The sequence below is a fragment of the Ammospiza nelsoni genome, chromosome 11 (assembly GCF_027579445.1).
Source record: "Ammospiza nelsoni isolate bAmmNel1 chromosome 11, bAmmNel1.pri, whole genome shotgun sequence".
In the NCBI taxonomy this organism is placed as follows: domain Eukaryota; kingdom Metazoa; phylum Chordata; class Aves; order Passeriformes; family Passerellidae; genus Ammospiza; species Ammospiza nelsoni.
In genome coordinates this window covers 7,395,792-8,531,782 of record NC_080643.1, presented here as the reverse complement: position 1 = coordinate 8,531,782, position 1,135,991 = coordinate 7,395,792, and the positions used below count along the sequence as shown (strand labels likewise).

The following is a 1,135,991-nucleotide window of genomic DNA, read 5'->3' as shown; positions in this document are numbered from 1 at the left end:
TTTGTGAGGTTGTTTGCACACTTCATAAACTCTGCTAGCATGAAGTTGAATAATGACTTTAGAACAGAGTGTTTTGGGTTGTAATGTCAGCAATCAGAGCAATAATTTTTTTTGTGTGTGTGATTGTGGAAGCCATGGGATTGCCTCAGATTGTGTGTGGAACCTCATAAATCACTTCTGGCAACCTTGATCTTACTCAAATTAGACTAATCTGGTAATCTGGCTTCAGGGCAGAAATCAATCTAAATGCAAATCTGATTTCTTTAAGCAGTGTTTCCCTCATTAATTCCTTCTTTCCCTTGCTTTTTGCACACACACCTGCTCCTTTGCACACATGCAGGCAACAGTCTAGTACATGCAGCTCAAGAATGAGCCAATCAATCTCTGTGCCTGCAGGAAAATAGAGAGATTGTTTATTTCCATATGTAATTACTCCTTATTAAAGGAGCAACAGAACTTTTGACAGGACAAATTATTTTCTTGTGTAAGTAATAAGGGGAAGTGACAGGCACATATAGGGAATGAAAGGGAACACAGCACAAACTCTTTAGTGAAGAGGAGAGGTAGTTTGTGTGTGTATTTTTGTTTTTTTTTTTTTTTTCCTACAGAGATATAGGTGATACTGCCAATGTTCAAAGGATAGAAAAGGGATAAAGTTTAACCCCCTATAAGCAAGAAAGCTCTTCCATGTCATGGTGATAATACCAAAATGAACAGAACCATCAGTTAACACCCACTCCAGGCTGGTAAATCCTGGAAAGCAGAGGGGCAGTCAAGTCTCTGTTTGGTAGCCCTGAGATGCTCCAAGCTGGACAGGATCAAAGACAAAGTGTGTGTATTTTCAGGAGCAGAAAGTCTACTCTAAACAGGTAGTGCTCTCCCTGGGAGGACAGGAGCTGAAATAGTGAGAGGCTGAATACAGGGAAGGAAATGCCTTCACTGCTCAGCAACTGTGAGCACAGGGAGGAGGCTCTGTGTCCTTATCCAAACCTGACCAACAGAGCCAGGAGCTGAGCAAGGCGTTCTTGTGTGTTGAGGTCATGCTCACTGAGCCTTTCCCCACCTCTGACCCAGGGATCCAGTGGTGCCAACCTGGTTTCTCTGTAAGAAAATGATAAACCCAACTCTGCAGAAATTGCAGCCAGATGAATGAGGACTTGAAACAATGAACGACTTTCCCCCTCATTTTTCTAAGTAACAAGAGGAGTGAAAATGTCAGTTTTGCTGAGGTGATTTAGGAGAAATCTTGAATTCCTTGTCTGACAAATGAGAAGCAAACTGAGATAAAGTCAGAGAGCAGGTAGGGAATGTGTAACAGAAGGCATTACAGAAATGCAGGAACAAACAATGATTTACTGAGGGCTGTTACAACAAAGTGACTTACCAATTCATAAATTCACTGTAAGCTTGCTTTTGTATTATCTCTGCTATCACCAGTCCTTAGGACTGATAAGGCACAGCACAAGCAATCTCCAGTCCTTTCAGTCTTTGTCACCTGAGTCGCAGAGTTCCCTTCTTTATGCTCAGGCTTTACTTTTCCCCTCCTGCAGATGTTTGCTGCCTTTCTGTCCATCCTTGCAGCCCTGAGCTGAGCACAGGAGATGCCTGAAGCTGCTCCAGAGCTCAGTGTAGCCCCCAGCCCTCCTTTCCTCTCCTGATGGCTCTGAGGGCAGCACACACCTGGGGACAGGCACATTTGCTCTCCAGATCAGCTGAAAGAGAAGTGCTGCCAAGACAATGTCTTCCCTCTGATTTTTACCTCTTAGGCCTTGCAAGCATTTCTGAGCCACAAAGTGCAGTGCGAACTTCCTTTGCTGTTTCACACAACATCAATTTTTTAAAGCAGGCCAATTACAGGAATGTTTACAGCATTTCTCCACTGCAGCTAACATTAAACATTTAAGAGCTCTCCTCATGAGCCAGGCTGGAATCCAGCCCTGTATGTGCTGGGGGGGGTCACTGACCCATGGTGAAGGGGTCCTTCAGGAATCAGTGCAGAGCAAGCAGTGGGAATGCAACTGGCTGGGAGCCCTGCCAGGAGCTGCAGCTGCTGAGCAAGGGAGCCTTGCAATCCCATGCCCAGGACCCCCTCAGGATGCACAAGAGATGCAAAAGTTCATTAAGAACCCAAGCCATGTTCTGGTTTGCTCCATGCTCTGCCTGGGATGACCATGGGCAATTGCTCAGCACAAGGGACCAGCAAGCAGCTGCCATTTTGGGAGCTGTCTTGTGTGGCTGGGAATGAATGTGTCATGTGCTGGGGACTTCTGGATCTTCTTTTTGTGTGTTGGTCATGTCAGACACTTGCTGTAATATGAGGCTTGCTGCATTATCCTGTGAAAGGGGAGCAGTGCTGCTCAGTGTCCCTGTCACTGGCTGGGAATGGGGAGGAGCTGCACCCATCCAGCACCTATGGCACTTCAGACCCTTCCTGGGGAAAGTTGAGCACCTGAAATGCTGAGTCACCAGAGAAGGGAATGAATTAGGGCCAAAGGAATGAAAGTCACATCTGCTTTGCTGTCCCTGGTGTCACCATGAATCTGCAGGCTAATTTATCTTCAAGCTTGTTGACCCACTTGGAGAAAACTCCCAGTGCAGCTGCACTGACCCAGGGCCAAGGAGAACAGGGGCTGGGCAGGGGCTGTGTGCAGGTAAACCCTGCTCAGCCCTGGGCTGCTGGGACAAGGATCTGAGCCAGAGCTCTCCAAGGTCTTTATCTGATTCCCCTTGAACAGCAGGAGTGGGGACAATCATTACTGAGGCACAGTTTGGCTTTTCCTTGGTGGCACCCCCAATTCTGAGGGGTGGGCACAGGACAGTGTGCAGCTCCTACCCATGTTAAAAGTGTTACACTGCTCTGGTTTCATAGACACTGGAATTATAAATCAACCCTTTTATAGCACCAAGCTGATTATTTACACTGTGCCAAGACAGGTCTTTCTCTTAAATTCTCTTGCTGCTTTTGAATAAGATGAATCTTTCCTGCTGTTTGCATGAGATGGCAAAAGCAAAGACATCATCACCTCTAATTCAGAACAGACAGGTTAAGTCATAGCTGAATTTTACACCAGTGCAATTTTATAAATTTCCATCCAATTACTGGAGATTTGTACCTGCTGAAATGGAAAAATGCCTGCTTGATGTGTAGATTAAGGCTTGGGAGCAAGGAGCACAGAAATGTGAAGCAGAAGCTGTTCCATGGGAAAGGAATAGAAATGAGAAAGAAGAAGAATTATCCAGCTTTAACCTAATGTTGTTAATCTGTATTGCCCATTATAATCTCGAGTGTCCTGCTTGGTGGAGTGTGCAATCTGTAGTGCTGCTTCCTGCACAAGCAGTGTATCTAATAGAAAGGACTGGCTCAACATCCATCATCATAATTACTGTGTCATAATTTTCTGCCCTTCCTACCTCTGTTGCAAAGAGATAGAAGAGGCCTTTCAAGTGTTTGAGGATTTTTGCTAAAAATTTCTCAGTTCTTTTTTTTAATATGGAAAATCTGTATTTCTGCCCTATTTATTTTGCAGGTTTGACCTGAAATAATGAAACATACTTCACTGGGGGATGTGGAAACTTAATTTGAATATCTGAAACCGTGTCTATTTAATTTAATATCTGAATTTGCTCTGCTGCACTGAAATGGGAGCACTAGGCATATTAGAGGTTTCATTTGAAAAATGCTTCCCCCAAAAAATCCTTAATTCAGGGATCCACAAGTTCAGAGACTGAACTGTGTCATGTGCTGAGGACCTGACTTTAACATTATATATGAAGAGGTTGCACATGATCATTGCAGTTCAGAGTGGTTAAAATTTGATGTCTTTTTAAGTGTTTTGTATCAGAGGAGATGAAGCAATGAGCACAACCCCATCTGTGAGGCAGCACCACTCAGAGTCGGGGTATTGGGCCCAAACTCGTGCACGTGTGATTGCACTGCTTTATTGGCTTGATATTTCAGTTTACATGGTTAATTCTCATGGCTGTGAAGCAGAGCTTGGGAGTGTGGAGTGCCTGACAGCAGCTGACCAGCCTGCCCAGGACCAGCAGCAGCTCCTGCCCAGCACAGCCCCTGGCGCGTTGTACCAGGGCAGGGTCTGTGAGCAGCACCACGGCTGGGCAGGGCTGTCCCTGGCTCTGCCCAGGGCTCTCTGCACTGACCCTCAGTGCATTGGAGCTCTGCTGGTTGTGTTTTTCTACAGCAGCCCCCAGGAGCATCTTTAGTGTCACTGATAAGTGACATTACTGATAAGCGACATTTTCTCTGGTTTCTCTGTTCACGGCATCATCCCAATTAATGGGTGTTGTTACAGGAAAGACATTTCAGCCTGCAAAACAATGACTTGTGTCTGTCTTTGGGGTGCCTTGGTGAAGCCCAGAACCAGCCCTGAGCCAGGACACAGGACAGAAAATTCAAAAACTGTAGCAAAATGGAGCGACACCTTTTGCAGATTAAAAAGGCTTGCGCTTTTACTTTAGTGCTTTGGTAAGGGAAGTCCACATAAAGGCTTTTATTACAGAAAAATATAATTCCATCACTGAAAAGCAATAAAGATTTCTTTGTAAATGTACTGTAGTAAGTGTTACTGAAGAAAAATACAAAGTCTCAGTTCCACAAAGGGATCCACTTGACAGAAAATGTAATTGAGATCAGGACCTGAACTGACCTGTTCTGTACTCTAGTTGTGTGGTTGGTTTTGTTTATACATTTTGGTTTTATTTTTAATTATAGAAACATTTTCTGCCTCTAGGTGTTTTTAAAATTGCAGCTTTTTGATGTGTGGGTGCAGAAGAAACAAAGAAATGCTTTGGACTCTGCTTAGGGAACACAGATAACACACTCAGCTGTTGAAAGAAAAAAAAATATAGTGGAGAGTGGTGTAAGCACCAAATCTTTCCATTAAGTCTGTGCAGTTTACTGACAATTTCTTTGGTTTTAAGAATTGTCTTTTTTTTCTTTTTTCTTTCTCTGTGTGCTGTTGTATGCAAGAGCTCTGGAAACAATGCCTGTGTACCCACCTTTGCACATGTGAGTTGCCTTATCGAGGGCTGAGTATCTCATTTTTCTCTTAACTCCTTAAATATTGGGTGGTTATGTGGGGACCATGTGCCTGTCCAGGCAGAATTCTGTCACCTCACAAAATGTGGTTTCTGCAAAGCACATAGAAATAGCATTATCTTTCATTTCTCTCAGCTACACTAACCTTAACAAGTAAAAATAAAAAAAATAAAACAGGAATGTGATGTTTAAATTGATGACATCTCTCTTAAAGATATAAAAGCTGATAAGCCTGGATATGAGCCCTGAAGATCGCACTGTGGGATGAGCTGCCATCCCCCAATGCCCTGGGAGAGGTTTTTCTATCACAGATGAAAATTTAGCAACCTCTGTATCAAATGTTGAGCTCAGCTGCAGCTGTCATTAAGGCTAAATTTTTGTACATCTGAATATTGAAAACCTTTTAAACTCACCTAACATTATTCTATTACTGGAACACATCTAACAGTAAATTGGAAAAAAAAATTGGTACCTTCTAAAAAATATGCCTTCCCCATCCATTTTCAGCTTCAGCATTATGTAAAGATGACAGTTATCAGCTATGTAGAAGAGCAGCTATATTAAATGTTAAATATCCTTTAACAGCACCAAATATTTAATCATAAAAATTAAATTGACAGTGGTGTGGTTCACCTAGTATCCCCTCAAAAACCTGACAGCATCATTTCTCATCTATATTGATAAGTACAAGACATCCATAAAATTGTAGGCTCAGTAGCTGCCTATTTATGAGAGGCTATCTAAAACTCATTCATTGCAGGTAATATCAGTAAGTCAATTCAGCTTAGGCTGATAGCTCATAACTTTTCAGACTGTTGTATTTACTGAGCCATGGACTATCCTTTCTTCAAGTGTACTTGAAAAAAAATGACTTGCGCTATAAGACTATTTCTTCTCAAAGTATAATTAAGTGCTTTAAAATGAACTCCAAAACTGCAAATTCAAAACAGTATTAGACTTAGGTAATAATATAAAAAAATATTGCTTTAATAATGCTTTGAAAATTGCACTGAGTATTGGCAGTATTCTTCTGTCTGCAGTAACCCACCCAGAAAATCACCAGTGGGAGCTTGGTGCCAGGCAGGTTTCTCAGGGTGGCAGGAGCCCCTGTAACAGAGCTAATAAAGCCCCAGGTTTAAATGGAAGATATTCCTCACAAGGGGATGTAAATGGCTGTGGGTGCAGAATCAGCTTCACAGGGAGCAGCAGCAGGGACAGACCACTCCATTTGGTGGATGTGAAAATTCCTGGCCAAATTCAGGCCTCCCAAGCAGTGAAAGCACATCTGTTGATGGTGTTGGCTGCCTGTACCAGCTGCTGGTTTTTGGTGTTTGTTGTAGGGTTTGGTCCTGGTCCTGTCAAAGCAGAAGCAATATGTTGTGTTTCTAGAGCAATCCCTTACTGTGGGAAACTCTCATTTCATGTCTGGTGTTCTGTAAGTACACGATAGAAATTCTCAAGTAAAACTGTCCTGTAAATGTTCTGGTAGTGCTTTGTTGAAATTGGCTTGGACAGATTTTTTTTTTTTATTTGCAGTTAGGGAATAGAATTAAAAGCCCATAGAAAAGCTTCTATTGACTTTAATAATCTTTTCACTTAGGATAAGAGCTATATATAGTTTACCAATAAATAAACAGAACCATCAGGAGACTTGTAAACATTAGAAATTATTAAAGTGTGTCAAAATCACAAATGCCCAGGAGTGAAGCTTGAAACCAAGGCAGAATTTGGGCAATGATGTTCCTAGCTGGGGACCTTCCCTTTGCTCTCCTGTATTGCTGTTTCCCCTTGTTCACCTGAATTTTGTGGTGCTGAAGGTAAAACTAGAGAGAGGCTTTATTTCCCTTTCTGGTAGCAGTGGTCAGATTTGCTCAGCAATCGCTTCTGTCCATAATTCAAGCAGTGAATTGCTGTTTTGGAGGACTTCAGGGTGGAGAATTGCGTTACCAAGCTGCTTCGTTATTTTGAAATTTCTGTTTCACTGCTTGCTGGCTTCTGATTTTTAGACAGAATTATGTGAAAACATTTCCTCTGGAGCCTGAGCTGCAAAGGAGGAGCTGCTTGTTCCTGGTTCATGTGCAGAGGGAGGGAGGCTCCAGCTGTGGGGGCCAGGCTCTGTTTTGGGCTCTGTGAGTGGCAGAACTTGTGTCACAGCTGTCCCTGACACCTGAAGGGCTGCTGAATTCCCTGATCCCAAGGGACTCAGAGCAGGGGCTGGGGACAAAAGCTCTTTACAAACATGGGCAAAATAGCAGGAGGGAGGATGAGGGAACAGAGAAAGAGAGAGGTTGTGAAGAATGTCAGAGAGAATACCTGTGGTTCTGCCCAGAGCAGGAGGGGTGTGCAGTCTGGGAGAAGGGCACTGGTCTGCTCAGGAAATCTTAAGAAATTCAGTTGTGAGAGCAGGAATCAGAAGATGGAGCAGAGCTTTTAGCCAGGAAACCACAGTCCAGGAGTCTCCTTCAGAGACCTGTTGGACTGCACAGGAAGGACTCACTTTTGCAAGAAGGATAGGATTTGGAGTGTGGATGGGTTTTTGGGGTTGTTTTTTTATTTGTCCCTGGCATAGAGGCACTGGTGGCAGCAAACTTGTTCACAGAATTCCACAGAAAGTGTCTGAGAGCAGAGGTGTTCACAGCACACATCAGCCTTGGCTGGCTCAGCGTGTCTGCAGCCACAGCCTTGCCCTGACAGGGAAGCACCAGCAGTGTCTGGCCAGGCAGGATCAGTGCTGGTGCTCAGCTGTGGGGCTCTGTCAGCCTGATAAGTACCAGCAGTGAATGGTGGCCTCATCTGCCACAGGCCAGAAAATTCTAGCAGGAGCAATTGCCACCCCAACAAGCAGGGAAAAACAAAACAAAACTCCTGGACTTGAAGGCAGAGGAAGGCAGACAATTTCATGAAGTTTGGATGGCCAGATATGCACAGGGGTTGTGACAGTCTGGGCCAGAGCAGATGAAAGGTATTCTGTATGCTGATTCCTTACTGGAAGTGGTCAGAGGGGAATATGAGGTTTCTGCTGGGAAGGTTTGATGTGAATTGGCTTCAGGTCAAGCAAATCTGACAAAGATTTGATTTTTTTTCTGGCCATTGCATTATGGGCTGTCACAGGATCCCTCAGCTGGAGCTGGAGCCCCCATAGGTGCCCAGAGAGGCTGCTGTTCCTGGAGGGAGCCAGAGGGACTTGCTTTGTGTGATACAGGAATCCACAGCAGGCAGAACCCTGGGAGAACTGTGGAGCCCAAGAGGGGAAAGGGATTCCCACATCTGATATATTGTTTTGTCTTGACTGAGTACAAAATTGTGATTTCTGAAATTTTTCATAGCATGCTGCCTTCATTTGGAGCTGGAGTTGTGGCATGATATAACTGCCCACTGAATAATAAACTTGAGTTCTCATACCATGCTCATGATGATCCCAAAGTGCTTTGCTGAAGAGGAAGGCTTCTGATTCGATCCCCATTTTCTAGATGTAGAAATGATGACAAAGAGAGATGAATCAATTTACCCTGCAGATAAATTGATTTAGTGAGACTGAGTGAAAAACAGTCCCAGTCCCATCCTCTGTGCAAACCTGAAAGCACAGTGCACCAGAGGAGCAAGAGCCAGCCCTTTGCCCAGCACATCCACCAAGCACTTGATGTTTGTCTGTCTCTGGGGCAGAGATGTCACCTGCTGGCCCTGCTGGTGACACACTCAGGTGTCTGTGCTGGTCTGTGGCAGTTTGTCCTGGCTGTTGCTGCACAACAGCATCCCCTCCCCAGAGCCTGCTGGCTCCTGTGCTGTGCAGGTTTTATCTTTCAGAGCAAGCTGCCTTTGCAGGTGCCCTGTGGGTGAGTGGTCAGCCCTGACAGCAGTGTGGAGCTCAGCCAGGGCGTGCTGCTGATGCAAACTGCTCAGGGATCTCTCCTGGCCCCGGGGCTGGAACCTTGTTTCTGTCCTCTGAACAGCAGCAACACGCCTGGTCAGGGTGAGCCCAGGCAGACCTGTGTCATCCAGATTGTCACACTGAGACCTGTCTTCATCTCCACATTTAGAACGGCTTTTTCTGTTAGGAGGTCAGTGGAAGTGAGAGACACTTGGATTCAAAAATGACTGAGTTTAGGAAAAACACTGCTGCTGACACCTGTAGATGTGTTAGAATGATAATGGGCAGCAGGAATGGGCTCAGTTCAGGGAGGGCTCCTCCAGGGAGAGGGTGTTGGAGCGCCTGCTTGTAGCTGATGGTCTGGCAGGTGAGTGTAACCCAAAAATGTCACATTTTGTGTAAACATCCAGGCTTTGGGAAGCCAAAATATCGGTAGCAGTGCTGTGCACGAGGTGAGGTATTTTCACACCCTGGAACTAATTATTTTTATTTGAGTCCTTCTGCATAGTTAACCTTGGTGCTGTTACTGCTTCTGCAGCATGCATGTTCCAAACAGTAATAGGATTAATTGTTTTCTAAGCTGGTAGCACATCTCTTAACATATGCAGGAGGCAGGTGATAAATAACTAAAAGAAGCCCATGGAGCAGTGGCTCCCACTGAGGATTTTACTGAGCACAGAGAGAAATTGATTCTGTTAAACTTTGCTTGCTGAAGTGGAAAGTTAAAGAAGAGAGGAAAATGCTAAGAAATAGAGTAGTGCACAAGACTGTCATCTTCATTTTAGGATTCTCTTTATAAAATATGCACATCAGAGGCTTGGAAAGGCTTCCTAAGGAAAAGGAGTTTTGGTACAACGTCTCAGGGGCAGAGGGAACCACAGCACTCGACATGCTGTTTAAGAGGCTGAGGGAAATGCATTTAAAAATATTGCTGTCTGTTCCCAGTTCTGGTTTAGGGTCCACGAGCAGTCTTTTCTCAGTTAACTCTTCTGATGAAATCAGCAGGACGCCAAATGGAAAATGAAATGTCTGCAGGCTGTGAGATTTGGCCCTTGCTGGGCTGAGGCACTGATGTGGAGCTGGCAGTGCTGGGCCAGGTGGGTGTCCCCACTGACACCTCAGCAAATCCAGCAGAGCCCTGGCAGTCTCTGGGAAAATCCCCTGACTTTTCACACGGGAGAATGAGTGAGAGGACCAAAATGGTCCTTAATGGCCTGAAAATCAATTAATCAAAGAACTAATCATTCAGTTGCTTCTTTCCAAGGGGGCTCGCTTCTCCTTTTCTGATGAGAGCTGTTATAAACAGGTTTGTATCCAATATGTAGTTCATGCTCTTTGTGCCTCTTGACTCTCCAGAGAGGAGACCTCCATAAGGCACAAGCTTTGATGCTTGGAGTGTGTGCCAGAATCATGGCTGGGCCTTTGCAGGTGTATTTTAAGGATTTTTACCAAATTAATCTCAACCTGAGCCATCCTAAATAGAGCGAAATATGTTGTTTATTTTTTTCCTAGTGTGTTTTTAAAGTGGGCAATAATAGCAGTCATTCCCAGCTATGATATGTTCCTGTAGCTGCCAGAAGGGCTTTTCTGCTGGAATGAAAAACAGTGAAATGGAAGATCCCCTGCTGCAAACATGTGCCTAATTTGCTGTGCTCCAGTGGCTGATCCCCTTGATTTCCTGGGCCCTGTTCCCAACTCTGGGAGGGAAGGAGCACCCTCTAAAGGGTCTCTAAAGGTTCTCTCTTTCTTCTCTTCTCTAAGCCACTGCCTTGCAGTTAGTGTGCCTAATTTTTGTAGCTTATCAGATGAAGGACAGGAACAGTCGCAGAACCACAGAATGTGCTGAGTTGGAAGGGACCCATCAGGATCATCAAATCCAACTCCTGGCCCTGCACAGAACCATCCCCAGGGATCCCCCCATGTCCCTGAGAGCATTGTCCAAATGTTGCTTGAACTCTGTCCCACTTGGAGCTGGGCCCGCTTCCCTGAGGAGCCTGTTCAGTGCCCAGCCACCCTCTGGGTGAGGAACCCTTGTCTGTTACCTAACCTAAACCTCCCCTGACACAAATGCAGCCGTTCCTCCAAGTCCTGATGATCTTGTGAATTGGCTGCTCAGGCTTCAGCCTCGTTCACCCCTCCACTGCTGCTGGCTGGGTGCCCTTGCTCAGGGCATGTCCCTGATCAGGATCCATGTCCCTGCAGGTGTCCCCAGGGCTGGCTGCAGACAGACAGACACACTTGTGTCCTCAGTCCATGTCCCTGCAGGTGTCCCCAGGGCTGGCTGCATACAGAGTTCGGGTCTTACACACAAATGAGGGATGTGGGACTCCAGGGGCTCTCCAAAATGCAGTTTATTCCATCCAAGAGGTTCCAGCAGTCCAGGGCCATGGGTGACAGAGCTGTGCCTACAGCTGTCAGCTCCAGCTGCAGGCAGGCCTGGTTACAATGCATTACAGACTTTTGGTTTTGGTTACAATGCATTATAGACTTGACTTTGCTGAGCATCTTAATACAGTAGAACCAATCTATACCTTGACTTTTATCTATAGCCTATCATAACTACTGTAATTACCATATTCATGTTACTGTTCTCCAATCACTAAAAGTTAGTACATTACAGTTTAAGCTAGAAGTTGTTTTTCAGTTTTCTTGCAGTGGAAAATTCTGAGACCTTTTTTCTACTTCCCACATTTGCTGATTTGTTTGCCTGTGCTATCTTTCTGCTTGATAAAAACAACATCTTGTTTGAGGTGGGTTTATCCTTTGCTCTAAGCCATAAAAACCCCTTCTAACTAACAGACCCTTTGCCTCCTTGGTTATCCAGTGAGACTGGCTCAGCAATTCTTTTCTTCTATATCAGAACTTGCTTCCATCTCTATTCCTTCTCCAGACTTTACATTTAAAAAAATCTTTCTGCTAAGCATGCATATCTGTGAGACTTTCTTGTCAAACTTTCATCTGTGCCCTCAGCCAGTGTCCCTGTCCCCAGGACAGCCCTATGCCCTCTGCTCCCTGCCTGGCTGCTCCTGAGGCAGCTCCTCCTGCCTGGGAGCCTCTGGCACGATGCTGAGCCAGGGAAAAGGGCTCAGCTGGGCATGGCCCAAGCCCAGCAGGTGTTCCCAGCCCCAAAGAGAGCCCCGTGCAGCCAGCACAGGCAGGGCAGTGTGCGTCTGTGTGTCTGCCTGCACCCACCCATACCGGCTGGCCCCTTAATCTCCCCGTGCCTCAGGTCTGTCAAGGGGGTCTAATAGCCCACTGCATCATGGAGGTAGCATGGGATAAAAACCCATTAATCATTGCTCAGACAGATGGGTTTCATTCCCAGAAGTACATCTACAGACCGTGGTCACGCAAAGCTGACATTAACACATTGGTGTCGGGGATTTACAGAAACTGGCCCCTGGAAGCACAGTGGAATGGTGGGGTGGAAGGGTTTCTGGGCTATTAAGTGTTTAATTTGGCAGATACAATTCAGTCATGAAATGATCTGCTCTCCTGAAGAGGCAAAATGGGAGGGTTTGATTTGCTGGGTGTGTAGCACAGAAGCAGGAAGGGTTACTGCTGAAAATAAATGGGGAGGTGTATGGAAGGTCTCACAAATGCAGAAAGCTTTGGCTGCTTTAATCTAAGATCTGGCTAATTTCTAGGAAAATCCTCCCCTTACTACAGAACATACTGGAAAATTGTGTCTCACATTGTAAAGGAAGAGATTTATCTTTGGAAGGTATTAAAAGCTTCTGTTCCCCAGTTGTCATCTGGGAAGATACAGTATTGATTGACCCTGGAGTTGGGTTTGATAGGTTGCATTGGTGATTACAGTATTGATTTGTTCCACATGCTGTGTTTGCTGTGTGCACAGCTCTCTTGCAGCATGAATTAGTCTGACTTGCCACTTGCTGCATGTTTTTCAGGAGGGGAATCAGGCAGGATTCATTTTTCACCAGGCAGTCTCTGAGAGTAATTAACTGAAAGGAGGCTGGTGAGAATTCCTGAATTACCCAGGGAACACAGCAGTCAGAGGTTTTTTTTTCAGGCATGTGTAAATAAAGAAATTTGCATTCTCCAAATATTTAAATCAAATACTGTATTTAAAGGGAAATGTGCAATTTTAAAAAGCACAGAAATACAATAACAGCTGCAAGCAGTTTCAAAGACTGCCTGCCACAGCTAAGGCAGGAAATCTGCACAGCAGCTGCTGGGCTGCCCCTTGGAGCACAGTGAGGGAGGAAGAGGAGGTTTGCTGTAACTTCCCATGTCAATTCACACCCTGGCCTGAGAGTTGCAAGTGGCTTGTTTTGCCTTGTGTGATCTGCCTTTATCAGCACTACTGCCTGGGGCATGGAGAGCTGGTGTTTGATGCAGGGATGTGCAAAGCAGCTGGTCTGAACCCAGAGTGTTCTTTTCAAGTTGTGCCATGAATTCAATTTGCCCACGGAATGCAGAATGCAAGCGAAGGCTCCACTGCTGGAAGGTGAGGGCCATGGGGGTGATCACAGACTGGAGCACCATTCCTGTGGGGACAGCTTGAGAGGGCTGGGAGTGCCCAGCATGGAGAGGAGAAGGCTTCAGGGAGACCTTGTGGCACCTTCCAGTACACGAAAGGGCTGCAAGAGAGCCAGAGAGGGACTTCTAAAAATGATATGGAGAATAGGACAAGGGGTAATGGCTTTGGTGATCTAAATTAGATGTTAGGAAGAAATCTTTGCGAGGGTGATGAGGCTGGAACAGTTGTGAGGTTCTGGGTGCCCATTCCTGGAGCTGTTCAAGGCCAGGTTGGATGGGAGATCCTCGAGCAATGTTAAATGGCATTTCTGCCCATGGCAGGGGTTGGAACTGGATGATCTTCAGAAATCCCTTCTAACCCAAACCATCCTATGACTTTTTGGTGATTCTGTGAAGGTTCTGAACATTGCCTGGAGGTCACAAGAGTTGTTTCTGCCGTGCCCATTTATGTCCTGTAAGGGACAGCTGCTGTCCCCTGGCTGGGGTGGGCCTGTGTCACTGAATGACATCATAGGCTTCTGCAGAAGAGAAGCTTTGCACATGAATTTTAAACTCAGGCTCTTAGTCATCCCATCTGCTATAATGCTAATTAAAAAAGTGAGACATTTCTAGGCCTACTTGTGTAATTTGGGAAGAAATAAACATACTCAGAATGTGAGGCAGTGGTGTGGTGTTGCTGTTGCACTGAACCAAACTTTCATTGGGAGAGGAGACCATAATTAATTGCTATGCTAATTGTTATACTCCAGAGCATGTTTACAGTCCTTGGGTTTTCTCCCACTGTAGAACTAAAGGTGATAATGACTTATCCTCACTTGCTTGACTTTTTCCTGCCTAGAAATAATTAAGAAGAAGAAATGAGAGCCTCAGAGGTGAAAGTCTCACTTTGAGCAATGTAATGTAGAAAGAGGTAGAGAAAGTAGTAAAAGCAAATGTTGCTTTTCAGCGCTTAAATTGCATGGTGTGTGCATGTGTATGTAGGCATAATCTGGGGAGTTGGAAGACATTACAAATGCCTAAAGTTTAGCAAAATGAAGGAGAAAACCCTTCAATTTCAAAGAACTTTCTCCCCTTTGACAGCTGACAAGATGAATGGGGCAGGATAATAATGCAGTTGTTAACTTTCATCACAAACATTTTCTATCCCTAAATGAAAACCACTGTGCCTTTTGTGTAGCGATTAGTCTTAAATTTAACAAATAATTTATAATTATAAGTTCATTACAATGTAATTTTTTTACTTCAGTGTTCGAAGTATAATGATTTCTGTGAATTTTTAAAGGGGTCATACTGTAAATTTCTAATGAAGATTGTTAACGCCAATAAGGGGCCACTTTCCTCTCTGTTTTGCTAATTCCAGTCAGAAGAAGAGTGGGATTAAGCAGTCCCCTAAAGCTGAAGGTGTTGCTGGAGGGTCATGAGCAATGTGCCTCTGTGCTAGATGGATCTGTACATGCTGGGAAATAGAACTCATTAGTGGTGTCTAGCTTTTCCTATGGAAATTTCTATTTTTTAAATAACATTCTGCACTTTGCTGAAACAGTAAAACTGCAAATAGACATCTGAAATCTGGAGGTGTTTATTTGTCTGCAAAGATTGAATGTTCTCAGGCCAGCTGGGGAAAATCTCCAAACAAAAAAACCCCAACCAAACAGAAAAAAACCCACAAAACCCCAAAAAAACCCCAGACTTGTGATTGGATACCAGAAAAAAATAAAGACAAATTCAATAAAGAGGGAGGAACCACCATTGGGAATTTTAATGTCAAAACTTCTACTTCTTTGTGAAAGAAATGTTGCTGAATGTCCTGAAATGCAGCATGGCTGAGACAGCAGCATTGTCTCCTTGCAGGGAGCTCAGCATCTGAGCGAGGGCTCTCCTGGTGCCCAGCGGGGATGTGGATTAGGCCATGTTCACTTTTCCAGAGAGATTCTGTGCTTCCCAGTGTCCGTAAAAGAATCCTGCTCCCAAGATACAGATGCTCCCGGTGCAGGAGGTTTCTGTCTGCCTGTGCAGACCTTTACAGATTGTTTTCATGTAGAAAACTTGTATAGAAAAGGGAAATGGCTCACAATTTTTACATAAACCTATCTGCTACAGCCTGGCCTTTGGGTACCTCAGTGCATCTCTGCTCTCAATATAGTGACCATGGACACAGTTAGGTGTGCAGCCACCCAGCTGCCAGGACAAATGCCCAATTTATGCACAGACACAGGTATTGCACCTTGCTGTCCATGACAATGTGCCTCATAGGGCAGAGCTTTTATTGTTCTGACAAAGGAGCTGGATTTTAATGAAGGTCACCTCAATGCAAGGTGAAACTGCTGTGCAGCATCACTCCAACTCAGAAATCAATTCACACTGCTGCTTTCCAGGGCAGTGGCAACTTTGGCTTGAAATTCACTCTCCAAATCTTTCAATCAGACCTTGCTGATCATTCTAATACCTGAATATCTGCTGTGTCATGGCTGTGTGATCATTAAATTGGGGGAAAAAATGCTAGTGCACGTGTGCTGACAAGCAATTTATTTATTGCAGAATAGTGAAGCACTGAGCATCCATTCCGTGTCAGTTGGAGGGCACTGTGCTGTATTTGTTGCCATCATCATTATTAAGGTTACAAATGATCTACCTGGAGCTCAGTATATATCTTCTAGGAGGAGGTGTCAACACAAAGGTAATGGGGTGAATTTAGAGCACAGCTTCAGGTATGTTTGCAGCTTTTCTCTAAGTCAATAGGTGTTGGTTGGAAGCTGCACAAAAAGAAAGTAGAGGAAGCAAAGTCTCTGTCAGTAATCTCTCTTTGAGCATTTCTGTTTGAAGGATGATTGTTTGCCCTGCCCAATGCTGACAGCAGCTAAGTACAGTAAAAGGGATTTTTTTTTAAATTCAAGAATTTTTTTTTTTGGACCAAATCATCTTTTTTGTTGTTGTCATGAAGAAGTACATGGAAGGAATAATCAGGGGACCAGATGGCATTTTCAATAGTAGGCCTATTTAGATGTTTTCAAATCTCTAATTGGTCATTGGTTTTAAATGTTAATATGCTTCACTAGTAAGTCATTTATATTCTCTTTTTTATGTTTGCAAAGAATTATGAAAGAAATATTACAAAGAATGGTATAAAAAAAATCAGCATTCAAGCAATGGTTCTGAGTAGTGGCTGTGAGCTCCAGCAAATCTGAATAGCATGATTGTCATTCCAACAGATTAAAAAGTGACAGGCTGAGAAGAAATGCAGGGGTGTATTTTGTGTTGTTATAACTGGCAAAACTCTGGGTGAAAATACTCTGATTATCACCAGCAGAGAACGCGGTTTGATATCTGCCATCACATCCTTGCTTTGTATGACATTGCTTGCTTGGAGGAGAATCCATCTGGAGCAGCACAAGGAAACTTGGACAAAAGGGTTTGGGTCAAAATGAATCCATCTGAACTCTCAAAAGACATGTGTGGTATTAGATGGTAGATGGAATGCTGTGATTTTTTCCTCACTGAGCATGCTGAGCTCATAGGAAGGCACAGTGAGAAGGCCAGTCAGGATACAGTCCTAAGAGGCGCTGCCTTGGTGTGGTACCTGGTTATGTGGTGGCAGCCATCTGGTTCATCCTCATCCAAAATGTCACAGGTGGTGCACAGAGCAGGGCCTTGCTGAGATATATTCCTGCTGGAGAGAAAGTGGCAGACATGAACCTGTGCTCCACTGGAAAGACAAAAGTGGGAAAGAAAAATAAACCAACCAAAGGATGACAAGGGAAATCAATCTGACATCACTGAGGAAAATAGCTAAAGTTGATGCATTTTTCCAGCAATATATTGGGCAACTTTTTGGTTAAATGCTGTCTCAATACCATGCTGAAAACTTTTGTAAAGAAACATTTAGTAATGTTTCTGTCTATGCACATTACAAGACACAAAAGAAGGAATTGAAGAAACTGAGAGAAAAAAAAGGCCTTGGAGAAGGAGCAAGGACAGGTGCTCTACCAAGGTACAGAGTGCAGCAGGGTCTGCACCTAGCACTTCCTGCTATGGATTGCTTGGCATGTTAGTGTTTGATCAAAGGCTGGGCTTAATCAACTTGGAGATCTTTTCCAACCTTAATGATTCCATGATTCTGAGTCAAGTAAAACACCAAATGTCGAATTAGTAACTGTATGTTTAAAGTAGACACCCACATCCACATTTGAATGTGGTGAGAAATCCCTGCAGTACCTCTGAGAAGGATGGTGGGTGCTGACATGGCCCTGAACAGAGCAGGTTAATGGAAATGGCATTAACACAGCTCTGAGGAGATGCAGCAGATCCAGGCTTAAGTTACAGTTTACAGCTGAGGAAAAGTGAAGGAGGAGAAGACCAGACAGAAGTTGGTCAAACTTTCCTTGCCTGGGCTCTGTCTTTGAGTTTGATATGTGTGTCCATCACTGACTGGGGATATTGCAGATGTGTTTGGACAGCAAGGTCCTCAGTGGACTTAAAAGCTTTGGCACTTGGTAGGTGCACAAGAGGGCAGAGCTTGGGCTGCACTTTCTTGGAGGGTGTAAGTGGTGGATGTGCAGTAAATGGGAGATGGACAGCGAGGAGGTGCTGCCTGCGCAGCAAAGAAAATAAATCTTTGTGAGCACTTGCATTTTTCGTCTTTTTTTTTTTTTTTTTTTTGTCATCAAGAAACCCTTGCCTTGTGCTGGGCACAGCAACCTCCAGTCAGTCACTGCCAAGGTGCATGGAGCACTTTGGTGTCTGGGCTGAACATTTCTACGCATTTAAATGTTACTGAGTATGTGAGCCAACAGTATAGTTGCCCTAAAGAAGCAGAAATATGTTGTATGCTCTTGTTAAAGCAGCTTGTTCAGAGACATTTGGATCCACAGGGGTTCTTTGCACTTTTCATGATGCGGTTGACAAAATAAGATCGAGCTATACTGAGAAACAGCACCAACTCTGAAAAAAACATCATCACTATATGTGAAGCACAGATGGTGCTTTTGGTATTTGGTATTATAGCTGTTTTTAAGTTTATTGGAGAAAAATATGGATTTTTAAATCTTACACCTGCATGCTGAGAGGAAGCATATGTAGAGACTCACTGAATCCCTTGGTGTATTCTGAGTGGATCGTTACACATTTGGAGATGGAGTTTTCTGTTCTCCCTCACCATGAGCAGTATTTAATTCTGCTGAAGTCAGGCACAGTGGAGGATGAAAAGGGCATTTGGTTTCTGTCCTGTGCTAGTGATCTGGTTGCAAAGACAAAAGGCATGCCCAGTTTTTCTTTTCCCATGCCCTGTGCATATCCTTGTGCATGCCTGCACACACCTGCACCCAAGTGTGCATGGCTGAATTTGGTGCATCTTTGTACAGAGGTGTCAGCAGGGGAAATGGAGCAGCTTACAGGGATTAGATCAGAAGGACTCCCAAGAACAGCTTCTTTGCAAGAGTAGCAGATCAAAGCTTGCTGGATGTTTAAATACAACTTCATGCAAATATCTGGGAGTTACTGTCCCATCAGTGCCTCTGAGCCTTCTGTCAGTATTTGCCATGCTGCTGAGCCAGACTGGTGCCTCACCTCATTTTCTGCAATCATGTATGTTTTCCTTTGATATATACCTTTGATATACATTTCTAGGGAAGCTGTGCCCCTAGTCTGTTGCTGGTGCTCTCAGGCACTTTTGGAATGATAATGTTGCTTTTTTCCCATCCATTTTGTTGCATTTCTTTGCCTGTTTCCATATTTCTTTCCAAGCCTTGGTGTGTCTGGAACGTCCTTATGTTTCACGGAAGGGAAGCTAAGGGGAAGGGAAGTTGCACTCTGCACCCCAAAAATTAGATCCTCTTAGGCAGGGCCTGACTTTTTGCATGCAGAGAGGTGTGTGCAAAAGTAATTTAGGTGTGAAGTTACCCCTTGGTCCAAGAGGCTGGATGAGTGTGCACACATAACTTTATCAGGGCACTCTCTTCTCTCTCTCTACTCTTACCAGACTTCCTCTAGGATGGTTGGATAGCCAAGCTCACTCAGAGCTGGGATCAGCTCTCTGATCCAACAAGATCTTCTTGGGACTCCCTCTTTGTTCCCAGCTGGAGAATAAGTCACTTTAACTCCTCAGGGTGCTGCAGAATAAACTCCCTGAATCTCATGCCCCTCTTTGGGCAGAGCCCTGTGAGTGCAGTCACACAGGCAGCTGCTCCCTGGAGTCCTGTCTGCACGGAAACTTCTCTCCTGTTCCTTGATATTCTTGCTGTGATCATGCCAGAGCCTGTGAGGAAAACCTGTGATTCTCTCTCACAGCTGGTCCTCCTCAGCCTTCCTTGCAATGTGAAAGGTGCATTTTGGAAACTTGACTTTATTTTATTTTTCCTACATTAGGGGAAAAATTCTTAATTTGAGGCACAACAAATACTCTACTACCAAGATAATGCAAGAGAATGGAAGATTCTCCTTTCATCATCAATTACCTGCTCCTTATGAGATGTGTAGTTTTCAGTTTCCCTTTTCAAGAATGTAGTGGGGGACCAAAGCAGATTTTTCTTTGCAGTTTTTTACCTGTTTTGTGATATTAGATGTCTTTTTAACACCATGAACTAAAGGGCAGAAATATCAAATAGTAGCTCTTCCCCCATGCTAGAATGTCACATTCTTTCCTCCTTGGGCTATGAGATCTGCAGGCAGGGTGTTTGCCTAGCAAGTGCCATGTCAAGTCAAGGTTAAAACAGGATTATTTATTCCTTTTCCCAACTCAGGATCAAAGTACAGCGCACATTGTATGGAAATCACATTTGAAACAGCTGAGTTCAATTACCTTCTCAAGTAATTGTCAGAAACATGCAGCTGCTTTTGAGGTGGAGGGTATTACAGTAAAACCTGACCTTGGATGTACTCCCATGGCCCTCTGATTTCAGTGCATGGCTCTTCAGGCAGAATGTAAATCCTGCTGGGGGTCAGATCCAAGCTGCTGAGCAGCAGCATCAGTCAGCCATGGGCCAGACACTGCCAGCTCAGCAGACAGCAGGCCACTGGGATCTCAGAGAAAAGGCTTGTGCCAACCATGCCTGGGTGTATTTGCTGCTGTGGTTTGGCTGGCATGTGCTGGCCAGGATATATCCTGGGTATGGCAGCCCAGCTTTGCTGATTCCCAAGCTCCTTGTGAATATTTTCCAGCTTTGGGTGGCCCTGGCTGTGGCGCTGACATGGAGGGGAGCAGGGCTGTGGGAGCCCTGATGCTCAAGAGGCATTGCTGCTGCCTCTGGGTTTGTATCTCAGTTCCAGAACTGCACTTCTCTATTTGTTCCTGCCAGTGACAACTTTTAAACTCCCCTGATGCCAGTTCCAAGTGGGTGGAGAGGTGGCAAAAGAAGCTGCTTTGATTTAAGTGAGTGAGGGGGCAGCGCTACACTGTCTGCCTGATTATTTATCTCCCTAGTTACACACAGCACTTGCTTTCTCTGGAGTGATTCAAGCATATCATAACCTTTTGCTTTAGCTCTTTTATCATGCTGGTTTCCTGCTACAGTGTAGTCAGAAATCTGTCTGGGCCTCTGCAGAGCAGAGGATGTCATCTCATTTTATTGCACTTTGATGTGCCTCCCCCATGTTATTTTAAGTTTCCCGTTTATCAAGCAGGAGGTTCTAAGAGCTGCTCTGGATGCTTTTGGGCTGGGCAGAACAGGCTCTGTCAGTAGGAAAAGCCTCCCACCTATGTCATGTGGAGATAAATGGGATGGGAGGTGCTCAGCAAGGCTTGCTGTGTCCTGGGGAGTGCTGTCTGTGAATGCAAAGAGCATCTCTCTGTGCTCAGGGATCCTCAGAGAGGTTTTAACCAAACGCCCATGGATTTCAGCAGGAAGAGCAGCAGACTCCTGCTTTTTCTTCAGTCTCCTGCTAGGTAATGGATGCATTCACACATACCAATGCTAGAAGTGATGCATGTGAGATTTGAGCTCAGATTCTGGGCCAGAGGGAGTCCTGGAGCCACTTGCAATCTGAATTTTACATTGTTACAGTGAAGCCCATTTACTTCTGTCCTTCTCAGGCACAATTACATTTCCATACCTAGTAGCTTTTTACTCTCCAACACAATTTGCCATGTGTAGGAGATTGCCTCACTACCTCCTCTGAGTCTATTTGGAATTGCTTGAAGGAATGGGGAATTGTATCTCCTGGAAGATCCTTTTTGGAGATGATGCCTAATGGGAGTGTATGATGTACAAAGTAAAAGACAGAACATGTGGGTTAGGCTGTGGTTGAATTTTTGGGAGTAATCCAGGAACATAAAGAGGGGACGGTGCCCTAAGTGTTTAGCCAACAGGAATTGAGGCAGCATTTGTGTGTGTGTGGAGAGGAGCAGCCAGCAGAGGTTCTAAGTGCTCACATGGTGTGGCAATTCCATCCATGGAAAATGTACCCAGAGCTGGAGTTTCACTGTAGCTCCCAAACTGAGGGCTGAGCAGAGTTGTTTGCTCCCTCTCTGTGCATCTCAGACTTTAAGGAGAAGAATTGATTTAATTTCAGCCTATCTGATCTTGATTAATGAAAAGTCATTTCTGCTAGTTGTGGGCAGAAAAAATAATCTTTGACTATTTTGTAACTTTGCAGATATATGTAGGTGTGCGGCTGGAAATTCTATAATTCTAGAAATTATGACAAGGCATCCATAAAGATGAGGCTGAAACCCTATGAAGCAGCATTGTAGCTTAAAGGAGTGTTATTTAATACCTATTAATGGAACTGCTGAAGCATAAATACCTTCAGCTCAAACAGATTCTGTTAACTCCTTTGTGCTGGCAGTTTTGGAGTGGGATGGAGGTGATTCACCACTGTCTGGCAGGGTGGCTGTCCCTCCTTTCACTACCAGGATTGGTGTCCTGGGGATGAGAGCCAGACTGCCAGGAGGAGGAGGAATTGCAGGAGAACATGGGCAGGCAGGAACCTTTTACAGGCTCAGTCCTGGTGTCCCTGGGGCTGCAGAGGAGCTGCACCTGCAGCTGTGGTTGCAGCACAGCTCTGCCCAGAGCAGACTTTGTTCATCATGTTCTAGGGAAGGACTTCAGCCTTCCTGTGAGGGCACTGCAGTCCCTGTGCTGGCTCCCCTTTGGCAGAGGGAGCAGAGCAGGATCACTGCTGTGCATGCACAGAGCTGGATTTGTCCTGATTCATGGCCAAACTTCCACAGGGCACCCCTGGGCTTTTCCAGGAGAGAGAGGTACCACCAAGGGGTCTTCATATGGTTGAGATCAGGACCACTTCTTGGGGTTCCTGAATCTTCTCAGGTGTTTTGAAGGTTGTAGAGCTAACAGCTCAGTCAGCTGTCTCAGTTAAGTTTCTCTGAAGTATTTTGTTCTAGTTTCATTCTGTTTACTCATGGGTTCAAAGATCTGGAGCACAGCTCCTGCACAGCATGGCACCAGCATATAAATAACTGCCATTTAAAAGGAAGAACAATGCATATTGGATAATTTGCATGCAAATTTTTAAGTAGTTTTGGGACACAAGGTTATCTTTTCACGTCATCCTTTGAAACACAGGATTAGAAGAAATATGTAAGTTGAATTTCCTAGACAATAAAGCGACTCTAGAAGTGAAGACTTGAAGAACAATTGTTAACATGAAATTGATAATATATGAGAGTGAGAAATTTTATAATCCATTTTCTTCTGGGTTATGCCTACACAAGGAAAGCAGTCAAATTGTTCTGGAGAATGCTTTAATTAAAATTGGTACAAAATCCCTGGGTGGAGTCTAAGATGGGTTAAGTTTGCATTTTGCTGTGAAATGTGATTCTTTAGCATGTATAGACAGGGCACAGATTGCTAATTATAATAAGTGGTGTAGCTGCAGCAGATCAGGTTTCTGCCATGCAGTGTTGATGCCCAAGCTCATAAGGCATGCACCAAAATCTGTGCTCTGTCCTCTGCTGCCAAACCGGCCACTCGAATGTAGGAGTCACACTTCAATGATCTTTAAGAATCACTGAAATAAAAACAGTGACAAAGAGCAGCTAAAATATGTTCACCATGGAATTAGAGCTCGCTGTAGGACCAGATCTTCAGCTTTGTCAGTGGCAGCTCAGCAGTTTTCACATCACACTGCAGCCAAATGGGAACTTTGTTTATCTCTCACGTCTGTTCATTCACGCTTTTAATTAGTTACCAGCTCTCCTCATGGTGAGGAGTTGGAGCCTGATGTTACTGAGGTTCTTGTTAGAGTGTTCATGTGTATGCACATGAGTTCTTTTTATATTGGATTTCAAGCAGTCGCAAGTCCTAGTAAGGAATTAAATGTCAGGTAAAGAAGAAATGTGACCCATTGATCAAGAGGTGCTGTCCCACCAGGCTATCCTGGCTCTGGGTCTGACTCACAGGCAGGTGAGGATGTGCCCTGTTACACTGAAAATGAGTATTTAGCAAAGCCTCAATACACAGAAGCACTCAGACTTCCACCTGCTCCCTCACTGCAGCAGTGCTGCAGCTGGCTCTGCCATCCCTCCACACCCATGGCAGAGGACAGGGCAGGACCAAAGAATGACAAACAAATTTAGAATTTGTCTTGATACAATCAAGGAATGTATTTTAACTGAAGACTCGAGACAAAGATAAGGAACAAGCAAGACACAATCTATTTCCCCCTTTAAACTTGTCCCACACAAGAGAGCAGATCTTCCCAAGATGTAAATCAGCACAGCTCCACTGGCTGGAGAGAACAGTTGTCATTTATCCTGCCTGAAGGTCTGCACAGAAAGTGCCTGAAGTTTCTTGCAATTCATTGGAAACTTGGGACATTGAGAGCAGGCTTTTGACTCCACTGTCCTCTGAAGCAAGTGGCAGCACAGGCGACTTATAATTACAAATACTTGATAAATCTCCTTCAGAGAAACTGAGGAGCTTGGTAAGATGTTTGAGTCAGTGGTGGCTGATTCCACTCCTTGTGAGAAAGCCTTGTTGCTGTGATTTCAATCTCGGCACAAAGGCACTGTGGAAGAGGTTCCAGGGGTTCAGCCATACTATTCAAGTATTTTCAAGGATCATCTCTACCTTGTGGAGATCAGTGGGTTCCCTTGCAGAGAGCACAAAAGCCTGGGAGAAACAAAAGGAACCTATTTCAAGCTTTTCTTGTGAAAACAATGTCTCTGCACAACACCTGACGCCTCATGCAGCTGGTAAATACCATTCCCTATCAGCTACCTAATCTTTTTTTTATGGGTATTTGGCCACCTACACTTGACCACCAAATTTCCACTCTGTTTGCCTCTGCTGACATTTATATAACAAAGAGCTTCTAACTGTTCATTTGTCAGCACAAGGAAGTTGAGCACAGGAGGAGACAAATATGATGGGCACCACAGAGCAGCACTCAGAGCTCTGCTGCTGCCTGCATCCCGAATCTGCAATAGTTTGTTCAGCCCTTGCTCAGAAAGAAATGCTGCCAGTGCTTGCAATGATTTAACTCTCTTGTTCCTGGACAAAAGTGGATGCTAACTCCTTTCTCTGCTGGATGTCTCATCATTGTTAAAGATTTTATGTCACATAAAGGAAACACAGAGCTTTGGGCATGGTCTTTTCTGTGAGGCATATCTAGGGATCACATGCATTCTCCTGTAATTAGCAACCAGTGAGCACAGGAATGGAGCTGACAGTCTCTTCTTTCTCATCTTTCTGCCTCCAGTCCATGGGTAGGGATTTCAGAGCAGGAGAAAGCAGGAGGGAATCCACAAAATCAGATGGTTTTGGGAAAGCTGCAAAAGGCAGGCCTCAGAGACAGCAGAACTGAAGCACTAGCCATAAGATTTGTCAGCAGAAAAATTATTTAAAAAGTAGAAAAGCAAGGACAAACAGAACAATTGTCTGTGTATTAATGCTTGTCTAGAATAACACCCTAAGCTACAGAAAAGTTTATCTACAAGATATTAGGAAATTTTAAGCTTAATAATGGAGCTCTGTGCATTGCATTTTGTATTTGAAATAAGCAACATTGTTTTAACCAATGTTTATGTGTGCTTATAGTGGTTGGATGGAACTACTGTCAATCTGCTTTTGCTTTGTGTGATTGGTTAAAAAACTTATAAAGTAAGTTGTAACATTAAGTTCCTGGTCTGCTGTCTGGGATGTGAGCTGGTGGCACCTTCCCATTGTCATAACCATGTAATGAGAGTGATGCTGGAAAATAAAACAGCTCAGGGCACGTTCCCAGCAGCCCCATCCCGTTTGTGATTTGTGCACAGCCCCCAGCTGGCAATAGAGAAAGTCCTGCCTGCAAAGTCCAAATGCGAGTAGAGCTTTCTGGGCTTCTCCCTGTTCATCCTTCTGCTCTCCAGAGTCTGAGATTCCCTGGGAGTGCATCCTGCTGGTGGCTGTGCTGCACTGGGAATGGTGTTTGTGTTCTTCAGCTGTTCTGCTGACAGGTCTGGGTGAAGCCTCGCATTAACGCTCACTCAGACCTGGTCCTCCTGTGTACCTGAGAGTCACACTGAGGAAAAGTGCTGTGGCAATTTCTCTCTTGATGTCTCCTAGCACTGGAATGTGGCTTTTGGTTGGAGTTCCTGCCAGCCTTAGGTAGCTAAAGAATTTAAGGTATTTGAACAAAGACTGCTGTCCCTTGGGAGCAGAGCTGCCTGAGAGGGAGGTGACACTGGCTCTGACACTGAAGGATTCAATCTTGATTTCAATATCTGCATAATGATGGCTCCTTCTGAGTTTCTAAATCTGGAAAGTGGTCAACAGGATTACCTTACCTTTTTCACTTGTGACGCAGAGCAAAGTTTTATAATGATGCATCCATGCCTAATTAGAGCTGATGTTTATCAAAGATTAATATAATTTGGTGAAGAGGTTTTCAGTGCAAAATACATAAGAAAAAAAAATTACTGCAAACAATAACAAGGCCCCTGAACTGTCTTGAACTGTACAATTGAGATTCCCAAGTACTGTCAAATCATCTCTGCATAAAGCTGAACTGCTGACATTTGTTTAATTACAATGTATTTAGGAGATGGAGCAACATTTCTAATTGCTTGTGCATGCTTGCATTACATCTTTTGTACAATGTCTTTACTCAATTTAAATGAATTTTCATTGAAACGGTGAGAAAATTATTTATTTTGCAACAATTGACACAGAGATGGCATTGTGCTTATGCCTTACATAGGATTTTGGATTATTTGCTGCTCTCCTTATGTAGTAAAAAAATGTTGCTGAGAAGAAGCTATTCTTCTGGTAAGAGAAGACCTGCAGAAATACCCTGAAATTGTGGTTGAGCTAAGATAATGCACTGCAGTAACCTCAAGGCTTCCCTTAGTGTAGCAAATCAACCTGACCAGGTCTCTGATGTTTGAAGATTGTGTTAGGATTTCCTGTATTGTTTTCAGGGTGTTTTTCTGGTTATCCATGATTAAAAATTTAGCAGACTTGCCTAGCTGTGGGTTAGTGAGGTATGAACTTCTCATACAGCTTTTTTAGAAGCTGAGGCGTACTAAAAATTCTGTCTAGTTTCCCTGTGCTCCTGAAGCACAGGGAGGAAAGCCAGTCTTGTTTTGGAGTTTTTGGAGAATCCCAGTTTCCTAAGTGTGTGGCACAGTTTCTCAGGTATGACAGGCAAAGTGAGACAGGTATGAGTGAAATGATTTCAGCATTGATCACTCTGCAAACCCTCAGGAAAGGTGGGGAATGGGGTGGAATCTGCTGCTGAGTGAGTGGCAGAGTGTGTCTGTGCCTCTGGGGGAAACAAAGACCAGAACCAGCGGTGAAAGCTAATCCATAAGATGATTCATGTGATAAGAACTTATCAGGATGATGAAGTGTGTGAGGTCTGTGTGGTCTGTTGCAATTAAGGCTCTCTGAATCAGCAGAGCAGATTACATTGGTTGGTATTCATGCTGTGCTCTGTGGCACACGTGTGTCAGAGCCAGTGGCAGCCTGGAGGTTTCAGCAATAATCAATAACTTCCAATTGGTTGGCCCTAAGCAGGAGCACTTGGTGAGCCCAAATGCCTTCTAAATAATGAAAAGGATTTGAAAATAGGCATCATGGAACCACAAGGTTTGTTCTTCAGCATCATGACATTGTTACATGTCGGGACAGTTTATCAGATTGTGCACATTGGATTTTACATACATTCCCTACTGGGAAGTCTTGCACATTTTAAGACATTTGCCATCAGACTGGAGGGAGCAAACCCAAGGCCATTTCAGGCAGACCTCTGAGATGCTATAATTTGAAATTGCGGCTCAGAGCTGGGAAAGAGCAAAGAGTTTTGCAGTAAAATATTGATTCTGCAGAGAATTCTAAAAGCAGGGTTTGGAAACTGCAGCAGCTAAGAGGATTTTTTTCCCAAACAGCAATAAAGTAGCTGGAGTATCTGTGTAACTTTTGTGAGGAAAATCTGTCCCTGGAAGCTGCTGCAGTTGTCTTTGGATGAGTTATTGTCTCTTAGCAAGCTTTAGGGTGTTGTTGAGATCCTTCCTTGCAAGGCTGGAGGGATGAAGACAACAGTTTTAAAGATTGCACTGCAGTCATCCTTACAAGACCTGGCACTGGGGAACAGGAGGGCACTGACAGCCAGTGTTTTTTTGGGTCCAAAACTGTTGTCCTTGTTTCCTATAATTTCAAACATAATGAGCATCTTAGAGTCAGGTAAGTTTTAAAAAGAGATGCTCTATTAAAAACATAGTCACTGCCAGCAGGGATGCAAGCTGGGACCACTAAAAGATGATCTGATGAGGATAGTAAACTGCAAATGGGATGTGGATTTCCCTCTAATAGTTTATCAACAGGAGCCTCCTGAAAAGCTCTTAAGTGTGCTGCCAAATCCAGATTCCAAAGCAAGGACAGTAATACAAGTCCAATGTTGTTAGTGTCAGTGGTTTCTAATTAATTGTATGTTACCTGAAAAAAATCACTAGATAGTACAAAGCCTTATTTAAGCTTTGCTTTGTGTCTGTCTATTCAGATGTTCATCTGTTATAGATATATTTTCCCCCTCAAAGCCCTCAAGCTCTTGTAATGGACTATATGGGTTGCATTATTCTCTTCATACATCTAGGAGATACTTCTGCTGTTAAAAGAAAAATAATATTCCAAAACTGTGTATGTGTGCCTGGGTTTGTGCATCCTGAAAGAAGAGAAAAACCTATAAGGAAAACAATAATCTCTTATGGTGCTCAAGCAATTATTTTGTCTGCCTTCTATTTTATTTTGAACTCCCTTTTAAGCAGCCCTGTAAGTTTTCTAGCACTGATGTCTACTCTTTGGTCATAATGTTTCCCTGCTGCCTAGTTAAAGTAAGGGGAAAAGAAGCCTCATGTTCCATATGTTTATTGAGGGAACTTTTTGTGTGTGCAGTTGACATAAAATTGCATCCATTTGGCTTGGGATCCACAGTGTAATTCCATTAACAAAGCAGCTCTCTACCTTTTGTGTAAGCTGTTATCCTTAAAGCCCATTCCTGTCATTGTGTCTCCCATAAAAAGAGAAGTTTTGCAAGTGATTTAGTTCAGTTCATTTCCACTCTGTTCTATTTTCTTTCTTTGTAGACCAAATAACTTTTCAGAAAACATTTGATAGAATCATTTTCATTTTTCCATTCAAGATAAAACTTGTAATGAGTAAAATGTAAAGTAAAATGCATTTATTCGGTCAAAATTCTCCCTTATATAAAGCGTGAAGTTGATTTTTTTTTTCTGCTTTATTTCACTGTGTTCCTCCCTCCACCTCTGAGGGCTGAGATACCTTTTCTGTACAATGTGAGGAGCACATGTGGCGTTGTGTGCCATTCAGCACTGAGGGCTCCCTGTGCATCCAAGGTGCATAAAGCTCTCGATTCAGCCTGAAATTGTGTCTTCTTCCAAAAGAGGAACAAAATGTGATCTAGCTCAAAACTTCTGAGAGAGTAGCACAGTTTTCCTCAGTGCCTCACAATCAGCAGTACTAAAGCCAGTGGCTGCTGCTCCTGGCTGAGCTTGTTGGGTTTAATGTGGTGCCCCTGTGTTGTTGCTTCACAAGGACATCCCTTAGGAAGCCCTCCAGAACCTGGGATATCCAGAGATTGCAGGTTCACAGTAAATCATTCCTCCTGAGCAGATGTACCCCAGCAATGCTCTCACAAGGGCACTCCACAGGACTGCTGAGGGTTAAAAAATGGCACTGAGTTCTCCAATTCAATGCTTTGACCACAGACCCCAGAGCAAGGCAAGCTTGTTTGCCCTCTGGTTTACACAAAGACTGTCAGGAGCAAGGCTGTTCATTGCTTGATGTACTGGTAAAAATGGTCTTGTGGCTCCCACATCCTCTCCAGCCATCTGCCCATAGCCCTCTGGCATCTCTCTGATGGCACAGGCCATCCTTTCTTCTTGTGCTTTCTACAGCACCTCACACAGGGAGGTCCCAGGCCATGGAAAAGCAAGAGGCATATAACAACAGCAATAAATGACCTCACTGAGCCTGCCTGCTTGTGCCTTCCATCATAAAGCCTCTGGTTTCTTAGGGGCAAGGAAAAAACTGGAGGGAAACAAAGGGAGATAGAAAAAAAATTACTGCCCTGAAGTGTGGGCTGAGAATCTGCCTGAAATATGAAAATATCTGCATGGAAGCACATGTAGACATCTAAATGAGGCTCTTTAGTGTGATGAAAGCAGCTCACCAGCCCTCATGAGTCGCACAAACACTTGTTTTTTCGTGTGAAACTGGAAATGAGTGGCTGCTTTTCCCCTCCAGGTTAAACAGACTCTGGGCTTGTGCTTCACTGCTGGCCCAGGAAGGTCATGGGAGACTTTCCTTGCTCACCCTTCCCATGTGCTGCTGTATTACTCACTCTGGCATGGTGGAGACAGTGCCCCTTTTAGAAACTGCATCACTGGACATTTGCTGAGGCACATTGCCAGATTTAATAATTAATGGGTGGGAGAAGATCCTGTGTCCCTGTCTCCTGACCTCATGGAGCATTGAAATATGGCAAATAACAATGCACACATGACCCCATGGAGGTGACTGGTGCAATTTTCCATTGTCTCCCTCTCTCTTCCCCTTTTCCTAACCTTTCCATACCCATTTTTTCTGTTCAGGATGTTTGTGCATCTCTTCACCTGGCTTTTAGAGTATAATTTCAGTTTTAGGATATACTCATATTTCCAGGTACAAAATTAAGATAATGCTAAGTGTCATCACAGATAATGATATAATAGTAGATCCCTTTGTCTGAAATGTGCTTTTAGGTATTACCTCGGTCAGTAATTTAATTGAATTGGATAGTGACAACACACTGACATTGTTAAGGTTAATGACCCAATGATTTACAAGACAAGGCACATTTACCGGCAAATGGATTTTAGTAATTGTTCTACTGAACAATGAGTATAACAATTTGTACATTGATCCACAAAGTCCTACAGCAAAGCCTCTGTTCTTACTGTGCCAGTGTCCCTGCCCATAAATTCAGTGTTGCTCAGAGAATGTTTTCTTGGCCCTGCTGTATTTTCACTGCATTGATCTGGACACCAAATTATTTCCTTTGATGTGATTGCCAGTTTTTGTTGTCTGTGTGGGGCAGTGCTGGGTGTGGAGAATGGGAGGATGTGACCTGTCCAGGCAGGGCAGGGTTTGTCTTGGCTGGGCTGCCCCAAGAGTTTCTCCAGTCAGTGGTTCCATCTCTTTGGCACATGCTCAATGTCTGTTTCAGTAAATTTGGAATGTTCTGTTTTCTCTTCCAAAATGCTGTGGAAGCCAAGTGGGGTAGGAGAAATCTGGTTTAGTCAGAGCTATGATCTGTATTAAATAACTCTGTAATCTTATGTAACACAAAGCAAAAGCATTTGTTCTTCTTGGACTTCTGCTTAGAGCTTGCTCAAAATACTTTCTATTAATTTTTTGTTAGCTAAATTGCAGATTTCTTTTTTTGTTTTCTTAGTATAGTTTGATTTCTTGCTTTGAAACTGACAATGAATTCATTAACTTTTCTTCCATATTGGAAATACTACGACAAGAGTAACTTTACTGGAGCCTGGAATTTTGTGAATGTTTAAGACCAACAGGAAAAGGTCATAAGAAGTCTTCAGCCAGAGGCTTTAAGCTCCTTGATATTAATTGCCTGTATTGCTAATTAAAGATGGTGATTGTAGGAGATGGTGTTTAACATCTTTATTAACTGACTACTGGAAAATGCAGTATTTAATCATCATTGATCTGTTGTATGGCTCCATCACTGGTATTAGCTGAAATACAGAATTGAACACAGAAGTCTTTATTGAACATGGTTCTTTCTTACAGTATTATTGACAATGTTATCATTTCCATAGTGGCAATGGACCAGTAGCTGTTGGTTAGACACCCTTTGTACAACACAGTTTATAAACTTCATTTTATTGTCCTTAGTTTTATTGACCATTGATTTCTTCAGTTGTCCTTTTCCTTCCCTTATTAATTTTGTGTCATTCCTGGCTTCTAGTGCATTGCTGCCAAATTTCCCTCTTTTGCATTTGACATTTATTGGCACTTTCCTCATTTTTAACTACTTTCACTCCCCCATCACATCACAATGAGATGGTTTGTTCAAGGTATAATTGCAATTATCAGCCTTGTGTTCTTCAATGCACTGCTTGTGCTACACCCAAATAAGATTGTAAGGCTTCTGACCTTCGGCACAATATTCAGTAGTGCTTAGGTCTCAGGCCCCTCTCTGTTTGGTCCTAGCAATGTTTTCAAATAAGGAAATATCCCTGGTTCTAGCATCAATTGTAAAAAAAAAAAAAAAAAATGAAGAAGAAAATGTCACTTTATCCCATGATAGTGTGAACTAAATGGAAATAACTGGATTCTTTTGGTTTAAGGAACAATGTGCCTCTTACAGTTATCCAGCACAGTGACAGTGGTGCTGTGGTGGTGAGTTCTTTTACAGGTCCATAGTTTATTTATTTCTCTCAGTGAGCCCCCAGTCTGCAGTTCAGGACATGGGAGGGTTGTAAAGGTTGAATGGGGATTATTTCTTTGTTTGCTAAACTGCTGTCTGTAATTTCAAACAGATCATGGAGACCTTTAGAGACACCCAAAGGAGTGGGAAGAATGCCACAGTGGAAAATACATTCTGTCTCTTTCAAACTGATACTTTTAGGTTTAGTCCTTAGTAAAATAAAGAAAGAAATAGTATGAAAGAACAACCTGTAGATATTAAGACAGTAAGAGAGTGATGAATAAGGGCTTTGGCCTTTTAAAGAACCACAGAATGTCATAGAGAGGTCAACAAAGACTTTGAAAAAATTTAAGACACTGAAACAGTGTTTAAAAACTAGAAAAGGAAATTACACAAAAATAAGCTTAAGAAAAGAATAAACAGTGAAAAGAGAAGCTGGAAGGATATATTAACATGTGTGTCAAGTGTTTGGCTTACTTTGCAATGAGAAGCTGCAGTGTATGAAAACTCCAACAGATTTCCTCGTTCTCTGTGGCACAGGCAGGTGAAATATTAAATGAAGCCATCTATAACTTCTCTGATTGCATTTTAAACATTTATGTTTCTAGCCTCTATATCTAATAAACCTGAGACTTTAAATGGAGCATGGGTTATTAAATCATATCTTTTCCATCAGTCTCATCAGTGTAGGGGTACTGATAATATTAACACTGAATGGGACCCAGCCAGCTCTGCATTCCCCTTTGTGCTGAACCCTTGTTCTTCTGCCTTGATGGATTGTTATTTGGGATCTCCTGTTTCCAGGTGTTTTCATACAGAAATTATATGGTCATTAGTTTCCACTCTTGTTTTTCCAACAGTCTTACTGAAAACCGTGGGTTAAAGGCCTTACCCAGAGGTGCAAATAATAAACTGTAGATATGGTTATTGCTATAATTACCTGCCCAAATTATTATAAAAAGATGTGTTACCCTCTGAACCTTAGATTGAAGGGTATGGTGAGTGTTTTACAAAGCCTGGTTGTCAGTCTAAAATTTAAAAAAAGGGGAAAATTTTTTAAACAATGATATAAACTAAAGAATGAAAGGTATATAATTTCATATAAATTTTCATAATTGATGGGCATTGAAGGAACACAGGAATAAGTGCACAGATTCTTTTCAATTCAAAGTCTTCATACTAATTATCAGATTGCTCTAAGCAAATATTTGTCTTCACAGAATGGCAGGGAAATGAAAACTGGGCTAAGTGTTGTGGCAACAATGTAAAAGAGGAACTTAATCAATGACATTAATTTACTTGCAGCTGAGTTGTTTACATTTCTGACTTTCAAGCTATTTTAATGTAAAATTAGACATAGCATAGAAGGTAAAGCAAGTTCAACTTGGTCCTAGGTCTGGACTGTGAGCAATCCTGCTGGTTTGCAGTGGCCCACCCTGGAGAGTCAAAGAAACTCAGCCCATTTCTTCTTCTGAAACTCTGCATAAAATTTTTAGCCAATATGGACTGTTTTGTGAAGATTTGATATAAAAATACACGATGGTATTGTGATACATGATGCTGTCATGTTTTTGCTCAAAGTGTATTCAGGTTCCTTTTTAGCTCAGTGACAGTGGTGATTTCCTCCTCCCTGAAGCACTCAGAGAGCATCACTCAAGCCCAGGGATTGTTTTCAGCAGTGGGATGTGGCAGAGAGGAGGCACTTGGATCTACATTTCTTAAAGGACTTTTTACAAAGTTTCAGGAAGGATGAAGTGACAAGGTCTCAATACAGCCTGGCCAGGGCTGTATCAGGGGCTAATGGCTAAATAGAAAGGTAGAATATCTGTGCAGAATGCAAGTCAGGAAAATAGCACAGAGAAGCAGAATGCTCGAGGAAGCTGCAGATGGAGAACAAATCCCCAGGTTTGGTCTGCAGAGATTTCAGAGAGGGTGATTTCAGGGGAGTTTGTGTTTGGTTTGGACAAGGAGAGGAGGAAGATAAGGTCAAATCTGAGAGTGTTGATACTCTGAGGCAGTCCCTGAAGGAGAAAGCAGAAAGGTTAGAGAGCAGCATCACCATTGGCTCTGCTTAGCAGGAGATGATGTACCCATGGGATAAACGAGGCAGAGGCACTGTGGGAAGGGGGAAAAGGGAGGGAAGAAATGTTTTTGACACCTTTGCCTTTTCACTTCATAGAAATTGGTCAGCAAGAACAGGTGACTGCCTGCAGTGCATGGGCTGGAGCTCTGCTGCTGGTGGTCTGTTGAGCAAAATGATGTTGCTGTTAATGCAGCTGTGTGTGCTGGTGGGAAACTGACTGGAGAAGGATGCAGAGCAGCAAAGCAGCTTTTGTGGACACAAAACTGCACTCAGGAGTGCAGAGCAGCCCTGGGTTTTGTGCAAGTCTTAAAATACCTGAGTGCAATGGGAGGGTTGTTAGAGTGTGCTGAGCTCTTCCTTCACAGACACAAACCAGCTTCATTCTTTCTGCTTGATAATTTTCTCTCTTTGCCCCAAAAGTCAGTTCACTGTTTCAATTGCTGCTTTCCTGATCTTGTCAGCAAGCAGTGCAAATCAAGGTCTGTGCTAGGTCGATTTTGAATTAATGAGTTTGACAAATGTTTTCATTTGAGAAGACATGCTGCCTCATTGGGCTTGACTTAGCAGCAAAACATTAGAGTGACAATGCTGGATTTAACTTTAGTTATCAACACTTTCAGCCTACATTGGTCCAAGTAATTGTCCTGTTCATAGGCTGACAGGTTAAAATAATGTATTCTGGAATGAGGCTACTTCCACAGAAGATGAAAAGCAGCCTAAGAGGGTTATCAACTGTTACTATCTGTGACAAGCTGGGTGAGCTAGATGTATGGATAAATTGCTATTGCTCCAGAGGTAATTCCTATTATCAAGAGACATATAAGAACCCCTAACAAGGCATTAATACAGTACAGCTACTAAAAAAGCTCATCTGTCCTACTGAAGCTCTGAACTAATGGCACATTCCAGGGTTTTCTTGATGCTGCACTGACAGGTGGTGATAGACATTTAAATAAAACAAAAACCCTGCTAGGCTTTTGGAAAGTCAGGCAATTGTGAGGATTTAAAAGCTAATCTTTAAGAAAATAAATAAATAAGCATCTTTATCTGTGATCTAAACACTATTAGGAATGATGCTTCTGGAATCCCCTTTATTAAGAATCAAATAATGTCATCCAGATGGGATCTTGGCAAAGTAGGCAAAGGCTGATAAAATTTTCTGTCTAGAGAAAAGATGTTTGGTTTTTATTTTTTTAGTAAGCATTCCAGGAATCAAATAAAGCAATTATTTAAATATGAATTGTTAATTTTCTTTTCCATCTGGAAAAGAAATTGGTGGTAGTTAATTACTGAGAAATGGAACTCAATGGAACTTAAAGGAATTGAGCAGCTGCTGTGGGCTTGGTGCAAGGGGGCTTCCATAGGAAGCCTCTTCCTCTTTGGACTCTTCATGCCATTAATTGGGTTACTTAACTTGTGTCAATGCAGTTTGCCAGGAAATTTTTAGGAGGGGTTGGCTCACTCATAGTTTAGCCCATCTATAAAAGAAAGAGAGTGAAATGTCTCCAGCAGCAGAAACTCTGTGCTTCTCTGGAGTCATGCAGAGGAATTGTAATTATATGTGCAGAAATGATGGGAAATTTTTCTGTTATTTTCTAGGAGAAGTTATGTAGGACTTTATTTACCTCACTTGTGCTTGTTCCCCAACATCACAGGCTTTGTTTTCAGCGGTGCTCAGTGGGAGCAAGCAAACAAGGGATGGGAGCGTGCATGCTCCACACCAGCTGCAGTGATGGAAGTTAAATATTGATGGGCTAATTTCAAATGGGAGTTGTGTGTGATAATAAGAGGGCTAAAGCTGGAGGAAAGATTGCTGCAGGCTGCTTGGTTGTTCCAGGGGGAACTGGGATTGAGAAGTGCAAAGCTGTGCCAGGTAGGAGAGGGCAGTGCCGTGTTAACAGCAGAAACATGAACTGGGAACTCCATGAAGGCTCAGAACAGGCACAGGGGGCTTGGGAAGGAAAGAGGAGATTGTATAAATACAACAACAACAGCTCAAACAAAAGGGAAAACAGTCCTAAAATGGGGAATAATGCTGAATAGCCATATGAGTAGAAAGTATGGAACTGCACCTTTTGGGAGCAGTGCTGCAGCTTTATCCAGCTGCTGAACCAGTCCCTTAATGTAAGGAAAAAAATCTCCACATCAGCTCATACACTCATATCCCAGAAAAGAAAACCTATTTAATTTGATTAGTGCTGGAGTCCTACTTTGCAGCAATTAGAATACAAAGCTCTTTCCCTGCTCTAAACTGTCTGCCTTTCTGACATCCTTTATAACAAAGGGACCTTATACTTATAATTGTGTGATTATTTTGACATCTTTGCAAATGGCCTTGCTGTAGGTGAAGCCCTAGGGAAGAGAGGGGCTTTGGACACAGGCAGAGCTGATGCACCTGGTTCCCAGTGCATGAGGTAGTCCTAAAATGCAGAAGAATAAAAATGATAAATGATGAAAATAACATCAGTAGACATCATAATTTTTCTTTCTTCCTTTTTTCCTTCTTTTAAACTTGAAATATAAATGTAGAAGAGGGTAAAATCTGTGCTTTGGGGAGGAAAGGTTACTTCTGGCCAGGGCTGCTCAGCAGCTCTGCCTCATCTGGGAGGCTGAGCCGTGAGAAAACAGCTGGAAAGCTGAGACTGCTGGAGGTTTGAACCCATGTTCCCCAAGACAGGGATGTGCTCAGGCTATGGTGGTTAGAGAGGTGCCTTCCTCTTCAAATCAGAGCCTCCACACCAAAGAAATCACCTGCAAAGACTGGGAGGAAAGAAGGATGCCACACCAATGCTTGCTCACACGCTGAATTGGGAGCTGGCAGAGGTGGGATGCATTTACCAAGGCTTACAGAAAATGTGCTCATTTTATTTGAGCATTTTTAATATGTGGCTTGGATTGTAGCATTTTGCAATGCAAGGCTTGGCCTTGTTTGCTACACACTGCCCAGATGGGCCTACTCAAGGATGTTTTCTGGCAAACACAAAAAAATCTGGGTCGGGTGTCAGGATCAGTGTTGATTTTAAATGGCTGTCATGGGGAACCAGGTAGTAGAGAGGGGAAGGAGTGTGAACAGGTCAGCTACACCCTGCATTCTTCTTGGAAGCTGCTCCTTGTTAGCCTGGTGTTTATTCATGAGGAGACCAGCATTTCTAGGAGGCACAGGTTATAAATATTTAGCACTGTCAGTGGAGAAGGAAAATATTGTTGAAACAATGTCTTCATTTGTCAGAGGAAAAACAGGAACTAATTTTTTTGAGAGAGATCATAGTTAACTGCTCTCTGTGAACTGTTTCTCTAAAGATTTTGGACAGATGGATGCTCATGCAGCCAGAGGACTGTATGCCAATTGAGAGGAACACGCTTCCATTTCTAAAGGCAGGGAAATCATTCTGTCAGGCAGGATATAGGTACACAAATTAGGCAGGTATCAAAATTATATCTTGTCTTCAATGGCAACTGACTCTCAAAAAGAGACTATGGACAGGAATAGCTAAAGATCTCACAGGCTGTAATTTAACTCTGGCAGGAAGCTACAGTAGTAGTCACCTGCTGATAGCAATGGCAGGCAGTTTTGCCCTACTGCCCTTCAAATTCCCTTCTGTGCTGTCACTGAGAAATTCCAGCCTGCAATTCCTCTGCACAGAAACCTCCCACAGAATTCCTGAACCATTGATGAGTGGATAGGGGAATGGCTGCAAGGCTCTGCCACGTGGAAGAGGCTTCTTGGCCCACAAAAAGTCACCTTATTTCAAAGTAAATGCCAAGGTGGGCTCTTTGAAGTGAAGTCTGCAATTGCCAAAAGAAAATATTTTGCAGAGAAGAGCATATAACATAAATAGTGCAGATAGATGAGGGCAGGGGATGGGAGGCAGTGGTGGACATGTGCTCATATTTGCTTTGGAGCAAATCCAGGAGGATGCTGCTCTTTGTCCCCAGCCTGATGGGCCTTGGTCCCACCCAGGGGTGCCACAGTGCAGCCCTGAGCTAATGAGCCTCCTGCTTTGCTCTGAAGAGTCCTACACCCTCTATAATAAAAAACATTGTGTTATTTCCAAAGAAAATGGGATTTGACTCAAAAGCATAATGAATGAAAAAAAATGCCTCAAAATGTTTTGAAGTCAAAAGCTTGATATTTAGTAATATCAAAAATTGTCATCGTAAGCATTTGCTTTATTTCAAAATTCTCAGTTTTGCATTGGGAGATGAAAAGTCTGCTCAAAAACCATTTTGTACTTAGTATTCCTGGCCCTGGTTTTTGGCTTTTGACATTTGGAAGTAAAGTTGAAAGGCACTGATGAAAATTTAAGTTATTGCCCTCTAACTTTTGACAGCATTTTCCAAAGACCCTGCTAAGCCCAAAGTATTTTCTACACAGCCTGTTCTTTGAAATTCAGTCACTTTTCCTTTTTCCTCATAAACATGTATGAGTCTGTGTCTGGCCTTTGGTAAAATAAGAGTAAGACGTATTCCCAGCCTAAATCTTCCTAACATCCAAATTTCTTACTAAGCTTCTACTGCTGCTGAATTTAATCTACTGTGAATTATCAGAGTTCAGCCTCTAGTATAAAGTAGGTTTGACCTCTGGCTGTGCAGTTTTCTTTATTATCATTTTCATGTGTTTGTTCATGGACATTTTATTGTCCAAAAATTCTTGATGGTTGGATCAGGATCTCTCACCTTAAAAGCAATGCTTGCTGGCAATTGAAAGATCTGAACAGCTTATTACTTTTCAATTAAACAAGTTTCCTTTTAATCCTTAGTATTTTCTTCTTTATGAAATTTTCATCTTTCTGGAAAATACTGGAGCTGTAGGGAGTTTTAGAAATGGGTTGGAAGTTTGTGTTCTTGCATTGTCCTTTCTCTAACCTCTGCTGAACTGCTGTTTTGTAACTTTTAACAAGTACAGTAAATGACAAATTATATCCCTCGAGGTTTATTCATTCCTATCCTCATACACCACCATTTAACTTGACTGATTTCAGCACACTCTTCAGCTCCTGGAAATGCTCCCCCCCGATTCCTCAAGGGACAAAGCCACCCTGCAGGACTTGTTCAGTGCCACGTTCACAAGACAGGCCCCAGCAGCAGGGCTGCAGGCACAGGTTAAACAGGCAGCTCCCAAGGTGGGAAAATAAAATAGGGAAATCAAATGGTGGCTGTGGGTGGGCATCTTTGTGCTCAGCTGGGTTTCTGTGTCTGTCCCTGCCGTCTCCCTGCTTGGTGAGGGCAAATTCCCCCTCTTGCAGCCCTTTCTCAGATGCCTTCTCACTCCATCCCCTCTGTAGCAGAGCCATCCCTTTGAGGATGATTTCTTGTGGTGCAACTGTGGCAACACAGAGAACTGGGAATAATGGAGCAGAAATTGGGTTTTCCATGGGAAAGTGTGGAGTGGCACTATCCATGTGGCAGTTTTCCATCCTGAGCAGGTCTCATCAGGCTCCCACACCCACCATGCCTGCTGCACTCCTGCTGGAAGTCCTCCCTGCTTCCATCCCCCCAGTTCCTGACAAGCAGCACAGGTCCCACTGCACCCCTGGAACCGCCTCTGGTTTAAGGCCATAGTGGTAAAATTGCCTGCAGGATGCACAAAAGAAGATAGAGTTTGAAAGGAACCCTTTTGTAGCTGCAATGTCCTGGACCATAATAGCAGAATGTTTTATGGCCACTGCTGATGTGGGTTATATGGCTGCAGGATGGGAATTGTGCTTTTTTAAGAGGGGTGAGCCTTGCACTTCCATCTTTTTATAGACTGCCATGCTGCTTTGAAAAAAGCCCCTTGCATCTTCAGTGGGATACACAAAGCAAATGTGAATTTTTTATCTTAGTGTTATATTGTTCAGTAGATCCTCTGTGATTTCTTGTTCTGTCACTCTTCAACCCCAGTGTTTGCAGTATTTCTGCAGTCACCCTGAGCATGCTCAGGGATGATTTGAAGGGAGCTGCTGGAGGGGTAATGTTTGCTTTGGAAGAAATGTGTGTTTTCCAAATAAGTTTCTCTCCCTGGTTTTAAGACGTCTAAATAATTATTTTCTTTCCCACCTACCCACCCACACACCCTCCACTCCCTGTAGCATTCCTGCTTGAATTTATTTTCTGTGAAAGAGAGTGAGAGACTTTCCAGGTCCAAGAAATTGCCTTGGAAATTGGTACATTTGCAGTTAGGACTAAAGAGATTGTTGTGGCTTTTCAATAGCTCATTCTCAGGAAAATCCTGTCCTTTGCAGAGATGGAGCTGCTGTGGCTCATTGTGCCACTATTCCCCTCGGCAGGGAAGCCTGCAGCTTCTGGAACCCATCCAGCCTGACCTTTGAAGCTTGGATTTGAAGGGAAGGTCCCAGCATGAGGCTGATGCCTGTCTCCAGACAGATTTCAGCCCCTCCTGCCTTTGCAGTAATCTGAGTTTCCCTGGTGCACACTGGGTCTGAGAGCAGGAAATCTTCCAGCAGCAATGCCACCACCATCTCTGCCTTTCCTAACATAAGTAGTTCTCTTTACACACTAAGAGGGAAAGAATTTAAGAAGGCACAGAGGAAACCAGAAGAGAGATTCCTAGCAGGTGCCTCATCAGATAACCAAGCTGCAGTGAGGTCTCTTTAATGAAAGCTGGAAAACACATTGAAAATACTTTATCACCCCAGTTATTGCCTCTGAATGCAGGGATTAGCATGGTGGGAGTTTGCCAAAAGTGACTTTTCTTCACCATGTCTCACCCTGTGCTCCTGAGAGGCAGCAGGCTACTGGATAATCCAAGTGCTTGAAAGACTTGGGATGTTCCAAAGGCTATGAAAAGCTGAGCAAATGAACAATGCCCTTCCATGCCCTCCTAAGAACATGTGATATCAAATCTCATAATGTATGAAACTGCATTGAATTAATGGAAACTGTGTTCATTGCTCCAATGTTTGTTCTTTAAAAGATGTTCAGAGAGCAATTAAAAAAAATAATTTGTGCCTTAAAAAATTTCACTTACCCGGTTAGTAAACTGAATCTTATTTCACAGCAGAGAATAGAAAAAGGCATCAAAGTTGATATTGGAAATAAGATTAATTTTTTAAACTATGATTGTAATTAATAATTGAAACACCTTGAGGGAAGATGTGGCAGATTTTCTACCAGTGGGTTGTTCAAATCAATAGGGAATGTCTCCTAAAGAGTCACAAAGTGAAATTCCAGTCCTCCTTCTGTTAGAAAGAAAATCAGAGAAAAAAATTAAGTATCTATTTTGTCCTTGATTCTCTATAGGGTCTATAAACATCTGCTTCCCCAATCTGCATAAATTTCTGCAAAACAAAATATTGTAAAATATTATAGTTCTGTGTTAACCCAATGATTCCAGAGTTTCAAAAGCATTTTCTTTACTTCTCTGCATCTTCCCTACTTATGTATATTTTCCCCTTACACAAAATTCTTTTTATAACTAAGTCTTTTATATAATTCTTTTGTGCCCTTTCTACACTGTAATCATTTCTTCATCATCATTCTTTGGTTGCTATGTGATGTTCCATTTCCCATGTGTTTTTCTTTGCTGTAGCTGTTAGCATCATTTTAACTCTTCACTTCCTGCACTTGCCAGTGCTTTTTCAGTAAATATATATCAGCAAAAAATAGACTGGACTTTCTGAAATAACAAGAAGGATTTATTGGTAAATAGTGACTGAATTGTAATTGCACTTAGGGCTGCAAAGAACAACTGAGGTCACAGGAACAATTTAATTTGGTCTAACTTAGTAATTCCTTCCTGAAACAGCTGCTTTCCTCTCAAATGGCTGCAGTGCTCTGCTCCATCAGAATTAGAGAGGGAATTACTTGGGTCAGCTTAGACAAGGCTGGTGATGGCACACTGGCAGCAGGGCTTTGACTTTGCATTTCAAAATTCACTCTGTGAAATGCATTCAGCAAAATATGATGATATCAGGAGCTTATTACTTGGAAAAGCCAATGAAGTGGTAATTTTTCAGCTGCATGGCTTGATCTGTGAGTTGCAACTGGGTTAAACCCCTTACTCCTGAGAAAGTTTTGGAGAAACTCAATTTGAATTTTCTAATCATGGAAGGATTTGCAGGGGAAGCAGCTCTCCTAGCAGGCTCTGGGTGGCTGCAGCTGTGGGGTGCTCACAGCCAGGACCTTTCACTGCACATCTGGGATCACTGTTTCCCTGCAGGGAGTCAGGGGCTTCCACCACATCCCTTGCCAGTCCCACTCACTGCAGCTACTCAGCCAAAGCTGATGGAACAGCCACAATGTACATTAAGTAGCTTGCACATATTCCTTCCCTATTTGTCTGCCTGGAACAGCCTCATTGTTTTCTACACCAGCTGGGAGCATGGAGCAGGCCAGGCTTGCTCTGAGCTCTGTGCTTGTCCCTTCCTTGTCTGGAAAGGGATGCCACCCTGGTGCCTCACAGTTTTAGCTCTCTGCTCTCCACTCCTGAGTGCTCTCAAGAGTGTTCAATTTGCACAGGCCAGGTAGAGCTCTGGAAGGAATATAATTCAAAATGTGGGGGCTACTTAAGATATAGTTGAATTCCTAAAGGAAAAAAATCAAAAGCCAGCATCAGCCTGTGTATCCCTGAAAACCTGCTCACCCATGTCTTTTTTTTGGTAGATGAAAACTCTCCTGAGTTGCAATTGTGACAGACAAGCTGCCTCTCCTTAAGAGCATCCTCCAAACTTCCACTGTATCAGCTTCACACGAACTGCTTTACTGATGCCCACTTGGGCTAATGAATGCTAAATATCGCAAGGCAGTGCTGGTGCACTTGGAAGATTGGTTGGAAAAGCTGTGCCTTGGAAATGGAGTGCAGCATCCACCTGCCTTGCCTGCAGGAGCAGAGCACCAGCTGTGCTCAGGAGGTATCTGAGGCTTCTTGTGTCCTGCCAAGGCATTGCAGGGACTGGAGAATTTTAGAAACCCTAAAACAGTTGTGTCATTGCAGCTCATTGGAGATGTGAGATACAGCCTAGCAAAGGCAGTGCTGAGGACATGAAGAAATGGAGCACTTGGGGCAATCCCAAAGGGATCTGCACTGACCAGCAGTTCTGTGACAACAAGGAATCACATGATCTGTGATGCTGAGAGGCATTTTATTATCTAATTATCAGCTGCTTAACTAATTTTTATTATCTAATTTATCAGCTGTGTTTGGGGAAGGGCAGATCACACCCCAGTCACCTATGGCAAACATTTTATTGTGACAAACAGCCCTGTCTTCAGCTCCTGCTGGGCCAGGAGGGGCCCTATTCAGAGTATTATTCGTTTCATTTAGTTGTTTAAAAGGAGACCTAAGCTCTTCTAACAGCATGGGTCATCCCTATTCAAACAGCACCTCTTTGACTTGCTAGTCCTTTTTTAACTCTCCCCCTGCAGGGTTTCCTTTTTCTTGGAGTCTTTTCTCCTAGTTTGCTTTTTCCAGGGCTTGCTTTTTATATGTGGGAGAGCAGCCTAGCAGATGCTGTTTTATAACTGGCTGTGGTCTGTCTCTCCAGCTAGTGAGTACTGCTGAGCTTCATTCTCACTGTTACAGGGAGTCAGTGCAAGCTTTGAGCAGTTGCTTTTGCTTGGCAAACAGAGAATATACCGTGTTACTTTTACAAGCATGAGAACACTTCAGTGTTTCTCTATAATCCCCTCATTTTGCAGCCTGTCTTCTGTGTACAAAGACTGCATGTTCCTTACCAGAGTGGGTGACCTCAGACCTGTGTGTCTGCTTCTGATAATGAACCTTCACTTTGCTTGCTTAGTGTGAATTACCAGGGAATAATTGCCTGGTGATTGCTTGGTGGTGAAAGTGTCTGCTGTTGCAGGACTCCTTTAGCAAACTCTGACAGCACTAGAGCTGCAGTGCAAATCATTCCACTGCCACTGAATTTCTTCCTGCATGTAAAATGTGTGAATGCTCTGTGTTCTGCATTGCTCTGGTCTGTTAAAATAGTTGCAGAAGTGTGCTCTGGCTTTGTCCATCTCTCTAAGTCTGTTCTTTCCATGCATTCATTCACAGAGAGGCTTCTGAAAGTGCTGGATGTCAGACTCTCAGGTCAGGCCATATGTCCCAGACAGCTGCTTCATGCTCACCTTACAAAGGTCACAGTGGTTCTGAGCACTTCTGAACAACTTAATCAGTGTACACATGAGCCTGTGTGGGAAGCATTTGCATTTCATTGATGAGCAGGTTCTGGGAGTCACACGTTGCTCTTATTGTTATTTCTTTGTAAGTTAATTTTCTTTGTTTCAAAAAAGATTTTTAAATTTCAGCTTCATAGAAATGTTTGTTTGCAGTAATTTCCTTCAAATACATATTGGCCCAGCCCCAGTTGTATTTCTTTTTTCAAAACATTGCTCAAAGTCAGGATGTCAACACTGAGATAGAGAAGAGCAGCACAGAGAGATGACTGAGGCTAACAGAGGGTCCCAGTGTATGGTCACAGCTAATGTACCACAACAGGTCAAATTAGGCCTCCTTCTCTGTGTTTAAATACAACTTGCAATATTTCCCCACTATTTCAGGGCATTATTAGCACTTACTGTAGAAAGCATTAAACAAGCGCTCTCCATTTATCCACATTAATGATTCAGTGCAAACTCCTGCCTTCCCATTAATATCCACTAACCTCATTCAGTGATAAAACTTGATTTAGTCTCCAAATTACCTCAGCACAAAATTTCTTGGAGCAGCAATGCCTAATAGTCCAGGGCTACGTGAGCTGTTGTGACAGCCAAATAACAACAGTGGCAGCGTCTTTGTTGAGACTCGGCGGAAAAAAGAATCAATCTCAAACATACAGAGAGACACAAATAAATTGCTAAATGGTATAATCCAATGATACCATACATCTCAGAAATGAGCGCCTCAAAAATCAATAAAAACTGAAAAGGGAAGAATTGTAGTTGTACCTGTAGGTGCAGGTACATCAAAGAAGGTGAAGGTGCCAGCAAGGCCAGTGCCAGGCTCTGGGAATGGCGAGGGAGATTGGCTCTGGAAAAGAGGGGACACACTGCCAGGGCACAGTACAGCCAGGGAAAGGTGCTACCGTCTGCACTGGAGGGGGTTCTGGATAGAATAGGAGAGGGAATTCAGCTCTCTGGGATTTGGTGGGCACCACTGCACACTGCTTTTGTATTTTGGTGGCTTTCCTCCACTTGGATGCAGAGGTGGGAACAGCACAGTTCCACATCAGCGCCTGGGCTCTTAATGGGGCTTTGCTTGGATGGGAGGGTGAGATTGGGTTTGGGGCATTTTCAACTACAAAAATTCATATTGCTGGCTCCAATTGTAGTGCTGTGGATCCTTTCCCTCCAGAGATGCTCCTTGGACACTGCTTCCATGTGCCTGTGCTGGAGCTGGCGTGGGGCTGGTGCTTGGGGTGAGCTTTAGAAGGTGCAGATGATGCTGGAGGTTGCTGCTTTGTGGGCTTGTTGTGAAGAGCCTGAGTCTCCTACCTGGCACAATGCACTGAGCCAGCTCCCCAAGGACAAGCTAATATCATGTGATTTTTGTGGTTCTCCCTTGACTGTTCTTCCCTGGACTTTGTTGTGGGATGGTGGGCGCAGGTTTTGGTGCTGTGACTGCTGACTGCTGAGTGCCAGGGATCCATCAGACCTTAACTTTGTTCTGGTTGTGCATTTTTTAAAAAGCACCTTTAAACTCCCAGTCTTTCTATGGAGCAGGAGCAGATCCAGGCTGCTCTGCTTGCTAGCTCAGATCTGCTTTCTACCCTGCATGCTTCTCTTACTGCTCCCTTTGGAGTCTGCTGGCAGCAGATCAAGCATGGCCTGTCCTCTTGGTCTGCAGCAGCCTGCTGTCTCCAAAGGTTTGTGATAACAGTAGGGCCCTTGCCTCACTCTGGTAGCCATTTCTCTGTGTGTCCTGTTAGAGCTGCATGTATTATAAAAGAATCATGGGGGGAAAAAAGAAGAGAAAAAGGCAGAAATAAGCAGAAATACAAAGGCAAGGTAGACACATGGCAGTCATTGGCAAGGGAAGGAAGAACCAAATAATCCAGGGACTGACTTCAGCAGTCTGAGCCCAGTGATCCTGCTGAATTGAGTCTGCTGTCTCCCAAATGGCATAATTTAAAATCATTTGCTGCAGTTTTAGGCAAGAATTATTAAATGAATATTAATCAGTCATTAAATTCTGTGAAACTGCTTCTTCATTCTGGGCGGAATGAGGCCATTTAGCTGAGGAGTATTCAGCATGTTAATGTCTCTGTGAGCAGGTTCCTTCCCCAGAGCCAGAGCTGCTCTCAGCCCCACTGACAGGGGCAGTTTCTTGTACCAGGTGGGTGCCTCTGGGGCTGGACTCTGGCTGTTTTCTCAGTTCCTACAAGCAATGAATGAATGAAACATCAGCCCTGTCTCAACTCCGAGTCCATCCCTACCCGCACTGAAACCAGCACATTCCCTTCTAATTAGAAAGGTTTGATTGAAATATTTTCCTTCTTCCCTTTCCGTATGCCCCAATCCAGTGTATAACTCACCTTCCTCCTGGTGCATTCAGGTCCCAGTTGTGACTCTTGTGGCAGGAAAAAAAAATCTTTCCCAGCTCCTGAGACATGCAGAACTTGAGATATTCAGGGGGAAACTGCAGATATCTTAGTGGTGGCTGTATTTTTGCTGCCAAGACCCCAAAGCCATTGATCATGAAGGAGCCAATGTTAACAATTATGTGGAAAATAAACCCTTTAGATGAAGAACATTTCTCTGGCATGACCCATGCCCTCTGTATGGGATCCAGCCAGCACCAGGTCTGCTCTGTCCTTTTGCAGGAGGCAGAAGTCACAAGTGAGAGGCACAGGGTGGGTAGTGCTGGCTGTGACCCCACATCAACAGAATGCCCACTGAAGAACTCTGACTTTTCCCTTTGCAACTTCTGTTGAGTTCTTGGCCCTGGAGAAACATGAGAGGCCTCAGCTGTTTAGAGGACAGCATTGACTGAATGGTAACAACCAAATTTATCACCTTTCCAGAGTTTCTGTGATCCTCTCATTCTTCTTTTTATGTGCATAACATCTCCTTTTCCCATACATAAGAGCCAAGTTAGGGCAAAAATGGAAACCTTGGATGAATTCTTCCAAACTTCATTTTCTCTCCAGGCTCTGGCAATTGTGGGTAAGCATAAATATTAGTTAAAATGCAGTGAGGTGTGCAGGTCTAGCACAAGCTGTGTAAGAGCCTGATTGGAGAGATCATCACAGAACTCACCCAGTGCTCTCTGGTTATCTCAGGTGTGTGTTGGTGGTATTGAGTGGCTTGGTTCTTTTCTTGCTCTTTCATAATAAGCAGGAGCAGGAACAAGGCTAAAAACTTTCTAGCCTAGGTCAAATGCATATGTGTGCATGTGAATTTATCTAAGTGTAGAGTGGTGAGTTTTCACTAGCCTAGTATTCCTCCAGGAATCTCCAGGTGTTTTGCACTGAGAACTGTTGCCCTTGTAACTGTCTGCAGATTATAAAAGGTAGAATGTTAATAGTATTTTTTTAAACTAAAGAAGTCTCTTTTTGGTATGTGTCACTGAAGGGTTTTTTTCCTTATCAGCCCTTGTTTTTAATGATACATAAGTGAATAAACCAGAAGGAAATCACTGAGGCTGTGTGTGCAGGCAAAAAAATTAACAGATTCTCTTGCTCTCATGCCTGAAAAATAATGAATCATTAAATCTTGAAGTCACATTGACATTACCAATTGGGTTTGAAATCAGCTTGGACCTAAGAGGCTACAGAAAACAAACCAAGTGACAAACAGCTACTGATGGTGAGGTAAGAAATTGGAAACATCTATTAAACAGGTGCAGATTTCTATTTCCTAAAAGTTATTGGTTGGAGCAGTGCAGTGCTTCCCCTGCCTGGCACCTGCTGCAGGGGCAATGGCCACAGGCAAAACCTGTTTAACTGGAACCATCACAATCTGTGAAAGCACCATGGTTTCCTTTGCTCCTGGCTTTTCACCTTTATTTTGTTGCAGCAGCAGAAGGAATCGGTTCAGTATCAATTCATCTTTCTGTGGGGAAAGGGATTCAGGTGCCAGCTCTGAATGTGTGCTGGAGTTTGTGACAAGGCTCAGCTTACACCAAGTGCTGTGTGGTGCTGCACAGGGCACTGACCAGCCCTGTGGTCACCACCTGGGCAAAGCAGACTTTGGTTTTGGATTGTGCTTTCCAGCCAGGGAAAAGGAAGGGCTTATTTCCAATTTACCCCTTGCTCTTGCCAAATTGCTGAGTACCAGCCTTTCTTAGGGGCTTTGCTGAAGCTCAGCCTCTGATACAGGGGTGCATCATTTATTGGAGGGGGTGCTCCAAGCCAAGGGAGGGCTGTCATGTCTGTGTCTTTCGTGCAGATGAAGTTTTCACATTGCTTGAGTGTCCCTGTGCTCTGGTGTGGTTTCTGCCTGGTGCTTGGTGCTGCTCAGTACCACTGTGTGCCCTTCCCTGGGGCCCTTCAGCTCTGGGAGTGTCCCACGGGCAGGTTCAAGGACAGCTGGCCTCAGGTATCAGGACAGATACCCAGGCAGGTATCTCAGGTGTAGTTTTAGGAAAAAACAGCTGGAATCCTTCTGCTGGGTGAGGCGTTTGCATGAGATTCTGTGCATTACTGAAGTCAGCAAAGCAGAACCACTCTGGGGCTGGATCTGCTGGAGGATGACTCCACTCCTGTGCTTTCCATGCTGCACCCCCTGGGATGGCCTGCCCAGCTGTGAGCTCCTCCAGGGAGCCCATGGAATGTGCTGTTGGCTGCCTGCAGCTCTTCTGGCCTCCTCATGGCAGCCAACAGCTCCTCAAGTGAGATACTCCAGCCTGACCTGCTCTCTTTGGAAGCTGATTGCCAGGTTAGCTGTCCTTTTCTGCTCATTTGAGAGGGCAATGTGAGAAATGAGAACTGGCAGTGCATTTTAAGTGCAAGCCCTGACAGAAACTGGGTACCCACGCATCTTTGTGGAGCAGTTCCAGCTCAGAGCAGAAAGAGGAGCTCTGCTGTAACACTGACCTGGCTCTGGGGCTCTGCTTCTCAGAGGGAAATATACTGCACCAGAAAGTTAAGTCAGCAAAGCTTCTTATGACCCAAATTCTAAAGGGAAAACCTGAGGCAAGTGATTGCTGGGCAAAGAGGTTCATCAAAGGCAGAGAAATACAATATTCTCTGCAAGAAAGCCTATGTAAAATATAAAAGAGGAAACATTTTGCTGATTCTGATCCCTGGGCAGTGGAGCATTAGCTGCCAGGCTCCAGCTCATGTGCTCCTGCTGTGCTGGAAGAATGTTCCCTTGAGTGAAGCAATAAATGATCCCTTTTCAGAGGAGAGTGCTGTCTGGCCATATCCTGCTGGATCCTGGAATCCAGGTGCTGAAGTGTGTTGAAAGGCATTAAAAATACATTAAATACTCTCCTTTATGCCCTTTTTCTCCACATAACTCCAATGGCTGTTGCAGAGATACTGTGTGATACTAAATGCAATAAGAAATAGGAGAGGATACATGTGTGTAACTTCTTTTTTTTCTTCTGGATTTTAAAATTTGCTCCAATTTCAAAATGGATTGACTTGGGAAACATATGAGCAATACCCCCATAACTTATGAGCACAGGGTATAATATGTGCCCATAAGGATTTAGGAACCATCTCTTGCTGTAAGGTCTTTGCTGAAGGCTGCCAGGACTTTTTTTTTTTTTTTTCACTGATCTAGATATGATTTAATTTGTTTTCTTCCCTGACCTCTCCTGGCTGCCAACCCAACAATTGATTACTGTTTTCCTTTCATTTTCACCTAGCTGGCTTTGCCTGGAGTGGATTTTCTCCATAGTGGCTGGTACGGGTTTGTGCTTCGGCTCAGTGCTGGTAACTCAGGGATGTTTTATGTGAGCCTACACTGAGCCAAGGTCTCTGCTGCTCCTCACCCCACCTGTGGGGAGCTGAGGAGTGAGGGGCTGGGGTTAAACCATGGCAGCCCCTAAGGCAGCATCAGACAGGACATTGTCCTGCTGGGTGGTTGCATCCTATTGAAGCTGTTTAAGCAGATGTGGTTTTATGCTCATTCTCATGGCATTTTCCCATCTGCTCCAACCTCGGACTCCAGATTTTAATTCTTCCCCTTTTGTTGTGCTAGAGGACATAAATAAGTGAATTATGGACTATGAGCTGTAGATACACTCATTTTTGGGGAAAAGTGGAAGACATTTACATTCTTTTCATTAACATTCCCCTCCCTCCCTCCCTCCCTCCCTCCCTCCCTCCCTCCCTCCCTCCCTCCCTCCCTCCCTCCCTCCCTCCCTCCCTCCCTCCCTCCCTCCCTCCCTCCCTCCCTCCCTCCCTCCCTCCCTCCCTCCCTCCCTCCCTCCCTTTCTTTTGAAATGATAAATAAATAATTTTTAAATGAAAGCCAAGTATTTTCCCAAAATATTTTTCTTTTTGGTGAAGTGCTGTTGGTCAGAGAAATTGGACTTTTCTTATGTAAAACTTCTTGGTAAATGCCACCCATTGTGTTTGTGCAGTATTTATGACTGACCACTGTGTTTTCTGAGGACATTCTCTTGAACTCCTTTATCACCTTTGCTTATGCTGCACTAAGACACACAGGAGCGTGAAGGGCAGAAACATTTAGCAAGATTTACTTTAGAACTTTGCAAGATTTATTGATTTAATGCAAAAATAGGTTTTGATCATTATCTTTCTAAAGCAATTGAATTTGCTTTACTCCAGCTTGGGAATATGTTTTAATTTACTTGTCTTTCTCATATCATACACCGTGTGTCTTCTGGTGCACGCTTTCAAGTTTTAAATTTTGATTTATTGTAATTTATTACCTGGAAGGTGTTCTTAAATTACTGCTTCAATAATATAATATACTAAAAACTCTGTGATTTTATCACATCATACCTGTATTTGACAGCAAATTGATCTGACAGTATTATTACATGTTTTTGACAGGCTTATTTGAGATCCTTAATTCCCGGTTCCCTCCTTGTTTCATTGCTGTAACATCACTGGCATAGCCTTGTGATCAATTATCCACTTAGGAAGACCCAAACGTCTGCCAGTTTGGTTTCCAGAGAGGTGTTCACTTCAACATCTGTTAAATATGTTCATTTTTTCACAGTTTAAAGGAGATTTCCTGCCCTGTTCTCGCTGGTGAGTGCCACAGGGATGCTCTGACAGGCTTTTCCTGGGACTCACCCTTTGGGCAGACCTGGTGGCAGTGGGAACCCTGCAAGGGACACAGAGATCTCTCCTCATGCCAGAATATTGCATTTTAAAAATGGAAACTGCAGAAATGGCCACTGCTCTGGCTTCTGCAGAAAGCAGCACAGGTTTGCTTGCATTTAGTTCTGACTATATTGAGTAGGGGAGAAGGAGCTGGTTCTCCTTGCAAAGTGGGCACCATGGTGTGGCCAATGTCCCTGGGGTGATGCCTGGAGAGGCTACCTAGAACAGAGGCCAGACAGAGTTAAGAGAAAAAATTAGATATATATAATTTTATTATGTTATATGTATAAAAATATAAATTATATAGTAATAATATATATTAATACTATAAATGATATAATATGTAAATTATATATAATATAATTTATATTATAAAAATCATATAGCCATGTTATATGGATATTTATCAAAGGCCTTCAATAGCTACACCTTGGGCAGTGCAGAGCCTTGCAGAGGCTGCACCCAAGATGGACAATGGTCATGAGTTTTTCAGATATAAGTTTGGTCTATTTGCATATCAGGGGTTAATTCTCCAATTACAGCTTCAGGTAAGGAGTCATATTCCCCCAGTTTGCTCTCTCCTGATTCACTTTGTTTATACTGTTCAGGGCCTGAGGCAGAGGGTGTGCTTGGTTCTCAGGCCCAGAAGGATTGTTTTGTCTGGCCAAAATGTGAAGAGAACTTACTAACACTGTATGAAATTCAGAGTTATGTACTTGGGCAGTACAGCATCTGAAATATATAAAAATGAAAACTTTAAGGCATGAGAGGAAAGGGTTGAATTTTGTGGCACTGAGATCTCTCTGTTTAGGAATGAGGAGCCCCTGCAGCCACTGCCAGGGTGCTCACACCACATTTTCTGCCTGGCCAGGCTGGGCTTGGTCTCTCTCTGCCTCTTGAGCTTCAGCCTGGCCCTCACTGGGGTAGGAGCTTGGATCAAAACTGAAATATCTGGATGCCTGTTCTGGTGAAGCACAGGGGTGGTTTCAGCTCCAAGCTCTGCCCTCTTGCAGTCAGTGCTGCACCAGGCTGCAGCACCTCGTGGTGCTGTCTCTCCACAAGGATTACACAGGCAGGACTCCGTTGGCAAGGATGTGCTCATTGTTATTATTAATTCATTTCTAGGGTATGAAAATGTAAATTTTTCACAAATAGCTAGCCTACAAAAGGGATAATAAGCTATTTTATCACTGCTAGGTAGTCTCAGGGGCTATATAGCTATTTTGATAGTTGAACTTTTCTTCTGGTGTTTTTGCCTATGTCATTAATTTGCACAGATAGCTTGTGTACAGGGTTATGCTCTTGTTCATGATGCTCACATTGCTGGATCATTATTATACACTTTTAATGTAATAAGGAAAAATCTTTCAGCCATAAAAGAAGAAAATCTTATGAAGTGAGTTGCCTTCCAGTGAGAAACATGCTGTTGGCAACATATTTAATGCAGCACCTAGAGAGTTTGATAATCACTGTGTCTGATATTAGCATTCACATTGCTTATGGCATTTGGATCAACAACAGGGAAAAAACTATCTTTTCTCAAACTAAAAGTTTAAAAACTTCGAGTTTAACTTTAAACAAATTGGGACCCTCTTGTTATGTTGCAGCACTCTCTGAGGTTTTTGAGCTCCCTGTTGGCCTTGTAGCTCCTGAAGCAGCGTGTGTCACATGGATTGGGATTTATACCCCAGAGAAAAGCATGGCAAATGGCCAGGTGGGTTAACAAATGGAGGAGCAAAGCCTCCAGAGGAGGAGTGCACCCAGTGTGTTCTGTAAAGAGGAGAGTGCTGTTTTAACAAACATGGGTGCTTCTCTACTGATGCAATGTCAGCACAGCCCTTGGCTGTGAAGTCATCTAGAGATCAGCTGTACCCAGGGCAAGCTGCTCTACATAAAATGAGGATTTGACCCAAGAAACATGACGTGTTTTTTACCAGCCCTGCTGTGCTGAATTGGGTTGGATTAGTCAGTATTCCTCCTGGTAGCTAGTATGGAGTTGGGTTTTAGCTTTGTGCTAGAAGAGTGTTGATGATTTGGGGCTGTTTGCTGGGCAGTGCTTACACAGAGTCAAAGCCTTTGCTGCTCCTGTCCCCACCCCACCAGTGAGAAGGTTGGGGGTGCACAAGGAGCTGGGAGAGGACACAGCTGGAACAGCTGATCCCAGCTGACCCAAGGAATGCCCCAGCCCACAGGGCATCATGCTCAGCAGGTAGAGCTGGGGCTGTGAGGTTCAGAGCAATGGTGTTTGCCCTCCCTAATCACCTTTTCACATTTCTGCTTTCCTGGGGATGGATGAACACTTGCCTGACCACAGGAAGTGAGTAATGAATGCCTTGTTTTGCTTTACTCTTATGAAGCTTTTGTTTGACCCATGAAACTGTCCTTCTGTCTACACAAGAATTTTCTTTCACCCTTCTGATTCTCTCTCTGTCCCACTAAGGAGGAGAAGAGTGAGCAGCTGTGTGGGGCTGAGCTCCTGGCTGGTGTTAAACCATGATACCTGTAAATGTGGAAGATGAAACACATTTTATTTTAGTTTGAAGCTAAAATCCAGCTTCACATCCTTAAGGGTCCTTCCATCAGATTGCATTTGCCTGCAGAGCCTGACTTGAAGTTTAGTGTGAGGAGAGTGGTGAGCACCACACACCCTGGTATAATCACATGTGACTTCAGCTTGTGCTTCTCTTTAGGGGATGACTAATGAGCCTTTGTCTCACAGAAGACATTAAAATACAATTACATTATGTTAGATCAGCTCTCACAACTGCTAAATTACAGAGTAGTAGGCAGTGGATTTTCTGCAGTAGATTCCAGTCAAACTCCTCCTGACACAAATGTATGTGATAATTCACTGTGTGGACAGAAATGTATTCACTATTGTATTTTACAAGGCAGATTTTTCTTTTGTTTTTACAGGTTTTTCTAGCTCTTGTAAAGTCTCTAATGAAATTCCAGACTGGTAGTTGACTCATTAAACTTTCCCTCAATCCATCACTGTAAAACTGATTATCAAGATGTTATCTTTTGGTGTTATCAATCTTGAGTGACTTTTTTTGGAGATTGATGCACATCCGTTCTTATGACTGGCTCAGATGATATCTGCTATTTATCTTGATCTCCTTTTATTTAGTGTTTTAACTTAGAAGGTTATACCGCCTTTCTTGATTGAATTTTAATGATGAGGTCTTGACTACAAGACAGACCTTCCACAGCTTTCAGACACATTTTACAAAATAGTGTCCTCAGGCTTTCCTTGCTGACACATTTTCAGATTGTCTTTTTCATGCAGTCCCAAATGGGGTTTGCTCCACTCTGTGTGTGCTTCTACTCAGGTGGATGTGCTGCAGTGGTACAGCCAGCTTTAAAAGAAAATTTGGGATATAGGGAATTACTCCACAGCAAAAAACAATTATTTGCCAGCTTCCCTTTGGCTGTTAATGGGTGTGCAAGGGGCAAATTCAAGTTAAAAGGAAAGTATGGTTCTGTCAGCAATGTAACTGTAAATAGTTAAATTGTCAGTGAAATGCCAGGTCAGTTGTGGCCAGTAAAGTTATGCTCTGGTTAAGCACAGACAAAACCAAGCAAAGAAAAGTGAGGAGAAAGAGAATAAGGAAAAAAGCTTTGGAATGGTACAGGCAGCAGCATCAGACTCTGGTGATGGGACAGTTTAGGGCACAGCTGAACCCAGACCAGCTGGGGAATGTTTTTGAGGATGGTCTCTGAAAATCTGTTGAGGAGCAGGACAGAAAAGCTTAGTACTAAAGAATGGAAGTGGCTTGTCCCTTAGTGTGTTCTTCACATGTGTATCTGACCTGTTACACATCCCTTTCATGTCCATTCATTTTTAGGACCAATACCTCTTGTATTGGAAAGGACTGCAATAACTCTATGTTACATGACTTATGGACAATTTTATAATTGGAATAATTAAAACTTTAAATTTACCTTTTTTGTTTTCCAGCAGTACCTTGCACCTTGGGTAGCTTTTGTAAAGGATGGTGCTGTGAACTCCAGCCCTGGAATAAAGCTGCCACTCTTTTTCACGAGGAACACACAGATGCAATCCTGGTGGCTGCCTAGTTCCTGCTGTTATGGGGTCAGACAGCTGCCTTCAATGCAGGGGAGCTGTGTCTAGCACACAGCAATCTTGGGAGGTGATGTTTCTGTGTGCACCATTTATTCTCTTGCTGAGGTTTCCTGTTCAGCCCTAGGGACTCAAACTGCTCCATGGAGGGCTTGGGAAGTGGTCACTGCTTGTCTGTGCTATGAGGGCTGTATCTTCATAAATGGACCCTTCTGCATTCATTCAGGCTCGGTGCAGAGCTCTCACAGTGGGCAGGAAATGAGGTGTGTTTAGGTCAGCAATCCACAAGCACTCAAAGCCTGTGCCCATGTTTGCCCCTCACTGGACACAGCTACACGTGCACTCATTTGTAATTTGCTTTCTTGGTGCTGCATTCAGAGCTTCTGCCTGTTCCCAGCTGTACTTCAGTACCCAACAGGGACTGTAAATCAGATGGTGCATTTTAATGTACTATAATAGATTTCTGGTGAAGAAAGAGCTTTCTTCTCTGTGCTTCCTTGGTGGAATTATTTGCTTTTTTCACCGTGTCTGCATGCACGCCAGTAGTTCTGGAGATTAACCTTAATCTCTGATTGAAAGCAAAGCAAAGTGACATTAGCTTGTAAAATGGATTCTGTGAGAGACACATTTAATTTTTTCTTTTTTTTTCCCCTCAGTAGTCAAAGGTAAACTGTTGCTAGCAATGTTATTGGAGCCGGATTTCCTTCCTTTTTCCTTTTTTTCCCCTTCCCTCTTAAAGGCTTTACCATTCAAAGACATGAAGTTTTAGAGAGCTTTTGGCTCTAATTCACAGATGGTGTGTAGTTCCCAAGTGCATCCTTTATGAAAAGGAATCAGTTGTTTGAAAGTATTTTCTCAATAAGCAGGTTCAATTGATTCTCTGTGGCTGCTGGCTGAGCTGAGAAACTACTTCTTGTTGGAGATGAGGGTGAAGAGAACAGAGAAGCTGGGTACTTTGTGACATCTGTTTGTCCAGAGACAGTAAGTTGCTTGGAAAGCCTCATATCTTGCCAGGTCACACAATTGTGTGGCTCTTTTGGGTGACTCATAAGTTCTAAATGTCTTTAGCTCTCAAATACAGAATCATATGATTTCTCCTACTTTTTTCTTCTTTCAATTGCTATGTGGGAAGACGGACAGCATCTTGCCCTCTGTTAGCCTCCCTCCTTGGGGACGTCTCCATCACACTGGTGGGACAAACACCAGTTGTGCTGTAATTAATTCCAGAACATTATCACCAGCCTCTGTGGCACCCAAGCTGTGCTCTGTTCTCATGGTGGTTATCCCAGCAGGGCAGCTGAGCACCAGATCTCAGCTCCTGCTTTTGCAGGGCCACGAGAGCAGGAGACAGATCTGCTGGGTCAGAGGGATCCCTGCCAGATGCAGATGTGCTCCAGAGCAGAGCCTCAGGCAGCCACTCTGCAAGCTACCACTAAATGCTAATTCCAGTGGAAGTTAGTTTTTCATAACTCTGCTGAAGAAATAAAGCTCAAGGCAATGTTTAATCTGTCAAATACTAACTGGAGGACTAGTAGTTCATGTTTCTGTTGTACTCTGGCGGTGCCAGCTACTGGCAAAAGGCATCTACAGGAGCAGAGGTGGGGAGGGATGTTGTCACCAGGGCCTGTCCACTTCTGCTGTGTGCTGCCAAAGCACTAAAGGGGAGGTTTAGTTTGTTTGCTTAGTTAGTAAACAACTAAGTAGTTTACTTTAGTTTGTTTAGTTCCTTTACACTAAAACCTGTTTGCAGGTTTTAGTGTAAAGGAAAGGCCCTACTAAATTGTCTTGGCGAAGGATTATCACTGGCCAGGCAGAAAATCCTTCTCCTTAAAGGATACTGGCAGTGCCTTGTCCCAAGATGCAGCTCAGCCATGAAGCAACTGAAACAATTTGAGGTTTTAGTTGCCTGATGACACTGACCCCATCACTGGGTAAATGCTTTTGGTGGCTGGAGTTGGTGGGACTGTGCTGTGTTTTGGTTCCCAGTGCTGGTATTTTTGGGATGGTGCAGCTCTATGGACATCTGCAGCTCAGACTGGGGTACACACTGCTCCAGTGGAACTGTCCTCTTACACTCACTCTGCTTTCCACATCTTGCTTTTCCAGCTGTTTTTCAGAGGGCAGCTGTTTCTCCTTGGCTTACAACAATGCTCAGAGCATGCAGAAATTCCACCTTTAAGTTTTGCAGCCAGTCTGGTATCTGTATTTTATAATTTCCTCTTTTTATTGTTGCCTACTTCTAAATGTCATTGGAAACAGCCTTTAGTGCCTCTTTCCATAGCCTGTCCTTATAAAGATCTCCCATTAAATTTTGTGTCAGTTCAAGAGGAGGAAGGAACGTGGCCTTACCTTAGCCATGTGCAATAAACATTTGTTATGTGCCTGCTGCAGTTCACCTCCTTGGCCAGCCTGTGCTTTCCTTGGCTTTCCAGTTACTTAAATGAGTGTGGTTTGGGGACCTTGTGCTGTCCCATGCCTGTTACTGTCATGGTGAATTACACTGGTGCTGAACATGCCCAGTGACAGCCTCTGACAGCATCCTGGAGGTACCATTTGTCAGAGCCTAGGCTGATGTGTCTCAGGAAAGGGCCTGGCTCTTGACAGAGCACTTGCCTTTGTCTCTCTCTCTTTCTCTTTTCAGCACAAAGGCTTTGGAGCTGTCTGTGCAGGCTGTGGCAGTGCCAGCTCCTGCCTGCTTTTGGGGATGTCTTCACTGCTGGAGTAAACATTTATTCATAGCATTACTTTTGAAGATCTTCAGTTTTTTGGGGCAAAATCCTATTTTCTAAAGTTCTTTGAATGGTGAATTCACTGCTTTGGTTGTATTACCCCACTGTTGCCTTCCATTCTTCCTTTTTCATTTTTTTTTCTCCTTCCTGCCCATCTCTCCCCCAGTTTAACTTCACTCTATGTAAAGAAGGTCAGTGAAAATTTTGTATCAACTATTTAATATTTCTCACAAGCTGACAGCATTAGAAAGCTCCTTCTCCCCTGCTCAGCCCAATACTTTCAGCAGCCCCTGCACCCATGGTCAGTGTTGCAGAGGAGATGATCCAACCCCCATGAGCACAAACTCAGCTTCTTTCTGCTCAGCGTCTGGGTGCAGCAAGTACTGGGGTTTATTAGACACCATTAGGTGCAGAGAAACTCTAAGTGCTCCAGCTTTCGCTAAACTCACAGTTTTGAGAGCATTCTTGAAACTTCCCATGTGGGTCAGTTTGATCTTGAAGGAGGGAGATGGATGCTGTTCATCTGGGTTTGGTCCCCTAAGGAATGGTTCACTGATCCATGCTGCAAACAGTCAGCCTGGCTGATTACAGGGAGCAGAGTACAGATGGGAGCTGTGTTTCCCTTTCTCTGTAAGCCAAATGCCATTGATTGCCTTAGAACCAGAACATTTTCATTAGGCTCATTTTATTTCTCAGATTTTTGTCATTCACAGTGTTTATGAAAGAAAGAAATTAATGGCCCTTGCTAAATAGTGCAGAGAAAAACTGGGAAAGCTTCCCAGGGTTTTGGTCTGATCCTTACCTTCTTGCATTATCCTTGGGATTCTGCATGGGTTGCTCTGGTAGCAGAGGCTGGGTTCTGGTGTCACCCACAGAGCCTGGCTGCAGGGCTCTGGTGCTCCATCTGGGTCGCCTCCCCTGCTCCTGTGTGTGCTGCAGCTGGGGAAGGTCTCAGGGCACAGAAACACATGGATTTCCCCCTTACAGGCACAGTGCAGACAGGATATTTGGGCTGTTGACGTGAGCAGCCCCAGAGGGATCCCAAGGCAGTGCTGCCCTTCCCTGCTCTGATGCTGCTCTCAGCAAAGCCTGAAGCTGCAAGGCTGAGATCAAAGGGTTCCTCTGCTCCCAGCAAGAGGGGAGAAGCTGCCTGGCTCCTGTCCTGCATGCAGCTCTGCACTGTCTGAAGGGCAGCAAACCCTCAAATTGCAGAGAAAGCAGGGGCTGGCCAGGGTCTGTCTGTGGGGTGTTTAATATCAAAGCCTGCTGCCGTTCCAGGGTACCAGTGGCTGTGCATGTCCAAGCCCTGTCTGAGACCCTGGTCAGGGTCTTGTGAGGACTGAAAGCTGAGGAAAACAAACCAGACTCAGAAGGTAAAGCCTGTGTCCATGGGCTGGGAGCAGGCGACCTGCCTGGATGCTGCAGGTCCTACACCACGGGAATCCCTGCTGGCCTCAGTTTCTTTCCTGCAGCATTTCGCTCACCATCTGCCAGCAGCAGCTTTCCTCAGCAGCTCTTCCCCCTCCCACCTCCTGCACCCACCAGCCCCAGAGGGAAGGCAGCTCCTTGGATGGCACCAGGGCATGGGGCTTGGTGCCGTGGCAGGGTGTGATGGCACTGACCACTGCTTGGATCCATCCCCTCTGCCCTCGGGCTCTGCAGCCAAGCAGAGGCTTAAAACCACAAAACAAACCAAATCTGTCAGAAACCCTGGTATTTGTGTTGTTTCCCTGAAGGCAGAGTGCCATAGCAGGCAGCTGGGTAGCAGCAGTCACTTTGGATAGAGGCTGTTCCTCTTGTAGGGATCTGGATTTTATCATGTGCTTCTTATTCTGCAGGTTTCCTAGTCTAGATGTATTTACTACATGGTCTCTTGGCTAATTATTTCTAGCATGGCACTGATTGAGCTGTTAATAAAGTGTGAAGGTGCCTCGCAGGCACTTTTTGAGTCTTAAAGAAATGATCTACATCTAAATTGCAAATAGTAAAATTTCCTTACCCACCAATATTAAGGTGATAGCATCTCCACTATTGTAAAATTAATCAAACTTCTCCTGGTGACAGAAATGTTAATTTAAATTTTTCGTCACAATTACAGAGAGAGTTATTGCAGCCTCTGACTTGTAATTAATTTCTCTTTCTTTTCATCACTGTGTTACAGCCCTTTGTAATAGTGATAAATGGAGTATCTACCTGACCTTTTTTTTCTTATATAATATAAATTGGTTTTTGGTTTAAATAAAAATACTTCTGGTTAATCAGTGCTTTTCCATAAATAGGAGGATAGGTGAGAATAACTTGTGGTTATTTCAAGTAAGGATCTCTGCAGTTAGTATGACATGCAGCAAGAGATGAGATTGGGAGTAGCAGGCACCAAATACAATGTTAGACACTGTCCCCATGTTATGTGTTGTCCCAGTGGAACCACACAGACAATGAGGAGAGATTTGCTTCTGCCGCTGAGAAGGATTGAAAATAGGATTGGCAGAGGATAGTGGAGCATCAAACCACAGGCATGAGCAAGAACTGGGAGAAGTTGAGGGATAATTGTCACAAGAAGAAAATGAATGGGTCAATCAGTCAAATGCCTTAAGTATGTCAGCACCAGAAATACCAAGGAGGAACTTCAGGTCTTCTGTGTAACCAATGTTATAATTTAAAAGCTGTAACAGAGGCTTGGTAGAAAATGCCAATGGATAGAGTCCTGATAGAAGAGTTACAACTCATTCAGGGAGAACTTGGCCATGGGGAGAGGCTGAAGCTCAGACTGAAGCTGTGCTGTGTCTGCTGCAAGGCTCCTGGTTGGGAACAGGAATTCTGTCAGGGGCACTCAGCTCTGGGCCACCAAAGAGGTGGGCCAAGTGACATCTGCTGAGGATCTGGCAGGTCAGGTCCCTGCTGGGCTGTGTCAGAGAAAGAAAGAGAGAAAGTGAGCTATTGCCAGGTCCTGGTGTGGCTTGGGAAAGGGAGGTTGACTATCCAAATGGATTTGTTTGAGGCTTATCCAGGCATCTGGTGAACTGTTTTAGTAAAATCACCTGGGTATCACATGTCACAAGTGGCTGTGAGTCCAGCAGCTGATAGCATTAATCCCTAATTACAGGCTATCTCATCTGAATTACTCTATGACATTCAGTGATCTGTGTCACAGGGGAGAAGGGAATAAATTATGAGAATACTGCCTCAGGCTGTACAACCTCACAGATTCAGTAAATATCAAATTTTGTGTGTATCTTTGATAAGCATCCACTTTTTAATGCTGCTTTGAAACATTGTTCCTTTATGTTTAAGTTTCCCACCTGTAAAATTTGTGTGCCTGTGGTCTCTGGGTTTCACCCAGGCAAGTCTCCAGTCAGAGGCATTTGGCCACCAACCAATTTGCCAGGCAAACTACATTTTTCACTCAAATATAGTTAATGACCCAAACAAAATGAAATGCTTGTTAGGGGTTGATTTAAACAATGTGGTCTAATGACAATGTTCTCTCCTTTCTGCCTACTCTCAATTACAATTCCACTTTATTTCAACCAGGCAAAAAGAAAATGAGCTTTTTAAACAAGGCTCAGGAACGTGTCTGTTGGCTGAAGGGAAGCAAGGAGGGGGGGACCATTTAGCTGGAGATTTTTACTTTCAAATTTCCTGACAAAAATTAATTAGAAGAATCATGTAATTACAATAAATGTGTCTCATTGGTCCCTGGTGGCTTGTTTCTAAACACTGAAGGATTATTTAGGCATTCGTGACAGCAACAAAAAGTAACAAATAAATGTAATGGGCTCTTTTTATATACAATAAAAATGACATAGAGTAGCTGCATGTTTTACTAATTTTGCTACAGGATCTTAAAGAGGTGGGATGTTGTGCAAGTGGTTTAATTTTTGCTGTGTGTGCAGAGGTTGGATTTGGGATGAGATGCTGACTGGTGTTCCTGCTGCTGTCCCAGAGGTGACTTGGGAAGATGGGAACCCCAGCACCCAGAAATGTGGATATCTCCACTTGCTGTGGTGCCCAAATTGCATGTTGCTCCCATGAGATGGGAGGAGTAAATATTCCCTGCAACTGAAGCTGAGATCAGTGGCTGCTGTGGCTTGGTTTTCATTGTGCCTGTGATGAACTCTCTGTTACTGGTGAAAATGGGCAAACCCTTCCTGGGACACTTTTACCCCAAAGCTCAGTGAGGCAGGAGTAGTGCACCTGTAGAGTTTGGAGAATACTGGGATAAATCCACCTCCACTGCTTTTCTCTGCTTGCTATGGGGCTTGCATCTGCAGAAACCTGAGAATTGTGATGTGATTTAGCCTTACAAATCCCTTGAGTTTGGGTCTTTTCACTGTTCTTATTTCACTGTCTTTCCAGGCTAAGTGAAACTTGAAGGAAGACTTGCACTAATACATAATGCAGTTGGATTCAACCAGTCATAAACATACAGATAAGCTAGACACATATTATCTTAACATACTCCCTCTCCTTCTAAATTATTTTGCTTACAGGGCAGAGGTTTCTCTAGTCTGTCCTGTCCTATCCTGCTGAATATCTACGACTTTGTCAGATAAGAGTGTGACTTTATTCTGGCTTGGATTGATCAAATAGATGGTTGAGCTATGTGGAAAGATTCATGATCTGGACATGTCTCTTCTTTTTTTGTTTTCTATAGAACAGCCCTTACAGCAAAGCTGGCCTGGCTTTGGGATGTTGGTTAGGTGAGATGAATCCCACCCTCTAACAGGGTTTGGATCTTAAAGATTGTACAGAAGAGCCATTGGTGGAGACATATGAACACTGTAAATCTTTTTACTGCATGTTCCAACCATAAAGAGAAGTGATCTTCAAATGACATCATCAACACAAAGGGCACTAGGAGAAGTTCCAGTTTATGACACAGTAAATCATCAAGCAGTCTAGTAATGAACATTGAGCCTGGACAGTTTTTCAAAGCAAGTTCCCATAGAGAATGGTATTGTGCATTGAAATGTGGGCTCCAAACCTGCTTAGCTAGTAGCACTTAAGCTGCTTTAGTGAGACCATTTTAGATTTCCACAGTCGACCAATCTTCCCAAATTGCTCAGTGTCTAATGTAATCCCAGATGTATTTACCATACTTCATTGTATTTATAGAGGTGACTAGGCCATGAAGACATGGCTTATTTCCAGGGACAAGAAGTCCAGGTTCTTCAGTGTATTTTCCTCTGAAAGCAATGCTGTGGTGCTCTTGGAGTGTGTGGTGAACACATTTGTCTTTGCTCAGTGACGATGGTTGATCATTAGCAAAATGTATTTGAGTATTTATGGTTACAGGCATATTGACCTTAATGCTCCACACAGCAGTGATGGGATCACTGCCAGCCACCATGGGGGAGCTGCCATGAGCACAGCTCTCTCTGAGCAGAGAAAATGCCTCCAAGCCATGGCAGCTGGGAAGGGCAGTATATGAGAGGAGCAAGTCCTTGGATCAAGTGTGATAAACTGGCTGCTGCAGCCCTGTGCTTTTCCTCTCCACTGGTTCCTGCCCTCACTTAGCACACAGGCTGTTAAACCACTTGTTCCTCTGGGGCTCTTCTGCAGAGCTGCCCTGCAGCAAAGGGATTACACTAATCAGTACCAGTGTGAGGATGTGGCCCATGGACATGGTGATGCTGCCAGAACTCGTGCTTCAGGGGTGTTCTGCTCCAGCAGAACAGGAGCTTTGTCATGTCACTATCAGTGGATGCACATCTGCATTTTCCTTTATTTTTGGAAGTGCCTAAAGTCAAGTTATGTTTGCAAAATAAATATATAATGTCCTGAAGCATAATTTATATTTTGCTATGGGTTTAGGGCGATTCCTGGCCAGGCAAAAAGCAGGCTTTTCTGTTGAGCAACATGACAGTCCTGTGACATAATGAATTACACACAGCTGGCTTAGGAATTTTGTTTCATTATTACTGTATCTGTGCAATTCCTTAATATTCTTGAATCTGGACTCTGCTTACAGGCATATCAAATTATTCATACACTAGAGTGAAATATGATATGGAAAGGAGCATGAATGTGCTTTATTTGTGTGTAACTGCATATGTAATGGTGTATAAAGACTCAGGAGCAGCTACTTAGATGCAATGTCTCTTTTGCTTTCTCATTCATCACTACCACTTGTAAGCTTCCTATCCTAGCACTGATTCTCTTCTTCACCTCACTTTCCTGAAATTCCTTCTAAACTAACAGCCTTTTAGGCAGTTGACAGTGGTAATTAAATAAAATAGACTTCAAGGAGATGGCTGACGTGCCTTGTGCTCAGCTGCAGTGTTAACAAGGCTGGGCCTTTGGGATTGCATCTACAACCTCCACAGGAGTTTGTGGGACATACTGAACTCCCACTGACTTTATAAGAAATTGAGAAGGCATTTAGTACAGCAAAGGGCTTTGGGCAGTGCTTTTCCTGGCCTGCTCTGGGTGAAATGGAAGCTCTTGGAAGGGAAATCTCAGAGGACAGAATTATCAGTATTTGCTCCCCAAGCCAGCCAAGGACACAGGAGTTAGAGGCATACAGGGAACAGATTTAAGATCTCGCCCTATGCCTCAAATATCACTGGTTTACTCCTAAGTAGAATGTTAGTCTTGGAAAAAAGGCTGAGCTTAAAGTCTCACCTATGGCAAAGTAGGGATAGATGACATGAAACACCTTGTCAGAAAGTGTAAGCTGATCAATCCCATTCCCTAACTGTATGTCCAGTTGTATGAAATGTCAGTTTCCAATTGCCAATGTCCTTGAATTTTCTGTTATTTTGTTGGTGCAAATGCATCTTGCTTTTACCTTAATGTTTCACTGTATCTTCAGTAGCAGTTATTAGAAACTCCCTTTTGTGTTTTGTTAGTGCTTCTGTCCATCTTTGGTGAAATGCATATTAATAAAATACTGCAGTTTACTACCAAATCCAGTGCTCCTACAGGCTTCCATTTAGGTACAGGGAATGCCCAGCTTGGCTGTGTACAGGGGGACCACTTGACTCTCCCTGTTACAGGCTCAGTCTGTGTCAGGTTTCTCTGGAGAGCAGTGTTGTGATTTAATAACTGGTCTGCAGTTCCATGAATTACATCCAGAGAATTGTTCAAGAGGGATGATACCACAAATGGGTTACTTGGGTTAACTCAAGCCACTCTCTTGAGCACACTGGATCAATTTCCTAATGGATCAAAGTGGGTTTGTTTTGGAAAACAGCTGGCACATGTGTATGTGCACTCCCACGCTGCACCACATAGACAAAACCAATTCTGAATTCTGTTTTGTTCACATTTCATCTATTTGAGATTTTTGAAGTTGATTGAAGCACTGGAGATTGTGCTAAATGGAGTGACTTGGGGCTGGTGAGTGAGTGGTCCAAATGTTGACTTCCTATCTCTTCAGTGTTGTGAAGTTTAAATTGTGGGGAATATTGGTGAAACAGAGTCCATAGCTTGAATTGTAACTTTTGCTGCCCTCTAGCCTGGTGATAACACCAAGCAGTGGAAATGCCTGCATTTAGATGTCTGGATATTTATCCTAAGCCTTTCTTCTTCAGGATCCTTTTTGTCCACTTGATTCATCAAGCTGGAGAAAAGCCATAGCATAAATCCATAGTTTGCTATCAAATTAAGCTAAAGCAAAACCTCTCTTTACTGCATAAAATTCAGCAATTTTTCCATCCCTTTACTAAGGGGATTTATTCAAACCCTTTACTAAGTGCATATTGCTTGTGTAAGTTCAAACATGCAGCTGAGACCTGTGGACACCCTGACACACAGAAATGGAGCAGAGATAAAACCTCTGGAGGGACACTGGTTTTACATGTTTGTCCATTTAAAGGCACAAGAATCTGGTGGATGTTTTGTGCCCCAAAGAGATGTAAAATTATGATATTATGGCACCTCAGTTAAACATAAATTAATTTTTTTCTTGGCTTTGGTACTGCATAGTCTCCATTTTTTGTGGGTTTTTTGAATGTGCATAACTTGCTGAATTAATGTGAACATTTTTTTTGTTTCCACTACTGGGATTTTTTTGCCAGGTGAAAGAGGGACTTATTAATGAGTGTGATATTAAGTTAAAATTGTTTATGTTTGTGGCCAAAACTTACAGTTTTATGTGTAAAGTGGCCATGCTGCTCCTCTGTGCAGGTTTGGGTTGTTGTGCAAACCCCTCACTCACTACCTGACATCAAAGAGAGGAGAAGCCATTAAAGGGTGCCCAGTCTCTGGCTATTTTGGGAAGATAGCTCTCCAAGTCTATTCCTCTCAAGAGCTGGTATCAAAGGAAGTTGATAAAGTTGCTAGTGAATGCTTTCTAGTCTTTTACTGTAATCACTGAAATGGGGGATACAAAGGAGGTGACATATCAGGGGCACTTTCATTTCGAGTGAAGTCTGGGGATGGAGGAGTGTCCTGGGTTGATTTCTGTGCAGCTTCAGGAGTGCTGAGTGAAACTGGCTTACACATTTGATATGGCACGCTACTCTTTCTTCCTTGTTATTTTTTTGCATAACTAGTTTAGTTGACAGCAGACTGGTTTTGCTTCTTTGATCTCTGCTCGGTTTGACTGTATTTTCAATAACTACTTAGTATAAAAATAAAATGTGCAGGCCGCATCAAATAAACTAATTAAAGATTAGAATGAAAAAGTGTCAAAATGCGAGCCCTTGCTGAGGCAGATTAGTCAGTGCACATGAGACACAATCGAGTAACTAATGGGTTGCTGTAGTAACGGGGGAATCGATACCCCTCGGCTGCTTGGGGAGCTGACAGTAATTTCTGCTGGGTCATAGATTCTGGAAAATGAAGTGCCACCTACTACAGCACAAGTAATCTCTGTGGACTTTTTGACAGCAGAGCATCCTGCAAAGTTTATATCAAAGAAAATGTTAATCCCTCAAGTCTGCTTGTTTACCTCTGCAGGGCTTATCTGATATTGCTACAGCCACAGACAATTAAGTTTAGCCTCCTGTGTGGGCTCTTGTTGGGTTAGCTCTGCAAACAAGCTTTTGGTTTTGCTTCCTAAGTGATGGGTTTGTAGGACATGGCAGTACCAGGATGCTGGACTGTGGAAAAGGGAACATGGAACAGCCCAGTCTGCTGTGCCAGATCAGCTCCTCTTACTGGAGCAAAACTCATATTCAAGGCAAGAGAAGTTCAGCTTGAGGAGGAATTGCACTTAGGTACTATAGGGTGGTTGTAACCCAACTGTAAAGCCAGGTTTGCTGGAAGCTCTGTGTATTTGTGCCTTGCAACCTGGAATTTCCAAGATCTTTCCTTGTTTTCTCTGAATGATTGCAAACCCTCTGGGCTGGGGTCACTCTCATGTGTCTGGGCAACACCTAGAGCCGTGTCAGCTGAGTACCCTGCAGCTGATGGGTGATAAAATGGGACTCTGTAATGGGACAGAGCACAGCTCTCCATCCACGAGTGGGAGCTGCAACTTCCCAGCGCAAGGACTTGAGAAGGAACCCAGCAGTCCTCGGGCACGATTCCCCGGCTGCAAACAGGGAGAGAAAGAGTCCTGAGAAACACGAGGAATCAATGTTAGCCAGAGAGCTACAGGGGGCTAGTAAGTCCTTCCAAGCGTTTGGGGGGGATGGCGGTGCTGGAGGGAAAGTAGGCCGCTCCCTAATGAGGGGAGTGGTGGTGTTAATTACGTCTGGAAATGGCCTCAGCTCCTGAAATTCATCTTAAGCACAAAACGATCAGGAAAGTAGGATCAGGCAATTAGGAAAGGGGATGTGGGGGGGTGGAAGAGTGTAAAAATAGCCTGGGTAATTAAGAGCAGAGAAGGGATCATGTAAAGTGCTGGCAAGCAGCGCAGAGAGGGTTCTGCCTGTGCTGAGCCCGGGCCTCAGGGTGCGGGCTGGGGGCACGCACTGTACACAGGGTGAGCAGGAGGCTCCAGCGCTGCCCTGCCCATGGCCCGGCTGTGCCAGGGTGACCGGGACACTTCCCATGGCTCCAACCTCGCTGGTGGCAGTGCCGCTGCCACCCCTGTGCCCCCAAATCTCTGGGGAATTGCTGGGCTGGGTGCGGGAGCGGCCATGGAGCTGCCCGGGGTGCTGGGAGCAGAGGCGGCCCTGGCCCTTCCCATGGGCTGTGCTGGGGAAGGCAGAGCTGATTTCACTCCCTGCAGCCTCCTGGTGTCCTACAGAAACCTGTCAGGGTGCCTGTGACCTGCTCGGCCCCATGGGCACTGCTCCCCTTCACCCTCTCTCAGTTTGTGTCGTGGGGAAAAGCCCAGCCTTGCTCTAATATTCAGCCCCAGCTCTGCAGCTGCTGCTGCCGTCCGTGCTGGTTACCACATAATGTTGGTGAATAATAATACCTGACCCAGTAGAACAAGAAGTCTTTTATCAAACACATTTAAAGAAAAATGACAGCCCGTGTAGCATGTAATAGAATGGATGATAAATCGCAAAATGGGGAAAAACAATTGTTACTTCTGCCAGTATGAGTTCCCGTTCAGAAGGTCCATAAGTTATGTTTTTGATGACATAAATTTAATGAAGTTCTCTGGAAATGTTGACCAGAAGTCAATATACAACTCAGTCCTGAGAAGTTTCCTAATAATACCTCTGTTTGTTTTAGGTAATAGATCTGTTCACGTATACCTCTCCTTTTAAGTGCCGTGATATGATACCATGATGAAGTTACAATATGGAGCCCGACTAAAACGGCATTATCAGAAATGTCACCCCCTAACAAATTAGCAGTTGTGATGTTTGCCCTCTGGTTACAAAACCTTGTTCCTTTTGTCTTTTGCTATAACTTTATAATAACAAAGCCTGTGATGTAAATGTCTTCAGGGTATGTTTCCAGTAGCAAAGTGTGAAACTTGTTTCAGTGGGGATGTAGGGGGAGAACAGACTTCTTTAAAATTCAAGACAAAGGATTTTTTGCCTTGGGCATTCCAGTTGCAGCTGCTCTTGATACCCACATGTCTGGTTATGTAATCCACAATCTTTAAAATTGACAAACAAAACAAAAAAAATCCCCCCAGAAATGTAGTTACTAATTTCTCTGGAAATTGATTTATGGTGGAGAGGTTGTGGATTTCAAATGAGTGAGATGCTTTTTGTGTTTACAGCTGTAGAGCCTGGGACCAAACAATAAAATGGAATGAGGGTTTGGATTTTATTTTCTTTTTAATGGAAAGTAGAAATTCACAGGTCTTACTCCAAACCCAGCACAAAGACCTCCATTGGGTCCCATGTTTTTTCTTCAACAGGGCATAGGAAGAATTGCAAATTTTAGAAGAAATATAGAAAAAACCCCCCCAGGCCTCAAAGCTGTGGCTGATCCCAGCTCTGCTTGTGTTGTAGCAGGTCAGGGGGGAGCTCCTGTCTCTGGGTCACCAAGGGAGGCAGATTCCTGAGATACTGTCCCCAAACCTCTGCCAGTGGCAGCAGGACAGGCAGTGTCTCACTCTAAAATCCACCTGGCTGCAGTTCTGCCCTTGTTGGACTGCTCTGTGCAGGTGGGAGAAGATCTTGATGGGAACTTCTCCTCCCTGTCCTTTGGCAGTGTTCCCAAAGGAGTCAGTAAAGGCTCAGGAGCCAGCCTGGCTGTGAGGGCTTTGGGCAGGGACCTGTGTGCTGGGAGTGCAGTGCGGGCAGGACCCGAGAGGATGTGAGCCCTGGGTACCTGGGAGCAGGTAGGAAAAAGAGATGGTGGGCTGGGTGGCCATGATGAGCCATGATAGCACATGCATGAGTTTGTGTGCAAGCCATCTGTGTAGGAAGGTTTGGCCTTTGCCATGAGGTTTTGTTTTACCAAGCCAGCACATTCATGGTTAATAATTGTTGCCATCACCCTTCCTGGGAGTCAAAGAATGAGCTAACTTGTGCTCCTCAGGAGCAGTACCTGCCTTCGTTTCAACAAAGGAAGCTGAGACAGTCTTTGGTTAAATATGATTAAGTGTTGCTTTTTATTTTTAAGATGCCACAGAGAAAACTTAGAGTGTAGAAGCCTAATCCATAATGGTGACACTTCACTTATCCAGGCAACTGGGAAGTGCTTAAATAGTGAAGCCTGTGGCTTAATTATTTACCTGTGGCTTAATTGGGTGTAATTCTACTGAAGAGTCTGTTTATTTTCCTATGGAGAGGCTCTAAGATGCCTCTAAATGAAAATGTTACTGGTCTCTACCTGTGTGCCCCTTGACTTCAGTAGCACAGAGCTCATTTAAACATGCAGAAACCTATAAAAACACGTTTTCTCTGGTGCAATCAGCCTATGTTTTCTTCTGGTTCTGCATCTGGGAGATGAGAAAACCCCTCCCGTATTTCTGCACACATTGCTCTGCTCAAACCTGGCACAAGAGCTATTGCTTGGCAAGAGGGACTCCCCAGAGGGGAGAGAAAACATTGGAACCCCCTGGAACTCTGGAGTGATCCTACACTGGCACCTACATCTGAGCCCAAAGGTTTTAGGAGCAAGAGTCCAGGTGGGCTTAGGGAGGCTCATGCTCTTCTCTTGTTGTACTCCCCATTCTTTCCATCCTCTGCAAATTCCATGTTGGTAATTTTTCTGTCCCAGAGCTGGGAAGGATCCTTTTTGCAGGATCAGATACTCAAAAGTTTTTCTCCTATTAGTGTGTCTGTGGAGATTTTGCTGTTTATATTCCAGGCACAAACCCCTGGTGAACAGAGGCAGAGCAGGGGCTCTACCCTGGCCACTCATCCTTATTTAATGACCCCTTTGACTTCAGTGTGCCACTCCTGCATGCCTAAGAATATTTTCCTTTGTGAGAGGTTAGAGGATTGAATACCAGGGCTTTCCATTTGCATATCCTGGTTAGAGTCTAAACTGTTCCTTGCATCCAAGTGTGTGGAAAATCTCTTCCTCCTGTTCTGCCAACGTAAAGTTCTAGGAAAAGATTTTTATCTTGAATATCCATTTAATCCAGACTAAATGTGCTCATATACATTCTGGCTAGGTTTTCAGTTCAGAAGGCTGATTTTTCTTCTCCCCATTCCCCCTCCTTTACACAGAGGCTCATACCAGGAACTTCTTTTTGAATATCTGTGGGCAATTTCCTTGTAGTACTTGGACCTCCAAGCTTCCTTGGACTTGTGCAACAACAGAAGCTTTATATCATTGGTTTTTCACCCCAAAATGCTTAGTTTCTATTAACAACCTTACAAAAGGGCAGTGTATTACTACTTGGTGATCCCAATGATAAATGAAGCACATTATATGTGAAGTAAAGGCTCTATTTATCCTTGTGCTTTTTATTTTCCAAAGTCCCAGCAGGTTTAATGTGAGTAGCTTTTGATGACCTTCGTAACAAATCAGGAGTAAACCTCAGTGCATTCTCACAAAGGTAGACAGCATTGCAGACATTTTTTAAATTGAAATAACAAAACCAGCAACGAGCTCTATTAGTAGTATTTGATAATGCAAAAAAAGTTAATGCTCACTGAAAGCCAGGTGCCAGCACTGTTTGATTGTTTACCAACACAGTCATAAAGAAACAGAGTTATTAAAGGATCTGAAATCACTCAGTAATTCAGCTGCTGACGTTGATGGATGGAACTTGGCTGTTCCTCTTTGCTAAAGCTGCTGACTGGATAAATGTTTTATTCATGGAGCCCAGGGCAGGAAGGGATGCCAAAGGTTTAAGAATATTTTAAGAAACTCTTTGAGATGTCAAGCAAGTTAGCAGGTGTTGTTAAGCAAAGGAGCTGAAGTACTACATTTAAACATAACTGAGCTCTCAACATATACAACAACAATACATCAAAAGCCAGGATGCAATTCTTGTCTTGAGCAGTATATGGAATGATGAGTTGGGAATACAAGTCCTTCTATTTCCTGCACCTTTGTGCCTTCAGTCATCTCACAGCCTTGTCTCTGTAAGCATTGTTATACCAAAGGGAATTTTCACACATCACGCTGTGAATTTAGGCTTGGGAACAAATAAATATTTAGATACTAAACCCTACAAGGTTACATATTTATATCAAAGGCAAAATATGGTGACAATGTTCATGGAAATTGCAGCCAGGAACAAACACTTTGGGTCAGAGTGGATTCTGCCTGACTGCTCAGTGGGAGAAGTTGTTCAAGATGGTAGTTATCAAAAGGTTATTATCAAAACACAGGGTAATGAGGAATTTCCCTTTATCCTCTCCACCCTGCACCTGCCTTCTCTTTGTCCCAGGGCAATGTGTGCCAAGCCTAGAACTTCTCACCTTTTTGGTGGAGCTTTGCAGCAGTGAAGGGCTGGCTTGTGATTGATGTGATTCTCTTAAATGCCTTGATTTTGTTTTACAAGAATTCAGATCTGGATCCATTGTTGAATTTTGTAAAAAAAAAATAATTTAATTCAAGGATGTGTTTTGAATAAAGAATTTTAATGAAGAGATCCTTACCCCCGCAATCTTCTGCATGGACAAGTGTTTGAATATTTCATAATCAATATTAAAAACTTCTTTTAAGTTGCTGCAGTCTCATAAGAACAGAAGAGATGAGCTCTTGATGGAAGTGAACTGTCAGTCTGAACACTGTGACATTAGGAAATAGCTCCATTTCCAAGCCTAGCTGTGTGAAATGTCCTTTCTTGCCAAGGGAGCAGCAAAGTATAGTTTAAATGTGCCTTATTATGACATCTCATGAGTATAAAAATTGGGAAGGGTATTAAAAATGAATAATTAAAAGTGGAGACTGATAGATAATGGCAAATAAAAAGCAGGTAACTACTGCACTCCCACTGCCCTTTTGATTTGCAGAGATTCAGTGCTAAAGACCAAAGGCATATTTCTCATGGGCCCCAGCTAAAATTCAAATCCAATAGACTGACAGTGAAAAATACTGTCCAAAAAAAAGCTGTCAAGTTGTATCAAAATAAGTCATAATATTACCTCCCTTTATCTGTCAAAGGCATTGATTATTTTCAATAGAGGAGCCCTCTGACAGTTGTTGAAACGGAAAAATCCTGTGTTGGAACATTTTGGTTGACACATGTCACTATTTCTTAAATAGATAAGTCAAATATGTTATTTTTGACTCTCTGTAGGAACAAGTGTATTTATGTAGTATTTTATGAAGGATAAATAATGCAGAAGGAAAGGAGTATGCATTAACACTGCGTTTTCTCAGCTGTTTGTATCAGTGGGTATTTTGTTGCATCTTTCAAAATGTTCTTTGCATAAAATAATGTGATCCTCTGGTGGCTGTGATACATTGCAGGGATTTTGTAAGGTACCCCGAAGTAATTCAGATAATCAGTGAACCATATTGGTGCTATTCTTGGTTGCAGCTGTCAGTTCACTGTTGACTGGGCTGAACTTGTGTTTCCCACCAGCCACACGTCCCTAGCAGTGCTTCAGACACGAGCGTCCTGCCAAATGCCCGCTTGTATTGCACATGGACAAACTGAGAAGGGCAAAATAAGGACTGCATCTGGGACTTGCTACCAGTTTTTGGAGTGAAACCGGGGCTGAGCCTCTCCCCAAACTCTTTCTGTGCCTGTCTGTTTACAGGTGTTGGCTTTGCAATTCTGCAGGATGTGTTTAGCAGAAAGGAGAGTCTGTTTTCCAGCTCAGTTCTTATGTTTGGAAATAGGGATCTCTTTCCAGCTGAAACCTTAGCAAATGGAGAATGTTTCCAGTATGGTCCCACTGTTGAGTGGCAGAGCCATTGTGATCAAGAAGGTGAGAACTGGCTGGGCAGCAGCAGCAGCCAGAGACAGGCTAATACCCTGGTAGACAGCCTTTATTATTCATTAGCACATATTGTACTTCCTCCTAACTATAATTCAGCCTATGCTTGTATCACATTAAGGTAACACTAAATCTTTCTGTAATTTGAAGGAAATACTACTCCCAGCTGTTGTTGCAGAAGTGAACTAAACAAAATCCGAAGAGGTGCTAAAGGAACAACCATAAAGCTCCAACTGCAGTTGGCACGCATCTCCTTTGGTGCTGTTTATCACAGAAGCGGTTGGAAGCAAAACTGTACACCTGTGAACATGATGATTTTGTGCTCCTGGCACCTCACACCTTGGGAATTACTCTGCCAAAATGAAGCAAGCTCCCAGACTCCTCAGGTACCTGAGCACTTTGCTGGTGTGGGGGAGTGGGGTGGCTGTGGAACTGAGCAGTGAAGTTCCTGGAGCAGGTTGTTGTGAGGGACACAACAGTCCAATAATTTGACTGCTGGTGAAAATGAGGTACACAGGGACTGAACTTCAGAGACATCTGGGTGCCTAATTCTGTCTCAGTGTAACAGAAGCGGGGCCCTAAACTCCAGGGATGAGCTGGCCTGTGCAGCCTGGCTCTGCCTGCACCAACAGCCTGAATGAGGGCCAGCATTTAAACAGCTTCTCTGCTGCAAGCTTGTCCTAAGAGCTGTAAGCTCTTGTCATTTTGGTTTGCATTTTTACAGCATTTAGTGGGATAAGGTCCTTACCCATGTGGCTGCTCAGGAGCTGTCAAGATGAATTACTATTAATGGTAACAGTAATAAAAATAAACAAGTGTAAATAGGGATAGCGACAGGCTCGGAGTTCTGACAGACCTGGAAAGCTTTGATCTTGTGTTGGTAGAGATCAGGATGTGCTGCCTCCCCAGATGACAGGCTTGGATGGAGGAAAGAAAAAAGAGCTGTAAACATTGCCTGTAAATTGAGCCTCCACCATCCTCCTCAGACTCCCTCCCCCATTAGCTCTGATGATTTACTAAGAGTGTGTGTCTAAGTACCAGCAAAAAACCAACTCTGAAATTAACCCCAGCAAACTTACAGTCTCACACCTGACCCCAGAAGTGTGCTGTGCTGATCATCCAAGTGGTAATAGATGGCTCAGTGTAAAGCAGAGGAAAAATGTGCCATGAAAAGGGAAGCAGGGACTGAGGTGCTGAGTGGTGACAGCCGTGACAAGACACAAACCAGCGTGGGCTGTTCACAGGATAGAGAGGCAGAGAGAGGAAAAAGGAAAAAGAAGGGGTGTCTGTGCATATGGTCAAAAAGGAATTGTAGCATACGACAGAGATTACAGTGTGTGGATGGGCTGCCTGTTGGGGAGGGAAGCACCAGCCTTTGGGGGCTGGCATTGGCCAAAGGCCTCCGGGATAAAGGGAAAGTGCTGCAGGAATCTGACTGGCAGCAGGTGCTACCCATTGTCCATGGAAATGAACTGAGGGCAGGGAAGGAGCCTCATTTACAGGGAAGTGGCAGACTGTAATTTCTGTCTGCGCGCAGATTTGGTTTCTGAGCAAATCAGATTTATGCTTCTTTCAGACCATTTTGCTAATAAGCCAATGGCTCAGAGCCCACAGCAGATGGGATTCTTTAGCTGAGGTAGAAACTATTGCTTTTGTCCTAAAAAGAAAGTTGCTATTTTTCCTTTCTAGAAAACTGATCTCTGGAAAATGTGATGATTTTTCCTTCCCATCAGAAACACAGCTTTTTAAAATAACACCCAGCTATGCTTATGGACTCTTATCTAATATGCAGAAATTCTCATTAGAAGAAAGTAACTTGTGACAACTTAGTATGTCATATGCTGAGGAAAATATTTTTAAAATAAATTCTTGCAATTAATAATATCCCAGAAGCCACTGCCAACAGCCTCAGTGCTAGCTGGTGATTTGTGGTGAGCTCTCAGGTGTCTGAACAGCAAGATGCCTTCCTGCAGGAGGCTGCTGCCAAGAACTTGGGAATATTTCTGTGGTGGGAAGAGGGCTGTCTGTCTGCTTCCATGCCTTTGGTCACTGACTTGATGCCCAAGTGGGGACCAGTGAGGAATGGAATTCCTTGGAGGTTGGTGTTGAGGCCACTGCTGTGCCATATTCCTGTTGGCTGTACCTCTCCTACAAAGGCAGACTGGGAGAGCTGGGATTGTTCAGCCTGGAGAAGGTTTTGGGTACCCAAAGGGTCCATGAGGGAGTGAGGAGGATAGGAGGACTTGTTACAAGGATGTGTAGTGGTAGAACAAGAGGAAATGCATTTAAACTGAGAGTAGGTTTATATTAGACATTAGGAAGAAGTTCTTTCTGTGAGAGTGGTGAGGCATTGGCACGGGTTGCTCAGAGAAATTCTGGATGCTCCATCCCTGAAGTTCAAGGCCAGACTGGATTGGTGAAAGGTGTCCCTGCCCATGGCAGGGGGTTTGGAAGTGGGTGATCTTTAAGGTGTCTTCCAACCCAAACCATTCTATGATGAAATCCTTGGGAAGGGACACCCATATAGATGAGACACTGCTGAAGATTCCCTTCACTTCTCGTTTTTCCCCTGTAGGTGTTCAAAAATTTGATTCCCTCTAAAGTAATTCAGCTTTTTTTTTTGACAGAAAAGCATCCACTCTATAGGAAGTTTCTGATGGATGGCAGCAAGCATGAATATATCATTATAAAAAGACATTCTGAATTCAAAACCCTTATGTAGTCTGAATTTCACTGAGGGGTATTTCTTTTCACAGGCTACAGAAGTGTGTGGTACAAGGGGTGGTGAAACCTTTCCTGACATTGTTTTGTTTAAATCCCTTTGAAGACTGTCATGTTCACCTTTCTTGAAAATTGTGTTACAGCAGCCAGAGGAGGAGGGTTTGTTTGGCTTGGTGATGTGCATGTGAATGCACCCTGGGAAGTGACAGAGGCTTTACTGCTTCCCTCTTTGCAGACCTGTGGTGCAGGTACAGAAAGTCAAGGTTTGAGATTTGAAAACCCTTTAAAAATAAATTAGGTTTTTATTTATGTTATGATACATGAATTCTTTGAAAATCATATCTCTGTGGAGAGCTTCAGTAATTACAAATACAGGCATTTGTATGGCAGGCACCCCTTGAGCCTGTGCTGAGTATTTTATGATAATCTGAAAAAGTAAGTAGCAAATTGCTGAAATTGGATGCTCCAAAATTTAATCAAATCTAGGTGTGACTAAGAATTTCCTTTGAATTTAACAAAGCTTTATTAATCAAAATACTGATAATAAAATGCAATGTGAGTAAAAGGAAGTTACTGTTAATTGGATGGAACAGTTGATTGTCTAACGGGGTGAGCCTCAGAACAAAAAAGTATCTCAAAGAGCTCCATGGAAAGCATCTGCTGAGGTCTGAGCAGTGATCAGGGAAGCATAAATATAAAATGGCATGACAATAATTTGTTGAATAGAGGACAACACTGAAAATATGACAGTGTTGTTCTAGAGATGGTGATGTGACCTCACCTTGAGAAGCATGCTTCGTTTGGTTACCCTAATTAAAAAATGATAGAGCAGGAAATAGAAGAGGTTCAGTGAAGGGCAGCAAACCTAATCAGAAGCATAGAAAATACTTTAGAGGGAAGATTTGCATGCAGCAGAGACTGCAAAGGTTAAGTCTGTTTATTTTAGGCAGAACAGTACATGGGAAGTGCCATGGAGAGAGAGGCTGTGATGGATATAAATAAAACGCCAATGGCTTTTTCCTCTCTTGGAGAAGAAAGAGAGACATAAAATTAAATTAGAAGTCAATGCATTGAACAGCTTTGATAGGAAGCACTCTTAACCTAAGCTTTAATTAGCCAGTGGGACCCATTGCCACAAGGTGGGATATTGAGGCTGGCAGATTGGCTTTGTTTGTAGGATTGGCAACATCACCTCCCGCTGGGTGGGATCAGCTCCATCCCTGCACTTTGGGCTGAATGCTGCACACAGCTTATCCCCCAGGCACACACTGGTGTACAGTTCTCCTTTATGGGATTTTACAGGGCCTTTTGAAGCAGCTGGCACACGTTGGTCTCTAGGCCATTGCTTGACTCCAGGACTTTGAATTCTGTGGTAGTGACAAGGACTGGGTAATAATTTCTGCATTAAAAAAAAAAAAACCTGCAGAAATTTGGATTGTTGAGGTTTCCCCCACCTCACGTTTTGGACTTCCCTGTGAGTTGACTGAGTACATCAGCTTTGAGGAGAGGTTTTGGCTTCCCATGGAAGGTGTCCATTTGCCCATTCTGGATCAATTTATTTTGCTTTCTTTGTCCTCTTAATAGCTTGCATCCCTTACAGTCTTTAATTATTGCACATTTTGGACTTTTTCACTCCAAACCAGCTGCCATCAATAAACTGGTCCAGTAATTATTTCTCTGGCTTCAGAAAATGGCTATCCTGAAGTCAGAGGCAGTAGGAACAGGTGGGCTGCAGAATGCCTGTTTGATTTGGTAAACAGCATTAAAAAATTGGCACTGTGACTTCCTCCTGTAACAGACCAGTTCTGCAGCTTTTGTGGATCACATGCTGCCTGTTTTCCAATGCCACAGCGTACCTTCTTTGCCATTGCAAGATATTAATTGCTTTTTTTGGTTTTCTTTTGAAAATGTAGAAAGTTAAAAACATGAAATATCCACGGGATGGAAATCCTTCAAATGTGCATTGGTGTTTGGTTGGGGAGAGCCCTTTGGGAAAAGGGGAGGGTGCAGATGGATTGACAAAGAGCAGGCTGAGCCTGGGGTACAGCACCAGCACAGATGCTCTGCTCTGTACAGCTCCAACTCTGTGCCCAAAAATTGTGCTCTGAGGCACTTGGTGCTTGTAGGAGAGTTTAGCCAAATGCAGAGCCGGTGACTTGGCACACAGGAGTCCTGCAGTCTGTTCTTGGCTCTGCTCAGGCCCCCTGGGTGAGCTCAGGAAAGGCACTGCAGAAACCTCAGCTCTCTCCAGAATGGGGGTTGAGAACCTCCAGTCCCACAGAAGGGCTCTGTGAGCTGCTGGGGAACAGTGAGACTGAATTTGGGGTGAGCTGGTTCCTGCTCCTCCTGAGGATAGGGCTGTGCATGGGCCATGTCGGGGTGCAGTCACCCCACCAGCCCCCAGTGCTGTGAGCTGCCAGCTGTCCTGCCCGTCACAGTATCACAGGGCAGCTTCAAATAACACATCTGGGCTTCTCTGTCCATCTCCTCTTCCTGCAGTCTCAGATTTTATCCCATGTAGCCCCCAACAGGCACATTTGGAAGTGCTGTTTTCCACTGAGGCTCTCTGTAACAAGGTCCCGCAGGAAGGGCTTTGTGAGGGGCTCAGAGGGGGCCATGGCTAATGAGAGAAACAGTCCTGTCCTAAAAAAGATCTAGGGGACTTCAGTTCCCTTGCTGTCCTCTCCACATTGTCTGGAGAGCAAACTTATCCCTCTGGGAGAGGAGGCAGCAGCTGCTCCTCCTGAGAGCACTGGGCAAAATTCATCCTCCACTGCAGGTCAGAAAGGAGCAGGTAAATGGATCCCTCTGTTATTGTCCCCAGGAGTGGCTGAAAAGTGGTGACAGTGGATTTGTTCCTCCTGCCACTGCTTAGCATTAGGGTACATGTGTGGGGATCCTGTGCCATAAAGGATAAGGAAAGGGGAGGGAAACTCTTAGGGGACTCTCCCCACAGAGGAGAGATTTTCTTCTTCCTAGCACAGCCATATGGTGATTCTTCATCTTAAAGGCAAGCTGGATGACAAAAGTGGGCCCATACCAGCTTTGTATGAAACCTGGTGGATTTTAAACAGAAGAGAGCTGTGTCCCTGCACACACAGACATCTAAAGATCCTGTTGTTGTGCTTCCCATGCCAGCAGGGCAGCTGTTAAAGCTCTGCAACATTTTTCGACAAAGAGTACAATGTTCCTGTGAGACTTTAAAAATGAATTAATAGAACATTGATTTAACTTACTGGCTTTTTGCAATGCCTTTGTTTCCAGGCAGTAAAAGTCTACTTGCCAGTTGTCCAGCCAGAAGCCAGTATCTATAAAAACCTGCCCCAGGCAGTTCGTGGAGGGCCTTAGTTAATTAAGATATGCATTATCATCTCTGCTTTGGGCTGCTTGTGAGAGAATATAAAAAGCACAACTAGACAACTGTCTTTTCCTCCTGTTTTGAGACTCATTCTTGATCCCACTGTGATTGCCAGCAGCAGACAAGGAACACAGCCAGAAGAGTGAAAATTAATAGTGGTGACATCTGAAATCTCCATCCGTGAGCTAAAAAGCAACGCCTGCTTTAGATTGGGCCTTTATTTGCAGGGGGCAGCAGCTCATTCCCCTAGTATGAGTGCTGGAAAATGTAAAAATAGAGTGTGAAGACCCCTGCTGCCATTCTGCACAAGGCTTCAGACAGCACGTGGACTTCTTTGTGATCAAAAGGGATCTGTCCTGTTGCCTGTGTAACTATGTCTGTTCAGGCATGTGCATTCTACAGAGTGGCTGTTCTTAATAGTCAAGGGTAAAATGGTATCCTGAGGAGCTTCTCCTCAAGTATTGTAGGTGTTTGGTTCTTGGCACACAGTTTTAGTGAATGAGAAAGCAGCAGTGCTTTGTTCTCAGGCTCCATCTTCCCCTTTGCCACCTTTCTTCTCTCCCAGGGACTCTGCTTCCCTCCCTCTGACTGACTTGCACTGGGGCATAAACCATCCTTGTCCTCTCCAGGGGGACTTTCCTGCCTGCCCACCCAAAACCTCAGGGTACCCAGGAAAGCCCTGCTGTGCACATTTCACATTCTTCATGTGTGGTGGTGTTTGCAGGGGTCCCAGGACAAGGGAAGAGATTAAAATCTTGACTCCATGTTTCAGAAGGCTGATTTATTATTTTATGATATATATTATATTAAAGGAAAGTGATATAATAATACTATACTAAAAGAATGGAAGAAAGGATTTCATCAGAAGGCTAGCAAAGAATGGGATGGGATGGAATGGAATGGAATGATAATAAAATCTTGTGACTGACCAGAGTCCCAACACAGCTGACCTGTGGTTGGTCATCAGGTAGAAACAACTCTCATGGACCGATCAAAGATGCACCTGTTGTGTTCCACAGCAGCAGATATTTATTGTTTTTCTTTTCTTCCGAGGCTTCTCAGCTTTTCAGGAGAAAAAAATCCTGAGATTTTTTTCATGGCAAAATGATTTTTCAGAAAATATGTCTGTGACATTGATGATGCAGAAGTGGTTGGGAGGCAGCTGGCCTGGGAAATGCAGCAAGCTCCAAGCTCCAGCGTATCAGGTGTGCTCTTTGCTTTGGAGATGAATGTATCAGGAAAGTCTGCTTGGGTATGGGCATGTGGCTCCAATGGGATGCTCACCACCTCTTTCCTAGACCATCAAACCTGACTGGTTTCTTCAGCCTGCTGTGGTTGAGTTGTGTTTGACCTAAAAAGGGGTTAGGGAGGGCTCTGGAGGCAGCCAGCAGCTTCCTGAGCCAGCTATTCCCCAGGGAGGAAGGAAAGCTCCTAAGCCCTAGATAAAATGCTCATCACTTAGACAAATGTGCAGAGATCCTCAAATCCTCCCTAGAAATAGGGGATTGCAATATTAAACATAATTATGAAATGTCTATAGAGATGCAGCCACAGATGGAGCTTTATGAGTGGTTTGAAGTAATGCTGCACCAGCATCAATTATCCCCAGCAACTGCACGGAGATATTTTTAGGGTAATATTTTCATTTTACAGCAGCACTCGGTCACTTGCAGCCACCAGCCAGGTGCCACCTCACCATTTGCACCCCAGGCATGCAGTGAGCTCAGCAAAGCCTGGCCTGTCCTGTTCTCTTGTCTCAATAATCAACAGCTCAGATGAACATTTTCCACTGTCTTGGCACCTCTGCTGTCAAAATCGCTGTGAATGAGGGAGCCTGCCTCTCTTTTCCTGCAGCTGTGAATATTAGCTACAGAGTAGCACTAAATCTTGTTTAAGCTACAGTAATTCCACCCAGTGATGAATGTCACTACCTGAATAATTTGGGTAATTTCCTGCAGCTCTAGTGTACTAGCAGAGAAATGAATGTTAATTTACTGCTAATTTAGTATACTAACCCTTAATTAGCAATGAGCAAGCTCTGAAATATTTGATTCTGAAAGCTCATCAAACTTTTACCAGAAAAAAAGAAATTCTCTCCTCCCAGCTGAACTCTTCACTCTATTTGAGGTTATTAGCAAAATGCTATGGGTGTGCCATTCATTACCTCTCACTAGGATATATGTGGCTGGGAACACCCCCATTTTCCACTCCTGCTGCAGAAATCCATTAAGGAGATTCTTGCTCTTATGCAATATATTCAGCTGTTGTAGGGTATTGCTGTGTGCAGAGATGCTGTAGCTTTACTGACAGGCAAGATGAATCATGGAATCATTCAGGTTGGAAAAGACCTTTAAGATCATTGAGTCCAACTGTAAGCCTTACACTAATTGCACAGATTATCAATGACTGGTGTCTAAAGAGGTGAGAGAAGGGCTGAGTGTGTCTAATGGGCTGGGCTGGTGCTGCAGGAGCAGCACGTGGTCTGTGCAAAAGCTGGATGTGACATGACAAGATCATCTCCCACTTTTCTCTCTGGGCTGTTTTGCTCTTTTCCAGTCAGGTCTGGCGTATCAGAACTACTCAGTAGTTCAATAGATTTTAATTTTATTCTTTTTTTTTGTGATAATTTGCAGAATAAGGCACAGCACAGGCTGAGCAGGGGCCTGTGTGAGCAGAGCAGGGCATCACAAGCAGCCCTGTCTGTGAGTGGAGTGTGTGCATGGGGGTGAGTGATGGTGGGGCAGGAGGAGAAGGGACTTGGGAAAGGAAAGGAAAGGAAAGAGATATGTGCTGTCAGCTGAACTGCTGAAGCCAAGCCAAGCACTGAGCTGGGCAATGGGCCAGCACATGACTTATCTGTGTTGTACTGGAGGAATTTTTTGTACTCTGTGTTGGTGCTGGAGGATTTTTGCAGAGGAAGGACCGAACTGTCAGGTGAATTTTGCTGTTGCTGGAGATGAAGTCAAGCAAAGCCCCATAATGCTGGGGTGCTCTGCTAACTGTCCAGCAGAAACGTCCCCTCCTGTGCAGGATTATTGGTGCCATCCAGCCCAAGACTCAGTGATAAGGGGAAGAGATTTCAGTGGGAAAGGAAGACATTGTGTGCCTTTCCTGTCCCCAGAAAAGGTGGAACTGCCTCAGAGAGGAGAGAGTGTGAGAACTGCTCATGCTGTGGTTTTGTGCCCTGACTGGGGACAGGTTACCCAGCACCCATCACTGCCACTTGATTTCCTACAGCAAAAAATGAACTTTCCTGTTTCAGTCTTTGCTGATTTATCCTTCCAAAGTGCACTCTTGGTGTGGGCTGCGTTGATGTTTCTGCCTGGGACCCCAGGATTTAACTGACATTTGTCAGTCCCCCTTGTTCTACCTTCCCTTCTGCCTCTTGGGCTCCTTTTCTGCCTCCCATTGGTTGCCTGATTGAGTGGCAAGGACTGAATTTCTAGTGCTAGGGATTATCAAAAATGTCCTCTGTAATGCAGTGCTCACTGAACAGCTTCACTCAGATCTTTCAGGAAGTTATGGGAAGGTCTTCTCCTGGCAGTGACCAGTGCTGTATATTCAGAGAAGTGGCCATGGCAGATAAGCTCCAGTTTATCTGCTGTGTGAGAACTGAAGCCTGTCCAGCTGGGCCAGGACTGCTGCAGCTCCAAATGGGCCAAACCCACCAAACTGCAGAGTCTCACAGCCTTGCCCAGTGCCTGGGCAGCCCCTGGCAGCACACAGCTCCTTGCCCTGCATCCATAATGCCATGTTCCACATCCTCCCCACTGCCATGAGACCAACTCCAGCTTCCTCAAAAGGAATTCACAGTCAGGCAAGGGCAGAAGAGCTGTGCTGAGAAAGGAGCCCTTTCTAAGGTGGGGGAAGCTGTTGGATGACAAGATGATTTAAAATGTTGGCCAACCCTTTCCTGACCATGTCCCTCTTCCCTTCTCTCCCTCTCTTTCCCTCTGAGTTTGTTGCCCCTCCTCAGGTCTCACCAAATTTCTCTGCAGCTGATGAACAACACAGCAGAAAATCCAACACTTTTCTTCCTTGTGTAAATGCCCCCATTCATGCCAGAGGATACATTTCACCCCAAAGCTGACACCAGCACATGGATGACTCTCTTACTCTCAGTCCTTCATAGAAGTGCATGTTCAGGGGCTGAGACATACACAAATTTATGCAAATTCTACATCTTCCTCACAGAATTCTCACCACTTTCTGTGCAGCTCTGTAGCTGTTTGGCAGGATAAACACCCAAATGCCTGGTGTAATCCATCAGCATGGCAGGCTCACCTCTTCCATGTCATTTTTCTGAGATGTTCTCTGTCTTTAGGAGATCAGCATTGCTCCATTAGCTGCTCCTCTGCCCCTGCCAGGAGGAGTGGGGAACTGTTTTATTTGCATATTAGGAAAAACAGATGAAAAATGGCTGTGTGTGCCTTCCATTCAGCTTCCTCTTTAAAACTTTTTTTCTTATTTGTTGAGCCTTTCCTTCACAGACTATAGTTTTCCCAAGGAAAATTTTGTCGTTGCTAAATGAGCCATTCCACAAAATAGAGAAATGTTGCTAGGCTGTGATCTTCTCTTGCACCTGTAGGCAGAAAATGACTGTGATGTTTTTCCACAGGTGAGAGGGATGCATTCTGCACCCTCCTTCATGCTGCTGACCCTGTTGGAGAACCAAAAACCATCTCTGTGTGCCTCTTCTTGGGAGGGGCAGGTTCTACCCAGTTTTCTTTACTGATGTCTGAGCTGGGAGAACTCCTTACTTACTCCTGTCTAGTTAGAGGCATGTAAGAGCAGAATCTGACACCAAAACTAGCACTTAAAATGCATTATTTAAAGAAGTATTCACTTCCATATTTATGTGAGGGGTGTTTTACTGCTGGAACACTTTAATAAGGGCATACATATTATGCTTTTCTTATCTGCACTGTTTTATTTAGACTCAAAGGCTGAGACTCACATAACCTGATGTAGTTGTGCTCATCTTAGTTTGGACATGCAGTTTCACAGTCAGTGAGAGGAAGCTGGTGCTTTAGAGATGTCATTTATCACCTAAAAAATAGATGTGTAAGAGCAGAGAGATGAATCCTAAGAGCACCTTTTCCACTCTGTTGGTCACAAAGGACATTTTGGGTTCTGGGCCTTGATGGGTCAAGTCTGCAGGAAGGTGAATTCTACCCCACACCAGTCTTCTGCAGAACTCCAGGAAAGAAAGGGCCCTGGTGAAGTCAGGAAAACTTGAGTTTAACATGTGAAAACTCTTGTGTGTGTGTGTGTGTGTGTGTGTGTGTGTGTGTTTGCTTTCTTAGCTGCTGTTTCATGTAACAGATATCTTTAGGACCTGTTTTACCACAGCCAAAAATGGACCAGTAGTCAAGTTTATAGAGTGAGAATTGCTAACCCTGGAAAGAGTGAATAAAGCAAAATTTAGAGCACAAGTTAGATAACCTGTGGGATGGGAGAAAGTCCAATGCAATGTTGTGGTCAGAAGTTACAGAGCAGATAATTGTGTATATTAAGAGGACTCAGTAAATTGGTGCTGCCCTAATATCTGTCACTGGGTGCAACCACATCCTGAGCTTGGAAAGCATGATGAGATGGAACAGCCCCAGAGGACCATGAGGGAGCTCATGGCCTGTTTTCATTCCCATTTAATTGAGAGAGTCTGGAAGATCACAGCCCTGGTAATGAGAACTCTCTCACCATCTGTAAGTTCTTGTACAGGGAGCAAGGCTTTGCCAAATTGCCCCTGATCTAGCAGAAGGGAAGGCCAGCACTGGGTGGAGCATGGAACTGAACACATCAGTGGTGGAAAGGAGCAGGGATCTCAGTGGGAGCCCCTGGTGCAGCACACCCTGATGACACTGGCTCCTGACTCACTGCCAGTTTTATAATCAGGATGGGCTGTTTTTCCAAAAGAGCTGCTGCAGTTCAAAGAGGAATTAATTCAGGGGAGTTTGTGCTGTGCAGTAGGTCAATATAGCTGATCACAACAGACTCTGTGGGAAAAAGGACTTTGTCTCCATAAATCATGGCTGTGGTTTTGTCCAAATGGTTTGGAAGCAGACTCTTGTTTACTAAGCTGTAAAGTCTTTAAGCAGAAATTTAAATTTTCTTTCTGGAAGCTCTTTAAAATTGATTCCCACAGTAAACCCAGCTTCAGGAAATCCAGGACAATGCCAGTTAATTAATTAAGGCGATTAACAAGTAAACTGGTGCTTCCTTTGACTGTGGGCAAGCAGTTGGTATTTTAGCAAACTTTTCCCCATAATAATAGTAATTCTTCTTGGAGCTGTCACACTGTCCTCCCCCACTTCCACCCTTTCCCAATTATGATTCTCTTCTTTTGATCATGGAAATGTTTTTTTTAAAATTTTTTTATTAATCTAAAATATGCTGCTTGGAGATGACATTTTGTGAAATGTTCATTTTAATTATACAGGGATGGTTATCACTGCAGGGATGTTGGCACTGGCTTTCGATGCAAAATCCTTCTTTTTGCTGATTATATTGAGAAAGCTCTGCGAGCCTTAGGCACCTGAAAATTGTAATGCATCATTGTTCACTACTGAGAGCAGCAGGGAGCAGGAACTAAAGCTGAAGTGGGAGGGCAGTGTGGTGGTATCTAGATCAGCAGTCCATGAGGACGCTGGGGAGGCTGGCATGCAGGTGTGCTGCTCCTGGGGACTGTGCACACACCAGGGGACCAGGGTGGTGGCAGTGCCCACCTGCAGAGGCCAGAGCCATGAGTCCCTCCTGCTTTGCTGGCTGCTAAAAGTGAGGGAGGAGTGGAGCCAGGAAGGTTTTCCAGCTGGAGGAGCACAAACAGTCCCCAGTGCAGTGACTGCAGAGCTCATGGCTGGCTGTGGCTGTTTGGGCAGGGGTGTAGCCAAGCCTTGGGGTGTAGCACCAGGTCCCCAGACAGCTGCAGGGCACACCCCTGTGCCCCAGATGTGTGTGAGGAGGGCAGGCCTCCATCCTCTGCTTGGTGCTGCCATCAGCCCCCCTGACAGTCCCTGGCAGAGATTTGCCTTGCCAGCAGCAGGCTGGCACAGAGCTGATGCTGGGTAATGGAGTTGCCCTCTCAGGTGCAGCAGTAGAGGTTTCCTCTTCTAAAGATACTCTTGTGGCAGTGGTGTTTACTCTGGGCCAGCCTGCTCCTTCCCGCATATCTAATACTTCTTGAGGCTTTTATCCATCTCAGTGGGGCTGACTGAACAGCAGAGTGCTCCCTGACACAGGTAGGGGTGGTGTGATCTAAGCAAGCAGCTGCAACTCCCCCCCCTCAGCTTACAGCTTTCATGAGGAGATATGAAAACAAATGAGGCTGGAGCAGTTTTTCATGTGAGAGCTGCCCTGGGAGCCAGGCAGGCAGCTGTGGCTCTCACCCATCCCACTGGATCCAAAACATGAGCTGTGCTCATCCTAGGCATGGTTTTAAACAACATTATTGCAGCTCTGGGAGATCCCCCCTGTGTTCAGATGGATTTCCTTGGTGTCATTGCCTGGGTTTAGGTTTGGCCCAGGTTCCCACATGAGCATTCCTGCTTTAGTGCCCAGCCTGTCTGATGGACCCCAGAGCCATGAGGGTTTTCCTTACACTCTGCAAAAGGCTCACAAGGAACTGAGACCTGAACTTCATGTTGGACAAACAGGTGACTAATGGCAGGCCCTTCCCTAAGGACTTGATCTTAAATAGATTCCTCTTCAGATTATTAAAACTTCTGGTTTGCTGCTCTAGGTGAAGATAGAGCTGAGTAAATTGTGGATGTTTTGGATCTGTGGTAAAAATGAAAAATTGGCAAGGTGGAATAAGTAGCCATAGTTGAGTGGCCAAAAAGAAATACTCTGTACTCTGAAAAAGTACTTAGTTTAGTTTTAGTGCTTTAATTTTTAAAACTGTCCTGTCTTTTAAAAACCTAGCTCAATATTTAATTTTAAAATGGCATTTTAAAAATTAATGGTGCTGACAGTTTGTTTCCTTTTTGGGGCAAGACGAAAGGGAAGAGAATGACAGAGACAACTCATTGCAAGTCTTTCATTTCTGCTCTTCAAGAAATTTAATATTCAGAAAAATTAATAGATCTCCACTGGAATAATAACATAAAATGAGGTCTGTCTGTCTAATGCCATCCCGCTGTTTTACTACCATGGAAAAGAAATAATGAATTTCATTCATAAAGGTAACAAGTGACTGTAAGTCCTTGGTATAAGCTACAGCTGTTGCATGAGGCCACACAGGCAAAGTCAGCTATTAACTGAGATAAAGCTGCACTAAAGGAAGGGATCATTAGAAGATCAGCTGAAACTCCTTCATTATTAATGAGAACTACTTCTACATGTTAAAAGACTCCAAACATCTTTTAAAGAATGAAGCATATATCACTTGGAGAAGAAAGCTCAGAAGTGAAAAGGTAACTCTAAACCCTTTTTGTCTTAACACAAAACCCTCTGGATTCCTTGTGCAATAGGATGTTTTGCCTGACTGGTATATTAGAGTGGGAGGGGGGTGTGCAGTGAGGGAGCTGCCATCACACAGCAGTTCCAGCTGGGCTTGCAGGAGAAGCAGGTTTGGAGAAAGGTCCAGGATGGCAGAGTGCCGCTCCACAGGCTTGAGCAGGAAGGGCAGGGGGAGATGCTGCTGCCCTGAGCAGGGGATTACAGCATCCCTTTATACTCTAGGGGAGTGGGGGAAGCAGGGCTGGTGCAGTTCAGGGCCTCATCTCAAAGCCCTGGTGTCAGTGGGAGCTGCAGAAGAAGGGCAGAGCTGCCTGACAGCCCCTTCCTTGTGCAATGCCCTTTCCTGCAGCTCCACAGCTCCCGTGACTCTGGTTTGTTATAAAATGGAAAAGAGCTATTAGCTAACTACCTGGAAAACTAATTAACCTATTGTAGCACAAATCCTGGCTTTACTGTTAATCTCATTCAAGGATTCCTTCTGTCCTGTTTGGCCTGGAGCTTAACACCAGCAGCAGCATGAGCTGGAAGTGTTCAGCACCTTTGAGAAAGAGACCACATGCAGGTAGCCTGCATTAAGGGATGCTGGAAAATAATCCCCTGGCACATTAGCTCATGGCTGTGTGTGTTGGCAGAGATCAAGCCAGCAGTTCATGCTGAGCATCTGAATTCACAACAAAACCCAAATTCTGTGAAATAATGCTGGCTTTTTAAAATCCATATTTATTTCCTGCTTTCAGGCGCTTACCTAGGTATTGATCTGATCAATGTGAGTACCCTTTTGGACAAACAGGCTTCTTAAAATGCCTTAAAAGCTTCATTATTAGGATAATGGAACCAAAGTTAAAAACAAATCAAACAATGCGCGTGTAAAAGGTTTCCCCCAGACAGCTTGAAAATAAATTGAAAACAAATTCAATTAAAATAACAATCAACCTTTTTGTTCCTTCAGTGGTATGATTTCTCTGAGGCAGGTATACAATGATAAGAGATTTCTTTGAAATGCTGAAGATAGCAAACCCATAGGCAAGCTATGACAGATCAAAGCAGTATTTGTGCTAAAGAACAGCCTGCTACTATTAAGTTTCAGGGCTAAAATGTTTCTTTTTTTTTTCTTCCTTCTAATTTTTTTTCCTTTTCAGTCCCAGATGCTTTTGCATCTGTTACTGTTACTTCCTCATGGCCTTTACTTCACTGAGCCAGGCCCTAGATCTTGACCCAAAGGAAATGTCTTGTCAAAATTTCCTTTTACATGGAGCATTGTACTTTCTGTGTTCTGTATGACCGGAAGTTTTCCTTTTTCTCTGCTTGCTTTGTTACTCTTGACCTGGGATTTCTGTGTGCCATTAATCTTTTACTCCCCAGCTGCAATGGGAATGGGCTGTGCTGGGAGCAGTGTTGGAAGCAGCATGGCAGAGGCTGGGCTGTGAGCAGGGACTGGTCCTGCCAGCCCAGGATGGTGTGCCAGCAGCATTGGGGCACTGCAAACAGCCTGCCAGTTCCTGTCATGGTCCCCTTGAGGAGGTTTTGCTGTTGCACACAGAATTACAAGCGGGCTGAGGTTTTTGCTTCTCTGTTATTTGGCATGGTGCTTGTGACCCCACATCTGCAGCACTGTGTGCAAAGGTGAAAGTAATGAAGGCAGCTACAGATGAGCTGGTTTTTTTGCAAATGATTGTGCTGTGTTTGCTCAGAGCAGTAAGGACATCCAGTTATTTACTCTTTTGTATGTGCCACAAAGCACCTTGGCCTTGCAGCCATTCTGCAAAAAACACATTTTCTGTTTTAACCAAGACCTGGTGCTGCAAGAACCATCCTGGTATTATCCATTGATTAGGTGCCTCTTGGGGTTGCCTGTGTAGTGTGTTCCTGTAAAATAGGAGCCTCTCAGCCAGGCTGGTGATGCTTTGAGTAAATTACAGTGCTGTCTACAGAGAGCACCTGATGCTGTTTGCAGGAGAAACTTGCTGGTTTTGTTCACGCTTTTTGTTGCAAATTTGCTCGATGGCTGCTCTTCTCTGCAAAGTACCTTTTAGTCTTGAAGAAGCTGATGGGCTTTCTGTTTTGAAGATCCACTAAAATGAGGTATGAAATACTCCTCTATTATCTAGTGTGTGTTGGGACATCGTGTTCCCAGTGCTGTAACCAGAATGGGTTTGGATTGGTGCTCTGCACGAGGTGAGGGTTCAGTTCCCTGTATTGTCAGTGCACTGGTAGGCAAGTAAGTACCTGTTACACTCTTTTAGCAGAAGCAGAGGATTAGAGGGTTGAGGACCATGTCTTCATCTCCTTGTAGAAATACAGCCTTCATCTCCTACAGAAATACAGCCTGCTCCAAGAGCACCATGTTAGACACTGCAGGAAAGTGCTAATTGAGAGGGGCTTGGATGTCAAGGCAGAACTCTGTAGTTTCATGAAAGCCAGACAAGGAGTTGGTTTTGCAACACTGATTTCAGCAAGCATTTTAAATTCTTCAGGGAAGCTGTTTCACCTGCTAGTTCCATGTAGTGGCTGGGTTCAGAGCTGCCTCTTCTTTGGCTTGAAGGAGGGAGTCACAGAAATGTGGTTGTGGGCAAAGGAGGAGCCTGCCTTGTTCTGAATGCAAAGTGTATTCCTTGTTATTCCAGGCACAGTCACTTCCACAATCACAGATTGTCTTTGGAGTCTTCAGAATTGATTTTTATGCCCACTAATTACTGCCATGGCTGTTCCTTGGAAACCATGGGCAGTGAAGGCACAGTTCATGGGCATTGGGCTGAGTACAGTTTATATTGGGATGAGTTAATATCTGGAAGAATATTTGATTTGAAATAGCTGAAGAGATCTTACAAGGTTGCTTGCCTCTTTGAAAAATACTATGGTTGCAGTTACTGTTCTGCAACTTTGCTGTTTCTTTCCTCTTCACTACATGATCCAATCAAACTGCAAATCAGCTGGCACCAATTGCATATTACTCCAGCTCTGTGTTTTACTAGTTTTGCTGAGGACTCCCAATAACATGGGATTTTCAGATAATTTTGGATGATGTTTCCTTTCTGTTGACTCTTGTCAGCAGGCCTGCCAGAATAAAAATATGAATGTGGGCTGGTGATGGATTTAGAACTGTGCTTGGATATATCAGAGAAGAGCCAGAATATGGCACTAGTAGGGTGAAAAAGGTCACTGTGCTGCATTCTTCTGCCAAAGCAGCCAAACCTGCAGGATGTTCTAGAGTACCAGAATAAGTTCTGGTAATAGGAATATCTTGGTAATTAAACTGGTTGTGCTGGGTGAGAATCCAGAGGGGATATTATATGGGTAAGATACGTGGTGGGGATATCTGGTGGTGATATCTGTTTTATGGCTGCAAGGCAAAGGGAAGCAAAACAGGTATTGGGTTTATTCTGCTTTTAAACAAATTGAATTTTTCCTAAGACTCTGTTTCCACACCTTTTGGAACATTATGCTCCTTTCAGTGATTATCAAGCCTTTCTTTTTGAACATGCAGAACACAGATTTATAAGAAATTGATGGGAGCACTTGTGATTAAGAGATAAACCCAGGCAAGCCAGCTCTTAACAGAGTCTTCTCTTTGGTTAACTCAAATCTTTGGACAAGTTTGAGATCTGAATCTCAATCTAAATTTCACAAATAACCTTTTCTTTTCAAGTGGCTGAGCCAATGTTCCAGGTCCTGCAAGCATGGCTCTGAATATCAAAGCTTGACCCCATCTACAGTGATGGAAAAGAATCAGTTTATCCTTCTCTAGAGTGTAGCCATTCCTGGGTGAAATGGCAGGAGGCTCTTTTTTAACAGCATAAAGCAAATTTTATGTGGAGAGCAAATGATTTCACAGCCTACTCTGAAAGTAATTAACAGAAACAGGGTGTAAACACTGGCTTCTGTGCTCTCTGAAGTAAACAAAATAAGAATTTATGCTATTGACCTTGTTAAGTAAGTAACATTTTTCCTCCTCTGCAGTAGCTTTTGCTTTCTCCCACAGTTCAACCCCCCCGAGCCCGAGGCCTCTTGCTCCACCAAAATGTTCAATGCCACATTTGAATAAACTGAATGAATCCAGCCATACTGCTAAACATATGGTAAGTAATAGCATCATTAACAATAGCATAGTGCACATTTGACAACTGAAGGGATTTGGCTGCTTTGTGCCAGAGGAGTGACAGCAGAGGAGCAGTCCTGGCTGCTCCTGCCATCCTGTCCTGTCCCTCCCTCTGCCCCTGCCTTGACCTGCTTGAAAATTTGAAAAGCTGCCCATCTTCTTACCAGGGACCTGGGCTCTTATCTTGCACTGTCAGCTGTGAGGCTCCATTTCACCTTAAGCGTGGCTGTTTATTCTGCACAGGTGGAGATGGCAGTGTGGAGAGGAACAAATAAATGCCCTAAGCATCTGGTGAAGGTGATTGCTCCAGGGGATGCCTTGGCCCTGGCTGTCCATCCATGGCTGAGCACTTCTTGTGGCATTCAGACAGACTGTGACACTCCAGAGAAACCAGAAATTCCAGCTTCTGCAGCGTGGTCAGGAGCAGAGGGAACTGGTGTGTTCTCAGCCCTGAACTAAGGGACTGGCAGGATGTGAGGGGGATTGTTGTAATGTTAATTTGGAACCTGTTCAGGAAAAAGCACATCACTTTCTTTATACCCTCCCTGGCCTCTCCTGGAGGCACAGGGGCTGTTGTGGTAGTATACCCCAGGGGATGTGCACAAGTTCCTGCCTCTCCTCTGCCAGCAGAGCTCCTGGTGGCACCCTGCTGCAGGATGCAGGATGCAGCCTTGCTCATGCTTTTGTGGGGTGCTTTGGCCCTCAGAACCTCGGGTGTCAGTGTGGGTTGGCAGCCACTCTGTTGGCTTGCTCCTGCTCTTGCTGCAGTCACTGGTAGCACCCCATAACCCCTAGCCTCTGCCTTCCCTGTGCCCTTTCCTGCCCTGCTCCAGCTTTGCTTCTCCTCCAAGGTGTCCTTGACTTGCTGTCTCTCATTTCCCTTTCTCTCCTTATCAGATTTGAAGTCCATCAATGCATCAATCCCAATCCCTGAGGTAACTCCCTCAGTTCTTGCAGAAATACCAGGCTGCTGCCTTCTGCCCCTCCAAGGGCAGCTGGCATTGGTAACTGTCCCTGCCCATCACCCTGGGCCTCAGCAGCAGGATGCCTTGTGCATTTGCTTCAGAAATGGTTTTAGTTTGTACCTCCATGCGGTTGCTAGTCTGGTTCTTAATGAAAACACCCACAGCCATGTAAAACTTTTCTCTTTTTGATAGCCAGCTTTGCTAATTCTTTTAGACTCCTACCCCCGGAAACAGCAGATGGCTTCTGACCAAAAAGTCACTCCATCAATATAATGCTTAATGCTAGGGGATAAGACTGCTGCTTTACTATGCATCCTGGGTGCATAAACCCAGCTCACTTCATCATCTCTGAGCTCCCTTCACTTGCCACCTGTTATCCTGCTCCTGTGGATCAGTGTGCTCCCAGGGAATAATCTCAGTTTCCCAGGGGTGAGGTGGGCAGTGCTCACTGCTCACCTGCAGCTGAGCTGCCTCAAGGTGCTCAGTAGAGGCTTCTGCAAATGCTTCCTGCTGCAAGAGGTTCTCTCCAAAACTTTGTCTGGCAATAGTCATGTCTCAAACTTCTGAATTCAAAACCATCCCTGAGTGTTACAGGTCACTCAGTCCCTCTGTTTTGGTACTGCTCTCAAACTCTGCTGGCTGCTGAGGTAATAAAACACCTCCAGAAATTACATTCTTTTGCTTCTTTATTTTCAGCGGAACATTTTTTTCTTCTATAAATCAACATCACGTTGCAGGATTTGCAATCCAGATGTTGGTGCTTTTTGTTAATGAAAAAGGACACTGAAATTAATTGACTGTAAGGTGATGATATGTTAAAATGTAAAAACAAAGCCAAGAAGTCAGTTCCTGTATTTTGCATTGGCTGAGCTCTTAAAAATGCAGGAAGAGAATAAAGCACAGTAAAAAGAGAAGTTAAATGCAAATGCCTATTTTTTTTTTTACTTGAATCATTGAATATGCTCTGAATAATAATCAAGACCAGGACATTTTTTTTTTAAATAAGAGGTTTTAAACAGATTGTTTCAATGCAAAGCCATGCTATGTTGCAGGGGAAAGACACCATTTTATTCATCTAACTCACACTTATTTCTGAAGGAGTATGAGTGTGTAGGGGCAGAGTAAGATACCACCCAGGAGCACTGGAAGGTGTGTTTGGATGTGCCTCGGGTCTGTGCAATTTACTGTGTGTATATGTGACAAACCAGAACAGAGAGCAGGTAGTGGAAGTGACTCCCTAGTAATAGTTGAGATGTAGTTGAGTAATATTGATGCTGTGGGCTGAAAGTAAAAACAAGATTTATGTGCTACTAAGAAACAATACCAAAGGGATGTTGTTGCAGAGGGGTTGTGATTCTCAGCAAGGAACCTGCAATTTGTGGGAACCTGGAGTGCGCCTGGGGATCCTCAGCAAAGGTGTGTGAGCTTTGCTGGTGGTGCAGGAGTATTTGGGAAGGATGAGGAGTGCAAGGAGAGTTTGTGTGCAGCCCCTGTGCATCCCAGCGCTGCCGGGGGCACCGCGCCCGTCCCGGGGACGCGCCCCGATGGATGAACGGAGTGCCCGATGGACGGAGTGCCTGATGCCGGGGTCACCCTCTCGGATTTGTGCCTGGAACTGGGTGTTCCCTGAGCCCCCAGCCTGCCCTTGTCCTGGAGCGGGAGCCCAGCAGATGGAGCAGTGTTCCTGCGCTCAGGGATGCGGGGCTGGATGCGCCTCACCCGGAGCAGCGCGGTGAAAGTCAGCGGGGTTGAGCTGATCGGCTCCTGTGCATCTATAAAATACAGAATGGAAGCTTCAGAGTAAGAAAAATACATGTTAAATTCCCGTTTTTGGTGAAGGGACTGCTCTGTGATATATATATATTGATTAACATAAGAGTTTGTATAGAAACACACTATAATTTCCAAACTTTATATACTCTACTGCATATTGTTTTTACCTGAGCTCTAATTTACAGTTGAAACTTAGACAAGGGCATAAAAGAACAATCCTTTTGATCACATTGGTATTTTTTTATAATGATATACTTTATTACTTTTTATAAAACAGTAGTAGCTGCTGTTAGCAGTATTCCCACAGCAACAGCCATGAGTTCTGGCACAAACAAGAACAGAGAAGCCTTCTCCATCTCTTTTTTCCTTAATAAATAATTGAAGGAGAAAACGAGAAAAATATGGTGTAGGATCCAAACAATAAACAAAAAACAGGGTCAGAAAGCAGGGCACATGCTTTCTTCTCCTTTAAACCTAACTACCCATATTTTTTTCCTTACTGTGACAGAGAAATGTACTCAGCTCTTTTTGTAGTGAATTGTGTCTTCAAAAAATATTTTTATATATGGCAGTGCTGAGCAGCATAACAGGTCTAATGGCATATTTTCATCTGTATTACTGAGACAGCTCTCCTGCCAGGCAAAGCACAGCCCTGCTCCAATTATGAATTCGTGGCTGTGCCTGTCCTGAACTACCTGCTGCTCATCAGAATGGTTCTTGCACCCAGGTAAGTTTGGAATAAAAGAGGTCAGCATTTGGCCTCTGCAAGCTAATGGGAGTCCAGCTCTTTGTAGATTTTCTCATCTCTCTCTTAACGTCACTGTTGGGGCAATAATGCCATCAGTGCCTTGCTGTGTCTGTGCACCTCCTTCCTTCCCAGGCTTCCTTGCTCCAGTGCATGTCCTTTGGACATTTCCTAATTTTCCCCTGTGACACTACACTGTTGAGATCTCCCTCTGCAGAGCCTTGCTGTCAGTTTGTCTCTGGGTACAAAATACCCAGGTTTCAGTGTTAATTCTGCTGCGTTTCAAAAGCATTGGAAGTTTTCAGTTGCAGAGCAGACCTAACAGGAATGTAAATAGTTTCCTCTGAATGTAGGTATTTTACATTAGCAAGGCACATCTGTTTGGCAGGCTTCCCTCCATTTCAGGAGGGCTAAATTTGGCTTCTTTTCAACCATCCTACCTGGTTACACAAGGTAAGGAGTAGAACTGAGCTTTGGATTGTTGTGTTAACCATCCTGTATGCATTTCATTTGCCTGGTGTCTGTGTTTCTAGTTTGTGCCTGTAGCCGGGAAAAAAAACCCAAACCAGTGGCCCTTATCACATAATTTCAACTCCCTTTAAAAACTAATGGGAACTGCTGCAAAATCTTAGCTAACAAATAGATTTAAACTTCAGTTTGACCTCCTTAGCCAAGAAAAACAAAAGCTGAGAAGGGATTAGTTTTCTGTGAGCACATCAAGGGGCAAAAGCCTAAGCGGGTGGGGAAGAGCAGTTTCAGCTGAGGATAATACTTGCAGGAGAATAAAGAGGGATAGATTTGTCCTGAATTAATTTAGGATCCCAGAAGCTCCTTCATGTCTGGTCAGGGCAATTCTGGGACAATGGCACAGTAGGAACATCAGGCAAAACTCAAAGCTGGCTTTTTAAAGGAGGATCCTCAGGGTGTGAAAGGGATTATGGGGGTGAGTCCTGCAGAAGCCCAGACTCACTGCCCAAGGAGTCCTTCACAGTCCACTCGTGTTTATTCCTGTGTTAAAACCATTTAATGCTCCATTTGGAATTACTCTGGGGTATAGAAAAAAGCATTTCTTGTGGCTGCATTGCTTGGGAAGAGCTGCTGCTGAGCTGGGAGGAGTTACCAGCAGCTCTCAGGCTCTTGGCAGATAGGTTGAGCTCATGTTTCTGCTGCCTCTGGTTCAACCCACTGCCTGCTCTGAGCCCTTTCTTGCCTTTCCATTCAATCCTTCTGACTTTGAAAGCCACTCTGTATACTCTGTCCTTGCCTCCCTCTGGAAATCTTACCCCTCAAAATCATGCACACCTCCAGCTGCTTGTGATCTTCTCAGGAAGCATGGTCTGTATCTTTCATCTTCAGGGGACTCATTTGGACCCACAGCTCTGTTCTTTAGCAGCTGCTCCTCCTCTGAGTGTCCCCCAGTGCAAGCAAATGCTGCACACCTGGAATGCCGCGATTTCCTTCTTCCCCTTGTGCTCTGCATCTCCAGTGCCTGTGCTAGAATATCTGACACCTGCTCTCAGCAGGGTTCTGTGGACATTGGAGCCATCTGAATGGGCCTGGTGGAGCATTTTGAGAGGGTGTATGCTTGCGTCAGTGTTGGTGGCACTTGCTCAGAGCTGCTTTGCTGAATGCATCCCTAGCACTCAATTTAGTTATTGAGTGCTCTGTTTGAAGTTGGGAACAGGGAAGGAACTTAAATTAGTGGAATTGTGGGTGTGATGGATGTATTTTCTGTGAGAAGGTCCAATTAGAGTATCAGATGAGTCTCTGAGTATCTCTCTTCGATATTTTATCAACTTTGCCAGCAGTTGGAAGCCATGAGAGCAGATGAGGCTTGGTTCAGAACAGTTCTCTGAAGGGTTTCTGTGAAAGTGATGCTTCTCCCATGGTTTCCAGTGTAGCTGTTGTGCCTGATCTGCCTGTGAGAGCCTGTGGGTCAGCAGTAGGCTGGGACAGACCCATGGATCACCAGCCCATGGAGCACTGGTGCCATTCTGCAGGGCACAGGGACTGTTGTGCACTCAGGCACTGCAGCAATTCTGCATGCAGGGCAGCAATGTATTCCAGCTTTGTGCTGCTGAAATGGGGGGCCAATCTATCTGATCCATCTGCTGTCAAATTAATGTCCAAAGCTGCCTTTTGAATTCAGGTCTTTCACGAGGAGCAGCCTGAGTGACAGCTACGGGAAGAATACAGAGACGTGAATTTCCTGCACTATAACTCTTGGAGACTGAAATAGTTGGTATTCATAGTTCAGCTTAGCTTTGGCAAGATGCTCTGAAATCATAAGTTACACAAAGGAGAAACCATGTGTGCTCACATACACTAGATCTTTTTTTATTGTTATTGTACTAACTCTTCATTTCTAAGTAGCTGCATGCCATTTCCCATCCCACTTTACAACAGAATTTTAAATTATGAAAACATTTTTCGTTTGAACTTTGGCTAAAGGACATCTAAAGCTCCATGAGTATTGCTGGTCTCCTAGAGACAGAGTCAATAAAGTTCTGGCACTTTGCAAGCACCACAAGGTAATATTTTACTTCATTATGAAGTTTGTGCACCTTGCATTAATAGTACTAATACCTCAGAGAAACAAAGAACCTTTTTAGCATTTCATTTGCATAAGGGCTGAGTTTTTTACCTGTTGAATAGGTACCCTGGGGTCCTTTGATTTGCTGTGGAGCTCTGTATGGCATGGAAATAGCACAGGAATCAGTAGCATCAGTGGAGTTTGGGCACTTTCTGGCTTGTCAGAGTCGTGCCACTCAAACCCCATTAACTTGTCCCCTGCAGCTTAAGTGGCTTTGTGGGTTTTTTGTAGTGTTGCTGATTAGCCAACCATTAAGTGCAGAGAGAAACCCCTGATTTCAAGGCAGGCTGTGGACAAAAGTGCATTTGGGAGCAGGATGCTGTGAGCCCTGGTGTCCTGAGCCCCCAGACTGGATGGGCATTCAGCAGGTGAAAAGAAGTGTTTTGTGGGCCTGTCTTAGAGCAAATGTGGACCAGAGAGGGAGTTTCTCCATCATTCCTGGCAGCACAGCAAGTGAGTGAGCCGTGGAGCCAGGAGCCATTTAGCAGAGCAGCTCTCAGTGCAAGATCCCAGCCAGGATGGTGTTGATGGCCTGGGCAAGTTCCTCAGCTCTCACTGGGGCTGCCCAGTCTGACAGGGAGAGCTTTTGTTGGAAATATGAACCCCAAAACACTATTCTCTTGCTTGGTGCAATAAGCTAATCACAAACCCACCACTTGCATTAACAACTACTTCCAGCATGGAAACAGTGGGCACAATTTGTTCACCCATGTGCAAAAAAAGTGTTCCCATAAATTTGTTCAAGAATCTTTGCTACATAAAGAAATGCAATATCTGAATAATTATTTTTTAGTATTATATGTATAGTTTGACACTTGCAAACCTAAAAAAAAAAGAGGAATGTGTTGTGGTGACATAAAGGGGAAGTAATGAAAATTAAGTAGATACATACATTTAAAGGGAGTTAGTCAAACTGCATTTAACCTGAGTGTGAACAATCATTCAGAATTAGCAAACTCTTCATTTGCTATAATTTACTTTGAAAGTGGATGAAGGCAAATTGAATTAAGGCCTCTTTAATTTTAAATAGATGCATCTACATAGTGATGCAATTAAACTAATATGTTCTGAGGGTTGATTTGAATAGCAGATCCAGACCAATGAAAAGGGCTATGGGGCACTTTGAAGAATTCTATTAAGATGGGCTTTGGAAAGTATTCCTGCAGAGATGCAGGAAAATGTCCTTGGAACAGATTCCCCCTGTTCTGAGCCACGTAAGGACTCTTGGACATCATCTGCAAAACCTTTCCAAGCATCTCATGCCCCTCCAGCTGTGGGTGCTCTGAGCTCTCTGAGCTGTCTGGCTCTGGGCTCCTCTCCTCATGAGGAGGACACAGCAGGTTCTGGTCACTGCTGTGACTTCAGAAGCAAACAGAAACTCAGAGAAGGTGGCTGGTAAGAGTTATTTCAACCTTTCACCAAATTTTGAACGACTGAATATGTAAAGTGTTTATTGTTGTCCTTCTCTGGTTCCAGAGCACAGAGTTAATGCTTGCTTCTTTTAGCCAAACTTTCTCTGTATGCCAGCCCAAGAAGGAGCACACAGGTGCAGTGTCTGTTCTGCTCTAGACTGATAGATTCTTTTTTTTTTCCCCCCCCAAAGACTACACTTGTCTTAATTTCCTCTCAATTACACTCAGGCATTAACTAATGCTGACTAACTATGGCCCAAAATAATTATTGCTATCTGTTCTCTTTGTAAATATAACTCCAGCGTTGAGCTAGAAGAATAATGGCATATTTACAGAAGGCAGCTAATTAAATCGAGCTTCAATTGCTTTCAGTTTGCCAGAAGGAGCCATTTTCACAGCAAAAAATGTGTGCAAGCCTGCATGCTTACCAGGAACAACTTGGTATAACATAATTCAGAGTTCCCAAGACAAAAATTCAGTTCAAGACAAATTTACACTGGCAATAAAAATCTCATTAAGGAAGATATGAAGATCTCTCTACTACACCACGACAGTTAAAAGAGGTTATCATTTTTTCAGTTTATTTAAGGAACAGTATATATTTCATTGTTCCAGAGCAGCTGTAATTGCAAGTGTCTTTCAAACACTGTTTGCAGTGATGCATTTGTCTTATGACTGTAACTTCAGAACCAGCCTGTTGATGCATCTTCATTAGGACAGGAGAAAATGCTGAAGTTTCCAAATTCTCCAATGCTCTGCTTCAATTTTTCCCTATTTTCCAACCCTGAGTCCTGAAATGTCTCTCTCCCTGCTATTATTCAGCCACCTGCAAAAACTTCCAGTGGTTACAACTTGTCTCCAAGTGTTTGCACTCTTTTTTGTTCCTTTGAGATGTTTAGCAAAAACCATTCATGATAATTACAAAGCAGCAGTCCTTTTGCAAATCAGAGTTTGAAAGAACCATTCTTGCTGAAGCCTGTTGTTAGCAGTCTCCAGGGCCTTTTCTGTTCTGCAAAAACAAGGGGATTGTTTCAGAGTGGTTTTTTCCTCTACAACAAAGATTGTGTTCCTCTTGTCTCAGTGTTCAGATGCAGAAGTCTGGCCCACTGATTGTTATTTACAGTTTTCCTTGCTATCGTTCACTGCATTGCTGGATGGAAAGCTAATTTTCTTCTTCTGTCTGCACATCATTCCTCAATTTGTTTTTATCTGTTGGAAATAACAATTTGGCAGACATCAGCACTTTTCCCATGTCTAATTAATTCATTTAATTTTGTGGCAAATGAGAATAATGGGGCTTAATTTTGTTATTTATGTATTGATTGATAAGTATGGAGTTCACAGGAGATTTGCCTTTACAAACCAAAATTAAGTGACCTCTCCATGAGGATGATTTGGCACATGTCCTTCACTCAGTGCATGGAAGTGGAGATGGCACAGAAGCAAATGTGGCCATGTTCAGGTTACAGGAGGATGAAATGTGAAAATTTGTAATGTAAAACTCTCATCATATGAATGGAAATTGGTACCAAGTGGGAAACACAACTTGCTGGCCAAAGACTGCTCTGACCAGCTCCCCTTTGATACAGCAGTGCTTTCCTGTATTGAACAGGAGCTGGGCACTGATGTGCCTCAGGGGGCCAGGGAGCACTGGGAATTCAGATAAATGGATTGTAGGGAGTGTCTGAGCTGAGGATAACTGGTTTTAATTTTTTTCCTGTTTTTGAACCACAGAAGACTTCTGTGCCATTTAGCAAGTTTCATGGTATTTTTCCTATCTGTACTGTTGCATTCATAATATTTTGGTCTACCTTGCCTAGTTTGAGTGTCAATTCTTTGTGAAAGGATTTGGAAAGGATTTGTCATTGGAAGGATGTAACACAGGCAGTCCTGGCTTCCTTTGGAGCTTTTGAAACAGAGATGGAAAACAACACCACAGGCCTTGCAGCAGCGTTTGGTGGCTGGAGTTTGTCCCTGGTGAGCCAGGACCTGGTGGGATGGAGATCTGGTAATGAGCCCTCACCATCCTGCCCCTGCTGGTGAGTTGGCTTGGGAGAAATGTGGAGTTTTGTTTGCACATTGAGCAAACATGGGCTGAGCTACACCTTCTTCTCAGGTGGTTTTGCAGGGCTGGTTTGGCCTCCCTGGCCCCACAGAGATGGGCACCTGGGCTCTGGGGTGAGACACAGTGGGCTCAGAACCCAGCAAGAGAGAGGAGCTTTTGTTACCCCCTGCCAGCAGCACTGCATGGATTGAGGGATTGGGAAAAGCTACATGAGTTTCTTTGAATTTAACCTCAAAATCTAATTTCAAAGGTAACCGCTTTCAAATTTCCAACTGTCTTTAAGTCTTAGTATTGAAAACCCCTTGCATTCCCCCAGTGGCAATGCTCAGCAGCCCTTGAAATTATTTCCAGCATGTATTTTAAGTTTCCAAAGAAGAAAGCACAGGGAAAAATAAAAAATCTAGATTCTCCTCAGTGATGTTGCATCAATACTTGGCTGATCTGTGTAATGTGAAGCACAGCAGAGCAGAGCTGAGCTACCAGGAGCTCGCTAACGAGAGGATTAGATGTGCCTACAGATGGGCTGGCATAACTTAAGCAAGAGAGCAAATGTGGAGTAAAGTCAAACTTGGGCTCTGGGTGAAGGTGATACAGCTTTTCCTCTGAAGAGCATCTGCTGCAAAAGCAGCAGGCAGGAAAGCAAAGCAAAAGCAGTTGTTTGGCCAGGGCTTAAAGAGCATTCTGCACTGAGTAAGTGCAGCTTTGCTTTATTTTTTTATTACTACTAATTGTATTTATGTTCTTGGCCAGCCCAAGTGCTCTGAGGTTTAGATGTGCTAGTCAAATCCAATCAAAATATACTCACTCTCTCAAGTAGGATCAGTTTAACAAATAACATCCTCTGAGGTGGGCTGGGGAACAGGGAAACCAAACTGACAGCAAAGAGTTTTCAAAGCCAAGAAATAACACAGCAGTGCCTCTTTGGTCTGGGGAAGGGCAGGGATGAGACCCCAGCCTGGGGATGGAGGGGATGAGTGCTGTGGTCACCCTGCTGCTCATTATAGGGGTGGTCCTGAATTTCATGGAGTTTCTTTGAGGCTTCCTCATTGAATGCAGATGATTCAAAAAAATGCAGCTGCTCCAGGAGGATCTTTGTCAATTATTTTGATAATCTGCAGAGGAAATTATTCAGTCTCATACTTAAATGTTTATATTTAATATCCATTTAAAATCTGTAACTGTTGAGATGGAAATTGTTGCCATGTCTCTATAAAAGATGAACAAATTTTCCACCATTTTAAATGCAGGGCAGAAATGTTTGTAGTTTATTTCTGTATTTCCTGCATCATGTCTGACAATTTTTCCATCCTCATCTATTATGAAATTTTCAATCTGGCTAGGGTTTAATATCATGCTATTATGTTAAATTTCCATATTTTTATTATTCTACAAATTTTAGAATTTACATTGATACCTTTAGGTTCCTTTTTTCTTATTGTCTGCTCTTCCTTGCTGCTGATCTGTTCCTTGAGATCACAGCTGTGACTTCTCCATTTGTAATTGCGTTTAAAAGCATTTTTACAGCTTTCATTTTAATTGGGTGTTTTTCCTTTTTAAAGAAACCTTCTTTCATGGTTGAAAGGGTTGTTTGTTTGTTTGTTTCTCTTGTCTCTTGTTTATTATTCACTCAGTTTATTTGCCTGAAAAGCATTTTCAGTTTCTATTTTGCCTTGCTGGTTTTCTGGAGTATCAGCAGCCAGCATTAATGGTCAAGCAGGTATCTGCAGAGCAGAATGAAATGTGGCCATGATTCCTAGCAGTGAATCCATGATGAATATTTAGCTTGGTGATTCATTCTCTTCATGTGTTTTTTGATCCAGGGAGATTGACTGCTGAACCACCTCAGTGTGACCACTGTATTTTTTTTTTTTCTGTTAGAAAGTTATCAGTTTCCAAAGTGTTTCCTGAAGTTGAGCCCCTGTGGTAATGTAACTTTTTCCTCATATCATGGTGGATGTATTTCAGTAGGTCTGCAGGGGTCTCAGAGGGACAGCTCTCCATGCACCATGGCAGTATCCTATACTGACTGGTCTTAAATTTAAAGAAAAGCCTCTAATTCTGTTTTCTTTATGTTTAGGAAGCAAATACAGCTGTTTTAGTCAGGACAGAGTAGGAGTTACAGCCATGGCTGATAAAGAGGTAAAAGGTGCAAATTCAGTAAAGGACCAATAAAAGCTGTTGACTCAGGAAGGGCCAGGGGCTGAAATTAGCTGGATTATCCAGCTAAATAAATGATGTGAAAAATCCATCTGAATTAGCTCAAGCTGAGCCACAGTCTGATAAGTGGGCACATCACTCTCAGGGGCTGGCAGTAGGAGATGGACTTGGGAGAGACCATCAGCCCTCGTGAGGAAGGAGCAGAGGCTGAGGCTTCAAACACCCAATTTTGCTATTTATGTATTGACAAATATACAAATTTTTGTATTTATCAATACATAAATATACAAAATATACGAATATCTCGTGCTGAGGCTGAGGATGGAGCTGGTGGGGGTCAGGGTCTGGCTGTGGGAGCAGAGCTGGCAGCTCAGTGCTGCTGTCTCCCTGCTCTGGGACCCCAGGACCTGCTCCCTGGAGCTCTGCAGGCTGGATGGAGCAGGGGAGGGTCAGCTGTGAGAGCTGCTGGTGGTGGAAATGAGAGGGGAAATCACAATTGCAAATAGCAGGAGAAAGCAGCTGAAATTAATTAGCACTGCAGTGTGAGGTGAAGGTGCAGAAAGGTGCACACAGTGCTGTGTGTAACTGCCTGCTGATTGCCACCATCTCTTTGTTTGTCCACATTCCCTCCAGGTAAGTGGTAGCCCCTTCACCTGAGGAGTTGGAGGAACAATTGTATTTTGGCCTCAGAGAGAAATTCTTGTTAACTTGAGCAAGTAAAACATCCATGCTGCTTATTCTATGCTTTTCATGCACTTGCTGGCTGTTAGTTTGCCATTTTACAAGTAAAGCCATGAAGAGATGACACTATGTTTTCTTTTCACCATTTTTCCTATAAATTTATTCTTCATGTCTCTGCAGAAACCAAGCTTCCCCCCTATTGTTCTTGTTATTGACATTATACATAGATAAAGCAATTTCATAAAGTATTTCTCCTAGTTAGGCAGAGCAGAGTTCCAATATACCATGGGCACATCTGTCAACATGATGCCCCTGCCTGTCTTTATTTTCTCAGTTTGCTTGTGGTCCATTTAAAATTAGATTACGACTGATTGGTTCCTGCATTCAAACTGCTTTGAACAATGCTCCATCCACAGGCATATAAAACAAAACTGAGGCGGCTGCAAAGCCTGAGGGATCAATTCCAAATATCACTCTGTAATAAAAACTGTATTTCCTTAATTTTTTTATTGATTCAGCACTCATTCTCCTGTAATGTTGCCGTGGTAATATTAAAACTCAGTGACTGACATTGGCATCCCATAGAAGTAATTTAAATAGCAGTACCAGGGAAGAAAGCAGGCTTTGCTTTTGCAATGATTTTGCTCAAACTGGCACAGAGGAACTCCCTTGGATGGAGGGAATAACCTGGGCACCTTTTTCCTTTGAAATATGTCATTGGTATTTCTTGCAGCCCTGTCTATGCCTGTGAAGCCAAGAGGATTCCTGCTGTTGGCACAGCTGGGTGCAGCCTTTGAAAGCAGGTAGGAATTTTTGAGTTGTAGGTGGGAACATGTTATTTGTGTAGGGCACAGGGCTGCTGTCTGTTCAAACAAGCCCCAGCCTGTTCTTCATGTAATTCATGATACAAAGCAAATGAAAAGAGCATTCCTGTGAAACTGAAGGCATTTGGCTAATTAATAGTCACAAAAGGTGTGCATTTTACAGGTGGGAATTTCAAAGGACCTCATGAGGTTTGGATTCACAGAGCCAGTCAGTGAAGTGGGAGCTGGACCTGAGTCCTTCAAAGTGCCCGGAAGTCCTTTCTTGCCTATGAAAAACAGGATGGAGATTTTGTTACATGCTGTGAACCTCCAAGATCTGTAACACTGCACTGGTGAGAGGCATTTCTCAGTCTCCACTGCCCACGAGGTGCTTGCTGGGGAAAACAAGATATTCCCAGCATTCCAGCTTGGGCTTCTGTGGACACACACGAGTAAAGGACGCTGCTAAAAATGAAATAAAACTTGAAAGTAGATGTATGAGAGCTCCAGAGGCTGCTGGATGGTTTCTCTTTCAAGGCAGGTTAGTTACCAATCTGCTTTCATAAGTGTCCCAGAACCATAAAAATGACTTGTCGAGAGTCTGTTTCTGGACTGGGAAAATTTTAATGGAAATAGTCTCCTGCAGGAAATCCCCAAGCTCTGCCAAAGACAATATTTCTTGTTGGGTTAGGCATAAATCTCCAAGATGTTTGTAGTCCACAACTTGGAAACACAAACCAGGGAAAAGTTTGATCAAAACTGTCCAGTTGGAGTGTACTAACCAGAATGATTCCCAGATGCAAAACTGATTAATGGGCATGTTTGAAATAACCCAAACCCATTTGGGGGCAATCCATGAAAGAGGACTGTGACAAAGTGTTTGCTGGACTGGGTGCCAGGAGCAAAGCCAAAGGCCTCCTCCCTTGGCTCAGCCTGATTAAAACCCAAATCCCACCCACCCATCCCTGAGCAAAGATGGAGCTGAGGTCTGGTCCAAAATCAGCATTTCTGCACCCAAGAGGGGAAGTAACACCTGTTTGACACTATTCCATTGCTCTGCAAACTGTGCTTGTTGTTGACATCAGATGCTAATTAAGAGTGGAAAAAGCATGGCTCAGACCTTGACTGGGTGGCATGAACATCCCCTTTCATGCTTGGGTAGGAGCAGTGATAGATCGGCATCAAGATTTCTTGCATCTAATCTCAGGAGAAAAGGTTTTATTAAATCATTAAATAAATAGTCACGTGGTCTGCCTTTACAAAATCATAAAAAAAAGCTCAGCTTTAGAACTGAACCACCAGGGGGAAAGAGTGGGAAAGCAGAGCCTGGTCATCTTTGCCTTGCTGCAGCTCAGCTGACAGAGGGGGACAGATCCCATTCCACCTTCTGCCACACCAGCAACCTTTCCCACCCTGTGCCCAGCCAGGGGAGTGCCCTGCCCCATCCCTGCTCCCCAAAGTGGGGGGCTGCTTCCTCTGGACTGGTTTGCTGTTGACTGAAGTCAGGCAGTGGTTTTGTTCTGGTGCAATGCTGAACGAGTATTGAGTGTGCCTCTAAGATAAAGTCATTATTTAGGAGCTCATTAAAGTACTGGCCTTGAAAAAATTTCCCACTGCTAATATCCTCTTCCATCACTGTGTCAGGGACTGGAGCTGTTTAGAGAAAGGGCTCTGTGGCTGTTTCCCACCTCTTACCTGGGGGCCACCAGGACCAGGGCTGGGATAAAACTTTTTTAAGCCTAGAGCTAAGAAAGGTGTTAACATGAGCAGTAAATTGCTAAGTAACCCTGGCAAAACCCCTCAGCACCTTCATTTCCAGAAAAGATCCTGGGGCTGTTTTCTCTCTCCTCCTCCCTTCAGTGAGCTGGGGCACTGCTCTGTGCTCTGAGAGCAGAGTCCTCCCTCCTGCTTTTCTCCCCCAGTCCCCACTTTCCCTCCTCATGCTACTGGAATTCACCTCTTGCTGTACCTGCAGGTTTTGCAATGGGAAGGGAGAAATCAGCCCTGCCATTCCCACATTTCTGTCCTGTGTGCTGGGAGAGTTGGAGCCCAAGGGGACACCTCTGGCCCTGGGGCCACATCTGAGCCTGCACCTTGGAGAGCAGCCTGGGGCTGTGTCCAGGGATTGAAGGTAACTTCAGAAAGGTCAAAAATGAGTAGCTGAACTTCATTGTCAAGAAATCCTCCCTCACAGCCCCAGTGTGGCTTCCTAGGTGGACACAGTGTTAGTGCTGTGTTGGCAGGTCCCAGCTCACTGCAGTGGGGCTCAGGAGAACATCAAGTGCCCCTGCTGGAGAGCCTGTCCACAGCCCACCTTTCCTCCAGGCAGTGTGCAAAGGCCTGCTGGAGCTTAAATAAATACTAATTTGCAGTAAATACTAATTTGGAGTAATGATATTTAATCCTTTTCAAACCATAATTTACAGTATTAGATTATTATCACAATATCTTATCTGCAGTTCCTAATGCTTTATTGTTATCCCATTACAGAGAGTTCTGCTGCCAGTGCATATTGTCTATTTCTCTTACAAATGTTCTACAGAAACCTTATTAATTATTAGTCTCATAAAACACCTGTTAATGTTACCATTTTAATAAATCTCCTCCTTAATTAAATTAGGTTGTTCTGATAGTAATCCTCTAATGTCCACTGCCTTTCTGTTCTCATCACAGTCTGATTGTAGAGTGGGAAGCAGCATTCAATTATAATTGATGTAGGTCATAATTCAGAACCAAATTATAACATATAAAGCCATATGATCATTGAGGAATATAATAGATCTCTATACTAAAGTGTCATTTGGATTGATTGGTGCTGTTTCTAGAGCCTTGTTAGAGGTGAGAAAAGGCTTAATTCAAAAGGATCTTTTGTTTTGCTTTTCTTTTTCTCTCTTGTCTTGAATTTGTGTATGGCACCATCTAGCTCAGCTGCTCTGGGACAGTGCTCATGACTGCTTTCCCACTCTTTCCCCCTGCTGGTTCAGTTCTAAAGCTGAGCTTTTTTAAATTATTTTTGTAAAGGCAGACCACGTGACAATTTTATTTAATGATTTAATAAAACCTTTTCTCCTGAGATTAGATGCAAGAAATCTTGATGCTGATCTATTACTGCTGCTACCCAAGCATGAAAGTACAGTTATATATGATGCAGCAATGCTAAAGATACAAGAAAATACTTAAAAGTCTACCAGAATGAAGACCTTACCCTAGCTGTAAGGTTGGCACCAGGAAGGTTCCCCACAGTGGCTCCAGGACAGTCCCTCCCTGCTGGGGAACCTTGTCCTGGACCTTGCTGGTCTCACACAGCTCCTGTTTGCATGGCAGGCCTGGGCACCCCTCAGCCTTGGCTGCTTCTTTCCAGTTTTTTGAATGTGACACATTCTGTGGGATTAGTGGTGATCTCTTCTCTTGCAGGAAACCCTGGCACAGAAAGCAGAACTTTCCCAGGACCACAGTCAGAACCTGGCTCTCAGCTCTTCAGATCTTTTCTGGGAAAAAACCTTGTTTTAGTTGCTTCACTGTCTGCCTCTCCTCCCATCATCCTCGTTTTCCTTCCTCATGACAGCTACAGTCATTTATTGCCCAATAAAGCAATGTAGCAAAATGTTATCTGTGGTTTTAATTGATTTTTATGTAATTTAGAAGCTCAGGTCCTTTTCAGGGTTTTCCCCTTGCCCTGTGCACATCTTCAACTTCCACCTGCTCTCCTGTGGGCTTCAGTATCCAGTCTCTGTGGATTTCACTGGCTGCTGTCCCCAGTAGGATATTGCCTTCTTCTGGCCCCATTCCATGAGGTGGGTCCCATCTCTCCCCAGTCATCCTCATTTTTCAAAGGGGGATACCTATGGCTGCAATTTCGGAATAATTTTTGGATTAACCAAAGGATGCTGTGGCTACTTTGTATGTGATCTGATCCTTAAAAAACTCCCTTTCATTCTTCCTTTTAAAACTGAATTACACACCAAAAAGATTTTGGAGAGAAAAAGCTACAAGCTTCATTTGGATGACGCTAAAATGAAATACTTCACTTTTTAAAATGAGACATGTTGGTTTCTTTGGATTATTTGCCTTGTGTTTTCCAATAATGGAATTATTTTGTGAATTTTTATTCCTCCTTTGCTTGTAGGTTGCTGTAATTGTGTTATTTTGATTCTTTCCACAGTATTTGCTTTGGTTTCTCATTTGCTCAGTTCCAGATCCACCAGTTTTGAGATTTCCATTGCTGCCCATGCGTTATCTACAGTATTTAAGATATGGATGCAGAAGGTGAGTACTGCAATCCTAAGTCATTAAAAACAAAAAAAGAAGTGGAAATCCATGCAAAGGAGATGTGGGATTTGGACTATTAAGGTGTAGGTGTGACACAAGTGACTTGAAAAGCCCCAGGAGCAAACGAAGGAGTTGGTTTGGTAACTCTGGCCAAATTGCAATCACCCTCTGGCATTTTTCCTGCTGCAGGCCTGCAGGGATTTTTCAGAAGCAGATTCTGCAGCAGAGGCTTTCAGTGAGGCCTTGGCTCCTGGAATCCATGGTGGATCTTCCTGTGGGAAAGAGATGGTGCCTCCTGCTCTGTCCCCTGCAAAGAGCCCTCATTCACGTGTGCACAATGTGATAATTGAGAGGGAGTTTCCTGGAGCTGAATGCTGCCTGCCCGGGGTCAGCAGCTGCTCTTCCATCTTGCCTTCCTTTGACATCCCTGATGAAGCCCCAGCATGGAGCTGGAGGGAGCTGATGAGCCTTTGTTGCTAAGAGACATCTCGTGGAAGAGCAGCACTCATCAGCTTGTTGGGAGTGGATAACAAACTGTGGGTTAAGGTAGATGGAAAATAGTTCCATACATTAACTACAAACAGGAAAATTATCCTGAAATATGGGGTATTCTGGCTGCTCTTGAGCCATGGAGGTGGCTGAGGGTGGCAGAGCCCAGCATCTGCTGGTCCTGTCTCTGCTCTCTGCCGTCACACAGAGACATGCAGAGACCATTAACAGGTCACTGTGGTGCTGCTCAGAGCTGTGTGGGGCCCAGCCTCACTGAACTTTGGTAGATGAAGCGTGTCTGCTGAGTTATAGTCCTACTAGAGAGAGATTCATTGCTCCTGCTAGGAGATAATGCATTTCAGGGTATTTTTTGGAATGTCACACATCTCTGCTGGGAGACTGGAGGCAGGGCATGGAGTCACTCATCCCAAGCACACTGCACTTTGTGCCTCACCCTCCCCAAATAATTCTTTGGTCCATTTAACATCAAAAAAATCATGCCTGTGAGCCCTTTGCAAGAAGAAGCATGGGATTTGTGCCTGGTGAGGCCTCATCCAGCCCATGAACACCTTCCTGGCTGGCAGGGAGCCCTTGCTCAGTGAAGCTGCTGCTCTCTCCTTCACCCCCGTGGTGTTTTAAAGGCTTGGGAGGGGAGGGGCTGTCCCCAGATGACTGGTGGGGCAGAACTGCATTGCTTCTGCTTTGGCACAGCACAGGGTAGAGCAGTGGGCACAGAGCACAGGGAACTGGGCACAGCACAATGCACAGCACAGGGCACAGAGCACAGCACTGGGCATAGCACAGAGTACAGCACAATGGACAGGGCACAACACAAGGTACTGGGCACAGGGCACACAGCACAAGGTACAGCACAGGTCACAGGATAAGACACAGCACAGAGAACAGCACAGGACAGAGCACAGGGCACAGAAAACTGCACAAGGCACAGGACACAGCACAAGGCACAGCATGGAGCATGGCACAGGGCAAGCACAGGGCACAAGGCACAGCACAGGGCATGGTGCCTTTGCAGTGGAGCACCTCTCCTGTGTCCTGCACATCTCTTGCTGCGCATTACTGGGACGTGGTGGAAAATTTCTGTGTGATTCCTCTGCCTTCAGATGGAGCAGAAATGCCATTCTGCCAGAGAAGTGGGCTGCCACAGAGCTGAATGGCTCAAAGAATGGTCCCTATCAAGGCTGATAATCTTCCCTGGCGATAACACAGTGGATTATACAGCGATTGGATGTCGAGAGTAGCTGACCTTAATCTCCCTTAACTTTGGTTTTCTTTCCCATCTGATAATAATGGAGAAAGTACAACAAGTGCCACAGAAGATTACACACATCCTGCCACACTTTGCAGATGGCTGATACAAAAATCAGAGACAATGCTGAAATAATAAAAAAGCTCACAAAAAAATGAAACAGTGCACTCAGCTCCTTTTGTGAGGCTGTGGCTAAGGAAACAGCCAGCCAGCCTGAAATGGACAATATAAATGTAAGTAGATCTTATTAAGATTCTGTGTGGCTGTTAAATCATCCTCAGCCGTTGCTTCCAGCTTAGCATCACTGCTAATGGTGAAGAGAGGAAGAGATTAGTTTAGGCTACTTTGAGACATCACAGATATATGTGGGAGGCATCCTCTGTTTCTTGAACTTGTATTTCACTGCCCTGCTATGTGACGAGCAGAGTGCCAAAAATACAGAAGAGTTGGCACATAAAATCCACGTCTACTCTAGCTACTCTGTCAGGGCTAAAAAAAAAAAAAAAAAGTCCTGAATGAGCCTTGGAGAGTCAACAAATCACTAAAATAGCAGCTAAAAGAGGAAGTTCAGCACGAGTTCATGTCATTAAAATTCCCTCTAATGTATGCTCTTGCAGACCAGTGGGCTGAGCGTGATCCTGGGGAGGGAAGGATGTGTGTGAGCTTGTGAGAAGGGGAAAATGGACAGGGTTGATGTTGCTGACCTTCAGTGTGCTAGCCTGACCATTCCTGTTGTTTGAGATGGCTGGGTGGGAAAAAAAGGTCAGTGGGGCAGCTCTGAGCTGGAAATGGGGAGAAATGATCTTTAGCATGGCTTTCTTGGGCAAATCCCCACCTGTGTGCAGAGTGTGGCACATTTATGTCTTGGAGTTCTGCTGGTACTTGCACAAGGTCTCAAGAGAAAGGCAGCTAGGTAAGGGAATGGCTGTGGTGGAGTGTAAACATAGATTCTTCATTTAGGAAACACTTTCCTAATGGTAATGTTTGGCTTAGGAGCAGACAAGGCCTATTAACTGTGAATGTGTTCTTTTCATGTTCTTCCACACAGGCAATGTGGGGAAAAAAGGAGACTTACACCTGGATTGTCCATGTTAGGCACATTTCTCATTGCCTCCAGAGGGATTTCTGTTCAGGAAGTGCAAAGCAGGCCTGGTAAATGTATTTCCATTTATTCAGTAGTTCTGAGGTTGAAAACAATGGAGACTGGGCAAAAGAAATATCAGGGGTATCTCATATCCAAATGTTGCTTCATTAAACATCTGAAAATGGCAATGAAAAAGCAGAGATTGCAGAATGAGATTACCAGGGAGCAGGATGATAACATGAAAGCCTCAGTTCTCTGCTTGTACAATACACAAGTGATCAGAAAAATAAAGGCTGGAAACTATCTTACTATATAATAGACAAGGATTTTCATAGCTGTTATTTGGGATGCATGGAAAGTAGAAAATGCCTTTACACCAGAGAGTCACTTGTTAACTTTGGATATGTGATATGTGAATGTATAGCTGAGATAAAAAAATCATCTGGTTTCATCCTTCTTGTCAGGCAATATTTGCATTCAGAAGCTCCCAATGTAACATTGAGCAGCTAAGGAATATGTGACAGAATATTGCAAAGCTAACTGACATTGTGCAAAAGAAAATTAGTTTCCTTTTATTGCTGAAAGATTTGATCAGTCTTGGCCCTCTCAATAGGCAAAAAAAGGTGACAAATGCCTGAAGTAATGGCAGCTGCTGGAGGAAGGGTCTCTGGGGGCAGAGTGTCTGTGTCACAGGAGAGCAGTGTGTGACAGCAGCACCTGGGGACCATGCAGCTGTAAGAGCTGGGCTCTAAACCAGTTGCCCACCATCCTTGCCAGTCCAGTGCTGGCATCATATCTAGAGCAGAAATCCCTGACCTGTGGCACATTCCCCCCCGCCCCTCTCTGCAAACTCCCGTGGGCTCTGGGAGCTGCATCACCTCAGGAGCAGAGGCAGGAGCAAGAGTGGGACCTGCTGGGGACACTGAGTGCAGGGACCTGCCCCAGCCCTGCCTGTGTGTCCTTCAGCTCAGCTCAACTTCCCAGACCCAGCACTGCCCTGAGGGCTCCCAAACCAGCTCTGCTGTGGTGGAGATTCTCCAAAAGCCTTTCCAGCAAGGGAAAATTTGTAATGTAAATTCCTACTTGAGCACCAGTTTTGGGGTTTTTTTCTAGATTTATTTTCTGTAGGAACAAAGGGATATTTGTTTTGCCTTGTAGTAGTTTGTGTCATTAGGTGCTGAGGCAGCAATGAGAGCTGGAATTCCACCTGTGTGATCTGCTGCCATCCATGCTCCTCACACCCCTGGTACCAAATCTCCTTAACCAAATTGCAGCCCAGCTCACTCTCTGGGAAGGAGCTGCCCCTGGCCTCCTGCCATCCTTTTGTGTCCCCTGAGGGGCTGAACTGCCAAACCAAGGGATCAGACAGGGCAGGAGGAGTCCAGCCAGCACTGGCAGCTCAGGAGTTTGGTCACCCAAGCCTCACCTGCTGCCCAAGTGAGCTGCTGCTAATGCTGGGGCTTGTCTGCATCAGCTCCCATGTGCTCTTCACTGGTTGTTTATTATTTGCCTTTTCATTTTCACTGTTTAAAGAGCATTTTAAAATTAGCTTATTGACGATTTGTGTCTGTACAGCATTTCACAAGTTCCAGTGGTTTCCTGAACCCCTTTGGTTTTTGCTGTAATTCTGTAGTTGCAGTGATGAGGGGGCTCTCCAGGAGCTGCCAGCCTTGCCAGGTCTCCCTGCTGGTGGCACCAGACTGGCTCTGGGCACACGGGGACATGGGGTGAGAGCAGGAAGGTGAAGTTGAATATCTCAATTCTTGCACTACCATCCAGCCTAAGATCAGGCTGGGCAGTAGCAGATATCCCAGTGGCAGTGAAGCCTCAGCCCCTGGAGTCCAGGAGCATTAGAGCCTGAAGGGAGCTGAGCTCCCTAATGAACTCAGGCCGTGGTTTTGAGCATCCTGCATCCTCTGCTGATTGTCTGCTCTCAGCCCTGGCTTCCAGCAGTGCTGGGCTTCCCCCTGCACGCCAGCAGCAGCTCCTCCAAACTTCCCTGATTGTGTCTGTGCCTGTTGCTCGGTGCTTGAGTGATGAAATGGAAGGCAGCAAGAGTGACAAAGATTAAATGAGCAGCGAGAGGAACCTGAGCTGAATTTTGGGAGAGTAATTAGTGGTGCCAGTGGCTCCAAGCAGAATAAGGGGGTTTGCTTTCTGCTATTATCTGTGTGGCACTGGAGAAACACCAGGCAACTCCCTCCTGATTCTTCTCTAATTAAAAGGTTTTTATGTGGAAGGTCTGTAATGTATGAGGATGTGATAAATTAAACGCCACAAGTTCCCCACTCTGTGCTCCTGCTGCAGCAGGAAATGGATTCTGCATCTCACAGCCAGGCCAGGGAGCAAACTGCTCCTTTCCCACTGCAAACAGGAGCTTGTGCCACTGCCAGGTTTGCTGTGCCTGGGGACAGGGGACAGTGTGAGCCAAGTGGCCGTGGGGTGCAGGAGCCATCCCTTGGCTAAAGGCAGCAGAAATGCTCTGAGTGTGGTAGAGCTCTGCTGGCACGAATCCAGGAGGGGAGAGCAAAGGAATTGCCTTCTTCCAGCAGAGAGAAAGCAACAGTAGAGCTCAAGCAGTTGCTGCAGCCCCTGGGCTGCACTGGCCTCTTTCCCAGGACACAGGGTGGGAAATGCAGCCTTTCTGCCCAAATGCAGCAGCAGCTCTGGCTCCTTCCTGATGGCTTCCCCCACATGTGGTGGGCTGGGGAGCTGGGAGGAGACTGGCAGCCCAGAGGGCTGGAGCAGGAAGGAATTGCATCCATCTGCCCCCCAGGGAGGGATATCCCTGCTGGGACAGCCCCAGGAGACCATCCAGGGGCTGTAGCCAGGAGACACCACCCTCTCCTCCTCCCCAGCACTGGGAAAACAACCAGTGCCATGTCCTGGGGTGATTCCCAAATTTGTCTCAAACAGGAGGTGCAACAAAGCAAAATGCACACGGACAGAAAAGGAAATGCTTTAAGGTAATCCTAGAGGATTTTTTGGAAGTTTTCTCTGACACGTCAATGCTTTTATACATTTTTTAAAGGCTTGGTTAGATTGAAAGGGAGAAGGGTTGTTTTCCTGTGGCTTGGAGTCAGTGTTAAAAAAATATAGCTGTAGGTGAAAAATAATTGCAGAATAAAATTAAAATCTGCTCCTCAATGCCAAAAGAATGCCAAAATATAACTGTTCAGGTTTTAAGCCTGACCAAAACAACCCAAGAGTTCAGTATCATGTTGAAATACTTGAGTGAATCCAAATCTGTGTGTTCTACAGAAAAAGCTTTCTTTCCAAAAAAGTTCATTAAGCTCTCCATAAGCATCACCTCCTGGCCTGTCCTTGCAGCAGAAGGAATGGTTTGTTACTATCCTTCTGAAGGATTCTTTTTATTGTTATTATCCTTCTGAAGGATTCTTTTTATTTTAATAGGTAAAGCTCGTGCACAGTGTAAACACACCAAAAAGCACACACCCTGTTGAATTTTCAGAGACAGGTATTTTAGATCTGGCCTTTTACAAAACTGCAGGCATGCATTATTTACACTGTAGAATTATAATGTAACAAAGCTGTATTAGATTAAAATTGTTCCATAAAATATTGTGATTATCATTTTTTGTAGCTTGACTTAAGGTGAACAATTTATACAAAAATATGAATTATTTTCTGTTACAAAAAAATTATTCAGTGTGGGCTCTGTGTATTACAGTTATTAATCTTTCTATTTAAATGCAAATTTTTCCTTTCAGCTGAGAGCTAAAGATACTTTTTATACAACTAATAAAACACAGCTCTGATCTTCTGATCCCTCATAAGGGAGATGGCTTTTTCTGCTGTGTTTGGGATGTCTGTGCTAGAACATGGTGTTCCTTTACAGCAAGGACGCTTTCTTCATAGATACATTGAGAGTTACGTGCTCAAAATGGAATTCTCATTTCTACAGCAAGGTGTGACTTTGACAATCCTCAGCTGTGTGGTTTTTTAGAAAGAGGAAAGAGCTGAGAAGAGCAGTGACCTTTTGTGGCCATGTGCTGTGCCTGCAGTCTAGGGGGGTCATTTATCCTTGGAAAATCTTGGTTTGCACCTGAATGGTGGTTTGCTGCTGTGAGAAACCTGAAGCTGGGCTTTCTTTGAGAGGCTGGAGCCAGCCCAGGTGGGAGCTGGTGGGGTGGCTCTGGGTGGGACTCAGGGGCTGCTCAGAGGAGTTTCATTCCCCCATGGAGCAGATGTTGAAAATCTGCCAGGCTTTACAGTGATCACAGTGTTTGTGCTGTTCAGATACTGCAGAGAGCCTCATTCCAGCCCCAGAATGCCAGATACCCCAATACCACCACAAACCACAGTTTGCTGTGCAGAAGTGTCAGAGACTCTGTCTGAACAGGTCCCTTTTGCAGGAGGGAGTGGAAGTTGTCCTGTTGGACCAGGAGAAGATTTCCAGTGTCTGATCCCTGGGAGCTGCAATCAGCTGAGGTTTCTGCTTGCCACACGTCCCTGAATGTGACAAGGAGAGAGGTAACTCCTATCTGGCAGCTTGTGTCCTGGAGCAGAAATCAAAGTTGTTTATGTGATTTCATTTTCGGTAACAATTTCAAGCTAATTTCTGCCAATTTTTCATCTGACAAAGTGCTTCTATTACCCTGAGCAACTCCTAGGACAGCTTCCTTAATAATGTTTATCTTGTTCAAATTTAGTTTAGTATTAGCAAAGGAAGTGGAAAACAACTCTGCATCTCCATCTTTCATCCTTCCATGATCACAAACCTCCCAAGAAATGCTGTTTCATGCCAGTGGAAAGCTTTCTGATGGTTGTCCAGGTTCTGCATGGTCTGGCAGAGCGTGTTGTCCCCTGGCCACCCCTTGGTCTCCCTTGTTAGTGGTGCTGTGACTCACCCTGGATGGGAGCTTGGCTGCTCCAGCTGCTGGAAATGTGGGTAATTGAAAAGGCTGAAGTAGTGAGTGCTGTTATAATTAACTGTCTGTATTAGGCATTTTACAGTTCTGACACCCTGCAAGAGTGGAAGTTTAATGAGAATGGAGAGAGCCTCAAAAGCAATCCATTTTCCCAGTAAAGATTGTAATGAAGGTGTGAAATGATGCACAGCTAACTAAACCTGTCTGTAATAGCCTCTCTGTTATAATGTAGTGATCTGACACTTTGGAAAAACAATACAGTGCATATGTATTAATATATATTATATTTATATCTATATCTATATCTATATCATCTATATCTATATCAAATCTAACCTATATCTATATCTAATCTGTCTATATCTATCTCATCTATATCATCTATGTCTATCTATATCTATACTTATATCTATATAATCTATATATTTTCTATATATTTATATCAAAATCTACATCTATATCTGTATCTATATCTATCTATAGCTTTATCTATCTAATCTGTATATCTATATCTACATGTGCATTTATATCTATATCTATCTTTCCTTGCAGTGTTTCTGTAATGTATCATGCAGCTTGACTGGTTGTGTCATGTGTAGGTCAGGTGCCAAAATGTGTGAAGAACTGATTGTTGACAAAAAAATGCTCATTTGCTGTGTAAAGATGAATGAAGCCCAAGGAAAGTCCCAGAAGATGTCCCAGAGAGGGCATTCAAGTGGAGCTGTGAGCACCAGCTCCAGCTGTGAGCACCAGGGCCAGCTGTGACACAGCACAAAGGACTTCTGTGACCCATTTGCACCAGCACAGCCTCCTCACTACTCTCCTGCCATGAATTCCTTGGAATCTGCCCTGCAGGGGCAGGAAGAGCAAATAGTTTTGCCACTATTGCTTCAGAAGAGGCTCAAGGATGAAAAATGGAGATGCTGAGTTGTTTTCTACTTCCTTTGCTAATACTAAACTAAATTTGAACAATGTAATAGCAATAGTTTTCTCACTAATGCTTCAGAAGAGGCTCAGTCTCTCATTATCAGTTTAAAATCCAGCAGCAGCAGTAAGCAGAGTGCACTTTCCCCAGCAAACCCCTCTAGTCTTTATTGTCATTGCATCTCTGCATTTGCAAGGAATGCCTCAGATTCGGGAATGAGGATGGCACACATCACGTGGCTTCTGCTGGCACTTGGGACTCAGTGGCCCTCAGAGATTATTTTTAAAAATGGGTGTTTTCCTCTGGGATCTTGTCTCTGCAGATTTCATCTTCATAGGTTTTTGTGTCCCATCCCTGCAAGATTTCACTCTCAGCTGCACAGCCAGACTGTGGTGCATGGTCAGGAGGTCACTTCTGCCCACAAACTGGCCCAGAGCTGTCCCCAGCATAGAGCTCTGAGGGCTGCTGCAGAAGTATTGCACTCACAGGCAGGTTTCCTTTTGGATGGGTAAGTTTGTTTGTTTGTTTGTTACCTGGGAGCTGTTTGTCACCATTGTCACCTTTGCTCTGGGGCAGCTCAGCATCCTCACCTGGTGGGAGCCCGGGGCTGCTGCCACCTCTGTGTTCCCAGCCAGGCTGAGGGGGCTGAGGTCTCTGGGAGCTCCCAGGTCTGATATTTGCCATGCTGGACCCTAAATGCTGACAGGCATGAAGGGCTGCTTCCATTCTGGGCAGCTCTTGATCCAGTTTGATCCCAAAAAGCTTTTCCTGGCTGACCTGAATTACCTTCTCCTTTTGTAAATATGTAATTTCTATGACTGATATAAATGTCAAGCACATAGATAAAGAATAAAAAACAGAGATAAACACCTTATTAATTGTAATCATTATGTAAATACCTGAACCCATAAATTTCAATAATTAGTTTTACTTTCTTTTTTTTTCTTTCCTTGCATGAATATGGCTGAGCTTTCTCATAGCTGCTTGTAGGACAGAGCCTTGATTGCTGCACTACATGAGTTTTGTGTGTGGCATATGGTGAGGTCTCATGAAACATAATTGTGGAGCACTAATGTTCATCTCTCCTGTGGGGAGTATCACATCCTGAAGGGTGACTCCTTTCAGTAACACCAAGATCCTATAGGAAAAGAGCTTCTTTTAAAGCTCTCAGCCATATGATTTATGGTAAATAACACTTGTATTCACATATTATGTGTTTCTGCTCTTGAGGTTTGCCCCTGTTGGTGCTCAAATTTGTTTTTGTTTAGCATGTCACAGGACTTGGAGCAATACAGTTTTGCCAAAATGCGTGGGAAGGCTATGTAAACACCATCCAAGCTTTCTATACTCTCTGCATCCTCTCCAGTATGTTTAAATGTTCCAGCTATGCAGCTGAAGTACACCCACTAATACAAGTTAATACAGAGACATGGTTATATAACGGAAGCACTTTAACTAGATTTTTATAAAGAGAACAAGAGGATCCCCTGAGAGATTGTTGTACAAATAACAAAAGACAGAAGCTCAATTAGTGAAAGCATGGAAGTGAAAAGTGAGACAAAAATAATGTAGAGTAAAATTCAGTAGGTATATTAGTTTGCAAAGTATACTTTCTTATACATTAAAGGGCTGCATTGAGGAGTGAATTACCTGCTTTCCCTATGACAGCTTTCTAAACTGAGGTTGTCAGAATTTTTTTGCAGTGTTCTGACTCAAGATAGGAAAAGTCAATTCCTTAATTCTACTGGATGGAGGTGTCACTTTGAAACATCCCTTTACTTTTTTCATTACAGGAGAGCAGAAGTTGTCCAGAAATATTTTTTGTCCATTTTTTTGTTCCCCTGAGACTCCAACAATAACCAGTGATAGGTTTTTTTTGTCCATATTATTTTAAATTAATATTTTCCAAACAGCATTATATAGAAGCATGAGCCTCAACAGTTGGCCAGCAAGTAAAACAAGAAAGGATTTGGTTTACAGAAATAAATCCAATCCTTATTTTTTTTTCCTTAGAAGCCGACAATGTGTTTCCAGCAAGGTGAGGCTACATAACAAAATGTTGCACTCTGGCCCATGCCTGCAGAGTTCTTTGGTATTGTGACTTCTGAGGGCCTTTATCCCTTTCCCAGAACAAAGCCCTGGTTTCCTGTCTGATCTCCTAAGAGAGCCCAGGAGCCAGCAGGGCTGCCTGCAGCATGTGCAATGTGCAGTTTGCACTGAGCTCACACACTCCACAGCCTGATTTCATGCAGCTTCTCGTGCTTTATTCCTGCTCCTGTTCTCTCTCGGGGACTGCCAAGTGTCCACACAAGCCACTGGGCTCATGGGGAAAGTCCATTTGTGCAGAATCCTGGGAATAACTCTTGTAAAATACAGCTGCTAAGAAAAAAACGAAATTATCAGTCAAAAGTGTTTCCCAATTAGTTGGTTCAAAATGATTGGTTTTGGCAACCTTCTTCTGTCAGTCACTGGTCCTGTGTATTTACATAGGGCTTAGTGATGAAACTACTTGGAAACGTGTGAAGTTATGTATTTTGCAACGTAAATCACCCTTCACCGGCTAAAAAGGAAATCCAAGGAGAATACTGACACTGGGAAAAGCAGGGTTTGTGAGGGAACTTTTCCAGGGTGAAGCTGGAACTGTCAGGACCAGCTCCTGGTCTGGGGGAGCGTGTGGGGCAATGAGATTCAATCCAGTTTTGTGGCATTTGGCTGCAGCCTCCACCTCTGTGTGCTGCTACCCTGGAAAGAGAAAAGACATTTTCAGAGCAAAGGCTGTCTGTGTAAAGCAGCTTGGAAGAATGTATGAATGTGTCTTTTTCTGAAATGGCAGTTTGTTTCTATATTGCTTTTTTGTTGTTGTTGGTTTTATGTGGAATTAGAAATTATACAATTCATTTGACTCCTTAAGTCACTGTCTCATTAAATGTTTTAGAATTTGAGCCACTACTTTGCCTGTCACTAAAAACTGGCAGCTCCTTGTCCCCACTACAAAGATGCTGTGAGCCAGGGCTTGTTTTGATTAGGGTTGATATCAAATTTTAGGGATTTTATTTTGTCAGTGTTGGGTCAGATTTGCATGCATGAAAACACAGTCCTGTTCTGCTTCTGTGCTATGAAAATGCTGCTTCCCTGTGCAGGAAACCCAGAAATTTTCTCCCCAAAGGTGATGCAGTGCCTGGCTGATGGCAGAAGTGAAGCAATATGAGCAGCACTGCTTGATTTAATAGCATGAGATCTTCACAATGTGTTTCAGTTTATAATATTCTGGAGATAAGAATCTTTAACTGCTGAAGGAGCATGCAGTGTACAAGCATTGTATTGACATTTTTCTATGCTATCATAACCACAGATTCATCTGCTTGTCCTTATGTTAGCAATTTAATTTTAATCCAGGGCAATAATGAAAAAGTGCATTACTGGGGAAAAACAAACTCTTCGTAGCCTGTGTTGCTGATATTTTTAGGGAATTGAATTGCATTTTCTGTTGACAATACTAGGCTATCTTTAGGTCTTCTGTGAACATCCATGAACAACAAAAATGTGTCTGCTAATGTATTGTCAGCCAGAGGAAAATAGAGCATTTGTATCTCTTGTATTGGGGGGCGGATCTGGAGCCCCGTCTGTGCCCTGTGGCACTTGTACTCTGCAATTTCCTGTGAGGAATTGGAGCAGCTTGGGGGTGTGGGGAGGCACCTGTGGATGTGCTGAGGCTGAGCTGGGAGCCTGCCCTGCTCTCAGGTGTCCCTGCCAGCCCTGGATGGGGATGGAGCTGCCCCAGCCCCGGGGGGAGATGAGGGTCAGGGCTGGAGAGCTCAGGCAGGGGGGGCTGATTCTGCTCAAATGGGTTAAAATTCCCCACATCCCTGGAGAGTGATTTTAACTGACAACAGTGAGACTCCATTCTGATGCTGAAAACCATATCCTTTTTATTTTTTTTCTGTTTTTAGAAGCAGTTTAGTGGTACAGGTCTGTGACAAACACTGACTGTTCAGGCACAGTTTTACCTTGCCACAACCCTAGCCACAGATTTGTTAAAAACTGGGAGCAATCAAGTGCTCATAAGTGCTGTAGAATAATTTGGATTCCATTTTTTAATAATTTAATGTATTTTTATATAGAGAGATAGAGGACTCAAAAATCCTACAAGAAGGAGCACAATATGAGATTTATTTCCCAAAGCTGTTTTTTTTTTTTCTAAACTCTTGCCAAGAATCTTCTACTACAATTTTGAGCTTTATTAAAAAAAATCCTAGGAGAAATGTGTACTATTCTTCATCAAACTACTTAGGACATATTCCTAAGAGTCACTCACACTCCCACACACACCTTTCCACCAAGTGAGATAAATTGAGAATGTCACTATCTTTAATGTTAGAAGTATTTCCATCTTCCACTGCAAATATGCAGTGATGCATCTGGAATAGCACTGTCAGGGGAAGAAATCTTCACACCAACAGAATTCAGCTATTTGTGTTCTCTTTCTAGATGCACTTAGTGGTTTTTTTTTTCTTCAGTGGGATCATGTTGGCTGCAGGGAAATGGGGAAAGAAAATTGTTTTTTAGATGTGAGCCTGTTCTGAGTCCTGCCCCTTGGCCAGGCTCTGGCAGACTGCACCAGTCCTGATTCCTGCCAGGTTTGGGAGATGTTGAGTGCAGGGCATTGCTGAGTGCAGGGCATTGCTGACACCCAGCCCTGATTCCAGCCAGGCTGAGGGAGATGCTGAGTGCAGGCATTGCTGACAGCAAGGTGGATGCAGGGAAATTGCTTTGACACCTCCTGGTGGGGCTGAGCCTGGCCTTCACCTCCTGGGTCTGCACAAAACTGCTGGCTCCATTGGGGAAGCAGATGGGAATGAGGACTTGAGAACTAATCTCCTGTCTGTGCTCCTGCCTCTGTGACTAATTGCTCTGAAATTTGCACATGTAATAGCTTTCGCTTTTCCTAATACCTCTTACTAGGTTAGCATTTTAAAAAGATGTATTTTCTTGTCATTAGCAGTACTAGATGCAAATGGGGAAGCAGATAGATATACTTTGCTTATTAATTAAAATAGGAGCACAGATTTTGGGCAGTGCAGTCAGGCTCCAAGGAGTACCTGATCCCCTGTCCAAGGCAGGGGATGCAGCAAGAAATGCACCCCCTGCACCACTCCTCTGTGGGGAATCACAAATTAGAAATTTCAAGGGCTGTTGAACACTGTGAATTTTCACTGGGGATCAGCACAAAGTTATTTGGCATGGGAGGTTCTGTAAGTGTGATACATTGGGAAAGTTCATACTGTGCAATGGCCCTAAAACTCACCCATCCTCCTCTAGTATGCAGAGACCCAGTGCTCAGATGTGTTTAATATAAAGCAGGTAGGAGATGAGCTGACTGGAGCAGTTTTTCTGTCTCTTGTTGCCTTTACATTATTCATCTTAGGATCATCTCCTGTGCTATTTATATTCAGCATAAATAATAATTAAACCAGGGGACAGAGGTGTGGTGTGAATGTGAAGAACAACTCCATGTCCCTGATGGTGCAAAGTTGGAAAGTTAGCCAGGGCTGGGGGAGGCCTTAGTCTGAGGAAAGGAGGTGTGTTGGAAATGCTGGCTTCCTACAGGAAAGCATTAACATGCAAGCACTACTCTTAAGTGGCCAGAATGTAGTGATTAAAGTGCTCTTGCTGTGTGATCTTGGGCCTCTTGCCCTTTCTGTTCCTTAATTAATTTCCTCTATCATTTATGTATTAATAAAAACAAATTACCTGCTTCACAGGAGGTGAGAGGGTTTATTCATTTATGTTTGCAAACAGTGTTGAGTTCCAAGGAAGGAAGGAAGGAAGAGGCTGCAGAAGTGAGAGTGCTGTATTTAGTGCATGAATGATATATGACAAGGTTTTATTCCTTGGCAGTCTGATAATTTGACATAGCAGTCAGTCTTTTTCCTTTCTACTGTTTAACTTTTTCTGACATTGTTCTATAAGGCGTTTCTGCCTCTAGTGTGATATATAAATAAGTGTGGACAATTTGATTTTGGGTTGATCACTACTTTGTTTCAGCCTTTTTTCTTTGATGATCTTTTTTGGAGAAGGGCACTGCCCAGTGACTGTGGAGTCATCTGCCAGCAGGTCATGTATTTGCAAATAATGCTGGGATTAAAAATTGTTTCCGTGTCCCACTTTCATGGAATAAACACGGATTTCTCTCCTGGAACAATGCTCTGTTTTGTGCTGTTACTGACAGGGTAGCAGCTCTGGGGGTTCTCCTGCATGGGACAGAGGTGCACAGACAGGACAGCTCCAGCAAGACGTGGAGAGCTGGTTCTTATCTACTGACACAAATCTCTACAACTCAGATTTTTAATTTCTCCCTCAGAAAATGAACTGGATCCAGCTCTAACAGTCTACATGTAACATAGCTCTGGCCAGATGCTGCCTGTGACAGTTTTGCTGCTGGAATTCAGCAGAGGCTGATGCCTGTCCATGACAGAGAGAGCTGTGCTATCAATGGGTGCTCCTGATACCTGCACTCCTGGTGAGTAATGCAAACACACACAATGCTTCTTCCTGTCTGTGCAAACCAGTCTCAGGATGGAAGCAACATGAAAAGCCAGCATTTCTTCTCTTGTAATGTCTAATAGCAACATCTAATTCTGGATTTTCAAAGCTCTTGCCTTAAGGTGCTGCTGTGATATGGAGTGTGTTTGTGCCCAGGCAGTGCCGGGAGAGCAGCTCAGTGCAATTCTGTATGCAGAGAGCTCTGGGCTGGGCTCCCCTTGGAGCTCCTCAGCAGGTACTAAGGATGTGTCATCCTTTGAGTTATCTCTTACTTTTAACTCAGATTTCCTCCATGAAAGCTGTTTTGGTCTTGATTCCAAAACACTACACAGAATACTGCATTTCACAGCGTGCTTTGCCAGGAGAGCAGTGGGGAGATGAGACCTGCCTTTGGGGCTGTGCCTGCCTTCACGCCTCACTGTGTTGTGCCTTTTTCATCTGCAGTTTTCTTTATGCCCCTCCCAAGTCTGCTCCTCCCAGGGATTTTAAGGAATGGCCATTGCCCTCTTGGACTGAGCTGTGTGGGGGAGAAAGCTCACATTGCTCTTGGGTGTTTGCAGTTTGCACTTTAAATCTCTCCTTGCTGCTCACACCATTGCCAGTCTTGCACTGACCTGAAGTGTCCTGTTACCTTTCCCTCCTGAATGTGCAGGCTTTATGTTTCTTCTGTGCTTGTGACTGGGGTTCACCCAGGGGCAGAAACCTTTGTAGGACAGGGAGAAATGGAGCTCTCTCTTTGCAGTGTGAGAGTGCTCCCAGCCCTCCCACAGCAGCCTACCCTCGTTTTTTGGGGAAGATTTCCCAAAAATCAGGGTGATCTCTCAGCCTGTGGCACTGAAACCCCCCTGGACAGTCTGGCTGAGGTGCAGCCCAGCTCCCCAAAGGCAGCAGGAGGCACTCCTCTTCACCCAGCCCTGCAGAGCTGAGTCCTGCTGGTGATGGGTGCAAGGACCTCAGGCTGCTGAGGCCACGGTGCTGCTCCAGAAATGCTGAGCTAATTGCAGGGAAGGTGAAGCTCCAGCGCAGCAGTGACTGATTCAGCCTCAGGCCCTACAGCAGAGAGCAGCCCATGGAAACCAAAGACCAGGCAGGTGATTGCAGACCCTTAATCCAGCTGAAATACCATGATGCCTGACCTCATTAGAAAGAAGTCACAAAACACAAAACTCCCTGGATTGCTCCTTGCTGTGTCCAGTGAAACAGTGGGAGCTCAGCCAAGCTGCCAGGTATTCCTTCCTCTCTGCCTGGGAAACACTGGGAGATCCAGACTGAGCTCCTATAAGCTCATGGGGAGGAGAATTTATAACTTACTAATTAATAGAAAGAAAGTGATTGCAGCCACAATGCTAAAGCTGATGCTGAGTGTGTAGGGTGAGGGAGAGTAAGGCAAACAAGAAAGTAATATACAGTGTCTTATCAGGGGCCAGGAGATTTTTTTAAAGGGTTGGGGTTAGATTCTAATATAATAGGGAAGTTAATGCACTGCCAGTGCACAGCTGCAGGCTTCCAGCTCATAGTCTGGGATAGCCCCTGGCACAATTCTCCCTCCCCAGCACATCTGGTGCACTTCAGAGCATGAGTTTGTGTTGCACATAGATGGGATGGACTTTGCAGGTGGCAATGCTGTGCCTGTGTTTTCACTGCCTCTCAGCTTCCCCAGCACGACAAGTCCCTGCTGCTAACAGCAGACAGCTCTTACTCCAGTGTGTTTGGATGCTGAGGTCTCTGGATGCTGAGGTATTTGAAATTCATATATGGGAAAGGGGGAGGAATACTGGCATTTCCATGCATGTAGCTTGGTTCTGTACAGTGGTTTTCTGCAAGCCCTGAATCATGGATGAACATTCCTACAAGGCAGCTTGGTCTCTACAGAGGTTCCTCTGCAGGGAGCAGGGTGCTGAGCACCAGCACTGAGGCTTTTCTCTCTCAGCTCAGCACAGGGAGGAGCTCCTGGCAGTGCAGGCTAATCCTCCCTCTCCCAGCTGGGCTGCAGGGGATGGAGGGCTGAGGGGTTTGGCTGGCATTTGAGGGTGACTGATGCTGCCCTGTCACTGACACTGACACAGCACCGCTGGCACCAAGCAGGGCCCTGGGGCAGCTCAGTGATCTGTCCTGGCCATTAGCACGGCATGATGCCATGGGCTCCTGCTGGGTGTGGCACTGTGGGGTGCTGCCTGCAGGGCTGCTGAGCACTCTGGGGCACCCCAGGCAGCAGCAGCAGCAGCAGCAGCAGCAGCAGCAGCAGCAGCAGCAGCAGCTCCCCTCTGCAGGGCCTGAATGACGCTGGGCAGCGCGGATGGCAGCGCAGCACGCGGTGACGGAGCGCCTGCTGCAGAATGATTGATTTCCTTACTTGGGGCTCTGCTCAGCGAAGATTTGGATCCATGGGGCTTGGGCTTAATAAGAATTAGGGAGATGAGGCTATTACAGCAGCAGAGGAAGCCATTAGTGCTTCAGGCTTTGCACAGCATGGCACTGAGGCATTTATTTAACCTGCTGCATGGCAGGAGCCCTTTGTCCTGCCACAGCCAGGGTTTCAGGTGTTGCATGGAGAGAGCTCTGGCAAGTTCAGCTTTGGAGGCTCTGGTCTCAACCCAAGCCTTACAGCAGCACTGCTGGGCAGATACAGACCCTCCTTGCAGCAGTTTCTCAGTTGTGCTTCAACCTTTGCTTTGCTGCAGTGCACTGAAGGAGGAGAGCTGTGTCATGGGCTTGGTGGAGGAGGACAATCCTGGGAGGAGGGTGGCCCTGTATCACCAAAAGGGATATCGGGGACAGGCAAAGGCGATACAGAGACTCCATCCTCAGAAGGCACTGAGGATGGCCTCAGAAGGCACCTCAAAAGACACTTTATTATTAGAAATCTACAGTTCTGATAGAAACCATGGTGGACCTAAGACCTGATTGGCCTTTAGGAATCTTGTCTCGCACTGTTGGTGGACTATGAATAGCACACTCTGGAGAACCATATCTATAAACAATGGTTACAGAAAGAGAGATAATAATTGTTTGAATTCTTCTCTCTAAGGTTCCCACTGCTTCTAAAATCCTGGGAGGACTATGTTTCTTTCTGTTCAGAGGATCTGTAATTACTACAGCCCTGGGGCCACCTTGCCAGTCATCCTAACCAATTTAGTAATTTGGGAGACCTGGTGAAAAGGCTGTTAGCATGCCCCAACACTAGTTTGGACAGAGAGACCCAAGCTGAGTCACCCTGCAAACCTCTGGTGGGATTTGGCCCAAACTCCATGTCTGGGCTTTGCTATGGACCCTCTGGATCCAGGGTTCTTGTCTGTCCCATCCAATTTGGTAGGAATTGCCAGGCCTAATCAAGCCTGTGCCTCTTGGGCTCTGAGAGAGGGAGATGCCCTGCTGGGAGTTGTGGAAGGGCCTGGGCAAGCAGCCAGATGAAATCCCTGGGGAGCTGTCACTTCCTGGCAGCCCTGTTTGGCCTGGAGCATCAGCTTTGTCTCAAGCAAAAATCCTGTAAAGCACAGTCATAAAGCACAGAAATTGTTAGAAAATCTCCCTGTTTAAAGCACTACCTAAGGAGAGCAGCTGCTTTTCCTTTCAGCTGACTTTCCTGCATGAAAGTTGGAGCCATGTCCCTCCTCCTCCAGACAGCCTTTGCCTGGCAGCAGTGGCTTTGATGGGACTGCCTGGCTCTCCTGCATGTCTCTGGTCTGCTAGGACATCCTTTAGTTTAATTTCCTCCTTTGTGCCCATTTACCACCAAATTTTCTGAGACTGTTTCTTGGCTGCAGCTGCCAATCTGAATATTTACCTGGAAAACCAAACCAAACCAAACGAGACCAAAGAAATGAAATGAAACCAAACCTGACCAAACCAAACCAAACCAAACCAAACCTCCCCTCTATTAGGAGTAGCCAAGTTGTTAATACAGACAGATCAGATGGGGAGTGCATCACCTGAGGGCTCAGTAGGAGGAAGAAATTTACTACTTAAGAGACGGATGTAGAATTGTGAGGATGAGCTGGAAGGCAGCTGGAAAAGAGACCTTCATCTGTAGGATGAACTATCTACCTGTGAGAGGTGTCTGCAGTCTGCCTAGTCTGCTAATATCCCACTCATTGGGTGGGTAGGAGAAGAGAAAAATGAGTGGGAATAAATCAGAAAAGCTGGAAATGTAGGGTGTTATCTGCAAAGTGCAGGTGGAAGAAATGTGTTCTCTCTTAAAGACTTCCCACAGATTTAATTCCCCTGTGTCTTTTCTTTTAATGTCAGTGCTTAAAAATAGGACTGAAGAAGGAATATAACATTTTTGCTAGTGTTCAGCTGGCAGCTAGTTAGTGCTGGCTACTTATTGTATAGGCCAAATTGCTCAGATGAGACCTGCTTTATGGAGGTGCAAAATGGCTGCTGCTCCCAGGAAGCAGGAAAATTGGGAATCTTTTATCTTTTTTACTTCTTAGGTGGCACAGTGACCTGCAATGCCTTAGCTTAGAGTAATGAGTCTCTTGTATCTGTGCTTACCCACCAGATAACAGCAGGTCAGCTGGGCTCCTGGTAGAGTTGGGGAGGCTTAAATAAGGACAAGCAATTCCTCTAATGATCTCTGCTGCCCTCCTGGGGGAGGCTCACCTAGGATAATGCCATCCCCTGCTGAGTGACCACTATCATCCTTTATTTCCAAATCTGCTTCTTGCACTTCTGTGGTTAAGAAGGATTTGAGACCATTAGCAGAAGGCAGCATGCTGTCTGGGAGAGGTTTGGCCCTGTGATGTGCTTCCTTCTCAGTGCTGGTTGGAGCTCTGTGCTCCTGAAATACCCAAACACAGGTTTAGAACCTCTGTGGGGAAGGTCTTTGCTTTTGGCAGATGTTTGGTTTAGCTGCCTGCTGGAACAGAGTCTGCCCATCACTTCTGAGGTGCTGGGCTGTGCTGGCTGGAGCTGAACCTGCTGCTGCTCTTGCTGTGCATCTGATTCTAAGTTCAAAAGTCACTGGTTTGAGGGAGTGGTGTGACTGACTGGGTGGTTTGTGATGGACAAAGGGAGCAGGAGGGCAGCTGGGGTCCAGCAGTGGGTGTGCAGCAAGGTGAGCCTGGGCTCAGACTCACTGGCTGAGCTGAGTTAAAGGCAGGGAAAATGGGGACACTGTGTCTCTCAGGGGCTCCCACCCCTCCCTCCACCAGTGGGTGTGTTGGGTAAAGAAAAAACTCAATAAAATAAACTGAATGAAACTAAACTGATTCTTCCAGCCTGGTACCTTCCTTGGTGTGATGAGGAGCCCTGGCCTGAGCTGCTCCCCTGTGCAGGTGTGTTCTCTGCAGTGACTTGGGAGCTTGGTGACCCAAGGAGAGAGGTAACAGAGGAAAATCCTCCATGGGTGGGCAGGGCTTCCCTGCAAGGACAGCCCCCTCCTGCCAAAACCTTTGGAGAATTAGTTTTATTTTAATTTAAAATGCACTTAAAACTCTCAGTGAGGCAGGATGGGATTCCTTTTTTCAGCTCCCTGCAAACCAGCTCTTCCTATCACATCCTGCTCCTTTCCCATAGCCAGCATGCCAGCACAGATATGCTGCAGAGCACTGATCCCAGTGGCTGTGGGAGAGGCAGACAGAGCTTGTCTACACAGTCCCTGCTGTCTGCAGTCTCTCAGGCCAGTTCTGGGCCAGCCAGGCAGCTTTTTTAACTGGTAGCATCAGGGCATGCACTGGCACACCCCATTGGCACCAGCAGCTGCTGGCACTGCCAGTGCGGGGGTGCATAAAAACCATTTGTGGTGCCTCAAGAAAATATATCCCTCTTTCTGAAAGCTATATGAGATGGAGCAGCACCTTCTGTTTATGCTGCCTCTTGCCAGGCTTTTTAGCATTATTTATAGCTGGAGAAGAGCTCAGGAGCCAGCAGCACCTTCCCTTGGAGCCCTGTCTATGCTGTCCCTCACCGTGGCATGCTGCCCACTTGCTGAGTGTGTTTGCTTTGCTGTTCTGCTGTTTTAAGGCCCTGCTCACCAGCTAGGATTTGGAGAGATTAATAATGTCTCTTTTCTGTACAATGTCCTTGACAAGCCAGAAATTCACCCATTTGCTGTTCTGAGCAATTAAATGGTGCCATGGACATCCACCCCCATGCAGGCGGTTGGCAAAAGCGTCGTGTGCTGGAGCTGCAGAGCTCGGGGTGTGAATCTGTGCAGCCTGGCACTGAACAGCCCTGCTGGCTCCCCCAGCCCTCACTGCTGTGCCACTCAAACACAAACGTCCAAACCAGCACTGGCACTGCCCAGGCCAGCTGCTGCCGGTGGGTAACAAACCAGCACGGTGGGTTTGCTGCTGTCACTGGGAGCCTCGATGGATGGCAGGGCTTCTTTATTGACTGCCCTTCAGATCAGAAACTGGATGGGACCACAGGGAGCTGGTAAGGGAGGAAAACCATTCTGAATTCACTGTAAGTGCCCCTTTGCAGGATTGGTGGGCAGGAAATGGTAATGTGTGTTTACAGGATGCACAGAAAAGCAAAAGTGGTAAACTTGCTTGGGTTCCCCTTCCAAAGAAGAAATTCTGCTTCAGCAGAGATGGGGAAATACTTGCTCTAATAAATGTTCCTTTATTGCTGGGGTCTCATAGCAGAAAAGAATCTATATTCTTACACAGGAGTTTTGGGGAAAATGGCAAATGTTTGAAAATATGAGGGCAAACAATAAACAAAAAAGGAAGAGGGGAGTTGGCAGAAGTGAAAACTTTTCGTGTCGGCTACTTCTTCCCCCAGGGCTAGTTTGCAAAAGGCATCAAATGAATGCTCTGCTCTTATTTCTGCATAGCTGGTAAGGATTCAACAAGCCCAATGGCTGAAAGTGTCCAGCAGGGACAGGTTCCCCTCTCTCTAGCAGCCACAGCACCATGAAGCATCCTCTTGAGTCACCTCTCACTGTGCCACACATTCCCATCCTCAGCAGCTGGTCTGGGTGGTGTGAGGGAGCAGAGCAGGTTCTGATCCCGTTTATCACTTTGTTGAGAGTTTGGAACTTCACTCCAAGGTTTTGTGTGGCTCTGGTGTACATTTGAAATGCCTGGGAGAGTGGCTGAGACACTGATGCACAGATGTGCAATGAAAGTATAAAAGCTGTGCTGTCATTTTAGGAACATGTGCTGTTCCCCTGGTTTGCCAGACTTCTACAATAATTGTAACACCTGCAGCCTTCCTGCAAAACAGCCCTGGATGCTTTTTTTCCTGCTTGCTCAGCTCATTTCTGGCTGCCTGTCACCTGGGAGATGCCCTCTCCAGCACTGTGGTTATCGTTCCTGGAGCAGCTCCTGGGAGCAGGGTGGGAGCTGGGATTATTCCCTGCTTCCCTGGGGCATTCCATGGTCCTGGATGAAGGACATAAGTGGCAGGCACAGCCAGGGATTAGCATGTAGAAATGTTGAATTTTAGGAGAGCCTAATATATTTGAGACCCAACTCCCCATAGAATTGTGAGTGAAATATTTGGAATGTCAAGGAAACAAGAAAGATGCTGGAATTTTGCAGTGTGAGGGGCTCATGTTGGAAGGGCAATGAACTCATCTGCAAAGCCTGGTCTGTTTTATGTGATATCACCACCTGCTTGCTTCCCCTTGGTGTTTGTCCACCCATTCAGTCAGAAATACAAGCAGCTCGGACAGGGGACGTTTTCCTTTGTGTTTGCAAAGCCTGGAGATCTTGGGCTTTGACCCTAAAAGAGCCTGGGTGATCTGGTGGAGATAGAGCTGACCCTGAACTGAAAGATTCTCCCTGAGCTCCCTGAGCCAGACTCAGACCTCAGCAGCCTCAGCCCTTTGCCTGCTGGCACTTTTGAGACAGGGTTGAAATGTCCCAGCATTTTCTGGGAGATCTCTTGGCCCCCCCACACATGGGTGTCTCCTGGGCCATCCACCTGGAGGCAGCTGCCCCAAATCCACCCTGTGCTCTGAGATGTGCTTTCAGGATGTCTTGGCAAGCCTGAATACACAGGGCTGGGCTGTCTCCACAGGGCTGGAGTGCTCTGGTGAAGACTTGACCACTTCCATGTGAGAGCCACCAGTTCAGCACTGCCTGAGGAACTGGCTCTGAGAGATCTGCACTCAGGCTTGGACCACCAACCACTTCTGCAAATGAGAGGGCTCTATTTTTGTTATCCAACCCTGCTTTGTGGAGCATGAGTGATTTCTTATGCATGCAGAGGTTTGTGATGCAAGTCTGCATTATCCACCCTACTTTGTTACAAATGAATCATTAAATAAACTTAATATAACAAAGCACACAAAAGTAGAGGGATATTTGGATTGGCTTGGCTTGGCTTGATGTTTTCTTTCCTTTTTTCTTTCTTTTATTTTTTCAGTTTGGCAAGTACTCTAAGGTTTTTATCCAGCTTTGTTCCCTTCATGTTATCCCTTTAGTTTTACATGGATCACTCCAAAGTACAGAAGACTCATGTAAAACAAAGAGAAACAGACAACACTGAGGTGAAAACAGACCAGGTATATCAGGGTTATTCTTCCAACCAATGTCTTTTGAACCCATGTGGGGGTGTTCTTGACAAAGAAGTTTTATTTCTATAGTTGTGGGTGTTATTTTCAGGGATTTTCCCTGAGCAGAATGCTTTGTTTTGATTGAAGATCATTGCCATGCAACACTTGGGCCACCAGCCATGGAAGGCCCTGGCATGGGGGGCTCTCCTAGGGCAGATCCAGAGCCTCTGATGCTTCTGGTGGGCCCAAACTTTTATTTTTCTTGTTGAGAAGCCTCTCAAGGCGCAGCATGAGGGGACTGTCTCACTGGGTGAAGAGAAGCACAAATTAAAGAAAAAGGAATGGAGAATTCTTTTCAGGTCAAGTCTGTGCTCGAAAAAATATTTGTGTTCCCTTGAAAATCAAAACCGCGCTCTGGCAGTAGACAGCCTGCTTTGGTGAGGCTTTCTTTCTGGTTACCTCAGCTGAACAAATATACTCAGGGCATCTCTCACTCCATGCACCAGGTAACAAGGCAATGAAACCATTTCCAGGTGACTTTGGATGCCTTTTAGCAGCAGCCTGGCTGCCAGGAGCATGGCTGTGCCCTGCTGGAGCTGAAGTGCTGAGTGCCTGGGGCAGGCACAGCTCTGCAGTGCTGGGCTGCGTCTGGGCTGTGTCTGTCTCTGGGCAGTGCAAGGGCTGCAATCATGTAGAAATTCAGTTTGCCAGGGGTGCTGAGGGCTCTCAGCTTGCTTGAGGGTTCAGCAGGCCTTAGTCCCAATCCTAAGCACTTGGACAGCTGTGTGCTGGGGGCCAAGCTCACTGCCCTCAAAATGGGTGCCAAAGGCAGCATTGATTTCAGAGGATGAGTGTAGTGTGGTTATGTTTGCTGCTGCCTTGGATGCACCTGGGATCAAGCCTGGATAGGTTGGATCCAAGCCAGCCTTGGATCACCTGGAGATGAAGCCTGGCTCCAGCGTGTCCTGGGTGGCTGCTTTGCAGGCAGAGCTTTAGTCTGGAGAAGCTGAACCCTGAGGATCCAAGCCTCAGCAGACAGGAACAGATGCAGTTGTTGGTGCTTGTGGAAGAGCTGGGCCATCAATTATGGATGGAGCATGTGTACTTCCTGTTCCAGGGGACACGGAGCAGAAGGGCCTCTGCCTCTGTACAAGATGTGTGCAGGCCCACAGTGAAATACAGCCACAGCTAAATGCTAATGCTCAGCATCTGACTTTTGGCTGTCTTCCTGCATTTCTGTTTACAGATGTGAGGGGTTTTTTTGGTGTGTTTTTATTTATTTTTTAATTAGAAAAGAATTCCCGAGGAACAAAGAGCCTGAGAGCTCTGAGTGTAAGATCTGAAAGCTCTCCTAATCAGAAAGGAGGGGGGAATCATTTAGAAGCCAGCCAAATAAAACTCAGGTGCCTGTTACAGAGCACACAACCTTCCAGTCACATTTGGAGTGGTCTCTTGCTTGCTGCAGAGAGAGCAGCATCTGTGTGAACCTTCCAGCACAGACATTGGAGAGTCACTTTTGTCCACACTGACCTAATGAGCAGGCCATTGGATTTGTTTTAATTATAATGGGACTTTGATTAGTCCTTCTCCGTGCATCATAGTGAAGTCATGAGACTTCTGGACAGCCTGCAATGGTTCTTAGCTGCAGCACTGTGAATATTGGATGGCTAATTGCACCCAAATACCACCCACTTAGAGTTGCTTAAAGAAAATTAAAGCCTGGGTAATCAGTGAAATAAGCCTTTTATGTACTCAGAGCAATGTAATGTTTGTTTTTTGTTATTACCTAACAAGAAATACACCAAAACACATGGAAAATACAAATTTTTTTATTGCGTAGGCAGTTGTCTGACAACTTAGGAAGCAGCCCTGAGGTCACACAGTCCTGCTGTCTGCAGATGAGCAGTGGCAGAGATCAAGAGCACATTCACCAGGTGCCTGCAGCCACAGGAGAGGGAGGTAGGGACAAGCCCAGCTGGTGGAGAGGCTGCTGGAGCCCAGGCAGGCTGGGGGTGCCTGTGCTGCCCTACAGAGCCCCAGCTCAGAGTGGGGCTCATCAGGGGCATCTGGAGCTCAGCTGGGGCTCATGTGTTATGGTGTGATGTCATGGTTTGCCTCAGGTACCCCGAGTTTCTCCCTGAAGATTCCTTCCCCAGGTGTGTCAGCCTCCTCTCCTTTCCCCTCCCAGCACTGTCTCAGTCCTGGCATTCCAGAAGGGCATCGAGTGATTGGCAGATTGATGTCCTCTATCCTCAGGTGCCCTTTGTCCCTTAAGACCTCCTTCTGTGTACCTGGTTGGTGGCTCCCTACCCCTTCCCTCTCCCCAGGGTTAAAAGGAACAGCAACCACACGGTTAAAGAGTTCTGTTGGAGCTGTTGCTGGAGTCAGAGCCCTGTGGGCCAGAATAAAGCTCTGGATCCAAACCCTCCATCAGAACCGACTCCTTTCCTTCTCCATCACCTTAAAGCTTCTCCACCAAGGTAAACCTGAGCTCCTGCAAGCCTGGCCTTGTCCCCAAGTGCCCAGCTGCAGCATCCAGCCAGCCAAAAGTGTCTCTGGGGTGAAAACACCACAGTGCCGCTATTTGGTTCAGCAGAAGGGCCAGACAAGCTCAGGCACATCCCATCCGGCAATATTGGTAAATATTCCAATACTCCTGACCCTGGTGCACGCTGTGAGTGGACAGTCAGGGGGCCCTGGGATTTTCCAGCTGCTTTTGTGTGGATGGGAATCTGCCAGGCAGCCTCATTAATTGAGGATTTAGCAGGAAGTTACTTTTCCAGAGCTTGGTGTTGAAGGTTCTTTTGCCCCTGGTTTGGATGAATCTGTGTGTGATGGAGCTCTGAGGCAAAGGGGGATGTTGTGCCTGTCCAGGCAGGTTTTAACCCCCCTGCCTGTGTGTGTGTGTATGTGATTCTGTTTGTGTGTATGTGATTCTGTTTGTGTCTGTATGTGATTTGTGTTTGTGTCTGTATGTGATTCGCTCCTTTCTCTTTTGTTTGTTTGGGTTTTTAAATTATTTCACTCAGTATTACTGAATTGATTCATTTGTATAATTTTATAATCAAAAGTGTCTAATTACTAGAAAACCACATGAGAAAATTGGGCTTTTGTCCCAACATTCTTATGCTAATGTAGCAAAAATAACCATATTTAAACATCACTAACTCTAAAACACATTTAAATTGGGACCATTGAACTTCACCTCCTATTTATGTCAAGGGCTCCAAAACATGTCTTTTCTGAAATACAAGAAGTAACATAAAAGCCTCAGGCTTCTAAAAAGTCATCTCTTGAAAAATAACTTGGATTTCAGCTGGAGGTTGCTAGAGATGCAGTGAACCTTTTAGCAATGAGCTAAGCAACCCTGAAAATTAGGTTTATAGTACTTGTATCAACAGATTTGCTATAGAAGTTCAACTTCATTATTATGGCAACATTTTACAAGTAAGTGGTGGAGCTGTTCAGAGAAGCTGAGGTTGTGCAGTCCCACAGATGAGCTGAAGTGGCTGGTGAGCTGTCATTGTACCCATTTCTGGATTAACCAAATCACTGTCACATCCACGGGGCAGAGGAAGGGTCTTTGGGAAGCAGTGAAAAGCAGGGAGCCCAATCTGTGGACCTACAAGGCAGGCAAAACCTCTTTCCTTGTTGGCCCAAATTCATCCCAAGCTTGCATAGGCAATGTTTGATCAGCCTAATGAGCTGGGGAGAGACAGAGCAAACCTGTTCCTCTTTCTGATTGCATTTTGGCTAGGAAGAAGTGTGTGAAGAGGTAGCATTGACGCCCAGGTTTCCAAGGGGCTGCTTGGGTGACTCTTGCTCAGGGGTGGAAACCAAGAGCTGTTATTGATGTGAAATGAGCCATGCACCTGTCCAGGGGAGCTGCTGCCTGTGCCCACAATGGAAAGCAATACAAGCTGGGGAGCAGGGAGGATGTGGAACCCCGCCCAGCCTGGCAGCTGTGATTTCGGCAGCTCCTGTCCCGCAGTGGGGATGGCAGAGGGGACACGGAGTGGCCACGCTCACCCCACCCGTGAGCAGTGGTTCTGCTGCTGCCCTGCTCCTTTAGAGCAGCAAAGGGCACAGAGCAGGACACAGCTGTGCTCTGCAGGGCTCTGGGGACACATGGTGACATGCAGGAGCCCCAAGAGCCTGCACTAACAATTACTCCTGCAACACTTCCTCCCCTTGCCTTTCCAACCTTCAAAACGAAGGTGCTCGGGTGGAGTTCAGATGTCCCACAGAGGTCCAACCTAAGGAGCTGAAGTGACAGAGAATGTGTCATCCTCAGGTAAATTATTCCACTGAGTAATGAACGACCTCAGTTCTGCACCAAGAGCAATTTGATTTCCCTGCAGAAATGCCTTTGGTGTGCAGCCACTGCAGCTGGAGATGCCTTGGACTGGCAGAGTGCAGAGCCTGTGTGACTGCTCTCTGTGTGAGGACCCTGCTGCTCCCTGCCGAGACATCTCTGACCAGGGACGGGGACAGATGGAATGCATTGAGCACCTGGAGATCCCCACCAGAGCTTCCGACCGGTTCTGACCAGTTCAAACCAGTTCTGACCTGTCCCAACCGGTTTAAACCAGTTCCGACCAATTCTGACTGGTTCAAACCAGTTCATCCTGGTTCCGACCGGTTCAAACCAGTTCGGACCAGCTCAGGCAGGCCCTGGCCTGTCCTGAGCTGCCGCTGAGCCCCGAGGGAAGCCGAGCCCTGGGTCCCTCTCTGGGTGTGCAGGAGCTGGTCAGGGGCTGTGGGGAGAGGCCGCCCTGAGCTGGGGTTCAGTCTGTCACAGCCGCTGCGTTCTCCTGCCTCTGCCCTGGCTCTGCCACAGGAGAAGGGCGGACTTGGGACAAGCAGCAGGGCTGGGCTGGGCTGGGGAGCAGGGACAGGGGAGCCTGGCTGTGCTCAGCCTGCTCACACAGACTTCACCAGCTCACAGTGAGTGTAATTGCAGAGACAAAGTAGGAGCAGCCTGAAAATCCCAGGGACGGCAGAACATCCTGCCGAGGAGAAAAGGCCTTTCCGAGGTCCTGCTCTGGTGTCTGTGTGTGCTGGGTGATGTGTGAGCGCTCAGCCACTCTGCTGCCAGGTAGAAATGAGAAATTTCAAGGGCTATTGAGCACTCTGTGAATTTTCACAGTGGCTCAGCGCAAAGTTATTTAGCACAGGTGTTTTGGTAATTGTGATGCATTGGGAAAATTCACGGTGCTCAATGGCCCTCAAACTTCCACCTGCTTGGTGTGGTGGTTAAGTATTAGTGCAGTGGATTACAGGATAAAATATGCAGGAGATAGTTGCTGGCTGCAGGAGTTTTTTTAGTACAGGTTGGATTTGTTCTACGCTGGGTTTGTTTATCTGATGTGTACTAGAGGACAGAAAGTTGGCTTTAAAAGTTTGATGTTTTAAACCTGATGGATCTGCATCTCCTCATAGCCCAGGTGAGAGCTCTGGGGAAATTTTTGTCTTCTTATTGCAGGGGATCCATGCTGTTGTCTCCTTAGTACAAAGGTTTCATATTTTTGTGTTTTCTTGTGATCAGCTCCTCAGAGCTCTGACTCTTTCTTATTCACAAAGCAGCCAGCTGACTCCAATTCCCTTCTCACCCAGCCACCCCACTCTTTTATAGCACTCTTCTTCTCATTGCTTACAGCTGTGGCCTGTTAAAGTCAGGCCTGTTCCTAATCTTTGATAATTGGCAGCAACTCCTTAGCGGTAAGATTACTTTCTACACTATCTTTATTTTCTTATATTCTATCCCCCTACAATGCCCCTTTTTCTTTTAATTATGGAGTTGCAGCATTTCTAGAAGGCCATGTTCAACTAAATTAATATTATGACACATTCATATATTTCATTTAGAACTAATAGTTATACAAATGTTCAGACAACAAATTACAGTACAAATATATATTTCTAAATGTTGGTTCAGTTTTGCAGCTTTTCTCAGTTTACAAAGTACTTATCTTCAAAATCTTTTATACTCATGCTTAACAAACATTAATAGCTGCAATTAATATATTTCACTAGTCAATAAACACTTAGGACTGAATAATAGAACTATTCTTTTCCCAGTTCATACAGGTGCTTTAGTAAATTCTCCCCTTCTTACTTTTCCCCATGCAGTTCTCTACCCAGATCACCATGGTATCACGTTGCTTAATGTTTGAGTCTTCTTTCCTGAATCACCATGGGATCACATTGGTTGATACCTAAGTCCTTTTTCCCAAATCCACGGGGTCATATAGTTTAGTATTTAAGTCCTTTTTGCCGAATCACGTCGGGGTCTCCAACTGTTATAATCTTATTGCAGGGGTTCCATGCTGTTATCTCCTTATCACAAAAGTTTCATACCTTCCTGGTGTTTCTCGTGGACAACTCCTCAGAGCACTGACTCTACAGGTGCTGCCTTTTATCCTTTTCCCTTGGCCCTGGGCAGCTGGGACCCTGCTGGGTGCAGCCCAGTGGCTGTGCAGGCTCCCTCCATGTGCTGTAAAGGCCACCAGAGGAGCTGCTCAGTTCTGCTGCTGCTGGAATCATGTTTGGACCTGTGTTGCATAGCAACCCTAAATTATTAGAAGAGCCTTCAAAAGGCTATTAATGCTACTTATGCATAAATACACTCTGTCTTGCTCGTTTGTGAATTGTTTTTATGCTGTTTCTCAGCCAAGTGAAGGCTTTCATCTTCCTGAACAGTGAAACTCAATCTGTTTCCAGAAGGCTGCTGGCTCCTGCTCAGTGCCATAGCAGCTGTACCTGGTCTTTTCTAGGGCAAATTCCCTGGGTTTCATTATTAGCAGGACTTTCACTTGTTGCTTATTCCTCACTGCTGACCAGCCTTAGCTCCCACTTGTGAAATGGATTTCCTGGCAAGCATCAGCAGAGGTTGTGTTTCAGGTGTGGGAGTTTCCTGTGTGAATCCTCATTCCCAGACAGAAAGCACTCGCAGCTCATCTGTCTTCACTTCTTCCAGGAAAAATCATCCCTGAAAGCAAGAGATGTATTTTGCCTTTTTCTCCTACACTTTGAAAACTGTCAGTACTAATTTAATTAGTTGATGCATAATCACAGGTTGTAATTTCCAAGTCTAATATATTATAATATTGTTTGTACTGATTTTATGATGAAAGGCCTTGTCAGAGACTTTGTTTCTTTTCAAAAAAAGAAAAGGTATTTAGAAACCTTAAAAAAACCCAAAACAAAGACTTTGTTGTTATGCAAATGAGATATACCAGATTAGGGAGGTTTATTTTACCTGAACAGGTATTTGGTCTGCAGCATGACCCTGCTTTGCACAGGGCGTTTCCCAGGGCTCCTCCCCTTGCACTGCTCCAGCTGAGGGTCCCCAGGATGCTCAGTGCAGGCACAGGGGGACTGTGGGACACAGCACCAGTGCGTCAGGGTGTAAATCAGCGTGTCCAGGGGAAAAAGGCCCAGTTTGGAGGCTGCGGGAGCCTTGTGATGATGCAGGAATTGTTGGTGGCTGTGACCCTGCCTGGCAGAGAGGGGCTGTCCTGCCTGAGCTGATGGATCCTCCCCAGCTGCCCCTCTCAGGGACCACGCAGCCACCAGCAGCATTTTACCAAAGCCCACCTTCTTCCTCCAATCCCTTAGCAAGGAACATCTTCACTTTGCAGACTGAAGATCCAGCCAGGTGGAATGGGAGTAAGCAGCACAGAACAGGAGGCCCCTCTGCTCTGAGCAGGATATGTGTAAACCCTTCTGTTTTGGAGGGATCTGCTTAATTTTGCATATGGTGTCCTCCAAGAGATGTCCATGGCTGCAGGCTGTGTGTCTGTTCCCTGAGAAAAGCAATATATTTCTCCACCTTCCTGCTGGAGCCTTCACTGTCAGATTTCTGCCACTGGGTGAATGACCGTGTGTGTCTGTCACCAATTGCACAGTCTGTTATTTAAATTACAAAGCTCATTCTTTGCATCAGCTTATGCACAGCAAGTTAGCAATCTATGCATAAAGTCCCAGCAGGCAATGATTGTCTCCTAAGGAAGGCAGAAGGAAAGGCAGCCCACTGGATTGACAGAAATATCACTGAATTCAGATTTGCTCCTGGAACAATTTGGTTTTCTTTCAAAGAAAGTTGGCATTAACACGGTTGTGACTGAGCATAGGTGAGCGCAGTGTTGAAAATTAGGCTGCCAACACAATTACGATGTGGTGTAAAAACCCCCAGTGTTATCAGCTTGTTTATGACCTCAGTAAAAAACAAACCCCAGACCTGAAAAATGATGCTAATTCTTCTTTGATTTACAGCACTGATAACCAGCAGTGTGCTGCCTGATGTGTGTGCCCAAGGAACCTGCATGGATCTCAGGGGCTTTCTGCTATGTTTTTTCCTTAATGGTTCATTGAGATTTGGGTTCTGGTTATCATCACTCCCACTCTGGGTATCTCCTCCTGCCGTGGGTGGTGTGAGCTCACTGACTCACCATTACCAGCAGGGTGAATGTGGGTGTGATCCAGGTGAGCTGGCAAAAAATGGTTATTTTCTTTAACTGCTAGCCATAGCAGGGCTGTTCTCTCCTTAGTCTGGGCAGTGGCCAGGCAGGGAGGCAGAGGGGACTGTTGTAGCCCATTTCTCATCTGTGGTGTGGTTTCTGCAGGACACTGCCAGCAGACAAGTTTAAGCTGTGCTGGCCTTTCCTCAAAGCCTTGAGCTGCTCTCAGACCAGTCCCCTGCCCCACCAACATCCCTGGCAGTGTGGTGGAGGTACCCAGAGCACCTCCACTCCTCCAGAGGGGCTGAGCCACCTGGATTGTGGAGTTCTCTGTGGATAAAAAGGCTCTTTTCACAGCCATCCCTGTTTACACTTCCAATTGTTAAACAGGAGTTACAGTTCAAAACTGACTGAGTCCTCCCAGACCTTTTCCAGGTGTTCTCCCCAGAGAGTTCTGAGGTGTGGCTGGTTGAGCTGTCAGGGGCTGAGGTGTGTGTGCATCTCTGGCTGTGCACAATGGGCAGGGAGGTGCCCTGGGGCCCTGAGCTGTCCCTGGGGGCTGCAGGGAGGGCAGCCCAGGGCTCCGGGCTGGGCTTCAGTGGGTCAGTCACCCCAGCAGTGTCACCTCCTCCCAGCAAGCCTCCCCTGCATTCTTGCCCTGTGCTGAATTTGCAGTGCTGCCCTAACCACAGCTTATGGTCATTTGCCTCTCTGGGGTTCAGCTGTGTTTGCTCTGGCTCAAATAATCAGAGGAAGCAGTTCCTGCCCTGGAGATCTCCCTGTGCCCTGGCCAGGCTGGTGCAGCAGGGCCCACTCACCCCCTCCACACCCTGGGCAGTTCTGAGCACGTGGACAAGACCCCCATAATATCTTGTGAGTCATTTCAACCCCTGGAAAAATGTCAGGATCCCTGGTAATGTAATGCTCTGTCTCCTTGCAGCAAAACTATTTGGGAAAGGCTGCCCTTCACTCTCAGGTTTCAAATGACCTTTTTTTTCCTTTTGACAGAGGGATAAAATAACAGAAATTAGTGTGATAACTTTTGTTGTTTGGGGGTTTATGATGCAATATCTATTGGCTGGTGTGACATTTCCCCTTGCTGGGTGGAGCCCCTGTGTGCTTTGCCAAGCAGTCTCTGAGCCATGGCCTTACAATGGCACATCTTAATCTAACGAGTTTAAGCACAAACAGTTATTATTTCTAGAGGAATACATGCTATTAAGTGCTATTAAACTTCTGTAGATATTATTATAACATTGGATGAAAAGCACTGGAAAAGGCTGAACTCTCACCTGCAAAGAGGCACATAATGCAAATCAAGAGAGCTGCAATTCTTTGCCTCTTTATTGGCTCACAAACATGCAGCTTGTAGGAGTCCTTCAGGATACCCCCCTTCACAACTCTATTTATTTCCAAACACCACTAAAGGAACAGTTTTTTCCCTCAAGGTAATTGCATAACTTCCTTCTGTTTCACACTAAAAAGCACCATGCACATCAGTGGGCTGCAGAGCATGTTCAGATATCTCTTACCCTTCGCTAATGATGTTCAGTAGATCAATCAGGGGGAGAGTAATTTATTTTTTTTTCCTTCCTTATAGAGGATCTTGATCTTTCTCTGAGGGGAATGACCTTGACTTGATAATGCAGCTAAACTGGGAAAGCTGTTTTGCTATTCAAACTGAATTTAGACTAGCTAAATAAATAGCAGGCAAAAGAACAAATCTTTTCCCCTAAATAAATGTAAGATATTAAGACCTGGCTTTGTAATGATTACAGTCTAATACACAGCTTGCTGAGAGGAGGTATTTTGCCCATGTCTCTAACCCTGAATTTTCGATTCGTCTCTGTGGAAATGCTTCCTTTTCACTATACATTTTGTGCATACAAAGAACAATTTAAAACTTACATGGTATGGTCAATCAGAGATACCTAACTGGCTCTTTGGAATACATGAATTGTGCTTTTTTTTTTTTTTTTTGTTAATACAAACACAAAACAAGTCAGTGGCACCACATTAATCATTCAAGCCGATTGGAAAGTCTCCAAGCACCAGCTGAGTTTAAAAAAAAACCCAACAACTAAACAAAAACCCCACACACTTTGATAAGAGCCAACTGGGAATGAGATTCTTTTTTTTTCCTCTAAGTTTCAAAAAGAAGAACAACAAAAAAACAATTGGAAGAATTGGCAAGCAAACAAATTGAACTATCATGGCCGGTTGTAAGGGCCATGCTTTGGCTCTGGAGAAACAATTCATAAATATTCATTAGCCTGGGTAAACATGAAAAACAGGATTAGACTTGTTCGTGGGAGTTCATCTTTGGGGTCAGTGCTGGGGTGAAAGAGACAAGACAGGCAAATTGCAGTTTTATAACGCATTTCCCCGCAGACAAGATCTGCAGTCTTCTCTCTTAAAAACAAAAGAAAAATACAACCTCAAAAGACAGCAAAAAAGCCTTTTCACTTGCTCACACAGCAGAGATGCTGTCTCAGCTCAGGCACACCCGCTGTGCTCCCCAGGTGCTGTGGGACAGCGCTGGCTCTGTGTCCCCAGGGGCTGTGTGTGCCCTGTCCCCAGCGCTGGCCTGTCCCCACAGGCCATGGCACTGCTGCCATGCTGTGTTTGACATGACAGGAATGGTGGATTTGTCTTTACAAACAATCCGTGGGTCTGCTGGTAGATAAAACCAGCACTGGGAGATAAAAGAATCAATGGGAAGGGTTATGCTGATTGATGAATGGAAAAAGATATTTGCTTTTACAAGTAAACTTTAGGTTTGCTGAGAAGTGAAATTAGACATTGAAAGATGAAAGGAACAATGGGAAAAAAAAAAAAAAAAACAACTAAATTCCGTAAGAATTAAAAATGAAAAGGGAGGGTTATACGTTAGAGGGTAATCTCTGGTATCAGGTGTATTGGGAAGTTCATACCTAAGTACCTCAGAAATGGGGAAAGAGAGAAGGGAAATGCATCTAGGAAATTGAGATAAAAAGGGAGGCTGCATCCTGCAAAATTTTGAGAGATCTCAGGGAAATGCCCCCTGGCCTCTCCCTTTATTTGAATAAATTAAAAGGACTCCTCTGTCTCCTTTTTGGACATAAACCTCTGGTGTTTGTGGATTAATTTTCCTAACACTTGTGAGGTTCCCTTATCCCATATTGGGGATGGGGGATGCTCCCAGGGCTCAGTGCCTGGGCTGTGCTGGAGCTCTGTACAGAAACTGGGGTTTCACTGGAGGAAAAGGTCCCACAGTTCTGGAGTCACACACAAAATCAGTGCACAGCAGAGAGCTGATGAGCCCAAAAGGCAGAGGGGATGGGAAGAGCCCACAGTGCTTCCAGGAGCCACCCCCAGGCTGCTGGGGAATAGAAAGCTGTGACCTCTGGCAGGATGGGCAGGAGCAGGAAGGTGTCCATATGCCACCTGTCCCTGCCAGAGGCTGAGATGAGGAGAAATGAGTCTCAGGAAATGCAGCCAGGTCCAGATGACAGCCCAGTCCTGCAGGATTGGAGCCTCTGCCTGCTCTGCTTCCAGGGAAAGGCTGTTCCTCTGTTTGCTCCTTGGTTTGGAAGGTGACATTGGTACTGCCTGTTGCCAAAAGTGTGTGTAACTCCTTAGCAAGGGCTCTCCACTGCCAGGATGGATGGCTGTGTGCTGCATGAGACACACACTGGCATTAGAGGCACCCCTGTGGAATGTGAGTGAGCCCTTGTGCTCACAGGAAAAGGAAAATACAGCATGACTAGAAACAATGAAAAATCAGCCCCTCTACTTTTCCCTCCATTGCAGCATGCCAAGTTAATTGTGTTTTAATGCCTCTAAAGTGAATGAATTGGGATTTCAGTGACTTTATCCCTCATCTGTTCAGGACAGATACACCATTTGTGATTTCTACACTTAGAATCTTACCATCCTGCAGTCCTATCAGGTCTGTGTGCCAAGGTTTTGGTAGCAGGGGGGATACAAGGATGGCCTCTGTGAGAAGCTTCCAGAAGCTTCCCCAGTGTCTGACAGAGCCAAGGCAGAGCTGCCCCTGGCCAAGGCTGAGCCCTTCAGGGGTGCTGCAGGCTGGCAGTGCCTCTGGGATAACAGGTTTAATAAGGGCAGAGGAAACCAAACCCTGCAGGATTGCAGCTGGAGTGAGGGGGGAGCATCTGGGAGAGGAACAGCTCTGCAGAGAGCAGGGCTGGGGAAGGAGGAGGGGAGGAGGTGCTCCAGGCACCAGAGCAGAGGCTCCCAAGCTCCAGATATCCAGCCTAACACCCACCCAGCTGAGGAAATTTCATCTTGTCTCGTTGCTTTTTGCTTGGGAGAAAAAAAGAACCCCTGCCTGGTTATAACCTCCTTTCAGAGAGGGATAAAATCTCTCCTCAGCCTCTTCTTCTCCAGGCTAAAAACCCCCAGTTCCCTCAGTTGCTCCTCATCAGATTTGTGCTCCAGACCCTTATATTGCCCAGGAATATGATCCTTCAAACCTGGTAGCTGGGACAAGGTGTTGGAGCCTCTCTGCCACTGGACAAGTGGCTGGAATTGCAAAACACCTCCCAAAGTGTGGGTGAGGAGGTGCAGTCTAAGAGTCTTGCCAGAAATTGCACCAGTTGTGTTGACAAATAGGGCAAGGATGAAGCTGAATTTAGGAAAACAGTAGCTATTTATATTTTCTGCTTCACTATAAGTAAAAAAACATGGAAGTAAATTGGTTTGTCAGCAGGATCCAGCAGTTAAATAGCAGCTTTCCCAGTTCCAGTGGGAAATGATTTGCCTTGTGGTACTTGGGATACTGTAATATTGCCTTGCATTTTTGTTCTATATTGCAGAGTCATTTCCTCCATCTTTGCAGTTACTTCTGTCATCTCTTGAGCCTTTTAATATTCCACAGTAACTCTCAGCAGAAGCATCAGAGGCTGAGGGGAAATTGGGCTTTCTCCACCAGAGCCTCTTTGTGCAGGGTTTTCTGTTTGCTGATTACTATCTTGAACAAGCAGAATCCTGACAAATGAAGGGGGGGAAGGGGCTGCTCCCGTTGAGCTTTTGTACCTTCTCCAGGTTGTTTTCCTCTGCTTGCTGAGTTACAGAGATACAATCACAAAGCTTTAATACTCTTGCTTTGGGGTGAGGGATTTCTAGCTCTGCAAGGGGGATTTCACTGAGCCTGATGGTGTGGGCAGGCAGAGCTGCAGGACAGGCTGAGCAGGGCTGCAGCTCTTCCCCAGGGTGATTAGAGCTGCTCACCTGCTGGGAGAGGATAATGCTGTAAGGAGGGACCAATGCAATGCCAAACAACCCACTACACTGTTATTAGACGGGATTTAAACAGCTCATCTGCTCTGGGTCATTCTGAGTCTGGTTTTACCCCAGTCCAGGTGTCTCACAGGTGTTTGGGTACAAGAGTTGTGGTAACAGCACCCCAGCTCAGCCTGATGGAGCTGCTGGTTTTGGAGGGCATGTGGCTGCTGTTTTCCCTTCATGCATGGTCAGGCATTCCCAGTTACAAACAGGCAGTCTGAGCCTCATCCTTCCCTGCTCTGTGCTTTTAGTCTCTTGCTGCTTTCTTTTTCTTGTCCTGCATTGATACTTCTTTCACACTTCTGCTGGTCCTCCATCACCAGCAGCCAGGGCATTGCAACTGTCTATATTTTAACTTAAAGTGAGTGGCATCTTTTCTCCTGGCAACAAGCTGCTTTGCTTTCTTTGCCTCTCCTTCAATAAAAAGTGACAAGTGCTCTTTCACAGAGCAGTGCAATCAAAGGAGCTGCTCCCAGAGAGCTGTCAGGAAGTTGTGCACTCTCTGCAAACTGTTTCACTGTGGGACCGCTTCAATAGAGTTCACATCCTTCCCATCTCTCTCCCTCTTGTGACAGTGCCTTGCACCCTCTCTGATGATATCACAGCTTATCTCATCGTGGCTTATCTGAATAATCAGTGCTGGGTTTTTGAAACCATCTCAGAGGGGTTTTTGTGGCTCTGCAAAGCTCCACAATGTGGTGGATGCAGCTGAGAGCTGCACAGAGGGCTCAGCTCCCTGCTCTGAACCAGCAGCCTGCCAATTCTGGGTCAGTGTACAAGGACGTTTCAGGATGCACTGATGTGCATCTTCAGCAGTGGTTCAGGCAATCACAGCCACTCTTTGGATGGAGGGTCTCATCTTGCTGAGTGCCAGCTCTGCCTAGCAGCAAAGAGGCCTCTCAGCAATGCTGCAAATCAATAATGTCTCCAGTTCTCCTCCAAATTCCCTGTTTACCTCTCCCATCCTCCTATCTTCATCTCCAGCCCTGATGGGCATCTGTTATCCACTGTCCCAGTGCCAAGCCCTTGCCAGTGTGTGTTGGAGGCTGAGTTGAAAATGCTGCAGTTCCTGGCCAGAGGCTGCTGAGGATCTGTGTCACCCAGGGCAGCCCCAGTCCCCAAGGCAGAGCTTGCCAGGCTCCTTTTGGGCTGCAGTGGCACCCTTGGCAGCGTGGCAGAGGATTCAGCAGAGACCATGGGTGGTGGATGTGGCTGTGCCCCTTTGCTCACCACAGTGGGCAAGGGCAGGGCACAGGTGGGGCATAAGCTTGACATTAAATGCATAAATAAATCCACTCAGGGTAAGGCTGCCTTTGTTACCTGGCCTAGCAATTAGGGAAGGACTGCCACAGCTAGGTGTGCTGGCACAAACCAGTTCCGGTGTGGATTTCTTGGCAGGAGAATTTGGCACTATTGCTGTCAGAGCAATGCAAGGATGGAGAGTCCAGAGATGGCTTTTTGACTCATTCTTAAATGTGAGTCCAGCCAATTCCCACTAAATATAATTTAAATTTATTTGGACCAAGTGAATTTTAAGATGAGATTAGAGTTCAAGCTAGTCACAAAGTCTGCCACCTTTACATGAGCAGCCATTTCATTTTGGTCTGTATTCCTAGAGATGATCCAACACCTGCACTGGAATCCAGAATTTTTAGGAAGGCATTGCTCTCAATATTTCTTTGTTTTGTTTTGTTTTTAAATTTGTATCAACAGTATTGACACAGTTTAATCCCAGCTGGCAACTGAGAACCCACAATCACTGGTTCACTCCCTGCCCTCCCAAGTGCAATGGGGAGGAGACCTGGAAAACAGGTGAAATTCATGTGTTGAGATAAGAACAGTTTAATAATGTAAATAACTTTATAGCAATATTAACAAGAATAATAGCAACAACATGACATTGTTGTTGTTGTTGTTATGAAAAGAAAATAGAGAGGGGAACAAAAACCAGGATGATTTTATTCCAAGTGATTCAAAGGACAGTCTCTCACCACCCACAGATGGATGCTCAGCCTGTCCCCAGTCAGTGGCTCCCCCCAGTTAATGCCCTGAGCATGTGGAACATCCCCTTGGCCAGGTCAGGACAGACCAGCCAGGCCCCTCCAGCTCCTCATGGCCCTGCTGCCTGCCAGGACATGGGACACTGAAAATTCCCTGACTCAGACTGAGCACTGCCTGGCTACAGTTAAACTTTGGGGTGTTCTTGGTGTTATTCTCCTCCAAAATCCAAACACAGCCCTGCACCAGCTACTGAGAAGATAATTGACTCTATACCAGCTGAAACCAGGACAAGTATGTTTCAGTGAGTTATTACCTTCATTGTTAGGTTATTTTCTTATGCTGCTAATTTAAATGAATATTGCTTTATCGAGCATAGATGTACATTGGTATGAGCAGTAGGAAGCTCAGAAAACTACTTTGCAAGGATTCTCCTTCTGCTACTGTGCTAATGAAACTGAAATACTCTTCCTTGCAGTGGTCTGTGCAAGATAGCTGGACTTTTTACATTTTGTAATTAGTTTCTAGATGATTATCTATTAATATTTCATGCTTGATTCTATGCCAATGTCTGCTTTTGGCCAAGGTCTCTTCTGACCATCTTATTTTGCATATTAGTACTAAGCTTCTGAAGAAAACACTGCTTTTGCTGAAATCTGGGAGACTGCACTTGCTGAGCAGACTGGGGTAGCAATTTGGGAACTTCAATAATTACTCCTTCGTTCCCAAAAGTCTGCTTATACAGCACATAAATGTGAACTAACCTTTAGGAATCCTCTGCAGCTCTGACACCTAATATCAGACTCACACTTTGCAACAGGACAGAGAATGTATAATTTATGAGGTAGTGAAGTATCTTTAATTAAAACAGTATTTTCTAAATTTTGACTGAATTTAATTCTAATCTAACAGAAAGAAGCAATCCAAGTCCAGCTGAGGTTTTCCTTAAATACCACCCTTGTTATCTGGGAGACTTTGAATCAAGTAAGATAGATGGTTTTAATTTCCATGTTCTCAGTGTAACACTTGGGGTCAATGTTTGCATACTTATCATAGGCAGTTTACCACTGACAACCACTGTAATTGTTCAACTTTTCCTTGGTGAAGACCTGATTGACTATTATGCACTGTATTTATTTTGTCTCACACTAAAATATAGATGATTGATTATTCCATTATTCTATTGACCAAGGCTGTAACAAGGTGTGACAAATATGTGCCGTTGCAGTCCATAACCAGCTGTGCAAGGTGGTGCAGTCAGGTAGGAGAATTTTAATGCACACAAACCTCTGGAAAGCCTTAGCAAACTTTGAGGACACTGCATTTAAAAGATGTTACCTGAATGAATGGTCTTCATTTCTGCTAGGTACTTGCTAAGGATGAAAAAAGAAAATAACAGGTCCTGATCTGAAAAGCTTAAAATATGATTGAGAGTCCATGGGAGTCAAGGGAAATTCTTCCAATGAGTTGCTGGGCTTTGGCAGGGTCCTGAGGGTAATCCTTCTGTTTACTTCTCTGAGAGTTGTGTCAGCCCTGAAAAAAATCTCCATTTGTTAACTGCATTAAAATGTGCAGAGAAAGAAATGTCTTCTGTCACTGATGTGGCACATTAATGTGAATTATATGCACATATCAAGGGGAAAGAGAAAAATCCTGTATTTTAAAGCTCTTTATCTGCAACTTGGTATTTGAAACACATAATTTAATTATCTTTGAACTACTTTGTTCCTTCTTAAAATAAATAGTATTTAATTTTCCTTTTAAATATCATGCATTGATGGACACAGCACTGGGGATTGTGGCAACAAAATGGTGTTGAACCAGCCACTGGAAATTAGTACTAATAAACAATGCATTTGCTACCAGTCTGTCATATTAATTAGTCTTCAGAATGTGTCAGTGCTTTTCATTTGTATTTAACATTGCCTGAGCTTACTGCCAATTAAATACAGTGTTGTTATCAACTCACACGTGATTACACTGGATTAATATGGTTCTTTTCTTTGATCCACTATAATTAAAAATCAGAGTTGTGATTTTAAACAAGTGTAAAAATACAATTAGTTTGTATATGCAGCTGTCTTTTCCTTCTAATATTCTTTAATAACATTCACCTCCAATTAACGGCTCTGGAAACCCTGGGCCCTGTTTAGCACTCAGAGGAGACTGAAGCATTTTGGAAGTGCTGGAAGAAGCCCCATGCGTGTCCCTATCCTCACCCTCTGTCCAGTTGTTTTGGATGATGTTTTGGAGTGAGACCTGTGACCCTTCAGCCCCCAAATCCTCCATGAGAACTCATCAGAAGCAAGCTGAAAGAAAATACTGCCTTAAAATTCCATTGTTTCCCTTGAAGCCTGATGGCTGCTCCATGCCTTAACCCTGGGGATGCTCTGATGGTTGGGAGCACCACAGGGGAATGGGATGTGCATCCTCCCTGTCCTGTGCCCCAGGGAACATGGAGACATGGGCTGGTGTAAAAGGGGCCACTGTGACTGTTGGGGGGATGAGAACACCTGTGTGACAGCCCCACAATAACCAGTCCAGCCCACAATAACCAGTCTACCCAGTGTGGGCTTTGGAGGCTCCGGTGTTTCACTGAGCTCGAATTTGGGACCTGCCACCCAGCAGGGTAAGGACCAGACCAAATGCCACCACTCAAAGCAGAAGGACACTGTTTCCCATCAGTTCCCCCTCCTCTGCTGCTGACAGACAGGGCTCAGGCAGCAGAAAGGCTGGAGGAGGCTGCTCTTCTGCCGGAGCAGATAGGAGTAATTAGTCAAATCACTGTGGCGCAGAGAGGGAAGCTGGCCCATCTCCTGTGCACCACAAATGACTCATGGCATAACAACTTCAGTAAAGGGGCATTTTTTTCCTCTTCTACTTCAAGCAGGGAAACAGAGAGATGAGCTTTTCAAAAGGCTATCAAGGCTTTTGTTTGAGAGCTTTGCCTTCCAGGTCTCCCAGGACCACTGAGAAAGTCATGACCTGGATAAATGTCATCAGCAGTCTCTCTGGGAGGCACGGACACCAAGAGCATTTCTGCCTCCTGAAGGAGCACAGCCATGACCTGGTGAGCAGCTGGCAGATAGCTGGTGGCTTGTTATCCACCAGCCTGATAGACCATTTATACCACTCCACCCCAGTTTGCAGGATCCTGTGGGAATAGGGCAGCACCACCTTGTCTGTACCAACTTCATGGGGAGGGCACAGCAAGGGCACTGCAAAAGCACTGCTGGCTGGAAGAACATTTTCCCAGCAAGCAGAAACAAAGAGAGACTTGCTCTCTTGCTTTTTGCCTCCCTTCCCAGGCAGAGAGGAGCAGTCAGTGCCCTGCCTGCTGAAACTTGCTCAGTTCAGCTGAGTCTTGCCCACTGCTGTGCTCCACCAGCTGCCACTGTAAAGGGCACAGTCCTGAAGGGCAGAGTTTGCCTGTCCCACCATCCTCAAAGCTCCCCCCATGCCCTTCCTCACCCATCCCCAAAGCAGAGGAGCAGCAGAGAATTAAGGCTGAATGAGCAGAAGGCAGTGAAACACGAGCCACGCCTTGCTGGCCCCTCGCTAAGTGACACAGAGTTATGCTGAGGTAGTGCTCTTTGTGCACATATTGTGTAGTGTTCCAGTGAGATGAAACCTCAGGCTCCTGATTCAGCTGATATTTCTAGCAAATTGTTGACCTAATGCAGTTTATTCAGGATTTTTGTTGTCCTGGTAGAGTGGCTCTAACAGTGACAGATTTGTCATTCTGTTTCTAACAAATATGCAGCTTTTGTGATGCTGAAACTTGTACCTTGAAACATCCTGGATAATAATTGCTTCTGTGCTCCACAGTAACACTCTGTGTTTATAGGCAAGGAGAATAATTAATTTAACATTAATTAATAAGATTTAATATAGCCAGTGCTAGCTTGTGTCATAGAATAACTCACAGGGACAATTTTAATTTCACCTGACGTTGATATTGATGGTTTCTCTCCTGGGCTGGAACCAGAGGATGGAATAGCTGCACTCTGGGCAGTGAGAAGGGCAGCTCTGCTAACAAGAAGTGGCTGTGGAGAAAGGGTTCAGGAGAGCCAATTGTCACCTGGAAAAAAATTTAAAGGAGAAAGCAGCAAAATGGCCCTTTTTTTGGTTCACCTTGGGGAGGAACAACTGCAGAAGCAGTCTCCTTACCTAGATGTGATGCAGTGAGTTTGATGGATTAAATGCTGCTCTTTTAGAATTTTCCCTGCTTTATTGTAGCATGAGCAAAAGGACATTTCTTATGTCACTTAGAAGAGGAGATGTGTCAAATCATAGGGCCCCAGGCTGGAAGTGACCTCAGGGATCACCTGGTCCAACATTTCTTGGCAAAAGCAGTGTCAGACAGGATGGTCCATCACCCTGCCCTGCTGAATCTCAGAGTGTCCAGTGTCAGGGGATCCACCACTTCCCTGGGGAGGTTATTCCACTGGCTGATTGCTTCACTGTGAAAAATGTTCTTGTGTCTAGTTGGAATCTTCCCAGAAGTGATTTGTAGCCATTATCCCTCCTTTTTCCCTGGGATCCTATGAAGAGGGACTCTCTGTTTTCTTTGTAGCCACCCTCTAAATATTGGAGCATGGCTAGAAATGCCTTCCCCAAGGCTTGTTTGCTCCAGGCTGAACAAACCCAGCTCTCTCAGCCTTGCCTCACGTGGCAGCCCTTCCCCATCCTTGGCACAGCTTTGCAGCCTTTCTCTGGGCTCTCTCTGCCTGGTCACATCCTTTTTATGTCACAGGCCCAGAACTAAGCACAGAATTCCAGGTGTGGGCCAGCTAGGGCTGGGTAAAGTGGGGTAATGACTGCTCTGTCTCTGCTGGTGATGCCCTTGGTGATGGCACCCAGGCTGCTGCAGTGTCCCTTTGCTGTCCCCATGCTCTGCTCACTCACCTGAGCTCATAATGCAGTGACAAACCAATGCTGCCTTGTGCTCTGCCACCTGTTAAACCCAGCAAGAGGCTCTGATCAAGCCCTTCTCTGAGAGTTGCTAAAGGCTTTTATTAGCAGTGAGATGCAGCCTGCAGGGACCTGTCACAGTGATGTTTCCCTGACAGGGGTCACAGATCAAACAAACTTCCTCAGTGATCTACGTCCAAGCTGTCTTTCAAATCCTTTCAATATCCTTTGGCCTCACATTTTGTATCACATTAAGGTTTCTCCAAAACACTCATGTTTAAGATGAAACTCAGGCTGGAGTTTGTAGCAGCCCAGAGGTGTGCCCTGGCAGTTTTACACTTTTTTGGGTGTTTTCCCTCAAGTCAGGCAGTGCATCCTTGGCTGCTATGGGCTGGATCTCCAGTGCAGCTCATCCTGCATGAGTGAGCATGCTGCAGGCAGCTTGGGAATTGCGGATGAAACCAACTGCTCTGCCAGCAAACTATCCTGGGTCCCCCACTGGCTGTGTAATGAAATGGGGACTGGATGGGTGTGAAGTTAATGCTGTGTACAGAATGTATCTGTCCCAAGGTAAGCCTTCACATCTGCTCTCTGTAACAGTGAAAGTGCAGGGTATGAGTGAGTGAGAAATAGTTTGAGTGGAGAGCAGTGCTGTCCACCAGCAGCTCAACCAGACCCCTCTGCAGAAAGCAGGGAGTCTAACCAGGCAGAGTGAGAGCTGGCATAAAAACAGGCTGGAGGTCCTCCTGGTTAAGAACATTCATAGGTTAGTTTTTAAATTTTTCCACTTAATTTTGTCATTGAGGACAAAGAGAAACTTCAGCCTGTAAATGCCACCAGTTCTCCATTTCACACTGACGTTCCCAGGGACAGCAGAACTGCCCATAACGTGTCTGTCATCAAATGAAAATTGGAAAAAAATCTTCCAGGTTTCTGCACACCCCTGTCACTCGTAAATAAATTGTTACTTAACCCTTGTCTGCCCACCTCCCTCTGCTGCTGGAGCTGATGACAAACTTTCCTCAACAGCTGCTGCTCTTCTGGGTGTGGGAGAGCTGCTGCAGGTCAGGGAGAGCTGCTAATGACAGCAAAAACAGGGGGAAATAGCTGTCCTGGCATTTTAGGGCTGGAAGTGTCTGCAAGTGCATTTGTGGAGTCAGAAAAGCCCACCCAAAAATTTGCAGCTGTAGACAAAATCTGAACTACCCACCCAGGCTTTTCTTCCCACCTCACCTACTTTTATTTTCTTTTTTGCTAAATGTCAGTTTGCTTGTCAGCCTCTGGCTGGGGTTTTCATGTTGTTCCCTCACTTCTTTCAGCAGGATCCCTTTGCCAGAGAAGGAGAGAAATGTCACAGCCTGACAGCTCCCCTGTCCCAGCTGCACATGGCACCAGCCAGCACACAGCACCTGGACAGACAGACAGACAGACAGACAGACAGACAGAACAGCTCCTGATGGAGGCAGCAGCAACAGAGAGGGGTAAGGGCACCTGTCACACCCAAAGGCAGCAGCCCATGGATTTAAAAGTAAGATGTGCACATTTGGTGGCTGCACTTGGGTGGTTTCTCCTGGCACAAAGTGGGGTGGTACCAGATCCATCCTGGCCTCTTTTTCTGCCCCTCCATCTCATCCCAGCACTGACTCCTCAATACTCTGAGATGCATGATAATATTAGGTAATTTAATGGTTTATAGTATATGTATATCTAATCATTTTTATTGCTTATAATAATTTAATGTAGTATACTTATATAAATAAGTAAAGCATATAAATATATATATCCACATATAGCCCTCTAAAAACCTTTATATACTTATGTTTAAATGAGATCTTTAATACACATGTAAATAATGTAATATAATATAATATAATATAATATAATATAATATAATATAATATAATATAATATAATATAATATAATATAATGATATAATATGTGTGTGTATAAATATATTTAGAAAAGTGTTGTAAATGCATATGCATGTGTATATCTCTAAAGACTTTTTAAAAGGTCTTTTTATACATATACAACCACTATATATATATATATATATATATATATATATATATATATATATATGCACATATTTTAAACATTAAAAAGCATTGGAGTTTAGATTTGTAAATATCTTTGTATATAAATACCTGAACACATTCTATATCTATGTATCATCTATATCTAGTGAATATAAGCATTTTGCAGAGGCTGTGGCTCTGGTGCTTGGCTCAGCTGTGCTCAGCAGTGCCCATCTCACTTGCCCAGAAGGTCTGGGGAAGTCCCCATCTCTGTGAGCTGCTGCTGCTGCCCCTCTGTTCAGGAACTGTGACTAAGTGCCCCAAACACCCTTGGCTGAGCTTGTGCCTGAACATTTGTATTTGTTTCTCTGTCCCCTGATGCCACTCTACAAACAATGAGATTTCAATTCCCCCTCTGCCACCCCTGTGAGCATTTCCTGGCATCTGGCTGTGTTTAGCCTGACAAACAGGGAGTGTGCTGCAGTCTGTCCTGAGGGAGATGCACAGGTGTGCACACACCCAGGCTTGCTGTCTTGCCACTGTTAATTTTCCCTCATTTTCCTGACAGTCAGTGTCCCAGCCTAGTCCAAAAGTGGCTCTGGAGAGGGGCTGGGGACAGGGCAGAGCCAGGTCCCTGCTGCAGGGCCAGCAGAGGTGGCTGGGCCTTTGGAGAGGACACCCAGGGTGGAAAGGGATGCTTTGCTTCTCAGCTGCTGGATTTGACCAGAAATCTTCTGTTTAGTGTTTGTAGCACAGATACTGATGGGTTATTTCATCTGCAGCCTGGTTTACATCAGGAGAGGTTTGGAATTCAGTGTTCCCTTCCCTTCTGGTTGGGGGACTCAGTGGGGCTTGAAGTGCTGCTGGATAAATTCAGGATGGGGCAGTAACTGGAAACTCAGCTGGGCACACACACCTGGGCAGCTCAAGGCAGTGACACATTCCTGCCTACATGCAGCCAGCCAAAGCTGTTGTGTTGATTTTCTGCTCCCTGGAAAGACTTTTATTTTGGCCATTTTTTCATTTATCTCTGGCTCAAAATTCATAAGTGCTTGACCACCCAAGGAGCTTTGCAACTCCACCATCTGCATTGTCACTCAGCAGGCAGGTCCCACCTGCTCCAAATCAGTTTAAAAGGAAAAAAACATCTAGGAAGGAACTGGAAACAGAATTGGATGAAAAATATGTTATTAAAAAGAAGAAGAATTAGCAGAATCTAAGTGGCATAATGAAAGAAGCTTTGGCAATAAGGGAAGCTGTGTGAATAGGTCAGGAAGGGAAGGATGAAGGGACACTTGCTGAGATTTAGACCTTGGGAGGAAGACTTTTCAAATGCACAACTTCTACAAACACAGGGCATGAGGAGGACCAGGAGACTGGAGGGAGAGCAGCTGGCTCAAAGCACAGGGCAGGAGTATATGAACAGGTTATGTGGCCTCTTCCTCAAAGTGGGAAAAATACCTGGCTTTTGGATAAGGAGGAGGATTTGGAGCAAAACTGGAGGTTAAGAAAGATGTGCAGAAATGAAATCCCAAACACATGAGCCCATGCTGAGCTGGATTTTATAGATTCTGGTCAACCAGCAGGAACTTACAACAGGACATTTTTGGGGTATTTTATGTAAATAAAGTGTTTGCTGGGTTTATTGGGCACCTAAGGAGCAGGCTTGGGTTCCCAACAGCAAAGAGTAGGCAGTCTTTCTCCTGCAGTTTTCAAGGTGGGTGCTTGACCATTTTATAAGTTCAGGGGTGGATTTTGTACAAGCAGTGAGTCCCATGTGCAGGTATTTAAGAAAAGCTTGCTGGGTCTAGTACTGAGAGCTTGGTCACATTTTTCTGAGAGAAAGCCCATTTACAGAGACATGAAGGCAAATGTGATAAAATGCAACATGATTTATCAAGCAAGATTAACCTGAAATCCCTAACTGATCTTGTAGATAAAGGAAATCCAACAGTTCCCTTCCTCCAGGATTTCAGTGAATCCCCTGCTTTTGTGCTCTGAATGTCTAACAGCAAGTCGTGCTGGAGAAGATGGGGATTAATTAAATAACTCAGAAATAGGTGAGGAATTGGCTAATAGGGCCCAGTAATGGTAAGAGAACTTTTTCAAGGACTGGGCTGCAGCTTTGATCATTCTGTATCAAAAGCTTCAGCAGAGGAACAGGGCTGTTTGCTGAGGGAATCTGGTGGGGATGATGGCAAACACACAAGGAGATTTGGGATATTTTAGTGAAAGGACCTGGAGGAGCATGAACACACAGGAGCTCAAAACTGGTACAGCATGGTAAGAGGCACTCCACTGTCCCCACAGCCCCATGGCAAGAGGGAGAACATTCAGTTTATCCCATGTGGTGCACCAAGGCTCTGAAATTCCTCATGTCCTGCTCCATCCCTGTGCCTGGAGGCTTCTGCAGCTGATGCTGGATGCTGTCAGATGTAAAAAGCTGTGACATAATCCAGCAATGCTGGTGGTGCCATGCCTGGTTCAGCACCCCCTTGTTCACAGCTACCAGGGAAACCTGTCACAGCCATGCTCTGGCTTTCTCGCTGTACTTCTCCCTGCTGTCACCCATCTCTCTGCATGCCTGATTTCTGACTAATGTAAATACACACCCCCTTCTTTAGCATAATTGAATACTAATTCCTTAATATGTGTTATTTTCCACTGTATCTCCATTTCCCTGCTATCCATCTTAAGAGTGCCAACAATTGCTATCACTGTTTGACTGCTGTGTGTATATAATTAGAACAGTTGGCTCAGGTAATTTCTTTTTTTCTTCTTTCAGTTCCTTCCTCTGATTTCCTCTAGTCTGCCTTTTGGGGTTTTTCTTCATTTCAGGCTTTTTGGAGGAAGTTTTCAAAGCAGGCTGTGTGGCTTTTAACTCTTCCACCCATTGGATTGGGGTCACCAGGTGCTGAACCCTCTGAAACCTCTGAGTTTGTTACTCTCCTGAGCAGCCAACTCCTCTCATTCTCCATTTCTTATCCCTGAGGCTCTAAGTGGAACTTTGTAAATGTTGTTTCTGCAAGTGAATTGCCTGATTGAAGAAATTGCCTGGCTGGTTTTATTCTCCCACCATTGCCAAGCATCTGCTGGTGTCCAGCTCACCCCCAGTGTGCCCAGGGAAGGGACATGCCAGGACCTGGATCTGGCCTGCCCATCACCTCCAAGCCATCCTTGCTTCAACAACAGGCAAAGGAAAACACCCAGTGCCTGAGGGATTCATGTGGAGACACAAAGCAAACCCACTCTGGAGAAATTCCCACTCTCTCCCCATGTCAGAATTTGTCTTGAAAGATTTTCTTTCACAGGGAAGTACCTGTTTAATTACAGCTATTGCAAAGACAGTTAATAGCTGATGAACACAGCAGTATATTTTAATTGAATATATTGAGCACTCTGAACAAAAAGCACAGCTCTTGACCTTTCTCATGAGTGAAATGTTAGAACAAGCTTCTCTACATTCTGAGCCCAGGGAGAGCAAGGAGGGGACCACCCACTGCTGTTAATGGAGCCACCCATGTAAATCCCTTTATGACAGCTCAACAACGGGCTGCTGAATGTGCAATTAGTTTCATTTCATACAGTTATTGTTCATCTTGGAGGGTAGAAAAGTGGGAGGGATGCTTTGGTTAAAGCAGAAAGCTCCAGGTTGCTGTCTCTGGCCACTCCAGCCTCAGCCATCCCACAATAACATTTTGTTAATGTCTGGAAGACTTTGGGTGGTTTAATGCTGGTGGCTGCAGTTTGTCATTGCAATGGGACAGATCTGTGAACCAACCACCCTCTCCTGCCCTCCAGGATCAGGCCAAGACAAATCCAGATTTATGAAGGATGCCAGGATGCCAGGAGCTGCTGCCCCAGTGCCCACCTGGGTGCAGGAGCTGCAGAGATGTGGGACCCACACCCCTCCCTGTCTGCTCACCCCAGCCAGCTTCTTTATTGATTTCTAAGCCTGTGATTAAAGTTTGCTCATGCTGTACCTTCCTGAATTGGCACTTGGGTCCTTACTCCAGCAAAATCTCCCATTGATCCGTGCTGGAGCTCAGGCTGAGCGAGCCCTCAGGGAGCAGCTGTATATTTGCAGTGTGGTGCTCTTCAGACACATGACAATTTCAGCACAATTTAGGAACATTAAAACAGCATTACCAGTGTGTCTTTAGCTGGCCATAAATAGAAACCTTGACTTGTCTACAGTGGTTTGATATTCCAAGCTAGACAAGAACATTTAGTCCTGGCTTGCAAGCCATTTTATCACCAAAAAGAAATTTTGTAGGTTAGGAAAGTCAAGAGCTTGTTCTTGCAAAACTTCAGCCTGTGTCTGTGAGCTGCAGTGAAGCTGCATCTAAAATTCAAGTGCAGCAAAAAAAGGAAAAGCTCTTTTTAAGGCTCATTAGTGATGGCAAAAAGATACAAAAAGACCAACGCCATTTTACACTTGTAAAAATACCCCTAGCAGATTCATATTTTTTAATCTTCAGTACAAAAGCTCTGTAACTAAGGCATAAGTTCCCAATGACTAGCTAACCTTTTTTTCTATAGCCTCTGGCATTAAAACTCTCAGTGAAAAGACACTTTACAGCTACTTCGGGCAGTTCATTTTCTGTCAATCAACTCTTAGGCTAGAAGTATAAAGGCAGCAATATGACAAGATTTCTATTTTAATATCTTTACTCTTGATAAGATAATCCTAGAGGAACGGTGGTGATCAAATATTTACAGGCAGTGCTCACTGACACAGTCTATTGTAAAATTAAATACATAAAATTATGTGGGGATAATGTTAATGTTGTGATAGAAGGACAAAAGGCAGCGTGCTCAAAATGAAGGTTGACTCTTCTTAATATATCCTCTGAGGCAGGACCAGTGCTGCTGGCATGGGGAACAGAAGAGCTGCTTTCATTTCACATTTTGTGACCTTTCCCTGCTTTTCAGTAGCTTGTTTGCTGTTTAAACACATTTGCTTACTTAATGATCTTGATTTTTAGGCATGTATTTATTTGTGTGTGTGTGCTGGGTGTCTCTCTGAGATGCACTGCATGGCTGATGGGGCCTGGCAGAGAGCAGGATCTGGCACTGAGCACCCCCTGGGAGCCCAGGCTTGGTCCCAGCCCAGGCTGGGGCTGTGCAGAGCAGAGGGCACAGCCTGGGGGCACAGGAGGGGTTTTGTTCTTTTTCCACTCACTGCATCAGTGAGGGAGAGCAGTTCTCTCTGGGGAGCTCTTCCTGTTGCCCAGGACAGGTGCAAGTGCCCAAATTCCTGCTTTTTTTCCTGCTTTTATTGACCTTGAGACTGAGCAAATGCACTCAGGGAGAAACCTTTGCAAATACATTTTTTTGTCTTCCCCTTCTCTCTCTGCATTCCTGGTGGGACATAAGGTGACCTGAAGGCCCTGTCCCTGTCTTGGCTGTCCCCAAGGAGCACTGGCAGCACCACAACACACCAAGGCTCCTCTGCCACTGCTCCTTAAAGGTGCCACTGCTCCCCAGTGATGCTCAGCCAGAGCACAGGGAAAATGAAGTGCTGATTTAGGCTGAAAAGCCAGTGCTAGCTAATATGGGAAATTACTCCAGCAATCATCACTCTTTTCCTGTCACTATGGTGACAAAAGACATGACAAAAGCCTGAGCAGAAAGGTATGGTGACACAAGTAGAGAGGGACAGAGCAAATGCTTGGCAGCTGCAGGTGGGTCAGGACAGAGCCAGGAGGGCAGAACAGGAAGCCTGTGCTGGAGCCATTGCTGCTGATGGATGCAGTTTGGTCCCACACAGGGTCTGCAAAGTGACACAAGTACTAAACCCAAGTGCACCAAGTGTCACAGCCAATGCAGCTACCACAGACAAAAAAATATAATAAAATATAATAAAAATATTAAAAAATTATAATAACCTGAGTCGTACAAGGCTTTCCTGCCACAGCTTTGATCCTAATGCACAAACCATTGATTTTTGCACCACCTTCCTTCCTCTGCAGGACCTGTTTGCCCCCTGCCCTAGGGGGTTCTGCAGCCCCCTCCCCACAGTGCAGCAGCTGAGCATCCTTAGGGGACACAGAGGGACTCTGCTCTCCCCAGCCAAAGCCATGTTCACCTGGGATTGGGAACAGCTGTCCAAAATGAGTGGGAAGCACAGGGGGCATGGCTGGAGGCAGCCCAGCACTGTGAGGAGCAGCTGAAGGGACTCTGGCTGCTCAGCCCCCTGTCTCTGCAGCACTGAGGCCCTTCCAGCACCCCCATCTCACCATGCACAGAGACAAGGTACCAGCTCCCAGATGCCCAAACAGCAGGCTGCTGTGCTGCTCAAGCAATCTATCTAAAGAATATCTTCTGAAGAAACTCCAAAGAAGAAACTGGGCAGTCAGAGCAAAATGTGCAGGTCCAAGGACAACTTGCTCAGGAGTCTCTGGTGGAGAAGGTGCCAGTGTGTTGGTGCCAGTCCAAGCCTGGGGGCCAGGAGGAATCACCAGCAGATCAAACAGCATCCAGTGTCTTTGCTACTTTAAGCAGAATTTTTATTTTCTTGAAGTCAAAGGAGGAAAAAAGGTGAGGAGGAATGGGGGAGCAGAAGAGGGTTCTGGAGAGAGAGGTGGGAAAATTCTTCATCCTCAAACACACCCTCTGCCCCACCTCATCTTTTTTCTTTCTTTTTTTTTTTTTTTTTTTCAGGAGGGAGCAGTGTATTTTCCAGCAGCTCTACTCATGAGTGATTGTGCAGAGCTGTGCTAATGGGCTCTGCCAAGCTGTGGTCACCCTACAGAGCTATTGGCAGGAGAGGTGGCAAGTTGGAAAGGACTACAAGGGAACTCTGCATGATATTTTTTGATGAGCTGATTATTCAGAAATTTCACAAGAGCTGAAATATATCACTCTGCTCTGAAACTCACAGCCCTGCCAACACACAGGACAGCTTACATGAGCAGCAGCATTTTCTCCTTCCCAGAGCTGCTGGCCTGCACGTCAGGATGCAGGAATTGGACAAGGCTTTTCAGCAGCCATCGACCACAGTGACAGTGAGAGCTGGGGAGTGGATGGGAGGACACAGAAAGCTGGCATAGGAATTATTTTGAAACTTTCATGGCTGTCACTGTGTGGGTATTTGGGCTTGAGAGTGTTTCATTAGCTCTGTGGGTACTGGGCATTTAGATTTTTATTGCTTTATGGCTGGGTATGAGATCACCCTGGATTCCATGTGGATTCAGGTATTTTTATTTCAGCAGTGCTCAGTCCCTGGCCACATTTCAGGGTACTGTCACATGCCAGGAGCTGACCTTGACTCCCCCCACTGCATCCAGGACCTGCTGTCTTGGCATCAGCCTGAGCCTGCAGCCCAGTCAGGCTCCCACAGATCCAGAAGAACATTTCCCTCCTCTCCAGCATTACCTAAAAACAAAACACTGGCTTATTCAAGCACAGCATCAAAAGAGAGCCTGATACCTGGGGGGTGGGTGAGTGTGTGCTGGGGGAGGTTGGAAGCAGCAGAGGTTTCTGAATTAACACCCAAAGTCCTCAAGGAGCTGACACAGCCCATCCCCAGCCCATTCACCTGTCAGCTCACACCCATTTTGGGCTGCCTGGGGTGGTATCAGCTGTCCCATGGAGAACCTGGAGCTGGTACATCTGCATCTGGAGCAAGAGCAATGCTGAACTGCAGAAGGACAAATAACAAACATCCCCATGCTGCACTCACAGCCTTTGCTGAAGGCACCTGAGCTGCCTGGCATGGCAGTGGATGCATGGGCTGATGTGTCCCCATCAGATCAAGCTCCCAATAACCCATCTGCTCTCCCGTGTGTGTCCTGAGTCACCTCTTCTGCAAGTTCCAGGGCACTCAGAGGACGTGTGGAGCTCCCAGGCTGCCCCTACAAGTCAGTGAGGAGAGCTGTGGCTGAAGCATATCTGGTTTACTCATGGAAAAAGAGGCACACAGCCCTTGCAGCCCTTCAGAGGAACTGCTGCTTCAGGAAAAACTCTTAGGAATTGAAAACATTTGGGAAATTTCCTTCTGTGTAAGGACAGGGAATGAGGGTCTGAGCTTAGGAAGTCACCCCAGTGGGACCACTCCTCTTGTGCCACATCCATCTAAGCCCCTTCACTGGTGATCTTTTCCATGTTTCCTGCTTTGGGTGAGAGAGCTCAGCACTGCAGCATTCCTCAGTCCAGGCATGACCCCCGTGAGGGTGAGAGATGAAGGCTGAAAAGGACAAAGATGGTTATAAAGTTCATCAGTGTCTTCAGCACAGCATCTCCTCACATTTCCAGCAATGGCACCTCTGCATACAGCTCCTTGCCCATGGAAAATTAACTCTGTAAGAATATATAAATGATCCAGACAGCATCTTCAAGGTCCATATCTTAAAAAAACCACGAGGGTTTACTCCACATACTGCTGCAGGATGTCATGTACTTCATGATCTGCCTTTTCTAATCTCTCCTTATCTCTCCAGTCCTTTCTCATGTCCCTCATCTATTGCAAATTCCCTTTTTAAGCTGGAGCGAAGCACATAAATATTTTCATGCTGCATAAAGAGGTTGTTTTGTGCATAATGTTACAGGAGGCCTTTTTTAAAACCAGGACCTTTAGTGCTGTGATAACGGGCTCCTCATTTACACAAATGAAATCTTCCATGGAGCTCAGCACTCATCTGCTCTGCAGCCCCCATGCAGGATGGCTGGCACAGAGCCTGCTCATCACAGGCGACAGAATTAATACAGAATATTCCATAATAAATAGGAAGCCATTGAGCAGCAGGTTTGAAAATGTAACTGATGCTGAGGTTTTTCTTTAGTGTTCCCCAGCAGCACAACCATTGTCTTCCTTCTGTGTGAAATCACAGCAACTTGAAATGCTGAAGTGCAAAAGGACAACCATTTATGTTGGCCCATTTGCCAGCATCTTTGACCATTCTGTCTGCTCACCTTACCTTCTCTGTTGCTTCTTGTTCCCTGACCTTCATTTCCTGTTTATTCAGCCCTTGCTCAGGGTCTAAAAAGTGCAGACTCCATCAAAATGGAATTTTCATTTTTTCTGCACAGAAAAAGAAATAGTGTTACAATCTGTACAGTTTTTAAAAGGGCTAATGGAAGATACTGGTGCCACACTGGGTCATGGTAAGTCTTTGAATCAAAGTGGTTTTCAGGGGCAATATTTAAATAGCATGACAGTAAAAACTGGAATCAAACATCAGTGATTTTGCTGTAGTATTTCTATTTAAATTTGACAAGCATAAAGACTTCAAGCCAATGGACTGCATGGCTCTGCAGCAGAGAGCAGAGGGAGACATGGTGAAAATGATGAGAACTCATCCATTGTGCATTGTCATAGTGCTCAGGTCAGGCTGTAACCCTCCAGGACAGACCATCATGGAGCAGCTGAATTTGTTCTGAACATGATCACACTGTGCTGCCAGGCAGGCAAAGCTCCACCAGGCTCTGGTCTGGACCTGCTCGACCTCCTCAAGCCCTCAGGCAGGCTCTGCACCCATGGCCTCCCTCAGCATGACTCTTATTGAAAGACTTGGGGGCATTTTGTTTTCATCCTGACTTTGTGGGACACAGAAAGCTTTGGCTGTTTGCTTCCCTGCAGTTCCAGAGGAGGATTATGGGTTCTCTTTTCATGCACATCTTACAGACTCATTTCTTCTCTCTTCCATCTGTTGTTTGACTTCTTTTCCTGCAATCAACAACTAACCCACAGTGGGTTTCTTCCTGTGCAGGGTTCTGAGCACAGCATTTCTTGCCCAGGGATTGCTCCATGTGTTGTTTGTGACTGGAAGCAGCCATTCCTGCCAGCCTAACCCTAATGTGATTACTATCCCATGAGCAACTTCCCATATTAATTGTTTTACAGAAGTGTTTTGTATCCCTTAAAACTCCAGAGGCCTTTTCATAATGCATTAAAAGAACAGAGAAAAAAAGATCTCAGGAAGCTTAATATTTCTTGGTATAGAACTCACCTGAAGAAAAAGCAGCTTTCCAAGTTTATCTTGGCTAGTCTGTAACAAAGTCTGGGTTTGTATGAATTGCCACACTGCTAAAAGATCTAATTTTTCTATGATAAAATAGCCTACATACAGTAACTGAATCAAAGAGCACAACATGGAGTAAACACTTTATAATGCACCTAAACACAGTAGCTACCTGATTTTCCTGGCACTTTATTTCTATTTAGGCCAAGGGACAATTTAAAAAAATTCACTCCCAAGTACACAATTCAGAAAAATATGAGTTACAATTCAGAGCAATATTTTGAACCAGTGCTGTTTAGTTGTCTTAGCTGGAATTCAACCTTGATGATATCCAAAGGTCCAATAAAATTTTTCATGGAAGAATCCCATATTTGTAGAACATAAAAAAATTGTCAAGCTGCAGCTCCAGGGCCACTGAGAACTGGAGAATGAGGTTGTTCTTTCTGGGGACTTTCTGGTGTCGTGGGATGTGTTCCAAGCACTTTGTTACCTGAGAAGTATCAAACATAACAGATCATTACATATAATAGCAGCTTTGATCTTTGTTAGAAAGACAAAATGTGAGGCTGTTTATTACTAACGACTTAGGTGCTCATTAGTGTGTTCTGACAGGAGTCACTGACAGCAATAGGCAAAGGGAAATGTTCAGTGTTAAACCCCCACACAGCTCATTGCAGCTCCTATTACATCCCCAGCAACAGAGGAAGGAGAAAAGCCTTGCACAGAACTATTTTAAAATTATTTACCAGAGCAAGAAAGAGATTTGTCCTATTTCTTATCTGCTTTTTCAATAAACTGCACTTGCAAATAATAGTAATGCCTGCCTTTCACATCAGGCTTTTCATTCCCAACTCACAAAGCACCCTTGGACAGAGGTCAGGATCATTTTACAGAAAACAAACATGAAGTGAGGCCACCTCTCTGATGTCCCTGAGTGAGACAGCACAGTCCCCAGCTCTGCTGACCGCTCCTCATAGGAACAAAGGATTAGAAAGGGCATCTTGTGTCATCAAATCCAGCTTCTTACTCTTCAAATCTATTTTGCTGTAATAGCCTCATGCAAGACTCTTTGGGGCTCATGATCTCTTATATAAACTCCCACAAATAATCTTTCAAGACTATCATCTCTTGTTTATCCTCCTCCATCCCCACCATGTGATGGGACTCTGCCTAATGCCAAGGAATTACACACCAGTGATTTGGGACCATCACCCAGAAAATGCCCCCACGCTGGAGAATGGATGGGGCATTTCTTGCCATGTCTGCTCCAATTTTATGCATCTCTTGGTGGTCCATCCTAGTAAAAGCCCTGTAATAGGTGCCATGACAGATGTGAAGGTGTTCTTGAAGCAGAGAAATAGAAATGCTGAGAGCCTGAAGCCGTGGAAGTTGTGTGTGAAATCCCTGCACAAACCCATGGCACAGGTGCTACTGCAGTGGCAGCTGGAGGCTTGCAGCAGCCCCAGGTGCTGACACAAGTGGGGCATTTGAGTTTATCCCTGACATTCCTCTGCTTTTGTGTAGAGACTGACACCCTGGCACACGACAGAGCCTCAAGTACGCTCAGTCCATCACCCCCTTCCCTTCTCAAATAACTACTTACTGCAGGAGTTATTAATGCCTTTCCACCTACACAGCCTGGATACCGACACTCACACAAAGGCAGTGCTGAAGCTCTGAGGTCATATTGAGCTGCTGGTTCCAATGTCTCTCTGGGCAGTTCTATTGTGCAGCAGCTACAGCAACAGGATACCACCATACAAACCTTTGCTAATAATGGAGCATGAAATAGGCTTTTGGCTCGGTATCTTCAGTTTTGTACCTTCACTTCAGAGCATGTTTAGAGCTGGCTTCAACACTGGGGAAATTAGCTTATTAAACACAGAGCTGTTACCCAAGTGTTGGATGAGGGCACGGCCCCGAACTCGCTCCCGGGGCTGCGCGCAGGGCTCGGCTCTCGCCGCTGTTGTGGCTGCAATTCCCCAGCCACCCACTCCTCTGTTTGATTGTCTCTCTCTCTGAAACATATGTTTCCCATTCCCACATTTCGAGCAACAGTTTCCATTGTGAGCCCCTGGTGAGTGACAGTTCGATGGCAGCCTGTGAATCGCTTGGCACGGATTTTGCTTCGAGGAGGGTCTGGATGCTTGCGAGGAGCATCCTCTGGCAGCTTTGGGGGCAAGAGATTAGCACCATTTCAGCACAGGTTTGGGTGTAAAAAAGCCCAGTCACAGTTGATATCATCCTATTTGAAGCTCAGCGTTGTCCTGCACCTCAGCTCTTTCACCCCAGGTCCTCAGACAAATGTCCACCACCCATGCTCAGCTTCCCCATTTCCTCTCATGCAATGTGACACACCAAGCTAATGATGAATCAAGAACTGATCCCACTGACAATATTTGATTTTGACAGGCAGCCAGGTGGGCATTCAGGATGTGGATGTGCAGGTTAAGAGAACATTTGGCTGTCAGCTTCCTTCACCAACAGTAGCACATTTGCTGCTTTGCATTTCTGCTCTACAATCGTGTCTGTGTCCCTGGCCCTGATGTTTCTACTGTAGCCATAATTACAGGATCCAAGCAGTGCGGTATGGAATTCATGTACTGGACAGCTGAATTAAATGGCCATCTATAGGGAAATGTATTAACTTTGTATAATAATGTATAAAGTCCAGAGAATCAGGTGTATAACTTTCAGGACAGTACTACTTCCAGCCTCAAAACAGAGCCGTGGAAAGAGTGTGAGGGGGACACCATTGCCTCCCACAAGACGATGACATTTCATTTATAACTCCAGCTAGCTCTCCTCTAGCTCTGTTTTCATAAGAAATAATCACATGCTTCAACCAGAAAATAATCAACCCCAACACTGAGGCTGCTGTGCTAATGTACAGCACATTTATTTGGGGAAGCCTTTTGCCCTGAGCTTTCCAGGCTGGGTGTCACTGCTGTGCAGTCACTGCACCACTTCTGGCTGTTTACACCTTGAAGAGGTAATGTAATTCCTGTATAAACCTTCTCCCTGCTGCAGAGTTGGAGAGTCTGGATATTTTACACTTAAAAAATACCAGCAAGGGCAGATTATGTTTGTTGGATTTGTGTTGACAATTAATTTTCCTTGCATCCCATTGAAATGACAAAAACATTATATGTACTTACTGCAGAAAAAAGAGAATTTTGGGTGGAAAAGCACAGACCCCATGATCTGATCCATCTTCTCTTTGCTATTTCCAGCTACTTAAAGCATAATGTCACACTGAAATGCACACTTGGAGTGCTGCATTCTCTTCTGACAGATTTTTATGATATTTTTCAAGGTGACCTTCATAAAATGTGTTTCTTTTGAAGCATATACTTCATTCTCAGGTCATAATAGTTTCACACAGGCAAGCAAACTGCCAGCTCCTGCTTTCTAATTAATGCTTCTTAGAGGCTTCTGAGTGGGGGATATAATTAATAGCACTTAAGTCTGGAGTGCAGGGAAATCTATAGCAGATTATTGGGATGTGTATTTACCTCAGGATTACACACAAACAGCTCCTAGACCATGTCCTCTGGGAATTGCCCAGCCCTGGCACCACCTGGCTCTGACTCCAGTGTAAGCACTCAAAAGGTTGCTCAGCTTTAATAAGTGAGGCTCTGAAAACACTGAGGGTTTGTGCTTGCTGCAGCCTTGTCCCTGCTCCCATTTCCCATGGCACAGCCTGCTGTGCTCCTCAAAGCTCCCTGCTTTGCCAACAGGCAGCACCAAGTGCAGAAAATACCCCTGACCATGCCTGTGGTGCCCACCCAGGGCACAGCCTGCTCTGCAAGTGCAGGCACAGCATCTTCTGGGACAGACTGTCCTCACTGCATCCCACATTCACCCTGTGGATCACAGACACAGCCATTTCTTTGTGGGTCTGTGCAGTTTAAAGTACCAGAAATGACAGGAGGGTTTTTCTTGCAGTAAAACAAGCAAAGATGGGTGTTGCAAGGCATTTTGTCTACTTGCCTCAATTTAAGGGAAGTGATGGGATTGCTCTGGTGTTCACTCTCATGCATGCAGCAGGGATTGTCACACTCCAGAGGTGCTGGAGCAGCATCAGATGCAAGTCAAATTGCCAGTTTAAATTCCCCCCTGGCCAGCTGCTGCTATCAGGGGTAATTTCCCTGCTGAAGGCAATAGAACAGCATTTTTTCACACATGCAGAATCTTGGTGCAGAACAGGCAGCTGTGAGGCAGGATGAGTGCTCTCAAAGAATGAGTGGGGGAAAAAAAAAAAAATAAATTTATACTTTTTAGAAAAGCTGGAAAGACTATATTATCCAGAAACATTGCCAGACTGGGGACAAGGGGGAGAACTGACATCAGAAATCCTACAAGACTGTGCAGGACACATTATTTGAAGGGATTTCTACAGGAATTTGGCATGTTTCAGGACACAAAATATTCAAGTGGTTAAGCAATTAAAAGCTATTGAATATTTGTAACTCCAAGCACTTGGCAACAGAATATCACTGTCAACTTCTTTATGCAAAGGGACATTTTGACATTGTACTTAAGACTGACTACTTTTCTAATGGCATAAAAGTATTACTTCAGTTATGCACAAAATAGGAAAACTACTGAAACTTGTGCAGCCTGGTTCTTTCTTCAGAAATAGCAACACAGAGTGAAGCTGCCTTTGAAGAGAAACATTTTTCACATACTATCTGAAGGTTAAAGTCTTTTAATCTTTAGCCTTTTTGCTGGCATGTGCAATTTAAAATGCTCAAAACAGACTATCAAAACACCCAGCTATACATAGCTAGAAAATTCAAAAGTCACATCTGAAAATAGGCCTGGAAATTAGGGTGCTGCATCAAATCCTGCTCTTTGAGTAGGGACCTTTTCCCTGTGCATCCACCTCAAAAAGCAACCAAGTTATCAAACACAGCTGACCAGAGGACAGAATGAGGAACAGCTCCCAAAGAGGCTGTAAAGAGGTAAAATCTTTGTGCTACTAACAAGAGAGTGACTAACTGGGGAAATTCTATATTAAATATCCTCCTCCCCTAGAACGTTTTTTTTTCCTTTTCTTTCTCTCTTCCAGAGCCACATGAAGTTCTCCTGAGCTCCAGCTCTGCAGGCACAGTTCTGTGAGCAGAAAGAACAAGTCCTTCTAATGAGTTGGGACACAGTGGCATGGGGACACCCAGGGGAAGAGCAGAAACACATAAAAAGCACAAATTCACTCGCTGATATTGCACACACAGATAAAATATTTAAAGATAAGCCTTTTCTCAAGGGTGGAAACTTAGCAAGGCTAAATGTGTTCATTTCCTTAAGCAAGTGGGTGGATATTTTGGGTCATCTGGGGACTGATGTAGAAGCACTTAACTGTAGTTAGTCAGCCAAGAGGGAACAGCACCAGCAAATGAAGTAGGGAGAGAACTAAGAGCTGCTTGACTTATTCATGTATTTATTAGGAAAAAGTTACTTGCAAGTCCTTCTTGATTAGATAGTCTCTAAATACATGTAAAAGGTGCTACTGGACCTAGTCCAATCATACAGGAGTTGTAGCAGGTGGAGAAGAACTTGTCATAAATGTGAGGGTAGCTGGAAAAGCCCTAAAGCACAGCTCAGCCTGCCCAGGCTAAGCTGGCTAAGCTGGGCTTCTTTAAACAAAACAATGAAGTACAAAAATAATGCATAAAGCCTTAAAAATTGCTATTTATTAGCTGCAGAACACCCACATTCAGCTCTTTCTGACTTTCCCTATGCTGCATGAAAAACCCTCAAGTCAAGTGTCAGGTAAACCCACAAATGGCAAAATAAATCCTTTGTAGGTGAAATGCTAAAATAGCTTCAAAGAAGAATGCATATAACCTTGTTAATTTGCCAAAAGTTTTCAATCGTCATTGCTTTAGAAGCAAGGTTAAGAGAAAAAACAAAGGCTGAGAAATGCAGAATGCATAGATATATCTTTATCTCAGGTTCAGAGCATTAAACTTCAGAAGCAAAATAATGTTGGGGAGAAGAGATTGACAGTGATGCCCAATGTTGGGAATCAAGGGTTGGAAGGACTAGGCACTCTCATGATAATGATGCCAGGAAGATTTAATTTACCAGTTTGTTCTAGGAAAGGTAATGACCTTAATATCACGGGAAACGTATCAAGAGGTCATCCATGCAGACACACACTGACTCATTTTCATAATAAATGGAAATAGATGTCCAGCCACACCAATTTGCTTGCAGGAAAAGATTTATATCATCTATCCAGCTTGTGTTTAGTATCAGAAGAGATAAAGAACATTTTATTGATATGTGGGGATTTAATTTCGACCCCTTTGAGAATCTCAAGGAAAAAAATGCATTTCCAATTTATTTCTGACCAAAAAAAAAATCCCCCCAAAACCTACCAAATCAATAAAGGGAAACAATATCACACTGGAATAGGGATGTACCATTTTCCCCTAAGTACTATTCATTGGTTGCTGGGCCATAGATGAAGCACCACATAATGCCTCTGTTAGAGAAGAGTGCTTACACATGCATTACCAAGGATATGCTCTTCCTGCCTGAGTAATTCACATTTCAGCAGCATATTTCTGAGAAGGTGAAAAGTGGGTGTCTAAGTGCAACTCCAGCAGCCCCTGCAGAAATGTGACTGTGTAGCCCAAACCCTGGAGGTCCCAGCTGCTGGGGAGGAATTTCCTCCCCAGATGGGAATAAATGTGTTCCATGGCTTTTTCTGTGCACCCACAGAAGGGCTGGCACAGCTACTTTGGCTGGAGGAGACAAGAGCATGGTCACGATGCAAGAAAAAAAAAATGGAAGGGGAAATCTGAGGAACTCCAAATGGAGTCATCCAAAATGCCATCCAGATAGCATTTGAGTTTGCCATTTGAATGGCACAGGAGATGAGAGCTGCCACCTCAGTGTGCCACCCCTACAATGTGGGGTTTAGCTCAAGATTTCTCAAGCCAGGCTGCAAGCAGTGAGTCACAGAGAGAGAGGAGGGTTATTTCTGGGATTTTGGTTCTACAGAGGAAAAACATGAAACAGCCAGAAATGACAGAGAAGTGAGAGTGCTGGATGATGGCAAACAGCATATGGGGAGCAGGGGAGAGGGAGATTTGGCATCCTTGCTGCAGTATTACATCCCAGCCCAACTCACATTGATCTCCAGGGGCCAGTTCATTTCTGCAGGAAGAATCTGGCTCCTGGGACTCAAGGTACAAAATGAAAAACTCTCAATTTCTAGAGCACCAATGTTAGTGTTTGCCAAGTGTTTTCTCTTTTCTATTCCTCCCTGCAAATCTTTCTTTTTCTTTTAAGGTCAGTGGAAAATTTAGCAGAACAGGCAGTTTTCCAGCAGGCTTGGTTTTGGAAGTTGAACTGATCAAATCATTTAATACTTGAGAGGTGAGGTTAGAATTTATGCCCTCTATACTGAATTCTGATGCAGTTTTGTATGTATAGGTGCATACGTATATGTGGTTGTACACAGACACAGCAGTTTTAGCTCTGTGTAGAGGTACCAGGGCTGTTTTCTATCCTTAAAACAGAGGGAGGATATGTTAGGTTAAAGACTCCTCTTCAGTAAATGCTGATGATTCTCATTTCTAGATGCACCATTATTTTTGCTGTCTGGAAACAAAATGCTGTAGGATGGTGCTGATTTGTTCAAGAAGGAGCATCTCATTTCAGCCACTGCTGGAGTGCTGTGACCTTTTGGAAACTACACAAAACTAAGAGCTTTGTTTTCTTTTGTTTCATTCTAGATATTTGCCCTGTTGCCTTCAAGAAGCCTCTGGAGGCTTGAGCAAAGGCTTGGGTGCTGCAGGAGTAAGTCAATGGTCAGATCATTACCTCTAATTTTCCTGGAAATATTTCTTCAGAATTTCTGCTTCAGCTGCCATTTCTTCTTCTGTCCTCCACTTGTCAGGGGAATCATCTTTGTCGTGGCGCTGCAGCTTTTTGAGGGAGACAAGAAAAAAAAGTCAGTTTATTATTTTTCCAGTTTTAATGTCAAATTTAGGGCAATCAATCTAACTATTCCATGTGCCTTCAGGATGGATGGACCTGGTAATGAAGAGAGGAAGGCTGAAGGCTGCTGGTTTGGAGTGGTGACAGTGGCTGCATTTACCAGGACAGCACCAGGTGCCAGGGTGTGACAGGCAGGGACAGGCTCAGCTTGGTGGGCTGATGCTCAGACACTCTGTTGGTAATTGATGCAAAGCTGGCAGATAAATCAACAGGAAAACACTCAGGTCCTTTGAAGCACCCACCTCACCAATGGAGTGAGCTGGACACCTTGTCACTATTTCCTGTGAATTTCTCTGTCTTTTCCTCTGCCCACCTTTCCTATCAAAGACCTATTGTGATAACAAGGCCCTGTTGCAAATGTTTCCCACCAGCAGTTTATATTAATATTTTTTTCATTCCTTCTCTGCATGCAAGTTATCAATCCTTCCCTGCAATTGCTGAAAGCAAGACACATCCCTGGTCTAGAAACAAAACCTGCTATTTTAAGCATAATTATATTTAATTGATTTCTTGGGAAAAAAAAGTATAAGAAACATATAATTTTTGTGTCCAACTGGCACACTATGACCACAAAAATTTGCTCTATCCCATATGCAGGAACTGTTACATGAGATTGTCCCAGACATGATAATTTCTTCCTTTGCCACTCAAGAAGAAGGGAGCAGCTGACAGCTTTGCTGCTTTCCTGAAGAGGGAAGCTCCACATTAGGGTAAATACTGACACTTGAGTGACTGTTTGTGCACATGTCCCTTCAAAGAACGCCTGACACTTGTCAAGTGAAGGCAGCATTTACGCCCGACAGCAGAAACATTTACTTAACAGACCAAGTGTTGAGATTCCAGTGGTTCCCTAGGTTTAGAGCACAGCACAGACTGCATTAACAGCACCAGTGCTTCTAAGGAACTTCATATCACCAACTTCCTCTTAATGTCACAAAAAAAAATTTGAAAACTAATGATATTACACCTCTTGTTCCAGGAAAAATTATAGTATAGAAGATAAAGTGGTGAAAAAAAAAAAAAAAAGATGAAGCCATGATGAAGCTCCAAGCAAAGTGTATTACTGGATATGGAATGTTTAGCAATAAACTAGGATTGTTAGCACACCTCCAACTCACAAACACTTTTATTTATGCTATGTTTCTCCTACTCTGAATTTTGCTGCCAGCTAGAGTCCCATGTAGCTTTACACTATGCAGCACAGATTTCCCCCTGCTCAGCAGATGAAGCTGCATGAGAAAACCATTTCCTTTCATGCCAGTGCAATGCAGTAGCTGTAGGCAAATTAAAGTGTATTACTGTTTGACTCAGAGAAGACTAATCTTCATTGTTACATTAGTGCTAAGTATGTTATAAATCCATCTTGTAAGAATGCCACAGAATGAGAGAGAAAGATTTAAAAGGCAGGGACTGGTGCAGTGTACACACTGTCAGCACATGCCCTGGGTCCACAGGTCTCTGTCACCCTCTGCTCACACCCACAGGGTGTGGAGGCACCACAGCTGACCTGGCCATGAGGTATTGGAAAGAGTATCCATCATCCTGTGCTTTCTATGGACTGGGAATGCTCACACCTCACAAGAGAATGCACCAGGACAAGGCAAGGGGAGGTAAATCTGACTGAGGTGTCAGCTGTTCTCTGAAAAAAGCAGAGTTTTGTCATTCAGCCTAATGCTGGTAGGAGGTGCAGCAGGCAAAAGCTGGAAGGCAAGGGAGACCTGCCCCTGCTCCTCAAGGTCTCTTTGTTTAACCCAGAATTGCTTTCAGTGACATGATTTGGCTGCTGCTCTCCCTTCTATCTCATTTCTGCACAATCCAGGTGAGGCTGGCTCCATGTGGAGAATGGTGAAATGAGGGTGTGACTGGTAGGTGGTGATTCTTTTTTTTCCTCTTAAAAAAACCTGAAATGAGTAGTAATAAGGAGGGTTAAACTGCAATGGTTGTTGTTGTTGTTGTCTAAATTAAAACTGCGCAGTTACAGACCACAGTGACTTCTCAAAGCTGGCAAAGGTGAGGGTTCCTTCTGCTACATAACTGCTAACCTTTAAAAATAATCAATCTTTGAGGTTAAAACAGATGTATGGAGAGCAGCAATGAATCCTGAAACTTGCCTGGAAGCCCAGCAGCCCTGGCTGCCAGTGCACAGCCCCAGGACACAGAGAAGCCCAGCCAAAATACTACAGAGACTGTCTTAATCTCTCTTAATTAAAACAAACAAAAACATTTTACATGAAGTAAAAAATTTATATAAAGTATGATTTTACATAAAGTAAAAAAAAAAGTTAAAAGTAGCTTTAGCTTACAGAGGCCCTCATGAGGAGAACTGAACGCGGCTGAAAAGTTGTAAAGCTGCATTCAGGAGAGGAGAACATAGATATTGAAGTTTTAAATTGTACTGATTTAGAATTCAGGTGGGGAACAAACACAACAGTTCATACTTGTTTCTTGGGGACTTCTGTGCATCAGAGTGTGCTCATGTTGACACACACATCCAAGTCCCAGCTGTGAATCTTTGCAAACGTCTGACTTGTATTGAAAGTTTGGATTAATTTGAGGAAGGAACACTCTCTTGCACCTCGAGAACACTCCAAGGTTCTGCTCAACCTAAATGGCAATAAAGTGCCTCTATTTGCCAGATATCAATTCATTAAAAATAGCGATTTATCCATCTTTCCTACCCCTGTCAGAGTAAAAGCTGGATAAGTTAGGCTGACATCCTTATTCAGATACATCCAAACACAGACTAGTTGAAGTTTGTGATACTTTTTGTACAACAATTCTACTTCTGCAAACTCACAGCACACCAAGGCAAAGTGAGCCTATAAAACCTTTTCTGTAGGGCTCCAAATTAGTTACCATTTTAAAGCAGCCAGTACTTGGCCTGTTTTCATAAGAGGAAGGTGATGCAAAAGCATTGCACCAGGTGGACAAAATATTTTACTGCAAAACTCCAAAAGTTCCAAATTCTCTGAAACCAAACCTGTTTGTAGAGACTCGGCAGGAGCATCTCTGAATCCTGAACATCAACAGGAAGGTGAGCAACGCCCTCAGCAGAGCCTGGATAACTCCCAAAGGAGGGAACAGGATGAGAGAGCACAAGCAGCCCTTTTAGACAGTCTGTATTATGCTAAGTTTTTCTTTTAATATTCTGAACCAGCACTGGGACACACATTAGTCAGGTCTCTAATCACAGCTGCCCAGCAAATCACACACTGGATCTGCTCAACATTCCTCAAGCACCAAGGCTCGTGTTTGTAACTCCAAACATCTTCTTGCCTTGCAGTACAAATAAATGCACTATTTCTAAGATATGCCCTTCTTCAAGCAGATCATTACTGATGTCTGACTTCTTGGGCTTCCTGATAAATTATCCTCTTCTTTCACCTCAAGCAGAAAATGCTCTTCCACCGATAATCTATGACTGTCAGTCTTGATTACATGTAAACAGTGGAGCTCTTTGAATATTTCTGCTTGTGAAAAGTGTTCATTTTCTCACTCATGTCTCCCAATGTGAGATACTGGCAGACCTGACAGCTGTGCTTTATGTTATTTTATTAAAGTTGCTAGTGCTGCAGAATGGGCTATGTTTTTATCACTGCAATTCTTAAGGGAAAAACAATATTGTTTTATAGCACATTCACATTGGGGGACCTCTCCTTCTTGCCCTTTGTGGAGGAGCCCAGAATTCTCAGCAGAGCAGACTACAGGGGACCTGGGTCTATCACTGGCTGTTTCTTGAAGTGATATGTATATTATTTTTTTTCTACTTATGCCATAACATCATCAGCAAAGCAACCTGTGTAAATACAGAGCACTAGCCAAAATTATTGGGAAAAAGCTTTTATGGTAGTTAGAACTATTCTCACTCCCCGTGAATATTTACAGTTGATAGTTAAGAGTTTATAACCTCCAATGCATTTAACTAAAAGAAAAATTATAGTGATGGAGAGTAATTACACAAAACTGCAGCAACATAACAAAACTCAGCTGCTTCAGCAATTATAAAATATAGTATTATCAAAACCAGCAGCTACCAAAAAATAGAAAGAATGAATTTTTGCCAGTGGCTTGAATCAGAGATCGGCCATTACCCAGCTGCTGGTGTTCATTATTACCAACACATCTTGGGATATCCAGGCATCTTTTCTATAGTTAAATCACACTGTGGTGAAATATTCAGAGTGATTTCTCAACATCAGATTAACACATGAACCATGCATGAGGAGGCTGAAAAATCTAATTTCTTCTCACCAGTAGTAACCATTTCCAGAGGGTGGAGACAAACTTTATCCCAGGGCTGCTGCTACACCTTGCTTCCCCCAACAGAGTTGTGACCCAAACACTGCAGAGCACACCCCTGCTCCTCTTCTTGCACTGCAGCTGTGGGGCAGCTTCCACCCCATGGGGGAAAACTCCTTTGGTGATAGTGGGATAGTCCTGGTGATGGCTTCCAGCCATGTAAGCCTCCTCTGCTACTGCTTTTACAACTTAACTCCTGAATTGTTTCCTTTGCCCTGCTCCCCCTGGTCTTGACCTCTTTGCTCTTTTCCCCCAGTGCTTTCTTTCCTTTCACTTCTCTTTGTATTTCACTTATAACCTCAGAGTAAGACTTCATTTCCACCCCACTGCACTCTGTGATTAAATGCAGCATTTACTGCTATTATCTGCACCTCCTGCTATGCTCCAGCCTTTCCTCACTCTCTGCTGCCTTGCTGAAAGGAGTGTGAGCTTTTTGGTAGGTGCCCTCCTCTGCCAGTCTGAGCCTCCTGCCCCCATCCCATTTGCCTTCTGCTGTGCCTCAAGTCCTGACTTGACTTGCAATGTAAAATGAAAGAATAATGAATGAAGCACAGCAGTTTCACAAAGCAGCTTCTCAGGGATGCTGGAACCACATGCCTTTACACATCCTGTTCCACTACCTGGGAAAAACCATGGGGGGAAATCCTTGCAGCAGCTCCTAGCCCTGGGCTCGTCTCCCAGCTGAGATCACCCCAGTTCTGCCCAGGGCCCAGGAAAGGCAAGAACAAGGCAGAGAAGGAGCCCAGCAGGCTCCCCCTTGAGCACACAAACACCCACCAGACTCTGTGTTAATGCAGGGCTGGAGGCCCCTCTGCCCCAGCAGCTGCTGTGGGATCAGCACCCCTTTCCAAGCCCCTTTCCCCCTCCCAGCCGCCGCAGCTCAGGCAGTTCAGAGCTTTCCACATCTCTGGGCCCGTCTCCATATTTAATTACAGCTACAAAACTGCTGTAATTTAATTGCTCTAATTTACAGTGAACACTGCAGAAAAAACCCACAACCTATAATTTTCTCATCTGCTGACTTTGCTTATGATTCTATATCGTACAGATATCTGTGTTTGCATGAATCTGAAATCCCTGATTTTGGGGTGGGTTTTACATGCTGCATTAAATCTGAATTATTTAAGGAGATGGGAAAAAAGCCTAAATTATCTGCATTTTATATGAGGCAATTTTTAAAGTATCTACTGGAAAATCCTTCTCCAATTGTTTTACTGCTTCTGCATCAAATATGCTGCTACCTCCCAGCTGCTGATATTGCTGCAAAGCACATATTCCATTGGAAACCTCAGTTTATCAAAAGTGTGGTTTAGAGTGGTGGTTCTTTACCCTCCTGTCGACTCTTTGTCATAGTGACTGCAAATATTTTTTCAGTTTTATTGTTGTGCTTTGAGGAAAGACTTGAACCCCACACTTCACATATGAATAACTACACCCTATTTAGCACTTAGATGAAGAGAATTTTGTGAAAACACGTAAAGGGTAAGTAAAACCCTTAAGCATACATGTTTAAGTGCTTGGCTAAAATAAACGCTGCAAACCATTGTTTCTAACAATTCTGATAAGAAAAAAAAAGACTAAATATAAAAGGCATCTTAAGAAATTTGCTTTTGAAAATATAAAAGACAAGCAAGCCCACAAGCAGAATGACAGTTGCACAGAAAACACGTTTACCATTCAGTGAAATATGTAGATTGCACTCTGAAGAGCTCAGATCTTGACATACTTCCAGTTTGGCTCCAACTGAGATAAAATTCTTGGAAAGTGAGCACATTATAAAGAAGAGACTTGAAGGAATATCCACTGGGCTAAGAAGCCTTGCCAAAGACTTGGGGAACTGCTATTTACAACCTGATTTGAATCCAGGCAAGAATCTATAAAAGTGTTTAGATAGATTTTCACCATGCCCATTATCATCCTAATTAGCAGATAATGTTAGAACACCTCTGTAGTTTTCCTCACCTGGGAAGAGAAGGTGGATTTTTGTGGGGAGCTTCCTAATGGCCTGGGCTACAGAGGGCTGTCTGCACATGAGAAATGTGTCACACAGGGACCTGGCTAAGAAATGGCAATGTCATCAGTGTGATAACATTGGAGGAAACCTTATCCTGCGTGCACAGCCTGTCATGCAACATTACTCATTTGGAAAAAGGCTATTTTTAATCAAGGAAAAGCACTTTAATCAAGGATAGAGTCAGTGATTCAAAAATTTCATGCAGGTGCATGCATTACTTGACTGAAAGGCGCTTCCCAAGAGGTCAGAGCTGCAGAGAGATGTGCATGTCCCACTCCAAGAGCAGAGATAACCTCGAGGTACCTGAATCAGGGTGATGTATTCTGGCTCCTGCTGCAGTGAGTTTCAAAGTCACAACTCCCCTCAGTAATCTTCTTAACTTTAGACAAATATTTGCCATACTCTCAATAAGATTCACGACATGCCAAGGAAAACACATGTGTGTTAAGGAGGTTGATTTGGTTTATTTGCTTTCTTTGTCTTTTTCTGACAGCACAAAGGATATCAGCTGCTGGGGCTGTGGCATTGGCACAAAGCCAGCTCACCACCAAGGGGAATGGGAGCATGCCCTCATCTCCAGGGGGGAGTTCCACCTCTCTCACCACATCTCTGGGATGTGCAGGAAGAGCCCATAGTGGTCAGAGAGTATTTCCTCTTCTCTGGGGAATTTGCTTATTGCTATTAAAAAAATTCCTCACCCTGCAACACTTTGTGAAATGAAGATGAAAACATTCCATCAATGTGTTCTGGAGTAACTCACACTCTGAGTCACTCCCTCCACTGGCTGTAGGAGGATTTCAAGGAGACTTCAGGGTCTGAAATGACACTGTGGTGAACCACAGGGGCTTCACAGCCTGATTTTGTGTGTGCTTCTCAGGGCACCCCTCAATCACCAACAGACCATCACAGGATGATCCTGCCTGCTCTGCTTTCCCAGGGCTCAGGATCACAACGCTGGATAAAGCTACATCCCAGGGTCAGCCTTTTCCCCCAGGCACCCCTCAAATACTTCTCTGGCTTTCAGCCTTGCAAGGCTACTTCACCACCTAGATTGCCTCCCTGGGATTTAGGCAGCCAATGCCCTCTAGTAAGTAGGTAGTAAAATAGGTTGAAGAGTAAATTGCTCTCATTTAACATTCACTCAAAAAAATATGGCTGCATTTATTATGCAGCATATTGTTTTATATACTGTTTTGTTATAATAAGTCATGTTTAAAATGTCATGACATTTAAATCAACAGCAGTAAGAGGGAAATGCTGAAAAAGAGCAAGATGATCAAAAAGAATCTGAAAAATCCTGGTGAGTCATTATGGGCCAAACACTCTCATTACAGTGAAAACAGTCACAAAAGAGCTTTAAACTCACCCCTGAGAAACTCACTGTAGAGAAACCCTCCCTGCCCAGGTCTCTGTGTCCTTGTGGTGTCCCCAGGTCTGTCACAGCTGGGTGGTGGCAGCGGGCTGTGGCCAAGGGACTTGGGCACCTGCTGCAAAGTCCTCCTGGTGCTCTGCATCCCCTTGCAGGTTCATCCTTGCTCTGGCTGCCCTTTGCCCCTGAGCCACTGCAGCGCTCTGGAAATCTCTTGCATTTCCACACACCTTGGACCTTGTTAATGCCATTGGCTCAGTGAGAGCTGGGCTTCAATGCCTGTGCTGTCATACAAATGAACTTTGCAAATAATATAAAAGGCTAATATAAAAGACTACTTTAATGTGGCTTCCTAGCCTTTGAGGAGGCACAGAGCCTCCCACATCTACTACTGATGAGCCACATGCACAATGGCAGGTTTTCACCAGGACTTTTAATGTTAAAAAAGAAGAGTGAGGATCAAAGGAGCTGCTCTGCTCCTGCAGATTCACTGCTCCTCTCTTCCATCAGGTCTGTGCTCATGTGCCAGCATCCCTCCCTGCTGCCTCCAGGCTCCCTCACCCCCTCCAAGGGAAAAAACAACAACAACAACTTCAACAACAAAACAGATGGCAATGCATCGAAACATTAAACCCGATACCTGAGCTGTACCATGAATATTTCACTGAGGAATGGGGTAGAAAAGACAACAAAATTACTTTTTCTACCATCTTAAGGGATATCTGATCTTGTAATTGCTATAGACACATTGAAGAGACAAGAGAGAGGCAAAGACTATTTGAAAGAAGTTGTGTATATTTTTAAAAACTACTGTCTCAATGTTCCCATCACAACCTGCCAATATGAATGACATTTACTTTTGCTCTGAGAAATTAAAGAATCTCTAAAAGACAGACTGCATTAAGAATCTATTGATATTCCACTGACCTAGTGGGATAAGAACCAAACAAATTTTATCAAGGGGAAATGCCCCAGAGTCTGTAAATTCATTTCTTAAAGTAGCAGCAGGAAAAGGGAAGAAAATCTTCAATACCTGGAACAGTTTTTAGACCCAGTGGAGGCTCCCATATCTCAATGATCCAGTGGCATATATGGGAGCAGAATTGGAGATTTCAGATGGCCAACCCCCTGTTCCAGTTTATCCAGCCCATTAATATTGCTGTAAAACTTATGCAGGAAGTTGTCTTATTAAGGGGCATCACAGGAGGTTTTGCCCATGTAATTTTTTCCCTATTGTACAAACGTCACAAAGATGTATTTGTGTTGCAGTGTTGGCCTTCTGTTGAAATCCTTCTTCTGGGGAATAAGTTGTACCCACATAATGCCCATGCAGAAAAATAAGGATGGCATAATAGCCATGGAATAGAATATTCTGAAATTAATTTAAGTGAAGGGACTGTGAATTTGTGAAGAATTAATTTTAGCTGGATAGACTGGCAGTTAATTAAGGCTGGTAGCTTCTACTTGTAGAATGGTGTTTTTGATGAAAATATATTGAAAATATTATTAAACTGCCTAGGAAAAAACAGTTGCTATTCCCCATGCTAAAACCTCCCAGACATCCCATGTTTCTATGTAGAAATCATAAACTGATAGCATTTGCATCACAATTATTATTTAATATGTAGACTTCAGTACCATTGCTTTTGGACAGAATTAATATTAAAACCTTTGAGCACAGATATTTTAAAAACACTCATCTGAAAGTCACAGGAACTTTTTTAGTTTGCAATATTTTTGCAAGTTCTGTTCTGGTGATGATACCCTGGCAGCAGATCACCACCTTCTCTTTGCATAATCCACAGGACATGCTCCAGAGCTACAGAAAATCCCACACTGCTTGGAGGGGGAGCACATCACCATGCAGGATGGAGGGTAGGAAAGGTACAAAGACAACCTAAAGCAACCCAAACACTCCCAATTTCCAGAGACAAAATAGTAATTTTGTGTGCTTTCAGCTCAATCAGTTTGTTCATGCCTTAGGAAACAATGAGATCAACGGAAATGAAAGCAATTTCCAGCAGATATGGATAAAACACGTGGCTCTGCTGAGAAGAACTCGCACGTTATTCCAGAAGCACAGTCAAAAACTTGTGGATTAAATGCTGAGAGAATGGATCATGCATGGACTTGCTTCATCTGAATTTACCAGACTAGGGCTTTGCAGGTTTCTCACTCCTCCTTCAGGAGGGAGTTGATTGGGGAATCAGTTGTACAGTCACACACTTGGTGGAGAACTTGCAAAATAATTTTATTTATTTAGACACATTTTGAAGTTGCAATCCGAACTTCTTTCACAGGTCTGTTGTTACATTTCTCTCCTTTCTCTAGGTCTTTTTTATTTAAACTATCTTCTAGCAAAACTTTCTTCTTCAAGCAAAAGTTAAAAAAAAGAGATGTTTTCAGTGTGTTTCAGGGTTTTCCTGTGCACATTCTGTGTGGTACAAAGGCACACACGCTCTCCCCATTCATCCTGACCCATAATCATTATTAAACTTAATTGCAGAAGACACTGTATTCACAGCTTTATTTCTCATATGACATCTTGTGAATTGCTTTTAAGAAAAGCCATTTACACAACTTCTATATATATGTAAACTAGTACTCTAATGTCACATTCTTGTTTGCACATTCCCTTGCATTCATGTCAGCTAGCCCTAATGGAAAAGCAAGTGGCCCTTCGTGGATTTCAGTTAGGAAACAGTAGCAGGGATTTTCATAAAACAAAAGTTTGACTGATACTATGAAAAATCTGTTCCACTGAAAAATTGGCATCTTGCCCATCATCTTCCACAAAGTTCAGTATCTTTGTCGGTGCTCATCTACTTGACTTCTTAATTGTCTGTGTTCACTGCCTGTATCAAATGGAGTTTTCTTTTTGCTTTTGCTCGCTGCACATTACATCTTTTAATCGGGATATATAATTACTTACCACAATCTGCCATGCCAGATTTTCTAAGCATTAGTCTAATTAACTTAAGCTTGATAATTATGTTTCAGATATCATAACAGTACGCACAGAACTTGCAGCTTATGCTGTTGGTTTAGCTGTTTCTAGTAACACTTTTCTCCTATTCTTACTTTTTCCTTTTGCTTTTTCTCTTTCTGCACAGGGTGGGAGCACAAGCAGAAAGAGGGACAGTTTTTCTCTTTAAATGATTCCAAGGTTCTCTGAAAACAAAAGCTGTCTGTTTTAAATAGGAAGCCATCAAAAGTAAGTCAACACAAATGAGAATAGATCCATAATGCAAGGATTTCCTCTTTTTATAAGAATAAAAGATAAATTATCACTGAAGAAAGAACCTTGAGCTTCTGATAGCGGAAATTGTGGAGGATTTTAGCACAAACCTACAGCATTTATGGGCTAATTATGAAAGTACTCAGACTTTCCACAGGTCTCCAGCCTGAGCCACTCTAATTATCTGCCGGTTGGCGACAGGCTGCCGCCAGGGAGGCAATAAATAAGAGATAACATGCATGGGACCTGGCACAGGCACCTCTGCAGCACAGAGATCATTCTTCACCGAGTGATGCAGCCCATCTGGGCAAATGAAATATGCAAGCCTGAGACCCCAGGTAAGAGTAAATAGATGCAGAGGACACTTATGCCACAGTCATTAATAAAGGAAAGAAAAAAAGAAAATCTGTGACAGGCTATGGGTTTGTATTTGGGTTTCTGGTGTAAATCAGCATTTCTCTTCATTCCTGACAGCTCACCTTGGTGTTCTGTGGAGAAGATATCCTGCATTATTTGATTTGTCTCACTCCTGGCTGAGGGCATGGATGCTGTGTCCCCCCACAGGAATGGCCTCGGCCCAGGGGACAGAGCCAGGCAGAGCAGACCTGCTCTCCCTGCTTCCAGAACCCTGGATCCGTCCTGCTGGCTGGAGTGCAACAGGTCCTGGTGGGTCACAAAGGCACCCAGACCACATCTGGGTACTCAGGCTGCAAACCCACTCATGTCTATGCCAAGAATTGCCATTTGTTGGAATTTTGGAGCAATGGGATATAAATGCTATCAAGCCCACACAGAAACCACAGCAAAGGCTTTGCATTTGCTCTGGAGGTGTTGTGAGGATTTAATCTGCTGTGAAACACTGAAGACTGCTCAGCTGCTCCTGTGGTTTAGCAGACTTCATGGATAGAGACAGGACAGGCAGCCCTTGCTGGTTTCCCTCATTCAAGCCCTTATTTTCAGATGATTGAAGGGCTGTCACCCTTGACAGAAAATATTATCAGCAGTCAAGGAAGTAATAAGGGTGGCAAGTACATAAATAAGCATAGCATAAATCTGAATATTGGTAATTAGCATTTCATTCAATCAGATTAAAAGTGTTAGACCACTGTAGCAGCGATTCCTTATAGAAAGCTATTTAACATTCCAATTATCTGTAATGAATTAACCTCAAAGTATGGCTGAGGTGCAACACCCTAAGAATCCCTTTGCTCATCTACAGTCCACTTGCAACTAATTTCACTTCACAAGCCTACCTCAATTAACATTTTTCTGTATTTCACACATCAGTAACTGCAGTGCTGAAATACGCACTCCTTTCCCAAATTTAATAGCTGAGATACTTTCATTTTTTTTGATTCTACAAATGAAGGAAAATCATTTCCTGCTACTATCTCAAACCAATTAAAATTCTTTTAATATTGGCTTTGCATCTTTTCAATACACATATGAACCAAAAAGTCCTACATTTTTCACGTAATAATTACTTGGAATTGATCTGCTATGCAGCAACCCAAAGACAAAGGAATTTACAATTAGAAAATTTTAAAGTTTAGTTTACATTTTTCATCTCTAGAGGTTTTAAAGAATGCTTTTTGGTTGAAGGTTTTATAATAGGAAAGAAAACTCAATGGGTACAACTAAATTATTTTTATTTAAAAAGAAAAAAATGGAAAACAACAGATTTATGGATAGGTCTGGAAGGAGAACACAGTGCCTTTTACGCCACTGTGGAACTACAATTATACAAAAAGGTATTGAAAAATAAAGAGAAGTTTTACCAGCACACCCTGTTGATGGTGTGGCACTGGTAGAAGGACAGATCTCTGACAGAGATCTCACAGATTTATCAAATGCCTCTGAGACAGGGGAGCCACTGAGCAGCCTCAACAGCAGGGCACTGCTGGGCCTCATGGCCTTTCTCTTCTCCCTTCCTTGTTTTTCCTGGTGAATTTTATAAAAAGACAGTGTCATTTAATCCCATTCCCACTTTAATGGGGAAGCATGGAGAGGAAGCTCTTGCTCTGCATCATGGTTGTGGTAAAAGGAGCAGCATTTGTGAACAGATTACAAATCTGACGCTATTTTTCCTTTCACTCCATGTTTGCAGCATTATTTTAGATTTAAGAAAAATGAACACACATGTAAGATAACAGCATCCACGCAGCAATATGGCATAGCTGCTATTCCTCTTACAGGCATCCAATTTAAGTTTATCATCAAATACCACACAGCACCAATTCCTATGTTCTATTCCATACTGATTTTAACCTCAGTGTAGAGCTAAGCATTTTGTGCTGTGCATATCATCTGGAGCTCCCTGTGAAGAGGAGCACTGCCAGCGGAGTGTGGCAGTGGGGATGCAGCACAGGGCTCCTTCTCATATCAGCAATGCTGGATTTTCCTTCCCAGCTGAAGCACCCATGTGATGCCACAGAGCTTCACTGCCATTCCTTCTCTGAGCTGCTGAGCACTGCTATAATTAAGTTATGCAGATAAGACACAGGCATAATATAGCTTGCCCATATAGATACATAGAGTTTGTTTTGTATATTAATTTTTATAATAAATAGGGGCATGCATGGCCTATTTGGTTACATGAGCAAATCCGTGCCCTGAAAGATGATGTTCTCATTAAGAGAAGCTGCAAGCCCAAATCTTATCTGAAGTGCTGTTTACTTTGCTGGCAGAGCAGCCAGCATGCTGCAGAGCCTATATCTTCCACTGTGCCACTCAAAGTGAGAGCATTCCATAATAAATTCTGAAAGCTTCCAAAGGAAAAAAAAACCAGTAAGAGGAGAACAAATATTAAAAATCAATAACTGCTTAATTTAGCTAACATTATAAACTAATATTTTTAGATGGAGTAATTTTTTTTCTTATCACATTACCACAATAACATTATTCTCTGGTGTTTTATCTACTCTCAGAGAATACTAAATATTGTAACATTTTGCCCTTACCTGAATTTTTACCAGCCCTTGGTTTTTATCGCATACAACACTTTGGAAAGTCTAAATAGCAGTTAAAAATAAACTCTCTGCTAACATTCTATTTCCACTTCATCCATTTATAACCAACACCACACTGCATTTATGCATGAATCTGTTCTTATGTCAAAACCTGTTTCAAGCCTGATTTTACTCATACTCTTTGTCAAGTGTCTCTGGGCTCCTGCAGTGGCTCTGATCCCCTCAGACAAGGGGATCCTTCTCCCTCTGGGGAGAAACTCTTTACATGAAATGGGCACTTTTATCCCTGAGCAGGTGCTCAGGACCAAAGCTCTGTGTGGGGCTCCACCTGAGCAAATGCAGCCTCCAGACTCCTTCCCACACTTTCTCCTGGCTTTGGTGCCAGCCAGGGCCATCCTGCCTCCAAAAAAACACTGGCAGGACTCTCAGCTGCCTTGAAGCCAGAGAGAGCCCATGGATCAGCAATTCACTGCCTCCTATCACAGCCTACTGGCACTATCTGAGCTGATAGTTTCATATTTATTTCCCTAAGAGTTGGCTGCAGATGACAGTGCCCAGAAACTGAAGACATTTCAGGAGACAGCCTTGAGAACATTAGGAAAGCGGTAAATTCTCTCCTAGGGAATATTTCAGTGGCACAGGTCGAGCCAAGAGTTTTGATCCTTTCAACTCATCTCTGGGGTTTTGGAACATCCATAAAAATTTGGATAAATTTGCTCTTAAAAAAATAAAAAATCACAGTCCACATCTAAAGAGCCTCCTGAAAATTAACATTGACAAGTATCTCATGTTCATTCTTTAATAAAGGGAGTGGTAAATGTTGGAATCCATAAAGTTAGAGGGTTTTTAGGAAATGGTTAAAAAAGTATAGGCCTCAGACTGAAGTTTTGTCAGCATTGCAAATACAGCAGAAAAGTTTCCCAAGCAGTAGAGCATATGTGACAAATAACAATAGGCCTCTGTAGAATTGGCTTAAGGATGGCAACAAGGTTATTTAATGTATATCTTTAGAAGGTTAGCATGAATAGAGCTCTGTTCTTTGTCTCTTGTGAACCAGTTTTAACTACCATTACGTGTGTTTTATAAGATTGGATAGAATGCTTGTCAATATGTGTTGTTCTATGTGTGATTGGCTGAAATCTAGACTGAGATGGTTTTATGTCATTTTGTATCACCCCACCTTCTCAGACATTCTCTGTGGATCAGCGAGCTGTTAACATCCTGTCTCCATTGTCTAACAATGTCCTGAGACTGATGTGCTGAAAAAATAAAAGCAAAAAGCTCTTCACTGGTCTGGTTTGTCCAGTGTTGTCCGTATCTGGACGTAGTTGCCACGGCAAGTGGGTTCCTTTTTTAAAACGTGGGTTCCTGACACAATTGGACATATATTTCCCATATATACCTAAACCCCGCAGTAAAGGCTGACAATAAACTAAAGAAAGCAAAATAGTGTGTGTCAATTTGCAGTTTGTGATGTGAAGACAGACCTTGTGCTGATTTTGGCATCAGTAGGAAAAGGAAAATCTCCAACTCATGTAATAAGATCCTAGGTAGGAAGGACATTCTCTCTAGACAAATTTGCCAGTAAATCTGAAGCTGATTCATGTCCCCATTCAGCAGAGCATTTAAGTTTTCTTTCAATGCTTAAGAGGTGTTTGAACTCACTTAAGCTGATCACTTCTTAAATGCTAAAGTGGGATTGCACTGAATACCAGTAGGCACATCTATAATTATAACAACCCTTCTGAGCCTAACAAGCAGAGCTGGCTGTGTTACTCATTGTCCACATGTGAGAGCAAGGACTCCTGCTTTAATTAAAGGGATCAAGTGAAAACATCTGAATGCTCACAGAGAAAGAAATTAAGTCATCATGTGAGCCAGAAAATTGCATGTAGGGCTGGATTAACACTAGGGAAAAAATATGAGACATTAGATCAAATTCTTCATGAAAATATTATTTGCTAGTTCAAACCCAAACATTCTGACAAATTTTAGGAAAACAACATTTCCTTCATTGTTAATGTTTCTTCTCTTGCATCTTCAGAAGTTTCTCTTATTATGACTCTTCACCACTGTCGTGTTTCAGTTGTTGCTAATGAACATTTGATCTTTTTAATAAAAAAATAGGAAATATACACGGTACTTAAGGGGTAAAAAGAGCCCCAGCAAGGAAAGACCACATCCTGCAGTGTTTACTCATGAGCATTTCAATAGCATGCCCTTTGACCTGCAGTGATAATTGGGGTCTGCAGGTCTTCCATAATTGTTTCCCTCAGCACAGGGAAATGTAAGGTTTAACACAACAATCTGGAAAACTGCAACAATCACTGCTAATAAAAACAGCACAGAAAGGGAGGAGCCTCCATTCATCCAAACAAGACAGCTTTGTGTATAAACTCAATATTGTGATTAACACAGGATAAATTAGTGGATCATAATTGGCACAATTTACATTCATTACACAATTACATTAATTTTGTGAAAATTAAGGTGAATAACACTGACTAGTATTTCCATGTCACTTTGGAGCTTCAAAAGGCAGTCTGAGAACAAAAGGGGTGAAGCAGGCTCTAGAGGAAGTGAAGAGAGGGCTCATTTCTGCTCCAGATATTCAGTGTCAGCCACAACTACACTGAGGTCAGCATATTTGTCAGACTAGAACTGCAGCTCTTGAAGGGGATTCACCACCATCCTGACCATCCTTCCTTTCCTTTGTCTCTTTTCCCATTCTCAATTATGATTTTCTTTTTCTCTCAGTTTAATCTGATGCCCCAGCAGATGCTGTGCAGCACCCAGCACAAGGTACCTAATCCACAGAGGAGAACCATGGGGGCATCTGGGCTTTTCAATGCAGGAAGCAAGAACTGAGAACCACCACTTCCCAATCAAGTTCTGGTGTCCATAGCATTGTTTCTTCTTGTTTCTAAAGCATGTTCCCATTGAACTCCGTACTTCACTTATCACTGATGTCAGAATGACATGTGGAGCTAATTCTCTGCATCTGTCTGGAAGAAAAGGTGTATTGCTTCCATTTCTATCTGCCACTGCAGAGCTGCCCTGCAAACTGAGATGAAGAATTCCTGCTGTTTCCGAGTGCCTACAAAGCCCAATCTGCACAGCTCTTTTCTTTAAGGACACATTTTTAGCAGGGTTGAACGAAAGAAATGACACATTTGTGTATTTCCCCCAGCAAGCATTAGCTCAGCCCTTGGCTGCCTTGGCAAGGAGTGAAATCATCCTGGGGCTGAGGGAGAGCAAACACAGCCCATCCTGCCAGCAGCTCCCCCTGCTCACGTCCAACACGAGGCCAGGGCATGTCTTGCTGTTGGTTATTCTGCATTATCCAGGATCAGCCCTGGAGCCAGCACAGGAACTCTGGATTTGCAGAGCTGTAATGGGGCTCTGACCTCATGTCACAGGAGAGCCAGGCCCCACTGGCAGCAGAATTTGACCCAAGCAGGGTCTGGTGCATTCTGCAGCATCCATTGGCTTCCCTGGAAGCTCGTTCTGTGCTGCAGTGCCAGCAGGGAAACAAAGCTCAAAAGGTCATGCAGAGCAAACATAAAGGGGAAATTGTTTCAAGGCACAAGGAGCTGCTTCAATTTTTTTGTTCAAGCTGGTCTATCAGTTTGATTTTCAGCAGAGCACTGTGCTTTACCATGCAGGCTCCCCTAACTAACCAGGCAGAAGTATGATTGGATTTAAGGAAAATCATGATTTTGTCTGCAGACTACTCAATATTTCACTGCATCAGGCCCTGTTCTCAAACTATTTCTTATTGATCAGAATACCTCAGGCTATTACCTTTATTAATTAAATGATAATTTTTTTTTCCTGGTGAGTATACAAGGAGATAAATGTCTCACAAATAAACTCAGAGCTTGCAGGCTGAGTCATGTGGTGATTTAGAAGTCATTTATCTTTTTCTCTCCCCCTCAGCAAAAAGTAATCGTCACAATACTCTGCAAGGCTAATGTGGCTGGGAAATGTGCAACATAAAGAGATATTTTTCATTTCCAGCACAATTATACCAAGCTTTTATGTTGTACTAATTTGTAATTTCAATGCTAACAAGAGGATATGGATGGCTGCTAATCCATTTAAGCACAAACTACCACCCTGGTGAAGCAGGGTGGATGAATCTGACCCCATTGGCTGCAGGCAACCTCTGTAGAGGCTGAATTTAGATTCAAGTTTCTCTGTTCTTCTTCTTCAAAAAGAACCCCTGTTTGTATATGCCTGAATTTTCACTGCTATCTTGAGCCAGGCCTGAGGTTATCAGGTGATGCTCTAAAGATGAGACAGAGCAGCTCCCTGAAGAACCTTCCCCCAGTGTTTTTCCCTGGCTGAATCACTGCAGAACACTTTGATGGCAAACAAGTGCCTTTTACCCCACCAGCAGCCCCATAGCAAGCAGAGAAGTTGATCAGGTGCCTGCTAAGCATGAAAATATCACATTTCTTGGATCAAAGCTCTAAGCAAACTGTGGCTGCCCATTGACACCAAATACAAGGGTCAAGTAAAAGCAGAAACTCAGAAAGCAATGAAAACTAATGATTTTTGTACTTTTTGTTCTAAAAATTGAAGTTTTCTGTCTATTCTAGAATGTGTTAGGATATTCTTAGAAAGTGATATGCACAGAGAAAGGGACATAAGAAAACAAAAGAATTAGGGAAAAAGTGGTAAACTCTTGAGTAAAAGTCAGTCTCTAGACTAGATCTTTTTTCCTCAGGCCTTTTTTCTCTGATATGGTTTTGCCCAAGTAAAGACAAACTAAAGAGTCTTCAAGATTTGGCTCATACATTTGAAAACAAAATATTAAAGATGAGTTTATTTTCTTTAGGACTTACTAAGCTCTTAAAAAATCCCAGCTTTACTTCCCTTTCACGGTACCATGGTTTTGGGAAGGCTGAACTAGTTTGGTCTAAGATAGTTTTGAATGAGACATTGCAAATCAGCTTGACACAAGAAGAGTCACATCCTCCTAAGTTTGCAGTGTTGTTCTACCAATTTGGAAGGGTGCTTTGCAGAAAGAGACAAAGGCAGCAAAGATAATGATAACAGAAACTTAAATACTTTAAAATAAATGGCACATCAGAAAGAGGGAAACCTCTGATTTTTCATTCTGCAAGCAAGCAGCTGCCCGAGCAGCAGCCCACAGCTGGTGAAGGTTTATCTGCAGCTCCCTGGGGAGGAAAGTGGCTGTTGCTCCAATAACAGTAAGCCTCAGAGACCCTACTGACATTTTGCAGCTGGAAATCAGGGCACAGTGCTGGCAGCATGCACATGTGCACCACATACAAGTCCTTTGGCCTGGAGCACAGAGACCATGCTCTCCACAAATCCACAGCAATCACACAGCTCAGGCTGCTCCATGCACTCTGAACCAGGCTGCTTCCATGGAAGCACCTCAGGGGAACTTCTGCAACACCCCATCCTGCTCTCCAGAGCTGTTTACTTACTGTTCCAAGCCAACATCTGATACAGATTAAAAGAATCATAAAGTGTTCAAAGAAATCAAGATCATGCATGTCCTGTGACAGCTTCACTGAGAAGCAGTGATGCTGCAGAGTGCTAGTTTGTCAACCTTTGCTACTTACACAATTCACAGCCAATTTAATTAAAATTATAACAGATCTGAAAGCTGCTAAAATGCTAGCAATGACTATCAGTCATTTGATAATGCTATGAAAGAGCCATTAGAAGTGAACTGTAAGCAAACTTTTTCAAGATTGAATAACAAGGGCATTACAGTTCCAGCCATTAATGTCATGCTTTAAAAAAATTAGCTGTCCATCTTGCCTTAAAAACGAAGCATTTTTATCTCTCACACATTTACAATCAAAATATGCTTATAAAAGGTACAGTAAATTTCATAGTTATGAGCTGCACATTTTGCATTCGGAACACTGAAACAGCCTCCACTGACTCACTTCATCGTTTGGTTGATTTAATACAAAAGCTCTTTCCTCCCCTTTTCAGCTTGTTGCTAAGATGAATACTCTGTGTTCATTAGTAATCAAATACAATGGCAAATGAATATTGTTGCACAGATGAACTCTTTTTATTACCAACACTCTCATGTTTAAATTATTTTCTTTAAATAGTTGTCTCTTGTTATTCTAGTTCAACTTACGAAGTTCAGACAAACAGCAGCTTGGACAAAGGATGCAAAATTGAATAAGTGAAGAAAAAACCTCAGAGAATAACAAATATTGGTTACACTATTAAAACAGTAATGTTTAGCCATACCCACAAGCCTTTGGGATTTCAGGATAGTCCTGGGATGACCAGGAACAGGATTCTCTGAGCACAAACCATGCTCAACTGCTTTTGTCTCCTTAACACCTAAATACTGATTGCCTTTGCTTTGGGGCATGGATTGGTCCCAGCAATCCTGCTCAGCCCTGCAGGGCCCCTGCCAGCAGAAGGGACTCACGAGATCAAAATCCAGCATCAACAAGCTGCGCAATCCTGAGGGTGTTGGAAAACCTCAGAGCTTTCAGAGGTTTGAAGGGGTGGAGACTTTCAGCCCCAGGAATGCACTACTGGGAGGACAGAACAGCATTAGTGCTGTTATTTGACTGATGAGATTTCTGAAAATCAAATTTTGAATTTAATTCTCACTTGGACAAACAAAGCCACAGGTATTTGTTTTATGAGGTACATTTCTCAAATCTGTCTTATAACTTGAGGAATTCAGATTACCTGCAAAGAGAGACAAGCAGGTTCAGAGTAGCTCAGGTGTTGTGCCAACAGCAAACTCCAGCACAGAAGTGCAGATATAAAAGGCAGCCTGCACTCGGGGGAGCCAGGACAGTCAGATGCAGAGCTCCCCTGGTGAAAGCTTCAATTTTCAAAATTGTCAAAAAGATGAACCAAAGGAAAAGAGAAGAAAGCAATGGCTTCCTTTGATCCCAAAGCTCCAAAACCAGATTTTAAACAATACTGCATTATATAAATAATATATATGTACACACAAACACATGTACAAAATATATTATATATAAATATATATTAGTACATATTATACATATGAAAAAAAAGTTAACAAACCTTGTCCTTGACCCCTGTTCTTAAAAGTCTCAAGTTCTGTTTTAAAAGTCATTGCATGCATCTTATCACTTAATAATTTTCCTGTTTAAAACTAGCCCAAATGATTTGCTTTGTTGAAGTGTTGCAAAGTTAGAGTATTTATATGTATAGCAGCAGATGCTGCTGTCTCTCTCACAATATAATACAACTTTACAACTTCTACTGCCTTTCATACCAACTGCATTCCCAGATGGACAGCATTAAATAGAAGGAAGAAGTGAATTCAGGCAATGCACAGTAGATGTGTGTATTGTGATACACTGATGTAAAGTGCTGTCAAGACACTGTTTGATGAATAAATTAAGGCACTGAGCAACAAGGCCAATAAAAGAGTGAGGAAAAAAAAAATGAAAACAGAGGCATACACAGATGAGAAAATCTACTTAAGATAAAAAGACAAAAGTTGAAAAGATGAGGAGTTGATGAGGCAGAAAGATACAGAGAGGCTGCTCCAGATGGTAGAAACAACAGCAAGGGCTCCTAAGCTAGAGTGGCAAGAATATGTACAAAGGAGCATGGCATGGTTGCAGAGCCTGCATGCATTGCTGAGATGCATCACTGCTTTTTGAAATAAGGAGGGAGCCTGAAAATGCTGCAGCTTTTGTTCTCAGCATGGTCAGATTGCTTGAAGGCTCCTGATACTGCAGCTGTGAGAGGGTCCTCGAGGAGCCTCTGTTTCCCCATTCAGGGAAGGGAACATGCAATTACACACTCTGCCAGGCACTGATTCACAACTGGCACACACAGAAATCTCCATGCACCACACAAGGAGTACACATGCACACCAGGAATCACTTATCTACCACACAAACTCTGTTTCAAATGTTTGCCCAAGTGCAGAGCTGACCTGACCTCTCAGCAGTACACATATACTGCACACATATGTCAGATTTGCCTTATGAGCTCCCCATATTTTACATACAGTGTAGGCAAGTCAATCCCTAAACATACCCTGCTACCTGAGGAGTTTTTAGCACAGACTGAAATGATGCACGAGTATCACCATATTGTTTTACATTTTGAAAAGTCAAACAGAACTGCGCTACGCTACACTGTTTTAAAAATATTAATAAACAAACACTAAACAATCTCAAATTTAGCTCTTGGGCCTGAAGCTATGATACATGAGTGGCAAAGTGGCATAGATGTGTTGGCCAGAAATTACTCAGTTCTAACTAAGTGGCAAGAGTGCTACTTGAAATCATCAAGCATACGCATCCATGGATCCCTTTCACTCTCAAGTTGTCAGTGTGAGAACAGTGCTGAAAATAAACATCCCTCCCTTGACCTCCACTAGCAAGTCTCCACAACCTTTAGGCTTTCAGACTAGCAAGGTCTAGTGCTCACACATAGCTCCCACAGTGCCATTTTCAAGCAGAGAACAACAGCAGTGACACATTTAAGCCTTGTTCTTTTCCATATCCAGCTTTGTTTTCTTGCCCATCATCTGCAGCCTGTGCCAGCCCACTCCCAAGAAGATCCTGGTGTATCAAAACAGGATTTAGCTACAGTGCTTGTACATGTAAGTCTTGCTCACTGCAGAACACCCAAATGTAAAAATGCTGTGCCAGATCCAATAAAGCTGTAAATGAAAAGAAATTGAAGCAACTTTGTGGCCAGGAATAAAGTTAAATTAAGTAGCAAGTGTTTAAAAGATCAAGACCTAAACCACAAGTTCCTACAACATGGAATCAGTCACTCTGGCACATCTGGGCATTCAGTGGCCAGAAATGAGCCTGATTCTTATGCAGAAACCCAGTAAATAACCTACAGGTAATTTAAAAGCCCTCAAGAGGGCACTCAGGAAAAGCCCAAGTCACTTACTGAATTACTGGTGGGACTCTGCACAGTGGCTAAGCATCCATCTCTCTGGTGTCAGCTGTGCAAGGCAGGGATGTAATCTGTCCAGTGTACCCAAACAAAACAGCATGCAAAGAACTGGCAGCAATACAGATTCACTTTTCTGGCTACCTCTTGTTTTATGCTCAGATTTGAGGATGATGGGTGATTACAAAGGACTTGCATTACACAAATAATCTGAACATGACAGGCCAGAATATGAAATGCAATGTGGATGGATTCACTGAATAGCAACAAATCAAACCTAAATCATCATTCTTCACGTTGAAGATAAGACAGTGCTGTTTTATAAGAAATAGCCCTTGGAAAAAAGTTACATTGTTCATCGAAAACCTACCTAACACAGACTTTAAATAAGCTTCAGTTAATTATTAACTCAGACACCATTAATCTGTTTTGCTTTTACTTTTCAAATAAAATTCTCATTAGTGGACCACTGGATTGACTAATTAATGGCACAGTGCTTTAAAGACCATGTAAATGTCTTGTGTGTCCAATGCCTGTGCAAGAGAAACACAAATGTCCCCAGGACCAGAAGAACTGTATGTTTTCATAATGAATTTGGGATACTGTCAGTCATGATCCTTTGCTTGGGAGACCATGCTGAGATCCAGCTGAGCTCCCCAGACTGAGCAGGGGCTTGGGCTGTCAGAGCAGAGCAGATCTGAGCTCTTTGAACAGGATTGGGTCCTCCTCAGAGTCATGGGCAGGAGCTCAGTGCAGCCCCTGAGGAAACCACAGCAATCTCTGCCCAAGACTACAGAAAAAACAATCCTGTCAAAAATAGAACAAAATGCAAACAACCATGGCTAAAGCTCATGCACAATTTGGTAAAGAGAAATCAGCCACTACTGTAGGTAACCTAGGTGCATTTATTCAATCTGATTGAGCAGAAAGAGCATTATTAAAAGAATTAACACATCCCGTCCTGAGATTTATTTGTATGGAACCAACTTGTGGGTGAGATCATGTAAGAATTGATTTTTCTGCCCGACTTAAAAAATAAGGTTATGGAGAGATGAAAAATCATTATTTGAGGTGTCCAGAAAGTCCTAAGCAAAACTAAATCACACCTAAAATTCACCCAGTGCATGTATATGTGTTATCAAGGGGTGGTAAAAGTTGCTGCAACAGATAAATTATTAAATACTTTTTTTTTTTTTAACTTTATTTTTAAAAGTATATCACATATTTTGAAGACACTGGGACTAACATTAATTCATTTACTAACTAGGTCAATAAAAATTGCTAAGAGCCAAGAGCTCTATTAAAAGTCCATAATGTTATCTTAATGGAGGAAGACTAATAGAGTTCTTTGGAAGTTTTCCATAAAATTAATATTGTAGAATTTCAGTGGATGTCTTAAATAGTTTAAATAGGCATTTTTATTAACAGACTTAATAATAGAATTAAAACAAATTAAAATCATTACTTTCTCTAAGAGGAAGTATTTACATTCCAAGCATCTTAATGGAATTTACTCTTGAAAGAATGTAGAAACAATGCTCATTATTCAACATTGTGAATGGGAATTGGCTATTTGGCATCCACACAGAGAAGATCTGCCAATTTGCAACTACTGTAGCACTTAGTGGGAGCCTCTCTGTCTAAACCACTTTGCATGGCAGCCATCCAGGACCTCGACCCGCAATACAATCCACCTCCTTGTCAGGAGCCTTTCTTGTTGGAAAAGTGTTAAACTCAGCTAGCAACCAAGCAACAAAAAAATAGTCATTAAAAAAAAAAAAAATAGAAACCTGAGTAATACACAAGGCAAATAACTGAGGAAGTTACTGTATCAATTATCTGCTCATACCCTGTTTTCCTGGGCTTTTCCCCTCTCAAAATTATCCCTTTGGTTTATCTCAGGTTATCCCATGTTCCTTATTTCTCTGGCTACCTGCTTATTGAAGGTCTGTGCACATTTCCAGCTGAATGAAATCTTCCTATTGCAATTGCACTTTCTACCTGCTAATAGGGTTAAAACACCCACCAGGCAATGCAGGTGAGCTGTGTGAGCCTTAGGGGGCTGTTGAGGTTGAAGGGCAGCATCCACAGTGCTGGAAATGACACACAAAAATCCCAGAAACCCAAGCACAGCACTGGAGGCAAGGTTTTGGCAAAGGGAGGGTGAAGGAAGAGCTGTGCAGCTGGAGGAAGCCCAGGGTCAGGGGCAAAGCTGGGCTGGTCACCATCCTTTACTCCTGGTGAGCAGAAAGCATTAATTATGACACAGCTAATGTGGCCAAAAGCAGCCATGCAGCCTATGCCTGGAAGTAAAAGCTACAGAATAACAGAAAATTTTGCTTTGAACTCATGCAGGCATTTCTCAGGGAGTTCATGGAGAAAAGAGAAGCCCTGACCTGACAGAATAGCACTGCAGCAAGTTTACTTTCCTACTGATCTCAGTAGATTTCTAGTTCTGTTCCAAAATGAAAAAAACTCATAAATTTCTGATGAAATCACTGCATTTAATATCCAAGTACAGTACAAAGGCAATTGATACTAATGCTTTTGGAGATCTGTTCAACTATAAACATTCTCACTGCTCTTGGGTTAGAAGAGTCCGTTTTGCTGACATGCCAGATTTGACTACAAAAGGCATCACCAGCACCAGTTTAGGACAGCAGGGTAACACATGCACATGCCTTCCAAAATGATCACAAATTCATGTCCCATCCACACCTTCTCATCAGTCAGGAGCAAGGGGAAGGTGACCATGAGGGCACAGCAATCACAGCCTGCAGGAGAGCCAGCACAGCCCCGGGCTGGGCACCTTCAGTGGGAGTTTTGAACAAGAGCACGTCTCCTTAGTGCAAGGGGTGTCAGCTGAGCACTGACTGACTGCCATGAAAACAGGGCACTGTGCAGGAGTTACTTGTCACTGTGTAATCAGCAGATATAACCAGGCTTTGCTTCTCGTTATGGATGTTAGGCTGGAACAGACAGGCTAGGAGGTGCAATATTGCATTGTAATTACTCCTAACACTGGAACATTCTCCCCCCACTCTGAAATGACTTCCCAGAGAGTTAAAGCCTTTCCACAGAAATTGGCAGCATTGTGACATTCAGAGAACAGGCCAGAACACTGAAGCTATTTCAACCATTACCTTACCAGACACATTAAAGGACCAGATCCAAAGGCCATAAAAGTTCCAGGAAACTTTGTGTAGTCTATAATGAGGTTTGTATCAGGCTCCAGGTCCTAGTCAGCCTTCCCTAGTTTTGGTATTCATGTTTGCTAAAATTACAAAATGTCCTTTCATTCTAGAGAATCTTATCAGAAAATTGATCTCTTTATATATAAAGTCTTCAGCCAAGGTAAAGTCCTTTCAGGAGTTTTATGGTTTCCTATCATTCTTTTCAAAACCCTCTGGAAACGGGAAAATATGCTGATACTGTTTCCACATTTAAAAAATGGTTAAATAAAATAGAAATATAGTTCTCAAGTGTTTGCAAATATCCAGCCTTTTATAATCTCTTTGGCAAAAATGGCAAAAGTTAACAGAAAACAGGTTAAAAAAAATCAGAATTAATTCAGAATGACACAATTATTTACAGAAGTACCTATCTGAAGATTATCTCATTACCTTACTTATAAGACCTACAACTGTGCTCCATGTATTTAAATTAAATTATCTAATGCAAATGTTATATATGAACAGCTCAGCAAGACACTGTATTGTATCAACACACCTTATTCTGTGTAAAAGCAGATTGCCAGTCCTGGGATTGTAAACGTGTCAGATAATAATTTTATTGCTTTGCAGGTAGCAGAACCCCCAGTGTTCATGTTCCCAAATGGTGATTGAGTGATAGCTTTTAATATTGTCTAATGATCACAAACATGTGGAGTCTTGTGTTAACATCTGGTTTATGGGTGAAGTCGCACACAAAACTACTCACAAAACAAATAACACCCTGCCCTCCAAAAGGTAGAATTAATAGAACAAGAACATGTTCTTTTATTACTGAAGAATAAGTAGCAGGGCATGCTGCAAACATTTATAGGTATGGTTTATGTAGTGCAACTAACTGAACAAATCACTTTGTTCAAAAAATTCTTAGAAGTCACAAGCTCTAAGGAGGGAAAACAGTTTGTCAGAACATTGGAGGAAGAAATAACCCCAGAACCAAATCTCATAATTCTGAGCATGGCAAAGCTTTCACTGCAGACAAGGAGAGCTTTGCCTAAGGGCAGCCTTAGCCAGGAGCACGTGATGTCCAGGTAAGCTCAAGAACTTCTGAAGGTAAAAATAAAAATCCCATGTCAGTTGTCCCATGCTTATGGCTCATATTTTTTATCAGTGAATATCACATAACAAATAAAGCCTCAAGGAATATTAGAAATCACCCTACTTGGTCACAGCTACTACAATTTTAGTTACAGATCTTCTACAGAAGTGTATTGAACAGGCTGCACTATGGACTTCACAGCCTTATCACATTAATTTCAATATCTCAGATACTGTACTACCATACATTTTCCTCTTAAATGGTTTTATTTTGTTCTAGCCCAATTCTTTTGTCTGGGTGAGCTGTTTCCTAGGTACCCTGCTCTTTCCCAATGTGAGATCACAGCCCAGAGCCCATCATGGTATGGCTTCCACAGAAATCACTTTGCCTCCAAGGCCTCTGGCCAGGGCTAGGAGTGCATGTGAACAATCCCCTCACTGCTCCTTTCACAAACCTTAGGCCAACTTCCACCTCTTGCTGGGCTCTCCTGGAGGGGACAGGAAATGTCACAGCCCTGGGGGAGCAGAAACTGCTGCACTGCAGAGATGCAGAGGATGTAGAGGAATTGATTGTTTAAGGACTTTGCGGCCATTTTGCATTTTGTGGCATTTATAGGGAACCATCTTGTGTTCAGGCTTGGGGAATCCAGCCTGAAAATCTACTCTTAGTACTGAGATGCAGAGAATGAAATCCCCTGAGCAGAGAGTGTACACAAGGGCTGTTCATTGCACACCCTCCCTTGCACCAGAGGTCTCACCTCAGTAACTCTCACACCTGGGCTGCAGGTGCATGGCAAGGATCCACCAAATCCAGTTTAAGCACCAGGGCAGACTTGGCTACACGCTGCAGGAAGGTACAGCTTCACCCAGCCCTCAAAGCATCTCTTTCAGACAAGTTTCAGAAGGAAAAAAAAGCAAAATAGTGTGAAGAATGCTCTGGGTAACACAGAGAACAATCTTCAGCACCACTGAAGCTGCCACCACCCAGCAGGGCACAGCTGCTCTCCCACCCCAGCAGCCAACACCCCTTTCTGTGTTCTGTGGAGGGTGGCTTTTTCAAAATCCAAAAATTCTATAGCTGAGACTTGGATGAGACTCAGAATCTCTGTCCTCTAGACCCTAACATATGCATACATTCCCTTTCATGCTCTCACCCCTGCAATTAATTGAAGAGTCATATATTTTAACAAACCGGTTAATTGAACATAGCTAAGTTGCAAAATTTAAGAAATTTGCCACATTTACATACATAGTAATGAGATCAATTACTTTCAGCTCATGTAGACATATTGAGAACTAATGAGGTACTTAAAACGTGTATGGAGAAAGTCTACTTTCTATTTCCATGCTGTAACTTAGAGCTTGTTAGGGATTTAGCTCTTTATCAGTTTGAGCTATGGCACTTACACTGATAGAAGGCCTGTTAGCTGTGGCTCCCCACTGCATTAAAAAGTCCTTTAATGCAGGTTTGTAGTGGCATACATCTCATTACAGTGCAAAAATGGGCAAACACTGAAGACCACGTTGTTGGAAAATACTTTGTCTGAGAACACAGCAAGCAGAAAGCTTATCCTTTGAAGGATAACATCCACCTCACTCATAATTTAGATAAGTAATTCAGAGACCTTTATAATAAGAAATCCTTTATCATCATTTAAATCTATTGAAAAAGACCCACGAAGGTAAAGTGCCAAATTCTGGAACTGTTATTTTTATGGGTCACTTATAACAACAAAACACTCTTTCTCCCAACACAAAACACAGTGGTAATTTATTTCTTCAAAGAGATTGCACTGAGAGAACATCTACAGCACAGTACACCTCATCCACTGAGCTCTGGGTTATTACATAGGAAGGCAATTTTAAGGCAGTGGTTTCAACATCTGAGCACAGCCCTGGATACAGCTCCAGGCACATCCCAGGTTTCTCATTAAGTTGGACATGCAATGAAAATGTTGGAAGTTGTTTAAAGGTGAGGAGAAAATGGACACCAATATTATAAAGGTACAAGAGAAAACAGAAACAAGCAGAGAAACCTCTGACTCTGGCATGGAGAGTTACAGGTGAAGTGAGCCCAGGAGCCTCTCAGGGGGTTCCTGTGGCTGCACAACTGTGCTGGCCAAGCTACAGCAAAGCTTGCCACCTGGCAGATGGAACCAGCTGCTTTTTAACCATAGTTCTGACCATTTTTTCTGCCTATCCAACCCTCTAGTCATTTTATTTCCCTGGCCCAGATATTAAATGACACCCTATGTATGCAATTGCCCTCAGCCACTGGGCTGAGGTTAGTACAATGCCTCTCCTCAGGGGACAGGGGCTCCTTATCCACAGGGGGAATACCACTGCACACATATCTCAGCCTGGCTCATGGGGTCACTCAGGTTATTGGGGACACCTCTGCAGCAGGACTGTGAGCTTCAGGCTTCCAAGAGATGCACAGAACAGCTTTTTACAGCTTTATCAATCTGAAGTCTCCCTTTCCCTCTTTCAGTTAAAATGTCTCAACAACTTAATTTTCCTCCTGCATTTGTTCTCATTTGAAATGCCCATTTACAACGTGACAACTTCCACCAGGACAGTACCCTTCAAATGCCAGCTGAATCCTGGGTGTGAGGCTGAGGGCAGGAGCCACAGGGATCACTTTGAGCAGAGATTTTCAGATTCAACCTTCAGCTGCTGAGGGCAGGAGAAAAACCACTTACCCAGCCATGGCTGAGTGAAACAACCCCTCTAGAGCAGGAGAGCAGCAGCAAAACCAAAGCAGCCAGAGGAGGAGGTAATCAGCTGTCTCAGGATGCAGCTGTGATCCATGGGGGTCACCTGCCTGCAGCACAAATTCCATCCCTCAGCCTGGGTGGAAGTGTGACCCTCTGGCACTAGAGGGTCACAACACTGTTGTTGCAAGGCAGAAAGAGCTTATCCCAGGCTCACTGCAGCTCTGGATGTGTCTGGGGCTGCTGCTCCCCAGCTGTGCCACAGCTGCCCCTGGCTTTCAGCACTCACCTCTGCCCCTACCAGGCCAAATCAGCTCTGGGGGATTTTGTGGGCTGAGAGCTGGGCAAAAGGCTTGGCTCCCAGTGCACTGTGAGAATTTGGAGCAGGTATGGGGGTCCACCAACTCCTGCTCCCCACAGGAGATGAGAATCTGCAGAGTGGAGGAGGAGACAGCCACAGGCTCCCCTGGTTGTGGATTTCCTTACACTCAGAATGCACGTGCTCATGTGCATTATGTTCAGCCTGAATATACTGCTTTCTGTGCCACTGATCATACATTTGCTTGTCATTACAGTGCCTATAAGTAAATACAGAGAAATAAATAAGAATACTTAGCACTTTAAGCCCATTAAAGCATTGGCAAAGTTTCACATGAGATGGTCTTTAAAGCCTGATGTATGGCAATAAAATTAGTTCAGAAAGAGACAGCTGCATAAAAACAATGTATGCCTCCACATAAAACTGTGAAAAATATTTTGACTGGCACAGATTTTAAGGTAGGTTTATTTATTGGAGCTGTGCTTCAGTAATTTAGAAAATTACTGAATGGGAAGAAGAGGAGCATGGGAAAATTACAGAATGGGAAGAAGAGGAGCATGGGATGCTCACAGAGGGGCAGTTCCAATGAGCACTCATTGCAGCTGAAATCACACCAGGAGCCTGAAATCACACTTTGATTTTGAAATAGCAAAGATTTGTACCCAGTGTTGGGCAATGACCACACTTTACAGAAAACAAAGAGCTAATGAAGTAAATTAAAAATAAATTGAAAATATTATCTAAAAATATAATATGAAAGGAATATCTGATAACAAAAGAGTAATTATGCTTTAAAAATCTGGGATCATGAAGTTTGAATTAAAACTAATACAAATTGTGCTTCTGGACTATATGAGTCAGAAAAAGCCCCATCAAATCTGTGTCTTTGATCCAGTTACCAGTAATAGAAAACATTTTCCCAGAGAGATACAAAAGAAAAACAGACTCATGAGAGCCTCTACTTCTTATTTATAGCTTTATGCAATTTTTATCTCATATCCTTCTTCCCGTCCTTTAATTGAAAAGCAAAATTTATACCTAAGAGCAACAGTGCAATGAGAGATGGTGCCTGCAGATTGGATTTGAGTCTCTAAAGTGAACAGAGTCACATGAATGATGCAGTGTTCTAGTTTTGCTGTGCTCTTTGCTATCTGTTAATGATATCCTGAGACAAAGACACAGGACTAGCAGCAGTAGGCTTAGGTAGCTCTTTCTTAGCCTGTTTTAAAGTGAGGACCGTGGTGGACCCAATTCACACAGGCCAAGGAAAAATAGGACATCCTACTCTTTGGAAAATGTAAAATGAGACAGAAAATTCCTATTTTTAAACAAATATTAAAGGTTTATTTCTTTTGACAAGAACTTGGGCTTAAGAAAATAGATTGCTTTGCCTTTTCATATCAGATAAAAAGTTTCAAATAGTCAATGACAATTTGTACTGGTTTTCCACTTATGCCTGGACTACCACCGAGCCTGTCTCGCATGAGCAAGGTCCTATTCATGTATTCTCTTAGTTGTCATACAATGAATTCTCATTACCAGCTGAAGCCTGTGCAGCCACATTAAAGTCCATTTATGTTCTGATATGTACATAGGCATTAATTCAGATTATATCCCTCTAATTGCACAAATTAATTGCTCTCTGATGAATTTTACAACACCTCATTTCTGAGGGTTTCTCCTGAAAGTGGAGTGAAAAGGTCAACAGCACGATCAAACACTACCCTGTTCAACATGCTTTGAAGATTATAATTATATCCAATTAGAAGTTTTTGCAATTATCACATATTGTAAGTTTTACATTCTAAGAACTAATAAGATCCTTTTGTATTTATTTACCCTGCCAAGTATGTGTGCACACAGCACCCAACTATGATTATTGATTGATTTTTTCAGCTCAGTGGGGACAATGGGATGTCACAGTTATTTGCTATTTTTCTCAACTTAAGATCTTGTGTCTGTGAGGTTACCCCCAGTGTCTGCAGCCTGACCAGGACTCTTGGGACAAAAGAAGAATACAAATGAGCTGATATTTAATGTCACAAGTATTAGTAGTACTTTATGGCTGTGTGCAATTTTTTCATGGAAACATGCTAATGTAAGGAGAAACTCCCCAGTTATTGGGTTGTCCATGGTGACCACTGTACACAGCCTCTAACCAAAGGAGAGGCACGAAACCAATGCATTTCCCAGTCTGCCAGAAGGCACATTTTTGTCATTCAGAAGGGTACAGATAACAGATTAGTATTCCAGGTACTAGTTGATTTTCAGCTCTTCTCGGAAAGCTATGTATGCACTTGTACCCCAGAGAGCAATATAAGAGCAAGACTGTCAAACTTCATCTTTGCTGCAGACTAATTACAAAACCTAGGAGCCTAGTTTGCAAAACTGGGCTTCCTTTGCTGCCTCTCCATGCTATTTTATGTAACTTAGCAGTATGGGGTTGTTTTATTATGGTAACAGATATGCTCAGTCTCTGGGTCACTTCAAAACAGCAAAACACACCAGTGCCAGCAGCAACATCAGGAGGAAAAGTTGGCAATGCGCTCAGCTTTCCTCAAATTAATTACCTGCTGAAATCAGAACAACAATTAGTTTGTTGATTTGAATTTTACCCACAACACAGAAAGAAGAAAAGATTCCAAAAGCAAAAAGCAGTAATGGTGAAATGGAAGTTTGGTTGTCAATTCTTGAGACAGGATCTCCCTCTAACGCTCCAACACAAACACACATGGCTGTGATTGAAAGCCCATGGCTCTCAGGAAGATTTGATTACTTTCCAAACACAAGAAGGAAGCATCATTCCTCAAAAACCTGTCTTCCACAGTATACCTGGGGCTTTCACATCACCATTAATTTAGGGTAGCAACTCTCCACACTGCCTGTCCCACAGCAGCTTCATATCCAACTTCATTTAGAGAATGGCTCGTCTCTGCTGGCTGAGGCTGCCCCAAACCTCCCAGAGAGCTAATGACAAATTTAATGAACAGATTTTAATATTCCTGAGCTGCCACCACATCAGCCTTTTTGCTGGACTGGATTCACACATTTCCTACAGAGCCATTTCTATATCTATTTGAACATACTCAGGCACGCTCTGTGCCAATTTGCTCACTGTCTTGGTTGCAATATCTCTTTGGAGCACAAAGACCTCATTATAAATATCAATAACAATAAAAAGTCTTTTATCTCTCTAGGCAAATTTTCTTTGAACCTAGATACATTTAGCATGTATGTGGGTACCATATTTCAGCTTGAAGAATTACAAATGTATTTCCTGAATGTTGGCAAAACTCTTCACATCAGTTTATATTCCTAACATGCACAGCCAACAGAATGAAATTTACGTTTGTGGAATCCATCTCCCTCACCAGCAAGGGAAAGAGGAGTCAGGACTCTCATCAGAATTGTTTCATTAAGTCCTTCCTTATTCTCCCAGAAAATTCAGGAAAAATGAAATTTCATCCATTGCTCGGCTTCAACCAACTGTGACAAAACTTCTAATTGAACTTGATATTTGAGAACTTCACAAGTTAGCAAATTACTAAGAGAACCTATAAGTCAGGCAGGTTAAGAGAAGTCAAATACTGAATAGCAAGAAGAGCAATAGATCCAACAGTATGTAAATTAGGAATTGTATTTAAGCCAACATATTGCATTATGCATGAAAAGGTGAGTAATAGCAAATAGTTTAAGACATCTGTCTACAATTAATGAATCCTAAATAGCTTTATTAATGTAGGTCAAATTCCTTCTTCTTGTGGGAATTTGACATTTACTACTATGCCTCTCTGAATTATTCAAAGATATATTTCATGTATATACAAAATTGTATTGAGTATGCTCTTCACAAAGGCTGCATTATATTTGTATTAAAAACCTATAGGGACTACTTAATTTCTAATCCAGTAATCATTAAATGAATAATACTTAAATCATACTCTAATATATCTAAATCCAAATGTTATACAGAAGTCTGCAAAATATTGTTTTATTTGTAGCCCGTAGCAGAATGTCATCACCCATCACAGAGCAGGTATTCAAATTCTGATTTTTGTTCTTGCAAAACATAAACCTAGTATCAATTCCCATTGTGAAGAAAAACTGTGATTAGTAATTAAATTACAGTGCACTAAATTTACTTAACTTAAGTTCACCAGCTGGGAAAATTCTATGCCTCTGGGCTTAACAATAACTCCTAATCTTGCTTCTGCCTGTACCTAATTTTTTAACTTGTATTATAATTTTCTTTATTGGAATTTCTTTAAAAATGGTAATGTTATTACTCCTGTTAATGCTCAAAACCAACACCATAATCCTGAATTTTAATTAGTAATTATAATTAATCATTATTCATTAATGAAATGTTTAGTTGCTAATTGTCTTTGAGCACCACAGTCCCTAGGCTTATATGCATTTCACAACACATTTAATTTCTCACAGTTTCTGTTTAAGTGGAAGCATCAACCTGGCTCACATTTAACACTTTTGTGTGGTGCAGTACTCCTGTTCTTTTATCCCCTCCTTACAGGGTTCAAATGCAGGTTTGAACTCAGAGTCCTGATTGATGTTCCATTAGGGAGAATGGTCTGACCACAAACCCCTCCAGCCCAGGACCTGTGTCCATGAGACAGTGGAATTGGGTCCCAAGAAAAGCATAGAAGAGCAGGCTGAGCATATGTTGGTACTTCTCCAAACTCCTCCTACCCTGAATTTCCTGCACCAGACTTTTTCTAAGTTGCTCACAAAAGCCTAGGAAGGGTTAATAGTTATTATATGTAGAGACATGAATATAATGCATGAGACATGGTCCTAAACACAACAAAAGAAAGCCTTAGAGATAACGGTGATAATTATTTTTTGAAGCTGTGGGGCTATATAACAACTGGCTCCCTGATGAACAGATATATCACTGCTAACACTAATATATTAACCTTTAATTTATAAATGGAACTCTGTATGGAGTGTAGCCAGTTTGATCTGCAAAAGGGGCTGTGAATCTTACAGGGAATGACTGATATTCTGTGTCACCACTTCCTGAGTTAAGGTTCACAGATTACTGACAGCCTGTGCAGCCCTTGCTGGAAACCCACAGAGACATAACACCCTTTGGGTATTTTAAATTTAGTGCTCCTTGATGAGTCTGCATGCTATCCCTAAGAAATTATGGGCACTGACAAATGGATGCTGGCCTAAAAGGCTGGAAAGACAGAGCTGTGGGTTTATGCTGGAATCGAAGAGTATGCTAAGCCAACCAACTCATTGGAAAGGCAAAATCAGAATTATTCTGAAGTTTTGGTGAAAATCTGATACTTCTGCACAGATCTTATTCCAGGAGAAGTTCAACAACAGAAATAAATACATTTTTAAACACATGTATTTTACAACAATAAAATAGTATTCTCTTAAATTAAAAAAATTAAATATTTGCTTGTCTTGTGAATCCATAGAGACACACGCAGAGCATTCTTGGTTGGGGGTATCTTTCTGTAATTTATTTTTTTGCTTATTTTACTCTAACTGTTCTTAATCATTTGCAGTCTGTTACAATGAAGTACAAATTACATTTTCTCCTTTTCAGAACACGATTTTAGATGTTTGATGGCTACCCATGACAGGGTCAGCAAGAGTGTCTAGAAATATGGAGGTATTTACATATAAAGAAGTGCAGGATTTGGAAAGAGGCACATTGTGCTCAGGGAGGCACCTTGCTCAGCTGGGCTTCAATTCCACTGGCACAAGTTGGAGTTGGAATATTTTTCTTAGGGATGAAGGTTTAGAACAGAAATCTCAGCCCCAATGCACTCAGGGACAAGAACTTCATGAAGTATAGCAACAAAAACTAGACTTCCTACTGGTTCACCATCTGGACATTATCTAATTAATTAGGAGGAAGAGGACACGAAGGAAGCTCGCTGTCTGCAAGGTGTGGTCTCCCCCCATGAATATCTGACAACACTTTCAAACCCATGATTTTAGCAGACAAGGGCATCTACTTGAGATTTTCTTGGCTGCACAGAAAATAAACCTGCAGAAAGCCAAGAGCTGTTTCTGTGCTCTGGTGGCTGAAGGGTGACAGAAGAACATCTCTGCTTTCTGCACCTCTAACAGCAACTGGGAAGCTGTGCTCTGTATCATGTCATGTTACTAATGTAGTACTTGATTCAGTGAGAGAAATCCTTAAAAGATAATTTTGAGGCAGATGGGGGATCAATAGTTTCCTGTACAGTCTGTACTCTCTATAGACCAAATAGTATTCATACATCTGAAGTTTAGCAGATGGTGTTTTTGCATTAATTTTCCAAACTACCAACTGTAGGATACTCTGTTTTCAGAAAACCAGTTGCCTTAAGGCTTGAATTTTTTAAAGTATTTCAAATGTTTTCATGTGTTGTAGGCACACCTTTCTCAGGTTCTTTCTCCCAAAGGTGCCGTTCTGATTTTGGATCTCAAAAACCAAATTGGCAACAGGCTCAGCCATGCAGGTTCACACCATGTTTGTAACAAACCATGGAATATGACAGCAGCAACTCTCTGCAGGGCATTTGCTCCTCTCTGCTGGACATAGAGCCATCCTCTCTGCATTGAGCACTTTTGCTACTTACAAGGAAGGAAACCGCACTGGTTTGTGGATGGAAAGTACAGTAGAACTGTTCAACATTCTCACAAGATGCCAAGGACCATTTGCTTCTGTTTCAACCAGTCCCCAAAGCCCACTCCACACTTGGAGCACCTGTTTTCATCTATCTGCATTTCTTTCCTGATTGAAATTATTTATGTAAACAAACAAACAAAAAAAGTTGAGGAATTATGAGAAGGCATGGTGCCTCTGAATATTTTAAGGAGACTGAATTCTTTTTTGGCCAGCTGTTGCAAGCAACACTGTTGAAAATTTGACTAGAGATGTACATAGAGCAGAAAAAGTTGCATAGAAGTCACCATGTCATGGATTTTGAGTTCCCAAAGAACCCCCCAAAACTGAGATGCCTTTGATCCACTGCAAAGGGGGAGTAAAAGAAAACTTCAAAGAAGAATGAAAATCCTGCTACTTTGCACCTGCTTTAGCTGCAGCCAGTGTGTATTATTTATCATCCTCACCTCACTCCTGCATTGCTCTAAGCATGCTGAAGTCATTCAATTTAGCTTTGCAGTTTGGTCAGCCTGCCAGGAAGGAGTAATCTTGCCTTCACCTTCCCCAGCCCTCTCCTGAACGCAAATATAGAGTGACTGCTAATTTGTTGATTTATACAAGGTTTAATCCACTAGAGTCATAAAATATTAAAGGAATCTTTCTTCAGTAAATTTACAGCTAAATAAAACTGTAGCTTTCAAGTCTTGCTAGAAACAAGAGTGGCATTTTATTTGCTTGAAATCCATTTTCTGATTCAGTGAGGTGGACTGACATGGGCAGCCTGCTTATTTAAACCACAGCATGTGCAGGATGCTTGGGTGGAGTCTTTCTGAGAAAGGAAATGTGTTTTATTATTTCACAGAATAATGCAGCTAATGCATTTATCTCATCTTTTATTGTTACCAATAAAGAAGTGTAATGAAAGACTAGCTACTTTCTGCTACAACTGATGCAAAATAATTAAAAGAAAACCCTGCATTAGTGCAAGATGGAAGCTTGCCTGACACTGGTTGAAAACACATCCCCGAGCAGTCTGGAAAAACCTGAAATAAGATCTCTCCCTTCTCCTCCCAATTAACAACTAATGGAGTCAGCATCCATCTCAACTCCAGAGTGAAGACAATGATGGAAATACCCAAAAGAGCAGATAAAGGTGATGAAGTTTCCTAGAGTGCATCATCCAACACTATTTCTATCACTGCATAATTTTGCAACCAGCAGCAATCTGGGCAGCATGTCATCAAGCCAAATAAGAAAAAAAATTGCCCCCTGTATATTTCAGATTGGAGGGATGTCAGAAAAGGCATATGAAAAACAATTTTATTTTACTACCATCAATTTATTCTCATGTGTTACCCTGCCCATTTTTATTTCCATGTTTTTAGGCTATTCCATTTTGCTTTCCTAAGTATGTCACAGGAGGTCAAACAGAGCATTTTCATCTGTTAGCACCTAACACCGGAATTCCATTACACAGGGTTATACACAGCCCTGTTTAAAGGGGAAGAAATCAATATGGGGTTACATTTTCTTTTTTGCCTAACAGAGAATGGGGAAACGCCCTCTGGACTTCTGGATTTTAACATCCCAATAACAAGTTGGACCAAAGGATGTCACTAGGGAACTCCAGGAAGTCCCCTATATAAATGCTCTGCATATATTTTGCAATTTTTCTCCTGGAAATCTGCTTAGGCACTTGCTGTAAGTTCCTTCAGGCAACAAAATTTCTGGGTAATAGGCATTTATGGAGATTCAGTCCCTTACTTAAATGCCTAAAAATAAGATTAAAGAACAAGTCAAGTACCTGTATTACATTTGTTGAAACAGATTATTCAAGAGTATCAGAAAAATACTAGAGAATGAGCATTTAAATATGCATTTTATCAATGGGAAAACTAACAGCTTCCATTTTAAATTATATTTATTCAATAGTCCATTTGTAAAAATTATTATTTTCAAAAAAAATCTGATCTTCATATTAGAATAAAATATCCTTGTAGCAACTATGATTTAGCTAAAAATCAGACTTGATCCTTAGCAAGGTTTGGCGGCCCTTACTGACAAAGTCACAAAATAATTAAACATTTAAATCTTTATGCATGATAGTGTGGCTTTTGTTGATTTTCAGCCTACAAGGCAGAACACCCAGGACACCAAATTAACAAGCAATCTCCAAAATCCTGTATTTTCTATGCAATTTTCAGAGTCAATCAGTTTCTGAATCCCCAAATTTTTCAGCAGCATTGGGGCAGATCTATTCAAAGTAAATCTGTTTTGCTCAAGATAATCTCTTTGATATAGCAATACCACAACAGAAAACAAAACAAAACAAAAAAAAAATTCTTCTTCCCCTGAAGTTTTTCGGAAAGGGGATTAAAAAATTACCATCTTTAGCTGCTCTTCTAATAGCAAACCTGCATCAGAAGGGATAATCTCCCTTGCCTCTTCAGCACAGAAAGATACAGGTACTTAAGGATACAGTGCTGTGGGTATAAGCTGATTTACAGAGATCACTCCCAACTGCACTCTAAGCTTTCAGAGCTTGCTGCAGGTGCAGGCAAAGTGCATTCCCACACCTCTGCAGGCATGGGAAGCCCCAGCCCTGTCCCTGTTCAGCTGCAGCATTCCCAGGGGGGTCCCCACAGCCCTGCTGAACACAGGGTCCCACATCCCTTGTTGTCATCTTGTCACAGGGGTTCCATGCTGTTGTCTCATCACAAAAGTTTCACACCTGCTTGGTGTCTCATGGGCAGCTCCTCAGAGCACTGACTCGTCTTCACAAAGCAGCCAACTGATTCCAGTTCCCTTCTCACCCAGCCACCCCACTCTTTTATAGCATCTTCTTCTCATTGCTTACAGCTGTGGCCTGTTAAAGTCAGGCCTGTTCCCAATCTTTGCTAATTGGCCCAGCTACAACTCCTTAGGGGTAAGATTACTCTCTACACTATTTTCTTATATTCCATCCCCCTACATCCCTCCCAAATTTAAGCCTTGCACTAGCCCTGAACTCCTCCTCAGTGACCACAGTGCTGGTTTCCCCTGAGGCCCCAGCTCTGTGTGCAGGGGATGGTGCCTCGTTCCATCACACACTGCAGCTCTCCACACAGCTCTGCCACGCAGCACAGAATTGCCAATACATATTTCCAGCACTGCTCAGCTGCTGAGGATCCTGAAACTCCTTAAAAATTTCAGGAATTCATTTGTCAATTGACATGTGTCCTCCAAGCACTGCTTCTGCTATCAGTGCTTTCATTGTGCTTTTTATTCAAACTGGGATTTCTTTTTTCTCTCAGAGCCTTCCTCTCTTACTGCTGGAGTCACAGCTTGGTCTGACACCATTTCCATCGTGCTGCCCATCACCTATTCACAAACAATATTGCAGCAAGGATTGTTGGAACATCCAGCATTCAGGTGTTCTTGCAACAGAATTTATCCACCAAGAGAAAAACTTGATTTATATGTTGCAGGCTTTACACCTTCCATTCTGTTTTGGCATTGGCTTCATATGTTTAATATTCATTCCTTTCACTCTTATCCTGGCAATTGTAAAGTTTATAAATCCTAATCTGTCTCTCTGAGATGGCAAGGTTGTATTGCACCTTGTGTGATTCTCTGTCTCTCTCAAGATTTGTACCTTTTCTTAACTATTTGCAAAAACATGAGATTGGAGAAAAGCTTTAATGCAGGGCCATGGATTAATCATGGTTATCAAAGCTCCTTTTAAAAATGGATAGCAACACAGCATATACACAGAGACTGCACTTAAAATTGAAACTGCATCACAAAATTCCTTTTTCCATTTATATATAAATTATGCATCTAAACAGAAGTGTTAATAATTTATTAAGTTGCTCAGCTAAATTCAGATTTTAATTAGTCTTTAGAATATCTGTAAAGTAAAAATACGTTGATTAGAACATGTAAATTTATTATTTGTCTTTTCAGCTCTTAGCATCAAGTGAAAATTAGGGGTTGTTTTTTTGGGCATCCAAAGGGGTCTGGGGACACCTGAGGGTGATGGAGCACCTCAGCAGTGTTGTGGGTGGGCACAGCCACAGCTGGCCCTGCCACCCTCAGAAAGGTCAGCTGGGAATGAATCCCCTAAGCTGTGACAACGGTGACATTGTCCCTAATGTTAACAGCTCAGCCAGGGGAGGCACTGGAGCCTGGTCCTGCATCCCAGCAGGCACAGTCTAGTCCTGGATTCATTTTGCATTTTCATTTGGCTCAGCTGGACCAGGCTCTTTCTGCTCCCCCTCCAAGAGGGATTGTGGCTCTGGGAGCCTCAAGTCCATTTTCTGTTTTCCTCTTTGCAGTCAGTGCTGCAAGTTTTCCCCCCTTGGAAGCAGCCTCTCCCACAGCATCCAGAAATACATGTGGGGTTTTGTTTTGTTTTTTAACTTGGTACGTCTAAGACATTTCTGTGGACTTGTGAGCTGTGTTCTCCAGTACAAAGAAAGTCCTTCTTGGTGAACTGTAAGAGCTTTTGTCTCCCAGCCCTGCTTCACCCACTACTGGTACTGCTGCATTTTCAGAGATTAATTTTTCATCCTCTGCTTCCACTACTTTTTTTCCCACAAGTTTCAAACAGGCATAACTATGGAAAGTTTCTAGTTACTGCTCTGCCAATTTAAAGTTATATTTCATATCTTTAATGCCTTTCTTCCCAAAATGTAAAAATTATAGAAACACCCCTCACATCCCTCAATAACCAACTTTGTGCCTCTGTTGAAGAATATGTATGTGTACACACAGAAATTCATCTGGAGGTGAGGAAATGAGCTGCACTCACAGTGTGTGAGGATGAAGTTTTTCTAAACTAAATTCTCTTTGACAGAAGTAGTTTTGCTTCAGAGAAAAAAATGTAACAGTAACTGTTAACACAAAGCTGTCAGGATTTCCATGCAAATTATGAAAGAGGAAGAGCAACTATTAGCATCCAAATGAGAGAAAACTGCCAGTCTTCATCATCTAGAGACAAACTTCTAAATTTGAAGATTTTGTTAGGAAGTTTCCAAACAACAAATACATCCCTTTGCCATCCAGCTCAGTTCATAATGTCTAGCTTCATGAATAAACATTCTGAAGTCATGAAATACCAATCATCCAGTGAGCAGAATCCTGTGACTTTGCTGAGCTCCCACATTACAGTAAAATTCAGATGCATACTAACACTAGAGGACCTCAGCCTTCAGGAAAAAAAAAAAAGGTACATATCTTCTCCCAAATTACAGCAAAGATAGGATATCTGCCTCATCAAACAGCACAGAGATCCTAGAGGCTGAGTTATTGCACTTAACGAGGCAGTCTCAGCGCAAGTACCCTAACCCAAGAGGTCAGAAATTGAAAATGAGCCTGTAATTCGCCAAGTTTTTAATTTAACATTTCAATTTAAACCCCTCCCTTGCACATCTCTTGCAGGTCAGGGCACTTTGATCCCCTCAGAGGACAAACACAAGGCATCCCTGTTGAACATGAGCAGGTCCCTGGTGTGGCAGTGGCTGTGCCAGGGAAACCTGGACCTGGGGAAACTCCACTGCAGACACATTCATTCAACACCCAGCGACTGTCCTTGCCAGGGCTGACCAATGTGTGACTGAAAGGTTCCCTCAGGAGGCTGCTCTGCTTCTTCTGCCAGGCTTAATGGAGGTGATTAACAAAAAAGTGGGGTTTTTGTGGCTTTTTTCCCCCCCAGATTTAACCCTTTGCTTCCCTAGCAGCACTTGTTATCCAAGGGCCAGTCACAAAGTCAGTGCCACAGAACAATCCTAAACGAGCAGACAGCAGTTTAGGAATCAGGCTGTGTTTTGGGGGGCTCCTTTTCTCGCTCTCCAAAGCTAAAGGGGCTCAGCAGGGCCATCCCAGCCCTCTGCCAAAGCTGCTCAGGGTGACAAATGTGAATCCTCACCCACACAGGAACCACAGCCACGTGCAGGGCCAGGAGATGCAGCATATCCCCAGAACTGCTCCCACCCTTCACAGCTCAATAATGCACCACCTAATGCTAGAATTTGTATCAAATATCCTGCTTCAGAATTCCACATGTCCTGTCCTGTCCTTTCTTCAGAGGAATAGTGTATAACCCTCTCCTACTCACCCCCTCCATGGTGTCCTGTGATTTTTAGGGATATTTTTCTTTCTTTTTCTCTTTTCCAGCCAGAGGACCTTGACCTGTTCAGTCTGCCTTCCCAGGAATGCAGATTTTCCTGAAGCTGGTTTAATGGATTTCACTGAAATTTCTCCTGTTGTAATGGAATTCACTGAAATTTCCCTAAATTCAAAAAATTCAGCACTGTACTTTCCCCAAATATAATAAATGCCATCTGTCCAAGAGGAAGTTCTGTTCATAGAAAACTGACTTCTGGGAGGAAAAAGGAAAAAAGATTACAATGGATGCTGAATTTAAATATATATCAAAAATATCTCTGGTTTCTTCTGCAATTTCCCATCTCTGTTGTGTGTCCCAACCACAGCACAGTAATTATCAATTCTTCTACACTTCAAATTAATATCTTGACCAGCCTTTTTTAATTAGTAAGAATATTTTTTTTCAAAAACTATTACATCTTACAAGGTTACAGTGAACTTAGCACTTGTGCAACTATCATCTCACCAAAATAAATTATCTGGCCAGAAACTATGCTTTAGCTAAAGACAAAATCTCATTTGCAATCCTTGTTTGGGACACAGCAGTTATATTTTAAAACACTTCTGAATAAAAATTCTGGCTAGATTTAGATTATGAAAAAAAATCATACATTTTAAAAACTAATTTAGAGTGATGGAACAGCTAAGATTTAACTTCAGGGTTAGGCACATACCTATGACTGATTATAATTTACATCTCCAAATTGTTTTAATAAATATGTAATGCTAAAGGAGGGATACTGTTGCTAGTCATTTAATTTTTTATATATATTGAATAAGTTATTTAAATTATTCACTAAAATTTTTAGCAGCTCAGCTATATCTTGTTCACATATTCTTTCAAATCCTAGTCTTTCATAAGGAAAACTGGGTCTAAAAATTCTGGAGACACCCACATAAAAATCAGGAACAGGAGGAGGTTTGAGGACAGCAAGTCTGATTTGAGGCATCTAATTCAAGTGACATGTCCAGCACCCCTTCCCCTGCCATCAGGACAAGCTGAGGTCTCTGGGACTGAGCAGGGCACATGCCCTTGCATGGATTAATACAAATATAACACATCACTGAGCCCCGTGAAACACTCAGAGACAAATGAGAAACAAGTCTGAGGATGAAACCAAGCCCCTTGCTTATTTGGTCACTCATTTTGTTAATTAATCTTTTGCTTTGCAGCCCACAGGAGGCTTGGAGTGAGCACATCCCATCCAGGAGGGAGCCAACCTTGGAGCCAGATCCTCCATGCAGGACCCTTGATCTCCTGCCACAGGAGCTTCTGCACCTTCAGAATTATTTCAGAAGTGCATTGAGATTGCTCATTTTACCTTGGAGCACCATTAGGAGGTTATGATGCCATTGACTTCGTTTGCTGGGGGAGTGGATTAATTGCCTTTGTTACCATCACTGAGGAATAAAAATTACTCTCACTGCAAGTATTCCCCCCAGGCACCACCAAGTTATCTTACAATCTCTTAACTTGTTCCTTTACTGGTGGAAACATCATAATTTTCCACTAATTTATATACACCCATAGATATTTTATATATATAAATATATGTTTCGGACCTGTGACAGGTATCTTGTCCAACATCTTGCAGCCCATCAGGGTTAGTAACAGGAGCTTTAAGCCATGGAAAACTACAAATCTCATTTTCACAGTAAAATATGGCTTTATTTCTAGCCTTGAAAGGCCATGAAATGATAGGCTATAAATTGCACGTTTTAATATCTATTTATAGGCACTTCCATGGCGCACATCTATGTATAAAAAACTTCCTGATTTCTGAAGTTCTAAAATATATTACTGTCCTCTACTTTCAAGGTCTTTTTTGAGGAAGTCACAGATTAAAGGAGTCATGGTTTGCAAATGGCAGGGATCCACATGCCATGGATAAATGAATGCCAAAGTACCAAACTGCTGCCCCAGAACTACATTCTGTTACAGACATTATGCACACCAGCATCATTTTCAGAGTAATTATCCCATGAATATCCAAGGAAGCATTTCCTGGCAGGCTGTGCCTCTGCATCTCCAGCAAACGCTGTTTGCTCCAGCTTTGTACACACAGCAGTGACCCAGGGTAGGGAGGGCTCCTGACAGCAACCAAAACACTGAGCAAACTTTCTCCCTGAAATCAATATTTGTGCTGTGCCTCAGGAGCTTCTCCTGGCCTGGGGATCATGCAAGGCAGAGTGGAGCTGGAGAAGCAGAAATTGTGTGGGTATTGTCAGGGTTGTGAGAAACAGGGAGCTCCTTCAAGCCCCTTCTTGCAGCCCTGATGCTCACAAAGAGCTTTCCCTGAGTCCCAAGGCTGCAGTACCTGGGATGAGCAATGTGGAGCCCTCCTGAGATGGAGCACCAGCTCAACTAGGCTGCACCTTCCCACCTCTATGTCCTGGGACAGCACCACCAGAAGCAATTCTGGAACAGAAACCAGAGAGCAATCCCAGAGAGCATTCCCCAGCTGCAGGGGCCATGTCAGCCTTTGCAGGAAGGCTAAAAGCCACCAGGAATGGCTCTGATGCCAGCTAATGAGAGCTGGGGACTGGGCTTTGATCCCTCTTTGCCTCTCCAGGGGAGCTGTTCCAGGCCTGTGGCTGTGACCAAAGCAAGGGCAGTGCCTGTGCTTGGCAGGACCAGGCACACCACACAACAGATGCAGAGCAGATATCAGAACTTCAGATGACATCTTTTCCCCTATTTTTTTAATGTTGACACAGGCCTGAGCAGAATGCTTAATGCTGGTACACACAGCTACCACAGCAGAAGATTTATGATTATTTTCATAACATAGGCCTTGTCAGGGATTTTTGATTTGATTTTGTTGGACTATCTATTGCAATGCCAATAACATTTCACAGTTTTTTAGGATGCAATGCAGTCAAGGCTGGTGGAAAGCAGGGACAGACCCACTTAAATGCAATTTGTTAGCATCCTCGATTCTAGGAGCTGCTCCCCAGGGGCAGCAAAGTTTGAAATGCTCTACAAAGGAATTTCTTAATATTTTTTTTTTTCATAGACAACTACTTCTATTAATTATTTGAATAAGATTTAAGTGAGATGAAAGGCTGTGCTCTGCCTTTGATGTGAACACATAACTATCATTAACATTTCATTATTAATGGGAGCTGGGCACACACAGTGGGAAGAATAGATCCCCTCTTATTTTAAGCTTTTCTCCACCGTTTCTTTCACTTCTAATAACTAACCCAAGCCTGGAACAGCTGGACAGGTGCCTTAGCTGTGGTGACAGTCACAACACATCCTTGCACTGATGGAAGCATTTGCCAGCCCCAGCACAGAGGTGGCAGAGTGACTTCCAATGGTTTCAGCTCTTGAGCAGCATCCCCATGGTGTGGGGATCACATTTTGCCTGGCTGACCCCTGCCCCACTGTAAACCCCTTGCTGGAAAGTTTAGCTATTAATTTGGCTGTTATTTTTGCATTCTAGAACTACAAAAAAACCCAAAACCCATTTTTTTTTCCCCTGGAGACCTCTTTGTTTAAGTCAGGTACAAGCTGCCCTTACCACAGGAGGATGTGGGACTATGAACATGATAGGGAAATTTTCTCTATGAGAAAGCAAGTTCAGGAAAAAATATTTAGTCTACAAAAAGATACACTGCAGTGGTATAACTATGACAATGCAAGTATTTTACTACACTACTGCTGACAGACCTTCAGGTGTGGACAGCCTTTGGATCTGAGACATGCAGAAGGTTTTAGGGAAAAATTAAAAGGTATAAGCACTGGAAAAATGATGCTAACTGCATAAGTAGGGCTGCCACCTCAGGAGTTTGGTCAAGCCTTAAGCAAGATCCAGTTTCCTCCTCACAAAAATACATTTTCTCATTCCATATCTATTCTCCTGCTTCAGATAAGGAGATTGTGATTCTTTCACTGAAATACCATGTGAGCAAATTAATGAAGCTACCAGAAACTTAACTTTTTCATTTCCAGACTATATCATTTTAACTGTCCTGATTTTATGGAGCATTAATGTTGTTGTTGGCATTTATATGGCATATTAATTACATTCACTCAGTTATTTTCCCTGCTAAACTTAAAAGGTCCTATCCTTTGTGTATACTTTTGTATATGGAAATTTGATTTCTTTAGCACACCAAATAGAAACTAAATCAAGGAAATAATGTATTTTCTGTGAAACGAGTAAATAGTATTCTGTGAAAGGACAGTTAATCTACAGGCTTGTTGTGGGAGCAATGGAATAAATGTTTTATTCTATTTCCTGCAGGAGAGGAGCTGTGCAGCTCCTGTACACCACACACATTCTGCCAGTGCCAAGAATGCTTACTCCTGAAAGAGAAAAATTGAGGGAGTTTATACAGCTTTCTGTGTGCATAGTTTAATGCACAGAATAGAAATACTTTCCCCAAGAAGATGGCAGCATAGAAGACATCTGATATACTACAGGCTATTAAGTTGTCACTATGTCTACCCTGTATATCTTCCCTTGAGTACAATTCTTGGATGCTTACCTTTAAGAAAAAAAAAAAAAAAAGGTTATATTTTACCCCCAAAAAATTTCCTGCAAAAATGAAGATCAATGGGGTGAATGGAGAAGTGTAAATATCATCTAGTGGAAAAAGCAGTCAATGCATAAAAGTTTTTGACAACAGCTTGGGCAATACAATGATTTTGCTCAGAGATGAGGCCATTTCATCATGAAAAGTTTTTATACCAGGAAAATATTCATTGTGCTAGGGACCTGCTATCAGGTATTGCTCACAGATTTCCTTTGTCCCACGAGTTGACATGTAGGGCACTACAATGAATTGCAATGATAATGTGCTTTTTTGATTCTTAAATTTCAGAAGATGCATGAAGAACAGTGCTCTGCTCCTGAGCTTGGGTTTATGTAGGGAGCAGAGCAGAGGCCCTGGGGTCTGGGCACTAGGTCCTGGGAGGAATGACCCCCTGAAATCCACAGAAATGGTGTCTGAGGGAAGCAGGAGCTGGCAGCACTTATGGGGTGTCAGAGCTGTGAGCACAAACCCTGCCCAGCTCAGGGGATGTGTGCGTGCCCCCATTCCTCCAGCTGCAGAAATTGCTCTTATCTACACAGGGAGACATTTCATCTCAGCCACCAAATGGACAAGAACATGAGAGAAATGCCCAGGACAGCAGCAGCATGGCCAGGGGACAGCGTGCAGAGCTGTGATGGGACAGTGCCAGCACCTCCTGCAGGGCCAGGCTGCCTCTGCCTCCCTGCCCTTCCATTGGGATAATCCTGACATTCCCAGCCCCTCCAGGACCTGGGAACTGCCCCACCACCAACAAACAATGCTGCACCATAAACTGGTTACATCACAGAGTAATAACAGTGCTGAGGCTCTAGTGAAAGCTGAGCTAAGTAAGTTACTCAGAGATCTGATTCACAACTGCAACAAGACTTTGTATTATTTAATGTCTGACTAGAGACAACACCTGATACACATTTCTCCTGGCTTTTCAGTGGCTGAATTTCCATCAGCCATAAAATATGACACCAGAGCCTGGTGCTTTGCAAAAGGCACTGTGCAGCTGCCACTTACAGCTACCCCTGCTGCTGCATTTGTGCACTGCTCAGGGCAGCTGCTGGGTCTCACTGGGACATGCTCAGTGCAAAAACCATGGAGAGCTGCCCCAGAGCTGTTGGTTGGGTGGCTTTCCCCACCACACACTATTTTTCAGGCAGTTTCAGCACCCAGCACTGTCAGGGGTAGGTACTCATGGAGAATTGTCCAAGGCTGGTGAATTAAGGTGTTTTAAGTCTGCCTTTTTTTTAGCACCTATCCTGCAAGGCACCAAATTGCATCTTTTCACCACAAAGATGGGGAAATCAGGAGGGAAAAATTAATACCACAAACTTAGGTTTCCTTGTATCTGTTTTCCTTCTTATGACAGGCTGAGTATTTTTTTTTCTATTTCTGCTAAATAAAGAGACATTTAAGGCTGCAATTAAACCCCAATTACAAATTAGAAAAGGAAACAGAAAATAATGACATTTATACTAAATATATATGATATTTACTAAAACCTTGGCAAGCACACTGAGCTACATCACTCCTTCAGCACCTTGGGCTTTTTAAATATATATCCTTCAGAGGGGGTGGTTCCATACTATCACAACAAATATCTTGAAGGGCAGGGAACTGCCAGCAGTGGCAACAGCAATACATGAAATTGCTTCTCAATTCCTCATATCTCCAGTATGCCAGCAACTGCAAATCTAGCAATGTAAGAGCAGCCTGAACCTGCTGGGCTCCAGTTGTGTTTATTGTAGTGTGGAATGGCCAGAAACCAGAAGGGAATACATAACCCACTGACCACGCTTGTGCCAGGCTCCTCCACTTAAATAACCAGGGCTCTCAGAAAAATTTGGGCAAAACATGATTGCCTTTAATGGATCCATTTGCTCCTTTTCATTCATTCTGCACTGGGAATTTATGTTTTGTTATGAGACCAGCTGCTCCTCCATGATGCAGGGATAGGGGAGGAGAGGTCTAAAGCTTTCTGTTGCTTGGACTGGAGTATGTGACAGGGATTTTCAGGAGGCAGGACTCCCTCTGGGGCAATGCACCTTGTGTTACTGGGTTAGCCCTGGCTTTACCCCGTGTTTTGGCCATGGGGCAGTAACATGAGGACTGTCACACCCACTGGCTGCACCAGAAGCATCTCCCATTCTTTTCCAATTCATCCAGTCCTTATGCATCCTCCAAGGATGCTCCAGAGGATTATCACATTATTCCTTCCAGCTGAGGAAGAGAAACAGATGGCAGGGAGAGAACAGCTTTCTCCTGGCTGCTAAAGCAGGGCTGTGACTTTCAGGGGAGATGGGAGACAGGAAGGGGGTGAGCTCTCCCAGCCCACAGAGGGATGCACAGCCTGGCCTGCGTGCAGCAGGTGTAGCTGGCTCTAAATGCACAGGCACTAGCTAGCTCTGCAAGGCACATGCTGGTGCTCACACACATTTAGGAAGGGGCTGGAGCCCTGCTGGATGAAAAGAGACTTAAGCACAAGAGCTCAAAGCTGCATCAGCAAAGAACAGCAGGCTCAGAGCCTTGCCCAGGCACTGACTCTGTCCCCAGGCAATTCTGTCCAGAGCCACCACACACCAGTCCCTGCTCTGAGCACAGCCAACCCCACATTGCAACCTCCCAGGATTTCAACTTCCCCAAAGAAATAAATAACAGATGATGAAATTAGAAAGGGCATTTCTCTTCACACTTCTGGTGGCTTATCAACATGAGAAACTTAAAATAAATTAATAATACTAGATTAGTACTACAATGGAAAAATTAATTCAATCTTCATCTTTTAAAAAAATTCTTTTATGCTGTTGGTGCCACTGTGATATGAACAGTGCTGAAGCATGAATCCTGCCCTCCATGAAGCATAATTGCATGCTGTGTGCTAGCTATTCTATCCATATTGGAAATGCATCCTTAAAACATTTCAGCTTAAGCCTTGTCAGTGCTAATCCTAATGCCTGATGCTGAGATGTGTATTTTATTACTGTGTATAAATGAAAATGGAAACCTTCATGGAGGATTACAGGGAGTAACGATGACCTCCACAGCATTACAGCATGAAGATGTTCCCAGGCACCAAATGGGATTCTGGGATAAAAGTGACATGTGCCTATATAACCTTGGCACATGCTCCTGCTACTCATGTACCTACCAGCTGTGGGATTGTAAACATATGTCCTTTCTAGTGAACTGAATTTTCATTTATAAGGAGGCTGAAAGCAAGGGAGGTGAATTTTGGCTGAGGCAGCTAAAGGGCTCCAGCTTCCCCCAGCTGGGGAAAAGGCTGCTGCTGTTCTGTGCTGTCAGTGTGGACTGAGGGAGGGCAGAGAGTACAAGAAGAAATGGCAGGAGAATGAAAAAAAGCAGAGAACAAAGCTGGAGTGGGAGGGGAGAGGAGGGGCAAAGGAAATAAAGGAGAGTGAAGGAAGAGGAGAGGAAGCAGGAAAACGCTGGGGGTGGGGGATGCACCTCCTTGTTTTCATGTCCCACCTCTCCAAGGGGACAGTCCCTCCTGTCCAGTTTAGGGATGATTTGGAGAGGAGCTGTGGCTGATCCAGCCTGGCTGGGTCACTCCAGTGCAGTGCCTGGGATGGCTCCAAAAGAAGAGGAGGAAGCACATGTGGGGAAATGGAGACAGGGAAGCATGGAGAGAGGCAAGGTTTCTGGCATCTGTGCTCCCTAAAACAGCCCTCACTGCCTTTTCCAACTGCAGTGAAATGGAAGTGAGATGCTTTGAAACCTCATTTTATTTGGCCCAGTTTTACTCTAATCTACCCTGGGGCCAGAAACACAGCTTTTCAATCTGCCAGAAAGTTGTTCTGCTGACCCTGAAATGTCAAACTGTTATAGGGGGCTGAATCCAAAATTGATTACTTCAGAGATCAGACAATAGCGAATTTTAGAGTGATTTTTTTAAAGTCTTTCCTATGAACTTTAAAAAAAAAAAAAGAGAGAGAGAAAGAGCCACTTTTGAAATAAGAGCAAGTAACAACCAGCTTTCTGAGACACCAGCAATGGCTGTTTGCAGAGGAGGGGAGGAAGCACAGACCAACACAATGTCTGCAGGAATGGGATCCCAGGACACAGCACTCAGGGCAGGTGTTTAACCCAGCACTGGTTCACAAACACTGCTCAGGGGTGGATGCATGACCTGCCAGCCTGTTTCCATCACGAGCTCAGCCCTTGCAGACTTGCAGAGAGACGTGTGCCTGTTCCCTGCAGCCCACAGCAATTCCAGTGCTTTGGGACCCATCCTGTGAGATCACTGCTGCAGCAGCCACTGCTGAGCTCACGGGAGAGCCCCATCCCTCTGCCAACACCCCTTATTCCAGCTCCCCTTGAGCAAGGAGAAATGCCCTCAGGAAGCATTTTTGTTCCTGTCTCAGCCATTAGCCCATCACAAACACCGTAATCTCTGTGTTTATACTGTAGTAAACAAGTGCTCTTGCTAAATCTCAGCAATTATAAGTGCTTCATCCTTTTCTTTAGCCAGCCAGCAATAGAAATACATTTAATTAGTTAACACCCCCTGCCAATTACAACATCTGAGGAAAGTATTGCTGAGATCGTTGGTCCTAATTATTTTAATATTCAGGAGAACCACTTTAACATAACAAGATAATTACTCGTGGATAAGAGTTTATGAGAGCTGCAATCCTTTTTTTTATTTTCTACAATGCAAGTCTGGGTCTAGTTAAATTTCTGGACACATTTTCAATTTAAGATTAAAAATTGCAATTTGTGAGAAATCATCAAAGCGCCACATGCTGGAAGAAAAATAACTATAAGCAATCTCAATAATGTTAACACTATAGTAAAATAAATAATAGATACACCGTGTATTACATGCAATTAATAGTGGAATCTAAGGGAATTGGTTTGTTTCTGTTTAAAAAGATCTTTTCACATGTACTGAATTGATCAGCCACTGAGTTAGAAGAAAACCCCTGACTGCTCCTCATTTTAGACAAAATGTGAGTTGCCCTTTACCAATGCAGCCTGCACCCTTTTGTAGCCATAAGAATCCTCCTTGCCTGCTCACAGGCAATGGGAAAGCTGAGCTCTGCTGCACATCTGAGAAACCCTCGGCTCACATTTCTGCTGTTTGCAGTGTCACCATCAATGGAGGAGTTTTTCAGTTGAGAAAACGTTGGACTTGGTACCTTTATATTTTAACACACTATCATTCCCAAAGAGATATCCCACAAGGGTTTTTCACATGCCAAATCCCAGAAATACATGCATGTATTCATCAAAAAAGAGTTTGGCAGGGGCTGTTGAACAATAAACTGTGTGCTGTTCCTTTCATGCACATTCAGAAAAAAACCCTTTCTTCCACATCCCTAAAGACAGCTTCAATGTATAGGCAGTGAAAGATTTCAGCGTTTCTGGTTCTGTATTTGTACCCATGGAAGAGCAGCCTTTTCACAGTGGAAGCCCATTTTCAAAGGAAATTTTCCTTTAAGAAAGTAATTTGCCCGTAAGTCTCACATTATTTGCTTGGTCCCTTTACAATGCACTGGTGGGGAAAAATGGGAAGATGAGAGATGAGCACCACCATTGAATGTCTCCATTTGCTCTGTGCATAAAGAAAGCACCTGGTGGCACAGCTCCTGCTTATGAGGACAGGCTGTACTGGCTTTTAGGTGATGCCTACCCAACCATTTAAAAATATACTCAAGAGATGAATAGCCAGGCACCAACTCAAAATTCAAGCTAATCATGGTTCTGCTCCTTTCACTAATGCCACCATCAAACTTTAGAGCTAATCTTAGGTAAAAGAATTGGCTGTTAATTAGGTTTTTAAATCTTGAGAAGTATTTTAGAATTTGACAAAAAGAAAAATAAATGTCAGCACTACCCATTCATTTCATTCTATGATCAAAATAATTTAAATTTATTTACTAGAATATTTGCTAATTTTACAGCCAGCTACCTGACCACAGACAGAAAAAAAAACCCTGTCCAAGTAAATATGTAGGAACAGAGAGGGAAAAGAAATTCACTTGATTTACTGAGGCAAACTTTGCCTTTAGCCCAACAAGTGTGCTTTAATTCAGTTGTAAGTATTATAAAAACAATGCATATCTAAACAGAGGTGATAAATTAGTGGAATTAATCCAAATAATAGGCAATGTTAGGAGCAACATATGTAGAATGACTGCAAAGTTAGATTAATTTAAAAATAAAACCCTGGAGTTATGTAAGCAATTACAAAAATTGCATTTAGCAGTAAAAGAGCAATTAAAACAAAAAATAAAAGCCCTAACCCCAGACATTATGTGCTGGGGACAGGACAGGGCTCATAGAGAACTTGGAGATGAGCTGGAAAAGCAATTGAACAGAAAGTTTGTCTGATTTTACTCTGTTATGGAATCAATGTGCTCAGATATGGCCTCATAATCCACAGATGAAAGGCTCATTTCTCCCCAGATGGGGCTCAGTAATCAGATATAGAAACAGCTATTTTTAATGAAGACCTGCAAAATCATAAAGGCTTAGATGTTGCTGGCTGGAGTAAAGCAATGGGAGGCAGACAAGGCAATTCACTAATCTGCCTGGTGGCACAAAACCAAGCCTGATCAACACATTTTTCACAGCAAATCACATTCCTTCAGTGAGGCTGGCCCAGAAAGGCATCCATGCCAAGCCAGAGGGGAGCCTGGTGCCAACTGGCACACACGTCCCTCAGGTGGGAGAGCCCAACTGCATTACACAGCCTGGTACATTAACAGACAGAAAATACCTGCTGGATTTTTCACTCCATCATCCTGACAAAACGCTCCCATCGGTTCAACCCTTTTTTGCTTTTCCCATGTATCCAGCCCAGTCTATTTAAAATCTTTCCAACTGGGGGTATTCATTGGGAATGCAGGCAGCCATCCCAGTAATTGCAGCAAAAGTGAACATCTCTGACTTAACCCCTTATTTTCTGTGTACACGCTTCCTATCCTTTGAATCCAGCATGTCCTGATAAGCGAAGCCCTCAATGCTTTTTAAAATTGAGTTCTATCTCCTAGTGGTAAATATTTTGAAAAACAGTGGCAGAGAAGATTGACTTCTCTTTGCAGCACACTAGAATGCCAACCAAGGGCCACCACACCAAAGAAACAAGCACCAATTTCCTAATAAAAAATGTCATGGAATAAACACAGTCTCAAGAAAATCAAATAAATAATTTCAAATGTGAAAAAATGTGTATTTTCACACTAAGCAAATCCCTGATTAAGTTAGTGTCCAAACCAAGTTGAAGCTTTGCATGAAAGGGTCTGCAGGTTCTCTGTGGCACCTACAGACACAGTTTGTGCCCTGGGCACCTGAGATCCACCAGTGTCCCCCACCTGCTGTTAAAACACTCTGATAACAACTCTGCAATATAGAAGTGCTGTCAGATTTCTGGCAAAACAAAGTCAGGCTGGCCCTGCCAGGATAGAAATGAAAGCAGGAGGTCCTGGCAAGGCAAAGATAGAAGCAGAACTCCTGTGGGGGAAAAAAAAACAAACATCCAGGAAAAAACCTGGGAAAAGTAACCCCCAAAATTAAAGAAAAACAAAAAAAAAACCCAACCCCAATTTTACAATAATTTTGGCAATGAAAATATATTCAGTGGGTTTGATTTCCTGACAAGACGATTCGGCACTTGCAGAGAAATAATACCACACAGACATGGGCAACCACTCAGCCCATGTTACCGAGTTGCCAGCCCATCACAAAGCAAAAAAGCAAACACAAACCCCACAGTAGTTCCACAAAACCCTTTGTGATTCTTTGTGAAGCCTGCCTAAGCTATGCCTCTCATGCCCACAACAACCTAAGTCCAGCTCTCCCAATGGAAGGCTTGCTCAGCAGTGGAAAATTGCAAGTGGAGGCAGGAATCCATTACACCCTCATTTCAGCAGGGCCATGAGTGCAATACTCCCATAATAAAGAAATTAAGAAACACAACTAAGTTTCATAGAAATGTTAAGCACTATTAGCAAGAAGTCAGGGTATGGACTTCTCAGCCCAAGTGACCTCAGATCCATTAAAAACTAAACTCCTGGCTGTGAGAGATGCAGGGCATTACAACACATCCATTAGCAAGGGCCAGTAAGCTGTGCTAAGTGGCGGTTGAGCCTGCAATGAGCAAAACTCAATATCTGTCTATAACCTCATTGGAGTTCAAAGCTCTCCTCACCCACTTGGGTAAAAGTTTGGCTTTTGGAGACCCTGTTCAGGCTTTCTCAGCTTCAGATTAAAACCTCCCTACTGATACTGTGTCGAAGGAAGGGGACCAGGACACCAGATGGTTCATCACAGGTCCAGTTTATTGAAGAAAGCATCAAACACTTATACAGCAAATAATAAGCTTATGAATATTCTGTAAGCCAAGCAATCTATTGGTTAAACTATACCATCACCTCTTCCTCATTCCTTTGGGCCTACGTTCTCTACTTCTCACGTCTCGCTGTCTATTTCTTTATCATACCCAGCTAGGCCCAAGGACACGCTATCTTGCAGGTGCAAGACTTGCATTTAGCCACGGCTTTGTACTTTTCCAGTCTCTAGTCAGCTAAATTCCCAACAATACTGGATGCCAGAAATAAAAAATAAAAACCTGCATACAAAAACATTGTTTTGATGATGGCCCATCTTACTGTTGGCAAGATGTACTGTTTTAACATCTGCTGCTGCTTCTTTGTCAGGTGTCTATGAATAAGGCTGAGGATGTGTGAAGGAGGAAAAATCACAGAAGTCATGTTACTTACAGCTTTGTACTGAAATGATATTTACCTTTCACCTTTTGGTAAAACAAATAAAATAAAAAGGAGGTCATTTTAGTCCTAGAATACTGATGATTATATGAAACTGTGAAATTTATTTCACAGCCTTTACTGTGAAATAAATGTTGGAATAGCAGAAGCAGGGAGGGAGTGCTGTCAGCCAGGGACCCCAGCAAACTGAGCTGAAGTCAGAGAAGTGTGTCGTGGCTGATCTCACTGTGCTGCCTGGAAATGCCAGCAGGGTTCCCTGCCAGAGCCCTCACCTCCCTCTTGCTTTTATCCTGTATACACCCTCAAGGTGCAGGGGTGAGGAGAAACCCCAGCACAGCAGACATGGAACTGAACTGAGAAACTGAGAGGCACCCAACTGGATTTATTATGACAGCAGGGTTTAATCTAAAGAAAACTCCCTGCAAATGCAGAGATCCCAGTAAGGAGCCTCTTTCCTGGTCCTCTTCAGTCTCTGAGATTTTGATCTCTGTTCCCCAAGGTGGGCTGTGGATCAGCTTTATGCATATCACAACTGCCAGGCGGTGCAACTGCAATTTTGGGTCATCACAGGATGGAGCCCTCACTCTGAGTCTGTAGGCAGGTTTTCCAGGCACCAGCAAGCAGTTACCCACAGCCATCAAAGGCACAGATGTTTACTAAACAACACCTTCTTTCTTGCTGCATCAGTGGTGCTGGTTTATTTTGGTTTGGCTTTAGTTTTCACAGTAGTGAAATGAAATGCAAGAGTAATGAAAGCTTTCCTTAATGCAAATTAGAGGACAAACATGTTTGTTCTTTGTAAACCCAAATAAGTTGGGCTGACTGAAAAATTCTATTTTAGAAACAGGTAAAACTTAAATGACTGAACAAAACTCCTAAGAGAGTCACAAGTTGCAATTTGCCAGCTCATAAAACACAGTCTGAGAAAATACTCTTCTGCAAGATCCAGCAGACCCCATGACCTGATAAAATTCAGTCCTCGAGGAAATTCTTCTGTGTTAAGGACAGCAAAAGAGAGATGCCAACAGCCCTGAGTAGGAGTTCTGCCACTTAAATGAAAAGGAAAGAGAGGGTTCTGCAGTGTTACATGTACTCAATGGAGAATTTTTAATTCAAGAGCCCAGCCTAATTCTAAGTAGGCTTAGTAGATCTTCACACTGGTTTAAATAGGAATGGATTGGACTCCAAGCAGCCTGTGTGAGCACACTGCTCACAACCACTGAGCAGGAGCTGGTGCTCTGCATTCCCACTGTCAGGCACTGAACACCCCATATGCTATCTCCACCAAGGGTTAAGCACCTTCAGAGTTCAATATTAACTCCTGATACAGCCATAAATGAGTTCCCAGCAATAATCTGCTCTTCTTCTTTTTTTTTTTTTTTTATCTTGCTCTAATTATTAAGGAACAAAACACTGATGAACAACACTGATTGCATATTCTAGAAAAAAAAATACCACCCTCCAGCTGCTCTGGTGGTGAATCCCTTTCTTGCTGCTTGTTGGGATTTACTTTCAGCCCTTTGCATCTGAAACTAATTACTGCAACACCATCCTCAACATTAATTCCCTTCTCCTCTCTGGAATTGGAAGCAATATGGTACATTCAAAGATAATTTTTCATTTCTCTTCCTAAAGGAAGGATCTCAGCTGTTCAATGAAGATAATGGTAAATGAGTCACCAATTTCAGAAGGTGAAACTTTCTGACATCCCTTTATCAGAAACCATTGTCTGAAATTTCAGCTGGTGATTTAGGAAACTTTTTTATATGAATGTCACCAAGACCTAGCAAAATCTGTCAGCCTTCTGTGTGATCCTAAAGACAAATTGCAGCAATATCTTGTCAACCGGCTCTGTTAAACTTACTTTGCTGTGTATTCTCCTTGCACCTGTTTCACTGTTAGCTTTTCTCTCAAAAAACATTTTGCCCAAGTTTCTTCAGGAATACTTTTTGGAATTTTCATATTTTTCTTCATTTTTAATAAAGACCCTTTGTTTTCAGTGAGGAGAACCACTTACTAAGTGACCAGAGTTTCCAGGAAGTTGCAATTATGGTGCTGGACTGTTCAATAGAAAGATTGTGTCATCAGGTCCAATATATCTGTGAGATGCCCTGTCAGAGCTGGTTTCAAGAAGTGAAGCCAGCCCTTACCCCTCTCCAGAGCTCACTCCTGTCTCCTATCACCTCATCATCCCCATTCCTGTATCTGCTGCCCTGAGGAGCGGCTTTGTAAGAGGTGCAGCCCAAGAGATACTGCTACAGAAAATGTGTACTTGTACATTTTCTGCTATTCAGTGGGATGCTGAAAATAAAAGGAAATGAAAAATCAATAACTCATTCAATGCAACAAGCAGATGCAACTTTGCCCTTCCACACAGACTTCCCTATGCTAAATATTAATCATAACAATTAGACTTTCTAGAAGAAAACATTGTGCTTTCTCAAACTGATGTAGAACACTAAGACTCGTTCCTCGAGTTCTCTGATGCCTGAACTATTGCATTGCTATGCATAACATCAGAGGAATGAAACAATTCCAAGCTATACTGCTATTACCAAAATGACACCACTGAAGCAGTGCTCAGCTTCTGTGTGTGCTCTCTGAATACAATCTGAGCCTTTGTTCACAGCATTACAACCTGACAATACACTACAAAGAAAGTTAGAAAAGCAGCAACAAGATAAAACCAAACCCAGCTGAGGATCAGACCTCCCAAATCATTTAGTGAAGATGAGAGTGAAAAGCTGTATCATTTCAATTAAACTCTCATACAAGTCCTCTCAAGATCTATCCACTCTATTTTTTAAGCTATCTGGTTGAAATGAAGAACTGTTTGACCCCTGGTTTTTTCATTATGTTGAATGAGAGCTTATATTTGGCACCGGCCATTTGAAATAATGCAGCCAAATTTTCACTGGATAAAACTGAAAAAAACCCCAATGGAATGAAAGAAAATTTCATACAAGTCCTGAAGTAAAGACTATTTGTGTAGGGTTTATTCTGGTTTGGTCCTGAACTGAAACTTGAGTCAAACATACATCCTCTCTACAGGCTTAGTTAGATTGGAAATTAAGAAAAATTTCTCCACAGCAAGTGTTGTCAAACACTGAACAGGCTGGCCAGGGAAGTGGTGAGTCACCATCCCTGGAGGTTTGTAAAAGATGTGTAGAGGTGGCACTCAGGGACATGGTTTAGTGGTGGCTTGGCAGTGCTGGGTTCATGGTTGGATTTGATGATCTTAGAAATCTTTTCCAACCTAAATTATTCTTTGATTCTATGATTTTGTGTCAGTGCTGCCATGTTCATTCCCTTGCATGGACAAGCCCTTATTAACGCCATGCACAGAGACGGCAAACAACTCTAAATCTCCAAAGGCAACATCCCACTCTTCTTCTTATCCCCTTCCCCATGTTTGTGGGCTGTCAGTGAGTCACTGGCTCTTTGAGGTGACTCTATTTCATTAGGGGCTGTAATTTCCCCCTGTGTAGCCACTCATGTTGTGAGCACAGTGTTCATGCCCATGCTTTGGAACAGGAGAGCTGCAGAGCTGACAGCCCCGCTGAGAAAAAGCTTTGAGTGTGAGGATTAGAAGAAATTTGCAACGTTGTTTTTGTAGCATTTTGTACTCCATTGTTGCCAGAGATAATGCCTTCCCTTTTACTTGCAAGATCTTTGTGTTCCTCACTATAATCAAGGAGAGGAAATCTGACTGTAAACCTCTTTGTTCTATATTATCATTTCATGTTGGTTTGGTGTGTTAATCAATGTGTCAGTAATGGCTGCAAAGAGAACTCTTTCAATCCTCAAATGAAGAGAAATCTGAGCTTTCTAACACTGGCACATTTTCTAGTGGATAAGCTTTTTCACAGAGTAATTATTTCATTTTCCAGAAAGATTACTGATTACATCACATTGGAAAAAACTAAGAGAGGGGTCCTTTATCTTCCCCATGTTTCTGCAATTCTTGTACAAACTTATACTTGTTACCAGGAAAAATGACAAATTTGCCATCTGATCAAAATGTTAACAAGGTAAGTGTCAGTGAGATGGATCACTGACTGTCACTGCAAGCCAGAACATGAGGATACATTGATATTTCTCAATATATTCACTGCTTCCCCAATGTTCACTAACAACATTTCTACTGCGAGTGTAATAAATCACACAGAAATAACAAGCTGCACAGGATCTCTAGGATATGATAGATTTGTCGTAATAGCAGCATTTGCAAGGTAGAAAACAATTGGTAATGATCTATAGAAAGACCTAATCAACAGTCATTTGCTATAATGTGGCAGACGAAGCAAAGACATGAAATCCATAACACTTCTTTAGCCACTGCCCTCCCCATACACATACACACGTGTCAATTGGGGAATAGGAAAAAGAATTAATGAGCTTTGGGGTCATAGAAGTAGAAAAGAAAGTTAATAGCATGCCCTGGATGCAATCATTAAATTATACACTGCTGAACAACGCAAGGGATAATCACAGAAGCTGCACAGTCCTCTGACAGCAGTAAAGGCTTTTAGCAAGGCTGTGCCTCCTCCTTTGCTTTATTTCTTTTACATCTATTTTATTATTTTAAAAACTACTTTCTGTCAAAGTGGGGCTGGATAAGCAAAGGAAAAGCACCCTCTAAGTTCACAGAGGACTGAAGTCTGTATGTGCCAAGGCTTCTGCAGCACAGGAGACCAAAATCAAATGTCAGCTTTGCACTGGGCTGTGCCAGGTCCCCAAATGGCTGCTGAGGCTTTAGTGCTCCTTTGCCTGCTCCCATTGGGGAGGGAACATCCACCTTCCAGAACACATGTGTAGGATGATCACCTTCAGTTTTCTGAAAGTCTTAAGAACTGCCTTCCTGGGAGCTTAAGTGCTGCCTAGGGTTAAAGCCTAAATTCATGAATTTTAGATACTGAAATATCCTCTCTGCATCACATCCTCTATTGCCACCTGCCTACAATAACTTTCAGGTGAAGAACCAACACTCAACCTAGAAACCCAGAAGCTTCCAGAAGGTTACACAAACTGTTCTGTGAAGACTTTTCTTGCTAGCCACACCAGAAAAGGCTCTCTGGAAAACAAGGCAGTATAGAGCATGCAAGGGGAATCCTGGGTCTAAAATTTCAAACATAAAATTGTAAAATTCACTCAATTGTTATGAGGTTCAAATCAATCTTTTCCCTTTTGGGTTTTTTTTTTTTTTTTGGTCTTGTTTTGTTGTGTTGGTTTTTTTGTGTCTTTTATTCCCCAGAAATATTGGTAGAAGAATAATGGCTGCTTTGTGCTACTTTGCTTACAAACCACATTTTGCTAAGTGAATGCATTTCTGAGAACACAGGAATTGCTGTGCTGCCTCAGCACAGCAGTGCTCTGCCCCAGCATTCTGCCTGGCAGCTGCTGCAGGAGAATGTGCAGAAAACCTCCTAGTGGGCAATTATGGGAAAACCTGTTCAGATCCAAAATTTTCTTCCAGCCCCTCTATCAGTCAATAAAATTGGCACATCTTGAAACGTGGAGGTATTTTCTCTTTGCCAGCATTTGTTTCAAGTCCTTCCCAATGTTTGGAACTTAGTATTTTTCCACATCAGAGAGCCTGCTAAAATCTACATTTTCAAAAGTTCTTATCTTCCAGCCTGGCACCAAGCAAAGCTGGACATATTTTGGAAGGGACTCAGCTCCTTGGTGAAATGGAACTGCTGAGTTCTTTTGCAAATCTGTCCTTAAAGGGTCACAACAGGAGCTGCTCTGTTTAGAACAGTTTGAAAATCTTTCCTCAGTGGGAGGTGCTAAGCCTTCAGAAAGCTGGTGCTCAACACTTTTGATAATCTGGCCCCAAGTTAAGTATCAGGGGCCAAATTAAGTGATTTAGAGGCAGAAATACCCTACTGACTGCAGTGGAAATTTCCACTTGCCAATGAATGGCTCAATAGGATTCTGGAATAATAGAGCCATGAAAAGTGGATAATACAACAAACAAACATCAAAGGGTAAGACTTTCCTTTTCAATCACGTCCGCCTGTGCGCTGCATAAAAGGACTGAAATATTCTGACATGAAAGGAGAAGAAGGAATGGTTAACTGTCCAGCCATTCACTTCCTTCTGAGATGAACACACAGAATTGCTTAGGAGCAGTGATTTCTTAATATTCATATGACATAGCTGGTAACAAGGATACCTGTCTTACATGATATATAAGACACCAGTGGTACATGAATTGATCTCCTGGACTAATTTAATCTTCCTATCATAGAATTATAGAATGGTTTGGGTTGGAAAGGACCTTAAAAATCATCTAGTCCAACTCCTCAGTCATGGGCAGGAGCACCTTCCACTAGATGAGTTTGTTCCAAGCTTCATGCAATATAGCTCTCAACAATTCCAGGGATGGAGAAATGCACCAAAGAGAAAACAGCCTTACATTTCTTTTCCACTCTGGGAGTGAAGCTTTGCCAGTCAAGTTTTTTGCTTCGGAACAAATGACTTCTCTCTCTCTCCCTTAGATATTTTCAACATCCAGCCACTTCCATGGTTTCATCCATGATTTTGATCAAAAGTGAAGTTTGCACCCAACTATTTTATGAGTGCTTGTGGCATTTTTGAAGAAGCATCTTAGGGAAACTTACTGGTATCTTAAATGAACTTGGCCACCACTGGGCCTGAACCTCAAACAATTTCCCTACATTCCCATGGCAATTTTGGTTGTCCTTACTAGCATGATTCATGATTAAGACTTCTGTCCTTCAGTTCTGATGGAATACCCCATTAACAAAGGTTTCCTGCGTGTTTAGAGGAGAAGGCTTGAGCATGAAGCTAAGGAGGGTAATTATGTTCTGGGCTGGATGGAAGAACATCATGTTTCCTTCATGGCTTCAGGTCTCTTCCAAAGCCCTGGACAGAATATTGGTATTTACAGCTCCCTCTAACACACCTGCAGGGGCACACAGGATTTTTGGGGCCATAGCCTGTCCAGAGAAGCTGAAGACATCATGTTAGGAGGACAGCAGGAAAGTATCAGAGTAGCTCTGATCAAGGAAAAAAACTGGGCACCAGACTGATTATCAGAACAAGGTTATTTAGCAAGTGTTAATACCAGCTTTCTGTTGCAGAAATGATTTGTCTTGGTGAAGCCATGAGGTAACAAAGAAGAGACTGAGACATGAAAAATACCGAACACTCCTTCCCCCAAAGAGAGAGAGCAAGGCAGAGGATGAACATTTTCATTTCACCAGAGGAAATCCGACTATCAAGATGTAATCTGTTAATAAATACTGTTCCATGTAATTAAAAGAAAAAAACAACAACAAAGAAAAAGTGCCACAAAATGACTGTGGACCAGCAGGAAACAAGAAACTCTCCATGGAGAGTGGCAATTCAGAGAACACCCACCATGTGGCCCACCTTCCCTATTCCCCCTCTAGAAACAGACCCATTTTACACATGGTGATTAAGGCACTAAAGCAAAAAGTATTAACATGATTCACATGTAGAAAACAAGGTTGTTAGAAGTGGGGATCATTTCAGCACATTGTTCTCCCTAATAAGCATAGCAATGAGTAATTGAGTTTCAGGCAATCTCCAAGGTGGTGCTTTGTAGAGAAAACGGAACTTGGCATGATGTCTACTTTTCCTTTAATTACATTGCCCTAATGAGCAACTTTCTTTACTCTCAGCAAATTTATTTCTTGAGAAGAAGCAACAGTAATAAACACGTTAAAAGGATCACCAGGTAGCACCTGAGAAGAAACATCAGCAGCTCAAAATGACAAGAAGTTGCTAAAAGTGGTGGAAAAACACCAGATTGTTCTCAGCTTCATTATGCTTATCACCCTTAAAAGCAAAGTAAAGGATGTCAGTGGAGCACATTACCTAACCTGGGAAGTGTCCTTGTTCTGCTGTTATTTCCCTTTTGCACATGTTCCTGAGAACAGCCCAGAAACACGAAGTGCTGATACATCAATCCACAACTCCTCTGCTCACGCAGAAGCAGAGGGCAATTCTGCCTCATGCCCTTGTGCAAGATGAAAAGAGAAAATCACATGCCAATAACATCCTGCTGAGTGTCAATATTGCCACTGAACCTGATACAGAGGATAAAGGGCTGGCTTTTCAAAAGTCTTTAAGGCATTCAGACATCTCACTCTTGTTGAAAGTCAGTGGCTGCTTTGCTTATCTTTTTTTTAGAAAATCACCTGAGAATCCACTTATGGCAAAGGACTCCCTGAATCTGCCTTTCTGGAGACAAAAAGCTGCACCATTTCATACATATGTTCATTCTTCTCATTTTTCCCTAAGCATTTCCCTCCTGGTGTCCCAGGAGACACCATACCAGTGAAGATAGACCCCCTTTTGTACAGCTGGGTGAACATGTCACCTCTTGGTAAAATACCTGAGGTGTTCACCTTCAGAGAGCAGCAATTGCTGCTGCTCACAGGCCTTGGCTGAATGAAGCCAGTGCACTACCAGGTGACAATCTGAATTTTTAAATGTCAGTAGTATTATTCTTCATGGAAAAAAAACAAACCAACAACAACCAAAAAAAACCCACCAAACCAAAAAAACACCAACAAAACCAAAGCAAAAACCCAAACCCAAAAATAGAAGCAAAGTTCTTGAGAGTCATTCCAGTTTTCAATGTTGCTCAACACTTTGGAGCACATCCTGGAATATCTACCAGCTCTCATAAGGACCATACTTTCATACAGGGAAGCAAGGGCTTCATATGTTGTATTACTCTATATAGCTGTAGATGGGTCATCAATCCACCTTTTGCTTGTTCAGGGATGTATCTGCACTCAGCTGTTTTGCCCTGATTCACTCCAGAACTTCACAAGGTCCCTTCACCTCTCTGCATCAAACCTGCTAATACTGTTACTTAATGTAATCACAGAGGCAGGAGGAAACTTCAATTATGTACATTAAAAATATACTTGGAGGTCTTCAAAAACTGGCTCTTCAGATGTAAAAGTGTGAAATGAAATTATCTTCAAATAGAAAATATGAAAGTGCCAATGGCAGCAGACACTGAAGACCTTAAGTGTTTATGCAGCTTTATGTATTGTTATTTCTTCAGTAAGCCTGCCACAGAAATGGCAGGGGTATGGGAAGAAAGTATCTTAGCACTTATAGTCTACTCATAAATGCATTAAATGCAACTATTTTACTGAGAAAAAAGCCAGGAGGAGAGCAGAGGCCCATCTCCTAGGGAGCTAATCTCAATTACTGCTCCCAATCATGCCTCCGCTGAAGAGAACCCTGCACAGAGCCCATGCTGTACGTGGCCTGGCAGTTGTGTGCATTTGCCCCTTCAGAGACACTCATGTAATGAAAGAGAATAGATTTTTTCTTACAAAAAAAGAAAAAGGTCATCGTTCAAAGAAAAGAGAAATTCTAAAACAGGCCTTCCATTAAAACTCTATTTATTGCAAGACCTTCCCACTTCCACAGAGATTACAACCCCTAGAAGCAAGATACCAGTCCACTGAAGTAATTTATGTAGCAAAAGGGAGACACAAATGTTTAGCTGCATTTGCTTGTATGTTTACCACAAACCTATGATCAATTTCTGCATTTAAATGCAGGAGGGGATTTTTTGGCAACCTCATACACAATGCTCCAGCTATCCAGGCAAAGTGGGACAAAGGCTGCCTTACTTCCCTGTTTCCCTGTTTTTTGGAATACCTGTGCTTGGATAGCTATAAATTGGGTTGTAACTCAGCCAAGCGGGATTTTGAAGCTTTCTTTTCCTTGGAGCAGTAAATGCCACTGCTTGATGTGGGCACCAGTTGTCACTTTCTCCAATTTGCAGGACACAAAAGCTGAAATGGGACAAATGCTGCACTGCGCTACTTGAAACCCTTCCAGGGGCTCCCTGCAGCACGGGGAGGCACAGGCAGACAGAAGAATTTGTAAGCTCACTTTGCTAGCTGCAACTCTTTAGTTGTCAGAAAGATAAAAGTTTCCTGCACATGCAAAATAGCAGCATGAGCTGTTTTTGAAAACAGATCATACATTTCTGGTAATTAATTGAATTTTGGAGATGTTTCTCTTCTGGCCCCCAAGGAAATGCTGTTAGCTCCTCACTTCTGAGCATCCTGTGCGTTTTAAAACACACACTTAATTCCACAGAGAATATTCCATCGGGGATATCAGTGTGTTAAAACTCTCTTGAGGAGACATCACCCAGTGTGCAGTCACAGCTCTTCACTCCCCCAGCCCGCACAGGTCCCTGTGGTGCAAAGCTGGGCATTTGGTCACTGTGGCACTGCTGGTCCCCACCTGCCCCTGTGGCACCACAGAAACACTGAGCAGGGCTACAAACACAGTCTAATAAATCTGAGGGCTGGAGAACAGTAGGAGAGAGGGGAGCAGATTCTCACATCATCAGGAGGGAAATAGGCTTTTAAAAAGCTAGTTGTGTCTGTGCACAACAATGAAGCTTTATGTCTATATAAACTGACAAGTCAGATTGTCCTCCTGGGCCCAATTCTCAACATCAGTGCCATTTGAGGCGATGGCTGCCTCCTGCCTCTGCAGCCAAATGGCTCTGTCTGCCAGCAAGGGCAGGCAAGATGATTAAAATAAGCATTAACAGAATGGTTGGTGATTAGCTTCTCCCTCTCCCTTTTTTTTCTCTTTGCTTTCTCTTTTTTTTTTTTTTTTTAACATATAGTTTGGGCTCACCAAAGATTGCTAAAGCCTGTTCTTCATTAGCAGTGTACTTAACAAGTGTGAATTTAAAATATTCATTTTCTTAAGGCCAAGGATTAAAGCAATTAAGGAAAACTGCAGCAACCTAGCACCAAAGTCAATCCTTAACATGGAAAAGAAACAATGGTGCTTAATGTATTTAAATAAAACCAAATTGTGCACAATTATGCTAACACTCTGTTAAACTAAATTCTCACTCTGCTGCAATGTATTATTAAAATTTCCTTTCTCCAACTGAAATAACACTTTCTTTGCCCCCAATATGGCAACAGATCTCTGGTTACTTTGCATTGCTTTCCTGGCAAAACCACTGCAACAAAAGATAAAATCCATTCTCATTCTATCCTCATTTTACCATCAGCTTCTCTTCTCTTCTGGCCTTAATCCCTTGCCAGGTCTGCACTGGATTTCGGTGTGATTTGGTTTGTGCTTACCAACTACCTCCTCCAATATCCTGAACCTTAAAGAGAACAGGGGAGCATTTCATTTGAACTGCAACAACACTGGGGGCTGTTCTACAGTAAAGATGTTCTTTCATACCATTTGAAGTTTAAGGCAGCATTTTAATTTGGCAAAGAAAAACCTCTCTTTAGAAAATGGCAGCTCCCTGATAGGTTTGTTTGGTTTCCATATCATCAATTCCAAAAACATGAGCACCTAGGATACCAATGGGGCATGTTCTCCCACCAGAATGAGGTCAACCTACAGCGCCTCCAAGGATAAGCAGAGATCTGAAGACAGTTTTACCTCAGGGCTGGGAATACACCAGAAGCATCTGAGCAAGTCTAAGCACTGACAGCATGATCAGGCCTCAGAGACCATGTTCACTTTAATCTTCTTATCAGCAAGTTGTCCTTGGTTGGAGGTTTTTTGTCACAAAGTCACTTGCCAATGAAGTATCATCAAGGACACAGCAGAGCAAATACTCCATGAGCTAAACACAACAAACATCCTACACAAGGAGCCAAGAGATCCTTTGCAATGGTCACAAAAATTTGCATCTACTATATTATAGATGAAATGTAAGTGGATCCTGGCAGCCAATGCCTTTTAACCTGGGAGGACAATGACAGTAAAACCCCTGAAGCAGGAAAGGTAAGAAGCATCAAAAGCAGTGATGGAATGCAGAGGGACAGCCAGAGTAGAGGGCAATGAGGCTGATCCATGGTGTGTGAAATGCCAAATGTACATTGCCCTCCAGACAAAGCCTAGGTGTAAAGGGCACTGTGTGATCATGAGAGATGGCTGCCTCAATGGGAAACCTTCTACCACTTCTAATTCCTTTCTATAGCTGAGCTCTTTCCATTTCTTTAGATCCTACAGAAGATCTTCCATAGGATCTAGAGAAATGAATGAAATGATTCTTAATCAGATCACATTATGATATCCTGCTATCTTGAAGTAAGAGCAGCAACACAGACAGCATAGAGGAAGGTCTCAGAGATTTCAGGTGTCAAATACCTGACACAGCTGGTAAGGGCAGAAAATGCCACAAACAGTGGGGTTTTCATCTAGGGAGATAAATGTGACCCTAGGATGTCTTCCAGTATTGATACTGGGCCTTACTGACAAATTTGTCAGTTTTGCCTCATCTAGGTTGAGGATATGGAATAAGCTTGCAGGGCATGCCAGCATTATCCAGGAGATTTCCAATCCTATTCAGACAAAATATTATGGTCCAGAAAATAAATTATCCTGTTTAAAACAAAAAGGAAATTCATTTGATGGAAAAAAAAAAACATTATTTCAGGTTAATTAAAAATGATTTTTTGTCCATCCATCTACGAGATCAAAACCACAATTATTGGCACAGTTCTAGGTTCTATTGCAATACTCCCAGCTGGAAATATTCACACACAGTTCATTTGCCCTGCCCTGCTGGAGTCACTAAAATATCACAAGATTCTGGAATCAACTGGGAAAAGCTCATACTCCTTGGCTAGGAGAGCCTCCTCTGATGCCTGCAGTCAGAAAAAGCAGCATTGGCAAGACCAGGGTAAAATCTGAAGCCTACTGGGAAGAATTTATTTGCTGCTGCAACAGGAGATTAGGAAATAAACTTGTACCTGGGAAAAGCAGAGCTTTAAAAAACACCCCATAAAACTCCTGAGATCCTGTGCTGCCTCTGTTCTTTTCTATGGTTTAACCACGCAGGGTGCAGAGAGAGCAGGGTCTGACCCCAAGGGAGTTCAGACACAGCAGACTGATCTCCCAGCAGGCTACAATATGTTCCCAGAAGGTACAATATCATTCTGAGGCCAAGGAACAGCCTATTAGCTCTGCATGCCATTAATTTTCATGAACAGTTCAATCTGATGCTCACAGGAGCTGTTGGGCATCTTTCCATTTTGTCTCACAGACCTGGATGAGGGCTTATTTATCTTTTTACTTCATTCCTTACCTTTGAGCAGCTCAGTGCAGCTGTGCAGGTTTCCAGCCCTGTGCCAGGCTCAGTGCCCAGCAGCAGGCAGGATGCTGTCTGCAGCTCGGAGTGATGGCATGTCACAGTCAAAGCCATTCAGGGAGAATTAAACTTCAGGCTTGTTTGACTAAACTTCTGAATTCACCAGAGTTCCACTGTTTTGCCAGCCTGAAGAAACAGCCCAGCAGGTTCATGACTCATATGCCAAAATGCCTCCTTCATCCTTCCTGGAACTGGAAATGATTACTAATAGGTATTCGTGCTGAAATGATTTAGCATAACATGCTGAATGAGATCACTAAGTCAAAGTATCTTTTCCTAAGTGAGTCTCTCACTGCTTGCCTGAATGCCAGAGGGGAAGGAGGATAGCATGAAGCAAATTCTTTTGCTGGCTTTTTACAAAATTTTATAAATTACTGAAGAACTCGCAGTAGGAAGTTTCACTCAGGTTCATTAGAAGAGATCCATGATGCAGGTCTGGCAGGCAGAGGAGGATGGAGACACAGGGGTTTGGGTTAACCTCTGTCTTTCACACTTTCCCCTTTTTCAGTGCTCTCCGGTCTAGGCTGGGCACTGCAGACAGGCAGTGAAACCAGGAGGGCACAAGAGCAAGGCTGGGGAGGGGCTGGGCATTCTTTGCCCTGCATGCACAGCCCTGGATGTGCATTGCTGTAGCAGCTGCATCTGCTACAGGAGGCTGCAGGCACCAAGGGAAACACAGAATTTGGGGAGGAACAGGGGAGTGCACCACAAAACCCATCTCAGCATGCCAGGGATGCCCAGGGTTCCACTGAGAGGCCAGGCTGCCCTTACCCATCCGAGTCTGTCAGGCTCAGAATTAACTTATTGAGGTCAGCACTCATAACAGCAGTGCAGAGTTTTGATTGAGTCTTCCTTTCTGAGAGAGCCCCATCGTCTCTGGCCCAGCACAGCTATTACCTGCCAGCCTAAAGGATGATGAATGTTATTTATATTGCAGTAATGGCTAACCACTCAGTGGAGACCAGGGACAGGCTGTGCTATGGACTTTTCAAACACCCACGGAATGAGGGCTGCCCACAGAAGTGCCAAGGCTTTTCAGGATAATGTTCTTGAATGTCTTGGACACGATGACCTCCAACAACTGCAGCACTTGTGCTGCCTGCAAGAACACTGGGGGCTGTTCTACAGTAAAGATGTTCTTTCATACCAAATTCTTATCAGTCACTGTGACATGCCCTTATAATAGCAAAGAACTCATCTACTTCAAAGCAAGCAACTACTTCATAAGAGGCTTTAAAGTTTCTTGATTAATAAATGTGAAATATAATCTCTTTCAAACCAAACAGAAAATGCAGAGGTATAAAGAGTTATTCTAAGAAAAGGTTTTCCTAATATTTAGCTGCTATTGTTCTGCTGTCCAAGAAACAAAGAATCAGTGAATAAGAACTACTCAAGATGAAGATGAGAAAAGTAATCTAGCAATAGTAAAAGATGAAGAGCCTGATCCTATAAAAAATCCTGTAAGACCAATTTAACTTTGGCATGTGCACACTTGCAGGATTAGGCTTCAAATAATTGCAGAGAAATGTTAAGAACTGATAAACTATAGCTTTAGCTTTCCACTACAGTGAGCCCAGAGAGTGGATAACTAACACTTCCCAGGAAATAGTCTTCCAAGAAATAGACCTGCAAAGATGCAGAAGAGCTACATCTAAAATATTGAATGAAGTTTTGGTTTTTTTTGTTTTTTTTTTACTATTAGTTATTCTGTTTGTATCTTGGAAAAATCACACAGTGACTTCTTTCATATGCACTGAGGTAAAAAAACCTAAAATATTAAGTGACACATTCTACCAAGGAGTGCCTTAGAGAAGGTGCTGTGAAATAAGTGTCAGACCCTATTTTATTCCTTCCACAATTAATTTTCCACTATCACAGATCTAAAAATATGTCCAGAAATCAGCAGACAGTTGTGTCCATCAGATACCTGATTAAAATACAAGTGCTAAGAAACACCTTATCCTTAATTATACTTTTTACTCTTAAAAACTGCTTCAGACAGGGCTGTGTCAGAGCTTCAGAGCCAAAAGCCTGAAGATCTCAGAGCCCAGCAAACAGACCAAGCAGGGAACAACCTGATGTGCTTTCTTCTGCCTTTTGCATCAGATGAGTGGTCACTCCAAAACTGAATGGGAGAAATTAGGCACACAGTGAGAGACTGCAAGCACTTTCTGGCTGTCTCAATTCTAGAAGGCTCCTAGGAGGAGTGATGTCTCAACATCTGGGCATTCCTTTCACTGTCAGACACTAAGAGCAGTGGGATTTATCAGCAATCTGCTGAGCATATACAGATGACAACTGCAGAGCTTGGAGAGCTCAAAGGCACTTACAGATAGAAAGGGGTTTGCAAAAGACATGTTGAGCCAGAGCTGAGACCTGGAGCCTGTGAAAATTGCTCCCAATTGCTGTTAAACCTTTAGCTGTGGTAGCTAACCCAGGCACTGCAATATGCACAATTTATCCTCAGTGTGCTTCACAATTGCACAGAGTGTTTGAGAAAGGCTGATCAGCCCCCATGTCACATTTTACAAGGAAAAGGCCAATGGGATGATTTTGGAAGGTGGTCTTTGCTGCCTAAACTACAACTCCATCTATCACTCAAATACATGGAAATGAAGTGTTTATGAACGGGTTTTGGATTATTAAAGTATAAATTTCATGAAAAATAGATTTAAAGCTCTCTCCAGCTCCCACACCTCACCTAATGGTACTTTATCCCATGTCAATTTCCAGCCTGTTGCCCCACCATGATCTACATATCTTCCTAAATCTTTTAAAGTATCTTCTTGTCAAAAGAATATGACTTGCTGACATCACAGAGATGCATTAAATCAAAACGTTTTTGCTGTACTGACATAAGCTCCAAATTATTTCCAAAGTCAGCTGTATTTTCAATAATTTGTCCCTTTTTCATTTTTCAAAATAGCTTTATTCACTTGTGATGGCAAATTTCTTAAGTCCCTCCATCCTCAATCCAGACAGTGATAGAACTCAGCACCAAATTTTTATAGCAGCAAATGTGTTTTTGTTTCCCTGGCATCCTAAAAAATTTAAATCTTTCTTCAGCTACAGTCTGTACAAAAGTGTGTTAGCTCTGTGGTGTTCAAGAATAGCTAGTTAGACTCTGAGGCTATACATTCTTCTGCTAAAAGATGCATTATCACATCTATGTCTAAATATTTATGGTTCCTGTTTGCTAAAAGCAACACCTACAATTGCTGTAATTGGAAATGACAAAATAAAAAAGAAATTCTTCCCCAATTTGCCACCCTTTTGCATCTAACAACACTAAATATATAGTCTAGTTCATCAGAGTTTTGCCTGTTTCTGTTCAGCTATAACAAGGGAGAAATCATTGTGCTAAAAAAGAAAAAAATGGAATTGTAAATATGACAGAAATGGAAAGAGATTTGATGGGTTGATGCAGCATCTGAAACCCCTTAACACATGTGAAAAGGAAAAGATCATAGAACCATACAATCATTTAGGTGGAAAACATCTGTAAGGTCACCGGATCCAACCAAGCCCATCAGTAACCCAGGTCCCTGAGAGCCCCATCTACACATCTTTAAATACCTCCAGGGATGGTGACTCCCCTGAACAGCCTCTTCCAGTGCCTGACAACCCTTTAACCCTGCTAACTTCTGTCTCACTCAACTGCTTTTAACCACCACATCAGCAGAGATTGCCATCATTTACTTCCATTGGATCTCCTTGCTCAGCAGCCTCATTAAGCTTTTACCCTTACTAGCAGAGTTTTCAGGCACTACACTTCATATAACTTGTCACTAATATGCTTTCTTCTCCATTTTTGCATATTTAAGTAATTGAAAAACTTTAAAACACTCCACCATTTTTTTTTGTGAGTGGGGACTTGTCATCATGTAGATATCACAAAGGAAAAAATACCAAAGCAGAAAATGTCACGATGGCTCTTTCAAGCAGATGGTATTACAGTAGCACTGAACAAGTTTATATTAATTACTTTCAGGAAGAGAAGGAGATGTCATATTTCAGAAAAAGGATTCTACCAAACCCACGAAGAACAAGCCATAAATTTAACAATAGTGAGATTTTTTTCATAGAATCATTATGACAGCTGTCAAACTGGGGAAAACTTTTTGTTAATGCCAGTACAATTGTTCATTTAAACAAAAGCCAGTGATTCAGTCACACTGGAACAGCTCATGAGCCTAGCTCTGCTGCACAATCTGCACACATGCATATGCAGAGTTGTTCTTTAGTTCCCATCTTTGGGGCTACAATGTGATTTGTCCAGAGCTGAGCAGAGCCCTACCAAAATCTGGCCAGAAGGCAGCTTGTGATTGAGCTGTAACAAGCTGCCTGTGTTTTCTCTGGTTGGAAGAGGGAGGTTTGGCACCCCAGGCGAGCAGCTGATGCAGGACACCCTCCCCGCATGCCAGGCTGACCATGTGGTCACCATTTTTCCCTGTGCCCTCAAAATAACAGACCACAATTATTTGTAGAGATGCACCCTGTGTGCAGTGACAGACTGAAGTACCAAAGGTGTCAACTGTATCCTCCCTCAGAGAGGGAGCTCACAAGGAAATCCCAGTACAGATCTTGGTGCTGTCACAGAATATTTGCAACAACAAAAATGCAGAGATCCCATCCCTCCACCCATGGGAGGGGCTGGACAATTAAAACAATTTACTAACAGCAAAACCAACTCTGAAGAAGAGATGGAGAGTAACTCTTACCTCCTCATAGACATCATCATTCCTGCTGAAGTCTCCAGCCCTCCTTGGCAGCACATGGACATGAACATGCTGAAAACGTGAAACAAAATAATGGTCATTATCAAGTTCATGACTTTCTTTTCTGAACTGTCAGCATTATTCTCAACACACACAAGTAACCGTGCACAGGCTCCCACAGCATTATATTCAGAGGAAAATACGTTAACCTGTTCCATAACTGTATCTCAACTCTTTGGAGACTATAAAAGATGAAAAACATGAGAGAGCAGCCCTGGTGTATTATATGAGCTTCAGAGTGAAATGCCTGGAAGTTTAGGGGCTCTGTGGAATTATTCATAGTTGTCAGTCAGAGACATATTTAGGCACAGCTTTGAAATAACAATGTCCCTTGGAGCAGAGTGTTGTGGCTTTGGAAGAGAGGGGAATAAGAAGGTGCTGGAGATGGGATGTGGGGGAGAGCTCGTGTTGGCAGCCTGGGCTCAGGGCTCCCTTCTGGGGACAGAGCAGCTGCCACACCATGGACAGCACATGGGCACAAGGGCTGGCAGAAGAGGACAGAGCCTCCCACAAGGTTAAAAACACTTCAATGCTTCCTTTCCTCCCTGGAGGATGCAGCCCAAACACAACAAACTGAAACCTGTGGGGCACAAGGCTCATGCTGGGGACACACCTGCAGGGACAGAGAGCCAGGTGGCCCAAAACCTGTGAGGCACAAGGGTTATGAGCCCAGTCTGGCAGAGCCTGAAGTGTGTCCCTCTCCTGGTACAGGGCCACTGCCCATGGGGTAGCAGAGCTGGGCACTGAGCTGCACAATGGCTGCAGAAAGGCAGATTTGGGTTACCCAGTTTGGGAAGGAGGTGAGTGGTGATGTGTTATCATCAAAAGTGCTGATGAGATCTGGGGAATACAAACAAAATTATGGGCAAGAACACAAATACATGACTGGACCCCTTAGTGTTGTGTCATTACTATTACCTTTTTTTTTTTTTCCTGACACTGTTCATGCCATAAAGGAAGGTCCTCAAGACCCAAACTCCACTGGGAAAAATACTTTCCTGCACTAAGTTGAGCTACTAACAAAATTGCAATGCATTCTTTTTTCTTTTTCCCTTTGTCTTTCACTCTTTAGCAAAGAAAAACAATAACTGAGAATAATTCTTCAGGGAAAAATAGCCCAATACCTCAGTGAGGAGAGGCAGCAAATAATCTGAGTGATAGATCACGTTTATTCACCTTCAGATCTTTTCAGATGGTGCCTAAATCCTTTTTAAAAAATGACTGAAAATCAGAAACGGCACCAAATGGTTTGCAAAGAATTTAGATAGCTTGCAACTGATTCAATTTGATGAGGTAGAAATCAGCTGAAACTCCTGCACCTCATGGAAACATTCTCAAAACATGGCTTAACTCTATATGGAAATATGAAATCAAAAAAGGTTTTCTTAGGCTATTTGTAAGAAAATTCAAACACAACTATATTGTGTTAGCTTCTATCCATAATAACATTTGCTCAGTGAATAAAATGAAAACACAAGGATTTTTCAGTTAATGAAATATTCCAAATACCACACTATTTTTTTTCCTCAGCTTTACCCTAGAGAAACTGAATATGTGATTTCTTATTCTTATCATTATCCACACCTTTCAGTCTATTCAGAGTAGAGATGAGGGTGAATCTTGAGGGTCAGAAACTGTGTTTTTTGAGTAATATATCAGTGATAGTGTTCTGATAGTGTATTATACTAATATATCATAAGAGCAAAAGTGCTCCTGTGATGTATTAGTGCAATGTATCATCTGAACATCACTGCTGGTATGATGTATTGCTCAAAATCACAAAGCAACTTTAAAGACAGTCTTCAGTAGCCCTAGGCCTGAAATTTCACTTTTGGACAGACCTTCAAGAGAAATAAAAGTGTAGATTAAAGTTTGCAGGGGTACTGTAAAATTTCACTACTGTCACACACCTGTTGTTCTCATTAGATTTTAAATTTATTCATAAGAATAGAGCCAGTTCATCTGCAGTCAGTTTCCTTCTCTTCGGCTACAAGGAATGATAGTTTAGCTACAAGTATCAATTTGCAGGAATTTCTCTTGATGATACATATAAAACCTAACATCAGCTATCAACAACCATATTCCCCAGAAGTTTGGCCACCTTTAAGAATAATATTTATCTCTGGTGCAGAATGCTCCAGGACACACAGAGGAGAAGATCTGTGTATGCCTGTGACAGAGGATTTGGAATATCAGAAAACACTCAGGGATGAGTCCAAAGCTCAGAGCAGAGATGCTGCACTGCAGATGCACAGACCAGCACAGCAGGTAATGAACGAGCCTAATGTGATCTTCTACCCAAAATGGGCTCTTATGATCAGTGTGGAAAATAAAAAAGAATAAAAAGTGTTTATGACAGCATATGGGCCACTTGGCATCGGTGGGGATGTTCTCAGGGGTTAGTCACCTTTACTACAGGCACTATGTTCTCTCACACTGCCAGGCTGCACAGCAGAATCCATCAACTGTATCACAACACAAATGAATATTCCCAAGGTTTGAAGTAACAACAATCAATTTAAAAGAGAGTAATTTTTCCCAGTCATTCATTTTTGGTTTGATTTTTTGGGTTTTTTTTGGTTGTTGTTTTTTTTTTTTTTTTTTTTTTTTTTGTGTTTTTTTTTTTTTAATTCTGTGTATGGGAAAGAAATAAATATCTGGATTCTCCCCACTGTTTGTATAACAGAAACAAACAGGATCAGCAGCAGTGTCTCATATATTTCCCTTCTATTCAGTTTTACCAAGAAATACAAGCAGTGCAGAGCTGTGGCTACCATGCAGTCAGAAACACTGATCAGGAGATTTCACACCTTCTCCAATCTGCCTTTCAGCTTCTGCCCTTCTCGACTCAGAGTGGATGATACTTTGATTCATTAGGAGATCTTTAATTGATCATTTTACTCCTCAGTACTATTTGTTACTGCTAAAGCCTCAATTCACCAAGGCACTTAAGCACCAGCTGCATTTCCAACCTATGCATTGCTTCAGTGGGAATATTCACATCCCAAATGTTTTGTTTATGTCTCAGTGTTTTCCATCCACTGCTGGCTACAGAGAGGTCTCCCTAAATGGCAGTAGCAAAAATAACTTCAAGGTGCCCACAAATTAAAGTTGTTTCCTTTCATTTGTTTTTCCAAGCAAAACAAAAACCTGCACATCCAAAAAAACCCATTTGCAATTGACTGAAATAAAACACTGGAATGCTTTTTTTTTTTTTAAACCAAACAAATAGATTTAGGCAAACCTTCAATCAAAACATTGCTTGAACAGAAAACATCTAGAATTGTCCAAAACTGTCAAAATAAAGCATTTTAATTTTTTTCCCCAGTTATTGTGGGGAGCCTCATGCCTGGTGGGTGGCAGACAGCCCCATCACATTCCAGCAGGCTGTAATCACTCACTGTTGATGGCATTTCATTTTTTTCCCTAAAAAAAATTGCTTTCCCCTCATTTTGCATGATTTTGATTAATAAGCAAGAAAAGCAACACACAACAGCCAAGACATTTACATTAATGGACCAATCAATATCACCCACATCAGGGCAGGAAAATGCAGGCACACACTTGCATTGCTTAGCTCCATCCCCTGCTCCTCAGGCATTGATGAAGGAAGCAGGACACTGCCAGGCTGGGTGTGACAACAGTGACAACGTGAGGATGCAGCAGAAATCTCCAAGTGTGGGGGACTGTGTGAGTTAAAGATGCCTGAGCCTTGCTAGTTGCTTCTGAAACCAGGGGCAAGATTTCCACTCAGGCGTATTTAGAACAGCAGTAGTTGGAAGGAGGCTGTGGGAGCTGGATTTTATAGGACCTTCAAAATTAAAATAATTAGACTGACATTTTTCTAGGGTAGGGACTGCAGCTCTCCCTGCTTTGCAATGTATATAAAATCTCAGTTTGAGAAGCTTCTAATGGTGAGTGTTTACAGGTGATGCAAAATCACTTGTAAGACAAGTTTCTTCAAGGCCTTTATACAGAATGACAAGAGCATCAGAAAATTTACTGCAAGGAACAGGTCTGTAGCACCATGGGGAACTAATGAGCCAGAGCCAGGGTGAGATGCCTCTGGCCTCCCACTGCAGCAAGAGGATGCTCTGAGGAGCTCCATGGCTCCAGTCAGGACTGTGGGAGCACAGGGCTGCTCATAGCACTCATCCCACCACTGCCAAAGTCTGGCTGCATCACAGGCATTTGTGGGATTACACCACTAAAGCTGCTCTCCAGTGAACCAGGGCTGCAAAATGCCCAGAAAGTCTCAGCCAAAAGACCTGGAGCTTGTGTTGTTGGAGGAACAAGCATTCAGGTCAGGTAAGTTGTACTTCAGCACTCAAGGCCATGCAGAAAGCAATGTAACTGGTAACAGCTGGTTTTATACACTGAATTATGGTCAAATAACCAACGTGTCACCACTGCATGTGATTTAAAGTGAAAATACCAGACAAAAATAGACAGTGAAAGAGATTTCCCAGGTAGACCAGAATAGTGAAGAGCAGATGACCCTGCCACTCACCACTGGGGAGGACATGGGCATTGCCTGCAATAACTCACGGACATTATGTTGTGTTCACCCAGCTGCTGTGCTGGTTAGCAGAGCAACAGAGCTCAGCTTCCAGTTGAAATGGAGATAATAGTCTGCACATGAGCTGCTCAGCACCCAGGGTCTATCAGCAATAGATGTTCTTACAGCATGAACACATAAAAGCTTGCAAAGGGTCATACAACCTTGAGGATGAGGGGCTGCTCCCCCCACATCTGCAAAAGCAGAGCATGGCTGACCTGTGCCTTCCTGCAGCAAAACCAGATGCTTTCAGCAGCTTCATCCTTCCCCTTGTTACTTTTCATTTTTTCTGCATCAAAGCTTGGCAGCTGTGGGTTTCCACGGTCTCAGGGCTCAGCAGGACAGGAAAAGCTGTGACCTGCTGTGGTTGTGGCCAGGCAGGAGGAAGGGCTGGAGGGGAATCTGCAGCTCCAGGCAGCAAGAGCAGCTGGCCAGGAGACACTGAGCAGCCAGTTCACTGGGAAAAGGGATGGTGCTCTCAGGTAAGACCTCACTTGCTGCAAAGTGCCCTGTCCATTACGGAGACAGGGGCTTCCTATGGGAGGCTGTGATAATGCTTCTTCTAAACTACCAGATTAACTGTAGAAATTCCAAACTAATAACCATTCTCCAAGTGAGACTGTTAGTGGGTGATAAAGAAAATCGGCCATAATACAGAGATAGCCACATGAAAAATAGGGCAATTTTGTCCTCTCTGTAAACTGGGCTTCCATGGAGCCCTTGTTTGCTATTCTTGATTAACTGCTCAATTGTCCCTGTTACAAAGTTATTCCATGGAAAGCCCTGCCTGTATATCCTCAGCTCATTAGCAGGAAGCTCTCCCTCTGCTGCCCCTGAAATCCAGCCACAGGCACACCTGGTACCACTGCTCTTTCTAGGCACTGAAAGCTCACTCCCAGGGCCCTTGACCTGCAAGTCCTGGCAGAGACATCTTTGTGGGAAAACAGTCTCTATTGAGTGAGTATTTATGAGTTCTTGATTATTTTCCAAGTCCTAAATTGGTTTAAGATGGAGAAACAAATTTAAAAAAATTTTAAAAAGTCCTATCCAACATTAGGGAAATAGTTTTGGACAACTAAACCACTCAATTTTAACAGCCTTTAAAATTATTGCCTGCATTAGTAGTGTTTTTTTCCCTCATTTAGGAGTTCTAAATTAGTCAAAGACAGACCACTTTAAAGGAGCTAATTTTTATAAAATAATAAAACATGACAGGAAACTGCTTGAAACCATTCCTTTCCTACAAAACCACCCCATTTCTAGGAATCAGTGCTTTCCTTTCCAGCTTTGCTGAAGCCTTGAGCACGAGGCTGCACAGGTGCAGGCCCCGGGCATCTCCTCCCCAGCTGGCAGCTCTGCAGTGCTGGGGGTGAGGATTGCTCCAAATCCAGGGGGGCTGCATGGCCTGACACACCCCTGTGGCACCCCTGGCTCTGGTTTATTGAAACACAAACCTGAGGTTTGCTTTTCTGCTGTTGTGAGGAGCATAAGGACGTGGTACAGATGGAAAGGAGTGGCACAGACTGCCAGGCTGGAGAGCAGGATGTGCAGGGGAGCAGACTGATGCTTGCAAGGGAAGGACAGGGAAATCCATGCCTGTCTCAAAGCCCAGGGCAGCAGCAGGGGAAACAGCAGAGACAGATGTGAGGATGGACTGGAAGAGCCACTGGAAAAAAGGGAGGGTTGAAGCTGTTGATAGAACAAAGGCAATGGTCAAAATTTTGTGAATCAAAAATGTTGCACAGAAAGAGACTACAAAGAAATAAAGAAACTAGAACAAGTCTTGGGAGAGAAGGTCACAGAAGCTGTCCATGTGCTACCAAGCTGGAGAGTGAGGGCCCTTTGTGTAAATCTGCATCACACTGTGCAGTACACACATCCTTAGGAGGAAAAATAAAGCTTTGCAATGATCCCTACCAACACTTACACCATGGATTTGCCTCTGGAAGAGTAATTATCCAGATACTTGCTCAGCACAGAAAAGAAGTACTTTGGAAAGCAACAAAATTAAGAGAATGTGCAAATGTCTCAGAAGCCAAACCAAGTGGGGGACTTGCAGCAGGGTACATCTCTAAACATGTAGGTTCAGAATGTGCAGATTCAGCATTCTCAATAAATAATGCATATGTCAACTGCTATGAAGTTTAAAGAAACGAGCTGTGGGTGAGCTAGAAAAGGGATGTAGACCTCATGAAAACAAGCACAGAAAGATTTTTTTAACCCACTTGATATCTGGAGTTAAAACTTCCATGGCTGAAGGCAGCTTTAGCAGTTGCAAGAACCCCCCCCCCTTCAGCCCCAAACCCTAGAAAACTGGCACAATAATGAGGGTAATAAGCCTGCTGGTTGGAAGTGGTAATCCAAATGTACATCTCTTTGAACATCTCTTAAGAGATCCTCTGAAAGGCAGCAAAGGAATAAAATAATTGGAAATAAAGGTCGACTGATTCTTTGAACTTGTACTTCCTGACCTCTAAGCTGCTCTGCAAGTCTAGGAAAGAGGGTCCATGCATGGTGGTGGGAGGGTCAGGCCAAGGACCATCACCTGCCTTTACTCATTGTCCATCCCCTCTGCAGCACTCACCTGGGCAGACCTGCAGGAGCAGCAACCATTATTCTGCAAAAACAACCCAAAACCCTGGCAGCCCCAGCCTTTTTTACAGATGGGAATGAACAGTGAAGGTGTCTCTGAAGTTACTTTAGAAGGTGGCACATGCTCAGGGGTAGCTGGCAAGCACCTGCCTTGAGGCCCTGTGCCTTCCATCAGGGTCACTTTGCCCAGGTATTTTTGTGCAAATTTGGCATTGCACAAAATGCCAAATGAAAGCACAACTGCATTTCCTCCACCTCTGATCTTTACTTAAGTCTTGATAAATGCATATTGTTTGAATACTTGTGATATGTATAATTAGGGTTCTTTAATTTATGTTTCAATAAAATGTTCTATAATAAACATTTACTGCTCTGTGAATAAACATTTAAATGAAGCTCCTAATGGGGGTTACATGTTTCGAAGCAGTTCATGGCTTTGCTGAAGTCTCTGCCTATATTTAATGAGAGTCATTTCCATAATCTGTGCATTATTGCTTAAGCCTCCCTTTAGGAATATTTTACAAAGTAAAATTGTGTGAAATATTATCAACTAAAAGAGAAAATGCTAAGAGGATTATCAAATTGTCCTGTTAAAGGGACAGCACAAACTTTCATTTTCCCCTTGAGATGCCAACACGGTAATTATATAAAATGTGCTTACTAATCACCACACTGGTGTGTTTTTACTGGGTTTTTCCCTCAGAGACCCAGGCTAAATTAAAAGAATAGGAGACCCTGAAAGGACTGATATGAAGGGCAACATAAAGCTAATTTACTTTCTGATATTAATAAGAGGAAGGACCAAATCCCCCAGGCAAATCTTGGAGATGTAAAGCAACATGCAGCTTGGTCAGGGCGGGCTGAGTGCTGCACAAAGCTGAGCACAGCTGCTCCCACCACGGGGCCCTGCAGCCCCACAATTAACACCCAGGGTCTCATCCCCATTTTGCTGAAACTTCCACCCATTTTCTCTCTGACTCCAGTAATAGCAGGACTCAGCCTCCCACATGAGATATAAAGCACACTAGGTCAAGGGAAAGATTATTGTTGGAATACAGAGGGTTTTCAATTCTCTGGAGTCTCTGCAAGAATACAAACACCTGTAAGGTATTTCTTCCATATGTCTGAGTACATTTGAGGAGAGCATAAAACTGAAATATATCTTCTCTGCTCTAGCAGGGAATAAGAGCATTATAGCAGCAATGGCCAACTCCCCTTTAATGCAGGGAGTGTTGGAGAGGAAGAGAAAATAAATCAGGAATGGATGTGACAGGGGGAAGACAAGCCTTACATGCCAGTTATTCTGAGAGGGAAATCATTATCTCTAATTTTTGTGGCTATTTTGTGGTCCTTTTAGACAACTGCTGCAATCTCTTCTAGGATGATGACTAGGTTCCTGCAGAATGAAAGCACTGTCTCTGTCTCCTCTTTCATTATTTAAAGATGTGTATTGGGTTTGTGTGGCCAGGTTTTGGTAGCAGGGAGCTACAGGGGTGGATTCTGTGCGAAGCTGCCAGAAGCTTCCCCCATGTCCAGTGGAGCCAATTCCTGCAGCTCCAGGATGGATCCACCCCTGGCCAAGGCTGAGCATCAACAACAGGGGTGGGGCCTCTGGGAAAACAAATTTGAGGAGGGAAATGCCCTGTACAAAAACAAGTACAGCCAGAGAGAGATGTGAGAGAAACAGCCCTGCAGACACCACAGGAGGGGCAGGAGCAGCAGCAGAAGCAGCAGGAGCTGCTGCAGCCCCTGGTGCAAAACATGGGCAGGGAGCTGTGCCCCTGCAGCCCATGGGGGATCGCAGTGGGACGGGGGATGCCCAAAGAAGGCTGAGATCTCATGGAAAGCCCCTGCTGGAGCAGGTTTTCTGGTCTCCTGTGGGAGGGAATCCCACACTGGAGCAGGGGAGCAGCATGAAGAGTCCTGCCCCTGTGGGGGGAAGGAGCAGCAGAGACAAGTAGGATGAATTTATCACAGCCCCCATTCCCCATCCTCCTGTGCCACAGGAAGGGAAAATCAGGAGTGCAGTCAAGCCCAAGAAGATGGGAGGGGTAGAGGGAAGGTGGGTTTAAGATTTGGTTTTATTTTTCATTACCCTACTGTGATGTGATTGGTAGTAAATTATATTAATTTTCCCAAGTCAGGTCTGTTTTGCTGATGACAGTAAATGGTCATTGATCACTGCCCATCCTTATCTCCACCTACAAGCCTTTTGATGCATTTTCTCCCCCCTGTCCAGTTGAGGAAGGGGATTGACAGAGTGACTTTGGTGGGTGCCTGGTGTCCAGCCAGGACCAGCCCACCACAAGATGGAAGAGAGGTGTTGCTGCCCTGAGAAAGAAATGGCTTCTGATGATGGCAAGGCGACCAAGTTCATAAGTTTCTGTGGAGGATGAAATGCATTTCCAGCCATGCTGCCTCTCATCACAGAATCCATCAGTGTTAAAGGAGATTTCCAAAGCTCTGTGTCAGTACTATATACCCTTAAGAATACATTTCCCAGGAACTAGCAAATATCTCAGTGCATACCTGTAGCACTCACTAGACTGTATTTAGTTCTTTATAATATTAAAATTATATATAGCAGCTATGGGTTCCAAAACATGGGCTATTTCCCTGTTTTATTGCCAAATGTGCACATTCATCACTAAGGTTTAGCTGCTTCAGTTAAACCTTTTAAATGTAAATTATTTTCTGTTATAAAAAGCTGATTGTGGGAGTTTTAGTATTTCAAAGATGGTAATTTATGTGACTGTAACAAAATAAAACATTCAACAGAAACAGAATTTTACTTGATCAGAAACACTTTTATGTTTCAGTATAGTTTTCTTTTCATATTTTTCTCCTGCAGCAATGGCCTCTGTCTTTCAATTAGCTTGAAACACAAGATCTTACATAAAACCATAATTTAATGCTATTTGCATATGCCTAATTCCACAACTTCTTTGCCTCTCATTTAAAGTATTTTTAAGGTGTCATGAACCAATGCCTGAAATCCCTTGTGCAACCACCCAGGTGTTCACCCCTCAACAGTCCACAAAAGCCTCTGGGACCATGGGGAATGGACCAGTCTCCAAAAACCCCTCAGCATTAGGTCTCCTCCCTCATCACCTGAACCATTTCAATGACATATCAGTGAGGGAGCTGAAAATGACGAAAGCAGATTTTCAGCCTGTAGCTTATGACTGCAGGTCAATCCCATTTTTCTTTGACTTACTTCCCCCAGTGTTGAATTTGGGGTACCAAAAAGTCTCCTTGAAAATCATTAGACTTCATAGGGCACCTAGAACATCACCCAAAGGGGATTGAAATCCCTGCAACAACTCCTTGGTTCCTGTTGGATCAGGCTTTGCAGAACACTGTGCTAGCAGCACTGACACCTTTGAAGATTCTGACAACTGCCTTTAGAAACCAACATCTTCCCTCAGGCTACCAGTGCCAAAGTACTGTCCCTGACTTCCCAAATAACTAGGATTTTTCTCACCATCTTTCATAATATCCAGCCCTGTTTCAGTTCTCTTTCTGCTCAAGCCAGTGGCAACACACTTATTAACTTCAGCTGAAGTCCTTCCTGGTTTGACTAAATCTGACAAACAGATGGGCTAATAATGGCAAAGGATATATAACAGTGTGTCCACAGACTTCACCAATGGAGTGCAAATAAAATGCACTCCATTGCCTTTATTCACTGTGCAATATTTTCAACTTAGTTTGGAAAATGTACCAATATCCCTCTCTCAAGTATTTTATTAACTTCTTAGGGTACTTTTGTAAGCCTTTGTGTGGCAGGCAACATTTGCACAGCTCCCACCTAGGTGTGGTGAATGGCTGCAAGGCCAACACTGATAAACACCCAGAAATGCATCTTCCATTGAGCACCTCTAAAACAAGAACTCTATCATTTTAACTTACCAGTTTAATTAGAGAAATGTATTATTGATTCAATCTTTCTTCATATTCATGAGCTGGCTAGAGAGAAGAGTGAACTGTTCTGCTCAGTACACTTTCACCTCAATAAACATGAATTACCCTAATTGGGAGAGAAGTTATTTCAAAATTGTTTAAATCCACAGATGCCTTTCAACAGAGAACTTTGGTGGATTTGTAACACAGGCTGATGTTTGCCAGGAGGCCAGCTGAAACCACCAGACTTGCTGTCCTGGAGACTTTTCAACAGACTCTTTGTCCAAATGGACTTTGACTGTGACAAGCAGGGCCATATGGGCAGGGGGGAGCAGAGGTGAACAGTCTGTGATTCGTCCCTAAGTCATTTAACCTTCAGAATTACCATTCCACACACTCTGCCACCCAACAGGAGGCTGTACAAGCAGGTAAAAAGATAGATGTCTATTCCTAATGACTGTTTAGGAGACTGCTGAGCTCTGGTCTGTGCCCATGTTGGTTCAGTTCATTAATGTAATTAACCAACAATCAATCTTTTTAAATTAGTTACACAAAAACAGCTACAGCCAGATCAGCTGGCATGAAAGGTAGGTCATGGTCCATTTCTGCACGATTTAACATCCACACTGGAACAGAAGACAGGGCATGGAAGCATCAGAAACTGAAGCCAAATTCCTCTGAAGCCCCACAACTTAATTAAAGCGTGTAAAACTTGTGCACCTGCCTTGGTCTTGTTTGCATGGCCTTCTGTGCTTGCAGCTCAACACCTTGATGATAGAGAAACTGCTCAGAAAACAAGAGGGAGGGAAAGGGAGAGAGAGAGGGAAGCAAAGGGAAGAAGGAAACGGAAGGAAACGGAAGGAAACGGAAGGAAACGGAAGGAAACGGAAGGAAACGGAAGGAAACGGAAGGAAACGGAAGGAAACGGAAGGAAACGGAAGGAAACGGAAGGAAACGGAAGGAAACGGAAGGAAACGGAAGGAAACGGAAGGAAACGGAAGGAAACGGAAGGAAACGGAAGGAAACGGAAGGAAACGGAAGGAAACGGAAGGAAACGGAAGGAAACGGAAGGAAACGGAAGGACACGGAAGGACACGGAAGGAAACGGAAGGACACGGAAGGACACGGAAGGACACGGAAGGACACGGAAGGACACGGAAGGAAACTTAAACACTCTAACTTTATGTAGAACTTGTAACTGCACTTTAACAACAGTCTCGTGATTGACCAGTGGCTGCTCACAGAATAAAATGAAAACAGAAGGAGCTGCACTCACCATTATTGTCTGTTCCCTTTCCACAAACTAGGAAAAGACTAGCAGAGCAACCTGGATTTTCACTGAGCACAAAGGTGACGTGTGAGGGGTTACAGCACATCTCTACCACCAGCCTCGAATGCTGATCTGCTGCCCTGGGATCAGAGCTGCGAACAGCCTGGAACTCGAGCTCACAACCTGCCTCCTTTTCCCTGTTCTCAGGCGGCTGGGAAGGGATTTGCTTGGCCCAAAGCCGGTGAGTTCTCCAGGAGCGATGGCCGCGGGTTGCTGAGGTGACCGAGCCTGGCCCCTCCGGCTCTCCCAGCCCGGCGCTGTGGGGCTCGGTGCAGCAGCAGCACTGCAGGGTTTGCCTCGGGCTGCAGAGAGCTGCCATTGCACAGACGTGCCCTGCCTGCACCATCTGAGGGCTGGGCTCGGGAGGTGCTGCCCAGGATGCCTGGGCTGTGCTGCCAGGCCGAGGAGCAGCCCCAGGCCCCTCACAGTAACGGGGCTCGGCCTGGCGGCTCCGGAGCAGCTGCGAGCTCGGTGTGGGCGCGCTGTCAGCCCGGTTTGACACTAATCGACAATTGCTTTCCCAACCCTTTAAGCTGAACCTGAACTAAACTGCTTTCAGTTCCCCCAAAAGGCCAACTTTGCAACTTCGCCGTATGTTTGTCCATTAAGAGAGCATCTGGCTTCTTTTAATCCCTTGCACTATCGGAGTTGATCCGATTGCTGCCTCCAGAGACACGGCAACGCAGGCGCTGCTGCTGAATGACTGCCACGAAACCACGATATTCCTCCGAAATCCACCATGAAACGGGAGGGCAAGAGGCTCCCTGAGATGCAGGAGAGCACAGCAGTGCCTGGGCTGGGAGCCTGCACACGGCTGGGTGTCAGAAACCAGGAAAATCCTCTGGATGCCCTGGAGGGCTCGAGCCCCTGCCCGTGGGGCTCAGAGACCTTGGCACAGAGCCCAAGACCCCTGTGCCTTTGATTTAGCCCTTGGAAAAAACAATTACCAACCTTTATATGAAGAATTACAAGTCAAGAGAGTTTAAATTGAATAATAGATTGTAACGGGGTGAAAAATAGATTTTTGAGGTTTTTAGAATGGGGGCTCGGGGTCCCAAGATGGAAGAATTTGGGCATGCCCTGTCCTTTTTCCTTCTTCCTAGCCTCCATCTTCTGGGTAATGTTGGCATTTTTATATTGGTTTAGAGAGAAACTCACTGTCTAACATAGGTGATAGGTATTGGAAAGTTATGGCAAATATTGTACACATATTTTTTAGTATAAAAAGACAACACTGCCCAAAGGACGGGCAGTGTGCCTCAACCCAACCTGCCAGACAGACCTCGGTAGGTCAGAGAAAGAATTTTATAGATAAGAAACAAATAACCTTGAGAACAAGAATAGAAGAGTTCTGACTCCTTTGACTGTCGGGCTGGGAAAAGAGACTTTCTAACATATCTCGGGGTCACTCTGACCAGCAGAGATTCTGAGAGCTGAGCACTTTGCTCAGCTCCTTCCCTTGTGCTTTGCCAGAGCAGCGTTTGAAGGCAGCAGGATCAGACCCACAGCCTGCCCTTGGGTGAAGTGTGAAACACTCACCCGCCTTTCACTTCTGTGAAATCAGGCAACTCGGCTGGTGCAGCAGAAAAGCACTGGGAATTGGGGCAGATGGGGAAGGATGCCTGCTCAAGTTTCATTATGAAAGCTGTGCGTAAATTAGCATGACTGGAGGGGAAAAAAAAGGCAATTCTAGGAGACCAAGGAGGAATATGCAACCTGTCACTTAACACTCCCCACCCTCTGCAGTGTTTCTGCCAGAAAACCACCAGAGCAGGTGCCTCCGGAAATGAAACTGAAGGAGACATAAGTGAATTTAAAACTAATAACAGCAAGAAACTTTAATGAAACTCTCTCTGACTAGCTAGAGCTGCTTTTCTCATATAGGATTTTCTGGAGCTTTCATAACTCTGCGCTCAAAAACCATTCTCAGAAGTTGCAGGCAGCATATTATCACTTTGTGCCTCTGTGAGCACAAATGCACCTTTTCTGCAGCACACATATAACAGCAAAATGTCAGGAGCCCATCACAGCAAACTCTTGATTCATTACCAGAGTGATCTCTATTTTCTTGGCATATATGCAATTCTATGTCATTGCTCTAAGATATAAATGCTGCTAATTATATTTTGGCTGCTTCTGTAGCTGGAGGACCAGGTTGCAGGAGCTGGGGGAGTGGAGATCTTACCCCAGTAAAGCTCCCAGTTTGGTCTGGATCTGCCTCATCCCACACGCTGAGCAGGCAGCCTGAGCTATCCATGGTTTTTAGTATCCAACATTGCTGCCAGAGTCAAAAGCAAGCTGCAATGCACAAGGAATACAAAATAGGGACCTAGAGGGCAGGCAAAACTTTCATAAATTCAGTTCATCTACCAACATCGAAAGAATTAGTAATCAGAGAAAGAAAGCTACAGAAGTGTTAACATTAATTCTACTCTGCTACAAGCCACGTGGTTAACACCATGACACCTTACCATTTACTGAGGGAGAGCTATTTATTTATGTAACCTATAGCTCACATTTAAATAATTAGTCTGCCTGATAAATTTTAGAACTTGCAATCTGTGTGCCACGTTTGCATAAGCACAGCATATTTAATGCAGGTATGATTGTTTAACACCTCCAGCATCACATTAAAGAGTTCCATGTAATTAGCAGAGTTGGGCACTCCAACTTTCAGGCCAGTTACACATTAAAAAAAAAAAAGGTGCTAGTTGTACAGTGTGAAGCTGCTGCTCCAGAAATGTAGTCTGCACTCCTAACAAGGGATGTTCAGAGAGCAATATGTGCTGCCTGGGAATAAGCAAATCAGGTCAGCTAAGACTGGACTTGATCCAAAGCTCCCCTCAAACCTTCTGTTATCTCTGAGAGTCTGAAGCTCCCCAGATCAGTCTGCAGTCTTGGGTTTTCTCTCAGCTCACCAGGAGCAAAGGCCTGAATTTTAGAGGTGCCAACTACTTGTTCCTCTCTCCAGCATCAGCAGCTCAATGCTTCCCTGCAGCCAGGTGCCAGAACAGCACCTGCAGACAGGCATTTTTACATGAGGGTACATTTCTAGAAGGTGAAGGGTAATGCTCCTGGGGTGCTGCTCTGCATGCAGCAGTTCTGACTCTCTAATAAGCAGCAGCAGCTACAGAGGGAAACTCCTAATGAGCTCTATTTACTCCTCATCAGAACAGTCCCTGCTTCCAGGAAGTGCATCAGGGATAGGCTCGGTCTTTATTGCTATTATTTTGTTGTAGTCAAGTAAGCAAAACCCCGGTTGTGTGAATCATATCATGGCACTCTCTTGGCATCTCAGCAGATTAAGAATGCAATAAATACAAAACCTCACAGTTCAAGTTGTAAACATAAAAATAACACCAAATTTTAGCTTCAGAGTTAAACACTGGAGGAACCTGAAGTGGAAGCCATGCTCACAGAGAGTGGATGCTATTGGCATTCCTACTACATAGGAATTTGCTAAACAACATGAACAGAACTAGCCTCTATGTTAGAAGTTAGAGTGTGCAAAGTGACAAATAGCAAGCAAGGTGATATTCTGAAACTCAAATCACAACTCAAGAAATTAGAAATGATCACTTAAGAGCTTTCCCTTGGGCATCTAACCTGAAAAGAAAGCAAAAATAAATCGGTTTATTTGCTTCTTAGGTAGCCATTGCTCTTAAGCCAGATCATCAAACATCCAGATTTAAAGCCAAGTTTCTAAACTCACTCAGCAATGAGGAGCAACTGACATCAACATGTCTTGTCAGACTTTCAAAGCACTTCAACATTCAGCACACTTCAAAGAAATTAGCCACCTGCATTATTGCCAATCAGTTCTGAAAACCCTTTTCCATCTGTATTAAGAAGAAAATGAAAACTCATGAAAACTTCTACCTATATGTGGTTTTTTTTCCAAACGGTGTTTAGGCACTTCAGAAGCTATTCTTTGAATATTTTAGAGACACGTCAAGGCCCTTTTCACAGGGAATTATTTTCTAGTTCAATCTATCCAAAATTATAAAGAAACTGGGATCAATCCCACTGTGTCTATTTATCAAAAAATCTTCTGTCATCACAGGACCTTCATCTCAGATAAGTAAAATGAAGACAAGCTTCAAGTTAAAAATAGCACTACACAGACTCCTCTGCTGCTGGGAACATTTACCTCTATATTGTTCCAAACTGAGTTGAAGCAAACCTTCTCTTGCTGCTGCTGGAGAGAGGGAGCAAGACCAGATATTAAGAGAATCTTGATAATTATGGGAAAAGAAGTTCTTCTTGGGTGATAAGAATGTATTTTCCAAGGAGAACTGCCACAAGCAGGAGATGTGGGAAAGCAGCACATGGTATATCCAGGGACATAGAATACTCTTGTATTGGCAGAAGGAGAGCTTAAGAAGATAAAACAGGGATTATGTATTCCATATTCTTAGGCATGAGAAAGGAAGAGGTCCATATTTGCAAGTCCAAGGAAAGAAGACAAAACCACACAAAATATGGCCAGGGAAAAAGAAGGAGCTTCTTTCTCCACAAAGAAAATAAAAAGTGCAATGAATTAAGTTACAGCAAAATCCTCATCTAGCAAGAATTTTAAGGGAATGCTTTTTCGCCAAATTTTAATGGGAAAAAAAAACACGTTAATAACTTGAAAACAATTTAAAGAAATTCCCTCCCCCATTTCTATGAGGAAAGAAACTCTCAATTTTGTACTTCTCCAAGCATGGAACCAGATCCTTGCCCCCTCCTCAAAAGGGAAAAGCTGGGGAGATAATAGGACAGGTATATCTCTTTGCCTCTTTAGAGAGGTTTTTCACCCAGAGAAGCAGGGACTGCCCTGCCTAGAAAGGAGGACATGGAGCGAGGGGCTGATGCTGGGATGGCAGCAGGATAATGAGCAAGGCTGAGACCATCCAAGCAGGGGCAGTGAAACTGCAAAGTCCAGCAGGGAGGGGCATCTCAGTGTCACAAATCCTTCCCATTCCAAATCAAAGCAAGAATAAATGTAACAGAGCAGGCTGGGAAATCATCCTTTGTAATCTGCAGCTTACAAAAACCAACCACCCAAGGGGGTATTCCGAAGCAGCTCCTGAAGCTGTTTGACAAAACCCTTCAATTTCTGAAATGCAAATCAGGGCAGAATTAGCTGATCAGGGAAATGCCACCATGGATGAGGACAGGAGGCCAGCAGCAGATTACAGGTTTAAATAGACTTGTTAACATCTGCTTAGGGTAAACTATAATTAAGAAATCTCCTTTCCTTGTTTGGGGGTTTGAGAGTTTTGTTTGTTTGGGGTTTTGTCTCCGCTAGTTTTCTGCCTTTCCAGTTCTGACAATGAATTTCCTATCAGGACTCTGGGGAAGCAGAGCAGACTTTCAGCATTCACAATCAGCAGAAGCAGAAGATCATGGCAATGGAAAGGCATTTGAGTCCCAGAGTTGTTGCATTCTTTCAGAAGCTTTTCATCTTATGAATACAAATGTCTAAAAAACTCTCTTTACTTGTGGATTTACTTCTTTGGGCAGTTGCATCACTACACACCTAAATTTGCACAAGCAAACTGTTCCCCAGTTGTCCATACTCCTTCTGCCTCAGTTAAAAAATCAGTTAAAGAAATCAATTCTTTCCATGTGTACAGTTAGAAGCAGGTGTTCAAACTACACAACCCTCAACTGATCACTTTTTCCCTTCAAAACTATGGAGAAAATCAAAACTTATGAGTAGAATACAAATCTTCATAGTGCCCAAATACATTTCAAAGGGAAGGCTTAGAAAGACAGATGTTTTTTGGACCATCCTGACCAGAGGACATGCATTGTTGATAGCCAGAAAGCACATCTTGGAGGGATAGTGGCTGATGACAGAAAAACAGGCCACAGGTTCACCCAGACAATGTAAACTAGTACTTGTTTTTGGTAGGTAAATGTAGACCTCTCTAAGCAATTTTTAGAGGCCTACTTTAGCTTTAGACTGTTAAACCCAGAATGTGATCTCAGCACAAGGAGTGGGATGGAGCTTTTCATAGGGAGCAGCCTGCTGGGACAGGAGGACATTATATATGAATATCTAACATAAATTCCAGCCTCTTCCCTCCACTGAAAGGAAAGCAGAACTCCAAAGGGTAGAGAAAAAACATATGATCCAGAGTAATACTATAGGACTCAGTGATTAAACTGGGCTGGCCAAAGTGAGGTATCTGAGTCTAAATTTAGCTCTCTAAATGATCTGGTTTGATTTTCCAAGGTGATGAATGCCTCCAGCTCCTGTCGACTTCAGGTGCCCACATTTGAAATGTTTGGCCTTTAGTCTTCAACTTGAACTAATTGAAGGATTTAACATTTCAAAGCTAAGGGGTTTTATCCAATCCAAAGTGCCATAAAGCTGCAGTTCCCAGGCATGAGAGATATGACACACGAACAACTCAAAGGCAAAGCAGGAGAGGAAAGATGATTATTCCCCAAAGTGCATACACTTGAAAGACAGGCTAATGAGTTCTTAAATGACATCATTTAATCCCAGTGCTTCTCAAATACAATGCTGGAGTTTTCCCAACCTCAGTCATTATAGACTGTAGAAGGAAATTTTGACTGTGCTTCCCCTGCCTGTTGAAATACTGCAAAAATGTGTTGCTCAGTTAAGTTCCCCCTGAGCTGCATAATGGATGAAATGAGCCAAAACCAGCCCTGCATCACAGCTAGGCAGGAAAACCAAAAGGATCCTGTCCTCTCAAAGAGCAGAGACATTTTCACAGAGATCCAGGGTCACCAGCACTGGAACAGAGACCTGTACAAGAGCATTTCCAGGGGTTACAACATGCTTAGAACACCTCCAGAGAGGGAAAACTGGTGCACATGATCCTACAGAGGATTAGGTCCTTGAGGTGCTCACACCAGGGATGAGCAGCATTTCTTAAAAGCCTTGTGAGCCATTTAGAATCCAGTTCAACAGCTGCAGGGCAGAGGTTTTAACCAGGGGCTGTTCCAAGGAGACTCTGCCTACCAGGATCCACACTGGCTTTGAACCAGCTTCACGTTGGAAAATTAAATTTTCATCGTCTATATGATGATAATTATGCATCTATACTGCATTGCTATCAGTTAAAGCATTAATCAAAAGCAAGAACAATGAAAACACTGTTTCAAGAAAGGTGTGGTATCATGCAAGGTTCAAGAGAGTTCTAACAGCAGACTGAGGTTAAGTGAGGCTTTCTGTGATTTGATCCTTGCTCTGTCTGATAGAGGCATTTCAGAAAGCACAGCAAATTGTGCATGAGGCTGCTTTATTTAAGGATAAATCCATGGATAAGGTAATCAGATAGCACTTCATAGAAGTGAGCCTATCCTTCTCTCAGCCACAATTTTGCACCACTGGGAAAGTCACCTCAGCCAGAACATCTCAGTTGGTCACCTCCTGGGCATCCACATGAAACACACTGGACTGGTCTGCAGAAACCCTGAGCAATGACAAGTTTAACTGTAGTCTCTAAGAGCCATAAGCTGAATCTGTCATTTAGGTTGCTAAGTATGCAAAAGAAATCAAGCTCTAAAGCTAAGTTGTCACCCAAAGAGAATGAGCATTACTTAAAGTATAAAATATGTGTATTAATGCTTCAGAGCCATTCAGATACTCTGCTGAGAGGCTCTGTGTGAAAGCTCAGAGGACATTAATAACCTTGTATTCAGGGCAGAGTTTGGATGGCATCTGGAACTTCACTGAACGATGCAGATAAAAATAAACACTTGATCTTGTCCACCCTGAGCACAGAATAAAGTAGCAGCTTGTGATCAAGTCTTTAAGACTGTATCACATTCATCTTCCAAATTAAAGCTACACAGACAGCCTTAATTCTGCCTTTTTCTAATCCTTCAGAGTTTAATTTTACAGTTCTAACTTCCTTTAAACATAGTAGTTTTTGCACATCAGTAATAATTCACCCATCTCTGGCAAGAGTAATTTACATCCAGTATACTAGCACAGTAAATCCTAATGGAATGATCCCATGAATCATAACATAGCATTACATTTAATTGCTATATTCATTAAATAAGAACATTGGATCTTTTTAAAATTAGAAATTTTGAGGTGCTATCAAGTCAGATTAAAGTAATGAGATAAGATTTAATAGAATATGTAAGTTGTGTAAATAAGATTTTATGCTGTGCTCAATTCTAGCTCAATTTTAATTTGATTTAGGACATCAACATCAAACTTACAGCCTTCAGATTTGTTTCAGGTAATCTCATGCTAGCTTTAAGAAGTTGCATCTAATAACGATTGCATTGATATTATATTGATTTCTTTTCCTGTTACACATTTTCTGAGCAACATCACAGAAATGATGGGCAGGATTTGTTTAGTTGCTTATGATGGAGGGCTTATATGTAGAGCACAGGATTAATTTTGCAGAGATGTTTCTGAGGCATGTAATTGCAATTCTCACCTGTGTGCAAAGCTGCTCTAGATGGAGGCTCCTCTGGTGACAGCAAGAGTATAGAGAGAAAAGGTGGTGCACATTTGTACATAACCCCTATGTTTCTTACGTCTCTAAAACAGTGCTAATAAACACGTGTAATTAGTGAGGGGAACTCCAACAAGCACCATTTCAACAGCTCTGACAAGCCTCTCTTTTCTGAAAGTTCAACAGCTGTCCACCCTTCGTGAAAAACTGTTTTAAAAAAATTGACCAGAAATGAGAACACAGAAGCAGGGTGTTTCCATTATTTAGGGAGTTCTAACAGGCATCTGCAAGCTGTTGAAATTACAGCTGAGTTACATGGACAAACAGTGCAACTGCAGAACACAGGAGCACCTGAGCAGCACAAAACCAAGCAGTGCAAGCTGAGCCACCCATTTGGGCAAGAGACAGAAAAACAGGGGGTCTCTGGAAAAGGGACTTGAAATGTGTCTGGAAAAGGGACTTGCAATCAGCCACGTGGGAACAATCTTTGACTGAATCCCTTTTGTAGTTGCAGGCAGAGACACTTGACACAGAACTTCACAGGCATTAAACAAATGTTATCTCCAAGTCTGATGCACCTAGAAGGCATCAAACAGCAGCAAGAATCACAACTGAAAACACTCTCAAGATCATCACCAGCACAATGGGAGCAGAACAGCACCATAAAGAGAAATAAATAGACAGTTTTGTAACTGAAATCAAAGCTGTATAGTTTGTTTTATGCTGATTTAGATTTTTGTAATTCATGTCAGAGAAAGGATGTGGCTTTTAGTAATGCTGAGCAATTGAAAGCAAGCTCAAGGACATATTCCTACTAAACCTCACTTGTTTATACACTCCTTGCAGGCACAGACGGGCCTGCTATCTTTGTAATGCAAAATTTACTTTAGCACTTCCTGAGCTTTTTCACAGTGTTGAAATTGCACACTCAGATACAGACATTTGTAATTTCAGTAGATCCATCTGCACTTCTTAAGGACTGTTACCCAGTGCTCTTCACTTTTGATCCAACTATGCCATCTGTAAAGAGAAACAATCAAACCAACCAAACCCTAATATTTTTCAATTTTCTGCCCTATTTATTATTATTTATGTATCTTCAAAACACGAATGTCAAATCTGGACAAATCCAAGAGCTGTAATATTGCTTCTTCCCCTGCATTCCTGGCATAGTACTGCCAGAGAGGTAGAAGGTATTGGATGAAATCTGAATGCTGATTAAAGTTTCCTCTCTTGCCTAATATATGTAGAACCATAATACATAGCTTATCAACCCACTTACAGAAAATAAGCCTTAGAAAATGCTTCTAGATTAGAAAGGAGAAAATACCTCCTGTCAAAACGCCTCATCCTCCAGCTTTAGGTCCATCTACAGCTTTTGAAGAATACAGGAGCTCTCTGTCTGTCCAGACAGTGGGATGAAGGCCAGGGTAGATCAAAGCACCAGGACCACAATCCAGAGAGAACCCAGCCCAGGGTTCCAGGTTCATTAACTGGGGTTCACCATGGGGCTAGCAGAGCCTCAGGGCTTCTGGACCAGTGCTGCCCTGTATCCCCTGAGCTGCAGCTCAGCAGAGTCCCAGGTATGGTTTTTTTTCCAGTGGAAGAAGCTCTTAATATAATGGAAACTTTTTGCATTTATACATAACTCACCTCTTATGTGATGTTGTCACCTTATTGCAGGGGTTCCATGCTGTTGTCTCCCTATCACAAAAGTTCCACACCTTCCAGGTGTTTCTCATGGGCAGCTCCTCAGAGCACTGACTCTTTCTTCTTCACAAAGCAGCCACTGACTCCAGTAGCCTTCTCACCCCACTCTTTTATATCATCTTCTTCTCATTGCTTACAGCTGTGGCCTGTTAAAGTCAGGCCTGTTCTCAATCTTTGCTAATTGGCCCAGCCGCAACTCCTTAGGGGTAAGATTACTTTCTACACTATCTTTATTTCCTTATATTCTATCCCCCTACAATGTGAAGCTCCTCTAGATAACAGCATGTGGAGAACACAGGCAATGAGATTTTTTGGCAGCCTCTCTGCCATACAGAATTATCTTGCCATGGAAGAGTTGCACATGCTTGTGATAAGAGTACACAGAAGGTCATACTGATATCGAAGGTTTGATAAGTCCCACAGTGCAGAGGTGTCACTTGGTTGCACCATAAAACAAACTCATTTTTGTCTGCTAAACAGAAATTTACTTCTGTGAGGCATTTCAATAGAACTCATGGTCACAGGATTCCCTTATTTTTGGTTACACTGATTACTGCATGAGAAGCAGCTATTAGCTAATGAGAAGATCTTTCTTTCATCTTTGGGTAAAAAAATTAATCACCTTCCAAGTACTTCAGCAGTGCTCAGTTCATTATTTCTGGTTGAAGTTCTTGTGTGTTTTGCTGAGGTTTCTAAGAAAGCCCAGGATACACAGTTTAGTTGTACAAGAAATGAACCGTTAAACAAAACCAAAAAAGTTTATCCTAACTTTTTCATGGAGTTAACATTTATCCTTCTTGTCTGCATTCCAGATAATGTTATCTTGTTTGCTCTCTATTGTCATTCTTGTGTTTGTGCAGATCTTCAAGGGCTGTATTTGCATAATCTACACTGAATTAGCAGGAATACTTGATCTGTTTTATGCAATATGAAAACATTTACATTTACAAATTTTCTATGTATTTTTTTTTAAAAATACTGCTGGGTATTTCACATTCTTTCATAGAAATCTCTATGGTGGTGAGTTCTGCCTCACTAACATTCATTTTAGTCTGCTCTCCCAGTTTATGTATAGGATTAATTTAAACTGAAATTGTTATTTAAAAGAGACCAACCTGCTGTTCATCCAGGTCACTCTAAAACTGAATACTACCTAACTCTGCAACAGGAAAATTTGTGGAATAAAGCAGCACTCACTGGTACTGTGGTAGGGTGAAATCCAGACCTTTATATTGCAGGTTTAAAATGTGACTATTTATGATCAATCCAAGCAAAATGAAAAATATAAGTGCTTCATTTTCTGCAAAGTAAAACCACCTTCACCACAATCACTACTCAAATAATTTGCCACTTGGTACTTTCCATTCAGGTGTAGGTAGAAAGAACAAAATTACTCAGTCAAAGGTGGCAAAATTCAGTGCAGATTAATAACTCTGTAAAAGTAAAGGAGGAAGATAATTACAATCTTTCCAGCACAGAACTATTCTGTGTACAGAACAGCTTTACCTAGTTTCAATCCACATATATTTTCATTTAAATACAGTCCTTTGCTAATTCTACCACTCTCTAAAGTTTACTGCAGGGAGCATGAAAAAGATGGTCTTTATGAACAGATGGTCTTTTCAAGGAAATGTAGTTACACTTAAATACAGACAAATGCACTGCAGACTAATGGTCCTGTTAGAATGCAAGTTCTGAAAAGGGAAAATATGGGACCACATAAAATGCTAGCCCTTAATTACAGTTGTTTCTTTCCCCTTCTGAAGACAAACTAATCACTAATGAAGCTTAATTAGCAGTAAACAGGTACCAGTGTACAGTCATTCGTGTACCAACAGATGTCTATTGATTGTATTTGACTGAATACAAATGTGAGTAGCTGTTGTTTAGGTATTATTAGTGTAGGATGGGAAATTGTAACACAACAGCTCCCTCCTCTATGACAAGTGGACAAATTCAGTCTGTCAAGCACAGCTGCATTCCTACCTGAAAGGATCAGTTTATACCCCAATACCTGGAGCAACCTCTTGTGTCCAGCATGCTTTCCACTGAGCCTGGCTACACTTGATAGCAGATGTGGAGAGATTTTACCAAGCCACAGCCAAATGAGCAAATCCTTTCTTTTATATACTTCTCAGACAACTCCTAATATTTGTTGTTTTCTGCATTTTGGCAGAAATTTTGCAATTTTGTGAATGCTCCCTGGGCCAGCTGTAATGCTGAGCGCAATGCAGGAACAACTGGGACAGAAAAGTCTTTTGGGGTTTTTCTTTTTTATTTGTTTGGGATTTTTTTTGTTGTTGTTGTCAAGAATCTTCTCTGTTTCATATTTAACAGGGTTCATTTACCAAGTTCATCCCACCTAAATCTATGAAAGGCCCCTCAGCTTCAGGGGCCTGCATGACTTTAGGAGTAGAGTATTTGGGGAATAAACACTGTTAGCTGGGAAACACAATCATACCAGGGCAAAGATACAAAGAAACCTTGAAATGGAGAAGAAATCCTAACCTTTAAACTTTATTGCTTTTTGTGTGTGCATGGGTTTGTTTTTTTGGAAGGCTCATTGAGCTCCCTGTCTGAAGTTTAGGGCAATGCCTTTCAATTCTCAACAGCCAGAATTCACTTCCAAGTCTACAAAGACAGTAAGATAAAATTATGGAAGATAAAGGCACCCTGACTTCTTATTTCTACTGACAGTTTCCTGTTAAATATAACTTTTTTTGAAAACCATTTGAGTCAAAATAGCACACTTTCCCTTTTTTTACTCTAATTAGCATGAACCTTTCACCTTCCAGAGAGAAGCCCTAAGGCCTTCCCTATGGGTCTGTGGAAAAGAGCAATGCATTTCAGTTGAAATCCTCAGTGATTGACCCAAAATTTGATCTTGCCTCTTGGGTACTGAAAATCCAAAATAATTCCACAAAGGAACAGAATTAGTCAGGCCTTACTCTGGTGTTTTTCAGCATACACTGGTGCGAGTTGTTCCTTTCTCTTTTAGCTTCAGCATTCAGTTTTAAATAAGACAGAAAGGACTTCTCACAGTAGAGCTCTATGCTCACACCACAGATGCTCTGAATGCTTCACAATCTTATTTCTCTCCCTCAAAAACGGCAACTTGAATCAGACAAATCGGACCAAAGCCATGCAGATAAAACATCAGAGTTCCTGTCCTGAAATGAAGTGGTGAACCAGTGTCTCATCCACAGCCATTTGGGACTCTGGTATTAATTTCACACTCAGCTTCTCTCAAGCCTGAGTCAGGTGTGCTTGGCAGACATGGGGGTATCCAGCCTCCATGTCTGATCCCCACCCTCATTTATTTGTTTTATGCTCCTGATACATCAAAATGCTTATAGAAAAGGTAAATATAAATATATATAAAAGCATGTCTATCCATTTGATAGCTTTTGATTAGAAACTTGTGAAAGTAGAAAGAAACTTCTCTAAAATGGTGAAGTGCACAACTGTCTACCCCCCAGAATGGTTTCTGTGCATGCTTCAAGGAACATCCCCAAACAAATAACATTACTGCTTTGCTGAGAATGCCCTTCATGTCTCTCTGCCTTGTTTCAACTATGACATGAAAGATCCTTCATGCAATAATGATCTTTTTCTTTGTAATACAAATAAACTCAGTAACAATAAAATGAATTTTCCAAAGAAAGAATTAATCTGGAAAGTCTGTTTCAACTATTTCATCCTGCTGTAGTGCTAAGGAACCCCAATGCTTCTATAACTAAGAAAAGTTTTCTGAAAATATGCATTTGTCCTGGCTTTATTTGTGTAGATACAATACCCTGAGCATATAATCCTTCACCTTTTAGTTCTGTGGCTGATCAGATATGAAATTTCCACTTAGCTCATTAGCTTTAGTGTAGGATGAAAACAGTAAAATACTGGCTTACTTGAAGTCATCAAATGGGTATCTGGCAGTTTTTTCTGTGGAGTCAAGAATGGACTCTATGGCAGCTTTTAAGGAAATAATCAGCATTGGATTCAGCCTGTGCTGTAAATGCTGGAAGTGTAATTGCAGAAGTCAGACAAGGGGTGATAGGATGATGATAAACACTCAAAAAATATCCTTTCACTAAAAAATATACAATAACATCAACTCATTGACCATTGTCATAAGAGGAACTTAGTTTTCTCTCCTACTTCAGAAAGTAAACACATAGAAAGTTGACAGTATCTTTAGAATGTTCTTATTTCTAGCTGAAGAAATGGAACAGGAATTGAAAGAGATTATTTAAGAATTTCTAGTAACTTTGCATACACTTCCCCTTGAATTTGACTTTGATTCACAAATACCATCATTTGCACTGTTCCTGAAATAGGTGACATGTAGTAGACCTGCACAATTTGAGGTTTACAGATTCGAGACACATTTGTAACTGGTCCTGTAGCAGAGCCTCAGATCAAAGTGATGATTAAAATCTAAGTTCTGGTGGGAGTTCAATCACTTCAAAGCTATAGATAGCAACATTAGCATCCAGCCATGCATAGTTTTAGCGTGTGGCTGGGATCAGAAGTCCCAAAGGGGAATGAGGCAGCCTTTCTGTGGAAGTAGATAACACTCACAATACTCAAAGGTTTAAATCTCAGCTACTGTCAAACCCTCCTTGATGGTGAGGAGTCCTTTTTTGTTTATCTCAAGAAGACCAGCATTTTTAATTTTTTTTTTTCCGTTCCTGAAATAGTAACAACAGAATTTCCATATATGAGATTAAAAGCACTGCTGTTACCACACAAGTACAGTGCAATCTTTGCATCATTTGCAAGCAGACATCTGCTCTGTAAATTCCCCCCCACTATTTAAAAATCATCATTTTCTACTGCAATATTTGGGAATGTTCCCATTGTATTCCTTTGTTGTCTCATTCAATAGTACCTCGGCACATAAATGGTACTAACACAATCAGTTTACCTCTGCTATTATTTATTATTCATGCTGTGGGAGCACATAGAAACCCCAGCCATGGTGCCTTCATCTTATTTGTACTTGCTGAACAAATACATCCTAAGAGACAAGTTACTGTCCTGAAGAAACATTTTATTTTCAGCCTAAACAGACAAGACAGTCAAAGGGTGGGAGAGGAAATAATGAGGGATGGCTTGCCCACAGTCACACCACCAACCACTGACTTAGAGAGGACAAGCAGCAAGGCACTGTGGAGTCCAGGAAAGAGCCCTGGTCCATGGGAATGCTCAGAGAGTGGCACTGCCCTGCCTGCAGCCAGAGCTTTGATTCCATCACCCTTTCACAGGCAGAGCCCTTTCCTGGCACTCACACTACCCCAGAGGGTTTTGCACTGGAGCCTTGCAGAACAGGTCAGGATTCAGGAGCTCCACGAGCCTGTGCTGGCACAGCTGTGGATCAGCAGCACAAGTTCACCCTGAGAGATGCTCAGTTCCTCCAGCTGTCCTGCATGTCACAACAATAACCATGGGGATCCCTCCTGGGATCCCCCACAGAGTCACTGCTGAAAGTTTGCCCGAACAGTGCCAAAAGTGCATTTATTCATGCCTGTCTCAGTGGCATAAGGAGCAATTACTGCTTATGGGGATGGAATGAGGAAGTCTGCAGTGATTAAAGAGCAGAGCATGGAGAGCAGCTCGATCACCTTCACCCCTCCTGAAACACTCAGGCTCATTAGGCTCATCTGTTCATGCAGAACAATGTTAATTCACCCAAAAAAGGATTGTAGGAAAGGTGAAAGGTTGCTACATGTCCCCAGAGCTTACATATGGCACTGATAAGCTACAAGAGACAAAACCCCCAAACTGCAAATGAGTGGAAAAGGGCCTTGGATCACAGAGTGGCTGGAGGTAAAACATCTGTCACATCCAGCTATCTACAGAAGCAGAAAGCTCATTTATTAACCAACTCTCCACCCAGAGATTTCTATGCACAAAAATATCAACTAGGTGAATGATGTGAAACTGAATAGCTGCAGGTAAAAAGGCAGAGACAAACCCTCAGCAAAGCTACAAGGCTGAATTTCTGTCTCCTGCTCTTCCCAGATTAGATCCCAGCCCTCTATTCTCTATAAACACCAACATCTTGGGCAGGTTACAAGTGAAGGAGAAATACCTCTCCTGATTTACATCCCACTCTCCCACCTTTTAACCAGCCATCAGCTTTTTCTTATGACCTTTTCCTGAGCTGCTTTTAAATGATAGCAGTGTATTTTTCCAAAGATGTGCCTCTGTTTTCTGACAGATGGAATAATTTTAATATATCATTTTACCTGCCTCACCAGGGAGCTCTGCAGCGTAATTAAAACACAGGACAGATGAAAAGGTTTATAGCACAGCTACATCACTGCAACATAATGTTCACTTGAGCATCACTTACACCCTGCTGCTTCCCAAGGATGCAGCAGAGAGTGCAGCGCTTGCTGTGTGCCAGGATCCTTGGGCTGGGACTCACTGGAGGGCAAAACAAAAGCAGGAATTCTGCCCCAAAGCTGCTGGGCACCAGCTCAGCACCTAAACCTCTGCTGGACACTGCCAACCCAAAGTAACACCCACATCAGGCAGAGCAGTTCTGTGAAAGCTATGGGAAAAAAGCTGTAAAGTTCTATGAAAGATAAATCAGGTGACAGGACCTCACTGTGGAGACTTTGCCTCACCCCCACAGCACTGACAAAGCAGCTTCACAACACGGGAAAAAAAAGGGTAGTACGGCAAAATTTTTTTTGCTGAACAAAGAAAAGAGAAAATTTGTAGCATCTTAATTTTTAAAATTAACTTAGAACAGAAATTAAGTATAAAAGCTTTGGTAAAGTCAGCAAATCACCAGAAACCAGGTATGTGGATAAAACACGTGTGTAATAAGTGATTCAAATGGGCATTAAGTAGATGACATTAAGTTAAAAATCCATAAAGTAAAAAAAAATAGTGGAACACACAAAGGATTTACTGAGGAATGCTGTTACTGAGGTCAAAACTCACTTTACCTTGGTCCACATTGATAACCCATCAGGACCATAGGTATCTGTTCAAGAGTGTGAACTAACTGCAGGATCAGCAAAAGTAGAAAAAGTTATTGATTATTATTAAAAATCAGTTGACATGAAATCCTCTGAGAACAAGCAGCACTTAGGACCAGAGATATACTCAAGGCTGATCCTTTTAGTGGCAAGATGAAACAATAAATTCACTATTCAGACAAATCTCTCTTCTCACATCTGCCTTGGAAGTATCAATATTGTGTAAGAATATAAAGGAATATCTTTTGTTGGAGAACATACAGAATATAATTTATTCTGCTCAAATTTTAAATTTCAGTATTGTCATTATAAAAATAAAAATGTCTGCAAAGTTCTGACATAGTATTATAAGAAAGGGGCAATGCTAAAAATTATTTTTTTAAAAAAATCTTTGTAAGGCAATATCCAGAGGAAGCAGAGGGAAAGGCTGGATTATTTCTGTGTTTTAGCAAATGAAGCTAACTATGTTGTCAAATAAGTTTTCTACTATGATTTTATTTTTAAATAATTCATGCTCTTTTTTACCTCCTTCTTTTGCCAACTGGCTTATGGTTCCTGGTTTTATGTTTAGCAAAACCAAAAAGTGTATTTTCTCCTGTAAAACTAAAAATATTCTGGTGTGGTTGGTTTTCTGACATGCATCATGACAATTCCTCTGCAAAAAGGCTTTGAGACACTAGGAGAGAAATGCAACATTCAGGGACAGATTCCTGTTCAGCTATCAGCAAAAATCAGATCTCAGCAAACCTACAGATCAACAGGATTTCTAATAAGCCCTTCTGGCCATAAACATAGTTTATTGTAACATAAATATGATAATGTGAGGAGTTCTTGGCTGTTGTATTTCCAGCTGTCTTTTCTTAATGAACTCTCCTTTAAATCCTGCCCTTCTCTTGCCAGTAAAAGTCAGTCTTCTCTTGGGTCACTTTCTACTCTTCGATTTTCTCTAAGTATATCTTTAGAAAATCTTTCACTTTCCTTGTCATTCCCTCTCCATGCTCCGTTGGATCCTCGGCTCCCTCCCTTTCCTGGGTGATGTCCCCGTGCAGAGCCTGTCCCACTCCCCAGGGACAGAGTGCAGCTCCTCCCTGCCAGCCCAGAGCCACTGGTGCCTCGCTGGGCCAGGGCATTGCCTGAGATCACAGCAAATCTCATCTCCACCGGCCCCAAATCCTGTAAATACCTTCCCTTTGCTGGTTATTTTTAACATCCTGCTTCCCTCTTTTCATCCCTGCATGAGTTCACTGTCTCCTGTTGATTTCACCAAACACTAAAGTTTTATGCTCTTGTGAGAGACATCTCTATCACTTCCTTATTGCATTCACTTCTGCTGTCAAATATTTTATTTTAAGATAAAGACAACATTTGTATAATTGCAAGCATGATTATAAGACTTCTGCTATGACAGAGGCAATGCCTGGCAATAATTTTGTTTTGCTTTTTAAGTAAAGGAAATGGATGTACTTATGCTTTTTAGTAAAGAATTAATTTCTGCCAACATTTTCAAACAGACAAAATTACATGAGCCAGGCACATAGAGAGTTCTGATAGGCAGAAACTGAAATATCATCCATCTTCATCCACTGAATTTGTATTATGGAATATACTTATTCTGTTCTTAGAGGGTAACTCTGCATTATTTCCTTTACATATGACAGATGTTCATTCCTCGTTCCTGTTTTAGAGTAGAAATTACTGAAAAATTCCACTGAACAGCAGAATTTAACCCCCAGACTGGCCTTCTAAAACGACAGTGTGGCTTTTATCCTCATTTGTTCTAAAAATACAGTAATCCACTGCTCTCTAGCAGTTGAGGAATGTGGGAACAGGCAATCTGTTGCAGCCAGTTCTGTGTCAGACTTGCTGGGTGGTAACAGAGCTGTCACCTGGGAGCTGCTGCAAGGTAAGCAAAACCACTCATCTCTTTACACTCAGCTGCTGTGCAGGGGGAAAAAAAATGTCAGCACTGATCTGGTACTGCCTGATACTTTGCAGATATTATTTTGGCATTTATCATTAAATTTGGTGGCATAAAACCTGATGCTCTCCTGTCAAGCTCTCTCCCTACTACACTGCAGAGTGGCCAACTCAGCACATGGACTGTGTAGTTGCATGAAAAACTAGAATATATTAATATGTGGTGCACTGACCCTGGCTGGATGGCAGGTGCCCACCAAAGCCACTTAGCACTAACTTTCCACAGCTACAAAGTCTTATGGGTCAAGATAAGGATGGGGGGAAATCAATCACCAATTATTGTTACAGGCAAAACAGACCTGGCTTGGAGAAATTGATTTAATTTATTGCCAATCAAATCAAATAATGTGGGTCTCTCAGAGACACTGCCCCTGGTGCTGATGGCCTCAGCCTTGGAGGGTCCCTCTTGGAAATGCTGGCATTGGCTCCATCAGACACAGGGGAGGTTTCTGGAAGCTTCTCTTGGGAGCCACCCCTGTAGCACCCCCACCCTGCCACCAAATCCAGTCCTATAACCAAGCCCTTATGTGATTTGCAAGAGTTACAAGACAAACAGAACCACCAGTGTATCATGATAAGAATCCTCCCTCTGATCAAACAGCTTCCCCTTTTTATCTGAGATGCAGCAAAGAGGCAGCTCTGACTTCTCTCACCTTGAATACTGCTGGGCCTACAGGAGAAAGCTGAGGAGCATCAGTTAAACACTGCACCCACAGCACGCCTCAGCTAAATCATTTGTGCAGAGATGAGCAATGTAAATTCAGCAGAGGCTTTGCCTTGCAGGGTGAGCTGGGCTCTGGATTGCAGAGAGCCCTAATTGAATTCTGCTGGGAGTGCGTGTGAGCGCTCTCTGCCCATCTCTCGCTTGGGGGGCTAAACTTAAGCATCATTAAATTGACATAAATGCAACAGACTTCAAATAGGAAGATAAGCATTAGGCCTAGAACAAAATTCTGCAGCTGTCTTGTGTGGACCCCTACCCTGCAGGACTGCTTCCTGTGGTATGCACTGAAATGCTGTTTTACCTGCTCCTGGTGTACCTTCTTTTCACTCTTGTATAACATCACCTTGTTAACATTCAAACAAAACAATATCCAAGGCCAATACTGAGTGCATTAGCAGCACCCTGTCCCAAGACACCACCCTGTTTGGAGACATTTGTAAACCTAAACCTTGGTATTCCATTTTTAATTAACAAAGAAAGCTTAATATGCAATTTTTTTCCCATCCATCTGGCGCTAAAGTTGCTGAGTTGCTTTGTTGCATTTTCAGGAAGAGTTTGGACTATTAGAAGAAAATTACAATCTATTTGTCTCTCTGTGGTTCACCTGTCTGTTTCAAAAGTAAAGTGCGTTTGGAAGTGAGAAAATAAATGCTAGAGAAGATATTACCTATGCACATACTTTTATTAATTCTTTCCACTAGCAGCATAAAGGCCTTTTTTTTTTCCTTTCCAGGTGTTTTCTCTGTTCTGTATCAGGTCTTGGCATTTTTCTCCCATCAGATCTTAACACACAAGAGGACAAAAACCAAACCAAAGCAAAAAACTGCCATTATTGCCTTGTCCATAGCTTGACACATGCTCAGCTTCTCTGCCCCAATTTAAAGACCCTTTTGTGGTGTGATAACTTAAAAGTAGAATATTTTTATTTGCAATCTAGCACTTGTTCTCCTCAGTGATTCCTTTATCCTCTTGGGGGTATCTTCAGGGATTGTATATTGAGTTTTTAAATTAATCTCTCTCTGACTCTTTTCCTTCTGTTGCTTTTAAACTTGTTGGTGAAGGAAATGTTTTTGAGCTTTGCAGAGACTTCTATAGTACTTCTTGCTTGTTAAAGCTACATCAAGTACCACATTAAAAAGAAATTCAAAGAAACTAGAAACAACTTTGTTTCTAACTGAAAGCAGAGATGGAAGAACATATAAGGAGCATGTTAGGAACTGCTCTTTTTCTGACTTAGTTTCATTAGATATCCCGGTGGAAAAATAATATGGAACATATGTTCATAAATAAAGTGAACATCTGATTAATTCTGTTTCTATGCTTTTAATTGATCCATTTCTCAATACATAATGCACAAATTACCATATCTATGTTGCACAAGTGAAGGAAAGCCCATATGAAACCCTCAAAGATGCAGTGGAAGAGGCTTCTGGGATTTTCTGGCACAAGGTAAGTTTTAACTAAGTTCAGACCCTTTCCTTGCTCCTTTCTGAAAGGCCTCCAGCACATCCCATTTTAACACCAGCCCCTGAAAGGCACCACCCTGTGACACCCTTGACACCAAAAGTGCCACCACCCCCCAGCCAGCCAAGCAATCCGTCAGGGCCAATCTCTTGCTGTGGGACTGGCAATTGCCAGATGCTGCAGCAGAAGCTGAATATCTCTTAACAGCACATCTAATTATCTATATTATCCACGGGAGAAATAAGAGCTCTTTATATCTCCACATGGCAATCAATAGCTGCTGAACTTGGAGATATAATCCTTGATTTAACTATAATTTGTAACTTGTGCCATCACAGATGCCATGCTTCAAACAGAAGCTGCCCAACATTAGATCCAAACTTCTGAGTTCATTACTGCAGCCACTGACAACAGCAGCAGGGTTTTCCTTCCCTGGTGAGAAGGGTGTGTCCGCACAGCTATCAGAGGCTGAGTGCTAATTGCCTTCCCTCCACAGCCATTACTGCAGGACCAGAGAGCTCCTTCTTTAAAAGAAATCAGAGAAAGGAGGAAAAGAGAATTTCAGCTCAAGGAGGTTTTGTTTTTCAATGTTCTTTCATGAAAATTGCTGTGCAAAAGAGCAACCCCACAAAACTATGGACACCAAAGCTGTCAATAAAAGTCCAAGATTTCTAGGATGTCCTTGAGTACCAGGGAAATTTTTCAAAAATCAATTTCTCTTATGTGAATTTCCTTGTTTATGTTGGCCCCCAGCACATTATGATTATTTAAGTAACCCAGGATTAATTATTTCAGTCATTTACAAACCAAATCAGTACATTGTGAAAGAATGTGAAAGCAAGAATCTTTGTCTAAAAAAGCTAAAAGAGAAAAGGCTGCATATTTAGGCCCACTCCAGAGTTTGCTGTAACCTAATAAAAAAGGACACAAACTGATGCAGCTTATTCCCCTGGAAACAGGATTTTAAATTTACATTCATTTAATCTGAACACTTCAAAAGGAACATCTTAGAGCAGAATGATATTCTCCAGTTCATATGGCAATTACTACAGGGTCATATTGTCCATTACTGTGGCTCTCCTCCTGCACTGAGTTTCCATTGCTTACTAATTACAGGAATGCAGAATCAATTAAGAGAAAATAATGAAAGGGAATATATAATTTCCATAAATAAAAAGAGCCACTTTCTTTAGAAACATTACATAAGCAAATGAAGGAAAGCAGCTTTAATTTAACAGATGGCAATCCATTTGAGGACACTGCTCACCACTAACCCACACTTCCTAATTAAAGAATTCTGTCACTGTGAACCTTTATGTATGACTGTGTTATGATCTCTCCTGCCTAATTTGCTTTGAAGGGCTAATTAATACTAACCCACACTAGCCATTACAGACAGACCAAAGTAAAAAGAGAATTAGATATACATTATCTGGAAATAATGCTCACTCTCTGAAAAACAGCTAAAGAACTTTATTGACCTAACTTATTTAACAAATGACACTTAAGTAACTCATTGATAAGGCAGAACAATGGCAGGACTAAAAGTCTATTAAATATTTTTTTCTAACAGACATCACACTACATTGGTTGTAAATTTCTGGTGTAATTAATTAATTAAGACTTAAATATTTCAGTGATTAATTTCTATTAAAAATTCATAAAACATAATGACACTTAGGGAAAGAGATTATGGTTACTAGCATTTATTGACGAGGCTATAAAAAAAACCCAATCTATTTAGAAAAAGAACTCTCCTAGTTCAGCCTCAGAACACCGAAAGCATTTATTGCAAACACTGTGAAACCAAAGTGCTGATATTGCTCATACTTCTGGTGCATTTTCATTTTTCATTTGAGGACTGCTTTTAGCAGATGTTATTTAGGGACACTTACACAACTCAACAGAAGCACACAGAATTTCCAAGTGGTCTGATCCCAGACCTGCAAGGATTTAGCTTAAATGGTGGTGCACCTTGCCCAAATACCTCAGTGTTCCCTGCTGAGCTCTTGCCACATCCAAGCCAACCTGCAGACAGGATCCTCCCACCCAATCTCAGCTCTGTGTCCCCCTCTATTGCTCTCGAGCATCCTCTCTTCACTTCCAGCCTCATACTTCAGGTATTCCTCCCAGTATAAACTAAATTCTGTCTGCAACAAATGGTAGAGTCTTTTTTAAATTATTTTTTTTTTGGTTTTACCACCTTGGAGCAAACTACTCAGCTCAGCCTTCCCATAAAAACAAAGAAGATTTGTTTTTATCCCTTTTCCTCACTAAAGCCCCAGTCCCACCCAGAAGGACCTGGATTCCAGTGCACAGAAGCAGCAAATCCACACAGTGCCTACACAGAAACATTTCCCTCCCATCTGCAGGAGACACTCACAGTTTTTACAGCCAGCAGGGGACACCAGATTACCCACACTGACCTCTGTTTTACAGCACATTAGATTCCTCCCAATTACCATTCCACTGAGATCTGCAGGTTTAGCCCAACCAGCTGACTTTGCAAGAACAGGGCTAACCTGTTCCATCCCACAGGAAGTTATAACAAGAAAAAGAAACTTAGAGGAGAATCAAAAGAAAATAATTTCCTGGCATTCCAAGCTGAGCTGTTATCAATGCATATTGCATTTCACTTTGTCTTCTACATAACTCTTAGCATATTCAGCACCTCTGATGGAAATCAGCATGGTAGAATGACAACAAACATACCCAGGACTCTTCAACCCTCTTGGCTGTATCATTTCTATTTATCTGTTGTCTGCCCAAGTCCCTTTATTATAAACTCTGTCTTGAGGCTAAACATTAATGAGAGATATTGAAAACTCAAAGCTCAAGTTTTCTGCAAACTCAATAGAATTTATAATCATTGCAAATGCTTTTTTATATAAAAAGCTAATATTTTTAATCTTTTTTCTTTTTTGAATTAAAAGCCTCTTTTAGTTTTGATGTATAAACTGTATTAGCATTTGTTCTCTATGAATATCAAATATTGGTGATAATTATTTGCATGTTAATGCTTATTAGTACATCCAACTGGATGGGAACAATAAATAGAAAAAAGTTTAAAGTGCAAAGCACTTCACATCCTATATTTCTGGAAAAGGATGGGAAGCTGTAATTACCAATGATTGCAGCCAAGCCTGTAATAATCAGAGTTAAATCTAAGGTGAATCTAGTATGAAAACCTTAAAACAGTTTAACATAAGGCAGAGGGTTAAATTAGTTTTTTAAAATTGGCTAGAAAACAGAATAAATTTAGTTTCTTTACATTTCCTCAGGTACAGCAATTTGAGTAATGTAAGCAGTTAAATAACCTGTAGCCCTCCTTAATTCTTTCAATAAAATTCTCCTGGTTTCATGCTTGGATGGCTTTTCTTGTTTATTCTAAAAGGAAAAAGATTATTTGGGGTCGAACTAGAGACCTGCTAAATGCAGGAGAATCTTGCTCAGCTTGTTTTTTGGGGTCACTGTCTCTCCCTGTCCTTTCCTCTCAGTTTTGCTGCTCAGGGATGTTCTCTCTCTGCTCTCACAGGTCCCTGCAGGGTTTCTCTCCTCCTTCAAGCCCAGCACCTGTGCCCATTGCCTGGCCAAAGAGGGAGAGATGCCAAAGGGGCTCCCAGCAGCAGGAGGGGTGGGATGCAGCAGAGCTCTCACCACCCTGTCCCCTTCCATTTACAGGGAATTATCAGTCCTTTGGCACAAAATCTGTGCCTTGGTGCCCAGGCTCAGACAAGGAGCCTGGCTCTGGATCCCACCGAGCTCTGGGGAGCAGCTGGGGCAGGGATCACCCCACACCCACCCCACAGAGACACCCCAGCTGCTTTTCTGCCTGGGAAAGCGGAATCTCTGCTCAGGAAAAAGGGGATTTGCCCTGCTGGTTGCTTAAACAAAAGCTGCTATGAGACAGTGAACACTTGGGCTGCACCCAGTGGGGTTTGGGCTCCAGTTCTTCGGGAGTCTCTCAGCACAGCCCCAGCCAAACCCAGCTCCTGGGGCTGGGGCAGGACCCGACCCCACAGTGGCCCTGGCCCCAAGGCAGGGACACCAGCACCTACCCTGTGACAAGATAACCTCCTCTTTCTGTGTGAAAGCCAAGTTTAATTGCAGTTTCATTCAAGATAATGACCTACATAATTTTCAATAATTGCATACAATTTATCTTTTCTTAATTAAAAAAATGGAAATTAGCAAAGGGAAGGGATACTGGAAAATGCTTCATTTGAAACCTCTTCATTAATTATCACGATGTCTAAACACCATTTTGAGAACTGCACTTACAGAACCAGAATCCAAATAATAATTTTTTCATTAATCTATTGAGTTTACTGTAATTGTCCAATTAAAAAACAGCACCTACTTCCAGGATATAGCTGTTTTATTTGGGTACTGTTGGTTTCACTGCTAAAATGAGCAACAAATCCACATATACATTCTTGAACAGGTAGCACAACCACCAGTAAAAATGTGACTGTCCACTCTGAACTCATTAAAAGAAGATGCTTAGAACTCACTGACAGTCTTATAAATTGCTTGGATCTTCCCAGAATTTTCAGTGGGCTTTGTATCAGCCACAGAATTCTTTAAATCCTTACTTTAAAATTAATTATTGTAATTCACATCATGTTTTTCATAACTAGATCTGGCACCAGCATTTGATGGATGAAACAAAACAAGCCAGCCTTGCAGACATTGGGTATCCCCGTTATGTGGTTGCACATGACAAGGGTTTATAAACTCAGTGTAACACACTATATTTACCAAGTCTCATTTTACATTTGTGGAGTTACTAAATTACTTTGACATATCCCCAGTTTATGTTCTATTACTGAAGAATAACTACACAACAGATGGCAGTGTGTTTGCATAACAATTTTTTTGGGCAGGTCAATCTACAAGGTAGTTATAGGGATTGATATATATTGGTGAACATGGGGATTATTTTTTGCACTATCAATCAGACAGTCAACAGAGTAATTTCTATATTGCAAAGGAGAGATTTAGCAAATATATATCATTATGGACAATTCTTTAAAGAGCAAAACCATAGTACCAAGAGTAGAACCAGTAATGGAACATGATGCTTCTAGATAGAATCCTTTTCCTGAAGGACTTCAAACCTCTGAATCTTAAAAATAATATTAACAAAGAATGATTATAAAACCATACTGGGATTCATTTGGTATATGAATAAACATCTATAGCTGTATCTACTGCCCTCTTCAGCATTAAACAACAGATAATTAGGGACTATGTCATGTTAAGTGAAGATAATATCTTGCAAATAAGGTAATAATTATAAAGGAAAGTTATGCTGCTCTGAGAGCTTCATTGTTTATTTATTAAAAACAAAAAAGCAAATCCTAACTAAAACTCTGAGTCCTTGACAATACAGCCAAAGATATTTGAATCAAAAGTTGCATTTTCTCCTTACTTTTTAGTCTAAAGAGAATGAATTTGGTTGTCTTATGTCAGCCACCACTCTGCAATGCTATATAACCTGATGGCACTGATTAATTCATTGGGACTGCATGATCCTGGGTTAAGGTGGAATGACTGGAGAGGAGGTAGAAAATCATTCAATCTGCACTTCAGGATGTCTGGCTTAAATTTCCAGTCCCATCCTGGTGCTGTGGCCTGGATTCAACTATTTGCATGTCAACAATGAGGACAGTGATTCATTCCCTTTAAGAATATAATGCATGATATCAAAGTGAGGAAGGGTTGTCACTTACAGTTGATATATATTGTATGTGGATATACATTGTAAGGGCTTCTCTCTATTTTGTCTGCCTGCAAGAACTGAGGAGTGACATTCCAACTAATGTTCATCCAAGGAGACAATATTGAGCTAATATTGATGACTTCGTGTCAAAGTAGTGAAACAAAATAACTAAAGAGTTAACAAAGCACTGCTAGTGTGTGTTCTTTCAGGGAACAATACAAAGTTCTCATTAATTAGTGCATATTTTAAAAAAGAACATTTCTTTTGGCATCCTACTGCAATGTCTGGCTGCCATTGGGGAGGGCAGGGAACAGCTGTTTTCCATGAGAAATCCCAGCTCATCTCTGTGGGTGAGAATTTCCATTTGTATGTACCCTGCTTAGTGCCAGACCACTAACTTTTAGTAATGCATGCTCTGTCTTTGAGGCACAAAAAGGGTGAGGTGGTGTATTCATTTGGCGGCTGAAAATTCACTGCTTGATGCCTCCTGTAGTAAATTTGACCCTGGAATATTAAGGGGTGTTAAATAAATTGGACAAAGAGGTGTTTGGGGAGTAAAAGTGCCAGACACACTGCCATGAATGAGCAATTAGATGTTCAGGAACCAGCTTATCACAAATTACATGCCTACAATATCTATTACTGTAATGACCTTGAGAGTTGCCTCATATTCTCCCTTAACCTAATGAGCATGCTGTGTATAATCAATTACGTCTGCAATTAAAATTATAATTTGTCTAACAAACTCTTCTTCACTTTCTGACAATTTTTAACAAAGTCTGTTACATACTGGTAAAAGATAAATATTAATTTTTTGTTGTGCTCTATTTTTTTTTCCTTACTCTGTGGTTAATTTATTAAATCATATTACTGCTCTCCATTATTTTTTAAAGTTTTCAGCAAAATTTATTTAAGTTTCAGTCCTGAATGTCATGGGATAATTACAACATTTAACAGCAATTAAACATTTCCCAATAGGGTTTGCAACCTATCTGTGCCTGCCTACTGAAATTTGTTTGCATGTTTCACTCAAGGGTTACTGCAAATATTCTGCCTTTCACTTCTACACAGATATTCCCTGTCAACCCAAAATCGGCAAAACACAGCCCTGCCCATTAAGGAACAGGATGTCATTCATTGCAATCTGCTGCTAATTATAAAGTCACCCAGGCAGACTACTACAGAACAACTGCTTTTTGCTCCTGTATCCAGGTATTCAGCAAACAGAAAGATTCATATAGAAATTGAATATGCTAATCACAAGAAAATGGAAAGACAAGGAAGAGGGGTTTTAAAAATGGGTCCCTGCATTTTATGTGCTGAAGAAGCAAAGCAAACCCTTCCAGCTCTCAGGGAAGGACAATGTTGGCATTTCCCATACACAGCTTGTTCAAAGGGCCCCGAGAGTTTTGAGTGAATCCCTGTATCCCTAGGCCATCCCTCCTCTCTCCAGAACCATCAGTGTTGTCATCTTATTGCAGGGGTTCCACGCTGTTGTCTCCTTATTACAAGGGTTTCACACCTTCTTGGTGTTTCTCGTGGGCAGCTCCTCAGAGCACTGACTCTTCTCCACAAAGCAGCCACTGACTGCAGTTCCCTTCTCCACCAGCCACCCCACCCTTTTATAGCATCTTCATCTCATTGCTTACAGCTGTGCCCTGTTAAAGTCAGGCCTGTTCCCAATCTTTGATAATTGGCCCAGGTGCAGCTCATTAGGGGTAAGATTACTTTCTATGCTATCTTTATTTTCTTATATTCTATCCCCCACACATCACCATGGGCAGAGCCAGGGTCCTGCCCCTGCAGCAGCCCCAGGCCAGGATGGGCACAGCCAGCCAAAGTCCCCAGGGCATCACACAAATAAAGCCCAGCTGGAACAGTGCTCTGCACAAACATTTGGGCTCTCCTAAGCCCTGCCCCAGTCCTGTGATTAAACCACACCATGCAGATGTCGAATCCTAGAACGGAACAAGACCTTGTCTCTCCACCCCAGGCAAGTCCAGCAAACCTGAGCAAAATTTTTTCTTTCCTTCAAAAGCAAGGGACTGAACAGTGGTTATGTATTGAAAGAAAATCCTGAGCAACAGCACCTGATTCAGACACAATATAATTATTTTAAAATCCTAATCCTGAACTGCCAAGTTATCTACCAGGAATTCCTCTCCAGAAAAAGCCAGGCAGCTGTGCTGAACTGCACCGATAGAGGCTGATTTATTTTATGTGATCCAAAGCTGAGAAGAGACCAAACATCTCTAAAGCTGATCCATGAGATGCAGGGTCTGCCTGAAGTGTGCTGCAAATTCCAGAGCCAGCCAGGGAGGCACCCCCTGAGCCCCAGGCTGAGGAATCTCACCCCAGGATAGCTCTGTTTTGGTACCAAGCATCTTTTATACAGAAGGGAATTGGCTGAAAGACTCATTTCCTGCTCCCATGATCGGCTCTTAAAGCTCCCAATTAATTGAAAGTGTGTCAGACTGGAGAGTTTGATTTGCTCACTCTCCTTCTCCAATGCAGCCTTTCCTGGACTCAATTAATGCTGTGAAATATTGATGCCTATCCAGAAATGAGAAGTGATGGAGCTGTTAGTTATACAAAATGAATTAAGGATCCCACAGAAATGAGTTTTGAATCCTTTTGATTTTGTACCTTTGGAATGTGCTGCACCTGGATGGGCTCTGGAGGATGAGTGCCTGCTGTGCAGGACTGCTAAAAGCAGAGGAAATGGGGAAAAAAAGCCCCTTGAGGTACAGAAATACCCATGAGCCACTTCTTTCAATATGCAACAGATAATGAATAAACTACCCTGTATTTTGTATTTATTTTTGTCAACAAAATCTAATCAAAGTTCATTTTTTTTAGAAACTCAATAGTTACATTAAATTAGATTACATAGAAAATTAAATCATAAATCCATGTAACTAGAACCTGCCTCTGTCTTGGTTGCTCCAAAACACAACTTTGCTCTCTTAAGCACCTCATTTAATTCTGGGAGTCTGAGCTTCCAAACTAGTTATGGATTTGATCATTGAATAACATGAAACAAGTAATTGTGTGGGGGAAAATTTATGATTTAATTAGGCCTTACTGGTAATCAATAGCAATCTATTAATTCATTAATTTGCATATCCCTTGTTTTTATGTGTGGCCACAAATTCTGTCAGCTTTTTTTTTTTTTTTTTTTTAATTTATGAACTTTTTACCTTCACTGTGCTAAAGGAGGTGCTCAAACTGTATGTGTTGAGCAGAGGAAACAGCTGAGCAGTGGGAATGCCTGTCTGCCCTATGGAACTGACTGCAGGACAAGATTTAATACTGAAAACAAAGATGAGAAATAAAACAACAGGGCCTATTCTTCCCAGGATCCATGCACAATTCTTATAATTTTTAATAAAAGATACTAAATGGATATGCACTGAGGGGAGTTTATTAGAACATAATAAATACTGGTATTTTCCTTCTTTATTTGTATTTTATTTTTACTTTATAGTTATTATAACTGAACTTCTCCAGATGAAGTGAAACATATTTAAATAGAAAATAAAAAATGTTATATTGAATTATGCTTCATAGGTTATTTTCTCAAAATGCTATTTTTCATTCAGAATTATTAGATTTACACACATCACTAATAATTGTAGGCTTAAATTATACACTATATGAAATCAAAGTATTATTATTGTAGGATCAAAAATGTTTGTAAAGGAATGGAAAAAGCCCCATTGATTTATTTCACATGTTTTCACAAGTGAGCTGAACCATTTATACCAGAGAAAAATCTTGCCCCAGACACCAAGGTTGTGCTACTTACATCAGGCTCAGACAGTCGAAGACAGGTTATAAATTCATATTCTGCTGGATCATAATTCTGCATTTAACTCAGGGCAGCCTCACCAAAAAGCACAATTGAAAGAATGGCTTTTGTTGAGCACAGACATGACTTATTTGCAGGAAAAAAAGGATTGATTAAATGCAGTGTGAACTGATGCACTCCTCAATCTGGGCAGGCTGACCACTCCCTAAAGATAAATCCCCTCCACCTGGGTGCTGGAAGGCCAGGTGAGGGCATTAGTGATATTAACTTTTCTATACCTTCTCAATGGGGAATTAATAAAGCTCATTCACAGATCCATTAAAAAAAAAGTGTTACCTCTGGGCATTATCTTTACTTCAAATCCTAAAAATTATAATTGAAATCTGAGAAACTCAACATTCATGAAATCAGAGGAATTATTCATCATTAGAGATTTAACATCTTTACAAATAAGATCAAGACAATCATTCACATGAGCACTTTCCATCTGGTCTAGTTTATTTTCTTTCTAGTTTATTTTCTTTCAGCCTCTCACAGAGAGAATTCTGATCACTGATGCCAGGCAGATGATGTGAAATGAAGATTTCATGGTAGCAATGACGGTGGTGTCTCACAAAAAGTATAACTTTGCTCACAGTTTTCTGTCTGTAATCTCAGTTAAAGAGACAGTGTAATTGTTGATAGATTAATTTTGGGTTTTTCCCCAATTTATGTCAATTGTGGCATCATTACTAAAATACCCAGAGATGCTTTTAATTTACAGAACTCGCTATGCAGACGTTTAAATGATAATTTTTCTTTCCTTCAAAAGCAAGGGACTGAACACTGGTTATGTATTGAAAGAAAATCCCGAGCAGCAGCACCTTATTCAGACACAGAATAATTTATTTTAAGAATCCTAATCCTGAACTGCCAAGTTATCTACCAGGAATTTCTCTCCAGAAAAAGCCAGGCAGCTGTGCTGAACTGCACCCATAGATGTTGATTTCTTTTATGTGATCCAAAGCTGAGAAGAGGCCAAACATCTCAACCTGATTTTAGCAGGTAACTGCCTACATTTATGGAAGAATCAGACTATGTTTTGTGACTGTTCCTTTCTCTTTTTAAAGGCACATCTCCTAACATTTGGTACCTGTGTGTGTGCCCAATCCACCTGGAGAGAGATTTGTGCCAAAGAGAAGGTTTGGGTGCTTCTCCCTGCAGAGAGTGCTGCACCTCACCTGCCTGGCAAAGCAAGATGAGGATTTCTCAGAGGATTTCTCAGCAGCTGTCCCTGCAAACCAGGCAGGCAGAGGGGAGTCCAGAGCTCCAAAACCCCCCCTGGCTGAGACCCTGCCCTGGGGAGCCCCAGCTGAGCTGCACTGCACAAGGGCAGGGTTTTACCCCATCCCTGCACACAAGGGAAAGGCCAATTCAAAATGTGAGCACAGGAGCTCAGGATAAAGCTCCCTGAGACTGGATTCTAAGGGCATATTTCAAATTCTTTCGAAGGACAGTTTAGCTTTATGCAGTGAGCAGAGACCCAGAATATGAGTGGCCTAAGTGGCACCCAAGCAGCTTCAGGAGAGATGGGGCAAATGAGGCTTGAGAGATTCCCTGTTTTACTGGGGGTTTTGCTGTTTTGCAGGAAGCTCTTGGCTTGTCCAGTGTGAGCATGAACTGAAACACACTGCAGTATCCTGAATTATTGGCTTTTTTTTTTTAAACAGTAAAAATATTACCTACTTTTCACCCTTGTCATCCTGTCTGGAGCTTGCTGAGCAAGTTTTATTCTATTATTTTAACCTTAGTTTTCCATTTCTAAATCACTTCAAGCAGAGACTTTTCTCTAAGAAAGAAATTCCTGCATGGGCTAACATGGTGCTGCCAGAACAGACTAAAATGGGCTAGGTCAGATATTCCTGTATTTCAGATGTGCTTGCCACAGATTACAGGGCAGTGTAACCACTTTCATGTGGCACAGGAACATAGGGCAAGGAAAGGCCTCCATTCCCTTGCTATTACATGCAAAAATGTTACATACACTCCTTCTTTTGGACATTTTTAAGAAGCAAACTCCTCCAAGCTGTGCAGACTCTTTGGAAATTTGCAGGGGCAGCTTTAAGTACACACTTCTTTCCTTTTCAGAGGAGGAGGTGACTTTCAGGGGGAAAAATATGGAGCCAACTTTTTCCTTCTTGTTGTACTGATAATGCACCCAGGGCTCTAGTGGGTGGCTGCCTTTATCAGGCCAAAACTGGGTCAGCACCATGCACAAAGAACCCTGACCCTGCCCTGTCACAGCATCCGGACACTGGAGCACCAAAGTTTAGCTCAGAGCAGTCAACTGAAAATGCCCCTGGGTAAGAACACCCCATAAACCCAACCATGAACAGTTTGAATATTCAGGATTAATGCCTGCTTGTGGAAGGCACACATTGGCATGTGGCAGAAAAGTCTTGTCACATCCCTTCTAATCTGTGGTCAGCAAATGAATAATTTTCTGTGGATCTTGGGAAAAGCAGTACCTGGGAGGTAAGAATGTAAAGACAAATGTGCAAAATCACATGAGATCAGAGCACAATCACATCATGTTTCACTTTAAAGCATTATAATAACTTTAAGAAAGAGTTACTCAGAAACCTATTTAGCTGAAATCTAGCTTTACAACACTTGCTTAATAAACAATTTTCACCTACTACAGAACAAAGAAAAACATCAAGTTACACATCTGAATTAAACAGGAATAATTTTGCACGTTTCTTGGTGAGATACATTTTAGTTGAAAAACAATGTTTTGTAACAAAATTGAAAAAAAAAAAAAAAGAAACAAAACAAACCCAAACATCCCCTCTTTGATGAAGAGTTTTATAAGATATGAGACTGACAAAGAGAAGTATCATGGATGAGATGGAGCTTGAAAAGAAATTCATACACTAACCACACAAAAATTAATCAGACAGCTTTGACTGTGCTATTAATGATTTTAGATCTGATGCATGGGATTTCAAAAGGTTTTACATTTCAAATACAATACAGTATTTGTAGGACCTGTACTCAAGAGTGGCATTTGATTGATTGCACATACTCTGAGACAGAGAATGCTTTAAATGCAAAACATATTGCTGTAACAGGGGAACAAAGAAGTGAAAGATACTTTCTAATTAAAACAGAGGATTTTTGATCCTAATCTCAGTCATTGTGGGGCAAATAAAGAGCAGCATGTCATGGATTTCTCAACACCCCTCCCTCTATTGTTTTTTTTTTTTGGTCAAAACATGTCAATTCAATACAACAGCATTTCCAAAGGAGGTTTCGTTTTCACAATGGAAAAGTTTTTGTTGTCAAATACTCAGTTATAGCATTTTCAGACAAAAGTATTTCTACCTTTTTGCAAGAAATACTTTTTCATTTGGAAATGTAACTCTGTTTATTGAATAAAAAAAAGACCGATTTGTTCAAGATTCCTCTGTCATGCAAATAACTGAACATATATCAGAAAAAAAAAAAAAAAAAAGGAAAAGAAAAGAGGATATTTGAAAATCTTTTGTCAAAGCAGGAGCAGGCTGTCCTGGAGCTGCAGAGGGGCAGAATGAAGAGCCCTGGCAGAGTTTAACCCTTTCCTGCAGGAATTAGTGAGGTCACCCAAGGCGACCACTGGGTTCCACTTGGAGCAGCTGCTGGCACAGCCCCCGGGCTCTGCTGAGCCACCATGGGGCTGCTGGGGCTGGGACAGGCTGGGACAGGCTGGGACAGGCACATCACCCTCCCAGGGACACTCCTGGCAGTGCTCACTCCCCTCCTGGCTCACAGAGCTGCAGGTTCCATGGTGCAAAGTTGCAGACATCTTTTATGGAAAATCCTTTCCTTAGGATTTTTCCTCCTGAGAAGCTGACAGGCCTCAGGAACAAAATGTAAACATTGATTATCTGCTGCTGTGGACTGAAACAGATGGATCTGTGATTGGTCCATGTTGGATGTTTGTAATTAATGGCCAATCGCAGCTGGCTCAGACTCTCTGTCTGAGCCACAAGCCTTTGTTATCATTCTTTCCTATTCTATTCTTCTGATGAAACCTTTTCTTCTATACTTTTAGTGCAGTTTTAATGTAATATATATCATAAAATAATAAATCAAGCCTTCTGAAACATGCAGACAGATCCTCGTCTCTTCCCTCATCCTCAGACCCCTGTGAACACGGTCACAGTCCAGCTCCCACTCACCAGACTTTGGGAGAGGAAAGCCCCAGTGGCAGCTCTGGGGCTGAAGGGAACATGCCCAGCCAGGAGGAGCTGGATGTGGCCAGCAGAGCTGCAGGACTTTTAATATCTGCATGCCAAAGCAATTTAAACAAGCATTTGAACCCACTTACTTGCTTATTATAGTTTAATTTAGACAGTGTCAATATCTGTGACTAGCTCTGGGGATATTTTTGGAATTAAACTACCTAAAGAGAACATTCATCTAAGAAATCCATATGGCAGGAAAGAAGGGTAGAACTGCTAGCATGGAATCGTAAAGTGTTCCTTTTCATCACCATTCTTCAACTTAAATCCCTGGAAATTTCATTTACTATCCTCATTTATACCAGCCTATTTTTAACAATGATTTTTTGGGTGATTTTTTTTGTTTGTTTCGTTAGGTTTTTTATATTTATAGTCTACACAGACTATTCTGTGTTTGTACAGAGACAGAGGATTATATTGCTTTTACAAGTCAGAGGTACAGCATGCCATGACATTCACTACTGGAAATTCAAAATAATCTAGATTCAGAACTATCATAATTCACTGCTAAAGAGAACCTTTCAAAAATTTCAGTCCCCATCCCTTCAGGGAACTTCACAACCCAGTATTTCTAGATCAGACTTCATTATCCAGGTCATCATTTCAATTTATCAGTGCCTTGGGGCCTTTGGTATTCACAGCTAGGATGGTGTTATGTCCATCAATCACTGGGCTGTTTCCACATTCCCACTTTTCTTTCATCTTCTTCAGTCTTCAAAACAATCTCTTAAACTTTCCATGGGTATATGCTGGACACAGACACCTCTCACTTCTGTCACCTGTTTGAAGTACAGGAACTGATCTGTTCAAATTATGGGGGCCACAAGAACTGTTTTCATTCTAGGCCCTGTAAATTATTATTTGTTTTGGGGAAGGGTTTACAGATTTACCAGTGCCTCTTAAATCTATAAGCCTGGCAAACAAAATACCAATATGTTTTTTCTTTATTGTTCAGTCAAAATTAAATGCTGCATGTTATGAACATAAGGAAGGACCTGACAAAGCAAAGACTTATTAGGACTTATTTTGCATTATAGAAAACACACGTCTGGCCAAAGGACTGAAAGGAGATTTAGACCAACACAAGGCAGATTTTGAAAAAATCCCTGAAGGAAAGGGCAGGAATTATTATTTAGAGTGAGTAGGAGCCATAGAGCTGGCAAAAGACTTCAAAGAAAGGGGGGAGAAACTATCAGGATGATCCTGCTGCTTCTCTGTCTCTGTAAGGGGCAGTATAATCCTAGCTTTGAAAATATACATCACTAACCCCAAACCACCCCAAACTAAATACAGTACTGAAATAGAAAGAAAATTTTGAGCTCAAACCAGACATAGCAGCCCTGAGACTACTGAATTTGCTGTACCAATTACCTGTTCACAATATTACATAGTCTCCAACCAAATACTATTAGTGTGGTTCTCAGAGTAATTCAAAGACACTGCTGCACTTTCTCAAATCATTTTTGGATGTCTCACAAGCTTCCAAGAGAATTGTCATTCTTAAGGGTAAAGCACAGGAGACTATTTGTTCACGTTTCAGTACAATCTGGTTTTCAAAAATTTGTTGCTTCCATGTCTTTTTGTATCTGAGTTTTTAGATTTGTTTAAAGGTAAGAAAAATCGTCACATTTGTCAAACACCAGATTTTTTTTTGTTCTTCTAAGAGAGCAAAAGAGGGTTTCTAGTACTTCACTAAACCAGGGTTCACTTGTGTTGGTCTGCAGGGAAAGAAGGCTGAGGCATCAAAAGAATGGCAGTTATTGAATTTAATCCTTCCGATGCAATTAGTCTGCAATGAGATCTGATTAAATTTAAAGACTCAAACCTCAAGTCCAGTACTTTGGGTCAAGACATAAATAGACAAAGAGGATGAAAGAAAAGTCTGCTGTGGGCTTAAATGAGCCTGGGCTCCACAGCTCAGGTTAAGATTTCTGAGGAATGCAAGCCAGGTGGATTGATTTAACACAGCATTAAAAAACATCTGGAAAAGAAAAATATGTACATCAAAAATAATCATGAGACAGTCTTCTCAGAGTAAAATAACCAGTGGAATGTGTGACATGTAAAATAAGTTTCTGCACACATACCCACACTGCCACCATCAGCTTTGCTTTCTCATTTATTTAGGGAAACCTAAATTGGCAAATAGGCCCTTCCTTTCTCATGGATAACAGAGGAGGTGCTGAGCTGCTGGAGACTTCACCACTGCTGCAAAATAGAGGATGTGTTCATACCTGTTTGTGCAATGGACACTTGCTGTGCAATATTATCTTGTCTCTACAGATAAATTAGTTGCTTCATGCTCCTGCCAGCTTGATTTGTTTAGCCTTTACAGAGTACAGAATCTATGGAGTTTCTTGTGATTGAATCTCACGTAAAAGGTAAACCTGAGAGCTTATTCTACACTAAGCTATACATCCACCCAGGCAGCCAGAGCATTTGCTGACTTGATGATGAAAAGAAGGCTATAAAACATACCAGAGAAATCTTGAAACGTCGCTCACTTGACATAGCAATAAGAGCCCTGCATTAAGATGCAGAGCTGATTTCCCTGATCCATGAAATTGCCTGGATATTTAAGGCATTCTCAAACAGAACCAGCATGAAACTCACCCTCCATTCCTGGCACAAGGACACCATGGGTTTTGTGTTCTCCAATAAAAAGAGAGCTCAAAATTGCAGAGATTAATAGTCTTTAAGGGAATACCTAAGCACAATTTCCTCCCTTTCTCAAATAATAAGAAATAAGTATTCAAAATCTCTCGAATGCTAAAAGAAGGTTTTGCTTGATGACACTCTGTTCAGGTGCCTGAGAGGCTCAAGTTCTCTGTTGTGAGAGGTTCAAGAACCTCTCACAATAAAACAGTGTGCAATTCTGTGACTATCTTTGGAGAAGGACAATTGTTTCTCTCATAAACAGGTGACAGGGCTGGAATAGGTACAATAGGTGGAAAGCTATGAAAAATGTTATGAAGGAATATATTGCATTATTTTGCTGTCTGAGACTGGGGACATGGTTCAGAATTCCTTACCATGTGCACATTTCCAGCTGCTAAAGGGTGGGAAAAGACCCACCTATACTCACAAATATTGGTGAACTGAGGGTCAGGTACAATTACTTCCAAAGACCCATCCAGTGAAAGCACAGTGAAGGGGAATTTGCCATCAGCTGCCCTAGAACACTGACTGCAGGCTCTGCTACCTTGGATGCAAAGGAGGAACAGAGTACAGCAATAATGAAACTACAGTTAGATCATTAACAGCTTTCACACCACCAAAGGGACATGTAACACTGGCAGACAATCTTATCACTGATTTCTAGCCAAAATCACATGGAAAGGGTCTTCTCCTTCCAACCTGCTGCATACATTGCATATATGATTTTCAGTATCTCCATTACTAAGACAGACATGAGACTCATATTCAGGTTCAAGATTTTTCTTGTACATGGATTATCATTTCTTCTTGTGGACAAAGAAGGAGAATTCCTTAATATTTTTCAGACTAAATTTCTCTGGTTTTGTCTTCAGCCAGGCTGATAGCTCTTCCCATTTTGTAGCAAAATTTTGTACTGAGCAATTGCAAAGTCAATAGTCCTCTGCTTCCCGTATTTCTGTTCCTCCATAACACATACAGTATTTATTTATATATTTACACAGGTATACAGAATTACAAAAAAATACAACTGGAGAAGACTCTTGAAACCATCTGGTATGTAACCCCATTCAAATCAAAATCAGCTACACCTAATTAGCTCCTGAGATACGCTTGCCTACCCTACTTAAACAGTCTCCACAAACTCCCTTGGATATTTGTGATGTTTTGCTATTTTTACTTTTAGAATGTTTTTCTAATGTTTGGTCTGTTCCAGAAATTTTAATTAAAAGCTCTCTCAGAGGAGACTGGATTATTGTGGATTCTCATACATGAAAAGAAAACCCCAAATAAATCCACATCCAGAAACATGACACATTGAATTTAAGGTTCATAAATTATTTGTAGGTCACATAGGTGTTGTTTCAAGCTTTGTGATTCAGAAAAGTTTAAATGAAACCAGCTATTTATGTATCCACCCTATTGTTCACTTAAAAGAAGATCTTGATCACAGTAATTTCTTTCCTGATTGAAGTTTTGAAAGCTCTAAATTCTCTGAAGAAAATAGTTGTAGGCATTTTTGGATGATAAACATCCCAAAGCGATGATGATAAATTACAGTGTTGCCCAATGATGCAGAAAAGTAGAGAATTTAAACTGATAACCTCTGATTTATGAATACACACTCATAATTGCAAAGTCTAGGGTTCACAGTTGTAAGCACGGGTCATTTTCATCTCAGTGTTTATTAAAAGTGTGAGAAGGAGGCATGAAGGGTGGCTGCCATTTTGTAATGAACACTTAAAGCTCTTTGTTTCCAGTACAAACCCAAAGCAATACACAACTTCCTGCCTTTTTAAGGTCTGCATAAGCATTTGTTACTGTTCACAGTCACAGATGATGGGAATTTTTACATCTTTGCCCACTCATATAAATAATTCTGCTCATATATAACCATTCCTATATACCTTTTCTTAATAGAGAGAAAAGCACTCATCCAAGTTATTAAATAAATCCTCATATTTTCTTCATAAATCATACTGGTGATAATAACAAAATTTACTTCAAAAGTATTTTAACTTATTATTTCAACTATCAACAGACCCTGCCAGTGAAACCCACCCAATGCACTCAAAGTCATGAGTCAAGGAATCTGTTTTGTCCCAGTACAGAAATAAATCATGTTACATTCCTTCATCACATCCCAAGCTTCATGATATTCTAATTTCTTCTTCTTTCTCCCTATTACCTCTCTGTTAAATATTCAAAGCAGGCAGCAAAAGGCAGAAGGAAAAATAAGGTCAATTCAGCAAATTGAAAAAAAAGCAAAATGTTCCTATCCACCATCATTCGGTTGTTACAGTTATCTTAATCAACTCAAACAGGTTCTCTGAGACATCTAATTTGATTTTACAAAGTGCAAACCCATAGCTATATTTGACTTTCCTCTGATTCCAAATGTAAAAAATAGTCTTTATCTAACGTTGAGGCATATCATCTAACTACACACGCAATTGCATTTGCATTATGAGGCAGTGAAACATGGCTGGAGAGACATCTTGGATGTTATCTGTGTTATTACTCAAGTGGAGAATATAATCATAAATCCTTCTCTTCCCTTCCACCCTCCCACCTTTTTTTTGGAAGTACACTTAAAATCTGGTTTTTAGCTTCACTGGGCCCATTACATTTGAACTTCAGTAACAAGAATGTGATATGAATACACTGAGAGAAAGCATAGACAAAAGGTATATTTTCATAATGTGGTTCAGTTTAACTGTTCCTACAATTAGCTACAACTCATTAGGCAATAAACAGAAAAACAAAGAGATCCTGAATGGAAGGGCAATATTTTCTCCATAAAACAAACAAAAAACAGAACCAGATGCCTTTTTCATGAGGCTTTCCTTGCATAAATACACCCAGCAGCTTAGAAAAGATATTTTCTTGATTGAAAATTTTTGTCCAGGAAGCAAACGTGTAAACATTAGCTTATGCAATTTCAATAAAAAGTATTTACTGCTATTGTACACTTGGGATTTTTTGATCTCAAGGATAAAGTAACACTACAGCAATACACTGCAGATGACGAGCTTTGATCTTTTATTAGTTCCTATAATTGTGTCTTAATTTGTATTCTGCATAATAAGCACTCACCTTCACTGTTTGTCCAGCCTCAGGGCCATCCTGTAAGCAAAGGGAAAAGTCTCAGGTTAGAGGATCTAACAAGGATCACACAGGATTTCAGAAATCTTACTTAATAATCATTTACAACAATTACACTGTCTGTTAAATTAGCATATTTTTCCTGAGGACCATTCAACACTAAGTCTTTGGACAAAGCTCCTTTCCATATAAGACCCCAGCAAAGAGGGAAACTATGTCATATCACAAAAACAACAGTTTCTATTTTTCATTTTTTTCAGATTATGTTTTTCAATAGCTAGCAATAGATTTCTGATCCTTGTGAACATAAAATCACACATGGAAGTAAGAATTTAATCAAACTGTGCTTGCTTAAATTCTGATTCTAATGAATGGGCTTAGTCTCCTGGTTTGCTTTAAACAGAGTTCATTTTTGGTATAAAAACACCCAGCAAAAACAACTGAAAGGTCAGAATTTATAATGTATTTACATGGCTACAGCTCTCTGCTGCATATAAATATCTGTGAGGAGGGAGCACCTATCTCCAGTGTGTGCAGTGGGTTGCGTGTGCAACAGGGGCTGTGACTGCCTTCTCTAGAGGCCAACCCTGCCAACACTTCTTTGAAAGAGGAATATTTCCTGAAATACTCACAAACAAGCACAGCATTTGAGAGTGTTTGCTGGCTTTATCCAAGGTTTTGCAGTAATTAATTAACCGCACTTTCCCACTGGTTTCCTCTTTAGATTTCTCAATGGCAAATCTGGAGGACTGCAATGCAGTTATTTGGCTTCACGTCTGTTATTACTGTTATTTTGCATTTACTGCCCCTTGAAGTTCCTTTTGTGATTGGACTGGGGAAAAAGGCTGAAAGCTTGATAAAACAAACCATTAAACCTTTCTTAGCTGACTGTTTTACCAACCTGGATGGAGAAGGTGAGAGAGGTGCCACAGAAGTGTTTCTCCACCACGTTGCCGACCCTTTGCGCCGTTCGGAACAAATCAGCCACTTCCTCGGGACGCAGGTCACGGAAACGCTCCACCGGCCGCAGGGGACACACAAGGACATCTGAGGGGGCCATGTCAAGGCTCAAACACAAATCTGAGTGGACCAGAACTGTAGGGACCCAGGATATTCCTCTGGCTGCCCTGGAGGACTCGAGACCCTGTCAGGGGGCTCAGACACCTTGGCACAGAGCCCAAGACCCCTGTGCCTTTGATTTAGCCCTTGGAAAAAACAATTACCAACCTTTATAGGAAGAATTACAAGCCACAAAAGTTTAAGTAGAAGGATAGTGAAAAAAAAGAGTGGAAAAATAGATTTTTGGGGTTTTTAGAATGGAGGTTCAGGGGGCAAGATGGAGGGATCTGGGCGTGTCCAGCCTTTTTCCTTCTTCTTCCTAGCCTCCATCTTCTGCTGTGATGTTGGCACTTTTGGATTGGTTTAGAGTAGAATCTCACTGTCTAACACATGTGATAGGTATTGGAAAGTAATTGTAAATATTGTACACGTAGTTTTTAGTATAAAAAGACAACATTGCCCCAGGAAAGGCAGAGTGCCTTAGAGTGTCTTGCTGAGTGGACCTTGGTGGGTTGGAGAAAGAATTTTAGATAGAATACAATAAACTACCTTGACAATGAGAAATGAAGAGCTCTGGCTCCTTCTTTGACCACTGGGCTAGGAAAAGAGACTTTCTGATATTTCTCAGGGTCACTCTGACCAGCTAGAGACCCCGAGACATAACAGTCTCAATCCCCAGCCTGGAACCTGGTTCTGATCACCCTTGAATCACCTGAGCTCTTCCTCTCTGGTGACACAGCAAGAGCATCAGAAACACAGGGCTAATACAGGGAATTATATTATGCTGTATTCAGAGTTCTTTTCCTCAAACCCATCAGATATTGACAAAATTAATAAGGCTTTTGCGTTATACTGAGACCTTTAAGGAAAAATAAATTTTTCACAGACTCAAATTTACCATCTCAATGGAGAAATGCTGGTATTTATCTCCTGTGAAAACCAGAGACATTTTCTTTTGTGATTAAAAATGGAGGAAAGACAAAGAAATTTAAGAGGGCTTTGGATGTGTTGTCTGAGACAGCAGTTTACAATGCTTTTCCCCATATGTGATATATATTTTTGAAAATCTTGATCTGACACTTCTAATTTTAGGCACCTAAATATGACAAGCTGGCACTATGCTGATCATAGCAGATCACTTATTTCTACACATTATTTACAATTCACAAGGAATGCTCACCTGTTGTAACTATAACATGTTTTTAAAATACATTACATATTTCCTTTTAAGCACAGTGTTCACAATTCTGTAAATATACTTTGATTTAATTCTACCTTGGTGACTGTGATTTGAGAGTCAGTGAAATGAAGCTATAAACTAAATAATGGAAGTACACAGATGCTGCTGACAGTCATCTGATCTGCTGTGTTCACAGTAATTAATAATTGCTATGATTCCTCACTTGAATGTCAATTATGTAGCATATTAATATGGTCCAGAATTCTTAGCAGAGCCTCAGTTGTGTAGATCCAACAAGCAAGTACTTGATTCTCATTTCAATTCCCTGCAGACAGGATTCTTTGCTGACTTACAGAATAGAATTTGCAGATTGAAGACCTTAAAGTAACCTTTAACATCACTTGAACTTTCACGACCAAAGGCTATGAAAGTTATTTTTTCCAGTATTAAAATAAGTATTCAAAAGACTATTTGAAGAAAATTAAGTTCCATGCCATTGTATTACAGTCATCTCTATTTTTACTGCATCTTGAAGCCTGCAGGTGTTCAGGAATATTCTCTATAATCCAGGAAAGGTAACTAGGAGCTGCTCTGCAGTTAACAGGTTCACAAAAAGGTTACATCAACCTGATTGTGAGAACCATGTGAGACATTTGAAATAAGGAGAGATTAATACATGTGAAAGATCAATTATTTCCATAAACACAGAGACAACACATGTTTACATACACCAAGGCTGTATTATAAGAATCACACTTATCATTCTGATAGGACAAAAAACCAGACATTTTCTCAAAGTAAAGATATAGTGGCAGGTTTTGATCATTTTTCTAAATCCAGATGAGAACAGACAAGTCTGTAATGGATATTTGCTATAGTGGGAGCAGAATTGAGCAAGCTCTACCTGTAGCAGCTCCCAAGAGAACAGGAGGAGACTGGTCCCAGCTGTGGGTGCTAACCTGCTTTGAAAATCTGTCTCTCAGGGGTTTTTTGTACAGAATCAGCTATGCCACCCCTATTCTCCTTTTTGCTTGTTACAGCTTATGTTATTAACATTTAAGAAAGGAGAAAAATATATTTAGAAAGCAGGTACTTGGAAACAAAATAATCCTGGCTGGATACAAAACCCCTCCTTTTGTGGGGTTTTAGTTATGCAATGCTGTGTCCCTTGGTAAATTACCAGGCATAGTAAACCCCTTGTAATTCAGTTGTGCCTTCCCAGTGCAGTGTACAGAGCACATCCATAAATGATGCTATTGGCTAAACTTGGGGCCCAAGGGAAGAGCTGCAAAGTTGATTGGCAGACCTGATTTCCATACCAGGAATAAAGGAATAGAAAAACTAATTAATTTTACTCATAAGAAGGAAATCCATGTCAACACTAAAACAGGAAAAAGGATATTCGTTTAATCTGAGCTCATTTTTCCAAAGGAGAGAAGGGAAGCTTGTACCCTTAGGGCATCTGATACTTTAGTAGATAATTATCCTTCTTCTGCAGCACTGCTTTATTATCATGGCTCAATGAACCATTTATAAATGAAGAATTTCCCCTCACCTCTAGCAAAACTGCTGCTTACATTAGGACAAGTTTCCTTTTCTCCTTTTGAGTTTTCCCCAGCAGCGTCTCACCCTCTCAGACTCGCGCATGCCTCACCAGCAATTGTTTGTTCTCTACCTAGCTCAGGGCCACAGCCACAATTTTTGCATTAATGCTGGTTCCTACAATCTGATGTTAGCACTGTACTGTTTGCCACTGCAATGGGTTGTGGAAAAGGTGAGGCAAACAGTTCTTGGGAGAGCTTTTGTTTCCATGGCACATCGCAGAGGGAGCGATGGCTGGTTCTGGCCAAAACAGGACAGGTTTTCTCTTAATTTTATCACTAACCTGCACTGTCATTTTGCAGGTTCTCTGTATCTCTCTTTTTCTGTCCTCTTCCATACATCATCTGTCTTATCTGCTTAGACAGCACTTGCCAGCTGGTGCAGTGGAGGTTTCTCATTAACCAAGAACATCTCTGCTCATGTGGGGCCCCCAGTGCTCCTGCAGCACCTAATGCTGCACCCGTGGCATTCCTCAAAAAGGACTTGCACTTCCTCCTCACATTACCAAAACTCATTTACAACCCAAACTAGATTTTAGCTATATTTCTGTCTCGGAATTTGATAAATAATTCAAAGGCACAATCATAGAATGGAGCATCTTCTCTGAACTTTCCATCATTTCAAAATAATTCTACAAAGAATAATGAGAGAAATTCTGAATCAGAGCTACATTAACATGAGAATGTAATTAGGACAACATTCAAGTTATATTTAACTATGAATATATTAAAAGGAATATGTTAGAATGAATTCATGAATTCGAGGTCATTAGGAAAACAACCATCCACTGCAACTTTAAAACATAATTTTTAACTAAAGTTTTTGACACTAGGATAGTTTTTAATTTTATACCTGCTTTGATTTTAAGCTGTACACCTGTTCTATTCACCTCAGAATTCTTACTAAGTTTAAAATTAGATAAACTGTTCATTGCTTTCTACAATAACCCACTGCAAACCCTGCTATGAAACCACTTCAGGTGTCCATGTATTAAAATGTGAGAGAAAGTGAGTCTGTGCTTATGTTTATGTGCAATTACTCCTTAGACAGAAGCATCCACTGCCATCTGAGATGCCTCAGGCCATCCAGCTGCCACTCCAGAAGGGCAGGAGTTTCCCATATGCCCTACACCATAACATCAAAGCTCAGGTGGGACCCCTGAGTCCACCTGGGCTGTCTGAAATGGCCACAGGTGCCCGTGTGTGTCCAAGAGCCCCCTGTGACAGTGGCTCAGCAGGACAAGGTGCTGCCACCCAGCACAGACGTGCTGCAGCACTGCTGACAGCATTCTGCCTTCAGAAAGTTTGAACTTTAGCTTTCCTTTCTCTAAGCACTGTAATTAATAAGTTTCTGATTTCTTCATTCATTCTGAACTGCTACTGACTGATGAAGTTTCTATTTTTAAGCTTTGATGTGCACAGCTGTTATTTCCTTCAAGTTCTCTGAGTCAGTCCACATCACCAGAGCACATGCAATTTAATATATCAGCTTCTCCATTTTAGGGAGTGAAAAACCTTTACACCTTATTATAATCTGTAACAACTGTTTCTCTCTCTCTAAATCTTGCAGAAGTCTCTCAACAGCCTTACTCCTCTCCCTAACACCTGAATATGCATACACAAATCAATCTATGTTGGAAAAATCCCCCTTGGATTTGTGGATTGAAGGATGTGCTCACCCTGGGGATTTTGAGGCATGACTGAAAAGTGAGCACGTGCCAACTGCACGCTGGCTTTGAGCTGATCAGAGAGACAAGAATGAGATTCTACAAGAAAATCAAAACTCCTGGCTAACATCTAACATCTGCATGGTGACCACTTCAAATGTAATTTTCCTTCCACTAATACCCACAGAGTGAAGGCTGAAATTCAAAGGCTCAGCAGTAATTTTTATTTGCTTTATATGGATTTTGACTTAGAAGCTTAAATTATTGTAATTGTGTATTTAAGGCCTAGGCCAAGCTCTCTGTTCACTTCAATGGGACTCCACTCAACCCCACAAAGTGCCTATTATAAATTTTCACACATAACTATCAAGGTACACACGTTCTGTAGTTCTGAAATGTTGGAAAAATGGCCTTTGGGGGGGTCAAAAAAGAAAGAAAACCAAAAAAAAGAAATCCCAAAGAGGTTAAAATTCCTTTAATGTGACAAGCTTTAGAGCTGAACACAGCTTTTTCCTGGTTAAGTCCATTAACTTGCTATACAGAAACATACTTTCAGTTTTGACTCTTGTTTTATTCCTGAATTTGAACTTCAAACAGAACAATTCAAAGCTTTAAAAAGGAAAAAATTAAAGGCTTTCCAGGTACTGACACTCTAACAATAGGAATAAAGTTCTTTTTTTTCTCTTTGTCTTTTTGAGGAACCACTTAAAAACATTTAAATTGACAGGTTTTCTTTATATGTGAGGCTTTAAATGAACAAAATATAAGGGAAAAAAGGCAAAATATCTAAAAGTGAAAGGGTAATTGCTACTTTACGAAGCTCCTGGGTTTCACCAATATTGTTAGCTTTCTATACCATTTGTTATAAAATTTTTTAACTTAGGAAAATTATTTATTTTCACACAGTTAGGAATTCATAGCTCACATTAGAATAGAAACATTTCCCATTTCATTAAACAGTCTTCCCTCTCACAAGAGGGAGTGCAAGAGTCAACATCTAAAAAACAACAGCAAAGCAATACAACAGCCAACCAAACAACAGCAACCAAAACCCCCCACAAAAACAACCAAAGGCATATTTTAATGATGAAAAGTCAAAATCTCCAAAATAAAATCTCTGAAAGTTTAAAATAAAATCTCCAAAATTGTAAAAAGTCTTAAATACATATTTTTGGCACTCTAGTTTTTTACATAAAAAAGTGCTTTAGTTGATACTCAAAATTTTCGTTAATGATTTAATTTTGGTGAACACCTCAAAAACTACTTTTTCATTAATACTTTGGTTTTGACTAACTGGTTTTCATTAAAAAACTGTCCCAAAGTATAGAGACCTAATATTCCTGCATGCATTTCATAAACTCAGGTAAGTGACTTAAAGCCCAGCAGCCTCTGCTCTCCCTGCAGGCTGAACACACCCCAGTCACTAACAGAGCAGCCCCAAACTGGGATTTCCTCCTGCCTTGGGAATGGGGGCTGTGCTCACTTTGGGGTTAATGCAGATGGGATATTGCCACCATCTCTTGGTACCAAGAGCTTGCTGCAGATGGGAGATGTCCCTCAGGAACCAGCCCAGCCCTCACTGAGCAGGGAGGGCACTGCCTTGGGTGGTGCTGGGAGCTCAGGGGCTGGGAGAACCAGCTGCAGAAAACTGTAATAAATGATTATTTCCAACTATTTCATGCATCTGCAGGAAAGAACCCTTCTGCACACCCCTAGGCTGATGGGAATGCAGAAATAGTGTGCCGTGGGGGGCAGAGGGAGGGATGATTCTCTTCTTACACTGTTTTACATGAATTTGCATCAAGAGCCCCAAGCAGAGAGAATCACACAGACAAAGCTTCAGGTACTAAAACCCACCACAATGTCCCCAGATTCAGCTGAGGAGTGTGGGCAGGGGTATTAAATTCATCATTGCATCTAAGCAGAAGTTTTCTCTGTTCAAAAGCTCTAATTGCTCAGAGAAAGAAATCCCAAAGCTCTGAAAAAACACAGGAGAATGCATGACTAATAAAATTAATATAACTGAAAAACAACTGCCAGTCATTTATCTTTTTTTCTGCCCTTGAACAATTCTTCAAATTTTGAAGGCTATGGGAGCAATTTCTCTGTGTGAGGAAAACAATAATGGTTTCAGAGATGCTGCTTAAAGGAGGAGTTAGGAAGGAAGAGAACACTGAAGTAGCACACACTTGTACACACAGAGGGCATCAAAAAAGCCTTTAAAAATTAATCAAATGCATATTTTGCTTCATTAAAACAATATGTCAAGGCACCCATTCAGTTCCCAGTGAAGCCACAGAATCAGGACACCCATAAACCTGTAGCAATGCAAAACCTGACATCTCCCCCAGCCCAGAAAAAGACCTATTCAGTAAGTTGGAGGGACTGACTTTAGGGAGGAAATCTGTAGAGGTGTTTGGATCAAGAGTAAGTATCTCATAATAGGAAAGCATGAAGGAGAACTCTTTAATGGATTTTACATGTAGAACTGTATTTAAATATATGTTAGAGGAGTGCCTTGGTACAATATGGGAAATAGTAGTACATCTCAGAGTTTGCTAGTTTGGGAAAAAACAACTCTGAAGATTGTTAAAGATGATTAAGAACCAATGCAAATGCAATAAAGTTACAATGAAAACTTAAAAATTGCTTCAGACTATTTAACCCACATACAACTTTTTTATATATTGCTCTGCTACATATTAGCATTAATTAAAAAAAAGCCATAAAGATAAGACAAATTATCTAAATAATTTGATCTTGATAAGGCAGCTCAGTACATGTTTACACGAATGCAGAAGATCAGATTTATGCAATATATCAGAGAACTAGTGGTTCCACTAGAACAAAGAGCAATCACTGCAAATCTTTGACATGGATCTCTCCACACTATGAGAAGTACATTCTTTGAAGACCACACTGCAGCTTTTATACAGAGGGGTTTTTATTCTACTTGATCTTCTCACCCCACTGAAAGGACTTAAAACAACTTTTCATGTCAGTGAAACATGCAATAGTTCCAAGAAATGAACAATACACATTAGTTTACTTTTAAAAGTCAATATATCTAATTTAAATATAGATATGGCTTATTAATTTAAATATAGATAAGGCTTATAGTCTGAATCTTGCTAGATAGCACAGCAAAGTACAAAGTCCTGCTACACAAAGTACAGTGACTCCACAAGACACAGGGCCACAGTGGGGAAATGTGAGATTCAGAACTGCTCACTTTTCATTTAAACAAGTCTTTCATATATTTGATATTCCCTTTAAATGCCTTTAGGGTATGTCAAGTAGGTCAACTAAAAGCTCAGTTCCTCATAGCAAGTGGTATTTTACTGCAGGATTTGTCCTTTTCTGCTGGCTCCTGGCCTCAGGGACAGCCTGGGGCAGGAGCAGGTACCAAAGAGGAACCACAGAGAGAGCAGCTCAGGGAGTTTGTGGCTCAGAAACCACCTCTGATCCAAGTCCCATCTGGTGGAAATTTACTCAAGATCTAAACTTACATTTGTAACAGGAATCACGACCACATTCCTAGAGTCCTAGAGTCACAGCAAGCTTCTGATCTTGGAAGGCCCAAAAGCAATAAATAACCAGGGACCAACACAGAAATGCAGAAATTCCAATATAGAAGGATGTCATCTCTAACTGCTGTGGTGCTCTGGGATCCTGTAAAGAAATCGTGCTGTACAGCAACCCATCCCAGCTAAGAAATACATCTTTATTGCTCCAGTTGATGCATCCTTTTTCTAAATGGATGACAAAACTGGTCACAATTACATGAAGCTATCAATGCCCCTATAGCAAATATAAATGTACAAGACCACTGAAATAAACAGCCACACCCAAAGCTGATAGCAGAGACCAAACATTTGGGGTGCAACAGTCCAAAAACAGGGTTTTGGCCTAAATATTGGAGTGATGGCATTTGTCATAGTAACTGATTTATTCATGCAAAGCTACTCAGCAGCTACAAGCCTTGTCCAAATGACCTGTACCACCAGAAAAATTCAATTTACCAAAATAACCCTGCTGGAATTACAACATTTTAACATGCCATTGCAATGCCTCATTTCAAACAGAGAAAGTGAACTGTGATCCAACCCCTCCACCTGAGAATATTGTGAGAAAATGCTTCAGCATTTGGTCTTAATTAAGGCTGCAGCACCATCATATTCAGAAACTAATGTGATCATTATGAAGCTATATTCTAGGTCATGATTCAGGAGCTATAATGAGGGAATAACTAATTACTAAATATTAGTTATGACAAATATACTTTCTTGAAATTTATTGGATGCCATATACCAGACAATAAGTTTTCCTGGAAATGAGATTTTACATGGTAGAAAGATACCACATAATGTGGGAATTAAGGTTCTGTACAAACCATAAGCATTTAGTGACATTTTTGTCTATGGCACTCAAAAGTAAAATATTTTTTCTGTTTTGGGCACCTATGGTGGGTGACAGTAGTAAATCAATCAGATTAATAATTGGTGAATCACCCTGGGATTTCTCTCACCTAATTTTGAAGGCAAATTGGTTTGACCAGAGTAAACCAGTGGATCTGGAACTGTGAAAAGCCAGATCTTAATTGGCAGTGTTGAAGTCCTTTGCTGCTTAGGAAGTTTCATTTCATCCTCTTCTGTTTTTCTCAGATTTAAGATAAGTCAAGGAAGGTCCTGTTAGACCTGGAGAGGTTGCTAACAGCTCTACTTTCTCCAAATACCTATCAATGCAATGATTAAGAACTTCCCATGTACTCTTTGTGGCTCTGCACCAACTTTATACTGAGCAGCACAAACCCATAGCAGCACGTGGCAGACCAACAGTGCCTTCATTCTGTAACCACTGAAGCATCAGCTGGAGCAATGCAGTACAAGATCAATTACCAGGGCATCACAGGGGACAACAAACATGTCTGGATAACCAAGGTTTCAGGTAATTAAGGTAATTTTGAATGTAATTTATAGATAATGAGAAACATGAATAACAGGGAGTTTTGGAAAACTGAATTTGGATAATTCAGGCTATCTTTTACACTAAGTATTCCTCAAAGAATAATGTAATGTATGCTGGGATTTTCAAAGTTTTTAAATGGACTAAACCACCTGATTCCCATTAATTTCTAGGATTGGTTTTCCACCTGGTTCTGTTGGGGCATTCAGAAAACTTCTCCAATTAAAGTCAATGGAGAGCTGTGTTTGCCTTGAACTGGGAATGCTCATGGCATATTTTGCACAGTTAATTACTGAAATTGCATCTAAAGCAAGGGGATGGGCTATGCTGTTCCAGGGAACTATTCCATGAGAGTAGGAAGAGCCTAAATTACTACACCCCTTGCAGGTATGGCTTAGCCCTCTGTTAAAGCATCAGCATCTTTAGGAACAGTCCAAAAAATGACAGAATCTTCTGTCTCCCTTGTGAAAGAGCCATTCATAACACATGTATGACAGAGAGACAAACTATGATATCTCTGCCCTGCAATATCACATCTTTGATGTGATAAATGTCCCAGTGTATTTTCATCACTTCCTTTGAATCTTAAAATTGCAAAGTCCATGATAATGGATGCGCATCTCTACTGCATTGGCCACTGTTGGAAGTGGATGTAGTAGAGAAATGTCTTTCTAAGTAAGAGAGTTGATTACTGGCTTTGTAAATGTAAATTTCTTTGCTGTTCAGCAGGACTACAGAGAGCAGCCCTGTTAGCACCCTCAGGAGTTCTGCAGCATTCACCAGAGAGGCCCAGGTGCACACACACCCCTCTGTGTGTCAGGAGACCCTTGCAAACATCAATAGCTGCATGACAAGGACACTGAAAGGGTAAACAAGGGAAAGCAAGTGGGGGCTGACAGAGGTACTTCAGAAGGAAAAGGGATAGAGCAATAGTCTCTTCTGTAGTTTATGTCTCTGGGGATTAAACCCACAAGCGCAGCTAAGCAGGGAATCAGCTCTCACTCAGCTGCAGTAGAGAGAAAGGTGGGGTGGAAATATCAAAGACCCTGTATATCATTTAAGCAGAGACTAAGAGGCAGCTCAACATGAAAAGAAATTATTTTAAGCCACTATTCTTTAGCTACTTAATTTTGACAACTTATTTCATACCTGCTTTAACACAAAAAGCCTGGTGTCGATGAGAAGGTTCAAAGAGAGGGTGTGTGTCAGGACAAAATGCTCCCAAAGGTGCATTTTTCTTCACCTGCCAGGGAGTCAGTTTTGAGAAAGTCATACTTAAGGGCTGAGAAAATGTTAAACAGATGTGGAGTACATCTTCAACATGAAACTATCTGTACAGAGCACTCCTTTTAATGCAAAATAAAACTCAAGCAGAGATGCTAAAATATAGCTTACAAAGCACCCAAGACAATGAAAGCTGTAAAGGAGGGGGGAATCAGAAAGTAGGTCTCCTTCCTGTTTTTCACTTGCATAATAAGCTCTCTTGGATAAGGACAACAGGGCCCTGTGTCATGATTGCCTCTGTAGATGCTGTTCTAATGCTATTATTGTCATTAATGCACATTGTTTCCATCTCTGCTGAATGGCTCTGCCATGCACGGTACATAAATTCATACTCTCATCCAGAACTCCTGCAATATTCAAGAACACGGGAATGAAGAAGACAAACTAGCAGCTTAACTGAATAACCTTATTTTGTGTGAGTGTCATCTGAAACCATTACTTTAATGTGATTATCTGTTTTTATTATTTCCTTTCTGAGGACTTGGAATAAAGACACAACCGAGACTCTCTTAGACACGGTCATTGGCATCATTACAGTCTTTCTACTGTCAGCAGCAGAGATCTGATCTGTAAATCAAGTTACACTGTAAGGGCTACTGAAAAGCAAGCACTCTTTATCATCCTATTACATACCCAAGCTACTGCTTCCTCTGGCTCACTGAGAAAAACAGACTGTTTTAGTTCCTTTACATAACCAGAGGAGTTCTTAATGCACAGATTATTGACTTAGTGGAGTTTTATCATGTCCCAGTGTACCAGGGGATTTTTTTATCCAGGACTTCTTTACATGATCTATTTTCATGGCTCTTTTTATTGTCACAGTCTGTCATTATAATGATTTGCAAATCCAGAACAGCGTATGCTTAGCTCTTTAACAGGTGCTTGTGGAGGAGATGGGGGGAAGGCATCTCCTCCCTCTCCTCTGCCCTCTGTAAGGGCCAAGCCCCATCACAAGCAGCACAAAATCCCTTCAGGGCTTGTGCAGCAGGAGCTGGCATGGCTTTGTGCCCACAGGAGCATTTCCACTCCCATCACTTCCATGAGCCCATTACCTCCAGGAAAGCAGCTGGGTGCAGATCCACCTGTGCTGGTGTCAGCTACAGCCAGCCTTTGTGGAGAGGCACAGAAATGCACACATTCTTGAGGAGCCAAGTCTAAAAATGGTCTCCTGCATGACATCAGCTTCTTGTAAAAGCCACACATGTTTTCTTCCTATGTTGACACTACTGAAAGCAGCCAAGGATGTTCATGCCTAGCACAGGGTCACTTCTGGGAAAAACAAATGTTCCAACACACAAGTAGCAAGGGGAGACACTGAATGTCTTGTAGGTGTGAGATCAACACAAAAATCAACCATACAAGAGGTATGAAAGGATGTTTGCAGAGGTGAAATCTGTGTTTACTAGTGTGGTTTCTGCTCTGCAGAGACTCAAACCTGCTCTCCTCCCTTCTCCACTTTATTGCAAAGCTCCAGATGGAAACACCCTTATGAACCTCAATAATTTCATGTAGCGGCCTGTAAGTGCTGTAGAGTGTGAGGTTTTCAGATACTTTAGGCTGATGTCCATTAAGAGAACCAGCTGATTTTATGGCCCTTCAACCCTTACATCCTACCTCACCCTCAACAGTGGATATTTCCCTTTCCACTGCTGGAAACAGTGGGACAACCTGCAAGATCCCTGTGCACTCCCAATTAATCCCAGTCCTAAAAGTCTCACTGTAGCAAGATCTGAGTAGCTGTTAGAGCTCCACAGCATGTCTACATATCCCCAAAGATTTGGGCTGTGATCTTTGGTTTGGAACTCTCTGTGTTACCATAATACGAGCTGATAACAACAATATGTCACTGCACTTATTTCCAGTAGACAGTTCCCTGGAGGGAAGGAAAAAAATGGTTTAAAACTGACATGCTATCAGTGTTAAAAGAGAAAGTAAATATATGCCAAAAACAAACAAACAATTGAGACAAAAATCCAACAAAGATGACAGTATTCCAACTTCATCCTGGATGTGAGGGAGAAAATTGATGTTGAATTTGGTATCTGCATATGAATTTCCAGATTTCTCTGTTTCTTCCTTAAATTACAAGCACACAGCATATCTTGGGGGTTTATGATCACCATCAAAGCCATCTTGCTGAGAAATGTGCATTTCTTTCTCTTTCTGAAGGTCACAAAGTAGATATCCCATATCTAGGGGCTGAGAGAGCAGGAACATTTGGTATTCCTCCAAATGAAAGCATCTCCAGTGTCATTTGTTCAGCCTCCCCTTGCTGAGCTGCTGGATGTGAATCACTCAGCAGCCTCCCAACATGTCAGTGATGGCTGTGTGCAGTTGGAGAGCTCAGTCTTGCAAAAGTAATGTGCAGACTTGCTGCTCTGGAAATTAAACATGCTCTCTACAGAGTCCCCTTGAATGTGGTGTCTGCATTTCACATGCAGCCCCACACTGATCCTTACCACTGGTGTGAAAAACACTTGAGAATCATTTTTCCCTGGGCTTTATATTACTATCTTGGGATTCTTATCAGGCCACTCAGAAATTGGTGGCACAGTCATTACTGGCTGCATGTCACTGATAGAGAATGGAAGACACAAGAGATGCCTAAGCATAAGCAAGCAAACTGCAGTATAACTAAAAAAGGCAGAAAACACTGCTTTTTTTTGGTTATTTATAGGAACTTCAAAGTTCTCCTCAGTTATAAATCATTCTGAGCTACCAGTCTGCCTAAGGATGGCTGTGCTTTTGAAGGTGAAAGCTGGAAGATCAGACCTTGGGTGATAAAAAGAATGTTGGTTCCACTACAGACAAATTCGATTGCAGAGGAGATAAAATGGTGCCCAAGAATGCGATAGATTAGGCTGAGATGTTTTTGCCATGCAGCCAGTCATCAAGAGATAAAAGTGCTTCTACAGGGTAGATCTTCAGTAGGAGAAAATTAACCTATCTTAAACCATATTTCCCATCAGAAAGAGTAAACAAAATTTCCATTTGACTGCCACTTTCTTAGGACAGTTGATTAGAATGGAAAGTTAATGAATAAAACCCCCAGCCTTTTAAACCAAACCTGAAAAAAAGTTAAACCAATAGTGAAAAATTTTAAAAATCCCTTGCAGCCATGATGCCAGATCCAATTATATTTGTACTGCTAATTTATATGTGCAAGATAAGCAAAGTCATGAATGGAGATGAGAAGCCAAAGAATTGTAAGAGGCAAGGGAAATTGTTCTATAGCAAAACGTGCTTAGGTTGCCCTCAAAAGAGGAACCAACAAGCAATTTAATGTTGTTTCAGTATTTTCTGTTCCAGAAGCAAACAGCACATCAGGCTGTGTATGAAAAAAAAGAGGAGTGGCTCATAAAACTTTCAGACAAACTATGTTTAGAAAGCATTAAAAAAACACCACCAGCAAAAAAAAAAAAATCAGCCTTTTCCTGGAAGAAAAGGATTTGTATGCAAATATACCCCAACATTTGTCAGCAAAACTAAAGGATTTTGAAGTGAGAGGAGGATTTTTTGAATATAGTTTACCACTACTTTGATGAAATGAGATGCCAGCTGCAAGGTTGCTGCTGTCCTCTCTAATAGCAATTAGGAGGCTGGGAGATGGAGCTGTGCTGTGCTCACAGGCAGAGCTGACAGCACACATGCAGCACAATTCTGACACCCAAACCTCCAGTGGCAGCAGCCAGGACATCAAGAGGCCCAAGCTTGGCAGTAAAACACTGCACTTACTGGCAACCTCTGTGACCTGAGGTGCTACAAAATGCATGGAACACTCAGTATCACTTATAATAATTTAATGTTTTCCAGTGGGAGGAGGAATGGGGAGCCAATGTTTGAATAAAGCTAAGAGCAAACTCTGCTGCTGAGAAGGAATGGTCGAACTCGTTTTGCTTTACACGCTTTCATTTTCTCTCTGTTTGTTCAGAACAGTGTGTTTGCCCTTGGGCAGTTTCACCCAGGCCTTCCAACCACAAGGACTGAGCAGAAAAGAAGCACCATGAATTACATTTGGTAGCCATGCCTCCCTCCTCAAGGCCCAGGGAAGGGATGAGCCCTCCAGCACACTTTAAAGGTCAACAGGAGCAGACAGAGGCCAAAGCCATGGGGGCCACTTAGAGAATGCCTAAAGAGCAGCTCTGTCTTACAGACTTTGGATTTGGAAACATTTGGTGACAAGTGACACCTCTGCATTTTCATCTGCACTTACAGAAATACTAAAATAATGAAATTCTGCAATTACTCAAGCTTCCTCCTTGAGTTATTTTGCCCTCAAAAAGTAGTGGAACATTCAAAACCTTGCTCAGACTTAGAAAACTATCCCTACTTCCAGATGCTATCACCACTGCTCCGCAATAGTCAATTGCTGATTGATTTCCTTTAAACTTGTGTAAGCTATAGATATATAGATGTGTACGTGCATTGAAACTCAGCGTGTTTCCTTGTTCAGAACTCCAATATCAAAACATCTCCAATCTCCCCAAGTGTGCTCTAGGACAACCTACAGGACAAAAGGAAATCACTTTTAACAAAGCAGGAGAGAGTCCTAATAAGCATCTCAAAATACAATTTTAAAATTTTAAAAATTATTTTCTTGCCTTAACTCACGTAGGCACACAATTGTGTTTTGGAGGATGACATTTCTGAGACTGATCTATCACAAAACTTCCAAAATTTACCAACAACTAAAACTCTCTTTTGGAGATTTAGCTTATGTGCCTGCACGTTCACACCTGCTTCCTCTGTTTGCACGCTATAAACATTTTTCAGAAATAAAAGCCCTAATAGGTGAAGGCCAAAGTCATTAAACATAATTTTGAATACATCAGAGCACAAAATGTTCCCACGCTGGCAAGTGCTATGCAATAGAATAGATCTGCACATAATGGCAAACAAAACATTGTGGAAGCAGATGTCAGGAAAATTATTTACCTTGATTCAGATTCTTCAAGGAGAAGGATTTCAAAATATTTTTCTGAAACATGGCTTAGTACTGATGGAGAAGAGGCTGGGCTGAGCAGCTGGGACATTTGCAGCTCCATTTTCCCATTACACCTGTGTGGGTGGGAGAGCATTGGGACCCCTTCCCCTGCCTGGGCACAGCAAGGGGAGCCCCAGCAGGGCTGGATGTGCTGCTGGCACACAGGAGAGCAAGGCCAGGGAGCAGAGCCACGGGCAGGAGGGTGCAGCACGGTGGGACACAGCTCTCACTTCGGGGGTCTCATCTTGGGCATCCTCACAGTGCTCAGGGAGCCCACAGCACAAATCCAGCCACAGAAAAACCCACCTGAAAGAGCTAACATCCCACATTACGTAGCTTTCAGCACAGAAATAGCTGCATGCACAGCACAGGCTCCTCCAGAGCTGTCAAACAAGATTTGAAACCCAGCTCCTCTGGCATGGGATGCACAAATCTTCTGCAACAGCTATAGGAGATCTTGACTGACAGCAGCAGCAGCAAGCTGATATTGTTTGTTGTGCACTCAACACCACACAAAGCAGAAACAGTTTGGGGACTTCAGCTTTACAAAATAGTTTTACTGTTCAGTAATGCTAACCCTTGAGATACTGAAAAAAAAAAAAGAAAAAGAAAAGCAAAAAAGTTTTCCAAAGTAACAACTTTTTTAGCTACAAGAATGCTTTAAAGCCTCCAAAAAAGTAAAGAAAGGAGCTTGGGATCCATATATCGTGCTGCACATAATCCCCAAACAGACTATGTGCAATAAGAAAAATATTATTACTTAATATTTTTGCCTTACATAATTTAGTACAGCACTGGATGTTGCTAAACCTTTTAACCCCTCATTTTTTCCCACTCTCCATTGCCACAAAAACTGGTGACTTTTCTCTAAGGAAGTAAGATATACAAGTTAATAAGTTGAGGAGCATTTCATCCTCACATGATAAAAATTCATTAAAAATTACTTAGAAAACAAACCAGGATGAATCCCAAACAGAAGAAAATCAGTAGTGCTGGAGCTTCCACAGAGGGCAACAGAGATGGCCTCACTTGGAACACAGCCCTTCACTCAAAAGAAAAATCAAAAATCAAGGGTATCTATTGCATCTTGTACAAATGCACCTTGGAAGCCACAAAAAATGTAATTGTAACACTGTGTCAGGCAATGTAAATATGCAGGTAGGTGTCCAATTACTTCAGCTTTAAAGATCAGTGTAGTCTTTCTCTTTATAAGCAGAGAGGGTGCACACAGGTTTTGATACACTCTCTTGATGTATTACCTTTGAAATCTGGCCCTGCTGGGGACTGTTGTTGTTCAACCAAAATGTATGTATGCAAAAGCTAGATCATTTTCATCATGCTGTGTGGTGCATAGCTGTGCTTTTCAGAGTAAATATCTATACTGCTGAAGAAAATGCCCTTTTTCTTTTGAAGTAGCAGAGTACAAACCTCAAAGGTTCATTTCTTTGCAAAGACTAAGGCCCTAATGATCATAAGCAACACACAATTACTGCAGCTCCAGAGTTACAGAGAATATTTCCCAGGCAGGTCCTTGTCAATACAGCTCACAGCACATTGCAGAGAATAAAGTTGGTATAAACTATTCATTCATATGTTACTTCCTATTGAAAGATATATTGGTGACCTTCTCCAGCTTGACTGTTATAATAGTAATAAAACTGAATCCTGGAAGATTGCACTTGTGGTCAAAGTAGTAAAATATGACCTTATGATATTCAACATTGACATTTATTATATCAATTCAAACACAAAAACTGCATTAAAATGATGTTAAGTGTCTGGCTTTCAAGCAAAACAGCCGAGAAATTTGATCTGCCAATAAGATTTCTTCACCAGCTCACCATTTCACTTTTCACCGTTTCAATACATGAGACACATCATTTACCAAATCTGGTGACAGAACAAGAGGACACAATCTCAAGCTGCGCCAAGGGAGATACAGGCTAGAATTAAGGAGGAAGTATTTTACAGAAAGAAATACAGAAATACAGAATATACAGAATCATATACAGAAATACTGGAATCATCTACCAAGGGAGGTGGTAGAGTCACCATCCCTCAAAGAGTTTAAAAAAAGACTGGATGTGGCACTTGGTGCCATGATCTAGTTGAGGTGTTAGAACATGGGTTGGACTCGATGATCTTAAGGGTCTCTTCCAACCTAGAATTTCTGTGATTCTGTGATTCTGTGGTCGTTTAGGCTCTTTAAATAAAAATCTGCTTGTATCTCAGGCACAGGAATCATGGCAGAGGTGACACCATGTAGTGAATCTGCAGTGTTTTCAATATGAAAACAAAAGTAAAATAAATCCCCAGAATCGGGAGTTCATCTTTGCTCTTTGAGTGGAAACACAAAGGGCTAAATGCAAAGTGCTGACCACCTGGTTGCAGCAAGAATGAAAATTTCCACAGCCATTTTTAATATCACAGCAGCACATCCATTTCAAACACAGAAAGAAAGCCTAGTCTCAGGTCAGCAAGGAAGATCGAGGATTCTGCAGCCCCACATGCTCTGAACTCCTACTGGTTTCCCTAAAAATACAGGACAGAGAGCAGCATATCAGAGCAGAGATGTGCACTGCAGATCTCAGAGCAGAATGAGGTCTAGAGCTATTTTGGGAGACAGTAAAAGTTGAAGAATAGAGCTATCTGGCATTCTTTTTTATTTTTCTGATGCAGTTAGTGATGGTTCACAAGTAAATGGTTTTCAGGGTTACAAAACAATTGCTAGTTAAAAATAAAATTAAAAAAAAATTGAGATTCCAGACTCAAAGTGATCTCAGATCAGTCAAAAATATGGGCATTTGAGCATTTATTTGGAGCCTGGTAATTCTGCACAGAAACCTGTCTCCTGCTATGAGCATCCTGACTGTTCTGTGCTGTGTTACACACTCACGGTGATTTTTAATGAGAAACTCAACAGCCATTTCAGAAACAACAGACAGAAGCACATCAACCATTTTTTCTCAGAACAGAATTCTCACTTTTAGCCAGCCTAAATTTGAAGATATGCTTAATTCTCAGAATTAAATGAGAACACTAATGCCTCCCACCATGCTGGCAAGTTGTGAATTTTCAGACAGAAAGAGAAAAACATTGGATTTTTATAATCCAAGTTGCATAATCTGTCAAGAACAATGATTTGCGTCTGGCAAATGCTGATACACATTTTTAGCAGAGCTAAGCAACATCAGCTCAGAGAAGAGAGCAAAATCCCCCTGCCTTTGGGCCAGGCACTGCAAAATGAAGCTTAAAAAAAAAAAAAAAAAGAAAAGAAAAGAAAAGAAAGGAAAAGTGGGTTTGTCATCAGGGTGGCAGACAACGACAGCTATTTCATTTCAGCTCCCTGGAATACAGACTTTCTGTTTTCAGGCAATGACTGACAGAGCTGCAGCTCCCCTGTAGTAAGGGTGACATCTCATTTCAACAGCAGCTTCACCCCAAGACATCCTCCAGGGCAGGCACTCCAGGCACCCTCCCTTCCCAGAACCTCCAGCTCTGCTGGAGCATCTCAATGGCACTTTTGTGCAGGAGATCTCCTGCTCTGCCCTGGCAGAAGCTGCTCCTGTGGTGCTCAGTGTCTACACAGATCCTTTTATTTGGTTCCCTTCCTCTCTAAGGGGTGCAACTGGGTCAGGCTTTTCCTTTTTTTCACACTCCTTTTGGACACATTTCAGCAGGTTCCTCCTCATCCACCCAATATTCCTGCCTCCTCCTCACACAGCGCGCTCTTTTAACAAAGTGTGATGCACAGCAGGCCCTCACACCTGGGTATAAAAGCCTTCTTTCTTTGCTCTCTACTACCTCTTCTCCTCCATTATTTGCATCCGACCACGATTCATTTCCTCTTATTTAAGAGGACAGAAATGTGACTAGTAAGGCATGTTATGAAGTCGAGTATTTCACAAAAAAATCTGCCAAGCCCTCCACGGCCAAACTAATTATAACTGTACTCTCTGCAGCTTGATGAAGCTAAATGGAGATCTACAAACTGCTTCAGTAAATAGAAAAACATGCAAGTGAAAAACATTCATTTGGAGAAATATGCATCCAGCATTTGAGGCTTCAGGAGCAGCAGTTTATAGACCCAGTTACCACTACATGCATTTTAAAATTGAATGCCTCCTCAGTATTCATGAAGTGTACTACAGTTCAATAGTTGTTTTCATGAGTTGTGCCTTCATTAGGTGAACAACATTAAACACCTGGGATACTGTTCAAACTAGTCCTAAGGGGCAAATTTTCATGACAAATGAGCTGAGATAAATTTTACAACTGAAAAAAAAATCTCATTTTTGCAATGGTAAATTTACTACTTGTTTCAAAGAAATAAAATAAAGCAACAAAGACACAAAGTTAATATTAATATTACTTCTACAAAATCCCACAGAAAAGATTTCAGTTTGCTCTGCACATAAGAACACTTTCAAATACCAGAAGGAGAGTAAATATTTATTGACTCATGCTTTTGTTTCTCCTTCCAAGTTAATGGGGTTAATTCCCCACTATCTTTGCAACCTTCTGTATGTTCATTATTAGGACGACTTCTTATGTGTTTATGGCATAAGTATCTTAGAGATTTTGTTCAAATATGTTTCTTTCTTTCTTTCCTAAGGCCTGCAGCATGCTTGTTTCCATTCTTACTTGGACAATGTACCACTGGAGATGTTAAATGTACATTTCTGTGTGCCCTCTGCCTCCCTTGTTCAGAGCTGAGCAAGAGGTGCCTCAGTGCACACGCAGCAGGCTGGCCCTCCCACCCACAAGATTTGGGAATGCTCAAATAGAGCTCATTGCAAGGAATTTCTCTTGCCCTGCAGGCTGCCATGACCTCCCACAGTTCTGGCCATCCCCCTGCACGTGTGGGAACGCTTCATTCCCTCTGGTGCTGCCCTCAGGAGTGAGGAACAGTTTGTGTTTGGGGTTTGCTTCTCTCCACTCGCAGCTGTCCCTGTCCCTTGACTGGAAAAGCCTTGAAATGACTCAGAGTGGGGGTCTGACACTCCGGGACTTGATATCAGTCTGATATCAGTGCCATGGAGCCTGGCTGAGCCTGGGGATGTTCAGCTGTGCTGGGGCCTCTGGCCAGGCTGCTTCAGGCACCCTTGGTCCCACACCCTGCAGGGAAACACTGACATTGTCACCTTGTCACCACTGTTGCCATTGTCATCTCCGTCCCCAGGCCAGAGGTAATAAGGACACAGAGATGCATTTACAGCTACATTTTGTTCAGACACCAGGGGCAGAGAGAAGACATGGTGGGAAGGAAGAAAGGACAGGAAGAACCATCCTTCCACTCCTACAGCAGCTGGAATCCTGCACAGGAAGATTCAGCCTGTGGTCCTTGCATTTTGTTTCTTCTTGCAAGGACTACAACAGCTGCAAATAGGGAAAACCAGCTGCATTTTCAGATAATTCTAGCAACAGTTATTATTTCCATAATCCTTTATTCTTTCTTCTTAAGACACAATTTCTTCCCACATCAAGACACCATCACAGGAAGGTAATATGGTCCAGTTGAGTAATTTGTATGGATGCATAAACATCCCTAGCACAATAGAAGCTCTCAGAACATTTTCTTCTCTGCCTCTTTTTACTGTCTTCCTGGTTTATTTTACCCTAAACAATCCCTTTCTCAGGAGACCTTCCAGCTATCTTACAAGCAGGCACTGAGCCTTTCATACTTTAATAAAACATAAAAATTAAAGCAATGAATATTAGAAATATCCATCTTACTCAATTAGATGCTCCATAGTGGACTGTAAACCTTTGAATGTGGTTGGCTAATCCCATTAACTGGTCAAGCAATTTTCTCTACTGCTTCCAGGAGCACAGAGCTCACTAGAAAACACATTTAGAACCATGCCCACCCTTTAGATTAGATTAAGCTGCCTATAGAAGTCCAAAGTGTTTCCCTAAGGTTTAAGACCTATATATTAATCCCTCTATTTTTCACAATTCACTGGGTAAGCACTGCTCCTAAAAATTACTACAGGCTTGGTTTCACTTAATGTTGTCCTTCCTCCAAAGTAGTAGATATGGTGGAATTACAGGCCAAGGAAACAAGGACTTTCTTTAAAGATTAATAAAATTATATTTTTTTAATATGAGAAAGAATTCCTCCAAATTTGGTTTATTAACAAATTCAAGGAAGGCTTAAAAAGCAGCAGTCTGGCTTTGGGTTGCATTTCAAAGACTCCTGGCCCCTGTTGTGCAGGAGTTGCAGACTGATACCCAGCTCCTCTCTGCTGGTTCCCATTTATAAGGGCCTGTGCTTTACTGCTGTCAGTTCACACTTCCAGCCCTCCCTGAGAGAAAAGGGAGATGGGAAGGGATACTCAGAGTCTGCCTCCTGCACCCAAACATCTCACATGGTCACCAGGGAACCTCTGGACATTCCCTTCTCCCTTTTCCTCCTACCACTGAAGACCACTCCCCTCTCAAAGCTGGTCAATGTGCTCAAAGTTCCAGGGAATGCTTGGATCTGAATCCAGTTTTTCTCTTGGTTTGAAGGCAGGCAAGGCAGATGGTTCATCATCAACATCAGTTTGTTGGTTTGTTTTTTTTTTTTATCTGCACTCTAAAATCCCTTCAGGCCCCAAAAGCTAAACCTGAGGCAAGGTGTGAGGTCCTGCACAGATGGTGTAGGAAATAGTCCCTGCTTTGAAACCATGCAGGAGAGACTGGGGACAGGAACACAGAAGGAGAAGAAATAAAGCACATGTTCAAAGCAGAGGTGTGCAACACTAGAATATAAATGTCATTTCCTAGGGAAACTGTGCTAAACATCTTCCATAGTCTAGCTCAGCAGAACAGTGCTGCAGATCACTAAAGAACCCAGCAGTGTTTGCAATGTGAACCCTCCTATCCATGTGTACTCATTTTAAGACAACATAAAAGCAAATCAGCACCAAAGTTTAGTTATTTCCATCAGATAAAAATGTCAAAAACATGTTATGTCACTTTGTATTTTAAGTCTAAACAAAGGATGTTAGACAAGCAGAAGGAAGATATTTGAAATCAGGAACTAGAAAGGCAAATTATTTTAATTTTAAAATGGTGGCATCTTGAAGAGTGTTTGAATGAAGGTTCATAAATTGGCTGGAATTAAAGCAGAATTTAGGTCAGAATATTCTTCATAGTTGAATTATTCAAACAACATGAGGCTACTGAGAAAACATTGTCTGAGCTAAACCATAATTACAATAGTGCAAAACAAACCACTTTAACTAATAGAGCACATCTTTCAGTGATGTCTGTTCTCAAAAATGCTACTTTTTGTAATATGTATGAACTCTAATTTTTTTCAGGAAGCAGTAGACTAATAGTAAATATTTGGTTGGCACAGCTTCAGCACACAGATCACATACCTGAGATTTGAGAGCTCTCAGACAAGAAAATGCTTCAGTGAATATTTAAGTTTGAGTAGTTACATATCAGGTGTCTGGCCACAGTTACTCCCCACAAGCCCCCTGCATGACAGCACAGCCTAGCAGGCTCTGCTCCAGCTAAATTAAAAGCAGACAGTGCTGGAAATAATGAATACTTGCAATGTCTGCCCTAAACAAGGATTTAAAGGTCCTTATTTTCATAAATGAAACATTCTTGTAACTGATGAGGACTCATGCAGAAAAAGGATGGACTGCAGAAAATATGCCACATCATACGTGTACAGGAAAATCAACTGCACCATTTGCCTGAGAAAGGAGACAAACATGGATAAGCTTTTAATAATCCCCATGTGTTTTTTTAGCAGGAAATGTACTTAAAAACATGTTGTCTGCTTTGAATAAGAAGGCTCCACTGAGGTTCCGGGTCACAATGGATCCTGGTTGAAATGAGGGGGATGGATGGAGCTGATATGAGAAATTCTGGACACTGAGAGAACAGAGGCAGAACATAGCAGTCACACCTTTTATCTGCTTAGCAGAGTTTGACATGCTAAGGGAGCCAGCACACGTAGAAGAGAGAATGCATTTCAGTAGGTGACATTTTCACTACAATACTCAGAGTTAAAAATGCATTAGCAGTAACTTTCCATCTATCAAAACCATGAGGCAGGAAGCAACACTTGCCTGGCAAAGTCTAAGAATGCTATTAAATGTGCTGGAGGCCAGACTCTGTCCTTTTTTATGATCCATTTGCATAAGTAGGACATTTTCACATAAGTCTACATGGCTTTAGGGCAGCATAACTTGCCACCTCTCTACCTGACTGCTACTTGCCTGACTACCAAGCATCAAGAGCTGACTAAACATGGTTTTTACAAAACATTTATATCCTGAGCCATACAATGTTTGCTCATTACCTGAGTTTTTATAATATGTAAACAACAAATAATTGCAGAACTGCCAGGAACACAAAGCTACCACACCTCAGCTGAATCACAGTAGCCATATAGCATGTTCTAGCAGCCCTCAATGAATAGAAGGGACTTAGATTGTGGTCAGGGAAATATTCCTGTGTAGCTATGAGGTCTAGAAAGCCCTTACATGCTGCTGTGTGTTCACCTCATCACAGTCTTGTCTTTGTTTTGCAAACCCATGAAGAACCCTGTCCCCCTGCTTTTTTCCAGTTACACAAAGTGCAGATCACTTGCTGTACCACCAGAGCAGTTCACACTTTCAGCACTGGAGCAAGCCCTGCTCATGTGAGACCAGCAGAGAGCTGTGGATGAAGGGAAATAAAATACCAGTCCATGTGCCATCTTGTATGGACTGTGCCCTGTGCAGAGAGGCTGTGAAGTTTGTCACAAAATGCTAAAAGCACCCCAAAGCTGCACCATCACACATGGCCCAGTGCTGCCCATAAGAGTGGCCTGGGCTTTTCTGGCTTGGCTGCCAGTGCTCCACATAAATGAGCTGCTCCCTGCCAGGGGTTCTGTGTTTATAGAATAAACACCCAAGTCCAGTATCCTGTGGTACACAGTGCACTCAGTTAACTTCCACCTGCATATTTAGCTCTCTACAGAAGACTTGTGTAAGAGACTTTCAAAGAAACTTCTTTGAAGAGGTGTAAGGTAGAAGCAGCCACAGACACGTTTGCTCCTGCTCCCTGTGGGAGGAAAGGAGGAGGACAGGCAAATACCCTCAGTGTCACTCCTCTCTGCTGCTCTAATAAACGCTCCTCACAGGCACCTTTCTGACAGAAAGCCTGCAGTTTCTTTACATAATGACTTCAGAATAAATTGCATGGGGATCAGAACAGAGGGAAAATTATAACTTGCAAGTACAGTTCCCCATCAAAGGCTTCTTAGTTACTCCCTTATTTGGCTCATTCTCACCGTGCTCCTGATGATACACAAACGTGTGCAGTGCCTTTACCACACCTGGGGGTTACTCTGGAGTAAAGCCACGTTTGTGTGGGCAGCATTTCAAGTAGCCAGGTGCCTAACTGTGAACAGAATAAAAACAAGTGTCCCTGCCATTTCCTCAGGGTCCCAAGAGTTAATCCTAAAGCCTGTTACCTGACACTGAATTTTAGACACTACTTGAAAGCAACTCTCAACTTGGGGAGTAGCTAAACTATCTTTTATTTCTTCTTTAGGTGTCCCTGTTGAGTGATATTCTCTAGGAATTGTTATGGGCTCCTAAGGATCTGGGCAAAGTAGGTTCTTCCCAGATAATGTTCTTGCAGGCAGTGAGACAGTCAGGAGCTGCTGCAAGTGTGGCTCAGTAGCACTTGGAATGGCAGAGCTATTTCTGTTACTGAGGGCAGGGGAAGGGCCTGAGAGCAGTGGTTTAGAAACATTTCTAGCCCAGGCAGCATCCTGCTGGTTCTCAAGATGCTGAGAAAGAAAAATTTCTGATCTTGAATCCAATAGATGCTGCGGGGTGAATGGAGGGAAAATTCTCCTTAGGTCCTAAATATGAAAATATAAAAGTCTTAAACTTTCCCACTCATTCCATGCTACACCTTTTGCTCACTTCACCTAACTTTAGCCATCTAAATATTAGGATAGTTTAAATGTGTGTAAATCTAGTTTATAGCCATCCCTCAGGGGGAAAAGCAAGATTTCTCTAGAATGCAATTTTCCTGTCCTGTGGCAGCTATCTCAGGCAAGCAGGATGAATTGCCTGCTGGAATCTGATTCTTTCCAGCCTGGATGGCTGCCAGTGCTGACCCGTCTGAAAGGAAGGGCTGGGTACTACAGGGTGTGAGTGTGTGAGGGGATGTTGTGCCCAGCAAGCAAATGGAGATTTCAGCTTGCCCCAGGAGGAGCAAGGGGATGAGAGGACTCTGCCTGGCTCATGGCTTCATCCTAGGACTGCTTTCTGATCAAGGAAGAAAAGGCTGCCCCTGGCTCCTGAAGATTAACAGCACCAGATCCTACAGACTCCAGACAAAAGGGAAAATCATCAATTCCTGTCTTCCACAAACTGTAGTGACAAACTACAGACAGCAGAAAGCAGAAATGGTGGTGGTGTCATGAACTTGTGCTGAATTACAGTCAAGTGTTTCAGGACAGCAGCCAGGCACGCAGTGTGTGCTACAAAGGCACCAAAACATCTGGGAGTAGGTCCTGATTTCTAACTCTTAGACTAGGTGCTGTGTCCAGGTGTGCTCAGTGTTAGCAAGTCATTCTCTTTGTTATTTGTGTCACCCTGGTCTGTGTAATCTGCAAAACTGAGCAGTCAGAGTCCACTGCCTTCATCCCCACCACTGACAGAAATACCAGAACAAAAAGTGAAGCCAATTGAAGGATACATGGAAATCTTACAGCAGTATTATCAGCTTTATCAGCTTAAAATCAAATTTAAGTCTGCCCAGCCAGTCCCATAAGAACCATTTGCTCCAAGTTTACAGTGATAAGCATCATCTTTTCATTTCATCAGCACTATTAATTAAAACTTACATCAATCTCTCTGTTATTTTGTCACAAAAGCCAAGCTTACAACTTTTAAATAATACCACAACATTAGATTTACTCTACTCTTCTGGAAATCAAAGTCTTCAGTCTTATTAGCAGTCAACATTAATGGTCAACTCTTAAAAAGCTTAAGAATGCAAGCTACATATTAAATGTAACAAATAAAAACAAACAATGCCTGACTTCTCCCTGACTACCAAACTATTCTGCAAAATTTCAAGTTCCTAACTGGTAATCCCTGTTTCAATCACTGCAATGTAGAAGTGGATGAATAACACTACCAGGAAAACCTGTCCTTATCCTTCCCACATCACATTTCTACCAGTCTGGGCTCTGATTTACAAAAAAAATACCAAGCATTTAAAGTCCCATGAAACTTTGGGATAGTTTTGGTTTTTCCTAATTATTTTGTCACAGATCATAATTTAAAGTTTAGAAATAATTAAATTTAAAGATTCCCTCCATATTAAAGTTACAAAATTTCCATAGACACCTAGCTATGTTTTTAATCACTAGGATATAAAGCTTCAGGGAGGGAGAGTAAAAGCAAGGAAGCAGAATGGCAGATATATTTGCAGGAACCACATACATGTTCAAATTGATAAATATATCTGCCTGCATAGGTATTTATCTAACAAAAAGAAACGGAGATCAAATGTGCAAAGAGAAACAGTAATTGTAAATAACAGTCTCTCTTGTTCTCATTTCTTCCTAAAATTAGTCAATTTGATTTCTGAGGTCTTGATCTACATTTTCTATTGTGGGCAATTTATTCCAAGCACAAGAAGTCAAAGCATCTACAAAACTTCAGTCTATTAACCTTGGGACTGGCAGCTTATTAAAAGTCATAGGTTGAGTATTCCAATTATCAGCCAAGGAGATAGAAAGAAACAAATTAAACATTGTGGCAAACAACAAGGGTCTTGTGGCCCACTGCAAGCAGTACGATCTTGTTTTGCCTAGTGCCTATTATTTTGGAACAGAGTTCTCAAAGGGCTGGAGATGGAGAATATGGTGCTCTTATTCAGAGATTCTTGTATGTTTGTCTCTGTTATGTAAATCCCAGCACACACCAGGGATGAAAGCTATTAATAGAGATCACAAGGACTGAGAAAATGGCATATTTCTCTTCCTGTACTACTTTAGACTTTGATTTTCTGAACACTAATGCACATTAAAAAAAGCCAAACACAAACTTGCAGTACCTGAAACGTGCATGTGTCCATGCCAAGACAGGCTGTATTTCCTACCTCACATCTCACCTGCTCACAAAGTTGTTTTTCTTTTTTCATTTCTAACTTCAGACTTTTGTACCATAGCATGGAAATTCTTGTTCTGGAAACCTGTCAGGTTCCACAGGTTTGTGTGTCAGACCACTGACCCTGTTTCATTAGCTTGATAAATTGCAAATATTTGCTATTTAATACCATATAAAGATCACAGTTAGATTATATGATGTCTGTTATGGGACAAAAATAAGTGTGCTTGAATATGTAAGAGAAAACTTCCAGGAGCTCTGTATTTTACAGCATCCTGACTGCCTTTTTTATTACTTCCTATTCAAATCATCGACACAATTTTTTACCCACAATCATGCATTTATGCATGATTGGCTTTGCTTGTATCCAAACAGCTTACTGGTGGGACCACAAATGAAGCTGCTCCTGCTGAAAAACCAAGTGGCATGAAGAAATTGCAGCTCTTGCTTCCTCTTGTGCCAGCTTTGGCCCTTCACAGTGCATTTGTTAAGCTGATGCACTGTGGAAAGAGTGGCATTTTCCTTTCCATGGGAGGAAATCATATCTAAGACTAAATATTTTTTATTCACCAGAGCTACTCAGAATTGCAGTGCAGTGTTTTGGTTTTTTTTCCTACCCAGCATTAAATAGCAAGTTTGTTGGAAATGGTGCTACTACAAATAGGGATAAGATGCACTACAGAGAAAAATCTGAGGTATGTTTATGCCCCTCAAGACCTGAACAGAAAATCTAAATCAGTCACTCACCTATTATCTACATTTTGTACTGATTTGCAGTGCACTATATTTCAGAAGCATTTATCCAAATTTCTGCTCAGGTATACAGTGGGTAATCACAGTGCCAGACTGAGAAGAAAAAATAGCCTTAAAATGAAATGGAGAATAGAATTTTCTGCAGAGAAACCTACTCTTACTAATTGGAAGTCAGAAATTACATCATACAGGTGTAGAGAGGCAGTTCCTGTTCCCCACTTGGAACAGAAGCCCCACAAAGTTGGGGAGAATTATTGCACTGCATACAAATGAGCTGTGGAAAACATTTGTATTACTCCTGAAGTGTCACAATTAAAATGCAGGAGGGTATAACAACATATGAAGAGTGTTATAAATGCATAGTTCATCAGCACTTTGAAGATTTTTTTTTCTTTATATATCTCTTATTGCTATTCCTGATCTTTAATTCTGGTATTAATTTCTTATAGCCAATCACAGTGCTTAGTGACTCAGAGAGAAATGATGAATAGTTCTTAAAATAACAAAAAATCCAAGAAAGCACAAATTTTCTTGCCTTACCACACCCTTAAAATATGAAAAAAGCTGAAAAAGGATTGTTCTGCAAAACAAATGGAGGAGAAGCCCCCTAATGTGGAACAGCCTCACAGCACAACAGTAACAAAAGGAGTAATAAGATCTGAATGTCATCTCATGATTCTCTACAGAAACAAAATACTTTATGAATAATAGAACATTCCCATTCAGAATTACAGACTCATTCTTTTGTATTTTTAACCTCTCTTCTTATGTGATAAGGAAGGTACCCTTGACTGCTTTGTACTTCTCTCCTCTTGAAGCTGAAATGCACTGGCACATCCTCTGTGAGGCACAGAAGAGACTTCATTAGCAATTCCAGATCCAGGATGCTATGAACTGACATCTCTAGTGTGCATCTCCTTGTCACTTTACCCTGCCTTAGCACAAAGAGAAAAAAATTCCTGTCAAACACTCTTCTAGACACATGAGTCTCTAGATGGAAGAGAGCATTTTAAAACAGAATCCTCCACCCAGAAAAGGCAATGAGAAATGTGGTGAGTGGTGCACAATTCTAATGCTCCACATTGATTATGAATCTTCAAGCCCAGTGGCATTGCTCTGAAGGTTTTCTCTCTTCCATACAAATATTTAAAGTATAAAGAAATCTATCTACAGAGTAACAAGAATATTTATGAACAAATAAAACTTTGTGCAAAGACTCAAGAGCAGAATTACACATTGGAGATGTCTGTAACACTCAGGAAATCCATCACAATGGCCATTGAATAAGCTTCCAGTTCCCTCATTCTTTGAGTACAAAAATAAGCAGTTATTTGTTTATTGAATATCCTTCACTCTGGTACAAAGACAACTTATGTTCCCCAATCAATTCTTTTGGCTTTAAAATATATAATGGCCAGAACCTAAACAAGAACTTGCTTCCTGCACCAGCTGAGCTTCTTTCCACACTGAGTAATGTTGAGAGTGGCCCACCTTGCCTTGGAAAACAATTCCCATGGACCTGCTCTAACTACATGTAGAGCAACTGTCAGTCACAGGAAAACAGGGCAGTTCTGGCATTAAAATTATTGAAATATTTTAAAGAACTGGAAAATGAAATTTTCTTTTAAAGGAAAATTCTGGAAGTTCACCATTTGTTTTCACTTTGAATAGACAAAAATGAAAGCTCTCCCCCAAAAATATTGAGATTTTGACACTGAGTGGGATAGTTTTTGCATTTTAAAATAAAAATACAAACTTGATGGAAAGTCAGAAAAACTTAATCAAGCCAGATGTTACATGATCAGAATCCTATTTTTAAACATAAATGATTTGCAGTATAACATGATAGAAAGATCTGTGCTTTTTAAATACCTTAGTCTGAAGACAAATCTATATATAGTCAAGTTTTTTGAATTAAAATGTTTAGATAAGGGCTAATAATAAACTTGTAACTGAATCTTTGCACTTCAGGTTTATATATTGCTTCTAACAGTTTCATCTAGAAGATAGATGGCACTTTGCATTCACAAAATACCATGCAAAGCATTAATCACATAATCTTCACTGTCTGCTCTGTAATACATATCAGAAAAAAACATTTCACAGAGAGAGAAACTGAGCAGCCAGACAGCTTGACCACAAGAAAAGCTGCCATTTATGCTTAAGACTTTCTAATTCCACTCTTGACCCAGCTTTATGCCCCTTCTGCACTGCCTGTACTGTGCACAGCATTCTCAGTAACACATCTGCAATTTCTCAGTACTTTCAGGCTCATTTTCAGGTAGTTTTGCTTATTCCAGAATAAAATACTTGAGAACAGAAGCTCAGCTAAGCAGAGCTGCCAGAAGGGTGCTCTGCCCAGCCCAGGAGCAGCACAGCACCCACTTGCACAGCCAGCTAAACTACTCAGGTATTGCTTTCTGCCAAAATTACAACCCAGGGCCAGGTTTCAAATACCTGTAGCCCAAGGACTAGTTGGAGCAACATTGCTGGGTGACCTTGGTCAAGCTTTACTGATTAAACTGTTGCTTCAACTGGAATAGAGAACATGAGCTAAAGCCATGCAAAATAAGAACAAAAGGATCAAAGTGTAATTGTTGAGTTGATGATTACTATCCGTGCAAACAAAAGCATTGACTTGAAAATACAGAGAAGTATAAGAAATAAGAATCAAAAAAGCAAAAGACTGACCTCAGCAAGACTGAGGATCAGCATCTTTAAAGAGAAAACAGAGGTCAACACTTCCCTCCTGCCCAGCCCCAGAAACTCTTTGGCCATCTCCTTGGCAGTGATGAGCATACTGCTAAATACATCATGTCCACATCAGTACATCTGTAACCTCATGAAGAGCTGAAAGACATTTGGCTTGAGGTGAGAGAGCAAAGAAAGGTGTTTTAGTAATGGATTTGAGGAGGTACAAAGAATGTCCAAAGAATTCTACTTGGTAAGGCAGTGAGACTGCCATAGCAATAGGGGTCTGCAGCATAACATCTTAAACCAGTGTGATCTCAATCTCTTCAAATACAGATGTGATTTAAAATGAAATTTATTTCATTGCTGTTCTTGGCATAGTAGTGAATACCTTTTGTGCCAAGACTTCAGATCAAGAACTAAAGCAAACAGTCTTCCAATCAAGAACAAGTGACAACACATTTTCTTTTACACTTAGATGGGGGTTTCTCAAGACAGCACACAAATTATCTAAATATATTTTTAATTCTGTTTTCAAAAGCCAGAATGCAAACTTATAACACAGATTTGAACTTAAAGCCTAAGATGATGAATTTCTAGAACCAATCTCAATGAAATTTAATTTCACTCCATATTTTGGGTCTCTCTTTCAGCCAAATTAATCCATAGCTCACCACACTTGCCTGGTAGCAGTATTGGGTACCAAGGCTGATTTCAAAGAGCTAGGGAATGACTACACAAAAATGGGAAGAAGGCCAAAAAGCAATTAATTTTTGTTCTACCATTTCATTATATTTACACATACATGGAAATACAGAGCCAAATATCCTTCCAAGGTTTCCTTTAATCAGGCTAAACAAGCAATGCTCAGCAGATGCCTAGTGGGCAGCAGTCAATGAAAAGTCATGTTTTGGACTGAGGCTTTCCTGACTGCCCCAGATAATTTGATTTTTTTTTTGCCACACTTGTATTCCCAAAGTGGAATCCCTGCACACCTACATAAGTACAGGTGTTTTAACTTCTGCTGGATTCTGACAGCCCAGACTGAGCTTTCTATTTAGTGCCTGACTACTGGTTTGGGTTTGGTTTGCTGAGATTTGGGTTGTTTTTTTTTTCAAAACAGGATATTTTTAACCATTCTTACAATTTTCTGAGAGTTTTCCAAAGTCACTAGAAAGGTTTTCAGTGAATTTTTTCTGAATTTCAGGCCAGGTCCTACAGAGCTTTTTTGACTAAAGAGTAGCACAGCTCCAAGCAACAGATGAAGAACAAGCAGTGATAGATTTCCTCTAGGGAATTGAACCTACTGATTTTAGGGGCAGGGAAAAAATATATTAAATAGTTCCTGAAATTGTGTTACTTTATATGATCAAGCAGATAATGTGTCACAAAATGGGAGTATAAATAATATGCATATAACAAACAACAACTCAGCTGTTCATAATATCTCCCTGAAGCGAGACAGTGAAATCTGAATAACAAAGTTGTGCATATCATGTAAAATATAAATGAGACAAACTATTTTTAAAAAGTGCACTTCATATTTCAAAGGTTTATCTAAGTAACCTATTTCCTACTATGTACCTAATACTTCACTAACTGTAATGGCAGCAACATAAACTAGGCTGATGACACTTACAGGAGAGATGTTTCCAAGAAAAATTCCACCCAGTTTGGGTGCCAGCAGCTGACCATTTCAATTGACTAAATAAGCAAAATCCAACATTTGTCTAAATATTACAGAGGTCAAAGTTTAAATAGCTTCAAACTACTTTTCTGAAAGTAGGAATGTTGTATCAAATACAGTTATATAATATTTTTATATGTGTTTTGGAGTTTTTTGATTGCCACTTCTAAGGACCAAAAGAGAATGAGTAATTCATTCAGCTGTATTCACCACTAACTTATGGTATGTGGCAACTCACAGCTAGGAATTAAACTATTGGCTTCAGCAAACTTGGCTATAGAAGCATTGTGAGTCAAACTTCTACCATGAAAGCCATTTTGAGCAACTATTATGTAACTTATGGAGCTAATTTCAAGACATGTCAGACTCCTACATTTTGTAAAGTTCTGTGCCTAAGTTTTCTGGAAGTCAGTGTCCAACCTTTCTTCTTCCAGGTTCCCCCAAGTTTAATCAGTTTTGGTTTAATCTCAGACAGTATTTTTTTCCATTATAAAACCCAGTTTGATTATTCCACCTCTTGGAGTCCTACACTTTGGTGGTTTCATTCTTCATTGCTTTCAGGCTGACTTTAGAAAGAACTCAGGATAATCTCTCACTGATGGAAAACCTCTGCTCTGTTAAAAGGCCACCAAAGAATGCACCTTCTTCTTTTGCACCCAACTAATCAGCACACAGAAACTGTGTTTAAGGAATTCACATTCTGAGGAACATCCTTTTTGAACTTAGCTTCCCACTGGCATCTCCTGAGTGATAATTCATAGCTCAAGATACACTTCACAATCCTGTCCTAAATAGTGTTAAATTGGTATTCTCTGCTCCACTGGGCAATCTATCTAGATGTGTAAAGAAAAATCAAGACAGTCACAATTATTTATGGTTGACAGACACTGGCAACATGAAATTGCACAATAACCCTTGGAAAGCTCTATACCTTGTTTGAACAATAAAAAGATGAAGTTTCACAGCAAATGGGTTATTATGATTAGAAGGAAATAATAACCACCCCAAGCCAAACATGTATCTCAGCAATCAAGTGTCACTTAAATTGCTTGAATCATTTGACATATTTTTACTGTGTAATACATATTAATAAAATAAATGAGGAATACCACTGAGATTTCAGAGGACAGCACTACCGTAAAGCTGGAGAAAAATCAACTTAAAATGAATTAGATCATGGAGTCGATATCTAGGGATTTACTAAGGATCACTGAATCCTTCATTATTGATCCATGAAAATACCATCCTGTTACTATGCAGGGCACAATTACTAGTTATTTTTACAAATTCACACAATAAGAATCAACAAACTGTGTACTGATTAAGATTCAGTGCTGAATAGATTACATAAGGAATTAAAGTAATCTCAAAAATGAGAGCATGTTACAAAATTCATAGGCTTCATGCTCTTAGCTGGAGATATGAAATGCATGCTTGCTTCCTTGTCATTTCAGTCTTTCTGGGAGCTTGATGCTAATTGGACCTCTACATCTTCTAACATAGAAGGAGAATTTAAAATGAAAATTATTCAAATAAACTCTACCAAAAAAAAAATCACTATATTTTTCTACTTTATAAAGACAACTGGCTTGACTGTTTTGTGCTAAAACCCTGTAAACAGACTACATTGTATTTGTGTAGTTCAATCTCTTATTTTATCAGTGACTCACTGCACTACATACAAAGAACACTGCCACTCGTATTGTATTGCTAATAAATTATATCATGATAGAATATGTTTTTCTCTCAGTTTTGCACCTCACTCTCAGAAAATATTAAAGGGGGTACAAAATTTTTTTTTTTTTTTTGAAAACAGCACTTAAACAAATGTTGTCCCCCATCAATAATCTTCATCTCCACAGATCAACTTTCCAGTGACAAAGAAAGTTCTGGTCTTGCATTTAGGTCTCCAATACCCTGGCTGAAAAACCCAGGGCAAACTTGAGAAAAATCAGCCTAAAACCTTTCAAATCCTGGAGGATGCATTAATTAGCCGTACTTTGAGAAAAATAGAATAAAATATAATAATCCAAAAATCTACCACATATACAGGAATAACAACTGCTTTATAAAGACATAACCAACAGGTTTTAAACAGCAATCACTCAGAATATCTAAACTGTTTGCTATCTATATCTGAAATAATAATTATTAGTATTTTATTCATATCAGAATCCCCCAGGGATGTTTTAGTTGCCCATTTTTGTGTCAGTGAGACCAGTGGACTGTGCTACAAATTATGGTTAACACAATAGCCTCAACCAGAAATAGAGCACACTTTTAATGTCGATTTTATATTTGTCTGTTTTCAAAAAGACTAAAAGAAATCTGTTGATATGTAGCAAATTTCAGACAAAATTGCATTGAGACCCATTACTGTGAAGTTTGTACAAACAAAAATATTTACACCAGAAGTATGCAATGAAAACAAAACCCAAACAACACAGGAATTTTTACCCCATAAGATTCTCAGCACAGTCACATATATATGTTTTTGGTTTATAAATAGATGCAATTCCAGAGCATGCAGTCAGTCAAACAACAGAATGTGCCAGAAAAAAAAAAAAAGAGAGAAAATAAAAAGAGAAACCTAAAAAAAAAAACCACCAAAGAACAACAACAAAGCTTAAAAAAAAAAAAAGAGAGAGAGAGAAAACAAAGTCCAACAATTCAGAACAAGTTTTGGATAGTGAAATTTTCTCACATCCTATTTTTTAGAGTAAAAAGAATTAGGAACATTTCAAGTGTGCACAATAATCTCATCCCACAACATGGAAATCACATAAAACATAAGTGCTTTATAGCTAATTATAAAAAATGGTAAATTAAATTAGGCAGTTAGGAGAAGCAAATACTCTCACTATCCTGCTAGATTATCATGCCTTATATGCAGAAATCAGCCTCCAATACTTCTCAAATCTCACCTTGCGAGGCTCAGTTCCCAAAGGAAGCCTCTAAATACAGCCCTGCTTTACAGCTTTCCACTCAAATAAAAGAGCTGTTGCATTGCAAGTAAATTTAATTTCTAAAATTTCATTCCCTAGCAAAATCCCTCTCTCTTTTAAACTTTGAAAGAAAGACAAAGAAAAAATAAATCACTTTGTGGAGGCAGTAAAACAATATAGTTTATAATTTTCCTTTTCCTGACCTTTGAATGTGTGCAGTTCTCTCTGAACTTACTCCAGCGAGCTGTGCAGTGGTTGGCATTTTTCAATTTGAAGCAGTAATGAAGGAGTGTAACTATGACTAATGTGCTGCACTTGCTTTGCTCTGTTCTGTCATTTCCTTCCATCCTGAACAGGATCTGCCCTGCATCTGAGCAGAGCACGCGGAGGCCTTTCAGCACTGCCTGCTCCTGCTCTAAACAACCTGCCCTGATCCCCACCAAGGAAAATGAACAAACACAGGCACTCCACAGGGACAGGCCACAGGAGCTCTTAACTTCTCCCATTTTTCTTCTGTATTGCTTTTCCATAATGCATCTTTAACGTATCACAAAAGGTGCGACGTTTTCCAAGTCAATTTTTCTGGGGAGGTGAAGGGCTGAATCCTTAACCGAGTGAAAATGCAGAAACTTGGAAACCTGTGCCAGTGTATTCCAACAGAAGGTCCTCTTCAATAGCTGAATTATCCCTGTAATCTATATTTCCTTACTACAGAAGGCAAGTGTAGCAAATCACAGCACATAAGTTATTTCTGTTGGGTTCCTTCTGGAGATTTCTCCATATTGGTGCCAGCAGAGTATACTGGGAAAAATTGATAACTTTAATCATACATTATCATGCCAAATGAGACCTCTTCATAAAGGCTGGGCTAAAGGAAATGAAATTACAGCAATATTTGAGTTTCTCTTACCAGAGAAGAGCCCCTTAACTAAGAACATTCTTTCCCCACACAGCTGGAAAGCAATCCCTAGTTCAAGACTACTTTGTACGTTGGCTCCATATTCTCATGGAAATCATCTGAGAATGTATCTTACTAAATAAATATTTCTTAAATTCAAGATTATTAAATACACTGTGTCTCAAGGCAGAGCAAAAGCACTTTCATAATGATCTTACCATTGAAATGTTTACTTTTCAAGCACTGACCTTAAATGCTATTAAACTCCAAAACAACAAAATCCAAGATTTTTCTTTGTACAATTACAGAGCTGAATTCCCTTTAAATTATTAATGAAGAAATATGATTAAATAGTTAATGCTCATAAAATACTGTGAAAATGTTTTAAGGAAGAATTGAATTCCAAAGGAGAAATCCTCCACCTTGGGTAGTGTGACATTTACCACTTCCAACTAAATAAACTGGGAAAACTCTAGCAGATGTCTAGAAATCATGCACTGCTTACTAATAAGTGAAACTTTATTTTTTCTGAGAAGTTTTGTGGAGGAGTTGAACGCTGGCTATTAGTGTTACAAGCCTCTCAAGAGAAACATGAATGAAATCTTGCATCTCATTAGAATTGCATCCTTTTCCCAAAGTATTTGGTCCATTTCTTTTGCCTGATAGTAAAGAAAAAGAGCAAGGTCCTTCCCTCAGACTGCAGGTCTTACCTGAATTTTTTATGTGATCTAACTGCTGTGTGTGCTGCAGTCTCCTGATGTCCTCAGAGGAAGAAGCCCAGGCAATAAACCTGCTCTGTGTCCCTTGCTCTGGGCACCAGCCTCCCTTCCCCACATTTCCCATCCCCAAATGCCTTGACCTTGAGCACTGGGGTTTGATACACCTCAGCAAGGAACACTCTCAACATAAAAAGTCACAAGTATTCCACAGCAATTGGCAGGAGGAGAAGGGAGTGTTGGAGATAACATCACACTGAGAGAAAGGCTGGGGACAGCAGCAGCCACAGCCTCTGAGAGCTGCTGGGGCTGTTGGCACATTTGGAATGTCAGGGATGTAGGACAGGATGTGTGCTCCATGTGTTATTCCATTTATGATCAGACAGCTGCTCTGAGAAGTTTGCAGTTTAGGTTTCAGACTGCAAACAGCAGTAGGGGGAGATGCAAAATGTGGATTTCTAAACTCCCCCATCACAAGTTCTGATTTTGGGAGAAACCAACACAAGTGCCCTGAGGGCTATAGCTAACCTGGAGAGTCTGAAGATCTAAAGACAAATATTCAACAACCTGGAGAATGGGAACATTCAGACTTTCTGAGAAAACAGGTGTGTGAGTAGGCAAAGTGCTTCAATAGCCCTCTTCTGAGAAAGGGATGCATCATCCCCCTAGCACTCAAAGCAACACTCACTCCCTAATTAGGACTATTAGAAAAGGAACAGACCATTCTCATTCCCTCTGTGATTTCCCTTGAAATGTCACATAACTGAAAGAAATTTCTAAAACTGGAACCATCGTCCCCATTAGGCAGGGCCTGCAGGGTGCAGCAAACTGCTGTTTGCTCATTGGTGCTGCTTGTTGGGAAGGTGCTTTACACAGGTGACAAAATTTGCATGGCTCTTGTTTTATCACAACTGGATTTCACATAGCACTGCATCTCCCACCTTCCTGCACACTGCCAAAAGAGAGCACCCTGCACTTTGCAGCAATATTGAATAAATATTTCTGAGCAGAGCAGACATTCTCTGGCCTCTCTGATCAGAGCAGCTCTCTCAGCCACGTCAACTCTTCAACCCACAGCAGCTGGGAACAGGAAAACTGTTTTATTTCAGCAGGGAGGATATTACACTCTCTAATACTATTACCCAAAAGAGGTTTACTAGTGGGAATCAACATCTTGTCATATTTGCAGAGGCTTTTCTCATCCCCCATCTCATTTCCCTCTGGGCTCCCATTAAATGAATACATTAACCCAATGTTGTGTCAGTGGTACTGGAAATAACCTGTGAGTACAACCTGTTAATGCTGTGGTGCATTGCAGGGAACCTTGCTGAGAGTGATGACCATACCAGCTGCCCTTCATTTGGGATACCTGTGGGGGATACTGAGCTCACTTACAGACTCAGGGGGAAAAAACTGCAACAGGTTCCAGCCCTGGGACAGACCTGTGCCTCCACACAAGCAAAAATAAGTTTTCTGATCATTTGACTCATGTGTGTCACACATTTGGAAGACAGAAAGGTCAGAAACAGATTAAACAAAAAGCACAACCCAACACAACTTCAGTGATCCTGAGACAAAAACTTTGGGGTAGTGGTGCCATGAGCAGCAAATTTTTTTTGGCTGATTCCTTCAGTGCAGGATTTTATTTATTTTTTTTTTTCTTCTCAGAGTAATCTGCAATGGATCAAAGGATCCAGTGGATCAAGGCCCAAACTTAGCTTCTAACTGAGAAAACCTCTGGAGATCCTAAATTTAGGGAAAAAAGTTTGTCTCAAGAATACAAAACTGCTTTGCTTATACACTCCATTTATATAGCAACTCTAGAGCACTGCATTTATTAGCAGAACTGTTGTATTTTCAGAAGTAACTGGCAAAAAATCCTTTAAATTTTGCTTTGGATGATACAGATTGTGGATTTGGAAGTTCCCGAGTCTCCAATAATACTTTTAATTGCTTTTTTATTCTATAGAAAGTCTAAATGCTTCCAGGTTATTACATATATATATATATATATATATATATATATATATAAAAAACTTGTTAATACTTATCAATAATTATCCAATTGTAGTGAAAGAGCAGCATGGGACAGGCAGAGGGAAAGGAGAAGGTGTCTTGGCTAAAGTGCTGACCAGAGGCACTGGAGAGCACATCACACCATGTCCTCATCCTTCAGCCTCCCTTGGGCTCTCTGGGCAATTGCCAGCTCCATAGGGATGGGGCAACAGGACCTTGAATAATTATCATTTTTACATTCCTTTTTATTTTAATGGGTTTCAGCTCAAATAACTGGGGACTTTGGAGGTCCTGCATAGTTTAGACAAAGTTTCCTCTCCATTTCAGCCAGATCAAACCTAAGGGTCCACACAGCATCTCAGTTATTCATAATTTCATGATACATCTTTGAGTGTCTGCCTAACAGGCAGAAGAATATAGTTTACCATACTTTTTGAGCAGCAAAGCATGTGGTTTGTGCTCAGACTAAAATCCTTTATTATAATTTCTCCAACATTCTGAGTAGCCTGCCAGGAGATATTTAGAAGAATAATAAATCTTGCTGGTGCCAGGGATGTGGGAGAAGGGCTCAGGACTAATGCAAAGATCTGTTTTATGAGTGTCATCTGTTCCTGTTCTGCCAAAGGAAGAATGGCATATTGAAATTACTCTGCTGTAGGCAAAACCAGCAAGGACAGCACATTATCCTCTGTTGGCACCAGGGATTAAAAAAAAAGAAAAGAAAAAGAAAAACATGAAAAACACATCAATGCCAGTATTGAGAAATACAGCAGATAATGTGGTGCAAGTTAAAATATTAAGGTACTCTGTCACTGAAGCAGCAAAAATTCCACGGAGTTGCATGCTGTCAGGAGTGTCCATAGTGAACCTGCTGTTCCTGCCCTTTTTACTTTTCTTCTTGTGGTAGGAAAGATTTTCAGTATATTACAGCAAATAAGCACAATATTATGTGAGCAGGAGAGTGGCAGGCCCATGCTAATAAAACCAAAATGCTTCTGAACTCACTGTCTGCTAATACAGGCAAAGCATCCTGGCACAGCTGAAGCAACCAACACATATCAGCTGTCCACAGGAGGACATAATGAGCTTGGAGAGAATTATTGCAAAATTAAAGAGATCTTTCACATCTTGGCAAAGAAATCACAACAAGGGCAGCTATTTCCTCCATGCTATATGTAAGAACATCTAGAAGATGTGAGCATTTAAACCTGTAACGGGAAGGACAGAATAAAGTTGACAACAGAAGAATTTTACTACTTCTGTTTATCGGGTTTTGGTCAGCACGTACAACGCCTCTATTAGTGGTGTTCATTTACAACAAGCAGTCACCCATCAGTGACCACTGAGCTCTGGAAAATTTCTTCTGCCTAGAGGGAGGATGCTGAAGGCTTTAGATAAAAATCTTAAATAACATCACTGGTAATGGGCTAGAGGAACCTAAGGAAGGAAATATGTGAACATAGCAATCTTGAGGTATATATAGATCTACTGCAAAGAGAAAACACTGTTCTTGGTGTGTCTGGCCAGAAAACATAATGAACTTAAACTGCAGCACAAAGGGACCACTGGAGAAAAGAAAATGTTTCTTTTGAGGGCTACCAAGTAGGGCTCAAGGACAGATGTTTCCAAAGAGATTGAGGGACCTTGCACTGCTGATAAAAGCATAGGTGACAAGTTCTGGGACAGAAAACAGATTAAACAATACCTGAAATGTCTTTGGAATGTTTTTTATATAATTCTGGCACATGTTGCATTCATCATGATGGGGAAGCTGTAAGATTTGGAAAAGCCCTAGCAAATGGTTCCCATACCAAGGTGAGGAATGCATCAATTCTTGATAACAGCAGATGTTATGGAGGAGAACTCAAAAGATGTTTTATTTTCCATTGAACAATTAAAACAATTGAGAGTCACTGGCTATAAAAGAGACATTTGATGCAAGGAGGTCAAATTGGTCTCATCATTGGGCACGTTGTGCACACAGAGCTGCCAAGACAGCTAAGGAAGTTTTGCCAAGTACAGAGGATAAACTACAGACTGGCACTCCTGAGATTCCCCATGATTTTATCTAGGATTTTGGTCTTCCTTCTTTTTCCCCCCCAGAGACCCAGGAAGGCAGAAAGGAACAGCCTGTTTTCTTCCAACTGCAAGATTTAGTACACATATTGACATGTTTTCCCAACTTCAAAAAGGTGTAATTTCAGTCCGTAGAACAGGGTTGGCTGGTTCTTAGGACAACCACATCAAGTGACCCATCAACTGCAGAAACTCATTTTCAAAGACATAGCTTTCAGCATGGCTTTCATCTCCTGAGGAGGAGAAGAAAGAGTTGTCTTTATTTAAAGATTTTAAACGCAGTGCCAATTACTTCTAAGATTCATTCAGAAAGAATCTCTTCAAGCAGAAGCATGGACACACAAGTAATATTTCAAGTGAAAATTTATCCTGTTTTTCTCAAGAAACACTGAAAATTGGACAGCTCCATATGTTAATATAGTCCAGGGTGTGAAAGCCCCCAGACTGACTTTTCCCTTCTCCAATGCTCCATTTTCCCCACCATCCAGCTGCTTTTTTGGGCACCGCAGAAACAGCACTGCAAGTGCTCCTCATACAAGCTCATTCAGAAAACAAAACAAAACCAAAGGCTGAAATACCAAGGCTTACCCATAACAAAATAAGAAAAGGAAACAGCAAAGCATATACAGGTGTCAGAAAGTTGCACTCTTAAAACAAAAAAACTCTATTTTTTAGCATGATAAGGAAGTGATGCTTTCACAGATTGAAATGGGATCAAATCCTCAGGCAATGCACTGTAGAAAAGCAGGCGCCCTCACTGAAGCATTCTCATTAAAACACCCTCCCTCTGCCAATGTAACATTAGGGACTTTTTTAAAAAGGAAAAGGAAAATCAGCTTTAATTTTCAAATGACTTTTTAAAAAATCCTTCCTAAAAAATATTAAAAGTGTCGGTGAATACAACAGCTCCAATTTCTGTGCTGATAGAACCACGGGTTGATTACAAACCTTTGTGTTTCTTCCTGTATTAAGGCAGCATTGTGCAATCATTGCTGACCTGGGATGAAAGGAAACAAAACAAAAACATACAAGCATAAACTCACAGCTATCATTATCCATGCAGGCTCACCAGGCAGAGGCTGGGGTATTAGCTGGAATTGTGCAAGGATGAGAGAGGAAGGGACTGTGATAGATGAGGAGATAATATCACACAATGTCACCCAGCAAATGGCGAGCACTCTGCAGCCCAACAGCCACGCTGATCTCCAGCAGCAACATAATTATATTTCAAATTAGTTTTCTGCAATGCAAAAGGGGAAATAAGAAAGATCATCTGATGTGATCATGATACAGAAAGAGACCTGAGTAATATATTAGGATTTCTGGCCCATAATTATACACAGAAAATGAGGCTGTACCATTCCAGTTCATTTCTGAAGGTTCAAGGTCATCTTATTAGGAACAACATATTTACTGTGAGTCTGAAGAACCAGTATTGATTTGAATGTAAGTGCCTATGGTTGGTTTTAGGATCCCTCTTTTCCTGTGCTGTCCAAATGAGCCATGAAAGGGACCTCAGCTAAATCAGAAATGCCCAAGCACAGCTGGAATAGACCTTTTATCTCTGCTATTCTTTTGACACCACTAACATGGAAGGATCAAATTTCCAGCTCAATGGTTTTCAGGAAGTACTGGAAACCAGCAAGAGGATATGGGAACACCAGGATTAATATGCTATAGCAAAAAGCTTAACAGAGATATAATCCAGGCCTGACATATCCATGTAATTCCAGGACCAGCAAGGTTTTGTGCTTTGTCTCATCCACCCAAACAGAAACCTTGGGGAAAGCTAGGAATCAGCCTATATGGACAGAAATGTTTTGCCAGATAATAATGTCAAGACATGTACGCATGTAGAAAGCAGAAAGAAGAGAAACACCTTAAAGCTTTGAAGTGCTAACATCCCAAAAGTTATGCACTAGGAACAGAACTGGTAATTTGCCCTGTGAGACCACACACAGAACCTTTGACTAAAGCCCTAACCAAGAAAGACTTGGCTTCACAGAGAAGTAGCCTTGTTATCTGCTGTCTAATGTGTCTGGAGAAATAGGTCACAGAATAAACTTGATGGCTGCAAAGAAATCCAGTCTGGCTCATCAGCTTCCCCTCCCTGAGGAAATAGTCTGCCAGACTCCAGGTGCTGCCTACCTTCTCAGCAATTCCACTGATTTATGCCTCTAGCTAGTTCTAAGCCCAGGCACCGTGCTTAAGTACCTCACTAATGACAACTGCATGAGATAAAGGAGAAAATACATTTTTACAAATAATTTCCTTGTGTTTTTGTAGCAAATTGTTACGGATGCTAGTGCAGAAATGTGCAGAAATGCACAAATGCAAGCTACAAGGTGATGGTGCCTTTTAAAATGTAGAGGTTTTATCTACCAGGGCCAGGCAAGCACTGAGGGTTCTACTGAGCTCCTTGGCAAATCTGCTGCCTCCTGTACGCCCTGGTCAGACCTGTGCTTGTGAATCCCATCACACAAACAAGCTTTGCAAAATAACAACACAAGGCTGGCAACTCAGGGGCACCATGAGGCCAATGGGGGCAGAAGGTTTTATTTCATTTCATTTCTGAGGACATCATCCTGTCTCCTTCCTTCTGCTTCCATTCTTTTTCTACCTGCCCAGAACCTTTCTGTCCATTTATTCTGCATTCCTCCCCATCTATTTCTCTGCTGTCATCTGCAAATGTTTTTTGTCCCACCCTCTCATTTTTCTGTCTCATCTTTTAAAGAAGTAGTAATCAAGGGTAAAAAAGATAATAAAGAAAAAAGGAAAAGGCATGGAAAAAATCTGAAGATTGCACCCACTCCAGTTTATAACTTATTTCTATGGCTCCCCCTGAACCCTGCAACATTTTCTAGCCACCAAGGAGTCACAGCAAAACATAACCCCTGACTATGAGGTGAGAAAAGCAAATGGCACAGAAAACTTGGTAATTCCCATCTAAAGGCTGCAACCACCTATTGGCAGCAGGACTGCAGTGACAGAGTCTGTGATTTAGGGTCCTTCCCAGAATCTACACTGGTGTTAAACCAACTAATAAAGAGTTACAACAGAGATGTGCTAATTATATTTTTCCACTTGAGTGTGTACTGAACATTGTAAACTATCATTTAGTGTCATTATTTTAATGATATATTATGTTGATAATACAATCTGGGTTAATTCCCAAAAGCAAAATCTAGGGGGAAAAATGCTTCTCTGATATTTTTAAAATGCAATTCTCTTTAACCTTAAACCAGAAACTACTATAGACCCATCTCTAGGAAAAGCAATAATTTTCCATCAAAGGTAGCAACTATAATTATTATGGAAACAGTTGCTACAAACCAGTTGTCATCTCTCTTATTTTAGTAGGGGAAAAAAACCCAAAAGATAAAATCAGAATTTCATATGGTAAGGCCCATAATTAAGTGCGTTCTATTAAGGGAGGTCTCATCTTTTGCTGAGAGAGAGCAAACAGCCAGCAATGTATTCAGCACTGGACAGAAGGAGAAAATAGATGTATGCCTGTCCCAAAGGTATGAGGATATCAAAGTGCAAAAAAGTGCAAACAAAACACATAATTCTAATCATTCATGTTCCCCATCATTTTAAGCAGTATAAGTCACTCCATTCTTTAAACAGCATTTGATCTCCCCTGGCCTCTGAGCCTGCAATCAGCAATAATCATTATCTCTGAAATTCCACCTGAATCAAGAGACAGATCTTTTCTTACACGTTTAGGCAATGACTCCAACCCAACCCTGGGTGTGAAGGACAGCTCACACAGGTATTTGTTTACTATTTTATACCTCATTGCCAAGTATCCCTGGATGACTGCAGAACAAGGAGCCATTGGGGGCCTCCCTGACCATCAAGTATTTCACCAATTGTCCATGGACAAGATGAAATGTTTCTTAGCCTATCAAAACCATATTTTCTTCAGGCAAGTAATTTTATCTTGGTCTTATGTATTTCTGGCTAATATCTTCATATCTCTTTAAAATAATTTAAAGATTGTATGTAAGATTTAAGCTTTTAGCATGCTTGAAAGTCACCACAAAAAACCAACCAAACAAATAAACCTGTTAAAAGTGTGTACAATGCCAAGAGCCTGATGCTTTCTTCCCTAACATTTATCACATCAGAAAAAACCACCCTGAGTAACAAAAGGATCTGCTAGAACAGGCTATGCCAATAACAGAAATGAATGAAGTCTGAGATCTTTGGTATCTTCCTCTGCTTCCTGCAGAGGCAGCTGTGGGAGCACTGATCTGCTGCAGATTGGCAAAACAATCTCTCTGCTGAACCCCACACACCTTTTGTGCCAACTACTTGTTAACAGAGCCCAAACAGACTCATTCAGTGTTTATCAAACCACGGAAAAACAATGGTTTTCCGCAGAGAGGGGCAGAAGATTTCAAAGGATCACAAAGCACTGACATTAACCACGGCTGGCAGAGCTCTCAGGGACAGAGAATGAGTCTCTGCTGCTGAAGCCACTAATCACTGGGTGCAGGTTCTTGTCCCCAGCCCTCGAGGAGCAGCTGCTCTCAGCAGTTATAGGCAGCCAAAACAGTTCGAAAAACAATGGATTTTAGAAATTCAATACATTGGAGAGTGATTAAGGCATTTTGCCATCACATCAAAGGCAGGGTTTGATTCTCACTTTGGATTGTCATGAGCTGACCAAAGCAAAAATAGATCCTCATCAAGGAGAGAGGCAATCCAAATCCAAAATCCTTTTGATTTATCCTGTGCTGTCCTATTTTTACCCAAAATCCACCCCAGCACAGGGAAGATGTGAGAACTTGCAGGTTGCACAAGGCTGTGTTTTCACAGTGCTGCTGGGTGCTGTGATGGCTATAATTGTGATACACTGAGAATGTTTGCAGCCTTCTGCAGATCTCACACTCACACTTCTGCCCAACTGGTGTGATGTGCTTGTGTTATAACAGTTCAACATGTTGTAACCAAAAGCTGTTGAGAATGCTGGTTCAAATGATTTCTCTCCAAGCACTGTCCTTTGTTTAGGTCTTTATATCTAGAAATGAGTAGGGGATGGACACTGAGCTATTCACAGCCTGATTCTCTGTTGTGGCACTGGGAAATCCATCTCTTCTGTGTCTCAGCATCCTTGGTTGCCAGTCATACACAATGATCAGCTCACAAGGCTTTGGAAATGAAGGACCTGGTGGGTGCCACCTTTCTACAGATAAATTAGCTATGTAAATCAGGTGGAGGTTTATGACAGATTAGGTATTCCAGGAAAATTAACAGTCTTGGTGATCCTGGTCATTATGCAGAGCAGTCAGCTGTATTTTCCACCTATTTACTAATACATGAATAAAAATAAAATGTTTCCCAGCAGCTGCACTCAGAACAGCAAACATTCTTAGTAGAAGATCCTGACTGTAGTGTCCAAACCATGCTGAGTCTGGAGAGGAACTAACAACAAATGAAATCTCTCAAAGTGAGCCATTTGTTTCCAGCTCAAAACACTGCCGGACTCACATATGTTGCCTGGGGGATGAAGCAGGGGGATGTGCTTGAAATTCTCTTGATTTGTCTGAATTTTTTCTCCCCTCAGACTCTTTGACCCCTTGGGAAGCTTCTGCTCTGTCAGGCATGTAATCAAGCCCAGAGGGAAATCAAATGGGCTCGCTTACACAGTCATTAGTGGTCCCTAAAAAGCTCAAGGGGCTCATGCTTTCTGACATTTGTAAGATAAAGTGGGAAAGGGTTATAAAATAAAGGAAATAAAGACAGGAGAGAAGTTGGAAGACTTGATTGAAAAGCCTTCAAAGAGGCACCCCACTTTTTGCAGCAAACCCAGCAGTCTCTGCTGAGATTTGTTGTAAGACAAGAGCCATGGGATGTGAACAATTAGTCTTTTGCAGAGTTTTTCCAATGTGCACCACATGCATCACCTCAATGCTCCAGCTGCAGACAAGTCAGTGTCATTTTCTCACAAAACAGCTTCTCTGCAAAGTGCCAGGGGAATAGGCATAACCCATTAGAAAAGGCTGACAATAAATCCCTTATCTTTATTAAGATTCAAATCTTGCTCCACCCCACACTTATCAAATCTATTGATTTCAAAGTAAACAAACCCCTCTGTATAGATTGGCTGTACGTGAATCTTGGATTCAATCTAAGTGTGTAGGTACCATGATTTAAGCAATAGAAAATTGATCCATCACAACAGGCTAAGAAATCATATAAAAGAACTTGCATTCAATCAAAATGTATGCTATGTATGTTATTTGCTATATTGTATCCTTATAATTTTAACCCCTCATGAATCACACAGCTAAAGAACTGTGATACATTTGTACATGAAAATCGAGGAAAAAAAAAAATGATGAGTTGATTCACGATTTGTTTTGGGAAAAAATTGTTATCCACTTGAAGCCATCATTGGAGAAATTGCTTTTCAAATCTATTACATCTCAGGCATACTAAGTATACTCTAATGAGTTCAAAAATGTGTAATGACACTGCTAATTCTATGGCTAGCTCCGAATCAAGACTTTTTCTTTTCTTCAAAGGAAAATAGGATTATTAAGTGCACTAGCAGAATTTCCTTAACATGATTGATAGGAAGAAAGAGTAATCACCTTTGAAGTGCCACTACGTATAATACCTCTCCAGTGTTCTCTTTCTCCTCCTGACACCCGTGAGTAATTGAAAGTAAAGAAGCTGCTTAGTGTGATCAATGAAGCCCAGATGACAGCCTGTTCTACAGCACCTACCAGCACTGCAGGGTGACAACAGCCTCATCTTTGATACTTTGGGGTTGACACAGGGCAGCACATTTTGAAGTGCCAGGCTCCAGTTTGGCAGGAATCGCAGTGCCACGATCGCTAATGACTTGGATTAGGTGCTCCTCTGTCAGCACTGAGGGCCTCACTCTGCAGGAAATAATGCTGGAAGCCAGGCTGGAAACTGGGCCAGGCACTGCTGGGTCTGGACTCAGGCTCACAAAACAGGATTCTGCTGCAGAGCAGCCTCAGGAGCCCAGTTTGGGGCTGTTGGTGCCCCTGTCTGCAGCACAGCAGGGACCTCACCTGGGGCATCACAGGGCAGCAGCTCTGGCACTGCCACAGGGCAGGGCAGAACACACCAGCAGTGGGTGCTGCCACAGCCCCCAGAGAGTCACAAACACACCAAGAGGCATTTTCCTGTTAGTCACAGATTCTGGGAATTGGAGAATTAAACAAAATTGCTGCACCCAAGTAGACTGCTGTTGACTCACCGTGGGTTTCTGAGGGAATAAATTATCTAAAAAATACCTGTATGGATTCCTTCACATTTATCCATGTAACACTGTTTTGGTATTAACAGCTTAGATATTTATAATGAATCAATTTACAATTATATAAGGAAGGAGCAAGGAACTGTCTCTATTTTACTGAGTTCTTTGCAAAACATCAGGCTGGTCTGAGCTGACTTCTCTGAGAAAAATTCCCATAAAAGATAACTTAAAAATCACCAAAATGTGTACAAATTTGGCTTCTATCCTGAGCATCAGGATTAAAAAAATCTGCAACATACAGAGCATCTCTAAAAACATTAAAAGCAATTTTATTGATGTTTCAACAGCTCAGATGAGTTCTATTGTTTCACAGTCCTAGGCATTGAAATTGGAGGTGCTACTGCAAGGTTAAATCACAGTAGTGACAGTTTCTTGTGTCAGACACCTGTCAAAGTGTAATAAGAAATCCGTGAAAAGAAATAAGATGCCAAAAGCACATCACAACAGGGTTTTTCATTTTCATATTTCATGATTCGTAAGTCACAGAAACTGTATACCTATGAAAAGAAGGTGGCAGCTACACACCAACACTTCCTGTTTGGCAGAAAATTAGACTTGAATGTAAAGACAGGTCCTGCCCAGCCATGCTTAAGAAAAGCTGTGTAATCCCACCCTGGAATAATTTACACAGGGCAGTGGGAAGGGGAAAATTTGTGCTTCACCTGGCAGAGAGGCAGAGATGGCTGAAGTGTGGCCAAATCAACACCTCAGCTCAGCACCCCATAAATCCCACAATAATAAGGGATTTATGAATTGTGGGCAGGATTTGGGTAGGATTTGTCAATAGGATTTTAGATATCAGCAGAATTGTCAGCAGGATTTTAAGTAACACAGGCGCAGTTTGCATGTAGACACCCCACACCTGCAGGTTCTCCATGGGGTCTCCCTCACACCTATTTTCCGTGGGTACACACAGAAACCTAAGCTCCCTTTCCTTTACAAAAACCCCAGTGAGTGCCAGACACACTGACACCAAACAATGAAATCACTTCAGAAAAATCAAAGCCATCAAAACTGAGCCACACCAACAGGTTAAAACAAATAATCTTTAGTGAATGCATTTTAGAGGAGACCTATCAAAGGGACTGAGCAAAGTGGAGCAATCACAAAGACGGACAGTTTCTAATCTGCACATGGGCCCATGACCACAGGAAGGAAATATGTGCACAGGTGTAGCACTGCCTCCTTTTTGTAAAAAGGGATTTTTAAATACCTGTTCCTTGAAATTAAAGGGAAGATTTTCACACAGAGGGGCTGTCTGAATGTTATCTGTGTTATCAAATGAAGCAGTCACAGAATAACTTAGGTACCATGCACATCTCTGAGCTTGCAAGACTGCTTAAACATGTCCTAGCTTTACAGCAATAAGTAAATTTCAGTAAATCCCCTCTTCCCTCTTATATTACCTTTACTTACATGAGAAAACGAATGGAAACAGTGGCCAAAACTGTGCATACATTAAGGACAGGCAATATTCATCTCCATGTAAAGATGTCTTTACTTTCAGAGCCTGGGCAGCTTTTTCTGGTTTGTTTTTAAATAGCCCTACTCTGCAATATAGGCCAGTGCTGCATTTGCCTGGAAGTCTGCTTCTTGAAGCTGATTTCTTTAAAACTGTGAATGATACAGTCTGTTCTGAACTACCTATGCAGAGCTCTGGCAGTAACACTCCTACTAGCAGGAAGGGGAGTTTATAGCTGCAGCTTTGCAAGAAACAAATAACATTTTCCTGTGACTATTGATTGCCATCTATTTTTATGACACATCTGCGACTTTCAGTGACTTACACAAGTGTTCTGCATTAATAATATATCTGCTCCAGTTATTTATATATTTACTTGATAAATTAAAAAATACATACTAATAAAACAAGTGTAAAGTTCTCCAGAGAGGAAAATATTAAATGACTGCTTTTATATGAAAGGCCACAGAGCAACATCCACCAAGAGACCCATTTACTTTCTGTACACACACATGCAGGCACGTCACACATATCAATGTATGTACATGTCCCCTGCCTTTTCCTCCCTCCCCTTTTGGTGTTTCAGTGACCTGCAGCCCCTCCCTTGCCAGAAGGGCCAGCAGCTGGGCTCAGCACCTCCTGTCCCTTCAGCGGACACTGAAGATGAGATTCTGGGCCTTAGGCCTGACCTTCACCACAAGCAATGTGAAAGGGACAAAGTTACCAACAGTGGTCATTTCCCTGAAGCTCTTCATGCCTTTGATATTAGCAGGAATAGAGAGACCTGCCACTGAATAAATATTGCTGTTTACTTTTTATTTTCCTGGCAATATCTAAACAGATAAAAAAATAGTTTTAAAAAGAAGTCGCACTCAGCTGGATGTGCACATGCACAAAATATGTGACTCTCCAAAGCTGTATTGTGCTGCTTCTCTAATGGCAGCTGCAAAGACAGAAATATCCTTTAATCAGAGTTATCTTAAAATCATCTGCACTTTATAATTATAATATACTAGCCAGAAGGAAATGTTAGATCAACTAGTGCCCACAACATCTTTGAGCAGAGATTTATAGAGAAAAAGTTATTTTAAACTGAAAGATATTTCAATCCATTGTCAAGAGTCCTGCAGAACATGAGTGGAAGTGTAAAGACAATAGCCAGAGCTAGTCATATAGACTGCTAATGTCAAAGATGATGAAAATACAAAGTTGTGTATTCCACTTCTAGGGGAAGAAAGATTCTGCCTCAGCCTGCCAGTTAACCCTGGAAAAAATTCTGTCTGCACCTCCCATTGCAGAGATTCCTTATCTCCCCCTCTCTGCTCACGTGGATTTCCTTTTTTGAAGAAGTACTTGAAAATCTCCTGGCTGTTTTGAGCCTGTCTTTGTGAGGCTGGGGATCCACATAATGGGTTGTAATCTGCCAGGAAAGTCCCTTGATCCAGGTCACCAGCTCTGCCACCACACACAATGGGTGGCTTGCAGTGGAGAGCAGGAACCAGGGCAACATCAAGGACAGAAACCATTAAGCTGTGACTAAATGTGAAACCACAGCCCAGCTGAAATAAATGGGGCATATTTCCTGTAAAACCATGAAGCAAAAGAGTTCAGCAGCCAAGCTGCCAAGAGGAAAGAGCAGGCGTCAAAGGCACTGTAGCATTATATGTGTATCTCAGTTGGTTTATATGCTTGTAAAACTGCCCACTTCTTTTCACCTTTAAAATCAGCCTCTTAAGAGAAGCCTCCTCATACTGGGTGATCTCAATGGTCTATTAGGAAATGCTTTCATCCTGTGGAAATGCCCTTGTGTGCCCACTGGCCATGGAAAAAGCATTCTGGACTGAGGTGCTTTAACTCCACACCTGCTGCCAAACCAGATGAACCTTGAGCCCAAACATCCTCTTCCATATTCAGAAAGATGTTTCTGGTGATGCTATGGAAACCAGTGCTGTCCTCTACAGAGACTCTAAGCTGCATTAAATATGTTCTTTTACCAACTTTCCTCCTTTCAGTGTTAGGACCATTAGGAAAATGGATGCTGGCAGGCTTTGCTCTTGACCTCAGTTCAAGCTCCCTGTGTTTTTCTATTAATCCCAAACAAAGAGGTAAATGCTAAGGGTGGCTTACAAAGCACTAAGGTCTGGGGAAAGAGTGAGGAAAAATGCTTATATTATCACACTGCACTCCAGTTAATAGGTGCTGCACTTAGCATGTTATAAATCTGGAAGTTTCAGTTTTAAATTCCAAGGCAAATGCTGTTCAGCCAACCCTTCCCTTCCCAGCCTTTAACAACTGCACCACATCCTTAGACCTTGATAACATACAGCTATGCAAAACCAGCAGCTGCTGAAACTCAGTCACTGAGTTCTGTCTCAAAAAACAGGTATTTAACTCAGGACACTTCAAAGATGAATAACAGCAAAAGGAGCAGGGGTCAGTACTCCTTGGGTCCTTCAGTTTTAGCTCCTGGTTTTAAATTACATCTGCCTTTCTAAATGAATAAGGGTCTGCTGTTATTTTCTTAATTGTTTTACATATATCTATTTCCTCCAAAGAGATTAAGGTGAGAAAATGGATCACACCCCTACAACTTCTGAACAGACAGCACCTACCTGAGTACTATTTGCATGCATGCCATGGTGCACTAAAATCAAATGCATGTTCCACGGCATGTAAACTAAATCACTACAACAGAAGAAAAAAAAGGAGCTAATTAAAACACAAAGGTGAAAGACAAAATAAACAGAACAAGCAATGAGCCAGATGACAGCATTCTTTAGGTCATTACAAGGAGGCTGCTCCTCCACAGTGCTTGGTAGAAGCACCTATCTCTGATAGACAGAGTTCTGTTGTTCTCTGTAAAGGCTTTTGCTTTTATTGGCATTAATCTCACTTTTCAAATGGACAATACATGGGTGAAATCCATTTTGGACCACTCATATAGCTTGTCTCAGTGAATGTTACAGGCAGAATAGTCTCATGCTTCATCTTCCAGGAGAGCTGCTCACTGTTGCAACAGTTGGATTTTCTCTTTTGTTACTGGGATAAATTGCTTTCAAATATTCCTATTTACTGCAAACACAAGTCTTATTTTTTATTCTTCCTGATTGATAAGAAAAGCCTGAAAACGTATCTCAATGCACCCAAAATGTTCAGAAACTAAAACACAAACAATAGTAAGTCCAAGGTTAGTTTCTTTCCTCTGAATCTCTTTATTAAGTCAATTTTTAGAATTTTCAAAGGCAAGCCCATGCTTCCCAGAACCTGAAGGTTGTCATTTCCACTATTAAGCCCATTTAATAATGGTTTAAGGGAAACTCCCCTTTTGAAAAAGAATTTCCATGTTAGAGCTCAGGATGTTCTGTGATCCCTACTTTTCTTGAGCCCAAAACAATTTCAATATGTTTTCTTATCTCTAGGGTTCTGCTCAGGAATTACAAACTGACTGCTCAGCTAGGTGCCTCTAGAGCCTGGTACCTGGCTGTTCTCTCCTTTCCACAGGGTCGATGCAGCAGCCCCTTCCCAGCCCACAGCTGTGCCTGGCTCTGAGCACACGGAGCATAAACCCCAGCTGGGCTCTGCAGGGTGGACACTGAGCTCAGCTGGGTCTGTAGGGTGGGCACTGAACTCAGCTGGGCTCTGCAGGGTGGGCACTGAGCTCAGCTGGGTCTATAGGGTGGGCACTGAGCTCAGCTGGGTCTGTAGGGTGGGCACTGAGCTCAGCTGGGCTCTGGAGGGTGGGCACTGAGCTCAGCTGGGCTCTGCAGGGTGGGCACTGAGCTCAGCTGGAGTCTGTAGGGTGGGCACTGAGCTCAGCTGGGTCTGTAGGGTGGGCACTGAGCTCAGCTGGGCTCTGCAGGGTGGGCACTGAGCTCAGCTGGGTCTGTAGGGTGGGCACTGAGCTCAGCTGGGTGTGCAGGGTGGGCATAGAGCTCAGCTGGGTCTGTAGGGTGGGCACTGAGCTCAGCTGGAGTCTGTAGGGTGGGCACTGAGCTCAGCTGGAGTCTGCAGGGTGGGCACTGAGCTCAGCCAGCCCCCAGCCCACTCCTTTCCACACCACCTTGGGGAGGCTCAGGCTTTTTGCCCGTGTAGATGACTCACAGCCATCACTACACAATAAAAGCTCAGAGTTAAAAACACAGGAGTTCATCTTCCCTTGTGTTACCCATACGCCTGCAGCCAAACAGAGAGACTAAAGAGAGTTTGTCTCTTAGCTCTTAAATATTTAATCCACACCTTCTACATGATATTCTAGCTTCTAGATACAATCCTGTAAATCACTGAACATCTGTAAGAAGTTACACAATTCTAGATTTTTTTATATTTCCTTCTGTGGCACATCCACATATGATGTGAAGGCTGATTAAGTTATGCCTTTACATATTCTGACAAGGTCTTCCAACAGTGCTCAGGAATATTTCAGGCAAGAGAAAAAACCAGTACTGAAACACAGAAACCTGCCAATTCTCACCTTTGCAGATAATCTACCTCAAGTCCATCCTAAATGCTAAATCCTTCAGAAGAACAGATGCAGGATGTAATGGTACAAGAAAGGTATAGATAAGAAAGAAAAAAAAAAAGTGGGTTTTTATCCCCTGCAAAAATGTTTCCTTCACTACAAATACATAATTGAAATTAAGTGTCTTTTCAAAAGAAAAACACATTATACTGAAAAATTAAAGTTAAATGCTAAAGGACCTTACCCCAAGAAACCTGAGTCATCACTGGTGATGGCTTCTACCAGGACATTGCTGTGTCATTTTGTAAACGACATTTTGTTGTCACTGCATTTCACCACAGCTGAATAATAAGGGATTTATGAATTGTGGGCAGGATTTTAAGTAGGATTTGTCAGCAGGATTTTAGGTGTCAGTAGGATTTTAAGTAACACAGGTGCAACTTGCATCTAAACACCCAGAGAATGAAGGACAAATGTCCATTTTTCCTTTGATGCAGTTAAGGTTCTTTGATAATGCGAAAAATAGGATTGTGTCCTGAACAGTACTTTTGCCTATAAAAGATGTGAAGAGAATGGATGATGCTTTGCTTGAGAATAAGGTATGGCTGCGTGCTGGACTGCTCAGAAACTTACAATCATTTCTAGAATAGTCCTTTCCAGAAGGGAGTTACCTACCATTTTCTATTGTGAAACAAATAGCTGCATTGTGTACTGCTGTTCCCTAGAAATGAAGTCCCCTTGTTCCTCAGAATGAAAGACTAGGCATATGTAGAATTTTAATTTTTGTTTCTACTCTTTTGTCTTTCTGTTTAATAGTAAATGCCCTGACTGCTAAATGAAACTAGAACCAGATGATCTTTAATGTCTCTTGCAGCCCAAGACCTTCTATGATTCTATGAATATGTAACCAAGCTCCATTGGCAGGGTTGAAGAAGCTTTTGCCAATGTTAGTAGTCAGGGGTTTTTTTCCCACATTTATAACATCCTGTAATAGGTTTTCAGGAAAAGTTTGTTTATTAATTGAATATGTGATACCAAGAACACAAAGAGCATTCAGAGTAGGCCAGGCTGGATGGAGCTCTCAGCGTCCTGGTCGAGTGGACAGTGCATCTGCCCACGGCAGAGAATTGTAACAAGGTCTTTAAGGCCCCTTCCAGCCCAAACCATTCTATGATTCTGTGATTCCATTTTACAAAAGGACAGAAAAGCCAATGTCACCTGCTGGCTATGGAAGGGAGAACAGAGTAATCCCCATTTCCACATTCCCTGTATCCATTAGACCACTTCAGGTCACACAAGTTTGCTGTCACACATTAAAGGAACTGCTCAGAAGCATTAAGGTACTAGAGAGCCAGTGAGTAACAGGATGGGTTCTAAGATAGGATTAAAAATTCCAGGTATAGGTTACTTGCACTTATTTCAGTTCCCCGAGAGGGGATCTACTGTCTCCAAGTCCTAAAATTAAAAAGTCAGCAAAAGGATGTGCTGAATCCCAGATATTAATTGCACAGACTCGCTGGATTAGAACTGCAGATAATTAATTGCCGAATTTTAATACAAGCTGAACTAAATGGATGATAAGATTTCCAGTAGGTAGTTCTGAGGTCCAGAAGGGGAAGAGTTTTTCTTAAAATGTGAGAGCCCTAGAGGCCCAAGTCATCTAAAATGTCTGATTTCAGGAAGTCAGAGAAGCTTGGGAGACTAGAAGAAGGGCAAAGTGAGGAGCTGTGATGCTTGACTGCAGCAGCTCAAGAGAGCTTATGTGCTGCTAAATTCCTTTTGGTGAGAAGGAAGCAACTTTTCAGCTTTTAGAAACTGTCAGTAATTGTTAGCTAGGTTTCCTGTAAGGTCAGTTATACACAAATGCTCCGTTAGATTTTACATTTTAAAAAAACCAAAACCAAACCCATGGAATTTGCTGTTATGATACTGTAACCTCATGATCCCAGTTCTCAGGAATTCAGTTTATCAGTTAAAATTTAGAGTAAAATGACAGTAGAATTAAGGTATAAACCTTTTAAAGGGAAAAATAGATACCTTTATGAGGACATTTTTATCCGGGAAGTACATGAGGTTAAAACAACAAGACCAACACAGAGAGGAATTATTTCATCACCTGTGCAATAGAATACGTGACAGACTTCAGCTCTGATAAAAGCTACACTGTACTTCATGTTGCCTGCTCATTAAAATCCTAATTGAAAAGGAACAGCAAAAGTAAATTATGGGACAGGCTTTAAGACACACATGGATCAGGGAACTGATCCTCAGCCTCAAGTCCCCTGTTTGCTTTATTAACCAGATTTGTTAACCAGGTTTATTAACCTCACCACTCCTTTTTAACTCCATGCACTGGAGCACTGCCCCATCCCAAGTGGCCTTCCTGGTGTCTTCTCTGGCACAGACAGAATAAGACCTTTTAATTTTTTTTTCTCTCCAGAAATGTGCTCTGGAGACTCTCAGGCTGAAATTCACGGGCGCCTGCCATGTGTTCCTAGGGTTTTATTAGGAACTATGGCTGAGAGGTATAATTTGAAACTATTCTTATACTGCTAAGGCCAGGTTTATTTTCCTGCAACAGGTGACCCAAGGAAAGTAATTTCCTGTTTGAGGAAACACCTAAATGACATTTAGCTGTGGGTATCAGAATAACATGCCCTACAATTAGATTTTTAAAATGCTGAGCTTATTTTGGCTGGTGCCTGATACCTTTTGAATTTCACTTCATCCTTTGCAGCTCCTTTTCAAGGAAGTTTCAGAGTGTCTGGTTTGAAGGTTCCTGACCTAGAGGTCACCTTTGATATCAGCCCAGCTTTTGATTATCAGTTTAGCTACATAACAAAAACTTCCACATCTGCAGAGGATAGTAAGTACAGCCACAACCAAGGCTGTCTCAGGAGGGTGCTAGGCTGTCATTCATGCTTTCATTACATCTCAGCTGGATTATCAAAACACATTGTTCACATGCCTTCCAGAGCAGGCACTTCACAAACTGCAACACAGCAAAAATATTGAAGCTGGAGGGATAAGGAGCTGTCAGTGAGCACAACCCACTGCACCCATGCTGAGAGCTAAACAAGAACCTCAGGCAAGGCAGCAAAATGCAGTTCTTGTCTCCCAACCCACCTCTAATAATAGTTCTCCATACCTGCACCAGCAGTGAGCCCAAGAAATAGATCTGGCCCCTCTGGGTGTTATTTGGTTATTAATGACATGGCAGAGAGAGGTTCAGGACTTGTTGAGCACTGTGTGGTGCTCTACACATCAGAACATTCATTTCCCCTACCCTGGGAAAAAGCAGATTTGCCTTCACACCATCCCAGAGCCCAGGGATTCTCCTGTCAAATTCAGCCAGCAGACCCACTCTTCATCTGCTCAAACCTATTTATTTCACTAAAAGGAAAATATTCAAGACTGGCCAGGCTTTCTCAATTCTCCTAGAAATCACCCAATTCACACATGTAAATCCCAGCTCTCTAGTTTAGAATGAGAATAATTTTAAAAAATTTCACCACTTTGATATTGAATAGAACATTTTTTTAATGTGAGAAACTTTACTAAGAAGATGCTTAACACATCACTCAGTTGTGGGGTTAAAGATTATATATCTGTATTAGCAGAGGGCTGCAGTGATTCCTCCCTCCAATTAGCCTGGAAATACAACTAAGGGATACAAAGACTCTTGGAGAACAAAAATTAAGACAAGCCAACTATGACTACCACCAGGACTGGTGTGTTAATGTCAGGAGAGCTAATCATGCAGAATGTACTTTAACAGAGTTTACTCTGAAGTGAGGTGAGTCATAACTCACTGACCATAATATAACAACCTTGGGATACTGTTAAACATTGACTAAATATATTATTCCTCTGCATGTGGTCACAATGGTATCTCAGCATCTCTTCCATTTAAGCACTACCTCAGCTTTCATTGTATAGTTTGTTAATTCTGTGATTCTCCTACATGTGAAGGGCATTCAGAAGTTTCCTGTATTTCGTAATGTATTGGTATAATTACAAAATCTCATTAAGAAGGACTTTATTATTGATTTACTGGTTTTCTATTCATTAAATTTCACTGTAAAAAGGATTATTACTTTTAAAGTCAGTATGCTTAAACACAAATGGAATTATCGTAAGAGAAACAACATAAAAGGGGGCTATTAATATTAAAGCAGCTATACTTTGAAGATTATTCATTTAATAAATCTTTGTGATATTAGCAAGATTGATGAGCAGTAGTACAAATGAGGGGAACATGGGAGAGATGATCATTTATTATCATTACAGAGATATAAAGTATGATTCAGTGTTTCATAATGGATGTTAAATTTGATTTAACATATGGCTGACTCATTCTCTGAAAACTATTCTTAAAGACATAAACTCATTGAAAAGTCAAATCCATTGTCTTAATAATACTCATGAATTATCTTTTGATAAGAAAATAAGTACCATGTCCTCAGACAAATCAGGCAGGCTGTGGCAGAGCTCTATGCCAGCAGTACAGAACACACACCTGGAGACTCAAACACCACCTTGAGTGTGCCCAGGCAGGTGAGAACTGACAATGAGCAAAAATGTCTCCTCCTTTTGCACACCCACAGAGCATTTGTGCTCTGCATGCTGCCAAATACTGCTTTTACCTGTGCAAGGCAACAGCATTTCTGATTGTCAACAGGGGCAAGGCCTCCACGTGATGTCACAGGAGATGCCCTGAAAATGTGTTTAAACCCCATTTAAGAGTTATCTTGAAATACTTAGAATGTACAGATCAGGGCCTCTGAGATAGGACTGCTTATTTCTAAGTTAAAACATTTGCACAATTCAGATATTACAAACCCCATGCCAGTGCTGAGCTACAGGATCTTGTTATCCTGTTGACACTGTTTCTTCATATAAAATTGAATAAACTGGACAATTAATTGCCTGATCATGTAAGAAATTCTACTGTTTCAAATACCCTATCAAATTAAAATATACCTTTGAGAAACAAGACAGCTTAACTGAAAGACTGGTATTTCTGCTAAATCAAGCCCTGGTACCTGCTCAGAAAATATCTATCTGAAAGAACTACTAACCAAATTATATGTGGAGTCACAGAAAGTTCTGTGTCATGGTGATCTTTCTGCTAGGCAATCCTGGCCACAAAAACTTCTGAAAACATCATTGTTGTGCCAATGAATCCAGAGCAATCTAAATATCTTCTCCCCTACACTGCCCCCACATGCACAGGGCACAGATGGGACTGAATGAGCACCATGTCCTTGGCACATTTAGCAACTCTATTGTGTGCATTTTCCACAGAGGGCATTTCTGCTCCCTCTTTCTTTGTCTTTAGTAACCTGTAATATTTCTTGTTTAATTAGGAAAATAATTGAATCAATACCTCTCCACCTCACTGTTCCTCTCCCCTGAGATGCAGCACTAACAGGATATATTCCTATATTTATTCATTCATCATCCTATTGTGATAGTCTAATCCTTGCTGCAATAGCAGCAGCACAAGTCCCAGCAGTGTGGATTACTGGGATGTTCAGTGTTCTGGACTACCAGGCTCCTGCTTAGAAACCACCCTTACAAACAGACTCTGATGCTTTAATTTCCCACCTCCTCAGACTTTTACTTGTTTTACTTGTGTTTGCACATGTCATGTGCTACAACTAATCCAGTCCTGTGCTTTATGGAAAAGGATTGCTGAGCTGCTCCACTACCCCTTTACGTAAAACACTTTATATACCCAAAGGAAAGGCTTTGCCCTGTTCTAGCAAACCACAGCCCCACCGTGGAGCCTGCTGCAGGATCTGGCCTTTGACAACTGACATATTTCCTGTGCATAAATCTGCCCAAGTACCATCTCATCTAAGTGAAATGTGACAGAGTCCAATGTACACAAGACTAACAGAGCCATAGAGTCTTTATTCTTTTAATATTATAACAATCTAATCATCTGCTAAAATGCCCTGTTCACTATCTCTGCTCAGCCATTTGTTTATTTGGTAGGAATTGACTCTGCATATCAACTTTGCATACATCTCAGACCTGTCATACTTTGCCTGTCTCACCTTTTCTCCATCTCTCATAAGAATTTACTTTCACTTATGTAGCACTACCCAGGCAAACTGGGTAGTTGTTAAATGCACTAAAGTATTGTGAGAAGAATATTGTAACAGGATGAAAAGGTTTTAGAACAGTTGGTAATGGATGGGTATGCAGATATTCTACTGAGGCAGAGATGGTTTTTAATAGGAAAATTCTAGTCTCTACATAGGTTTTAACTCACTCCTCTTTCTAATTTTACAGACTGACAATGGACTAAAAAGCTCCCAGGAGAAAGTGAGCATGCTGAAATGTAGGAGGTCTGGTAGAAAAATGAGCAATGGTGGTTAAGTGAAATCTTTTGACTACATATTCTCTTTTTTGTTTGCTGCAGTGACTTTCTCTGCTGCTGGTAATTGACTTCTGCCTGTTTACAATTAAAGGATAACATTCATATTAGAATATACAAGTGAAAAAGTGCTTTCTGCAGGTGATTAAATGTCACAGAAAGATAAGGATGCACATTAGCTGTGAAAGCTGTTAATTGCAAATATACACCAGCATAAGCCATGCTGTCCCTCTTTCACTGTCCTCAACAAATAACAGCTGAGAAGGGATGTTTGCATGCCCTTCTCATGCCTGTTGCACATCCTCATGGAGGCAGGGAGATGTTTTGCTCATTCTTTGTTGGACTACCCATTGATTCTCACACAGTGCAGTTTCTCATATATATATATATATAACTACACAGAGGTAAATCCCTGAATATTCAGTAAAATGCTGAGGAGACAGAATTAAAAAAAAAATCTTTAATTTCTTTTGCTTAGTTTGGAATTAATTCAAATTATGTCTCGTCTCATAAAAACTTAGTAGGTATTTGGAAAAAAGGTTTATATTTTTATCAGACACGTATCCATGTTGGGTAAATTAACCAGTGGTGAAATAACAGATCAGCCAGATCTAAATAGCAGTATTTTCCCAAGTGTGTATAAAAGTAGTAAACATAACCACAAAATTTGCACTACATGGCAAGTTATTTCTTACATAAAGATCCAAAAGATAGTAATTATGCAAACTGTGCTTCAAGCACACTTTGTCCCAACATCATTCCTTCCAGTACTGGACCAATCCCAGGTCATTATACCTGCACCAGCATCTCTTTGTTAAAGTAAGCATGTTCTGCAAGGCTTGCAGTGTTTCACTGCACAAATATGCCCCATCAAATACAGGTTCACCTTCTGCTTATTTGACTTCATTTTCTTCAGTTTTATTTAGTATAGTTGATTTAATTTCTTTCTTTCTCTTTCTTTCTTTTCCTTCCTTCCTCCATATAAAGAGAGTATATAATTCTAGAATTTTGTCCTTTCAACTTCAGTCTTATTCCATGTCTTTGAGCATCCCTATATGGAACAGGTGTTATGTGAATATTTGAAGTGAAAAAGACTGGTTCATTATTCTGTTTGGAAATTCAAATAATGTTCATCTATCTTTGATGCTCATCTTCTTTGGCCAAGTCATCACAGACTTCTTAATTAGCACTCTGTTCTTTTACATCCACTGTAACTTTTTTCTACTTCTTGTTGTGTCATACATCTTTCTCTATATCTATTTAATATATATTTAGATCTAGGCAGATATTTATATGAATTTCAAAATAACAACATTCATAATTTACTTTAAATTTTCTGATTGTTTTTACAAGCTTTTGAGAAAGAAAACAAACCAAACCAGTTAGTAGGTGGAACACATCAAATACCAAGGATACCAAGTCTATAATTTTGATAACTGCTTTCTCCTATTGTCTCTTTAGTGGGGTCACCTTAACCTCCTGGCACACCCAACCCTCAGCAGACTCAGGCACCCTTGATTTTTAGGACTATGGATATTCAGAGCTGTCATTTTGGGTGAAGAGTTGAGCACATTTGCACCACTGTAAAGTACTACCAGACTATAAAAATTATCCCAGCCCCAAGACCATGAAGTACTGAGGTCTGAAAACACTAGACATACATATTGTTCATTGTGTCTTTTCCTTCTCATAGCCCTAGATTCTAAAAAGTCTCTCCAAATAGGAGGTGAGGATGTAAATGAGAGAAAGGCTTTTTCATGCAGCACCATGTTTTATCTGCATCTTTTCATTCTCTCCCAGCCAAGCTTCAATGCCATGTAGATGACTTTCACAATATATGGCTTGTCTGTTCTTTTTCCTTCTTGGGCTCTGAACATGATGCTATTGTTGAGCCCTCAAAGGCTCTTTGTAGCCCAAAATAGCTGAACCAAAGCCTTTGCCGTGTTCAGTCCTTTTACCCAGAACCTGATTCTTATTCTGTGGAGTAGTGATGAGTCTTTTAAACCCTGCATGCTTTTGCAGGCATTTAAGGTTCAAAAGTCCCTCATGTCTAGCTAATCAATACTTTAGGAAGATCTTGTGTAATGCTCATTAAAGTCTAATGCACAGTATCTCTTCAGCTTCTCTGTGCTCTATGCTCAGAATACCCTGCAGCTTCTCTCCAGCTAAATGGCCTTTGAGTTCCTCACACAGCTTGTTGAGGTGTTTTCCTGTCCATTTTTCAGTGATATAGCTTAATATCTCAGATAAATCTTTTGTCCTGAATCCTCCCTCTCCTATCAGCAATCCTTCAAGGAGCAGTAAGGAGAACGAACTTCTCAAGAGTTAATTCCTGGAGCTGCTGCTGTGCTTTTCACTTCACAGTGAAAAACCTGCAGGCTGCTGAGCACACAGCAGGACATTCTCACACATTCCAGTCCACACAGATAAATGGTTGGATGTCTTTGAATGAGTTATTTTCTCCATCTTGCTCTTTGAACTCTCCTGTGGGCAAAGCTGATGGTGGCTACATTGCCTTCCCTTCTGTCTGCTACCTCCAACACCAGACAAAGCTTCCAGGCAATACTAGCCCAAAGGAGGCTGAGTGTCATTTAACCTCTAATCAAGCTTTATCTCCTTTTGGGAAGGCTAGAATAAAGCTTATACCTTGCTTATTTACTATTTCTGGCCTATTTAAAGTGTTGAAGTTGTCCACACATGCAGATTCCAGTCATCTGCTCAGGCAAATACATGCTGGATCTCTACTCAGGACCACAGTTCAGCCCAGACTATCTCCTCCTACCCTGAACCAAGAACCTGAGCTGCCCACAACTGACCAAGGCTCTTTAGCAAACTTTTCCTTCAGCAGTAATGAACCAGACTGACCAGCAATAGCCACCCTGGGGAGGAGGAGGAGGCTGCCACAGAGAAGCACTATAGCACACAGGGGCTGCTTGGGCATCATTTGGCAGCTCACTGGCTCCTGACCGGAGTTACACAGCAACCTTCACATCACCTGAGAGAAATATGAAATAGGACAGCAGAGAAACTCCCTTTTGCTGTAAAGGCAACCAATCTTTTGTTTCACCATACTGAGGTGACATTCAAATGAACATGCTATTTACATTTTCTCCTTCCTTCCGTCCTTCCCTTCTCCATAACTACATTTCTATTGATCAAATGAGATCATCTAAGCGAAAGTAAACAACACCAGAGAGAAAACAAAGACTTTTTGAAAACAAATTTATACCCTGCTAATTGAGAAGAAAGGCTTATATAAAGATTAAAGCAGTGGCTAATAGTTATTTAGACAAGTTAAGCCAAGATCTCCTAGTTTTACACACAAATATGGGTGGCTCTCCTAAAAAAACAGGGCAGTGTTTAACCTCAGCCTATGTGCTTGTTTCATAATAATCTGGGATGTCCTAAGTAACCTAAACTACAAGCTACTGTCACTCTCATTTGTAGCTATGATGTTTAAAATAACAGTTCTGAATATAAATATATCCTTTGCCACCATATCTGGAAAGCACTGTAAAATGACCATCTGCCAATCTCCAATCAGAGCTCATGATGAGTGAAAATCTTGTCTGTATTACCAGCATAATTTTACATTCAATTGATTTTTTCAGAGTAGATTTTATAGAAATCAAACCGGAATATAATCAGGCAGGTAAGAGCTTCACAGTGTAAGGCTGGATGCTTCTTGGAGTATAAAGACACTTAATTAAAAGACTAGATGAGAACTACAGTTCAGAACCAAATGGGTCTATTTTCAGATAGAGTTCACATGGCACCCCACGAGCCTGGCAGAGCCCCCATCCAACAAGGCAGGCTTGGATTTGGGAACATGAAATACCTAAGTGCAATCTCTACTCCCACACACATCCAAAGCATTTTCCCAAAGACAGCAGAATTACCTCCATTCCATGTCATATGTTTTTGCATTCTCTTCTTCTGAAAGATATTAATAAACTGATGTGACAAATTATCAGAGGGGAGAGAACAAAACAAAACTTGTTTTGCTAAAGATGCCTTACTACCTTAAAATGCTCTGATTAAGGAAGGCCCAAACCAATGCTGAAAGGAGACTGCCAGACCCAGGCTAGTCAGAACTGGCCATTTCACCAAAGTAAAACACAGTTCTGCTCTGGTCTTGATGCCTGGAGAGGCTACCTAGAACAGAGGCTAAAAGATAAAAGTAGGTATTTATTGAAAGGCCTTCAAAGGATACACCTCAGGCAGTGCAGGAGTCTCACAAAGGCTATACCCAAGACAGATGATGGTTGCAGGTTTTATGGACAGATATACGTTTGATCTATTTGTGTATCAAATGTTAACTGTCCAATTACAGCTTCAGGTAATGGAGTCACATTTCCCCAGTTTGCCCCCCTACTTCACTGTTGTTTACATTTTTGAGGCCTGAGAAAGTGAGGTGTCCTGGAGTTTCAGGCCTAGAGAAAAACTGTTTTGTCTGAATAAAATGGGAGAACAATAGCTGACAGGCTATGGAGTATAGAGTTATACACTAAAGCAGTACTGATCTGAAAAATATAAAAGTGAAAACTTAAGGCATCAGTCCGACTCGCATTTCCAGAGCAAATTTGCTCATCTTTCTGCAAACTCAACCTTAGGCCTTTGAAAGTCAAGCTGTGCTCTCTGGCTCCCACCACAGAGATGGCAGCAGCAGCAAGATTGTCCTGACCAAACCCTGCCCTCAGTTACACCTGGGCAATCCTGGCTCTGGAAGTTTGACTGGAATACAAAGCAAGTACAAATGTGGGAAAGGCAGCACACGTGGCTCAGCATGAACACAAGAGTGGTTTGTTGGCCAAGACATTCTGAGGTGATTTTTCTAACTTTAAAGCAATTCTGTAACTAGCTATTTGTAGTAAGCAGAGGAAAAAACTGCTGCAGTTTGAAAAGAGAGTCTAAGTGAGGACTTCTAGATGAAGTCCATTCCAAGCTTCCAGTAACCCCTCTGGGAACACATTTGAACACTTCCACTCATGCCTGTGAACACTGGCAAAAGGGTCCATCAGTTTTTCCAGTGCCTGGCACAGGGGAGCTGTGCACAGCACTGATTTCCCTGTTTGCTGACACAGGGACAAATGGGGTGCTTTAATTCCTCTTCAGGCTTTTTTTCCATATCAGAACATCTTACCCATAAGACTCCTAGTGTTCATGGGAAGCAACAGATGCCAATTGTTCAATTTATTTCCTCCTAAATTAGGTCTATCCATCCTACTGCAACCCAGTGTCAGGTGGAATGGGTACACCAAATCTGTGACATGTATAGCAAGCTCCCAACCATTTTTGGCTTCAGCTTGGGAGAATAATGATGAGCTAATGCTGAGGAAGGAAATGCTTAGACATGATTATGTTTTCTTCTAGGAAATGAAACACACTAAAACCCACTAATTTCTGAGTGCTTTGGAAATAATTGCTCTTTTATTTAGATGATGCTTCTTGCTCTCAGTCTCAGGGAGGTAAATCCAAAGCAAGTACTTGAAATCAGTAGAATAACCTCTTCAATTTGACCCTCATTTTCAGAAGCTTACATAAAAAAATACTCAACTAGCAAAAGCTACAAATTATAAATAACAATCAACTGCAATTTTAGTTTGACTGAAAGGAAAAAGTTACTCGAATTTTACCTTAAAGAATAAAAAATTATTCTTTTCCAAATAATGCCAAAAGTCAATAGAACTGTGCAGCAACAACTGCAGTAGGAGCATGAAAACAAGCATGGCCTCAGTCCTGGGCACAGATATGACTGTTTTAGAAAAGCAGAATCACCAGCATCCCACACAGCTCTGCAGGATGCACACTGCCCAAATAACAGAGAGCTTCCGAACACCTTACACAGCAAGGAATTCTATTTTCTGTGACAGAAATGCCATCCTGTTACCAGCCAGGAGAACTAATCCCAGGCTCTCCTTTCAGTAGGATCCTGCCCATATCCACTTGTTTACTATAATGCTGAGCTTTTCCCTCACCTATTTCCAAGACCTTCACATTTCCATGAGACAAGACTATCATCCTATCCAATTTCAATTTTATTACTTTGATATTTTGTTGCTCAAAGCTGTCAAATTCAGTGTGATTCCACTCTCACTGAAAGTATTAAGAATGTGATTATCACTGGGAGAAAAGTTTCGAACCATCTGCAAAAAATAGCAATAATAATGAAATAAGCTTTCCCAAAGATGCCATACATCACCTTTGTTTAATATTTTTGTCAGTTCCACTTAAAAAAATTAATGCCTTGGGAAAAAATAATTGAAAGTGTCTTCCTGGAGCACTGTAAGCACACCCTTGGGATGTTTATTATTCTAACAATTTCCCATTTTAAAATACACAGGTACTAACAACCAACAAATTATTACACTTCCTTTAAATGAACTGAAACAACAAAGATAATTAACTAAGAACATAAGCCTTCTTTCCATATGGTAATACACATCCCAAGGGCAAAGCACTTGTCTTTTAAGAGATTCCCCACAGAATTCTTATCCACCTTGTAAGGGTAATTAACAACCTCAAAACACAACGGAACTTGCTTAATGTCACAATATTCTGCAGTGCATTACTTTTTCACGATCTGTAAAAAAGAGCACAAGACCTTGGAACAATAGGGCATTATTTTCTGTCATGGACAATGCTGATGTACCTGACAGTATGATTTAAACTCTGAAAAGGTGGCTAGAGCATCATTTACATTGAACAACAATTTTATGGGGAAAAAGGAAAGGAACACATTTTCTAAGAGGTATCTAATGTGTTAAAAATCAGGTTAGATAAGGCAAACTATACTTTTATTATAATTTTATTAGTGGAAGCAAACGAGACAGAATACTAATGCTTTCTTAGCATGCACAGTGCATATTAAAATTCAAAAGTATCTTGTCAACACTACAATTTTCAGCTTCAAAGGTGTACTAGGCAACAAGCTTATTGTTACTAGGAACAATACAAGGAAGAATGAGGTAAATGGAATGAAATGAAAACTCAAAACCTAAACCCAGGGTAAGCACAGGGGAGCAGGAAAGGTAAAGAGATGCTTTTGGATTGTCCAAATCTGGGGTCCCCAACACAAGAATGACACTGATCTGTTGGAATGAGTCCAGAGAAGAACTAAGCTGCTCACAGGGCTGAAGAACTTCTGCTATGCAGGGAGGCTGAGAGAGCTGGGGCTGCTCATTCTGGAGAAGAGAAGGCTTTGGGGAAACCCTGAGGTCCCTTGAGTACCTAAAAGGGCTCCAGAAGACCTGGAGAGGGACTTTCCACAAAGACATGTAGTGATGGGAGAAGGGGATATTGCTTTGAACAGAAGGAAGGTAGATTTGGATGAGATATTAGGGAGGAATCCTGTCCTGTGAGCATGGTGAAGCACTGGCACAGGCTGCAGGCAGGCCATGCAGTGATGAGTAACCTAACTCTGGTTAGTGGTCAGGTTTTCATATTTTATTATATGGCTTCAGTGAGGGGTTTGACACCTTACTAATGCTGCAGTGTGGAGCTGTTTAAATACAAGAACATTTTACATGGGAGAAATCACTGAGCTGGAAGAAAGTGAATGATTGGCACGGGGCAGAAGCACTTTTTGCTTCAAGGCTCTGGCCTGTCGTTTGCTGGAAAATCTGTTTTATTAAATGCCATTCACACTTCCCAGATAAGTCACTGAGGGATATGCCAGATTCTTTCCCAAATACTGCCTGATACTCAGTGCTGATCACTGATGCGAGCACAACATCTCTTTTGATGTTTCTAAACACTGACGTGCACACATCTCCCAACACACCCAATCATTATGAGGCTAAAAGAGAGAAAGATATCAACCCCTTGGACAGAGAAAGGGCAGAGGAAGCTGTGTTTATTTAAATACACATAACAGATGCTTAGAGCTCAGGAAAACCCAAACTAGGTGCCACTTGCCCTGTGATTGTTTTTGCTGTTATAGCAAGTTTTACCTAAGTGTAATTTCGGTCAATCAAGTAAATATTGGCAGAGGACAGGATGCAAGAGAGTGATAAGGAGTGCTGATATCATTGTACCAGTGATATCCCAAAGGCCCTCAGTGTGTCTCCACTCCTGTGAGATACCCTTCCCTAACCTGCCCATGCAGAGCAGGGTCATGGCCAAAGTTTGCAGGTGACTTTGAAGGCCAAAGGAGCAAATAGAAGCTGGCTTGGACACACATTTGGCTATAGATGCACACAGATGCATTTAGCTGAGCTAAGGGCCCTTGTTTGACTCAGCTGTTGTTTGTCAGATGTGACAGCCAAACACTGATATTGTCCACATCAGAGGCTACTTTTCATTTCTGCTGTACGTGTCAAAGAAAATGAACATATTCCAGTGACACCCAGCAATCAGGCAGATTGTCAGCATGAAAATTCTACTCTATTCAGGAACTACATAGAATGTTTTCTGCTTAGTCCACTTCAATCATACAAAACATTTTAAATAATTTCTTCAAAAAGCTCATGGGCTCAGATCTCCTTAAAGAACACCAAAGTGTTCTTACATGGAAGTCCCCTAACTGATCATTTAACATACATAGTACCTACAGCAATAAATAAAGTAGATTTACTATTAAAGCTGTGAAAATCAAGGCTGTTACCACTGCAAGTCTATACATCACCAGCACTTATTGCAAATAGCTTTTTCTTCAGCTTAGGCTTGTATAAAAATTTCTCCAATCAGGCACCACACAGATTCCAGAATGATATGCAATAGCACAGCTCTAGCACTTATCATGCTTTACAGCCTGGTTTAAAAAAATAATGTGAAAATACCACCAGCTAAGCCTTGTGGAGTATTTTTGTCTGTGTCATCTGCATTACTGTTTTAGTCTCCCTTTTTTCCCCCTTTGTATCAAAACCAATGACAAACTGCATGCCCACACACACATTATTGAGAAGATTCACTACTAACCCTAATACATTATACTATTTTCCACAAAGGAGTACACCATACTTGATAATAACCAGCAGCAGATCATTATAAATTATGTTTACAAACAGTAGAGGTAAGAAAAACCATTCACAACACAGGCAAAGATGGCTTTACCTGAAGCACAGCTCAGATGATGAGGTGAAGACCACTGATGGTTTCAGGATCAGTAAATGCAGGACATGGTCACACAAAATACCAAATACCAGTTAATATCTAAGTGAAAATAATGTAACACCTGTGATCAGCTGAAGGTTCTGATTCCTGACAGCTGCTCCATGGGATCTGCCATGGGATTTTCCTCATCTCCAGCTGAGCCCCAGTCCCCACTCACAAGGTCCCCTCCCAGCCATCCTGCAGTGAGGGGGATGTGTGGCAGATGCATCTCTTGGCCTGGAATTTCCCATCCTGCACATTGGTATCACCTGTTTTGGGTACCAACATGTGCTAAAACCCTCTCAAAATCTCCGTAAGAGCACAGGCCACAGGCAGAGACATTAAGCTGTTGGAGAGTATCCAAAGGAGAGCCATGAAGATGGCTTCTGTTCTTTGAGTGTTCATCCCTCCTGCACCCACCAGAGCCCTGAGCAGGGCCAGCACCTCCCCACAGCCACTTCTTGCCCCTGAGGCTGCTCAGTCCCACCATACACCAGGACTGTCTGGGGAAGCTGAGCCTCCAGGTACAGCTGCAGTGAGACAGTCAGAGCCAACGAGCCCAGCCAGGGCAGCCCTATAACACTGACATCTTACAGTCCCTCCAAACAAAGCTTTGCATCCACCTCAAACAGGTGATTAAAGGTCAAAGAACTTGGTCTTCAGGCAAGCTTTACTACAAGAACTGACAAACTCCAGCAGGTTCAAAATTTTAACTGAAGCCTCACCTGCTTGTCTCCATTGCTCTTTCACAAACCTAGACCTTATAAATGTGTTAGCAGTGTGATACCTCAGAACATCATAAAATATGTAAGAGGGTAGAGGATAGCAAAGCAAATGGCTCCAGAAGTAGCAAGACCCTTGGTATTCCCTGACTTTGGGGTACTTTTTATTTCTACTGTTGCATTAGTGTTATTTTCCAAGTGTTTGATGCAGTATTAACTAGCATCATGTTTTGAGGAATAGAGCTGTACAACACTGCCCAAAGGAGAGGGAAAATGCCTTGAAATGAAGTGTGTGATCATTTACAATGCCGAAAGCTTTTTAGCTACAGGCATTATTTCACAGCCAAGGTAAGCACTCTCTCCTAGGGGTACAACTACACAGCTGCTGTTTAGAAAGGAAACTGGGCTTCTCTTTCCAGTCCTTCTTACATTCACATGGATGAGAGCTGATCTTCCAGCCCTGGAGGTAACAGGGGTGCCCCCAAACCAGGCCAGGAGCAGCCAGAGAGGGGTTTTCCTCCAGGCAGCCCCTCCAGCCTCCTGCAGCACATTCCCTGCACAGCTGTAGGGAAACCCACAGAGCTGACGGACACACCCGAGCCAGGAGGCAGAGAGGGATATGAAATTCAGAGCTGCCATGATGCTGCTTTAAGGCAGCAAGGTGCCACAGGCAAATCACTAGTGTGAGGCCACTAAAAGCAGGGGAGAGAAGAAAGATGTTTCCTCTAGAGTCCTTCAACCATCCCAGTAACAGCAAACCAGAGACCAGAACCCCCCCAGGGCTGCACACAGGCACAAGCACAGCTCAGGGCTAAGATGAAACCTCAGGGCAGAAAGCTGAGAGGGTGTGGGAGGAGGTCCTGGGAGAATTGAGCACAATCAGAGCCCTGGAGATGGCTGCACATGGGGCAGGAGCCTTGGCAGGCGTGTCTGCCTTAATTCAGAGAGAAGGAGAAGGTGGCAATTTTGAGATCCTTCTGTTCAAATATATTGTTAGGTGTTAGGGCATGGGTTGTACTCGATAATCTTGAAGGTTTCTTCCAACCTGGTCATTCTGTGAATTCTGTGTGAAATATATTGTGAATTGCAGAGCTCAAACAAAAGTCTTCTGTAAGCTCTTCCTTTGGGCTCTCCAAGCCCACCCCAGTTTGTAGAAGGCACAGAATAAATGAGTACATGCAACCCCTTTCACCAGCTCGAGTACACAGTGAAAAAAAAAAAGGTGAACATTTGAATTAAAGTAATTAAATGCATGTAGCATTCTCAGACTGAAAGTTTATTTAATTTCCCATGTTCCTCATCCCCGGAAAAGAAATTAAATTTCATCTCATGAAGACTTGAAAGCTGGACAATCTCTGGAAAAAATCTGCCTTTCAAGAACACTAGAAATTGGAAAAATATATTCTATGCAGCATAAATAAACCTTAGGCAACAAAGAGGCTGCCTTCAGCTATACATACATGAATGTGCAAGCATATAATTGATGCATACATTTATTAATGCAAGCTCAGAAGCTTTACACCTTGTAGTCTAGTTGACATATGATCTTTTTATTTTCCAATAGAAGAAAAAAGTAGTGCAGAAGTGATAAAACTCTTTGAGATTAAATTGGATTTTCCACTACAGAAAGCTGTTTGGAGACAGGTATTCCAACAGCTAGAGACAGTACAAAAAAATCTCTCAGAGCCTTAATGAGAATGACAAGGAGAAAAAACAGTCTCTGCTCTTCTAGAATGTTACTCCAAATGCTGTTTTTGTCATAAAATACTTCTGCTTCTTTGCAGAAACTATTTTCTTGTTGTTATTACTTTGCAGTATTTAGCTGAAAGGTTGGAACAAGAAAGCTGCATTATGTCAAAAGGTCTTATGTGCTATTCAGCAAAATGTGACACCAGCTTTGGGTACAACACGTAATAAACTCATTATGCACTCAAAGATCTACACTCTCTGCAATGAATATGAAATATTAGGGTTCCCCTGACAGAATTGAGGTGTTGGGATTTTTAGTGAAGTTACCATAAGAAATATGGGATAGCAGTGGGTCTGGCTCCATAGACTGAATTCTCTGCAGAAGTCCAGAACTTCCATCCTTTGTTTCCATCCCTTGCTCCACACTGATCTCCTGGCTGGTCAGGTCCTCCTTCCCCACACCACTGGGGCTGCTTAAAGCCCACAAACCCTCCTCCATGGCTGGGGAACAGCTTGTCCCTCCTCCTCTCCTTCCTAGACAGAGACAGCTCACCATGTCCCAAACATCCCCACATCCCTTCTGCCTTTTCATCCGTATTCCTCTTCTCCATATCTTTCCTCTTCACCTTCATATTTCTCTCTGCCACCAGCATTGTCTCTCCCCAAAGACAATGTTAATTCCTCAAAGCACACTTCCCAGCCATGCCAGGATCCCTCAGCCCTTCCCTCCAAACATCTCTGCATACACATGCACTTCCTTCCTCTTCAGGATGCTTGTTATCTCCTGTTCCTCTGTGGTGTCACACATCTTTTACTCCATTTACCTTTCATGCTCACAGTTCTTGGATAAAGACAAAAGAAAAATCACAAATCCCCAAACCATGTCACAAACTGCAGGACAAATGAAAAACTTCCTTTCCTTCTATTCCCAGATCTCTGCAGTCTAGTAAAAGATTGAAGTTTAGACAAATTGAAGATCCCATTGAAGTTGTGAAGTCCCTTACAACCTGAATTATTCTGTGATTCTATGTGAATTTGATCAGCACTGGAGCTGGCAAAAAGGTAGTTGTGGCTCACAGGCAGCTGTGGTTGAAAAAGAGATATTAACATTTTTTTTCAGCCAGATCAGACAGTTCCAATATTATTGCATATGCAGAAAAGTTCATTGAACCAGGGAGGTTTCAGCTGAAACACACTCAGGTGAATGAAGCAGCTTAAACTTTGTCATTTCACAACATAACTCTTAAGTCACACAGATCAAGGAAAACTTCAGGTCAAAAAATTGTGTGCAGTTTATGAGACTTTCCTGAAGTGCAGAAGGAGAGCAGGTTGGTGGTGGTACTGCTAATGGAGCAGATAAAGGGAATCTGTCTTTCCAGGGAAAGGCATTTGTGGGCTGAGCTATCAGTTAAATCCAAATACTTCAAGTCTAATACTGAGGACTCAGAGAGTAAATACAGACTGGCTGTGCAAGCTGCTAGAGAAGGGATTTGTTGTGTAATTCACCAAAGACCCACACAAGCAAATGCTGAAACACTTGAAGTTGTAAACCCAGAATATATATTTTATATAGAGAGATTATATATATACACACACACCATTTTTATGTAATGATTAGTCCCATAATAGACCAGTTTCTCCCAGCAGCACATTAAACATCTAGACTAAAACTGTTGTTTGTTCCCTGACGCTCTTTACAGTAGACTCTTCCTGGAGTTTTGTGGCTCAATCCATTACAGGCTCTGCAAGAGGGACCTGTTTGTGTGGGACATCCCTTCACAAGCAACATCCCACCAGGATGGGCCATGCAAGGTTTGCATCCCAATGGAATTAAAACCAGACACCCCACACTGTCCATTGGTTCTACTTTGTGATTGGACCCAAGTGGCAAAGAAACTTTTCCCAGTCAATTGCTCAGGCAATCTTAATTTCAGAATTTTCCAACTCCACTTCAGTATGTGTTTCTAAAATAGTTTTGTGCACTATATAAATTACATCATGTTTAAAAAAAATGAGTTCAGGCTTTTGATGTTTGATAAAGTTGAATAGTTCAACAATTCAGCTACATTCAGGCACAGGTGGTTACCAACAACCAATGCAATGCATGCATTTCATCATTTATAGAAATCTGTCACTTTTTTGAGATATTTAAGTTATTTACCCAAATTACCTCAACCACTTTTTTAAAAAGGAATTATCATGAAAATTCAGAGAAACAACTTCAATTACTCTTGACTTCTGAGAGAAAGATTGACTTTCTGAAAACAAAAGAAACAGTTGGGAATAATTTATGGCAAATTTCCCCTTGACTTCTTGTCAGCTTACATTCAATAACCACTTTGAATAGAACTAACACACATTATTCAGACTTGTTTTAGGCTTGTTAATCTTCAGTATTTCCTGACTTCTGAGTTGTTGTTATTATTACCAAAAGATAGATGATAGTAATAAACAACTCTTTTGGAGGATGTACTTTGGGGATTTCATTTCCCACTTTCAAATATCATTTATTTGTAGGTTTAAAGAAAAACACTGATATTGAAATTAAAACCCATCTTTAAACTCAATTGAATTATTCTATAGTATATAGATACTGATCTGGAATTGATCTGATACAAGCTGAAGTCAGTGGAAAGCTGGTTATTGGCCTTTAGGTCATACTCTTCAGAAAGTTAAAGGATCTTAACAAAATGATAGTTAATTACCTGTAGTGAGTCAACATCTCTGTAGATGTTTATAGCACACATTTTACATATTTTAAGTGTGTGAAACCTTTGTTGGAGGAAACACAAAAGGGTTCCTTGAAGCATTTTTTTTGCCCAAACAGAAAGACTGTCCATGATCTGGGCAGAAAGGAAGGAGCAGCAGCTGGAAGCAGTGAGGAACCACACACACCACAGCATCATCTAAAAGGTTTTGGGGAAATTGTACTTCAGAGTAAGAACAAGAAGCACTTCTTGGACGTTGACTCAAAACTCAGAGATTGTCCCAACACTCTAAATTAATTAAAGCAGCAGAGGAAAATACTCATGAATGTGATTTCAAGAAAAACTGTGATTCCTGTGCGCCTAAAACCTGATACAAAAACCTACTCAGAAAAGTCAGCTCTAAAATCATGGGAAAAGTAAACTCCTCTATTTGCAGGAATGTCATTCTGGGTAAAAAAGAGAAGTAGGCAAGGAATGAACAATTTGTGATCACTGAGCAGAAAATATGAGTCAGCATTCAGGGCTATTATTTGGGTCAAAGAAGCAAGAGAAGAGGAACTGAGCCATGATGGTTTGGACACAAGTGGACTAAACTGTACCCAGTAAGGAAGAGAAATACTGACAAGAAATTTGTCAGGTAAATGTGAAAATAAGGGGCCTAAGAGCCTTTCTACAAGAGCCATCCTTTGATAAACTCAGAATAAAGTCACACACTACCAGCAAACACTGAAGTTTCACCTGCTCTGCCACACTCTAACAACTAAAACAGGCTACTCTGCTGAAGTATTTTCTATGTAATGAAAATGCATAAGATAGTAATGTATAAACAAAGAATAAAACAAAAAACTTTTTACTTTTCATTTGTCTAAGTGAGTGAAAGTCTAAACACAGTAAATCAACTTGAATTTAGCCTGTGCTGTTATTAAATCCACCATTTATCATTTGCCTTTATAGTTCTAGCTGGTCAATGGGATGCCTTCAGAAGGTGGAACAGATATAATTTTTCAGGGAATTAGAGTGTAAGATACAGTTCATAGTAAATGTACAGAACCTGACATTTGGGATCAGTTTATTTTAATTTGCCACTAAATTGAGGCCACCTAAAAATCTCCTTTCTGTAACTGAAACATGTACCAATTGTAATCCAGCACAAAGCATGAATGGTCACTGTTAGGAATATAAATTTTGCTCTCCATAAGTATTGTGCCTTATCTGGTAAAAACTTGCTTTTCCTACTGTTAGTCTGCCTAGTGCATATATAATAATAATCCCAGAGAAAGTAAATAATCAAATAATAAGTAATAATCCCAGAGAGAGTAAACATACAAACAGGTATTTCACTTGGCTGCATATGGAAGAAGACAGCAGCAGAAATTTTGGAGCACAGTATAACAGCCACAAAGGGAGTACTGTTAGATCCACAATATTATCACAAAAATGATAAATTGGAAAAACATTTACCTCATTCACATTAAATTCTGGTAATTTTACTATTTTGTGTCAGTAACAATTAGTGACAAAGTTTAACAAATTTGTATTATCAGGGATTGGTACAAACACAGATTATTTTTTAAGGTCAATTTCAGAATATGAACTAAATGTTTCTTGATCATGATATATTGGTATCTCTTGCTGTCATCACACATATAAAGAGAACCCAATAATTTCTTTTTTATAGTAAGCATGTGCAGGCTTAATATATTCTATGTAATAAACAGGATTTATAAACTGTAGAAATAGCATTTTTAATTGTTGCCTAGTAACAGTTACAGTTTTGTAACTGACCTTCAGCTAAAAAAAGAGAAAATATAAAAAAGGAAAAAGACAAGAAGACAGAATTGCACTATTAAAAATACAAAATTATTTTAAAATTATTTTGCCACCATTTCTAAAGGTTCGTTTAAACTGCTTCCTATAAAATGACTGGAAGAGTTAAATAATTCACCTGTTAAGCCATTTCCCACTTCACCATCCAAGCTCAGATTTTATGAAGTGTTGCTAAAATACGACACAGAGGATGAGTCTGTCACCTTGACAGCAAAAGTGTCCTGGTTTCTGCTGGGATAAAGTTAATTTTCTTCCTAGTAGCTGGTACAGTGCTGTGCCTTGGATTTAAGACGAGAATAACGTTGGTAACTCAGGGGTGTTGTGGGTATTGCTGGGCAGTGCCCACACAGAATCAAAGCCTTTGCTGCTCCCCATGCCATCCCAGCAGTGAGGAACTGGGGTGGGTCAGGGGGGTGGGAGGGGACCCAGCAGGGACAGCTGATCCCAAGTGACCCAAGGGACATCCCAGGCCACCCAGGCCAGCACACAGAGCTGGGGGAAGCTGGCTGGATCCCAAATGACCCAAGGGACATCCCAGGCCACACAGCCCAGCACACAGAGCTGGGGGAAGCTGGCTGGGGGCTGCTCCTCAGGAACTGGCCAAACATCAGTCAGTGGGTGCTGGCAATTGAACTGTGCATCCCTTGTTTTGTATAGTCTAATTGTTTTATCATCATCATCAATTTTTATTATTATCATTATTATGATAATCATCATCATTTCCATTTCCTGTCTTATTAAGCTCTCTTTATCTCAACCCACAGATTTTACCTTTTTTCTTCCAGCTGTCTCCCCATATCACTGTTGTGGGATAGGGTGAGGGGGTGCCTGTGTGGTGTTGAGCTGCCTGCCAGGTTGAACCCCAGTAAAAAGCCAAATTGGACTTTTGATGTCTGAAAAACTCCAAAGAATTACCTAACATAAAGAATTACCTATGTGTGCTGTGTTTGCTAAATGCATGTTAATTTTGTTTTCACTTTAAATCAAATATGTATAAAATTTGCACTCACCAAAAAAAGGATCAAGTTCTGGGGAAGTTCTTGCTTGTCAGAATCATCTCTGACATGCAGCTCTGGCTGGAAATCCTCTTTTGTGTGACCAAACAAAATGCAGTCACATTTTACAAGCATAAACAATTTTACATATGGCACAATCTGACAAATACAAAATCCCAGACTACAGCTCCTCTTAGCTCCTCCACTATTCAGTTGTAAATATTCTATGATGTTAAAACATATAGCTCTATATACATAGCTAACAATTCTTTCCATGACTGCTGAGTATTTCAGCACTGAAAGAGATCCTTCAACATTCAGAGGTAGCAAGTCTGGGGACCATTTGCAGTACTGAAGAACAGATTTCTCCAAAAAAGGTATTTCCTAGGATTAGAGGTTAACCAGATATACACCCAAAGGGCATTCCTTAAAGGGTTGCCTGTTTTCAGGTCAGTTCCCTTGTTTAGAAGGTTCAGCTCTAATTGAAGCAGTAAGTTAGCTGATTTTACACATTTGGATGGAAGAGGAAAATGGCTTTTGTGATGAGCATCTGCTGTTTTGTTAAAAATGTGGTTAAAGACATTAACAAAAGTGACATTACCAGCTGTTCGAATGTCAAACAGCTTAGTAAAACTGTTTTTTGTCAAATGACAACATATGAAACCAAAATCAATTCCAAACCAATAACACTCTCTTAGTTGCAAAACAGGCTGCAATCTAGAAAAAAAATGTTAATTAAAGTACAAATTATACTTTTTTTTTCCTCTGGAAGAACAGAACGCCAGATTTGATGACAAAACTCAACCTCTTTTCTAAATTCATAAAAGGCAGAATATAATTTACAATAAGTCCTGTGATGTATAAATAACACCTTATTCCCATAATACACCTGCAATAGCAATGGAACATGACAGGCTGTGCCTTGCAGGGTAATTAAACATGCCCCTGGTGTTTCAAGTACAGCCTTTGGATTGTAGCTTACAAATCCCCCTCCCTTTTGTGCTGCAGTCATCAGGCCAGCACTGCCTGGTGTGTGCTGCTGCTCCTCCACCCCACGCTCCTGTTTGCATCATTTATAATTATCAGATTATTAGAAGGTGACACATTAGCAGCCTTGTCAGCCAGCATTCCTCCAAGGGAAAGATTATAGTCTTTGTGTGTGTTTGGGCCAATGGCTTTAATGTTCTCTAAAATATGACCTGGGAGGAAAGTAGCCATAAAATAAATTACTAAAATACAAATTTCTACCTTAAAGTCAGGCTTCAAGAAAAAGTGGAAAAATTTGCCTTCAGGGTCTTAAGCAACCTGTTAAGATCACATAAAATCCTAAATGCTGGTTGGCTCACACCTTATTTAAGGGTATACCCTGGATTTTTTAATTCGGAGAAAGATGCTTGGGAAGTATTTGGGGAAATGCTTTCCCCAAACATACGGAGAATTACATGAGTGGAGAGACTCAAGGTAAGCTCAGTCCTCTGAGACAGCTTTGCTGCAAAAGGGATTGGTGGGCAAAGGAGGGAAACAGCTGTGCCTTCTTGTTAACTAAATAAAGGACAAATGCTTTAAATTGTGATCGATGTTTGCAGGCTCACAGCCCTTGAAAAACATGGAAGCTGGAATGCATGGAATAGTGGCTTCCAGATGGAATTGCCAATGGTGCTTTAGTGACCAAGGTACAGAATTCTGGTGACATCCATTGGACTCCATGCTTTCGAGCAGAAACCCAGCTTGCTCAGGACACATCATGGCAGTTTTCATTTCTATATTAAACACAGCCCACTAAAACTCTGGTTTCAATTTAAAAAAAAAATTTAATGTTATTTTCTATTTTGAACACCCAAACACATTTCAATACACATTTTTAGCTAGCTGCAGCAAAGAAACAGGATATGTAACATGTTTGTTGCTGTCCCCTCACACCACAGCATATGGTAGGTGAGTTACAGGCACTTGTGTTGCTGCTGGAGCTCTTGAAAACTAAATTGTTACATTAGAACCTTAGGCATATGCTATTTTCAAGCTGTAAAATACCTGCTTCCTTAAACACACAGATGCCAATAATCCCCATATGTCTTGAGAAGATTTTGAGGCACTTTTAATAATTGATTAACTCTGTGAAATGCAAATTTGAAAATGTAATGAGAAGAAGAGGAAAGAAATTTCTCACGTTTGTCAAAATTAACTGAAGTGTTGAATCCAGCCCCCTTTGCAGGCTGAATTCACGTCCAGCACATTGGACCAGGTCCTTTCAACCTTTGTTATATACTCAGAGTTGCACTAATCCTGATAGGGGTACCATTGATCTTTTCTATGGCTGATTAAGTCATTAATTTGGAAATTATGCATGTTGTGGGGGATGGGGTCGGCCCAGTGCCCAGGAGAGGTGACACTGTCAGGCAAGATGATCCTGCCTGAGGAAACAAAGAGGAAACCCATAGTGGCAAGAGTGGGGGAAAAACAAGCCAGGGAATAACAAAGATTGCGCTCGAGGAAAGAAGGAGACAGAGTAAAAAAAGAAATAAATATCCAGTGGCAACGTGTTGTCATCTTATTGCAGGGGTTCCATGCTGTTGTCTCCTTATCACCAAGTTTCACACCTCCTTGGTGTTTCTCATGGTCATCTCCTCAGAGCTCTGATTCTTTCTTCTTCACAAAGCAGCCAATTAACTCCAGCTCCCTTCTCACCCAGCCACCCCATTCTTTTATAGCACTCTTCTCCTCATTGCTTACAGTTGTGGCCTGTTAAAGTCAGGCCTGTTCCTAATCTTTGATAATCAGCCCAGCTGCAACTCCTTAGGGGTAAGATTACTTTCTACACTATCTTTATTTCCTTATATTCTATCCCCCTGCAGCATTGGATGCTGATGAGGGAAGGAATGCAGCTCTTGCACCAGCACAGGAATCTGAGGACAGCTGCCCTGGGTTCCCCTTCAAACAGCCCCTGCTGATCTCCTGGAAATTTCAGTAAAGGGGAGAATTGCCTGGTAGAAACCACAATTATCTGAATGCACTGTCTCTGCAGACCTGTTTGCAAGGCCTCACTTACTTATAAGCAAATCATTATGTACAGTAAATATAAGGGACTGAACTCACACAGTGCAGCCATTAATCTGATGCTCCCACTGCATCCACCTTAGCAATAAGATGCTTTTATTTCCAGCCATCTGCAGAGCTATGGATTCTCCTCCCATAACTTCTTGCTTTAGTTTGCTCTAAAACATCACACACACAGAGACAAATCAAGACATACATATTCCACAGCAATTCATTAGGATTTCCTAGCTGCTATTATTATTGATTACTAATTGTTTGTCCCTGCTGCAACCAGAATTTATATTCTGCATGTTAAAATGAGGCACTGCCCAGAAAACTAAGAAAAATGATGCAAAAGGCTGACAATACAGATCAAACACTCCAAACCAAGCACACAAAGACAGCAGCAGACTGATTGCTAAAGTGTAGGATTAATCTGTAAACTTAAAGCTTAACCACTTTGCATGGTTTTATCAGGACACAATCTAATAATAAAATACAGCAGCAGGCTACAATGCTCCTGAGTCTGCCATTTCTCCCCAGCTGTGCAGCAGCATGTTACACTGGTGAAAATTAGAAAGCAATGTAACCTCAGCTGACAGGTTTATTAAGACATAGAAGACATTACACAAGCCCCTTTGACATTATAATCACTAACTCAGTCAGGAGCAGAAACCTACTTGCTACCATTATTGGAAGTAATTGGTAAAAAGAAAAAAGTAGAAAAATAGAGGAAAAGAGTAAGCAAACAGCCTTGTAAATGTCATGTTAATTATTTAGAATGCAGGTACTTTCAGGCACATAGATTGCATCCCATCTGTACTTGGGTGGTTTTCAGTGATCAAAAGGAAAACCCAGAGAAGGAGTCTACTCTGACCTTGCTCCCTTAGTTCAACTGCTCTTGGCTATGCTAAAAAACCAGTTTGTGCTCAAGGCTGCACCATTGCTACCAGTGCGAGTCCCAGTTTGCAAGGGTTTATACTCAAATTACAAAATTTCTCGAAGCTGAGACTTAGTCCACACAGCCACCACACAAGTCCTTTTAGTTTTATCTCAACCAAGTTGATTTTAATTGAGTTGTCTAATATTGTTGTGTTAGGGGAGGAGAAAGATTTAATGGCTTTATGGCTGTTGGGCTTTCCTATAAAGATTTCAACCCTTGGACTGATGTTAGAAAATACCAATCCAAGAGAGTCAAAATTTCTGGAAAACACTTAAGTAGTTGTCAGTCCTTCACCAGTGGGACACCATCTACTGCAGGCAAGTAAAACCTTCTGTATCCCACATTTAAAGCCCTGCTCATTGCTATTCTTCCCATGCCACTCCGCTGCTGAATCACCATGGCGGGCACCAAACGACAGAAAAGCACAATTCCTGCTTTTAGAGTTTGTACTAAACATATGAAGATCATGAAAAAAAACCCAGGTCAAAGGCAAGTGCAAACTAAACTGAATAAACTGAACTTAAATTAAAATTGAGATCTGAACTGTCTGCTGAGGAAAAATCTCACCATTTTTTATTGGTTGTGCAGCCCTCTTAGAGCTTGGGCTGTCTGAAGAGTGGGGTGGAAGACTGTCTAGCTTCTAACCTTTTCTTTCTCTCCTCCATTGTTTAAGAGATTCAAACATTCATCCAACTATTCCCACAGCTCTTGAAAACACTTCAAAACAAGACTAAGAGCTACATTTTCAGGAGTGCTCAGACAGTGCTTTTCTCACTGTGATCTCTGTGTGAGCACACATGGAAATGCTACCCAGAATACCCTTTTCTGAGGAGAACCAGACAGTAATTTAAACATGTTTGAACTTCTTTTGCTAATTTTTGTTCTTCTCCTCTGGCCAGGACCTCTCTTTCTCCCTGTGTCCTCAGAGAGCCCAGAGCCTCAGGCATGTCCTGTGCAGACCTTTAGAAAGTGCCTCTGGCTCAAATGAGTGTTTCCTTCTGCCCTCAGGCACAACACAGGTACCTGGCAGGCACTGCAATGGACAAAAGCTTTGTTGTTAGGGGCACAAAGTGAAGGTGCTCATAGTTGCAGATGCCTCCATGGATTTCTCTATGACCCAAACAGAGTTCACTTACAACCAAGATCCAGAGAATGTAGCAGAGAAAGTCATATAACCATATACCAGAGAAATCAGACCTTAGTAAGGGCAAATAATATATTGTGAGTTCATGAGCCCAGAGCTCCTCTGTTAACTTCAAAACAGGGGCCACCTTCAGTGTGTTACTGCATGGCTGAAAGGAGATTTGAAAGTTCAGAGCAACGCACTCATTTTATCTACAAACTTTTCTGAATAACAATAAATGCAAAGCTGAAAAGCATTTACTACACTGGATTTCCCAGTTTCTACTAGACTGTGCCTCAAGGGTCCATTTAATACAAAGGAATTTCAAAAAGACTTGAATATACAGCCTTTTGATACTAAGCAGCCTCTGTAAACATTAAATGTTCAATATACCTACAGATATCTCTTAAAGATGATATAAACACATGTGATGACATGACTCAGCTACATTTACTTTAAGAAGAAATCATTTGAAGGCCTTAGATGCTCCCATCTGATAGACATGATAATGTACACCAACCCTTGTGCCCTGGGGGGCTTAGTGGATAATTTAATAGGTATAGAAATGCTTTTGTTAGCAGAGTCCTTTTAATATATTTATTTTGCCTTTAGAGCTTTCTTCTGAAGAATTCTCTGTGAAGACCTCAGGAAAGGTCATATTGCCAGGAATTTTACACCTTGCACAGCGAGTCCTCCAGAGAGCTCCCTGTGCCAGCAGTGAATAAACATTGCTGAGTGCTGTTTGCTCCCACCTTCCCTCAGCAGCCTGTGAGGCAGCAGCAGAGCTCTGCTGTCCCTTGCAGGATGCCTGCCTTTCATTTTAATGACTGTGAGCTCAGACAAGATCGGCTTTTGTTTCCTCTCATTTCCAGCTGCCTTTTTGTTTTGTCAGAACTGACAACTTAGAGGACAATCAAAACACCTTAGGAAACCCTTTTTGACCTTACTGCCAGGAGTCTCACAAAATTAATGTTTACAGCTATTTATATGCATTGGGAAACCACTGTTTCCCCTTTGAGTTTACACCTTTCAAAATGTCTTTTTCTAGCTCTCTGGACATCACCACACTTTGAGAACTCTTCACAAGCCCTGATCTTTAAAAAACATACCAGGACTGATGAGAAATTGATGTTACTCAAATACCCAGTGAGAGACTCTCCAGTCACCATTCAATGGGTTGATTCATTCTACACAATTCCAAGCATAAAATGTTTTCCAAGCACACAGCTTCCAAACCCATCTGTATTGAACTGCATTTTCTGCTCCAAATCTATACCAATGCCAGTCACTAATCCAGCAATAGTTTCTATCCAAAACACAGAGGCATCCTCTTGTTTGTCTTCTTAAGAGTTACAACCCCAATGTGTTAACATTTCACTTGAAATGTTTTGCAGGCCCAGCCTATTTTCCCAATAAAAGATTCTTTTTCAGTAGTAGTTGTGCCTACTGACTATTCAGTAGTCAAAATCAAGAATAAAAGATAATAAAAAAGAATAAAGCCAAATGATTGCACATATTATTCTGTTGCCAATTAAAGTATTTGTGTTCAACTTCTGTACATCTGGACTCTGTAGCTTATCAGTACAATTGGACATAAAGTCATTTGAAAAAGTCAGAGGGTCCTTCTTTAACAACTGCTACTTTTCTCTAAGAAAAAATTCGAGTTTGATAAGTTATGTTCTCTCATTCTTTTAAAAAATAAAAACTGAATTATGTTTTAAAGCTCCTAAGGAAGAGCACCACAAGCCCTGAAGAAATCCAATTAGGAAGACCTGCTTGATGTGCTGGGAATCATCAAACAAACTTTATCAGATGTCCAGCCCTTGGGTACTGCTTGAAACTGTGCCAGGACATTCTGTAACACCAGGTAAAAGCATGGATGTGACCTAAACAGAGAAAAACAGCTTGACCAGAGAAAAACAGAGAAAAACATTGACCAGGCCAATGCTAGACATCACCTTTCGACAGAAAAGGAAAAGGAATGCACAGATTTAATAAGGAAGAGATGTCATTTTCTCTCTAGTATGAGACTGGCATCAGGGAAACATTTGAAAAATTGTTAAATGAACTGTTGTGGCAGCTGAACATCCTTGAGTTTAGCCAATGTGATCTAAGCCCTCAAAATGTGATTTGAAAATCCCAGAAAGCAACCTGGGCTGGAAATTGCAGTGAGGGTAAAAACATAGCTTCTAGGTCTTTAAGTACCAGGTAGAAACTGTTCTTTATGGTTGCTTCCTGCAGAGGAGGAGTTGGAAATGTGGGGATTGTGAAAGGAAGCCCTGTCAATCAAATTTTACAATTATTTTTTCAGTGGTTTATTTTCACCCCAAAGCAATGCAATTCACCTCAGCAGGAAAAGTGTCTGAAAACCTTCAGAAATGCCAAAAACCACTTGGGTACAAGAAAGGTAGCTAAGATGTCATGTGTGTGCCATTAGGCTGGTAGTCAGGGCAGTATCAATACAAGGTGAATGATGGCAGGGATGTTGCTTTTTTATCCTTTTTTTCTTTTTTTTTTTCCCAGTTGTAGAGCCCCAAAAGAGCCATTAGTGGGAAACACAGGTGGAGTAAAGACAGCCAGAATGATACACTATCAATGGATTGAAAAATAAAACTGGATTGATTTTATAGACATGCTTAGATTTCTAAGTAGCAAATTGCATTTTTATAATGCCTTTAATTTCAAGTGCCCTTCTGACTTACACAGAAGAATCAGGATACCCTCAGGTAAAGTGCAGCCAGCTCACTGACAGTACCTCTCACAGAGCTTCCAAACCTCACTGGGCAGGGCTGCAGATCTTCAGTACAAGGACCATAAAACCCACTGTGTATAATCTGCACTGGCTATATTGTTGTGTGGGAAGCTAAGAAAAAGATGGTAATTATAGTGCAGGAGGAGGAATATAGATAAAATAGAATGTAATCCTGAAACTGACAATTTACCCAGGATATCACATTTTATACATTATGTTCAGCAGGCTTAGGAAGAAGAGCAATGCAATTTTCAGGAATTAGTAGAACCCAGGACATCTTCATTTACTCTACAAGACTGAAAGTCCTGGTCAAGCTTTGATTCCTCAGCAGTCTGCAACAGTTGTCACATGTGAAAGGCAATTGCTGAGCAAACAAATTGTGAAGAAACCTAGGGATGCATAGAGCTGAAGGTGAAACCCAAGGGACATTTATTCCCTTTCCATCCTGCTGTCTCTAATGATACCCATGCATCCCTCCCATGGACTGGGCTCCACTAGGCTGCTGCTGAAAAGGATTTACAGCATTCATTTGAACAGCAATATCACAGGGTAATTGTTCCATTGGATTTTGGTTAAATATTTACCTGTACTTTGAAACCACAGCCTGAGCAGGAGCTTTCACAGACACCTGAGTTCTCAGCAATTCTTTTAACTAGCAAGAACAGTGTGTGACACAAGGATTAGGATTTCTCTTTCCAATCTCCCCTAATGGTTGGGAACAATCTTCCTGGTTGTCTCCTCAGCTTTTCTGCTGCACTCTCTCCAAGCAGCATTTACACTTGTCAGAAAGCTGTGCTATTACTGTGCTTTCAAATTTTATCTTGCATAGCCAAAATGCTATGTTAGGCCTATCTGCAAATTTCAGCCCAGTGCACTGCAGCATGTTCATAAAACAGAAGTTCATACACACAAAGCCAACATTAATATGCAGCAGTTGAAAATGGATAATCTCAGTACACTGAATGCCAATGCTGTAAAAGTGTGAGATACACTAAACTTGGATATACTGTCCTATTAAATCCAAAACTAATGTTACTTCAGTGGTGAAACAGAGCATTGGAATTACCAGAGCTGTGTTCCCAGTGTTACAGTGGGAATAATTACAGGGTATTGAATACATTATATAGGGAATTTGACAACGTGAAGCAATGATGTAACAAGGGAAGTGTTTCCATACAGTTTCTGCTCTTAATTCCTTTGGGTAGCAGTGACAGAAAAAATTGAGAGTGTAAGAGACAGAGAAAGAACACTAAACTCTTTCTAATCACCTTAAGTGTACATTAGAGAATCTGACTGCAACATTAGTGAAATTACACAGCATAGCTCAGATCGGAGGGACTGGATTTAATATACAGAAACCCTTTCACAGGCTGCACTGAGAGTAATATGGTAAGGAACATTGGGCTGGAAATTTGCAGGTTGAAAAAACACACACTGTACAGTTTCATTAAAAGTTTGAGAGCAGCTGATATTCTCAGGAACAAATCTTTCAAGAAGCTGCACAGTAACACACAACTACCACAGCCTTAAGCTGGTAGCAATTACACAACAGTTTAAATACAATACATGACTAGCCAGGAGAGGGATTCCATTTTCATAGACATTCTGGGCAGCCTATCTCAGAGACATCAGGACTAGTCTGGGATATAAATTATTGGAAAATTCAAAGATGGCCTTTGACAAAACCAGCCTAGAAAGAACAAAGCACTAGAAATTGCTCAAAGCAGAATAACTGAACATGAAACCATGCTGACTTACACTGTAGTCCCAAGACCCAGACAGACACTTGACAACCAGCAGTTGCATGCCAGAAAAGAAGAAACATCTGGGAAGGCAGATGCCATACAGAAAAATGTGTGGTTTTGGGTAAGAGATGGGGAAATGTCCATGTCCATGTCCATGTCCAGCAAGAGGCCAACATATTAAGTCTGGCAAGGAGGATTTCCAAACTTACCATCACTCCTCTCCATAACTTTCACCTCTTTCCACAATTATCAATAGGAAGAGGAGCACTGGATTTTCCACTGCACAGATGAGAGAAGAGACACACAAAAGGATACAGTACAAAGGTAAATATGTGGAGAGAAGTGCAGAATGATGGGCAACAGATAGGAGCAGAACATCAGTAGAAGGAGAGTTTTGTGGGGAAAAGGAGGAATTACAAAGACAAGTGTTCAAAGGAGCTGGAGGCTGTCACACAAGTAGAAACACACAAAGAGCTGAAGAGGCAGCATTCATCTGGAATAAAAGCAGGCAATGAGGCATATAGCAGAGACACAAAGAGAAAAGAGGGGCGGCAAGAGGAAGAAGTGTTTGCACACTTTCCTGGAGGTTGAAGAGGGTTCATGAGCACACATGAAGGTCTGCAGCAGATGACAGACTGCTGAAACCAACATCTCCCTCCAATCCTTTGGTCCACATCAATTGTCTTCTAAGGCATGCTATGAGGCTGTGCTGCAGTTTCAGGTTAAGGCTGTGAAATGAGGAGAGCTGTTCACTAAGATGGAGCAGTGTTTTATACCCTGTGGGAGGGTGTTGGTCTGCTGTGATGCTCTGTGAGGTGTTTGCATTTACAGGAGTGCCAACAGCATAGACAGATGCTTTCTTAAACAAACTGTGGACATCTTGAAAGTCAAAGGTACATGAATGTGCCAACACAAGACAAATACTACTGGTGTTTTTTCTAAGAGCAGAAAAAGCCCATTCACACAGATCAGATGTGGTTAAGGAAAATAAAGCTAAACTGGGCCAAGATTAAGATTGATACACTGCCTATTTAAGCACTTGCAGAAAAAATGCTGAGCTTCATTCTCAAAGGGCAGTGCTCACACCCTGGTTACTCCTCAGAACTGGAATTCTGTATTTAATCCCCAGCTGGAAGGAGCCACTGACACAATCCATCTCTGTAACTCTCAGCTGCTTGCCTGTGTCTCACCCTTGCTGGCCCATCCAGCACACAGGCAGTGGAGCTGATGTCTCTTTTTTTCTCTCAGTGAAAGCAGTGTCCAGCTGCACTCTGCCAGGGTACCCAGAGCTGACATGGACATCCTCAGTGCTCCAAAGCAGGCTGTGGGTAACTGCCATGAGCAGAGGTAAAGCTGCCCAAACAACAGCTGCTGAATTGTCAGGAACACAAAGACATACAGGCTGATTATTGGAAACAGGGCTGTCAATAAACCCTTCTCAGAAAGGGTTAAAGATCCAGGAAGAACCCACAGGGATGTGCACATCCATCCATCCATCCATCCATCCATCCATCCATCCATCCATCCATCCATCCATCCATCCATCCCTCCTTGTGACCACAGAGGGGTCTCTGCTGAGAGGATGAGGATGGCAGCCAGAGCTCTGTGTCTTTCCTCACCTCTCTGTCTCAAACTCCAGAGCAGTTCATACATAATAAAGGCTCTCAAATAGGCAGCACTGCTACTTGAGAACAGAAATCACTTCTGCCTACCCTCCTCCAGAATCCCTTCCTACACAGCTTGGGGAAGGGTCATGGGCCTGCACAGTCATCCACTATCTTCCCCAGAACAAAAATGCCCTGGGCAGCTGAGGGCTGGTGAGAGCACAGACAGGCAGGGGAGATCACAGAGCGTGATCTCCAAAAGTAACAGCGAGGAAAGATAAAGCATCAGCTTCAGCAGATGTTGTCAGATCAAATCAGAAACACTGCTGCTCCCCAGCTGTGAGTTAATGTAGGTCAAGACACTCCATTCCTCTCTTCTATGTGCTCTCCCACACTTGCTATGTAGATAAATGCAAAACTAACTGCACTCTAAAAACAGGAGGAAAAGCAAAAAATATTCTCAGATTATGGCACGAGTAGGTAAACCAACAGGAAAGCAACAGCTCTCAGATTTGGGAGATGAGGTATATTCATATTGCTTAAGATTATTTGTTCTGTTGTCAGGGTACAATTTAATTGCTCTTAGTTGACAGGTGAGAAAGAAATGCCACAGTGTGTAATGTATTCACAATAAACATAGATATATATGACCAATGCAAAGCTTTTCAGTGGGATTTACAGAGGTGATAAAAAGGGTCATACCAGAAATGCAGTGACCACATCAAATTACAAGGCCTCTCTTGACAGCCCATGCACTCAGGTACATATAAATTAACTCACTCCGTGACAAACCTTTTCTAAAAGAAGCACAAGCCAAAAGCAGCAGGAGAAGCTTAGCTGCAGTTGTGTTACACTGTTATCAGTTACAAGGTCTAATTAAAAATATATTAATTCTAATTTTTATCTCAAGACAGAAAATATTGTGACACCAGCTCAGGCCCAGTGCAGGAAAATGGTGCCTAAAAATAAGATGCATGGGGAGCTGCTTCTAATAAATAAAATATTAAAAATAATACAACCTCCTGCCTCTCACCAGGAATGGACTTATCATGAAGTGACCTGAAGCTTTTGGTTTCCCAAGTGAAAGACACATTTGCTCCTTTCTCATTTCCTCACCATTGTGTGACTTGAGGAAACATAGAAGGAAGAACTACAAGTGCTACAGGTTAGAGCAGAGAGTGACCAGGGCTATAAGAACTTCTGCTACTTTGTAAATCACCACTGCAAGCATCAGGTTATTCTGCTTAAAACCACCCTAATATGGGAACTTTTAAAATACTGGTATTTGGTAAGTCACATCTCCAGCACTTCAGTGTTGCTGAACCTTTTTCCTCTACAGGCTTCTCCTTCCCCTGAGACACTGCAGCAGCCTCTCTCTTGGGGCAATAACCTTGTTCAGGCAGCTCAACCTTAATCTATGTCCCTTCAGCTGAGACTCAGTGACCAGGCATGTGAGGCACCCATTTCCAGCTCAGCACAAAGGAAAACACTTCTGCTTAAATCATCTTCAACTGTTTAAGGCCACCTTGCTGTGATTTGCACTGGAAGAGCCCAGGCTCTTATGATTCCCGTTCTGAGCAGAGCAGCAGCTCCCAGCTGTGGCTGTGATCTGCCCCAATGTGTATTCTCACATGATTTCCCTTTTTCAGAAAAGGATGAGAATCCTTCCTCAGCTCTAACACAAAGATTGCGACAACTGGCTTCTCTTCAGGCAAGCTCAAGGGCAGTGTCTCAGCTGAAATTATTCCACCTGGACCCTGTTGTGATGCCATTTGTTGTATGATACCAGGATCAGTGTGGCTAATGATGGAGTGCAGGGAGGTTCTAGCATCACTAAATGTACCAAAATCTGTCTGGTTTTATTCCTGGCCAGTCATTTCACCAGTCTCTCATCAAGTGCAGTGGGAAACAAACAGATTTTCCTGACAAATTAATTGATGCAAGGGAAAACAGCCCAGTTGAGCTTAAAATTGTCAGACTGGATGCAGAAGCATTTCAATGGTGAAGAAGACAAGGGAAGTATTCTAACACTGTATGTGTAAAGAAACTGTAAAAAGCCTTGAAGAGAAAAATAAGGAGCCTCACAGCTGTCTTTTGCAAAATACAAAATATTAGTGTTCGCTTACAAAGCATAAAACAGAATTTAAATGATGCACACAGCATAAAAAGAAAAAAAGAAGTTCAGAAACCAGAGTCAGGCAGGGGGTTTGAAGTACTCTGCAAACAGCAGGAATAACTGAAAGCGATTTAACTGAGCTATTACCACAAAAAACAACAACTTACATCTTAGCATATTATTTTCCAGTTATACCAATTACACACAAATCCATTTTTGATGGTTAACAGGAGATGGTAAAAATATTCTATAATGGGATACACAAGCTACATTCTGAAGTTAAAAAACCCCACACACAACATAATTTTGTAATTTATTTCCAAGTAAATATCCCATGAATTTGAAATGCATAACCTGGGCTGGAAGTTGACAGGTACCGTCAAATGATGAGGTACTAAAATTTTTAATTTTGAATTTTAATCAAATTTTCTACCCTAAACATCAAACAGATTTTATGTCTAAAACAGCATGTAAAAATGACTTCCCTGGGAGATTTATGACCTCAGAGCACAAACACAAAATCTGATCCTGCAAATGCTCCCACACGAGTACCTCTGATACAGGCTGGGTCGCAAATGAGTCACTGGCAGGAATCCAGCAACCAGTGAGTCAAGGTGGGGAACACTGGCACCACCCCAGCTCACACCACTGTGGGTTGGAGTGTTTATCTCAATTTCTGCAGAATCAGAGCCACAAACATGGGTCCATAACACAGCTATTATTCACTGCTGGACAGTGACAGGGTTGAATTCCCTGCTCACAGGGACAGCAGCAGACAGCCCTCAGTCACCAGCAGAGCCCTACTGAAAAGCCTTTCCCACATGCAGAGCCTTTAATCCCATTTATGAGTACGGCAACTGTTTAGTATAAAATGTGGAGAAGGGAAGGAACTCCCCAGTACAAAATGATGGATGTGACTAAGGGAGAGATATGAAACTACCTTGCAGCAGGAAACAGAGGGAAGGACAAATCTTGCCAATAGATTCATATTCTTTCAGTAAGAATGGTTTCAGAAAGGCTCACCAAAATAAGGCATCAGAAAACGGATTTAAACTGAAAACAAGATGTCAGAATGAGCAAAAGTTGAATAATCCTTTCAAACAGCATCATGAGAACAGGTTCACTGGGGATATGGAATGGGAAGCATAGGACAAAACCAGCCCTGGTTTTACTGATACAGCAATTCATCCCAAAATGAAAAGATCTGGAATGTGCACTCCTCAGCACTGGCCACTGACAGCCTTGGCCACTGACAGCAATACTGGCTCACTCTGTCTCCACTCCTACATGTATAAACCTTTCAGCATTTCAGTATTTCAGGGTATCTCACCACTACAAGGGCCTCAGTTAGAAGAAATGCAGGCTGTGCAAGTAGCAGGAATTCTTTAAAGTGCAAGGCCAAGGTGCCTGGAGCTCCTGATCCCTGCTGTGCCTTACCCTGCTCAGGACACAGGGCTCTGCTCGCCTGACCTCCCCATGCCCACTGTTCTCTCCTCTTGCATGTAGGATACAATTTTACAACGACTGTGCTCACAGAACCCCCAAAGGTGCTTGTAAAGATTTGTTTTGGGAGTTTAGCAACAGTTCCACCTGATGGACCTCAGCAGGAGGAGACTCTCAGCGTTTGCCTTTGCCCTGTTCCCCATGGCCCTGCAGAGCAGCAGATTTTAGTGCAATGTGTTTCTTTCAAGCCATTCTCAGCACCAGCACTCCCAGGAAAGATGCTGAGAAGTTGCAAAGCAGCATTGGACAGTAACGTTGCAGATGACAATCCAATTCCAATTTCAAGCCTCACAGGGTGCTATTACAAACAGCAGGGAAAAATTACAGGAGGTACTTTGGCACCTTTAACTTTTAATAGTCATTTTAATCAGATGATCTTGACATCGTTTTCCTGCCTGTTTGGTAATCTTATTTGGAAAAAGGAATGAACACAAGATCATTTTGCAACATACAATAACATTTATTTTTTCCAGTACCTGTTTTTCTGAGCTTTCTTCCAGGGGAATCTTATCATAAATCAGTATACTCTGAATTGCTGGAATTGACTGTGTTGGCAGCTGGTGCTGATAGCTACAAATGTGAGTCACAGAACTGTAAATTAGAATATAGAGCATCAATGGATTTCTTTAGGCAGAGACTTTTTAATAGCATTAAAGGAGTGACTGCATTTATGGCTCAAGTGGTATCTTGAGCTCTGTTCCAGCTTAACTTGTAAAGTCAGTTTAGTGGCAATGAGACTTCAGCAATTTTTTTCCCTTAAAATTTATGTTTACAAAAATAAGAGAATGAAGAAAGAAAAAAAAAAAAAAGCAGACATTTCTTACTGGTGCCTCTTTTTGGGGAATTGAACAAACCAGAATAATCAAACCAAAGCTCTCTTAAAAACCCAGATCAGGGGTATGGCCATACAGGCTAGGATTTTTATGAAGATTAACATGACATCTTTGAGTCTGTGTCCCTTAGCACTTCAGCATAAAGATGATGAAACTATAAATAAAACTTCAGTGTACAGCTTTACCAATAAAAATACTTAGAACAAGTAACAGAGCTTTAGATGAAGTTGCAGTGCAAAATCCCAAGGATGATTTGACATCCCACACATTTGTCTCTCTGCCTTCTGGAGATATTGATGGGCCAAATGGTATGTTTTATATTTACCAATATTTTTGCCATGACAGCAGGACCTCAGAACCAGGTTTCCATGGGGTTTGTGTTTTTAAAAACCCTAGAGAAATTTTATTCTAGATATAAAGCTATTGAGAAAAACTTAATTAGAATTAATATCCTTTCTGTGTATACTAAAATAAACTCTCACACAATAGAAGTCAGAGGGAAAAATCAAGCCAGATATTTTGATTAACAAAAACCAAAAAAAAACACCAAAAAATAACCCCAAAAACCAACCAAACCAAAGCAAAAAAACCCAATTATTAAAACTAGCAGATCAGAAATAGTGGAATAAAGGTTTCTCTTTAACAAAATTTAAATGTTACATTTCAGTCTAGAACTTTATAAAAATTAAGTAAAGAAGTGCTAACTTTTAAGGAGATGGTTTGAAAGAAACCTTATTCTGAAAATGGAAAAGATTTAATTTTAGAAACTGAAAAAAGTAAATGTTTAAAATTATTATGTTTTACATTCCAAAATGGAAACATTCACTAATTGTTGCTTTTGCCAAATGAAGCTCTGCTCCACTACACCTGTTCCAGGTAACCCAGTTGTTTCTTTATTTCACATCAATCAAAATGTGTGCTAAGAGTCTGCATTACAGAACTGCCTGCTATGAATGCACAGAGAATTAGCTGGGATGTGTCATTATACAGCACAGTAATTCCAGCTAATGCTCCCCAAAAACCTTAAAAAAACAGCAAGAAAAAAAAGAATCCATTTTACTTTCTCACTGAAAAAAGTCCCATCATTGCATTCACTGACATTAATCACTTTTTTTTAAAGATTGGATGTTTTGAAGCTCAAAACACAGCTGCAATACAAGAAGAGTGACTTATTCTAATACAGATAAGGATTCCTCTACTCCTGTACTGAGAGAAGTCTGAGTCAAGATTTGCTGCATTTATCCTCAATGTCCATTTAATGTAACTCAGGTGCTGCCTTGGGAATTGAGGCTTCCTAGGCTGTCCTATTCCTGCGGAATTCCTTCCTGGAATTGCCTCATGGAAAAGCACAAATGCAGCTCTTGGTCCAGTCTGCCAACCAGGGCAGCTGGAGCTCAAATCAAACAGATCAATATTTGTTAGAAGCCTTTGTTCTGTGATTTGACTCGTTCATATTAGACCTCTGAATTCCAGAAAAAATGTGTAAATTCCAAATTCAGGAACCAGTAAAAATGTTTTCATAGATCAGAGTGTAGCAATATTTGTATTCATGTTGTTTTTCAAGTCATTTCTTCATCTGGATGAAGGATAGCAAATCTAGCGGTAAGAATTTTTTTATAAATTAATATTTGGGTATTTTGATATAACAAAGATTAGAAAGGCTATCTTATATTCAGAACACTAAAATTTAAGGAAAACAAATTTATCATATATAAATAAGATATCTTCAATTATGTTAGCAGGGTTTTTTAGTTTAAAGTCTGCCTGAGACAATGATTCAGAGGTGATATTTAAATTGTGATTTCATCTCATTTCTCAGTTTCTAAAAGTAAATCTTTTCCCTTTATTCAAGCTATGTGATCATTTTGGTCTATCTGCCCCAGAGCTCTTGATGCCATCACTATTATTATTATTATTATTATTATTATTATTATTATTATTATTATTATTATTATTATTATTATTATTATTTTAAAGTGATCATAATTACAGTCTGTAGGAAGCAATTACATCCAAGACAAGGTCAAAGAAATGCTTTGCTGTCCCAGGGGCACCACGAGAAATGAAATGGAAGGAATTCTGAATCACTTCCCTGTTCTCTCTGTGTCTGTTTCCAGATGATAAAATAAAGATTTCTCGGTCACTCACATACAGAAATCACAGCAGCAAATCCATAAGGGACAAAGTCCTTAATTGTGTCACTCTGGACTCACATTATTGCACATTTAGCCCCTGTTTCTTATGATTTGTAAAAGACAGAAAGAAATAAAGATGGATCAAATTACAGATATCGTGCAAAAAGATAATCAAAAGATGCTGAAGTTGTGCTAAAAGGTTTTCCTTTGAGAACTGAAGTGTGTAACTTTGTAATTAGACTTTGGATGAGAGGACTATCATGTCTTAGTCTATTGTTGTTCTTATCAGTGGTCTCTGGAGACTGTGGACAACATCCAGTAATGATTGCAGAATTTGATCATGTTTCTAAATTAATTGTGCTCTGGCCTGTGGGGAGCATGCAGTCATATCCAGTGGAGAGGAAGGGAATGATATTGTATCGTGCCAAATAACCCCAAATAGTCACTGTACTCAGCCTGGGCTGTGATCTAAATCAACTCAATTTACATTAGCAAGCTGAACATATTAATTTACATAATCAGGTGTAAGTACAGAAAATGTATGGAACTGCAGCACTAACAGACATTTCTCATTCAGGATTTGCAGTCTGTTAGTGGTATTCAAATGACCTGAAGTTTTTGAAATTTCTACACAGTGTTAGCAAGACAAAGAAAGGGATTAATTTAGCTGAATAAGGTGGGATTGGGAGAAAGATTAAAGAAAAGGAAACATTAAAATTTTTATATTTTTAAAATTCCTACAGGCTTAAAACCTGTCAGCACCTAATGAACAGGGACCTCAACATCTCTGACAAAATCCAAACAGGATTCTTACAAGGAACCAAGCTGCTGTGGAAAACCCAAACACAAAAGCCACAAACACATGCACTACTTTAAGAAAAAAAGTAGGAAAGGACTTTGGAGATATTGCAGTATTGAGCCATCCAAATTCTTACACCCATCAATGCTTCACAGATTTCTATCTAAAGAACCAATTGCTACTTTCAGAAAAGAAGTGAGAGAAAATGCCATAGATTGGCATTTAGCAGAATGTGTCCTTGAACACAAGATATGTAACCTCATCATTCAAAAAGCCACCCAAAAGTCACACCAATACCCAGGCCAGCACAGCTGTGTGCCCCTGGCTGCAGGTGGTGGCGGGGGACAGGAGTGGCTCAGATTCAAGGGCTGCTCTGCCTCAGGAGATGGATGGAGTGAGCACAAACCTGGGCTCCTTATCAGCCCCCACGGAACTCTGGCTTTGGGCACTGCCCCCAACACTGATCTGTGCATTTCCCTTGCAATTCCTATAAATCCTGGGTTAGGACACTTCCCCTGTGCTCACTGGCTCACCCTTGCACAAAGGCCAGCACAAAGTGCCACAGCTCCCTCCATCCTGTGCACAGACTGCAGTTCTTAACCCATTTGTGTGCCTCAGAAGCTTCACCTGGGCTCCCTGGCTCTCACCAAGTGCTCAACAAATAAAGTCATTTATTGCAAGTAGTATTCCAGAGAAGCTCTAAAATTCTTCTCTGGCCTCTCTTGCTGAGCATTAACCCAGGGTGCAGCAGCTGCTTGGGCATTTGTGCATCAGCTGTGTGGGCCACATGTCCAGCCCAGGGCATCTGAGCCCTCCCACTCAGCTCTTTGTCACTGCATTTCTGGGCTCCCTCTCATCTGAGCTGCAGGGCACCCCAGGAGATGGTAAAAATTGATTACACTTCAAGTAATTTCTGGAAAATAGATGGTTGTTTAAAATGCGAGTGCTGCCATTCTGCAGTTTTTTTTCATTAGAGACAAAACAAAACCAAACAAAAAAAATGCCTCCAAAAAAACCCCAAGCAAACAAAAACCCCATAAACCAAATGACAACAAAAACAACAACAAAACCCATCCCCCTCCTTCCCTCCCAAGAAACCAAAACAACAACAAAAAAAACCACCCAGAAACCAAGTAAAAAAGAAATTTGCAGCCTCACCAATAAAACCTGATTCACCTGATTACAGAGTTTCTAACATTTCCATTCAGGCACTGCCTTTGAAAGCCAGTTTGAAACAACCCCTGCCTCCCAAATTGCTGAGGAATTATTGTCAATTACAGCCTTCCATCTGTTAAAAAGTGTAGTCACTGATCACTGCTGACCTCTCCTGTGACAGGTCAAATGGATGAAACATTCTGACAGCCACTCAGTTTTGAAGTTCCAGGGAGAAGCAGACAGAGAAAGAAGGAGGGAAATAAGGTTTCTTTGCTCAATTTTATTTAAGTCTTTTTTTTGTGAAAGTAAAACCACATTTGCTTTCTCTCTAGTGAATAAATTGCACATGGCAATGCAATTTTCTTTAAAGTCATTAGCCTAATGTTTTAATTTTGGTATCATTTGCAGAAATCTTCACCCAATCAATCACTTCAGCTTTTGTTTCCTAGTTCTGGACAGTTCTGCTGAGCAGCACAACTTTGCTCCCCTCTCTGTTCCAGCACCTATATAACAGGACTGCACATAAATCTGATAGGATTCAGCAAAGTCACACTGCTGGGAGAGACCTGTTGCTGGGGACACCTTGCCAAGCTACAGAGAAATCCCTGAAAACACTCTTTCAAAGCAGATTTGGGTTAATTAAACTTGAATGCATGAAGAAAGTCTCCTTTAAAAACTGTGTGACATTTACCTGTGACTGCTCCCTCCAAGAAAAGGGTTTCTGTGATGGAAGAGACACTGACCTAATGAAAGGTAAACACAAATCAGTCTCACTGAATTCTGGCTTAGCAAAGTCTATATACAACCACATCCACCAGGTAGGGCTGTTAATTAGGACTGGGAACTACTTATAGAGCTGGGCTGCCACTTCTAAGGATTTAAAAAAGATTAAAAGGACTGAAGAAAGAAGTGTCCCCTCAGGAGCACTTCCAGCCCACATTTAGGTCAGCTCATGACTGATCCTTCAGATCACCAGATGTGTTTTATGAGAGAATGCTGTCTTCTGCTCCCAAATGAAATGCAGTTATTGAAGCTCACTGGAAAGAGCAAAACCTGGCTGGTGCAGCCTGGACAGGCCAAAGAAAACAGGAAATTACAGTTACTGTTAAAGTCTTACAGAAATGCTGATATTCACATTCATCTGCTATTCTGCTCTCTCCTAATCTTTTGTACAACTTTAAAAAAAAAAACAGGTAAAGGTGGTCTAGAGCTATTAAATAATTTCTTCCTGAGATCATTGTCTAAACAGGAGAAAAAATAAAAACAAACAGAGAATCTATAATTTCACAGTGTCATAATATGTAAAATGTGGGGATTTTTAAATTAAAACAAAAGCAAAAAAAACCTAGCCAAACCATCCGATATGACACATTTTTTCCCAGGGTAACCAGAGCTGTCCCTTCAAGTCCTACTAAATGATTTCCATGTTAGGATGCATGTGTGATGATGGAACCTGCTTAATTAAATCAGACTGATCTCAGAAGAAAATGTCATTCTAAAACAAAAATTGAAATTTTTTATTTATAACATGTCAAATCTAAGGAATATTTTCCTACAGCTGTGCATGCTAACCATAGAAACATGTTTCTCACTGACCATTTTAAGCAGCAGATAAGCTCTTTGTGTGAAAAAAATGAAAACCACAAATTGAGTTGCCTCTATATCTTTGCTTAAAGTGGTATGAAACTATTTGGTTGTTGTTTCTCTCTTAACTAATAGTGTGATAAACTTTGACTTTTGTTACTCACAGCTTAAGACATGAGCAACCCCTTCTGAAGCTGGTCCTTGAGGGCTCTTTCTGCCTTATTCTTATATATACATTACTCTCTTACACTTGCAGGCATTTTCTACATTTCTTGATTGACTATTATTGTTCTTTTCTGCAGTCTCACTGTTTTTCAATGTCCTTTGAGCACCAGAGCTGAGCATGGTATCCTAGCACTGGCCTCCCTGATGTGATGAGTGAGAAAGTGAAAGGCTTTGGAAATCATTTCAGCAGCTCCACTGACAGCATGACTGCTTCAAATTCATCAAAACAAAAGGTGCTGTGGTCATACAACCTGCAGTTTGTCCCCTGAAGTTAACAGGTTAATATTTTCAAACTGAATTCTAGATATCAACTCCCCAGAAAAGCGATTTTAAAAAAATAACAAGGCCATTTCACTTGAAGTGAAATGCAGGGACAGGAGAGATCCCACGGCAGGTCTCCAATCCAGCAGCACCAGGTGAAGCCCTGGTGATTGAGAGGTGATTGTTCTGGCATCCCCCTGAAATATTACAGATGCAGATCTCACTGAAAGGACAGGCGGGGGCTGAGGAGTCAATCTGAGGACCAAGATTTGGCACCAAAACATTGGACCTGAAGCTTTGGTGTTCTTCATTCCTATGGTGATTTGTATACTCTCAGGAATGGGCAACTTGCCACTGTAGGTGATTTTCAGCTACATTTTGACCACAACTCCTTACAGACTTTATTGTTGAGGCCTGAAAGATGGATTTTTTTTCCAGGTCTTACATATTACTTGGCACTACTGAAAGATTTCCACATCTCTCCCTAGAAAGGATGAGCAAAGCAACTACAGCACAGCCTCTGGCATGCTTCACAGCCCACCTTCAGCTGTTGAGATGCTGTCCTGGCCAAAGCCAGCAGAACATGACCTGCATTTCACCCAGTCCTTGACAATAAAAGACAATAATTATCTTGATCATAATTGCAATTCTAATAATCTGACAAGAGACATAGCTCAGAAGAGACTCAGGAGAGCTTTATCAATTAAAGTCACCTCCTCAGTCACTATTGCAACCCATGCAAGGTCTGCAGCACTTTTCAGCTTTGCTGTCTTGAGTGGTGATAAATACACTTTTATGGCTTTCCAGATGTTAGTGTACAAAGTCTCTTTCATTATCCATGCTCCATAAACCCATACGAAGAGCTGGGCACAGATCAAGCACATGGGAAACCTAATTCCAACTATCTCACCATATTTTAGGTGTAATTTAGCAACAGCATGCTCAGTGCCCTTATTTATGAAGGTTATCTGCCTTAGAAATATATAAAGCCTCTGCTTGTCCTTTTACAGTTTTTCACTACTGGAGCTTGAAACACATCATGATAGCTTAAGCTACACAAACAGCAAGGGACACAACAAAGCCTGATTTAACTGACAATCTCTGCTTTGAAGGTAAAACTTCCCAAGCAGCTTAGATCCAGAAGTTGACCTGAAGGCTCATCTAACAACAGTTTGTGCTGTTAAACATGAAGGAGTCAAAGATTTAAAGAGTCCAGAAAGGATCATGCAACCATGGTTTCGGTTCTCTTTTTTTTTTCTTAAAGGATTTTTAGATGTTTATTTTCCATTTTAGGAGACTGAGGATTTTAGTTTAAACCAGTTCTTAGCCACATTTTACCATATTACACAATGAGCCTTCAAAATGAAAAACCAGGCTCTTGCTAGTCAACTAAGAAATGCTACCAAAACATCTATTTTATACTGATGGCCACAAAGATGAAAATGCTTCACAAGCTAAAAACCTGTATTTACATTTTACATGTTAGCAGCATGGTCTCCTTTCTGCAGATAACTTCCAGCCCCTGGGATCAGAAATCCCCAAACCAGCAGTGAGCCACAAGCTGAACACCAGAGGAAACTTGAGATTCAGATGAGTCTCCCTCCATGAAAAGGTGTCAGTGAAAACCAATGTCCCAAATTCCCCTGATTCCTCCCTCAGGAGGGGCACAAATCCCAGTCCCAGGTGACACAGGGCATGAGGAGTGCCCACCAAGCAAGGGACATTCTGAGAGAGCCAGAGAGCTTTGAAGACAGGGACTGCACAAACCTGACAAGATCCACAGGTGAGGTTTTTCTGTTTGTTTTCTCACTCTGGAAGATGCTGCAAAGCAAACCAAAGGGCAGAAGACTTTGGGGAGACTCAGAAAGCTCTACTGGCAGAATATTCTTTCTTGCTTGATGAAGGGTGGAGACAACAGGAATTTCTCCATCTTAATTCATAGTGTCCCTATCACTCTGTGCAGAAATAAAGAGTGTAGGGAGTGTTCTCAGTAGAAAATGAACCAAAATTCTAAACTGCATGTATTTGTATGTAGGTGGCTGCTACCTTTTTAAATCATAGTGTTTCTTTGCCAAGAGATCATTTATAACATATGTATCAAATCAACACTTCCACAGAGCCAACTGTGAAGGAAAAAAAAGTTTTTTCTCATTCTTTTAAGGGACACAACCAGAAAAAAACCTAATTGCAACCCTTTTTCAGCACTAAGCGCCCATCCAGCCCTCTCCTCATCCACAGGTTGGGCAGTCCAGCTGAAAGGAGAGCTCCCCACTCAACTTTCTGGACCCAAAAACTCAGAGAATCAAATCCCCAGTGACAGCCAGTGTGATATCTGGTCTCCATCCTCAGCTCTGTGAGTGTATAGAGGTGAATTCATGGTTCTGTCCTCCCTCTATTGCTGACCAAGCCCCTCTCCCAGGCTAGGAAAATGGGGATCAGGGCTCTCTGGGACACACCACTGTGCTCTGCACACTCTGGGAAAGCATAACAAGGTCATTCACAGCCCACAGGGAGGGCTGGATTTGCACCAACAAAACAAAAATCCAGTGTTACATGAAAGAGCTCACTTTGCTTTTAAACTAAACCAAGGTAAATTGGCTTTAATTTACCCCAGACATCCTCCAGCACTCACCTTCCCTTACAATACTCAGCTGCAGTAACACTGAACTATCTTCTGACCACCTCACTTCAAACAACAATTCCTTGGAAGTGATAAGCTTAGAGCTAAAAGTGATGAAAAGTTTTGGTGATTTCAAGGTTTGTTATTCTGAAAAGCCCTGAGCTTATGACAAACAGGAATTTCACAACTGATTCACTGGAATTAGGACCAAAACAAAAGTGTAAGAAACTCTTGAAGAAAGCATGAAATGACTGTACATCCACATTTGCCATTCTATAAAATCAGTTCTGTTTCTAGGAAATCCTGCCTGCCTTTCCTGATGATGGATATAACAAGTGTCTAATTTGCCTCAGAGGCAAAGCAGAAATTAAAAATGCATTAATTCATGCAAAATGAGATCTGGGATATATCTGTTTTGTTTTGTTCTATTATTAAAATAAGAAAGTTTAAGCAAGAGGAAAATTTGATATGAAGCATAATCCTTAAAGTCCTAGGGTCCACTACAATGCTTGGACAAAATTCAAATACATTTTATCCAAAACATGGCACCAGCTTCCATCAAAAAATTATATGTTCAGTCACAAATGGTTATTGTAAAATCTTTATTAACCTAAGTGCATATAAAAATTGTGAATTCTTAATACAAAGCAGTATTTGACTTTTAAATTTCATTTTAAGCTTGCCCTGTTCACTTGGAATGTGATTACAGAGTAAATTAAAAAGTAATCACATGTGAATTACATTTCCTCATGAATGTAATGACTTCAGGAGACTGATTAATGTTAAGCAGTGCCTGTCCTACCTCATGCATACCTTCCCAGGTGAGATGTGCAAGATAGCTGTCGTGAGTTGATTTAATTTCCTTTCTATGGTAGTCCAGTGAGAAATGTTGAACAGAAACCAATTCAGCACGTTCATTAGATCTGTATCTGTTCACTCCTTTTGTCCACCCAGGCACCACCTGCAAAATGCTCTCAGTGTCAGCTTACGATTGTGAGCAAGACCCCAGAGGCTTGGCTCATCCTGTGCCCTGCACCCCAGCCAGGAAAACTCTTTACATTTAGATAGAACAACTCAGCTGCTGCACACAGCAACAGATACATATGTGTCAGCAAATTAAAGCCTGATGGAAAAGAATACCTTGTCAACAAACTAGGAAATAGGCCTGTCTAGGAAAATAGGCACAGCAATATATATACACCCCTCTAAAAAACTGCACATAACTCAAAACATGTCTAAAATGTTTTCTTTAAGAATTGTTTTAAAATGAATGTAGGTATTACATTAAAAAACATTAAATTTATAGGAATAATTTATGATCTATGAATTAAAAAACGGTACCAAATTCTGTCTCTAACTCAATAGCCACACAATAGTTCAGTTCAAAATTTATTTCCCCAAGAATTATTTTTAATTTAAATAAGAAACAGAAAGCATATTAGCCTTATTCTCAGTTTGTTTGGATCAGTTCCTCATTACATTTCATCTTTTCCAGCGAAAGACTCATATCCCTCTTGTATTCTTGACTTTAATAATAAATAGGAATCCACTTAATATCACAGCTCAAGTGAGTCACAAGAAATAAACCCAAATTTTTTCACAAGTTTGTATGTTTCTATCAATGGTTTCAATTCAGAGAATCATAATTCTGGACCGTTTTGTAAGAAAACATTCCTCAAGTTACAAAGAACCTGCAGGATGTTTAATGAACATGAAAAGAGATAAAGGCAGAATGTCCCTGAAGCCAGGAAAGGAAAATCCACCCAAAGGAACCAGCCCTACATGCTCAGCACTGGTCTCAAAGGGAGATACTGATGTTTTTCCAGTCTTAGATGCCTTGATGGGCAATAATGAAAGTGAGATGAATATAGGGACACCAGCATTTACAAAACAAATCTCTCAGTTTTCACCCAGACAGAAGAAAAATTAAATTTAAAAAGTATAGACCCAGCAATGATTTTAGCTGTATTAATTTTGCAGCTTAATTCAGCCTTGTAAGTATTAAAGACAAAAGCATAGTCTGATTGTTCCAGAGCCAGTTCATCTCTGATGGCAAGAGGACTGTTCTGAATTCTAAGTGGGCTTTTTAGTTGCAGCATGGGAATAAATTCCAATATATTAACAAGGCTTTTTGCAATTATATATTCATATGTACATATATTAATTTTCATCACCTTATGTTGTCACTTTCCATTATCTCTGCATCCTCAGCAGTAAGACTTTGTTTCTCACTGATTCTTGTCTCCATCCCAAGCCTGCTCCATCTCCTCTTAGCAGCGCTCCCAACACAGCCCAGCCCAAAACTTCTCCTGCCTTTGCCATCCTGGTTTGATCCCAGGTGGAGCCACACTCTCACAGCCTCATTTTTTGGCTGGCCTGGCTGCAATTCTCCTCCACCATCCAGCCATGTCCAAACAGATCACATTTTACATATTTTAGATAAAAATTTCTCCATTTAAAACTCCATCTCTATTCAGATGCAGCAACAAAAAATCCTCTGCAAACTGGACCATCTCCTGGTAGGAATAAAAAATCCCTGGGAGTAATAACTTTTAAAAATCTATAGGTGAAACTTCCAAATATCTAAATATCTTCCTAAAAAGAAAAGGCACCTATAGCAAGGGACAACATCACTATGTGACTATTAACAGAACTCTGTTTTCAAAGGGGAGCCTTTGCATGTTGTGCAGTGTCATGCTCCTTCTTCAGCCTGCGGGATTATTGCTTTAAAGTTTCCTCTTGACACCCAGCACTCCAGTTCCCTTCATGAGAAGAGCATTTAATCACCAAACACCATTTTTCACAAAGCATGTGATGGTGCTCTCCTCCTATCTGCTTCTTTTTATTTCATTGGACCTTAGGATCTCAAGAGACTGTTCATAAAGACAGCAAGAGACACTACTGCCCCAACTATCATTCTGTTTCTTGAATAATAACTGGAAATTAATTGGCATTAATTCACTTGTTCAGAGTTGTACAGGAGATGTTGCTTGCAAACAGCAGCCATGGTTGACTGATTACGGATAGGCAATTAATTTGGAAAAAGGGTATTGTCAAATAAGAATCCAATATCATCTCAGTAGGTGTCACTGCAGTCAGAAGAACATGTCAGAAAAGGAATGCTAAATATTTAGATGGCAATGGCATCACCTGTCATGCTCAAAGGAAATATTTATTCCATTTACCTGGCCTCTTCCAGTTTTAAACATATCTTTAATCACAAATATTCAATTCAGAGCTTAAGATGGTTGTTTGCTGTAATAAAGATCCAGAGGGCAAGCACAATATTTCTCTGCCCAGAATGAGCCTCCTGCAGCACACACTGCTTGTAATGACTACAACCATTGAGACATTTTTCTGCAAAATGTGTTTCCTGAATTATAAATGAAAATAAAATGAAACATCTAGCTTGACACAGGTTACTTCAGTATGCACCTACTGCCATTTTTCAGGGCAGGATGTTTTCACAAGCAATGCAGTGAAGGGGACAGAACGTTAGTGTGGATGTCAGGATGCCTGAGTCTATTTGAGCTCTGCCATTCATTTACCATCTTCTCCAAACAACATCTTATCTCTGCCTGTCCTCCTGCCATATTTGTGTCTTACACTTACTGAGCTTTCAGTCCTTTCTAAATCCCTTCTTTTGTGTTTGTGCAGCTTGTGGGGTTCCAGCTTTGGTTTAGGTCAGAGAACAAGGTTGCAGCTCTGATGGAGGGGTGATGTCTTGTGCCACATTGTCCCACACTGGCTCTGCCCCTCAGCACCAGCAAACTGGACACTGCCCACTTCAGACAACAGGGCTGGGGCCAGTCCTGTCTCCTACTGACCTGTTGTTTTTTCTTCTTCACAGATTACATGATGTTCATAAAGCAAAAAAAGAAAAAAACCTTGATAAACTCAGCACTCCTCTACTATCAGCACCTAATCCACAAAACATAAAACTACCAGGATTTTAATATCAACTGATGTGGCATGGCTGAGATGGATCTGGCAGCTAAGGGCAGTGCCCATATGCATTTTTACAGCCTTATAATGGATTTTTTTCTGTTACAAGTTAGGTACTGCATAACTAGTAGCATAATCAGCCACTGAAATGTACCACTTAAGAAATCATAAGGCAGCCTAAGGAAAGCTTTTAGAATAGAAAACCGAAAATTTTATCAAGTGTTCTACTAACTGTTTCCCATTCAATTTTGAAAGGGACCAAAGCAGAGACAGAATTTTAGAACATGTATTTACAGGGGACACTTTTCTGAAGCATCTCCCCTCAAATATGGGAGTAGCCATAGGGGGGGAAAAAAAAGCCCGGCTCACATCAGGGTGTCATCACCTTTCTGAGTTACCAGAAAGCACGAGCATTTCTAATTCTTCAGCTTACTTGGTATTACTGTCTTCCTACTGAAGATCTGCCCAGCTTCCAGCACCATCCCCTGCAGAAGGTTCCTCATGCCCCACAGAAACACAGATCAGATACAGAGTGAGCATGAGAGCTGAGAGGTAATTTTTGCCTCCTGACAACTTCCAAAAAATCCCATCCCTGGTGCTCTTTTCCTTAAAGCTTGGAAACACAGGTTCAAGGCCAAAAGAGCAAAGAGGCAGTGCTCCAGCTGATTCCATGGATTTGCAGCTTGGACATGCCAGAAGAAAAACTACCCCAGAGGAGCTTTGTGAGGAAGGTGATTGAGCTAAAGGGAGCCAGGACATCCCCCCCAAAGCCACCCCTGCTATGGAGCTGCACGTGGGGCTGTAACATGGCAGAGTGGCAAACAAACAAACAAAGTCAGCTTGGACAGACCTCAAGGGATGGCCAAAACTGTTCATCTGAACACGCTTCACTTGGAGAAACTTCTTTAAGTTGTCCCTGTTAGCAAGGGACAACAGGAAACCACCACACCTTTAATGGTCCATGCCCCATGTGTAGAACAAATGTACTCAGCAGTCAACATACTGAAATGAAGGGAAATAAAAAAAAATAAAAAAAAACCCAGAACACTTATTTAGGATGCAGAAAACCTAACTTCACATCCCTTTGCTGTTTCTCTCAGTAGCTTGAACCTGGTTCCTGCCAAAGGAATACCCTAAGCACTTAGTAACTTTGAAGAGCAGCAGATTACTTGCACTTGTATTTTGTAAAATCTCTCAAAAGGCCTTTTCATTCCAGTGAAAATGAAGTTGATTTCACAGTATCATGTTTTTGTACACCTTGGAACTGGAGTTTTCCTGCCAGCCATATTAACATTCTACATGACTTCATTCAAGAATAAATGAAATTACCTCAATCTTCTCAAAAAACTTGAAGATAATTCGGGATTAATTTTCTCAATAGCCTTGATCTGAAATACTCAAATATGGTTTGATTTATTAAAGTGTGAAGTAAATATTTCTTTAATAACTGAATTTATCTCAGCATTCTGCCTTTATCACCTATTGCAAGAAGTTGAGGTATTACAGAAAATCAATTATTTTCAACAAAGCAGTAAAGACATCAGTTAAATCTCCAGTAGTTACAACAGAATAGTCAATTTAATGGATTGGTATTTTTTTCTGACTTTTGCAGTTAGGCCTCTGGCTTCATTCATGCTAAAGGGCAGCAATGAGAGACACAACAGTAATTGCTCCAAGTGGCACCACAACCTTTAGGCATTATTAAGAAATCCAACCAGCATTTTGGAAGATAGAAATTATACCCTTACACTCTGTAATTTTTAAGACAATTGGCTGAAATACCAATTCACATCTTGTGTCCTTTGTCTTACCAATAAAATAAATAAATTATACTCTACTACTAAGAGTAATAAGAGGTACATTTTCCTTTTGACAGAGATATAAAACTGTCATTAATATGTTATAAGGGAAGATTATAGTCCTAAATGTAGCTATCCTTTCAACTTCTGACATGTCAAATTAATCTTTGCTTACACCATTACATGAACTAGACACAGGATGAAAATTCATGCCTCTGTAAAATGACACTCCAAGATCCCTGCAAGACTGAATTTCCATTGTTAAGTGAGAACATGTACCCCATTGCTGCCATGAATCTTGTGTGCAAGAGTCAGATATTTCTATGACAATTGACAATATAGTCTCCTAAAACTCTCAGCAAGGATACAGCAGTACAAGTGCTGTCTTCATTGGCTGGATTTTATCTACGAAGTACAAATTACACATATAGTATATATTATGTATATTTATGTTCAGAGTTACTAATTCATGATTCAGATGGTTCATAATGGCACAGTACTTGGACTGCATTAAAAGCCACACAGCAGATTACAAATCTGTTTGACTGCTCAAGACATACACCTAATCTTCACTTCTCAATGGAAATGGATTCAAAGCTGGACTGCCTAATTTTAAGATTAAAAATGACATAAAGGCTAAGTTTAATAATAATCACAGTGTTTAAACAAAGATTGCTAGCTGACATCTCCTAGGGAAAAAGCTCAAATTAGTTCTGTCACTTCCTTTTGAACGGTTATGTGTTACAGTGATAAGAGGGGTGGCAGATTTGTCTTTAGAAGTCGACTGCAGCCGTGTTCAGAGGACCCAAGCAGAACACTGCATTATAGACTCAAAAGGAAAACAAATACAGAGATTGCTCAGCACAATTAATTTTCAGAGCTTCCAACCACAGCCATGTAACCCCAATTCTTCTGCAAACACATTGTAAATTACAGGGATTCAGGAAGGAAGTAAAGAAAGATGAAAGGATGATAACTTCCTCAAAAAAAGCTTCAAACAACTGCATTGCTCAACTAGGCCTTGCTTACTATCAGAAACTTGGGATGTTCTGACTGTGGGTTCATTGGTAGCCCAAGCAAAGTAAATAAAACTCCACTGTATCTCTACAGTTTGTGTTTTTAAAATATCACATTTTCCATATAAGGAGGAGATACAGTGTTATCAAACAAGGTTAAAAACCCCCAAGGTTTTAAACCAGTGTGCCTCCATGCAAAGGAGGATTGCAGCTCTTGGTTAAAAGGTGCATTGAGCACCCATAAATGCATGGAATCAAAAATCTGGGGGAGGTTTTTTAGTACTGAAGTTCTTGCTGCCACCACATGGTCCTTTGACAGTATTCAAAAGCATTTGTGCAGTGGGCCCAGTCCTGGGGAACACCACACAGCACCCAAGGGTGTTCACAGAGGCACCATGAGCTGCAAAGCCCTCAGGGACAAAGGGTTTGCACAATCTCCCACCTCCACAGCTGGCTGGACAGTTTGGGAGAAGCTTCTAAAATGAGTAACTCACAACAGCTATTCATCAATTTGCTTTACTTTGTTCAGTACTCTTTACCTTACAGGAGTGCAGTTTAAAAATGTCTTTCTCTAATTTTGGTGTGGTTGATCTGATGTTCATCCAGAACTGCTGTGGGCCCACAGAAACAGAAGCCTCTGTGAATAAAGCTCTTTGTGACTATTTCCATCTCACATGCCTGGTTGTGTGGAAACGACACAAAGTAATCTCTTAACATGAAAATGACAACAATTTTTAATTTTCTCCACACCTGACAGGTCCAGAAAGATTTAGAAATTTCTGCTCAAGTGATGAAAAACTCTAGGTAAGATTTGGTGTGTTGGAAAACACAGTAGCTCAATTGGTCCCTGACCTGGGTTTCAGTACTACATTTGAGCAGTGAAATCCGTCACTTGGCTGGGAATGATGAAATCTCTGTGGCACACAGATATTTTCAAGAGAAACCTGACACAGCCTGCTACCAGACAGAAAGTTGGAGAGTATCCAGTGAGACAGGATATATACAGAATGTACCATGTGTGCATCAGGAGGGCACACAGAAAAGCAGAGGTGTGTGCTGTCTCTAAATACCTGGCTGTATATCAACACACACGTGCAGAGGCTGCTAAATTATAGCTGCTAAAATTACACATTCAAAGAGTATAGATTCCATCTGATCAATCATTCAGGACATATTTACTTTTAATCTGCATAAAGGACATGATGAGAAAGCCAAACATGTCACTGTGAAGATATGCTAAATCAAAGAAATTCAGAGTGCTTTGGGCAAAACCCCATTATTATTAAATTAATCACATTCTTATAGGGAAAGTGATATAAATGTGTGCCATTGCTGGGAACTTGACCAATTTCTTTGATGTCTTGCCCAGCATGAAGTGAGCCAAGGATGCCCTGGAATCACAAAATATTATTTGTAAATTCACTTTTAAAAAATTGATATGAGCCTGGAGTGAAATTCAAAATCTGAAAGGGTACAGCAAAAGCCTGTTAATACCTAAATCTATTGAAATAAGAAGTTATCTAAAGTAGTAAGGGCACAGAAACTACAATCTTCACTTCTTTTAGCTTGAACTGCTAGGGACCTTTCTCAGTTGGTCCTTTTCAGAGATTTCGAAGTGCCTTGAAAACTGAAATACTGCCTTAATGTTCTCTTATAAAAAAAATAAATAAAATCCTTCCTTAGACACAGCAAAATCCAGCCATAAAACGACCTCCTGCACACCCACCGAGTGTGTTACATTGGAACTGGGGAAAGCCCAATGTCACAAAACCTGTAACCAGCACAGGAAGCTGCTGCCTACCCTCCTGTTTAACTCCCCTTCCTCTCCCACACATCTGGCTCAGCTGGTGAGGCTATTCCATCACCAGATTTCCAGGATGTTAAAATGAAGCCAGCACATCCCCCTTGTGCCTGGGCTTACCTAGACAGCCTCTACACAGCATCGCACCAATTTCCATCCATCCCAATTTCTTGCAATGGGCAAGTTGCGCATGTAATGGAAACCAAAACTAGAGGGGAGGTGTAGGTGTGTGTGCAAAAGAGATAGACAATGCACAATATAGACAATATACACTAGAAATGAACATTAGCAGTGTCAATCCATGCCATGGATTACAAATATTAAAATAAGGACGGGAACAGCTTTCACTCAGCAGAACTCAGCACTGGCTCCCACAATGAAATGTAACTAAATAAGGCCTCATTGCCAAGTTTTGCAGAATTTTTGAATGGAGGCTGATGTCCAATTCCTGATGGACAATCAATCAGGGTTATTTGGTTTTCACATTTTTCTTTGTCTAAACAAGTCCTGTTCCAATTACAAATATTGGCATTAGGCTCTGTCCCGCTGAGTGCTTTTAGTTATGGACTGTGTGGTGTTCAGTGACCTCACAGTCAATACCTACAAATGTTAATGCAATGTGTCCTATGTTACATTCCCACAGGAATGAGGAAATCCCTTTATTAAGATATTTGACAGAAAGAGAAGCAATCTTACTTCAACTTCTTTCCTGTGTCCTAAACTTAGCAATGCAGCATCAGCAAACAACTTTGTTTCTTTGTGCCTTCATTAACCTTTCCTGTTAATGGTGTTTCACACTGCTGGGGCTATACATAGCCTCAGAACCATTATTAGACATGAATTTCATTTCATTCATAAGGTTATGCATACTTCTCCTGAAATCAGTGCAGGAAATCAGAAATTATAAAATGGGGAAAAAATCTGAAGGTAAATAAATGCAAAATGTACTGCACAGAGGATAATATTATCTGCAATCTAATAGCACTCCTTCTTTGGCTAGCAAGAGGAGAGTTTTCTCTATCAGTTTCTAATTGCTGTATAAATACTTGCCAGGTGAATACTGGCACCAGCTTGTTTTCATTGTGAGGGATAAAAACTAGATGTAAATACTCTATTAAAATGTGAAACTAAAGTTAGCAAATTTTACTAAAAATATAGCGGTTGTCTTTTTTCCTTTTTTTACACCTACAATAACTTTTTAAAAGATCTCACAATCCTCATGGAGTGAAGTCAGCTCTCATACTTGACAACCAAATACAACTTAATACTACACATCAAGACAACATGACAATACATTTAAAAATACTGAATTTATAGAAGATTAAAAAATATTTGTCAAGAGTTTTTGGTAAATCTTGTCCAACATGGCAGCAAAGCATTCTACTAGCAGATGGCAATCTCTCTAGGAAAAATATGATTTCATCCACATGACTGTGTAAATTACCTGAAGACTATAGGTAATTTCATAGCATTACCTCCAAGAAAATAAGAGTAATCTTCACATATTGCTCCAGGGAGGGGTCCTGATATTAAGGGGATGATGATGACCCTGAAATATAAATGGGCAAGAAGAGATGAAAGGAAAATTACCTATAATTTTTGTTCTCAACCACTGGTAAATCAAAAGAATCCCTCGGTGAACTACATGTCCTGTGTTTCCAGCAAAGGCAAATCACACTGAGTTACTAAAATAACTCCCTGGTGATGGATACCTGCTTATCCCATCACCATGTCCTCTATAAGAAATTTCAACCAATAAGTTTGTCTGTTCTGCTCACTAATATGCAGAAAGCTTGTTAGAACAAAAGCACACTTCAATTAGGTTTCTCTGAGAAACTTAACCTTTTTATTTTCCTTGGGCAATACAGTTACTGTTTTAAGAAAACAGTTTTTGCCAAGAGCTCTCAAACACTAAGTCATTGCAATTATTCCTTCCTTGAAATAAAAAGGAATAGTTACAGTACTATTCATTTTTAAACAGAAAGAACAGTGCATTTTCTCTTTCTGTCTGCTTCAATTAAGATATTAGAAAGACTCACATGGAAATACTAAATTTGAGCTTTCAGTGTTGTCCTTTCTTTTCTTCTAGTATTGTTATTATGCAATTTGTTTGCCTTTTTTGCTTAAAATGGTGCTATCCTTAAAGACATTTGAAGGTAAAAGATGCACCCCAGCCAGTAGAAGCCATGGCATTCCTAGACCAACAGACAGGATATTTTACATTCTTTTTATAGCCCCCAAGAGAGTGAGTCCTGCTGTCCAGAGAGCAGTGAAAACATTGAATTCCAGTGCCAGCCCATTGCACTCACTGCCACAGGAGAAATCAGGAAGCAGACACAGATGTAGAACCTGTTGAGGAGGTTAAAAAACACAGGTGAGTCCCTGTCATTCCATCATTATTTGAGCTAAAATGGAAAGTTCATTACCAAGCAAAGACCACAGTAAGGGATGGACACAAACAGCTCATTTTTTTGAAGGTATGGGCAGAATGTGACCCATCACTTCCCTGCAGATTTGGTAACACCTAGTGGAATCACAGAATGGTTTGGGTTGGAAGGGACCTTACAGATCATTTCATTCAAGTTCCTGCCACCTTCCACTATCCCAGATTGCTTCTAGCCCCATCCAACCTGGCCTTGGAAACTTCCAGGGATGGGGCAGCCACCCCTGTGCCCCAGTTTAACAGAACAGACACAGCAGAACCTGCCTGGAATGTGCCATGAGACACAGAGGGTTCAGTGCAACATTCAGGCAGTGTACACAGAGCAGGCCAGAGGGTACAGGGAAGAATGTTGCATCTATATAGCCAAATTACATATACTGTATTTCAGTAAAATTAATAACAAGCTGAACTCAGAGGCACCTCATCTAAATTTGAAATGGAAATTTGCATCTGCCATGTTTATTTCATTATTATTTCATGAGGAGTCTATGCTTGTTTATGAATTCTTAAAGTATATTTAAGCAATCAAGCATAATAGTGGTGTAATTATCTCAAACCTATTGCAGCTCCAGGACTTTATGAGGAATCTAAGTGCATTTCATGCAGCTAGCTCCTAAGGTGTCTCACTCATGAGTTTATTCCCTGCTGTGTCTCACTGAAAAGAAGAGGCACTGACAAGGGAAAAAATAAACCCATACCCTGTTAGCAGAGAGGGGAGGGCAACACATCAGTCCTGTGAAGTGACACCACTGCCATAAAGCACATGCACATCTGTCCCTGCAGCACCTGGAGCAGAGATCTTACAAGGCAGTGGTTTTGTGTTTTTATTGGGTTCAGAGCTACCTCAGTGAGGCATTGCTGAAGTGGGCACCTGGACCTGGCAGCCAGCCTGCAACAGAGTTGCCACCTTTAGGGGAAAAGAATCCAGCTGGGGAGCTGGTATATAATGAAAATGATTGAAAAGCGGTTTTGCACTTAATAACACTGCTGCCATGGTGATCTCTTCCATTCTGCTGCTCTCTGGGTAGAAGGCACTTGCTTGTTCCCCTTCACATGTGATATTAGCTCTTTTTTAAAAAGAGACAGAGGTGGTAATGCTTGGCAGCTTGCAGATCAGCAGGGCTGCAAAAAGCAGAAAAACTCTGTTGGGCCAAAAGAAACAAGCACTGCCACAGACCAGCAAACCCTTTCCCTTCCTTCCAAACTGAAGCACCATAGCTTGAAAATTAGCTTGTGCAAGCCAGAAATTCTTGTCCAGGCTTGCTACTACAAGCAAGTTGTGGGGTACTTTTCCTGTGAAATCAAATATGGCCATAGGGTTTAGTTTTGGAGTAGGACTGACACTGTCTCCGTGTGCTGCAGCACAAATTATCTTTTGTCTCCTTAAAAGTGATTCAGCCAACTGAACTCTTCCCATTCAGTAAAAGCAAACGGGATCAACGTATCTAATTATGAATGATTTAAAGGGTGTGAAAATTGAGTTTTAGGACACATTTGTAAATCTTGCCAGGAGGTCTACCTTAAACTCAGCTCCAACAATTGCCACTGCTCTAAATTCTGGTACACACCTTTGAACTTTCAGTCCTGCAGTGCTACATTCAAGACAAATGGGAGGTGACAGCTAAGTAGCAACAGTTCTTTAGTATAAACCAAAATTCATTAGATGAACTTTCAAAGGGTCTATACAGTGTCTCACACTGAAAGAGCAGCTTTTCTACAGCCTGTTCCAGACATCCAAGAATATCTTGCTCCAAGACAAGTCTAGCTGCAGCAAAATTTGTCAAAATATTCTGAACTGATGCAATAACTGCATACACAGTCATTGACAAGGATTAGGAGGTTTCCTTTATGGTGATCCTATAAAAGGATTAGTTCTATGGTTTTACAGTATAAATCCCTAAAGGCAGATTTTATTTTATTCTTTTTAATATATGAACTACAAAAATATCATAGTATTTCTTTGTGAGATATGAACTTATTGCAGTTTTTAGAACACTCATCTTTATCTTTATTGCTGTATTCCAGTAGACAAACAACACTTCCCATGCTATCCTTACTTTTAGCTCCCCCTCTGCTTTATTAACTCAATCCTTTTCAGCCCTAGTTCAGGTGATATTTGATTAATTTGCGATCACTGCTTCTGGGCATCATGCTCCTGAAGATACAGTATCGTCCAGAGAATTATACAAGGGAAATAACATCCTTTGTGTTTACCTTTATTATCCTTTCTCCTTGTTCAGTGCCCATTTTTCCTTCTGTGCCACAAATACTGTATCTTACTGTATCACTGTATTATCCTAGCCACAAAGCTTTGTTCTCTAGTAATTGAAAAATTCTTTATCCATGGCTATCACATTTACTGAGGTCAAAAACTATGAACATCTCCCATGTTTGAAGTGCATTAGATTACATGGGCAAGTAAGTATAGAGTTGTTTAAAAGAATCATGCAAACTGCATTTTAATCAGCAAAGACCCTTTAAAGTAGATATCAGCACTGTACTATCAGGAACTGCTATTTAGATGCTCCTACTAAAAGCACAAAGATTATTCAATCTTCTTTAACCTAAAATAAACTCAGGTTACACGACACCAAAACATGATGCATACACATCATTTAGTCCATACACTAGAAGTAGCTGGGCTCATAATTTCTTTTCTATTAATATTGTAGAAATGAAACTATACAATTTGTCCCTTTGAGAGAGGGAAATCATAGAGATACTCTTGGATCCAATACTGCTGTATGTTAAAGGACTTATTAGAATTTAAATTACTATTGTGTATTGTTTTAATATGTCTTCACAGCATGCACCACAACAGCTCCTTTGCAGCTATTACACTGTACATTGGCTACATCAATTAACAGAAATGCACATTATATATTAGTGACCTATTTAATACCTAATGCATTTTTCCACAGTCTATTTTTTCTTCCTAATGTGCACTCAGAACACACAACATGAGTTAGTTCTGCTGAGAAAGTCACAGATCTGTGTACTCACTACAGGAACAGCGTGCATAGAGACAGCTCTGAATCTAGGGACTGCCTTTGAAAAATGAACTTGGGAACACTTGGGCACACCCTGGCACACTCATGCACACCCTTGCACACCTGGGCACACCCGCTCACACTCTTGCACACTACTTACACTTGCTCACATTCTCACACACTACTCACACACTCACGCACACTACTCACACTTGTGCACACCCAGGCACACCCAGGGACACTCATGCACACTGTTTTCTTTCATTTTGCAACATCCAAATCCCAATTTTTAACAATAGCACATTAATAGCAAGTTAGGGACAAAGCCTCAATAACTGGTACCAAGCAGCAAAGAGAAAAAAACTTTTGCAAGTTCGAATAACTTTATACATGTGAAAAATATCAGATCTAGGTCAACATGACAAGTGAAGTATATCTGATATGTAATATTACTCAATAAACAGACTGAAAAATATCTAAATGCAGTTCACTAAATCAAGACAAAGTGTTGAAATTGGCGTTCTTACAGATGACTGTTTCTAAAATCAATATTCTAACATTAAACTTCATATTTGTGACTGCCTCAGAAAGCAAGAAATAAAATCTTCAAAGCAGTGCTGAGAATTTAAATATTTAACTTTGACAGTCTGGAAAAAATATCCAACCATTTTAAAGAATTTCAATTATGCAAATGAGAAGAGAGTTTATACATAACTGACAAAATGAACTGTTTCTTTGGTGGCCTATTAGTATTGGAATGGCTAAACCAACATCTCTGCTACATTGATCATAGTGACTAATAACCATACAATGACTTAATAGTAAAATATCTTATCTATATATAATGCTACTGAATGCAAAAGCCTTTATGCATTTCCAGGTCTGAAATGAAGCATACATATGCAAAGAAAAAAAGGGGATAAAAAGAAAGCTTTTCTAAACTTTATGCAAAGGGCTAAGCAGCTCTAGTTGCTCACAATAAAATAAAATAGTTCCTATTTCAAGGCTTCCGATTTAAATTTGGTCTGTGTTGGAAATGACCAAAAGCTGCTTAAATGTGACATGGTCTGTGTGGAAAAAATCAGTGGCTTTGCAGGAGTGGATAAGGTCTGCACCTTGGAAAGTTTTCTCAGCAGGCAGGAGGTCAGGGCCAGCTCCCAGGAGAGGCTCGGCTCTTTTCTGCAGGCTGTAACCCCTCCCAGGCACAGCTGGGGTGCCTGACACTCATGTTTTAGTGAACAAGTGTTTTACAGAAGTGCCTGGGCTCCAAACCCACTGCTCACCGTGGCTCTGAACTCACAAACCCACCTGGGTGAGGGTGAGAGACCACTCCAAGGTTCAGCACCAAGGCAAACTTTTCAGAGGTGTCGGGCAGTGATCTGAGTGCAGATGAGCTACACACAATCCTCTTTTGCCCTGTCCAGAGGACATCCTAGAGCCTGGATTTAATGTGGGTCGAGGAGAGTACAAAGAAGAAAGGATTGGGTTCATAATGCCTTCACAAATCCTTCCTTTTTTCCTTTCTCATTCCTCTCCTTTAATGTCTCCTTTCATGTTTCTTTTCTTCTTTCTCCCTTCATGCCCAAGCAGTGGTGCTGAATGCTAACAAGACCTGACCCAGCCAGTTAGTCACTTTGGATAATTTCTTAGGGCATGAGCCACGTGATTTGCTCTTTGTATCCCCTCCTAGATACCACAAGGTTGGATTCTTCATTGAAAGTAATGTTCTGGTACCCAATTTTCACAACCTGCCTACCTGATAGCAACCTCCTTATTCCATGTCTATTATGGCTTGGGTTCTCTTTAGTGGAGCCTTTTTCATTTTCTCCTCACAAATGTGCTTCAATCTATCTTACATTTTAATTGAATCAAATTTAATTTAAACCAAATCAAAGGTCCTTTCAATACATCTACATAAGAAAGCACTTAATCTTAATAAACTACCATTTAAGATGGAAAGGGAATCTACAGTAGCAGTGAAATATATAGCAAATCAAAATTCTCTCTGTTCATATAAAGGAATGAAGCCAAAATAAGCTCACTCTACTGTTTAAACTGTGCTGCATGTAATGTGTAAGGAAGAGAAATGTGCTGCTAAAGTAATACACTGTGACTGTGAACTATTCGCTGAAATCTGAAAAGAATCCCATTTCCCAAAGCAGCTTAGAAAATGACATTTGCTGGGACCCTGTATTAATGAGATGAAGATCCTTACCCCCTTCAGATTTTATTACATTTCAGAAGACATTTCAAAAAGTCAAATAATTTACTTTGCTTAGGTGAGGAGGAGTTAACCCTCTGGGATTCACTGTCTCTTCAGCTCTACAGTTGTCTAGCATATGAATTTTACTAGAGCTGTTAACTTTTATTTCCTGCAATGCATGGATATGAAATACTAACTGCTCCTCCTCCCTCCTCTCTGCCTTTGCACTGCCAAGTGTGTACATTCCTCAAAACCAAACAGAGTATAGTCCTACATTAGCTGGCCCGTGGATACATATATTATTTACTACAATTTACATAAGAACTAGCTCACACCAAAAAAAGATTTGTGATGTTTCAACAGTAGTGAATAAGAGACATTCGTTTGTGGAAGACAACTCAATTTTCTTTCAAAGTTCTGCAATAAGATCATTAGATTTCTCCTTCACAAAAACATTTCTACAGGTGCTTAGAGAAAAAGAAAACAGTGTTAGGTACAAATCCTTAAGTCAATGCACTTTCAAAACCTTAAAATAGAACATTAGTTCTGGAAAAATCTGTTTAAGTTTGTGGAGAGGCAGCTCCAGTGACACCTCAGATGGTTTTGTGCAGGGTCAGAGAGAAATCAGGATCTTCCACAGCCTCTGCACTGAATTCTGGGTCACTTTTATGATAATACCACACAATTAAAATGGTGTCATGTTGCTCTGAGTGAAACCTTGGGCATAGCAATAACAGCACCTTTATTATCAGTGGTAAAAACACAAGAGAAGCCACGGAAGAGTCTAGATCAGTAAAAGCATGAATGCAACACCTGCACCACAGCCTCTTAAGAGACCCTGCTCTGGCTTACAGGGAAATAGGGAGAAATTTGGGGATTCTAGGGCACAGATGAGAGGACAATGCAAATCAGGCCACAATGAATTAAGAGTTTCCTCCACCCTCCATTTGTGGGGCACTGTTGTTAGTACAGAATGTCAAGGAAGAGCCCTGATGGTTACTGTGATTTAGCTGCTAGAAAAATGCCAGGGTGCCAACAGCAATTGGCTTTCCAGGATAGTGGGAAGATTGAGCACTTCTCTTTGTGGAGCAACATCCTCACATGAAAGAATTTCTCTCCCTCATATCTAATCTAAACCCCCTCTCAGTTTAAAACCATTCACTCTTGCCTGTGTAAATAGTCTCTCTCTATTTTTCCCTCAAGTTCCCTCCAGGTACTGGAAGGACACAATCAGGTGTCCCTAAAGGCTTCTCCTTTCCAGACTGAACAATCCCAGTTCCCTCATGGCAGAGGTGCTCCATCCCTGCGATCATTTTGGTGGCCTCCTCTGGGCTTTCTCCAACAGCTCCATGTCCTCCCTGTGCTGGAAGCAGCTCTGCAGGTGGGGTCCCACCAGAGCAGGGCAGAGGGGCAGAATCCCCTCCCTCACCTGTTCTGCAGCCCAGGATTTGAGGTACATGTGCCTTTTGTGCTCTAACTGGTTTTAAAGTTGAGCAGGTACAATATACTACACATTACTCATACATCAACCATCCCCTCTCTCTTCCTTGCCCTTTTTATTGTTGTATTAAAGATTAGCTTCCTGGGAAGCTATCACTATGTTTGTTGAAGATATTTTTATGTGGCAGCTAGAAAGGAATTACTGTCTGGCATCCCCTGATAAGGTTACAGGTGAATACAAAAGTATAACTTTCTGTTACATGGTCTAATGGAGAAGTTTTGTTTTGCTTTCTTTCTATTCTTTCCATATCTCACTTTTTGAGGACTTGTGTGCTAGGAGGAACATCAAAGACTGAATCAAGCATTTTAATATTAACTGCTTGCTGGTAGGTATGGTGTTTCTGAGATTATAAATTTTATGGAAACCTCCTACATGTGTGACCCTCCACGCATAGACTTAAACGCACTGATGGGTAAAAAACAGCCTTTCCTAATTCCCCTAGAGCAATTTTTCATTTGAAGCACGTTCTAGCTGAAGAGAGAAGGAGAACATGCATCAGTAGAGTCATTGCTGTTCCTAAACTCCCCATTCCTAAAGGTGCTGCTGACACTGCATTCCATTAACTTCTCAATAGCTTTGATGCTTGGGCACACAAAAAATAAACTGGGCACATGTTCTCCCAGGAGAAAACTTCACATTTATGTGTGGCTCAAACACCCAGCTAACATGTTCAGCAAAAAAAAAGCAAACTTCCTACCTAGAAATATCTCTTCCCCAACACACACAGTACAAAGGAAAAATGTCTGTGGCACAACAACCACTCATGTTTCTCCATGGACCTGTCTCCCCATCACCAAGCAGGAGGCTCAACACAGGATTATGAATGGAGCCTATTCAGAATGACATCAAAACAATTGCTTACTGCACCATTCCCTGAAACAACTAGACCTGAAGCTATTTGTTCTGATAGTTATGAAAAAAAAAAAAATGGAGTGGGTTATCTAAACTGTTGAGGGTTGGCTCAAAAAAACCCAAGCGAGAGCAAGTTCTGAAAAATAAGTTTGAAAATCATAAGGACAATATCTGATTGTACCTGTTCCTCTTTGCATTTCCAGCTGGAATTCAACTGTAACAATAAGGTAGCACATAAATCTTTCCTTTTTTAAGTTTTAAAACTGATCATGTTTGTGGTCAAATGAGATTTTATACAATGTACCTTCTACTGTCCTAGGGAAAGCACAAAAAATATTACAAAGGAGATACAAGAAGATACTGATAATGTTTTTTAATGGCTGGCCCCCTTCTAACTGGAAATTACCTTTATTTAAGCAGTTTAAAATTATGAACTGAGGCTTAAAAATGCCTAGAGATCCTAAGAGAAAGATGAGTCTTCCTTTTATTCCTTCCTTTCAGATGATTTTTCCTACACTCTGCATTAGTTTCTAGCTGTACCCAGTATTTCTTATTGTAGTATTAACCACCTACCTTATTCACAAGAACAAAAGTTCCAATATCTCCCTGAAAGATAGTAAGTTTAAGGCTCCTTTTGTGACTTCTGATCAAAGTACAACATTTATGGCAAAATTCTTCATTATGTGGCAGATACCAAATAAGAAGAAATACTTTAGAGATAAATAGCATCCTATAAACTAGGTCAGTTTTTCCTCCATAAGCTGAAAGGCTCCCTAGTACCTGTGAACCATCACATAAAAAATATATCCTTATTCTGCCTGACCAAGATGTGGATAAAGATTAAAATAAGCCAGGGAAGATTTGAGCCAGAGAAAGAGCAGGTATATTTAAAAGCTTTCATTTGCAGACAGCTCTAATGGCTATGTCTGGCTTCACTTTAATCAGAAAGATGAAGAAGAATTCATAGGCTCCCTTCAGCAGTGTGAGGACATTATGTGGCAGCTGTTTGTTCATACGGTAAATGTATAACACCATGTCCTGATTATTAAATATGTATTTGCAGGTTTACAGGAATATTCCTCTGTCAGACTTCAGCATACTTTATATTCAGGTGCAAAAGCCATATCTTGTGTTAAGCAACCTCAGCATATTAAGCACACTTTGATTTTCCTTCAGTTATTCCATGATGCTTAAAAAATTGATTTTTACGATTTTTATCAATTAATTTTCTGCTTCTTTTGGGGGTGATTCTCTGCTGTCATGAGGATTTGTGATGGACTTTCATGCCTGGTTGTTGTCCCCCACTCCTCTGCAGAGGTCATTTTTTATATACATTATCTTTTGAGAAATACTGTGTTCTTTGTACTACTTTAATTGCAAGTACAATTTAGCTCTTTTTGACATTATTCTTTCTGTGCATCTTCCTGAACTATGGTTTCTTCTTCTTACATGTAAAAACTAATGACCAGGAGCTTGCCATACCTGATTACATTGCATGATAATGAATTTCCTCCTTTAGTGTAACTTTATGTTACTATTCCTATTACACAGGCCTAGGGTATAGATTTCTGCTTGCATGCACAATTTCTTTCACCAAGGTTTAAATAAAAAATGCCCAAAGCCTTCTTTGAAGAGATGTTGGTATCATGCTCCAGCCTAGCAAACAAGCTCAGACCAAGCAATTTCTGTCTGAAGGGGCTACCATGGGTGTTAAGAGTGGGAGTCAATGATCCTTGTGGATCATTTCCAGCTTAGGATATTCTGTGATCCATCCACTGCCTGTGTTACTCAAAAGAACAGCCTACCTTATCTTAAAGGTCCTTTCTAGTCTGAAAATCCAAGAGTCAACTATGATTGCAGCATAGTCCTCTACATTGTCCCCATTATAAAGGATGCTCAGCTGAGACAAAAAAGCCTGGAGGTTCTTGACATTGCTGGTCAAAAAACATTCCAGCAAATTATCCTGACCTATGGATGTAACAGAACACTCACTAGAGAAGAATAATTTTCACAGTCCTATATATACCCTGGGAAAAGAATGGGTATCAATTATCATTTTCCTTATGGTTAACATGTATCCATTTCTCTAAAAATTAGCTATGAGTGTATACAAATTAAATGTGTAAGCAAAACCAGACTCACCCTTTCCACATGGTAACCCCAAATGTAACAGCATTCTCAGTCTATTTGTCATCTCAGCCACAAGTGAGCTGAATCTGGAACCTGAACTCCTTTTTCAGTCAAGCAAACACCTATATAGGTCAAAGGAAAATTACTTCTGTAACGACTGTGAAAATTGAGCAAGGAACAGAGGAGCTGGCATACAAGGAGCAGGATGCCACTGGGAGATTGCACTGTTTAGCTCTCCATCTCCACTGTGCTCAGATCGCTCTTAGCAAAGGACACAGCTGCAGGAGCATAAACACAGCCTGCACCCTCTGCACTGCTGAAAGGGTCTGAAATGCAGCAGAAAGGGTCAAAGGCAGCTGAGGGAGGAGTGTGTCTCATACACACACAAATGGAACACTGTGCCTCCCATCAAGGCAATGCAGCCAAATTAAAAGTACAGCTGGTCACTTTGGTTGGGCATCTTCTCTTACAAACACTTTTTTCCCAGAGGTGTAGGTGTAGTGCATGGCCCTTGCTGTTTGCTCCTTCAACAACATTAACAGCTCAGTCATTATCCTGAAAAAACATCCATGTTGGAAACTGGGAATTACTTCAGGGGATGTGTCTATTTACCTGCCCAGTTCTGCTGGTCCCTTTTGGAACCTGTGATTGCTGTACCAGGGTTATCTGTGCTCCTTCAGGCAGAAGAGAGCCTAAAATGAACTTCTCTGGGTCCCTCCACCAAAATAAGGGAGTACAACCCTAATGCAATAATATTGCAGTTGAAATGTCTCTGAAGCTTGCACTTCATGTGAATTCTAAAACTTTTTATTTATTATATGTATGGGGCTGTAATTATGTCTTGAAAGTAATTGTAAAAAGGACTTTCACTTCCAAGATCTGGTAATAAAAGAGTGAGAAGAAAACATGAAGACCTTTTTAGACTTATTTTTCCCAAACATTAAAAACACTGAAAGGGAAACACTTCAAAATGACTCATTTATAACCTCACAATTGAAAAAATTATTTAAAAATCCCCCAAATTTGACAGCCTACAATCAAATAAATCAAATAGGAACAGAGCCCAGCCAGGAGCTTCTACCACACATTGACATCTAGAAAATGTGACTCTGGGAAGCCATCACTCTCCAACTACAATGACCTGAAATTATTTGGTAAACAACATGACTGCAATGTAAAGGTACAATAAACAAAGCAATATTAAAAATTCAGGAATGACTGCAGGGACTGTGGAAATTATTACTCTATGTTTTTTGTTTTATTCAAGTGCCAACAATATTTAGTCATCTTTCTTTCTTATTTTTATTTCTTGCATTCCTTTCAGAATACATTTGTTGTAATGCATTAGGTTAACCCTAACTAAACAGCCACTGAACATGTAACTTGAACATCAGCAGTCTTACAGCCCTGAGGAGCCTCAGCACGTAGGTTTTAAAGAAAAATACATAAATAATAATCCATAGAATGTGCATTGATCATACTCTATGGGGATTTTTATCCAAAAGTACAGACCCAAACACTCCTGCTGCTTTTTGGTATCAAGGGAAAACACTACATTCAGAGAAACTGCCTTCCTAAAGGCTAAATACCCTGCTCAGCCAAAACACACACCAAGATCCTACACAGACCCCACACTCTGAAGGTCACTGCTGCCCCAAACACCCTTTTTGTTGTACAGGAACAGATTCCCAAGTTGCATTCCAACGAGGTAACTGAGGTACATATTCTCAGGCAAAGACTGAATGAACAAACCTCAAGGGGTCACTTGACCAAGCGCTCTCTGTGGTGGAATGCCAAGCTAAAGGACAAGAGAGGCAGCAGGTTCAGCCCCAGTTGCTGTTCCCAGCCCCACAGCCTCACCAACACCAGAGAACCCACACTGCAGTGAAAATCAGCCCAGCTCAGCAAGGACTGCAGTCAACAGCACCTGATCATACCCAGCTGAAAAGCCTGGAGACCAAAACGCTGCCACACTTTCCAAGCTACAGCCAACACAGCTTCAGGCTTATTCTGCTTTTCATAATGACCATGGCACGTGCACATTTTTGCTGTAGGAATGCTCAGAGTTTGGGCAATCAAAATTCACATGGATTAGGCTACAGTACAGGACAAATCCTCATCAAGGACACAAACACCTCAGTACAGCATGCCCCTTTAAAAAAATGAGTGAAATAGCAGCCTGTGACCTCCTGAGGACTTAAACCACCAGTTAATGCATGCAAAGAGTATTTCACAGAAGTGCACATACATGGTGTTAGGTTCAAGTAGAAGAAATGCTGAAAATCTTGCAAGGAAAAGATGACAGAAATAATTTTGCTTGGTCACAGTTGCATCTGTTGTGTGCAACCTCTGTGTCAGAGGTCAGAGGACAATGCACTTTCAAGAAGACACAGAGAGTCTGGTTGAATTTCTAGTTATCCTTACCAATGAAACTTTTTTTTTTTTTTTTCAATTCTCTGTATTGTTATCCTTCAATAATGACCTTTCTAGTTTCAGAGGAAGACATGTGTTTCAAGTGGAAAGCCAATTCCTTCCCTGGAGGTCTATGGCGAGTGGAAACCCTTTTGGTAGATAAAAAAGGAGTGAGTGACTACCCTGCTGCCTGAATTCTGTTGTGTTAATTTTTCAACATGAGAAAAAATCCAAGCATTGAACTTCACCTTTCTGTAATAAGCCACCCACATGTTGATGTTCTTGAGCTTGGAAGTCAGAAACTTCCAGGTGTGCAGAGTCACCCCTAAGGGCAACGTGAACTGATACCTCTGAACTGAGACTCTGGATCCTGGGTTTCATTTTTCTGCAGTTATGAGTAGGACCAGCCAGGAAATTCTATAAATTGCCCAACTCTCAAACTCCAGCTTTTCTCATCCCATCCACAACATAATCTCTATTTAAAAATATTATAGTTTTCATATAAATATTCAGATTTTAATTAGTTTTATTAGTCTTAAAATAAATTATTTTGAAACAGTTTAAATTTTAAAAAAATTAATGTTGATTTAATAAGGCTCTGAACTTACTTTCTGATTGATCAACAAACTAACATGGAAAAACATTTGTACCATTTGAGACTATCAATATAATCAAATACCAAATAAGAGATTTTCTCCTAACGAAATTACTTTTAGACAAAAAAATTCACACTGTTTCCAAATTTGGCCATATCAGTATTTATATATCAGGCCACTTCAGCATTGAGTTTTCAGATTTTTCCTCCAACTAATGTGTACCCTTCATGCACCTGGAATTTGTTTGGCTTTAATGGTCTTAATTATATTTTGTCAATAGTATTTTCACAGAGTTCACTATATTTTCCTCCTATTGGTCAAAGGGGTTCACACCTGCCCTTCATATCACCGCTGCCCAGAAGTTTGACATTCTTGCCTTAAGTGAGTTTTTCTATAATTGCTTCAGAAATTCTTTTAGAACATATAGGCTTCATGGATACTCTGAATTATTCAGCCATTTTTATTCCAAGAAATTAAAAAGTAAGCAATGGCTTAGACATAAAAGTTAACCACGGGTAAGGGATTATTTCAGCTGTACAAATTATTGTTGCTAACAGTTACTCAACTGATTGATTTGCTCTGTGTATGTCATAAAGAAGTAGTCTGTGCATTCACAGCAGCTATTAGTACAAACAAAACTACCAAAGGTATATTTGCTTTGACACACTCACAGTATCATGACATTTTCATCTGAGCATGATACTCATCAATCTAGCACAACAACCACCTTTTAAACTTAGCTGCAGTGTTTACACTTGGATATAATGAGACAGACATTGTAAATTAGACAACACACCATGCCAATAGAATAGTTTTAAAAACTACAAAGACACCGCAAACATCTCATCAAAAGCCACAAACAAAATTTAGGTGACATAGGCCTTTCCTTAGAAAGCTTTATATTTTTCATTTAATTTAAATACTTTCATGCACTGGGAAAACGCTGCAGCCTTCTAGAAAAGATGAGTTATTAGTGACTGTTGATTGATCTGACTAAAGCCTTCATCATAAAAAATGTATAACTTCATATAATTAAAAAATCCAAGCACTGTAAGTTGACTAAAATTCTGTGGACTTTTAAATAATTCAAATTTGTGTTTAGTTACAGCAGCTGTTTAATTAAAAGGTAGAAACTGCAACTAATCCACTATGGTTGAATGAAATATAATCTATAACAGAGTTTAATCCCCCTAAGACAGAGAACACTGATATGGATTCTAGAAATCAGGGGCTCCATTTAATGAATCTCACAAAAGGGATCATAATACATCTGAGCCAGCTCATCTTTGTTTCTCTGATTATCCAAATAATTAATCATTTCCCAGTTTGGTGCTGAAATTATAATTCCTGTTTTTTAATATTAAAAAGAAAGGTCTTTCACATGCATTATGTAAACTCCTCTTCTGGAATTTGTATTCAAAGCTTTACCCGAGTGATAAAATAGATGCACAAGGATAGAAGAAATGTAATTTTTGACTCTTAGACAACTACTTAATTGTTCATAATTAAAACATTTTGTAACAAAATTCTTGCATAAATGGCCTGGAAGAATTTTTTGCAATGTAACAGTCAGCTAAGGAAACTGCTGCACACAGGAGGTCTGCAGTTGCCTGCTCTCTCTCAGCTGCAATGATTCAGGCATGATTTCAACTTTATATCAATTCCCTGAAGGATACTTCAAGGCAGGCGCAGAACAAAACATTTTTTCTTCACTTCTATATTTTTTAATTACTAAACAAAGAATGAACAAAGAAAAAAATCACCATGTTTTCCTCCCCAGATCTGGAGAGCATTCATTAGTTTGAGATGCCTGTAATCATTCTGAATTTTGTGGACGCCAAGGCAGAGGGGATATCAAAGCAGACAATGTTAGTCCTTAATTAGAGAGGCCAGGTGGCACACAGAGTCACAGCACAAATTCCCCTCCACATCCCTGCCAATGATTGAAAACTTGACCTCAGCAGCCATTCTTCAGGGGTGAAAAATAATACAGTCACCAGGTGGCCATCTCTTCAACATCGACAGCCATCTGCACCAAAATGTGCTAAATTATGTTTAGTTCTTTTTAATGTGAACCATTATCCATTAGAGTCACAGCAGGAAACCACGAGGTCCTGTTAATTGAAACTTCAACTGTGACTTAAACCTCTGTCCCAGACAGGAGACAGACACTTCACCTGCTGAGTCCTTCAGCCTAACATGGGCAACATTTTTCCTAAGTGTCTGATCAGATATAGAACAGTAAATGCCTGCTCTGCAAAACAGGCCAGGATTTGGAGAAGAAATCATTCTGTGGAAGTGTTTTTCACAGGCTTCTCAGTGCTGTCTGTCAGACTAAAAACCAGTTTGATTTTGCACACCGCTGTTTATTTTACTAATGAGCTGACACACAGTTGTGCTTGTGATTTGTCAACAAGCAGCTTTTTAACCCCTTCCTGGGGGTCCCCTGAGAAGATGAATTGCCAATGTCAGCTGCCAGTGCCAAGACCTGTACAGAAATAGGGCTCTGCCTCTGCCAGGAGAACCCAAAACTTGTCCTAGTCTGTCTCCTATTAGTAAGCACAGATCTTGCTTCCTCATCTGCTCCTCGAGTCTGGGGAGACTGAAAATGAACACCCAAACACAAAGAGAGGGTGAACATATTGGGGAAAAAAAACCCAGAAGCACTGGAAAAATGAGAGAAATTTCACTCATCATGAAGACACTCCCTTCAATGCTCAATTTTCCCCAAGCACCTTGAGTAATATATCCAGAGGAAGCTCAATGTGAACCAAGGTCCATCTTTACCAAGATCAGGGGCCTTGGTTGGCATGCCCTGGCACTCAGCAATATTTCCCCTTTGTTATTTTCACTGCACTGAAAGAGATCCAGCAGTGCCAGAAATCACTATGAGGAACAGCCATCAAAGACCACTTCAAGAACCTGTCAGAAGGCAAGGAAATATCTGATGGAGCTGGAAGCTTGGAACACATTGGTCCAAGCTACTCTGTTTCTGGAGGAGTGGGGACTGTGTGAATAAAAGGAACCTGTAACTCCTGAAAAGACTCAATTAAAAGTTCACAGACCCCTCAGAGGTTTGTGAAATGGTGGCATTGCTGAGTCACTCGTGATTTGTGCCCTTTGGGAGCTGAGCCAGTGCTCAGTGAAGTGTCTGCCACATCCCCAAGTGCCCAGGCAGTCCCTGGGGCTGGGCAGGCACAGGGGGTCACAGCCAAGCACAGACCTTCACTCAGAGATGTTCTTATTCAATCAAATACAATAGTAAAGACACAAAGTGCTATGACTCTGAGCCTGCACATTAACAGAATCGTGGTTCATCAATTTTTAAGTCCACATTCATAGCTTCCTCCTGAAAACCAAAATGTGGCTACAATAGATCGTCTTGCAAAACATGGCATCTGTTCTCTTTCATTCCATGGTTATGGATAACCTTCATAAGCTGATTTGCTCATGACAATAAATTTATTTTCAGAAATTATACTCCTGATCTAATATGAAAAAATAAATAATTCAGAAGTTTCACATTATTACAAGGAATTATATTTAGGAGATCAACTAGGGATCTCTGTAATGAGAAACATTCACCTTGCTGGAGGAATGCTACTCTGCATTTAATCTTATAATATTCCCTTCAGGGTGTACAAGACAGCTTGCTGGAAAATATAATGACTCCTTAACTGTTTTCTGAAGAAAAAAAAAAGAGTAAAGAAAACAGTGATATGGAAATGAGATCTACATTTCATTCGAAATTCCATATGCACTATTTTAAAGCCACCTTGTTTCAATATGGAGAAAATAAAAAATACTTTGATGGGTCTGTTATTTGGAAAAAGATATTAAAACCACAGAGAAACAAAAGGATGTGTGGTCATGGTAATATAAAGTCACTTTTATTTCACAAAAAAAAAAAGCTGCTTCAGCTGTTTCTACTTTCTTATTTGTTGTCAGAAAGAGAAAAGTTGGTTCACAAAGTTCCCATTGGCCAAGAAGTAAAACATCTGTTGGAGCCACGAGTGAGCTGGCAGGCACGTGCACAGCACGGTGCTGCAGCAATGCAGCTCCACTGCTCCCAGCTCAGTTCCACTGTCCCCAGCTCAGCTCCACTGTCCCCAGCACAGCTCCATTGCTCCCAGCACAGCTCCACTGCCCCCAGCACAGTTCCACTGGCCCCAGCTCAGCTCCATGGGCCCAACACAGCTCCCCTGGCCCCAGCACAGCCCTGCTGCTCCCAGCTCAGCTCCATAGCCCCAGAACGGCTGCACTGCCCCCAGCTCAGTTCCACTGTCCCCAGCTCAGTTCCACCATCCCCAGCTCAGCCCCACTGGCCCCAGATCAGCCCCACTGGCCCCAGCACAACTCCATTGCTCCCAGCAGAGCTTGGGCAGCAGCAGCAGCTCCTGCAGAGAGCTGGGGGAGCAGAGCAGGGCATGCCAGAGTGCAGCCACATCTGAGCACAGCTCAGAATAACCACACTGCAACCAAGCATTGCTCTCTCCTGGCTGTCCCCTCCAACTGCTCTAATTTATGTTGGTCAGAAAAGGAAACTATCCACTTTTTCCAACTAAAACTAATGTTGGGTGTCTGCTGCATTCAGGGTAATGAATATTGATGTTTGTAGCCATCTTCCAAATGAGGTAACTAAACAATACATACATAGTTTCCACCCGTCTGGAGTCTCCAAGAAAAATCATTAAATTGTCAGTATGGATGATCAGCTCTGAAGGAAAAATAAGTATTATTGATGATGACAGCATGCTATTGTATCTCTGCATCATTATGCCAGAGGTGTGCCTTTTCAAAGCATCCCATGAGAAGTAGACAGACAACACCAATAATTGCCTGTGGGATTGCTATTTAGATGCAACAGCCTGAAAAAAACATGTCTAAATCTTCAAAATGTCTTATTTTTTAAAGTATGGTACATTCTGCCTCCAGTATTTCAAATTATTCAGTGTAATTAGAAATCTTCTCCCAATTAATTTTGTGGCAAAAAGGAAATCTTGAAGACTAAAAAGAGATAATCTGAGAGATAACTTGGATACCTCAAGAAGTACAGTGACACATAGTCTACAATGGAAGAGTTCCAGGAACAGAGATCTCAAAAAGTTCCATTTCAGTTTCCAACCATGTTATTATTACACATCAAATGTCCATAGACAACTGCCATCCCCAAAATTATTGAGCTAAAACTTTCTACTGAGGCACTAATTTCAGGGTTTCACTATGAAACAAGGATTCTGACATAAATTAGGTCTTACTGCATTTTTTTCCCTCTAATAAGTCTCAAAACTCAGGTATGGTATGCAAATAAAGTATAAGTATGCAATAACATGTAGTGTTGTTTGACACAGAATCAGGGTTCCAAGTCCCTGTATCACCAGATCTCACAACAGCAATGCAGGGACACTGATGCCTGCCAACTAATTTATTTTTATTTTTGTTCAGTTTTGAGAGTTTTCCATCAGAGCTGACTTTATCAAAAACATTCACCAATCATCTTCTGCTTCCATTTTAGCTGTTTGGAGAGAGGGTTTAGTACATGGGTATAATACATTGCAACCAGCCTAGCAAGACATGTGAAAAAGGACACTGTGAATATGGAATATCCTGATGTAGTTCCATCCATAAGTAGCCACATGAATAAAACTTTTATGCACTGCAAATCCTGAGGCAAATTAGAAAATGTTCTTTACCATTATCAAGAAATCCTCATGTCTCTTCCCCTGGGAAATGAAGCTAAACTATTTGTTACAAGTGTTGGTGAACAGCATTCACTAGAAATATGTTAAAATAGCATGTATTAGAATTAATTAGATTTCCAGAGGAGTAATGTGGTATTTGGATTTGACATTAAATCAATTCAAGCTTTACAGATACTCTTGACAACCCCACCCGTAAAATCAATAGTAAAACCTTGTATCCCTCAGAAAGGACAGTGATATCCATGTGAAAATACAAATTTAAATAAAGTTGGAATTGTCTGTAGCAGGTAGCTTTGGGATTATTCCAGCACTTGTGCAGTATTTAACATACCTTCTGAGATTATCATATTCCCAAGCACAATACAGAGGGTCTTTAAGCAGTAATTATGAATATTATTTTGTATGTTACCATGTACATGGCACTTTTTTTTCTTTTTCCCATGGTCAAAGGAAAGTTAAGAATTTTTGGGATTAATTTAAGGTAAAATACTTATATTCTCTTTGCATCTACTCTAACAAAGTAGCTTCACAAATCACATACTGATGGTGAGATTCTAAATTATCCTTATGATAATTCACTGTTAGGGAAGAGGAGGCAATATCCTTTGCATGGAACAAAACTTTTTCTAAGGTGGCTTTTATTGTTGTCACAACTCATCTTCCAGTTTCTCATTATGTTAAATAACAATATCAAAGAAAAAGTGGGTTTTTCCCAGAAATATACCATAGGCATCAGTCTAAGAACCGAGACCTGACAGTGACAGAAGGAACTGGCAAGGCACTTTCACAATCACTGAAAATACTCAGGCTTGAAATGGGAAACAAAATGAAAGAGTCCTGAAGGATGCAGCTACCGCAAAACAATTCTGAATCTCCCAGAGTGGAAGAATATAAATATTCATTGTGCTCAGCAGAGAATAGCACATTGCAAGCTCACTGCAAAATAGAGACACTTTAGTATATGTTGAGGCCTCATAACAATGGGATTTGCCAATTAAATCTGAGGGGTGTGATCATTTCTGTTGTGATGTGGTGAATAACATGCTGAGAGAAGCTCAGATGAAAGGGGTTTGAATCATTGCAATATTCTGTTTCAGCCTTCTTTTATTTTTTTTTCATCCTGTGTGAATATGAGAATGAAATGTGGTAGACAAGCCTGGGGAGACTTAAAGGAAGGTTATTTTGAGGTTGTTTTTCTTTACTTATGACAGCTAAATGTTAAACTAATACCAGCTACATCTACTTCTCTTTTAAAGTCTGTAAATTGCATCTAATTAATAGACCCTGATGAAGTAAGATACCTGTATTCCTTCAGATTTGGATCTAATGGAATTTTTCTGTTATGTGTACAGAAAATTAAAATCCTGGGACTGTGTTGTGCATATCTAAACAAATTCCCTTGGTTTCTTCCACCAAGTAAGTGTGAAGGACTGATGATGGCCACACTGCCAGTGCTGTAATTTTTAATCTTTTCACTGCAAGCAGCAAAACCTCCTCACTGAGGCTCTGTGAGGCTGAGGGAGGTCCTAATGCAACCTGGCAGCATTTGCAGAGAGCAGCACGAAGAGCTCAGCAGCTCCTGCAGGGTTCATGGCCAATAATCCTCACAAGGAGGGCAGCAGGCTTTCTACCCCATCCTTTGGAAAGGCTCAGGTGAGGCCCTGAAGAGATGGACCCAGGATTGTCACCACCCTCATAATTTACATTAACATAGAATGTGGGAAACAAGTCACAAGCCCCAGAGTGGGAGCAGTTCAGGGAGGATTTATAAAGCCCTCTTGCATGAGAACCTCATCATCCAGCAGAATACAGGGAACCCTAGGAGAAACACACAACAAAAACCTGCTGTCCACCATCTCCACAGCTGTCTCTAGCTCCTAAGCAACCTCTGCCAATAACCAGTACATTTGTGTGTATATTCCATTGAAAATGAGATATTTAAGGAGTGTTTTGAAGGAGAAACAACATCATTTTATGGGAGTACACTGGGACTCGTTCTGCCTGAGGGCACAGAAGAAGGTGCTGGCAGCAGTGCTGAAAATGAGGTCCATGAGCACTGAATTCGCTTTGGACCTGAACAGACCTGAGGGTCACATGTTCCCATTGCTACTGTTTTATTATTATTTATAGCATTACTGTTTAACTGGCAGGCATAGATATTTAAAGAAATCTAAAGGGAAAATTTCTTCATGTATATCTATATTTAAATCATGTTTCACATGTCTTGTATAAACCCTATCCCTATTACCAACAGAGTACTTCAACCCTCAATAGGTTCTGTAAGACACTGTCTGACATTTTAATATGACATACACTTATTTATCTAGAAAATAAAGCCATCAAAACCTAAAACACTACCAAAAGGTTTTGTGTTAAATGGGTAGCTCTGTCTGGAGGATCATTTAGCAGAACCAAAACAAATATTTCCTAATAATAATAATAAAAATAATAATAATAAACAATTTTTTTGCCTGCTATCATGGCACATTCTAAGGTAACAACTAGCAGAGAGTTTTCACTGAGCATGAAGTATCTTATTTCAGGTCATATCCTACAGTACATATTTTGATTGCTGCTCACTCTTATCACTATTTGGCAGATATCATGTAATCTTCATGCAGCAACATAAATTCTACCTATGTTCATTTTTCTTGGTAATCTTATTTACTGTCTCCCAGTAAACATCAGCTTCCAATGTATACAGCTACGTGCTAAACCTCATTTTGGTGTCTAAAAATTATTGTTACAATTTCCTTTGATTTCAGCAAGACTTGGATTTGGCCTAGGGAATTTATCCCATTTATTTGCAAAGCTTTTGCTAAATTTGTAAATCCCTGAAGAAATGTTCATATCGCAGGGAAAGAAATTTCTTAAATGTGACAGAGTTGATAAATTTCTCAAGCACAGAAAAGTTTTGGAGGATGCAATTTCTATAGTCTGAGCAGTCATCTGGCACACTGGCTGACAGGAAACTGGTTAATCCAAAGGGCTTCCTAAGAATTTTTTAAACAATTTCTCCTCCAGCCTTTTAAATGTCCATACAACAACTGTCAGATTCTATATTAACATGCATTATAGGGGCAAAGATATGAATAAGTTAAGCAATAGTCTCCTTCCAGGCTCTTGCTGCTGATCCATAAGCCTTATGATGTGTAGAATCATCATTTTGGAGGTCACACACTGAAGAGATTTCATTTTGCTTAGTTATCATAAGAACTTCATTGCTGCAAAATAATTCATAGCAGCTAGAAAAAATAAGTTCAGCAATCAGCTGAAACTTAGCTCTGGACTCTTCTTGTCAAGAGTAATCCAGAAAGAAGTAGAAGAATAAAAACAAGTACAGAGTAACGACAATTTTCATAAGCAAACTATGAACAGCTGCCCCAAGGTCAGTAACTGGGAAAATGATGTTAATGATCCTGCATTAGCTGGGTAACATGTTGCTGCTAAAACAAATCAGCCCAGATTTGAACCATTGTGTGGCTTGACATCAGTACCAATTAAGGTGGCAGATGATGTATAAAGAGCCTGGACAAAGGATATTATTATGTTACGAGCTATATTGATTTTACAAGGCTTCCTTGATTGACTGACTGATACTATCAAGTAATTAGCTTTAATCTAGGGTTACAATGACCAAGAGAAATCCTGAATCAGGTTATATTAGATCTCTGATAATATTTTACTGATATAGAAAAGTGTTTGAACAAGGCAGAACTGGTTTCCTTTGTAAAGTCAGTGTTACACAAATGATCTGTGCAGAACTTGGCACACCCAGGAGGTGCCCAGGCTGCACACAAATTCAGGTCACGTAGGCAGTGGTCAGAGAAGAATGAACAACCTGATAAGATATCCTGATAAGCACAGGAGTTGTCTGTAATTAGTTTAGCATTTTGTCATATCTGATTTTTTATAAGTGTAGATGTAAAATAGTATGCAATTTCACAATGCTTTTTGTTTGGTTGTTTTTATGAATGATTCTAAAAGACAGTCACAGGGGATGGAGAGGGGGAAGAGGCCAAGATCACTTGTCCATTGTGGTCACTTCTCCCACTGACAAAGCCAGGGCGCTTCAAGAGCATTTACAAATTGCAAGCTCCTCACCCATAAGAAAACCAGACTAGCTTGGTATAAGGAACCTGTCCCTAAAAGTGAGCTCCTCCAGTGGACCTGATCCCAAATACCAAACTAACATTGTTACCTGGAAGGAAATTCTTTGTGGGCAACAGACCAGGTTACAGATAATTGGAATACTTCTCCTAGGAGAACTAATATCAAAATATCTTAATTTGCTCTTTGTCAGCCCCAGCTCTTCTCCTCCATTTTACATGTATGCCTAATTTTAGATAGTCTTTAAGAAACGCTGCATGTTTTGAGCTCAGAGCTCCCCAGCAGACCTGTTCATTTCCACACACATACTTGCCTTCCCACTATTGCACTCCACACTTGGATTTGCTCAGGGTGATGGGTCACTCTGCTTTCTCAAATATCATCTCCTTCTCTTCACACATTTCCTCTCACCCTCCCATCCTCCTGAGCCCAAATAATTCAGCTCCATACTCTGAAAGGTCTTTGCTTTCTCCCACTCATGCCTAACTTTTATATACATACACAGATACCCCCAGTTTTTCCATATCTTCCTGAGCACAGCTCCTCTACTTAAAGGCATCTAGTTAGGCTGCTTTCCTGTTCCAGCTAATAAACCCAACAATTTGGGACTAAGACTGACAGGCAAATATTCCCACTAAATATGTTTGCCCTGGCTTCACCATGCCCTCTGTGTGAGAAGCCACATGTGGCTGCAATCCTCCCAACACACTTGTTTGTGAAGCAGCTGTCAAGCCTTCAACTGCATACATTTGTAAATAATACCATTAAAATACCATTGGAGGTCCTGACATCAGATGTGCCGTGATTTCCACAGCAGGCAGTGTCTCTGAACAAAAGCTCAGTATAGTGCTGAGGGTGCCTATCTGTAAGAGAAACACATTTCTGCCACTGTGCTTGCCTTGCAGTATATCCAGGCTCACATACCATTCTCTTTCATCAGGATAGTTTTATAGTCATGGTATTTAAAGTTTGAAAATTAGCAGTAGTGTGAGCAAATCACAGCACAACTTATCTCTGCAGTGCTTTTAATGTAAAGTCCTGCTCTTTGTCACTGGGTGGGGCAGGTGGTGAAATTGTTAAAACACAGTATGTTTTCTTATGAAATCTCTCTTTTCCCCTTTTTTATTGATTTGCAGATCTTTGTTCCCAGAGTGAGTTCTCAGTTCCTTTCCTGGTGACACATTTTGTGCATTGATATTTATTGTGGGTTTGGCTATATATATGTATGCCCCAGGGCTTCAGCTCTTATCAAGAGAGAGATTCAGTGTCTCAAAGCTGCAGGTCCTGTTTTTTCTGGTTCAACACATCCTTGCTCTAGAAGTTTCTGGGTTTGCTTGTCTCCTGAGAATTTACAAACTAAGACAAAGTTCTGGAGCAAAGAGAAATGTCTGTATATGTGACAGCAAAAGAAAAAAGAAAAATCACAGCTGTTCTGATCAAACACTCTGCCAGCTCATTTGAAAACTCTACTAATTCAGACTGAACCAGCATAAGCTGATATGTGCAGGCAGATGTTTACAGGCCCCCTGGAGCCCAGAACAAAGCTCCCACCCCAAGGACCTGCTGGCAGCCAGGTGGCCTTTGGAGCCAGGGACAAACCTTGGCTGAGCCTTGCACAGCCCAGCCTGTGCCCCTGGGAGAGAGAATGGGAGCTGACCATTCTTGTCAAAAAGAGCATATTTGAGTTAAAAGTTGGCTGGCCACCACTGGCTGCAAGTCTAAGGGGACTAATGACATATTTTCCTGTACAAGTAGCTTCTGTGAGTGCAAATTACACACAAAACCCTCAGTAATCGGGTTTGGGAAACTTGACCCCAGAGAAAAGGAACTTGTTTTCTTTTTTTGAAAGTAATTTGCATAACCTGCCATTGTTTTTAGGATGATGGGGCATACTAAAATATACATTTAAGAAAACAGTAATGTAGGCTGCTCCTTTCACTAATTAGGAAATGTCAAACTAGTGCTGGCTGGGATAATGTCACTGCTGTTGGAGATCAGGGAATGGGGAGGGTAAGACAGAAGGCATCAGGCACACAAATAAGCACATGCAACAGAGATTTTTGCATCTCTCATGAAATCATCTATTTTCACTTTGAAAATTGTCCAGCTGGTGACACAACTATCCCTTTAAAATTTTTTTTTTAGGAAGGTAGATGTTTGTTCTGGGACAGAGTTAAAAAGGACTTGGATTGGATCAAGGCTGCTGCCCTTGGGGACAGTGCAGTCAGAAATTGCTCCTGTGTATTCTCAGGGATTTCTCCCCTTTTCTTGCTCAATACTTGTTTTTTGCTAAGGAGAGATAAAATCTTCACATAGCTTCCTACAATAACTGTCCTTTTCCTCCTGATGGGATAACAGTTAAGCTAATGGGATAACCCTAGGAAGCAAGAATTCCACAGAACCAGACAGCATTACTTACCAAGCAGATTGCTCTGAAACAGAAATAATGCCATATATTTCCCAGAACACCAGAAGCCTACATCCAAAGTACCAAAGAAACTAACCAAGTCCCTGATCCCTGAAACAGTTTCAGCCCGAAAACAGAAATTGCAAAGAATCCATGAAATCTGAGAACATTCCACCTTGGACTTTCTGTGGAGAATGTTCAGATAATTAATATAACACATAGCAATATAAACCTCAAGACAAGGTTTTATTTATTGAAAATGAACATATTTTATACTCAGCAGCAGGAGAATATCACGTGTTCCTCCCATTTGGAGAATGATGGTCAAATAATTCTTTCCTGGAGTGGAACCCCAGCCCCACTGAAATCAATAGCTGCATTATCAGAGCTTCACTATCACCTCAGTCTTTATGACTGCCAGTTCCTTGACCATTGAAACAAAATTTCAAAGAAAAAATGCTATTGCAAAGCATCCTTATTCACTCTAATATACAGGCATGTACCAAGTTTTTTACTATTATGACAGACCTGACATTCTTTTTTTGGTCATATAAAAACATCCTTATTAGGCAAAGGGGGAAGGACAGGGAGGATAATGATAACATAACAATGCTGCATGGGACGGCAAAATGTATTCCAGTGGGTTTGGGGAGTGTTCTTTTATCTGCTTTGCTGGAAAGAACTCTATCGTTGTGAAAGCAAATATTCAATAACTGTGGTTGTTCTTTTTCATTCTAAAACAATTAAGACAAACTATAGATAAAAAAAGAAGATATTAGATTTGCTTTTAAATTCTGGTTGTTGTGCTGGCTGTGATTTTAGACACAGCTGTAATTCAACACCACTGCAGGAGTTCCCCACTCCCTCTGCCTGCCCCCTAAATGATTTATATGCAGGAACAGAGGATGAGAAACAGCAGATGCCAGATAAAACCACACAAGCCACATGCTCAGTAGCTGTGAGAGTACAAATGTAAAGGGAGATGCTGTGAATCACAGCAGGAATTGCAGCTTGTCCAGCCCTGCCTGGGCTGGGTGCTGCAGTGCCCTGATGCTCAGTGGGGCTGCCCACCGGTGCTCCTGGGATTTATGGCACTCCTGTCCCAGCCATGCCAACCACAGCTCTCTATGAACAGTCTAAAGCCAGGACAGGTCTGATGCAAGCTACAGAAGTGACTGCAATATAGATGCTCCCAGGGAAACTGTGTTTCTATAAGGCCAGAAATCCATGAACTACTTCAGTGTTTTTCTTTTTTCAGCTGCCATTGTCTCATTCCAGCAGTCAAGACTCACTTACAAAGTGCTTCTTTGAAGCCAAATGTTATTCCACAACATCTATTTTAAGAGCAGATACCAAAAAGTCAGCAGCATTTATAGCATCTTACAATGTCTTGAAATAGCACAAAGTCCTCTGAATATAAGAGAAAACCAAATGTAATTCAAAATCTTACAGCCTGAGCAAGGACCAAAGGGCTTCCCCACATACCATGTGTGTAAATGAGCACAGCTACCTTTGTTCCCAGCTTCAGCTGGATCTGGTATGGATATACATATAGAAAATATACCAGTAGAGTAATAGTCTTATTATTTTCTTCATAAAGAAGGCTTAAAATGAAAAAGTCTTTTAGCAAATTAGAACTGAAGTGCCTTTATTTAAGCAACAAAACCTGTTTTCCAATGTTTCAAATAAAACTACAAATCCAGTCAACATTAATAATAGTGACAGCACCCATTCAAGGCAGCAATTAAATATTATCTCCTGGGTTTTAAGAGCCACTTACTTAACAGAAAGGGACTTTATATATGCACTGACACACAGATGGCACTTTAGTTCTAGCAAAAGAAACAAATTCAAATACTTACAAACCACTCAGAACCCAAATGGTAATTTTAGTATATTCCCAAGAGAATTGTCTGTATCTGAAGATCAATTATTAAGTTATGTGACTATCAGAACATGATAACATCTAGCATTTACAGCAATAAAATAAAACTGGTGCCTTAACATGTTCACTGGAGGCCAGAGGAGGGTTTCAGATGGCAGCACTGTGTCCTGTGGCCCTACACCTTCCCTGGGACGTGCTGAGGTGCTGCCATGAGCACAGAGAGGGGTGATGACCCTCTGGGCATGCCTCAAGTCCACTCTCATTTCCTTTTGCTCCTCAGAAGAGCAGGTGCCTCAGAAACAGGCAAAGAGGAGGTGAGAAATGGCTCCACAGGCCACACAGCAGGGAAGCAAGGGGAGATTGCCTCTGGATCAGCCACAGAAGAAGACTGAGAAATAATGGGGGATATGAGAGTTATCAGCAGAACAGTCCAAGATCTGATGCAGCAGGTTGGTTCACATTTAATTATATAAATTAAAGCCTTAGATTTGAAGTCTTTTACTGTTCTCACCAACACCAGAATGGAGAGAGATGATATAAAATTGACTTCAGGGAGTTTAACAGCAGCCCATTACATTTTAATGCTAAATACTCCTTGTCAATTATAAAAGGCAACCTGTCCTCAACATGAAACCTGAATAGAGTATTTACATTTACTGTATAAACCTGTGCACTAGCAGAAAGCAAACATTTGTAATACAAATGCTTCCATTCCCATCTTTGGATCAAATTCAGGATTGACTGAAGGTTGGGGGGCATTCACATGACCCCTGTTAAATTAACTCCCTGCTCCACTCCATGCTTTTATGGACAGCTGTCACAGCACAGCTGCAATCTCTTGCCATTTTGGCAGTTCCATGGCTAAGCAAGATTCATGGAAACTGGTTCTGGAATGAGAACAATGTGGGCCTGCTGTGCAGGTTGGTTTGGGCTGCACTGAGCTCCTCCTCTGGAACTGCTCACTCTCACCTCTAAAAGTGCTGAATCCACACCTGCACAGGCACAGCACAGACAGGTACAAAGGCAGTGGGAAAAAGCATTCTGCATGGCACAAAGAACAGGTTATGCTCTTTGAGAACTTGAAATATTGCTTTTCTAAGAAAGAAATTCAGCTAATTCACTGCTGGCAGATGTAGTGAGCTTAGAGACAGAATAAAATAATTTTGTGAGTAAATACTTATTTACTCTGAGCTCAGGGTTTCTCTGCCAGAGCATCTGCAGAGCCTCAATTAACTCAGCAGATGTAACTCTGCCTCCTCCACTGCCCAGCCCCACCACAGTGTCCCATTTGAGTTACCTGGGAGACATCAGAGAAGCTGCAGTAAGAAAGCCAAGCAATTGGAAATGCCAAGTCTTTAATGGATCACCACAGATGCACTCATTTGGTTTAATTTTCAGTTTAAGTTAGTAATTGTCAGTTCCAGAAAAGCAGAGACTAAAACTATAGTGAGAAGTCAGTGCTCACCGGAACTTTTAATATTTCTGCACAACCCTCTGCCAATTTACTGCTCAACACAGGCTGCAAGGTATTAGGAATGAAACATGCAGATTTTCAACTAAATAATGGAAATGTGATTGAGCCATGGTGAACCAAATGAGAGCAAGAGAGGATCTGGGAATATGCATATGCAATAAGGAATATTAAAAAGTTTCTTGGGCCCTGCAGTATGACAATGCACTCTGATGATCATCTTTATTAGATAGCACTAGATAAAGAGCCAATTCATTAAAAATTAATGGCACTGTACTGCCATCCATACATTATACATAGCCATAAAGTGGATGTGGACAGCTAAATGCTAAATCTGTTGGAAATAACTGCAAAGTGAAGTAGGAGAGTGTGTCATAAAATAGTAGGAACCATGTAATAAGAAGGCCATACAATAAAATGGGGAGAAAAGAAAGACAAATCTCACTCTATGAGTCTGTAAAATCAAATGAGATTAGAAAAACTACAGTAAACCAAACCTCTATTCTGAAACAGAAAAATTATTCTCAGAAAATGTACAACAGCAAATACAAGAAGCTTATTAAAGAGTGAAACTGGAGGGTGGTAAATACAATGACAAATGGCAGAGAGATGTTTGATTGCAAAACAGCAGAGCTATTCATGAAAAGAAAACCATTTTATTGCATCTTTTGATGAAAGCTCAACAGTGTGGGGCATTAATATCGTTGAGGCAGAATCAGCAAAAGGTATAAAAACAGGCAGATAAACCTTTTTCATTCGATCACAAAATGAAAACCCAATTTACACAATGCTGTCTAATTAAATAAGATTCATTTTAGAGTAATTTAAAAATCCGTTTCATTTTCCTAAAATTCTTAAAGTTTTGATTACAAAATGAAGGCCTGTGACAAATTCCATGGTTTTGGATCAAAAGAGCTATTCAGAATACTCATGTGTGCTAGAATGATATTTCTAAAGTTTGTAGATAGATTTAGTGTGGACTTAAACTATTTCAAATAAGCCACCATTTGGTATGTTCAGCCCTAAAAAGATATGCCTTTAAGAACATTTCCTATTCCACATATTTACATAGCAAGATACATTCTGAAATGATTTTGCTAAATAATGATTCCTTCACAGTGCATTGAGAAATAGTGTTTTCCCATGGTGATGATGAAGAAGAAGAAGTGGAACTTCAAAGAAAACTGTTTAGCTCAAACACAGATATATCTTCATAAACACTGTCTTAAATCCTAATATTCCCAAGACTTATTCACAAATCACAAATTCAGGCATACTCCAACAATTCTACCTTTCAAAATCAATTTTTAAAAGGAAAATTATATAGAGAACCTACCTGCTTACCCCTGAAACTAACAACCAGGTTTGGGAATGTAACACACAAACATTGGTGCAATTTCAGAGCCTGCACAAAAGCTGAAGGAACTACAATAGTTAGCATGAGGCCACTTTTGAAACTTGACCTGGCTGGTGGATGGGAAGTGTGTAATTCATATTCAGAATGCCATTCAATACAGCTAAACCAGGCAAAGCTCTACTCATTTCTACTACACTGAAATGAAATTCTGACCCTGCAGCTCTAGGAGCTCCCGGGCTGACACTGACAGCAGGAACAACACGCTGTGTCATCCAGGGATGACAGGTGCTGGCATTTCTGAGCCTCTGTGAATGTCTGTACCGTGTGTTCCAGCACGTTCTTTGCTTTAATTGCCTTGTTGCACTGCAGCACAATTCTCTCTGAAAATGCATCAGTGCAGTTTAGTGGAGCTGGACTGAACCTAAACCATGGGTGCCACCCTCTGCTGTTCAGACCTTTCCCTAATCCGGCTACATGTTGCACATCTGGTTTTACAAAGTATTTATCGTCAGGGTTAGTCTCTCTCACTTTGATATCTCAAGCATAATTCTGCAGACTACTAACAACTTCTGATTTTAGCAGCTTCTAATGACAGCCCTTTAGAAGAAGCCAGATACAGACAAAGACAAGTACAAAGAGAGCTTGAAAGCAAGTTTGGAGTTTGGGGTAGGAAAGACCCCTCACCCTTATGGATCTGGAAAGCATCTATTCCATACCTCAAAGATCCTTGTGGATTATAAATGTGAAAACTAAGAACAGAAAAGGAATTATTCACCACATTATTAAACATGACAAAAAGCTTCTGAATTGAAGCTTAAAACAGGCTATTTAAGATTCCAGCAATCCCTGGGACTTTGGCAACAAAAATGTTCAAAAGCCTTTTATAGTTGCTGTCAGATTTGTGTAAAGCATCTGAGATTCCTGTGAACTTATTTATATAACAACCTAAAACTTGAAGCCAACTTGAAAGTCTTCCTATTCTAATTATTCAGTATTGGAGGTGCTGTACAAAAGATACTCAATGTTCTTTGTTAAACATATCCTAAAATGGTGGCCAGGAAAACCCAGACTTTAGGTGAACATTTTATGAGATGGCTGTTATTGTGGATGAACTGTAGCATTTGATAAAATAGTTACTTGGTGATTTGTTTTCCCGTTTTCTGTTCAGAGACATGGGGGAGATATCACTGTATTCTACATTCCACCCACATTCTACTCCAATAATCTCACATCATCATTTTTAGGAAAATGCTAAAAATAAATTAAAAAAAAAAATAAAGTTACCATCTCTTTTCAGAAATGTACCACTAGAATACTTCCCAGAGTCTGGCTCAGGATGGACACAGGACATTATTGGGAACTGAGGCTCTGCTGACCCATCAGCAAGGCACTGTCATTCCCAACCATGTTTTCTATCCCACATGAACATTCTGCTGTCACTCTGGGTCACTCCTTCAGCTCCAAAATGGAGAGGGACATCAGCTGCAAATGCCTCCAGCACCTCTCCAACAGCAGCCACACTGCAGGCAGGGGACACCTTGGGGACAGGAGTGGGACATGGCCCCACTGGGTCTGCAAGATGCAGCAAAAGCTGCTGTATAGTAAAACAACTCCCACCCCAAGAAGCCTTGCAAGCTTTATCCTTCAAGATCATTTGAATGTGAATTTTCCATTTCATCACCCTCTGTCCAAAAGCTCTCAACGCCATTTCCCTTCTTCCCAGCCCCCAGTTCTCCTGTTTCACCATTTCACCATCTCAATGAGGTCACTCATTCTCTGCTATTTCAGATACTCCCCTTCCCCCTTCATGTCAGCACTTCCCAACCACCCAGGCTGTGCATGCTTTGAACACAGACTTGCTTGTCAAGCACAGCTCTAATTACCTCACATGTCTCTATATTGATACTTCATCAGGTGTCTGCAGCTTCACAAAACCAGGGGTCTAAGAGGAAATAAATACAAATCTCAGAATATTAACATTGGATAGAGACATTATTGTGCATAACAGACACAACAATAGGACATTTGCCTGTATTACCTGGGATGTGAATTATCTTTTACAAGCACTGTGAAACTGGTCAGATTGTTTTATCCCTTCATGTCTCTAACCAATCAATGGCCAAATGAGGGAACCTGCATAGAAATTAAGAATTTCTTCACTGAAAACATACAGTTCCTCCTCATCCTTGTTTCTTTGATCATTATGCAGCAGTAAATACTAGCTTGTATTAATTATTCAAAGCAGGAGAATATTTATAACCCAAATGTGACAAAAACCAAACTACACAAGATCATAATTTCTTTCATTTATCATAATTTTGCCAAATCAGTCAAGAGCTAGACATGTAGCTGCAGCACACCAAAAGAGAAACCCACACATGAACTAAGTACCACAAGCACTAAGGATGCCAACCTGGCTGGCTGGGGCTTTGTTTGTTTGGTTTTGTGGTGTTGTATTTGGTTCATTGTGCTGATGAGCACAATGAACACCCATGCATTGTTATAAGGCAACGTGAATTCTCTCTCTTCCTGTTTTTCTTTCTTACAGGATTATTCCATAGACATTCTGACTGTGGAATTTTTATGGATTAAGACAGAAGCCAGCAGCATTCTTTATTCACTGCTTTTTGGCATAAAAACACCACTTTGATTGCTTTTCTTTTTTTTCTACTTAATCATGTTTTAGACAGACAGCATCCAGGTTTAACTCATCCCAGCTCAGTTTTCTCTTTTTCCCTTTAGCCATAAGAGTTACAGACAGAGGTTACAAAGAGCAAGAAAAAGGTAATTTAATATTTAGTTCAATGACGCCTGTGGAGGAATCTTGTGGACCTGTGCTCAGATCCCAATGAATCACCAGCAACTTACGATGCAAAACCAGTGACATAAAGGGGTAAAGTGCCTATAAAGTCTTTAGGACTCCATTAGCTATTAGAAATAAAATATTAATATCTCTATTATGAGCATCCTTAAGACATGAACAGTGAATTGCAGGACTGGGTCAGTCTTATCTAGTTTATGCCAGTACAGATCCCACTGAACATGAAGGTGGGAAACCCATCTATACAGGCAACACAGCAAAAATGAGCACCCCTAATTTCTAATTTCCCTTGTGCTGCCTGGATCATTCACATTAAGCAAAGTGAAGCCTGCACAACTTGTGTTATATTGATTTTATGGCCAGTGCCAGCTGAAAGCTCTTTGGAGACAAAGCAACACCCAGCGCCTCTTAGTTCTTTCAGGAGTTCCCATCACCCCAGGATCATTGCACATTCAAAGTGAACTGGAGCTTCTCTCACTGCCATACAACTTCCCTACAAAAACAAAAGCCCTGAGAAAACATCTGAAGAGAAACCAACAAGGCAGGGAACAAACATCTCACTCTTCCTTGTGACAGACATCTTTTTTCTTTCTGACAGAGTAAATACCCAGCTGTACTCCCTCCCAGAGACAGGCAGGCACAACCTCCCTAAGCACGCTGATCCACAAAATAAGTTCGCGCTTCTTCTAAGCAGGGCAGCTTTCCTGCATTTTGATCAAGACTTATTTACTTTGGGGGATTGTATGACACTAAGGTGTCTGATAGGATGCAGAGCCTTTCACCTGCAGGTCAATGTGCTCAATTTGAGCCCAGTTTATGCAGCTCCATCTCGCACCATGCCCTGAGCTCCGCAGGGACCATTGCAGCCCCGGGGATGCTCCGAGCTCGGGTGGGGACAGGAGTGCTCAGCCCAGGGAGAACCAGATCCTGCTGATGGAAAGTGCTGCACTGAGAGCAGGTGGAACACAGTGCTCTTGTCAGCTTTGTTCCTCTTACATTAATAAAAGAAAACACGGGGCTGCCCCATTTGTTGCACGGAATTGCGGTGGCAGACGCGCTTCCACAGGGCCTGAATCGCTGCTGCAGCCCGCAGGGATCTGCCCCCAGCACCCAGCCCATGGCACATCCAGCCAAAAAGATGCTATGAATAGCCACAGAGAACACAATGTTTCTCCAATAACACATTAAGCTTCTTTTTTCTTCTTTTTTTTTTTCACCTATAAAAAGATGGCAATGTATTTTGAATAAACTGATGGCATCCAGCAGTTAGAGAAGAGTTACTTGCATCTATGCAACACTTAGACCAATCTTTTCCCAGGAAATAATGAGCTGAATTCTAACAATTCCAGCCTCAGGTAGAGTGGTGGAAGTCCCCTCATCTGCATTAAAGTGGATAACACATTTGTAAGTGTCGCCATCAGTGATTTGGAAATATGCTGCAAATGCCCAGTACAACATTAACAAAGTTATGTAACACAGCTGAACTGCTCAGTAACACATAATGCCTCTTGAACTAGAAATCATTAGAATTGGCTAGAAAAACCTTTTTTCCCTAGAAGAAGCTTTAATGCTTCTGAGCTAAGACAAATAAGAAGGATATGTTCATGGGAAATAATTAACTCCTCTAAAAAGCAGATGTGTTTACCTTTGACTGAGATCAAAGTCACATGATACTGAAAGTCAAAATTTCAATTCTGACTACAAAAAAGGACCTTATTTGTCTTTTAATCTCAAAAACTGACATTAGACTACCTTTGCAAGTCAAAATAAAGTTAGGTCAAAATCATAAAATCATAGAAACATGGAATGGTTTGCATTGGAAGGGACCTTAAAGATTGTCTAGCTCCGAACCCCCTGCTATGGGCAGGGACATCTTCACTAGAACATTCTCTTCTATTTATTATTGAAAGAAGCCTTTTGACCAAATAAATATTTTCTATTAAACAGAAAATTTGTTTTGACAATATCATATTTTTGCTTAGAAAATATCTCCCACAAATAACTCAGCCTGCTTTAAAACATGGGGGTGTTGTATCTGCCTGTTTCTTCAGGGAAGAGGTGGCTGCTCTTCATGGCTTTCAGTTTTGCTGCCTTCTTCTCTGTCACAGAATCCCTCTCTTGGAGATGCCAGCACTGAACCTCAAAGGGCAGCTGGCATTCAGCAGCCCAATGTTCCTCTATAACAAAGACATATGGCTGTGCATGTTGAAGTTTTGGCAGGATTTTACAGAAAAAAAGGCTCGCAGCAGCCAGAAATAAAAATTGTAAAGAAATTGATTCATAATTGCATCTTTAAGTGGAGATATGTACCAGAAACTATTATGTAACTATAGCTATCAGAAAATACAAAAATACATATACAACTCCTACCATTTTATCAATTCTAGGCCTGTGACTGCGATATTTAAGAACTTTCTGCTCACTGATATATATTCTGCCAGCTGTCACATTGTATTTCTAAATTGTTAAAAAAACCCCTTTACCTATCAGCCTCAAAGGCATTCATTTTTCCCTGGACTTTATAAAAACTAGAATATGTTTCCGTGATATTTCTTTTACAATAGAAGGCCTGTTAAAAACAGCATCATGAATATTCTAGTTATGACAGATATGAAAGGACATAATATCCAGGAAACAGTTCTTTCTTAACATATTCATGAAGAGGTCCTTGTCAATCACAGCCAGTGAATTGAATAAAAAAAATAATACTTGGAGTCTTAGGAGGATACAGCTGAGTTTTACATGCTGGAGATATAAAGACTGGGTTCCACTAACAAGATTCCTGGCCTGAAGTGCCTTTGTGAAATTATTCAGAAACCTGCCAATAACAATATTTCAGGCTGCAGAAATCTCCATGTGGGTCCGTGTGCTGCTGCCACAACTTAATGGAGTCTCCCAGCTGGTGCTTTAAAGGAACGATGTCTGCAATCGTCCATTCATCTTGGAGTTTCAAAACAATTTGCTTTATGGCCCTGCTTCTTTTGAACATTAAAAAGCTTAGATCTTGAAATATTCAGGAAATAAGAAATAAACTGCCAAATGCCTCAAGCAGGAGAACAACTTACAAGGCTACTTATATATATATTTTAAAGTATAAAAGCAATATTATTTCCTATTTATGCTGTGTTGCTGAATTGTTCAGCATAGATAATTAAACCAAATTTTATAATAAAATAGGTTTTTGCTGCCTTTGCTACTTTTAAAGCAGGTACAAAGCAAAATATTTAAAACATACTACTCGAAAATATACAATATAGGGCCAAACCTTACTTGATTTTTTACATAAATCAAAAGCTAATTCTAAATATTTTAATGTACAGAACACACAGTGGCAATCTGAAAAAAGTGCTGGTTTACTGACATTTTCATACCACATGTCACCTTCCCACGGAACACCCCTTCCTGAAACAGCAGGACAAGCCAATTTAAAAGGCTGTGTCCATTTTACTTCAAACATAATTACAGTCATCTAAATTTATTTTCTATCAAGAGAGTAAAAAACCCAAATCTAAGTAGCACAGGTGCCTATATGAATTAAAATCAGTGAAATAAACCCAAAACCATAATTACACCACACCCAGGGTTTCACTGCTGACCACAATGTCCACAGCTGGCAAACTCCATTAGCAGAACTCCTGCAGCATTCCTTTGTGCCAGACTGCTTCCAGGACACTTAAAATATCACAGTGATTTGTCCAGGAAATACACACAGTTTCCTGCTTGAAGATACAAATCACCTCAATGCAAAACACTGGGGTAAATTTACAGCAGCTTTCAAAACCATAAATTGCATGTTTGAGATTAATTCATATATATGGCATTCCACAGCCTTGCTCCTCCATGGAGATGGAAAGAACTGTGCACTGCTGGACACCCCAGCCCACAAGGCAATATACAGTGCTGACAGCTTCATAGATTCATTGTTTGCATCCCCTTCACAGTGCATCTGATGCCAATTCAGCAGGATTTATTTCCAAAAAATAGGTATCCATGCCTAGATTCCAGGGAGGGTGCTGAGATTTGCCAACTCTTACTGCAAAGACATCTTAAGGCTCACAAAACCACTGCATTCTTTTTTTGGTTTTCTTTTCTTTCTTTTTTAAACAGGAAACAAAAATAATGTAGAACAACATCACAGAATACATTGTAATGAAATCTGAAATGTGGGTTACTGAAACCTTGAGGCACAATACCAAATTGCCAGGAGTCTGTTTCTGAAATGGAAATGTCTCAGGCTTTTGTTTTCACCTACCTGTGGCAGAGCACACAGAATTGCAAACAGAAATACCCCAGCACATTTTGGACTCTGTGTGCAAATACCAGTGATATGCCAGATCTGAAAAAAAGCCCCCAAACCAATAAATCTGTCTGGCTGTCAAATATTAGGAATACCTACTACAGGTAATGTCTGGTACACCACCACATTTATTATGTGACTCACTCTTATGAAAACAATGACTACCTGAATAATAATAAAAACATTGCTGAATCAAACTGAGCACTGGCTTCAGAGCCTTCTCATGTTTTCACTAAAATAAACACACAGGTTTTCTGAGCTGTAGAGGTGAGATTTAATCACGTTGGAAGTTTAAACCTGTGCAAGTTCAGCATCAGCATGAACCAACATGAGCACTGCAAGGACAAGGAGGAGCCACTGTTTGAAAACCGCGAAAAGAGATGTGAAATGCTAAAGGATGAATTTTCTGCACACAGAAGCTCAGTGTTTCATTTTTCCCATCACTCCACCTTTGGTAAACTTGATTCATTAGTGTGTTAGTGTATTAATTGACAGTTGCTTCCTGTTGTAAGTGATTGCTTTCTAGTTCTATTAGGTACTGTCAAACAGCAGCACATGATTAATTACAAATAAACCAAGAACTTTGCTAACAATGGGCTGTTACAAAACCTCCCACCTTCAGGAAAAGAATTCTGCTGCACTCATGGCCAGGATGCTTTCCAGAGCTCCATCTGCAGCATTTCACACACATTGAGCTGCACTGGCTCCTCATGAGATTTTAGCTGACATTCCAGGTTGATATAAATGGGTTACTTTTCCTTTTGTGCCTTACAGACTGACCCCTTAAATGCACAAAGTCATATCCCAGTGTTGGTCAGTACACAAAACATCTATCAAATGAGAAATTAGATTTTATGGAGGATAGCAAAAGGCTGCATATGAGACACTTTGCAGACCTCTGGCATGAAGACCAGGTCCAACAGACAGCTATCCAAGCCCTGCAGCCTCACAAAGAATCTTCTGATCGATTGTGGGAAATTAAGATACTTCATTTTGCTGTCAATATAATTAATATGAATTCAACTTAAGTGATTATCTATGGTCTCCTAGCTCACCAGAAAGAAGTGGAAGTTTAAAGTGTTGCAATAGCACAGCTACAAGGGAGGATGGCTGGATGGAGACATCAGACAGGATATTTATCACCCACCTCAGCACTAATGGCACGGGTTCATAATGATTAAGAAGATCCATTCTGTCTGAGGTTGAAGTTGAGGTGGTTTAACTCTCTCTTTCAAATCTGTTTGCAATGAAATTCCAGGGCTTTTATATGAACAGGTCCTTGAATTGCAGACCAAGAAGTGTCTCTTAATCAAAATCTGAACTGAAATTTCTTCTTAAAAGTTCAAACCTGCTGGCTGCCTAGTTCCTGTTACTGGGATGAACTACAAACTCTTTTAATCAGTCACAAAGTTTCACTCTGTCTATATTTCTTTTGGGTTTATCTGAAAATTAATTTCAGTAACTGACATTCCTGAAATTACAACTCCACAAGGTGAACCCTGTTGCTCTCTTTTGAAGCCCATCAAAAAATTGAAATCACCTATACTGGAGTAGTTTGTACCACACAAACGTAAAATATTATATGTCCAGAGGAACAGTTACTGTTACTTGGAAAAGCAGAATTCCACAAGTAAAATATTTGTTAATCAACTTCAATAACATTAACAGAACATAATTATTACCTTGTGGAAAACAATTATTGTCTTTATACCGTGTGGCCAAGATCAACATCACTTCCAGGGTAACCAGAGACTGCAGAAATGAAAACCACAAAGTATTTATTTTAAAGCATGGAACACAGAGGAATAACACATATTCCTCTGACAGCTGGGGTGAATAGCTCTGGTATGTTCATGGGTCACATTTTTGGACAGGTTTTATATGGTCTCAAGAACCAGCTCTTAAGAACTAATGGAATTTTAAGTAGATTTCCTCTGCCCACAAAAAAAACCCAACAAAGGTAGACTGTACATATAAGAAAAAGATCATTTACCTTGGCCCATTATAAAATAGAAAACAGATGCAGTTAAGTGGACCCTTCAGTTGAAGCTGTTAAAATACAAACATCAATCATCATCATTTGGGGGTAGTCAGGAAAACAAGAGTAATGAAAATTGGTGCTTTGATCATTTCACTTAATTTTCTTTGTAAAAGAAAACAATCACATGCACAGGCAAAAATTTCAAAGTCAAAGGAAGTAATTTACCAAGATCCTTAGATTCTGAATTTGTAAGTGGCCATGATTTACACAGCCTCTTTTACTTTCTGGACATGCTTTTTGTTTGTTTTAAGCAGTTTTATTTAAAAGAACTCTACTCTGCATCCGCCAAAGACTGCAGAAACAGAGGGGGCCTATATCTTTGTAACATACAAACAAAATTATTTATTTCAGCTAATATTAAGATGGAAAGATTAAGTATTTTGCTGGTTGTATTTTTCAGTTATAAATAAAATTAAATATTATTTACCAAACTAGTAAGAAAAAATTATGGATACTAAATGGCACCTGCATAATTCATCTCAGTAAGCCTCGCTCAAGTATTCACCAAAATGACAATGCCAGACAATAACATCTCTGGGATGAGTTTCATAGCTATCCAAGTTGAAGTTAAAGAGAATGAATCACTTGTAAAAGCTTTCCTTCTATCAAAATATCCCTCTTTTTTTCTGACAGGATTTTCTCAACTACGTAATGATTTATTGCCACAAATTTCTAAGTACTCATCCAAAAAAAACATATTTAGTTTTAAGATCATTGTCTCTTTTACCAGAAACAATAATCTAAAAAGTTTTATTATTAATATACTGGAAAACACTCTACTTACACCCCTTCTAAATCATTCCTCCATGTGCTTTTTCTAATTCAGAGATTATCCTGCTTTTGGAATAATTCTCTCCAATCTCATCACACAGTCACACAGTGTCTCACTGCTGACCTACTTTGAGTCAGATACTAAGTCCAATAAAGTTAATCAAACACCTTTCCTCTACATAAAGTACAGTTTTTCTAGCATCTTTCCTTCTCTGAGAGTTGAGATCTTTAGTTACATTTCCTAATTGCTGCCTTGCTTCCATGCCTTCATGCTCAATCTCCCACAACCAAGAGAAGATTAAGAGGGTGAGAGATTTTCTGCTGAACAAAAGAAGTGGGGCTTGTGGGTTAAAACTAATTGAATTCCATTTGTCTTTGCAACATATTCCAAAAGTAACAGAAGGTAGACTGTGACATTAAATTTCAGAAGGCACTTACTCAGCATAAGAAACCCCAGCTGAGGAGCCTGAATACCTGACAATGATCCAGACAGCGCTCACTGACTACAAGTCATGGAAAACTACTGTTTTCCAAAGTTACTTCAAGAGAAGTACAATAAAATTCTATTTAAAAAAAAAATCAGCATTCAAACAAGGAAATGGCCAGCTACATATTTAGTTTGGCTGAAATCTTTCCTGCCTAATGCTTAGGCATACAATGGAAGGCTCTGTAATCCTTTTACTTGATTTCATTTTATTTTATAATTACTTCATATTTTGTGCATAATCAATTTAAAAATAACTTGCAAGTAGAATTTAAAGAAATCTCTTCTCGTTTTTCAAACTAACATGAAGAAATGAAGTAGCAGATATGGGAAATGATCAAATCATCATATAATATACCTGACAGAACTTTTCATAATTCTATTTCCCAAATCAGCTACAAAACCTCACTTTGTGTTTCTTAAGAACCATTAAGGACTAGAGAGTGGAAACACAAAGGACAAAGTATTGAATAAATGGAATGGAACAAGGCAGTGCATTGTGTGTGGTGCAGAATCACCCCATACCTTTACAGCTGACATTGAGAGCTGGCAGGGAGCGAGCACCTTCCGCTAAAAGAAGCCAAACAAAACACTCTGCATTCCTCTGGGCTTTGAATCCAGTTTTGGATACAAACCCACAGGTCAAGCCCCCTCCTGGGACACTCTGTGAAGGACTTGCACAGGTTGAGCTGGGAGCCCATGAAGTGCACAGAGCCAGAGTTAAACCTCCTGCACATGGGAGCGCCTACACCTTTCCAAGGGCACTTAGACTGAATTTCGTGCAAATTAACACACATAACATACAGAGAATGCATGAAATGGCTACACAATTCACAGTGTAATTTTGATGCTGTTACACTAAGTTTGATCTGTCTTCACAAGTACAACATGGGGGGGGTGACCCCCCTATTTTTTCTTTAGAACTAAGCAAAGCAAAGATAAAAGTCTAAACAGCCCCATCCCTTTGGAATCATGCACAGAAAAATGACATTTGCCACAAAGTATTTCATTTTGCCAAGACTCTAAAAAACACAACAAGCAACATGACAGGAGAAAGATCAAGAAAAAGCCAGAATGTTAGAAGAAAATAGGCAATGCTGTTTAAGTGCTCCACTTGTAAAATAAGAACTTCCTTCCATTACTAGAACACATGCATCTGGAAATTCTTTAATTTACAATGCCAACACCTGAATATAGAAATTTACAGGTGTATTAGAACATGTAAATAATTGTACAGTCAAAAAATTCTCTGGACAAACTACAGTGCACTTGACCCCACTGCTCATGTGACTCCTCAGGGAGTCCACTCAGTCTACAAAATCAGCAGAAAAGCAGTCAAGCCAAAGAACCTCAAGTCTGAACTATTTAGTTTCAGGATAGTTGCATTTGGCTGCAGTAGCACGAAGCTCAGCACAGGGAACAAGTGAAACTTGTTTACTTAAACCACAGAGAGCACGATCAGCAGTAAAATCAATGTTTTCTAAGATCCCATGTTTAAAACTACATGGAGTCTTAGAGAAACAAAACTAACCCTCACCACACAAAAAATGTATCATAAGATCTAACCCACTCTAATACCATAATGTAATTTTCCTCTATTTCCATTTCAACCAATCATGTGTACTTAGATATTTACCAGAGCACCTCATATTCCTCCATTAGAGCATTCACTTGCCTCTCTAAGGCAAGGACTGTGCTGCTTAACAGTCTGATAAGTACCATGAGCAGTTTGAGCACTGCGTAAATAACAGAATAAATTCAGGGCCACATAAGGAACACTGGGGCCAAACAACCATGTGTCTTCCCCAAAAATCTATTGCCATTGTCAAAATCTGTGAGGTCAAGTTTCATAGGGCAGACAATTTAAGGAGCAGATCTGTCTCTAGCATAATCTACGTTTTTCCTGAGATGGGAATTGTCAGCAAATTGCTCAGAGACACATCAGCTATCAACAGATTGGGGTCCAGGAGATGGGCACAGGAAGGACATGCCCTGGAAGCACCTCCTTTGTGGCTGCTCCTCATTGAGAGGATGGGCTGAAGGAAGTCTGTGCTGTTTTCTGAAAAAATATGCTGTGCTATTTTCTGTGAGACTTCATTTCAAGCTTTTGCCATGTTCTCCTTCCCAAGGAGCCCTTCAATGCCCTCTTGGGCATTGTAATGCAGGTGACTCCTTCACTGCTCTGTTACCTGATGGGTCACAGAGGGGTTTTGGGATTGGTGCCATTTGGGATCTTGCAGGCAGAACAGGAGATGCCCTCCCTCATCATGCTTTTGTGTACTCAGCTTTAGGAACAATTCCCAGGAAAACCCAGTGTCCTGTGCCCTCCATATTGTTGTGGGAGCTTTCCCACTTAGAGAGGCACCCACTGTGACTGTACCTGCAAGAGACCATTAATCACATGAGCAAGCCACTTTTCCTATTATGCCAACCAAAGCAGAACTCCCATCCATTAGATGTATTATGGAACAAAAGGTTCCTTTAGATTGATTTCCATACTAAATACTAAAGTAAAGATCAGCTTCAAGTTGTCCTGCAAATTTGTGCTTTTGCTGTTGTGCTGCACTATTTGCTTGGGATACATAAGGACTACAAATTAGGCTTAGTAAAATTTGATAGAACAGCTTTTTCTTTTTTTAACTAGGCTTAAAAAAACCCGAATACCTGCCCCTCCCACACCCATGCTGCCCCCAAAAAAACCCCAAGAAACCCTACTACAACTACAAAAAATCCAAACCCAACCCTTTGAGAAAACCCATAAAAACCTCAAACTGTTTGCTTCTGGAAATTTCACTGGGCTGGGTTAGACACCTGGTAAAAAACCCTCCCCCCAACATGTCCCCAAATTAATAGTATAGTACTGGAATGGATTTTCCTGGAGATATTGTGGAGCTTCCATCACCAAAGATCTGTGGGGAAAAAGGATTAAACAAACACTTGAGAGGCAGAGCATCAGCATAAACCAACACAGGCTGGTACTGCATGGGATGGCAGAGTGCACCGAGTGCCTCTTGGGAGACTTCCAAGCCTATTTTCCTGTGATTCTAAATCGTGTTTGTCTGTGTTTTTCCCCACAAAATGCAAACCTACATAGCCCAAGAGAAAGACTGTGTTTAGTTTGAAGTTGCACAAGAAAGTGCATCTCTAGAGGGGTAGAAGTGGGAAAGGTTAAGAACTTCAAACACAACTAAAAGGATAGTAATATTTTCAACATCGGCTTGAATATGTTTCACATTGCTAGAAAACTCTCAGGTATAGAAATGATTTGTGAAAAAGCAGCTTGCTTATGGTTCACCCTGTACAGAAGATTCTCTATGTTAGAGGATGATTTTGACTTCAAGTTGTGTCTGTCAAAAAGAGGTGGCTGAGCAAATAAACATGGGTTTGTTTCTTCAAGTGGTGGTGGCATTTCTACTTCTCAGCAGATCAGCACTCCCAGTTATGAGCAATCCATGTGCACACAGAGGATTTCACCTCATATTGTCCAGGAGAGCCCCCCTGTGATTGCAGCTGATGCCCAAGACCCTGCACCTACTGCCCATGGCCTCTCCTCACCAGTGTTAATATGGATGGAATAAAATCTGCTGGAATAGTTTCAAAAGTTTCTCTGGGCGAAGAAGGAAGGAGGGAGGTATGACAGGAATTCTCTAAGAGGCAAGAGGGTATACAGGAGGTCTTTGCATCTCTGCCTTCAAGGTATCTGTCAAAGCTTCCTGCAGACCAGAGAGGACTTTTCTCCCTGCACTGCAGTTAGTGAAGCACTCAGAGAGGTGACCCCAGCCTCCACAGACCAGTGTTTGCTCTGGGACAGCAATTCCAGTGTTGTAAGTCTTTCAGACTAAAAACAGTTTGAGTATAAGATATTATTCCTGTATGATTTCCAGAGCCAGAGACCTGTATAAATTAGACATGTCAGGAAAAATCTGAATTATGTGTCGCATGGTGCAGCAGAGGGTAATATACAGACCTTTATTATGTAATAAAACAATTGTGTGCTGGGCTGATATTTATAGTATAATCCTGTATGTCTTCACAGCACTCTTTGGAAACATATAATTTAATACACACTGTATATTTTGTCTCTGTGTGTTTACATTTAAAGTAATGCAAACTTTATTCTCTAAAATCCTAGTAATATATCTGGAAAGGTTATTGCATGGCATACTGGTAAACACAACCATAAGCCATTCTCTCCTGAAAAAGACCACTTACTCCCTGTGACTCATTCTGCATATTTCTTTAATATTTTCCTTTTTAAATCTGAGCAAGCGTCTCAAATGCTTAATGAGTAGGCTCTAAGGCTTTAATTTTCAGCCAATCCTAACTTTATTACAAAAGTTTATCAAGCTATAAACACACTACTTCACTACGCTGTCATGTTTTTATAAAGTAGTTTATAAAAGGTGACATCTGGCAAAGAGGCAGATCTATAAAAATCATGCTGGTGGATGTAGTGTCATTTTTTCTGCCATCCTCCCAGAAAGAGTAATATTATTTTGACACACACATTCATCCCCACTGTCAAGCTTCTATTTTTATAGTTAGCTTACTGCACATATCCTTAAGCTATACAAAACCTTTGGGCTAATGTAAAGAATGACATTTCTGCATATTTATTATAACACTTATTTTAGGGGTTGACTTTGCCTGATAGGATTTTTCCAAGTACAATGTCATTTTCGTGACAATACACTTTGTTTGGAAACAATAAATAAAGATGCACGAGAAGTCATGAAAGGCCAAATATGCACGGACAAGTGTACAGCACCTCAGCTTGGCAAGCCCTACATTTGTCCTTCTTTAATATTTTATCAGATGTGTGAACTGTATTTTGGAGTTCAGCACAAACTTCAGTGCACATAGCATAATGAAATCTCTCCAGGACATTATAAGTTTCAGCAGGGTATAATTTTAACACTGTGGAGGTTTTAGCTCTGACATGTTGGGATATAATTTCTTTCAAAGACTTCATTTTTTTCCCACGTTTGTGTTGGCTCAAGCACAGACAGGATATAAGCAAGTGGAAGAGCACTGAAATCAGGAAGCTGATGAAGCACTTTTGTGATTTAATTACAGAAAATAACTGATTAATCTCTGCCGTGTCGTAGCTTATCTGCTAAAGTAGATGATATGAATCCCAACACACCACAGAAAGGTTGTTTCATTTGATTGTGCATAATGACTTGCTCTTTCTCAGACTTCCTCCAATACAATGGATACCTCACTTTTTAAATGTGAAGTCTATCATTATTCACCTCTGTTGAATGCTAGAGCTCTAAAATATTTAGCTTTAAACCACATGCACTATTCATGAAATGACTTTTTAGTGCCTTTTTCCAGTATTTAAAAAAGCAACAGAAGTGTGCATTCACACAGCAACAAGCCCAAAAATTAGAATTATTTAACTGCTTTTGAACATGACACTGATGTAGACAAAACCAGAAAAAGGAGTCTGTTCATAGCATCATTATTCTGCCATCAAAAGGGCTCAATACTGGAAATTCCTGAGCCGAGATCATTATTGGCAGTTCACTAAATGATAATTTGGGTTAGAAGCAGCATTCTGCTCCTTAAACAGTGCACTGTCTTTGACATTGATGAGAAACATTTTCCAGTGTATTTTTTAATGCTGAATTCAAACTACATAATACCACAGATCTGTTAAGAAACCAACATCACCCTCTGGATTGTTCACTATAATTGGGGTACAGATCAAGACTTGTTAAACTTGATTGTTCCAATTCTAATATCTAGTTCTGATATCCCAATTCCACAGCTGCACATGAATAGTCAGATCTTTGCATCTGTATCGTGCCCTTAAAAGCTTCAATTACAGAATCAGGGACTATTTTTCTCTCTAAATAATATAACTTCAGTATGAACCATAGGAGAGAAGGAGAGAAGGTCCTCAAGTGCACTAAATCTGAGGATTTCTGACCCTAGGGGAGAAGTAAAGAAATAGGAAAACAATACAGGGGTGAAAGTAACAAAACCTTCCCATGAGTCCATCCTCATATCTCCTGCTTTAATATCTTTTCATCTTTATATACAATCAGTAGTCAAAAACAGGTCTTCAGAAATACCAGAATATATGCCTAATTGTGCTAATATATATATATTTACATATTGCTGTGCCTTCTAATGCCAGGCTACCTTCATGAGGTGCAGTCAGGGCTAGATCGTGTCTGCAAACTCCCTTTGAGCACTGCATTATATTTAGTACAGAAATCACAATTTTAAAATGCTATTTTCTGTCTATGTTGCACATGTATTTACTGGCCCCCTGCAACAATCCCCCCTTTGGAATTGTTCTGGAATGACTGAGGGAATCACCTCCTTTAAGCAAAGATATCAAGCCGTGTTTCTATCTTCCAATACCATCAAATATAAACCAGCACATCCCATTTGGATGGTGATCAGGAAAAAGGAGCAGACAGAGATCAATGTGAAAACAGCATAGAGGGCATTCTGGAGAGCCTAGACTGAAAAATACCCTGCTGAAGAGTCATGTAAAGATAATGCACTGGGGATGCTCTTTATAGATCTGACCTGGTTTTGATTAGTTTTGTGGTATTTTGCAAGGCAGTGCATTGGCCTGTCACGGTAATCAAGGACTGGAAGTATCATTACCTGGAGTCAGCAATAATGAGAACGGAACCTCTAATTTCAAATTATAAGATAACACATTGATTAATAACCATGGGATGATTAGTCAATCCAAGACCTTAATGCACAATGGAGAAATTTATCCATTATCTGTTCAATGTAATTCTTCTTTCCTCTTGGTGACTTTAAAAACAACCAAGGAAAATTACTGTCCCTCAGTAAAGGCTTTTGAATTTCATATGCATTTAATTAGATAACTGCCAGCCCAAGGACAGGAACCATGACAAATAGTTGTTCTTTTCAAATTAGAAGAATAGACTGTTCAATGAACAATATTGATGTTCTCTTGTACTGAGTTATACAGCAGTCTGCTACTACTTCCTTTAATTTATCTAACCATTTTTAAGATTTAATGAGTTTTTTAACAAGGTTTTAGTTACAGATGCTAGTTGGTCATTTTAAAAAATGTTGCTTACAGCAACAGTACCTGCATAGATAAAAATACATACCCCACCACAATCTTCTTGGAATTAGGAATGAAAGTATAATTTACTTAGAAAAAAGGGCATTTGGGATTAAGAGGTCATCTTTATGTTAGCAGACAAACAACAGTTAATTCTGTTTAATCTGTTTAATTGCTTCAATAGCCATAATAATAAAGATTAGCTGGCTGTGAAACAACTATAAAACAAAGGAGGATTTTTTTTTCCCCATTTCTCGTACTGTGTGTTGTTTTCTGGTTTTACAGGATGAGGGTAAAATGGAGGAAGGTTTCTTTTTGTGATCTTGTTGTTTGAATTTTGGTTTTGATTTTTTGTGAAGCTTTTTTTCTTCCAAAATTTCTGCAGCAACAGTCAACTATCTCCTTCTTCCCTACTACATATACACACAGTTTAGAGGCTGCCCGGCAGATGAAGCACAGTTTATTTATTAAAGGAGCACCCTCTCCTGTTTCCCAGGGGGTTATGACTTGACCATCCTGAGTTTGGTACAAGGACACTTGAGATTTGGAAGGCCAATGACACCAATAAGAGAAAAAGAACTTGCCACACCCTCCTGAACTGCCCCTTCCCAACAGTCCCCACTGCAGAGAGAGGATTCCAGCTCCACTCTTGCTGTGGACTCACAAAACCTTCTTTATGACCAGAAGAAGCAATGAAGCCGTGTCTGTGCTAAGTCCTGCCTTCCCCATCAGCCTGGCTTTCCCTTAGAGCTGCTCTATTGCCAGAACTTGTGACCAGCCTGTGCCCACCCGGGCTCCCATGGAGGAGCACTGACCATCCCTGCAATTGGATTTGGCTTTAGAGGCTTCCAGGCTTCCCCAGAACTCCAGGCAGGTTCCCCAGCTCCAGGCACAGACTTTCTGCCTCAAGGAGTTTAATTTTATTCAGTAATCACCTATCAGACACATTTGCCTCAAAGGACACCCTTCATACATTAAATGCCAGATCTGAAATAATTTATTCCTGAAAGAGTTAACTCACAGTACATTTTACTTGGCAAGTAAAACAGTGTGCTCTCTAAATAATGACACCCAGCTACCCAGTGACAAAACATTTCCCTACCTTTTATACCATTTTGATAATTCACTGTGTGTATTACACACAATCAAGACATCCAGGTTTCAGACGGATTCTGAGCACATCGCTCAGACTGACAGAGCAAGTATTCCAGACAATTGGCTCCCTGAGGGTCAAGACAGCGATGCTCAATCAGGATTCAAACGGGTCATAAACCCTTCATGGATCTCGCTCAAGTGGGTGGTGATGTCTCCCTGGGGCAGCTCATCCTTTTCTGCTACAGTAAAGCACTTGTCATTACAGACAAACTGCCCGTCAGTCTCAGGCACTCATTTAATCGAGACTTAGTGAGAACAGCAAATATTATCAGTGCCACAAAAGCCCTAAAGAGACAAATATATTAATCATAACTGCCGTGGTGGTAATTTAAGACACTCTCAAAACTCTGCTGGTGGTCCTCCCACTAAGACTGCTTTTTAATGTAGATTCAGATTTCCAAAACTGGGTGCTGAAATCAGGCACTGCCATTTGGGTTTAAGCTCCTCAAGACAAATGCACGGAGGAGAAAGGGGTGCCAGAGTACCCCTGAGCACAGAAACTGGGAGTGTGGCAGAGCACTGAATGTTAGAAATCTTTCATTCAAAGCCCAGGTCAGGGTTCCATGCCCAAATTAAGCACACAAAAGGAAACTGCCCTTCAAAAAGCTCAAAGTGCTTAGAACAGCCCAAAACATTTGCTTTTGCAACAGTTCAGATAACCTGGCATATAACCAAGGCAGCTACAATAAACTACAAGCATGAAATGAAACCCCAATACAATCCTGGCAGCTTGGGACACAATGTTTTGATTGTGCTGTTTTCATATCTAATTATGAAAAAAAAAAAAAAAAAAAAAAAAAAAAAAAAGAAAAAGAAAAAAGAAAAAAAAAAAAGAAAAAGAAAAAAGAAAAAAAAAAAAGAAAAAGAAAAAAGAAAAAAAAAAAGGAGAGAGAAAGAGAAAAAACCCCACTGTTATACACTACAAAAGTGTTGTAATAATCTTATGCTAGGCTTGGCTGGCTCAATAAAATCTTCCACAAAAGATTTGCTCCCTTTCTCTACACCATCCTACAACCACACAATTCCACACTCATACAGTCCCAAAATTAATCTAGCTCAGATTCTCATCACTGCTATAAACAAATAAAGCTTTTCTGTTCAGCTCATGTTTTGGAGTGAGGCTGTACACATGATAATTAATTTCTTGGGTTGCTGTAACATGCAGAATGAATCCTCGCTCATTCAGCTGCACATACACAGGTGTACATTTGAGACTGGATTCTTTTTTTATCCTCAGCAAAGGAGTCAGCCAATGTAACAGTGATGTCATGTTCCCAGGAGGACAAAAAAAAAAAAAAAAACCCCAGTGATATAAATCAAGTGTTCTTCTGCTACAACATAAAAAACTTACTGGAAAGGGAAAAAAAAAACCAAAGCAGATTCTAACTTTGCCGTTCCAGCTGGGTCTGATCCCTACACAATCCCTGTCTCTGCTCTGCCTTGCAACTGCACTTCCCTCATTATGTGAGAGTTTTCCCTTGGCTTCCTGGGGGATTCCAGTGCAGACATGCCCAGGTACACACAGGTGCAGGGCAATAAAGCAGGAAGCTCTGTCTCTGCCCCTCTGGGATGCCCAGTTCCCCTGCACAGCCCCAGACCCTCTGCAGTGCCCCAGCTCTGGGGCTCCAGGGAGCACCTCTGGCTGCAGCTGTGTTTCCCACAGAAAACCATCGTTCAACCAATCTCCTGAGGGATGGCTGGCAGTCCCATGAGCCCAAAACTGCTTTCACATCAGAGAGCTGTGTTTAGCACCCACCAGTCCCTTTCACACACACACACATCCCTGAGAGGTTTCATCTTTTGTGTTCGGAAATAGGCAAGTTATTCCTATCACATCGCTTCCAAACCAAATTTCTCTCACCATGCATATTTATCAAGCAATTCAGGAATATATAAAATACATTTCTACATCGCAGGTGGATAAAATGTATTCTATTAATGTAAAACTGTTTTAAGTTGAAAATCTTCTGACTATATTCCAAAATATTAAAGCATAAATCATAGTATTTAGCAAGATAAACCAAAGCAGAAGCTGTATTTCAATAATGGGGGTTTACAAGATCCTTGTACTGTTTTCAGCACTAATACAGCAGCAGGATAAGGAGAAATGAGGCTCCTATGGCCATGGCTGTTATTATATAAGGTTCTTTATCCAAACTCCTATATAAGGTTCTTTATCCAAAGTACTTTTCTTCTCAAACTTAGAACCTGATCAATACCCATAACTAAATAGGCCTGGAAATCAATCTGTGTTTTCAATGCCCCATATTTTATGAAAAAGAAATAAAATATTGCATGTGAAACAAGAAACACATAACCCCAAAGCAATCTGAAACCTTTTTACAATACTCAGGACAGATTAGTCTGAACAGATCCAGTGACCTTATTTGACAATAAATAATAATGTTATATATAAAGTGACACCAGAAATCTTTGAAAAGAATATACAGTTTATAATAAACAACTAAAAATCTCATAAGCATTGGAAAAAAATTGCAATATTGGATATTAAAGTCTTGTCCAGCCAAGTATACAAACTTTGGATTGACTTACATCATATTTGAGTAACCCCACTTATTGAAAAACAACTACTTATTAAAATAAATCTGAGCACATAATTTTCTTTGATTCTTATCTGGAGCTTCAATTCCTAAACGAGTACAGGGATGACCCTTTTAAAAAATACCTTCAACAAAATGCCAAAGAAATTAAAAGCAATCAAACAAAACCGCACTCAGTTTTGAAAAGAACTGTAATTGTCCAGTGATAAGAGTCCTAGAAATACTGCAAAAGTTTAAGTTGGCCAAGAATCTATCAGGTATAATTTGGGCTCCCTTTTGGCAGAGGGATAAACTGGATAAACTCTCAAGGTCTCTTCGCAAACTACAAATTTTGTGAAGTGATTTGGGATCTATAAAGACAAAATCCATCATATAAACATAAAAGGGCAAAATTCTGCTCTTTCTTTAGTGTGTGCTAGGCCCCAAACACAGAGGGAGAGAAGAGCTTTCACTTCAAAAGCATTAAAGGCTTTAGTGCAAAGCCCAGCGCCGGGATCAAAGGGAGGCCTGAGGTCCTGGATGGGATGGGGAGAGGGAAGCTCATCCTGCTGTGCCAGGCAGGCAACAAGGGACATCCTGACTCCTGCTTCGTGTCACAGGAAGTGTAATCACCAGTATTCTTGCAGATCAAAGCAAAAGCAACTTTCCAGCTGGATCCATGCTGGCTGAACTCATCTGTGAGCAACTGGGAAGGTGGGAAGCATGGGCTCATCCTTAATACTCCTGGAAAATTCTAGAAGAATTCTGTATGTGAAACCACAGCCAGAACACACAGTAGTAGGGATCACCTCATTTTAAAAGACAACGTCTTTTTCTAACTTGGGTTTTTCCTGATGCCATTGTTTATAATATGAAAAAAACAACACTGGGTCTTTGTTTTCCATATATTTAAATTCCTGTGTCCTGAAAAAAAAGGAACAAAATATGCTTGCTTGAGATTTTGCTGAAAAACTAAGAATGAGCATGCACTGCATTGTGTCACCAGAACAGTATTAAGTAAATTTCTAACTGCAAAGAAAAGTCAGCACATTAGATTTACAAGTATCTTTTCAGAAACAAGTCAAACTTCTCTTGACTAATTACAATATTTTGGATTGATCCACACACAGCAGGATATCACTGTGTTGCAAAAACACAAGAAATAAGAATGCTTTAAAACACAAGCACTAAAATTAATACAGGAATGAGGCAGCTGTTCAAAACTATGCATTTATTTAAACATGAGGTCTGTTACCTTGGTGTCTCTACTGTAACTCAACACTTTTACCACACATTTGCTTGGGATCAGCTCCCTCAGGATCATTTTTGGAGTTCACAGCAATAGTCCTGTGCTACAGCAGGGCCTGGCACAGTGCAGCCCATTCATCCCCCTCACCAAAAAGTAGAGATGACAATTAGTGACAAACACAACCACAGTGTTTCCCTTGTTGGACCAGAGCAGCTCCTTCTGTCAGAGCACTTGCACAGGCTCATCATGACTTGGTGTCTTCAATTAAGACTCTGACAAAAATGGGTGTGAAGGGCACTGAAAATTGCCATGAAAAGGCAAATTAATTCATGAAAACAGCACAATAGGGGTGAACACTGCTAATAAGTGCTGCTTAAACAGATCAGAATTCATTCTGATGGACTTTCCTTCTCTTTCAAACCATTTCCTTTTGTGTCCATTGTGTTTCTGAGGGTAAACGAGATATGGTGAAAAAACCACTAATGCAATATCAGCAATTAACTCAAGATTCACTTTGGAAATTGCCAAGTATTGAAGCAAGGGCAGAGAGAGAGGAAATAGTTACATTTGCAAACAAACAGCCTTTTACTACCCATCTCAAAGCCACCATGGCAACTGAACCTCACTTTTTCAGTAGTGCAGAACACTTTTTATCTTTCCAAAGAACCACTCAATCACCAAAATAAAAGAGCCATCTCTGTGAACTGAACTTCTTGAACGCAACATTTAAATGCATTTGTCTTCTATATTAAGGACATATTTAAGATTTCTTCCATTTTGGATCATAAACACTTTCTCTTTTCTGCCTGTACTGTGGGGAACTGAGGATCACTGGCACTCTTATAACTTACAGGTTATATTTTCTGCTATTATCCTTATATTTGCTACCTGTATGAAAACTAAAAGTGGGCAGTCTATTTCATTGCTATTTCATCAAATGAACCCTGGCTATGAGTGCCTGGAAAGTTCTGCTAATGTCAGGGAAGGTGAATTTTCTATAGGATTTTTCCTGAAGCAGCTAACTAGAACAATAACATATGCTGGAACACATCCATGTAAATCCTGAGTTTTTCTATTTGAATTGAGCTTCCTGTATTCTTCTTTGGTATGAAATATTCATGGTAAAAAAGAGAAACCTCTTTAGTGTGGGGTTAAGCTTTTAAATACTGTGAAGAGTTTTAAAATGTCATGGCAATGTAAAAGCAAGCAATATAAATATTATGAGTTTTCCTAAGTCAAATCTTTGGATTTTCTGATAGCAACAGATTACATTCAATATCATTTACACATTAAGGTTTATGGTTCAGGTAAATTCTACAAGTCTTTCTGAGTACAGAATTAGTGTGCTGCTTCTTCCATTACAGAAACTCTTCCTCCTCAAGATCTTGTTTCTTGTAGGAACTGCACATGTGGAATAGCCAAGGAAAAGGCACCAGCACATGGAACTTAACTCACCACTTTTCCTTCCTGACCCACAATCATCTGTAAAAGTGAGGAGTTTCAATCCAGCATGGGGCCACTCACATTCCATTCACGAGTTTAAAAGGAGATAATTCAAATTCAGAACTAGAAACATTTCCTTCTGGAGCTCACACAATCCCTTTATTTGGGAGATTAAACCTCTGCTATTTGACAAAGTGACAAGAGGAGGGGCTCCCTATAACTTGTGCCACTGCAGATCATTTTGCATTCACACTCTAACCCCTCCTTATCCTTCCTCCTCTTGCTGGAGTCCACACAGGACAGAATTATGTGTTAGTGGTTGTCCATTAACATATAAAAAAGAGAGAAGACTGGGTAAATAAGCTTCTTTTTCCCAGGCTGACCCCTGCCTCTGGCACTGAGAAGATAAAAGGTTCAGCTGTCCAGTTACCACAGATAGAAATAATGGACATCCAGCAAAAGTCCCCAGCTCCTCACAAGTGACATCATGTGCTCATTTACAGCCTGAATTGATCTGCCTCTCCTCACTTGCTGAAAAGCCCTGATAAGGTACAGAGGAGCAAAGAGAAATCTAGATTTTGTAATCAAGCTGGTTTGTACTTCAAATTAATATTTTCATATTTGCTGTAATTTAAAGATGTACAAATCAGTACATATTACCAAGCTGAACTGGTTATGCATAATTTTCATTCTTGCAATTTGTCACTTGCTTCCCGGACAATAATGTTATGTTGTTTCTAAACACAGATCACAGTGACTTCCTCACTTTATGGGTCCTGCAAATTGCTTTGTTTCACACAGCCATGCTCTGTTATGTTTCAATTACAGTCACATTTTATAACTGACATTCTTAAAAGTATTATATGTTAATATATTAATTTAAGGAATGTCAGATGGAGTGTGTAGACTTAGCACAGAACATATTCTGACAGACCTGACAAAAAACATGAAAAATGTGTGCTTTCTATCATAATGATTATTTTTCAGATAACACCAGCTGTGCAACTATTAAACCAAGTGACTGCTTTTCCACATAACACCAAGTACCAGCATTCAATCATGAAAGAAATATAAATCTCCATGGGCTTTTTCCACATGCTTTAAATCAGCAGCAATCTGTGCATTTGTATCTGCACTAAAAACATGGTAAAATCCAGCAATGTCTTCCAGCTGAAAACTCTTTGGTATTTTGAGAGAGACTATGATTGGGATATGTACTGTTATGTTTATAGGGATGTAGTTCAGTTTTAATCTATGTTCCAAGTTAAATATGACAAAATACACTAACCAAATAACTTGAGCAACTACAGGAATGATTACATCTTTTATTTCATCCTCCCCATTATTTTATTATGGAAGCTTTGGATTCTTCATCAATGTCAGCTTAAAATTGTTCAAATCAAATGCATGATGAAAGCTATCACTCCCCTCATGAAACTCCAAGCTTTTAGAAGAGTTTTTCCTTCTCCCCTCTACTCAGCTCCCATAAGGTCCCACCTGGAGCACTGCATCCAGCTCTGGGTCCCCTAATACAAGAACAGGGACCTGTTGGAGAGGGTCCAGAGGAGGCTGGAACATCTCTGCAAGGACTGGGGGAGCTGGAGTTGTTCAGCCTGGAGGAAAGAGAGCTCTGGGGAGACTTTACCGCACCTCACAGTACTGGAAGGGGGCCACAGGAGAGGTAGAGAGAGAGAGAGAGAGAGAGGGACATTTTACATGGGCATGGTGAGGGCTAATGGCTTTAAACTGAAAGTGGGTGGATTTACATCAGAGAGGAAGAAATTCTCAAGAGAGAGAATTTCGGGAGGCCCTGGCACAGATTGCCCACACAAGCTGCAGATTCCCCACCTCTGGAAATCTTCAAGGCCAGGTTGGACAGGGCTTGGAGCAACCTGCTCTAATGGAAGGTGCTCCTGCCCATTGTAGGGGGTTGGAATTGGATGATTTTTAAAGGTCCTTCCAGGCCAAAGCATTCTGTGATTCTATGATTCAGCTATTCTTGGGTATTACAAGATTTTGTCTACAAGCTGCATGTTCAAGGACAGCCTTTCTTGACAGCTTTGCAATTGGATAATGCCATCCTACATCACATGTCGCAAGACAAAAAGAGTCTTCTGCTTAATTTCTGCCCTCCTCTGTGGAGTTCAGATGGGTTTATGAAACACCTCTAATTGTGTTAAACACCTCTTAACACCTCTTAAACACTTCTTTTGTTTTCATTTCAGTCCCAGAATCACACATCATCTGTGTATCTCAGATCCTGAGGAAATGAAAAGGAAACACAGTCATAGCTCACAGATGTGGTGAGCTATGAAGGCTCCAGGGCAACAGCCTTTGGAAATCAGGATGTTTTGAACTGGTCTGTGACCCCATAATGTTATAAATGGGATAAATGTAATATTAAATGTAATAATTACATTTAAAAATGTAATAATTACATTGAAATATCTGATTCAGACTATGACACCAATTCTGGGGTTAAAATATGCATAAAATGCTCTATGTAGAAAGGTTATAAAGTAAAGAAAGAAAACATAGGTTTAGCTTGGTACTGCATGCACACCTAAGGCAAATAACTCTGGCTTGTGAGGAATATGACTCTCATAAAAGATTGGATCACACTGACTGACAAGCAGTTGCTTAGGGCCAGGAAGAAGAGTAAGTAATCCACTTACATATCTGACACCTCACTAGAAAATCAGAAAATCGAAGTCAGCATAAACTTTGCAAAAATGTTAAAGCAAATGCTCTACTGAATCATCACATCCAGACAGAAAATTGAATCAAGATGTGTCTAAAGCCAGTGGGTTCCAATGTCCCTGTCCTTTAACTGGAGAGAACACAATACTTGTGACGTCCCTGTCAGGCACACAAAACTCCAGATTTCAAGCCCTATAGGTCTGCTGCTCTGTCTGCATTCCCTAACCTCCCAAACTCCACACCACTTCTCCACAGAGCCTTACAATGCTCTTTTCTGTCTTTAGGGCTTGCAATAAGACAAAAAATCCTATCAGAATTATTTTTTTTTAAACCAAACCAAAACAACAAACAAAACCAACACAATAAAAACCACTTTTCTGAACCCAACCCAGCAATGGATGATTCTTTGTTTCTTAAGAGCAGTAAACCACATGAATAGCTGAAATTATCTGCATGTGTTGCCTGACAGATATGCCCAGAAAGCCCTTGAGATCTTTGCTTGCATCCACCTGGTAAATTACCTCAGATAGTGGGCATGTTCTATAGTCTCATCTCTTTATTATTCATTATTGTTCTTAGCTTCATCAAGTTGTTACTCTGGGATGTCTAAGAACAGGGATTTCCCTGTGGTTAGTGGACTTTCTCCTAACTGAAAAATAATTTTTAAAAAAGGCAGCGCAGTGCACTGTCAATCAGTCACAGCAAGCATGAACAAAACAGCTGGATTATGCTTCTTGGGGTGACCTGACATCCAAATATTTTAATTTCAGATCAAGCACTGCCATTATTTCAAAATCCTTTGGTTTTGACTTACTGGACTTAGAAACATCCCTCTGAAGCAGCTGTGGTTCCGCAAATACAGCATAATGCTGAATTATTTACTCGCTCATCACTGAATCTATTAAATAACATATTAGTATAGAAAATTTAAAAATGGAGTGAGTCTCCTTGGAAGCGTCAGAGGGAGAAACGCTGGGAATCTTTAGCCATGTCTGTCTGGCCAAGAAAACAAATGGAGAGCAGCCCCTGGCAGGCTAAGCTGACCTGCTGTTACCTTCCCAGCCCGTGGATCCTCCCTACCTGTCAGGCCTTGTCAAAGGACAGCTCCAGGGAATTGTTTGTGGTGAATGTGCTGAGCAAGCCCTGCCACACATTTTGCACATACAGAGAAAACACATCTAATACCAGTATCACCTGCACACAGGAGGTGCTAAAGGCTAAAATCACAAAGCTGCCAAAGGAAACTGGTGGTTGCTGTCAGGAAGCAGCCCAGCAGTCAGGGGCTTCCTGGCAGAGGGGAGCTCTGGGGACTGCCCTGGAGGCTCTCCACTCCATGCAAGCAGCTGAAAATTCAATGGAAACAGCAACAGGGAACCAAGCACATCTTAGCCAAATGAATCAAGTTCAACCAAATGTCCCTTCTAATTCTCTTGATTTGCATGCAAATCAAAGAAATTCACTATTATTGGGAGAATAATTTTCTTTTCACTTAAGCCATGAAGGTCTTGAGGCTGATCTTTAACCTCGACCAAATCTGTTGACCCTTTAGATCTTAGGTCTTTTGCTCTCACAGTCATTCATGGACTTTCTAATGGGATGATTTTCAGAGCAGGAGATAATCTCTTTCCAGATATTTAAATGTTATGAAATTCAAGTACTTGGTTTGGACCATTACATTTCATCATGATATAAATAACAATATACATTTCCATGGTTAGTTTTTTTAACATCCCTTTTTAAAGAGGGATGCAGACAACCTAAGTTCAAATTAGAAAAAAAAATTAAAAATCAGTGTATTATACAGTTTCTTAGTCCATGGTGCAGAATGATAAACATCTACAATGTCTGTGTGCACACACAGGCTTTTCTGTTCATATACACACATTTCCATTTCTCTTTAACAGTAATAATGGCCTTTTTGAGGTATAGAATTACCATGGACATATTAGAGAAAGAGGCAGCAAAGCCTTTAGCAGCAGGAGGCATGCTAAAGAAGAGCAAAGTGCTCCTTGTTGCCAAATAAACACAGCAGCCATTATGCACTCAGCAGCCTCACCTACAGCCCTGAGAGTCAGTGCTGCTGCTTTATCAGAGCATTAAGTGATAGACAGGCTGTTAGCCAGAACTTCTTTATCTGCTCCTATTCTGAATCCTGTCATGCTATCTTTCAAATTTATCTAAACTACCATGACAAACAAGCAGACAAGCTCTCAGTTTTCACTGGCACCTCAAGGAGTTTAATCCAGAGCTCTGCACTGTTTTTGCCTGACACAAGATAAGGAGTGTGGCTGGGTCATTGTCCCCCATGGCAGGCCAGGAACACTGAAGTGCAATCTCTCATTCATCACATTTTTTATGACACCTGCTGTTACACACTCTTTATTTTGAGCACACCACAAGCACCAGGAATCAGTTTAACCAATAACTCTGGCTTGTGAGGAATATGGCTCATAAAAGCCATAGGCTTTTCCATTTCCAAGGCTCTTCCATTGGCCTTGGCACTGCCCTCCATCCCTGTGTGGTTATCTCCTGCATTGTGCAATTCCTGATCAAGCAGTGGTGGCAGGAAACACCTGTGACAATATCTCACCTGGCACCATGTATGGCAAATAAATCCCAGCTAGTACAGCCAGCACTGGGATATTGGACTGATTTTCCACATCTAACACAAGACCTTCACCAGGACATTGTGCCTGAAGTACATTATTCCATCTGGTGCTTTTTCTGGATATGGGTTTCACCCTTCAACTCATATCCAGGGTAGTGGAAAGTCTGGCTAAAACAGTTCTGGATAATGCCCATCAATCCATTTTTTTTCATCTTATGAATGCTTAAGGGAAGGTGGAGCAGGATGCATTATTTTTTTACCTCATGAATTCCTTTGTCCAGGTTTGTCACAGGTTTTTCCAGTAACAGAACCAGCCTAAAAAGGCCAATATCATGGATTGCTCTTGCCAGAAGGTTTAACAGATTGGTTTAATGGTCTGGGAACAGAAGAGCTCCATTTTTCTAATGGGTGGAGCTCTCCTTCACAATCTTCTTTTTACATACAAAAACAAAGCCTTTTCTTCATATTTTTGATAGCAATTCAATCATTTCTGTAGATCAGTAAATCAGTAAAGCCACCTGGAAAATCTCTGGGGCTTCAAATTGTGTTATGCCTAACTTTCCTGCACAGAAATGATTTTATTAAGTGATTCAGTGCTCTGCTCAGACCTCCACCCTCCAGAAAACTGGAGCTGTTGAGTGCAATAGATTTTTCAACAGAACAGTCAAACAACACAAGTGATTTGCAACATTGCAGGACCCAGTAATTCCCACTATTCATCTTTTCAGGAGAGCTATGAATCCAATGAAGATTTATAAGCAGAAAGTCACTTCATTCTCAAATAAAGTACAACTAGCAGCAGAAGGCACCAGGGTTTAGCAGGCTCTGCTCATAACACACTGCATCACTTTGTGCCATGGCACGCTGTAAACTCTGACCTAGTTTGACACGACAGCTAAAATTTAAAGGACAACATTTCCCACTTCACTTCCAAATGGGAAACCTGCAATGTTCCAACAAAAGCTGGCCAGCAGAAGGAGGGCAGACAGGAAAGTGTCCATGGTCTGCCAACTCCAAATTACTGTTAAGCAGTTCAGCATTTCTCTGGGGAAAAAAGCCAAAAACCTTAAAAGAGTAATTAATTGTCATATAGGAAAGGTCCTCAATGAAGTGTATATTTTGTCTTTTAACCATACATTCCAGTTTATCAGCAAACACCAAATTTTTCTGTACACACCCCTATACTGATGGCAATTCTAAGTTAGTAGCTTTGAACTGAATCAGAAAAATATGGTCATTCTAAAACTCAAAGCAAAAACTGCTCAGAAGTATCTTAGTATTTCCCAATAGTTTCAGGGCTTTTTTTTTTTTCTTCCTGAGATATTTGAATCCAATGTCTGGAGAGTAGGACACATCTTCATTATTAATGCATCTCCTGGGATAGTATCTTTGAAACTGTAGGATGTATTGTGTTTAGACATAAATAAATAAAAATCTGAGTTTCATGGAGTGCAAAAAAACAACTTAGGAATTCAGAGGTTCAGAAGAGTCAATTCAAGGAGCAAGCATCTCCTAACCAACCCAAAACTTCTGCATTGTGTCCTTAATCTGTATCTCTATATTATAAATAATATCCTGAATGACTTCTTTCAGGATATGCCCAGGACCTAACATCTCCATGCAGTACACAAGAAAATTATCAACCCTGTTTTAACTTAACTTCACCTTAATTTCTCTCCACCAAAATGCAGAAGTTTTAGGATAACATTTCAATCTAATTTGCATCAACCTAAAATGCCACCTGAATTTGTATTTGCCTTTATTAAGTGCATTGTGGAAGGATGTTTGAAAAAAATTAAAATTCCGCTAGTCAAAAGCTTTAACCCAGAATTTGCAGCCTGCCCTGTATTTCAATTCCCCGTCAAGAAGACACTAGAGTTCAGAACAGTCAAAATCTAAGAAAAATGCCATTCAATCAAAGCAAACCCTAATCTTTTGTGCAATTCATGATGGTAGGACATTTAGAAAATGGGATAATTTCCCCAAATCATCCTAATGTGTAGAATACATGAAAATTGCAATTTTCCATCACCCCTATGCTTTCCCTGAATGAATGCCTGAGGCAATCATGTTAAAATGCTATTCAAAGAAAAAAAAAGAAAAAAAAGGAGGGGCAGTAGAAACATTCTTGCTGACAATGCTTGCCCTACACCTGCTTCAAAATTAGTAGTGATTGTAGAAGACCTCATAAAACATTAATAAAGTCAGCTTTGATCTTTAGTGGCAGGTACCTTCGCAATTCTAGGAGAAGAGAACACTTGCTTGTGCCATCTGGCTTAAATCTTACTAAATCATTGGAAGTAGTGCAAAGGCATTATATTCTCCAAAAGGGGATAAAATAGTAATTTTTATAGTAACTCTCATTTCTTCAGTGAATTAATAACATTTCAAAGAGGACTTCTGACCCATCCTTTCAACCTAAATTTTCCAGTTATAATTACCTGGTAAAATATTATGTCATTTCCATATGCGTGGTTAAACCTTGCCTTCTCATATCTAAGTCTGATTACATTCCAGAGCTGTAATTTACAGATTTTTTATATCCTTTGAGAATTAAAATATATTAAAAAATAAATCAAGCGACGTGAATCTCATTAGGGAATCATCTCTAGTAGTTCAAGCAAAGGTCTCATTTATAACTTATAAGCAGCTTGATTTTTTTATGCTGTTGGCATATCCCTAGAAGTTTTACAGTGACATTTGTTATTGAGCTCTCAAGAACTCAAAGGAAACAACTCTTTTCATTTAGAAAATTCCTCATTTAGGATGGCAGGGGCAATGGTTTTATTTAATGGTTAAAAATTAACCCCTGCTATCCACCTTGAGTTATCACTGTAAGTGCTCATATTAGAAATATGAAAAATAAGAGCTTAGTCACAATGCTAACCCTTGCTGGTTAAAGAAATAATGTTATTTATAGCCATTCACATGTAGCGTATTCACAAAAGTCTAGGTAGACACATCCACAGCCTTTCCCTCTCCCGCTCAGCAGTGGGTCAAGCAGTTCCTGCCCTTCCTAAACCCCCTGGCTGGGCCTGACCCTTAGCTGTCCTGCAAATGCCCCTTGATGGCACTCAAGATGACCTGCTCCATGACTTTTCCCAGCATCAAGATCAGGTTGACAATTCCCTGGATCCTCCTTCCAGCCCTTCTTGTGTGATGTTTGCCAGCTTCCAGTTGGTTGGGACCTCCCCAGTTGGCCTGGACTGCTGGTAAACCATGGAAAATGGCTCAGTCAATACTTGCAGCAGGTCCTCAGTGCCTCTGGGTGGATCCCATCCAGCCCCACAGAGCTGTGTGTGTCCACGTGGTGCATGGAGCAGGTCACTGACCTTGGCTTAGGGGGTTTTCATTCTATTCCCTCTTCCAGCTCTGGGGACTGGGTACTCACAGAACAATTGCTTTCCATTTGCTCTTAAAGACTGCAGCAAAGAAAGCACTAAATATCTCAGCCCTTTCCTCACACTTTGTCATGATGCTTTCCCTCCCATCCAATAAAGGATGGAGATTCTCCCAGAGCCTCCTTTAGTTGCTAACCTATTCATAGAAATATTTTTATTGTCTTTTAAGGCAGTAACCTAATTAAGTTCCAGTTGGGCTTTGACCCTTTAAATTTCCTCCCTATATAAACTCATGACACCCTTGCATACCTCCTGCATTGTTTGTTCCTTTTTCCAACATTCATAAACTCTCCTTTTTTTCTTTTTCTTTTTTTTATTTTCCTGAGTTCCAGCCAAAGCTCTCAGTTCAGTCAGGCTGGTGTCATCCCTGCTGGCCCCTCTTCGGGCACATGGGAACAGCCTGACCTTGTGCATCCAAGATTTCCCTCTTCAGCAATGTCTAACATTCCTGAACTTCTCTGCCCTTCAGGATCACCTCCCAAGGGACACTGCAACCAGATTCAAAATTTATAAACTCTACTGTATATAAACCATAGTTCTGGAAGTTCTCTGAAGCTCTTTGACTGAACCTAAACACAAAGATTCGCGGGCCGCCTAGAGCCTGAAACATTCTGGTCATGAAACATTACCCCCCCAGCATGTGGTATGCCTATCAGCACAGAAGTGGTAAAAAAGAGCCAACTAACTTTATTTATTACATTTGTATTGCTTACAAAACCATTTACTTAATGGATGGGTATCATTAGCAGTCCAACCACAAAAAAAGAATACAATGATGTGTTACATGGGTTCATTAAAATAATATTTCAAAGCAATCATTAGAACAAGAAGCTAAAGATCCAAGAGACAGTAAGTTATCTGCAAATAAATGAGGCAGAACAAACATGTTTTGAAGTAAGTTAAGAAACATGTTTACAAATATAGTGCGCCATAAAGAAAGCAGGGCATGAAGCTTAGAGACTGCTGTTCATGCAACTTATTACACAAAGCAAAAGGGACAACTAGGTTTGAACCAAGGGCTCTCAAACCTTTGGTCAGTATGTGGTCCTAAGGAGAATGTGCCTGAATATTCCCTGAACAGGGAATACAGAAGTTCACTATATAAAGCACAGTAAAGGGAAGGTTATGAGGAACAGTTCCTTAGACTGAAGTCAGAAAACTAAAGACATTGCCACCTCCTACTGTGTATTAAAAAAAAATTAAAACAAAAAAAAAAAAAAACCAAAAAAACCCCAAAAACAACAAGAGCAACAACAAAAGAAAAACACAATCAAAAAAGACTCCCCATACTATTGCAGAATCAAAGAACATCCTCATGCTCACAGGCTTTCATGGTGAAATAAAAGCATTTCCAGTACATCAGACAAAGGTTGTAAGGACTATGCTGCTGTGACAGCTGGGGAATCATAAGTTTGCCTTACAGTAAATTCAGCCAAAGAAACATGAGTGAAGGTTCTGGAGCATGATACCCATTTACTGGAACAGCTATTAACTGAAAAGCAGAAAACAGAAACAGGGGGGAAATGGGCTTGTTGAAGCATAAAGGTAAGAAAGGCCAATATTGAAATCATGCAACCAAGTGCATGTTATGGACAAATGCAATGAAGGCAGAGTTATAGCAAAAAAATTTTGGAGAGGGACAAAGCACAAAAGTATAAAACCCATTCAACTTTTAATATATTCCTCTCTAAAAAGGGACAGTGATGGTGATGATTTTGGAACAAAACTTAGCCTAACTAGAGGGAAAAGAAATCCACAATATCAGCATAAAATCTGCCTTCATCTCATTACATATTAAATGCTCTACCTGATTTTCATTGTTTTTTCTGAATGTCTAAGTTTTTAAAAAATTGCTGTCAGGAAACTACAAGGACTAATAAACAGCCCATAACTTGCTGCTTAGAATTGTCAGCACATTTAATTTTCTGGGCCACCTTCTATCTAATGAAATTAAGAAAGCTGTCTTCCAGACATCAAAGCACCCAGCAGCTGATGGCCTGAGAGGAGCTCCTATTCTCCCCAAAGCACCTGTGCCACAAATATTTTGTTGTGGGCCAGCAGCAACACAACTGTGCCTGCATCAAACAGGCAGCATGAGAGAATGATTTAATAAAAAGTAAACTGAATGGGGGAGAAAAGAACATTATGGAAAGGAAGTAACAGCTCCCAAGTTAATGTTGCAATCAATTCCTATTACAAAGCTCTCTTTTAGCAGTTCTATAATGAGACCTAGATTGGAAAAGGTGCTGAGCTCAAAAATTGTCAGATTTATGCAAAGGCAGAAGGGAAAGCTTAAACAGGCTTTAGTTCTAGCCTGTTAAAATATTGTCAGGTTTCAAAGACATCTATCATATTTCTTAGCCCCATTCTGTCATTAAAATAAAATAAATAAACCAAAACCTTTCTCCAGCACCCCTGAATCCTGAAGTCTTACACAGCACTTAGCACTCCTTGGGCAGGTGAGCACTCACTGTACACCATAAGCAACAGCAGTTAATAGGATGTCTATGTATTCTTGCCATGGATAGTTTGGATCATATCTGAGATATCTGGGAGCCTTACCATTTACTTTCTTCTGAGAGACAAAAAAAACTTCTAAGAACTCAACCAAAACCAAGGGAACACCAAAGCAGGTTGATGTCAAGTTATCGTCTATGACCAGCTTCTTAAGCTAGTGTAGAATCCTAAAAGATTTCCACAGCCTGGAAAGTTGTGTTTCCATTTTTATCTTAGCCAAAATGTCTGCTTAACCAAATAAAAATTTTATATCTATTTTTTTTTAGGGAAGCAGCAAAGGAAGAGGTTATAGCATTTTACATTGTACTTAAGTAAATCTAGGTGACTTGCCAAGATATATACAAGATAATATTAACTGGACTAGAGAAAAGCAATGCTCATTTTTTAATTTATTGCCATACCCTTAAGTGTTTATTCAATATATCTCATTATTGGAAAACTTAGACTTGTTCAGTGTACCAGAATAGGAGCTGACAAAGAAATCTCAGGTGTTGTAATATCGCTGCCCTAAGGGATTGAGATGGGACAGGAAATGACAAAAGGAGGAAAGAACCTTTAAACTAAAGGACAGTGCAGGAAAAAAAGTAAGTGTAAGGTAGAAGAATAAATTAGTAAGTGGTTATTTGTTTGGTTTTTAAGTATTGCAAAAAAAAAAAGGGAAAAAAATCAGCCAAGAAGTGAACATGTCTTAGTCAAGAGCAGAATGGTACAAGTGCCACCAGGTGATACAAGTGTAGGCCAGGAGATGCTGTGGGTGAGGGCAGCTCCTGCCTTGGGCAAGGAAAGCCCTGCTCAGCACACCCAGCCTTGCATGCAGCTGCCCAAGGCTGCAGAGCTGATGTTCCTCATCTCAGAACAAGGGGGGCATCCTGGGTGCAAGTGGGGCCTCAGCCTGTGCAGGAACACTCAAAGGTTTCTGCATAAATAAACCATGAAGGAGATAAAAGAACAAAATGACCCATTTTGATCATGTCATTTTCACTGAGTCTGCCCTCAGGCTAATGCAGATTAATCTTTTTCTCTGATTAACAACATCATTAAAGAAAATAAATAAAATTCTCAAGAATGTGTGGAGTGTCAGCACCTGCATATATGCACAAATGTCATTTATGGAGTAAGCAAATCCAGGCCAGTGTGTAACACACAGCACAGTGACCTCTGTGCTCATCTCTGCCAAAGCAAGGACTGGACACATTTGACAAAGGAGCTCTCAGACTGCAAAACACCATGAAAACCACATGAGGCAAGTCATAAATTTGTTAATTAGTTAAAGGTTTATTGCAGGTAAAAAAATGAATATTTTTTACATTAATTTCCCTGTCACCCAAATGATAAGCTAAAATTTAATAAGCTTCATATTGCAAATATACTACAGGCTGTGAATTATTAAGAGGCATCTGTAACCTTTACTTGTGATGACAAATTCTAGAGGATTACTCATCACACACGAATCAGTCAACTTTTGCTCTTGAACTTGCAAGACCCACCTTACCCAAAGTATCTACAATCCTGTTAACCAGTGAGCTGTGAGGAGAAACTGGTGACAATCACACATCACACAAAGCATTAGTAAAGTCTGAGTATGCCCTGAGAGGACAGGATTAGTGCTGTCTGCAAGGGCCACCAAGCACTATGTCTGGTTTTGTGCAATGAATATCTAAGGAAGTATTTTACCAAGTATTATTATAAACAAAAGTGCTGGGACCCACTTATAGATATTAATATACAATTAATTACATAAATTCTTCTATGGATCATGTGAATTGAGCAATCAGATGAGCTTGTCAAGAAAGGTAGGATGCAGGTTTTGATAGGATGCAGGTTCTCCCAAAATCAAATGCCCTATTTTTTTTACTGCAGTTGTCACCCTGAAAAACTCATTAAACAGGCAAATATTCATTAAACATTAGATGGATCAACCCTATAAATATTAAGAAACAAATTTCAAAGTCTTTCCTATCACAACCACTGCTGAAACTCAGGCATGACTGAAAACCCCCAACTTTCTCTGGGCAACCAAGACGAGGACATTGAGGGAGTGAGGGGACCATGATAACTCCCACCCTGAATTAACAGTGGTTCCAACAGCTTTTACAGCTTCTCAAATTCTTTTACTTTCCTAAGGAACATCATCCTGCCATCATCCTGCCCTCTTTGACCAACACCCTAAATAATTCAGCTTGTCTAAGGAAAAGGGGAAACAAGAAAGGAAGAAAATCCACCTCACTTGCTCGGGACCTTTTTCCATAAAATCACCCCCAGTGAACCCCCTGCAAAGTTGGTGCTGAAGAACTAAACTAAACAGCTCCTAATTTATTGCTTCTTTCATTCAGTGAGTGCTTAGAAAATCCAATACTGAATTCATTAATAATATTAAAGCACTAAATTCTCTGCTAAAGTTTACAGTTTCAATCAACCACAATCCAACAATATTAAATTAGTGCAGCACAGCAGGTGAGAATTAAAAATTATGGTTACTAAACCAGTAGAAAAAAAAAAAAAAACAAAAAGGGTTTTTATTGTTGTGACACATCTCTAATATGCTTCATAGCTGATTATTGGTACTGAAAAGATTAAAATTACTTAGTTTTTTAAGTATATGTTAGTCTAACATATATGTCTGATGCCTACTTAAGGAAAAGATTATATTTTCAAAACTACTGATCAACGAGAAGCCTTACACTGAGGCCCACAAACCTTGGAGGCACTCAACATTAAATAAAAAGACAAGTGTGGATAAACACAGCTGTAGGGAGTAAATACAATTTCAAGTTTAAAAGAAAACTATCTTCAATATTTATTTTGATTTTTATTTCTTGGGGATGAGAACCAGATTAATTTCAGGAAGAAGTTTGAGAGCAAGCGATTAAAGGAAATGCACATGAGATTTTCTGGCAAAAATAAATTGTTCTTTCCTTTGAAAGTACGGAAAGTAAAAGCACAGAACTATTAAGTTCCAATGGCTTAATTTTGTATCAAGTTTATGTAACATCTACAGGAAACCTCAACCCTCACAGACAGAAAAATCATCATCTTAAGAAAATCACTGTGATTGAGAAAAACCCACAGCAGACAACAAGAGCAAACCCTTCTGCTCTCAGGGTAAGGACTGCTCCAGGCAGCCTGATTTGACCAGTTTGGGCAGCTCCTGAAACCCAGTAAGCTCTGCTGGAAAGATGCTGGAAGGCAGAGGAATGGACTGATTGTGAAGTAGTGAATTTCTGCACAAACTGGCACCAACAAAATTCTGCCAGCATAGAAGAACGGGTACTCTTCTCTCACTGAAAAAAATATTAACAAAATTTTTGAAGAATTCCAAAATTGAATAACAGATTCAGCACATGCCTGAAAGGACACAAAGTCCACAGCGACGCAGCTCTGTGCAAAACTAGTCAAATTTTTTCATCTTGGAAAACAACTGAACAAATTTGTTGAAAGTTGACATGACAGATTCTGGAAAAACATCCTAAACAGTTTAGTCCTGTCTTAAATAGAAGCAATGATTTTGGGTTTAGTGTGAAATAATATTGTTTATGGGGTTTTACCACTGAGTTTTGGAGAGATATTTGGGCAGCAGAGAAAAGGGAAATGCCAAAAAGTTGGAAGTGATCATTGTACACTCTATGCAGCTGGATGTTGAGTTATAGAACACAAACATAGCAATAACAACCATGATCACACAAAGCTACTTGAATTTAAAATGGAGGAAATCAGATCTGTTTTCAAAGGACAGAGTATCAGAGGAACTTGTTAAACTTCAGCTCAGACAAAAACCAGTGATATGACATTCCCAAGTGTCACAACCCATGCTATAAATGGATTTATCCTGGGCTGTACAACACCATAACATTGATAAAGGCAACCAACTTCACTACTCTGCATGGGAAGCAACTGGAATTCAGCTGTGCTTATCTGAACAGAAGAGTTTGTCTCACATGCTATTAAAAATCAGAGCATCACCATCAGTAAGACATGAGGACTGTGCCACTGCAGCAAACCAGAAGTGCAACACTCCATTTCCACTTCCAGGCTGTTCTGCTTGGCTGTGCATTGAGCAGTAAACATGAGAAGCACAAAGCAGCAGATTGTTGTCCTTGAGAGCTCTGACCCCCAAATGAAGCCATGTTTGCTTGCTCCATCTTCTAGGGCAAGAACTGTTTGACTGGCGATAGTTTTCTTTAATTAAATTTATGTCACAGAAACATGGCTATTGCTTACTCAATCCAGACAAACTTCTGAGCTGAAATTATAACTCTGTTTTTCAGCAGCAAAACAGGCTTTGAGAAACACCAAGGAAGTTTATTTCAGGAGAGCAGACCCAGCAGCAAGAACAGACAGGGTGAAGTGTTTTTATAGCCAACACTTACATACTCAGGTAATGCACACTCCAAGTGCTCAGTATTTGTCAAAAGTTTCATTTCTGCTTTACAGTTGAGAACGAAGAAGAAAAATAACTTGAAAAGCTAAAAGCACTCAACATGGACCTACTGTGCCTCTCCTTTAGCAGGAATGTAAAACCTCCCTGACAGGAGAGAAAGCTGAAGCATCTGTCAAAGCTTCCTTTTCCACATGTCTTGTGATGGCTTTGGGCTCTGCATGAAAACTGGGGGTGCTCTGGTCCCCCTGCTCAGTGACACAACCCAGCTGTGACCCCAGCCTGTTGTGCCCCCCAGTCAGGAAAAGCTCCTGGCCACAGCTCTGCCTGTGCACAATACACACAATGAATAAAACGTGTAAATAAAAAAATAAAATCTCCCTGGCAAAGCCCTCCAGGGTGCTCAGAGCTCTCCAACACTGAGAGACAGTCCCACAGGCCCAGTGGGGGCTGGGAAGGAGGAAAGCTCCCATATTGCTGACTCCCAGAGACCCATCTCAAGGCATACAAAAAATTAATTACTCCATGAGGTACACAGCTACAGCATCACTTGAAAGTACGTGACATTTTTGGATAGTTCCCAGGCATTTGTGGCCAACAGGTGCCTGGTAGTTGCACAATTTTCTAATTAGTTCATGTGCTGTACTTCAAAACTAATTACTGAAATGGCTGGATTATAATGTAGCAGGGAGTCATTCGTGTGCCACCTACCATTAAGGGGAGGGAAATTTTGTGAAGGTTAATTAGCATTTTTAAAGTACTTTGGAGATTAAAAGCTTTAACTATATGCCTAATAAAAGAAGTAAAGGTAATACCTTCTATTCAGTGGATTCCTTTTTGCATTGAAAGTGAATTACAAGGGTTGCTTGAAGTCCAAGAACATAAATTTTCATGTACAAGGAATTAAATCAACTCCCAACAGGATCAATCTGTTAGAGGGAGGAGACCTCCAGCAAGACACAAATCATCAGAGGTGACCACGGCATCCTGGTGTGAGAGAGGCAGCTGCTGGTTCCCAGGCAGAGGTTGTGTGCAACTAAAAGTAGACATTTCCCTATAACATGCCCTTGAACAGGTCAAAAAATCAAACCATTATGAACAGGTAGCTTTTTAATTAAAATAATTCACAGATATTCTCCTCTTGGGACACCTGCTGACTGTTCTCTGCTCAGAAAACACCCACTGGCCTCTCCAAGAGGGGATCTCTGTGCATCTGAATCTTTACTGAAGTTGCAGCATCAGCATTTTTCACTCTTCTTGCCTACTGCCAAGATTTTCAGAGTGACAGAGGACATGAGAAACTTTCTCCATAAACACAAGCTTATTTTCTTCAGACTTAGAGTTATATAATAATATTTCATGAACTTATAATTGCTTTATGTGAGCTTGGGAGAAGATATACAAATCATTATTAAGCATACATGTGTATTTTGTTTTAATTCTTCTTCTTCACAACAGTAATGGGGGGGGGAAGAGTTCATTAATTACAAAAAATACATTCCAATTTTTTGGTTCACATGATTACTATTTATGCTGTAAATCCAAAATTGTCATTGACTTAGAAAGTTATTACTGTCTTCAATAGAAAGATTATTTTAGTGCTACAGATGGTTGTCCTTTTATAGGCCATTTTAATGACTTGTTCTTATATAATCTGTCATGCATTATTTTGTTGATGTTATAAACTTTTTAAGTTTCATATCAATCCATTTTGATGTTTACTAAACAGATGGTGTTACAAAAAAAAGAAAGGGGAAAGCACAATAATGACATTTAGTTCTCAAAAATACTCCAAAAGCTACGCATTTATTTTGTCAAATACGAAATCCATGTCATTTGTTAAAAAAAAGAACCTTTGTACAGAAACAAAATTATGCATAAGTTGTAAACTTAAACAGCTTAAAAAGCAGAGCACGAAATCAACTGATAAAAGGTTTTTCTGAAAGGTTATTGAACTTCAAAAATGTTTGTCAATTAAGATACATAAAGAACCTATTCACTGGAGTTCCCAGCATTCCTTTTCCTTATCCAAAGCACCACTATCAAATAACTGCAGTAATTGCTAAGTCATGTAGATAATGATTTCATATACAGGTGTGACTCAGGTCTGCTGCTTGAAATCTACTTGTGAGTTGTGGTCATTATGTAAGCACCTCAATTTACAGAAAGTTTTGCTTTGTCAATGTGAGCTTTATGATTCTTTTGTTTAATCAGTGCGCTATCATCAAATAGACACAAAGACTTGAAGAACTGAGCACCACAGCAAACAAAATTACACCTAACTGAACTCAGAGCTCTGAATATTGTAAATTCTATATTGAAACAATAAAACTCTTCAATCCCAATTCACCAGTACAAGCTGAAAAAAGCTTTCCCTTCCCACCCACAACTTCTAAGATTTTGCAGAAATCCACCTCAAAATGTGAATATCATAAAGTGAAGCATTCTTAGAGGAGGAAATTCCAGAGTTCAGGATCCCTGAGCTCTACACATTCTATTCCTGTACTGCAATACAGACTTCAGCTATAGAATAACCTTTCTCCCAAACAATTCCTCCTAATTTCAAGCTGTAAATAATAGCTGCTTGTGGAGTTCATCTGATTAATCTTCAGTTTCTAGCAAATATTAATGTGACTAAAAGGGAATATATTCAGGTGATAACAACCAGTGGAACTAGAGCACTAACATCATACAAACCAATTCCAGCTGATGAACCTAATAATGCTATTAAATAGCCAAGGAAGTATCTTCTCTCTGCATTTTAAAACAGGAAAAGGAGGAAGACAAATCAGAAAAATAAATGTTTTTTGTTCCAGGGATGCTCTTGTAGTAAGTTTTCCACAAGTTTAGGCAGTTTTATGTTTATGATAAAATATCATGAGTAAAATACAACTAATTAGCCTATGTTAATTGTGTTACCTCCTTACAGCATGCTGCAGCAGAAAAGGTATTATTCTGTATCTGCTTTCTTATCAAGCCAACAGATGTGTCCCAGCAGGAAGTTCCTTTGACAATATGTACTTTGCATGGTGATAATTCCTGCAAAATGTGGCTTTCTCTTGACATAGGCAAAACACTGAAAAGGAGGTAAAAAAAGCCATGATACAGATGGACTTGCTGAGGGAAGTTATTAAAATGTGCAAATTGGTGCAATTGTTTCTAAGAGGGAAGGACAGAGTTACTGAATTCCCATTGTCCTAACAAGAACAAGCATCTGTTAGTGCAGTAAGTGGCTCATTGGGCATGACATGGCCCTCAATGTTTGTATTCCTGGTATGTAAACTGGGCAAAATTTATCTCTGGTGCAGCTCCATTTAAGTCCTTGGAATTCCACCAAGTCTACATTTGATTCAATGGTGATCATTAACAATAAGCTAAAGGAAGGGCTATTATCAAGGCTGATGTCATTGCCTTTCATCAGTCTTCAACAGGGAAAATTAGAGTTAACTTGAACTCAGGATGACTTCAGGGTTTTTTAAAATATATTTGGATTAGTACAGTATCAATTTCTCATTAAACTGAACTCATTCAGGCAGTGATTGCAGAGAATAAAAGTAAGGGTAAAACTTTCTACCTTCCTTAATAGTGTGTATATTTTTAAAGCACTGAAGACTCTCGTTCATTAAAGAAGCACAACTCCAGCCATCTCTGAGTACAGTCATAAAAGTGACTGTATCTGTGGCTACAGGGGTATATTTAATGAATAACATTTAGTGTCCTGAACTGACAAAACCAAGTTCCTCTAACAGACCCTGCTTTATCTCCATCTCTTGCTCCATTTGCATGTCTGTTGAGCCAGCCACTGGGCTTTAAATCAGGGCAATCAACTGCCCAGCAAGAAATCAAAAAACTACTTGAACCATCTTTTAACAAGATGAAAGGGTTGGACAAAAGACTTCTCATGGCCAAGCTTTATGTTACATAAGTGATGACTTTCACTTCAAATAAGACTGTCTGCAAACACACTTGTTTCAAAGCACACTCATTGTTCCTGTGTTTAATCTGGGCTATGCTGGGTGCCACACACACCGTGCACTCCACTCTGGCACACACTGGAAGGCTAACAAGGCTCATATTCCCTGTCTGCAGGCTGGGAGAGGCTGGATGTGTCACAGTCAGAGCAATACAAATGCTTTATCAGAACAGACACATCTTTAGGCTGCCCTGTGAGAGAGTATCACCTGAAAGCAGCCAAGCAGCAGTCAAACATCACAGCCCCAGCACTAGGCTGGATGTGTGTACTAAAATCTCATCACTTCCCCAAAAGAGGCTCAAGAAGTGACCTTAAAGGATTTGTCTACAGGAAATTTCACCATGAACTTTTAGAACTATGTTTTTAAAAAAAAAAAAAAAAACCCACAGGGTCTGCAGAGGAGTTGCTGCTGCCTGATGCAATTCATTACAATTTTACAGAAAGGTTAAACAAATTCTGCTGTTTGCTTGATTTAATTCTGTACCAAATATGAGACCACCTTGCTGTCTGTAATTTTCCATTATTATTTAGCAAATTCTCTGTCAGGTCTGTCTATGAATATTCCAGTTTTCCATAATTCTGTGACTTTCACAGCCCAATCCATTAACCACTTTTGGTTTTTTTTTTCCCAAAGGCTGTACATAGAAGCATCACTTGGGGTCTGAAAGTTATCTTATTAGGAGAGGTTGAAAGCACACAGAAATGGCAGAAAAAATATAGTAGTTAAAGCAAGGCCTGGATAAAACTTAAACCAGCTTTATGAAAAAAGCTTATAGCTTTTTTGCTACTCCAGCACTTCCATCAGTGAGAAAGGCTCTCCTCGAGCACCAGTCCAAAGGCATGATTTGAGACATGATTTCAACTCCTCTTGCCCTTAATTTCAGTGCTCTCTCTTCCTCTCCCTGCTTTTGCACCTTTATTTTCAAACAGAATGAGGAGTGTGAATGCTTGAAGTACAGACTGTTCTCCAACACTCTGTCCCTTAGGAGATGCTGACACAGCTCAGGTTCAGAATTCCATGGAAACTAAAAAACTTTTTCAAAGGGAACACCACAGGAACATTTTCAAAAACATTTTCCTTATTTTTCTTTTTGGAAATAGATTAATAACTTCACCTAAACTTTGCAATATTATCAATAAAAAAGTGCAAACATCATGAAACCATTCAGCCTAAGATCTAAAATGTGTTTGTATCAGATCTTAGCCATGAAAATAAAATCTGGAAGATCTAAAAGCAAATGAAAACAAGACATTTGAATGGGATATCATGGGTTTGGATATCTCTACATCCGCACCATGCATAAAAATGGCAATTCGTAATTTTAGAATAGTTTTGAATGCTATTTGCAAAGCTAGGAGCCATCATGTGAAGCTGGCCACAAATTTCTGTTTAATAAATATTGAGTTCATACTCCATGTGGATTTTGCAACCTCAAAGCAATTTTAAAACACATCAATCAAATCCCTGTGAATCAGCAAAAGCAGATGCTGCTAACTGTTACAGGCAATATCACCTGAAGTTTCATTTTCTGCAGTTCTCAGTTAATGTAAAATGCATAGGAAGACCTTGGAGCAGGGACTGGATCCTGGGATTTCTGACTATAACTAATTTCCCCTAAGTTCCCCAATCTCTAGGTCATTGCATCAGTCTCCCCCTTCTCTCTCTCCCTGGTTGACTGAAGCTTGAAAATATTCATAAATATATAAGCACATCCTCGCTTTTTTATCTTTGCAAAAGGCATGGAATACCCTGAGAAGATGAAACATCCCTCTGCAGTGGCACAGAGCCTGTCCTGACCCACGAGAGCTGAGGATGGACCACCCTGACCAAAGGAGCCCTTCCTCATCTGCTGTGTGGAGGAGGCACCATCACTATCCCCTTTCCAGCCTGCTTTCTAAGAAAGGGACATTTCTTGGTTCAGCTTTTGATGGTATAGGTGCCCACCCTGCAGAGGTTCTGCTCTCTGCCAGAAGCACTTTACCCCACAGGGTAGGATTTAAACACCACTCACTCTTCTGAGGTCAGTGGGAATGAGCTCAGGTCACAGAGACAGTGGCTGCCACATCCCCCTCCCCCAAATTTCACTGTAGGAGCTTGAACATTAACTCAGCATCAGCTCCAAAGGCCAATTCTGCCCTGGGACAGCTCAGCATCCCAAGGCCAAGTCACTCTGCAGATGTGGTCAATAGGGCACTGTAACAGCAGCAAATGTCCTTTCTTGCATATTTGAAAGAACTGTTATAGGAAAGAACTGGGTAGCCCCATGTAAAATGAATATGTAAATGAAATCTTTAATGGCAGGAGTGTATTGTGCCTCTAAGGCACAGAAGAACTATGGGCCACAAACCATCATGGGCTCACACACAGATCTCCCACTGCTGTCAGTGGGAATCTCAGGCACAGACCAAGATCCCAATATGCCCCTGAGAGTCTTTATTCAAATAGGAAATTTAAATGACTGGGGAAGTTATAGGAAAAAACATCAAAACCAAATCCAACTGCTTTCAAAAACGGTAAATGAAAATCATGGTTCATACCAATTTTATCTCAAATTTCCTTTTGATTCCATGAAAACATAGGCTCAATGCTTCCAGCTTTTCTTACTCTCTCTCAGAAGCCACACTCTGACTGTTGAAATTATGAAGGATCCCTTTGAGAAAAGCAAAATTTTACTTTGGGCCAAGTGTCTGATTTTGCCTGCAGTCGAATTTTACTTTTCTAACACTAAGAAAAATGTTCAATGACAGATTTGGCTCTTTTTCATATCAAATCAAGCTTACTAAATTTTATAAATTCTTAGCATTGTCATGAAGAATTTACCCTCCAGTGGGGAAACCCAAAATAACCAACACAAAAAAACCCTGGGTAAACCAAAACAAAAGGAATTCCAGCACAAAAGGAATCACAGATAGATAAATCTCCCATTAAAGCCAGTTTTGCATGTCACAGAATAATTTTACTTTCATCAAGGACAGTTTTGCCCATCATGCAATGGGAGTTAAGCAATTTGCCAGCTATTCTAATAGGCTAAAACTTTCTCCAGTGTAGACTTGGGGACTACAAGCCAATCAATTAGACCTTAGTGGGGAATTACTGAGATAGTAATGAGCATTTGCTCTCTGCAAGGATGTCTTTATAAGTAGATGTGATCCAGAAAATGTAAGCTAAGAGCGAACAAATGGCTCCATGTGCGTGTGTGTGTGTCTAAGTGAAACAAGGATAAACTTAAAGCTAATGGGTATTTAAGGAACTCCAACTCTGTGTTGCCAAGACAAATCCACCCTATTCTTCAATAGCAGGTCAAGGAGTAGTTGTGGGAATTCAAAATCTCTGCACTAAATTACTGGAATCAATAGGAGTGAATGCAGAAAGAAGGTAAGTACTGACCACAGCGGGCTCACTCCCAGCTAAGACTGAGCTCTACTAAATATTAGCTTGAAATGACACAAAGTGGTAGAAAATTCACTGAGTGAGTTTAATCAATGTGGTCTATACCAGCAAATTCTCAGAAAATCTGTCATTCTATCAAGATAAAGTTTATTGTTCCTTTATCTATAGTAGTACAGTGGGATTTGTATATACTAAATCTGACAATTTAAGATAGAAAATATAAAATTCTTTCAAAAGACCAATAGTTTAGTAAAAGTGCTTTTTAAAATCACAGAACAAAATACAAAAGATTTACCTGTTCCATTAACTGTTAAAATTATTTCCAGAATAAGAATTAAATATATACTGGCTTTGGTTAATCCTAAAGATGCATATACAGAAAAAATGGTCTCATGTTAGAAATATTAGTAAGGTCAAATAATCTCACACTAGTGGAAAAGCTGATATCCAAGCTCATATCAAAGATCTACAAAATGCATAATCCATATTCTGAAACTAAAAATGTGACACATATTTCCCACAGCTTTTTTCCCATCCTTATCCTATATTTTGTGCATCTCACGGAAGAGACCAAAGGTGAGAACATCCTTCCTCCCAATTTTCTACAGTCAGCCTTGCAGACCTGGAAACCATGAGTGTTATCTTTTACCCTGGGATCAATTTTTCCTTTCAATTTAGAAGTCAGAGGTTTCTCCAGATGGCCAGAGTTTGAAGGAAAAGTCTGTTTTTCTCTGCAAGAAGTGAATAGTACAGCAGGAAAGCAGCAATCAAATGCCTGAACAGAACGAGTCAGAACTTAACATTTGTATTTATGATAATCATGATATGGAGGCAATTGCATCTGTTTATCAAGTTATTCCCATGCTAGCAAAAATCTTTGTGAATGTACAGCTAACCTATGAAGCTGGAACATGAATTCTAGCATGAAGAAATATGGTTTGAAAAAATTATTTGAGAATGATATTTTTACTCAAAGTCCCATGCACAAGACTATTTAGGAAAATAAGTACAGAGGGATGAGCAGTAAAGTATGATCTTTGGTCAAAATTTATCTAAGATAGTACAGATATTCAGATACCACTAATTAAGACAAAAGTAGGAGGTCATAAAATGTAGCAAAGATTTGCCTAATGCATTCTTCCTGTTAAAGGACAATAGTTAGAAGAGAACTTTGCTCAATCCCTCTCCCCTCACCCATAGCACAAGAAGCCTGTAGAGGACAAGGTGTCTGAATTTTGGTACAGCAACTTGGTGGAAATAAAAAGCAGATAAGGTGTTTCTGAAGCTCACAGTGTAGGAATTTTTCTTCCCAACCTCACCCAAGTACCACGTCAATCCATAATGCTTTGGTAAGTGAATTGTTTCATTTTCCTTGCAGCATTTGATTTTCAGCACTGTTAGAGAAACAGGATAATGGACACGACAGACCAGTAGCATGATGCTGTAAAGCAATTCTTGCATTCCCAAGACACATTAAAAGGATCTGTTAGTTCTTCAGTGAAGCAGTGAAAGCACAATTTGTTTATCAGACTTCACACTGCCATGACTGATTAACAATTAATGCATACAAGAAAAATGAGACAACACTACACACTGAGCAGGGGAGATGTTTCTGATACCAGTTTGGCAACTCAGTATCTTTCACTCCTAAGAGGCAGTGTGAAATAAGATATGAATCATTTGGAATGGAGGACATTTTAACACCACATCCTCTTTTTAATAATGCTTACTTTTAAATGCTGTAAAAAGGTGGTTTTGCTGTACTGGCCACGTGTGTCCAGTGGAACAGAACACTCAAAGGAAGGGCTGCCTCTCACCTGCACCCAACTCCTTCCAGGAACCCCAGCCCAGCTCCCATTTATTGCAACAGCCCCAGACCAGGCAGGATGGGGGCAGGGACAGCAGCCACCCTGGGCACAAACAAAACAGATCAAAAACCCCCAAAATGGTATGGGGTAATAAACCATCCCCAAGACAACTTTGTAATGAACATTATCATTATTTTACTGCATTTTATTATACAGAGTGTATTTCAAATGCAATAACAAAAATCCATTGGGGATTCTCAACAAGCTTCCATTTTTTCACATTGCCAAACTTTTGTAGTCAAAAAGAGTTGAACTCCAGCAGAAGATTATGGCACAGGGTGGCAAGTGAAAAAGAGAAGTGGCCATCTGTCTTTCTGTAAGCACTTACAATGAAGGGGAAAAAAAATGACATCCAAAAAGTGAATGTAAAAATGGTTCAAAAATCTTCAGCTCTTCTTCTGAGGTTACTCACAAATATAAATCTGTATCACATCCTTAGATAAGGCTCTGAAAATGTTAAAGACTGAACACCACCTCAGCAGCATCTGCTGTTTAAACTCTAAAAAAAATTCAACATACTTGGGACTCTTAGAACATTATAAATGCTACATGTCCAATGATTCCATGAGCCTCAAACAAACCCCAGAGCACTGAGACTTCCTGGAAACTCCTGTCTTAGGCATCTCTAAAATATATCAACTGCTCTTCTTGGCTTATTTTTACATCTCTCAAATGCTCTCCTGAAACTGTAATAGTTCAATTACAGTTCTTAGTTCCAATCTGCCAAAGTAAAAACTGGGAGATACAAGATGCAAATAGGCTGCAACAACTATTTCAGCAACAGGAAATCTTGTTATGCAGAACACATTGTTTGGAAGTCCACATTCTTTTCAAGATTGACCATCTCTTCACTCAGAATCCATAGAGATACTTTCATTTAAAAGCAACAATAAAACCATCATGTTGAACCTTAAAGTATATGAGAGATCAAAGTACAATACCATCTCCATTACCATCAAATGTAAACAAGGTGAGACAGAACCACAAGTGACCTATCACTCACCTACCAGAACAAATTAATTACCCCTTGGCATAAGGATAATTTTTACATACAGAGTCTGGCTCATAATGAGGTCTTTACTATGCAACCGTATTTCAAGTAATTGTCATCTTAAGTAAACATGTTTTAATTACTGTCACTTTTTTTCATTATTCATTCTCAAGCCTACAAAACCTGTCAGGGCTTAATGGATTGTCATCTCCTGCTACTTTCCTGTGGTAACATATGTCCCCATTTATTTCACCAACACACTAATTAAAACACACAGAGTATGCAATGAATTTAAGGTAATTCTGGTGGTGATAGTATTGCAGTTGTCCATCCTAACAATCCTTCAGAGCTTTCATTTGCTTCTCTGAATACTTTCATGGTGCTTTGTAGCTGGAAATAACGTTCTGTGTGGCTGTTGATAAAGTGACATTTGCCACAAGCACCATCACTTTGAAGAATACCCAAGAAGCAAAAAAGAAATCAATGCAATTTCCAGATAAAAACTTTAAATTTTCATTCAAGTGCATGGTACAGAATAGCATATTGAGAATATATTCACCTAGTGGAGGGAGAAAAGGGTGCATTCTGGAAATAAATACTGCCCTATTTATTATATAAAGGCTGCCATATGTAAGCCTTAGTGTCCTTACAAGTAAACAATTTCATATAATTATGTAGAAGCTGCTTACTTGTATATTGAGATGTGTTATTTATATTAACACCACTGAAAGTCGTCCATCAAGAACTTGAAGGCCAGTTAACTCAGCCACTTGAGCATCCTCATAAAATGTTTACTATTTGTACTACAAATGAGGTATCTCAAATGTCCAAGTAGATGCCATATTCCCACCAAACTATTGCTGAATCAACAGGTCCAGCAGTCCTTCAGCAATTCCTAACAGAGCTTTCCTAAAGCCCTGAAGGGAAAGCAAAAACTGTGCTGCTCATTCCCATGCCATCCCTTTAACCTTTATATAAATAAAGCAATAATTTGCTAAAAGCACTTTAATAACACACCTAAAATGGAAGTTAAAAATAAAAGGTGAAAGGGAGAATAGCAGGGTAAAGCAAAGGAATAGAGAGAAAATATATAGGGGCCTGGCTTTTGTCTACTTTATCCCCACTGACTACAGGGTTTGTACATCAGAGATGATACTGGACACATCCTGCTCTTGGAGCCATTAGTGCTGTTCAAAGGTACTCATTGTATGTCCAGTGAATCACATTTGATTCATTTCCAACATCTCTGTTCTGAAGGAAGACAGTAAAACTGCAGTGTCTGCAGAAAATACATGCACATGCCTTATTGGTAAAAAATGACAATCAGCACTATAAAAAGAAGGAGTAATTTAATATTTTTAATCACAAAAGAAACTCAGTGACTTGTTTCTGTAAGTCACATATACTTCTCATTTCCTTAACCTGACATACAGAGAATTGTCTGCTTGAAAGTTGAGTTTTGAAATTAGCATCTGTCTGTTTTGACCTATCAAACACAATCACACTGGGCATGGCTGAAACTTTTATTGCTCTCCTGACAGACACCTGGAGCCAGTGCTGTCAGTGCTCCTCTTTGTTAGCAGTGAGCAAGTAAATGAGACAGACAGTTCTTCAGCAAAATGTTGAACAAAAAGCAGACTGAAGCCTTTTACAAGGACATCACCTTTTGCAAAGCAGAAAGATCCCCTTTTTTTTTACTTTCTAGCACTGTCATATTTAGCAGCTCACGTTCCCTCTTCTCAGGCAGCTTTTCCCTATGATGAACGCATATTGTGAAGGAGACTAAGCTAATCACCAAAAAGCAGACAGAAGAATTCAGGTCAGGTTGTGAAGGTGAGGGAAGGGGGAAACTGTGCCTGAGCAGGCATTAACAGGTCCTGGAGCAGCCTGGGCAGGAGCTGAAACCCTGCTGTACTTCTGAGGAGCACACACAAGATTCTTCTTCAGTTCCAGGGTCACTGGCACGGTGGTCAGTGCTCCCTCTTCACCTCCTGCCCTTTTTGGGACAACCAAGAATTACTCTGAGCAAGTTCTGTGGTAGTACAGGAAGCTAATAAAACATTCCTCTTTGCCCACCTGACACTGCAGAAACAGGACTGTGTTCATTCTGGATAAAAGTGCCCTGACAACACCCCCAGGCTGGCAGGCAGCTTTATGAGCTGGGGAGCTCAGAGTAATTCTGGTCCTGTTTGGATGCCCTTACTCGGTGTCAAACCCACTGTAGTGGTTTTTGTGACGATATTGCAAACATTCTGTAGCACCTCAGTAACTTTGAAATGGGTTCAGCCAAGTTCATGTGCTGGAGAGCTACTGCCAGCAATGTCCCAGCACAGAAAGGATCACAACACCTTGCTGCAGTATCATCTCGCCACAGAATTACACAGCAAAATGGCCAACAATATTTTGAAGCTGTCCAGAGAAAGAGTAATTGATTTCTGACTATAGACTATTTCTAATCATTGCTGCCTCTCCAAGTGATAAGAAATATTTGCTTTTCTTCATCAGGAAGGAACAGTGGCTGCTGGAGCCATGGTGAATTATTTCTTTCATATCCTTGGAAACATATTATATAGCCTTAATTAAAAGGGATTTCCAAAAGAATAGCAAAACACTCCTAATGGAAAAAGGACATTCTGGCTTTCAATAGCAAGGAAAATAGAGTGCATTTGTTTACTTCCCTTGATATTTTATAAGCCAGGAAATGTTTCCTCTCCATATCTCACTTCCCAATGCTTTGATTTGGTTTATTCCGCAGTATTTCACTTCCAGCAGCAATCAGGGCTGTAACAGGCCAGCTTTCTCTTACAACACTCATTTAGTCTCTGTACCTAAATGTAATGCAAGACATTATTTAGAGAGGAGAATAAAAAGAAATATCAGGAAAATGGGTTCTCCAAGGCCTCAGGATACAGAAGGGTGGACATCAAGCTTCCTTCAGTAAAGAGACCAGAACAGACTGGTGACTCTAATCATACTGATTTCACTAAACTGGAAAATTCTAACAAGACCCTTGGGAAGCTCTTTAGAAGAGGAGGCAGAAACAAGGTTCAGAGTGGTGCAAGTTACACATCCCTAACTCACGGTGCTGTCAGATGATCCACATTCATATCTGGATTGGAAGGGAGATAACAGAGTAAAACTACAGTGCAAATAAACAAAGACATGTGGAAAAGAAGTTTCCAATTAGCAGTAACTACTCAGACCAGCCTTGCATAAAGAGCAAGGAGAATATTTCTTCTTATAGTAAGTAAAAAATTCATGCCATCTTTTATTTGAGAAACTGCATTCAACTGAGCACAGGTTGAGACCCAGTGTCTAAAATGGTTAAAAACCTGTTATTTCTAAACCAGCAAAGAATGTTATTACACAGAAATTGAAAACAAACAAACAAAAAACTATTTTAAATAGATTTAAATACAATAGGTATATAGGGTAGTAAGTGACATTAGTAGCAAATATAAGATTAATTTTCTTGTACTACTCCTATGACACAGCTCAGGAGTAGAGCATGATTACATTCATGCTCTAGACAAGGATTAGACATATCCCTGTCTAATTGTTATCTAGGAATTCCATAAACAAAAATGAAGCATCACTTCACTTACAAAACACAGAGAAAAAACACCAATGAGAAAAACCACATTCAGTGAGCAAACTGCTATTTCTAGGAAAGCAACTCTACCAAATCTTGGTATTGTTCTTTTCCAACTTGTTTGGAGACTTACTACGCAGCAACTGTTCTTCACCAAAGCAAATCCACAGAGACACATCTTCCAGAATCTTATCAAATATGCATAAAATCTCCTAAATAATTTTAGCTTCAATTTTCTGGCTACAACTGACTATGTTTCCACTGAAAATTGAGTAAAGGACAAATAAAATGAGCCAACTTGGGAAGGAATTCACACTTCAGGAGAAATATAGCTGATTCTCTTAGAGCCAGGATCCAATTCCCAGAATTTTTCATTTTTAACAAACAAGAAAATGTAATCCACTTGACACCGGGAATATGGTTTCCTGAAATCCATTCCAATTGCTGCAATTAAATGTGGCACATAAGCCAAGAACATGGAATTAGTTAGACTATATCTGACACATATTAACAAGTTTAACCTTAAAAAAAATTAATAATAAATTATCCCTTTGTAAAGTCAAGATTGGTGAGGTTAGATAATTTCTGCTGTTTCTGTCCTTTCTTTAAAAATTGGGCACAGGTGGAATTCCTTGCATTTTCTTTCCATTTTAAATGCTTTGAAGGATGCTGCCAGCAAGAGAAGCGCACAAGTCATGCTGCCTAAATTTCTCAACATGGAAATTAGATCTTGAATTTTCTCACCAGAGTACATGCAGAGTTTGAACTGACCACTAACCAGTGCTGATGGCAAAGAAAATCCTGTGATTCCAGCAAAGTGTTACACGAACTGAAAAGCACACACAGCATGGGGGCACCTTGTCTTCTGGCCTTTTCTGCTCTAATGAAATATTTGAGGGTACCTCCAAGAAAGATGGGTGCAGTATTCCAAATTCTCAGGAGTGTAAGGCCCACCAAGTAAACAGCTCATGCTTAAAATATTAAAATATCACAGCTCTTACATAACATGTTGGGGACAAAGTTCGTCAAGCCACAGACTCCAGAATGGCTCAATGCATTTTGCTATATTGCCCCAGCAGCTGCAGAAGAAAGGTACAACTACAGGATGTTCATCTGCATGTGCTGCAGAAAAACAACACCACTGCTTGTGCTTACTACAAATATGCCACAACAACTGCAGACAGTTAATTTAATCCTAGATCAGAAATGTCCTCTCTCCTTGTGAGGTTGTTCTCAGGAGCCAAGTGTTACTGTAGCAAAGACAAAGCTTATTTCATTTTTCTCCCCAGACAATTGCCATCAAACAGGGATTTCTGAAACATATTACAGCTTGTCTCGCAGACATCTGGAGCCAGGGCTGGCACAGACTCTGCTATTCAAAAGAAAACTGAAAAAGACAGACAGAACTTCAAAATAAATCAATTGCATTTATTAGCTCCTTTTGCTGATGTTTTGAGGAAGGAAGGAAGGAAGAAAGAAAAGGGAGGAAGAGGTTTTCAGCATTAAAGGTCTTATTTTCTTTGCTATTTAAAACTCCTATTAGTTCTAGTCAGATCAATGGCATTATGCATTTTCCAATAATTTGTCTGAGATAAAACTAGAGCTATAAAAGCTTCAGGATTTACTAAGGACATCTATTTCCATTCCAAGAGCTAAATAAAACCAGGAAGAAAAATAGACCAATTTGAGCCCAACATACTTGGGTTTATAGTTGAATTTCCACACACTGAAACCAAGTGTGGCTCTCAAGTTTGCCTTCAAGTCCAAAAGTCAGAACATTTGCTTGCACAGATTTAGGAGTATAATTTGAAAGAGTTCACACAGTGCTCCTTCAGAGCACAACTGATATTCATGTCTTAGAAAATGTACTGCAGTAGCTGCAAGATGCTGGAAAATGAGCCTTTTTCACGTAATACCAAAATCTAAAGGTTTTACAAAATCTATACAGAATGAAGCATCTGAGAGAACAAATACAAAATCTTCTAATAAAATTTACAAAATCTTTTTAGATTGGAAGAATGTGCCATCATGCTCAAAGCTTCATATGGAAGGCTGGAGTGTCCCATACTGTTTGTCAAACCCAAATGAAGTCTTCTAATCACTCTATTGGACAGCAAAATAAATGCAATAAACTGCCAGAATACTGGAGCTTTCTGAGCTATCTGCAATTGCATCGTCTCATTTCTCCAAAAATACTTGTCAGCACAATTAAACACAGAAATAGAACAGCCAATTCATTAGATTCAGTTTTCCTTTACACTAACATAAATTGGGAGAGATGAAGTGAAATACACTGAGTTAATTCCCAATTTGTACTGATGACAATCAGAATCTGGCTTAAATATGATCATCTGCTAAAATACATGAACTATGAATTTCAAAACAAAACAAAGTCTCTTCCTACAGAAGGCAACTGTGAAAACAGATGTCTCTGCTGTAAGAATGTTCAGTTTGATGCTATTATAAGAATTATAAAAACCAAGATCCACGGAAGCTTCCTTCCTGTTGGAAAATATAATATGGTTCACTTCACTAAAACAAACAAAGTCTGGCATGTAAAAAAAACCAAACAAACCTACACTACTGTTGCAGTCATTAACAGTAGTTCCTACATTCCAAATTTCACTTGCTCTTCTCATAACCTGAACAAGGTCTCAAAATACTAAAATATTGTTTTTAAATATTTATGATTCTGCTTGGCTTCAAAAGCAAATCACTTAAAAGTGATTTGGTGGATGCGTGGGAGTGGAACGGGAAGGCAAATAAAAATACTATCAACTCTTTTTTTGAGTACTAATAAGGAGATTGTGATGCAGGGTCAGTGTTGCTGAGGGCATTGTAGTAACCACTGCAAAAGGCTGCACTTAGATAGAGCCATGTAGGAAAGAGCTTCTGAGGCTGCTGACACTGAGCTCGAGGCAGTCCCAAAAAGCATTCTGAAAAAATCCTGCAGTGCCAAAGACCATGAGTGACTTAAACACACTGAGCAGCAAATAGTAAAAGAGTGGAGGCAGCTTCTTGATTCCTGCACAGCATTCAGCATCCTGTGCCTCTCTGCCAAATACAGTGGCTTTGAAATAGGCTCAGTAACACCAACTGAGCCACCTCCAACTTCCCCCCGTCAAGCTCTATGAATTCTTGTCTGGCTGAAGCACCACAACTATTTTTCCTATCCAATATTTATTTCAAGAATTGCTCTCCCAAAAGACTTGCCAAAATATGCTTTCATGTGTTTGTCTTGGCTTTGGAGCTGACACCTGTCAGATGCACACCAACATACAGACAGAAAACAAGAGCCTGTTTCTCAGCCCTGGTTTAACTGAAGAGAATTCCTTTCCAGAGTCCCAGGAGCAGCATCCTAACGAAGATACAGCCATTGCACCTTTCTCCTCTACACCAAAAGCCAGAACACTTGCAGGTAACGAAGCCTGGGGTGTTCTCTGCTTCCAGTTGTCTGTCAGATATCAATATAACCAAGGCAATGCAGAAGTTTTAGATTGGGCCATACAAATCAGCACACGCTCCTACCATAACTGATGGAGTGGCTGGGTCTCAGTTTGCACAGAAACTGTTACCCTTAGAAAAAAAATTTGAATCTTCAAACAGACCATGTTTAGAAACTAAAATTTATTATTTTCAGCAATAGATCCTGGTAGGAAAGAAGAAAGTGAATTTTGGACAGTTGATCTCTGAACCCATATCTACACATATAGATAGATCAATTAATACAGACAAACTTCATGGTTATACAGTGCTGCATCTGTTGAATGAAACAACTGTCAGTTTATACTTTCAAATAAATAAACTTGTACTTTTAATTTAACCTAATATTAGTTTATACTTCATTTCTCTTTTGATTCATTAATAATACTGGGCAGTCAGCACCTCCAAAACAGAGTGGAAATAGTGGAAGGCTCCTAAGATTATTTGAATAATCTTGAAAAGTTTCTATGGAAGCACTTTTGACATGGAGTTTCTGTGATTGTTCTGATTTGCTGGTAGAACCGGAATAATCAAAAATGCATGTGGCAGAAATCCAGGGGAAACACAGAAGAATTTCAGTTTCTATTCCTGGCCAAGGAATAGAGGATAGACTAAGACATTATCCTTATGTACACAGCAGTGTGCATTTTGGGATCTGAGAATGACAACCCACTGCCACACATCCACATTTCTGCTGTGTCCATTACATACTCTCAGATATATATCAAAGTCAAATTAATAAAGTTAAAGTCCTTGTGGAGAAACTTTCAAAAGTCTGCAAAGCTCTGTCTCTGCCACTAAAAAGAATTTGAAGGTGATACACCACAGCTATAGCTGCCTTCTGCAGCTATTCTATCTACAAGTTAATCAGCAGCAAGGACTGGAAAAAAACATGCTTTCTGGAGCCTACATGACTACCAGTGATGTAACACACAGGACCATCTAACTTCAAAGAGACCATTTGTTTTCATGTATGAAATGAGATGAACAGAATACTCTGACTACTTACAAAGCAATTTCACTATGCACTCACAAAAAGACAAAAATCACATAGTACTGTCTGTTATTAAAGCACTCTGAAAACAACAAAAATTTGAAGTGCAAAAACCTGAAAAGGGAAAGAAAACATCACTTAAAAATCATTTAAAACTTGCTAAAGAGTGACAGACCTATGAAGTACTAAAACCCACTTTACTTAACAAAAGCATTTGTAGAAAAGACATAGCTGAGGGGGAAAAACCACTCAAACAGTTTCAGCCATTTCCAGGAAGTGATTTATCTTTTGGAGCAAAGGTTAAAGGCTCAGAGGAACAGACAGGTTAATTCTGAATGCAGGAAAGAAGTCTAGAGAGCCAGTAGTACATATGTTGGCAAAACTAACATCAAGGGAGAAGTCCCAAGTTTTGACACCTATTTTTTTTTATCCAGAGGTGAGACAAAGAGCTAAAATTTAATTTTGCTCTTTCTGAAAGTTAAAGGTGTCTTACTACCACAATGAAAGGAAGGCATCTTTATCCAGATGGCTTAAGATGGCAAACAGTTAAGCAGAACCATAATCCTCCCTAAGGTTACACAGGCCAAGGCAGAAGAGATGAACAAGGCCTCAAAATTAATAAGAGAAAGGGAAAACCACATCCAGAAGCTCTAAAAGTTGTTACTTGCAATAATGGCACAGGTTAATATCACTCTTGTCATGAGACTCCATGCAATTTCTCAGAGGGTCTTAAAGATCACAGCACTACAAACCAGAATTTTAAAATAAAATTGGATAAGTCCTTAATAGGGGCTGATCACTTCTCATACTTTTGAGGATAGGGGAAATGAAATATCAAATATCCATGAACGAAATATGGCTACTTTGGATTATGGCTACTTTGCACATATATTAAGAGCTTTCCCAAGGAATTTTATCATACTTTTTAATGTACATAATAGACAGGAATTACTCCCATTAGGGAAAACTACATATCCTAAATTAAAAAAAAATAAAAAAAAACATACAGAAAGGATATAGCTAATTAAACTGCCAAGCACAACTCCATACTGACAACCTTTCAGAAGAAAAATTACATGAGAAAAACACATGCCTGTTCCTGAAAAGGGAGCAGCAAGGCACAGGTTCTCTGGCCTTCTGACTCTGCTCCTCCATTACAGCACTGGGGATGCTTTCTCCCCATGCCCAGGTCACCAAGTGGTTCACATTCCTCTCCTGATCTTCTCCAGACTCTGCTTACCTAAAACTCACAGTCTATGTGATGCTCCTTTTCTTCCTAGCACAATTTCTGATTATATTCAATTTTCCTCCTCCTCTCTCTGTAGCTGTGTGATATCTTCATCTCCCTCATTCTGAATTCCCATGTAGTTATTCTGGGCTTGTTTCTCACCTCACTTTTTGCTTTATATTATATCAATTCTGCTGAGCTTTTCCTGATTCGCCAGGTGATAACTTAAATCTCCTGAGCTCAGTGGGAACTGCCTGCCAAGCCCACTGGATCAGAATTTTACTTTTCATGTAAGGAAATATTGCAGAGGGTTTTCTAATTCCTGTGATCATTTCAGGGATCTATAATCAAAATCTCAGACTTTAAGTCCTGTATAACTGAGAGCACCATAATCTCTCACACCAATCAAAAGACACGTGTCAAACACTGCCAACAGTGGAAATATTGCTGTTTCTTCCACCAGGAATGTTGGTTACCACTTTGAATTATCCACTTGCTTTAAACACACTTATTCTATACATTATTCTAATTACTGGATACACAAGTCCATGCTATGCTGAAAAAGTGAATAGCTGGAAACATTGCTATGAATTTGATCACAGAGATACAAAATGACCAGCACAAGTAAAGTAGATTATAAAAGAGCTCTAGAGCAAAATGGCCACAAATAATACAACATTACACAGGTTTTGCCATTTAATGGCAAAACAGATCTAAAAGCCTCAGACTTGGTTAGAAGCACAGAATTGCAATATTCACAACATGACTCAGCCTTCATTTCTGCTTGAAGCATCTCTGATTAATCCAGCAAGAGGAAGGAAATTAAAGTTTGAGTTACTTTTTGCTTTTGGACAAAAGTTGGAAAGAGATGTAAAGGGTACAGCAAATAAATTGAGGCAAGGTGATATTTAAAAAAAATATGAAAACATAGGAAATTACTCTGTATTCTGACACAACACACAGAGAACATACTCAGTAGCACTGGATTCCCCTTCCCTGAACAATCTGATTGATCCAAACTGAGCCCCAAAGATGCTCCTAAGAATCAATCCTCACACTCCAAGCTGCCACTGCCCACTTTGTGGACAGAATGCTGGGAAAAACAGGCAGCTATATGGTCAAGGTAGGAGTTTATAGAAAGACCAAAGTGCTGAAGCTGCTACTCAGTGACAATGGGTTGCAAAGCCTGCAACTCTTAAATATGCAAAATCACTTAATACATAATAGGAAGTTGAAAAGTTCTTATTGCAGAGAGGTCTTGGAAATGGCATGCTGAAACTATAATTTCCTACTACTTTGACAACAGTGCTCTATATGATCCTAGTTAAGCAGCAGTCTAAAATGGATTTCATTACATTTTGGAAGGCAAACATATATAAACATGGATAAAAGTTCAACTGCTCATTCAGTTTGAGCAAAGAAATGCTTTCAAAGTAAAGAAAAGTAACCTATTCATTAATAGCTTCCACTTTGGGAATTTTGGACTGATTCCTTATGTATTCCTGTTGAAAAGTCACCATCCTTTGATGTCACAGCACTGATGGAAGCACCAGGAAAGTGCAATGCTGGATGTCACTACAAAGCATCCTGGGCTCCAACTGGCATCAGGTTCCCTAACCAGATTAGAGTGAGAGGCGGGTCACAGCAGATGCCCTGCCTCGGTCCATTACTCAACACCTGCTAAACTTGATTAACAGCCCCAGCTAATTAACTGTTAAGAGTAACTCATGCTGTAACAGATCCCAGAGGTCTGAAAGTTGACTTCGTTTACATGCTTGTCTCCTCTCACAAGGTCTTAGTTAAGCATCACCAAAAATAGCTTCCATTAAAAAAAAGGGTTTAAATCTTTTACCCAAAATACCAGTGCCACCTGTATATGACCTATTTTCTAGTGTCAGATGTGTGCAGGGAATGCCTCACAACAGGACTTTAAATACTCAAAACACACACCTGCCCTGCAATTTAAAACTGTTTCCAGAGAATGTGCAATAAACTAGAGCCATGTGCACTGAAGCAGCTGAAACAGATGTCATGGCAGTCAAACAAAAAATGCCCTAATTTCAAATTCAAAATTCTGTGCTTTGGCAAGCATTATTTCCCTAACATAAATCAAAAGAAGTGATATTTCTCAGTGCTGAATGCAATAGAGATACCTAACATAAATTCTGCTGTTAGCAAGGTAAACGTTGTATTTTTTACAAACAGGGGGACACTATGCATTAAAATCACTGAAGCCACAGCCTAAATAAGACTAAAGGTATAATGTTCCAGCAGCATTTTATACAAGTGTACCTCATGTGGAGAGGAGAGGTTTAGAACTCCATTATTGGTATAATTTAGGGTTAGTAGGCCACAAAACTTCTTGTCTCACTCTAATGATAGAAGAAATTTCTGCATTTGACAATAAATTTCTCAAACTGTTCATGTGAACTTTAAGACATCACATGCAAAATTGATTATTAAAAAAATATCTACCAGATCAGGCATTGAGCAGCCAATTGACCTTGTGATGAGATATTTATTCCAACCAGCCACCACACTTCCTAAGCCTGAAACTGAAGACAAGTTCTGAAAAAAACTGAAAGTTGAATGATACTGTGCAAAAAATAAGGGAGAAGGACAGGCAGAGTCTATCAGGACACAGAGAGAGTAAGTGGACCACAACTAAAGAGCTGAAAACATGTTTCTGTCTCAAAATATGTTTTTCTTTTCCCAGCAATATAAGTTGATCTAATGAAAGACTTCATTTTTGCAACCATTACATTGCTTATGATTATTCCAGTATTTCTTTAGTCTCCTAAATGTCATATCCAATCATTTTTATCTCTTCTTACTCCTTTTATGTATTCCATCCCCTCTATACCACTGGAATCTACCCAGCCACAATCAGGACTGTCTGTTCTTCCTTTCTTCATGCCTTTTTCAGGCCATGAAATAACTGGTCAAAATAGACTATAAGGAAGGATAAAAGAATAAAGCTGCTAGAGTCATTTCATTTTGCTGTATTACAGAAAAATATTTTCTTCTTTTCTGAAATGATACATTTTTTAAACCAGCTAAACTGAACAGTTTAACAAAATTAATTTCTCCTATAAATTCAAAATCATTACTTGTATTTGATCTTCTTTCTACTTTTTTTTTATTTTTCTGGAAGAACTGCATATGCAAGAATATAACGCAGGAAACAAAATAAATCACACTACTATTATAAAGCTATATGTATTTGTATTTCTTCTAGACTTCCTAACAGCAGCCAATATTAAAGTCATCAAAAGATTTTTCTTTTCTTCAGACTGTCATTTTCAGCTTAAAATTTATATTTTCCTCCTTTCCATAGTATATTATATATCCACATATTTACTATCAACTCTGAAATGACTTCAGCTAGTCCCTCAGCTATATCAGCACTGTACTTGTTATTCTCATCCCTTACAGGCAACATCTTTACTCCAGGACATTTCTAATTTTCCCTTTCTTGTATCACATCAAGATACAGAATTGTGATTTAAAATTACATTATTATTATTATTATTATTATTATTATTATTAGCAATCTCAATTACAGAAAATTTGCTGTTCCTTTCAAAACCCGAACACTTTTTCCCCATGCTTACAGCTCACAGTTAGTAAAGGGAAGAAATATTTTACAGTTTGTCTGTAAACACAGAGATTGCACAGATTCATTTCACACCTACAGCAAGATCTTTGTGACAGCGCAGGATGCTCCAAGACATGTGTTCCTTTCAGAAATAATGGACCATAGAAACATAAAAAGATGCAATTTCAAGCTCTAGTGGAACAAGTGAAATTATCATGTCATCTGTCTAAATGTAATCTTTATTTCACATCCTACCCCAGCTTCCCATTCAGACACCTGCAGGGGCCAGCCTGACCAAGGGATCTGCAGTCCTTGTCTTCATTTGCCACTTCAAAAAAAGCTGCCAAGCATCCAGTCATTACCTCTGATTCAGAATAATGGCAAATTTTTCTTTTTATTCTCATGTTTATGAAAATCATAATTGCTGAACAGCAGGTATGTCTCTATAAATACACAGATGTGAAACAGTCCATAGTGGTAATACAGAAACAGAGAAAGCTTTTCCATCATTGTTATGCCTCTGTAAGAGAAACGCAAGACAGCAATTTTATGGGCAATATTTAACTTGAACTCATATCAGAAACAAGCAAGAATTGGTTGTGCCAGAAAATTTGTCTTTTAATCCTGAATTTCATTTTTTCCCATTACCTGAAATAGACATATTTTGAATTTCTTAAAAAGAGAGAAAAAGAAATTTATATATTCCACTAAATGAAGAGGTTTTAAATTTTGCTTTTGATTAGGGAGCATGACAAGTTTATGCACTTGTAGATGTGACACAACAAAGGGAAAGTGGCAAAAAGTAGAATATAAATGTTGCTTTCAAAGAAAGTAAAGACTAATAAGGACCATGCTGATTTAGTTGGAGGACAGAACTAGCAAAAAGAAAGCACAGTTCATTAGTAAATATATCTAAATAAAAAGTAAGAAAACAATTACAAGGATTGAAATATGGATTTGTGTTGCCAAGATTTTTAATTTTCAGAAAAATAACCCTCATTGCCTTTCACAGTTCTGCAAGTCAGCATTCATGGAGTATCAGAGCTACCTGACTCATTTTGGCAGCCAGGGGAACGCTGGAAGTTTTTCACAGCTCATCTCACAGCAGCTTTGGGAACTCTGAAGCTCTGCTGTAACCTATTGGACAGGCTGGTTCAGCCTTACAGGATATAGAACAAAGAAAAAGTGGTAGAAAAATAGAATAAAATGGACTGCAAACATTGCAGAGGGAGGTAAACAGAGGAACAAATATAAGAAGTGAAGAAGATGACCTGCTGCTCCCTGGCATCAGTGTCAGTCTTTGAAAGACCCAGATGCCACTGGCACTGTGTATCCTCCATGTCATTTCTTCAAAGCTTGGGTTTCAGAGGGGCCAACAGAAGAGGAACTGCCAGCTAAGGAAAATCATGTTAATTTACCTGAGTGAAAATCAAGGGCATATAAGGCACAGAAAATACACAAGGTATTAACCTGGCTATGAACAGGAACTGTCAAACGAAGGAGCTATTTAAAAAAATAACCAGAAAACAACCAAACCCCTGAAAAGAGCTAATGAAATAGAGCAGTTCCATGAGACAGAAGCAGAAGTTCCCTACTGCAGAGCAGGCACAACCTGCCTCTAACATCCCTGAAGCACCTAAGTGTTACAGGACAATATATAAACATACCATTTGTTATATGCACGTATTTACAGAAAAAAAAGGATATTTCTCCTTTCTGTAGAAGACAGGTAAGTTCTAAATGGGATCAAAATCCGCCAGGGAAAATGGAGATTTTACTGAATGGATCATGGAGTTAGAAAAGTCCGAGACTGAGAGCAAAGGTGACAAAACTGGGAAGACAATAAAAAGGAAAACCAGTTACAAAAAGGCATGAAATAAAAACAGGAGAATATGGTCACCCCATTGCAGTCATTCACAAAAGATTATCAAAATTATCAGCTAATTCAAAGAAGCCAACCTGTTCACTTTAAACTTTCAGCACTTCGTCAGAGATGTAACCTGCTCATCTCAATAGCATACTCATCTTGCAGTTTCAATTCATATTCCCAAAGCAGCAAAAGAGCAATCAAACTAAGAAATAGAAAATATTTTCTTTTGCCCACAGGCATCCCCAGGACATGAAAACAAGGAATGTACTCGATACCTATCACAGCTTGTGCCTGCTCGTAACCAATGGAACTGCTGCAAAAACGCAGGGAGGAGAAATGTCACCACTCATCAGTTGCCTTCTGCATGAGGAAGCTGCTTGCACAGACAGAGGCACTTTTTGGTTTATTTTGATTGTTTATCACTTCTGTTGAGGCTCAGGATGCATCAGCTTGCATGTGGCTTCTTGCCAGGCCCACGAGAGACTGACATGCAAACCACAAACACCTTCTGCTGCTCAGCACCAAACTTAACACACAGAGTATGAGGAAGGAGTTTTCAATTCTTGTAGACACATTTCCTCACTGTGATGGATTTTAGGGTAAACTGGTAGGTTAAACAATTCCAGTCTGCAGCCACATCAGATGCTGCACAGCTCTGGAAATTATCTCAAACACATCCTGCCCTACACTGGAAAACATTCTGCTTGTGACCAGCTCTCCTCTTCCACAGCCATTTTAACAGATGACAAAAATATCTCAAGGTAAATGGAAAGACATTATGTATACCTGCTGAGACTCTGGGTACTGATTTTACTTAAAATAGTCTTAAACTGTGTAAATTATTTGAAAGCTATAATGCATCATTGCCTGCTGCTGAACTCTAGTGCATAGAACAAACTGCTATTCTGTATTTAGTGTTCTATGTCCAATCTTTGATTTTTTTCCTTTGGCCCTAATCTTTTTACATAAAACTTTCAATTTTGCTTATTTTATTTTCAGTTTTAAAAACTGTATCCATATTTTGTCATTTAGACTTTTATGAAGAGTAACACACATGTGCATTTATTAAAAATATCAAAATAAAACATTTTAGTTTACATGGGTAAGGATGCATGAAGGCAAATGCCTTTTCCAACTTGAGAAAGGTAAATTCACTCTTTTGGAAATGCATTTAATGATGATAAATGAAGATACAGAGAATGTTTTTCAAGATACACTTAATGTTTTTTCACATTAAGTGACTGCACATCCTCATATATTGAAGTCATTATTTTTTCCTTTCATTTTCCTGATAGCAACAGATTTTATTATGGTCAATACACAAAATACACAAGTTTCACCATTTTTTATTTTTTTTAATGGCTTCAATACTGTCTGATACACAGCATTGAAAAAATTGTTTGGCACTGCTTCTGAAGCCATCATGGATTTCAGTATTGCAGTGGATCCTTTGCAAGTGAGCTGGGTCACAAATCAGCTCATGACTCCACAAGAGGAATAGTAGCAATAAGTGGTTTTCCAGCTGAAAGTTGGAACTAGAAAGTAAAAAAAAAAAAAAAAAAAATCAAACACCAAGCAAAGAACACACTGAAGAACCCCAAACTGCTTTTGATTAAGTTATTTCATTATTTATCTTGTTTTTCCCCAACAGACTGCAATGAAGTGGCACAACATTTTCTCAGTTCAGCACAACATGGTTAATTCAATCTGACATCAAATATTTATTCTGGGTACCTATAAGAAAAGCAAAGAGAAAACAAGAACTTGCTTCAAAAAAGTTGAAGGTAGAACCAGTTCCCTTTTAATGGTATAGCTCAAACTTAAAATGCCCTTCCCTAAGCCCAGAAATCCACGTTCACTTGCCTCTCTCTACTCCCTGGAGATCACAGACCCCTTGGCTGGTGGAGTCCTGGCAGCCTCACAGTTCGTGCTGCTCCACTGCATTCTCTGGAGCCAGACTGCTACTCCAGGAGTCCTCCACAGAGTAAGAACTTACTCCTTCCCTCTCCTTAAATGACTACTTAGTATGTTGAGCTGCACAGAACAGCTCTGGAAGGAAACAAAGGTGCTGAAATAGTTCCAGCCTTTATCTAAGCAGGATTTCAGCTTAATCGTGATTGTGCTAAGCCCAAGGAAGGGACTTGGGTTCCTCTTGCAGAGGTCTTGTAGATCTACTCCCTGAAATGCTCTGCAGTGCTTGCAGATACTCAAAGTCTAAACTCATCCTGTAGGGATTTCTAATAAGAGTGTACACAATCTTATTAAAGCAAAAGAAGTAAAATATTGCTTTATACAGATTTACTTAGTAGCAATGTTTTTTCTGCCATTATGGAAGAAGTTGTGAAGCTACAAGAGTTTATAAATATATTCATACACTGGAAAACAAGTAATGAGAAAAACACACATATTTACTTACACTGAGAAGCTCTAACTCAGAAAACACATAGAAGAAAAATGCTACTGCATATATCTTCTGAAGATAAATCAAGTTCTAGAAGTAGGAAACTAATTTCTGTCTTGCATCTATTCATTTGTTCAAATGAAAGAAAATTTAATAACTGGCTATTTTTAGAAGTAAAGGTTTTATGTGTGGTAGTTCAGCATTTTGGGCACTTAAAACATGAGGACTAAAAAATGCCTCTGACATATTTTTGCAAATACAGTTAAGACTGTCTCAAAATTCTTCATGACAAAGTCATTTTATTTAACTTGTCCTGTTTAAACCTCACAAAGATCTGTTTCTTTGTACAATACCGTTCAAAAAGTTGTTTCACATTATTGTGTTTTTATAGAAAGAAAATCCAAAGTTGTTTATATGCAAAACTAGAGCAGCAGATAGAATTTGTGACTAGCAATTTGTAAGAAATAAATGGAGATGCTCTTCTCAAAGACAATCACATCTGCAGAGAGTAAAAACAATCCTACCTCATTTAAGATTAAAAAAAACCACACAGAGTCACTTAGAACAGTGATTAGCACAGGGCTAGAAGACACAATATGAGCATTCAGCTCATTTATCATCTAAATTTCCTCCCAAACCCAGTTATTCCTTCAGAATTCCCACTATGGAGACCAGTCAATTGTAAAAATATTTGATTAATGCTCCATTTCTCTTACCAAATAAATACAACACAGACAGCAATCTCCTAGTTACAACCTAACAAAATGGCTCCTAGAAGAGCCTTCCGGCCAGTCTCTAAAAATAGGAAACAACACCAAGAATAGGGCAGAGGGAAGTGCAGAACTTTGGGTTTTACTGTCAATTACCTCCCATCCTTCCCAAAGCCATAAACTTTACATCTCATCTTCACAATATAATCCTGTAACATCATCAGGTATTTTCATGACACTCAAGATCAGCAATTTTACTTTAAACTTATTTTAAATAGTGTCTTACTTTTTGAATGTGCAGTATGATTTGTTTCCTACAATTATGGATCAGAAAATAAAATCAAAGTTTTAGATTTTCCATGTATCGTGATGAGTTAAATAACTAATATGCAGAAATAAAATCAAAGTTTTAGATTTTCCATGTATCGTGATGAGTTAAATAACTAATATGCAGAGCAACAAGAGCATTAATGCTAATCCTCATTTAGAAATGGATAAAACCAAGCACCTAAACCCTAAGTGATATAATCTAAGATCTTGAAAGTGCACTCTAGAAACCAAGCACCATACTGATATTTTTCCAGAAATTTTCTCTTAATAAAATAATGCTGCCAATTTTCTGTACAGTGTTTTGAAAATTTACCATGCACATACACACTCTCACAAATTCTTTTCCCTCCTTTCCACAGACACACACACTTGAACCCAAAGCTTGCAGTGAAGCTCACAAAGGGCTACAGTGAAAGTTGGCAGAAGCCCTGCCAGGTGACTCTGGCTGCCTGCTCTGCCCATCCTGTGTAAAATATCACGGTGACTGCAGGAATTAGCTAAGGAATAAAAATCCTAAGCAGATCTTTACTGAAGATTGATTTACTGTCCAATATGCACTGACAAACTAGAATGTGCCTTCTGCAACAAAAAGGTTAAATCCAAGCTTTGTTGTTGTATAGACTCTTCTGCAAAATGGGCTATTTGTATACATTCACTAATCAAATTATTTTATTCTACAGGTAAATATGATTCACATCCCAATTCTAAAGAAGCATGTACAATTACAGTACTACACAACACATCCAGCAGAACTGTGCTTACAATGATCTATCACCTTTTAACAAATTAATGGTTATGACATTAAGCCTATACTAAAATGCTCGATTCAGTCATGTTCCTCAAACTACCAATTTCCAGCTTTTACACTGTAATAAAATATTTAATTTTACAGTCCTGATACTTCACTGGAAATGCAGGCATTCTTTATACTGTAGTCCCTGCATTAATGGATCCAGACCTTTCCAGTCCCAAACCCAAAGGAACTGGCACTGCCCACCAACCCCACTGCAAAAAAAAAATATTTTAAAAGCATTGGGACATTTCCTTTTCAGCAAAGAGCTGTTAAAAATGTGCTGCTCTTCTGCATGTGGCTCATTATCCAGCTAAATCCTCTTTGGATGCCCAACACCATTGTTTCCAAGCAGATGGCATTTAACCAACCTTTGGGGCTGTTTTGGTCAGTGGGCTTTATGGTGGATAACTTTCTTTTACCTATTATAAAGGTTTGGTGACCTTTTCTTTTATTACTGTCCTGCACTTTAGGCATGAACAGTGGGAAGGAGGAGCTCGCTGGGCATCTGCCAAAAATCCCTCTCCATTTGGATGTGCAATGAAGCCAGCTGGAGACTGCCATTCCAACACCTCAGTCAAATAATTACATCACCACACAGCCTCCCTCTGCTGAGGTTTGATGCTTTCACAGCTCCTGGTGCTAAATTAAAGGACCAGCTCTGCTCTTAAAAAAATCATCCCCAGGTTTCTTTAGCTCACGCATTTCTCATGAGATGCAACTGCTTGTACATAACCCCCACTACACCTCTCATGGAGGAACTTCTTGGTTCTGCTGCCACGAAAAACTGTCCCAAACCATGGTGGAGAATTCAACTAAGTGGTCAGAGTACACCTTACAGCACAAAAATATAATCAGTTAAGCTTCTTCATCCTGTTAAGAGCTCAGAGACCAAGACAAGAGGTGAAGAAAGGAAAACAAAGAAGTGTGAAGACTTAGAAAAGGATTGAATGAGGGAAAATCTGGTCAGATAGCCAAGTGATATGAGAGAAAAGGACAGAGACCATCTAAAGGGAATGGCATAGGATGATTGTGCCCTGTCAAGAAATAAACCCTGCATGTTGTGGTGCAATTATTGAATTGTCATAATATTGAATTGTCATAAACACTGAATTATTGAATTGTGTACTTCAGATTTCTCATAGCTGCAAATAAAGGAAGATATGAACTTTGCATGAAACAGAGCTCTGAAAAATAATGACTCAGATTGAGTTTCCCAGATTAGTTGATGTTAACGTTCACTGTTTCTCTATGAAGACAAATGAGCATAAAAATCATCACATGGTGTCTCAGCAGAGACTGTGAGCAGAGGTTCACTACTTCTGTGAAGTACCTACAATTTGATAAGTGTCACAGGAAAGTCTATAAAGCAAATGATACTGCAGCTAGTCCTAGCACAGTGTATAAAAGCCAGGGCCATATACTCAATCATGCAAGGAAGCAAAACTCTCAACAGCTGCTTCTGAAGCTTCCACCACTGTCTCTGCATACTGAAAGATGCAGAGATCTGAAAGCAATAAATAGTTTGATGATGTAATTAGAGTTGGTGTGTATATACAGGAACCAAAACCTTGTAAAATTATTTTAATTCTGCTATTTACTAACTCCTGACTGACTTTGAAATATCTGTCTTGTTCTAGGTTTTCTGCATTTATAGAGAGACAGACAAGATTGAGTTATCTTGGAAGGATGGCACTCCTCTTTGCTTGAAGTCTTCAATAATTGTGTTTGGACTTCACACAGCATGACAAGCTGTGTCCAGCAAATAAGACATGTTATTTTCCTGGTAATAATAATGGCTTTACTTACTGAAGATGAAAAGGCCCCTATTATTAAAGTGATTTACAGAATGACAGATATTCTTCCATTGACTGCATTGGAACAAGCTTCCTGCTGCTGAGATTACAATTAAAGCTTTCAAGATTGACCTGGCAAAAAGGACTCTATAGAGTTGTCATTCTGGGAAAACATTGTCATATTTAAATAAAACACTCTAAATAGAGGAATAATTTCTCAGAATGGCCCATTTTTCTATTAGATACTAAAGTATTACCTGCAAGGATATAATGTGAAATAGAAATAACCATGACAAGAATGGAAAATAAGTTGAAAACAAGCTCAGATATGTAAAAGTGGCTTGCAGCTGACCCTGAGGGAAGGCAGTTTGGGGATGTGGCATGTGCTTTTCCAATATGTGCTGTCTGTGACTGCAGAACTAACAAAGCCAGGCAATGCTGGTGCCTGACAGCAAGCTTGTTGCTCCTGACATGCTTTGCAGGAAGCAACTGCTTTTTTAGAGGAGCAGGTGGAGGGAGAGAAAAATATACCACTGGAACAATTCTATTTTAGACCTTTTGTTAAAAATGTTGTCATTGGTGTTACTTCAAAGAACAGAAACAGAAGAACAAGGGGGAGAGTGGAGAGAACAGGGAATGCAGAGTGTGGATTTATTAATGCTCTGAAATGCTGTGTGAGGAGAAATTCCAGGAACACCATATGAAGCATTCAGGTCAAAGTCTAGAGGAAAGGCTGTGGATATGGATATTCAGCATGAAGTGTAGAGGAAAATATGTGCTTTTCACTTTTTTCAAACCTGCCATGCCTCTTAGGAAGTTTGTAAACCATCATGCTCTCTTCAGCCTCCTCCCATCCATAATGACCTGTCCCATTCTTTTAAACCATCACTGCTAGGCAACTCCTGTATTGATTGTTTCAGCCACTCTTCTATATATTGTAAATTGATGTTTACATTTTAAGAACTTATATAATAAAAATCAGGGAAAAGCTTATGAAACACTACCAGGGCAGCATGTTAGCCTTTATTACCTGAAAGACACAGCTGAAACCACATGCCTCTAACTTCTCACCTTCCCCACAGCCATACAAGAAGGTTCTTGACAATATGAAGAGCCATGTCAATCTTACTCTGAGGTCAAAGGCCAAATATATTTGGAATAATCACACCAGAAGCTCTCTTTGGAAGCAGCAGGAAGGGACAGAGGCGCTTTCATGTTGTTGAACTTGTTCTTCAAGTGAATAATGAACTTCTCTATGAAAGCACTAAGAGTACATATTTCATTAGGTACAGTTTGAAACAGTGTAAGTTTACTGACATCTCCCCCAAAAACCTCACCAAGACCTCACTCTATGCCAGGTAACACTGCTGAAAACAAGATCTTCTCTCAGAGAGCATTTTAAGATTTTTACGAAGCACACTCTTGAAGTAGCTGTATGGTGTCTGTCTAACCCCAAAATTCTCTTTGTCCCCCTAATAGATACAATATCAGCATCCTGAAGAATTTGTCTGTTGAAATACATAATTCCTGATGAGTAGCACCTCTGCACACAAATTTATCTTTGATTCTTTTGCCAATGAGATATGGTTTCTGTTTGTTCAGAATAGAATACCACACACTGCCTGGATACATCTGCTGCTTAAGATAAGCTGACTGTAATTTCAGTATACAGTGGTATATTTCTTGCCCTAAAATAATCTGACTTTATAGCAGCTGGATGTATGCCAGTTTCTAATTGTTTGTCTTTAGATTGCTGGCTTTCTTCTAATTATTCTCTTCCTGGGATACTTGGCTTATCTACTCCTCGTTTTGGGCTAAATATTCCTTATAAAGTTCTCATAAGCTTTCTTGCCTTCTTATATGTCTAGTATGTTCACCATGAAATAAATTCGTTAATTATTCCAAGCCTGGCAGTGGAAACCTTTCCAAGCTTTAAAAGCCCATGCTATCTCATTTTTCTTCCTGTAGCCAATAGGCATTTCAGTGATTCCTTGGCACTTGAAAGCTGCCATCCTCTCTCATCTAACAACTTGCTAGGACATTTTACAGTATGTTTACAAGGAATCTGGGAAGCCTTGTTTGTCCAGCAGTGTCTCTTGTCCACTTTGATGCTGAGTTCTAGTAAATGAATTCATCTTCCTGGCACTCAGACAATTAATTGTCTTTCCATAAGCACTGGTCTGTCCCTACCTCTCAAATCTGGTAGGGAAAAGTAATTTTCTTTCAGTTCTCATCTCTGTATCTGCAAAGTTCCATAAATAGAAAGGGCAGGGACAAATGGCATTTACTGTTCATACACACCACTATTAAAGGAACCATAAGCAATTTGTGTATATTCTGCACTCTCATCCTTTTGGGGCAAGAACATGTTTTGTTCAGTGTTGTAATTAGTTTAATAGCACTCCTGATTTCCAGGTTGTGTCCCTTGGAGCCAAAGTAGAACAAACAGACACTATTATTAAGCTTGAGAAAAGCATCAAGATTTTTTTTAAAGTGATTACTCTGTTGGCTTGTGCTAGTTAATAATTGGGCATCATGCTCACCCTGTCCACGACACAAAAAACAAAGCAGACAGCCCAAGAGGCCAATTATAGACAGACCTCTGGAGAGCTACCAGTGCTCTTGAAGGAATCAAACTACCTGGTATTAGATAACTTTTCTTCTCAATGCAAACTGCTACTGGTATTTTATGCACTTTTAAAAATAAAACCTTTGTATAAAAATTTCAAAATATCTCTCTGGCTTCCAGAATAAGCATGTGTCTGCTTAAGAAATTACCTTATTTTGTTCATTTTTTAAACCCAAAATATTTTTTATTTGTCTATTAATTTAGACTAAAAATAGCCCTTTATTATACTTCATGCATAATAAGGGAGAGTCTGTCTCAAAAAGGTTACATTTTAATGAGTGCATTTTTAAAAACATGGGCGGGAAGTGGAACAATTATTCTGCTCTCGTATACAGAAACAGAGACACAGAGGCTTAGATTGTGCCTAATTAGCCCTCCTGCTGCTTTAGGCACACTCCATCATCCATGGAGAAACTGCCACTTCTTCCACAACATCATTTCAGAAAGTAATCTGAGTTCTTGGAGCTTTCAGTGACTTCGATTATAGTGTGACTATTGCTGAAACAGAGAAGATGAGGGAGGAAGAGGCAAAAATCATTTCAGCACCAGAGCTGGTCACTGAAAGACCAGACTTGACCTCACATCCAGTAAGATTCAGTGCAGCTCTTTATCCTACTCTACATCTCGATTCAAAGCCTACTGAATTCAATGGTCAGACTCTTAGGAGCAACCAAGATTAAATCTTTTATTAAAAAACCTTGCAGTTACTCATTTCATATGACGAATCCAACTATAAGTGTGTCTTCAAATATCTTGAGATTTAATGGCAGAACCATAGTAATTAATCACAAACCTTCTGAATTATTATTCTAGGAATATAATTACTTTGAAAACATTTCTGCAAAGTGAAAAAATCTTAACTGAGGGGGAAAAGCCAACATTTGTATTTATAGCTCCTAAAATACACCCTTCTCATTTTTTAAACGGAGCAAATGAGAGCACAGCATAAACAATAAAATCCATACTGGATTATTTTGCAGATTTCAATAGAGAGTCCAATGGCAATTCCTATATTGTACTTCACTGCAAAAAGTCATACTAATGCATAAAAGTTCTGCAAAGTAATTAAAAACGAAAAGAATTAAAGAATGTATTCGTGTTAAAATAAAATCACTTCAACCCATATTCAGGCTCCTGAAAGTACTGAGAAAACCTGGGAGAAGTAGGTTAGTCTAAATGCTGCCTGTTTGTTAGAATCAAAGAGGCAGATCAGAAGGCATGGCAACTAGTGATGGCATGATCAAACCGGTTCAGAAAAGCAGCTGTAACTTACATAATTCCCACAAACTTCAAGAGGTTTCCTAAGTTTTGTGGTTTGAAAATAAACTCAAAGCAATTCCTCTAGGAAATGTTAGAATGGAATTAAACATTATTAGAGAGATTTTGACACTTTGCCCTCCAATGATCCAAATTACAGAAACAGGACTGTGTACATAATGATGTAATTACATGCGGTCATGGACAGTTTAATTACCACATGCCTGAGCAAACTTTTTTAAAAAAATTAGGGCACTGTTGGAATTTTCTTACTTCTGTACCTGACTGATTTTAAGTACATTGATAGTGTAGTCCTAGATTACAATGTTAGTTTATAGAAATTCATTCCTTTCTGGAGCAGCACAACACAAACAAAAAACCACATACACCCCATGGATTAAAAAGTCACCAACTGGCATTAAGTGATACTTCATGTTTCTCTTTTTAGAAATATTGGCTGTGGTCAAACAGAACTTCAAAAGGTTTTCATTAAACATTAATATTCACCAAAGTAATTTTGAAATTGTTGGATAGTCAGCTACATCTTTAGTGCTTAAACACTGCTTAAAGCCTATCCTTAGCTCATACATTGCTGACAGAAAGTGTCACACATCTGATGCACAAAGAGTGTGCCCCTGAGAACTGCACAGTACTGCAAAAAAAGCTGCCAAGCCCCATTTTGGCACCTGCTGATGCAATGCTGCTCATTTAATAACTACACTGGAAAGCAATTTGCATTAAAGAAAAACGTGCCTGAATCAATGGAGGGCTCCACACAGGGGAGGTTCTACTGGCAAGGCAGGGGTTGTTTCAATTGTACATTTATAAAAGACTCTAATGTGGATCACACTGTTAGAGGCAGGTAATAACAGTTTTCCCTAGAGATTTCCTGCATTTCAGTGGTCACATTTGATCTATAAATAAACTTGCCAACTTGTAGAGGGTTTTTTTAACCTTCTCATTAATAATTCTGCTGGATTATCCAAGCCCAGTGAGAAATACATTTCATAAAACTGCCTATGGTACATGGGAAGGGATGACAAGGGATGACCCACATGACATTGTGAAGCTGGGAGGAAGCACTAAACTGCCTATCCTTCATTATGATAAAATTCCAGTGGGGTTTGTAATTGTCAATGGGAAACCAAAAGGCGGTCTTCAATTTTCCTTTAAAAAAAAAAGCATACACATGAATTCCTTAATACATCTGTACTCTTACACTCCTCACTAAAAAGATCTCATGAGAAGCTTTGTTTCTCCTAAATATTTGGCAGCACTGGAAGCTACACTTAAATCTTCAGTATTTATTGCTCACCAATTAATTAGAATTCATGGTCATGAATGTAAGTCCTTGCTCATCAAAATATCTGAAAATTTCCCACAAACATCTTAAGAACATACAGCTGTACTTGACATTCTGCATTTCCAGCTACAAGTGATTTTAAATTCTCTTTTCATGATGAACATTTGCATCTTGATACAACCCTCCTCTGCCCCATGACCTCCACAGGCTGGACAGTGACTTTCCCCAGACCTACATCTGCCATCAAGAGGGCAGCCAAAAGAGCCCTGTTAGAGCTGGGATGGAGAGGGGTAGAGGGCAATTTAAACTCTAACCGAATAAGGATCTCTTTTGTTTTATTCGAAGCTTGGCTTTGCCTCAAGCCAATTCTCATTATTAAATGAAATCGATTCATCATTCCATAAGTGGGAATATGCATTGCCAAAAGGGAAAGCACCCAACTTTGCTGACCAGTAAATTGCTCTGACTTTTACAGAGAAACAATTTTTCCTGGAAAAAATATTCATTTTCTGTTCTTGATTAAAACAAAAAGACACCTTATAAAACAATTGCTAAAGCCATGCTTCTATTAATATAAATACCAAAAACAAAATATCTTTGAGACTGAAAGGAAGGCAACTCTGCCCTGAGAAGCACCATATAAAATTAAAATTCAGGCACCTTCCTCAATCTGGAGTCACTTTAGGCTTGCACAGTTGAGAGTCTGTTCAAGAAGTCCTTTTCACCCATATCATCAGTTTTTTACATTCCACTAATAATTTAATCTCTGCCCTGTATAGTAATTACCATTAAATGTAATTAAAAAGTACAGTAGCACCTTGAAAATTCATCCTTGGGGGGAAAAGCATCTCAAAATGGGGACTATAATTTTAAGAGGATGAGGATGGCAGCAGCCAGGCAGATGATGGAATAAGTGTTACCACCCCCACGTGCACTCCTGCCACTTGTTATTGCTCACCATTTCACTTGGCAGTTGCAGGCAATTCACTGGAGTTCCTGCAGGACACGCTGGAACAACCAGTGCTACATCACACGGAAATGCAGATGATAACTCATGTCAGCTCTACTGGGGCCTGCTTTTAAAACATACTTTAAGACAACACTAATTGCAGAGAAAACCCTATTTGCTTTAGATTTTATTTCCAAGGGTTCAGCTGTTTATCCCCCTGTAGATCCAAACATTTACTGTACTCTGAGAGTTCACCGTACTCTAGCAATTAAATTAATGGCTGCAGCAACAGCAAGAAATCCTTTAAACCCCTGTGGGCTTGTTCCTTTGATTAGACTAGATCAGTGAAGCTACAGCTATTTGCAGGCAGATTAGATAGGCTTGGGTTTTATTGCCATTTGCACTGGAGATTGAAAGGTCATGTTTGTTGACATCTTACCAAAACCCATCTGTGAAAGTTTACTTTAAAAGTTATTCTTCGGGAAGATTTTTAATTTTTAGAGAGTACCATATGGATCTAAGAGGAAGGAATGACCTAACCAGGGTGATACAAAGCAGAGCATTCCACTTTTGCAGCAAGCAGCAGAACCTATCTGGCACCCATACATAATTTTCTCTTCTTTAAGAGCAAAGTTTGAACAAATTATGAAATATTGGGTACTATTAATATTAGGCTTTGGGGATGAATCACAAGGTAGTTCAAAATCTGCATCTCTCTGATCTTGTTTTGGCTGAAGGAAAGAGTGTCCTGTCTGCCATTCTATTTTTAAATGCATCATGCTTTTTCACAGTATTTAAGAATGTTTATGATGATGATGATGTCAGAGCATCTTACAAGTATTTCCATTCCTATTCTATCTGCAGTGTCAAATACCAGACATTTTGGGATCAAAAAATATCTGCTCAGCCTTGTGGGGACAGCACTGCCATTCCTGAGCTTCTGAGACAAAGATAAAAGTAAAGGAAAGGTACTGGCAGAGCTGGGAAGGGAATCCAGCATTCTGCAGACCTTACTGCCAGCCCTAACAATGAGCTGATCACTCTGTCCCAGGATTTGCCCCTTTGCAGGAACACACAGTTGTGCCTGAACAGTAATGATGCTTTGAGGACTTCCCCACCAACAGCAAGATGACCCCAGCAGTCAAACAGAAACCTATAAAACGTGAGTTCATCATATATTTGTACTGCTGGGAAACAGCAGTAAACTAATGGAGTTTTGATCAAAAATGTGTGGCTTTTCATACAATCAGCCAAAACAACACTTTCCCTGAACCCACTCATTCCAGACACAGCACAACTCAGAGCACAAACTACCAAAATGTTTGCTTGCTTTAAATTCAACACTAAAGTCAGTAATACTACTCAAAGAAAAAAAGTCTAAAAAGAAAGTGTGGTGTACTTTGCTCTCACATTATTTACATCACAAAATATTTTTTTCTTTCAGATTTCCAATAATGCCTACACATTTCATCAAAATAAGTATTGCAATAGATGGGATTTCCTTCCCCCAGTCAAGATTTCTGTAACTTGGTTTTAAGAAAGATTTTGAGATATTCTGAGTTTAATACTTATAATTTTTATAGTGAAATTTATTTTAACACCTCCAGAGAAAAACACCAAAAACTAAACATGTTTAAAATGTGCAAGATTTTGCCCTTTTTACCATGCAAGTTTCACACCAATTTATTCTACTCCTACTGTACTGCCAGGATTAGGATTGCCTCGAGAAAGCAAAACCTTTAATTAAACTCTTATGAGAGGATAAAAAGAAATTATACTTTACTTTTTTTCTTAGCCATATTAAAATAGGTCTCTCAGGCCATTACATTATAAGTCTGTAATCCCACTCACTGCCTGTGCTGCTGGTGTGGAGCAGATGTCTTCAACCCTGCTCACAAAGGAAGTGCTTTCTGTATGGATTTAGGGCTCCTAAGGAGATGAAAGGTTTGTACATTTAATTTTGAAGGACGTGACTTCACCTGAAATGTTAAGATTTAAGATTTCTTGCAAACAGTAGAAGTATTCATTCCTCCTCCCTGTTGCAAGCCTGGAAATTCCAGTAATTTTTCCCCCTTTTAATTGATACTATATGGATGTATGCTAGAACAATTATTAAAAAAAAAAGACAAAAAAAGAAAATAAACTCAAAAAGGATATCTGTGACTATTTCCCATCACTTTAGAAATTTATCTTTATTGGGATAGATCCTATTTTCTTAATATATAAAAATTTCTCAGAAAAACTCTTCTTCATTCAGTCAGCTCTTAAAAATTCTATTTTTGCTGTGTGTTTTATTGTTTAAAATTTTTGAGGGGTGTGGAGGGTTAGAGAAGAGAGGAGACCAATGCCACACATCTTCCTAAAAGGCACAAGATCAAAAAACTCCCTTGAAGTATCTTTCAAAACATCCAAAAGCAGAATTTCCAGACTGTTCCTTATGTGTTTCTCATTATCTTGGCTCCCCAAAAGAATGCTATGAACAGCCAATGCTGAGTTGTTTTCAAGAAAATGCACATTACAAAATCAAGCACCAGTGGTTCTTCATTTCCACTTCATATTTTTCAAATATTTATATGACACTAAAGAAATATGTTCTAAAGTGAATCACAGAAGGTAATAAAACTGATTTTAAATGTCTCCCAATTCCAAAAACCATGAAGTTCTTTATGGCTCCTATACCTGCAGCTTTTCAGTTCAATACCTGTGCAGGAATCCAATGAGAACAAGCACATAAGGAAACCACAAGGCAGCAAGAAATCTGGGCTGTGACTTACCTACCTCCTGATTTCATCACTCCTTCATTTCTTCACACCCTGCAGCACAACTTTTACTTGAACACAACTTTGCTAAGCAGTCTAAGGAAAGGTGACATTATTATTTCACTTATAAGGCAGTAGCAACAAAAATAGCTCCTAAACTTAATTTTTGTACATCTTTGCATGGAGAGAAAGCAAGAAACCCACTGGGTAAAATTTCTGTGTTAGTTTTCAAAAGAACAGCTGCCTTGTACCAGAGAATAAAAATTCTTCGCATTCAAGTGGAACACTCTAACTCTTCCCAAAAATCTCCACTACAGCTTCCAAGTTAAAATTACTTGATTCTCTAAACAATAAAGTTCACAAAAGAGAAATGAGGAAATGTACCAACTCTATGGAATCTTTGATTTTTTATTTGTATATTCCCTTCCCACCATACACTGGTAACAAAACAGGCAAGTTAATCATTCAGTCAACTGATATAATTCAATAAGCCACTGAACTTGAATTCTCATCTTGGGTGATACCCATTAACCAGTTGCATGGTTGGCACAGTTCTTTGGAGAGAATTCAATTATAAAAACGACATTTTATCTGCCTTTCTTTCTAGGTTCCAACCGCTCATTTTAAGGTCTATAATAAAAATTAATGCCAACCACAGGATCACATGTTTATTTGTTTTTTCTCGTGCTTCACTGTCCTTAAACATCACCCATATGCAACCCTCTTAACTCAGAGTGACCAAGGAAACATGGACTGGCAACTTGAGTTTATAAAAAGTAAATATGTGTTCACTGAATTCTTGCATGTGCTCCAGAAAAATGGCATTACATACTAGCCAAAACCCTTGGATGCATTCCAGAAGTGAACCCATTCCTTCCTCCCTTTTTTGTGTGTTAATCAAATTTTAAACCTTACCAGCTGTTCTTTCTTTCCTCCGTTTGGAGTATAAGGATTTATCTTAAGCTGGAAAGGAAGTTCTTACACCTAGGAAAGCCCATTTCCCATTATTTTGTAGTGACACAGCTTCCTAGAAAATTTATCAAAAGTATGACACCTGCCAGATGTTGCTTCTCAGTGGGAAGCCTTTCCAAATGCCTAGCAGATATGTTTCTCTTCCTCCCAGGGTTTTTTCCAAATATTTCCTTTTTTTCCCCCAATCTTATGGCACTAAAAAATTCCTCAGCTATCTGCAAAATGTGAGAACTTGCATATTAAAATAATTAGGTACCCAGTCCTCTGAACCCTATGCTGTCATTACAGTGGGGTGCAAATTTTTGTGATGTCTTCTGTCCCAGATTAGCCCTGGCTAATTTTTCTGATGCTCTTCAGTCTAGAGCACCTTTTCAGGTTTTGCCACCAATTCAGGGAAAAGATGAACAGCATTTGAGTTCTGTAACCTTCCTGCTTAAGGATCCCAGAAAATTACAGCCAAGTTTCACAAAATTGATATTTTACTATGCTGGCAAACGGGCAGATGGGAATGAAGTCCTCTTACTAGCCATTCAGGCACAGGAAGGTGCAATTAAAAGAAGGTTCTGGGGAGGGCAGTGAACAGGAGTGGGCAAATGGGTGTGGCATGACTCTGAGGGCACGGCACAGCAAGCAGGAAGGGTGGCAGTCATCCTCCTGCTAGTGGGGTTTTTATTTTGTCTGGGGGTTTGGTTGGTTGGTTTTGGGTTTTATTCCATAATGGTAACCAAACAATCAGAAGTTATAGCCAGTAAAGTGTACCAACCCAAACAGGGCCTGCCAAAAGGACGTGTTTGTCCAGACCACTTCCTCTAAGGATTGTTTGAGCCTGTCAGTATTACCAGGGGCTGGTGCAAAAGACATCTCCCTGCAGTGCAAACAGGTGAATGATCTGTGATTCTGAGGTAATACTGAGGAAAATTTATAGTTAACTGCAGTCAACACACTGGTTTTAAATTTCGGTTCCTAATTTTTCATATTTGAACTTACACAGTTTGTGCACTCCTGCAATATCACCCAGAGAAACATCCCTCTAAAAAGACTTGGATGCACATGCTTTCACTCTTGTAAGATCGCAGTTCATTGTTTTAGTCCATAAGCTGGCTGTGCTGAGTGAGATCCATTTCTGACAATAACAGGCACACAATCTAGGATAAGAGCCTACGGATCCTGTCATTAGCGAAAGCACTTCCCAGAGGAAAGATTATCAACTCTATTAAATGCTCTATGGTTTAACCACAGTGATTTTTGTTACCAAAAAGGAGACTTTCTAAGAATAGATACAAAAATACACAAGCCTGCAGATATTAAGGCCCTATCATGCAACTAGGTTCATGATAAAATGCACTATATATGGTCCCTAGCAGCCTGGAGCAGGGACTCCAGTCCCAACCACCTCACCTTGACAAGTCCATCACTGGCGTTTACAAAGCCTTTGGAAGATGCCAGGAAGTGGCACAATATGGATCAAATTTGCAACCAGAAGTCTGTTTGCCCTGTGCCAACAGCAAACAGATCACACAGCAAACCACCATGGAAGAGAAGACTGGATCAAGCACAGCACAACAGCAGTTATCCAAGAAGGATGCACAAGCTGTCCTGAGCACAAGCCACAGCTTGACAAAACTTCAGAACCATCTCAAGGAGAAAACATTATTCACGGCTATTGCCACCAAATCAGTGCAAGTGTGACCAGCCTGCCCTCATCCTGTCACCCAGTGTGGCCTCACTGGGCACAGCCTCACTCAGGAACAGGCTGCAGACACTGCTCCAGTGTGACACACACAAATGAAGAGACATTTTATAACACAGACTCTTGAAAGCACAAGGATTAAAGTACAGCGCTTCTGCTGACTGCAGAAGCATTTATTTCTAGTCCATGGATGCCATTTGGGGAATATTCTTTTTATATAATCTTTTATTTTCAATTTAAATGAAGCAGCATTACCAGCATGTTAAAGAGTTCCTTCATTAGAATTAGAAACTTTCCTATAATACTCTAATACTTTTTTCTCAATAACAGCTTTTTAAATTCTCTAACTGCATATTTGTATACATGTACATACACTCCCTATGTTTCCAACCCATTATAATGAAGCACAGCACATAGATTTCTTTATTCCAATATTGGCAATTCATGGATTTCCAGTGTGTTTAATTCACCCCCACTGATAAAATTCTCCATGATATTCATTTCACACAGAGAACCATCATATTTCATGCACTCCTTGAAACTCATTGCTAAAATCTGAGATTTTTTTTTTTAAGCCTTTGTACATTTTGGATTAATAGAAAGTCCCAAACCCCTAAAGACATTAGTGTTCAAATGAATAGAAATGGCTTTTTGATCTTAAAATTGCAGCAATTATCATATCCCATAAATTGCAGGAAAATCAAGTGGCTTGAATAAACATTACTTGCTTCCTCCCAAAAACTGGCATCTCCCATTTGCCTCATTGAATGCTAAAGCATACAAGAGAAAAGTCTGCATTTATTCTTCATGTTAAATTAAGTAGATCAAGTTTCATTAGTAATATATGCATAATATTAAAAAACTCAGTTAAGTCTTGATTTTTCAGGAAAAGTAGATAAATCAGGATTAAGTCTAATTTGTTACCATCAATAAGACAAGTAAAAAATGCTGCACACTTTTTAGAATTGCAAAGCTCAGCGATGAAGTCCCTCAGGCCTTAATTTCCCAGATGTCAAAGACTCTTAGGAATTTCAATAATGATTATTAATCGTCTCATAGTACTTGAGAGTACTCTCCACAAGCACAGAACCCTTCTCCTATAATGTGGCGCTGGTTTTAACCCCTAAATTTTAAAAATACACGGCATAACAGACTAGAAATACATAAATTGCACACCTTACTCTCAGGAACTTTGTGACAGTCAAGGTTTCTGCCGCTGCTTTTTCTCCCTCCCTATCGTGTCTTATTAATCTCCAGCACATTACTTTCCATGACTTGATAAAAATTTCTTTTCTATTTGAACGTTCCATAGCAATCCATCATTGTCTCAGGCAGAATGGGTGTAAGTTATATCCTCTCCACAAAGAGTAACCTCAGTGCCTCCTTTGATAGCAACATTCACGTTGATATCATCGTGCCACTATTTATGACAGCAGTGTCAGGGACAGAACAATGTTCTCCTCCATCATAATTGCTGAGGTGGAAGAAGTTATACAACAGAGATTAAGTTGAGTCAAAGTGCCAGGTACTCTCAAATCAGCAACAAATATAGACTGGTTTTGGCTTGATATCACTGCACTTTGTGGTCCAAGCACATAATTAGTTGATCAAATCACATGACAAGTTTGTTTATTCACCATCTGTCAGCACCTCTAGGTAGTCACCTTCCAGAAGAGTATCTCTGCCTGCATTCTTGCCTTCCCAGATGTTGTGGTGATTTTTCCTACCTGTATCCTATCCATCAAAGCCATGTAACAACCTGCTGGAAGCATACACAGCAATGTTGGACAAATTTTCCACAAAGCCTTTTGTCATCTGCTGGGAGGCAGCAATGGATCAAGCACAATCCAACTTAATGACATTAAAACAAGCTCTTCCAGCTGAAATGCTCAAAGACACACTCTGAGCATTATTAATTGTTTGGGAAGGCCAAAAAACAACTTGGAGATTCTCATTCTTCTGGCTTCTGCTCTTCTGGAGACTCACTGCCCTTCCAATGTCTAGGAAGTGCATCTGTCTTTCATTAATGGGCTTGAAGAAAGAGAAGGCAAATATGGACACTGCATGGGAGAACAAATCTCTTCCTTTCCTCCCACTGCAGAAGGAGTGATGTGTAAGCTTTTCTCCCCTTCCCCACCAGTATTTACAGAGCACATGGGACAATGTCCTTACAGCCTGTCCAGAAGAAATGCAACGGCAGTAAGAGAGCGGTTTACAGACCTGAATGCTAAAAAGGAAGAGCACAAGGACATAGGAATAGAAATTCAATGCAGATGTCTAACTGGAGAAGTCTGTCAGCAAAGGAAGGAGGTGAACACTTGCCCTTGAAGAAGAAGCTCAAGAAAAAGTTGGTTTAAGCATCCCTTAAAAAGATATACTAAACTAGTGTTTACTAATGTAATATTTCTGATTTTTCAGAAATACATGTTCTAATAACTGTCAGCTCTTAAATTGAAATGATATTTGTGTTAATATTTCAACACAAATATAATTTCAACACTTTTATGTTCAAGAATAGAACAAACCCTTGTGATTGAATCGAAACAAAAAAATTTGGAAAGTTTTCATTCTGTCCTCAGAAAAGGAAAAAATAAGGAGAATATTGTTTCTACTCAACTGGCTTAAGCAGCCCACATAGTTATGGTTGTTAAGCTCACCACCCAGCATTACTTTCTAAGATTTGACCAGGATTTTTGCTAGTTTTGTCTTAGTTCCTGACTTTTTCAGTCACCAGATTTCTCTACCTAGATATTTTACTAGGTCTCTTTTCATCTTCTGGCTTTTCAGCCTTAGCTTTGCAAGCAGGGATACAGGGCATCAAAGGAACAGCTGAAGCACCAAAAATATGCAGGAGAAGGCAGCACCCTATGTGACAGGCTTCCCCAGCATTTTTATGCTTGTGCTTCCACAATTTCAATTCAACATATTGAACAAAAAAGATCATCAAACAACTACAAAATTTTACTTTCTGACACCAATATGGTTTGTTGATGAGAAAGAATTTTTTGAAGGCAAGCATAAATTTGGCAAAAATGTGATTTCTGCTCAGCTAGTTAAGTGTTGTTTTTTTAAGAGACTATAAAGAGTTAGTTTAAATTACAATTCAGTGTTTTAAGTTCTAAAGCTCAACATAAGTGAAAGGATTAGACATAAGACTTTCTAATATCAGTTCAATGTATCAAAGATAACATGTATGGCAGGAAGCATTCTGGCACATCAAAGAGAAATAAGTTACAGACATCTTTTGTAATATTTATCAGCTTCTCAATCTAACATACTTCATACACATCTATCATTTGCACTATTTGGAAATCTTCTTAATCCATCCTTTCCCTGATTAATATTCAGCACTGCAAAAGCAAAGTTCATGGGATTCAGCCCCCCAGTCACACCAGCTTGGTTTGTCCCCCTGAGCTGCTGTTCCTGCACTGCTCCAAGTCACCCTCCAGTGCTGCTGTGCTTGCTTCTCTCAGCATCCAAGGCAGACAGCAAATCCAAACAGCTCAGAGAGCTGCAGGCTTGACCAGTTCCAAAGCAGCACAATCTAAACCTTTCCAGTGGAGCTGCTACACAACAAGCATCCACAACAACACCAGGAACAAACATATGTACCACAGGCAGTGTAATAGAGAACACTCAGTATATAACTCCCAAGCCCTGACTAACCCCGCTGGGCTCAGTGGGACTGGCTTGTTATTGTCTGTCAAGTGTGGGAATGTTTCATCCAGGGAAAAAGAAGCAAAAGGAAATATATCCGAGTAAGAATACAGCTGAGGGGAAAAGCCTGTAACACCAAATCAGTTTTTTAGGCCAAGGCAGCTTCTTCTACTTTCAGTTACACCCTGAACCTTCTTATTTGTTACTTATATTTTATTTTTTAAAAATGTATTACTGACTACATAGATTCTCCACTTATTTTAGTTTGCTACTTACTGTAGGCAAGTACATGTGACAACACTTCATCAAAAAACCCAATAAATACTCCTAGGTTATTTTTTTAAAGTTCCTTCTTGTAGAACCCTATATTCAACTCCCTCATTGCCTAGCACAAGTCTGAAAATACTGCCAATGTTCCAACATCTCTTTTTTCAAACCTCATTCACTCTCCTACCAGGACTATGTGCAGTAATGCACAGTACATCAACAATAAATCCTTTAACCTTAGCAAGGTGAGGTAGTATCTATCAGAGAGATGAAAAATATATAGAAGCATCTTGGGGTGGTGTAGGTTCCTTTTTTGAATCATAATAAGAGTGTTTGGGATTTGTTTACATAAAATTTTAACCTCAAGCACTCTTAACTGAATTTCAACTTGATTTTTGCTTGTTGGAATATGAACCAAAAATGTTCTCTGTTAGTTTCTCATTAATTTCTCTTAGTTTATCTCATTAAACAACTACACTTTAATACACTTAAAATAAGAAGTTAGGTAAACAATTCAGAGTCCAGCAGATTCTTATGGAGGTCACTGTGTGTCATACAAACACCTGCCAAACATATGCTTTGAGAGAAACTTTTAATTCTCAGTTTATTTATTGGTAATAGTAGTGCAAAAGAGCTGGATAGAAAAGCAGCATAAAGTCTGTTGAGAGGTGACTTCAGGGTTGCCATGGAAATTGGTCTGTGAGCATTCCTCTGTGTCTATTTGAGTGTCAAAAAATTCTGCATTGGGCAAATTCAGCAGATAAGGAGTCTGCTTTAGGCTGAAGAAGCTCAGAGAAAAAGCCTCCAATCCACAGCTAAATCATGCAAGGAAGTTGATGCTAGCAATGTCTTTAAATTTCTGGGAGCACCTTAAACCTATGAACAACTGATGTGTAAAGCCAAAAGCACCATATCACCCTCATAGAGCCAAAAGCCCTGTGTCATTCTAACCCAGCCAAAAGCCCTGTGTCATTCTAACCCAGCCAAAAGCCCTGTGTCACCCTCCCCCAGCCAGAGCAGCCCCTGGTTGATCCTGGCTCCCACATCTGTCTGGGCTCTGTGTGCTCAGCACCCTCCAGAGCTCAAGCACTCAGATTGCTGACCAGGATCTCCTTAAATTAACATTTCCTACAGCCTCAGCCCCAGGGCTAGTACAAGTGTAAAATGGGAAAACAAAAATGACTGCCTTTCAAGGAGCTAACATGTAGAAAACTCTTTAATGCAGAACTCTCTTTGCGTACTTTTTATTCCAGCCCTCTAAACCAGCCCTGCTCTGTGCTATAGTTCTGATTGAAGTATGAATTTAACTTTTACCTGTGGGTTGAGATAAATCAGCACTGCCTTGCACATTAAAAGTTGCTCCTTTAACAAGACTTGCTTCTAAACAAGTCAGAATATTTCTTATAGAAGAAAGTGTAAGCAGAAAATTTTCGCACAGGGACACTGAGAGAAAGGCATTTTGCAAAGAACTAGAGTTTCCTCACCACCTTTCTGGCAATCTGCTATTTCTAAGCAAACTTTATCAACCTGATTTTGTTTAGAAACTTGTTTTCTGTTGAAAAAAAGACTTCATATTAAAATGGAAACATATTGCAAATAGAGGTTCCTCAAAGTAACATTTCCTACAGGTGAATTGTTTAAATGAATTCTCACCTCATGATCAGTTTAAAATATTTCAACTTTATCCTTTTGGTTAATTTTACTTAAATGATTCTAAAAACTAAAACATATTCCAGTTGAGAAAAACCTCATACTTTGTATGAAAGATGAAATTGATCAGCAAGAGATATTTTCATACTAGAGAAATTATGTTGTCAAACTGCAGAAATTACATTTTCCTTTTGATCCACATATTGTATTTTCCTGAATGCATTTGAAGTCAACCTAAGTTTATGCTGTGGAAATAATCAGACTTTTAATTCTAATTTATTTCCAACTACTTTTTAATTTTTTAATAAAGAGAAATTTTAGGTTATTATTGCTATATCCTACCAAGTTCTCTCCCTGAATAGTATTAAAAAGCATTCTGCAATGATTATCATAAGCTAAAGATAGACCTTATTTTATAATTTCAGATATTTACTCTTAAATCTCATATAAGAAATGTCACTGAAGGCCTGATTACACTGGGCAGGTATTACAAATATAAAGGCTGTGTTCATTTGTGTGTGAGCCCCCCATATACACTTTCTGCAAATACAGAATCGTGGTAAGGTGATCCTGCCTGAATACAAGGAGTCACTACAGCTCATCTTCAGAGGTTAAAAACAGGTATAAAAAAGTTAAAAACGTAACCATAATTGATAGGTCTGAGAATGTTCTCATGTTCAAGTTACAAGCATTGGAAGAAAAGGAGTTTGGGACAGAAATGCTGGCAAAACATTATGAGCATTCTAAACACAATGCTTTAATTACATTCCTTGATTAACAGCTGGTTGGAAGAATTGCCACCCAGAACAAAACTCTGATTTCTAGCTGGGAACAGTCAATCAGAATTCCCAGATTATAAAAAACTCCTACAAGACACTATTATCTATACAGCCACAGCCAGAAGGTGTCAGGGAATCAATTCATATAATATGCCAGCTTAATAAAATCTGCATGCAAAATTTATGAATACAGTAATATTCCCTTATATTGTAAGTTATTAATGGTCAATTTAATGACTATCTACAGCTGAAGTGCCTTGGTTCTGTATGATATTTTAATCATCCTTAGGCATTTATTTAAATGCATTTCATTTTATAGCCATCAGCTCCTCACAGATAAGACAGCCATTACATTCATATGGAGACATGCGAGGTAGCTACTAATTCTGTCTTTAAGCTGTTATTGATCCCTTAAAATTTACTACATCAGGAAGAGAACTACATGTGCCATTACAACAGTACTTGTTCTAGTGTCTAAACTAGACTAAAAAGATATTTATGAGAAGTACTCTATGTGTAATCATTCTAATATCTCCATGTTTACAGTGCACAGCCCTACACTGTTGGAAAAGCAATGTTCCCTGAAGATGATGAAAAAATGTGGAATTCAAATACCAGTATCTTTAAGATGAAGCAGTGTTCTCCTTACTTCATATTTACATCAAAACAACAGACTTCTAAAAAGTTGGGATTTTTTTTAAATTCTAATGAAGTTATTATTCAAAAGTTCATTTTGTTGCTTCGTTATAGAAATAGTCATGAATATAAATAGCCTTATAATAAGTATGTGAAACTTCTGTGTGGATCCATGGTCAGACAGGATGGAAAACTAAAGAAAGCAAGTCCTAGGAGAGTGGAGATTTTCTTTATTATACAGGAAAACAGTATCTTTTAGATCAAATCTGATTGTTGATCCATTAAACTTGCTATAAGAGACCTGACAATCCCTACAAGCCAGCAGAAAAGGTTGAGAATCCAATATGGAACATAGCAGTTGTTTACAATCAATGTGCAAAGTACCTGCTGAACACAGTCCCTGACTCCAATACAATTTTCCACCCTACTATTTTTTGAGGCAACTAGTAATCATTAAATTAGGGATTTTCTATTTGTTTGTCCTGTATAGCCAAAGGAAAAGGAGTTGATAGACTCTACAAAGAGATCAAGGATGCCACATATGCATAATTAGCCCTCTTGCAAGTAAAACTTTGTATCAGGTAAAACCAAATGTATCCTCCTACGGAAAACCTCAGTCACCGGCCCTGGAAAGGATAAAAGCCCCAGTCTCATGTTTATTTTCCATATCATAATTCAGTTTCTCTTTTCATCAGTTTGAAATAAATATAACCCTTACAGAATTTATATCTCCTCCTATAACTGTTATGGCTCACAAAGCTATTTCTTCTTCATATATCTTATGAATACAGGTAATTATAATTCATTAAAAAGCATTTTAATCCATTACAATTTTTCCCATGTCATCAACCAAGATAACATATGCACAAGCATTGGACTAAAGCAACAAACTAACCAGAGAATGGAATCAGCTAAATTATATTGTATTAGTGCTGCAGCTTCCTGAAAATAAAACACATGCCTGATCAACAATCAAAAAGGAGTATCTGAATACACAAATTCCACTCTCAGATGTATTTTAAGCTATAATTTGATTACAATATTATATGCTTAGTAAAATATTTCAAAGGCTTCAAGAGAAATGTGATTCTTAAATAGGAAGACATTCTTCATTTCTATTTTACTAATGATACAGTAAACAAAGGGTTTCAAAAACAGTGAGAAGATTTAAGAACGCACCCAAACTCAAACTGTTTTCATGTGCATCTACGCCTCAGGGAATCAGTTTAGTGTAATTTCTCTACTGTCTAGTAAAAGGCAAACCCCTGTAAAATCTTCATTTTGGGTCACCATTAGTATCTCTCCTCCACTCTGCTGCCTACTTACTTTTGACATACAATCTGCCCCTCTGCCAAATCTGGCAGGGAATTAACATTTCCAAACTAAAGTGAAAAATGTAAATTTTATCATGCTACACACAAGATAAATGTTCATATCCAAAATCCTTTCTACTACTGTCCTTGCGAATTTAGCCCAAACTGGCAAGCTCAGTGAGGAAAGACAGTTGAATCTATGAGAAAACAATTTATTGACCCCTCATATACATAATTCCTTTTATTTAGAATAAATTATAATTGTGTAACCAAAGACAGTAATATGTAATAATCTTTTATTTTTATTATGATTTCATAAAGCTTTAAAATTATGGTTTGCTCTATAAATACAGCATCTGCTCCTAGAAAGTTCTACTCAAAGCTAGTTTTGTTAAATGGCCTCATTTGAATAAGTAGAAAGACCTTTAATAATGACTATTCACACAAGGACACAGAGGTCAAATCAGCACCATTTTGACTGGTGTTCTGTTTGTTTTATTCTGTTCTGTAAGCTAAGTGCAATAAAATAACAGAACATGATGATGAAAATCACAAAGGATTTTGTTTATGTTGTACACACGACTCGGTCAGCGCCCTTGGCTCTGGCCTGCAGCTTTCTGGCACAGGGATTTTTCTTGAGGAACTGCTTTGCAAGCCAGGATCCTCTGTATTCAGAGGAGCAACACACTGTATATGCACAACGTTCAACTTGGAAGCATCTGATAAACACTGTCCCCACTCTGCCACCAAGCCATGGCACTGCTGCAGCTGCAGCCCCTGGCATGCAAGGCACTGCCCACCCAGTGCTGGGGGTGAACAGCTGGAAACCCCAACAAAGTTTTGTATTTGTATTCCAGTGCTTTAAAAAGGAAAAAAAATATGACAAAAATAATTCTCTCTCATTGCCAGGCTTTCCTAATCAGTACAGGGTGATATCTCACCATCTTTTGCATATCCAAGGATAGGCTACTTTTCAACTCCCTGGTAATAATCCACACCTCAAATCACACACACCAGGCTCAAGGTTCCCATTTCCTGCTTGAGCAGCCCTTTGACAACTTGTGAAGTGGGAGTTCTGGTGAGATTGAAAACCTGTTGACTGAGGTAGAAGCCCAGAGCAGCAAGGAGCAAAAGAATACTCAGAAGATTTTAACACCCTAAAAATAGGTACTGGAAATCACCTGGCCTTCTGTCAGCCCATTCAAGCACATTTACATCATCCAGGCACTTAAGAGAAAATATCCTTCCACATAAATTCCCAAGCTACCAAATTAAGAGGGGTTTTATGACTTGCACATCATGAACAAAAAGTAAATTGGAGCATTAGGATTGTAATTTAGGTTTAATACACAAATCAAGAAGCACTCCAAATTGCTGTCAGTGTTATCTACAGAGGGGGAGAAAAGAGGGTAAAAAGAAGGGATACTTCCTCTGAGGCTGTACACAAGTTTAAAAATTACAAAATTCAACAGGGAAGTAAAATAAAAGCCAATTGTACTAAATTCCGTGCTAAATTCTATTGTTTGTGGTTAATCTGTAGGAATACCTCACAAAGGCAGTAGTTTTAATATCTTCAGACAGCATGTGCTCACCTAGGCAGCTACAGAAATCAGGAGGGTGGTTAGTCTTAGCCATCTACAATGGCCAATCACATATTTTTAAGCACTTGAGTGTTCCAAGTCCATGGTACTTCCTGCCCCAAGTCATCAACTTCCTGAACATTTAAATGACAGAATAACACCTTGTGATTTCAGTTTAAATTCTCTCAGAACAAAGGTCTGGGCTCCCAAGGTAGGCTCTGAGAAAAGAGGGTGAAATTGCAGTTCTACTGTAAAGACTGTATGGCATTTTTCCTTTCTGCTGATCAAAAATATCAGCCAGAAAATAGTGGTTATTGATATACTTTTATGCTGCAAACACCTGTAATCTAAAGATGGCTTTAGTTTTTAGCAGAAGTTAAAACATTACCTGTAGTAGTTACTCTTGGACACTTAATACATGACGTGACCTACTGAAAGTACTTTACTGATATTACTGACATTTGTTTAACCTATAACATTAATTCTTTGTAGCTCAATAAATCTGAGTATCTTCCCCCTGTATCATCAAAAGACTGATACTGACAAAGAAAGTCAATCTGAGGCCCCCACAAAAATAATAGCTTTCTATTACATTTGCCATTTCACCTGAATAATTCCTGATAATCATGAATAATGATGTTATTTGACATTCTAATGATATCATGCTGTGCAACTTCAATCCATCAGTCACTGTCAGGAAGGTCAAATATTTGTATTCCATTACATTATGCAGAGTTCATTAAACAGTTAAATGACATTATACACCTTAATTATACTTCCAAATGAAACTAGCACATATCATTTAGATTTTAGAGTCTGTGTGATGCATCTCCATTTAAAAGAAGGATCATGATTTTGAATATTTACTGGTGACAAAGAAATAAATTGAAAATTCAAACAGCAGTTCTTCAGCTCTAGCAAATCCTCATGTGAAGATGAGTTCACTTGATACACCTAAAACTGCCGTGTTGTTCACACACCAAGTTTATCATATTTTCTGCTGGTCCTATGGGTTACTTAGTGATCCTAACAAGGGCTCAAACCCTGAGACATAACTGCCCCAGGAAAATAATTGCTGATTAAAGCTGCCTGGATCCAAAATGAGAATGTAGCATTTATGCAAGGAAATTTGTTATCAGTAATATTTTCCTCTTCTTGAAAGCAATGACTTAATGTTTCCCTCAACACAACTCAGAATCTGCTGCAGTGGATCAAAACCAACATCAGAAAAAGGAAAGAACCATATTCAGCTGTGGAGTTAAGAGAGTTCTATTTTATTATACCTAACATTACAAAACACTACACTCAGCCCAGCTTATCAGTGATAATACCTACTTTCAAACTACTACAGGAAGTAATCTAAAAGACTTGCTTTGCATGAATACAACTTGTTTTTCCCCCATCAAAACAATTGTCAAGAAAAACAGTAAGAGGTTCTTAGACAGCCATTAAGCAGCTATCAGTAGCTACTTATTGATTTAAGTGGACTCTTTAAGAAATCCTTGTGACTTTATTAGGAATCCCCTTTCAACTACAATCTTCTAAATGAGACATATACACAATAGGGAAAGAAATGGAAAAATGAATACAAGGAAAAATATGTTTAAAATCTACAAAAAGTACAAGTAAGGACAAGACCTTTTTTGAATATTGTATTTTACCAGATTACAAAAGCCTTATTAAAATCCAACTTTCCTCTTAGCTACAAATTTGCTACTTCTGAAATGAGTCTCCGAGTCTAATATTAAAAGACAAACCCAGCCTTTTTATCAGATTGTCTTTAATTTATTACAGTATTTTATGTATGGGAAAAGAAGAAAATTCATTAGATTACAGCAGTTATGTTCTTCAGTTCCTCATCTAGCTTGAACCGTTGATGGGCAATGTGCTTCTAAGTAATCAAAATCAACTCAGTCATGTATGAAACTGGAGAAGTTCAGCAAAATTCAAGAATCCTGTTGAACATGAGGTGAATAAATTATAGTGTTTCCTTTTCCATATTAGCCCAGCCTTATTCACAGAGCAATGTATATCTGTTGGCATCCCTAAGTTACAGCTGAAACAACTAAACCAGAACAGCCTAGGAATAAATGGAGACATTTTAGTTGAGTAAAGAGCTGCCATCATATACAACTAGCTGGAGTAGTTTATTTATGCTTAATTATCTTTCTTTGCTTTCTAAAGAACTGGGGGAAAAATATTGTTTTCCTTCACATCACCAATTCTTCACCAATTCTTCTAAATCTCTGATAGCTGCCAAAAGGTATTGGAGGGAACTGGGAATAAAGAGTCTACCAGTTTCTGAGTTATTTCCTACTGGTTCTCCAGCTCCATTAAAATTATTTTCCAGTAAGGAAGACATTTTCCACTTATTGGGAACTACTTTCAAATGTTTTTCATTTGTGTTATTTTTATAGTCCAAAGTGATCTGAGCTACACTGTCATCTGCAGAGTCAAACCTAATTAATTACTTCTCTTCCTTTTGTTAGTGCCAAATGCATCATCACATCCTTATTACCAAATACTGCAGAGTGGTGAAGGCCAGGCCCTGGGATTCAGTGTCTAACAGGGCAGATTTAAAGCCCTAAAGAAAACAGCAGCCTGTGTCACATCCTCAGCATTCAGTGTGCCCAGAACTCCAGGGAGGAGGGCAGAAAGATGACAACTGCCTTTTTTTCTTTCATATGGAATGGATATTTTAAACTTAGTTTTCAACTGAATCTGCATAGACATTTTTAGAATTAATTTCAACCACAACAAAATAAAATTTAAAAAACATTTTAGGGCTAATATTCTTACATCAAAAGGCACAAAACAACTAATATCATGAGATGAATCATGAAACTGAAATCAATCTTAAACCTTGCTGCTAACTGGGCAAATTGAATCACTTTCAGTATATGCAGCACACTTGTGCTTCCCTTTCCCTAACAAACAATCCAGCAGTCACTACAGGTAATGATATTTAACTACTCGATGGGAATGGCACTTTCACAAGGTTTATCACTGTGTTGCATAGAATATGTGTTTATATTAAAACTAATTTTGGAAGTTTTCAGTTTCATTATTTTACTGAACAAACAAGGCTGTCATGGAACATAATTAGAATGTCACAAAGGACCTTCTTAAACAGATATTCAGAATTCTGTGGCTCTGACAGCAGAGGCTTTGCAGAGTGCAGCAACTCAACTGACAAGCAACAAAAAATAGATTCAAGAGTTGGAATAACATTAGTTTTAGATGAGTCTGCTGGTTTTCACCACACTCCAATGCAAGGAACAAGGACAACGGGACAAGGAACTCACAGGGAGCCTCCTCAGCCCTGCAATAGTGGGACAGTCAAAGGTCCACTGTCTCTCATGAGATACCCCCACACTCTTTTATATCTCCACATTTTCCTTTTCTGTTCAGTATTTGTATTGGCATTTTTAGTTTTTAAATAAAGCACTTGTAAATACATCTTTCTAATGGTCACATGTTCCCAAATATGTAAATTTCAACTGGGAAATATTCTCAATTCCTTATGTGTCAGAGTATCTTACACTTAAAGCTATCTTCGACCCCTTGTAGGTAGAAATGAACAATTTTGGTCAGTCTGTGACTACTGACAAACTGGTACAGTGTTAAGAATAACAAGTATGCACATCTGGTTAAGGACAAACATTGATCTTTTTAGAATTAATGAAATTGCCCCTGCCTATGAGTGGAAACAATCAAAGGAGACCTGCAAAATGCTCTCAGCAATGGCTTTGAAAAATCAAAGTCACCAAATATATATATGGCAGAAAAAGCCTTAAATACCATTTAAAACCGAACTACAAATTAAAAACAGAATCAGATTAGATAAATCATGATTTTTCTCTCTTCAAACCTGCAGGGATAAAGAGCATGAATTTAGTAAATTATTATTTTTTCTCTGCAAACCTGAAGGGATAAGGAACACAGGAGGTGTCTGACAGGTGAGAACACTGTCATCTCACAAAATCACCAAGTTGGGAAATAGACTTAAGAAGTAAGAACCTATCCTTATGTCATGCAGCAAATGGGCACAACAAACACTGGAGATCTACAACAGTTGACAATTTTTCTTGCAAAGATTAAAAAGTTTAAAAAGGGAAGGAGAAGTAATAAGATGGGAGACAGTTATTGCTGCTGAATCCTCTGACAGATCAGATGACAATCTTGATTCAACTTTCATTATTTAAAAAGACAAATAGAGCATCTCTCTGTGTCTTTTCAATGGTAACAAAACACAGGTATCAAATCACATTATTTGCTTTACTCTGATATCTTGTAGGCAATATAAAATGATCCCCCATGGACAACACTTTAGCTGAGGTACAAAGTTAAATTCATTCAGGTACCATCAATGTGATGGTTAAAGATCAAGGGGGATCTGAGAAAAGACTCAAAGCTGGATTGCACATCACTCCCTCTCCCCTGCTCCCTCACCATGCCCCCATGTGGAATAAATAGAAGAATATGTCAAAAGCAGTAGATTTTTGGAATACATAGGTACAACACCCATCAACCATTGCACAGAACAGGACCATGCATGTTTACAGCTTAGTTAAAATAATAATTCTTTTACCCTTTCATTTAGTAGTGTCAGATTGTTTGGATCTGTTTCATATCAAAATTCTCATAATTATGTGTGCTGGTATTTAAATTAGGGAGATCAAACCCCATTATATTTCCAAATAGATACCACATATAATCTTACCTATGGCAGGTACATAAAATCATCTGTTTAATTTGCACACAAAAATGCCCCTGGTTTTAGCAGGCAGTTTTGCAAACTGTCTGCTACACTGCAAGCACTGGACAGATACAAATGAGCAGATAAATCTATGGGCTTCTAAAACACCACAAAATGTAAAAAACCAGTCCTCAACAAGAATAAAGAATCCGCACCACACATCAGGGTTCCAGTAAAACAAGCAATGCTGCTGTGAATGCCAGATAAATAAACCAATTTTTTCTTGTTTAAGGATGAATCAATTCTGACCTGGACTCTTACTGGAGGTTTGGATTAAGATCATTCATATGCAGAGAAAGAAAACTCATATTGACATTTTGTGTCCCTCCAGTTTAAAAACGGGTCAAACAAACTTAAGATTTGTATATAAAGAAGTAATAAATGTTATAAAAACCATTGTGTCCTTTCTTTTAACACCAAACTCTCATGTAAGAAGAATGTTTCTCTGCATTAACATATTCAAACCACAGGCATTTATAAATAAGTCATAATTGATACTAGATGCAATTAATTTTGTTAAGGAATATGAGAGAAAAGGGAAAAATTTGCATTGTTTTCTAAACTAAAATGCCTCAGCAAAATATTATGTTAGGTCAGCAGTGCTCCATTAACATTGCTGATAAAAATAGAATTGTACAACTCCGCAATATTTTTGTGATGAACTTTCTCCAGGTCAAATTCAGATTTTTTTTGAAAGACAAGCAAGTATAACTTATTTTATTAATATTGATAGGGTCATAGTAAGGAAACATTAATTGAGCAGAAATGTTATTAGTATGCTTCCACATGACTGGATACCAATTAAGTGGCTTTCTTTTTTTTTATCCTGAAAATCTTCTCACTACCTAAGAAGAGTGTCAATTCTATGTTTTGCATTCACTCAAAATGACTGTAGAAAAAAAAACACAGCCAAAAACAACTTTCTTGCAATACTCTGCTAGTTTCTTTGCTTCTCAGTGTAAGCAGACATGTCTCAAGTGCCTCACTAAATTTTTTTAAGGAGAGTCATTAGAAAAATACATTTATCCTATTTCAAAGTGTTTACAGAGTTTTCACTCCCAATGTACTTTCTCTCCACCATAACAGAGCTATGCAAATTGAATTTAAAAGTTTGCCTTCATTTTGTCTTTAATTTGCACTACCTGGAGCTAAAGCAAATGGCAGGGGGAAGAACACACAATTTCATTTTGAAAATATGCCAAAGTTTGCTACAGAACACTGAGACAGGAGGCAATTGGTTCTAAGAAGAAAGCATCAGATTGTTTGCAGTATTGCTGGTGGCGCTTGCACCAAACACACAACAGGCAGGTAAAGCTTGGCAGAGGTGTCCTGCTACATCCTAATGATCAGGCAGTAAAAAACCCAAAACATCAGACTTATTTTTCAGATGCAGTTCCAATTAATTGAATTCTGCCCTACAATGAATGCAATTCACAGAAGTGTTAAAACATTTAGAAATACAATCACTTATATATGAGTTACTATTTATGAGTTATGCAGAATTTTAACAAATTCTAACGTAGTTATTAACAGATATTTAGAAATAGAGTAACTTTATGTTCCCTTTCAAGCTCCTGGCAGGAATATGAGGTTAAGAGGTCAATTAAGCTTCTTTATTTGTAATTCTCCATTACTATTACCAAAGTTAAATTACACCCCTTCAGAAATAAGATGCACCTCTCCTTTGAAAGCTTATCCAATTATCTTGGCTTCACTTCCTAACACACCTTTTTCCCTTCCTTTTTATATCAATCTTTCTTTTAAAGATGAAATTCTGTTTTGAAGGCTTGAGAATGGCAAAAAATGTCCCAGCTCATTTTTGTCCCACTAACAGTCCACATCAGTCAGTGAGTGAGAGAAAAAGAGAGAAATTATTCTCAATTCCTCCATGTCAACCCAGATTCCACTATTATTCCTCCATACAGATATTAGCGTCTTATTAATCTTAAAGGGAAGTTCAATCTTGATTTCAAAGTACCAGATAATAACAAATGTTCCTCATCTCCAGCAATTTCAGTCACAAAGTCTACTTTAAATATGGAAAAAAAAAAAAAAATCACTTCTCCTAGTTCAGGAATCCCAAGATTCAGATTTAATAAGAGCTATAGCTCTTATTAATGCCATTGTTAATCTACAACTTTAATTCCTGGAAAATTTGTTCCCAAATATATAGACCTGTTTCCCCTTCCCCTTTCTCCCTCTTGCTCCCCAAATCACACATGATTTTTAACTTGATAATGTCACCAAAAATATAATGCTTTCACAACTGCTCTAGGATTCTTCCCAGCCAGGAATGTAGTTTATTTACTGAGCCATGTGCTCACTATATTTTTTCCTCACCTTTACCTTTGGTGTATGAAAGTAATAAAGTGAATTAAATCCCAAATTAGTTAAGCTTTACCCAACTAAAACATCAATAATGAAACTGAGCCTAAGAAAGTGCTCCTGCCATGTGTGCTCACAGTACCCAAATTCTGGCAATGTTCATGTCTATGGCATTTAAATATATAACCTGTACCATATATTCTTTCTCTACAAGCAGACAAATTCTACCTGGGAGTGACAGAAAAAGAAATAGTGAATGAACCAATGACACATTTTTTAAATATGTTCATAAATAGTTCCATTTTTACATACACATTGGAACAAAATCTTGTATTCTGATACACAAAGTTCATCAGACCAGAAATACTCATTAGACCAATAAAAAATCAGACCAACAAAAAGCAGAATTTCCAAATTTACGTACTTCAACTCATACTCATTGCACACCATTTCTAATTCTATGAAGCAAAGAGTAACAGGTCACCTCAATACATTCCCAATTACCAACAGGAAAAGATCATTGAATCCTGAACTAAAAGCAACAGGTCTTAGGCAGCCTCTCAGAGAGATCACTCATCTGAATGCAGTACAATATTACACTGGAGCATCAGAAGGAGAATATTCAACTTTTATTGTACAAGATGAACATTTTCTCAAGAGATATCACTGAGAGATGCTGAGGTTTTCATGTTTTGATTAGAAGCAGTAGAAGTCAGCAGGTTACAAGGAGCAGCACAAGTAAAATACATTAGCAAATGAATAGCAGCCTGTGCACACTTGTGCAGCCTTAGAAACCCAGATATGGTATGAGTGATAAAGTGAAATACATCTGTATCCATGAATTATGCACTCCACTTCCTACTGTAGCCTCATTTTACAACAAAGCCTCCATTGTCTGCTATTTTGATATCTAACTTTACTCAAGACAACTTACTGAAACATCATTTACTCAATTACCTGCTCAGAGAAGGTGCTTGACCCTCTGCTGAAGCTCTGCAAAGCAATTATGGTGCCTTTTGGAATCACTGTACTTGATAATCTCACTTATCACTTCAAACCACAGAGGAAAACATTCCCTGAACAAAAGAAGGAGCACAGGTGAGCACCTTTGGACACACAGGAGGTGGGAGACCCTGTGCATGCTTCCCTCTGGAGCAGCCAGAGAGGGAAAGCACACACTGGGGATGAGTTACCTGTGCTGTGTACTGGAGAGGAGGAAAACAGGGAGGGAAGGACTTCACCCTACCTAAAAACAATAGAAGCCAGAAGAGCTGAAGCCAAACAGATGGAGGCCTTGCATCTCAAAACTCAAGCTATTTTACACAGGTATGTGGAAGTCTAGTGCTGTGTCAGAGCAAATCAATTGTGCTCAAGATTTCCCTTTTTCCTTAAATGGCATCTGCAAAAATCTGTATTTGTGACTGGACTCTCTCCAGACCTCTGCACCTGCACTCATTGAGGGAATACAGTAAATTGGCTTTACCCTCAAAAGACTGACCCCTACACCAGGCAGTCTGAAGAGATATAGATCACTCTGTGCCCTGGAGAAAGCACTAGGATGGCACAGCACAGCGGCCTGTTCCTTCTTTCCAGGCAGCATTCCTGCTTATCTCCCATGCACATGGAATGCCCTTTACTTCCCTCTTGGCTGCTGAAGATTGTTCTGGTTTGGGCTGGGGGGGAGTTAATGTCCACAGGAGCTGCTCTGGGGCAGTTTGGGATTTGTGCTGGAAACAGCATTGACAACTCAGGGATGTTGGCAGTGTTGTCTTGCTGCTCCTCATCCCACCTTATGGGGGTGGCACAAGGAGCTGGGAGGGGACACAGCTGGAACAGCTGATCCCAACCGATCCAAGGGATGTCCCAGACCATCAGGGGTCATGGTCAGCATATAGAGCTAAGGGAAGGAGAAGGAATCTAAAGAAGGTATGGGAGGAAGAAAGAAGTGAAGAGGTGTTTGAACTGTTCCATGTGATGGGGCACTGCTCTCCTGGGGATGGCTGAACATCTGCCTGCCCATGGGAACCAGAGAAGCAATTTCTTGGTTTGTTTTGCTCATGTAAGCAGCTTGTGCTTTGTCTGTTAAACTGTCTTCATACCTAACACTGTTGTCTTATTTTTATCCTTCCAATTCTCTCTCTCTTTTCCAGCTGCAGGGGAACAAGAAGGTGCCTGTGTGGTGATAAGTTGTTGATGAGGGTTAAACCATGATAGAGGTACTCAAAATATAAGGACTACAAAATGGTTACTTGTGAAATGATGAAATATCTTCTTTAGAATATAATTATGGTACATTAAGGAATATTAATGTATGTTTCAACAGAAAAATACCATATATTAGGCTCTTCACAGCAAGAAGAGATGACAGATTAACATTGAATCACTGGATCTCCTCTTAGGAGTTGCAATACAAAGTTCATGCCAGATGCCTCTCAAAAAATGTGTTTCTGAAGAAAACACATACTTGTATTACACTGAATAGCACAAAATAGCCCAATATGCTGGAAACAATAAGCAATAAATGAAATTTCCAATTGACTTTCCAGCAAATCTATTCTCATTACAAATGGAGATTTTGCATGTATTGCATTACTTATGGTAATTGTGTGACATCTATTATGAATAACCATGTATTCCAATCATCTCTTTTAATTATATTCTGCTGTAAGAACAAGTCATGCAATAGCTTGCTCGGACTTGGTTAACTGTGTGTGTGCTGCATATCACTTTCTAATGGCTATATTAAGGACAAAAGGTGCACAAACTGTAAGAGAAATGGCTTGTAACTGTCATCTCCTTCATTAGCCAGAAACTGTTTAAATGAGTAAAAAAACCTGAACTTAAATCCAGTTATACACTGAGAGAAAAAACTTGTCTGTACCCCTTTCTTTTCTGAAGTTTGTAGTAATTGGAATTTGAATGCAAAGCTTGTGGTTATCTGCTACTGGTGCAGGAACATAAATTTTCTATAGTGTCAAAAGTGCAGCAGCAGCAAACACCTCCTTTATACTTGTTATCTACCGTCCATTTGTTTGTTTGGGTATTACTGATATGATAAAAAGGATAAAATTACAGGTTTGTTCAATAAGCACACCAATTACAAATTTGCTCTCTACTAGACTAGAAAGTAACTGCTGGACTAAAAGTATTCATTATTTAGAGAATCATAGAATGGCTTAGGTTGGGGAAGACCTTGAAGTCCAACCCTTTACTCAACACTGCCAAGGCCACCACTAACCCATGTACCCAAGTGCCACATCTACACTGCATTTAAATCCCCCAGGGATGGCAACCTCTCCACTGCACCGGGCAGCTGTGCCAGGGCTGGACAACCCTTTTGAGAAATACATTTTTCCTAATGTCCAATCTAACCCCACTTCAGAACAACTTCAGGCCCCTACTCTGTCCTATTTCTTGCTCCTTGGGAGAAGACACCTCCCTACAACCTCCTTTCAGGTAGTTGTAGAGAGTGATAAAATAGGACAGGACTTCACAGTTTTTTAAACAAGAATGCCCATTATTGTGTTAAACACCAAAGGAAATACTCATTTAATGTTTCCTGAGTCCTGTCTTAGTTTCTGTGCCACTTTTCCATACAAAAGTTTGCTACCACTTAATTTCATATCCTTCCACATTGCTTTGCTCTTCTGTTTCTAAAGCCTGACTTCTTCCAGCTCCTTAGATTGATGCTTTTCTCACTAAACATTTGGCCAGGTTTCTTGCTATACTAAAATAAATTCTTTTACCAGGTATTTCTGTCACCCCAGTGTCAGAAACCTCAAAGAAGATTCACTTCAGTTACTTTGAAACTAAAGTTGTAACATGCTTTGAGAATTGATAACAAGGGTAAACATGACAAAATGGGACCCCTTCTGCATGTCCATGGAGCTCATAAGGACAAGCAGTTCCATTTTTAGAAGACACATTATTAACACCCCTTCAGAACTGGACAGTGAGTGCCCCTGAAACATACAGAGCAGTAGAGAGGTTCATGCATGATGTGGTTTAAGCCATTTATAAGTTCCAATCAACAATGATGACAAACAGGTGAATAAAAGCCATTAGACAAAAATGGAATTGGAGTTTTTCAGCTGAATTTTAATATTTGTTAGCAAGGTAGTCAAGAAATTTAGTTGCATAAATCCAACCTATTATGACACTGCTTACAAGCCCAGAGATCTCATTACTCTCCACACAGTCAGGGTTGAAGGTTGGTTCAACACATGACTAATGAGAAACTGCTCCCCCTCCACAGCCCTGGTAAGGTTCCAGCCTAGGAGCTGCTGCCTCTCCCTTATGTGGCCTTGCACAGCTTTTCTAACACCTCTTCCAATGTAGGTTGTGCTACAGCCTGAGAATTCTTACCACTAATCTGCTAATACTTGTAAGTAAGTGATTTAACTGGTAATTTATTCCATTTGCAAATAGGCAACAAATACTTCTGACCATATTACTTGATTTTTTTTCCCTTTCTATTTACAATACTGGCACAAAGGCTTTAGAATGGGATTTTCATCAACACCATTATATTAACAGAACTCTAACAATGCAAACAGAATTGTATATCCTCATGGTTAAGGACATCCTCTTTCAACAGTCAGCACCTTCCAAGCAAGACAAGATTTGAAGGGGGAGAAAGCATTTTTATCAGACCAAATGAGACAGTTGAACTCCATCCCCACAAATAAGTCATACAGACAAGCCTTTGTGCACAGAGCCCTGAATCTCTTATCTTCAGTAGCAGCATTTCTTAATGCGAGTCAAACACCATCCTTTTGTTTGTAGACTGCAAACAAAATGACTCCAGCCCTGAGATAATTAACTGGCCTCTCTATCACCAGCAAGTTCAAGTGGTTTGCATACACAGAGCGGATCAGTCATTCTTTGGGCTGTTGGAGGAGAGCCCTTTTCCCAGAAGGGAGCTGGAGAATACAGCAAATACTCTGTTGGCTTGGTGCTGCCAAGGGCACAGTCCCACTCATTGCCCCCTGCACAGCACAGCTTAATTTTGCTGAAAGTCATTAAGCATAGGAACTGTTTTTCTTACACTTATTTGTACAAGTAAACATTATAAGGCATTAATAAATTCTACTTGAGGGATCAGTAAGGAAAACCATGGAACAGCTTTATTTGGGATCTGAGGGAAAAAACTCAGGAGTTTTCAGCGATTCTCAAGAGCTTCAGACACAATACATAAAGTCTGAATTTCCTCTGCATTCCTGATGAAGAGATATTCTATACTTCCCCACACCCTCTTCCCATTTCAAATAAGATGCATCATTTATATCAGTTCTTCAGGAGTTCTTTGCTGCAGCAGCAAAGGAACTGCATCCTCCTCCTAATGCCCTCCTCTTCTAGAGTTACTACACATTTTGAAAAATTCACCTAAGTACTCAAGGCCTTATTGCACCAAACAACCTTTTGTGTCTCCATTGTATTCCCTTGCATCTCCAGCCTCCTATTTAAATTAGAAAGCCTTTACCAAACCCCTTTATTTTTAGCTCTTTGCTAAAGATCTAAATGGAACATGACTGCTCCTTCACATTGTGCTAAACAAACTAATAATAGTGGTAATGTATAGGAAGCTTCTATGATGAGAACTAGAGAGTACTTTCCTACAAGATTAGGTATCTCAAACAAGTTGTTGCAAACATGCAGTACACATTATTGGAATATGTAGATACAAACATATATTTGGCAATATAACAATTTTATTTTCTTAATCTTAGTTTTATGGTTAATATTAACACTTATTTAGGCTGAAACTCATAAAATTCATACTTACAGAGAATAAATATAGATATGATAGATGTGTAATGTACAAAAAAAATCATAACAGCAATTCTGTAAGTTTATGAAGAATTAAAACTTCATATACAAGATAAATACCATGGTTTTCAACCAAACTTGTGAGAGAATACTACTGTTCTTTCTAGTGTACTATCTTCAATGGAAAATCTGTCAGATCTGAAACTAAATGAAAATTACTTGGAAAATATATTAAGTAACAACAATAATTCTAAAAGACCATTTCTTTTTAAGGAAAGCATTAGGAAAATATTTGTGGCACTACAGAACACATCAGTCTGAAGCGATACAGCCGTAGTGACAGCAGATGACAGGGAGCTCCCAGCCAGACAAACTGTGCAGCAGAGCAGATGCTGCTCTCACATTGCCTGACCCTGGATCCCATCCCACCCCTGCAGCAGACCAATTACACTGCAGCTCGGGGTGTTAGCAGGCCTTTGAAGGGAGCATCTGGTTCAACTAATGTTTTCTCTGCTCATTAATAACAGGAACAAGCGGCAGGAACTCACGAACAGCACACGGCCTCAGCAACAAATAATGACCGTTATCTCCATGTAGGGATGAAGGTGCCAGAAGATATCATATGCTTTGGGGTTTTATACATGGTCTATTCCCCACAATCAGAATATTTTCTGGTGGGAAAACTTAAATATCTATGAAAAGAGCAGTACAAAATAGTGCAGCGAAATTCAGTATATAACCGTTAAACAGTCTTCCTTATCTATTTCCTTTGTTGGGTTTCTTTAGATGGAAAAACTTTTTCATAATCAATCCCATATGAAAAGTTGTTGCAAAGTGTTTATTCTAATTTATTACACACATACGTGTGCCCTTAGAAAAGGAACCAAAGTGTCCACAAATTTCTACAAAATTACTTGGTCCCAATAACCCTCAGTTTGCTGTTCCCAGCTGGAAAGATTGTACCTTTTAATAACCAATTCAATAAACTGCTGAAAAATGCTTTGTATAATCTAGTATTGCCATAGATCTGCTGTGTGTCTCTGTCATTACACTCTGCATTCAATCAATTTACAAATGTTGCTGTGTTCCTTTTGTGCTAGTTCTTATGGCAGCCTGAACACAAATCTAAAGATCAATACCTTGTCTACTGAAAAAAAAATGGACATAACTAATGAATTATGTTATTTATGATAAAAAGTCCTAGTCTCCAAATGGATTCTGCTAATGTTGAAATTCATTTTTCATATTTAACACAAGATGAAAACAAGTACCCTGCACAACACTGTAAGAAAGGCAGTGATAAAAACCAGTTCATATTTATTGAAGATGGGAGTAAGACCATGCAAAGCTCTGGTGCAGGGCTAAGAAAACATCAATACAATGCTAGGTCATTCACAAGGTATCTGTTACCATATTAAAGCACAAAAGGTCCATGTCAAAGAGCAGATGGAATTTGTTTCAAACAGCACCACAGCTCTGCTCTGTGGAAGCAGCAAGGTTCTGAATGAAGTCATTCAAACAAGAAGCCAAGGAGAAGCTGAGGTCATGCTGCTTGCATGAGCTGATTCAGTTCGTCTTGTGCCTTTTGTGTGACAGAAACAATGCATTTGCTGACTTTTAGACACATCCCTTCACTGCTCCAGCTATTGAATAGCTGCCTCCTCCAAAACAACCACAGAGCTGTTCAAGGGAGCCACAAGTGACTGCTTTTCACAATCACCCTGTGCAAAGCAGCAAGCTGACAGAACAGAGAGGAAACAATGACTCTTGTAAAAAAGGGAATGGATACCTGTATAAGGGTATCCCAGCAAGCTTCCAGAACACACAGCTACCTCCTCCCCACTCCAAGCTTACAGCCCAGATGTGCACCGAATACAGTATTTGGGTTCCCACCCAGACTCTTGGCTCTGCAACAACGTGAGAAAGGCATCATCAAAGTACACTCCAAAATCCAGTACCTCATTAATCAACCCTGTCCCCAATGCCATGTGCCTTCTGCTCTGATATCAGACAAGGAGAAGACAACAGCAGTGCAGATACAGACCCCTGATTATTACAAGTGACAATGTCCCCAGACAGCCTGTGCAGACACCAACACCTCTGAGTCTTTGCCTGCCAGGTGACAGCAAAGGGCCTGGATCTCCTGAGGGGAACAGGCACTAACCCTGCACGCTGACCACCTGCAGCTCGCCTCTGTCTCCTTGTGCCAGAAGAGGTCAATACTTCCTACTGTCCCACAAATGTGCACATTGTAGCTTACATACTGAAAACCCCAGTTTAATGTTGGATAGCCTTACTCAACAATGAGTACCCAGCACCTCCCTATCCAAGAATCTGCAGTAATCACACCAAGGGATCCCAATACAAACTGAGCTCCTGAGTCTGTGAACTCAGAGCACCCAGTGGGCAGAAATCTAATGCTGGGGAAAATGAGGCACCTCTGTCCAGGAAGAGGAGAACCCTTTCCTTACCATAAATACCATATTCTTACTCTACCTAATTTTGGACTGTTAGCACAATTTGTCTTTCAAACGTCAAGATAAATTCACAGGATTGGCAGCTCAAAATAAACAAAACAAAACTTTCCCATGTGTTAAGTGAACAAGCCTGCTTTGGCATTGCTCAAGTCACACTGAACTCCACAAGGCCATTGTGACAGACTTTCTCCCAGAGAATAGTTTTATTTTAAAACTGTTACTTCAAATTCATAATTCCAACCAATGTTCTGTTTCAAGATGGAATTTGAACCTTACTAGTTAATTAAAGCCACCACCTGGAGTGATCTGGCTTTCAAATTGATTTCCTTTGTCTCTCTAATTCACATACATTAATATTTTATTTTCTACTGAAAAAAATGTCACACACGTGCCAAAGACAAGGCAGATAAAATTATTGCAATAAAACAAAGCAAATACACTTCTTACTGCCAGGTCTCAAGATGAATGCTGCATTATACAGACACTTTAAAAGGCTTACAACTGCAAATTGCTCTATTTTACATACTGTATTCTAGCCTTTACATCAAGATCTCTCCTAATTTCTTCTCATTGTAATGAGAAAGGAAAAGGGTTGGGTTTTTATTACCTGAACATTTATTCAATGGAGAAACAAAGACTACATTATATATTACAACACAAGCTATTAAAACAATGTGACACTATAAAATACACTGCAAAACTCATTATGGGATAACAAAGCTAAACCCTGAGCAAATAAATGTATCTGCCAAAAGTCAGCAATAATTATACAATGAGAGTTTATAATCTTTAATTATTTAAGAAGAAAAGAAGCTTGTAATAATTAAGTTTTATATGCTCCTTAACTTGTCATTACTAAGTGCTCACAAAACTTTAAAACAAGAACACTTCATCTGAAATGCTCTATTTTGAGCAACAGATGCAATTGTTCACTTAACTGATTAATTTAAAAAAAGTCAAATATTGTTTTTAAAACCTGCACTCACAGAACAGATTAGAGTTTATTTACTCTCTGCTCCACACAATGCATACAGCAACGGCTCAGGCACTTACAGGCCCTGCATCACACAGTGATTGATGTCACACTGTCTTTATATAACTTTGAAATGGTTTTTGTTATGAGAAATCTGTAAATCACCTTGGATTTACATCTGGAATTTCAGAAACTCAAAGATCAGAAAAACTGTTAATTTAATTCATAAAGTATATTGGTGAGACAGTAACACCTTTAAAGTTTCTATGAAGTCTGTGCATCTTTGTCATGCTCTGACTTCTGGTACACACAAACACCATTCAAAACAGGTGGAGAGAAAAGTTCAATATTGAACAATTATAAGCTACAAAACTGGTGGGAGGAAAGGAAGGTTCTATACTTCAGAGGAAAATAATTTTAAAATATATATAAAATATATATATTAAACATCACTTGATTTTAGGTTATGAAAAAATCAACATAAAACTACAAAACTACCAAGAAAACTTTCAGTAAACTCCAGAAAACTTCCTTTTTTTCCACAACGCATTCATTCTTTGCCTGAGCTTCTCCTAAAATTTTATCATGAACCTCTACACAAGAGGAGATCAGTCTTAATTATTTTGAAAAATTTCATTTCCAGCCACTAAAATCAGCACAAATTACAGAGCAGCAGAATTTTGACTGGAAAATAACACACTACACAACACATTAAACAGGTACATTGAGCATCTTGTGTAATCAAGTTACAATACAGTTTCAAACTCAAGCATTTTACTTGCACCATGAGGCTTCATATTTTCATCGTGAAATTTGTGCAATATACAGATGGCTTATTTAATCCATTCCCACCTAAATTAATCAAAGCAATCTGAATCCCCCCAAAAAAAGTCTTCAAAGTCTTCATACAGGGTTCTACTGGCATTTGACAAATGGTATACAACTAGCCAGGAAAAGTTGAAAATCCTCCATAAAAGAGTTACCACATCAAAAAATAAGTGACATTATTAATAGGGAAGTGGGATGTGTTATTCAGCATAATATGGAATTTAAACAGCACCACCTCCAATGAAGTTTAAAATGCTTTTAGTAGCACCTGGTTGTTTATATAACTTCTGTGGTGAAAAGGTCAATATATTTCACCTCGAAGGTCACTGTTTTCAGCAGTTCTGCAACACTGATCAAGCATCTTCTGATCAAGCATCACTGCCTGGACTTGGAATAAACCCATGTCACATCCTACCTGGCCTTCCAAGTGTCCTGAGCGTGTCCTGCCCTTCCCAGGGAGCAGCAGCATGGCAAGGATACGTCCTGGCAGCACCGGCCTGCGGTTCACCAGAGCAAAGCTCAGCTCTGTCCTCAGGAACACCACCGAGGGCTTGATCAGGTGCTGCCCAAATCTCAGCATGGTCAGGGATGATCTTCAGGGTCTGAAAGAGACAATGGTTAAGATAATTAAGGGATTGACTCTGCCTTTCCCAAGCAACAGGAATAAAACAATCCAACTGCCTATGCAGCTTCCAGCTGAAAGTGCCTCCGGGGCTCATCAATTGGGAGTCCTGGAATGGTTGTTACACCTCCCATAAATTGATCATGTCTTTGAAGAAGGGGTGGAAAAGGCTTCTTTCCAAAGCAAAAAATTTACATATAATTTCTTAAAGTCTAATCTCATCATCTTGGCAGGGCTACAGAATTCTAAGGAATGCAATTTCTCCCTCCCATTTTCATTTGTCCTGCATTGTAAACATTTGGGTCAGATGTTCTTTGAGAAGCACAAATAGGATTTCACATTTTTTCTGCCACAATGCAAATCAGTGCACACAGGATGTATGAAATAAACCACATTTTCTTAATGTCTCCATTAAATACCTCAACTGAAGAAACACTGGCAAATTGAAGAAAGTTTATTTAGCCATTTTCCATCCACACTGTCCAGCTTGAGCAACTGGAATGTGAAGATGATCACTGCTACATTTTCTCTTATAGAAAGTCAAAGAACTCCACTTTCATTCACTAAAATTTTCTCTCTTTGTGACAAGAATGAAAATTCCTCTTAAATAGCTACAGCACAGTCCCAGCTGTGTCTATTTTAAGTCTTTAAGCCCTAGAGTATTTAAAGTATTTAATTCAATCAGAAATATCCAAGGTACTGCAGGGTGAAAAATGAAGAAATGACAAATTTCATGTGACAATACTTGAGACACATCAGAAGCATTATACTCACATTACCCAACTTAAACCAAGTGACTAATCAGAAAATTCAGTTTCATATGTTGCCTGAGACAGGGAAACCTACTGCTACAGCCATGGAGGGTCTTCTGTTGCAGTTCTTTACTTGCAAGATCACTGTGTAGAGTAAGACCTAAACTTAGTTCTTAATCTAAGAGATTTATTCTGATTTATCATCCCACTTGTGTCACAGCATATATCACAGCTGAGATAGCCACAATACACAGAGCATCACCACAGAATTTCAGAAAGCTTTAAGCATTCACCCATACACAGTAACACCATACCTCGTCAGAAGGCTGCAAGCATCTGCCCTTCTTGTTCTTCAGCAGAACCTTTTATACCCTCACGGTCGATGCATTGCACCTGTGTGCCCTCTGCTCCCTTTGGTGGTTGGTCAGAGCCCCTGGGCACTCCCTGGCTCGTTGCTGTCAATGCTTTTCACCTGTTTTCCACAGCTGCAGCTCATTGGGGATTGAGGCTGAGGCTCAGCCCCACCCCAATTACCACAAACTGTGTGCCTACACACCTGTACCTGTTCCCATAAAAAAGTACACATAACAACCCCCTCCAAGTGCACACACTTTGAACATGTCTTTGAGAAATACTTGTTCTTCTAAAGGAACTTCTGGCTTTGTAGTGGTCTGATTCCACAGAAGAACGTAAGTTAAGGGCAGCAGATGCATCTAATCAGGGTTTACACCAGAAAAACACATATAAATCTTAGTATATGATACAGTAACAAATAAGATTACTACATTTCCATGTAATAAACATTTTCTAAGCAGGCATCATGTCCTGTTTTATTTCTGAAAATCACAGATGAAAGGAAATGCTTAAACAGATTATGGAAGAGTGGAGATTTTAACTATGCCTGTTTCAAAGATTTGAAAAGGTTCTACATTCTTTTCTACATAAAGACAAGAGAAGATTAAGTGTCTGAGATTTGTCCCTTAGCATATATTAAACTTGAAAGTTGACAACATACAAAAATCAAGTCTCTTTAGCTACTAAAAGAATTGCTTAGCAGAGAAAACACCTGCTATCTTGTGCTGATGCTTGAAAAAATGACTATTAGGAACTTCAATCAATCTGCCTCATTTGTCTTAAGCAGTCCATCAGCAACCCCCCATGGGGGTTTTTCATTCCAATTAAAACATGCAGAATGTTTTCACACAACTCAGTAAAGAGACATGGTTCTCTTTGCAATGAAGGAAATGCTTCTGACAAAGGAGAGAAACATTCCATAGTCAGGACTACCCTCCAGTGATGGTAAGAAATGGTAAGCTGATGTCTCCAGAAGCTGAAAAATCAAATGTACCACCTGCCCCTGCATTTGGCAATGCTATGGACTAAAAATCCAAGTGCTACTGATGATTTCTTGTTCTGTCTTCCAGGACAATGATAAATAAAGGTACTGTCCAGAGGCACAGGACAGAATTAAGCACAGAAACAAGGCTTCAAAATCACAAATGCTAAATGTAAATTATGATGATTTGAAATTTGACTTAAGGAGGGGGAGAACCTGAGATTTGGTAATCAGCTGAAGAAGTCCTCTGGCTGATTGCTGCCATAAGCAAAAAACAGCAAAAAGGAGCAAAATAAGATTGGTGACATTAGGTTGCCTGTTCTGTGTTTTCATCATGCACCTACCACATGATATTTACTTACTTTACTACCTGTCTTGTTTTTAAAATATCTAGAAAAATCAGTAAAGTAAAAGCACTAATTTCATACCTCTCTTTGCAATAGTTTGAAGAATCACATTACAGCCCAAGTGGCTTGACATAGAATTAAAGCATTTATTAAAACCCTGTTTGTTTACTATGTAAAAATCTATCTGAATAATGTATTTCTATCTCTTGATTCAGACTAGATATATAAAATTCATTTCAAACTAATGTGTCAGTTGTACTGGTTGTGCTGTGTAATATTGCAGACTTCCCAGTGCTACTCTCTCCAATTTGCAAAGGGATTATGGGAGACTTTTCCTTAAACAATTATTCATAATCTATTATATATTACTTCAGCTGCCTTCTGCCCTAGTGATGCTCTGTGTTTTTCTGCACAGTACAATCATCTGTTCTCAGAACCAACACAAATGCTAAAAGATGCACCAGGGAAATAAGTAATGGGTACAAGTGAAATATCCATGACTGTGCAGCAAGGCTGGAATATTCCAGAGTGCTGCCAGGCAGCAAACTGCTACTGGTAGAGCAAGTTTTTATTCACCTGAACTCTACCACTTATTGCTTGCATGGTCTATAAAGCAGCAGGAATCAATGAGCACAGGTGTGTGCACACAGGTCATGAGATGCAGTGTGTGCACAAGGCTTCCCAATTCCCAGATTGGAATGACCACGCTGAGTCTGTTCCTCCAGGGATTTCCATTTTTCACATAAAGAGGAGATCAGTGACAGACAAACTAGAAACAACACATAATTGGTTAAAAATGTTTCCTCTTTTATGATGGTAGCCTTTCTAATCCCCAGTAATAAGAAGGACAATTACACAGTAATGTTAGAAAATGAAAGAAATCCATTTCTGATTAAATTTCAGCCCAGTTTAACACAGTTTTTATTCTGACTATTCAGATGAAAAGTGTATTTACTCTTCTTCATATTGCTGATATACATTACATTGCCTATTTAATCTGCCTCATTTTCCTAATTAAATTCCCTTCAAGCTGTGTTACTGCAGTTGTAGGTGGGAATACAGTATTAAAGGCTAACACAGCAAGTAGACTAATTTTACAGCCACAACAGACCTCAAATCTGTATAACCCATACTAGGAAAAGAAAAAGAAAAAAAAGACACTGGAAATCCACATTACACCCTGAAAAAAGAGTGGTAAAATTAAGAAAAATCATTACACGCTGAAAAAAAAGGGCTTGTAATTCCTTAAGTCTGATAACTTAGCATAGTCATGGTATTTTGTTAGGCCAGGAGACCAAACATCCTAAAGGCCTTGCAATGGGAAGCCAGAAAGCCCTACAATAGCTAGAGAAACCATGGTCCTCTCTAGAATACATCCTGCAGACTAAAATTAAGCCCATCTAGAAGGGAATACTTTGGGATAGGAAGATATCACACTATTCAAGCCTTTCATTGGAGCATCTTTGTTGAATATGCTGATTTGCAAGGTCTGTAAAATTGTATGCAGGATCTACCCTGAATGTGCATTTCGGTGCATTCCACCTTGGCCAAATGTTGCACCACAAAGATCCTTATTAAATACCAAAATAAAAACCCTTTATCCCTTAACCATGCCTGAATTAATTTTAGATCCAAGAAAAAGGCATCATAGGTACATGGCATTTCTCCAGTCTGTATAAGTACTACTCATATAGTAAATGTATTTTTGAGAGGAAATCTATACACACGTCTCAGTTTTCAGATTTATTCAGTTTTAGGGTTAGGGGCTTTGGTCTGTGCTTCAGTTTTTAAACAGCATAAGCTGTAGAATCATTTGTGTCAAATACACAGAACTCTGAACAGAAAATAAGTTCACTTCTGGGCAGAAGGTAAGTTCACCTAAAAAGAAGTCCATAGGACATCAAGATAAGTGTCTGCTTGTTACAGGTCACAGCTAAAATCAGAGACCTGGAAAAGTGCTGGAAGTTTGCTGACTACAAGGAGTGATGGCAGCAGTTCTTTAATGTTCATTTCCTGCCACCATAAACCTCCCCAATGGATGCTTAATTGAGATGGTGTTGGTACTCCAAAATGCCTCTTTTTTTTCCTTATACAATTACTCCTCCTTAGAACAAGGTGTTGAGATCAGCACCTGCTGAGAACCAAGCTCAAGGCTTTTGCTGAGAATCCCCTGAGCACTGTTTTAGGAAAGCTGCACATCTGGTTGTTAAGGGGGAAGATGAGAATGCAAAATGGGCTGCTAACTTCAAATGTGTGTATTAAAGGAAACCAATTACAATACCATTATCTCTCTGTGCTAATAGAAAGGACTGTTTTAGAAATGTTCCCAGGAGTATTCTTAAATTTTAAAGTTTATTTTACCATATTAACATCACCTCTTCAGGAATGTTGACAGTCCTGATACCAATACTCAATTTCATGTAAAAACACTGAAAATTTATGTGGCAAAACAAAACTTCCTCCTTTCTAATTTTCTTTAAGGTCGTACAAAAATACTAATTTTTTTTTAATTCATCAAGATACGAAAATGTGTGTTACACACTGTAGTCAAGGGAACAGAGTACCTATATCCTTAAATCCCTATTTGTCATTGTTTCCTTTCAGAGGTTTGGTTATGGAGAAAATGATAGTCCTACTTAGACATCTGAATTCTGCACCATATTCAGGAAGTAATGTGCAATGAAGACCTGCACTGCAGGCTACCTTCCCTCTTTTCATGTTTTGGAATTTTTTACTTATTTTCTCCTCTCACTGCCACTTTGTAAGGATGAAATTTACACAAGCCAGAATATTACTTATTTAACTCAAGCACCTAGCAATAAATGTGCTTGTTGCTAGCAGCCAGGATTTGACATTTTCATCAAGAAATACCTAAAAACACTAATAGAAAGAAATTGTTTTATTCTAAAATCACTTAGTTTTTCTACTGGCTCTATGTCCCTAGAACAGCTTTATCTCTCAGCACCCTTCACTCCCACTCTTGCACAACATTTAACTACATATTTTGTGTTCTTCCAGTTCCAGAAAATGGCCTCTAATTAAAAACTGTTCTCCCTCTCAGTAAGCCAAAACATCACATACTATGCCATTTCTGCTCTGAAAAAGCCAAGAAGAATTACAAAACTAGAAAAGGTGCTCCTGTATCTTTGACAGCCATAGCCTAGATTCTCTCCATGGGGATGGTATTTAATGCTCTACACAATGTTGAAAGCAAAAGCTTGTGTGGATTATTTTTCATTTTCACCACCCACAGAAGCTACTGAACAGCAAGCCCATTAAATGTGATGCATGCAACCAATCCTGTGGCATTGACAAGGACCAATTCCTCCCATCACAGACAGATTATGATGGACTCAAATCCACTACATGTGGCTTCCCCTGCTTAATCTAGCAGGGAAGAAAACATCAAAATTATTACTGTTTAAATAGATAGCCATTTTCTTAGCATGGTCAATCAAGCTAAATTATCTCCACTTACAATGAAAATAGACTGTGGCGTGTTGCACAGCACCTCAGCTCCTCCCCATGCATGATGCCACACATCCATCTGCAATCCCACAGCCTTTGCCTTGCAGCTCTGTTCCCTTTCCCCTGAGCTGCAGCAGCGTTCCCCAGCCCCTTGGAACAGGATTTTCCATTCTGCTCTCACAGTCTCACCCCTCAAAATCCCCATGTTGTTGTTATAGTGGGTTTTCCTAGGTCATGACTGTGACCATCATGAGAAATGTCCCTTCCGTGCCTGGCTGTGCCTTTCGGGTGGCAGCAGTGGGCCAAGGAGGAGACTGCACAAAGCTCCCTGGGCAAGCAGCACCACCCCAGAGCTCAGCACAGGACATGGACAGTGTGATGAGCAGTGACCTGAGGGAGCTCTGAGCTCCTGAGAAAAACCACAGAGTTCCCACTTGTACTGGGTCTGACTGGGATGGGCTTTGGAGCACAGGAGCCAGTAAGGTCCTACAGTTTGGTTTTGTAACCAAACCAGTGCTGACAAGACACCAATATTTTGGCTATTGCTGTACAAGGCTTTCTCATTTTCTCCATTCTGCCCATCACCAGTGAGCTGATGTGTACCTTCACATTTGGCTCCTGAGAGGAAAGCTGCATTGCCCCCAAACCTGTCTCGAAATACTTTGTGCAACCAGTCCAGCTGTCCCATCAACTTATCTAAAGCAGAAAACTCACAAAATTCAAACAAAGACTATAGCCTATTTAAAAGCTACAGGTCAAATAAAATACTAGCATTCTCATTTCTTTGTGTACTAGCATACACATTTATTTCTCAAAACTATCCCTCTTCAGGCATTACACATCCTGTCTACTGTGCCTGGTCAGGCAATGTGTGGGTACACACAGGCAACATGCACACAAGTCTGTCCTTTCCAATTTTTTTCTGGTCCATCATCAAAACAAATTTTTTTAAGATTTTTCCCTACTCCTAAAATCCTCACAACCACCCCAAAAAACAACTAAACAACTCAAACTTCAGATACCCAGAACCCTGTTGACCAAGAATAATGCAGACACTTAAAAGCAAGTGAGCAACCATGTAGCAACACTGTAGAGCAATTGCAACTTTGACAAGTTAATCAGCAAATGCAGAATCAAGCTAGACATCAAAGGCGATATAACATCCATAATACATGGAGAGGACATAAATATTTTTAAATGATGTAGATGTAGTTGTCAAATTCATTTCTACAGCAAGCATTTTGGAATACAAATTAGGCCAACTTGGTTTTTTCTTGTAATTCAGGTGAAGAGTGCAAAGTTATAAACAATAAATGAAAAGGTTTGTAGAGGCAAAAGAGTTGTATAACACATAAAACTTGGAGAAAAATGAGGGTTTAGAAGAGTCCTGAAAGCAATAAACAGGCTCGACATTCTTCAAGTGTCCATGTGTACACTGTGTGCCTCAGAAGATGACTCACACACCATTTAACCATGCTGAGAAAATCACTCTGGCAGTGGAAGCCCTTGTTTGCCTCTGTGCTGAGGTAACAGCCAACTTCAAATATGAGGATTTGTTTCCAAACATCACCTTGTTGTTGTTTTGACATCCTAGGTAGACCTGCAACTTTACTTTTTTAAAAAACCTTTTACAATTACAAGCATGAAAAAAGAATTGCTGTCTTGCATTATCCTGCAGTAGGTTTGTGTCCATTTTATGCCAGAATGCACCAACTCAATGCACCACAATATTACAGAAGTTATCTTTCAAGCAGAATTCCAGTCCCAAGACTTGATCTAGAACTTCTCACAATCTTCTCTGCTCAAAAACTGTGCCCATTTTTCCTCATATTAGCAGAAGTTATCTAAGATTATACCTCCTTCTATCATTATTATCGAACAAAATTCAGCAGGAATTCAAAGACAAGTCTGATAACCATGAAACTCAAAATCCATGGACTATATCAGTGATTTTAAGGAGGATGTTTTGTGAAACAGGATAAAATCAATCAGAATCAACAATTCATTCTTAACAACTTTTACCAAAAGAACAAAATACATGCAAAACCACAAGTATCCAATAAAATAAATTGTGTTCACAGATCCTTCTTTAGTGTTAATCTTCGGGGGGAGGGGAAGCAAAGCAAAACAGAGAAACACACATTAAATTTCATTTTTTTAACAACTTGCGTGTACCACAGCTATTATCCTGATGCATGGAGAACTCAGGGGTTTGATTTTGCCTCTGCAAGTCATTCTGATGAACGAGACCTTTAGTGTTGTAATAACTGCTGTGAGTAATGGAACAACCAATGGCTTTTATTAAGAAGGAACACTGAATAATGTATTACCAACATTAAGATCAAGGGAAAATACATTTTTATTAGGGAAAAACATTAATATCAATCATGCCAATTTTTTTTTTTAACAGAGGGGTGAAAGGCAGAAAAGGAAAAAAATTAAGAAAATGCTTTACAGTATGCATTAAATGGCAGAAATTATACCACGAAAATCCTTTTTCCTAGTGTGGCTACCTAGGGCTACATTACATGGTAGAGGAGCAATAAAAAACTGTGACATCTCTTGAGATATATAAATGTAAGGGAAACTACCCCAGCAAAGGAGGGATGGGGGAGGAAGCTTATTCCTTTTGAAGCTACAGACTGAGAGCTGACATGATGGAACAACTAGAAATGTTCTTTTGCTGAACCCTTCAGTGGAAAAAAAGGTGGCTTTAAAAGTGGGGAGTGAAGAAAAAGCAGTTCTATCTTTTATTATTATTATTACTTATATTGCAAAACATAAAGTCACTTTACAGGCTTTAGAAATACACACCAAGACTAAGCCTTCCCCTGAAGTGGCTTCCTATTTCCTCTGAGAGAATACAATTTGGACATCTACAGTGTTGGACAGCAGAGATGGGCAAAGAGAGCTGCAGAAGACAAGCTGCAGGGAGTTAAGTGAAAAGATTCAAGGAGTGAAGAAGTCCATTGGGAGAAGAGAGTAATGGCTCTTCCCAAAACTTTATGGTGGTATAAACCAAAGCACAATCAGAGACAGAGAGCACAGGGTGTGCTACGGCAAAAGGCTGCTCCACACAACTCAGAGCCAGCACAAGTCCAGGCAAAAAGAAGTGAGGTATGAGCCAGAAATGTTGGATGATGAGTTTCCAGATACAGTCTGGAATTTTATAATTTCTTCACTGAGAAATCAGCTACATCACTTCCAAAAGCTCTCCTGAATCAGTAAACACCTTTAAAGATTTATTTCTTGTATTTTATTATTTTGTCCTTTTGCCCAAAATTTCATTCTGAATGCAAACTTATTATTATTAGACCATGGCTATTTGGTAATACTGTGAATTTGAATTTATTATATTTAGAGCAATTCCTGTGAGACCCTGAGTATCTCTGCAAGCATTTCAGCTTGCTGAATCAATAAATGTAACACAAACATTCAGAGGAAAATGCAGACACCATACTTAGTCTAAAAATTCCTCAGGCATATAAATGAAAATAGACATTTAATGAAAATTTATTGTCATATTTACATTTATATCTAGCTAATAAGACAAGATAGTGGGTCCTTCACATTTATGTACAGCACATTTATGTTTATTTCTAGATATTGGAATCCTTAAGATAAATCCCATTAGTTCTCATTTCATCACTTTATATATGTGCTTGCTCTCCAACATAAAACCACTTAAACCAGATTGTTCCATGAATGCTGGAATTAATGAACCATCATTTCTAAGGATTTATGTCCACATCTTTCCCCCAGCTCCTTTTGTCCCCCCCAGAATGAGAGCCCTCTGCCAGAGCCCTGAGTGCATCCCAGGCAGGTGATTCCACCAGGGTTATCCTTGTGGAGAGCTGCCAGCCTAGGGCTGCAGCCTGGGGAGCAGCAGGAGGAAAAAGAGGCTCCCACCATGCAAAGCAGGTCAAAAAGTGAACTGCTGGGACTGCACAGGCTAATTACAGAATTACCATGGCACACATATATATCCAATGGATAAAAAAAAAAGAAGTGCTGCTCTAATGCTGAAATTTGACAGTTATTTTTTTAAAAGTTCCTATTACAGTCATTGGAAAAATGCAATCTGGTGTGACATGTTCTTACTATTTCTGGTTCATTTACACCAGTCAAATTGTGGACTGCACGCAAAGAGCACTTTTCTAGGTTTAACCTTCCCCCTCTGCACAGGTTTTCCCTCCGATTTTCCTCAAATGCTTTCTCTTTACTTGCTCGTGTTTGGAAAATGGCAAATACGATTCCTGTTTTCTGGTCACTTCCTTATCTGTCTCAAAGAAACCTGTAGCAGAAATCAGAGCTTTCTGGATTTTTGTACAGAGCACTGTGAGGTTCCTTGCAGAACAAGGTAATGTTTAATGATAGCTGGGTTGCAAATCAATTGAAAAAATAAGCAAATTTTGAAAAAGGAAACACTCACTGTTAAACCAGCATTAAAGCATGACAGGAACCTGCTTAGAGATTTTTGGTTAGATTAATCCTGAGCACTATGACTCAAAAAAATGTAGGCAAATACAGGCAGTCTTACATGATGGTTTTGTGAGAAGTTTCATATCTGATTGCAGAAAACACAGTTATATTAAAATACAACTACTTGCTGAATATTACATTAGGACTTCTTTTCACAAGATATTTTCTGCTGAGAGAAAGTGGCTTGCAGTTCCTGTTATGTAATACATGCAGACATTAGATTTATTTCAGTAGGACACAAAGCCTGAGAAGTTTGGGGTTACATTTTCACCTCAAGTTGCTCTTCAGGAATCTTTTCCCACTAAACAGGTGCTCTTAGCAAATTAATCACTGAAATCTATTAAACAGTTTTTTTGGCCTCAAATAGGTTGCTTTCAGAATCAGGCCTTAAGATAAGTCCAGCGACTCCTTAGATTTATTTACAGAAGTAAGAGAAGTCAAAGATGATCTTGTCAATATTCTTAAAGTCAAATTTCAAAATCACTGATGGAATAAAGCATTTTCTCCTCTTTAATACTAGAAGCAGAAATACAGAGAAACCAAAAGCAAATCTGATAAAGAGCCTAAACCTATTTTCAACATGCTAGCCTGCATTGTCCTTGGTAAAGGATGAAGAAATGCTTTAAAAAAATGGAATAAACATAGGAAATTTAAGTGCTCATTATTTTCACAAATGTATTATTTTAATTTTCTTGTTCATCTGATAATTACACATTTTGCTGTATGTGCACATCATTCTCCTGGTTGCTTTTTACTTCATGATTGCCAAATGTCCCAAAAAATATGCATTTTCGTCTATCTGTAACTACCATAAAATTCTTCATGTTTTTTCCTTTTAGAAAACAATCTATATCATTATTTTTTAACCTAGACTCACCATGGAGAACTGCATGAGTCACATAATCAAGCCATAAACCAAGTAAATAGTTTTGTATGTTTCTGCTGTATTTCTGGCTTGCTTTCCTACACTGTATCACTTCAGGCATCAACAAAAAATGTTTTAGTGTTCCTCCTTTTAACTTTTCAAGATTAAAAAACATTTATGGTCACATGGTGGATTGGAATAGCTGAGAGTATTATGTTCTCGTTTTTCTGTAAACTTGCTAACATTTTAAACAAGAACTGGGTGCCAGATGACTGTTCTGCAGCTAATTGGGGAACAAATTTTTTCTACGATTTACTGAAAGGTCTCTGGATCTCTTTGCCAGCCAGGGTTTCTAATAAGATACTCATGAGTAATTAGAAATCTTTAGACATGATTAAATCTTAATCTGCAATCTGCAGGATAAATGTTTAGGCTGAAGTATGGCAAACTGGCAGAGACCTCAACCAGGGACCCCTCTGTAGCTCCAAGAATTTGTCAAAGCTGAAACTCTGATTTATTTCTGAATTCCTCTGACTCCCCTGGACAGGGAACTCATAAATTGGGCTGCCAGCTCAGTGCCTCAGCCCTGCACCCACATCCCTGACTAGCATATTTTATAGAAGGTAGGCATAAATGGTTTATTTCCAATGAAAACTTTGGACTTCCATTGCACGTCTTGAATAATGGATGCAATTTATTATTTAAAAGGTGATTTGCACAATACACATGTACTACCCAAGCTGCCCAGTAGGAAATCACACTTAGTCAAGCAAAGTTCTCACTAACTTTCATTTTTTCCTCAATAGCAAGCAGTTGTTCTGTAAGTAATGCCACAGCAATACCATAAAGCTCTGGGAATAGCTGGCTCTCAGCAGTCTGGAAATGAATACAACTGTAAACAAAAGAGACTTTGAAACTACTGAAAAATTAATTTTCTTGTGTTGTTATAAGAGATGTTTTGGCTTCCCCGAGTGCACTTCATAGCTAGGAGAAAACTCTCCAACTCCATACACACAGGGTAGTCCCCCAGGTCCACAAAAGATAGGAACTTGGCATGAGGAATGTAGTCTAATGAGAAGCTTTGTAGGTTAACATTAAAAAGGTGTTTAAAGAAACAGGTTCTCTAACTCTCTACATAATTCTATCATACCAGCCACTATCCTGGTCCCTTTCTTGATGAATGTAAGAAACATTTCACTTCTCTAATCATCGTCAGCTAAAGATTTCAAAGAGCTTTGGGAAACTTTAAAGAAATATGAATTTAACAGATAAACAAAGCAGAGAGACACTTTAGGGGCACAAAATGACATAGTGAAATCTTTTTTCCCTGGTCAAATTAATGCCACCAAAATTGTCAAAAATTAACAGAAAGACTCACAAATCACTGTGTTTAGCTGTGGTGCAAATCTATGCTGCTGCTTTTAAAGAGCTGTGAAGAACTAAGGGCTTACCTTGAATTCTTTATGCTACTCTATAAGCATTCAGCAGGCCTAAAACAAAAACTAGCATGGATTAAAGTGCCAGTGGAGAAAATGAATGCAAGGAAAATCATGTAAATGTACTCAGTATACAAAATGTGGACACAATACGTAAAAATCACCAATTAAAGTTTTCCCAAACAGAGAAACAGTATTTTGCTAGACTTGATCACAAATCTTATGGTACGTAGAATATCTTCACAGAGATAAGAACTCTGAATATACAATGAAAATAAATGAAAGTACATTTGGAAATATCCTCTTCATGTTTATCACAGAGAAGACAGTACCATCTTTGAGGCAATATGGTTTCTCAATTAATATTCATTCCTCAAATTAACTGGATCACAAATTCCAATATTCCAAACTAATCTTTCTCCACTGCAAAAATCAAATGACCAAATTGACAAGGATGAGAATTCAGATGCCTTGCGTAAAGCCAATTTACGTGCAAGCATTAAGGAACAGTCTTTAATAATAAAGTCATATTAGAGTTTTCAGCAAGCCCCAGTGCCTCATTTCTGCAGGTGGTTCACTGAAGTTCTGCCTATTTCAGAGAAAGCTCTGAGTGCCTGTGTGATACTGCCCAAGATATCAAACACAGAGCTTTCTTTAGTGATAAGTAATGCCATGTAAATATTCAGTTTGCAGCCTTGAGCTGCTGGGGAAGTTATCCAGCAACAAGAACACACCTGATGTTGAAGTAGCAAGTGGTGTTTTCTGAACACAGAACATCCTGTATGATCTGAAGGGCGCTAAAATCCAATCTTGTGTTCTAAAATGTACATCCAAATTTGGTGAATTTTTCTGACCTTAATCTCTGTAAGCTCCCCATCGGTAAAACAGAGATAATACCACATCCCTCACTGGGGCTTTGTGGAGATAAATTTAATTTAAAACCTGTGTAGCACTTGGATACAGTAGTGATGAGCAGAACAGAAAAGCCTATGAGGAAATTATTAATTCTGACATCTGAGCAGGGTCTGAACAATGTGCTGGAAATAAGGCTTAGGGCCACATATCAAACACTCAGGATAAAACAACATCTCTAATAGCTGCTCATTAATTGAGCACTGTTCATCTTGTGCACTGAGCAAGGAAGAAGTTTTCTGGAAAATATTATGTGTTCTAGACAATACTGATTACTTTATCAGAATGTGTATGTGTAAGAGAAGTTGAATTTCTGTCGCAATTCCAGTCTTAACACTCTTCTTGTGCCCACTTGCTTTTGAATTCTTAATAATGTTCTCTTTGTGAAGTTTATACATGTAAGATTTATCTAAAAAAGAATGAAATATAATCTCATTGTGAATCTCTGATTTCTATGCAGAAGTGGTAATGAAAGAAATCTTGGTTTAGAAAAAGTTCTTTAGAAAAATAAAATACCACATTTGCCTAGGCTTGGTAAATTCAGCAGGTTTCCACTGAATTTCCTCTTCAGTTGCTTGGAATGATCCAAGTGTTTCTTCTGTTCACACTTACTGTGCACTGCCATAAGAAACTTGGGAAGGGAAAACACATCAGGCACTGTCCTTTCAATTTTAATCCAAGGCATTAAATTTTAATTCTCAACAACAACAGCAGCTGATGTGTTCCCCTTGCTAGTTCCTGTGGAAGTAAATCAGGCAGAAATTAAGTTAGAACTGCACTTGGGAATGACAGAATAATAGAATCTCTCCAGCATGCTCTCCAGTGCCTTATTCCTTGTCAAAAAAATCCCCTCTGCACTTGCAGGAGTAGGTGATGGTGCTTTTTTGGTGACAATCTCCTGCTCCAGAGTGCACAAACACACTGAAGGCAATGGATACCTCTGTGAGTGCCCTGGGAGAGCAGAGCCCTCCCAGACAGAGCCCTACACAAACAGCTCTGCCCCTGACCAAGGCAGCAGACTCCAGGAACACGGACAGCTCCCAGGCCTGACTTCATTCTGCTGACATCCAAGTTGCTCCTTAAAATCCAGAAGAGTTATACCCAGAAATAGAAGACCAGACCCAGACCCTGCAGCTCAAAAAGTTTTCTAGAACTCAAGTATTAAAATAGGATAACATATTCAAACTCAAACTAATTTTGATAATACAAAATAATACGTAAAAATAGATTTCCCAGAGACTACTTGCACAAACCCTTAAGAAAATAATACTCCCATTTCATTAATATCATTTATGTATGATCAGTGCTCTTAAACATCCCCAAGAGAAGTAAAACCTGTTATATTCCAGCAAAAATATCTGTCTTCAGAGAGTAGTTAGCAGACATTTTTTGTTCAAATCAACACCAAATTCATTTTACTTTGTGAACAAATCTTTCATAATATAACAAATATATAGGAATAAGAAGCCAGAAGGTTTTCTATCTAGAATATGCCATCTTCTCAAAAAGGCAACAGAAAGCCAACATCTTTTAAATATTTAATTAGGACTCAAATCAAATTTACATAGTGATGTGCCACATTCTCAGCTAGTGATGAAGACAAACATCTCTGTGTGTTATCAGTACTTGCAAGGGTAGTGATTTCTGTTTCACTTTGCTTACAGAAGGTCTCCAGAGATTTTCACACTGTTGAGCATCATTTCAGAAATTTTTTTAGCTTTTTATTTAACTAGTTCATTGTTGATATAAGTTGGGACATTACAGTTTCAACAGCAAAATATTTGGTACTTGATCAAAATTGAGATATGCCCTAAAATAATTGTATTTGTCTTTAGCAAATACTACAATTGAGTGTTGAACAAAACTGCTGATTGAAGCTGATGAAAATTACTCCAGCTTACATGAATTGACAGATGTGATACCTAGCAAGGGATTTCCCTGGAAATTTTCTCATTTTCTTTCACTAATTTAGAGAAGGTTTATTTAAAATCTGCAAGAATGTACTGAAGTACTCTGGCTTCTTGAAATGTTAAAAAGTTATCCAGAAACTAGAAATCTTATAAATGATCTAAAATTTCCTAGCAAAAGGAAAAAAAGAAAAAAAAACCAACAACATAGAATTTAATCACACAACTAATAAAATGGACATACATTTCTCACTTCATGAGCTTTTTGAAAAAAAACAAAAGGGAAAAATAATTGCAAAGAAAGCTTTCTCACTTTTCTCTCAATTGAAGTACTTAATTGCCAAGTGACCAAATTTCAGTAAACAGCAACAAATACACAAACTCACAAAGACTGCTACAAAATCACTATGGAAATCTCCATGCATTTCAAGGGTATGACTTGCAAAAACCTGAAAATATCAAACACAGGTGTCATTTCTTGCTAGCAAATTTGTGTTTTCCAATGCCAAAGTGGTATGAAATTAAAAATTTTCATCAATAATCATTAAAAAAAATTAAAAATAGAAATTGGCCAAAATAAAGTAATAAGCAAAACCCCTTACGTTCAAACTTGACTTAGCTATTTTCTCTTTCTGACAGCAATGTAACCAGCTAAACTGTGCATTTTCCTCTTCCCCCAGCATCAGAAAATCAGAAAATTGAAGGTGAAGAGAGAAGGAGTAGCTCATTCTATTAGAACTCCAATGCTGTCTAGAAAATGTTGGCTGGGAGATCTACAAGTGTCAATTCCGACCTCAGGGCAACAGTGGGACTGTGGCAAACACTTGATTATTTCAAGCATGGCTTTGGCCTGCTGAATCTCCAGGGATGGACACTCCACAACCAACCCCAGAAACAATATTCTTCAATATGGAGGGGGGAAAATGTAGATTATGAATGAAAACTAAAGAAAACGATCCTTAGGCTTCCAGCAAAAACATCACAGATCTTCTGGGGCAGCAGATTCTTATGTTAGATACGTATTACCCTCTTCAACTTGTTGCATGGAAAGAGAAATTCAACAGTCACACAGCAACTTTCCAGTTCCACAAAGATATTCCAAGCTGTGTCTCACTTGTGTTAACCTTAAAGAATGAAATGTTGGGCCTTGCACTTCTAAGGTGCGGAACTAATACTCTGTAATTCATTGTTTAACTGAAGAATGTGTACAGGTTGCCATGGCAATGGCTAATCCAAATTCCTACAGCTGAATATTTTATTCAAAATTATTAGTTTTACCAAGGACTTCGATTTCCATCTCTTTAGAATGTACAGCACAGGATGTTGCAGCTCTAAATTTCCTCAGGTGCAGCCTCTAAGGTTGTGCCCTAGACATTTGCACTTTTAAAGCAGGCAAGGGGGCTTTGGGGGCTCACTGCATTCCTGATAACAGCTACTCTGCGGAATTACCAATTTGGGATGAAGAATCTCAGATGAAGTCACAGGATTCCACAAGAAGTCTCTGAAGCAACTGCATCCCTTGAAATGTCATTTCAAACCCAAACCCTTGAAATGTGATTTCAAACCCAAATCAGCCTCATTTCCCCCAGTGAATATCTGTCGTTCTGTGCATGGGGTAAACAGTGCAGTGACCCCATTTTGGAGGAGATTCACCTTCTGGAAGGAGGGATCCTGCTTTTGCCTACCTTGTGCCTACTCAGATGGATACGTGACTTTGTTTTCTGGGCTGAGTAATTTTTTTATCCTGCAATTTCTACATGTCCATAGAGAATGTCTTGCTAAATTGGAAACAAAAGTATTTATAGAGAGAAGAAATATGTGTGATGTATTCTTCAGAGCATCATACTCATGGGAGAATTCTGAAGACAAATCAGAGCATATCAGTAGTGTGTCATTTATTTTATGCACATTTGCTGCACACACACATATATGCCTACACCCACTGAACAAGAAAGGAAAACAAGGCAGCTCCATTGCATGGCTTGTCATTATTTCTGACCTGGAGAGGAACCTCACTAACATTCCTCCAGGTATTTGAAATGCCCTTTGTCCTTCCCACACATTTATGTTCCCCATCCCTACTGAACACACTCACAGTCAAACATTACTGCTGCAGAGGAAACAAGCTATGGCAGCAGGAGGCAGAGCTTTTACTTTCTCAAGTTCACAATATAGAATTTACCCAGCCCAGTGCAGGGTGTTCAGGGAAGAGACACGAGAGCAGAATGACAGAGGGGTCTGGACTGAGCAATCCTTTAAGCCACAAATAGTTCTTGCTAATGAATATGAACACTCAGCATTTCCCCAGAGGCCACCCTGTCCCCCAACAAACCAAGGTATGGAATCTGACAGGACAAATATTGATTTGCCCAGAGGAATTAATTTTTCCAAACACAAGTGAAGTATTATCTCAAATCAGCAATCAAACTGCAGCAGCAGTTTGCATTTAAAGACATTTAAAACTATTATACTGCGGAGCATCTAATATGTAAACATTCAGGACAGCCTAAGTACAATATGTATTCACTTACAGACCTTGAGTGTACTAGATGTAAGTGTTGCCATATTTAATTATTTCTGAATCAACACGGTTTTAAATTAATTTCTCATTTTATTGTGGTTTAATTTACCAAAGACACAATCCAAAGCCTTTCCACAGGAAGGAAAAATTACCATAACACTTGAATTGAACTCAAAAGATCTTCTCAGAAATGGTACTTATCACACCAATATTGTAGGTCCAGTCTTCCCTGCAGTTGTTTAGTGCCCCTTCGCTTACAAAAAATTAATTTAGGTAAATTTTCATAATGTATTTTACTCTTTGAAAGAATTTATAGCCTATATGCCCATTTCATCAGTCAGTGGTATGGATCTCCCAGATGTAAGACTCATATTTGACCCATATTTAACTGACTTTAATAAAATCAAGTTAGCCAAACTTGAAGAGGAATAAAAAGTGGATTATAAATGGGTATGCCTAATCCAATCAACTCCTATTATTTCATTTATCCCATTATTTCATATGAAAATAATATGAAATATTTTGGAAACTGGAAATGTATTTCTTAAGTGGTGCATATACAGTACTCTGACATTTCTCTGATGAATAAAGTACATCTACTATTAATCCCCTCCTAATTTATTCCATTAATTTATTGTCTATTTGAACAGTTTATTTGAACCACCTACTCAGGGCAAAGAGTGGTTTCTGAAATCAAAGGTAACCCTAAGATGATACAAGTTAATTTTCTGTGTCATCTGATTAACTTCCAGCAGTTCATATACTTTTTCACTGTTACAGTGAGCACATTTTATGCAGCTTTATAGGAGACAAGTGTTCACATACAAGAGCAAAGCCAAATCGAAGCGCAATTTTTGTTTTTATAAGTACCAACAGGAGAAAACAAAAATCAAAAAATGTTCTAAATCCAAAAACTTGCTATCCTCAAATGTCCTTTTGTATCAAGATGATTAAGGAACTGTTTTTTCTCAGCAAATATTCAAGTGAGGAGGGAGGATAATAGAATGATTGTGTTTACCAAGCTTAAACTCACAGTCTGTGGATGGTATTGTTTCAGTGTTCAATCTATCAACTTCTACCTCAAAATCTCTATTCCAGATGAGAGCACTTGAACACTTCATCTAACAGATGTGTCCTCTTACAAATAAATTTGTAGACTTCCAGATTGATCTACCAATCCTAGACAAAAAAACAAATTAATGTGATGGCTCAGTTCTTGGAAGAACACTTAGAACACATCACCCTCTTGCCTTTGCTTCCCCCTTCTTCAAAACTGTAAGATCAAGGTGCTCAAAAGAAAACTCTCCAGGATGCAAAAGAACAAAAAAAGTGAAGTGACAGGAAACTAAGCCAACTTTCAATGAACTTTGCAGTCATGGAAATTTGAATTAAAAAAACTCTTGAATTGTTCACTATAGAAGTCAACAGAGAAAAAGTGATTTGGGTTGTATAAAGTTGGGCACTATTTAAGAACAAGTTCCAAGTTCATTGATAGTCCTAACTCAAACAGAAATTAGGTAATATTGGATTAAAAAAAAAATCAAAATAACCAGCATGATTTAGATCATTAGTGAAAGGCACATAATGAAGAAAAGAAAGTAAAGCCATTGCCAGCAATGCATATGAGTCAGGACTAAGCAATTGCATAACTGATTAAGTAAAAAAAAAAATATTTAAAAATGGGCAGCAGAGGACACTAAGTGATTTCACTAAGAACACTGAATTTATAACTGTGCTGTATATATGCATGGTTTGTGGCAGAAGTATTAACAGACGTAATAATACAGAAAAAAGACAAAAGCATTCACTAAGTATTGGTTTTCAGGAAAAAGTGAGATGATGCCATTGCAGGGTGAGTGCTTTCTACAACAATTATTAGAGAAAGTTAATTAACAGTTGCTGAAATGAAATAGATCTGGATAATTTGCATCCCAAAACTTTGAGACAGCTAGCCAAGCAGCAAAAAGAGCGTCACAAAGAGATTACATTGCTAAGCTTTAAAAAAACAAACAAGCAAAACCAATATCCATAAATTGGGCAAGTCAGGCAAAATATTACAATGGTTAATGTATGACTTTATTAATAAGCAAGTAAAATAAGGCAAAATTAATGCCATATGAGGTGGATGTATGGGAAATAAAGTTAGCTACCTAGAATTCACCTTTTTTTTTCTTTAAATGCATTAGAAAGCTTGACATAAAAAAGGGTACATCCTCAATATTAGGGTAGCCTTCCAAAGGGTACATTTTCAAAAAAACCAGCACAGGACATTTTCATTAAGAACTAGAACAATTCAACATGACATACATAAGACACTATTTTTTTAATCACTAATAGACACTAATAAATTACTGTAAATTAGAATAATCTGAGATTAGATGAACACTGCAGAATTTGGCATTTAATTCCATACTAGCATCATTACTGGTATTTAAAAGGAAATTAAAATCATTGCAGATAAGGCTTTTGTATAATAGACTGAAGAATGCTCTGATGTAGAGTAGAACACAAATGTTCAGCAAGAAAATAATTTGACTGAGAAATCTGAGCAAAGAGAAGCAGAGGCTGTGCTAAACATCAAGTTATCAGGTATCTGTTGCCATATTTGCATATCAAGAGCATACACTGAGAATGAGGAGTTCAGAAGAGTTCTGGAGTCACCGAGATCAGTGTCAGAGACTTTTCAGCAAAGGTTCAGCCTCATCACTGGACATGCACACAGGCAAGTCCCAAGCACACAAATGGATGCTAAATGACTTTCTGCACTTGGCACCAGCGCAGCCAGAGCTGGAATAAGGCCTCATGCAAGGACTTATAATTTTTTTAATCAGGCAGATACATTGGAGAATATTCAAGCAACACAAAAACAACAAATCAATTAGAAAACATGCTTTGCCAAAGGGCACAGAACTCCATCTATCTCTCTTGTTGAAGGGAAGCTTGAGGAGTGTTCTGAGTACAAAAGTAGCTACAAGCCACACAGAGCTTAGCAATTTAGAAACAAAAAGGTATAAAAGCTTCTACTGATGGAAAATGACAACTATTAAAAGATATGAGCTCAGAAAAAAGTGCATGTTTTGTTTGGTACATTTCACTTAAGGATACCTTATTATTTGGACAAATTACCCAGGTCAGGATCTTTCAGCAAGAGTAATTTTTAACAAATAAGTTAGGATGATCTGAAATACCTAATTCCAACATTAATTCATTTGGGAAAGTGGTATGGCTTTGTTCAGGGACAGTGGAAGGCACTCTAAGGTGACTACACGAGTGCCAGCCCCTCCAAACTAGGAATTAGTTCCTTTAAGGAATTTTACTGCTGCACATTGCACGCTCACAAATATTGTGGTGCTTTTTGTGTCATGATAATGATCATTGAGCAGTGTGGTAGGGGACTGAGTAAATGAGGTAATCTGTAATTAAAATTAAATGTAAGTTTAATTTCTATTACACCTTTAATTCTGTTATGAATTCTGGTCCAGTACTTACATAATAACCCACATTAATCAACATTATCTCTGTACATTTTTAAAAACTTGGTATGCAGCCTCTTTTCTAAGTGCCAAAAATGTCTGCCATCACAAGCAGAAAAAGAGTGATTTTCATTTACTTCCAAAATATAACTTAAGGAGTTTAGGATGACAGTTGGAAGGCTGGTTGTCACTAATCACACATATGTTTCTATTTGCAATCAGGTAGAAAACTAAGGTTTAAATTTACAGTAAACTAAGCACAATATTTTCATTTGCAAAAAGTAAACAAATATTTGGCTTTTTGTCTCTGCAGTCCCTTATTCCAAAATTATTTCATTTGAACTGGGCAAAGATAATCAAGAGAAAACACTCAAGGCAGATGGTTAAATGTCTGTATGGTCTGGAGTTCCATCAACTTCCAGCTACCAGCTTACCACAAGGTACAACAGCTCATAACCAGTACCAGAAAAAGTAACCCCTGGGGAGTCCTATGAACCAGCACATGGAAAAATGGTGTTTTGTGTCCAGTGGTCATTTTCAAGAATGTTCCTCTGGCACTGGAACTTACTGCAATGTTCTGCTAGCACATTCTAACCACAGCCTGCCTCCAGTTTGGATGAAAGGTGGATGCCATCCTTACAGACCTGTATAAGCCAAGGCATTCCAAGGTAAGGCTAACAATTATAAAAGGAAAACCAAGTTTCACAAAAGAAAATAAGCCTGCATACCAAGTCCAGCTAATTTTACCCAAGAGGAACTCTTCCAACAAGAAAGACAGTTTTAAACAGGGGCTATTTCCTCCAAATAAACAGACTTTTTTTGACAAACTGTAAAATTCAATTTGGAAATTACTTATATGGGAGTAATTTCCCTGATTCCAGAAATGTAGCCATCTTTGGATAAGGTATGGCAGCTACACCACCAACACAGAACTGCCAGTATCTTCAGCTAGCAGGGATGAGCAGTAACAAAGAGGCTTCTGGGCTCCAAACCCCTTCCAGGGGTAGCAGAAGTACCACTACTAAATCTCTGGCAAGAAAACATCACTTAGCAGACTGCAGATTTTTTTTTTTTTTTTATTATGTACATGCCTCTATTTTCACCTATCCACTGCTTTCAGCCTTGGGTTTTTGAGGGAAAAGTAAATATTTCTCTAGTGTACAGAGCCATCTCCATCAGAATGCTCTGTGAATCATTCTTTCTTTATGCTCCTTTGATTGGGATGTGGAGACAAGGAAGTCATTTCTCAGAACTACAGCAAAACTAAAAAAAACTCTAAAATCAGCAATGCTAGGCATCAGCTCCAGCATGAAAAAAGAAAAAGAATTTGCCATGTCATTTCAAAAGCTGTGGAGATGGATTCATAAACAGAGGCCCAAGAATGCCAAATACCACTTGAATGACAAGAGGGGGCAAGGTCTCTCAGAGCCAGGAAAAAGCTTTGCCCACATTCAGCAGGTGAAACAGCAAAGAGTCCCAACACAAACACACACACACCCCCACAAAGCCCACACGCCTTCAGAATTTACAGCTATACTTTATCAGCCTCCCACTCTAATAGTCAGGACAAGAAAGGACCTTATTTACTGCATCTCACTTTGCCTGAAGAGAACCATTTTAATGGTTACAGTGTTGTACAAGTACCTCTGCTCAGGGCCCCTCTTCATTTGTTTAAAAACAGAAGTCTCGTTAAAATGCAACACACTTTTTACTGCAGGAAAGAACATAAAAATAACTGCCTTAGCAGGAGGCCCTGTAGTCTTTAGGGATTGAAAAGCAAAGAAAAGAGCAACCCAGAAACCTTAGAGTCAGAATTGTGGCCTCTTGGAAAGAGGTTTAAAAGATCAAGAGCAAATAGATTAGCAGCCCTTTAGGCAAGGCTGTAGCCTTGATCTTATCTATGAAAAGGCAAGAACAAAAATCAGTAAGAAAGACTAAAGAGTTGAGCTCTGTTTAATTTACATTTCTCCATTACTAAAAATTAGAAAGGTACAAGGTTCTTTAAGGGAGAAGATAAAATTCTAATTATTCAAATTTTAAAATTTAAATATATTCAACCTAAGCCCTGAATCCAGAACTGGAGTTTAGGATTTTTCAGTGAGAAAGAGGAGAAATCATTGATCTTAATATCCTAGTGTGAGAGGAACATAGACCAACCACAGCAGCAGTGAAAAGAAATGGCTCTTTAATTTTTAATGCAGTTGTGTGGGTAGGGGAGGTCATGTGCACTGAGATGCACACATTTCTGGATTTTCTTACATCTGATATACTCACAGGTCACAGCAAATTCTCTAGAGACTGGCAACAGCTGATACTTAAAGACTTGGACCTAATGTTTTTCACACAATTACCAGCTCAGTGATACTAAAACACAAAGGGTAAAGGAGGTTTGCTTCCACTGTGTAGAGGACATTGACACAAGATTATTACTGATTTACTTTTCCCCCTGAAATGATGAAATGATGTGAAAATGAACGCTGAGCAAGAAGGTACTAACACACCCGTGAAACAAACAGAAAACCCATGGGGAATTCATAAGGGATAAGCCCAGGGAAGGAGGAAATTCACCCTGACACAAACTGGTTAAGAGTAAAGAGACAAACTGTGCTGGGGGGGCTGTGTACATGATTTATTCTTTAATACCTTCTGCTGCAGTATTTTTGGGGCACATCAAAGAACAATATAGGATGATGTTGACAATCTCTCTCACATATAAAAATTTCATTATAGAGTGTTTAAGGCATCTCTCTGTACGGGAAACAAGAATTCATAACAGTTGGCTTTTTTTCTGTCCTGAAGAAACCCCTCATCCTCAAGGTGACTGTGTTGGGTTTGTGTGGCCAGGTTTTGGTAGCAGGGGGCCACAGGGGTGGATTCTGTGAGAAGGTGCCAGAAGCTTCCCCCATGTCCAGTGGAGCCAATTCCTGCAGCTCCAGGATGGATCCACCCCTGGCCAAGGCTGAGCCCATCAACAACAGGGGTGGGGCCTCCGGGAAAACAGATTTGACGAGGGGTGGGAAAGCCTGACACTGAATACTCTTGCCAGAATTTGTTCTGAAGGCTGCAGATGTAAAATACAATGAAAATCTTATAAATGGGAAAAGAAGGAAGAAAAAAAAAAGGTCAGCACACCACTGTCAGACCTGCAACTACTTCACATTCTAATAAGTTTTTAAATGGTTCTTGTAAACACTTTTCTATTTCCTTCTGCAAAGTTTTCAGTAATAACTTTTACAGAGATGCCTTTACTCAATGTCTTTTCTTATAGAATCATAGTGAAACAAGTTTTATTTTCCATCAGCAAGAAGTGCAGAGTTCCTTTCCCTCCTGTAGTTATAGCAGCTGGATAGCCTGAGCTGACTGAGATGCACTCTCATAATTTCCACCTCAATTCAGTGTAAAACTCTTGCTTGTTTCCAGAGCTAAACTGGTGCACTCTGTCCTGTCTTAATTCTGTGGCTACCAAAGTCTGCCTCAGGAATGACTGCAGCCTGGAAACCCAGAACTACTGATGCACTTAGCACACAATACAGACCTCAGAGTCTTCAGAAAGGATAGCACTGCACTTCTGGGCCTCATGAGAAAACATGCACTCTCAGTTGTTTTTAATACACATGGATGAAATTGCAAAATCAGAATATGTAATAAAACCAAGAGCTGAAATTATCCTCTCAATCCTTCCACAAGCAAAATTAATTAGAGCTGTATTTGATTTTCAGAAGTAAATTTACTTAGAATTTGACCCAAAATTCATATGGAAGATAACCAGTACCTGAGCTAGCCAGGAAAAGCTGCCAAGAGTGCATCAAGAGTTTTAAACAGAGGCCACTACCTACTGCTGCTTTCTTTTCCAACCTAGAAAAAAACTGCTTACCAGATGCTGAAATCTTCAGCAGCAAAGAATCTATCATTCTCTTCTCATTACTGCACTGCACATGGTAAGTGCCTTCCTTTGACTTCAGTGTAGTCAGATGACTACAGACTAGAAAGAGAAGAAACGGTCTCTATGTTTTATTAAACACTTTAAAAATTGATACAAAGAGTGCTCCAGTAACAAGAGCTGACAGCTTTGGTTAACAAAGCTACATTTCCTTCCTGTTCCTGCATCACAGCCATTGTAATTTAAAAAATAAATAAAACCTTCTTCATAAAGTACAAGAAACTTCTAAAATCAGCTATTTGTAAAGTCAAAGCAATGAAGAAATAAACCTAAAACCTTACTCCCCACAAGTCATGCTACATTAAGTGGAAGGTTCTATACCTAGGAAGAAGCCCCTGCCAGTATTGTGCAATTAACTCTCATTACATTAAACTCTCAAAAAGTATCCAGAGTCACTGCATGGCATCCAGGCAGAAAAAGCAACGTGATCTCTGCCTCAGACCATCCCTGCAGCAGATAGACTGGGGGTTCACAGAGAGAAGTGGAAGGGAACACAAAACTTTAAACACCACAGTTTATTTTCCTTCAGAGGCTACAGAGCATCCCCAATACTCCCATGTGACACCAAACAAGGTTTCTCATGTGGTAACAGAATCATCTTGCCCTAACACCATTCAGGCCTATTTAAGTCACATTTTCTGTTGTTATTTTTCTTTTTTTTATTAAAGTAGGCAAGAGCAAACAGCTTTATAATCATATTACCTACTCTCAGTCAACTGTTTGCCAATGTAACAATATAGTATAGTGGTGTATATTAAAGTTCAAAAGCTGGACTCCAAAGCAAAACCTATTGAGGAGAATTATTTATAACCTTTAAATCAAGCTGCAGGGAAAGAAGTGATAAGGGATTCTGGTTGACTGTTGGGGCAGTAGGGCACAAAATGCGACAGCATAATTTAAATCCTTCCAAATTATATTTTAACTTTTAAAATGTCTGTGTTTGATTCAAATAAAATAACCACCCTCATGCATATATAAATATTGGCTGTGACAGCACTACTTGTGGAGTCTGAGTGCCAGGGCATGTGCATGCCCCCTTGCCTCCAGCACTGGAAATGTTCTGCTTTTGAGGACAGAAATTTCCTCTTTGACTTAGTGGCGACTATTAGTAGTCAAATTCATTTTAGCAGGATTACTTCCAGGCTCACCAACATACTGACTGTGTGCACCTAGAGAATTGTCCACTGTCTGCAGCATCCTGGCAGTACCAGAGCACAACCAAGATTTGATTTTCCTGGCCTCTTCTGGAAGCAATTTGGTAAAGAATTATTAACAATAAAAACTAGCACAGAAAATACAACAAAAGCTAATGCAAAAACTGAAAAGGCTAAGGGACACCCTACAAACTGCAGGATTTTTTAGATTTTATGCTCAAACTGACTTGGAGTCATGAAATTCTTTTAATTTATGCTTCTGCCTTTGATGTAGCTGTTAACTGAACGTGTCACTGACCTTGGGTGGATGACAGAGGTAATCATTTCCCAAGGATGAATTGCTCTTGAACAGTTCTTCATTATCAGGCAGGCCTATGATTTCTTTTAAAGACTAGACATGTCTCTATTCTTCTGCTTTGTTTATTTTGATAAAGCAAGTGTATCTCATTACTAAGGAACATGCTAAAAATCTATTTTATTTCCAGCTTGTTGCATTCCAGAGTATAGATCATCTTCATTTGTTCTTTTGAAAGAGACTTGTATAAACATTAATGAGAATTACTGGATACTGAACATTTCAGAAAACTCACAGGAACAGTAGGAGGTTTAGTCATAGAATTTTTCATTTTCTTTTTTTTTAAGTCTGGCCATAAAGTGACAGTATTAAGCAATCAAACCCAGCTTATTCCATGCCTAGAAAATTGTGGTAGACCTTATCAACCCTGTGATCTTTCATCATGAGGTAAAACTTAGTTTTTATTCCAATTAGCCTCTGGATGCCTCAAAAGAGGAAGAAGGTCCCTGTGGAAATTGTGTCCTTTGCTCACAAAGGACAAGGAGATTTCCCAGTAATACCAATGCATATTTGTCACTTTATGATCCCCCTGGCACCACTGATCTGTGAATAAAAAAAACACAGACTAAAAAAACCTAGATTTTCTCATCTCTCCTTCTTAGAATGCAATCTGCTTTTACACATCTCTATGATTTTACTCTTTCTTGCCCTTTCTTTAGCAATAACAAGGAAGGAATACCTTACATTAGTTTTCTAAATTTTAGTATGCAGGTTGCTCAATATTATATGCAAATACTTCATAATATATTTATATACTCCCCTTAAAGTTTGCCAGTCTCAAAGGGGTTGAGACAAAGGGTTCTTAGGAAACTGGTGCCAAGTGTTTCCAGTCCTTAGTATTCAAACTAGAACGCTGTAAGGGAGAAAGATTTTTCCTGATGATCATTTTACTTAATGATCTTTACCCAAAGAGCTCTCCATGGACTCATCTCCTGTTTCAAAGCAGAGCTCCCTGCATTCAAAGCACTCCCCATTCCCAGCCTCTTAATCCTGGATCCACATTTCAGCACTCCAGCCAGGAGACTGCCCCACTACCAACCTCCATCAACCAGAACAAGCTCCTGAAATTCAGCACAAACTTCCAACTCTTCCAGTTTGCTCCCCTTGCTGTGTGTTTTCATGTATCAGTAATTACAAATAGCATGTCAAATCTGAATTCTTTAGTCACTGTCAAGTGCTTTAAAGTCTGTACTTGCTCAGACATTCAAATCAAACTTCCTGAGCTGAAAAAGTTACTGCTTTTCAGACAGAAAGATTTTTATTTTATAAACTTGGAGGGTCATGGTCAACTGATGACTATCACAGAATACTACCTGAAAGTATGTACTTTATAAGACAGCACCTGAAACACAAATTGCTTGATGCTGCCTAGCAACAATAATCAAAAACACAAATAGCCAATTTATTTTAAAATTGCCATTACTTACACAGTAAACACAGCTTACTCTTGTATATAAACATTTTCAAGTGAAACTGCTTATACTGGACAGTGATTTTAGGAAGCTCTCCAACGTAATTTGCTTGACTTTTAATGAAATTTAACTGCTGGGAATAAGGAGCTACAAGCTGACCCCAGGTTGCCACAAAGCACAAGCCCTCACTCCTCTGCCTGTGGACTGAAGTTCAAGATGAGCTGCTCAGAGCTGATCCATTGCTTCCACTGAGGGAGCCAAATGCGGTTCCCAGGAGAGGGACTGCAGCAATCCATTTTCACACTTGAGTTTCTTTAAAGCATTAAAGAATTGACATGCATGATGAAGAATTTCTGTTACAAACTCCTGACACAGGAAGCTCTCTACCTCGATTATTGTTTTGAGAAGAAAACTAAAAATGCCACCACCTTGTCTACAGTAACAGGTGAAAGGAACACAAAGGATACACAGTGTTGGTTCAAAACTTACCACCCCCAAGTACCAAATCAGTGCACAACAGGAAGTCCTTGCTATACTTTCAAAGAATTCAGATACAAATTTGTTTTTCCAAACAAATGAAATTTTGCAAGCTGAAGATCCTTATACTAGTATTTTGCAAATTGGGCTCCATATGTTGCCAAATAAAATGGATTTCTTCAACTTCCCTCATTTTTCTGAGATAATGAGTTAAGAACACAGTTGTTATAGTACATTGTGAATTAAATTTTAGAAACCTTCCATTTAACAGAGAAAAGAGATACTCAGATTTCAGAAAGTGGTTTTGCTTCTAAAGTAGTTCAGAGTTATGATTCTGCTCAGCCCCCAACTGAACTGGATTACCTAGTGCATTATCCAATTCATTGTCTTCAGAAATATAAAAGTGCTACCAATGTTAGTAGGCTTTGGCAACACAAAAAACTTGGCCACTGTACTCACAGAGAAATGCAAAAGTTGCACTAATGCAAAGATAAATTATGGACTCAGCATAAGGAGTGAGGGCACAAACATCAACAATATCAGCAAATAGGAATATTAGAACAAGTATATCAACCTGTCTGTATTTCACAAATTCTTCATATTTTTGAGATTTATGTTTTTTAAAATGCAATATAATACTCTATGGCACTTTCAGAGAACATTATGGATGCTGCATTTTAACCTGTAGGGTAAAATACTTTGGAAAACAAAGTGCAAGTCAAAAGATTTTAAAGAATTCCAGAACATATACTTTCAGTAGTTACTATTATCCACATTATAATGTGAAATCCATTATCTGGAATTGAAGTTAAATCTCACAAATCTGCTGAGCAACCCAAGAAGAAATATCAGACTATTTCAATATTGGAATACTTCAGTTAATAAATGTTTAATATTGATAATTTCTAGTATGTCCATTTCATATTTCTAATTGAAAGACTCATTTTTTCAGGATGACCTTATGCAGGATGGCTTTGATGAAATTCAAAAAGCTCTTACTTTCTGAGTGGTCATCTTTATTTCCAGGACAAATCCTCAAAAATAAATTAGCAAAATTTCCTTTGATGTCTGCTGAAGCAAAATCAAGTTATGTATGAGTAATTAGCACAGGACCAACAACAGAGGCCCTGAAAGGGGCAGGTCCTCTGAAAAGCCCTTTCTAAGCCCTCCAGAGGGCAGAACTGCCAGATTAGATGTCTTTCAACATCAAGCTTCATATTCCCTGGGAAACCAAGTGCAAAACAATCTTACAATGTTAATGAAATGCTGAGATAGAATAACAAGTAGTCAGATGCAGCTAATATTCATCTTTCTCCTGTGGTTCCACAGCTCTGATGCAGCACTTCCCAATTCCTTTTTCTTAAATACAAACACTGATCTCTTTTTTGCAAAGTTAAAAATCAATATTGTGCAAGAACTCTGGGCCTAAGCAGTTAATACTTCAGCTAAAAATGAACAAAACTCCTGCCACACAGTGACACAGGCCCTCTGCACACAGTGGGGCTGTGTAGATATTTTATCAATCATTCATCAAAGTGCAGGTGAAAATTTTACCCTACACTACAATCTGCTTGGAAATTAGGAAAATGATGCAACATAAAGAAACCTGCTCTTCTGGAAGCAAAAATACCAACAATAAAACAATAAAATAAAGAGAAAAATCTAACTTGCTTTGGGAAAGATCTGATTTTACCAATTTGACTACAGAATCTCGGCATGTGGAAAAAAAGTTTACACTGAGAATGCTACCAGGCAGCAGGGGATTGACCTGTGACATGAGAACAGCCACCCTGGAGGATGAAGACATGTTGTGCTTTTGCACATAGACTGTTTAGCTTGGGAAAAACAGACAGCTTGATGTTCCCAAAGAGAAGCAGAAGTCTCAGAAGAAGTGATCTAGGAAAAAAAGAAAGGCAAGATCCTGGCTGGAGAAATTATTCTGGAAGCAAGAGCCTACCCATCAAACAGAGGCATGGATATGAACGCCTGGGAATTCCCAGGGGCTTGGAGCAGGAATGCCCATGAGCACCAACTGCAGGCAGTGGTGGAACACAAACTGCCTCAACTTTCATCCAACCTTCCCAGGGCAGCAGCAATGTCCCTGCTGGGAAGGGAAGCAAAGAACAGTGAACACAGCAGGAAACAAGACTGATAAACTAGAAAGAAGGGTAAATCTCCAGTTTTGTTTTAGATTAAATTACTAAACTAACTACAGACCATTTGCCCTGGTTAATGCATGTACTATGTGAGTCTGCAGCCACAATAGATAAAAAGAAATTGCAGTTCTGTTTCCAGAGAAGCAGACATGAAGCCTAGTAAGTCTAACTGTGACACTGAATTGAATAAACTTGCTGCTGACCAATCAGTATCCTTTCTGTGATTCCCCTTAATGTCTGACTTTTCAAATCTGACCAAAAAGATTTGCAGGTCCACATGGCTTAACAGAAATTGTACATGTTTCAACAGCAACAATCCTCATTCTGCTTATTAGAGTAGAAAAAACAGGGTGGAAAACCAAAGAAATTTCATTTAAGTGAACAAAATCCTGAATCAAGTGAAGTACAACTTCAGCACAATGACATGGAAGAGTCTGTAAGAATCAAGAGAAAAGCAGGGGCAGAGGTTTCAGCATCTTACTCACCTCCCCCTCAAACACATACTTCTCATGTGAGGAAACTGAAATCCCCAGGCTACTGAAACTCTTCTTTAAGATGAAAAACAAAGAGTGATCAAGGAGCAAGTAATACAGACAAAGAATTAAAATGTCTGATGTCAGGCCTTGCTGACTCCATTGAGAGAGGGTCAGTGTCAGAAGCAAACTGACAAGTGATGCTGAAGAAAGAACCATTAAGAACATGGCTCATACCAGTGCTGCTGCATATTCCTCTTGATGGAAGATGTGAGGCATCCTGGGCATGGGCAGGACACATATTATTACTCTAAGCAAAACATTTATAGAGCAGCTAGCTAATAGCCTGCAGCAGTTTAAAGTACAACATTTCAGATAACTTGAAATATTTCTGAAATCACCAGCCAAAAACATCACTTGGTAGAAAACAAAGCAAAGGAACAGCCTCAGACCAGAAAAAAAGTGATGGTATTTTCAAATAGCTGAAAAACAGGGAACAGGACCCAAGGCAAGTTGAGCTTGTCCCTTGAGTTGAAGCTGATGCACACTGAATTGTTCTCTTAGTTCCACTAACAGGTTATGTTGTTTTTTCTATACCCTTTTTTCTTAGCTATCAAAAGAGACCTGCAGAGATAAATACCTCAAACAACTGTGGCAAATACTAAAATTCCTCTATCCCTAGAAGCAGCCACAGCACAGAAACAGACTATTGAAGGCCAGGAGAAGTGGAGACTGAAAGTTTCATAGGATGCCACTGTTCAGTCCAGAGACAACGGGGGAGGGAGAAATGCAGGTAGCCCAGATATGCACCATCTATCTTCAGGCAGCTCATGTTCAGGTATCAATGAAGAGACAGATGTGCAAGCAGCTGGATAATTTAGATGCTCAGCTCCTTTGAGCAAACAGTTATTTAGATTAGAACCTTATTGTCAGCACAAAGTAGTTTTAAAAAATTAAGATACTGAACCACTTAGAGCTAAAAGATGAAAAGGAAATATGCTTGTTGCTCTTTCAGCCTTACTGGAGTTTACTGAAGATAATGATCAACACAGAATGCCAGCAAGTTTAATAAAAACAGGACAACAATAGGAATTTTGAGATTAGAGTGAAAGGAATGCCTGCTCAAAGGCAGACAAAAACACATTCAAACACTTATTTTCAAATGACAGTCAACATAACTGAACTTCAGCTTCAAAAACTTAATAATTTTTCCCCACAGTTAGCAATAAGTATTACCTTGTCCACAAAGGAGATGTAATCAGTGCTACTTTCCCCTAACAAGATAACATCTGGCAATAACAATTATATTGATTATCTGATTCCAGCAACCTTTGCAGAACAAAGCCTCCACCAGGAATGCATAATTCTCACCTCTCTATCACGGTTTATTATGTAATAAGATATTGATTGAGCTGGAGGAGGGAGCTTTTTGGGGCCAGTCTTCCAGGTGTATTTAACAACCCCCTAGCTTCTTTTCCTAAAAACCACACAGTGGCTGGGTAATTACACCTCATGCTATGTTTGCCAACTGACTGCGTTTTCAGGGCCCACTTACATTTTGCTCCTCCTGCAAAAGCAGCCATAAAACACAGCCCACATGAGTAAACTGCTGAACTGCTGCAGTCAGAAACACCATGACCTTTTGACAGCAAAATTCTTTGCAAAAAAGACAAAGCATGAATGATCTTTGATAAATCACATTTTCAGACCTAATCTGTTTTATAGCTAGAAGGTAGATGAAACCATGCCTGTGGTACGTGAGAAAAAGCAACTTCCCATCACGTCTCTTCCACTTTCTTCTATTTGCCCATTACCAAAACTACTCAAACCCCAGTATACCTTCACTATCAGCTTAGTGCAGGAGCCTAAAGGGAAATGTCTGGGCCAAAATTTAGACAGCTTGGCACAAACCTCCTGGCACATCCCACTATGAGAAATTCTCCACAAAATAATTGCAACCAATGTCAAAAATTACATCCAACAGCAACAGAGGGTAATATGCAAACCATGTTTGTAATTAACCACTTGCTCTGAAAATACTAATATAATTTCATTTTGTAGATCCATTAATAGCAAATTAAACTAATTATTTATATTGCTGTACCATATTTTGTGCTCTGTGCATTATGCAACTAAATAGCATTGATAAAACTACTACACTGCTATGCAGAATGTAATTAGAATTCCATTTTGCATATGCAATTGCTGCTGTACTACAATAAAGAATTAACTGATAAACAAGATTCAGGATACAACCATTTGTCCTCTTTCCAATCATTATATTTTGTAATGAAATGGCATTGCTCAATTTAGCTCCTAAATATCTTAACAGAGAATAATGAACTTGAGATGTTCTGGAAAGCTAGCGAGGGAATGCTGTGTCGATAACAGCATTGTGTTCCCATGACAAGAATGAACTGGGAAAGCATATGACATAAAAAAATTCATTTTGTGATAAGGACAACATTGTGCTTATGCTATCTTGAGTTTGTTCATTTTCCTTTTGTGCATGTGTCTTATTTCTAATGCATCATAGCTAAGTATATGGGCTTTATTTGCATCATTCTACTAAGACATACAGTGGGGAAAAACAAGACTGAACTGTTCTGCAAAATGGTTTATTCCTGAATTCCTGCTTTCTATTCTTTTACTTTAGTCCAATACAGTTTTTCTGTGGGCACTAAACACAAGTACAAAAAAAAAACCCCAGAACACACACAAAAAAATCCCCAACCAAAGAAACAAAAAAAACCCCAAAAAGAGCCAAAAAAGAACAAAACCCAAAACAATCACAAAAAAAAAAAAAAACCCAGAACAGTCACTAATTCACTGCAATACAGTGAGAGATCACCCTCAGTTCTTGTTGTAGCAGCGATTTTTAAATAGGGTTCTCATTAATGCATCCAAAGCACCATCATTCCCCAAATCTTACATGCAGGGGACAGACCTGAGAATGTTCTCTCCCAAAGGATCAAAGTGGTTTTTAGAACTGAAGTTCACCAGTAACACACCGAGAAAAGCAATGCTGCCACACTGCAAGTTCTTCTCATCCTGAAAACACTTTACAATATTAAGCTAGCATCATTATCCCTTTTTTATTGAACAAGGCACAAAAGGATAAGTAACATGGCAAATGTCTTAACAGTGAAAAAGCTGGAGACAGAATTTAGATATGACATCCTGTTCCTTATCCTCCTTGCAAGGCTACAGAGCTTCACATTTATCCTATCATTTACATGAAAATACAAAGCCTACTAGCATTAGAGTATCTTTGTTGCAAAGGAAAGTTAAAATGTATTAAAAATACCATGACAGCAGCCTGCAAAACCTTCTCTAAACCAGCTTCTAGTACACACCAGTGAGAACATCTCAAGCTGACCCGTAAAATTAATTCCTTGTTCCTTTCAGATGAATTTAGCTAGAACCAGAATTAGTGTTAATACATTTTAACACAATTGCAATGCCCTATTTTATACTCCATTTGACAACAAATAGGAGCAGCACATAAACCTCAAATATTGACTAGCTCCCAGCATAGGAGTTTGTAACATCCAAAATCTAAGTGTTGCTAAAGTATTTTGGAAGGAAAACACGTATCATCCAAGGAAGTGGAATAGCAGCTCTTTTCCTAGCCCTTTTATTTTGCATCATCAGATTAATCCCTAGAGTAATTTCGCTCATTAGAACGGGTTTGGCTGATTATGTTTGACCTAAGCTCTACTGCTACCACATTAGAGCTTGTTGATTTGTTAATTAAAAGTGCAAGTCCATCAAGCTAGTCACAAAACAGAAAACCTCTTCAGAAATAGTAGTCTCTATAGCTGCTAATTTCTCCATGCCTAAAGCCAGTTTAGCACACAGGAGAGCAAACTATAAAGGACATTTTTTGTTCTTTATGCAAAAGCAATGAGCAATGAGTAATAAAAGGTATCAATTATTCACATTGCTTCCCAGCAGTTCAGAATCTCAAGAAGCACAAAAAAAGCTATACTGCTTTTCATCAAAGAGTAATAATTATTTGGTGATATGCAGATCTCTGTACAGAGAATTTGGCTAAATACATTTGGAACTAAGCAAAACAAAACCCATCTTGATTCCTTTTTCTCAATGCTATTATTATTTGTTAATAATATGGGTCCTTTGCTGAAGTATAAATTCCAGAATATAAAACAGATGACAGAAGCCACTGAATATCTCATACTTGGCATTACCAAGCCAAAAAATATTTCCTTGCAAGAGTTTATGCTTCTGGAAATGCTGAGAAACCACACTTCGCCCTTTGCCTCCTTGACTTGAATCAGCTGTAGTCAGGCATCAAGAGCTGAGCATTCAAAGGAGAATTGCTTCCACAGTGGCAGGGCTTGTTGATGCTGGAAACATCATGGTGTATATATATTGTATATATTGAACAAAGCTCCCTGTGGGTGTTGGGTTTTTATTGGTTTGGGGGTTTTGGGGAGTGTGCTGTTTTGCAGCGGGAGGTTGTTGGGTTTTTTGGCTGTTGCTTGTATTTACTTTGTTTCCTTTAGGGGAAGAGGTAAGAAACAGTAACAAAAGGAACATGAAAATATGAAGCATCAAAAGTGCTTCAAAATGTTTCTTTATACTCAATGATTAAACCTTGGCACAGGAATGCAAATTATGCATTTTAGAGTCAGGTTTTGTGCTAAAAGAGTAATGAAATGAGCAGAGAATAAAACCAGTGCTCTGTATTCAAGCTGCTGCTTTTTGCATGGTCACCACATCCCAGTTTGCAAAAGCTGAGCAGAAAAGGCATATTGGCTTTCTAAGCTTTATAAAAGTAACCACTCTTCCCATCAGGCATTTGATGAATTTGCTCATTACAGTTCTTCTTAACAGAGAAGACTCAACAAAAAACTGAGTTTTGTTTTTTACTTTTCCCAAAGTCCTTAAATTATTACATTACAGTGGTTTAGAATATTGATATCACCATGCATTTTCTAAATAATTAAATACAAAGAATAGAAAGGGCTAGCTTTGCTTTATGGTATTTTCTTAATGAACTCAAGAGGGAAAAAAATATCAAGAGTTTATGAAGTGTTTAAACATAAAACCAAGGAATTATAGATAAAGTTCCAAGCCATTAATCCATTATATACTGAGAATCGGACAAGCCCAGTGAGATATCCTTTCTAGAAATGAATTGAGCAAAGCTATCAGCAAATAGTTAACACTCTGAACCTCTGAAACACTCCTTGATTCAATTCAAGCTGCAAACCTCTATGTTTAGAAGCTAATTTACACTGGAATCTGGAATTTAATCATCTCTTTTCATGCATTTGAAAAAGGATGACTTTACTTCACATAATCTAAATTAACTTTGAAATTTTGCTACACATAGTAATATAATATCTAGTCAGATATGCTGATCTTACCTTGAAATAAATTAATTGCTTGATTTGTCCTCTTAATATCATCCTGATGTTGATAAAATTTCCCTAGGCAGCATTATGAGTGGCTCTGGTCTTTGTTTAAATTGAGTGGAATATGTATATATATATATATATATATATAGATAGATAGATATACATATAAAATCAACTAAAAATCATCAGGAGGAGGAAAGGAACAGGTTTTTTAGACAGGAGGTAAGAAGAGATGAAGGGGAAATCATTTTCTGTTTGATCCAAAGTTCACTGATTCCCAAATAAATAAATCAAGGCCTTTGAAATAATTTTGTTTAAAAATTGTATTTGCAAAGTGAGGACATTGAATTTTCCTTTTGCTGTTGCTGTTCTTTTGAAGCCAATAAAACCTGGGCCATTATTTACATAACACTTACTTCAAGAAGACTACCAAAGTGATGAGCTATTTATTTCTGAAAGTACTCTGAAGAATCCTCTGGAAGGGAAAATTCTGAGAAGTCTAGATGTTCAGGCAGTAAATAACATGGGAAGTTTATGATTTTCTTTTCCTCAAGGAACAAATTCTGCAATCAGTAACAAGAGAGAGAAAACCCATAATCAATATGAAGAGAGCCTTCCTATGCTTCAGAGTGTATGAAGGCAGATGTGTTTTTTTATAAGAGTCCTCTAGCTCAGGAAGAAAAATGTCAAGTATTTGCTTGATCTAGTGGGTTTATTCTTGTTCACCATTTGAAGAGAACAGCAAGTTCTATGATCCTTCTAAACCAAGGTCCTGACCTTCACAGAATCACAATGCAATCAGGCTGGCTCTTAAGAAAGTCAATCAGTGGGATGTTAGAACATGCAATTGTTAGTTAACACACTAAAGATTTAAACTAGTTTATTATCACCATGCTGGGCTCTACCAGTTCACAGGAGTTCACACCAACAGATTTTCAACAGAACAGGATGTGAGAACAGCCATTTTTAGGGAGACTAAGAAATTTTCCAAAGGGAAACTCTATAGAAGGATATTTCACCAAAAGTGCCATTTATTTATTTACAGTCTATTCTATTTCTCATTTTTCATAACCCATTATTTACAATAGAATACAAAATGTTATCTGTATTAAGTCCTCAGTGATATATTAACCTACCCAATAAGCAAAACAGTAATGATATCTGTAGACAGATTAAAATACCTAGTGTTGTGATCTTTCCTTATTTTTAGCCCTGAACATAGGCAAAAGCATGACCTTCTCTGCTTGGGGAAGCCTCAGTGGCTCTGCAGGCAGCCCCTGTGCACATCCACTCTGAGTTCACAAACACAGCCAGGGACAATCCCTGACAGGAGTAACACTCTGAGGTGATGACCAAACCTGCTGAAACTTTGTTCCTTGCTCAAAACACCCAGAATATCAGCACAATTGAGCTCCTGGGGAACTGCAGTGCCTTCTCTGAGCCACCAGCACTCAGGCAGGCAGAGGGAGGAACTGAACAGTCCCTCAGGTGAAGCTGCAGCAGCAGCAGGCAGGAGCAATGCGCAGCACTTGGTGCCAGCCAGCCATGAAGGCATGTGAGATCAACTGCACCTCCCATTAGAACAGAAAAACTGGGTTTAATTACCTTTAACGTTACAAAAAACATCAGAATCTGTAAATTCCGTGCCATTGGCAAACTGTCCTCCGTGGCTTTATTGTAACTATTAATGATAAAGCAATGATAGTAAATTATGGGTGCTCATGCATAAAAGTCATTTTTCTGATTAAGTAATTCTAACTTAATTTGGAAACAAATATATTTCATCCTTCAGGTAAAGAAAACTGAGAAATAACTCCATTAAGGATATCTGCTTTGCTATTTAAGGTGGGGGGGAAAAGGTTTTAAGCTAATTTTTCAGGAAATATGTGTAACCAGAAATGAAGGTTTCTTTTTCTCCATCATATCAAGAGGAATGAGAAAATATTAAAGTTAGGGAGAAATTAGATATGTATTACCAAAACAAACTGATACTGAAAAATGTGAATAACACACACAAGAAAAAAACAAATGACAACAGCAAAACACAAAAATCAGAATAGAAATCCACTCCTTGACCTTTAGAGCCAGACTTCTGTTCACCCTAAAAGGAAAAGGGGCTGGAACACAGGTATTTGTCTCAATCCCAAACAGGTTTATTCATTCTGTGATAGCAACAGTTGCCTTTAATCCAAATCCAAGACTAAACCATTGCTCAGCCAGAGCACATCTTTAACACTTGTAACATACTCCAGATCTCCTAACAAGATGTAATGCTGAGATGTACAGCCTGGTAACATTAAACACCTTTGGGCTGAGATTGAAATAGGATCAAGTTATTTGTATTAGATAAGGTTTTCTTCTCCAGCAAAACCGGCACACCACTTACAAGTATGACAAAGAGATACTGCAGCACAAAGATATTGAAATTATCAGCTGGAGGTATAAACAAGTAAATATTCCATTTTGTTTCATTTCCAGAAGAAAAAATAAATTTTAATATCAGACACAATATGCCTCATGGATAAGGCTCTACACATATAGAGAATTAGCCCAAAACTAGCTACTATAACCAAACTATAAAATAGTCAACAGATAGGAAGAATAAGGGACCCTTAACCTTTGGTTGAACTGCATATTACACAAACCAAATTGGACAAGCAAAACAATTTGCTTTTCAGAATTCACACAAGAAAATGCTATTTGCAGAAGGCGAAAAATGTTCTCCCAGTATTGCATGGTATTTAGATTATCTATTATATGAAGAGGCAAAAAAATTTAAACATCTTGAAAATCAGATCCACTTGTCATGGAAAAAAAGTTTGTGAGGAAAAATAAAAGAGGCTCTAAACTGAAGTTCATAAAAAAAAAACCCAATGCAATTGGTCTAGTATCAAAATTCAAATTGGAAAAGAAATGCAAGATACAAAGGTTCTCAGATTGTTTCTTGTAAGTTAGAAATATAACCTTTCATGGGTTCTTTGCTGAATATTTGTGTGCAGCAAGGACCAGAAATACGAGAACATCAATCAGCATCTAAAAAAGGGTCTGTAAAGGATTGCTAGAAATCCTACCTGTGAGCTGTGATCCCTTTTGAACAGAAAGATAAACGTGCTAAAGAAATTAAGAACTGGATTAGGGAAAGTCAGTATGGAAAACCCTGGAATTTGTTAAGCCGCAGGAAGAAAAAGAATCCTAGCAGGAATATTTTCAACTTAAATACCCTAAAAGGAAACAAAAGTGGGACAGTGACAGTAAAAGCATGAAACAGTTTTCTCAACAAAATTTCATAGTCAAAGCCTGTCATAATGTTTTTTGATTATCTCACCTCAGAAATATAATATTTTTTGCTAGGACTCAAGAAGCTGTGGGTCAGCCCCATTCCACATTTCCATCTGCCTGATATGCAAACAAAACTGATACTGAAGATGCAAATGTCAGAGAATCATAGAGTGGTTTGAGTTAGAAAGAATTTGAAAGAGCATCACTATCTCAGGAGACTTCGCCTCTGCAAGACATGTCTTCAGGCAATACTGATAGGGTTTCATTCATTTACTTCTATTGAAACTGGTTTAGGAAATAGTGGAGTTCTGTCCTTAGAAGCCATAACAGCCATTCTTTGAAAATTCCATGGAAAAATCTAAGCTGCTCTCCATATCAATCAGAGTATCTTAAAAATATCATTAAAAAGGAGATAAACTCCAGTGCAATAGAAGCTTAGAGGCAAATCTCACTTTGCATGGATTTTCTGACGTGTACATCCTGAGCACCACTTCAGAGTATCGTCTTTGAAAGGTAAGGCCACTTCAAACACACTTGTCCTTCTACCCCTTACCCCCACCCTCCTCCTCCCTGTCACAGTTCAGGCTCAGTTATGCCATGGCACTGTTCAACTCCCCTCCCTGGATGCAGCAGAACCCTGTCTTTGACACAGGTATTTACTGCACTGCTGCTGCTCCTCTGAGGCACAGCACAAGTCAGACAACGTTTCACCGAGGCCTGAGCCCTGTATTTCACAAGTTCACAGGGAGCACAGAGCCCTACCCTGCTTACTGGAGGACTAAAGAGAGCAGTGAGCCCATCCCTGAGCAGCTGACATTTCTGCTGAGACACATGGGATGTGACAGGACAGGATTGCCCCTATCCCCCAACAGGAAAATTAATTTCCTGTTTTATTAATACCTCATCACTGTAACATAGTGCAACTCCAGGCATGGAAATCACAGTAGGGAATAATGAGCATTTTCTGTCTTTACAGAAAGGGCCCCCATTCTCCTTGTAACATGTGTAACTCCCATAAAACTCAAGCACACTAACACAGCACATTAAACCTGGTGAACTGGAACATCGTTTTTGAAGGCCAGTCCTGTTATCCCTTTGCTGGGCAGTAAATCAGCCCATCCTGCATGCACACACTCACTCAGACAGGGCTGTCCCTGTGGCACTCAGAGGTTAATGCAGCCCTTCCTCAACTCCTGACATTGAGGGTACCATTGAACATGCCCCTTTATCCTTTTTTATGTTTGCATCCTGTTGAAGATTTCAGAACTAAAAGAGCCATCAAAGCCTCTCCTTATATGTGAATTCACAGGATTTCCAAGGTGTGATCACTGAATCCTGTCAAAACTTCCACATGGAATGCCAGTTGCATCACTTTTTGTTAATCACTTAGGTCCTTTAGCCCAAGGCCAGTATTTCTTTTGATCAATATAAATCTTTTCTGTCATCTTATTTTCACTGTCACTCTGTGAAGTATTATGTTGCTGAGTCAAGATCCTCATTTATCCCTGGTACTGCAGTCCTGTTCTTCCTGACAACTACCCTGTGAATATATCATTATCAATCTCCCTGATCCTCCCAGGTTTGTACATAAATTCACCTCTCAGGAATTGACTTCCATAAAGTCATAAGTCCCACCCCATTAAATGCTACTTGCTGCAACAGAGGCTTCACTTGAAAGCAGCACTACTGAGAGACATGTTTGCTGTGTTCTGTGGTGAAGAAAAACATTTAGCAACAACAGGAGCAAAAACATGGACCCTGGAAGCTCCAGCTAATTTTTCCCACCCACACAAAGTGCCATTCAACCTAATATTTTGTGCAGTAGCACCTCCCCTGTCACACTGAACTCCCCTTTATACTTTCATAAAAATACTGATTAAACATGTACAGAAAAAAAATAGTGCTTCATTTTATTCCCTTAGCACACAGTTAGTATAAGACAAGTATTTGTATGCACACAACAGTGAGACCTTTGCATGCATACATCATGAAGCACAATCCTTGCCATTTAAAACAGCTGAAAATTGAAGTATTTTTCCTCTGCACTGCTACTCAGTATCAAAATCCAGCATTTTTCATATCAGTTAACCAGAACCCCAGTCCCCAGTCAGGAGGAGGATAATGCACAGCTTTCAGAAACACTGCCATTACTGGCACAGATTCACTGCTGGAATAAACTGTAGTAATGCTCTAAGAGTATTATCACTCTTCATAGTACAGCACATTTTTGACCAATTCAGAAAACACTTGACAGCTGGGGTTTTTCTGGGCTTTTTTTCCTCCATCCTGCTTGTGTACACTCCAGACCATAACATATCAACTATAGTTATCAGCCAGGGAAAACATAATGAGAATATTTAAATACTAGTACTAATTAAAACTTATTTCCTTGTCATTCCTATTCACTTGTTAACACTACAACCTTTGCATTTTGTTCTCTGGGTAATAAGCCCAAGTTCACAAACAGATACACACAGGTATTTCTGTCTGTATTTGCACCAGTGTAAGACAAATTGCATTTTTTTTCCTCTCAACCATCCAGAAGGTGACAAAGTCTGTAACAGGAAAAAATGTCCTACTCTTTATCATATCACCCCATGATAACAGGAAAACCAATTGGTCCTTACATGCAAACTGCCTGCCAAGTTTGGTAATTAAATCAAATATTTCCATTTCAAGCTATTCACATGCATCTTCAAACTCAGAAAAACTTTCAGAATTACCAATCTGATGTTAGGCATCTTAGTTCTTGGTCTTAGCTCAGCCAAAAACACCATCACATTTGTTGGCATGAAAAGCTAATTTTCAGTACCCTTTCCTACATCTATCCCTTCAATTTCCTAATTATATCTAATTTTTGAGCAGACAACTGTATTACCATAGCAAATAACAAGGATAATCAATCACATGCATAAGCAGACCAGAGAAGGATACTGAAAGCTGTCCCCATCCCTTGTGTGTGTGACTTTCACAGCTGCAGCCATTCAGGCCATCAGTAAAAAAGGAGATCACAAGGATGCCCCCCCACAATCAACAGGGGCTTGGGGGAGGTGTTTTCATGGAGTTACTTTAAGAAAGAAATGTTTTCAACATGTAATTGCTCCATTTACCAAACTTTCCCAATCTCATCAAAATGCCAATTTCTTTGTCACCAAATGTGTTCTGCCAGTGCTCCTGCATAAAATCCCTTTTGATCCATACATGCACAGACAACACTGTTTAACATGGTAGCTACACTTGATCAGTATTTCAGAAGAGAAAATAAATATTATAACCAATATATATGGACAACTTATTAATGGCAGGAAATCTCAACAAGCCACATTAGAATGTAATTAACAACCTAGGGCTAAAACAACAGGTAAGCAGATAGCTTCATTACTAAAAACATCTGTTAGGAAATGTTCTTTTTCACAACAGCTACTTTTTTTTAGGGGTTTAGCATTCTTCTTCTGAAAGCAATTTACCTTATTCTGCAAACAATGCCATATGAGTTTGGGGATTCTTTTTGTGTATATGTTAACAGAAAATGATAAAACACTACTTCTGTCACCTTGTTCTCATTCTTCTGAAAAAATCTCCTTAGTCAAAGAGCAGACAGGCCTGTCCCCCCAAAAAGACCATTTGTATTTATTTATCCTGATAAAACAGAGAAGTGTGTGATAATTCTAGACAGAGACCAATTTGGATCTTATTATCTCCGCACTTTTTTCACTTACTGCATTTTTCCAAGACTGTATGTACCTTGGCAAGGGATTATTCCTTTATTTTAACTGGTAAAATATTTTATGTCTTCTCATATGAACCATGCAACACAAATAATCTTCACTTATTGTATGATAATAATACAGGCATGCACTGTCTGGTACACTTCATCGCCTAAATGGATTTAAAAAGGTAGATTTTGGGTTTCTTTAGTCCAAAAAATTCTTAATTTCTGAACTAAGATGGTTTTTCAGAACATCAAATCATTTCTTGTTTTATTGATGACTATGAAAGTAGGCAATGATCTTTAATGTTAGCTCTTTGCACCATTTATCTTCTGAAGCATTAACTGATTGAAAAAATGAATCTTAATTTCAAAAAGAAATCAGAAGCAAATACAGCATTTATTTTCTTCAACATCATGTATTATTAATAAAAACCTGCAGTAATTCAGAAGAATTATTATGGAGCTCCCCAGTAAAAACCTGTCATGGGGAGAAAATAATAAATAATGGACTGTCCATCAAGCCAGGTGAGCCTTCACTGTGCAATGAAATGTACTCTGCAGCAGGTGTGGATCAAAAGTCACTTTTTGGAGCACAAATGGATGAAAACATATTTCTACATCCTAACAGTTAATCATTCCAATTTTGTACTCTCCTCTGCAAAGGGAAGGGCTTAGAAGTCAGCTTTAGCATATTTCTTGTAGGAGCTCTTGTGGTGAATGAAATTTTGACAAATAATAAATATTGAATGTTTGTTGAAATTTACAATCTTTGGAGATCATCATTAAAAGCTAGATCATACTATTATTTATTATTTAAGGGGCATAATCAGTGAATGCCTTAACTGTGTTTAACATCTAAAATATGCAAGGACGCCAACAGAAAATCATTATTGGTTTAAATAGGACCTATTTTAACTATGACTAACCAAGACAGTTACAGTGTTAATAATTCAATGTTGCTTGAAAACCACTCTCTTATGATTGATTTACACAGACTGAAGTAGGCACACGTTTTATGCTACAGGTGGATGTGAGGTCATAAGAAACCACTTTACAGTCTTCCCAGAAGTGCAGTGTCAAAAAGGTCACCTGTGGTAAAGGATCTTTTGGATTAGTCTTTCAAATCAATGCATGAATTAAAGGCAATTTACATGTAAATAGGCTAATACTCTGGCTTTGAAATTAGATGAATTTTTAAGAGATTTAAGAAATAGCAGATAAGGTCAGTTAGGCATTAAGTATACATAATGCAATTTTTAAAAACTCTTTGTCTTGGAACTGCATGTTTCTGGTTTATTAATATTTTGTATTCATAGCCTGTTTTTCTCAGACAGGTGCTGCCAGCTATTTGTGAGCAACTGCAAAAATAATCCATGCCAGAGGGAGCAGATTTCAGGTAAGTATGGCTTCAGACAGAGAGAGTGAAATTTTGTTAATATTAAAATATTCTGAAAGAATTTTTCTTTTTATAAGGAAAAACTAAGAAGCTGTAATCAAAATTAGTTAAGTTTATTATACACTGGAAAATAAAATTTTAGGGATACTTCCCATATGAAAGGCAGGAATGAGGGTTGAGCACTGGAAGGGAGGAAGGAGTGGGAGAGGGAGAAAGGTGGATTTAACATTTGGCTTTATTTCTCTTCACCTTGTTCTGACTTGATTGGTAATGAATTAAACTAATTTTCCCAAGTCAGATCTCTTTTGCTGGGATGGTAATTTGTGAGTGATCTCTTGACACATGAGCCTTTCATTCTATTGTCTCTCCCCTGTCCAGCTGAGCAGGGGGGATGATGGAGAGGCTTTGGTGTGCACCTGCCATCCAGCCAGGGTCAATCTGCCACAATCCTACAGCATTTAATAATCCTGGGTCATGAATATAATACTGACAAACCAGCATGTGTTACAGACATCACCAATGCTATTCTATGAAAAGATAGAAAAATCATTTATAACAAAGTTCATAATCCATCCATGCAGCTAATTTTAAATATTACAGAACTCTAAAGAAAATATTATTATCTAATCAACCTTGCGGACAGTTTCCTTAGAAAGCCTGTTTTCTATCATACTGCACAGTGCAAAACTGAATTTTATGTGATAATTACTAAATTGGTCCCTTCCCTTACAGGAAGGCAAAAGAAATCAACAGATGCTTGCAATGAGCCACGAAACAAAACAATCAAAATTGAGAAAATTTTAAATTTTGAGTCAATTTCAGAAGATAAACAATGAAGCTACAAATAGCATTCTGGGGCACATAAAAAGGAATCATTTGAAGACTCCTTTAAACTTCTTTTTATTCTTTTTTCAATTCCCTTTTGAATGGTGAATTTCTTCCTACAGAACCCAAAATAGTTTAAACCAATTACAGATTTACCTTGATAAATTTCCATTTTGTGCAGATACCTTTAAAGCAGGTGTATGATTTTGTACAGCAATTCAGTGATAAAAAAGCCAGATTGCTTTTGGTCAGTAACTGACTTTTGCTAGTGCAGATTATGCCCATAAATGGGGTTACTTCTTTACATGTCTATTACACAGAACCATTTTTTGAGTAAAAGCTATCCTGAAAAAAAGGAAAAGAACATTTAATCCTATGCGATTGTGGGTCAAAATGCAATGATTACTCATTTATACAATTTTGAATGGTTTAATGTATGAAGATGCTGTTAGGCAGAGGAACATTACTTGTTGCAGATGTGAGACTGAAAGCACATGTTGAACAACACCTACATTTTCAATCACTTTTTTATGAGAAGAATGCAAAAAATAATTATATAAACACATCACTGAATCATGTAGATGCTGGAAGATCTGTGATGCTAAAAAAACTACTCAGAGGATTGAGATCTAACCCTTAGAAAAATAAATTAACAGCAGATTTTGTGAAGTTACACAAGAATTTTGTAAAAGAACAAAAGATATCGTTTATAAAGCTATGGAAAATTGTGTCAAATATAACAACAAAGGGCATGAACTTAAGCTAAGGAAGGGTCATCTTCAAAGGGAATGCTGGAAGAACGGTTTTACACAGCGAGTGGTTGCGATGGAAAATAAACCGCTATGACAACCTTTGCAACAAGTGATATAAACTTTAAAGGGTGACAAGCATGGGAAAGACAGTTATTGTGCAAATATAGAAAGAGGGAGAGACAGCTGTCTGGCCTTTTCAAAACTAGACTTTGCATCCATCCATCTTTAAATCACCAGTATTTCAGCCCTATCTGCTGCCTCAGAAGTTCACTAAAAAGAGAAAATTGACACGAAACTGAAGGACCTAACAAGAAGATCCTGACAGTTGAAATGGGTCTTAGAGATTCCATCTACAAATGTTATTGCCTGAACTTACTCATTTCAGTGCAGGAATACATCTTGCCCTATCTATTTCAGAGCCTTCATTTCTCTTGTAATGAATCTTCACTTTAACAAGTTTTGATTCAATCATTTGCGTCTTATAAACCAAACGCATAATCTTAAGTGACTAGCCATTAAAAATACACTCAAGTTACATATTAAAAAACCTTGAAAATTTATCTTCTGTCATCTGGATACCACTCTAAATCTCACATCTTCAAATGTCAGAAAAACCCCTTTTTTTAAACCATGCTATGAAATATCAAGTTGAATATACTTTTGAATACTGCAGTTGAATATTACATCTTAAGTTCAGCTGCAGAATAGACAAGGGAAACTTTTATAAAGGAGACAAGCCACTGGGGAAATCCAGGCTGCATTTGGAACTGCATTCTCAGGAAGGTTCAAGAAGGAACTGGATGTCGTCTTCATTACATATTCAAGGGCATACACAGTTTCAAAAGTAAAAAATAACTGATCATAAAAAATATCACAGAAACATATATATAATCAAATCAAGATGGATCCAGATGCTCAGTTCTTCAGTGAAGGGATCAATAAAACAGCTAAAAATTACAAGATTCCTTTAAAAATTAACTCCACTGTATTCTACCATACGCAAAACAGGAAAGAAGCTCCACTAACCACAACCACCTGCTTGCTGAAGAGGGAGACTACCTCTGGGATTAACATATTTTATTATCTGCGCTAACAGATTCTTCTGTGAGATTGATCTTGGCTTACCATCATTCAGTAATATTATTAATAAGAACATTTTTTATCATAATTACTGTATTTTAGAAAGCATAAAGAAGTTGAATAGTTCTTTAATTACTTTTGGGGACTTTCACCATAAAGAAAATAGCTTAGCTTACCAGATGCCAGATCATGCAATGAATCATTAACAAGAAGGTGTTTTCTGAAAACTTCCCAAATAAATACCAGCTGATTTGTTCTCAGGAAGCAGGCAGTCACAAGCATCTCTTATCTGAGATACCAAACCAAAGTCAAACACATCATGTACTAAAATCTCTAATATTAATTTATAAATTTTGTCTCAAAAGCAGTACACTATGTACATGACCCTGCAAAGATTCAAAATGATACAGTTATTTTCAGATTTTAAAAAATATTATTAGTTTTGTATCAATTTTTAAATTTATTTAAATGGAAGAAAAATAGATACTGCTCCAGGTGTACCCTGGTGATCTGGTTATGGGGAACAGTACATTTCTTATCTGTCAAGACATCTTTGAAGATCAAGATGGTTAAGAGAATCATGTCAATGGACTACAAACTTTAAGCCACTGCATTCGAACAATCATCTCCACACACGCAAAACAGAGACTAAGACCAACATACTTGGCTGTCTGGTATTCTCTGTATATTTTAGGCAAGCCAATCCTGGTGCCCCCTGACTCCCTGCTGCTGCTCGTCTCACAGAGCAGCCCTGACCTTGCTCACCTCCAGTGTAAGGACAGAGCTCACAGCCATCAGTCTCACCTTGCTGCACTCCAGGAAAACACATTTCAGTTGTGCTTGCATCACCCTCCAGCCCCTTTCCATGAGAGAAACAGAATAGGGGCAAAAAACCACCCACAATAAAACAAACTTCAGGGGAGAAAACCCCTCACTATTCTCAGCACTCCACCGTCTCTTTTTTTTCTCCTTTCAGGAGCAAGCTGTCTGTAACAGGCTCAGTCTGGTTTTTTCTGCCTCCTTCTGACTCTAATTGTAAAGCTGGGATAGGAGAAGACACATCTATTTGTTCCTTTCTATCACTAGAATGAAAATGTCTCCTGTTATTTGGTCAGCTTTGAGTAACCCCCTGCTGGACAAGATCTCAAGTCACTGGAGAAAAGCAGAGGTCATGGCAGAAAAGCAAGAAAAAGATTTATGTTAAAAGTGTAAAACTTAAAATTTTATTTCCCCTTTGCAAGTGACATGTTTACAAATGAAAAAAATTCTCTGACACAGATAAGGAAGTAGAAATTCCTCAAATAAAGCACAAAATTAAAGAGCAAATCCTTTTCCCTATCATCAAAAAGCAATAGTTACTTCCATAAAGAATTAATACTGACCATCCAAAGCTTTAAACAAGAGAAGAGGGATGAATATCACATATGTGATAGCTGCTGGTTAGCAGTGAATAATATAAAACCAATTGACTAGGTATGTGTCTGCCAATACATCAGCTGCTAGAGCTGTTCGTTCCATAGCTAAACTATTGCATAAGCAGCAATCTCAAAACATTTTCTTACAGAATGCAAATTAACAAGTAATGGAGACAGTGCTTTTCAAGTAACAGTTTTCACATCACGTATTTAATAATGGATTTTTTTCATAAACTGACTGATGGTAATTCTTTGTCTTCATAAAAATACAAATGCACTTTCCTGCAGCATGTACATTTTCTGCCACTCATTGAGTCAAAGTGCAAGCAAACAACCTGCATGTGATCTAATTCATATTTTTACTTCTGGCAGGATAAACCCAGGTCAGGTCTGTATTTGCCATTTTACTCTGCAAAGGTGATCAAAGAACTCAGGAGCTACAAGGGTAGCCTGACACAAGTTTTTTCCTAACCTATTCATATTGAGAAGATTGTTGGGTTTCTGATCCATTTGCATGCTCAACTAGCCTTATATTTCTTATCTAACCTCAAAATTTGTTCAACTATCAGCTCTTTTTCAGCTGTTCTGTTTATGCCTAAGGAAAAATAAAAGTTATTATAGTATTTCCCTTCTTTGCAATGATCACTTGTGTGGTAAACAACCTCAGTTCTTGGGAAGTTGGAGGCTGAGAAGTACTCAAGAAATGATAAACCAAGTGAGACTCCTCTTCAACCAGATCACCCCTATGTTAACCAAGAAGTTTATTTACAGAGTGGGAAGAGATCACACTTCCCCCCACCTCCAGGAGCTGAGACCACAGATGATTAATTTATGGTAAACCTAAGGCTTTGATACTTCGATACATTTTGTGCCACCCACATTCTCTGTCTCATGCTTTTTTGGATAATTTCCATTGCACTCCACTGCAATTACCAAAACAAACCCACAGCCCTGTCAAAGAGGGGCAAGAACAAGAAAATGAAGCCTAAACGTAAAACCTTCAGTGCACTAATGTACAAACCTCCACTTTCCAAACCAGAAGTATCACGGTAGTTCCTTATAAGAAGAGGATCTATAAGATTTATAGTAAAATTTTTCTTTTAGCTTTAAAACCAGTGAGGTTTCCTCCCTGCAAAACTAAGAGTTCAGTATTGAAAGGTTTTGATTTCATTGCATAATTTCTCTGGGGAATTAATGTTACAGTTACCAGCTCACTTGCAGGGTCACTTGGGGTTCCATTATTGCTACACGCATTTGAATGGGAAAGACCGAAGGCTTCAATGTCTGGAGATATCCTGGCTTGATGAAACTTTAATTTCAGAATTCTCACAGGCACACCAGCTGCACAATTCAGCTCCCCATTAAATAACATTAGCTTAGTGAAGAACTAGAAGATGCAGAAGGCTACAAGCAGGAAAGCAGAAGAAAGCAGGAGAACAACATAATTCAGCAGAAAGTCAATCCCTCTCCAGGGGTCAGGGTGTACAGCTGGGCACTCTATTTACCAATGTCAAGCCTCTTGGCTTCATAAAATTGGCTTTTGTGGTCGGATTAAAAAAATTTTTGCAAGAGCTATAGAGGAATAAGCTCAATCAGAGATCATGAAATAACCATCACCCCAGCTCTGCCTGCTGGGGATTGGACTGTCCAGCCTCATTTCACATTCAAAAGAGCCTTATATGCAGTTTGTCCCAAGTACCTAAAGCTGTTTCACATTACTGGATCTGTAATAATCCTTAGTTTCTTTCCAAAACATTCTGATTAACAATATTGTGCTCCCAGTTCAAAGACAAGGCATGTAGATTGAGAGACCCACAGAGGTCAGTGTTACATGATTTACCTGATCTGGGGTGGATTTTTTTCCCCCCAAAGTTGTTTGCAATCACTGTTTAAGGACTCAATGAATACACGTCACATGGATTTTGGTATTCATTTTTTTGTTCATTGCTGTACAACCTTGTAAAGAAAATCACTGATGGTCTTATTCATGTTTCAGCAACCAGAGCAGAATGCTCATATGAGAAATACATGCTCACAACAGGAGGTTGCAGGAGGCCTCTTCTATGTATTATTCAATCACCTGGAGGAAAACACAACGTGGAGGACTTTACTAGAGTGGGTCACAAAATTATTCAGTGGAAAAATTCAAGCATAAGTATTTGTTGTGTGGGAAGAGATGTACTCTCAATGGGAGCTTTACTGAATTCCTCAGAACAAAACAGTTCACTTTGGGAGAAATCAATTGGTATTTTACTTTTTTTGCCACAAAACTATCAAATCAAAATCAATTCAATAGTCACTAATATTTAGAGCATCAATCATCTGCTATCTGTTGAAGAACCAGTCACCAAATTGACAGTTCAGTAAAAAGTTGCATGATTGGAAATCATTACCACCAATATTACATATTTTATCATAAGCACCAAATAGGAATTCGGTCATAAAGCAAAACCTTGAAAAAACTGTTTCTTTGGTGAGAAGCTTCAACATTACCTCTTGTCATTCAGGTTTTCTTTTAAGCCTCACTCCAAATATGATGAATTCCAGGTTTTCTTTAGATCTGCTTTAGAACAAGTCCCAACTCTATCCTTACAGATCACACAGCTACAGGTAATCAAAATTCTGACAGGGCTACATTAATTGACATGAACTTCCCAAACCTATACAGTAAAGCAATACAAGGTCTGAAGAGAAGGAAAAGCAAAGAAATTTCTCATTCTTGCACACTGCTAGGAGCTCCTTGTTAGAACCTATTTTAGCCACCCAAGGATTTTACCTCCAAGGCTGAGAACAAAAGCCTGTACCATACAGCTCAGTGCAGAGCATGATGAGAGTGATTTTGCAGTGTGTAAGGAAGGGGCAACATGCCCCTATGCATTTCACCATCAATTACACTGGTGTGCTATAGGAGAGTGAAGATTAACATTCCTGTCATGCACAAGATCTATGCAGCTGCCTCTTATTATTTGGTGAAGGTCATGAGTAAGGCCAAACCTGTGACTGCATTCTAGCTAAGTAATTCAGCAGTCCCTTCTCCAAATGTGATTTCATAATGAGTTATTAGGAAATATGAGCCTGGGGTAAGAAATATGCCAGTGTTTAGGAGACAAGATTCTGCAACAATCCACAGTTATTGCAAATTAGTGACATGAAGACTTCTCTCAGCATAAGTAAAAAGCCACCATGAACAGAACTAACCTAATGTGGCATTTTGCCAGTCTACAGAGAGTTTAAAAACACTGGAAAGTGCTCTAAGTAGTAGTTCTATTAAATTAATGGCATTTAATGATTCTATTAAATCCCTCTATCTAGGTGCCACTCTGTGCTTGCCAGTAACTTATCTATTGTTTAGTTGCCAACCATACAATTATTGTCATCCAATAAAACCCTTTTGGTTTTATAGAAGTAGCATAAGCCTTTATAAAGAGGAAATATTTTATTCCAGAAATGTAATTCTGTAATTATTGAATCAGAAGAATGGAGAAATTCATACTTGGTCCTCTATTTTTCCAAAGCATCATTCTCAGTGGTAAACAAAAAGTTAACAACAAAAACCACAGCATTAGGTATTACAAGAAGTTAACATGGGAAATAAAGGCTTGAAGGAAGAGAAAATTCTGATTGGTAGGGACATGGGATTTAAAAATATCTACCTTAAGTACTCCTAAAAGGTAAACTTGACTTAGTGACCACACTAGGACGGTAACTCTAGGACTGGTGTTAAAACCTTCCAGTCTTTAGCCTGCAAAAATACCCCTATTTTTGAGCCAAGCAATTTGGCAGCACAGAGGTAACTCTAGAGGCCAATTTAGATAAATTTATTTATACATATATAAGTATAAGCATGAGGTTTCAAGCCAACACTTTGAAGAGACTGACAGAGGCAATGTTAACAAAAAGCTCACTCATCTACTAATTAAGAAGCTTTATTCTTGAACATATTTCAGGTATGTTTTAGAACTACACCAATATTTCAGTATTTTGACCTTCCTTGACATCACACACATTCGCTCCTCAGCATTCCTCTTGGGATCATTATTTAAGACTAGAGCAGAGAGACACATGAAAGATACTTGAAAATAACTGTCAGAGGTTATAGGCAGGATTTCATCTCATTACATTAAAACTCCATCAGTTCCCTGTTCCAGGAAGGTTTATCTTGTGTTTTGACTGTAAATTCCACCATTTTGACTTCTTGGGATAAAGCACACAGAATCTAAATCTCAAAACTATAAGTTCAGTTTTACAGGGCAGGAACAAAAAGCAGCAAGAGCCTTGATTATTTTGGTGGGCTTTTCATTGCAACCTAAAGCAGTAAATTAGTAATTATCATAAATTACCACATAGCTTTGAGGATGACGAGAACTCCGAGAGAAATACAGCAAGATCAGAGCAGAAAGTACAAATTTTATATATCTATCAGGAAGTTTTTATAGGGATTTGGCACTTGCAATGTTGAAGAGAGAAGGAGGCAATCCTTTATCAGGGTGTATGGAGGAGGTTCCTGAATTTGTCCTCTCAGTAAGTTCCATGCTCACATCTATCTGCCCACACTGGCTGTTTCCATGTTCCACTTACAGACCTTAAGCTCCCTGGATCAGAGAACTTCCTCCCTGTAGGTCTGTAAGGCAGCTCTCAAATGGGCTCCTGATTTTCAACTTAATCACTCCTTACTAAAGTAATTCAATTTACAGGAATGTGGTTTGTCAAACTTTTAAAATGTGAAAAATGAAATACATTGAGAAATTCAAATACTTGTAAAATTCTACCATTGTGTGGGAGTACCAGGAGCTTGGACCAATTTGAAAACACAGAACAGTCATATGAAAACACAGAGAAGTTGTTTGAAAATTGAAATCCCTAATTTTCTAAAACCCATATGCACAAGCTTTTAAGTGGCAGTTGCTAAAAAAAGAGTCATTTAAGAGCAGCTTCCACTAGAACAGACTTTGGGATGGATACTTTTTTTAGCATCTACTGCTAGAGTATGGTGACATTAGAACAATCCAAAACACAAAATCAAATGAGAAAAATTAAAGACCTAAAGTAGCAAGTAAATTTTGTAACATCAAAAGCTTCTAGTGACCTGCTTGAGATTTTTAAACTGGTATCTCATCAGCTAAATTCCAGACTCCTGGTAAATTGGACTCACTGGAGTAACACTGTGCTGAGCCTACAGGAGAAAAATGCCAAGAGGATTTATGGGCACATTGGCTGTAATTTACATTCTGCAGAAATTAGTGTCTACCATGTCTACTATACTGCTTGAAATCGTGTGTTTATCAGACATCTGGGGAAAATTTCAGATTGCTAGGACATATAGGAATTTCAAAAACATTTGGAAGGACCTCATAATTTATTGCAATGCTTCGAGGTAAGGCTTTTTATAACACAATGACTATATTTGGTCACTATGAAACCATCCTAAAATTCTGATTCTTGAAGATAATACAGAAACTTCAGGAACTGAATCTTTAGGGAATGTCATAAAGAGAGGAATATCAACACACTTAAGTTTTGGGAAACAGTTTGTATCCAGAACCCTTACATGCAAAATGTAGAGATCCACAGGAGAAAAGCAAAAAAATGTTTTCAGTCTTAATCATTTTTCCAAACATAGAATCATGGAGTGTTGTAGGTTGGAAGAGACCTTTAAAGATCTTTCTTGTAGGCTCTCTTCCTCCCCAGGATTTTTTAAAAAATCTTTTATGAGAAGATAAAGATCTCTTGAAATCATGAAAGAAGAGCTTGGGATTTGTTGCAATACTGAACAATGCATTGTTTAAGGTACTCAGTTTGGGCTGAACTCTGCACAAATACTGAAGAAGGCAGCAAATTTACAAAAACTCTTGTAACAAATGAGAGGGACAGTGAACTGGTCTGATCCTTGCCTTGACCATGGCACATTTATTTTATATTTTTATCTAAAATTCTTGCATTTCAGAAGTTTCTCTAAAGAAAAGTCAACAACACAAAAGAGCCTACTGAACTTACCTCCTTATTCACAGCATTGATGTGTGAGGATGACAAAGTTAGGCCTGTGAAAACAACCAGCTTTCCTCCTTTTTAGAGCAAGGCAGGACTTAGATGGTACTTCCCAGGTCATTATTTTCCAAACAGGTAGGATATCAAACTGCAGCATTTTACAAGGAGCCTGTACTTTGAGAAGAACTTTTTTGCCAGAAAGTAGACATATAACTAAAGAAGATAGTCACAGTCATATCCTCAGATTTGCTGCAAGTCCACATACCAGGAAACAGAGTAAACCCAAGGAAAAGAAAAAAACATGAAATATTTATCAACTTGAGACATATTCATGCCCCATTTTCTCATGCTCCCTCAGTTTTGGGGGAATGTCTTGCTTCTCATTTGAAAGGCCTGGAACTTCATTTATCCTCTTTAAAATAGTTCCTCTATCTACTCTGTCACCATTTTTAGAAAAAGAAAAAAAACACCATCACAAAAACAAACAAACTCACACAATACATCCCTGAGCATACACAGAGGATAAAGTTTCTCAACCACAACTTTGTAGGCTGAACTTTGAACCTGTAGCTCCCAGGAGTCCTTCTGAGTCCAACTCAGTACAATAAATACCTTCTGTACCTCAGCTAGCAGAGAGCAATGGGAATTCTCCAAAAAGATGAATGCTCAGAATTCTGGCCAAATAAGGCAAAACCTTCAGTGAGTCACTTTCTCCTGGACTTAGGGTGGCTTTCAGTAAGTCCAGAGTTGTGTTTTAACAACACCTGGAAGTCTACTAGCTTGTACATCACCAGAAGAGAAACAAAGACTAGAATCAGCCAAAAGGAACCAGGCCACGGAGAAGAAAACCTTTAAGTTTCAAGTCATGCCACACCCACTACTGTAACCCCATGTCTGAAACTGCCTAACGGATTTTGACTTTCACGCCTCTCTTTTCTTCTCTAAGAGCATGTCCATGACAACCAGAGATTTCAGACCATGGTTTGCTACACATGATAAACAGCAAACAAACTTCTGTCCTGATGTGAATCTAAGGCTATACAGAATTCCCAAGCTCCCAAATACTCTGATCAGCCAGGGCAGGCAGCTGCTGCCCTGATGGTTTTCAATTTCACTTGGGAATAAACCATAAAATGTTCAGGAAAGAAGCACCTAGAAAGATCCACTGTATTTTTCATGCTTATCTGGGGAGGTTTCTTCCCTGCTTACAATAATTTCAAACAAAGGTTCATTATGCACAAGCTTTCTAAGAACATGTAAAGGATTTCCAACAGATTGTTGGCAATGCCCTGATCACCTTCCTGCATGTCTACAACAATCTTTAGATTGAGAGCTGCCTTAAGCAGAGTAATTTTTAACTTCTTCCTTACTGCCTTATAATAAAAATAAAATAAATTTTAAAAAAATTAAAACCCAAAATGACCAAAAAAGGGGCAGAAAATGTAGTGTTCTGCAATCCAAATTCATTAGCTAAATGGGAATACATAGCCAGGAACTACCGATCTAGAATCAGTGAACTTGCAGTAACTTCAAAGCAGCCCAGATTTCTCCAAAAGGAATGCACCAGACAAATGACATCTGAACTCTCAAGTTTAGACAGAAAATATGAGCACAGTGGAAAGTTCTTTTACCCAGCAGCTCTCTCCAACTTTCCTTCCAAAGCGTTGCTGCAAGTTCAGTCCATGCCCCTGGCAGCCTGAGGCAGTGACCTGCTGTCAGCCAGGCATAGAAATCTCTGCAGTCCTGGAAGCAACTTCACCCAACTCAATGAGTCAATACCAGTTACTGATGGGTGGACACACAGCCCAGATACCATTTTCAACTCGGTGAATTTTCAGTATTTCAGAGAAAATATTAATAAAGGTTATTAGAGTCCTGACATTTGCTACTGGAAAGAGAAAAAAATTTTTCAAGGGATAAATTAATCTGGTTTATAAACACTCACAGCAACAAAAGATTATGAAAATACTGATAAACTGAATACAGCACAGGTATCTTGCAGGCATCACATTCACCATGTATAGATTTATAAATGCCTTACATCCATAATTATGCTACAAATGATAATGGCGCTACACAGACAGGTGAGTACAAATCCCAAATAAATTCATTATTAAAAACTGCATCAAAACCATAATTGCTCCAGCAGAGACCACAGTAACATGTGCAAAAGAGAAGAATAGGCCGATTAAAATTTGTATGTGCATTAAAAGTCAGTAACATTGGATAAACATTTACAAGCTTAGATTTGAGCACAGATTAACAGTAAAGCACACCCCATGCAACAAAAATGTTACAAACGAAAGCAGTCACTGTAAAATTCAGTTTTGTCTTTTTGCCAGATGATAAAAATTATTCCCTGCATGGAAATGAGATTCTTCAAAGTTACCATACTGAATCATTTAATTTGTCTGAATACTTCTAATGCCATTACACACTGCTCTAAGAATTTGAATTTTAGATTGAATTAATGAAGGGCAAGGTATTCCTTTACACACACCATTAGAAGTCAACTTAATAGCCAGATGCAGCACAGCTTATAAAAACAAACAGCAACCCACTGCAATTTCATTTATCCAGGAAAATGATGGATGTATCCTTCACAAATATTGTCTGTACTTAAATATTTCAATTACATCATTTTACATGCCCTCTGTGTGTAACAGTGCCTCAAAAGCTATAAGTCTGTTTATTTAATATGGTTTTTTTCATTATGCAGGGTAGGCCTTCCAACTGTAAAGCCTAAAGTTTGATTGCAAAAGGTTTATATGGAATTTGAGTGACCTTAAAATCTCTTACTCATCTTAAATTGATCTTCTTATTCTTAAATTATTTATTGCATATTTAACAACCCTAAGCAGCTCAGGCATGGCTCAAATCATTCTACCTGGGCCTTGTGTTCCACTTAAAAGAATTACCAGTAATAGATGTGCAGAGTAAAGTCTAGGGAAATACTTCTATGTCATAAAATAATGTATTAATAGTTTAGTTCTTGTTACCTTTTGTTGCCAACTATAATAGCCCATTAATTACATTAATTATAGATCATGCAAGCCCTCCTTACAAAATATAATGCCATAATGGCACCTTCAGTATTTCTTCTAATTAAGAGTTAATGCAAAGATTAATTTAGTGAGAACTACTCCATCTCTTTCTAAAGAAAGATCACCTGTTAGATTTCAGTGGTCAGAAATATTTCATCAGCAGAAGGAAATTCCCCACGGGGGGGATAACCACAAGATCCACAGAACTTGTACACCAAGAGTTTGAGATGCTCCCTTCCCCGAAGGGCCACAAGGAATGCAGGACCTGATTATGAACCGTAAAAGTAAAAAGGCAAGATCTAAACTACCTTCAGTCTCAAAGATGGAAATACTATCATTTTTGTAGCAGAGTACCTAAGGAACTCGCAGATCTGAAAGTGGTCTCTGAACCAGAGTGATACTTTAAAAGTAAAATAAAAATTTTATATTACAAAAAATAAATGCTCTCAGCAGCCTTCATTACAATTTCAGCAAAGAAGACCTGGATAAAAATATGCAGTGGTTTTTTTCAGTGCTTACTCTGGAACAACTGCCACTGTTAAATTCAAGTAGAAAAATTCAGGTTTTTAAGGATACCTCAGACAAGCAAAAACCTGACTTATCTATTGATAGCTCAGCCAGCTTCCTTAAATGGCCTGCAAATAATTTACTGAAAGCTTTGTAAAACTCTAGATCTTTTTCAGTTCAGTAAAAAGATAACAATCTTGAATTTCTTTTCCATGAGATGTTTCCACATCAGTGGAACTGTGCAGTAGTAGGCAAATAGGAGATGATACAGTACAGATGATTGCACATAGCTTCAGAAAAGATACTGAGAATAAGCTTCTCTAAAAGTTATCCCAAAACCCACAGTCCTTTTACTGTCTTTGGAATTTGGAGATGGTTCAGGATGTTTTTTATGGGTTTTTTTGGAAGGGCCTAGGGGGCCAAGGCTGGAAAGGAGAGAGGTGAATTATATGCCTTTCATACTGCAACAGCAACAACAACCACAGCTAATTGCATTCCCTTGCATTTAACAGATATTAAATCAAAGATACACATAAGGCACAAAGGGTTACTTACATTTTGGAAAATAGACCTAAATCTAGTCCTAAATAAACTCTTCCCAGCATACCAACAGGAAGGTAGCCCACAGTAATCCAACATACTTAACTGCTGATGAAGAGGTAAAGTTTTATGAATCCAATGGATTTGTAACTGAAGCAAAAACTATTATTACACCCAAGAATTTGCATCTGAAAAAAAGGATTTCCGATGGTTCAGTCCACTGCAGGAAATACCTAAGCCTTACACGAGGCAATTTGCTGTAAAAGAACAAATCCATAAAGAATATAAATGAACCGAAGGTGTAGAAATACACAAATAGGTGAGACAAGAAAAACAAACATGTACAAAGAGTGGAAAGAAATATATTAAGTTAATCAAAACCTAATCCAGTACATACAAAGACAGCAATGCAGCCAGAGTCAGGCAGCATCATGATTATTTTGAAGTCATATGTTCTTGTCTTCAGCATCTTACCAAAAAGTACAGGAATTCCCAGCAAGTACAACTCAAAGTAAAATTATATTCACTTGATAAATAATTATTTTTTTAATTACACAATTAATTTGGAGATTCTTGCCACATCACCTATTTGCCATTATCTTCATGCAAAGCTTCCCATTGAAAAGTCACTCAGGAGTATAAGGGTTTATTTGGGGACAAAAGCATAAAAGAAATTTGTTGCACATATTAAGGACTGACTTTAGGTATTGCAAGTTCAAAAAGCTGGTATATTCCTGTAAGTCTATTTGCTAATGAAGCAGATATGGATATGCTTCCATTTGGTTTATTCATACATTATTTATTAACAGCTTCCAAACTCTTACAATAAAAGCCACAACCAATAATCTCAATGAAGCAGCTGTCATCAGCAGACAGCAGGAAGTCTGAGAAAACAGGCAGTAACATCAAGTCTTTTAAAACTCTTTTACCACCTTCCACAATTATCTCAAATAAAAATTATAGTGTCTCCAGTGACTGCTCTAGGGCAGGCTTTATTTTTTCCTTTTCGCCTTTTCTCTTCTAATTCCTTTATTTAATGCCAAAAAAATTCCAAAGATTCCAAAGGACTTGGGAAGCCTGTTTGAGCCAGTTCTCTCAGAGCATTCTGATGCCTATAACATTCTATCCTATACAACATCCCTAAATACACAAATGGCTAAGCCACTCCAAAGTGCAACATGCTCAAATCACTTTGAACAAGTACATGCCTGATAATTCTTTAAGGTTAACCCATTTGCCACGCACCCCTAAAACAAGCACACAACCTTCAAAAAAGGAAAGCCAACATTCAAAATTCAAGTTTCAAAGACCTCTCCAAATGAAGCAAATTAGACCTATGTTGAGTATTTATAATATTTATTAACCTTTATGGCCAAAGTCTTTTCTCTCAACTACCCCCTTTTATCTTAAGTGACACTTTCTAAGCATTACCAGGCTTCAAAGTCTAGCTTAAAAAAGAACACAGATAATTGATGTGTAAAGCTTGGTTTTGACCAGAATTCAAAATCATTTAATCTGAATATACATAAGATAAGTCTGCATTGGCCCTGCTATACCAGTCACAAGAAAAAAGGTTAAATCACTGATCAAACTTCTCAGCAGAGACAATTTTTATGGGGAAATTTGTCTTTTCTCTAACAACACACTCTACCTGGGATAGATAAACTGTAGCAGCAACATTACAGTCCTTGGTTGCAGTTGTTCTAAGGATGATACTCCAGCAAACTTTCTGTTATCCAGACCCATCAATGGAACAATTTAGAGTTTTCCAAGCTGTAATACCATAACCACTGCTGTAGTATTTACTTGATCCACCAATAAAAGCCATAGAACAGATATATTTTACTGATATAAATCAGTGTTACAGGATAGTAATTCCTAAGGAAGAATAATTACACCAATGTGAGAACTTTCAGTGATGCATCTGCATTCAGAAGAATCAAAGAAAGCTTTTTCTTAATATAAATATGCTGTCATAAGAAAAGCAGAAGTAGTAAAAATGTGCATTTCAATCCAGTGGAAGTAATGTCTCTATTTAACAAGATGCTTCTCAAGGGAGTTGTTTATTTGTAACACAAAGCACTGCACTTCATGTTTCTATTATGTCACGTGTCATTTGTCTTTCTCTAAGAAATCTGTGTTGTCAATATCTATTTCATTGTTCAGTAAATTTTCATTACACATGCCATGATGTCTACATTCTGTTATCTGCCTTTTATACATCAGTGCCCCACATCTCCTCTCTGGCTCAGGGAAATCTGGCTTTGAGAGGAGGAGCAGCAGTGGTCTGGATCCATTTCTCATACATGGGAATGACATCTGAACCATCTGAAACACCATAAATGGGAGTTTTGCAGAAACATTATCCTAAAAAGCATTCTCCATGTTTCTTTTGGGACAATAAAGAGAATCATCTAAAGAAAAAAAAAAGTTTCTAATACTGCTTATTCAACTTCTCTCTGTATGACAGAGCAATATGGGACATCTGACACTGCTCTATCTAAAACAAAACAACATAAAAATCATCTTTAGACTAACATATTTTCCAATACTATTCAGAAGGTTCCTGTCTCACAAAAGCTGAAGAGAAGCATGCTAAAATGGTTTGTTGGTATAAAATTCTAAGCTAATTACTACTATTTAGTGTCTTTTGAATCCCCCTCTTCACCATTTTTTTTCAAACTCCACCACTCCAAAGGATGAAATTCATCAAATCCTTATTGATAGTATCTTGAGTCTGGTTTTAAACAAATATATATGGTATGTGTATATAGATATATATACAACTTTAAAACATTCTAGGTCCATCAGTTTTGCCAGTGACATTCCAGATTTCCATGTTATTATTATGTCAAAGTGAAGAGAACTCTATTCTATTTTTCATCAGAGATATTCTGATGAAAAAATAGGCATTATAAAAGACAAGAATAAATAATTTCTACCATTCTGAAGAATGTTTCAGATCAGTACACATTTACAAGCAATCAAATTTCAGGATATCATTTATATTCATACAGATATAGCTTTTGTCTTGCTTGATAAATACTTACTGTCTATAAACCAGATGCCTGTAAGAGCTGTATTTACTTACACACTCACCCTGCCTGCAAGCCTGCTTCTATATTGTACTTAAAAAAACACATATTTTGTTCCTGTTGAAATAAGTAATAGCATTAACCTCCCCCATCTTTGTACTTTTATACAAAACAAGCATGCAAAGCCATAGAGAGGAAAGGAACTGTTCCTCCAGGAAGTGCTTTAATGAAGTAGAAAAAGGCATAAACATCTCTGTATGCCTTGTGTGGAACATGGAGAGTCACACAAGGAAAAAACACAAGGAATTTGTTATGTGTCCTGTCAGAAAATGGATGCTACATAAAAGCAAAACTTACTGCCCTAAGGGAATCCTGCATTTTCTTTGCTGTTTTTTGTTTTCCATCTTGCTTTCCTGCTAGAGTTACACTTCCCAGCAAGGCAGAGTGTCAAGAAGCTTCAATGCACAGAGGAAGATCATCTGACAACCAAAAACATATCCTGACTGTCAGATGGAGTGTGTACATTGGAGAGAATTAACTGGGAGAAAGCATCTGTACAGAGATTGTGAAATTCTACTTAGAGGCAAATAAATCCTTCTCTCCAATTTAAAACATTTATTCCATTCTAACTACTCCTTGGTCTTCAGGTGCCTGCTTCAGATGAAGAAAGACACTTAAGAATCACAGAAACACACTGCCACTCAAATAGAAGACAGATGTGTGTTTGTTTTAAGTGATTCACAAGCATTTGCTGTGAAAAACAGTACTGCCTCTCCTGCCAGTTATCACTGGAAATTTTTAGCAGATTTTTCAAGTTAGCCAATATAAGGAAAGTGATGTTAGTGATGGGATAACAAGAACCACGGGTGAGGCAGCTGCCCTGGCACCAGGGCAACATCAAAGGACATTAAAGCTTTATCACACAGTGCAAGATTAGGAAGGTCTAAAGTACTTTGGTGTGGTCACAAGAGATACACAGCAGAGTTACTATCAGTTCATCTTCTCCTGAATAGCACTGGTGCAACAGGACTAACTCTAGCTGAAAGAAAAAGAAGTCAATGCAAGGAATATGCTTGAAACTATTTGACTATAATGATCAAAGTAGGATAGAAACAAGAGAATGGCAGTTCTGTATAGGACAAAAAAAAAAAAAAACTATTTGCTATAGTTCAGGCTTCCTTTTTTGTCAGCACTTTAAACAACATAGCAAAGGTTGAGACAATTCTGTTAACATTACTGGGAAAGCTACTAAAATCGTATGAGGTTTTAAATATAGCTTATATTTAATAGCCTGAACTGCAAGTCTGCAACCAAGATACTCTGCACCACATCCCAATTTTTCATTGTATTTGGCCAAGCTAGAAATGAAACAAATGAATGGAAAAGTCATTCTTCATGTGGGAGAAGAAAAAACACTCCAGCAAATTCTCAATCTTGCCAAGTTTCTATCTCCAAATCCACAATATTCCTCATTACTCTCAATACAATTAAAGTGCAGCTATTAAGACCTCAGGAACTTTATTCTTTTCATAAATACTGAAGTTGTTTGATATGTTACCAAAATTGTTACAAAATCAGATAGCTGCTGAAAATACTCTTCAAGACAAAATTATTGTTCAAGTGTTCATAGAACAGTTATCAAAACAATCAGTTATTCTCATATTAATAGAGAGAAAATAGTTTTAGTAACTAGAGCACCCAGCAGACCAAAAGTACTGAATTGTGTTATCAGATATGTGTAATTATCTCTCACAGACCTCTGGACAGACCATTTTTTGTATTTAACTTTACTTGTACTCACTGCAGTGGAAATGATGGCTCCTACTCCTGCTGAGTTATGGAAGAGGTCCAGGTAGCCTGAGCACAGTTCCCTAAGGCTGGATGCCAGCTCAAAGCAAGAGAAACACCTGGCACAAGAAGTGAAACACACAGGGTGCTCAGCACAACATTTCTGTACAAGCACCAAGAGCAGAGCAGCTGTCCCTGGGTGCCAGCCCCAGCAATGCCAGCCTTTCCCTTGGGATCTGCCAGGACCTTCCCCACACTTGGCATTCATTGAACATTTTCTCCAACACAGTGAGCGGTGTAGGACCTCAATCCATTCATCCATTCTTCTTTCTTCTGAAATGGTATGCTTTCTATAATAGACAGCCTAAGTATAAGAAACACTTGTATTTCTACTCAGTATAATTAATCAAAATTTGGTGGGGGGGATATAAAAACCAAATTAAAAAGCAGAGTTAGAAAATACAGTAAAGCTACTGCACCTGAAAACCCTAACTAATAATTGGTAAAACTGACAACAATCAAATGGAGACACTTCCCACAAACCAAAAGACAAATATTTTAAATTTCAAAATGCTAAGATATCATTCAGGCAGCTAAAACATCATAAAATAAACCCTGTCTTTCAATACTAAAAAGGAAGTCAGAGTAACAGTCAAATCCCCATGACTGATGAACCTTTAATCAATAAATAAAGTTTAGTGGCTTTTCCTCTTTGAGGAAATTCCTAAGCAACACCTGCTCAAAGTAAAATCTAGAAGGAAAGAAAATCCCCCCTAGCAGCCACATGAATGGGATACTGCAGCCACCAAAACATTTTCTCTTAATCACAAACAGATTATAATTTACACTGCAAGAGATTAAAAACCATTTTATTACTTCTCACTGCCATTCTGCCCTTACAGTGCTGTAATTATGACTGGTCAAGTAGATCTTTAATTTGCACACCTCAAATGCTGATTATCTGTATTCTGCAGACATCTACAAATACATACATCAAAGCTGCTGGCTGCCACAGAATGTTAACCAGGGCTCATTGTTCTTACATTCTTTTTAGAGTTGAATCCCGGTGCATTAGGTCTATAAACAGGTCCACTTAGTCATTTTCTTACAAGCTATTCATGTAGAAACTATAATGTTCTGTTCTCCCCAGAAGCTTATAATACATCACATGGATAATTGCATTTGAAAAGATTAAGCATGAAACACGAGAAACACCGATAAAATTCAAAGTACACCTGAGTCATCACAGGAGAAATATCATTATTTCTTAAAGAGCAAGTAGCATGGGGGGGTTGGGGGAGCCAGAAGAAAACCCAAAACAATACAAAAAAAAACAAAATTCAAGTTTCAAAGTGCAGAATCCTGTGAGCACTGAGCAAGTATATTAGCCTTCAAATTATACACACTGACCTGAGACACAGAGCATGCCATGAAGTATTAAACACAGACTACAGTAGAATTATCCTCATATACACCCAACAGGGCATAAATCTTCACTGAAGTCTCCTAGAACACTCAAAACACTCACACAAATAATGTATTGAGAGAAGACATTCTCCAGCCTGGGTTCTCTGAAGCTAGAAAGTCTCTCCTAAAAATTCAAGTCCAAGTCTGTATCTCTAAATAGTGACACACACTAAATCTGTTCAATCAATGCAGTGTAACAGGAGACAATTTTCTAAAATTGTTAGTGAGTTTTGTGTATGCACAATTGTTTCATATGAGCCACTGTATTTTGAAGAAATTACCTCGCTTCCAATCATGTTAACCATTATCTGTTTTGACACCCATTTAACTGGCAAGGATTCAACCACTTTATAATTCCATTTTCTATAGATTAATAGTTTAAACAGTTTTTGCTGTCTCCTATCTGAGCACCCTCAGGATAACTTCCAGTGTTTTTCCCATTTACATGTGATTTAGAAAAAGTCATGACAAAACTAATAACAAAGTGTCATTTGAAATGCTTCATTAAACTTGCAAAACATGCATTGCATCCTCTCTATTGAGCAAGTATCTATATTAAAAGCAGCAAATCCAATTTAAAACAACTTTTAATCAAACTCAAGTGCTGAAGTTCTTAATAAGGCAACTGACAGTGTACAGAGGGCAAGGTGTGCACTTCATTGTCAGACTAGTTCAAATAATTAATGAGATGTAAAATTAATTTTGGTACAGCAACATGCAATTTTTCCAACTACTACACTGATTCATTTAGTGGAAAATATTGCAGGCAAACATTTCCCAAGTCCATTTCAGTAGTCATTGTTATCAGCAAAGACACTCAGACTCAATCTTGGCTTCTTTGGAAGTATCCAGAAATCCAAATTGTCTGTGTTATTAACAACCAGTAGGTGCCAGCCCCTACAGAAGGCAGAAACAACCTGATTGATATATGAGAGACCAGGGTTCCACCTGTCCAAGAAGTCATTGGTTTCAAGTATATTCAACTTCCCCAAGCCAGAGATGTTTGCATCCTGTCTGACCTATGCTTGGTGATTGCCCCAGGCCCCTGGGCAGACACAGCTCTGTCTTAACCCCCTGTGTTCTACCAGTACTGAATTACAAATACCTTTTTTCAGAACACAGATACTGCTAAATGGAACTGTGGTGACTGGCACTGCCTCCTGTCTTTTTCAGTGTCACACACTGCAATGAGCTCCAGCTTCTCACTTTTGGCAAAGCTGAGGGCCAGGACTTGAGGATGAGGAGAAGGCATTGCCATCTCAGGTCATGGGTCTCTTCAAGGGTCACTGCTCTGCTGCCTATTTAAGCCTTTCTTGTAAGGCTTATCTCCCAGGAAACCCAAATGCATGAGCATTCTACATTGAAACAGTAAAAGTGAAACAGTCCTCTGTTCACTGCGTTTGTTTTCCTGTTATTCACCACATAAAGATATTTTCAGTAAGAATGCACAGACTAATCTAAGCAATTAATTAATAGAGAATGTTAAGGACTCAAGATTCTTTAAAAAATTTTAAAAAAATTATTTTTGAGATACCTTAATGAATGTTCAAAAAGAAAAAAAGCCTATTCCTCAGCAAACAGCACAGTTCAATTCTTTTCAGCTCGATCAGAGTTATTCCTGCTTGGTTTTGTTATTCTCCAAATTATCACAAAAACATCACTTCAGGATCTAGCTATTGGCACTACAATATTTCAGCTTCCACTCTTGTTTTGTAGCTGAGCATGTTCCACAGTTAATTCCACAGTAGCAGTCAAGCGATTAATGCAAAAATGCAACTTCTGTATTCCCTGTTAAAGACATGAACCGCTTCTTCTGCAACATTTACAGAATCTGCACCAGTCATTCTTATCCCTTTCATGGAGCTTTTAAACATTGACTGCATTAACTAATTAATTTGCCATTACCTAATTTATCTACTGACCAAAGAGAAAGAAACTGACACTGGGAAATGATTAGTTTGGAGGTTAAATTAATTAAAAACAGTAAAGTAGTGACAGAATTTAATCTCATGCTTCTCATGAGAGCATGGAATCACTCACAACTGCAGCAATTTGTGATAAATCCATGGAGAGATTTTGTGATGGGAGTGGAATTAATTTGTGTCACCCCTAAGAGTATATGTGCTCACTCAACAGTACCTGTACTAAACAATATTGAAAACACACAAATTGAGCAAACCAAATGAATCTGTTGTTTGAGCTAGCACATGATACAGGCCCCTGGTTATCAAGATACAATAATTTGCATCAATAAAATTCAGGGGATCACAGGAATGGTCAGAACAACCAGAACATTCCTTGCAGTCTGTCCTCATCTGTGTGAATGCACGTGAGTAAAGAACCCAGCAATGCACAAGGGTAGTGAAGAGCCACTGAAAATACACCACCAAGCACAACCCCCCACCCAAACCCAATCACTGCATCACTCTGGAGACTACCACCAACTCACAAGTACAGCAGAAGAGGGACCTCTGGGCCTCAATGAAGGGAGCAGTGATGAGATTCCCAAATCCTGGGGCAGAGAAAAAACAGAGAGAAGCATGAGAAGATGGGAGGATGAGCTGCAGGGACTCAGGCTTCTGCAGCAACGTGATTCCTGCACTCAACTCTTTTCTGGACCTTAACACAAAACATGAGCCTGAATACATGAGCCCCCACCAAAGCAAGGCTCCAACTATCCAAGAAACTGGGCTGTTTTGAATGGAAGATTAAACAAACAAAGCTTGGAAGACTCTTTACTTATTAGCTCTTAATAGCAGAGTACTGGTGACAGAACTTGTCACCCCATTGAGGTGCAGGTACACAACTCTACAGCTCAAATCAAGAGGTGTTTTTGCAGTTTATACACAGAGAATCCAAATGACTTCAATTTAAATCCCAAAAGAACCAGTGACAATGTGGTTGTGGCAGCAAAGTTTCCAGCATGCATTGTACAACTCTGCCCAGAAGCCAAGGTAAGTACTCACATTAAGCAGAACATCTGTAAAAGGGAGATAATATTTTGTCCTGCTTTTGGTATTATTGGCAAGGTATCTTCTGTGTGTGAGCAGGAAGTTGCACTGCAGCTTATGACAAGAAACACATTCACTAGGTGGTAGTGTCAAACAAATAATAGTCATGCTAATAACTAAAGGAACTATCAAGACAAATCAATATAAAAAGAAATTACAATGCTTATGTAAAACATTATTGTCTATTCATTGAAAAATTACAAACCTCAAAATACAACTGATCTAGCAATACGGCCAAATTGTTATTGATTTGCATTAAGAATTTTTCCCTACTTGACATTTCTAGAATTTTTATATAATTGTATATTAAGGCTCATAGTGAGGATAAGATCTATTATAAATTCCACACATCTGCTGAGAAACACCATTCTGAAATTAACTGTCTTGAAACTTATATTTAGAGCACATGAAAGTAATTCAATTTCCCAATATTAACTCTTCTTACATCAATACCAGAATTTAAGACAGGTTGCATTTTTGTTCACGTTGTAGAACAAAAACAAGAGTCTCTTTTCTGTGTGGCCACAAGAAACAAGTACTTTTTGTAAATCTTTTTAGAGCAACAGATTCAGCTGAGAAGGCCAACATTTGATAATGACTGAATAACTGTGACTTACATTCTAAATAAATGTAGGATGTCATCAAAACTTTTGAAGTTCAAGTCATGAAAATGTGATGATTAAATCCAAGTGTTCATTGTCATTAATGTCTTTTTTTTTATATAAGCTACTTAAGGCTGCTTTATTAAGTAATTCAGAATACAATACAGACTTGCAACATTCAAAATAGACTACTGACATTAGGGATAGCTACTCAGCCCCACAGGTACAGCAATGATCAATTCAGGATGCAGGCCAGCATCTCTGAAAATGATCTCTATTTCTCAGAGTACAGACTCTGAGCATGCAAACATGTAAATTAGTCTGGAGAGAAAGTTACAGTAATGGGGGAATTCTGGAGAGAGTGTTACACACCATTATGATGGAGGTATCAAACACTAAGAGGCTTGTATCACACAAAATTGATTACCATTTAAAAAATTACAGTTATTTTCTCCTATGCTGCTATAATTTCCTTTGGAAATTGAAATTGCTGTGTGATACCAAATGCCATCTATTTGACAGAATTTGAGACATCACACATTTTCCTCATTGAGCTTCACATGAGCCATTCTCAAAACTCAACAGTGATCTGGTGATACTGAAAAGAACACCACAACTGTTGGGGGTTTTTTGTGAGGGAACTTAACATTTAAGCTTTACAAACCAGCAACCTACTTCCTGATTACTCTAAGTCCTTATCACTAAATGAATTTATCATGTCTTTCGTCCTCCATGGTTAATCTCATAGTTCCACACAAGGAACTAATCAGAGAGCAACAAGCCAGTACCTCTGATATCTGATATCATTAATGACATTTCTTTATTAACAAGAAAAGAGACTATTTATCAAAGCTCCAGCTTCAGGTTTTACAAGCAGCTGACAGAACAACTGTGGGTCCAACTTCAGAAACAGAACCACATTGAAAAGGCTCAGAAAAACATTTCTTTTGATCATTACCTGATAATCTTCGTGCTCATCTGGACAATTCTAGACTCACACTACCATCTAGCTTGGCCATCTATTTGCCCCATAATATTTCACCTGCAGCTTCAACAACCTGAACATTCACTACTGTGAGAAGAGAACCCAACACAACGCAGCCAGCAGAGAGGACAAGGCCTGGGCAGACAGGCCACAGCTTGGCAAGGGAGAAAAATTAAATTATCATCACAGAACAGACAACAAACTAGGTCAAAGCAAACAATGAGGCAGTGTGGGAATGGCAAAGCATAGAATTTTCTAAAGGAAAAAATTGCAGTGGGCTTTGCTAAGAATGCTTGAGTTTGTTTTATTAAAATAATCAGTATCTTTGGTTAGACAGGCTTTTTCTCCAAACTGCTTTTAACATAGAAAGTAAATCATAAAAGAGCACAGAATGATTATTTCTTATAGCCCCCTCTGCAAACTACCTGAAGTTAAAACACAGAAAAAATTAAATATCATATGCTGTAAAATTATTTTTATTTTTATCTGATAACTTCACTTGATACTCAAGGAGGAAATTGTGTCCTACTTTGAAGATGCTCCTAAACTAAATTTCCTTGTTCAAATTAGAAACTTTGACATTTAAAATGAATTTTAATAGGGTAATAAACTCAGGATATTTCATAACTCCATCCAAGATATGAGGCATCTCTGACCTACTAACAGCTCAGACTGAATGAAAGTCATCATTAAACACTCATGAGGCAGCACACCAACAGACACTTTGGAGTGAGTTATTTGAGGGGTAGTGACAAATATGAGGAAAAAAAAAAAGGCAGTTCAGCCTCTATTAGTACTATATTGTGGTATTGTAATTCCTAAACTCAGTACAGGCCTAAGAGATGTGTTATAAATTGGCCCAAAGCAATAAGTAATTCGGATTTCTGGGTGCAAACTGGCAATTAGGAACATTTACAAAATCTTCCTAGAAATCAGGGCAATGTATAAAAGAGAAATAGACTTCTTATAAATCACACAGAAGAAGAGAAAATATGAAAAGTTCTTATTACAAGAAATTCAAAAGTTCTTTTTCTAAAAACTATAGAACTGCTATAAATCAAGTACAAGGGAGGTGTCCATGCATACTATACACCAGTACAGCCTGGGTTTATCAGTAATGCAATAAAAAAAATCCTTATAATCAATTTTTCTATAGGCTACAGCCAGCCCTGTTGCTAGCATAGCAAAGTCTATCCCTTCATCCCCATTCCAACAAAAATATTAAGTTGCTACAGTTCCACTGATCTGTACCAGTAACAGAGAAAGATTCCTGAAACTACAAAATCTCACAAGTTCTCACTGATAAAATGAGACTGGTTGGTAGAGATTTACTTGGTTTAGAAACTGAATTAATTTTCTGCTTTATCAAAACTGGATTTAAGCAAGCAGTTACAATAGTTTTAATGGAACAGTACAGCTTTATAACAAATTCAGAGTTTATTGTGCAATAAGATGGTGCAACACTACCATTAAAAAAAAAAAAAAAGAACCAAACAGAAAAAATGAGGATCAAGGGAGTAATAATATTCCAAGAGAAAAGACCTTCATTAGTACCACAAGTCTCCATTGCAAACAGGTTCAAAGCAACTGTACACCAAGTAAATCAATCTGATCTGTACCTTGCCCAGAATTTCGATCAGTTTGCCATTCCTATTGCCACTCTTGGAAGGGAGACACGCACTCAGTGCACAACACACATCACATTTGATGAGACTTTTTAAAGGTCAGGTTTTTATTTAAGAAAGTGATTCAGTGCTGGTTACTGAGTTACTGGTCAAATGTAGAACTGATTCACTCCTGTATGCCATAATCCCCATGATGAAAGCAAATATGGGATTCACTTGCACTTGACTTTCTATGGAAGGGATATAACACATAGTGAATTAACTACAGTCAGAAAAAGCCTGGGATAACACAAGAAATAGAATACTTATTTCTGCAGGTATCAATAATACAGTTATCACAAAAAAATTTGTTACAAAATCGGCTCTTAAAAACTGAGATCCAAAACATAACTTGATAAAGGATTAAGCAAATCAATTGTCTGCAAAGCATTTCTAAATGTTTGCTCTGTGGGTGACCATGAAAGGGAATGTGTTCCCTAAATGCAGGCTTTTGACTGAAGTTCAAGCTGTGCATGTTTTCCAACAAATCTCATTTCATAGAGATTTAAGATAAAAGTCAGACTCTTAAATAACTAAATTCCAGCCTAAGTATCAAGAGAGGAACTTAAAGCCCTTTCTGAGGCTTGAGAACCAGGTAACCCCAGTGGGCCATGACATGACTTGTGCTTTGACTGCCTGTTAGCAGGAACTCTCCTCACGTCCACCTCAAACAGAGGATGGAAACAAGATTGGAACAGTAAAATTTACAAGCAAGCAGATAATAAAACCACCTTTAGGAAATGAACGACTGCAATCCCCTGGCCAGCTGCAGATAAACAGTGGCCCTACCGTTCCCCCCCTCAACACACAAACAGTGCAGGTGTCAAGGCAAGAATCATTTGGTCACAATTTGTACCTAAAATATCTGAATTAGCACCAATTATGCACCAGAATGCTTCTTTCTCTCAAGTAATACTCCTTCTAACTCCCCTAATTAAATCTGCTTATTCATTTTACAACAGAACAACAGATTCTGGCAAAGTAGCAGCAGTCAGAATTGTTGAATTATTAAATTTTTTTTGTACATACTGATAACTGCATGTTCCCAAACTATTTTTCAAGATAGAAGACAGAGTCAGGCACATAGGGAAATACTCACAAGTATAAAAATCCTAATATGTGCACACAACCTGTGTGTAAGCAAGGGAGAAACCACACCAGTAACAGTGAGGAATTCAGACTGCATCACATGAAAAATTTAATAGACAACCCTGAAAGTAAATGCAAAGTACCTAAAGGTTTTTAAATTACTAAAATAGACATAGTACAATCTAAATAAATAAAAACATCACAAAGGATTAGATCCAAAAATCAGAATAACATTTTTCAGTTTGAATCAAATACTTGCATAAGCTTAGTTTGTAATTAAACACCTTCTGGCAAACCAGAAAATATCCAACAGAGAGCTATAAGGAGACATGATACTCATTTTGAAGGCAATATCAGAAAGAAATCCGGAACACAGCACAGATGCTGGTGCAATAACATGAATGCTAGTTCAGAGATTCAAAACCTTTATCAAACTTCACATCAGATAAGTAAAATTAGTTTTTAATCAAAACTTATTTCTCAATTTTGCATATTTTAATTGAGTATAAACACTCCACAGGTATCAATAGTGATAACACTACAGTGTAGCTGTTTCCTCATCATTTGACCAAGAAGTAGAATATTAAAAGCAACACATATTGAAATGAATAATATCTAAAAATAACATCAAGAAGTTTTTCAACAGATGCCCTCACTGCTTGTGCACCATGAAAGTTAATTTTTAAGCAAATGACATGAATTTTAACAGCCAAGGAGCAGTAGAAATGCTGCCCCATTCCCATTGCCCTGAACATCAATAATGACACAAGGGCCAGAACATCGGAACTACACTTGGGGAAAGTGTTTCAAAATAAACAGAATTATTTGATTTACAAATTAGGACTAGAATGTGCTTAGAAAACCAAAACAAATGGGGATGCATTCCTGAAATAAAGAAAGAGGGAAAACTTTAAAGTAAGAAAATATGTATATTTCATTAACAAAACAAAATTTGTATTTATAGATGTTAAAGTGGAAAAACAACCATTAAAGACACGACCCCCGATAATTGTTCATGCCCTGTCTAACTACCTTTTATAGTGGGTATTTAGCTGAAAACTGAACCGTGAACAAGACAAAAAAGTAGCATTACATACACACCCAGCATAATTGTACAATATCTGTCTCTTGTTTTGACTTAGTAACCAGATCAGTGATTTCAAGCTAAGCATTCCAATTTTTTACTGTCAAAAAATATCTGAATTTGAAGAACTGAGAAATAAGCTAACTTAAATGCTATTTTACAAACTATGCCTATGGATAACATAGAATTTCCAGATTTTCATAATTCACAACTTTTTTTCTAGCACTGCCTTTTCTGTTTCTTGAAAAAACTCTATTTAAAGTTCTGTCAATTTCGGAAATTCTCATTTTGGCTAAAACATGCCTTTGTGGTGCTGCTTTATTATTATTAATTAGCAGGAGCAACCTAAACAGTTTGGGAATTCTAAAGCTTTTAGAAATGCTTCAATTACTTGAATTTTTTTTAGTAAGCACTAAATATCACAAATTGCACCTTTGCTCAGCTAAGCTGAATTACCTCTTCACCCCTCATGAGGGCAAAATAATTTCATCCAGTATTAGGCAAACTTCACTGAAAATGCCAACAAAAAATAAATATATAGAGACCTTCTACAGTCTCAAATAATTCATTTGACACACACAAGGTTGAAAATATTGGTTAGAAAAAGACCCAGATAGTTTTATAAATTAGGAAAGGAAGCTTGTGTTAAATTGTTATTAAAGGAATTAGACTTTAATGGCCAACCTATGCGATACTTTGTAAATCAGCAGCAGATCCTGGCAACAAGAACATAATGGCAGGGGAATTCACTGCCTCATCCTGCTAATTGAAAGGACCCCACCTTGCCAGGGTCACTCACTGCAAGGTGGAACAGCCACACTGCAAATTATCACTGCTCTGCAGCTGCCCCTGTCTGCTACCTGTACAGGCAATGTAACTCAGCATGCTACGCTCTGGTGGTTAAAAATTAACTTTCCCCCAGTCTACATGGATTTTGGAAGCTTTAGAAACAGAAAAACTTAAGGTAAGAGGGTTTCTGCCTACATTTCAAAGTTATTTGGAAAATTAATACACTGTTCCATGTATTGTGGCTATTGTTATTCAGGTTAGACCTGGAGCTTTCTGGGAGGTGACAAATGAGAAGATTGCAAGCAGGGGTGTATTCACACAGCATCTACCCAATGTTCGAAACTTCCTTGTGCAATTTGCCTTTACTTATAGAAAGAGTAACAGTGCAGTCAATAAAACAACATCAGCTAAAAACCTGACCCATACAACAAGGGGTAAGAAAAGAATCCTATTGCATATGTACTTCAGTGTGTAATTTTAGGACACTCAACCCCCAAGACTTCCTCCCCGTCCTTGAAAAAACCAGCATTCTAAATGTTTATAAGCAATATATGTGACTGCTGGGAGTAAACTTTCAGTTCCCTGTAGGTACTTTTCCACTGATAAAGATACATTCAGCATATGTATATACTGAAAATTCTACATTGCTGTTCTTGGCATGTAATTAGGGGCAAAGGAAAATGTGCAGGACTAGAATCTTAAGTGTTGGTTTAATAACCTTTATACAGCTCATTTCTGAATGATTTTCTTCCTCTCTGGAGAGGCTTCTAATGTCAAACCCTGGTATTAAGGTGAGCCATGGTTACAGAAGAGGCACAGAGAGGGCACATGACAAAATTATTAATTATGGGGAGGGAAGGAGGCAGAGAATTCTTTTTACTCCATAAATGTCCTTGTAAAACAGAATATTTAATACTGAAGTCAAATACAGTTTCAGTAGTCAATAGCCACTAAAGTCTTACTGCTGCTGATAACAGTTGGGAATTTAAGAATGCCATTTAAAAACTGTTGCAAATGGGATTTTTAGAAGGCAGTGGAGATTTTTGAGAAAGCAAACAGATTTACAATTTTTCAACTACGGTAACAGAAATTGGGCAATTATTCAATATCTAAGATATCTAAGCTATCTATCACTATCTGAGCTAGTGAGCTAAACAGCTTTAATAGAGTAATTTAAAATATACTTTTTCATACTGCTGGAAGTTATTGTTCATTTTTCAGATTCCTTCCTTTCACATCAAATGGTAAGAATTGTACCAAGGCCAACAGGAGAGGGGGTCAGCACTATTTTCTGCTAAACTGAAATCTAACAATTCTTATTCTACCACCAAAAGTTTTATCTATAGATAATACCTTTAAGCAATAGGACAAGTTTGGGGTTGGTTGTTTGGGTTTGGGGTTTTTTTTAAGGGGAAGGGAAAAAGAAAAAGAATTGTGGTTCTACTCTAATTCATTTTATCTTTAGTAGATTACCAGAGTTATGGAAACAATTTTTCCAACAATTTTCCAACAATTCCAACATAATTTTCCAGCAATTATGTGAGCAGCCTTCATTAGGAATTGTATCTTTGAACTAACATTCTAATCATAGTTTAAGCAGGAATGTAGGAAAAAGCACAAAATTTTAGATCAAATATAATTTAAGCTTTTGAAGTAAAATATTTTCAGTAAAACCTTAAAACAATCTGATGATTTTTTTTTCTAGGAAACACTTTTTCTGCATTATAGAAACTCTATAGTATCCTGCATTCAACTGCTTAAAGTTTTTTTCCTGATACAATCGTACTTCTTACAAACATCAGAATAGTTCACTCCGCCAAGGAATTGCATTTATGAAAAATGCATGTTGTGAATGCCAAAGGCCATGTTTTTAGAATGAAAAAAATAAAAAATCCAATACATCCTTTAAAAGATGACAAATAGTCTTTATGAAAGCCATTCCTGCTCTTTCCATTATGGAAAAGGAAATCACAGTGGGAATACTAAGCTCAGCATATATTTGGCAGCTCACTGACCAGACAGGCTATTAACTATATAAAGGGCTATTTCTGAACATTTCTTTTCCTTAAATAAAGTTTTGATTTTTCAATGATTGAAATGCAGTGATGAATGTAAGTGCAAGCTGCTTATTAGAAATAGTAACTCATCATCCCTGCACTCCATATTTTACCATATCTCCTATATCAAATGTATTTCTTCTGTAGATTCCAATACATCCTTCAGTCTAAAACTTCCTTCACATTCCTCATCATCTCTTGTTTCCAGGTATCCCTCTTTGATTTTCTACAGCTTCCCATGACCTGGCTATCTACTCTTCCACCATGTCTATGTTTAAAAACCTTTTCTTCGATCCTGAAGTCTCAGCAAGTCTCCTTCACTGCCTTTTTAGAGGCAAAATCTGTCAATTCAATAAGCCAGCTCTTCTTGTATCTCCCTGAAGAAGTAGTCAAGCTCCTCCCTTGTGTGACAGCAATCACCTCTGACCTTACCACCAGGAGACAGTTTCTTGTGGTTTGTTGGGGCTTCTTTCAACAAATATATACCAAATATATCATTTGAGAGAGAGAAGAGCTTTTGTTTTTCAACAGTGGAGCAAAAAAAGGGCTTGGTATTTATGATGATCCCTCTGCTACAGCTGAATAGCCAGCAGCACTCAGATGGATTGGGCCTGAGGTGTTTCATTAATTAAGCATATTAGAGGAATATGTCCTATCAATAAATGAAACTTGAAAATGAAATAAAGTACCTCAAATTTAATATTCTGATAGTATTTCCCAATACTGAGTCATGTTTGATACCACTGGAAAAGGTTCATTGAACTGGAGATATGAACAGAAATTCCAAGTGACAGAACAAAGTATTGTGTGTGGTCACTTATAAAAGTTTAACATCTAAAAAAAAGTCAGCCCAGTTTGTCCAAGAGCACACAACACGACCAATGTAAAAACTCAATGAATTTTTAGGATTTTGTTGTTACTTAGCTTTCCGTGATTTGGTTTGGAAGGAGTGGAGAATATGGGGAGTTTTTCTGTATTTCACTGGATGAAATTTCATATACAAATTCTTTTTCTTGCACTGTCTCTTCCTGTTTTCTGCACTTGTATTCAAGCAGCCAAGGGACACAATGAGCACTTTCACTGAAAACAGAACTGGAAAAATACTACATTCTTTATATTCTTTTCAGCCATCTATCTCTCCACAGAAGTAACAGAGCAAAAGCTTAAATGGACTCTACTCCGATAAATACTGTTACAACAAAACAATCTACAGGTACATTATTTTAACCTCTTAAGAGAAAATAAAATTCAATTCTTTCAAAGTTCATTTTTGTTTCCCTCCCATGATACCATAAACCAACACCGAATTAAGGTTTTAAAATAAAAAAGAAAAATAGTGTCAAAGTTATATCCTAAAGCATTTTTGTTGATTATGTAAATAATTTATTTTCTATAGTAGAACAGACAAATTAACAATGTGATATTTTCATTTGCTTTAAAGACAACCTAACTCATTCAGAAAGGACATAAGGTGTGTGGAGCTAAGGCGGAAAGACTTGGGATTTGTGAAGATTTTACAAACAGCTAGTGAACACATTATTATAAGCATTGTAAATTCAGGGCAGATTTTTTCTGCTCAGAGCAATCATTTGAACCTGGAGTTCTACTTTCTGGTTTTGAGTGAGAATGCCCCTGACTCCTCAAGGAGACACCGACAGCAATAACAGGACACACACCTCTTGTCAAGGCAGCAGATAATGGGGGACTAAGAGTTACCCCAGAATAGCCAAACTCCTGAGCTCATTCAGAGGATGTGGCCTTATCTCCAAATGCCCAATGCAGCAGAGAGCTCTGCACAGCCCTGCTGCATTCCAGGCTTCAGGAGAGCAGGGATTAGGCAGAGCACACACACAGCCCCCCTCAAGGCTTCCTTCTGTTTTAAGGACCTAAAGCAGTGCAGCTCTACTGCCTGCACCCTGCTAACCTCTAATTGAGATTTCCTAGCAGAGGTATAATTTAGATGAATGAGATCAAAGATTCGCAATTTATTTCCAGTGTAAAGGGAACTCAAAGGGTTTTGCTAACTCACGTACATAGTGACCCATTGTTTTAAGAGGATAAAAACTTTTCCTTTCTAAAAAAGTCATTATACCACTAAGTATTGCAATTATTAGATAAGCAGTACCTCAGCATAAATGCAATATATGAACAATCATAAGGAAACAATCACCTTTCAGAAATGTAACCTTCTGTGTTGGATGCCATTAGAGAGCAGCCTCCTTTGGTTGGCTCGATTTGCACAGGCAAAAACAATGCAACCAGATGCTCCCTTCAACAAAGTATTTCCACTGAGTAAGATTACTCCCCAAATCAATTGTTTTCAGAAGAGGATCTTTTAATTACTAATGAAAGTTAATGGGAGCCTCAAACACCATCCACAAGAAAAAAAAGTTTAATTCCAAGTGTCTTCCATCTCAAATTTCCATAATATTGGGTTTTAGACACAAAACACATGACAACATCCATATTAAATCTTCAAGATATCAGAAGAAAACCTTTTCCCCCACGACTTCCTTTTCAAGGATCAGCTGTCACACTCTACGTGACTCTTCATATGACATGATACTACACAAGTGATAACGTATTTGAATTATAACAAAACCAATGGAAGGTTGTTATTCTATATTTCATTGCTTTCAATATTTCTTTAGCAATCATCATTGCAGTCTGTCTAAACAATTCTCTGTGCACTGACATTCACAAAAAAGTGTTTTCATCAGGAAGTTAGACACTGTCATTAGGTTTCATGAAAAGCTATACTTTTCAGTTCCTAGCCAATTTTTTACACCTCACTGCATCATAAGGATGTGAATGCAACAGTTTTTACATCTGTCAGGTTTAGTTTTATTTACTTGAATACAAGCATTAATAACAGATTACTGGCAAACTGTAGAGAGATGATGAATTAGTTATATCTTATTATCCAACACTGGAATGGGACCAAGAGAGGAGGGTTCACCACATTCTCTGCTAAGAGAAAACATATTGATCAGCCACAGCAGTCATTTACAAAGCCTGGGAAAGGCAGCGACTCAGATCATTGTTTCAGAGCTGCTATTTTATGTACCAAATCTGGCAATACTTTTTGATTTCCTAAAACTGCTTGGTAAAAAAACTTGTTTGATTGTCAACAGCTGCAATACCTTGAGATACAAGTAGAAGACATACTTAACCTGCTCTAAATCCTAATACTTTTCATATTCTAGTTTTCAGAAGTTGCAAATACAGTTTTTCACACCCTTTTAGATTCTTGTAGAAGTAGCTGTCTATGCTGGAACCTTACAAACAAAGAAAAGTTGAGGAATTTTTATCATACACCTTAAAGTGAATTAAATACACATTTGTGTAAACAAAACACACAAAATGTCCTGTCCAAAATGAGGGTCTTGACCTCATAAGGCTCTATCAGGAAATGGATACTGAGTACCTGAGGATACTTGAATAAAACTAATCTGGCTCCAGCACAAGTGGAAAACAAAGACATGTTTTAGCACAATGACCCCAGCTATTAATAGATAAATATATATATTTTAAAAAACTGTCAGTCATGACTATGATAAACAACAGCCTCTGAATTTTAGTTAGTTATACTAAGCCCAAATTGTAGTTCCCTCAGACACAGTTACATATAGAAAATATATATGCATAATGCTCTTTATTAAGTAGAGGTATTTATACCTCAAAATTCATGTATTAATGCAAGGAAGCTCTCAGATAAATATTAAAAAAAAGTGAGAAAATGTTATGAATAAGTGTTGTCTTAAGGTTCTTTAAGTCTCAACCAATTCTTCATCAATTGTCAGAGAGAGCAAGCAGCTTTGTAAACTCACAGACAGAAGTGTCCTCATTTATTTATGTCATTGGTGAGCTGTCCTCCAGGGACAGCTGCAGTTAAGGATCCCCATGTTCAGCATCAAGAGTCATTGCTATGTAGCCTATTTCCTAGAATGTTCAGAACAAAAAAAAGGAAGATTTTGAGCCAATGAGAAAAAAGGCATGACAAACTGAACATCAAAAACCTGAGAGCTGTGGCTTTTTCCTCTGCAGTTGCACTGCTTATTCTAATGGTCATTGGTTAAGCCTAAACAGACAGTAGAAATTTTTCTTGCAAGTACTTTCACATACCCACCACCACTTAACAACAGGCATTCCTAGAGTCAAGCACACAGAGGGGAAACTACAACTTGAAGCATCTTTTAGAAACTCAAGACAATTAGAAAAGACTATGCACATTGTGTTCACTACTTTCTGACATTCACATTATTCTGAATGCAAAGACAACATATAACTGGGTTTTCTTCCTAATCTAAAGCAAACCAGCATGGTTTTGAATCACTGGAGTCCAGTTCTTTTAAAGGCTTTCTAATTGCAAAGACCTACAGACAACAATTCAGAATCGGGAGTGCATAACCAGAGGCTCAACTGTTGCTACACTAAATCAAGTTTCTGTTATGTCACATTGTTTTCACAGATCCACTATGGCTTATGTCTGTACAACTTCAGGAACAACCTCAGCTTTAAAGGTAGGAATAAGACTAATTCCCCTTGCTATGCTCAAGCATATTTTTCCCTAGCAGGTAGATACCTTTTTACTCCTCTGTATCTTGGAGGGAAGAGGAAGAAGGTGATGGGAAGAAAAAAAAAAAAGAAAGAAAAGGAATCTTCAGGGACAGGTTGCCAAGAAGTTGAGAATCTCAAAGGCTACATTAATCAACGAAAATCTATGCTTTCAACACTTTACAACTTTTGCACAGAAAAATCTCAGGAGAATGAAAAAAAAAAACCACTCTTCCCAGAAGTCTTGAAGCCTGTTAAAGCATCTTGGTAAGAACAAAAAATCTACAAGAAACAATATTCATAGATAAACGATTCTCTTTATGTCACATTCACCGCAAGAAGAAAATAGTCTCTGGAAAAGTGACACAGTGGTCAACTGTCAAAATGAAATGTAATTTAGCACTAACAATAGGTAAGGATTGTTAGTCTAAGTGCTCAATAACAACCATTAAGACCTCCTTGAATAAAATGCTTTAGCATAAGTTGTATCTAATAAAATTTTTCATCTTTCTCTCCACAAAGCAAGAAGTACTATGGAATATCTTATTATCAATTTTAAAATATGAAAGTAACAAAAATTACCATTTGGATTTTCTTCTAAAATTACAGCCTTCCTTTATTTTTCCATATATCTTCATAAAAGGTACTGTGGTTTTTCCAAAAGTAGACAAATTGTCCAAATGTTCACTTCTCTGTAGACAGCAGCTGCTTTGTTTCAATTGTGCAGATATTCATCACAAAAAGTTACTAATTGGAATCTGAAAGTAGTTTGTGAAATTTGCTATAATTATTTTTATTTTAATATTCTAAATCACCTTTCTTCAGCTAAATTACATAAGCACTTAAGCTTTTTAAAAAACATGCATGGAGCTGAAACCGAATAAGTTGTTTACCAAGTCACTGGATCTCTCCTAAAAGGTCTCTGTTAGAAGCTACTTTTGGGAAATAATCAACCTGAAGTAGTAGAATCGTTTTTGCAAAGTCTGGGGCATTCCACTGATTTAACCCTAATGACCTCACCCCAGCTTGGTGGAGGTGCCAGAAGGAAAAAACTTTAAAAGGCCAAGAAGCAATTATGAGTTTAATCCTGAGAAAACAGAAAACAAGAGTGCGACTTAGAGCACCAGGGCTGGAAGGAGTGAGCAAGGTTGCCCTCGCAAAGCTATTTACACTCAGAGCTGGAGAAGGAAGCATGAGTATCTTCCTGGAACCATGGAACCTGTGCCTTGTATCAGGATTTTCTCCTGTCAGAACACAAAGGGCAGCCCATGGCCAACCCATAGTCAGGAGATGCAGCAATTGAGAGAGACAGACCATGCTGTATGCAAGCAAAGCCAGTTTATTACACTAATCACCAGAATTTAGAGTTCTGTTACTTCCACACAAAATTTTCAACTCAGAACCCCTTGCCCCTGTTCCCTTAGCAACATAATCTTTTCAGTTATCAAGTCCTTGTTAATATCCTCTTGCACCAGAGCAATCAGATGTGATGTCTTCACTTCTTGTTCTTGCCTTGAGTTTGTCTCTCCCATGGCTTCCACTGTACCAGGGCCAGGAGGTCTGTGGTGCTACCCAACTCCACTTCAGTAGCTGTCTGATCTCCTACATTTCCCCCTTTTTGTTCTACAATCATTATTTGTTTTATTGATTTATTAATCAATCTCTGAATACATTGAATCAAACAAGGCAGGTATCACTATAATTAATAGCCTCCCTAATACACACATTCCCATCTTAATTAAATTTTTGACCCATCCAGTGATCCCCCAGTCTCCAAAAAGACTGTTAAGCCAATCAGCTCCATCTACTGCTTTTAATTTGGTTACATTATCTATTAAAGCTTTAATATGCACAGGAATAGACTGTGAGTGATCTGAAAGGTTCATATCAAATCTTCAAATACATGTCCATGTGCTAAAAGCAAAAACCCAACAGGGGCTCAATTCTACAGTAAACCATGTTGAATCAAATCCATATTGGTTAACAATCCTGTTAAAGCAAGTGAAGCAGCATTAGTTTGTTGAGCTAACAAGCAGTCTAGCTGGTTTAACAATCCATGTTTTTGCAGACACTACTCCTGGAGCAAAAAGGAGAATGCCCAACACTGTTGTAGTGACCAAAAGTTGAGGTTATCATCACAGTCAGGGCTAAACACATGAATACCGCGCTTCCCTCTCCACAGAAATTTATGTTGTAAAATCATGGATGTGTTGGGCGTCAACAGCGAGAGTCACCCTAAACTGCAGGGGCCTCCCTCAATATGTGATGGAATAGCAGCCCGAGCTCTGTCTCCAGAAATAAACACTCCTGCTGGAAATGATAATGGAACATTAGTCGAGTGAGAGATGTTGGTGGAAGTGTAATTACACCATGCACTTGCAGTCTTGAATATGAGTTGGCTTGGAGAAACATCCCATGCTATAGATTGGCTGGTCCCAGAATAATTAAATTTAACACAAGGTTCATTTTCACAGATCCTAAAAGTTCTAATTCCTGAGTCTCAAGGGCTGCCCAAAGGAGATACAGGACCCATTGGTTTCCACGTATCGGCATAATTCTCAAAATGAAGAGCGTGAGCTGAAAGGGGATGTGGCCTTGTATCTAAAGGTAAACCAACAAGACAAGTAGTAGATGGGTTTTCAGGAGAGGCTGTAGCCAAGCATAAAGTACCTTGCCCTTTTAAATTGGCTAAAGTTATCCATACATTTGTTTTTGGCTGATTACCAGGCCAAGTAAAAGTAAAAGGAAGAAATACTAGAAAATCCTTTGCTAGTGTAAGTCAAATACTAGCTTGAGGCAGTGGCAATAGAGGACTCCACATTGCTGCTGTGGGAGGAGTTCAACTAACAGTACAAGAATCATTAACAACATCAAGCCATTGCTCACTTGATAACTCCTGATCTTCAGACAAAGCATATTGATACCCACACACCAGCTTTTTAATCTGTATATTATTCCGACTGCTCCTTAAAGGGTCACAACGTCGACAGTCAGCTCTTCTTCTGTGAGATGCACAATACCAAAGGCACCCACACCTTTGACACTCACACAAAGTCCATGCTTGATGATGCACTGTGTGACAGGTCAAGCAGGGAAAGGAAATTAACAGACCTGCAGAAAGTTCACGTTCAAAAGATGTTATGAACTGGCTGGGATCTGGGTGTTGCCAGTCTAGAGCAAGAAAAAGGTCATCAAAAGGAAAGGGAGCACAGTACCGACCACCTCTGGACATACGATCCACTGGCTCCCCGAGGACAGAAGACTTGTCTTTAATGACTTTGACGTCTCTAGGAAACCCAAACCACCTCTTCAAAGACATGAATCCTTTTCTGTATTTGGATCAGCTGGTTGTTTGATGAAGGGCCTGATGTTCTTGACTGGAGCCCAATGAGGACCAGTATCTGTGGAAACACAAGCATAACCCATTCCCCATGTAATGAGGGGAAATGGGCCTATGATTTTCCCACTTTCTGGGTCTTTCACAAGAACTCGTGCTTTTTGCCCTAAGTCTAATAACATTTCTTTAGAAGTAGAAAAGTGTTTTATTATAGGGGGAGCTTTGCTATCAGCATAGCAATTTCAGAAGTTGAAAACACACAGTGCTTTACGTAGCTGTTCCATTGGCATACATCCCTGCATTCCCCCTTTCTGTTGAGCTAAAAGACACTTAAGAGTTGAATAAGCACATTCAATAACTGCTTGTTCTGTGGAGGACTGAGGGATGCCAGTGATATGAGAGATTCCCCATAGGGTGAGAAAGGAGCAAAGTCATTTAGAAGTGTAAGCAGGACCATTATCAGTTTTAATCTGTTGAGGAATCCCTAAAATTGCAAAAGCAGCCAAACAATGGCAACAAGCATCTTTGGCGGTTTCACCTGTGTGGCATGATGCAAATAATGCACCTGAAAAGGCGCCAGTGGATGAGTGAAAACATATTAGTCTGACCTCTCACAAGGAGACAATGCTCCAGCTCAGAGCACCCCAAGTCCTGGTCAAGTTCAGGACTCCTGAAAGCTGAGAAGAAAATCCAATAACTGGGATATCATTTTGCTTGAGAAATGTCCATAACACCAAAGTCACCGCTGCTCTGAAAAGCTGCAATGACTGTTGGAAAGAACTACCATGAAGACTGCCATTCTGCAGAGATGTGTAGCTCCAGACTTGATATCTTTTACTTCTGTGCCTTAGGGTCACTTCCATTCAGGTGGAATTACAGTCACTTCTATTTTAGGTGGATTTCAAGAAGATTAAACCCTATTGACAACTATCCTGCTTTTAATCTGAATTTGCACTATAATCCTCAAACTTCATAGGAAGGAAAAAAAGAATCAGTTATCCTCTATACACTGAGGATCAGGCACACATCATGAATAGTCCCTGAAATTAGATAATGTTCTATTCCCTGCTCCTTTAAACATTACTACATACTTAAAAAGTTAAATAGAGGTAGCAGCCAGATTAACAAAGGTGAGTTCACCTAGAGACAGTATATATTAGTGAAAAGTTAATACCATAGATCTGTTGCACATGGAAGTGTGAACAAAACGTCAAGATAATGACTTCTCCTTCCCACAGGTGGATTGCACAGCTGCAAACATGCACAGCAGCTTTCTAAAATCCATGGCATTTTAAAAAACCTTTATGCACTAAACTACTCTGCTCCTTGGGTAAGTTTTACAAGAAAAACTGAAGTATCAGAGCTACAAAAACACACAGAATTCTCTACAAGTTCAAAGAAAACAGCTTTTACACTGCACTTTTTCATAAGCCAAAAAAGCTACATTACAAACCATTGCATAAGCAAAAAGAGCTCCCCAGGCTTTAGATAATAACAAAATCTATTAATGCAAGGGTCTTGATATTATTCCATGCACACAAATTTGGGTTTTTATTTAGGGGCCAAATAAACAGCTGAGGCCATTACAAGCAGAAAACCAGTCTTTTCTAAAGCAAGTTCATTTGTCTGGGTTTTGATAACACCAGATGTTTTCTGATGCTGTACAAACAGAAGTTGGTGAAATTTATGGCTGTGAAAATCAGATCCCCTTCTAGAATACTTACTATGCAAAGATTCAACCTGTGTCTAAACATCAAATTAGAGTCAAACTTCTTTTGGAAAATTGAAATATGTCAATTATATTGAATCCTAGCATTAAACTGGAGCTGAAAAGAGAAAAAAATACTGCTACTCTGAGACATTTTATTAAGAAACAAAGAGGCAGAGTAAAAATCTGTGTTTCATAGTAAATGCCTAGATTTACCCTTGGAATTGTATACTAAGGAAACGGAACTCAGCTTTACTGATTAAGACTTTCCTAGAAAACTGAATTCAGACCTGTGACTTCCAGGAAGGACAAAAAATCCAGAGCTAGAGAGGAGATGATCTGTCACAGTGAAAGGCTTATCAGGCATTCAGTTGTTACAACCTTAAGTATGAGAGGCGGGTAAAAGACCAGAGTGAAGCCTTGTGCTCCTTGTCTAAACAACTATTTAATTTCCATCCCTTGGAGAGCTTCTGCAGGGATCAATTCCTGTCTGGCAAAACACAACTACAACCACCTACAACTACCATCCCCCTCCAAAAAAATTACTCGGGGAACAAAAAAAAAAGCCATCTTACAATATGATACCTATTATCTCCAAAGAAATGATGAAATTATGATTTGTATCTTCAAAGGTACCAGAGTGTGTGTGCATACATAAAGTAATTCCTCTCTATATCAGAAGCTCAAACTCTCAATAAGAGTCCAAAACCTTTTCTGCACTGTGCTGAAGCAGCTGCCACTTAGGATAGCTTGCACATAATGAGCAAGGACATGGCTGAGATACATTTTTAGCCAACCCTCTAAAAGTGAGCAACTCTGATGAGGAAACTCAAATTGTGTCAAATCAATTCAATAAACACTCAAAGGCCAGGCCATATAAGCATGTGTGTACAATTGTCATGTCCTTTCTACCACCACAGGAAGGCCCAATGCAAGCCTGGGTTATCAGAGCCAGCAAAGTTGGTATCACTGTACTGAAATACAAAAAGGTCACCTTTAGTGAATTGAATTAAATTAAATGCACAATGAATCAGGCAGCAAAGCTGCACAGCCACTACAACTTGTTTAACTGTCCATTGTAGGTAACAGTTAAGGGGGGAGGGAATCTACACCCTCAGTAGTTCAGCAGAGCCCTGTCCTATTCACCCTCCAAAAAACAACCTTTGTAACCTTCAGTTCCTTGAAAATCCTTCATCTATGGGATTTTGTAACCTTCCTCCTAAAATCCTTCATCTATGGGATTTTAAACTTTTAAACTAGATTAACTGAATGTCTATTTCCTAATAATTCTACCAATACACAATTCCTGGAAGTACTACAATAATTCTATTACCTGAAACCATTAGACAGGTTCCCATGTTAAAATCCTCTGAAATGTTTTCAGCCTTATCACCAAAAGGCTTGAGCATTATCCAACAGCACTTCTAATGTTTGCACAAATGACCTAGACAGCACTACATTCTGCACTACAGCTTCCCTAAGAAACAGTCAACATAGGACAAAGCAAAACTCTTCTGCAGCACCATAAATAAGACTACCACTTATTCTGTTGCTAAAAGCCTTCATGTTTTAAATCTCTTCACCAACTATTAAGAAGTCCCCACCTCTTCTCTTACTTGAATAATTTCTACATTGAAAAATAAATGATCCCACAAGTGTCAACAAGCAAAGTACACCTTCATTTTGTTCTAAAAAGAAAGTGGCTGGGAAAGCATCTTTTGAAACAGAGCAGCACAGGTTGGTGGGCAAGGACACAACTGAAATTGTGCCCTTCCACGCAGCAAAAACAATTGCTATTTCAGTCCCCAGGTTTTTATGCATCATCCAGGTTAATTTTGATTGGAAGTTATTTGTCTTCTGAAGACACTGAATACATTCCCACACAACTGTAGGAGTCCCTCTGTTTCAGGGAAACAGTACTTCCTGGAATTCTTGACTTGCCAAGAAATCAGAGTTACTCCTATTGCTCCTTGCTGACAGCTCTTATTATCAGTTCTGCCATTAACTTGGACTGAAATCCAATTCTGGCCAGCCCCTTGACAAGGCATTTAAGACAACCAAACACTTACAAAAACTCTTCTCATACTTTTTCTATCTGGGAAGTTGAATTCTTATTGCCACTTCATATTATGCTGTTTTAATTTTCCTACTGGAAAGCTAAAACAGAATATTCCTCCTTGGAATTTTAATGCAGAGACTACAGTGGCATGGACATTTTGCATAAAGAATCTATATCCACCAAAACTGTACTACATTGCTTTTTTTAGAGGTATGCTAAACATCAGCGTTGCTAAGAAATCTGCTGACACAATAGAAACTTTTACTATATTTCTGTACAAATGCACCAAGAAAACTGCTTTTCACTTGCAGTTTTCAAGACCTTGAAGACTTCAACACAGCCTGGTGCACTTTCATGAATGAAACCCCTACAGCCATCTGTGAGTGCTGGAACTCTCAGAATGTCCTACTGGGATGGTGCTATTGGTGCAAGAGACCAGTTCCCCTTTTTGATGAACATAACATAAATTGAGATAAAGGAACGGAGTTATCATCATCTCTCTCAGATGGAAGCAAAGAATGAAAGGTAAAATTTTTCTAAATAATCTACATCCACATCTACATTGCTTTTACATTGTAAGTCTGTAGGAATAATGAAGACAATCCTCAAAATACTGGTCAAAACCAAAATTATTTCACCACTGTCAGGAATGAAGTCAGGAAGGAGCAAGAGTCAAGAACCGAACTCATATCTGCTGAACTTAAATCAACTTCTTTCACCCCAGGCTTTCCTTTATTCTTCAGCACTACTGTGATATTTGCAGCTCCAGGACTAATTTAAAGACTAGAAATAATCTTCACTTTTAAATAGGTGTCTGTCACATTCAATAAGAGACATGTAATCCAAAATGCAGGTTGAACTTAACCAAAAAAAGAAATTTCCCTGCATTCAATTTAAAAACTTTCAGGAAAAAAATTTCTCAGAATTATAATGTGGGGAGAGAGGAATGAACCATCACCCCAAAAACCTTCCACTAACAGTATTGCTAATAGGGAGACATCCTTTATTTCTTCTAACAAACCATATACATTTATAATATGTATGTGTGTGCATATATATATGAAATAAGATTTTCTCCTCCCTAACTACTTGCAAATAATGGAATGAAAGGAGAATCAAAACATGAAATTCTGAGCTGCAGTGAAAGAAAACTGAGGGATTGGGGGATAAGCACTTTTTTACTTTTGGGGGCTTGGGGAACAGTGATGTAAAAATAAGCAACCAGCAAAAAGCATAACTGAAATTTCCTCCAGGGAGAAGAGCTGCATAAATCTGTCCAAAAGATTGAGGAGCTGCTTGACTGCAGAGAGAAAATGGTACACAAGAGGATTCAGAGGTAAAGTGACACACAGAATGCTTCCACCTGGCAGAGATATTGACTGATATCCACAATATAACTACACAGACTAACACGTGGAAAAAAAAATACAGCAGCTAGCAACAGACAAGTAGTTTCAAGATGCTTTAAGTATCAAAGACAGAATTTGGCAAGACAAAGACTGGGATTGATCAAGTCCACAGTTCCTAAAACTGCTCAGAGAGTTTGTCATAATACGGCAAAGGACTGTACGGTCTGAATTCGTATAATGGAGTCAGGACTCTCAACAAATCCTACTTGAAAGAAACAATTAGGGACTGGCATATGTCCCAAATCAATAAATGTAGGCAACTCTAAAACAGAGTATAACAGAGTCTAAGAGAATCTAAAATGCCAATAATTGAGTCCTGAACATAGCTAGTTTAGATGAGATACAGCTTTAGAAATTCTACACATCAAATTCCCAAGCACACATTTTAATCTATTATCACTTCCTCAATAAACTTCACACACAAGCAAGCTCTTCTGCCTCTGAGGAAAAAAACCCAATCTGCTTCATCTTGGTATAGACTGAGCTGCCAGTGGTTGCTCAGGGACAGGCTGGGCACCAGTGGGTGCTCAACAATTGTACTGAGCATCACTTGCTTCTCTCCATTTTTAGACCTCACAATCTCCCTTTCATCACAATTATTACTACTATTATTATTGTCACTGTTATTATCATAATCACTATTATTATATTTTTTGTTTCCATTATTACACCACTCTTAACCCAGGAGTTTTATATTTTGTCTCCAATCGATTCTCCTTCCCACTGGGGAATGAAGGGGGAGTGTGAGTAAGGGGCTATGTGGTACTGAGACACAAGCTGGGGTTAAACCATGACACGTATTAAAAACCAAAAATGTTATGTTCAACCCTCATTTTAAACAACTTAACCTAAATTATACTATAAAAAAGTCAGCATTTAAGAACAAGTTTGTTGAAGGCTAGGAATTCTCCTGTGGTAGGAAAAAAGTTTTATTATAAATTAATTCCCATTACATTAAAGGTATACTGTTCCTCAATGCAAGCACATCATCCATCATCTCTTAAGTGGTAAGCAAAATGTCTTTCAATCCAGAAAACATTTTAAAAATCCACAGAAAAAAATCCAAAACAAGAAATATTGTGAAATATATCTCTATTTTACATTTCTCCTCTCCCAATCAGTTAATAAATGTATTTTTTTAAGCTCTTGGAGAACACCCAACTCTTAGCATAGCATCCTTCCTGGGGCAGCCTGTCCCAGTACCTCTCTCCTGTGAGGGTGCTGAGGTGCTGGAAAAGGCTGCTCAGAGTTGGATGCTCAGCAAGATTGGATGGGGCACTAAACAACCAGGTCCAGTGAAAGGTGCCTGTTGCAGTGCTGGTGCAACAAGATGATCTTTCAAGTCCTTTGCAACCCAAGCCATTTTGTGGTGATATTTTCTATACCTCATCACATAAAGAGACATTCTTTAGGCAGTAAGCATGGCCACAAAGGAGGAGGCCTTGTGTCACCTTGTTCCAGGGTGAGCCAAGTCCTCCAGGGCATTGTCACACTGGGTGAGATCTCTAACACTGAAAAGTTCTCAAGTAGCACCAAATAAGTCATGAATTTATTCAACTTCTTTTTCCTCCACCAGTGCTTTTAAGTTGTCCACAGGCTACTTGGAGGTTTAATGACTATTTTTTTTAATTTAAACCACTTGAGCACTAATGGTTGCTAAGGCAGCACTGGTTTATCAATATGCCACCTCCAATATATTCACATGCAACTCTTTTTGCTCAATTTTGTGTGATTACAGGCAAGTCCCGTTGAAGAGAGCTGGAAGCAATCAAACTACCAGAAGCAATCAAGACCCAGAGTGTTAAGTACAAAATGGAGCTAAAAAGCTTGTTCCCTCAAACTGGTCACCCTGCCCAAATGGGAAGGGCTGCAAGACTTCCCACTGCGAAGCTGCAAAAGAGGGCAGATAAGGATGGTTCAGCCATCACTGTCAGCAGCAGCACATGTCTGTTGCAAATAAGAAAATAAAAAGGTTTAAGCAAAATGGAAATATTCAAACATTTATGTGACTATTTCATCTTAAAAAACACTTTTATTCCCTGCACTTCACTTTTTCTGTACTTAATAAATAAAGGAAAATCCCTGTACTTTTCATTTAATTCATACTTCAGTAAATTACTGTTCTAAAACATCTATTACCACATATTAAAAGACACTGAAACAATTGAATTTGGCCTCCATATCAAGGTTACAAGGAACATGAACCACAACCAGGAACTGAATTCCATTTGCAACGGCCCAGTTTTGATTCCAATGTTTTTTTAATCAAATTGCCTTTAAGGAGTCAATTGTATCTCACAGAATGAAACAAAAGTAGTGGTAAGGTCAGGATGACAGAACTACCAGGAACCAGCTCTGTCTACTCATCCTGTTCTTAAGAGATTGGGAACATGAGATCACATCCCACTTGCAATAATCAAAAAACTGTGTACTCTAGAGCAAGTCTAACTGATTTTTTTCCCAAAAAAGAGGAGCATTTCAAACCATTTCAGATTGTATCCCTTCCCAAAATTATATATGGCACAGTCTTTTTTTCTTTTTCCATATATCCCTTAGAAAAGAAAACGAGGATCCAGACAGACTATTTCTTTGTGTCATGTTTGCTGTGCTTTCAATGTAACTTTAATAAGCAATTAGAAAAAGGGAGACTTACATGGAAATTTCAAGGACATAAGATAGAAATTCTGAAAATTTATGAACACCATTGGCAACTTCTTCATAATTTCTTTAAGCAGGGTTAAAAGGAGCTAAATTGGTTGTGTAAATATGAAGCAAAACAAAACAGCAGCTTATTCTTGATTTGACACAGGATATTTATAACAAATGAGAAACATTTACTACCCATGGATCATTAAATCCACAAAAATAATTTACATTAACCAAATTGTACACTCCAAGGAATATTTTTAACATCTGCCAGTATAATTTCTTAAACCACAATCTGTATAATCCATTTGATTTTAATTTTTTTTCTGCTCATTAAGAATCTTGCATCTGGTACCTCGGGTATGCCAGAGAGGTCAAGCTCTCTGGCAAAATGAAACACATTACAGTATATACTTCAACTGTTTTTTCTTTCCAAATGAATTAGTTAATAATTAATTAAGGTTTGAGTTGGATTTATTTTGCTTTGCTTTTGCAGGGAGGAGGTGGTGGTTGGGGGTGTGTGTAATTATTTTTCACAAAGCAACTCCAGAACATCCAACACACTTTCTAGTAATTGCATTCCAATGGCAAGATTGATTAATTTTAGAAGGTAGGGCACATTCAGTAAACTAAAGTTTGAGGAAAATATATGGTCTTTGAGTTCTCTAAAGCTAAGATACCTATTATAATTATAAACTGGAATACTAGATATATAATCTATTATTACATAAACAAATTTAACAGATAAAAGGCCTCCATATTCACAGGCCTAGGGCATTTACAGTGATCTCAAATTTAATTATTTTCATAGTTGCTTAGGGTTTTTTCTGATGTTGGATTAGAATGACTTCATAAAGCTTAGTTGTTTCTTCTGGGTTTGGTTGCCATTGTTTTTTAAAGTGATCCCTGTACCTAAGTGCTATAGAAGAAAGTCACGGAAAAGCAAACTCAATTCAAGGTCTGTCAACAAAAAGCTCAGTGCAGATCAGCCTCAGGCCTCTCCAAACCCCCCACAATGAGATTCTAAGCAGAAACCAGCAAACGTTTTGGTGAGCTGTGATTACATACATCCGATTATCTCACAAACACATTTCAGAGGAGGAGACAGACAAGGACACCAAACAATTACAAACAAAGAACTGAAAAACACAGTTTATATCCACATAAACACTTGAAACTTTAAACCCTGTCTTTCTTAAAGACATTAATCTGTTACTGAAGATCCACTCCATACCATTAACAACTATGGTACAAATCCAGCATCCTGAAGGGAATTAGCAGGATCCAAAAGTTGTGAATCAATCCATTTATATTTGCACCATTTGGCTTTTTAAGCCACTCAGATATTTTTCTTGAAACAAAAAACAAGACTAAAAAGACAGAAACAAAATCTCCAACCAAATACTATAGCAGAGTAATAGTACAACCAAATTTTTCTACTTTTATATGACTATTTCTGTAAAATCAGATCAGAAAAAGAATTAGCACAAGTGTAGAAAATGAACTTTACGTGTTTCATGGTAAATACAAATTTCTGAGCACACTGAGATTTTATTTTAGCAACAAAACCTAAAATGACTGTAGAAAGCATAGATTTATTTTGAGCAAATTTATCACAATATTTGAAGTGCCACATAAAATATTCTATTGGCACTCAGCTGCCAATTCTGCAAGCACTTTCCTACTTGCTTTGGATACCAAGCAGTTCCCCTGGGATGAGTCCACACATGTTATCCTAGCACCATCTCAGAAGGATCCTTTCCACCCTTACCCCTTTGCCTGTCACCACACATTACTCTGATCTCTCCACTGGCCTAACTACAAGATTAATTTTGAAGTCTGTTTGAACATGTATTTGAAAATATAAAGCATGGGAAAGAAAAGATCTCCCTTATGGTTAGGTGCTATATATATATATAAAGATGGAATGAAGAAATAATATCACATTTAAAGAAAAAGAAAAATATTTTTCAGAATCAGTAATGGCATATTGTGCTTTGAAAAGACAAATTATCCCAGGGCCAAAATAGATTTCAATATGACTGTGCACTAATGAGTTCATTTACATATGTCTTAGAAATTGCATGTACCACAACTTCAAGTAAAATTTAGTCCCAATAAAATTTAACTAAAAAAATTCATTTTCTTTTCTCAAAATAAATAATTAGTATAATCTATCACCACTAATTCATTCCTTGCACAAAGGAACAGTAAAATTTAGAGCAGCATTTTGAGTCTTATGTTTTTCAATCAAGTTATGATCAAAGTATTTCCTGCCATTCAAAAAAAAGGCTATTATCATCAGTTATTTGAGTCAAAGTTTGGAGAATTTTCATCTTTACTTCACACCAAGAACTTCAGCAATCACTGAAAAGACACTCTTTGTTATTCACTACTGTTCTCCAGGGGAAAAAGAAAAACCAAAACAGGAAAAAACCCCACAATCCAGCACATTCAGAACAAGTCCAAGCATCACATCCTCTGAACTGCCAGAACTCAAGTTCAAGTCACAAGTTCTGACCTTCTCAAGTATGCCAAGTCTTATATGATGCTTATTATGTGAACACATTAAGTGGGGACATGCTGCAAATCTGGGCAGAAGTAACCTCAAACCCCACAGCTGATGAGCAGTTTCTCTAGCTAAAACAAAAATATTTCATAAAACAAGTGTCAAATCATAATAGAACCTTATGAGCCTGGTATTAAAAAATATCACTTTCCTTGCTTTACAACAAAAATCAAATCTGGAACATTAAAGCATGACAGCAACCTGTGTGTCTTTAGTCAGGCACAGCTCCCTTCATAGTCCCTGGAGGCAGCAGAGCCCGGTGAGCTGCGATGGAGGTGCTCACACTCTGCAGCAGATTCTCCCACTGCTGAATGTGAAAGGAGCCAAGGACAATTAGTAACTCTCCCAGGCTAAACATTGTGCCTACAAAGAGGCAGAAGTGTTAAGAGTCTTGATCAAAAGACATGACATGATAGATGAGAGTACCAAAACAGCCACATAGCAAAGTGAGAACAATTATAAGATAAATGTAATTACAGTCTTGTACAAAGTAAAGTATTTAACCTTCAGCAATTACAAAGAAACATGAAATAAGTTACCAACATCTATCAATAATAATAATAATTAACCCTTTGATTTCCAACTTTGACAAGACACTCAAACATATCTACACAAACCTGAAATAAATTCTCAACAGCATCTAACTGACCTGGGACACAATGTCATATTTTTGGGGCATAGACAACACCAATGATCAAATGATCAAAATATTTGAAGGCAATATTAAGAGAAAACATGGACTATAACAAACCTGACCCTGTTATCAGGCAATACACAACCAATGAATATTGTCCTACCTACAGATGTACAGTGTTACCTGAATATCTATTCTCTCAACAGTGGCACCTTTTTTTTTCTTTTTGAGAATATCACACAAAATTTATTTCTGTTCAGGAATAAATCAACAGAAGAGACTGAACTTCCATTCACAGAAAATCTGGGTGCTACTCTCAGAAGTTCTGTTCTCAGCATGGCCAGGTACTCAGAACAATTTTCTACCTGACTGGACATTTCTTTTACAGTGAAGAGCATTAGCTGGATGCAAGTGCAGATCATTAAGTCCCTTTGCCAGAGCATCCATATGTACAAAAAGTGACAAATAAATGCTTTCAACAATGCAGTTTAAGACCAAGACTACAAATACTATGAAGTTAAATACTGTGGTGAAACATAACTTTATTCTTTGTTGTACAGTACAAATATAATTAGACAAATCTTTACATATGCCTTTGGCTGGCACTCTGCTTTCCTTTGCAACATGTTCTTGAAGTTTAGGAATTGTTTAACTAGGAATTTAGTTTGTATTTGTGTACAGCCACTTCTCATTGAGGCTCTTTGCCTTGAGGGTGCAATCACTTGGTGTTCAAGGAATAGTCTGACAAACAGAAAGCTTTTACCTGCTATAAATTTAACATCCCTGTAACAGAACAATTCGGTCTGCTCTCCCAGACATCTGAGTGGCAGCAAGACTAAACATTCCCTGGTCAATCCACTTCTAACTGAAGTCATTTTCTGCAAAACACTAAGAGAAGGCAACTTGAAGGAAACATGAAAAAGTAACCTATGAGATGCATTATTGAGAAATCTCAACTTTAACACCAGCCATATTACAGCTGTGCCTACTTTGAGTCCCCAAGTAATTATATGTAATGAAGGACTAATGTGTTGGATGAACATTAATTAAATCAAACTCTTTTTCCTGGTTGGCATGTTGCATTATTTATATTATATTGCACTTACAGGCCACAGTGTCCTTATGGAAATTAGATACAAGTGAAGAGACAGATTTTTGCTGTCAGCACTAAGTAGACCACTACCTTCAGAACAGTCCTAGAAATTCTCATTGCTTGGACAAAAAAATACAGAAACTGAGGGAAACTTCAGTTGGTGAGCTACAAATATATGCTGGCCTTCAAAGAAAATCAAGGAATGTGAAAAGAGGGATAAAGAGTAGGAAGTACCAAAAGGCTCATTGAACATGCTATTTCTAAAAAAATATATTTCTGAATGCATTAACATAGCTGTTAAAGATTCACTGCATTTCAAGATGCAAAAAATTAGTTTAAATTTAGCACTCACCTTTGCATTACTGCAGTACCTTAGATGCAGCAATGCTGAAAGAAAAGATTGACAACTGCATGAGCTACATAGGTGTTGCAGTACAGGTAATCAGCAATTATATGGTGACATTTATGTGGCATTTTAAAAAAAGGTTTATGCCCTAAAATAAAAACTTGAAATAAATAACTATCTTAAAATCAAGCATTTTGGTGCATAAAGTTAAGTGCTGTTAATTAGGTGATGAATTCCATTCTTCTTCATTAAACAGAATTGCATTTAGCTGGGATTTACTGGATTACACCAAAAGTCAAAACCAAAGATGACTTTGTTCTGAAAAGCTTCCTACGCTTTTATAATAAAATTAATACTTTCCCAATCAAAACATATTTCAAGTTCTCAAAGCCTTTCATAAGCATCATGCCAATTCTGTAAACCCAGGAACTATATTAAAACCAGCTGAAATGACCTGTCAGAGGACACAAAGAGTCAACAGTGGGAGTGTGAAGAAATTGCAGGTTTCTTAAGACCCAAGCATCAACACTTTTACAACCAGATTTGCATACTTGGGTAAAGAACCAGGGAAAATGATGCTATAAATCAAGAAAAATCAAGCCCTCTCTCCTAATTACTTTCTTTCCTACAAAGCCAACAAAGCTATAGAGAAGGATTCTCCCAGAAATAAAGTTTTATAGCTTAAAACTAATAAGTTTCTCCAGCTGAATTTGTATGTTTCATTAATGAAAGTAAAAACACTTAACAGGAAACTAATTTTTATGGGGTTTTTTTAATTAAATGTGGTGGCTATGCAACTGAAATAACAGGAATGAACAGGTCACATGTCTGATGGACTTCTAAAGTTATTTGAAAAATGACTTTTCCCCTCACTTTTCAAATAACGATATTTCTGTTAAACCAGATTAAGTGAAATTTTAATGCTTCTATTAAAAGCTCAGACCAATAAGGAACATTAATTTTACTGGGTCCTTTGACATAAACTAGCACAAATTTGCATATTAAATAAACTTAATGCCAAGTCTATGCCTCTATTTACCTGGTTTAAATTTCTTTTAGATTAAATCCAGCTCAAACCCAACTCCATTCAGCTGGAATGTACAAAGGTAGAGTTAAAACTGATTTGGTCACTTCTACTCAATTTTGTGCATAGACAAAGCTTATGGTATATAAGGTATATAATAAGTCAAATATTATTTGCAACCACAAATATTATTTTGGAAGCACAGCCTAATGGCTAAAGCATGAGATGACAAATCCATTTTTAAATAGAAACCAATTTTCATCACAGACCACTGAGTGACTCTGGGCAAGTTAATTAACCTCCCTGCAATCTGTGAAATTGGGATAATACCTGGCTTGCAGTGAGGCTTATTTCATTAATGCTTATGAAATGCTGAGAGATCTTTAGATGGATATACTGTAGAAAGAGAAACAAGCTCAGTATTTCAAACAGTACTTTGAAACATAATTCCTATTTGAAAACACACCTCACTGTCAAGTAAAATGTCACTTCATAAGTAGTACTCAAGTGACTTTAGGTGCACTGAAACTATACTCCACACCATATCAAAAATCACAAGAAAAATAACAAAAAAGGCCACAAACTACATCTCTTCTTTCAGCTACACAGAGAATTATCACTATGCATTTATAGAACCCAGATTCTCATCAGAAGCAGCCACAAACATTGCAATCAACTTTGAAGAGCTACTCAAGAGTCTGCCAGTTCACCAGAATCCGTAACACAAAAACCACTTCTGACTGCAAACCTGTAAACTTCATTTCCAATGTAGCTCCACTGCTAACATTGAAATATTTCACTGTACTTTTTATTATTTCACTCCCTGATTCTTATCTGCCTTCAAGACAAGATTGTAACAGGAAGGAGTTCATTGCAAAACCTACAAGGTGAGAGATGTTACAACATTCAGCTTAAAGTAGCAGCCTATGAAGTACAACCTATTTTGCTTGAGAAATTCTTGTACATGTTCTTTCTAAAGAAAATTATACTTCAGAGACAATATTTCCATACTAAGTATTGTCATAACCCATATTGACTACCCTGATGACCACGTTTTTCCCCAAGCATGAAAGCCAGTAAGGAATTGCTGTGACTTACAAACTCAACAGAAATGATCTTTGCTGTTTGCACTCTGGAAGTACCAATTCACAGCCCTTCCCACACACTGAAAACAGCAACACAACCCTGCTGTGGCACAAGCAAAGTAATTACCACTCTCTAGGGCTTGATGACTCCTTTCTCCGTGTACTGCAACAGTTTACAGAAAACTAATTTTCTTAGTGATTAAGGAACATTAATAAGGAACATATTCTTTCCTAAGTCAAGAGTTACTGAATACCTAAATACAGCAGTGATTTATTATAAATGCATAATAATGACGTCTCAGCCAAAGACAATTGAACGTTAAGACTTGGGATTTTCTACCTCAACTCTCTTCTGCTGGAAAACTGTCTCAAGCAAATTAAATACTTGGCCTCCTCTTTTTCTTTTCCTCAGTACTGAAAAACAACAGACTCTTTGTTCAAAAGAAAAGTATCCTGGGGATTTTGACTCATAAAAAAAGTTTTTCAACTCAAAGGTGCTACATTTAGTTGAAGGTCCAGCAGATAACATGAGTAACACTGATAAGCAATTTGTAACAGATAAGCAAATCCTGTGAACCACAGGTAGAGAGGAATTGTATACAATAAACTGAAGGGAATAAGGAATGCCTTGACAAGATTTAAAGGTAGAAAGAATTTTCTGAAAACAGCACTGTTAAAGGAAACTATAACCTTAGCTTGTTTCTTTGGGTATCTGTACTGCAGCTTTAGAAAGTTGTTTCAAGTTTCATGGAGTGTGTGGTGCTGAACTGTGCCACTTTTTACACTTCTCCCTCAGCTCTACGTTACAGCCTCAACTCTCCCAAATCCAGAAAAAAGGCAAAATCCTTTGGGTTCAAACACATTTTTTCCCCATGACAATTTACACAAGTTAAGATTACAATTAAGTAAGATATTAGGAGCAACTAACTACTCATTTTGATAACAATTACTGTAACTCTGGTCTAAGTTAGGACAATTGTGTTATCATAAACCCAGCTCAGTGCTATCATAGTAACTCTTAAGTAAACCTAAAAGTAATCTCATTTTTCTTAAAACACACACATATTAAAAACTTTAGATTCATAAATATAATAACCACTTTCACTGTAATCTACAATTTTCTTGTATACTAGACCATCATGTAAGCACCTCTCAATACAAAAATTAAGATTCAAAACTCCAAAATCTGTTAATACTAGTAAATGAAGCACATGTTTAACTACACAAAATATTCCTCTGCTAGAATTACCTTGCTGAAATAACTGAAGACATAATCAAAAAAAGGGAATTTTGACATTTCATATTTTGTTGAATGCCATTGGTGCACAGGCAATCACTGTCTCTTACATATAAATTAACATCCTACCATCTGTCAAGTGTTCAGATAATCACAGGGTTTAATGCACAATATGGTTATTAGAATGTGACCTGACAAAAAGAAAAAGAACACAACCTCATTTGGACTACAAAATCTACACTCTCACTGGCAAATGACAGTTTGACAAGCTATTATTCTGCATTTTGGCTTCTCCAGTAAAAGCAATTTTACACATATGTAATTCTATTAGTCATACAGTCAACTGCCTGTGGAAGATTGCTTCAAACTATAAAATTTGCTTGGTCATTCAGGAATTTGAACCTATGTAGATGTTTGCACCATGAATAGAAGTTTAATGATCTCTATATACACATACCAAAGAAGAAAATAAAAGTCACAACGCAAAATAATCCTGTGATGCTATCATCAACTGTAACCACAGACTTTCTTCAAGAAATCATGCAAAAAGTCATTAAGCCCATTAAATACTTATTTATCAACTGGCACTGGCTGTTCCAGAAGTAGAGGACAGCTCTTTATCCAATCTGTGTCACATGCAAATGTGTCACCTGCTAATAAGCACCATCATTATTATCATGTATTACCTACATACTCTCTTTATGGCTTATTCTACTCCCAGTGCCTTGTTTTTGCCAAGGTAAACATTACTGACAGTTGTCTCTACTAAAGACCACTAAAAAAAATCCTATTACTAACACAAAACTACCAGGCAAGCCTCATGTGCCCATGGCTCCCACATTTTTCAGTGGCTCAGCTGCATTGCTGATGCTCCAATAAAATATATTGCCAAAGGAAATACTCTAATGATAACTTCAAAGGGTAAAATACATGCTCAGGAAAGGTGAAATTATGCCTTCAGAAAAAACAAACAAACCATTTTAAGAAAGTGACACAAGAAAAACAAAGCACACACAGCAATAACAGAAGTTCAAAACAGTTTAAGTACCTGCAGAAATGAAGTTTCTATTTGGTAAATTTTGTTAAGATCTAGCTACACTACCAAGGACCTGCCTCAATAATAAAGCATTATAGTCTTGCTTTCTCACCATGGGGCAAGAAAAATCAACTGTTGGTTTATGCAAGGCCTGTCAGCATTTCAAAGTGTATGCCTATTTACAGCCACATAAAATGAGTCTTATGAGCCAGAGGTCTGCTACTCTGATTACCAGGAAAAGGGAAATAAGGAAAAAATAAGGAGAAGCCACAAGGAAAGAACATTTAAATTACTTTGTTCAGGTTCAGTTTTACATGTAGTAAAATATTTTCCCTATTAAATGCCAGAACATATCAGTTGTATAAGATAAACATCAAAATGTTCCATTTTTCAAAGTACCTAAGCCAATTACGTGAGCTTGGTCCTCCTTTTGAAAGATCACACAATATAATTACCACAGGTCACCAAATTCTCACTGTATAATAATGCACATCAGTGGAATTTATAAGACATGGTCAGGTACATCATCCAAACCTGTAATTGCCTTGTGAAACCTGTCACTCTGTACTGACAAGGCTCTAAGACTGTTTTTCTGGGGAAGTTACTAAGATAGACAAAGGGGAGAACAACCATGACACAATCTACTGATTCTCTGGATGTCTGTAAGCTTAAGTTGAGGAAGTGCAGAGAAAAGCATCTTGTATTAGTTGTGCTCTACAAATATTTACCCAGAGAATAACTACAGAGTAAACCACCAAGCAGGAAATTCAGTATCTCTTACCGTTCATTGAATTCACAAGTTAAAAAAGTGTCCACCTAATTCAAAAGCAAATCTCTCCCCAAATTAGAACATAAACACTCCAGTCAGTTGGGTATATCTTTTTTTACCCTTAAATTTAAGCACTTGGGACATTACTCCTTTATAACAGTAACTGATCATTCTAAACAACTTCAGGCCTAAACTGGAAAACAATACACCTCAAAATCCAGACTATAAAAGTTAAAGAATTAGATAGAGTTGTACTTGCCCAGTTAAAGTTCTTAGTGCTGGACTCTTCAGGGCAGACTTACACTGAAACAAACACTGCAACCAGTCAACTCTGCTGGCTACTAGTTACTGCCTGTTTATATGACTGAAATCAGATTTACACAACCACAGCTGCTACCTCACACCTGAAATCACACCTTTAATGCTGCACCTGACACAACTGAATGTTATTGGTCAGCCTCAAATAACCACACTGATGATTAACCTATGGAAAGGTTTGTTTTAAAGATTCAGTACATCCCCTTTAATATTCTTTCTTCTTTTTTTTTTTTCCTTAAAAAAGAATATTATCACAGTAGGTTGATCAAGCTTTTGTGGGTTTAGGTCAATTTGCAAGTTCTTTGGCCTATGCTATTCACCGGGGCATTTATATTGTAATGATTCACTCATCTCACCTGTCTTGTATTCTCTTTTGAGAATGAAATTGAATACATTATTATGAGAATAATTAAATAATATGAAAAACAATGCAAGTTTTTTCACTGAAACATTTGAAGTAATTTCTCACTAGGCTAAGGTCAGGAGAAGATAAAAATTAAAGTCCAATTACCCATCAACAAAAATATAGCAGCTGACTTATATCAGTATAGCAGCTGACTTAAAGTAGGATATTACAGCTACCAAAACAAGTGGCAATGAGAACACACTTTTGTGTACTGCGTAAGGAAAATACTGTGGGTGAGGGGAAAACAAAAAAAAACTTTTAAAAAATACCTTTGATAATCAAAGGAGCTTCATACTTCTCTATCTCACAGAATATTCAGCGAATTACGTTCGCTTCTCTATAATAATTTCATCCCTAACAAGATCAGAGAAAATGATTTATTCCACCCCCAGTCTTCCTACATTTGTACGTCATCCTAGGGGACACTGCCTTTCTGAACACTGAATTGCTTTTGGCCATCTGATATTACATTACTGCAGTCTTCTGCAGAAGGAGCCAGAAAAGAAAAAAAAAAAAAAGAGAGGAAAAATAATTACATTAATGCTGGGAATCAAAGTTTATTGACTTTCCCTTGAGCTATAATACCAAAAAGCTGATTACAGAAGTTGTCAACTTATTTAATCATACTACCAACTTCTCTCTGAACTCATCAAAATATCTTCTGAAAAATTTCTCAAAAGTTTTTCAAGTAGAGGAATACATTATTAACTCTATTTCATCTTACTGAAGATAACTGTATTTTGCCTCTGCTCCTTCCACCTCATTGTGTCTACCAAAATACTAAAAACACCATCACTGTAATAAAAAAACTCAAGGATGCTCTGAACTGCATTCTCAAGCAAACCAACATCTCATTTTCACATCCCAAGTACATCCTACTTATTCTAAAAAACCTAGGGAAAGCCTTGACTAGAATACAGCTCTAATAAAAGTGAACATCTCATCCCTACCCATGGCAGCTTGCTCTGGGAACTCAAGCTCAAACATGGCACTCTGCAGCATGGACACTCCAGTGTACACAGAATCCATAGGCCATTATGGGTTTTTTAAATTTCACTCATACTGTCCTCTCCCAAGAAAGAGGGCTGCCCATACCTGTATTTGTTCCAAAAGTTCTCTTGAAGACTGTTTATGCTTCTTCCTCCTTTGGAGAGCAGATTTCTCTACCAACACTTTTTCTCCTAGACCAAGAGTGTCAACAGGAATATCTTCCTTCCCACACTTTTACAAAATGATTTTATTGTACAATGTGCATAGGGAAATACTTAATTAGGCAGCTGATAATGAGAAAAAATGACCAGAGCTGTCTTTTTTAGCTTTTCCGTCAGGGTCAACAGGGCAGCAGAAGGTACCACTCTAGCAAAAAAATTGTCCTTGTATCATTTACAATACAGCTTTTTCAAAACATACAGGGGAAAGTACAATACAACTGTTGTCAGGTTTTCTGAACACTAACAAAGCCAGGAAGTACTTAATTAGTTCAACAAAGCTATAGCTTATCACATTCTCTTTCAATACAACTGTGAGCACGCCATGCAGAGTTTACAGTAAACCTCTTCTGAGCAACATGCAATTAGAAAACCCATAAAATATAGCGAACAAAATATATTTCAAAGGAAAGACAGAACCTTTTCAGAAGCCAATGCTCCTTCAGCAAGATCTCCCTTAGTCAATCTGTTTCTTTAATTCACATGAAGGAGACAAATCAAGTTTGCTGGTTTCATTACCTGGTGATTGAACAAAGGTATTTATGCTCGAACACTCCTGCCAACACACGGTACACCTGCATGTCTGTAACAATTTAACATGGTTTAGTCACAGCAGGTAAAAGCCTTTCATGTTGCAGTGAACAGGCCCTTTGATACTCATCCACAGTCAAACGCTGCATAGGAGATCACTCTGCAACAGAAAACTGCTGTGAAAGTTTGGCTTGAACACAAGACTGTTCAAGAACACTATTCAAACAGGATATCATGACATGACAGATCAGAAGAAACAGCTTTCAATAAAAGGCAGACAGGGCATGCTGCTTACCTTGTGCAAGGTGATTTGTTCAGTAGCATTAGAAGGGACAACATCAGACAGAACCAACAACCCACACAGCTGAATTTGTGTCAGTGCCTCCCATGACAAGAACAATCTCTTACATTTAGGCATCTGTCAGTCCTGTGAGGGGAAGCTGAGATATACCCAGGGAGCAATACTCAGTAAATAGGACCAAACTTCTGTACATTTTGAATGTACAATCCAGTTGGCTTAAATTACCTTTTGTCAGGTAGGAAAAAAAAACAACAAAAAAAATCAGTTTCTAAGTTAGAAGAGGGAAAAAAATGCATTCTACTACTCTCCAATTAAATTGGAATTCTGTATTCATCACTAAATTTTTATTCTTATAGTGAGTCTTTAAACACATAAGAAATGGGCAAGTCCTTTTTGGGACCTTTCAGCATTGTCCAGGCTTGGAAGTCAGCAGAGATTTTCCTGAAAGAAATTCTGTTTGTGAAACTATTTAACCAGTGACAGCAACAATGTTTAGTATTACCATAGCATTAACTGGAGGAATCTACTGAAACAAATGTTTATAAAGTATTGACTCAAGTAGCATAAAACATAATAGGTTCTGATTACTGCTGTCTTATTCAACATCTCATTTTCACAGGATAACAAGAATAAGCAGGTTCACCTACCTGCAGATTAACAGGTTTGCCTATTATTTTAAATTGTACGTGTGAATTATGGCAAGGATTTATGTTCCTCATGCAGAATACAAAATGCTGACATTTGAAAAACAATCAATTGGCTACTGCAGCTTCTGTGTTCTAACCATTAGTACCAACACTTGAAAGGGCAAAAAGACTTCGACATTTCATAACAGGTATATGGCCAAAAGTCATCCTCACTTTGTGGCACTGAACCCAAGTTTGAGTTTCTGTACAGTGAAGCCACTCCTGAACACTCACTGCAAGCACTCAGCTCACCTGGGACTGAGACAGCCACCAGACACAGTATTCCAGGACAGCAGCTGGAACAAACAAATTATTTTCCACCTTCCTTGCTCACATAATTTCTTTGAGAAGATTGGCAGAGATTCCAAGAAATTCTTTGAATAATTTGAAAATGAATAATAGACTGAGATACAAAAACGTGGTGTGGGGTTAAAGATGCATTTCAGTAGCTCTTCTTCAGAGGTATTGTCAATAAAACAATAAATACATGCCAGTTTGGGATCTGCTTTTGCTCACAAGACAACTGAATAGCTTCAAACTTTAGTTTTGTGTTTACCCTGATTATGCTAAATCTTCTTGGTGACTTCACTTCTCTGCAACTGCCTTTGAGTGCCTTTAAATAAGCAATTCCCTAAAATTATATTTCAGTCCTACTGCTCTCACACAGAGGTGTGGGTTCCCTTTTTAGTAGTTAAAAGTGTACAGTGAAGCCTGGGACAGCTAGGTTTCATCCATGGACAATTTAAAGCATATTTTAAAAAATCCTTCCATTTTCTTCAAGTACCTCATTAAATGAAAACCCTTCCAGTAAAATATATATGCAGTATGCTGTACAAAGACAATGCTGTCTGCAGTGTCAAATAACACACACTTATCCACACCAAGTTTTTTCATTACTGATATTCTTTTTTTAAAATTTGCATCAAAAGCTTTAATTGAATTATTAAAGTTTAATCTCTTACCAACAATGATTAAGTAGAGTCCCTATAACTGTAATCAGAGCATCTTTTTGCCATTATTGCCCAGCAGCTACAGCTTCAAGACTCACAAAATCGAGAGAATTCTGTTGCACATTACACTTTAACCAAGAGCATCAAGCAGAACATCAAGCATAATGCATTTTTCATGTTTAGCCCAGTGAACAAGCCTTTTTTCCAAGACTGAGAAGTCAGCCTTTAACAACAGCAACCCAAGGCAAAAGGATTATAAGAAACATATTGGCATTTCCAACAGGCTTTAAAGCAATCTAATTAGGTAGCCACATGCTATGTTTTGTGAGAAAACCAGCAACTTAATAACTGGATTGTCATCAGAAACAAAATGCTAACAATGAAATACTACATTTTCCTCCACCATCTGCATCCTATAAAATCCTGTCAGTATCTCATTGGGCTGATACTCTGTCTACTAAATAGCTTAAAAAGTATCTGCCCTATTTTAGGCTTAGAACCACAAGGAGAGGCATTCAGGTTTAAGCACTACCTTCCAAAAGAAAAGGATTCAACACCTGTTAGATGCAGTAAATGAAGTAAAATTTTGTGAAATATTTATGATGAAACAAAATAAGATTCATTGATAGAACACAAGATGTCAGTCATCCTCATTCAAAACTTGAGGAATATATTATCACAAAAGTTGTGTTTGTAGATTTGCTAAGTCAGTTATAGGTAGCAGTTTACAACACCACTAAAGCAGTTTTAGGAAAGTGAACTTAACACATTACCCACAATTTACAGCCTATGAATGTTAATTACTTTGTTTTGAACCTTACCCACTATTACTTCCCTTTCACTTCCTTTCTCAACCATTCATCTTACTGACATCCACAAAGCAAAAACACTGCAAATAGACAAATGTTCAATTAATGTAATGATTTAACTTACTTTACTGTGCTACAGTATTTTTTTCCTTCTCCCAGCTTTCAAAGAACACTGTTTACAGTGTGAAAACCTACTTTCCCCTCCAGCACTCTATTTTAGGAGTGTTTTGTTCTTGTCCAAGTTATTTAAAACTATGTACTTGTTATCAATTCAGAGCAAAGCTCCCATTGATGCCCCTTCTTATACTGCTATAGTTACCATATACAGCCCAAATGCAGCATTGCTTTGTTTCATCTGCTAAATAATGTGTCAGTGTTTAAACAATTTATCCTTAAAGCAAGAGCTTCAGAAAAACAGCTGCTTAATAGTAAAGAAATAAGTAAAATGAGTTTAAAAAATAAAAACTATTTAAATACAGTATATTATTCAATACAGAAAAAAGTTCCTTTACTGTCTCATTTCTGAGAAAATATATCAGAGACAACAGAAAACACAGGGTTGATATAAATTCAAAATATGAAAGACAATCCTTGATTATCAGCATCACATCCAGTCCTTACTTTATTCCCCAGGTCTTAGTAAAAGAATAAAAAGATTTTTCTCCCCTTCCCAGGAAATAGATTAGGTAGGCATGACATTTTCCCACTTCACCGTCACATGTGGTAATAAGCTTTCCTTTTGTAGCATTTATGAATTCAAACAGTGCTGGGGTTAAGCCGGAGCAAAGCAATTTGGCATGCTTGCATCTGCTTTTATCAGGGAAAGGAAAAGCAATCCATGAGGTCTGGGCTGACCTTAAAGCACAAGTATTTATTTGGAGATTCTAAGGGCTTACCAATTGTGTTTGGTAAGAGGGAACTTAAATTCGATCACACTCCCGCCCAATGTCACCTTAATTCAGGCAATCACCTTTCAGTTCTTCTGCAGGGCCAATAACATAATTGGTATTCTGGAACTACAAATATTCTCTTTAAAAAGGACACGTTAACTACACACTCCCATTCTACCATGATTCTTTCTACAGAACATAGCAGGTTTCCAAAGTTAGGTGCTTCCAAATTCAAATAACTTTAAAAAATTAAATCTATACTGGTCAATACAATTATATTTTCAAAGTCTATCTATATATATTTATATATACATATATATACATTTATATACATATATACATATATACAATGGTCCCAGAAAAATATTAAAGTCAATCATCTTACAAGTAAACAAATACCAGAGAAAATTGTTTTAAAAATCTCAGATATATGAAAGAGCTGGTTTGGAAAAATTGCATTCAGGGAATACACTTCTTCCTCTAGGAATTCAACATTGCTGTTTTATTTCAAGGCAACATTGCTCCAGCTCTTTCATGAAATCTGAGCAACTTTCAGTGCTTCCAAGTCTCATGTCCACAATAAATTAAAAGAAATGCATTAGAAACAATTAGTGGGGAAACATTTATTGCCTCTCAATGACAAAGATACTTGATCAAATTTAGATCCACTGCAATGCAAGCAGTAAAAAAATGTGAATACATAGTCTGCTGCTTTGCAAATGGAACTTTTCTATCCTTCCACCTAATAAATAGTACTGTTATTGCCAGATTGTGATGTGCCAGTAATGAAGGTTTTATTATTCTTTTTTTTTACTTTATTCACTCTTCCTCCGTCTGGAAAATCTGAGACTATTTTAAAACTGACAGTACATAAAATTAATTCTCAGTGACATGATAAGCAAGTCCCATATTTCATACATTCTAAGAACACCAGCATCCTATATTCAATTACAGAATGTGCAGATGTGGCACTTGGGGACATGGTTTAGGGGCAGTGCTTGGCTAATGGTGGGACTCAATGATCTTAAAGGTCTTTCCAATCAAAATGATTGTAAATATACATTCGACATTATAAAAATGACCAACAAGAAAGAGAAGTGTTGTAATTCTTAACTCCTCTGCTGATTACTTGAAATGAGCATAGAATTACATAGAAGGAAAGACCCTTCATTCCTTTCTTCTCTAAGTTCCATTCGGAGCTCCTGTTTTCTCTGTCTGGAGCCAGACTAATATCAGCTCAAACACAAACATACCCAGAGAATCAGGAATTCAAGCCACATGTTCTCACAAAAAGATAAATTGATTCAGTTCACCAGGGCTGCTCAGGGCTCAAAAGCAAAGCAATCAGGCCCTCAACGAGCCACAGAGATCACCACATGCAATTCTGTTACAGCCAAGGACAAGGTTCTGCAGTCCAGCCTGGCTTCACTGCCATTTTCTCTCACCCAGCCCCTGTGCTTAACATCCCACAACACACAAAGGACAGACCTAAACTGCCTCTTCAATCCCAACAAAAGCTGCACAATTCTCTTAATTTGACATCAAACCCAGAGCAGTAGCCAATGCCAAGGGGCAAATCATAGCAGCTTGGCTTGAACTCAGAGCTAAAGGGGTGAGACAGCAGCATCAGCACAGAGCTGGCTCATGTTCACCAGTTCACAACAGAGGTGTGGTGAGTTTCTATCCACATGACCAGAGCATCAAAGAAATGTGCTCATATGAGGGCAGAATTAGTCACCACCTCCTCTCCAGAGAATTTTCCTCCTACCAAGATCTCTCCAAGGAAAAGAAAGTCTGACAATTAATGTGGGTAACAGCACCTGACAGCAGCTGTGCAGATGTGCCACCTAAAGGACGCAGGTATTGTGAGGGATCGAACGGACATTTTCAGCCTGTTCCCAAATAAACAGCAGGAAACAGAAATGGGTGTGTGCGTGTGTGAGTATGAAATGGAAGCCAAATCTATCTAAATTAAAGATAATTATAAGGAGGCTATTTGGTTCAAGATCACCTATGGCAGGCAACACCACAGTTACCACAACTTCAGGTAAAAAGAAGATTAGACAGGTCCAAACAGCTGTAAACCTATAGAATGCTATTGCCACATACAGACCTCCACTTTCTAGCTTCTCTTAAATGTTTTACTTTGAAAATACTTTTATTTATGAGAAATATTTTCTTGCTCCAATCTCTTTTTTCTTATAGTTTTTTTACCTATTAACAGCTCAACTGCCTATATATATTAAAAATTAATGTACCATGTCATAAAAGGCAAACATGAAAAAAAAGCAAACTCACACCACAGCATAGCACACATTTGCTTCTTCTGGGCTGTACAAATCTAGTGTTTAATGGTCTTTAAACAGTTGATCACAGCATTTACAATTTAGAACACTTTAAATTTAAAGTGTTGAAAAATTTTATTTCAAAAAACACTTGAAATTTAAATTTCACTGCATAATGTGACTATCTTGAATTTCTACACCTTTCTTTTATGCTGCAGACTGTTTTAATTATCCCAGTTCAACTTTCTGAATGTGACAACAGAAAAAGGTGAAGATTAAGTGAAAAATTAAAAGATCAAGTTGCTGAAACAAATATAAGCTTATGGTATACCTGAATCTCAGCAAAATAGCTTATTGATGAAAATGGGTCTTTGTCAGGCTGCCTGATATAACATCCAGTCTCTTTTTAGCAAAAAACCCACACTATTTCTACTGTAACTATTAATCAAAGAACAATTATGTTATACCTTTATGAGCAAATACAGAATTATCTTAAAAGACTAAAGTTATTGTGATATTCTACACACAGATAACTATTATGCTCTACTACCTAAATTTTAGGTATTTATCCACTCAATACACAGTGAAAATCCACAGTTATGCAGCCTTATCTATCTTAATTTCCTGCTTTCCACAGAAATCCTGAATGCACACTACTACATAAGCAAGCCTCATGCAAATTCAGAAGAACCATTAAAAAGTCACTTTCAATTTTCTTGTTTTTCCCACCTGGCATTATTAATCAAGGGAGCAGACGCAGGACCAGTGCATTTATTTTTAAATACACTGGCATTAATCTTTGCAAACATAACTACACCAGCACAACTTAACCACTGTGAACAAAGCAGAAGTCAGCACTTATTCTCTAAGATTTGGAGACCCTCAGCATATCAACTTCCAGCATATCAACTTTCTTTACATTTTCCCTTTATCACTCACCCTTTTTTCTGATAGTGAAGCCAGGTGGCTAAAGAAGTTGTCCTGTCAGCTTTAGCTTCAATCTCTGCAAGCAGATCTGTGAATGTAACACAAAGGGTGTGAGGCAATGCTTATCACTGCAATGTAAGAAATACACTTACATTTAGAGTATCCTCCTTCTGTAATGTGGGACTACAAAGGGATAATAAATACATGTTTGGCCTATACATTAATAATCATGTTTATTTGGTACAGCTACTACTGTATGAAAAAAGGCTGTACAAACAGATGTTGCTTCCCACTACTGCTTTAATGACCCCATTGTTTGGTCACTAACACTGAACTCATCCACCAGCCCTACATGGACAGGGGAACCAAGGCTGAAGCAATTTTGGCCAACGCCAAATTGCCACAGAAGTTAAAAGGGACTGCCTTGCATGTCAGTGATACAACTCAACACAGACAAAAGATGAACTTGTACAACCCCAAGTTTAATGTGGAAGATGATTAACAAACAGGTAGAACTAACTACCAAGGGAAGTGGGCACTGAATCCCTCTCAGTCTCTTCAAATGAAGAGAAGCTTTCCAGCAGATCCACTTCAGCCAAGCGTTACCAGCCTCCATCAAGGGAAATGAGAGACATTTACATTCCCCATGCAGGAGTTCAAAGGAAGAACTTCAGTGATCTCTTCTGATCTGTACAACTATCCATCTCTACCTCATAACCCTAGGTACAATTTTCATCTAAGTTTAGCACAAGAAGAAACACAAATTTCTGCAAAACCAAAATTGTTTGAGTCTTTCCTTCAGTTTTCCTGGAAAAATTGATGGAGAATTACTTCTTGTCTGCATCTTGTCACTGCTGCCAAAAAAACTCCCACTTTCACCCTCTTCCCTCCTTTAATTTCAGAATTGCACCTAAATTATAATGATTCTTCAAATTATTTAGACTAGGAAGAGCTGGCTTCATAAGGAGTAAGATACCCATTCCAACAAAAACAGATCAAGTGAAGGAACAAAGCTGCAGATCTTTTAGCTAGGAACTTCAGAGTTAGGAAATAGCACCACAAATTTCAGGTGCTTTTGTCTTCACCACTGCTGAAAATATTTAGAGAGATTTTAAGTGTGCCTATATACATTATATATGCATGTTTTTATCAGCATGCATTTGGGTTATTCCCTCAGAAATCCCTCACTCTTGTCCAAAGAAAATCTGATTCAGGTTTTAGAGTTCTTACTGGGAAAAGAAAAACAATATAAGAAATATATTTTAGCCTTTATATGTTACAGGTTTTGTGACAGAAGCAGCAGCTTTCTGCTGTTTAAAATGTTCTTGTTCACTTCCATTTTACTTCTAAGCTTGTTTTGGATATTCTTCATCTGTGACATTGCCAATGATTTACTCTGGTCAGAAATCATAGGATTTATTTCTGTTGAGCAAACCAGTGAGCTTTCTGAATGAATTATCATCAACTTCTTTTTTTTTTTTTTTTTTTTTACTTTGTTTTAAGGAGGCCAAGAACCACTGGTTTTCCCAACTAGCTGCACTCTGGAAAGTTCATTGCACACTCATTCTGGTTCTGTGTCATGCTCTCAATGATCTATCTGTAATGATCAGATGAACAAAATTCAGCTGAACATCTTTATATAATTTTTCAAACCTAGAACATTATGTCCCATTTCATTTTCATGAGACTTATTTCAAACTTCTGCAAAGCAGGTCTTGGGTACAAACCTGATGTTTTTGTTTTTTCCTTTCCATAGCTCTCTAAGCCACCCCCAGAGCTCATCAGATAGAATGAAATCAGTCGTTGTTGAGCTTTACAACAGTCATATTGATTGGTATCTCCCAAAGGCACACTGTCATCATTTTACCACTGATGGGGTTATGGGCAGACACACACTTTGACATTCCCCTTAGATGTGATAAATGCAATCCTCATTTTCTCAGATCTTGTGCAATTCACCACAAATCCATCGATCACAGAACGACCCTTTCTATTCCACTGAAGCTGCAAAATCCAAAGATATAAATATCTTCCTAATTCATACATTCACACTATACATTCCATAGTCCTATTTTTCATTAGACTGGGGTGATTTAGCTCATCATTTCCATGATGAAAATTCCAACTGGTGTGTTCCTTTTGAATAATGTTGTACAGCATCGCTCTGAATAAAACATTATTAACAGGTTTCTCCCCAACTATAATCTATCTCATTTTTGAATAACAGAAGGGATTCCTGACATGTGTCACATGTGAATCATTTTGTTTGTGGACTGCCACAATCATTATTATTATTATAACAAACAGAAATCACTTGGTAGTTGTTCCTGGCTGAAGTTTTATTTGGAAATTTTACTCCAGTAAAAATATTTTTAAAACTGGACATAACAGGCCAGAAGAATTTCTTTCTATGCTTAACACAGGAAAAAACACTAAATAGCATTTACTAAGAATTATGGTTCATGCACCTTTTGCCAATATTCTCAAAACAAGTAAAAACTGGTCATTGCAACAATACAGCAGCCAAGTCAGTCACATATGAACTTCAAAGAGCAACCAGCACAAACTCAGTGCCCTAACACTGCTCCTATCACAGAACCACAAAGAATGGAGAGATTATGGCAAGATTTAGCCTAAGGTACAAAATTCTAGATGCACTATTTTGGGAAAATGTAATAAAATCTCAATAAAGGTTTGAACACTTCAAATGCTAAGTAAGTGCTCGTGATGAAAAAAGAGATGCCTGTCACTGCCCTACCAAATTATAAAACTGTTCTTAGTTTTGGGTCTTAAATATACAATTAAAAGTTTCCATCTCTCATTTCAGATAAGGAAATTGCAATTCTTCTTTGGAAATTAACTTTCCATCTAGTTCCTGTACATGCTTTTTTTAATTATTATTTTTGAACCACATGTCATTTAATTATTAAATGTGGCTTACATTTGCATCTCTGGAAATCATTTTTTTAATTCTCTCTTCGTCTACCATTTCATTTCATGTGAATGGGGTGTGAGCAGGTTGCTGACTATGCTGATAGGCAGGGAGCAGGGAGAAGTCCTCGCTCCACATTTCATTCAGATAACAGAAAGCTGCAAGCTGCTCAGTGTGACAGATGAGCTCTGTGAGCTAAAGCAACTTGTTCCGCCTGTCAGGCTGCAAGAGCCTACAGCAGCAAGATACAATTGTGATGACACCGCCATCGCCTAACTGGGTCAAACATACGCCGCTTTAAAACAGAATGTCACCCCTTCTTTCTACTTGAGGAATTTGATTCACTGACACTAAAAGCTGTTAGATACCATTAGCTTTATATCCAGGTTCAAAATGAAACTGTTTCTCTGACAGTATTTGAAGGATCCTCTTTGCCATTGAAGTTCGTTGGAATCACAAACTGTCAAATAATGTCACTGCTGCCCAGAGCGAGCGGGTGCTTTATGGGCACAGCGCTCTCCATGTTGCACCAGGGGAGTGGGGCCTTTGGAGTTACAGCACCATCATGGCCTTTGTGGATTAAATGCATTAAAACCATCACAGACTTCTAAAGAAAATTGTACAGATAGAAAATGTTTTCGTTAATTGCTGTAATAAAAATAAAAGATGCCTGAACACATGCCTGCATCTATTATTTTGATTTTTAGATCACCATGTCATATAAAAATTAACTTTTTATTTTTAGTGAAATAAAATAATAATTAAATGAATGACAGCAGAAAATGTAAAGATAAATGAAAAGTAATATGTTCAAATTATTTCCCTCAGTCTTGGAAGATTTACTCACACCATACTGTGATGCTGGAATACCCCATACTATATTGCAAGCATGTACTGTTCAAAGATTAAATAACTGTGGTATACAGGTCACACCACATGCTGGTTCTAGAAAAGATTTGGAAAAGCAGATAATGAGATGAAGATAGTTCTGGTCATACTCTGATATTTGATGATCAAAATCTTGTATGCATTAAATGATGTGTAAAGCCATCTTTTTTAACAGAATTACACTATGTATATGTTTCAGCACGGACACATTTAGTCCAAAAGTACTAGAAATGTAGAAGGAAACATTAAAGGTCTGAGACATCCAAAAGTAATTTCCTTCTCAATATTTACCAATTTGTGTTGACAGTCTGAGTCAAGCTCAAATCATGGACTCGGGCCAAGTAAAAATTCCCAGCCTGTTAGACTCCACAGTTTAACTTAGGTATTTCAATACAGCATAATGAAGACATTTTAAATATTTCAGGTTTTGATGTATCTATTTTTCTGGTTTATGTTACATACTTGCCTTTCTAGTTCAACACAAAAATTTTCAGGAAAAATATTTTCAAGAAAAACTTCTCATGGAGCCATACCATTAAGATGATTCATAATTTTGTGCATTTAAAAACTTATGTAATTCTTAAAAATAATTGTTGTTTACTTGCTTTGATTTCTAAATGTCTTTGATCTCATTCATTAATATTCATTAGACTTCTGATGTTGGACTAATGAGAATCTTACACATTTATGAGAAGTTATTTAAACAATGCTATCAATTTTTTTTCTGACTTATGTTTTTCATCAGCACCAACAATACTTAATTCTTTATAATTCTCCAGTTTTTTTCTTCAAACTTCCTGAAGACATGGCACACATTCTCCAAAACAAAAGGGAACTTAACAAATGCATAACCAATTCGGCCAATTTTGAACATGGAACCCGCAGCAGATAACAAGAGAAACACATGATATATATGGACAGAATGCATAATGCTCAAAGGAAGAATCCAGCCACAACTTTTCAGCCTCAGGAGTTTACAGGCACAAAAGCAGCAGTGCTGTCTCCAGAAGACAAGAGCAGCCACTGACATTTGCCATCCCAGGTGCAGAACAGTGAGGCACTTGTGTGCTCTGTATTTCAGAAAACATCAGCTGTGATCAGATTGAGTTTCCGTTGTTTGCAGTGCATATCCACGGGAATCTGAAAGGAAGAGTCCCAGAATGCTCCCAGAATCACCTGCATTGCACACACACAGAATAAAAGAGAAGCACCCAAGGGAACCGAAGCAATCCACCACAACGTGGCAGCAAACAGATTCAATACAATATATCAAAATTAATATATATATATTCAGATAAAGCTACACCAGTTTGAAACCATCCATTAGAGAATTCTATCTAGGAAGTAACTCCTACACTGCAAGAGAAACAGCCATTATAAACTTCCTAATGACAATAAAATAAAATAAACGTGCAAACGCAGCAAAGTACATAATTATGCAGCGCCCACAAGAGCACAGTCACATCATACACCCAATTTCCATACACAGAAAGCCACTGCTCTGGTCTCAGTATCCAATGATAACAAAAAAATTCAAGGACAAAGTATTCCTTATTCTAGGATTCCAAATTTATCTCACAGGATGCTTGGTACCTAGTACCTCTACTATTGACCCCAAACTTTTCAAAAGAGTTTATTTTTGTATAAAAAAGATCTCCACTGGTACAGATGTTTTATTACATGTAAGTATATGAAAATGAATGTGATTCTATATAGTAACACAGCTCTGGAAGAAAATAAAAAAGTAATTTTAGAAGCTCTAAGTAGCATCCAAAGTATTTATATAAGCCAGAATCCTGATTATGTGCAACATCAGCCCTCACATATCACTCCCAAAGTTAAGTGTTATTAGTGTTCCTCTAAAGAACAATATTTCCACCATTTCTTCCTTTCTGTTCTTCTCTCTTCCCCTGAATTCAGACCCTGATACTCATCACTACCCTCAAGCTCTCCTCTCAGAGCTGTGCCATCACAGCATCCATCACACTGGGATGTTATCCCACCTAAGCAAGTCTTCTAAAAACCAGCCATGCATCAGAATTAACGTGACATGAAAAGTGTTAATATCACAAGACTAGAAGGCAATTTTTTCCCCTGACACCTGAGAAAGTGCAAAACAGGATAACATATTATTTAACAGAAATTTTTCCAAGTAAGTCAAGTATACACAATACTTGGAATTTAGGGTTTTTTTGTTATAAAATGTATTCAAAGTTGTAATTCAAATACCCTAAAATTCCCAATTTTACTTTTTTAAAATTTTTCTTAAATTACACCATCAAGGCCTAACAGCTACAGCTTCAGTTGCAGCACTAGGAAGGCTACATCTCATAACAGGTATAAAACACTGAAGTTAATTAATGGAGTAGGATTCAAACAGCAGAACTGAGGAAAAGCTGACACAGAAATCTTTCTCATTGAAAACACTCAGGTAAAGAGAAATGACAGTGCCTGCTACCAAAAATAATGAATCAGTGGAGGGTAGCTTACAAATTATACTAATTAGTAAGAGGCAGGCAAGAAAAATAAGAGTCTCAAAGCAGGAGCAGCATCTTGGCAAAACCCCCAGAAGCAAAGGCACCCAGTTGAGGCTCCACCATCTTCTGTGTCCTTCAAAGGAGGCACCCAGCAATCCAAGTCTGCCCTACGAAATTAGAGCCAACCAGCCTGGGCAAATGCCTGCCTTGCTAAAGCAATTTTTAATTTTTTTTTCTCATAAAAAAGAAAACAGTGTGTTGCTACTGATGGCCAAGCCTGGTTACATCCACACAGACTGAAGCAACTGCAGGTTAAATACACACTGAACCAATCTTTGGCAAGGTAGACAAGTGCTCTGTTTACATCAACATCTATTACTCACTTCTGAAAGCACCACACGCGCCCACATGAGACAGAATTGCCCACATGAGATTTACATTCTTCTACACATAAAAAGACTCAGAACAATTTTCTGAACCTCACATATAACTGCACAATTTGTCCATCCTTCCAGTAAAATGTGCTTTAAAACACAGAATGTTGTTAAGTTCTAGTACTGTGTTCATTTAATCGGCATGTTCTGCCTCATTCTGATTTCACCTTCTTAAGTCAGAAAAGAAAATGTCAGAATGCTCTTGACAGGAAAATCTGATTTGGTTAAACAGCTCAAGAGTTTTCAAGTGAATGTAAACTTTGAAAAACATACTCATTTTTAGTGAAAATCATTATTATTGTTTTGAAAATTTCTTCATTCCTACAAGTATCATTAATTTTTTTTTGTGTCAAACAACCCCAAATACTTCAACCATTTTAGAGACAGAACTGGAATGCAAGGGGGTTTATAGAACAGCCTTTTTTAGGACAAATATTAGGCTCCTGCAATGCAGTTCCTTTTGTATTTAATAGAAGCCCAATTCCTTACTAATTGTCACTTTTTCTGTGACTGAAAACTGCAATTAGTTACACTTCACAAGACACACACGAATCCTTTTGTGGTTATATTATTCAGCCTGAACATTAATAGCAGGACTCTTATAAATTCTACAGGAATTGCATCACAATGCCTATTTTATTAAACCATTTGTGGCAAGAGACAGTTTAAGGCTGTGTATCCTTTAAATATATTATTCTAGTTGAGAAAACAGTCTATCAGATGAATTAAAGAAGCCAAGAAACCAAAAACAAGTAAGACTACTATTTAATTTGTACAAACAGTACTTCATTTTCAAGATCACATAAAATACTAAAAAAATAAAATGCATTACTGATACTGTCTTATTTTCAAATAGACTTCATGGTTACAAACAAGTTTCACAAGAAAAATAAAACTGACAGCAGAACAAAACCAACAAAGGAAAACAATTCTCATCAGTTCAAATGAAACTAACCAGGGCTACCAGGAGTAAAAACCCAACTTATTTTAAATTCCAAAATGAATCTCTTCTCCTGACCTTTATAGAGCTCAAGATGCATACGTACACAGAATAAACAAAATAATTTGAAAGCAAATTCACTGAGTGTGCCTGACCTTTGAAACAGCACAGATCATTTTAATCAGATTTGCACTATGTTAGTCTGTCTCAGGCTCCTTGTAGTAACACAAAGATGACAAAACTACTTAGGGAAAGAAAAAGACAACATTTTACCAAAATAAAACCATCTTTAAATATTTTTTAAAAAATCCCTAAGACAAGATCTTTTCAGAAAGGATTCCTCTGAAATTGTATTCTGTTGATATCAGGCTAAGGTGCATAACTCAGCTCTAGACAGAAAAGCCCTTTCTGCCAGTTATGAACGCTTCTTCTCAGTTAAGATGAAGACTTGACATCAAAAGGAAAAAAAAAGTAATTTACACAAATATTTTAAAAATCAGGTTTTGTAGGAGTGGCCTGTAGTTACCTCCTTGATCATCTAGCATACAATGGCTGCTTAAAGCTTCTCAGTTCCATTGATTATCTTAGATTTTTCAGAGCTAATGACCAAAAAATATCAAGATCTACAGCATAAACCTGACAAGCAGTGCTGACTAGCAAAAAAACCTCTAGTTACAAAGAGCAGAAGTTCTCAGAAATATGCACAAATGAGCCTTAGCTGAACTAGCTGGCAGCACCTTCCTTTGTGGAAGGACAGATGATACACCAGGAGTCAAAAATTATATTTTATAGAAGCCCCAGAGCAGGTCACTGCAAGTGCTTCTATCACTTGTGCCTGATGAAATGAGAATTATTAGCATGGGGAGCCAAAAGCCCTGTTCAAGTTCACAGTGTTCAACCTCCATCAAATTAGAGCTTCCATGCCAACAGCAACAAGAGGATTCTGCCCAAGCTGGAAGAGACAGCATAAGAGTAAAATGCAACTAAACAAAGGCACTTTAAAAGCTGAAGTTTGGCATTGGTACTTTTGAGAAAAAGCAACAGTGAACAGGACAGAGATCTTCAGTAATTATTTGCCCAGCTGGGGGATGCAATATGATAACATAGCTTTGTCAAATACTGCACTTTATCTAACACCACCAGTCCAAATTACTCCTGGTCTAGTTGCTTTTAAAGCTTCCCTTTGCATTTACAAGGAAATGTTCAGTTTAATAAACCACTTAGAAAAGCTGGAAAGGAAATGTAAAGTAAATACTGTTAACTATATGAAATTATAAGTATTCATGGCTCACAAATGAATTTTCTATATTGGCTGTTTCTTTGTACAACCTGTACTACTCTTGAAATTCTTATGAGCAGCAAGATGAGTCAAATGTGTTTCTAAGGAATTTGTTCCCTTTATCAAACTCAGATCATTGTGACCAAACCTGGTACTATTTCATGTGGCCTCTGAGCCAATAAGCAAGAGAACAGCGTTCTGAAAATCAGCTTTGCTGGGAGCTAACACATGTTGGGGTGGGATCATGAACAACACAGCTTTCCAGAGCAGCATTCCTCCATTTGTGTGCCACTGATTCATTCTCTGAAATTCTGCAGGCCAGCCAACCCTTTCAGATTATGGCAACAACCACATTTCTCTTCTGCCACACTCTTCTGGTCTTCTTCTCTCTCCTTTACTCACAGAGAATTTTACAGCTCGTCTGCAACAGCTATCTGATATCCTCATCTTTTCCTCCTAAGGAGTTTAATTTATTCAGCTTATCAGGAAGCTGAGAAGGGAGCTGATCACTGTGTACAGACACTTGCACAGTCTGTCAGTGTGAAGCATTCTGACCTTGCAAACAGAGTTACAGAGGCCTTGGCACCTGGAAATAAATCACACTGAGTGCAGTGGGTGGCTCCTTACAATATTGGAAAATATTATTGGTAACTGCATCATCCAGTCTCAATACACAGAGAACCTGTTACAATGTGTTACAATAACTATAAAACATTTAGCAAATATTGTAGAATGATTTTATCCCTTCTAATGCTGCCTTCGTATTCCTATTTTCAAGGAATGCTCACACACAACCAAAAAGAAACATTACACTAGAAAAATAAAGGAAAAGCAGCTGCCAAACAGACTAGAACTTTTAGTTCCACATTTTCCTTTCAAATTTTTAAGCAATTTTCTACATCTTTAGACAAACAAACACCTTTAAAAAAACTTGTTTTCCTCAAAAGTAATTTTTGTTTATTTTACTACTCCTATCAAAATACCTACACTAAAATGGTTTTGTCTAAACTTCAAGTACCTCAAATTTTATCCTGACTAAATTCTTTGCACTGTTCAGCTTCAATATCCAACCGCCTCTTTCCTGATTAAAATCCTCTCATAGCACTTCAAACCCTAATCCTGATTTTTGTTACAAAGTTGCAAACAAATAGGTATTCCCACCCCACAACTATTTATTATCCCCCACTGAACAGTTGCCTTGCTACAGTGGGGGTGCCAAGAATGCTCTCTGTATTCTCCCTTTTCCAATTCAGTCCTTAGTAGGACAACTCATGATAGCTACACTTACAAAAACTTCTTATATTTATAATATAAATATATTTAATAATATAAATATTTAAAAACTACAGTTTTTAATAGGAAAATAACCTGTCTTACACCAGTCTATAATGACAGCTGAACACTTTAGTTGACAATAGTTTGACAATCAACACTTCCCCAAACAACAACATCACTGCAGTTTAAATCCAGCTCCTACAAAGGCTTGCAGAGCAATGGAAGCTGAAGTCCTGGGTTCTAAAATTTTCTAGAAAAATATTAGATAGACCATTAGGTCTTCATTTGAGCTCTGTTTGTCTGCATTTTGGTTTTTTGATAATTATGTGAACCTAACCATATTTTTAAACAAGACGACACATTTTCTTCAGCAAAACATCTGCCTAAGCAAAAATAAGACTTAAGAGACATAAACCCCAGATTTAGGCAAGCTCCCTTCTGACCTTCCCCCCTCTCTTTCTAATATTGAATGTTTTAAAAACAAATATCACCTGAAAATTTCTCTGCAATGAACCAAATTCTGCTCTTCTGAAATAGGATTCATCACAACCATATAATTCTTAAATATTTAATAACACAACATGCACTAAAAAGAGACTGAAAGCCTGAAATCATTAGATGTCACATCACAAGAAATAAAAAGGAGACACAGATTTCTCTGCAAGTGCAATTTCAAAGTCATTTCACAGAGGGATCTAAAGACTGTCAGCAGGTTGCTCTGCTGCTGTATATTAAACAAGCAAGTAATGAAGCTATTGGTTTTGATTCATAAAAAGACCTAGAATATCATGGATAAAGTATACAAAGTATACAAAGTATACAAAGTTAATGATTTTTCCTTTTTTTTTCCTTTTTTTTCTTTCTGAAAGGGAAGTATCAGGAAGGTAGCAAAAGCCAGGTAAAGCATCAAAACAGGCAAAGTAGTGACAACAGAAAACAATAAAATCAAGCACCTTTTTATTTTAGTGACCATCTAGAAAAACATCACTGCATTAATGCTTTTAAAAGCTATTTCAAAATCCAAAGTCCTATGAAACACTTTAACTCCTACTAGTTTAAGGAATCATTACTTTGTTTTCACTAACAGAAAACTGATGTTCATTCCTAATGCCAGCTAAATGCAAATTTGAGCCTCATGTGTTACCTACTGCTTTCTAACAGGCCTTCATTATCTCTCAGTTCTCAGTTAAGACTTGTGCACAAATCCAGCAAAACAGTTTAGAAGGTACTTAATTTTCAGTATTTGCATAATAACACTGAACAGGATAAATAATATGCACACTTAGTGCCAAGCATCAGCACTACGCCAATTTAAAGCCTTATTCTTTAACATTTCAGAAATAACTTTGAAAGCAAATTAAATGACATATATAAAGTATTCCAACAAGTCAGTATGCAATGACTTCTGAGCAACAAAACACCTGCCAAGGCCAATACCTACCAGACACATCAGATTTTTAGTGACTTAAGACCTTGCTAAATCTCTGCAAACATTAATGCTAAAAACCCTTTATATTCAGAAGAATTGACACAAATGGTTTTGGCTCCTCATGCAGTAAGACAGAGCATTATTTTGATAAAGTAACAGGCATCACTGCAGTGCCAATACAGAAATTCTGTACTTTGAAGTAGCTACAAATGTGAAGCAGGAAAATGCAGCTGTTGTTATGTGTTACAATGCAAATCTGATGAGCTACACTGGGAATATTCAGTATTGCAGTGCAAATTGATGAGAGGAGAAGCACATCGTCTGAATGAAATAAAAAGATTTATTTAAATCTCACAATTAGGACATTTTCTGTATTACTGTCCAAAAGATTAAAACCAGTTTTTTTCCCCAAGACCTCTTTACAATTTTTCAAGTTTGCTACTAGAATAGCCACGCCACTTCCAAGAGAAGCACTCTATCAATTTGAAAAATTCTATCCCCTTACTGTAACAATCTGCAGGGACCTGTGCAAAGACCTGCTCCCCTCTGCAGGTACCCTGAGCCCTCCCACGCTGACACATCCCCCTCAGGGATTACAGTCCCAGGAACCTCCACTCTGGGGCCTTTCATAGCTTGGGATTGCCCCTCACAGTCCAAGCACTGGTGGAGGAGAGCTCTTTCAGCAATTTTCCAGTCTGTTCCATGTAGGAATACAGGCAGCAGACTGTCTTGGAATTCAAGGGAAGGGAGGAGGAACTCGTCTTAATTAAGGGGTTCTGCAGAAACCCTTTCAAGAGCTGAGTCACAGAGAGCACAAGTGAAATCTAATTGCACAGACCCCAGTGACACTGCAGGGACACTGAGGCTGCTGGGTTAGGCACAACCCAGGCCAGATCCAACCCTTTCCAACAGGAATCATATTCAACTAATGCAAGTTCCCTTTTTACCAGTAAAGCTTTTGAAATCCTGATTATGAAGCTGTTTTTCCCATACAACCCAATTTTATCTGTAGTTTGTGTGCACATTATTATGTGTAGAGGTAACTCCACTACAAAAACTTACATGCAAAAGTGAATGGCTTCTTATTCTGACATTGACTGTTTTCCATGGATACTCAGAATTATCCTGTAGCTTTAGGGACAATCATATTTTCCCTCCCTGGTACCCAAAGGAACCCTACAGGCATTTTATCAGCAAAAAAATCCCAAAGGTTTGGTTAGACCTTAAAAAGAAAGAAAGAAATAAAAAGCAAACAAGCAAAGAAAAAAACACAATTACATATGCATTTGAACACTGCTCTCAGAAAACATGAGCTATAAACTGCAAGGATGCACAAGGAACACATTGCAGCAAACATGTCTGAGAGTTTTATTTGATAAATTACTGGTGGAGTTGAGAAAGACAGGAAGAATGAATGTAATTTATTAAGACTTTCTTAAAGCGTCCATCTCCCCCTAGAGCTTATGGAAATAACAAAGCAACAAAACAATGTAGCCCTGTAAGAACAACTTAAATCTAAGTGATAAAATATCTATAGGAAGGCAAAAAAGACACTTGAGATATTATTTTAATAAGGAGAAAATATGGATGATACTGGATCAACTGGATCAACTTAGACCAATGCACAAAATTAAACATTGCCTACACAGCACCAAAATGCTTGAAAGTTATCAATTTGCATTTTGTAATCATTCTCCTGTTAGGATCTGAGCTACAGAAGTCAACAATGCTTTTCTTGGAGACTTAATATATCTTAATATATCAACATTTGGCCCTCTGTAGTAAGCATGGCCAATTTGTCTGAAGCTGTTTATTTACACACTAAAGACATTCTATACACAAATCAGCTGACAAAGTTGGAAAGTGACAATATTTTTAACCTTTGCAGAAATAGGCAAAGTTATAATATAAATACATGTAATTGACATAATTGAATCTGCAGATTCTGGAGAAGAAAGAATGACTGACATGTATAAAACTGAGTAATTCAATTTTCCGCAAATTCACAAAAGGATTCATGTGACAGATGACAAAACGAATGAGAGGATTATACATTGTAACTACAAAAAGGCAAATCCTATAAAGTACATACACAGTTGTAATATGCAAGACAAGTGGATAATCCCATGTTCAGTGTTAAGTTACATGAGTTGACCCATTGTTTCCAATAGCATCTCTATATCCTCCAATTTTCCCAGAATGTAAAAGTATTAATTTGGTCACTAGCAAACTCAATGGAAACTGCAAACACACAGTTCAAAGGCTGTGAAACTAAAACATATCACTATGACTCCAGGCTTTGTGTAACACATTCTTCTCATTGCACTCTAAGACTGAGACACAAACCTTAACAAAGAAAACAAAATTATAAGCTGAATAAAAGCATCTGAAAAATGGAGTAAATGTTTAATAAATAAGTGAATGAAAACAAGTACACCTCATAGCCTTCATATATTCCTGCCTTATTTCTTCTAAGTTTTCTTAAAACTACAATGCAAATTAAATTAGCATTATTATAATAGTACGTTTCAAAGAGATTGAATTAGAACTTACATTAGAGTTGTTATACTTTTAAAAGTAATAGTTGCCATTGAATGAAACTAGCAGCACCTCTGACAAAATGTCCCAAAAGGGGGGAAAAAAAGGAAATCAAACTGAAAGAAATAAACGAAAGGTTTCATAGTAAGTGGTGAAATTGACAAGTAAACAAACTCAGCTTTTCCCGGCACTAAGGCAAACACAGGATAAAACCAGCGTGGGCTCTATAGACTAAAACTGCCACAAGATGCCTTCCTCCACGGCTTTTTCCTTGGAACCAGCCACAGCCCCAGGCTGCTTGCACTGGTAACATCAGAGTGCAGGCTGCTATTCCCAACTTTATCCAAGCTCCAGCTTCACCCAAGTGTGAGCTGTCTGCACAGTTTCCATGCACAGCTCAGTGGTTCTGTTGGTGCAGTCTCCTTGTCCCTCAGAGGGCTCTGCAGGAAGGGTTTCTATGGGCACGGGTGAGGTGCCAGCTCCACCCAACTTGAATTTTTCAACGCACAGAATGTAACTGTTAAAGATAGAAAAGTACTCTCCTGTTGTTCAAAGATTTGAAATTATTCAGAATGTCTAAAACTGCATTTGAAAGGAAATGTAGGTTATGAAATATGGGGACCTGCTATTTATTGGCAATGAGACATTGTGTCCTGAGAAAAAAGACAAAATATTTAATGCCATTTTTCCATTAGACATTTCAGTGATTCAGTTTAAAATTAACATCTTAGCACATGTTCTGTAATGTCTTAAGTACTTTAAAAAATGCTTACAGGAGGGCATATTGTGCAATTGCTCCTTGAACTGAACTTTGTATTTTACTCTTTTTAGGATTATGAAATCATGTAAGATTTTTTATTACACTACATCCTCCAAAAAAAATTAAACCTAAAATAATTCTTTGTCTCAAAACTTTTAGCTGAAAATCCCTGAGCTCACATTTTAGGTTCCATCCTACAGCCAAGAACAAGAGGACTATTTTAGGGAGGGGGTAGGGAGTGGGGATTTTTCTTGTCCTTAATTGTGATTTTATTAATTTCTGAAATGAATTACTAGGAATCTAAAAATGAATCTATTCCTTGGACACACGGTATCCTCAGAAAAACATAGATACCTTTATCTAGTGTACAGTATAGTCATGCAGCCTACCCATGTTCAGCTAAATCATTTAGGAACTGGTATAAAAGCACTTGATCGATCACTTCGACAAAGCATGTAAGGTTTCTGAAATGGTTTTAAGCGTTACTGCCTTGCACAGAAATTTAAACTTCAGCGACTGCTCAGTCTCAGCGATGCAAGCATGGGTTGGCTGTTGCAATGCCTGTCTTGCGTTCCGCTGAGCATGGGAATGAATGGATCTGCTGTAAGACATTCTATTTCTGCCGCTCACCGAGGGGCCGCAGCATCGCCACGAGGGGCAAATAAAACGATTTTAATTAGTGCGAAACGTCCCCACGAGGGTATCTCAATACCCGGAGGGGAGGGACGGGAGCATGGCGGGGCCGTGAGGGGGCGGCGGGCGCTGAGGGCACGGGAGCGGCACCGCCTCAGGGAGCGGGCAGCGCTGCCCTCGGGCTCCCCGGCAGCGCCCGCAGCCCGCTCCTGCCGCTGGAGCCTCCGCAGCGGGGACAGGGACAGGGACAAGGGGTGAAATTGACACAAAATGGAGACTTACAGTCCCGCTGTGACACGCGTGCGCGGCCCCGCCTGCGGTGGCGCACGGCCGGGAGGCGGGGTCGCCGCGATCTCAGGGCCGGCTGGGGCGGTTGGTGAGCGGCTGTGGCGGATTTTGCTGCCTATCGCCGATTTTCCTCCTTATCGCCTGTGTTCCTCCTTATCGCCGATTTTCTTCGCTGTCGCCGGTTTCCCCTCTTGTGGCGGGCACAGGGGGCTGGTGAGGCGAGCGGCTGCTTGGCCGCGGTGGCCGCCCCGGCGGTGCCAGCCCTCCCGGAGCTGAGGGACACCCGGGAGTGCAGGAGCGCCGCGCTCAGGGCTGGCCGTGCCCGAGGGCAGCCCGCAGGGAAAAGCCTCACTAATTAATTGTGTGGGCACTTCCCTTGGCAATACCAGAGGTCACACCATTACAAGTGGGGAAAGTGATGTTACAGTGTGCGCTGTTGCCCTACGTATCTGGTGTAGACCCTGCTGGAGACAAGAGTTGGGATGATACCTTCCATTTTGCTCTCATCTTACCTTGATTTTTAGTTCTGTGTAGCAACGGTGGGACTGTCAGTCTGTGCTTCCGTGCAGGCAGCGATGTCCCTGCTGATTTCCCGCGCAGACACGGATGTTGGAGCTCCTTCAGTTCAGTATTGGAATCAGTACCGCTAAGAATTAGTGCAAGACACTTCTGCTGCTGCATTAATGAACACTACCGCAAATAATGGCCCATACTCCAGTTATCATAGTTTATCCTGTAAGCTCACATTGAAGATGTTGTCACTAACCCATGAATCAAGTGTCTGGTATCAAGTGTACTGAATGCCAATAGAACACCAAGACTGCCTTTTGATGCCAGTGCTGTTCATTATGTCTCAGTGTCTGTACTTCCCATACAGCAAAGTCCCTTGTCTAATCCCAAAAACCACTCTGTGCTGAAGTGACAGCATCAATTCCTCCTGCTGTTACACATTTTGTCAGCCCTTTGTGACACTGCGCAGCAACAGGTCCCTTGAGACATTTGTCTGCAAAGCTACCCTAGATATGTCCCTTTTACAGTGCGTACACCTGTCTTCTAGGATTAAGGTATGGAGAATCCAGTAGTGGCTGCTCCTCCTATATGCACTTGATCCTGAGAAACATCCTGACCACCATTTTGTTTAGAAAAGCAAACACAGTGGGAGCAATTCCCTTACCTAGTACAAGTGAAGTTTTTTGCCATCACAGGGTCACTTTCTTTCTTAATGATCACACTTTTCCCTTCCTGGATTGTTTTACTGTCATTAATTTTTAAGGCGACCATATCGTTAGTAAAAGCAAAGACCATCAGACTTAGATATGCACAATTTCACTGCCATTTGCAGATGGAAATCCATCCAAGTCAAGTAATGCTGTGTGAGATGATGTGCCCATCACACCTTCATGAAAATACACTCCTTTTATGTGAGTTGTTGACTCATCTTTTTATAAAAATTCAAAAACATTTCCTCTTTTAAGGTCGACAAGAAAAGATAAAAATTTAAGACAGTTTTGTTGTGCCAAGCACATGCTCATGATACTGTGAATACACTGTACTGAAATATATGCTGAGAAAGCAGACACTTCAGTAAAGCAGCACATCAGAAAATCTGCTTAAATATGTCACAAAGTTTTAAAACCAACAGAAAAACAGCACCAACAAATAATCCTGAATGTTATTCGACACTGTTGAAAACAAACTGCAAATTCTAATCTCTTTGAATAGCTCTAGCCATAATTCTCCACTTCTACCTCTGCAACCCGTCTTTAACCAGAGATTAGGTGTTAAGTAAATACTTGCAGTTGCTAAAATATGTGAGAGACACACAGAGAGCTGGGCTACTGCTACATCAGAGGCATTGGCTTACCAAGAAAGCAGCATTCATATTCTATTATTAACAGGGAAATGTAATACATAAGCAGAAGTGAAGTGTGTTTGTAGATAATCTGCTTCTAACATTCAGCTGAGCATGAAATCTCTTGAAGAAAAGCCTGATAGAGATCCCAGGAAAACATTCCTTTAGCTCACTGCTGCTTCTTTGTTTGATGGGGCAGTTCACTTTGTTCCTTTACACTGAGCTACTTTATACTAGCACAGAAAGTATTCTTCCTCTCTCTAATCCTAAGAGGAGCACAAGCTCTTAATATCTTGACTTTGCCAATTTCAAAGTTTCAGTAAGTCAATCCTTATAAAGGGTGTTTTACCTGCAAAATGATACATGAGTATCTCTCTTCCTCTGTGATGCATGGTAATTATATTTATTTTTCAGTGAATTCTGTGTTTTCCAATTTGAAACTGTCTTAAATTATATTAAAGTACAAGCCTTAGATCTGTGATGTTACATAGCATGTATTTTCAATTAAACTTTCTATTGTCTTTTGCCTCAGTATTTGTTGTGTATCCAAGAAGTAGGAACACAGTAGTTCTGAAGAAGTAAAAATAAGTAAATGAAAATCTGCAGTTTTGTCATAAAACAAGGTAATTCTTCTCATAGTCTCTTTCTGCTGGGTTGTGCAATTTAAAGTGTGTGTTTACTTCTTTTCGTGTGAAATTATATAATTCACAATCCAAAACCTTCTGTGAGATCTCAGTGTGTAGAATCAGAAAATCAGCAAACTATTGTGGGATTTTTTTAAAGAAGTTTTCACTCCTTTCTTTAGTATTCACTTCTAAAGCTGTCTTTTGTTGCTTTTATTTAGGTGGGATACAGAGAGTGTAATGTTCATGCGTTCATGCATAGTTTCACTTTCATGGCAACTTCTTTATTACTGATGCAGGCTTCCTCTCACTAAGTATTTTCTTCAAGCCACAATGTCTTTTCCACTGGTCAACACATCAGCTACTTAAGACCAACTGGCTGTTCCTTCTAACTTGCTTTTAGTCATTTTTCCTCAAAACCAGGAACAATATTCATGTATCTGGCAGAGTAACAGTGATACTGCATCTAACCAAAAACAGCTCCTTCTGAGAAGTTGGCCATTAATTCCTCTCTGGTAGCTTGTCACCACCTGATGTCTGCTGAGGTTACACTCTATGCATTTCCCATAACAGCACCCACAAGTGACTGAATTTTCAATAATAACACCACATCCTTTTTTGAACTCCCCTCTTCCCTCCCTCAGCAGCTGCAGCTCACCACAGAACTGCAGCCTCTCTTTGTGGTAGGTGTTGTACCTCTCTCTGGAGTGAAGGACTCTACAAACAGCACAGGAGTGTAAGATTGCTTTTACTTTCAGAATAAGTTTCAACACTCAGGGTTTTGGGAAGTGAGTTTTGCACAGCCAGAAATGAAAAATAGTCTACATTCAAAACAGAAAAAACATTTCTGTGTTTGTACCAAGCACAGAGTGTTCCGTTCTCCCATAAGAAGCAGTGGCAGTGAAGCCTACCCCTGCCAATAACGAAGCACATCTAAGAGAGAACTCAAAGCTCTATCTAGGCATGAGGAGTGGAGGCACATTCCCTCCAGAAATCAGCACTCACTGAACCTGCTCACCAGCTGTAGGTGCAATTAGCTGTGTCCAATTTACATTTGGAGCACAGGGGACCAGCTTTCACAGCAGCACGCTTAAAGCAGCAAACACAACAAGCTGGGGTTTGTCAACACAATGCACAGTTTTTCTGTTCAATGGGAAACTTTACAAAATGTATGTGCAAGGTATAATTACAGCATGCCACAAATAAAATTTCAAAAGGATAATTGAAACAACACTCATATCTTGGAAAAATAAGCTGGTTAATTGTTGTAGGTTCACTGATGTGTCACAGCACACAATACAATTAATAAAATATAAACACCAATTTTCAAATCAACACAGCTTGATAATTTGAATTCAAATTTTAAGAACAGAAGACAAAACCCAAAAAAACACCACAAGTCCTTCTTTCATCTGTTTCCTTTTTCATGCTCTCTGTGGCCATTGAGACTATTAGGAAACCAGCCAATTTAGTCAGAAAACTTTGCAGCATAGCAGGGAGTTTCATTTGTCATCACATGCAATAGCAGCTGTCTCCATCAAGAATGAAGTTAATCAGTGCAGACTAAATAAATTAGGTAATTCCTTAGATTGTTAACATTGTACTTTTGAATGAGGACCAATCTTTGTCTTCTGATGCTGGAAAACTTCTCTTTCAAGTAAATGAAATTTATGGTTTGAAACTAAGGAGCAGTGAAATTCCTTAATGTATTTTTTTCCCAAATATTTTTGGTAATGGAAAATATTCAGTTTAGACAAGGGACACAAAGTGTTAAAATTTTAAAGGCAGAAAAGCAAACAGGTTTATACACAAAGACTTCAGTATTTACTTTACTCTTATGATCACCTTTTCTAAAAACACCAGTATATATTTTCACTTTGTTCCAGGTTTTATTTTAATTCTTTCTGTGATGCTTGAAAAAAAAAATATACTATATGATGCCTATTTAACTAAAGGTGACTATTTAACCTTAAAAATCTGCTAGGCAATTTTGTGAGAAACCAGAGCAACTAAAACACATATTACAATAATTAAATAATTAAATATAAAAGAAAAGGTTGAGCATCACATGTATTACCTACAGAAGTTGTTAAACGATAGATGGGAATATTAATGCAAAGAATATTCATATTGTGACACTATCAAAGACATACATCAAAGTAGGGTGCATTTTTGCAGAGTCAAGGGAAAATTGCTTTTGTTTTGGCACTTGGTTTGACATGTCATGGACAAAGAAATTATAAAACAGTTTCAAGATATATTGAGTATATTAAAGTATTGTGCTTTACCAGGAAGGCAGAAGCAAAAGGCAGGAGAGTTGCTGGACAGACACAGCTCTTAAAGCAGCACAGGTTAGCATGGTTACAATCTTTGGTCTTTGGCAGCCTAGGCCTAGTCTTACAGACAAGCTCAGGGTGAGAAATATGGTTCATATGGATTTACAGAACTTACATAAAATTCTAAATTTTTACATGAAGAGGTTTCATTTTGAAAGCTTGAAATTATCTTTTTCTTCTGAAGATTTGATAAGGTAAGTTGATTTAGAGCTCTGTTTTACAGAGAAAAGGGGACTAAATTTCTCTTGTAAGCACCTCACTGGAAGTAACAAAACCAATCACAGGTTTGCTCAAATGTATTTTAAATTGGTTGGTGGACTAATGTTGAAGAACTAAGTATAGCTATGGAGTAATGTTTCTAAAATTTCCATTTGTCATTTACACAGTGTCATTTAAGGAACTTTTATTTCTAAATCACATAAACTGATTTAAATCAGTTACTGTTTTGAATCAAATTCTGCTGGCCTATCTTAGAGCCTGTCCTTAGAATCCATAGATTACCCAAAGGAAATTTACCTTGAGAACAGGATGATAAAGTATTGACAAAAATGTAACTTATCCTTTGACAATTCTTGTGCTTGTGAAAAACATTCAGTGGTTGAAACAGTTGTGCCAGCAGCTACTTAAATGCAGTTGCAATCTTGACTAGGCCACAGAAAACTCAGAAAGCTAGCCACACTCCTGATAGCTTAAATATTTTGTGTTTTTCTTTTTATGCTCTATTTTGAGTAGGTAAGGGATATTCCAATGTTTTTAGATTTATTTTTGTTTGATTTCTCTGGAAAATGCTTTTTTCAGGGGTATAAGGGGTTTGATAGTGACTGTAGGCTTCATAAACTGTGTCTGCACCTACCTCTGTGAGCACCTGTGCAGCTGGCAAAGGAGTGGAGCTAGAAAACACAGGAACAAGTTTTAAACGCTTCTAAAATACTCTCTCATAGTAATTTTTATTGCAGCATACTCTGACCTTTTAAGTCATAAGGAGCTGATATTATTACAGTACTTCTGGTAAATGGGAGTCATCAAACCAGTGTTCCTCAAGATCATTGGGAACAGTTGCAAGGATCTGTGGAGCTGCAGGTGGGGAAGGAGTGCACAGAGCAGCACAGTCTCTCCCTGGTCCTGTGCCATGCTGCCCGTGTCAGATAAGGCACTGGAACAACTGACAACAGTGATCCTCCCCTTCTGACCTGCCAAGCTGTCTCTGTGGGAAGAGCTTGCCATCTCTGTCACTGCTAAGAGGGCAGAGTGAGCCTCCACACTGGAATTGCCAAATACCCAGTCCCAATTCAAACTTAGTGTGGCTTCTGCAGGAGGAAGCTTCACATCAGATACCACAATTGTGATTCAAACGTTAAGAAACTTGGGTTGGTGCCATTTCTTAACCAATATAAATCACAAATATGGCCTAGAAAATTCTTCATTTGTCAGCTGTAGCCCAACAGTTTTCTCAACCCTGTTCAGAATGTGTCAAAACAATTACTTTAAGCATTACCTGGATGTCAGTATGCTTTTACTTTGCTGACATTGGTTTAGGATCACTACTAGTTCAGGTAATATGTCTTCTTCTTCATATTTGGGAGTTTTAATAAAGCACACAGGACCCTGTCTTACCTTTCTTTCAATAAGAAACTCAAGGAGTTTTGAATAGGTGTTCATTGACTAACAGAAGACCATGACCAGTTTTCTCTGGCATTAATCTGGGAATATAGTCTGAAAGTAGGAAGGCAGCACTAAAAGCAGGCATGGCCCTGTGCAAAGACTGACAAAAATTCACAGCACTCAGTCTCACTGTCTCTCAGTCTCAGCACAGTCTTGTCACTTCATTCTCAGCTGTACCACTCCTTTGGGGAAAGGAAGGCATTCCAAACTGGGCTATCAGTAAAGTGCCACTACTGCTGGTTGGAGAGAGGGAGAATCTGAAGGGGTCTGGGTTTATGGATGATTCACAGTAAGTAACTGAAGGCTGCCACTCTGCTTTCTCCTTCATCAGTACTCCGTGGCTGTGGCTGCTGTGAGCTGAACCAGCTGAGACTAACCTTATAAATACACAGGCTGCATGAATGAATCAAAAGCTATATTGCTAAATTCCACGGAAAGAGCAAGATATTTGAGGTTTCAAATTTGTCCTTTATATGCCTCCCAACTGGATTCATTATGAAACCGCTTGTCTTCCAGAACATAATAATTCAATAGAGAAACACAAAGATCTGTAAATTGTTGTTTTGCTTTCACACCTTTTTCTTTTTAATATTAGAGTACTGCAAAGCTGCATTCCTATCACAAGAAACTTCTAAGCAAAGCAGAATTAGCATGAGAGGCAAATAGAGCAATACAGAGAAAAATGGTGCTACTCAAGAAACAGACAGTACTATTAAGATCCCTTAGTTGGCAAGACAGCAAGCCTGGACTGATTGCCAACAAAATGGCAACAAAAACATTCAGATAAATTCCAGTCTCAGTCTCACAGACGTGAGGCCACACAGGAACATTTAAATGCAATGTAGTATGCTTCCCTAAATAAGTGGTGGGAAAAATTCCCTTCATTTGGTTAGAGGAGAATTTTAAATTTGGTAGAGGAGAATTACTATAAGCTATAGGCAGAATATTAACCTAGATTGGCATTCCACTCACACAGTAAGTAAGCAAAAAGGCTTGACTTAGCTGATATATTTTATGATTCCTGTAAGATGGGGAAGGATTCTCTGGTCCTCACTCAGTCTCCAAAATGTACTCTCTGCTTAAAAACAAAGCTGGATACAGTTGGATCTAGTAACACCATAGCAGAATACAGAGGATAAATTGGGAAGAGGATATAGATAATAGGGTATCTAGAAACTCAGTAAAAGACTATTCCATCTTGCAGCTGCAGTGTTTGAAAGAGTGCGACCCTATCCTTGGGCACTGAGGTGAAATTATAACTATCTCATCGTGCTGAAAAAGAAGGTTGCTATGTTTTTTCCTAATGCCTTCTTCTCAATTCTACCCTTTGTTATGATCTATCTCCACAGGGAGCAGAATCTGGCTCTGGCTGCTCTAAAATTTTTATGCAATATTTAATAAATAGCTCTTGGTTTCAGTCTCTTTTCCATAAGACATCATTTGAATTTTAATATATTTAGTATAAAATGTAAAGCCTATCCCCATGCAGGTAATTTTGCTATTACAAAACTGCAGACATTCAACTTGAATGCTATGGGGGATTATACCTGAAGAATACTAAGATATGCGAATATTTGTACAGTGACATCAACTTAAGCAGTGCAGAAAACAATTTTTACTAAATCAAACAGAATCTGATGAAAATTTTCAAGATTTAGAGTAAGTTCATATATTTCTACTGTGACTTCAGTAAAATAAGCCAGTGAAAAAGATATTACTGCAGTCTGAGGGATAAATTTGACCCGAATTTTCATATTAAATTCACATTCAGCGTTTTTGGACTTGTCTTGTACTTACAATATGAAGAAGCTTTTTAAAGTATGTATTGCAACTCACTTTAGAAAATCACCTTTCTCTGACATATCCAACATGGTCTCCCATGAATTAGAAAAACCTGAATAATTTCATGCAGGAAAAAGATTTTCATAATTTTGTGCAAAATTGTGTTCAGTATCTCATGTAACGAGCTGTGCGTAACACCTCAAGTGAAATGAAGGTTTTAACTTTGAAATCCATACTCTGTTTCTGTAATCAAACATGAGTAGTATTAAATATCAGAGAATGGTTATCATGAAATTTTCCACTTTCAAATAAATAAACAATAAATATGCTGCCTAGTGCAATTTTACTGCATAGCATAAATTGAATCTGTTTTGTATTTAGTATTCTGTAAAATACAATATGAATCTGCAAGAGAAGGTTTGTAAGAATTCAACTGCATCAATTTCTCCCCTCTTTGCTTAGCAATGAGACATCTCACTTTCCAGAGGGAAAGGATGGATGTGAGGTGAAGAAATGATGGTCCAGAACCAGAACACAGTGTTTGATTTGAGGTTTAAAACGCTATACTCTGAAAAAGAACCTGTGGCAGAGGAGCACTAAGTAGTGCAGGCACTATTCTGTTTCCAGTCCTTCCCCTTATGGGAACAGAGAATCTCTGGCTTGAAATTCAACATCAATGCATTGCCACACTGGAGACAATCATGGAGTCAAAGCTGCACAACGGTGGAAAAGTAGTGGGGATTCTGTTCATTTTTCATACATGTTTATTTGTTAATGGTGGGGGCCATATTGGTTGATTTACTTGAATAATGCTGCCATTTTGCAAAAAGCCTTGAGTAAATATTTAGGAATATTCATTTTCTATTTAGTTGGACCCAGTAATGTCTGTTTATTACTTTAATTATTCTTGGTATGAACAGGCTTTTATATACTTAAGAAAGAAGACAAACAAATTGGAAAGCGTCCTGCTGGCACACCAGCATTTGGGAAAGGATAAAGGCAATACATCCTTAGACATTTATATTTATTTCCAAAGTACAAACCAGCTAAGATATTTTATTCTGTGCAAACACTGGCAAGAGATCAATATAAACAAAATGATCCCAGATGAGCAGCTCCAGCTCGTTGTTATGGCCATTTCTCCTGCAACTGCCTGTTTTAGCTATTGAACAATTGCTGGTATTTCTGACTTGAAAGTATCAGTTACTTTCCTGTGAAGAATCTCGGAAGCATGGACTAAGTGACAGTGGAAAATTGTACACTATCATGTTATAAATGATACAAAAAATCATGGGGTTGAGGATAAATCTTTTATTCATAACTATAATTTTCATGCTGTTGCATCTCTGTTTATCAGCCTTCATTGCATGTCAGTTTTCACATTCATTCATTCTTTTGGCACTACTGCTCTGAGCAGCTCTAGCCAGTAAGACAGATACTCAAGATCTATATCTAAACTTTCATTTTCTAGAGCATAAGTTAAAAGCAGATGGAATCTGAATTACAAAAATACAGTAATCTCAATCCATATTAGTAACCTGTAAAAACAGACTTTTTTGAAATGTAGTCTGCATATTGTCCTTTTATGTAGTGTCTGAAGAGCTTGTTTTATTTGTCATTGTTGATTCTGAATGAAATAATTAAGATAGCTTTTACAATAAAATAAGCTACAGCTAAAGCCCTGATATTTACAACAAACTGTGGCTTTGGTGCAGTTAAAATAGTGTCTTTTTTTTCCATGCAAGCCTTAATTTTTAAGAAATTCCAAATTTCTGTATCTGTTGAGTTGGAAATAAGAAACTGCACAAAGAACTTAAAAGAGTGAGTAGTCTTGTTGTTGCTATAGAGAGACTTCTAATTGCACAACACAAGAAAGCAAATTCCTTAAAAACTCATGATGCAGCTCAAAGAACTGCTCACACCCAGTAAATGAAAGTCAGATGAGGAAAAGGTGCCTGTATTTCTAGACCAGCCTTAAGTGCCAAGCCTGCAGGCATGCACTGTGCCACTGTGCCATAGTCCCACCAAAGCTTTCAGCCACCCTCACAAACATGGATCAACATCAGCTGCCTGTCCTGCAGAATTCTCTGCAATTAGAAAACCTCCCCAGGCCCTAAATTTTTTAAGATGCTCCAAATATCTACACTATTCAAGTTTTGATTCTGTGGAGTAATCATTGTTTAAAAAACACTTATGTACATACACACCCATACTGTGGGAGTAGTCATACCCAGCAATGGTATTTTTAGGCATTTTTCTTAGAAATTACCCCAAACTTCAAACATAGCAACCTATATCAAGTCATGTCAACAATAAAACTGAAGGACTGAGGTCCTTCCAGTTTTGAATTAGGGTTGCATAATGTGACAACTTAAGGATGTTTTATTACTTAATGATAATTAATAAAACATTGTTTCAGTTGTTCTTTGAAGAGTATTGTGGATGGAGCACTGCAGAAAAACACTTATGCATATGGGACTATGACTATATGAGATATTTTTAAATAACACATTGTCTATAAATATTTTGATACTGTTTTTTGAGCAAATGCACAGGAAGGATTTACTCAAGTCGTTCATTATCTCTAAAACAGGAACATCTTCATGAATTTGTTCTTTGTGTGAAAACATTTCTTACCTGAAAAATATTGCCCAGTTCAGCAAGCTCTTAAGCAGAGGAATTATGTTACTGTGTTGCAATTTCAGCTAAAGGCATTGGTCTAGTTCTAAAGTTAAAGCTGTGTCCAAATGCAGAATCAAATAAAATCCTAACCCAGCTGAAGTCAATGGCAATATGTCAAAGACTACAGTGATGCCAGTATTTAATCACACAGTTTTCATATTCAAATACCTGCATCCAACAGCCCTCCTTAAATTGCTACTTCTAATACCACTATTTCAAATTAGCAAAAATGAACAGGCATTATTCTTCTATAGCTGCATATATAACAAATACATAAAGCACATATTTTAATATTTTTATGGGGCAGTCTGCAAGTTCTACGTAAAAAATCCCTTAGTTGTAAATATGGCAACACTGTCCATTTACAAACTGACAGAAGGCAAGGAACACAATAAATGAGAGCTAAAAATACAAGCAGCCACATCTGTAATACAGAAATATAGAAATAGTAAGGATGGGAGAGGACAAAAAAGAATTCAAGTTAATGGAGTAACCTGGGAGAAGACATGAAGAAAACAAGCACACTATGGATAAAAGAAAACAAATATCTCCTAAATCAAAAGGAAGGTCAACTGATACTGGCCAGAGAGAAAAAGGATTGCTCAACATTTACATTTTTTCTCTATATTTAATAGAAAAGAAAAGGAGATCATGGAGCTCAGTGAGATAAATATTAATGAGGTTTGGGAATATCTAGCAGCAGAATTAATAAAAAGCAAGTAAAGGAATATTTAGATAATTTAAATATTTATTATTCAGAAGATCTAAATCATATTCAACCAAAGGATCTTAAGGAACTGACTGAGATGGATCTGACAGACATCTTTGAGACCTCACCGAAAAAAGGTTAGGTACCAAAGGATTGAAGAGGGATAAATCCTAGGAAGCAGAAAAAGGTAAAAACCAGAGAATTTCAAGCAAGCTCGCAGTTTTTTCTGCCATACAGGACGTGAGAGTACATAATGTAACTAATAGTGTATAATTTCATGCACAGCAACATCAGAATATTCTTTTGAGGCTCTAAATTCTGTCTCTGTCCATCTCTGTCTAATTTGTTAATGTCATTCAGTCTTAGTCATTGCTGAATAAAATCAAAAGTTAATGGGTGTCAAAAATACTGAACCCAGATTAAGATTTGGAAGTAAACAGATTACTTGCACAATAAAACAGAATATTTAGCTACAAATTTGTAGAAACTGAAAAGCCAAAGCATAAAGATTATAAAAAGAAACAATCAAGAGGGGTACAAATAAAATTACTTAGAATTACACATTTGTTTTAAAGCACAGAACTCCTGGTATGCAAAAGTTCATCCCCAGTATAACTCAGTAAGATGGAAAGCAATGCCAGTCCTCATACAGATGAGACAAGATGTGACATAAGTCTGTCTGAATCACATGACCATGTGACAAGATCCTGGATCAGTCACTCAGAGGTTAGTTAGTAAGATCTGTTCAAAATCTGTTATTGCACAGGATCACAGCTGGGATGCAAATGGATTCCCACCCTGGCATCTGCCACCACTATCTCCTGCTCATCCCATTGACAAAATGTTCACTCCCTGTTTTAGAGACCACTGGATGTTTGACACTGATTCCTATTGGAAGTTGTTCTGGTATGCCACTCCTGCAATGGCCAAAATCTCCTCATTTTCAGCTACAACAAATGCATTGCCAATGTGAAACTTCCCATTATTGGTAATATTTTAATTTAAATGTCAGGTGTTTATCTCTCTTCATTTTTGGCAGGTATTAAACAGAACCTTTCTCGGCCTTTGGTGTTTTTTGACTAGGCAAATGAAATTCTATACATTTTCTTTAATCACATTATTAATCCTGTTCTTTCAGGCTGTGATTCTCAGTCATATTCAAGATCAGGTCTTACATCACTGTCTAAATGCAATACTGTCTCCCATACCTTCCTGATGCATCCTAAGATGAAGTTTTCTCTCTTCTATTTTGCATTACAGTTGTCTTGTGGTGTCCCTTTGTAGACTTTCACCAATTGAAAGCAAAAATCCTCTTTTTCATTTCTGAACTCATGACTTTGCAGTATGCAATATCAAATGCCCTTCTATTTGTATTTCTGATATCATCAAATCATCTAAGTTGACCCACATGTTATTCTAGTCCTCTTCTGCATTGATTATCTCTCTCAGTTTTCTGTTTTGAGGAAATTTCATTAACACATTTTTCTTTCTGTGTCATGCTCATTAATGAAAATAATAAATGAGTCTTTGAAGAACTCCATTAGCATGCTCTTTTCATTGCAATGCTTTCCCTTTAAATTGTTATCTCTCCTTTAGATACTTCCTTGCCTACTTTAGATTTCCTCTACTATTCCCCAACTTCTCTTGCTTAACTGGTAATTTCCCAAATGGTATTATATCAAAACCTTTTATGAAATCTAGATGAATGAGACCTGCTTCATTTACTTTGTCAAAAAATCAGTTACTTTATCGGAGAAAAAATATCAGATGCTGCTAAAGTTACATTTTGCTGGTGGTTTATTCTGCATTCTGATAAAACGGTGCTGTGTTCTCAATTTTTACAAAGACTATATGCTCACTTATCTACTGTCTGCATGTTTCTTAAATTTTCATTTCTAGTATGCAGAGGCAATTCTCATCAGCTACATTAACACAATGGCTCTTTTGGAGCCATTACAGTTGATCGTGCCAATGGTCCATGGATTATATACTTTTCTAAGGTCTGATGCACTTGCAAACAAAAGGTTTTTTTCTTTGTGTTTCTGTTTCTTAAGAGACATTTTTTCTTCCTCCCCAAATCATCCTTTAATAGTCACACAAAGCAACCAAACAAAGGAAACCAAGCCACAAAAACTCTAGCTAAGATGATGTGATGAATACACTTAATTCTAGAGCAGAAAAGTAATTTCTGTCTCTGATGCAGGTTTTTTGTGGCTGCTTTTCTGTTGTGTGCTTCTGTAGCCCAGAAAGGCCCTGACCCACTCTGGGGGTCATAAGCACACATGCAAATTCAGTCCCATTTTTAACCATGTATCCAAGACAGAAACTGTTCCCTGAGAAGTGCAGTTGTGGTTTTGTCTCTTTCATATCAAATGTTGCCAGTTATCTCTGACTCTCTCCATTCCCAAATAAAATTATTCTGAAGCAGATCCATGTTTGCTTCTGACCCTGGTAGCATTGGCCTCTGGACCAGAGAAACACCTGGAGACTCAGATCATGTCTAACAATGCAAATTATTGAAGGTGTTTGGGAATATTTTGTCCTCCCTAAAGGTCATTTTCAGGCCATGCTGTAAAACTGGGACAAACCAGAAGGGAATACAAGGGAATGATGCCATTAGACAGCTTTTCATGATTGTCCTTTGGTTGTCCTTTCCTAATCCTAGTGACATCTGTGAGTGTGTCGGGGAAAAGGCCATTCTAGAACCAATTGAAAGAAATCCTGTGCTGAGTGGAAGGATTCAATTAGCATTAGCTGCACTGCTGTGTTGATTCATCTCAGTCAAATCCTCACCATTGTCCCCACCATTTACACACTCATTTCTTACCTAACCCCATCCTAGAGAAAACCAATTTATTTGCTGGACAGGGAGACCCTAATAAAGATTAAAGGGGAATGTTATACTGTGTGGACTCATTGTAGACTGGGGTGAATTTTACTCCTTCCACACAATACAGAGCTCAGTGGGAACTCAGTCCACACTCACAGTTCATCCAGGGTTTAGTGCAGGCACAGCCAGGCTGCACCTGCAGCATTAACTCTGCTCACCTGCTGCACATGGGGAACAGAGTGTTCATGTAACAGGTCATTGGCCAGCAACAGGGACACAGGGAGCTTAAATAAAAACAAAGCAAAGAACATGGAGGAATTCAGGTAGGCTTCATCATACACAAACCCAAAAAATCCCAAACTCAATTCCAGCTTGATAAAAATACAGGTACTGAATCTGCAATGATGAGTCTGGAGATGATAAATTAAATCATAGAAGATTCAAATAAAAAGGCCTGTTGTAAGTAGCTTAAAAGAGAAATTGTGGTTTAACAAAAGAGCTTTAACATCCTTGCAAGTCACAGTTCATAGACTCCTCACCAAAGAGTGAAGGCTTTGTTTGGAACACCCCTGTGCCGAAGACCTCCTGTGTGACCACAGGAGTGTATCTCACTTTCCCTGTACCTTTGTTAGTTATCTATAAAATGGATAATATTATTCCTTTCTCAATCCTTTATCTCGTCTGTTTAGATGTTAGTTTCTTTAAAGAAAAATGTTGCCTCTCACAGCAAGCAAGAAAGAGTGTGGGCTCAGTAATAATAACTCTGAGACCTAGACATTTTCTGACAAAGTAAAATGATTTCCTCTTTGTCTCCTTGCTCATCAGCCAGGAGTATCAGGATGTGCAACTCTTATGAGTCCATGGATACATAATGGAAGGCTGCATAGCTGGAGAACCACAGGGCATTCACACTCTTTTACCAAGGGATATGAACAGTATTTGAATTAGGAGCAACTGACATTCAGGGTCTCCAACAATACAGGTAATTTGGACTTGGATAAGGAAGTAGGAAGTACCTATTAAAAAGAGAATTTGTGCAGAATACTGACCAGAAAAAGAATAGATAAGGGCTATTTCCAATAACTACCTGAAGTCATCATCCCAGTGAATTGGAAAAAAACACACACTTGCTGAAATACATCCACAGGAAGAGGAAAATGCCAACACAGAAAATACTAATGAAAAGACATAATGTATAAAATCTAGTTCCACCTGCAGTATTGCAGTCAGCTTTGATTACCTTATCAGATATGGGGTGTTATCACTCCTGGAAGGGCACAGTGCAGGAAGTCGGGGTGGTTCTTGCTTATGAGAGATGCTTTGATGCAGAGCAATTATGAGGCATTAGCCTTGTTTTCCCTGATAGGATTCAAGGACACTGTAATAGAATAGAACTCAAGGTGAGGCAGAGGTACTGAAGTTACCTTTGTACTCAGCTAGAGACAACCAGACTCCTCTGAGAAGCCCACAGAAACAATCACAGTCCAAAGGAGGGGCTGAAGGGGGAAGCAGGAGAGGAACTTCCTCATTTCCACAGGAGCTGTCCCTCTCTTTTGGGGACCCAGGTTACTGTTTGGTCTCCTTTGGGCTGTGTAGCTCCATTGGCCACTCTGCTGATGAAGGGAGCTCTAAGGGAGCATTAAAGTCACTCAGAGCAATTCCCTTTATAGAAACAGTACACTGTTTATATAAAAGTTCTATAGTTTTATATATTTTTTTTTTTATTGCTGTATAGGAGCAAGACCAGGAGACAGAACTGTCACAGAGGCATTTAAAAACCAGGTTATGTGAGGAACAAATAAGAATTCTTTTCCTTTGCTAAGCAGATAAATTCTTCCTGTGCCTAATAAATAGGTTATAATAGGGGGAATCTGCTAGTCTGAATGTTAACATCTCACCAGTGGTCTCTTTTTGTCTGTTTCTAACAGCCCTCAGCCCAACAGATTTTTTTTTGTGCCATAATTTTCAACACTAATTTTTTTTTATTTTATATTCCAGTCCTTCTTAGCTGGATATGTGTCCTCTCAAATATGTAACCATTACAATTTCATGTGTTTGGTGATTGACATGAAGTTGGTAACAGTAAGAAAATATGTATTGCATCCTTGTAGACTTGTCAAGACTCTGGAATGAACATATGCTGTTAGGACTGATTTGTCTGGCAGTCCAAAAACACTGATTGTTGTGGCAGGCTCAGATTCAGCACTGAGTTACTTCACTATCCTTGCTCTATCAAACCAGCTGAATTAGTAATTGGAGCCTCTTGGAAGGGGAAATACATTTCCATGTTCATTTTTTAAATTACTGTGAAAAGACTATGGTTACTTAAGTTTTATGGAATGAGAAAAGGTAACACACTGGAGGACTGGATTTGCTGATCAGTACCTTAGAATCCCACTTGCACAAATAATTTAACTTTCACAGCTATAAAAGTCAGTATTGTTTTTTAAAGTTTTAACAGACTTCAGACCTTCATTGCTCATTAAGATTACTGCGTTTTTAGTCATTGCTCTAATTATAATATATTAAAAAGTTCAATAATTTATAATTCCTCTTCTATAGAATTGAATTGAAGGTGTCCCTCTTTTGTCAGCTAGTACAAGTGGAACTATTGGATTTACTCATACATGGCTTGTGAAGAGCACAGAATTACACTTTTTTACAGACCTAATTTTTCACCTGAGAGCAATTCAGTAAGAATAAGGTCTTCTCAAGTGCTTACACTGGCCTTAGACACCTCTTTAGAGGTGACTGAGAGAGAGTTTAGACTCACACCACATTTAATCCTCAGAGTCACTCTTCAGTTACCACTGGGAGTCTATAACTGTAAAACTTGTCCAGCAGTAATTGACCATGATCATAAACAGCCAAGAAGTAATTGATCATGATCAGAAATTCCTTTTGCCAGTGCTGAAGAGTTCAGAGTTTGTCTCAATTTTGCTGAAATATTTGAATGTAGAAATAGATGTGACAGATCCATATTGAGTGACTTGACCCTGCAAATTCTGTCATGTTGTCCTCAAAACCCAATTATCGATTATGCTAAGAGAGAATACTTGTCTCTTGAACTCATAGCATAATCCACAGAAAAAAAAAAAGATTATTAATTGAAAATTCAATCTATTTGTATTTAGAGAGAGATTAAAAGAGCCACTGCAAATAAATCTCTCTTTTCACTTGGTAAATGAGGAGTCTTGGACTCTTTCTCCAATGACTTTATATTTTTGAAATAAGTATATTAATTAAATAAAAATTATAGCAGTCAAAACTGAAATCAACTCTCAAAATCAACCAGGCTTCGGGAAAAGTAAAGGATGAAGATCTGTCTTAAAATCTGCTGAAGCTGAAATGAGATTTGAGCCTGTATTTTTCATATCCTTCCTGCTCTAACCATTGATCACCAGATAGAAGGTGGTAGCAACACCACTGCTGCTTCTCACTCTGTGTTGTGCAGAGAGATTTGAAGCAGAGACCCAGCCCCTGACATCTGCAATGTTCTGAGGGGGGGAAGTGTCAGAAGAGAATGGAAATTAAGAAATAATTTTTTCTCTCCTTGGCATTTACCATCAGTTACATTTGGCAGTGTCTTATCCAATAATATAGCTTTGGAAGATACCTAGTTATTCCCTGGCACTGGCATAGGTACACTGGTTATTTCCTCTGGTAGGGAACAAGAAATTCCCATGCTAAGCCAAAAAAATACATTTTGCATGCTGAGCCTAGGTCACCTTTGTGGAAGACTTATTAATTATTTAGTGTTCAGGGGGATTCTACCAGCTTCAGTTGTTCAGATGAATTTTTAATAAGTCACTATTAACATAAATGGAAAGTATAAATTGCTTGCATTATCCTCTATGCAGTGACAGCAATGAGAGGCTTCTGCATTAAGGTCTAAGATGTGCTGTTTACCTAACAGGAACTGACATCTGAATGATCCCATTCTCCAGGGAATGGCTTGAAAAATAAAACCAAAATCATTTCACCATAGAGGAGCTCTATTTTACTGTAGCCAAAAGCACCTGAAGCAGTTATCTGAAGAACTGAAAAGAAAAAGCAATACCTTAGTGATATGCTCAGAAACTTACCTGGAGATGGAACTGTGTTCTAAAAAAAATTTATTTGAGCCAAAGCTCAACATCTGGCAAAAAAACAAATTTCTGAAGCATATTACTTACTGTATATATATTTCTCAATACAATTTGTTGTTCTTGAAAGAAAGGTTTAGAGACTGAAATTGTAATTCAAGGATTCATTATCATTGAGAATTTCCAGTACTTTCTGTTTTCCCAAGGAATCAGAAAACATTTAATAGGTGTTTGCATTAAATTAGGTTGTCTTAATGCTTTTTATTTTTTGACTGTTGCCAGGACAGTGAGTCAACCAAGCACTACACTTGATGTGCCTAGACCTTCAGCCTAGTGCAGACAGAATGGTTTTAAATTCAGAAAAACCAACATTTACTTGAAGAAAAACTGGAAATGGATCTTATTTATTAAATACTATTTAAGACAGGTGGAGGAGACAAAGCTGCATACAATGTTTTGTACCTAGCTGTCCCAGGTCCCTCTGTCCTTGCAGCTGCTTGGGCGCTCCCAGTTAACTCCATGACTTCCTGAGTCACTGAGGAAATTCTGTTCTCTTGTTGCATCTCTTGTGAGATTTGCCTGGTTTCACCCTCCTCATCTCTGCAGTGTCCTTGCATGAGCTTCAAGCCGTCATCTTCATTCTTTTTCTCTTTTGCTGGCCCCATGAAGCCTGGAATTGTTTCTGTCTCAACACACTCAACAGCTTCCCTGAGGAAGGAGCCTGTACAACCTCTCTGCAAGACTCCACCCAGACAGGCTTCTTGAAAGAACATAAACACAGTTGTGAAGACATAAATAAAACAAATACCATCTGTCATGCTAGCATTGCCCCATATGTGTAACCACCTTTTCTTAGTCTTTTCAACTGATTTTCCGACATACCCAAATACACATTTGGCTTATTAGAGCATTTTAGCACCTTATGGATGCTATTCCCAAACATTCTAAGTGCAGTCCATGCAACTACCAAAATAATTCTGGATTTTTCTTGTCCAGCTACAGTCATTTCAACTTCCTAGTCAACTGTAGAGTTAAGCTCCTTTAATTTGAATTATCTGGGATTGTTTTAGCCCTTTCTGACTTCGTCTATTCCCTTACCCCTCACATGAGAGAGAGGTGAATGGGGCAAATTTACTTTGCACAATTTACCTGAAATCAGCAGTGTTTCAGCATACTTGACTTTTCTGAAATTTTTTTGCTTTGTGTCTACCAAATAAACTTTTATAACTACTCTTAGTCCTTAAATTTATCAGGCTTCCTATCTTTGTAAAAGTCCTGTTGTAGATGAGGTTAATTTTTTTTTTTTTTTGCTACAAAGTATCATTGACTCCTGTTGAGTAGTATCAGAATCACAAATGCCAGAAGAAAAAAGGCAGAATCCCATTTGCACCAATAGGTTTCAAAGCCAGGGAGAATGCATGAAGGGTAAATTGGTGTCCCACCACTGTGCTGCAGTCCACATGGGCAGAACTGTGAGGGAGATGAATCAGAAAATGAAACTGCTCAGTATTTCCCAGGTGTGATAACTACTGTAAAAGGCATCAAAATTCCTCAGAGTTGAGTAGTCATGATCTTATTTCGAGGCAAAAGATCTCGGTATGAAATACAGATCAAAAGGTAACTTGAAAACCTGTTGGTGGTGTAGCACAGAGGTTTACAAATTACTATGAAATACAGAAAACTGTCACTGCCACTGACTACTTGTGCAGCCTTGGACAGTTCATTTAATCTCATGGAGACCCAGAAGGCCTGACTAGAATGAAGATTCTGCTTTTTCCTCTCTTTTGTCTGTCCTGCTATTTGCACTGCAAGTGTCTCTGCTGAGGAGTACAGTAGAGTCTCTCAGCAGCCCTGTAAAGCAAGTTCATGAATGAAGACAAAGGCTGTACTGTCCAACAGTGTGGATCCTAAGACATTAGAATTTGTCATGCATGGATAGCATTCTTCTTATCATAATCATATTAATGTGATAAACTCCTGATTCTCATGATGGAAGTGCAAGTGAAATGGTAACATGGCCTTTCTCTGCATTTTGCCCCTCTGGACCATAACTGACAGTTAATCAGCTTGAGGCTGATTGACAGCTGTAACTCCAAGATGAACAGCAACAACAAATTAAATGTCCTGCCCTAGAAGGACAAGAAGCCTCCTACTTAATTGGCCACAGGCAGAGAAAAGGTAGAGACTGTGAGGAGAAGAAGACCAACTGGATGATATTTAGGTAGAGGAGGCTTAACTTTGCCCTCATTTTTACCAGTGTCAGTTGGTCTTAATGCCACAGTGGTGCTGTGTCAGTGTTAAACCAGCCAAGTGATGGAAAAGTGAAGCTCAGACTCAGTTGCCATAGGCAGAAGTGCCACCTTATTCCCAATTACAACTGAATAGATACATGATACTTCCCTTTCTGCCGTCACTCAAGTGGTTTTTACTGTTGTATACTGTTGTATACTGATATGTTGTACTACTGGCACTAATTTCTCATTTATTATTTCAGTATTAGAACACATTATAACATCAGATCATAACATGAGAGAATATTTGTGTCTCTCTCAAGCATAGCCTTGGTGCTGTGTAGGGTGGGAGGGGAGGCAGAATGACAGTAAATAATAAGTAAGGGAAATAAAAACATATTTGAAAGCATGTAACATTTGGGTAAGGAAATTTTTTTTATGGCCACGGCTTTGGGGAAAATTACTTTTATGGCCAGCTTTTCAACAGGCCTGCACAAATATTCCTGTAGTGTTTGCAGGTGCAACCATATGTATGCAAGGCATGACTGTCTAAAGAAAAAGCTTTCAGCAAGCTGAGAGAGTTTCTTTTTTATTCCTACTTGCTTTTAAAACACAGGTCTTCTAGGAAAGAAATAACAGCCTCCAGCTGAGCTCCTCAAGCTATGTGGTTGGAAGAGTGAGAAACCAGTACTGAGCTCTTATGAATGTCACATTGGATGCAACTGGGTGCAGAAGATTGAAGAATCTGGCCTGAGCATCTAGATCATTCCATGTAACTCAGCTTTGGTTCCTCTTTCCTGCTCCTCACTCCCCAATTTACTTGCAGGCATGGGCAAAGACATTCATGTGTGTATGCACACATGTGGAAGTTTATACTGGGACATGGATATGCACAGACACACCTACAGAGAGACACAGATACTCTGTACTTCAAGAAATGCAAATCTTTCCTATTTAATCATAACCTGCCTGCAAGCAATGTGTTTAATCATGCTAGAAAAGATACAAGTTGATAATTGTATTCAAATGAAGGAATTGAACAGAATTTAGAGGTTAGAAATCCTAAAGGCCGATTGCTAGTGTTGAGAGCATATATTTATAAGCAATTAATGGCATGCTTGGGGTTTTTTTTCTCCTACACATTTTTTGCCAATGATAAAGTACGCCCTGTATGGTATCAACCAGCTCTATTATCAAATAGAAAGAAATAGATGAAAGAAAATCACAAAATCCCGTAGTATACTTATTCTCTGCCCACACACAACTATTCTCTCCTCCTTTCTCGGTGGGCTGTAATTTCTCCTTACCATTTGAAAGAAAGCAGAATTATAAGAAAAGTGGTAAACATGTTAAAGAATTGGTCACAAAATGCTAATATATTGCTGTCCTGTTGTGTCACCACCTGCATGTGGTGAATACCTACACACATGCAATAGCACTAATTATCAGGAACTGACAAAAGGTGGAGGAAAGCACTCTAATAATTCAGGACTGGACATGTGTACCTTTAAGAAAGGACAGATTAGCAGGGCAGGGGTTTTTCTGGGGGGGAGGGATTGGAGGGTGGTTTAAAATCTTACACTGAAATGAAATCCACAGTTTTTCCTCCTTTCTTTTTTGCCACACAGAAAACTATAAATCTTCTCCCCATCTGTTGATTGGAAAAAATTTGGAAACAAGACTGTTTCTTGGAAAAGCAGGGTTTTCAAAAGCAAAAGTTTTCACAAGAATGTACCGCTTTTTTTGACAAGCAAAGAAAAGTCTTATGTTCAGAAATATATGGGAAAGGGCAGAGGAGAGGAAAGAGACTGGGATTGATCTCAGAATATCCTGAAGGTAGATATGGCTTGCACAAATATGGGAGACCATTCCAAGACTTCATTTGAAGGAACAGTTAATTACTTCAATAATTATTCTACCATGAGAGACCCTTCCTCCTTAGAGTCTGGTGTAGAACCCTGTCTTGTGCACAGGAATACTGACCTACTCCTACATTTTCCTTCTGAGGGGATGAAGAATTAATATAACTAAATATTGTATTGATTCAAATTCAAGGACCACGATGACTTAAGGAAGAAAACTGGGACTGAAGAGGATCTCAAGAGATCATGTATTCCACCTCCCTGCACTGAGCACAGGAAGTGGACTAAATTATAGAAGTTTGGAGCAGGGACCGGACCTGTTTGTGTGGTAGCTCTCTTCTTTCTCTTTTTGGAAGAATAGTATAACTTGGAGTAGAAAAAGAAGCAAAAAAGGAAGATTGTTGTTTGCATCAACTCTCCAGAATGTTAATGCTCATGAAATTGAACTCACTGTTTTTTTCTCTTTGTTATCTTTAATTTCTCATTAGAATCATTAGAACATCTGACAAAAGTATTTTACCAGAAATCCTGAGTGTGTCAAGAAGCGTACATGAAATAATGACAGAATTATTGGTGTTTTCCATCCCAAAACATCCATCAGTACCAGCATTCTCTAGTCTTCCAATATGCAATGGTCTACTCTATTCCTGAAGTTCCCAGATCAGCACTGAGAAACAACTTGTGAAACTAAAGCATCAGAAGACATCTCATCTCAAAAGGATCCTAATTTCTACTTGTACCAAATACCTTCCTTAGACATTTGTATTTAGCAGCCAGGTCTGTGTTTTGGCACTGAGGGTTGGTGGCCTCCATGTTCTCCCACTTTCTTCTTTACCTGTACAAACACCAGGAAACCATCCAGCTGCAGAGCATTCCAGGGCTGGTGAGGCTTTTGTCCTGCTCAGCAGCACAGACACCATGCAAGCTCCTTCTCATCATTCATGTTGGATGGAGAAGTCCAAAGACACAGAAATCCCATGTCATCTCTTGCCTCCATGGGGCTAGTCCTAAAATTCCTGAGACCTGTGTCCCCAGGAATTCTTAACCCATAGCAAAATGCAGGTTCCTTCCTGGATGTGTGTTGCTGTGCTGTCATCTAGTGGCAAGGATGAATTGGATGTCATTCAGTGACAGTGGATGACAAGGTGTCCCTTTTTTTGGACTAAATGCTCAATGTTGGAGAGTTCACAACTCTCTAAGTGCAGCCCCAAGGCAAAGGTCCCTGCCTTGGTTTGTGCTCTGCAGGAAATCTGCAGAGAGCCTGTGGAATGGGCTGAGCAATGGACATCTTGTTGCTGTATAGACAACAGGCTGTACAACACCATAGCATCCCCTGCCATGTCCTTCCTCTCCATCTCCTGCCATCCATCTTGGCTGTTAACTGTTTGCAAATACTTGAAGCTGAATTTCCAGCAGTGATTGATAGTTTCTTAACAAAAGCCATTCGGAGCAGTGTCAGCTAATGAAATGAGTCATTAAATCTATAATCATCTAAGCTCAAGAAGATACTTCTCTCAGCAAAAAAATCCTTCCTCCTTCATTCATTTTTTAATTGACTCTTGGGGAAAAATCAGAAGTGCCACAATGCAGTTTTCCAGGAGAAACCAGACAAAACCAGCTTTCAGAATGACCCACATTTGGTTTGGTGTTTGGCAAGCTTGCTGATGTCAGCAGACAGACTTACTGACATCGATTTCTGAGGGCTTTCACTCACATTGGGAATTTCATATGCCAGGTGATGTTACACTTGCTTGTGCTTAGTTTGGGTTGGCAACATTATTATAAACACATATAAACATTTACAGTCCTGAGTTTATTTTTAAACTTCAACTGCAATGCTTGGTTTTATGTTTTGCATTAATGTCTGTAAAATGATTATAAAATTATGTAGAAAGTAATAACCCTTAACAATATAACTGGTCACAACATTTATAACACCTCTGGCATCACCTGCTGAACACTGCTGGGCTTGGCTGCATTAGTAAAACGATTGTAGCATATCCTTTGCTTGAAATGCTGATCCCAAAACCATTTTGATAGGAACACTGAGAGCTGCTTTCCAGAACTTACCACCACAAAGGTGGGCTCTTCATAGGTATCAGACTCTGGAAAGGAAGACTCAAGAAGCAATCTGCACTGCAAACCACCATTGTTAAAGCAGTATTGTTGTGTAAAATCTTCTTTCATCCCTGCTACATGAAGTTGACAAATATTTTTAAGATTCCTTTTCATCAGGAAGTTGGAATTTGTGTTTATATTTCTGTCTTACAGTACAAATTGTGCTCAATCTCTGAATTTAGAATGATTCCTCAATTCAACCAAATACAATAAAAATATACCTAAATCTCCAAGCAAAGAGAGGGATGTGCTGATGTTCTTTAGTGACAAGGGACATTTAAGCACATTCTTAAATAACTTGCCTCTCTGAAGACTTCAGTAGATTCTCAAAGGAGAGAAAGAATGATTCTCTATTTGCAACCTTTCTTGTTTTGTCCAAGTCTCAGATCTCTATCCCTATAGTAAAGAAAAATATTAATGAAGGTAAGAAACATTTTGTTTACCAAATTATTATAATTAGTCAGAGGCAGCAAATTAATGACATTTTGCATTGGAGTATGATAGGACATTTCTTTATATATTCCAGAAGAGGTTTGGTTTATTTTTGACTCAGAATTTCATTTTTCTTGGGTGCTCTATAGAAACAAAATTGCATCTTTTTAATTAAGAAATTAAATTATAAGCTGTAACAAGGTCAATCAGGTTGAAATAGATGCCTGCTTTTTATAATGTAACTGCTTCTTCTATTGACTTATAATATCTTGATATAGTAAATTTTGTACATAAATAAAGTGTTAAAAAATAGAAGGTTTAGGTCAAATACAATGAGTGAAAGTGTATGTGCTTGTATAAAAAAAGGAGGGCTAGGCCTTCATACAGAAATAGAAAAAAATACCAACTCTTTCGTAGGAACAGTTAAGAATTATTTAACAAGTATACATCAAAAAATAAAAGTGCAGAAGATGTCTCAAGCATTCCAGTGTCACCTTGAAACAGTTGGTCAAGGCGTTTTGGACAGTGACACTTGAAATAAAATTGGGATAAAAGTAGTATGTGGAGGAAGATGAGAGCTGTACCATTCACTGGCATGGTAACTACAATGTATTTCACCACTGAATGTTGCTTTTCATGAATGACCATTTGCACACGTTTTACCCTTTTAGCAGCCATGCTTTATATGTTCCCATTTCTTTGAGAGGGGGCCCTTTGTGTCTGTTCACAAATCTCAGCCATGCCCAAGGTCTGTTGTTCCAATCCCTACACGAACGGGCAGAGATTGGCAGTTCTGACACTGGATGGAGGAATGTCTTGTGAACCCTTGTTTTCCTTCACTTGTAAATTTGTAATTTCCTCTTCAGAGTGACAAAGGGCAAAAAGATGCCAAGATAGCTTGAGTTTGACTTGATTGTTTCTCCATTTGCTTACTTGTGGAAATAAAAGCATAATCATTCCATACAATGTCATAATCCTCTCTCAGCCTCCTACTTGCATATTTATTTCTATTTGTGTAAGCATCGAAAAAGGCCCATAAAATTCTATCCTTGCTGATGATACTTTTCTATTGATAATCCTTGTTTTGACTTAGTTCTTTCTCAAGATGCTCTTAAAATGCAGATCACAGATAATGTTAGTTGCTGTATGAGGCAGCTTTCAAGTTTTCTTTCCATTTCACCTCTTTCTGAGCATACAGGAGATTTTTTTTTCCAATTCTTTTCAGTTCCAGAGCAGACATTAAAACTTCTTTTCTTTATAAACATATTCAGCTTGGGCTTTGCAAACTTTTAGTCTTTGTCCTGCAAGAACATCACCACAGAATTTTCATGCAATCTATGCATTTTGGTACTATTGAACTCATATAATGGATCTCTTAAAATATACCCATGATGAGGATGGATTATTTTTAGTACTTGGAAGAAAAAAATTGTATCTCTATGTGTGTGCATGTGTGTGAAAATACTGTCTACTTCACACAGATGAATTTGGTAAAATTCCAAGAAAATTGAATTTTCATATATAGTTTCCTTTATTAGATAAGTGTGCATTCCTACACCCACAGAGAATCTGCACAAATTCATCTTATGTTCCTTGGGTGTGCAAACAATACCAAAAAATAGTCAAAGTTAGCATATTCTATATAAAACACATTTGCATCTGCTACGCACAACTTCCTACGCTCTTCATCTTTAATTTAGCAATGGCTGGATGATGAAGTCATCGAGCCTTAGGAATGCGCTCAGGTCAGGGTCTGAAGCTTTATACTTCATCCAAATACCATTTGGTTTGGCCCCTTTTACTGAGATGCAATCTATCGTGCTGCAGAAGATTTAAGTGAGCACCCTCAATAAATCAAGCTGAAATGAATTTTCCACTATGAATTATGTTGCAGACAGCTGCAAAAGCTACATGACTGGCTTTTTTTTTTTTTTTTTTTTTTTGGTAAGTTTGAGGCCAAATTGTGAGATTAAGGATGGAGCTAAGGTTTGTGGCTGTAGAAAGGAATCCAAAAAGATTTTGCATGCATTAATATGATGAGAACTGAATCTACACAAATACTTTGTTTCACTGCCTTTGACAATAGCTACAGGAAAGACTCTTCTGTCTCAGCCTATGATTTGTGCATACTTAATGCAAGTCTGTCATTGTAAGTAACAAGGCTTTTTACTTCAGCAATCGATCTGGGCTGGTTCCATAGCCAGAGTTAATTCTGGTCCCTGCCACCATGAAGGCTGTGCTGGGGGTGACTGAGATTCTATTGCTCTGAAAGGCTGATGAAAATATGGAGCAAATTTTTTTGCTCAGAGTAATTAAGTGTAGCAGTATTGACTTTTGAAAGTTATTGTAAGCCACCACAGCCAAGGAAATGGCTCCAACTTTCCATCCCATTGTTTTTATTTTGCAGTGGCCCCCATGACTTTCAGCAGCCTCTTTTCAGGCACTGGAGGAAGATGACAGCATCCAGCATTTCTTGTGGAAGCATTTCAAGTTAGACAGTGGCAATGTCTCCCAGTGTATCAAAGAGCCCAGCTTAAATAAATGACCAATTTGTCCTGGAGAGTTCTGGTAAAAGGACACAGCTTCTGGGTGGAATTCTTTAGAAGGCTAATTCCTTCTGGAGTTTTCTCCATCTTTCCTGGCAAATGAGGAGGCTGTAAGTAGGGATTTCCATTGCTGCAGCAAGAAAAAGGTAAAAAAGGATTCCAGCTCTTGGTATCAAAGTAACCCAGCACAGTTGGCGTGCTCACTGCCAAATACTCAGAGCTCTACACCATCAACTGGAAGGAACAAATCATTAACGTAGGAACCTTGTAACATGCCAACATACTCAAGGCTATAAACAGGATAATCAGTTGTGCCACCTTTAAATATGCAAAACAAAATCCCAAGTCAGGAAACTATTTAAGTTTGGAACTTAGAGGTGTGCGCTGAAGATAAAGAGGGCAAAACATTAGACACACAAATAATTTGAACATTTACCCCTTGGACATGAAAACTTATCCATTCTCTCAGTGATTATGTCTGGGGGTTAGTTGGGGTTTTTTCCAAACACATATTGAAATACAGGTCACTGTATCAGGTATCCAGGTTGTTAACACAGAATTGGATGAGGAAAAAGAAACCCACAAACATCTGAGAAATGGATCAGCTATTGTTTGTCTGTTGCAATGAAATTGTGTATTTCAACATCAGTCAAAATTTACATTTTTCTGTATTATAGCAGACAACCATTTAGTAGCTATTTGCCAGCAAGTGTGACTTGCTAATGCAAGATTCCTGTATTAATTTAATGGGAATGTAATTGTGTTGTAAAATACATAATCTGAAGTAACCTACTATGACATTTACACTTGATTACCATATCAATGCATGCAGATACCTTTGCATTACAGATATCTTTGGACGTGTTCTTTGAAAAGTGCACAGACTTAATGCAGTGTGCTGTATTTCAAGCAAAGAAGTCTCCACTAGGAAGGAGTTAGGGTGGTAAATGGTGCTGCAGTGCTTCAGCACCTTAACTGGGATGTTTCACTACTTTTTTCCTTTCTTAAACAAAGAATACAGACAATGCTTCACAAATAATTGCTGTTTCCTGCTTCTAATGTCACAGACACCAGAGAGGAGCTGGAGCAGGTAGCCAGGTTGCTCTGTTTCACCTGCTTGTAAGTGCATTATGACCTTGTAGCATGTATATATTTTTTAATATTCTTATGCTTTATGTCATGAGATTCGTTGTAAGAAAAAACACAGCAGGCAATGTGCAGATGCCTAGGGAATGCTTTTCATTAACCTACAACACCAGAAATAAAGGTAAATTAGACTTAAATATTTCCTGAAGTGCCTTGTAATCATTATTTTGGGGAAAAATTTAATTAAGAGACATTTCACATCAAATACTTTCAGACAATCATCAGAGAAGATATAATTCTCCATGTTTCCTGTAAACTATACATTTTGTCCTTCATCTTAGTATTGCCCAGAGGTACCTCCAGATATCTTCAAATTAGTCAATTCACTTTAATTAAATAAATTATTTTTCCTCAGCAGAACAATTCTCTGAATATAGTGATATTTCCTGTTCTCTTTTTCCAAATGAATAGTTCTTTTGCAAGCAAAAATGCAGTATGCAATGGTGGGATGGAACTTCTGCAAAATCTCTGGAGATATATTTGCATTACATAGCCTGTTCTATAAAGAACTTCAGATGGTGGTAAAAGGCTGAGATGATGAACAGACTGTTTTTAGGAGTGAATCTAGAAGAAGAATCAGAAGCCCTGTGACTTGTCTTTGTCTGTTTCTTACACTAAGCCGATGGCATGAGCTTTTTTTTTCTTTCCAATTCTTAGAGTGAATCCAGACATTCCACGTGAAAATCAGGACCCCATAGTTTCATGGTACAGCCTCAACCCTAAAGAACTTAAAGCCTAAGTAAATGAGATATAGAAAGCTTAAAACAGAATTCAGTAGAAAGAAGTGCACAAAGTTGAGCAGGGAACACGGTCCCTGAGTCCCAGTCCAGGGACCTTGCCTCCAGACATAATTCCTTTCCTTTGTATTAGTCAGATGATAACTTGCCCCCCTCTTGAAATTAAACACTTCCATTACTGAGGCAGACAACTCTCCTGATATCTTGTAACATTAGGAAAAGGTTACTTTTAATGTTTTCTGAACTAGAACATGACAAGGAACAACCTGAAAGAATGAAAGGCAAAGTTGAAACCAATAGTTGAAAGACGAGAATTACATAAAATCACCTAAACCTAATTCCAAAACTTCAGGAGTGTTTCTTGCTTATTAGACAATTTCGGAAAATTATCATCTTTGAGATACAAAGCAGGGCAGTCAGCAACCTGTAATCTTATGATGCCTGAGCAAGGGTATTTTCCAGTGTGCACCCAAGACTCCTGTGTCCCCAAGGAGGGACAAATGCCCTCTCTGTTCCTCTTCCATCCATGCACAGGGGTAAGGAGACAGAGCCTGATGGTTTTGTTTCTTTGAGGATTGAGAAGTCCTGTGCTAAGTAATTTTGTAATCTGCTAATAAAAATTGTGGCTGTTGCAGTTAAACACAATAAAAATTACTCTTTCTGCACCAAAGGAAAGGCATACACAAACACATAACCATATTCATGTCAGCATTGTTTAATGTATGAGTTTTGTGTATATGTGGCTACATTTACTGATAAAATGTAAATTCATTAATCAGAGTTTGTACAATATTGCACTAAGTAATGATGCACTAATCTGTTATCAAAGTTGAGCTTTTATGATATTGAAAATCAAACTATAGGAAAGCTGTTGAGTAATACCCATGTCATGGATCTCTGCCAGCCCTCACCTGTCCAGCTCACTCAGGCTTGCAAGCCTCAAAGAATCCATTAGCTCCATGAAAAATGAACCTGAACTAAACTACAAATAATGAGATGCAGTATCCTGGTCAACATTAAAGTCTTCAGACAGATGATACCAAGGCAAAAGGATGTGCTGTGACATGAGTTTATGTTATTTCATTGGTTTTGTGCTGAAACAACTAAACTTCACAATCTGAAATAGATAGACTAACAGAAATCTCTTGGGAGAACCTCTAGCAGCACTTTATTGGAAACAAGAGACTTCCATTTTATCCACAGGACCTTATTCATCTTTTTCACCTGAATCTATTTCTTAGGAAATAGTGGCCTTTTTTCATCTTATCTGTGACCTCACCAGCTTCTTAGCACATTAGCATCTTTTCAGATTTAATATGAGGTTATCTAATTTGTTCCCCCTAGTCAGAGAAAAGCAGGACTTGTTTGCATGCTCACAGTAACATCACAGAGAAAAGAATTTGGCAGTGCAATCAGCAGTTATTAACCTTTTGGCATAACTCTGTAAACCAAAAATTCCTTTCTGATTTGTGTTCTGTTAAGTTACAAATATAACACTTGCAGAAGATGATTTTCTGTCAGAGAAGCAATAGATTGAACAGTGGGAATGCTATGATGCTGGAGGTTAGAATTTTTCCTTTTTTTTTTTTTTTTTCTTCCTTCTCTCAGGGACTTTTGTCCTATTTGTTGCCCAAAAGGTGATTACAACTGGTGCTTAATAGAGACCAAATGGCCAAGATGGGGGAAAGGGCTGCACCTCTTGCAGCCTCTTGGTGGGAGCTTTTCTCTTGGGAAGGGCAGAGGTGTCTTCCCTAGCAGACACCTGTCCCTTAAACTAGGACATATGGTTAGCTTTTAGCTTAAATTAAAGTGGAAAAGGAGTTAGAAAATCAGTACAGCATAAGAACTTGGTGTTGTCTTTTAATGGTAATGGTAAAATAATCTGTGCAAGTGATGTTTAGAGTATAGACAATGTGAATTTCAATGTAGTTGAAATACACAACTTTGTGATGGCACCTTTTGAAGAACCACGTCATCTTACAGCTTTTTTCTGTTTCAGGAAAGGGAATCTCAGATATAGAAAACTAATATTTTAATCTGATTGCTCTCAGAAAGCAGATGATTCAAATCATGACAAAGCCTAAGCAATGGGAACAGAGGGTGGAGGGGGGAATATTAAGCAAAGTGTGGAGCGCACAATGCTTCAATCTCATGGTATCAAAAAAAGCTCCTTGTTTCTCAGAAGCACTGACAAATTTAGTTCTTGGTCTTCTGAAGGAAATGACTGAGGAGCAAGAGAAGATTTGCAGACAGTAAGGCAGCACCTTCTGCTTTCATGGGGGAGCAGGAGATGGTGCTGCTGCCACATCCTGCCTGCCCTGTCCTCTGCTGTGGCACCAGAAGGAGCTGTGGCTCTGTGTGGCTCTGGGGTGAGCAAAACAGAGATGTCCCACAGCCAAAGCCTGGCAATTCTGACAGCAATGATTGTCTGCCACTCAAGATACTTGGGATATTTTTGCCCAAGCCCAATCTGGATGGTGCTGTGAGCACCACTGGATACCAGAATAAAACAGAGTGAAACTGGAAGGGAGATCTGTGGGCCAAGATAGTAGTCAAAGATCAAAGAAATGAAAGCAAATTTACATCTTTGAGAGGGGAAGCAGTAATCTCTGAACAGGAGCTTAGCAATTCAGACACATTTGGAAAGCAGTGGAAGAGATGCACATACACAAACAGACACCAGAACACAAATCCAATGTGAGCTAACTGCATCAGATCAAGGTGTAAGAACATAGACAAATACAGAATAATGTATTCAGCAGAGGTGTTTGGGGAGAATTATAGAAATCATCAAGGGATGCTGAGACTTGTCTAAGGATTAAAATGATGAAACAAACTTATGAGAGCATTCATAGAGCTGCAGTTCCAGCACTGACTTCCAGTGAGCAAACTTTGATCTATCACGTAAGATTTAAGAATCATGTAAGAATTAAAAGTGAAAATTAAAAAAGAGAAGATTCAAGGTTGCCAATATGTCAGAGTAGCAGGGGAGAAACATGAGGAAAATGTGAGTTGCCTACATCTCTCATAAGCAAAGGCAGTTCTCACTGATGTCTAGAGGAGTAGCTTGCACATAACTGAAGGCAGAATGTGGCCAGGAGTCATCCTCTGAGGCTGTCAGATAAGCACCTTCCAGAAGCATTAAATACACATGCTATGATATATCCCTAGCTGCATGAAGCCACTTAGCAAGACCCAAATGACAGATCCTGGGAATGCTTTGCAAGATCCAAATCTAGACTGCTATGTCTCCATTTTTTCCCATTTGGAGATTAACCCAATGGTGACAATCACTTCCAAAACACTCAAATTAGGAGAACTGAATTCTCAGATCTGTATTACTAACGAGGTCTCCTTGAGCAAACCAAACTAACATTGTGTGGTTTTCTGTGGAGTATGCTCAGATTGCCTCTGTGGAGTTCCCAATATTTAAGAAGGCATGAGATGTAACAGAAGTTTCTCCTCCTAAGCAAAAATATTAGGATCACCTTTTTCTACTCCCTGCCTACAAACTGTGTAGGAAAGTCTTAAAGACCTCCATCCCTGTGCCAATTCCCAGAGCTGCATGATTCCAGGAAAGCAATCTGAAACATTTCTTCACTGTGTTTTCAATCTGAAACATTTCTTCACTCTGTTTTAGACGTCACAGTCCTGTGTGCTGGTCAATGGCTTTCCAGTGGACATCTTGCAGTGGTCCCACATTAAGTCACCACATGTCCAGAGCTGCTGTTATTTTAAGAGTTTAAGCACTAAATGTTTAAAAATTAAATTTTCAGTGTGATGACCCAGGAATCATTCTAGGATACCAAGAATACTATATTAATTGAGAGAAATCTTCAACATCACTACAGAACTTACAGGGCTGTTTTCTCTTTTTTGTTTTTTATATGTTCATTTCTCTCTCTGTTTTAGTTTTCTAAGTGTTTTCATTGATTTCTTTTTCATTTTCAGCACAAACTGAACACAGTTAATCAGTAGTTACAAAATGCATCCTGCAACATTGCCAGTAGCCCAACATAAGTGGATTCAATTGCTGAATTGTCGTAAGATTAGACCTAAGCCACAGTATAAGCTTCATTGATCCAAGCCCAGCAAGATGTCCATTCCATAATATGTGTTTCAGCAAGGTTTTCCACTTGTAAAAACTTCCTGCAATTTAGCATTCATCCAATATGCACCATAAACACGGAGGATCAAATCTCGTATCAGTTTAAAGAACATCCCACTCCCAAGGAGGGAAGCAGGGTAGCTGGGTGTGTTGTGTAAGCAGAGACACACAGGGAGGGAAGTTCACTGTCAGGAGAGGCTTATCGGTGGAAAATGGACACTGGGCTTCCTGACAGGCTCTGGGAGGACAGGGGATGAAAGCAGGAATGAAGTGCTGGTGTTGATAAAGCCGTGGGCTCAGTAAAGCTGCTGTTGTCACCAGCTGAGCGGCTCTTACGTGGAAGGGGAGAGGTCACCAAGAGCTGCCTGGCTCTGGTCGCTGTGCAGTCCCACCCCTGTGGCAGCTGAGAATCCCTGAGTGCTGTGTGTCCCCTCACACTGCCCTGCAGAGGGACACTGCTGCTGCCGTGCTGTGCCCATGGAGCTCTGGGAAACGACTGCTCCTGCCTTAGTTCCCCACCCCTGTGTTGCAGAATGAGCCATTTGTCGGGGATGAGCCATTTGTTGGGTGCAGGGAAAACTTCGGACCTCAATATGAGATCAGCAAGCTCCATTTATTGAAGAGAGCATCAGACACTTATACAGCAAGTAATAAGCTCATGAATATTCTGTAATTTACACCATCCATTGGCCACACCACAACATCAGCTCTTCCCCATTCCTTAGGGGTTACATCTCTCTTTTCTCATGTCTCTTTCACTATTTGTTACCATACTACAGCTAGGCCCAAGGACACGCTATCTTGCAAGTGCAGGACTTGGAATTAGCCACGGCCTCGTACTTTCCAATTCTTAGCTACTCTCCCAACACCTCTGGACAAGAACATGAGATTTCAGTGGGAAACAGGGTCTAATACCACAAGGGGTAAATAATGTGGGATTCCAGATTGCTCTGGGGGGAGGAAAACAGGGCTGTGGGACACCAAACAGTGTTGCCAATATCACTGACACTTACCTGTGGATATTAAGGGTCTATATAGCCTTCAGCATGGACACTGATTTGTGACGGTGGTCACAAGGGTTTTGGTGAAGAGAGAGAGGCGAGAATGTTGACCTCATATTCAGAAGGCTTGATTTATTATTTTATGATATATATACTACATTATAACTATACTAAAAAGAATAGAGAGAAACGTTCTCAGAAGGCTAGCTAAGCTAAGAATAGAAAAGAATGAATGACAAAGGAGTTCTCTCCAACTCTGTCCCAGAGAGAGCTCGGTCCTTGATTGGCCATTAATTATACACATCCAACATGGGCCAATCACAGACACACCTGATGCATTCCACAGCAGCAGATAACCATTGTTTACATTTTGTTGCTGAGGCCGCAGCTTCTCAGAAGGGAGAAAAATCCTAAAGAAAGGATTTTTATGAAAAGATGTCTGTGACACTGATTCTCTTGGGATCATCCCTAACCCTCGGCTGATTTACCTGCCTAGGGTTATGGTTAGGGTTACACCTAGGGTAGGGTTAGGGTTTTTATACCAGAAAGCCCAGTGCTCCAGGCACACTGCAGCTGCAAAAGGCATCCCAAGGGGAGCACAAAAGTGCCACAACGTGGCTGCCCCCACAGCTTTTTCTTTGGTATGGGAATCCACAAAATTAGAGGGTTTTGGGAAAGCTGCAAAAGGCAGGCCCCAGAGGCAGTAGAACTGTGATTAGAGCTAAGCAGCAGCCATGAGATTGGTCAGCAGAAAAATTATTTAAACTGTAGAAAAGCAAGGACAAATTGAACAATGATCTGTGTATTAATGCTTGGCTAGAGTAACTCTCTAAGCTATAGAAAAGTTTATCTAGCAAGATATTAAGAAGGTTGAAGCTTAATAATGGAGCTCTGTGCATTGTGTTTTAAGGCTTACAAGTAGGCATTGTATTTGAAATAAGCAAGCATTGTTTTAACCAAAAGTATGTGTGCTTATCATGATTAGATAGAACTACTGTCAATGTGCTTTTGCTTTGATTGATTGGTCAAAAAACTTATAAAGTAAGGTGTAACATTAAATTCTTGGTCTGCTGCCTGGGATGTGAGCTGGTGGCATCTTCCCATTGTCATAGCCATGTAATGAGAGTGATGCTGGAAAATAAAACAGCTCAGGGCACGTTCCTCAGCAGCCCCATGCCGTTTGTGATTTGTACACAGACCCCGGCCGGTGTCACTTGGGACCATCCCTAACCCCCAGCTGATTTACCTGCCAAGGGTTAGGGATAGGGTTAGGGTTACACCTAGGGTTTGGGTTACGCCTAGGGTTTGGGTTTTTAAAGCAGAAAGCTCCGAGCTCCAGGCACACTGCAGCTCCATCCCTCACTCCTCCCTTCACCCTTCCCCACCACACTCCCTGCTCCATCCATTTCTTCACCCACCTCCCATACATGAGTCCCCTCCAGCAGCACATGGGAGCCTGAACCCTTGGAGGACAGTGCAGCTCTCACATTTTTATGTTCCAATCGGGAACTTACAGCATATATATATATATATATGTTATTCATGGTGTAGCTTGAGGAATGCGTCATTCTTATTTCCACTGAGAATTGCCCCCAACTACTTTCGTTCCATGTAGGGAACTGTATTATTTTGCTTAATTACATAAAGATTTCAGATCACTAGGATTTTATGTTATTAACACAAACATCAAATTATTTAAGCGAGTTCCTAGAATACCTCAGTGAAAAAAATCAAAACAAGTGCGTTAGAGGAACTGCTTCTTAAGTTTTGAAAGAGTAGGCAAATGAAAAAAAATAAGTTAGTCAAGAATTTTTCTCACTGGAAAACTAATAAAGAGAAAGACAGGGATATCTTCCTTTCCAGGTGAAGCCTCCTGTGGCTAATCTTTCACATTTTTATTTAGCCTAAATCCCCACCCTGCAAAAACATAAACAGATCTTTAAATTTATGATCTTGAGAAGTCTACCCACATGAGCTTTTGCAGGATCAAGACCTGAGAGAATGATTTCTGTTCATAAAGCACTTTTAAAGTTTTATGTGCCAAATTTTGAGAACAATCTATTTTCACCCACCCACTCTGACCTTATTTGCTCAGCAGGCACTATTTCTAGACCTGCCAGAAACCTCAACATGGCTGTACATTTTGCTGTCTACTCTTGAGGAGATAAGGCCAGTGTTTTCAAATGCTTTATGCACTGAGGCAGCTGCTTGAATGGCTCCTCACAGACGTGCTGGGTACAGGGTTTTTCAGCGAATGCAGATTCAGGGAAGCCCTGCATAGGTCTATTAATTCCATTATTACAGTCCTGGGACAGATTTCCTTTGAATGCAAAGTATGGCTTGCCAAGAATCAAAGTGGGGAAAATGGCCTTAGATAAACTTTAGTAGAGCAGAAACACATGAAGATCTCATCAGAGGGTGTCTGGTTCCCCCTCCCTGTCCTGTCTCCAGGAGAACCAGGTGGCTTTTGTCACAGCAAAAATCAATCACGCTTCTCTCTGCTCCCACCTAGTCACTGTGTGTGAAATAAACCCTATTTCTAGGGTTTAAGTAGGATAATAGGGGAAAATGTAGTTTGCTTCAGCCTATGGATAATACACACGGCAATAATCTAGAGCAAGATCTAGATTTAAGGAAAATATCCTAAATATATGCTTGTCCAAAACTCCCTACCTTTTCTAGATCTCCAAGTATGTGAGGCAAGACACTGGTCTCCCACCTCCCTAAACTCTGCTGTAATGCTTGACAGGCATCAGTTAATCATAGCCTCACAGAATATCCTGAGTTGGAAGGGACCCACAAGGATACTCAAAGTGCAGCTCCTGGCCCTGCACAGGACACCCCAACAACCCCTGAGAGCATTGTCCAAGTGTTCCTTGGGCTCTGGCAGGATTTGTGCTGTGAGCACTGTTCTGGGGAGCCTGTTCCAGTGCCTGACAACTCCCTGGGTGAAAAAGCTTGCCCTGATATCTCACCTAAACCTTCCTTGGCACAGCTTCATACACACAGCTTTGTCTTCAGTACTTTGTGCTTTACTATGCAGTATCTTGAGCTTCACACCAGGAAAGTTTCTAAAATATAATTTTGCACTTTATGGTCAAAGAGTGAGAAGTGAGTAACTCCATAACTGGTAATGGAGTTTACAGGAATGTTCCTTCATCCATGATTGCTTTCTTCTCTTCTTCTCCTGAAAGGTGCATTCACTGTACAAACTGGTAGATGAATAAGACTGACAGTGTTTGGTTTGAAATTCATCCTACTAGCTAGTTATTAAAGATAACAGCTTGTCTGAACTTCTTCATATAAGAAAGCCTTCCTAAAAACTGACTCTGCTAACCATAATAGTTTCCCTTGCCTTTTAAATTCAGGGGCTCAGCATTGTCTTCAGTGGTAATTCACTTCAGACAGGACACTACCAAAGCCTCTGGTTAAATTAACTGTCACATTAGTAATATTCAGCTCTTGATGTTTCCTTTACATGGCTCACAAATGCCAAATTAAAAACTAAATTTTGAGCATATAGTCTGTGGGATTATTCCTACAAGTAATCACTACAGAATTTAGCACATTTCTGGGACATGCTGGCAATTACCATGACATATCTATGACACATAAGAGTTTGAAAATATCCTTTGTAAATCCTGATAGGGTCACTGGATACAGTGTGGAAAAGGATATCTTGGGACAATTCACTGAGCCTTTTTGATGCTGAAGCACAGGTTAGGAAATCCAGGACATGCTGCACAGCACACAGCATGACTGCAGGATAGATCACAAGAGGCTCACATTTTACAGATCAATCCCAGGTGTACTGTAAAATTATACAAGGCTCAGGCAGACCCTCTGCGGTGCCCATCCATCCAAATTCATACTTTGACAATGTGGACACTCAGTTTGGTTTGGGTGAGATGAAATAGCTGCAAGAAAACACGGAATGTGGATAACTGAGTCAAGTTAAATTTTCTCCCATTGGTTCCTCCTGCAGAAAGTGGGAGTGCTTGGGCTGCAGCTAAAAGCTGAAAAGAGAAGCTCAGAGGATTAGACAAGCTCAGTTTCAAATTCCTGGCTATCTAATTCACCAGCCCAAATTAATTTAAATATTTTAAAACCTGATTTTAAAGTCATATAAAATATTTATAGATTGTAATTACAATTGACAGAGTTGGTTAGTTCAGACAAAAGTATCAACAGACTGGAGTGGGGAGCAAACACTTCCTCTGGGGGTGTATAGCTTGATAAATATTGATATTGAAAACCCAGAAGCCTTTCCTTTGCAACTCCTGGGAACGGATTATTTCCCAGGTGCGTCCCACTGTAGGGACTGGGCAATCTCAGTGCAGTGACAATCCCTCTGCAGGGCACACAGAATGAGCTGCTCTGGGAGGACTCAGAGCTCCCACATCCTGCAGGGAGAGCTGTGGTTCCCATGGGGAGCAGCAGCACGGAGCTGCTCAGGGCTGGCACTGGGGATGGAAGAGCTGCTGAATCCACACGAGTCAGGGAATGGCCTGGCTAGGGGGGAATCCTCATGAATCAGTGAGTCAGGGTTGGCCTGGTGTCACAGTGCACTGCTCTGAGCCTCAGCATGGGCTGGATTGGGAGGGATCTTTCCTAGTTAAGGCATTTACACTGGTGTCGCAGACATATTTTCATGAAAAATCCTTTCCTTAGGATTTTTCCTCCTGAAAAGCTGAGAGGCCTCAGGAACAAAATGTAAACAATGGTTATCTGCTGCTGTGGAATGCAACAGGTGCATCTGTGATTGGCCCATGTTGGCTGTTTATAACTAATGGCCAATCGCAGCCCAGCTGGCTTGGACAGAGAGTCTGAGACACAAACCTTTGTTATCATTCTTTCTGATTCTATTCTTAGCTTAGCTAGCCTTCTGATGAAACCTTTTCTTCTATTCTTTTAGTATAGTTTTAATGTAATATATATCATAAAATAATAAATCAAGCCTTCTGAAACATGGAGTCAGATCCTCATCTCTTCCTTCAATATAAGACCCCTGTGAACACTGTCACACACTGGGGAGGAAAAGAGGACAGTATTGGTCCCTTCATCCCTCAGCTGTGAAATACAGATATTTCCAAACAGGGACTTAATCTGCAGGAACCACTGCTTGCAACTTGTCCAAAGAGAACGTACACCTCTCTTGGTGTAATTGAGCAAGAAATATACAGTGTGGGCTCTGACTTTGATGTCTTGCTGGATGAAACTTAAAAGCTATGATGGCTTAGAAGCAAGCATCAACAACATGAGTTTTCAAAATGAAAAGGCATCATTCAGAAAAGCAGAGATCAAACTCCAAACACCCTTAGATACCTCTGATAACTCACTTGTGAAATGGACATCTGCTGCTACTGACACTCTGCTGGATGGCCAACAATTCAGAACTCTGCTGAAAGCTTGTACCATAAAGGTGGGAGCAGTGGCCAAAGTCTCATCAGCAACAACAAATAGTTGCCCAAACATTACATGATAGGCACCATTATAAGAACATGGGAAAGAGGAATTGCTTTAGTGGAGATATAAATAATGCAGACTGGCACGAACACATAGGCTGTGTGAGCTGAGAGAGGCTGCCTTTCTGGGCAAAACAGAAGTTATTTGCAAAAGGGCAGAGGACTATGGATTATAAAATAAGTGTTGAAAAGCTGGTACTCCATAAATATGGTAAGAGTAGTTTATCTGCAAGAGGATTCAAACACCAAAGAGAATTTCACATGCTTAGATGAATGTATTCCTGAAATTCTGCTACTCAGCTGTGCCTTCCCTCAGTGCAAAAACTGAAAGCAGAGACTTGATTTATTTATCAATAAATCCACAGTCTAATTGAACATAGAGAAAAAAAATAGTGCCTGAGGATAGTTAAAGAAATATTAAACTACCCCCCAGTGTTTGCTGAATCTGCCTCTTTTGTCCCAGCAAATTTCTCTGTTGGGGCGCCCATGTGTGGGGAAGGAGCTTTCTCAGTGTGGGGGAGGAATCTGCATGAACCACTCTCTTGCTGCCTCTCCACATCCCCTGGGCTCCGTGCTGGGATCCTCAGTCTCAGTCCACAGGCTGTGTGGGGCTAGACAAGAACATGGGAATGCTGGCCAGGATGTTCACAGTGACCCTTGGTGTGCTCCTTTCAGCTCCAAATGGGTTCTTGGTCATGCAGCTCTGCCTGGACTCTGCAAAAGCAGAGAGAAGAAGAAAAAAGAGAACCACAGCTTCCCCTCTCTTCCAGGAGATGCAATACAGTCTTAAAGGATGGGTAGCAGAATAGTTATTGCTATTTCCCAATTCTGCCTTCCCCACCTTCAGCATCCTCCTTCTTTGTTTAAGTCCTGTACTTCTGTTAAAACACAGCTAGATTTGGAATAATCAGAATGAGCAAAAAGATACTGATTTGCTGTACTCACCTCTGATCTTTGCAATGCCAAGAACCATCTTCTCCAGTTCCTTTTTGCATTTTTTTGTTGATTGATTTTGCATCTGTTTTTTTATTAAAATTTGTGTGTGAGTGCAACAAAAGTGCAACAACAGCATTTCAGGAGCTGAGGAAGAAGGGCTGACAAGGAGCTTAGAGGATGTTTAGTGTAGCCCACCTCTGCTAAGCAATGTGGATCAAATATATCCAACAAGGCTGACAGCTCTTTTATCTAATCTGTTTTTTAAGACTCCAAGTAATAGAGATTCTACAGACACTCCAGCAGCCTGTTCCAGTGTTTACCTAGGTTTATAGTTAGAAAGATAACCCAAATCTCCTTTCTTGGAAATTAAAGCAATATTTCTTGTCCTAACCTCAGAGGACAATGGATTAGTACCTCCTTTTAGTGGCTTCTTATGTGCTGGAAGTCAGTTATCAAACCCTCCTCAATTGTGTAAAGGAAACAAACTCAGTTTCTCCAACCTTTTCTCCTAGTTTATATGTTTCTATTTATTCCTGTTCCTGTCCAGTGGGACTGAACCTTTTATTTAAAAATATGGTACTTAAACCACATTCTGGGTAAGCTGGTAAACCTCCAATCCTTCTGAGCCCAGCAGAGTAATGATGTTTGTCATGTTACAAGCAGTGCTACTGGTGGTACATTTTACAAGATTTGCTTTATTATGAGTACATCTCACTTCTCATTTACTGTGGATGTTATCACCTTCAGATCTTCCAGGTTTCTCCTGCCTTTTTGGTGTGCAGAGATTTGGCTTCTCCTACCTAGATATATCTCTTTTTATTTCACTTGAGTGAATGTGACCCAGTTAAATTGGAATCATTCCCCTGGTTTACCAAGAGCACTAGTTCTAATTGTGGTGCTCTGGTATTTCCAGTTCCTTCCAAAATGCTGTCACTTACAAATTTTACAATATCTAATTTATATTTTCAATTTATAACCTGCTTAAAGTTAGGCTAAGAAATACATGGTTTCTTGAGAGTTCCTTTTTCCATTTTCTTGAAAGCAGGTACTATATCTGTTCTCCTCTGGTTTTCTGGGACTTGACCTATCCTCCACAAGTTCTGAGAGATGATAACTAATAATTATGAAATTGCACTGGTTAATTCCTTAACCACTTTTGGCGAACAGTTCTTGCTGTCTACAATAAATGTAACTTAACTAAATCTTCTGTAATTCTTTCTCTATTCTAGTTCACGCTCCTTTGCCCTGTTAAAACAAAATGATGAAGTTAAAATTAACCTTTTTTGAGGAAAGACCTAAAGATAGCATTTAAGAGTGAGCAAAATTGTCACCACACCTTCTTGGCCCCTTTCCCTCTTCAAATAAAATCCCAGAAAGCTTTCGAGAGGCAGAATTAGCAAAAAGTAAAGTAAGAAAATAACAAAAGCTGTTATGGCAACTGAACTCTTTCCTGTTCATCTCTTTGTGTTGTTTGCTAGACTTCCCTCTTTGTTCTAATTAATTGACAAACTCCTGCTAGAGTCATTCATTTCTCAAAACTTATTTATTTTGCCTCACTACATTTATTTGCACAGCACTACTGTTGTGTACAAAGATTACTCTTTAATGGAGTTCAGAACACCCTTGCACAGCATGTAATTCTGTTCAGTCCAAAGAATAAAATACACTGTATACTGAGTCTGTAACTTCAATTAATCTTATTTGGTTTTACTCTGCTTGATTACTCTTTATGTGCTTTCTTAAAGTCATGTGATTTTTACTTTTTATTTTGACTATTTTAATTAGTTGCTTCCACACAATATTTACAAGGATATTCCACAGCTCTTTTCAAAGCAGTTTGCATTAACTAACTGGAATAGATTTGCTTTTGCAATAACAAAATTAAAAGAATACAATCTTTTTAGATCTCAAGTATGTATTTAAAGAAAAAGTGAATCAAAACCTGTAACTCCATACTTTAAAATTTGAGACACCAGATAAAATGTTGGCATCGTGTCAGCATGTCTGGATATGAACATACCCCTTATGGAGGTCTGTTTGAGAGGCTATCTGTGCTGCAGCCACACAAAGCACAGCAGGAAGATGCATCTGTGTATTCCTGGAGGACAAATCCATATTGGCAGTGCTGATCTGAACCTCCACCCAGGTCTGATCTTCAGAGCTGGCCTACAGACAATAACAGGGAATAAACCTGCAGGACTTTAAGGGCATCACCTGCAGTAGGACTGTAACCTTGGCAGAGGATATCAGTACCATTGGTGTCAGTACCATTGGTGTCAGTACCATTGGTGTCAGTACCATTGACACCAGTACCATCGACACCAGTACCATTGATATCAGTACCATTGATATCAGTACCATTGACACCAGTACCATTGATATCAGTACCATTGACACCAGTACCATTGACACCAGTACCACTGACATCAGTACCATTGATGGTGCAGCCAGATCAGTACCATTGATATCAGTATCATTGATATCAGTACCATTGATATCAGTACCACTGGTGTCAGTACCATTGATATCAGTGCCATTGACACCAGTACCATTGACACCAGTACCGTTGATGTCAGACACCAGTACCATCGATGTCAGTACCATTGACATCAGAACCATTGGTGTCAGTGCCATTGGTGTCAGTACCATTGATATCAGTACCATTGATATCATACCATTGGTGTCAGTGCCATTGGTGTCAGTACCATTGACATCAGAACCATTGGTGTCAGTACCATTGACACCAGTGCCATTGATGGTGCATCCAGATCAGTACCATTGGTGTCAGTACCATTGACACCAGTGCCATTGATGGTGCAGCCAGTCCTGGGCACTGCTGGAGCAGCACCCAGCCTGATCTGTCTGGGGCAGGGGGAAATAATGAAGTTGGCCTTGCAGAGCCTCCAGCAGCTCCTGGCACTCAGTCAGGCTCTCAGGTCAGCTGCTGTCAGTGCCCCAGGCAGGCAGGATGGGCTGTGCTAACTGTGTGCTCCCAGGGCAGGCCCAGGCTCAGGCACAGCTCCAGAGCCCAGCACAGGCTGAGGATCAGGGCCAGGTGCTGCCCTGGAGCTGCCCCAGCCCTTGGCAGAGCCTTCGACCTCCAGCTGACACAGAGCCAACACCGAGGGCTCTGGAGGGAGTGCAGCTGCTGGGAATGCCATGCAGACCCTGCTGGCCAAAGGAATGCACCTCCTGTGCTCTGTGCTGGGTATTTCCCTGAGGCCAGCAGGAGTCCCAGGGGGAACAGCCATGAAGCTGTGGTTTGGATCTTATCGTTGTTATTTAAGTGACTGGTTAAGCCCGAGTCTGTCAGTGATAGATAGAAATAACACCTGCCTGATCTGAAAGCAGGAGCCTCAGTGACTTTGCCATGCTCTGCAGATAAGCAATATCTTGCCTGGTCACAGATGCCCGTGTTAACACTGCTATTGCTGCCAGTGTCTGAGAGGGCAGCTGCCTCCATCTGCACATCCAACAGATGCACAGATGCCACTGGTACCTCTGCCTGCTAGATAAAGCCAGCCAGCAATATCAGCAGAGCCCAAGCCAGCTTTATATAACCAGCATGGGCACTGGTGACATGTGAGGGCATGCAGGGCTGCTCTCACACACTGACTGTGACACTGTCAATGCTCCGTTGAGGGTGGGGATGGCTGCTGCCAAATATTTCACATGCAGAAAGAAAGCCAAGTTATTTATCTCACTTTATTTACAGTAATAGGGGACTGTTGAACAGCATGTAAGTGCACTACAATAAAATCGATGGAGAATATTAAAAGCAGAAATAAAGATCAGCCAATATAAGGAAATTACTAACGTGAATGAAAGGATCTAAGAAGAGGGAACACTGAACAGCTCAGGAAAACCAACCCACCAAAACAAAAGAGAATTATTTCCAGATTTGATTAGATAAATCCTCAGCCTTTCACTAAAACAAAATACCCTTGACATGATGGTTTCTCTGAAGCCTCCAAAGAGAATTTTTCTCAGCTTACTTGAAAAATGTTCACTTGAATAATCAAGGACCTGAAAATCCATAATCTCTGCTCTGATCTCACTTGCCTAATTCCAGAAACTCATTTACCTGCACTGACACTGCAGGACTGGAACCAAAAGAGAGCATTTAACAATTCAGAAATCAGTCTGTCCATTCTAAGGTCAACATGAGTTTTGCCACTGGTCTTAAAATAGTGGCAGAAATTCTTACCCCATGTAGAGGGATGCTGGATTACTTTCCTTTCAGATATAAGCAATAGATGGCTGGTACTCTAAGCATGACTAAAAGGTTTCTCTTTGGTAAATAAACTCAGATTTTGAGTATAATGGGCAAAGTTTAATGGCCAAAGCACAAGACTGACTGGTAAAGCTGTTTTCTGGATCACTGACCCAAGTAAGTCCAGTTTCTGAAGGATCTATGTGATAACGTACCAAAAATTGTTTTAATAAAACAAAGTTGTGTTTGCTGTCAAGCTGATTTTTTATTTTTGCTGCTTTAACTGGACTTTGAGTGAGATATCACAGACAGCTGCCCATTAGTGGAGGTTACAGCCAAAGCCACGAGTGTCCTTTGCTGGAAGCCCCAGCAGCCCCTGCCTGAGCCCCTCAGGTTGTTTGTGAGGGCTGCATTACAGCAGCTCCCTCAGCTCTCGCTGCTGTCACTGCAGCGCTGTGTTGGAGACAGCACCTGGCTGCTCTCTGACCAAAGGCTATGGAAAACGGGGACAACAATATACAGAACAAAATTAGTAAGCAAGTTGAAATCTTTACCTGCAAGTGTACTTGATCCACACCAATCCATTTGTTTGAAGGTATGGTCCCCTTGAAAGTTTCTGAGCTTTTCTCAAAGGTAGAAATTTTGAACTATGATTGTTCGATAGTGGCTGGTGCTTAACTGTTCTTTCCTTCATTCTTTTCTGCCACAGCATGTCTTAAAATGAATTATTTGATGGTTCCATTCTTTACTTTTCAATTTTTCTATTTCACCATTATTAATTTGTCTTGTTCTGCTGCTTTTCAGTTTTTTTTCCCCCTCTGGTAAAGTTAAAGGACAGAATGAAATATTAAAAAGATCTATGTCAATCGCTTGGGTGGTAACTAAAGGGTTACAAATATTTTCAGTTGCACATTCCAGCTCCACAGATCCCAAATTATTGTCCAAGTAATTGTATTGAAAGTGGTTCACATTCATATTCATAACTGCTAGGCCCCAAAAAACCCAGAGAGTAATGAAAAATACTGTGGTCATTTCTCATACTGAGAGTGGCCTCTGCAGAGAATGAGAGGTAGGAGGGGGTTCAATGAGGAAATAATAAAAATCAGCTTCAGGAAGTTTTTATTAACGCTGTAAATAAATATTTGCATAGAAGAGAGAAAGTTTAAAAATATGAAAACACAAACACACTTGTGCATTTAACAGAATGCTTTGATTCCATATTGTAGTTCAGCTAAAAATTCTATGCCACAGAAAGCAGTAATTATTTCAGCTTTGCATATTGTAAACCTGGTCACTGTCATTCTTTCTTTGCCTCCACATGCCTCAATGCCATTTTCTACAATCGTGGGGAGATTGCCTTGGCTCTCGCTCAGCTGGCTCAGCTAATGCAATTCACAGGCCTTCAAATGTAAGCTTGTAAACTATTTAGTTCTCTTTCTCTCTAACAGCTTGTCTATTAACAGCTCATTGAATGGAGGAGGGAGAAGAAGCTAGTGAGACCTCTCTTGGTATTGTTCAGCAGCGACCCCGGCTCTCTCGGATTGGTGGCCAGCGCTCACTGAGCAGCGTTTGTCAGGACGCGTTGTTTTGCTGGATAATGGTGCATTGTCCCAGCAGCCGTCTGGATTAGTGGCAGGTAACAATAAGCTGGGAAAGCAAGTCTCCGGTGTGATATGGTAAGGTCGTAAGAACGATGTATAAAAATCCAAGGGAATGTTCGTTAGGATGGCCGGAGTGCTGCAAGAAAACCTGTGCCATGTTGAGAGAGCTCTGTCCGAACTTCCCTCCCTCTGTGCCCTGCTCAGGACCCTCATCACCGCTTTGGATGGACCTGGGGAGTGAGGATGGTTCAGGATGGTTCCCTGCTGCAGGATTTGCAGGCTGTGCGTGCACTGCTCATGGCCTGTGCTCACTGAAGGAGGGTTTTGTAGGACCATTAAATCCTGGGCCAGGAGCATCAGAGCCCGTGCCCACTCTCCCTGCAGCTATCGGGTGGAGGGCTGTGCAACCCTTGCAGTGAGAAATGTGGTGGTCGGGCTGATGATGGGGACTGGCTCCTGCTCCGCTGCCGCTGCGAGATTCCGTGTTGTCCCGTCACCTACGAGCCGGCCACACCCTCTGCTTTCCCAATGGGTTACACAAAATCCCTAGTGCTTTATTGCTGATGGCTGAGATTTCTTTAACTTTTCTTACTGTTCTACACGGCATCACCAGGCAAGCTGGCGGCTCAGCGTTCAGTGGAGAGAATCACTCTCGGCACAGATTTCTCCCCCTAAAAAAACCCCGACCCACCATACCCACAGCCCGTTCTGCTACAGAAACACCGCGTTTCCAGCTTTGGTTTTTGCTGCGCTAAGTGTTGCAGATCTGGCGTTATCTCCCGGACAGACTGACAAGGCGGCAGCACGCAGCAATCAGGCTGGCAGGAGTGATTTATGAGCGCGATCCCGGCCGTGCGCGCATTGCGACTCCCCCGTGTGGCTCGAAGGCGCCTCGGGCTCAGCCCCGGGCTGGGGATGCTCGGCAGCAAACCCGGGGACACCCCCGTGCTCACGAGTGGCCGTCGGCTTGCAATTAATACTGACCCCGAGAGAATAATGCCATTCTGTTGTGTTTCTGCTACAGGAAAAAAAAAAAAAAATTAAAAAAAAAAAAAAAAAAAAAGGTGTAATATTTTACTAACTGTGATGCCGTGGGAGGAATTGTGAGGTCTCATATTCTTTTATTCTTTTGCTATGAATTAATCTTAACAATTTAATTCTCAGTTTCCTTTTTCCCCCATCAATGTGTCTTAAGATGATGCCTTTAATAGATGCTAATATCTATTTGGACGTCATTAGTTATTTTAAAATTGGCATTATAAATTTGCATGGACTAACACAACAGTTCAACGTTCTAAACACATGTTAGTTGCACTCTTCTTCAGGTCACTTATGATAAACATTCCCCTTTTTGGCTTAGCTAGGAAAGCCTAGTTTTCAGTACAGAACTGAATATTTTTACCCAAAACCACACACACACACACAAAAAAAACCCCAACAAAACCCAAAACAACAAAAAACACACAACCAAAAAAAAACCCCACCAAAAAAACCCCAACCCCACCCCCCCCAAAAAAACCAACCAAACAAAAAAACCCCAAAACTCCCAATTTCTACTACTTATGCATGTCTTATGTCTATTTTGTATATCTTATGTCTATTTTCTTGGACATGGGCCAGAGGAAGCAATTGTCTTCTTCCAAATTAAAGGGTTTGACTCTGTCCCATGTTACACTGTCTCAAATTACCTGTCAGCTGCATGAAGAGGGGTTAGACTTGCACCAGCATAGACAAAGGTAGAGTTGGGCCCAGTGTTCATTGTGTTTATTAAAGTGTTTACTGTTTTCAGGAACTTGGCATCCTCTTCTTCCATTCATCTGAAATCAACAAAAAGAGATGCAGAAATTCTAAAATGTTTCAAACCCTCCAACACTGTAGCTGTGAGCAGGACGCATTGTAACTACCAGACCTTGATGGCACGAAGATATGCATCATGAACACGAAATCTGGGGAGAAAAGATAAGCCTTGCCACACTCCCACAGCAGCAAAACACTGCAAAAAGTAACAACTGCATTTTTGTGGTATTTGGTCACATCCCTCCTTGTCCTGGCAAAACTTTGACTTGGATCCAAGTAGGTGCAGTTCCAGGAAAGGGAATGCCCAGTGGAGCTGTGCCCAGCTGCAGTGGATCTGTATTTGATGACAATTGAAAAGATGAATGAAAATCATTTCGGTTGCATTAGGGATGTAAGCTGTCAGGGATTTGGATTACTGCTTATTCAACGTTTTGGACGGCGTCTTTACGCTTCCAAGAAATCCTTTTTAGTCCAGGCATCAAGAGGAGACAGGATGAGCTCCAAGCAAGAAACTGGAGCTTGCAGACAAGTAGCTCATGCTCCTGACACTGGAGAATAAGGGAATGGAAAGTAAAACAGAGCAAACAAAGGAGACTTTGTGGGTGCGCTGTACTGCCAAACCTCAGCGGCCTGGATACATTGTTGTTGTTTATCTATCTCCATCGGTGCTTATGGGTATGTATTGATCTGAATAACTCACGTCTGAGGGGTCACTGGGGCATCTGATTTTATCCCTTTCTTTGGGAGGTTTATTAATATTGACATTTCTTCATTTAATTGGGGCACTGGCTATGGAATCCTTTTTTAATGGAATCATATTAGCTAATGTACTGCCTGTCCACACTCAAATGCAGAGTGCTTTACACAAGTCTGTATTTGAGTAACTGCTAATGTTTTAAGGAAAAAAAACACTCAAACACCAAAAAACACAGATATCTGAAACCAGAGAGGAATAGCAAAACCAGAGCTATGCTGTAATCTGCAAGCTGCATTTCTCTGTTGAAACACAGGGACCCAAAATAAAGTAACAGTTACTTTTCCCATCCCTCACAAGTGTTATTTCTTTCCTTGTTCTGTCAAGGCCATTCCTCCCGCACCCTCCCACCAGGGGCTGCATTAGTTTCTGGAATGCCATTATTCACATCTGTACAAGCTCTTGGAAGACATTAGCAACTAAAAAAGATAGCCAGAATATACAAGTTTGCACATCATCTTATTCCTGCAAAGAGAGTGCATCTCTGAATGAACATGAGTATGGCAAACGTTGCTCTTTAACTTTCTCTTCTTTCCTTAAACAGATTGGGAATCTGCTTCTACCATTTATAGAACAGATTTTTGTTTCTTGAAAGTGCTCTCCTGGGATTGACTAGGAAAGTGGTTTTTTGCAGTCTGCTTGATTGGTCTTCATTGTGGAGCAATTTCGGGGGCCTGGCTTTGGACACCATTTGCAATGGGTTTACAGCAGAAGGTCACACATTGTTACAGAGTCATTACTGCCTCTCCCCTTGGGAGCACAGCTCACCCGTGACTTTACCCTTCACCAGCAGCTTCTGACACATCTTTTTGACATCTGTGCAGGAGGACAGGGACATATCACACTAACTTCGGCAGAAATCAGCAGTGGACTGAAAGAGGGGAAAGGAAGAGCAGAAACTCCACCTTCAATGAATTTATTCATTCTCACCGATTTTGTCTGTGGTTTTAATGATGTTTTGCTCGTAAAAAGAGTAGGTATCTCATCATGCTACTGGCTTTGTGGAGTCCAGGAAGAACAGGGGGCTGAAATGTGGACAAGAAGATTGCTCATGGTAACTGTGTCTGCAGCATGTCTGGATCCAGCACACCACACCCCTGCTGCTCCTTACAGCAGCTTACATTCAGCCTGAGTTCACACAGCCTGCAAACCCTGCCTGTCCTTGAGTCAACTTCACTGTGCAGGAAAACCCAACAGTTGCAGTTATCTCCCTGGCAAGCTGCACGAGAGTGGAAAAACATCGAGCGTGAATAGAGTCTTCTCACTCAAAGCATTTCTGCTTCTCTGCAGCTGAGGATCCTAAGAATTTCATTTAAATAGTATTGAAACCTACAATCAATATTTGCACCAATAATGGAAGACCCTAAGTCTGTTGTCTCGTTAGTTTCCACCCTAAATTCTGCCAAGGCAGTAACTCCACTGAGTCACAGACATGGTCACAGACAAGCAGGACAGAAATCTGGGTCTCTCATCTCATCCCCCAGCTCCAGTCATGAACATGCTTGCTCTGCTTGCTGCCACGCTGATGATAGATTTTTATATTCTTCTCTTACCAGGAGAGGATTTGTGAATTAAACACACACTCAGGGCCCTAGCAAGGTCGTACCACAGGGCTCTGAACTACAGCTGCTTTTGGGAGAGAAACTCGCTGCTGATCAGTCCAACCCTCCACACACACTTTACAAACACAGCCATTTTGGGGCCGTTCCGGGAGACAAAAGAATTGTTTGACTTCAAGGTTAATTCCAAGTTTTCAAGTAGGCATCTCAGCATGTGACCAGCGTCTGTTCTGAGCGATTTAGCCTAAGGCTGCCCTAAGGTGGTGGCTCCTTTTCTAGAACACAAGAAAAGAAATGTATCGGTCTTCCAAAAAAGCTTTGTGCAAACCCTGTGGGACCCTTCCCAGCCAGGACATCTTGGAGTATCTCTCAAGTCAGTGTCCATTCCTGTCATGCTGGTTGAGCTGTGGATGTGCAGCCTGCAACACTTGCAGCAATCTCTGACCCACAGCCTGTGTCTTAGCCAGAGTTTGCATCACCCATTAATGTCTTTCATACCTTTCGCTTTACCTGCACCTCTGAGTTCATTTATTTTTATGTCTTCATAAATCAAACAACACAGCTCATCGCTATGATTATATTGAAATAAAGCCCTCTTTTGTCACAGCACTTTGCTTGCCCTCCACCTCTGGTTCTCTGCAGGTTCTCAGATGCCTTGTTAAGACCTTCAAAGCCTCACAGCATACTCTGAGAAGAATGCATCTGTCCTGAGGCTTCAAGAAACTAATTCTGCAATAGTATAATTTATGAAACTCAGCATCCTTTTTTTCCTTTCCATGCAAAACAGAACAGGAACTAGGGCTGCTGAATTAATCTAGAAGTTTATACGTCACATTACTTATAATCTGAACTGTAGCTGCTTCTTTGTACTTCATATTGAATTATCCTTTCAGGGCTAGATCCTCACCTGGTCTTTTCCCCACAGATTAACCATTCCAGTGAGGCTGGCTGTAAATAAAGGAAAATTCATCCCTTTCTTTCTAGACACAAAAACAAGTGTAACTTTGTGTATCTGACTTTTTTCTTTGATTTTTATTTCTCCAATCCTTTACTTAGTCATTATAGATGTTAAGAAGCCTGTTTTGGAAATGATTAATGTTATTAATAATTTTCTAATTCAATAAAACCTCTCATCTTTGAACTCCTAGCAATATTTTCTGCTTTCTTCAGCTTTTCACTAATTCAAACAAACGACAAATACAACTCTTCCTTTCAGTTTTCTATTATTTCTCATGCCTGATCAAATAAATTAACAGACTTTCGTTTCTTTCCCAGGAGTCATACCCATATGTTGGTGAAGACAGCATAAAAATATTACTTGTTCAAACAGGAGGGGGGGAAAGAAGGATAAAAGTTATCTTTTATTCACTGTTCCAAGCAAACTGCTGGTCCCATTCCTCTCACCTTGACATCACCTGCTTTGCTAACCATAAATATTGCAAGGTTTGCAGAGCACCCATTGGTCTGGTTTAGCTGCACTGGGTTATAATGTCCGCTCTCAATCCCTTCAATAGAGCAGCAGTTATTTTATTCACACCAGCCACAGTACTTCAGGGGCTGGGAAGAATCAGCTGTCCTGTCAGACTGGCTGCTCCACAGCCAGGCAGCCCCGGCCCAGCAGAGCAGCATCCTGCTGATGCACTTTGCTGTGTTTGGGCAGCTCAGGATCCGTCTGCAGGCCCATTTGTACCTGTGCATTGTTGATAGGCAGCGTGCCTCGGGCTCAGAGATACTGCACGCAGGAAATGGATCCTCATTTAACCGCGTTTAATTTTGTTCTCCGCATCTCCATCATCCATCTTTCCATTTCTCTGCCCACCCAAATTGCTAATGGGAAACAAAGCTACTTCAGCCAGCAGCGCTCCTAAACTGATGTGTGAGGATGCAATGATTGATTTCCCGCTCCAGGAAAAGTGGGTCATTGTACATGTTGTACCACAGCAGGCTGAACCAAGCTGGTCGTGCTGACATTGGGCTTTTGCAGATTTGTTTTAAGAAGTTCAGACCCGAGGCGACTTCTGTGGATATCCAGCCCCAACCCCTCTGGTTTTTGATGGGTGCTCTGCCATTCTAAAATCTTCCTTAGTAGCTTAGAGAGATCTGAAGTCATCTGTGCTCCTCAGGAGACAGAACTCAGAACTCTGATTATGCATTTTATATCTTACTTTCATGTTTGCGCCAAGAATGGAAAATGCAAATTTCCTCCAATTCCAAGATATGGGTCCAGTTTCAGGTTTGTCATTTTCCAGGACAGAAAACACTAAACTAATTTAAAAATATGTTTTAAATATAAAATGGTGCAATTGACAGCTTTTGCAAAGGATTTTTGAATTAGTGAGAAAAATACTAAATCAAACTGGTTTTTGAAAAAAAATCCACTGCTTTTACTCTTCTTTTGTGATATTGCAATAGTGTGTAATAACTTTTCTCATGTAATGAGACTTGTTGAAACCCACTTTTAGATTGAAACACCTTAAGATTGCCTCTTGTAATACCAGGGAGACATCACTTGAAGAGGCAAGTCTCAGTATTGGTGTAGAACCTACCTCTCTATCTGCTGAAATAGAACAGCAAAGTTGCAATCAATTGCTGAAAGGGGAATATTTTGCAGGTTTTTCTGAACAGCCCAATAAGTAACTGAGCCCAGATGTCACGGCAGAATCCGAAAGGTCAAGGCAGGTGGGGATTTGATTTTGATTTTCATAGGAACAAAAAACATCTAGAAAATCTAGCTCTTAAAATTGTATCTTTGTTTTTTATGAGAGTTGAAACCATGTTCTGGGAAATGATTTAATGGACAAGTTGGATGAGACCTTTCTCCAGGGCCTATAAATTTTTGCTTTGCTTTAGACAAATCCTTACACAAGTACCCTCTCTAATTTTTGCACACCCCAACGAGTAGTGTCCTCAAGGGCAGAGAATATCAGGTCCTTAAATCCTTAGACTTGAAAAATCCCTACTGGGATGAGCAGTTTTGGCCAACGAGGAAGGGAGAGAGAAAATCACTGCCATTCCACAAATGACTTCTGAATTTTCCTACTCCATTCTTCCTCCTGCAGACCATCTCCTCTCCTCTGGAAACACCACAAATGTGGAAGGTTTGCAGGTAAGCAAAGAGGAGCAGAGCAATTGACAGAGCCGGGGCTGAGCACACCACTCGCTGATAAACCTGGCCAAACCCTCTCCTTTCTGAAACAGAATCCCTGCAATGGATGTAATTAACAAAGAAACAGACAAAAAACTACCACTGAATGAAATTTAAGCATCAGCAGACCACAGCACAGCCAGGAAATACCAAGTGCAAGCAACCATCCCTTCATCCTGAATTCACACCATTTTCTGCTTCTGTTTCCTGTGCAAAATTATCACTCATTCAGAAACTGCTGCCGGGGGTGTGGGGGGTGGATGCAGAGTGGCTTGGGACAGCCTTCATCTGACTTTGCAGAAACACCAAACAATTATCTCATTTTGAGGTGGCTCTCTGGAAATATCTAGTATAATGCACAATACTGGGGGAAAAATAGCATTTTGTGGGATGCTTCCAGCAATACCCAGAATGATGAGTATTACTGGGGGAGGAAAAATCTATGTGATTCTAGGGGTAGTGGGGGTGGAGGTGTCTTTTGCGACACCCAAAAAGATACGTACCACTGGAGAAGAACAAAATCTGTACGATTTCCGTGAGGATTTCTGGAAATACCCGGCGCAGCGCTGAGCTGCGTGATTCTGTGGGGGACAGATTCGAAGGGGATGGGAAACCGCGTGGGTTTGGGGCGGGGAGTGGGGCCGGACCCCTCTGACAGCACCCCGAGTGATGCACACAAGTAGCGGGGGGCCCACGAAGGACAGAGCCCCCTCTCAGCACGCACCGGGGGGCGGCACAACGAGACACGGAACTCCCAGGGGCGAGAGCGCGGAGCCCGAAACTGCGAATTTCCGCGGCTCGGTGACACACCGGCCCCAAACCCCACCGCTGCCGGCGGCGTCCTCCACAGATCCACGCACACGGGCGGCGGCGGGAGCGTGCACGGGAGCGGGAGCGTGCACAGGAGCGCGCCCCCGCCCCGCCGCCGCGGCCGCTTTAAGGGCGGCGGGGGCGCGCCGCCGGGGCGCCCGGCGCGCCGCCGCCTCTCCTCTCCTCGCCTCGCCGCCGCGCCGCGCTCTCTCTCCCTCTCTCTCCCTCGCCCCGCTTTAAAGTCTCCGCCAGGATCCGGGCTCGCCCGCCACTTCCTGTACGGCAGGATGGAGCGCGCCGGGGCCCCGGCTGACCGCCGCCCGCCCGCCCGTGCGCGGAGGCGGCTGTGAGCGCCCCGTCCGTCCGCGGCATGCGCGCCCCGCCGCTGCTGCCCGCCTGAGCCGCGCCGCCCCGGCCCGCCGAGCCGCGCGGGGGGGTCCCCGCGCCCCGCCGGCGCTCACTCTGCGCTCCCCCTGCTCCGCGCTTGGGGGGATTTTTTTTTTTTCCCCCGTAGAGGAGGCGAGCAGGAGCCCCCCGCTTTCTCCCGCAGGAACAGGGGTGCGGGGAGAAACTTATTTTCAACAAGTTTTTTTTTTTTTTTTTTTGCCCCCTCCCCCCCCCCTTTTTTTTTTCCCTCCCCCTGTGTGTTAATTATTTTAGCCCCTTTCCCCTTTCGATGTGCGGCTTTGGACATGCGGAGGCTACTGCAACCGTGTTGGTGGATCTTTTTCTTGAAAATCACCAGCTCCGTGCTCCATGATGTGGTGTGCTTCCCCGGTGAGTGAGCGCGGCGGCTGGGGGGGCTCCGGGTGCCTCGTCCACACGTGTCCGCGACCCCCGTGAGGAACCGGCGGGGCGCCCCGTGGACGCGGGGGATCGCGGGGGCCCCTTTGCCGAGGCGGCCCCAGCGCTGGGCGTCCTCCCGCTCCGCAGCACTCTCCCGGCTGCGGGCAGCGCTGCCCGCGAGTGGGGCCGTGAGCGGAGCACGGGCTGGGCTCCGCGCTGCCGGCGCGGTGTCCCCGGTCTCCGGTGCATTGCAGCGCGGGGCGGGCGCGGGGGGGTCCTTGCGCGCTGCTCTTCTTTCGTGGGGCTGCCTGGAGCTCCCTTTGTGCTGCGGGACCGCCGCTCGCCGCCCCGAAAGGCAGCGCGACTCCGCGCTCCGACCCCGCGCCGCAGCCCCCCGGCTCCCCCGCCAGAAACTTGGCGCTGCGCGGCTCCCTGCCCTCCCCACCCCACTCGTGTCCGCGCTGGGGGTCTCGCCGTGCCGCGTGCTGACCTTGGCAGCGCGGGGGGCAGTCCCGCGGGGCTGCGCGCCCGCTCCGCACCGGGGCTGGAGCTGTGCGGCCACCACCGCGCACCCGCGGGAGGGGGTTCCGCGGGCGAGGGGCACTCGGCGACCACCGTACAGTTCTCCCCCCACTTCGAGCCCCACGGCCGGTGCTTGTGTATCGCTTCTCGCCCCGTGTCGCACCGCGGGGCTCGCGTGTTCCGGGGCCGGGTGTGCGCCCTCCCGCCCCGCAGTGCCCCGCGCTGGGACGCGCGGCCCCGGCCCGGGGGAACTCGCGGGGCTCGGGCTCCCTCCCGCCGCCTCCGCAGTGCCCGCGCCGCCCGCCAGGGGCGCTGTGGGGCCGCCGGCGCCCCCGCGGGGCGCGCGCCCCTCCGCCGGCGCGCAGCGCGAGCCCCGCCCGGCGCGCCCCCGCCCCGCGCGCGCCCCCGCCGGGATCCGAGCGCCCCGGGCAGGGCCGGGAGCCCCGAGGGACCGCGGGGGTCGCAGTGCCCGGGGCTCCCTCCATCCCTCCCTCCGTCACGGCGGGGATGGGGCTCCGGGGCACCGCCAGCCCCTCTGCCAGGGATCTGCCCCCTCCGCGGCTTCTCCCGCCCTTGCCGTGGGCTCCGGGGGCTGCCCTGCCTGTTGGCCCCGGCCAGGTGTGCAAGAGCCTAATGAAATAATTCAATTCTGGAGGTTCTATAGGAACTTTCACTTATGCGTTCTCATTTTTTTTCCATGTTAAATTTTTTTTAAATTTCTTCCTCGAATCCCCTTTTTTTTCTAACACCAAATGCAGAGCCAAGCAGATAGACCCATCCCATTCCTTCCAGCAGCTTCTCACATGGTAAAATGATTTGAAGCAAAAAGAAACAAAGTTGGGGAGAGGGTTAATACCTCTGCAGCTTTTGACGAAACATTTATCTTCTTTGCATTGATTTGTTCTCAATTTCAGCCTTTGGAGTGATGCCTTTCTCTCTGGTTCTGATATATATTGTATAGTAATTACATCTAGAAGGCAGGCTCCGGGAATGCTGCAGGAAAACAAGCCCTGATGTTGGTTTAATATGACAGTATTGTATGACTTGCTGATTTAGATCAGCGGCGTTTGAACCAGATAATATTTGCATTATGGTTCGAATATGAAGATGGATGCAAGCAGAGGGTAGCAGGACGCTTGCAGAGTGTTGGTAAACTCTTTAATGCCAGGAGCCATAAACCAGCTGTGTAATACTCGGGAATGTTTCAGGGCTCTTCCTTGCCAAAGCTTTGCCTGGAAAGCAAACTATTTTCCGGAAAGGCTTTTATACCTTTAGTTTTTGTACAGAGCTGCCGTGTTAGAGCCCGGTGCCTGCTCGCTGCCCGAGCTTCCCTCTGAGGAGCAGCGGTGCCCGGTGTGCAGCCGGGGCTGCGAGTGAAACATCCCGAGGAACGGGAGCCTCCGGCTCTGATCCCGCACATCGGAGATGCCCGAGGCAGGGAAGCTGCAGGGAGGATCTCTGTGGGCTGTAACAGGACATTGGTGCTGACAACATCCAATGGCAAATCATCGGAATTTGTGTTGGCAGGGAATCCCGGCCAGATATTAACCATTTAGTATCTCCCACGAATGCTTCTGTACCTTTTCGTGGCATTTTTTAGAGAGGATTAAAGAAGTAAGGTGTTTGTCAGCTTGGTTTCAATTTGTAAGCATCCTTCTTGCCTCTGTTTCATATCTAGCTCCCTTTAAATGGAAGAGAGGTCACTACTTGTTTTCTCCCCTGCAAATCACTTTACTTTGTGAGGAGACATAAAGGCTATTCTTTTCTTTGTTCCGTAACAATAAATGAACCGTGTAGAAAATAAGTCTTGGCAGTATTTCTTTGTTAGTGGTGTTGTAACAGGGTTTCACTGTTTAAGTAGGTATTTTTGTTGTTGTGCCTTTGGTTGGAGTAAGGGAAAGGAGTCACTCTGAAAAAAAAATGTCTGTAAGGTTTTCCTCTTTCTGAACTGCTTAGTGCATTTTTCTGTGGGCTTGTCACTGGTAATTGCATTGGTTAATAAATCAAACCAGGACAAGGTAAGAGAGGTTGTTTCCATGGGGTCTGTTTGCTCATTAATCTAAATTCACAGTACCAAACATCAGTAAGACATAAATATTAGCATTAAGGCGATATTCTTACTATCTGATTTCTTGGTGCTTTGCCAAGAGAGAGTAAATATTTTTTTGTGAAGTAAAAGGTACACATTTGTGCAATTCTTAGCTCTTCTTTGACATTCCTGTCATCTAAGCAATGACAATTGCTACCATTATCTTAGGATGGATGCATAAATAACAGTAATTTTCTTGAGTCTGGATTAGCTCTTTGGTAATGAATCAAATTGTTGCTAACCTGGTAACTGCATAAATGGGATTTTGGATTTTGAATCTTCACAGATCTGAGCTGAGAGTTAATTTTGCATGTAACTGTCTTCTGCTTGGAGGAGAAATTATACTGGGAGCTATACCTTATGAACTAAGTAAATGCTACTTCAGATATTTCTAAAGGTACAGAGAGGACTGGCTTTGTCTAGTGAAGGTTTTACAGAGGAAGGTGCATTGTGCACGTAGAGAAATACGGAATGTACAGGAGAGGGCCCTCCAAGACTTTATTTAGTCCTGTGGCTTTTATGAAGATGACACTTCGTACATTTTAATTATCCCTTATTTTCAGTGCTGTTTCAGAATATGTTACAGGAAGTTGCTAATGGAGTCCTTGCAGATAAAGAGTCAAGTGAGCCTTCCCAGGCTGCGAGAGCTGAGCTTGTGGTTTGCTTTTTGTGGGGGGAAACTCCAGGGAGAGCTTTGCTAGTGGTTAATGGGGCCTGGACCCAGCTTGCAAAAGTCCTCCAGTGGTCACAGGAGCTGTCTGTGCTGGCAGCCAGAGGAAGAGCTTCCTAAAGCTGGGAGGGAGGAAGAGGCATCACAGAAGGAAAGGATTTTAATGCTTTCAAAAAAAGGAAAGGAACACAATTTGAGGGTGACTGGAATTCCCTCACTGATACTGCAATGCCTACAAAGCCAGCATCCAGGCTGGGGGTGTTGCTCTGCTTGGAATAACAAGGAGGATTTTTTGCCTGTGTGTATGAGTTAGAATTTCTGTTATTGCTCTCTTATCCCCTATACCCTCTCTTTTGTGTCTAGGAAAGGAGGATGTGAGGGGTTCTAATCCTGCTCAGAAAAGGCATGTCTTAGAGCAGAGATGGACTTCTGTGGGTCAAGCAGAGATGGGTCCTTCACCCATCCCACCTGCATCCACACTGAAAACCTTTGTGGAACAAATAGATCCTGCTTGGTACCATAAAAAATCCCTGGAAATCACCTATTGATTCAGTAGGGTGATGGTTTCACTCCCAGTTTCTGGGTCTTTGCAGGGCCAAGTGTTGGCTGCACTGTTATCAAGTTCTGTAAGTTTAATAGTTGGAATTTGTTTCCAATTACAGAAAAGACAGCTAACAGCTCTATCCATCTTATAATCAGTGCTCAAGGACTAACATACTTACACTTTTCTGAAATAAATGTTATTAAAGTTGACTCTAATTTAAATGTTCAAGTTTCATGGTTAAATTAAGGAATGACTTCAAACTATTAATCTCAACTGTCCTTGGAAAAAAGTGCTAATCATTTGGTTGCTGCTTTTTAGCAGCCAAATGAACATGTGGCATGATGTGCTCTGAAGCCTAAGGGTCTAGTAATAACACTATGCTTTAGCTAATATATAACTTTAATCAGAGAAATTATGAAAAAAATGAGCCCAATTTCTGTTTGCCCAAGTTATTGTGCTTCCATTTTATAGAGTTGCTCTTGTGTGTTGATGAAATTGTAGTTATTTATGTTTATGTGCCATGCCACTTCAAGTTTAATTCTAAACAACAATTCTTAAGTATTTTAGGAAGTGAGGCTTGTCAGACAAATGTTTTTAAAAATATGGAGTCATCTGAGGATTTAGCTATGCACCATATGGGTTAATTTATGGTTTATGTATTCCTTCTGGGGACTGCTTGCTGCTTTAGGTGTCTAAATATCTTTATCAAGTTTTTCCTTCTTCGTGAGGTAAACTCATGTCAGTGTTTCCTCCAAGTGAAAATTGTGGATCTGCATTTTCTTGCACAGGTTGATGGGAACATAACTTCACAGATGGCCAGGTACAGCCCAGTTCCACCAGGGAGTATCAGTTTTGTGAGCACATGCATGGGTTGGAAGCAAAGCAGTGAAAGAAGATGTGCATTAATGCCCCTTTTATCCTGAGCAGAAGAGCCTGAGGTGTGGCCAACTGGAGGTGCCCAGTTAGAGACCCACTTTTGATGAAAGCAGCTGATTTCCACATTTGTGTGTCCATAAACCTTTAGAGGAAAAAGAAAAACACAGAAAAATGATCCTTGAGTGCTGTTAATTTTCCCATTCCTCAGAATCTTGCCCTGATGATCATGTTATCTGTTTTGCAGGGTACAGATTACTTGCCCCAGGGCAAGTCAAATTGGTTTTTTCCTTTCAGTGCTTCTAACAGGTCCTCCAGTGCTCCCAGATGATCTCAGCCCACTCCACTGAGGACAAGTGTGCTCTTGAATGAATCTGGGCTGCGCTGGTTGTGTCTCCAAATGCCTGCATTTCAATGTGCACTCATCTTCTTGAGGCACAGCTGCCAGGACACAGCAGATTCCAGCTTTATGCCTTGAGCTGTCACATATTTGTGGCCTAAGCAGAATCTCTTCCCACCCTGAAAGTGAACAGATGAATTAGGGAGCAGATTGCAAGCACAGCAATGATGCTGCTGAGATACTCCATGGATATTGCTGCTCTTGTCTCATTTTTCCTTTCCCCTGATGTTACTGCTGGAGGAAGCAGGGGTGGGAATCAACTCCCTGCTTTGGAGGAGGAGGAGTGAGGGCACAGGGCACTAAGGGAGCTCAGGAGTTCATGCAGTCACTGTGTTCTGCTACACTGAATGGCTCACTTTACAGCAATTTCAATTAGTATTCAAGTGAACTATGGTTAAAGTAAAACAGTTACTGTATGGCCTTTTGTTTTTTTTTTTTTTTTTCATGTGGTTTTATTATGCATCTCCAGGTTTGCTTGGGAGTTGAAGTACTAGTGCTCTTAATTATCAAGTCATTTGAATAATGATGAACAATTTTCTAGAACTTAAAACATGTCTGCATCATGCACCTGCCAGCAGTACTGGCACATAAAATCTCAATTGATGTGGGTGTTGGAGTTTTTCTGTGCACAAATGCTGCAGTCATGCCTGTGAGATGTTTATCCTGTCCAGTGCCTGCTTTGAGGGACTTTGCATTCATAGTGTGGGGGCCTTTCTAAGGAAAATCTAGGTGTTTTGAGACTTGGATGCTCAGCTTAGGAAAGCTCCTTTGAAAAATCCTTTTCTCTGCTTGCAGCAATGTAATGAATGAAACCTTGAGCCCTGAGGAGCTGCAGTGGTATTTAGGAGCAAAATGCAGAATGTTATTTGGTCTTGTGGCAGCTGCTTTGTTCTTTTTTGAAATAAAATGTGCCTGTCTCTCTGACAGAGTGCTGTTAAAAGTTCTGTTGGGAGACAATTTATTCTGCTGACAGGAAAGGAAAGCTATCTGATAACTTCTCACTGGCAAAGTGAAGAGTTGTTCAGTTTTCCCACACCTCACTCCTTCCATCTTCTGTCCTTGCAGGAGGCTTGCAAGAGACAGAAAATGCTGTAATACTGCTTTAACCAAAGCAGCTCTTGCTCTTTTCTTGCTCCTATAAAATATCTACTTGGATTATTGTTTTTTAACAGTCTGAAGTCTTAGACCTGGAGTTCCTTGGAGAGGTGTCAGGCTGGGGGATGACCAGTGTTGGTTGGAAGAGGACTTCAGTGTAAGAGGTGAACACTGAATAAGCAGGATATGTTGATAATGTTGTCCCAATGCACTGTAAAAGTAATTTTTTTGCTGCAGAGGTAAATAAAAACATTTCTGTCCTGGCCCATGTTGGTGGTCCTCAACTGAAAGCAAATGACTTAGTTTTGGTTTGTACATTTCTTTGGAACAAGAATGTCCCTGAGCAACTCCCATCACTGAGAACCACTCTCTGCCTTTGTGTCACTTTGGTGTGCTCAGAAATGCTTCCCTGAATAATCTGTTTTCCCCTTCCCCACCTTCCCTCTCCCCTTCTGGATTTTACAAGAATTTGGTTTGTATCTTAGTGAAGTTTGTGATGCAGGCCTCAAAATAAATAGGTTTTGACAAAGAGTTTTTTAGGGCAAGTTTAGTGAATTCTTTTCCTTAGACATGTTTTTATTAAACCTCTGTTTAGTGGCCTCTGTGTGAGGCTTGTGTCCAGCCATCCCTCCCCATTCCCAACCCCCTGGAAACAATAAAGATACCTAGTAACTTTCAAATAATTAAGTGCAGATCTACTTTGCTATCAAAATTGAGTTTAAGGATTAATTTTTTATAGACTTCCATTGACATTTAGATTACTAAGGTGCTTTTAGACTTTTGGAGATTATGGTATGGATTTACTGCAGTCAGAGTGGAAATGAGGGATTGTGCAGCCTGTCTGTCCCTTAAACATTGCATCCATTCACTGGATGGGCAGAGAGAACCAGCTGAAAGTCTCTTCTTGTTGGCCTCCATTCTCCTTGTAGGTAGTTGACTTATTATTGTTACAGTGCAGTAGCTTGTGTATTTTGTATTTAAATCCATGCTTAAAATGCAACCAAAATTTGCCTGTTGACAGCAGTTGCATCATATTTTAATTGGTGAGAAGTGCTAATGGAGTGTTCAGGTTCTAAAATTAGTTGTTTATTTTTCCTTCTTTGCCCAAGGGTTTTGCATCAGATTATATGGTTTCTGTATAACTGTTTGTGTTCTGAAGTGACACCTTTGTACAGTTTTAGCTATTTAAGTAAGTGTTAAAAGTTTGTGCTCAGTGACAGCAGTTTCAGAAACTGTGACTTTTTAAATTGTTTCTTACTACATTGTTTATGCATTGCAAAGCACTTCCCTCCTGTTTACTGTGAATTAATTCATTGTTATAATTGCAAGCTGGGGGTGCAAAATGTGCAAGTTCTGTTAATTTCTTCTCTTGGTGCAATGGCAGAGCCTCAGCTGCTGCACACCATTGTGGCAGGACTGCTGCTGCAGCTTTCACCAGGTGAGGGTTTGTGCTGTAACCTTCATCATGGCATTATTCTGAAATACAGCTGTGCTTGTTGTTGTCAATATTCCCTTTGGGTGGCCTTGTGTCAGAGAGGTGCTGTTTTAATACTGTCTTTGTACTTCTCTGAAAGTTTTTCTTTTTCTGTGTGGTGAAATGCAAACCCAGCTCCTTGTATGAGTCTGCCTGTGGTGAAGCAGAGATGTTCAATCTGTCCATTAAAATTCTGGCTCTCTGGAGGATGCTTTATCATATGTATCAGTCCTTGGAATTGCTGGCAGTTGTCTCCTTTAAATAAATTATTTGTTTGGTGCCCATTTTGAAATTATCCCAGACTTCTTTCTAAGAGTAGTTACCAAAATAAATAAGCCATCAAAAAAAGTGATGCTTGAATTACTGACTATCAAACTATAAATATCCAACTACTTTAACAACTGTCTCTTATCTGTTTCACTTTTCTCTACTATTTGAAAGTGCCCTCTGATATTTTGTTACCATGAGAGTACTTCCACATTAGGGTAAAACCATGTTACAATGTCCTGATTAACCCGGTGACCTGAACCTCGCAAACCCTTTGTCATGAGATTTTATCCAGTCCTTGAACAATTTTTGTCAGGTTTTTTTTTTTTTCAGCTTTTCTTTAGATTTTTTTCTTTTTCTTTAGAAAGGTGCACACCAGAACTGAACACTGGTTTTGTTCATATAATGTATGTGCAATGCTATTGCCCTTTCTGTTTGTCCAGGGATTTTCAGTGCCCTATTTTTCTGGCACAGCAAGGAAGCTCATGTTGATTGTTTGCCTAGTATGACTTCTAGATCATTACTGGAGTCAGTGCTGAACGAAAAACTCTGCAATTCAGTGGATGTGGCCAGGATCACTGATTCTTAGGGTTTCTAACTTTACTTTCATAAGCTCTTCAAATTCATTTTCTCCCCCTCTTTTTATTTTTTACGTGGCTGGAATGCTGCTCTAATGGGAATTTTAGAAACAGAAAGAAAAGCTTAAGTCCTCTGCAGTCTTAGTGCTCAGGTAATTTCTTCTGGTTTTGTTTGTTTCCTTTTTAAGCCCAGCAGTTTGTAAGGGAGTAGCAATCTGTGCATCCTCTAACAGTCCAGGTGTGGATCTATCTAAAGAGGGTAATTCAGGCTTTGATTTCTGTCAGACACTGAAGGTTTCACACAGCTCCAGAACCTGCTTGTGGCTTTCTGGCCAGATTTATCACCCTGGAGTGATAACCTGGGTGTGGGTAAGGGATGAGCTCCACCAGACACCTGGAGTGGGCATTGCAGTGTGTGTGGTGCAATCCCAGGGAGGCACTGCATTCCCAGGAGTGTGGGGAGGCTTTGCTGTGTCCATGCCCTCACCCTGTTACTGTTAAAGGTAACAGTAGTAACAGGAATGGGAACAGTTGTAGTTTTTTTGGTAGAAAGTGTTTCTTTGCCTCCTTTGCTGGAAGTGAGTGGGGGAATGATACTGAGCTGTTTGTGCTGCAGAGCAACAGGTTGAACTGAGTGGATCCCAGGTAGCTTGGGAGGGCTCTGGGATCTTTGTGGCAATGTTTATCGTGCCAGCAGATGTCCTTAGGGGACCCAATGTCTTGCAGTGCTAAGTATGAGTACACAAATAGTGAAGAAGTGGAGGTGCGTGTTCTCCAGGGAGGATTTTTTTTTTTGTCTTTTTGTTGGTGTTTGTTTGTTTGGGTTTTTTTGTTTTGGTTCTCCCCCCTCCCCTTTAATGGCTTGAGTTCCTTTTGGACACACCTGTCATGCTACACTTGAGAATAAAGGAGCCTTGTTGTCTTCTGAGGTTCTCTGACCAAGGGGATGCTACAGCTACACCTTGTAGATCTGCTCTGTTACTGTGACCCTGTGTCCTTTAGGGTGGCTGTGGGCACACAGTTTCTGGTAATTGGGGTGGGATTGTGCCTCATCCCCAATGAGCTGCAGCTGTGAAAAACAGGTGAGCAGCATTGAAGGTAACGAGCCAGGGAGTGCCCAGGGGCGCTGACCAACCACCAAAGGGAGCAGAGGGCACACAGGTGCCCATGAGGGTATAAAAGGCTGGGCTGAAGAACAAGAGGGGCAGTTGCTTGCAGCCTCCTGGAGTGGTGTGGTGTTGCTCTGTCTGGGCAGATGCCTGAAGCCTTCTGATGAGGAAAGGTGTTACTCTGTTGGGGGAATGCTGAAAGCTTTCTGAGGTTGTGTGGTGTGTGTATTGTGACCATCTCAGCTGTGATAGGTGGCCTCCCTTGGATGCTTTCAGCTTTTTACCTCTAAAGTTGTCATAGCTGCTATCACAGTTTCCCTTTGCTGTGGAATTTGGTTCGTGGGCTTCCCCAATGTCTTTGATTTGGTGTTTACAGAGAGAGGGGAGAGACACAGAGGGAAACTTCATGGAAATCAAAAGGAAAGGAAAACAAGTTACTTGAAATCTAGCAGGCAAACTTTGACACTAAATGCTGAAATACCTTCAGGTGCTGCACCAGCCTATTTTTGTGACATTGTAACTGTGTTTTTCCTTTGTTAAGTGGTTTTGGGTTTTTTTCCCCACGTAGAGACCCATGCAGAAAATGCAAGATGAAAGAGACCCTGGAAGAGAAATGTAAAAAATCTGTATAAAACAGATAAAATACAGCATGAACTAGGGAAAAAGTTCCATGTTGGTATGAAAAAGTTGGTACCATGTATCAAATGGTGAAAAGCCAGTCCCTTCTCCCTGAGCTGATGTTATCTGGGAGGAGCTTGGGGTATGCAAAGGTATGTGGGAAAGTGGAGTTATTTATGAATAAAGGAGAGAGGGAGACCTGCCTTCCAAATATAGCAGCCTTCACAAAAACTCCTTAGAAGACCTGATGTGCACCTACCAGGTAATGCTGGCTCAAGTTCTGGTGTGCTGAAAGGCTCATAAATCACCCTTGATTGATCCTGATGCTGCGGTGTGCTTCAGGCAGGCCCTGGCAGTGCGTGCTGTCTGGAGAGCAGAGAAGAGTGACCAGGCAGTTTGCCAGGAAGGTTTTAATTAGCCTTTAACGTGCTGGGCTGGATGGCCATCACCAAAAGTCCCTTGCAGAGCTGTTCTGTGCTGCACACGCTGTGCCTGTGCACCCTGAGCCTGTGCTGGCTCTGGAGGATGCAGTGCAGTGGTCAGAGCAGCTCCTGGGCAGGGATGGGCACGGTGCTGCTGATTCTGGGACCTGCTGGAGCGTGGAGCCTGTGAGTAATGGTAATGGGAACGTACTTCAATTTGTAACCCGTTCTCCTGTATCAAGATTGGACTACTTCTATTCTGTTGCACATGTGCATCACTTGGGGAAACATGCTGATAGTACTAAACATTTAATTGCTTCTCTTGATTTTATTTGTAAATTAGAATCTAGAGGATCTGTAAGGAAAAACAAAAAAAACCCCCAGAGCTTAATTGGACAACATTTTAGAGTCGCTAAGGAAAAGAGAACATAGCTCTCCAGCTTTTGGAGCTGAGACAAATGCAAACTTATTTATTGATCCATACATATGATATCATATTTTAACTACTGTCTAAACTGGAGGTCATCTCTATACTTGATTGCTTAAGAATCTGTCTATCTTATCACATCTTGTACTCATTTATAGTTGTTTTCATTTCTGGCTTTGTTGGAGAGACAGCTAGTGTTTCAGCCTAAATTAAAATCAATAAGAAGCAATTTCGTTTGTTTTTTAACTACTAGAGCAGACTTTTTTTTTAAGTGAGTCTCTGTGTGTTCAACTAAGTCACTTGGTTCTTTGCATCAAGATAATTGCCAGGCCTCATTAATTCCTAATTTTTGCATATGTAGGAATTGGTTTATTTTCCAATGTACCTAACAAAATGTCAAATATGATTTAAAAATAAGCACTTAGTCTAAGTCATCACTGAGAAATAAATGCAGTAAAAAAAAATCCTTGGCAGTTAGAAGTAGTTTAAAAATATCTTGGGGGCTGTAGTGAATGCTGGGACCCTGGAGTCCTGCACTGGCAAGGTAGCTCAGGCTTTCCCTGGCACATTTGGGCAGTGATCTGCAGGGATGACTTCCAGTGGAAAAAGCAGAGTCTGGGTCTCTGTGCTTCCAGTCTTTGGCTGGGATATTCCTGCATTATGCCAATTCATGTAAGAAGCTGTTGTGTTGTCAGCTGGCTTTTACCCCACAGCCAGCAGATTGCCAGCAATAACAATTACCCTGAGTCAAATTCAACATGGAATTCACACTGCAGCAGTGCTGGGGCTTCCCAGGTAAGGCAGTGCTGAGCCATCGTGTAATGTTAGAGACAATTCCTGCAGGCAGTGCTCTGATGAAATGTCCAGAAGAGGAAGAGTTGCTGCTCTTGTGAGTTGATCACAGGGTGATCAGGGTGACAAGGAAATCATCCTTGGTGGTTTGCTGGAAAAGTAAATGCCTGTATTTTTATCAGGTGGTTCTTTGTGTTGCTGTGATCTTGCTCAGTGCTTTTTGTAACTGAAGAAATGTTGAAGAATTCCTGGAATGCTTAATTCTGAATACAAGGACCTTTTGCTTGGTCTAAATCTCATTTCCTGTTTGACCTTCCTTTGAAGTGCCTAAGTGTTATGAGGTGCCTGTTACTTTAATTTCTTGGGTTCATTTTTCTCTCACCCTTTCTTTTCCTTCTGTTTGCTTTAGTTCAGATACATTCACGGGTTAAGGAAGGGGGCAAACCGAGGGCAAAAAAAGGCAGATCTGGCTACCTTGGTAATCAAAGCAAGAGACTGTTCTCTTAAGTTAACAGCTAAAGCAGTGTTTTCTAGGAACAAAACATGGTTAGTAACTGGATGACATGATGAAGAGCATATTTCCTTCACCCTTGCAGGCAGCATAGGAGTTGTGTGTGAATTTCTTGAATTTGGTTACAAAACAGCAAATTAGTTAATGAGTAACTTAAAACCACGCAGCAATTCGTGTTTATGTGCCAAGAAACCAGCTGGGTTTAAAATCCATAAGCACACCTGGGAGGGATCTAGGGATGTGAGGTAAAAGTGACTTGTCCACACACCAGTGACACCAACCTTAAGCGAATCCCAAGCCATGGCTCAGTGTAAGGGGTAATACATCACAGCACAAACAGATGCTCTGCCAAAAAGATAATTAATACTTCATGTCAAGCACTATCTGCATGTACCGCTTTCCCTATTTCATGCTATTAAGCACTGTGACCTTTTCTCTTTCAACAATTAGTTTCCAAGGTGAAAACCAACTTAGGAAGAAAATGAACTTTTTTCATTGGCTCTGTGGAGTCTTAGAATTTCACAGTAATCTTGATTACATCTTCACACTGTACAGTTCTGACTTCTCTCTTGATCAATGACTCTTCATTCCTGTAGTTTGAGATTGCATTCCCCCCCTTCACTCCTGTATTTGGGAGACATGATCAGGCATTTTGGGTGCAGAGGCAGATGAGGTCTGTAAGATGCTCACTGTCAATGAGTAACAACTCCAACTCATTTGCACCCTATTAGTAAGAAGTTCACTTGCTAAAAAGCTGAAGAGCAGGGCAGAATTATTGATGTGCCTGACGGTTGTGCTTTCAGTTGAGCTGAGGCTATGAGCACTTAATTTCCATAACGAAGCAGTGCTCTTTCTTTGCAAAACCAGGTGTTTCTAAACTCTGTACACTGAGACATGGGCCTTACAGTTTGATTTTTACAGCCTCTCTGCTTCTAATTTGCCTTTTTGCTTCTCTTTGTGTAGTAGAGGCCATCCTGGAGTTTGCTGCTTTCAGTTGGATTCACTGGATGTTGTTGAAGCATGTGGGCCTTACTGGAATTGTTGTTTCTTGGTGAGGTGGACATGAAATACATGACTTTGGTGAACACATTTCCACTGGCTGGCTGGGGCATGCAGTACTGAGTGAAATAAAGGGTCAGGGGTAGTGTCCTGTCTGCTCTGGAAAGCTGATGAAATATCCAGTGCTCCCCTTGGCACCTTTCACTGACTTTTGCTGTGATTGATGCCAGCAGCATCAGCAAAAACCAGACCTTTCTGCCTCCCCTGCTGTGTGTGACATGTGCTCTGTAGAGGTCTGCTCACTGTTGGTGGTTTATGGTGGGACTCTGCTGTCCTGCCTTGTCCAGTGCTGCCAAAGTGGCTGTGGAGGAGCTAATGCTGTGCGTCTGGTTATAAAATCAAAAAGAGCTCCAGAAACCTTTCAGCTGGACTTGTAAGGATAATGCAGTGTTAGTGTCTTGAGTATTTGCAGCATCTCGTAGAAATACCTTGGGTTGAAGGACTGTATATTATTCAGAACTATCAATAACTTCAGAGAGCTGCTTTGCTATTCCTTTGTCCTTTCATTCATTTCTATCTTCCACCAATGGCTTGTTCTGATGGTCACTGCTCTGTGGTTCTTCTGATTGTGTTTGGGGTTTCTGAGTTGTTCTCCTTGGCTGCGAACCCAGAACCCAGCAGGATGTGCAGTGCTGCCTTGCTGAGCACTGAGCTGTCCTTGCTGTGGGCATTTGCCTCCCACCTGCAGGAATCCTCCCCTTGTGCCTGGGGGCTCCTGTCTTTGCCCGGTCCCTCCCTGGTGTAGCTGGGCTTTTACACTCAGCAGGGTTTGCTGTCCAGCCCTCAGGGGGCTGCAGAAGGAGTTTGGGGTCCCTGGATTCATAGCTGTGGGTAGCTGTGTCATCCATCCCCCGAGCTGAGCAGCTGGAGCACTTCAACAGACACCTGGACCTGATTTCTCAGCTATTTATCATCTCTGGGAAGGAGAATGCTCTGATGCTCTTGGATCACTGATACCAGAATGGGTTTCTTCCATTAGTAAAGCAGTAGGTGGAATATGGAATAGAACAAATATTCAACAGATATTGTATAGTAGAGTAGAACTGACTTTTCCCTGGGGATTCATAATGTGTGTCTGAATATATGACTAAAGACACCATCACATAATCAGTTTGGCTTTTCTTTTTTAAAGTGTAGTCCTGTCCAACCAAGTAACAAGGCTGTTTTATAGGGCAGGAAACCTCTTTGGTGTGTGATACTGCAGGCAGATGGCCTTGTGATTCCTTTGGCTGAAGTGTTCTTTGTTATTACTTTTCTGTTGACTTTGAAGCCAGAATTGTAGATGTCCATAAAAACTGGGTACCCCCTATTAATTTTGCACCAGGGTCAAAGTGGTGGAGAAAGGCTGCATTACATAGAAACAGGTAGTTGGTTACACAGGACTATTGGTTTTGGTCTTGAAAAAAGTCCCCCTTCAGGCAGTGGAGATTTCTACCTTGAGTGTGATGGTGCAACATCAGATGAAATGTGACTGGTGAATGATTTATTGCAATGTTGACAAGAAAAAAACTTATCTACCACAGGCTACGATGATAGAGGACAATGATATTTCATTGCAGTTTCTTCCCTGAAAAGCTACAGTGGCATTGATGTTTTATATTTTACATGTTGCTTCATCAGTTTGGGCAGCTCGTGTCGTGGAAGGGAAATGTGTGGAGATTGCTTGTTTTCAAACACTGATGCCTATGGACACATTTTTTGCAATGAGGGAAAGCAGTGAAGAAACAAGCTATTTGGACAATCATGTTCACAGCCAGATTTCTCCCTTTTTCTGTCTAGGCTCTGTTTTGCCAGCTATATATTTTCTTTAGTGTTTCAAGAAAAAGCAGTAGAAACAGTGGTAACAGAGTCTGTGTAAAATACACACTGGTGTTCTAAAATCAGTTTAACATGTATTTTAATCTAAACTTCAGCTGTGTTTTTCTTTGCCACTCCTTTCCTAGTTCTTCTCTGTTTAGTGCCATCTTAAGGGTGTTTGTGAGGCCCAGAATTCTCACTGTGAAATATGGGAGAATTCTGAAAGTGACAATTATAAGGAAATAGCATGGCATAATATACCAGATCATAGGTGATTTGCTGAAGCATAAACAAGTTGAAAAGACTTGATGATCATTTTGTGGGAAAAAAAAAAGTCTGAACTCTACCGTGATTATGGGAGACTTTGTATTGGAGGATCTTAAACAGGATAGTTTCTGGTGTCCTGGTGTGAACCTTACTGTGAAGAAAGCACACCTTGAAGAGTGATGGGCTGTGTTCCCCTGATGATCTCAGTGTCTCCTGATGTTCCCATATCCCTGAGAAGGGCACCAATGGACTGGGCCATAGCTCTTTGTTGAGATGATGAAGCTGAACCAACATGCTAAAAATACCTTCTTAATTTGGCTTGTGTGTCACCAGCACTTCTCAGAGGACAGTGTGCATTTCCATCAGTTCCAGGATGTTGAACCTGGGTTGAATTGCTCTAGCTTTGATTGCTGGGGTTGGATCTGAGAGCCACAGAACAGCTGAATGTGATCCTCCATCCTTGCAGTGAAGACCAGTGTGAGTACATCACACCTGTGACTGGCAAACTGCACTCCTCTGCTCTCTGTTGGCCAAAGTCACTCCTGTTTAGAAGCAATTAAACTTAGACTAGAGCTATTTGGACCATGGTCTTCACAGTATACTCACAAAACAGAGTCTGTCTTGGCTCTTTATGCTCCTGTGTCTTGAGTGTTTGCATGAGAAGCTCTGAGTGGGTGGCTGTGTTTTCTCCCTCTCAGCCTCTGGCTCAGCAGGGTCCTGGGAATGACTTTGGTGGTGCTTTCAAGACCTTTCAAGGCAGCACAAGGATGAGCAGGTGTGTGCCCAGGTAAATGCAGCCCAGGCTGACTGACCCAGGATGGCTCCTCACTCTTGTGGCAAGGGAGGAGGTGAAGTTTCTGTGCTGCAGCTTGTTGTGCTTAGCTCAGCTGAGGTATCCCATAGCCAGACTTCCTCCTGCTTTACTCTGTGTAAAAGCAGTGTGAGAGCAGCCAGGCCTTCCTGCCCTGGCAGTTGCACCTGCAGGTGTCAGCCTGCCTGGATTCCCTGCTTGGGAAGCAAGACAAGGAGAAGTTTGTGCTGCACAGCAGCAGATTGAACTGAGTGGATCCAAGGGACCCTGGGAGGACTCTGGGATCTTTGTGGGCAATGTTTATTGTGCCAGCAGATGTCCTTAGGGGTCCCAATGTTTTGCAATGCTGACGATGAGTACACTGACAGTGAAGAAGAGGTGATGTGTATTGTGTATTCTCCAGGGAATACTTTTTTTTTCTTTAATGGCTTGAATTCCTTTTGGACACACCTGTCTTATCAGACCATGCTACACTTGAGAATTAAGGAACCTTTCCTCAGTGTTATCTGAGGCTCTCTGACCAAGGGGATGCTACAGCTGCACCTTCACCCTTTCAGCTTCTCTAAGGCTGGCTGCAGCATGAATCTGGTTTGCTCTGGAGGTTCATAATCATGAAATCAGCATTGATACTGAGCTGGTGGAATTGTTCAAAGAGGACAAATAGTAGTAGTCTTTCCATTTCTCTTTAATCAGATAACCTCTTCTGAGAGAGGCTGTGAGCTGGTAAACTGATATGCAGTGCCTGAGACAGATCAAAAATTATACAGCTGCGAATTACTGATTAGTTTCTGAAAAAGCAGCTCTTTGTGGTGTGTAAAATAAATTGTCTCTGTGTGATGGTATTGGGATGCTGTTGATCATGCTATAACCATCTTCACAAGGCTGAGTTTTCATTTAAAAAGGCATCGTTGTCTCTTAAATATTTGGGCATTCGTATTCCCCCTGAGTTGATCAACTATTTGAAATGCATTATCTCAGAGTGCTGCCACAATTAAAGAATGGCATGCTCAGGTGAAAGGGTTTGTCTGTTTCATAGATTGGAGAGATATGCTCAGTGAAAATGAACATCTTCCCAAGGTTAAATTAGCCATTTAAAGCTCCTCCAATTACAATCTTGGATAGAAGGATTTTTTTTTACATGGATTAAGAGTTAGCAGAGGACAAATGACATAATTGGAGGGGGAGACAGAGACTTCATACGTGCTTTCTTCTGGAAGAGTGAGAGGGAATAGACAATGCCAGGGAACTGCCTCAGATCTCAGTCCCTACTGGTTGCTGTTGTCTCAAACAGTTTTTGCAGGTTGGGAAAGAAACAAACAAGAGTAAGTGCTTGTGTAAAAATGTCCTGTGACTTCTCCCAGGTATGCTTGTATGTGGGGCTTGATGCTCTCTGGGCTTTTTTGTAAAATGTGACTCCCATATTGGGATATATAAATAGTCTACTTTTGCTCACAAATAGCACAGGAGAATGTATTAGCTGGTGAGCTGAAGTGACATATTCCTTTGTGCACAAATTATAACAACTTAAATGAAAATTACACTCATAGAAAGCAAATGCACTCTCTTTAAATTAGATAAAGAGATTATGACAGAAAAAGATCATTGAATAAAGGAGGTTTTAAACTAGCCACTGAAATAAATGCATGACTTCAAACTTTGTCCTGCCAGAATTTATTAATAAAACACAATGAGGCATTTGGAATACAATGAGGACCTCTTCCTTTGAAGGTTACAGTGTAATTTGTGTAATTGTGTTTGTATAATTTGACTTCAAGAACTGTCCTTGTAATTTAGTAAACTGCAGATCTTGCTGCAATCTGCTGCATTTTTCTTGTGCCTCACATTGACACATCTAATTGCCTCATAAGTATATACTCTGTTTAAAGCCATTGCACTGCCCCCTGGACCTTGAAAAATTCATCTTCTGGTGTGTAATGATAATCTCTGTGTGGATCTTATCTGTGCAGCATCTGGCCACCTTTGCTTGCTCCCTTGCTGAGCACACACAGCTAATTGCCATCCTGAATAACCTCGGTTTACGACCACACAGCTGAGGAGAGCTTTACTGGATGATGCCTTAATTTCTCCCAGCTGCAGAATGCCTGCTCTTGGCAGGGGAGCCAGAACATGGAGTCACAGGCATCTTCTTGGAGCTGATCCTTGCTGAGAAATCCCCCTTTATTTTGTCTATGTGGCACAGTTTCAGCTGGTCCTGAGTGCGAGTCCTGTGTGAGTGGCTTTGGGCAAGGTAGCGATTGGTGTTGGTAGGATGTGTGTGAAATTCTGAATATATTCTTCTAATGACACTCTTGTCAAATGGGTTTTACACTCTTGGGTTTTCTCATGGTGCAGGCTTTGAAACAAGTTGCCATTTTATTTCTGAATTGCTTTGAAATCAACAGACTCTGCAGGCAAACAATTCACGTTCGGAGGCATTAATGCTTTGGGTTGGTTCACTTGGAGGGTCTGAGTTTGCTCTTGGCTGATGAAGCAGGGAGAAATTTTAAATCTGGGGTAAAAGTTCAAAACACTGCTGAGGGAGATAAAACCAAATTGGATAAGAGATGCCTGTGGGAGAGTTGAGGGCAGAGAGTCGTGTTGAGGAGTTGAGTCACTGAACTCTGAGTGCAGGCAAAGCTAATTTAGAGATGGGGTGTTGTTGTGTTACAGTAATTTCTCCAATGGCTTTACACAGCAGGGCCTGAAGAAACGGCTGTTGTCAAAACCACTGGAAACTTAACATGCCTTTGAATCTTAAAATTACAGTGTTTTTTTCGCTAATTATTTAGGAAAGACACCTCTTCACATATGTATTGATTCTTAAATGAATGGTATGAGACTTGAAAAGAAATTGTGTAATTTACAACTTATTTCTGCGTCCTTGGATTGAAATATGTGTAGGGTTCAGAGCAGAAGATGTTGAGTGAAGTTATACAAGCTTAATAAAAATAAACCTATACATGACTTTGCATAAATGGAGGAAAAATCAAAGGACTAACGAATTTGCATAGATAACATTTGAATTGTTAATTCATATTGCACTTCATTGCAAGGATGTAATTTTTAATTAAGACTAAAATGTGGTAGATATTTTAAATGGGAAATGATTATAATTGCAGATGGAAATTGAGGTAATGAGAACTGGTTTAATTAATTGTTAACATTTTTCAATTTCATTTTTTTTAAGGCTTGTGGTCTGTGGACATGGCATTTGTTTTGTAGATGTGTGTATTTAAACATCCAATGATTAAGGCATGAAATGTTGGCAGCAAACACAGTTTTGGTCTTCAGTTGTATGTGTTGTTTGAAAGTCTCTGGGTGGATGGACATTGGGGAATCGGGAATCAGACTGGTTGTGGTGTTTGTAGGATCGGTATGAAACTGAGGTGTAAAAATTATTTCCAAAACATCCTTTTTAAGCCACAATTATCTTTCACTGTGGATTTCACAGATGATACAAATACTTCACTGGGGAAATTGAGGTTGTGTTTGTCCCCAGTACCCTTTGCCTTTGAAGTTCCCCATTGATGAATGTGACAGCATTGACCTGACCTGAACTCCCCAAGACTTGGTGTGTGGCTCTGCTGGGCTCGCTCTGTGATTTCCTGCCACGGCCCTCAGGAAGCTGTGGGCAGCTCCTGGAAGGGCTGAGCAGACCCTGCCTGCTGGGGAGGGAAGGGAACCTGAGTGAGCAGCTCCCGACATCAAAACTCCTCCGCGTGTGGGGGAGGCTGCCTGCAGCTCTGCAGGGCAGGAAGGAGGGTGGTGCTGCTGGGGGCAGAGACACTCCAGGTGTGTGCTGGAGCAGCCCTGGTGTGCCCAGGGGTGTTTCACTGCTCTGGGCACCTCTGGGTGCTCCCACTGCTGGACAAGGTCCTTGGACCCTGTGTGCGCACCACACTGTGGAACTTTATTTCTTCTCATCAAGGTCTCTGAAGATTTTCACCCTTTGTTTTAGGGAAATGCAGCATGAAAACTTGCAGAACAACCATTTCCTATTCAGACAGCTGTGACACTGAGGTAAAGAAAAATACTTGAGCAGATTCCTTAGAGGAGAGGTACTTCTGCCATTTGAAAACTTGGTAAACTTATTTATCGAGCTTAGAGGTCTGCATTCAAAAAGGATTTTGAAGTGAGCAAAATTAGTGTTGCCACTTATGTTAAGAAGCACATATGAAGTCTCTGTCATCTTTGGTTGCAGAGGGACTTGGAGAAAACTACAATTAGCACTAATTGGTGTGCTGTCTGAATCTTCTGTCTGTTGGTGTGAGAATGGACCCTTGAAATGATTGACAGGAACTACCTGCCTGCTCCAATTCCCTCAAGAGCTGTTCTGTTGCATTGCAGCCCATCACAAATGAAATGAGTGTTTACCAGAAGCAGCCAGCTAACACGTGCCTGAATTATCCATGCGGCACAGGTGCTGAAATTCAGTGCTAGTTACTGAATGTGCTGGGTGCTGGTACCTGTAATAATGATGGGGTACATTTTTTTTTTCCTGACAAGTCTGGAGTTTTGACTCCTGCAGACATCATTGCTCTGTGATGCTCCACAGAATGTGTGGAAGGGATGTGGCACACCAAGCAGTTGTTTAACCTTTTCAGTGTGTGGGGGTGTTTTTTTAAATTTTGGATTTTTTGTCTTGTCACTTGGAAAGCAGCATTGCACCTGAAATCTGCCTTATCCATGTTGGTCGTGGGGAAACATTTGCCAAATTAGATAAAAGCTACCTATGTAGAAAGACATATCCCTGCTTGGTTTTGGGTAAATATAATAGAAACCTAAAGAGTAAACTAATAATCACTAAAATTATAGGAGAATTTACTTGAATGGCAACGTAGGGTTTTTTTTTTCCCCATGTGAAGTGTGCAACCAGAGATATGAAGTAGTTAATGTCACTAGGGTAATACTCAGCTGATAGCAGTGCAGTCATTTGCATTTCTTCCCCTTTCCTTGTGTTTCTTTTTCTCCCCTCAAGCACATGTGTTGGGAATTGAAAATGCAGCTTGCCTATTTTACACTGGCAGTAATCTTTCAATTTTTTTACTGTAAAAAATGAGTCCACAAACACGAGCAGCCGCTGATGTATGGGGCTATTGATGGAAATTGAATTTGCAAAGGGAAAATGGGATTTGGTTGTAGTCTGAAATGATAATGATGTAGCCCAAATGGATTTGTAATGGTCATTCATTCATTTTTTTCTGCAATTTTGTGGTTTGACAAAACATTTATGCAGGTGACTATGAAAGCAGTCCAGGTTCACTCTGTGTGGGAGTAAGCAGCCAATGGCAGGTAAAAGTATGCAAAGTCTGAGCTTGAGCCTGTGCCCACAGACTTCAATAGTGGAAGGATGTGATGCTGTGATTTGTTTTACTGAGAGGGAGAAAGTGGTTGGGGTAGTACTTTTTTGAGATCTAAGAAATAATGGTAGCAAAACGTACCTTGACGTAGTTCTTAAAAATGTATGGGTTTGTAGGATCAACCTAGTGAGTGCTTTATGTAGCACAACAAATGCATGAGAGACTTTGCTCCGTGTCTGGATAAGCACAGACCTGGCCCTGAAGAATTTCCAGTCCAGCTGTGCTTAAACTATTGTGCATTGCATTGAGCTGCTGTGTTCCTGTCAGCTCTACCTGTGTGACAATCCCCACCAGCCTTTAGTCTGAATTGGGAGCTGCCAGTGGACTGCAGATTTTTTTTTTTTTTTTAATATCCTGGGTGTAGTTTTATGTGCCTTATGATAACATCTGTATTGTTCTGATTTCAGTGGAGCTCTGTCTTCCCTCCTGTGAAAGCAAAAGAATGACATGCCAGTGTTCATATGGTCAGAATAAACTGGTGGTGACAGGAAAATGATAATTCAATGGTGTGGATGGATTTTTGGCTTTGTTTTCTTCTTGTTTCTATTTTTTCCTTCTTTTTATAGACCAGTGAACGTCACACTTGTAAACTGCCTTCCATTTTAACCAGAGTATAGTCCTTGCTAAATGTTGTATAATTTAAAAGTATGAATAGAAGTAATTACGGAGTATGGGGAAAAAGTGCTTCTGGCTTTATAAATATATCCCTTTTTATAAATTCTTTCCATTTCAAATCATTGCAGCCAGTGGTTGAGATGCAGAGGCCCATGTGTGCCTGCCCATGTAATGGACTCTGATGGACTCCCTGGTTCCTCCCTGTGCAGAACATTCTGTGGATCTGCTCTGCAGGGATAGAGAGGGAGCACGTGGGGAAAGCAGGGCACTGATTCACCTGTAATTAATATTGCCCCTGTTTTCATCCTGCCACTGGCTAAAGCTGGAGCTTTCTGGCCAAGAGCTTGGCTTTAATGCTCTGGAGCCCTGGTAGGGCTGGAGCTGCAGGAAACCACCCATTGTGAGCAGGATCCCTCAAGTATTTCCTGCAATGTAACTTTAGCTGCTTTGGCTTTGGGCCTTACTGCCTTTTGTTTTTTTTTTTTTTGTAGCCACTCCATGAATGGTCCCGATGCAGAAAAGGCTCTGAGCATCATAAATCTGTTTATTTTAATTGGCTTTGCTGTCCTGAGGAGCTCTGGGCAGAGCTAGGTGGCTCAGAGGGCTGTGGGTGGGGTTTGGTTTGTTTGAATTTCAGTATTTGGGAGCTGCTGGTTTGTTTTAGAGCCAAGCAGGCTGGGTTGGTTGGACATCCCATTTGTGTGAACAGTTTGGGGCAGAGCCTGCTCCCCTGTCAGCATCTGCAGACCCTCCCTGAGCCTGGAGTACTGCAGCACTATAAGTAGCATTAAGGGACAGCCCTTCTGCCTATCTGCTTCCTCTGTCAATGACAGCAGCTTCTTTTTGTTGTTGTTTTTCATAATTTGGGATTGGCTGCTAAAGAGGCTGATATCTTTCCATGATGTGGTAATTCATGTTTCCGAAGCAGAGGTGTGAGACTACCCAGACTGTGATACCACAGAATGGGTGAGGCTGAAAGATTTGCACCTTTGACAAAATCAATCTCAGAGGGAGGTGAGGCCCTAAAAAGTCATTTTGCAGATTCACCCTGGTGCAGTGGGTGCTGTGAAAGGCCAGGTGCCAGCACTGTGGGGTGAAGCTGGCACAGGGTTTATGGGGTCCCTGCAGCAGCAGCAGAGTTGCAGGCACTGATGAGAACCTGCAGGCAGCCTCTGTGACATTTTGAGTTTGTGCTCAAGACACAGACAAATAAACATGGGTAGAACCCTTGTGTTGTTGACTTTGGAGCAGGAGCTCTTAGCCCATGTAGCAGAGAGTCCTTCACACTGTTCAGTTTTGTGCCCTGTGCCCAGCTGGCTGTGTGAGGCTGCAGCCGTCAGTAGTTTTGTTTTAATGCTGTGCTCTTTTTATATTGGCTCAACAGCCCATTTTTACTACTTGGCTTTAACTCAGGAACATGCTTAAACATGAACTTAACTCTTGAATTCTTTAAATGTATTATTGAATTGCAGCCAAAATGGTGAAAGTGAGAAGTTTTTCACTAAGCAAATAAATTACCGGGATTTTTGTTTTGTTTGTTTGTTTTTCAAAAACTATAAATAAATTTTTTCTAAAGCCAAGTAGGTGATTTTTTGCTTGGTGTTTCCCTTTTAATTTGCGAAATGTTTGTGTTGCTCTTAGAGTTTTTGCTGCATGTACAGCTCAAATGTCCTTTTCTGCAAAGGCAAGGAAATTGGTGCATTAGTGCATCCAAATTTCCTTGGCTCCAAACCCTGTGAAGTGTCTGAGTGAGGTTGGTTTCTCTCCTGTCTCCTGCAGTTCTGTAGAGGCGCACATTGCTGCAGCTCTATTATGAAATGTTTTGGTGATACTGTATTAATAAGATGGAATTGTCAAATGTAGCCCAGTAATTTTTTGGTTGATCAGTCGGAATATTTTTTATAGGTTATCTATGTATGTGCAGATGTTCGATTTGAATGCTTTCATTCAATCACCCTGAGTTTCAATTGTTTTACTGGAAATACCAAGTATTTTTGGTCTTGCTTAGCACTCACATAAAACATTATGTTCATGAAACATTTATGGTAGCAATCCATTAAGAGGAAGATGGTTTTCCTCTGAAGAGAATCTGCAGAATGTCTTGCTGAAATGACCCCTGTTTGCCAGCTGGTTTGTGTGCATTATTGCTGCCTCCACTGCAGGTTGGAAAGGTCCCTGTGATGTAATGCAGTGATAGCTTTGTGTGCAAAGCTGCTTGGAAGCAATCTGAGTCCACAGGAAAGCAGCATCTTCTTAAAGCTTGGGACATACTAGTTTTGTGATCTTGGGTATGAGGGAGATAGAAAGGGCAAGGGTTTACTGCAGAGTCTCTTAAAGGCATGTAGAGTTTTTGAAGTAGTAATAAATGGCAGATTGAAATTGATCTCACTGAGATTTCCAATGTTAACCAGTGTTACACAAGTAAAGGACTTCAGGTTTTTGGCCACTTCGTCAAATGGATCATGTTGGGTCATGGTGTCAAGAAACAACTTTACCTGGGAATTTCAGGTATTCTGGGCCTTTCTGGAGTGCCTCTAGAACAGTCAGCTAAATGTAATGAATGATTGAATGACTATTTGTGCATATAAACACACATGCATCATCCTAATAGAAGAGATAATGTTCTTGAAGACAAGATTAAGGATTCAGAGGAGCATTAAAAGCAGAAATATTTTTTTCTAAGTGAAGGGGAGATGAGTATTTATTATTAAAATGTTAAAATAATAATTAATACTGCTAGGAAGTGGTAGAGGAAAAACTGTCTGGTTGAGCTGGTACAGATGAGCAGCTTTAAAACCACAATGTGCAGTGAATCACTTCCTTCAAGTGGCACAATTGCCTGGTGTGCTGCTGCCAGTGGTGATCCTGTTGGCTCGGGTCCCTTTCAGAGAACAGAGGGACAGATGTGTTTATATGTGCTCTTCTACAGTGGAGGGCAACTGACTTTGTGGCTGCTGGATGGACATGGTGATGGGCTGAGATAAGCAGCTCTTTGAACACAGAGCCTTGCTCAGGTTTGCCATCAGCCTCAACAGGCTGCTCAACATTTCTGCTGAAATCAGGGTGGCTGTGCCTGGTTTCACTGCTTCACTCTCTGGCAGTGCTCTGCTTTGGCTGTGCAGGTATTGGCTGTCCTGAGTGGGGACATTCTTGGTGCTCTCTGATGCTGAAATGCCACTGAATTGCACTGTGGGCTCCTGTGAACCCAAACACCCTGAAACAGTTACAGGGAGAAGGGAAGGTTGTAAGAAATAAACATGGGGGATTTTTATAAACAGTGTTTTCAGTTTGGTTTGTTTTTACTTTCTTATGCACGTATGGTCCATATGAAAAAATCTAATAGTCATGCCCAGCACTACTATTACCCCAATAACAGGGTAATATTTATCCTATTAATATTACCCCAATAATAGGGTAATATTTACCCCATTATCTCTTTCCTGCACTTGTGTTTTTCACAGGAAGGCTCATAGGTTTAATCTACTTGTCCTGGCAATCTTTCAGAGAACTCTATCTAATGAAAGCTTTTTTTAAAAATGTATGATATACTAAGTGTAGATTGTGTTTTGCTAGGCTCTATAGTTTCCAGAGGAAATAATTTCAATTTTGTCAGTTCCCAAGTGCTTAAAATGTCCAACATCTGATGGGGAAGTGCTTGGTTTTCTGGGGAAGGATAGAACTTAGTGTATTATAGTCCATGGATGAATAAAGCTATTCTATTTTTGTTCTGCTGCACTGGTGTTAAATTCATGAAATGCAAATCTGAAGTGTATGTACTGTGCATATTTGCCTTACCCCTGGAAAAGAATAGCAGTTTATTACTAAGCACAGGACAATTTTTCAAGGTGTCGGTTTCTATTCCTTTTGCTTACTAATGAACTATGGAAATTGGTTACTAATGAGCTATACAAATGGAGACTCTGCCTTCTCCCAAGAATGAAAGTGTTCTCTACACAGTAGGTAAAATGACTTGTTACAGGTTGTGGAGAATCCAAGCTGTTCAATATATTGCTTTCATGTTCTAGAGGGTCAAAACGCCACCAGCTTCCAACTTTGCTGTCACTGCCTGCAGTTTTCTTCTAATAACTCTGAAAAGTTTCTTCATTATCAATGCAAAAATCCTCAGCTCTTTGGTAAGCAGATTTTTGCAAATAGAAGTAATAAGCCAAGAGATGCTGAATCAAAATGGAACCTGTGCCATTTAGGTTTGCTTGGAAATGCTGAAATATTTCTAAACAGTGACTGCTTTACAGCAGTCCTTGTGTGCCGTGTGACACCTGAGAACACAGGTACTCCAGTGTCTGGTTCCTTTCTTTGAGTGCTTGAATACAAAATCTAGGGAGACAAGATCTGTGGAGTCTGTAGGAGGAGGTAGAATGTAGATTTTTCCAGACACTTGCAGATCTGCTGGAGATGAAACTCTCAGCTTTGAAAAGAGATTAAGCAAGAGCACCTCCACCTGTGTATGTGAATTTCAAGTGTCATGAGCTTGAAGCCACTAAGTTTATGTACAAATAAAATGTTAACCCACCTTAGAGATATTGAGTGTGTGTTTGTATACGCACGTGCATGTAGTAATACACAAAGGCTTTGGAAGGATTGTTATTTCTATACTCAAAGAGCCATGATGTATTTGGTGATTGGGAAGAAACTAAATGCAAACAGAAATAGATGGAAACCATTTCAAATGCCTTGTTGTGCACCCTTCAAAAACAAACATTCTTTCCAGAGGAACATGAATGTATGTTTTTTCAAAAGAAAGTTCCTGGTTAGAGGGACAGAAAGCATAAATAAAGAAGGGAAACTTACAAGAAAAAATACAAACAAGGCACCAGCAGCAAAACTACTCATAAAGGAAGGTAATTGTCAGTTAAGAACTGGACAACTGATTTACATTTAATAAGAAGAAATATTTTTAATTCGTTGAGACAAACCAAATATGAAATATTATCAAGGAGAAGGGTAAATTTGCCAATATACAGTCATCTATATGGTCCTAAATGAATGTCTGTTTTGTAGTAAGAGGGGAACCAGCTGCTGTGTTTCCATATTGCAAAAATAATGGATGTAACTTTTCTCCAGTACATTTAAAGACACTGAGAAAAAGGAAGTGATTAGAGAACAATCCTTGCTTTCAGGTGGCTGAAATATGGATGATAGTGATGGCCTGAGATGCATTCCAGGCAAAATAAGGAAAAGTGGATGTGATAAGCAAGAAATAGTATGGATAGAAGGCAGTAATGCAATTCCTACAGACCATTGCTGTTCTATGGGAGCCAGTCAGGCTTACTGCTGTGGAGCTGCATGTTTGACTGAAAGACAGTGATGGGGTACTCTGATTTATGTATGACATTTGATTAATTTCCATGTGCCTATTTGGAAAAGAAGGCAGGGTAGGAGGGGAGCAATAGCTAAAATGGGGCAAATTCACTTTGAAATAAAGCAAGAACACTTAGTCCATGTGTCCCTGCTGGGTTGTAATGTTTGGATGCTGTCCTGGGGCAGCAGGATCGGATTCTTTCCCTAAAAATGGTAATTGAGAGGTCCCTTTTGCCCTGTCCATGAGCAGAAAGAGTCATGCCAGAGGAAGCCAGGGCCAGTGTGAGCACCATGGGTTTGTTTGTTTTGCCAGCATAATACTGTCAAAGCTTTATTGAACGAGCTGACTTCAAGCTGTTGATATAGTTCAGACCTTGGCAGCTCTCTAATCTCCTTGAAGCTTTGGTGTTTGATTGCATTGGTTTGCCCTGCAAATAGTCAACTGTGTAAGTTATCTCAAAGTGAGAATATATTTTGAGCCTGTGTTTGTAATGGACAAGGTTCACAGGAGTGCAGGGACCTTGTGAAGCACACGAGCTTGGTTTTGAATATGCAGTGAAATATCAAGTCCTGCTTCCTGCAACCTATCAAACCATGTAGTTACAAGAATCCTTTGGACACTTAGCTTTAATTATTTAATGGTTTGTGAAATTACTGTCTGCCTCTTGTCAGGTCACTGCTTTGTTTGATGGTGGCATTGCATGGTGGTGCTCTACTGGCTTTATGTAAAACAACATTTTTTGTCATTGTTATAGGAGAGATGAGATTCAGGAAGTGTGGCAGGATTTATGTTTTTGGGTTTTATTTTTAATTAACTGGTTGAATTTTGTTGCATTCTTTCGCAGGCAGGGTAATGTGTTCAAGGAAACAAATGCATGTGGTCTGTTCCTCATTGATAAAATATTTGCTTTCAACTGCACGATAGCTGAGGTACAATGTGACTTGTGCAGCTCAGGCTCTGTAAATAGTTTCATTCTGAATGTCCCCTCCTAGGGCATTATATCTTCTTTTGGGTACCAATTTGACAAATCTGTGCTTAGTGTAGAACAACATTTCTGAGAATCTGGGTAAAAATGTATTTGCTGCTTTTTGATACTACAAAAAAGTGTATATTTTAAGAAATGCAGCTTTTTATTCCAGATGTTTCTGTTCCAATCTGGTGTGGGGCACAGTTGTTCAAACTGCTGTGCTTAAGAGTGGGAGAATGTACTAATTTCCATTAGGTGTGGGAGGATATCTACTTCCAAAAGTCTAAATGGAGGGTGCAGTTAAATTTCTGTTGTTGTTTCTCAATCTGCTGTAATAGGTCATAAAAGCTGCTGATCAATAGTACAAGCAGGTGATTAGCAGTTTTAGCTCTCTACACTTCCTTTAATTTGGTTGATGCAGTGTGCTGAAAATAGGATGCAGGACAAGGGTAGTGGTGGAATGAATGAGGGAAGGGAAAAAAAAGATTTGGAGTATTTTTGTGAACTGAAAGTAACACAAAAGGCATGTAAGTTGTCAGATTGGAACTTGTTGCATTTTTATAACCAAAAAAAAAAAATCACTTGGTTACTGAGGATCATTGGATTTGCCAAGATCAGTGGATGTACCATTAAAAGACATATTCACTGTTTGAAGAAAGTGATTCATTGCACCAGATTGTATAAAGGAATCATTATCCCATTGATGACATTTTCATCAAACACCAAGGATTTTAGTTCCTGCTTCATGCCTCCTGATAGTGCCATTAGAAATTTCTTCTTTTCAAGCACTGTGTATATCTGTCAAAATTCAACTGGAAAGGTCGTAAAAATTAATTGAAAAGAAGCAGTAATGTGAGGTCTGTCAAGAAAGAGCTTTCTAAATTGCAGCCCAACTTGAAACAGCTTTGGATTGACCTGCTAGAATATTTTTCTACAGGTGTAGAACCCAAATATAGTTTAGATTGTGGTGGCACATTCTTCAGTGCTCCTGCTCCACTTTTGCAGTAATTTTGGCATAAATCTTTTAAATATGTATACAATTCATCTAAAGGCTATGGTGCCATGCAAATACAGCAGGCTAAAAAGCCCCTTTTGTCCAGATTGCTTTAATGTTGCCTCTTGAACATTTCAGTTTGCAGCCTTAAAATAGCTTTCCAATATAGCTTTTTGAAAGGAGTACACAAATAAATGCACTCTTCCTTTCCCAGAGAGGCAGGAAGGGTGTGTGAGAGTTTAACTATTTCATAATTCTTTCTCAGATGAGTTACTGACACAAAACAGTACCTCCCCCCTGCCCTATGCAGGAATTGAAAGAAGCACTACTTGGTGGAACACGTGGTTGTATCCTGAAGTGATTAAAGAATAAGTTCAAAATTCGTGTTTTGCCCCCAAGGAAGTAGGAGTTCAGATTACCACTGAAAGTCTGGCAACTACAGAAATGCAGAAAGCCCTCAGGAAAGTTCTTATTTGTTATTAACCTGTTTGAGAATTGCAGTCCTGTCCTTACCTCGGAGGCCATTCCTGCAGCAGCCTGGGAGGCCCCTGTGCCGACCCTCCTGCTGAAAGGCTTTTCTCTCATGGCATTTGCAATACTGAAATCCCTGCAAGTTAAATGGTTTTCAGACCGTGTGAATTTCTGCTGCATAAATATAAACTAAGCAAACATGAAACATTTATTTCAGTTTTGCAACCATGATTTATCTGGTACCTTTCTCCTTTTTTACCTTTCTCTCTTCTTTCTGAATGTTCCAGTTTGTTTTTACAGACAATTTAAATTCCTTTCCCTCCTAATAATCTCTCTCTTGCACATACAAGATAACAACCATATATATATATAGTTTTGCTGGGTTGCTAAATTGACAAAACACCAGAATAAACAGCAGTGTGTTGCAAGAAGAATTAGCTGGTGTTTTTAACCTTCTTTTTTAATTTATTCAGGTTCTTTTGCTCTGCCTGGCTCTAGTGAAAGCAGCCCAGTTGCTGCAGATCCTTTGGTGGCATGCAAAGTGATTACACCGAGCCAGCAGGGTGAATGCTGGGTGGAACCCAGAGAGCCTAAAGCCAGAACATTTGCAGGGTTTTTTCGGCAACCATCCAGGGGGAACCTGTTCAGTAATCTGTAAACGTGTAATCCTTTTAATGCGTCAACTTTGTTAGGACACATTAGTGTCAAATGTTAAGTGTAATATCTTAGTCTGTGAAGCATCTTGCTGAAACAAAATTAAACTGGAAATATAATGTGATGATGGTGGGAGGAAAAAAACCCCACCTCGTGGGATTGTTTGGAGATGGATCTGGATTAGCTTTGTTAGCTGTTCTCCATCACCCTTCAAATGGAAGTGGCGTTACATTTCTATGAGTGTTTGGCCTTTACCCTCTTGGTGGCTGCAGGAGACCTTGTCTGCTGTGAGGTAACTTTGCATTGCCACAAGTTACTGTATTGGGTTTTCTTGTTCATCTGTTAATTCATATTTAAGTGTTTTCTGATCTATAACCAACAGAAATGTAACTACTTTATGGTGGTGCTTTGTTGCTCAAGGCTCCACTTAAAGGAATGTCCTTTTCCAGTGGGGTGCAAGGAAGCTTGAGGGGCTCAAACTGTTACAGCTCTTTTGAACTCTGTGCTTTCAGCTTTGTGTGGCTTTTGGAAGCGAAAAAGAAATGTTTTTCTCAGTCTGCAGACCTTTCCTTCCTCTGTAATTTTAAACCCATTTCCTCCCCTTTTCTCCATGAACAATCCAAAGTGCGGAACTTTTTTTTTATTTTGGTTTTATTTCCCCCCTTGGCTGCAGGGTGGGGCTGGGAACGTGGGTGATAAGCTCAGCACAAGAGGGGCAGCCAGGGGCCAGAGCCACCTGCGTCACCAGCGTCCTGTGCTGCTCCTGGGCTCGGCTCCTTCTGCCCTTCCCTCATTTATTGAGGTACCCAACTCTGGGTTTGAGTTATCGACAGCTTTTATACAGGTTGGGGATAGCTGTCCCCACCACGGCATCCTCCAAGAACTGAAGAGGGGTTAGATGGACACAGCGTCTTTAAAATCAGGAGGAATTCATATAAATCAAAGCTTGCTTGGGTTTAAGTAGCACGTTGGGTTGAGCCTTTTTAATGCTGCATAACTCGGCTCTGGGCAGACACTGTGAATCTCCAACTTGCTTCCACTGCCTTGTGCAGCTCCTGAAACATCCCAACATTTTCTCTTAAACTTATCAGTGCTTTGACATTAAACATTTCAAGAGGGTTTTGTTGAGCAGAGTGTAGCTTTTTTTGCGTGTTCTTCTTAAAGGTTACTCCTTGTTGGAATGAAATCGAAGGTTGGGAGTTCTTGGCAGATGTTATGATTAAATCTGACTGGTTGTAGGCTCCTTCCTCCCCCAGCTCCCAAATGTAACATTTGGGATGATGAATAGCAGAATTTATAAGTGATTTTGGTAGCTCTAATTGTTCAGGTTTTGTGTGTGTGTGCACAAATAAACTCATTTCCTATGAGCAAAAGCTGCAAAACTGATGGTTTTCTCTGGCTTGTAACTGTATTTAACATGTCCATAAGTCTCCTTCATGTGAGAGTGTCCTGGTAGTTGTGTATGAATAGTTTAATATATGACTTAAGTAGGCTCAGCTGGAGAGAAATCACACGAAGGACTGGATGAATGTTTAGTCTTGTCTTTTCTATATATCTGGTGGATGAGTTTTATACACTTACACCTTTCAGCTATACTTTGTTCCTTTTAAGTGCAGGAACTAGATATTACTAGATCTCACCTTTGAAACAGTGCTTATTTCTATTTATTCTCCCAGTGAAATGGGCTGCTATCAGGCTAGGGTTGACCTAGATGTCCAATATGTGCCTGTTTTGCCTCTGGCTCTTCAGCCTTCAGTCTGTATAAACCTTGTTAAACAGAGCTCCATTGAAACCCTGAGTACTCCACCAACTGCTGATACATTTGATCGTCTTCCATGTATTTGTGTACATCCAAAGTTTGCAGGATGTTGGGGAGAAATAGATTTTACTTCTCTAGTCTTTTTAATTTAGGTTTTAGTAGCAGTGCTGTGTAATGAAAATTAAATCAATTCACCTATGTCTGAGTTTGAGAGATAAACCTTATTAATATACTTAAAAACAAGACTTCATGAAGTTTTGCATGTGTGTATAGAGCTTATATATTCAGATAGGTGAAAACTGTGTTCTTCTTCCAAGGAAAGTCCAGGACTTTAAGATTCTCAAAATTGAGTCAGACTCTTCATTAGTTACATTTAAGCCTACATAGAGCCCTCAAATATGTTGTGTTTTGTTTTGGTTTTTTTAATTCTTGGGTCGAAGACATATTTTCAAATATAATTGCACTTCTTTCATGTGGTACAGAATCCTACCAGTGTCACCCATGTGAGTGTAGTGTTTTGGGTGGTCCAAGGTGATCACAGAAAATAGCAATGTGTTTTTTCCTTCATGAACTCCTTGACCTCCTCCTCCTCCTCCTGCTGCTCAAGCCAGGGAGGTGAGCAGCCATCTCATCATGTTTTTCATTGGTTTGGTCTCATGTAGAACCATCAAAGCTGTTTGCAGCCACTGCAGGCAGTTCCTAATGCCAGCAGAGATTTCTTGGTGAGCTCTGTGGAGAAGAAACCTTTAGCTATGTTCTATTAACAATACTATACTCTTGCAGTAAAAGGAATGATTTGGGGCAGAAGTCCATTATTTCTGGACCAGTTTCATTTAAAGTTACTTGTTCACCTTTGAACTGCTGTTCATTGCCTGGTGGCTTTCCAAAGGAGCAGCTAAAGCTTACTGCAACTTAAAAATCAATTAAAAAAAAATCCTGCATCTCCATTTGTGACCTCAAAGTGGAGAAGGCAGGCAGATGCCAGATTGATTCAATTTTCTTCTTGGATAAATATTGATACTGAAGTATGCTTTACAAAAATCTGCTGAAATTACTAGAAAGAATGTCTACCTTCAATAGATTGTTAGTGCCCTGACCTAGCAGAAGATAAAGTATTATTAACATATGATTTACATAGGAAAAATTAGCTGGCTGGGTGCAGCAGATTCCAGTGCTGTCTCTTTGCCTGCAGCACTGCAGAGGCTGCTAATGTGACTGAAATTCTGCTGCTGCCACAGTCCTGGGTCTGAGAGTCCGAGCTGAGCAGGATGTTTGCAGTTGTCACAATGACAGTAGACTCAACATTGCTTTGTCTTTTTTTATACAGCTACAGTCTATATTTAGTGATCTTGAATCCTAGTTAGCAAGCAATATTGTTTAAAAGGAAAAAGAAAAAAAAGGAAAAGCTCTGTTCAACAACTAGGATAGGTCCTGGCCTCTCAGTGCTTTCCTGAGCTCTAGAGTGAGGCAGGTACAGCTGAGCAGGGTCAGGGCTGGGAATCCTTGGTTCAGAGTTTGAAACAGCAAACAAAAGCCCTTGAGTGATGAAGCAGGATGGCCAGCTGGGGTTGATCATATTGTCACTCTTTCTTCTCACTCAACTATTTGTTTAGCTTCTAATTTCAATGGTTCTAGGGAAGTAGTCTATTATTTTAGTTATTAAGTGTGATGCGGAAACTGTAACATAAAGAGATTTTGTTATTGCCTTCAATAGCTTTGTTTCTTGGTGCTGTTTAAAGTCTGTAAAGAAGATAACAGCCTCTGCTGATGGACATGAATTTCCCCTGTGTTGCTGCACATGAAGCCTCCAAGGAAGCTGCCATTTTAGTGAGCCAAACCCATCTGGTTCCTGTTGGAAGTATGGCCAGAACCTTCCTATGTTAATGCTGCTTGAAATGGCTCTGTCCTTCAGGATGCAAAGGATGTGCTTCTGGGAACATCTGGCTGACTGTTTAGAAGGTGCCAGTGATCCAAGAGCTTGAATGAGATGTCCTTTTGGGTAAATCTGTGCTCATTATTACTTTAATATTAATAGAATGAGACAATGCATGAAATCCTGGCTGCAGCATCCTGGATGGCAGAATGCCCACTGCTTTCTGTATGCCTGGGCTTTTTTCCTTCCATGTCTTGGTTGCCATGACTTCTTTTTATTCTGTCGATGATGCTGCAATGAGCTGTTCAAGGAAAGGAGAAAAGCAAGCAAACTCCACGCAATTCAGGCTGTCACCCAGCAGTCATGCTGCATGGCAGCTGGGGGAGTGTGGCACTTGAGTGTTCATGTACCTCGAAGGTGAGCTGGGGCCCAGAGACCTCTCCAGGAGTGTGCTCAGGCAGTGTTCATCCCCAGAGTTCTGTCGTTCTCACTTCCCTCCTGCCTCTGCCACTGCAAATTAGAAATTACTCTGCTCAAGTTAAAGGAACTAAATCAGTGTGAAGTGAGAAGAGATTTAAAATTGGGCCTCTTGATTTTTAAACTAATAAAAATAACAGAACCGAAGTGTGCTTTGGGGGTTTTTTAACACAGTTCTTTGAAAAAATAACAGTTCTGGCATTTGCAACTGAGAATAGAAGTTTTCCTGTTAAAGCTAACAACAGACTTAACTTCACCTCCCCCAGATATCAAGTATTGTCAAAACTGAAGGCCAGAGATCAGTGACATTTACAATAGAGAGTACATAGAGTCTGTATTAATGACAAAATATGCTCCATCCTTTTTTTGTCCTTGTGGGCACATATGAGAAGTATTTGACCTCAATGAAAATTGCTGCACTGCAAAGCTAAATGGTTTGAAGTCTTTGCTTTCATCTGTTATACCATTCAGTTAACACACTTTTGTCTGGGTTTGCTGGGCTTTCCACTATTGTGTGATTTTTGAATGTACTTATTGCTGCAAGTAAATGTAAGCTGTCTCAAAACAAAAATGCATAACCTTTTATTAACTTCTAACCATTGAAAATAATGCAAGATGCCAGGGTAATTTGACCTCTGACTTCCCTTGGAGCATAAAATTTGGAACCTGCACCTCTTGCTGCTTTGCTCTTTATTATTTGCTCTTTGTTTTTTATTTGTGTGGCAAGTTTGCACATCTAAGCTCTGCTCTTTGCTGTAAACTGTATTGAAATACCAGAACCAGCATTTTAAAAGTTCACAGGGATTCAGCAGTTGAAAGTTTCTTTGTGTGTGGAGCATGGTGGCAATCACTCAATGGTAGCATTTACTCTAATGATGCAGACAAATTGTGCTTGCTCTTCTCTCTGTATATACATTTATATTTCTTCCCTGCTGTGCACAATTTTAGCGCCTGATTTATCAGCCTCAATTACAGTGGTAGAGCTTGATCTCTTTTCCTGCATCACTTCTATATGCAGCCAGATGGGTGCATTGGCTGCCATGTTTTTTAAAAACCAAAAACACTCAGCAGCCCATCTGGAATCTCGGTTGGCGTTGGGCAAAGCCAGCACCGAGCAGAGATTCCAGATAAGTGCCAGCAGCAACACATTTCTCACTTAAAAAAAAAAAAAAAAAGGCATAATTTTCTTTCAGTTCTTGAGCTGCTGCTTAAGCTGGAATGAAAAACTGTGTTAGGTCCAAAAATACAAAAGCACTGCCATGCTAGAGAAGCTTTCTAAAAATTCAGGGGCTGCTCTACAAATGTGCTGTGAATCCTGCAGCTTTTTGAAGAGGCTGCAGTTGTGCTGCACTGGAATCTGGATTGCAGAATGTGCAGGAATTTGCACTGAGCTCTGGTGGAGTGAGTGCTTCTACCACTGAGAATGAGCTTGGGTGGTGTGGGCTTCCATGTGGAATATGTTAGCACAGCTGGGAATCTGCTTACAGCTTTGGGTGGCTTCCCCAAAGTGAAAATGATTAAAAGTGAGGGGGAGTATGCTTGAAAAGTCTGACCATGTAGCTAGAGAAGCAGTTGTTCAGTATGGAGCTGGAAATATCTTTCTGCTTCCCAAGTTACTGACAGCATATGCACAGATTTTTAAGGTGACATAATAAGCAGTGCTTAATGGGAAGTAAGAATGTAGTGGGAAACCAAGAAAAATCCTCCCCCCGCCCCCCCAGTATCTTGCATGTGGAGTAGATATCATGTTTATCTTGGACTCTGCCTGTGTGCTAGGAAGAACAAAAAGCATGCCTTGACTTAATGATTTTTTAAAAAAATAAATACTCTTTGATTGTAGTTAATTAATGTAAAAAGACATGTAGCAAGAGTGGGAGACACTCCAGGACCTAGTTTTGAATTTTTTTCTCCATGTTTTGCTCTTCCTTTTATGTGAAGTAAAATGGGAAGCTTTATTTTGTAGATCAGTGGAGAAAAACTGACCCACCTGAGAAGGAACTCTGCCTTGCAAGAGAGGGAAAGCAAAGAAATTCCTCCCATCCAAAGTGCAATTACTGTAGTTGTGCTGTTGTATCTCAACAGATACTTCAACATGATTTTGGAGGGAAAGAGATGATGGAGAAATTTAGATCAGCAAACAGCTGTATTAAGAATTCAGATTCCTGAGTCTAGTTCTATCTTTAAACAAACCAAAAAGCTAAAAACCCAATAAGAGTGAGGATTTTGTTTCCTTCTTAAAACTTGAGCCTTAATTCTAAGTTGCTCCAGCTTTGTATCCAGTTTTTCAACAAGGAGTGTAAATTTGTGAATATGTATTTTTTGGGTACATTGCAAAGCCTTATTATCATGTGCATGGGATTTTTAAGTTGTTTCCATTTTCTTCCATGATGAAGTATTCAGAGACTGGATGCTAACACAAGAGCCATAATAAAGTTAGATTTATTTACATGCAAGTGCCAGGGTGTAAGATTCAAGTTAATTCATACTGTTTTGCTGCATAAACTTCTTTCCATCTATCCTGTTTACAAAGCACAAGAGTATTTTTGTTTCTTTAGCCTGGAAATTTACTTCCGTCTTTCAGATGTAGAGAAGAGATGGAACAAGCTTCATCTGTGCAGATGGAGCACTGCTGAAACAGTGTTACACACCTCTCTGGTTGTGTTAATGGTTTGGATTTTTGGAGCAATGGCTTTTGCTGTGTCCACTCTGAATTTTCCCTTGGCTGTCCTCTTACACATTTCTCATTGGAAATGCTTCCGAGTGAAATACAATGGTAAAAACTGAACAAATAGAATATAGCCTGGTTGTGTGGGTTACAGTGCTGTGTTTAGTGCAGTGGCTGGTGGGGTGAGCTGGGGAAGCCCTGCTCTGCCATGGGGCTCCTTGGTCAGCAGTAGCTGTCCATGGCAGGTCAATGAACAGCCCTCCCCTGAGTGACTTCTTGCCTTTCATTTTCCCTCTCATGTGAAAAGGGCACAACACTGATCAAAGTGATGCCTCCCACTTAAGGGAGGCCCTGGTTAAATGTGGAGTGCTGGATTTCTGTGTGGAAAGGAGGCTTTGATCCATGGGGAACTGAGATGCTGTGGGCAGAGCTGGGTCCTGCTGTCCTCAGTCGCTGCTTTAGCAAGTGCTGTCACTTGAGCAGGCTGATGTGAGATGTGGCAACCCAAAAGTTCTGGTGTCTGTGATCTGTGAAATAGGCTGGGCTCCTGGGTCAATTTGTGGTACAAGTGGTTGCTGCCTGGTTATTGCAAACAAAGTTATGCTTGGAAGATTTTGGGCTGAACTTTTGAAACCTGCCTGGCTTGCTACCAAAGGATGCCACTGACATTAGATGGTTCCTTACCCTCCAAATGTTTTATTGTTATTGTCAATGCTGTAGTTTAAAACAGTACTACAAAATGCTGCTATATTTATGTCTAAGGGTCCAATGTTTATTTACAGTTGAGGTACTCTGTTTTATTTATAGTCTGTCCATTTAGAGTGGTATTGGTAGAATGTATTTATAGAAACATTTTCACTGTCTATTATGGCATGGCAGTATCCTGATTAAGTTCTGGTTGGGCTTTGGCCCTTCTAATTTTCTCCCTGCATAACCTCCTGATATCCTTGCATACATCCTGAGTTGCCTGCCCTGACTTCCAAAGGTCATAATCTTTCCTTTCCCCCCTGGATTCCAGCCAGAGCTCTGTTCAGCCAGGTCAGTGGTCTTGCCTGCTGACTTCTCTTTTGGCATTTGAGAACTGGCTGGGGCTGCAGGAGCACAAATAGGGGCAGAATCTTCCAACTTGTGTTTTGAATTTTCCAGGTTGTGTTTCTTTAGAGCTTGAATTAATGTGAGCAGTGAGAAAATGTGAAAGCTTTAGCATAATGATGTGTGGGTGTGGTGCCAGGAACTGTTATTTCCCTTGAGAATATTTGTCATTCTTTGAATAGGATCAGAAATAGATTTGAGTGCTTACTACTATGAGTGTTTCTTCTTGGTATTTATCTTATTCTTTTGTTAGGTGCTGTTCACCTTAATGTTTCCTCCTCCTCCCAATGCCTCTTACCAGTTCTGTGTGTTTAGTCCGCAGCTTGTCCTGTCTTCCTTGTGGGTTGTGACTTGTCTTGGCCAGGAACAGTGGATTCCTGGAAGGGAAGTGGTGTCTCTTGCTCTTCTCCTGCACCTTGCAGGGCCCCGAGCTTGGGAGCCATTGCTCTAATGCAGTGGTAAAGATTCTTGACAGCTCTTCTCATGTGTTTCTCATCTTCTTGAGATGGTTTTAATTTGAAAACAAAACAAAAAAGCCCCCAGAAGCAGCTCCATACTCTAGAAATAGAATATAGCCCCTGTCCCTCCCCATCCTTGCTGAACAGGATGCCATGGTTAACTCTGGCTTCAGCATCCAAGAGGGGCACAGTCTCAGCTGGGACCCTTGGTTGTGACCTCTGAAACCTTCTCATCACCTGGGCCTCCTTAGGTGCTGTTAGCAGAAGGGGAGTTTGACTCCCTGAGTTTATTTTGGTTGGAAGGAAAAAGGAGAGTGGCTGCTCTCAAATTTATTTTAATCTGCTCTAGAAATTTAAACTTAACCCATGTATATGGCTTAATCAGAATTCTGAGCAGAATTCTGCTGTAAGCACAGATATGCATGTGGTGCCTGTTCAAATCTTGTAGGGTATTTGAGAGAACCTCTGACACCTGTGGGATACCCAGGTCCTTCTGCTGCAAAAGCATCACCTAAAACCCTGCTGAGTTACCCTGGAGCATCTTGGTGGTGTATGCAGGAGAAACTCCATGGTTCCATGTGGTTTTTGCCCACATTGATCATGTGGTTTCTGGATTGTGTGCTGATGGAGACAGGCAATGTCTTCATCTGTCCATGAGAGTGGACCTGGCACAGCTCAGGTACCACATAAGCAAAATTGAATCTCATAATCCATAGCTCATTTTTATTGACTTTGGTACTGATAGCAGTACATCATAAATGGGAACAGCATCTCATATCAAGCCAGCTTTCTGTGCTGCTGCTCAGTTGATGGGATCTGGGTGACAGCAGGCCTCTAACTCAAGGCATAATTTTCCCTAATTCAGGAAGTACTGTCAATATCCATGTTTTTACTGGCCTTTTCTGTTTACATGGGCACTTGTTTCTTGCCTGTGGCAGGCTGCTCTAAGAATTTTCTTCAGTATCTCTACTTTCAGTGTTTCTTTCAAGTTTTTTGTTTGCTTGGTTTTTTTATTACGAGGAAGGAATACTCTTTGTACTTTATTTCTGGCAGGATTGTTAAAATGTGAGCCTAATTTTTTTGCTGGTAGGGTGTTTATTGCTCTCTGCCATGGTATAGTTCCTTGTTGTTGTATATATCTCATTGCTTTTATTTCAGTGTCCCAAAGGAATTTAGAATATGCAGCAGTTAATCATGTCCTATTTTTCTACACAATTATAATTTTTCAGCTTGTCAATTTTTTTGTGTGTGTGTGTACATTCCCAATACACTTTTTTGTTGGTATTTTGAGAGAGGGAGAGTGTGTGTGTATTTCCATTTGGCTGTATGAATTTACAGAGACCTGTAAGAGGCTGGTTTGCATATCTGGAATTGGAATGACTCCTTGCATCAGTACAATTTGTTATCTGTAGAAAACCTGGAGTGGTGGTGACAACTGCCATCCTGTGTGGCCAGGATAATGTGCCTTTGTTCAGCACAGTTCCCTGTCTCTGCCCAGCAATTAGCAGATGGAAGAACACTTGTACTCCATGTTTATTTAAATGTAAAAGCTTGCAAGGATCGATAGGCAGACTTCAGCACAGAGGTCACATCTGCAGTACCCAGCAGATGCAGCCATCTCCTGTAGCATGAGGATGCCAGTAAATAAGCACAAATCCCTGAGAAAATGCTGCTGTGTTTGAGGGGATGTGTGTTATCTCCTTTCATCAGCCTCTGAGCTGCTGCTGTTGTGCTCTCTACATGGGATTAGTAATAGTGGGATTAGTAATAACATACTATAACTAGGCAGAGGGAGGGGAGATGCCACATTCTGGAGCTGCAGTGCCTCCAGGAGTTGCTCTGATTGGGAAGAGCTCAGCTGTTTGGGCTATGTTTGGTGTGGGGGTTTTATTGAGGACAGAAAGGACAGCTGTTGCCATTGACGGTTGTAATAAAAATCATAATAGGCTCATTTTAAATGGCCAGTATTTGTTCCTTCACCCTTTTTCCCTTCTATGAGATGCTGTATTTTCAATTTCTGCTTTCCCCAATGATTTGGGGAGGGAAGAGGTTGTTTCTTAGAGCTTTGTTCTTGTCCCCTTTGCTCTTCACCTTAACCTTCAGGCAATTTCTTCAATTCACAACTAAATCAATGCTAGCTGAGGCTATCATCTCTGTGCAGATTTGTAGAATTGTCTCTGTTCACTGCTAAACTTCTGCTTTTCGATCTTGCATATTGGCTTGTTTCTGTGAAATGCCTTACAAATGTTCTCAGAGCAGGCAGAGTGTTCCAGAAACGTCAGCATCTCATTTGGCTCAGCACCACAGCAGACAGGTTATTCTGAGTTTTCTCCTTTTCTCCAGGGTGTTTTCTTGTTCAGGCATTTTCCTGCTAACCTGTTCTGATTAACGTATATTAAATAAATCTGTCTTCTCAGTCCTAGTCATTACTCCTGTTGGTCCAGCCAAAACACTTGTTCTAACCCACTTGTCCACGCATTTCCTTTCTAAAAATCCCCTGTAAACTTCACATCCAGTTATTGTGTCTGATGGATACTTTTTGTCACTTGTGAAAGCTATACACAGCTGTGACCCTCTCCGTTTAGCATCGCTTGCTGGGCTTGCTGAGGTCCCTTGTCACTTCTGCTGTGCTCTCTGCTTGTCAGATATTTCATGATGCATCTTTGTGCTGCCTTCTCTGTGGCTCTCTGTATGTTAATTTCTGACCTCCCTGCTTTCATCTGCACAGGTCTCTGTCCTGTGTGCTCAGTCCCTGCTGAGGACCTGTGTGCAATGCTGCTCAGTGAACTGAGCTGACAGACATACAAATTGCTGACTGTTCCCTGAATCAAGGTTCAGGAAAGGGTTTGGAAAATGCTTGGCATCTATATTTGCTGGCAGCACCCACAAAGCAATAATACTTGAAGTGGAAATCAGTCTGACTTCTTGGTACAACCTCTCCACTTGTAACTCCTGGCATGGATGGCTGAATCATCTTTGTCTAAATAGACAGTACTGTGAACAGATGGTAAATAATTTACCAAAAGTGAAGCTGTGAGCAGCCCTAAGATTGAACTTTGTGTCATGTCTGTCTTACTGTCATAGATGTGGGCTTGCAGCTCTGAATCGCAGCAGACTATACTCCATTTATAAGATGAATTTTAAATCATTTAGGAGTAAATGAGACAAAGCTGAATTTCTTGGTTTAGGCTAATAACAGGCAATGATCCCCCAGAACAAAGGGCTGTGAAGGAACTGAAATTGCCAGAAATTCATCTTCTGCCTCTACCCACAAGCCCTGGTCTAAAGTAATGCTGAAGCCACTTGTCATTTTCACTTCAGCTGTTCCAGTGACATGTTCAACCCAGCACTAGATGCTGTGTCACAAAGTTCCTTCGTGTTTGAAAAAATAACATTAACTGTGAATTCAGAAAGATACTGCAGGAGGAATAAATTCAGAATTTGAGAAGTAAGGGGCCATGTTGGTAACTGTGTGTTACCTGTGTAAACACAAGGTGACTTTGATAAAACCCTTTAATGTCCAGGATCACAGCATCTGCTTCAAGAGACGAGTGTAGAGCTAAATTACAAACCTCTTCCTGGCTGTAATAAGGGACTGAAAGTACTAAATTATGTTATTCCTGAGTTTATTATAGGTAAACTTGTAGTCATGTGTTTTTGGTTGGTGTGTGGTGTGTATAACCCCCCATCCCCCCCCCCAGTTTATATAACACTGATTCTCTTAAACTGTTCTAGGGGAAACACAGAGTATTAGGGCTTGTTTGATATCATACATCAATATGTAGAGCAAAAATTATCTTTCAGTCCTCCTGTGATTGTTTTTAAAGCAGAACCCAGGAAAAAATGAAGGGCTGCCCTGGCAGTCAGCAGTGCATGTCTGTGGATTCCCCACTGGCAGCTGCGTTGTCTCAGTGCCACATTCCCAGTTCCAGAACTGGTACCAGCTCTTGCTGGGAGAAGGTGTCCTGAGCCAGCATAACACATCTTGGAGAAAAATAAAGCAAAGCAAAGTGGCACTCCTGTCTTTTTGATCAGTCAAGTCTGCCCAGATGTTTTGTGTCTCCCACAGCAGTGAAGGTACTGGCTGCCCAGTTGCTCCCTGCAGCAGTTGTCTGTCAGAGGATGTGCTGGCTGAGGATGCCTGAGCTCCTCTCCGTAACAATGAGTGTGTGGCTGCTGAAGTCAGTAAGCTGGATGTTGACTTTTATGGTTTGAGGTAGTCACTGCTCCCTTGAATAATTCCCTGTTCTGGAAGAGACCATGACTGACCTTTGGAGGATTCTGTCTCTGTTTTCTCCTGATGTGGACCGTTTTTCCAGCAAAGATCTGATTTTTGCCTATGCCTATGGATTTGTTTACAAGAACCATTGCTTAGTCAGTAGCTGAGAGCACAGCCTGCCAAGTCTTGCCATGCTTTGCATCGATACCTGCGGCTGCCCTGGCTGATTTGCTGACTTTGGGGTATATGTAGAACAGGGGGTGTGTAGCCCCTTGAACAAGTGATTTTTTTATTTACACAGTCACAGCACTCCAGAGGAAAAAATAGCTGGTAATGTTTGCTAGGAGTCCAAATGGTATCTGACATACTGTAGTCAGTGTTTAGCTCTGAGATGTCATCACAGAAGGGAGTTTTATGGTGATTGATATGTGAAAAGTCTGAGATTCAGCTGGGGATTACACACTTTTTTTTTAGATAGTTTCATAAATAATCTTTGTACTTTTTAATTAAAAAAATAAATCAGTGGTGAGGCTGTTCCACACTAGTAACACCAGTTCACTGGTTGTGAAGACAGATTTCAGCCAAACTGATAAGTAGAAATTTTGTTGGAAGTGATAATTTTGTTTAAGTAGTGATAATATAGACATTTTATCACAGAAATGGGTAATTTTATTTTTTTTCTCTTTGGTACAACTTGGATGCTTGTTCCTGCACAGAGTGAAAAAGACTGTAGTTCTGCCAAATAAGTAGTTACATGACTCATTACAAGGATCCTTAATTTTCCCTATTAATTTTTTAGGAGTAATTTGTGAAATCTATTAAGCACGGTAGGCCCGATGAAAACAGTGTGATCTGAAAACCACAAAAATTGTCAGAATTATTTTTGAGATGAGTGCAATCCTGTGCTAAAAATATGTTGTGCTACTGCAATCATTTTGTAGCTGGATTCACTCCATCACACAAGCTCTTTATCTGAAATTGCTATAAGCCATAACATAAAGCTTTTTACTTGCTCACATCTAATTGAGGGAATATTTATTTGGTGCATATTAAATTCAAACTGGCCTACTTCTGAAGGAATATTTATTACTTTAAATCTCAGTGCTTTGAAGACAGAAGTTTTAGAATGACTCTTAGTCATATGACAAAGTAAATTAGAAGTTTGTATTTCAGTTCCTGTAATATTTGAAAGGGAGTAGTGTAGTGTTTGACAGATAGGTATAGTAAATCATGATTTGTTGACAAAATTAAACTGCAAATGAAAATTTAACTTTTATTGTGCACATTTTGAAACAGTTCCAGGATATGTATGGAACTCCACAGACAAATCTGGTGTGTTATAACTCAGAGCTTATAATGCAGGAACGTCTATTGTGGCTCCTACAGCTTTTCATGCATTATGGATACATTGGAAAATAGGGACGTGTTCCCTTCCCTGCTGTTGGCTTGGGGAAGCAGCAGCATGGCTGGAAATCCCAGTGTCTTTTTATAAACTCTTGGGTTTTGTGCAAATGGAGCAATGTCAAGAACCAAAGCTGTGTCTCAAATATTTATTAAACACAAGCCAACCTGTTAGCTCTGTCTTTGTCCCTGAAGTTCTGCTGGTGATCCTGGAGCAGATCCTGGAGCACAGGACCTGGCTTTATCCATGGAGGATTTCCCAGCTCCCTGCCATCACAGCCTCCTCCTCTGCAGCAGCAGCACTGGGTGTATTTTGAGAGAAAGCCATCTTCCAGTCAACCCTGCTCTCTTGCTGATGAGAAGGATCAAACTTCCCTGCTAAAAATCAGCAGTAATGAACAGCAATTACTGGGCAGAGCCAGCTGTAGTTATGTGCAGCACATGTTTAAAAATAGGTGAGAGAAGTAGTTGGTTGATAAGTTACAAAACGTGGCAAACTTTTGATGCTGCACATCTTACATGGTTGTGTTGTTCTGAGCTGCTTGTGCCCTGCTCAGGGCTGTGCTCAGGACTCAGAGCTCTTTGCTCTCTGATTGCAGCTCCCTTCCCCCCAGGTAGGAACGTTGAGCCCTAAGAGTGCTGAACCCCAAACAGTGTATTTGGGGTGCTACTCATTTGTGGGGGAATGGATTTGGATGGAGTTTTGGTGCAGCTTATGTGAGGAGTTGTGTTTGAGATAAGATCACTTGTTAAAGTTTTCCCTAATTGATTCGTTTGTTTGCTTGTCGTGTTTTTAAAAATGGCTGAAGTCTGAAATAGGTTCTTTGCTGCTGTTGAAGTTCTGAAAATGGAAATTTTTTTCAGTAACCTGCACAGAGCTCAGGCTTCAGTGTGAAAACTCTAATTATTTTATCTAGGCATTTCATATGTGTGCTGCTCTATGTGTTCTTTCATGAAGATTTTTCCTTCTTTTTTCTGTGATGTGCACATGATATCTGAGGTGTTGTGAGAGGTCCAAGCAAGTCAGATACATGATACCAGCTACCAGCTTGGAATGGATGTTGCCTTTTTGTACCTGCCCAGGTGCTGCTGAGAAAAGAGCAATACTGTCAGCTCCTTTTGTTCAAAATTAAATGAAAGCTCTTTCATTTAATTTTCAACAAAAGGAGCTTGAGGGTAAAGTACAAAAATCAAAGACAACTCATGACCCACCTCGGAACTAACACAGGCCAAGGAAAAGATGGCACTGAGATAGAACCTGCTTAGACCATCCAAAGTCTTGACCTTGTGTCAGAGAGCTCTGGAGTACCTAGCACAGGCTCAGGTTATGCTCTGAATGTCCCCTGAATTATTTAGAGGTCATTAATATTTGTTGGACATATTTGAGACTGATTTTAAATATAAATGTAATGATTGAAAATGCAGTGGGAAATAGGACATGAAACCCAAGTGAAGGTTACAATACATGAAGGGCAGTTTGGGGTGGAAGGGGTGCAACAAAAACCCCAGGAAAACTGGACACGTGTGCAGTCTGTAGCAGTTTTTGTGCCAACCTATTTAAACATTTTCTTCCTAGGATATTTTGTATGTTTTTCTTCCTCTGGTTGGTATTCTTGAATTTCACACTGCAGTGGTTCAGCTTACAAGCTACTAAAGCAGAGCCTCGCATCTTGCAATGAACCATCAAGAAGATTTTTCTAAAACGCTGAAAACCATATGCTTTGAGGAGTAGCCTATCACAAGCAACTGGAAGGTGAAAGCCATACAATATGTTCTGCATCTTTAACTATGTAATCACAGCAGAAATGGCTTTGCTGGTAAAACAGATATCCCAGCAACAAATTCAAGGAGCCTTTGGTTTTTTTGCTATTTATTTTAAAGTCATAGTTGAATTCAGCCTCAGACCATTATGGAAAAGGGAGCAGTAATATGGCTCAGTGATCTCTGCAGGTGGGGAGAATAACTGAAAGTAGCCAGAGAAATGCTAGTGAAACCAGCCTGAGCTGCTGAATAAGTCAAGGAAGAATCACCCTCTGAATGTTGTTAATAGCAGTATCAATTTTTTGGTACAGGCTTTTATTTAGTTTATCAGAACAGGGGATGGATTTCTCTTTTCTGAGTAAACATTTGCCATAATGAAATGGCAAGCAAGCATGGGAAAAGTAGACCTACGTGGAAGTGTGGAAATAATGTTTGGCTGAAATGAAAAAGCCCACTGATATTCCTGAGACAGTTACAGACTTCAAATGCTGAATGCATGGAGTTCACTGACCTTGTGCTTTAATTACTGACTGTCTTTAGCCCTATCAGTGGTTACAGCCAAGTGCCCTCCAGGTGGTTATTTTTCAAGTAGGAACTCTTGTTACATCCCACTTGTTAAGGGATCTTGTTTTCACTTTGTTGGGTTGTGATGGTTGTTGTACGTCTGGGTCCTCAGCGTTAGCTGTGAAGTCAAAAGTTTCATAAACAAAAAAAATAAAAGCTTATCTTGGTTCCAAATAAGCATCAGTCACTGCTAGAGACAGTATGGGACTTAGAAATGTGGGTGTTCCTGGAGCAGTGTGAAGCAGAATGGGATTGGGGATGGAAGTCATGCGAGTGGAAACTCTCAAATATTCTGCCAACAGTAGCTTGGATTTTTTAACATAATGTCACTTGCACAGAAGTTGCTTCTCCAAGTTACAGAAGGTATTTGAGGTGAAGGGAATGAGGGAATGTTAGACTGGATGTTACACTGGTGCTGTAGCAAACAGATTTTAACTTTTTTATAAAAAATTACTCACTGGAAGATCTGCTCAGGGCATGGTTCAGATATTGCTTTGAGAAAACTGTGAGATTAGAAGGACCCTCAGTACAATGGCTTGCTTCTCATGGAACAGCACTGTTTTTCAAAATTGCCTCAGTCAGGGGCTGGGGCTGTGTTTGCAGATGAATGCAAACTCAGGCTCTGCTTCCAGCAGCTCTGAGCTCTAACAGGTAGCTGTGGCTGTGAGTTAACACAGTGGATTATTGGCTAAAGTGAGGAAATCCAGTTTGGCTGCACAGGCTCTGGTCCAGGCAAGCTTGGATCTGCCTGCAGAAGACTGAACAACCCGTGGGGAAGAGCAGACTTCCCTGCTGCTTCCTCATCTCCTTTTCTGACAGCTGCTGCCTGTGCCGAGCGCTGCGTGACAGAACTCAGCAACAACCCAGCAGGTCCTGCCAGGACAGCACACGTGGCTGTGCAGAGAGAAACAGCTCAGAAAGCTGCATCCTGGCACCTCTTAGCATTCAGAGTCAGTCTGCACTAGGAACAGGCAGGTTGTGAGATCTTGACCCTCCCAGGAGTAAATGGAGCTCCAGAAATCTAGCTGTCTTCAGTGGGATTATTTGTGATGTAAGGTAGTGTGTAACACAAGTAAGGGATATCACAATCTGTTGCCTTAAATTAGCAATCTGTTACAAAAATGAAATTAAAATCAAGGTCAAATTTCCTTTCTCCCATGCGTGTATTTGGCTGCTATGCTAGTCACCAAGAGTTCTGTGTGCGACTCGAGATACAATTTGGCCCTAAATTAATTTCATTACTAAAGCTGAAACTCAAACATGGTGTGAATGAGACATCTGCTAGTCTGCTGATTCATGTCTAAAGAGAAATGTCATAAAGGATTTTTAGAATGTAATGTTTCATAGGAGGCAGCTGCACTGACGCTGCAGATCAATCTGTTTCAAATGGAGTCTTAAACAATAAACCCTTCTGTGAACCTTTTTGCTGAGAATGTCTTGGAAAAGGCAGAGAAATTCATGTGCAACAGTGAAAATGAGGAATGTAATGAAAGACGAAGGAATCTTCCCATTAATGTTGAACCATCAAGTAAATTGTCCCTGTAACCAACTCCCCTTAAATCCTCTTGGTGTTTTCTACTTTTACCTCGTTGAAGAGGAGGGCTTCAGTTAGGTGTGGCAGCATGCAGTCGTAAAAAGTCACATTCTTAAAAAATACTAGCTTAAAATTAGTCTCTTATTGTTTTAGCTGACTAATCTCAGATTGATTTGGGGCTGGAGGGGACCTCTGGGGATGATCTAGCCCAAATCCTCTGCCAAAGCAGCTCCATCTAGAGCAGGTTGCAGAGGATCTCATCCAGGATTTTGCATATCCAGAGAGGAAGACTACCCAGTGTCTCTGGGCAGCCTGTTCCAGTGCTCTGATCTGCCTTTTCCCTTCAATTTTGTCATATCTATTTTGTATTGGTGCTTTTTTCTTGTTGGAATTGTATTTGCTCCTATTGAGTACTCACATAATCACAAACCTTCACTAATGGTGACAAAATGTTATTTATTTATGTTTATTTGTTTTTTTTATTGGCTTTTATAGCATCTGTTTCCTTTGGCATGTGAGCTTCCCTGCTACTAAAACAGGAATTTCAAGAACGTGAGCTGAAACTGTAGTGAGGTCGCATTTAAAACTCCTTTTAATTTTTTAATTTTTTGTTTTTCTTAATGGGAGCCTGGGTGTGCAGGGATGGCAGGGGTAGGTAACGTGCCTCTTCCAGTGAGAATAAACAGTAGGAACACAGGAATGTCAGAGCAATAACAGTCCTATTTTCATGCAAATTTCCCAGGAGTAATAGAGGCATATTGTGGATGACACATTTAACAGGCTTGTCTTTAAATAGAATTTTTTTTTCCAAGTCTTCCTGGGGGCACCAGTGACTGTGCAATGCAACATTAATGGATGCATTCTCCTGGTAGAATAACAAGGATTTGGAGACTGAAAGAGACGCTAAACTTGGTTCCTGACAGATTTTGTACCACTGTTTTTCCTCTAAATCTGTACCTGGATTGAGGCCTTGCTGTGTCATAGCAAGGGAAAATCCACCCAGTGCCAGTGACCTCTTCCAGCAGGACTTGTCCTGTGGATATTTGGGAGATTGTGAGTAAGTGGAGCAGCTCACACTGATTTCAATCAGGAGATGTGTATTCCCTGCTGAGAATGGGAAATGTCTCCTGAGCATGGCTCATGGTGATGGAGAGATGCTGAAGAGCCTGTACAATAATGCAGTTCTGGAGCCCACAGGTGCTGTCCACTGGATCAGTTCTACTCCAGGAGAGCAGCTCAGAGCTCCCAGGAGTTCATGCAGTGATGGAAGTGAGAAGAAAATGCGACTTTGGCCTTATTTTGAAGAGTGATGTAGGTTTCCTCTTCTCCTTCCCAAAAAAAGTTTCCTTCTTGCCCCATATGATTAGTCAAATAATTTAGCTTTCTTTTCCAAAATATTTCACCATTTATCTAGTAATCTTTCTTTTTCTCTTTGGCCTTGCTTTCTTTTCATACCTTTGAAAATTGGGAAATTTGAAGAAATGTCTCTTCATTTATTGAAGAGGACACTGCAAATCAGTTTGGGCACTAAAACTCCCCCTTTCACTCATCTCTGATTTCCTCTGTGTTATCATATCATTTCTTGCTCTGTGTTTTGTGCTCTCTGATCTGACTGTGGCAAGACTGCATGGAATAGCATTTTAGCATCAGCAGGGTTTCACTGGTTGTGATGATTTGGCACAATTTCCATCTGTGTTATGCATGATTTCCAGGTCTCTTTATGTCAGAGGGACAAGATGTGTTTTGTGTTTTGACAGCTGTGTGTTGTTTGTGTTTTAATTTACTGACTGGGATGAAGTCCTCAGCTTGTCTGGATGAAGGTGGCAGCAGTGAGCACATCACAGATTGCTACAGTGGTGTTCCAAGGACATGAAATATTTCAACCCTATCAAATATGTTTTGTGCCTCTCCAGGTTAGGTTTTCTGTTAATTTCTTTCCACTGAAGCTCTTGATGTATCCATTTTGTATTGGTGCTTTCTTCTTGTTGGAATTGTATTTGTTCCTATTGCTCCCCACTTCTGCTTAGTTTAAACACTCATTTTAGCAGAACCTGAAATTGAGTTCTTTCCTCTTGCAAGTTTTCTGCCCATGGCAAATTATCCGAGCACCAGACAATTGAGCCTTTTTCTGATTCAATGAATATTTAAATATTTTATGCAAATATTTGCTATATATTATTTGAGAGCAAGTGAGCAAACAAGAATATCTCCATATGCTGATGCCTGGTATAGTTTGCTGGTAGTGAGGGAACAGGAGCTCCAGTGCATGCTTTTGCAAGTTGTTGTTAGGCAGAATGAGTAGCTTTGATGTGGGGTTGCCCTTAGAATATCCTGTAGCTGTGTAGTGTAAGGACATTTGGTGAGTAGGAGATCCAGATCTGCCAGAAAGGAGGTTTCAACCCGCTTGTCTGCCGGTGAATGTTGTGATTACTTACCTAAATTGAAGTTCATGAGCAATTTTTGTTTCTTAAAACTGTGTTTTTGGGCTTTTTTTCCAATTCACAGAGGGAGGAGGAGTAGTGATTTTTTTTGTACTGGAAAGGACCATTTTGGATCTCAGTTTATGCTACAAAATCACCTCTACTTGTGAGGCTGTCCTTCTGCAGAGGCCTGGAAGAGCAGGGCAGTGCTAACACAAATCCCCAAACGACTGAAATGCTCCAATACACTCCAAGTACTCATTTTTAAGAACATGAAAATTAGAATGGACCATATATGATAATTTAAATTATATTGCTGATTTCGTGACTTGGCATCTCTGAAATGCTAGAGCAGCCTGTAAAGAGTCATACGCCATTTCAGCCATTGATTTCTTTGCCATAACTCCCTTCTCTCTGAAGTACAAGTAGCAAGAGGAAATAAAAGCAACTAAATGAAAAAGGAGCGGCTAATCTTTGCTATTTTGTTTTATATTCACAGCTGATGTGCAGGTAATAATTAGTGTTGCTGCTCTGTGTAGCAGTCTGTAGGTGTGTTTAAATGTCAGTCTCCTGTCATGCAAGCACCTCTGGCTATTACTGAGCTGTTCTCTTCGAGTGAACAAAAAGGCTTCTGAGGAAAAGAGTAACAGAGCAAGGCTCTTGTGTGTGTGGGATTTTGTTTACCTTGTTCTTCTCAGAACTCTGAGAAACCTGGTGAGGGAGAGGGCATGGCAGAGCACTCTGCCAGGGGCTCCCTGTCCTGGAAATTTTCTTGGTTGGATAAGGAGGTTGCTTGTCTGTGTTGCCAATCAAGAGTTATTCTGCTTTGAATGGTAGGGTAGAGCCTTCTGATATTTTTCACTCTTATCTTGGACTTGCAGGATTGAAACCTGTTATTTTACTAATTCTTGCTGTTAATATGGTAAACAATACAGACATTTTTCAGCAAATAAGCACACATCTCCATGAACACACAAGTCTGGCAATCACTTTGCTGCCAATGCTGCAGGAAACAATAAAACACAACAGTAGGAATATCACTTACTGTATACCCTGGAATTCAACTCTGGCTCAGACTCACCCCTCACTGAAGGAAGGTGCTGATACCTTTGTATAGTTTCTATATCTCCTGTTGTATAAAAATAGACCTGTAGAAAACTTGTTCTCCCAAAGCCCAGTTATTTAACTTGGCTGAACCTAACAGCAATTCTGATTTGTTCTGCCAAGATGGGGTGAGGGAAAAAAGGACACAACAAAAACTCTTCCCCAAACAAGTATCGAATTTAGTAGATTTGTTTGAGCTGAAAGAGACATCAGAGCTGGCAAGTTTTGAAACGCTGTCTTTTCCAGCTTAATGAAGCATTTTCTTTTAAAGCTGATTATTTCCCAGTCCCAAGTTAAACCCCACCTTCAGTCAAAACCAGAGTTCTGACAACACACTTGTTTGGAGCTGGAGCAGCTGCCATGGTCAAGGACTGGGGATTTTTCTCCTTTTTTTTTTTGATTCTGACCATTCCTCAGAAGAGTAACCCAGAACATTCAAACCCATTAAGAAGCAAGACTCTCCAATATGTAGTCAGTTATTTATGTGTTGATAAATCATGTTAGTTCTTCAGAGGATAATCAGGAGGGCTTCTCTATGGAAGTGGGAAGCATTGGATTTCCTTTTTCAGCTCTTTTGCTGGATGTCTAGTACAGTTGTTTGACTTTAATGAGATAATTAAAAGGAGAACTTGTAGTAATATTCCAAAAGTCAAGAACTTTTGAGCATCTCTAAAGGTGGAGCAGCTTAGAATCAGATGGCAGAGCTGCTTCATTTAAATTAAAAAGAAAAACTTTTTTTTTATTAACAGAAGTCTGAAGAATTTTTAGGTCAATGCTTTTAGGAAAACTTGTTTTACTAGTAAACTTTAAGAGCAGTTCACTGAGATTGCTTTAGAATGCCTTCAGCACTCTTATACAACAGTTTTGAGATATATTAATATTCAGCAGTATGTGATATAATCTCACAAAGTAATTGATAAAATGGCTCTGCCAATAAGAAAGCTTCATTTTCCCATTTCTGCTAAAATCCTGGAAGCTGCTGTTGCCTGCAATCCTTGTCAGTGTGGGAGCTGGGCTGTGAGCAGTGCAGTGACCCAGGGCAAGAGCAGGGTAAGTCACGCTGCAGCTTGGTTTAGTCCTGCCTTTGTATCACCATGTGATGATCTGCTGCATCAGATACACCTTCCTAGAGCAGCAGAGAGTTCTGGAGCTCCCAGGTTTGCTGCTTTGCCTTTTTTCATTTGTGCTTTATTATTTAGAGAGATCTCCATCCAAGAGCAGAGAGCACTGGGGTGTGTGCAGTGTCTCAGAGCTTTGGGGCTCACTGAGGAGGGCAAAGCTCAGCCTGGGGCACCTTTGGGGTGGAGACTGAGCTCAGGCAAGGTCCTGAGCTGAGCATGGCACTGCAGACAGCAGGCTCTGCACTTCCAAGGCTGCTCCCAGCTCCTCCCTGAGCCTGCAGCTTGGGGAGCTTCGTGCCACTGATTGCAGGTGCTGCTGGCTAAATTAGCCCAGGAAACCAAACCAGGCACTGAGGGGAGGTTCTGAAGTGAATTTCAAGATGAATTGAGCATTAAAGATGAATGGATGTTTGAGCAGGCCCAGGGTGTGCTGGAGCAGTCACACAGGATGCTCTCAGCAGTGGCTCAGGGCAGTTCCTGCCTGATCCTCTCCCAAAGTGGGGATGAAGCAAAGGTGCCTTTGTGGGACAGTATGGTTTATTACCCAGTAGGTGCAATTTAAAAAGATCTGAGGGAAGAGATGGGAGATGTATGGGGAACTGATGTCCAAGTAAGGTCAGTTCTGTTTAGATGCCCTGGTATATTTGTGTTTTGAAATGTCTTTTTGAGAAGGAGCAGTCTTAAAAGGAAGAGTAAAGCCTTGCCAAACAACATGCTTTTTGATTTTACATCAAACCTTTAAGACAGGATAATATTCACTCCAGGGAGGAAGAACAGCTAAATAAACATGGAGAAACTTAAAAGGTACTGGGGTTTGGAGTAATCAGTGTGCAGTGTCCAGTGATGTCTGCTGAAATTTCCTAAAACAGCTCTGTGAATTCAGTCAGTGGAATTTACCCTGCACTGTAATTACAGGGTTTTACGGGTTTTACAGAGGCAGTTGCCTCTCATAGGTTTGTATCAAAGTTTGTTGAGCCTGTGGTTTTTTGTTTTTTTTTTCAGCAACCCATGACTCTGCCCTTTCCAAGTCATCAGTCTTAACCCCCAGCCAATATCACCAAACACTTTCAGCAGGTCCCTCAAGTCTTTCCCTTCTCCATTGCTTTGGTGACCAAACTGAGCCCTTACATAACTGCATGATGTGATCCTCTGTGCCTCCTCCCTCTGGCATCTTCACCTCTTACCTTTGCTTCTAAAGTAGAGAAGCAGCTCCTTGAGAGGGCACCAGAGTCTCTGTGGCTGTGCAGGACTGAGCCTGGTGGATTTCTGGTCATGGTCAGGGCCTGTGAGCTGTGATTTATTGTTTTAAGAATGTGCTTTATTCACTAATGAAACAACTAATAGGGGAAAAAAACCCTGATGGAATGAAAACAACTGGCAAAGAATTGGAAAAATACTACTAGGAGAGCGACAGATGATCCTTCTGTGGTTTTCCTTGCCAATTTAATATTTCATAGTAGGCAGTTTGGGGGTTTTTCCCCATAATGCAAAATTCTTGGCAGCCATATAATAAAGTGTTAATTTTTAATAGCTTTTTTTTTTTTTTTTGGTTTTGGGGTTTTTAAAAAATGTTAATGTAGGGTTAATCTGTCTGGCTGTTTGTTGTGTGTTGGTGAGGTTTTTTTTTTAATTCGTATGCAACCTGACTTATGCTGTGAGGGACTCTCAAATATGAAGAACCTCCCCTCCCTGCTCATCACTGGTAAATCCTTGTTTGCTGCCTTAGGTCTCTGGCTCAGTAAAAGCCAGGGTGGGTTTTGCTCCTCTGCTGTGGTCCCTCTGGTCAGTGCTGCTCTCTGCCAGTCTCAGGGAGGGCCAGCTGTGAGCAGCACAGAGAAAAGCTCTCCACCTTTGCTATGAGCCACCAGTAGGCTCATAGACACTTCTCCCTGCGCCCCCTGCATACAGCTCATTTTCTGCTGGTTCTGTGTTCAGTTTTCTTGATCACAGGGTGTGCTGCTCCTTCTTTGCAGTCATGGAGACCAGTTTGGGCCACCCTTGGTGCCAGAATGGTTGCACATCCCCCTGGGGAGCCCCTGGTGTGGTGGATGAACGGGACACAGGGAGTGTAGGGAGGAGGCTGTTCCCGGGCTTTAGGACCTACTGAGGCTCGGCTCCTTTGTACTGGTTATTCCAATTTTTGTGATATTTAATCAGAAACCTAGGGCTTGGCTCCTTTGTGCTGGTTATTCCAATTTTTGTGATATTTAATCAGAAACCGAGGGCACTGCTTCCCTGAGAACCCTGGGTCCTGGAGACACAGCATTATACAAGGAGCCTGTCTGGGTTTTCTGTATTCATGTGTGAGTTGTTTGCCTGTTAGTGCAGACAGAATCCTTGGTCCCTAGAGAAAAACTTCAAAAATGTCACCCAATAAGGTTCTAAACCCAAAGCAAAGATTAAAAAACTAATGTTGTATTTCTGTACAAAACACCCAACAAGGAAGAAAATCCCTCTGCAGCTGTTTGCGAGCAGTCTGGGTTATGGTGCACTCTGGGAACTGAATGTGGAGAAGAACTTGCAGATTTGCATCCTGTGTTGCTTTTCCCCTTTTCAAAAAAGAAACAAGATGAGGGAGAAATAACAAATCTTTGAGGAGGAATTGTTCTTGAGGAGGGTATTGTGGATATCTTAAAAAGAGCAATCCTCTGCAAACAGCTGCTGCTCCTCTTTTAATTTTTAAGTAGCTTTAAAATCAGGAGCTTGATAGTGGGGAGGATGGCATCTTTGCCTGCTTCTAGCTCAGAAAGGAATATTTAGTCATGTAGAAAGGGTTTATGAAAGCAGATTCCCTTTGCAAAGATGATTGTCACAGTAGCTTAAATTGTCTGTCAAGCATCATAATGGAGTTTTACTACTGTAGGAAAACAAAAGCAAAAGATAAGCTTGACTCAGTGAAACAAAAGAGAACAAAGGAGGGAGAACAGCAAAGAGCCTTTCTGATGACAGGAGAGCACAATGATTTTCCTGCAAGTAACAACTCAAAAGGGGCTCCTGAATTTAGGTTAATACACTGAACAGCTGCAGAGGCTGTTCAGGGCTAGCACAGGGCAGTAACAAGTGTGGGCAAACAGGTTTGTGGGCTCCAGAGCAAAGCCTGATCTCCAGGGGGGAGCTCTGAAGGAGCATCATCTAAGGCCACATACCCATCCAAAAGTTTTGTAGGGCAGAGAAGGAAAGAAATTCCCAAGTAGGAGCAATCATGAAGTAATGTGGCCCAAGACAATTGCTGACAATTTCTTGCCATCCTTGTTCCCCTGGTGGAACACTTGGATAATCTTGCCCTTCTCCTGTTTTCAGCTGTACTGGAGGCATGACTTAGGCCAAAAAGATGATTTGAGAAATGGTGCCTGGATGAGGCAGGGGAATATTTGCCTTTGAGTTAAGCAGTTATGAGGCAGTGGCACTGTCAGGAAGCCAGAGCTCAGTATCAGTCTTAAAATGTCATGTATAGTTTCTGCCTAGCCCTTGCAGTCTCTATGGCTTCCTATTTTGCTTGCATTCCTAAAATTGTTTATAAATATTCATTATTGAATGTGAAATGAAGGACTGAATATCAACCGGGTGAATAGTTCCTAGCCTGTAAGAAATACTGTGTATTGGGATGTGGCAAGCAATCTTGGTTACCAGAAATTCAGCTCTGATCTTAGCATGTGCTAAGACATTTGGGCTTCCTGTAGTGAGTATTTGTGTGTCCAGATTTAAACATAGGACATGAATCTGTATGTTGCACTCTTATGCTGAAAATGGAAAGACTTGCCAGGATTGTACTGCAGTTCTTCATGAAACACCCCTAGACCTTCACTTTCCCTATGAAAGTGGAAAAGAATATATGGCACAAAGCCTTAAAAGACTAAAAACAGCATGACCAGGCTACTTCTCCTTTTTAAATGTGTTTGTAGTGTTGGTTTTTTTTTTGCTTTTTTTTTATATTTGCATATTTTTACGTATGTATTTAATGTAACTACTAGCAGAATGGCAAGTGTGTGCCAGATGTTCACCCTGAGCTCTCCTACCCCATGGCAGTGAGTCAGTGGTGATGCTGTAGGTTGGGGATTGGATGGTTGCACCTCCTGTTTAGAGCTGTAGAATTCATTTATCTCTTTCCTAGAAAACAGATCCCTAATGTGCACTCCAGAGCAGTCGTGGTCAGCAGCTGATTGTGCCCTTTGCCTCTGCCTGCCTGAAGGACAGGGATAAAAGGATTGAACAGGTGGCTCCTCAATGCAGAGAGGCACCAGGAAGGGCTGCAGGGCCTGAGTGGCCCAGGCTGATTTTGGGAGTCTTGTGTGAGCAACTTTTCTGCCATTTGTCATTCATGTGCTTTTTCAGTGAGTTCATAACCAGCTGATACCTGGACTGCAGTTACTGTGCCTTGCTGCTAATTTGACAGGTATACATCAAATGTGCTCTACAGTAGGCTAATGTCCTCTGGAGATAAAGGAGAGGCAATTTTTAGATATTGAGGAGAGGCAATTTTTAGATATTGATATCAGTGTCTTGCTGTGGATCAGTGTCTTGCTTGGGTGTTGGATGCAAACCTGGCTAGGTAATGGTTGTGAGAGCAATCAGAGGTTACTGATCAGTGGTTTTTTTCAGAAATGTATGAGATAATGTACTGAGCATGGCTCAGAAAAGGTCTGTCCTGGCACCAGCTCAGTTTAACATTTCTGTATTCATAATGACTTGGATGATGCAGAAGGGAGTGTCCTTATTAAGCTGGCAGATGATGTGAAGCTGGGCTGTAAATACGTCACATAAATAATCTTTTTTTTTAAAAATGGATGTGATTCATTGAAGAGAAATGTAGAACAATGGCTTGGATTTGTGCAGAAGGCTTCCAGAAAAAAATCTGGAGCTGTGGTGTGTCACAAGCTGAACGTGAGTCAGCAATGCCATTGCTGCAAGAGCACTTTCCAGAGAAATGAAAAGTCCTTGTTGGGAGGAGCAGCCACATCACATTGGCTGTGCTGCCTGCAGGTCACCTGGTGTCATCCTGGTGTTTCCTGCTGTTCCTGAGACCCATGGGAACGCTCTGAGCCTGCTTTGGGGCACTGAGCTTCAAGGGACTGAGTGGGCTTGACTTGAGGCTGGTTACCCTCAAGAAGGTTGCCAGGAGCTGTGAGAATAGGCTTCAAGAGAGAAATCTGTTCTCTCATTCCTTGTGCAAGAAACTCAGTCAAGTGGAAAAGCTGAACAGTAAGGCTGGGAGGATTTGGGAGGATAGTTTGAGAGGCTGTGGGTGTGTTTGACAGCCTCTAGGAACAGGCAGGTGGGGTTTGTTGGGTTCAGGGAGAGCTTTGGTGCCCTGTTCCCTATGGATTACAGTGGCTGTTCCAGCTGTGCTGGGTCCCAGCCTTTCTGTGAAGGAAAGGGCACCATCAGCAGCTCTGGCTGTGCTGTGAACCTCAGACAGGGGCTCACTTGGCCTTGGGGCTCAGGCAGGATGCTGCAGTTGTGAGGCACACTGAGACGGGGGCAATGTGCTCTGTATCCTTCTGTACAGCCCCAGTACAAGTGGTTGTGTGGAAAAGCTTTGTAAAATCCCAATGTCTGTTTGCTCCTGCTGTTGTGCATATCCAGGGATGTCTTGGTGAGTCTGTACCTGTGTGCTGGGGGATGTGGTTAAATCTATGATTTCTCTGAGGGTCAGCTTTTGCATTGAGAACTTGTCATGGCTGGGATTGGTGCTACAAGCTGTAGGGGGCTCTTCTCTGTGCAGGAAATGCAGGCAGGAGTCAATCACAAACCTGCTCAGAGTGTGGTTTGCAGCTTTTCTGACGTGGAGGCAGTGCATGTTGCCTCTGCTGCTGCCTCCTGTTCCCCTGTGCTGGCTCCATGGGATGTTTACAGGCCCCCAGAGTGACCCCAGTCAATGAAATGAGCTCAGCTAAACACAGCCATTAAAGAAAACTGTTATTTTGCTGAAGGCTTTTTTTGGCTTAAATGTGGTTCCCCACTTGAACCCACAGACAGCTGCACCAGCCCAAGTGGGTTTTTTTGAGCAGGGAGAGGAATGAATGGAATGGGAGAGCTTGGAGAATGCCTGAACTTTTTCTTGTGCCAGGAAAGCGTGCCTTGCTGGAGCCCCAAGGCTCTCACACCCAGAGCAAATGGCTCCAATCCAACTGCTCTGGAATCCGTGGGCTTCAGGTGTGCCCCTGAGGCTGTCGCACCATGCAGGTGTAGTGGCTGTCAAGTAGCAAGCATGTAATTTGAATTCTGTCGCCTGTGTAAGCATTAAATTACATGCTGTTAGAGTTTTGAAGGAAGGTATTTAAAGCCATCTAAACTTTAATAGAAACAAGATTTCAATTATTCTTGTAATGAGAAGGATGAAAGTTTTCTAGTTTATCTAGAAAAAGCCCTGTTCTTTAATGAACCTCCGTAATTAGAAATGCACTAGTCTATAACTGAATTTCTAATGAATAATCTATAGATTTAGCAGCTTCTGTCTTTTTTTTCCCCTTGCCCTTTATGAAAAGTTCCCAGTAAGCTGCATAGTTCCCACTGTGCAGCTCATAGAGCATGCTACTGTCTTGCCATATGGTTGCTTTCCTCCAGCAATTAATGGGACTGCAAAGGCCCCTGAATCTTTGGGGACTGGGTATTTGCTTGTGGTCTTGTCAGAACATGCAGCATTTTGAAAGGCAATTTCTCACATATATGTCCACTGAATAAAAAGTTGCCCAAAAAACAGTGTAGTAGAACTTAAGCAGACCAATTTGGTTTATACGATCAAAAAAAAAAGACAAAAAACCAAACCAGACCTGCTGTATAATTTCAAGTTTCTCAGGTCACATTCAAGAACTAGTTTTTATGGCTGGGTGCATGTAATCAGTTTCTTGGCAAGTGTGTTTACAAGGACATTGTTTACAGTCATTTTTTCCTTGCATTATTTAAAAATTAATATGACCCCATACAAGTAAACTTGAAGAAATCAACTAACATTTGTAGAGATGTAGTAAAGGATGGAGGAGAATGAAACAATAGTCAAAGGTCCCCAGTTAAAAAAGGGAAAAAGAGATTGCATACCACTGGATTGAAGTTGCACCTTTAACCCAGTTACATGAGCACTGAAGCATTTGAAGAATATTTCAGATCCTTTCCACACAGGTTTTTACCAGAGATGAAAACGATGGGCACCTTTTAAGAACAATCTTTGTCTGAATAATCTTTTGCTTCTGGAGCCTACTTACATGACATTTGAGAGGGCTTTGCATGATTTCCCCTCCCTCATGGCTCTCATTGTGCGTCACAGCAGGAGCAGCTCTGCTCTGAGAGCTCCACAGCATTCAGGGCTGGGAGCTGCCCTGTGCTGGAGCATCCCCAGTGCTGCCATACCCAGCTCACTGGGATTTTGTTTGGTAGGGATGTCCAGGAAGTGTCTGACAGGTGGATCTGACCGAGACTCAGTGGGAGAAGTCTTGTGTTCTTGTGCAGCATGGGCTGCTCCTGAGGAAGATGTCTCAAGGGTAAAAATACAGCTCGGTTGCTTTAATGGAAATCTGAGAACCTGGGCTTGTTCATGGCTTTGGGGCAGCTCTGAATCAGCCTCTTGCTTTAGAACCATTTAGGCTGTCAACTTGTGGAAGGTGAGACATGTCCCCTTCTGCATATATTACTGTGCCTAGTGAAAGGAACCTTTTTCTGCATGTCTCTAAGATAATATTAAGGATATCTTTTTGGCTGGAGTTTAGTCCAGCCAGGTGAGAAAGATGAATTGTGTCTTCTGCACAGAAATCTGTCTAGCACTGGGGACACCATGGGTTAACAAAGCTGACACTGAGCAAGTCAGGAGGTGTTTTAGTGCACCAATATTCTGGTGATTTGAGGGCTTGCTTACCTGCCCAGCCTTCAGGAGATTGTTCAAACATCATTTTTTTCAGTATATCAGGAAAGGGAGGCAGAGAGAGGATGATGGCAACTAATCCTCTTGTGATGCTGGAGATGCTGACTTTATTAAACCTGTTAGGTTGCAGTGGGTCTGCCTGGAAACTGGCTTAGGGCAGGGGATTACAGAGCTTGAACCCACTGTCAGATGTGGAGCTGCAGTGCAGGGCCTTGCATCAACTCCTGCTTAAGGTCAAGGCAGCTTTGTGTGCAAACCGTGATTCCAGGATACCTCCTAAGCACCTGGGGAAGAGTTCTCCCCACACCTCCAGCTTATCTCTGAAAGGTCAGCATCTGTAGTTTTTCCCTTCTTCTTCCACTGCCCTGCACCCTGGAATGGAAACAAGAGGGTGTCACCTTCAGCTGTGCCTTGTGAACATCAGGTAGTTTTGAACAGATGCAAAGGATGCCAGGGAAATTTCCTTCTGCAAACCTGTTGAATCTACATCAGGAAATCTGGCCAGGGATTTTATTGCAGCAAATATAGCTGTCACTCTGTTGTTGCTGTTAAAGATGGTTATATGATCTGACAATGTTAATGACTGGGTAACATCAGCTGAGTCCAAAAAACTCATGCACTAGACGAATATATTAAATTTCATGGTTATGGCCACATTTTGCTTTCTTAGCTACCCTGATGAGGAAAGAAAGTGATTTATTGTGGAGTAACCCAAATGAATTTGGAGCAGTTGATCAGTTGATCCTTTCCCATTAAATGTCTTCAGGTAATACCTGGGCTGGAAGTAACTGGAATGCTGTGGTGCTTCAAGAAAAGTCCATGTGTTTAAAATTCTATCTGGTGCAAGAATATCAAACAGCAAATGAATGGATAGGAGCTGTACTTTTATTTTGGGCTTTTTGGCGTGTGAGTGGTGGGGAGGTGTCAGCCCCCTTCCATGGTGGCTAATTACATTTCCCACATGACATTTCTCTCTCCTTGACATATCCCATCATTCGCATCAGTGGTGATTGTCACCAGCCCCCCCGGCATCTCCTGTGCTTGCCTGAAATATGAAGCCATTTGTTTAGGGAAAAAAACTCCCCGGGTTTTTTTCCGCTGTCCTAATTTTCTCACCAACTTACTTGAGATGTTCTGTGAAGGTTTTATTCTCATAAATAAGCTTATTCTCCAGACAGGCTTTTTACAGATGTCCCAGCCCAGTTAGGTCCCTTGGTTTCTATGTGTTTGTTACCTGCAAGAGGAGTGTGTTTGACATGGTATTTTTGTAAATAGAAAAACATATTTATATTCCATACTTAATAGAATACAGCTGTTTTGTGTATTGAGTCTGAGCTGGTGAAGCTTTGTTTAAGAAGGCATTCTCTGCATGTCTGAGTGTCCAAACAGAAATATTCTGTGTACATAATGTATTAAAAAATGACACCAGCTCCTTGTCTTCTGGAGGACAAGAAGGTTTTATCATTTTAAAGGCCACTCAAGGAAATGAAACAATACAGTTCTAGTGATTTATTTATGCTGCTGCTGTTGTACCAATATCCCATTTAAATGTTCTTATTCCAGAACAAGACTCCACACTGGAGGTAACAGCAATTGCAGTATCTATTCCAGGAGCTGCTGTAATGGAAATGAGTGCAGTGCAGCTTCTTGGGAAGATGCTGAGCTTTAGGTCTGGTACAGGGCAACCCTTCTGCTTGGACTTTCCACAGTAAAGTCCCACAGGAATGGGATCAATGCTGTGACTTGGAGGAGAGTGCTGCCTACTTTTTGTGACTTCAGCACGAACATTGCTAAAAGCTGCTCAGAATCTCTGACTTTGTTTGTATTAATGAAAATAATTTCCCTATGATGTTGCCAAACTATGTTGAAAAGTTGTTTCCCCTTTACTGAGGCACTGCTGTGCCAGCAGATGTCCAGTTTCTGCCTCTCTAATTGCCTTTTAAACTCTTCTTCATTAACCAACTCCCACCTTCTTAAATATTCCAGGATATGTGAATCTTCATGGGGCTTTTTTTACCTTAGAAGTCAGGACTGAAACCTGGCCAAGCATTAAATTTAGAGCTGGGAAAGGGTTCCCTCTGCTTCTTACAAAAATGCATTGAATGTTTACATGTGAGCTGAAAAAGGGGACAGGGAACATTGCAGAATTCTTTAGGCTGAGCTTTAGGAGCGGTGGAAGGGGGTTCAGGGATAGCTGGGAGGGAGGGTACAAGGGTGGTGGGTGCAGCACAGGAGAATTTAAACCCAAGGCTGAACCTCCCTGACTCCTGATTATCAGGAGTCTCATGGTGACACAAGGCTTGGACATTATGTGAGCTGCTCAGTCCAATGTGGCAGTGAATTCTTGATGACAATTATTGATTCAGGCCTCAGAAACTGGCATATATATTGGATTTTAGAGGTGATATGTTGGGCTATCAGAGAGGAGCAGTTTTGGCTCTCTGCCTGACAAGTGGATTGGATTCAGTCATAAGACAGCAATTGGAAGACATTAGGCTTGAATGGATCTAACTGGCTGGGGCAATTAGGGTGGTGCTCTTGTGGAAGGTGTGTTTGTCCGAGTAGGGAAAAACTCTTTGGAGGCTAGAAAAGCAAAAAACCAAAAAGAGCAGAACTTAACTCCATTCCAGTCTTTGCCTCTTGCCAAAGGCACTGCTGAAAAATACAGTAAAGGAAGATGAGGGAATGCCTCATATATGCGTGTATGCATGTATATATGTATAAAACATATATAAATATTTTTATTTAGAGGACAGCAGACAGAATTAGAAAGGTTGTTACTCTTGGAAGCACATAACACATCTCATCTTTTGAATTTGTAAATTGATACCAGGTTGCTCCCATATATCTCTGAGGATCTTGCTGCTGAAAAAGTCTGTCAGCCTTCTTCTCTTGTAGTGACGTGTAAGATATGTGACATGCTGTATATCCACCTTAATCTTTTTTATTCCTAGCTAAACAGAAATGCTCTAAATATGCTCTTAGTCTGTCTGACCTTGGGCTCTTGTTCCCAAAGGATCTGTGCAGCTAATCAAAACTGGACCTGCATGCTGGTCAGTGCCTGATGCTCAATCAGGGCAGAATGCTTTGAACACTTCTAAAAGTGAGTTATAGATAACCTGGAATGTTGCAAGTACCAGGACAGCAAAGTTTCCCTGGCTGTGATAAATTGGTGGCCTCAGGGACTCAAGATTTAGTTAATGAAAAACTCTGTGTTGCTTTATGCAGTTTCCTCAACTGACATTGAATGCAAAATCCACCAAGACTTGGAAGAGGAGCCTGGGAAATCTGGTATGTGGAAAGGCAGAAGGGCTGGAGGTATGGAGGGAACCCCCAGCTGCACTTGCAGTCTGTGACATTTTACATAATAAGGCACAGCACTGAAATACCATTCAACTGTAATGCACTAAACTTTGAGATATAGGGTTTGGGGAATTCTGCTCCTAATGCTCTAAATCTGTAGATTCATTTGGGTTATTCTGTTTCAGGATAGAACAAACTATGGTCTGTTCCTCTGTTGCTTTAGAGCTTTGCATACTGGAGCACTCAGGATAAATCACTGATGTCAGTGGCAAAGCTCATGCTTCTTTTGATGGTGTCAGGTTTTATCCATCACAAATTGCTGAACATTTTAGAATTCAGTCAGATGTAATCAAAACATAAATGCAAATCGGTATCATCTCATAATGTAGCAAATACAGGGGGAGTCTCTTTCTCGTGGTGGTGTGAAAGACACATCTGTGCATATTTTTAACACACCTATGCTGTGATGAACAGATTTAGCTACTATGTCATTATGATCACAGGGGAGAGACATTTCATTGTCAGTGACTGATTGCTTCTGCTCGGCTCTCGTTCCTTCATCGTAAGGAGTCTGGGGATTATGATGGACAAGGCAGAAAAAATTATGTAGCTGTTTGCTGTGATTTCAGATGCTGGTGACCTTCTCTGCACCACTGGGATGTCAGATTCACAGTGAATGGTGAGAGGCAATGGGGTTTCATTCCTTGAGAGGAGGGAGAAAAAGTACCTGTGCATTATCTGGGAGTTAACTGTGATGATAAAATTACTGAGTGCTGATTTCAGTCCTGTGTGGATCTCCTTAAATCACTGTTATACTGGATAGGGTTTTGAGATGGTTTCTCAAAATATTTGAGGTAATTTCTTAAAAGACAAGGAATTTTTTCAGAAGCTTAATCTGATTTTTCACAATGCTTTCAGGAGAAAAACTTCTCAGAACATGATGTGCTGATGGTGGGATTTAGGTTCTTTACTTGGTACAATCAGTCAATTCACTAATTAAACTCTTCTTGAACCTTTAGGAAAACCATAAGTTAAACAGAACTGCTATTTTAAAACTCAGCCTTTAAAAACATTGAGGGGGAAGACTACCTCTTCCAAGTTATCTGAGTCAGCATGGGAACCTTTGTTATCCAACGTGATTCAAGTTAGGGAATGCAGCTTGTGAATCAGAAATGGGGCTAGGGTGTTAAAGAAAGGGGGGGGGGGGGGGGGGGGAAACTATCCTATTTTATCTCCCAAGCAAGAATTTTAACTTGAAAGCTCTTCTCTCTGCTTCCCTGCTAATATAATGGGGCATAGCAGTGGAGGAGAAGTATGAAAAAGCCAGTTGGCAGAGTTGTAGGCAAGTTGGACAGTGATGAGATAGTTTTGGAAGTGGTTGTGTGAATTGCATAAGAAAATGGGATCAGCCTGTTCCCTCAGCATGGACCAGTGTGCCTGGATGGGCTGTGAGGAGGAGTGCAGGTGGGGTGTGCAGGCACTTTGGGATAAAATGAGCTATATATTTGTGGCCTTCTGTTTAGGAAGCTTTGATTAACAGCTCTCTGTGAGGTTTCACAGTCTGCTCAGCATTTCTGTCACCAAGTATTGTGGGAATGAGGAGAATGTTCCTGCTGTTAGGGCAGTCATAAAAGAATGTGTAAAGTAAGTATTCCTGGTAACACGGTGAGTCTCCTCACCTGGGGTTTTGAATTAAATTTCTCCATGAATGTGCATGGTGGTCAAAGCAGAGACATCTGTAAGACTTTTGAGAAAGAGCTAATACATCATGCTGACACCTGTTACAGCGTGACATGAAATTCCTTTCATGCTGTATCACCATGACTAAAGGTCTTCTCTTTCTTTGTAGTGGCATTGGAAGTTAACCTGGAGATAGGAGCTTATGTCTCCTTCCTGTTATGTAAATTCCAAGTGTTGCTCGGGGGCTTTTAATAGTTAACTGCTTCCATTTCAATGTACTAAGCTGCAGGGTGTCCCTTAGGCAAATGCAAATTATCCTAATAATAAATTTTAAAAATATTTCATAAGAGTGTACCTACACCAGCAGGATGGAGAGTGGGGAGGAGGAGAAAAAGGAAGGCAGTGGAGTTTTGGCTGGGTTTCTAATGAAACTTGTATAATTGAATATGTGCTAAATGAGAGCAGCATCTAATGAGAGTAGATGAGCAGAATGACAATTGAGGATATGTACTTCAAACTTAAAATCAGCAATGAAGGCAGTAAACATACTTGGGATTAGGTAGCCAGATAACAGAAAGTTTAAGACTTAATAAAAATGAGCAATGTTCTTTCTTCAGGAACACAAAGATTCCTGTAGCATTGTATCATGTCCTTTCTTTGTCCTTAATCAGCTGCAGCAGAGGCCTGGAGTTCAATACATATCGACTTAAAGCATATGCTGAAGTCTGAACTACTTGGGTTTCAAAACTTCAATTGTCAGGAGCAGCATACTAATCTTGGTTAAGTTATCTGTTCTTTTAAAGTTAATTCTGCAGTGTAGTCACACTTTTAATTCTAGCATATTAAACTTTGAGCTGTTTAAAAATCCATGCATCCCTAGCACTGAGCAGCCTGTTGGAAGAGCAAGCATATAACTTATTACAGAACTCTGATTGCCTTGGGAGCAGCATTGCCTGTGTCCATTAATCTCAGTAACATTATATACACATAATATATTGATAAAATGTTAATGACCCAACTTAATGCCAATAAAAGCTGGAAATGAGGGTGTAGGAGTTCAAAGTGTAGCACCCTTTAGCCTTCAGTCATTCTGGTTGGTTTATTTGTTTGCTTACTGATTCGTTTTTTAAAACCTCTCCCTTCCCCCTCCCGCATTGCCAGCAGACTGTCCACAAAAAGCACAGGTTGTGCCCAGATTCTAAAGTAGCTATTCACACATCAGAGGATGAAAAATGTCCTCAGACTGGCCACTGCACAAACATTTTGATATCCTGCTCTGCTTTGCCAGCATGCGCAGTTCTTTGGGCACCTTCTGTGCGCGGTGCTCATCGCACCAGTGCCTTGGCCAGGAGCTGCTGCCTGCCCAGCCCTGGCTGCCCCCTGAGCCTCAGCTGTCTCCTGGCATGCCAGTCACTTAGTCCTGACTTAAAAGGCAGCTGCCGCTGTGAGGAGGAGCATCCCAAGTGTAATGGTCTGGTTTGGAGCCTGTCAGAGTAAAACCAGCAGCAAACGCTTCTCAGTTTCTAAGCCAAGCTTTGCTGCTGTATTACTGGGAAACCCGATGGATTTCTGTACCTGGAACGCCAGGAAAAATGCAGCCTGGGTGTAAGGTATTGAGGCTTCCAAGTGTTTCAATTAAAACTTAAGTCTGAACTCTGCAACGCATTGAATGGACGGAAGGGAAACAGAGCAACAAAAATCAATATAAAAAGTAATTCATGCTAATGACATTTAATAGCCCTGCCCTGCAGTGTGTGATTGGGGAGGAGGATAGTGTGTTGGCTATTGAAGTCTTACATAATGTGTGATGTGGAGAATGTGTGCTGGAGGGCATCAATATAAATCTCATAACATATTTTGAATTTCCCCCCCCAATTAAATCAAATGAAGCTTATGGTGATCCTCATAGGCTATTTCTTGAGAAGAGGGAAAAATAAACTGAGTCTAGTCTGTATGTTGAAGATTAATTCTAATAAATCAGAAAGCAAAGATCTTGTAATAGGAAAGTGTTTTCTGCACTCACCCAATTAAATGTTAGAAGCTGGATAATGGAATAATTGTAGTTAGTCAATTGCTACAAAGTCATAATAGCTTCAGTACAACCAAGACTCCAAGGCAGTAAAATGCCAGTGGTAAAATAATAAAACCATTATTTCAATAATAATCTCAAGTTAATTAGAATAAGGCAGTGCAATGTATTTTTAATATTAGACAAAAACAATTAGCATAGTACTTAGTAACAACAATATCCTTATTATCTGAAAGACAAAATAGGATTAATACAGCAGTAAAACATTGAAATCATATGTCAACAAAAGAACACAGAGGGAAAATGACTTTTTAAATAGCCTGAGCCCCAGCACAAGTAATGGAAACTTCCACATCCAAGGAAAGGAAAATTTGCTTGTAGCAGATGTATGGATGAATTTCTTAATACAAGTATGGTGTTTTCCCAGTGCCAAATGTTTATCTGTGTGGCTTCTTCACAAAAAAATCTTGAGTATGTTCTGATTATTCCTCCCTCTTCTTATTCCTGACAAGATTGAGACATGATATATTCCCACATGCCTGCCTGAGTGCAAAATAACTAAAATTAAGGCTAGAGGGATTATTTAAATTAGGATTTGACCTCTTGCAAAGCACAGACCAGAGGATTCTGCCCTGTTACTCCCATGTTATCAGGCTGACATTTGAAGCAGATGTGTGTTGTAGGTGCCCCAGGTTTCAGGAGTCTCAGTCAGTACTGTCACCCTGTGACTCCTTAATAGGGTGAAAAACTGCGGTAGATTTTGTTGCAGTTGCCCTGGTGGAGATCTGGAAGGCTGAGAAAACGTTAAGCATTCACACCAAGCCTCAGACAAGGGCTGTAGCCAGCCTTCCATGGGGACGTGTGAGCACAGGCTTTCTTTGCAGGGAACAGTCAAGAACAAAATGCTGGGTTTTGTTCTTAAAGCCTTTTTAGTTGCTTTCAAGATGATCTCCTGAATGTTGTTGCACTTTGCTGCTTTTGGGTTGTTGTTACATGATCATGTTTTGAGGTGGAGCAGGCACTCCTGCTCAGCCTTACCTGCACCTCATTTACTGGGGGACAATGAGGTGCTCCTTCTCCAAGAGGGAAAAACCATTCAAGTCCTCTCAGCTCCACTGTTTTCCTCCCTCTGGGCTGCAGAGGGGAGACCTGGACTGAGCTGGAAATGGTGACCTAAATGGGAAAAGTCTTGTGGGTTGTGGTGTGGGGAAGGGGTTCAGGGAAAATGAGAACATGCAGCTCCTGGAGCCTCCTCACTGTGCAGTAGATCGGAGGTGATGGATGCCAGTGAACTGGGTACAGTTCTTTGAAAGGAAGATCTTCCTTGAAAACCTTGATCATTTTGCTCTCTGTGTGTGTTTTACTCAGAAACACATATGCTTGTGTTCTGGCAGATGCCTCATTAGTACCAGTAGAAGAAAGGCTCTTTTTTTTGGAGCAACTTATCTGTTCAGAGAAACACCAAGAACTCCTGCACAGCTACCAATATCTGCATTATAATATCTGCCACGTTGCAATAATATTTTGCAATTTAAGTCCAAGGACATAAATTCAGGAACTGCAGTATAGTCAATAAACTAAAAAAATTGCTTGGTGTGGATAATTATGGCACTGAACTTGCATTACATCTTAACCTACATGAGACCCTGCTGACTTGACAATGTTGGTTACTTCCTTTTCTTGTAATGCATGTTTCACTGCTTTAATCCAGCATAATGGCCAAAAAGAAGGCCATGGATCTGTTCCACTGTGTCCAGTCCTATTTTACAATCCAGCTGCTTGATAACCACTCTGTTTTTCAGTACAGCTTTTTTATAACCACTAACTAGTTTGTATTCCTGGAAAAATCCAGGAGATGCACTATAGGAGGAAATGCTCTCAAAGCACAACTTCAGTTTGTAAGAATTGGCTGCTTGCATTTTCTTCCTTTTTGTTACCAGTTAAATTTTTGCTGTGAGTTGTGTATTCCCCTTGGGTTTTAGCCCTGGGAATAATGCCTGACATTTTGTTGGGGAGCACAAGGTGATGGAGATGGTTAGGAAAGTTCCCTGTTTCCAGTTGTGGCAGTTTCTGGTTTGATCTAGATAAAATAAGACTCTTAATGAGATGTGTCCTCTGATTAATTTGTAGCATTTTGCCTCCTGTTAATTATAACCTGCTGTCTGGGCAATAGGTAAGAGAGGGTGAATTCTCACATAGAATCAAACATTTGAAAGACTCAAAAATATATAAGCTAATTTTCACAGACCTATCTCAAAGAAAGAGGCATTTCCCAAAGGCCCTTTACACAATGGGAAGGCTCCTATTTTCTGCAACATCCTCATGTCTGTGTGTTGTTTGAGATTTTCATGATGCTGTCAGCTGCTGCAGACATATGGCTCCAATTGATTTGTCCTGACAATAACAGTTACCAGCACTCATTTCTCCACACCAAGAATGAGCCACATCTGTTATAAATTTGTTGACTGTCAGGGACCAGTAAAGGCCTATCTGAAGAACATCCTTTTTTTGTGCTTCTCCCACCCTTCCCACCCCCTCTGAAGGGTGGTTGTGGCCTGCTGTCCAAGACTGGCTATTTAAAGGTCATTTCCATGGAATGGTGTATACCACGAGCATTGGTTTTTATCAAGGATATATTGCTGTGAATAATTCCTAAGCACACTTTCTCATTTTATTTTGGGAATTTTTAGTTATTCAGAAAGGGTTTTGGAATCTGGTTTGGTTTCTACTCAGATGGTGATTTTGCCCCTTAGTCCCATTTCAGCCTATAGGCGATTATTTTAGTGTGTACTTTTGTCTTTGAATGCCTAAAAGCATTTGTTTTACTTTGAGTTTGGGCTAGGAGATTCCTGCCCATATATAGTGGGAGCTAATAGAAATGAAAAAAAAACATAATTTTTTGCAATATGGCAAATATACATAGAAATGGTACTCCAGGATAATGTTACTCCCCTGCCACCCAAATCCCTTTGTTTTGTGGGTCTCTCCTGAATGCCTGGGTGCACCTTCTGACTAGTGCAGTCTGTGAAATTCTTTTATCACCTTGGGTTTAACTTTGAAGGACAAATTGGTGCAACTGCCTGGATGGAATATTCCACTGACACTCAGGTCTGATCCTGCATTTTAATTCTGCTTTGACTGATGGCTATCAGATGATACCAGGTAATGATTTGTCTTCTCTGCACCTCTGTTTTTCCTGCCAGTGCTGACTGTCTTTGCGAAATGCTGTGGTATCTCACATTGTGCAGGACTGTGTAGGAGCAGTTTTACCCAGCTGTGGGAGCTCCATGATGTGGGAGAGCCAGGGAAGGGAACTTTCCACAGCAGGCTCTAATGTGTTCCTGCTGCTCTCATTCCCCAGAATCAGAATATACAAATATCTAACAGGTGTGGGAAGTTCATCTCTGTTGGCACAGCAAGCAAGACATTCCTGCCTTCCAGGTGGAAGGGTGAGAAGGATGGACAGGCACTGCAGATATTTTGCTTCTTCTCTGACTGGCACAACTCATTGGAGGATGATTTCTGTTCCTTTGCTCTGCCCTTCACCTGCCCTAGGGGTGGCTGTGATAACACAGAGCAATAGCATCTCCTTGTTATCCTCCCCTTCAGCAGGAGCAATGTCCACCTTGCCTTAGGACCTTTACCCTCCGACAATGCAAAGATGCAAGTTTTGGCTTTACAGGTCTATATGAGGCTTAATGAAGTTTGGTTTTGACTTTTCTTTACGTTTGCATAAAAATGATAAAGTTTCCTTTCCTGCCTCTCATTCAATAGCACAATCTGAAATTCATAACACTGCAAGGGAAATATTAATTTAAAAGAAAAATCCTTTTCCTCCATTTTAAATTAAATTTCAAATGAAGAAAGACATCTCTATTCCTCCCACGGTAATCTTTCTTTTGTTTTTAATACAACGTATTATAACGTCATAAATAGAAATGTAATCTTATTAAAAGGCATGCAGCAAGTGCTACTTTATTAAATTTTTTTTTTAAATAATCACTTACCAAGTTGAAATATTAATGTAGCTGGCTGGAAATTGCAAATTTTTTACTAGGGCATAGTCATCTTTTAAAAAGTATTTTAAAGTAGATATATTTTCAAGAAGTGAAATTTCCGATAGTGAAAGCTTTTTATTAGCATATTCTGGCACCACTGTATAGTTTTAATTTTTTTTCTTAAAGTACTAATATTTATTCATATGTGAAGTTAAAAAAATTATTTTTCTGCCCCCTCTTCCTACTGTATTCTGCATTGTCTGTAAGTTGAGTACAAACAAAATTATCTTAAATCTCAATTTGAATGTCACTTGGCTTTTGTATAGTATAATTAGACTTACATCAACCCAGGGGCCTTGCCTGTGAATGACATAAAGAGTGTGCAACACCTTCTCACTTACCTAATTCTAAGAGCAGAAATGCAGAGTCTGCTGAATATCTCAGCTGCCTCAGTGGCAATTAAGAACTTGCAGCTCTTTCAAGGATTTCTTCTTTCCTGACTTGATATATTCCTTACTGTGACCTGAGAAGCACCTTTTTTTCTTTTTCCTTTCCTTACTTATACTGAAAATAATGAATAGTTATTGATCACATGTTGCTTAATGGGCTCTAATAAATTTACACTTAAAATAAGATTCTCCAGTGGAGTGTTTCCAGCTAAATCAGGGCCTTGTTCCTCTGCATTAACACCATTCTGCTGCAACAGAGTGGCCAAAAATTGCAAAAGCAGCCTCCTGCTCCATGGCTTTTTTTGTTATTGTAGTGTTTGGACTTAGAGAGTGGGGTCCTGTAAGAAGATGATCAGCGCATGGGCACCCATCCATGTGGTGTGCACATTTCTGTGGCTGCTTGGTTTGCCCTGTGTTTGGGTGCTCTCCTCCTTGCCCTGTCCCCAGGGTGCCCTGGGCAGAGCTGCTCTGCACTCCTGGCTCCTGCCACTGGAGCCAGGGCAGGCTGCTGTGTTCCTGTCCCAAAACATTTTCTTTCTGTGAGCAGTGTCCTGCTGACCTGTCAGATCTATCCCTGACTATGGTCTGCCAGCCAGACCAGCCTGAGTGAGAATTTTGTGTTCCTTCTGTGTAGCATCCCTCAGAAATGTTCCTGCTGCTCCATCCCCACACCACACAGCCCCCAGGGTTCTGTGCTGGTCTTGTATCCTTTCAGAAAGCTGATGGGATGATTTGTTTCCAAGCCTGTTTCTTTGAGTCTGGGACTGATTTTCGCTATTGCACCAACCACACCTTCACCTTTCCTGTGGTTCAGTCTTGTCCCTGATTCCTTCTCCCTGGGGCTGACTCTGCCCCTTGCTGCTGTTCAGTTTGGTTTTTTGTTGTTGTTTGGTTATTTTTTTTTTTTTTTTTTTTAATATATTTGGTGATTGTTTTGGGCTTCCCAAATTCTGGCAAATCCTAGTATCCATCTTAATAGGATAGCGACTTGAGCCATCTCAGTTGGAAGCTAAGCTTCTTGCAGCTTCTTGGTATCTCAGCAGATCTGCTTAAACTAACTCCTTATCTCATGTTTGTGTCTTTTATTTCCCATCAGGGCAGTGCAGTAAACAGAGGGATACAGCCCATGTGAGCAAAGATGATATTTGTATGTGCTGTGTTGAGATGGATCATATCAGTTGCCAAGTGTGCTCCATGTCAGTCTTTATATTCCTGCACCTCTAAACCTAACCACATTCAGTAGATGCTATTTTCTAATCAGAGTTGCATTTTTTATAGCTATTTCAAGTCCTGTGTTCAAACAGGATTTGGCTGTCAGTTGGCAAGTAGCTTGGGTGTGTGGATGCCTCTTTGTAATGCATCAGTTTGTTCATCAGAGAAAATTACAATGTCAGGAGTCCTCTTCCTCCCCCTCCCTGAAATTTTGATGCATGTTTTGCAGAAGTCATGAAAGGATTTAAATCCAAAGCTGAAAAGCCTGACTGGAACTGATTGCTTTGAGCTTCTTGTTTACAAAATATGAATTGGGGGTTAAGAAAAGAAAGACAACAAGAGGTTTTCTTATGAATAGACTTGCTTCTGATTTCTCCAGCGAAGACTGTGGTGTGCATGGAGAATGTAAAAAAGAATAGCAATAAAAGTATGTTTAATGGTGAGCAGCTTTTTTTGAGGGAATCTCATTTTTTGATAGTCTGTGCAGTATTGATAGAAGTTCTTTGCAGTTGTTAGATGCAGCTTTGCTGATCCCTGTCATGGATAGAAGGAGGCATGTTGTCACAGAGCAAACACTGATATGTTGTCAATATTTAATGCACTTGTTATTCAAAAAGTAATTTCCTTATTTTAATGTGTTTTTAAATTGCTTAGAGTAGGAGAGGATATCTGTTTTGATATGAGTATCTCCTTTTTGTTGACAAACTGGAACACAGAATATCACCACGAATAAATCTATTTAAGTATTGCATAAAAGGGTGAATCTGTTTTCAACATTGACACTGGCTATCTGGGAGATGGAATATTCTTACAGTTCACAGTGGAAGCATAAAATACAGAAATAACAACTGTGGAACACATGTGTACTCTTTGGAATTAACTCGCCCAGGGGGGAGTTATTTTCTAGAGTAATTAAACTTTCTGTGGGTATTGAGGACCATTCTGGGGCTTTCTGAGTCAAGTGGGGACTAAGTACAAAGCTGTATTGTAATTAAATAGCCAAGCAATCTGCCTGGGAAGTGAGAACCTGCAGCAGTCAACAGCCTTGTTTCCTGCAGGTGGGCTCAAGTCTTCACGTGGATTCTCATGATCCTTACAAAAACAATTAGATTTGTCAGGCTGCAGGCTGTACACCAGATTTCTCTGGCCTTCCAAGGCACAGTGCTTTTGTTGTGCTTTTTTCAGTAATTGAAGCGCTTGTAATGACTGTAGGGTTAGTAGCACTGGGGATGGGAGTGTTGCAGGGTGCTGGGGATGGGAGCAGAGTTCCATGCCTGGGAAGGGGTGCTCTGGGAGGGCAAAGCTTGGCCATGGAGTGGGCAGCTCCTGGCTGGTTTCTCCCATGTCTCTGCCTCTCTGGGAGCCCCTCAGGAACCCCAGCCAGCCCTCACTCTGCAGACACAGAATCTACAGAATTAGAGGGTTTTGGGAAAGCTGCAAAAGGCAGGCTTCAGAGGCAGCAGAACTGTGTTTAGAGCTAAGCAGCAGCCATGAGATAGGTCAGCAGAAAAATTATTTAAACTGTAGAAAAGCAAGGACAAATTGAACAATGGTCTGTGTATTAATACTTGGCTAGAATAACACTCTAAGCTATAGAAAAGTTTATCTAGCAAGATATTAGGAAGTTTGAAGCTTAATAATGGAGCTCTGTGCATTGTGTTTTAAGGCTTACAAGTAGGCATTGTATTTGAAATAAGCAAGCATTGTTTTAACCAAAGGTACGTGTGCTTATAGTGGTTGGATAGAACTACTGTCAATGTGCTTTTGCTTTGTGTGATCGGTCAAAAAATTTACTTTGGAAGTTGTAACATAAAGTTCTTGGTCTGCTGCCTGGGATGTGAGCTGGTGGCATCTTCCCATTGTCATAGCCATGTAATGAGAGTGATGCTGGAAAATAAAACAGCTCAGGGCACGTTCCTCAGCAGTCCCTTCCCATTGGTGATTTATACACAGACCCTGGCTGGCAATGGTCCCCTTTGCAGCAGCAGAGACACCAGAGACATCAATAGAGGATAAAAGGGCTGACTCTTAGCAGGGGTTAATCCAAGGTTTTATTCTAGGAGTCCCAAAGGAGCCCCTACACCTCAGGGGGCTCCTGCTGAGAGCCCTGGGAGAGATGTGCCAAGGTCACATTTAAAGGGAGGTGGAAACCTAAAGTAGATAACATTTTACTAACCAATAAGAAAAATTAAGGTGTGGATACTGGGAAATGGATATTTAGGTCAGTATGTGGGGTAACACTTGGGGGGTTGATCCCTGGCCTCTGGCTGATCACTCAATATTCTGGACAGAAAGTTCTAGATGGAGGGAATGGGATTCTGAGTGATTGACAGAGAGCCAGGGTGGGGATTTGGGGATGATCTCAGCAGAGGAAAGGGATTACACAGGTAAAGGCAGAGGGTACAATCTGGGGTAAAGCGTTTGGGAAAAATACAGGGATACAAAAACAAAGCTATTACAAAGTATAAAAACACACCACTACACACCCGTGCCAGAGCAGAGGTGTCTCCTGCTGTCTCTGAGGCTGCTGGGGAAGGCTGTGTGCCCCTCTCTGCTGCTCCCTGTGCTCTGCTCTCAGCCACAGCTCATCTGCACTGACACTCAAGCAAAGCCTGTGTTGTTCCCAGCTCTTGTGTGCACTGAGCTCCTCCTCTCAAACCTGCCCCTGCTTACTTAAATCGTGGTGTTCAGCCTGGGCCTGGCAGAAGGTGAAAGCATCCCTTTGTTCCTTACTGAGCTCTTCACCTCCTCCTCCTTCACTCTTGTGCTGTGAGAGCACTTGTTGCCTGAAGATCACCATTTCTGAGTGCTCTAAAATCCAGCTCTTTATGAGGCTTGTTATGAAAATTGATGTATGCAACAAGGAGGTGGAGGGTGGAGTGAGGCTCTGGAGAGGGTGACAAGGAGCACACCAGGACATGGCCAGGCAGGGCTGAGCAGCCTGGGCTGAGGCTGCCCCAGCCAGCACAGAATAGGGCGCAAGGTTGATATTAAAGGTGCTTTGATCCATTTAATGTGCCATGTGTCATCCCCTGTTCTCCCTCCCTCTCCTGCCCCAGGTCTTGGATTTTTTTGCTAAAAACGAATTTTACTTTTTTTGAGTAATAGGCCTCAAACAGCATGTGGCACTGCAGTGACAGGCTTGCCAAAAACTGTCTAAAACTGAGTTATTGCTTCCAGTATCTCTGTGCATGTGGCCCAGGATAGCAATTGTCTTTTTCTGCAGTATTGCAGCATGAACTTCCATTTAATTCATTATCCACCCTAATACTCAAGTCTTTCTGCATTACTGCTTTCTAAACAGCACTCTCTCACTTCATTCCTGCACTGATTATTATTTCTCCCCCACTGCATAGCCTTCCATTTATCTTCAGTGGAATGTCTCACTTACATCAGCCCATTTCACTGAGCTTGCCAGGCTGCTGAATGTTTTTGAGCCATTCTTGCTGGCTTCTCCTCCTCTTGGTTTAGCATCATTTACATTTATGGACTCTGGGGTTGGCTTTGTCCTCCAGATGGTTGGAGTTGGTTGGATAGGAAGGAACAGTGACCCTGTGCCTTTTCAGCCTGTGCTGCATCCCACCACTGTATCATTACAAAGTAAGCATCACTGCTGGTGATTTTTGGTCTATTTACTTCATCTGAGCTCTGTTACTGCTTTTATTTGTTTGTGTTTTGGTTTTGTGGAGGGTTTTTTGTGTTATTCTTTGTTTGTTTTTATTTGGTTTGGTTTTTTTGTTCCTTCTGCCAAAGGCCTCAATGCTCTTGCTTCTGGTAGTTATGAGGTTCTATGTCAAGATATTTATTGGATTCTCTGGAGACAAATGGCCAGTGAACCAAGTATTAATTTGGGATTCTAAACAGCACCAGACCTTCCTGCTGGGAAAGTTCCAGAAAAAAGTCTTGCCTGGGTGAAAACATTAATGGGAAACTGAACAGCCAAGATGGAAGTTTGATTCAGTTCACAGATCAGCTCTTTAGTGTCTTCTCCCTTTGAAGAGTGCAACTTATTTGGAAGGAAAGGAGAGAGTTCTCAGAGTAGTGGGTCATGTTTTTGGGGTATATATCCCAGACCAACAACTTGTTCAGTCAGCACAAAAAAACCCCTCTATTTATGTCAGTTTCCACTTTAGATTTATATTTTGGGAAATAAGTGTGGATGAAACCCTTTGCTACAAAATCTGTATGTAATACAAGCTGTCAGTATAAAAAAAAAATAGATTAAAAACCTTGTTTTGTGGATCATAAGCCAAATTAAATACATTTTTACACAAATAAAAATGAATGTTTGCCTGCTTGATTCTACTCAGCTTTAAAGTTTGATCCCAAAATAATTTTAGTGGATCTGGCTGGAATTGCTGTCACATGCTGGAGGCACTAAATCTGGCTACCTGGGCACTACTGATCTGTTTCAGCACAGAATGGTACAAATCTCAAGTTATTTCTACTCAGTCCAGGGGAGCATGCACATTTATGCTCTTCCATCTTTCCCCCAGGAGATTGTGCAGCTGTAGGTGGCCAGACCTGACTGCAAACTGAGAGGAAGACATCTCACAGTGGGACTCTAGAGCATTTCTCCTTTCTTTTCTTAAATAGTTCTTTATTGAGCTTTCCACCTTCGGCATTAATTTGAGAACCAAATAACCAGGAAGAGATTGATGTGGCCTCACTTTATTTCCCACAGTCGATAAATTGTTAAATGGGCCAAAGGACACAGGTTAAAAAAATCATTCTGTATAAAGAAGGAGGGATTTTTATTAGATGATGAGCCCCTTTCTGTGAAAACTTGAATAGTGGGGCATGTTTGATCTCATGTCATGCAGTGGAGCAGCTCTGTTGGCTTCATAAAAATGAAGCCTCAGTGGGACTGAAATCAGCACTGTGCCCTGCATTTTCTGCTGGATGAATGCTGGGTGTGCTGCTTCTTCACAGTGGAGGAGGGTGAATTTGGGGGATGCTTTGGTGTGAGGACTCTGTCAGCCCACAGAGCAGGGAATGCAGAGGGGGAAGCTCTTGCCTAACAACAGTTGACTCTGGGGACTCTGCAAAAGTTCAGCAAAAACCCCTGGTTTGTAGGTAGATGTTTGTCTCTACTGATGGAATCCAAGGGGGCCTTTAATGGGATGAGAAATGAAATTACAGGTTGCCAACAAGGAGGCAGGAATATGTCTGGAAAGATGGCAGTGGGTGGACAGAAGTCATGCACAAAGCAGGTCTGTGTCCCACAGTCCTTGCTATGGTTCTTTGGATGAATCTAAGATTATTTTGTACCAAGATATTTCACGTTCTTGGGGGAATCCATTTTGAAAATGTAATGAGGCTGTACTACCACAAAGCTGGCAGTCGATGCAAGCAAATTATTTCTAGAGCAGAGAGGTGGAACTGCTGATTTTGCATAAGTTTGTGTGTTTTTGTGAGTACTGCTGGATTTAGTGAAATGATAATGGTCTAATTCTGCATTAAGCAAGGCACTGGAAGTACAAAATACTCCATTAAGGTCATGTTTATTTGCTGTTCAGAGGGTGCTCTTTTAGCACTGTGCGTGCTGCAGCACCTGATTATGTGAGAGTAAGAGTGAGATGGGTGGTTCCAGCCACAGCATTTTCTGTTGCAAAACCCTTAAAGTTTGGGTACTTGCAATAAGGCAGGAAGTGAAATAAAGCTCCCTTTTGCAATTGTTAATGCAGTTAATCCAGTACAAACTCCATTATATGTGTGTGGTTTATACATTTCCCAGATAAACCATGCCATGAGTGAAGAGACCAAAGCAGCCCCTTCTCAGAGTGCCTGGGCTCATGGATTCAATTCTCTTCTGCACAAACATATTGAGCTGCCACTGGATTCTAGCTTGTTCAAGCTTGGCTTTGAGCTTGTCTTTGTGGAAACAGTGCAGAGGTGCTGGAGCTGGCTGTGTGAGCAGTGACTTTACCCCAATATTTGGGTTTTCATTGCCTCAGCTCCCTCTGCCCAAGCTACCTAAGGTACTGGAGAATTGAGTTTATCTGTTTTCTCCCAAGTACCTGCTGTGATTCTGTCAGTGCTGGCTGAGAGAGCATCAGCTGCCCTGTGGAGATCAGCCTTGCATATGAACCTCTGCTCTGAAGTTTTATTTCTGTGTTTGCGTCACTCATTACTACAAATAAAATTCAGAGGTGACAGGACCTTTGTGAAGTGCAGTGGGGAGAGAAGATGAACGAGGATGAGGATTCCTCCTTTTAAGACATGCAGATAATGATGGTTAACAGGAGTCTGAGGGACTGTGAAGGATGCACAGAGCAAGAGTTTTCAAGGTTACAGAGTTTTCAGGTGCTCCCAATTATTTTTCTGTCTGACTACCAAAATCGGAGGTGTCTAAAAGGACTCCAGTTTTTAGAATATAATGTGCTTTAGTCTTCTTTAAGGTATCTCAGCTCAGATGCCTAGAATACCAGTCTGTTTGAAAACTTTGTGTTAAAGGTAAAAGGAGTGTATTTCTATGTTCTCTGGGAAGTGTCAGGAACAGTTTGGTGGAGTAAGGGTTTTACAGACAGCTGGTTTTGAGGTGTCTGCAGTGCCCAGAGTTGGGGGATGAGTGTTGCTGGGACGCTCAGACTTCATTTCTTCAGCCGTGGCAGTGGGACATGGACAGCAGACCCTCCTTCCTGGAGGAGCCCTGCAGTTGTCTGGGATATTCTTTCTGCACTTTCTTCAGGGGGAAAAATACCAGACTGGTTTGTTTGGTTCTTTTTTCATTACATGTAGCTCACACATGGGTAGATGGGAGCTCGTGTTCCACAGACTGGGAACCCTTAGTCTCAGGGTATTCTGCAAGTTCTCTGGCAGAAGCTTTGCTGCAGGGCACCATCCTCTTGGCAGAGGTGATGTTGCAGTTGGTTTATTTGTGTGGCTTTACCTTGAGGTGGAAGTTGATGGCACTGTTTGTTATCTGGCTGACTGCTTGTTCTGAGCACAAGCGCTGCAGGTGATGCTGGTTGACATCAGTGGTCCAAATTTACCAGCTATGTCACATCTTGCACAGCTGATGCCAGCTAAGTGCAAGCCATGAAAATGCAAAATCAAGCCCTTTCTAATCATCCAGCAGCATCTGTCTCTTCCTGGCCTCCCAAGCTTCATTTTCTGTGTCCCCTTAATGGAGCATCATTAATGCAACTTGAAGTTGCCTCAGTGTCTTGCTAATGAGCTTTGCTGCTCTGGGTTATGAAGCCAGGCAGGCTGAGAGCAGGAGCTGTGGGAGCTCCTGGCTGAAGAGAGTGGTGTGGTTTGCTTCTCCTTGGGAGGAACCTGCTCTGGGGGAGAGGGGCTGATGGCACCACAGTACAGTGAGTGCCTGGGGCATCAGAGACTTCCTTGTTGCCCTTAAACTCCATCCCTTTTAATACAAGGAAAAGTCTGTGCTGCAGATCTCTTTTCCCTTCTTTGTCCAGCTCTGCTGCTCTGGGACTTTTTGCATTGTGTTGATACATTGGAGTATTACAAAACTGCACTGCATTTAACTCATGGCATTGAACACGACAGGTTAGCAAGGGGCACACACCTAGTGACTGCTGTATTCATGTTTGGGATAAGGGCTTTTAATTCTGCCAGTTAATTTAATCCCCATAGTTCGACAGCGTGTTCCTTGGACTGTTTTTCATCTTCAAATTGCATTCTGCTGGTTAGTTCCTGTAGAGGCCTGCTGTGCTCTGCATTTATGTTCTTGTTCTTAGGATTTGTGCTGTTACTTCATCATCTATCAGACACAGAGAATGAATGAATGGTGTGGAAAGTCTCTGTGTCAGTTTTACCAATGGACCTGTGGATTCCATTGCACAGGAATTAAGGGGCTGTCTGGGTGACTGTCATCTGGGAAAGGGACAGATGTCTCTTGGCAGATGTAGCATCTGGGTATCTGTTATTTCACTTAAGTTGTGAGGAACTCATCATTTTTAACTCCCATATTTCATTAATGGAAAGCTGTGAAAATTGGCTGTGTGTTCACAGGAGAACAGATCCTGGCTTTTAGCTGATAATAGGAAGAAATCTCTGCAGCATTATCAAGGGATGAAGTTGCATTCAGAATATAATTTGTTGATGCTGTCTGACCACTATATGTTGTTGTAACTTCCATCCCTCTTTGGCAAGATATAAAATAATCTGCAAAATATGGAGATCCATGTCTGAAAAGTCTGTTTAAAAGTAATGTGCTATCAAAATGGATTGACTGTGCCTGAAATATTTCTAGATTTATTTGCTGTCAAAGGGTGGTAAAATATTTAAGGCAAATAACCTAGTTGTGTTTAGCAATTTTACCATGAAAGAGCCTAGGGAGTTGAATTTAAGTATTATTTATACTAATTGTGCAAAATATTTTAATTGCCCAATATTATAAATTTATTATCTATCAGTTTCCTTCCTGTTCTTTTCTTCTTTCCTTCTGGCTCATTTGGCAACATTTATTCTAAGAAATTGCCTGGAAGCCTGAACTCATTTCAGCAGAGTGTGTGTTACAGTGCATAGCATTGCAATGCTCCACTTTACCTGCTTCACTTTAGCACAGTCCAATTAAAACACAGTGAAGGCACCTAGATAAAGGTGCTGCTTTTTGCTGGTGAGGCTTGCATGGAGCTTTAGGCTTGCAGATGGGTGTCTTGGATCACTCATCTCTTTATCTCCATTTAAGAGATGGTATAAAAGCCCTTCAAGTAATGTCTCTGTGCTTTCATGCCTTTTTAAAATGCAGTGCTGTGCAGTCTTCAAGAAAAGAATGGTTTTTTTAGTTTTGAAAAGTTGCTTTTCTGCAGGCCTTGATTTGGTACAGCACTAATTGCTAGAATACCTTTATGATTTAGTGCTTTTTTTGTTACTCACTAACAAGATCTTTTCTTTAACTTCCCTGCTTGAAGTATTCTCATAGTGTGACACTACTCCAGACTCCAATAGACAAGGCTCTGTCTCCAAAGGCTGGCTGGTAGCTCCGTGTTGAACTGCTCAGTTAAGAAGTTCATGCACATTAGGGACTAGGAATAAAACTGTGGTTCAGCTGCTGCTATAGTCCATGGTGGCAAGTCAGGATGATTATGACATGGACAATGTGTGTACCTTTGAATTCGTCCCATTTTAATCTAAAACCAGATTTGTGTGCAACCCTTGTCTTCAAAGAAAGCTTAAAAGAATGTGAGTGTGGCACACAATCTAGTTAATCTACCATTATAACTAATGATTTCACCATTCAAACATAATGTATCGATCTTAAAGGATTTTTCTTTCATAGCTGATGACTTGATACCTTTTAAACACTAATGCCAAGGGTATAATCTCTCTGAATAGTGTAATAGCTTTATATTTAAGGTAGATTGGGGATAAAATTTTGTGTTTTCATGTGAGCTATGAATACCAGTAAGGTACTCAGGCAGGAATTACCTTATCGTACCTTTGAGGGCACTTATCAAATAATTTTTATTGGAAAGTTAATCTGTTGAGTCAGAGTGATTGGAGAGCTGCTCAGGATGTTTGCTGTCTGCAGATCTGTGGCCCGGGCTGATTCATTTAGCACATCATGGAAAATCATGTAGCATTCAGTGCTGCTTAAAGTGACATGAAATGGTGTGTAAGGGATTTCTCCACGCTGGCTTTGAAGGATCCTGTCCTCCTGGCAGGGCCCAGCACAGCTCCACAGGCTGTGGCTGTTACACCCTGCACACGCTGACAGCCAGGGGAGCTGCTCTGGGTTTAATGTCACACTTGTGTATCTGGGTGTGCAATCTCTCCCTTTGTCTTTTAATCCTGTATCTGCAAGCCTCAGACCATATATTATGGTGTTCATTTCCCCTCTGCAATCAGCACTGGCTTGATGGATCAAAGGAAACTTGCAAGGCAAGGGTTTCTGCTGTGCCTTCTCTTCATCTCTCCCTCCTGCTCTGTGTCCCTCTATTCCACCCCTCTAATTTGGCTACTCCGTGTTGAGCCTTCCTGGAGCACGTTCCTGCCCCTCCTATTGTCCTGATTTCCACTTTCCCAACTTTTGCAGGGCTCCCAGAAGAGAGGAGCATCTCCTGTTTGCTCCCTGTCAGAGCAGCCTAATTGCTGGCTTTTCTCCAGCATCCAGCTCTGCAGGAGTGGAGCAGGAAACCACTTGGCTGCTCCCTGTTCTGGAGCTGTTAACTGTCTCCCAGCTGAAAAAAAGACTTTTGGAATCCTGTAGTTATTGGTGCTTATAAAACCTAAATGTTTTCTCAAAAACTTAAACTTTTCATTGGTGTCAGGTTATTTTGGTCAGAAGGTGCAGCCCCACCTTCCCCTCCAAATCTGGAAAAAGTAGTGATTCTACCTGAAACATAAGATTGTTTTGCTGTATGAAGCGCTTCCTTTTTTGAAAGAACTTGATTTGAATGCTTTGGCTCTTCCAGACTTTTATCTGAAAAGCCACTGTATGCTCTGTTCTGTGCCTTGGACCCCTTGAGGATGAGAGAGCCACTGACCCCAATTAACACTGAAGAACAGGAGCACCACGAGATTGAGTCTGGTTTTCTGATGACTTAACCACTTTGAGATATGGCCAGCAATATCTGTTTGTTCACTAGCACAACAATACCTGTGTTTTCTTGTGTTTCTGTGGCCTCATGAAGAAATGCCTGGTTGTACTGTGAACTGAGGGAGGAAGGGGATGTTTGGCGTGATTTTTGTATGAGCCAGACCATTGCCTTTCCAGTTCACAGCATGGCCAGAGATCCTGAGCTATCATCCTTTTCCCAGAGTTTTTGTCATCCTTTTCCCAGAGTTCCTGCAGATACCCCATAAGTGCATATCTTCTTTAAATTGCTGATGACTACTGAATTACTGCATGTTTATAAGGGGATTATTATTGAAAACAATGTTGGGCTGTCTAGCAGTGGTACAGGATTTTATTTAGAATAGGATGTTTCTTTCTCAGTTTGTTTCTTTTTCAGTCCTGCAGAAGCTATTTAGCAACCAGCAAGTCTCTTCCCCTAGTTCTCTTGCAAAGTACTTGAGCTCCCTCCTGGTTTGTAACATCTTTTATGGTGGAAACAAATTTGTGTACAGCATGTCTGTTCATCTTTTATAAATACAGATAGGTGCACAAATCTATTAAGTATCTCTGCAGAAAACTAAAACTGCATATTTTTATAAGAATATCAGGTTTATAATTGCATGAATAAGATGCTGACGGAAGCAAATGTTCAATTTCACATTAAAGTTAGGCATTCAGAGAGGCTTGGATTTGCATAATTTAATTTTCTGCACAGAAGACACTGAAAATCAGTGGCATGATTCATGGCCATACCATGGTTACTGTGAGGCTTTTTGATGGCTCCAGCTACAAGTTCAGAGGTGTTTACAACCCGAGATGTTTTGCACTGACTCAGACCCCCTGTACCTTCAGCAAATACAGATGCCTTTCTCTGGATGTAAAGGCACACAGGAGGGCTCGCTGAGCAGGAGCACCTTGCTCTTTGGAGGAGGCAGTGTCCAATCTTCCTCCTGCCTGAAAGGTTCAGACCTTTTCAGCAAGAAAAATCCCACAAATATTTGCCTTCTCTGTAGAGGATGCTCAGGAGAAAGCTGCTGTCTTTCATTTTATAACAAGGAGAGGCTTCAGGTGTATTTGTCAGCACATATGATTTTTAAGTAAATAGGTTGGCCATTTTTTTCTGATAGCCTTTCCAGCCATCTGCCTGGGCTATTTCATTGTTCTCTTCCTTGGGCTTTTCATGGTCTCTTATCTTTGTTCAGTTTTGTGGTTTTTTTGCCAAGAATGTTTGGGTCTCCACATCCCACACCCGTTCTTTCCTGCTGAAATGAGTGCCTGCTAACTCCCAACCACGTAGGCATATAAAAGTAAATAAAAAGGAAAAAAAAAGACTGAAGTAAGATGTTTAATTTAGTAATTTTAGAGAGGAAAACAAAGCATGTGAGGTCGTGTTGCCTACAAATCCTGGTAGCATGATGTGTCCCAGCATTTCTTGTTCGCAGCCTAGGGTGAATTTAACATTTAGAAAGTTGCCAAGGAATCTGGAAAACTCATTCAAATGGCACAATTAGTACCTTTGCTTGCACAAGAGCTGATTTGGCAGGGGGAAACCTGTACTGCCTTTCCTGAAATTGCACGACTTTTCCCACCACTTCAGGGTTCCAAAACGTGCAGAAATCCTCACTGCAGAGGGAAGGGTGTACCCAGAGCTGGGCAGCACTCCTGGATAACCTGGGACACAGCAGGCTCTCTGCTGCTGTGCTGCAAGAGGCTCCCAGGAGCTTTTTCAAAGGGAAAGAAAGGCAAATTCTGAGTTACTGGTGCATGATGTTCAATAAAGTCCTGTTCCAGGCTTCTCTCCAGGACAGCTCTAATTGGCTTGGGAATAGAAGGGAATGCAGCACTTGGTGACTGCATATGGGCAGCAGTGCTTCATGGGGTTTTGTGAAGCCTTAATTTGAATTATTCAGCTAGTTCCTTACTGATCAAATAAGCGGTTTGGGAGAAGTTGGGCTTAAATTTCCATAAAGCCGTTTGGTGCATACTTGTTCCTCACATTCCATGTCTATGGATCTAAGGTGGTTTTTGTTTGTGTGCATTTATTATGGTGCTCTGAAAAGTGTAGCTGAATTTATAACAGGCTTTCCACTGACATTTGTGAATTTACACACCTCCACTTTGGTTCAATCAGATGCATAGAAATAATAAGCCAAATGTGCACATAAAAAGCCCAAATACCCCACATCATCATGGAAACAATTCATTCCTTTACAAAAGAAAAAATAAAAATTGTTGGAGGTATAAAAGAAAAAGTCCTGGGATGGAATGTAGGTGGGTAGTGGTAGGATGTGGGGTTTTTTAATGGTTTTCTTGAATTTAACACCTTGTGGCTTGTGGAGTTTTACAGAGATTTCTCCATTCCTGTTCTCTCCCTTTCATGCTGTAAGTCATTGGCACAGTGGGTGTTTTGACAGACATAGCTTGGCAGTCATTGGCAAAGTAAATTTATCTTCTGGGTCTGAAAAGAGAAAGTTTGGTCATAGGTCAAGGCTCATATTGTTTGTTTGTGTACATCAGAATTTTCTTATGCAAATTACTGGGGTTGCACAGGCATCCAGACCAGAATAATGGCATCAGTGAGTCCTGGCTTCTCCTTTGGATGGGGGGAGGTTTCAGCCTGTTAAATTCATTTAAGCAATCCCTGGTTTGTAGTCGCTGCTCAGCAAAGATTGAAGCTTCACTCTGCAAACTCCAGGGAGCCAATACCACTTTCTTAATAATTCCTGCTTCTTTCCTTGCAGCTCTGACTGAAGGTTATGTGGGCTCTCTGCATGAGAACAGGCATGGGAGTTCTGTGCAGATCCGCAGGAGAAAGGCTTCAGGGGACCCTTACTGGGCATACTCGGGTGAGTGACCTCTCCAGAGCACTAAAACATGAAATGGCTCCAGAATCAAATTGTTTACTTGCTTTTTATTACTACTGTGCTCAGTTTAAATTAGTTTTACAGTATATTTTCCTTCTTCTGCCTTCCTTGCAAATTCCCCCTGTACACATGCCTGTCTTTCTTGCATTTCTGCTATTTACCTGCAGAATTTGCCTTATTATTCTCTTCATCCTTTCAATCTTGTTTTTATTTCTTGACATACCATTGGTCAGGCATGCTCCCAAACTTTTCTTTGCTCTTCTGGTCTAATCAGTACAATCCCAAGCTCACCATTTACTTAGCATTTTGTGCCTTCTAGGAAGACTGTAAGCATCCATATATATATATATATATATATATATATATATATATATATATATATATATATCCAGAGTGGAAAAAAAAAAAAAACCACCCACAACTTTTACAATTATTTGTTTCTGTGCATGTATTTTTGTGGTAGTGTATAATGACAACAATGAGACTTGTCAGTGAATCAAACCAAGATGTGTGGTGCTGAAAAGACAGGATACTGGAAGGGTATTTTATTGTTTGTCCCACTGCTTTCATAAAGTCTTATGGAAGAGCTCATGCACCTGCACAATTTTGAAATACCACAAATAAAAATACACTTCAGAATGATGTGCTGGTTGAATGATTTGCTGGTTGCTGTGTTTTAGAAATGGTGTTAATAGCTGTGTTGACTCTGTGGAAGATATCCAATATCTAAAATTTTTTAATGAAGATTTCAAGCATTATATTGAACTTGTGTGTGCTTTTCTGGAAGACCTGAGATATGTTTCAGACATTTGTTGCTTTTCCAAGAGGGTTGTTGTGCAGGGCTAGAATTAGCTGAAGGAAAAATATTACTTTCTAAGAGGTTGGAATGCTGGTATAAATATGCAACTGTTACTTTTTGACTGCCAACACCCCTCTTTTATCCATACCATTTATTTCATTGGGAATGAATGATTATAGGTAAGTGTAGAGGTTTTTTCCATCAATATACACAAGTTATCTCTATTAGATGTCAAAATACAATCTATCTCATTTGCAAATGGGGTCAGGCAGCTAAAATAAATCTAAACATTTCAGTAATGTAGGACAAATGACCACTTTTGATTTTCAGCCAGTTCAGCCTCTCCTATCTGATGCCATTCTGCTCATATTTGCTCACTGAGGGGACCAGAGTTATGAAAATGCTGAGCTTCTGTGTTTAGGTTGAAAGTGGGAATAAATGGTGGGTGGCAGAGCCCAGACAGCAGACAGATGTTTGTTCCTAGCTGAGCACAGTGAGGAGGATGATCATGTTATCTGTTTCTTTCTCCTTGCTTCCCCATTCCCCAGAATATTTCCCAGGAACCCTGAGCAGGGCTTGGCTGAGCACTCCATGTACTGAAGTCTGTCCTGTGGATAGGGTTTTGGACATGCCTAGCAAGTTTGCATCAAATGAGCCTACAGAGAGGGGAAACTTCACTCTGCAGTAAGCAATTAGCCCGTGCCAGTGGTTTCCAAGCTCTTTCACAGGCATTATCTGGTAGGCTGCTTCCCTTCCCTAGCCTCAGACGGTCAGGCCAGCTCCCCTCCAGTTATTTGTACAACAGCTGCTGGCCCAGCCCCAGCGATTATGGGCAGGGAAGGAGGCTCTGCTGGGCTGAGGCTCTGCTGCTGAGGCTGGAGTTCCTTCTGAGGGATTTTGCCAAAGGGAGTGAACAAGACCAGGACAGCCCCTGACAGCCACCAGTGGCAGCTTCTGCTGAGCCCCAGCACACACCATGTGTGTGAGGCTGAGCTGTGGCTTTATATTGATTTCAGCTGAGTGGAACTGATTTACAGCAGCATAGGTCTCTCTCTTATTATGGCTGTGCCTGCCTGCTTGCAGAGCTTTTGTATTTTCAGGCTTAAGATTTCTGTAGTAAATCCTGAGTTGGGGGTGGAGAGGTCCAAAAGCAGGAGGGCTGTTGTGGTTTTCCTGCTTGGGGGTGGGAAAAGGGCACAGCCATGTTGCAGAGAGCCCTCAAATATCCATCTTCCACAGGATGTATCTGTCCTAGACTGTGCTTTAGATTATTTCCTCTCCATCTGCTGCTCTCAGCTCTTGTGGAGGGTGGATGGTCTAGGGGCTGGTGTAAGCTCTGAAGATGAGGAATTTTCCAGTTTTATGAGTGATCTATAGCATTGCCCTGTGCTGCCTGGTCATATTGATCCTCTCAGGCTCAAGAGTTTAGAGAGGAGAAACTTCATTCATGGATCAAGTGTTGAACAACCCTCAGACCTGTAACATTGGTATGAGGTACCCACATCCCTAAAGGTGCCTGTGGATGTGAACTCCAGTGCCTTGTGCACAGAGCTGCACCACACTTCTCCTTTCACTGGAAAGGAAAGGATTTTAAGCCTTGTAAAATAACCCTGTCTACAGACACAATTCTGACTATAACATTTATTCTAATTCAGAAATAAAACTTGCAAAAGTAAAGACTAGATAATTAAATGAAGAAGGCCCATTTTGAATGGGTTCTGTCAAAAAGACAGCAGGAAACACAATCAGCCCTTTACAAGAAACTTCATTAAGTCTCTGCTAGCAGCTCTTTAAACCAAATTCAGAAGTGAGCAAATGCTGAAAACAGAAGACTAGCTTGTCTTTAAATAGGAACAGCAAAACTGAATGAGACTGACATCTCCTAGATGTTCTTTTTAGTGTTTTTAAGAAGCTCAAATGACATTTCCAGGGGGAATTCTCTGCGCATGTGTATTCATGTATGTTTTGGCAAAGTATTTATTGTGTTATTTATAGTATTATTGTAAGTTTTGACATGATTGTGTCTTAGAGTTTGTCAAAGACTCCCTAAACTGGGACTGGCCACATTACCTGTGATGCAGCAGAAATGTGGAATAGGCACAGCACAGTCACAAGGAGCAGGTGTGGATCCTGAATGTGTTTCACTGCAGTCTTTGCTTTTCCAACTCATCTTTTCTGTTAGGCTGACCACTGAATGGACAGGTTTGAAATTATTTTTAGCACATCTTTATACTTGCCACAGAACTCAGTCTGTTTCTAGCACCTATCATAGTGACAGTTAGTAATAGTTCATGTGCTTTTTCATCAGTGTGGAGATATTTTTGTAAATACGTAAATGGTTTTTTAAACAAAAAACCAAAACAATACTTGAAACAAACGCCCACAGAAATATGCTGCTGAAACATCTGCTAGATCCAGGGCTTTCTGACTGACCCTCCCTTGTGTAATGTATGCTTCTTCACAGAGCATAATATTCCAGACCTTTAAAGATGCCTCTCAGTGTCAAGTGTTGCATCTGTCAGTGCTCAGAACACTTTGCTGGCAATCTGAGCAGACCCTAGTTTTCCTTGCAGTAGCCCAAAACATGAGTAGCTTCAGGGTCAGGGCCTTAGGAGGAGATTACAGTGTGAGATGCTGATGGAGATGGTTGTACCCTAAGTGATGGTAGCCCTGGAGGACCTGTGTCTACTCATACCTGTTCTTTTGAAAAGCTGTTGTGCAAAATTGATGTGACAGTCATTGCATGAAATTGTGGAAAACCAGAAGTAGGAAGGGGCTTACCCAAATCAGCAAACTCCTTTTCGAGTCTTCAGGTAAAAGACATGATGTCTAATTATTCCCAGTGTTAATTTTTGCGATGGATGGGATGGGATGGGTCTGCCCTGTTCTGGGGCAGGATGCTGTAGATGATGTTCCTTTTGTCACTGCAGTTCCCCAGCAGTGCTGGGTGCTGGCACTGGCAGGGCTGGCTGCCCTCCTCCCTTGATCACTGTTCTGCTGATCAGCTTCAGTGTTGTGAGCTGACTCATTCAAGAAATAATCTTCTGAGTAATCAAAACCATTTGGGCTTCTCAGAGAACAAAAAAAACAGAGGTTGGCTGAGGATGTAGATGTGTTCTTTTTAGATGTTTATCTAAGTGTGGCTTTGTAAAAAGAATCCTGTGTAAAAAGCTCATGCAGTTGTTTTTTTCCTTTAATCTTATGGTGCATTCAAGGCATCTCTTTCCTCTTTGTACCTTTAGTCTCTCCTATTCTGTGTGAAAGTATTTGCACCGCTTATGATGCTTCTGTTATTTGTGCATGTCCTTACTGATGTTTTTTTCTGCCTAAAATGTTGAATCCTTTCTCTCCAAGACTTTGTGCAGCTGCTGTGAACATTAGGAGAAGTTAATAGAAGAAAAACAGGCTTTACAAGAGTAGAGATGACCCTGAGAGTGGGGAAAGGTGTCCATTAAGAACAGGAACTTTGGCCATGCTGTCAAGCTAGTGGACACTATCAGTGTGTGAATGCTTTGTCCTACAACACTTAGGCACTTATTGCTGTCCTTTAAGATGCTATTATTTAAAATATAACCGGTGGTGAATGTAAGAATTGAGTGTTCTTCTCAAAAGCAATTGCTGGCATTAAAGCAGGAATGATGGGTAATGGTTATTTCCTGAAAGAACAGCAAATGGTGTTAACTGTGATGGAATGTAACTTGGCCATATCCTTTGTAAATGTGTGAATTTCTCTCTTTGCTTAGACTGTTCTCATTAAATAAGCTGCTAATGTGAATTGGACAGGAAATAATCAGCACATAGTAAGGAAAGCATCAAGACTTATTGAACTGAGAGGTAACTAATGGGCTATTTGCTGTGGTCAGTATTTCACTCCTTCAGTCCCTCAGAATAATAAATCTTGGTATTGACCAAAACTCTGGCACACCATGTGTTCAGTTATCATTCCTCTGTGAAAGTACTCATCTCCCTTAAATGCAGGATAGTCAAAATGGGGCGGTTCTGGCTCTCTTGCTTTCTCACTCTTTTGAGCTGACTTTCTAAAGAGGAGCTAAGCTGAAAGTAGGAGAAACATTCTCATTAATATCTGATCAGTAAAGTGAGCTTTGAATATTATCTGCACTCATCAGAGATGAATGGTAGTCTTCAGCGAACCCTGCTGGAACCAGCTGCAAGGCATTCGTTTCCATATGCATCTTGTTAGGGGAGCAGTTGTTCCAGAAATCAACGCTGCACTCTTTCATGGGGGGAGCACAGGAAACCATAGCTGGAGAGTTTGCTGCTACTGTCTGAGCATGAACCCTCCTTTTGAACGTGCACAGCTCAAGCAACTGCTGTGTGTTTTCCCAAATAAACTGGAATTACCATCTGTATATTTTGATTGTTTGTATTCTGATGTTTCTGGTTCATGAGGCTTCATGTCCACGGCGCTGTACAGATGTGCACGAGGCACATCTGTGCCTGCAGAATCTGCATCTAAACGTGCCCATACCCAGAGCATGTCAAGGAGAGTTCCCTTTATCTTTCTTTAGCTATCCTGCCCCTGTGAAGGAGCCAGTACCAAATACTATCTTTCGTTTCTGTTCTGAGAATGTGACACCTCATTTCTTCAATCCTTTCCCAGAGAACAGGATACACCTTCCTAACCACAGCTTGTATCAGGAGCTCACAATCAGCTTGTGTTGAGTATTTACCATCAGCAGTTCCCTGAGGAGAGCCAGCCTTGCCAGGAGCAGCCCAAGCAGTCTCTATCATTTTTACTGAGCCATACTGCTGGGGAACACTGCCCTGATTGAGAGTCTTGTCATTTGCTTTGTTTGTCTATTGGCAAGTTTCTAAATAATCTGCTAAGGAAACCTCAGATAGTAATTTAGTTTCTACTTAGACACAGACACGATTTCATTATTGAATACCATTAATACTGTTTACTCTCTCTCTTGCCACCTTTTCTTGTGTGCCGTGCTAACAGTTTATTCCAAGTGCTGTCATAGTCAATCCTGGTATATCCAGTCTATATGGAAATGCTTGGCTGGATTTTTAAAAGTTGGATGCCGATATGGTGAAATTCCTTTTTTTCTTTTTTTTTGGGCAAGGTTCTCACTATAATTTGATTGGTTTTCATGCTTAAGTGCATTAAAGCAAATGTCTGATTTTTGAGTGTTGGGAATTTTTTCTTTACTGTTTCTTAGCAGATAGGCCATTGGCAAATGAACAGCTTTGAGAGGCCGAAATAGGAGATGAGCAAGGAACCAGTTCCCTCAACTTTCACTCCTTCATGAATGATTTTCCCTAGCACAGCACAGAAGTATAAAATAACAGCAACAGATGCTGGATGAAATCTTCAGAGCTTTAGATACAGTTGTTCCAGTAGTGCATCACAAGCATTTTTACTTTGCACTGCTGCAATCCCAACTGTGGTGACCTCCCCTCACATGAAGGAGCACAAAGAGCTGCTTTAGCTGGGGAGGGGAGACCTCTCACTTCTTTAAATGTGCTGTGCTTTTTGTTGCATTTTCTTTCAATGTGAACACTGGGACATTTGTGGAAAACCTCTGGAATTACAACAACCAGTGCACTCTTTCAAAGGACTGAGAATGTGCCTAAGTGCAGCAAAAAAGTTGTCAATTTAGTTGATCTCTAGGCACTGAAACAAGTAACAGGACAAAATATTTCAAGTTCTTTAGACATAAGAGCACATGAAATGCATATATTTTAAGTAGGCAAATGAAAGATGGATTGTTTGGGTAGCAGCTGTGATTGAGACTCAGCAAATGGACTGGAGAATACTCAAAGTTTGAGTCTGCTGTTTTTGAGGTCCTTGAATGATTGCAGTGATATATTGCACTTCCAATCTTGATTTCATATGTAACTGAACACATATAGGAGAATAACAGGGAGGAAAAAAGTATGTGAACAGCAAGGATACTTCAGTGAGGAACAAAGCAAGCACGGAAGCTCTGAATAGCCTTGTAGTGTGTGGTTAAAAAAAAAAAAAAGTAGCTTGGCACAAACGTTATTGCAATAGTCCAAGCATGAAATAATCAAGGAATGAATGAGAATTCTAGTTGCAGGATATAAGCAGAGTCTTTGTATGAAATGGCTGAGCCAGGCCAGTACTGCAGTCTATGCAGTAGATGTAGAATTATTTTATTATTTTTGTTATATCAGATGGCTTATTTCTGTCTTTCCAGTCACTGCTCAGAAGATAATCTTTTCTTCAGTGTCTCTGCCCCAGGAATTGCCCCATCTCTCCCCTTTCCCAAGAAGTGTCTCCATCTTGCAGAATGTGGTATTTCAGATTTAGGGTTTTTAACCATTGTGATCCTTGAAGAGCAGCCCCTGCCTGCCCAAGGAGCAGATCAGCCACGCTGGGCTCCCTTCAGGGTGGAGGGAGAGGGGCAGGGCTGGGCAGCCTGGGCAGGGCTGGGCATGGGATACAGGTGCCAGGTGTTCGTTCTGTGTCAAAAGGCATATGTGTGCTGCAGAAAGGAGGAGTCCCATGCAGATCCTGTGCGAGTGCAGAATGAATGTTTAACAGCTACAGGAGCTCTGATTCTTACAGGGGCTCTGAGCTGGAGGTGTTTGACGTGGGGCCTGAGGGACAGGGTAGGTGAGTGACTCCTGCACGCACCCACAGCAGAGGGGGAAATTCAGTGCCAGTCCCGGGCTGTGCTCTGTCTCTGAGGCCACGCATCCCACCTCATCAGATGCTGATTGGAGACACCTTGGTTGCCTGGGAGATTGCCTCCTTTGGGGGACCATGTTGGTAGCACAGCTGCTGTGAAGCTCCTCAGATAACAGAAGGTCTTCTGGAGGTGATCAGCTATGGAGCTTAATTCTTCCTTCATCAGCAAACTCAATTTCTCCCTGTGCTGGTGCTTTGTTGAAGCTCTTAGTCTGTTTGATGCTTTCAGTTTTTTCCAGTGGGTTGGAGGAAGATCACGTTCTTTTCCTATTCAATACACAGAACATTTGGCTTTAAGTTACAAAGTTTTTTTTTTAAAGAGTGTATGTGCCCAAAGAAGTTGGATGGGCACACTTTTAACTTGTCAAATTAAATAAATATGAAATCCTGCAATGGAGTGCAGAGCTGTGCATATAAATTACATCCTTAAGCAGCACTTGAGTGATTTTCTGGAAATGTTTTCAACTCTCCTCTGAACTTTTAAGGGTCATCTCTGTAGTGTTTCTATCTGAGGGAGGCTATTGGCACTGGAATGATTTATTGAAGAGGTATGTTGCTCTGCAGTGTAAAAATAATGTCAAGCCTCACTGAGAACCTGAGTATCAAGCTTCTGTTTTTGTAAAGCCGGGAAAGCAAGTGGGTTTAATTCAGCTGAACCCTGAATAAATGTTTCATAAGTGTGTGTTCCCACCTATTCCTGTCTCTTTACACTGCCCAGTTGTGAGAGGAGTGGGACTGTGGGATGATAATATTTTCAGGCTAATTAGTGAGATGAGTGGTTTCATTTGTGAAGCATTAGGACCCCTTTGTCCCTGTTGCAGAGATACAAAGATTGGCACTTGACCTGCCATAGTAAGGGCTGGTGGCTATTGCTGACTCATGGAGCCCTTGTGGTTGCAAAGGATGATATACATTTGAAAAACACAAATCCTTTAAAAATATCTAAGCCTTGGCCAGCAGTAACTCTATCACCAGAGGAGTCTTTGCTGCCCTGAGTATTAGACTTTCCATCTTCCTCCATCTCCATCCTGCCTGTTTTCTTCCGAACAGTACCTGCCAAGTTTAACCCAAGCCATGGCTGAAGTGAACCCTCTCCCCTGCATCCCTGGGTGAATGCAGTCTCACTCCATGTTTTCTCTGGAGGGTTCCAGCCCTGCAGGCACGCACACAGCTGCACATCCCTCCTTAGCACAGCTGCTGAGAGGGAAGCTCACACTGTGAGCTCAGCTGTGGGGACCAGGAGGGCACAGGCAGGCTGGGTGCCATGGCTCATTGCCCCAGTGTGCCTGCACTGAGCTCTCTGATGCTGCCCCGTGCTGCTTTCTTTAGCTTGATGTAAATTAAAGCATTCAGGTCAACATCTAAGGTGTGCTGCTGGAGGAAAGTGGAGGAGGAGCTGTTCCATGTGGGGTTCTTGATTTCTGACTCTCTTGAGAGGTTTTCTGAGCTGTCTTGGTGTATAAATTTCCTCAGAAATGAACAAAAGAGGGAAAGTCCCTGCAGCTGAATGCCTGAAGGTGATGAGTGTTGGCATGTGAGGACAGTTTCTGTTGCTTTTCTTATGTGGAATAGTGAAACAAATGTTTCCTATGTGTCCCAGCTCCCCATAATACACTCAGAGCTAGAACTGAGGTGACAAAAGTCCCTTAAATGCTGATCATTTGCTTTTGCTCTGTGCTGGGTTGGACCTCCCAGGGCCCCTCTGCTGTATTTCACATCATCTGGTCCTTGAGCCCTGGGGCCCATCCTGTGTCTCAAGCTCCTGGACAAACAAAGCACTGAATGGATGGGCTAGAATGAAGAAGAGAAAGTGGTGTGATTTGCTTTGTGTTTGTGTGAACGCATTGCCCAAGTACAGAAATAGGATTTACCCAGAGGTAGCAGAGCAGTGAAGTCATGGAGAGTTGAGATCACTTCATGTTCAGTTTTACATGCTGTCTGTTCCTCCTGAGCTGTGGTGGTGTGGCTCAGGCTGCTGCTGGAGCCTTCTGTGGCCCCTTGGGGTATGAAAATTCATTTCACATGCCAGATGCTAGTCTGCTCCTACCCAGAGGTGACGTGAACTTTTCAGACAGATTCCAACTTGGAAGCTTCTGTGGCACTTCAGATCGTGTATATTTTAATTTATATTTCTGTTGCTGGAGACGTGAAATTGAGACCACTTATCTTCATGATACACTATTAGCATATGCTGATCTCTGAGGAAGGGGATCTGCTCTGTGAAGGTGTTTGCAGAGAATTGGATGTGACTTTTGTGAGGAAGGGCTCAGTGCACGTAGCTCAGTTACTGCTTATGTTGCACAAGGGCTCCCCAGATGTCAGAGGGACATAATTGCTCTCAGTGCAAACACAGAAAAATTATCTCTGCCTTAAATTTGTGCAAGTCATCTGAGAGGTGGCTTGGTGTTCAATGCATCGATGGCTGAAGCAGAGTGCAGTGAGGTGAAGACTATGAGCTGGAGAAGGCACTAAGAGCTTCCTTTTCCCTGCTAAAACACCAGAGCTGTGCAGCTCTGTGTGCAGTTTAGTGCTTCATATTCCTGTGAAAAGTCTCCAGTGCCTAAGAAGCTCTGAGCTTATTTCATGGCCTCCAGTTGTGCTGTGTGCCACTGTTGCTGTGCTGATGCTTGTGCATCACTAAACCAGTGGCTGTGCGGTATCTGTAAGGTCACCCTTCAGAGTTACCCAGCAAATTTGAGAGTGTGTGGAGAGTTGGTAGCCCAGATGCAGTAGAAGGCTCAAACACATAAGCCTATTTCTTTAGGAAATTAGGCTAATCCATGATGGGCCTCTATTCAAAATGGCCAGCGCTCCCAAGAAGCTTTTCAGAACACGAGCCAGTAAAGTTCTGCTTCTGTGAGGAGACCCCTGTGAGTGTGGCAGATGGGTTCTGAAGGCTGAAAAATGTCTGGGTGGTTCAAGTGATCAAAATATTAGTCATAATTCTATCCTGTTATGCTAAGTGAAGTATAACTGTTCAAAGGAGATAGTCCAAGTGCAGCCTTTCCATTGGAGGCCCTGATCAGACGTGCCAATGGAGGAGGTCTGCACAGGAGCCCTTGGAAGAGGGATTTGTAGGCAACCATCTGTTTGGCATTAGCAGAAGACCTTAAATGAGGGAAGGTGTTGTGGTGTGGCACCTGAACTCATTCAGCATTGCAGCGTATGATTTCAGTATGAACAGTATGGTAAACATTTTCAGCTTTTTCCCCCCAAAAGTACTATTGGAAACTGTAATAAAAAGTAACTGCTGGGAAAGTAGTTTTGCTGAGTTATGCTATTTCTGAAAATGCATAATGCTCCATAGGCTTTTAAGTGATACTGGGCATATTTAACATTCTCTGATGTTAATTTCCTGGCATATGGACATCTCTACTTATTAAAATAAATAAGTACTTTCAAATTTAATGAAATGATGGAGGAAATGGCCTTTTTTCACATTCACGTCCGCTTCACTGGATAATTTAATGTTTTAAAATGTAAGTTCATATTAAAGTTTAAAATTCAAGTATTGGTTTTTGAAATTCTGTAATAAAAAGGTTTTGCTGTGGGAGAGCTGTATGAATTACTGAGCATGATAACACGATTAGCAAAGTCTAGCTGGTGATTTCTCTGGTGCAAAATGGGAGCTGTAAATCTTCCCAGTAGGACCTGCAGCACTGGTCTGCTGGTGGGAAGTTCTGGTCCTGATGACTGATCCCATTCCTGGGGCATTGCTCTGAAGGTACACCTGTGGAAAATGTCTCCTGCATCACTGACCTTTCCCTCCCCTCACACACACATTTTACTCGCTCTTGGAGCCCACACTTGAAGCTTCTTGGGGCAGAGATGAGCACTTGTTAATATTGGCTCCCAAAAAGATCTTGCAGTTTTCTTTTATAATAAACATGTATATTTGCTTCCAATGTGTTTGCATGTAATGGGAATTATTTTCTTTATAGTTGTTACTGTGTTGTTATTAAGTACAGGGAATGCACTTTGGTCCTCTCTCCTGTACTGAGGGAAAGCAAGAATTCCCTGGAGAATAAGTAGTGTTCAATGTAATTGACTGGATATAAATATTTGAGTCCTAAATATTTAATGGAAATCGTGGTGTTTGAATGTAGCAATGTGCAGTTGATGGAAGTTTGCTCTGTGTCTTGCATGTCTGGAGAGACTGCTCACGTGCTGTGTTTAAGCCAAGGGTGGCTTTATTTCATTTCAAGGCAGACTAGAAACTGAAGAACTTATTTTCAGGAGAAAAATGGCAAGAGACCCAAATGAAAAACCTACTCAGCTGAAGCAGAGGTGACAAAGTTCACTGTGATTATATTGATTTTAAATTACTGTGTAGAGCTGGGACCAGCCTGTGTCTAGTCCTGCTCATGATGAGAAGAAGAAAAGAAAAAGGCATGAATACTCTCCTCTCTGCTTCCAAATATTTTGTTACCAGTATGAAAATCTGAGAGCAATCTTGTCCTCCTGACATTCCCAACAGGCAAAATAAAGGTGTTCCAGCATCTTCAGTGGAGCTGAAAGGGGATAGGAGGCACAGTGAGATCAAAACCTGTTTTTTCCTCCCTCAGCAGCCTAGCCCTGTGCCCTGGCTCCTGAAGGGAGGACCACTCTGTGCCCTGTTCAGTGTGGAACAGATGCCTCCAGTCTGTGTGTGCCCCCAGCTCTGCCAGAGATGACGTTAATAGGAAACAGAGCATGTCTTGAGTTTGATGCACTTTTGGTGAAAAGAACTGCAACTGCCTATGCCACAAATTAAAACTGAGCTGGAATTAATAGCAATTAACAGCATCTATATTCATCTGCTAGAAGTTTTACAGAAGAGTCATTACTGTTTAACTTTATGTAGTTTGCATCTGTTTCACTGTCAACGAGAAAATTATCCAGTCATTTAGAGTTAACCATTTGTTTTAGACCAGTCATGTGTTTTAGTATCTAATGTGTCTTTGGGGAACAAGAATTTAGAGCAAATAAAGCTAATTGTGGTGAAAAATGGATATATTATTATCAGTAGTATATATATTATTGTAATGAAACTCTTAGCTGCCACAAGACTGAAGGAGCACAGGGGTCTGTCCTGTACCTGCAGTAAATCCAGGGCAATTCTGATGGGACATGTTGACCCTCCTTGTTTGGTGTGATGGAGAGAATGCCTGAGGCACTTGGGTAGGGAAGAGGACTATTTCTGTTCCTTCCCCATGGTTTTTCAGCAGTCTGCCATGGTGTGCATTCCTGGGCCTGTGCCAAACAGAGATGCGGCCTCCAAGTGCGACTTTATTACTTCAGTTGTAGATGATTAATTTTGTACCAAACTGTATGGGCCTGATTAACCCAGAGCACTGCAATAATGCTGTTTTAAAGATCTTTAGTGCATCCATTACTTCTGTTTCCAGTCTGCTTTTTCACTAGGAAAAAACCCCTTGTTTCTTACCATTGCATTTTGAAGTAGAGTCTGGTCCGTAAAAATTACACTGAGCTGACAGTGGCTTATTATGTTTAACATTCTCTTCATTGAGGGAATGTCCAAGATGTCCTTATTAGTAGCACCTTTGTAAGGTCAGAGGTTATTGCTCCCTCCACTACTGTAAGGGAGAAGAGAAAACCATTGTCTGTCCTGAGCCATCCAGGAGACTCAGGAAGCAGAGACTGGGGTCCAGACCAGGGATTGTAGATGTGCTTCATCCCTTTTGAGACACAGCCCACTCTGTGTGTGGCAGCACAGCACACCTGTCTGAGGTGCAGGTGTGTTATTCTCTGACTGGAAGGCTCCAGCTCTCTGGAGCAGGTTATTCTTGCAGTGCAGGAGGGTGCTGCCTGCCTGTGAGTATTGGGTCTGTGTGAGTGGAAGACTTGGGGTGGTTCTGCAGGCAAGGCAGGATGCTTTTGCCATTCACAACTGTCTCAGCTTTTTTAATAAGATGTTTCAATATATTTGGGGTGTGCTTGTTGGTTTTATATGTTTTCAATTTTAAGCTGAAAAGTATTTTGTAGCTCCACTGTAGAAGCACAGGTTAAATAATCTATCCATATTTTGCAAGTCACTGAACTTTAATACCTTTATCTAAAAGCATTTTGGGGGCACTGCTTGGCTCTTAGAAACCTGCTGTGTTTGTTAAATCACTCTTTACGTTTTGTATAGCTGAAGCCTTTAGAAAATAAAAATAACAATCTCCTATTGTCCCTGGAAAAGCCTTGTACCCTTATCAACATCCTCCGGCTTGGCTGGGGAAAGCAAATCCATCCCCTCATGCCAATGGCCATGTATGGACACAGCCTTGTATCATTTCTGTGGGACTGTGACTTCTGTGACCTCTTGCTGGTGGAGAATTTGCCGGAATAAACCCTATGATAATGTGCTGCTGGCAGAATTTACCCACACTGGGGGAGCAGTGATGCTGTGGAGCAGGGAGCAGCTATTCAGACTCTTGCACTTGGTAAGAGAGGCATTTTTTGCCAAATCTGGAAGAAGAAAAACAGTGTTTGTGGGGGTCACTTGTGTTTCCCAGCTGTGGCAGTTCTGCTTTCTGCTTCTCTTCAGACCAGGTCAGTGCAGCTGAAGCTGGAGGTGATTTTCTCATTGGTCTCATTATTATCTCTTCTCATCACTCCTCAATTTTCTTGCCTTCACACATCTTTCTTCCTTGAACATCCATGGCAAGACAGAGATCTCCAGCCAGTTACACTGCCCAGTCTCTCCCACAAACACTTATTGATAATTGTGCCATCTCCACAGGACTTGCTTTCACAAAAGGATCTATTGCTGACTTTTTTAGACTCCAGATCACATTATCTTGATGCATACAAGTTGTCTTCTTAAATGAAAGGGAAATTACTTTTAATCAATGAAAATATAAATGCCATTCCTGTATGGATTTAAACCCAAAATGCTGGAAACAATCTGTGTCCTGCCAGCCAGCGCCTCTGAGAGGTGTTCCTCAAGCAAGCTGCATGCCCAGGGGCTGACAGGAAAAGCTTGCTTCTTAAAATAAACCAGTTCCTAAAAGTCAGGTTTTGGCTCCCTGGAAGCCTATATTTTTGCAGCCACCTGTCCTGGCTGCTTCCTGGTGTGATTTAAAGCTGTGCAATCTGCCACTGTGTGCTGCTAGAGATTGCTGTACAGCAGGCTGGGCTGCAACCACGTCAGGATGTGCTCTAGGAGTATTTCACTGCCTCCTCTACCTGGAGGTGGGCAAAAACCCAGACCCCTGAGCTGGAACTCCACATGGTTTGTATGAAGCTGTGAAGGCTGTAGACTTCAATGGCAGAGAGATTGAACTGCCAGAAACTGGGTCCATCTTCTCTGAGAAAAAGGAGAGATAAAGGAAAAAGCACTTCCCGCAGGCCACTTCCATGAGTGGAATTTTACTACAAGCAGACCTCCAGACAAGGATTTTGATTCATGAGATAACAGTTACCTTTAAAATAGTGAAGGTTGGATTCAGGAGAAGGCTGCTGTTAGATTAATGAGTGTTGATGGGGGTGACATAGGTACAATGGGGAATTGCTGCAGTGGATGGAAGTCACAGACAGAGCCAGCAGAGGCACATTGGGTTGGTTGTGTGCTCACATTATCTCTTGGGGCACAGGGGACTCATGAACAAACTTGTGTGAATGTGGAATGAGGTTTTCTGTGTTTGCTCTGATGCTGTGACTAAGAACTAAATACCTTTTCTTTTTATATATATCTAGGAAATGCATTATCAATTAATTGAAATGAAGTTCCTCCTTTGATAGTCAGTTTCTCTCCTCATATTCAGTCATTCCTGTTGTTTTTTTTTTTACTGAGTATGTATATTAAATCAAAGCCAACTGATGGAAAAGAGGAATATATATTCCACAGCCTTAAAATAGATTGAGAGTTTTGTCTTCCATGGCTTAAGAAGGCAATTTCAAGAACTTGCAGTATAAATAAATTCTGCAGACTTAAAACTTTTTCTTTGCTTGTTCAGTTCAAAATGATACCAGTATCTCCTACAGAAATTGATAATATAGAAGAAATGGACTTCATTTTCAGGGAGATGAATTAGGATTAAAAAATGGTACTGGAAGGGGGAATTTGGGAGAAATCTTAATAGAAATCTCCAATTAGTTGAATGGCTGGTTATCTGTGACAAGACATAATATTTACTAGACACTGCAAGCTGCATGTATACTTAGAAAGAAAAATTTAAAATAATATTCAAGTTTGTGTACGGTGGGTTGTAATATGTGGGTGATCTTTGCAAGGTCTTATGGCTTAAATAAGGTTTTTAGAAAATATTGGGAGAAACATGTGGATATTAGTGGATTATAAGATTATGAAAACGACTGTGTTAGGATACCTTGTTAAAATCTTTGTCAAACAGCCATTATATTACACTTGGCTCTAGTTTGATAAGCAAGGCCAGCAGAATGAGGCTCTTTTATTTTTGTCAGTAAAGGCAGTTCTATAAAATAAGGAGTAAGAGGATCTATCCCTTTCAGCACATAAATAAAAAGTGGAACTAACTGAAAGCTAGATGGTAAATGCTATGAAGTGTGAACTCCTAAATTCCTTTCATCAACTACTTTGAGTTTAAAAAAAATAATATATAAGTCCCACTGGAAGTAATTTTATGAAAATCAGAAATCCTATTCTTAGTCCTGGAGATGGTTTCGATCTTGCAGTGATTAGTCATAGGTGTGAGGATTGGGTGAAGTGTCATTAGCTTGTTTTTAATTGCAAGGGATTTTGTAATGCAGAATGTCTATAAGAGACTGTAAATGCAGAAGAGAGAAACAAGATAACTCTTGAAACTCAGTGCTACATGTGAAGTGAGCTGCTTTGTCCATCTCTGACAGTTTTCCAAGTAATCTGCAAATCATGTGTTGGTTTTCAGCAACATTTCCTCCTGTCCATATTGTAGTGCAATATTAATTTGGGGGTTTGTGTTTGTTTCTGCATCTTGTGTTGTGTTTTTCAGTAGAGGTGGAGCCCCATGGTGGCTTCCATGCTGCTGTCTTGATGATGATAATGTTTTCTCTGGTGAAAATGCAGGACATCCAGGCCTTTGAACTGATGTGGAGTAAAACTGGGGGATGGAAATTAGCCCAAGCTGCATCATGTTTCATTGTTGAGGTTTATTTCCCTGCTGAATTTTGAATGTGCCTGCTTCCCACAGCTTTGGGGTATGAGTGTCCTGGGAGGTGCTCCTGCAAAGGGCTCAGGTCACTGCCTAAATCATTGCATCAGCTGTACAAACCCAAAGATGGGGCAGAAAGGAGTGAGAATTATTTTTATGGGTTTTTTTTCCCAATAAGAGAAGAAAATGAGGTTGTTGACATGATGGCCAATGACTAATTATCACCAGTTGCTCCCACAAGAGCTGAACAGGGGATTAGCATTCCCTGTGCTCCCCCTGCTACTCCTGCCCTAAATTGGAATTTTTTTCAAACCATGTTTCAGATGAAAATGCAACAGTCTGGCATGAATGAACACCGATATAGATCTGTCTAAGCTCCTTTCTCACTTCAAACTCAGTGATAGTTAAGACAGGATTATAAAGAAGCAAGAAAATGCAGCTCAGAAGTCTTGAAATCAAAGCAGCTCAGTAAAACGAAGGTGTTCTCAAACCTTTGTGCCAATTAACATTGGGCTGTGACAGCAGAGTCTCTTTTACCTCATAAAAATTCTCACTTGTGCTTATTTGGGTGGGTGGATTTAAGCAGGGGAACCTATAAGGCTTACTTTTGATTAGCTTTCCCCAGGCACCGGGTCAGATCAAGCACTACTTGACAGTTGGATTTTTATCACTTCAAAGAAGAAAATATTTAGCATGATATAGAGATTAGATGCCCATGCTGGTGCTGTTAACTGTGCTGAGGACACTTTTTTCAGCCAAATACATGTCCCAGATGAGACATTTCTTGCTACCCATAAGAAGCATTTAAATTTGAAAAAATTTCTACAGATTTTGGTTCAAATCCTACCTACAGGGAATCAATTCCAGAGCTCAATTTTTGCAGTCACTTCAACAATCATGAAATTTGATTCATATCAGTAATTCTGTAAAACTATACCTGGTGATTATGAATTACACAGCATATATCCTCTTAATATAAATGTCAGGACGCTGACATCCAACTGTGCATGAAATAAATAAGTATAAATACTGTTGTAATCTTCTTCAAGCTTATTTAAATATTTATTCAACCCAAATAACATCATTACTTATACAGTAGGTGTTTTTATAGTGGACCTTTTCCATTTTAAAATTCAATTAATCATGGTATGGTGTAATTATTTTTTTTTATTTTATTCATTCCAGGGAGATAAATAATTGGCTGCTTTTGCAAGACGTAGCTGCTTTAAAGAAAAAAAAATCCAAAATCAAATAAGAACATTTTCCAACTACCTAGGATCCCCTGAGAGTAATTACGTTACAATATACAGAGTTCACTCCATGCACAGCTGAAATGTGGTCAGCCAATTCCACAGTGAAATGAAAGAACCATTTAACAATGCCTAAGAACAGCACAGAACAGATCAGTACATGGAGTGAGGAATATTAAACTTCACTAAAAGTTTTAGGCGTTTAGAATGTCATTACTAAAATGGAAATTGTCAGGCTCCTGGGATTAATACCTCTGTACTTACAAAAATTGCTGTAATGTCAATGACCACAAGTAGTCATGACCTTGGTTCTATTTGGAGGGATTTTAAAGGTCTCCCATTGACCTTAAAAACCTAATTTCCAACATTTTAGGTAAGCCCATTATTGCAAAGATAGGAACACAGGAGGATCCATGCTGGAGCAGCAATTAGGAGCCTGAGTTCGGTGTTACTGCCCAGCTGTGGCCAGTGGTTTGTGCTGGTGAATTCTTGATGAAACAGGAGCAGTTGCTACCTGGCTGCAAATCCCCCGTGTGCTGCTGCTTTGTGCAGTGCCGGGGCTGCCAGTGCAGTTTGCCCAGAGAAGGAGCTGTTGCCATGGGAATTTTTGAAAGCTGTCATTGTTTCCCGCTTTGCCAGCAATTGTGGAGAAACAGGAGCCACTGGAGCAGACTCTTCCTGGGGTGGAACTGCTCAGCCGTGCCGAGATGCCTGCCAGATGTGGAGGCTGGGACAAGGAGGGGGAGGCTCCTTTTCCCTGCCCAAACCTCTGCGGAGCTCACAAGTGACAGGGCACGTTTGGAAATTCATGAGCACCGGGGTTACTGGGCAGTCTCGTTCTCTTCCCAGGGCTTGTGCTTCTCCAGCAGTCTCCAGGAGGAGGCTTTCAAAGGAGTTCTCGATTGCTATAGAAATAGGAAAATGTGAAAATGAAAAACTCTTTTGTAAAGGTCAGCCTGAGCAGGGTGCTGGGTTGACATTTATGTCTTTCAGAAGTTCCTCTGAGTTGTTGCTTTGTTACACATGATGGAGAAACTTACTTAGAGGGCACTAGGCAATTTTGGTTTATTGTTTTGTTTACTTGTAATTTTTTTTTGTTCTAGCACCTGTTCAATACCTCTCTGGGCAATACTATTATAGGCAGCTGCTCTTGTGGTGCAAACCCAGATTTCCTGGCAAAATTCTCTTTCAGTCTTACACTTCACAAGCTTTTCCCAAGCCAGAGATGAATGAATACTCTTGGAAAGTCTGCTAAGATTCTTTAGCCTGCTATTTTCTGTGCTGTCTAAGAATTTAATCCAATAACGATTTCTATTGGCTGTGTCAGACTTTTGGATCAGACCCAAAGCATGCCAAAAAAAAAAAAAAAAAAGGTTTAGATGTGTATGAGAAACATTCTTCTGTGGCAAAAGGATATTGGAGCTATGTTTGAGTGTATCCTCCTATGTTCTTTTGTTTCTTACATCTGCTCAGATAAGTTGGGGTCTATTCTCCTAATTGTTTGCATGCCCCTTAGCTCAAAAGAGATGGAAATACAACACTAATTTTTTTCCCTTGCTTGTCACCTTTGGTCTCCTAAGAAAGTAATGGTTTGACTTCTCTCTTTGTGCTCCCACTTTTCACTGTTTTCCCCTTTCACTTTTTTGCCAGTTTGCTCACTGCCACTAGACAGGTAGTGTAGTGAGGCATGGAAGTGATTCCCCAGTATTTTTATTTAAAGCCTGCAAACTTCTTGCAGGTCTTTATGAACCTATTTATCAGGCTGCAAATGGATGCCATCACCAAGCTGTTTGCTAGATGGTTGATACCTTGCTTTTGTCCCATTTTCTGTGACTTTGTGGCTGGATGGAATTTCTGGGCTTGCTATCAACACATCCTCCGTATGAATTCAGAAACCAAAAAGAAATCTGAACCTGTGTTTCCTTATGCTGCTGCCTTCTTTCTTACCTACAAGGTATTTGTGGCAATGGAGTTAAGCAGATGAAGAGCCTTATCTTTCATTAATCCATGAGACAAGGCAGAGCTGTGCTTATGAAAATTTTTGCTCTTGGTGAGGAAATCAGCGCCTGATCTGCTAATTTTATTTGTCTACTTTTGTTACCCATTTACTTTCTCCCAAGTGAAAGATGACTTCTTCATTGAGGGTTGTTTTCCCTCGGTTATCAGAGCACAGAATAAAGCAGCTGTTTGTATTGATTTCTTTTACACTGTAAGGATCATTTAGGATGCAGGAGACCAAAAACTTCACACGCACCACAAGAAATCATGTGAGTCTAATGATGCCATTTAACAGACAGTGTTTTTCTTGGCATAAATTAAGACCCCTCAGAAAAAATTTATAAAAATTGAAAGAAGCTGTGTTTTCTGAGGATGATGAAACAAAGGAGTGAATTGAGGAAGACAGTTTATTGGCTTTAAGAGCCGATAAATCTTCAGCTGAGTAAGAAATTTATGCTACCATACACTGAAGTTCAAGAATTGCTATTTTCTGAGTTGAGATGAAGTTCCTCTGTTTATGCAGAAGCATTAAGTAGAAGATGATTTTTTAGTCTAGATTCCTGTAGTTCCAGGGCATTGACTTTTGACTCTTGAGAGAAGACATTGCAGAGGAGGCAGTGTCTCAATTGAAAGAGCTTTTCAGAAAGCAGGTAGGAAGAATTCATATTTCTAATACAGACACACAAAATACATGTTTAAAAGGTTGATTAAAGTGGCTACCCACATAAACGTGACAGCTAGAGCTCTGTTGTGCCTACAGCCTGAATTTTTAATGGGAAATCCCTTTCTTGAGTTCAAGTTCTCTTTTGTTGTAGGTGTAATTGACTGATGTTTCCATTGGTTTTGGTTCCCCTCTTCACTGGGCTGTCTAGGATTTCAAGAGGTTTCCCACTGCTGTCACAGGCAGCACCTTCTTTACAAGACAGTCCTCAAAATCTCTTTTCTTAGGCTGTCATTCAGAGCAAAGTTAGACTGATTGAGGGATTTCTTTTTAGTAGTAACATCCCAGAATCCCATCCCTTATCCTTTTGGCATCAATTAGTTCTCTGTTAACGAGGGGGTGCTGTTACTTTCAGCACATCTTAAGAACTTGGAAAAAGATAATTGTTAACCTAAATGCCAATAGGACTTTAGCAAAGGCTTGTTTAGAGCTCAAAGGTTTCAGCAGCAATCAATTTGATAAAATATTGGCTTCTGTTCCCATGTTGGAGATATTTCAGTCCTTTCAGGCACTGTTTGTTGAGTGGAGGGAAATAGTCATCAGATCTATGGTCAGTAGAAGATGCTGACCAAGCCACAAGCAATTCTGGCTTGTTCCCTGTAGTTTGCATATTTGAATCCTTTTCATTCTGGAAGTGAAACAGAAGCAAAAATTTTGTGTAAATCTCTCTTGGTGTTCAGCTGCTCATCAGAGCATTCTGAGCCACATGTTTCAATTCAAGAGCATACAATTTTATTTTATTTTATTTTATTTTTTTACTAAGGTTTCACTGTTTAAATCCTTGACAGATGAAGGTGCTGGCTGTATTCAGCATGTTTTAAAACCTGGCAAAAAGTGTCTCTAATTGACATCTGAATGTTGGTGCCCACCTCCTGCACAGCCTGTTAGGGATGGCTCCACGCTGCCGTGACAGCCTGCTGTTATTATACAATTATCTGCAGTGGCCTGCACAGCTAGGAGGGCTTGGGCAGCCAAGGGGGTGTGTGTCTGTATTTAAGTGTTCTATTGTCACATCCCCTGCATTAAGTGGTGATGCTGCTGCTCCTTTCCCCTTTAACCCTCCTGTTGCAGCTGAACACTTCCCTGCTGCTCTCTGCAAGCAGCTGGAATTGCTCCAGAGGGGTCTGACGTTGGTTTGGCTTTTTCATTTTAAATTCATGTGTTGTAGTTTGAAAGACAAAATATCCAGCTCTAGCTAACTGCCAAAAGAGTGTATCACTTGCTGTAAGAAATCACTTGTCTGCCTTTTAATTTGCCCTAGGTGAGGAGTGAGAGTGCTGACATATGGTACCAGGCTGGGAACTTGCTAGAAGATTTGAGGGAAGCAAACTGAAGGAGAAGGCTTTTTTCAGCTTCCTATTCTTCCTACAGATTGCCAGTAACATGTTGGGAAATAGTTTCATTTAATTTTTCCCTTTTGCACTTAATGGAGTTTGTTCTTTTGTTTGGGACTCGCTCCTGAGAGCAGCAGTACCCACGCATTGGGGGTTTTCAGTGAGGAGGAGTGAAATGGTCATGGAGCCCATGTTCCTGTGTTTGGTGGCAGCACAGCTGAGCTTTCTGACCCACAGTCAGGGATCAGGAGGAGAAGGAAGCACAGGAACCAATCACTCACCTGACTCCTCTCTCTGCCTGACTACTCAGGGTCAGCCTGTGACCACACTGCAGAGTCCTTCCAGATTTTTAATAGCACAAACACATTTTTTGCAAATTCTACTAATATATCATAGTTTGTTTTGACTAAAACATTGTCAGGAAAATTTACCATCACACTGTCTATTTCTGTGATGTGACAGAGAAGAGTTTAATAGTTTGAAAATGAATGAATTTAAAATTGGATATTTGAAGGTCAGAACTTACAGTGATAACTCAGCTAATGTAATATTCATACCTTGGTCTAAAATAGTGCTGTATATCAATATGTTGTCCCTGTCTGCCATGATTATCTAGGGTAGAAAGACATTTGTGTACTGACAAATATCTAAGGGAGAAAGAGATGGGGTGTTATACTAACAGTGTGCAGGAAAATTCAGGAGTGAGTGAGGTACCTGGAAGGATTCATAGGCCACAAACCATTTGTCTCTTCTGACTAAAGCAAACTGTATTGTGTATGCATTAACCACTGTCAATACTTGCCACAGTAGAATTACCTGGGCCATCCTTCAGCTGGTTCTGTGCTCCAGATTAATGACTTGTTTTTTTAAAAAGCACTAAACTGGGAAGGGGGAAAATAGCTGATGTGTTTCTAGCAAGCCTAGTTCTCAAATCAACAATGTGGCCTAGGAACTGAAAATTATTCCTTCCTCTCCAATACAGATGGACAGAATCAAACAGGATGCATGAGATACGGACACACTAACACCAAACACCAGCCTCCTACAGGTCAGCATTCAGTCTGGCCCAGGCCTGAGAAGCAAAAGTTCATGCAGGGATGTCTTTTTTAATTTTTGACATTTTCAAGTTTTACAAGGATTGTGCTGGAAAGGATTTCTTGGACACTGCTTCACTGCCTGCTATCTCCCACTCTCATCTCAGATTGCCTGGCTGGGGAATTTTTCAATGTGTTCAAAATCTTGGTTATCCTTTGTCATCCTAAAGTTTAGATGTGATGTATTTCATGAATTGTTACCCATTGCTTGAATAAGAATGATCTGCCTCCATGGTGTGAAGAAAAGCAGCATACCCTGCCCTAAAGAGGCTTAAAATGAGATACAGGACAGGGTCAGTGTGGATCCATGATTTCCAGACAGAGAATGAGGAGGAACTGCATTTACTTGGAGAACAATATTTAAAAAAAAAAAAAATAATAAAAAAAAATCAGCATTTATCTACTAACTCCAGTGAATTGCTGACTGAGTAGACTTACCCTGAATTAATTATAAACACTCAGCCTGCAGCTGGCCAAATGAACCTTCTGTGTGCATTTATTCTGTTCTGCTCCAAAAAGAGCTCATGGTCCTTTACTTGGTATCACAAGCAAAGGTCTGAACTGCAGAGCTGAAATCTCTGGGGAGAGAAATGCAGTGTTTTGCTGAGTTGGATGTGGTGGGATCAGGATTTGATATTCATCTCTGTGTGCTTCTAAATATTCAGGGCAAAAGTTGAACTTGTGCTAAAGGTTTTCTTTGTTGGGTGTTTGGGTTTCTGTTTGTTTGAACTTGGGATGACTTGAGGTTTCTTTAAAATCCAGTTTCTGTGTGCCATTCTTACAGGTATATTGCCAACCACATTAGTGAGGTCATTGCCAGGCTGGAAACATGACACCTCTGCTATCTAAAAAAAGGGGTAGAGTCTGTAAGAGCTAATCCACTCCCTGAATAGATGATTTATTTTTCCTGACTTTTGAAAGAACACTTTTTACATGAACATATGACAGAAGATCTTCTACAAAGGAGGAGAGGCAGTTACATGCAAAATGAGAACTGAAAAAAAAAATAAATTCTTCAAACATGTTAGACAAACCAATGTATAAATACAAGTGTTCTTCCTCTGTTCCTGTTACCAGTTTTCTCAAGAGTCAAGAAAATTAATCAAAAGTAAGCCTCCTTAAGAGGATATTTAAATAGATATAGATTTTTTAAAATGCACTTTGTATTTTGCACAGTTTTCTGGTTCATAAGCCCTTTTAACTCCTGAAATGGGAGAAAACTCATTGTGATACTTGACAAGTGGTTGCAATAGTGATCAAAAGCTGATCATCTGTGATTGTGCAGCAAAGGGGGGGTGGGTGTACTTTCATGCTATCACCAACACTCCTGTGGAGTATTTGTATGAATATTTTTGGAAAAAAAATATTTTAATGTGCTGTGTTTTAGGTACAACTAGAGTAATACGGTCCTTTCTTTTTGAAAAGGTTGCAGTCAGCTACTTGAAAAACAACATTTAAATTTATAATAATCTCTAGGGGTTTATCTTCTGGATTTATAGAAACAGACCTTTCTGTCTTAAAAGCTTGTTTCTTATGCAACAAAGACAGAATTCAGATAAAAACAACAGATTTATTAAAGTGTACTTTGCAAATACTGGTAGCCAACAGAGAAAGAAGAAATCAGACACTTTTCCCCAGGTTCTCTGGTTTGCCAGGGTATCCTGTCCACCCTTTTACTCCAAGCCATGGGAAAGCTGTGTATGTGATTTTGGGTGGCTTGATGCTCTGTTTGCCTTGGTTGGAAGCTCAGACTGAAGCTGTTGGCATCTCCCTGTTTGTTCACTTGGTCTTGAATGGTTCCCAGATGTGCATCCAGGGCTTGGGAAGTTGTACCAATAACTAAAATGTGAGGTTCATCACACTCAAGGCAAGGAAAGATGGGTCCCAGAGAGAGCAGCTGTCTGCCCTGTGACAACAGGAGATGCTAACTCCAGCCCAACAGGGAAAAGTTCACTGCAAGAAGGAAACCTGTTGCAGCATGATCTGTTTGTTGGGGATGAGCCATTTGTCGGTGAGGGAAAACTTGGACACTCAATATGAGTGTTCAGCAAGTTCCGTTTATTGAAGAGAACATCAGACACTTAGCAAGTAATAAACTTATGAATATTCTGTAAGCTAAGCAATCTATTAGTTAAAGTATACTATTAACTCCTCTTCATTCTTTTAGGCCTACATGCCCTATTTCCCACGTCTCTCTGTCTACTTGTTATCATACTCAGCTAGGCCCAAAGACACGCTACCGTGCAAGTGCAAGACTTAGAATTAGCCACAGCTTTGTACTTTTCCAGTCTCTAGTCAGCTAAAATCCCAACAGAAACCCTTAGAATAAGGATGTTTATTTTCCCACTTGCTATGAGGAATGAGAGTTCAAGCTCCATCTTCAGTGGGATCTGTGTGATGTGGCCCTGTTGGAAGGAGCTCAGCAGGGTCCCCCCTGTGTGACCAGACTGGGGGGGCTCTCCCAGAGCCTTTCTGGTGCTCCAGAGGGATCCCCACAGCCCTGGGGACTCCCAGTGGCACAGGAGCACATCCCACCCACCCCAGCACTCCTCCCATGCCCAATGCCATCCCCTTTCTGCAGTGCAGGCTGAGTGTCCTGGCCCTGGGAGCCCCCCCAGGCTGGCACTGTGTGTGACATGCTGAAAACATCCTCTATGGCTGATGCTTTCCTCTCTGTCACCAACCCAGGTATGCATAAATAAATAAATAACTAAACAAGCAACTCGAAAAACAATTTTGTGAATTTATTGTTGGCAGCTGCATTAGAGGGAGTGTAGCAAAGTGGGAGATAATACTTTTAAGCTCCTAATGGATTTTTAGAAAAGTTCTTTCTGTTTTTTTAACTGCAGGCTGGGAAGTCACTGCTGCAAAATGTATTTGAGAGCCATGAGATAGAACAGATAATTTTCTTTCACATAAAGCTTTAATGTTTTCTTTTTCCTAAAGTAAATAACACCTTGCTGAGCCGTCTTTAAGTACGCCAATTTCTCCCTGGAAAGGAGATTGCAAAGGTGTTAATTACAGTGAGCAAACTAGTTATTAATGGTATTTTTACATTCTTGGCATCTATTGGTGGCTAAAGGAGGATGGGGATAAGAGGTGTGTTACATTTGTAATACAGGTTCCTTTCTACCAGCAGGAAAAGGGTAGTGAGAACAGAGAGAGGTTTAAATTATTCTGTAAGGGCTAAAGGAGCTGACATTTGGGCATGGATGGCTGGTTCATAGAAGTTCTGAGGAGTTTGCCTTTACTGCCTTTCACTTTAGTGATCCGTGAGCTAAAGTGTCCCCAAGCAGGATGTGACACAGCAACCTGTGACCTGCTCATTAGAGGCTCCTATTAGGGCCTGTCTGGGAGCTCTCTGGTGCCAGCTCACCGAGGCCATGGAGCAAAACAGCACCTCTGGAGCTCATCCCCAAGGGCAATGCCTCCAGCTCTGGCTCATGGGTACAGTCTGTGGCTCTGCTGTTCTCTGGGGATGCTCAGCTCTGCTCTTATGATTGATACAATGGGCCTGAGTTGGTTAATGATATTTTTACCAGAAATAATCATCAGATGGCCATAGAGCCATGAGCTGATAGGTGTTACTGTAGCAGAGTAATGCTGTATATGTAATTATAATCAACATGACAGTGAGGTATGGCCAAAATAGGAGTCCTCTGAAGGACTAACCTGTATATTTACTTTATATTGCTGCTACATAGAACCTTGGTTTTCCTCAGTCTTGAGTGCTCTGTGTGGTTCTAGTATTGGCACCTCAAGAAAAGGCATGGTATTTACTAAAAGAACCCACCTGTGAACAAGTGTTAAAGGGAATGCACTGTGTAACCTTCCTCACTCACTTTTGTGCCCTTCCCAAGCAGCTCCTTCAGCTGATGCTGCAGCAGAAAGGACAGTGGGCTGGCTGGGCATCTCTCTGAGCCACCAGGACACCCCCTGTGTCCCCACAGCCCTTACACAGTGTTGTGCTGGAACATGGTCACAGTAAAACTTGACCAGAGCCAAATGAGCCCAAACAGCAGGGAGTAACTTACATTTGAACATTAGGCTGCTTTGATCATCTCTGTCATCTCAGTGTTTTTGAAGATACAGTTGTTTGGTCAGCAAATGTGACTGGCAGTGTCATTTCATGCTGACAGAGCACAGAATACAGGCTGATTCTACTGAGAAGGTTTTTTGGGGAACAGGTGTGACAGAACATGGGTACAATCAGTTAATTCAGCTCAGAACAAATATATATGGCACTGTCTCTAACAGAAAATGCTTCTGTGAAGAGATGTGCTCTAAGGAATTCTATTACATTACACAGAGATTAAATGTGAATATAGACATGTTTTGAGGAGGGTTGTTTGGGGTTATTTGGTGGTTTTTTTGGTTTTTTTTTTTTTTTTTTTTTTGTGTGTGTGTGTGTGGCTATTTTCCTGGATAGCAGCACGGATTGTAGCATTTCTGAGTTAGCCAGAACAAGGAGAATCACTTACATGCAAATGTAAAGCTTCAATTGAATTATATCTCTGCTGTAGGTGTATGTAAACTGTGCACGTATGAGGAAATCTCTCCAAATTGGTGCATATTCAACAACTCCTCAGGCCACAGGTAGTTGCTGGTAGTGAAGGAACAGCAAAGCTCAAAGCTGTTGCTGCAAGAGGAGCTCCGGAAGTGTTGAACCTGCCTTGGGCAGCACTGGGTGAGCCCCTGGGGCTGTGTGGGGCACAGGCACGAGGGCTGGTGCCTTACTGGCAGAAGGTTTGAGAGGTGGAGAGTAATTTGGGGACTTCAAATATGTAAAAAAAGGGATTTTAAAGACTGTGGTCCTTAGTCTTGATTTCTTGGTTTGAATGAGAAACATAGTTGAAGGTGTGTGTTGTATTTCAGTACTTGAGGAAATTGTGTTGGTTCAGGATCAGGGTTAGCCATTTACTTTTTTTCTACTGTTTTTTATTGCCTCCCCTAATCCCTCAGAGTTTTGATGTTTTCTCAGTATATTTTTGATGTTTTCTCAGTGAATTTTTTTCCCAGCTGCAGCTATTCTGGTTTGGCCCTGTCTTGTGCCTTAGCATGTGTGTTGTTTATTCCTGTGCTGCTGTTATTGAATGGTCATTGGTTTTGATCCCTCTTATTTTCTTAAAAATAGTTATTGCTTTGATAGTTATTGTTTGGTGTTAGTTAGTTAGAGGTTGTTTAGCTTTAGGTCTTCCTCAGAGACTGTGGGTCAAACCCTGAGCTGGGTAAAATCAATGTAATCAATAGAGCACTGCTGATGCACATCAGCACAGATGAGCCCTTGTGTAACATCAGCTCAGCAGAATCCTACTCAAACCTTTCCTTTATTTCCTAGTTCAGCTTTTGGAAGGCATTTATGGTCACAAACCACTTGTTTTCTTTCTGCAAATCCTGTGGTTTTCAAAGCATAGAGCAAACAGTACTCAATTAAGAATAATAGCTTTCCATCAGGCATGTCAGAAATGTACCCTTTTTTCTGTACAAATAACTTGAAGCTTGGAATTTTAAGAGGAAGAGGAATTCTTTTCCCCAATGACTGAATGTGTTAGTTCACAATTTCCATATTTCAGGCATTTGCCATATCATGTCACTTTCAAACAACAGTATCTCTCTTTATGCAGAATTAAGAAAATACCTGATGCCTTTTTGCCTTTGCCTTGGCAGTAAATCCCACCTACATGTGTGGGAGCAAGGAGAGCCAGCAGTACTTGGCCAGCCAATTTCTCAGGACATCAACCAGCAAATGTTCCTTTTGCAATTGGTGTTCCACGGCCCAGAATTTAAAACCACAGCTTTAAATACATGACCCAGCCACCGCTGAAGAGGCAGCAGAAGGCTGCCAGTGGAGCCCAGCAGTGGTGACTTTCTGGCTCCTTCTCTAACCTTTATATATGCTGCCTCTGTGTGTCAGGAGACAGTAATACATCTTCCCAAAATAGATGGCTGCAGGATGTGCTGCTGAATTGGTTGACTGACAACAATGAGCAAAATCATCAAGAGATGGTTGTAACCAGTGTCCCTCATCCTGTCCTGGAGCATCTTCATGGGCAGTTAGGATTCCAGCAGTTTTCAGTGAATTTCAGAGATGTGGCTTCTTTTTTAAAATGCCCATTGTCTGCAAAGGAAGCTGTTAGGGTAGAAAGGGAAGATCTTTCAAAATATGACAGTAATTATGATTTGTTCTTGATGAAAAGCCTCTCCACTGCTGGGTGGGTACCCTGCATGGTTCCTATGCATAGCACACCCACTACCTGTCCCTGTTTCAAAATAGGAAAGGCTTAAAACAAAGAAGGGAAGAGCACTGATTGCCAGGAAATTGCAGCACAAAATGAAGGAACGGCAGAAGAAAATTCAGTTACAAACAGGGCTCCCTTCCTGACCTGAGCTGCAGAGAGTTACAGGTCACAGCACAGAATGCAGTCCTTCATCTGGATGCTGCTGGGGCAGGCTGGAGGGAGTTTAGCAGGTTTCTTCTGGTGGAGGTCATATGCCAGATGAGGTGAACTTGGCACGGAAGAAGCAAAAAAGCCAAGTTTGAGATGTGAGAGATAGAGACAACATCATATTAAATATTTGTTTTGCCTCAGTAAACTCCGAGCTTCCACCTTTGCAATATCCTCCAAATTGTGAGAAGCAGGGCCATCATTTTCCCAAAGCACTCGTGCCTTTGAGCACGTCTTCATAGGCTTTGCACATGCAGATGGAAATCTGGGCAGAAAAGTTGCTTCTCCTTTCCGTGACCTCGCCTTCTGCCTCAACCTGGCCTGTTGTCAAGTTTCCACAACATTTTTCAGAAATTCTGTATTTTCTCTTGGTTTTTCATGGTCAAGGCTGTGTTGTCACCGGTGACAGAGCACCATTACACCATTCACTTGATAGCTTGAGAAATGAGAGTAGGCTCATCATTTACAAAATGCAGCCCAACAGTTGTACAGAACTCAAAGCAAGATTTTCTTGAATGTTTAAGAAAATGTTGTATTTATTGGAGGCAGCTGGTAGCTCCTTCCCAAGCTCTGAAATCTAAGATTATTTTGTAATTGAACAACTAATATGTAAATAATAATTAAGTGTTTAAATACCTTTGTTAATGTAATTAGGATTTTTCTGTTTTGGAACATTTTCCTTTTCCTTGGTTCAAGTCTGAGCTTTGGTTTTAAGTGGTGCCACATTAAAGAAATTTTTCAGCTTTAGAGAAACCACATCTTCCAATCTGAAAAACAGTATCCTAGCTTGTATTTCAGATCTATCTTTGAAGATACCCTTGATGTAATTCATCAATACCTTTAAGGAAATAGAAAGGAGACTGCTCTCAGTTAATTACAGAAAAAAAATATCATTACCTAATCATATACACATAGGAAAATTTCAGAGCTTTCACTGTGATTAATCATATGATGTGTAATACTTGGCAATTAGTCTAGACTGACTTTAAGGAGTTCCATGTCACAAATTTTAGGCACAAAAAAAACCCCACTTGGTTGTATTTTAGTTGTCTAATACTTTAAAAAAGAGATTTGTTTACTTCTTTTAAAATACTCTTTAGAGCTCTTTTGAGTGCCTGAGTGTGTGTTACAGACCTGCCAAGGTTCTTCCTGCAGTTACACATTCACTTGTTAATGACTTTGTCTTAATCAATACTTTCTCAAATGGAGATGCTCAGATATTTCAAGAGTCACCTTAAAAGACCTCTGGCAGATAAATAATTAAACGACCTGCTGGCTGCCTTCCTGCATGCAGAGAACTTCTGGTAGAGACCTAATTGTTTGATTTCAAAAATCAAAACCTGCCAACCCCTTGAAAAAAAGGCAGTTTTAGCTGTTTGAAGAATCTCACTGCTTTTAACAGGTCATTGTAGTGATGAGCTGCAGAGTGAAAGAAGAGATGCTTTTGTTCATTAAATTTTGTAGCTTGCAGAAGAGAAGTAGAACGAAGGGGGGAGTGTTGAAAACTAGTACATAAAATCTCATCTTGTCAGGTTGCTAACTAAGAGCTTGATCCTGCAGTTGCTCAAGTGTCAGTTGTGTGGAGAGCATTACACACGTGCTTGGAAAATGAGACAAAGGAAATCTGAATCCCTTCCTTTAATTGCCCTGGCATTAACTTCATTAAGTTCAGTGGTAATAGGGGAGTCTGAGCATTGGGGCTGGTTGTCTCTCTCCTTTATGTCCTTCTGACCAGTGGAGCCTCTGCTCTGACTGTTTTGAGCTTGACAGAAATAGCTTTGACATGGTGACAGGACGTGTGCTAAGCTGCACAAATGTGCATATTAATTTGGTAATAAAACAAGTTAGTATTTGTCATTGCTGCTTATTAGATTGATGTATTATCTATCTAGACAGTGCCCTGCATCTTCTGGAGGCAGTGCTTGAGGATGACAGCTGCCAGCACAGAGAAGGGGTGGAAACTGGGGTCTCAACCTCTTCATCTTCAGGAAAAAACACTTGCCAGAAGTACTCTGTTAGTAGCCTTTCTGCATTCAGAACGTCCTGTTTGTAAATCATTGCAGGCTGAGACACCCCAGAGGGTAGATTGGGAATTTAATTATGTTATGTTAATTATGTTACGGATATTGGATTGAATATTAAACTGGACTGTCGGATTCTTTGGAAAAAGTGGTGGCTGGTTCCTTGAGCAAGGAAGATGTGCAAATCCAGATTATTAGTTTTTAGGCAAGCAACATCTGATGTACTTTTGACTTGAGGATTATGTGAATAAAGTTTGCTGCTGCTTTGAGAGTGTTCTGAATGCCAGAGGGCTCTGCTGACACTGACCTGTGAAAACTGGGGCATCTCCTCCTCTGTGTGCTCATGTTGGTGACAGATCCTCAGTGCCATGGCAGAACCCTTCCATGAGTGGGGCTTGTGGGAAGTCAGGTCATTGGCCTTGCTGGGATGCAAATAAGCCATGTTTAGTATTCACTGGTGAGCTGTGGAATTCAGTGGGATCAGCACAGCTGTGCTTAGCTTGAGCAGAGGGGAGCCAGTGGAGATAAATGTGTTAGAGAGCATCCTTTGTGCAGATTGAGTTTTAATTTTGGTTACCTCTTTTTAGCTTCTTCATTTATGTGTGTTTGTATCACTTCTAATGTGGTACAAATATTGACTTTTCTTTACACCGAAGATCAAAATCAAAGTGTCTCAAGGAACTAAAAGAATAATTTAGCATAATATCGGGAAATAAGGAGTTCAACAATCTGTTAAAAAAAGTAATATAAAGAATTGCATCATGCTGAGTTTTCAGGGTCATTGTGGTTCTTGAGTAAGGTTTTTTTAAGATCATCAAGATCTTAAAAAGAATGCAACTCTTCATATTTTTGGATCATGATTCATGTATTATAATATATACAGTGTTTGGTCCTCCTTCCTCTGATCTATCCCCCTTTCTATCTACCTCAAAAATGGTGTGAGGGTGCTTTTTCTGTTCAGCTCCCAATTACTAAGTTTGTCAGATAAACTGCATTTTTATTTAACTGGCCTAGAGCTTGATGTGTTGAGCTCCCTGCAGTTATCAAGAGAGCCTCTTGGTTATAACAGCACAATATGTACCTTGTTATTTATAAACTTGAGGAGGTTGAAAAACCTCAAGTCCAGCCATACTCAGCATCTTTAAAGCTCTTTTCTCAAACATTTTTGCCATTAGCAAGAAAGCAGTCGCGTCAGACCTTTCCTTCTTCCCTGGTCAAGATAATTCTACTCCAGACAGAGCTGAGACTTGAACAGGGGAAAAGCTTTTGCAGTCTCCTGTCCACTTTTCTGCTGCAGTTTGATTCTGTGGAAAAGCTCCCAGATCCTTCAGTGATTAGATGCAATAGCAAAGCTCATGACAGGGATAAGGGTAATAAATGTTACTTTATTCTGCCCTTTTTGACAGAGAGGAATGGCACTTAATGTTTAAATCACAAAGGTTCACTTTGCATGAGCTTGATTTTGAACCCTGCCTTCTGTGATATGCAGAAATGTAGTTTGTATGTACAAGTTGCATTCTATGCACCCTCTAAAGCTTCCTAAAGCATTTTGTTTGTTCAAAATTCAGCAAATAATGCTTACAAGATCACCCTCTGAACATGCCTTAGGGAGCTTCATACTTAAAGCTGATGTCAGGGTTGTTTCACACCCTTTCAATCTGACATTTGATATTCATGACATATTTGTCACTTGACAACTGCTTGTCATTGCTTGTAGGAGGAAATGTTTTCTGTCAGGACATGGCTGAAACACCCAGCTTTTTTCCTATTCTGCTCTGTGATGGGCCTGCAGATGAGTGTTTTTCCCTAAACCTTGGAATTCTGCCCTCAGAGATGCTCACTTTGAGGCTGCTGTGTGCTCTGCTGCAGGACCAGTCAGAGCAGAGGCACAGGGAGCCCTCACTCTGTTTCCTAAGTGATCTTCACTGCTGCTTGGGATGAAGTCTCTTGTGTTCTCCTCTTCTGAGATAATTTAGATAGCACTGGGGTCTCCTGCCATGTCCTCAGCTTGTCTGTTCCATTAGGTACTCATGGAAATAGAGGGATCTTTGCAGAGCTGATAATCCCATAATGAAGGTGAAAAATGCCTGAAAATGTTCCTCCTTCTGGTATCTTGCTCATCTCTCCAGTGAGGCTGAAGTATTCAGATTCAGGCAGTTCCCTCAGCCCTAATCCTTGAAAAGCCCAGTCAGAAGATTGGTATTAAAACCCATACTGTTGAGAGGAAAGAAGAAAAATAGTGCTCTACTTTTTTTCTTTTGAGCTGCTCTCTGTTTCTTTTTGGGTGGCATTTATTTGGCTTTTCTGTGAAACCTGGAAGAATTGACTTTTATTTCCCGTGCCCCATTTTCTGACTGGAGTTGATAAGATCCTCCTGTAACCATCCCAGATGCAGGCACGTAGATGGCAGCTGAATTTCCAAAATGTAGGAGGCATTACCTTCCTGAGCTTCATTTGAAGAGGAGTTACCACAAGTCCCCATCTCCTGAAGCAGTCAGTTCATGGCCATGGGTGCTGTGCTGAGTTTGGGTGCCTCAGACCAAACCCTGTGCGGAAGCTCCCCTGCACAATCAACACTCCTGGTGAGCTCCTCTGTGGGTGCAGCCCCAGGAGGAGGGAGAGGGTCAGTGGTGGGTGAATTGAGGGCTGGCTGAGCTGTCATTCTCTGCTCCATTTCTGCCCCCTTGGCTGCACCTCCCATCTCTGTGTGAGCTCTGCCGGTCACCGTGTCCAGCGATGCTCCAGTGATAACAGTCAGGTCTAGCAGGCTCTGGCTCTGTGGTTTTCTGCTAGATGCCCCACTCAGGGGTAGACATTCAGACCATTTTGCCTCTTTCTAAGCAGATTTTTGTCTTTCTTTGGAAGGCTTCCAGGAGAAAATGCAAATAGAGTAATGATGGAGAGCATGTAACACTGATTAGTTTTATTCTGGAAATGCCATTCACATGATCTCAGCTAATCATGCTATATATATATATATTTATAAAAAAAATATACTGTTTTTCAGTAGGGAGAAGGGGTTCTTCCTCTAGAAAATCAATTTTTAATTCCTTATTCTTACTGAAAAGGTGGCATACAGTCATAGATTTAATTAAAGGTATAGCAGGCTTTGTCAATCAAGGGAAGCAAAATTGTACTTTGGTTACTTTTCAAAATGGCAGAGGCTTAAAAGCAAAACTAAAAAGCCTTCCCCACAATGTGTTAACACATTTTGACCATTATTGCAGCTTACATTTGTTGTTGTTTTGCTTGTGCTGATAAGAGAATATCATTATACAGAAAATCAGATTGAACAGTTTCCAGTCATTGCTGGCTTGGTTCTTTAGATCTTTCTCTGCTTCTCTGTGTAACTTTAATTAAGCATTAGGTCAATCTTGGAGGGGGCAAAGCCTTTCAGAAAGTAATATGTAGGGAATGGTATGATAGTATTTCTTTCATTTCAGCAGAGGTTTCATTTGTTGTCAGGGCAAGAGATGCATAAAACTAATTGCAAGACTGCCAGGAAGAACATATCTTCTTGTTATGATAACAGAACTTTGTTTACCTGACCTTCCAATTAGTCAAATGTGGGTTCTTGTTTGTATCCTGACTGCCTGATCTCTGTGGGTTCAGCTGGTTCAGGTACAGATGCACTTCAAAAAAAAAACCAGAAGAGCAACCCCCTCAAAGCTGATTTCCTTCATCTCCCACCCCAGCTTGTGGAAACAAATAAGATTTCAGCATGATATTAATGAATAGTAACAGAGTCAGAATAATTGGTACCCTCCTGGTTGTGATTAGGATTCAGGGGAGTTACTTAACAACCACTGTTTCTTAAATATGAATTCTGATTAATAACAGAGATCTTTTCTTCTTATCTACTGTGCCTGTGACTAACAGACTTTGCAGCTGCAGTACTTCAAAATTATGTCTTTCTTTTTATGCACTATCATGTCTTGAATTGCAATAATCTCAGTAGGAAGTTTTGAACAGCATGTGTCTGTGTGACCCTTGGTTTTTATTTTTTGTAAAATTTTTCATTTGTTTATTTACTTTTGCCTTTATGATTAGGGATCACGCTGGTGCTGTTTAAATCCTCTTGTAAGAGATACTGAGATAAAGGTTCTTGGTTACCTCTGGCAATAAACATGCTTTGAGAGTGGCTGTTATGTAAACACAAGGATGCTGTCAGTGATTTCATTGTACTCGCTGAGTAATTAGACATGAACTGTTAATGTCACAAAAGTATCTTAGGAAATAAACTTTATCGTGGGAGGGGGTTTGTATTTGTTTGTTTTTGTTTTATGGAGGCCTCAGAGCTCAGGGAGAGCTTTGGCAGCAGCCCTGGCCATGTGTGCTGCATTAATCCCAAGCTGGCTGCCACATCCACTGCTCCCCTTGCTGTCACAGTTTGGTGCACGTCAGTCTTCATTAACTGACTATTTTAGGAATCTCCAGCCATTCCCAGGCTACAGCTCATTAAGAGCATTCTAGTGAGAGGAGGGCAGCAGGTCAGATGCTGTTTTATGAAGTGCAGTTATGTGTCCAGCAAGCCTCCAGCTGCTGCTCCAGCGTGTTGTGCTGCTCTGCAAATCTGCGTGGAGCCAGGGGAATGAAAGGCACTGTCGGTGCTTTTCATCTGCCCCTTTGTTCCTGGGACATCCTGGGGTGCTGGACAGAGCACGGAGCTGCAGCACATTTGGCTGTGCATCAGACTTGTCGGTGGTCTGGAGAGCCAGAGCTGCTCCTGTGCCTTGGCTTTTTAGAATTACCTTTGAAAGGGTTTGAGGAAAAAGTGCAGCATGGAAAATGGATGTTTCAGGAGTTTGCAGCAGTACAGTGAAATTTGCTGTAAAAGGAGCAAAGCGGTGGATTTTTCATGCCTTTTGAACTTGCTAACAGGTTTTCATATAAATTTAAAAATTTCCTCACTGATGTCAGCAGCAGATATTTCAGAACTTACTAGGTCAGTTACAAGCAAGAAGCACTTACTTAATAATAAAGTATTAATATTTATGGGGATGGCATATTTATTCGGGGATCTCAAATTGTGTTACAGATTAAACGAATTACTGCACACGCCACAGGTTGAGGTACAGAGGAGTTAAATCAAATACAAATCATCCAGGCTTGGAGCCGGTGAGGTTCTTCAGCGAGTGCAATAATTTTTTTCCACAGGCTGAGCATTTGCAAGTGCCTTGCAGAATCAGGTTTAGAGAGTCACTGGCAAGGCTGGGAATGGAGTGTTGCAGTCCTGTCTCTAACCAGCAGACCGTACTTCTGCACCTTACTTCATCAAACAGCAAATTCCACTCCAGATTCAACCAGGTTCTGTTAGGTAGTTTTTATTTCTTAAAAAAGACTGGAAATGAAAGACTCACTCACTCAAATCATGTAGAGATGACTCAGATAGCAAACTTTTTAAATCCTCAGGCCTCTTTTTTTAAAAAAAGAAAAGAAAAAGGAAAGAAATCTGTGAACGAACTCCAAAGGAGTATCAAGAGACTTGGGCTGAAAGGAAAGTGTGTGAGCCATTCAGAGTACCATTAAAAGCTGGTGTTATGCCAACTTGTGGTCCAGCACTGTTCTTCAGTGTAATTTATTTTACTCCTAAAACAAACCAGCCCCACTAATGGCAAACAAAAAAAGCTCCTTTCATCCAGGTTTTGATTGTTGAATGAAAGGATTTTGGAGTAAGCAAACCTAAAACCCACTTAAATTTCATGGCATGTGCCTTCACCTTGGATTTTTTTTGTGTGTCTCTGTTAACTTCTCCACTCTGTGCTTGTGCTGCTGTGACTGTGTCATTCAGATCAGAGTCAGAGCCCAGAACCTAATCCCAGTGTATCATCTGTGCCTCACCTGGGCATTCTGGCCATGGCTTGGCAAGGGGATGACTTGGCTCACCCCCAATGGTGTGAATAAAAGAGTATTTGTGGCGATTGTAAATCCCATTGAACCAAGGGGGTTGCTAAGTCAGAGCACATATTTGGAAGGATGAAGGAATCAGTCCTCTCAGCTTTGCCTATGCTGAGAACTAAAAACTGAGTGAAATGAATAAATGTAATTCAATTAGGATTCGTGTTTAACAGTTTATTTTAAAGCAGAATGCCACCAAGATGTTCAAACTCTTGAAAATACAGATTTGTAAAAGAAGCGTGAAAGCTCAGAAACTTTGCAAGACCCTGAGGGTGTAGAAATTGGGTATGAAATGAGTATTTTGGAGTCCATAAACATCCTGTGGCTGTGCTGCCCAGCAATATCCTGAAAGATAATTGAACTGAAGTTTTCTAGAGCACTATTCTTTTGATCCAGAAAATCATCAAAATTTGTATGGGTGTTCCATTGCAAAGATCTGAAAACCAAGTAAATACACTCATTAAAGAAGGTTTGTGCAGGAGTATGTCTACAATTACTTGGGGGAGGGGAAAAAGAATCCTGTTCAGAGGAATTTTAAGCAAGGTACAGGTTAAAGTAATTTCAAATTCTGCATAAGTGTGTCGCTTTCTATGAGTGCTGCTGGCATTGTTTGCTCTTTTGTACCCATGTAATTTACTCCCACACAGAAGCCATTTAGGCTGCTCTTTGCCCTTTGGGAGTGGTTTAAAATGATCTTAATGTAAATGAGAGCCCTACCCTGAGGTCCAGGCTGCTCCCTGCATCTCCCTGCCTGAGGTTACTGCAGTTTCTGCAATCAGTGTGATTGCAGAGTGGGGATCTGACCCCCAAACTGCACCTCTGAGAGCTTTCCAAAAAGGAACTCTCTGAACAGTGTCTCATTACTTCTGCAAATCATTTTTTTAAGCAAGTGAAAGGAAGATCCTTTGTAGCCTCCAAGGAATCTTTCCAGGGTCCAACCAGACATGAAATATAAATCAGGCATTTACAAGAAAGGAGCCAGTTCAGGTGAGAGACCCTGAAAGCTGCTCTGCATTGTCTGAGTGCCATTGGGGCTGGGCCCTGAGATTTGTTTCTCTTAAATAATGAGGAGGAGGTTTTTTTTTTACTTTAAAAGTTTTTTGGTTTTGTTTTGTTTTACTTGTCTGTAGCTTTCAGGTGTCAAGGAGATTTGATGGTCTTTTTTTTTTTTTTTTTGGAGTCTTCAATCTCCTGACAGGTAAAACCTCTTCTGGGTGACTGGTCACGTAAAAAATAATTTAGCCCCTGTTATTGTTGCTTTTCCCCTGATGTTTGTACAGCTTGATTTAAGGAAGGCAGGAGGGGGGAGGCATTTCAAGAACAAAAAATACTTTGTGGTCTTACTTGCAGTAATATGTCCTAGAAAATGCCATGTTTTGACTTTCCTTACCAGTGGATGCAAAGCCAGATTTCTCAGCTAAGGACCTGAACTGGAGTGAGCAACATTCTGCTGCTTGTACCTGGACTAGGCAGGCAGATCTTGTGTAAACAGAGCTTCCTAAAATTTAGTTGTTGTAGAAGGAATCAGAGTTTTAATTGGAGAATTTTTTGTGTATGTTCCCATCACCTACCCAGGGCCCACTGGTTTGGGGGATTTGTTTTGAGGTAGAAAGTAATGAATTCTGATTATATTTCAAACATATCTCTGTGGAGCTATTCCTGGCTTCTGCACTTTGCTGGTGTGGTTTGACCCTTGCAGAGGGATGGCTGCATTGGTAACAGCAGCTCCTCTTGCAGCTGGCACACATTTTCCTTTTGACTTGCAGTTTATCTGACTGGATGTTCTACGGTGCATCCACATTACTTCAGAAAAGCAAAGGAACGTGCTGAGGAAAAGGGGTCAGGTGAGAGATCCCAGCCAAGTGTGGAGCTGGGTGGGTTTTGTGGTTGCCTTCTGCTGTCAGCATCACAGGCAGGGAGCTGGAGAGTGCTGACAGCATCTGTGCTGCTGCCTGGCCTGGGAAGCTGCCCCAGGAGCTGTTCCCAATGCAGCCATCCCTTTGTGCAGGACAAGGCACACTGCATACAGACTCTCAGACTCCTCAGAGTCTGGTGCTTTAAAGCTGAATCTTGCAATCATTTCCTTCTTGGCACTAAGGTCCAGCTTTCAGGGCTGAAAATGGAGCTGGAATCCTCCATATTTTGGGCAAATGTTCCTGGAACCTCATGTTACAGCACCGTTTTCAGAGAGGTGCAGAAGGGAACCTGGGAGAAAAAATATAATAGAAAGTCTTTCTACATAAGTCTTTCTAAAAGAAACCCCAAAACATATTTTTGAGACCAAACCAAACTGTATGTACACTGTTTTGAACACTTGTGTACATACACACACAGAGGTGCTGTAGCAGTATATCTAAGATGTATGTTCTGCACATAAACAGAAAATTATATAGCTACTAGGTTTTGCAATTGTACATTGTTTTTCAAATTTCTGTATCATTTCCACGCAGAACTAGAAAAATATAAACCTATCAGAAAGTAAACAGCTCTGCTTTTCTTTGTGTTAGGAATTTTTTTAAATAGAGCTTGCTTTGCCTTTAGCTGCAAAGCCTGAAATTTAAATTGCTGCAGGCTTCCTTGATTTCCATGGTTGAAATAAATGCTCTGTATCATTTTGCTATTCATGTCATTACTCCCCGTAATCACCACACTCATCCCAGCACACTGTGGAGTGTGCTCAGTTGAATATCTCTGACTTTCAGGAGGCTTCCTGGCTGGCTGTTGTTTGTTTCTGAAGCTGCACAATGACATACTCTATTGGGCTAATTTGATAGTTTGCATTCCAGTTGCTGTGAGTTACGACTTGTGTTTTCTGTTTGCCATGTAAATGAAGAATTGAAATTTACAGGGAGTCATTTGCTTCTGTGGTCTCTTCACCTGAATTTGAAGATTGTGATTAATGATCCAAGTTTGGTGAAAGTTCAGAACTTTCACCCTTTTCCCCTCCCTCCCCACCTCTGTAAAAGTTAATTGCTGCTGCTGCTGCATATTCAGCAGGGAGCTGGGATGGAAGTGCAGGAGAGTTAATTTCCTGCTGAACATGGGAGCACATCACTGCTTGGACTCTCTTCCTGTGATCAGATTCACGCACTCAAGCGTTCGTGTCCTTGATTCATGGGGTGACCAGTTAATTTCCCGTGTGTGTGGCTGGAGCTGCTCCTCCTGAGCAGGGTGAGCTGGGAGCAAACAGCAGTGCAGGGCTGGGAGCCAGCTGAGGCTGCAGCATCAGGCTCAGTGCTGCTTAAAATACAAGCAGTACTGTGAAAATGGACACATGGAATTAGGCATGTTGGTGAGACAAAACAATTTTTCCCAAACGCTTCTGAGCATCCGTCAAGTTTTTAGCACGGTTTGAAAAAGTTACTGCCCACCAACCCCTTGACTCCTGCATTGCCACAAAAGGCCCAGATTGTGGCACAGATAGCAGAAACTCAGCAAGGTGAGATGTTCAGAGGTCAGTATAGCTGGTAGATTTGTAAATTAAATTGGTGTAATTACAGGGGAGTGTCCCTCTTTGTGTCCCTGCAAGAGAGAGAAGGCACAAGACAATGCAGATGCTTCCCTGTGCTTGATGCTGGACAAAGGTTGGAAAGCAGAGAATGTATTTTAGTATATTAGCTTTCTGTGGCTGTGATTTACTTCACAGACAAGGTCTCAAAAATCCCTTTATTTTGCTAGGATCACTTGGGAAGTAGAATGTTTCTCAGGGTGATGAGAAGTCAGTCTTGTGTGGCTTTTGCAGGTGTTCACACTGTGAGAGTGAGGACAATCTGTCTGTCCCCCATGTCAGAGAGACTCAGCACCTGCCTGCCCGGTTTGAACTAACAGTAAAGCCTTGCATACTCAAATAAAATATAATTTCAAAGATCAAACTGTACTGGCAGGATCTGCCCGTCTGGAAGGGGTAGGAGGGAAAGGAAACCATATGTGGATGTTGTTTGCTTTTTTGAAATTACTTTTATAGCAGTCACTGAGAACTGACATCTTCAGAGTTTCCTGACCAGAGGTTGGCTGACTAATTACTGTTTCTATTACAATTCTGAGCTCCACATTGTGAGAGATGGGAGAAGTAAAATTAAAGGAAATGTGCTTGGATCCTGTTTGTTTTCTAGTAGATGATACAAATCTACTTTGTGCTCTGCTTGCTATAATCAAACAAATGGTTTTAAAAATACATATGTGGGCAGATAGACACACAGACGCGCACACACACACACACACATATATATATGTATATCTCCATACTTGGGTTTATAGGTTTAATCCAGAGAGGTAGGGGGGTCTTTATCACAGAAGCCAATTTTAAATAATTATATTTAAAGAGTAACACAGGGGAAGTCATGCACAGCCACGGAGCAGAAAGGCTCAGTGTGTATTGTAGCTCTGTAATAGCTATTATTTATCACAAATGTGCTGTCTGTTTGTTCACACAGAGTAATGAATGACCTTTCTGTTTCCACAGCTAGACCTGTGTAGACTTCAGCTGATGGGGGTGTAGTGCAGGAGCTATTTATCATGCTTCACTTATACTGATCACTGGTTTAAGCTGTACCACCAGGGTAATGTGTTGGACTTACATTATGGTTTTAAAAGTAGCTTTTATGGGGTTAACAGCTAAGAAAAGCAGCTACTTTGTGTCCCTGTTATAATTCAAAATTGACTTTGCTGAAATTGGAATAAAATTACTGCCAATATTGTCATAAGCAAATTTATCAGCCAAGGACTTGTTTACTGTGTCTTAGAAATGCAGAGCCTGATTTGATGTTTTCCTTTTTTTTTTTTTTTGCTTTTTTGTGTGATTCCTTTGTAAAGCTTCAGTTTCTTACATTGATAAATGGGGTAGAATATATGAATGAGAAGAAGGTAACTCAGGAGAGGTAGTGCATACACATTTTAGTGCAGAAAAGGTATATTTAGGTATATAATATATAATAATAGGTATATATTATATTAGTGCAGAAAAGGTATATAAAGGAAGTTACATTTTTAGCTCCTCATACTGCTCAGAAATTAATAATATAAAGAACAAAAAAGGCTGTGTTTAGGAGAGCAGGGAGGGGTTAAGATGGGGTGGGAGGGTGAAGTGACTGAACCATTCTCAGGAACAATCAAGGTCTCCTGTTTTGTTCTTGCAAGTTGCCCCAGGTAGTTATATTTTACTGATGCAATCCTTGGATGTCAGGAGTCAGTTTTTTCCCATGTGGCATGTTAAAAAGCAAAATGCATTATTAATGCTTGAGGTGGGCCTTCTGCAACTGTGGTGTAAAGCGTTAAATGACATTAATTTAGACAATAATACTATCATCACACTGCTTTACAAGCCAATAACCCAGCTCCTGTTCCCCCTTGTAGTTTATCTCAAGGAGGGAAGTGGATTATTGCCTTATAAAACAGGCACAATGGTGTAGGTGCTGTTCTGCTGCTATTACTGCAAATGTTTCAGGAATACTGAACGAGAGAGGTGGCTGAACAAAAGTGGAGAGAGATGGAAGAGTGCAGCACTCACCCTGTGATGTGAGCTGGAAACTACAGAATGCATTCACGTGTGTAAAGCCACAATAACTTCCTGATGTGTTCCAGTGTAGGAACATGGCTCAGGAGTCACTCACATTTCTTTTTACACAAACCATAGGATGGGAGAGAGACCCAGAGAATTTTGGCCTCAAGGCCAGGCCTGCAGTTGCAGCATCATGCTTGGTCCTGAATTTGTGCACGGTTAGGGCAGATACTAACTTTGTGCTACCTATGGGCAAAGCTCTATCACCCAGCTTGTTCCTGATCAGATTTTGATATTCTAAATAACATTTACAGCCACGTTCCAGCAAATTCCAGATTATGCAGGGTGTTTCTGGAGGACAATATGAGGCTGAGACCATAAAATTCAGCACTTGAGGTGACGCAGGGAGCCTTGGTTTTGGGGATGCAAAGGAAAGCTGGTGGCTCTTCCCCTTGGACATTGTTCTGGGGTTTGGAGAGCTGGGTAGGTGTTGCTGTAGCTCCTGCTGCTGAAGGGATGATGTGCATGGTCAGTTCTCCAGAGGGGGAAATTCACTTTTCAAGGTACAAACCACTTTTCTGTTGTCTGGCAGATGAGCACTATGTGGTTTGGCACAAAATACCTTGTAGCAGTGCTTTTCGTGTGTGAAATTAATGGTCTCTCTTCTCATTTGATCTTGAACTCCTTTTCAGTAAAAGCTTTTCAATAAAAACCTTTACAGTATTCAGTAAGATAAGTGGTAAGACAGCACCATTCGATTATTTAACCTTCCCTGTTATTTGGAACATGGTCGTGTCCCCTGACGTTGGTTAATTACTCTGAAAATTACCTCGGTTATCCAAAACCTCAGCTCTCCACACACATCCTGTGTCTCTGTGACATTCATACACCCAAGGTTGTTCCGTATTAGCATAAACATCTGACCAGCTCCCAGAAACCAAACAGGGAGGTTTTGGCTCTCATTACATTTATGTGTGTTTCTGCCAATCTCAACATATCTGCTGCTTTATATTCATCCTTTTAATCTGGAGATTTTTGTGTTATACTTAGAGCTACTCTGTGCTGCATATTGCAGAAGATCATAGTATTATAATGTCCCCACCTGAATTTTCATCCCATCTACCAGTGAACCCTCTTTAATTATTTTTTGTCGGAAAAAAATCCTAATTATTTTCCATTTACAATATTTAAATTGTATTACTGCTAATACTGCAGAATGTCCAGGAAAGCTAGATAAGAATGAGAAACTTAAAATTATGTGTATTTTTGGAGTGTGTGTTTAAACATTCTTACTTTTCTTTTGAGTAACTGTTATTTGAAAATTATTTTTGCCTTGTTTTTCAGTAAAAGCATTCAGTAAAATGCTACCAGTCTCTATTTTCAACATTGCTATGGTTGTATTTTCAAGGCCACTGCAAACAGTTCAATGACATTTTGAATTGATGTCTAGAAAGTGTTTCTCTTATTACACCATTCCATTTAATTGTGAGTCAGAAGAAATAGGAAGAAACAGGAAGATATTGGTATTGCTAGGTTTTGTCTCAGAAATGTTGTGCATGTTGCAGTTTATCAAAACATAGCTCAGGGTATCTGAGGTGGTTTGCATGGAGCAAAATATTTGACTTGCTTTTCAGATCCCATCAGAAATTACTCTAGAGAAAGTAACATGCAAGATTTGTGGGAGAACATAAAGCATTATATTGATGGATCTGAGGGTGTGGGCGGATGGAGAGGCAATTTGGAGTGATAAAGATGAAAATTTTATTTTCAAATCTCGGTATGATTGGAATGAGTGCTTTATTTCTTTCCCCATAAGTAATTATAACAGCAAAAATACTTATGTGCCAGGAGGGAGCCATGCTGCTGGTGGTTTGGCTTATTGGAATGTTTGGGGTTTAGTGATTCTGTTGCCTGCTCACACCCAAGCCACTTAATGCTAGAGGTGCCTCTTCTGGTGAAGGTCACACCCTATGTGTGCAATTATACTTTGAATAATGTATCTTGATTGTTAAATGCATCTTGATTGTTATTTTTCTCCAACTGGCACAAATAATGAACTGGTAATCTATAAATTTGTTGACTTAACAGCAGTTAATAAGTGTTTTATGTGGATGAATTGGGTTTTCCTACAAGTGATGCTCAGATACGTAAGTGGGTTTGGAAGTGGGTTTGTTTCAAATGAATTAAAGAACATGGGGCTGCTATGTTCCTGCTTGGTTTTTGTTTGTTTGTTTTTTCTTTGTAATACTTTAGTAAATAAGCTGAATTCTCTGGAAATACATGTGCTTTATAAACAGGGCAAGCAGCTCGGTAGATTTGGAACAGTACTTTGACATTCTTGATCATAGTTATTTTAAAAATAGTTTGAAATCAAGGGAGGTTTTAAGTAAGGAAATTAACTTATATTCATGTTGTATAATTTAGCAGGCAGGGTGGTGTTACTACCCTTTTCAGAATCCAGAGAACGTAAATACCACTGGATCCTGTCCTCAGAAGGTTGTCCCTGCTCACTGCCACGTTCCTCCCTCCTGTCTCACAGCCGGGTGGCAGAGTAGAAGTTCTGGAGCGGTTTCAGAGGGTGGAAACCACAGCTCACACTGTTCTGGCCTGTGGGGTATTGCCCAGATTAGATGGTGGAGATGGCAGCTGGGGGCAAGGCAGCTGTGCCAGTGCTGCCCCAGAGCTGAGCAGGGAGCAGGGCTGGTCCTTGGGGCTCTGCAGCAGCAGCGCTCCCGTCTGTGTGCAGCAGCCAAGGCACGGAGCACAGCTCTGGGCTTAGGGCCCATCCTGCCATTTCCTCCTGCAGCAAGCTGAGGGACAGGGCAATAACATCTCAGCCTTGCAGAAGGACAGCAGATAGAGCACAGCTCTGAACTTGGCACTGTGTGGTTGGGAGCGAGGATGTTCCAGTCCTCTGCCTGCTGCAGATCAAAGAACCTCCTCTTCCTCCTCCTCCTCCTCCTCCTCCTCCTCCTCACTCCTTCCTGAGCTCAGCTCAAGAGTTCAGTTACTCCTTGCTGAACAATAGGACAGTGAACATTACACATCGTGTTTTTTGCTATTCCCACTTGGTCTGTGCAGTGAAATGTGAGAAGGTGGTGGGGATGGTTAGTTAGTTCACAGAGCCAGGAGAATAGATGAGGAACAAAGTCCATTCCTGCTGTGGTTCTCTGTGGGAAATATCACTTATAAGCAGCTTAGTCTTGGTCCTAAGCAGCATTGAATGGGATGTGTTACCACAGTAGAAGCAGAAAGGATTCTATTACTGAAAGCAAGTACCTTTGTTGTATCTGACAGCAATGCAGTGAAGTTGCTGTGTAAGAATTAAAATAACAAAACATGATCGTTTCTACCACCTAGTAAAAACATAGAAAAAGGTAGTCTCCTAAGATGAGTAATATATTATGTTTTGGTTTTCTGCTTTTCTCTAAATCACCTACAATTTAAAAAATTCTTCATCTTTCTGAGTAGGTGGTATCTATTAATATTTTAATTGGGGTGAGGTTTTAAATCAACAATATTGTTACTAGCTAAAAATGCCTGATGGAGCAAGTAGGGTCCAGGAAGAGGAGTTCTATTCCCTCAGCCTCTGTGCTTTTCTTTACAGTGATTCCAGGACACCCACACTCAGCTTTCAGATGAGGAGCCATTAGATGGGCTAATGGGGCATTGACATAACCTGAGGCAATGTAGTAGGGAACAGCCTCTCTCTTAACATCTTATTAGAACTCCCTCAAGTATAACAGGAGGGTAGAGGTAATTAAGCTAAAAATGCAAATAAACACGATGTGACCATTTTTATGCCAAGTGACCAGCTAAAAATAAATATCTGCTTGGTATAAGTTGTTTCCATGGAGCAGGGTAAATACCAGTTCACTGCTTGTGGCAGGGTCGTGATCTCCTGCTGCGGCCCAGATTGAAAGGTGAAGATTCACAATATTTATCCTTTCAGAAAGTGTCTGGGGTCCTGTTAGAGGGAAGAGAAAAAGATGGACAATTTGGTAGGTTGCTCAAGTCATCTTCCCACATTGGGCCAACTGCAGCAGAAGGGGGACAGCCATTATCAGTGCTGGCCCTGTGAGGACAGTAAAAATGAATTTATGGCTCTACTCCAGTTCTTAATAGAGCAACTTGTTCTAATTGTGCCTCTTTGTAGGCTCTACAGAGGAGAAATGTTTGGCAGAACATAGAGGATTAGCTACTATTATGCCACTGAAAATCCCTGACTCTGAGGAGAGCGTGAGTAGCACGTTTGAGGCAAGACTGTCATGCAACAGCTTGTCTTCTCTTGAGAGAGAAATCAGTCCATCAGTTTTCACAGACAATATGGCATTCTCCTTAAACCTGGCCCTCCATACACTAGTGGAAGTTTTGCCACTGGCATCCATGGTTCTGGAGTTAAAGAGCTTTCATTTTAGTCATCACAAAGCTGCTGATGCTGGTGAATGAAATCACCTTGTGAGCCCGTCACGAAAATGACTTCATACATTTCCCCTCTTTGTAAAATCCTTGTCCTCTCCTTGGGTCTCTAAGGATTACAATGCTGATGGTGAGCTGGTTTCTTACTGCCCTGGTTTTGAACAGGAACAGTCCTCATTGCTCAGCCCTTTCCTGAGCAAAGAGCTGTGCAATTTTTTCCTGCACTCACGCTTTCTCTCAAGCATGCCAACTTGTGATTTGGGCAAGTTGTGTTTACATTAAATTTCATTCTCTCAGGAGGTTTTTCATTCAGCAACTGTCTAGCACAAGTTCACAGTAGAAAGTTGCTTGATGCAGAATGCCCTTTCCTCATGTTGGCTTTAAAATGACTTATGGGTACTAAGCTTCTTGCAGGATCATGTGCCATCATTTATTTTACACAACAGTCTGTTTTACATAATAAGATTTACAACATCAAAGACAGCAAGAATGTTCTTTTAAAGAAAGAGAGTGTGAACCCCTTACATGTTTAGGAAAAACATTATTTCCTGTATGTATTTTTCACATACTGGAATGTCTGCCATTTAACAGTGTCTAGGGATTTAAATGAAAGCTGACAACAGAAATATCCTAGACATACCTCTTTTTAAAATACCTTTAACTTCTTTTAGCTGCCTGTCTTCTGGCTTTGCTTTGTCACAACAAAGGCCAGAATCTTAGAACTAGTTTGTTTACAGGATTTCCAGGGTACTCCAAATAATTTCTGTGCCTGGTGGAAACTCAGTAAAGATGTACAAGAGCACTGTCAAATATCCACCAAGGAGAAAGAGCTCTGGCATTGTGGGCTTTTCCCTCTCAGTGAAACACTGCCATTGACTTGAAATCAGGCAGAACCTGGCCCTTTCTTTTACAGCCTTTTCCCAAGGAAGAAGCCATGGAATAGAGACTTCACTGATCTTATGGGTCCTGCTGAAAGGGCAGGGGCACCCAGGGATGTCTTTGGAGGGCACAGACCTGCCCTGCATCGCCCCTGTGAGTAGAGACTTTGTTCATCCATTTGTTCAGATGAGCCTTTCTTGCACAGCAGTGCAGAGGAGGTTGAAACAAATCGAGGACTATGAGTAAGATACTTGCTGGTGAAGTGATTAAATACACCAAGTGTTGGATCCTTCTCTCATTCCCAAAAAGAAGACAGGGACATACAAAGGGTGGAAGACGTGGACTCATAACCTGTAACGTCTGTGGATCAGGGAGTCAGGAAGAGCCACTACACAATGCAGGGATTTTTATAGGTTGTTTAAAGAGCTGGTTTGGTGAGTAGTAGGAGTGAGGGGTTAAAGTTGAGTGCAGAAGTCAGACCAGTTGATTAAACCAAAAATTATCAATATATTGCTCTCTAAAAATTTTGGACTTCCCATTCACTGGAGTCCTTTAAAGTCCTTTGCTGTTTCAGTGTCCTCTATCCTGCTTCTCATAACCTTGTGAGATGGGCTGGCTCTGCAACCTGAACAGACTTTCTGGCAGCTGCAGTACCCCAGAACTGTGCATTTTGGGATTTTGTAGCAAAAAGAGATCCATGGCAAGAAATACCTTAATTTTTTTTTCTTTCTTTCCAAATTTTAGACCATTTTAGTGTAAGAAACCACTTAGTCTTTCTACATTGTGCATAGTTGTAGGGTTAACTAATTTTGTTAAGATCTAGAATGTGCTTTTAAATATACTCTGGAGAAAAATTTTGCCATGGCAGGCAATGAAGATGATGAACTAATCAGTTGTCTTTGTCACCGGCTTTATGATTCATTTTTTATGGTGCTCTGTCTTTATGAAATCATATGAAATGTATGAAATTGTCCTTGTTTTCAAGACTCTCTTAAAATGTTTTGGAATTCTTATTTGCGAGCCGCGTTTCAGCTATAAATACACTGGCAGATTAGAATTTCATTGCTGTAGTTTTCCCCTAACTGCCTCAAGCACAATCTTCATGCAAATGGAATAATCCCTTTGCTGTGCAGCCTCTAGGTCAGAGCTGGAAGAATGTTTGCAGGGCCCTGAGTGCCTTTAGCTGGCTCCTGGAGGGGAGCAGGCAGACGCTCACTGCAACAGCTCGTGACATATGTTTGGCAGCAAAAGCACCCCTGATTCCACCTTCCAGATTATACTTCTCAGCTATGGCTGGCCCTCTTCCTGGGTACTCATTAGCTTTTCTTTTAGTCATTTTACACCCAACGGAGGTTGTCTCCTTCTGCTGAGATTTTCCTGTTACGTTTTTTTTTTTTTTTTAATGCAGAAGATATGATCTCTCCTGGGTAGTGGTGGGAACGTGTTGGGGTTCCCTCTGGCTGAAAGGGTGGCTGGCAGGAAACAAGTGCATTTATTCTTAGCAAAGAGGGACGTGTGAGCTGGGGGGAGCAGCTCAGGAGAAGTCTGATGTGTGTCAGGACTCCTCCTTGGCAGCCTCAGCCCTGCCTGCTGCTGTGGAAGTCAGGACTGTGTCACCCTCTGTCTCAGACACCCGTGCAGACAGACCCAGCCTTTTGTGCTTGAGCAGCAGATTTCTCCAGGTCCAGCTGGGTGCTGGCCCCTTTCCCTTTCCCTCTGCCATTCCCAGCTGCAGCATCCTATTTTTCTGAAGAGCAGGACCAGGAATGATGAAAACCACCCCAAGCATTTGAAACCAGAGAACAAATAGCAACAAGAGAAACCTCAGAATGCAGAGAGGTGACTGGCTGAGGTAATTTAAAATAAAAAATGGCTCTTGTCTAGCAGCTCCTTTATAACACATAGTTACTGTCTAGAATATCTCAGGAAACCATTTTGTATTCTGCTAGTGTAAACCTAGATAGCAGATTTATCTATAAAGATTAGGAGTTATTTGGGAAAGTTTCATTTCATTGTTGTATTAAAACCAGAACATTCCTGTCTCTTTGTCATCTAACTGTTTTATATATTAAACTAATTACTTTAGTGAGGCTAAGTTAAACAATTATTAGTCAGACTGCGTATTTGAGTCTCCTTATGGCATCAAGATAAAAATCCAGTCATCCCACATTATAAGCTCTTCCCTTCTCTTCCCTCAACTCCTCCAAAAAAGGTTTAGGTTATTTGGTTGTTTGTATTCTTTGAAGAATACAAAGGTTTTGCACTTCAGACAAGCCCATTTCCTTTTTTAATGGGAAAAGCTCCAAGCACTGCTTTTCAAACAGAAGGAAAAAGATTATTTTTGCAGGCTTCTGTTGAGCAGTTTTAGACAACACCCTTTAACAGGAAAGCATGGATTGTCCTCAGTTTCTTCAAGGTGGAGACAGATAACCTTCCTGTTTTAAATTACTTACCACAATTAAGGGTTTGAGATGATGATAGTAATGTATAAGTTATTTTATCCTTTTACCCTTTCTATATGAATGAGTTTAGTGCACTGTGCCACTTGAAGGTTTTTTTTAACAAAGAAAGGCAAAACCACAAACTCCTCCTTTAAAAAACATTTAAAGGAACGGGCCCAAGAGCAGACCCGGTGTTGAGAAAAATGGATTTAAGCATAGGTTAAAAGAAGGCCAGATCTCCAGTTAGGGGTGATTGCCCAGGCCCTTAAGGACAGAAGTGATGGAATTAAGGGGACAAATATTTAGTTGTGCTGCACAGAAATGTTTTGAACTTCCTCACGAATCTTTTAATTTTGTATCTGCTGATGAGTGCACATCCTAAAACTATTTCAGGAATGCAAACTAAACATAACCACAAGTTTACAAAACACCAAAGCATTTTTGCATGTGGAATCATGCAGCATGGTCTGGGAAAGGATATAAATGCCTACCTAATTTCTAAACCCTTTAGTTTAAGGAGGAGTAAGTACTAAGTACATGTAGGGCACACTGATACATGGGGCATCCATGTGGTATTATATCTTGTATTTCTTCTTGCTGTTCTAGCTCTTCAGAGCTGTTGATGATTAGACATGGATAGAGACTAAAATTTCCATCTTTGCCCCAATATGATGGTAAATAATTTTGTGACGCCTTTTTCATACTCCTATAGTAGAACAGTGTGATTCAGCACTTGACCGAATTCCCAGTATCTGCCAGTCTGGCAATTTTAATCACAGCGATGAAGCATGAGGTCAAGATTGTAAGACATGCAGAGAGTGATTTGAAGATAAAAGTGCTGTTATTGAAAATTTTCAGGATTTCAGACTTGGAGGAAATAGCTTTGTTTTATTAAGCAGAGACTGTTAGTTATATGGGCCAAGGCATCCAGAAAGTTCTTCCTAAGAACCAGTTCTGGGGGAAGTGAGCTTCGCCTCCAGCATGTTCTTGGTTCATCGTATTCCATGGATGATTCATCAAGGAAAGTTCCTGCTTTTGCTTAGTTTAAAAAAGAAAATTAAACCTCCCAGCATCACTACCGTTAAAATGTGTTACATGATGTTCAGATATGCATGTTTTCAAAAAGAGCATGTAATTTTTTTCCTGATTTCTGGATTTCCAGAATCTAATGCTAACCTCCTTTCCCTTTCCTTTCCTTTTCTTCTCTTGTTTATTTGAACGATGAGCGTGGAGCAGAAAATAGCTTTCTGGCAGTAAAGGCTCTCTGGCATTGGAAAGTATTTGATGGTTAAGTTAAGAATGAAAAATATGGGGTTGGAATATGTGGTGGTTGAGCTGCTCTGCTGCCTGGGCACCTTCCCGGATGGCCAGACGTGTCTTGCTGCCACAGATTTATAAAGTGGCATTTCTGCAGAAGGAGGAAGAAAATACTCTGTGTAAATGGGGAAGGGAGAGGCTTTGAAAAAGAGAAGCTGTTTTTGCTTTGGGTTTTAGATGCTTTCTGAAGTCATCATTCATTTCTTGCCTAAAAACCACCACCACTGAATAAAGGAGTGATGCCTTGCATGGCCCTTCTCCTGCAGTACCAGAGCTTTCCCCTTGCGTGTTTGGAGAGTGTCTGGCCCAAGGAAGCCCAGTGCTAATGGAGCCATATAGGGCACAGGACATTAATAATGTTAATGCCAAGCTCCCACAGCTGTGTTATGTTTCCTGTGCTGTGGAATTACCCTCTTAGCCAGATAAGTGCCTGCTTTCCACTTTCCATTCCCTGCAAAAGTGAGATTCGTTTCACTGCTCAGTAGCTCAGAGAGAGGCTTTGAACATGAATTTCTCCTGCAATTGCCACAGTGGGACAGCCCCTGCATACCAGTGTAATTTGCATTGCTGTCTGAGGACACTTCCACGCTTTAAGCACTTCAGGAGCCACCAAAGCAATTTATGCACGGGGCAGCCAAGTGTGCTCCTTGCTGTACCCTGCTGTGCAGATCTCCCTACCAAGCAGAAACCCTGTGTGCTGCCCCACCTTTCTCCTTCAGCCTCCTGCCCAGCTTTGTCCCTGGCAGCAGCTTTCAGCCCAGAGCTGTCTGCAGAAGTGCCTTTGCTGCTGGAGCAATCTCACCCTCCCTGGGCAGCACCTGGGGGTGTGCGGAGCAGGGACAGTGTTTGGTCCTCTCTGTCATGATCAGTTTAGTGCACTGGGAGCTGCTGCTGAAATGTGCTGGTGAGATGCCAGTGAAAAGGTGCTGGGGATGACCTTGCACTCCCACACAGGCAGCCTGACCCAGAACAGCTCCCATGGAATAAACTTGTACTTAATTTCAAGTGTCAAGGTAGAAACTCACCATCTCTTTGTAGCTAAACACACAGCTAGTTCCACTGCAAACTTGTTCTGTGTTTTGGACTCAAGTGCAGCTTTTTTAAACCTGAAACTGACTTTGGTGAAGAACATCCTTCCTGCATCAGGCTGTTTGCAGAGCTATGGCTGAGCAGCCAAAGAGGAAAACAGAATGTGGTGTTCCCCATGAGTAACTGCAGTGCCAACAGGAGCACTCCTAGGGACCAAGATACTGTGGGGCAAATGACAGCATATGATTGGTTTGGTAGGAGAAAAGTAGATTTAGCCAAAGGAAAATAAAAGTAAGGATAACAATGGTTTACATGGAAATAGTCTTGTTATTGCATGATACTTGCTATTTTATACCAATAGATGCCAAGCTAGTGCTTAAAGCATGGAGAGCATGATTTATATTCAGGGGCCTAGCAACTGGTACTGTTTTAGGAAGAAAAGGCATATGCTTTTAATATGTTCAAATGTGTCTTTGGCAGCATAATGGTTTTAAAATACTATTGCTCTTCAGTCTCTGTCTACTTCTCCCATATCTTGTTTCCCAAATTCCACAAGATCCAGCCATCTGGCCTTCTCATTATCCGGCCCATTGTATATTGTTATTCTACTCTTCTCTGAAGAAGGGGAGACAAACAAATTCATAATTAAACTTAGTGTAGTTATTAATTCCCTATTTTGAGTCAGATTTTAGTTTGATTTGTATTTCTTTAAGTGTTTCTTGGTCCTGCATGGTTGTACTGTGTTAGTGCCTGGGGATGGTTGCTGGCTAAGCGTGGAGGAGAGTCTGAGGTGTTGATTTTTGCTTGCTGGCTAAACTTGGGGAGTTTTAACCCTTTGTGCAGCAGGGACATGTGGCTTGTGCTCAGATTCAGCTGCTGCCAGCCTTGGGGTGGTTCTCTTTCTGCAGCCACCCGTTCATTTTCAGGAGCTGTGAAGGAAGTGCCCAGAAACTTTCCTTGTGACTCCCCTCTGCAGGGACAGAGCAGGGACAGCAAATGCCTGTGCTGGAGGCTCTGAGACCCTCCTTTAGAGCAATGGCTGTGATTTAAACCCTTCAGAGCAGGGATGGGTCCTGGACTGAGCCCTCTGGGTTGATCCAGGTGGTGGATCAAGAAATATCAATATCATCTTATCAAGAAATCCAGAAGCTTACTCTGCTTTATTGTACATGAAAATTTAGATGTTTTAGAATCTGTTTGTGGGCTGGGTTGGATGAAAGCATCAGGGCAGGAGTCAGGGCAGAGCCATTCCTATCTCTGAGCATCTGAGCTCTGTTCCACATCAACTGGAAGGGGCTCTGTCTTCTCAAAAAAGCACAGGAGTCAAGGACTGGGAGAAGTTAGCAAAATCCATTGATATTAATCCAAATTAACCTTTGAACACCTCATGTTTTCTGCATGCAGTTTTTTAAATGGCAGCAGACAGCGGTAAATGATCTTGTTTAATATCTCTAGCTTCAGTGAATGTGAAACATTAGTATGAAATCTCTTATTGTTATAATAAATATCTGGTTTAGCCTGATAAGAGGTGAGATGGTTCATAAAATGCTGGATGAGTAAGCCTAAAGAATCCTAATTGAATCTTCTTTCTTACAATGTCAGAGTAGTCAAAAATAGAGGTCTGGGGAATTGTGGTGAAAGGCTGCTTTGGCATTTCCTCATTGGTGAGCTGGGTGGTGATGAACCTGTTTCCTGTCCCCATGAAACCAGCTGAAGACAACTCACTCCTAACAGCAAATGAGGCATTTTCATCTAAACCTTTACTGTATGGAAATGTGTGTGTATGAGTTGGGAGGCACATAGCTTGATTTCATAGGTCAAATAAGGATGTGAGGCTGAATTTAACCACGCTGTCTGAAGTAGCAGGAAATGTGTTTCTTAATGTCACCATTTTTCCTTTTCTTTCAGGAACTGTTACATTGCATAGGGAACATTTAGCAGCTGTGTCTCTGAATCCCTGTTGTTTACTGATGTGACCTTTTATAGCGTTCAAATGTGGTGGGGATTTTTTTTTCCCTACATAAAATGAAGCTTGAATTTAAATTTCCTTTACCATTCACATTGGCATGGCTTTGTCTTACACAAACTGAGCAAGTATCCCTGCCTCAAATGAGTAATCTGCTGGAGCTAGTAATAGGAGAAAAGGCTCTGAAAATGGTTATTACATGCTACATTCAAATATCCATATTGCATATACAAGACCTTTGGTTTAGGTGACAAAGCAAGAAGATAAAAGCACAAAAAAATTATAATTTATAAACCCTAGGCACTTCAAAGGAGGTTAACAGATAGTTAAGGGGATCATAAATCTTATGCCTAGGTAGAAAATACCCACATTATACTCAGCAAATACAAAGAAATGCTTGTTTCTTCATGCATAGGTCTGAGCTCTGACCTATGGATTTCTCAGAGTTCTTGGAAGTTCTTCTTATTTTATGTCATGATGTTACTATTTCCTGCCATGCTGCAGCTTTCTCATCATCTGGGAAGAATCGTGTCAAGTTGTCAAACAGACTAATTGGTTTAATATTTTGCAATTCTTTCACTTGAAAACTGATTCTTAGCTGGTGATAAAATCACTTTTGTTTTAAATGTTAGTGCCTTTGACAGATAGAAGTATTAGATACTTTGATAGGATTTTCAGAATTGCCTGTGGGTTTTGGACATTTAATTCCCATTAATATCAGAGAGGTTCTTTGCTTCCCTCGGGACACTTTCAAAATCTCAGCCTTTGTAAACCTTCTGGAAATGCCTGTCTTTAAAATCTTTTCATTTTCAACTTAGTGGCAAATCTGTTTCTCACCCAGTTTCCACAGCTATAAATGGAAGGTGGGGCTTTTTCTTGGAGCACTGGGCGAGGGAGGCAGCCAAAACAAGCAGAAATAGGATCAGAGTGACAAACCTCCCTGAGATCCTGACGCCTCTCTGGGAGGGAGCTCTGTTTGCCTTTGCAGCCCTTTGGGCAGAGTGCACATCCTCTCCTCAACACGAGCTGCTTCCCACCAGGGCTGGAGCGGGAGGGAGAGGGTTTAGAGGCACAGAAATCACCCAGAGAGGGCTGCTGTGGTTCCACTGCTGTGCTGCACCTCCCCATCTCCCCGTGCAGGGAGGATGCAGAAATTCCTGGTGGTGGTGGAAGAACAGGGATAGAGCTCAGTTCTCTTGATTTATTGTGTCTTGTATGTTGAAGCACAAGCCCCTAATAGAAGGACACTCAGCTAGAAGGATGCAGCTCTCAGGAAAAAAGTCTGATGTTTGCTTCAAAACCTTCCCTGTGGTTTAGTCTGGAACGTACAGCTTGAGGAGCTGAGCAAATTCTGGGTTAAAACTGGTGAGTGAATTCCGAGGCAGACAATATGCCCTGTGAAGTCTGGGCTGGTTGGGAAGCAGAACGTGTAAAACAGTGGGGCTGGAGGCAGGCTGGGAGCACGGCACCAGCTGCGCAGCCTTGGGCGAGCCTGCGACTTGAGATACACGTGATGAAAGCAGCCTGGTCCAGCAGGGAAACTCTGCCTGAAAACTGCACTCCTGCCCTGAAATCATCAGCCTTCATCTCTAGATTGCTGACATTTCTTGGCTTAGCGGTTTGACTTGTCAGTAGCAAAAGACAATGTGAGAAAAAACATCTTGCAATTCATGTTGTTCCTTTGCGTTCCTTCAAAATGGCTGCTGGGCAAGGGAGGGAAAGTCTTTTTCCAAAGTTTTAGAAAGGGAAGCGCAGCAGAGTGGCCCTGGGTCATGCTCTGTATTCTGGCTGTGTTCAGCCTTAGCACTGATCCTCCAGGAGCTGCTCTGGAATGCCTGAAGCTCCTGAATGTTTTCCTAAATGGGCCTTTTCCTCATCACACGGAAGGGTGTGGAGACAGGAGTGACCTTTGAAGCTGTGTAGGGGTTGCAAAAAATACTTTGCTGTTGATCAGAGTCATTGCTGTAAAAATACAGAGCTTCCAGTGGTGCTGTCTTTGTTTTTCTGACTTGCATTTGTCTGCTGGTAATAAAGTCCTGTCCTTTGTCTTCAGAAGCACCAGAGAGATGTGCAGTATGAAAAGAATGATCCTGAGGCCACCAAAGAGTCCCATTTTTTGTTGTTGTTTATACCAAAGTATTATGTTATACTATTGGCAAAGTAATTTTCAGCTCCAAGTGAGACAAGATCAGTCACAGTGGTTTTCACAAGATTGATGTGAAGAGCTAGAGTGGTGCTAATTAATCAGAGATGGGGAGAGCGTGTGCCTGCATACTCAATTAGTGTAACATTTCCTAAATTGGAACGGAGCTCTGCCATGCAGGAATACTACAGCAAAGCCTGGAGGGTGCAGGGATGCAATTCATAATGAACACCTGAACTTGTTACTTGAATCCTTGCACCCCCAGACAACCCTGAATGCTGAGCCCACAGTGATTTTCTGTGGTAGGAGCTGCAGTGCTGGGAATCACCAAAAATGCTGGAAAGGCAGTGTTTCCTTTGATTTAGATGGTGTTATATAACTAGGCTCCTTAATTTTTGCCTAAACAGAAAGAAGACTGGGTGTTTGTTACAGTAAATCATCTTTGACATAAACAATACTTAGTTACGGCTGCTTCTCCCAGTTCTTTGAAATTCAGTCTCTTTTAAGAAAAACTGCAGGTTGTGAGAGCTGCTACAATGCTGTAAATAACAATAAAGTGGTAGTTCCAGGTTTGTTTTAATACTGCACATGGAAGCTTAAAAATGAAAACTGATCTTTAATGTAAAAAAAGTAGATTGTAAGACACAATACTTTCTGTGCTTGATATCTAAATCAATTTCACCCTTAACCTCTAGTATTTGTATTTGTTTGTTCCTAAGCTACAGCAAAGGTACTTTTTTCCCTATAGGTAGAAAAACCTGTAAGCCATTGTGATCTAAAGTAGCAGAAGATTTTTCTAAAGTCTTTGAAAATAAACTGATTTAGTGGCACAGCAGCTTTAATTTTATCCAGATTTGTAGTTTACATCAGGCACAGCTGTTGAGTAAACCTGCAGAATGAATTAGAAATGGATTAATGAAGCTCTAAGACAAATACATCAGAATATTTTAAACAGTTCTCAAGGAAACAGTTTTATTTAATTTTAGTCATGTAATGGCTTTATACCCTGAGCAAAATAAAGTAAAACAATAGACCCAAATTCTAAATTGACAGCCAACGTATAATTTTTCCACAGGCTTTTGAAGTATGCAAAACCATATAATTATTTTCTGACTATGATATTGGTTCATAGGGTTTCAGAAGAAAAGGAGCCCTCCCTAACAAGTCTGGTTTGTGGCAGCTGGCCTGATACCTCCTACACCATTCCTCTGTCTGTAGAACCAGAGGTAACAGCCCAATTCCACTTATAGAAAAGTTCCAGTTTCCATCTGGAGGAAGTTCATCAGTTTGATCCAGCAGCAGAAACTCAAGTTGCTTTTCCTCTCCCAGACTCTCATTTCAGGCCACGTTCAATGCCATGTAGTGTGGATGAACTGTGTCTGATATCTTTGACCTCTAAAGTCATGAGTAGGTCACTGATGTTTGATTCCTGAAGGGAAAGCACTCAGTTCAGCAGAGGGGTGAGGAGGGCGATACCTCCTGATAGACTTATTCCACTCAAGAAAGGCTTCAGCTGCTCGTGTGCCTTCTTGGAATTTCTGCCTTGTTTCTGCTGAAACAGGCCTTGAAAACAGGAATTTCTCCCAGGAATTTGCTGGTGGAACCTGGGCACTGGTTTCTCTCTCACTCTGTGGGTTGTTGTTGCTCTGATCCTGTGTCACTCCTGCAACGTGGCTGACACAACAGGAGCTGCCAAGCAAATTCAAGAAAATGCCAGCAGGTTTGTTGGTCTTAATCATACTGCTGCAGTTGAACTGCTGCAAATCTTTATAATTCAGAATATCCTCCTTTTTGCAGCTTGGCTCAAGTGTTACTACTGAAGAATTTAATTTGGCAGGAGGAAGATTGTACCTGTGTGGAAGGAGTGTTGGCCTCCCACTGACAGACAATTTTGCAGTTGCTCTGGAGGATGACTGTTGAAGCTGGCTAGAGATGGATTTATTCTTTGTTCTGCTTATTTGTGGCTTGGTTTTGTATGCTTGCTCTACAGTTGAACCTGTTCTGTAAGAAGTTGAGAAGGGATCAGGAATGCTTAACAAAAGCATTCCCAAAGTACTTGGGAATATGGACAGAACAGTGTTTGTAAAAAATAATTATCCTTGCCTTACATCAAGGCAGACAAGGTATGTTCTTCACCTTACCAAACATAGGTCAAACTGAGCTTAGCTCACTCTTGAGAGATGAGAAAAGCCTGTGCATGTAGTTAAATTCTAATGCTGTGGAAAAAATCCTCTGGTTGATGTTCCAGAGTAGGTTGTTATTCTAAAACTGCTACTGAAATTAGAGAGTAGATACAGGAGTCTGTATTGGCCCTCCCTTTCTTCAAAATTGGTTAAATTTTGAATTGCTCAGAATTTCATGACCTTTGGCCATTGAGCATGGCTTGTCTAGCTCAGGGTGATCAGCTCCATGCCCTGCAGAATCACCTGGAGCAGCATATACTTTTATTTTCTCATTGCAGTGACTTGGCTGTGCTTTAAGTCACTGTGAGTAAAGAGAAATAAAATCCAAGTCAATAAAATGTAATAAATAGCATCCCTGATACAGGTACAAAATGATACTGCTGTACCTCAGTCATGCAGTTGTACATTAGAACATGCGACTTAAAAGCCTGATTTTTGACAATTTGGAGTATGTTTTTCCCATTTCTCTGTGACTTGATGGTTTAGTCTAAAAAAGCTCCTATTCTGTCTCCTAGACTGTAATTTGTCAGTCTTTGTTCCTACTGCTTTGAGTCCTGTAATCAATCCCAATTATCTCCATGTCTCTGCAACTGATTTCAAAGGATGGTGTCATGCCATACCTAAAGCCACTGGGTTTACCAATTAGAAAAAATATTGCTGAATGGGTTAATGTATTAGCAACCTTTGTTCCAAATATTTTTGTGAAGATAATGTGAGTTATTAAATGGCTGAATAGGGATGCACCTTTTGTTATTTAATGCAGCTGACTGAAAATTGAGATGTGTCTTCTAATTGCATGGACAAACATCCCTGGAAGCTGGTTCTGTTGAAGCCATTGTTCTTTGATCAAAAGGAGTTTGTGGCAGGGATTGTTGTTTTTTATGAGATGGGAAATGTGAATTGTATGAAATGTGTTACCTTAATGTCATTTGTTATGTATCCATGTTTTCAAACTTTTCAGACTGAAACATGATCCCACAGTGGGCTATAATGATAGGGTTGTTTGTTTTTTTTTTTTTCTTTTTTTCTTTGTATGGGAGTTTCTTGTCTTTTCCTCACTGGTTTAATTTTAGCCCTGGCACAAGCTATGCCATTCTGATGTTTTCAGTGGCTTGTGTGAAACAGGGGGATTTAGCCCTGTTTCTGAAAGAGCAGGCAGTAACTCCTCATGAACACAGCTCTTCAGGAAGGAAACACCTCAGGCTTTTATCCATGAGAGGAGGAAGGAAAACCAACATGCTAAAGCCTCACAAATAAAAAATACATTAAATCATGGCCCATTGGCCTGAGCATTTCACATGTTCCCAAGTTCTGATGCCATCTTTTCAGGAGCAGCTGTCTCAGGGTTCTGGATGCTCCTTTTGCTGATGGAAGCACTGAAGGATGGCCAAGCATGGAGGAACTTGGGAGCAGTTTGCAAAGTTTCCTTTCATGTACAACATGAGCTAATTCATGTTCAGCAGAGCTGAGTGTCCCCTCCCAGTACATTTCAGGCTCAGGGAGCCAGTTGCTGTTAAGGATCATTTGTGAATCCCCTGAGCTAATGAGCCTCCTTGTGATCCGGTGTTACCCAGCCTGGACACATGAGCTGTCTGCCTGATGGAATGAATGCTTAGGTCCTGAATCAATGGTAGTATCTGGAATTTTTATTCTCTGTTTACCAGCTGGTCAGAAACTTGACTGAAAGGCACAAATTAAAATCTACAGAGAGCTTTAAAGGAGGGCCAAGCAGATGGAAATCAGTGTGGAGACTGGTGAAGGGCTTAGAAAGACATGATACAACTTGTACTGCTGCCCTCATCTGTTATTGGAAATAAAACTTGGGGTTATCATTATTGTCACTTGTCAAAATGTATGAGCTGACAGAGAGCAATGCTGGTGTCTCTAAACATTTTCATGGCAATGCATCTGCTGTTTCTGCATTAGGACACATCTCTGTGCTGCAACTTCAGCTGGAGCACAGAATGAACCCATGAGGAAATGTGTGTGGCCACACCCCTGCTGAACATCATGAATTTGCTGTTAATCACAGGTGGATTTTATGCCAGGCCAGCTGTACATTAAATTTCTGCCCTCTGTTTGCAAATAGCATGACTGTGCATATTGAGTCATATTATGGGTATTTTATTGACATTAGCTTTCTTATAACCTTATACCTAGTGCTCTGTGTTTGAGTGGCTTATCAGTGGCTGCATATCCACAAAATAAATTAAACACAGATATTTATAACAAAATTACTTCTTAAGCAAAGCAATGAAGTGATTATGGTACTTTTAATAAGCAAAGTTTTTTAAAACTACTATGGTTGCCTTTTATTTTGCAAGTGAATTAGTATAATTATATGTTTTAATTACTAAAATAAAAAGACAAACTGCAAAGAATGTTTTTTATTCTATTATTGAACTCTTCTAAAATGCTGAGTCTTTAAATGCATTCTACTAAGCAGGAAAGCATGAGGTTAAAATTAAGAGAGCAGGCAAGACATGGGATGTGGTTGAAAAGAGGTTGAATTGGAACTTAATACACCCAACAGTCCTTGGATAGGAGTTCTGCACAGTAGAGTCTGTGTGCATGTACACTGACAATCTAAATAGGAGTGCTTTAAAAAATGGCTTTTTATGCAAATTGCTGTTTACAAAATGTTTATTACATAAATTCTCTTCTGCTTTTGATTAGTGTGTGGATGTAAAAACCTTATTTTATATGTCTTTTTATAACTGTATATAGAAACAACCAAAACCTAAAAGAATTCTGCAGTTTGTATAATAAAATAGTCCTGATGGTCTTAATTTGATCGGTAATTAAAAACAAAGTTAACTTGGTACTTGATTGAGATCTTAAGATGTTGGTAATTCAGTGTTTCCCTCTCCAGAACAGTAAAGTTTTGGAGGTTTGGTTTATGTCGGCATTTCACAGTCATTCCAAGATGTTGCATCTTATGTCTATGGGGGCTTTTATCTATCTATCTATCTATCTATCTATCTATCTATCTATCTATCTATCTATCTATCTATCCATCCATCCATCCATCCATCCATCCATCCATCCATCCATCCATCCATCCATCCATCCTCTCTCCTTTGGATAAATGGATTTTGATTTTTGCAGATAGGTGACACGATCCACATAGATGTGACTGTGTTTACTGTGAGTTATGCAGGATTCCATATAACTTTTTAAAGCTCTTGTATGGGGGTCTTGGCATTCTGGACTAGATGGTTGTGAGGTGAATTCTGCAGAACTGGGTTGTTGGACTGGATGCCAATATCTTCTGTTCATGTAAATTCCAGGGGTACTGCTGGTGTTGGATACTCTGAGTCCCTGTGGAGGACAGAGGCATAGAAATCCCTCCAGTATTTGCAATGCCAAGAAGTCCTTGCTGATGTTTTTCCTTGGCATGGACACAGGCTGACCTGGCAGAGGTTTGGGAGCTGCCCTGGCTGCCAGGGGAGGCTGATTTCTGCATCCATGTGCTGGATGTGCTCCAGGAGCTCTCAGAGCCTCCTGGTCACCCACTGAGCAGGGAGCCTGCATGGCTGACAAATTGACTTCTGCCCTATCGAAATGAAAAACAAATAAATAATTGCCTCAGGGTGACTGTGCATTGTAATATTAGTAATAAATCCATGGTAAATTACATTTATAAGGAAGCAGGGAGGCGCCATGTATCTTTGGCAATTTATATACACAAACTGCCAAGTTGCTGAGCTAATGGTAATTTGTGGGAGGTTAGCAACCTTGGTCTGCAAGATAATTTAGATTAGACTTTGTATGATTCCAGTGCGTTCACATGGAGCTGGGGAAACAATAAAAATATTAATAAAGGAATTAAAAATGGAAATGCTTATGGGAAAGAAAAGGCCCCATAAATCCCTGAATAAATCTTGTCCCTTACAGGCTGATTTATTTCTCAGTTCTCATTCTATTCTAGGATAATTTCTATAGTTTGCTAGCCTGTGCTCATCACTAGGGTTTTTCAACACTTTCAGGTAGTCCATTAAGTAGCATGTTCATCAGATCATTATATCCTGTCACTGAGGAGAGGATTAAATAGTGATGCTGGATCTATTAATCTGAGAAACTGTGCTTCAGTTGCAGCAGACTGGAGAATAAATGGAGATGAGTTTTATTGGCATATGGCCTTGATAGACTATTGGTTCTTTACCTAAATTTGGGAGGTTTTCCCCTAATGTATTTAACTTTTTAAAAAATAAAATTTGACAATCCACATACTTATAAGGAGAATTACCTGTCTCTTACTAGGAATTATCAAATTACGTGTAATAGTTAAATAAAAAATGTTAGGAGGAGTCTCTCCTGTCAAGGAGAAAAAAAAAATCATCATTATTTAAAAAACACTGCAAGTAAGTAGTCAATCTCCAAGGAAGAGGTGAGGAATAGAAAAATTACTGAAATATTTTGAGATATGAATACATCTCCTGTAGGGGAAAACAAACCAGAAAATTCCATCTCCTGCTAGTTAAAAAGAAAAAAACTCCATCTGCCAGCACCTGAGATTGGAGGGAACACAAATAAACATCGACTAAAGTTATTATAAAATATTAAAGAAATATTTTAAGCTATTCCCGTGCAGCATTCACACTTCACTGCTAGTATGTGCACAGGGACACAGAAGACCCTGGATTATGTCAGCTTGCTGGAGCAAGATGGAAAAACTCAGAAGTTACATAAGGATTTTCAAACACAGATCCTACATCCTGGCAGGAAAACCAACTGTTGGGAACAGTGACATGTAAAGAGTTAGATAAATTTTTAATTCACTAAATTCATTACTTTTTTGAAGGCTTTTGACTACATAATTGAAAGTTTTCCAGAGTGGTGGTGTTATGCAATCGTTGCCTTTTTAAAAATATAACAAAGATTTTAGGAAACCAGCCTGTTAAAGATACTTGTCTTCATCAAGTTCCGCATTTTTCATTTATATTTATTTTAGAAGCAATCATTTAAAACCTTAGAGGGGAGGAACTAGCACAACCTGTGTATTCAGCTGAGAGAGACTTGTTCTCTCAGAGGCCAGAGTTCTCCCGGTGATATTGATAAGATCAGGTTTAAAAGAGGAGCCAAGGGGTCTGAAATGCACATCCTGGGAGGGCTGCTGGAGCAGGAGGGGCATCTGCAAAGGCTCTGCACCTGCTTGGATGTGGCTGTTGCAGAATTGAAAAGGTACCAAGTTTAAAACAGGAGATTGTCCCATGGTGTTACAGGCTGGATGCTGTTCTGTAATTCCTGGTGTTCCTGTAGCAGAGCCAGCCTGGGAAGGGAGGCCGGAGCACACTCGCTGTCCCTGCTCTGTTCCCAGCACCTGGAGTTATCAGAAATGAAGGGCTGTTGGGAGGAAAAGCAAAAGTTAATGTGGAATGTTGGAATGGCACCGTGGGGGAATGCAGGGAATCAATGGGATGGCATTTATTGGGAGCGTTGTGTGTGCCTGCTCTGCAGCTGAAACAAAAATACAGAAAGAACAGAGCAAAGTGCAAGCTTAGGAAGTGCATTCCTTCAGTGCATTGCTCTCCTACCTCTGTCTTTTATTTGTTTAAAGAAACTTATAATTCGTTTATCTTCTGGTTTTGCTGCAACAATTAGCTCAGCCCCTCTGTTCTCTCCAAGGGTGCTTGTGATGAGGAGTTAATGAGGAAATTACTTTATCACAGATTTTTAAATGCAGTTTGTTGATTGACCAATGACAACATACAGATGATTACCTCTAACTCTTTCTGATTTATCTTGTTTCACGGTGAGCTACATTTAATAATACCAACCTTGCTTTGCCTCCAGTCCTCTAGAGATTTGTTTCAGTCATCATGACTTGCAGATACAGCTTTGTTGTGCCCTGATTCACACCCATCAGCCCCAGAGAGGTCACACCTTTCACATTTATTTTTCCCATTTTAAGCAAAACAATATGTTGATAGAGAATAGGAAAATGAAACAGTGCAGAATTTGTGTGTGAAGGCTGCCCTTGGGAACAAGGGCTTTGCCTCTCAGCTTCTGCAGAGTTTTCCTCAAGGGAACACTGCTGCCTCTAGATGATGGAGACAACTTTCCTTCTGCCAGGTGATCCAGTTTGCCTGAAAACTTGAAAAGCTGCTTCAGAACCTGAAGCCCAGATCAGGTTGTTTAATTGCTCAGGCTGGTGATTCTGTCCTGACAAAAATCTTTGCACCTGCAGGAATGGCTCCTGAATGTCATGGGATGGGAAAAACAGGGTTAGGAGTGTTCAATACACTGCAGTTTGACAAATTTCATGAAAGCCAAGGGCAGGGTAGAGAAGCACAGCTCTGTTGGTGCCTCTCCCTCAAAGTGGGATGCTGCAGGGACTGTGCTTTCATCAGGCACCAGCAAATCCCTGGGGAAGCAGCTGCTGTGAGTGCCTGGAGTGGGGGAACCTTAAATCACATTACACACACTGTTAGATGCTGCTGGAGATAAGCACAAGATGCAAAATCCACCACAAATCCCAAGTTTCATGACTCTGGTACCCAGCTTCCCATCCTGTGTGCAAGAGCGTGTTCCTGCGAGATGTTAAACACATTTTGCTGCAGAAGAGTCTGATCACTTGTCTTTGGTTTCCCCAGGCCCTTATGGGGATTTAGAGGGTTTTAGGTTGCATAATCAAACCTTTTCCAAGTAGACATTAGTGGAGAGGAAGTGGGAAATCATCCTGTGATGAGTTTTAGTGCTGAAATTGCAGAAGTGCTCCAGCCTGTGTGTGCCAAGTGAGGAAAGCTCCCTCTATCTCCGTGCATTGTCTCTGGGCAGCAGTGACAGAGATAACTGACCATTGGGGTTTCTGGGAAAGAAAAGGGCACTATCAGGGAAGATACTGGAAAAATAAATTAGAGCTCTAAATGAGCAAATATTTTACTGTCATTACTTCAGCGTTCCTAGGGAAAGAGATAACATTAATTGCCTATCAGAGAAATGGTGGAGGATTATGACAAATGGATAGATGGGAGACAGGGTGAACAGTCAGATATGGGAGAAATAAGGCAAAACAAATAATAATAATTTGTGAATGTGTGTCGGAAATAGTTGAAAAATGTTAAAAAAAATTAATTAATCTTGTATGTGTGAGCATGCACATGCATTTTTTTTATTGGATTAGCAGGGACATCTTTCAGAATTATGAAATACAAGCTGTATTCTCCAATACTGAGAGCTCTTATAATTGCCAGAAGTACAGTAAATGTCCCTATCATTCTCTGGGTTTAATCTCAGCATAATTAGCTCCTTGCACAATAGAGTGTTTAATTTGAATGGCTGCCAAGGCTCATTAAGTGAGAGAAGTAGTTCCTGAGATCTCTGTTGTTAAAATTGGGATTCTCATATGAGAGAATTTTCACTGGAGGTGTCACAGGGTTCTTTTTGATATTCCAGTAATAATTTTAGGCAGGAAACTAAATATTTAAAGAGATACTGCTGTATCTTTCCATCAGATGCCACAAGTTTGACTTCACACCCTTCTCAGAAATGGATCTGTGTTCTAGCATATTTTTTAGAGCAAACTGAGACAAAACCAGTGTGTAATCAGCACTGCCATCAGCAGGGAAAGAGAATATTTTTCTAAGGAGGAGAATCCATTTTGCATGTGTTAATTGCAAAACAAAGATTCTCCTTAGTTTGGAGAATAGGAACCCATACAGTGAACATGACAGTGATTTATTTATAAGAATGAAATCCTTTCATTAAGTATTTTCAATTGTATTTTCCTTGACTCTGATTATCTCTGTTCTGCTTCCCTGAGTTGCTTTACCACTGCAAAAAACCATTTCCAATGCCTGCAGTGGGACTCTGGTGCTGACTGAAGGCAGCTGTGTTCCTCCTGTTACCTGACAATTACCTGTGACTCATTCATTCTGTCACCCAAATTATAGCACTGCACTATTGTGATGGATCTCATATTTCTGTTTTTTTTTTCAGGTTAGAATACTAACAGTGCTACTTTGTGTCACCTCCAGACTGTTTGAAACTGGATGTCAAAGGCTGTACCAAAACTTTGTGGAAAATATCAAAAGCCAGCTGGTGTTTTTGTGGAGTTAGAGGGGATTCTGTGCACTCACATGCTGGTTTACACCTTTGGGACCTAGTCTGTGTTGCCTGTTGCTTAAGGAGTAAGACAGCTATGTAAATACAAGCTGATGTGAAGGAAAAAAGCCTCTCAAAAAACCAGCTGACATGTCTGTGGATCCTATTATTTTTATCTGAGTTTGGATATTTTATTCTTTCAGAAATCTGATTTTTTTTTTTAAAGTAACAGCGCAGGCAGCGTGTTTCTCTATCATGTGCTTTGTGATAGACTTGGGACAGTAGAAATTCTATGATGAAAAAAAAGGTGAAGAATCAGACCCCTCATGAAAAGGTTTCTTTAACTGTGTTCATTACTGACAGTGCCTAAGTCTGGAATTTCAGAAAGCTGTACCAGATGTCTTTATGTACCTCTCTTGCATTTGTTGGTAGTGATTTGTGCTTCCTATCCCTTGAGATTACACAGCACTGGCCCAAGACTACTGGACATGGTTTCCATTGAAATTACCTGAAAGGTACAGTAAGGTTACTCTTGGGGTCCATCATGATTTATGGGTATGTGAAATAATTAAAAATATTTCTGTGGATTGTGTTTCTTCAGTTATGGCATGATATCTGCATGAGATTCTCAAATGCTTTTCCACAGTACTTAGTTTGCCCACCTGGAAAGATCCACTCTTGTCTCTTTTTTGAGACAGTCTGGGAGAAGTGCATAGACATTAACTTAAAATATTGAATTCTGTTCTTGAGGCTGTGGTTTGGAGCTGCCTCATCTCTGTTTCTAGTCTTCTCTGATCCCTGTGTTATGTTTTTTTAATATTGCTGGCTCTGTGAGGCAAGAACTTTCTCTTCCTCTGTTTGCAGAGGACACGATGGGACTCTGTGCTCAGCTGGGCTCTAAATTCTAGCAGGGTATCAACATAATCAGTACAAGCTTCAGACTGCAGAGGATGTGGAGGATGAATTATTTGCTTATTTAAGAAAAGCCTAAAGAGCTTAGATGGCAAAATTTGCATGAATTATACATTGCCTCAGAGTGGCACTTTAAATTTTCTGCTTATTCCTGTGCAGGTGATAGAGCTTGGGTTGTCACAATTTTTAGTGTGTGATCCCATTGCACCACAATTAAATGTGTCTCAGCTTCATAGCTTTTCATAGGAAAATACCCAAAGGGCCATAGAGGTTTGTTTAGCCCAATATTTTGTGGGGTTTGGTAGCTCGGTAAGCTGGGCTGCTGATGAGGGCAAAAGGAGAAGGCAAAATATTTGGGAGCTGCCCAGCCAGGCAGTGATGCTCTGGGCTGAGGGGCCTCTTCAGCCTCAGCTTGTGTCTGTGTAATTGCTTTCAATAGCCCTTGACTGGATTTTCTTCAGTGTCTTTGCCTAATTGATTTCTTGCACCATTTAAATATTTTTGGCCTCTGCAATGTCCTGTGGCAGCACTTGCCAAAGGAAGGAGCATCCACCTGAAGCTCTGGAGCTCTTGGCACAAGTGTGAGCTCTCCTTCTGTGTTCACCTCCTTCACGCCACTCCTGATTTTTAAAGGCTGCTGGTAGACTCCTCTGTCCACCCAAATCATCTCTTTTTTTAGGCTTGGATTTTTGTTTTCCCTTTTTGAAACAGAAGCCATTGCATGCCCATGCTCGTCCTTCATGCCTTTCCTGATCACTTTTTTGGAGATGAGCAAGCAGAAATGCTGTCAGTATTCAGAAGGAGAGTTCCTAAGATGGCAGTGATGGTGTTTCACTCTTCTCTAATTCCTTAATAGCAATTCCTTGGGTTGTGTTTGCCTTCAAAGCCTCGTGCAGCATGGAGGTGACACAGAGAGAACTGCCAGCCTAAGTGATTACTCCAAAGTCTTCCCTGAATATTAACAGCTAATTTCAAGTCCATCAATGTATATATAATTAGCTTTGATTCTGCATTGATTGTCATTGAATTTCATCTGCTATTTATTGAGCAGTGCTGTGAGATCCTTGTACACCTCTTTGAAATAATTTTTGGTGCGTGACAGGAGTCAAGAGCTGCTGGTTAACAGACTTTTATTTTTAACTTCATCACAGAAAACTTTTAAATGTATTTTCGTAGATAAATTAAGATCTGTCTGGAGTGGGAATCCCTTCAGTGTCAATTTCCTTCTATGGAAAACCTGCCCAATTATTACCACAGTTCTTTCCTTTTTCAAAACAGGGTTGCATCAACTTAACATGCTATGTGAACATGTTTCATTTTGATGTTTTAGTTCTACCTAAATTTTATGTAAAAGTAGGTTGTATTGTTGCAAATTAGGTAAAGTGGGAACGTGTTTAAGCTCACCCTTGTTTATAACCTGTCAGGGTGTATGTACCAGTTTAATGCAGATGGATTAGAATTTAAGTTGGTACCATAGTATGTGAGAAAACTTTGCAGAAATGAGCTTATGTGGAGCTGACATTTAAATTTAAAATGTTCAAAAAAAGTCGATAAAATTTGTTTTAAAATAATTTGGGGCCTTAAGGCTGCTGTTTAATCTATAAAATTACCACTCTGAATTTATATCCTCTGAGTTTTTCTGAGTCACTGAATTCAGTTAAATATTTCAGCATTTAATAAAGCCTTACCATATATCAGAAGCTGTCATTTAGGGATCTCTTTCTCTTCATCAAATAATTAAAATCAATGAACTACAGCAGCCAGTTTTAAAGTCAGGAGAACAACAGTGGTTCTAAGTTGTTATTTTAAAAACAAAACCTAATTAAAATAGCCAGTGATACAGAGATGCTTAAAATCTTCAGCTCTTCCTGCTCACAGGCTCTGACTAAGAGCTGACTGTAAAGTGAAAGCTGACTGGATCTAAAAATGTTGGGGAGGGAAATGAAAGGTCCTCAGAGGAATTGCAGAAGGAAATTGCAAAGTCTGAAGTCTTTGTAAGTTGAGTGCGAAGAAAATACAGCTTTCATCCTTCCAGCTATCATCCTGCAGTCTGTAGAAGTGTAAAACTGAGTTCCTTTAATTCAGTCCTGTTTGGTACACGTGGCAGCCTTTAAAAGAAGTGATGCCCAAGGGTGGGGGGCACAGAGCAACACAAGAACTGATTGTCCCATGTCCCCACCTCCAGTGGGCATCCTGGCAAGGAAGTCTCATTTAAGCAAGGAAGGAAATTGTTTTGTAGTAGCTTGGATTTAGGCATATTTTTAATTGCCACCATAGAGTTGTTGGAAAGCATGCGAAGGTAAAAGCAGCTCCAGGAGGAAATCAAAGAAGTTTGGATTTGCAGGCCTTTTGCTCCCCAGCTCCTTGTGGGAAACACTTCTGGCTGCCTACAGGCAAATAAAAAATGGCAGGATCGTGTGATAAATTGTACTTGTGCCATAAATGTTGGTGTATTATATTGCAGTAGGGCTTATTTTGGGTTATAAGTATTTTATATTTGAGGGTTTTCATGTTTAGTTAGGAGAAGCTGCCTGCAGCATTGCAGAGGTTTGAAAACCCCAAGGTGCAGGCAGAGCTGCTCTTGCCAGCACAGTTCTTTTTAATCATATTGTGTGTTCCTTTTGCATCTTAGTAGAAAGCAAACAGAGCTTAATGTGACCAGGGTATTCTAGCAGAAAAACAGAAGTGGGACTACTGATAGTCTGTGAGGAGAATTTTGTCTTTTGCTGGAAATGTTCTTCAAACCAATGCTGTGACCGTTCCTCCATTAGCCCAGCGAGACAACACGAAATATAATATTGATTGGACATAAAAGGGAAAGCATGGCCACAGTCCTGCAGTTCTGGGCAGACAAATCCTGCTGTTCCTAGTGCTAATGGCTAAATTATGACCTCAGCCCTGTCAGCCCAAATGTGGCCCTGCAGGAATTAATAATGCAGTTGGAACAGAGCTATATTTTGCCTTTCATCTCCATTAGGTCTGGGGGTTGACAGTAGAGTAGGAATTGGCAGTTTGCCTCAGACTACAGAGATGGCCAAAAGTATGAAAATAAGATCTTGTGTTCACTCAAACAAATGTCAGCCACAGGCTACTGAATCTTATCATCCTTGTTTTGCTTGTGAAATATTGTTGAAACTGCAGTGATTACTCATCCACTCCTTTATTTCCATTCATATTGTATCTATATCCTTCCCAAAGGAGGAGGGGAGTTACTTTTTGCTTAATTAAGTGTAAATAAGTGATTGCCTGTTTCTTTTTTTTTTCTTTTTTTCCTGAGTTTTATGGGCTTTTATTTCTTTATTTACATGTCTGCCTTTGGTCTGGGCTGGAAGACTGATCTACAGAAGGTCTGGCCTCTTTTAAAAAAGTGAAAGCTTGATCAAAGAACTGATCCATCCACACATGCAGTTCCTGGGTGCTAAGTAAACTAATGAAATGCTGTGTGTGCCCTGCCAATAGAAGGTGAAATATGCTTCGTATTTTCCTAATATTACTCTTGGAGCTTTGCAGCTGGAACTAAACTGCCACTTTTCTTTGTAAATTGAGTTGTAAAGTGCTTGTGCCAAAATGACAAGGAGTTGCTTGAGAAGTTGGATGAATGGGAGGCTGCCTTTGGCCAAATTACTGGGCACCCAAGTTTAAGTGCATTGTGAGGGTGAAGAATGTGTCTGTTGTGTTCTCTGGGTAGTGTGGACTGTGTCGGCCATGAGCCACTGAACTCCACAAGGGATTGTGTGGGGTTGAGATTTATAGAGGAATGGGGAGTCTGAAAAGACGTTGACAGAGAAGGTACAGCAGAAATTGGAGACCTCTTCACTGCTCTTTTCTGACACTTTTTAATCATTTTGTTTCTGGCAAAGAAATTGTGAATTCTTAAGGGTGCAGTCGTGGAGAAATATGGGAAACAGGCACAGGCTGCTTGGCTATAGATGCATCCTGAAAGAACTAATGTGGAATTAAATACAAAGACTTATCTTCTTACTGATGATCCCAAATAGTATTAAAATAAGAAAAATACCATTTAAAAATACTTTTAACTTTCTATTCTCTACCTACTTATGTCAAAATTCTTCACAGTAAATTTTGTGAGGTTTTGGGTTTAGGGTCTTTTGGGTTTTGTTGGCTCTTTTTGATGTTTGTTTTGTTCTGTATCTGGAAGTTTAGCACCTGACTCCTGCTCTTTGTCTAGATTTATTACATAAGTATTTTCATCTCTTTCACTACAAGCAGTGCACTTATGTGAAGCTCTTGATCCCTGTGTTTTGCAACCTCTCACTTCTGAATAGCCAAGTGCCTGTACAGGAATGCAGCTTTCCTTTTGAATACAAAAGCAGTTTCCTGGCCTTTGGCTTGAAAAAATAAATGCAGTGTAATTTTAAATTATGTCTTTTGGTCGTCTCACAAAAATATTCTTTGTTGTTTTTGCTTTGATGGAAAGTCTGTGTAGTCTATGTATGTATAGTTCTACAGGCTGTTGCTGCATATAGTGGGAGAAATTTAACATGAATTCTCCTGCATTTAAAAGTGGTAATTTCTTCTTTTAAGGGTTTAATTTCTTCTTTTAAGGGTTTTTGGAAGTGAAGGCTAACACAAATGGCTTTAATGGGGTTTTTTTGTGTTACTAACAACTCCTGTTGTATATACATATACATTTCAGATATGTCATGCTGCAGGTTTTCCTGCTGCACAGGTCGTGGCAGATCCTTTGGGTTGTTGTGGCCTCTGAGTTCCCTGCAGCATCACAATCCTTCCAGGGCAGCTTTTTCAGACAATTCTTTGTGCATTCCCTGGATGACACATAGTAATGGGGGAATGTGGCAGTTTTTCTCTTGTGAAATCACTGGGGAATTGGGTGCTTGCAGTTAAGTTTGGAAATTGCCATGTCCTGGGTTTTGTGTCAAGCAGCAAGGAGCTGCCAGCAGATAGAGCTGAGCTGATTAATGCCATTGTCAATGACATAAATTTTTATTTCTGTTCTTCTTACGTGTCTAGGGGCTTAGGTCAGATCAAGGTTAAATCTCTTCCATGCAATATCTTGGGCATATCAGAGTTTGAAACTGTAACTACAGAGCCAACTACAGTAACTGCAGCTGACTGCATTTTGGTTGAGTGTTACCATAAAAAAAAAGAAAATTCTGCATGGACCTTTTTTTCTTAAGGTACAGATTTAGGTGCTCTTTGTAGGTTCTTGTTTCAATCCCTTGGTGTTGGAAGAAGCCCTGATGACTGATGTGGATGTGTCTTGGGTAACTTGGGTGAGGCTGGAGCCAATTTCCCCTGTGGGAAACGAGGCTGAGGCAGTTTGATCCCAGCTGGCTGTGAGCATCCTCCCTGCACCCTCCCTGCCTGGGCAGCACAGGTGGAGATTGGCTCCCAGTGAGCAATTTTCTACTCCACACCATGGGGGAACTGCTGCCTAATTACTACAGTGCTAACAAGACTGGGAATAGCTGGCACTTCAACGTGGAAGATACCATATTTGTGTGTAGTATCTGTTGGTGCAATTTTTTTTTAAACAGTATTATCTCTTAATTCTAAACACTATTGTGGTGCAAACAAGTGGTTTTGTGTCTATTTATGTGTTTGTTTCCAAAAGACTTGTATATGGTGATGGGATGAAAAATGTGTTATGCTGTGCTCACCACCCACAAACCCAATCGTGAGACAGTAAACTCACATCATGAGTGTTTGGAAAAGTATTATTCTTTGGGACATGAGAGGTTCTGTCCTGCCAGGCACATAAAGCAAATGGCAAAGCAAATAATTTTTCTTGTACTAAGACCTCATGTTGCTGCAATATACATTTGTGTTTTTAAATTTATATTTTCCTGACCTTTCTTTGCAACGTTACTCTGTGCAAGCAGGTGCTGGAAAGAGAAGTGTTTTGTGTGGTTATCTGTCTGTTATCACTGTAATTATGAATAGAGAACTCAGCCCAATTAAAGAGAAAGGGAATAACTTGGGTCATGATTATAGCACACAACACTTCTTAATTTGTGTACGTAGTGGTTTAGTCTCCTGCTTGCTGAATATGATTCTAAATGGTTTCATTATTGTAAAAGAAAACTATGACACATTATCCTGTGCTGTTTAAGTTACTGGGCTGTGCTGCTGCTTAACCTATGTCAATTAAAGTTTATTACAATATCTGTGTCCAATGTTCTTAGCTGTTTTGTCTAAGGTAGCACAATTTACTTTTCTCCAACCTTAAGAGAGAATTCATAACTTGATTCAAAACCTAGAGAAAATCGATGACATTCATTCTATGTTAAAATTTCTCTGTTTTGTTCCTACAGAAACATTATAGGACTTAGTTTTATAGTTCATAATGTGTTAAAAGGATTTTTGGGTTAATGCTGATTAGCTGAACAGAAGGTGTAAGAGGGTAATTAAAAGTCAGATTTTATGTGTTCAAAAACTATGTTGCCAGTTTCCCAACAAAGGAGTGTAACAGATGTTTTCCCATTCAGACTTTAATCTTGGTAGGTGACAAATCATTATCAACAACTGTTGATTAAGACCATTTAATACTAAAGGGACATGATGATGTAGAGGTGAAAAACTGTTCACTGAAGACACTTCCATGTGCGTTTAAAATTTAAAAACAATCATCCGAGTTACTAGGACTGTTTTCTTCCCTTTTTTCCCTTCTTTTCTTCCTTTCTCTCCCCCTCTCCCCCCCTTCTTTTATTTTTCTTCCCAGAAAAAGCATGTGTGTTCATTTGGATGAATTACCAGCACTGGAAAATGTTACATAGTCATCTGATCTTGGCATGTTTGGTAAAAGGAAATGTTCCATTCAACTTCCCACATCATCCCCAAGTCTCTTATATTTGCAAGTTATCATGTGAACATGGAAAATAATGAAAACTTTGTTGCATGTTTTGCTCCTTTTTGTAGATGTTAACTGTAAAGCATTTTAAATGGCTTTTTCTTGATTTCCGATGCAGGGATGTGACTCATCACCTATTTTCTTAATTTTGATGCAGTGCAAATAAATAATGATCAGTGACTAATTTGTAAATTGAACCACAGTGCACAACCTTGCATTTTCTCAATGAAAGCCTTTGGCCTAGAAAGCCCAGACTGTATTTCAGGAGCTGGCTTGGCTCTGGTAGAGCATTAACATGTTGCCTTGTTGATAGAAAACCACACACAGCACTCTGCCACAATTTGAGTTTTGGACTCCGTGACATTTACAGCTCTTGCTGATGTTGGATCTCTGATGGATGTTGGGATATGCAGCAAAGTAGAGGGAGTAGCTGAGGAGTGCTCTGTGAGAAATGCAGTAGCTCAGGGAATTCATTAAGCTGGTTTTGATCATCTTCAGTTATTGAAGAAAAAAGTGGATTTTATTTTTAAAACTTCTTTTAAAAAGGAGCTTCATAAAATTATTGCGGTTTATGAAGCATTGGCTCGCTATTATGCTGAACTCCTCATGTCTTAGTTATGTGTTTTTGCTTGTATAAGGCATTTAAGAGAGCAATATATGACTGGGTTGATGCCTATAAATTCAAATAAATCCTCAGCTGAACTATTTAGGGGCAATAGACACAGCCTGTTGGGGGAAGTGGGACTTCATTACATTTCTGAATGCATTTAGATACATTCAAACAATGTTTAAAGTTTTGTTTAAACTGATAGATGCTGGAATATCTCTGAGTCAAAGCAGCAATTAGGGCAAATAGACTGTGTGGAAAGAGATGTGAATCCCTGCAGATTCAGATAAAATCCAATTTTATGACGCCATATACTGCTGTACAACTTTCTGACCTTGTGCAGATGAAAAATGATACCAGAAGATTAATTCTGCTGCTCTGGCTTTGGCTCCCAGACGCACTGGGTGTGGGACATGGGGAATTCCAGCCTGTGCAGAGCCAGGCAGGGGCAGAGCTGTGCCTGGGGCTGGCAGAGCCCCTGTGCCCCTGGCTGTGCCCTTGGCTCTGGCTGCAGTCCCTGGCAGGGGCTGTCCTGGCACTCAGAGGGCTCTGAATGCTTTCCTGCCATGGATCCAAGCTCTTCAGCTGGGTGTCCTTGTTGGGATAAGTAATGGAAGGTGACAGTGGGGAGAGAGGATGATGGAAGGAATTGCCCAAATCACCAATGGCTTTGGTCTCCTTTTCTTTTGATGCTGAAGCCCAGGGTGCCTTACATGCTTTTGTGCCTAAGAAATCAGGGGTGGGGGGGTGTGGGGTGTAATCTCAGTAATAACAGTACTGAATTTTTTGTGGGTGTGATTTGAGAACCTGGCAGGAAATACTTTATTGAAGGGCAGGAGCAGGTGAGAAATGAGGACAAGAGTCATTCCTTTTTTTCCACTTGTCCAACACCTACAATTTCTAACCCTTTATAACCTTTGAGGTTGCCGTCCAGAACCCATAGAGACATTATGTTGATGAAACAGCTCTCTTCTCAGGCTGCACATTTTCAAGTGAAACAGTAAAATCCATGTTTCAGTTTTTAAGGGCAAAGTGTACGTGCAGATGTGTAGCACATTCCTGCAGAGTTCCTGCAGCTGTCTGAGGCAGCAGAACGTGGATGTGTGTTCTTGGCCTCTCCCACATGTGAGAGTAATTCAGTGTCCAGACTGAAGTGAGCCCTGCAGCAGCTCTGGCTGCCTCAACAGAGGGGCACTGTGGATGGCTGTTTCTCATTCATAAAGAGCCAGTGTGCTATTAATGCAAATATTGAATTAATATTTGTCTTCTTCTGGTGTCTAGACATTAACCTGATGTTCACATCCTGCTAGAGTAATACTAACTTCCCAATTTAGGAGAGTGAATCCTGCCCAGGTCTTCCAAAGAGCAAGGTTTGTGGCTAATTCCCTGCCCATAAACCACTGTGAATGCAGTGAGGGTTTGCTGGGGAGGCAGATGTTGCTGTGGCTGGGATGAATTGGCTGGAGACTCTGCCCAGGCTGCCCCTTGAAGAGCTGTTGGCCAGCTGTGCCTGCTTATTTGTGCCTTAGTTGCCAAATGTTATTCCACTGAGGTTGACGGGGTGATTGGCATGTCAGATTCACACAGGGAAAAAATAGATCTTTCATCTTGACCTAAGGGGCTGTCTGAGTCCTTAATGAAAGGAAATTGCTTCTGCCTTAGCGGATAGGAAAGTAAAAGCTTTTGGGTCTAGCATCATCTCGCAGCAAGAATTCAGAAATCCTGCTTCAGCATCCCTTAATTGAGCCTTTAGAGTTTCCTCCTGAAGGGCTTACCTGGAAGAGTTAAATTAATCACCAAGTCCTTGTGCTGTAGCTGCTCTCCTGTTGTTTTTCTTGTGCTGGGAGATGATTAGTTGCCTGGACAAGCTTGGCATCTTGAAATCTGAAACTGTCTCTTGGCATTTTTTAGTGCTTCAGAATCTTGGTTAACGTTTAGTGTGTACTATTAAATATTACTATACCCCAGTGTTCTAAAAATTGATAAACTCGTTAAGAGAAATGCAGGGCAGGTGAGCTTTTGAATAATGGCTTCTCAGAAACATGAAATATAATTTTATATATAGTGGAGACTGTGTTTTTCTCTTGGTAAAACTGACTGTGAACGATTTTGTTGACATACCTGTTTAACTGTAACTCTGTTAGTAATACATCTTCATGGGAGCTGAAGTGAACATTTTAATTAAGTGGCTTTTAACTGGCCCAAAGGGCAAAGCTGCACTCCAAATGTTTGCTTAAAGAATATACATCCTCCTCTCTTTCATAGTTAAGAAATTCCAGAAAGCAGCAGTTAAAATTACACTGCTGAAGTTTTCCTTTTATATACCTATTTGTTATTTTATTCCTATCCATCACGCTAAAACTCAGTACAACAAGTACTAAATTAGCTAGTTCTGAAAAAATGTTATTTCTTTCTCAAAATATTGAATAAGCTTCTTCTGTAGTTATATTTGAATGCTAAGAACTTGGCTATGAAATATTTGCCCACTGTTATCATCACTGTACTAACATCTTTGGGGTTTGGGGTTTTTTAAAGTTGGTTTTCATCTCAAAATTACTTTCTTTTTTCAAAGATGTGAGCTGAATATCCAGTTAGCTTCAGTGATGTTAAGTTAATATTTCATTTCTTAGAGGTGAAATTTTTGGAAAGTTCTGTTTTCAGCAGATTGCATTAGTATACATTACAATTATCCTATTTGCTAATAGTTACAAAAGTGGTGAATTCTGTGCATGGTTTTGAGTAATTGAGGTATCAAGGCATGTGCCATTGTTATTTTCCTTCAGTAAAAGCACATAAATTTTATACATTTCCATATATCTTGTTCTGACAGATCAAAGTGAGACTGTGATCCCAGAAATGCAAATAATGTCTTTCAGCCTTGCCTGAATCAGACTAGTTTCAGATCTACCAGCTCCTGCATTGCTCATCTTGTGGCACAGAGCTGATTTCCCAGAATGTAAATATCTGTCAGGAACAGCCCAGTGTGGAGGGAAGGACATCACTAACCAGCCCCTGTGGGTCTCATCCCATGGTTTGTGCATCCCTGGGATCCTCTGCTGTGGGTCTGTGTAAAGCAGTGCTCACTATTCTCTTAGTCATAAATTAAATTTGGGGCTTTCCAGTTACTGAGAACACAGCAGGCTGTGGCAAGGGGCACAGCACAGACTCAGCTCCCTTCCTTTCCCTTTCCCTCCTTGCATTTTGTGGCGTATTCTAAAGTCCAGAAGGTCATAACTACTTTTAGACCAATCTTCCAAGGCACCAGGGAAAGTGTGAGCTAAAAATGGGAGCTTTAAAAGCTGCATATTGTACCAATATTCCTTTTCCTATGTAGCATAGGAGGTCTAGTTCTTCTAGTGCATGTGGAAGCACAAACTAATAAATACTACAGATTTATAAATTACAGGTTTCTCAGATGTGATTTTTGAGTTAGTCAAGCATCAGTATTAATTTTTGTGTTCTCCATAAGTGCATAGACATATATTTATGCAGACAGTCAGAGCCACATGGGGTATCAACCTTGCTGTTTATCCCACAGAGAGGTGGCCCTTCTCTGACTTCTCCTTTCCTACCACAGCCCAGCACTGAGTGCTGAGCATCGATCACAGAGAGCAAATAGGAATCAATTATGTTTTATGGGGTTAAATGGACCGTAATGAAAAGTCTGTTGATATAGCATATATTTATTATAATTAATCTACCTAAAAATGAATGATACTGATATAAAAATTATTGTAGCAATGTCAGTGTGACTGGAATATTAAACTCCTGTTGAGGTCATCTTGGGCAGGGATGGAATAGTTGTGTGTGTATTCACAAGGTCTGATGAGGATTTTTGTATTTGTGGGGTTATTCATTAGGGAACTCAGCAGGACCTGCCCAACATTTTTGTAGTAAGGCTTCTGTGATTTCTGCAACATTTCAATCCTCAAGGTGATGTGTAGAGAAAGCTCACAAGGAAATGTGCCAGATAATTTAATTGCTCTGGTTAGGTAAGAGTCACTCGTTCTGTAAGGGTTCAGATGCTTTGAATACATTTTATTTTTCATCCAGCATCTTCAAGTAACTTTATGGTTCCAAGTTTCTCAGGTAGCAGTATCTTAATTTTAAAATACGCTCTGCTGTTCTCCCTTTCACTCTTTTCAATGAGATTTATAGGTGATAGGAGCCTCTGGAAGGGAGACATATGTTTGCCAAATTCCAGGTTCCTCCTGACCCAGGAGTCACACTAATGGCCACCAGGAACCGTGCACTTAGCAGAAGAGCAAACTAATTTGATTTTGTGTGCTGTAAAAATGCAAACCAAGCATAATGATAATAATGCAAAGTGTAGCAGAAATATTGTATTACACTAACCCTTTGACCCAGGGGCATTTAACTCTCCAATATTTATGTATTAATGTTCTTCGAGAGGTTTCCTTCAGTATTGGAAAGCAATGTGTTAGGGGATGAATCTGTGAACATTTTCATCTTAACTGAGAATAAATGTTTACAGCAGAATTTCATGCTGCTTCTGACTACTTACCAGCTAGTGATTATATTTATTGGTGCTATTGTACAACTAACAAAATAAATGTTTAATTTTGGGTTTTTGTTTGTTTGGGGTTTTTTGAAATTATTTGTCTGTAAAGCAAATTGATATTTCATAGACATCTTTTTCCTGCTTCCATTTTTTAATTAAAATGTAATTACCAATTCAGATTTAGGAGTCTGTCATCTTTTAGCATTGGTTTTTCTTTATTAAACTGTAACCACAAATGTCATATAAGAACAAAACAATTGCCCTGTAATTTCAGATTATGGATTTTTGTCATTATGATTGACTTGAATATACAATATTTGAATATATATGAGATATGAAGATGCTTGGATGTTTGTGTTTTCTTTTAAAACAGTGCATAAAACACTAAAGATAATTTTCATTGTTTTGTTCATACCCTTAACATTAAATCAAGACTAGAAGCTTGAGAGACAAACATTCTTTTTTACTGCTCAACAAATCATCCTAGATTTGTGAAGTTCTGAATCACTGCAGAAGCTGGTAGAGCATACAGTCAGAATGGCTTCTGCAATGCAGAACATAATGGAGGTTCTTAAACAAAATGCATAAAGATGTGGGAGTCACATGTTGATCTGATTTTTCTTAGAGTTATGTTTAGCTAAGATCTCAGTCCCTTTATCATTTATTCAATACCCATTGTTTATTAGCATTGGTTTTTCAGTTACTCTATCTCTGTATGCTGTTACAGTTTCTCTTGGTGTTAAATTGTTCTTACTATGTGCACAGCCATCTTCATAAAAGATGCCCTTATAACATTTGATCCCCACCAATATTTAACAGAAAGGCTTCTTCATACCTCAGGCTGTGAGTGCACAAGGAAGTGCCCAGGTAAAATCATCTCTGGCTTTATTTACTGCCCTTAGAGTAACCATGGGCTGTGTTTGGGAAGCAGCTGAGGAGAACCTCTCTGCTTCTCACCTGGCCTCTGAGAAGCCTGTAAGGCTGGCAGCTGATGTTTTCATCACTGACTCACTTTGTCAGTGTTTTCATAGAATCCAATCATCAAATGGCCTGCATTGGAAGGAACCATAAAGCTCATCTCCTTCCAAGCCCCTGCCATGGCAGAGACACCTTCAGCTGAGATCAGGTTGTTCTAATCCCTGTCCAAGCTGGCCTTGGACTCTTCCAGGGATGGGGCAGCCACAGCTCCTTCATTCTGTGTGTCCCTGCCCAAGGTGAATTGTGGCTAAGCTGCTGTCTGACCTGCTGCAAGCCCTTGGTTCTGCCATAGCCAATTTGGGCACATATTGTGGAATAATTACTCCCTTGAAGCATTGCTCCTGCTTTGCTGAATGCTTTTGCTGTTACCTGGGGAATACACTTTCTTTTGGGACTTAATACTTGAGTAAACAAATAAACCCCCCTTGCAGCATGCAGGGAAGAGTGTATGGAAGGGCACAGGGCAGTTTCTACCCAAGCTTTGTGTTATTACCTGCTGAATGTACTTTTGCAATGGAATATGTTGCATGCAAAAAATTGACTGTCCTCTAATGGTCTGATAATAAGCAGAGTCCTAAGGGGAGCTTATTCATATAGTGTAACAAGTTAATCTTGTTAGTGTGAGTTTTATCTCGCTTCATAATCACTGAATTTGGTCATTTCCTCTTGGATGCTCTTCTTCCTCATGTTCTGTGCATGGTCTGCAATTCCCTGCCCTGTCCTTAAGCTGAAGGTAGAGGATTCTGAACAGCTGTAGCCCCTTTCTGCACAATTCAGAGCTGCAAAATTCTGCTAGGAGGATTTCAGGATTCCTGAAATGGGCTCTTCCCTGTCACCTTCTAATGACATGCAGGATAAGAAATTTTTTTAATTTTTTTTTTCTCACAGTATCTAGTCCTTGTGGCCAAATTGAAGGTTGTCCTTGTGCCTGCTCTAGGATCCTGTGTGCAGAGAGCAGCTCCAGAGCCTGACACAGGGCAGGGAACTTGGTGCCTTCCCCTCTGCTCAGGCTGTAGCCACCTTCAAACCCCATTCTTGCACTTTTTAAGTTGAAGTAAAGAAAAGCAATGAAATGTTATTGAAAGTGTTAGCTTTTCTGCATTATCACAGCGGAAAATTGCTACCAAGAAGATCAGACCAGGCAGCCAGGCCACGATTCTTAATTGCAATGCTTGGCTTTTCATCTTCATTTTAAAAAGGTAGATTGATCCATTAAAATGTACATTTTAATTTTTACCAAGAGTGCTGCTTGCAATTAAAGAGCCACTGAAGGTCAGTGGTAAAAGGCTTGGGAAGGTTGGGAGCCTGAGAAAGTTGGGATTACAGCTTCCTGCAGTAAAGCTGTGGACATTTAAAAGGAGTGTAAATAAAAATGTATTCTTGGCGGGCCTCTTTCATGCCAGGCTGTTGGATCCCTCCCTGGGGAACTCATTATCTCCTGAGTGTGCTCATCTTTACATGGGCTTTGCTTTCTGACACTGGGCTGGGTCTGGGGCTGCTGCCTCTCGGTGCTCAGCCAGCCTGTGAAGGGCTGTACACAATTTTGGCAGCATCTTTTCTTACTCTGCTCATCTTACAGGGACCTGTGGCTGTGACAGTGCTCAGACAGCAGTGAGGAGCGAGCTCCCAGCTGGGAGCTGTAATAACTGTTGTCAGGAGCATCCCAGAAGAGGGAAGAGAGATGGATTCTGTTTGTTTCTATCTTTATTTCTGTGGGGAGGGGCAAGCAGCGAAAGCCTTTTTTTTTAATATCATCATTTCCTCCTTTAATTTTCCCCCAGCATTTTAAACGAGCAAACAGAAATGAGTGAAAGATGGCTGGCTGCCCTCAGGGGTATTGTGTTAATGTCCCTCACTGGGCTGCTGCAGCTACAGAGGAGCTCTGTTTGGGAAGATAATTAGTATTTTCAGTTGTGGTTACATCTACAGCAGTGAGGACCTATAATCCCCGTGCTGTCCCATGCAGCTTGCTCCTTGGAGGAGAGGCTTTTGTGTGATAAATAGCAATAATATCAATCTGTAGATAATCTAGCCCCCTTTGCTCTGTTCCCCCTGAGGAAAAAAAAAAAAAAAGCAGCAGTAGCTGCATGTCATCTGCATTTCTTTTAAAAGACAAAACAATGATCTTGAACAAACACAGTGGAAAATAAAAGGCTGCCTCCCCTTATTTTTCTGTTGCCCTCAGCGTTTCCAAAGAGCAAGAGAATTTCTTGATGATTGGTTTGAGAACCTGGAGAATTGTGCTGAAATCCTGATTAATGCACAAGTTTTTCAAGCCTCTCTAGTGCTTTCAGTGTGAAAGGAAATGGCATTTGCAAGAGAAAGAATCATTGTTTAAATAGCAATGTCAAATTTCATATTTATCTTATTTTCACTGCCTTCATGATTCAGGTGAATGCTTGAAGCTTGCAGTCCTCGATTTAAAGTGTACTCTGAGCTTTATGTGAAAAATGAGCAGCTGAGGCATTCTTTCCTTTTTATATTTTGGTGAGGGAAGAAGTGGCCTTAATTCTGTAATTCTATGATTGTTTTTAGGGAAAGGAAATTAATTTTGAGCAAGAAAACTGAACCTACCAGGAACCCATTAGAAAGTGCATGGGATAACACTGTCACTATTTTAATTTAGCATTCTATACCCTAACATCTGTATCTAGGGGAACAATAGAGGAAATCTTATGCAATGACATTGAACTGCAGCCAATTCTGTTTGCATTTACTGCCCCTAGCTGAATAGCAAAAAATAATTGCAGCCAATTCCTGAATTAATGTTCCTGTGCCTCTCTGGATTAGAAAATATGTGGGAAAATAAAATACAGTAAACTGCTCATCTACTGGAGTTAATTCTAATAAATCCAGAAGCCAAATAGCAAAGTCAAGTTAAGGCAGAAGCTTTTAATAAATACTTCTGTTCAGTAAATCAGATGATGTATTCATATGAGATGTTGGTGATTTAAGTATGTACCATCACACTGACAAGTAGGCATGATATTGGACAGAAGGTATTAAAATCCATCATTTTTATATCAGTGGGGGCAGATAACTTGGATACAAGCGTTCCTGCAGAGCTGAGGAGTTGATTTCCACTAAGGATGAATGCTGCTAAACTGTTCTGAAGAAGATGCAGACCCAGCTGAGAGCCAAGATGTGAGGCACTCATCTTCTATGCTGAGGCTTTTCTCTCTCAGCTCCTTGGGACTGGAGGTTCAGTGTTTCAGGAACAGAGTATGGTGACCACAACTAAGGTGTAAAATATCTTGTAAGTGTGTCATGGTTTGACACTGGCCCAATGCCAGGCACCAAGGACAGATATTCACTCACCCTCCCCTGTCACAGCTGGGCAGAGGAGAAAAATTTAATGAAGGCTTCATGAGTTAAGGACCAGGAGAAAACACTCTGCGGGCAAAACAGGCTCAACTTAGAGGTACAACATGAATTTATTACTTACAAAGTCAGAGGAGGATAATGAGAAGTAAAATAAGCCCTTAAACACCTTTTCTTCATCTAACCCTCCCCTCCTTCCCAATGACAGTGCAGGGGGACAGGGCATGGGGGATTTGGTTGGTTCATCACTGAGGATTTCTTTTGCTGCTCCAGGAGAGGAGTCCTTCCCCTGCTGTGCCCTGAGCCCCTTCCAGGGGCACACAGCCCTCCCCAAACTGCTGCAGTGTGGGTCACCCTTCCATGGGGTGCAGTCCTGCAAGGACAGGAGACTCCAGACTGGAATCAGAGCCCTCTCTCCACCTGGGGTCTCCCATTGGATCCCAGCCTCCTCCAGGCACCCACCCACTGCAGCATGGGCAGCTCCCCCTCGGGCTGGGGTGGATCTCTGTGTCCCCATGGATCCCCAGGGGCTGGGGGTGGATCTCTGCATCCTTCATGAATCTCTGCATCCCTGTGGATCCCCAGGGGCTGTGGGTGGATCTCTGCATCCCCCATGGATCTGTGGATCCCCAGGGGCTGGGGGTGGATCTCTGTGTCCCCCACGGATCCCCAGGGGCTGGGGGTGGATCTCTGCATCCCTGTGTATCCCCAGGGGCTGTGGGTGGATCTCTGTGTCCCCCATGGATCTGTGGATCCCCAGGGGCTCAGCTGCCCCACCATGGTCTCACCATGGCTGCAGAGGAATCTCAGCTCTGGCTCCTGGAGCACCTCCTGCTCTCCTTCACTGGCCATGGTGTCTCCATGTTGTTCCCTCACATGTTCTCACCTCCTCCTCTCCTCTGGCTAGGAAAAAACTGTGTCCCACTTTGTTTTGATTTTCTTCTCCAATCTGTTATCACAGAGGTGTTACCAGCCTCTGTGACTGGCCCAGTTTTGGCCAGCAGCATGTCCATCCTCAGAGCATCAGGGACTGGCTCTGCTGGGCATAGTGGCAGCTTCCAGCAGCTTCTCTCAGAGGCCACCTCTGTGGCTGCCCCAATACCAAAAACCAGGCTGTGCAAAGCCAACACAAAGTGCCACAATAGGCACTGCTGTTTGATTCTGGACTTTAATTGCAAATAACCTCAAGTCCTCTAAAATTCTCTGGTCCCAAGAGAATTCTGGATAGCCTCTTCTGATGACTGTAGGAGAATAATAATGTTATGTTAAAAGTTATGAACAGGAGTAATGGATTACTTATTTTTTCTTTCATTCCATTTTGTGAATTGTTATAATCTGAGACTTAAATTCAGAAGAGCTTTACTTTCTCTTCCTTGCTAATACAGTGATATAGTTTTAATACATTTTACAGTGAAATGTATGTAGAAAACCACTCTAAACATAATTACTAATAATAATTGTCTTTTGAACTGTGCAGTGTGTACAGGGCTAAGCATTAACACAGGAGTCCTTTATTTGCATTTGTAATTTATGCTGCTGTATTTGCACCAGCATGAAACCTAAAGCTTTAAACGTCTGTCTCCTCCTGTCCCTTAAATCTTTGTGAATAGATGTGACATTCTTACCCTGATGACAAACGTACAGACTCAAGTTGGTTAAATATTTTAAGGCTTGTGGTTAGATCAATATTTCACAGTGCCGTGCAGTGTACGTAGGATGTCACCCGCACTTAGTCTCTTTGAAAGGCAGCAATTAGAGTGATACGGACTTTAAAGGTGTGTTCAGAAAAATCATCATCTAATCAGGTGTGCTGCCTGGCAGTGCTTGCTTCTAGGTCAGAGCATTAGTTAATGCTCAGTGGGCACCCTGCAGCTGTTGGAACAATGTGAATTTGGTTGGTGGAGACATGCCAAGCAAGGCTTGCGTCTCCTTATTGTGCTTCAGGAACCGGAGCTTTCAAGAAGCCTTCTGCCCTGCAGTGGCTCAGATCATTGCATTGCTATGTCATGCTGAATAATTTGCAGCATTTAGCACTTAAATTGGCTCATTGCAGACAATCCAATTAGAATAAAGTCTATTATCATTTTGGAACCTTGGGATGAAATAGTGTTTAAGCGAGGAGCCGCCTGCGCTTCCCGTGGCTGCTCAGCCTCGCCGGCCTGTGTGCTGCGCTGAGGTGATGGAGGGGTGCTCCTGCTCAGCCTCTGCTTGCAAGCTGAGCTCTCATCTGAAGATGTATTGGAGACCTACAGTCTCAAAAAGGGTTTGAAGTGCTTCACCTTTTCCTCTGCTCATATGTAAAACTTTCTAAGCATTTTTCTTTTCGTCATGGCAGACAAATTAAAATGTTGATGCTGTGATATGAGCCTGATGCTGTATGGCTGATGAAATTTGGTGTGGCTGCTGGCCTGGTGAAGTTTTCCATCCCAGGCTCAGGAGGCCACATATTCTGCTGTGAATTTTGCTGTTCATCTTTTGTTCAGACTCTGGAAGCCAGCAGAGGCCAAGTTTGAAAGAGACGCAGTCAGATGTGTATGCAAATTCACAAAAGCACCCAAAATGACTTAGGCATTTAAATTCCTAGTTGGAAATGGCACCTGAGCTGCAGAGGTGCAATTTGTGTCCCAATTAGATATGTTCATCATTAGATATGTTCAACTTTTGGGTTGTGTGATGGGCCTTTAGTGTCTCTCTGCTTTAGGACATGGGGTTTTGGTTGTATTTATTGGTGACAAATTGACTTATAAGTGTTTTTTCCCCTTCCTCCCCCCAGCTTGTACCCAGCCACATGCATTCCTCTTGTGCCAGTTTTTGAGCTATGTAATGAGCTGATCTGGGAGCTGTCCCAGGTTAAAAATAACTCTTTTCTTCATTAAACTTCAGCAGAAGCTGATGTAGCTAATGCATTCAGATGTTTTTGCTTTTATTCAGTATAGAAACTGTAATAAGGTAGATGGAAAACCGAATATGAGCAAGTGTCTATGCTGAAGTGTTGTATATAAGCTAAAAGACTGACAAGAGAATAATACATGGATATTGCATTTTAATACTAATATTGGTTCCTAATGCTTAGATAAGTCTCTCAGCACTCAGGATGCTTTAGCAAGGGGAGATAAGGGCCAAATCCATTAGCTCTGGTGAGATTTGGATCTGCTTACCTTTGGATTTCATGAAATCGGGTGCTTACACCCTGAGCAGCCGTTGTGCTGGTTAAATGCGGCTGTGCAGGGCATGAGCACACGGAGAAGCAGAGCAGGGAAATCAGCACTGAGAACATTTTTCAAGCTGGGAGATCAGATGTGTGTTCTGTGTATCGTTCATCTTGTTGAAAGGTTTTTATTTATGTACCTTAGATCTGACTGTGTATGTAAACATACATGCATATAACATTTTCTCAGCCCTGAAAGATGCAGACTGGGATAGATTTTTGTGGTGCTTTGTATTTAGGCCTTTGCTTTGTTCCTCAATGACATTAATTTGTCCACAGAATAACAGTAAGCACATTAATCTTCTATCCAAGAAGGTATTTCATGCATAGTGTTTGGCATGCAGTAGCTGCCTATTGCCAAAACCACTTTGATAATAAAATTCTTCTATTAAAAAGAAAAAAAAAAAGAAAAGCCAAGTGTAAGTATTTATGCAAGATACTTATATACTGTGACATATTGAAAAGGAGTGTTTTAATATACTAATTAAAAATATGCCAATTCAACATGTTAGAGTACCCCTGAACCTTGTAATTTAAGCAGCTCGAGATTTGTGGCCAGAGATGGCTGGTTGATATGGACAAACTAATTTTGCTGCAGAAGTTGGACTTGTTTTCTTTCCCAGTCTCATGGTACATGTGATACCTGAGATGAAATGTATAAGCTTTTAAACCTTAAATGCCTAAGTGTAGCTGAAACATGCCTCCTATCCTCTGTTGGCCCATCAATTGCAAAAGAGCGGTCCATTACATGCAAAAGCTTTTTGTTCCATGGGAAGATATAAAAATATAATTACCTAAGAGTCACAGTTTTGTGGTGCACCTGAGCCAACTCAAGATTGCATCCCCCCTGGAAAGCACAGTTCTGTCCTTGGTCACTGCCACGGGCTGCTGCCTCTCCTGGGCTCTGCTCATCTGACCCATTTGTGGTTTCTTTAGGAAGAATTCACCCCAGGAAGAAAAGGAGTAGCTCCAGGTCCCTGTGGGATCAGCCCAGCAGCCAGAGCAGTTGAGGGGTGGTAGGTGCATAAAGGAGAAGGGTCCCATCCTTGGCCTTTGAGCAGCACTGCCTGCTCAGGTTGGCTCCACCACAGGGCTCTGTCTCCCCCTCAGGCATTACTGCCCCACGTCTGGGTATTTTGTTGTGGCTGATGTTTCACCACTGTGCTGGGAACCCTGTGGAGTTGAAGGGTTGTGTTCACAGTGTGAATATTTGCTTTGTGTTTCAGTCAGAATAATGCTTTGAGAGGAGCAGGCCGGACCAAGGAGCGGCATTTCTGTAGCAAGGCCTTTCTGCTCTCCTGACTGTAGCACAGCTCCATGAGAAGTGGTGAAAGCTTTGGTGGGTTGCATGAACAGTGGTTTCAAAATAAATTTAGCACCTGCTGCTCCCTTCCCTGCTCACCAGTGTTGGCCAGCAGAGTGTGGCTGGTCAGTGCTGGCTCCATCCTGGAGCTGCAGGAGGATTCTGCTGAGGTGGTGCTTTGTGGCTGCTTTTAATACTCCCGTTGGTGAGAAAAGAAAACACTAAATGTCTTCTGGGTACACATTGCTGTAAAATGCAGGAAAGAAGTGAAGTTTGAGTTGATTAAAAAGCCTCTTTGTTTATTCAACGGTGATTAGCTTCAGAGCAGTGGTTGGGTTTTGTTTTTAATTTGTACGTGCAGAGTGTCTCATAGAATAACCAATTAAGGAAAACATACAAAATGAACACTTCTTTTTAACTGTCCTAAAAATAGAGGTTTAGATTGGAAATGTTATCTCAACTTTACCTAAACAGTAGTGTAAGCCATAATAATGTGGTAGTAGTTGAAGTTGACACAGCAGGTAGTGAATCTTCAATTGGATATGAACTTTATTATCCAACGTATAGCTTCAGCTGGAGTCTGTCTTGTTGTCACAAGAGTAGCATTTGCATAATTAAATAAATGATCTTAAAACTGTCTGCCCCTGTGTGGCTGTGAAATACAACGCTTCTTTCTGTCAGTGCTCAAGCTCATACTCATGGATTATTGGAAAATGCATCACAGAAAATTAACATCAAATGTTTGGTCTTTTATGAAAGGACGTCCTGAACCAACAGCCTTGGTTTTGTTTCTCATCTCGGCTAATTGATCTTGGAGCAACTCTTCATTAAAGAGAAGAGCTGAAAGGGGTATTTTGAGGGCCTTATTGCACTGGCTAAAATTTAAAAAATGACATGTCATGGTGAGGAAGACTGAAGGCATTAGGTAGTTTTGTAAGGTGGAGAGGTTGCTACGCTTCTGTTCCCTTTTTTAATTTACTTTCAGTTTTTCATGAAGCAGATTATGTTAAGACTCGTAGCATTAACATCAAAAGGCATTTCAAGGGTGTAGCTTCCTCTGTCTTCCTGTGTGGGCTTTCTTTTATTATTTATTTTTATCCTGTTGTTGCTAGGGACTACATTTTCCTTTTTTAATTGAAAAATTCAGTGCAACCCATGCACTGCTGTGTTCCCATTGCAATGCCCATGGAGATCATCAGCCTGCCATAGCTGTGCTCCTGCCAGGATACAAACCTGTCATTTTAATCCTGCAAGTCAACACTTTGGTCCTATGTTTTGCCCAAAGCAGTGTGAAAAGCAGAATAGTATCTTCCTGCCATTTTAAAAAATCTGGTTTCTTTTTGTTGTAGCGCTGACTGTGATCAGTTGTAATAAGGTGTAACCTCAGGGTGTCACTGTCAGTGTGTCCTCCTTGCATGGGAGATCCTTGGCTCTGTCTCCTGCAGCTGGTGAAGGGAGCTGTGCTCTGGAGGTTTAATTGCTAATGAGGCTGGCAAAACACAGGCATGGTGACTCAGGGCAGGTGTGAGACCCAGCACACCTTTGGAATGTGCTGGAAGATGTTCCCACTTGGGAGTTGGAACATCTCAGATTGGGAAGGAGACCAGGATGAAATCTGGTACCTCACTTTGAGGTCCCTAGTGTACAAACAAATCCATGCTGTGATTTTTCCTGTGGCTGGAGACACCACTCAGGTCATGGCACAGAGCAAAGGAGCTGCCTGGTGAAGCAATGTCAGTGGCATTGATATTCTCCTTCTGCCTCATCCAGCACCCACTAAATCCATGGAAGACCTTCAGCAGGACATGCAGCAGGGGCTTGTGGCACTAGAGAATTGTTACACAGGCATTGGCACTTCTCAGGGAGGGAAAAAAAGGAGAAAGAAACATTGCTAAAATGCCATATATACATTTCCAGGCTTTGTGTTTCTGTAAAGGTGTCAATTGCACCATGGTATTTTTCAGACATAATAGAATGTCATAGTTATACCAGAAACTTGATTGCCACTATAATGAAAGCCAGTGTACATCCATGTACACATTTTAAACTATTTTTGCCTTTATGCTTTTCTTGTTTAACCTGACATTTGCGATTACTTTATCCTGGTGCCTAAATATGTCAGATGTTTATAGCACATAGATCCCCCCCACCCTTTCTTTTAATAGCACTAATTCTGTGTGAACCTTCAATTTCTTGAAGGTTTTTCTCCATTGTAAGACAATGCTCTGTTAAAAAAGGGGGGGGGGGAAAGAAATACTGCTATGTGGCTTGTGGAATGAGGACAACTGATTTATAGCAACAGTCCATTCCTTTTTTTTAATCCATTCATTGAATTCAGCTTGTTCATCCTGAATTTATTTCCCAAGACATAGAGCAAACATTTAGTTGAAAAGTGAGTAGCTTATTCCATTTCCATATGTTTTTAATTGTCCAGTTCCTCTGAGAGAAGGCCATTAACTGAACTAAATTACAGTTTGGATGTGAATTTTTCAGCATGGATCTCTGCCCAAAAGGTGATAAATTAGATGCTAAGCTGTCTTTGATAGTGACCTGAGAGATTAACACAAAACTGTTTTGAAAACAGAAGGAAAGATTTGTTAGCCAGTCAGTGACTGTCAGGTTCAGGCATCATAAATTCCTGCAGTTTTTGCTTTTTTTGAAGTGAATGACGATAAATAGGAAAATTTCAAGCAAACTTAACCCTTTGGCATCCCCATAAATTTTGAAATTAAACTTGAGCAGCAGTGATGTTGGAATTGTAGTCAGACAAAAGCCCTGCAGTGAACTACTGTTTGCTGTTTGGATTTTTGGTACCTTTGGTGCTGGAGGATGTAAAGAACTGATGGGAACCTATAAAGAACACAACAGCTGTAATTGTGGGGTGGGCTCAAGTTACAAATAAAGCAATAACAGCAGACAACCAAACAATTAAATCTCAGGGCTTCTGTGGCTTCAGTTCTTGTGTTTTGATTTTATGCAACAACACAAGTAAGAGAGAGGTGTGTTTTTCCTCCACCACTTTTAACAGCCCTCGAGTTAAATGAAAAGTGTTTAGAGTGTTTTGTGCAGCTGTGTTTGCTACATTAAATGCACAGACATGCTGGCAGTATTGACCTGAAAAAGGAGAAGATATGCATTCCTGTAATTTTAGCTGCTTTGTGGTCATTAGGAAAATGTCATCATTTTTATGCTTACAGCTGCTATTTGGAGATGACCTTTGGTGAATGCTCCCAGTCCCCCTCATCCCATTAATTTGTGTTGCTGGGTAAGGCAGGACTTTGCTGCAACCTGGCCCAGGCTCAGTTCTTGTGCCTGGTGTTGGTGGGGAGTCTGCATGTGGTCACTGTAGGACTCTGACTTTCCTTAGCCAGCTGTGCTTTAGGAGATGCTTGCTAAAAGGGTGGATCTGTAGGATTTGACTGAGGAGAAACTCAGTTCTGAAAGATGCTTGTTCTCTCTGTTAAACATTTCCCCTCTTAAAACGTCTCCTCCCTCAAGGGATTTAAAGAGAGCCTGGGCATGACATTGGAGTGGATAATCTTTGCAGCTGCCTTTTTCAGCAAACCTCTGGGGAGAAGGGGGTGAAACAAACGTCTGGGAAGCCAGAAGACAGGATATTTCTTCAGACAATTTGAGAAATAATCAGGGGCTATGGGAGCTTCTCGGGATGAGAATGAGAAGGAACAGATGGATTCTGGAGATTACCCCGTGGGATTTAGGGGCCATGTCAACGTGAAGGGTAGGCGGAGGATGTTTAGTTTTAAGAAGTTTTCTGATTGCTTTTATTTTAAGACAGCCCTAAAACTGGTGACAGGGCTGATGCTGTGTGATCCTTGGTGCTGCCAGTCCCTGACAAGGTTTTGACTTGGTCTCAAAGAAATATGGAAGTAGTAAAAAGAGGGGAGCTGCCAGTGAGGAAATGGTACCTCTTACTTTTATAAAACCATTGAACTTGCCAGGACAGCTGGAAACTCACATTTGTATCTTTTGTTTCCACTGGGAGATGGCTGGCATTCAAAGCTTGCACCTTTCTTCCAAGTCCTTTTTTTTCTGGACTTACATTGTTAAAATCCCTGGATTTGTACTTCAGTGTCCTAGTCAGGTGTGAGAGCAGCAGGTCTGGAGCAGTGTCCCTCTCAACAGGCAGGTTAATTCAAGTCAAATGCCACCTTATCTGCTAAAAGGAAAGAAAGAGCCCACACCTTTCTGATACTTGATCAGGACAGTTATAACACTTTCCTTTGTGAGGCACTTTTTGTGATGACATGTTCTTTTATTCTTAAAAGAAATAGTTAAATTTGCTTCTGCAACAGAAAAATGATAAAAAGCACCAACTAGCTAGATTATTTCTGGTCTCCCCAGAAGAATTGAAAATGCTGTATTTTAAGACAGATTTTTTTTAAAAATAAGTTTAAGCTCTAATATGGAGACATAACTATCAAACATTAAACAGCACTATTTTTGGGCTGTCAGCAAAGACTGAAGGACATGGGGGCACATATTTATCCTCTCCTCTTCCTGATGACCCTATTCAATACAGTTGTGGGATTCCTACATTTTTTTTCTACTTATTTTTAGACATGGTTATTCTTTTGTTTCTTGTTGCTTGGCAAAGCCACTTGAATGAGGCAAATCTCTGCAGAAAAATGATTGTAATTACATAGAAGCAAGTGCCTACAGGGTGATGCTAAGAAATTATTTGAAATGCTTGCAAAATAGTTTGAATTGATTGGCTGGATTGGTAAGTTACTCTAAAAGCATAATGAAGAGCAAATGTAAATAAAATAGAAAACACTATTCTCCAAGGGCAGGTAGCACTGATGTCCATTCTGCTCAAAATGGACTGTAAAAGGCTTGTAGCTTTTTGTATAAATCATGCTCCCTTCAGCTCTGTGAAAGCTTTCAGTGGAGCTTTTGAATCTTAAACAGGCAAAGCAGTCATAGCAGATGTAGCAGATTTTTTCTTTCCTTCTCCTTCCACGGGGCACAGAACAGAGACCAGATGCAGCAGCAGAGGCTGGGCAGGGCTGCAATCCCCACTGCCCCTGTCACCACTGCTGACCCATTTTGTTATGTAGCTCATTCTTGTACTTTTCTAATGACCCGTCTTCTGTGTTGCTGAATGTCATTTTTAATCTGCAGGAGCTGCCTTTTGGGTTTTCTGTGTTTATTTCCATTGAGAACATTGTATAATAGATACAATTCATTGTGAATTTCAGCTCCCCACAGGACAACAGCTGGATTCAGTGCTGAATGTGTTTATCAGGTTGGCCTTTGTAGCAGTATTGCTCAAAATTTTGTGTAGGAACAATGAAATGTTTAGATTGAGACTTAAATCCCAACCTTGGTACTTGACACTTTTACCTTGCAAGTCTGCATTTGTAGCTTGATTTTTTTTTTTTTTAATGAACTGATAGCATTTTCTGCTGAATAACTGATTTGAATCAAATTTGATCATGTGGCTGACAACTGTGTGTGGAATTGACTTTTGTGGCACTAGTGGCTTTGAATGAGTGAGTGTTCCCCCTCTGAGTCTCCTTGTATATTTATTAGCACTTCCTACACCCATTGCAATTACTGATTAAACACATTTTTCATCTTTACAAACTGCTGGTGCTCCTGAGAAGCTTTCAGGCAGTATAATAAAAGAAAAAAGAGTCCTTTATTGCAGTTTGAGGAAGACCAGATTCCTTGCAGCAAGTACTTAATGATAACCCTGAGGACACCAGCATTTTGTCCTGCTCACTATCCCATGCTGGTTTCCTGTTTAAATCAAGATTAATTTTGATGCAATGTCTATTACAGTGTTCTGTTTCCTTCTCTGGACAGTTAAGTTTATATGAACTACTTATCCCTGTCCTTACAGGTACTGTTAGCTTCTTATGTTTTAGATTTGGCTTGATTTTTATGGTGGATTTGGAAACAACTGTGAATTTCACTGGGAATGTCATCATCATTCTTATTTTACAATTACCGAGGAGAAGAAACGAGCTCCACTGTAGTGCACAGATTGTGGAATCTTTGATTTGGAACTGCAATGTTTGGAACAAACTTCTGACCTCAGTTTGCATTGTGGTTTTCTTTTGCTTTTGTAGTTGATACATAATTTTGATCTGAAGGGTTGAAATGCCTTGATTCAAAATGTTAAATTCAATTGATTCTACTTGTGCAGAGAGAGAGAAGCTTTATTCCTCTGCAGCCTCCCCTTGACTGCTTCCAGTGGAGCCATCTGCCAAATCCGTCTCAGCTGGTGAACACTTAGCCCCCAGACGTGCTGTCTGGGCAGATGTGTGGGAGCCAGCTGTTTGCAGCTGTGCAGAGCCTGACAGTTGGGGTGGAGACCAGCCCTGCTCTCCCTTCCTCTCTAGGGACCATCATGGTGTTGGTATTGATGTGTGGTGGTCTTTGTAGTTTGGGGCCTGGCTGATGAGACTGTTCTGAGGTCCACGAGCTGCCAGGATGGAGGAGATGAACGTGAGGCCTGTTCATTTTGCATTAGTGGGGGGGGTCTTAGCTTGGAATTATCTTCTTCTGTGTGCCTTGTCGTCTGCTGGCATTTGGGAGACCATGGGAGGCTCATCTGTCACCTGTGCTGCTGCTCACTGGGCTGATTGCAGAGATTGTGATAAACTTAATCTAGGGTGGGAAGTCTATTTCCCCTGACATTGCTCAATAAACCGTATATAATCTTGTGTACATGCCTGCAGAGCACATGGGATAATGCATTTACAAATCCCTAAATAGATGGACTTATATGTCACGAGCCCTTTTTATATACATGGGGGCTGTAGCCATGGACCTCTTTCAGTGTAGTCATTTTCTGCTGCTCTTTGTGTAAAACCCACCTCATTTCACTTCTCACGTCTGCTCTTGGGTGGCACAGTCAGAAGTGATGTAGCCCAAAAATACATTGACTCAAAGTGTGCCTCAGTCGTGCTTTGCTGCCTCCCCCTCGGATTCCCAGGGTTGTGTGGGCTGACTTGCTGATCCCTGGATGGGTGGATGGTGGCTTCATCAGAGGGATCTGTGCCAGCAGCCCAGGAGCCGCTGTGTCATCAGCTGGGGTGTGACAGGAGCCTCCCCTGTGGTCACATCTGCTGGCATTGTCCCTCTTGGGGTCCAGTCAGGCAGCAGGGCTGGAGGGAGGGTGCACAGGTCTCCCACATCTTGTTGGGGAAACCTTGGTGGTGTTGAATTCCTGCCTCTGTAGAAACAAAGGTGGCAGTGGAGGTGATGGGGTTTGTAGGAAAAGACAGAACATCAGAACATGTCCATGACAGCCCATGGGGGCAAACAATGCTGGGGAGAAGGGATGAGTTACCACAAAATATTTGTATACCAAGGAACTGTCTTAATGTATCGTCTCAGCCATGTTGTGTGACTTTGTTTCAGAAGCTTCTCCTTTTTCTAGTTGCTTTCTAAATGCATAAAGCAGGAATGTTTGCAAACCAAGTGCTTGCAGTTTGCGCAGATCCATCTCACACATTAAGCATTCGCCAGGACCGCTGACACATGGCTCTCCAAGCAGCCAGCTGGCCACTGCCATATATAAAAGTTTTGGCAAAATTGTAGAAACAGATTTTGCTTGGGAGAGAAAGATGTGCTGGCTTGAATATGTCTGATGAACAAGGTGGAGTCACCGACACAAACCCCAGCACTCCTGTCCCCACCTCTCCCTCCTTCTTTGCATCCCAAGCCTTTCTGAGAGGTGCTATAGTTGTTTTAGTAACTCCTCCACACATACAAATGTTTACATGTACAAGCTTGGGGTGTGTTTGCTTTCCAGCACTAAGGCTATGAGGTTTTCTGAAGATCTAAGGTTTAATACTATGTAATTGTGGACCCTTTGTTCTTGTAGGACAATGAAGATAAGGCAGAAATTGTCTTGAACAAGAAAAAAAACCCCTAGTTATTGAAGGGACAGTTAGTGTGAATTTATGGGTTATTTTATGTGAGCCCCAGAACCTACAAAAAACCAGACTCACACATTGGACTTTGTGCTTTTCTTCTGCTATGAACCTGCCACTGGTGGAGGCTCATACCAGGGTGTACTTGTGGGTATGAGCAGTTACTGTTTGGAAAAGCATAGACTAAAAGTAAATATCACTTGTTTCTGGATGAGGATATCTTTCTCTTTTCCTACCAACATGTGCAAGCATGAGCTGTATTGTCTTCAGGTAACCTTTTTTTCTTTGGATCACAGAGAATTCATCTCAGGAGCTTCTTGGGGAGAATTCCTCATGACATTTATGTTGTGAAAAAAGGGCCTTATTACCCATCTTCAAAGTCATGCGACAGTATTGTGCTACCTCTGTGAGACTGAAAAATATAAACACTGGTATGAGTGAAACAGTCATCACTGGAGAATAAGCTGAAAGGTTGGAAAGCTGAGATGAAAATGGAGCTCCCAAAGGAATGTCAAAACCTCCTTGGCTCCTTGTCTGGGGCAGATGTGTTTTGGGTACAGCAGGGAGGTAAAAGCAGGACTTGGGGTGTGGTGCTTTACCCTGTGTAACTCACACGAACAGAGAAGAATCCTCACAGGATCACAGATCCATTCCTTCTGAATTTCAGCATCTCCCCCATTCTTGATGGTGCCTCCTTCCCCACCAGAACAGACTCCATCCCCTCAGACCTCTATTCTGGAATTACCCATCATCTTCTGCATTCCTGTGTCACATTTTCAGGTGCGCCCTCCCAGCTTTGAAAGACTCCCTTTGTGCCACAGTCTTCTGGCTCTGTTCCTAGTTGTTTACCAGCTGTGCAGTCTGCCCTTGCTGGTCCTGCACCCCAGACATTTTCTTCCTTTTGCCTTTAGAGAGTAGGACATCACTGCTGCCCTAAGAGAGCAGTACTGCTCCTGCAGCTTCTCCCTGTGGGGGGAATCTTTAACAGGAGTCCTCAGCCAGGCTGGAGACCTTGGCTGACCACTGGCAGGGAGCTTTAGTGGGGCTCTGCTGGCTCAGCTCTGATGGCAGACTGCCACTTGAATTACCTGGCCTCAAAATGTTGAGGAAATTTATTCAGTTCCAATTAATCTGCAGAAATACCTTAGGAGCTTATGTGAGAATCAGAATCTGATGTTGTAAAAGGATTTCACGTGATGAGATTCTTGATGCAATAAAATGTCAGAAATCCTCCCTGTTACTAAAGAATGTAGATGCCTGTGTGAAATTGGAAGAGCAGGAGACGTGGTTAGTGCCTCTGTCACATCAGTCCTCACAGGACTGCAAGGAGGGAGAAATGGGGCCATCTTCTCTGACTGTACCCAGACATCAAATCAACTCCTCTGGGTTACTTTACTATCCTCTGAGTGTATTTCTGAGAATTCAGAACCCAGATTTGTGTGTAATAGAGTTTAGGATTGTTTAGGGACAGGAAGCTTGACTGGGTGTGGGATCAGTTTCATCTTGATTCCCCAACAGTGTGTTAATATTTTCCTCTAGTGAATATTTAAGTAGCCTGGTGATTACTTCTAAGGAAATGAGATCAAACTATTGGTAATGGTGGTGAGGAATAGAAAGACAGTGTGCCAGAGTAATTTGTTTCAGGTTGTTTTTTATTGGAAATCACGATTATATTTGTTTCTCAGTAAAGCATGCAGGGAACTTTGCAGCTAGTGATAATTTTTCACTTGTTACTTATTTTAGATCTTGTAATTTCTGTGTTGCTTGGATGCCCTTATTGATACTGAGTTATTACAGTAAAAACCTGTGCATTTTTAGTGCTGGGACTCGTGTTTTGGGATGAGGGGAAAGGCTGTGGCTGTTTTGCAGCTGGTTGGAGAAGTCTGTGGTTGGGTCAATGGGAACAAGGAATGCAGCATCCTCAGAGTGCAGCACGTGTAGTCTCCTACTCTGCTTTCCTTCTATAATCCCTGACTTTACTGGATGTTTTCCATGGGATTTTTGTTTCCTTCTTTTTTTTTAAACATTAAGGCTGTTTAAAATGAATCCGTTGTAATCCATGTAGCAAAGCTGTGTAAGTTCCTCATAATGCCTGTTGGGTTGTTTTTTGAATGAAAATCCCTAATCTGTTATCTGTCTCTGTCTTTAGAATAATTTTTTGTAGCTGGGATTATCTCCTCCCTGGGTAGTTATGTCATAGTTCATTTTTGAGACAGTGGCCAAGCAGCAAAATAAGGGAGAGGAGGTTGGAGATGGGAAAAGCACTGGATCAGCTTCGAATGAAGAATAGCATTTATTCATGCTGAAATGTAAACAGGCCAAAAATTTTTCAGCTAAACAAAGCATTTCTTTGAAGCATGTTCTTAATTCTTTTTCAAAATATAACTCCAGTGCAAAATGAAGTTTTTCTTCAGAACAGACAAATAAAATATTTATTTTGCAGTTGATCAAAGTGAACATGTGAACTTTTCAATTTTTTTTTTAGCTGAAAATATTCAACTAGATTAATTCAGATTCAGACTGGCCTTTTTAAACAAACCCTACAGACTGACTTGTGTGTATCCATGGCAAATCCTGCTAACTTTGTCTCCTTATGAAAATAAAATAACATTTAAAATGGAAGAAAGAAGTTCAAATGGAATGGTACAGTGTGGGATAGAGGGATTCAGCAATCCCATGTTTCTAATTGCAGATCAGGAGGAGGTGGTTTTGGTAGCAGGGTGGAAATATTACAGTCAAAGGGAGCCATCTGTTCCTGTTTTAGCAGGAGGGTTGCAAGAAATGCCTGAAATGAGGCATCAGTCACTGTCTGCCAGTGGGTGATGGAGGCCGTGGTTGGTGATGATAACCAGCCCTGGTAGAACAGCTCTGCAGAATTTGTTGGCATTTCTTCCACCTCTGAACCTGCCCCTGCACTGAGGTCAGGGAGTAACAGCACCATGTTTAGGAAAGCCTCGTGTACAGGAGGAAATTGTTCTATTAATTGCCGTTGAGGTTTCAAAAAACTTGTACTACCTTGATCCAGGGAGCCAGGTGGTGTTCAGTAATCTCAGACTGCCCCAGAGAGCTGTCTCAAAGAACAGAAGCCAAATAATTAGATATAATTACATTTCTAGATAACTGTTTTTCCCTTTCTTTTTGGTTGTGCTACAAGGCCAGTAAAAGTTTTATAGCCTTCATAAACCTGACTGGCACATACCTTTCCCCCAGCCTGAAGGATCACTGTGTATTACAGTGCTGGGCAGTGATCAGTGGTACAGTAACAGCACTCACAAAAGGCTTGAGACCCAAAAGATGCACTAATGAGAGAGCACATTTTAGATCTTGAATATGAATTATTCTTTTGCAGCCTGAGTGCTTGCATTATGTCAGACACAAGAACTGAGGACTGAGGTAAAACTTTCACTGAAAAACTTTTGAGGATGTTTTCAGTGTAGTGGGATTGCACTGTCAGTGCGTGAATTGAGATCAGGGCTTGTTCAGTCCTCAGTTTGAGTGTTTTGCAAAATTTTTGGAAGCTGACTTGCCAAAAAATCCCTTCACTGTGGATATTTGAAGGTAGGAACCGTCATCTGTGATCTTTGAGCAGTGCTGTCTAGCTGGGGCTAGATCCAAACTCTCTTTGTGTACCCATGGTAATCACCCTTTTCACAGGACAGGCCCCTCTTCTGAACAGCAACATATAAGTGGAATGGCACTGGTTGAATTTTGGGAAATTTCTTACAAGATGTTAAGTTGTGTGCCAGGGATAATCCAGCCACTGGCAGTGGCACAGTAAATGATGGAATAGTCAGGCATTGAATGCTGTCTTGTGCTGAGATATTTATTTGCAACTTTAAGAGAAGATTCTTACCAGAAGAAAGTTATTTAAAAATGCTAAGAAAATGTTAAAGTAATTGTCAAGATAAGAATTTGCTCTGTTGCAAGCAAATGATGTTGCAAAATGTTTTTGCAAAGGATTTTGAATACCTTAGCTAGCAGGTTGTTTCAACCTTATCTTATTTCATACTAGGAGGGACAGTTTCACAGACATCTTGTGGGTGTTATTTTGTTTTGATTTGTTTGTTTTAATTGAAGTGCTACATACTGCCTCTTTTTTTTTTTCCTTGCCGAAAAATATTAAACTGAATGTTGAGAATAACACACAAGCTGCTCATTTCACAAAACTCTGTGGCTGAAAAAGATTCTCAAAAGTGAGCTTATTTCTATTTGTGGAAAATACCAATTTTCCTTTGGTATTTGAATATCAAATCTGAAGGAAGCTTAAAGCTTACTTTCAGCATATTGCTGTTTTCTGGGCAGCAAGCTGTTATCAGCATAGGTATTTCCTCTTTAGATCCTGTGGTCTTGCATGCACTGTGCAGTCCTTGGAGAGCAAAATGAGGAGTTAGCAAAGTTGTTTGATGCCTCTGCCATCTGCTCTAATTTTCACTTTTCTGCTTCTTTTGTTTCCCTGTCTTTTTAATATATTTGGGTTTAAAAATGTCAACCCAGAGAAAAAGACATTTTTAATGGGTAGTTACAATTATACCTAGAGATCTCCTTGCTGTTAACTTTGCAGTGTGTATGGGACAGACCTCCATGTATCACCTCTTTCTGGTTTTGTCCCTCAATGGATTTCCCTATTGAACTGCACATCTTTTTCACTTTGCTGGTCAACTGTTTCTCCTAAAGACATTCACTTGGATTAATGATCCAACCCATCCTGATGTTCACAGGAGATATTTTGCAGGTTTTATGGTGGTTGAAGATAGTTTGTCTGCTAAAGGGTAGATGCAGAGAAAATGGCTTTCTGTATATTTTTACCTTTTGTTTATTTCCAGCAGCTTTGCTAATATGGACAGCCTGCAGAAATATATATGTAGCTATGAACAGGCTTGGCGGATATCTAAAATTTAAACAATTTTCTAAACATGTGCCAGTAATTAATGTGAAAACACCAAATTTGCCTGGATCCTTCAGACAGCTGTTAAGAAAACACTTTGTCTCCAAATCTAGGAATTAATTTGGTTTGGAATCTTCTTAGCCCCATTTGGCTTATGTGATAAATGGATGTATATAGGTGTAAAAGAGGCCTATATAATGCATGCATACATGCACAATAGCAACCCATGCACATAAACATTTACAGTGTGCATTAAACTTCTGATTGATTTAGGCTTCAGAGAGAAGCCCAGGCTATGGATTTTTCCATGCTTCTCACAGTAGTATTTCTCCTTTTGTGTGGGAGGAAATAGCCACTGTAAAAGCAGGACTCCACTGGAATAATTAAAAGCAATTAGGTCAGTATGTTTATAAGTAGTCTAACAAAGTGTCTACTGAAAAATAATCAGTGAAATTCTGGTAGTTCTGCAGGGGAACCTGTGAGGAGAATGAATACACAGGGGAGCTCCAGTCAGCGAGATGTGCAGTCCTCTAGCACTTAGCAAATCAGCTGACAAAGGGAGCTTTGAAAAGAAAATCAATTTGGGTAAAAGAACGCATTTATCAGAGCTTGATTAATGATGCAGAGATATCACTGGGAAAACAAAGGTTTTCACCCAGCTGTTTCAGAGTGCTGGCTGTGCCCAGGACAGCTCTGTGTGTCAGCTCTGTCTGTCCTGCAGCACGGGACACACACAGAGCACCCTCAGCCACCTGCCCAGGTTTGGGCTGTGCACCCTTGAGGAGTCCATGAATGGTATCTAAGCGAAAAACCCAATTACCTGTGGTTTAAATCTGCACTCACTGGGCTGTGCACCCACCCTGGGAGGTGTTTGCAGAGTACAGCTCAAACAGGCTGCAGCTCCCCTGCCTTACGGCCTTTGCACCAGGAGGAAAATCAGAAGCTGAAGGATGAGGCACACAGCCCATATAGGAGATCCTGTGTATGTTTATGTCATTTCTTCAGTTCCTTATTAGTCTTCAAACTGGTGGGTTTTATTTGTTTTGCTTTTTTTTTAAAACCTGGTTCTCAAGAGTTTTGTGACCCCAAGAGTTTGCTGTTGTTGCAAGGAAATGATGCTCTCTTTTTTTTTTTTTTTTTTTAATGAGCAGTAAATGTTAAATAAATTGAATTTTAATGTTTACTATGGTCCCAAAGGAAGGTGAAACCATTACCTAATGACCATAATGATGAACAGATTTTATTTAAATTTGGAATAATATTTGATCTGCTATGCTATTAATGTTGATCCTGTTAAAAAAAACACAACTCTATAAATATAAAGGAATAAGTGTGATTAATGCTAGCAATATGAAGTTGAAAGTGATATAATCTGTTTGAACTGGAATTTACTTCTGTGCAAGCCTAGATGTTGAATCTATTCTGTTTGTAAAAGCAGAATAGCACATTACCCTACATTTATCTCTTCCTTTGGAATATTCTTCCCTTAAATTTATCTGGGTGATAGAAAGGGATTAGTGATTATCACAGAATGATCTCGCAGGATTTAAAATGCATAGTTTTGCGCATCAGAGGTTTGGGTTTTTTTCATTGAAGGGATTTCAAAATCTACATCAAAAATATTTTAATGATGTTTAAGGTCTATATATGTTTGCCTTTTCATATATGATCACAGAGGAAATCTCCAACATTTCATTTTTCTTGAAAATTGCTTTTAACTGATAAAAATATATGTGAGGTTTATAAATCAGAAAAGCCAACTACTTGTGTGGTGTCAGTTCCCAAAAACTGCTCAGAGATCTTGTTCACATGAGTTTCAGAGTTCCAAAAAACATATTTATGTACTGCTGTGTAGGACAGAGCCCTGGGCCATGCCTGTGAGGTTACTCTGGTTACAGATGATGCAGAAAAACAGGAGTGCTGCACATCTGGACTTGGTGTTCCAGCACTTAGAAGTCCCTCCCTGATCCCTTGGGCTCAGAATGCTGGAATGGTGCCAATCTCCCATGCAAAGTGAGGATTTGCAGCAGACCCTCTGTGCTGAAATCTCATTTAAATCTTTTTGTGTGGTGCTTGGGGCTGGATGCAGCTTTCTCTGCTGGTGTAGGCTTCCCTGGTGAGGGAGTGAGAACAAGAAACCTGAGTCGTAGGGGCCTTCCAGGGTCCCTGTTAACATCTGGAATTGCACATGGAAGGAAATTGCAAGCCCATAGAGGCTCTGGAGAACAGCTGGAGCATGTTTCCCATAGTTAAAGGGGTATCATTATCTTGAAATACAATCAAATTAAATAAAAACTGGCCTAAAATTCTTTTATTGTTTCTATCCTTGGCTGTCCTGCCATTATTTGTTTTACAGCCATGATTTATGAGAGAATGAGGTGATATCACCAAATTGGTTGTACTTCAAGTGGGTGCCGCAGATCCCAGCCAGATGCTGATGATAAATCCAAAGAAATTTTCCTTTTATCTTTTTTAGCATTAGTGAACCTGGGTGTTGTTTGGCACAGGAGGGGCTGGGGCACTCTGTTAAAGCTTGATGTCCTTGTGACATTGGGGAAGGAAGCTCTTGGCTCTGAGATGAGGCTGCAGTGATGACCCACAGCCTTGGAAGGGTAATCCAGTTCAAGGGAGGGCAGACTCCAAAGCATGAGGCTGGTTACCGCTTGAAGAGGTGTTGTGCCACGTCAGTCTGGCAAGAAAGCCCTGTTAGCATGGGAACTTTTCATCCTGAACTTTGGTGAGGCTTCTCATGGTGAATTTCAGGGTGAAGCCTTTCCTAGCTCAGTGCTTTCATTCAGATTTTATTAACGTATCAATTAAGAAGCTACCTCTTAAGAGACTCTTTAAATATTCCTGGGAAGAAGTACTGGGGGTTGAAAATGTTGCAGTCTCTGGTAATCCTCTCTAATGTCACCAAAATGTCCTGGAACTCCTACAGACACTGGGAATCCCTCATAAGAAGATTCCCAGTGGGGTCTGTGTTGGACAAGCAGCCACAGGAGCAGAGATGCTGCTTCTCTGTAAATGTTTGCATGAGTTAATCTGTCAAAGAAAGCTCAGGACATCCAGCTGTAAGGACTGTGTGTTAAAAACTGAATTAATACATTGTCATACAGACTAGAATGGAAAAACACACAGCCAGGTCTCTAAAGTCTTTTCTTTACTGTGCACATGGAATAGCAATTATTTTATGAAGATAGTACGTGGTAAATATTTACAAATAAAACAGGCAAACAGTGAGACCACAGAGAATAACTAACTATAATATTGGAGTTCTGTTTAGGAATAATGTACAATTGCATTCCTCACTATAATCAAGTTCCTTCTTAATTTCACAGAAAGTTATAGAGTTGTCAGTGTTCAGTTCCAGTGGGGTGACACTGGATATGTTCTGGCTAAATTTTTGCTTAATATCAAGGTAGTATTCCTGTTCCATGCATAAAAGCAAGTAATCTCGAAATACAGATCTTTTTTGGGTATAGTAATTACTGCTTCTTCACCAACTAGAAGAGCAATTAAGCCCCAACTAATGACCAGTTTTCTACACTGTAGTTATTATGCTATATCTTAATAATAGTTATCAAATAGCTTTCTTCCTTTGGAAAAGAAGTGTCTAAATTCATTATGCATTTTACAGCTACTGGTCAGAAGAGCTTAATCCTTTTATCTTTTAAGGCAATTTTAGTTTCTTTCTGTTCTCAGATGCATCTGGTTCTATTTAGATTTTTTACCCTCTTAAATTTGTCTTCTCTGGCCACCTTAGAACATAAACCTGCTTTACATGCAGGGCTGGAGCTGTGACTTTCATCTGAAATAATGACTTAATGCCAGGCAAGGGAGATGTCCTGCTCTGAGGGCAGATGCCTATAAAGTGTGAATTTCATTCTTTCTCTTTTATTTTGAGAACTAGCTGTTGGTGAGTTGAGGGTTTTTGGCATTCCTTTCTCTAACAATTTAAACTACCATATTTTGAAGCATCTAAGCAGTAGCTACTCAAGTAGAAAGGGACCCTGCACAGTGTGGTTTGGTGGGGAGCAGCTTGGAATAAAAAGGGGCCCATAGGGGTAAGGCAGCACTGCCAGGTCTGGGAGTTTTATTGTTGTTCTCACAGCATTTGGTGTTTTTCTTTAAGCCAGAGCAGCTGGAGTCTTCTAATGAGAGGCAAATTCATCAGCTTCCGTGTAAAAAGTCAGCAGTGGTTATGGGAGAGGAGCTTGAAGGTCTGTTCCTGGTATTGCTGACTTGGGGGAAAAAAAAGTCACATCAAAGCCCCCCCCAGAATGCTTTGGTCATATTTTTGTAATTAAGTATCATCTTTCAGAAATTAAATGCATAGTAGGATTAGGAATGCTGTAAACAGAGAGGCAAGTTCTTCATCCACGGTGATCCTTTTTTCTTCCCAGTGTGTTGCTGCTGCCCCTGTGCAGGACCATGGCTCTGTGTGATATGGGCAGAGAGGAAAAGCCCCTGCAGGGGTAGTTTTAACACACCATATTTTTATTTTTTTAGGTTGGCGTGTTTCTTTGTTTGCTTGTTTTTATTTTAGAAGCAAACACATCTTCTCACATGGATTGAGAGAAATTAATCCTAATGCTTTGTTAAACCACGTTGCCACAATCGTAGTCAGGGCTAAATCAAGGTAGAGATATGAGAGAAATGGAAGTAAGTCCTATGGCTACTTTTCCTGTTAAAAATTCTTAACAGTTTAGAGCTGAATTTGTAGAAGCATTATTAAATAAACTCTGGCTGTGGCATGTTTGCTTTAGGACCTTGTTTAGCAAAGCACTTTAGTAAATACATAATGTGAAGCCCATGAATGATATTGTATCTGTGCAATGGATAGAGTACACAAGTGAATGCTCAGTGGCCAAGATATGAGGAGCCCTTGAACTGGAACTGTTCACACAATTGAAGTTAAACATTTGCTGAAAAGACATTGGATTATTCAGCTATTTAAAGTAAAGCATGTGCTTAAGCACTTTGCTGAATCAGAGCCTATAAAAAGAAATGTTCAGAAAAACATGTGAATGCTGAAAATGGAAACTAATGTCTAGTTAGCTGATATTGTGTGGCTACACAAGTGAGCTAAAGCTGGGTGTGAGACCACTGTTGGCTGGGTTAGCTCTGTGCATCTCCCATCCAAGCTCCAGGCTGTGAGCTTTGCACAGTAAAGTGTTTGTGCTGGCTGCCTGGGGTGAGTAAAACAGAAGTCTATTCTAGGGCAATAAATCCACTGCTTAGTTTGCAAGTCATCATAGCAGGAGCATTATGCTACATGATATGCGTGCTATAAAATGCAGGGCTTCTCTGAACCACTTAATCGAGGCATAAACTGGAGCTGTGAGGTAAACTCTGGAGGCTGAGTGTGAGTAATGATCAATAAGATGTGTCTCAATAACTCTTAAATTAATAAACTTCTACTACTGATTTACTAGCTTCTCTGTGTTAGTGGAGTTGTAAGTGGTTACATCCAGAATTTTCTTCAGAATAAGCCCCGCTTGCTTTTTTGCTGCTGTGAGAACCTGAAAAGACCAGTGAGACCAGAAGTAAAAGACAGCTAGTATCAGTCACTGATAGTTAAAAAGAGTCATAAAAGCATTGGTGCAACCACTATCACAGAGTTTAACTATTTGCATGAGCTTCTGTCCCTTAGAAAATAATCTCCTCCCAAAGGTGTGCACCAGGTTGTGTTTCTGAGAGCAGGGACTTGTACAGGACATCACAACTGAGGAAGAAGCAGAGTGCTGTATGTGCTTTTAAAGAAGTCATTGAAAAAGGCCTGGAAAAGATACAAATGAATCCTGTTTTTCCAGAAAAAAACCCCAAAACCCACCATGTTTTTTATTGTTAGATAGTATGAAGTTTATAGGTGTCATCTAGAGTGTAGGTGTGACCCTCATTCTGAGATAAATAGCAATCCATGGATTTTCATTTGCTTATAAAGACAATGGAAGTGGCTCCAAGCCAAGCACTGAAAGGTGTTTGGCCCTTGGACACCCAAGTGGATCCACGTGTATTAGCCCAGCTCCTGGTATTCATGGGTTTGGTTTCTTTTGTTATTTCCCCTGGATTAGATTCTTTTTTGTATTTGTCAATAAAGTCAGGTACTCTGGAGTACTGCCAGGATCAGTTGCTCAAAGGTGGTGAGACTGAACAAAACAAATCAGGGAGATTGAGAAAAGATTGTAATTTTTTTTGTGTGTGTGCACTTCAAGACTTTCCTTTGAAACCTCATACCCTGGAATGTTTCTAGTTTAAAATGCTGGACATAATTCATTCTCATGAGACCAAGACTTCAGTCTCTTGAGTCCAGCAACTATGGCCTTGATAAAGTCATTAAATTGCTTAAGACATGCTCTATAATCAGGAAGGTTGTGTTTAATTATATATGTTGGTCCTCGTTCCCAAATACCGCTGCTGTGATTGCCTTAAAATACTTTGAATACTTCTAACTTCTTCCTATATATTTGTACTGGAAAGAAATTCCGGTCATGGATTGAAATCTATTTTGTGTTTTACTTTGAGCAAAATAAAACCAGAAAGTCTGTCTGCTCCTCAAATGCTCCTCCTGGATTCAGAGTAAGGTCACAGATACCACAGGAATACAAACAAATGCATCAGTGCATTGCTCAGCACAGTAGGAATTGATCTTGTCCCCACAGTGAGCCAGTCAGTATCTGGATTTTTGTAGATGAAACAAATCAGGGTTGACCTGAAGGAAGAAAAGAACATTTTTGAATATTTGTGTGTGGTACTTATGCTGGATTTGTTGATCTTTTTCCCCCACACTTTGCTTTATGGATGCTGAAAGTCCATTGACAAATTCCATCAGAGCTGAAAGAAGGAATCCAGGCTTTTAGAGGATATCTGTGATTTAGAGGAGACAGGATTCCTTTACACATTTCTGATCCAAGAAATATCCTCTAATTAGGGCAGTGGAGGGCTCTGTTTGGGTCTATTCAGTGTTCTCATTGAATCCCCAGCCTGGCTGACTTCTCTGAATGATAATCCTGGGCAGTGGGTGACCTTCCCTCTGGAGAAGAGTTATCCTGCACACCTGCATTTACTGATGAAGACTCTCTGCAAGTGTCTGGAGTGAGAGGTCTGCATGTCCATCAAGGGAAGATGCTGTGTCCTGAAGATCACCTGGAAGGCAAACAAGGACCGGGCTGGACACCTGCTGGGCTGGTATAAGCTGTAAGCTGCTGATTGAAACTTGGAGAGCAATTAAACATGGCAACAACCTTTAGAAAACAAAACCAAAAATCCACACACAATGACAACTCAAGATTTGAGTTCTTCAATACTCAATACCTTTCTGAACAAGGTGAAAACTGTTTTTAAAGCTCTGAGAGGTGGCTTTATGAAGTGTGGTGACTCATGCTTGTCATGTCAGTATGTGTTATCCAACTGTTTATTCTGGCATGAAAACCTGTTAGTTTTCACTGATACTGTAAGAGTGGAAAACCAAACAAAACCTGAAATTCCTCCCCCTGGAATAGAGCAAGCTTCAGCAGTCTTTTGGAAACATTACAAGGCTTTCCTTGATTAAGTGAACTGTTTACAGACCTGGGTAACTATCAGGGATGCCAGAGGTTAAGTGAAATAATTTATTTTTGATGAAAATCCAAAAAAACAAAATCTGGTTTCAATTCTGTGCATTAACATGCCAGTTAAGCAACTGGAAATACTGTTCAAGGAACATGTAGTTCATAAATGAATAAGGATTTCAGGCCTGGAGTAGAGAATCTGTACAAACTGCAGCAAAGGCTGCTCTGTTGGAGTGTGTCGTTTTGCATAACAGGTGAACTGAAAATGATGGGTATGACAGGAGCTATATTTAAATGAGCTGAGTTGAAAGCAGTGCAAGAATAGAGGAAAATGATATACACAAATCACAGTGAATTCTGTCCTCCGCAGATCTATTTCTTTTGTCCCAGGCAAAAATGCTGTGATGGAACATGAGGAACTAACTTTTGTGACCGAATGAGCCGAAACAACAGTCTGAGATTGGCAAAGGTACATGCCTTGTGGCATGTGAAGAGCAAAGAAACAAATATCTTCTGCAAAAAACTGAGGAAAAGAGCAGTTTCATTTTCCAGGGCTTCCGAAAGATTTTAAAGGATTTTTTCCTTATGTAGAAGGAAACTTCAAGGTCACAATTACCAGTGTTCTAGGTCAATACAGTCATTCAGTTTCTGAAAGGTCAAAGTTGGAATGAAAAATACTGTGAATGGGTCTTTACACAACCAAGTTTCTGGGGTTTTGTCAAGTATTTTTGCATGTATTTTGGAGTTTCAGCTACTGTTGGCTTAAAGGAAGGACCAGGATAGCACAGAGCAAGTGCTGTTGTTTTGTACATCGCTGGCTGGACTGCAGCGGTGTGGTGTGAGGATCTCATGCTTTCCAGCCTCTGGTACTAGAAAAATACTGTGGTGTGATAAAAATCATAATTTAGAGTAGGTTCTAATCAGAGGAGAGCTCCAGAGGGCTGCAGTATCTTTTTATTCCCAAGGGAAAGTCGTGGTGTTACCAAACTCAGTGCCAATCTTGTCACATCAGTGACACCAGTCTGCACTGGGGTTAGCCCATCATCCCCACTTGCTTCTGTCCTAAGTCACCACCTCTTTGTATCTTAACCTTAAATACAGCAGTAATTTTACTCCAGTTTTACTTCTTGACATTATTGAAGTGACTTAAATATTTCAAGTCATGTTCCTCGGTGGGCTCATTAGGTGGGGCATACAATAAATTCCATTTTTTTATTTAGGGAGTTTTCACTGCCATTTCTCTAGGCTTAAAAGCACTCATGCTTTAAATAGCAATTTACCTTTTTTTATTTTGCTGTAAAAGTCGAAATGTGCTGGTTTTTCATACTTCCAGACACTTGTAATCTCAGCTATGCTGCATTGAATTGAATCTCATATTCGCATTGTTTGGTTTTTCCCCCCCATTTTCTTTTATACCATGTGAATCCTGTGTCTGTCCTTATTACATCAGGCTTCCACAAGAGACAATCAGGTTGATCTCCAAGCTCATCCTTTCAGTGAGCATCTAATGCTTACCAGGTTTATTTCCCCCCTAAAGAAATTTCCTACACATTAAGCAAAAATGGTAAAAATTTTACATTTTATTGTTACCTCTCAAGAAGCTCCTGCTGGGATGGGCAGTGTGCTGTCCGTTAGTATTGTATCAGAAAGAGCTTCATTTTTCCTTAAAAGAGCTTTGTTATGAAGTTCATTTGACTGAAAATATTTTGCATGCTTAACTACCTGCTCGTGAATTTTTCTATGCCAAGTAATGTGTCAGGAGCTAGCGGAGCATAGTAAGTTAATTACTTGTGTGCATACTGTGAAGGAAAAGCAAACAGCAAGGCACCGGTGATAGGAAGAATGAGACTTCATTTCAGTCACCAGAGATTGTGTTGTTAATGAATCCACTCAATCAGCAGGGAATTGGTAATGTAGATAAGCCCAGGTATGGCTGTGTACCGATAGGAAGATTAGTCCCTCAACCAAAACATTGTTTTTAGTGAGAGTTTGCTAATATTGAATAGTTTCTCAGAAGCACCGGTGAGATAAAGTAACAGCCTGAATAATTATGGCTGTCTCGAAAAGACATGATGACGCTGATGATCTTCTAATGTGCTCTGCAGACACCATATAAATCCAATATCTTACAGATTTCACAGCGAAGTGATGCACTCCAGATTCCATTTTATGGTGTGTGTCACCATAGGCTGCCCAAACGCTGCTGTGACTGCAGAGCATGGGGAGCTCTGTTCAGAGCTGGCTGCTGCCTTCCCCACACCGGACAGGGAGGGCTGTGGGAAGCCCTGCCTTGCTTCCAAGCATCCTTGGTGGCAGCAAGTGAAGGTGCTCCCGTGGGAGGCTGTGGGTGCTGCAGGCACTGAGGTGGAGGAACAGGTGATGCCCTTACATTCAGGAAAATTCATCCCGGGAACAGCTGCATCCCAAAGCCTGAAAGCTGCACTCTGAGGTGACCGTCCCTAAATGAACGGTTCATGTGGTGCTGGAGGAAAGAACTTTTATCCCAGCTAGGGTAGCTTTTGTTATTTTTATTTAACTTAGTGTTTAAACGTGCACCACAGGTACTGTGGAAGTGAATCTCCTGCAGTGCTCACCCTGACTCCACCCATCACAGGAGCTCCTCGCTGCCAGCTCTCTGCAGCAGCTGGTTTTCCCCCAGAGCAGCTGCTCAGGTGCTTGTGTGCATTTATTTCCCTGCAAAGGGTGGTGCTGACAGAGGGGAAGGGGTCTGGGGCAAGAGAGGAGCTGCTGCCAGTGCCCTCCTCCAGCACTGATGGGTCACCACCTAAAACTCATCTGGAGAGAAGGGGTACAAGGAAATAAGATCCACATTAGGAACATTAGGTCCCTTTCATGACTTTGATTTGTTGGTTTTTTTGGTTTTGTTTGGTTTTAGGGGATTTTGGGGGGGGGTATGTTTGTTTATTCCTGGTAAAGCTGGTTTGGAGCCATTTAAGCCATGTAGTGTAAAGTAAAGCTGGTTTGGAGCAGTTTAAGCCATGTAGTATAACATACTGGAAATGACAGATATAGAACAAAAATGAGAGAACCAGTTATAAATATTCTCTGTCAGCCACAGAAGCAGTGCCTTCTGATGGAGTACCTCAGGCTGGACACTAGGGCTGCTTATTGTCTTCCTCTTCATTCCTCTTAAATTAATGGCAGAAACATAGACTGAATGTTAATAGAAGCTGAGGGCAGGGTTCACAATGTGTCATTAAGTAAAAGCTAGCAATCTCCCAGCAGCTCTCCTGGGAGCTATTTTACTGGTGCATATTAGTGACAGGGACAGCTGGATTGAGAAGGCTGCTGGAACAGAGATGCCATTAAGAACTTAGTTGGGCAAAAGTTGATTTTCACCTAAAAAGGCAATATCACAGCAAAGCCAGTATTTGTCGAGATTTGATGAGTGACTTTGGGGACTGTAGTGTTTTCTGTGATGTGATTAAAACAATGAGGTCCTAATCTTGTGGCTGTCTCTGGTCAGGTTAGGATCAACAAGGAATTTTGAAAAGCTGAGGGTGACATGTTTCAACAACAGATAATTTTATCTTCCTGGCTTTATTTTTTAAATCCACCCTCCACTTAGGACACTTCTGTTTTTTGTAAACCTCAGCCAAAGCAACAAGTGAAAATCATTTTTGTAGTAGGTTTCTTTTGAAAAGATGAGTACTTTCACCAGTGCCTCTGGATAAGCTTTATTGATATCAGCCCTCCCTCCCTTTATTCCCTTTCTATATTGCTCTGTGCTCTCTGTGGGTGTTTTATTAACTTGCATCCTGCAAAAATTCAATAAAAATATACAGTTTTTTCCTGTCTTTCCTCCTCCTTTTCTTTTTTTTTTTTTCCATGCTGGCTTTCAGAGACAGAGCTCTGGGGAGGGCTTCTTTGGTTAGTTACGAGGAACAGATGGGAATCAAGAAAAGGTACTTTCTGTTCCTGTACCCACCCAAATTGGAGGTAATTAAGTTACAGTGATGCATCATTTACGTTAGTAGTTTCTCTGGTGAGATCAAGCCTATGAAGGGTACATGTGAGAAGTAATAGAATTCAAGTCTGTGGTGCTTTGAGAAATAACTGGAACTGGGTTTTTTCTAAATGTGTTTGCAGGTACCCTGGTAAGATCTGTAGTGGGACAGTTGAGTCTTGCACAGCTTTTTATCTCCATAGCTCTCTTGAAGTTTTGAGCAATCCTTGCAGCTGCTCTGATGAGACAGGTGAACTTATCCCTTTAGAAAGGAAGGGAGTGAAATGGAGCATGTAGCTCCTGGTGGAGGAAGGAGATGAGAAGCAAGATGGGAATTTTAGATTTCCTGACGTGAATGTCACGGTGTATTACTGTCACTGTCGTTCAGTGTTCATGTCTGAGCCCCTGGGCAGGTTCAGCAGCGTGGCAGCATTGATGCCTCAGCAGGGTCTCAGCCAAGCCCTCAAACAGCCCATGATCTCTGGTTCCAAAACCACAAAAGGGTTCCTGAGCCCATCATGTCTGCCCTTGCACATTTCCTCCTTGCCTCACTATTCCTGCAGCCTGAGGTGTGTCTCCCACAGTTTCAGCTCAGCAAATGCTCCCAGGGCTGCTCCCCAGTTTCAGCTCCAGATCCTGTGGGGAATTTCACCTGCAGTGCATGGTAAGATCACAGGCACAGAGTGGCAGGCTGGCTGCTTGTCTTCCTGGCTTTTGCCTGCTCTGGGTGTTGGCAGTGCTGGCTGTAATTAGCACTGAGCCAAATTCAGGTCCTCTTGCTTCCTTCTCTTTCAACAAAGTCTCGCTGAAGCCCCCAAAACCTCCATCTGCATCCAACAACTCTTGGGTGGGAAAGTTTCTTGCCCATTTTCTTCCTCTTGTTTGCTCAGATTTATTTTCTCAGGGCTTTGTTCATGCTGTGCTTTCTCCTTGGAGTAGCACAGATGGAACCATGGTTTACATCAACATTATATGAGCTTGTGCTTTTTCATATGTTTAATTCTGTGAAATGCCAGACTCATTTTTTCCTTTATCTTTGCTCTCTGCAAGAAATGATTTTTTTTTCTTTCTCATGGAAGGTTGATCACCTTTCTGGTGTGTTAGTGCCAGCTCTGGAAGATGGCCTTGGAGAAGAAAGCATGAAGCAAGGTGTTACAGAGAAGGGGAGGTTAGCCCAGGGGGATGCATCTGTTCAAGTTTGAGATGTTTTATATTGGGTTTGTCTTGCATTGTTCAGTTTCAGCTTTTTGAGGCAGCAGCTGTTTGCTGGCGAGGTTTGGAAGAATGGAACCCCTCTTCCTTCTGCTCCATTGGGGCACTAGAGCAGTATAAATATCCCTCCTTTCAAGGGCCATCATCACACAGCTATTACCCTGTAAATGAAAAAAGGATAGTTGAAAAGAGAGACCCTTCTCCAGAGAAACTTGGCCTGGATGTGACCTGTCCAATGCACCCATTATTAAAATCTGTGTCTTCCTCCCAACAACATAAAGTGCTCTCACTCAGCTACTGCATTGATTTGCAATACATCTTCATTCTGTAATTTCCATTAGGATTTATACTTTTCAAAATTATATTTAGGGAAAAATCTATTTTTATGTCTGTCCTTAGTCTTCATAGGGCTTTACTGAACTAGTATAAGAATAGAAGAAAGGTAATTTACGATGCCTTCATATAAATTAATCTCCTGTTTTTTCCTTATATTGTAAGTTATCACCTCGTTTATTGTATGCAGCTCAGGGTGAGCGGTTTTAAAAGGCCTCTGACAGTTATGAAATGAATGGTGTGAGATGTCAGACACATTTATTAAAAATGTAGAAAATGATAAAAAATAGAGGATGTAGATCTACATTGTCTCAGTCACTTGCCACCAGCAGGCACTTTCAATACCACAATTTATCCTCCCACTCAGTGAGTTCTGCATAATAATTTTATTGATATTGTTGTGCTCTGTGCTCAGTATAAATAATTTTGAAATATTAGTTGTTAAATTCAACAGGTCATTAGGCAAGTCTATCAAGAGTTTATTGTGTGAGACACCCCTGAAAAAGCCCCAAACTATTTTGCCAGCACAGCTAAACTTAGTACCATTTTCACTTTTGTGTGGTGGTAAATTATTCAGGTCGCAAATGCTAAAACTTGAAATGTTTATGGAAAAAGCTTGTTTTAGTAATTACACTTTCTCCACTTTTTTGTGAGCTTCCTGCAATGTTTGTCCTAAGGTCCTGGTGTTTCCTAATGTTGGATATTTATCATACATTTTGCCACTGGCAGGTTGATAGGTACAGTGGGAGCTTCATACAAGATTCATGGCAGCTTCATACTTTTTGGAGGATAAAAACTGGGATGCAGAAAGTCTGTATACGGGGGGGGATACATATAAAAAAACCCACTGCATTTGTGACTGTGTAATAGAGAATAGTTCACTAAGGAATACAAAGGTTGAAAACGCATTCAAAACTTCTCCAAAGTTAATTGAAGGTTAGGAAGTTTAATTAAAAATCCAGCAATAACTGTAGCATCTGTGGATATGAAAATTTAAGGAGAACATGCATGGTACTCTGTCTTTCCGTTTAAAAGCTGCAGACATTATAGGATAGTTTATATATAGGAGCATGATTTAAAGCCTTTCTTTGTGATTGCCACATCCTGGCAGTGTGACAGTGTCACTGACACGATCAGTAATGAAGATCAGCTTTCCTTCCACAGCCCCATGGCTGGGCAGTGCTGGAGCTCTGGTGGCATTGGTGCTTCTGTGCTGCTGCTGCTGCTGGTGGTGGCTCAAGGGTTATTTAAATCCAACCCCTTTTTGTTCCATCTTCCTGGATTCTGTGTTTGTTCCAACAAATACTGGTTAACATATGCCTTATCAGAGATTGTTCTTGGGGAAAGTTTCTTTCAGATTTTTTGACTTCTCAGAAAACTGTCCCTGGTGGTTTACACCTCTCCCAAGCCTTGCACGCCTTCCCTGCACTGAGCTTGCAGATTGCTTGGACCTGTTTGTATCTCAGCAAGCCATTCAGGATCTTGCCCTTGCTGTTCAGTCTCATTTTTCAAGCAGTAATTGGAATTTTCTGCAAGCACGAGTGTCTCATGTTAAACAGAGTGATGACAGAGAATAATAAAATGAAAAGCCCTTTTCCCCCAGGGCAGGAAATCTTTGTTCAAAGCAGCACTGTGAACTCTTAACTACAGGCTCTCCTTCTCCATCCCTTTGATTTTGGTATGCCATCACTTTAGAGCAAGACAGTATAATTTCAGCAACTTTTCCCCCTAATATAATGATTTAACAATGTGGCTGCTTTCTCTGCAATGGGAAGACTTCTGAAAGATGCTACTGATTTTTATCAAGGCTTTCAGGGATTTTTATACCTTTACTCTGCAGCCTCATGCTAAATCAATCAGCAAGAGATGTGTCATTCAAATCATTCTTTTCGGCCTTGTATCTAAGTGCAGTCTTTAGGCTTCATCCTGCAGATTTCACTTCATTTCTGCTTCCCAGGAGGGGACTGCAGGTGAGAGGAGAGGGTAAAGGGAGGCTGATTTTTCAGCCAGCCTGTATCTGTAGTACTGCCTTGCTTCCTGTCACTATTTATGTGGCTTAAGCACCTTCCTGGACTTACTGGAACAGCTCCTTTTAAATGGCAAACAGTGATGATGAGATCTTCTGGCATCAAGTAACAGCTTCAGGTTTTTTGGTTCCAACTAAAAGAGAGGAGCCCTGGGACTGAGATTTCTGAAGATCTTAAAATCCTTCACTTCTGTAGCGAATTTCACTGATACTTGTTTGTTTAAAACAATTCTTTGCTGTTTGAAAATCCAGCCTGCTATTGAAGTTCATTACTTTGTAGCCGAGCAAGGGCACCTCTTCCTTGTTCTTCCTCTGTGTGGAAGAAAGGAACTGATTTTGTTTGCTGATGGTGACATTTCAGTGTTTCTTGAGATTTGGCTCGTGATGGAGCAGTTCAAGTAGGGCAGAGATTCAGATCTGTAGCGTTGCTCAGCTGAATGCTGGAATGCTTGGGCAGGTCATAGCTGCCAGTCCCTGAAAAGGGAAGCATCTCCATTTATCCAGTGCCTGTAAAATTTACAGAGATTTTTTACCTGCTGTGATCCTTGAAGTCTGTAGGCTGCCCCTCCAGAGCTGTGCAAGCAAAGGCTGGGACCTCTGTTTTTATTTCAAGAGGAAATACTAATTTGTTCTGTCCATCCCTAATAACTGGTTGGATATTGTTCTAAGAGAAACATGGAATTTTCTCCCATATTGAGATGATGGGATAGGATGTCTCCATGAAATGACCAAGCTAATTACAGAAATGAGGGCATCTGATTGCTTTGCAATCATTATTACCATTTTCATTCAGAAATGAAAAGTAAAGAGGCATTGAGTACAGAAAAAGATTAGTCTGAGGTAATTCTGTTAAAAAAAGGACTCAAGAACAAATAATAAAAAACCTCCAAAATTAAAGCCTCTAAACTAGTTCTTTCCATGTCAGGCCTGAGATTTAAAATCACATATTTGTAAAAATGTTTAGAAAACAAGTGAAATTAAAAAAAAAAAAAAGCTTGTACTTCTACTTCTTTACAAATGAATGATGAAAATCCTATTACTCAAAACTTGCTAATTTCTGTTAAAATATATCTGTGTAAAGGTATATGTGTTACAGACCAGTTTATATCGGAGTAGCTGATGCATTAATTAAAAAGTTACACCAAATCTAGAAAATGCCAATGTTTTTAATGACAGATGTTTTAAAAAAACACCTTCTCTGTGTGAGAAAAACAAATATATTTGATTTTTTAGTGGAAGTTTTTATACAAGCTTTAATTAGATTTTGGCAGAATACATTACTTTAATGGTTTTTCATTAATGAAGACTGCTCATTTCTTTGTACAGTGAAAAGAAGAAAAAAAAGTAATCTTGGATTATATTTAAGGAGCAGACAGTGTATTAAAAAACTATTAAAGTACTGCAGTCATTGACAGAATGATTTTGCATGAGAAAAGAATCTAGGAAGCATCAGATAATTTCAGACAAGGATGGGTGATAACATCTCTGGCATGAAGTGTGGGTTGAAAAGTGTGTGGGATCCCAGGTGTGCTGAGCTGCCTGAGCCCAGCTCTCCTTCCAGCCTTGGGATTCCTTTTGTCCCTGATGTCAGCAGAGGAGAATTCAAGTTCACAGAGACCTGACTGCCACCCCAGCACACCCTGCTCTTGTATTTGGCTGATCTGGGGTGGATCCAGCCCTCCTGCCCCAGCTGTTACACCCAAACCCATGGTTTCCTTTTCAGTTCCTGCAGATGTCAAACATTATCAGTTATCATTATTTCTGTGCTGCCTCTGCATCAAATATTCCAGCTCTAGGATGGGGCTGCTTGGTGTTTACCTTTGCCTGCAGGTTGTCCCACCATCTCAGTGGAAATGTGTGTTATTTGTTAACACAGGTGTGGGCTCTTAACTTGGCTTCTGAAAACCGAATTATTTATCAGCCTTAAAAGGCCAACTCAAATTCATTTGAAATTTTATTTGATTTAAGTCACGATGCTTACTGTTGGAAAAATGAAATACAAATAGCCATAAGTTCCTGTGTTTCAGATGGGTAAATGTCACACACAGAATTACAGGATTTCTTTTTTTAACTAGGTTTAAGTAAAACAGAGTCTTTATTTAGTGTCATGTTTTTATTTAAAAGCATTTATTTAAAGTTCTAAAAAACAAAGAATTCAATAAAGCAAGACAGGTGTAACTGCAAATGATTAATGATATAATTCTCAGTACTTTATAAAGTGTCTAACGCTGAAGAGATTTATACAGTGCAGAATGGCAATTGTGCTTTGATGGAAGGAATAGGTAATCAATATCTGCAAGCTTGGAAAAAGTGTTCTATTTCCTCCTCTAATGATATAGGGCTTTTTTGCAAAGTAAGGATGTCTGGAGCATGAGACACTTGGAAGAAGAATTAATTTGAAATCTGTAGTGGAAGATCAGTTTTAATTGAAAGTGCACTTGAATGTCCATGGAAAAAAACAGGCAGTTGGGCCTGAACCCTTCTGATGGCCACCTGGGAATTTGTGAATCACGCTGCACTATTCTTGATTACATTTTATAGGTTGTTGAGTGCCTTTTTTTTTTTTCCTGGGTAGAAGCTATAATTTATTTCGTTTTGTTTTAAGCTCAGAAGTTTTCCTCTCCCCTCCTGGGCCTGCCTTCCCCTTTCTGTGGTCATTGTAAAGCTGGGGCAGCCCCAGTTCTGCACTGCTGGGAATTGAGGTGTTGGGGTTGTGGCTCCTGTATCTGTCTCAGTCTGCAGCCGTTATGGTGCAGGTCACATTGCGTGTATCCATTTACATATCAAAAACCTGTGAAAGAAATTAGTGGCAAGCCCAGGCGTTTATAAAATCCTGGGCTGATTTTAACTAGCAGGTCTTGAACCTCTAAATCAGAGCTTAGCCTTATGACTGTAATTTGTGGTGTCAGGACTTGGAGTCACAGCACCAGCACTAAGTTGAGGTTTTGAATTGCTGGGAGAGTTTCATTGCATTAGATTTTTTTTTTCTTTAATAATTCAGCACGAGTATGGAAACATTTTATGCATGGAAACTTATCCTGTCACATGAAGAAAGCAGATACTGCTAGGCTTTATTTTGTTAGATTATAGATGTACAAGCAAGTGAAGCTACTGTGTTTATCAAAAGAGATTTATTGCTATTAAATTAATTCAAGCAAGTTAAATTAATTTAAGAAAAAAAGGAAGACTTGTTTTTTAAAATGAAACAAAGCCTTCAAAAGTCTGTGAAACACTACATTTCAGCAAGAGTCAGTTCAGGTACCTAAGTCACTTGAGGTTTTAATTCAACATGGTGGTTTGTTTGTTTACCCTTATGGCTTATTTTATTCATTTTGACAAGGCAGTTTCACTGCAAATAGGTTGAGAACTGGCTATACTTAAAATAAATAAATAAATAAATAATTGTGACATGGAAGAACCCCTACAGTCTCTGCTAAAACAAATCTGCCTACTTAAAAAAAGGAAAAAATTCCTCATTGACACCAGAGTATTTATAAAAGAAAAATTGGAGTGCACAGCTCCTTTTGAATGCACAGCTGAAACCACTGCGATAGCCTCTGTGGGCAGAGTGCTTTTGAAAAGCTCACCCCTTGTTTATAATAAAGCCAGAAAACCAGAGCTGGCAGGTTTGATTATGTGTAGTGCTAGATATTTAAAGCAAATTCCCAAATTTCATGGGGTAGATGCAAGGTTATATGTAAAGTAAATCTGAGTTTCCAATTAACTCACTACAGACCAATTACCAAGAGCATCCTGGTTGGAGAGAAATAGCTGTGCTTGAGTGGAAGACATTTGGTTTCCACTGTGTAGGGGTTTTAATAATTCTGTTCTCCTTGGTTGTGGTACATTGGGAAATAGCTGAAAACAGCTCTTGCTGACAATATAAGTTGAACCCCGAGATACACAAAACTGATTTTTAACCTGGGCAGATGATGTAAATGACTTTTAAACTATATTGCAATTTTGCCTAATTGTACTTGAAAGTAAAATTTTCTTATTGTCATTTGGGTACCAGGCAGCATTTGTGTGTGATGAGTATAGCAGCATCTTGCTATCGATTAAGTGTCCTGCATCAGCTCACAAGAAGAGAGCACCAATGCACTCTGCAACTAGACAGATTAAAACCCAGAGGCCAGAGAAACTGGCCTTCCCAACTGCTGGGTTTGGATGGCACTAATTGAATATACATATGCTGCTCAGATGCAAGGGTAATAAATGCACATTGGTGCCTCATTTCCTGCTGGCTGCCCACTGAACAGAGCTGCTGACTGTGTGGTTCAGGGGTGTGACACAGGTGTGACATCAGGACTCTCAGGAGAGCAGAGTTCAGCTCTGGGTTGTAACTTGGTTTTAGCACTTGAGCCTGGGCAAGTTGCTTCCCTTCTCAGCCATCAGCTTCCCTGCCTTGACAGGAGAATAATGTGGCTGATTCCTGCTGTAAAGCACTTAAAGAGCGGTGAGCAACAAGTGCTTTACAAGAAATCTATGCTGTCATTTCAGGAGCTTAAACCACTGTTTGCACTCTTAGGAAGATAAGTTCTCAGTCTCTGTTAATACAACTTAAAGGTTGGAGAGGCAGGTCATAAGAAAAATTTGAAATTCATTTTAGATCCTCCTACAAGTGGTGCTGAGGGTCCCTGGTGTTCTAGTACATCTTGGGCTGGTATGTGGTGGGCATAACAAGGTCTTTGCCTCAGACCTTTCATTTATCCATATTATTTTAACTGTTCATCAAAACCAGAAAACTCATGTAAAAATAGCAACAAAATAAGTTTACTGTGTATTCTTGAGAGGTTATTGTCCTGTTCACTTCTTCCAGAGTAATTTTTTTCCATCGTTGTTTACTTCAAATTTAGTAATATTCATTTAGTTTAATTCTTTCTTTTATTATTTTCTGTCTTCAAAACCTCCAAAAGAAATGAGATCATTAATAAAGATCATATTATCTAAGCACAGTATTGCAAGAACACAAGTTAATGTGTGTCTGTTACGTTATTTGTCCATAATGAAAGGATAAACTATATAGTAATATATTAAGGCTGGAGCTTTAGGGAAGTTCCTGGAGCAACGTGGTAATTGATAACATATGCACGGGAGGAGCTTGGGAACTGCAGAAAGTTTTATAGAATAGTTGTTTTTTAAAAAAGGCCATTGTTCATTACTGCCAGAGGCAAAGTTGGAACACAGCACAAAGCCAAAGGATTTCAGTCTCCTCATAAGTTAAAAAGTCTTAACCTCTTTCAAACGTGGGAATTGTAACTGTGGTGGAGTTACCTGGGGAGCTTAAGTGCTTCATCCTCATGCTTAAGAGTTCTCCAGCACTGGGATGCTGACATTGGTGGTTTTTCACAGGTACCTATGGTCCTGAGCACTGGGTGACGTCCAGTGAGAAGTGTGGGGGGTCTCACCAGTCCCCCATAGACATCATCGACCACCTGGCCCACGTTGGAGATGAGTATCAAGAGCTGCAGCTGGATGGTTTTGACAATGAATCTTCAAACAAGACTTGGATGAAAAACACAGGAAAAACAGGTATGTTCTCTTCTGCTTGTCTCCATAGCCTGACTACAGTAAATTAAAAATTCAAGCCATGTTTCACCCTCCTCCTTTTTCATTGTTCTGTTGTTTGGTTTTTTTGTCTTTTTTTTAATGTAATTTTTCAGTAGGAGCCACCTACCTCTGCCTCTGCATCCTCTTCAGAGCTAGTTCTACGGATTGATTTTATGGGGTTTTTTTTAAGGGCTGCTATTTTTGGTGTTTTTTTTTTTTTTGTTCTCAGTCTAAACTAATTCTCTTGGTAGTCAGTTATTCCTCAGAATAAAAGGCAGTGTAAGAGTTTCAAGGTGTAACCTTGAATTATCAGCTTTGGGAGGTTGTAACACCTAATCCAAAGAATGCTGAGATGGAGGGCTCAGGGGGAAGGAGAGGGGAAGTCTTAGAAATTGGAAGATTTTAGAGAAGAAAGAGTAATAACTGCTCAGAGTAGTGGGGGCTTATTAATGTTTTTCTGGTATGATTATAGCACAGTGTTCTTCACTGAACTGAATCCTTTTCTGCTCTGTCTGTTCTGGCTTTTAGAGAAAAAAGAGCAGGCATGAGTACTGCTTATTTTTACCAAAACAGTTCAACGAAAGGTCAAGGTTGATTTATATGCAAAGCTGCATGCATTTGATTACTCTTTAATTCTAAAAATGTAAAAAGCAGAAATTATAAGGCCACCCTCTTCATTTGACAAGGTCAAGTATTTTTAGGGAATTGGATTAAAACACTAATTAATTCAATTTTATTTATTGGAAGTATATTTTTATCTTTATTAACATCTGACATGCATCTCTATAGTCTCTTTGCACTATGTCCCCTGTCACAGGTGGGCTAGCTGAACCCAGGGCATGTACCTGCTCTGGAGCTGGTGGCTCAGCTGTGCACACAGTGTGACCTCAGATCCACCCATCAACTCCAGGGCACTTCACACCTGAGCCGTGGCCTGGAGTCCAGCAAGTGCCTCAGATCCAGCTCCAGCAGTTCAGGATCTTAGCAGGAGTTACTGCCCCTCAGATGAAATGGAGTGGCAGACTGTAGCTTGTTTTCCTTCACTACAAAGCAAATCCAGTTAATGTAAACCACAAGCATAGCTGGGGGTTTTGCTGCATTACCTGGGGGTTTTCCCAGATTCACTGAGAAGTGCTCCTGTTTGCTTTGTTATCCTGACTTGGTTGCCCTTGGTAGCAGCATGAGGTTCAGGCAAGGTTGAATGCTATGGAAATTTGGTGCTTAATTAATCTACTCATGTTATGCACCCTGCCCTTTATGGTCAGAGAGGCTGTTTGTGGTAATCAGCAATAAATGTAATTAAAAAGACCTGAAAAAGGTGATGGTGCTATTCTTCTAAGAATGTTAATGCTATCCTTTACATATAACAGTAACTTTGCTGCACACACATTAGGAAACCATGTTAGAATCATAGAATCATTTAGGTTGGAAAAGACCTTTAAGAACATTGATTTCAACCATTAACCCAGCACTGCCAAGGACACCACTAAACCATGCCCCTTAGTGCCACATCTACCCATCTTTTAAATACCTACAGGGCTGGTGACTCCATCACTTCCCTGGGCAGCCTCTTCCGCTGCTTACCAACCCTTTTAAATTCTTTCTAATATTTAATCTAAACCTCCCCTGGCAACACTGGAGGCCATTTCTTCTTGTCCTGTCACTTGTTATCTGGGAGAAGAGACTGACCCCCACCTGGCTGCAACCTCCTTTCAGGGAATTGTAGAGAACAAGATTCCTCCTGAGGCTCCTTTTGTCCAGGCTGAGCCCCCCCAGCTCCCTCAGCAGTTCCTCATCAAACTTGTGCTCCAGACCTATTCCTAGCTCTGTTGCCTTCTCTATTCACACTCTAGCCCTTCAATGTCCTTCTTGTAGTGAGGGGCCCAAAAGTGAGCCCCGTGCCAAGGCTCCTGCTGACCACACTGTTGCTGGTACAAGCCAGAACCTTGTTCTATTGAACTGAAAAGTGTCAGCGGATTTTCTGGTCTTGGCACAGTTGGCAATGGAAGCTGAAGCTTCAGTCTTCTCTGCTGGCTGATTTTAGCACTGCTGCTATATTTGATTTCCTCACCCATTGGGGTATGGATTTTTGCTGACAAGTTATTGCTTCTCAGAGCAACAGTAACTGTCACTTTTCCTGGTAACTTAGGCCCTTTACTGGTAACGTGAAGACTCTTTTTGCCTCGCTGTCAGCCCTGATTTCTTCTGCTGAGCTCCTAACTCCTCCCTTGTTTTATCAAGTCCCATTCCTTTTCTTGGTTTTCTGACCTTTTGAAGAAACTTGCCTGGCATTAATTTTTAAGGTGGTAAGTGGCAGAACAGCACACCAACTAAGATGTTTTGGCTTGTGGGTAGAAGATAGAGGCCGACTGTGCCATAAATCCCGATGCATTTTGGCAGCGGAGTCTTGGAGCAGATGGCCACACAAGACCTTCATATTGCAGACTGACAGAGACAGTAAACTAAATAACTGTTTAAGAAATGGTGATGGATGTAGAGGGCATTTCTCAGCAATTAATGTCTGGTTTAAAGAGACAGGGGTCCCTGGGAAAGCTAAAGGCCCTTAACCTTAATGCTCATTAACTGGCAGGAAATATGCTGCTTGGGTTATTGTTATGGCTGTAGGACCTAGTAATCTTTTTTTAAATGATTGAACAATGAATTATTTTTAGGCTCTGAGAGGTAATTCTGTTTAGATTTGTTCTGCTCTTTCTTGTTTGTGTCCCCCTCTCTATCAGGTAAAGAGCAGACAATGTACAGAAAACAGTGTTTCATTCAGAAAATATCAATGGATTTTATAGGTCTCTGTCTTGACTAGAAGTGTTTTTGTGCACAATTACATTGGCAAAGGCACTAACATGGGTTCAATTTCTTCACTAGAGTAGCTGACCATAGTATTAAGTGATAGAGATCACTTGGAGGATATACACATTTCATAGTTGTATTTGCATTAGTTATGTTCATACCAAAACTAAAATCAGGATAATTCAGCTTAGAAAAACTTACTAAAATTTCTGCCAGAAATGTTATTTAGTATCCTGTGTAATATGCGTCACTCTGCCTGGGCCTGACCATCAGAGCTGCTCTGCTAGGGCAGGGGAAGAGCTGCTTTGAGTCCAGGTTTATTCCTGCTCTCACAGGGGTGATGGGCATCCAACACCAGCCCTGAACTTGAAAATGGCATTACACAATTGTGGTCCTGGTGGCTGCACACCACTTTCTTTGGGTTTTTAATCTCAATTATATAGTATTTTAATTAGTGGGCTTTGGGGATTGATTCCTTGCACTTTACAGAAATCCTGGGATAAAAGCATTGGCTCCCAAAGCCCAGTAAAGTGATTTTCAGTTTTTTCAGTGCTGGATACCTGGGGTCACAGAAAAAGGAGGGAAGTTCCTGGCAGTAAGGGGATGCTGCTTAGCTGGGAAGGTGATGGGAACATGTGTCATACAGCTCAGCAGTGTAAGAAATACTGTAAAATGAACAATTAGATGAACATTCCAGATTGTACATCCTCCTAATTATCCTTTTTAATTATTCATCTAAAACAAGTAAAATGACCCCTGACAGAGCCATAAATTATTTGGGAACTATCAAATATTTATCAAATGCAACTGACTCTCTACAGAGGTTTTTAACAGATGCACGTGAATTTGCTTTGCTGTATTCCTCAATTCCTACAATTTCATCTATGGAATTTGTAACTAACTGATTGAATGAGATTTTTCACCATTTAAAATACTGCTGAGCTCATTGAGAAATTTTTAAGGGAAGTAGAGAGCAGTGGTGCTTTCAGTCATGTTTATTTAAGGGATTTGGTGTAAGCAGACAGTGACTACCAGCAGTACCCTGGCTGACACAGGCACTGTCCTGTAGCTACTTTTGCACCACCCATCCTCCTCCACAAAGCATGCAAAGGGAGTGCAGAAAGAAGCAGAAATCAAGGAAGAAAAAAGCCCCATGATTTTGCTGGCACAGTTTAGAAACATCTGAGCATCTCATGCAATTTAACATTAAGATGGTTTTGACACAAACCGTTCAAAGTTGAGCTGTGTGGAAAAATTGCACCGGAGATGATGCTGCTGCTGTGGGTCCCTGTCAGGGGAGGGCACAAAGCCTGGCTGCAGCACTGAGTCACCAACAGAGAAATAACTTTTATTTCACAAGTAGCTTGCTTTTGTTTTTTTTTTTCCAGTGGTGAATAAAATCCTCCTTCTTACATAACAAAATTGGATTTATATTAATGTTCCTGTTGTGATGACACAGTTGGCTTAAGAACACAGAGAAATCCTTGTGGGTTTTGCTATTTCCATTAAAAAAAGAAAAAAATCTCCGAAATCAACCCCAAAACTTAAATTCTAGGATTCTAGGCACAGCAAGCACTGGTCTGCAATGACTTTTACAGAAACAATATTCAAATTTTAGTTCTGTTTTTGTGAGGGATGAGAAGAAATAATTTTGTGGGGGCAGTTTTTAGGAATGGTATGTATTAAAACCAGCAAATGCTGGAAAGGAAGGAGATATTGTAGTGAGAGTAGCAGAAAGGAATTTTTTGAAAGCTGGAATCAGTTCTTGGTTGGACCACAGGCCTCCCCTGGTAACATGTACCAGGTTCCACCATATGATTCTGCCCTCTGTTTGGACCTAGGGCTTTTATTGTTACATAAAATACAAAGGCTTTTGGAAGTGAAAAGAGAATACAAAGTAGATCTTTCTGACCCCCATTGAATCACGTAATAATAATATCAGAGTTACTGTAATAAAACAGTTTTGAGATGTGAAGATGTCTCATGACTGGGTCTCAAAAATATTATTTTGACTCTCCCTATTTTACAGAGGGGAGGAGCAGGGAGGTTAAGGAAAGCACCCAGCATGTCCAGCAGTAGAGGTGGGACAGGGCACAGGGTCCCCAGCAACAAAAAAGAGGAAATCCAAAAAACAGGAGACCCATTCTTTTCTTAACTTGTGATCTACCGACCTTGAGGGGTTTATAAGGGCAGCGACCATGGTCAGCCATTACCCTCTGGAACCACATTAAACGGGTTTTGATGTAGTTTCCATTTAAATTTTAATCAAAGTCCAATAAGGAGGGCAAAATATCCTTGAGAAATTTGGACTTTATGATTTTCTGTAGTCTGTGTAACTTCATAATCACTTCCAGAATTAGCCAACATTACTTGCAGACCTGATTTTTAACAATCCCTGTAAAGAGGAAAATGATGATCCAACATTTTCACGCATTAGGAGAAGTATTCTGATATACTGAGCAAAAAAGCATTTCAGAAGAACTATGCTGAGTTTCTTTCTTGTTGTTCTGTGTGTGCAGTTGCTATCCTGTTGAAGGACGATTATTTTGTCAGTGGTGCCGGGTTACCGGGCAGATTCAAGGCAGAGAAAGTGGAGTTTCACTGGGGCCAAAGCAACGGATCGGCTGGCTCTGAGCACAGCATCAACGGCAAGAGGTTCCCCGTTGAGGTGAGTGGAGAGACGTGCTTGTGTTCTCAGAGAAAACAAAATCAGAATGTATTGCTGTAGTCCAGGGCAACTGTGAAACAGGGCAATGTTTCTTTCAGTGAATGTATCACTTTGCAGGCCCTTCCGGCCCTCACAGCACTCTATCCATCATCTCTCATGTGCTTCTGCAATGTCAGCTCCGAGCTCTGCTTTGCTGGCCTTGCCAGCTCTCGTGTCCCATGGGTTAAGTTGCAAACAGCCACTTTTCTCGTTTGTCCCATAAGCTTTCCATGTGTGGGAGGATCTGCTTACAAATATCTGCTGAGTGACCTCGTTGTCCTCCAAAATTTCCTTTCCCATGACGCTTTTAAAGAAACAGCAGCAGTTTGGGAGCCATCATGCTGAGACCGCTGTCTGTCAGCAGAATTGCTCATTGCCCACACACAGGACGTGACCTCTACCTGGGTTCAGCTGCTGTCCCCTGCCTGGCACTAACAGGACCTCTCCATAGATCCATGCAAACAGCTTTGTGTTTGCTCTGCCTGTGCTGCAGCCAGCTAGGCCTGAGCCAGCCTCAGCCAAGAGCGGCCCAGCTATCCCAGGAGTGAGGCCTGGCCTTGGACACAGTGCCCTGGGAACACAGCCCTGCTCTGAGCCAGGGCCAGGCACCTGTGTGCAGTGACATGGCTTCAGATGGGCCAGGTCAGAGCCAGGGCCAAGCACCTGCGTGCAGTGACTGGGGGGACATGGTTTCAGATGAGCTCAAGGCAAGGCACCTGTGTGCAGTGACTGTGGGGACCTGGCTCCAGATGGGCTCAGGGCCAGGCATTTGTGTGTAGTGACTGTGGGGACATGGCTCCAGATGGGCCAGGCACCTGTGTGCAGTGAGTGCAGGGATGTGCCTTTGGAGGGCTCTGAGTGCAGGCAGGGAGCTGAGTGCTGTTGGGTCTCGGTTTGTGAGCAGTAGCCCCAGGTCGCTCTTTCGTCACTGCAGTGTTTTCTGTGTCAGCAGAGTTTGTTGATAGTTTTCACTCAATAGTCATGGTTTTGCATGGTGAGATAAACAAGAGGTTATCTAGGATTACCTTTGCCTGTGGGTAAGCAGATATGCAGTTCCCAAGTGTGGCATGTGGATCCTGAGCAGGTTGCCAGGAGCTGTGCTTGCTTTCTCAGAAAATTCATGGGTGAGCAGAAGTGGTAGTCTTGGGACTTGATTCACCCCCCAGCTTGCCATAATTCATCACATGAGGCTTTAACCAAGTTCCGTTTATCAGGAGGTGGGAAGAGGCTTCCAAAGCTCAAAGGAAGGTTGTCATAGACTGGTGCATTATCAAAACCTCCAATTTTCACCTGCATGTTCAAAGTGCCCCATCACACAAGAATTAGAACCTGGTTTTTATATCCCAATTGTGTACCTGTACGTTAGATTTTCTGAGAGGCAGAGATTTTATTTTTGTCTTCTTTTTAATGAGCTTTTCCATTATCATCCCCTTGATGTAACTGTGATTTCTCACAAGGGGTCAACCCCTGAGCAGATGGAGCAAACGCTCAAACACTGTCATGCTGCCCTGTCTGTCTCAATTGGCAATACTGGTGTTTGTAAACCTCCTGATGCACTCAGGAAATCTACAGAGCCAGTCAACTCCTTTTCTGAAATTTGAGGGAGTGGAGGGGGGTGAAAAATGCTGGCCTTTCTTGTTTGTGTGAAAAATAGTATTTCTGCTTCAGAAATGCTTTCTTAGGATTCCAAGGCCATTTGATGGTGGCTTGATGAATGAAAGTTCTTGTACTGTGGAAATAAGCATGTGTCTAAGGAATAATTTTCTTATGGTGTAAATGTTCTTCATTTCAGTTGTTTAGGATATTGACTTGAAAACTGGGGGGAGACTGCCTTTGTTTATGTTATTTTTGCTTGTTTATGAATGCCGACCAAAATAAATTGCTGGATCAGATAGGTTTAGTGTTAATCCTATGATTTCTAAATGATTTGTGTTTGTTGCAATGACATGGACCTCTGTCCTTCCTTGATATTATGACATTAGCAGAATTCCCACAGCCATTCCCTTAATTTTATTTTTTTTTTTTAAGGAAGAACAGTTTCCAAATCAAGCCTTTCCCTATTGTGATGCTATCTACCTCCTACAGAAGAATTCTGATTTTCAATGATGTGGTGCAAAGGATTTCTGTGGATGGTTTTTGGAGGGTCCAATAGGACTAAGGTGATAAAGTTGAGTTGTTATTGATGATAGATGCAAAACCTGTCTAAATAGTTGGGATTTGACTTCTCAAACAGTAACTGTACATGTATTCTCAGTGGGGCTTTTAATTTGTAATGCTAATTGTGGCGCAGCTTGCAACTGTCTGATGCAACCCCAGTTGCCTGATGTTGGGAGGTCTGTGCCAAAAACACGCTACTTCATTTGAGAAGTAGCATTTCTAGGGAAGCTGTGGAAAGGATAAACCAAAATTCTGTCCTACAGAAAGCAAAGCCTAAACCATTCTGATTCTTCTGAGCCCATGGCTGCAGGAAAACCTTACAGCAGTGTGCAGGTATTGGCATTCCAGGTCTGCAGCAGTTACAGTGGCAATGCAGCTGAAAGGAAATGTTTTCTGAGTCTTTTGAGTCTTTATTTTGCAACCAGATGTGGACTATGCTAAACCCATTAGTTCCAAAGCACATCCCAAGGGAACACAGATAGATCAGCTTCATCCATAGAATGAGATCTGTGCACATTAAGTTTAGAAGTTTTTTCCTCTGGGAAACAAAGTGCTAGCTGGTAATCTTTTTTCTTGAAGAGGATACAGGAAACTAATTAGAAATGTCAGATCTAATACAGAGCATTATTGTTTGACCATGTTGTTTGGTCTTTATTATTACAACTAATGTGTCAGATGGTAAGACTGTCTACGTTAATTGGTTTTCTTCATTGAAGCCCATCTGGAACATATTTTTTTATGATTTATATGTTAAATTAGTTAGTAAGATATATGAGAACATCCTTTTGTTTTCTGCTTTAAAGGCATGTTGGATCAAAGGCGTATTATCTTGCAGTACTTTAATGTAGCATATTGTGTCTTCTTTTTAAACTATGGCACATGTAATGGTGTTCTGTCATTATGTGGTCTTGATTGCTTATTTATTGATTAGATTTTCCTTAGTGATACTTGATCTTTATGAAGCCATTATGAGTTTGGCTTTCTCTGAAGCAGCATTCATGATCAGAGATGTCCATGTGCTTCAAACTTCCACGTGCATCCAAATTGATACCAGGCCTTGCCAGCATTCACTAGAAACTTCTTTTCCCCCTCTTTCTTCCCACTTTGCAAGCAATATCTGGGTGAGGCCAGGAAGCAGTGCTGTGATGCTGCATTAAAGTGATACCATTAATGTATTGCTGTGTGAGTGGAGTGTGAATCCTAATGAGGACATGGGCTCTGTGCCAGTTTAGAAAAAGGCTCTCTTTTTTTTTTTTCTTAGAGTTAAGAAAAGTTTTTAATGTTGCATTTTCTAAATTTTAATGAATTGCTGACTCCTTTGTATTTTGTTATTGTTCTTCTCCACTATAATTCCTCAGGTTATTTTTTTCTTTCTGAAACCGCAGCAATATAAGTGGACATGCAAATGCTAGAAACCACTTAAGGGGAAAAGTGACAAAATTAAAATAAAAAAGATGAGCTTCCCTCAGGCCAGGAGAGAACCTGGGTTTCCCTCATTAGAGCCAAGAGGAGTAATTGCAGCACTTTAATCTCCCATGCCACCAAACTGGTTCCCAGCAGCAGGCAGGGCTCACTGTGCTGGCTGGCTGCTCCGAGGGAAACCCAATGCTTAATATTTTGTAGCAAGTGAGGAGCTGACATGGCAGTGCTCTCTGTGCTGCTGGAGTGAGGTACCACCATCCCAGCATAACCATGGGGTTATTTTTTAAATTTTTTCTTAGCTGCCTCGTAGTAATTTTTATGCAAAATGCCGCTTATTTCTGTGAAGAGCAGAAATCAGAAGAGTGATTTTAATCATGGCTGTGTTAATTTGATGTGAGCTTTGGCTGTTTATGAGCGTTCTCTTTAATGGTGCTAATTGTCAGTTATAATGTGAACACCATTATACAGTACTATACAGTAATTTATTTAGTAAATGAGTATCTTATTCCAAGGACCATACTGCAATATGCCATAGAGACCTCATCCTTTTACTTTTACATGAGCAAACTTGCACTGTTTAGGCTAAATTGCTTCTGAAAGAGCAATGTGATTTTATACCCACAAGTACCAACATGCATGTTTTTGGAAATCTCAAGTTCTTTTCCATTAATTTTAAAAAAACCCAACCAAAACAACAAAAAATAGGCAAAAAACCCTCACAACCAAACAAAACAACCAAAAAAACCACCACCCTCACAAAACCATCCCGGCAGAAAATAGAGCTGACACCCTCTTATGTCAATGAACCAGCTTTTATATTATGTTTATGTATTCGCTTTATTAAATTATTATTACAAAACAGTCATTTGCATTAACAATTCTTGCTGCTCTTCAAGTGTGTTTATTAGAAGACTTTCCAGGTTCTAATGGTGTCTTCGTTCTTGCTACTTCTTTGATTTTCTCCATTTTCTCTTTGAATCCACATAGTGGCATCTGTGTGGTCTAGATCGACAATTAGTTGCTCTAATTTGAATGCTCAGATAACCTTGCCAGTTTATCATTGTGTACTGTTCTACCTCTCATTATATTACTTAAATTCTGATAGTTTTTATTATCACAGGCTGATGACAATCAGTGTCATAAAAGTAGAAGAAATGAGTGGTATTCAGTGCACAAAAACCTTTACTACTAAGAATAGTAAGAATAGAATAAGCTAAGATTAGTTACTCAGTTTACTAGGTTGGCTGGTTTTTTTTGTTTTATCCTGAATGTTAAGACTTTCTATCACACCTGGAATCACCTACAGCATACATCCAGCCTTCTGTCCACCTGTGAATGGCAGGGAATATTTACTTTGTAATGTTAGAAACAGGACCATTTCTGTTCTGTAATTTTACTCTTGGTGCAGCTGTGAGTCTGTTTAGATTTGCACACACTTCGTGACATTAAATGATGAACATACCACAGCATGTTCTCTTCCTATACAGGAGAGAACTAACACTCTGTATTGCAGCTGGGTTTATTATTTCTGGCATCCAGCATATCTGGTAATTGTAATTTTGCAAAGATCTCTGGTGCTGATTTCAAGCACAAGTAAAGTTTAATTATGAAACAGGGAGCCAGTGTTGGGTTTATTTCCTTATATTTTGTTTACTTGTTGCTCTTCAAATTTCCATACCTCTATCTGGTAGGATGTAGCAAAGTAGAAGTCAAAAAATTATAGGGGGACCTAAAGAGGACCATTGGGAATATATCACAGTGAGATACTATGTCTGTCTGAAGTAATTTTAGTGCAATATTCTCTCCAAGGACCAAATCCACACCTATAAAGGGATACTTGGAGCTCCCAGTAACTTTGATGGGAGATGTGCTGGTGGAACTCTGGTTGAGGATTTGGCTCCATGCTCATGCTGTCTGTGCTGTAGAGTGTCCAGGGAATTTAGCATGCTCTGCTTATTCCATCTGCATTTCTTACAGCGCCTCTGACTTAATCACACAGAAGTTCAAGGCTGGAAGAGACCTATAAGATCATCAAGTCCAGCCAAATCATTCAGACAAGGAAATGACTTGGGGATTTTCACATTTAATTTCTTTTTCTTCAAAATGACACAGCATGGGGGATTTTTTGGTTTTCTTACAGTCTTCTCCCTCTCCTTTCCCCATAGTCTTCAAGGGTTCAGATAGCCATAAAATACTCTAAACATGCAATGTGCTAAAAAGCCACATCTGTGTCTCTGTCTTATCTAAAAAGCCAAATCTACATCTCCATCTTATCTCTAGTAAAGTAAGATTTTATTCCGAGTCTCTGGGCTTTACTCCTTTTTGATCTTCACTGCTTTTAAATCTTGTTCAAGTTTCTCATTGTCAGGGAAGCAGTGTGTCATCATTTTGAAAACATAAAATGGATGGATATATTGAACACATCGCTGAGTTTCCGTCTTGTTTCACTGTGAGTAGTGGAAATTAAACACCATCTTATCACTGTCTGGTTTACTGTTTTATTTTCCTTAGTGTAGCTGCTGCACTGCCTCCTCTCAGTTGTCTTTAGTGTCTCCCATATACTGACAGAAGAGTCAGTTGAGACTTTAATTAATGACTTTATTGTAATCAAGGTTCCATTTTAGTGCAGAATGCTCCATCTTATAGTAGTGAAATATTTAGTCTCCATCTGGCTGATCTTTTCTGTGAATGTCCCATGATAATTAAGAAGAAACAGGAGAGGATGGTCTGAAATTAAATATGTTTAGTGGAGGGGTTAGTGTATCCTGGGACTGTTCGTGTAGAGACTCAGACAAAATTTAAGAACAGAACAGCAGTTTGGTTTTATGGCTGCATCTTCCTGCTGTCTGCCAGGCCCCAGTAATTTCTAGACTGAATTACAAATGTTACAAATGCATCCGGAGTTTTATTTTGAAATAACTATCCAGTAGCATGGATCAGAGATAACCCTTTTCATTGTGGCTGGGAATGTCCTGCTTTCCCCAAAGGATTTCGACTGACTTGTTGAAAAGGTCAGAGGCAGTAGCACTACACTGCAATTACAGTATGTTAATGATGAGCTAAGAGTTCTACATTCTTCTTAACATAAATCCCTGATTTTCTACATGATTAATTGGAATTTGAAAAGACTGACAAGGAGAAGGAGGATCAGATGGGGTGAAAATAAGAGATAAGAGGCTGACAGTCAGCTCTTGTTGTAAAGGAGAGTTATTTTGAATAGGAGAAAAAATCAATACAAAGGTTGGAGGATTTTACAGAGTTGTAAGAGCTACTTTAATGAAAGGTAGCAGATTCAATAGGATTGTTACTTGAAATGTAGGATTGTCTGAGTTAGAAAAATGGGATTGTCTCTCCCCAGCTGTAAAGGTGAGCTTTGCCTGCTGAGCTTCCTGTGTACTTAGTCCACTGGATTTACTGGCATTTGCTCTGGGCACTCAGTATGATGAAAAAAGGGGGAAAAATATGTAGGGGAGCTTAGTAAATTCTATTCTTCTGGAAAAGTCACTTGATTTTGGGAGGAGAAGGAAGAGGACAACAGGTGGTAGCTCTTTCTGCTGCTTCAGCATTTTAGGTGTCTGCCATGTGAGAGTGTCTAGCAAAGAAAAGGGATTCATTATGAGCAGGTGTCTTCATTTGGCCCTGACTGTAATGAACAGGCCAGGAATTTGTCGACTTGAAGGATGCTTAGCATGAACTGTTCTCTTACACATTCATGCCAGCATCCTTTCCCCAGCAGAGATTGTGAGATGTGAGTGCAGGTAGGGAGGCTGTGCACTGAGGCTTTCTAACCTGGGTTAGAGGTAGGGTGAGGAGTCAGCTGAACCTCAGCATCAAACACATCTTGGACAGAAGCACTTTGTGTGGGTAGAAAAGGGGACTTCAACAGTGCTGCAGAAGAAACTTGCTCCTGCAACTATTAAATGGGCTATTTAATTACTTTCAGTAGAGATGGCAACTTTAATCTTAAACAGGGAGTCAAGTTTTTGAGAATTGCTTGTAGCTTTTGACGTTTGGGAACTTAAATGCCAGAAGGCAATTTTTTCAGCTTGCAGTGCACAGCCATGAAGCGTGTGAGGCTTACAGGGAGGGGAGCTGCAGATCCCTCAAGTGTGTCTGGGCTGTGGGCTCTGAGCACTAGAACAGGTGCACACTCCACGCTGTGCCAGGCTGGCTGCCCATCAGGGTCCTGGCATGTTGGTTAGGAACACATGGGGTTGATAAGTGCTCAGCACAGCCCCTTTCCATTGGGCACGTCCAACAGTCTTTGGGATGTCTTCCCCTGGAGATGTGTGACCCTTCCTGATTATCTCAATAGGCTCTCTGGAAATAAAAAAGAGGGATGATATTTAGGGGTGTGAAGGATAAAAGAAACATTGCACAAATATGTTGCAACAAACCTTAATGTGGTTAATGGGCTGGTTGGTAGCTGTCAGAAGGGATTTCCCGTGGAAGCCATTTCAGTGGGACTCAAACAATCAGAATAGATTTCACTAATGTTAATCATGATTTAAGGCAGCAAGCAAGAAATTATTTAAATTATCTATTATACTGGTGCTTTACTGATTGCATTTTACTTCTTTTGGGTTTTGCTTGGGGTTTTTTTCCTGAAGAATTCTAAACAGTTGCTATCATTTTGTGCCAAGAGAATAAATTACGTCAGACATGTTATTTGCTGTGAGAAAATTCAGTACATTTATTCAGACACTTCTTTTTTGTCATTTTATCATGTGTTAAAGAACTGCATTTTAAGGGATGACTAACAAAAGTTTGTGAAAACCAGAAAGAAAGATGCATCTTCTTCTCTGGTTATTTGTGTATCCAGAAAGGTTTTTCATTAGAACTGATTTTCCAGTGCAGGAAACCAAAAGGCTTTTTAATTCTAAGGAGGAGCAGGCTGTGAAATATATTCATTGTGGACTGTGCTGATCAGTAGTACCATAGTTACCTTCTTGCCCTTCCACCTGAATCCCTTAGCAGTTTCTTATATTGAATCTAAAAGCTCTTTTGGATAAAGAATATCTCTTTGCTGATTTTGTACAGCACTTGTCCCAGAGGAATTCCTGCTCTGGGATGCAGCAATCTGAGCTTAATCCTTGTTATTTTCCCAGTTCAAAGACATTGTATTTCCTGACAGGATGGGAGGGTTAACTAAAGTAGAAAAAAGATCTAAAATACAGCTAGAATTTACTGTCTGGTGGAAATGAAATAAAAATCAAGTAGCTGAAAACAAGAAAAAAATGTGTGTGTTTGCTCATGCTTTGAGACTCTCATCTTTCCATACAGAAAAAAGAATTTGGTGAAAATAGTTGTATCCCTGAATATGTGTCCTCTTGCTTCCTGTTTCTCTATGTGGCTTAATAAGAAACATTATTGTTTCCCTAAATAGTTGGGCTTTCCATCACATTCCATGAAAGGCCAGTAATGCCCTTTCTGTCATTGTCCCATCTAGACTGGCTGGCTGCAGAAGGGGCTTTCCTTTATCCTCTGGCTTCAGAGAGGAGGCAAAGTGGGCTGGAATTTCCAGGAAATGCCTCCATCTACCCTCACTGTTCACTGCCTTTGGTAGCATATCCCACAAAGACACTTGGCCATTGTTGGTCATTGACCATTCAGTAAGGTTCTTTAAATAAAACATAGCTCTGATCTACACATGTGTAAGAAATTCAAATTTAGGCTTCCCACTGGAGCTAGAAATAGCATTTCCAGGTGGGAAAGAGATTTTCCCCCTACAGTGGGCCAACAGTTTGTTAATAGTTTTATCAAGCACAAAAAATGGCACCTGGTGTGCCAAAGGAGCATTAGTTTCTCCAGATGGGATTGTTGATTGTCCAGGAAAAAAAGATTGAGAGTGTTTCCCTACTAAATTAGGGAGGAATCATTCTTCTCTGGGACTGGGGGCAGATTTGACTTTTTTACAGACTTTTTTGCAGACTCTTGAGGACCAAATGCAGGATGGAGAAGCAAACTTGCTCACCCCAAGTGGTGAGTGTAATTTGAGAAATAAAAATATGCATTAGTACAACATCTCTCACACATTTGTAATGAAATGGAGAAAGAGATCTTAGGGATTTGATCGTGCCATAAATGGATGAAATTTCTCTAATTTTGTAATTTTTGCCCTTATATACATTTTTACTGCATTCTGTGTTTTGAAGTTCAGACCTGCAATAGTGCTTGTATTTGCTCTTTACCGTAACCAGATCACTGTAAGGGTGATTTCAGTTAATTTTTATACCTACATAAAGCCCTTTCATTCCTTCAGGGCAGTAGTGCCTACAAATAAGATAAATTCAATACTCAATGCCTGCTTGCAGTGCTGAAGAGGTTTTCAAAGAGTAGAAGGTTTAGCTTTTTAAAGCTTTTTTAAATGCAAAGCTACCCTCAGATGAGTAGTCAAAATTACAAAATTCGTTTGAAAATAAGAGGAAAGCCTCTTTTGCTTCATTTCTCATCAACTTTGGTTGAGTGGGGAATTCTGTGCTCCTTTTTCTGTGGTCTGTGTCCTCCTAGGGCAGGTTAGTGCTCTTGAGGGAGAGGGTGGCTAGCTGAGAGTTGAGTGACACATTTGATCCTGAGGTGGCATATTCCAGCAGGATAATAATATCTCTTAAAAAAAAAATGTCATTACATCCATTTCGAAATAGGAGATGGGCAATAACAGGAGAATTTTGAAAAATATTCATTTGAAATTCTTTGCTTGAGAGCTCTTTTTCTGTTTGGGAGGCAGGAATGTGAGCACCCACTTAATGAGCTGCATTCAAAAGGTAAAATTTCAAGAGAGTAAAACTGAGTATTTCCTGAACATAAATTGAGTCACCCATCCTCAAATCCATAGTTATGTTCTTCTCTTCAACCTCATCTAATATTCCCCTTGCTTCCTGTTTAACTAGGAAAAATGCAAATACCTGAAGTAGAGACTTTTGTACATACCAGTCACTGATGTTAAAGCGTGAGCTCTTCACTCAGTGATGCTGGAAGCTACAGTCTGCTGTTGCTGGAAAACCATTTCTGAAAGCCTGGTAGCCCTCCCACTGAACCATATGGTGATTTATCAGACAGTTTAGCAGTAGCAAGACCAAGACCCAAGCTGGTCAAGTCTGAAAATGCATATTCCTTATGTTGCTTCTGGTAATAAGGTTCTGTTCCGTTCCTTTTGTAGCATTGTGAACGCATGCGTTGAGCTGTGTGTCCCCTGGAGGGGAATTGCTGTATTTCCAGGCTATGGGATTACAGTGTTACAAGTTAGACTTTCAAGAAACTGAAAACATCAGATTCTGGAATCTTGCAGCTGAAATGGCTGTTGTGTTGGTCCATTTTAAAGAAAATAAATATGAAATATATGAAAGCTCAAATGCAGCTCTCATGAGACGATGTCAGAGGAAATTAATATTTTCGGTAGAAAAAGAGGAAGCTCTCATTTCAAAGAAAGCTTCCTAGCAAACCATTTTGGTTTCTTAACACTTGCCACACATGATCTCTGACATAATATTGCTGCATTATTAGCAGAGTTAGTTCAGATGTTTTCCTATCATACTCAAGTGAGGTAGCAGTGGAAAGCATGCTGGTAATGCTGCAAGGAATAATTTGGCATCAGTCAGAAGCTGGAACTGAAAAAAGGCAGTAGGAGAGAAATAATTAGTAAGGATAATTGTCAGGCCTTGACAACCTGGTGTGTCTTTCTAGCAGTGAATAGATTCACCTGACGCCCAGAGATAGCCATCTGAGAATGGCACTCATAAAATCGATACATCAATACTTTATCCTTGAAACAGTATTTAAAGTCTGTTTTTAGATTCATTTTTTTACTTCTATAAAGTTATAGCAGTCTGGGATTTGAGATAATGCATTAATTACAGCCTTATTGGACCTTCTTCATTTGCTGTATTTTAATGCATCTATGGTGATTGCTGAAGAAAGATGCCTAGTGAGCTTAATCTGCTTATGCTTTAAAAAGAAAGGATGCTAAGAAGATTAAAATGGGGCCTCACACTGAACAGGTTTGAGAGTTTGCAGTGCTCACAGTGGCAGGGAGTTTTCTACAGGAGTTATTTAGAATTTAGAGCTTCCCTGATGCTGGCTTTGCTGACCTCATGGAGAGGGGAGGAGCAGGAGCTGGGCACAGCTGAGATTTTGCTTTTGTAGACTGAGATTTTGTGCACAGGCTCTAACAATGTCAAATTGTTGCTGAGTTAAACATGATGCTGCTTCTTTCTGTTAATGTTTCCTGCTCGTCCACGTCTTTTCTCATTGCAGAGAAATATTTGTGGGATTGTAACGCACATCCCAGGACCCAGAAATAGTGTGTGCATGGTTGAAATAATGCCCATGCAAATAATACTGTAGATAAGTATTACAAGAGATTTAGATTTAGGTGTACTCATCAGATTTCCCCAACTGCATGTGTGTTGCATTAATTGAAATGGACTGGAAATTTTATTTTTGATTACATCTGCTGTGAAGGACAGGAGACATTCAAGAGGACAATATCCTTTCCCTGACTGCACTACATATATGTGCCATCTCTAGCAAGGCAGAAGCTTATGTTGAAAGCAACCTATTTATCTAACAACATTAACAAAAAATCATTTTTTTGATAAAGGCTGTAAAGATCAGTGGCTGCCCTCTGAGTGCCTGAGACAAATTATTTCTACCTCTGCCTCCCTATTATTCATGGGTGCTTCATTGCAGGGCCGTAGCTGTCCCCGCTGTGCCACCACCGGCTTCACTAGCAGGTGGAAAATTCAGCGCTTTCATAACCAGTGGGTTTTCTTCGTTTTAAGAAGATTATGGCATGAAAGATGGAGGAGGAGATCAGAACTGGCAGGAAGCTGTGATTTGAATAGGACCTTCAATTTGACACATGTTATGTCCTTAAGAGAGGAGTCGGTACCTGGTTTTGTTGACAGGTGTGGCGACAGCTTTGAGGGATGACAGGCACTTCACTGAATCACTAAATTGATCTGATAATCAGTAAGTGAGTTTGCTAAGAGCAGGTACTACGTGCCTTCTTTGGGGCTTGGTTAACTTAGTGACAGCTTGTTTTAAATATACTGGGAGGCCGTAGTTTATTTTTCCTTTCTTTTCTGAGCAGAACCCCACTTAGAGCCAAATAAAAGAAGCCGTTTCTCCTCTTTGGCTCTAAAACTAACCTGGAGATTACCAGACCTTGCTTTTACAGAGAAGCTGCTGTCACAGGTTAAGCTATCTCCATTTTCTCCAGATAGTAGTGACCATCATCAGCCACAAGTGTTTGTCCTCTCAATGTGGTTGCAGCCTTTCCCCTCCCCTGCCTTCCCTAGACAGAGAGCATCAGCTTCGCAGCAGCCTTTGACTTGCTCAGAGCCTTGATAGCAGCCTTGCTCCCATTTCCAGCTGCTCATTCCCAGCTAGCCTGGTAACCCATGGACTTTTTCTCCCTTGGAGCACCTAAAGAGGAGATTATTCCTTTCCTTGGTGGCGTGGTGGCCCTGCCCTATGCCAGAAGGGCAGGCAGGTGCTGTGCCTTGAGGTGCAGACAGCAGTGGCTGGAGGGGATCTCCCTCAGCTGTAACCTTTGGGCTGTTTGTTTGTGAGCTCATGACTGGATTTGCAGTTGCCTCCCAGTTAGTTCTGATATTTACTGTGGAAACTTGACACAGGACAGGTTTGTCAAATTAAAATGTTCTGCCTCCAGCATCAGGCATATGGATTAGAGTTTTTGTTGGTTTGTACTGGAGCTATTCAGAAGGGGAATTTTGCTTCAGGCGTTTTCCAAAGGCGATAGAATTTGTAAAAGTTCAATATGGATTTATTTTATGATGCCCCAGCAGTAACTGTATAGTTTGCTTGGGTTCAGATAAAAACCATTTGTGGTCAAGGTAAATATTACAAATCAGAGATTTTTTTAAATGTGCATTCATAGTTGTCCTCTCTTCTTAAGACATAAATTGAATTTGTGTTCTTCATACTGTGATGTCTAAACGATTTCCTCTTCAACAAAGAGTACATAACAAAGGTTAAAAATTATTTTTGCAATCCAAGCATTTAAGTATACATTACTATCTGTTTTAAGGATGGATAATCAATGTAAAAAATGATACTTCCGTGTATTCCTAATAGGTCACTGTGTAAATATCCATAATGGAATCGATCCCCTAGGTTATGGCAACCATTAGTACAGAAGGGGTTTCACAATTAATGTATCAGACATTTGTCTTTCCTACTTACATGCAAAATGATTATTTATTGATTATTTTCAATCCAGGTTAATGATGTTGAAGAGGTTTCAGTATCTCAATTTGAAGTACTTAAAGTGTGCTTCAACAGAAATATTATATCCCTTTCAAGAAGTTGTGACTAATATCTGATAAGTGATTTTCCTCTGCATTCTCTCTCATTTATATATACATACATATATATAATTCATAAAATAAGGATGTCTGCACACCTAGAAAGTGTCAGTGCCATGTGAATGAATGGTCATGTGAAATGATTGTATTTTCCCTGTTACCTGAGAAGCATGTGTAAAACCAAACTGTATGCAGAAAGGCTTGCTTTCATAAAGCTTTCTGGCAATAATGATGAGCAGAGGGAAGTATATTAAAAATGTGTAATAAGTGACTTATCCTCCTGTGTCCCATTTGGAAAAGGACCTGGCTCATGGCTCTGGATAGTTTCAGGTCAATACATGGTGGCTTCCTCAGTTCCCAAAAGTCAAGCCCACATGCATCAAGGTAATTGTTATTCCAGGAAGAGCTTGTTCTTTGCTCCTGGCCCCATTGGAATGTGTCTGTGTAAATACCATGCTGGCTTGTAGAAAGAGGTCTCTAAAAAGAGGAAGATGCCTGCCAGGCAGCCTGTCTCACCATAGTCAGAAGGGACAGGGACTGGCAGTTGAGGCAAGGGCGGTCTGTTTTTTCTATTAAAAATGGGGATATTTTCTTCCTCTTTGGAATCACAAGATTCCAAAGAAACCAAGATGCAGAAAGTTAAGTCCATTTCAATTCAGAAGGGTGTTGATCTGACGTGTTTGCCTGCACTTGCCCATGCACACAGGCAGGGGTGAAGGCTCAGTGGCAGCTTGGGGAGGTGCTGGCCTCAATGCAGAGCTGTGGATGTGGTGGGAATTCCCTGCTCCATTCACAGGCAGAGCTGCATGTGAGCTCTGAGCCTAGGGCTGACATCTGCTTTGCAGTGAAACTCTGCACTGGAAGCTGACATCAACCCTCTGTGCTGCTTTAAATTAATATTCTCCTTGGAAAAAGAAATTAATATTTCAGTGAAGGTTTGATTTTTTTCTTATTATTTTTTTATTTGTGACTCTCCTAGTCATTTTCCTGATTAAGTGTCAGCCCTTTTTCAATGAGTTTAAGCCTACTGACAGTAGACTGACTTTTCTTAATTATCTTTTCCAGACCCCTTTAAATTAGTCCCCCAGGGGTCTGTGAACCTCATATTGAAAATGACAGCTTTTATATTTCCTTACTAAATACATACAAAGAGTTGTCCAGGGATGCTAACTCACATAAGATTGTTAATTCCCCCTGGAAAACAAAAGAATCTGATTTTAAATGGCAATACATCTGAGAGACTGGGGCACAGTATGGAGGAAGAGGAGAATGGCCATCAGATGTGGCCATGGCTTTGTCCATGCTGGAAAGAGTGTGGGAGGGGAAAAACCATTTGAAGCCACTGAACTCATGCATAAATGTATAGCTTTCAAATAGCTAATTTTTTATGTCATAAAAGAAAACTGGCTAGGGCTGGTTCCTTCTTTATAGCCCTGTCATAAAATCTGAAAAATGAAGTTTATAATTTATGGTCTGAAACCACCTTAACTATTGCAATACAAACAGCATCACTGTGCTGCAGTTTATTTCTAAAATGCCTCCAGTGAAAATATTGCAGCGCCATAATTAACTAATACCAAGATCCTGTTTGCTTCGCTTTCTCTGCTTTCCCCAGAATTATGCAGTTAGTATAAATCCTCAAGGCTTGGAAGATGGCTTCAGAATAATCTTACATCACCATGTCAGTTAAGACAATCACTAATAGTGTTTCTTTGGCTCATAGAGTCTCTCCCATCACTGGTTGCATTTATAAGGAGTGAGTTACATAGTTTTTATCTATGTCTATATATGCATGCATGTGTCTATGTCTACAAAAAAAAAAAGGAAGTAAAAAGAAGTGCAGAGGAGAACAGCGTGCCTGCTGTCTCCTAATTACTTTGTTTTTTGATATCTCAGCAACATTGATCTTTCAAAATGATCTCTTGCTGGTGGCATCAGTTTTATGTTGGAAAATATTCCTGCAATTCTGGTGATGATAAACTAATTACAGACTATACATTTTTAATGATTTAATCTCCTGTCATATTCCTAGAGAGAAGTGATCCTGATTCCAAACAAATCTCCCATGCATGACCAAACACTCATCATGAAATGTATGGTTTTCATTAAACCCCGTTGTTAATAAAGGCTTAGGATTGTTTTGTTAAAATGGGGAGAGGTTGGGGAGTAAAAGCACGCTGAAAGATTGCTGTAATAATGCTGCAGTAAGCTCTTTGAGTCACACAGAGTTCCCAGCAACATTCCACTGCCATGTGCCTCCCATTACAGAGAGCTCCTGACCATGTGTAATGCTGGCAGAGGAGTTTCCATGGGTGGTGCATAGAAAGGTGCATTCATATTCCTTGGTCTGTGCCAGGTTTGTGTCACTCACCCCATCTCTGTTAGTGTCTAGGTTTAGGAATGATGATTAGTCAAGCAGTGTCTCAAAAAAACAGCTTCAAGAGGTGCCCCTTTTTTGAGATATTGAGGTCTCTGCTTTGTGACTTGCTGTTACACGAATGCACTTTATATCCTTGTGCCACTTTGGCTCAGTGCTGTGTGCCTTGGTGGGGATCTGCTTTTGAACTTTGCATAAAGACCAAAGCAATGCACCATGGCCTCTGACTGGGGTCAAGGGTGGTGCTGCAATGGGGGAACATAAAGTGATTATCTCCTTTGCATCTGCTCGAGGGACTGGATCTGAAATGCCCTTCAGCAGCAGCTCCTGTAATTTAGCATCAGATCCAGAATTAAAAGAGGGTCGTGGTTCTCTTGAGAGCACAGATGTAAGAGGTGCTGGAAAGATGACAGAGAAAAACAATTGTTAGAAATTTCTTTTACCTATGGGAGAAATGTCAAGTAATTTCACTGAGCTGTAAACATTCCTGCCAGTTTTGCTTGCTTTCAGGTACTTTTGCCCTTTTCCCAGAGAGCTCTTTTGTTGATTTTAACGACTCCAGTCTTTGGGAAGTCTGATGATAAGAACAGCATTTAGAGAAGGCATTTAAAGCAAATTTTGGTATACCTGCACTGATTGTGTGCATGGTGGTGCACTGGTAACAATCTGAGTCAGATGCACACACATTCACACAGCTAATAACAAACAGGGCCTAGAATTACTCAGCCTAGAGAAGGGAGCATGGGGAGGGTGAATTAAGGTTCCTGTGAACTTTTTGTGGATTTCCTGGCAGTGTGACGATGAAACTATTATTATGAACTAGAACTCCAATTTTATTAATGTTCTGAAGTATGGAAGGAAGCAACAAATCTGATTTAAGAGAAGACATTTGTCTTGGCAGTGTGATTTACTCCAGGGTTGTAAATTTGACATGATGGAGACTAAAATGTACTGAAACTTAAATTTCTCCCATATCTCACTCAAAGTCAAATGATTTAAATAGCAGAATATGAGAAATGACATGTATCCTTGGATGCAAATATATTTTTGGTGCTGAAGATTTTAATTTCACATCTGAGGAAATTTATCAATTTGATGATGAAACTTTTAGGAAAACAAAGGTCAGAATTTCCAAGCATGGTGCGGGGATGCCATGACAAGTGCATCACTGTCTCCTGCAGTGAAGGTTTCCTGCCTGGTAACCTCCTGTAATGGGTCCAATAATGATAAAACAGGTACTGTGGAAGGTGAAATCTGCTTTGGTGACACAGATGCTGCTAATGCTCCTGTCCTGCCATGCACACCATGCTTCTGTCTGGCACTGTGCCTGCCCTGTCTCCTGTGCTGTACAAATGTGTCCAGGACAAAACACTATGACATTTTAAAGTACAAGGTGTTAGCAAACCCAAGCATAGCTGGGGTGGGGGACTGAGTGAGTGTTGCAGGCAAAGGACCCCTAGCACAATCCAGCATCGCTCTGCTTACTCTCATTTTGGGGGAAATTCATTGCTGGGATTTTGTCCTCTTAGGACCAGCTTGAGTAGATGGACCAAACCTTGGTCCCTGCTTTGGACTCTTCACCAAAAGAGTGGTTTTCCCTTCTGTTCAGTAATGCTTGACTCTGAGGGTCACCAAACCCTTGGGATCATTTTCCCTCTGAAGGGATCCTGTCCTTCCACTGAGGATGAAGGGAAGTAATGGTGTTCTTCCACTCCTCACTTTCATACATGTCAGAGGTGCCTGAAGTTTATTTTCACGCTTTGACCTTTTGGTAATCAGCAGAGATATGCTTATCCCCTGATGAACATAAACTTAACCCAATGGCTATAAGATCAATCTCTTAGAGCTCTAATCCTCCTATTCATTTCCTGAGTAATGCCTTTTAAAAATCTCCATATTCTGGAAGTAAAAGCCACAGCTTAATATTTTTTTTTACTACTTTTTAAGATAAACCAGTAACTTTTATGGCCTTACTCTGTGATTCCATGAAATGGGATTAATTTCTTAGCAGCAGTGGACCTGCTCTGTCAGTTCAATAAAAGTAATGTGGACAATTTCAGTCTATTACTTTTAAATTAACTCAGCCCATATGACTCTTCCTAATACACTGCCACCTTGTGAAAAACAGGGTTGCATTTTATTGATTCATGTGATAGATGAGAATATTAAGTGTTCCCTGGCAAACAGCACCCCAAACAACACGAGGCTCTTAGGCATGCCAGGAGTTGGGAACTAATTATGCTGAGACAGAAGAGGTTATTTTACTCATATGCTGTAAAATGGAAAAAATATTAAAGTAACTTTATAGCTTAAAAAAGAAAGAAACCCAGCACTTCTCCTTCATCTCCCCCACAGCCTGGCTGTTATGTTTTTTCTTGCCATATTTTCAGTCAGTTTCTGAAAATGCAGAATTGAAGAAGGTCATTGGGGAGGGAATAAAAAAGAAACCAAAGCAGGGAAAAGCTCAAATCACTGAAGGTACAAGGAAATGAAAAGAGGTCCTTGTAACATAGCACACCTGATATGTATATAGTAGCCTTGCTTCCACAAAGTCAGAGAGATGAACAGGTATTGCCCCTTCAGAGATCCAAACTTTTCAAAAAGATTGCTTGTTAAATTTTTACTTGGTGAAAAATGAAGTCTGAAAAAGCTGGTGTGGTGATCCTTTGAGGACATTCTAGAATAATTGTAATAATGCATTAAAATGTCACGAGGGGAAATGATTAATTGGAATTGCCTTCATTTTTCTCCTCCATTTGCTCGCATTCCCGTCCTTAGTTCCTCATATAAAAAATAAAAATAGTAACATCCAGTGCTAGCACTATATATGAAGTCTTTTCTTACTGCACAGTGACATACATGAAGCCTTGCTACTGACACATGGAGTTGCACGTCTACTACTCCAATTGCTTTATTCATGTTTTGGCTTTCAGCATAAAAGCTAAAACACTGAAAACCACTATAAAATTCTGATCGTGGCAAGGACATTTATCATTCTGTAACAAAAACCAGGTGGGTTGTTTGCTGGCTGTGTTGGTTTGTTCTTTCCACAGCAGAGAACCTGATTTTCAGTTATTTTTCTCTCTTGTGCTCATTTCACAAGGACTAACCCAAGCCAGCACACTGTGCAAAGCAAAGATCAGTGGTAGAGGTGACTTTTGTTCTCGAGGCTCTAAAACACAAGCAAAGTGGGAGTAAATGGCAGACAGATGTAACAGAAACAAGAGAAACTGGGAGCAGGAAGTTTATTTTCCTGAACTCTTGCCTATGCCTGGTGGTTCACTCCTCCAAATGATGAGCTTTAAAATAGGCTGCTGGGCCAGCATCCGAAACTTGACCTTGTGTGGGTGCACTTTCCCTCTGTGTGTTTTCTTACATAAATACTATGTGGTATTCAGGATGGGAATCTCATCCAGCATTTTTTTTAAGTGGTTTTCTATTTCATCAAAAGAACTCAAGGAGAGGATAAAAAGCTGCATCACAAATAAGTAAAATAAGTAATCTGATTGTTGCTTTAGGTATGTTTCTGCTCATTTTAGTTTGTTGTCATTCAGTTTGATTCACTGAACTGATTCAATTTTAATGGTTCACTTATGCATGCAACTACCTGGAAAAAAAGATTAAAAAATGCCCCTAAAGCAAATCTTACTGAAATTCTGGTCAAAAAAGGATCATAAATAAGCAGAAGTAAGAGCAAAATCTAAAACAATATGGCACACGTCAAGTAAAAGGAAAGTACAATATGTGAAGTGCAAAAAATAAACATGAGCTACAAAATAGAAGTTAAAAAATAGTACCTAAGGTAAAAAATCAAATTCAATATGTTTTACAATTACACAGGAGAATGAGTTTCTTCAACCTTTAGATTCTTTCTTTATTCAGTTAATTTAAAGACCACAAGGCTGAAAGGGTATCTCTTCCAAGGCACCAGCAGTTTCGTAGAGTCCTCGCTGAACGCTGGAAAATTTAGCAAGGAAGAAAATTGCATATACTAAGAATATAACATGATGAATATGTTGTGTCACATACATACCATCTGTGAGTTATTCTGATAGACAGAACAGCTTGTCTGCCAAACCCTAAAGCATGGCTTTGATTATTGCATACATTGGAAAATAATAATCTTGGGGACTTTGGGTGAATGGCATTATGACCTTGAGTTTGTACTGTAAAGGTCATGCCATCGAGGTCTGCAGGGGTAACTCTCTACTGCTGTAATTAGGTCTTTTGCTAATGGGTGCTGTAGAACAGAATTTTCACAAATGAGGCTGCCAGCAGTTACCAAGGAGAGCAGAAAAACTTCAGGACATAACTCTTAGGGAACAGGGACGGTGGGGTGTTTTTTCCTGCAGCGGTTGGAAAAGAAGATGTGTTGTATCTAGCTCTTGTTTCTGAGAGAGTAATGCAAAGGGGAGTTTTGAACTTTCAGGGGTTGCAGCCACTCAAGGAGAGGTGGCCTGTGCACAGTACTTCGTTATTTACCTGCACAGCTCTTTAAATCCTCTCTTTTTGTGGTGATCACAGTGTTCCCCACTTCTTGGCCCCCTTGCAGGCGCTTACACAGTGGGAGAATGATCCAAAACTCACAGATTTGATCCTTGCTATTCTGGTTTTTACTGCTGTTGAAAGTTAATTTCATATGCTATCATTTACTTAAAGTTGTTAAATGGTAGCCTGAGTTTTAAAAAACCCTCATTTTTGTGCAATAACATGATTCAGCTGCGATGGCTGCTGCAGTAAATGTCTTATAAAAGAGGTCCCTTCCTGAGCTATAGTGCCCATAAATATTAGCTTTATTTTTATAAGTAGTTGCTTTTTCAGCAGCAAAGTAGCTGTAACCATAAAAATGCTTAATAAGAAATGCTTTCTCAGTCGCTGTTTATATGTTTAAACATTTAAAAGAACCATTTTGTATTTCCTGAATAGCCCTCAATATTAAATGTAAGTTCTATGCTATTGTTTTTCTGTAGTTTGGGGATTTTCTGCCAAATTACTCTGAGCATAAGGCTTCCTATTTTTCTCCCCTTTTCTTTTTTCTTATATTTTGAAACTGTTGAGCTGCTCTGAGTCTTAAAGATCTAGAATTTGAGAATGAAAAATTTTAAAGGAGGCTTAAATGCACATCCTCTCTGAGCAATCTGTTCTAACACAGACATCACCAAATGAAATCGAGGCCATTTCAAAACATTTACTCACTGTTCCTAATTGGTACCTGTTCTGAGTCACCCTGACTCGCTGTTGTGGTTTGAAAATCATGGTTTTTTTCCTGTCATTCCCCCTTTCCCACATTGCATGAAAATAATAGAGAAAACCAGTCCAAGCTGCTAATTATATGGAGTGACATATGAAAGGTTCAGGTGTTTTAGGTGCTTTTCTCCAGCAGGAGGAAACAACAAAAATCCTGGCGTGTCAAATCCCTCTTTCCTTTCTTAGTTGTTCCATGGGTGGAAAATCTCAGCACCTTTCTGATGCTCTTTGATAGGTATAAAAAGCTGCAAGCCTTGCTCGTGCCTCTCTGGAAGCAGAGCAGAATCCTGTTAAATGATTTGTGACTCATCCACTAGCACTTCTCCATATTTAAGAGCTACCCAAGCCAGGAGAAACCTTTTAAGTGTAGCAGACTTCAGAGTGAGTAAAGGCAGCCTTAGTAAGCTCTGTCATTTGAGTGCAGTCCCAGGGTGTCTTGTGCTTTGCTGGGAAAAAGAAAAAGGAGATGCTCTGACTGAATCCTCTGAAAAATTATATCCCACCCTGTTCTCTGAGAACCTCTGTAAGCTTTTGCAGAGAGAGAAGGAAATTACTCCTAAAAGTTTCGTTCTGTGTGTTGGAATTGTTTTTTTGGATTCTGCATTGAAAGGGAATAAAAATGGTCAACAGCGAGGAACTTATCACTTGATAACCAGAAGGCATAGTGAAACTGCAAAACTCATTTCCATTGTCTGTTTGATTTGATCCTATAAAAATCATGACAATGAACATAAGCAAGCATAATATATTCTTTCATTATGCTTCTATATTTATTTTGTGTAATAGGCAGAAAAATAAGCATGTCACTAGCAGTTGCCCTTTTTGAGAATATTATTGTTGATTGAAACATTTTGAACAACATTTTGAATCAACATTATTGTTGACTGAAACCTTTTAAAAGCTGTGTATAGATAGTGAATTTTCACTTCAGAGGCTTCTGTTTTTACATATTCATGTTTTAAATCTACATTATTTTCATCAAAGGTTGTGATATTTTCTGAATAATACCATTAGAAAAAACTTTTCTGGGTTTCCTTCGGGCATCCAGGGAAAGTCAGTAGCTGTGCTGAACAAGAGATGTGATTAGAAAAAAATAATTTGCGCTGTGCTATTAGGTTTCATTTGCACAACACCCAAAAGACCAGCACATAAAAGCTATGGTTGCTTATGTTTTCCATGGTGAATTTTATATTTTTATCAAATAGTGTGAATGTAGGTTTTGTGGTTTCATGGATTCCATATTCTCCCCCTGATTTCTGTGCAGGGTGCAGTAATTGCCATGAATTCTGCAGAGAATTTGTGATCAGCTGCATTTTCTCTTGTAATAAGGGGACCCACTGTGTTTGCCAGCAGTAAGTGTTGGTAGCAAGTCCTTAGGCGAAAAGTTTTTCCTGAGCAGGCGGCCACTTAAAATAAATAAGCAGAATAAATAAGTGCAGAAAAGGAACATTAGGGTCATATGGCATAAACCAGTATGAAATATAGTACAGCTGTACCTCTCCAAATATCTTTTAGATGCTGCCTTGGCCACAGTATGGTGTAAATGAAAATAGTGGAGAAGGTTTTACATATTCCAGTTGCTTCATCATGGGAACTGTGAATTTCCACAGATCCCGTTAAAGTTAGATCTGGTTACAGCGGACACCACTTCTGTGGAAGACCATGTGTTAGGAGAAAATGTTCCAGTCCAGAGTCAAAAATCTTTCTGAAACTATGTCTTAAAATATGCACTCAGCTCCAGAATAGCAGATGCTCTACACTCCAGATGCAGTGTATGGGATGAAGTCTGCATTTTTTTGGTTGCTGCTAAAATAATGTGTATTGCATTTCAGATTGGAGACACTTTGCAGTTGAGGAAGAAGTTCCCCAGATGGAAGGATGTGAATTATTTATGCAATGTTTATCTCAGGGTTTACTTCCCATCACAACCAATTAAGGCTATTTCATTGCATTAAAACTAACGTTTTCACATTGGGGAAATCATTTATCTAAGGAAAGCTTATATATAGTATCCACTACTTAAAAGCTTGAAAGCTTCCATCAATCATATAGTCTCAAATTCATTTAAAAATGTACAAGATGGGAAAGTAAAGATATTTTCCTATGTTAGGTCTTGCCAAAATGAATTATAATTAATTGAAATTTAAGAAGATATTATATTCATGTTTTTCTTCCTACTCAGTAGGAAGCAATGGCATTCAATAGTCCTCTATCACCTCAGTGTTGCAGTCACTGGACAAGCCTCAGCCCATTTTAATCTGGATACCTAGAGCAGAGAAGAAGCCTTTGCTCCCACACAATTATCTTAAGACTTTTCTTGAATAAGCAAAGATTGAGATCAAGCCTTACAGAAACAGAATATATTATGAAATAAAATTGTCTGCTTGGTCTGTAACTCTGCATTTAAAGTGGCTGTATTTGTGTGGCAGTGAACAATTTGCTGTAATTCTTGTCTTTGTTCCTCTCCTGCTGCCAGAGTCCGTGTGAGACATGGGCAAAGTGTACCAATAGATAACTGTGATAGCCAAGGCATTAAACTGAAAGGTCAGCTTTATTATTAATTTTAGAACTGTTTTCCAGTTGAGGTACAGCCACGACTCACCAAGGTTTCTGCAGATCAGATAAGAAGGGCTTGTGTATAGACCTGCTCCAAATGAATAGCATCAGTCTTGGGGAAGGGAGAAAGAGAGGCCATTACTGTCACTTGACAACTTCATTTCAGTCCTTGCCCCCAATAATTGTAACTCCTAGGAAAGCCAAATTGTGGAATTTGGGGAATTAAGGTCTGGTCAAACAAATCACTGCTTTTTTAAAAGCCTAGACAGACCAGGAGGTCAATCTGTGAAATATGCTAGGAATATAGAGATAAAAATAACCAAAATATCAGGCAGAGAGCTTTATCTGTGTCTGTGATGAGTTGAAAATGACAGAAAATGCTGTGCCTAACATTCCTGGTAGCTCTTTTTGAGGTGTGGATCAACAGTATCACAGAAGGAATGTTAAAATAGTGATTTTTTTTTTCTTGAGGCAGGTGGTATTCCTGCATAATCTCCATCCCCTCCAGGGACAGGCACTAACAAAGGTCTTTGGAAGTCATTCAAGGCTAGTTTGTGAACAGCTAACATTTCTTAGAGTTTTGTAAGTAAACTGTAGTGCTCTGACAATCAGTAAGTGCAATTTTATGCATTTTAGGGAAAATAAACTTTGGTTTTCACAGTATCCTGCTGAAAACAAATCTATTGCTTCCCCAAGCCTGTGGGCATATATGTGTGTTTGTTTATGTGGAAGCCATGAATCTTTTAAAGACTTGCACATGTAACTTTTTCTTGGTGAGATGTGACAAAGGGCATCTAAAAATGAGGGAAATTTCTTTGTATCATGGATTTAGTAAAATGCCTGGCATTATTGCCATGGAGGCAAGTTCATCCTTATTGATGCCTTGCTGCTGTTAACATGGTGAGAACAAGATAATTGTGATTACGAACTCAGATCTGTATGTGACTGTAATCAGGTTGTGATATGGAAGGAAGGAGGAGGAAATCTCCCCTAAGGTGGCTCCAGTAGTTTATGTTATGCTATACATTGCGCCTTTGAACCACCTGCCCCAGAAATGTTTGCATGCCTGGATTGCCCAGAGACAATCCAAGAAACTCTTGCCTCTTTGTTAAGGTTCTTTGAGCTCAAAATACTGTGCAGAAGTCCTGTGGTTTGCTGGCTTCTGTGCTTGTAGCATCTTTTGAACCAGGCTTCATGTTTGTCAGGCTGGATCCTGCACAAACACCAAGCAAGGAGGCTGCTCCAGGTCTGAGCAGTGTACGCATGGGTGGCTTCAAAGTGAGCCTCCTGCAGAGAGGGCTGCCTCTCACTGACCTTTGATTTGATTCTCAGCATCCCACTTCTGAGATTTTTCCCTGCCTAAAACAGGACTGTTTTAGCTTGTTTTGTCTGTGTGAGTAGGTAAAAAAGGAGTATCTACCTTGTATCTGATACAATTAAGAATATGTACCTAAACTTACTGATTGGGCTGTGGTGCTGTGCTGTAACTCATCTGGCACTTGTCAGGTTGCACTGGTCAAATGATTTACATTCTGAAAAGGTAATTTAATAGAGTATATGTATCCATGGATACTCCTGAATTTGTGTAGAAGATTAAATTTGCTATCATATACTTATAGATCACCTGATTTTTATTTTTTTTTTTTTTATCTAGAGAAGGTACAATGGAAAGTACAATGGAAATTTTTGGCCAGCAAGTTTTCAAATCTTTCATCTTGTTTTCAGTCATCATTCAAAGTGGAATTAAGAAAAGGAGCATTTCATGATACTCTGATAATAGATGATGAAACTACTTGATAGTTGGTGACTACAAATTGGCTTTATTGCAGTAATTTTAACTTTTACTTTATGTTTTAAGGAGATGGCCTCTATTGTTGATGGCTGTTTTTGAAATTACATCAAGATGTTATGCACTAGCAAGAAGGTAAAAACAATCTGACATGGTTTGCTTTGGAGAGCTCATTATCTCTAAAGGCTTTGGAGCACCCCTGAAACAGGATGAGGACACAATTATTTTTACGCATTTTTCTTCCATGTTTTTTACTCTTGACCATGAAAAGACAGCTTTTTCTATGGAGCAGCATGCCAAATCACTATTCATAGACCTCTGGTGACCAGAGAATGCAAATTTCTTTCCTCAGACTCTTTCATTAGTGGGAGGAGTTTTAGGAAAAGCACCTTAAGGGATCATTAATAAAGGCCAATGTTTTATTTGAACAAGAGGTCTGCATTTGCCTGATATTCTAGAGCTTTGTGTGCTATATAAAAGCAGGTTTTTCTGAAAACTCTCTCTGTAGTCATGCCTTGATTCACTGAAGTTTGGACTGAATACTCTATTCTCTATTTTTTTTGCTCAGCAATTCTTGCCTGGAATGACAGAGGGATGTTCTGGGGGGACAGAACAATTGTTCCTTGCCAGCCTATCTGTAAGAATTTGGACATTCTCAAGAGTTCCCACTCAGCTATCCTATCCAGTTATTCTTCCTCTGTTTTGCTAAGACAGCTTTCCTTGTGAGTCTGAGTGCTAATTTTGCTCATAAGGTGTCTTTGCTGATGTTTAGAACAAATTTGCATACCCTGCTTTGTTAGAGCAAACAGGGGGGGGGCTATCTCCTATTTTTCTAAGGAATTCTCTTTGAAGACCAACTAACAGGTGAGGAAAAATGTCCTATTCCCCATGCACATGAAAACTCAAATGGAGTGTCAGATATTTATCACATCTTTTTTTATGTTTCTGAGAGATTTAATAGTGCCCAGAATAATAGCTACGTGCTGTTTAAACTGAGGCATTATTTAGCAATTGGTGCTGTCTCAAGAGGATAATTACTCAGAAGTATCTATTTGAAAATTCATCTACTGCTAGTTGTATAAATGTCTACAGTGCCTGAAGTATTTAAATACTGAGAGGCTTTATGATTAAAGTTAGCATATTACAATATTAAACAGAGTGGTGGATTTCTATTAATATGATGTGTGCTTAGATTCAAATGCTGATATTCTCTCAGTGACTCAGGGGAATCTGCACCTACTGATAGCATTCCCACTGAGCTATCAGAAAGAAAGAGGGTACACTGTGTGACCTATAACATCCCCAGGTGCAGAAATGAGTGCTCTCAAGTTGAAAAAGGCCCAGGTTATCTGTGTGCAGATTGCTGAGTTTGGAGGGGATGTGACAGCCCCTGAAGTGTCTGCTGCCCATGCTGGGCATGATGGTGAAGTGCTTTGTGAAGGAGGACAGGGAGTGTCTTCAGTGCCTTCAGTATTTGATCCATACTTGTGAAACTAATGGAGTCTCTCTTTAAATTTGCTACTTAACTGCAAAGGCAATTGTATGTGTGTCTTTGAATAGTTGAGACCCCAAGTGAGCAGCTGGGTTTTGATCATATTGGTCAATGCATTCTAAAATTATTATAAAGGTCTGACACCATCATATGCAGACACACACACAAAGCAGGATCATATAAATCTCATTTTCTAGTTTAACTGGGTTAGAAGACTCTGACTTTGCACATAGAGTAATGAAGATTAAATTAGTTATTGCCACTCAAAGATGTGTTCCTTGAGTCCCTACAAAGAGCTGTCTGAACATGTGAGCTCAGTGCTCAGCAGCAGCAAAAAGGCAAAGAGTAAGATTCACAAATATTAGGAAATTAGTGCATGGAAAAATCTTTACTCTGTGGTACATATGAATTGAGTGGTTCTGACTGCCCATCCTAAAAAATGCTGGGTATGTCTAAAAAAATAGGCCTTCAGTGACAAGAAAAAAAGATAAATAGTTGTTGTGACATCTCAGCTTGGAAAAGGTACACATCTGGGTACATGATTACACAGGGCTGTGAAATTTCAACAAAGTTAAATAAATGTTACTTGCTATATTTCCCAGTGTAGCTAAGGTTCTGAGTCCAGAGAGACAGAAGGTGCACAAAGGAACCCTTTTCCAGCAGTGTATCCAAGTGCATGAATTGTGGAGCCCCTTGGGAAATGAGCTTCTAGCAGTCAGCAGTAAATACAGGCTGGAAAGAAGATTTAACAGAGCTCTGGGCACACCAGTCAAGGATGGTCCTTGTGCAGCTTCCAGGTCACAAAGGCCTCTGAGGCTTCCTGGAAGCTGCAGGAGTATAGCTAAGGGAACAGTTGCTCTTTGTCCATGTCTTGATTTACTTTCTATTAGTGCCTGAGACATGATGCAGAGCCTGATGCACCTGTGGCTGTAATCAAGTGTTTTGTGAGGGCTCTCCAGAGCTGTGCTGCTGCAGCCTGGAGTATTAGACAATATCCATGGCCACACTGCTCTGCACAAGATCTGTGTGGAGCATTTTTAAGAAATCAGCAGAAAGAGGGCACCTTGAAATCATCTAAAATCCATCAAAATATCTTCCAAGCTGGAAATGGAGCTGGAAATTAGCAGATCAGGCTGGTATTTTGTAAAAGATTGGTGCACATAATTGATAGATACGCTGGTGCCAATCTTGGCTGGCAGGCTGTGTGATGGGAGATCTTGGGGGTGAAAGGGCCAGATGATAATTGGTAAAGGGAAGGAGATGAACTGAAATACTTGAATTTTACAATCTCCTGGGATGTCAGGACCCTGTAATGCCAACCCAGCAACCACTGGCTGTTCAAAGAAGCCAGTCATGATCCTGAATGTGTGTTGAACTGCTCAGAGTAGCAGCGCTACCAGAAGCAACCAGAGCTGCCACTGATTTCAGCAAAGTCTTAACAGCCCTTTGGTGTGAGAGATAGGCATGCTGTCTTTTCTTTCTGTCTCCTTTTCTTTCTCCCATCTCTGTTGTTCTCCTTGCTATCTCTTTCCTCCGTCTGTTCTGCAGGAGCCTGGCACAGGGAGCCCAGACACACTCCTGTTCACAGCGCTGCTGTGATCCCGTGCCTGGCTAGGCAGGGAAGAGCTGTGTCCTGTGCCACCTGGCAGGAGTTGCCAGGTGCTGAAGTGGCTGATAACAACCATTTTCATTGCCTGCTTTCCAGTATGAAGTTGCAGGTATCAGTCGCAGAAGCTGAGTTATCTGGCTGTGCGCTTCTTTTCTTTTTGCTGTTACATGTATTTTCCTGCAGAAATTAGGACTGGACTCCAGACCTAGATGTAGCCTGTCTCACCTGTTTTTCTGAAGAAGTATGTTTTTCACCACATTTAATACCATCTATATATTGTTTTTGTAAGAAAAACCCATTTGCTTACTGAGGTGGGGATAAGGCATAGATGACTTCAGAAGACTCAATTGTTTATATTTAAAATTCTTGATTTTTTCTGTACTGTTCTCAACTTTTCTCCTATATCTTCAATTAAAAGTTGTAAAGATGTTTAAATCATTAGTGTTGCCATGGAGCTGAGCAGCCTGGGTCTGTGCTCTGAACTCAAACCAGGTTTGACTGCTCAGCCTTACAGACAAGGTCGTGTTAACACCTTAACCTACAACTCTTCATACTCTTTTTTAGTGGCATGAGTGAGCCAAGATGTTGGATGCTTTTTCCCCAGGAGTCACAGGCCCTGCTGCTGGAGGGCAGGCTGAGGCTCTGGGTCACTGGTGAACACTGGTATGTGAACAAGGTAGCTCAACTGTCTCAGGATCAAGCAGGTGACATTACAGCTGTTGGATTCAGGTCACATTCACCACCTTTTCTCTGCAGCTAGAGAGGAGATGCGTGCATTGGTTAAGTGAATGTGGAGATTATTGAGTAAACACAGGCTTTCTAATGTAGGGCTCTAATTACAAACCTGCAATATTTCTGTCATAAATTGACCTAGCAGACTTCTCTTAGTGAAGTGTTAGCATTAGCTGCTGACAGCCTTTGGAGAGTGTGTGTGTTTGACAGGGGATGCTGTGGAAGGAAACTAGAATGTTGGATTAAAGAATGAAGCTAGGCAAGGTGGAGGAGGAAAGCTGGGCAAAAACTGCAGGAGGACATGAACCCTCTTTCAGGGACAGCAGACCCTTGCAGCAATCACTGCTGCTCCTGAGGCCTTGACATGAGAGTCAGGAGGTGGTGCCTGGACCTAGTTTAGGAGAAGAAATGCTGCAATGGGAGTATGACCTTTGGAATCTGCTGGGGCAGGATGTTTTGTGCATCTGGTGAAGTTCTTTTCCTGAAATGCCCCCAGTAACAAACACACATACTAGTGATGTTTGCTTGTTGAGCGAGGAAATTGTTGTTTTTCTTACAATTGAACAATTTGAATAATGCTCTGGCTGTGCACTCTTAGGTGACTGATTATGATCAAGTCTGTATGGTTAGAGCACATTTGCACCATTTCTTGTTACTGTGTATTATTGACTTTAAAATTCTCTTTGAGATATCTTTCTGGGTTTAATCTCTTTTCAATATTTGAGTGTAGCATATGCTTACCATTTTCTAAACCTTCACTACAATAATAGGAAAGTTTAAAATTTAAATTAGGGTTTAAACTTTAATTCTGTTTCTTGAGCTATGATGCATGTTTAATAGATGGTGGTATATTTGAAAGATATGTTTGGCAAAATCTTGCTTACCAATATTGAGATTTATGCAAATAGTTTTATCTCAGACTTGTGACTCATCATACATCTTGTTATAGAAAGGTTAAATAAAAGGAATACAACTTTTACAGAACATAGGCTATAAACGGACTCTTGAATGAAACAGTGATTTCTAGGTTAATATTTGAATTTTTAACTTCAATGCCACATTTTTAATATATTTCAGGTTCCTTGATCCAAAGCTTACTTTATATTCTGAAGGCGTGCAATTGCTGTAATCTCAAGAGAAGATAAGCATGACATCTGGTTCACACCTGTGGTTTTAGGGATAAGAGCATAGCTGCTTTATGTATTATTCAGGGCACTCTGTTGAAACTGCAAGGAATTTGACTCTTTGAGGCCCTTTGTCAAAAGGTTTTTGTACTTGTCTAAAGTAAACATGAAATATAGAAGTCTTCTCTCAGTAGGTATTGAGTAGACTATTTATTCCAACCTGCCTGCTGCCAGGAGGGAAATCAGTTATGCAGGTTAATTATCAGATTTATGATAAAGACTTTACTGGTGCAACTCCCATATTTCAAAAGTTCCAGTGAGGCATTTTGTACTGTGACAGAGCAACACCAGGAGAGGTGAATGCACCAGTAGCACCTACTGGTGTGGATTTGTGTGGCAGGTGGTGCCTGCCCAACCTCTGGGCAGCTGGGGCAGCTCTCCCTGCTGTGTGATGGGAGAGGCTGCACCAGTTTGGAGTGTTCCCAGTTCCCATTTGTGTTTGCTGGTGCAATCCATATATCTGCTGCTGGTGGTGACAGGAGTGGCATGAGCAAGAATTGAATTGCTGGGCACCTTTACAACCAGAGACACCAAGAGAGTGTTTTCTCTGGAGAGAGGGCAGCAGCTGTCACACTGAGAACCAGAACTTCTCTGGTGTCCATTACACAGGTGAATTGTTTGAGTGTGAGATGCTGAGGCAGAAGAGATGCTTTCAGAAATACACAGGTGTGAGCCAGACTGGAAATGTGACTCTTGGGGATGCAAATCATTTCTATGATTAAAATACAATCGAAGGAAGGGATGAAACTGGCCCAAAGCCTGGTTGAGCAGGGACACAACTGGGCACACCTCCCACCAGGACAGTGTTCTGAAAGCTCTACCAAACCAAAGCCTTTGAAATTTGGACTTAAATGCCAATCTGGTAGTGCTGTTGTGTTCTTTGGGACTCCAAAGAAGTTCAGTGTTCTTTTTTTCAACATCAATGGGCCTGCAAGAAATTGGAAGTGTTAAAGCTGAGAGGGTGTTTTAGTCACTTTATAGAAGGTGATGCCACAAGTGAGCAGCACATCAGATGCACCAGGGGAGTCTCAACATGTTGTCTGCAGACAGGTAGAGCAAGGGAGGGGGTGAGAATCAGAGCTGTGTTTCTGTTTCACAGGCATGGAAGAATAACTTAGACATTTAGCAAAGGGCCATTACAGAATGTGTTTGCAAATGGTTTTGCAGCTGTGACAGTGGACAAGGGTTTAACTTTAAAAGGCTACACAATTTCCAGCACTTTACTTTTCTGTCAGTTTTGCTGCTTGCCTGAGTATTTTGCTTCTTGCTGTGCTGAAGTCTAGCTCTTTTTGATTTGTTAGTGTAAATCCAGAATCATGTGCTTAACACACTGGCGCCATTAAGATGGCACTTAGCTATGCTGTGTGTCTGTCTCTTAAGAAAAGAAGTTCACAAATTTCTTAACACTGCAGTCTAGATCTGTGCAGATTTCACTTTCTGCTCGGTAAAAGAGTCAGAGGGGAAGGGTAGAGAAACCTAGAAAATTGGAGACAGTACAGTGATATTACATGTAAGGCTTTCCAACACTGGGGAATTTGGGTAGGCCGCCCATGGTGGGGAAGGATTTCAATTTGAGGTATTTTCAGGAGATCCTGAGTTTTAGAAAGGATATGGTGTCCTCACTCCTTGCGTATTAAACCCTTCTGAGAATCTTGAAGTAAAACACCCACATTAAGCAGCTGCTTTGGAAAAATCCCTCATGTTCCAATGGGACAGCTGTGATAGAACCATTGCTGTTCCTGCAGCACAGGCTGTCACACATCCCTCCAGTAATCTGCAAGTAGCTACTGAGGACAGTGCTGAGCACTCTGCTCTGCCTGTGGCATTATGATGAGGGCTTAGATAGAGGTGTATTCTGCAAAATATGAGAAAACCCATTATTATTTTTACCCTCCAAGTAAGCTCATGTCCTGGCCTGGTTCTGCTCTAACTGTCCATCTACTTCACAGTTGATAAATAAAAATAACTCTGCCAGTGTACAGCCTGGAGGATTTCACATCCCCTCAGAGATAGGAATGGCCTTTCGCCCAGCAAGATGCTGCTGAAAACTTGCCCCATCTGCTGCATAGCTTTGAATCCAGAGTGAAACTATAAATACCTCAGAATTTGTTCTGAGGCATTTGGAAGTTCATTAAACCTCTTGGAAGACCTTGCCTTCTCCCACTGAAAAAAAAAAGAAAAAGAAGAAAAACCCATCATCAAGAAAAAAGACCACACACAGGACATTTTGAATTCCGCAGTGCAATATGAGGAATTTGTGCTAAGACATGAGATCTCAGAGGAATGAATGCTTCTGCTAGTGCATCTTTAAAGTGAATGGGATGTGAAATTGTGTTAATCACACATGCTAGGAAAAGTAGCCTTTTGTGGGGTTTATTCTTCAAGTGCAGCTCCTTTGTTTTCCCTTAAGAGTGCTGGAGTATTTTTGGAAGGAAATCCCACTTCTCTCCATTTTGGCAGCACTTCTTGGTGTTTAAGAAAGTAAATGGATTCCTGAAAGATGATCTGAAGTAGGGGCAGTTTGAATATTTTGAAGTTTAAAACTCTTCAGTAGTGATATTTTTTCTTTTAGGGAGGCCATGGGAAGCAGATGAAGAAGATCTCTAAAGCAGCCACTTTTGGGTGGAGTTCAGAGCTATTCTGTTCATGCAGTTAGTCCATCCAGCTTGTTTTTTGTTGCTGTGTCATTTGGTGCTTAGCCACTTTCCAAATTGCCTGTTTCAGATTTTCAGCCATGACAGCACTAAGTATTGCCTCTAATTTTTCCATTTGTGCAGTTTTAGAAGCCACGTTTGCCTCAGTGTTGTGCGCTCCTGCTGTCTGACTTGGAATATGCCCCCAATAGACAAAGCCACTGTGAGTGAGACTCAGAGCTCCTCAATAAATACACAAAAAAGTCTCTGATAGAAGAGATAAAGACCAGTGAAAGACACCAGGAGCCTCCCAGAGCCTGGGAAGATGCCCCTGGGTGTGTGGGTGCGCTGCCCTGCATCAGTTGTGTGCGCTGAATTTCTGCGACATCTGCTTGTAAAAGGGATGTGGCCCACATGGCATAGAATGGTTTGGGTTGGAAGGAACCTAAAAGATCACCTGATACCAACTCCCTGCCATGTGCAGGGACACCTTCCACTAGATCAGGTTATCCAGATCTGGCCAGGCTGGCCTTGAACACCTCAGGGATAGAGCACAAAAAACTTCTCATGACATCTCCTGTCAGTTATGAGCTGGTTGAAGTTGGCACCATTATTAAGGAGGCAATAGACTCTCTTCTTAGGGGACCTGTATGACTCTTCCTTATTGCAATATGAAGCAAATGAACAGCAACCTCAAAGCTTTTTTCCTCCAACAACACTCCATGTGACGCTTAATTTCACATGGTTTTCAACTGTGTGTCATTCTTCCCATTAATTTCAAAATTTTCAAACTTTTTTCATAAAGCTCACACTTAAAGAAGGGATAGGCAATGACCACATGAGGAACTGAGGCCCAGAAAAGGGTAGTGATCAATGCAAGATAGCAGAAACTCTCTAGTAGCCTTTGCAGCCCAAGGGCTAATAAGTTGCCACATCTCAAGTTACCAAAAGACTTGATATTTAAGAAATATTCCTACCTTTACATAAAAAAAACCCCAAAAAACTAAACCAGAATACTGAACTATTCCTCTCTCCTTGCTTTCATGGGCTTCTTAATCTTTTCAGGAAGGAAAGAGCTTTGCATTTTCTAAGTTTTTCTTCCAGGCATGAAGGCAAGAGCCACAGTGATTTTAAAATTGCAGTGCAGGTTCTCCTGAAATCATATCATTCTGGTTCCTTGGACTTGAAGTGAAATACCATTTGTCAGGAATCCTCTGATGGAAGGGTAGAAATGAGCAATACTGTGTGGGGCAATCTTTTAGCCTTTTTTTACTTTTACCTCCTCTCCTTGGATCTCTTCCATCCCTTGGACATGTGGTTCACATCCCTTTCACAAGCTGACTGAGCACCCTATTGCACCAGTTACCACCCACGTTTCCAGAAACAGAGCCTCCTAAATTTGTGTGTCTAACAAGATGCTGTGATATATCTGGATACGCAGGTATAATTACCACAGAATGAAGGCATTTTGAGCATTTTTTGGAGATGAGAAAGAAAGGTTCACAAAAGCCTCTTGCTCTTTATGTTTCAGTTCTTGCTTATGTCTCAGTATTAAAGTGTTAATGTTATAATCTCCTGTGTTTGGAAGGAGGTCAAATATGAAACAACACTTGTAACACAGAGGAAGGAGGATCAGAAACAAGAGACATTGCACTGGGAGGTAATAACCACAGCTTTATAATTCAAGGGCCTTGTGCATTTTGAAAGAGAAGACTTACTGCTGATTTTTTTGTTAGTTTTGAATGATTTATAGCATTTCACTTGTGGTGGAGTGTTGCAATCTATGTTGTCATGGAAATTCTATTGAATTTATAGTTCCATTTATCCAAAACGATTTTCCAGACTTCATTTCATGGTGAATCATATGGCTGTTACTCGGAGTACAAAGCAATTGCAAAAAAGTTTCACGTTATGGAAAGCATAAACACTGACACCGTTATTTTCATATTAGGGTAATACAAATGAATGCAACATGCAGCTTCTTAGCATCAAATGGGCCTGCCTTGTGTAATGACTCACTGTGTACCCACGAGATGGATTTTCGTGTTAGGGATGGGAGCAGGCCTGAGGGGTGTTCATTTCTGGCAGCAGAAATCAGGGAAGTTTCTGTCTTGGCAAGGTCCTTCCCTCTTAAGATTTAGGACTTGCAATACTGAGTGATGTGGGTGTGATCCAACAAAGTGTGGGAGCCCAGAGTGATCCCAGCAGTGCTGGGTGTCCTCCCTGTTCTACTGAACTGTCACTGGACCACTCACAGGTTTAAATGCTGTGCAGACTTATGGGCAGAAGGTACAACAGCTATCGCCCCTCAGGTTCAAAAAGACTCTGAAATTGCTTATTCTCCATTTATAGCATGGGTACACCTACTGCATTGTTTGGAGACAACAAAGCAAAAATTCGTGTTTACTGTTAAAGAAGATGAAAGGGAAATTTACCATACGTCTGAGGGATATGAGCGTCTAAATTGAGTTAAATTCTGGTACTTCACTTGCATGATCTTGCTCTTCCTGTGTTTCAGGTCCTTTCAGTTTTTTCAGCCTAGTATTATATTCATTATCAAGTTGCAATTACATTGGGACAAAGTCCCTGTCTGACTCTTTGTTTTGCAGTTTTACCCAGCACACTTTTAGGCACTGTAGAATACCAAGTTATGACATTCAAAATACATCTCTCTACCTGCCTAACTATAGTTAAAAATTCACTGATGAATAATAGACTAGGCAGGAAAAACATGCCATTATCTGCTCCTGTTCAACTTTATCTTTTCAAAAGAATGCAATATACTCTGTGTTATTACATCAAGCTCTGGTAGGAGAACTGGAAAACATCATGATTCACTCTTCCCCATGCCTTTCCTAAGCAGATTTTGAATATGTTATAAATGATAAGTTTCATGGATTTTTTAAAGAGAATATAATGAGAAATCAAACATTAGACTTTATTGCCCCAGTGTACATCTCACACTCCAGTAAACACACAGACTGCAGGACAGTTATTTTGAATTTTTAGTGCTGCAGTGAAGATTACATTATGTCTGTAGAAAATTTTTATCCCAGCCAAATGGATCACATCATCCAGTTCACTGGAAATCTATGCACATATTTAAAGCAAAAGTAAGTTACATGCAAGCTTTCAATTAAGAAAAATCATGTATGATTCATAATCTCAGCAGAGAATTTATTTTTGTGCAAAAGGTTTTAAATCCAGTTGTAAAAGTGTCTGAGAATAATATATTCTTACAATGAAAGCAGCAAAGACACTAATTAAGAATTAGTATATTCAGTGCTTAACGCCATCATTTAAAGCAAACATTTCAGAATTTTTGTTTCACCACTCTGCAAAGAGTTGCAATCTACCTGTGCTGCCTGGGTGTTGTGCTCTTCTGAAAATATTCTCAGTCTCCAAAGCAGTACATAATAATCCACATCACTGCTCCCTCTGCATTCTGCTGCCTAATTCATAAAAAAATTGGCTGGTCTATAAAACCTTTTATTTTTTAATGCTTTTTTACCATGCTTTAAATTACACTGTAGTCCTTGGATTGCTGGAAGGAAATGAGCAGAAGGATAATTCTGATGATCCTTTCCCTTGCACCAGAATTCCTGATTCTATTGAATATTCTGTACTCCACATCTGTGACAACACAATGAGCCTTTGTTCATTTTTTAATCTAAAGAGAAATCTGCTGTAGGAGGTTGCACAGGGTGATAGCAGCCCAATTTAAAAGTCTCAATTATTTATTTTTAAAATACTTGGCATCTGTCTATGGAAAATGTACTTGGTTGGTTCCCAGTCTCTTAGAATTGCTTTGAACTCACTCACATCTTCTGGGATCTATCAAATGCTCATTGTGGCTTTTCTCTCATAAGTGCTGAATGAGTTTGGCCATGACAGTCTGTATTGGATGTAAACTTTCTGTCTCTGTAGTGGGATAATGACAGCAAAGAGATGTCATGCACAGGAATGGTGATTTCTGTCTGGATGCCTGTCATGCTAAGCAGAGAAACAGAGCCTTTTATTTGTGGATGGGTGGCGAGGGGAGGCCATTCATTGGAAGCAGGCTCAGCTCTTGCAAGCCAGTGACTTTTCATAATGAGGGTTTAGTCATTCAGAGGCAATTGCACTTAATAAAATCAGAACTGGTCTCTGGTGGGCAGTATTTCTCAGTAATACACACGGTTTGGACAGCCTGTCCTTACAACATCGGCATGGTGGCAGCCCAGTTTGGCATCAAAATCTAAGCACAGACATTTTACCAGGTCTGGGTAACACCAGATTTCTGTAGAGCTGAAAGAACACAGTTGAAGAAAGGTGTTCCTGCACGGAGTAGGATGTCCTGAGGAGGAGGCAATTTCTTGCCCCAAGGACATGGTGGAGGGGAAGGAGCTTGGAGGCAAAGGCTCTCCAGGCTGGAGAATCACCCACATGTTGGATGTGCAGGGTGTATTCACTTGTCTAAGTGTTGTAGGCTGGGAATAGACAGAGCTGGAAACTGTAATGGCTGGCCAGTGGATCTTCCTGGACAGCAGAGACTAAAAACATGACTAAAAGCATGTTTTCTCAGGGTGACTGGTGATTATCTCCTAGGTTATGGCAGAGTGAGGGCTTTTTCTCCCTAATCCTCTGTTTTAAGGCACTTGTAACAGTCTGAAGATTTTGCCCTCAGTGATATTTTTTCAGGCTTAAATCTGTGCTGTACAGCAAATCTCTCTCAAGTTTGAAAACAATTCTTTTATAGCTTGAAGAGTGTCAAAGCATGAGGTTTTCCCATTAAAGGAAGCTCTTGCCCTCTCCTTGCCTTGGTAAAGCTGCAGTTGTATTAGTGTTAGCTTTTTAGGATGGAGAGTGTCTTCCTGCAGGAAAACTACCTTTGTTTCACTAGGGATGGTTTGTCTCAGTTTGGCTTTATCAAAATACTGAAAATTTCAACGTGCTTGGACACACATGGTTTTTATGATGCCTCTTTACAAGGTAAATGCAATTGCACTGCCGTGTTACACATCAGAGATTAAGGAAGGCCATGTAAGCCTTTCCCAGCCTTGTTAGTTGTTAATGGGGCTAGATGTGAAAGCCTTGTAAATCTCATCTCTTGTGCCATAGGGAGCAGGACACTCATGCCCTCCTGGCCCTGTGCCACGGGGAAGGCTCTGTGGAGCACAGTCAGCAGGGATGTGAGGAGCAGAGTTCTGACTACACACAGGTACTGTCACACTGCAAAGGGCATTTCAGGCTTTACTGTTGGATTCTCAGCCTTTAAATTTTGTAATTTTGTTGTGGAAACACATGCAAAAATGTGCAAAAATGCTGTTGTATGGGGCTGAAATCAGTCAGTGCCATAAATCAGGTTGGTTGTGTAAGCTTGGGTGATTCTCCATTCTGCATTGCACAAATAGCATATTATAATAGGATCCAAATTTTCTTTAGCTTAAAAGCCTCTTTGTTGCATTCTGTGCTGCTGCTTTTTACATCCCAGGCAGAGACAGTAGAAGTCATTTATATGCAAAGTGCCCCATATATTGTATACACTAATTATATAATAAGGAGTAATAATGAAAATTTTCTAGCATGTTTAGGCCACTTAAGTATGCAGTGAAATTAATTTTACAGTTAACTGTCTTATTCCCACTTTGTACATAAAGAACCTTATCCCACCCATACAAAATATTAAATTAACTATCTACTGATAAATGCATTCAATATTATGTATATTATGAATAAAAGAACAAAAATACATTGGATACATTTGCATTTTATTGTAAATTGGGGAAAACTGATGAGGCTGTATTATGGAAGAGAACAATATGTGATCACATAATTAGAAAATTGCCATAATGCTAATGCTCAGTAGTGTCCAGGTGTGATTTTATGAGCAGCCTGAACCATGAGGCTTTGAGGGTGTAACTTTACTGTCTTTTTACCGTTGTTTTTGCAGGGTATGTGTGTGTAAATTATATAATAGCAATTCCTCAGACATTGTATTCCTAAAATACTCCTTCTAGCTGTATGAACACATAAGGAAGCTACTGCAGGACAGATGACAATAATTTTTCATGCAGGACAGCTCCCCTTGACGTGATGGATGCAGTGAGAGCAGCTACACTCTCTGGAAAAACACCAGGGAGCAGTGGTAAAATGCTCCAATGTGTATGGTAATCAAGGCAGAGTGTGGTTCTTGATTAGGCTGTGAGATTAAACTGCTAAGACGAGGGATCTGAATGAAAAACTCTTTTACCAGAGCCCTTTGCACTGGTATGCAAGAGTGCATGGTAAAAATTAATTTCCTTATATGCCGTGAGCAAAATTGATCCAAAATTATTTTGGCATATGCTGAACTCACTCAGTGATGCTTTTCTTCATAAACTCCTGTGAGGAATATATTGTGAAATGTTTTATGTAAGGTATAGATAATTTTAGACTTTATCTTAAAGAGGAGCAAAATATAGTTTGTGAGTGTTTTGCCAGGTTTGGTCTGTGCTGGCTAAACTCAAGTTTAAGCAATTTTTCCTGGAGCAAACTGTTTCTAATTTCTACATCAATGAATGGCTGTACCTTGCTCTGCATTTGTTCAATGCACAAGTTGTCAGAATCTGGAGGCACTGCCACCTCTGTGAGGTACTGCCAGCATCTGTGTGTGTGCTGTGACTATGCTGGGAATAGGAAGGCCAAAGAAGGGGAAGAAAATTGCTTTCAAATGTTATGAATCTGGTGTAAGTGCCAATTTTTTCTCATTTCTTTGTGGGCTATTTAGAGTGTGGTCTTCCTTCTGCTGAAAAAAGTACCTCTACCTTTGAATGCTTTGACCTTCATGTTGGCCTTTTCCCTATGTGGTGATGTTTTTTCAACTCTATAATACTGGCAAAGCACCTATCCACGACTGATAGTATATACAGTCAGAAGCCTGGGGATCACTAAATGTGAGTAGGAATGTACCTGTGCAAGATAAAAGGGTATAATCTCTCTTGGCATACACAAAATATGGGGAAAATAGTGCATTTGTGAATATGGTAAGATGTGTCATGCAGCACTATTTTGGAAAAACCCAAACAAGAAAATAATGTCTGATAGAGATGGACTAACATCCATCTCTAGGGGCTTCTTTTGGAATGGAGGGGCTGAACAACTACTGGAGAAGCAGCAGTGTATTCAGAGAACTTGCAGAAGTGGGAGCTCAGCTACTGTGGGAAATGAAACAAGAACCATACTGGAAATTGAGAGCACGAGCACCCACAGGCCTGGGTAGGCTGCCCTTACTCATAACATGTGTGTAGTGGAGTGGGATTGTTTACCAGCAGAAGGCATAGAGGAAGCTGTTCTTCATCCTCTTGTATTTGTGTAACTCCAACACTTGCTTGTTTGGGGTAATCATTGTTCTCACGTGCTCTTACTTGGGGTTTGTGTAATTATTCATATTTATTATTCATTAAAAAATTACATCAATATATCTGTTTTTCCTCATGCTTTTTGTGGAGTACTAATGCTTTGGAAATAAAAGTCATTAAATTTAACTGAAGACAGGGAGAAGTGTGACCTTAACTGATAGACCTGAATATCAGAGGCTTATAAAAATGCATTGCTATGGAGACAGACTTTTATCTTACAAATTACTTTAGGAGTAAAGGAATAACTCTAAACATCGAAATCCTTTTCAAAATTCTCTATGGATTTTGAGATAAATATGTTTAGCACATTTAGCAGAGCAGGAGATGAGCCTTCAATGTGCAAAGAAATGAAGAGTTGCTGGCAGAAAGCACAAAGTTTAACATCTGAACAGAGTGGCCATACTGTTTACCTTTGGATTTGGTATTAAAATGCATTGCACCAACTCTGTTCCCTGCTTACTGTCCCAGCAGGGCAGTCATGCTATTAATCAAGATGCTGGTTAAACAATTGTTCAGCAGAATTCCTTTATCTCAGGTTCATAACACTGGGTTTACATACAATGTGAATGCATTACATCATGTGAAAGCTGTATGAATCAACACTAATGTGATTCTGTTGTTGGTTTTAATTTTTGCAGATGCAGATTTACTTCTACAATCCTGATGACTTTGACAGTTTTGGAACAGCAGTTCTAGAAAACAGGGTGGTAGGAGCCATGGCCGTGTTTTTTCAAGTAAGTTAAAACAAAGACTATATCCATAAACCAAAGTGTTCACTGAGTACTATCTAATTCATTGGATTATTTCAAGCTTAATGGATGCATCTGTTTTCTTGTTCCCACCTGTCTAAGTGAAAGATATTTCATATTGTCTATGTCTGATTTAAAATGTAAATAAGTATATTTAAAAACATAATGAAAAATTTTGCCTGGATTGTTCTGACTTTATAGCTACTCTACAGATGCAGACTGGAGAACACATTTATCATGGAACTTCCTTTACTGCTGAAGCACATTGCTGCAGTCCCTGGAATACTAACAAACCAACACCAACTGGTTTTGTTTAGGGAAAACTTAAAATTCAAATGTAGCTTGAGAGAAAATTAATCAATACGTTTCATCAATCTTATCTGTAGCAGCTTCTTCTAAATTGTCATAGTAGCAAGTTCTTGAACAGACCAGATTTCCAAATGAGTGAATTTATGCATCCACTTGTTTGAAGTGCATCCTGCGAGATGCAGACCTGGGGCTGCTGGGTGAGCTCATCTGTGGTTCCACACGCTCCAAATCTGCAGTGTGGGGCAGGGACCAGTGCTGGTGATGGCAGTGTCACCTGTGGCAGTGGCAGTCAGCAGTGTGAGCCCCTTGTCACCTCACATCAGAAACGGGGTCTCACCTTTCTGACTTGAGGGTGAATTGAAGAGAGGGACCTGGAGCCACTCCCCTCCACCAGGTTGTCACAGGCAGAGAAGTAGCTAATGAAGATTTGGAATGTCTTGGAGTCTTGCTTTTCAGAAGAGAGGAAAGATGGGAGGGAAGAGCAAGGAAAATGCTGATCCTTTGTGAGGTTTCACACTAGTTTTTACTGAGGAAGAAAGTGATCTTGCTGTTATCTTTGTGAAGCCAGATAAAAAGGAATATGCAAGTACTCATATGTAAATACCTCCTTTTTTCTTATGATGTTAGAGTGACAAGCCTGACTCTGCTGCTCAAATTAAGTAAGGTTGTCTTTTTGCGTGACACTGATTTTGATCAAATGCTTTGATAAGGAGGAAAGGACAGATCCTTGTATTGCATAAATTGCTGTAACTCTGCTGACATCAGGATAGTGGAAGGAGGCATGTTAAATTCATCACTGTTGGATTCTGAGCAGTTCTGTGGCATTTCATATTAGGGCAAAGTTGGTGGAGCTGTGATAATTTACAGTGGCATGGCATGATAATGATTCCCCAGACTTCTTAATCTCAGTGTGCTACAGGAAGCTTTGGGCAAGTTGAATTTGGCCATACAAGACAGAAGTTTGGAAGCAGAGCAGCCAAAGGCTGGTTCATACCACAGTGAAGCCTCGTGGGTTTGGTGTGTGTGCCGTGTCAGAAGGAGCGTGGGTTTGTGCCATGGTGTGCACCACGTGTTGTGGCATCATCTCTCTGGAATTTAACTGCTAAATTACCCTGATGGGCTTCACATCAGCCACATCACACTGCTCCATGTCACATCACTGTATTCCCCAAATCCTTTTTTTTTAACGGGATCTTAAAATTGTGGTGGGACTGTTTGGTATTCCCCACCTGCAAAGCCAAGTGCTGCACTTGCTGTAAGTCTCTCTTTGCACAATTCCAAGGGAGCCATTAAAATAACTTAAAATAGTGTGTTATGCTGTTAAAACCCCCATCTTTGATTGTCAGAGACCTCAGGCTTTTCAAGACCCCAACTGAGTGTTGTAGTCCCCTCAGGGAAGCAGAAATCTACACTACTCATCATTTCCAGCCCTGCTGGCTGCAGGACATGAGGCTGTAAAATCTGGATGATGGTGCAGCTGGGCTCCTCTGCTCTGGGAGCTGTGAAATCTGAGGCCATTACTGATGAACACCCTCTGATCTTTTCCAGAGAGCGGGGTCAAGGTAATTCTTTGGCAAAGTGGCCCAGGGACGACCTGTTTTGTGGCTGCAGGGAAATGATTTGGGGGTTTTGGCATATTTTCCTTTTATTTTGGGTTGAAATGAGAAATCAGTGCTGTATTGCTGAACTTGTGAGTGTTTCAGGTTTCCCTTCTGGCAGCTTTGCTCCAAGACAGAGAACAGTTGAGGAAGATTTGTAAAGCCCAGAGGCCCCAGTCTAGAAGGGCACGTGCTGAATTCTGACACCTGTAAATAAACCTTAGGGACACCAGTGTGACAGCTGCTCTTTTGGCCATCATGAGGATTTTCCAGAACTAGTCCCATACGGCTTGAATTGTTGTACGCAGGGTTATTAATGGATGATGATGATCCTTTTGCAGATCCCTACTGTGTTTGACCAAGGTGCTGTTTTAGCCCCTGCAGCTGCATATCATGTGCTGGGCTTGTTGATATATGACTTGGGAAAATCTTTTTCTTGAGAAATACTTGGTGTTCCCTGAGCCTTGCTCCCCAGGACTCCATGCAGATAAACTTGCCATGGCTAGTATTTCAGGCAGCTAATTTAAAGCTATCTTTTAAATTTGATTCCTAGTGACTTCTAAATGAAACGTCCATGGTCACATTTTGATTGGCAGCTTATATTGTTCAAGTACTGCAGCTTCCTATTTTCCAGAGCTTTGGCCCCATCTTGAACTCATTTACCTAGAACACAGCTTTTAAAAATTGTAGCAGAGAGGTCATACTGTTTTTTATAAATGCATTAGAAAACTGTATCATGCATGCTTTTCTATGTAAATATTTTAACATAAATTATTGGATACATTTGCCATTAAGACTTGGATTTTTGCTAATGTGGTAATGCTGTGTTGGGATGAATGTGCACAACACTGGCTGAGTTTATAGTCTGGCAGGTGTTTTTTGTTTGACTGATATTCATAAATGTTCCTTTGAAAATCAAGTTCTCCAGTGAATGAACATTATACTGAACTATATAATTATTGGTGAAACATTAAATAATTAAGTACCCTCTTTCTTCCTTTTTAAATAATTTAACTTGAACTATACAAGAATTTTCCTTATTGAATTCATTACTTCAGGGGCAATTTCCAGGTAAAGTACATTGGTTCTGAACTTGGATAATTGAAGCACTTGGAATTTTGCTGTAATTAAAGCTGTGCTTTTCTCATTACTTTCATTTTAAGCTCTGTTGATAAATGCTGTTTCTGTTTGTGTGCTGCTGGTTAGTTGATCTGACAAAAAAAAATTACAAAACTAAGAAACAATTCTTGCAAATGCAAGCTGCTGTAACTGCTCATCTCTGTATCTCATTGTGGATAGACACAGGGAGGGTCTCACACAAAATGGCACTGTGGGGACTCTATAGCAGGTATTGTCAATTTGCAAATGAGATGAGCTGGCCCGAAATCTCTAGCTGGATTTTCTTTGTTGTTAAAGAGAACTCAGATATAATTTTAGCAAAAATCAAAATCCCCTGGAGACAAAGGAGAGAATGCCATGACTTATGAGGCCTTGTCTTCTGACGGGCTTTTGAGGAGGACACATTATGGCCATTCCTTTCAGTGTTGCAGTGATTTGGTGTTTCTCAGAGGGAAGCTGGTACTGATGGGAGATGTTCAAATTGACAAATCCATCACCTCCTGCTGCCAGCACCCTCTTGGCTGTCAGGAAAGGCTCCTGGATTTGCAGGAAGGGTAGTGATGGACCCTGCAGAGGGGCCCTGCTTTGTGGCAATCCTAAATGAGCCTCTGGCTGCACGTTGGTTCCACCAGCTGCTGGAACACTTGTAGCAGCTCCCAGCCCAGCCAGGCACCTCAGGCTTGATTTAAATGATCCTAACTTGAATCGTTGATGCTCATGTTTCATTGCAGCCCATGTAAGATTCAGCTTGGAGTTAATGATGTTCTGGCTCTGGGCCTTGGTTAATTGTCAGGCTGAGCTAGCTTTGAAGCAAACCAGGGGTGGAAGGCAAGGCCCAGGTCTCTCATGGTTCCTGAGTCATCCGTTCATCATACGTGTTATACATATTTATAAGTCACATTTAAAATGAGTAGTTACTTGGATTAAATGCATTCAGACATATTGCACAGCTCTGTTTTAACCATCTAACAATATAAATCATTGCATACTTCACTACTTGCTTTATTAAAGCCAAACTTGAAAGTGTTCAAAACAAACATATTGCTTTTGCATTTGAAATATTCATCTTTTAGTCCTGCAGTAGATTCATTATGGCAGAGAATACTTCATTCCTTGATTACTGCTGTGAAAAGACACAATACTGATTCCCTAAGCACTCATCAAATATTCGATAGCTCAGAAATTCAGGAGGAGGTGATGGAATTCTTGTTCCTACTGGGAGGGCACATAAATCTATTTTATATTTGCAGAGAAAACCGTCAGTGATTAGTTACTGTGTCTCAGGTACTCAAACAAATCATCTCTAAAGAAATTAAGTAAAAATGAATTTTAAAATAACTTTTAGCAATGCTTTCATCATTAAAATTAGCTCCATAATGATGAGTGATGTTGATACCTCGATCACTCAAGAGCTTCAGCAGTGCAGAGCTAGATTTTTAAAGGTAATTAGGTACTTGGCAGCAAATGTGCAACTAGCAGTATTTTTTAAAGTACATGGAATAAGAATCAAGGGTTTACATGTCTTTAGTTGAGTTGACTTCCAATGCAGACATGTCTTTATAAGTTTGTCGAAAAAACTACTCTGTAGCCCTTTTAACTTTTGGAGCTACATGTGGATTATTTGCATATAAATGTCTTTATATTTACTAGCTACTCATGTGTCCAGGGATGTGTTCTTCAGTAAAATGCACGTTTGTGGCCTTGCTGTTTGTGAGGTTTTTTTGACAGTAGTTCTTGGTCTGCATCATCAATATGATCAATCACTCACTTTTCACAGGGGCCTAAATGAGCTGAACACAGAATAAATTGGTGGAACACCATCAAAGCTGTTGAATATTTGCCAAAAATATGGTTTTTAAATGTGTGTTTCTCAAACTACATAATTCAGCTTTTAACTTCACTTGGAAGCCTTTTGTTCCTTGTTCTTCCCTTTCATTAACTGTTTCATGTGTTTGCCACCTTAACAAAACAGATTCAGTGAATAAATGATTTAAATATGATGACTGTTGAGAAAACCGTATCCAGTAGGAGACAGGGTCCCTCCCATGTCCCCATCTCAGTTCCTGGAAATTCCCTGATTCTGCCTCTCTTTTATTCTAATGCTTTTTGAAAGTCTGAGCAAAATTAATTTGATTTAGACAATGAGAATGGAGAGAGGTGTGCACTTCTCTCTGAACATTATATCCACCCACATGAAGCATAATCAGTACTCCAGTGTTTAGGCAATATCTTAAAGGTGATTTGCAGGAGTGAAAATAACACATGGCATCATTAACATGCAGAGCATCATCTAGAGTCATTGAGAGACTTTTCATTTATTTTAATAGACTTCAGATAGATGTAAAGAACTTAAAATTGAATTACGGTATTAATTCTTTTAATGGTTACATTAGAACCCATGGGGTTTTATTAATAGTAGCTCATGAATACTAAAACTGTTGGTATTGATTAGCAGTGTTATTTAGTATCAGTACAGGTGTATTTTTATTATCTTCATACCATGAAGATAAGTACATCTCCTTATTCCATAGCTGTATACCAATAACTCTCCATGTAAGTGAAGACAAGCAAAACATTTTGAAATGTATTTTTCTTCATTAAGTCCAGTTTTGCATAATTTTGAAATGTTGCTGTTGTTTGAAAACAGTAGTTGTTACTGATAAAAGCAGTACTAGGGTCTTTAAATGGTTTTAAAATAGTATTGAGGTACAAAGTAGCTACCCTGACACAAAAAGACACAGCCAGAGCAGGTGGATGTGGCCACTGCGCCACCACTTTTCTGAGCACATTTTTCTGAGAAACACCTTGTACAATTCATGCCAGGGGATATAGTGACATAGGAAGCATCTCTGGAGCAGGAAAAGATTCTCCTCATTTTCCCCAAATAAGTGGAGACAAAATTGCCAAAAATTATTTTGCATAATGGAGAATTTAAATACAAAATTTTGAGATCTTCTTAAGGTCTGTTGGATTTGAGTAGAGTTCAGTATGTAAATGACACAGACCACCCTCCAGAGGTGTTTTTTAGCCAAAATGTGCAGGTTTGGGTGCCTAATAACAAGTGCTCATGCTGATCAAGTTCCTCTGAAACCATTTTGATTGGAGGAAGGTTTGGGTAGAAGACAAAAATTCATGGAAACTGTTTCTAAAAAAATCAATTCTACCCTTTCCATTAAAGAAAACATTTTTTTTTTTAAACTAAGCTCAAAATTATGATTTTTTATTTCAACTTATGTTGAAAGTTTCTTAGGGGAATATGAATATTTTTTGAATATTTTATGTAAAATAAGAAAGGAAAAGGAGAACAGATGGGGAGTAACTCTGAGAGTAAAATATATATATCTATATATCTCCATTTTGGTGCTTATTAAATTTCCAGTGCTTAACAATGAGACTTTCTTCTGTTCCATACCTCTGCCCAGATGAGTCATGTTTCAAATGACGTTTAATAGTAAAACTACTGTTTACAACGGATTTTTTTATTTTGTTTTTAAATTAAGCTTTCTTGTGGTAATGTTCTTCATCCTTTATTTTGGTACATAAATGAGAAGGCTGACTCTTGAGAGCACTAGTCAAACAATCCCTGATGAAGTCTTGAGTTTAGCAGAGAAGCTCCAAAAGATTTTTAGTTGTGGAGGGCGATGCAGTTGTGAGAAGGGCAGAGCTGCATCTCTTGCTCAAAAAGGAGGGCAGATAAGAGGTAAGGAAGGGGCAGATGCAGGTGAGCCCTGGGACCTTACTGTGAGCAATTTGGGGAGCACAGGGAGCTGGAAGGGGTCTGTGAGCTCCGTAGTGTTCATCACTCAGTGCTGCTGGACTCAATAAACTCACTTTATAAGTGAGCTGAATTGTACTGAATTGCAGTGGCCTTTTCACCTGTGGGGGTTTTTGTACCAGATAATGCTTCAGTTCTCCAAACTTCCAGTGCATTGACAGCAGCACTGAGACACACCTCTGCTGCTGGGTTACTGTGCAGAGCCTGGGCTTCCCTGGTGTCACATCCCCTGCAAACAGGAGCAGTTTCTGTCTCTGTGCAGGGTGCCGTGGGCTCGGGCTCTCGCTCACATGGCTGCACACTCGTCATGGCTTGTCGTGAGAAGGAGCTCATGTGGCTGAATGTGTGAGTGTGAAGAGCAGAGGTGTTCACACAGCAGCCTGAACATCCTGAGCAAGCCTGCTTGGAGGAATGAGGCACAAATGTGTGAGCGAGAGGGGGGCTGGGTTTGGAGGCACAGACTGACAGGGCGGCTGAAACAGATCGTTCTTGGAAGCAAACACATCGTTCCACTTCTGCTTGCCTGTGTTCTGCCAAGAGGCATTTGCAGTCTCTAGATCATGATGGCTGCAACCTGCTGTGTTGAAACTTTCTATCCACAGGCTGACTGTGCAGTGTAGAAGGGTAATTTACCTTATGTGCACTTATCTTCTTCAGAGCCCAAGCAATCGTCTTCCTTTCCCTTCTTCTCCACACTCCGTGAACTTGTTCATGGTATTTTCCACCAAGGCAAAAAGTCTGATGACCTCCAAAATGCAATGCTTTCAATTAAAGCATTTTTGTTAGATTGAGTTTTAAAGGATATGGGCAGTACTGAAAGCGATGCCATGCAGTTCTTTTTACAGTTCAGAGCAAAATACCAGAATGCACAGAGAGTCTTTGGCTTTTATTTTGTTTTTAATATCAGACATACCTACAGAAATGAATTTCCAAAGCATCTAAAAAATCTAATTGAATGTAAAAATTAGAATTAGATCCTTTTTTCCCCACAAATGCACTGTCAGTGCTTTCTGAACTGCAAAGTCTGAGACCACAACTGACTACTTTTGCTGTCTCTGGCTTGGATGCAGCAGCAAGGAGGGGGGATAACAGTGGGGATGGGTTACCAAGTGACTTCTGCTTTTTGTGATAAATCACAGTCCTTTGGTCCAATTTATTTAATGGAAAAATCACAATTATTGATGTTAGGAAGGAACTGCAAACTTTCTTGTTGTTGAGAGGACTTGGATTCCAAAGTTCTGCAATGCTGCAAATACAAAAAATGCTCTTCACATTTTATGGGGTCTGTCCTCAAGGTCTTGAGCTATCAGTCATAACCATTAATGAGACCGGGTTGTATATGTTGCATGGGAATAGATCTCTGTGCTCTTCTGGTTTAATGTTCATTTGAATGTTTGGATCACTGTCTTTCAGTTTATAGCATTGTAAATGTTTTTAACCTGCAGTTTTTTTGCTTTCTGAATGTTTCTTAATTGATTAATGTATTGAAATTAATCCCAAGCAGGATGCCATTATTAACTTGCTTCATTAAATTACATACCAACCTGTTAGCATTAATTCTCATAACTGTCCCCTTACATTTTAGTGGTTTTATTTTAATTACTTGCCTTAAGAACTTGATCAGCATGCATTTGTGTATTCTTTTCTTCCCTTTCCTTTCTCTCACCCTTGATGTTCAGAATTGGAATCAGTTTAGGAATATTTATAGTGTCTAATATCAGCTTCTTAAACACAGTAATTTACTTCTCTGTAATTTAAAAATATCCAGGTTAAAAAAATAACAAAAAACAAAACCAAATTATTTTGTAGCCATGCCATAAAATTTTTTAAATTTATTGAAAATGTCTTGTGGAGTTTTCATTACTAGATTCCTGAAAATGACACTTACATGTGTAATATGTAAAAATTACAGTTATCAGCCTATAATCTCACCCCTTCTGTGGTTCAGGAAGATTGAGACTGAGGAAGTTTACTGATTATAATCATTAGACTAAAAAACAAGTCAGTTCCCTATCTACAGTAGTAGTTTGTGCATCTTGGTCTCTGTTGTGCATTGTTGATGCATCTCTTGGTCACCTTGTCAAACATCACAAAGCAAACCTAGAGCTGGGGCAGCGTGGAGGGACCCCCAGCCTGGCTGCACACTCCATCACTGCTTTAGGTAGGAACAGCAGCCCCTTTTTGTGTCTCAGAGCACTGAAAAGCCTTCAAATGTGGCTTGTTTGTGACTTTGTGATACCAACAATTGCTTCATCCCTGTCCTTCTTACATGCCCCAAATCCAGTGCATTTTTACTTGGCCTTTTATTTAAGAAAGAAGCTGTAAATAAAGAATCTATTTTTTTGCTAAGTTTTCGGAGAGTTTTGCTAAAATTGATGTTAGTTACAGATTCACAGGAGATGTGAAGATATACATTCTTGTCTTTTCCTCTCCTCTCTCCCAAACAGAACCGTTGCCTCTGGGAAGTCCCTTTTTTCTCCCAGTTTTTAGACATCCAGCCTGGATTTCAGGAAGAGAGTTTTTTATGCCTGTCTGCCCACCTCATTTTAAAATTTAATTATTTTTTTTTTTAACAGGCTCTGTATTCATCTACCTCTCTAACCCATTTGTCTCTCAGAGGATTATAATACCAAATGTACTACGTGTGGTTTACATTTGTGAGATGTGGATGGAGAAATCTAACATTTCAGCCAAGAAACTCCAGTTCTGCAGTCATAGTTTCCCAGTTCTGCAGGATTTTGAACAGGATTTGTGTAACCCTTAAAAAACTTACGCCTGTTTTTTGCCCTCAGTGTCTTCCATGAAACTGCAAAGTCTTCCTATATCTCTGGTTACCAGTTAGTGTTATGGCACTCTTTAAGCAAAGGTGAGCACAGGATCTATTCATAAATGATCGTCTAGTTTCACTTTGTGCCATAAAAGAGAGATTGGTTGTAAAGTCTGAATATATAAAATAGATGGGTAAAATTGGGGCTTCCTTTCCCTTTAGATCTTCTGGCTCAGATGAAAAAGCTATTAAATACAAGCTGTTCTGCTTGAAGAATTATTACTGTAGTTCTCAGCTATAACAGCACCACGTTTCCCCTTGTATTGGCAAGAATAAACAATACAAGCTTCAGACAGAATTTCCTGGGTAGCATACCAAATGTTCTGGAAAACCTTCTCGGACAGCAGCTGATACATTTTTAATACAAATAAAACATAATTCTTTAGTCTCGTTCCAGTTTTATCCCTAAGGTGGAAAAAGTATACAGACTATGCATAATTGATGTATTTGTTTGAAGTGTTTAGCTGGATACTCCATTCACAAAGTTTCTTTTTGTTAATAGGTTGCTGTGAGATGTAAGAATCACTTAGGGCTCTCTTTGTACAAATAAATGGAACGTGTCATGTTTGGTACAGGCACTGAGGTGGTTGCACAGTCATCCTGACTGTGTCTTTGTGCTGCCCACACCGTTCAGCCTTACTCAAATCACAGAGCAGGTCTGGCTGAAATGTCAGTATTTTCCCAGATCAGAAGTGATGGGAAAGCATGAAAGCATGCAGGGAGAGAAGAGGATGGTTGGGACTTTTCAGGGTCACATGGATTGGTGTCAGGTTGGCGTGTCCATGTAAGCACCACCCCGGCTGTCACCAATGATTGTGTGGTTTCTTGTGCAATTCTTAAATGTTACACATGATGCAGAGCCAGCATGCAGGAAAATATCCCTCAGTAATTTGATTATCATCTGTCCTAAATTACTATAAATCCAGTGTTAAAGGTTACTGCCAGAGGGTTGAGTTGTTGCTGGGTTTTGTCATCTGTAGTTTCTGTGCTGCAGGATGACTGTGGGAGAGATGATTATTGAGGGCATTCTGAGCCCATGGTTTTCATTCCAGAGGCCAGAAAAAATGCAATGAAAGTAAATCATAATCTAGTCTGTTCCCTTCTTGATGTCTTTGTACAGATGCAGACGTTTGTATGTATAACTGATGGTTTAGCTAATAATGCTGATGGCAGATAACCCCCAAAATAATTCTGCATGGCAGCTTGCCCAGAGCAATCCTGGTACCTGATGTTTTACCTCCTATGAATCTAAATCAGAAATCTTCAGGTATATAGGGTGGAGTTGAGGGTGTGTAAACCTGGGAACTCTTTTACAGCATAACTTTATAGTAGCTTTCAGAGGTATCTTCTACATCTGGGATTCACTGAAAAGCACACTAATTTGACTAAGGTAATGAGTTCCAAATGAGCTCAGTGGTCCTGCTTTGAGTAATTTAAAGCTCCCTTTGTTTGAAGTTCAGGTGTGCTGGTATCAGTTTCCAGAACAAAACCAGCACATAAGCTGGGATGTGCTCTTATGCTCTGCTGGAGATAGGTGAGAGTCAAGAATGCTAATCACCATCTTATTCTATGCAGAAAAGTGAAATGTGTTAAATAAATTGCTTAAATCTGTTCGGCACCTCTGAACAGTGAGTTTTGGTGGAGCAGGATTTTTCCTAAGAGCTTATGGTGTTTGCAACTGCTTCACAGCTCTGAGGAGCCAAGGAAAAGCTGTCTGGCTGACACCATCAGAACAGTATTTAGCTGCTGATTGTAACTGCACCCTTTCTGTGCATCAAAAATGCATGGAAATGTGGTCATTATCAAGTCTAAAGAGACTCTCTGCAAGAGGGTATTGGTTTTGCAACATTTCTGCTGTATCAAATGAAGCCTAACTGGAGATTTGGCAAAGTGTTCTTTATGAGTAAAGTAAAATGATGTACCACATTAGAAAGGAGCGTGGTTATTAGAAAGCTCAGTCTTGCTCCTGATGAAATGGTTTTTTTTCACCGTAAAATTCATCTTTACTTGCTGCTAGAATATTGCTAAAAGAGATTAACTTTGGATCTCAGTGTATTTTATAGTGTGTCTCATGTTATTTTAAGGCTGTAAATATATTAGCTGATCTGTAAGCTTCACTTAAGTTACTGCTTTCTGGGTTTTGGAAGAAATAGGATCATGGTTATGCAGGAACCATGAAGATTGAATTAAATCACCCCTTTTGATATTTATTTTCCCTTGGGAACATGATATCAGATCAATATTTAAAAACAGCTTTATGGGTAAGTGTTGATTAGAAAGCAAAGCTCCATAACCTTAACAGCTAAGCTAACAATTTTTTGGTGCATTTTATCTTTGGTTTGTACGGTCTTATCCATATGCCTGTGTAAAAAGTAAGAAAAGAATTTTATTATTTTCTTACTCCTTCCTCCCTCCTGCCTACCTTGCTACCTGGCAAACCTACTTTATCATATCTAGATCCTATAAAAATATCTAACATAATTTGAAATGCTCTTGTGTGAAACATGATTAGACTGCATCAATCACTTTTCAAAGATTTTTTTTCCTCATCATTTTGTATTCTAAACTGCTAAAATCACACATTTTTATATCCTCCTGCATTTCATGGGAGGCATGAACAGACAGATAGTTCCCCATCTCGGGTGAACCAGTCTTATTAAGTACTCTCCCAAAGTGCATACCAGTCAAATTAAGCTTTAGGTTAACATTTTGGAATGCTTTCCTCTTGCCAACTCATTACTAGTGATATGGCAAAGCAAACTGTTGCCTTCTGCTATTCCAGATATCTACAGAGATTTATTACATTTCAGATAATAAGCTTACCTTCCTAATAGCACACAGCCCACCCCACCTTATGGCTTGACTTGCCTCTGCTCATAACTTCAGCAGAGAATTAAAGGCCAGAAGTAAAGCTGGCTTTTAAACCTGTCTGGGTAGAGCTGTCTGGGGGTCCCTGTGTTGTGGATGGGAACATCCATCACTTTGGAGTCTGAACTCACTCATTATCCAGACCAGCTCTGCCCTGCTCTCAGGCTGGTACCGGTCCCTCTCTGAGGACAGATGGTGGTGGCAGAGGAGGGTGATGCCCGGGCGGGTGGCACCACCTCAGTGTGCTGCAGGGCCATATGGGCACTCAGCTTTTAGAGAAACTTGGTCTGTGCATGCAGTACAGCTGGCTGCTACCACACCTGTCTAATGGAGTTGTTGAAAGACTGCCTTAATTCATGCTGAGCTGTGGAGATTATCTCTGTCAGCTGTTCTTGTGTCAGAAGCAATTTTTTAAAATGCTGTATTTGTGTCCTAAGTTCCTAGTCTGTGTCTGCCTTTTAGAAAGTGCCCTCTTCCTTCCTTCATCACTGCTTGCATTGCAGCTGAGACATACAACTGAGACATATAGTGTCTTTAACCCTAAAAAGGACATTTTTTAAATGCCTTTGTTATCATGCCATATCTATTTGCTGCCCTCTTTAAAATCTGAGTGTAAAGAGAGCAGCAAGTGCAGGTGCATCCTACCAGTGTGCTGGGGGTACAAACCAGACTCCAGGGAACATGGGATGCTCCAGCATGAAGCTGTTGGGCCGTGGTGCTGCTCTGGAAAGCCTCTCATCCTCACAGCAGGCAGCAGTGCAGTGCTCCTGGTGAGCTTGTTCCAGCTGGGCTGCAATTCTGACTGTGCTGGGTCTCAGGCACTTTGGGCATGACTGGCTGGGCAGCCTGGCAGTGAAGATGTCCCTCAGTGCCAGCCTTCTGTGGATTGCCTTCACAGAGCTTGGCTCTTTAGCTCCCTCCATAACAATCAGGCTTTTGGCAGGGAAAAACCTGATGCAGGTTGTGGTGTCAGTTGCAGGAGGCTGTATGAGGGTGGTGACATCAAGAGACCGTGCAGCCTGGTGGATCTTAAGAAGAGAGATAAGAAACTTTACTAGAGGTGGACACCAGAACTGAGGCTGTGGCAATGCATGAGCCAGGAGCGTGGATGGTCCAGCTGTTCTGCCACAGCACTGGGGATCAGATCATAACCACTGCTCGTGAGCTGTGGACACCCAGGAGTTACAGTGCTGGGTGGGAGAAGAAAGAAAAAATAATAAGGAAATGTAAGGAAACACCTCAAATTAATAGCCAGGTTTTCTCATGAGCAAATTCAGAGAGAGGACATGAGATGGAAGAAGGTTCCTGAGAGCATTCCTATGTACATTCACCTGCAGGAAGCATCTTCACTCTTCTGGGTCAGGCTAGACTTGTTCAAAGAGCACCTTTTGTTCTAACCCTGTTTTAAGTTTTGTTTTAAATCCTGTTCAGTTGTATTTTACTTCTTTTCTCATAACTTTCCCTGAGATTTTTTAGATTTTGGCAATTTTGAAGTTATACCCTGTATAGGAGGAGGGCTTCCTGACCAGAGACAGAGCTTGAAAATGCCCTCCATAGATAGGTCACACTCCACAGGAGCTCAGGAAAGCTGTAAGAAGCCCATGGAGCAGAGGCATGAAGGCTAGAGAATCCTGAGGAGTTCTGTGGCTTTAAGATTATCACCTGCTCGCAGTGATTGAATAGCATTCACTTTGCCGCTGCTGAAATGTAGAACATCTTGAAACAAGCACACATGTCATGTTAGTTTTTGTATTTCTTTGTATTTCAAGAGGAAGAAACTGCTGCCACAAACTGAATGTTTGCCAGGCTTTTAATGCACTTGTGTTCTAAGTGCTGTTTTTCTGCACAAAACTTGCCCATTTGTTCTAAACATGAGCCATGATACTTGTTGAAATGTTTTTTTAAGGAACTGAGTGAGTTGTTGGGTCATGCTAACCAAGAGGAAAATAAACATCTTGACATATAAGCCTCACTGTTTCTGTCTGGCGTTACACCAGGTGAAACAGTGGGGTTGAGCTGTTCTTCTGTTGCTGCAGGAACCTGAGCAGTTTAGAAGCAGCTGAGAAAAAAAAAAAAATGCAGGCCACATCCTGCCACTCTTAATTCATTGGCTTGAAGAGGATTGAGATGGACTGCCTCATTTCTCTGCCCTGCTTCTGGAGTTCTGCTGCTGTGACTGCCCAGGGACAGCTCTGTGGCTGGCTCTTGGTGCACCCACACTTCAATCCCACTGATTCTGGAGCCCTGGCAGCCCTGCAGCTGATACCCTTGGCACCCTGTCTGCTGGCACCCAGGATCCCCTGGGCAAGCCCACTCACCATCCTCAGCAGCCAAAGCTACTTCTGTCTCCTGCCTCCATAAAGAACATCTCAGGGGGTGAAAGAGCAGGGGAACTTCCTTGGAGAGGCAGGAGGTGGAGAGGAAAAGGTGGGAGAGTTGTGGAAGGATGCTCAAGGGGGATGCGGAGAGGAGGATGCTGGATGCTGTAACATTTGGGTGGAAAGAGACAGTGAGGAGGATGTGGCAGGTGTGTGATGGAAGAGGGAGGCTACTCAGACATAAAAGTGGAGTCAGAAGTGAGGAAACTTTGAGGATTAGTAGGTGCTTTCTGCCTTAGGTACTATGAGCACCAAATTGTGCAAGTTCATAGCATTTTGCAAAGCTGCACATACCTGCAAGAACTATATGACACTGAAAATTTACAGAAATATAAGTAAAGATGGAAGAGCTTGCTTGAAAGAAAATTAAAAATTCAAGACTGTATTGTCGTTGTCCTTTTGTGCTGGAAGGTATTGATGAACAGCACTGGTTTAACATTGTACCACAAAGATGCCTGAGAGCCCACCCAGCCCATGGCTGCTGCATTAGAAATGGGGAATTTGGTGTAGCAAAAATTGCTGCTGCAGTTTTGGGAGGCCAATTTACACCAACCTCCTTAGAAATAGGTAAAAGGAGCAGCAAACAAACTGTGCTGGAATTTGATTTTTCAAAGCATAACATTAAGGAGAAAAAAAAAAAAATCTGCCCGACAATAATTTTCACTAGATTTCTAATTTAATTGTGAACTGAGGTGTGGTTGTCATTAGGGAAGTGACTGTGTAACTTAATTGACATTTCTGCATCCTCTGTGTTTGTGACTCATTGATGCTGGCTTGAGTCATCTGTAATGGCCTGGCTGGAGGGAGCCCAGGGCTGTGCTGGGAGAGACAAAGAAAGGACTTTTCTTGTAGAATGAATAAAAGATGCTGGGAAGCTGAGACGATTCCTTTTCCTTATTTTAAAGGAGAGATTGATGTGACCTCTCTCACCAAAATCCTTTGTGTTGGCTGGAAAAGAGGAAAAGGCTGGAAATCTGTGCTGCATCCTAGGCCAGCTTAGCTGGAGCAATTCAATTAAACCCCTGCAAAATGCTGGAGTTCCAGATGTCCATCTGAGCTGTTCCTTTTCAGCCTTTGCATTTTGCCCAGGAAATTTTCCTGTTTAGCCAACAGACTTCATTGCTTTATTTTCATTTAAAAAAAAAAAAAGAGGTGGAGATACTTTTTTCTCACTTGTACAATTTTGTACCAAATTCAAGCTAGGAGCAGAAGAAAATGAGAGCTAACTTCCATTTGTGGTTTCACAGTTTTGAGTTTAGCCTCTCCAAATGTGTGAAGCTGTACATCAAGGAGTGGGTGTTGTAAGATGATCTGGCTGTAGTGCTTGTTATATTTTTTCATTACACCATTTCATTTTCCTTCCTACTTAGGTCAAAATGGTTATTTTTACCTAAAAACTGTAAATTGAGCAAATTGAGAAAACTCTTTTAAGAGACCAAAGTCTTTTTTTTTTTTTGGCCCCCCCCTTTTTTTTTTTTTTTTTTTTTAACTCAGAGGATGAGAACAGTTTATACCTGATGGCAGTTTTTATAAAATAGCCTCCATCCTGATAAAATGTTACCCCCTGGTGTGTCATTTTTCCAGCTGAACTGCTGGTAGGATTGAGAGATCTTGCACACTGCTGCTTAAATAAATAGACTACATGCTCTATGAAGAAATCATATTATTTTCTCAAAGGAGAACAAGTAGGCTCAGTGCACTGAAATTGCTTTAAATAAACTTGCAGCTACTGTAGCCATTTTTTGCGCAGCTGCAGATAGCAAAGTCTATCAATCAAGCTTCCCCAGCTTTGAGAAGCTGCCACTGATGCTGCCTCTCCTCTGTGTTTCAATTACATTTTTGTCTTTTACAGAACTTTGTATCTGAGCTATTCTATTGCTCTAATCAGATTGTGCTTTTGGGCTGAGCATATCTTTTGTTTTTCCTTAGATATATGTGTATTAAGATCATTCAGTAATTTGTTAATTGAATGTGCTATTCACTTGCAGTAAATTAGCTGAATTTGTGCAAGAATGCTTTGGGGAAATTAATTAATTTAGCAATGGAATAAGTCAAAGTTTGGGCAAAAGAGTGCCTTACAAAAAGAAAGGAAAATACATTGTCTGTTGTTTCTTGCCATGCTGCAGGTTGCAAATCTTGTGATAGTGAATGGAAGAAATGCTGTGGAGAGGGAGCTGCAGAGTTTTCCTCAGCCTGGTGCTCCAATCAGCCACTGCCAGCAGGTTACAATGCACGATCAATGCTCCTCTCTGCTAACAAAGGAACTCAGTGTGCACAAACACAGAGCACTCTGAACTGAGTTATTAAGCAAACTTAACTCTTCCTCCGAGTTTCATGGTCTTGCTTTCTTTTGATACAGTCTCTTGTGTCAGGAAGTTGCACCAACGCACAGATTCTGTTCAATGTTCTTCTGTAGTAGCCAGTGCTTTGCTCTTTTTGTGACACTGGTATTTCAGCCAACCTGTGGTGTAAAAGTGACTATTTATGCTCCTTGTGTTTTCAAGCATCCCTGCTGGACATAATGAAAGGGGAAGTTGCTGATCTATAACCTGCTTTGTCCCATCCTAGGCCCAGAATGTCTGCAGCTCAGGGGCAGAGGCAGCAGGGACAAAGTGATGCAGGGGCTGAGTTAAAGGCTGTGAGGAGCAGTGGTTGCAAACAGCTTCATTGCACTCAACCAAAGATGAGGGACAGCCAGAACACCTGACCCCAAAGTCAGTTCAATAGCTCTTAAAACCATTGTGGACTTCAAAAAAGTAAAGGCAAAAGTGCAGCTTCCTCTTTGGCACTGCTAGTTAATACACCCTGCTAGTAGCTATCTTCCAATGCTGTAGTGAAATATGAAGTTCATACATCACTAGCAAGCTTTCAGTCAGAATGATGTATTATTCAAAGTGGAATTAGCTAGAAGGATCAATGCACACCCATTACTCTATTTAAAATAATCATTGGAAGACTCATTAACTTTTTTTTTCTCTTCCCTTGAAACAACATAGTGATTGAGACATTTAGGAGCACCCCCTCCTCCAGCATATGCACCTCTATGACTTCAGAATATTTTCATTCATAGCAGGATTATTAACACCTGAAGGCCAAAACCCAAATTTAACTCAACAGAGTTTGCCTTCAAATCCCTAAACTTGAAACCAGTTGCCATAGGCAAAGACAAAATCAGCTCTAATGCACATTTTAAAAAAATCAAAGGCCATAGTAGTATCTGTGTGAAATAGTGCGTGTGCCACCTTAAGGTTCAGTGTCATATCTTGCCTGGGTACCTGTTATTCTCTCTGATTTTACACATGAGTAGAAAATTGAAGTATTAAGGGGGCTGTTTCCATTTCTTGTTTTCTCTTACAAATATATTCTGCAGGATACTTACTTTGGGCAGTCCATTCATTACACAGCAAATGCCTTCTGCCTCCCTGCTCACCTCTGTCAGGCTGCAGGCTTTTGGCCAGATTTGTCCTTTTGCATCAGCTCATATGGGAGATGTGCAATTATAGCTTATATGGGGGAGATGGAAGAAAATATCATCTGTGGAGGAGCAGGAATATATCATTCTTGGATCATTTGGTGCTTGTGAAGGTGAAAAACTTAGAGCACCAAATCTAGCTTATCATTATGTCGAGAGCTCTGTAGGCATTTTCTTGGCTTCATAGATAGCTCAGTGTGCTGTTGTGTCAACCAGTATCCCTTCTCACCCATCAGCTCTCCTGGAAAGCTCCAGATAAATATTTCCTGCTTTATTTCAAAGCAAAGCACATGTAAACTTTTCATATCTGTTCATCCGCATTCCAGATCCAGCTGGAATCTTACACTTCCTTTTATTCAGTAATGTTTAAGAAACTAGATATTTATCCACAATCAGATTTTACAATGTGGACTTCAAAAGGGAGAGAAGCAAGAGGTGGGACAATGGAGTTAGTGCAGGGCAGAAGGGTGTGGACCACAAAGCCAGGATCCCTTCCAAGTGCTGCAGATTGATGCAGGTTAAAGCATCACTGTTCAGAAGGATTAGGAGTAGGGCTGCCCAAGCTGATAGCTGGCCCTGAATTTATTTGGCCCTGAAGACATGGATTTGAAGAGCTTCAAAAGCAATATCCCTAGTGCTTTCCCTTTAGTGAGGAAAGAATGTTTCTTTTGATGGTGATTATCTTGGATTCTTTAAATCCTGTTGCTGTGGTGTTAAAATACGTATTGTGTGGCACAGTGTTCACATTAAATGGGATTCTTATAATTTCTGTTCTAACTAACTGAAAATCAGGTCCTTTCCCACAGAGATTGGAGACTGGCGTCTGTCCAACATCACTGAGCTGATAGAAGAATAAATTGTTTAACCATGTTGATTGTCCTGAAGCCCTACAGGACAATTTAATCTCTGCAACCAAGTTAATTCATAATAGTTTCCTTTTTCTTCTTAGCTGTTTGTACAGAGTGCTTGGAGCTTGGGTTTTTGGCTGGTGACTTGTATATCTTAACTGCAGGCTGTATGGGAGCTGAAGGCACACAGTTGGGGGAATATTACCCCTGACTTTCAGTGTTGTAATTGAAAGTAGAGTTTGACACATTGGCATCTTTCTGTGTCAGCCATTGTCAGTGGCTTCAGCTGCCACGGTTAAGTATGTAGTCATTCATCCTTGGCAGGCAGCGTCCTTTGCAGCACGAGAGGATGGTCTCTGGATGTTAATGCTCAGCACTCTGGGAGCAGCTGGCTATATCGAATTCAAGGCATGCAGATTTTCTTGGCCATTTTACTTAGCAGATGGGTAAGGCTTGATAGATGGAAGATTTAGTTTCCAAGTCAAGGGCCAAATGTTGCAGTGGGAGAGAAAAGTAAATTATATCACTATTCAGAGGGGAAAGGCTCAGGTACTGTATCACAAAATTGTTGCCATTCATTTTCCTCTGCCTTGCACAAAATGCATGTCATTTCACCTTTCAATATAGCCGACTGTGGCATTCTCCTTCACTTTGAGATGCTTTGCAATACTGTCTGTGAGCCCATTTAATGAGCTTGAAAGCAGTTGCTGCAAATTTATGACAGTTTAATGTCTAAATGCCAGATATTTTTTAAGGTGGAAATGAAAGAGGAATTTGTATTTTGTATCAACCCAAATAGGTGAGTTTTCTTCAGTTCTTTTTTCCCCCACACCCTTTTCTTCCAACATATTTTTAAAAGGAAAATGTATTCCTTACTCCTGATCTGTTCAAATGATTAATATTCACCTACTTCTCACAAGGTAGCTGGTACCCAGTGATCATTAGAGAAACTTGTGGTGCTCCCTCCCGACCTCCTTGGTTGGTGGGAGGATAATCTGGGTTTCAGATTTCAGCCTTTAGCTTTGGGCAATGGGAGTGTCTGGTGCTTTGGACAGGGGTCTTTGAGTTAAGGTCTGATGTTGCTGTTTGGCCTCTCCAACTGCCTCAGTGTGTATTTGGGTGTTTCCTTGTTTTTATTTGTTGGTGTTTCTAAAATAAGCACAGTAAGATCAGTATGTTTGCCTGAGATCTTTTTTGCAGCTTTATAGAACTGTTTCCAGCAGAAAGACAGGTCATGGATTTCTTACATGACTTTAGCATATGGCTTTAATTATACAGCATGTGGCATAAATTTTAACACTTTATGATTCTGCTGAGTTTTGATAAATCAGGGTCTTCAGGAGGTTCTGAGTTTGTCCTATAAAATAATCAGATGAACAGAGAGCTTTGGCTGCTCTACAATGAGTGATAGAAAATGAGAACAGGTTGGTGTTTTTTAACTCATGAGGACAAGCTGAGCTCAGTACAGCTGCAGCACAGGGGTAGAACTTTGCCCAGTAAAGTCTATTTTCACTTGCTGTGTCTTGGTGGCTGAACTAGCATGGTGAGCCTGGCTGAGGTGCTCTGGTCTGTCCTCTGCTCACATTCCTGCTCTGCTCAGTCACTGAAACTGTCCTCTTTGGAGTTTTAATGTTGTCCTGAGAAGGGGCTGAGCTCCCTGGCCTGCCTTCAAGGGTACAGCTGTAGCAGCAACACTTTGAAGCACAGGGTCAACACATTGTGCTGCTGAGAGGTGTTAACAGTGCTGTCAATAGAGCTCATGGCTGATCAGCCTTGTTCACTGAAGAAGGAATAATTTCCCAGTCCCTGCATCAGATGCAGGAGCTGTAAGTAAATCTAACCTGTCTAGAGTAAGATTTCCACCATGCCTTCATGTGAAGAGCATATCTGGTTTATGACTGCAGAATGGGGTCACTTGTGCCTTGCCTTTTACCATATTGCAAATTTTTGTCTGAATAATTGCATTAACATCAAGCCACTCTTTCTATTCAGAATGGCATGTGCACCAGGTACTGGAGTCACCCAAAGGGTAAAATAAACAAGAGATTTTGCTTCTTCATATCATGTTCGTCCCATATTTACCCTATGGCGAGAGCTCTGTTAGCACAGGAAGCTGCTTGATGATATCTCTGTGTTTGTTTTTCCATTGTGCTTAGCATGACAGTTACCTATTTATTGCTGCTGAAGAGGATTACAGGCATTTTTCAATTATAAATGATGCACACAAGCATTATTTCATCTGTTTACTGCAGACCTATAGAGTGTTAGTCAGTTTTGAGCAAAAGCATCTTGTACAGGAAGCAACATTTGTAGTAGTGGTACTGTGGGTATTTTAGGGCAATTTCAGGATGCTTTTCCATCTGTCTGTTAATACTCACTCTGCAGCATTGTAGGCTTGTGTTTGTGCCTAGAATTCCTTGTCATTCTTGGTGTTTCTTCTGGTAAGTTCTTGAAGGAGTAGGAGAGAAACTCACAGCTTTTCACGCACAAGAAAAGCCTTGCCCAGGCATGTGTTGGGTGAAGCCAAAGTGCCCAGACCCAGTTACAGATGTGTGATCTTTCTCTAAGGTACCAGCAGAAATGTGGAATGTAGAAATTCCAATCTGAATAATTCATTGCTGTTGTCCTTCAGGATATGTTCATAAGATAAAAAAATACATGTCTGGAAGAACACATATTATATAACAAAGGAAGTAAAAAAACAGTTTGTAGGAGGATATAAGCTCAAACTTCATGGCATGGAATTGTAAAGCAGGTCAGAAGGACATTTCTTATTCTGGAGATTTTTTCCCTTTCTGCTATTTTTTTTTCTTCCTTTCTTTAAAGTATCAGCTGTTATCAGAGACAGGATTCTTGTATGGGTGAATCTCTGATCTCAACCAGTGTGGTAGCTGCAGGCCACTTAAAGCAGAGATGTGCAGCAATGAGGATAGAACTTGACATTTTAGATTTCAGAAACCTGATTTCCTCTGTGAACACAGGCAGAAAAAGGATACAAAGAAGTGAAAAAAAATAGAGAGATGAAATTCAAGGTGGTTTTTTTTGGTTGTTTAAGAATTTGAAGAAAAAGATGTAAGAAAACTTTTGTTCTGAAATCTGAAGCCTTGTACAAAATGAGAAAACTTTTGGTCACTTTTCTAATGGTCTTACCAAGATCCTGAAACAGTTGTACTGAGGTGTGAGAGAACTGTGTGTGAACGTAAGGTAAGAGGAAGGAAAGCACCTGGAAGGAAAATAAAGCTATATCCCATGCAGGTCTGAACTGACATCTCTGCAAGTGGCACTTGCTTGAATATGATTTTTAAAGAAACATGAGATCCTGCTCCCCATACCCCTGGAGAAACAAGATTACAGATGCATGGAGCATTTGCCTTCCAGCCTCCATAGAAATCCTGAGCCTGTTTTGTGCTGCTGAGGAGCACAGCACATTGCAGAATGTGCTATCAAAGGGGCTGCATGGCTGGATCTATACAGCCACACCACCTCAGATTAAAGGGGCGCTGCCAGGGCTGAGGTTAAGGATTGATCTACTTTGACACAAAATCCCAAAAGGAAGAGTTCTAACCTTTATGATCCTTTCTGTCTATTTGCTTTTTTCAAACTGATTGCAGCTGTCACCAGAAATAAAACCAAAGTAAACAGAATAAAACTCTTTACCACTTATAGTTAGGCAGCAATAAATAAAACATTGTTTAAGTCCAGAGCAATATTTTCTTATGTTCTTGTCCTTAAATGCTAGCTGCATCTTAATGATTTTTTTTTCAGTGGTACCCATGGTTAGAGAAACATGGATAAATGGAAAAGATGCAGGAATGTGTCACACAACAGGCTCTGTATTTTTAGTGTTTCTTTTTGATTTGTCAGATGTCAGAAAGAACCTACAAAGTGGGTAATTTGGTCCACTGTCCTGTGATTATTATTTATACTGGATCCAAAGTGTACAGAGCACCCCTTTGGGCATATTAAAGTTCATGCTTCAAAGAGCTTGTAGCCTTCAGGGTAATGGTGTTATGTCCAGTAACATCTGAGCTGTATATATTTCAAAGCTGCTTTTGCTGCTTTGATAATTTTATTGCATTTCTTGCCCTAGATGATCATTGCAAGTTCTGGAGTACTGTGATGAGAGAGGATTTTCAATTTCCATTTACAACACCAAACCATTTTGTCTCTAGAGAAGTGCATGAGAATGTGTCCTGAACACAGCAGAGTAGTTCATAGGGCAAATGAACAGAAAAAGAAAAGTGGTTTGTTTTGGTTTATCTCAATGCAGTTGGCTGAGAAGATAATGAGGTTTCTAAGAATCCTAATTAGTTATGGGGAGGAAGGACAAGATGAGAGGCACTTGTGCTTGTGAAACTTGGGCAGTGAATTCCAATTTTCTCATCAGGCTATTAAAATTTGTGATGTTATTACAGCACAGTTTTTGGATGTGCTGTGGTCAATGATGTCCTCCTCCTAAGAGCAGCTCCAGGCTGGTTCTGCCCTTCATAGATCAGTGTGCTCCCTGCTGGGCACAGGGTCCTTTTTCAGGGTTTTCTTCTTTTGTCTCCACTCCTTTCCAAATACATTAATACACGGCCATAATGTGATTAAACTCTGTTTTTCCTCATGGCATTGAGGTCATCAGCAGGCAGTAAAATACAGGGCAGCTCTTTTGTATGGGATGTGTTGCCTATTAGGAGCTGTCCATCCAGAAATTACCAACACTGCTCAGGTTCTGAAGCTGGTGGGGAAAAGAAGGAAGAATGTACCCCATGAGTAAGATACATGGCAGTATTTATCTCCCAAAAGTAAATTGGCAAGTGTCTTAAATAGTGGAAGATGTTCACAGAAATTGTGAGTTATTCCTACAATACCTCTGAAGAGGCAAAAGGTTAAAAAAATGCATTATTGGTTGTGAATTCCTTGTCTGTTTGCAAGTAAGTGACTGAAATGATGGGTTTAATTTGGAAGTTGTGAAGCTTAACAGGGTTAATCCTTCCTGCTGCCTTTCCCTTCTCTCTCTGGTGGTAGATCTCACTGTTGTGGAGGACATGTTCAATTTCTGAGTGATAGAAGGAATGTTCCAGGTCTTGGTCTAGCAGTGCAGGCAATTACATTGTCTAAAACGGATTGTTTTTTTCTAGATCTTCTCACAGAGCTCTTTTGCCTTTCCTTTGTCCAAGAGACACTAAATTAAATAAATTTAAAAATATGAATAGCAATGAGATGCCAAGGCCAAATTCCATTAGGGCTGAAAGGGATCCAGCTTCCCTGACTGCAGTGGCAGCACCAGATTTATGGCCTTGTTGGTAAGGAATGAACTGCTCTGAGATGACTTCTGTTTATCACAGCAGTTCTTCTCTATGAAAGAAGGAGTAGATGGAGAAAAATCAGCTCTGTGTTTTTAGGCTTTGCAAGGCTGATAATTGGTTAATGCTTTAAAGAATGCAGAGGACACTTTTTGTTTTTATTTAACCTTCCTCAGTATTTTGTGACACCATGTACCTTAGGCATTTGGTGAAGATCCATTGTAAATGTGAGAACTCAGCAGCTTGTTAGGTAACATCTTTTTTTTTTTCTTTTCTCTCGTTAGAAGATTAAACTGAAACTGTTCTGCCTAATGCCAGAGTAGATGTAACCAATCCTGTATCCTTTGCATGTAGGTCAGTCAGAGGGACAATTCAGCACTGGATCCCATTATCCATGGGTTGAAGGGCGTTGTACATCATGGTAAGTAGCTGCTTAAACTTTCTACTTGTTGGGAAGGGGAGAGGGGCAGAAATATTGTCCTTAAGGGATCAGGTCACCCCTGGAAGGACACAGTGAGCCCACACATTCCTCATTCACTGATGTTTAAGGGCATCACAGGCATTATTTGATAGGTAAAGATCAGAGTCATTTGTTACCTGAGAATGGTTTGGGGTGAACAGTAAACAATTTGTTTCTTTTCAGTCAGTGCTCCAGAATGCATAAGTTATCAATCACAACCTGCTGCAATCTATCATTCATATTAGAACTTCGAAGGCAGCCTGGATGCTTCACTCTGTTATTTATCTTCTGTTTGCTCTAAAAATACACCTCTCTGAAGTTTCTATTTGTAAATAAATTATTTGTCTTTCAAATTTAGGGAAATGATAATGAAACAGAAAATTAACTATCTATGAAAATTAATTAAACTTTGCTGCAGATGAACATCTTTCTAATGCTGGCATAAATACGACCATTCAGCTGTTCTGATGCATATACCTATTATTCTTGAACTTATAGCAGGTACTAAAATAAATATTAATATATTTTATACTTTTATAACTAATTTTTTACTTGGGAATTTTCCTGAAGCCTTACCACAGGTAATACATCATCAGCAATGACATCAAGATGCTCCGGTTCCCAAAGTACTCTTGTCAGGTTTTAAAATAATGATTTGTAAAGTTTTAATAATCTCATTGTAATTCAAAAGGCATCTGCTGGAATGGTGCTCAGTACAATAATAAATCTCTGTTCCATCTATAGTGCTGTGATAAAACATCTTTGTACCTTTTCTGAGGATTGTCTTTAGACATTAGGTAGTGCTGTAGAGCTTAACAGACATTTTTTTTCTCTTGACTGCAAACCTAAAACTAGTTGACAGTGTTAGATTAAAACAAATAGGATCTTGGATTAATTGTTCTCCTTTCAGAATCATTTAACTTTGCAACTGGGAAGGCAAATAAATCCAAACACAGTGAAAAATGGGTTAAAAGATAACACGCCATAAAGTCCTTCATTTAGAGAATTTTCCTTAGGTTTTGCTACTTATAAATTGCAGTGTTCTGCTGTGAAACAAAACAACACACTGAGCTGAAAAACTGGTGTGGTTTTCCACAAAAATAGAAGTTATTACTTCGCTCCTGCTGGATAACAAAACAGGCCAGCAAAAGCAAAGCTGGGAGGCGTTAGGCTGCAAGGTTTTTTTTCAATGTCTGTGTAATTTGACACTGCAGCCAAGCTGCCATTTAACTGGACTGGGTGAAAACCTTTTAAGAAAGATTTTCACCAGTTCTTAAAACCTTCTGATTTTTATAGATTCCCACATGGGACCTGTTTTTAGTTTTGTTCTCTACCTGCTTTCTATTGCAAGACTCCAACCCCCTGCAAGCACGCAGTGCTTTGGCCACCTCATCAGGTTTTTCTGCTCCCTGTCTTGCTCCTCACAGACAAAGCAGCCACTCATGGATAATCACACCAGGATCTCCTTAGAGGATTCTTCCATGCCCAAAATTAATTGTTTGGGTAGGATGTGACTCGTCCCCAGGCTGTGATTCCCTGGCCACACAATGATCAGTCCATGTCTGTGCTGTCTTACCCACAGCAAAATCTGGGTGGATAAAAGGGGTTTATTTTTGTTTTGCACACAATGCACAGAAGTCTGCTAGTGTTTCAAGTAAAGGAAATCACTTGATATATTTCAATAGCTTGTTTCCTTTTCAAAACATTAAGGAAGAAAAAGAGGAAAATCATGCTTTCCTTCCTGTTTCAAAGGCTCTGATTAAAGGCCTTTTCTAAGGTTCTTTTGGTGGTTACAGTAAAGGAATTTCCTCCTGCAAAGCAGTTGTTGAAAGAGATCATTCTCTTTAACTTAAATATTGATAGAACACTTCAGTGAAGAATTCTCATATTATCTCTCTTTTAATGTTATTATATAGAATAATAGTAAAGATGTGAGGGTTTTATTCCAGATTATAACATTTCTTTTCTTGATGTGGTTTGCTTACATCTTACATGAGTACAGCTTTATGAATTTATCTGAAAAGCTTCTTCCTGCTTTCCATTTGCCTTGCATTCAACTGAGACCCTAAGGCAACAAGGACTTTTTGGCTGAAACACAGTGAAAAACTCTTGTGGCTTTTGAATAGAGTGGTTGGATCAAGCAGGAATCCAACAAAAGAAGGCAAAATTGAAACCTTAAGTTTCTTTGCATTTTATAACATTTCCATCACCATGTTGGTTTTAGCTGGTTGTCACAATACAGAGGCATATACATATAATGTAAAATTAAGAATACTTACAAACGTTGAGGTTTTCTTGTCCCTCTCTCTCCATCTGGCAGAGCATGTTTCCTGGGCTGTGCTGCACACTCATTCAGTTCTCAGCATGGGAATGGCACACCCACACAAACCCTCATCATCCTCATTTTGTCATTTACTGGAAGGCCTGGCCCTGTTTGGGGACTCCACTCTGTGCAGAGCTCCCACACTGTCCCCACAGTGGTGACAGATCTGGTAACACTCAGGTGGATATACAGATGATACTCATAGATGATATGGGGTTTTTTAAAATTTTTTGTATCCTTTTTTCTGTGAAGTTCTTGTGTTCTTACATTGCCCTTCCAGGGGTATGCAGACATTTCCAAAGTCACAAGTACTTTCTGTAGAAGTGAAAGCAATTTTTGCTTGATATTTCATCAGGGATTTGAAATGCTTACTAATTTGATGGAACATAAATAATTGTGCCCTTCACAGTGTCACCAGCTTAGTAACAATGATAGAGAAACATACACATAAAAATCAATACAGGCTTAGTTGCTACTTAGTTGATTTTGTTTCCTCATCTCCAGGCATAATTTTGTAGAATCTTAATGGTGACATTAAACTTAATTTTACATGAGCAACCATATAAAATTTCTTAGCTGAAGGGGAAATCATGGTGTACCAAACTGCCAGATGATGTCTGGATCTATGATGATGCTTTGGGGTCAGCCCCATGTTCTTTCAGCTGAACAGGTTGTTCCCACACCTCTCCCCAGCTCCTGCATCTGCCCTCCAAGAGCAGCCCAGGATCACTGAGAAGGCTCTTACAGGAGCTGTCAAATGCTTGTTGCTGATTTTGAAATTGCTTTTGGGTTTGTGCTCTGCCAAGGATTTGTCACACCTCCTGCCAGCCAGGTGCCTGCTCTTCTCACTGCCCCAGGGCTCGTGGGGAGCCACAGAGCCCAGCCAGGAGTGACAGCTGGGAGTGGGCAGCCCTCCCTGGGGAGGGGATGGGGTACAAGCAGGTAGGCTTTGGATTTTCTGGGGCTGACTTGCTCTTTCAGCTCTGAATGCTGGGGGTCTTTTTTAGCTCCTCTTTTAGCTCCTTTCATCATGAAATGCTCTTCTCATCATGAAAGCTGGTGGGAAGGGTCTATCAGCAATGCTGGTGCTGACAGGACGGAGTATGCATGTTGTTCATGTTGTAGTTGGATCATAGGTTAAAAAGCCACTGGTGCCTGGCTGTGGTTGCAGCACACATGGGGCACTCTTGGTGCTGCACATCTGACTCCTCTGCTCATTTTGCTGCCCAGATGCTCAGCTGGGTGCCCTGTCCTGAGCCCCTCTCTACTCCTCATCCTTTGTGATGCTGAGGATTGCAGGGCAGCAAGGAGCTGCTCCTGTGCAAGGGCTGAGGAGGCTGCTGAGGTCTCGGAGGGAATGATTGTGCCCTTGTGGGAATAGGGACTGAAATACCAGGTTATGTGTTATACAGTTGATTTGCATTAAAATGACTATGAAAGCTTTTGCCTGCCACACATTCCAGCAAGGTCTCAGAGGAGCACCTGGCAGGATGGAGCTATTGCACAGAAACATTGCTTTTCCCACCTTTGCTGTCTTTGATTTGCCCTTTTGGTACTGTTTTGTGTGTAAGCCTCTTAGAGCCTTTTCCTTGTTTTTACCAGTGCCTGGAAGGCATTAAAATGAGCCTTCTTTCCTGATGTCAGTCCTGGGGTGGCACCCAATACTGGAGGCTGTGTGACATTCACATTTTCTCAGCCTGGCATGCTGCTCTGCACAGGACCACCATCCTGTTTTACTGTGCAGGCCAAGTGTTGTCAGAGGGGACAGCAGCCCACACTACCCCAGGCCCGTGGAAAAGATTTCAGGGTGATGGAAACCATGTTTTTGTCACTCTGTCCTGTTCTCTGTGGCTGTCGTCAAGAATCTACACTGATCAGCAGAAAATTATTATTAGAGCGCAAATAAATTACCACAGCAGAAAAGGCTCAATGTCACAAAAATGGGGCTCTTATTACCTTCCTTGTCAAAAGTGAGCTCTGAATATCAAAGTGCTTCAAGATCAAAAGCTTAGGTACAAAGTGAATCAATGGCATCTGTTGCTTGTTTGTGAACATGAGGTGGGGTGAGGGGAGGAGAGGAACCTTGGTTTATTTAAAAAGGAGGTTGGAAAAAATCTTAAAAAGCTGTAACTGGAACCCAGCATGGAGCCGAGTAAAGCCTTGGATCTCCCTTGAGATGGGCCAGAAGTGGTCAGGCAAGGGATTGCTAAAATTTCTGGTCTTGCTGGGGAGAACTTAACCAAAATACAGTGGAAACAACCGCTTTAATAATTAAAAAGGATAGAGAATAAATATGTTGCATATCTCTTCAGTTGTCCTAGGTGAAAAATCAGTGAATAACCTGTTAAAATAAATCAGCACTAAAAAAGAAGCAATCTAGACAGTGTTAGTTACCCTGTGGATCTATCACACCAGAATGCATAATAACAAGAAAACACCATTAGCACCATGACACGTTTTTCCTTTTGTTTTGAACTTCAACCATAACACCGCCTGACAAGCTGTTTGCCTTCTACACCAAATATCATGGGGTTGTAAAGAAGGGTGGGGGAGAGGGGTGAAGGTGAGATGTGATACCATGGGACCCCATCTTTGAAAGGAAAACTTTGAAGGAAGCAGCAGCTCAATTTGGAACAAGGAAGGACCATCAAAGGGAGAGCAACAGTGTACGTTAAACTGAGAAGGAAACGTGGAGGAGCATTTCTTTTTCCTCAGGGATGAGCTGGATATATTCTTTTGTTTTCTGATCTGTTCTTGTGTTCACAGTCAGAGTAGCCCTGTGAAAGGGGCCAGGACACGATTGCTGTGGAGCAAAGGGGAGGAGGAGGGAGGTGGGAAATGAAGATGAGAGCAGAGGTGATAAGTTCACACCTTTATATAGGGCAGCTCTGTGCATAGCTGCAGGGGTCTGTATCATTTAAAGGAATTAATGGTGGAAGTGTTGGAAATCTCTGGTCCTTCACCTGTCTGCTCTGCAGAAAGCAATGCTGGTCATGGCTGAGTAAAAATCAGTAAGCTGACAGAGAATTAATAATTGCACAGAAAAACTAACTCAAACTAACAAAATAGATTGCACTTGTAAAAGTTAGGAATTAAAGCTGATGTTGAATGTGAACAAATCATCTGCAGGGAGTAGGTTTTGAGTGCTATGCTGGTGGGTTTTGGGGCTATTCACTGAGAAATGAGGGGTGGAGAAGTCTGAGAACATGTGGTTTTGCTCTGGCTCTGCAGGACCAGATGTGAACAATCCATGCTCCTCTGGGCACTTCTGCTTCACTTCAGCCTCTGCCAGGGTCCAGCTTTTGCCAGGCATCCTCCTCTTCTCTAAACTTTGTCATAGTTTCTTTTTTCTCTTATGGCTGGTGCTTATTCTGTATTTCTTAGTTTCCTTGCCTGTCCAGCCTCATGTACCTCTGCCTCAGATCAGGTTTTGTGAAACCTGGAGAAGTCTCATCCCAGTCTGGGATGCTAGCAGCTGCTCTGCATCAGCACTGCTTAAGCATGAAAGATTCAGAATAACATTTTCCTTCTTTAAAGAGTTAAGACCTCTTCTCTGCAGCTAAGCCTTTTCCTCCTAAGCTGTTTTAAGAAAGGGAGTGAGAAAAATTAAGCCTGAGACCAACACGTGGCATGGAAATGGTTTTTTGTGAATAAGAGTCTTGCCTTTTTTATTCCTTCCTCCTGGCTTTTTGTTCCTCTCACTGGTTGTCTCAGATTAAATTAGTCTGCAGGACTGTGTTATTATCTCACTCCCCTCCTCCCTGCCATGCTGTGCTTGCTGTGTCCTTACAGCTCCTTACATTGCTCAGCAGAGGCTCTTTTAAAAAAAATTTTAAGTAAAAGTGAGAAAAATAATTGCACAATAAATGACAAGAATTACCCCGAGTACAGAGAACTGTCAGATACTGCTCTTCCTGCAGGATTTACACAGCAAGCATTCATCTGATGATTCTTTCAGTTAAAGTAATATATAACATTTGTAATCTCATCTTTGAAATCACCCCCACGAGTCTGGTCCTTGGCTGTGCTTTGCTGCCTGCTTTATCTGGGAAGTTCTGGCTCAGTGGGTGTGCAACATGGTGTCCTTTTGATTATTTGTGTATGTTTGCTTTTAAAAAATTTGAATGCAGAAGCTTTAGAATGTCTTGGCTCGTTGTGAAAATGAAATTGGCAATAACATTGTTTAATAAATTTGGGAGACTTTCAAAGCTCTTCATATTGGTATTGCAGATTTCAGTTATTCAAAGTGTAGCTGGGTACCTATCAGGCACTGCACATACGTTAATTTTGGAAATAAGCTCATTTTAAGATATTGTTTTCAATGCAGCCAAGTTCCTGTTTTCTTACAGAAAATCATGATGAAAGTCCCAAAGCATTCCATGAGATATAAATGGACTTGGCATATAGCTATTTTCTTGTGATGTCCAATCCAAGTTCCTGTTAGATTTAAAAGAGTTTTGATCACAGATAGTTGTGTGCTGTTTACCTGCATATCTCAAGAAGCCTCTTACTCTAGTGATTTGGTTAAAATTCAGGTCTATTTTTTTCCACTGATTTACAGACTGTATTTTTAGCAAGTCAGTCCTTGAAGGCAAAATTGATGGATCTTTCAAAATAATATTTGTTGGCATCAGCTTCTGAAAACTGCAGTAGTTGGTGGAGATCCACTGCTGGTATCTGGTTTAAGATCTGATTTTTTCTTCTGCTCTGTAAACTATTGTGCACAATTTAGTATTAGTTCAGACCTAGTGGTGATGACTGGACAAAGAGTGTAAATAGGTCAGGCTTTTAAAGCATGTCTGCAGTTGCTCTGCCTTTGGGTCAAGTTGTGCAGAAATTGGCTTTGTCCCATGCAAAATGCTGGGGAGATTTCTCAGCCCAAACAAAGAATATGCTGGATGTGACTTTTCGTGTTGCTGTTGTGAGACAGAGGCCAAGAGGCAGATGTGAATGGTGTATCAGAAGGTCAAATATGTTACCAGCTGGCTCAGTTAATTGTTTTTTGTGAATGTAAGAGTTGAAATACAATATTGTCCTTTCATACTGTGGAACTCTTAGTATTTTAAATGCCACATTCATTGTCTTAATGGTCAACAATGAATCTGTGGTGCTTGCTATTTTTACCTTTGAGGTGTTAGAGTGAACATGTTTTTCCAAGCATTGGTGCTGTAAACAAAGCATTGCTGTTTGTTACCTGTGGGTAAAACTGCATTAGTGGGGAGATGTTTTGGGTACTGTTCTTTGCTGCATCACCTGGGAGCACTGGTGGCAGCAGCAGGTTATTGTTCTTTCCCAAGGGAATGCTCAGTATTTCGAGGGCCTGTCTTCAGGGTCAGCATCTCTGCTTTCCTGATTGTTTATATTTCTATTTGGGTGCTCAGATGGGAGGAGGACAAGGAGCAGCAGAGAGCTTTGCAGGGCTTACATGTGAGAGGGAGTAGGTGGCTCATGGGTCACTTTTGCAGCATTGAAATCAGTGATTCACAGGTGTTTGCAGGTGAACACATTTGCTTTGCTGTCTTTTATTGCTTTTGTCTGCCGGTTATTTCCTAGTACCTGTCTGCAAATGTTGTCTCATCAGTCATGTAGCTTCCATCCTTTTCCACTTTCTTCCTCCTAGAAGCTCCTCACTCCACTCAGTCTGTTCCCAGCCTCCTGGACACAGTTCATGCCCATCCCAGGCACTATAAATGGGAAACAGGAGCTGGTAATAAAAGACAGTGAAGAAAGGTTTTTTATTATTTCCAACCTTGTTCTTTTTCATTTAGTAGGAACTATGTATACATGCACACAGAGGGCATATATATGTATATATTAAAAATATATCTATGATAATCAGTGAATGCTCTTGCTTAGCCTGGAAATTGTTCTCCTTACAGTTTTACCAACAACAATAACTGACTTAACGTTGAAGTCTTTGAAATTATATGACTTCAAAATGCCATATTCAAAACCGTCTCAAGGTCTTAGGAACTTTAATTTCATGGCATTTACTGTTTCAATATGCTCTTGAAGGATATGGCAGGCAGGCACTGGAGTTTCAAAGTCCCTTTTTCTTTAAGTTTCATGTGAAGACCTTTGTGACTCCGATTTCTAAAACTCTGCACCATGCATCTAGATGGCAAGCAATACAACAGAATGATATGTTTTCAAAAGTGTTACGTTTTTAAAGCATAATCAATTGATTATCATCTATTTTGGTAGTCATTTTAATCCAATTATACGTATTTTTTCATTTTAATCTTTGGCATTCATTATTGAAAACTTAGAGCATTGCTTGTAGCCATGAAAAATTAGATCGAGTACACCCTGCCCTACTTAAACTGTATATTAGCAAAGCTACTTTTTCCTTGAGAAATATTCTTTTTCACAGCTGACTATGACTTCCCAGGTGCTTAGGAAAAAACCCTCCCTAATTGATAACCAAAAATTAATCATAGTCGGATACTTCCAGTTTGCATTCAAATAAGGTATTTCTCTGTCTAAATAAGCTTCCTTTACTTGATTATTCATATTGTAGTTCAAAATGTTTAAAAATGAAAGACAGAGTTGGATGAAATGTAGACTACTTAATACAGTGTGTATTTAATATAAAAGTTATGCATTATTCATTTTTGCAATTTGAATAACTTTGAATTTAGCATCCCTGTTCTTCATCTTTTCCTTTGATGAACAATTAATTATTAAAATATAATATTGTCAGCATATGGCACAAAAATCCTTGAAAGTGTAAAATGAGCTTCCTTCTCCTGCCATCCTTTGATAAAGGGATACCATATTTGTGGATTTGCAGAGCCTTTATCCAGCATCCTAAGTGATTCCATCATTGTAATTAAAAGATTACAAAAGTTAGAAATAGTTAAATTGTTAATTTTAACTGCAACATTTTTTTTTTTTTAAATTTGAGAGGAAAACACTTTAAAATGTGCCTCTGCCTCCCAGCTCTTTCATGTGCAGTCACTGGCTGTTAGTGCAGGGGATGTATTCAGACACTCTTTGGGATTTATCATGGCCCACTGTATGCTGAGTGCTGATACAGAGAGACAGCTCTGAAATAGGAATCCAGTGTCAAGGTTTGTGTAGTGCATTTGGAAATCAAGTCCTGTGCCTGAGTTTCTAGTTTTTCTAACCAAGTTTTTCTGCATAAAAATGAGCCAATCAAATTAAATGCGACCTTTTGCTGTGATTATGACTTCTTGATTAGAATCTCTTTGAACTTTGGTCAATCACATATATTATAGTATTTATAATTTAAGCATACTTTTTCTCACAGAGGTATGCTATGATGAGGAAAAAATGTGGATTGTTATTTGTTTATTTCCTTTTTGGAGATGCAGATATAGTCAAAATCTACTTGGATTAGAAGGAAAAGAATTGTTCACCAAGAGTTTGCAGTAGTGCCTTGACTTTAATAGAATTACTCATGTTTTGGAATGCTAAAAGCTATGAAAACATCACAGACCTGTTGATATTGTGCAGAAAATAGAAGATACGTGAAGTGTATGTATCATTGGCATCGTGCAGCAGCAGTGAAATCCCCCAATTATCAGACTGCTGCTAAGAGGCTTAGGCAACTCCTGATTTGATCAAGACTTATAGAAGACTGTGGGATGCTGTGGAAGTGAATTCTGCAGACTTCATCCCATTTGGAAGACGTGTGTCAATCACCAGCCCACCTGCTTCTCCCTTCTGTTGGGGCAGGAGGGGGTGGTGGTGGGTTTGCTCAGCAGCTCTGGTGAGACAGAAAAAAGACTTCCCTCAGCCCAAGTGTGGGCTCCTGTTTGAGGCATGCAGGATACTGAAAGTAAGGAATAGAGATGTCCAGGAGAGCCCCTCATGTCAGCCTGCCCGAGGCAGTGAGCACCTTTGCACTGAGGCTGAGAGGGCGCTTCAGCCTCTGAGTCAACATGGATTGCAGAGGATTAATGCTCAGGGATGGCAGGGAAATTGCCTTACCTGCAGCTGTTCCCTCCTTTTGTTTGTTTCTTTTTCTTCACTGGCGTTAAATATTACCAGCTTGTCACTGTTACTTGCAGGTGAATGCTTCCAGTGCTTAGGTCTGCATTTCAGGCTGTCCAAGGAGATTCTCAGAGAAAAAAAGGTTTGTCCCCAGACTGCTGGACCCTGGGAAGGACTTGCTTGGATTTGGGAGAAGGGGCAGCAGTTCTGCCTGCGAGACCTATTTGTGGTGGAGTGCTGGCTGTGTCTGGCAGCACCCTGGCAGTGCCAGCCTGCGTGGGTGCAGGCAGGCCTGAACAACTGCTTGGATGTTGCTTTGAGCACCACGTTGAACTTCAGCAGTGTCCTGTGTCCCTGCTCCTCAGCCCAGCTGCCTGGCAGCTCCCAGGGAAGTTTGGCTGAGCAGCATGGCTCTGCCTCCTCCATCTGAGCAATCCACTGAGGGTTTGACTCTGCTCCTGCATCCCTTTCTGCTGCTGGCAGAGATGGGACAGATGCAGTGCCTGGTGTGCTCTGGTCAGGCAGCAGCAAACAGGACCTGGCTGTGTCCCACTGGGTCCTGTCCTGCTGCCATCAGGCTGGAGAGGCACTGAGTACAGGAACCACTGACTACAGCGTTATTTCTGTACTGACATAAACCAGTGGGGTAGCAAGTGCACTTCACACCTGCACACGTTCAGATTAGGAGGGTGTGTGTTTGGGATGGGGCTGACTAACATTTTGGCTGCTCTTTTAATAAACCACACGTCAGCTCTTACAGAGGGTTTCCATTTTTCATTACATATATGATAAAATATGTTGTTGCCATTACACCTTGTTAGGCTGCCTAGCGATGTGATGTCTGTTTTAAAGACACATTAAAAAAAAGTGTAATCCTGCTTGTCAATCTTCCCTGCAGAGAAGGAGACCTTTCTGGATCCCTTTGTGCTGAGGGAACTTCTGCCAACGTCTCTGGGGAGCTACTACCGCTACACAGGGTCCCTGACTACTCCTCCCTGCAGCGAGATCGTGGAGTGGATCGTGTTTAGGAAGCCTGTGCCCATTTCTTACCACCAGGTGTGTTTGTTTGGTCAGTGAAGCCCACCCCTTCATTTGCCCTCCTTAAGACAGTGTTTTCAGAACCAGCCAGTTTAATTTGGAGAACACAAATGTTTCTGTTGACAAAAAAAGGAAGTGTTGGTGATTTTTTTATTCTCTAAAGTAATATTGTTTCTGAACAGGAGCCATCAGTCTTGAGAAGACAGTACAACATGAAACCCAGCTTCCTTTCAGTGATTTATTTCATATTGTTTTTGTTAAGATTAAATTAAGCTAGGGTGTAAATAGTTACATAGAGTTCCCTTTTATTCTTTTTAATTGAAACTTTCTTTTCCAAGTAAAGTGAGTGATTTCAGTTCTGCTCAGATTTAGTAATTTGAACTAATTACATTAGAAAAGACATCTTTCCATTAATTCTCCATGCTTAACTGTTTTTGTAACACAGTAAAGCTGCCATTATGTGCTCAGCTAGCTGGTGCACAAATCTTTAAAATTAGCACATAGCAGCTTTTAATGTAAATAGACACAATGTCTGGAGTTTGAAGAATTGTTCTGATAAGGCAATGTCTAGATGAAGTCAAATGTTTGACGGTTCAGTGTATTTTGACAATGTCAGAGTGTGGTCTTTAGAAAGCCAACCTGCTGGATTTAGACTTGCCTCTTATTCCTCTGTTATAATCCACTGAAAAAAATGTTTTTGCATTACTAATTCTGTGATGTGCGCATGAACATTTCAGTGGGTGATCCTGACTGACAGATGTTGTTCTCAAAGGTTTCAGAAGTACAGAAGGCACTTGCCATACCCCTGCTCCAGGCTTTTTTCCTGTTTTCTAAATCTCAATGCAAGAATCTCCTATAGATTCTTTCATCTTTTTTTGACAGTCTGTGTTCAAAACCACTTGCAGTGCTTCAGCTGAGGCCCTCCAGAGGCTGAGGGCCACGTCAGGATTCATGTGTCAGCCCCCCATCCTGGTGTTATTTTGCTGTTTCACAAAAGTGTGACGGTGCTGCCTGTGTTCAGCTCCTGGTCAGCAGGAACCCTTTTGCTGGAGGCTTTCCCTGGAGCTCTGTGGCAGTGCTGAGCACACTGTGCCCCCAGGCAGCCCCAGTTCTGGCTGGAGCCTGGGACTCTGCACATGGTCCTGCTTGAATCAGACCCCTTGTTTTTTTTCAGGCTATTTCTCTGATTGTCGAGATCATTTTGAATTCTGTCCTTGACTGCAGGATACTTGCAATCCCTTGTAGCTTTTCACTACATCAATAAGTTTACTGTTTATTATTTGGTGGCTGCAAGGCCTGGCCCATGCTCAGTTTTATACCCTGTGTGCACATCAGGTGGGTCGCGACTTCTTTTTTCTTTTTTAACAAATGCGAATAAAATGGTAAATATCAATTTCAGCCGTCGGTGTAAAGGTACTTTATCCTGGCATAGCTCCTTTCCTGTGCTGTACAGAAGCAACTGTTCCAAATCAGGCCTTTAAAATTTGGCATTGTGCTGCTCTGTGCATGTGCATGTGGTTGAAGGGCTGGGAATTCTGTGTGTAGACAGACTTTCATTGATACTACAACACATGTGGAATAAATAGTAGCACTCCCCCCTCCCCAGTAGCTCTAGATATGTGTGTTTCAAGAGCCTGACACCCTGCCACTGCTATGATTATTATTTGTTCCTCTAACAGAAACAGTGTAACATAATCCATTGCCATAGTTTAACCTTCTTTATCACAAACCCCATGAAGCAGCCTGTAATCCCAGGGGATGACAGTGATACTGTTTAAGCTTTGTTGCTGTTCCAATTAAATTCCTGCTTTTGTGCAAAATACCTTGCTGGAAAAAGGACAGTAGTGAAGTGGCCCATTTGTGGAGGCTTCTCTATTTTATTTGCAGTCCTCCATCATCATCATCTTCCCTGATAATTAGACAACAAACCAGGACAAGCTGTGTCACCCTGTGGCTGCATTGTAAAGCTAAGTGCATTCAATGACCCAAAGCATGGCATTATCTCTCGTAATGCATACCTCAGAGTAGCTCATTGTGCTCACAACAGTTTCAGTATTTTTAATTGCCATTTGTATATCCAGCCCTTAGAAAACTACACATCAGGCTTTAATGGTTTGTAATTGCATGACTCAGAGTTTTAGATCAGGTTTCCCTGTATCTACAATAGTCTTACAAGAGCTTTTAATTTCTTCTTCTGAACAGGAGCTCTTGTACTCCTTGAAGAGCATCAATGTAGCTCCTTGACTGCAGATCTTAGAATATTTTTTTTCCTGGCAGCTATAGATAAATTAATTTCTCATTTGTCGTAGATAATATTTTTATAGTGAAAGTGATATTGAAATGGCTTATATATACTTCAACACATAAAAAGTGGAAGGTTAAAAATCATGTTTGAATTGACAGTTGTTAAAATGCAATTATACCTCCCCAAGGTAGCATGGCAGAAGAAAATATTTTAAAAGTTCTCTCTGAAAGTTTAAAAATTCAATTAATGTCACAGATGTCTAAGCCTAGAGACTTGACTTCAGAAGAGGAGTTACTACCCGAGTTCTTGCACTTTTATAAAGTCACCTTAAGCCCTGTTAGCTGGCTTCATCAAAACTGCTTCCAGTGCATGAAGTGCAAAAGGTATGTAAATAAGCCCAAGAGTTTTGATCTGTGCTTTAATAGAAGGGTGCAGCAGGATCATCTGTTGTGGGGTTTTTTTAAAGACAAAAGTGTAAGTCAGTGCTTTCACCCCTTTTTTAATCCATCCTCCTATGCTGTTGAGGGCGTCCTGCTAATAATTAGGAAATGGTTTTTGAAATTTTTCAAGTTGTTTCTTTAAAAGAATCAGAAACAGAATTGTGTTGAGAACCTCAGAATAAGGCATTCACATAAAATACAGGAGGAAATAAGAAGGACAATTCAAATCCCAGCATCCATGCCTGGAAGTGGTACCTCAGCTCTGGAAGCAGCACCTGGGCTCTGGAAGCAGCACCTGAGCTCTGGAAGTGGCACCTGAGCTCTGAAAGTGGCACCTGAGCTCCCTGCCTGTGATGGGAACTGGTCACTGGTGGTCACCCCTCCCTGCTCATCCCCTGCTGTCCCTCTGCTGAAGGGGGCTCAGATTACTGGTTTGAGAGGAAAGTAAAGAATGGTAGTGGGTGCCTCATGAGTCAGTGGGTGATGCTCAACTGCTCTGTTGCTTCTTTGATTATTTTTATCAGCTTTATACACTGAGGCCACCATGATAATTCTTCCAGTTTTAAAATTTGGGGCTCACATGCTTCTCCAGAGCTTTTAGAGCAGACACACTTAATGAAAAGTGTGTGAGTTTCAGTGATTAAGCTGTCATTAAGCTATGAATGTTACTCAAGTCCCTTTTTGAATTCCTGGGCCAGATTCTGTGCTCCCCAAATCCATACTATCTATATGTGTAACTGATGTGATGCAAACAATATCAGGATTGATTCCTTCTCTGCTCTGTCTTGCTCAGTCTTTCCAGCAGTGACATAACTAATTCTGGTTTTTGTCCTGAATGATAACAAGGTAACAGTAAATGCCGTACCTACCTTGATAACTGGGAGAAAAACATTAGCTGAAAATATTTTCTCCTTAGTTTGCTAGAATTTTTTTTTTCTAAGAAACACTAAGATACGAAGCAACAGAAAAGTTTTTCAATTACAGTCCTTTCTTACAGGTTAATACATTTTCTTATAAATAGCTCAGATCTGAATCCAACAGAAGAACTTATTCCCAGAGGAGTGTATGCTAGCTGTGCCTAAAAGTGCTGCACGAGCTGTCTGTGGAGCTTAGCCTGGCAGCTAAACTTGGTAAGGTATTCAGAGATAAGGAGGTATTGCCTTATCCAGGAGAAAGCTCTCGGTGTGGAATGACCTGGAAGCGCTTTCTGATGCAGTACTGTGAAACAAAGCCATGCCAGCAGTGAGGAGGGTTTGGCAAGGCTGTGTCACACACAAAAGGGATCTTAAGGGCAAATGTTTCTTTGCCAATGACAGATGTCCACAGGTTCTAGAAGGCCTTCTCCCATGTTGGGCAGGATAAGCTCTGTGCTGAGATAAGGTGGTTGGCAATAATTTCAGTGGGCAGTCTGACTTCCCATGTGCTTTTATCAGTCTTGGCATCAACATTTTACTTCCTTGCATTTTGCTGTCTTATCAGCCACCCGGATTTCACCACATTGTTTTTCTAATTACCATCTCTTCTCTCCCCTGCCATGATGGCTGCCATCAGCTGGAGGCATTTTACTCCATCTTCACCACTGAGCAGCAGGACCATGTCAAGTCTGTGGAGTACCTGAGGAATAACTTCCGACCAGAGCAAAGGCTGAACAACAGGAAGGTATCCAAGTCTGCTGTGAAGGATGCTTGGAACCAAGATATGACAGACATGTTGGAAAATCCACTTGGTACAGAAGCTTCCAAAGGTAGATTATACTTTATAATTTTACACCTGACAAATAGAAGAATTTTTTTCTGTCTACTTTGTTATCAAATGGTATTAAGAGCAGCTGTGAGCTACCAAAGAAATAATGCAGGTTGTGCAGGCATTCCTTGTCAGTAAGTGTCAATAAATTAACTAATTCTGCTTATGCTTCAGATACCTGTACAAGGTACCATGACAATACAATATGTGGGTCTCAGAGCCACAAAATATGAATCTCAAACTGGCAATGTCCCTGGTTCTGCCAACTGGCTTTAGGGCTGTGGAGATACCAGACAAAAAGGGAAAACCAAAGGGCCAAGGTCAAAGGAAAAATTTCAGCCCCATTAGCACTGAGGCATTGGGTGTTTGAATGGAAATAAAGTGTCCAGATGTGGTTATGGGATTCATTTCTCCAGTAACAAGACTTCTGAAAAACTGCCAACCTTTTAATTCAGCGTTTGTATCACTCTGTTGGTAATGGTGACAGGAGGAAAATAATCTCTTCCTTTTAGGCAGGTGATTTTCTAATGTCTTGCTGAACTGTTTCATGTGCCTTTTTGTAGAGCAGCTGGTGCTTGCTTCTGTCAGACACCAGATAATGAGCTGGAGGGAGGTTCCTGTCGCACTGGCACAGGCAGCCCTGGCTACAGGAGCACATCAGAAATTCTGAGAGAAATGTGTTCTCGATAAAATAAGACTAGAAATAAATATCATTTACTACTTTTATTTGCCTCTATTTTACTGACTGGTGTTATTTATAGGTAGGAGAAATCACATGTACTTTCCAGTCTTCAGTCTTGCGAAGTGCTTGGTGCTTAACCAGTAGAGGTAAAGAAGAGAGGGGCAGTTTGCCAGAAGGAAACAGCTAAGCAGATTTACAGGCTTCCCTTTTTTACCTGGCATTTTCACCTGGCCAGGCACAGAAAGTGCAGATTTTAGAGGATGTGAATCATGAAAACAGCTGCGTTCAGCAGCCTCACCTTCCCAAGAGAGTGCTGGGAGAGTGTATTTCTCAGGGCTCATTATTCTCTGAGCATGCTTATTTATATATATATATATAATATACACGTACACAAACCTCATGTACCAGGCAGACTTGGGACAGAGAATTTACATCAGAAGTGAGAAGGAGATCTTGGGAATGAAGAAACTCTGCTACGCTCGGATGCTCTGGCCTGTAGTTTTCAATCAGTGTTGTAACAGCAACATGTGTCAGTAATTTCTTCAGTTATATCCTCGGTACATATTATTTACCCAGAACAGTGATGAAAGTTAATGAGTTACATTATGCTAAAAGTGACAGAACTGACTCGTTTTTATTTTGAGTGCAGCCAAGGTACCTCTGATATAACATTCAAGGAGATTTAACTGCTTTGGCCACATGCCTGCATATTCCTCACCTCACTGGATTGTTTGTAGGATTATAAAGAATCTTGGGGTGGTTTTTACCACCACAGTAAATGACTGAAACCTACAATTTTGTTAGAGCATTACAAACACTAAGGTCTGTAGTTAATGGGCTGATCTTAATTTGGAGCTGTCAAGAACAAAAGAGCACCTTGAATGACCAGAAGGATTCACCATGACTTTGATCTTTAAGAACCAAGCACACCTGGCTTAGTTGTCATGAGTCCACAGGAGCAAGGGACCAGCACTACTATTAGTCCATGTTTATGTGGTCTGGTTCTTGGGGACTGGTTTCCTGAGCAGGTTCTCTGTGGGTCCTCTGCCATTATGTTCAAGTACCTTAATGCTCTGTATTTATGTCTGCCTGGGAATTTGAATTTGTGACATGAGAGACCCTCAGGTGGGGAACATGCATTTCCCATGGTCTGACAACATTCATCATGCCATTTAATAGTAGGGATGAGGCTGGAGTTGCTGATTTCTTCCTCCCCTCAGCTTTTGCTCTAGGAGGCTATTGGCTGGGCAGCCAGTGGTTGTACCATCTCTGTTAACTTGTCACTTTTTGGGTTGTGTGCACACCAGGGGACACTGAAAATAGGTGCATTTTTTTTCAGAACTTAAGATAAATAGGTCGGCGCAGTGTTGCTAACACAAAATGTAGTATATCCTCCAAAGGTTACAGGGATGAGATATAGCTGTTCCAGAAATATAACAACATGGATGGTTCTGGCCCCTTTTTTGACAAAGGCGAGCAGCGATGATGTACCTGGTCCACTGCACATTCTGAACTACTGACATATAAATAAAATGAGTTGAAGTCATGATACTTGAGTGAAAGCAAAACCTGTTGTTTATTCAGCTAGTGAATATAGTACCACTTTATACAGTGTCATTCATGCAAAAGGACTGAGGAACAGAGTGCATGAAGTGCTTTCCAGCCAGACAGTCTTGCACAGAAGAGTGTAAGGTTAGCATTATAAATTTCTTTTATGCAGATTCTTCTGCATACCTCCTGGTTGCACCTCAGTGCTTTCCCCATTGCATTAGGCAATGTGACCAATGGCTGTCACATGGTGACTCCTGTCTGCCCTCCCTGTTCCTGATTTGTGTGTTGTAGGAAAGCCATGGTCACGAAAATGTATCTTTTAGTTGCTGCAAGGTGATATGGTTTGTGATGGTCTCCAGCTCTGCAGGGGAAGTTCGGGTATGTTTGTCGGCGTGAATTTTTGCAATTTGTTTCCTCTGTCACACTCTATTAAGTCTGTGGGCAGTATTGCTAATCTGGAAAACAGTGTAGCATTCATTATGTAAGCCTTTCTTATTTTGGAGGAAAATGTGCCCAGAACAATTTGCATAATGTTCAGAATAATTTTCAGAATTCCCTGGTGAATGGGGAATTTCAGATCAACACAAAGCAGTGGTCCATTGGCAAATGTGCCATCCTGAACAGTTTGGGACCAAAGGGCTCTCAGCTCTTTCTCTCAGCTATTAAAGCTATCTCAGGTCACAGAACTGTGACCAGTAGCATAGCCTGCAGATACACTGGAGGAAAACTTTCTCACTCTATACCAGCCCTCTGAGAATTTCTTAGCAAAGCCCCAGAAGTGGTGGCATTTGGTAAACAAAAGGTCTTCTGGGAAAGGCTGTTTTAGGTCAGTGCTCTTGTATACAGTTTGTTAACCAGTGTGAATGTTACCAGCCTTTTGCTTTGCAGTTACTCTCCTCTCCCTTCTCTTGTTTTAATTCAAACGAGGCAATGAAGAGAGGGGCATTGTTTTCCATCATCAGAATACAAGATGGTGAAATACTTCAGCTAATTTGAAATAGGACCAATTTTTCACTTAAAAGTGAAAACTCCAGATTTTTTTTTGTGTCAGAGTTTAACAAGAAGAGTTTTCCTTTATTCCATTATCTTATTGCTTCCTCCTATTGGCAAAAGCTGATTTAAAACAGGTCTCTTGAGGACTGTTTGTATTCCTGGAATAAAAGCATATGCATAAGACCTTTGCTGAATAAGAGCCCATGAGCTGAGCTTAATTTTTAAGTTGACCCTGGAGCTATTTCAAAAAACCATACAGATGATGTTTAAAGGATCTTATTTCTGAAATCCACCATCCAGGTTAAATACTGTTCAGCTATGTAATTGTAGCAACTGGTGGGTTGATAATAAACCTTTGCACAGTGATTCTTTTTAAGAAGATGAGACTTTCAGAGATCCAAACTATGCAGTGGATCATACTGCTAAATGAGGAATCATTTAACAAGAGGGCTCACCATGTTGCAATACTTATTTATGTAAAGTTTTGAAAAGTTAGAAGTTCTCTGTACAGGCATTCTAAGCCAAGAATGCATTTGTAAAGCATTAATCAGATACTGTAATTATCAGTGCCTGTGGCAGTGCCTGACTTTTTGGACAAGACAATCTCTGTTAAAAGTGCTTCCTTTCTTCTCTGGCCTGTCCTCTGTGGCTCAGGACTGTGTTTCTCTGTCACATCATATATTGTGATTGCTCCTGCAGCTCCTGGGCAGCTTTCAAGCACCTCTGGTAGAGGGATTGCTAATTATTTATTGCTTTAATAGTGTACATTGCTCTTCAGGAACAAACAGAATTCTTACATAAAGGTCCATCCAGTTCAAGGATCTGAGTCTGCAGGGAATTCTCACTACTTTCACATGTTGTCCCATCAAGCAGAGCTGTATTTACAAAACAATACCTGCTTTAGTGAAGGTGTGGGCATGGAAACTCAGGAGGAAAAGGTGTTTCATTTCCTTGTTTCAGGAAGTACCCCATGTGCAACAATACTTGCCCATTTTATTTTGCTGCTGATTACATCAAATGTTGTTTCTTTATGGTTTTTTTTAACACTCAAAGAAACCCTTTAACCTTTCTACTCATTAAATGTGCTGCATGCCTTGCAACACTTAAACAAGCATCCCATGTGAGGGGCTCTTGACATCAGAGTTTTCTTTCACAGATGCCTGATTACTTTCCCAAAGGTGTCTGATTACTCTTTGCTGGAGTCTCAAGCGATGCTGTTTCCCATCAGGGGGATTTCGCCTCGGAGTACCATCTGTAATTATGATCTTAGACTAAGTTAAATAATGAGCAGTCATAAATTCACTCCAGTAAAACTTAGCTTTGGACTCTAAATTAACAGCTGGGACATTTCTCTAGTACTGTGCAGGTGGTCATTTTCCTTACTGGTTTTTGTTATATGGTGGTAATTCACAGTTTGGAAGTCCTTTTAATTTAGTGCCACTAGAACATGGATAGAAGATATTTGGATTTTCCCCCCTGCAAGCCTTGTGCTGGAAGCATGGCTCAGGGAGGGGCCTGCAGCCAAAGGTACTGCACTCAAGCAAAGCAGTTTAGTTCTTATTCACCATTTCATGGCTCCTGGTGTCAGAAATGAGACTACAGCCTTCTGTAAAGGTGCTGCCTTTCTGCAGAGCATTGGAATGTCTCTCCCATGCAGCAGCATCCAAAGGATCAGAGATTCAGTGCACTGACATCAACACTTTGAGGCAGATAGTCTAGAGCATTGGCAGCAGTGTTTCTGAATGGGAACAAGTTATTTGTCTCATTTATAGCCTCTGTTATTACTCCCAGTAATTTGGTTTTGCTTTCTAAATGGCCATGTTTTATGAAAACTGTCTCAAAACAACTTTGCAGTCTCTTCATGCCCTCAGGTTCTCTCTGGGAGTCCAGAAGGAGTCTTAGGCAGAGAAGTTCTACTCTTGCAGAATGTCATTTTTATGGTTTAGTCAAACCTAAATTACTCAAAATACCTCATAGTAGTATGCAACATATCCAAAACAACAGCAAAGTGAAGGTGGATTTAAAATTATTCATTATTGAAAATTTAACTCAAGATGGCTAAATCAAAATTTAGCTATTTATTTTCTTTAGATATCACAAGGGGAATACAAATAAACAAGAACCTTTTTAAGTTAATTCACAGTAGTTTACCATTAGCATTGATTCTTTTTGTCCTTTGAAAGAATCTTGGAAGATTTCTTCGTGGATTAATAACTCCCTCATTTTCTTGGACAACTGGGCTTTTCCTATTTGCTTTTTGATTTCATTTTGCTATGGAAGTCATCATTTCCCAATTCTATTCCCCTTTAATCAGGTCAGCACCCTACTGGGTTTGGTGCAAATGAATTCATGTCTCATCATTAGGACTTCTGTTGGTGTAGCAGCCTGGCTTGGTCGCACTGGAGGGTGGTGACACTGTCCTGCCCATTGTTTGTCCCGCATCTTTTGCTGCAGACCTGTCTGTCTGCTACTGCCTTATTGCTCCAAGTAAAGGTGCTAGAGTCTCTTTTTGAGCCTCTAGTGGCTGCTGAATGCACATTTTAGGCAGAAATCAGTGTGTTCCTTCTACATATTTCATCCCTTCCACCTCAGCCCTGTCTTGCTCTGCAGCACTGCTGGGTCCTTGTGTGTGTCATGGAGAGTGTCCTGCAAAAGCAGGAAAGGACAGGCTTCTGCCTTCCAGACAGTTTCAGGTCAGGTGGAACACAAAGCTTTTCATTTAAAAAACGGACCCATTTTTGAGGGGGAATTAGATGCAAAAAGATGTGGTATTTAACCTTGACATAGACCTCATGCTTCCCCTGCAATGGCTCTGTTCTGTGGGGTTCTGTTTAATACTTGTAGTAACTTCTGTGTGGTTGTAATGTGAGGAGTGTGTGTGTCTGGGCCTGAATGTAGTGAACAATTTATCAATAGATTTATTAGTGAGCACTAAGTCACTCCTTAGACTTCTTCAGAGATTATAAAGGGTCCAAACCAACAGAGCAAGAGGAATTCAGTGTGAAAGAGTAGGTGAGGTTTGGGTTCACAGCTGCCACTAAAGCTGGAAGAGCTGAACTTGATGATTTATTCCATTTACACCTGGAGGGAATTCCTTTCTGCACTGCCTACCTGCTGGCCCAGCTGTTCAGCCCACAGAAGTACTAATTTTAGTTTGAACCATGAGTCCCTGCAGCTCATCCTTTAAAAAGCTTCCAGAAACTATGAAAGGAAAGCTGCTTTCCTAATCTGATTTTGGGCATCCCACAGGCATGTACTGGGAGGCTTTACCAGCCCTATTGCTCTATCCTTCCTCGCTCCCCAGGCCAAAGAGAACATTGGAAAGATCAGCTTGGCTAACAGAGCAAATATGTGTCCTTCTGGCAGGAATTCCTTCTTTCTCCCATTGATACTGTTTGTGCCCCTGAATGTGATCACACATGTGGCACAAACACACTGTGTAAATAAGGGCACAGGTGTACATTTGAAACACAAGTCACCCTCTGTGTGCACACATGGATGTGTGCAATACAAACACAAAACTTGCAGGGCGGGTCCTTGTTGGACATCAGTTTATCCCAGCATGGCATCTGATGGTCCATGCCTTTCAGTAAAACAGGATCTGTTGCTGTGATGCCATGGAAATTTAGGTGCTACAAAGCCATACAGTTATTAATCCAGATGCTGGTTGTGTGAACACTTTGGGAAATGGGCCAGCAACAGAGGGGCAAACCCCAGCTTGTGCAGATGCCCTCAGTCAGAGGGACCCGTGTGCCCATTTGCTCATGAGGTTATTTTGCAGAGCTCATAAAACAAGTGTGGGGTCTGTGCCTCACACCTCAACAACCCCATCTGTTTGAAGCATAGTGGAAGGTAAGAGCAGGGAAGATAAATAGTCTGTCTCCTAGCTACATTCTGCCTGTGGATTGAAGTAGATCAACACAAATATTTGTGTGTACAGCATGCTCCGGATCCTGCCAATGCCTGCTGGCAAAGTGCAGGCAAAGGTAAAGGAAAAATGTGTGCTACTCTTTAAAGCAATTATCCTTATGTATTAATAATGTCATTTGTAAGCACTCTGAGAAGTCAACAATGTATACTAAAGCAAAGCTGAAAAACTGCAAACATTTAGTAAAAGAAGAGGGAAAATGTTATAAGTATGCCTGTTAGCACTTTCTGATATACTAAAGCCTGTGTTGTCTGTGCATATGATCTTTATAGTTTATTTGTTATCCTTTGGGAGCACAGCCCTTGCTGAACTCTGGGATTGAATCTGACAGCCCAAAGCATGCTTTTGTTTATTATGGATTGGTGTCTCTTCCTGAGCACCTCCACTGAGTCACACCAGTTCAATGGAGCTGAATCTTCCCCTGTATCACTACCCCTACCATGGCACTGAAAGCAAGCGTGTTTTCTCATTGCAGCACAGCCCATACTTTTGCATTTCAGGGTTTATTTGAAGTTTGGAGGATCTAATAATGAGAAGGAATATATGTGTGTGTGTATGTAGGTATAGATGTAGTTGAAAGTATTTTCCTTCTCTTTTTCTGTTGGTGGCATTGCTTTTCTCTTGTCTGCAGTTGGGTTCCTGGGGGTGACAGGGCTGAGTGAACTTGGTGCAGTGTTTGGCAATAGCACAAGCACTGACCACAGCTTGCAGGCACTGGAATCATCTGGGATGCCTGTGGCTGAGTTGGGTGTCATTACAGCAGCAAGTGATGCATCTGTGCTGCAGGACTGGCCCTTCCAGCTCCTCCCCAGGGCTGGGGCAGAGGGGAAGGAAACACCCTCTCTCTCCCAAGAACTTGGCCACCAAATTGTTTGCCCGTTTGGTGAAGAAAGACATGAAACCCCCATACTGACCTCTCAGCTTCTCTTCTACTGAGTCTGGGGGAAGAAATGCCCCAACTATCTTCCTTTGTGCCCCTTCTTTGTAAGGGAGAGACACTGTTCCCTGCCACTCATTCTGTTGAATGAATCCTCCTGCATATCCAGAGTAGTAACAAGAAGAATTGAGGCCTCTCTCACCTTACAGCCAGGAGCTGCCTCCCAGAGCAAGACAGGACTCGTGTCCCTTTCTCTTAGTTACCACTGAGCAGTTCTGAGCCAGTAACATGCTATGGGCACATCCTGGTGCTGATGTTTCCCCTTCCATGTATGAATTGCCCTAGAAGATGCCCATGTCACCACAAGGGATTCAGGATCTCACTGTCACGTTGCTTTTCTGTGCTGAAAATTGTCAGGGCTTCAGCACACAACGTGTATCCCACGGCACCAAGGAGAGGAACAGCAGTTTTGCATTGCTGAGACATTCAGCAGGAGGTAGAGAGTGGGATTTTTCAAAGCAGGGCATAGCACAGCTAGAAATAACTGCCTTTAAAGTGGTGACATTTTTATGCATGGACAAGCTAACTTAGAACATTTTTAGAGGATTTTATAAATCCCACTGAGCCCAGTGCAACTAGATTCATCATATGAAGACCTGTTTTACAGGGAGAGAGTGTACAAGCCATAACTGAATACACATTTCTTGCACTCTCACAGAGTTTCCCTTAATAGGTCTTTTCATAACCACAGGTAGCATATGCAAAAAGAGTGATGAAACCCAGAAAGTTTGGCTTGTGTTGCGTTTCTGTCTTTGAAAGAGAACTACAGGCTGCTTTTAAGGAACAATATTAATTTTAAAAAGCTGCAATATTCTCTTACATACCACTTCTGCATTCATGGGTGTGTCTCAGTACCAGCAATTAATTTTTGCAAAGCACCAAGCCCCTTTTTTTGTCTTTCAGCTCACTGAAATGGAGCTGCCAGGAGCTTTTGGATTAAGCTTTATCAGGCTTTCAGTTAGGAAACCTCATGGAGGTTATGTAGCCAAATACAACATACAAATCAAATTATGGGAGAGATGAATGCAGAGTTGTTAAATTAATTTTGTTTGTTCCAGCCCACTGGAATGTTTTTAACATGAAGAAAATCATTCTCTGCTGTATGGCTGGCCTGCCCAGTGCTTATGAGTGTATCAGCATGCTGCATTCATCTGCCAGTAGCAAACAGGTTTTGTCCAGGCTTGAGTGAGCCCTGGAAGATGAGACCGGCCAAGATGCTGGATTCCCCCTGCCTTCCCCAGTGGGCTGATCTGCAGAGAAAAGCCTGGGTCAAGCTGCTGGGCAGCCCCACACATGGCCAGCAGCTGAGAGAGCCCCTCAGGCTGCCTGAGCTGGGTCAGAGGGGCTCCCTCCAGAAGCACCTGTGCTGTTCTGCCTCTTCAGGGCTCTTCCAGAAGGCAGCAGCTGCCTTGTTTGCCAGGTTCTCCCAGTTCAGGTCATCCCTGACAGGAAGGTGAGGGTGTTCTTTCCCTCCAGGAGGTCCAGGGCATGTCTGTGCCTACAGTGGGGCATGGCCATGGTACTGCAAAGGCTCTTGCCCGTTCAGTGCCTCTGAGATGTGGCCTGGGTGCCCCGATGTCACTATAGGACATGAAAGAACACAAGCACACACCACTGTTCTCAAGGTGAAGAAAAAAAGGCGGTTTATTTTCTGACTCTAAGATTTACAGTTTTCCAAAAGTGACAGCAGATTGGAGGGTGACAGCGACACCTCTCTGATGGCACTGGTCAAACCAACAGTCTATCAACTTTCTCTTCTTCCATAAAGGAATGCAAAACAATGAGTTATTTACAAAAGGTGTGTGAGAAAGTTCACTACGAGAATGTCAATATCAGAAGGTTTAGAAAATCTTAAAAAACCAGGGTGACACCCCAGCTGGGGGTTTCTGTCTCCACAAGTCTTGGCATGGGGCTGCCAGCCCAGGACACAGTGGCTTTGGTGTTCTGCCAGACCTGTGCAGGTATCTGCTCAGGATTGCACACACCACAGAAAGGCATCCTGAAAGCCCCCACAATATTTTAATATCCCTCAGGATCTGAATTTTAAACAGAGCATTAGTAATATTTTTTTCTAAAATTAGCTGAGATGCTATTTCAGTGTGGAATAATGCTGGTTGTTAGTTTTGGGTCTTACTTTTTTCCCAAGAAATCATGAATTCACAGGCTTTTCTTTTTTCTCATTAAGCCTGGTTTAGTTAAAAAAAAGGAAAAGAAAAGCTTGTGTTTCTCTTCAGTGTGTCCTGATTAAACTTCCCCTTCCCTGTCCCAACCATTTCCTGCATTTCTATCTCTTCTTCAGCTGCACATTTTGCAAAATCAGTAGAGGTCCTTTAGCCTGTGATTCTTTTAATCTTCTTTGAAAAACCCAAGGCACAGAGAGTATTGAAAGAAAAATTAGATCTCTGAGAAATGCCAGTTGTTTTATAGATGGTCAAATCATTGGACTTTTTTTCCTTGCCTTTCAGACATTCACTATGTTATTATGTATCACTTTAATTAAATCATCAAATTGAATTATTGAATCAAATGTTTCTTTATTCCATTGTGTCCTAAGCAGGTTTAGTTAAATTAATAAAACCATATGTTTCATTTTATAAAAAAAAATCTTTTTTCCCATTCATAAGCTGTTTAAAAAAATGCAGTTGAACAGAAAAGGTTGGTTAATACTAAATTACTCCAGGTTTTTCAGATACTACTCTGTGCCTTGGAGTAGATTGAGCCAAGTCATGAAAATTTTATAATATTTACTGAGAAATCAGAGTATTGTAAATTCAGCCTCATTTTAGCTGAATGTGAATGAAGCTTGTCCTCAGTGAAGTCATCAGGGTCACTCAGGTGATTCAAAGTGCTCATGACCTGCTTGGATCAGAGGGCAGGGGGGTGTCTCCTGGCTCTGAGTTTCTCTTTATCCTTGGGGATCCCCATTTCTCTGGCTGTTCCAGATGCCACCCAGGCTGGCTGCAGAGGGTGGCACAGAGCTGGGGACATGGCAGCCCCCTCTCCCTGGGCTAGCTTGGGGTCCTTGTGTGGAAAACTGGCCAGACACCACTCAGAGGGCTGCTGCAATTAAGGGGGATCTCTCTGTCTCTCAGGAAGGTTACCTGCTTGAATTATTTCTAAAACAATTTGATGCATGATTACTTTAAATATATAAATCTCTGCATGTCCTCCTGGAGGACAAGGACTGGGGAAGAGTTTTAGGTCTGGGTAGTGCTTCGCCCTGGCTCTGTCTCTGATGGGATTTGATTAGGTGGAGCAGGAAAGGCTGGCCTGGCATTTTGAAGTGTAATTCCGTGATGACAAAGGGTGTCAAAGAGGGCAGTTATGATTTATTGGTGCAGTTATCAATAAACAGTGATGTCAGGGAGAATTGATCTGACCATCTCAGCGGAAAGAGGTGAGCATGGAGAGGCATACCAGGATCAGGGAGCTCTGTAAATAGTGATAACAGAGGTGGCTTTTGGCTGTCCCATCTCATCCAGGTCTGGCCACCTTCATGCTGTGCTTTGAGGGACCAGGAGGGAGCCAGAGGGAAGCCATGGGGTGGCTTCTGACTTTGTGGCACTGACAGCAGCATGCTGCTTTAATCCCTTCAGCTTGGTGTAAATGGAAACTCACATACATTTATCCAATGCTTCCAGATACTGTAGGGTTTGTTTGTTTTGCTGGATCATCCTTCTGGGTTGAGCAGAAGGATCTACTGCAGAACTGCAGGATTGTCACCCCTCATGGCAAGAGCAAATATCAATGATATTTCCTGCCCAAGCATATTTCTGCAATTCATGTTGTCTTGCTCAGCTAGCTACAAAATGTGAGTTATAACTGCACAAAGGCATTTGACAGATATTTTTCTATTGTACTGGTAGTACTGGTGTTTAGAGCATTTAATCATTTTTATTTAAGAACTGTAGCTATTTCAGTAATATAACAGCAGTGCTGCTTGGCCAACCTGCAAGTCCAGGCAGAGGAATAGACATATTTCCCCTTCAGTGCTGCCAGGACTCTTTAGAAGTGAAGTAATGGCCAAATATACATGCAGTCACATACCTGCAGAGTGCAAACAAGCTCAATGTGTTGGCTTCAAGAGGAAAAGTCATACTGGGAAAAATAATTCTGCAAACAGTGTCAGCCTGATCGGCTGGGTGACACTTTGCCAGAAGAGACCAGCTCCTTTGCCACAGCACATGTGCTTAGGTATCATTGCAAGTGATTTTCCTTGGTTCAGGGTTTATACTGAGAAAGAGAATGAGAATGAGAGAATCTGCCCTGAATTGAGTATTTTAAACGTGATTTTTAAAGCTTGGGGAAAAAAATCTAAACTCCTTATAGCTGGGAAGAGGATGATGCAGTTTTCCCACAGCATGTGAGTGCCATCTAGTGTTGTGCATCCCCAGCTGGACCTTTCCATGGCAACTCCTTGAAAAGAGTTTCCTCAGCGCTGCCAGGGGACTCTGCACACCCCACTCCTCCAGGAGCCAGGATCATCTGTGCCTGGGCTTGGTCTGCCCTGCAGAATTTTGGGTTTGGTACTGCTGGAAGCAGAAGCCACGTTTGTTGGGGTTTTTTTTTCCCAGGGGTTAAGCTGTGCCTGTGCTGATGTCCCCACTGATTTAAGCATGGCTGAGAAGTGACTTGTGCTGCCTCCAGGCTGCAGGCAGGGTTAGGAAGGCAGGGCTGCCTGGGGGTTCCTCTGCCTGCTCAGAGGAGATGGCCAAGGCCATCAAAGAGCCACTCCTCCCTGTGCAGGTAATACATTACTGATAAATTGTTGAGCATCTTTGAAGAAAAATATACAGGAAGAGGAATATAAAATAACTGTAAAAATGTACTAGGGTAACAAAAGAACATTTACTGACCCAGTAGTGCCATATTTTCAGAGGTCTCAACTCTTTCCAGGATCTGTAGGGCACATTGGGGTATTTACCCCTTAACAGCAGGGGGGTGGGGATGAGGGAAGCTGGGGATCAGGTCCACTGTATTTCTTAATGTTCCAGTGCAGAGCTCTTCAGTCACCAAGTTAAAGAGTAGGTGCAAATGTCATGACTGAGAATTAAGTAGAGAGCTAAGCAACCTGCCTGCAGAGAATGGATTCTCTCATTTACTTTACTCAGGAGAGCAGAAAGCAGCTGCAGGTGGTATTCAATCCCATTGGTCTCAGTGGATTGCAGTCTAAGCTGTTACTGTAGGCCAGGGCATTAAAGAAAAAAAACCTAGCTCTTAGAGTGAGGCACTGTTCATTCTGTTTGTTTTCTCTCTGTTATTTAGAAGAGCTTCATATTTTCTCCTTCTGTTTTTCAGCTTGTAGCACTCCTCCAGTCAACATGAAAGTGCAGCCTGTGAACAGGACAGCACTACTGGTGACCTGGAACCAACCAGAAACCATTTACCACCCTCCAATCATGAACTACATGATCTCCTACAGCTGGACTAAAAATGAAGATGAAAAGGAGAAGACGTTCACCAAGGATAGTGACAAGGACCTGGTAAAAGCACAGCATCAACCCCAGACATATGTATCAAGCTACCCTTATATTGCTATTTTCTTGGTAGAAGTGGGTAGAGGAGGAAAGCAGTTGTCACCTTATAGGCAGGATAATGTTTGGCCCATGATGAATTGCTATTTAAATGTTCAGCATTAGCTGAGCATTGCCTAACAGGCTGCCCAAACACTGGAGTGTGAATTTATAGTTTATGTGAGTGCATGAAGGACTGAATCTGCAGACACTTTTTCGTGTAGTGTTACTGTGAAGCAGCTGGCTCGGGAAATGGTGAGGCTCTGAATACCTTTTGGCTTGAGTTAAACTTACAGATTTTCACATTAAAAGTCTGATCCCCCAAAATCTGTTCCTGGGCTCAGGCTTTTCACTGTGCATAGCCCCTTGTAGGCTTTGGAGCAGTTTCTGGCAGCTAGTGCTGCCAGAGGCAGGAGTTGCATAGTCAGGGCTTGAAGATTATTTTGGAGTGGCCCTGTACAAGCACTGCCTACATCTGGCAGTGTGAGAAAAAGAGAGAAGAGCAAGACAGTTCCAGCACAGATGGAAACACTGCTCTATCTCCTCCATTTAGGATTTCATCTGCTTGTCATTCTTGTCTAAGTGGAAGCAAGTATTGTACTGGTCCTTAACATTCTCTGCATATAAAACCAGAGTGACATATTCAGGTTTGAAAGGCCTCCATTTATTGTTAATCAAAGAAAGCCTCTAGAATAATGAAATCAGTAATTGTATATGCACATGAAAAATGCAGCAGCACAGTGTTATTCCTAATGACTGTTACCATATTTTTTTTCAAATACACAGTCCTCTGGGCCCATTCAATCAGTTATACAATAATACTCCTCTTATTCCCTTAGATGAAGCTTCTTTTACTTCATTTCCATTTATATTTCCAATTTCCCCACTAGACATTGTTATCTGGGTCACATTAGGGAACGATCTGCCTCATGAAATCAGAAAGGAATCCATTGAAAGGCACCCAAGGTTATGATGTATTGTAACCTCTCTCTTGTCATAATTTCACACTCTTAAGGGAGATTTTTTAATCAGGTATAAGGAGGAGAGCCTTAATCAGCAAAAATGAGGTGGGCACCATGAAAGCATCCCGTTTTATGTAAAAGAAATAATTACAAGTGCAAGGGATGTGATGGAGTGATAGCTTGGAAATAAATTACAGTGAGACCTTGTGCTGTTCAGCAGAGGTTTGGGTTAAGAAAGCAATGATATCTTAGTCTATTTTAGGGGCAAGAGAAGAGGAAACCCATTTTCAGAGAAAAGTGCAGATTGTTTTCAGTGCTCTGGCAGATACAGCTGGGCTGTCCCATCTTGAGTCAGAGCTAGACAGTGTTTTGCTGTAGAGATAAAAGGTATTTCAAGTGACTCATGTAGCTACTCCTGTGAGCTGATGTGATTGTGGAAACTCTCAGGTCTAGGAGTAAGCAGGGATATCCCAGCCCAGGATGCTCAGCCATCATGTTGCACAGCACACCAGTGTCAAATTGCCTCAGCCAGTTGGTTGCAAAATAGTCAGTTTGAATATGCAGTGACTTTTCTGGGCTTATCCTGTGTTTGGGTCATAGATCTTCACTTAAAAAAATCTTATTAAAATTGCTGTAAGAGTGGAATGACTTGAGTTTTAAGTTTTTCTGAGGAGAGCAGACACATTGAGGCATGAAGACTCTTATGAGAATAGATGTGGGATTTGTTCATTTCTTTGTCATGGGCAGAGTCAGCAGTGTCTGGGTGCATCCCTTCAGCCTTTCCCTCCCCAGGGAACTACTGAATATTTCTGTGTAGAAATATAACTTGTCTTACATGGCATAAATGTTCTGTGTTAGCACAATGCTTTATATGTTTCAAACTGATCTTGGACAGTACTGTGGGGGTAAAAAACTGAATAATATCTATTTTTTTTAAACAGAAGGCCATCATTAGCCATGTCTCACCTGACATCCTTTATCTGTTCAGAGTTCAAGCAGTTTGCCGAAATGAAATGCGTAGTGACTTTAGCCAGACTATGCTCTTTCAAGGTAAAAAAAACACATACGAATTTTTACTTTGAACTATTTTCTGTTTGTTTAATGTTTTCTTTGCAGAATGCAATGTGGTGTGAAGTTATTTCAGAAGATATTTGAATGCATGTAGACAATGCTAATTTCATATTGTGGCCAGTGACTTGAACTGAATATCATTTCCAGTGAGGAAGGTTTGCCTACACCTCCCACTGTCAGGTTTTGTCAGGTTTTAGGAGAATTTAGAGCTTTTCTAGGTACTAGTTTTCTGAAACAAATTCATCAGAGACTGCTTATGCATCAGAGGCACAGCTCTAACAGAATGTGAGTCTGATCGGTGTCTGTTTTATGTAAAGAGGAAAGGAGATCAGTCCTACCTTGACAACCTCATGTGGAGACACCCAGGTTTTACCACGCACGCAACCTCAGTGATTTCCAAAACATACATATTTAAACAAAATCAAAAGAACTAGATGATAAGCTGTCCTTTGTCATAGATTTCCTTTTAAGTTTATTGGAGAAATCTGGTAAAGCTGAGATTTGGTAGAAGAACTTGATTATTTTTGAGGTTTTTTAAGTACTAAAGTTTTGCTTCTTCCTTATTATGACATTCTTTATTAAGTAGGGTAAATTTTGCCTCCAATGAGAGCATTCCCTCCCACTCCAGCTTATAGATGCATAAACCTCAAAATGGGTAATGGAAGAATAAAACAAGCAGAGAGTTAAAAGTTTAAATCCTTAGGACAAAGCAGAGTTGTCACTTGGATCTGATGCTGTACATGGAACAAAATAGTAGGGACATTTTTCAGTGTCATTTTCAGAAAGGATGGGGGTTTTGATCCTGCTTTGCTAGCACTTAGTGTCTGAGGGATGTCAGGCTATGGACATGGTTTAGTTCTGTTGTGGTGGCAGAGAGAGCAGGATCAGACAAGTCCTGCTCTTGTCTGATCCTGTCCAAGTCACAACTCATGTGGAGCTCTGTTCTTGGTACCTCAGCACTGTGTTTTAGACTTCACTTTTAAGTGCCATGAAGAAGTTAGAAACTGATGTATTATTTATCTTTTACTAGATGATGGAACGGAAAATTCTTCTGAGTTTGACTACAATAACTGTTTAATCACAGTTAGGAGTAAATCATTACTGGCAGCTCGGTAGGAGATCCTTTGGATACTGCAGCCCCATATTCAATGGAGTGAAAGTGATACACACATCTGCAGTGGGAGCAGATGATGTGATTCCTCCTACAAGTCCCCTAAAAGAAGCTGCTGTTCTAATCTCTGGCTGTACCCAATATCTAACCTAAAAAATCCACTTGAGCTTTCAAAACATTTATCAGAGGTTGATGGTAATAGTAGTTCAGATATATAGCAATAAATTATAATTTTATAAGGACAGAAAAAAACTATTATCATCAAGCTACTCTTGCTTCCTGTGTAAGCCAGGATGTTTCATCCAGCTTGGGGTTGAAGGAGAGAATTTGTTTTCTGTCAGTAAGCCAGCATTGCCAGGCCTGAGTAATTAAAGACCCACAAGTCTGTGTTTAGACACAAGTGAGTGAGTAATGCCCAAAGAGCTGAGTTGCCTTTGCTCCAGGCTGAGCCCTGTACCTGTATTCTGCAGCCCCATGTTGAGCAGTGCTTTAGCAGTTGTTCCTCTGCCTCCTCCCCTGCCCTGATGTGCTGCTCTTCTTCCCTCCCCAGCTAACACCACTCGAATTTTCGAGGGGACCCGAATTGTGAAGACAGGAGTGGTAAGTGATGGATTTAGGCAACGGGGATTTGGGGACATTTCCCACCAGGTGGCAGCACGATGTTGGAAATCTGCAGCAGGACCCAGCTTTCCTGGGGAAGGGGTGTCCAGACCTGTCACAGAAGGGTTTATAGCATCAAATGCAGTTCCAATATGAAATGGTTTTCTGGCTTCATTCTCTGAGAGGCTTTGAACACTGGAGAATCAAGTGTTAAAAAATTTTCCTCAATCTGTATTCAACCCATTTAGAGGGGATTTGTAAAATATTAATGATGACTGTGGAAATAAATTTAATTTATTTTATTAACTGTATGAGCAGAAGAAATAAGGCCTCACACACAAAGAGCATCTTTGCTCTTCCAGTGCTTTAAGGATACCTGCTACTGTGTGAATAAAGCCTGAAAAATGTCTTTGTTTTATTTTAATTCAGGTGAGACTGTACCACGTCACTGAGGCAAACTTCTGTATTCCAGAATCAGAAATGTTGGTACATTTACAGTAAAAGTGGAATACACTGTTTCAGTTTTGAAACCATCTTATTAGTTTATTTAATATAAATAAACTATCCATAACCTAAATTTCTTGGCATCCATTGTACTGAGTTGTTCAGTAAGATTTATGGGCTGGATTCATACTATTGAATTTACTCTAAGTACATTGCTTCTGGTTTTATTCTGATCCAGTTTGATATACTCCCCAGTAAGGAAATAACATATACAAAGCTTGCATTTGAATGATTTATGTTTGTTTAATGATGTATAGAGGTATTCTAGATACATAAAATCTGCTGTCAAATTTTAATACTCAGTCCAGATTTGAGACTGTTCATGCCAGCAAAAAGCAAATCTCACAGTGCCTTAGGGATTCAGATTGATAAGTATCTGAAAGTTTAGATGCTTATTTAAAGTTTTGGCTTGAAATCTCTAAAGCACAGGTTTTCATCTGAGATCTCAGGTTTTCTGTGATTGCAGCTGGTCAAAAATAATGTGAGAAAGCAGCCTTGCTTGGTTTGCTGCAGCATTTCAACTACACAGCTTGACTGAACCCGGGAATTGCAGAGAGATGCAGAAATACTTTAAAGTTACAAATTCCAGTTTCCAAAATAAACATTTTACATTTTTTTCAGTGTTCAGCAGCATCTATTTAACACTTTTTTGTCCTCATCTGGTGCATGCCTTTCCAGCTAATGGCTCTCCTGCTGATGAATTCAGTAATGTGAGACATTTTTCAGTAATTCAGAGAGGGAGAATGGTCAGGCTGTCCAGAGGAACCGCTGACACAGCTCTTCCACAGAATTATTCCTTGTCTTTAGACAGTACACTTCAGTCTCTTTTTCTACATGTAATTCAGGACTAGTTCCTTATGAACAGACCAAGGTTTGGTTCTTTATGTGTGTACAGAGGGGTTTTATTTACAGCAGAGCACACACATGTGTGCAGGACCATCATGCATGCAGTGGGTTGACATTAGAATAATATTGGCAGGGTGCAGAGGAGGCAAAGTCCATAGTTCATCACCTGCTTTTTCTCAATGAAGCAGGCACTGCCAGTCCTGCATGTCATTCACTGGTGCTGGCCAGGGAGAGTCCTGTGGACGTGGAAAACATGGGTGTCACAGCCTGAAGGTCCTGGCAGACATGGTGGCAGCTTGCTGAAGGGCTCCTGATGCTCTCCCAGTCTTTTAGAACTGGCCATGCTGCAGTTCTTTTCTAATAAGAGCAATGCCTCACAGCAACACCAGTCCTTATGAGAATAATCCTGATGGATAAATTAAGGAAATAAAAATAGTAACCTTTGAGGCCCTCACAATGTGCGTGGGAAGAGCCAGAGTTCCTTGTCAGAGCAGCCCCACCAGCCATGGATGCTCACGTTGGCAGCCATTATTTTGGGACAGCTGTTATGTAACACAGTATTTTTAAACTCCTGTCTTCTGAGGATTAAAGCACTGTGAGTAATACAGCTGAACTCATTAAACTCCTTTACATTCTTCTCACCCCAAGAGGAAACGTTACTCACAAGTCAGTAGTGATGTGGGAGGAGAAGGTCTTGATGTAAAATAAAGATAAGGATAAAGAGGGTTTTAATGATGATGTGGTGAAGGCAAGGAGGTTCCTCTCTTTGTGGTTTGCTGGTAGCTCTGTGGCATGTTCTGTCCTGGCTCAGCCTTTCATCCAGCTGGTGTTGGATCTCTGGTCTTAGGAGACTAGCATGTGTGTGAAAAGGGAGGGAAAAGCAAGAGAATGACCCCAAGTGGTATGTTGGACCCCTGCTGATGTTTTCTGCTGTGTTTTCTCCCCCTGTGCTGCCGATGACCTCCTCAAGCCCACAGCATCTCCTGCCTCCTCAGCAGACATGGCTCCCATCAGCTCCGGCTCCTCCACCTGGACCTCTTCAGGGCTCCCCTTCTCCTTCGTGTCCATGGCCACAGGCATGGGCCCGTCCTCCAGCGGCAGCCAGGCCACCGTGGCCTCCGTGGTGACCAGCACCTTGCTGGCAGGGTTGGGCTTCAGCGGCGGGGGCATCTCCTCCTTCCCCAGCAGCGTGTGGCCCACGCGGCTGCCCGCAGCTGCCGCCCCCAGCAAGCAGGCCGGCCGCGCCGTGGTGGCCACCACCGAGGCCGCCGCCGCCTCCCCCGGGCCCGAGCGGGACTCGGGGCTCACCAAGGATGGCGAGGGAGCCGAGGAGGGGGAGAAGGATGAAAAGAGTGAAAGCGAGGACGGGGAGCGGGAGCACGAGGAAGAGGAAGAAAAGGATGCTGAAAAGAAGGAGAAGAGCAGGACGACGGCGGCCTCGGAGGCACGCAATAGCACAGAGCCCAGCGTGGCCGCGGCTTCCCCCAACAGGACTGCTGAGGAAGAAGGAAATAAAACCCTACCGGGAGAACTGCCAAAGCAAAATGTTGCCCCCACGGCTGGAGGTGCCGAGAAGGAGAGCTCTGCCGAAGCTGACACTCAGCCCCAGCTGCTCCCTTCCACCCAAGTGCCACCAGCGTTCACCGACGAACTGTACCTGGGCAAGATCCCAAGAAGACCAGAGACTACAAGAAGTCCTCCTCCAAAGATGGACAGGTTTCCAGAGGAAACTCCCTCAGATAACAAATTCATCACCATTAACCCAGGTGAGTGATCTTCAGGGAAACCGTGCTTACCAGCGTAAGTGTTGGAAAACGACACAATCCAAATTCCTTCCTGATTTCCAGTAGATCAGCATTTTTGTGGTGTCTGGCTACATCTGATTGGCAGGTTGTCACAGGACCAACCCCATTAGTTGTTACTGGGGGAAGCAGAGTGGAAAGGAATATCCTTTTATTGGGACAGATTCATGGTCTTTGTAGATTATTGGAAGAGAAAATCTGGAAAAATTTTCACTCCTAACATGCTACATCAATAACTTTGTTGAAAAGAAAAAGGGAGGGGAACACAAGGAACTATAGCTGTGAAATTAATTTGGAAGAGCAGCTGCTGTGCTGAACTGGCATTTCATAGGAAGTTTGATATATGTGCTTCTAGCTAATTTAGTTTATCTGCAGGATTCTCCCTGACTGGGCTTTGAGATATTCTCCCAAATCAAGGATCATTGGTGGTTTATTTCTCAACACAAAACCTACATGTTCTGACCTTCCAAAACAAGGCACCTTCTGGGGAAGAAAAAAAAAATCTTAACCAGGCAGAGTTCACATATTTTCTGTTTGTCCTGATGAGAATTGCCAGTGCTCCTGTACACTCCAACTCTGGATGTATGTACCAGCTCCACAGTGTGTGCACAGCAAATAGAACCTCTTGGAAGCCTGCCCAGGAGATCTGCATGTGCACCAAGCCTGGTGTGCTCAGGGTTTGCTGCCCAGGCCTCTGCAAGCTCATGGTCCCTCATGGTGCTCCCACGGAATGTCCACACGTGTTCCTGCTTGGGGAGCTCCGGGCACTGGTGAGGAAAACTGCAAGAGGCACATGGAGTACGTGCATGGGGGTTTATTTTAGATTTATTTATTTAGATTTAGCTTGATATATTTATTAGACATTTATTTGAGTGATTATCTGTATTACCACAGCATTTATGAGATAGTGCACTTCTTTGTTTGTTGTTTCTGGGGGTATTTTACTACTATTGTTTGTTTTGCTAATCTGTAGAGTGTTTTATAATTTTCTTTTTCCATCAAAGCTGTTCTAAAGTAGTGTGGAAAAGCCTTGCATATTTATTTTTCCCTACATAGATAAACACAAAAATGCAGATATTGTACATTCAGTAATAGTTCAGAACCAATTTAAAAAACAAAGCTAAATCAAATCTTTAATAGCATTTGTTACATAAATGCTGACCAGTCTGTAATGCTGGGAATCATAACTGTTCTGTCAGAGATCAGATTAACTATGCAGAAGCTGAGAAACCTACAACAGGTTGTGCTGATTTTTTTTAAATACACTGCTGTTTTTCTTGCTCCTCAGCTGGGAACCCTCAGAGGCCAGTGCTCCCACTGAATAAGGTCTGAGATGCCTGTCAGGCAGTTTTCAACCTGCCACTTGCCCTGATCACCTTTGGGTTAGGAAGGAGGCCTGTTGGGAGGGCTACCCTGTGAGAAGACACGTGGGAATGCAGAAGAATTGGGAATGCAGGAGAAGGAGCTTTGCTCCATGCTGGATCTAGGTTACCAAAGACACAGGCTGGTGAATTAGACTAGTGCAAAGCCTAAGACTAGTTGCTTTAGCTTAATTGTTTTCCCCAGTAACATGGAAATTTGCAATTCATACAGACAGGCCTGACCTAACTCATGCCAGGAGTTGAGTTCAGTGAAACTCCAGCTATAGCAAGACCTCTTCCTATGAGAAAGGGCCTTAAAGGTTTTCCATAACAAGGTAAGCCTGAAAACAAGACAAGTGAAGCCAAGGGGCATTGCCAGAAGTGTCTGAAAGGATTCCTGAGCAGCAGCACAGCAAAGACTATTAAGGCCACTTCCAAAGTAAGCAGAAAGCATCTGTGCAGTTTACTCTGTCCCAATGTGAGGGCAGAAACATTTTTGGATGTATCTTTTCTTCTGACATCTTTTCTGCATCTTTTAAAAGCAGGTTTTAAAAGCTGTCAAGGTTTCAAAAATGTTTTTGTGAGTAGAAAGTTTAATCATTTTAAAGAGTAGAAAATTGTTTCATAACAATATACATTTGTAAAATTAATTATATAGCATCAAATTAGCAGCTGTAAGGAGATAACTGAAGAGGGAAGTACTCATGAGTGTGCATGATTAGAGGAGAACAGGGAACTCATGAGAAATTACAGGGAAAGTGCGAGGCCAATTAGTGCAGCAAGGCTCATTTTCTTTTAGTGCTTACTTCACACGTACATACACACACACACCTCTCCTGAGGCCCTGTCATTACTTTCCAAATGGCACTGGCCTCTTTCTGACTATGGTATTGGCCAATGCTAATGATTGTCTTCTGTCACTGAATGCTTGCCTGCATTCTTCTCTTTCATTTCCCTGATCATCCTTTTCTCTGTTTTGGTGCCCACATTAGACTAATTGTACTTTTGGGCTGCAACTGTTACACACACAGCTGCTCAGCATTGTCCGTGTCTCTGAAACCTGAAAATCAGAAAAACAGCAATTAAAATTATACTCTCACAAAAGAGGGAGGGGAAAGAAAATAAAAGGAAAATAAGCAAGGGGAAAAGCTGAAACCCAGGATGATGCAGGTTAATCAGGCTAAAGCAGATACTATCCCACAGAATTTTGGTTGATTGTACCAGACAATTAAATAGGTCTTTTTTTTTTTTTTTTTTTTTTTTTTTTTTTTTTTTTTTTTTTTTTTAATTGGAATTAACAAGTAGACTGTTGTAAGCAAAGTAATGGATGTGGGGTAGGGTCAAAAGCTTGAGTGGTGATCTTGCCACTTAGGACAGAGAGACAGGTTTGACTCCTCATCCCAATTTCAGCCAGGTCCTCCCATCCTTCAGTGCTCACCCACCTCTGCTGAGTTCCTCCCATGAGAGGGCATTTTAGAGAGATCTTGATGTGCAGGGTTAAATTTCAAGCCTGATGTATGCATTTAACAAAGACTGAATATTGGATTTTAGAGCAGTCTTTGCCAGGTCTGAGGTTACAAAAGCCTTTTAGGGATTACCTCATTAGCATAATTAAACATCTGTGTAATTCTTCTCCATCTGCAGCAAGGATTATTAAACTGTATTTTCATGTGGCACTTCAGCCATTTTCACACAAAATCACAGAGTGTATAAGTTGGGAAGGACCACTGGAGCCAGCTAGTCCAATCTCCTTGCTTTAGAAAGGTTCCCTATAGCACTTTAATCAGGATGGTGTCCAGACAGCTTTTAAATATCTTCAGAGATGTACATGGCAGCTTACAAGAGCAAACAGCAGAATGGCTTGAAAACAAAAGAAGTGAATTATTTAATGCCTACAAACTATGAATCTCAGCTACAGGATTAAATATGATTGGCATCTGTTAGAAAGCAGTGAAAAGCCATGCTTAGTAGTGCACAGCCTGTAAGCCTGAATACTGCAGGAGTGCCTTGAAGAAATAGGGGGTAACAGCTGCACTATAGTACAAGCTTGTATCAAAGGTAATATTTCTTTAAGAAACATGGGTTTGCCTTTTCATCATTTAATAATATAGTAAATATTATTCTCCATAATTAATTAATACCTTTGTATAAGTTCATAACTTCATTTACTCAAGGGAAAGATGAGCAAGCTGACTTTCTCTTAGGAGACCCTGTGGTCTGAGGCAGTTCAGCAGCAGGGCTTTTCTTTGGTTAATGGTATCTGAAACGGTACAACAAACAGAACTTTGTCCTGGCAGTTTGTGCAATGGCAAGGAATGATAAAAGTAGATAGGTTATATAGTACAGCTATGGTTGCTTATTATAGCAAGCAGTGTTACTTAGGGGAAATAAATGTTTCTTTTCTCAGGAACTCTTTTCCAGGAATACACAGAAAAAAAGCACATTTCACAAACTCTAGAATGCCTCTTTCTTACCTTGACCTTTATGCAAGAATTGCACTGCCAGAGCCTCCCTGGCTGCCTGATGCCATCCAGTACTCCCTGTGCCAGGGCTCATCCATCCAGTGCCTGGGTGGAACTGCTGAATGGGAGGTTCACTGAAGTTATGGACTTTTCCAGACGCAGGAGTAGATTTAGTAGTGCCAGGGCTTATATCATGTGGGACCTCCTGAAACAGATATGCTGTAATAATTTTTATTCCTTCCTACTGGGATGAATTCCAAGCCAGTAAAAGGCAAACTGAATTAATTCAACGAAGGCATATGCCACTGGAAACTGTTTACATTTCTTAGCAAAAATGGAGTTTCCTAGTCCGTTTTTTAAGCTTCTCCCATCCCCTGCCAAGTACAGCTTATGGTGGGCACTGTTACAAGGATATGCTGTTGACACTACCAGGGCTTGACATTCTTGCTTTGGAAAAGAATGAAATGGTGACTATTTTTTCATTTCTTACTGTTTTGTTGTATGGGAGAACAGGAAACTCTAGAGGCCCAGATCTGTCTTTTTGTGTGTGTGTGTGTGTGTGTGTGTTTTCATTTCATCTTTTTCCAGCATACTGGCTTTTCTTAGGCTATGTTGCCATGATCCTCAAGACAGACACCAGCTCTCCAGCTGCACTGCTCTACCTGTGTCCCCAGCTGCCATTCTTGTACGAGTTTTATTTGCACTGGTTTGTTTAGGCTCTCACAACACATTGCTTAAACAGTGGAAAACCCCTCAGACTTTTTCATCAAAGCCAGCACAGGAGCTATGTCTTTTCTTCTGAAGCACATCACTGCTTGGGCATTCCCAACTGGAATTTCAGGGCCAGACATCAGTGTTAGTATTTGCTATTCTGGCACTCAGCATACTGAGCACTTTCTTCTCCTCACATCTGTGGTACAGGGAGTTGGCAGGGGCACATTTGTGTGTTCTCCACACTAGACTGACTAAGAGGAGCATCGTGAGCACTGCAGAATTTAACAGTGTGCATTGGGACTCCAGCCCATGCTGTGCTTACAATGGAATTGAATTTTCTTTCCATGCAAACAGAAACATATGGTTTTGTGTTGAAAGATGTGGAGGTGAAACTAAACAGAATATTGTCATTGGAGAGAACTGAAACAACATCCTAATGGATATAAGGTGGTGGGACTATTTGGCTCTCCTACAAAGTTTCACATAGTTTTTTGATTTGTCCCTTTTACTACTCTGGTTATTAACACCTCACAGGCTTACTTTTTTTCCTGCTCTTTAATGATTTGAAATGCACTGGTAATAACTGATGCCCCAAGACTTAGCATTTCGTCAGTTTGGCAAATACAGAGACTAAGCCTTTGCTCTAATTTGGGGGTTGCTCTTTTCCTTATTCTTTGCTAGTCAAGGAATTCAAAGATGTTCAATCAAAGTGCACCTTCGCTTCCCCCAAACATCCTTCTGATTAGCACATCATTTAGGCTGCTTGCTAAAGGGCATTACCTCTATCAGCCTAGTTCTCAAAACTAGGAAGATTTCTTGCTGGGCTTGCAGCAGCCTGCAGCCTTGCTCTGTTTTCAGCAGTCAGGCAAAAGCATTTACAATTAACCTTTACTTCCACGTTAGTTGAATTTTACTCCTGCCTATGGAGGAGTATAATCTAAATGCTATTAAAATAGAGTATGACTTCATGTTATGTGACATCTGGTGACTTCCAATTATCTGTGTTTTGCCTGCCTATGGTGAAAAGGCAATTATGTTCCTCTGGTAGGATTTGCAGCAGTTTCGGAAGCTATGATAATACAATACTGAATGAGGGCAAGGAAGCATGTTGGTAAGGAAAGACTCACACAGGCTTAAAAGTAGAAGTCAAGTGTGCATGTTTCAATCCTTCTTGAAATCTGAAGCTGTTTGTACTAATCCTTTCCCATTATGTCCTGTTGACAGGTATTGATCAACCACGGCCTGTTTGTTAGGAAACATGAATAAGATATGGAATCTGCTTCTGCATTTTTCTTTTATCATTCTGTCTAAACCAATTTATTCATCAAGTCTACATGAATTTGCACAAATTAGATGTCTTTTGAAATACACTGGTGCAGTGTCTATGTTCATTGGCTCCAATACTTGCAGAACTTCTAGATATTCATCTTATATACGATACAATCATTTTAGTGAGATGTCATGCAAAAAGTGAAGCAGAGTTAACTCAGCCAGATCTCAGGGTATTGAGGAACTTTAATTTTGTTCAAAAGCTGTAGCATAATGATTTCTTCTGTCAGTTACAACACATCCTATCCATTCATTCATCCACCCATCTTGACAATCCATATGCTAAAAAGTGCCTTTGTATGCAGTAACCCACCAGATTGTGACAATTCTGCAAATGATGTGACATGACACCCAACATGTTGAGGATTTTTTATTTTAAGATAGTTACCAAAAAATTTATTTCTAAAGCTAAGTATTACACAGAGCTTTGCAAACAGGACTGTCCTGCACTGTTGAGAAACAGAGTACATTTATCTGCAAACACTGGTGACAGAACACAGCATTGGCTCAGTGGGATACTCTACATCTGATAATAGGTGCTTGCACGAAAGAGTCCTAAAAGTGTCTAAGAGACCGTAATTACAGGCAGTAGTAAAATCCTAGCCATATGTGGCAATAAACACCATACTTCTGTGCTCTCATGTCTCAGACTGGAGACAAATGGAGTCCCACCCTGCAGTTAGAGGATCTCTGCTCTGTTTACTCATAGCATGTAAAAGGGAAAAGCTATTTGTTTTGTTTACACATTTTTCCATACAGTATTTCTTTTTTCCACCCAGTGATTGGTTTTGTTATGTGTTTAACACACAGCTGGCAAGAACAGCTCCAGCATGGCCACGAGACCTTCTCCTGGTAAAATGGAATGGATCATCCCACTCATTGTGGTCTCAGCACTGACCTTCGTGTGCCTCATTCTTCTCATCGCTGTGCTTGTCTACTGGAGGTGAGCCTGTTTCCTTTTCAGTGGAAACTGATTAGGATTTTAAACACATTCCAGCTGGTGTTTTTAATGTGATCCTGTATTTTGTTATTTTATTAGAAGTTACAGTGGTAGATGCATTAGATAGTTCTCTGGGTGCTAGTACAGCTTTGTTGGGTAACTATTCAGCTGTCTTAAATACTGATTTTTATGTCATGAAAATGAGCCTGGTGCAGTTCTACCAATGGTAGAGCAATCTGTAATGGTGACAAATATTTTCAAAATTAGTCCCTCCAAAGTAGCTATAAAAAACTATCTTTGTCTCCGCCTTCAGGAAATGTGGTTGTGGGAGAAAATCCCAGTTAGACTGGCCTTGGTTTCGTGGGTGTCTTTGCCACAAACCTCCTGTGTAATCTTATGCAGTTCTTTCCTTCCTTTGACTGTACTTCAAGAAAGTGGGTAAGCTTGTTTCACATTCCACAGCTTTGCTCTCTAGCATTGGTGAAGAGGTCAGAAGTGCAGCCTGCAAGGTCTTGGACGTAAAGATTGCCTCTTTCAGAGAGACACCATCATTCACACCAGTGGGCATTGGTTCAGTGGTGGAGACCAGGATTAGCATCAACAAATCCCTCTCCATTTGATTTAGAGTAAACTAAAACCTGCAGCACCTGCTCATGACAAAATCAGAACCCAGAGACCCCTCATTTGTCTGGAAGTTAACATTAACCAGGGATAAGCCACCTACAAGGTATTTAGGAATGACTTCTACTGATTAGTTGGGATAAAGTAGCTTTAGTGGGAAATACCAGCCCATTGATCATTATATTTGCAGAATCCATTACAAAGGTACCAAGCTATTTTTCAGTACACCCATTTTGCTGACAATTAGTTGGCCCAATTGTTGAGGCTGAGAACATTTGAAAGAATTAATAACTAGATGGCAATAGTCTTGTGAAAATAATTTCTATTCACATTTGTAAGTAATTTACATCATTGCAGTAAGATGGTGAATAAAAATTGCAGTGGCATATGCATAAAAGCTGAAATAGGAAAGGTTCTAAAGATCCCATTGTATCATCCTGTTTTTGAATATATATTGTCTTTATCTGAAGTACTAAACTTGGTCACATTCACAAGCAAGTCCTGGAAGGATATGGTATATCTCAAAACACTGGGATGAAGGATTAGTAGTATTTATCTAGTGTTGATTCTTCTAAGGCAGAAAGGTTTTGAAATACAATGCTAACAGCTATTATCTAGAAGAATGTTGGTACTATCATTGTTTGCAAAACATTTCCATTGCTTTGCAATTTCACTAGTGGTGCAAGAGAGATAATTGTAAAATTTGTGTTTAATTTACTCAAAGAGTAACAGTATCATTCCTGAAAAGATATTAAAGTCGGTGGAGATTAAAAATTAATATAGACATGAAAATTATGTCATGTAGTAGTCAAAGTTTTTTGATAAATATGAAGCAAGAAATAAAGGAAAAAACTTGAGGACATATGTACTGCCTTCTAATAATCTGTGTCTAGTTATGAGTATTTTTTAAAAATACAGAGAGTGTACATGTGTGTTTTAGGATAAATCAGCAAGCAACTAGAAAACAAATCATTCCCAGTTACATTTCACATTGTGTAGACCATGTCACTGAAGCAGCAGCACAGCATTTCATTTGCTGTGTGACTGCCTTTCCTCAGGAAAAAAATAAACTGTTTACCTCTCTGAGTGTTTTAAAGTAAGGAAAAAAGGATTTTGAAGCACTGCAGACTCTAATTCAGAAGTTTGAAAGGAGCAGTAAATTGCATTTTCAGGAAAAAATACTTAGCTTAAGATGTAATGGGCAACATATGGAATGATTTGCTGAATAATACCATCAAAGCAAATGGCATGAAAACGAGTTTGAGACAGATATTTCAGAAAGGGAAACATGGTATTGAAGTGCACAGCAGAGAATCCTTGTGATGAAAGGATAACCCTCAAGGGGACAGGCATGCTAGACCAAGGGGTCTTTTCTTGCACAGCAGTACTTTGTTTTTGTTTTAGGAAAAAACATTATAAATCAAAACCCAGAGAACTAGAGGAAGCAGAGGAGACATAGCTGCTCTTGGCAATGCATTGTGAGGGTAAAACAAATTTTATTTTTGTTTTTGCTTTTTTGAGCATTTGTGGAATTAGGTGATTTGAGACCAGTGGTGACATAAGTGGAACAATGAAGCAGAGCCTTCTGCTTGTTTCCATCTCATCAGTGCCCTATTATCCAAAATAAGGAGTTAGAGAAGTTGCTAGGGAAGGTTTGGCAAAGCATTAATTTTGTTTGGTCTCTTTGTGGCTCATTCCGCGATACAGCAAAGAAGTAAGTTTTGTGAAGAAGACTTCTTGTAAGGAAGCTTCATTTTCCTTTATTTGAAAAGGAGACTGTCATTGTTTGATGAAGATTTCCTTTTTCCATCTGTTGAGCTTCCATGCTGTGTTTTAGAGACTTCTTGTAACTGAATATATTTGGAAATGATCTGTGCCATTTCTGAAGACTCGCTTATTTGCAGAGGTAATTTGCTGTTCTCAGTTCCTTTTTCATGTGGATCCTGGACAAATGGTGAAAGAATATGACTAATATTGAAGAGAAAGGGTCACTTCCATCTTTTTTGTGTGGTGGCCATCTCAATAATGAAAAGGGACGGGAACTTGCAGGCAAGCAGAGCTCTGAATTACCTTTCTACTAAAGTTTCCTGGATTCAGTACTTTAAATGGCACTGCTGCACAAAGAGACTTGTGTGATTTTAAGTTGGTAGAGTGGAAGATAAACTAGGTCAGCATAATGAAGCTGCAAAAATTGTGCTGCCTTTTATCCCAGAAAAATGAGGAGAGCACAATCACAGGGTGACCACGAGCCACGATATCCGCTGTGGGCTGTTGCTAGTTGGGCTCCCAGGGCAGCAGGGACAATGATTCTGCACTTTCAGTTTGCTTCTGTGCATCTTTGATTCCTCTTGAGGAAAAGCTGGCCTGGCTGATCCTTGAGCTGTCATGGGCATGATGAAGGGGACTGTTGCTCCCAGGACCTGTAGTGCTTAAATTGATTTCTTTTAGCACCAAGTTGAGAATTTGAGTCTTAGCAGACAGAAAAGGTGAGGAGACCAGATCCTTGTTTTACTCACCATATGGATTCACCATTCACTTTTGCAGTGGCACAATGGTGCTTCTTTCTCTGCTTTCTTTCCTTACATACTGGTTTCAAAAATTGTGTGCTGTAGGGACAACAACTGAGTGTTTCTGAAAACTGTACCCTGGGATTTTAGGACCTTCACTGGAGGAATGCTAGCTTGTCTAGAGCCCATTGAAACGTGGGTGTCATGAGGTGCTGTTTCCCAAACACTTTATTTTTGCATTTCTGGGCATTTGTTTTGCATCTGTGATTTTATACCCAGACTCAGTATCATGAGATCCATCTGCAGATCTTCAAGGTCAGTTTAAAATCTGACTTGGATAGTCTGCAGTCTTTGCCACTGTTACTCTCACAGCCTTTGCTACGAGCCCCGAGAGCTGCAGGGTGTGTTTGGTAGTGACCTCCAAACTATTTAGGGATTGAGTGTGACTTCAGTTTTTTTGCAGCAAGATGAGTTCCTATAGTATGCTGAGCTGTAATGTGGCTTGAAACATGTCTGTCTTTTCTAGAACTTCCACTATATTCTGTAGCAAATTGAACTAGTCCTGAGTATTGACACTTGGGGTAAACCCAGGGTCAGTGTCACTTTCATCTCCACACAGGTGCAGGAGAGTCAGGAAATCAACTGAAATATTTTGATATAGAGCAAGTTCTGTCCTTTGGGGGGAAAATAATATATTTTAGGAGAGTGTTGTAACCTTCCACTGTTTGTTTTTCATTCCGATTTTTAATCTAAACACTACAGTTCTATAGACTGTGGTTTCAAAGGGAAAAATAAGCAGAGAATATTAAGAAGCAATTAAGATTTTAGAGTTTAGCCAACAGCAACTTTTAAATGAGAACTAAATTATAGCCATTTCTCATTTTCAGCTAAGAGGAAAAAATTCATTCACGACTATAGCTGGAGAGTTTTGTTTTTCTTTCTTTTGAACAGATACCATAATTCACCTTGAATTATTGCCACAATCAACATCATGATCCCAAAGACAAAGTGGGAATATTGTACTGCATTTCTTATTAAATCAAGCTGTTTATACAGTGCTAATATGTTTACTTTTGGGGGGATTTTTGGAACAACGCAGCTGCTGCCTTTCAAAGAGCAAGCAAGCTTGCATTGCTTGTTTTATAGCTGTGTGTGTATATGAGACAGCTTGGGAAAAAGATGTCTTTAATTTTCCTTAGGCAAAACCCTATAGAATTTAGTAGACAGAGAGAGTTTTCTTAAGTTTTTGTTAAGCATCCTGTCAAATTGAACTGAGTCATTGGGACAAGCCCTGTGACAGAGCCTTGTCCTTCTCTGGCAGTACCTTTCTGTGCAGGAGAAATCACCCTGAGCACCAGGAGATGTGCTCTTTTTCTGGCTCAGTCATTGATTTCTGTGGGACCTCAGGCCAAGTCACTTACGGTTTGAGAGTGTTGTTGTTGAACTCAGTGGCAAAGATCTCATTGGGAGCAAGCTCAGGTGTTCAATATTCCAGCATCTGAGTTCTGGCACTGGTGAAATAGCAATGGAGAAGGTTGGTCAGCTGTATTTGTAAATCAACTTGTAATGTAGCAACAAAAGCTGCACTATAAAGAACCCTCATATTTACCATGTCTAATAACCATGCCTCAGACAACTACCTTTGGGTGTTAAATTCTGGGGAGCTTGCACAGCTGCTTAGCTAAGAGAGTGTTAAAACTTAATTGGGAGGGGAAAAAAAAAACTTCTGCCTGTACCAGGTTGTAAAAAATGCTGAAATTGTTATTTGAACCTATCTCTAGGTTCTATTTTATGAGTACAAAATGTGTTGTTCATCTACTGTACTGATTGGAAAAGGAACATTGCAAATTTACAGACCATTGTAAAATTGTTTGCTTACAATGATAAAAGCTTCTTTCAGCTTACTCTAAAATGTTTGTGATTCTCCTCATTTTCTCACTCATGGAGGATCTTGAGTGGTAACACTTTCTGAGACCCTGGGTGTTAATTTTTAAGAATGCCTCAGATGCAGTTGCATGAGTATTTATGTCAGCAGCAGCAGTTCAGGCAGGGTCCTCTGTTCCTGCCCTTGTTCTGCCCTCTGTGATCCCATTGCAAATGTTTGTACAACCATGTGAGGAGCTGGATTGCAAAATAATCCATGTTTTAAAAAAAAATAAACTTTAAAAAAAATGAGAGGAGTTTTCATGTCCTGATTTAAACCAGATTAGCTCCCAGTCTGGTTCATGTAGTAACAGGACAGAGCTGTACCAGCATAACTGAGGGAGCAGCACAGGGCAGGAATGAGAAGGATGGATGGGGATGCTCACCCCAGCATTGTCCTCAGCGATGCCTGAGGACCACATCCAGGCACTGTGCTCATCTTGGCAATGGCAGTGCCCCAGAGCTTGTGGCACCACAGGCACTGAGGAGAATTGACAAGGACAAGAGACTTCCCTTCTCCTTGGAGACAGGCAACTCCCCAGGGAGACAAGGGTAGCTGTGGAGGTGAGTGTCATACCTGAAACTTCTTGCAGCTTCCATCTCTTTTTAGTGCCCAGCTGTGCCTCGCTCATACTGAACAAGACCTGCCTTAGTTTTCCCCTCGGAATGGCCACATTTAGTCTCATATGTTGAGGGATGGGGATGGGGATGGGGCAGATCACTACATGATAAATGGGATGCAACCTAGCTGATCTGGAGTCCTCTGATCTGCTCTCAATCCAGGAAAAGCATTTCAGCTCTTATTGCAGAAGATCCAGGTTCTGTAAGATTTTGTCACAGTGTCAGAGGTAAAGGTACTGAATCTTAGGCCCTTCTGTGTTTAGCATCTCAAAATGCTGCTCATTTTCATTAAAAGGGAGCAGGCCTGTGATCAGCTCCCTCTTATCCCACTCTGGGACCTGACCTCATCTTCTCTGCTGACATCAGGCACTCACTTTCAAACTGGATGCTCAGGACAGCCACTGGTTGCTTGTTCTGGCTGTTGGGACCATACTTCCAGCCCTCATCATTCTTCCTTTATGAGGAAAATCAATATGAAAACTTCTCTGGCAGCATCTGTGCAGTTTCATCCAGCAGGACAGAGCCTGGGGCAAAATCCCCAAGTGGAGCCCAAGACCAAACCAGAGTGTGTCACTGCTGCCCTTCAGGGTGTTGGCTCAGGGGTTTTATTGTCCCCTCCTGCAGGGGAGCTGAGCCCAGCTGGCCCCAAGGCTGGTGGGACACAGGGCTGGGAGCTGAGCCCAGCTGGCCCCAAGGCTGGTGGGACACAGGGCTGGGAGCTGAGCCCAGCTGGCCCCAAGGCTGGTGGGACACGGGGCTGGGAGCTGAGCCCAGCTGGCCCCAAGGCTGGTGGGACACAGGGCTGGGAGCTGAGCCCAGCTGGCCCCAAGGCTGGTGGGACACAGGGCTGGGAGCTGAGCCCAGCTGGTGCCAAGGCTGGTGGGACACAGGGCTGGGGAGCTGAGCCCAGCTGGTGCCAAGGCTGGTGGGACACAGGGCTGGGAGATGAGCCCAGCTGGTGCCAAGGCTGGTGGGACACAGGGCTGGCTCCATGTGAAAAGGGCTGAGGCAGAGGAGCCTGGGACTTGCACCTGCAGCCATCCCTCCCCAGTTTCTTGTTCCATGAGCATTTCCCAAAAGGCCACTTTAGGGCCTTTCAGGAATCAGGGGAGTTGTCAGTTGTTATGGTAACAGATCCCCTGATGCTGAATTGGCCCCAGATGTCCATTTGGGCTTTTGAGCAGACTAACTCAGGCTCATTAGACAAAAAAGAGAGAGTCAGATTTGCAGATGGAAAGTTGCTTTTTAAGCATGCTGGATGATCTTTTAAGAGCTTGACTGTGGAAAGGGGCATGTTCTCTCATTATCTGCCTGTTATTTTTACTCTTTTTTAATTAACACTAGGTTTAATTTTTTTGTCACAAAATAGAATTCTACAAGATGCCATTTCCTTTCTGGTGAGGCCAATAGTGGTCTGCCACTCTAGAAACCAACATATTTTGTCTTCAGAAAGGAAACAGGTTTTTGGTAAGCTTAAATGCAGATCAGCAGTGATTTCTAGAACTATCAGGATATTGACAAAGCTCAGAAAATAGTAGTTTTAATTCTAATTATAGAGCATCAGGGCCAAAATCAATAAGCACATTCCAACCCAGGAATGTCTCGTTTCAAGGAAATAGGACTGTCTAGATTTTGCTTCAGACCTGAGCCATCCCACTGGTGTTAACAGAGTGACTCCTGAATAACTTCTGCCAGCTACAACAGACTTTGTAAATTTGAGTCCACATGACTGAGGAACCTGTATCATCTTAAATAGGTTCTCAGGAGTATGTAATTGCAGTATCAAATTTCTTCTTGCCAGATACTTGAAGCCAGCTTCTTCCTGTGTCCCATATGGCCAGCCTTCATCTGAATTTCATGAATCAGTGTTCTCCTCTCAGCTGTCCTGTAAATAAAAAGCAAATACAGTTTTATAGCAGGCTGATGTATCTCCAGGTATAAATAAGAGAGGACTCTGGGTTTTTTTATGTGATTCACCTTTTCTGCAAGGAAGATTGTGGGACAGGCAGGGCTGGTAGCAGAGGAGGCAAATGCTTGAGTACATGGAAGGGGTCTGCAAGGAATCCATCGTCTTCTGCCCCCATTGTGCTGCAGATGTGAGGGACCTTTGGCTTAAATTACAGCAAGAGGGAAATTTCTGTTGGACATTAGAAACAGGAAATGATAGGAAAGACAATGAAGTGGTGGTCTATAGCATTTTGATCATTTCTAGGTTTCAGACAAGGTTAAGCAGCTCCAGTGAGGATGCACCACAGGAGTCTGATCCCTCACAGGAGCTTCTAGGCCTGTTCTCCACAGTTCTGCAATGCCAGCTTTAAAGCACACGAGGAAGAGTGAGAAAAGAGGAGGGATGGTACATGTGATAAATTGCCCTGTAAATCACAGGCTAGGAGTCTGCCTGTCACTCTTAAACTGATGCTTATGGGTCAGTTGTGTGAACATCTTCCTGCAGGCACTTTCATGGATGTGGCCACTGAACTCAGTGGGAGCCTAGATGTGCATCACCTTTATTTGGAAAGATAATGTCAAGCATGCAATCATGAGTCACAAAACAGGGCAATGTGTGCTTTGGGTGTGGAAGACTAGAATTCAAAATATCATGTTGGTGACCTTGAAAACTCTCAAACGCAAAAAATATGATTTCTATTTTTAATATGCTGTATGATGTGTCCCATAAGAGCTGAGACATTCATGCTGTAGTTTGCCCACAGGCCATCCTAAGGGGGTGAAGCTTATGCAAAAGTCTCGGCAGCAAATTGGCAAACTGCTGTTGACACCTTTCCTCAGTGCTTTGTTTAGAGGTGTAGCAGAATTTCCCCAACATTTCCAAAAATACCTTCTTCTGCACAGAGAGCAAAGGAGAACGGGCAAGGGCGGCTGAGGTCAGGCAAGGAGGGATCTGCACAGCTGCAATCGATCTTTCTGCTTTGTCTCTGTGGAACTAATTAAATGGATTAATTGCAGACATATTTTTTTCTCTGGAAATGCTTTCCCCTGTCCTGTTGTAATAGTGAGGTCTGGGAAAAAAAGAGCAAGATTTTATCTGCGCAGTTACTGGTTTAATAGTTTTAACAAGTATTTTTTAAATATCAAAAATTCTTTTAAATATCAAAATATTCTTATTAATCTCCATTAAGAACAGGTTTTTAAGTGCTCAGAAATAATATGCCATGAGGAGTGTGGGTTTTCTCATAACTACAGTGGTAGTGGATGCCAGGTACCCCTGGCATCTCCTACTCATCTGCTGGGTCTGTTCTAAGTTACTGTAGAGGAAACTCTTATACAGCTTTAAATTTTTTGAACTCCGACTTTTAAAGCTGTGAGATATTTTAAAAGAGAAAAAAATTCACAATTTTTGTGAAATTATATCACTTTATAAAAGAAGGCTCTATTAAGGAATTGATGCACTCTCTTTCTATTCCTCTTCCCAGCTCAAAGAAGCAATTTGCATCCTCATTGTCAGTTAGTCTGTTGCTAGTTAATTTCTTTTCTATAGTATTCTTAGTTTGTAAGAATATGTGTTAAAGTGTATGCAGGTATCTGTGGAGTAGATTCACTCATAAACTGGTAGGTTCAGAGCTAGAGCAATGTCTCAGACAAACTGTGAATGAAATATCCTATAATACAGCTAGATGTACCCTGAGGGAACAGTATACCTCTGCTGTGAAACTGTGAATTAACCACAGCAACCAGATAAATTATATTTTTTCTCTCTCCTTGTAACCATAAAATATAGCTATTGAAAGGCCCTCTCCTGTCCTCAGTCCCATGGCAGCATTTGGACTAACATTAGCACCAGCTATTTCACAGCAGGATATAGTCTGAGTGTAAAATTATAGGGTAAGAATATTAAATCAATTTGGCAACCTTAGCTGCTTGGATAAATACTGGGAATCAGCAAACTAGTAAAACAATAACAAGCAGGGGTGAACTTCATTTTACTGTTCTTAAAACCTGTGCAATTTGGGGAAAAACAAGACTTTGGAATGCACAACACGTTGTGCTGCTGTTACAAATGTTGCAAGTACAGGAATTCATTCAGTTTATTGTGGAATGCTGAGTTGGTTGGTTTAAAAGAAAACAGTTCCTCTATTGCCATAAACAGCATGTGTTTTACTCTATTGACTTACAGGTTAAAATCCATTTGAGTTCCAAGTTTTAAGCTGAAACAGGCGTAGGCGGCATGCCTGGGTCTTGATTGGTGGCTTGTTTCATATTTTGGAAACCCTGTCTTTTCCAAGAAAGAGCAAAACCTTTTTGAATTGTCCTACAAATTTATAAAGTAGCAGAAATTAGCCAAATTTGAATTTTAAAAATATTGTTAATGTTAAAAAAAAAGTAAAATAAAGACAGTCCTTAATAATGACAAATGTTCTGTTCCCTGATATTTCAGAGATTTTATGTATTTTATATTTCTGATCAAATTATCAGTTAAATTGATGGATTTCTGCGCAGTGATTCACTCTCCACAGCCATTTTTTAACCACCATCAGGTTTCCAGTGAGTGCTGGTAAAATTCCTCACATTTTGTAGGAACCACATCATCATTAAAAATGATGATCATTTACTCTCCAGAGACTTAAAAGTTTCCTAACTTTCAGTGTTCATCTGTAACAGTGACTAGTATTGCAGACATGAAGTGAAAACTGGGAAGAGCCAGTGCTCACACCTGCCTTATTATTTCAATTTATTTTGTTGGCTTTTGTTTTTCTTTTTAATAAAAGCTTGGGACATAAATGTACCAAAATGGTAAGTTTCTGCCCATTTATACAGCTCCTGGTTTTTGAAGCATTCAAGTGTGCTGTTTCAATCAGGGAGTAAATGGGTTTGCTTTGCAGGCTCAGAAGAGCAAACTGCAAATGCTGGTTTAGTCAGTTAAGGCTGAATCTGGATTTATCCACAGAACCAACATTTAGACAACAGCAAAAAATATTCTGCTGACCTAGATATCATTACAGGCTTCATAATAATATGAATAAATTAATATAATATTTCCTCACTTTAAGAAACAAGCCTTTTAACTTAAAAGTGCTTTTCCTACAACCTGTTTATTTTTCAGCAGGCTTTTCTCTAGGTCTTGTGTGACAGAAGTCGTGTTTTCTGCTAATACCTTGTCTCCCTACAACTGTACAATTGTCCTGTGTCCTTGTTCTATTTTTGGGGACCTGGAGGGGAAGGGAGAGGATGATGAACAGCTTTTCAAGCACCAAGGACATTTACTAGGTTTACATCTGCAGATAGTTACACAGTAACTCTGCAGATGTTTATGGTATGGAGTGGTTTATAAACTTTATATTTATTAGCAGTAATTCTTTATTAGAAAAAAAAATAATAATTAAAGCACACCATTTGCATGCACAAATCCCCATAGTTTGACTTGGGTTCTATTTAATACTGAATCTATCTAGGCAAAGCAATTGTATCTCTGTGGAGATCAATCCTAAAGAATAAAAGAGATGAAAGGATTTTTAAAATAATTTGAGCAAAGAAAATATTATCTTCTTTTTCCTGAGACTATGGAAATAAAGTTTCTGCTTTCTAAAGGAAAATATAGTAATTAGGAAATTTGCAAATGGAAATTAGCCTCTGTTGGTCTTTGTCTTTATTTATGTCATTAAATGCAGTCTTTAATTAGCATATATATTATTCATGTTTCAATATAATCCATTTTATAAGTCCAGATTCAAATATAAAAATCAAAATGGGTTTGATGCACCCTATTGTTCACATGCAAAGCAGTTAACATAGATGTAAAGATATGAGGTGAATTGAAACATCCATATTTCATAAGGATGCAGTCTACGTTTTCTGAAATTATGGCTTGAACTCTTATTTTTAACTTTTTCTCATTTGCATACATATTACTCCCTGTTTAAATGATGTGTTAATTCTATTCATTAGACTTCAGTGGATGCTTCTGACTCTCCTGATAATCAAGCACAGGTCCCTGGAAAGCAAATTATGGACTTTCATGTTGCAAAACCCATTGTAAACGTGACATTTATCACTGCAAAGCCAACTCCTGTGGAGCACTTGGCAGCAGTCAGGAGGGCAGGAGCCTTTTTCTTCTGTTCATGGCAATGATTGTCATGTGGATAAGGAGCTGGCATCAGGTCCCCAATGGCTCTTCAGAAATGGTTGGGCACTTCACAACTGCTCCACAGCCTCGAAGGTAAAAATGCCAGTTCAGTTCTTAAAGGGAAGAATTTGACTCAGGTGCTCACACAAACAGCTTCAAGAAAATGGGTGGTGAGGAATTTTCTGTTCCATATAATGGGATGGTAGAGACCAGGATGGAGGGACCTGACCTATATGGGCTCTCTACTGTCTGAAGTGTATTTGGCTTTCAGAGCCAGAGCCTGTGGCTGGGGCTTTGCTGTGCTTCCAAAATACGTTTTTACTTTAAAATCTGGAAGAAGAGAGCCCTGAAAGCAAAGCACAAGGGTGACAGCAGTACAACAGGAGTAATTTCTCTGGTTTGTTGAGCCATACCCTGTTGTGAACGTGGGAAGAATATGTGGGAAGAAAAGGGCCAGTGAAATAGTATTGGAGTTAGGTGTCTGCTGTTACATATTGATTTCCAAGCCCTGTCAATTCATCTCTTTAATTCTAGGTGTAAAAGCATTGTTATCCCAGTAGCAAACCCAAGGTGATCATTTTGGAAGGTTTTATGCTGATGGGGTGAGCCCTTAGCGGTGCCACGCAGGAAGTTGCCATGTGTGATCTGATTTATAAAAAAAGTTGGTGGGAAGAAGAAATATTTATATTGACATCTCTGTGGGGAAATCCTTGACATCTTCAAAAGCCCATAAGTATAGTTTCCATGTGATTTTTTGCAGAGCCTGGACTTTTTCAAAGGCAGTACTGATGTGCTACAGGGAATTAGTTGAGGTCTTTGTGATAGCAGAAGGTGAGAGTTCAACGTGTGGTTTTGTTAGGCACAGAGCTACAGAGAACCAGTTCCCTGTTGTATAGCTTAAAGGTTCAGGTGGAGACTACTAGAAAGAGACCTGTTGTCCCTGCAGCTTGGTTTTATTCAAAGTGCAGAGAATAAGAGAGCAGAAGAGATCACTGCATTTGATGCACATTCTCAGCTGCTGCTTCATCTCCCTGTGTCTGGCTGTGTAATTTCACTCTCAGGATCTTTCTGCATGAGGAAACAGCAGGGCATGGCTGAGCACAGGAGAAATGATCCCATTTCAGCGAGCTGCTGCTGGGCCCATGGGGCAATGAAAAATCTGTGTGTTAGTGAGTTGCAGTGCTGTCTGTAGGGTCTGAGCTTGCACTTGGATCCTCTCTTTCCTTACCCATGTTTCCTTGTGCTGTGCAAGGGAATCCCTGAGCTTTACACCAGCATTTCTGAAACACTTAAACCCATCTGCAGCCCTCTTCTCTTCCACTCCCTGGGCAGTGAGTGTTGAGTCCAGTAGGGCTTCTGCACTGTAAAGCTGGGACAGGCTGTGCTAATTTCCTGTGTAATGAGCACAGAAGAGGATTCTGAAGAAAAGGGGCTTTAACCTTAGCTCACAGTTTAAGGTTATCCACAGTTCTCAATGTCCTGGTTCGGGTTTTGTTTGTGTTTTATAAACGTGGAAAGCAGGCAGCTCACCTCTTTGGGGAAATGAGGCAGGGGATAAGCATTCTCCTTCCATCCTCTTGCCAGAGTTTTTCCCTTGGTGTGCCAAATACAGCAACTTCCCATCCCAGAGAGAGATGTATTGGCAACCTCACTCTATTTTGTTCTGTTGTCTGGATTAACATTGACATTGTCATAGCTCTCCAGCAATCTTGTTTAATTTACTGAGCTTCCTGCAAAGAATGAGTTAAATACATATGGGTTGAATGCTTTCTGTTGCAACTCATGTTCTGTCTTGACCTTCTTGGCTTCACATATTTCCCCCTTTAAAGTTACTAGCTGTATCTGAGATCTTAACATCAGTGGGTCATTTTGTGAAATTAATATTAATGAGATGGCTGCTGATTGCATTGTGTGGGTAGAAACAAATGTTTTTATAATAAGTGGAATTTAATATTAATTGAGTGGTTTGGAGTTAAAGCAGGATATAAAGTGACAAGCTCATGGCACAGCAAAATGCCCTTTGCAGGAATCCAATTAGAAGAGAGAGCAGCAAATTCTATGCAAACTCGATCACACGGGGCAATACAAGAGTGGAGCATAATTTGGAACCTGGGACCTGTCCCCTTGAATGTCTCATAATGTCCATGAATCAACATTTAGCTACTATGTGGTGCCAAGTTTGCAGTGTTCAGCTTTTTCCTGACAATGCTGCATCCCATGGCTCCACACCTCCCTCTCCAGAGGGAGACAGTGTTTTGCAATAAAGGACACATCAATTAATGCACTGTCCTGCTACATATCTGCAGGAGAAAAATGACTCATTTGTTAGCCTGCTGAAATTACTTTGCACTGAAAATCTTCTGCTGATGTAACAAGCTTTTGCCTGATCACTTGAAGCTGTTACCTTTGCCATTTGCTCAATGAGGATGATTAAGAGTTGTCCCCTTTCCAAATTGCTGTATTTATTCGTGATTTGGAAAAATAGAAGGTTTGCTGAGATGTGCTGTAGCTAAATGGCTAAGTCCTGCCTCAAAAAACCAAGTGCAATTATCAGATATATCTTGTGTTATAAAGAGTGATGTAAAGTATTCATTGAGTTTGAATTGTTCAAAAATAATTTCTCTAAATATTATGTATTGTTTTCATCTGGCAGATGGAGTTGCAGAAGCTGCTATAGCAAGAGTTTGTTTGTGGCATTTCAGACAACCTGGGTATTGTGTGAAATTGGCTTAGCAAGCCTCTAAAAGGAGGGTGCTGAATGTAAAGTGAGGGTGTAGGAGTGATAGCCAGGGCAGTGCTTCCAGGCTGATAGAGAAGCATGTGGGAAAAAAAAAAAAAAAAAAAAACAAAAAAAACAACAAGGAGCAAGTCAATTTATCCATTCTGTCAAAATGGCTGTGATCAGCCAGGAGGCAAATGAATAAACGGATCAACAAGTATTTCACACTTGTGTGTTCTCGACAGGAAATCACAGATCTGAAACCAAATGTCTGGGACAAAACTACCAGAAATAGTGGCAAAATACTCTGCTGTTTAGTCTGCATTTTCAACGTTTTTAGCTCACAAAAGTCCTTGAATTCAAGCACTAGAATAAAGCAGGAACTTGTTACTACATTTTGCAGATATGAACAGAGATGGAAATATTTGGGGTGGGTCTAAACAGCAGGAGCTCAGTCCCCACTGGAATCTCCCTCTACTGCACAACTGGATGTGTCTGGCTGGCCATGGTGATGGCTCCTGTCTTTTCTCCTCCCAAGCTCACAGTCTGATGGCAGCCAAAGCACACCAAAGATCACATCAGAACATGGAAATGAAATGCGTGAATACAGCAGGAGGAAAATGATGTGGATTGCTAGAGGTGCCAGAGCTGAACAGCTCACCTGGGAGCAGACATCTACTATGTTCCTCCAGGACACTGTGTCTGCCAGAGCAGCCCCAGCCCTTCATGAGCTTCAAGAAAGGGAAATGCAGAGCCAAGAGCTTGTTTTTAATTACATATCTGCTTCTGAGCAAGTGTCTCGTGCATACAGGCACATTTCTTCATACCTTAAGAAACACGTTTTTCCTAAGGTGTGAACTGCAGTTCTTGTGGGGCTTTTTTCTCCTTTTCCCCAGTCCCACATTTATCAACACTGAAAGGTTAGCAAGCACTTAATAAAAGATAAGTTTAAGCTTTAGAAGTAGTGCAAATAAGGAGAGCAGTCCATAAATAGAGAATATATTAAACTGTGTCTGGTGTTAAGGGCTCTAATAATTAACACAGGTTGAGTGAATTTCTCCTTTTTTGCTTATCTGCAATGAACTTTTGTCCTGAATCAAAATGTTCTGCTCCTGTGGTTAGCAGCTCCATCTACACAGTGATCAAGACAACAGGAGAGCAATGTTTTATTTGCATAAGTGTGTGCTTAGTGCAAAAGGGTTTGTCATGAGGATGAAACATGTTTCTAGTTTCATATTTCTAATTTTCAAAATAATTTTAACTTTTTTTTTAATGGAAAATCTCTTCTATGTCTGTTATTTTACGATTTTTTTAATTCTTGGCTCTTCTATGTAATTAGAAGCCTGTTAATAGACATTGTGGTAACTTTTCTGACACGCCTCACACTTTGAATCCTTTTTGGCATTATCTTGGCATTTGTTTATGTTGTTGTTGTTGATGCTGTTTATTTTGTAGAAACATTCTCACAGAAAATACAGAAAATAGTGGTTTAAGACAGATGCTACTGGGAGGGTCCTGCTGATGTGGGGACTTTTCATTGTGATATGTTAATTGATGTGGGTCTGTGGTGGCTGGTGAAGGGAGCCCAGTGGGGATGTTCACACCACGCTGGCTGCCTGATTTAACCAGAAACCCCTTCAGCAGATGCTGCTGTGCAGCACAGCTCTGTGAGTGCAGAGCATCCCAGCACACAGGAGTGCTGGAGCAGTGGAAGCTCTCAGCACCTGCATGGCTCCCTGGCACCCTGGGTCTTACTGGGGTGTCTCCCCAGAGTGAGGTAGGGATGAATTCCTCATACTGCAGCACAGTACACAGCATGCTAACTCTCAGTGGTTGGCAGTGTATTGCTCCATATTTGTGTTTCCTTGTCACATTTGTTAACCTTTGAATGCAAGAAACTCATTAAAGCAATTCCTCAGATGCACACTCCAGCCTTCCCCAGAGCTCTCCACTCTCTCAGGCCCTGATTAGCATCAGCGACTGCAAGAAGCAAATCTCCAAATGGGTTGATTGATAGTGAGATTAATGATCTTCAAGATTTCTGTCCAGGTTTATTATTGGGAGGCTTACAAATCTTTGCTTTCAGCAAGATGTGTGGGGAGGAAGGAGCATCTGGCTGCCACCCAGTCTGTCTGTATTAGTGTGATGAGGTGATGGACATAGCCCTGATAGAGCACCAGCACTAGGCAGTGTATTTTCAATGTTCCTATTATCTACCAGGTACTAAATGATTTGCTCCTCCACTCTTGGTGCCAGCTGCTCTTTTCTTTTCCTTTGTGCTGTGCTTCCGAAGGTGTAATGCCATTCCTAATTGTGTTTTAAACAGAGTTAACAGAGAGACCATGAAATTTTTAAAGTAGCTATTTCTTGTTGAAGTGGCCAGTGAAAAAAGCCCACCCTCCAAATACTCAGTGATTGAAAGAGGAAGGAAACAATCACTCTTTTAATATTTATCTTGGCCCCAGATACGCTAAACATGAATTATGTCCAGCAGTGTTGGGAATTTTTCCTAGTTCTCCCATGCAGTTTTAGTCCAGGTGCCATGGACACATGTGTTGAGAAAGATGAAGCTTCCCACTGAGTATTTCATTACATTTAACAAACTGGCATTGCTGCCTGAAGATGGGCAGGGACATCAAAACTGAGGAACAAGCTGTGCTTAAATTTTTACAAGACTTTTGTGTTAGATTCCAGGCTGAACCTTGGGATACCTGACATATCTGTCAGTTGAATGTCCTGATGTCCCATTTGGAGGAAGAAAAGAATATTTTTTTGTAAAGGCAATAGCAGAGCTCTTCTGTTTTGAGAGTAATTAGGTGGGATTAATTAGGGACATTTATGTGAATATTCCAAAGAGAGACTGCTGTCTCTCTGTTTCTGTTGTAATCTCCTAGGTTGGATCATCTCTGTTTTGTTTCTCTTATAACATTGTGTCCAATCCAGAGGAATTACACTTTGCATTTAAAATTACTTGCATTTTAATGTCCCAGTGTGTGACCCTGGTTTTATTCATTCTTTTCCTAAGATTCATCATCCCAAAAGGAATTAATGTCCTGAATAGATGATATCAAGTATACCGAATTTTGAGATCTTGGAGGTGCTACTAAAAGCACCTTTCTAGTAAGAGGCAATCTTCATTGATTGCTGTGGCTCTTGTGATTATGGAACAGCTCTTCACTTGCTTAAATACAGCTTTCTTTTGTGAGAAAGTTTTAAGGCTCCTTTTTAATAATACATGATGTTTTGGGCATTGGAAGCACACATTTTATAGGAAGTGCCTGAGGTATTGTTTGATTGGAAAAGGCATGTCTTTGTTTCACTCTGTAATTTTCTAGCCTTTGTTATGAATGTTGCATTACATAAATACTTGGCTCAGGGAGAAGAAAATTAATATGGTCAGGCTTTCCTTTGGTTTTTAAAGCTGTGCCTAATGTTAAACCATTTAAGATACCACCCAGAGGTATGTCTACCCGATTTTTGCCTGAAGACATGAAAGTTCTCAGTGGTAATGCAGATAACCAAGGAGCTTGTTCTCTTGCTGTAGAAAATACTGATGAGTAAACTCATTCAGTCATCTGTAAAATTGCTGAGTGCATCCAAGGCAGATGTTGTAGGTATTGATTAAAGCAGGAGCGGAAGGTTTGGTGCCTCTGGCCCTGTCAGAGGTCACCAGGAGAGTAATTAGCTACCAAGTGTCACAGGGCCAAGTGTCATCACAAATAAGGTTTCACCATTGCCTTTGCTGTTCTCCAGGGACACCAGGGTGATGGGACAAGGAAGCGTGGAAAACGTTTGTGCTGAGTTAAACTAAGACTTAACCACTCGATTTGCAATTAAAGAGCTTTCTGAGTGCATTTCTGCACTGGCCACCTGGGTGCTCTCTGCTTGTGCAGCTGATGAAGGGGGAGGACATGCAGGCAGCCCATCTGGGGGTGTTGTCATTTCTTAACTGTTTAATTATTTGAATGACCTTCTGAAAATAATGATGTCTCACATAATACCTGGGTTCAGTACTGTGTGTTATATAAATGAGTGTCTGGGCCCTGGTGCAGGGTAGGATCTCAGAGGATTGGGAGAAGAGGATTTTTAATTTTGTGGAGAGCTGTGTAGTCAGCTGGCAAATTTAGGCCATAAATATTAAATTAGCTGTCATTTTGTGTCAGAAATCCCTAGTCTTGTTTGCAGATCAATTTTTCAACTGGACAATTTTACTAGTGGTGCATTCTTCAGCACAAACGCTGTCTCAAAGTTTTGTCCACCTTCTTTTTTTTCTCTTTCCATCTGCCATTTCCTAGCCTTTTTCCTGTGTTTATTTCCCTACAATACTACAAAATATTGTGGTTGGACGGGTGCTTAGAATTTGGAGACTTTTGTGGATCTGTATGGGTCAACTCCCTAATGTGCAAAAGCACTTCTCCTTGCCCAGAGGAAGTCCCCTGAAAGAGACAGTCTGCTTTGCACTGTTCTGTCTAGGATAACATGCCAAGGGCTTGGTATGCCATGCACTTCTGAAACTACCCATTACCATCCAGACCTCTCCAGGTGCCATATCTGGGTGATGCTTAACACTGCTCAAGAATATTTCAGGCAGAAAGTACTTTGTGGGGAGAAGGCAAATGGTCTTCAGGAAGGATATGCTGGAAAGTCAGCATTACTGTAGGGAAATTTTCCTCCTTTATCAGCTTTCCTTTATTCTCCTGGTTTTTATGCATCCTCCAGCAGCTCCAGTTTGGTCAGCATTCAGTGCCTTACTGCTCCAGCATGGCACAGGTTCTTTTATAACTTGGCTTTTGAATTCTGGTCATTAAGACCTGTGAAAGAAAATAACTGTAGAAAATTAGGGCAATATAAGCTGTTTTCTGGCCAAAAATAATAAATGCAGATGTTTCTCTGATACAATGAATGTAATATCACTGCTCCATGCTGGTCACTTATTCATATTCATAAGATCAGCTTTTTAACTGTGGTTTTCTCTCCTCTTTTTCTTCTTAAAGCTTGAGTCAGTTTTATTGCTCATAAAAATCAGTGACTGATGACCCCAGCCAGAGCAGTGCAGACTGCAGACAGCTGTTGTCCAGGCTCCCATCCACTGCTCTGCTGGTGACATGGTCATGATTTGCAGCACTTCTGTTGTTCTGAAATCTGTGCTCTTTTCTGAGGAGTCATTGCCAATTCTGACAGTGACAAATGCTTGCCAAGGAATAGTGAAGCTAGTTTAAAGTGCAGAGCCATGTGCTACTAGTACACTTGACTGCATACATACTCTGGTTTTGGTGCCAGCAGAAACCAATCTTAATTGTGTCTCCTGAAAAACATGCAAAACAGTTCAATGGGAATCTGAAGCAGCTTTTCTTCTATTGAAAGTGGGAATGAATGTGCAGAGGTAGTGAAAGGGGCTTGTTTCCTGTCTTTACATCCTTGTTTAGGAGTTAGCTGCAGACACCCCCATGATGGAGGAGCATGGGGAATGAATGCCTGTATCCAGGTTGCATTTGGTAAAGATTAAGCCATGTCCTGTGCAGCCTGGTTTAGAGGTCCCTTGCAGATCCTAGTCTGACTCCTATCCCATCTTTCCTGTTCTTCCCACCAGCTAGAAGCTCTGTGTAAAAGTAGGATGGCTGCAGGACTATTGGCCTCTCTGTTAACAAATACAGATTCTGCAGAGGTTCTGTCTGTGGGAGGCTGTTTCTGGATGAAGGGTGCCTGAGGGACAAGATTTGCCCTGCTCTGACAGTAGTGCATAGGCCTGCAGGACCCCAAACTGGCCATGCTTTAGCAGGTAATGACCCAGGAAGAGAGCCTAGAGCTCCTGGATGCTAGTACAAAAATAAATTATTATAAATCTGGCAGGCTTTGGAGAGGGGATGCACACTGCTCCGGCCAACATCAACACCTGGGTGAAGGACAAGTGAACAAGGAGCAATGAATGTGCTGGTGGCTTCAGCATGAGGCAGGGCATGGCTCTTGGGTGTCCCCAGAATGTGAAACATTCCCCTTTGGCTTTTCCTGTCTTCAGCCACTGCCCTGGTGGCTCCAGCCAGCCACTGCAGAGGCAATTCCTTGTTCCTCATAATCCTGGCTCCTCCTCTCCCTGCCCTGGCTGCTCCAGAGCTCACAGGTCCTGCCTGTCATCACAGATCAGGGGATGCTACCTGTGCTAGACCCAGAATGGATGAGTAAAGGCCAGGCAGTGCCCTTGGAGCAATTCCCAGCACTCCCATTGTCTGTGGCTGAGCTGTGTCTGCATTAACACTGAGGCACCACCTTCTACACAAAAATGAAATGCATCCATACTTTCAGGCCATTATGTGAACTAGTTCTCCCTCTTGCTTTTAGAGGAGTATAAAGGAGAAGCTGCTTGAGCTTTTGTAACTAATAACCAAGGAAACCTGTTTGGAGTGTCAAAATCTCACAAGGCATCTTTTCTTATAGAGAAGTGAATCTGGTATTTTGCTCAGCAGAGATGCAACAAGCATTTAACCCAGCTAATCAGGACCATCCTTTGGCATATTTTTATTCTTTCATCTTAGTAATAAGGTGCTGCTGCTCTGGACTTTGCAATCTGTTAATTTGCTTTAGTAACTCACAGCCAGTATCTCTGCAAAAAGATTCTGGGCAGGGGGATGTTCTCCCTCACATTGTCTTTGCATTCCAGACCCTGCCTCTGCTACTTCTCTGGGGAGATGCTAATCTTGCAGTGTTTTACTTCTGCATTTGGGTCCATATGTGACAACTGTGTGTCTGATCACCACAATCTCACACAGTTATTGTACCCCAGGGAAAGAGAGCCACAAAAACATATGGGGCTAGAGAAATTGGTGTGCTTCACTGCTCTCAGGCATATTTCAGAGACAGCAGACTCTTTGGTATTTCACAGAAAAGATATGGCTCCCCAAAATCTTTTAGAAGTGAGGCAAGGTTGTGATTTGTTTTTCTCAACCGGTGCTGCAGAAATGCAATAATTATTCTAAAATTAGCGTTTCAGTTATTAAGACTTTTAATAATCATTTAATCCATGACAAATCCCAGTTGTGCATTCACTATGGACTGCTTCTATTAGGAAAACAGCCCATTATTATTTTCTGCTGATAGTGCTGATTTCCTGAGCAAATGGGCACAGATATGCAAACACCTGGCCATGTATACACACTGGGGTTAAAAGTTACAGACTGTTGTTCTTTTGTGAAAGTAGGTGTAGATTTGCACTTTGTCTAGCCCTGCATCCGCTCCCCTCTCTCCTCTCTCCAGTGGCTCGAAAGAAGCAATTTCCTGCTCTCATCCTTTTCCTTTATCCAGCCCTCCCCATATACACACTCAGATTTACTGCAGCCTCTTGTAGCCTTAGCAACTGCTGCCACTTAAGGTTTGTATCTGGAGGAAAAGGTAATGGGGAGGGGAAATGCCAAGGGAAAGAAAGGAGCATCCTAAACTGGAGGAGGAGGCAAATACTGAATTGTCTGAAATGCCTCTCAGTAGCAGCTATCAGTGTTTGTTACTATAAACCAGAGGTGAGTTTCCAAAAGGCTCCACCTGGGGCCAGGTGTTGTCTTACTCAGCAAGAATGGACATTATCCAAACTGGAGTCATCTGCCTGGCACCCCGAGATGTGCTCCCTCCTGGAGCTGCACAGAGGAAAGATGCCAGAATGGGAAATAGACCCAGTAAGCAGAACTTGCTGGAAAATTCATTCAGCAAATTTGTTAAACCCATAAAAGAACTTTTAAAGATCTGAAACACATAAGGGGTCACTAGGACAGGGATGCAATTGCTTGTGTGCAGTAAGCTCAGCTGTAGAAGTTAAACTTAAAATATTTACAGCTATTATGAACAAGTGGAGGAAAAAAAAAGTTTGAGAAACATGTCTTCACATAACATGCCAGTATCCAGTATTGTAAAGTAATGAAAGTGCTGCATTGCATATGTACATTAGACAAGAGTGTGATATTTGTGACTTGAGAAAACCTTTAGTCAAAGCCTAAGGTCTTTTCAAAACAGCTGCAGAAAGTCTTCCAGGACTAAAATGTAGACTTTTTATTGCATTAATGATTGTAGCAAACTTTAGTATGTGAAATATTAATTCAATACATTGTTAATCCAAGATTGTGCTCAGCAGAGTTGTGCTGGGCTGGGTATTCAGCTATTGCCATCATGGGCCTTAAAATATTGCACAGTGTGATTATCTGACACATTTACATGTTTTGAGGCTATTAAGAAAAAGCCATCTTATGACTGTGTATAAAAACCTTAATGCCAGCCTTTCAGAGCCTCTGAGAGTATAAAATAACAAATTAACCAAAAAAATTGCTTTTCTTCAATATCATCAGCTTAAAAAAATCCTGTAAATCCCTGCATAAAGGTCTGTCTTTTTATCAAACATCTTTTTAAGGCCTTCATTACCAGGAGAAGCCATTCAAGGATTTCTGTAGTATTGACTCAAGGGAAAGAGCCCCAAATACATCAAAATCAGGAACATTTTGCCTGTTTCATATTCATAGTTTCTTCTTTATGTGTGACTGATTTATTCCACTGCGTGCCCCCAGGGTGTTCATTGTCCAAAATAAAGGCTACCAAAAAAAAAATGAGAACAGGGAGCAAGTGCTGAGGCGGGGGGAGTTCAACCCCTGGTTTTAAATGCTGTGAGACTACTGCACATCCTGCATCCTCGTGTGTAAATTCACCTTAAGGTGTTTCTTAACAAAAGTATACTCACTAAATATATAACTTGTGCAGAATGGAAGCCATCATGCCTGAAAATAGAAAGCTGCTCCCAGACAGTGACTCCATGCTGTGAAATCCACTCTCCCCTGCTTCTGCATTGTCTTAAGTTGCACTTGTGCTGCCATAGCTTTGCTTGCATGACAAAGCACTGTGCCTGTGCACTGGAAAGTACAGATGCATGGAAAGCAAACACCTGTGATAATTTTATATCTTGGTTTCACCCAAGAGAGTGGTTTGGTTTTCAGTGACTTTTTTTCTCCCTGGCATGTATGGATGTTGGAAACAAAGGCACCACAAATGACTTTGCTCTGACGATGCATGGAGAACACAAAGCCCGAGTTGCAGAGCAGCAAACTGCATGAACTGCAAGGCAGCAGCCTGGAAGCCACATGTGCAAATCTGTTTGAGCAAGGGAACCTGCAACTTACCAAAGGCACAGTTCACCAGGCCCCCACAAAGTTTGCCCAGGTGTTGAGGAGCAGTCGAAGGGTGACAGTGAGGGGGATCTTTCTGCACTGGGCAGCTTTTGTTTAGCGCCTCGACAGATGAGAGCAGACCCTTCTCTTGCCACAATAGCTGCTCACACCAACAAGGCTCATTAAATATTCAGTTCCAGCCTCAAGCAGCTCATTAAGTCAGCAATGAGCAGTGACGCTGGCGTTGGAAAACCCTGCCTCAGTTAACATCACCATGCAGAGTCTCCCTGGATCTCTTGATGTTATTCCACTCAGTACCTTTTCTGTGATGACCAGCTTGTGCTCTCTGCTTTGCATTAAATACAGGTAAAAAAAGAGTCAGGTGAATTTAAGTTCTGCTCTTCATTGTAGGCCTTTTTAGAGAGGAGTCCTGGGGCCCAAGGGAAGTGTCTATTGGATTTCTGTGTACCAGCATATGTAATACAAGTTTGCAGGCAGAGGATGGGATGAAGGTTATATGGCATTAGTGTTAAAAAGCAAACAAACAAAAAACCTTAATGTTTGAAGGATAACTTTGTTAGCAGAACATCATGATATGAAGCAGTTACAGATGCTGTGGTGGTTGTTACACAGCAGAAACTTTTACAGTAAGAGTATTTTCCCTGGAAATTGAGTGTCCTAGGTGGATTTGGGCTTGGAATTGTATGCTGAATGTGTTTCTTGTGTGCAGAATTACTTTCTGAATTATGTATTTGAAACCTGTTTTGCAGCCATTAACTTTTATTATTATAATTTCATACTCTGTAGTACTCAGCAATAATGTATAGAGGCATTTATGATGGGTGGATGTCAGATGTCAGTGAATTAGAGCACATCAGAATCTGGAATAAGAATTGTAATTGTAGAAAACCAACATATGTTTTTGTGTATCAGTGTTTTAAAGTTATCTGAAAGTATGGAACAGAAATGGAGAAACACAACATGTGCAAAAGTTTATTTAGAGAGCAGTTTTTCACACCCTAAATCTAATTTTTTTCTTTTGTCTTTAACAGAAAGTGTTTTCAGACTGCTCATTTCTATGTGGAGGACAGCAGTTCCCCCCGTGTGGTCCCCAATGAAAGTATTCCCATTATACCTATTCCAGGTAAGACTGCCTTAATCTCCTGTGTTTGTGGTACTTGGAGTCTGGATTAATTGCATAAAGAAGGGAAGGTTGTGCTTGTGATAAATCATGGGGTTTTGGTAGAAATTTGTTCTATCGGTGCTGCTTCATTTAATTTAATGTGCTTTGTAATGGGGCTCCGAGTGGCAATGCTGTATTTTTCTGTAGACACCTCTCCCACTTAGTTTTAATAGAAATTTCAGAATAACCTTTGCAAAATGTCAAAAACATGAGTAACAAGTCTTGAAAACACTGAGGCATTGCATCCAGGGTGAAGCCAGCTGCTCCAGCAGGGCAGGTTGCAGAGCAGGGATATTCAGTTCCCCTGCTCTCTCGAGACTGGGGACCTTGCCCCCACTTTCACTGAGTGTAGAGGTGGAATCTGGGGCTCTCAGAAAGGACAGCGAGACACAGGGATAAGCAAACAATCTCAAACTCCAAAGCCATCTGTTAATTTGGTATTAATAAAGTTTCCAAAGGTCAAATTCTCCTCTCAGCTATACTGAGAGTGATGCTGGAAGCAGTGTATAGTGCTATTCTCTCTTCATGAGGCATTTCCCTGGGGAATTATTAAGTGCAGGATGCAGCTGCCATGAAGCTGTGATGACAGAGAGCAGCTTGGTGTTATCGTGGCCTTTGCAGCCGCTGCCTTGTTTGATGATGGTCAGGCTCACAGGCAGAATTAAGGTACCAAAAATGTTATATTGACCTCAGTCTGTCAAAGGCTTGTGCTTGTTTCCTGAAGGCGTTTTAAGTTTTCTTATCATATTCTGTATCTGCATCATCGATCTGGGTTTCAATCTGTAGCTAATTAGGTTCATTTTACAAAAAAACATTCAGAGCCTTTTCTGAGACACTGAAGAAACTTGCTTCCTAGCAAAGTGAAAGAGTCCAGTTATATTTTCCTTTATTTTATTCAGTAGACATGTGTGACTTATTTCTAGAAAGAGTCTTTCAAAGTACCCATGGGAACTAGTAGAAAAGGTCAGCTATTACATTCCTGCAGAAAGTGTTAGGCAGTTTGCCTTGCAGTCTGATGCTGTACCACTGAAAATAAAGAAAATGTGCTATTGTCCCCTCTCCTTTCTGTTGGAAACTAAAATGCATGTCCTGGCCACCTCACATCCTTAGCAAGAAGTCATCCTTCTCCTTCAGGGTAAAGGAGGAGACAGGTTTTAATCTTAGACCATCAGTGATTATTTTTCACAGAAATACTTAAATAGCTGGAAAACCCCATTCTTCCTACTCTGAAACCAAGAGGAACAAATTCCTGTTGGGGCTGCTTGTGGCAGGCAGTTCAATGGTCCCACCATGTCTGCTCTTCCTGGAGCTTGTGGGGAAGGGCAGGCTGGGCTAAGCTGGACCCTGGCACAGCATAAACCCAGGGGATTATGTCTACAAGGCACTGGAAGGAGACAAATTCTCCCTTCAGACAAAAACCTCTTTGGCCAATGTGTAGTGTTTTTACTGTAATTGAGACAATTTTTTTCTTAGATATAAGAAACCAGCAGAAAGTTCCATCTTCTCATGCTGCAGTGTGTGTTGTTGAGACAGTGGTTCTTCCCTGTTGCACAGAGATGTTTTGGTGGTCAGTCCATTAAGACTGGAGTCCATTCATATGAATTGTAGTGTAGGCTGAGGAAATTGCATTAAAACCATGCAGGCAGCAGGTACTGTCAGGGCAGCATGTGCACCAGTTCTTCTCCAGCAGCCTTCTGGCACACAGCAGAAAGTGACTGGGAACAGAATAAGGTATTTTGGGGACATTCCCCATGAATAGAGTAAGCCAGGCTGAGAGACCACAGCAGATTTGTGAGGTACATGATGCTGCTGTCACTGCAGTGCTCCCTGTGGTGTGCTCAGACTCAGAAATGCTCACCCCTGATAAGGGACACTGCAGATTAAGGCATCCCCTGAGCAAATGCTGCAGGACACCTAGAGCAGCTTTGTAGTTAAAAATCTGTAAGGATTGCTGATGATCCTTAAGGGACATCAAGAACTGGGCCTTAGAAAGAGGTTTAGTCTAGTTGGTCACAAGAGTGAATCCAACCCTTGAATTCCCATCTAATGACAACATTTTTGTGGATAGAGAAACACCTGCATACAGACATCCAAATGAAGTTGATCTGAAGTTGAATGATGCCCAGAAAACCTTAAAAGAGAATGAACTGGTGCATTTCAAGATCTTAACACTGACATTAAAGCTATTTAGGCCACCAAAAGGCAAATTCCCCTCTGTAAGTGCCTCCCTCTGTGTGTATTATTACCTGTACAGGGATAATAGTTAATACATGGATACTTTCAGCCATGAAGCTCCAGTTAGTAGAGAAAAATTCCAGCTCTGTTGGCTTTTTCCAAATATGGGAGATGCTGCCTTGAAAGATCTGGAAGCTCTCAGAGGCATTTGCCTTGTTTGGAGCTGTAGCAGTGGGCTGGTTTCCCCCATATACCTGTTGCTACATGACAGTCTTCCCTGACGTCAGCTGCTGCTCCCACATAGGCAGCCCACTGAAATGCCTTAAGAACATGAAATGACAAAATTCTCCTTTAAACTGATGGCAACTGATGAAATGATAAGCCTCTGAACTTTTACTCTGGAAGCTGCCGCAGGGTGTGAGAAAGTCTTACTTGCCATGTTGATACTAGAAGTAAAATGCAAGTGGCATTTTCACAGAAAGTCGCTTTTTAAAGTGACCTTGTTAGATTGTGAAACCCCATCTTTACAGGAGGAATTTGCCTAGGTCCCTGTGGGGCTGTGCCTCTACCTCCTACAGTTCAGTGGACCAACTTCCACCCTTGGTGAAGAGCAAGCAGCCACACTGATGGCAATTAGAGCAGCAGAGTGGCTGAAGGTGTCCAGCAGGTTTGCCAAGACCCATCTCAGCACACAGTGAGCTTCTGGGCAGAGGGAGCTGAGTGGGTCTGAGTTGGCTGGTCCTGGCCCAGGTGTGCCTGGGAGGCAGGCACAGTGAGGTCCTGACACAGCTCAGGGTTCCAGAAGAGCACTGGTGTTTCTGTGTGCCACTGCTCTGCTCCATGATGTGCTGGCACAATCACAGGTAGTGTTTGTGTTTATTTCTGCACAATGCCCTGCTCTTGGTTATGCAAACCCTCTGTTTTCTCAGCTCTATGAGCTCTAAATCAGACTGCCAGCTACCTGCTATAGGCACACAGTGTGACTTTTCAGGTGTGACATCTAAAAAATCCTCTTGCAGAGAAATCATTTTATCCATTTTCTATTTCACTTCCCTTGGCTACATACTTAATTATTGTGCAGGAAGCCACATCACCCATAGGTGTGTGCCTATCTGCAGATTCTCCCTGAGATCCAAATGATTATCCTTATTCATAATTATCTGCACTGCTTGATCTAGAGAAACACAGGACAAAGAAGTTGTCATTATCTGAGTCACCCACTGGATATTACATTTGAGGTTTGAATCTCAGCTCACATAAGCCTTGCACCTAATAGTTATGCATCTGTAATCAATGGCAGATTTCTGAAAACTCCCCTGCCATTCTGCCCAACAAAATTAATTCTCTGTAACTTCTCCCTTTGTCTCCATGCTCAGGTAATTTTAGCTACATACACATCATCTTTCCCTGGATCTCTTTTATGAAATATTTGCTCTTTGCAGGATCTCGTTCAGCAAAGCTGCTCCTGCTTCCGTTTGTTTGGTCTTCCTTGTTGCTGGGTCACTATCTGATTGACTTTCTGGATCTTTCTGGACTTGATCCTTTCCAGTAGAGTCAGGAAAGTAACAACAACAGCAGCATCACAGCTGCAGACCTGTGAGTTTTGCAACCATGAAACCAAAATGCATCCATCCCTTAGGAGTTCACCTTTCTTCTCCTAGCGAGACCTGCTCCCCAGCAGCACTGCAGGAGTGCAGCTCTGTGCAACTTAGATGATATCAAACAGTGATATGAATAAAAATTCCACTTCTAACCTCCTCCTCTCCTTTGTGTCAGAGTTTTCCTGCTCTTGGGTGGAGCATTGTTCTGGATATTGCTGTGACTTTACTGCTCCCTTGCCCAGCCCATGGGCACAATGGATGCTGTGGGACTTGAGGTGAGGTCAGTACAGAGGGACTTGAGGCTTCACCTGATGGGCAAGCTCAAATCTCTGTGTAGTTTTGACCACAGTCCAGAGAAGCACAGATCATAAAGAACAAAACAGCTGACCAATGCAGCTCATACATTTACCATATTTCCTGCAAGTATTTAATGTCTTATATTTTCAGTATAAGTAAAATTTCTCAGAGGTGATGCCAATCATTTCAGCTGTGTCCAGAGGACAAGACTTAAAAAACATTTCCTAGTTGTCAGATCATGGTATGTTCAGTTTTAGGTTTAAATGACAGTAAAATAATTTTTTAACTTGTCATGGAGTTTATTAATAATGTATTTTAACAAACTAGAGGCAGAAGCTGATGGAGAAACACTCATGGTTCTTCAAGAATGTCTCAGTATGGGTGTACAAGTCCAGGAAATAGAGGAATAGCAATGAAAAGTGCTTTGCCACCTCACACTCACCAGGGTGTGAAGGCCAGGGCACCCATGACCCTCTTTCATTCCCTCTATATCTTCATGGTTACAAGGAGTCCCATCATTAGTCCATCTTATTAATTCTTAGCTCTTCAATAACTTGAATATTGCCTTGAACCTTTCCTGACAAATGCCAGGGGTCAGACTTGATGTGTTTTTTACAGGCTCAGCTGCTGTGTTCTGGTAGCACGCACCCTTTGACAAACTGTTTCTGTTAAGAGGCAGCAATGAGCATCTCATTTGACAAGGGAACTGCAGGTTCCCAGCACAGGCATCTCACTGTTTTCTGCTGAGATGTGGCTGTCCCAAGTTGCATCCCCAGAGCTGAAGAGCAGAGCCCAGGACAGACGGTGCCAGTGCACTGAGCACAGTGAGCCTTGGGAGGAGCAGGAGCTGCAGCCTTTCTCAAGGGCATGAAGCTCTTCACTGAGCACAGAGGTGCTGCTCTTCAGCTGCTTATGACTTTATTTCTGCTCTCTGCTCCCTGTGGATTTATGTTCCAGCACCATATTGTGAATTGTACCTATCTTCAGCTTCAATTAAATTCATGAGTGCAATATGGCAAACGCAGCCATCCTCTGAAGCCAAGAAAACATCAAGGTATTTTAGGGAACATCCACCTTCATTTTGCTTTGGTACCAGCCCTGCTCCTGCAGTAGTGCAATGTAGAATTTATGGTATGATGTCTAGTTGTGGTTCTTCTAGTGGAGGCTTCAGGGGTTGGCTACAATACAAAAGAATGTTTTTATGGTGGCCACGTGAAATGCAGATAGATCCTTTTCTGAGAGCTGTTACACTGAGAGGCAGAGCCCTGGAGTTGGATCTTCATGAGCTGAAATGTAAGGCTTGTGTGTAATTGAGGGCAGAACTAGGACCTGAGGATGGAAATGTGTGAGATAAAAATTGTGTTCCTTAGCTGGCAATGCCACATAAGATCGTGTTTAATATCTGGGCTAAGGAAAAATTCACATTATTTCATTCTCTTAGACTGAAATTGGCTTTTTGCTTAAAGGCAAGAAGTGTATTGCTATTACATTTATAATTAATGATAACCTAATCTTTGTACAAGCAGATTTAAAGTGAGCTCTTATTTTGACACATATAAAATTTTATCATTAACATCTTTATATTCCTGAGTGACACATGGCTAATAGCATTGTAGTAGATTAAGTCTTGAAGCAAGAGAGATGAATGTAGCTTCAGAATTGCACAGGTGGTTTTTCATATTCTGCTTTTTCATGTCTTCCCTTTATCAGAAGTCTGCCCTTGTGTTCATTTGAGTTGATTATAACAAATAGATAGCAATTATCTTGCTGAAAAGACTCCTGTTTTTCTTTCAGCATGCCCATCTTTCCAGGACCTTCAAATGTGTTCAAAGTGCTTTCCATGCCTTTTCACTTTGAAAGGTGCTTTTTGTTAAAAATAATACTTCATAAACACACGATTACAAAGAAGTGAGCAATAATGAGGAATAATGCCCACAGTAATAAATTCTTAATGAGTTGTTATTCATCTTAATTCATTTTAATTTATAATTTGTCTTAATTATTGAGGTCAGTGACTTCAGGAGGATGCCACCCTTAAGAGATTTTCAACAGGTATTTTGATGTCCTAGAATGAAATCTATTGCGTAGTCTTTATAGTATTTATGGAGATTTGATCTCCACAGAAGGCAGACACCTTCTCAATACTAAGGCTTTTTAATTACTTTGTTTTATCATAAATTAATTGATACTAACATTATACAAATAAAGCTGTTATTATATTTCTGGAAATTTTTATACAGCAAGTAAATGCAATCAGTCAGAAAGATTAATTATTGCAATTGAAATACAATGGGCTTAGTTGCATTCTTATTCTAAATAGTTATGCAGGGAAAGCCAGTATACTGCAGAATTAAAGGCTCTGACAATATAAATGTGTAATTCAACTGCATGAAATCTGAAATGGTTTGAAGAATACCGGGCCCTGCCCTGTTTTACGTGTGGAATTACTCATAGAGTCCAGTATTTGGGTGATTTAGGGCAGGGGCTGGCTATTTCTGTCTGCTCAGTCATTTCAAATTCAATCTGTGCCAAAATTTGAGCAGTGTGTGAAGTTTCAAGCCCTTTTACGTATGTGCACTTTGGCGTGGATGCTCAGTCTGTGGGTTTATATCCTTTTGTCTCAGCTTTTCTCTAGAGGTGGACAATTGATGGGAATTTTTAATAACCTCTGCTGGGGCAGAATTTTGCCCCAAGGTATGCTATTCATCCTGGCAGTGTTCTATATGCTCAGCCACTCTTGTAGAGACAGAATATCACATTCCACATGGTTATTCCTGCTGCCATAGCTCTGGCAGCCTTCACTCTGGGATGTGTTGTAGCTTATGCAATGGCTCTTAGATTCCATTCTAAGTGAAATGCATCCTAAATTTTGATGGTAGGTATTCCAGCTGCTTGCAGAATTTTTCCATCCTGCCTTGTAAAAAGTAAAAAAACCCATGAAACTTCACTGAAGGTAGTTAACAATAAATAAATATCTTTTTTAAAATGATTGCATTCAATGTTCTTCCTAGGAATGTAGAGTAAGAGAGTGAAAGATGAAGTAGCATCCCAGGGTTTTGTGTTGCTGGGAATAGAAAGGTGCTTGTTTGCTATGGATATGGGAAATCATTTTTCATATATGTTATTTTTCAGTGAGTTAAAAGATAAAATTCAGTCCTGTTACAATCCTATTGGTAGATATTTTGGGAAGACTTTTTTGCAGAAAATGAGAACTGCAAGGGTACACTGTTCATAGTGGATTCTCTATGTTCAGGATCAATGTTCCTAACCATATCACTGGTTTAATGATCATCATAAGCCAAGTTAGGTTTGTGCTGACTTCAGAAAGAGAAGTTTCTCTGTCACTTCACTATTCTTCATCCTTATGAGTAGGATCAACCCATCTGTCCCACCAACAACTAATTCTTCCCCTTCCCCAGAAATCAAGAAATTCTTCCTTACAGCCATCAGCCAGCTCAGCAGGTGGATTCAGATCACTGCTCAGGCCCCCAAGCAGGGACAGGGCAGTGGGAGAATCCCTTCATTCTGTGAAGAGCACACTGAGGATTGATGGAGGTGCTCCTGGGATGCAGGGCTGGCACAAAGCGTTCAGTGGCTGCTGTGGGAGCAGATGGACCAAGGCATGTGACAGCCATGGCACATGAATCCAGGTGGCTTAGTAAATGAGAGACTGAAGTGCAGGGACTCACAAACCAACCAAATAAGCTTTCACATTAAGAATAAGGCATAAGGTGCAGGGAGTATATTTGATTTAGGAGGCTGGCTAAGGTAATAGCTGAAGAACAGAAAGCCTTTACAGACAGAACAAAAGACATGGAGAATTTTCTTACCAAGACTATTTCATGTGTCAAACATCTGGTGTTCAGAAACACCAAAACTCCATCTAAATAAAGGTAATATGAGGAAGCACTTTGGTTTTGACCTTCTTCATTAATTCCTGACCCAAACCCATCTATTCTAATACAATGCCACTAAACTATCCGGTGAGCTCTCAGACTATAAATGAATCAAAATGAATCTGAGACCCTATTATGTGGAAATGTCATTTCTGATAGGATATCCTATTTTTCTTTGAAAATTGGCCCCTATTGCTTTAACATTACAAAGGCAGCTTATTAAGTGGGAGCTATGGGAAAATCCTTCCTGGTAGGATTACTAATTATCCAAACTTAAAATGTAACCCTGTTCCAACCTTATTGCTTCTATATGCTTTGGGCTTCTTTTGAAGGTGTCTGTCTTATAAAAGAATGTCTTAAATATTCTGCATTTGCAATTTCCATTTCTTTAAAAAGGAGGTGTTAGTGAAGGTTTTCCTCTACAATCATTTTTTTTAAACAAACATGATTTTCTTCTTGGCATTGTGTCTTTGTGGCAGGAAATGAGCTGCCTTGTGCTCCCCTTTGGGTTTATTTGATACTCCTCTCAGGTGCTTGGCTTGGGCCAGCAAGTCAAGATGGGAACTCCACCAATATATTAAATATTTAGCACAGAAATTAAACATACCCTGCCACATGTCAGCCTTGGTAGTATCTGATTATAAAAAATATTACTAAAATATTTTCCAAGTATACTTCTTTCTCTGTGTAACACAAAGGGTTAGTACGTTATTATGGTGCCAGATTCAGCTCATATTTCACAGTGAAGTAAATCCAGAATCACTTTATTGACACTGATAAAATAGATGGCTAAACCCAAGCTAGACAGAAATGTAATTATATCTGCAGTGTTAGAGGTGAAGGTATGTTATTAAAACACCTCCCTCTTCTCTTTGAATAATGTGTAGGTCTTTCATAATGTAAGGATTGCACTGACAATATCAAATGTCACTCCAGCTTCTTGATGGGAAAGAGTATATAGTGCAAAAGTGAATATGCACAGAACAATGGAGAGCTGCTAATTAGCCATTATAGGATTCTATTAATCTCTTCAATTGACTAAAAGAATTACAGTCATTTAAGTCTGTTTGCTGTAAGATGGAAAGAAGGCTTAACCAAAGCCTTTGGGCTGACTATAGCTAAAGGAAAATCAGGTTCTGTGCATCTTGCTACATCTGTTGGTTTTCCTGGAGAAGGTCACAGCCATCTCCAGATAACACCAGCTCAGGCCATTCCAGAGAGCTGGGTGTGTTAGCACACATTCTACCAGAGGCCTGGCAAGCTGCCCATGGCCAAGCATGCCTGTATCCAGCTAAAGTGATTTGTGTTCCTGGGCAGGAGTTTGGAGTTGGAGGTTATGAATAGAAAATTCCAGCCCAGATTGCTTCAGCATTTTCCTTTTTCACTGGTTCATGTGAGAGGCTCTGTCTCCTGTGCAGCTGCCTTCCTGTGGCCATCAGCTGGAGCCAGTGGCTGTGCAGGGAGGACCAGCCACATCCCACCACCCTGTAGGTTGCCCATCCCCTCTGGGCTGTGCCTGTCCCTGTCACAGACCATGCTGGACCATGTTACCCCTCCAGTTTGAAAGCTGGAAACCTTAAACTGTTTTTTAAGTTTCTAATGTTCACAGTCCTGATTTTAATTTTTCTGATGTGTAATAATTATATTTGCTCCAGTGTGGTTTTCCTGAGATGATGGGCACCTTCATTTCCCTCTGACCCAGTGAGCTCATATGTCAACAATACTTCCTTATTAATTATTTAATGTGTAATTGTTACCCATATCATCAAATATGTTGAGAAACTGCACTGGGTTAAGGCTTCTGGAGGAGTTAGAATGAAAATGCAGAAGAGGAAAAAGGGAGGAGAAGCACTAAAGGACAGTTAACGAGAGAAGTGAAGTATCAGTGGGGATAAAGGTGGAGACATACTGCCACCGTGCAGTGATGATGATAAAAAGAAAACTAACCACGCTTTGCCATGGATTTCTGGTGCAGACCCATCCTTGAAATTGGTGGGAATTCAATGGGCTGGAGAGCATGCTATCTCTAATGTATTTTTTGGCTCACAGATCACAATTAAAGTTAAAATCTGCCTTCTGCAAAATTAGCTTGGACACACCGGTCTGCTGCAGCCAATCCTTTACCTTGGTTGGTCTCAGTTGAGCTAAAACTACACAAGAAAAAAAACCAAATTATAACTGTGGAGCTTCTCTTGTGGGATTAAATGTAATTGCTATCATAGCAGAAACTATTTTCAAGGAAATCTAGGATGTATGGGTTACTTTTCAGAAGCGAAAATACTGTTTTACAATTTCTTTCTATAGATTTCTATGATTCCTATAGATCATTCTATTCAAATGTCTTGGCTGTGAAAATATTGATATAAATGCTATGAGATTATGATATTCCAAATATTATATAGAATAAATGTTACCACTTAAATATTTTTAAATGCCTGCATTTCTGCAGGCTGCAGCATTTTGTTAAGAGCATACACTCGTCAAATGTTTTTAATTCTGTATTATTCAGTAAATGAGCATGTGGTTAATTAAAGTAGCATTACTATACTGTGAGGTGACCAGATTGCAAACATATCTTTAACAACTGGGCCTTGTAAATAAAATAGAAGAGAGCTGATTAAGATCTGAAAATGTCAATAGATGCAAACAGCCACCTTAGAGCGTTACCTTATAAAATAAAAGGAGAGAAGTAATGACATGGTCAATATTAACTGCCATCAGCTGGAAAGAAATCAGATTGTCAGGGATCTATAAAATTCTTGCCAAAGTAGAACCTCATTTACACATACAGATCTTCATACCCTTTGCTAAGAAAAGCGTGTGTGACAGCTTAGAGGTTTTAGCTGCCAAAGATCTTTCACTCTGAATACAGTAAATGTCACATCTATTTATTTATCGTTAAATTTTGCTAAGTATCTGTAGAAATATTTGGATTTTTTCTATCATAATGTAGATGTTTAAAAGGAAAAGAATCCAGATTATAATGCAGCTGTAGCACCAAACCATATGTCTGCTAAATGGGAGCAAAAATACACCACTGAATTGCTGGGAGTAAACATAACCTAGATGCTATCTTCAGAAGAATATTAAATGGATTATATAAATACAGGGTATTGCCATAAAATCACACAATCAGACAATAGTAACCATCAGGCAATAGATTATTTCATATGCTGAAAGTAATCACAGTTGTATAGCAATTTGCATTTTCTAAATGCCAGACTGAAAATATTAACTGGTGAATCTTGGCAAGCACAGTTTTTCTGCCAACTGCAGTGGTGGTCATAACGATATCCAGGCCTTTTATGGGAGCTAAATAGAGGAATAAGGCAGCCATCCTACACCCCAGCTTTATTAGAATCTGCCTGGAGTCCCAGGTGCTCCAAACAGTCTTGTTTGTCTTCAGTTTGAGTCTTCAACTTCCTTCTTGTACAAAAACATATAACGGTGATTTATTGGTATATTGGGTGGCACTGCAGTGTGCTGTGCAAGAGCAAATGGTCCAGTGGGATACTCAATAATATTCAATGTTATGAATGTCTGGCATGAGAGAGAATTCAAATCAGAGTGACTGTTGTGTTTGCCTGCTCTTTTGCTTAGAAGCAGTTTCATAAGTCCGTTTGGATTCTACATTATTGTGGGAAAGGGAAAAAAGTTAATAATTTTAATAAGAAAGGCTTGTGAGTTTGCTCAGTCTGGTACAACTTACTGGGAGTAATTGTCCACTGAATTTTCACATTTGAGGTCTCTTCTGTTCTTTTTATATAATGTGAAAGGAGTGGAGGTTTCTTCATCCCATTCATGGCCATCTTCAAACTGAGCAAGAGCTGTTTATCCTTGAACTTCAATTGTTTGTAAATCAGCATCCCAGGGAACAGGCTCTCAGTATTTATAATTGCAGTGCTTAGAATTGGAAATACAATGAAATGTTTACCTCAAAACTGGCCAGATTTATCAAGATTTCTTATTACTGCCTACTGAACTAGCTGTGCCCCTGGGAACTCTGATCTAAATGATATCGAGTGAAGTCTTACTCTCCTGAAGTTTTATGTATGAAACAAAGAGCAACTCTGAGTTTCTCTTTTTTTCTTTTCCTACAGATGATATGGAAGCAATTCCAGTCAAGCAGTTTGTTAAACACATCAGTGAGCTGTATTCTAATAACCAGCATGGGTTCTCAGAAGACTTTGAGGTACAATTAATGACCCACCTATAAAATGTTGTTTTCCTAAAGTTAATTGTGTATTAATAATTGGAGACCATGTGACATCTGTGTGAGGCTGTCATGTCGGGTAAATGCAGTGCTCAAATGTATCAGAAGAAACAGGATGATACCAATTTTCTACCAACTATGAGCAGTGTGGGACTGGACATTTACAGATGCTTTCTAACCACCACAGATTTGGTGCCTTTAAGGGGGAGCCCGCCTAGGTTTTTCTTAAATAGGAAAAGCTGCCTGCAAGGCCCCAGGAACAACATGAAGACACAAACAGTCAATTTTAACTTGAGGGTTTTCTTAAAATTATTTTACTCTTCTTGCTGCAGAATTTGCTCCTCTTGCTCATCTTAAAAGTCCTGAGTGAAACAGAGCTTGCAATGAATAAAATAGTAGAATTTGGTCTTTGATGAAAACCCAAACTGAGTTAGTTCCTTGAGTCCTTGTTCATGTTCTATTCAGAGAGGAGACACTGCTATCAAAGTCATTGATTATTTTGTTCCAGTAAAACCAAGAAGAAAGGATTTGAGGTTTTCTTGGTGGTGTTTACCTAATGTGACTATTTTTGAATTTGCATCTTGCTACCTGTGTAAAACAGATTCTGACCTATAAATATGCTGTCATTTGGAGATAATTCCAATGGAGTGAAAGTAGATTTTACCTCTGGGTTACCAAACCCATATTATGCAAGCATGGTAAACATCATGCAGCATAAGACAGCAGAGTCAGTCTAATCAGTCACTGCTGAACATTTGAAGTGCTGAGAAACAGGAGAAGCCCCAGGAAGCCACATGGAGTTGCACTTCTGGCTTCTCCATGAACAAAAGTAAGTGTGTTTCTGCCTGTGAACCAGAGCAGCAGCTCTGCTTACAAACAAGGCCCTGAACCCAGATAGGTGGCCTTATATCGACAGCTTCTTTGCTTACTGCACTGTAAAGACAAGATTGTATGCAGGAATTGTTTTTAATGGGATCATTTAAAACGTTTATTGTTGCTGTTTGGTTACTGTCTATAAAGAGTGTCTGCTTTGTCTGATGCCAAAAAAGGGTTGTGTAAGTTAGAAACATTTTGTATTCATGAGGAAGGCAAATGTGTAAGGTGTTAAAGTGATTTAGTTCAATTGACTGCTGGCTGGATGGCTGAGCAGGAATATTGAGGCATTTAACAATGTTGATGGTATTCAGGACAAACATTTATTCTCCAGAGAGTAGAATTTGATCAGGATGATCAAATGCGACTCACTCTTCTCAATTATGTATGAATTGTGACCCCAGTGCTATTCATCACAGCTGGGTTTTACACCATTTAATTATTCAAAATAATCAACAACACATCTGTAAACTTGGTCTGGCTTTAAGCAAGCTTTGCTTCAGCTGTCACAGAATCACTGCTATTAACAAATGTTGGACACCTTCTGCCTGTGTTTTAGCAAAGAAAAACACTGCTCTAATAGCCTTATTTTTTCCCTTCCTCCTGGAGTTCCCTGCTGTGAGTGCTTGCTGTGGCAGCTAGTTGGAGAGAGCTTTGGCCAATTAGGCCCATTCTGGGGAGCACAGGGTCCCCTCCAAAGGGAAGTTAAACTCCAACTGCACTGCGTGCACCAAATTCTATTCTCCATGCTGGCTTAAAACTTGGAGTATCTGCTTTGAAGTCAGGATATATCCTCCAGATTTATTTCTCCATAGCTGAGGGCTCAGCTCCCTAATAGTAGATGAAATCTCCTGCTGGAGTAAGGAGTAGCAATAGGAACAAGGTGATCTCTGTCTGGGATGAACCACCCAGCTCCCCTTCATTGCTGGTGTTCTTGTGGGCCTGATTTGAAACCCAGGATTTTTCACAGAACCTATATGTAAAATGTTTCTCAAGTGCCCAAACTGACTCAGAGGTCAGAGCCCCAGCTTGGAGAGTGGCTGAGGGACAGAGGACCTGAGGTTACATTTATTCAGTAGCTGTTGGAGTGGCTGCAGTGCAGCTTCTCACATCCAGTCGGATCCGTGGTCCGTGTGCTGGAGTTGCATCTGCCACCTATGAGAAAGACTTAGCTAATGTTTTATGGAGAAATAATAAGATTCCAGCTAAAATAGAAAATCCAGGGCTGCTAGCCTGAGGTGGAAAGTGCCACAGTCATATCATGCCTTCATGCCTATGGAACTTTTGAAAAGAGATGATGGATTCTGCAGTCAAAAAAAAAAAAATACCACTTTTTACAGCTAACAGGGGAAGAAAAGAGGATGGTGAGGAGATGCTGAAATAATGAGATCAATATTGCAGAATAAATAAATCCTCCCAAAGGCAGTCACTGCATGAGATTTTGTTTAAAAAGGAAAGAAATTGATCAAAAATCTCCTCAGAAATTTCTGTGGCAGGAGGTTTAAGGTAGAAGCTGCAAAAGGAAAGACTAAGCTAGGCACACACAAACACTACCCCATGTGGAAGGTGAACATCCTCCACTTGTTTGTTGCTAGATTTTGGTGTCACTTCCTGTGTTTTTGGCAGCATATTTAGGGCTGTGTTAGGTTGGTTTTTACAGGAAGATTCCTTTAAAAGTAAATTGTGTGAATACTCCCCCTTCTCTTAAATTGAGCTGTAATTACAGCTAAATATTTTGTGAATGTGCTTAGGAAGCATTTTATGTGCAGAGGAAAAAAGGACTTTGAACTCACAAATCTTCCCTTGGAAAGTACATCTGAAATGAATCCTTATTCCCTTTGGGTAATCGTAGTGCAAGTAGCCAGCTTTACTGTCTGATGATAGCTGGGCTTTCTAGTATATAGAGAATTTTAAAGATTTCCTTTGAGTCCTGTGTATTTTCAATTTTTGATATAAATTGGAAATACAGGACCCAATTTAGTATTGAACAACAAATAGCTTTTTAAAATAAAGATCCCGCATCAGTAGTGCTGCTCTCTGACATAACTCTTTGTATTCAGCCTTGGATTTTGTTCAGTAGTAGACTGAAAATGTTCAGGGAAGGTTTTTGCTTGCTCTCAGGTAACTCCAGCCCTGTCTTGCTGTGGTGTACAGGATGAGGTACCAGACTTTTACAGGGGCACTGGGGCAGGGTTTCAGGGCAAGACTGAACAGAGACTGAAAGGCTTCCTGAGCCAGAGATTATATCTATTCCTTGTCTAGCCAGAGATTTTCATGGCATCGTTACATTTAACAGTCTTTGATAGACCTTTCTTCCATAAATTTCTGTCTCTTGAACCCTTTTAGGCTTCTGGTGTCCAAAGCATCCCATGGCAATGAATTCTACAATTGGTTCCACAAGAACAGACTTTCTTTTGCTTTTAATTCATATTGAATAACTTCTCTTGGTGCCTCCTACTGTTTTTGCATTACAAAGTGCATCCTTGTTTACTCACATCATTCTGTCTGCCTTTATATTTCCCCTTAATAATCCATTTTCAAATCTGAAGAAATCTAAATTATTCACTTCGTTTTTTGGGTGAAGCCACTCCAGACTTGCAATGAATTGTCCCTTCTGTACCTTTTTATCTCCCTTTACCATAATCTTGTCAAGATGAGAAGACCTCAGCTGTACACAGAATATGGCAGGTGGTTTTAATGCAGAGTTCAGTGATGTTTTCAGTTTTCTATTACTTTTCTCCTTCCTAACATAGTATTTGGTTTTTAACAACTACTGAGCACTCAGCTGACACCTCCAGAAAACCATTGAGTGTGACCCCAAGGCCTCATCACTGCATGGCAATAGCAAATTGGGAACCTGTCAGCATGTATGTATAGTTAGGGTTGTTTTTCTCCAAGTACATCACTTTGCATTTATCAACATTGAATTTCATTTGCCATTTTGTCACTCGGCCACTCAGTGCTGCGAGATTGTTCAGCTTCCCTTCACAAATAGCTTTCATTCTAATTATCCAGAATAACTTGGTATTGTAAACACACTTTGTCTCCTCTGAAGTCCACCTATGAATTGGTGAGGTTCCTGTAAGTCCCACCAGTGTAAATTGAACACTGGAAAATCCTGGGCAGGTGAGTCCCACCTCCACCCTGGTAGTGCACAAAGGAGAGTTTTCTTTTTGCTCCAAAACCAAAACAGGTTTTTAAGTAATATTTTCTGAGAGGCCTTTTCACACATTTTGGAAATTGATATGCTGCTCTCTTTTTGGCAGCCTGTAGACTTCTTCAGGGACCTCTCCCCAAGGTGTTGAAGGCATTCACCAGCTCTGCTCCTCAACTGTGGAGTCTTGCAGTTTGCCCCACAGAGAAGTCAGATATGGTGGGCTGCCAAAAACCCCTTCTGGATCTCAATTTAAAAACTGATGTCACATTTGTCATTCTCTATTCCCCTGATAGCCTGACGATATAGGACATGTGCCCTTCCAATTCCTGTATCAAAAAGAGTGTGAAGTGCCACCTCCCACAGTAGAGCTTTTCACTCCCTCCCCCTGGCCGGTTACTGGAATAACACAGTAAGTTTTTTTGAGTAATCATGTCCTTTTGCTCTAAGAAAGGAACACTAAGCCAAGAAATCACCTTCCATCCCCAAAGCTAACTGTGAATTTTTACAGTTTAATGCAGCATTTGGATTTCTGAGATCAGGGAGTTTTACATCCCTCCTCTGTAATTCTGGAGTGGGCTGGTCAGTGCTGCTGCAGGAGCAGTTGGAGAGGGGAATGCAATCTCTGCAGACCTCTCCTGCCTGTGGCCGTGTGAGCACAATGATTCATTGCCAATTTGGAGTCTGAACAGGCTCGCTGAACTCAGAGGCAGGCTGTCTAGCTCCCTCATCACATAAATTGAAAATATCTTTATACTCCAGTGGCACCTTCTTCTAAATGGCCTGAAATGTAAGAAAATAGCATAAATCTATATTTCCAGCCATGTGGCAGGGATTTGCTAATGTTATTCTCATGGTTGCTGCTGCTCAGGGCAGGGGTCACTGGCTCTTTTTAACTGGGGACCTCAGAACGTTAGCAGTGGGCTGCATTGAAAACAGATAATGCTGCACTTTGCACACTTCTTGAGATACTAAAAACCCAGTGCAGTTATCCAGGCATCCCTTACAGATTAAACACAGTTCACACCAGGCTCATGCTTATAGCTGCATTTATACCAAGGAATTTGGCAGCAGAAAGATGCCATTTCAAAAGCATGCTACTAGCAGGTAATACTGCATTGGGAATGCTTTATGACCTAGCCCAAATTTGCCTTAATTAGAGGTATTCTCATCCTTTGTATTGCTGTACTGAAGCCAGAGGGAAGCAGCACTGTGAAGCTGGAGGAGGAAGGATTGCTGCAGAACAGGGCCTTCCTGGAGTTCTCAATTCTTATCTCAGTGCTTCACCTACCCTGAGAAACTGGTGTTGTGAATTAAGAGATTAAGAGAAGCAGTAAAAGCAGTTCAGATATCTGGGGTTTCACTGACCACAGCACCACAGCCATTCCCAAGGGTTGTGCCTGGAAGCCCCCCTTGGATGAGCCATTGGCTGGGCAATGCAAGGTTTTGGTCAGACTCTGACACCTCTGCCCCATCATCCTTTCCTCTCTCATGCATTTTGCAGGAGTTTTTAGCTCCTTATTGATGTTTTTCCTGTGTTGAGTCCTTTTGGTTTGTTTATTTTCACCTCTTTCTAGGCTGTCCCCAAGTCACTTCTCTCTCGAGTGCTGTAGGAGAGTTTATACCAGTGCTAAATTATTGCAGAAATCTACACTGTTCCTGGGGGATATCTTCAAATACTACCTGCAGTCTCTGTTGGTATGCTGTCTTCAGGTTTGCTGTGATAAAACAAACAGAAAGAGCACTACCACAGAATTCCTGTAATTTGGGATTAAAATAATAGATCAAAACTGATATTGGGGGTGGATGCTTCCATGCTGAAAAAAATACCAACGTTAATATCAAAACACAGCGATGGATCTTCTCAGGTTTAGTTGCTCAGATTAGGATCCTTTTTTGTTGTGACTCCTCATTGCTATTCATAGGCTTTCACAGTTCAGCCCCTGCCAGGACATCAGCCTCAAGTAATGGGAAACAGCAGCAGCAGTGCTTTGTAAGGCCAAATCAAGAGACCGAGTTCCTGCTCAGCCACTGTAGCAAAAAATCCTGCTCAGAACCTTATACTGCCAGCAAGACACTGGAGCAGTTTGATTTTACACTTAAATGGAAATTCTTTGAAGTTTAGAAGAAACTAATCTGTAACTTGTTTCAGAAAGGCAATTAAAATGGGTCGTTAAACCTGGGTGTATCAAATTCCAATTAGCATTAGCATGGACAATATAATTAAAAGGTAAATTAGCCATAATAGCATAGACTAGAACACTTCTTACAGTAACTAACAGTCAATTGAAACCATGTACTTTGGTTTCTAGGGTTGTCAATGATTAAGTTGAAAGGACAGAATAAAGCCTGTATCCATTCATCCTGGGACAGTAATGTGTTCTGGGAGGTTAAACATGAGGAGCAGCAGTGTGCAAGCCAGCCATCATTAAAATCAGTGCAGGAGACTAAGCAGGATTAAGGAAAGCCAAAGGAAATATTCTAGAGATGAGATGAAAAGTTAATGGATGAATTATGAACATGGTGATACAAACACTATGGGTCCTACTCCAAAGTGTCAGTAAGAGTTTTGTGCCTGCTGGGAGAGGACTTTGTTTAGGCTGAGCTGCAGTGAGCAGCCCTGACCTGGTGACCTGCCTGCAAACATGGGTTTTAGTAGTAATGCAATCATGGTGATGTTTTTAGTGCCACTGAAGGACTTGGTAGCCAGTAAGGTTTAGAAATCTCAGGGTGTTCATTGCAAAAGCAACAGAAAATGCTGGGAAAGTAAATATGTGATATACATAAATGTGGTAAAATGGCATCATTAAGATGGGGACTTTTGGAGACTTTCTCCAGGGTGTTATTTATTAACACCAGGGTGTCCTCTTCTGCCAAGGGGTAAATAATACTCTGGACAGAGGCACAGATAACAGACTGCAGCTAGTCTTGTCTCCTTGCAGCTTTTGTGCATTGATGAAAGGCAAGCACCTCAGCTTCAATAACAGAGGAATGTGAAGTTATGCCTTACTGGCTGCTGGGGAGAGCCTGTGTTTTAGTAATTTGCTGTTAGGATTGGGAGAGATGAGCCTCAGAGGGTAAGAGAGTGTGGATACCCACCCTCTGCTCTCAACCCCATCTGGGGTCTGGCACAGCCAAACCCAGGCCAGGCTGGGGCTGGAGGATGTGCTCAGTCCCCTTCTCATTGGCAGCTGCAGTGTCCCAAAGCCTTGGCTGTGTCCTGGGCTGCAGGGGAGGGCTGAAGACTTTAAAAAGACAAAAATAGCTGAGGTATATTGGCAAGGGGGAAGCTTTTCTGTAACAGTCTCCTTTTGCTGTGCTTCTGCATTGTGTAGATATAGGAATCCACCATTCCAACAGCTTTCCAGGGTATTAAAAACCATTTAGAATGCTGTGTGTTAAGAAAAGCCATTTTCAGATCATCAGCTCTCACAGCATCAGACCTCCTTTTCCACTGCTGTGTTTTTCACCATCTTAGCTTAATCTTCCTCTTCTATTAACGTTATATTGGCCAGCTGGGAACATGTACAGCTGAGGAAACAGTCACCATCAACATAAAAAGGTTAATTAAAATGATTAACCTCCCCAACAATTCCCTTATGGAAAAATCCTATAGAATTTAATAGAAAATGATACATTTACTATGTAGTATTTAAACTGTCAGAGAAAATTCCTTAGCAGGGAGGTAATTCCCTATTAAATTCTATAACTTCTCAGAGTATTCTCCACAGAATCTTATTGGATTAATCTGTATTAAATTCTACAGCATTTGGCATAAATTTTTCAACACAAATAACTTCTAAAAAGAATTTTATAGTGATGCAGGGATGTAGGGTTTGATGTGAGGCTTTTCAGAAGCGGGCAGGGTATTTTTTAGGAGTGACCAGTAACAGTACAGCAGTGATGTTGTATGATTTCTAAATAAAAATATAGATAAAACAAAATTACATTAAATCAACCTAACATGTAAATATTGCTGCTCTTCTAGCCATGACTTAGGCTGAACTGATCCTGCCTATTGTGTTATCTGAAATCCCTTGCTTACTGGAGCTGACAGGCAGAATTAGGGGAAGAGAACACTTTAATATGGGTTTTTTTATTTGATAGAAGTGGAACTATGAAAATTCCATTAGGGCCAGCTGAGAGTTTTGCTTGATTCGTCTTTGTCTTTGCTCAGCTCATCTCCTTGAGCACAGTATGTTTCTCCCTGTGGAGGGTTGGGAAGAGAGAGAGAAGCAATTGTTATTTGAGAGTGTCACATGGATATAAAAGCTATAAAACGTACAAGGTTTTAGTATACTTTGCACTTTTAAAATGTAAATGTTGGGGAAGATATCAAAATTGCTATGCAAGTCCTTGGTGAAATGTCTGCATAATGCTGAACTCCTACATCTGCTGTTTGTATAGCATTTCTTGTGATAATTTTTCTCTGTCACTTAGCTCGTGATCTTTGTAGCAGCTGTGAGCTCCTAATGACTTTGCCTCTTAGGTTCTATACTGTTATTTTTAAAGTCTGAAGTACAAAGTAATTTGGCACTTCCTCACATATCCTGGGGGGAAATCGGTTCTGTTTGGTGCAATTTCTGAGAGTCACAAAAGATTTGAATAAATATAATTTCTTCCACAACTTCGTAAACTTCAAATTTTAATATTTTTTTAAATATGTCTTTAAATGAAGAATATTTATGGTAGTGATAATATTTATGCCAGTGACAATATTTATGCTAGTGATAAATCCTTTTCAGGAGGATTATGGTTAAACAGATACTACAAAGGTGTATCTTGGAACTGAAAAGGCTCCTGAGTGATTCAGTTTGTAGGGCAGTCTCTGAAGGGTGTAGCTCTCTAGGGGAGTGGCTGCTTCACTTTGGAGTAAAAGAAAAGACCTTCCATTGCCCCATTTCAACAGCTCTGTATTCTGTTGTTGAACAGAGCAAGGGGTAGGTTAAGAACTTAAAAATTCCAAGGGAATTGGGTATTTAACCTACAGCCCCAGCTAGACAGACATCTGCATTTCTGGCTTCATGAGCACCCTGGTCTCTCTCTGCTTTGTAAATGTACATGGGAGCAACCTTCTCTTCACTGGATCAGGGCTGTTAATCAGCATCCAGGCAGTGGTATTTAAAGCCCTCATTGTTATCTTCTGAGATCTCTTTTATTTATGCTTTACAAAAGGCATCTCTCTGCAGAGAACTACCAAAAGGTCAGTGCCAAACTTAAATGTCAGAAACCCCATTTTGAGAGGTTATAAGCAGATAAGTTGTCCAGCCATCAAAAGTCTTCTGTTGAAATGGTTTTTGTTCTTAGCTTGTTACACTGCTCTGCATCTGAGGGACCTTATCTCAGCTCCCCAAGGAGGGACAGAGTGGGGCATGGCAGGAGATGCAGAAGGTGATGGACTGGTGGTCAGAGGGGACAGCTGGGTGCTCAGGTGCTCTCAGGGTCCTCATTTGTCCCCAGGCCTGTGAGTGTGACCAGGGACAGCTGACATGGCTCAGTGTGAGACCACAACATACAGGACAATACTGAAAGACTGTGTTTAACCCAGCAATTAAAATTCTGATACTTTTGACATGGTTTCCATGAGCTGTTGCAAAAGGATACAAAACTCAAGGTTTTTTGGACTGACAAATTTCCTATGTGAATAATCTTTGTGCCTAGGAAGTGCAGCGCTGTACGGCTGACATGAACATCACTGCAGAGCATTCCAACCACCCCGACAACAAGCACAAGAACAGATACATCAACATCCTGGCCTGTAAGTAAGCACTGGCCTAAGCACAATGAATAACCCAAAAGGGCACTCTCCTCCTGCAGTGTGTGTGTGACTGGGACAGGCAGGTGGCCCAGGGTACATCATTACACAGGGTGTAATAAATATGTGAAAGTGTGGCTGGGAGATCCTTTCCCTGTTAAAGGCAGTGAATGTTTTGACTTCTCTGGGGCCAGGATTTCAGTCCAGCTTTTGTTTTGAAATGTTTCACAGCTTGAATGTCCAAGCATAGTTGTAGAAGTTTGGTGTAAAATTTTGCAGAGGAATAACTGGGATAAATGGATGATCAGAGCTCTCCTGCCTGCTAATGCCTGAAAACTGGCCTAGGGGAAGTACATGGAGGAGCAAAGAGTTTTACTGATGATTCCTGGGATTACTCTACAGTCCCAAAGGTGCTAAATCTTACAGAGTGTATCTGCTGTATTTCAAACTGCTTTAGCTCTGTGTAGGATTTGGACAAATAGTGATCTTTGTAGCACAGAACAGGCTTTGCCTGTATCCCTCTGAGAACTGCAAATCTGGACTCTGCTCTGGAATGCAAATTCTGGGATAGAAGTGCAGTAACTTTTTCCCTGTTGTTCTCTTATGTGGAATGGATGGCAGATGCAACTGTCACTGTGGTTTAGGGACAGACATGGAGAGCCCACTGGTAAAAAGTTCACAATGTTCATAAACATTGCAGTAAGTCTTGAATGCTTTTGATGGCATAGGAAGGAAATACACATCCCTAACAGATTTTCAGTAGTAATCAAGGTACTGGCTGAGGACCAATTCCCAGACCTGTGAAAGACTTGCTGTGTGGCCTTGGGCAAAGGCATTCTTTGAGCTTGTCCCAGCTCTGATTTTAGACATAGAAGTCTCATCTCTCTAGGTACAGAGATATGACATTGAAAGAGGATTGAAGCAGGCATTTCAGTCCTCCAGATTATCACTGGAAGATCCTCTCTCTCCCTTGGTCCTCAAGGAAGGCAAATGAAACCAGTCTTTATGCTTAAAGCTGGCTCACATGTCTCATCTCTGCATGAGCTGGAAGCACCACACAGCCCAGTGCTTCTGCCTAGAAGCAGGACTATGATTTTTTCCTGCTTTAAGGTGGAGTCAAGCATTTGAGTGAAACAAAAAGAGGAGCTAAAGATCACAGCCTCAAGTCTGTCCTCATGGTGTGCTGATGGTGGTGAAGGAGTGAGGACATTGACTGAGCTCCCAGAGCCAGCAGAGCTGTCTGAGCCCAGCACCGAGGGGAGGATAATGAGCTGAGCCAGGCAGAGGCAGCGTTTCACAGCCCCATGGGGTGCCCTGGCTCTTTGAATCTCACTACCCTGAGCGATGTAGATGATTCTAGAAATTGTGCTCCTGAGGCTCCAGTGCCCTTAAAAGAGAAGCTGTCCCAGCATGAACTACATACTTTAAGGGATGTGAAGGATGAAAACCTGCACATGAGCAGATGACCAAGAACAGATACTCCCATCTCCCTCTTGACTCCAGTCCAAGGCCAATCTCTTCTGTGTATTAGTAAGGGCAGCCCTGATTCCCAGGAAATGCAGTTCTGTAGCATGTTTCCCTAATGTTTCTCTGCTTTGTTTTTTGTCCTGCAGATGATCACAGCAGGGTGAAGCTAAGGCCTTTACCAGGGAAAGATTCTAAGCACAGTGACTACATTAATGCTAATTATGTCGATGTAAGTTGTTTTAATGGTTTTTTTCTGCTCCACCTTTGAATCCTTCCACAGGAAGGAAGTATTGTCACTTGTGATGTGATTATATTTTCCAACTTCACCTGATAATTTTGCTATAAATTCCTCACTATTCTGAATTAGAAAGGCACCTTTCTTGTTACCTCTAAAATATTAATTTTTCTGCCATGATACTGCTTTCATCTCACTTGGCATTATGGTTTTCTTTGAAGGGTTACAACAAAGCAAAAGCCTACATTGCTACCCAGGGACCTTTAAAGTCTACCTTCGAAGATTTCTGGAGGATGATTTGGGAACAAAATACAGGAATCATTGTCATGATCACGAACCTTGTTGAAAAAGGAAGAGTAAGAGATTTTCTCATTTGTTAGCAGTTGCTCCTTAACACTTCCCCAAATCACCTGGGCAGAATTTGTTTTCAATGGCCTGGGGTGATATGTACTGATGCATAACACATAAGTAACACAACACAGGGACACATCCTGTTGTATTTGCAGGATGCCCAATGAAGGAAGGAATGATGAATCTGAATCCATGTTCTCAGAAGGCTAATTTATTATTTGATGATACTATAATATATTAAAGAATGCTATACTAAACTATACTAAAAAATACAGAAATGATACTTACAAAATGCTAAAAAGATAATAATGAAAACTCATGAGTCTTTCCAGAGTCCGGACACAGCTTGGCAGTGATTGGCCAATGAGTGAAAACAATTCACACCAGAATCCAATGAAACAATCACCTGTGGTAAACAATCTCCAAACATATTCCACATGTGAGCAAAACAGAGGAGAAGCAAATAAGATAAAATTGTTTTCCTTTTTCTCTGAGCCTTCTCAGCTTCCCAGGAGAAAAATCCTGGGCGAAGGGGGATTTTTCAGAAAATGTGAATGCCACAACATCCTAAGCCATGATTTTTTTCAAAAAGCTCTAGTCACAAATACAAAGCAGCAGCTCAGGCCCTTGCCCAACTCACCCACCTGTGTCTGTGTTCAGAGGAAGTGTGATCAGTACTGGCCCACGGAGAACAGCGAGGAGTACGGCAACATCATCGTCACGCTCAAGAGCACAAACGTCCACGCCTGCTACACCGTGCGCCGCTTCACCGTCAGGAACACCAAGATGAAAAAGGTGAGCCAAGCCCTCACTGCCCCCATCCAGGCCTCTTCTGGCTTGGGTAGGATGCAAGGCACACCAGAGCAAAACTCAGCGTTGCCGTAGGCAGCCTGGAGAGGCAGGTGGGTGGGAAATAAGTAAGTAAAGACAGGATTACAAGGAACCTGTTGCTAAGGTTTAGCCTGTATTTCTTTTCTTCAAGTGCACTGCAGCTTTGGTGTCCTTGTAATTGCTGTTATTACCTCTTCCCACATGTATTTTTCCTCAAACTCTGTCTCCACCCATCAGCAGGCAGAGCTGCAGGTTTCTTCTGTCAGAGTCCAGCACTTTTGCAGCTGAGCAAGTCAGAAGGGACTGATGATATTTTTATGCTTCTTTTCCCTCCTCTCTCTCTTTTCTCTGCCCCCCCTTGGTACCCAGGGTCAGAAGGGGAACCCCAAAGGGCGGCAGAACGAGAGGACTGTCATTCAGTACCACTACACCCAGTGGCCTGACATGGGCGTGCCCGAGTACGCGCTGCCCGTGCTCACCTTCGTCAGGAGATCCTCGGCAGCCAGAGCCCCGGACATGGGACCAGTGGTGGTGCACTGCAGGTATGGAGGCTGTGACAAACCACCCGAGGCAAGCACAGCCAGAGCACAGAGCACAGGGTGTGCCCTTCTGTGCCACCTAACACAAACACTGCAGGTTACTAACACAGCAGCAGTGTGTCAGCCCTGGGGTGCATGTAGACATGAGCTCTACTTTGCCTGCCTCTTAAAACAGCTCCAAAGCAAAAGTTTCCCAGCTGATAGAGGGTTTTGCTATAGCCATGAACTGCTGAACTAGATTGCACTGGAATTAGAAAGCTCCTTGGTCAAAGCTTGTTTGTAGCCTGCCAGTTCAGTGCCTGGACAGGGCAGGATCACCTCTGCTGGGAACCAACATGGACACCTGGGAATGCAATTGCCAATGAACCACACTCACCCTCACCAGCACTTGCAGTCACAGCAATAGATCAGTCAATATACTGGTTCAGGCATGTGGTCTTCATCACTTTGTGAGGGGGCTGCACAGCACTGTATCAAAGAGGAGAGGATGATGAGGGTTACAGATCTTTCCTCAGCAGAAACAGAAAATCTCTGAAGAGCTCCCATCTTTGGGAGCCCATCATGGGCCCAAGACTGCCATCATTCACTATAAGGAGTTCTGGCTCCACAGGATTAGCCAGTCCCCTTTATACCTTCCCAAAGTGCTGGTATCACTTTCATTTCCAGCTCCACTGTGCAGCTTAAGTTTACCTCCAGGCTGAAGGCAGCCAGAGCCATGTCACAGCCTGGAGTGACCCTGGCACTCCAATATAGCAGCAGCTTGGCAAAGGGTGGGCCTCTGTATGGCTTCATCCAGCTAACACCTGTAACTGCAGCAGTGGAAACAGGAGCCAAGTGTGAACAGCCAGAGTCCAGGACCAGAGCAGCCTTATCCTCGTGCTGCTGGCACAGGTGTGATGGCTTGTATTGTGTTCAGCCTCCTCTTGGAGCACAAAAATCCCCACAGAAGGGAGGAATTATATACCTGGTAGTATTTCCAGAAATCCAAAATATTTTGCTGGGAAACTTTAATGTTTGAAGCTAGGAGGAAAATGGAAGCCCATGAACAGGAATATGTGAATATTTGTTTAGTTCTGTTGTAGCTACTTCTGCATTTGCTTTCATCTGTCTGTGTTTCATGGGTTTCTCTTATGTTCTCTGTAGTGCTGGTGTTGGCAGGACTGGTACCTACATTGTGATAGACAGTATGCTGCAGCAGATAAAAGACAAAAGCACAGTTAATGTCCTGGGTTTCCTGAAACATATCAGGACGCAGCGCAACTACCTCGTCCAGACAGAGGTAAAAAATGCACTGGGGTTGAATTTAAAGCCTTGTTCATTTTTATATTGTAATCAAAAAGATGATAGATTTTTCCAATTACTTCCCTGTAAAAATTGATTATATTACTGATATTTTTCTGCACTGGAATATCTCTCTCTTTTTAGACCAGTAACTTCAGATTTTGGTTTTGGCTTATTCAGAGTTGTATTTGCTACATTTATAAATATTTATTCTGAATTTGGCAGTATTTGCATGAGTGGCTTGTTTTGCACACCCTTTCCTTTAGTGTGCACTGCTTCTCAGACAAAGACATTCCTTTAGGTTATTCCAAATGTCCACCTGACGTTCTGATGTTTTTCTAGGAGCAGTACATTTTTATTCATGATGCCTTGTTGGAAGCCATCCTTGGGAAGGAGACTGAAGTGTCTGCAAACCAGCTGCACAGTTATGTCAACACCATCCTCATTCCTGGCATAGGGGGGAAGACACGGCTAGAAAAGCAGTTCAAGGTAAGGCTAAATCACTGCCATCCAGAGGCACCTAATGCTCCTATTCCTTTTATATGGCCTGTCTTCACTGTCCATTGTCATGCCTAAGGAACAAACCAGAAAACTTGATCAGCACAGCACAACACCTTGAGAGGTTCAGTCCTATACAGTCCTAGCTGCACTGCTGGAAATCAGTGCTCATGCTGTTTAGTCAGAGGTGAGAAGAGGGACAGGGACACTGGTTGGGACTGTGCTGCTGGTCTCCCTGTCCCCAAGGGAGCCTGGATGTGCCCAAGTCTGTGGTTAGCTTGGCTGGAAGTCTTTCCCCAAACTGTGGCTCTCAAGCATACAAATATGGGGAGAGACAAGAGATGAGGTTCTTTGCACCATCTACTATTTCATCAGTGTAGATAAGGAATTACAAATGTTTTAAGACCAGGAAACACAATATGCCTTTCTCATTGCTAATCATAATGCTTGCTGTGTTTCCTGCTATGTGATAACTGCTTCCTTCCTAGCCAAAGTCATTTTTTTTCCCAGATCTCTTATTTGAAACCTGAGATTTTCTGACTGCACTTTATTTGAATAAATTGTAAAATATTTTGTGAGAGTTTGTATCATAAGGAGACACATGACATCTGTTTTCACAGCTAAACTCACTCAGTTAATAACTACCCAATAACTACCCAAGGAACTGAAGCTGTTAAATTACACCAGGTGCGAAGCTATTCAAAAAATGAATCTGAATTCACTTGTAGGAATCTCAGTATTTCTCCATCACTCAAGACATTCCAGATGCTTAATTACTAAATTAAAGGAACAAGTACAAGAGCACACACAGAAAATGCAGGAGGAGGCAAAGATTTGTTATTTTAAAAAGTGTTGCACTTTTACAAACAATTCTAAATTATATGTATAAATTATATGTTTTCTGATGACTCGTGCCAAAGTTTAAAAACCCTAAGTGCCATTTTCAGAAATTACTTTCTCTGACAACATTGCACAGTTATTTAGAATCCCCATAACTTCTAATGGGGCTTATGCCAGTGCACAGATGAGTTGAGTGCTATCTTGTTTAGAGTGCATTTCAAACTGGGATGTGACCAGCAACAATTATGAGATCTTAGAGATCTCTCTCTTGTTTCTGTTGCTGCTACAGAGCTGGCAGAAAATAACTTGTGCTCATGGCCCAGTAGAGCAATTTACATTCAACCATCTTAGAGTGAAATGCCACTGAGCAACAAGGTGTGAATGCAGGAGATGTGAAAGCCACCTTTGCTCTCTTTGCTCTGGCAGAGTTTCCTCATGTACTGGGGGAGTATTCAAATACAAATCTGCCTTTCTTTGTGCCTCTAGGCAGCCCAGAATGAACATGGCAGACCAGAGAATGTAGCCCATGGCCTCAGATCTCAGATGTCAGTGTGGTGGGTTCTCCAAAGGCCTGGCAAAAAAAAGACATTCTGCAGGAATGATCTGGCTATTATTTTGGAAAAAAAAAATAAAATACAATATTAAAGTTTTGTTGCTCTATTTTGGTAGCTTTTATTCCTCAAGACCTGCTTCTGACTAAACATATCTGAAATTCTGTGAAATATATTCTCAAAGATAATGAAATGTAGTGTTCTGTAAAAATACATGTTGATGTATTTCATATGCAGGATATTGCAAAGCTGAGAGCTGCAGAGATCTTTTTATCTATTAAACATGTTGTATGAAAAGGATGATTTCCATTGGAAACTTGAGTACTTTAAACAAGTTTTAACAATGCAGTTTATTCTTCTACTAATGCATCTTTGCAGGAGTTGGCAAAGAAACCTCCTCTCTTCATTTAGAGCACTCTGAGGGCTGACTTACTACTTTATTCTCTTTCAGCTGGTTACACAGTGTAATTCAAAATACGTGGAATGCTTCAGTGCTCAGAAAGACTGCAACAAAGAGAAGAACAGGAACTCATCAGTTGTGCCATGTAAGATCACATCTTTGGTTTGATTACTCCCTAGCATAACTTTTTGTACCGAATTCTCCCGGTGCTATGCATGAAAAGACATAGCCACTAGGAAGGGGAAATGTAATCTTTTGTTCAGCCCAAGCTGTCTTGTCTTTCAGTATTACCCTGATGAAACTGAACAAAAGGTAATAGTTGCAGTGTCAGCCAGATATACTGTCCAAGGGAAATGTTAATTTGAAGTGCTTAAGAATTTGAATAATTAGGTAGGGGATAAATCTATGGAATACTGAGAGATTACTTTGATACCAGCTCTCAGCTCTGGTGAGATCTCCCAGAGTGATTGGCACCAGTTGTTTGTAATTCAGCTACTGCACTCGGTTTCTCTGTGTGAGCCACCCCAGATTTAAGGGTATTTAGTGCCTGAGGACACAGTTTCACAGTCATTAAAATGGAATCTGAGTGTGGCTGTCAAACAATATGAACTTGCACCAGACCAAGCATGGGCACAATGTCATCCCCATCACATAACCCAGAGTACAGGGCACAGAGGACAGATGATAGCCAAGCTAGCACAGAGTAATAGTGGCACAGATACAGTCCATCATGAAGTTTGTTAATAAAAAGTCATCAGAATGCATCTTAAAAACAGATGGGAACACACTGCATGCCCTTTGTGTCATGCAGCTGCACTGATTTCAGTCTGGCTTTTGGGGGCTGTCAGAGGAGGGTGGTGTTGAACCCAGCCCTCAAACACAGGGAAGCGTGGATCTGCAGAAGAGCACCCACTTCTGGGAGGTTCCCCGTTAGGGAAGATGTTTGTCTCTGGAGGTTCTCTCACCCTGTGAAAGATGGCAGTGCAGCAGAGTGGTAGGGAAAACAAATCAGCTGGGTTTGTGTGCTGCTGGAGACAAATGGAACACTACACACAAGAATTACCCGAAATCCCCTGTTATCACTGCATATACTGTTATTTGGTAATTCAGCCTGCTGTGAAAATCTTTGCTATAGTAAAATTTGATTCCTGAAATTACTTTGTCCTTGTGGGAATATTGTGCAACATTCTCTTTTATATCCTGTGTTAGCAGGCAGTGCTTTAATGCAGTTAAAGTGCTGGCCTGCTCCTGTGGGAGATGGGAGCTGCACACTGTTTGCTTTGTTAACGGCTGAGAAATTCTTACTTTCTGCATTGTGCCATGATCAGACTTTGATCTTTTTTTTTCTCTGTGTTTGTTGTTTGTTTGTTTTTTCTTAATGTTATAGCTGAGCGTGCTAGAGTGGGCTTGGCACCACTGCCTGGAATGAAGGGAACAGATTACATTAATGCCTCTTATATCATGGTGAGGAAGCCAACACCTAATTACAAAGTAAAATCAATTCTAAGGTGCTAAATACTAGATGCCTATAATTGTCTTAATTCTGTATGTAATGGCTGTGTATTAACAGATGAGATTTTAACACCTTCCCCATAATGTAAAGCTATTAACCATGTTTTATTAAAGATTCTTGCCTAAAAAAATTAATTACAAGATGCATTTAGATGGAATCTGTATTTCTGTGAGATACAGTCAAATAGATACTGAGATTTAATGTAAATTAAAGCAGTAGGGACTCTGTAGGATTGAAATAGAGTTAAGAAAATATAGTCTGTGAAAATATTGTGGTGTGAAATGAAATAGGGTCATTACATGTCCCCAGAAATTAAATCAATGCTTTAAAAGTATGGGAGGCAGTAAGTAACTGTGTGTTTGTTTTGCTGCCAAAGGGCTACTACAGGAGTAACGAGTTCATCATAACCCAACATCCACTGCCACATACAACTAAAGATTTCTGGCGAATGATCTGGGACCACAATGCACAGATCATTGTCATGCTGCCAGACAACCAGAGCCTGGTGAGTTGCTGTGTCTCTCCTTGCATGGTGCCGCTGTCACAGCCCAGCTGGGCACTGCACAGAGTCACTCATTTGCCTGCTGGGGCTCTTTTGTGGCTGAAAGCAAAGCCAATTTTTGAGCCACCTACTCAAACTTTGCCATAAGCTGGTTAAAAAAATCAGATAAGTTCAATGATGTGGGGGCTGTTCTTTTGCTGTTGCCTTTGCACTCACCCGTGGACATCCAGGGCTGCAGGGACCACAGTGCTCACAGATGCTGTCAGCATCTGCAAGGCTCCTGAGGGCTGCCTGGCAGGATGCAAGCACTGTGAGGGTTTGGAGAGGCTGGGGTTATGGTAAGGACTTTGAGAGGAGCAGAAATGCAAGGTAGGGACAGGAGGATAATTGCTGTGAGCTTAAGGCTCAGGCCGTGCAAGACAAGGAGTGCAAGGCTCCACGTGCCATTTTTAATGAAAGTAAAAAGCAAACAAGTATGTTAATTTAAGTGGAAATAATGAGTCAGACAGAGAGATAGAATAAGGAGACACAGGTGAAGTGCTAATCACTACTTCCAGATTTACTAGCACGTCTCAAGAGGGTGTGTTGAAAAGGATTAGGAACTAATCGGTTCGTTTCTTCATGCACGCATCACTGAGGTGAACAGACAATTGTAGCTGAGAGTGGAAGAGAAACCACCTTCATTACAGCAGGAAAATAGCAGTCATGAGGGGCTACTAAAGAGGCAGCAGTCAATATGCTGCTTGTGTGTGGGGATGAAAGGGAGTGCAGCACTGCAAAGAGCACTCAGAGACATTCTATCAGATCAGAAAGTGCTTATGAAATGAAAGTATGTCAGGTGGAAATGAAGGCTGAGCTTGTCTTCACATGTACATGAAATAGCTCTGCAGAACCACAGTGATCAAAGGGTAAAGGTGGAATGCTGGGCTCAGGCACAATGCTTTCACCCTCACCATTCCCAGGTGGAGGTGGCCAGGAAGGCAGTGGCACCTGGCCTTGGCTCAGTGGTCAGTGGGGGATGTGTGGCTGGCAAGAAGGGGTGGCACAGGATTCAGACAGCACCAAGGTGCTGCATATGCAGTGCCAAAGGACAAGACAATAATGGAAGGTACCTGTATGAGGACCTGTCAGTGGCAGGACAGGTCCCTTGCCTGGCACTCAGCCATATTACTCTGCTTCCCAGTACTTCTGCTTATTTAGGGCAGAACAGTAAGGATGTAAAACCTTAAATCACATGTTCAGAATGAACACTGACAGCACAAATCTCAACAGTATCTTGTGTATCAGAGCTGCAGACCCACAGAAATACATTTGGTTTGAGAGATGTACAAGGTCATGGCAGGATGACATCAGTTCATAGTTCATGTTTGCTCATGAGTGAGAGATGGGATGTCCAGAACATGGGTTGGCTCTGTGCATGTGGCCAGGACAATTCTGTGCTCATGCTGCAAGGACATAGACCTTTGAAGCCAGGAGAAGAAACAGACTTTGCATGTAGGTGGTGACAGACCATAATTTCCCTTCTCTGCAGCACATTAGGAATTCAAAGAAGGGCTTTGACAGCTGTTTTAAGGAACAGCTTTGACTTACATCCTCCCAGTCAGACTACTTCAGCATGAACTTCTTCCATCCTTCCAGTCCCACTGAGGTTTTAGTGTCCCTTCAGTCGAGGTGTTTTGCTGGAGAACTTGCATTAAGTTTAGCCAGTGTGTTTTTCAAGGCTAAGAATATTTGGGTTTTTCTCTTCCACTTCACTCCTCTGCTCACTCCTAAAAAGTCAAGTCCTACATAAGTATCCATCAATCTCCTACCTAGGCCTGGTCCACAAACCTAGAGTTTTGGATTAGACCACAACAAACACAAATTAAAAATACAAGTCATTAATTTTTAAAGGTCAATGAGTTTTTTCTAAACAAATATCTGACTTTCAAGCAAAACTGTGTAGGCAGGAGGTCATAAAGCCAGGGATACAATACAAAGGTTAAGTATGAGTGAGCTAAGATAACAATTTCCCTGTGAAACCAATTAAAAAGCAGATGTTACCTGTTTCAACACACAAAGGGAGGTTCTGGCAGGTTTGCTGCCTACCCTAATAGTAAACTTGTTTTAGACAGAAGTGTTTTTTAAAGGTCAGTTCCTGATCATCTATTTATCAAAGCAATTTTTTAATCCACTGGATTTATCAGTTACACCAAGGTATCTGAAAAGCTGCAGTAGTGTGTTCTTTCATTTCTCCAGGCAGAAGATGAGTTTGTGTACTGGCCAAGTCGTGAGGAATCCATGAACTGTGAGGCCTTTACTGTGACCCTTATCAGCAAAGACAGACTGTGCCTCTCTAATGAAGAGCAAATTATCATCCATGACTTTATCCTTGAAGCTACCCAGGTAAAGTAAATCTTCAAATGCGGGTCTTAGCTTTTCACCAAAATTATATTGATGCCATTTAAATACAGAAGAAGAAGATTCAGAAAATTTTTGAAAAGGATTTACTGTGGATGCATGTTGCTCTCAGGGGAAAGGTATTTTCATTGACTCCTTCTCCCTCTCACATCTTCTACTGCCAGGTAGATTCCTGTAGCTAGTAAGGCTAGTATTAGTAGTATTAACTGTGTGTCTTGCTTGAAAGTGAAGACATGTGATTTTACCAAAGTGTATTGTCTTATTTCTGCTTACAAAATTCAGCATTTATAGTTTAATTGTTTAGGCATCTTAACTAATCATAAAAATGTAAGCTTGATTCTTTTAAACTATAAACCTGCTTCTAGTTTGTTACCTGGATTGCAGCTGGACTTTGCTGCAAGACATTTGTTTGCAAGCCCATTTAAATTTGACTTGCTTGCTCTTGCTTGACTTTTGAGCCATAAGGACTCTGAGAGATGTTTGATATGAGCCCTGAATTCAAATACAAAATCTTTTATTGATTAAGCATTTTGTCAAACTTGCATTATTTTAGGGTGCTCACTGTTACAGAGATGCTGGAGCTGTGTGTCCTCTGTCTAAGTAAACTGTTTGGAGGAAGAAGTTTCCCTCCAGTTTGCAGTGAGGCTCTTTGCTCTGTCCCTGTGGTGGATGGCTGAAGGGGAGCTAATGCCAGGCTGGTTTGTCGTTGCAGGATGACTACGTGCTGGAAGTTCGCCACTTTCAGTGTCCCAAATGGCCAAACCCCGACGCTCCCATAAGCAGTACCTTTGAACTTATCAATGTAATCAAGGAAGAGGCCTTAACAAGGGATGGCCCCACCATAGTTCATGATGAGTAAGTCATCACTTTTCTCCCATTTATGTGCAGATTTTCACTCAGCTGAAAGACACTTGTTAGGACTGATGTCTATTTCTGCATGGAGTACGTGGGGTATAGTAGTCCAGGGAACAGATTAAGAATATATCAACTTCCAAGGATGAGTTTTCAGTGGGCATCTGGGGCCAAATACATTTTGCTTAGTGTGTTTTTTGTGTTGGTTATAATCTTAGCTTCTTCTGCTCCTGGAAATATCCCAAGCAAATCCAACAACCTGTTTCAGAACACAGCAGAGCTTTGATTTAGATAAGGCTCTAAGCAGCCTAATGTGGGCTGATGGAAACAAGTTTCAAAACAGCTCAGGCTCCTGTCTACCAGCTCAGGTTTTATGTGCCATGTAAGACAGAACAAGCTTGGCTCAGCTGTGTCTCATGATGAGCAGCAGAAATATCCTGTGACAAAGGGCCCAGGTCTTCTAAAGCAGATTTATTCTTCCTCCTTTTGCTTCCCAAAAATATTCCAAGGGGCCCATAGAGTGCCAAGTGGGAGGGAGAGGGCCCACTGACTCCAGGCCAGCATGCCCCAACACTTGTCTCTTTTGTAGCACATGGTGAGCATTGTCTCACCAGCTGTGCTTGAACACCCAGTTATGAAGAGTGCTAAATACTGCATTGCATATTAATACTTACACACATTATGGAGCTGCAGAATACCATTGCAGTGAGGCTGGAGCCTGGCTCTTACCTGATTTCCTTGGAGGGAAAGAGCACTTCCTGGAGTCATTCTGTGCTGAAAATCCCAAGGAAGCCCAACTTCTGACAGTGCTTATGCTGTCCTAAGAGCGAGCCCCAAGCCAGCACAAACTCCTGCTCCACCTGCAGCCCCCTGCACTGCAGCCTTTGCCACAGAACAGAATCAGTGAGAATGCCTTGGGAACCTTTGCAGCAGCCTCACTGCCACGTTCTGGTGTGTCAGTGGTCAGAGCAGGCACTGTGCTGTGCCCCAGGAGGACACTGATACCCACTGGTGCTGCCAGAGCTTTCCCTGCACATCCAGGTGTTGTTGCTGCTGCCGCAGGTTTTTCCCAACTGACTCCTGCAAATGGTGCCCCGGGCTGCAGCAAGTAGTTTTTCTCCACCACCTCTTCCTGCCTTGCTTATGCAGACTTTAAGCTCTGCTGCCTTTCACCAGCACTGATTAATTCCAGGCTGGTTTTAATATTCATGCTTTGGGTAGTCTGAAGTGAAGTTTTGCTGCTCTTGCAGTATTTAAGATTATGTTTTACAAAATTAGAAACATTATTGATTTGGGCATTTCATTGCTAGATGAAAAAAGAAAATCAAAATTGCATTCCAAGCAATGCTGAGTCATTCTTTCTGTACATTGCTTTTTTGGTTTATTTGTCATATTCAATGATTTTATCTGTACGCCTAATACATAATGTGGATTCTGCTTTTAATTGGAATCTAAGGAAATGTAGCTGAAAATGAAAATTTCCCTTTGCTACATGCAACAGCTATATCACATAATCTACTAATAATTACAACTGCAGATTAATTCCAAATATATGAATTTGCAGATAACTAAATTTATGTGGTATTTAGGAAGTATATGGTGGGATGAACTTGCTAACATTTTTAAAAGTTCAGAAATTCCATCTTGAGACAGTTGTCAAGATTTTTAAATGTAACTGCCCAAGTGTAGGCAACTATGTAAAGATCTGCTGCATAATTTTCTGCAAGAAAAGTCTTCAAATTGTTGGGATCTGGAAATTACCAGCCCAAGTGAAAATTATGCTATTACACCTTCAGAAGGATTTAGTTGTGTCCTGTCAAGTCCATGCATTGGGCACTTTGTCCACTGTCCCTGTGGATGAGTCACAGCCATCAGCAGGTGCTGCTGCTTCTCCTCTAGACCTTACATCCAATAGTGCACATCCACTGTGGTTTGAGTAGTTTCCCATTACTAGATGCCTTGATTTCCATGGGAATGCTGTACAAATCCTAGTGGTAATTTTGCAGTACAAGATGGTATTGCAGCATTTGCTGATTATTTCAGTTTCCATATAAAGTGGCTTAGAGAGCAGGTCAGCACTGGTGACCCCATTTACCAATGGGAACATTTAAACACAGACTTTCTCCAAGTCACAGAGCAGACCCATAGCACAGCCAGGACAGAATTTCAGTCTCCTGAGTACCAGGAGAGCAGAGGAGAGTGGAGGCTCCTCTATTGTGTAGGGTCCTTCATGCTGTGCCTACACCTGCACCTGCAGCCTGAGCACTCCCCAGGCTTGCAGCAGTGAGATTTCCACCTGACCAGTATCTCAAGGGTATCTCAAGGACTGATGTGGGCTCCTGATGAATAACTGCTGCTTGGGGTTTTATTACATGACAACACAGCTCAACTCTTCAAAATCTGCAATGTCTCCTGGGTGCCTGGCTCAGGGATGTTGCCTTTGCTGATGAATCAGACCTAGGCAGGGCTTTGAGATGTGCCCCAGTTACTTGTGAGCACCACAGAGCTGTGTTAGTTTTCTGCAATTGTCAGATGTGGAGAAAGAGGCAAAGTCTCATTTCTTTCTAATCACTCATGTTTTGCTTGAGCTCCCACTAATGAATTTAAAATGCACTCCACTGTAATGCAGATGCTCTCAGCCCATGTGGTGTGGGAGAACTGATTTCAGTGTTACCATCTCCAGGCTGGGTATTTTGGAATGGCTCATGTTCTGCTGCTGATACAGTTCTGTGTTTAATAGAGCAGATACCTGAGATTACTGGTGTGCCATCAAATTTCTTCTATGAATTAAAATGACAAAAATTAGCCACTATAAAAAAAGCATTTAGTAAATACAAGAGGAACTGAAGTAATGAAATAAGTCTATAACAACACTTTCATGGCTCTGTGTCAGTGCCCTGGTGTGTTTCTGAGTAACCCTTCTTTTGGTGTGGTTTTCCAGGTATGGAGCTGTGTCAGCAGGAACTCTCTGTGCCCTTACCACTCTGTCTCAGCAGCTGGAGAATGAAAATGCTGTCGATGTGTTCCAGGTGGCAAAGATGATAAATCTTATGCGGCCTGGAGTATTTACAGACATTGTAAGTCTTTTTGAATGGACTATAAATAGATGGTTTACAAGGTTTTCATCTGAGACCAAAAGCATGAACTAAAACATGCATTGTGTATGTTATCAAGCCCCACAGCATCTGCTACCAGGCAGAATTTGCATTTGAACTTTTTTTTGTAGTTGTCTTTTTTTGTAACCTCAAAGCCACACTGTAAGTCTCTGATTTGCACTTAAACTTATTTCTCATACTTTGGAGAGGAGCAGCATACAGGCAAGTCCTAGCAGAGAAGGACCTTTCAGTTGTCACCATCTGCCTGCCAGCCTCTTTAGAGCTGGCACATTGTGGTCTGAAGGGATGCTCAGGGCAGGTGAAGCTGCAGGGACGTGAGGCTCCTCCCTGAGTGTCCAGCAAGAGCAGCCCCTTCCCTCAGTGTGTGGTACAAGGTTCTGCCACACAGGGAGTGGCCTGGGGCTGAGCTGTGGCCTCAGGTTTTGTTCCACCCTCCTGAAGTGTTTAACAGTATATCAGAAATTATATAATCCACTCAAAACTGGAGTTTGGGTTGACAAAGTTAAACTGGATGAACAGAGGTAATTGCTCTAAGTCTATTTCTTTGCTATATGTTTGCTTGTGGTAATGAATGCCCATGACCTTCCCTAGAAATGGCAAATTAAAGTGCCACTCATTTATGTACACTCAAAGGATTGAAATAAGTTGTTCTTTCTTTTCCAGGAACAGTACCAGTTTCTTTATAAGGCAATGCTAAGCTTGGTCAGCACTAAGGAGAATGGAAATGGTCCCATGACACTGGACAAAAATGGTGCTGTGATGGCCAGTGACGAATCTGATCCTGCAGAAAGCATGGAGTCTCTTGTCTAATTGGAAACCTGAAAAGGCACTTAATTTGTAGAACTTCTGAAGACTGAGTGAACTTTTTTGAGGCCTTTTTTGCCAGACTCTAGGTTATACAATAACCCAATTACTTTTTTACACTGATAAAAGTTTTGATATTTATTTTTTGCCATTTTATGTCTTAATGGTATCCTACTGAGCATTTGCACCTCTGTTTATTTCACACAGTGAAACGCAATTTTATCTAGTTTGCACTATATGATCAGTGTTACTGCCTATAATATCCTAATACAAGACAAGCCCTGATGTGACATTCCATGACAACAAACATATGCTTTTTCTGTTTTGTTTAAATGCAGTGAAGTTTTGCTAACTACAGTGACCCTGGAATCTTAAATCTTGAATGCTAGGCCAGATGGATTCTTTCTACAACAGATACTGTACCCCTTCATGCCATATTTATTCTTTAGTGATCATGTCAAAGTTTTGGTAACGGTGTTCTGCATTCCAGTGGAGTGGATGAGCAGTGTTCATCCTTTCTTGACAAATTGTGGCAGGTGATTATTAGCTACAGTGAAGGTCCAAGAGCCTTGTGGAGCTGAAACAATTATTTCTGTATTGTTTCAAATTGCTGTGTTGTACACTTACAGGCCTGAGACTTGCTTCACGTGGAATATATGAATTACATACAAGATAATTATAAATTAGATGCAATTCTTATGTGGGATGCAGTGATAAGTTTTGAATTTACAGTTTCAAAGTTTCCCCATGTAATCAGGAAGATGTTGATTTTGGTTTTTAAGCAGCCCTGTGATGGGAAAGTATTTTGGTTTTATTTTCATCGGAGCCAATACAGTGAGAAATCTACGACAACCCAAAATCAGACCAGTTTTCAGATATATTAAAGGTAGCAATATTTTACATTACTAAGCTATTCAATATTTTAAACACATCTAATTTCCTTACTATTTCTTGAATATGACCTCACACCTAATGGTATGTTACATGATGACAGGCGTTTCTTAATTTCATAACTGTTAGATGCCATTTTTACAGGTGTGTAATTTTCATACTTTAGTGCTAAAACATAAAGTACTGATCCATATTTACTGGTGAAGCAAACTAATAAAAAAACTACCTATAAAGTTACATTCTCCCTCTTTTTTTTTTGCCAGACTAATTCTTTAGCAAAACCTTAGTTTATTGTGTTTTCCCTCCCATGTCAATAGAATGGTTTTCCCCAGATTATGTCAGTAATTACTGTTTTGAGCATTTAAGTTTACATCCTCACTGGCTCCCTCTTCCTTTGTATTTGGTTGCAGTTCAACAAGGTCAGTCCCTGTTTAAGAAAAGAAGTAAGAACATGCTTAACTCTCCAGAAAAGTAAAATTAGTTGTGCCCTTCGTGGCTTGGCTGAGTAGGGAGGGGTTATTGAATCTGCCTGGAAAAGGAAATATGTGATTTCAGCCATGCTGACCCTTGGTGTATAGTTAAAGGCACTATCCCTTATACATGGCATTAATTTCTTCTAAACTACAGAAAACATACATTGTAATTTTTCAGGACTTGTCAAAATATTACAACTTTTTTTTTTTATTATTATTTAAATGTAAACCTATTAATTTCTGCCAGTCCAGTCTTGATGAAATCCGGACATTTGGCAAGGTTCTGTTTATTTCACTCACAAGGAAGCTGAAAGCAAACTGCTTAAAAGGATATTGAGAGTAGATATGTTGGTTCAGAACCTCTTAAAATGCAAACTGATACAGCCTCACTGAGAGCACAGGAGCTGTGCAAACTGGTATGTGATAACATTTGGCTTTTTATCTTAATAAGAGAAAGATTCAAAGTATTCAAGGACTCATCAGCAGCCTTTTACACAGTCACCTTTTACTTCTCAATTTGTTGAATCCCTCCATCCAAGCAATCCCAATAATTGCTAATACCAAACAATTTAATAAGCCCATGGTTTCAGTAAGGCAATCCCATGCCCAGCAACAGCTAGTCCAAATAAAATATCAGCAGAATGTTTCAGAAGATTGTAGTTTGCATCCCCGTTGCGCTGCATGGAGGTGGGAGTCAGTAGGAGTTAGGATGGCGCTCCAGTCACTGCACCCCAGCAACAGAATGGTTTAAGTAAGTTCTCAAGTGCTGCTCCCAGGGCTTGGAAGGTTTTGCTGAGTGGTTTTCTGGCCAGCCTGCATCAGCCTCAGAGGCTGCTGAGCCCCCCTGTGCCCCCAGTCCTGAACCTGGAGCCAGCCAATGCCAGCTGGTAGCACAAAGGGACTCCTGAGTTGGATCAGTTCAATCTGACGTATTTTAAGTTCCTGGGGAGATGTAGGGAGAAGTTAGAAATTCAAACCTTGACAACTCAGTGACACAAAGATTACTGCAGGCATCAAAAGGTTGGATTTGTTCAGTACTTTCAGGTGATTACTTTTCATTTCAGTGGCATGATGGAAGATAACTGTGGTTTGTGACACCCTTGCTTTAATTCCTTACCTTCTCACAAGCTTTAAACATCAATGAATGAAGGCTGCGGGGGTTGAACTTTGGTAGATGCTTTGGAAATCCATGCATTTGCATTTTCCAACACCTGAAATGCTTGTTTGGGGTTTAATCCATGGGGAAATAATATTCTATGAGTTCTCCATGGATTATTTCATAAGGGAGCTCCAGCTGTAAGTTAAGTGCTGTGCTGACAGCCAGGTAGGCAATAATGGTCGTGATGCACGAGGCTTGAAGAGGTGAAGCTAGAAATTGCTTGTGAAGGTCAGGATTAAACACACAGAAGAGCCAAATCTATCCTCCTGTAAGCAGCTGCAGTTCTGCTCTCTTACACAGGTTTGCACCCTTTCCTTGGGACTGAGTGAGTGCAGAAGGAGCAATGTCTGCTCAGAGATGGGCACTGATAAACCCTCCTGATGCTCCCACGAGTGTCCAGCCCAAGGCCTGCTCTGCAAATCACCACCTCTTGCTTTTGGGACCCCACCCCCTCGGCTGTACCCAGCTCCTGCCATTCAGTCAGGATGTCTGTCAAGCATCAAAGGTTCCCAGGCAATGTGCAGGTCTGCAAATTAAGAGGACCTGAGAAAATTCCTATATCAGAGTGTGGTCCTCAGCACCAGCCCTGAGAAATAAGGAACAAAGGACTGAAGCACACACATGTCTACATTTAGAAAATCCCATTTCTCCACGTCTTGCACGTGTCCTGTGCCCACAGACCGTGTGAAAGACGTGAACTCTGTCTTGAGACCATAAGAGCAGCCAAGCTTTCCAAGTGGGAATGCTTTGAAAGCTTCTGTGTCATCTGAACATCTGAAATAGGTGGCAGGCTCAGAATCATCCTCCAAACACTCCTGTGTGTGAGCTTGGCTTTGGTAGGAAGGTCTGGGGGAGCTGCTGGGACCACTCAGACCCCTGAGTCCTCTGCAGGATCAATGTCTAAAGAACATCAATTTTAAACAGCATTTGTCCTTAGTATTTCAGTGTCTGTTTCCAAATGCTAATTTAGAAACAGGGAAAAAGAAAAATCCAAACCCCTTAAACTTGTCCTTGTAAATGACTGCTTCTGTACTGTGGGTCTGCTCTAGGTTAGTGGAGTCATTTACAGGATCTGCAAAATTTCACTTGTGTTTCCAGTTTCTGACTGCTCAAATTGCTTGAACACAGAGTGATACATTGAAACATTAGGAGAAGAATCTTTATGATACAGCACAACTGCCTTCTCATTAATCTTTTTTAAAGCTGATGTATTTTATTTAAAAGCTAAAAATTACAGATATGAATTCTACCAAAGATACATGCTACTAATTCTCAGCAAAACAAAACCAACTTAGTTAAAAAAAAAACCTGTAGTTGTCATGAAGATTTAGCAGTCTTTCTCAAATTCATGTCTTTTGACATCAGATCTTTTGTTCCGAAGTTTATGTTCAAATGGTGCCAGTGAACTTTTATATGAAGGGAAAATGCCTATTTGTTAATCTACTGCATTGCTTTTCTTCTTTTTCTTTTTCTCTCTTTTTTTTTCAGATGTAATTCACTGTTACCCTTTGCTCTTCTTCTCCTTGCTGCCATTCTAACAATGTGAACTGCATTGGCTTCACTTATCAAAGGAGAAGGAATGCAAAAATAAGGAAAGAGAGGAACTGTAATAAAGAGATTTGGCCTCTACTTTGTCTTAGCTGTTAAACTGTTTTTAGTGTTTTTGTTAACTATTTGCAAAGGGAAGCATTTTCTACAGAGGATAATTAATTTCAAGAAAAATGTCTTGAGTTTTAAGAATAAACGTCTCCAAAAGAGGAGATAGTCAATTTTATACAATGTCACAACTCTCCAACATTTGGGGTAGTGACTTTTTTGTTTTGTTAGAACACTTGAGACTAGCAAGCAGCCATTGTTTCTAAAGACCGAAGCATTCATGTGTACTCCTGTTTTCTTTTCCTTCATTTTTAAAATAGCAATGTCATTAAAACTGTAAATATTTTGTTGCTTAGATAAGCATCTTCTGGGAACTTTGTATCTATGGTATATAATCATAGAATTTTATATTTTCATATAAAGCTAATTTTTTTCTAGTTTCACCTCCTTCCTAGTTCTGTGGTGGTTATGTGACTACAAACCTTCTGTGTTTCAAGGTAGTGAGATGCCATCATCACACTCCAAAAAAGATTTCCACACATGTCATTTCTTTGGGGCAGTGATTGTGAAAGTTGGATTCTTTTTTTTCTTTGGATTCCATTGTCAGTGTGTGCAACAGGATTTAGACTTAGCCAGTCACTAGATACGTTTATCTCATTGATCCATTCAGAAGAAAAATAAAAATGTGGTGTTTGGTTTGGGGAAAGGGTGGGAGGGAGTATTTTGAGGGAGACTTTTTGTTCATTTTTGATTTTTGTTTGGGGGCTTTTTGTAACTTGAAGAATCTTCTTTTTGTTATGTTAAACTATATCAAATCATTCTATTATAGTGTTATTTAATATGTAAATTGTATTGCTATACATAAAATAAAGTATGGTTTTTGATGTATTTACAGACTTCTTACTTATTTGCATAGAGTACACACAAGGAACAGATGCAGGAGTCAGTATTTCATTGTCCCAGGCATGCAGGAATGATGAGATCCAAGGCCTGCTTTAATTAGATCTCAAATTTCCAAGCAGTACTCAGCTGGGAACTGCCACTGACAGTGGAGTTCACTTTTCCCTTCTTAATTGTCTCCAGCTGTTAGAGAGCTGCCAGTAAATAACCCATCCCTTTCCACCAATGCTCCTCCCCAGACAACTGTGACCCATCCAAATCCCTTTTGGACAGGGAACTGTCTCCATCCACAGGACCTCAGATCCTGAGCTTTCTTGCCAGCTACACTGGCATTTCCTTCCTTCCATCTATTTCTGCCTGACCAGCCTGGAGGAGCAGGGGCTTCCACCAAGCCACCATCACAATTTGCTGATGAATGGCATTGCTCACTAACCCAGCACTGTGGCAGGAAAAGCAAAGCACTCATTCCCATCTCAGACAGACTGGGGGGACACAGATGTCCCAAATCCTAGAGAATGCAGCAAAAACCCTCTATGGACTGTGTTAGTAGCCACAGCTCCTTGCTGCTCCAGCCAGGAGCTGTCACTGAGGTGGACACACGTGATGCCATCAATGCTCTCCATGTTTTGCAACAGAACCTTGGCAGCTCCAACACCACCTCCCACTCTGGTTCTCTGCTCAGGGCTGTGTCACCAATTTTGTTGTTCCTGGGGGGAAGCCACTCAGGTTTGTGGACTAATTTTTGTAGCAATCTGCCTCTGGCAGTGCCTTCAGAAACACAACAGCACTCAGCCTCCAGAGCAGCACCTGCACAGGGACAAAAACATCAATAAGTCAAACTGCTTGTTGATGTAAAATTGCTGATTAAAATCAATGCACTACATCTGCTGCCTTTTGTGCTGCTGCATTCTCACCTGTAAGATCTGTGTTCTGGTTGACTGGGTGGAAGAGGGATCCTGGAACACTGGATGGGGACTGGGATCAGCAGGACACTGCACAGCAGCCTGATGACCCTTGCCAAGCCCCCCACATGGTAGGGTGCTCCCTCCAGCCCCTGCTCTGGGGTGCTGCCTCCTGCATGAGCAGCAGGGAGCTGCTTCCCAGCCTGCCACACCTGCTCTAGGGGATGCTCTAGCACTTCCACTGCCCTCTATAACTTTTCCAGACCACAACAAGGCACCCAGGGGAAGCTTCCTCTGCCCAGCTTGGCTGCTTCACCTCCATGGAGAAGATGGCAGCCCCTGCATGCACAGGTAGGTGGGTACACAACACTTCACAGCAACAATATGGGAAAAGAGCTGTGTGAATCCTGCTTGTCTGGGAAGTGCCTGAAGGATGGAGAGGATGGCAAGCTGACCATGACCCAGCCCCATGGGCTGCAAAGTGCAGGTCTGGCAAGTCTACACTGGGACCAGGTAAGGACACCTCCCAGTCTGATCACAGCAGGGTTAAACCATCTCATTTTGGGAAGGGAGAACCACACAAAAAAAAAAAAAAAAAATGTAGCCCCACTGAAGACAGACAAAAGGAGAGCAACAGGGATGGTCAGTGAGCAGGAAATTTCAGCCAAGACAGGATGAACAGGGGCATTGCCTAATGAAATGATGGAGGGAGAGAGCCTGGAAGAGGCAGGAGCAGAGAGGCTGTGAGGCTTGTCTCCTGAATCACCACTCCTGAAGGAAGGCTGTAAGTGTTCCTACATCTTCAATAGATACAACAAAAACCAGAGTTTGGCAAGCCACAAGGAAGGTAGGGTCAGGCAGTGGGAACATGACCTGGGGCAGCCATGGAACAAGAAAAACAGCTCTGAAACAGCTACAGAAATCAGAACACCCCAAAATGAAAAACCAGGATTTTCACTAGACAGCAGCACCTCTGAGGTGAGCCCCCAGCTGGTGCCAGCCAGGTCATCATTGCACAGACAACAAACAGGGCAGAGGTCCCTGCTCTGCCCAGGAGCAGGAGGCCCTTGCTCCTCCTGGTGAGCAACAGAGACAGGAGCAGAGGACAAGAGAAAAGACAAAACCTTGGAGAAAGCACTTGGGTCCCATGCCTGGGAATGAGGCCTGGCTGAGACCTGTATCAAGTGGAAAGATGTAGTAAGTAGTTCATTAATACTTTGGCAACAGAGATGTGATTTACCAGCACTTCCCACTACTAACAATATGCCTGAATTAATTGGTGGTATCAGGAGATCCCAACATCTTCTGTAATAAATAGCTAACAAGTTTAGCCTTTAAGGCTTCCAGAGGCTGCTAGCAGTCATTTTAAGCAGGCACAAATAATAGCAGCATTTTTATTAAGTGGATTCAATTGCCAGAAGGTTTATTTTCAAGACCTTTTACAACATAAAAATAATTTTGATCAATGACTTGGTCCCACTCCTATTACTTAGCCAATTGAAGCCCCACAAAGTGCTTCCTGCACTGACATGCCATCCCCACCTGCTGGCAGCCACCTTATTGATCACTGGTGATTTCTGCTCCCCTTTGCTGCCAATCAATGGTTTTGATGTCTTTCTGACTTTGTAATGCTTTAAGAAGCAACACTCACAAAGCAATCTTTCCTGACACTGTGTTCAATCAATCTGACAGTCACTGGGCTTGCTTTTCCTTTCTAAAGTTGTTATCTTCCATGTGTCTGAAATCCTTGTTTAGGAGTCAAGCCTGCTCCGTTCGTGTTTTGTGCTATGGTTTTGAATTTTGAAAAGATTCTGCAATTCAGTTCCATGTCTCTTATGGGATCTGTTTCAAATATTTCTCATTTCCCTGTCTCTGTGTCTCTGAGCTATGCTTTCTGCACATCTCATCATTTCTGTCACTCCCCAGCTTCAACCCTGTTGGTCCTGTGTTCCATATCACAGGATATCCTTGCACTACATATAATCATAAATACTTTGTTCCTTTGTCTGAGGAGCTGCTGAAAGAGAGTTTTTGGATCAACATCAGAAGAAAGGCAGAAGGTATGTGTGTTTTGTCTTGGGAGAAGGCATTATTGGCTGGAAGCCCAAGGCTCAATATAGGGAACATGGCAGAGCCCCCATCATCTGTTTCACTGGGGTTTTTGATCTAAAATGATGCCCTGACTGCTCAGGCAGGGAATGAGACACTGAGGCAACAGTGGGAACCTGCAAATAAAGCCCAAATAATAAATCTAGTACAGACTCTTTAAAATATTTTCCCATCAGCATAGAGAAACAGTGACTTGTCAGCCATGCATCACAAAGACCCCCAGAGTCGGCTGATGTCAGGTTCTGTCAGTCAGCCTGGAGTTCTGGGATGCTGCAGGTCCCTTCCATGAGAGGGAAGGCTGTGATCCCTTCCAGCTCCTTGCTGAGAAGGAAAAGCAAAGGGAGAGCAGATGAGCTTGATTTCAGGATAAAATGAGATCTTTATGCTTCTCTCAGCCAGAGCATGGGAGGGAAATTGTGATCTCTCTTAAGGAAAGCCTGACTGGTTTTTTCTGTTTGTTTGCTATGGGGTGCACAAGAGGGATGGAATGGAGGCGTCCTGTGTGCACTACATAAATGAGTATTTTTCTGTAACGAGGTGCTTATTGTGTTTCATCAGCACACAATCAAGAAGAACAGAAAACCATAGAAAAAAAACACTTAATTGAGGCCTTCATTACTTGCAGCCTGATGGGACCATCAGCAGCACAATGCTTCATTCTCCTAACAGGTACAAATCATTACCTTCAATGGCATTGGCTCAGTGTAGAGCTGTTGGACAAACTCTGAGTCTAATCATCATATAAACATTTTAATGTAAAATATAATTTAATTTCATTTAAATTAAGTATCATTTCATGATGAATCTTAATACAGTGTGACTGTGACCAAAAGAGGCTGTTGGCTTGTGGCTGTAATATATGTAGCTGTATAAAAATGGTGACACAGAATAAAAGGTGACACTTTATTTATCTAAGTATAGAAAGGTTATCACACTTTGCAAGTAGCAAGGAAAGTCCTTAGTGCTGCTTAATATTAGACTTCAAGCTGAAAAACACTTTTATTGGTCTGGGGTGAAATCATAAAAACTCTTAAAGGTTCAGTACCTTAGGTTATGAAAGGCTCTGCCTTCTGAATTTTAGTGCTTTAAATAAGCTTCCTT

At 40.9% G+C, this 1,135,991-nt stretch overlaps 2 protein-coding genes and 1 long non-coding RNA gene across 6 annotated transcripts; 1 reads left to right on the top strand and 2 right to left on the bottom strand.

Moving 5' to 3' along the window:
- Positions 1 to 166,615: 166,615 nt before the first annotated feature.
- Positions 166,616 to 683,647, bottom strand: FHIT (fragile histidine triad diadenosine triphosphatase). 4 transcript variants are annotated; one of them, XM_059480067.1, is made up of 10 exons: positions 683,511 to 683,528; positions 667,656 to 667,731; positions 661,091 to 661,235; positions 623,992 to 624,054; positions 555,723 to 555,844; positions 302,739 to 302,884; positions 301,829 to 301,858; positions 248,529 to 248,597; positions 174,281 to 174,384; positions 166,616 to 166,931 (listed from the first exon to the last, which is right to left on the bottom strand). In XM_059480067.1, the coding sequence occupies exons 5-9, from the start codon at positions 555,820 to 555,822 to the stop codon at positions 174,283 to 174,285; spliced, it is 447 nt and encodes a 148-aa protein (XP_059336050.1). In that variant the 5' UTR covers positions 555,823 to 555,844; positions 623,992 to 624,054; positions 661,091 to 661,235; positions 667,656 to 667,731; positions 683,511 to 683,528; the 3' UTR covers positions 166,616 to 166,931; positions 174,281 to 174,282. The 4 variants fall into 4 exon arrangements, with proteins under 4 accessions (XP_059336050.1, XP_059336049.1, XP_059336051.1 ...); XM_059480066.1 differs by lacking the exon at positions 661,091 to 661,235 and having other exon boundaries at positions 683,511 to 683,647; XM_059480068.1 differs by lacking the exons at positions 623,992 to 624,054; positions 661,091 to 661,235; positions 683,511 to 683,528.
- LOC132078370 (uncharacterized) lies at positions 636,641 to 638,133 on the bottom strand. The gene is made up of 2 exons (XR_009419257.1): positions 637,963 to 638,133; positions 636,641 to 636,765 (listed from the first exon to the last, which is right to left on the bottom strand). It is a non-coding gene; the product is annotated as an uncharacterized LOC132078370 (long non-coding RNA).
- Positions 683,648 to 739,172: 55,525 nt separating the features above from the next.
- On the top strand, positions 739,173 to 1,127,988 carry PTPRG (protein tyrosine phosphatase receptor type G). Its single transcript, XM_059479803.1, has 29 exons — positions 739,173 to 739,315; positions 826,271 to 826,375; positions 948,567 to 948,746; positions 954,089 to 954,237; positions 995,820 to 995,915; positions 1,020,770 to 1,020,836; positions 1,032,056 to 1,032,213; positions 1,036,432 to 1,036,624; positions 1,050,013 to 1,050,197; positions 1,052,131 to 1,052,239; positions 1,053,922 to 1,053,971; positions 1,056,292 to 1,057,087; positions 1,063,800 to 1,063,932; positions 1,088,586 to 1,088,677; positions 1,100,786 to 1,100,877; positions 1,110,587 to 1,110,683; positions 1,112,294 to 1,112,376; positions 1,112,604 to 1,112,738; positions 1,113,394 to 1,113,528; positions 1,113,934 to 1,114,106; positions 1,115,247 to 1,115,382; positions 1,115,727 to 1,115,873; positions 1,117,725 to 1,117,818; positions 1,119,061 to 1,119,137; positions 1,119,563 to 1,119,691; positions 1,121,927 to 1,122,073; positions 1,122,801 to 1,122,943; positions 1,125,882 to 1,126,017; positions 1,126,720 to 1,127,988. Exons 1-29 carry the CDS (start codon positions 739,231 to 739,233, stop codon positions 1,126,864 to 1,126,866), a joined length of 4,269 nt encoding a protein of 1,422 aa, XP_059335786.1. The 5' UTR covers positions 739,173 to 739,230; the 3' UTR covers positions 1,126,867 to 1,127,988.
- Positions 1,127,989 to 1,135,991: the final 8,003 nt, after the last annotated feature.

Bases quoted from the DNA above. Each gene is read 5' to 3' on its own strand.
- FHIT (XM_059480066.1), bottom strand. From the start codon at position 555,822: ATGCTGAGATTTGGGCAGCACCTGATCAAGCCCTCGGTGGTGTTCCTG. The intron at 302,885-555,722 runs GTATCCTTGCCA...TGGCCCCCTCAG, and splicing joins CAGGCCGGTGCTGCCAGGAC to ATGTCCTTGTGTGTCCCCTG. The intron at 301,859-302,738 runs GTTGGTAAAACA...CTTTGCTTACAG, and splicing joins CTCTCACCTTCTCCATCCAG to GATGGCCCTGAGGCTGGACA.
- PTPRG (XM_059479803.1), top strand. From the start codon at position 739,231: ATGCGGAGGCTACTGCAACCGTGTTGGTGGATCTTTTTCTTGAAAATC. The intron at 1,119,138-1,119,562 runs GTGAGGAAGCCA...TTGCTGCCAAAG, and splicing joins TTAATGCCTCTTATATCATG to GGCTACTACAGGAGTAACGA. The intron at 1,122,074-1,122,800 runs GTAAAGTAAATC...TTGTCGTTGCAG, and splicing joins TTATCCTTGAAGCTACCCAG to GATGACTACGTGCTGGAAGT.